The sequence below is a fragment of the Corythoichthys intestinalis genome, chromosome 14, assembly GCF_030265065.1.
Source record: "Corythoichthys intestinalis isolate RoL2023-P3 chromosome 14, ASM3026506v1, whole genome shotgun sequence".
NCBI lineage: Eukaryota > Metazoa > Chordata > Actinopteri > Syngnathiformes > Syngnathidae > Corythoichthys > Corythoichthys intestinalis.
Window position 1 is genome coordinate 16,880,357 of NC_080408.1, and position 1,153,433 is coordinate 18,033,789.

General features: G+C 39.6%; 19 protein-coding genes and 1 long non-coding RNA gene across 52 annotated transcripts; 12 read left to right on the forward strand and 8 right to left on the reverse strand.

Moving 5' to 3' along the window:
- Positions 1-1,970: 1,970 nt before the first annotated feature.
- LOC130930292 (leucine-rich repeat-containing protein 30-like) lies at positions 1,971-4,075 on the forward strand. Its single transcript, XM_057858151.1, has one exon. It carries the CDS (start codon positions 1,971-1,973, stop codon positions 2,868-2,870), a length of 900 nt encoding a protein of 299 aa, XP_057714134.1. The 3' UTR covers positions 2,871-4,075.
- Positions 4,076-22,069: 17,994 nt separating this feature from the next.
- On the forward strand, positions 22,070-490,640 carry LOC130929769 (receptor-type tyrosine-protein phosphatase mu-like). Of its 8 annotated transcripts, none has more exons than XM_057857249.1 (35): positions 22,070-22,479; positions 116,772-116,894; positions 154,453-154,727; positions 164,499-164,577; positions 177,387-177,502; positions 185,382-185,556; positions 209,602-209,895; positions 252,043-252,351; positions 258,066-258,175; positions 276,845-277,046; positions 279,962-280,064; positions 307,712-307,985; positions 313,917-313,953; positions 315,423-315,497; positions 326,544-326,679; positions 331,195-331,224; positions 357,429-357,679; positions 364,309-364,389; positions 364,507-364,533; positions 371,163-371,174; positions 377,238-377,428; positions 390,847-390,934; positions 394,761-394,837; positions 410,046-410,082; positions 439,740-439,837; positions 444,870-444,986; positions 454,864-455,018; positions 455,374-455,509; positions 467,765-467,908; positions 472,501-472,674; positions 473,075-473,206; positions 480,772-480,897; positions 485,309-485,472; positions 487,812-487,947; positions 490,014-490,640. In XM_057857249.1, exons 1-35 carry the CDS (start codon positions 22,407-22,409, stop codon positions 490,065-490,067), a joined length of 4,611 nt encoding a protein of 1,536 aa, XP_057713232.1. In that variant the 5' UTR covers positions 22,070-22,406; the 3' UTR covers positions 490,068-490,640. The 8 variants fall into 8 exon arrangements, with proteins under 8 accessions (XP_057713232.1, XP_057713230.1, XP_057713231.1 ...); XM_057857247.1 differs by having other exon boundaries at positions 467,759-467,908; positions 490,014-490,639; XM_057857248.1 differs by having other exon boundaries at positions 377,241-377,428; positions 467,759-467,908; positions 490,014-490,639.
- Positions 490,641-532,776: 42,136 nt separating this feature from the next.
- LOC130929995 (transmembrane protein 200A-like) lies at positions 532,777-542,767 on the forward strand. The gene is made up of 2 exons (XM_057857651.1): positions 532,777-532,918; positions 539,184-542,767. Exon 2 carries the CDS (start codon positions 539,217-539,219, stop codon positions 540,579-540,581), a length of 1,365 nt encoding a protein of 454 aa, XP_057713634.1. The 5' UTR covers positions 532,777-532,918; positions 539,184-539,216; the 3' UTR covers positions 540,582-542,767.
- Positions 542,768-549,863: 7,096 nt separating this feature from the next.
- On the forward strand, positions 549,864-630,007 carry LOC130929609 (band 4.1-like protein 3). Of its 16 annotated transcripts, none has more exons than XM_057856910.1 (26): positions 549,864-550,023; positions 586,924-587,075; positions 590,685-590,825; positions 594,750-594,854; positions 594,946-594,988; positions 595,115-595,190; positions 595,317-595,535; positions 597,211-597,298; positions 600,406-600,450; positions 600,770-600,922; positions 600,999-601,096; positions 602,388-602,563; positions 604,379-604,569; positions 604,874-605,458; positions 606,770-606,826; positions 609,980-610,015; positions 613,531-613,716; positions 614,079-614,135; positions 614,915-615,415; positions 617,140-617,181; positions 619,053-619,121; positions 619,297-619,383; positions 619,492-619,590; positions 622,324-622,404; positions 622,660-622,775; positions 629,232-630,007. In XM_057856910.1, the coding sequence occupies exons 3-25, from the start codon at positions 590,772-590,774 to the stop codon at positions 622,768-622,770; spliced, it is 3,159 nt and encodes a 1,052-aa protein (XP_057712893.1). In that variant the 5' UTR covers positions 549,864-550,023; positions 586,924-587,075; positions 590,685-590,771; the 3' UTR covers positions 622,771-622,775; positions 629,232-630,007. The 16 variants fall into 16 exon arrangements, with proteins under 16 accessions (XP_057712893.1, XP_057712886.1, XP_057712892.1 ...); XM_057856903.1 differs by lacking the exon at positions 549,864-550,023 and adding an exon at positions 571,580-571,845 and having other exon boundaries at positions 586,897-587,075; positions 619,300-619,383; XM_057856901.1 differs by lacking the exon at positions 549,864-550,023 and adding an exon at positions 571,581-571,845 and having other exon boundaries at positions 586,897-587,075.
- A 9,919-nt stretch (positions 630,008-639,926) lies between these two features.
- On the forward strand, positions 639,927-647,850 carry LOC130929913 (zinc finger and BTB domain-containing protein 14-like). The gene is made up of 2 exons (XM_057857536.1): positions 639,927-640,041; positions 644,193-647,850. Exon 2 carries the CDS (start codon positions 644,212-644,214, stop codon positions 645,385-645,387), a length of 1,176 nt encoding a protein of 391 aa, XP_057713519.1. The 5' UTR covers positions 639,927-640,041; positions 644,193-644,211; the 3' UTR covers positions 645,388-647,850.
- Positions 647,851-648,067: 217 nt separating this feature from the next.
- On the forward strand, positions 648,068-733,981 carry LOC130929912 (protein APCDD1-like). Of its 2 annotated transcripts, XM_057857534.1 has the most exons (7): positions 648,068-648,151; positions 654,856-655,030; positions 681,792-681,941; positions 720,242-720,419; positions 720,475-721,000; positions 726,881-727,202; positions 733,191-733,981. In XM_057857534.1, exons 2-7 carry the CDS (start codon positions 654,934-654,936, stop codon positions 733,631-733,633), a joined length of 1,716 nt encoding a protein of 571 aa, XP_057713517.1. In that variant the 5' UTR covers positions 648,068-648,151; positions 654,856-654,933; the 3' UTR covers positions 733,634-733,981. The 2 variants fall into 2 exon arrangements, with proteins under 2 accessions (XP_057713517.1, XP_057713518.1); XM_057857535.1 differs by lacking the exons at positions 648,068-648,151; positions 654,856-655,030; positions 681,792-681,941 and adding an exon at positions 703,658-703,940.
- A 7,665-nt stretch (positions 733,982-741,646) lies between these two features.
- On the reverse strand, positions 741,647-764,347 carry vapal (VAMP (vesicle-associated membrane protein)-associated protein A, like). The gene is made up of 6 exons (XM_057858473.1): positions 764,133-764,347; positions 749,006-749,158; positions 746,266-746,369; positions 745,924-746,004; positions 745,571-745,783; positions 741,647-742,415 (listed from the first exon to the last, which is right to left on the reverse strand). Exons 1-6 carry the CDS (start codon positions 764,188-764,190, stop codon positions 742,281-742,283), a joined length of 744 nt encoding a protein of 247 aa, XP_057714456.1. The 5' UTR covers positions 764,191-764,347; the 3' UTR covers positions 741,647-742,280.
- A 5,922-nt stretch (positions 764,348-770,269) lies between these two features.
- Positions 770,270-789,206, reverse strand: rab31 (RAB31, member RAS oncogene family). Its single transcript, XM_057856486.1, has 7 exons — positions 789,028-789,206; positions 782,922-783,001; positions 782,247-782,328; positions 779,033-779,104; positions 778,825-778,931; positions 777,092-777,201; positions 770,270-772,446 (listed from the first exon to the last, which is right to left on the reverse strand). The coding sequence occupies exons 1-7, from the start codon at positions 789,061-789,063 to the stop codon at positions 772,349-772,351; spliced, it is 585 nt and encodes a 194-aa protein (XP_057712469.1). The 5' UTR covers positions 789,064-789,206; the 3' UTR covers positions 770,270-772,348.
- Positions 789,207-789,735: 529 nt separating this feature from the next.
- ralbp1 (ralA binding protein 1) lies at positions 789,736-807,657 on the reverse strand. Its single transcript, XM_057858183.1, has 10 exons — positions 807,558-807,657; positions 805,349-805,640; positions 802,497-802,940; positions 800,413-800,762; positions 795,849-796,010; positions 795,502-795,633; positions 795,313-795,423; positions 792,512-792,633; positions 792,317-792,437; positions 789,736-791,304 (listed from the first exon to the last, which is right to left on the reverse strand). The coding sequence occupies exons 2-10, from the start codon at positions 805,596-805,598 to the stop codon at positions 790,981-790,983; spliced, it is 2,016 nt and encodes a 671-aa protein (XP_057714166.1). The 5' UTR covers positions 805,599-805,640; positions 807,558-807,657; the 3' UTR covers positions 789,736-790,980.
- Positions 807,658-809,682: 2,025 nt separating this feature from the next.
- dnaaf6 (dynein axonemal assembly factor 6) lies at positions 809,683-815,680 on the reverse strand. The gene is made up of 6 exons (XM_057857614.1): positions 815,157-815,680; positions 815,004-815,070; positions 813,757-813,862; positions 813,520-813,616; positions 810,831-810,916; positions 809,683-810,232 (listed from the first exon to the last, which is right to left on the reverse strand). The coding sequence occupies exons 1-6, from the start codon at positions 815,253-815,255 to the stop codon at positions 810,103-810,105; spliced, it is 585 nt and encodes a 194-aa protein (XP_057713597.1). The 5' UTR covers positions 815,256-815,680; the 3' UTR covers positions 809,683-810,102.
- On the forward strand, positions 815,447-817,192 carry LOC130929968 (MICOS complex subunit MIC26-like). The gene has a single exon (XM_057857613.1). It carries the CDS (start codon positions 815,588-815,590, stop codon positions 816,230-816,232), a length of 645 nt encoding a protein of 214 aa, XP_057713596.1. The 5' UTR covers positions 815,447-815,587; the 3' UTR covers positions 816,233-817,192.
- eif3f (eukaryotic translation initiation factor 3, subunit F) lies at positions 816,677-822,423 on the reverse strand. Its single transcript, XM_057857612.1, has 7 exons — positions 821,908-822,423; positions 821,559-821,629; positions 820,862-821,079; positions 820,698-820,789; positions 820,165-820,301; positions 816,931-817,044; positions 816,677-816,831 (listed from the first exon to the last, which is right to left on the reverse strand). The coding sequence occupies exons 1-7, from the start codon at positions 822,017-822,019 to the stop codon at positions 816,754-816,756; spliced, it is 822 nt and encodes a 273-aa protein (XP_057713595.1). The 5' UTR covers positions 822,020-822,423; the 3' UTR covers positions 816,677-816,753.
- kcnj9 (potassium inwardly rectifying channel subfamily J member 9) lies at positions 821,379-843,625 on the forward strand. 4 transcript variants are annotated; one of them, XM_057857608.1, is made up of 9 exons: positions 821,379-821,457; positions 822,395-822,659; positions 826,996-827,375; positions 829,800-830,013; positions 831,272-831,473; positions 831,662-831,854; positions 834,822-835,019; positions 839,829-839,959; positions 841,362-843,625. In XM_057857608.1, the coding sequence occupies exons 3-9, from the start codon at positions 827,090-827,092 to the stop codon at positions 841,635-841,637; spliced, it is 1,500 nt and encodes a 499-aa protein (XP_057713591.1). In that variant the 5' UTR covers positions 821,379-821,457; positions 822,395-822,659; positions 826,996-827,089; the 3' UTR covers positions 841,638-843,625. The 4 variants fall into 4 exon arrangements, with proteins under 4 accessions (XP_057713591.1, XP_057713592.1, XP_057713593.1 ...); XM_057857609.1 differs by having other exon boundaries at positions 821,401-821,453; XM_057857610.1 differs by lacking the exon at positions 821,379-821,457 and adding an exon at positions 821,942-822,332.
- Positions 843,626-855,628: 12,003 nt separating this feature from the next.
- On the forward strand, positions 855,629-889,616 carry LOC130930501 (junctional cadherin 5-associated protein). Its single transcript, XM_057858485.1, has 4 exons — positions 855,629-855,725; positions 869,861-870,244; positions 875,433-879,152; positions 882,293-889,616. The coding sequence occupies exons 2-4, from the start codon at positions 869,919-869,921 to the stop codon at positions 882,300-882,302; spliced, it is 4,056 nt and encodes a 1,351-aa protein (XP_057714468.1). The 5' UTR covers positions 855,629-855,725; positions 869,861-869,918; the 3' UTR covers positions 882,303-889,616.
- A 2,748-nt stretch (positions 889,617-892,364) lies between these two features.
- On the forward strand, positions 892,365-957,056 carry LOC130929829 (supervillin-like). 4 transcript variants are annotated; one of them, XM_057857391.1, is made up of 41 exons: positions 892,365-892,380; positions 892,578-892,649; positions 909,843-909,906; positions 910,622-910,713; positions 910,793-910,850; positions 911,333-911,481; positions 911,556-912,339; positions 913,068-913,151; positions 913,457-914,566; positions 915,062-915,235; positions 915,322-915,359; positions 915,477-915,541; positions 915,619-915,755; positions 918,744-918,854; positions 921,320-921,551; positions 922,514-922,573; positions 924,727-925,228; positions 927,762-928,233; positions 930,293-930,410; positions 930,578-930,634; positions 931,031-931,108; positions 934,157-934,313; positions 934,406-934,501; positions 934,575-934,655; positions 934,770-935,126; positions 935,361-935,519; positions 935,585-935,721; positions 935,804-935,951; positions 936,022-936,167; positions 936,295-936,470; positions 940,675-940,825; positions 940,920-941,199; positions 941,273-941,424; positions 942,582-942,687; positions 942,797-943,004; positions 943,434-943,567; positions 949,005-949,160; positions 949,238-949,381; positions 949,445-949,566; positions 953,446-953,601; positions 956,599-957,056. In XM_057857391.1, the coding sequence occupies exons 5-41, from the start codon at positions 910,843-910,845 to the stop codon at positions 956,683-956,685; spliced, it is 7,332 nt and encodes a 2,443-aa protein (XP_057713374.1). In that variant the 5' UTR covers positions 892,365-892,380; positions 892,578-892,649; positions 909,843-909,906; positions 910,622-910,713; positions 910,793-910,842; the 3' UTR covers positions 956,686-957,056. The 4 variants fall into 4 exon arrangements, with proteins under 4 accessions (XP_057713374.1, XP_057713372.1, XP_057713373.1 ...); XM_057857389.1 differs by lacking the exons at positions 892,365-892,380; positions 892,578-892,649 and adding an exon at positions 907,610-907,828; XM_057857390.1 differs by lacking the exons at positions 892,365-892,380; positions 892,578-892,649; positions 913,068-913,151 and adding an exon at positions 907,610-907,828.
- A 3,491-nt stretch (positions 957,057-960,547) lies between these two features.
- On the forward strand, positions 960,548-964,597 carry LOC130930268 (uncharacterized). Its single transcript, XR_009067022.1, has 3 exons — positions 960,548-960,931; positions 961,070-961,094; positions 962,840-964,597. It is a non-coding gene; the product is annotated as an uncharacterized LOC130930268 (long non-coding RNA).
- On the reverse strand, positions 964,556-978,751 carry LOC130930267 (leukotriene B4 receptor 1-like). The gene is made up of 5 exons (XM_057858111.1): positions 978,655-978,751; positions 973,206-973,785; positions 969,483-969,683; positions 969,360-969,403; positions 964,556-965,573 (listed from the first exon to the last, which is right to left on the reverse strand). Exons 2-5 carry the CDS (start codon positions 973,782-973,784, stop codon positions 965,327-965,329), a joined length of 1,071 nt encoding a protein of 356 aa, XP_057714094.1. The 5' UTR covers position 973,785; positions 978,655-978,751; the 3' UTR covers positions 964,556-965,326.
- A 3,547-nt stretch (positions 978,752-982,298) lies between these two features.
- nfatc4 (nuclear factor of activated T cells 4) lies at positions 982,299-993,631 on the reverse strand. Of its 3 annotated transcripts, none has more exons than XM_057858109.1 (13): positions 993,249-993,631; positions 989,291-989,454; positions 988,733-989,233; positions 988,337-988,494; positions 988,045-988,207; positions 986,845-986,945; positions 986,625-986,726; positions 986,368-986,504; positions 986,159-986,299; positions 985,976-986,031; positions 985,500-985,626; positions 984,725-985,429; positions 982,299-982,515 (listed from the first exon to the last, which is right to left on the reverse strand). In XM_057858109.1, the coding sequence occupies exons 1-13, from the start codon at positions 993,382-993,384 to the stop codon at positions 982,448-982,450; spliced, it is 2,559 nt and encodes an 852-aa protein (XP_057714092.1). In that variant the 5' UTR covers positions 993,385-993,631; the 3' UTR covers positions 982,299-982,447. The 3 variants fall into 3 exon arrangements, with proteins under 3 accessions (XP_057714092.1, XP_057714090.1, XP_057714093.1); XM_057858107.1 differs by having other exon boundaries at positions 986,368-986,555; XM_057858110.1 differs by having other exon boundaries at positions 986,368-986,555; positions 993,253-993,322.
- Positions 993,632-1,014,847: 21,216 nt separating this feature from the next.
- Positions 1,014,848-1,035,734, reverse strand: myadmb (myeloid associated differentiation marker b). The gene is made up of 3 exons (XM_057856481.1): positions 1,035,518-1,035,734; positions 1,031,185-1,031,236; positions 1,014,848-1,018,923 (listed from the first exon to the last, which is right to left on the reverse strand). The coding sequence occupies exon 3, from the start codon at positions 1,018,877-1,018,879 to the stop codon at positions 1,017,998-1,018,000; it is 882 nt and encodes a 293-aa protein (XP_057712464.1). The 5' UTR covers positions 1,018,880-1,018,923; positions 1,031,185-1,031,236; positions 1,035,518-1,035,734; the 3' UTR covers positions 1,014,848-1,017,997.
- Positions 1,035,735-1,041,624: 5,890 nt separating this feature from the next.
- On the forward strand, positions 1,041,625-1,050,561 carry pex19 (peroxisomal biogenesis factor 19). 2 transcript variants are annotated; one of them, XM_057857713.1, is made up of 8 exons: positions 1,041,625-1,041,736; positions 1,042,145-1,042,230; positions 1,042,303-1,042,468; positions 1,042,550-1,042,635; positions 1,048,341-1,048,517; positions 1,048,586-1,048,744; positions 1,048,819-1,048,863; positions 1,049,432-1,050,561. In XM_057857713.1, exons 1-8 carry the CDS (start codon positions 1,041,673-1,041,675, stop codon positions 1,049,519-1,049,521), a joined length of 873 nt encoding a protein of 290 aa, XP_057713696.1. In that variant the 5' UTR covers positions 1,041,625-1,041,672; the 3' UTR covers positions 1,049,522-1,050,561. The 2 variants fall into 2 exon arrangements, with proteins under 2 accessions (XP_057713696.1, XP_057713695.1); XM_057857712.1 differs by having other exon boundaries at positions 1,042,300-1,042,468; positions 1,049,432-1,050,557.
- The last annotated feature ends 102,872 nt before the right edge of the window (positions 1,050,562-1,153,433 follow it).

Below are 1,153,433 nucleotides of genomic sequence, written 5' to 3' on the forward strand. Positions count from 1 at the left end.
TGACGATCAAATGAGATTGTTGTTGTTGAGATTGCTAAAATTTTTACTTCAAACAAAAAACCCAGACCTGCTGGTTTTCTGGCATGAGCACCTTAACTTTTTTCTTACTTAATTCTTGATTGTCATGCCCACCAAATGTTACATTGTTAATTACAGTGCCCTCCATAATTATTGGCACCCCTGAAAAAGATGTTTTTTAGCTTCTAATATTTATTTTTTCAAATAATATGGGACCTTAATAGAAAAAAAAGAGAAAAATCCAACTTTCAATACAAGTGCATTCATTCAGTGGGGAAAAAATCCCACATAAAGAAAAAAATATTTGACATCAAATAATGTGTGTCACAATTATTAGCACCCCTACTTTGTACAACCCTCTTTTGCCAACAAAACAAGGTCTGGGGACTGAGATGGCCATGGGAGGAGCTTGATTTTGTGTCTGGTGAACCATTTCTGTGTAGATTTGGCCATATGTTTAGGGTCATTTTCTTGCTGAAAGACCCAGTGACGACCCATCTTCAGCTTTCGGGCAGAGGGCAACAGATTTTGATTTAAAATGTCATGGTATTTCAAAGCATTCATGATGCCATGCACCCTAACAATGTTAGTGTTTGTTTGCAAAATACAGAAAAATACACACGGTCCCAGTTGAAGCCTGGGACCGTGTGTATTTTTGTGTGAGACAAAGATTGAGATTTTTGGCAACAAACACTCTAAGTGGGTCTGGCATGCCACGAAAGATGCGCATGCTGAAAAGAACCTCATGCCCACTGTGAAGTATGGGGGTGGGTCAGTGATGCTGTGGGGTTGTTTTGCTTCCAAAGGCCCTGGGAACCTTATTAGGGTGCATGACATCATAAATGTTTTAAAATATCAGGACATTTCAAATCAAAATCTGTTGCCCTCTGCCCGAAAGCTGAAGATGGGTCGTCACTGGGTCTTTCAGCAAGACAATGTCCCTAAACTTATGGCCAAATCTACACAGAAATGGTTCACCATACACAAAATCAAACTCCTCCCATGGCCATCTCAGTCCCCAGACCTTGTTTTGTTGGCAAAAGGTGGTTGTACAATGTATCAACACCAGGGGTGCTAATAATTGTGACACACATTATTTGATGTAAAATACTTTTTTTCTTTATGTGGGATTTTTCCCCACTGAATTAATGCACTTGTGTTGAAGGTTGGATTTTTCTCTTTTTTTCCATTAAGGCTCCATATTATTTGAATTTTAAAAAAAAATTAGAATCTAAAAAACACATCTTTTTCAGGGGTGCCAATAATTATGGAGGGCACTGTAAGTGAAACTCGCTTCAGAGGATTCAATTTATCATATAAGTTCTAAGTGTAAGATTTGACCCATGGAGACTAACTGGGAGAGGCAGCACACTGTGGCCGATGTTTCCCTGAAGCTTAGCGGAATGTTCCGTGTCCTTTTGCACTTGAGCTTATAAGCGGCACGCACGTCTGCACAGGAGGCTCCGTTAATTCCTCTGAGAAGTGTTACTTTCGCCGCTGCCTCCTTGGTGTCAAGTTTAGGTCACGACTGGAGAACATGCGCCTCGGTCAAGACAGAGGACAAAGGCGATTATGTCCTGTCATAAGTTGTACCTTAAATCAAAGGTCTTTATTTATGGGACAGGGGTGAAGAGATCAACACAAGTACGTAAATTGACATGTAGTGTGTGTGCCCTCTGTGTCTGTGTATGAGATCATGGCATTGACACAGACCCACCCCGCACTTGTAGAGTGGTGGGGAGCATGGTTCTATCTGTGGACTTGACAAGTGACAGGACCAGCTGGGGAATGAAACCCTGTAAGACAGGCACTTTGTCTGTTACGAGCAGACCACGCGCAAGCCCCCCACAGTGCTGTGTTAGCTCAGGAAGGAGTCAGCAGATACCACCACAGATGCTGTCTAGAGAGCAACAACTCAGCGTTAGTGTTTCACATGCGGACCATTTGTCACGATGGGTGGGAAACAGTCTCACGGCTTCTCCAACAAGGAGCTGAGCGAGGTGAGCGTCATCCAAGGAGGCCGAAGGAGCACCGGCAGTGATCAGACCAGCGTGTCGTCGGCCGCTGAGAGAATTCGCAGACATGCCACAGTACACTTTGGCTACAGCACCCTGAGCCTGGCCATGCGCGGGCTCGACGATGCCCCAGCTGAGCTGTGGGAGCTGCGTGAGCTCCAGAAGCTCAACCTGTCTATGAACTGCCTTTGCTCACTGCCTCCAGCTCTCAGTGCCCTAGACAACCTGGTGGTACTCAACCTATGGGGCAACAACCTGACCAGCCTTCCACCAGAGATCGGCTTGCTGAAAAAGTTGCGTGTACTTTTTGCTTGCCGAAACCGCCTGAGTGAAGTGCCAGAGGAGCTGGGCTCTTGCACCTGCCTGGAGGTCCTCAGCTTGGCCAACAACCAGATCAGTGGTCTGCCCAGCAGTTTGGCAGCCATGCGCAGCCTGACTAAGCTCAACCTGAGCCACAACCGCATCGCCCACATCCCTACCTGTGTCTACAGCATGAAGGGCCTGGTCTTTCTCCACCTTGCCTGCAATCGCCTGGAGACGATTGCCGACCAGATCCAGGACCTAGTCAATCTCAAAATACTTATTGTGGAGGGGAACAGCATTCACACTCTGCCCAAGACCCTGTGCTTCTTGGAGTCCCTAGAGCTCCTCAATGTGGACTTCAATGAACTGCAAAATGTGCCAGTGGAGATGTACTTGCTGATCAGACTTAGAAGGCTGGCCTGCCACCCTCTGGACAAGGGGCTTCATATTATACATAACCCTTTGCTCAAGCCTATTCAGGAGGTACTCCAAGGAGGACTGAGCTCTTTGTATAACTATCTCAAACCTACGTGAAGCTCCACCAACGAGTGTGATGCTGGCACCAAGCCGACGCCGGACACATGGGCGCTCACGGCTCAACCACATACCTGTCCGGCCACGGATTCCACTATTAGTATTACATCACAGGGCATATTACAGCACACAAATAGATTTTAAGTGTCGCTGGCTCTAAATAAACACCTACAAACCGCCACCACGCACGCTATGCGGAGCTCGCCTGTGAGCGTTATCCATAGTTAAGGGTTAGAAAGTGGGGGCAAAAATTCACAGGTCTACATTTGGAGATTGATTAGTGGCAAGTGTTTGGTGGGGAGGTGGATAACAAACACATGGTTTGTTGCATTCAGGTCATAGGGGTCAGTGAGTGGAAAGAACAGTAAAGTAGAAGGGGGAAAATTATGCAACAAAGAGCAAACAAGATACGCGTCCAGTGTGAGATAATTTATGGGAAGATTCCAAAAGGATCTAAAAGAATTTCTCGTAGAAATGCCAGTGACACTGTTGCTAATTCTCGGAAGTTCTTTATGAATACATGTTTATTAGTTTTTCTTAACACTGTAACCTTTATTTAGTCAGGAATAAAATACGAAGATTTAAAATTCCTTGCCGAAGTGTCCTGGTCAAAAAAACGTTATATGAACTAACTGAAGGATTTTGTAGTGTCAGAGTATACAGCAAAATTAAGTAGTGATCTGATTTCAATTGTATGGTATGAGCAAATGTCAGACAGAGAAACAATTGGAAAATGCTATCAGAAGTTGTATTGGACTGTGTGAAAAAGTAATTGCCCCCAAAAGCTATAGTATTTTTCAAACTATAAGGCGAACCGGATTATAAGGCGCACCATCAATGAACGAGTTCAATTTTATACATAAGAAACACCTCATTATAAGGCGCATTGGTTTATCAGTGCACTGCATTTGTCATTAGTTTGTTATTGTTTAACATTCTAAATATTGTTTTATTTAACAATTTGATTATTAGTAGGGTTGTTCCGATCATGTTTTTTTGCTACCAATCCGATCGTTTTAGTTTGAGTATCTGCCGATCCCGATATTTCCCAATCCGATTGCTTTTTTTTTTTTTGCTACCGATTCAATTCCAATCATTCCTGATAATTTTTCCCGATCATATACATTTTGGCAATGCATTAAGAAAAAAATGAATAAAACTCGGGTGAATATATACATTCAACATACAGTACATAAGTACTGTATTTGTTTATTATGACAATAAATCCTCAAGATGGCATTGACATTATTAACATTCTTTCTGTGAAAGGGATCCACGGATAGAAAGACTTGTAATTCTTAAAGGATAAATGTGACTTTGTATATTATGACTAAATATTGCCATCTAGTGTATTTGTTGAGCTTTCAGTAAATGAAACTGTAGTCATTTAATTTCTGCCCAAATGCATGATGGGAAGTGCAACCATGACTGTGCGTCATGGTACCAATTCATATATCTTCTCTGCGTTGGGAAATAACATAGGGTGTTGAGAAAAAGATCAACTACTACCTTTCTTCCCCACATTGCTTCCCATGATTATTCTAATCGTTGGCAGAGGGATTGTAAGGCTTTAGCCATTTAAAAAAAAGTCACCAAAGGCTGCCAAAATTCTTTCTACTCATTTTGCGCTGCCTTTTAGCTCTATGTACTGCATGGGTAATATGGCGCCATTATAGATTGAACGCGACAATGCGTGAGTGGGTCGTGCAACACATGCGTTAATTGCGTTAAATATTGTAACGTGATAAATGTAATAAGTATTAATTCTCGCCATTTACGCGATAAATTTGGTAACCCTACCTTAAGCTTAAACTAAAGACTCTGGAAGAATGTAACACATTATGTCTGTAACGTTAAATACAATTAGAAAACGATTTAATTTTAAAAAATTACAAAAAAATTTCAAAAGGGCATGTCCGATATTTTTTTGCCGATTCCGATACTTTGAAAATGACGTGATCGGACCCGATCGATCGGCATTAGTTGGATGAATGATGAATGTGCATCTTGAGCACTTTACTGAAACAGTATAATACAGTTATGCTCCTACAAAATAGTTTTGATGTCATTAGCATAATTCATACTACATAAGGCGCACTGTATTATAAATTAAGAATGTATGCCTTTATTGTTATTGTACAAAGTGCATATACACTGCTGGCCAAAAAGTATTGGCAGCCCTGCAATTCTGTCGGATAATGCTCAATTTCTCCCAGAAAGTGATTACAGTTACAAATGCTTTGGTAGTAATATCTTCATTTACTGTATTGGCCCGAATATAAGAGTGTTTTTTGCATTGTAATAAGACTGAAAAAGTGGGGGTCGTCTTATATTCGCGGTCTAGACATTATGCCAATTCACGACGCTAGATGACGCCAGATATCATTGAAGCGATGTTCTGTCATGACAGATCTCAGCTACTCTCAAGTTTAACCAGTTTGCATTATTTTATTGTCATGATTTTCCTTATTCAGATTTGTTTCAAGACTACAGTTACACTTCACTTTGATGGTTAATGCAGTTATTACAATTTTGTTGTTTTATCACAATAGATTGGTTTATTTACATTTCAAAAATCAGAAGCCATTCATTTACGAATGTGATTGCACTTTAGTTTACATATTTAAATGTTCAGATATTAAGATTTGAATGAGGCGAAATAACATACTTTTTCTCTCAAACATATTGTTATAATCATTTGTTTCAGATGTACTGTAATTATTTACTGGATAAAAAAATGTAAAAAGAGGGGTTCGTCTTATAATCAGGGTCGTCTTATGTTCGAGCCAATACGGTACTTTACTTGCAATGAAAAACACAAAAGAGAATCAAAAATTTTTTTTTAATCATGATCATTTTACACAAAACTCCAAAAATGGGCCGGACAACCTTTGGACAAAATAACTGTGAACAACCGCGACTGGTATTCATCAATGAGATTCTTACAATACTCTGCTGGAATTTTAGACCATTCATCTTTGGCCGACTGCTCCAGGTCTCTGAGATTTGAAGGGTGCCCCCTACATTATGCTTCAAAGTTTGTTGGTAGTCTTCAGACTTCATAATGCTATGCACACGGTCAAGCAGTCCAGTGCCAGAGGTAGCAAAACATCCCCAAAACATCAGTGAACCTCTGCCATGTTTGACTGTGGGGACCGTGTTCTTTTTTTTTTTTGATGGCCTTGTTTTTTTCCTGTAAAGTCTATATTGATGACCTTTTCCCAAAAAAGCTCTACATCTGTCTCACCTGACCAGAGAACATTCTTGCAAAACGTTTTTGGCTTCCTTAGCTAAGTTTTGGCAAACTCCAGCCTGGCTTTTTAATGTCTCTGGGTCAGAAGTGGGTTCTTCCTGGGTATCCTCCAATAGAGTCCATTTCATTCAGATGCCGACGGATAGTACGGGTTGACACTGTTGTACCTTCGGACTGCAGGACAGCTTGAACTTGTTTGGATGTTAGTCGAGGTTCTTTATCCTCCATTCGCACAATCTTTCGTTGATATCTCTCATAAATTTTTCCTTTCTGTTCATATCGTGGGAGGTTAGCCACAGTGCCACAGGGCCTTACACTCATTGATGACACTGCGCAAGGTAGACACAGAAACATTCAGTTTTTGGAGATGGACTTGTAGCCTTGAGATTGCCCATGCTTCCTCACAATTTAGCTTCTCAAGTCCTCAGACAGTTCTTTGGTCTTCTGTCTTTTCTCCGTGATCAATGTGGTACACACAAGGACACAGGACAGATGTTGAGTCAATTTTAATCCATTTTAACTGGCTGCAAGTGTGATTTAGTTATTGCCACCACCGTTATATGTGCCACAGGTAAGTAATAGGTGCTGTTAATTAAACGAAGCATCACATGATTTTTCAGAGTGTGCCACAACTTTTGTCTGTCTCATTTTTGGACTTTTGTGTAAAATGATAATGACAAAAATTTTTTTCCCATTCTCTTTTGTGTTTTTTCATTGCATGCAGAATAACTGAAGATATTACTACCAAAGCCTGGCAATGTTTTTTTTTTCATTCTTGATGGAGACAATTGGTCCACTTTGGCATAAAGAAATGTTTAAAGTCAGTAACACTGCAGTTATTGAGCATGAACGGCCTTTTTAATTTCATGACACAGCATTTCTCCTTTGGGATGTTCTGGTTAAGAAGAAAATTAATGGTTCAATCAATCATAGTAAATTGACCAGGTCCTACAGCAGCTCCCAGACCATCACATCACCACCATTACAAACATGCTTGACTCTTAGTATGATGCCCTTTCCCCCCTAAATGCTGGATTACTTTTATGTTAGAAGTAACAAATGGTTCAACTATCATCTTGTCGGTCGATACCATAGACCAGTGGTGCTTAACCAGGTACCGAACCCCACGAGTTTCACAGGCGCATTCACCGAACCCTTCGGAATTACATAATAAAGCCATTTTTTTAGGAGTTCAAACCCTAGACAGCTAACATCTAAGTGAATTCCTGTTCAAATTTCTTCCAGATTTCATATTTACTACAAATAATTTTGCCTTTTGGTGTTGATTTTCACATTGGCAAGTAAAATCAAACTCATTTGATTTCACACTGTTCCTTTTTTTTGTTTTCATGTCTACATTCTCATTTTATTGTCGCATCCTTGCATCACATACTATTTTCATGGCGTAAAATGATGCAATTTTTTTGTTTAATTATCTACGCAGTTCACATTGTCTGTAGGTCTGTTATACTTCCTGATACCAAGTGCCAGTCAACCTTCCACTGAGCAAACCGATTTCGCCTCCGATTAGGTAGCGGGCTAGCATTTGAAAGACATGGAATAAAGCCTGTAAAGTGATGGCAAACTACTCCAAAACTTGGTGGAAAACACCACTTTGCCTAGATTTAGTCAGCGTACAAAATAGGGCTCTGCGCTTCTTAACCTTCACATATTCACCGAACCCCTGGGGTTCAATCGAACCCAGGTTAAGAACCACTGCTATAGACTATTGTCGCAAAAGTCTTGGGAATTATTTATGTTCTCTTTTATTTGTTTGTTGCTGTTGTTTTTGTAAACGTAACATGGACCTTTATGTTCTTTTTTGTCGGATGTGCTTTTCAATTTACTATAACCCTTTATGGATGCATGTTTTTGCCCAGTTTCTTCCTTATTTTTGAATCATGTACACTGACCTTAAATGAGTTAGTTTAGTGTTCTTTAGATGTTTTCCTGGGTTCCCTGTCCTGACTCATCACTGTACTCTTGGTGTCGTTTTTCACTCACCTCTGTTTCATGTTTTCTCCTCTGTTAATCACAATGTTTTACATACGGCTTTGTAATCCCTTTCAGACTTGTTTGAAAATTTCTTTGTGATCTTTTGACTGAGCTGCACCTTTTTGAAATCTCAATTTAATGTCAATTTAATGTCTGACAGGTAAGATTTAGGAAATTCTTGATGTATTATTCTGGGGCAATCAGGCTTTGGTGTCGTCAATTAAATTAACTCATATTTTCATAGATTCCTAAATATCCAAAGTTAGTTTGTAATTATACAAAGGAGAAATAACCTTTTCATTACTTTTTGTCCCCCCACCCCATAATGAATAAAATCACAATTTAAATCCTGAAGTTTATATTACATTTGTTTTCTAATCTATGAAAGCTGGAAATCAGCAAAAAAAAATTGAATTCCTTAGGAGGGCAGATACTTAGCAGGTTTTTTTTTTTTTTTTCCATTAATCACCTATAAACGATTGCTTGCATGTAAGATTATATGAAGTTATTACTGATTTCTGTATTTGTAGTAGCCATTCTATAATCTGCAATTGTTTTGTGAATATTAAATATTTTAAAGTCTTTATTCCAAGTTCACTATAAGTCATTGGGAGCAAAGCTTGAAAAGTGACCTCTGCTGGAGTTTCAGGGTTTTACATTAGTCAAAGTGTTTTGAGTCGGACAATCATATCCCTCACCTCACACAAGGGGTTCCGTGGCTGAAATGTGGCATTTCAAGGTGATGAACAGATATTGGAAGAATTGTGTGTGAAAGTAAAAATCAGTGTTCCATAGTTACTTAGTGAGTAAAGTGTAAGTCACTATTTCCTTTAAACCAAAGCTGTCAAATAGATAAACATAAATGATTAAGACTAACCAACATTATCCCTTAAAGGTGACCTTGAATGGAATTACAACCACCCTCCACCACAGTATCAAGCACCAGATAAATGTCATCTATGTTATTTATGACTTGATCGCATCCCTTTTGTAAGTCAAACCACTCAGCAAACGGGCAGATTTGAAATTGGTGACTGTGTAATTTTACACCACACTTTATTATCCAAGTACCTGGTCACTTACTTTATGGCCATGCGATATCTTAATGTAAACATTAAGCCTACATTAGCCTACTGATATACACACTCACAACTGGCCAATCAGAGCAAAGTGTTTAAGTTGAAACATGAATCCAGCTGTTTGCAGAGTTAAAATAACTTGAGAAAAGTCATTATGTGCATTTTCAATAAAAATTGTCTTGCAAACCTGATAAAATGCTGTGAAATGTCATGAAAAATAATTTGAAGATAATGCAGTGTCACCTTTAAACTAAAACATTAATACAAATTTGATCTTTGTAAATGAAATAAAGAAAAAATAAATAGATAAAAATATAGCCATGAAAATGGTCGTATATCAACTTCTTTTTCTTTGTGAAAGTTTAATATTTAGTTTCTAATATTCAGGGTGTCCCCTGCCTACTGCCCGAAGTTAGCTGGGATAGGCTCCAGCACCTCCGCGACCCTCGTGAGGAATAAGCGGCATGGAAAATGAATGAATGAATGAATGTATACATTTTGGACATACGCAGAGTTTAAGGGGCGGCCGGGGGCAGCCCCCCCGATGGCCGAAAAGTGTCATTGCATGTAATTGACTTTCCTATATATGTATATATAAATATAAATATAAATAAATAAATATATATATATATATATATATATATATTATATATATATATATATATATATATATATATATATATATATATATATTAGGGCTGTCAAAATTATCGCGTTAACGAGCGGTAATCAATTTTTAAAAATTAATCTCGTTAAAATATTTGACGCAATTAACGCACAAATGCCCCGCTCAAACAGATTAAAATGACAGCAGAGTGAAAGGTGTACTTGTTGTGTTTTTCAGAGTTTTGCCGCCCTTTGCTGGCGCTTGGGTGCGACTGATTTTATAGGCTTCAGCACCCATGATGAGCATTGTGTAAGTAATTATTGACATCAACAATGGCGGGCTACTAGTTTATTTTTTGATTGAAAATTTTACAAATTTTATTAAAACGAAAACATGAAGAGGGGTTTTAATATATCTTTTAAGAACTACAAGTCTTTCTTTCCATGGATCGCTTTAACAGAATGTTAATAATGGTAATGCCATCTTGTTGATTTATTGTTATAATAAAGAAATTCAGTACTTATGTACTTACGTATGTTGAATGTATATATCCATCTTGTGTCTTATCTTTTCATTTTAACAATAATTTACAGAAAAATATGGCACATTTTATAGAAGGTTTGAATTGCGATTAATTGCGATTAATTATTAATTGCGATTAATTATTTTTTAAGCTGTAATTAACTCGATTAAAATTTTTAATCGTTTGACACCCCTAATATATATATGCAGTGGGTAGAACAAGTATTTGATACACTGTCAATGGGTATATATATATATATATATATATATATATATATATATATATATATATATATATATATATATATATATGCTTTTAAAATTAAGAGTTTTCCGGTAAAATATTGTCTATAAAAGTTGTGAATCAATAAAACAAACAACAAAATTGAATGAAATGAACAAAAAAAAGATATTTATTTAATGGGTCAAAATTATTTTTCGACATCATGTGAGAAGCACCTTACCATTTGCTTTGCTTAACCGTAGTCAAAAAAACCCGAGGACTGAAGAGGCAAGGTGGATATGCATAAATTTTCAAACCTAAGCTTTCAAAAGCGACAACAACTACTGAGCAAGAACCAAGGATTGAAAATGTGGACCATGAAACGCCAGACAGCACCGCCAAAATGGTGTGCGGAGTTTAAATTTGCCCCACTAAATACGCTAATTGTACAACAGAGCTTCCACCGGTGTCTTGTCAATTTAGTTACTCCCGTCAAAAATTGTATCCCCTGGCCGTGGGAGCGCACAGACACGCATTAGTTATGAGTTATGTCGACTTAAACATTTATTTGAAGCCAGAAAAGAACCACAGTTATATATTTTGGCCATTGACGTTTATTAAACTCGAGAAACTCAATACAGGACCTGAATTACAGTAATAACAGTTGTAGGTCATCCTACGAGTAAAACAGTGAAACATTGCCTTTTTTTCACCTTCAGTACGTATGTTACATTATACCACAGAAAAAAAAACCTCGTAGATAACTACATCACCAAAACACGGAAATCAAGCAAATCAGTGCAGCACAGTGGCTCCGCCCAGGGGATACAATTTTTGATGGGGGTAACTACATTCGCACGACACCGACGGGCGTACCATATTCAATAAATCATGATCTCGTCGAAAAGCATAGCTGTCCTAAGCAGCCTGATTGAGAATTCCCCTCAAGAATGATAGGAAACAAAAAAACGATCATTTGCCTTAATATTATAAATGTTTTGGTAAGTTAATTTTATTGCTGACACTGCTTTTCGGGGTCATCAACATGTTGGGCCCCTCCTGCCCCGAAAGTCATACTCCGCCTATGATTTTAGACTAACAGATGACAGCACATGGGATATTGTTGTTCTGGATGCCAGGTGTGTTGTGCTTCCTCTTACTGTGAGGCGCAATTTTCGTAAAGCGTAATTTTTTTTTCTGCCATGCTACATACAGTGGGGCAAATAAGTATTTAGTCAACCACCAATTGTGCTTAAAAGCTTAAAATTATATTGAAATTCAATGCGCCAAAATGATAATAAGCAGCCCCGCCAACACAGAGGCAATGTTTTCAAAGTGACTTATTTACAGTGGGTCAAATAAGTATTTAGTCAACCACCAATTGTGCAAGTTCTTCTACTTGAAAAGATTAGAGAGGCCTGTCATCGTCAACATGGGTAAACCTCAACCATGAGAGACAGAATGTGGGAAAAAAAAACAGAAAATCACATTTTTAAAGAATTTATTTCCAAATTAGAGTGGAAAATAAGTATTTGGTCACCTACAAACAAGCAAGATTTCTGGCTGTCAAAGAGGTCTAACTTGTTCTAACGAGGTCTAACGAAGCTCCACTCGTTACCTGTATTAATGTCACCTGTTTTAATTCATTATCGGTATAAAAGACACCTGTCCACAACCTCAGTCAGTCACACTCCAAACTCCACTATGGTTAAAACCAAAGAGCTGTCAAAGGACACCAGAGACAAATTTGTAGACATGCACCAGGCTGGGAAGACTGAAACTGCAATAGGTAAAACACTTGGTGTAAAGAAATCAACTGTGGGAGCAATTATTAGAAAATGGAAGACATACAAGACAACTGATAATCTCCCTCAATCTGGGGCTCCATGCAAGATCTCACCACGTGGCGTCCAAATGATAACAAGAACGGTGAGCAAAAATCCCAGAACCACACGGGGGGACCTAGTGAATGACCTACAGAGAGCTGGGACGACAGTAATAAAGGTTACTATCAGTAACACAATGCGCCGCCAAGGACTCAAATCCTGCACTGCCAGACGTGTCCCCCTGCTGAAGAAAGTACACATCCAGGCCCGTCTGTGGTTCGCTAGAGAGTATTTGGATGATCCAGAAGAGGATTGGGAGAATGTGTTATGGTCAGATGAAACCAAAATAGAACTTTTTGGTAGAAACACAGGAGAAAGAACACTGAATTGCATCCGAAGAACATCATACCCACTGTGAAGCATGGGGGTGGAAACATCATGCTTTAGGGTTGTTTTTCTGCAGAGGAACCAGGACGACTGATCTGTGTAAAGGAAAGAATGAATGGGGCCATGTATCGAGAGATTTTGAGCGAAAATCTCCTTCCATCAGCAAGGGCATTGAAGATGAGACGTGACTGGGTCTTTCAGCATGACAATGATCCCAAACACAAAGCCAGGGCAACAAAGGAGTGGCTTCGTAAGAAGCATTTCAAGGTCCTGGAGTGGCGTAGCCAGTCTCCAGATCTCAACCCCATAGAAAATCTGTGGAGGGAGTTGAAAGTCCATGTTGCCCAACCACAGCCCCAAAACATCACTGCTCTAGAGGAGATCTGCATGGAGGAATGGGCCAAAATACCAGCAACAGTGTGTGAAAAGCTTGTGAAGAGTTAGAGAATGTTTGGCCTCCGTTATTGCCAACAAAGGGTTCATAACAAAGTATTGAGATGAACTTTTGGTATTGACCAAATACTTATTTTCCACCATGATTTGCAAATTAATTCTTTAAAAATCAAACAATGTGATTTTCTGTTTTTTTTTTTTTTTTTTTTTTCCACATTCTGTCTCTCATGGTTGAGGTTTACCCATGTTGACAATTACAGGCCTCTCTAATCTTTTCAAGTAGGAGAACTTGCACAATTGGTTGTTGACTAAATACTTATTTGACCCACTGTAAATAAGTCACTTTGAAAACATTGCCTCTGTGTTGGCGGGGCTGCTTATTATCATTTTGGTGCATTGAATTTCAATATAATTTTAAGCTTTTACTTTAATTAAGGTCGCATCACCCAATTCTAATGTTAAATTGTGTAAATAAACAGAGAAATACCACCAGGGGCCATTCGACAGCAAATCAATGCCAAACTGAGCCTTTGACAATCAAGTAGGATAATTAAAAAGCAAGCCTCCCTGTTGTGCAAGATGTGAAATTGTGTCATTGCTCCACAAGATACGATGAACCCCTTTCATGTGGCGCCTATTGACAAACAGCTCAAGAGTGACACTTGAGTATTACCTCACATTTAGCTCATCATGTCTTGTTTAATGGATTTGCCTCCCTGTTGGAGGAGCAGGTACGGGGGGTGGGGTTAATATGATGAAGGAGTATGGATTTGTATGATGTCGATGTCAATATCAGTGTTTCAGCTGCACAGGATGATGGTCAGCGCGGCCGACAAAGAAGACAGTTGTGCTCCAAATGGCATTTTTGTACATTCCAAGTCATTTAAGGGCTGTAGACATGACAATGCACAACAAGGCAGCAGCCAAAACAACTAAATTTCATCTGCTTAGTGTCACATGACATGTTTTGTATCACTTTGGGCATTTATGCTTTAAAATGATTTTTTTTAGCTATTGTTGACATATTTTATATATTTGTTTACAGTGGGGCAAATAAGTATTTAGTCAACCACTAATTGTACAAGTTCTCCCACTTAAAAATATTAGAGAGGCCTGTAATTATCACCATGGGTAAACCTCAACCATGAGAGATAGAATGTGGGGAAAAAAACAGAAAATCACATTGTTTGATTTTTAAAGAATTTATTTGCAAATCATGGTGGAAAACAAGTATTTGGTTAATACCAAAAGTTCATCTCAATACTTTGTTATGTACCCTTTGTTGGGAATAACGGAGGCCAAACGTTTTCTTTAACTCTTCACGAGCTTTTCACCTCTGTTGCTGGTATTTTGGCCCATTCCTCCATGCAGATCTCCTCTAGAGCAGGGATGTTTTGGGGCTGTCCTTGGGCAACACGGACTTTCAACTCCCTCCACAGATTTTCTATGGGGTTGAGATCTGGAGACCGGGTAGGCCACTCCAGGACCTTGAAATGCTTCTTACGAAGCCACTCCTTTGTTGCCCTGGTTGTGTGTTTGGGATGATTGTCATGCTGAAAGACCCAGCCACGTCTCATCTTCAAACTCTCGATACAAGGCCCCATTCATTCTTTCCTTTACACAGATCTAACAAGAACAATGACAAAATACAACCAATCCAACAAGGTTCTTCTGGATTTGTTGTGGTTTCGGTATTGGTCTTGACCTTGCCGGTTTTGTTGTTGGTCAGGAAATGAACATATGCAGGATTTCTTGTCAGTTATTTTTAAAACAAAGTTGACATATTTCTTGCAGCTGATCAGGAATAGCAAACCTGTCTTGGACATGATGATTGATGTGATGATTATGTGCTGCGTGAATGGGGTAGACTTATTGGAAATATAGGAGTATCGAAGTAATTATTGTACCCCCCATGTACAGTGTGTCATTTGCCCCCTGTAGAACTAACATCTGGTGATGTCTTCTTGTAGGTCACACCATTTATGTACCAACTTTCCCTTGTGTTTTTAAATCGTTCATGCATGAATTATCAGATATTTTTATTTAACCCTCATAGAGTACTCATCTAATTGACAGTGCAAGATGTCCAATCCATTTTGAGTGAGAAGGGCAAATGCATGTTGTTTCAATGGCAGTGAAACATAGGAATTCACATCCAGTCTTAACTCCAAAAGAATAAGAGAACGATTGTCGTCAATAGCAGGCAATGAGTTAAGTAATAAGGAAGAAAATCAACTTTACCGTTTGACCGATCACCACTGTTCAAGTATCGAAATGAGTTTCCGCGCAACGCAGGAACATTTTTGAACGACCCCCCCCAAAATTTTCCATTTGCCCAAAAACGCTATTTGTCCTATAATTTTTGAACAAATCACATAATTTACACATAAAAAATTCCAGGACGGAAAGGGGCATAAAAGTTGTATAAAGAATTTGGCAAAAACCAACGGTTCCCCCCAAATTCCCCCCAAAAGTTCCTATTCATTTCTATAATGCTAAATACTTAAACGTAGTAATATTAAATAAGGGTGGTTTAAATATGCTACGTGACCGATGTGGTCAACAGATCAACAATCTGTTTTAAAGCTACCACAAGTAACACAATGCTTAAACGTATGAGAGGGAAACACATGCAAAAAGTATTTTGAGGCAATTAAAAGGTGATAAAAGACTCAATAAAAACACAAATAGTAAGTACTCACCGCGTTCAACCAATGTGTGCATGTGCTGGACGTCTCGCCGCGTAAAAGGAATTGGAGTGACCCGGTAGTGTTCGTCTAGTGACAGTGACAAACAGGTGGGTAAAGCAGCCATAAGTTTTTCTCAAGTAAGAGTAGCGTTACTTTATTGCTCAAGTAAGGGTAAAAGTAGTCATCCAAAAAATTTACATTTTGAGTAACAGCTTATTATATATTGTTATTAGAGATGTCCCGATCGATCGGGTCCGATCACGTCATTTTCAAAGTATCGGAATCGGCAAAAAAATATCGGACATGCCCTTTTTTGATTAAATTTTTTTTTTTTTTTAATTAAATCGTTTTCTAATTGTATTTAACGTTACAGACATAATATGTTACACTCATCCAGAGTCTTTAGTTTACGCTTAAGGTAGGGTTATAAAACTTATCGCGTTAAAATATTTAACGCAATTAACGCATGCGCTGCACGCACTCACGCATTGTCGCGTTCAATCTGTAATGGCGTCGTTTTACCTAAATATAGAGCTATAAGGAAGCCTAAAATGAGTAGAGTGAATTTTCACAGCCTTTGGAGCCTTTTTTTAATGGGTTATAACCTTACAATCCCTCTCCCTAGAATTAGAAATATCGTGGGATGCAATGTGGGGATGAAAGGTAGTAATTGATCTTTTTCTTAACATCCTATGTTATTTCACAACACAGAGAAGATATATCAATTGGTACCACTACGCACAGTCATGGTTGCACTTCCCATCATGCATTTGGGCAGAAGTTAAATGGCTACAGTATCATTTACTGAAAGCTCAAGAAATACACTAGATGGCAATATTTAGTCACAATATACAAAGTCACATTTATCCTTTAAGAATTACAAGTCTTTCTATCCGTGGATCACTCTCACAGAAAGAATGTTAATAATGTAAATGCCTTGAGGATTTATTGTCATAATAAACAAATACAGTACTTATGTACTGTATGTTGAATGTATATATTCGTCCGAGTTTTATTCATTTTTTTCTTAATGCACTGCCAAAATGTATATGATCGGGAAAAATTATCGAGAATGATTGGAATTGAATTGAGAGCAAAAAAAAGCAATCGGATCGGGAAATATCGGGATCGGTAGACACTCAAACTAAAACGAGATCGGATCGGGAACAAAAAAACATGATCGGAACAACCCTAATTGTTATTGTTTGAATTTTTTTTAAAACAATGGTATTTTTTTTTCTCTCAGCGCGAATTTATCTATATGAACTGTTGTTATAAAGATAATGTACAATAATCCCTAACATAACCACATTAAGCCAAAGGAAAAAAAAAAATCATTAAATTGAGTAATGAAGCATTATTCGTCCAAAGAGCATGAGTGCCCTGCCCTCTAGTGGAGAAAATAGTTCCTAGTTTGAATAGTGAATACTGTAGTCCCTTCTTAGTTACTATTATGAAATTAAAAGGATCATATCTCCGGTTTTTCGTGGTCAATGGGTGCCAAATAAAAACTGGGAGAAAGTTTTAAATCTGCGCTTTCCATTCATGTTGAGGGGAGCGCTCGATGTCAAATATTTCATTTGTTATCGTTCTTTAAATACACATGATTGATCAGGCTTACGAGATCATAGAAAGGCAAGCTTGCGTCTGATTGGTGTAATGGAGTCATGTGATTATTGTTGCGACGTGTCATCGGTGAAATTTGTAGCATTACTCTTGGCAATAGCATCACTAGCAAAAAAAAAAAATTCTAATATGTAGAATAAAGACGAAAAATGTAGCGACTCTTGTGTAGCCCAAAGTAGCGGAGTAAAGCCTGAGTTATGCTCCTGCGTTGCGGTGACGGCGAAGTGACTACGGCGTCAATGAGCATTCAATAGTTCTGCAATTAGGGAACTCGTTGCTCTGTAATTCACCGCCAAGCCACTAGAGGGGTGTGGCGTTGTGTGTGTACGTTTTTGGGGCACGCTTTTTGACTTCCTCTAGTTTAACGGAGAAAAAATAAATAAACAATGCAAGATGGAACGCTTGAATGTGGAATGTGGAATCTTCAGCTCATCAACATTGAATACATGCATACAAATGTTGAGGTGCAGGCGACGCAGAAGACGGTTTCGAGGTGGTCTGTCCGACTTTTGATGCCGCACAGAGTTCTAGCCTCGGGTGGAAACCAGCAAGCTGTGGCGGCTAGCTTCAAACTGGTGTCAAGCACTGCGTCCAGCGTTTTGTCCGAGGTCTGCAAAGCCCTCCAGCCCGATTTGTTTGCAGTGTCCTACAACCAGCCAGTGAGAAGTCATAACAGATTTCTGGCGGCTATGGAACTTCCCACTGCGTTAGAAGACTTGATGTTAAAGTTATCAAAGCACCGAGGCACTCTTAATCAGTGATGATGTATTGAGTGTTGACTGTCTGTTGTTGAAAATTAAACATCAAAACAACTCTTTTGACACCAAACCTATGCTTTATTCTTCATATACTTGAAGTGTGACATGTAAATAAGTCACAGACTAACAGCAAAACTATATAAACAATAAATGGTGAAGTGCACCAACCAAAAATAGCCTGCCCGTCTCATCAGACCATAGGACAAGGTTACAGTAATCCATGTGCTTTGTTGACATGTCTTCAGCAAACTGTTTGCGGGCTTTCTTGTCACCGTCTTCAGATGAGGCTTCCTCCTGGGGTGACAGCCATGCACAGCAATTTGATGAGTGCGGCGTATGGTCTGAGCACTAACAGACTGACCCCCCACCTCTTCGTAACGAGTCACATGACATTTTGGAGGGAAAATGACAAGCAGTACTCAATTTGGACATTTAGGGATGTACGTACTTTCTAAGGGGTGTACTCCCTTTTGTTGCCAGGTGCTTGGATATTAATGGCTATATTTTGAGTTATTTTGAGGGGAAAATAACTTAAAATAATAATAAATAACTTAAAGTCCAAGGTTCCCTTTCAGTATCAACTTCTGAATAGCTGCCCGCTGTCCTGATTGCTGCCCGTGAAAGGGTTAATGACATTTTTCCTTCAAATAACTGATAAGTGATGACCTACAGCAAGGGCGTAGGTTTGGTCTCAACATTGGTAGGGACGATATAACAGCATCACCTGCATATACACTTTTTGCTGGGGACGGGACATTAATAAGACCAAACACATTGGGTGAACGTGGGTCAGTGCTACATTTCTCACGAATATGGACCTAATTAATTGATAGGCTAAAGGACAATGCAAAATAAATCTGTATTGACTTAAACTAACTTTAATGTGTATAGACCCCAATCACCAACGTCACACAATCACGTGATCGCTGTATTGTGCTGCCATATTGTCCGTCATTGTGTCGTATTGTCAATGATCGTAGTTTGTAAAAGTGGATTCACTTGCAAATTATGGAAGCCCCTGTGCTTTCAGACGCTGTAAACTCATTGGATGAGTTGCATAAAAGCCGTTATTTGGAAAAGCTTCGGTCGATTCAGTCGCCAGATCCATATTTGATGCCCAAACCGATGTTTCCTCCCGTCCGGTCCCGTCCCGTGCGTCAGAGCTCGTCCTAAAACCACAAAATTTCCAATCATACTCCAGTTTATGTCACGATGAGGAGTTGGGTACCCAAAATCGGATATAAACCGACATTTGGTCAGCTGAGCGTCACCGTTGTCACGATTGTAAAATAAAATTTGATCGACATCAGGCTGGTGTGTGCCGGAAAATAGCTGCCCCGCGTGAAATCTTCCCCCTGCCGGGAGCGCTTATTTATAACGCTTTATTGACGTGGAAACATCTAATGTTTTCATGGACGCATTACAGTAATGGATTTACGACTGTAAGATCGGTTTTAAATAATTAAATTACACAAATTATTAGTAATGTATTTTAGTAACAAATCGTGGACTGGGCCACATAAAGATCTTTGAAAAGAAATGTATCAGACTACAGGTTTTCACGACCATATCCCAATGACAATTACACAGGTATGACATTTATTAGTTCAAGCACAGTAAAATAATACATATTCATGGTACAAGAAAGTCGTTTCCGTATGGAAACAGGGCGGCTGTTTTTCGGCACAACACCTGTTGTTTGCGCTCACCTTCTTGCTGCACGACCATGGCGACGAGCTTCGTAGTCTCCGTCTGATGATGTCTGCGATCGTGTTGGCATCATATTGATGTTTTCGCTGCTGTCTAACGGCTGTCGACACAAACGCATCATGGACCGAGATAAACAAACCGTGCTGCTTTCGAGATTTGCCCTTTTAACAATGGGCACACAGCAACTACTAAAATGACCGTTTATCTTCTCTGTTACTGCAACCAACCGCCACACATGCGTTCACCATTTTGATTAATCAATGTTAACGGTCAGGAAGGAAGGTCAGGAAGGTTTTTGGGTTCATTTACTAAGCGATGATTCCTTAGACAAGCAGAAAAACACGCAGTAATAGGAGGAATGTACGTAGCGGTAATATGTAAACACAATGAGCTGACGGACAATATGGCGGCACCAGTCAGGGGGGCGGAGTTGTGACGTCACGTGATTGGGGTCTACAGGTTCAGGTAATACACCGTTCAATTCAAACCTTTGTTTTCAAAAATTACTAAGGAAACTTTTTGAAAACTTCCAGAATAAATGTTTAGATTTTATTAGTAAATTTAAATTGAAATATTTGTACATAATTTAACTTATATTTTTCTGGTTCCATACTTTCCATCAGATTTGGTTACATTTCTCACAGTTTAATGAACATTAGCAGTATGAAACACATACAGGAGGACACCTCTCTTAGCAGCTTCCTACTCGAGTTTTGCAGATTAGCAAATTCACACAGTTTAATGTTATGCTAACTGATGCAGGTCCGACTTTCAGTAGCAAAATTAGCGGCATGTTCGCCACCTCCACAATATTGACGTTTTTTGACATTACTTACAGTGGTGGCTGCTTATGCTGACCGAAAAAACTTCAAATATCTCTCCTCTGTGGAGGACGCGGCATGTCGTCAACATGCACCGTATTGGCCCGAATATAAGACGGTGTTTTTTGCATTGAAATAAGACTGAAAAAGTAGGGGTCGTCTTATATTCGCGGTCTAGACATTATACCCATTCACGACGCTAGATGGCGCCAGATATCATTGAAGCAATCTTCTCTCATGACAGATCTCAGCTACTCTCATGTTTAACCAGTTTGCATTATTTTATTGCAATGTTTTTCTTTATTCAGATTTGTTTCAAGACTACAGTTACAGTTAGACCTCACTTTGATGGTGAATGCAGTTATTGCAATTTTGTTGTTTTATCACAACAGATTGGTTTATTTACATTTCAAAAACTTCAAAATCAATTACTTTGATAATGAAGTAATCAATAAAGTAACTAGATTACTTTTTTTTTTTTTTAGGTGTAATCAGTAATCAAATTACTTTTTAAAGTAATCTGTGACAACCCTGATGAAAGTAATTCACTTTGTAATGGTAGGGTCAATTATATCCTTACAACATATGGGAAGACAATCTAAATTATAATTGAACTCATTATTTAATGCAAATAAGTTGCTTAGAAGTTGGTGGGGACAATTTGAGCATCCTGAAAAGTTGGTAGTGTTATGTCCCTACCGTCCCTATGCAAACCTACGCCCTTGACCTACAGGTGGATTCATAAGAAACGCCATTATCGGAAGTATGCTTTATCAAAACAGAAGCGAAGTAGTTAATGAAAACACTTGTAGTGACGTGAAAGTTGTGTTAGAAAGCACCATGACGTCAAGGCAGGGCCGGCCCAGGCCATTTGGGGGCCCTAAGCAAATTGGCCCACCATTTCGTCACAGTGTACTGTGAAACCCATACATGCAATCCAACCCATACGTCCATATTTTGTATATTAATCAGATTTTGTTGCACTGCATACTTCAAACTTCTCACCCCAAATGATTGTCAGTACTTACAGTAGATAGCGCCAAACCTTTTTCTAAAAGAGGAAAAAAGTTAAGGAAGAACTTTTTGTTGTTTTAAGCTTGTAATCAAGTATCAAAACTCACAAAAGTAAAATAAAGCGAACTGTATTAAACAAAATAGAATATAAATTAAACAATCGCCAGATTGGGGGCCCCCTAGTGGTCAGGGGCCCTATGCAGCTGCATAGTCTGCGTATAGGCTGGGCCAGCCCTGCGTCAAGGGGTCCATAAATGTTAAAACAAGCCAGGTTAATTGAACAGTTTCACTCAACCGGAGTCACCGTAGGGTGGGGTAGTAGCGCGATTCGCTCCTCAGTCTACCCCGCTCACACACGCCCTCTCACGGTCACGCACACAGTCAGCAAGGCACCACTCACACCATCCACGCGCAACGAGTGTGGAAGCGGAGCTCAGGAGTGAGAAGGAGAAGAAGCAGAAGCAGCACCATCCGGGCGTCGTCAGCCTGTCTAAAAAAAATCACACAAAAAGACTAGAAGGACGACCACGGAGGTTCTTTTGCTTTTAATTTATAAGGATTCGAGCGAAGTTGCGAGACAATCACCGAAGAGTTGAGTTTTGTCAACCCGCGGTCGCCACGGCGCCGTCGACATGGATAAAGTTGTCGGTTGGTGGTTTGCCGCCTCCACGCTACTGCTATCCACCCGGGGAGAAGTTTTTAAAGGTAAGTGAACGGGTGGTCGCGTGGAAAAAATATGAATGCAATTTTTGTTGCTGTTGATTTGTTAATATTTTGATGATAAATTGATGATTCCGAGCAGGTGCGCCCATTTAGCCGCCTCCGTGAATGAGGGTCGAGTTTAGGGAGTTTAGTTTGTGTTTCTAACTTTATCTTTATAAGTTGCCCTGTCTAATGTGATTAACCTCAAAAGGATTCTCGCGTCCTGACTGCAACCTCCGTGAAAATAAGACGGTAAAGAGCGACTTCGAGCTAAATCGTGGATTTCACAAAACGGCCACTTTTTGTAACAATGTGATACTTAAATTGTTTCGATTCCATTTGTGTTTTTAATTGCCAAACCAACCGATAATTTCCATTTGAAATTGATTTTTGGTGGGGGAGAAAGTTCAGGGTATGTCCAGTAATGTAATGAGTATCCATCAAGGGCTCGTATTGACACCAAAAGAGCACATTAATCCGTTCTCCCCGCTGATGACCACTAATGGACGAATGATTTCATTGATCCGGTTCCCAAATATATTGTTTTAAGCTTCTATTTGAAACTTGGCTGACTACAAAAAGCGCTACCTTAGGTGTACTGTTGGGGGCAGTATTGCACGCCTCTGCAGCAGCATCTTTAGATGGAAGAGATGCAGATCTGGTGGAAACTTTAAACGTCGTCTTGGTAAACAATGTAACATTTTTAAAATCTATTTATCCAGTCATGCACCTCACAGTTTTGTTCCTCTTGAGTGAGGTTTAGAGATGCAATGAACACCGTCCTAATTGAACACAAGAATGTATGTGTGTGTATGTGTAAATATGTAAACTAGTAAAAAAAATCAATGTGTTTCACTCTGTCCCGGGCGAAGTGACAGATTAGCCACACGGCAGGCTAGAGTGTTTGCTATGGAGGGGATGTGTTAACAGCTCATGTGCAAAACAGATCACGCACGTAGTGCTGTTCCATTTGGACCCCCCCCACCCAAAAAAAAAAACATCCGCCTCCCCTGTTTGAGCCCCTATAAGTTTTTTTTTTTCCTTTTCTTTTTAATTCACCTTGAGCTCCTCATTTTTGTGTGCTCCACAGACCACTTCTCCAGGTTTGTCCTATAATGCTTAGGATGCATGGAGATGACAATAATTCACTTGTTTTGAACTTGGTTTTCTCCGCTAACTTACAAGACGACAAAGGCCACCCCAAATCCCCTCGTAGGGCTTTCCACTGATCCCTCAACTAGGGATGGTGATTTAAAAAAACTATCCGCAATTAATTGATTAGCACGGATACAAAAAAAAAAAAAAAAAATCAAAAGTTGAACTGTGAAGATCGATGCGTGTTTACATATGAAATTTCGTGGTGAACCATCCATGAATAACGGTTCAATGGATAAAAAAAAATAATAGTGTACACACCACAGCGAACAACAACAACATGAGCGTCGTTAAACCTGTAAACATTTAAATCAAGAATTTCATTAATAAATAAATATTGTGGCTTCTACTGATTATACTTTAAAGTATATGGGTTTGTAGTGGATAATTTACTCTGCTTGTCCTCACAAGCATTAATAGTAAAATTATTTTTTACTGAATAATACCACATTAAACTTTGATTCCATTCTCTTCGCGTTACACTCCTGTAGCCCCTTTACGGACGGCTGAAGTTACTGCTTGCTCTAATTTGTGTTGAAAAGTTGTGAAACGCAAATTGATCTAAAACCTGTCGCATCCTGTTACTTACGCTTTCAATGTCAACTGCAGCCTGTTTAGGTCGCAAGCTGGTGGATTTTGTACCAACTGTGTACTCTGCTTTGTGCGTTTAAGTAGTGAAACTCATTTTTTTCTCCTAAATTAATCAAGCACCAAACTTGGCTTTTTTCCAGTTAATTTCCTGCTTCTATGTCTGCAGCAGCCAATTAAGTAGTACGTACCATTATAGCGTATTCTGCTTCCTGATAAGAAGTAGTGAAATGCACTCATAAATTCATCTTCAGAACCGCTAAGCCTCACAAGGGTGCTGGAGTTCATCCCAGCTCACTATGAGCAGGGAGCAGGGTTCACCTTGGACTGCTTGTGGATCAATCGCAATATAGACAAACAATCTGTCGCACTCACAATCACACCTATGACAAATTTAGAGTGTTATTTAGTACCCCTAGTATGCATGTGGAAGGAAAACCGGAGTACTCTGAGAAAATGCACGCACGTACGGGGAGAACATGCAAACTCCACACAGGAAAGCGGGAGGCCGGGATTAAATCCTCAGTCTCTAAGGTGTCATGCTAACTAGTCACACACCATTCCGCCTTAGTGAACCACACACAGTAATAGTCCAGCAACAATCCCTGTTTCCTTGTGTCGATTTCCCATTTTGACCTCTCCAGCCGTTCATTTGAACAGCAAAATCAAACTTGTAGCTTGTCAGCTACTGAAATCCATTTTACATAATAGACACATTCATTTGATGCAACTCGTTTATGTGATGACAACTATTGGAACAATTTTAATTATCAAAATGATTAAAAAAAAACAATAATTATACAATTATTCAGCACCAAACTCCATTATGAATTGTGCATTTTTTGATCTCGACATCAGCGTAGCAAGAGGGAAGATCCGTTAACTTGCTAATGAGGGACTTTTTCAGTTGCCAAGAATAAAAAATAGGGGTGTAACGGTACACAAAAATCTCGGTTCGGTACGTACCTCGGGTTTGAGGTCACAGTTCAGTTTATTTTCGGTCCAGTAAGAAAGTAAAATGCAAAATATTAATGTGCTAGTTGTTTATTACACACTTTTGTGCTTTCAACAATAGGAACATTAGCCTATACAAAGCTAGAATTCTGCTCAAAAAGTAGCGGGTATTTAAAGATAATCCAACAACAATTTGCCTTTCAGACTCCGCGTATTGGTCAGCTTTCTTTCTGAAAGAAAGAAGAAAAAAAAAGTCCTGTGCTAAAGAGAAAAGCAATCTCAATGACAAAGATTTTAACATGTATTTTACAAATGAAATGCCTCAATGAAACATTTTTTCTTATGAACGGTTTTCAACAGCTTTATTGATGGATTTTCTCAAGTTAAAGTGCCACACAGAAATTAATAAATTTAATTCTGTAAGCAGGATCTGTGTACTATTCTTATTATTTAATTACAGGTGTTTTAGCTCATTTCAATTTATTTTATTTAAATGGGCTATTATTTATTTTATCATGTGTTTATATTTTACAAATTTGATGTAGTATTCATTTATATTGTATATTTTCTGTTGTATAACTTTAGTTCCTATCTGAATATTAGTTCCTAATTGTTTTGTTGTGGTAGGAGGGTTTTGTATTGAACACGGGGTCATGTTGGTTATTATTATAGCAGAGAAGATAGCAGTAAATCAACAAAGACAAGTCAACTGTGCCCCGATCTACCACTCAAGAGATCTGATGGACTCAAAAAGTAGGTTACGATTGCATATTAGTTTGAAAATCGACCGGATCCACCATATTTTTACACGAGTGACTTCCGGCCCGATCCTAGCTACCTGTAGTAGTATTGACGCAGGAGGGCCACGTCTCGCGTCAAATAATAAACTGCAGTTCTTTTCGCGTGCGTCGCGCTGAGCCGCTTCTGGGACGCGTCTAGCACGTGGCCGCACTGCGACTGGTGTGCATTAATGGATTGACTTTAACGCCCGCGTTTCACTGTTTCGCGGCGATCACGTTGTCGCGCCGTTGACGTTTCTTACTGACCTACCGTTCGTTTTGGTCCTCATTATAGTAGAGAAGACGGAGTAAATATAATCTACACAAAGAAACTGTAACCCGATCGACTCACAGCCTCGAAAAGTAAGGGTTACATTACGTCAGAAACTCGTTCGGTACGCCTCCGTTCCGAACCGAGCACCAAGTACCGAAACGGTTCAATACGAATACATGTACCGTTACACACTTACTAAGGTGTCACGCTAACCAGTCACACACCATTCCGCCTTAGTGAACCACACACACTAATAGTCCAGCAACAATCCCTGTTTTCTTGTGTTGATTTCCCATTTTGAACTGTCCAGCTGTTCATTTGAACAGCAAAATCAAACTGTTATAGCTTGTCAAGTACTGAAATCCATTTTACATAATAGACACATTCATTTGATGCAACTCGTTTATGTGATGACAACTGTTGGAACAATTTTAATTATCAAAATGATAATTATACAATTATTCAGCACCGTTACGAACTGTGCAATTTTTTTTTTTTTTAATCTCTACATCAGCCCAACAAGAGGGAAATTCCGTTAACTTGCCAATGAGGGACTTTTTCAGTTGCCAAGAATAAAAAATATTATCTTGTAAAATAGTCATCACCAAGTTTAAACATTACTTCTTGTTTCTACCAGGAGTGGGAAACTTATGTTAGCTCACGATTTGATATGATTTGCGATACAAAGCTCACCATAACGATGATCTGACGATATGGCGATACAACAATTATCGATACGTTGGTCAGGAAATCATTCTAGGATATTCTACAAACAACTAATAAACAGAAAAACAAGCCTCTGCTGTGAATTGGAATGAGTTTATCACTAGTAGACGTCCAATCCATTTGAAGTGGGAGGGTGGCAGCGAATGAACGAATGTTCATTCGCTGCCACCCTCCCACTTCAAACGGATTGAACGTCTGTTTGTCATTGGCAGCCAATGCCAGCCAATAATGTAATTTTGGGCCATTTAAGGTCATTTACCTGTTGATTTTCAGTTACTTCCTGTTGATTTGGGGGTATTTTATGGGTCACTTCGTGTTTATTTTGAGTTGCAGAACAGGAAGTGACCTGGGAATCACCCAAATGATTAAGTAGTGACTCAAACTAAACAGGAAATGACCTGTAAATGAACAGCAAGTGATCTGTAAATGCCCCGAAAAATCGGACAGAATGACCGCGAATGATCTGTTGTGGAATTAATGCTGCAAGGATTAATCGATTAACTCGAGTATTTGATTAGAATAAAAGATTCAAATTAAATTTTGCTGCTTTGAGTATTTGTTTAATTAAAGTGGCGTTGTAATGGTTTGTTTTGAAAGTGCATTTATTTTCATTGATTTGGGTGGATACACAGCCTTCTAGTCTACCTCATTTCACATGGCTGAATCCATCTGCTCCCTGTTAAGATCAACATAATAAGTTTTTGTTTGAGCTAATGATTTTTTTGAATGCATTCGTAATTTTAGTTTTGGTTTTATTTGTTAAGAGCATTGTAAAAAAAGAGCATTTTATAGCATTTAAGCTAGCGGACTTTTGCTATGTAAGTTAGCCAATTGTTCTTTTGTTGTACATAGATCCTCTTTTTTTTATATACTGTGTGAGGCTCAATTTAGGTATTTTTTTATGTTCCTTAGCTGATTACTCGATTATTTGAAATAGTTCAACGATTAATTGGCTACTAAAATAATCGATAGCTGCAGCCCTATTTCGAATAAACGAACGTTCCCAGTCTAAATAGATTGGGCGTCAAGCACCGTCAATGGCAGCCTTAGAGTTACCTGAGACACATTTATGGTGGAAGATTTTGGTAGCAACTTGTTGGTCCCTTTTTATTTATTTATTTTTTAACGCTGACACCTTTTTAAAACAATATCTCGATTCTTGGCAGGAGCATATCGATAACCTTTTGGGATACAAAGTATGATATATCACCATTTCGATATTTTGTCACACCCCTAGTTTCTACTACTTTGTCTACATCCATTTGATTATAGAAACCTTTTGCACTCACTGCTTTTTGCTACTAAGTATGGAATTGTAATGATAATTCCATTTTTCTGGCACAAAATTCCTGCTTTGTTTTATTTTGGTATTTGGATAGCAGCCCGGAAAGGTTTGTTGGACCTTAACTTATTCTTTACTAAGTGTTCTGTTGTTAAATAGTGTAACTTTCATGCCCCAAATCTGCTTATCACTCTGTTTCCTTACTGTTTCCATCTGTATCGCAACCAATTTGGGCAGTTGGGATTTCATACTCTATGTAATGGCTCCTGGGAAGCAACACATGAAATTCCAGGGAGACGTGTTTTGTTACGTGGCCCATCCTTCCTGAAATGAGGCATGTGCCGATCACAGCTCGTCATTCCTGAGTGACTCAGTCAGTCGGGCCTGATTGGCGTGCGCGCTCGGACCAAAGAGAAGCGGCACAGACGTTCCTCAGCGAGATAAACAACTTAATTGGAAGCAATCATTTAGTTCTTCACTCATTTTTTTCCGGGTTCCCAGCTGACTTGGATTTAATAGAGTTTTTCCGCAAGGTGTCCTGACGGATGGCAGCTTCCTTTTGTGAAGCCGGCGCAGAATTAATTTAAATATGCATGATTTTTTTTCTCTCCCCAACCATGTTGGAGGATTGATGGTAGTACAAAGCAGCCAGTGAGGTGTCTACATTCTTCTGTAACTTCGCTTCTCAGACACTTTTATTATGATGGTAATGAAGGCAGTGGAAAGCACGGTTTTCGCTCTACACAGCCTTCGTGGTGTGGCTTCCCCTTGGAAAAAAAAAAAAAATTAAGATTGATTGTAACCAGTTGATTTCACTTCCCAAGGAGAAACTTGAAGAACTTCTCAAATGCTAAATAAATCTTTTGAAGTAATGACAGACGGGAGATTTATGCATTTTTTTTTTCTCACCATACCTAGACCATCAACAAAAATACCTGAGATGTAAATACTGTAAATTTGCATATCATAATGTTCACTACTTCCAACTGTCAAACAACAAGTTGGCGGCTTTTGGTATGGGATTGATGTTGGGAGTGATTAGTTTTGAAGTTTTAGACTCACCCAAGAAGAAATCTGCATTGAGCTACGTGAAATGTGCAATTGTTTTTATATTGTGATTCAGTCGAATTCTAATAAAGCTCGTTGTCCTTGTAGTCGCAGCTCATTCATGTCAAAAGAACCAGCTGACATTGGCAGTGGCTCAGCCCAGTGCTGTAGCTAGTCATTTTGGTCCTTCTACAACCATTTAAGATTTGTACTGCTTAGTTCAAATTTGACAAAACAAATGGAGGCATAGACTTCATAATGGTATTGACGGGACACAATTAACTCATTAACTCCCAGCCATTTTCCCCAGAGCAAGGCCCTTCGCTCCCGGCCGTTTTACTGGATTTTGACTGATTTTGCAAGGCCCACTGTTCTATGGGTTGGTATGGGATGTTTTTTTTGTTTTTGTTTTTTTTTTGTCGTCCAGCGCCTGGCATCATTCCGCCAGTGCTCCGACCGTGCTGCCCGGCCATTTGTTGCTGTTGAATCGGGTTGCGAGTCTTACCAAATACGCTACTTCCCTCCATTGGCCAGTTTTATTGCTTTAAAATTGATGTTCAGCTGTGTGCTTTGGAGCTCATTTGAATCAGGACCCAGAGATGTTTTTTTATGAAAAGAAAACGTAAAAGACGTATAAATACGTCTTTGGGACACTGAAAGAATTAAAAATAGAACATTCATACGTTTTATGGGAGCAAATGAGTGAACAGGGGACCTATCGCCGTCAAAGCTGACCAAGTGGAAACACAAAGAGCTCTTTGTATGTTGAAAATTCTTGTAAATAAATGTGTAAAAATCCCTCAATTCTTGTTTAAAAGCAAAAAACGGGCAGTTAGCATAATTTTTAAGTAAATATGTCGAACAACAAAGAGCCTTTTACCTAGAAATTCTTATGAATAAATGCTTAAATCCCTGAATTCTTTATAGATATGGACGTAAAACAGTCTCGATTCTTGGTTAAAAGCAAAAAAAAAAGAAAAAAGGGCAGTATTGTTTATTTTACGTAAGTATGTCGAATGTGCTGCTCGTCTTTGTCACTGTGGCGCTGTCTTACCACAACAAAGAGCTTTTTATGTTAAAATTCTTGTGAATGAATACTTAAATCCCTGAATTCTTTATAGATATGGACGTAAAACAGTCAAAATTCTTGGTTAAAAGCACAAAAAAAACACAAACGGGCAGTCTTATTTATTTTACACAAATATGTCGAATGTCCTACTCGTCTTTAAGTCACTGTGGCGCTGCCTTACCACAACAAAAAGCTTTTTACGTTAAAATTCTTGTGAATAAATGCTTAAATCCCTGAATTCTTTATAGATATGGACGTAAAACAATCTCACTTCTTGGTTAAAAGCAAAAAAAAAAAAAAAAAAAACACAACAAAAAAAAAACGTGCAGTATAATTTATTTTGCGTAAATATGTCAAATGTGCTGCTTGTCTTTAAGTCACTGTGGCGCCGCCTTACCACAACAAAGAGCTTTTTATGTTAAAATTCTTGTTAATGAATACTTAAATCCCTGAATTCTTTATAGATATGGACGTAAAACATTCAAAATTCTGGTTAAAAGCACAAAAAAACACCAAAAACGGGCAGTCTTATTTATTATACACAAATATGTCGAATGTCCTACTCTAAGTCACTGTGGAGCTGCCTTACCACAACAAAAAGCTTTTTACGTTAAAATTCTTGTGAATAAATGCTGAAATCCCTGAATTCTTTATAGATATGGACGTAAAACAGTCTCGATTCTTGGTTAAAAGCACAGAAAAAAACAAAAACGGGCAGTATTATTTATTTTACGTAAATATTTCGAATGCGCTGCTCGTCTCTAAGTCACTGTGGAGCTGCCTTACCACAACAAAGAGCTTTTTACGTTAAAATTCTTGTGAATAAATGCTTAAATCCCTGAATTCTTAATAGATATGGACCTAAAACAGTCTTGATTCTTTGTCAAAAGAGCAAAGAACCGGGCAGTTAGCATTTGTTTAACGTAAGTATTGCGAACTATGATGCCAATGCCGTAGCGGCTAATTTCTCCCATTGACTTTTTTTTCACGTTTCAATATGCATGCATGTTACGAAAAATATAATAATTACCTTGACTCCTCGAACAAATACCTCCTGAAACTATCCTTCCTGTTTGTATGCGGTACAGCTTTCATTTTTTTATCATAAATCCGGCGTTGAATCGCTGCATGTGTCGCTGCGACCGACTGCGAATAACTGAAGCGGATTGTGGGATGGGCCCTCCGCTTGAAGGCGTTGCGCAGTGGCTAACTGAATTAACCTGTGAATACAATTATAAAGTCTACGATGGAGGATTTACCGTATTGGCCCGAATATAAGACGGTGTTTTTTGCATTGAAATAATGCTGAAAAAGTGGGTGTCGTCTTATATTCGCGGTCTAGACATTATACCCATTCACAACGCTAGATGGCGCTAGATATCATTGAAGCGGTGTTCTGTCGTGACAGATCTCGGCTACTCTCAAGTTTAACCAGTTTGCATTATTTTATTACAATGTTTTTCCTTATTCAGATTTGTTTCAAGACTACAGTTACAGTTAGACTTCACTTTGATAGTTAATGCAGTTATTGTAATTTTTTTGTTTTATCACAATAGATTGGTTTATTTACATTTAAAAAACCAGAAGCCATTCATTTACGAATGTGATTGCACTTTTAGTTTACATATTTAAATGTTCAGATATTAAAGATTTGAATGAGGCAAAATAACATACTTTTTCTCTCAAATATATTGTTATAATTACGGTTGTTCCGATCATGTTTTTTTGCTCCCGATCCGATCCCGATCGTTTTAGTTTATCTGCCGATCCCGATATTTCCCGATCCGATTGCTTTTTTTTTTTTTTGCTCCCGATTCAATTCCAATCATTCCCGATAATTTTTCCCGATCAGATAAATTTTGGCAATGCATTAAGAAAAAAATGAATAAAACTCGGACGAATATATACATTCAACATACAGTACATACTGTAAGTACTGTATTTGTTTATTATGACAATAAATCCTCAAGATGGCATTTACATTATTAACATTCTTTCTGTGAGAGGGATCCACGGATAGAAAGACTTGTAATTCTTAAAGGATAAATGTGACTTTGTATATTATGACTAAATATTGACATCTAGTGTATTTGTTGAGCTTTCAGTAAATGAAACTGTAGCCATATAATTTCTGCCCAAATGCATGATGGGAAGTGCAACCATGACTGTGCGTAGTGGCACCAATTGATATATCTTCTCTGCGTTGGGAAATAACATAGGGTGTTAAGAAAAAGATCAATTACTGCCTTGCTTCCCCACATTGCTTCCCACGATATTTCGAACTGTTGAGAGAGGGATTGTTAGCCTTTAGCCAATTAAAAAAGGCTCCAAAGACTGCCAAAATTCACTGTACTCATTTTACGCTGCCTTTTAGCTCTATATATAGGTAAAACGGCGCCATTATAGATTGAACGCGACAATGCGTGAGTAGGTCGTGCAGCGCTTGGGTTAATTGCGTTAAATATTTTAACGTGATTAATTTAAAAATAATTAATTACCGCCGTTAACGCGATAAATTTGATAGCCTAGATGAGTGTAAGACATTTTGTCTGTAACGTTAAATACAATTAGAAAATGATTTAATTAAAAAATATATACAAAAAAAAAAGCATGTCCGATAGTTTTTTGCCGATTCCGATACTTTGAAAATGACATTATCGGATGCTGTTCGATACGGACATCTTTAGTTATAATCGTTTACAGCTGCACTGTAATTATTTTCTTTATAAAAATTTGGTGTTCAAAAAGTATTTTTTCAAACTTGAGTCTTGAAAAGGAGGGGGTCGTCTTATAATCAGGGCCGTCATATATTCGGGCCAATACAGTAGTTATTAATTTGTGGCATTTTTAATTATTAAATAACAAAGACCTAGGGTGTCATAAAGAATGAGAGCCGCTCAATATATTTGAAAATAGTCCCATGTTGTAATTTTCCCATGCATGTTCTTCTCTCAATCACTATAGACAGCTCTGTTGAGGATGCAACGTTACAGGCTTATTTTGGGGTTGAATTCCACATTTGACCACTCACGAAGCTCTAAGTTCTTTGAAAAGAAAAAAAAAAAGCCACAACTCACAAGTTTAGCATCGTCACACGAAAAAAACCCATCCAAAAATAGCCATGGGGGTGTAAAATAAGAGAGGCCCATCCAGAGCACTTCCAAGCAAGGCACGAACTCATCAGTCCTCATCTCACCGGTCTCACGGGTGCTACTCCGCATTCGATCATTAGCTGCTGATTTGCCAGCCATTTTATTTACATTCTTGAGAGGCCATAATAGTTTTGAAGTTGACTCTTGAGGCGGCGGTAGTGGCTGCGACGTTATGAGAGAGCTGTTGCCACGGAATGATAATTGGCCTTGAGATGATGCGGATGAGTGAAGGATGCTGGACAAACAGAGGCGCTCTAATTACGGAGTAAAGGAGGGAGGTAGCAAGGGGGCTGAAAACTAATGAATTGCATGCAGGCCGACACAGGGGCCGCCTAATGAAGCGAGCGGCGTAGGGACTGTTTGTGTGTCTGCTAGGCACGCTTGAACAATTGTGGGATTGCGTCAACACGTGTAAGGAAAAAAATGGAGTCGTGAAAAACAAGTTGGTATGCAGCAAATCGCGCCTGTGTGAATCAGCGTTGCTTGCGTTGAGGAGTAATACACTAATTAATGCTCCAAGGTTCTCTATTGTTATTAATGGTAATGACCAGGAGTAGGAGGAAGCCCTTTAAATGAGAATATTAAAGAGGGTTTGCCTCTTTTGTTGAAGAGGTTTCTGCTCTAACAAAAACATTAGGGGAAAAAGTTGTCTGATGATTATTAATGTTTGACATAATTAAAACATTCACTGCTTTCAAAGCGGACCTCCTCATATTGGTAAATATTTTAGAGCATTTTTTTGACCGATCGTTAACTCATTCACCCCTAGCCATTTTCACCGGAGCAACCCTCGCTCCCGGCCGTTTTACTGGATTTTGACTGATTTTGCAAGGCCCACAGAAAATTCTGTTCTATCGCTATATAAACATGGAACCCACCAAAAGAAAGATTAGACTCATCTTTCAGCAGGAAAAAAAATTAGTTCATATCTTTTCCATTCTTTAGAAATCAGCATTAGAAAATAGCTTAGTTTGAGCAACTTTCCAATTTCTGAAAAAAAAAAAAACAGAGAAATTGAGCTTTTTGTAAACGCATACATTCCAAACATAACTTTGACTTTAACACAGCTATTTTTTGCTTTTGTGACATCCCAAACATCTGAATGTTTTCCTTCTACAAAATAACATAAACAACAAGACAAATAGAGCTTTTGATAGCAAAGTAACATTTTATTTACACATAACTAAACTATTGAACTGAGAGATGACGCAGTTGTGGCCGCGGCTGTCTCGGCAGACTGGGTAAACTTTTCCGTCATCACGGTCCGTCTCATCAAGATAGATTTTTTTGAATCTTTCTATGACGATTGTGTCGTTTTCTTTCCAAAACACTGCTCCAGTGTCGTTTGCCTTTTGTTTTCCATCGTTCTCCACATTTTTCTCACGCTTCTTACTTCTTCCAACTTCCGTTTCCTGAGTATTTTTCCTCACTAAACTTCCTTTCATGGTCCTATATGAGTTCTTACCAAATGTGCTACTGCCCTCCAATGGCCAGTTTTATTGCTTTAAAATGGGTTTTGAGCATTGTGCTTTGTTGCGAAGTTGCATCAGAACCTAGAGATGTCTCTTGTGGAAAAAAAACGTAAAAGACGTATAAATACGTTTTCGGGACACTGTAACAATCAAAAATAGAATGTATTCATACGTTTTTGGGAGCAAATGAGTTAAACACAAACCAGGCTATTGTGATATGTGACTTAAAAACGAGAGTTTTTTTTTTTTTTTTTTAAATGGTAAAACAATTATCTACAGAAATGAAAGTAAAAAGTAGTTGTTTCACATGGTGTTCCTCATTCACTATATGTGATACTTTCTTCTACCTTTCACACAAGGGCATAGATATGGACGGTAGGGACATAACACAACTTTTCAGGATGCTGAAATTGTCCCCACCAACTTTTAAGCAACCTTATTTGCATTATATAATGACTTCAGTTATTTAGTTTTCACTTGCTGAATGTGCCAGTCCATTTCCCCCACCCTCAAACGCACGTTTGACTGGCTGATGTGACCCCCTCTCCACCACCATAGACATACTGTACACGCATTCATAGCACAGACAGAAATACAACATGTAGAGAACATGTTGCCTCCTCAAAGAGGAGGCGTATTAGGTTTTTTTCCGCCAGCAGCAGCCGCTGTCGTCAGGGTGTGTAGGCCGAGGTGCACCCAATTGCATGGGGAAAAAAGGCAAAAATGCAAGGCAGGGTGTGTGGCAGTGACGTGCGGTCAGGGGAGGCAGGTGAGGCAGAGCCTCACCTGTCATCATGACAAAAAAATAATTATAGCATCAAATTTATACTAATATTTGTCCATTGCTCTTTATGTATGACTCATTTCAAACATTTTTTATAGTCAAAATCGCTGAATTTGCCCATTTCCTGTTCAAATAACGAAATGAAACGAGAGGTGCGGCAGCAACGAGTAAAGCCTCACCTCTGATTGCGCAATCCATAACAAACTGGGTTGATACATGGAATTGGAGCGTGCTGGTTGCCATACATCTGCATGTCGCCATTATAAATGTTTCCAGATACGTTTATTTGACCTGATTTTCCACAGTCTGGCTAATGTCTTTAACCCTTAAAGTTTAATTTTTGTTAGCGACATATCTAGTTTTGCTGATGAGAGATAAAACCGCAGTGAAAAGGCACAGCTTGAGGCAGATAGTACTCTGCCGCACTGAAAGGGGGCGTACGTGAAACTGGACTTTCCGTCAAAAGTGGACGCGATTAACAACACCGGAGCTAAAAGGTTTGCTTCAAACTACGGGACAGAAGATAACTCGCGCTTTTCAAACGGACTGGTACACCCGAAAAGACTGGCTATGTGGCTGTCCTTCGAAAAAATCGGCTTTGCTGCTTTCCCTGCCTTTTTTTCTCAACTTGTGCCAATGTCTGGACTAACACGAGATACTGTGACATTAAAAAACTACCACGAAGCCTCAGCAGACACGAGAGCTCGACCACTCACATTCAAAGCCTGATTGCTTTAAAAACTTTTGGAAGCTCAAGGATCGATTTGGCTTTGACGAACAGCGGAAGCTCAACGGTAGCATCCAGAAAGCTAAGGTAAAGAGTTTGAAATACCTCATTAATGCAACCTGCATCCTAGCTAAACAGGAGTTAACATTTCGTGGTAACGATGAGCGTGTAAGCTCTTCTAAACGTGGCATATATGTAGAACGATTACATGGTTTTGCTAAGAAAGATGAAAGGTTAGCTAGACATTTGGACACATCCACTGTGTGTTCTGGCTTGTCAAATAGAACACAGCGATCTAATTGAAGCAATCCTCTCCATTGAGGCGGAGAGATTTTTTTAAGGTAAAGGAAAATAAGGAGGACTTTTACAAAAAGGGCGTAGGTTTGCATAGGGACGGTAGGGACATAACACTACCAACTTTTCAGGATGCTAAAATTGTCCCCCACCAACGTTTAAGCAACCTTACCTTTTTTGCATGATATAATGTTCAGTTATATAGAGAATTTAGATCTTTCAATAGTTCCATATGTTGTAAGGATAGAACTGACCCTACCATTATTAAGTGAATTATTTTCATTATGTTTATGCTAATAAAAACCAGACATTTATTCAGGAAGCTTTCAAAATGTTTCTTTAGTATTTTTTGAAAACAAAGGTTTGAATCGAACAGTGTATCATCTGAACCAATGCACATAAAAGTTATTATCAGTAGATAAGGATTTATTTTGCATTGATCATTTTGCCTATTAATTAACTATGTTCATATACATGAGAAATGTGGCCCTTTGCCCCCTTCATCCAATCTGTTTGGTCTTATTAATGTCCCGTCCCCAGCAAAAAGTGTACCTACATGCAGGTTATGCTGTTATATCGTCCCTACGAATGTTGAGACCAAACCTATGCTCTTCCAAAGTAACGGCGGTTTTTGTGGTGAAGGACAGGCGCAAGACCACAAACAGTTTTCATTTCAATCTTATAAAAAAAAAAAAAAAATTTTTAAAGAGCTTAGACTAAGAAAAATACAATAGAATATTTAAAAACTAAATTTTGGCCTTAAATAAAATATTCTTTGTTTTTCTTTTCACACTTTTTGTTTAGCAATCTGTAATAAATTGATTAAAGTATCAGAATTACAAGTTTTAAAAACAAATGAATATTTCACCAAAGGTCAGAATTGAATTCTGTGGTTTTGTACACCACTCTTTACTCTCATTTATGTTGCATGAATTATCGCAAATGCATATTATTTTCTTACTTTTACGTATCGATAATATGCACCGTGTGTGCGTGTTTTGTGAAGAATGCTGATGAGATATGAAATAACCAGTAGCCAATTGAATAAGTTACCCTTTTTGGTTTATATATTTGGAAATCTGACACTAAAGGAGTCAGTGCCTCACCAACCATGAACCTCACCGCACGTCACTGGTGTGTGGGGACTCAAAATGTTTTAATAATTAACAAAAAAACAATGTCCAAACAAAAAAACCCGGGGATCAAATGAAAAGGTACCAAAACTTACTTTTCAGTGGAATCTGAACACGAGGGCTTGAACGTACAAATAGACACTGGGATAGACAATGATGCAACACGAACAGACAGCACATGGGGAACTTAAATACGGACATGGAGTAATGAGACAATGAGACACAGGTGGTTAATAGAAGCAGCGGATTGGTCAAGACAGAAGGAGCAGGCCACAACAGGTGAAATAAATGGGTAATCACATGGACAAGAAACACTAGGGCACAAACTGAACAGAACTCAACCCAACCCATGACAACTTTAAATAATGTAAAAAGACGTCAATGTTTTGGAGGTGGGGGACACACCACTAATTTTCATACTGAAATTCCAACCTGCATCAGAGTTAAACATAACATTAAACTGTATGAATTTGCTAACCCGCAAAACTTGAATAGGAAGCTGCTTAGAGAAGTGTCCTGCTGTATGTGTTTTCTAATGTTAACGTTAATTAAACAGTGAGAAATGTAGTGAACCGAGGTTTACCCCTTTCTCCCTAATTATCTTTTTTTTTTTTTTTTTTTTTTTTTAATTTATGTGGTCTTAAAGCAGAACAAAGGAGCTTTAATTTTTAGTTGACTTTGGCTCTGCTTGTGGACAAAAGTAGTAGTGTTTTACCTGAAGGATTTACAGTATTTTTGTTATTCCCTCAGACGTTTTTCCAGTTATATTTAATTTCTTTAATCAAAGACAATGTTTAGTGGTCTTAAGACAAACGTTGAAAAAAAATAAATTTTTTTTTTTTTTTTGCATTCCTGGATAGTTAAGAGATTATTAACAAGTTTGTATTTATTGTTTATGTTAATATAATTTGTGTCCAGACATTTATTCTGGAAGCTTTCAAAATGTTTCTTTAGTAGTTTTTGAAAACAAAGGTTTGAATCCAACGGCGTATCACCTGAGCAAATACATATGAAATTTAGTCTAAATCAATACAGATTTATTTTGCATTGATCATTAGGCCTATCAATTAATTAGGTTCATATTCGTGAGAAATGTAGCGCTGACTCCTGTTGACCTAATATGTTTGGTCTTCCTCCCCTGCAAAAAGTGCACATGCAAGTTATCCTGTTATATCGTCCCGACCAATGTTGAGACCAAACCTACGCCCTTGCCCTTGCCATTGCAGAATAAAAATAACGTGAGTGAGAAGTGCCTTAAGTTGTCTGACTTCCGTTTTGGCATTCCTCGCACTTAGAATTTTGACTGTTCAAGACTAAATTTGCCAACTAATATTTCACTTCTTTTCAAAAGCTTTACTGATCTCAATTTCAAAGCTATGCAGCACTGTCATTGACAGTGTTCTTTTTGTCGTACAGTGGTTTACAAATTGAAATTTCACAGCCAAGCTGGATGGGAGCCTTTTTCAAGCATATCTGTTGGAAAATGTACTTGATGAATATACAGTTAATCACAAAAGTGAGTACATCCCTCGCATTTCTGCAGATATTTAACACTGACACTTTGACATAATGAAAAGTAGTCTAAGTGCAGCTTATATAATAATTTATTTTCCCTTCAAAATAACTCAAAATATAGCCATTAATGTCTAAACCCCTGGCAACAAAAGTGAGCACACCCCTTAGTAAATGCGTATATCCCTAAATGTCCAAATTGAGTACTGATTGTCATTTTCCCTCCAAAATGTCATGTGACTCGTTACAGGAGTGCTGACAGCATTGCTGCAGAGATTGAAGGTGTGTGTGTGTGTGTGTGTGTGGGGGGGGGGGGGGGGGGAGTCATTCCCACCACCATGCTTGACTGTAAGCATGACACACTTATCTTTGTACTCCTCACCTGGTCACCGCCAAACAAACCCAAACAAATTCATCTTCGTCTCATCAGACCATAGGACATTGTTCCAGTAATACATGTGCTTTGTTGACATGTCTTCAGCAAACTGTTTGCGGGCTTTCTTGTGTACCGTCTTCAGAAGAGGCTTCCTCCTGGGGTGACAGCCATGCACACCAATTTGATGTAGAGTACGGTGATGGTCTGAGCACTAACAGGCTGACCCCCCACCTCTTCAATCTCTGCAGCAATGCTGTCAGCACTCCTATTACGAGTCACATGACATTTTGGAGGGGAAATGACAAGCAGTACTCAATTTGGACATTTATGGATGTACGTCGTTCCCATGCGATGTACTCACTTTTGTTGCCAGGGGTTTTTAGGATATTAATGGCTGTATTTTGAGTTATGTTGAGGAGAAAATAAAATTAACTCTTATAAGCTGCACACAGACTACTTTTCATTGTGTCAAAGTGTCATTTTGTCAGTGTTGTCCCATGAAAAGATAAAGTGGGGCAAATAAGTATTAGATATACAGATACAGATAGTATACAGATCTCCTCTAGAGCAGTGATGTTTTGGGGCTGTCGTTGGGCAACACGGACTTTCAACTCCATTTCACCCCATGGTGTCAAAATGATAACAAGAACGGGGAGCATAAATCCTAGAACCATACGGGGGGACATAGTGAATGACTAACAGAGAGCTGGGACCACAGTAACAAAGGCTACTATCAGTAACACAATGCGCCGCCAGGGACTCAAATCCTGCACTAACAGACGTGTCCCCCTACTGAAGAAAGTGCACGTCCAGGCCCGTCTACGGTTCGCTAGAGAGCATTTGGATGATCCAGAAGAGGACTGGGAGAATGTGTTATGGTCAGATGAAACCAAAATAGAACTTTTTGGTAGAAACACAGGTTCTCTTGTTTGGAGGAAAAAGAATACTGAATTGCACCATACCCACTGTGAAGCATGGGGGTGGATACATCATGCTTTAGGGCTGTTTTTCTGCAAAGGGATCAGGACGACTGATCTGTGTAAAGGAAAAAATGAATGGGGCCATGTATCGAGAGATTTTGAGTGAAAATCTCTTCCTATCAGCAAGGGCATTGAAGATGACGTGGCTGGGTCTTTCAGCATGACAATGATCCCAAACACACAGCCAGGGCAACAAAGGAGTGGCTTCGTAAGAAGCATTTCAAGGTCCTGGAGTGGCCTTGCCAGTCTCCAGATCTCAACCCCATAGAAAATCTGTGGAGAGAGTTGAAAGTCCATGTTGCCCAACGACAGCCCCAAAACATCACTGCTCTAGTGGAGATCTGCATGGAGGAATGGGCCAAAATACCAGCAACAGTGTGTGAAAAGCTTGTGAAGAGTTACAGAAAAGGTTTGGCCTCCGTTATTGCCAACAAAGGGTACATAACAAAGTATTGAGATGAACTTTTGGTATTGACCAAATACTTATTTTCCACCATGATTTGCAAATAAATTCTTTAAAAATCAAACAATGTGATTTTCTGTTGTTTTATTTTTCACATTCAGTCTCTCATTGTTGAGGTTAACCCATGTTGACAATCACAGGCCTCTCTAATATTTTCAAGTGGGAGAACTTGCACAATTAGTGGTTGACTAAATACGTATTTGCCCCACTGTGTATATATATGCAGAAATGGGAGGGGTGTACTCACTTTTGTGATACACTGTGTTTGTCGGCGGCAATTACTAGTTGGATTTCCAGTTGAGAAATATCAAACAATTATCAATAGCTTAAATAATTTTTTATATTTGGAGATGTGTTGCGCCATTGTTGGTGTAAACAAATGCATGGGTTAAAATCACTATCGTATGAGGGGATGTGTGGTTTGAATACGTAGTTACGGCAATAGTTGTGTCATATGACCCACTTCACACGACTCATTTCGACTGGTTAATCTAAAATGACTTTTTTAATGAGGGCGTGGGTTTTTGTAGAAGAGTGTTGCTCTTTTGGGATGCTAAGGGGGTTTCAGGCCATGAAAAGTTTAGGAATGCCTATGCTGGATGACTCTTGTCCTGAAATGAGACTTGCCAAAAAGATGCCAGCCGTGGCACTTTAGATGTGGGGGGTATGTAGGACGGTTGGGGGAGCGCCGCTACTGCTTGTTCCACCTTGTCTCCTGTTATTTATTAAGCATATGTCAAGGCTCCGGCAGCAAGCAAGGTGAACATGCCTCCGCCCCTTCCATCCGCCGGGGTAGGTGAGGTGGGGGTGCTGGGCTGAGTTTCTGTGTGTAAAGGGGTGTGCTTATGAATGTAACCAGGGGCAAAATCCTCCATTACTGTCAGCGTGAATCTGTTGCCGTCACATTAGCGCACGTCACGCAACCTCGTTAATGCATTAAGGCCTCGCCGGCTCGCCAGCTATTTGGACTGGGCCGTTTGCCCTTGTGTTAAAAAGGCCGCCCGGCGCTCCACCTATTGACCATTTAACTGTTCAATAATGAAGCCTGCCCCTAGGATGAATGGATCCTCAGTGGGGCCTCAGAGTAATGGAGAAAAAAAAATCATACATTTTTATGAGCACGCACACATGAAGCATAATTGGCTAATAGTACTGATTTTACATTGGCTGCCTGTACTGTGCCGCTTATTTTTTGTAGACATTGGATGGTTGTTTTGCAAACAGCTCGCCAAACCTCCGTTTCTGTCCGGGTTCCTTGTCCTCAGAGTCACTGGCTCTCCAGGGATGCTTTTAATGGCATTACCGTGTGCCACACAGTGTGGTCACTGTCATGTCCTCCCTGCGGTGAGGAAGTGGTGGTAAATTTTGAGCCCTTGGAGGCAGAAAAAGAAAAAAAAAAAGTGAATACTTACTGTATGTTGATGCTAATGAACTGTTGCATGTATGAACATGGTTAAGAAATTTAAGTCTTAAGTAAAGGCACCACTGTATACTGGTTGTATGAATGAAAACTAGGGCTGTCAAACGATTAAAATTTTTAATCGAGTTAATTACAGCTTAAAAATTAATGAATCGTAATTAATAGTAATTAATCACAATTCAAACCATCTATAAAATATGCCATATTTTTCTGTAAATTATTGTTGGAATGGAAAGATAAGACACAAGATGGATATATATACATTCAACATACGGTACATAAGTACTGTATTTGTTATAACAAATCAACAAGATGGCATTAACATTATTAACATTCTGTGTTTAGCGATCCATGGATAGAAAGACTTGTAGTTCTTAAGATAAATGTTAGTACAAGTTATAGAAATTTTATACTAAAACCCCTCTTAATGTTTTCGTTTTAATAAAATTAGTAACATTTTCAATCAAAAAATAAACTAGTAGCCCGCCATTGTTTATGTCAATAATTACACAATGCTCATGGGTGCTTAAGCCCATAAAATCAGTCGCACCCAAGTGCCAGCAGAGGGTGACAAAACTCCAAAAACATTGCACACCGACACTTGGACATTGCACTGTGCTGTCATTTTAATCTGTTTGAGTGGGGCATGTGCGTTAATTGCGTCAAATATTTTAATGTGATTAATTTAAAAAATTAATTACCGCCCGTTAACGCGATAATTTTGACAGCCCTAATGATAACAATTACAATATGTACCAGTTAGTCCTAATCATGAAACATTGGCAAATAGGAAAGAGTAATTATCCTAATATTTTCATATTTACGGGTTGCATTTTGAAAAATCACATCTCAATGCCATTCACATTTTTTTTTAAAGCTAAATGCTGTAAGATGCATTTATTATATGAAAAATGTTACAAAATTTAGTTTTGGAACCTTTTTTGGAGCAAAATTTAAGGTTGTAAGATCATTACCATTGGAAATCAACAGATGACACTGTACTTTTGCCCTCCAACAGGCAAATTTTCAATAACGTCACGTAAACAGTACATAACGAAAGGATTGATAGAACTCTGTTTTATTACAGACTGTTTTTAATATTCACCAGCAACTGTATGTCATTACTTTGCTTTAATAAAAAGCCCAGACAACCTTGGAAAATAAAGACATGTGAATGTACATTTCATTGCATTGAGTGTAGTTGATGCATGTGCGTGATTTTCAATATAGAATGACAAAAGGCAACTCTTTCATAACATCTTTGTCAACATGTTGTCGTGCTTTGCTCTTTAATGTCGAAGGCTAAGGTATACACAAATACGAGACTCGCTTATTCAATATTGTAGATATTCATTTCTGTTGCTAAATTTGCCAAGTGACCCACCTTGCTGTAGTAATAGAAAGTGAAGGATTTTTGGAACCACAGCAACACCACCGCAAAGTGGGCAGACCGTTGAAAGTCAACGAATGGTTCGTAAAATTCGCCAACGCTTGGCCAGCTCAATAACCACAAGGTTCCAAACCTCCTCTGGCACACATTTGACAAGAGCAGCTGCATGTCATTCTGAAGGGTAAAACAGAAACACCCCCAAATCTTCAGAGTTAAAGCTGTGTTATCTGCAAAAGTGCAACTAGTTCCAAATGAAAAGCTCAGACAAGTCAGGTAAGCTGCAGTACTGTATGTGATTCAATAATTGTACATTTTTATATGAAACGAAAAGTGCCACGAGGCTCCATTCTCTGTCTTTGGCTGTTCTTACTACTAGAACTACTACTTCAACAACAAGTCAAAATAAAATTCCCCAGTGTTTCTTCAAATTACGCAGAATTGCACTTCCATTTAAAAAAATAAATTAAAATACCTGAGCTTACTCTCAAACAGTATAAAAAAAATAAATGAGAACCTAAATACAACAGAAGAACAATTGCCTAACTTGCATAGCAAAAGTGTGCTAGCTTAAAATGCTAACTTTTTTTTTTTTTTTTTAATTACAATGCTCTTAAGTCGTTCAAACACATATTCCCACAAAAAATGGCTAAATATACCTCTAAACTAAACTACTAACGCATAAAAAAAGAAAAACCTACCTTATGTTGGACATAACATGGAGTTGCTGGTTTTAGCCATGTTTAGTGAGTTACGTTATATTAACTGTTGCCACTAAAGAGCAGTACATCCACCAAAATCAATAAAACTAAATGCATACACTTTCAAAACAAAGCGTTACAACGCCACTCTAATTAAACAAAGACACGAAACAGCAAAATTTGATTCAAAGCTTTTTTTCTAATCGAATTACTCGAGTTAATCGATTAATCGTTGCAGCTTTAGATATATTTTTCACAAGGCAATATACAATTACAATACAGCAGTTATGCATGTCACGGAATATTGTCATTCGATTATGTAGGTTATGTCACGATACCCAAGTAACGCAGAGAAAAATATCTTAGGTTTGGTTGCTTTGATTTGATTATCGGCTCGATCGGAATTAAAATCGCAGGATCAGAAATGACTTGATGAAAGGCAACATTTGTTACAAGTAGAAATGTGCCGATTACTGGTTTCAAGGTATATCGTGGCATGAAAACGTCACGGTTTAAAAAATTTTCTGTCATATCGTTGTTTTCCTGCAAGACAGGCGTACGGCAGATTTTCTCATGAGAGAAATCAACATGGGTCTCAAGAAGGTTAGTGCAGGTGGTAAAAAAAAGGAAAAAGGTGACTCTTACCATTGAAATTAAAATGGAAAGTGGAGAAAAATATGAACGCGGTGTGTGCGTCAGCGAACTGGCTCGATAATCCAACCAGAATATGTCTGTTCTTGACGGTCCTCCTTCGACCTCAGTTTGTCAGTCTTTACCAGTAAAGGTGACAATTATTAATGTGACATTTGGAAAGAAATCGCCAGCTTCGTCAGGTTTTTAATCATTTATTTCAGATCTTGTCTAACATAACACGGTTACTGTCCGCTGTAGCCAACGCCAAATACAACATGAAAAGGGAAAGTAAAAACTCTCACTCTGACGTCAGTCACATGGTGCGTTCAGGAATAGCATGCAAAACGCAGCCCCCACGACAGAACCCAATTCGTTACATAAAAATAATAATTAATTATTATTATTATTCCGATTTTTATTTAGAATTTATTTGCTTTGCTATGTTTAATTGCTATTTGTAATTGTTCCAGCAGTATTTATTAAGAATTTAGCGTAGGATTTTGGGCTGTGGAATGGATTAATCGAATTATAAGGTATTCTTATTGGGAAATCCAGCTCAACATACAACCATTTCGACTTACAAACCAGGTCCTGGAACGAATTTAATTCGTATGTAGACATACCACTGTATTTAAAGTAATAGTACTCTGGGCTTAACATTTTAACTGTCGGTGTCAATTAGAAATATTATCAATTAGAAAATAAAATCTATGTGCTAAAAAGGTTGGACTATGGACAGTATGTAACCATATCGTTGTTTTTCTATAACTAGTATATTTGTTGAAATAATAACAAAGGATTGGTCTACTTTCATAAAAAAATTTTTAAAAAAACTGAGCTAATTTACGTAGTATTAAGAGGTTCAAAGTAGACGTGCCGATTACCGGTTTCAAAGTATACCATGGTATGAGAACGTTTTCAAGTTTTCAAAATCACAAATATTTTTCGTCATAACGTCCCTAAGGTATTAGCTATTTTTTATGTCCCTAAAATGCATGGAGAAATCCCTCGCTTGCAGCTGCAAGGTTCAACCCTGCCCCACCGGTTGTTGCTCATAGTCAGTGAGTCAGCTGTGCGACACGATGGCTGGAGGAAGTGAAACTCCTGAAATTCTTCCCCCCATCAAAGAAAATGAAATCAATAGTATGGGAGTACTTCGGCTACAGAAAAGTTCCAGACGACTGGGGCTTAGAGGAGGAGTTCCAACCGACATGTAAAACATATTTGCGGAGGGTGGCTGCCGACGTGGCAATACCTCCAATATGATTTCGCATTAATACAAAATTAAAGGTTAGTAAACACTGTCATAAACGTTTCCCACCACCTACGAGAGTTAACTCCAGCGTGTGTAGTGTGTCTGGCAGTGGTAAAACGTGTTTTTTTTCCTCTCTGGCAACTGTCTGTTTAGAGAAAGAGAGTGTGTGTATCATGTAAACATGACACGAGCCATATATACATGCTTTTTATGGAAAATAAGTCAATTTTTGTTGTTGTGATGGTAATAATGTTGAGCTGTGGGTTTAGGCTCACCTAAAGGACTGCATTTATTTTAATCTTATTTGAATATTTGTTATTTTGTATTTTTTAAATTTATTTATTTAAACTTAACATTATACTTATGGTCCCATTTGCTAATATGTTTTGATAAAAAAAAAAAAAATCTTGGAATTTTTTTTTTTTTTTTTTTTAACCCAGATACTGTATCTCAAAGTAACACATTTTAGAGCTGTAATTGCAATACCGTGATACTATGAACTAGTGCTGCAACGATTAATCGATTATTAAGATGCGGATTAAATGTTCCTGCTTCGAGTATTTGTTTAATTAAAGTGGCGTTGTAATGGCTTATTTTGAAAGTGTTTCCATGTAGTTTTATTGATTTGTGTGGATACACTGCCCTCTAGTCTGCCTCATTTCACGTGGTTGAATCCAGCTGCTCCTTGTTAAGACCAACATTAGCCAAGTTTTTGTTTGAGCTATTTTTTAAAATGCATTCATAAAGTAGTTTATAGGTATATTTAGCCTTTTTTTGTGGGAAGATGTGTCTGAACCAGTTGTTAACTCATTCACTCCCAGCCATTTCCACGGCGCAAGGCCCTTCGCTCCCGGCCATTTTACTGGATTTTGACTGATTTTGCAAGGCCCACAATAAATTCTGTTCTATTGCTATATAAACATGGAACCCACCAAAAGAAAGATTAGACTCTTCTTTCAGCAGAAAAAAAAAGTAAATTCACATCTTTTTCCATTCTTTAGAAATCAGCATTAGAAAATAGCTTAGTTTGAGCAATTTTCCAATTTCTGATGAAAAAACGGAGAAAATGAGCTTTTTGTAAACGCAAAAATTTCAAACATAACTTTGACTTTAACACGGCTATTTTTTGCTTCAGTGACATCCCAAACATCTGAATAATGTTTTCCTTTTACAAAATAACATTAACAACCAGCCAAATAGAGCTTTTGATAGCAAAGTAACAATTTATTCACACTTACCTGAGAGATGACGTTTGGTGGCTGCGACAGCGGGTAAACTTTTCCCTCATTGCCGACTGTCTCGTAAAGATGGATTTTTTTTTTTGTCTTTTTTTTGTGGTGACCACTGTCTCGTTTGCCTAGGGAACTTATGTTCCTGGGGGGGAACTGGTTTGGCCGTGCGCGTTTCCGTGCAGGACACTGGAGCGTGCGGTGGACCTGAGCAGCAAGCTGCGGAGGGGCTCTGCTAACTTCCCTAATAAAGTTTTAATGTTTGAATTGGGTTGTGAGGTCTTAACAAATGCGCTACTGCCCTCCAGTGGCCAGTTTTATTGCTTTAAAATTGGTTTTAAGGCTTGTTTTTTGTTTCGGCGATAGATCGGAAGCTCTAGATGCTTCTTGTACAAAAATACGCAAAAGACGTATAAATGCGTTTGTGGGACAGTTAAGTATTTAAAAATAGAACATCTTTATACGTTTTTGGGAGCAAATGAGTTAAGAGCATTATAAAAAAAAAAAAAAAAAAAGAGCAGCGTTTTATAGCATTTAGGCTAGCGGACTTTTGCTATGTAAGTTAGCCAATTGTTCTTTCGTGTTACATAGATATTCATTTAAAAAAAAATTTTTTTATATCGTTTGAGGCTCAGCTCAGGTATTGTAATTTTTTATGTTCCTTATCCGATTACTCGATTATTCGAACTAACTAGTTCATCGATTAATTGACTACTAAAATAATCGATAGCTGCAGCCCTACTATGAAACCGTGATGTTTTTCCTTCAGGTTATCATACCTGCACATACTGTACGTAGTTAAAAGTTAGCCTGCTGTCACATTCATTTAAGAGTAGTTATTTTAAGCGACCTGGATCCTTTCATAATGCTGGTCAACACTGCCAGTGTCAAGTTGATTTTTGTCAGTCTGGTTGAGCAAACAAGGCACTATGTAACACGCCCACTCTCAGTCTCTTGCCTTGAACGCTTCCTTCGCCAACAGCTGTGCGGCCAAACAATAACCAAGGAAAGATGATGCTTTGCCCAGTGCTGCGCGTCCACCCTGTAATCAGGCGGAGAAATTACAGGGCAGCTGTAGTCATGTGACGTGCGGCGTGAACAGGGAGGAACCAAAAAAAGTTGAACACATGTTTGTCGATGGAACGTGCATCTGTGTAAACTAAATTGTAAATCCAAAACGTGGTGTCAAAGGCTTTTTTTATTACAGTAGTCTTATGTATTTTGCCCGTTTTGCTGCTTGTTTGACCATTTCACACAATATACTTTACCATTTTCACTTTTTTTTTGTTTTGTTTTGTCCATATTATGTTGAACCTATTTGCGTATAAAAAGTATGCAAAAACAAATCATGCAAGTTGACTTGCTGTGTGACAAGTCAAAAGTAACAATAACAACTTTTTTCCTTTATTATAGTATTACTATTAGGGTTGTTCCGATCATGCTTTTTTGCTCCCGATCCGATCCCGATCGTTTTAGATAGAGTATCTGCCGATCCCGATATTTCCTGATCCGATTGCTTTTTTTTTTTTTTTTCTCCCGATTCAATTCCAATCATTCCCGATAATTTTTCCCGATCATATACATTTTAGCAATGCATTCAGAAAAAAATGAATAAAACTCGGATGAATATATACATAAGTACTGTATTTGTTTATTATGACAATAAATCCTCAAGATGGCATTTACATTATTAACATTCTTTCTGTGAGAGGGATCCACGGATAGAAAGACTTGTGACTTTGTATATTGTGACTAAATATTGCCATCTAGTGTATTTGTTGAGCTTTCAGTAAATGATACTGTAGTCATGCCCAAATGCGTGATGGGAAGTGGAACCGTGACTGTGCGTAGTGCTACCAATTGATATATCTTCTCTGCGTTGGCAAATAACAAGGTGTTAAGATAAAGATCATTTGCTACCTTGCTTCCCCACAATGCTTCCCGTGATACTTCTAATCGTAGGGAGAGGGGTTGTAAGGTTTTAGCCAATTAAAAAAAGGCTCCAAAGGCTGCCAAAATTCAGTCGACTCATTTTATGCTGCTTTTTATCTCTATATAGGTAAAACGGCGCCATTACAGATTGAGCGCGACAATGTGTGAGTGGGTCGTGCAGCGCATGCATTAATTGCGTTAAATATTTTAACGTGATACATTTTTTAAAAAAATTAAATACGGCCGTTATTAGGATAAATTTGATAACCCTACCTTAAGCCTAAACTAAAGACTCTGGAAGAGTGAAACATATTATGTCTGTAACGTTAAATACAATTAGAAAACGATTTAATTAAAAAAACATATATATTAAAAAAAGGCATGGCCGATATTTTTTTGCCGAATCCGATACTTAAAAAATGATATGATTGGGACATCTCCACTTATTATTATTATTTATGGAAATTATATACTTTATTTATATATATTTTAACTAAATTGTTGATTTTGTCCAGTATATTTAATGTATTTTGTTTTATACACTTGTATCTAGTATAATTAATAAGTTAATTTTAATCCATCTTTTGTACAGTGTCCTTGAGTGTTTTGAAAGTTGCTTGAAATAAAATATATTTTGTTATATATTATATCTTGTAAGACACAATTAAGTTTTGCATTATACCAATTATTAAAAAAGAAAAGTGAAAAATTTACTGATGAAAAAATTTACAATTTTGAAAATTACGTTTTTACATATACTGATACTAATACTTTTGTACGACTCTACATCGAGTTTACATTTTTAACTTCATATATTTTGACTAAATTACTTTAATTTTGTCTGAATAATTTGTTGGGTTTGTGCACTTAAGTAAATATGTATTACGTTAATGTGCATAGCCTCGAGTCTTAGTTTGTTTTGCTACACTCCATCATCACATATCATAACTGAAAGAAAACTAGTTAAAACTGCCTTTTGAGAGCACCATCATATTTTGCTTCATGCTCTCAAAAAGCTAAAGTGTTTTGAAGTCCCTTATGAATATTTTTTTCCCCTCTATTTAACCCGCCGCTGGAGTCTCTGCTTGACTCAAATGTAAATATATCTTTTCCTCTTCTCATCTAAGTCTTTGAGCGAGTCCCCGGGCTAACCGTGGATTTCCCTATTGCCATTCCTTGTAGATCTTAATGTGGAATTAGTCATAATAGGATTCCGGGTGGAGGTAGGCAGCCGAATCTATTCAGACAAAGAGACTGGGGACGAAGACTGCATTTGCACCCAGAACCACTAAAAAAAAAAAACTCGATGACCGTTCGCATGTCTTTACCTTGGTGACATTTTGTTGCATTGGACAAGTGGCAGGCATAGTTTCTGAAATTGTTCACATCCACATGAAATAAACAGTAGTATTATTTTTAGATTACAGTACTGACAACATGATGGTGAAAAGTGTTGAAGGCTTGGTTAGAGTCAAGTAGAGTAGAAATGAATTAGTTACCTATTCTTGCTGCAACAAATTTCGGGGGTGCCATATGAGCAGAAGATGATGCTAAGGACGTATTTAAAGTAGGGCTGTCAAACGATTAAAATTTTTAATCGAGTTAATCACAGCTTAAAAATGAATTCATCGTAATTAATCGCAATTCAAACAATCTATAAAATATGCCATATTTTTCTGTAAATTGTTGGAACGGAAAGATAGGACACAAGACTAATATATATACATTCAACATACTGTACATAAGTACTGTATTTGTTTTTTTTTATCAATAAATCAACAAGATGGCATTAACATTATTAACATTCTGTTAAAGTGATCCATGGATAGGAAGACTTGTAGTTCTCAAAAGATAAATGTTTGTACAAGTTATAGAAATTTTATATCAAAACCCCTCTTAATGTTTTCGTTTTAATAAAATTTGTAAAACTTTCAATCAAAAAATAAACTGGTAGCTCGCCATTGTTGATGTCAATAATTACACAATGGTGCTGAAACCCATAAAGTCAGTCGCACCCAAGCGCCAGCAGAGGGCGACATAACACCAAAAAACACAAGTAACAAGTACACATGACACTGTGCTGTCATTTTAATCTGTTTGAGCGGAGCATGTGCGATAAATGCGTCAAATATTTTAACGTGATTAACTTTTTAAAAAATTACTGCCCGTTAACGCGATAATTTTGACAGCCCTAATTTAAAGTAATTGTAATATTTTGTCTGTTAACTTACCGGCAGTATTATGGAAAAAAAAACAACAATGTGCTGTAACTCATAAACACAAACCTGAAACCACAATTCCATTTACGAAGAAAACTGGGAGATTGTTCTATGATTTGGCTCGTATAGGTCATGGGTGTCTAACTTATCCTCGTTTGCTAGCTGGCCAAATTCACACCAATTTGATCCCAAGAATAGTCACAGCCTAATATGGTATTAATAAAAGTAATTCCCAACCTGCACCCTTCATTTTTAATTGCAGAGAATTATATAGTTACATTAGCATGGTGCAAATATATGAACAATCTGAAATGTTAAAAATAGGCAGTGTTGTTAATAACGGCGTTAGAATATAACGGCGTTATTTTTTTCAGTAGTGAGTAATCTAATTACTTATCTTGGCAACGGCGTTACCGTTACTGAGGTGGAAAGGCGTGTGTTACTATGCGTTACTATGTTGGTTGAATGATGCGAGAAAAGTCAGAGAGACGGACTCACGGAGACGAGAGAGCAGAGCAGGAGTGGGGAGGAGGCAAGGGAGTTGTGACGGCATTGTAAACGCGACGCTAGGTGGCTGCAATAATACCTGACTGTAGCCGATAGCCTAAAAACTACGCCCACGTGATGCTATGGTAGGTATCACATAATATAGAACTAAATGCAAATGACAGACATGGTGGCATTAGCAACATGTATAAAGAACTAGATGCGTTAGTAAACAGCCGCCATCTTGAAGCAGTAGACCTCTAAGGAAGGCTCTGTTGTACAGAAACTTCCTAGCAAACATTAGTGTTTTCATCTAAAATGCTCCTAAATCGGCAAAATCTTGACTTAAATCTATCTTTAAATGATGAACCAGTTTTAAAACTTACACATGTCGAAAGTAGACAGAAGGGAACTAATGCAATAACAGGAGCAATTTTAACAACTTTAACGTTTGATTCACAACATAAAATGACTTCCACACATAGCAAAGGTTACTCTCTAGTTATCGCAATATCCGCAATACCCCTGTGTCTAGTTGAGTTTAGGGTAAAGAATTGGGCTAGGGCCAATTGTCCCAAAAACCTTTTAAACTTCACATTGTGTGTTTTTTTTTTTTTCTTTGAGAAAAAAACATCTTTGCCAAGTAACTAATTACTCTAACATTCAGGTAACTGAGTTACTAACGCAATTACTTTTTGGGAAAAGTAATTTGGAACTAATTACTTTTTTAAAGTAAGATTAACAACACTGAAAATAAGCATGTGCCGGTATGAGATTCTTAAGGTATGATAACCTTAAAGGGGAAGTTCAGAATTTTTGACATCAAGCTTAATGATCGAGTTGGGGGGGGGGGGGGGGGGGTTAATTAGTTAGTGGAGTTGATTTTAAAACAAAATCCGTGCAGTTTGTTAGTTGTATTTTCAGAGCTCCGCAGTGGCTACGCTGATGCAAGTCAATAGCCGCCACCTAGCATGCCAATAAAACAGCATATGCACGCAGGAGAATCCCCGATGATTCGTGCAATCAATAGTGTTGGCTATGTTTTCTTAATAAAGTTATTAAAACTTACCATTGCATGTCAAGAACAGCAACATTAGCAATTCAGCTGCTTTGCTGAGAACAGGTTGCCTGGGCAAGCATTGGACGGAGGGATATAACAATGGTCTTTTCAGCGCTGATTTTTTTGTTAATATCTTTGGTGCGACATTGTTTTGGCTGCATTGGATTTTTGAACATTGAGCTGCATTTTAAATTTATTTGACTATGTTGGATCTGTTAATATTGCTCTTTATTGTCATGCTAGGAGGGGACTATTGACTTTAGCCTTGCTGCTGCTAGTGGGATTTTTCTCTGCATTTTTGGGACATAAAAGATAACTGATACCAGAGAGACGATATGACGGAAAATTTTTGTGGTTTTGAAACCGTGACGTTTTCACTCCATGGCAGTGACGTGCGGTGAGGTTCATGGTTGGTGAGGCACTGACTCCTTTAGTGTCAGATTTCCAAATATATAAACAAAAAAGGGTAGCTTATTCAATTGGCTACTGGTTATTTCATATCTCATCAGCGTTCTTCACAAAACACGCACACACAGTACATATTATTGATATGTAAAAGTAAGAAAATAACATGCATTTTCTCTACACACGCAATGTGTTGGCTGTCGCAATTCTATAATTCATGCAACATAAATGAGAGTAAAGAGTGGTGTACAAAACCACAGAATTCAATTCTGACCTTTAGTGAAATATTCAGTTGTTTTTAAAACTTTTAATTCTGATACTTTAATCAATTTATTACAGATTGCTAAACAAAAAGTGTGAAAAGAAAAACAAAGAATATTTTATTTAAGGCCAAAATTTAGTTTTTAAATATTCTATTGTATTTTTCTCAGTCTAAGCTCTTTTTTTTTTTTTTTTAAATAAGATTGAAATTAAAACTGTTTGTGGTCTTGCGCCTGTCCTTCACCACAAAAACCGGCGTTAATTTGGAAGGGCATAGGTTTGGTCTCAACATTCGTAGGGACGATATAATAGCATAACCTGCCTATAGGTACACTTTTTGCTGGGGACGGGACATTAATAAGACTAAACAGATTAGATGAAGGGGGCAAAGGGCCACATTTCTCATGTATATGAACTTTATTAATTAATAGGCAAAATGATCAATGCAAAATAAATCCTTATCTACTGATAATAACTTTTACGTGCATTGGTTCAGATGATACACTGTTGGATTCAAACCTTTGTTTTAAAAAAAAAAACTAAAGAAACATTTTGAAAACTTCCTGAATAAATGTCTGGTTTTTATTAGCAAACATAAACATAATGAAAATAATTCACTTAATAATGGTAGGGTCAATTCTATCCTTACAACATATGGAACTATTGAAAGATCTAAATTCTCTATATAACTGAACATTATATCATGCAAAAAAGGTAAGGTTGCTTAAAAGTTGGTGGGGACAATTTTAGCATCCTGAAAAGTTGGTAGTGTTATGTCCCTACCGTCCCTATGCAAACCTACGCCCTTTTTGTAAAAGTCCTCCTTATTTTCCTTTACTTTAAAAAATCTCTCCGCCTCAATGGAGAGGATTGCTTCAATTAGATCGTTCTGTGTTCTATTTGACAAGCCAGAAAACACAGTGGATGTGTCCAAATGTCTAGCTAACCTTTCATCTTTCTCAGCAAAACCATGTAATCGTTCTACATATATGCCACGTTTAGAAGAGCTTACACGCTCATCGTTACCACGAAATGTTAACTCCTGTTTAGCTAGGATACAGATTGCATTAATGAGGTCTTTCAAACTCCTTCGGTTTTCTTTTACCTTAGCATTGAGGCCGCTACCGTTGAGCTTCCGCTGTTCGTCAAAGCCAAATCGATCCTTGAGCTTCCAAAAGTTTTTAAAGCAATCAGGCTTTGAATGTGAGTGGTCGAGCTCTCATGTTTGCTGAGGCTTCGTGGTAGTTTTTTAATGTCACAATATATCGTGTTAGTCCAGACATTGGCACAAGTTGAGAAGAAAAGGCAGGGAAAGCAGCAAAGGCGATTTTTCGAAGGACAGCCACATAGCCAGTCTTTTCGGGTGTACCAGTCCGTTTGAAAAGCGCGAGTTATCTTCTGTACCGCAGTTTGAAGCGAACCTTTTAGCTCCGGTGTGGTGTTAATCGCGTCCACTTTTGACGGAAAGTCCAGTTTCACGTACGCCCCCTTTCAGTGCGGCAGAGTACTATCTGCCGCAACCTGCGCCTTTTCACTGTGGTTTTATTTCACATCAGCAAAACTAAATATGTCGCTAACAAACATTAAACTTTAAGGGTTAAAGACATTAGCCAGACTGTGGAAAATCAGGTCAAATAAACGTATCTGGAAACATTATAATGGCGACATGCAGATGTACGGCAACCAGCACGCTCCAATTCCATGTATCAACCCAGTTTGTTATGGATTGCGAAATCAGAGGTGAGGCTTTACTCGTTGCTGCCGCACCTCTCGTTTCATATCTTTATTTGAACAGGAAATTGGCAAATTCAGCGATTTTGACTATAAAAAATGTTTGAAATGAGTCATACATAAAGAGCAATGGACAAATATTAATATAAATTTGATGCTATAATTATTTTTTTGTCATGATGACAGGTGAGGCTCCGCCTCACCTGCCTCCCCTGACCGCACGTCACTGCTCCATGGTATACCTTCAAACCGGTAATCGGCACATGTCTAGTAACGAAAATGAGTGCTATTTCAGAGGTATTATGAATCAGTGTTTTTAGTTAAGCATGTTAATTTTATAGGTTACAGTGGTGGATATACTGTATAAATGTGACTTTTATAATGAAACAATTCATAATCCGGAACTCTTATTAAATTCATATATGGAAATCTTGACAACCTAAACACTCTTCACATTATACAACCTAAAGTTGAAAATTTTAATAATGAAATTACAGCTGCCCTCCTGACTTGGAAATGTGTACATAAAATTTATGCAACATGGAAAATGTCTTTGGAACTAAAGCTAAAATTTGATATGAAAGTTGGCTTTCTTTGCTTCTCGGAAATGAATGATCTAAAAAAAAAATTTTTTTTATCCTACTCCTGTGAATTGGTGAGGAAAGACATGTTGTTTGTGATTTCAATTTAGATTGAGTAAAACTAAAATATGAAGACTATTATCTGTGTCTATTGACGATAAACACATTTATAGCAAATGCAAGCAACTTCAATTACCTGTTAAATTAATAGTCACCAGGTAGCTGTCCATTAAAAGCTATTATGTATTTCATGTATGTATTTCATGAATGTACATATGAATGTATTTCAGCAAAAAAAAAAATCTTTATGAAGTCACATTAGTCTGCATGACAATTTGCAAGCCAGATTGCTTTAAATGACAAAAAGTTAAAGTCAATGACAAAAATTGTCAGTTTTTTCTGTTTGTTTTTCCAGTGACAAAAATTATGTCAATGACAAATTAGACCTTAACATTTGATTTATTTAGTTAAATATATTATTGCTTTTAACTTATTTATTCATTCATTATTTCGCTTTCAATGTATTTATGAATTCATTATTTCTTTTTAATTTTGGCATTGATTCCATCGCAAAAAAAGAGACTTTCATCATTTCTCTGTTAGGTAGCCATGACTGTGAGTCACTTGCATGATTCGTTGGGCAGTTTTTACCCTAACCTAAATACGGTGGAATGTTGCTGTACACTCTCAGCGATAAAAACGTTTCAGTGAACCTGTCCCAACACGCAACTTAACAAACTTGTTTTTTAACGGCACATTTGCACCTGAAATCCCTGTGATCATAAACGCTTTTATTCTGAATTTGCTCCACGATTCCAGTTTTGCTACTACATTCCTCCTTGTTACTTGCTAACACCCGTTAGGTCAGCGCTCCTGGTGTTTTGAAAAAAGAAAACGGTATCATGCGAAACAATGTGAAGCCTCAGATTGCCAATTCCAACTCTCGCGATAGCCGATGCACAGCTCAGCAATCAATGTATCTCTGGATTACTGGTGGGTTCTGTAGCGATTGAATTTACTATCGATACGCCCATTTTTCTTGTCGTAATGAACAGATATTGGTTGAATAGTCGCAAGTCTAATGACTACCATCCATGATGGTGAGGATGCATTCTTACCATGAGATTCTGACGTAAATGAGGAAGACATTTCGCAAGCTTTCTCTAGAAGGCCCAAAAAAGATTCCGCTTCAAGGCAACCTTTGACCAAACCTTTGGTTTGTGGGATTGTGATTCTAGTCCTTTCTTGTCCTTTATATGAACACGGTGGGGCTTAATTTACTGGTGCTGAGTGCCAGACTGCCGGTCTGGTTAGCGCTTCGCTCAATCCCTGCCGCCGCGGTGGCACCAATTAGTTGGACCGATAGTTTCACTGAGGCCTCCATGCTGCTGCCGCTGCCTCCTGTCACATCCCGGATAACAAGCCCGCATGTAGTCACTGACCAACGTACCTTGTACATGCTGAGGTGCAAACAATGTGTCAGTCCTGCACTGTCTTTTGCACCAATAATTACAGAAAGAGACATGTAACTATGAGAGAATCTAAAGAAGAATCTCTGTTTTGATGTACATGTCAAGGCAGCTGTGAATGTTAACATATCCATGGTAACCGGCCTGACTATCTTGATGCGTGTACTGGGCCTTAGCAGTGCCATATACAGTGGGGCAAATAAGTATTTAGTCAACCACCAATTGTGCTAGTTCTCCTACTTGAAAAGATTAGAGAGGCCTATAATTGTCAACATGGGTAAACCTCAACCATGAGAGACAGAATGTGGAAAAGACAACAACAGAAAATCACATTGATTTTTAAAGAATTTATTTCCAAATTAGAGTGGAAAATAAGTATTTGGTCACCTACAAACAAGCAGGATTTCTGGCTGTCAAAGAGGTCTAACGAGGTCTAACGACCTGTATTAATGGCACCTGTTTTAACTCCTTATCGGTATAAAAGATACCTGTCCACAACCCTCAGTCAGTCACACTCCAAACTCCACTATGGCCAAGACCAAAGAGCTGCCAAAGGACACCAGAGACAAAATTGTAGACCTGCACCAGACTGGGAAGACTGAATCTGCAATAGGTAAAACGCTTGGTCTAAAGAAATCAACTGTGGGAGCAATTATTAGAAAATGGAAGACATATAAGACCACTGATAATCTACCTCGATCTGGGGTTCCATGGAAGATCTCACCCTGTGGCGTCAAAATGATAACAAGATCGGTGAGCAAAAAATCTCAGAACCACACGGGGACACCTAGTGAATAACCTACAGACAGCTGGGACCACAGTAACAAAGGCTACTATCAGTAACAAAATGCGCCGCCAGGGACTCAAATCCTGCACTGCCAGACGTGTCCCACTGCTGAAGCCAGTACACGTCCAGGCCCATCTGCGGTTAGCTAGAAAGCATTTGGATGATCCAGAAGAGGATTGGGAGAATGTGTTATGGTCAGATGAAACCAAAATAGAATTTTTTTGGTAGAAACACAGGTTCTCGTGTTTGGAGGAGAAAGAATACTGAATTGCATCCGAAGAACACCATACCCACTGTGAAGCATTAGGGTGGAATCATCATGCTTTGGGGTGGTTTTTCTGCAAAGCGACCAGGACGACTGATCTGTGTAAAGGAAAGAATGAATAGGGCCATGTATTGAGAGATTTTGAGTGAAAATCTCCTTCCACCAGCAAGGGCATTGAAGATAAGACGTGGCAGGGTCTTTCAGCATGACAATGATCCCAAACACACAGCCAGGGCAACAAAGGAGTGGCTTCGTAAGAAGCATTTCAAGGTCCTGGAGTGGCCTAGCCAGTCTCCAGATCTCAACCCCATAGAAAATCTGTGGAGGGAGTTGAAAGTCTGTGTTGCCCAATGACAGCCCCAAAACATCACTGCTCTAGAGGAGATCTGCATGGAGGAATGGGCCAAAATACCAGCAACAGTGTGTGAAAAGCTTGTAAAGAGTTACAGAAAATGTTTGGCCTCCGTTATTGCCAGCAAAGGGTACATAACAAAGTATTGAGATTAACTTTTGGTATCGACCAAATACTTATTTTCCACCATGATTTGCAAATAAATTCTTTAAAAATCAAACAATGTGATTTTCTGTTTTTTTTTCCCACATTCTGTCCCTCATGGTTGAGGTTTACCCATGTTGACAATTACAGGCCTCTCTAATATTTTCAAGTGGGAGAACTTGCACAATTAGTGGTTGACTAAATACTTATTTGCCCCACAGTATTCTCATCTGGACAATACAAGGTGTTTAAGTCCTTTCCATCGTGCGTCTTTGGTTAAGCTTCTTTGGCCTTTAAGATCCTGTCTGGTCATCCAAGTTGTATCTGAAGTGCATGCACTTACCCCCCAAGTGAGTTTCACTCAAGTAGCCCAGTGCGTGTGTGTGTGATGTTCGACTGCATGTGCACATGAAAGAAGGCAGAAAGCATTTCCATACCAGATTATGTGCAAGTGAGTAATTAGAGACTGAGTCATTGGTGACAACAAGAAAATATGTGATTTTCTCGTCCGCAAGATGAAAGGGGAAGGTGGAACACGCTTCCCGACAAGAAGGCGGGCTTGGTCGGATGAAGTTGAGCGGCACATTTTTAATTGGATGCAATCCCCAAAGGTGGCCCATCTCCTCCCGAGGCACCTGACTCTAAAAAAGATGGATTAGGATTAGTTTTATTAATTTTTTTTTGGTTAATGCATTCATGTACATTCATTGCATCAAAGATAATGAGGTGTTTCACTTGGAAGGCCAGCACCGCTAGTTCAAACGTCCATTTTGGAGCTCTCGTCTCACCACAATTGCGTGATGAGTGATGTCTCTTTGCCTCTTCTCTGCTTGAGCGCCAACCATATTTGTAGCACGTTGGCAATTTTCCTCAAGATGTGTCAAATGCCTTTTATGGGCAATTTTCCTCACACCAAACGAGGTCGGCAATTTCTTTCTAACTGTTCAAAATCGTTGTGGCGGGATGGACGTTCATAGTCAATTAGATTGCGTTATCTCCACCAACGCTGACTTCAATACATGCTTCAAATAGCACAGTCATTATTGGGAATCAGACCTCCCCCAAATGTAGATATAAATCTACAAAGTTTTAAAGTACTATAGACAACAGACAGTGCCTGACAGTGCGCAGTGATGGCACCTTTTTGTGTTGTTCCTCTGGATTTATGACATCTTCCACAGCCCATCGCAAAGTTTCATCACTCTTAAGGCTGGTTCATATCTGACGCATCTGCGTGGTCCGCACAGCCGGTTTCAGTCAGTGGTTAATGTTTAAAGTAAGGGTTTTCAAGTCAGGGTGTGTTTTAAGTATTAAAATGGGTTTAGGGTTTAGGGCAGGGGTGTCCAAACTTTTTGCAAAGGGGGTCAGATTTGGTGTGGTAAAAATGTGGGGGGCCGACCTTGGCTGACGTCCTTTACGTAGAACAATATATTTAAAGGGATCCTCTGTTTTTAAGACAAGTAATTCTTAAAAGATACATGTTAGTATGAGTTATAATAATTTGATATTAAAAGCCCTCTTAATGTTTTTGTTTTAATTAAGTTTGTAAAATTATTTTAAGTGATTGGTCACGTCACTGGCCCCGTTGCCAAAATTCCAGCACGTCACTCGTTAGCTTTCCCAGCATGTCGTCAGTTCTCCCCTTCCTATTTGAACCAGATCTGAAAATTGAAGAGCAGGACAGCACTGTCGGTCGTTCACAAGACGAGCTTCAGGGAAAAATGCGTGCAGAAAATACCTGATAAGACAAAAGTTGGGCAAAACTGGTGATGCGAGAGAGTCCTGTTGGGAACCCCGGTTGGGAGCGAGAGTGTATGCTGTCCGGTTTTATTAGCAGATATTCAAGGTAAGCATAATGCGTTTTCAAACTTATTCCAATATAATTATGTAGATTGTTAGCATCCAGAGCTGTCGTGTGCTTACAGTACAGGGCAAAGAGCACACCTTGTGTAATCCATGTCTTGTACATTGTTACGCGTGGTAGCTAGGATACGTGTATAAAAGTACCAAAAAGGGGAGAAGCTTCCACTTATGCACATTTATTCACAAAAAATAATATTTCCACCTTGACCACTCCTCACTCGGGAGCTCAGCAGTACGCAAACACGCGTTCCCTGACGAACTCCCAACATTGTTGTAAGGTCCACGTCAGAGTCACTGTCGTCACTGTAGCGTGCCATAGTGCTTTATTTATTTAGTATGATTTGGGGAAAACTCCCACGAAGAATAGTCAACAAAAAAGACTGCAATAGTAATCAAAATCTGCGTTTTTTACTCACTCGAAGATCCAGGAATTAGACCGATCCCATGGCAATGTTGCAGCCGTCGATTCCACAAAATAGACTGATCCGAAAAGCTGCTGTGGGACCAACGAATCAAAAAAATGGACAGATACGAAACCAGCGTCGGATCAAGAAAATAGACGGATCCCTTACTTGACTAAGGATCCAGGGAAAATGTTCGGGCACTAGTTGTAACACGTGGCGGGTAGGGTACGTGCATACAGGGACCAAAAAGGGGGAGAAGCTTCCACTTATGCACATTTATTCACTAAAAATAATAATTCCACCTTGACCACTCACTTCACTCCCCTTGTTTCCATTTGACTGGAAATTGCATCCAAAAGCAGCACATCGTGGCATTTTACTTTGCGAGTTTAGGCAGCAATAAGCAATTGTTGAACACGAAAGATACCAATGACGTCATCACTGCGAGCCCGCAAACCTTGGCGCCAACTAACGGTCAAAATATGGACTAAATATTATAAAATATTGCCATTGATTTAATATTTTATGTGTTTCTTACAACATATTTTAGTACAAGAGAACAATTGTGGTTTATTAGAGCCTACATGTATTTAAGTTAGAGGATCACTTTAAGCAAATTTTAGCAAGCCATTCTGTGTGTCACATTTGCTTTATATTTTTTTTAGTTCTGTAACAATTAATCGATTAACTCGAGTATTCAATTAATGAAAAAAGATCCGAATTAAATTTTGCTGCTTCAAGTATTCGTTTAATTCAACTGCCCTCTAGTCTGCCTCATTTCACATGGCTGAATCCAGCTGCTCCCTGTTAAGACCAAGATAAGCCAAGTTTTTGTTTGAGTTAAATTATGAAAGCATTTAAAAAATTAGTTTATTGGTATATTTAGCAGTTTTTTTGTTTTTTGTTTTTTGTGGGAATATGTGTCTGAACCATTTGTCAAGAGCATTGTTAAAAAAAAAAAAAAGCGTCAGCGTTTTATAGCATTTAAGCTAGCAGGCTTTTGCTATGTAAGTTTAAGGCTCAGCTCAGGTATTTTAATTTTTCATGTTCCTTATCCGATAAATCGATTATTTGAACTAACTAGTTCATCGATTAATCAACTACTAAAATAATCGATCGCTGCAGCCCAAATTTTTTTTAAATGAATAATTTCAACAATTTCGCAACTAGCCTTTGTGGAGTTCTCTTTCGACTCTCGGGCTCTTGCGAAATACTGCTGCTGTAAAATTAAACTAGCTTCAAACTGCTTCAATTTCTCGCTACGTATCTTCCCTGTAATCTTTTCGTACATGTCAGCATGTCTTGTTTGGTAATATCGCCTCACATTGAATTCTTTAAAAACAGCGACTGTCTCTTTGCAAATGAGGCAGACACAGTTGTGGGTATTTTAGTGAAGAAGTAGTCCAATTTCCACCTATCCTTGAAGCGTCGGCCATCGCTGTCATGTTTTTTTTTTTTTTTTTTGTTGATTGTCGCCATTTTAGAAAATTGGGAGTAAAGGGTCACACGGGGTAATGTTGCTCAGAGTGCTGCTGCAGTTTATTTGGTAAATGAGGAGCAGCATTTAGTGTGTAAGCTACTTCATATGCTGGTAGCACTACTGCTGACCAATTTATTAAGTCTGTGTGCGGGCCAGACGTTATTGATTATTATGACTGAGGCTGGGGGCCGGATGAAATTTGACCACGGGCCGCACTTGTCCCCCGGGCCGGACTTTGGACATGACTGGTTTAGGGTAATGAAGTATAAAGGTTACAAATTTGGGTTATAAGCAAGAGCTAACATTTCTCTGAATTAGAAAATGAAATGTTAAAAACTAAGGTTTCAAACGAGGGTTTGGCTTTCAAAAAAGGTATAGCGTTTGAGACAGGGAATGGGTATCCAGTTCATGTCTGAAAAATTGAAATTAGTTGATGTTTGCTCCCTGCCATTTCAGATATTCAGTAACTAGGTCTCTCAGTCGCAATTTTCTTCGCACAATCAGATGATGAGAGCAGCGCCCTTGAACACAAGACCTCCTCAAATAAGCAGCCACTCACTCCACATTCAAGCGATAAATTCTTCCACTCTGTCGCTCCTCGCGTTGAAGCTAACACCGCCTAATTTTGGCAGCCGCACTTCGGGAAATCCAATCTAGACTAAGATTATTCCACTCGATTTGCACACAGTCAAATGGACAGTGTCCAATTGTTGCAATTATTGGACTGACCAGCAGTAGTCAACTGTAAGTAATTGAATTCTAAAATAACAAAAACACATGCATAGTAGAGCTGTGACAAAAAAACAAAAAACAACAACCTCAATTGATCCGAAATTCGCCAGTAATGCAGAGATACAGGGGTTGGACAAAATAATGGAAACTCCTTAAAAAAATCAAAAACGAATTTTAATATGGTGTCGGTCCACCTTTTGCGGCAATTACAGCCTCAATTCTCCGAGGTTTTGATTCATACAACTTGGGAATTGTTTCCAAAGGAATTTCAAGCCATTCTTCAGTTAATGTAGACTCCAACTCTTTTAGTGACAATGGCAGTGGAAATTGACGTCTGGTGGGGGAAAATATTATGTGATGCCTTAACATTAGCACATTATGCCTTTGTGATGTATGATTACTTCTGTGACCTAGATTGTAACAACTTGTATTGTTTTTCACCTTGGGTCCTATAGTTAGGAGGGAATCTCACGAGATAACTTAAATAAACATTCTACATTAACCACTGGGAGCCTCAACTGGGGGGGAATCTCATTCCGTTGCGGGGGGGGGGGGTCTAACGAATTCGGGTGGTGCGTTTTCATAGGGGCAGGGAGTGGCCACCCGTGTCCCCGTGTCAGACGTACTTATAAGAGTCGGGAGATTCCCCCAACTCCCCGGAAGTCTGCCAGAGGATTACGTACGGGTCACTTGGCTTTGTTCCTTTGCCGCTTTGCCGGAGTGTTGGATCTCCGCTCTTTTGTCATGGTAAGCGATTTTCATTGTTAAGGAACAGTTTGTTGTGCTGTAACGGTAATGCGGGGATTCTGGGATTGACAAACTAGATCTAACGTCATCGTTACTAGAGGTGGGAATGTTTGGGCACCTAACGATTCGATTACGATTACGATTCAGAGGCTACGATTCGATTATAAATTGGTTATTGATGACACCCCCCAACCCCGCTATTAGCTGCTTTTAATGTTTTGTACATTAGTTACAAAAACTGTTTATAAAAAAAAAAAAAAAAAAAAATATATATATATATATATATAAATAAATATATATAAACAACTATTTCAGTCTCAAGTTAACAGTTAAAAACAATACTCAAATCCCCATTCTGTATCAGCAGCTTTAAACTACATTCAATTAATTAATTTAATGTTGTGAATCAACAGTTAAAGTTGTTAAAATTGCTCCCGTTATTCCATAATTTCCCTATTGTCTATTTTCGACATGTGAAAGTTTTAAAACTATTTTAAAGATAGATTCAAGTCAATATTTTACTGATTTAGGAGTATTTTAGATAAAAAGTTAATTAGGTTCGCTTGGAAGGTTCGCTACAACAGCCTTGCAGGGAAGTCTACTGCTTTGAGATGGCGGCCGTTTACTAATGCCCACATCTAGCTTTCTGTAGATGTGCTGCGAACGCCACTGAGTCTATATTGCATCTAGTCCTATATAAATATGATATCTACCGTAACATTATGTGGACGTACTTTGTAGCAGCTGTCGGCAGCAGTCAGGTATGTTGTTGTTGTTTTTTTTTTTATCTCGCGGCATGAGTTGAGCTAGAGCCGTGAGTTGAGCATTGGCATTACCCGAGGGGCCGGGTAATGACAAGCATGATATTTAGCTACTCTCGCTCTGTTCCTCATTGTGTCCCAAAAAAGTGCGCGGCGCGCTGAGTGTTTTGCTTCCGCTTTACTTGACTTTTTTCAATAATCGTAATTTGGATGTTTGTGAATTGTTCTCGAATCTTCCACGGCTGAATCGCGAATAATCTAAGAATTGGAAATTTCGCACACCTCTAATCGTTACCACTTCTTCTTGTTTTTGATGTGTGTTTGCTTGCTCTTGTGGGATTGTAATCAATAAATCTCATTTATTCTGCATTTACCAATCAATAAACATCGTCTATTGAGCAAAAGTGTGCTGGTTGCTGATTCACCGCGAACCCGGAAATTTCGGAAAACAACATCTTAATTAAATCTCTAATACTGACCATAAATGCTCAATAATGTTGAGGTCTAGGGATTGTGCTGGCCATTCGAGATGCTCAATAATGTTGAGGTCTAGGGATTGTGCTGGCCATACGAGATGCTCAACTTCATTGGATGTTCCTCATACCATTCTTTAACAACTATGTTCAATGATTATGATGCCAAAATGTAGTGCTGCAACGATTAATCGATTAACTGGAGTATTCGATTAGAAAAAAAGATTCAAATTAAATTTTGCTGCTTCGAGTATTCGTATAAAGTGGCGTTGTAATGGTTTGTTTTTGAAAGTGTTTGTTTTATTGATTTGGGTGGATAAACTGCCCTCTAGTCTGCCTCATTTTTTATGGCCAAATCCAGCTGCTCCCTGTTAAGACCAACATAAGCTAGGTTTTTGTTTGAGCTATTGTTTTTTTAATGCATTCGTAATTTAGTTTAAAGGTATATCTAGCCAATTTTTGTGGGAATATGTGTCGGAACCATTTGTTAAGAGCATTGTAAAATAAAAAAAATATATTTTATCGCATTTAAGTTAGTGGACGTTTGCTATGTAAGTTAGCCAATTGTTCTTTTGTTGTACATATGTAGATCCTTATTATATATAATTTTTTATACCGTTTGAGGCCCAGTACAGGTATTTTAATTTTTCATGTTCACCCGATTACTCTATTATTCGAACTAACTAGTTCATCGATTAATCCACTACTAAAATAATCGATAGCTGCAGCCCTAGTGTGTTATCAAGCGTCATGAAATTTTTAGGTAGGAAATAAGATTTAAAACATTTTTTTTTTTTTCTAGTCACTTCTGAGATGTAATTGTTGGCTGTTTTCAACAATGTACATCGAAAATAAAGACATTGATTGCCTGAAAATGGTTCAATATTAGATGAAATGTCTTGTTTTCTCATGTATATTTATAATTGCTCCTTACCTAAATCGATAGAATTTTCAGTCAAATACTCGATTACTAAAATATTCGATAGGTGCAGCCCTACCAAAATGTAAGGTGTTTCCATTATTTTTTCCAACCCCTGTACATCGATTGCCAAGATGCGTATCGGCTATCACAATGCTAGGAATTGGTTTTGCGAGGATCATTTTATTTTCCTTTTAAAACACTGAGTGCCCACATAATTGTGTTTACCCCCCTACCCCAAAAAGAGGGTATATAATAAGTTGCAGATTCGTTACCCATTTTTCCTTACCTGCCAAAGTACTAGACTATATTTAGGCTGAAACCTTCCACTTTTGTAGCAACTAAATAAGATTGTATTTCATTTCTTAAATTTGATGATCTTTTAAAAAATGCGAAGCGTCTTTTTTTTTTCTTTTTTTTTTTTTTTTTTCCTGATGACAGTGATGACATTCTTTACATACAATTCTGTTGTTTCTCGCCATGAAGGAACAAAGTGTCTGTTACCTTTTTGGACAAAAGGTTGTCTTAATTAAATATTATGATTAAAGATGTCCCGATCGATCGGGTCCGATCACGTCATTTTCAAAGTATCGGAATCGGCAAAAAAATATTGGCCATGCCTTTTTTTAATATACAGGATATTTTTTAATTCAATCGTTTTCTGATTGTATTTAACGTTACAAACATAATATGTTACACTCATCCAGAGTCTTTAGTTTAGGCTTAAGGTAGGGTTATCAAATTTATCCCGATAACGGCGGTAATTAATTTTTTAAAAAATGTATCACGTTAAAATATTTAACGCAATTAATGCATGCGCTGCACGACCCACTCTCGCATTGTCGCGCTCAATCTGTAATGGCGCCATTTTACCTATACAGAGAGATAAAAGGCAGCGTAAAATGAGTAGAGTAAATTTTGGCAGCTGTTGGAGCCTTTTTTTAATAGGCTAAAGCCTTACAATCCCTCTCCCTACGATTAGAAATATCATGGGAAGCAATGTGGGGAAGCAAGGTAGCAATTGATCGTTTTCTTAACACCTTATGTTACTTCCCAAAGCAGAGACGATATATAAAATAGTAGCACTACGCACAGTCATGGTTCCACTTCCCATATGCATTTGAGCATGGCTACAGTATCATTTACTGAAAGCTCAACAAATACAGTAGATGGCAATATTTAGTCACAATATACGAAGTCACAAGTCTTTCTATCTGTGGATCCCTCACAGAAAGAATGTTAATAATGTAAATGCCATCTTGAGGATTTATTGTCATAATAAACAAATACAGAACTTATGTACTGTATGTTGAATGTATATATTCGTCAGAGTTTCATTCATTTTTTTCTTAATGCATTGCCAAAATGTATGTGATTGGGGAAAAATTATCGGGAATGATTGGAATTGAATCGGGAGCAAAAAAAAAAAAACAATCGGATTGGGAAATATAGGAATCGGCAGATACTCAAACTAAAACAATCGGGATCGGATCGGGAGCAAAAAAATAAGGTCGGAACAACCCTAATTATGATTGAGGAAAAAGAAAACCTTATCCCAGACTACTCTCTCTCTCTCTCTTTTTTTGAAAGCATCGATATGGAGGTCAGCCACAGTGCCATGGGCTTCACACTCATTGATGACACTGTGCACGATAGACACAGGAATGTTCAGGTCTTTGGAGATGGACTTGTAGCCTCAAAATTGCCCTTGCTTCCTCACAATTTTGCCTCACAAGTCCTCAGACAGTTCTTTGGTGTTTTTTTCTTTTCTCCATGCTACATACGGTACACACAAGGACACAGGACAGAGTTTGAGTCAACTTTAATCCATTTTAACTGGCTGCAAGTGTGATTTAGTTATTGCCACCACCTGTTATGTGCAACTGGTACGGTTAATTACACAAATTAGAGAAGCATCGCATGGTTTTTCCAAGGGTGCCAATACTTTTGTCCGGCCCATTTTTGGAGCTTTGTACAAAATGATAATGATTTTTTTTTTTTCTGTTTTCTTTTGTGGTTTTTCATTGCAAGCAAAATAAATGAAAATATTACTATCAAAGCATTTGTAATTGCAATAATTTTCTGGGAGAAATTAAGCACTATCTGACAGAATTGCAGGGGTGCAAATACTTTTGGCTAGCACTGTAAAATAGGGGAGGGGATCGTGCTCTGCTTTATTATGTCACAGCACATGTAACTGTAAATTTATATTGTCGAACAAGCTGCCACTTAATGACAACGTTGCCCCTTGGTGGAAAAGTATTCTCAGCACTGTACTCAGTCATGAGGTACTGTTTCTGTTAAGAACACTGCCAATGTAATATACCTTATTAATACCTCTGTCTGGGATTCAAATGGCAGGCTTGTTCTTGTCAAGTTAAAGTCAACATACCCAAAGGACGTGACGTTAGGAGTCTTCGGGGACGAGATATAGGATCTCCAGCACAGACCAAACACGCTTGGGACGACGCATACCTCACGTTGAGCCGGTTGCCATTTAACAGTGTCACTTTACCTGCAAGTGACATTTTGCTGCAGCTGACAGAAATAACAGTAATATATGTTGGTTAAAGAAAAAAAATGGCATAAGGTGGTTGGGTTTTTTTGTTATCCCAGGATCTAGAAGACTTAGGATTGCCCTTCTTGTAAATTCTCCTGATTTGTTTTCCCAAAGAACAGCAAAGCAAGTGTAAAACTCTCTGAAAATGCCAATTTTGGTGGGCTTTTCCTTTTCACACTTCCCTATCATTGATACAATTTGTTTGCTGACATTCGTGGGTAGAATTTCATTGTTCAGTATCCGTACCTTTCAAGCAGAACCACATCATGTTGGAAAAAAGGGTACACTGTTTTCCCACAATAACTAGCCACTCTGTCTCACCCAGACAAGCTTGTGGTGCCTTCAGGGACCTCCAGAAATTAGGAACGCACGACTCCCTGCACAACCCCCGGTGGCGTGACCACCACCAACTTAATCCCCTTTCCCGCTCTCTCAACCCTACCTCAAAACAAGGGGGTTTTGTCAGCCACGAGGGCCACCGCATCCCTCTCAGTGACTGCCAACGGAAGCGCTTTGTGGCCTGCCAAACACTCCGGGAAAAGAAAAGGAGGGGGCCCAATATGCATATTATTCTAATACCAGCCGTCGGTGCCTGGATTTGCTCAGCGTGATATCGTAATGAATGTGCGTTGCCTCGTAGGGGTCTACATGAAGCTGTTTTACCACCGCCATGAATAATTCATGCCCGAGCCCAAAGGCGGTAAATCAAGCAAGGCAAGAGCTAAGAAAATTACCTACCAATTAGTGTTTGTTTATGGCCACTGCGTGTTTTACTTTCGCCCCATCGAGGTTAAGTAAAGTTTCAGTTACCTATCTGACCTTGAGGCCCTTGAGGGGTAGACCTAAATCGGATAGTCGGCGAAGATGGTTTCAAAATACGAGGAGTAAAAACTGTCTACTCAGGAGAAAAATTAGAGGTTAAACAAAGTCGATGCAATTCTCTTATTTCTTGACTTTAAAGGTTCAGAGGTCAAATAAGTATTTAGTCAACCACCAATTGTGCAAGTTCTCTTACTTGAAAAGATTAGAGAGGCCTGTAATTTTCAACATGGGTAATCCTCAACCATGAGAGACAGAATGTGGGGAAAAAAACTGAAAATCACATTGTTTGATTTTTAAAGAATTTATTTCCAAATTAGAATGGAAAATAAGTATTTGGTCACCGACTAACAAGCAAGATTTCTGGCGGTCAAAGAGGACTAACTTCTTCTAACGAGGCTCCACCTTTACCTGTATTAATGGCACCTGTTTTAACTCATTATCGGTATAAAAGACACCTGTCCACAACCTCAGTCAGTCACACTCCAAACTCCACTATGGCCAAGAACAAATAGCTGTGGAAGGACACCAGAGAAAAAATTGTAGCCCTGCACCAGGCTGGGAAGACTGGATCTGCAATAGGTAAAAGGCTTGGTGTAAAGAAATCAACTGTGGGAGCAATTATTAGAAAAATGGAAGACTTACAAGACCACTGATAATTTCCCTTGATCTGGGGCTCCATGCAAGATCTCTCCCCGTGGCGTCAAAATGATAACAAGAACTGTGAGCTAAAATCCCAGAACCACACGGCGGGACCTCGTGAATGACCTATAGAGAGCTGGGACCACAGTAACAAAGGCTACTATCAGTAACACAATGCGCCGCCAGGGACTCAAATCCTGCACTGCCAGACGTGTCCCCCTGCTGAAGCCAGTACACGTCCAGGCCCGTCTGCGGTTCGCTCGAGAGCATTTGGATGATCCAGAAGAGGACTAGGAGAATGTGTTAGGGTCAGATGAAACCAAAATACAACTTTTTGGTAGAAACACAGGTTCTCGTGTTTGGAGGGGAAAGAATACTGAATTGCATCCGAAGAACACCATACCCAATGTGAAGCATGGGGGTGGAAACATCATGCTTTGGGGCTGTTTTTCTGCAACGGGACCAGGACGACTGATCTGTGTAAAGGAAAGAATGAATGGGGCCATGTATCGAGAGATTTTAAGTGAAAATCTCCTTCCATCAGCAAGGGCATTGAAGATGAGACGTGGCTGGGTCTTTCAGCATGACAATGATCCCAAACACACAGCCAGGGCAACAAAGGAGTGGCTTCGAAAGAAGCATTTCAAGGTCCTGGAGTGGCCTAGCCAGTCTCCAGATCTCAACCCCATAGTAAATCTGTGGAGGGAGTTGAAAGTCTGTGTTGCCCAACGGCAGCCCCAAAACATCACTGCTCTAGAAGAGATCTGCATGGAAGAATGGGCCAAAATACCAGCAACAATGTGTGAAAAGCTTGTGGAAAATTACAGAAAACGTTCGGCCTCCGTTATTGCCAACAAAGGGTACATAACAAAGTATTGAGATGACGTTTTGGTATAGACCAAATACTTATTTTCCACCATGATTTGCAAATAAATTCTTTAAAAATCAAACAATGTGATTTTCTGTTTTTTTTCCACATTCTCTCTCTCATGGTTGAGGTTTACCCATGTTGACAAATACAGGCCTCTCTAATCTTTTCAAGTGGGAGAACTTGCACAATTAGTGGTTGACTAAATACTTATTTGCCCCACTGTACTTACCACCTCGCTTGCTAGATTACAATTCTTTATATCATCATAGGCAGTATTATAGGAAACGACTGTTGAATGATTCGCATGTATCAGACCACAACTCAATGCTCTTGACTGTCACATCTTCGCACATGACGTGTAGGAGACTTTGTTGACGGAGGCAGTCAGTCACCGCTAAACCTCTGTCTCCTTGAAGACTCCCCCTCCTTTCCATCATCCTCCTCCACCTCGCCCCCGGCTCTTCCTACCCCAGCACGCTGGCAGCCGGCCCGGATGCATCGCTGGTCGTCACTTGTCAGCGGAACGACGCGACACGTCGCTCCGATTCGCAGCGCATGTTGTTGAAAGCTACCCCCTCTACCCCCCAGCCCTTCCCTTCAGAGAAGAAAATGGACGGCATGTGACCTCAGATATAGAATACATAAAAAATGTTTTCAGGCCAACTTTTAACTCAGTCACGTAAGTAGAAGAAGCTTAAGTTTGTCAAGGTCAAAGAAGACATCTCGAGATAATTCAATTAAAGACAAGCGAAGAAAAAAAGGAAGGCTGTGGAAAATCCAGACAATCAGTTGACAGGTGGATAAAGAGAAGAAAAATGCCCACCAGAGATTGGTGAAGATAACTGCACTGTCTCCTTTTCTTCTCTTTTGTGAAGCCTTGATTTGGAAGGTAATGCTGAGGATTTCTTGTCCAAAAAGGCTGGGTTCCACAGCTGCAAGGTGGCAAAGCAGTTGTGTGGAAGAAGAGATAAGGAAAGCAAGCGGACGTCCATTGTCCCCCTCTCAATTCAGGTCACATCATTAATGTTTCGTTCGGAGCGTTAAAAAAAGGAATTCAAATGTCAAGGAATTAAAAGAGTGAACTGTTATAAATTCACAAGCTGTCCTTTCTGCACTATTCTTAACCTACTAGCACAAAAAAACCCCTGTTTTTATTCTGAGGCAAATGAATTGCTGTTTGATATTTACCATTGCTTTGAGTTTATGGTTTGGTTTTCATTTAAAAAAAAAAAAAAAAAAAAACCTCAACTGTCTTAACATTTTTAACATTTACCATGAAAGTCCGACATGGAGAAAAATCATCTCCTACTCAACCATATTGGAGGTGTTATCATTTACCGGTTTGCAGTTTTGAGCCTTCCGTGGCGTGGTAGATGTGTCGAGTCGTCACTTATGTAATTTGTTGCGGACTTTAAAAAAGCCTTTGATACTGTTAACCACAATATCTTACTGGACAAACTAGAGAGAAAAATCATAAAAATCCGGTCATAATCTATTTTAACCCGTCACTTAAATTTTTAAAATGATGATAATGACATTGTGGTGACCCTTTGTTTGGCATAATTCACCTTCCGTACTTGTGTGTCCATTTGGCCGAGCGCGTTACCGGCTACGACACAGCCACGTGACAGAGACACTTAAGAGCCGCGCGTGTTCCGGCTTGAATAGAGAGTTCACAGAAAGCAGCAGAGCTACAGCAGCTGGACACAGCAATTCGAGCTAACAAGACTCTTAACATTGCATACCGCTTCAACATATTCAATAGTATTTAGTTTTCATTCATTTTTAATATTCTTTCCGAACAAGCTTAACAGAGAATCCACACCGTTCCATCACACATCAAACAGATGAATATGTAACTTTTTCTCCGCAGTGACAAAAACAGCTCACTGTGGCCCCAGTAGGTAGGTAGCCTACCATATGTAGCATATGGAACAATGAAATTAACAGTTCACCTGCTGTGGCCTGAACGTAGTTTCACACCTTCCTCCTGGTGCGCATGGACTTGAATTGCGTGCCCGCTTGTGCAGTCCTTGTTTTTTCACCTCTTTTATCAACACCATCGTCGTTTTGGGGCTTTTTGAAGAAACTTCGGACACTCAGTTGCCTTGACATTTTTCAGAGTAAGGCCAACGACGTCATGCATCAAGAGAGACAATAGCTAATTAATATGCTCACTCGCCACCCTGTGGTCTGGGGTGTGAATTGCAACCTGTCAAAATGACGGATGGACTTGTTTTTTTCCGTCACCGTTTTAAAAAATCGGTCAACGACGGAAAATATTCGTTAACGCGACCCCTGACTTAAACATACAAATAAACAATGTTGTGATACAGAGAGTATGGCAGCACAAAGTCTTAGGTGTAGTTTTAGACGACTTACTAACATGGAAGGCCCATGTGGAGCGGCTGCGCCATAAGCTTGCTAGGAGCATCTCCATTCTCTTTAGAACACAAAATATGCTAGATGAGAGGGCTCTCCGAACTCTTTACAGCGCACTTATCTTGCCGCACCTCAGTTACTGTTCGGAAATTTGGGGACACACACACAAAACTCACCTTTATCCCCTTTTTATCCTTCAAAAAAAGGCAATTCGGATCATTCACAACGCACCGTTCAGAGCACACACAAATGAGCTCTACATCAAATCTAAGCTATCAAAATTTCATGACTTGATTAACTTCAAAACTGTTCAAATGATTTACAAGGCCCACGCAAACTGTCTGCCGCCTAACCTACAAGCTTGATTCCAACTGAGGGGATTAAATTACGACCTAAGAGGAATCAGATTGTTTTCCTATCGGACATTTAGGACAAGCCTAAAATCTTTCTCGATTACGAACATTGGGGCTCGCCTATGGAATACATGTGATGCAGCGCTTATGAGTATAGAATCATTTAGTTACTTCAAAAAGATGTACAAGGAAACCATCCTAAATCGCTACTCGAACCAAAATGACACATAACTCCACTGCACACACACATCCGCAAAAAAATGTTCCCACAACAAAAAGACAACAAAAGGATGATTAAATGTGAGGGACAGAGACTAAGACATAACATCGCACGCCCTGAAGATATGCCCTGCAGCAAACGTAGATCACTAATCTGCAAGTGCAAATGGAGCTGCTTGACTGGACGCTTAGCATTGGACAGAATCTTCTCTACAATGCGACCTCATGGCAATCAATGACTTTTGGGAAGATATACAATTGAAAAAACGGACAAAAGCAAAAAAAAAAAAAAAAAAAAAAACAAAAACAGAAAATAAAAGCTCATGTAATATGACTATGCAACTCTGCTATGCTAGACTGTGCGCCCCGGGCTGTAGGGGGATGGGTATTGATAAGCATATGCTTTTCCCGTCTTCCTTTGTCTGTCATTGGTCTTTTCGGGCAAATCATTCCATATTTTGTGACTGTCAATGATTCTCTTTCTTTGGCCAAACTATCCCACATTTTGTAACTGTCAATGATACCAATGATGATGACAATAAATATTTCATTCATTCATTCATTGACCAAAACCAAACCTTTGTCAGTTATCTGCCATTCTTGTGCTACATTTTGCAACAATTCTGCCAAATTTACACCGCTGTGCATAGACGGAGTTTGACTTTTGGGGCAGGTGGGCACAACATGTTGATGAACCAGAAACGCAGTTTAAGCAATAAAATTAACTTCCAAGAATAATTAGAATAATAAGTTGAAAATAAGCGTTTTTGGTTTCCCATCATTTTTGAGGGGAATTCTAAATCAGGCTGCTTAGGACAGCTATACTTTCGCCAAGATGGTTATCCATTTAATATGGTAAGCCCGCCGGTGTTAACAGGTGTTCTGTCAAAAATTTTCACCCCATCAGAAATTGCAACTTTGTGTTAAAAATGGCAAATACAGCGGTTACAAAGTAAACACTACAACCTTTCTTTATATAAAGGAATATTGACTCATTTTTGATAATGGAAGGACATGTAGAAAAGTTCTCCTCAGATACATTCTGCCATGTTAGCTGCACACAACAACTGCACGTCACTCTCTCACTGTTTACGTCTTTGCCGTGTAGTTAAGCATTAATTTACGACATATTTGTGTGGAACGCGTATATTTACGATGTTACTTCTTTAATTAACACCTGTGGATAACATTGAGAATCCAATTGAATGTAAAAGAGTGCTTATTCACTGCCACAACAGCTTTAGGAGCAAAATATTATAATAGTGCAAAATTTGTTGTACAATTAGCGTCTTTAGTTGGGCAAATCGAAACTCCGCTCACCATTTTGGCAGTGCTCTCTAGCTTTTCATGGTCCACATTTTCAATCCTTGCTTCTTGCTCAGTAGTTGTCAATTTTGAAAGCTTAGGTTGGAAAAAATTACGTATATCCATCTTGCCTCAGGTTGTTTTGGCTAAGCAAAACAAATGATCGTTCAAGGTGCTAGTTGTGTTACTTTGTGGGTTTCTTGAATAAGACAACTTACTGAAAGGGTTGACGTTTTTTACTGACAGATCTTTAGTTACAGAACAGAAGAGAGGAATCATCAACATTAACTATCCACTGGCAGGCTTTTTATCACCTGTCTCGAACTCGCTGCGTATCTGACTTCTGTATGCTGTGATGAGCAGACATTACTAATCAAACATACATATACAATTTGCTTATATCATTACAATAGTCACATGATCTGTTCGAAAAATAATTTTGACCCATAATAATTTTTTTTTTCTTCGTCATTTCATTCATTTTTGTTTTGTTTAATTGCTTTACAACATTTATTGACAATATTTTTCCGGAAAAATTTTCAATTTTAAAATCGTATATAGGAAAGTCAATTACCGTATTGGCCCGGATATAAGACGTCCCTGATGATAAGAGGACCCCCTCTTTTTCAAGACTTAAGTTTGAAAAGACTTACACCAAATTAATTTTTATACAGAAAATTACAGTACATCTGAAACAAATGATTATAACAATATATTTGAGAGAAAAAGCACTGTATTTTGCCTCATTCAAATCTTAATATCGTAACATATACAGTTGTGGTCAAAAGTCTACATACACTTGTGAAGAACATAATGTCATGGCTCTCTTGAGTTTCCAGTTATTTCTACAACTCTGATTTTTCTCCGATAGAGTGATTGGAACAGATACTTCTTTGTCACAAAAAACATTCATGAAGTTTGGTTCTTTTATGACTTTATTATGGATTAAAAGAAAAAGTGATAAAATCTGCTGGGTCAAAAATATACATACATGGATCTGAAAAAGCGAATCATTGACTTGAACAAGTCAGGAAAGTCACTTGGAGCCATTTCAAAGCAGCTGCAGGTCCCAAGAGCAACAGTGCAAACAATTGTTTGTAAGTATAAAGTGCATGGCACTGTTTTGTCACTGCCACGATCAGGAAGAAAACGCAAGCTATCACCTGCTGCTAAGAGAAAATTGGTCAGGAGGGTGAAGATTCAACCGAGAATCACCAAAAAGCAGATCTGCCAAGAATTAGAAGCTGCTGGAACACAGGTGTCAGTGTCCACAGTCAAGCGTGTTTTGCATCTCCATGGACTGAGAGGCTGCCGTGCAAGAAGGAAGCGCTTGCTCCAAAAGCGGCACCTTAAGGCTCGATTGAAGTTTGCTGCTGATCACATGGACAAAGATAAGACCTTCTGGAGGAAAGCTCTGTGGTCAGACGAAACAAAAATCGAGCTGTTTGGCCACAATGCCCAGCAATATGTTTGGAAGAGAAAAGGTGAGGCCTTTAACCCCAAGTACAGCATGCCTACCGTCAAGCACGGTGGTGGTAGTATTATGCTGTGGGGCTGTTTTGCTGCCAATGGAACTGGTGCTTTACAGAGAGTAAATGGGGTAATGAAGAAGGAGGATTACCTTTAAATTCTTCAAGATAACCTAACGTCATAAGCCCAAAGATTGGGTCTTAGGCGCAGTTGGGTGTTCCAACAGGACAATGACCCCAAACACACATCAAAAGTGGTAATGGAATGGCTAAATCAGGCTAGAATTAAGGTTTTCGAATGGCCCTCCCAAAGTCCTGATTTAAACCCCATTGAGAACTTGTGGACAATGCTGAAGAAACAAGTCCATGTCAGAAAGCCATCAAATTTAACTGAACTGCACCAATTCTGTCAAGAGGAGTGGTCAAAGATTCAACCAGAAGCTTGCCAGAAGCTTGTGGATGGCTACCAAAAGCGCCTAATTGAAGTGAAAATGGCCAAGGGACATGTTACCAAATATTAGCGCTGCTGTATGTATATTTTTGACCCAGCAGATTTGATCACTTTTTTCTGTTCACCCATAATAAAGTCATAAAAGAACCAAACTTCATGAATGTTTTTGTGACAAAGAAGAATCTGTTCCAATCACTCTAAAAGAGAAAAATCAGAGTTGTAGAAATAACTGGAAACTCAAGAGAGCCATGACATTATGTTCTTCACAAGTGCATGTAAACTTTTGACCACAACTGTAAATATGTAAACTAAAGTGCAATCACATTCGTAAATGAATGGCTTCTGGTTTTTGAAATGTAAATAAACCAAACTATTGTGATGAAACAACAAAATTGCAATAACTGCATTAACAATCAAAGTGAAGTCTAACCGTAACTGTAGTCTTGAAACCAATCTGAATAAGGAAAAACATTGCAATATAATAATGCAATCTGGCTAAAATTGAGAGTAGCTGAGATCTGTCATGACAGAACATCGCCATCTAGCGTCGTGAATTGGTATAATGTCTAGACCGCAAATATAAGACGACCCCCGCTTTTTCAGTCTTATTTCAATGTAAAAAAAACACAGTCTTATATTCGGGCCAATACGGTACATGCTATGACACTTTTTGGCCACCGGGGGGGCCTGGCCCCGTCGCTCCCCCGTAAAATCAGCTTATGCCGCTATATCTCTGTCATTACACTCGTTTGGAGGATGTAACTCACAAGCTCCCAGTCGTTGCTCAACTCACTTATTAAGTGCGCTGTTACCGTGACATACGATTCTGTAGCATCTGAAGTTCACGCATCACACATCAGGGCTTTCCTCCATGCTTTCTACTATGATTCCAGCACTTTGGTTTTGGTCATGCTGTACAGTTCAGGAACAGCTTTACAGGCAAAATACTTCCGCTTCGGGAGTTTGTATCTGGGCTCCGGCATCTGCACCAGACTGCGAAAGCCCCGGTTGTTAACGACCACATATGGGCGTAAATCCTTAGCGATAAAGATTACGATAGATGACGAGTTTCATTTCGCCCTTTCAAAGTTGCGGGGAAGATTTGACAGTCCTTCTTCTATTGTTCGCTGGTTAGCAGGCACAGCAACAACAGACAAATTCTTCTCCTCTAAACCAGGGTGGAAACGAGAGAGGTGCTTTCGGATGTATGTCGTGTTCCCGCTGTATTTAATCCTGGTTTTACATGTCCTACATATGGAGTAACTTTTGTCAATGCCCTTTCCATTGTCATGTTGATAAAACTCAAAATGCTTCCAAACGCTAGATTTTTATCCTCAGGAGTAAATCTTACTAACGTCCATTGCCGCCGTCATCACAATGTGCATTCCTTTAGGTGTCTGGGCGGCAGACGTTTTTCACTTTCGTTCCGCGAGCAGTGGTTGGGTTCCTGTAGTTGTTATGATGAAAAATAATCGTTTTTGAACAATTATGAATCGTTATCAAATCGTTACGTGTCGAATCTTGATGGATCTAATAATCGATTTATTGGAGTGCCGTTAATAGTAGGTAACATTTTCGACATATTACTGTATTGGCGGCCCTGATTATAAGACGACCCCCTCTTTTTCAAGACTCAAGTTGAAAAAAGACTTTTTGAACACCAAATCAACTTTTATACAGAAAATAATTACAGTACATCTGAAACATGATTATAACAGTATATTTGAGAGAAAAAGCATGTTATTTTGCCTTATTCAGATCTTAATATCTAAACATTTAAATATGTAAACTAAAGTGCAATCACATTCGTGAATGAATGGCTTCTGGTTTTTGAAATGTAAATAAACCAATCTATTGTGATAAAACAACAAAATTGCAATAACTGCATTAATTATCAAAGTGAAATGTAACTGTAGTCTTGAAACAAATCTGAATAGGGAAAAACTGCAATAAAATAATGCAAACTGGTTAAACTTGAGTAGCTGAGATCTGTCATGACAGAACATTGCTTCAATAATATCTGGCACCATCTAGCGTCGCGAATGGGGAGAGTAGCTGAGAACTATCATAACAGAGCATCGCTTCAATGATATCTGGCGTCATCTAGCGTCGTGAATGGGTATAATGTCTAGACCGTGAATGTAAGACGACCCCCACCCCCTTTTCAATCTTATTTCAATGCAAAAAAACACCGTCTTATATTCGGGCCAGTACGGTAAATGTTTTTTGCATTACATTTTTTTCCACCCATCCATTTCTGCACCCAAAAATACTTTAACAAAATGTGTGTTACCAAAATGATTGAAATTTAATCTATTTGCTTAGTAATATATTAAATGTATCATTTGCTGTGTTTTTTTCCCTCAACTGCTGCCGGAGCATGCATAATACTCTTCTGTTTTTCAGGTTAAAAAAAAAAAAATTTTTTTTTGAAATCCTCGTGTTTACTAGGTCACTATTTTGGAGAGTTGCCAGATATCAAAACGCTCATGTTAAATGACTTAACTCAAATAAGACCATCACGGCATGGTGGCCCAGAGCCAGTCCTCATGCAAGTGTTGCAGCACCTCTGTCAATGTGACAAATTGCTGTGGATTCCTCAAGTGTACTGTTTAAAATCGTCTTCTAAAAACAAATAAATAAAATGTCCTAATTTTGCTGTCACATTGTTTTGTTCCGCTAGCCCAGCTGCCGTTAAAGTTGCCGACTTGTTGTCTGGTGTCACTTTCCATGTTGCAGAGATGATGTGATTGCGTCGGGAGTGGTGAATCACGTCGATATAATGTCGTCTCTTTCGGCTCATGCGGAAGACATCTGGTGTCACGAGTCGCCACGGTTCGTTCCACCGCATGACTGTTGAAGTAGTTCTGTCGTGATCTTTGCCGGTAATTAGCCACAAACCCAGGCACCCCAAAGCATGTGTTTCTGCATGTCAGCAATCAAAGAGCTCAAGGTTAATGATATGTACTCTTGTGCATGCAGTGGTGCCTGCCTGGCACACAGGCATGTGTTGGTATCACAGATACCAATACTGATAGGATTACACTTCGATGCTAACATTTTTTAAGGGTAATGCATCATCAAATCATTTGGTCTGGATTAGGGCTGTCCCAAACGACGAATTTCCTCCCGATTACCGTAATTTCCCGAATATAAGGCGCACCCGTGTATAATGCGCACCCGAAATTTACTTGTAAAAATCTAGGGAAAATTATTGTACCCGTTTATAACGCGCACCCTAATTTTAGCACCAATAAATAGAAGAATACAAGAAAACAGAGCTCGTGTACAGATACACAAATGTCATTTTACTGACTGGTGAAACACAGCACAAGCATAGCACATTGGTAGTTTAAAACATTACCATAAACTGATAATATTTACGGAAATAATATGATTTAACAACTTCTCCAACTTACCAGAACCTAGGAGAAAACAAAACAGATGTGACCTTTCTTTTAAAGGCTGCTGTATAACTTGCTCGTTTCATCATGATGAATAAATGTTTCTTCCATGGATTGATATGGTAAAATGAAAGTGAGAAAGTAAGTCGGAAATCCGTGAGAGCTCATCGCTGTCATGTCAACACGACAGTAACAATAGGACCTATTGATATTTGGGTTTGAGTTTCCCGAGGGACCGATATAGTTGACGGACACACGAAGTGTGTGTGCTTACGTTTGTTATGGTCTGAGTTGTGGAGCTGCAATAAACGTCGATTCACATGAGTTCAAGAAACTAAATTCTGTGCTTCATGAAGAGTGAAAAAAGCAGAATTTAACACAGACGAAATCATTCGGCCGATTAGAGTGAAGTATTACCGAAACAAAATGGTGACGTCACGTACCGTAATGGTCGGCAACGGGTCGCCAGATACGTTTCTTCAACACAACGTGGCCGTGTCAGTAAAAAAAGAAAATCGGTTTATATATATACCCTAATTTTTGGACTATAAGCCGCTACTTTTTTTCCTCATTTTAAATTCTGCGGCTTATAGTCCAGTGTGGCTTATTTGATGATTTATTGGGGTTAGTAGGTAAAACTTTTTTTGAGAGCGGCATCATAAGACTGTCAGTGTCATGTCATAATTATGACGTTCTTATATCATGGGCATTACTGAATGCTTATGACATATGTCAATATGTGTCATGTGGCATAATATGTCACTAACTCCATTTATGTCCAGCTCCGATCTTTTACGTCCATTCAAAAGTGAGATAATTTGCTGGATGACACTAACCGACATCTATTATAAGCATTCAATTATGCTTATGACAGTGTCATGTAATAATTATGACAGTATTATGGCACCACTATCCAAAAAAATGTTACCAAATACAATAACTAGCAATTAATGAAACAACTGGAACAGTAACTGAAGAAATAATTAGCACAGAACATGCATTTTGATTGTTATTTACATCTGTAGTGCCGCAATGCATGCTAGGAGGAATGTTGGATGACAACAGTGTTGACAGCAGGTGGCAGCAGAGGTTGACTGTCTCCCCTAAGGGAGCAGTGATGGCCAAATGAAGATTTTTGGAACAATAAGACTTTCCAGCCATTTGGTTCAAAGCTTCATGGTGGTACATTTGGTTTCATGACAGTCTTATAATGCCTTTGTCAAATGAAGTGTTACTAGTTAATATCTTTTGGTGTAAATATCCCATAATACAGTGAGGACAACTGCGGTTTATAGTCCAGTGCGGGTTATCTATGAACAAATGCCGTTTTCATGTCAAATTTGGTGGCTGGCGGCTTATAGTCAGGTGCGCCTTATAGTCCAGAAATTACGGTATATGTAATATATACTGTACATATTTCTGTCTCCATCCATGTACCTGTTTATAATGTGCACCATGATTTTACAAGTTGATTTTGGGGAAAAAAAGTTATATTCGGGAAATTACGGTATTTGTATTGAACCGTTTTGGTACATCGTCCCCGGGTCGGAACGGAGGCGTACCGAACAAGTTTCTGACGTAATGTAACCCTTACTTTTCAAGGCTGTGAGTCGATCGGATTACAGTTTCTTTGTGTAGATTATATTTACTCCGTCTTCTCTACGATAATGAGGACCAACACGGTACGACAGTGTTAACCCAGAAACGTCAACGGCGCGACAACGTGGCCGCCGCGAGAACGCAGTGAAACGCGGATGTGAAAGTAAATCAGCCAATGCACACCAGTCGCAGTGCAGACGCGTCCCAGAAGCGGCTCAACACGACGCACGCGAAAAGAAAGGCAGAGTTTATTATTTGACGCGACCCTCCTGCGTCAATACTACTACCGGTAGCTAGAATCGGGCAGACTGGAAGTCACTCGTGTAAAAATATGGTGGATCCTGGTCGATTTTCAAACTCGTATGCAATCGTAACCCACTTTTTGAGTCCATCAGATCTCTTGAGTGGAAGATCGGGGCACAGCTGACTTGTCTTTGTTGATTTACTGCTGTCTTCTCTGCTATAATAATAACCAACATGGCCCCGTGTTCAATACAAAACCCTCCTACCACAACAAAACAAGTAGTAACTAATATTCATATAGGAACTAAAGTTATACAACATAAAATATACAATATAAATGAATACTACATCACATTTGTAAAATATACACACATGATAAAATAAATAATAGCCCATTTAAATAAAATAAATTGAAATGAGCTAAAACCCTAAATTTATTAATTTATGTGTGGCACTTTAACTTGAGAAAATCCACCAATAAAGCTTTTGAAAACTGTTCATAAGAAAAGAAAAAAAAGATTCATTGAGGCATTTCATTTGTAAAATACATGTTAAAATGTTTTTCATTGGGATTGCTTTTCTCTTTAGCACAGGACCAATACTGAAAGGCAAATTGGTGTTGGATTATCTTTAAATACCTGCTACTTTTTGAGCAGAATTCTGGCTTTGTATAGGCTATTGTCCCAATTGTTGAAAACACAAAGGTCTGTAATAAACAACTAGCACATTTATATTTTGCATTTTGTTTTCTTCCTGTACCGAGATGAACCGAACCGAGATTTTTGTGTACCGTTACACCCCTAGTTCTTTGGTAATTTCTTTAGAATTTAATACAGGACTGGTCTCGTTAATATGAATGAATGAATGAATGAATGAATGAAAGACCACTCCCTCCTAATTCAATTTGATGGGTTTATCACTGTTAATCATCAAGTTGGACACATACTTCTTTGCTAAATTTGAACAAATTTGAAAAGTCTTGAAAAGTCTAATTCAATATAAAGAAGATAGAGGCACAGTATTGCTGATCTTGATACTTTTCAATAATTCAAAATAAAACATATCCATCATCCAATTGCTGAAGAACCTAATTGTAAAATTTCCCAAGATTCTGTGATCCTATACCAAGTGAATATGAAGGACTGTATCGCTGGTACTAATAATTTTTAATTTCTCCCCCTAGTAAATAAATGAACTTGTTCGGATTCCCAAAGTGCAACATGAATCATTGGTTAATTTAATAATTTGGTGTGTTTACTGTACATCTATCCACATTAGCAGTGTTTTTGATCTTGTGATTTCTGACAGAGCATCCCATCTAGGGTGTGAAAGAGCCCTCGGGCAGCTCTCCCTCATTCCCCGATTGATTTGCTGCCTCTGGCCGAACTGATATAAGCCCAATTGGCCTCTGGGTTGGTCAAGCAGGAGCTCTCTGAGTGACGCCTGACCAGTTGAGACGCATTTCCTCAGATATATGATTATTATTATGAGTGGCGCGACCTTTGCAGCCACGTTTTCTCCACAGACATGAAGGATTAGATATGACAGACAGAAGGCTGCCCTCAAGCAATGTGAATCAATTTGGATTTAAAAGTTTTGCAGTACTCGTAAATATATTTTGACATTTCTAATTGTTATTGTGATCAACCGATAAATTAATGGTGTGTAATTCAAAACAGTAATCAACTCATTTTGTTCTTCTTTCAAATGCAGACATTAACTTTTGACTTCATTTGAGCTCAGTCACAACCAAAAAAGCAGCACATAAACTGTGAAAAACGTTTTCAAAAGGTGTCAAGGTTTAAAAAAACAAAAAATGGAACCAACAAGTTGCTACCAAAATCTTCCACCATAATAGTGTGTCATTTTACGCTATAGCTGCCAATGACGGCGCTCAACGCCAAATCTATTAAGAACGGGAAGGTTGAATGAACGTTCGTTCGAAACCAGAGCATTCACAGTCACTCTTTTTGATTTTCAAGGCATTTACAGGTCATTTCTTGTTGAGTTGAAGTCACTGCCACTTCATTCCCGGGTCACTTCCTGTTCTGTAACCCAAAATCAACAGTAATTGACCCTGAAATTTCCCAAAATCAACAGGAAATGACCTGAAATGGCCCAAAATTACCTCGTTGCTTGGCATTGGCTGCCACTGATGTGGGAGGGGCCTGTTTGTATGAGAGGGGTTCATTCGCTGCCACCCTCCCAGTTCAAATGGATTGGGCGTCTAGTAGTGATAAACTTACAGCAGAAGGATGAAAATAGCTTGGTTGAATTTTTTTTTTTTTTTTTTTTTTTATCCCAGACAATGTTTTAGGTTTTATTTACCTGACATGTTTCGGCGACTACTTCCGCCTTCATCGGAGTTGCACTGATATTGGTGTGACGTGTCATTTATCATCTAGGCAAGGCAAGGCAAATTTATTTATATAGCACAATTCAACACAAGGCAATTCAAAGTGCTTTACATCACATGAAGATCATAAAAATCACATTAAATCAATAGAACATAAAAACAAAGACAATCGAAACAGGAAATAAAATTATACATAAAAATCGCATTTAATCACGAATAGACTAAAAATACTACTCCTACTACTAATAATAATTGAAATCAGCAATGGAGATAAAGCACAAGAGGAATAGAAAGCAAATAGATTGAAATATATAGGCAGTTATGAATATGCAGTGCTAAACAAAAGCATTTTTAGCCGATTTAAAGGAGCTAACAGTTTGAGCATACTTCAGACCTTCAGGTAACTTGTTCCAGAGGTGAGGAGCATAATAACTAAATGCTGCCTCACCCTGCTTGGTTCTTGTTCTTGGAGCATACAGGAGATTGGTTCCAGAAGACCTTAGGGGTCTAGATGTTTCGTAGGAATCTAACAAATCAAGCATGTATTTTGGTCCAAGGCCATTGAGTGTTTTGTAGACGAGCAGTAGTATTTTATAGTCTATCCTTTGACTCACTGGAAGCCAGTGTAACGATTTCAAAACCGGTGTAATGTGGTCCAGTTTCCTTGTATTTGTGAGGACTCTGGCTGCAGCATTCTGTACTAGCTGCAGCTTCCTGACTGATTTTTTATCAAGACCTGTAAACATAATGTTGCAATAGTCCAATCTACTGAAAATGAAGGCATGCATTAGTTTTTCCATGTCTTGTTGAGTCAGAAGCCCCTTAATTCTGCAGATAAATAAATAAATAAGCAGATTTAGTGACGGACGTTAGATGGCTATCAAATTTTAGGTCTGAGTCAGATTCAGATTCAGAATATCTATTGTCATTGTTGCAAAAAGCACAACGAAACTTTGTTTGGAGCATCCATACAACTAAGTTGGTAAAGCGCAAAACCCATATAATAAATACCCTTAAGTACCAAGTGTAAACATTGACACAGTATTAGACATAAGTACAAAAAAGATTCCACAGTAGCATAAAGTCATGTCAGTGCTAAAGTGCAGAGCAAAAATATACCTGATAAGAACAGTTATAAGTCAGTGCAAAACAGATGAGTTAATCAAGTATAATCAAGTATACTGGTTGTCAACCAATAGGTAAGGGAGGAGGAAGTAGTGGGTAGTGACATACTGCAACAATGCAAACCAGTTCAGAGTTATTGTTGTTGGTGGATGTGAGTTATTGTCCGTAAAAGGGGGGTGCAGAGAGGGGAGAGGGGCAGAATTCAGTAACCTCACAGCCTGTGGATACAGACTGTTGGCCAGTCTTGATGTTCTGGCCTATATGGACCTGTACCTTCTCCCTGAGGGCAGCAGGTGGAAAAGGTGGTGAGCAGGATGGTGCTGGTCCCGCAGTATGTTGTGCACTCTTCTTAACAGCGAGTGGAGTAGATGGCGCTGATCTCAGGGAGAGTCATTCCAATGATTCTCCCGGCAGCTTTCACCATACGTTGGAGCGCCTGCTGGTCAGCCTTGGTACAGCTTGAAAACCACACTAAAAGTCCATATGACAGAACACTGCTGATGGCACAGTTGTAAAAGTTCTCCATCAGAGGTCTGTGGATGTGAGTGCTCCTCAGCTTCCTCAAGTAGTAGAGGCGGTGTTGTGCCTTACCCACCGCTGCGGAAATGTGATTCCCCCAGGACAGGTCCTCAGTCACCGTGACCCCCAAGAATTTAAAACTTCTCACCCTCTCCACCACGTCGTTGCCGATAGAGAGAGGCTGATGGGTGATGTGACTCCCTTTACGGAAATCCACCACAATCTCCTCGGTTTTTTTGGTGTTTAGAGCCAAGTTGTTGTTGTGACACCATGACTCCAGATGTTGCACCTCTCTTCTGTAATCTGTTTCGTCGTTGTTGGAGATGAGTCCGAGCACTGTGGTGTCGTCGGCAAACTTGACGATGAGGTTGGATTCAGAGGAGGCGGAGCAGGCATGAGTGTACAGTGTGTAAAGCAGAGGGCTCAGAACACACCCCTGAGGGGCCCCGGTGTTGATGGTGAGAGTGGAGGAGGTGTTTTTGCCCGGTCAATAATTACGCCAAGGTTTCTGACTTGATTTGTAGCTGTAAGTGACATTGTGCTAAAGTGCCTGCTTAACTTTGACCTTTCCTTTTTTGGCCCAAAAATGATCACTTCTATCTTCTCCACATTTAACTGGACAACATTCTGGCACATCACAGCTGATGGATGAAGGCGTGACTCACCTGTCAGATTGACAGGCGAGTCGCGCCCTCTGCTGACACCTCACTCTTCCAGGATGCTGGTCCAGGTAGTAGAGCGCATGTATGCCCCCTCGTCCCTGTTGATCGTCCTCGGGCCCTGCTTGCGCATTTCAATAGCCTCCCAGATCCAGCGCTGATGTTTGTTTTCTTCGGTGCGGATGACTCTGGCCTTTTCTCGGTCCATGATGTGGTTTTCCCTTTTGCAGTGGTCAGTGATGGCTGACTTGTGTTGTTCCTGTTGCGCTTGTTTTTTTTTTATTGCCATTGTTTATCTTATTGCTGTCTCCTTCTCACACTCCTTCTTGTGTTCTGTTTTTCTTGTCATAAAGCTCCCGCCGTCTCTCCGATGAATGATTGATTGCAAGGAATTTCATACATGGAGTTGCATTTGTTTTCTGGGTGGTAAATAAAACAACCTGAATCACATTGTCTGGGATAAAAGAACGACTAATCTATAAGTGTAGACAAAATTTACTTTATACAACTATGAAAAGCTTGTTTCTCTGTTAATTAGTTATTTTGTAGAATGATTTCTTAATCAATATATCAATATTCGTTGTATCGCCATATCGTGAGATCATCGTTATCGCGAGCTTTGTATCGCGTGTCGTATCGTGAGGTACCAAGAGGTTCCCACTCCTAGTCGACACTTGGATGGCCTCTCTTAACAGTTGGCCCGAGTGGATCAGTGGAGTTTCCACACAAAATAAGTTATTGGAGATGTTAATCAGTGCAGACATTCCATTGTGTAAGCCCATATTGAACATTCTGCCGCATACAAACCCAGCAATATCCACATGAGCATATATTGCAGCAACGTGGAGTTCTAAGTTGGGCAGAGACTTCAATTAGAATTTCATTAAACTTTGACATATGGTTGGTCTACTGTTAAGTTTTGCCCAGTTAGCCTTGATGTTTTGATTGGTCCATATTACCTTTTTATTTTGCACTACTTTTATTCCAAATACATTGTAATATACTGTTAATGTCTTTCAGTGATTCATGAAATGAATTTGTTCAGTTGATATACCATAGAGAATACAGAATATAGAAGACGAAGATAATAGAAGAGTAGTTTATATGCATTTTGGGCATCTGTGTTATGTTTCAGACAATGTGAACACAGTGCTGTCTGCTTTGGAGCACTTGAAAATACCTGTAAGTCAATGATAGGCACGTTTGAAGCACAGTGTAAATCCAGCCACTCTGATGTGCCAGGATTTGATAGGATACTTAAATCGGAAAATAGGTCAGCAGCACTCAAACAATAATTGGATTTAAAAATTAATACTATTAATGCAACCGAGGGAATTCTATTCTTTGCCGTGATTTATTCATGCCACTTGACTGTCTGAGAGGTCTTAATTGTGCTGCGCTATTTTGTCAGAGAACAGGTAGAGATATATAGATGAAGATCTGATTGAAGCGGTTGTCAAGAGTTGAGCACAGCGAGTCCATTTGAAAGGGGACCTCGTGCTTTCAACATTGAACCCAAAGATGAAGCCTCCAGATGATTTATGGTGCTTTTGCGCGAGAAACAAAGAGCCCCCGACACGTTTGAAGTGCGCAGGTGAGCACCCCAAGACAGCACTTTTTGAGAGCGCACTCTTTGCCTAGGCACAATTGAAATCTCTGGCTGCACCTGTCTGTGTGTGTGTTGTCGACGGAGGACGATGAAATATACCGTATTGGCCCGAATATAAGACAGTGTTTTTTGTACTGAAATAAGACTGAAAAAGTGGGGGTCGTCTTATATTCGCGGTCTAGACATTATAACCATTCACGATGCTAGATGGCGCCAGATATCATTGAAGTGATGTTCTGTCATGACAGATCTCGGCTACGCTCAAGTTTAACCAGTTTGCATTATTTTAATGCAACGTTTTTTCGATATTCAGATTTGTTTCAAGACTACTGTTACAGTTAGACTTCACTTTGATGGTTAATGCAGTTATTGCATTTTTTTTGTTTTATCATAATAGATTGGCTTCTGGTTTTTGAAATGTAAATAAACCATTCATTTACGAATGTGATTGCTCTTTAGTTTACATATTTAAATGTTCAGATATTAAGATTTGAATGAGGCAAAATAACATGCTTTTTACCTCAAATATATTGTTATAATCATTTTTCAGATGTACTGTAATATCTGTATAAAAATTGATTTGGTGTTCAAAAAGTTTTTTCAAACTTGAGTCTCGAAAAAGAGCGGGTCGTCTTATAATCAGGGCCGTCGGGTCAATGCGGTAGTTGAATAAAATATTTCTTTATTGGCCCGATCAAAAGTGCATATTTTTAACAATAATAATTTTTACCAGCAGTGTATGCAGCAACATAGTCAGCATTCTCTGTAACGACAAACTACAAATACAGCAATAGGAATGACACACTGTACATGACTAGATAGACTTCAATGTGAATAGCCGCATGTATAATCAGCATGTCCAAATATGGGTTAATATTTTTTCACAAATCTATACAATTGGTCTGTCCTTACATCATTATTTTTTGACACATGATTACATTTCCATTTTATAAAAGCTTGAGAATTTATTAACGCTCTTGAGCTGTTGCACTGTCAAAACTCCGCCCGATCCGATGATCAACTGAAGCCCTGCAGTGTTTTGTCTTTTAAATTTTCGAAATTGAAATACAAAAAAAACCCAAAACACTATTTTCATTCAAAATACATTGTAATATGCTCTTAGTAGAGGTGTGCATCGGCACTGCCCTCACGATTCGATTGGGTAACGATTCGGAGGGCCACGATTCGATTCAGTGGGTCACGATTCGATTGGGTTCGATACGGCAATGCATCGCGATGCATTAAAGCCTGGGATGCATTAAAATTTTAAAGCAAAGCATATTTTTCGTGAATCATGAGGCAACACATTTCAATTTTCATTTGAACACTTAATTTTTCATTAAAAAAGTTTTCTTTGATTGAAGCAATCCTTTTTGTGTTTGGCCCATATTATGGGTAGGACATTTGTGTCTACATCATTCAATCCCCCCAAAAGTTGCTTCAATCAAGATATAAAATTTTAATTTTTTGTCAAGAATCAACAACAAGTGGGACACAATCGTGAAGTGGAACAAAATTTATTGGATAATTTAAACTTTTTAAACAAATAAAATACTGAAAAGTGGGGCGTGCAATATTATTCGGCCCCCTTGCGTTAATACTTTGTAGCGCCACCTTTTGCTCCAATTACAGCTGCAAGTCGCTTGGGGTGTGTTTCTATCAGTTTTGCACATCGAGAGACTGACATTCTTGCCCATTCTTCCTTGCAAAACAGCTCGAGCTCAGTGAGGTTGGCTGGAGAGTGTTTGTGAACAGCAGTCTTCAGCTCTTTCCACAGATTCTCGATTGGATTCAGGTCTGGACTTTGACTTGGCCATTCTAACACCTGGATACGTTTATTTTTTAACCATTCCATTGTAGATTTGGCTTTATGTTTTGGATCATTGTCCTGTTGGAAGATAAATCTCTGTCCCAGTCTCAGGTCTTTTGCAGATACCAACAGGTTTTCTTCCAGAATGTTCCTGTATTTGGCTGCATCCTTCTTCCCGTCAATTTTAACCATCTTCCCTGTGCCTGCTGAAGAAAAGCAGGCCCAAACCATGATGCTGCCACCACCATGTTTGACAGTGGGGATGGTGTGTTCAGGGGGATGAGCTGTGTTGCTTTTACGCCAAACATATCGTTTTGCATTGTGGCCAAAAAGTTCAATTTTGGTTTCAATTGACCAGAGCACCTTCTTCCACATGTTTGGTGTGTCTCCCAGGTGGCTTGAGGCAAACTTTAAACGAGACTTTTTATGGATATCTTTGAGAAATGGCTTTCTTCTTGCCACTCTTCCATAAAGGCCAGATTTGTGCAGTGTACGACTGATTGTTGTCCTATGGACAGAGTCTCCCACCTCAGCTGTAGATCTCTGCAGTTCAGTCCAGAGTGATCATGGGCCTCTTGGCTGCATCTCTGATCAGTTTTCTCCTTGTTTGAGAAGAAAGTTTGGAGGGACGGCCGGGTCTTGGTAGATTTGCAGTGGTCTGATGCTCCTTCCATTTCAATATGATGGCTTGCACAGTGCTCCTTGAGATGTTAAAAGCTTAGGAAATCTTTTTGTATCCAAATCCGGCTTTAAACTTCTCCACAACAGTATCTCGGACCTGCCTGGTGTGTTCCTTGGTTTTCATAATGCTATCTGCACTTTAAACAGAACCCTGAGAGAATCACAGAGCAGGTGCATTTATACGGAGACTTGATTACACACAGGTGGATTCTATTTATCATCATCGGTCATTTAGGACAACATTGGATCATTCAGAGATCCTCATTGAACTTCTGGAGTGAGTTTGCTGCACTGAAAGTAAAGGGGCCGAATAATATTGCACGCCCCACTTTTCAGTTTTTTATTTGTTAAAAAAGTTTAAATTATCCAATAAATGTTGTTCCACTTGTTGTTGATTCTTGACAAAAAAATTAAATTTCATATCTTTGTTTGAAGCCTGAAATGTGGCGAAAGGTTGCAAGATTCAAGGGGGCCGAATACTTTTGCAAGGCACTGTATATATATATATATATATAGGAAAGTCAATTACATGCAATGACACTTTCGGCCACCAAGGGGGGCCTGCCCCCCCTTAAACTCCGCTTATAAGTAGGGATGGGAATTGATAGGATTTTTACGATTCAGATTCCATTATCGATATTGCTTAACGATTCGATTCTCTTATCGATTCTAATTTGGGGGAAAAGAAAAACAACGTTTTAATTGGCATCGAGTTTGTTTAATCAGAAGTCACAACCTTACAAACTCGCAACGAGGTCAAAAGAGGCTCAAAGCCTCAATGTTAACTGTTGCAATATGTGGCAAATACACAAGAATGTGTAAATGTGTTTCATTTTTCTGAAACTTTTTTCTAATAGAAATGAAAAATATTGGTATATTTTGGCATACTGGTCATATTCCCTCCCGACGCTGTTATCTCCACCTTGCAATGAGTCCAGGCATGAAAATGGGCCAGGGGTTAAAAAGGTGACAGGGGTGTGGAGGAAATATGTTCCAGTAGAGCTGTCCCAAACGACTAATTTTCTCCCGATTAGTCAGCCGACTATTTTTACAATTAGTCGACTAATATATATATATATATATATATATATTTTGTTACTAATTTAGCAATGAAATTTTGAAATTTTGTTGACCCTAATTAATTCACGAAAACATTTTGGAACACTTAAATTCTTTATTTAAGTACAGATAAACATGTAAATAACAATCATTAATCACACATAAACAATGAGGTCAAATGCTCATAGCATTAACTAGTGCAAAAGAATGGAATGTAAACAGATTCTGAACACTGACTTAGCCCTTCCAACATTATTCAAAACAATTCTTAAAAAAAATCCAGCATTATTATTGTAGTATACTACTATATATAATAGTATTATAATAATTATAATATTCATTGCCAATCATATTTTTCAAAAAGGGTGTCATTTTCAAGCTATTCTTAGTGTAGAATCTGAATTCTGTATTATAGAATTTACATATTATAGTATTAATTCTGAAGTATGTGGGATTAACTCCAAAAATCATTATTTATATGAACGTGGCGTGCTTTTATTTTGAAATGTACACCGGAAGTTCGTTCACTAAACCACTAACAGCTTGACACTCCGCAAAAAAATATTTTTTCGTCATTGCTTGTTGTGTCACTGTCACTCATAGCTTTTTTTCTCTCATTTTTTTCATTTGCAAATGATGTTAACCAGCGATTTTTTCATGTTTTAAGTGTCACCTTTTAACTGCAAGTTTTTGTTTATGGAAGAGACTGCCAATGTTTTATAGCAGGCTAAAGTAGCCCCCCCCCCCTCCCCTTAGTCTCAATGTAGCAATGCTAACGCTTACAGTGTTTAATATACACGTGTGTCCTTATTTTGAATGTCTGAACTGTAATTCTACGGCGTTTTGATTACTAATAAACATCTGTGAAATGAACTGGAGTCTAATAGTCATCGACACGCACACACAAATGGATGCGTGCACGCACGGGTTGATAAAACGCAGCCGTGAAAATTATCGCCCTGATTTTTATTTATCTTGCGACAAATGGACTCATTCCATATCGCGACAGGCTTAGCAACTTTAATAAAACATATCGTTAGTTAGTTAGATGGAATTATGACCCTCCTCTTAAAAATGTTCTCCTTGGATCTACACAGTTAAAGTATGTCACCCTCTTTGACTTCAAAATGGCGAATTTAGCTGAAAGGTGAGTGATTTTCATGCCTGAATGACTGCAAGTCGCTTTGTTGTTATTTTTCCTCGTGAAGACACTCTTTCAAGCGTTTGAACCTAATTGACGTCATTGTTATGTTTAAGGCTGCAATGCTCGTGCTAAACCATCGTAACCTTTCATTTTCACCCTCTTTCCTGGTGAAGTGTAGCCAAACTTTGGAGCGAGTGGTTCTTCGCGCCATGCTAGTTTGATGCGTCCAGGATGCGTCTGGACAACAAGACGCGTCACGTCATATGATGACGCAATCCGCGTCTTTAGGAATCCTTAAAGGGATCGTTAAGGCTTTTTCATTGTGATGTCGAGGCCTCGAAACACTACGAACCGGTTTGGAATTGGAATCGGATTTCGATTCCCATCCCTACTTATAAGTGAGCTCTATGTATAGTAGACATATAATGTAATTAAACTGAAGATGGCCGTTTCGTCTGTTTACAAGTCAGTCACAACTTCAGGCCTAAGGAGTGTGCTGCGTTTGGCGCATAAATCTAGTGTTCGATGCTGTAAAGGAGTTTAAACATTCCCTTAACGCCAGTCAATCTGCCTCAAAGCTCTTCATTTTTGGAAAAAAAAAAACAGTTTCGCCCACAACCAGTACACCTTCTTGCCAGCTCCGGCCAAAATAGGGCAACTTTGGTGACCATGAGAGAGCGAGGTTAAGAGTGGCGGTCCTGAAATTAAATTTCTTCCAAAAATGCCTATAAAATCCACAAAAGTTTGCGTTAAGCAAGCAAAGGGGGTTAACGACAGACAGTCCGCCTTAAAGTTCACAATTTTGGGCCTTTTAAAACTAGAAAACCCATTTGGAGCGCCCTCAGCGGCTGCGAGAGAGTGAGGTATGATGTGGAAGTCCTGTTTTTTGCTAATATGGAACACCAGGTACATCATGCAGATAAAGCAATGATGGAACTTTTGCCAAATTAGAAGTTAATCGATCTTCTAGGCATATTCAGAAATGTCGATGCCTCTCCTGGATTTTTCTAACGGCGAGGTCTGAATAATATTATGGAAATATCTGGTAGCGGAATAAATTAAACCGCTTATGTATAATATCAGTAGTAGAGGGACAATAACACATGAATAAATAATAAATACATTGCTTGTAAACACAAGCTTTTGAGGGCAGCGTTAGTTATAAAATTAAAGGCAATGACTGAGGAGATAAAGGAAGATTGTTTGTATTTCAGATCTTTCCATACAATTATACGATAACCCACATTTTCCCCTCAAGAGGAATGGGTTTCACCATTCCAATCGTTTTCCAATTATCCTCGCCATTTTTACTTCTTTGACTTCCAACCTTGAATCTTTCCTCCACAACACAGCGCTACATGACTAAAAGTGTTTGTTCCACTAAACAAAAGAATGTTCTTGTTTGTTCCGTGATCAAACGTGGTAATTTTTTCCTTTTTGCGTGAACTCCTCCCTTTGGACTAATTTCCACCATTGTTACCATCTTGTCTGACAAATTAGATGCCGGGAAGACACAGAGGGGAGAAAAGAAAAGAGCAAAGGAGGGGTACGCTGTGGTAAATCTACTGATAGCAACATTAGCATTTCACCCGCCAATTGTAGCAGAGCTCAGGCAGAATTCAAAGAAGTGTTGATTTAGTGGAGCTTGGGAGGATCGAGGTGCTTTACACTGAAGAGTCATTGACTTTCGGGTGGGGATATTGTTGTCTATCGGATTGAGTCGGAGGGAGCACAGAGCTCTTTCTTCTTCAGTCTTCTAGCGATCTCTCTCTCCAGGATCTATTATTCACCGGAAACCAGTTTTCTTTCTCTCTTGCTACTACTACTACTACTTCCCAGCATTGATTTGACGCCAGCCTGTACCTGGGTGAAATGTAAAAATGAAGGAAGTTTCAGTTACTCGCAGCTTCGGTGTATTGAGCTTAGTGGTGCTGGGAATCAATGCCGGAGGCAAATTTCAGTGTAAACCATCCCCATGTCTCCACTCTGTGGACAGCGGGACATTCATATGAGATTGTTTTGATCGTTTTTTACCAATGCACTCAGGATACCTCCAAAAATCATCAACATTTAGATCCTTTTAAATTCTGTGGCAAGTTAGTAGTGTTAGGCAAGTTACTTTTTGAAGGGAATGGGTACCGTTCTCGCACACACCATATAATTGTTCGCATTAGTATAACACATTCATCTAACTATAGTTTAGGCAGACTTCACTCCGTGCCCTTGAACACAGTAAAGTGAATCACCTTATCGGCGCTCATGAGGGGGAAAAGGAAAAATGGTACCGTTTCTCGTAGGCACCGTCTAACTGTTTGCATTACTTGAACACACGTAATATAATCAATCAGGGAATAGTATCATTTCTCATATTTACTGTAAAACTGCACTACTCTAACACACCTAATGTAAAGTAGATAGCACACAATAGTTTAAAGAAACAGAATAGATACACAACGCCATCTTATCAAGATTGACGCACCAACTCTGGCAATCAGTTCTCCCGACAACGAACAAGGACAAAGACCAGCGCGCTTTGTCCTAAAACAAGTAGCGCCAGCCCGGATAACAAAGTTGATAGCGGGCGCTTGTGGCGTCAAGACCAGCATCGGTCGCTGGGGCTACCACGTCCCATCCACACACGAACCTAAACAGCCCAAAACCGGCCAGAGAGGGATGATCCCAAAGCAACACCCGGACACACCTTCGGCCGGCCCACTACACCACTTAAAAAAACACTGGACACTGAGATAAGACAGATTTTTGCTGCTCAGACACATTTTCTATGTAGCCTTACTTTGGAATAAGCAGTGGTCCCTCCGTCATCTGTTTTTGCCTTGTTTTTAACCATTGTCGACGAATAAATTGTAAACCTGTGTTCAGTGAGTCTTCAAACTTTTGAAACGTGGAGTCAGTACAAAGGGTTAAAATAAGAAGAGAACGCGCGGAATATCCGCCCTCCCGGGGGGCGCACGGAAGCAGTAAGCAGCGGAGCACCACTTCGTTCGGCTGTCGCCGCTCCCGCGTGCGTCTTGGCCGGGGGGTGAATTCCAACATTTGTAAAATATAATATGTAGCACTAGTTACTAGAGGCATCGTAGGGGATGGGTTGTTTGCACATCTAACTCCCAGTTCTGTGATTCAAAGTTTGGTTTCCTTTGGGTGCTCTGGCTTCCTTCCACATGGCAAACATACATGTTAGGTTAAGATTCACAATTGGCCATCGTGTATGAAGATGTTTGCCTGCACTGCGATTGGCTGACGACCAATCCGGGGTGTACCATTCGCCCATAGTCTGCTTGGATAGGTTTCAGCTTACCACTGACCCTAATAGGCATAAACAATCTAAAAAGGTGGATGGGTTTATATCCTGACAATAAGACATATGCCAATTTCCCGTTTCAAGGTATACCGTGGTATGAAAACGTCAAGGTTTCAAAACTGCAAAAATTTTCCGTCATACCGTCCCTAAGGTATTAGCTATTTTTTTATGTCCCCAAAAATGCATGGAGAAATCCCTCGCTTGCAGATGCAAGGCTCAACCCCTTCCCTACCGGTTGTTGCTCAATGTCAGTGAGTCAGCTGTGCTACACGATGGCTGGAGGAGGTGAAACTCCTGAACTCTTTCCCCCATCGAAGAAAACGAAATCGCTGGGATGGGAATACTTGGGCTACAAAAAAGTTAAAGACGGCCATGGCTTAAGCCTGAGTTATGCTCCGCCAGCCACTAGAGGGGTGTTATGTTTGTACGGTTTTGGGGCATGCTTGTTGACTTCCTCTTGTCTAGTTTAACGGAGAAAAAATAAACAATGGAAGATGGAACGCTTGAATGTGGATCTTCAGCTCATCAACATTGAATAAATGTTGATTGTACAAATGTTGAGGCGCAGGCGACGCAGAAGACTGTTTTGAATGAACGAACGGTCCCAGTCTAAATGGATTGGGCGTCGAGCACTGTCAATGGCAGCCTTAGAGTTAACTGAGACACTATTATGGTAGAAGATTTTGGTAGCCACTTGATGGTTCCTTTTTTTTTTTTTTTTCTTCCCCAAACACCTTTTTAAAACGATATCTCGATTCTTGACAGGAGCATATCGATAACCTTTTGGGATACAAAGTATCACGATATATCACCATTTCGATATTTTGTCACACCCCTACCTATTATACGGTTATTAGCTCTATCACGCAGATAAGAAAGGGAAAAATTAAGACATTTGAGAATGAAATTTATGACTTGTAAACAAAATTTAAGACCTTTTAAAGGCCTTAATTTACGGTTATCAAATTTAAGACTTTTTCAAGTTTTTAAGCCCCCGCAGGTACTCTGAAAACATGTTTGCGGATAGTGGCCGCTGAGGAGGCAGTACCTCCAATATGATTGCGCATTTATACAAAATTAAGGTTAGTAAACACTGTCAAGAATGTTTCCCACCAGCTACGAGAGTTAACTCTAGCGTGTTTAGTGTGTCTAGCAGTGGTAGATGTGTTTTTTTCTCTAGCAACTGTCTGTTTGAGAAAGAGTCTGTGTATAATGTAAACATGATATGAGTTATACACACATGGTTTTATGGAAAACAATTATTTTTTTTCTGATGGTTATAATTTTGAGCTGTGGATGTGGGTTTAGGCCAGGGGTGTCCAAACTTTTTGCAAAGGGGGCCAGATTTGGTGTGGTAAAAATGTGGGGGCCAACCTTGGCTGATGTCCGTTACGTAGAACAATATATTTAAGCACATTTTAGCAAGCCATGTTGTGTGTCACATTTGCTTTATTATTTTTTTTTATTAATAATTTCAACAATCTCGCAACTAGCCTTTGTGGCATTCTCTTTCGACTCTCAGGCTCTTGCGAAATACTGCTGCTGTAAAATTAAGTTAGACTCAAGTTGCTTCAATTTCTCACTGCATATCTTCCCTGTAATCTTTTCGTACATGTCAGCATGTCTTGTTTGGTAATATCGCCTCATATTGAACTCTCTAAAAACAGCGACTGTCTCTTTGCAAATGAGGCAGATGCAGTTGTTGCGTATTTTAGTGAAGAAATAGTCCAATTTCCACCTATCGTTGAAGCGTCGGCCGTCGCAGTCAACTTTTTTTTTTGTTGATGTTCGCCATTTTAGAAAATTGGAAGGGTCACATGGGGTAATGTTGCTTGGAGTGCTCCTGCCTTTTAGTGGGTAAATGAGGAGCAGCATAGTGTGTAAGCTACTTTATATGCTGTTAGCAGTACTGCTGACCAATTTATTAAGTCTGTGTGCGGGCCAGACATTATTGATCTTATGACAGAGGCTGGGGGCCAGATGAAATTTGACCACGGGCCGCATTTGGCCCCCGGGCCGGACTTTGGACATCTCTGGTTTAGGCTCACGTAAAGGACTGCATTTATTTTAATTTTATTTAGAACATGTTATATCGAATATCATACCGGCACATGCCTACTTACAAGGGATGTAACCGTACATTTGTTGGGTGCAATACAGAAGAATACTGACTTCTCCGAGCAGCTTGGATTTTAAATTAACAAACAAGAGGCTGCTCAGGCTCTGGCTAGTAGTTGGAACAACTTGCAAAATGAGTGTATGCAAACAATATTGCTAGCGCTGGGCAAACGCAACCTTTTGCTGAATTGTTTTCAAATGCATTTGCAATATTTTTTCATACTGTAAGTCTGGTAGAGGGCAAAACAATGTTTTGATATGGTCTCCCATTTTACCTATTGCAAGTCCTTAGGATAAACGGAATAATTTTGGGTGAATACATGAGTAGTGGACTGTGAATAAGCAAGCATTTACTGTATATCTGATTGTTTTTATCCATATTTGGAAGAGTTTGAGGCTATCATTTTGTAATATCATAATGAGTAGAGCTACAAACACACCAGCAAATATCATTCCCCTTAAAGACCCCTGCCAATTCTGCCAATTACCGACCTTCCAACCAATTCAACCTGCTGGGGAAAATCACCAGTCTGCCCGCTGGCCCAATCTGCCCTCAAGTCTACACTTGTTTTAACAAACATCTAGTCTGCAGCCGGTGGCCCCCGAAGACCAAACGCGAGAGGCAATCTTGGGTAATTTAAAACCAATGTCGACTATCTCCCTCTACTGCGGCCAGCGTGGAGTTGCAGAATCCTGCAGCTTAAGCCCCTTCGGGACTGATAGGCCTTTTCACTCCGGCCCTATTTCACTTATCTATTGGCAGCTCCTGCCAGAAGCCATCTCTGCACTGAACTGCATGTATATATATTATCTGTTTGGGGACTTCGAACTGCGGGAGGGGATTTAGACAATCAATCTCAATATCATTATCAATCACGTCTCGCTGTTCGCCGCATCGATTCTCGGGCAAATAAAGAAGTCGGCAGTGAACGTTTCCACGGGTAATCTGCTGAGCTAAGCGGCTCTATCGTCCGTGGTGTTCTGCAAAACAAAGCGATCCGTGCGGGAGAATGTTTTGAGGGCTCCTTCAAAAATACATTGTGGAAATTCATTACTGTGAAGAAAGCCCTTCAGCCCTATGTTGTGCATGTCAAAACTATGCCGATCAACTTGATGAATGCGCTTTACAGTCAAGCAACACATCACAAGCAGACTACATTGCACTACACCACCATTGACAATGACAGGCAGCCTTCTACTTGAATATGCAACCATTTTGACGGATGATTTTTTTCCCCCCCAAATAAACGTTCTCTGCTTCTGAACCTGTCAAGAATACACTTCAAGTCCATCGCCGTTCCTTTCCAATTAAGACAAATATAGAGTGTAGATGACTCCTTATTTTCTTAGTGTGATATTCTTTGCATAGCTGTGTCCTGTGGCGATAATTGCAACCGTGATGCTAATTAGTTCTTCATGGAATTCCATGTTGAATGATGGCTCATCGAGCTTTTTAAAAAAACAAGTTAGCATATCAAATGCAAAAAAATCAGATTGAATCTATTTGAGTTGGGACAAAATGCTGCCAGGCATGACAAGAAATCACTGCTTGACAGTCACTTTTTTTTTTTTGGGAAACCAGTATCCCAAATTTTGTTATTGTGCCTGTCATGGCAGGACTTTTATTTATATACTGTGTATTAGGGGTGTAACGGTACACAAAAATCTCGGTTCGGTACGTACCTCTGTTTTGAGGTCACGGTTGTATGAAAACAAATTGCAAAATATAAATGTGCTAGTTGTTTATTACACACCTTTGTGCTTTCAACAATAGGAACATTAGTCTATACAAAGCTAGAATTCTGCTCAAAAAGTAGCAGGTATTTAAAGATAATCCAACAACAATTTGCCTTTCAGACCCCGCGTATTGGTCAGCTTTCTTTCTGAAACAAATAAGAAAAAAGAAGTCCTGTGCTAAAGAGAAAAGCAATCCCAATGACAAAGATTTTAACTAGAGTTGTTCCGATCATGTTTTTTTTTGTTCCCGATCCGATCTCGATCGTTTTAGTTTGAGTATATGCCGATCCCGATATTTCCCGATCTGATTGCTTTTTTTCCCTCCCGATTCAATTCCAATCATTCCCGATAATTTTTCCCGATCATATACATTTTGGCAATGCATTAAGAAAAAAATGAATAAAACTCAGACGAATATATATTCAACATACAGTACATAAGTACTGTATTTGTTTATTATGACAATAAATCCTCAAGATTGTATTTACATTATTAAGATTCTTTCTGTGAGAGGGATCCACGGATAGAAAGACTTGTGACTTGGTATATTGTGACTAAATATTGCTATCTAGTGTATTTGTTGAGCTTTCAGTAAATGATACTTTAGCCATTCAACCCAAATGCATGATGGGAAGTGGACCCATGACTGTGCGTAGTGCTACCAATGGATATACTCTGCGTTGGGAAATAACATAAGGGGTTAAGAAAAAGATCAATTGCTACCTTGCTTCCCCCACATTGCTTCCCATGATATTTCTAATTGTGGGGAGAGGGATTGTAAGGCTTTAGCCTATTAAAAAAAGGCTCCAAAGGCTGCTAAAATTCACTCTACTCATTTTACGCTGCCTTTTATCTCTCTAAATGGGTAAAACTGCGCCATTACAGATTGAGCGCGACAATGCGTGAGTGGGTTGTGCAACCCATGCATTAAGTGCGTTAAATATTTAACGTGATTTATTTTTGTAAAATTACCGCCGTTATCGGTACCTTAAGCCTAAACTAAAGACTCTGGATGAATGTAACATATTATGTCTGTAACGTTAAATACATTTAGAAAACGATTTAATAAAAAAAAAAAAAAAAAATATATATATATATATATATATATATATATATATATATATATATATATATATATATATATATATCGGACATCTCTAATTTTAACATGTATTTTACAAATGAAATGCCTCAATGAATCTTTTTTTTTCTTTTTCTTATGAACGGTTTTCAAAAGCTTTATTGGTGGATTTTCTCAAGTTAAAGCGCCACAAAGAAAATAAGAATTTTAATGGTGTAAGCAGGATCTGTATTATTCTTATTTAATTACAGGTGTTTTAGCTCATTTCAATTTATATTATTTAAATGGGCTATTATTTATTTTATTATGTGTTTATATTTTACAAATGTGATGTAGTATTCATTTATATTGTATATTTTATGTTGTATAACTTTAGTTCCTATGTGAATATTAGTTCCTACTTATTTTGTTGTGGTAGGAGGGTTTTGTATTGAACACGGGGCCATGTTGGTTATTATTATAGCAAAGAAGACAGCAGTAAATCAACAAAGACAAGTCAACTGTGCCCCGATCTACCACTTGAGATCTGATGGACTCAAAAAGTGGGTTACAATTGCATTTGCATTAAAAAAAAGTTTGAAAATCGACCGGATCCACCGTATTTTTGCACGAGTGACTTCCGGTCTGCCCGATCTTAGCTACCGGTAGTAGTATTGACGCAAGTGGGTCGCGTTTCGTGTCAAATAATAAACTTGGCTGTTCTTTTCGCGTGCGTCGTGTTGAGCCGCTTCTGGGACGCGTCTAACATGCGGCCGCACTGCGACTGGTGTGCATTGGCTGGTGGACTTTAATGCCCGCGTTTCACTGCGTTCTTGCGGCGGCCACGTTGTCCCGCCGTTGACGTTTCTGGGTAATACTGTCCTACCGTGTTGGTCCTCATTATAGTAGAGATGACGGAGTAAATATAATCTACACAAAGAAACTGTAATCCGATCAACTCACAGCTGCGAAAAGTAAGGGTTACATTACGTCAGAAACCCGTTCGGTACGCCTCCGTTCCGAACCGAGCACCACGCACCGAAATGGTTCTATACAAATACATGTACCGTTAAACCCTAACTGTGTATATGGCGGAAAAGACAGATAAGGCTGAAACAGCAGTTTCTGCTCTTGCACCCCGGTCGAAAGTAAACTGCTGTATATTAGGCCAAAGGAACTGTTAAGTTTGATAGAGCAATACGTCTATATGCTGCCATAGCAGTTTCATGGCGCATTCAGCCCCAGAACCATTTTTAATTTTTGTCCGTTTTATCCTGGAGACCCCGTTTACAGATACCGCGTAACCGCTTTTGTTTCAACCCAGCCATAAAAAGAAGGTAATTATATTCGAATGTCCATCATTTTTAGCATAGAATCATTAATTGATATCTATAACTTAGTTTAATGAAAAAGCCTTAATGAAATTATTCACTCGCATATTTGAAACTTTTAAACAAATTACGTCTCAATGTAAAAAAAATAGTGTCCGTAAAGTGGTCACGGATATCGACCGCATAACTATCGTTTAATTGTATTTTTTATTTTTTATTTTATTTTTTTTTGCTGTTGCATTTTCCCCGTTATTGTAGATGATAATCGATCCATATAAAGAAAAATTGAAGAAAAAAATGTTTAAAAGGGCAAATATTCGAAAAAAAAAAAAAATCTTGACCATACCTTGATGTCTGCAATTTCTGCATTGCGTCCCTTGTTGTATTACCGTGTTTCACCCATAAAATCCCCAAAAGTCCAGCTTTGGCCACAGTTGTGTCTTGACACTCAGTGAGAAATGCTACAGTGAGTTTTTGGATCGAAACAAGGTAAGTATGCAATAATATCTCGTTAAAATCATCGTGTCCTTAATTATGCTCTCTCATGCTCTCACGTTGAGTTACGGTTTAGGGGTTTAGATTTTTTTTTTTTTTTCCTGTTCAAAAATTTTCCTCCCCCAGAAAATTGAGATTTTAAGCTTTCCAATGGTGCATCAGACATACAGTGGGGCAAATAAGTATTTAGTCAACCACTAATTGTGCAAGTTCTCCCACTTGAACATTTTAGAGAGGCCTGTAATTGTCAACATGAGTAAACCTCAACCATGAGAGACAATGTGGAAAACCCCCCCAGAAAATCACATTGTGTGATTTTTAAAGAATTTTTTTGCAAATCATGGTGGAAAATAAGTATTTGGTCAATACCAAAAGTTCTTCTCAATACTTTGTTATGTACCCTTTGTTGGCAATAACGGAGGCCAAACATTTTCTGTAACTCTTCACAAGCTTTTCACACACTGTTGCTGGTATTTTGGCCCATTCCTCCATGCAAATCTCCTCGAGAGCAGTGATGTTTTGGGGCTGTCGTTGGGCAACACGGACTTTCAACTCCCTCCACAGATTTTCTATGGGGTTGAGATCTGGAGACAGGCCACTCAAGGACCTTGAAATGCTTCTTACGAAGCCACTCCATTGTTGCCCTGGCTGCGTGTTTGTGATCATTGTCATGCTGGAAGACCCAGCCACGTCTCATCTTCAATGCCCTTGCTGATGGAAGGAGATTTTCACTCAAAGTCTCTCAATACATGGCCCCATTCATTCTTTCCTTTACACAAATCAGTCGTCCTGATCCCTTTGCAGAAAAACAGCCCTAAAGCATGATGTTTCCACCCCCATGCTTCACAGTGGGTATGGTATTCTTCGGAGGCAATTTAGTATTCTTTCTCCTCCAAACACGAGAACCTGTGTTTCTACCAAAAAGTTCTATTTTGGTTTCATCTGACCATAACACATTCTCCCAGTCCTCTTCTGGATCATCCAAATGCTCTCTCGCGAACCGCAGACGGGCCTGGACGTGTACTTTTTTAAGCAGGGGGACACATCTGGCAGTGCAGGATTTGAGTCCCTGGCGGCGAATTGTGTTACTGATAGTAACCTTTGTTACCGTGGTCCCAGCTCTCTGTAGGTCATTCACTAGGTCCCCCCGTGTGGTTCTGGGATTTTTGCTCACCGTTCTTGTTTTCATTTTGACGCCACGGGGTGAGATCTTGCATGGAGCCCCAGATCGAGGGAGATTATCAGTGGTCTTGTTTGTCTTCCATTTTCTAATAATTGCTCCCACAGTTGATTTCTTTACACAAAGAATTTTACCTGTTGCAGATTCAGTCTTCCCAGCCTGGTGCAGGTCTACAATTTCGTCTCTGGTGTCCTTCGACAGCTCTTTTGGTCTTGGCCACAGTGGAGTTTGGAGTGTGACTGACTGAGATTTTGGACGGGTGTCTTTTATACCGATAATGAGTTAAAACAGGTGCCATTAATACAGGTAACGAGTGGAGCCTCGTTAGACCTCGTTAGAAGAAGTTAGACCTCTTTGACAGCCAGAAATCTTGCTTGTTTGTAGGTGACCAAATACTTATTTTCCACTCTAATTTGGAAATAAATTCTTTAAAAATTAAACAATGTGATTTTTTTTTTTTTTTTTCCACATTCTGTCTCTCATGGTTGAGGTTTACCCATGTTGACAATTACAGGCCTCTTTAATCTTTTCAAGTAGGAGAACTTGCACAATTGGTGGTTGACTAAATACTTATTTGCCCCACTGTACATATAGGCGAATTTTGAAATTTGGGCAAATTGGGGGTCTCAGAGTGGACCTTCAAATCACCTGAGTGTTTTCTGCCATATAAAGATAATGCAAATAATGATGCTTATTGTTGGTGGGGACAATTTGAGCATCCTAAAAAGTTGCTAATGTTATGTCCCTACCGTCTCTATGCAAACCTACGCCCTTGCAAAAAGTGTACATTGACTTTTTGTTCATTAGTATCAGCCATGAAAATTGCAGTTATTTCCATTATTTTGGATGGTGAATTGAAGAGATAAAGAAAATGCCTGGATAACATAAAAATAACCGCTTTTGCGCTACAAAGCTTCACTGCTGTCATTTTCACTACGCCATGTAGAACTTAAAAAGTGTAAAAAAGAAAACGGGGGGAAAAAAATCCCTCATTGAAATGCCTTTCATGTTTGTCCTCCACAAAGCTCCCCTCAGTCAGTCACTCACATTCAGTGTGCCAATCTTAGCACGCCACAGCACAGCGAAAAATTTTCATGGCAAAAAAACTTGACTTTTTGTTACAGGTGCTGGAACAAAAGGGCTTTTAAGTCTGACTTGGGGGTGAAAATCTTTAGGAGAAATTGGCGGCACGGAGGGGTTGACATATTGATTCTGGCCTCTGGCGCCGTCCAGGGAAAAAGATGGATAGATTTCTCTGAAATGTACTCGGTGTGAGAATATAAAGACTGTTGCACATTGTCGCTCGGGTATAAATTGTTTCGTTGAACATCCAACTGGCCCGTTGTTGTTTTTCGTCATGCTGGATGGCCATGATTGTGTGTGACGATGTCAACTACCCATTTTGAGATGTAGCATTCTGATGCTATTGATTAATACCGTCATTCGCATGCAAGGCATCATCAGCCCATTTTACTGATGGATTGAGGCCACCTTAAAGCTTGTCATTTCCAGGCGACAAGATTCAGAGACAAATCATTAAGAAGCAATATAGGTAATTTTGCCAATACTGAGCTGAAATGGTACCAGTCAAAGCCACTGCTAATGATTTATTGATTGCTTACGTTGGGAACCTCTCTTTAATGGCCCAAAATGCTATAATTAATGGCTAATGGCCACTGATCCCATTTGAACTCAGTTGCTAATGAAAATAGCAGGATCTACTGAGGAATATAAAAAATATTTTTGATTAATTAGTGTGGGAGATGTGCATGGATAGCTAATTAAAAAGTCCCTAGAGAAAATATTGTTTAATATTAACATATTTGCTCCCAAAAACATATAAATACGTTCTATTTTTAATTGTTTCAGTGTCCCAAAGACGTATTTATACATCTTTAACATTTTTTTTCACAAGAGACATCTCTGGGTTCTGATTCAATTTAGCACCAAAGCACATTTCTGAAAATCCATTTTAAAGCAATAAAACTGGCTACTGGAGGGCAGTAGCGCACTTGGTAAGACCCGCAACCCGATTCAACGGAACGAACGGACGTGCCGCACGGCCGGGGTGCCGGCGGAAGACGGCTGAATGGACATCCAGGATGCCAAGCGAACGACCAAGCAGAACAACCGGGAGGATGGCAGGGATTGGACGACCGAGCAGAACGACCGGGCCCACCAGTGCAGCAGACGATGCATTGAGTCCATGCTGCTCGCCGAGCAGAGACGGGCGGCGATGAGGGAAAAGTTTACCCCGTCCGTCACTGCCACAACAGCGTCATCTCTCAGTTAGTTATGTGTAAATAAATTGTTACTTTGCTATCAAAAGCTCTATTTGAATTGTTGTTTGTTATTTTGTAAAAGGAAAACATTATTCAGATGTTTGGGATGTAACTAAAGCAAAAAATAGCTGTGTTAAAGTCAGTTATGTTTGAAATGTATGCTTTCACAAAAAGCTCAATTTCTGTTTTTTCATCAGAAATTGGAAAATTGCTCAAACTAAGCTATTTTCTAATGCTGATTTCTAAAGAATGGAAAAAGATATGAGTTAAATTTTTTTTCCTGCTGAAAGAAGAGAGTAATCTTTCTTTTGGTGGGTTCCATGTTTATATGGTAATAGAATAGAATTTTCTGTGGGACTTGCAAAATCAGTCAAAATCCAGTAAAACGGCTGGGAGCGAAGGGGGTTGCACCGGTGAAAATGGCTGGAAGTGAATGAATTGATAAAGAAAATAACAGCTTTTAATAAATCCCCCAGCCTTTATAGATGATACGATTAAGGGTGCGACAATATATTGATTTGATGACATAAAGCAATACTAGCCAACAGGTTATCGATATGCTTCCACCAAGAATCGATATATCGTTTAAAAAAGGTGCTGCTGTTTAATAAAGCTACAAAACGGATTGCAACCAAAATTTTCTCGGTTAAGATGGACCTTCATCTGCTTCCAAGTATGTTGCAATAATATATAGTGTTGCTGTATTAACAGAAATGTTTCAATGAAATATATTTTCATATTCTGTGAGGAAGACAAGTTTTTGGAGATTGTCAGCAAAAGTGCAAATACCTATTAAAAAAAATACCAGAAAGGCGTCAAATAACCCTGATACCAAACTGACTACTTGGCTTTTTCAAACAATAGACTCAAACACTCAAACAAGCAATCAAGCAGCCTAGGTGTGAAGGGGGTGTTTCACTCTGGATAGCTGCAATTAGCATATTGAATATTTGCAAATCCACACTTGTTAACTCCTGGTTTAGTGTAAAAATGATGAGTGGGCCATGTGGCATGAAACTACGACTAGCATCCAGAACTGTAGCTTTAACCACACTGTCAACATTTTAGAAAATTGAGGGCTAGAACGTCTGGGACAAATCCCATCAAGCACCTTTACTTTGTCTTGAGAGGTCCAACTTTCAGTTCTCAAGGTTCACAGTTTATTATGTCGAAGCACACAATAACCAAAGAACTTTCCACAGCTGCTCAAACAGCTGTTTTGTCACATAAAACACAAGCTTCAGTATACAGTACAGGCAAACTGCAGCTTTTGGAATGTGTGAAAAGGTTGTCCGCCCGACTGCCTGCCTGAGCGGTCCACTGTCCAACAAAGTCAAGGCAGCCCTGTCCTGCAAACACTCAAGATGCTAATTGGAGCAATCCAACCTTGTGATTTTGCGAGTGTGAATGGGAATGAGTAATGAGGACCTTAGTGGTCACAAAAGATATGCTGATTAGGGTCAGATGACCCTTCTCTGGTTACAAAAGGGATTTGTATCAACTGATCCACCCTTGGCAGGTCTAGTGTTAACACTGTGTGTAGTGGAGATGGGGTACGGCTGACCTCAGTTCGGGACGTCGTGAGTCGGTGGGGGAATACTTCGAAAATCTCCTCAATTCCACCGACACGCCTTCCTTTGAGGAAGCAGAGCCTGGGGACTCCGAGGTGATCTCTCCCATCTATGGGGTCGAGGTCACTGAGGTGGTTGGAAAGCTCCTCTGTGGCAAGGCCCCGGGGGTGGATGAGATCCGCCCGGAGTTCCTAAAGGCTCTGGATGTTGTGGGGCTGTCGTGGCTGACACGTCTCTACAACATTGCGTGAAAAGTGCCTCTGGATTGGCAGACCGGGGTGGTAGTCCCCCTTTTTAAGAAGGGGGATAGGAGGGTGCGTTCCAATTATTGAGGGATCACACTCCTCAGCCTCCCCGGTAAAGTCTATTCAGGGATGCTGGAGAGGAGGGTTCTTTGGAAAGTCGAATATCGAATTCAGGAGGAGCAGCGTGGTTTTCGTCCTGGCCGTGGAACAGTGGACCAGCTTTACACTCTCGGCAGGGTCCTCGAGAGTGCATGGGAGTTTGCCCAACCAGTCTTCATGTGTTTTGTAGATTTGGAGAAGGCGTGCGACCGTGTGCCTCGGAGAGTCCTGTGGGGGGTGCCCCAGGAGTACGGGGTACCGAGCCCCTTGGTTAAGGGCTGTTCAGTCCCTGTACGACCGTATCTTGGGGTCTTGTTCACGAGTGAGGGTAGGAGGAAGCGCGAGATCGACAGACGGATCGGTGCAACGTCTGCAGTGATGCAGACTCTGCACCGGTCCGTAGTGGTGAAGAAGGAGCTGAGCCGAAAGGCGGAGCTCTTGATGTACCAGTCAATCTATGTTCCCACCCTCACTTATGGTCACGAGCTGTGGGTTGTGACCGAAAGAACAAGATCCCGGATACAAACGGGCGAAATGAGTTTCCTCTGCAGTGTGGCCAGGCTGTCCCTTAGCGATAGGGTGAGAAGCTCTGTCACTCAGGAGGGACTATGTATCGAGCCACTACTCCTCCGCGTTGAGAGGAGCCAGTTGAGGTGGCTCAGGCATCTGGTTCGGATGCCTCCTGGATGCCTCCCTGGAGAGGTGTTCCGGGCATTTCCCACTGGCGGGAGGCCCCGCTGGTTGAAGTGGCTGGGGAAAGGGAAATCTGGGCTTCCCTGCTAAGGCTGCTGCCTCCGCGACTATACCCCGGACTAAGCGGTAGATAATGGACGGATGGATGGACAAGCGCTGTTTGGTGAAATAGTGAACTTAGCTCAGCCTACTTCACAACTAGCAGCACTCTGATAGGTAGTGAATCCATCTTCAAAAGAGGAGATTCAAACAATTTAATGCCTCTCCATGTAACGTAAATGTAAAAGTTTTTGTCAAACTAAATGCCAAACAAAGAGAATTACACTTTGTGTATCTAAAATATCTAGCTTAATGCTGATACATAAATGGGAAACACCATTGACGGCTAACAAATAGCATTTTTCTGATGCCATAGTAACACTTAAAGAAACAGATATTTGAACAAACGTTGCAGCAACACTTGTACTGTATATTTATTTATTCACTAACTTTAACGTAAAATTACTTATTTTACAGAGTCGCTTACAACAACTGAATAAATCATTCTTGTTTGTCCATATGAGAATATCATACTACAGTACTCCCGAATGGCCAAGTTGCACACAACAAAAAGAAATAGCTGAATTAAATCTAGTTAAATGTAATTATGAATGAAATCAAATTATATTTAATCATGTTATTGTTGAAATAATATAGTGTTATAAGTTAAAATATTGTAGAGTGGTATTTTGAGCTGGAGTGGAGTAATGGCGTTTCCATTTATTTCAACAGTGAAACATGATTTGGAATATGAGTGTTTTGCTTTACAAGCTTGGTCACAGAACAAAATGAAACACTTTATCTCAATGTACCATTGTATAAGGAAATTAGGAATATTATAATCCATCCATTCTAAAAATCCATTTGTACAGGTAGATTCCTCCCTTCGATTGGACACCACACCCATCTTCATTTGAGTAAATAAACGTCTCCTGCCACTGTCATCAGCAAATATAGGAATATTGAGATGTTCTGTATATTCTAAATGCATTTATACCAATGAAAGACTGACTCCAATAGATGCCTCCTACATTCCTAGCCGAGCGGTACTGTGAATCAATACGTTTGGCATACAAGAGAACAGGAAGGCTGTATTCTTTTTTCATTTCAGACAGAGATAATGTCTGATGAGGATGTCTTTTGTATGCGCACCCAGTGAATCTTTAATAGCACACAAGTGTTGATGATGTCCTTTGAAGGCCATGAATGAAACCTTTCGTATTCATTATTAAATGTGCAGAGTTCATTTAGAAAGAACCCTCCCTCCCCAAACTTGAGCGCTTTGTGCGTATTCTTTTTGATGACTTTTTCTCCTCATCTTCTCCCGCCGAGTCAGAATACATTTTGCTACTGGCCGACGCCATCGATTTTGAATATCAACCTTAACCGATATAAGCCACCTCTTTTGAACACGGTCGTGCTGTGAGATGACGGGGGGCAGCCTGCGGGGACGGAGGAAAGGGAGGTGAAGGATCTTGGAACTAATGAGTGCAAATATTGATGGAAGGCAGCCAGTAGCGGTGAAGCCGTGGCCAAAGAATCATGGAAATGCGTCTTGGCAACGAGTATTTATATTTATTTCAAACACTGAGTATCATTTTCAGGTCTCTATTTTTCTGTGATGAACTGAAAGGGTTAATTCATGATGTCTTGGGGGAGATATTCCTTGATGTTCATTGTGAATTTTGTTTGTTAATCTGCTATTTCTAGAAATAGTTTCAAACTTCAATGTTGGTAATGTCCAACTATGGCGCTTGTTGTTCTCTGATTTGTACCAGGCAACATTTTAGGAGGTGTAATAAAGTCCATATTACTTTATTTTTGTCAATGGCATCCTTCGTTTCTAGAAACGAACGTCAAATCAAGTGTCGCAAGAAGAGATTTTAATGTTCGACGGGAATTTTTTTTCCCCCCCTCAAAGTTTTCCATTGCCACTCTAGATGAAGTATTCATAATGTCCAATTGTTGTCTGCCTTTTCTCTATGAATTATTCATAACTTATGTAACATTTTTTTACCATAGCAACAATGGAGGCATTGATTTGGTCAATGTGACATTTTTTTTTTTTTTACAAATTCTGCTAGGTTTTTAAGGGCTCCAAATCTACAGTTGATGGTAAGATATCCCCCCCCCCCCCCCCCCCTTTGGGAACTGCTGTCTAGAGAAGTAATTGCTAACAAATCTCATTAAGATTTTTGATTTTGTTCCGTCTGCATTGGACTTTAAAAATTTCCATATTGTATAAAATAGTGCCCATGACAATTATTTTCTTAAACTGTTTACCTCAATGTAATTTTATTATTATATATTTTTTAAAGTTTTAATTCAAATTTTTTTTTCTTATTCACTATCAGTTGACGGGGGCGTACACTGGGCTCGGGACCGATCTGTAGGGGGGCCTATTTTGAAATACTTAAAAATTAAGGTTGTTCCGATCATGTTTTTTTTTTTTTTTGCTCCCGATCGTTTTAGTTTGAGTATCTGCCGATCCCGATATTTCCCGATCCGATTGCTTTTTTTTTTTTTTTGCTCCCGATTCAATTCCAATCATTCCCGATAATTTTTCCACATCATATACATTTTGGCAATGCATTAAGAAAAAAAATGAATAAAACTCGGACGAATATATACATTCAACATACAGTACATAAGTACTGTATTTGTTTATTATGACAATAAATCCTCAAGATGACATTTACATTATTAACATTCTTTCTGTGAGAGGGAGCCACGGATAGAAAGACTTGTAATTCTTAAAGGATAAATGTGACTTTGTATATTGTGACTAAATATTGACATCTAATGTATTTGTTGAGCTTTCAGTAAATGATACTGTAGCTATTTAACTGCCCAAATGCATGATGGGAAGTGCACCCATGACTGTGCGTAGTGGTACCAATTGATATATCTTCTCTGCGTTGGGAAATAACATAGTGTTAAGAAAAAGATTAACTCCTACCTTTCTTCCCCACATTGCTTCCCATGACATTTCTAATAATAGTGAGAGGGATTGTAAGGCTTTAGCCAAATAAAAAAAGGCTCCAAAAGCTGCCAAAAGTCACTCTACTCATTTAACGCTGCCTTTAGGCTCCATATATAGGTAAAACGGCGCCATTACAGATTGAACGCGACAATGCGTGAGTGGGTCGTGCAGCGCATGCGTTAATTGCGTTAAATATTTTAATGTGATAAATTAAAAAAAAAAAAACAAAAACAAAAAAAAAACATTAATTCGCCGTTAACGGGATGAATTTGAGCCATCTCTACTTAACGGCATATTGATCGGGTCGACATCTCTACTTAAAATTTCTTCAAAACCAAAGCCGCTAGCAACCTAAAACCAAAACAGGCACCTCCCTTAGGCATATATGAGACTATAGACATAGACTTATTCATCGAACCCCTGGGGTTCGATTGAACCCAGGTTAAGAACCACTGCTCTAAGCACTTTCAAAAGTGATGTGGCTGCATGAAATATAAAACGTAGACTTCACTATCAGCTGATGGGAAACTGGGTGCAGGGCCACTCCGTAGGGGGCCAATTTTCAAAAATTTGAAATTGAAATATTTTCCAAACCAAAGCCGCTAGTGACCTAAAACCAAAACAGACACCTCCCTTAGCCAAACATGAGTCTCCATGAGCAGGTACAATAAAAAAAAAAAAAAAAAAAAGCATAGTCGTTCACTAATAAAATCCTGATGATCTTTTTATACAAGTATAACAAAACTTAAATTGCTATAAAATTCTCATTCTCAATAGCAATATTTAACATATACGTTTTTGCCCAAAATAGCAACTTAAATTTCTACTTTTCACCAGCTAATAAATAACTCAATTTTCACATCAGAAACTTAATACTTGAGGAAAGCATGCACAATCATCTTCATTTTACTCAACAAAAGCAAGATTAAAATTTTTCTATATACAATCACAACTTATTTAGGTTAAATTCCGCTATTGTGTAGAGATACAAAGTCCAACATGGCGGCCATCACAAAACAAATAATTTTTTAAAGTAGAAAATTCTTGCAAATAAATGCTCAAATCGTGGAATTTCTATAGATATGAACGTAAAACAGTCTAGATTATTGGTTAAAAGCAAAAAACGGGCAGTTATCATTCATTTTTCGTCAATATTTCAAGCCAAAGTTACGGTATTGTTTAATCCAACATGGCGGCAGTCACGGAACCAAGAGCTTTTTAAGTTGCAAATTCTTGTAAATAAATGCTTAAATCGCGGAATTTCTGTAAAACAGTCTAGACTCTTGGCTAAACGCGAAAAAATAAACCGGGCAGTTATCAACTTATCATTCATTTTAGGTAAATATTTAAAGCTAAAGTTAGGCTAGTTTTTTCCATTCATTTCATTGTATTCACAACGTGTCAAAGTGCATGCATGGTGCGAAAAAATATAATAAGTACCTTGAATCCTTGACCAAATTACTCAAGACACTCCTGCCTGCTTGTATTCAGTAAAACCTTTGTCCTATTTCCACTTAAATCCGGCGTTAGAACGCAGCGTGTGTTTGAGTTTATCACAGTGAATAGTGAAAGTCACCTCAACGCTCTATGGGTCGGCCCCCTATGGGAAGGCGTGGTGCAAAGTCTGTTGGAGTTGTGTTGTCAACTGATGGGGGAGTCTATGCATTGATTTTATTTTATTTTTTAAATCGTAGTGTTGGCATAGGTATTCATGATGTCTATGAGACTTGCTTTCCACCCGTTCTACTTTTGGCGGAATAACATTTCCAGACATTTTAATTTTTTTTTTTTTTTTTAAACGGGTTGGACAACATTATTATTGGTTAAATGCTAGTTTCACGTTCATATATTTTTCCCTACACAAATGAGTGCATTGATTGGTCTCGCCAATAACGACCAACTTCAGTTAGCTCGCTAGTCACATCCTCTGCTTTAATGACCTCAAAAATAAAATCCAAAGCACCATTTTTCAACACGTTACCGCTGATACTTTGGCATTTCGTACATCTACCCCCTCCCCCACAACCCAACTAGCCGAAAGCAGACAAGTCGGCAAATAAATCATTAGCGGCTGCCCTATGCAGCTGGATATTAATTATCCTGTGATCGCCGCTCATTTGCACGTTGTACTGAAAATGTCAGCGCCGAGATGAATTGGAAAACAAGGACAAGGAAAAAAAGCACACAAAAAAAAGAAGCCCATCAGCTTGTAGCCTTTATGCTGCAGAATGTCACCAGAAATGACATATTGTTTTGGCCTTGCTGTCTCAATGGAACAGTGGACAGGAACATGGAAAGTTGGATGGATTAATACGCTTTTCCTTGCACTTTTGATGTTTAAGTGTATTAAAAGCACATTTCAGAGTGGGGAAAAAAAACATATCTAATTCCCTGCATGCCCTTTAAGGTGCCCAGAATTAAAAAAACAACAAACTGTTTGTAGGAATCGATCACACAAGTACAATAGTGTTCTTTCATCACTGCAATAATGCCACAAAAATAAAAGGGATTGGAGTAGAGTGAGGGCGCAGCAACAAGAAAAAATCAATTTAGGTTTCACTAGAGACTGCTGCAACTTTTGCGGAATATTCCAATTGTGCAAGGTGGAATTTATCACGAATAACTTGCAAGCGGAGCAATCTTGACATGAACAATGTGTTAATTAGGAGTGGGAACCTCTTGGTACCTCTTGATACGATACGATTTGCGATACAAAGCTCACGATAACGATGATCTGACGATACAAAGATTATCGATACTAAGGGTGTGACAAAATATCGAAATGGTGATGTATCGTGATACTTTGTATTCCAAAAGGTTATCGATATGCTCCTGCCAGGAATCGAGATATCGTTTTAAAAAGGTGGCAATGTTTAAAAAAAAAAGGGTCAACAAGTTGCTACCAAAATCTTCAACCATAATAGTGTCTCTGGTAACTGTAAGGCTGCCATTGACCGTGCTCGACGCCCGATCCATTTAGACCGGGAACGTTCGTTCATTCGAAATAGGGCTGCATCAATCGATTATTTCAGTAGTTGATTAATCGATTAACTATTTAGTTCGAGTGATCGGATAAGGAACATAAAACATTTAAATACCTGAGCTGAGCCTCACACGGTATATAAAAAAATAGAAAAGAGGATCTATGTACAACAAAAGAACAATTGGCTAACTTACATAGCAAAAGTCCGCTAGCTAAAATGCTATAAAATGCTAACACGTTTTTACAATGCTCTTAAGGAATGGCTCAGACACATAGTCCCACAAAAATGGCTAAATATACCTTTTAGGGAGCAATCATATTATGCGATTGCACATGTGGCCACGCTTGACCCTTTTGTGGAATATTTCAGGAGATGTCTTCATTTTTCTGCATTGTAAATTTCTTCCCTTTGTCACAGGCGATTGCAACTTTGCGAAGCCCTTGGCAGCATGCGGTTACAGCCAAGGCAGAGACGATGACCTGGACTGGGAGCAGGTGAACGCCAGGGAGAAGACATCCTCCGATCCATGGATGCCCTCAGGTAGGAATGATCAAACTCAGAAGAAAGTTATCAGCTGGTTGGTTTCCAAAACTGTCTTTATGCTTGTTTTTGTGGCCAAAACATTTCTAGACTCATGACTAAACAAGCGCTGATTACCGGTTTCAAGATATACCGTGGTATGAAAATGTCAAGGTTTCAAAACCGCCAAAGTATTTTCCGTCGTACCGTCCCTAAGGTATTAGCTATTTTTTTATGTCCCAAAAATGCATGCAGAAATCCCTCGCTTGCAGCTGCAAGGCTCAACCCTCCCCCACTGGTTGGTGCTCAGTGTCAGTGAGTCAGCTGAGCTACACGATGGCTGTAGGAGGTGAAACTCCTGAGCTTTTTCCCCCCCGTTGAAGAAAACAAAATCGCTGGTATGGGAATACTTTTGCTACAGAAAAGTTAGACAGCTGCGGTTTAGAGGAGGAGGGCCAACCGAAACGTGAAACATCTTTGTAGAGGGGGGCCGCAGAGGAGGCAATACCTCCAATATGATTTCGCATTTATACAAAATTAAGGTTAGTAAATACTGTCATGAACGTTTCCCACCAGCTACGAGAGTTAACTCCAGTGTGTTTGGTGTGTCTAGCAGTGGTAAAATATGTTTTTTTTTTCTCTCTCTGGCAACCTTCTATGTTATAATATAATATAATATACTGTATTGGCCTGAATATAAGACAGTGTTTTTTGCATTGAAATAACACTGAAAAAGTAGGATCGTCTTATATTCGCGGTCTAGACATTATACCCATTCACGACGCTAGATGGCGCCAGATATCATTGAAGCGATGGGCTGTCATGACAGATCTCAGCGACTCTCAAGTTTAAGCAGTTTGCATTATTTTATTGCAATGTTTTTCCTTATTCAGATTTGTTTCAAGACTACAGTTACAGTTAGACTTCACTTGATGGTTAATGCAGGTATTGAAATTTTGTTGTTTTATCACAATAGATTGGTTTCTTTACATTTCAAAAACCAGAAGCCATTCATTTACGAATGTGATAGCACTTTAGTTTACATATTTAAATGTTCAGATATTAAGATTTGAATGAGGCAAAATAACATGCTTTTTCTCTCAAATATATTGTTATAATCATTTGTTTCAGATGTACTGTAATTATTTTCTGTATAAAAATTGATTTGGTGTTCAAAAAGTCTTTTTTCAAACTTGAGTCTTGAAAAACAGGGGGTCGTCTTATAATCAGGGCCGTCTTGTACTCGGGCCAGTACGGTAATATAATGTAATGTAAGCATGCTACGAGTCATGCATGCACATGTGCTTTTTATGGAAAAAGTTTCAATTATTTTTGTTCTGATGGTAATAATGTTGACATTATATGTATGTTCCAATTTGCTAATGTTTTGAATAATAAAGATCCTGTTAAATGGAAACTTTTTTTTTTTTTTTTTTAAACCCAGGTACCTCAAAGTAATACATTTTAGAGCTGTAATTGCGATACCGTAATATTTTGGCCTAAGGTTATCATACCGTCAGGATATCATATCGGCACATGCCTACTCATGACATAATGAGCTATGCTCAACCAAGAGTAAGAGCCACATGTGAATACACTGTCTGAAAACGTGATCCTGCAGAGATGCTAACATACAGAAACATGCACATGCATCCCTTTGGCAACGCCCCTGCTTTCCTTAAATTTAAAAAGTTTATTTCTGACAGGAGCCACATGGTTGCTCAATAAAATAAATTTGTTGATGCAGTTACTGTATGGTGGTTGGTAGATTTGTTGACGTACCCATGTGCCACAACGTAAAAAAAGCAAAGCAAAACAAACAAACAAAAAATTAAATGTTCAATGAACTACTAACAGCTATTGTTGCCAGAATTTTAAGAAATGGACAGTGTCCAATCAGCTGAACCTACAATATTTCTTTTATGGTAATTTATTGATTTGACAGTAAACTTTTCCAGCTGTTCCCTTCTTTTAATCCGGAACATTCTAAGAAAAATTAACCTTTTTTTTTTTTTTTTTATTTTTTTTTTAACTCGGCACTTACCGGTGTTCAGTTGAGTTGCGCTCCCTCATTGACGTGAACTCCCTGTTGTTGATAGCAGCTAAACAAATCAAACAAATCTACCTTACGTTTTGACACATCTATTTAGAAATATTATACAGTACATTACATTACATTAGATTAGGGCTGCATCTATCGATTATTTTAGTAGTCGATTAATCGATTAACCTGTTGCTTCGAATAATCGAGTAATCGGATAAGGAACATAAAAAATGCAAATACCTGAGCTGAGCCTCAAAGGGTATTAAAAGATAAATGAATGAGGATCTACTGTAAGTTAAACAAAAGAACAATTGGCTAACTTACATCGCAAAAGTCCGCTACCTTAAACGCTATAAAATGCTAACATGTTTTTTTTTTTTTTTTTTTACAATGCTCTTAACAAATGGTTCAAACACATCTTCCCACAAAAAAAAAAAAAAAAAAAAAAACACTTAAATATACCTATAAACTAAATTGCGAATGCTTTAAAAAAACATTAGTTCAAAATCTTACAAAAACTTATTTTGGTCTTAACAGGGAGCAGCTGGATTCAGTCATGTGAAATGAGTTATATCATAGTCACCGTTGCCACTAAAGGGCAGTGTATCCACCCAAATCAATAAAACTAAATGCAAACACTTACAAAACAAACCATTACAACGCCACTTTAATTAAACGAATACTCAAAGCAGCAAAATTTAATTTGAATCTTTTTTCTAATTGAATTACTCGAGTTAATCGATTAATCATTGCAGCACGATATCAGTCCCACTGTTATCCCGCTATAATGTCAATAATATATCTTGAACAATAATCAAAATGCCTTAAAAACCCAGGCCACCAACATGTTTATTGCTTATCACACGTTAACTTCTTCACGCTATTATCTCGCAATATCATCAAAATGCTAGTCTTTCGTGCATACGTAATTGCTTACATAGGTTAGTGGTCAAAAGGCACAAAGACACAAATGAATATACAGTACAGAAGATCAGCTTGACGAACATTTGACCTGTTAGAACTCTTCCAAAGTGTGGTTGCCTTGCGCATGTGTAACCAGTGTGTCAGCACCACCCCACGTTCTGCTCTCACCTCTGACTAGGCTGGGACGTGAACCCATGTGCCACGACGCATCCACTCGGCAGGTAGGGACGCTAACCACTGCGCCATAAAGGTCGACTAACAGCACAGCCGCTAGCGTCCCTACATGAAGGAGTCTGCAGGGAGGTTTCCACACTCCACAACGGACCTGCGTTTACCCGTTATACTCACCCCCCGAAACATTCGCTGCTGATCCGGGTCACGGCACCAGTGTAACTCCTTTTTCTTTGTCTGATGCGATTTGGAGTAGGCCTGTCGCGATAACAAATTTTAGTGGGCGATAATTTATCTCATAAATTATTGCGATACGCGATATTATTGTGCCACCCCCAATTTTTTAAAACCAATTTACAATAACACAGTGAGAATACAGTATATATTAATAGATCAAGTACACCCATTTAAATGCGATAAATATTTACTCTTAAATTCAAAAATACTTTTTAAGAAATCACAACTAAAAACAATAGACCATGCCTCTTAAGTAAAAGACAACAATATTAATACCGCACAGAAACACAGAAAAAATAAAATGTATTTTTCAAGAAAAAAAAAAAACAATAAAATTGCACTAATAACTTAAGCATTTTGGCAAATGAAAACTTTTCCCGTCATGCCTTCTGCAAAGGTGTTCCATAGGGATTCAACAATACAGTTAAGTCATGGTTTGGTACGATTTTGGATACGGGGGACACGATTTTCGATCCGATTCAATTCATTTAATGGTCTGAGAAAAAAAAAAAAAACAATTATATTTTTTGTTTGTTTTTTTTTATTTTTTTTTGTTGCTAACGAGAAAAAATGAAATTGCCATCATATAAACATGCATTTTAGTGGATAATATTTATGTGCTTACTTCTTACTGATCTGAAAAAAAATTGTATAAAAGTGCTGAGAACAATCTTTACTGTTTGTAAAGTGAGGCAGGGCACACTGTTGATTCCTACAGCTCTCTTAGCAGCTAGGTTTACTACATGAGCAAGACATCCTATTTGTGGTCCGAATCCATCTGTGTCACGTACTGAATTAACAATATTTGCAACATTATGTATAGTCAATGGTATGGATTGCTTTGGCCTTCTTAACTTCCAACCATTCAGTCATGACACTTTAAAATTCATCGATGTAGTATATGGACTACGTGTCCCATAATCACGCTGGGCTCACGTAGCCAATGGCATGGGAAGTAGCACATCTAGTTTGCTATTTTATGATATCTAGTGTGGGCGCACATTAAAAAAGTTAGCAAACGCCGCTGAAGTCACATCTGCTCATTACTACACAATACCAGCATATGACAATTGAAATTCATATACAGGACGAATTTGAAGCACAACACTCTTAATTTGCCACTCAATGTTCATTCAGCTGTTCATTGTCAAAGCGAGGTTGTTCGTAGCAGCCAAGTCGCTAACAATGTTTTGGCGGACTTCGTTGTAAATATCCGACATTGTGCACAAAAAAAGCCGCCCGCGTGAAATGTCACTCCTGACAGGAGTGCCCACACGTCAACAACACCGGCGCGCCGGATATGGTCCGCAGTCACTCCGGAGCACTGACGCAGCCGGTATACGTTGAACAATAGGATATAATGGAAACGATTGGCTCCGGCGCTAGTTTTTGCCGGACCTAGAACGAACATGCATTTTGCGCAGTTGGTAAAAAGGAATCCGAACTTTTAACAGCACGTCTGACGCACGCGCGGCGATAAATTGCAGCGGAAAAATTACCGCCTTCGTTTTTATTTATCGTGCGATAAATGGAATTATTGCATATTGCGACAGGCTTAATTTGGAGCGTCAAATTCCTGGACTCTGCGTTGTGTTTTAAAATAGTTCCAGGAGACGCACACGATGCGAGCTGGTCAGTCTCACAGGTCTCGCCACAACGTGCTAAAGAACAATTGAAATGGTTAGCTCTTTGGCGCTGAGCTAATAGCAAGTTAGCAATGCTATCCAACTCACCTTTGCTGATGACAAAATACAACTGGCGCCATCTGCGGCGCGCCCAGCTATTTATACTCACTGCATGAATTGGGGGCGCTATTGTGCCTTGTAATGTGTTATTGGGGCCGCTATTGTGCCTTCTAATGTGGACAAGTGGAATCATTGTTACACATGCTCAGTAGCGCTTTGGAATTCAACCAGAAGCGCAAACCTAGAGAACACCGGCAGTATAATAACATGAAATTCAACAATTAATTTTGTGACAAACTCAATAAATCTTCAATATTTGATGATGGCCACTTTGCCATGTTTACAGAATTAGCAATTTTTAAAAAATGCCATGTTTACAGCATTAGCAATTTTTTAAAAAATTGTTTCAAACGTCAATGCCACGTTGATGCCTTCAATTACCCTGGCTCCCCCTCACATGAACAGACAGGGATAACAATCTCTTATAAGAGGTCATTTTTGCGGAGGTTCCTAAGTACGGGTTGAGAGCGAGGCAGCAATCGGAGGTGAGATAGCTTTTTGAGTCACCTGAACGCATTCAAAGCGTAAAACAATTTCAGCTTTCAGACACACTGCATCTCTCCATCCTTTTCGAAATGGTCAAAATGGAGAAGGAGGTGAAAGCTACAATTTGACGTGACAGGTTAAGTGCTGCGAAATAGAGAAAGACGTGCAACATGCTAATTACGCAGCGGTAGAAAAGAGGGAAAAAGGACAAGCGCAATCGACAGAATGGGTTTTCTTAAACCTTCACAGAATGGCCATTTTCACCAGAGGTCGTAAATTCAAACCAAAAGCCTGGTGTTGATCTGACTGCGGATTATTTTGAATCATTCTGTTTATTTCTATAAAGCAGCTTGGGGGTTATCGTTAGTAATCTGATCAGTGTTGTTTTCGGCAGGATCTTTAATTTCGTCTAGGTCTTTTTTGGACGATAGTACTTATTCGTCTTAGTCATATTTTAGACATTTCAAAATGTGATTCTCTTAGTCTAGTTTTTGTTGACGAAAACTCAGACTAATTTCGTGTAGTTTTAGTTGACTCAATGTTTTTGTCTATAAAATTAAAAAAAGGGTTCCAACTATTTCAAATGAACATTGACAGATGTGCACTTATTGTAGCATCTACAAATCTATCACATGATAATACACACTCAGCAGGAAAACCGCAGGCTACATTATTTTCAATAAAATATACCCACCGGGAAGCCAAGAACTGTATGGAATTTTTTTTTTTTTTTTTTTTTTTTTTTTTTTTAAGTCCGAGTTTAGGAGGACACTTGCCCTTAGCAATGGCCTAATGCTAATGTGAATGCTATGCTAATGCTACAAGTTACATTTACTATGTGATAATCACTCAGCACAGTAGGGCTTCAGCTATTGATTATTTAAGAAATCGATTAATCAACTAGTTAGTTCGAATAATCGGATTAGGAATATTTTAATGTGTTGTAAATAAATTTTAGGACCTGTAAAGCAAAGGCTTGCTAAGATTGCACTTTCAAAAGCGCATTAAATGCTAATACAAAATTAAATTCCAGAGTGTTTTTTCAAACTATGCAGAATTGCACTTTCATTTCACAAGCGCAATGAATGCATTTAAAATAGGGCTGTCAAACGATTAAAATTTTTAATCGAGTTAATCACAGCATAAAAATTAATTAATCGTAATTAATCGCAATTCAAACCATCCATAAAATATGCCATATTTTTCTGTAAACTATTGTTGGAATGGAAAGATAAGACAAAAGACGGATATATACATTCAACACACTGTACATAACTGTATTTGTTTATTATAACAATAAATCAACAATATGGCATTATTATGAACATTCTGCTAAAGCGATCCATGGATAGAAAGACTTGTAGTTCTTAAAAGATAAATATTAGTACAAGTTATAGAAATTTTATATTAAAACCCCTCTTAATGTTTTCGTTTTAATAAAGTCTGTAAAATTTTCAATCAAAAAATAAACTAGTAGCTCGCCATTGTTGATGTCAATAATTACACAATGCTCATGGTGCTTAAATCCATAAAATCAGTCTCACCCAAACGCCAGCAGAGGGCGACACAACACCAAAAAACACAAGTAACAAGTGGAAATGACACTGCTGTCATTTTAATCTGTTTGAGCGGGGCATGTGCATTAAATGCGTTAAATATTTTAAAGTGATTAATTAAACAAATTAATTACCGCCTGTTAACGCGATAATTTTGACAGCCCTAATTTAAAATAAATTAAAATGCCTGAGCTTAGCCTACAACGGTATAAAAAATTCAACAGCAACAAAACAATTAAAAATTAAAAATAAAATAGAATGTATTTATACGTTTTTGGGAGCAAATGAGTTAACTGGCAAGTGGAGCAATGCCATTAATACGACAGATTTTCATTCAGCGTTAAATTTAGACCACATATGAGATGTTAATTTGTAGGTCACCCTTCTGTGATTTCAGCTACGACCTTTTACCTCCCTGCACCTTCACATTAATCAAAAGTGGTAAGAAGAAGTAATTTCTCCTTGGTGTTTGGCCGTACATGGCAAACGGGGTTCTGCTTAAAATTAGCGAGGACCCCGTTAATTGAGTGCGTCACCAACGGGAGGCCTGGCACAATCGAGGTTTGCCGCAATCCATCCTCTGGCGAGGAAAACAACATCCATCACTGGCTTTGTTAGAACATGAAAACTTTGTCGTTCCATTAGTGCCATTCCTCAGGTGTCTGGCAGTGTCTGTGCATTTTAAGCAGAAAGGCTGCCTTCGAATGACTACAATGCATTCTAATTAATTCCAGCAAGCGTGTGGCTGATGGAAAGGCTCACATAATTAAAATTGATCGGCTTATTATAATTTCAAATATCACTATGGGGAGCCGGCATGGCTGATACAAATGAAGAGGGTTGTCTGGACATGAAGTAGAGTTCGAACTCTTATGCGCAACATCTGGCTCATATACAGTGGGGCAAATAAGTATTTAGTCAACCACCAATTGTGCAAGTTCTCCTACTTGAAAAGATTAGATAGGCCTGTAATTGTCAACATAGGTAAACCTTAACCATGAGAGACAGAATGTGGACAAAAAAAACCTAGAAAATCACATTGATTGTAGATTAGATTAGATTAGGTTTGATTTCAGATTAGATTAGGTTAGATTTTCCCACCAAATTAGAGTGGAAAATAAGTATATGGTCACCTACAAACAAGCAAGATTTCTGGCTGTCAAAGAGGTCTAACTTCTTCTAACGAGGTCTAACGAGGCTCCACTCGTTACCTTTATTAATGGCACCTGTTTTAACACATTATCGGTATAAAAGACACCTGTCCACAACCTCAGTCAGTCACACTCCAAACTCCACTATGGCCAAGACCAAAGAGCTGCCAAAGGACACCAGAGACAAAATTGTAGACCTGCACCAGGCTGGGAAGACTGAATCTGCAATAGGTAAAACGCTTGGTGTAAAGAAATCAACTGTGGGAGCAATTATTAGAAAATTGAAGACATAAAAGACCACTGATAATCTTCCCCGATCTAGGGCTCCATGCAAGATCTCACCCCGTGGCGTCAAAATGATAACAAGAACGGTGAGCAAAAATCCCAGAACCACATGGGGGGACCTAGTGAATGACCTACAGAGAGCTGGGACAACAGTAACAAAGGCTACTATCAGTAACACAATGCGCCACCAGGGACTCAAATCCTGCACTGCCAGACGTGTCCCCCTGCTGAAGAAAGTACACGTCCAGGCCCGTCTGTGGTTCCCTAGAGAACATTTGGATGATCCAGAAGAGGACAGGGAGAATGTGTTATGGTCAGATGAAACCAAAATAGTACTTTTTGGTAGAAACACAGGTTCTTGTGTTTGGAGGAGAAAGAATACTGAATTGCATCCGAAGAATACCATGCCCACTGTGAAGCATGGGAGTGGAAACATCATGCTTTGGGGCTGTTTTTCTGCAAAGGGACCAGGACGACTGATCTGTGTAAAGGAAAGAATAAATGGGGCCATGTATCGAGAGATTTTGAGTGAAAATCTCCTTCCATCAGCAAGGGCATTGAAGATGAGACGTGGTTGGGTCTTTCAGCATGACAATGATCCCAAACACACAGCCAGGGCAACAAAGGGGTGGCTTCGTAAGAAGCATTTCAAGGTCCTGGAGTGGCCTAGCCAGTCTCCAGATCTCAACCCCATAGAAAATCTGTGGAGGGAGTTGAAAGTCCGTGTTGCCCAATGACAGCCCCAAAACATCACTGCTCTAGAGGAGATCTGCATGGAGGAATGGGCCAAAATACCAGCAACAGCGTGTGAAAAGCTTGTGAAGAGTTAAAGAAAATGTTTGGCCTCCGTTATTGCCAACAAAGGGTAAATAACAAAAGTATTGAGATGAACTTTTGGTATAGACCAAATACTTATTTCCACCATGATTTGCAAATATTTTTTTAAAAAATCAAACAATGTGATTTTCTTTTTTTTTCCACATTCTGTCTCTCATGGTTGAGGTTTACCCATGTTGACAATTACAGGCCTCTCTAATATTTTGAAGTGGGAGAACTTGCACAATTAGTGGTTGACTAAATACATATTAATATCACTGTATGATTACTTCATATTTTGCAATGGATGTTTATTGTTTTTTTAAACCATGTAGATGATTTTTCATAATGTGTATTTCTAATGTGCGAGATGGTAGTTCTAATGGATAATTGGTTATATAAGCTATCACAATAATTGTGACTTTTGTGCTGGGGTCTGCTGAAGACTTCAGTGATGCCTCGAGATAAAAATATCCACAGTTTTTCAAGATAAGAGTCGTCGTTTGGAGAATTTTTGTGCTTTAACTTTCAGGCAATTATACATGTTGTACAGTGGGAGTCAACTCATTTCACAACAAATCAGTAGTTTGGCAGAGTAAAGAATACTTCAAAAAAGAAGCTTAAATTTGTCTTTTAGTTGAAAGTTTACTACTTTAGATACTGTAGATTCTGTCTAGCTACTAGAGATGTCCCGATCACATATTTTTGCGTCAGAGTCACCTGATTGTGAGAATATGCCGATGCTGAGTCCCAATCTGATACCATTTTTTTTTTTTTAACAAAAGTTCCAAACATGTTTTATTACTGTACTTTTTGCAGTACTTCATCTTCCGCTTTTTCGGGGAGTGTTGCGAGGTATAAAATGTACATATTTTTGTATCCTTTGGCAATGCCGTTGTATTTCTGGATTATTTTGGTACTTTTTAGCCCTTAAATAATAAAAGAAATATATGAATTAAGTCTTAATGATATTGGGGGAAAAAATGAATTGGCTCCACTTTTTTTTGCATTAGTTGCACCTACATTTTTTCATTGTATCACCTTTAACGCCATACTATCTATGCTATACTATCACTAGGCCTGTCGCGATAACCAATTTGTTAACCAATGTGCGATCATTTTTCTCATAAATTATTGCGATATTATTACCCCCCCAATTAAAAAAAAAAAGTTTTTTATTTTTTTAAACCAATTTACAATAACAGTGAGACTACAGTATATATTATTATTAGATCAAGTACACCCATTTAGATGTGATAAATGTTTACTCTTAAATTCAATGTTCAGTAGTGAACTGTGTAGACAATTAAAGAGCATACGACAGGAGAAAAAAAAAAGTCTTAAATGGCATTACTATGTGAATTAGAATCATATTTTGAGACGATTCGACAATATACAACAATTTAGCAAAGCGCAGATGATGAGAAATTAGTCTTTTAATCTGCCGGTTAGCCACGCCTACCATTATTGGGCTTTAGCGTCCCCAACTGGTGGATGACGTCAGCGGTAGACTGGGCTCATCGGTTTTACTATTCAGCCCACTGAGGGGGAATTATTCAGAACGGAGAGCAATTTACAGTTCGTTCCCCGGAGGAGGGTGGCTGCAGTTGTTGTGCAGCAAAAGTGCTGCTAATGTGCATGAGGAGAGCTTTTTACATGCCTATCAATGATCAAACGTAAGTAGTCCTTTATTTAAAGAAAGTTTGTAGTGTTTACTTTGTAATAGCTGTATTAACATTTGACATAATACTAAACAAGATGTTTACTCACTTCCTCGTACGTCCAATGGTCCCACAGGCTTGTTTTGGCCAATATTCACGGTGAATGGGAATCTTTTGAAACTCCAAAAAGACGCATACGCCTCTCCCTCATACAAAATTTTTCTGCAGCTGTTTGGCTGGTGTGATGCGAACAATAAACGCATTAATCCGCAAAATCAGCTGAATCCTTCGTCCTCATACACAACAGTACACTGTATAGTGAAGAGGACGCCTTCTACTGTACACGTCACAGCGCCCTCCTCCTCAATGCAAGACCGAAGCCGGAAGTCACTCATTTTCATGGCGCGGGATTCAAAAAACTAAATAAGTATAGCGATCGCTTCCACACACATCCAAGCGGTCCATATCATTCAGGAGCATAAAATACCGCGTGTATTATGAAATAAACATGCTTTTTCGTGTCACATGCACTTTAAGCTTTAACTACAATGTGAATTCAGTGCTTAAAGCAAGCTACGTTGGACTCTTTTGAGGAACTTAAACTGTACTCAGCACACAAAAACACAGGTGCATCCTATTTGAATGTTGAATTTGAATTACAATTCATCAACTTGAATTCATACAGCGCCGTGCAGCATAGAAATCTTTCGATTGACGGCAAAATCGTAATCACAGGTACATTTTGATTATTTACCCAGCCTTAGGGAACGAGCAAAACTGAGATCTACACACAGTTTAATGTTTTGGATGAACTTATCCCACTAATTATTCACCGGAATGTCTTTTTTAAGGGAAGATGCCGTATTTCAAACAACATGATCATCATCAGAGTTTTGAAGAGATTTCCTATTAAATGCGAAAAAAAAAAGAAATCATTCTACAAGTCCAGCTCTATTGTACTCGGTGTCACTATGCAAAAAAAGACTGCGCTTTCAAAACAAAAGACCCAACGAGGACACTCAATTTACCCATGTGCAACATATTTAGAGCAAGACAATAAGTCATTAAGCCGGATCTGCACTTTCCATTGTACCCGGCGTAATACACAAACCCTAATTAATCTCAGTTTGAGACTCTTCTGCCAGGCTTTTTGCTGTGATTCCCTGCAATGAGCCCCTTGGGAGGGCTGGGCAGAGGCTGCTGGAGAGTCAGCTGGCACGCTTGCATCAAAAGTAGATAGATAAAATAAAAGGCAGGGTGGTATTAAGAGCCTTCGAACTGGGCTGAGACACCCTATGGATGCCCAAGCGTGTAATCAGAGCTGCAGAGAGGCATAAACAAGGCCACTTGCCATTCACATGTGGCAATTAGGAGGGAAACACATTGATGGAAACAACCATAGGGATGGAATTAGTTGTCGCGTTTCTTTCACATCGAGGTTTGCATGATGGCGTCTACTACACGAGTTAGATTTACGCCACGCATGTTTCATTGCAGAAAAGAGACGCAAAATCCTCCCGCACTCATTTTTTAAATTTACAATTGTTTTTTAACTTTGACAAGAAATTCATACAATCTGAAGGAGATAGTACCTATTCTTGTAGACACCTTCAAACTGTTTGCATTATTCTAACACACTTAATATAATCAATCAGGAAATAGTATATTTTCTCGTATTTACCAATCGACTGTTTGTAATATCTTTACACAATTAATTTAATCAATCAGGGAATAGTATCGTTTATCATATTTACTGCTTGACTGTATTACTCCAACACACCCATTATAAAATAAATAGCACGTATACCATAGTTTAGGGAAAACAAGCAGAATATAGGGCATAAGCGATACATGACACCTTCTTATCATGGAAGCTGAACGTGTGCGTCATGCAACTGACCAAGCAAAATTGATGCTGACAAGGCCACGTCTGCACCACCGACTCTCGCAATCAGTTCTCCCAGACAGTCCAGAACAAATGGCGGGACGCCCTATCCCAACACAAGGAACACCGTAGAATGCCTGATATCAATTGATAACACGACTGATAAGACTCCAAGAGCACCTTTGACGCTGAGGTGTCAAAATCCACAAATCTCGTTGCCCTGAAAACAGTAACTCATGAATCCTCCTGTGCAATCCACAAACAGACAATAATCCTAAACAACGCCCAAATCTGCAACAGAAGAAGACCCAAACACACACACTCTTTCTGCTCACGGCACGTCCCGTGAGAACCTTCAAAAGGGCTGAATAATTAACTAATAGTTGTCTTTTTTCTCGGGAACCTTTTGTTGACTTGTGATATGGTGACCTTGGATCCTCGCCTGGGTCCCTCTGTGCTGTATGATCGCTGTCCAAGGGAGTAGGTTTGCATAGGGACAGTAGGGACATAACACCACCAACTTTTCAGGATGGTCAAATTGTCCCCACCAACCTTTAAGCAACCTTATATGCAATATACAGGGTGATTCAAAAAGAATGTGCCCAAATAATCACACATGTATTTATTTTAAAATAATTGAAATAGACTGTATTATTAATTAATTGATTAATTAAATTAATTAATTAAAATTAATTATTTAAAATCTATTATTAATTTAATAAGAATTAAAAGTCTTTTTAACAAGTAAGTAATTTTAACAAATTAAACGTCATATCGGCTTGATGTTGTCCGTGCCGCTGGTGGTGGACATTGAGCACTTGTAAAGCATGAAATAAAGACTTGAAGTTACATACAATACTGGTGTCCAGCTAGTTATTATTATTAATATTTTTTTTTAATATTTCACAATGGTTTCAGCACATTCTTTTTGAATCACCCTGTGATTGATTGTGATTGTGTGTGAATGAGTTCAGTTATCCAGATAACTTGGTCTTCCCATATGTTGTAAGGATAGAATTGACCTTACAATTATTTAGTGAATTTTCATTATGTTCAAACTTACATTCACCCCTTTTCACTTGCTGAATGCGCAGGTCCACCCCCCCCACCCCCATGCATATTTGATTAGTTGATGACTTTACCCACCCCCGACACACACACGAAGGCACACTCTGACAGAAATACACGTTGACAACATGCCGCCCCCTTCGAAGAGGAGGGAGATTATAAATAGTTTTTTTCCTGCCAGCAGCAGCAGCAGCCGCTGTAAGTAATGTAAAAATACGTCAATGTAGTGGAGGTGGGGAACACACTACAAGTTTTGCTATTGGAAGTCTGACCTGCATCAGAGTTAGCATAAAATTAAAATGTGTGAATTTGCTAACCTGCAAAACTCGAGTAGAAAGCTGCTTAGAGAGAAATGTCCCTCTGTTTGTGTTTTCTACTGTTGACATTTATTAAAGTGCAAGAAATGTAGTGAACTCTGCTGGAAACTATAGAACCAGAAAAACAGAGAGAGGAGGGAGCTGCATAACCTCATATGTTGCTCACACAACACAACATGCACAAAACATAATCATAATTAACCATGTACATGAAAAAAAAATTGGGATGCCGCGAGCTACCTACACTAGCGTTGCGATCGACTGGTCAATTGTAATCAATGTAATGAACACCGCTGATTTAGCATATTAGCCCTGACGCCTGTTCACCCAATCTGTTTAGTCTTATTAAGATCCCATCCCGAGCAAAAAGTGTACATGCAGGTTATGCTGTTATACTGTCCCTACTAATGTTGAGACCAAACCTACGCCCTTGTCGCTGTCGACCTGAATTAACCAGTACAAGGGGGTAAAACTAAGGTGAACTCGTGGATATGGCCTTTTGGCCGGGTTGTGAGTTTCTCGCCGGACCCGGTCGTTGGAGCTGCGCCAGCGCGGGTCCGGCAGTTCGGCTGGCGTGATTCCGGCAATCTGGCTAAAAGGTCAGATTCCTTCAAAGCCAAAAAATCTTGTTAAACGCATTAAAGGTTTTTCACTAATTGCAATTTTACATTTTAAGTATTTTATTTTCAAAGGCTGACTGAATTATTAAATGCTTAATTTTCACTTTTTTTTTTAATTTGCTGAGTGTAAAACTTTCCAAAATGTAAAAATATTCTATCCTTAAAACAAAAATAATCTCAAAATACAGTGACTTCCTTTATCCAAAACCCTACAAAATTGAATGAGAACAGGTGTCACAATAAAAATATAATGCATTTGAAAAACCGTAAAACAATTACTTTAACAAAACAAGAGCCCACCAAATCTTTTAAAGAAACAGTCTGTGCCGAACAACAGGTTGTCTGTCGTTGTTTTGGATGCACTTTGAAGTAAAAGAGTGGAACAAGGGACGACGGGGAAGGACATCCTGAATTGAATCAGAATTCAAATCACATCAGCTAAAGATAGGATTTGCTGCTATGGGATGAGGAGAGGGGACGGCGTGGGGGTCGCGTCATGTTTCACAAAATAAGCTAATTGCTTTTAGAGCCATTCACAAGTTTGTGTGAGGTCCCACCGCAGAGTTGGCAAGGTTAAGGAGAAAGCCCATTATACGATTAGAGGACCAAACGGAACGTCAAATTATGTCATCTCGATACATTTGTGGATTAATTCTCGAGTGGGGACGCACGCAGTGATATGTGAGATGTTTGTGCATGCGTAAGGAGCAATGGCAAACTGGATTTTGACAAACAGGATTATCACAGCACATTGTAATTTTACCATGGAAGACATAATTGTAAATTTCAACTTCAGTATAAGCATTGTGGGTGTAACGGTACACAAAAATCTCGGTTCGGTACGTACCTCGGTTTTGAGGTCACGGCTCGGTTCATTTTCGGTACAGTAAGAAAACAAAATGCAAAATATAAATGTGCTAGTTGTTAATTACACACCTTTGTGCTTTCAATAATAGGAACATTAGCCTATACAAAGCTAGAATTCTGCTCAAAAAGTAGCGGGTATGTAAAGATAAAAATCCAACAACAATTTGCCTTTCAGACCCCGCGTATTGGTCAGTTTTCTTTCTGAAAGAAAGAAGAAAAAGAAGGCCCATGCTAAAGAGAAAAACAATACCCAATGACAAAGATTTTAACATGTATTTTACAAATGAAATGCCTCAATGAATCATTCTTTTTTCTTATGAAGGGTTTTCAAAAGCTTTATTGGTGGATTTTCTCAAGTTAAAGCGCCACACAGAAATTAATAAATTTAATTGCGGTAGCAGGATCTGTGTATTATTCTTATTAGGGTTGTTCCGATCATGTTTTTTTGCTCCCGATGCGATCCAGATCGTTTTAGTTTGAGTATCTGCCAATCCCTATATTTCCCGATCCGATTGCTTTTTTTTTTTTTTTTTTTTTGCTCCCGATTCAATTCAATTTTTCCCGATCATATACATTTTGGTAATGCATTAAGAAAAAAATGAATAAAACTCGAATATATACATACATTCAACATACAGTACATAAGTACTGTATTTGTTTATTATGACAATAAATCCTCAAGATGGCATTTACATTATTAACATTCTTTCTGTGAGAGGGATCCACGGAAAGAAAGACTTGTAATTCTTAAAGGATAAATGTGACTTTGTATATTGTGACTAAATATTGCCATCTAGTGTATTTGTTGAGCTTTCAGTAAATGATACTCTAGCCATTAACTGTTCTGCCCAAATGCATGATGGGAAGTGCAACCATCACTGTGCGTAGTGGCACCAATTGATATATCTTCTCTGCGTTGGGAAAAACATAGGGTGATAAGGAAAGGATAACTACTACCTTTCTTCCCCACATTGCCTCCCACGATGTTTGTAATTGTTGAAAGAGGGATTGTAAGTCTTTAGCCACTTAAAAAAAGGCTCCAAAGGCTGTCAAAATTCACTCTACTCAGTTTACGCTGCCTTTTAGCTCTATATATAGGTAAAATGGCGCCATTATAGATTGAATGTGACAATGCGTGAGTGCGTCGTGCAGGGCATTCGTTAATTGCGTTAAATATTTTAACGTGATTAATTTTTTAAAAATTAATCACTGGCGTTAACGTGATAAATTTGATAGCCCTACTTTTGCCAAAACTAAAGACGCTGGATGAGCGTAAGACATTTTGTCTGTAACGTTACATACAATTAGAAAACGATTTAATTAAAAAAAAATATATATATATATATAAAAAAAAAGGCATGCCAATTCCGATACTTTGAAAATGACACGGCCGATCGATCGGGACATCTTTAATTCTTATTATTTGATTACAGGTGTTTTAGCTCATTTCAATTTATTTTATTTAAATGGGCTACTATTTTATTATGTGTTTATATTTTACAAATGTGATGTAGTATTCATTGCATATTTTATGTTATATAACTTTAGTTCCTATGTGAATATTAGTTCCTACTTGTTTTGTTGTGGTAGGAGGGTTTTGTATTGAACACGGGGCCATGTTGGTTATTATTATAGCAGAGACGACAGCAGTAAATCAACAAACACAAGTCAACTGTGCCCCGATTTACCACTCAAGAGATCTGATGGACTCAAAAAGTGGGTTACGATTGCATATTAGTTTGAAAATCGAGCGGATCCACCGTATTTTTACACAAGTGACTTCCGGTCTGCCCGATCCGGTAGTAGTATTGACGTAGGAGGGTCGCGTCTCGCGTCAAATAATAAACTCTGCCGTTCTTTTCACGTGCGTCTTGTATAGCCGCTTCTGGGACGCGTCTAACACGCGGCCGCACAGGGACTGGTGTGCATTGGCTGATTGACTTTAACGCCCACGTTTCACTGAGTTCTCGCGGTGGCAACGTTGTTGCGCCGTTGACGTTTCTGGGTTATCCTGACGTACCGTGTTGGTCCTCATTATAGTAGAGAAGATTGAGTAAATATAATCTACACAAAGAAACTGTAACCCGATCGACTCACAGCCTCGAAAAGTAAGGGTTACATTACGTCAGAAACTCGTTCGGTACGCCTACAGTCCGAACCGAGCACCCCGTACCGAAACGGTTCAATACAAATACATGTACCGTTACACCCTTAGCATTTTAAGATTATTGGAAGTATTAATATGATGCGGGATTTCCAAATTGTCTTTTTGAGGGCAACTCAGGGGCCATTGTTGCTTTGGTTCTAGAATGTGCAAAATGGAAGTTGCGCGCAGAAAGACAAAAGTAAAGCGGAAGTACGTCGGTAACTTCAACAAGACTGTAAATCGTTAGACAACTTAAATTTTATTAGAATTACCAAGGGTGGATGAGTTTATACAAATCCCTTTTGTATCCAGAGAAGGGTCATCTGACCCTAATCAGCGTATCTTTGTGAGCATTGAGGTCCTCATTATTCATTCTCATTCACACTCGCAAAACCACAGAGTTGGATTGCTCCAATTAGCATCTTCAGTGTTTGCAAGGAGGGGTGCCTTGGCTTTGTTGGACAGTGGACCGCTCAAGCAGGCAATCACACGGACAACCTTTTTTGCATCTTCCAAAAGCTGCAGTTTGCCTACGTACAGTACAAGGGACGGTGTGATCAAAAACGAAATATTTTTCATGTGGTGACATATGAAACTTCGCTCCTTTCCGGGGGCTAGGTGTTGGAGGTTGTTGCTGAAGCAATTTTTCCTTCTGCGCATTCTTTGCGCCCACATGTGAGTGAGCCAATTCCTTTGCAAGACCCACCAAGAAATCTACCCGTCTCTCTTGCCTTCCGGTGCATGCCTGATACACCACATATGCACTGAGTCCTGCCATGCCAATCATATTGTAGAACACGGCGACTGGCCAGCTCCATGTTCCTCCGTGTTTGACAAAGCAAAGGGAGCCCTGGATTTACAAATATTCAAGATGCTAATAGCAGCTATCCAGAGTGAACCCCCCCCTTCACACCTAAGCTGCTTGATTGCTTGCTTGAGTGGTCTATGGTTTGACAAAGCCAAGTAGTCAGTTTGGTATCGGGGTCATTTGACACCTTTCTCGTCTTTCTTTATAGCAAAAAAAAAAATCCGGGACATCCATTGTTAAAAACTTTGGAAAGGTACAGTACAGACTTTTAAAAAGGGGTTAATGGTTGAGCGTAAATGAAGTAAGCGGGCCGTATTGGTGGTCCTGATTGACGGTTTGAGGTGAGCACGTATGCAGTCTTTTTCATCAGGCCGCCTTTCATGTTGGTCCACATTCGCAGCCTGAGCCGAAGCCGTTTTGATTGGTGACACTCAGAAATGGCCCTGTCTTCATTGACATTTCCCGAGTGGCAACCACGCTTTTTTGCCATCGCGACCCTTTTGGAATTTTATGAGCAAATGAGACCTGAAGGCATTTGGGGTTTAAAGAGCGCCCCTTCATTTTCATTCAGCACCTCCCCATCTCCACCACCCACCGCTGCACACATAATGATTTTCTCCAAGTTCAGGACCTGAGCGCAGGAGAAATAATGAGCTCTCATCATTATTGCAAATTATATCTTCTGCTCAGAGCATCACTCGCGTCCAAATTCATCTAAATACATTCTAACTGTACACTTTGATCATTACCGTTACATTTTTTTATTTAATATGAAGTCACTACTTGCTAAGTTTATGCACAAATACTTCCACAAGTACTGTATCATAAATGAAAATAACATGATAGGTTGTTATAACCATAAATTTTTATTTTGGAGTTTGTGTATAAATACTATTTCCTAAAACAAAATTCGTATACTTAAACGTGATAGATAATTGATTACACCTGTACTTCAATCTGATCGACAATTGGTCGTATTTGGAAACTATAAGTGTCGTAAACATTGAGATGTCAATATTTTGTCCCTTCTCCACATTTATGTGATATTTCATTGTTAACATATAAGATACATTGATGTTTTTGATATTTGGTTCCAAGGATCGTTTAAAATGATAGATATTTGACACTGATGTATCGATAGTGTACAAGAACAAATTGAACCCTAAATCATGAGATCAATGTTTGGCCTCAGCCTGATTTGGTCTTTTCAGAAATGAAACAATGAATCACTCAGATGTAGGGCTGCAGCTATCGATTATTTTAGTAGTCGATTAATTGAAGAACTAGTTAGTGCGAATAATCGAGTAATCTGATAAGGAGCACAAAAAATTAAAATACCTGAGCTGAGCCAAAAACTGTATTAAAAAAAATAAGGATCTATGTACAACAAAAGAACAATTGGCTAACTTACATAGCAAAAGTCTGCTAGCTTAAATGCTATAAAATGCTAAAAAAATTTAAATATTTTTTTTACAATGCTCCTAACAAATAGTTCGGACACATATTCCCACAAAAAATGGCTAAATATGCCTATAAACTAAATTACGAATGCATTAAAAACATGAGCTCAAACAAAAACTTAGCTTACGTTGGTCTGAACAGGGAGCAGTTTGATTCAGCCATTTGAAATGAGGCAGACCAGAAGGTAGTGTATCCACCCTAATCAATAAAACGTAATGCAAACACTTTCAAAATAAAGCTTTACAACACCACGTTAATTAAACGAATATTTTTTTATAATCAAATACTCGAGTTAATCGATTAATCGTTGTAGCACTACTCAAATGTATCATTACAGAAAAGGATACAAGTAGTAATATAATCGATTTTATTATTGTGACCAGATTTATCCAAAACGAATTTCACACGATCAATCAAATTTGATCAAAATACTAATCAAACTAAAAAGCCAAATAATTCTCTTCCGTCAGTTTCATGTGGAGTGGAGGGGCACTTCATTTTTTTTTTTTTTTAATCCATTTTTTATAGCCTTGCCGCGTGCGTTCTGCACCTCGTCATTGTAATGGAAGGTGAAGGTGGCCTACATTTGTAATGATAAGAAATCTGATTTTCCGAAGAGCCAAGTCAAGCAGGCATTAGAGCTCACTCCATTTTTAATTGATCTCCAACACGCCAGCATTAAGGGGACATATTTTCTTAAAAATACACCAGAAATGCATTAGCACAGCATTAACATAGTGTCATTATCATTCGGTCGTGTTCTTTTCACGCACTAATTAGCTGGTGGTGGTAGCATTGGCTCCACACATTGTGCTAGGTCATCGGGGGCGGAAGAGTGAATGGAAATTGGTAACAATGGCGAAGGTGCTCAGATGGCAGCTAATTGACAGGGAAAAGTGTGTGTGTCTGTGTGTGTGTCTGTGTTTTCTTTCATTTTCGGGTAGACTGGCCCATCACTTGATTGCTAATTTGCTGTCACTAAGAATACTTTGACTTAACATAGTATAGTGAAGATGCTTGCCAAGGCTGAACAATCCAAGTTGAGTTCAGATATAGCAAAAGCTGAAAGGAGCTTCATTTAATTTTACCATAACCCTTTCATAGAAACGCTTACTGTATGTCTCTGTGGCATCAATAAATCCACTGCGATTTGATGTGTTAGCCACTTGCAGATTTCCGCTCTTTAAGGCAGTGCTTGGTTGCTAGCACCATGCAACCCTGGCAGCTATTATGGTACTTAAGACAAATTTATTAATAAATATTATTAAAGGGGACCTCGGACTTGAAGACTAGTAGGGTCTAATAAGCCACAATTGTTCTCTTTTACTAAAATATGTTATTAGAGACACATCAAATATTGCCATTGATTTAAAAATCTATAACATTTAGTACATGTTCTGACCTACGGATGGCGCCATGTTTTATGTGCGCAATGGTCGCTCGGGGTGATGACGTGGTTGGCCTGGAATGGGAGAGTGGCTGTGCAAGCTTGCAAGCAGTTATGCTAGTAAGCAAGCTAGTATGATAACTGGCATGATTTTGTCACATTATGCTGCTGGTCAGAGTGTTTTGTTACAGAGCCGTTGGATGAGTTCCAGACGTTGTACCTTCATCCAATGGCGTACCGCACGGATGCTATTTTTAGACCGTGACATCGCATCGTAAAGCGGAAGTAAAGCCCAAGTGGGACATTATAGACCCGCCCTCGCATAGATACAACGTAATTTGTGCTACTTTTCTCCGGTAATCTTTCAAAAACGAACATGCCGGTCACACATTGCTTTTTTGGAACTTGGAGAAACGACTCTAGACATTACGACACATGACGGATGTTTTCTTCATACGTTTCCGGAAACCAAAAACTCGGGAGGGAAAAATGTGAAGACCAAATCAACTCAGCGCGGACTTTAACACTAGCTCGGTGAATCCATTCACATTTCATACGGAGTAAACATTTTGTTGGGTTAGCATGGTCTTTCAGAGGACAAAGAGGTAAGCCTTTTTTATATTTTTAACTTATTTTTTTAGCGTAACGTCGTGCCGTACTGCTTCTGACAATGAATGACCTGAAAAGAATTACAATGGTATCTGACTGCCACTGTTACCGTTTGTTATATATATACTGTATGTATATAAAAAAACAACTTTAGTAAGGGGGAAGTGTAAATAAATTATAGAATTAAGATTTGTTATCAATGAAAAAATTAAGTGTTCGTTGGCTGTCACTGAGTAGCATTTGTGGTAGCTACACAAAGCTAACTAAATTACCCCCAAGAACGGTCAGAGATGTAGGACAACCAGCGGATATATAAGAAAGACAGGGCTGATGGTAAAGGATAGCTTGTTGAAACAGGAGAATGTCATTGTCAGTCACGTCGATAAAAAAGCTAAGGCTATGCTTAGGTCGGCTCGTTTTTTTTCGTCTTTTTCAGCCTTCGACACTCAGGCCATCTCTTTAACTGAACATTTTTATGTTCTTCCACATCTTTTCCAGTAAATTTGGCACCAAGCACATCATTTTCGGAGAGAATTGGTAGGTTTAGCTCTGTAAACGTCTCCTTCATACACAATTTCCATTCATTTCCTATTAGGGACAAACAGTGGGTTGTTCCTACTTAGCAACAGTAGCTAATGTCATGAATATTAATGAGCGGAAGTGACGTGTTGCATGCGGTACGCCATTCCAGCTCATCAGCAGTTTCTTTAAACCGATCCTAGGCAGCTTGCCGAGATATTGACTGACATTTGACAGTTTGTATTCTCGATCCCTTTGTTGCTTGTCTTTTTTTACGATGCGAGACATCCAACACATGCGCACTTTGATTAAAAGTGCTGAGTACTTACTATTTTTGTTTTTATTGAGTATTTTACAACCCCCAGCAAAAAGTATGGAATCACCAGTCTCGGACGAGCACTCACTCAGATATTTTATCATGTACAAGAAACTCTGATCAAAAGCTTGAAAAAATAATGAATTAGTTCAAAAGCGCAACTCTTCAGCATTAAGAAACACTAAAAGGAATGCATAAAAAACAAACAAACAACAAACAAAGAAATAACAATCAAACCACATCTCTAGTATTTAGTAGCACCACCTCTGGCTTTTATGTCAGCTTGCAGTCTCTGAGGCTTGGACTTGATGAGTATTGTTCATCAATTTGGTGCCAACTCTCTTTGATTGCAGTTGCCATATCATCCTTGCAGGTTGGAGCCTTGCTGTGGACCTTTTTTTTTTCAATTTCCACAACAAGTTATCAATAGGGTTGAGATCTGGGCTATTTGCAGGCCTTGACATTGACTGGATGAGTCTTTCTCCAAGGAATGCTTTAACAGTTTTAGCTTTGTGGCATGATGAATTGTCATCTTAGAAAATGACGAGCATTTTTTCAATTGAAGGGTGAAGAAAGCTGTTTCAAATTTCAATGTAAACTTGTGCATTTATTGAAGATTTAACCACAGCCATCTCCCCAGTGCCTTTGCCTGAAATGCAGCCCCATATCATCAAGGACTGAGGAAATTTTGATGTCTTGCTCAGGCAGTCATCTTTATAAATCTCACTGGAACAGCACCAAACCAAAGTTCAAGCATCATCACCTTGTCAATAATCTGCATTGGACAAGGTGAAGACATCAAAATTACCTCAGTCCTTGACAATATGGGGCTGCATGTCAGGCAAAGGCACTGGGGAGATGGCTGTGGTCCAATTAACTTTTCATGGCCTCAAAAGACTTTGCCTCTCATACGTTTAAGCATTGTGTTTTCTTGCGGTAGCTTTAAAGCAGATTGTTGATCTGTTGACCACCTTAGTCACGTAGCGTATTTAGACCACCCTTATTTGATATTACGATGTTTAAGTATTTTTTTAAAGGCATCTGTCGTATGTTTTCTGTATGCATCTAAACAAAACAAGCTGAAAGCGCACTGTAGTACTTTGGGTGCCAGATTTGCCTCTTCTAGCACGTTTCGCCGGTGTAGTACATTTTGGCAGAACGCCGGTTTTGTCCTACTCTCGTCTCGTCTCATCCAGTCTTTCCTGTTCATTTTGCTTTTGCTGCTTATTTTGTGAAATATCGACTGTGCTGTCTTTAATGTTCCTTTCGGGTTCAAATTGATACTCCGGAAGCCCGGCAGGGTAACCCAGTCTACTAGTTAAACTAATTTTACAAATTGTATAAGAACGAAAACATCAAGAGGGGTTTTAATATCAAATTATTTTAACTCATACTAACGTTTATCTTTTAAAAACTACAAGTATTTCTATCCGTGGTTCCCTGAAAGAAATCAATAAGAAATGTGAGGCAGACATGCTGACCACTTCTGAAATTTATTCACAAATTTAAAGATGTAAACAAAAACATTTACTTGATTGTTTAGATTCACACATGATGGGTGGGCAGGTAATCCGGAGACCTAACTATTTATTTGTATGCACAATAAGGGTGTAACGGTACATGTATTTGTATTGAACCGTTTCGGTACGTGGTGCTCTGTTCGGACTGTAGGCGTACCGAACAAGTTTCTGACGTAATTTAACCCTTACTTTTCGAGGCTGTGAGTCGATCGGGTACAGTTTCTTTGTGTAGATTATATTTATCCATCTTCTCTACTATAATGAGGACCAACACGGTACAACAGTATAACCCAGAAACGTCAACGGCGCGACAACGTGGCTGACGCGAGAACGCAGTGAAACGTGGGCGTTAAAGTCAATCAGCCAATGCACACCAGTCGCAGTGCGGCCACGTGTTAGACACGTCTCAGAAGCGGCTCAACACGACGCACGCGAAAAGAACGGCAGAGTTTATTATATGACGTGAGACGCGACCCTCCTGCGTCAATACCAGGGATTCCCCTATATTCAACAGATTGTGGCGCACCGCCACACTAAAATGAAAGCCGCCACGCCTGGCAAATGAGATGTATTTTATTTATTTATTTAAATAAAAAAAATTTTTTAAGGCCGCTTCAAACTAGCGGCAGCCGAGTGGGAGGAGTTCAGCGGACACCTATTCATTGTGTATTGTAGCCTAATGTTCGTAACTATGCAGGCCCCCCCTTAAGAGACGCAAGGGGAACGAGTAGGAAGAAAGGGAGAACGAGCGAGATAGCGAGAGATAGCGGTCGCATGTCGTAGCAGCCCGCTGTTATTTTGTTATTGTTTTTCTTTATTATTGTTACCACAATAAAGTGGGTAAGCAAATACAGACTTCTCTCCTTCTTGCCCATATCCGGGGCATTACAATAATTTGGATCGGACTTTTCGGCGAAAGTGAGCGGTGGACGGCCGTCTTGGACGGAAAGCAAACTTTGACTAACTTGCGCTGAGAGACTGCGGAGAGGCGGGGCCCAAAATAAAGCCTTGCTCTATTTTCAGAGCGTTGGTCACAGTAAACGATTTATCAGTTCAAGCAGAGTAAAATGATACATATTCACGGTACAAGAACGTCGTTTCTGGTTCCATCGATTGGTAAGAAAAGGCTGTTTGTACGAGTGACGTGTGGGCACTCCCGTCAGGGAAATTTCACGTGGAGTGGCTATTTTTCGGCACAACACCGGCGCGCCAACTTCAGACAATTACGGCTGACGAAACTTTGATAAATGCGCCCCCCCCACCCAAATTTCGCGAGCTCTGGGACACTCGAAAAATGACTCTCATACCTCTCCTTGCTAAGTTAATGGTACCTCGACGTGCCTTTGTGTGGAAATTTAGTTTACGAACAACGGGGGGAAAACTATTCACCTTCTCACCGAATCAAGTAAAACTCTTTACACGGCTATTAGAATTCCCCCAGTGCTTTAAATGGGTCAGTTGACAGAAGGACTGTTATTGTTGTGGTAATGTAGTACTTATGAGGGTCAAATAAAAGGAAAAAGGAGGACTACGACGGTGGTCTGCAACCCGCGGCTCTCGGGCCGCATGCGGCTCTGTAGCGATGCTTCGGAGCTTTTTTTTTTTTTTTTTTTTTAAATGGAAAAAGATGGGGGAGGGAAATATATTTTTTTGTTTTAATAGGATTTCTAGGAGGACAAACATGACACAAACATTCTTTCAATTCATTAATATTGTAATGAAGTTAAACTTGTGGTGGCATAGTACAACAGAGTAGTCACGTGGTGCGTCATTCTCTATAGGATCCACTGCAGGGAAAATAAACATTTAATCATGAAGGCTAATTACGTATTTCTAGCCAACTTAGTCATTTCTATAGTAGGCTAATATAGCTAGTATCGATAATTATAAGGCTTGTACAAGGCTTTTAATTTTTTGTGGCTCCAGACATACTGTATCAGTTTTTTTTTTTTTTTTTTTTTTTTTGGGGTCAAATATGGCTCTTTCATCAGTTTGGGTCGCCAACCCTGAGTCACTACGAGATGTAAGTAGTACTATTGCCACGAGAAAAAAAGTCGCATTAGTACATCGGGTAACGTAGCTGTAATCAGCTACGCATTTTACATACATGTACTGTAGCTGAGAGGTACAACATTAGCCTGGCTAATGAAATATTTCAAATATATCTTTGTTATGGTTCTTCTTGGGGGAAAAAATGAAGAAAAAAAAATTCGCTGTGGCACGACATGGTGAGGCTGTCCGACTCCGATGCAGCCCACCACCACAGCTTCAAAAAATCCTAGGGGAAACACTGAATACTACTACCGGTAGCTCGGATTGGACAGACCGGAAGTCACTTGTGTAAAAATACGGTAGTTCCGGTCGATTTTCAAACTAATATGCAATCGTAACCCACTTTTTGAGTCCATCAGCCTTTGAGTGGTAGATCGGGGCACAGTTGACTTGTCTTTGTTGATTTACTGCTGTCTTCTCTGCTATGATAATAGCCAACACGGCCCCGTGTTCAATACAAAACCCTCCTACCACAACAAAACTAGTAGGAACTAATATTCACAGAATCAAAAACCAGAACCAAAGTTATACGACATAAAATATACAATATAAATGAATATTACATCACATTTGTAAAATATAAACACATAATAAAATAAATAATAGCCCATTTAAATAAAATAAATTGAAATGAGCTAAAATACCTGTAATTAAATAATAATAATACACAGATCCTGCTTACACAATTAAATTTATTCATTTCTGTGTGGCACTTTAACTTGAGAAAATCCACCAATCAGGCTGTAGAAAACCGTTCATAAGGGGGAAAAAAAAGATTCATTGAGGCATTTCATTTGTAAAATACATGTTAAAATCTTTGTCATTGGGATTGCTTTTCTCTTTAGCACAGGACTTCTTTTTTCTTCTTTCTTTCAGAAAGAAAGCTGACCAGTACGCGGAGTCTGAAAGGCAAATTGTTGTCGGATTATCTTTAAATACCCGCTACTTTTTGAGCAGAATTCTAGCTTTGTATCGTCTAATGTTCCTATTGTTGAAAGCACAAAGGTGTGTAATAAACAACTTGCACATTTATATTTTGCATTTTGTTTTCTTACTGTACCGAAAATGAACTGAACCGTGACCTCAAAACCGAGGTACATACCGAATTGAGATTTTTGTGTACCGTTACACCCCAATGCACAAAATTAAAAACTCAATTTTTTATATGTCCACCAATTTTTATTTATTCATTAATTAAGAGGGGATATGATACAATGAGGGTAACGTCATTGATATTTTTCTCCCTAATTACCAAACAAAAGGGGCTTTGCTGCTGTGCAAAAGCGTCGTTGCGGACTTTCGACTTTGCAACACAATCCGCAAATCAACAATTCATCAAGTCGTTGAGAGGTGTTGAAGCCTTGCCTCGCGGCAGATGGCCGAGAGTTATTAGGGAAACATCAGCCTCTGTCACACGTCAGACGACACCTGAAACGCCTCAAAATTAGCCCTCGTTGGAGTTCGGCTTCCCGTTTCAGAAATAATGATGAATTAATCAGAGGCAAACTGAATGCAAATGACAGCAATGGGCCACAATGGAACCGTTGTAATTAGGGCGTTTTTTTCTCATTTGGAGCACTTAGAGGTGTTGCGGTCTTTGGCTCAAAATGCTCAGCTAGTCTCCAGATCCAACCTTTCCATTCCAGATGGCCATTTCCAACTTCTCCTTAGGCGTGCTGCATGTGTTGCATAACTTATTCATCAAACACAACCAAAAAAGTTTAGAAAACTGACTGAGTTAGGTGATCTCGGGAGCTATTCCATCCACCAGTTTGCTTGGTAGCCATGGAAATGGCCCTGTTGCACAGAACATACATTCTTAAATTGCACAATGTATTTTTCCCATTAAAATACAGCATCAACTGAAGAGAAAAATAAAAATTTACTAGTTGTTGAGATAGAGTAATTCAATCTTACACTCAAGACTTTTGGGAGTAAATATGTGATAGAGCTGCAAAGTAATATGACGCACCCCCCCAAAGAGGGTTACTTGCTAATTAAGGCATCTCATCAGTGCTAAGAACAGGCATCCCTCAAATTTGTTTTGTCTAACTCAACCAAGTTCTATTTCCCCATGCTTGAAATGGCTCCCAAAAGAGGGAACACAAAAATGATGTAATACCCCCAGCAAACGTCACTGCTTACTTAAGTACCTCATATTGTCATTAGTGTAATCGCTATTGATTCTTCTGTATTAGAAACTATTACAAAATAAAATCCATAGAGACAATTCAAGTCTTTCCCTTCCCAACCAAGCAGTTAAATGCAAGAATCATGTCGAAGTAACTGGAGACAATTTTTACATTGTGGAAGGTTTAACACAAGTCTCTTATGTCCAAATACTCTGATCCATAGTCACTAAAATATGTGTACATTTCTAGAGGCAAGGCAAATTTATTTGTAAAGCACAATACAACACAAGGCAATTCAAAGTGCTTTACACATACCTGTCAAGTTGTACGGGTTCAGCGTAATTTGTACAAGTGAGCACTGACTTTTAAATGTGTACGGCATACATTCAAAATCTGTACCTTTTTCGTACATTACGTTTTTTTTTTCTCCCTCCGTTCGGATTTTCTCACCGTTTCGGCAACGAGACAATGTGCGTTACGATTAAAGATGTCCTGCGTTACGATTAAAGGGATGCCGATTGCGTCCGATCACGTCATTTTCAAAGTATCGGATCGGCAAAAAAAATATCAGACATGCCTTTTTTTAATATATATGTATATTTTTTAATTGAATCGTTTTCTAATTGTATTTAACGTTACAGACAAAATGTCTTACACTCATCCAGAGTCTTTAGTTTTGGCTTAAAATAGGGCTATTAAATTTATCGCGTTAACGGCGGTAATTTTTTTTTTTTTTAATTAATCACGTTAAAATATTTAAAGCAATTACCGCATGCGCTGCACGACCGACTCACGCATTGTCGCGTTCAATCTATAATGGCTCCGTTTTATCTATATATAGAGGTAATAGGCAGAGGTGAAATGAGTAAAGTGAATTTTGGCAGTATTTGGAGCCTTTTTTTAATTGGCTAAATCCTTCAAATCCCTCTCTCAATAATTAGAAATATCGTGAGAAGCAATGTGGGGAACAAAGGTAGTGGTTGATCTATTTCTTAACACCCTATGTTATTTCCCAACGCAGAGAAGATATATCAATTGGTGCCACTACGCACAGTCATGGTTGCACTTCCCATCATGCATTTGGGCAGAACAATTAAATGGCTACAGTATCATTTACTGAAAGCTCAACAAATACACTAGATGGCATTATTTAGTCACAATATACAAAGTCACATTTATCCTTTAAGAATTACAAGTCTTTCTATCCGTGGGTCCCTCTCACAGAAAGAATGTTAATAATGTAAATGCCATCTTGAGCATTTATTGTCATAATAAGCAAATACAGTACTTATGTACTCTATGTTGAATGTATATATTCGTCCGAGTTTTATTCATTTTTTTCTTAATGCATTACCAAAATGTATATGATCGGGAAAAATTATCGGGAATGATTGGAATTGAATCGGGAGCAAAAAAAAGCAATCGGATCGGGAAATATCGGGATCGGCAGATAATCAAACTAAAACGATCGGGATCGGATCAGGAGCAAAAAAACATGATCGGAACAACCCTAGTTACGATGCGTTACTATGTTGGTTGAATGACGCGAAAAAAGTCAGAGACATTGAGAGAGAAGAGTGTTGTGACGCTGTAGCAAACGATGCTAGGGTAGGTGGCTTCAATATTTCCTGACTGTAGCTGACAGCCTACAATCTACGCCTAGATATCAAAAGCTTATAGAACTACATGCGAAATGACAGATGACGGCGTTAATAAACAGCCACCATTTTGAAGTTGTAGACTTCTCAGAAAGGCTCTGTTGTAGCAAACCTTCCTCGCGAACTTTAGTATCTTTTAATCTAAAATACTCCTAAATTGGCAAAATCTTGACTTGAATCTATCTTTAAATGATGAAACAGTTTTAAAACTCTAACATGTTGAAAGAAGACAGAAGGAAACTAATGCAAAAACGGGAGCAATTTTAACAACTTTAACAGTTGATTCACAACATAAAACATATTTTTGACCTTTTCTTTTTTGGCCCAAAAATAATCACTTCTGTCTTCCCCACATATAGCAGGAGAAAATTCTGAGCGCTATTAAAACAACTTTTGGTGTCATCTTTATTCGATTAGTAAAAAAGATTTGAATTAAATTTTGCTGCTTCGAGTATTCGTAAAGTGGTGTTGTAATAGTTTATTTTTTGAAGTTTTTGCATTTAGTTTTATTGATTTTGGTGGATACACTGCCTTTTAGTCTGCCTCATTTCACATGGCTGAATCCAGGTGCTCTCTGTTAAGCCCAACATAAGCTAAGTTTTTGTTTGAGCGAATGTTTTTTTTTTATTTTATTTTTTTTAATGCATTCGTAATTCAGTTTATAGGTATATTTAGTATTTTTTTGTGGGAATATGTCTGATCCATTTGTTAGCATTGTAAAAAAAAGTTAGCATTTAATAGCATTTAAACTAGCAGACATTTGCTATGTAACTTAGCCAATTGTTCTTTTGTTGTACATAGATCTTCATTTATTTCTTTTTATACCGTTTTAGGCTCAGATCAGGTAATTAAATTTTTCATGTTCCTTATCAGATTACTTGATTATTCGAACTAACGGTTCATCGATTAATCGACTACTAAAATAATCGATAGCCGCAGCCCTACAGTACATACATTATGCACTATTACCGCTGAATGAAGGAATCTTATCGTACTAGCTCTAAATTAAAGGCATAATTACTGTAAGCTAGTTCATAAGTCTGCAGAGACATCCCAAGAACCGAGTGCCTTAATGAGAAAATGCTCTTATCTCCTGATAAATTGACTTCTCTGGCTATTACCATTAATAAGAGTACACAACAAGCCAACCTAAAGATGATTTTTGCTGGGACTGTTTTCCTATATTGAGAGAGCCGGATGAATTGATGGCAAATCAATATGTGCCCCCGTTAAGATTTTATTGCTTGGGTTGGATATTAAAAGTTAAATTAATGTTCCTCCTATGGTGCCAATAAAACACAAGTGAGAAGTATTACACTAGCAAACTAACAAGACGGCACATTCATTTTTGTCATCGTCCTGTTTGCAAGACTGTGTGTAGTGGAGCTGAACTTTGAGAATCTCTGTTGTAAAACTCAACATCTAGCGATGGGCTCGGTTGCGGAGGAGCTAAAAAGAGTGCATTGGCGGCCTCGGACGGGCGCTCTCTCACAATAGCCTATTTGTTCAGTCAATGAGTCGAGCGCGCCCTGCTTGTCTTGTTGTGCCGCGCTTGTAAGGCTCGACGATTCCGTCTGTCTCCAAGTTCAGATAATGAGCTGAATGTTGGGGGGGGTTGGGAGGGAAGGAGATTCTGTCATGTGTACATGTCGACAGAGCACCCTTATAAATATACAGTATACATACATGCTTGATACCCAAATAGCAAACGACCTCACCCTTAAATTTCAAGAAAAGTCAAACTGGGACTGAGGGCTGACTTTTACAAAAAACATGCAGGTTTACGAGATCCCTAAGATAGTTTCATCTCAAACTTTTCAGCTTTTTATCATTAGGTAGAACCACCCAAAAGAGAGTTAAGAGTCAATTACCCAAAAATATACTGCAATTTTGCCATTTTGATTTGAATCTGTCATTTGTGTATATGGCGGAAAACACTAAGGTGACTTGAAGTTCTGCTCTGAGACCCCCAATTTGGTCAAATTTCAAAATTGTCTGATTTGCACGTGTGATACATCATTGGAAAGCTTAAAATGTCAATTTTCTGAGGAAACAATTTTTTGAATAGGAGGGCATTTAAAAAAAAAAAAAAAAAAAATTAAACAGCAAAACCCTAACTGGAGGTTAGAGCACGCGAGAGCAGAATTAAAGACGCCATGATTTTAACAAGATATTATCGTGACCTTACCTTGTTTCGATACAAAAACTCCATATAGCATGTATCATCGAGTGTCAAGACACAGATGTGAATGGCCACAGCTGGATTTTTCCGGGATTTTATGGGTGAAACATGGTAATATAACAAGGGTCGCGATGCAGAAATCGCAGACGTCAAGGAGTAATCTAGATTTTCATTTTCATATATTCACCCTTTTAAACGTTTTTTTTTTTTTCCTCGATTTTTCTTTGTTTGGATCGATTATTTATCTAACATTATGGGGAAAATGCGACAGTAACGGAAAAAAATACAATTAAGTGACAGTTATGAGGTACATATCTGTGACTTTTTTACAGACGCCAATTTTGTCATTGTGATGTCATTTGTTTAAAACTTTAAAATATGCAAGTAAATAATTTTTAAAGTAGTTTTTTTTTTTTTTTTTAAACGAAATATTAGACATAAATTAATGATTCTAAGATAAAGGTGACACATTTTGAATAATAAATATAATTACTTACCTTCTTTTTATGGCTGGGCTGAAACAAAAGCGGTTGCGCGACGTCTGTAAACAGGGGTTTTCAGGGTAAAACGGACGAATTAAAAATAGTTTGGGGACTTAATGCGCCATGAATCTGCTAAGGCAGCATATAGACATATTGTTCTATCAGACACAACAGTTCTTTTGGCTTAAAATACAGCAGTTTCTTTTAAAGAGGGGTGCGAGAACAGAAACTGCTTTTTCAGCCTTGACTGTGTTTTCCCGCCACATACAGTGGTACCTCGACAAACGATCGCTTTGACTCATGATCTTTTCGACATCTGATGTAATATTTGACTCGCCATTTGTTTTTAAATTCGACGGCATGCTCGAAATACGACGATTTGTGACAGCGCCGCAGTTTGGTTTGTTTTCCCGCAAGACGGATTCACGGTGGATTTTCTTGTGAGAGAAATCAACATGGGTCCCGAGAAGATTAATGCAGGTGGTGAAAAAAAAAAAAAAAGAGCTTACCATTGAAATGAAAATGGAAATGATAAAATATGAGCATGGTGTGCGCGTCCGTGAACCGGCTCGACAATACGTTCGCTAGTCTTTATAAGTTATGGTGACAATTATTATTGTGGTAACATCGCCAAAGAAATCGCCAGCTTCATCAGGTTTTTAATCATCTATTTCAGAACTTGTGCAACACAACATGCCTACTGCCAGCCGCAGTTGACGGCAAAAATATGAGCACATTAAAAGAGAAAGTAAAATCTCTACCGCACCTATCTTACTGTCACATCAGCCACGCGGTGCGTTCAGGTACAGCACGCAAAACAAATTACCCACATTAGAACCCGATGCGTTACCTGATTACAGGAATTATTATATTCTAATTCCGATTTTTGTTTGTTATTTATTTGTTTTCCTATGTCTAATTGCCATTTTGTAATAGTACCAGCAGTTATTATTAAGGATTTACTGTAGGTTTTCTGGCTGTGGAACGAATTAATATAATTTCAATGTATTCTTATAGGAAAATCCTGCTCGACATTCAACCATTTCAACATACAAACATGGTCCTGGAATGAATTAGCTTTGTATGTAGAGGTACCACTGTATATTAAATTGATCTGATGCAGTGTTTTACAACCTTTATTAGCGACGGCACACCTTGTTCAATTAAAAAAAAATCCCAAGGCACACCACTAGCAAAAAATGTAAAAATTAATTTCTGTAACCTATATTAAGAATAGAAAGTCGTGGATCGCATGGGAATCAAACAAACACAAAGGAAAACACATTACAATCACCACTCAGTGTGACACCTGGGCTCTTTGTATTGGAGTAGGCATCACCGCATCCCCAATGAAAGTTAATCCCGACAAAGTTCAGTTATTCATGACAGTCCAGTGTAAATGCCAATGAAAGATTTTACTTATTGCCTGACACCAGAGACTCAAGAGGAAAAATTTGGCTTCATTTTGACTGCCATTCAATTAATTTTGTCCAGTGTTAGAGTTAGCATCTTTCCTTAAAAGAAAAACTTTTTCTATCGCTCTTACCGTTATAGTTTCGATAGCTAGCTGCTAGCTTCAATGCCACTCTTACCTCATACACGTGACTAAACAAAGTAATTAGCTACCTATTGACACCTACTGATATGGAAGGGTATTGCATGATTACAGACGGGTGAAAGTGGCTAGAATTTGTTGCTGGAACTCTGACAAAAAGGTCGCCACAAAGCCAAAATCTTATGTTTTTTTTCCCTGAAACCACAGAAATACAAAAAAAAAAAAAAAAAAAAACACAGGTGTACACACGCATTAGGCTACTGCATCATGCTTGCTGTAACAAGGCATACAGTGGGGCCAAAAAGTATTTAGTCAAACACCAATTGTGCACGTTCTCCTACTTGAAAAGATTAGAGAGGCCTGTAATTGTCAACATGGGTAAACCTCAACCACGAGAGACAGAATGTGGAAAAAAACCAACAGAAAATCACATTGTTTGATTTTTAAAGAATTTATTTCCAAATTAGAGTGGAAAATAAGTATTTGGTCACCTACAAACAAGCAAGATTTCTGGCTGTCAAAGAGGTCTTACTTCTTCTAACGAGGTCTAACGAGGCTCCACTCGTTACCTGTATTAATGGCACCTGTTTTAACTCATTATCGGTATAAAAGACACCTGTCCACACCCTTAGTCAGTCACACTCCAAACTCCACTATGGCCAAGAAGGGACCTAGTGAATGACCTACAGAGACCTGGGACCACAGTAACAAAGGCTACTATCATTAACACAGTGCGCCGCCAGGGACTCAAATCCTGCACTGCCAAACGTGTCCACCTGCTGAAGAAAGGTCCGTCTGCGGTTCGCTAGAGAGCATTTGGATCGTCCAGAAGAGGTCTGGGAGAATGTGTTATGGTCAGATGAAACCAAAATAGAACTTTTTGGTAGAAACACAGGTACTCGTGTTTGGAGGAGAACTGCATCCGAAGAACACTATACCCACTGTAAAGCATGGGGGTGGAAACATCAAGCTTTGGGGCTGTTTTTCTGCAAAGGGACCAGGACGACTGATCTGTGTAAAGGAAAGAATGAATGGGGCCATGTATCGAGAGATTTTGAGTGAAAATCTCCTTCCATCAGCAAGGGCATTGAAGATGAGACGTGGCTGGGTCTTTCAGCATGACAATGATCCCAAACACACAGCCAGGGCAACAAAGGAGTGGCTTCGTAAGAAGCATTTCAAGGTCCTGGAGTGGCCTAGCCAGTCTCCAGATCTCAACCCCATAGAAAATCTGTGGAGGGAGTTGAAAGTCCGTGTTGCCCAACGACAGCCCCAAAACATCACTGCTCTAGAGGAGATCTGCATAGAGGAATGGGCCAAAATACCAGCAACGGTGTGTGAAAAGCTTGTGAAGAGTTACAGAAAAAGTTTGGCCAATATTTTTTCCAACAAAGGGTACATAACAAAGTATTGAGAAGAACTTTTGGTTTTGAACAAATACTTATTTTCCACCATGATTTGCAAATAAATTCTTTAAAAATCAAACGATGTGATTTTCTGTTTTTTTTTTATTTTTTTTATTTTTTATTCCACATTCTGTCTCTCATGGTTGAGGTTTACCCATGTTGACAATTACAGGCGTCTCTAATATTTGGGGGAGAACTTGCACAATTAGTGGTTGACTAAATACTTATTTGCCCCACTGTACATGAGAAACTGATTTCAAACTGAATTCAAAATTGTATTTTAAAGTAATATACATGAACAAAATAAGTATAATTGACTTACATTATGCACATTAAATTGGAATATATTTGGAAGATAACACAAAATTTGACTTTTTTTATATTGTAAGGAAATAAGCAGCCTAACATAGGTAAATGAGCAAAAATAATTCCGAAGTGCACATAAAATATACTGCCAAATGTATCACATTTGTGACAAGCATTTCCGGACCTCATTACAAAATTGTTTAAAAACTTATTGTGTTCACTCTCACTAGTTATTTGTTTTACCATGAAGACTGCATATAATGCTTATTATATCATTTATGATACAAATTAGCGAACATATATATGCAATTTAATAACAACAACAAAAATAATAATAACGTTCAGTTTTTTTAATACGTTTAAGATCCACATAAAGATTTCAAAATGAAAAAAAAAAAAATCTGAATTTTCTGTTCATTATTTCTGGGGTCAGGCATTACAGGGTTAACATGATGTTCTGAACCTCTCCATTAGAGAAAATAAAATAAGTCTCTTCAACTCTTTCCTTTCTCTTAAATATCTGATCAATTTTCTGTTGCATTGGCCTTTTTTTCTATCAAATTAATTCAACAAACTTGTTCTTTTGTTCTCCCAGAAAATGTGCATTTGATCTAGTCAGAGTTAACTATCCATGCTGATCACATGTCTGTATGTCAGCCAATTGAACCAACAACTGGAGTCCCGGCCAGGGAGGGTGGTTAGCTGAGCGCATGCACATATCGGTGGAAATGGGTGACGCTACACAAGCACTTTATTATGCTTGTTGTTAACACTTGTGTTTGTCAATCTGACGTTAATAGATTGTTTTCCTCTTGGAGATGCTTGTGTGGCAGCCAGGCAGGTTGTGGGTTTTCACAGTTGCCGTCATATTTTCGGGGTCAAAGCACCATTCCGGCCCGTTCCAGCAGAATCCGAATCATGTTTTACAGCACGGACACTCAGCATTGGCTGATTCATTTTTCAAAAACATTTTTACATCAATTAGGTGAAAGTGGATGATTTTCCACGGCACACCAGACACTACGCCACGGCACAGTAGTTTTCCGCGACTGTGGTTGAAAAACACTGAATGAATTGTACTTGAATCAAAACGAATCATAACAAACTTGGTCCTGTCGTGAAATATCGTATTGCTGTCAAAAATAATCAGCTGTATATCATCCAGTGAGAAACCAGTTGCAGTCATCCTTTGTCGTCTACATTGCAGGTTCAGCTTTCATGATGGTCAACACCTCAGGACGCTTTTCCGGACAGAAAGCCCTACTTCTGACTCCCCAGCTACGAGAAAACGACACTCACTGCGTCATCTTCCATTACTACATCGGCGGCCGGGACAACAGCCACCCTGGTCATCTGAATGTCTACATCAAAGAGAACAACAGCCCCATGGGGACTCCCGTATGGAACGTGTCTGCCCCGGCATCTCGCGCTTGGGGTCAGGTGGAGCTGGCAGTGAGCACCTACTGGCCAAACTTCTACCAGGTTAGAATCCTGAGTTTTCTCAATTTTTCTTCTGTGATAAATAACTAGATGAGGTATTGCACAGCATTTTTGTCGTGGCGCCAAAGTCATTAAAGCTTTTTAACAAGACCGAGCGAGACACAGTGCTTCTTTTGATAAGGCCCAAACAATGGCATCCCATTGAAAACACCTTATATCGATTCCCGAGGCTACCTCAGTATCCATGGTAATCTGTTCACTCGCTCCTCCATCTCAGCCCCATTTCTGAAACTCATTTTCACTTACCGGTGCGCACCACCGGCGGCCGGGCCAGGGTGATTTCACACTCGCCTTCCTATTAGTCTTTCGCTAGGCTTTTTCACCGAGTCCACCAAATGTTAATTGATGCACAGAGACCCCTTAGCCTCCAGAAGGGGCGGCCGGCTGCTCCATCGGTGAATTATTTCATTATGTGGTGGGTGGGCAGTGGTTGAAAAGGGGAAACCAAAGGCAGCATGAAGCTCAGTTAACAAGCGACACGGCTGGGTTCCTCACTGTCGAACAAAAGAAAGGAGAGGGCTCTTATTGAGAGTTGCATAGACACCAGAGTGCGAGAGACAACAGTTGCTATCTCTGGCAAACTGAACCCTGTGCGACAAATCAATACAAAGTCAGTCTGGTCAAATTCTTTCAGATTAAAGCTTGAGAAAATAGCAGGCTGCGTGTCTCGTGGTAGCTTGATGCTTCATTATATTATTTGTACTGCACTGCACTCCGTATTTTTTCAGTTGAGAATAGCTTCTACTACAATAGGTGACTATTTCATCAGTTAAATTTGGCCATTGTCATGATTAAATTCCAATGAAAGATTACGTTCAAGACTGAAGAAATCTAACCTTCTAGCCAGACCGCCGGAATTGCGCCAGCCGAATCGCCGGACCAGCAGGTGGCGCAGCTCCAACGACCCGGGCCGGCGAGAGCCCAACAATCCGGCCAGAAGGCAAAACTCTGCACGTTCATCTAAGTCTTAACACTTTGTACTGACTCCATTTTGAAAGGTTTAATGAAGGCTCACCGAGAAGTTGGCGAGGAGGCAAACTCGTTCCAATGTCACAATATCACACGTCTACAAAAAGTTCCCGAGAAAAATGACAATGCTTAGTTAAACATTGTCTTTTGAAGGCTCTCGCGGGGCGGGCCGTGGGCCGGAAGAAGGGTGTGTTTGGGGTTAATGTCCGTTTGTGGATTGGACAGCAGGATTCGGGAGTTACTGTTGTCAGGGCAACGAGGGTTGTGGATTTTGCCACCTCAGCGTTTTTGGAGTCTTATCAGTCGTGTTATCCTTTGGATATCATGCGTTCTCCGGTGTTTCTTGTGTTGGGACAGGGCGTCCCGCCATTTGTTCTGGACTGTCCAGGAGAACTGATTGTGAGAGTTGGTGCTGCAGATGTGGGTTGCTCATGACCAGTGTTGGGAATAACGCCATTATAAATAATGCTGTTACATAACGGCGTTATTTTTTCAGTAATGGGGTAATCTAACTATTTTTTCTGCCGTTACAACGCCGTTACCTTTACTGACGGTCAAAAGCGGTGCGTTACTTACTTTGAATTAATTGAAGAAACTACCAGCCGTTGCGAGTCTACTCTGCTCTTTTTATTTGTCATCCAAGACTTGGGGTGCGTTCAGGTTCATGGCAATGAAAATAGTAAACGCACATAGCCTACCTTTGCAAGAATGATGGCGTTGCCGTTTGATACGGTCATAATGTGCAGGTCCTGCACCCATCCGCAGCAAAACTGTTCGTTGCTTTGTAGCGATTTGTAATTTCTGAATCGCTGATGAGTTTAGTAACATACACCAAACAATAAATACAGCAGAATGTCCATTTCGTGTAATTGTGGAAGCCCTTCGACATATTTACTCCATTTGTCTTCGGCTTGCACGTAAGGGTCAACGTTGTTCACATCCTTAAGTTTGATCGCATATCTGTTCTTCGCCTTAGTAACGAGTTTGTCTCTTTATGGAACTAGCAAGTTAAAGTTTGTCACACGAGCCAGACCTGCTTCCAATATGGCTGCGTTGTTGTCAAATCTCACGTGATCCCCCATTCTGTGACGTAAACGCTCGAGCCTAATCGCGCACGTACTTCAGAGCTGGTGTTTTCAAACACAAACCGGAACAGCGCGTATGGCAAACACACACATGCAAAACAGATGCAGAGGGATATGATGGCAGAGCATTCAGAGGAAAATTTGTCCTTTACGAGGTGGAGATATAAACACTATTTCAAGTTGGTCGAAATTAAAGGAAAGAACGTGCATGTAAAGTGTAATTTATGTCCCAGAGCAAAGCTTTTCAGGGTACCCGCGGGTTATTAAAAGTATTAAAAAAGCACTGAATTTAGTTTTCCATTAATCAAGGTATTAAAAGTATTAAATTAGCTGTCATAAGTCTGGAATTTTTTCACCGTGGTCTTAATTTTCAAGAACATCTCAGTGCAACCTAAATTATATCCGTGACTAAGTTTTTTTTTTTCTTAATCCATAACGAAGATGACACGTAGAATTTTTACGATGCACCGCACCTAGTGCGTGCGCGCCATTAGCATCATTAGCATCAACATCCCAACAGCAGGCAATCGCACAGTACTGTGTGCTAACGCAAGGAACTGCTCAGATGCCTTAGTTGTTATGTTCGACGAAAGCATCAACAAGACAACCAAGTCCAAACAGTTGGACCAGCATGTGAGGTATTGGATCGGCGACCAAGTCGCATCCAGATACTTTGGGTCACAGTTTATGGGTCATGCGAAGGCAGTGGACCTGCTTAACATTTAAAAGTAAGTAGCCAATTTCTCCATTTAATATGTGTTAGATGCAATAATGTAGTTCTGCATGGTTTGCCTTTCGAATGAATGTGAATTTCGCAGTTTTAACTCAAGAGTTAGCCATGTTCAATGGGGTATTGGCAGGTGCACTAGCCTTAGCATGGATAAACCGGAGTCGTAGATTCACCATCACTCTCAGATACACAACACTGTTGACACTTGTCTATCATTGGAACGAGTGCGGGGTAATGTTGATCTGAATAACATGGCATGGTGATAGGCAAATTATAATGTAGGTGATAGTAAAACACCTCCTGGTATATTTAAATGTTTTTCTAAATAAGAGTATGGATTTTCTCGTATCTGATTAAAAGAAATGTCTTCAATAGATAACAAAGGATTAACATGTGTTTTGTAAAGGATTAACATGTGTTTTGTATACTTCTTGTAATGTGATTAGGAAAAAAACGATTACCAAGGGAAATGGTCATGTGTAGCTTTTTTATTTTGTGGTAATTAATGGTAAACTACTGCCATTTAGTGGCTGTTTTTTAAACTTTCACTGCCAATTGCAAGCACTTTACAGTTAAGGTGGCCAACTTGACAATCACCTACCTGCCACATTGACTAGGTCCTCTTAAAAGGGAAACCTGTTGTATTGCAAATGTAATTACTGAAGTTGCTTTACAATAATGAGGTAAAATCCATTTTATCCTGGGAAAAAAAATTCTGAAAGACCTAATATTTAAATGTTTTAATTGTATCTTCAATAAATGTGGATTCTTTTGTCAAACACACTTGGTAATTGAGGTTAAATTTGATGTTCAGTGCTTTATTTTTTTAATATGATTTAATATTATCTAAATAATGGGTGCGAGAAAAGTATTAATTTTCAGTTGAAATGGCATTAAAAAAGGTCTTAAAAGTCTTGAATTTAGATTTATCAATCCTGGGGGGACCCTGCTTTTGTCGACATCTATGGTAAGCAGTTCATATTTGTTTATTTTTGTTGCTCTTCAAGTGTAGGATAAATCTGTTGCTGGTGAGGTGCAATAAATATTACAAGGTTCTATAACACAAGTACCTGTCTGTTCTTCTCTATTCAATTGACTCAAATACTGCTCAGAAAATTTCAAATTCTTTGACATACAACAACTTCTTTTTAAAGTAACAGAAATATTTACTTTTACTATAGAGTAATTCAGTTACTAACTCACTTTTTGGAAAAAGTAGTAAGTATACCTAATTACTTTTTTAAAGTAACGTGCCCAACACTGCTCATGACGCACACGTTGGGCTTCCGTGTTAAGAAGGCGTTGTGTATCTTTTATACCTTCTGCTTGTTTTCCTTAAACTATGGTAAAAGTGCTATTTATTTTATATTGTGTGTGTTACAGTAATACAGTCAAACAGTAAATATGAGAAACAATATTATTCCCTGATTGATTATATTAAGTGTGTTAGAATAATGCAAACAGTTAGACGGTGACTACGAGAAAAGGTACTATCTAATTCAAGACCTAATGACCCAGTTTTAACTATTTGTACACCAACCAATAAACCGAAAATCTACTGCGGCTAATTGTAGTGGTACATGTTGGAATGGCAAGGGGTAATGACCTCTATACAACCCGGAGCCACAAAAACGCATAAAACTGTCGCTAATTAACAACATGGCACTAATTATAAGTATCTTTAATTGCCTGCTAACCTACACAATTGTCAAAGGGAAGCCACCTGATTCTTAATTATTTTTTAATTACCTGCAGGGCTTTTTAGGCATTCACGCCATAGATAATTACTTATTCGCGGGGTCATCCCGGAAACTTTTAATTGTTGAGCATTAGCAACATTTTTTGGGCGCATGTTGAGACTAACAACCATGTGTTGTTAAAAAAAAAAAAAAAAAAAAAAAAGAAAAACACGTACTCATCCGTCTTGATTTCAATACAGTAGAGCTGATGGTGGGGCTAATCAATTCCGCTGTAATGTACTACTTAGCCACGTCCCTCTGGGAAAGGGGCGACAGCAGCGTTGGCGAGCTGCCCATCCCTCTGACAAATGAGGAAGCTCAACTTTTTGCGGCGACGGCATCTGCAGCTCTCGATCCCCCCCGTGAACAAGAGGTCAGGCCCAATTATACCGGGTGCTATCATCGACGCCAGAATCAATTATATCGCAGCTATTAAGACGGGCTGACTGATGTCTGTTGCGCAAACAAAAGGATTTCAATTAGGTGACGAGGTCTAGTTCATTTGTCTTATGGCGATGCATGAAGTGCTCGGCCTTTTAATTTCCTTTAAATTAGCCCGTAATGAGGCCATCATTGGCGGCCCCAGAAATTCGCTTTCATATTCGGTGCGGCATTAATAATTGGACGGCCTTATCTGAAGGCATCCGGCTCCCCTGGTGACAATGGGTATCATCTACGCCGCCACATTCAGAGGCTACAAAAGGAATCGGAGATGTGAAAGCGTCAGGAAAGCATTCCAGTGTGACATTGTAATGCACATACATGAGCGGTTAATACATATGTTTGTATGTATGGACTATTGGTATGCAGGACATGTGTGGTGGCAGAGAATCTAAGGGAGTCAGTGTGCCCCACCCTGAGATTTGAAAGGCGCAGACATTCGGTTTCCTTTTTTATCGCAAGTAGAGACCAGCAAGTAAATAACTCTAGCATTCTGTAGGGACACACCCTCAGACAGGCCTGTGGAGCATTTGTTTTTTTTTTTTACCCGACAGCTCATGCATCAGAACGGGGTCACAGTTTCCAATGCAACACAGTTGTACGCTTCATTACGGAGTTTGTTTACGACGATAGAGAAGAGCATCTCCCGAGGAACACTTGAGTAAATGCTTCAATAGGCAGTTACCACAAAGCTTTTGTTGTTGTTCAGTTGTGAAGCTTAGACAATGGTGAAATTCAAAACCCTAACATAACCCTATTACCTATTAATAGTCCTTAAAAAAAAAAAAAAAAAAAAAAAAAAAAAAAAACAACCACAACCCCGAATCAGATCTATTCTAACTAGGATTGCCATAAGCAATTGTTTTGATAGTCAATTTTGCAACTGGTCAGCTATTCAACTTATATATACAAATATTGGGGCAAATAAGTATTTAGTCAACCACTAATTGTGCAGGCTCTCCCACTTGAAAATATTAAAGAGGCCTGTAATTGTCAACATGGGTAAACCTCAACCATGAGAGACAGAATGTGGGGGGAAAAAAATAAACTCACATTGTTTTATTTTTAGAGAATTTACTTGCAAATCATGGCGGAAAATAAGTATTTGGTCAATACAAAAAGTTCATCTCAATACTTTGTTATGTACCCTTTGTTGGCAATAACGGAGGCCAAACGTTTACTGTAATTCTCCACAAGCGTTTCACACACTGTTGCTGGTATTTTGGCCCATTCCTCCATGCAGATCTCCTGTAGAGCAGTGATGTTTTGGGGCTGTCGTTTGGCAACACGGACTTTCAACTCCCTCCACAGATTTTCTATGGGGTTGAGATCTGGAGACTGGCTAGGCCACTCCAGGAGCTTGAAATGCTTCTTACGAAGCCACTCCTTTGTTTGCCTGGCTGTGTGTTTGGGATCATTGTCCTGCTGAAAGACCCAGCCACGTCTCATCTTCAATGCCCTCGCTGTTGGAAGGAGATTTTCACTCAAAATCTCTCGATACATGGCCCCATTCATTCTTTCCTTTACACAGATCAGTCGTCCTGGTCCCTTTGCAGAAAAACAGCCCCAAAGCATGATGTTTCCGCCCCTACGCTTCACAGTGGGTATGGTGTTCTTCAGATGCAATTCAGTATTCTTTCTCCTCCAAACACGAGAACCTGTGTTTCTACCAAAAAGTTCTATTTTGGTTTCATCTGACCATAACACATTCTCCCAGTCCTCTTCTGGATCATCCAAATGCTCTCTGACGAACCGCAGACGGGCCTGGACGTGTACTTTCTTTAGCAGGGGGACACGTCTGGCAGTGCAGGATTTGAGTCCCTGGTGGCGCATTGTGTTACTGATAGTAGCCTTTGTTACTGTGGTCCCAGCTCTCTGTAGGTCATTCACTAGGTCCCCCCGTGTGGTTCTGGGATTTTTGCTCACCGTTCTTGTTATCATTTTGACGCCACGGGGTGAGATCTTGGATGGAGCCCTAGATCGAGGGAGATTATCAGTGGTCTTGTATGTCTTCCATTTTCTAATAATTGCTCCCACAGTTGATTTCTTTACACCAAGGATTTTACCTTTTGCAGATTCAGTCTTCCCAGCCTGGTGCAGGTCTACAATTTTGCCTCTGGTGTCCTTCGACAGGTCTTTGGTGTTGGCCATAGTTGAGTTTGTAGTGTGACTGACTGAGGGTTGTGGACAGGTGTCATTTATACCGATAATGAGTTAAAACAGGTGCTATTAATACAGGTAATGAGTGGAGCCTCGTTAGAAGAAGTTAGAACTCTTTGACAGCCAGAAATCTTGTTTGTTGTAGGTGACCAAATACTTATGTTCCACTCTAATTTGGAAATAAATTCTTTAAAAATCAAACAATGTGATTTTCTGTTTTTTTTTTCACATTCTTTCACTCATGGTTGAGGTTTACCCATGTTGACTATTACAGGCCTCTCAAATCTTTTAAAGTAGGAGAACTTGCACAATTGGTGGTTGACTAAATACTTATTTGCCCCACTGTAAATCACATATTACAGTGGTACCTTGACATACGATCCTTTCGACATCCGACATAATGACATGCTCGAAATACGACGATTTACGACATCTTCGTAATTCCATTGTTTTCCCGCAAGGCAGATGCGCGACGGATTTTCTTGTGAGAAAAATCAACATCGGTCCCAAAAAGGTTAGTGCAGGTGGTGAAAAAAGGAATAAGGTGACTCTTCCCATTGAAATTAAGATGCAAATTATAGAAAAATATGAGCGTGGTGTGCGTGTCAGTGAAATGGTTCGACAATACAGTCCTCCGATGTCCGTTTGTCAGTCTTTTCTAGTAAAGGTGACAGTTATTATTACTGTAAGATTGGCAAAGAAATCGCCAGCTTCGTTAGGTTTTTAATCATTTATTTCAGAACTTGTGCAACACAACACGGCTACTGTCTGTTGTAGCCGACGCCACAACAGCAACATGAAAAGGGAAACTTAAAAACTCTTCCATACCTCTCTCTCACTCTGACATCAGTTCAGGAACAGCATGCAAAACACAGCCCCCACAATAGAACCCGATTCGTTACATAATCATAATTATTATTCTGATTTCTATTTAGAATTTATTTGTTTTGCTATGTTTATTTGCTATTTGTAATTGTTCCAGGAGTATTTATTAAGGATTTAGCGCGGGCTTTTGGGTTGTGGAACGAATTCATCGAATTATAATGTATTTTTATGGGAAAATCCCACTCGACATAGGACCATCTCGACTGACTAACCAATTCGAATGTAGACCTACCACTGAATTTGTTAGATTGATTTGTTAGAGTGTGTGTATAATGTAAAGATGATGCAAGTTATACACACGTGCTTTTTATGGAAAATAATTCAATTATTTTGGTTCTGATGGTCATAATGTTGAGCTGTGTGTTTAGGCTTACCTAAAGGACTGCATTTATTTTAGTTCGCGTACTTACCTTGTTTCAATCCAAAAACTCCATGTAGCATGTATCACTGAGTGTCAAGACACAGCTATGAATGGCCACAGCTGGATTTTTTTTTTTTTTAATTTTATGGGTGAAACATGGTCATATAACAAGGGTTGCGATGCAAAAATCGCAGACATCAAGGAGTGGTCAAGATGTTTTTTTTTTCATATTTTCACCCTTTTAAGCGTTTAAAAAAAAAAAAAAAAAGTTTCTTTGTTTGGATCGATTATCTATCATCTAACATATCAGGGAAAATGCAAAAGCAACAAAAAAATACAATTAAGCGATAGTTATGAGGCACATATCCGTGACTTTTTTTACAGACACCAATTTTTTCATTCCGACGTAATTTGTTTAAAAGTTTAAAACATGCGAATGAATAATTTTTTTTAAGTCGTTTTGTTTTTTAAATGAAATATTGGATATCAAAAAATGATTGTAAGCTAAAAATGACAGACATTTTGAATAATAAATATAATTACTTACCTTCTTTATATAGTTGGACTGAAACAAAAGCGGTTGTGCGACCTCTATAAACGGGGGTTTCCAGGGTAAAAGGGACAAATTAAGAATAGTTAGGGGGCTTAATGGGCCATGTATCTGCTATGACAGCATATAGACATATTGTTCTATCAAACACAACAGTTCTTTTGGCTTAAAATACAGCAGTTTATTTTATAGAGGGTTGCAAGAAACAGCAGAGACGGCTTTTTCAGTCTTCTCTGTGTTTTCCGCCATATATATATTTTAACTGAACATTATATTTATGTTCCAATGAGCTAATATGTTTTGAAAAATAAAAATACTGTTTAATGGAAAAAAGTTTTTAAGCCCAGATATCTCAAGTAACACATTTTAGACCTGTAATTGCAATACCGTGAAACCGTGATATTTTGGCTTAAGGTTATCATACTATCAGAACATCATAAAGGCTCGTGCCTAGTTCAAACAGGAGGATTTGGACAATCATTTGGTAATTAGTGCGTCGAAACAATTAATCGATCATCAAAATAGTTGTCAAAGAATTTTGCTGTTTGATTATTTGTCGATGAATCGTGGCAGCCCTAATTTACCTTTCCTCAGTCCCTCCCACTCTTACATAAGTATGCATGCATGCACACACAGACAGACACACATACAAGCTCAATGGACAAACGATCCAAAATCTAAAAGCAAAACAGTAGAAATATATTCCTGTATGTCATAATGCACATTACTGTGGATGAATTACAAAAATAATTCAATTCACCCTCTTCTAGGCACTCAGGTAGCGTCTCATTTTTTTTTTATGGCCTGCCTTATGAGTTCTCTCTGCTCCCCAGATTGTGTTTGAAGCTGTAACCTCCGGGCAGCGCGGCATGCTGGCCGTCAAAGACGTCGTGGTTCAAGGCCACCAGTGCAGTAAGTCTTGCCTTTTCTAACGCTCCATCATAAAACTTCATCAAAAAGTCATTGTCCCTTGCACGACACCCTTCCAAATATACACTGTTGTTCTTTTCAAGGCCCACTCGTCAAACAAAGGGCAGTGGGAAAGCGTTCTGCTCGTAGCTCCCTTAAGATTTACGAGCGTGCCGTCCGCTTGGGATGTCAGAGCAAGATATTGTAGCACAGGAAAAAAATGTTGAAAAAGAAACAAATACCATCTTCATTCTCTCATCCCTTAAGGATCTTCAGCAAAGCAGCTCGTCTCTCAGGCTTTCAAATTCCTGTTAGTATTAGCGGGTATATACACCAAGTACCAGCATATTGAGGACTTTCTTGCTGCAGATTTTGGGCTGCTGCTTTTGGGACTGTGAGGCCTTGTCGGGATTGAGTGTGTGCCTTTGAGTCTTGCAAGTCTATATGAGATTCTTAAAATAAAACTTTTCCAGAAACTTTTTAAACCACACAATCAGTGCATCTCCTGTCCCATGCTAAAGTCCCTACGAGGTCCTTTTATAGCCATCAGATGTTTTTTTAATGTGTGCAGATAGCAAAATAGAATGATAAAACAATTCTGTGTCTTGAATCAGGATGTTTTAATGCTTTATAGGGCACTTATTTAATTTTTGGCTACCATTGGCGGCATTAAACATCCAATCTATTTTGACCGGGAGAGCCAGTCAAAATGGATAGTCCATATAGCACTCTCAATGGCACTAAAACTTGAGCATTCACTGCCATTCCTTCCGTTTAAAATTGGACAACTCTTGTTGTCAATAGCAGACAATGAGTTAAATACCGCATTGGCCCGAATATAAGACTGCCCTGATCATAGGACGACCCCCTCTTTTTCAAGACTCAAGTTAGAAAAAAGACTTTTTGAGCACCAAATTAATTTTTATACAGAAAATAATTACAGCACATCCAAAACAAATGATTATAACAATATATTTGAGAGAAAAAGCATGTTATTTTGCCTCATTCAAATATTAATATCTGAACATTTAAGTATGTAAACTAAAGTGCAATCACATTCGTAAATGAATGGCTTCTGGTTTTTTAAATGTAAATAAACCATTCTATTGTGATCAAACAACAAAATTGCAATAACTGCATTAACCATCAAAGTGAAGTCTAACTGTAACTGTAGGCTTGAAACCAATCTGAATAAGGAAAAACATTGCAATAAAATAATGCAAACTGGTTAGACTTGAGAGTAGCTGAGATCTATCATGACAAAACATCGCTTCAGTGATATCTGGCGCCATCTAGCATCGTGAATGGGGAGAGTAGCTGAGATTTGTCATGACCGAACGTCGCTTAAATGATATCTGGCGCCATCTAGCGTCGTAAATGGGTATAATGTTTAGACCGCGAATATAAAACGACCCCCTCTTTTTCTGTCTTATTTCAATGCAAAAAACACTGTCTTATATGCGGGCCAATACGATAGTATGAATTAAAACAACAACAACAACAAAAAACCTCAGGGTTTTGGGTGCCATAACCAGAGTGTATCTCTTTTTAAATTATTATGAAATTATTTATTCATAAAAAATATACAAATGATATTTTAAGATACCTAAATGATTAATCCAAAAAAACAAAACAAAACAAAAAAAAAAACAAGCATGAGTGTGCTCCAGAACACTATAGGCTGAAGTCTGTAACGAAGCGCATGCAAGCCTCCTACTGGCTAACTCCCAACTTACATCAACAATGTGTTTGCAATAAATTAATTAGCCTTGATACAAAAAAAATAATAATCGGGCTCTAAGGTGCGATAGATACTGGCCCATGCTACAATGTTATAGATTTTCAAAATGATTGTTTGACAAATGACGGAGGAGTAGGACTTCATTGCTAGCGTCCAAAGGAAGAAGAACAACAACCACTACTTGAGTGGTGATTTGACCGGCCTTCAGTTTGTAAAAATACCATAACTATAACTGAGACCTGGCATTCACATTTGTGGACATCAAATTTTGAGTCAGGTAGATAGGGGTGAAAGTGGGCCGGAACGGTGTTCCGGCATGAGATTTGTGGCTGGAATGGCGTTCCATCTTACGGTGCTTTCATCCCGAACATATGACGACAACTGTCAAAACCCCATGTTTAAATAAAACCCTGCCAATCTCCAATAAGAACAATCTACTAACATCAGATTCACAAACACAAGTATTAACAACGAGCCTAATAAAAAGCTTGTGTAGCGTAATCCGTTTCCACTGATATTTATTATTCATTTATCTATTCTACATAGTTCTTGCCTGTGTCTCTCTGTATCTGACAAGTCGCGTCGCCCTGCACATGCAGGCAGCAAAAAAAAAAAAAAAAAAAAAACAATACCTGGACTCTGCTGTTCATTCAATTTGCCTGACATACTGACATGTGTTCAGCATGGATAGTTAGCTCTGTTTGGTTCAAATACACATGTTTTTGGAACAACAAATAACGAAAAAAAGACAAGCTTGTTGAATTAAAAGGGCAATGCAATGGAAAACTGATCAGATCTTTAAGAGAAAGGAATGAGTTCACAAGGTTTATTTTATCTGGGAGGTTCATCTTCCACGTTAATGTGCACTTTGGATTTATTTTTGTCCGTTTATGTAAGGCTACTTATTTCCTTCTAATAAAAAAAAAAAAAAAGTCAGTGTTTACTTTGTCTTCAAAATATTCTATTTTACGGCGCATAAGTCATTTCTACTTATTTTTTGTCAATGTGTGTTACTAAAATCTTAAAAAAAAAAAAAAGTCAAAGTTTACATAATCTTCAATTTTAAAGTACGTCATATGTTCTTGAATAGTTCAAATTGAGTTTTTTTTTTTTTTTTTTTTTTTTTTTTTTTTTTTTTAGATTTGAGGAAATGAGGGAAAATAAAAATTAGATGGAGTTGCAGATGGAATTTTGTAAATCAGTGAAAAAATACAATTTTGAATGGAAATCACTTTCTCATGTATGCCTTGTTCCAGTGTAATGCAGCAGCCTAATGCATGTATAAAACCATTCATTAATTCATTCATTCATTTTCCGAGCCGCTTATCCAGCTAACTATGGTCAGTATGTGGGGTACACTCCGAATCGGTTGCCAACCAAATGCAGGGCACAAGGAGACAAAAACCATTCGTGCACACAGTCATACCGAGGGACAATTTAAAGTATTCGATCAGCCTACCATGCATCTTTTTGGGATGTGGGGGAATGTTTTAGATAAACAAAAACAAAAAAAAAATTAATAATGATGACTTCCTGTAACCTAAACACCCGATCAGGCATGGAAAAACTTGCCCGATGAGCAAAAAAACCAATCCCATCTGAGGCTCTTTATTCCATCTGTAATATCATCACAGCAGTTCATTGAAAAAGACAAGACTCCTTGGAAAGAGTGTCATGCACTCCTGCCAATGAATGACTCCCCACCGATGCTTCAAATGAACAAGTCTACACCCAATCTTGTCTTTCATCGGTCAGTTCAGTGCAGAGTCCATACAGCAGGTCATCATCACCTCTCTCCTCTCAGCACTTTTGAGATTTAGATCTAAATAAATAGTGCACACAAGTTATTTTATTCAGAACTACCTACACTAGACCTTACACTCTATTCCTAACTCTGTGTGAAAGGAACTACTGTTTGAAAACCCCTGCGTCACACTAATAGGTTTTCACACTCTGATCTTCAAGTCTAAATCAATAGCTTGCATGGGTTTCCATCCATTGATTTAGACTTTGCGCTGCCCTTCATACAGTTGCTGCAAGTATTATGCTCTAATTGTTAAATGCTAATGACTCGCTAACCATTTGAAAGCGGCCCAATTCCTACAAATGTTGTGTCAATACGATAGATTCGTACGGCTATACGTGTTGCATCTGAATGCATCTGAGGCGATCGATGATGCCTTTTGCGACGTGATCAATGTTTAAATGTGAGGGGGGAACGTGCGAGATGGGATCGATGATGCTCTCAGTTGCCATCAGCTCTATTTGACTGATAGGCAACACCACCGGGGCATTTATTTTCTAATTATACCACCATTAGGAAAATCCAAGACAACGGTGCGATTATGTTGTGACACTCCCTTGTCATTAAAGCGTTGTGGAGGGAAGGGAGATGTCTTTTTTAGCAGTGAGTAGGATGGCAGGAGATTCCATTGACAGATGATACCGTAACAAAAAAAAAAAATATATATATATATATAGAAAACTGCACAAGTGGAAGTCTTGAGATGAAAGCGATAAAATTAGACATTTTTTCACTGAGCCTTTAGAGATTAGGTTATGTTTCAAATCAAGGTCGTACGGCGAGATTGCCCTATTTTTCCCTGTACTCATCAAAAACGTTCCACATAAGTTGTCTGTGAATTTGTAATTCATCTGGGTCATTTCATTCCCTGAGATTTCAATCGATCACAGTTGGATTGTTCTGCTTCTCTTAGGCTAGGTTCAGATCACAGGTTTTTTGATGCACAATTCCGATTTTTCGTCGTATCTACTTTTTTTTGGTGTTTTTGGGTTCAGACTGCCTTTTTCCATTGAGCCCCGTTCAAGTATTACACATGCAGACTAATTCACAGTCAAACACGCGCTGAGCAAATTGACCCGCATACGCAGAAGCATCAAAACAAATGACTACACTTGCTGGCTCTACGTCCTCTAGGGTGATCATATTTTGATTTTCAAAAATACCACACAAATAACAGACATAAATAATCCCTGTTTAGTCTTATATTCAAAGTTTATATGTATTGATAGAACTAGGGTTGTTCCGATCATGTTTTTTTGCTCCCAATCCGATCCCGATCGTTTTAGTTTGAGTATCTGCCGATCCCGATATTTCCCGATCCGATTGCTTTTTTTTTTTTGCTCCCCATTCAATTCCAATCATTCCCGATAATTTTTCCCAATCCCATATACATTTTGGCAATGCATTAAGAAAAAAATGAATAAAACTCGGACAAATATATACATTCAACATACAGTACATAAGTACTGTATTTGTTTATTATGACAATAAATCCTCAAGATGGCATTTACATTATTAACATTCTTTCTGTGAGAGGGATCCATGGATAGAAAAACTTGTCTTTGTATATTGTGACTAAATATTGCCATCTAGTGTATTTGTTGAGCTTTCAGTAAATGATACTGCAGCCATGCCCCAATGCATGATGGGAAGTGAAACCATGATGGGAAGTAAAACCATGACTGTGCGTTGTGCTACCAATGGATATATCTTCTCTGCTTTGGGAAATAATTTATGGTGTTAAGACGAAGATGAATTGCCACCTTGCTACCCCACATTGCTTCCCATGATATTTCTAATCATAGGGAGAGGGATTGCAAGGTTTTAACCAATTGAAGAAAGGCTCCAAAAGCTGCCAAAATTCTACTCATTTTGCACTGCCTTTTAGCTCTCTATATAGGTAAAACGGCGTCTTTACAGATTGAGCGTGACAATGAGGGAGAGGGTCATGCAGCGCATATATTAATACTGTTAAATATTATAACGTAACACATTTTCTAATAAATTATTTGCCACCGTTATTGGGATATTTTTGAGAACCCTCCCTTAAGCCTAAACTAGAGACTCTGGATGAGTGTAACATATTATGTCTGTAACGTTATATACAATTAGAAAACGATTTAATTAAAATATATATATTTTTAAAAAAGGCATGGCCGATATTTTTTGGCCGATTCCGATACTTTGAAAATGACGTGATCGGACCCGATCGATGCCGATCTCTAGATAGAACGCATGCACACACCGACAGTCAGTTTACTCCGACTTTCGGCTATGTAAGCAATATTGAAATATTGCTCATTTGGTGCACAGAAAGAAAACCGAGCATTCTGAGGCTTATTCTTTTTTTTTTCCATTGTATTTTTTTATGACTGTGGTTAAGCCCGCCCCCTTCCTAAAAGCTGAGTTCAAGCTAGGCGCTAACACTAATGCACAGCTCCATCGCTGATGTCCTCCTTGCCTATCTTGCTCTTTGCTGACGTAATTGCTGCAGGAATTCCCGATCAGTGTTGTTAATAACGGCGTTAGAGTATAACGCCGTTACTAGCGTTATTTTTTTCAGTAGTGAGTAATCTAATTACCGTATTGGCCTGAATATAAGACGGCCCTGATTATAAGACGACCCTCTTTTTCAAGACTGAAAGTTTGAAAAAAATACTTTTTGAACGCCAAATTAATTTTTATACAGAAAATAATTACAGTACATCTGAAACAAATCATTTTAACAATATATTTGAGAGAAAAAGCATGTTATTTTGCCTCATTCAAATCTTAATATCTGAACATTTAAATATATAAACTAGGGCTGTCAAACGATTAAAATTTTTAATCGAGTTAGTCACAGCTTAAAAATTAATTAATCGTTATTAATCACAATTCAAACATCTATAAAATATGTCATATTTTTCTATAAATTATTGTTTGAATGGAAAGATAATACACAACATACTGTACATAAGTATGTATTTGTTTATTATAACAATAAATCAACAAGATGGCATTAACATTCTGTTAAAGCGAACCATGGATAGAAAGACGTGTAGTTCGTAAAAGATAAATGTTAGTACAAGTCATAGAAATTTTACATTAAAACCCCTCTTAATGTTTTCGTTTTAATAAAATTTGTAAACTTTTCAAACAAAAAAATAAACTAGTAGCTCACCATTGTTGATGTCAATAATTACACTATGCTCATGGATTGTGCTGAAACCCTTAAAATCAGTCGCACCCAAGCGCCAGCAGAGGGCAAAACACCACCAAAAAACACAAGTAACAAATGGACATGACACTCTCATTTTAATCAGTTTGAGCGGGGCATGTGCGTTAATTGCGTCAAATATTTTAACGTGATTAATTTTTAAAATTACCGCCCGTTAACGCGGTAATTTGTACAGCCCTAATGTAAACTAAAGTGCAATCACATTCGTAAATGAATGGCTTCTGGTATTTTAAATGTAAATTTACCAATCTATTGTGATAAAACAACAAAATTGCAATAACTGCATTAACCATTAAAGTTAAGTCTAACTGTAACTGTAGTCTTGAACCAAATCTGAATAAGGAAAAACATTGCAATAAAATAATGCAAACTGGTTAAACTTGAGAGTAGCTGAGATATGTCATGACGGAACATTGCTTCAATGATATCTGGCGCCATCTAACGTCGTGAATGGGGAGAGTAGCTGAGATCTGTCATGACGGCACATTGCTTCAATGATATCTGGCGCTATCTAGCGTCGTGAATGGGTATAATGTCTAGACCGCGAATATAAAATGACCCCCTCTTTTTCAGTCTTATTTCAATGCAAAAAACACAGTCTTATATTCGGGCCAATACGGTAATTTGTAACTGTTATTAATTACTTTTTTAAAGTAAGATTAACAACAACGATTCTGATTTGGGAGACTTGAGAGTTCAGACCGCAGCCACATTCTGGGAAAATGTGACCCAGATTGAATTTTAACCACATACGTGAGTGACCGAGATCGGATTTGAAATGGTCCTCCACTTCTATGCGACATGTCCCGTTCAGACCGTCAAGTTAATGCCTCACACGAGTCATGAGAAAAACACGAAAAAATGGTATTCATGCATTAAGAACTGTAGTTTGAACCTTGCCTTAGATGTTTCGACTTTCATTTTGAGCATTCCTCATGCAACTACCGTAATTTCCCGAATATAACGCGTACTTTTTTTTTTTCCCAAAATCAACTTGTAAAATCATGGTGCGCATTATACACGGGTACAGGGATGGAGACAGAAATGTATATTAGGACTGTCAAAATTATCGCGTTAACGGACGGTAATGAATTTTTAAATTAATCACGTTAAAATATTTGACGCAATTAACGTACATGTCCGCTCAAACAGATTAAAAGGACAGCACAGTGCAATGTCCTCTTTTAACTTATGTTTTTTGGAGTTTTGTCGCCCTCTGCTGGCGCTTGGGTGCGACTGATTTTATGAGCTTCAGCACCCATGAGCAATGTGTAATTATTGATATCAACAATGGCGGGCTACTAGTTCATTTTTTTGATTGAAAATTTTACAAATTTTATTAAAACAAAAACATTAAGAGGGGTTTTAATACAAAATTTGTATAACTTGTACTAACATTTATCTTTTAAGAACTATAAGTCTTTCTATCCATGGATCGCTTTAACAGAACGTTAATAATGTTAATGCCATCTTGTTGATTTATTGTTATAATAAACAAATACAGTACTTATGTACCGTATGTTGAATTTATATATCCATCTTGTGTCTTATCTTTCCATTCCAACAATAATTTACAGAAAAATATGGCATATTTTATAGATGGTTTGAATTGCGATTAATTATGATTAATTAATTTTTAAGCTGTAATTAACTCGAATAAAAATTTTAATCGTTTGACAGCCCAAATATATACTGTATATAAAGTCCGATTTTTTTTTTTTTTTTTACACGGCCATGTTGTGTTTATGAAGAAAACGTATGAGGCGATCCGTTGCCAACCATTACGGTACATGACGTCACCATTTTGTTTCGGTAATATTTCACTCTGATTGTGATTGGTCGAATGATTTCGTCTGTGTTAAATTCTGCTTTTTTTCACTCTTCATAAAGCACAGTATTTACTTTTTTGAACTCATTTGAGTCTGAATTGAATTGAACGTTTATTGCAACTCGCACAATAACAAACGTAACACAACACAGACTTCCTTTGCCCGTCAGTTATATCTGTCCCTTGGGAAACTCAAACCCAAATAATAGTTCATCTTGTTAGTCAACAGCGATGTGCTCGTTCCGATTTCCGACTCACTTTTATTTTACCGTATCAATCCATGGAAGAAACATTTATTAATCATGATGAAACGAGCAAGTTATACAGCAGCCTTTAAAAGAAAAGTCACATTTGTTTTGTTTTCTCCTGGAGTCTGGTAAGTTGGAGAAGTTTTCAAATCATATTATTATCGTGCATATTGTCAGTAAAATGTAAAGATGTCCCGATCGATCAGGATTGGGTCCGATCACGTCATTTTCAAAGCATCGGAATCGGCAAAAGAATATAGGACATGACTTTTAAAAAAAAAAAATATATATATATATATATATATATTTTTTTTTAAATATTATTTAAATCGTTTTCTAATTGTATTTAACGTTACAGACAAAATGTCTTACACTCTTCCAGAGTAGTTTTGGCTTAAAGTAGGGCTGTTAAATTTATTGCGTTAACGGCGGTAATGAATTTGTTTTAATTAATCACGTTAAATAATTAACACATGCGCTGCACAACCCACTCACGCATTGTCGCGTTCAATCTATAAAGATGCCGTTTTACCTATAGATAGCGCTAAAAGGCAGCGTATAATGAGTAGAGAGAATTTTGACAGCCTTTGGAGCCATTTTATATGTGGCTAAAGCCTTACAATACCTCTCTCAGCAATTAAAAATAACGTGGGAGGCAATGTGGGATAGAAAGGTAGTAGTTGATCATTTTCTTAACACCCTATGTTCTTCCCCAACGCAGAGAAGATATATCAATTGGTGCCCCTACGCACAGTCATGGGTGCACTTCCCATCATGCATTTGGGCATATGTTAAATGGCTGCAGTATCATTTACTGAAAGCTCAACAAATACACTAGATGGCAATATTTAGTCACAATATACAAAGTCACATTTATCCTTTAAGAATTACAAGTCTTTCTATTCGTGGATCCCTCTGTTAATGTTAATATAAATGCCATCTTGAGGATTTATTGCCATAATAAACAAATACAGTACTTATGTACTGTATGTTGAATGTATATATTTGTCCGAGTTTTATTCATTTTTTTCTTAATGCATTGCCAAAATGTATATGATCGGGAAAAATTATCGGGAATGATTGGAACTGAATCGGGAGAAAAAAAAAAAAAAAAAAAAGCAATCGGATCGGGAAATATCGGGATCGGCAGATACTCAAACTAAAACGATCGGGATGGGATCGGGAGCAAAAATACATGATCGGAACAACCCTAGTAAAATTTCTGTATCTGTACACGAGCTCTGTTTTCTTGTATTCTTCTATTTATTAGTGCTAAAATTAGGGTTCCACGTTATACACGGGTACAATAATTTCCCCTAGATTTTACAAGTAAATTTGGGGTGCGCGTTTTACACGGGTGCTCGGGAAATTACGGTATATACAACTACCCTTATTGGTTCCTGATATTTTTTTTCATCTGAACATTCAGTGTATTAATGATCATGAGAAATGAGAAAATGTCTTTGTTGGCGTGCCCAAGTTTAGCCCTTCCACCAAAACACTAACCTAACTGACGTGACCACAGCTAACACAATCTCTAATCATATTTTTATACCTTTATATCTACAGGGAATCCTGATCCTCATTCTTACCTTTAAATGACAAACTTAGCCTTTCCACCCATATAAAGCACTAAGCCATAAAAACGCATGAAAAATGCTTTGGTATGTGTGCTATCATTACCGCCGTATACATAATCGACAGTGCAATTAGCAGCAGAATGGCCTCTCGTGTCTTGTTCTGGAGATTTAGGTAACCGCAGCTTTCCACACAAAGCGATTTGGGCCTGAGGCATCGTGAAGTAGCATATACTAAAGGAAAGCTAGGCATCAATACAGCACTATTTCTGCTCGATTAACGTTTACAAGCAAGCCACACCATGAGGGTTGTAACTTCCCAGCACACATATATGTGTGAAATTTATTTTTATATTATACTACATATTGCCTTGAATTAGAGTTAGACTGGGAGCACAGTAGCCCCTAGGGATGGGAATCGAAATCCAATTCCAATTCGGAACCGGTTCCGAGTGTTTCGAGGCCTCGACATCACAATGGAAAAGCCTTAACGATCCCTAAAGACGCATATTGCGTCGTGACGTGTCTTGTTGTCCAGACGCATCAAACTAGCATGGCACCAAGAACCACTCGCTTCAAAGTTTGGCTGCACAATGAAAGGTTACGATAGTTTAGCACGAGCATTGCCGCCGTAAACATAACAATGACAGCACGTAGGTTCGAACGCTCGAAAGTGTGTCTTCACTTCATGAGGAAAAATTACAACAAAACGACTTGCAATCATTGCAAGGTGGAGATTTCTGCATCGGGAGGGAATAGACTGCACTGTCCTCACCGAGACGCTAAGGCTCAGTCCTGCCTATACAGCTAGCTAAACTCCGAAATGACGATACAGAAGACGTTGGTATAATAATTTGCTGACTTTATTCAACCATCACTTGAAACTAAAAATAGAAATGAAACAAATCAATTTCGTCCCCAATAACAAACAGGTTTGCATCAACGTAAATCAGCGATGATTAGCTGCTAACACAGTCGCTAGCATTAGCACATCGTTTAAACCACTACACAACTGGATTTAAGTGTCCGATCGCGAGTGGAAACACACAACAACAACACAGAAGATGATACATACAGGCGTTGGCTCTGTAGATGTTTTACAAACATTAACAAAGAACGTAGGCTCGTGGCAGTGTTTCCCTTTCTCACTAACTCGCTCACTCGCTTGGATGCGGCATTTCTTCTTCTTCGCGCGTAAACGCGCTCTTCTTCACGTGAGCGCGCTCTTCTTTGCGTGAGGAAGTGCAAGGGCGCCACCACTTGAGCGTGAAAGCGCCATAAAAACTAAAAGGCATGCATTTCAATATATTGGTAAATAAAATAAAGGGTCCCCAAACTACGGCCCGCGGCTCCATATTTGGTCCGGCCCCCTGAACAATTCCAGAGAGCATTTTGAATTTTTTTTTGTTTTTTTCTCCCTCAGAAGTGTTATTTACTTCCTGGCCTTTTTCAGTAAATAACTCAGAGAGGGCTATTTGGTTATTATCTATTTAATTAATAGTGCTATTATTATTTATTATTATTATATTATTATTTTTATTTTATTTACTTTTGTTCCGTGAAGAATCTACAGAGGGTTATTTGATTGTGGCTTTCTGAAAAAGAATATTTTTTTTACATTTACGCACTCCTGCAATCGTCACACTTTTTCTGTTACAAACTGACCCCGGCCTCTCATCAGAGAAGGGAAAAGTTATTTGGCCCTCACAGGAAAAAGTTTGGGGACATTGCCAAAGGCAGAACAACGACCTATATGCCAAAATATACCAATATTTTTTATTTCTATTAGAAAAATGTTTCAGTAAAATGTTACACATTCTTGTGCATTTGCCACTACTTGCCACAGTTAACATTGAGGCTTTGGGCCTCTTTTGACCTCGTTGTGAGTTTGTAAGGTTGTGACTTCTGATTAAACAAACTTGATGCTAATCAAAATGTTTTGTTCTTCTTTTTCCCGAAATTAGAATCGATAAAGAATCGAATCGTTAAGCAATATCGATAATGGAATGGGAATCGTAAAAATCGTATTAATTCCAATCCCTAGTAGCCCCTAACCAAAAACTTAGGGGTGTACAATGTAAATTCATTTGGGGAGTAAATAGCCCATTTCCACTCTTTTTTGCTATATTATTATAAACACTATCTCAAAAGTGTTAATTTGTACAGCATTGCCAACAACATGACTAAATATGTGAAGCAGAAGTTAATCTACAAAAATACTCAAGAATTTTTAAAAAATCATTTTCAAACAACGCAGATCGGGTACAGTAGTAGTGTAAAGTAGATAAAAGTAAATACAGGCAATATGCTCCTATTCAGTGGCAGTCTGGATCCCTGACGAATTCAATGTATCGGCCTGATAAACATATTTCTTTTGTATTTTTTTCCCCTCAGTGAACACTCCACACTTCCTGACGATAAAGGGAGTTGAGGTCAACGCTGGACAGACTGCATCTTTTCACTGCACTGTCAATGGACGCAAGCGAGACAATTTTCACCTCTGGCTTCAGGTGAGGCTTTTTCCTGCACAAGGTAGATGGTTCACCTCACTACCTCCCTGGTCTCAAGCTTAACATGCTCTCATTTTCTTGGCCTTGGTTTTGCCAGTCTCCCTTTGTTTAGGTTTTTATTAGGGCTGTCAAACGATTACAATTTTTAATCGAGTTAATTACAGCTTAAAAATTAATCGTAATTAATCGCAATTCAAACCATCTCTAAAATATGCCATATTTTTCTGTAAATTATTGTTGGAATGGAAAGATAAGACGGATATATACATTCAACATACTGTACATAAGTACTGTGTTTGTTTATTATAACAATAAATCCACAAGACGGCATTAACATTAACATTCTTTCTGTGAAAGGGATCCACGGATAGACTTTTAATTCATGAAAGATAAATGTGAGTACAAGTTATAGTAATTTTGATAGTTTGTATATTGTGACTAAATATTGCCATCTATTGTATTTTTTTAGCTAAACCTAAAGTGCCTGTGACACGAAAAAGCATGTTTATTTCATAATACACGCGGTATTTTATGCCCCTGAATGATATGGACCGCTTGGATGTGTGTGGAAGCGTTCGCTATTTTTATTTAGTTTTTTGAATCCCGCGCCATGAAAATGAGTGACTTCCGGCTTCGGTCTTGCATTGAGGAGGAGGGCGCTGTGACGTGTACGGTAGAAGATGTCCTCTTCACGCGACAGTGTACTGTTGTGTATGTGGACGAAGGATTCAGCTGATTTTGCGGATTAATACGTTTATTTTTTGCATCACGCCAGCCAAACGGCTGCAGAAAAATCATTCTGTATGAGGGAGAGGCGTATGCGCCTTTTTGGAGTTTCAAAAGGTTCCCATTCACCGTGGATATTTACTGTGGGACCATTGGACTTACGAGGACGTGAGTAAACATCTTGTTTTATATTATGTCAAATACGAATACAGCGATTACAAAGTAAACACTACAAACTTCCTTTAAATGAAGGACTACTTACGTTTGATCATTGATAGGCATGTAAAAAGCTCTCCTAATGCTCATTAGCAGCAGCACGTTAGCTGCACAACAACTCCAGCCACCCTCCTCCGGGGAACGAACTGTAAATTGCTCTCCGCCGGGCGGTTTGCCGATCCGCGAAGACAATCGACAACCGGGTCGTCATGTCAAATAATCCAGGATAGTTATGTGTGATTATCCGCTTCGAAGACTTTGAAACATCACTCGGTTCGGGTTAGCATGTCGGCTAGCTGTCACGCCTTCTGGTTTGTTTACATTCTCCGAAGCCGGGGAAGGGAAATGACATATGTCCGATTTAGGTGTCATAAAATATCGTTCGGGAGGTGCGACAGTAAAGGTGAAGTCGACAGTTTTGACCATTATGGAGTAATTTTGCAATGTCGTCCTGAATAAATGCATTTTTATTATTTCATATTCCATTCAGCACAAGACTGTTATTTGTCATGACCATGCCATTTATTTAGCAATTGGGGAAAATACTTGGATAAAAAGAATATCCTGTAAAAATATTGAAGTAAAGAGACAGAAACAATGACATTTTGCCGCTCTCTTCGTCGCGTTTTCCTCAGTGTGAATAGTTCCCCCTCGACGGGCTGACTGGTCTTTCTCAAGCCATTTATATAGCTATTGGGGAAAATACTTGGATAAAAAGAATATCCTGTAAAAATATTGAAGTAAAGAGACAGAAACAATGACATTTTGCCGCTCTCTTCGTCGCGTTTTCCTCGTTGTGAATAGTTCCCCCTCGACGGGCTGACTGGTCCTTCTCAAGCCATTTCTATAGCTATTGGGGAAAAATACTTGGATAAAAAGAATATCCTGTAAAAATATTGGAATAGAGAGACTGAAACAATGACATTTTGCAGCTCTCTTCGTTGCGTTTTCCTCGTTCTGAATAATTCCCCCTCAATGGGCTGAATAGTAAAACCGATGAGCCCAGTCTACCGCTGACGTCATCCACCTGTTGGGGACGCTAAAGTACTATAATGGTAGGCGTGGCTAACCGGCAGATTAAAAGACTAATTTCTCGTCATCTGTGCTTTGCTAAATTGTTGTATATAGTCGAATCGTCTCAAAATATGATTCTAATTCACATAATAATGCCATTGAAGACTTTTTTTCTCGTGTCATATGCTCTTTAATGTTTGAATAGCGTATTATTTTGCATAGCTATTTTGATTGGGAATGCCAGATCTCTTTGCATTGAGCGCTTTTCTTTTTGAACATTATTTTATTTTTGAGAGATAGGAATATTATTTTTGTTGTGCTTTCACTAAATGATACTGTAGCAATTTAAATGTTCTTAACTGCCCAAATGCATGATGGGAATATGAACAACCATGAGTCACAGCGGTTGCTGCAAAGGATATATCTTCTCTGCGTTGACAACAATACATTGTGTTAAGTAAAAGTTCATCTCTAGTTATACTTCCACCGTTTGCGTGCCACAATAGTAACAACAATTGTGGAAGAGATGCAACTGCGTAACCCATTAAATAGCGTGGCTCAAATAAATGTCTGCGTTACCAACTCATCCTGCTAGGAAATTGGTAGTGCTATGGACCCCATTGGACCGGTGAATCATGGTGGCTCATTGTCGTCAGATGGCTCGGTTCGTCTGATTACCTCCTGAGGAAGTCGGCCGCGAACATATAAATACTGAGAGGCGTTAGAGGGCTTTTTGTGAATACTTTTATTAACAAAATAAAAGCATATGGGGAACGCAGCTCTCGGGTCTGCGCTAACTGCGCACTTTCTCTACTCTCTCGCTCGACCACTTTCTTCCTCACTGCTCAATCTGACAATGCCGGTCACATTGAAAATAAGAGCGGCCCCCTTGGTGGGTGCCGGTAACACCTGCGTCCACTCCACTTGCTTGTCTCTGCCCTTAGCTCTCAATATACTTCAAACGGCGTCATTGTAGTCTGTTCGTGGCAATGCTTGAGTGGGTCGTTCTGCGCATGCGTTAATTGCGTTAAATATTTTAACGTGATTAATTGAAAAAATTAATTACCGCACGTTAACGCGTTAATTTTGACAGCCCTAGTTTTTATCCGAACTGTCCTTCTCTTGGTCTTTAAGCCGTCTCAATTTGTTCAGTCTTACTCGTGTTGCTCCTTACTCTGTATCACATTGCCTTGACCTGAGTTTTCACTGTGCTTTTTCGTATAATATCTGGACTTTTCTCAGTTCCACTTTGCTTTAATCTTATTTTTGTGTTCCTTTGCCATGAGTTTCACCTGGTTTTACATTGGCTTGATTCTTAATTCAAACTCACGTTGCTTAAACGGCAGCTGAAGAGCTTTTCGGATGAGCATTTTACTCGGTTAAATTGGCCTGAATGAATCATTCGCTGTCTCAAAACTCATATTACCAAAAAGTTCTTTGATTTGACCGCGTAGTTTTCTAGTCACTGCCATAGTAACACTTAAGCAACGAGGGATGCGCCTCTCTGCCGGCCGCTACCTGATGACGTCAATTCCTTAAGACCTGCACTCCAATTTGAAAGTACAGTCCCTGCCAAATTCTTGTCGCTTATCCATTTTGTAGAAACAATTACTAATAACCTGACTTTTAATTATTCAATTGGTTTCAGAAATGGCTCATATGAACCCTCCCAAATGATGTTGAATGTGCAAAAACATTTGTTTCACTGAAAAAAGATTTATCATATAATCAAGACATAAAGGTCAAATTTTGGCAAGACAAAGGTTTTGTCGCCTTCAGAAAGTAGTGTGGAAATTGAACAAAAAATGTAAACTCTCTTGCACACCCCACTGTTTTCTGAGTGAATCTCGGATCCATGTGGGCTCCAGTAGGTCTTCTGCAATATTTGCGGCGACTGTGGTGTAATTCAATGGAAGATTCATCTGAAAAATCCACCTTTTGCCACTTTTCCAGCGTCCATACTTTTGACAGGCTGTGGGCCTTGGCAAATGCCACACATTTTTTAAAATGTCTGCACCCTGAGAGATCTGCAGGGTGGAAGGCTACATAAATAGTCTGAAATATCAACAAATCTTAAAAATTCAAACTCAAAAAGGGAAAAATTCTGCAGCAGGATGGTGCTCCATCGCATACTTTAATCTCTACCTCAAAGTTCCTCAAGGCAAAGAAGATCAAGATCCTCCAGGACTGGCCAGCTTAGTCACCAGACATGAACATCATTGAGAATCTCTGGGGTAGGATGAAAGAGGAAGCATGGAAGACGAAACCCAAGAATATTGATGAACTCTGGGAGGCATGCAAGACTGCTTTCTCTGATGTTCCCGATGACTTCAACAATAAATTGTATGAATCCTTGCCGAACCACATGGATGCAGTTCTCCAAGCCCATGGAAGTCATACAAAATATTAAATTTGGATCTCACAGCACCAATACTTAATTCGCTTATGCTGTGTAACACATTTTTGTATTTGAAATACATTTTTTGTTCAATTTTCACACTAATTTCTGTAGGCGACAAAACGTTTGTCTTGCCTAAATTTGACCTTTATGTCTTCATTAAATGATGAATCCTTTTTTTCAGTGAAACAAATATATATTTTTGTACATTCATCATCATTTGGGAGGTTCTTAGCTTTCATATGAGCCATTTCTGGAACCAATTGAATAATTAAAAGTCAGGTTATTAGCAATTGTTTCTACAAAATGGATAAGCGACAAGACTTTTGTCAGGGACTGTATAGCACCATGCAGGGCCGGCCCAGGCCATTTGGGGGCCCTAAGCAATGCAAAGGGGCCCATATTTTTGGCCCACCATTTTGTCACAGTGTACTGTGAAACCCATACATGCAATCCAGCCCATACGTCCATATTTTGTATATTAATCAGATTTTGTTGCGCTGCATACTCTAAACTTCTCACCCCAAATGATTGTCAGTACTTACAGTAGATAGCGCCAAACTTTTTTCTAAAAGAGGAAAGAAGTTAAGGAAGAACTTTTATTTTTTTAAGCTTGTAATCAAGTATCAAAACTCACAAAAGTCAAATAAAGAAAACTGTAGTAAACAAAATAGAATATAAATCAAACAATTGCCAGATTGGGGCCCCCTAGTGGTCAGGGGCCCTAAGCAGCTGCATGGTCTGTGTATAGGCTGGGCCGGCCCTGGCACCATGCTATCCTTGCCATATAATGCAAACAAATTCTGGGTTTCACTCGCGAGATTCGTCATGTCATCTCGATGTGCAGTGATGAATTTCTCACACGAAGGCACAGGACAAAAAGAAAAAAACCTTCTTCTGCAAAGATTTGGACATCTTTTGCGAGTCAAGCGGAAGAACTTCTCCCGGGCTCCTCGATCGCGTCTTTGCTTTCAACATTTCAGCGACGATGACCGACCCCAAAACATACAAAGAGAATGTGTTGTGCTAGTATGAAACATTTGTTTAAGTGTGCACGAGGCTCGGAGCTGAGCACGCCGGGTTGTTGCGGGCAAAAGCTGACGGGCGGTGAATCGGGTTACAGTACAGCTGGGGATCAGGCATGGGGAATCCTGGGATGGAACAAGAAGTCAAATTAGCCAGGTGTGATACAAAATGAGAAATACCTGAATGCTGGACGTGACTGACGGGGATTCCGAAAGTGTTGGTCTGGCGAAAAGCGGCAACGACGAGCAGGCTTATGAAGTCTGCTGATTGTGCTGTCGTTGTTCCTCAGTCTGGCCTACAGTCTGCAATCAGGGAGACCTCACAGATGACAGCTTTGAAAGCCTAGGAGGATCCAACGCAAGTAGACCTTTACTGATAATTTGATACGTTTATTACTTGATGGTGACCAGTTTTTGTTGTTGTTGTTGCCTGCCTGCCTGTCATAAGACAGCTGACAGGTTGTCTATTCATGTCTATTTGATACATTCATTACTAAATCTATATAACTACTTATCTGTTTCTGCAATTACTGATATATCACACAAGGACTGAGGAGAGAGAAATCACGATACTAGATGCCTACAACTCTTTCGTGAAGTGTCGAGCTACCAACCAGCATAATCGCCAACGTCTGCTGTGCCGAGTAAATCGTTGTCATCTGACGCCTCAGGTTCAAACATGTGGGATTAATTGTAGATAATCTTTCCTGGGAGCCTTTGCCATCGTTAGCGTTACGAAAGAGCGATCCTGAATGGTTACTTTCGGTGGAAATATCACTGATATCATTGCTGCTTTTACACTTGCTGTGGGTTTGTGTTCTGTTGCGTTCAGGAATTTAGGTCACACTTCCGGGTTTGGAAACAGACTATTAACAGAGTGCACAAAACCTAAAAAAAAAAAAAAAAACGCAAATAATCCCCGCATTTACGCATTAAAAATGATATCGTTGTTTTGACTAACTTGTCCAAAGTTTATATTTGTAAAATGACACCAAAATCCGAAAAGCTCTTCAGCTGCTCTTTAAGTTTTTCTTTTCATTTTCCTTTGTCGTACATTACCTCGTCTCATTCATTCATTCTTTCATAGTCTTTGTCTTTATTCAGTCTGGCAATGTTTTGGTTTTTACCGGTTTTCACAATACCTTCGTCTTGGACTTTATCTGGTCTCACATTGTCAAGGTACCGTATTGGCCCAAGTATAAGACGGTGTTTTTTGCATTGAAATAAAACTGAAAAAGAGGGGGTCATGTTATATTCACGGTCTAGACATTATACCCATTCACGATGCTAGATGGCGGCAGCTATCATTGTAGCGATGTTCTGTCGTGACAGATCTCGGCTACTCTCAAGTTGAACCAGTTTGCATTGTTTTATTGCAATGTTTTTCCATTTTCAGATTTGTTTCAAGACTACAGCGACAGACTTCACTTTGATGGTTAATGCAGTTATTATAATTTTGTTGTTTTATCACAAAATATTGGTATTTTTACATTTCAAAAACCAGAAGCTATTCATTTAAGAATGTGATTGCACTTTAGTTTACATCTTTAAATGTTCGGATATTAAGATTTGAATGAGGCAAAATAACATGCTTTTTCTCTCAAATATAGTGTTATAATCATTCAGATGTACTGTAATTACTTTCTGTATAAAAATTTGGTGTTCAAAAAGTCTTTTTTTCAAACTTGAGTCTTGAAAAAGAGGGGGTCGTCTTATAATCAGAGCCGTCTTATATTCGGGCCAGTACGGTACTTTATCTGACCTTTCATCAGTCACACATAGCCCTGGTCTTAATTTAGTCACATTCTGGCTCCATTGTGGATTTGACTTGCTCTTTGTTCCTATGAATTAAATTGCAACGCAGCCCCAGAGATCCCTTTTTTCCATCTTGAAATTTGAGTGATAGTCCAATGTTCAAGCTGTGACATTCACACATAGCTTCAGTGCATCCTGGGTGTAACCTGCTGGCTGGCAGGAAGGGGATTACAGGTGTCAGCTCACTGCCGTATGCTCTTAACCCACATGGACATCAGCTCTGTGGAGAGTGCCTTCTATATCCGTCACACAGCAGTCTGTGGTCGACCTTGATCCGAGCGACAAAGGTAGTGCATCTGGCAGCCAGAGACTTTTCGGCCAGTGATGCTAACATTTGCCGTCACTCGCGTGATCAGCGGGTGTAAAGTTCCCCTGCCAGGTACTTCATCATTTTCACAAATGCGTTCTCATTAGCGCTAGAGCTGCAAAACAAACATTAGGCCAAATCCCCGCTTGATGACAGTGGTGAAGAAACGTTTCTAATGAACAAATCCCCCCCCCCCCCCCCCCCCCCCCCCCCATCTGCCCGCTATGCGGGGTGACAGCTGGGGAGAAGCTGCTGCCTCTCAGTGCGTTGCAGTGTGATTAATCTATCACTCACAATGGGGACTGAGGCAAATAAACAAAATTCGAGATTCCACAGCCCACTAGGTAAAACCATTTGTTTGTATGTGTGTTCAAACAGGGAATGGGTGGACGTGAAGCCCCGATGAAGGCCACTAAACCTTGGAACAACCGCCGCTTCATTGGTACCTTTGACGTGGAAAACACCACCAAAGGTGACTCTGGCCGGTACCGGTGCATCGTTCACTCGGACAAAGGGGTCGGCGTGTCTAACTACGGGGAGCTGACCATAAAGCGTGAGTGCAATCTATACAATCAAGTGCAAACCACGCAGAAAGTATTTTTATTTGAGTTGTCTGGTAATGCCTTTTTAACCGATATCCCGATATTGTCCAACTCCACAAATCTGATACCAATTTCAAACCGATCCTGATGTACAGTAGGACAAATAGGTATTTAGTCAACCACCAATCGTGCAAGTTCTCCTACTTGAAAAGATTAGAGAGGCCTGTAATTGTCAACATGGGTAAACCTCAACCGTGAGAGACAGAATGTGGAAAAAACAACAGAAAATCACATTGTTTTATTTTTAAATAATTTATTTACAAATCATGGTGGAAAATAAATATTTGGTCATTACCTAAAGTTCATCTCAGTACTTTGTTATGTACCCTTTGTTGAGCGACCACTGGTGCCTTGCCAATGTTGTTACCCCCATCAAAAATTGTATCCCCTGGCTGCGGGAGCGAATACCGTTCCACGTTCGCATTTCGTAGTTTATGCATCCTGTAACATTATCATACTGTACTATTATTCAGCATGTTGTTCTCTGTTGTATTTTTAATTTTGAATTGCCTTTCAAGATGACATATCTCTTCTATGTGTTGGATTTTATCAAGTAAATTTCCCACAAAAATGCGACCTATACTCCGGTGCGACTTATGTTTTTTTTTTTCCTCCTCGTTGGGCATTTTATGGCTGGTGCGACTTATACTCAAGTGCAACTCATTGTCTGAAAAATACGGTAATTGAAGCCAGAAAAGAACCACAGTTATATATTTTGGACATCGACGTTTATTAAACTGGAGAAACTCAATCCAGGACTTGAATTACAGTAATAACAGTTATAGGTCATTCAACGAGTAAAACAGTAAAACATTGCCTTTTTTTACGTTCAGTACGTATGCTGCGTTATATGAAAGATTTTTTTTTTTTTTTGATGGATGGGCCATGTTTTAAAACCTCATAGATAACTACATCACCAAAACACGGAAATCAAGCAAATCACTGCAGGACAGGGATACAGTTTTTGACGGGGGTAACTACATTGGCATGACACTGGCGGGCGTACTGTAGTCAATGGATGACGATCATGGCGAAAAGTATACCTGTCGTAAGCAGCCTGATTTAGAATCCCCCTGAAGAATGATGGGAAACAAACAAACAAACAAACAAAAAAACGCTCATTTTCAACAAGCCGGACTTAAAAGAAAAAATGGGGGGGGGGGGGGGGGGGGGGTCACTGGAGAAGCGGTAGGTTAGTGTAGCCAACATGTGGATTAAACACTCATGAGTTCTAGTGTAGACATAGCCTAAGTGTCATCCGTTTGAATGGTCAACCACAAACTCCCAGCCAAAGACCAACTTCAACATAACATTAAAGCGAATATGCACAAATGCAGGTCATGATGAACCTGGTTTGCTCAAAATATCACAACTACAAGCGTATGAATGAAAACATGGTTTCCTATTTATTGTTGTTCGCTATTGTTCTGCTGGGCTCGGTACTAAAGTTTAAGTCCCCGAGGGCTCCCAAAAAATATAACTGGCGTCTCCATGCATTAAATCTTGCAGTCCTCTGAAACAATCTCAATATTTAATAAATGTACCTCTAACCTGAATATTTACAGTGGGGCAAATAAGTATTTAGTCAGCCACTAATTGTACAAGTTCTCCCACTTGAAAATATTAGAGAGGCCTGTAATTGTCACCATGTGTAAACCTCAACCATGAGAGACAGAATGTGGGAAAAAAACCCAGAAAATCACATTGTTTGATTTTTAAAGAATTTCTTTGCAAATCATGGTGGAAAATAAGTATTTGGTCAATACCAAAAGTTCATCTCAATACTTTGTTATATACCCTTTGTTGGCAATAACGGAGGCCAAACGTTTTCTGTAACTCTTCACAAGCTTTTCACACAATGTTGCTGGTATTTTGGCCTATTCCTCCACGCAGATCTCCTCGAGAGCAGTGATGTTTTGGGGCTGTCGTTGGGCAACACAGACTTTCAACTCCCTCCTCACCCCGTGGCGTCAAAAGGATAAGAACGGTGAGCAAAAATCCCAGAACCACACAGGCGTACCAAGTGAATGACCTACAGAGAGCTGGGACCACAGTAACAAAGGTTACTATCAGTAACACAATACGCCGCCAGGGACTCAAATCCTGCACTGCCAAACGTGTCCCCCTTCTGAAGCCAGTACACGTCCAGGCCCGTCTGTGGTTCACTAGAGAGCATTTGGATGATCCAGAAGAGGACTGGGGGAATGTGTTATGGTCAGATGAAACCGAAATAGAACTTTTTGGTAGAAACACAGGTTCTCGTGTTTGGAGGAGAAAGAATTCTGAATTACATCCGAAGAACACCATACCCACTGTGAAGCATGGGGGTGGAAACATCATGCTTTGGGGCTGTTTTTCTGAAAAGGGACCAGGACGACTGATCTGTGTAAAGGAAAGAATAAATGGGGCCATGTATCGAGATATTTTGAGTGAAAATCTCCTTCCATCAGTAAGGGCATTGAAGATGAGATGTTGCTGGGTCTTTCAGCATGACAATGATCCCAAACACACAAGCAGGGCAACAGAGGAGTGGCTTCGTAAGAAGCATTTAGAGGTCCTGGATTGGCCTAGCCAGTCTCCAGATCTCAACCCCATAGAAAATTTGTGCAGGGAGTTGAAAGTCCGTGCTGCCCAACGACAGCGCCAAAACATTACTGCTCTAGAGGAGATCTGCATGAAAGAATGGGCCAAAATACCAGCAACAGTGTGTGAAACGCTTGTGAAGAGTTACAGAAAACGTTTGGCCTCCATTATTGCCAACAAAGTGGACATAACAAAGTACTGAGATGAACTGTTGGTATTGACCAAATACTTATTTTCCACCATGATTTGCAAATAAATTCTTTAAAAATCAAACATTGTGATTTTCTGTTTTTTTTTTCTCCACATTCTGTCTCTCATGGTTGAGGTTTACCCACGTTGACGATCACAGGCCTCTCTAATATTTTCAAGTGGGAGAACTTGCACAATTAGTGGTTGATGAAATACTTATTTGCCCCACTGTATGTGTATATTTTATGTTACTAGGGTGCTCTTTAAATTGAGCCATGCTAAGCAGAAATGACCTTCACACAAAGTCAACAGGCGATAAACAGGAAGCAAAATGTGCATAAACACACTCTTGGGTTCTTCTAAAACAGTCCTCCACCCCTATTTTACTTTCTTTTTTTTTTTTAAATGGTGATTGGTTATCTGGAGGACTTTTCTGTAAAACGGGGGCCGTCCTTGACTGAGCATAATGGCCCTTTAAAGGATCACAAAGGCAAGCGGCGGGCGGGTTTACAGTAGCCTCACTGATGTTTGACTCCTGCAGTCATTTGATATGAATTTATGGAGTCGTCTCATGCTGCAAGGCCTCACTTTCCTTACAGCCCCTATAGTCGTCTAGTAATGGCCTCCTATATTTCTTCACCTCAATCTTCTCCGTGTGCTCTCAATTGAATTTACTGCCTTGATTTTTTTCCCTCCCCTCTTTCTCCCTTTCTTTTTTTGTCTCCAAGCCTTATGTGATTGATAGGTTTAATCCTGCTGCTGCAGATCGAGCTCTGTCAATCACGCTAGAATGGACACAACAGAGGGGGCGAGGGAGATAAGGTCTAATAACCCACATAAGCCTTCCCTGTTAAGAATTTTGTTCAGAGATGTTAACCATCCGTGAGATTTTAGTAGAATATGGTACAAAACTCTATCCACTGTGAGGCTTTGCATAATACAAAGCGCAGCCTTATTAGAATTTAGAGGAATTTTGTGCAAAATGTACCCGCAGTAATTTGCAGAATTTGATCTATTGAGTGAACTTCTCTCCTTTTAGAAAATGGATTTAAATATACAGTATAGAGGTGTGACAATATATCAAAAAGGTAATATATCGCTATACTTTATTAGCCTGGTACACCAGACTCAACGCTGTTCCAGCTATTGAGTCTGGCCACCATTCCCACGGAAACAATTTCCAGGGCGGAGCAAGCCACAGCAAACAGACAGCGGAGTGGACCAATCAGCGACGGGCAGACGTGACGTTAGTAAAATGGCGACCGCAGGACGATGGACTTGTGCGCGGAAGTAAACATACGAAGAGAGCGGAATTTATTCGACATGGCTAGCGCGAGACAGACTGTTGTCAATGACTCGTGTCGATGTGTTTTTGGTCATTTAAAACTGATTTTACCGTGGATTGGAACATATTCTCGGCTCTGCCGTTCACCATCTGTGCTGCTGAAGAGACGACTTTCGACGCGCAAGAGTGACGTTGCTCGTGAAGAACACGTCACGCAAATAAACGAATCTGATTTGTCGATTGATTTTGTACCTGCTCGAAAAGGCCGTTAATGGGATGGTTTCCAGACTATACTATCAGTGTTTGAAAAATACAGGGAGAATAGTCTGGCAGAGCCAGGCTAATACTTTATAGCCCAAAAAGTTTCTGATATGCTCCTACCAGTAATCGATACATTGTTTTGAAAAGGTGTCACTGTTAAAAAAAAAAAAAGAAAAAAGAATATCTACGTCACCTCACTGGCTGCCATTGATGGTGCTAGATATCCAATTCATTTTGACCGGATTGGACGTTGAAGGGAATAGTATCTTTTCTCGTTTTTACTGTTTGACTGTTCGTATAACACACCCAACATAAAATAAATTGCATTTATATCATAGTTAAAGAAAAAACAAGCAGAATATATTTGATATTATGAACACTTGGACTTGAAATGATTAGAATTTGCAGCGCCAAATGCAGGTGATAGGCAAGACATCTACAAGCCCACGGCTGAACCACCAAATCCCGCATTCAGCTCTTCTGGACAGTCCAGAACAAATGGCGGGACATCTTGTCTTGCCACAAGGAACATCTGATAACGAGGAACCAGCAACAAGAAGTTGACACTCAGCACTCACACGGTGCTCAAAGGTGGCAAAATCCTCAACTCTCGTTGCCCTGACAATAGTAACGCCTGAAACCCTCCTGCCCAATCCACACAGAGAATAATCCTAAACATCGCCGAAACACACCCTTCTTCCAGACCACAACCCGCCTCACCAGAGCCTTTAAAAGACTGAATGTTCTGTTCTGAATCTTTTGTTGACTTGTGATATGGTGACCCTGGATCCCGTTTGCCTCCTCGCCTGGTGGGTCTCTTTGCTGTTTTGCCTTGCTGTATGATCGCTGTCGACTTGAATGAATTCTCAACTTGTGTTTTGAAGCCATTTTCGAGCTTTCAAAATGGAGTCAGTAAAAGGGGTTAAGACTAAGACGAATGTGCGGAGTTTGGCCTTTTGGCCAGGTTGTAAGAGTTCCGCCGGCACGGGTCGTTGGAATTGCGCTAGCGCAGTTCTGGCGGTTCGGGAGGCGTGATTCTGGCAATCTGGCTAAAAGCTCAGATTCCTTCAAAGTCTAGTGCCATCAATGGCACTGAAACCAGATCATTCAGAGCCAGTCTTTTGTGGGCATTTACAGGTCACTTCCTGTTGACTGAGTCATTTCTTTTTCAGTAACCCAAAATCAACATTTATGTGTATATTTTAGGGCAGTCAATCGAACCCCAGGGGTTCGGTGAGTAGGTCTAAAGGGTTCGGCGAAGGTAAAGAAACGCATAGCCCTTTTTTCGTACACTGATTAAATCAAGGCAAAGTGGCTTTTTAAACCATGTTTTGGACTGGTTTGCTCCCAATTTACAGGCTTAATCCATTTCCTTTCACTGCTATTCCTAAATCTGATGGGAGGAGGAACTGGTTTGCTCAGTGGAAGGTTGACTCGCACTTGGTATGAGGGAAAACAACAGGCCATTGGGCAGCGTGGTCTCAAATTTTGACCTGTTTATAAAACATGTCAAAATGAGAAAAATTTTGAACGGGATTTGCTAAATTATTAGCTTGCTATCTTAGTTATATTGGTTTTGAATTTCAAATCGAATTTATTTCAACAGCACTTTACAAAAACCCGAAAGGTCCACAAATTGCTTTACACCAACAATATACAGTAGTTCACAATAAATAAAAGGCAGGAAAGTATTATACAATGACAATGAGAGAGCAAAAAAAAAAAAAACGAAAACAAAAACAACGCATTGCAATAAAAGTCAAAACGGCAAATAAAACAATAAATCAGATCAAATCCAAAGCATTAAAACCCTTAAGAAATAAAACCAGGCTACCTTAGTCTGGATAATAGGCGAGTCTAAAAAAATTGGTTCGTTAACCGTGATTTAAAAAGGCCCAAGTTCTTAATCGTGCGGATTTCAGAGGGCAGGCTATTCCACAATCTGGGGGCAGCAACTGCAAAAGATCAATCACCCCACTGTTTAAGTCTCGACCTTCGAACTTGCAAAAGAAGTTTGAAACAATTTTGACAAAAATTGCTTTATTATCTAATTCCGAAGGGTTCGGTAAATCCACATGACAAACTTGTGGGGTTCGGTACCTTTAGCAAGGTTAAGAACCACTGTTTTAGAGTATTTACAGGTTACTTCCTGCTGATTTTGACTCACTTCATTCTCAGTAACCGCAAAATCAACAGGAAGTGACCTGTAAATGCCCCAAAATCAACAGGAAGTTACTGGTAAATGCCCGAAAAGGAAGTGACCGAAGTTTAACAGGAAAGGACCTGAAATGCCCCCAAAATGAAATGGCATCGGCTGCCACTGACTGGTTTGTTCATTCGCTGCCATCCCTCCCACTTCAAACGGATTGGACATCTACTAGTGATACTCATTCCAATTGACAGTAGAAAGATGGAAACAACTTGTTTTTCTGTTTATTAGTTTATTGTAGAATATCATAGAATGATTTCCTTACCCATGTTTGATAATTGTTGTATCGCCATATTGTGAGATCGTTATCGTATCATATCATGACGTACCCAAAGGTTCCCACCCCTAATACAGTACAACAAAAGTTGACCTTTTGTGTTCATTTGATGGTTATTCCAATAATTCCCTTTTTCAGATCACATTTTAAAATTTTACAATCTACACATGCAATTTTCATACACAAACAAGACATTTTACAGGTAGTCCACAGGTTACGATCACTGTTGTCAGAGATTATTTAAAAAGTAAATTAGCTACTGATTACACCAAAAAAAAAAAAGTCATCTAGTAACTTTACTGATTACGTTATTATCAAAGTAAGTTACCGTATTTTATGGATTATCACTCGCACCAGCCATAAAATGCCCAACGAAGAGGAAAAAAACATAAGTCGCACCGGAGTATGTCGCATTTTGGGGGCAAATTTACTTGATAAAATCCAACACATAGAACAGATATGTCATCTTGAAAGGCAATTTAATATAAAAATTAGGGCTGTCAAACAATTAAAATTTTTAATCGAGTTAATTACAGCTTAAAAATTAATCGTAATTAATCACAATTAATCGCAATTCAAACCATCTATAAAATATGCCATATTTTTCCGTAAATTATATATATATATTCTGTAAAATAAATTGTTGGAATGGAAAGATAAGACACAAGATGGATATATCTATTCAACATACAGTACATAAGGACTGTAGTGGGCATTTCACTCTACTGTCATTTAAATCTGTCTATGCTGTCCTCACTCCGAAGCGTCTACTTTTTCCAAAGCTAGTGAACGACGCCTTAACAATCAGACTTCTTCCTTTTTCATCTGATTTATTAATAAAATGGCCTCAAACCATTGTCCTCTTTAGACCGTAGTAAAACTCCCCAAAAAAAGTACACAAGCATTGCATTAGCAACAACGTTAGCTTAGCACGCTATACAGGTTCTCTAAACATAAACAAAAAGCGTCTCATACAAAAAATATAACATTTCGCTTACTAACATAATATGTACATTCTTTACAACAACCATACTTACGGACAAATCTTGTCCAAGGATCATATAAGCACAACATTACCACGTAGGCGTCAGCCCGAGACGTCGTGCAGACATATTGAACTGGCAAGAAAGCAATAAACCATGTCGCAAAGCGACCACAAGAGTTCGCTGTTAGACAGCACAAAAAACCTTGCTTTAAAACTTACCAAAAGGCAGAATACTGTCTGAGTTGGACATGTGCGTTAATTGCGTCAAATATTTTAACGTGATTAATTTAAAAAATTAATTACCGCGCGTTAACGCGATAATTTTGACAGCCCTAATAAAAATACAATAGAGAACCACATGCTGAATAAGTACAGTATGTTACATGATGCATGAACAACAAAATGCGAATATACTGTCCTCACCAGGACACTACGGCTCGGTCCTGGCTATACAGTGAGCTAAACTCCCAAATGACGATGCTGGACGTCCGTATAATTTGCTTGATCAATTTCGTCCTCAATACAAAACAGGTTCCCATCAACGTAAATAAATGATAATTAGGTGCTATTACAGCAATGACACAAACGGTTAGCATGTGTTCGCTAGCATTAGCACATCGCTCAAACAACTGGCTCTAAGTGTCTGATAGCGGGTGGAAAACACACAACAACAACAGTAAAGATGATTAACACAGGCGTTGCCTCTGTAGAGATGTTTTACAAGCATAAACAATGAACATAGGTTCGCAGCCGTGTGTCTCTCTCGCCCACTCGCTCAGAGACGCTGCGTAGCTGTCCGTCTTCTTCTGGTGTGCGAGCGCTCTTCTTCGCGTGAACAAGTGCGAGTGCGCCCCCACTTGGGCGTGAAAGCGCCACAAACTAAAAGCATTCATTTCAATATAAAAAAGTCAATAATACAACTGAACACACATTGCTAAAGGCAGAACGCGAACGTGGCCATAGTTATTAAGAGTTATTCAGATAACTATAGCATAAAGAACATGCTAACAACCATCAGCGTCACTCCAAAACACCAAAATACCATGTGAAATGGAATCATAATGTGTTAATAATTTCACACATAAGTCGCTCCTGAGTAAGTCGCACCCCCAGCCAAACTATGAAAAAAAACTGCGACTTGTAGTCCGAAAAATACGGTACTTTAAAAGTAATCAGTTGCTCTTTACCAATTCTTCTCCCTTTGCCGCCTCAACATAAGAATGACAACAGAAAAATTTAATTGCATGTAAATGACTTTCCGATAATTGAATTTAAAGGGGAATTTTTCACACAAGGCTTGATCTTCGAGTTAGCGGAGGTTTAATTAGTCGATGAGGTTGATTTCAACCAGAATTGACTTGCGCTAGCTTAGCCACTCCGGAGCCCTGAAACTAACAAATAACTGCCAAACTGCTTGGAATTTGTTAAAATAAACTCAACCGACTAATTAAACCCCGCTAACTCGAAGATTAAGCCCCAATGCACAAATTCTGAATTTCGTGTTAGGGTTCAGGTTAGGGTTGACAGCATATCAGTGCCAATATAAAGCAATGCAAATTGACTGCACAATAATCAAAACCACACAAATGAATTGCACAGTGCCATAAACACAAAGGTCGGGAAAACCCGGAAGTACACCGTACACACACGTGGTCAATCTGGCCACAAAACGTGGTGGCAACTAAGCACTTTACACTCATTCGGACTTACAACACATCCCAAAGATTCTAAATGAACACTTCACCTCACGGCATAAATGTGTAACACGAATATGATGTAAAAAATGGTTGCCGACTTCGCGAGGACGAGCAGAGCGATGACTACCCGCCATTGCAACGGAAAAGCTATGAAACGGACGCGCTTGTGCCGGCTCTAACATATCGCTGGAATCCTCCAGAATGAAGGAAAAATATGTAAATTCATGGACGCACAAAAATCAATATTCCCTCACACATCCCAACAAGTGACTGCACTCAACTGGAATGTGAACCCGAGTTGGCACACGTCAGTCCCAAAACAATTAGCGCGTGTGACTCGAGACTAAAACAGAAGGAGCGATGAGCGGTTTCCATAGAAACAAACACGTAGCGATAACCTTTCTAACATTTTCAATTCAAAATGCTCTTCGTACATGACTACAATATTCTTCACTCTACATAAATATGGCGGAAAACACTCAGGTGACCTGAAGTTCCGCTCTGAGACCCCCAATTTGGCCAAATTTCAAAATTCTCCTTTATGCATGTGTGATACATCATTGGAAAACTTAAAATCTCGATTTTCTGGGGGAACACAAATTTTGAACAGGAGCGCATTAAAAAAAAAAAAAAAAAAGTTTTACTAAACAGCAAAACCCTATCAGGAGGGAAGAGCACGTGAGAGCAGAATTACAGACGCCATGACTTTTACGATATGTTATCGCGTACTTACCTTGTTTCGATCCAAAAACTCCATGTAGCATGTATCGCTGAGTGTCAAGACACAGTTGTGGATGCCCACAGCTGGATATTTTGGGGATTTTATGGGTGAAACACGGCAATATAACCAGGGTCGCGATGCAGAAATCGCAGACATCAAGGAGTGGTCGAGATTTTCTTTTTCATATATTTACCCCTTTAAATTTTTTTCCCAAATTTTTCTTTGTTTGGACCGATTATTTATCATCGAACATATCGGAGAAAATGCGACAGTAACAAAAAAAAAAAAAAAAATACAATTAAGCGCTAGTTACCAGCTAGATATCCGGGACTTTTTTACAGACACCAGTTTTTTCATTGTGACGTCGTTTGTTAAAAGTTTAAAATATGCGAGTGAACAATTTTTTAAAGTTTTTTTTTTTTTTTAAACAAAATATTAGACATCAATTAATGATTCTAAGCTAAATATGACAGACATTTTGATTAATAAATATAATTAATTACCTTAGTTTTATGGTTGGGTTAAAACAAAAGCGGTTGCGCAACTTCTGTAAACGGGGGTTTCCAGGGTAAAACGGACGGCTTAGTGCGCCATGAATCTGCTATGCCAGCATATAGACATATTGTTCTATCAAACACAACAATTGTTTTGACTTAAAATACAGCAGTTTTTTATAAAGAGAAGTGCAAGAGCAGAAACTTTTTTTTTCAGTCTTGTCTGTGTTTTCCGCCATATACATTATGAGGCAATAATAAAATAGTAACGCACAGACACTAATCAGATTAATTGTTTGTAAAAACGAACGCGTTACATTACTCATTACTGAGGAAAGTAATCAGATTACAATAACGCATTACTGACAACAGTGGTTACTACGTACCCGATTTATCTGATTTTGACTTTAGAACGCCCGAGTCTCGTCCGCAATTTGGTCTCTAGTCGTTTTTTTTTTTTTCTAAGTCGCGTAAACTGTAGGAAATTCGGGTTATATTGCCATCGTAGGAACAGAACTCATTTGTTAACCCAGGGACTTTTTTATCATTCTTATATATATTTTTTTTGTAATCATTTTATACAAAATGTGTTAAGTCATGAAAAATTATTAGGAATTTGTGGGAATTGAATAAAACAGCTACGGGGCTTTTATTGTCACGAACTTCATAACCTAGGTAATCAAGTCTATGGATGAAAGATGATACCGATGTTTTGAGTTACGAGTATGGTGACCAAATAAATTAAACTCGTATCTCTCAGCACCACTGAGGATTTAAGTAGAATGTAATGAAAATCAACTCATCTTAGTGTGTCTATTGAGTCTAATCATGGCGGATTGGACACATGAACAAGAATGATGAGGTCAGAGTTTATCGTAGCATTCATTCTAAGTGTCCCCTGCCCTGAGTTTATGTGCTAAGGCCCTCTTGAAACAGCACTTTATACTAGCAGAGACTTAAAAAAACAAGAATGAGATGCCTTTGTCGCAAATATTTACAGTATGTCATTATCCTGATCTTGCCATAATGGCTCCATCCACGTTTAAAATATCTACGAGGGGAAAAAGTGTCGTTTTCACACTTCTAAGTGTCATCTCCGCTTATCTCCACATCCTCCGCCGTAAAACAAGCGCTTAGCCCCCCCCAATACAACCCTCTTACTCCTCGGAGTGATGACTCATAAATCCCCCCTTAAATGTGTAAGGGAGTGACCACGGAGTGTGGATTTTTCATCCCGCTTCATCACAATACACCGCCGCCTTGGTCAACAGGAGGAGAATGAATGCTTGATTATCCCTGTTAATCACTCCTGATTTTCATGCCAGATTTATGTGGAAGTACGCCATGCCATATGGATCGGCCCGCTTGAAAGCCCCTCCCATTTGCGTGTTCGTGATGGGCTCTCCCGTAGCGGTTCTGAATGGGCCGATAATTTCCCGCCGTCTTGACCAGAGTTCTTTTTCCTCTAGTTCTCTGAGCTCAAGTTGAGCATTTTGGCCTGTGTCGGCGCTAATGAGAATAGCCACAGAGAAAAGGTGTGGGGAAAAAATCGAAGCCAGACTTGCCGGTCATCTTCCCGGAGGCGATCGATCGTCTTTTCCATCTGGTTAGAGGAGTAACAAAGAACTCCCAATTTTAAAGAGAGAAGGAGGCTATCGGCAAATGAAAACTGGATTTATGATTCTCACACATGAATCAACGGGACAGTGACAATACTGTATTAACCCGAATATAAGATGGCCCTGATTATAAGGCGACCCCATCTTTTTCAAGACTTAAGTTTGAAAAAAGACTTTTTGAACACCAAATTAATTTTTATACAGAAAATAATTACCGTACATCCGTAACAAATGATTGTAACTAGAGATGTCCTGATCGATCGGGATGCTGATCGATTGGGTCTGATCACGTCATTTTCAAAGTATCGGAATCGGCAATAAAATATCGGCCATGCCTTTTTTTTAATATAGATATATTTTTTAATTTAATCGTTTTCTAATTGTATTTAACGTTACAGACATAATATGTTACCCTCATCCAGAGTCTTTAGTTTAGGCTTAAAGTAGGGTTATCAAATTTATCCCGATGACGGCGGTAATTAATTTTTTTACAAATGTATCACGTGAAATATTTAACGCAATTAATGGATGCGTTGCACGACCCACGCACGCGTTGTCGCGCTTAATCTGTAATGGCGCCGTTTGACCTATTTAGAGAGATAAAGGCAGCGCAAAATGAGTAGAGTGAATTTTGGCAGCCTTTGGAGCCTTTTGTTAATAGGCTGAAGCCTTACAACCCCTCTCCCTGTGATTAGAAATATCATGGGAAGCAATGTGGGGAAGCAAGGTAGCAATTGATCTTTTTCTTAACACCTTATGTTATTTCCCAACGCAGAGAAAATATATCAATTGTTAGCACTACGCACAGTCATGGTTCCACTTCCCATCATGCATTTGGGTTGAATGGCTGCAGTATCATTTACTGAAAGCTCAACAGATACACTAGATGGCAATATTTAGTCACAATATACAAAGTCACAAGTCTTTCTATCCGTGGCTCCCTCTCACAGAAAGAATGTTAATAATGTAAATGCCATCTTGAGGATTTATTGTCATAATAAACAAATACAGTACTTTTGTACTGTATGTTGAATGTATATATTCGTCCGAGTTTTATTCATTTTTTTCTTAATGCATTGCCAAAATGTATATGATCGGGAAAAATTATCGGGAATGATTGAAATTGAATCGGGAGCAAAAAAAAGCAATCGGATCGGGAAATATCGGGATCAGCAGATACTCAAACTAAAATGATGGGGATCGGATCGGGAGCAAAAAAACATGATCGGAACAACCCTAATTGTAACAATATATTTGAGAGAAAAAGCATGTTATTTTGCCTTATTCAAATCTTAATATCTGAACATTTAAATATGTAAACTAAAGTGCAATCACATTCGTAAATGAATGGCTTCTGGTTTTTGAAATGTAAATAAACCAATCTATTGTGATAAAACAACAAAATTGCAATAACTGCATTAACCATCAAAGTGAAGTCTAAATGTAACTGTAGTCTTGAAACAAATCTGAGTAAGGAAAAACATTGCAATAAAAAACGCAAACTGGTTAAACTTCAGAGAAGCTGAGATCTGTCATGACAGAACATCGCTTCAATGATATTTGGCGCCATCTAGCGTCGTGAATGGGGAGAGTAGCTGAGAGCTGTCATGACAGAACATCGCTTCAATGATATCTGGCGCCATCTAGCGTCCTGAATGGGTATAATGCCTAGCCCGCCAATATAAGACGACCCCCTCTTTTTCAATCTTATTTCAATGCAAAAAACACAGTCTTATATTCGGGCCAATACGGTACTCAAGACAGCTGAAGGGCTTTGTGTGTACTAAAATGTCAACAGTTGCACTAACTTGAACTGTTACTCCAATGTGTTCCATCCAATCCAAAAGATTTTTGGATTCAAATTGATTATTTTGCTTTTTCTCCAGTTCTGCTAGCCTTGCTAACCATGCATGCATTTTGAAACGTTGTGAAAGAAATCAATGGGAGAAATCAACCGCTACGTCATTGGTGTCATAATTCGGAATATTTACCGTATTGTTCGGACTACAAGTCGCACCTGAGTATAAGTCGCACCAGCCATAAAATGCTTTAAGTCCGATCGCGGGTGGAAAACACACAACAACAACAGAAAAGATAATACGCACAGGCGTTGCCTCTGTAGAGATATCTGACAAGCATAAACAATGAACGTAGGTTTGCAGCCGTGTTTCTTTCTCGCTAACTCGCCCACTCACTCAAGTTGCGTAGCTTTCCATCTTCTTCTGGCGTGTGAGCGGTCTTCTTCACGTAAACAAGTGCGAGTGCGCCCTCACGTGGGCGTGAAAGCGGCACAAACTAAAAGCATGCATTTCAATATAAAAAAGTCAATAATACAATTGAACACACATTGCCAAAGGCAGGACGCAAACGTGGCCATAGCTATTAAGAGTTTTTCAGATAACTGTAGCGTAAAGAACATGCTAACAAGTTTACCAAACCATCAGTGTCACTCCAAAACACCAAAATAACATGTGAAATGATATCATAATGTGTTGATAATTTCACACATAAGTCGCTCCTGAGTATAAGTCGCACCCCCAGACAAACTATGAAAAAAAAACTGCGACTTTTAGTCCCAAAAATAAGGTAGTTAATGTTCAAATAAATGTTGTAAAAATGTTAAAATAAATGTTGTAATAAACGTTAACTGCCCGGTTCTTAGCTCTTTTAACAAGACGCCGTCTGTCTCATCAGGATAGATTTTTTTGAATCCTTCTTTGACGAAAACACTCCTCCAGTGTCGTTTGCCTTTTTTACCCCAACGTTCTCCACATTTTTCTCAAATTCTCATGCGTCTTCAAGAGATCCCTCCAACTTCCGTTTCCTGACTATTTTTCTTCACTTCCTTTCTTGGCCCGAGATGAGTTCTTACTAAATGCGCTACTGACCTCCAGTGGCCAGTTTTATTGCTTTAAAATTGAGTTTTGAGCATTGTGTATTTGAGTTTAGGTGCAACAGAACTTAGAGATTAAAAAAAAAAAAAAAAAAAAAAACACGCAAAAGACATACAAAATACGTTTTTGGGACACTGAAGGAATTAAAATAGAACGTATTTACCAGCATATTCAGACCCACAAGGGATTCACACAAATACTGGGTTCTACACCTCACATGGCTGATTTGTATACACTCCACCCCTCCTTTTTTCCTTGGTCATCAGGCCCCCACTTGGAACTGGAAATACAACTGGCTAACGATAGCGCCAACATATTCATAGTTAGTGTAGGCATTCAGTGTGTTGTTGTTGTTTGTACTTCTTCTCTCTCTCCTTCCTTTCTTCTGTCCACCAATAACTAAATAAACAAGGCATGTTGAATGATCACAATAGGAGTATTTCATACTCCCATGTGATACATTAAAATTGTTCAAAACAATCGGACACTCAAATTTCTATTCTCTGTGTCAGGCAGCTGAACAGGAATGGTTTAAAAAAAAAAAAAGTAATTGTTTTGATTCCCCTCCTTTGTCTATTCTCAATTTAGTATATGTGCATTTTTAAACATCATTTTCTTTCTTTTAGATGCTAGTCAAATTTCGTATTGAAGTGTGATTACTTCCCTACCTGACACCTTACCTGTGTAGGAATTTTTAATGAATTTCATAGAAAAACTTGAGAATTGAATCATTTCCCAAATGAAATTTTCCTTCAGTTCCTTGAGAAATTTTTGCACAAAGTGTATATTTTTTCTTACCTCCCAAATCAGCTTTCTCGTGTCTTCAATACTAACATCTCATGCAAAACGTTAGTCACTACTGTGAAGACACATCAACATTTTTAAGGATTACAGTAAATGACTTTGTGAATATTTTGGAAGTTGGAGCTTGAATATGATTAATACAAAATGTAGCTGTAAAATTAACATCTTCACTATTCTCCAAATGTGTTGCAATTACAGTCCAGCTTGAACATATGGTTCATTTTCACATGATTAACACATACAGTATATAGACTAAGCCGCTGTTAGTCCGCAGATGTCGCAGTCGAGGAGGATGCAGCTGTCGCCATTCCGCTTGGCCGTGTGGTCAAACATCGCAATGGCAGCTGTTCACGAACCCCCGCGTTTGGCCGTCTATATGTTGCACGCCCACTGTTGGCCGTCTCCAAGCCAATGCACACTCGAGCTTGCCGCGCAATGCTGGAAATACATGTCGTTGATACCCCCCGACGTGTGCCAGCACTTGAGTGCATTTCACCCTGCTAATCCATAATATTCAACACGCTAGGCTTAGTGCACCTACACGCTTTCATCACTAAGCTGCTTCTGCTTTTGTGTAACGGTGGACAGCGGGTGTGCTACCTCTGTCTGGATGGTATGTGGCGTGAAATGTTTAGGAATAGCTGCTGTCTAGAAACTGCCCTGGGTTTTTTTTATGGCTTATAAGGTAGGAGGGATGCGTAGCTTAAAAGTTTTGGAAAGGGTAACTGTAAAGGTAAAAAAAATTAGAATGTTTGTCAAAGCGTCACCAATCCCCTCATTTTTTTTTTCTCTTTGGGACTTATTTAGGGAATTCAGCTGGCTACTGCAATATTATCCTGCTGCAACTCCTACAGCTTAACCGCTAACCATTAGGATTGGGAACCTTTGGTACCTCACGATACGATACGATTTGTGATATAAAGCTCACGATAACGAGGATTTCACGATATGGCGATAAAGAGGTTATTGATACATTAGTCAGGGATCGATAGTAAAGTTACCATTCAATAGCAGTTAACCATTAAATATTCAATGAACCGATAGTAGAGATAGAATTCGGCTATCGCGGGCACAAGAATCGGCTTCTAATGCCTAGTTCAATGCACTGCTTAATATGATAATAATTTAGCTTTTACTTCACATGCTGCGCTTGTGTCATTCACCACACAGCGCACTTAGCTCGAGACCGCACGCATGATATAGTATGGATAAGCACTACTCACAGTCGTGGTTGCCTCAACTTCCCATGCATTTCGGCAGAATCGCGACTAGTAGCCGTCATTACCCGATCGTCACGGGCGTGTCATAACAACGCGAGAGCTAACAAAACCACTGTAACGCACGCTCCGTAGCATTTTCTTCACAGCCCAAAATGAAACTAGTAGTGGCAACGAAGCAACATGCTAACTAAAACAATGAACAGTGTAATCACCGACGCCAGCGACGTGCAGCGATTGATTTTCAACGCACCCAGGAAAACAAAAGTCGGACTTTGAAGTGATGAAGGCAGCGAGATCTGTTTGCATGGGACAGAGCTTGTGTGAAGTGTGGAGCGGTACAGAGATCGTGAGTTTTTAACCCTGAAAAATAAACCACTACAATGGTGGAAAGGGCGGCATATTGTTTCCACGAAACGCAGTGTACTCAAACATGAACATGTGGATTAGTTGATCTTCCTCAAGAAAAATATGTCCTTCAAAAAAGATATGGGCAGTGATGAGGAATAAAAAATGTGGAAGGACAGGCATAAGTGAATGACTTTGCTGTGTATTAGGTTAAAGTAATGATTATTGACCTGTCTGTCTAAAATGCCATGTTTTTATTCCCCTAATTATACCAGTCGTAAAGCTTAATTTATTATTTATTTATGATAACACTATCAGGTTTAATACTTTTTTTTCTAGAGCTGCTGCATATGATTAATATTTTTTGTTTGTAAGATGTTTACGTTGAAAGTTTGCACTTAAATTAATTACCTCTTGTGTTAAAAACTGAAAATACAGTAATTGAATTACTGCACTTTATTGTTGTCTTTCACTGGAGTTTTATTTTATTATCAATCCCATCCAACAAAATGACGGTCATATAGTAAGCCTTATTTTTTTTTTTTCATTTAAAAAAAAAAAAAAACAACATAACATTGGTATGAAATTTTGTTGTTTAATTTTGCTATATTTGAAATGTGGTCTTTTTATATGTTTAAAATACTGTACAAACACACACAACAAATATTTACTATCGTATCTTTTTCACTCTATCGAATTGTATCGAATCGCTCGGCCTTAAAAATGTATCATATTTTTAATCGAATCGTAACCTGTGTATCTAGATACGTATCGAATTGGCTTCATGCCAGATATTCCCAACCCTACTACAAAACAACTAATAAACAGGAAAAAAAACCAAGCTATCGTCATCCTTTTGCTGTGAGTTTATCACTGGTAGATGTCCAATCTATTTGAACTGCCAGGGTGACAGTGAATGAACTCCGGTCAACGAGGTTATTTCAGGCCATTTCAGGCTGTTGATTTGCAGTCACTTCTGGTTGATTTTAGGGCATTTTTTGGTCACTTCCTGTTGATTTTGGGTTACAGAACAGGAAGTGACCCGGGAATGAATGTGACCTGTAAATGTCCGAAAATGACTTGTAAATTCGCCAAAAAAATGGGAAAGAGTGACTGTGAATGCTCTGGTTTCGACTGAAGGAACGTTCATTCGCCCTTCCCAGTCTTAACTGATTGGATGTCGCGCGCCGTTAATGGCAGCCATAGTTACCTGTGTTACGACCGCAAATGCGGAAGCAAGGTTGGACCATGCAGCAGACAACAAGCGGGGATGGCGTACAAAGGTTTAGTAATCACAACGAAAAACACGCAATTGCGGAAAGGTAGAAAAAAACAAAAAGGGTCCGAGACCGTAGGTCAACGGGGCTCAAATACAAACTCGAGGGTAAACTAAGACTTTGCTGTGTATTAGGTTAAAGTAATGATTATTGACCTGTCTGTCTAAAATGCCATGTTTTTATTCCCCTAATTATACCAGTCGTAAAGCATAATTTATTATTTATTTATGAGAACACTAGCAGGTTTAATTGTTTTTTTCTAGAGCTGCTGCATATAATTAATATTTTTTGTTTGTAAGATGTTTACGTTAAAAGTTTGCACTTAAATTAATTACCTCTTGTGTTAAAAACTGGAAATACAGTATTTGAATTACTGCACTTTATTGTTGTCTGTCACTGGAGTTTTATTATCAATCCCATCCAACAAAATGACGATCATATAGTAAGCCTTATTTTTTTTTTTTTCATAAAAAACAAAAACAAAAAAACATTGGTATGAAATTTTGTTGTTTAATTTTGCTATATTAGAAATGTGGTCTTTTTATATGTTTAAAATACTGTACAAACGCACACAACAAATATTTACTATCATATCGTTTTCACTCTATCGAACCATATCGTTCTTACACTGTATCGAATTGTATCGAATCGCTCGGCCTTAAAAATGTATCGTTTTTTTAATCGAATCATAACCTGTGTATCTAAAAAAACAAGCTATCGTCATCCTTTTGCTGTGAGTTTATCACTTGTAGATGTCCAATCCATTTGAACCGCCAGGGTGACAGTGAATGAACTCCGGGCAACGAGGTAATTTTAGGCCATTTCAGGCTGTTGATTTGCAGTCACTTCTGGTTGATTTTAGGGCATTTTGTTGGTCACTTCCTGTTGATTTTGGGTGACAGAACAGGAAGTGACCCAGGAATAAATGTGACCTGTAAATGCCTGAAAATGACATGTAAATTTGCAAAAAAATTGGAAAGAGTGACTGTGACTGCTCTGGTTTCGAATGAACGAACAATCATTCGCCCTTCCCAATGGATGTCGCGCGCCGTCAATTGCAGCCCGAGTTACACGAGTCACTATTTTGGTGGAAGATTTTGTAAGAACTTGTTGGTTCCTTGTTTTTTTTTTTTTTTTTAAACATTGTCACGTTTTTTAAAACAATATCTTGACTCTTGGCACGTATCGATAACCTTTTGTGATGCAAATGATCACAATCAACATTGCTATGATAATAAGCTCCAGTACATTTGACACATTTGTCAAGTATCGTTATCAATAAAGACAAACTAAGAGTAGCTGAATAAGGCACACATGTAAAAAGAGTGAACAACTAATGAACAAAGCAAAGCAAATGACCGTATCTAAAAGGGGTGTGACAAAATAACAAAGTGGCGATATATCGTGATATTTTCTATCAAAAAAAGGTTATTGATATGCTCCTGTCAAGAATCGAAATATCGTTTTAAAAAGGTGTCAATTTAAAAAAAAAAAAAAAAAAAAAAAAAGGAACCATCAAGTTGCTACCAAAATCTTCCACTATGATAGTGTCTCAGTTAACTTTAAGGCTGCCATTGACGGTACTCGATGCCCAATCCATTTAGACTGAGAACGTTCGTTTATTCAAAACCAAAGCATTCAAAGTCATTCAGTCCGACTTTCGGGGCATTTACAGGTCACTTGCTGTTCATTTTAGGGTATGTAGGGTATTATTTGTTGCGTTTGAGTCAATGCGAAATTCATTTGGGTGATTCCCAGGTCACTTCCTGTTCTGTAACTCAAAATAAACAGGAAGTGACCCATAAAATACCCCCAAATCAACAGAAAGTAACTGAAAATCAACAGGTAAATGACCTTAAATGGCCCAAAATGACCTCATTGCCCCATTGGCTGCCACTGACGGCCATAGACGTTCAAACGGATTTGACGTCTACTAGTGATAAACTCATTCCAATTCACAGCAGACACTTGTTTTTCTGTTCATTAGTTATTTGTAGAAAAACCTAGACCAATGTACCAATGTATCGATAATCGTTGTATCGCCATATCGTCAGATCGTTATCGTGAGCTTTATATCACCAATCGTATCGTATCGTGAGGTACCAAGAGGTTCCCATTACTAGTCTCTAACGTGCATTTCATTCATTTTTGTTGTTTGTTCTTAATTCTTAAGTCTTAATTTTAAATTCATGTATTGGAAAGTCAATTACATGCAATGACATTTTATGCCCCCCCCCCCCCCCCCACTTCATCTCTGCGTATGGCCACACGTAAAATGAATATTAGGCTCTAACACCTATATCTAGTTTTAAGCTTTTTTAGGGTCTGTGCTGGAGGTAGGAGAGGCATTTTTCTTTGGATGTTGAAGCTAGTGCATGGCTTAAAAGCTTTAGGAAATGCTCTCCACGAAAGCGATTCCACACCACCTAGAAGACAGCCAATAATTAAGGTCTTATGTGGGGAGGGAGGAGCTTCGTCATGTTGTTTGAGATGTTGAAGGGGGGTAGTGTGGCTTAAAAAGGCTCAGACAATTCAAGACTTTTGACCTCAAAACCCATCAAAACAAAACCAGATTCGGACACCTTCAGCAATCTGAAGTTAATGGATTAGCTGGTTCACTTGAGGTGATTTTTGGCTGCTTGGATTAGACACAGTTTAGGGACCCATGTCTTGAGGTCACTTTGCCCTAACCATCTGCTTCTTACAAGGGATAACCACCGTCAGTTAAACATCATGAAAACAGGCACAACAAGATAATGCCATATTTGTTTATTAGAAACATGTGTATATACTGCAGAATGGGCAACAATCCAGGTGTGCAAAATAGTTTTGTACATAACTTAAAAAAAAATGTGAAGTTGGAATATTAGAATTATATAGAACTTTGTCAGTTTCGGTCTTAAAAGGAATCAACTCTTAAATGTTTTAATAATTCAAGGATATGTAGTTAAACGTGATTTGACGAATCTTTATCATGTCGTAAAAGGGCATCTGTTAGGTCTTAAATACCTTAGATTTCAAATTATTCTGCATTTTCAGTGAAATTTTCTGACATTCTGGGGATTACAGTTTGACCTGGAAATTTGTCAAAGAAATAGCAAAAAATGCTGTTCTAAGGGGTCTTAGAAAAGTCTTAAATTTCATTTATTAAAACCTGTAGGAACCCTATTTTAAGACAATTGGTTTGCATGGTGAATAAATCTTAACCTATGGACTATTCTGATGGCTCTTTTTTACAATGTAAAAGGAGATTGTAATGGACTCTTGTTTCCTCAGACCTCGGAATATTATTTCAAATATGAAAACACTAGGGAACACAAAGCCCAATGAAGTGGGATAGTTCCGCTATTGTAATGCGCTTTCACACAATGGCATGTTATTTCATAATTGGATAATTACATTACACACTTGCTTTCACCACAACAAGGCGAAAGAAATGAGATACAGCTTCATACCCTTTGCTTTGCATTGCAGCATCTCCCACCACACAGCACGCCCTTACACATACAGTGGGTCAAATAAATATTTAGTCAACCACAAATTGTGCAAGTTCTCCTACTTGAAAAGATTACAGAGGCCTGTAATTGTCAACATGGGTAAACCTCAACCATGAGATACAGAATGTGGAAACAAAAAAACAGAAAATCACATTGTTTGATTTTTAAAGAATTTACTTCCAAATTAGAGTGGAAAATAAGTATTTGGTCACCTACAAACAAGCAAGATTTCTGGCTGTCAAAGAGGTCGAACTTCTTCTAATGAGGTCTAACGAGGCTCCACTCGTTACCCGTATTAATGGCACCTGTTTTAACTCATTATCGGTACAAAATACACCTGTCCACAACTCAGTCAGTCACACTCCAAACTCCACTATGGCCAAGAACAAAGAGCTGTCGAAGGACACCAGAGACAAAATTGTAGACCTGCACCAGGCTGGGAAGACTGAATCTGCAATAGGTAAAACGCTTGGTGTAAAGAAATCAACTGTGGGTGCAATTATTAGAAAATGGAAGACATACAAGACCACTGATATTCTCCCTCGATCTGGGGCTCCATGCAATATCTCACCCAGTGGCGTCAAAATGATAACAAAAAAGGTAAGCAAAAATCCCAGAACCACACGAGGGGACTTAGTGAATGACCTACAGTGAGCTGTAACCACAGTAACAAAGGCTACTATCAGTAACACAATGCGCCGCCAGGGACTCAAATCCTGCCGTGTCCCCCTGCTGAAGTCAGTACACATCCAGGCCCGTCTGCGGTTCGCTAGAAAGCATTTGGATGATCCAGAAGAAGACTGGGAGAATGTGTTATGGTCAGATGAAACCAAAATAGAACCTTTTGGTAGAAACACAGGTTCTCGTGTTTGGAGGAGAAAGAATACTGAATTGCATCCGAAGAACACCATACCCATTGTGAAGCATGGTGGTGGAAACATCATACTTTGGGGCTGTTTTTCTGCAAAGGGACCAGGACAACTGATCTGTGTAAAGGAAAGAATGAATGGGGCCATGTATCGGGAGATTTTGAGTGAAAATCTCCTTCCATCAGCAAGGGCATTGAAGATGAGACGTGGCTGGGTCTTTTAGCATTACAATGATCCCAGACACACAGCCAGGGCAACACAGGAGTGGCTTCGTAAGAAGCATTTCAAGGTCCTGGAGTGGCCTAGCCAGTCTCCAGATCTCATAGAACATCTATGGAGGGAGTTGAAAGTCCGTGTTGCCCAACGACAGCCCCAAAACATCACTGCTCTAGAGGAGATCTGCATGGCGGAATGGGCCAAAATACCATCAACAGTGTGTGAAAAATAACAATGTATTGAGATGAACTTTTGGTATTGATCAAATACTTATTTTCCACCATGATTTGCAAATAAATTCTTTAAAAATCAAACAATAAGATTTTTTTTTTTTTTCCACATTGTCATTGTTGAGGTTTATCCATGTTGACAAGTACAGGCCTCTCTAATATTTTCAAGTGGGAGAACTTGCACAATTAGTGGTTGACTAAATACTTATTTGCCCCACTGCAATTGCCAGTGTCTGCTCTAGCTCTGATACTACCTGTAACTGTGTTTTCAGCTTGAACATGCTCAGCAGACACCAAACTTAAACCCATCTGTTACCTTTCCAGAGCCTCCAGTGCCAATCGCGCCACCCCAGCTGACAGCCGTGGGCGCAACCTACCTTTGGATTCAGCTTAATGCCAACTCCATCAATGGTGATGGCCCCATCGTGGACCGAGAGGTAGAGTACCGGACTGTGTCGGGCACCATGTACGACCTGCAGCCCGTTGACAAGACCACGCACAAGATTGGACACCTGGACCCCGACACAGAGTATGAGATCAGCGTGCTCCTCACCAGGCCTCTGGAAGGTGGCACTGGTGCACCCGGACCACCACTAAGAGCCCGGACCAGATGTGCTGGTGAGTTTATTCTAATATTACTGCTACTTTGTAGTCATATTAGAACACTTGTGACAAAAGCCACAGTTTTATTACATTCTTAAGTCTAACTACTGAGTAACTAGCTAGATGTGACTGACTACAAACTCCTCCCTATAAGCAATGGCTGATCCCCAATTAAAAAGCAGATTCCCTCCCACACGGCCTTGAATGCCAAACCAAAAACCAAGCAGATGAGGCCGGCTCCCACATGGCGCGACTGAGCGCAGATGGGAGCGAGGTCACTGACGTGATACATGTGGAGTCTGAGCAGGTGTTTGGAGTCAGTGTGGACATAATGCACTGCCACAAAAGAGGTCACAAAGCTGGGACCAAGAAAGAGTCATTCATTTGAGGGTTATCGCAATGCAAATAGTGGGGTGGGCATTGTTGTACCTGAATTAGTTCATATTTTGGGGGAAAGTAAACTAAACTTGGTGAATTTTGGTGTCGTGAACAAGTTCATTCTGGTGCCAATGTGCAGATTTTTGATGATCGTTCATTTTTTCCCAATAGTGCTGGTTTTGCAACTAGTGCCTGAACATGCTATAAACAAGGCTTGATTTCTAAGCTATTGCCGAATAGGTTTGTCACTAAAGTCACTCAAATGCGAGCTAGGTGAAAAAAAATAAATAAAAAAATCAGCTTCATGAGATTAGATAACCGCAGTAGTAAATCCTCATTGTCAATTTGATGTAGGTTAAATGTGCAGCTCTAGTTTGAACATTAAGGGCACTTTCACACTAGACCAGTGGTTCTTAACCTTGCTAAAGGTACCGAACCCCACAAGTTTCACATCTGGATTCACCAAACCCATCAGAATTAGATAATAAAGCACTTTTTTGTCAAATTCAAAATCAATATATCCAAGCTAGCAAGCTAATAATTAGGCAAATTCTCATTGATAATTCTCATTTTGACAGCATGTTTTATAAACAGGTCAAAATTTGAGACCACACTGCTCATTGGTCTGTTGTATTCCCTCATACCAAGTGTAAGTCAACCTTCCACTGAGCAAACCAGTGCCTCCTCCCGTCAGATCGAGGACTATCAGTTAAAAAAAATGGATTAAGCCTGTAAATTGGGAGGAACCCAGTCCAAAATCGGGTGTAAAAAGCCACAATGCTTTAATTAGCATATGAAAATAGGGCTCTGTGTTTCTTTACCTTCGCCGAACCCCCTTAGACCTAACTAAACCGAACCCCTGGGTTTCGATCAAACACAGGTAAAGACCCACTGCACTAGACCAAGAGGCCCAGGGTGCGGTTAGAGAGCTAACTCGCAGCAACACTTGCAAATGAGTTGTTAAAAAGGTTCAGCATTCACACCGCGCCAGCAGAATTTTCCGAGTAGCATCACGTGGACAAAAGGCGCACTCAATGATTGGACAAATAGAAGAGGAAATACCTCCCTCCTGGGATGGAGCGTCACAGCGTGGTGCTTTGACACCGCACGTAATGTAGCATTACATAGCAAGTCGCCACTCGGCCAGCGGCAGGGTCGCTCCCTCCTGACTCAATGCCAAGCAAACTGGAGTATACGTATAAACATTGCATTGAGGCAAATTAAACCACGAAAGGGAACCCCGTGGTACCCCAAGTCACACAGACCCGCGATCGCTCTCACTTTCGTGACTTTTTGGACTGTCAAATTGTCGCCACTCCCAGGAGAGCGAGAATAACGAAACAGCTGCCCCGAGCGGCTCCGCCACTGTCACTCTCACACGGTACTTTCAGCAACAGCTTGCAAAACACAACCACAGTAGAACCCGATTCCGTGTATGAAATGCAACTGCTTAGCACAGCACAACAACATTTGGCCATGGCTCAGATCCACGCTGTGATGCTGCACTTAAAGTAGCAAAAGCAGACCCTGCTCCGGTTGCATTCACAAGTGAAGCAGAGTGCGCTTAAAGCGGACCAAGACCCACGATTTTTGAGAGGACCAGCGTTTGTTTGTTTGTTTGGTCTGAACTAAAGGTCGAATGTGCGTTCATATTTTCAAAACGAAGCGTACTATGTGAGAAAAAGAACTCTGGTCGGTTTCAAACTGGCCAAACAGTACAAGTGTGAAAGCGCCTACAATTTCTAGTCAGTTTATTTTTTATTTACCTATTAGATTATATCTCAACTTTATGTAAATTGGGAATTGTATTGAGCTAGCACCATAAGTGTAAATACTGGTCTACATCATCACTCAGTTTGTACTCTGATGTTTTATGAGATGTTCTTATTTATTTCCTTTTTAGGTTAAACGCCAATGTACAGTGGGGCAAATAAGTATTTAGTCAACCACCAATTGTGCAAGTTCTCCTACTTGAAAAGATTAGAGAGGCCTGTAATTGTTAACATGGGTAAACCTCAACCATGAGAGAATGTGGGAAAAAAAACAGAATATCACATTGTTTGATTTTTAAAGAATTAATTTCCAAATTAGAGTGGAAAATAAGTATTTGGTCACCAACAAACAAAGATTTCTGGCTGTCAAAGAGGTCTAACTTCTTCTAACGAGGTCTAACGAGGCTCCACTCGTTACCTGTATTAATGGCACCTGTTTTAACTCATTATCGGTATAAAAGACACCTGTCCACAACCTCAGTCGATCACACTCCAAACTCCACGATGGCCAAGACCAAAGAGCTGTCGAAGGACACCAGAGACAAAATTGCAGACCTGCTGGGAAGACTGAATCTGCAATAGGTAAAACGCTTGGTGTAAAGAAATCAACTATGGGAGCAATTATTAGAAAATGGAAGACATACAAGACCACTGATAATCTCCCTCGATCTAGGGCTCCATGCAAGATCTCACCCCGTGGTGTCAAAATGATAACAAGAACGGTGAGCAAAAATCTCAGAACCACGCAGGGGGGGACCTAGTGAATGACCTACAGAGAGCTGGGACTGCAGTAACAAAGGCTACTATCAGTAACACAATACGCAGTCAGGGACTCAAATCCCGCACTGCCAGACGTGTCCCCCAGCTGAAGAAAGTACACGTCCAGGCCCGTCTGCGGTTCACTAGAGAGCATTTGGATGATCCAGAAGAGGACTGGGAGAATGTGTAATGGTCAGATGAAACCAAAATAGAACTTTTTGGTAGAAACACAGGTTCTCGTGTTTGGAGGAGAAAGAATACTGAATTGCATCCGAAGAACACCATACCCACTGTGAAGCGTGGGGCTGTTTTTCTGAAAAGGGGCCAGGACGACTTATCTGTGTAATGGAAAGAATGAATGTGGCCATGTATCGAGAGATTTTGAGTGAAAATCTCCTTCCATCAGCAAGGGCATTGAAGATGAGACGTGGCTGGGTCTTTCAGCATGACAATGATCACAAACACACAGCCAGGGCAACAAAGGAGCGGCTTCGTAAGAAGCAATTCAAAGTCCTGGAGTGGCCTAGCCAGTCTCCAGATCTCAACCCCATAGAAAATCTGTGGTGGGAGTGGAAAGTCCATGTTGCCCAACGACAGCCTCAAAACATCACTGCTCTAGAGCAGCTCTGCATAGAGGAATGGGCCAAAACATCAGCAAGCTTGTGAAGAGTTACAGAAAATGTTTTGCCAAGTACTGAGATGAACTTTTGGTATTGACCAAATAATTATTTTCCACCATGATTTGCAAATAAATTCTTTAAAAATCAAACAATGTGATTTTCTGTTTTTTTTTTTTTCTTTACACATTCTGTCTGTCATCGTTGAGGTTTACCCATGTTGACAATTACAGGCCTCTCTAATATTTTTAAGTGGGAGAACTTGCACAAATAGTGGTTGACTAAATACTTATTTGCCCCACTGTAGCTAGCTAGTTAGGGTAAGATGCTATCTTAGCAGTCTTATCAGTACCTAGTAAAAAAGTACAGATGACAACAACCCCTTATTTCGACACAAACACCCCGTTCAGTGTAAATCTTCATGTACTGTCATTTCCAAAAAGAATCCACCCTGTCAGGAAGCGTAAATCAAAGTGAAGCACTTTGCGAAACGCTCACCGCCGCCCCACTCAGGAGACGCGTGAAATCCAAGATAAAGCTTTTACGGGAGGGGCTGAAAACGGCGAATAAATCGCGTCTCGGCTGGCGTGTTTGGGGAGATGTTATGAGCGACTCGAGACGACTGAATGAGCGCTTCCGAGCGAGCGAGGGGAGCGCAACATCCATAATTTAGCAAAAAGGATGGAGGGAGTGGGAGGAGCGGTAAAAAAATATCAGTGAGAAAAATTATAGCAGATAGCGCATGAATAATTAAAGGCGGTGAATAGAAAACATTTAAAGACCTTGAGAAGCACTTCTGTTTGAATTTATAAACACGAGGAGAGAGATTGCTGAGCAGTGGCACTAATTTAATGCTACTTGAGTTCTCCAGAGGCTCCCAAGTGGAGGTGACAAACAGCCGCCGTGATGATTGTTAGCATGCGGCTATCAGCGAGGCCGCTTTGCAAATGAGCCGGTAAGAATGTTTTTCTTACTCGACAACAGATTTGGAATGGAAAATCTAATGTGCTTGTATGCCAGTGGCTGGTCGAAGTGAGTGCTGGTAAAGAATTGGACACAAGCACATCTGTAGTCAGAAGTTTAAAATTCGCATGAATATACTTCAAAAGTCTTTGTAACGACAGGATTCTGAACTGAAATGAATTCCTTTTACGGAACTTGTCAATTGCGTATTGGTAGTTATCCATGGAAATTTCATGTTTTGCATAAAAAGTTGACACTTTGCGACTCGGAAAACCGTCAAAAGTTCAGATTTTCCAATCTTTAGAATGTGTTTATTGATGAGAATTTCTCAGATCAAAAAACACGTGTTTTCCTCAGTTTTATTTAATTTAATGACCCAATATGCTTTTTTATTGATGATTACAGATTTTTAAAAAGTTGTGTAGGCATTCCAATATGATTTGTAATGTCTAATGTCACAAAATTATATGTAACATTTAGTGCTGCAACTATTAATCGATTAACTTGAGTAATTTGAGTACTAAAAAAAGTTTTGAATCAAATTTTGCCGCTTTGAGTATTTGTTTAATTAGAGTGGCGTTACCATGGTTCGTTTTGAAAGTGTTTGCATTTAGGTTTAATGATTTGGGTGTATACACTGCCCTCTGGTGGCAACAGTGAATATGACATTTAACATGGCTGAATCCAGCTGCTTTTTGTTAAGACCAACATAACCTAAGTTTTTGTTTGAGCTAATATGTTTTTTTATGCATTCTTAATTTAGTTTTGAGGTATACAGTGGGGCAAATAAGTATATAGTCAACCACCAATTGTGCAAGTTCTCCTACTTGAAAAGATTAGAGAGGCCTGTAATTATCAACATAGGTAAACCTCAACCATGAGAGACAGAATGTGGAAAAAACAAAAACAGAAAATCATTCATTGTTTGATTTTTAAAGAATTTATTTGCAAATTAGAGTGGAAAATAAGTATTTGGTCACCTACAAACAAGCAAGATTTCTGGCTGTCATAGAGGTCTAACTTCTAACGAGGTCTAACGAGGCTCCACTCGTTACCTGTATTAATGGCACCTGTTTTAACTCTTTATTGGTATAAAAGACACCTGTCCACAATCTCAGTTAGTCACACTCCAAACTCCACTATGGCCATGACCAAAGAGCTGTCGAAGGACACCAGAGACAAAGACATTAGAAAATGGAAGACATACAAGACCACTGGTAATCTCCCTCGATCTGGGGCTCCGTGCAAGATCTCACCCCGTGGTGTCAAAATGATAACAAGAACTGTGAGTAAAAATCCCAGAACCACACGGGGGGACCTAGTGAATGATCTACAGAGAGCTGGGACCACAATAACAAAGGCTACTATCAGTACACAATGCGCCGCCAGGGACTCAAATCCTGCACTGCCAGATGTGTCCCCCTGCTGAAGCCAGTACACGTCCAGGCCCGTCTGCGGTTCGCTATAGAGCATTTGGATGATGCAGAGGAGGACTGGGAGAATGTGTTATGGTCAGATTAATCCAATATAGAACTTTTTTGGTAGAAACACAGGTTCTCGTGTTTGGAGGAGAAAGAATACTGAATTGCATCAGAAGAACACCATACCCACTGTGGAGCATGGGGGTGGAAACATCATGCTTTGGGGCTGTTTTTCTGCAAAGCCACCAGGACGGCTAATCTGTGTAAAGGAAAGAATGAATGGGGCCATGTATCGAGAGATTTTGAGTGAAAATCTCCTTCCATCAGCAAGGGCATTGAAGATGAGACGTGGCTGGGTCTTTCAGCATGACAGTGATCCCAAACACCCAGCCAGGGCAACAAAGGAGTGGCTTCGTAAGAAGCATTTCAAGGTCCTGGAGTGGCCTAGCCAGTCTCCAGATCTCAACCCCATAGAAAATCTGTGGAGGGAGATGAAAATGTTCGTGTTGCCCAACAACAGCTCCAAAATATCACTGCTCTAGACGAGATCTGGATGGAGGAATGGGCCAAAATACCAGCAACAGTGTGTGAAAAGCTTGTGAAGAGTTACAGAAAACATTTGGCCTCCGTTTTTGCCAACAAAGTGCACATAATTGAGTATTGAGATGAACTTTTGGTATTGACCAAGTACTTATTTTTCACCATGATTTGCAAATAAATTCTTTTTAAAAAATCAAACAATGTGATCTTCGTTTTTTTCCCCCACATTCAGTTTCTCATGGTTGAGGTTTACTCATGTTGACAATTTGAGATCTCTCTAATATTTTCAAGTGGGAGAACTTAGTGGCACAATTTGTGGTTGACTAAATACTTATTTGCCCCACTGTATTTAGCTGTTTCTTTTGTGGGAATATGTGTATGAACGATTTGTTAAGAGCATCGTAAAAACACGTTAGCAATTTATAGCATTTAAGCTTGCGGATGCAGTGCAATGCGATGCAAGTTAGCCAATTGTTTTTTTGTTGTACTTATTTATTATTTATTTATTTTTAACGTTTTTTGCGGTTAAGCCCAGATATTTTTTATTTTTAAATTGCAATTCTGTATAGTTTGAAGAAACACTCGGGAATTTTATTTTGTCTTCACATTTAATGCCATTTTGAAAGTGCAATCTTAGCAAAGCCTTATTTCAATCTCCTAAAATTTATTCTGCAACCTATACAAACGTCTCCCAAAAAACTGCCAAAAGTTCACAATCTGCTTGTAAATGTTTCCGGACTCCAAATTGTAGACAACACCAGATCTTTATCCATTTCTGCCTTAAAGAAGACAGATGACGTGGTGTCTGAAGATGAGGCAAACAACAATAACGAAGAGCCTATACTGTCTGGTCTCCAGCTGCACTCGTTTGAAGAAGCGTCCTTGAGCGGTGTGCAAATCGTCTTTTCGCTGAACCGACATTATAGCAGAACAGAACACCTTTCTACTTCCAACTAGCTGTGATAATATTTTTTTTTTAAATACTTTTTATTGTTGTCCTCCCACAGAACTCAATTTCATGTTTTTTTTTTTTTTCCCCAGGGCCAACAAATCCCAAGGGTCTTTTCACTCATTTTCCCCGTACTGTTACATAATTGCTCGCTATTGTATGTGACTGCCGATGCTTTGCGTTGAAGAGGCTTTTCTTTCACAGGAGCGTTAATTAGACATGTCTCACTGGGCAAACAACAAGGAAATAGATGAAGTCCATCTTTTCAACCTGTACATAGGAAGGTCATCATGTTGTCGCTTTCTCTGGTCTGAATCAGTTGATGAGTATTAAAACAACTTCAATCGTTTTTCACATGGAAAAAGAGCCCAAGTGAAGCAAAATGTCTTACAATACACCACTTATAACCTATGTATTTGCTTGCATTAATCTACTTTAAATGGAAACAAGTGATCTAATGTGTGTGGGAAAATAGCGCTAAAATTTGTTGATCATTTCAGGATTCGCTATTGGTGATGTTTATTTTAGGAGTCTCACAGCCCCAACCTCAAATTCACTCAAAGGTGCCTCCTGGAAAGTTTGGTGATAAATTAGTACTGTCAAATTTATCACGTTAATTTATTTTTAAAATTAATCACGTTAAAATATTTGACGAATTTAACGCATGCGCCGAATGACCCGCTCATGCATTGCCTCAAACAGATTACAATGGTGCCGTTTTTACACAATGAGAGCAAAGAGGCAGAGAAAGGCGAGTGGACACAGGTGTTCATTGGAACGCGCCGTTTATTGGCATAAGCTTCGGCAACTCCTTCAAAACAAATATAAGTATCATTTAGTGAAAGCACAACAGAAATAATATTCCTATCGCTCAAAAAAAAAAAAAAATAATGTTCACAAAGAGAAGAGTGCTCAATGCAAAAGAACTGGCATTCCCAATCAAAATAGCTGTGCAAAATACACATAAAACTTACTCAGACTTTGGTCAAACTCTATTCAAACATTTCGTTTAGCTTAATAAATACACTGGATGGCAATATTTAGTCACAATATACAAACTATCAGAGGTCTCGTACACTGTGAAGACAGCACTCAAATGACCGTGGATGGACCAGTAAACAGGGAACTACAGCGTCAGTCGAGGGACAAAACACACTCATTGGCTTGATTTCTAAGTAATTTAAAACTCGCCATTGACACCTTGAGGTGTATTTCAATCACTACCTTACATAGTTAAAGACACTGCGGAAGAACAGCAGGGAGCCCAGGCCGTGTGACGTCAACGCTCTGCTACATCAACAATGGCGAGCTACTAGTTAATTTTTTGATTGAAAATTTTTCCAAATTTTATTAAAACGAAAACATTAAGAGGGGTTTTAATACAAAATTACTATAACTTGTAATAACATGTATCTTTTAAGAACTACAAGTCTTTCAATCCGTCTATCCGTATATCCGTCCTATCTTTCCATTCCAACAATAATTTGCAGAAAAATATGGCACTGACCAATAATAACATTTTGGACCAAAAAAAATCCCCAAATCTATTGTCAAAATTTTTAATATTGATGTCCCATTGACAACCAAACATGGTCAACCAACCGTTTTGAAGCTTGGTAATATTTATCCAACTTGTTAGGATAAAGATTCAACAGAAAACAATAAGACTGAATAGTTTTATGTTTGATAATTTAACACAAACGGCAGCTATGGTCTTAGGCATTTTTGGTCTTTACACATACGATGGTCAAAGCAGGTTATATACCTTGTAGTAATAGTGAAAATATTAGGGCTGTCAAACGGTTAAAATTTTTAATCGAGTTAATCACAGCTTCAAAATTAATTAATCGTAATTAATCACAATTCAAACCATCTATAAAATATGCCATATTTTTCTGTAAATTATTGTTGGAATGGAAAGATAAGACACAAGACGGATATATACATTCAACATACTGTACATAAGTACTGTATTTGTTGATTATAACTATAAATCAACAAGATGGCATTAACATTAACATTCTGTTAAAGTGATCCATGGATAGAAAGATGAAGAAATGTTAGGGCAAGTTATAGAAATTTTATATTAAAACCCCTCTTAATGTTTTCGTTTTTAATCAAATTTGTTAAATTTTCAATCAAAAAATAGTAGCTATTTAGCTAGTAGTAGCTAGTTGTATAACTACTAGCTCGGCATTGTTGATGTCAATTTTCACACAATTCTCATGGTGCTGATACCCATAAAATCAGTCGCACCCAAGTGCCAGCAGAGGGCGACAAAACACAAAAAAACCCCCACAAATAACAAGTGGACATCACACTGTGCTGTCATTTTAATCTGTTTGAGCGGGGCATGTGCGTTAATTGCGTCAAATATTTTAACTCGACTAATTAAAATGATTAATTACTGCCCGTTAACGCGATAATTTTAAAAACCCAAGAAAATATATATAAATATATATACAGTATATCATCTAACATAAAAAGGGTTTAGAGGATATCTTTGTGAGGTGAGGTATTGTACCTATTACCTTATCAAAAGTATATACATGAAATCAAGCTTCTCGAACACACACATCTACACTCACCGGCCACTTTATTTGGTACACCATGCTAGTAACGGGTTGGACCCCCTTTTGCCTTCAGAACTGCCTCAATTCTTCGTGGCATAGATTCAACATGGTGCTGGAAGCATTCCTCAGAGAGTTTGGTCCATATTGACATGATGGCATCACAAAGTTGGTGCAGATTTGTCGGCTGCACATCCATGATGCGAATCTCCCGTTCCACCACATCCCAAAGATGCTCTATTGGATTGAGATCTGGTGACTGTGGAGGCCATTTGAGTACAGTGAACTCATTGTCATGTTCAATAAACCAGTCTGAGATGATTCCAGCTTTATGACATGGCGCATTATCCTGCTGAAAGTAGCTATCAGAAGTTGGGTACATTATGGTCATAAAGGGATGGACATGGTCAGCAACAATACTCAGGTAAGCTGTGGCGTTCCAACGATGCTCAATTGGTACCAAGGGGCCCAAAGAGTGCGAAGAAAATATTCCCCACACCATTACACCACCACCACCAGCCTGAACCGTTGATACAGGGCAGGATGGAGCCATGCTTTCATGTTGTTGACGCCAAATTCTGACCCTACCATCCGAATGTCGCAGCAGAAATCGAGACTCATCAGACCAGGCAACGTTTTTCCAATGTTGTATTGTCCAATTTCAATGAGCTTGTGCAAATTGTAGCCTCAGATTCCTGTTCTTAGCTGAAAGGAATGGCACCCGTCGTGGTCTTCTGCTGCTGTAGCCCATCTGCCTCAAAGTTCGTAGTAACGGGTGGTTATTTGAGTCACTGTTGCCTTTCCATCAGCTCGAACCAGTCTGGCCATTCTCCTCTGACCTCTGGCATTAACAAGGCATTTACGTCCACAGAACTGCCGCTCACTGGATATTTTTTCTTTTTCGTACCATTCTCTGTAAACCCTAGAAATGGTTGTGGGTGAAAATCCCAGGAGATCAGCAGTTTCTGAAATACTCAGACCAGCCCTTCTGGCACCAACAACCATGTCACGTTCAAAGTCACTCAAATCACCTTTATTCCCCATATTGATGCTAAGTTTGAACTGAAGGAGATTGTCTTAAACCATGTCTACATGCCTAAATTCACTGAGTTGCCGCCATGTGATTGGCTGATTGGAAATTAAGTGTTAACGAGCAGTTGGACAGGTGTACGTAATAAAGTGGCCGGTAAGTGTATATTCAAATTGAAAAGATTGGTAGTGTAGAAAAAAATCCAATATAAACATTGAAAAAAAGTGTTTTCAAAAATATTGACAATAAACTAGTTCAGTTAAAATTTTCAGGCATTTCACTCAGTTTTCCGCTTGAACAGGACACATAGCGAGACTACGTCACACAGCCCAGTCTCCGATGTTTGCGCAGTGTTGTCACCCTTCACTTGCTGAAGCGCCGACTCAGCCGATGCGAACAACAAATCCGGCTCCTCCTCTACCTTGAGTTGATGAAATAATGCATTACTTTGCGCTAAATTTAGTTTTCGATTCATTCCGAACGTTTCAAAGTCGCTCGCTCAATCCAACCGGCTGTTGCTTCCTCCCCTGGCGCCTTGCTCTGCAATTTATTAAAAATGTTCACATTTTGTCCGTCCTTCTTAACCCTTTATCACCGAACGTGTCGGCAGCGACGCGATTACGCATGTCGTCTTTGAAGCTTCGTCACGCTGTAATTACGTCACCCACGTGCCGCTGGTTGGTCTCATTTGAAAGTGCGGAAGTTGATGTCCACACCAGTTTTTATTTGAAGTCAATCGACCACGAAAAACGGGAGATAATGTCATTTGAGTTTTCTAGTTTTATGTCACTCATAAATATGCATTAAAACGCTGCATGGACCATGTATCTATCTCCATATTTCCATCATTTCTTGTCCTTTTTCAAAACCGAAAGCAGCACAAAAGACTAGATATCCCAACAGCCGTTGTGATGTCAAGAAGGACGAACCGAATGTGGACATTTTTTATAAATTTCCGAGCGAGGCGCCAACTTAGGAAAAGGAGACAATTTCGGCACAACACCGGTTGGTTTGAGCGAGCGACTTTGAAACGTGCAGAATGAAACTAAAACTAAATTTAGCGCAAGCTAATGCATTATTTCATAAACTCAAGGAGGAAGATGAGCCGTATTTGTCGTTGTTTTCCTGGGATGAGTCGGCGTCTCGGCAAGTAGAAGTGACAGGCTGACAGCAGCGCGCAAAGTCCGCAAACGGCTGTGTGACGTTGTGTGTGACGCAGCTCCCTGACCTGTTCATGCAGAAGCTTTATTGAGTTCACAAAAAAAAAAAAAAAAAAAAGAAAACTTTATTGGGTCGTATGCCAGAAAAATTTGAATTGAACTGAACTACTTGTCAATATTTTTGAAAATACTTTTTTTCAATGTTATATATATTTTTACTTCACTATAATCTTTTCAATTTTTATAAAGATGAGTGTTCGAGAAGCTTGATTGCATGTACCTATATACTTTAGATAAGGTGATGGGTATAATACCTAAATTCACAAAGAGATATCCTCCAAATCCTTTTTGTTAGATGATATATATATTTTTTTTCTCACTATTTTGCACTGTATATAACCCGTTTTGACCATAGTATGTGTAAAGGCCAAAAACGCCTATGACCATATTTGCTGTTTGTGTTGAATTGTCAAACATAAAAACTATTCAATCTTATTTTTTTCTATTGAATGTTTATCCTAACAAGTAAAATAAATATTATCAAGCTTCAAAACGGTTGGTCGAGCATGTTTGGTTGTCAATGGGACATCAACATTACAAATTTTGAAAAAATATTTTGGGATTTTTTTTGTCTTTTTGGGTCCAAAATGTGGATTATAATTGGTCAGTGAACAAAACAACAGTTTGGACATGAAGCTCAAGGTGTCCTTAAAAAAGGGACCCAACTTGGCAGTTGTGAACAATTTTTTCTTTGAAATATAAAGGCAACATCAAATGCATGCAAATTCGGCCAAAATAGGCTTAGGTGTTAAAGGGTTAACCTCAAATTGGCTCCTGGGATATGTAGTCTATTGTGGTTCTTTCGGTTTTGAAAAAGGACAAGAAATGATGGCAATATGGACATAAACACGCGGTCCATGCAGCGTTTTAATGCTTATTTATGAGGGCAAAAAACTATAAAACTCAAATGTACCATTAGTACCATCGCTTGGCCCACAAGTAAATGCAAAAAAATTCTCTTGTCACACGTATCTCAAGGCAGCACTAAATTATACAGCTATTTGTAAGGCTTTACTCTCCACTACTGGGACTCGATAATACAACTCCACTACAGTTGTTAAAAGTTTTATACGCCCCTTCGCTCGGGGCTGCAAGTGGTTTTCTCCGTGTGACTACTGCCCTCGACAGTGTTGCCGAAAAGTGTTAGTTACCACCCCGGGTGCTACTCTGCCTGCGCCACTGCCTGATCGTTGAGAGAGGGAGCTTGTTAAATTTGGCACGAAAATGGAAGTGAGAGTGCCATTGCTAAATTCTGAAAAATGGAGATATTTCGAAAATGCTAGCAAGCTGTGAGATCCGTGAGCTACGTGAGGATGATAACAAGAATAAAATGTTTGTACAAACACTTTAAAGCCGACTACGCTTTCAAGCGAATAGCAGCTGACAACAATGGCACAGGCCCCCGCTTTTGATGTGAAACCTCTCAAGGCCGATGCAGCCTTTCTCTCGAAGTTAATGTTTGATGTCCTCGCCCTCGCGTCCTTTTTTTTTTTTAGTCGTGGAAAACATTGCTCAGTTTGCAAAGCAACAGAAGCGGCCCCACAGATTTTCATTAGCGCTTCCCAGACGAACGAGGGGGAGAGCAAAGAAGTGTCCTGTCCTGTCTGGAGCCGCCGTGATGTATCGCACCCAGCCCTGCCAGTCCTAACCGCTCAATTAGGAGCCGAGGCCTGTCAGGGAGAGAAGCCGGACGAGATCAAGAGCCGCTTCCTCGGCAGCCGGAGTCATCCATCTTGCGCAGTTTGACTGGCGGCCTGGTCGAGAGGGTTCCGGGGAGGGCGTTACGGGTTGGGGCCATTCATCCCAATCTGTCCCGACTAAACATGAATAATCTCGTGACCTTCAGCTCCTGCGAGAAGGCAACAAAATCTCATTTTGTTCGGCATTTGTTTGGACACCAAAATAGTGTTGCAGCTTGTTTAAAAATGACGAGGCGGTGTATGTAATTCCACCTTGGTGTAGCATGGAAAGTCAGCTGGGTAGTTTGTAAAGTGTCATCGAAGCAGTGATTCCCCGTGTTGGGCACGTTACTTTAAAAAAAAAGTAATGAGTTATAGTTACTCACTACTTCTTCCAAAAAGTAACTGAGTTAGTAACTGAATTACTCTATAGTAGGGGTGTCAAACGATTAAAATTTTTAATCGAGCTTCAAAATTAATTAATCGCAATTAATCGCAATTCAAACCATCTATGAACTATGCCATATTTTTCTGTAAATTATTGTTGGAATGGAAAGATAAGACACAAGATGGATATATATATTCAACATACGGTATATAAGTACTGTATTTCTTAAGTATAACAATAAATCAACAAGATGGCATTACCATTATTAACATTCTGTTAAAGCGATCCATGGATAGAAAGACTTGTAGTTCTTAAAAGATAAATGTTAATACAAGTTATAGAAATTTTATATTAAAACCCCTCTTCATGTTTTTGTTTTAATAAAATTTGTAAAATTTTCAATCAAAAAATAAACTAATTGCCCGCCATTGTTGATGTCAATAATTACTTACACAATGCTCATGGGTGCTGAAGCCTATAAAATCAGTCACACCCAAGCGCCAGCAGAGGGCGCCAAAACTCTAAAAAACACAACAAGTACACATTTAACTGTGCTGTCATTTTAATCTGTTTGAGCGGGGAATTTGTACGTTAATTGCGTCAAATATTTTATTGTGATTAATTAAAAAAAATAATTACCGCCCGTTAACGCATTAATTTTGACAGCCGTACTCTATAGTAAAGGTAACTAGTTACCAGGGAAAGTAATTATTTCCGTTATGTTAAAAAGTTGGTGTATGTCAAATAATTTGAACTTTTCTGAGCAGTATTCGAGTCAGTTGAATAGAGATGAACAGAGAGGTAGTTGTGTTATAGAACCTTGTAATATTTATTGCACCTCACCAGCAACAGATTTATCCTACAATTGAAGTGCAACAAAAATAAACAGTAAACAATATAATAAAATGCCAATCAGCAGTAAACAGTATAAAGTGAGTTTAATCAAGTAAATCTCTCACAACCTGAGACAGCTGGTCAAGTAGACATAGCCTACTGTACTTCAAGTATTTTGACTTGAAATAGTGTTATTATCTCCACCTCGTAAAGGACAAATGTTCCTCTGAATGCTCTGCCATCACATCTCTCTGCATCTGTTTTGCGTGTGTGTGCTTGCCTCACGCGCTGTTCCGGTTCTTTTGTGAAAACACAGGCTCTGATTGGCTTACCATGACACATGACTCTAGGGCTGCAGCTATCGAATATTTTAGTAATCGAGTAATCGACTGTAAATTCTATCGATTAATCGAATAATCGGATAAAACATTTTTTTTTAGGTAAAAGCAATTATAAATATACATGAGAAAAAAAGACATTTAATCCAATATTGAACCATTTTCAGTCAATCAATGTCTTTATTTTCGACGTACATTGTTGAAAACAGCCAACAATTGCATCTCAGATGTGAAAAATCCACTGCTTTCACTCAAAAAACTTCTAGATCTTATAAAAAAACAACAACATATTTCTGACTTAAAAATGTAATTGTGCTTGATAACACACATCACTTGAAAGCTACGTGTTTTTCCCACGTGTTTCAATTCAATTTCCATTTGTGTCAAGCTATTTTTAAGTTCTAGTTAAGTTTTAAGTTAGTCTAAACTGTAAGTACTGATAGGATTTTGAGTTTTTGCAGTGTTCAAAATAAATGTATGATACCTGCTGTATTGGAGCACATTAGGGACCAGTGCTACTTGTTTTATTCAGCAATGACTACTGAGCTAAAACTGACAGTTAGCTCTATTATGTTTTAATTTTACACCCTCATCACTCTACAGTGCTGTGTTTTTACAGATTAGATAAAGCCTGTATGTAAGACACGTTAGCAACGCATCGACAGTGGTCATAACCAATAGAAACCTAGCCCTCCGAAGGGCTAACGTTACGTGAGCGAGTGACAGTAACGTTATATTTCTCAGCACTGAGAAGTTTACTAACGCTGCCCAGACGCGGCCGAGTCTGTCATTTTGCATCTAGTTCTAAATGCATGCTATATCTATGAGACGCCTCGGACATTAGCTGCAACCACACTAGCATCATGCGGGCGTAGTTTTTAGCAACGTCGGCGTAGTTTGTAGCGGCTGTCGGCTGCAGTAAGTTGGTTTTTTTAAAAATTATTTTATTGCTTCTTCTTCTACGCACGTGACGTCAACGGGTTGTCCCGCATTAAAAGTAGTCCGGGCAAAACGTGATGCTTAGAGCTGGCAAAATTAAACGATTCCTCGAGGTGAATAAAATTACTCGGATCAGTTTTTAAACTCAAGTTGCTCGAGTATTCGTTTCAGCTCTACATTACTCTAACCCTCAGCCAATCAAAATCACTTTCATCGCATCTATCCAGGTGGTGCATTCAGGTAGCCTCGTCCCCCTACTCCTCCCGTCACCCTCAAAGTGTCTGCCGTGGTCAAGATGGAAGCAGCATTCTTGCTGGCTCACAGTGGGGGATGGGAACGAGGCTAGCATTCAGGTGTAGCAAACACAGAAATGTTAGCAAGCTTTGGAAAGCATTGTCTAATTGAATTAGCAGGGACAAACAGCCTGGAGTCACAAGAAGTACGTCTGTAATATTCTGATACAGAATTATCCGAGGCACCCTAAAGTCCACACGGTGCCAATATCGTTTTGCTCAAATGATGCGGGAGTGAGTTAGAGACACGGCCTGCTGAGAGCCTTATGTTTGTGTTAATGTTGAACTTATATGTGCTATTGAAGAAACGGAGTGCCAGCACGTCCCGTGTGGTATATCTTTGCGAAGAAAAAGCACAAAATAAAACACGTGCGCTATTCTCGAACCTTAACCGTGCGTTCAGGTTCAAGTCTTGGATGACAAATAAACAGAGCAGAGTAGACTCGCTACGCCTGGTAGTTTCTTCATTTTATTCAGAGTAAGTAACGCACCGTCAGTAACGGTAATTGCGTTGTAACGGCGGAAAAAATAATTAGATTACCCCGTTACTGAAAAAATAACGCCGTTATGTAACTGTGTTATTTATAACGGCGTTATTCCCAACGCTGGTGATTCCAACTACTGTGCCTGGGAGATGATCAAGTTTGCTGCAGGGAATTGAACAGTTTCATTTGATTTTTCACAAAAAAGTACATAGTGCGATATGTTCCCTGTGTGAAATGACAAGTCACCTGCATCGTGACAAATCAAGACATGTATTGAGGTCTATTTCTATTGTTTTGAAGAAAGACGATGAGCCATCTATTCCCACCTTCACAGCTTTGTCGGGGGCTCATCAGACAGCTCAGGTCGGTCCGGTGCCTCATTTTGTACTTTCAATTCTATCCCCCAACACCTCCAACAACCTCAGTCAGGGTGGCAGCGTCATTTATCAACAGGCCTATAAAGAAGGACTTGATGGAGTGAGGAGCAGCCAGCACCATTCAATAAATCCTGGTGATTATCCACGCCCCCAAGGTGTACCGCCTAGCCTGTGTGTGTATATGGATATTGTATATAGGTGTGTGTGTGGGGTAGGGGGGCATGGGTGCAACCTCCCCCCTCTCCTGAGCATTTGTCTTTGACTTGGTAATGGATGTCGAGGCTGATGTAGAAGCAGCCCAGGACAACGTGCGCTGCCTTTCTAAATGCCATCTGTTATAAGACGTGCGCACCTGTCAAACTGAAGGCTTGCACTTGTTGCCTTTGATATCAACACAAACCTTGTCCTTTGGGTACAATCAAACGCCATTCAAAGCAATACAATGGGAAAGGCCTTTATTAGTCCCTGCCATAGACTTCATAATGTAATTGACGGGACACGGGGCGTGGGGCCGATAAATAGGGGGCCTGCGTTGTCAAAGCTGACCGAGTGGAATCACAGACAAAGAGCTTTTTTCGTTGAAAAGTCTTGTGGGTAAATGCTTAAATACGTGAATTCTCTTTAGATATGGACGTAAAACAGTCTCGATTCTTGGTTAAAAGCAAACAAACAAACAAAAAAAAGTGCAGGTAGCATTTATTTTACGTAAATATGTCATATGTGCTGATTGTCTTTGAGTTCACTGTGGCGCCGCCTTACCAAAACAAAGAGCATTTTACGTTGAAATTCTTGTGAATAAATGCTTAAAATCCATGAATTCTTTATAGATATGGACGCACAACAGTCTAGAGACTCTTGGTTAAAATAAAATTTAAAAAAACCTGTGCAGGAAGCATTTACAGTCGGGCAAATAAGTATTTAGTCAACCACCAATTGTGCAAATTCTCCTACTTAAAAAGATTTGAGAGGCCTGCAATTGTCAACATGGGTAAACCTCAACCATAAGAGAAAGACTGTGGGGAAAAAAAACAGAAAATCACATTGTTTAATTTTTAAAGAATTTATTTCCAAATTAGAGTGGAAAATAAGTATTTGGTCACCTACAAACAAGCAAGATTTCTGGCTGTCAAATAGGTCTTAGGACTTATTTGATATGACTTCTTCTAACGAGGTCTAACGAGGCTCCACTCGTTATTTGTATTAATGGCACCTGTTTTAACTCATTATCAGTATAAAAGACACCTGTCCACAATCTCAGTCAGTCACACTCCAAACTCCACTATGGCCAAGACCAAAGAGCTGCCAAAGGACACCAGAGACAAAATTGTAGACCTGCACCAGGCTGGGAAGACTGAATCTGCAATAGGTAAAATGCTTGGTGTAAAGAAATCAACTGTGGGAGCAATTATTAGAAAATGGAAAACATACAAGACCACTGATAATCTCCCTCGATCTGGGGCTTCATGTAAGATCTCACCCCGTGGTGTCAAAATGATAACAAGAACGGTGAGCAAAAATCCCAGAACCACACTGGGGGACCTAGTGAATGACCCACAGACAGCTGGGACCACAGTAACAAAGGCTACTATCAGTAACACAATGCGCTGCCAGGGACTCAAATCCTGCACTGCCAGACGTGTCCCCCTGCTGAAGCCAGTACACGTCCAGGCCCGTCTGCGGTTCGCTGGAGAGCATTTGGATGATCCAGAAGATGACTGGGAGAATGTGTTATGGTCAGATGAAACCAAAATAGAACCTTTTGGTAGAAACACAGGTTCTCATGTTTGGAGGAGAAAGATTACTGAATTGCATCCGAAGAACACCATACCCACTGTGAAGCATGGGGGTGGAAACATCATGCTTTGGAGCTGTTTTTCTGCATAGGGACCAGGACGACTGATCTGTGTAAAGGAAAGAATGAATGGGGCCATGTATCGAGAGATTTTGAGTGAAAATCTCCTTCCATCAGCAAGGGCATTGAAGATGACATGTGGCTGGGTCTTTCAGCATGACAATGATCCCAAACACACAGCCAGGGCAACAAAGGAGTGATTTCGTAAGAAGCATTTCAAGGTCCTGGAGTGGCCTAGCCAGTCTCCAGATCTCAACCGCATAGAACAGTGGTCTCCAAACTTTTTGCAAAGGGGGCCAGAATCGGTGTGGTAAAAATGTGGGGGGCCGACCTTGGCTGACATCCTTTACGTAGAACAGTATATTTATGCAAATTTTAGCAAACCATTCTGTGTGTCACATTTGCTTTATTATTATTTTTTTAATTAATAATTTCCACAAAATCTTGCAACTAGTCTTTGTGGCGTTCTCTTTCATCTCTTGGGCTCTTGCGAAATACTGCTGCTGTAAAATTAAACTAGCTTTAAGTTGCTTCAAATTGTCGCTACGTATCTTCCCTGTAATCTTGTCGTACATGTCATCTTGTCTTGTTTAGTAATATCGCCTCACATCGAACTCTTTAAAAACAGCGACTGTCTCTTTGCAAATGAGGCAGACAGTTTTTGCGTATTTTAGTGAAGAAATAGTCCTGTCTATCCGTCCTGGGAGTGGATCTCTCCTGACTGTGGTACTCCCCAAGGTTTCTCATTTTCTCCCAAAGACTCTGGAATTTTCGGAGTTTTTCCTTGCCGACATGGAGGGTCTAAGGATGGGGGATACCCAGGAATTGAATTTATTTATTCATCTTTTTTTGCTTCATTTGCTGTTTCTGATTGTGTATCATATTGCCTCTGCAAAGCCCTTTGAGACAACGTTGTTGTGATCCAGGGCTATATAAATAAAATTGAATTGAATTGAATTGAAATAGTCCAATTTCCACCTATCCTTGAAGCGTCGGCCGTCACAGTCAACTTTCTTTTTTTTGTTGTTGTTGTTTTTTTGTTTATTGTCGCCATTTTAGAAAATTGGGAGTAAAGGGTCACGCGGGGTAATGTTGCTTAGAGTGCTGCTGCCTTTTAGTGGGTAAATGAGGAGCAGCATTTATTGTGTAAACTACTTCATATGCTGGTAGCAGTACTGCTGACCAATTTATTAGGTCTGTGTGCGGGCCAGACGTTATTGATTTTATGACACAGGCTGGGGGCCGGATGAAATTTGACCACGGGCCGCATTTGGCCCCCGGGCCGCACTTTGGACATGTCTGGCATAGAAAATCTGTGGAGGGAGTTGAAAGTCCGTGGTGCCCAACGACAGCCCCAAAACATCACTGCTCTAGAGGAGATCTGCATGGAGGAATGGGCCAAAATACAGGCAACAGTGTGTGAAAAGCTTGTGAAGAGTTACAGAAAACGTTTGGCCTCCGTTATTGCCAACAAAGGGTACATAACAAAGTAGAGATGTGAGATCAACTTTTGGTATTGACCAAATACTTATTCCACCATGATTTGCAAATAAATTCTTTAAAAATAAAACAATGTGATTTTCTGGGGGTTTTTCCACATCCTGTCTCTCATGGTTGAGGTTTACCCATGTTGACAATTACAGGCCTCTCTAATATTGTCAAGTGGGAGAACTTGCACAATTAGTGTTTGACTAAGTACTTATTTTCCCCACTGTATTTTATGTAAATATGTCGATTGGCGGCTCGTCTTTAAGTTCACTGTGGCGCCACCTTACCACAATAAAGAGCTTTTTACGTTGAAATTCTTGTGAATAAATGCTTAAATCCCTGAATTCTTTATAGATATGGATGTAAAATAGTCTCGATTCTTGGTGAAAAGCAAAAAAAAAAAAAAAAAAAAAATGGGCAGGTAGCATTTATTTTACGTAAATATTGCGAACTATGATGCCAATGCCTTAGCGGTTAATTTCTCATTTTTTTTCAAAACGTTTCAAAATACATGCATGGTACGAAAAATATAATAATTACCTTGAATCCTCCAACAAATCACTCCCGAGACAATCCTTCCTGTTTCTATGTGGTACAGCTTTCGTACGTTTTGAATCGAAATCCACAATTAGTTCGCTGCGTGCGTTTGTGAAAAGCTCCTTTTGATTTGGGCGGCCCCCTGCTTGAAGGAGTTGCGCAGTGCATGGCCGAGCTGACCCGTTAATAATGATGATGTCTATGAGTCCTGCAATGGGGAGAATTATCACTGCCATCCCTCCTGGTTGATATAGATTTGACTTCTAGTGCTGTCAATGCCAGCAAATTGGTGAATTGTCTTGATAGTGTCCATATACCTGAAATACCTCAAGCTAAAAGCTGATGATGGATGTATAAGATTAGATGCTTGCTGGAACAATGTGTTTCATATTGAATTCGTTTAGTCGACTAATCGCCTTTAGTGATTAGTCGATTATATAATCATTTGTGGCAGCCCTTATGTGAAGGTACTATTTTTATCCACATGGTTCCCAACCCATAAGTTAAACTTCAGTATTTTTCTAACTTTGAATGTGTATGGCTTTAAAATGTCAAAGTAATTTCAAAACAGAAAGAAAACCGTATGATACAACGTGATATTTATATATTGTCCTCCATGTGTGCCTCCAGCTTGGCATTCCCGCCTCTTTCAATCTCATCCCCTTTTTTAAAAAATCTTTCCCCAGCCCGAGCCTCTTCTTTAGCACTCGAAGATGGGCACTGATTGTCGGTTATCGCCAGCTATCATCGCGTCTCGCTTCTGCGGGATATGAAAATGATTTCCTGAGTGTTCAAGCCGTGTCATTACCTCAATTGCTGCCACCACTGCTGCAGTTTAATAGATGGTGGCAAACAAATCTACAAGTCCTTTTTCCCCCTTTCTCTTTTTCTGAGTTTTCTGACTCGAATGTTGACCGTTTACATGTTATTTGACTACAGACAAGCAAGGAACTTATACATATGGCGGAAAACACAGAAAAGACTGAAAAAGCAGTTTCTGCTCTTGCACCGCTCTTTAAAATAAACTGCTGTATTTTAAGCCAAAAGAACTGTTGTATTTGATAGAACAATATGTCTATATCCTGCAATAGCAGATTCATGGTGCATTAAGCCCCCAAGCTACCGGTATTTTCAATTTGTCGGTTTTACCCTGGAAACCCCCATTTACAGACGTCGCACAACCACTTTTTTTTCAACTCAGCCATAAAAAGCAGGAAAGTAATTATATTTCTTATTCAAAATGTCTGTCATTTTTAGCTTAGAATCATTAATTGATGTCTAATATTTCGTTTAAAAAAAAAAAAAAAAAAAAACGACTTTAGAAAATCATGCACTCGCATATTTTAAAGTTTTAACCAAATTACGTCACAATGAAAAAAAATGGTCTTATTAAATAAGTCACAGATATCTACCTCATAACTATGCTTAATTTTCTTTTTTGTTTGTTTCTGTCGCATTTTCCTCGATATGTTAGGTGATAATTGATCCAAACAAAGAAAAATTGAAAACAAAACATTGAAAAGGGTAAATATATGAAAAAGAACATCTCGGCCACACCTTGATGTCTGCGATTTCTGCATCGCAACCGTTGTTATATTACCATGTTTCACCCATAAAATAACCCAAAACCCGGCTGTGGCCATTCACATCTGTGTCTTGACACTCGATGATACATGCAACATGGGGTTTTTGGATCGAAACAAGGTAAGTACGCGATAATATCTCGAAAAAATCATGGCGTCTTTAATTCTGCTCTCGCGTGCGCTCACCTCTAGTTAGGGTTTTGCTGTTTAAATTTTTTTTTGTTTTAAAATGCCCTCCTGTTCAAATTTTTTCCCCAGAAAATTGAGATTTTAAGCTTTGCAATGATGTATCACACATGCATAATAAAGGACAAATTATGAAATTTGGCCAAATTGGGGGTCTCAGCGCGGAACTTCAAGTCACCTGAGTGTTTACCACCATATATATATTTATTATGAATACACAAAGGTCAAATATTGATTAGTCTTAGTGTTGGGATAAAACATTGGTATCACTAACAATTAAATTGTTTTCTCATATGATTCAGTATCAGTAGTTTTATTTCGGGGTGGGAAAAAATGTATGGCGTTTGAGTTCATTTATAATCCAGTATCAATACACAAGAGTGGAGGTGAAACCTGGATTGTTGTTGTTTTTTTTTTTGTAATTATTTAAATTTGATAAATCCAAAATTTGTAAAATTTTCAATCAAAAAATAAACTAGTAGCTCGCCATTGTTGATGTCATTACACCATGCTCACTCCCCAAACCCATAAAATTATTTGGACCCAAGCGCCAGCAGAGGGCGCCAAACAACAAAAAACAAGTAACAAGCGGACATTACACTGCTGTCATTTTAATCTGAGCGGGTCATGTGCGTTAATTGGCGTTAAATATTTTAACGTGATTAATTTAAAAAATTAATTACCGCCCGTTAACGCGATAATTTTGACAGCCCTAATTTTCTCATAAAGACACTGTACTTTAAAATGAGGGTTTTGCTTAGAATGGTGAAAAAAATGGTGGTAAAATTTTGCATCTGTGAACCCTCTTTAAAGAGTCTTTAGCTTTACTTTAACTCTACCGCACCGAACATGTATTTTCAATTGCACTATAGTTGAACAATAGTTCCCCGATAATGACATTTTAACCGATATCTCGATATTGTCCAACTTCAAAAATCCAATACCGATATGAAACCGATACAAATATATGCGGTCTTGAACTCAACATATTATGGCTAATTGTATTATGATGCCCCACTGGATGCTTTAATAATGATAAATGTAACAACTTCAAGACTTTCCAATAAACATTCTGTGAAAAATGAAGTTATGGAAAAAGGTGCCTATATTGCACTTAGAAGTGGGAACCTCTTGGTACCTCACGATACGATACGATTTGCAATACAAAGCTCATGATAACGATGATCTTGACAATATGGCGATACAACGATTGTATGACGATACATTGGTCAGGAAATCATTCTAGGATATTCTACAAAAAACTAATAAACAGAAAAACAAGCTTCTGCTGTGAATTGGAATGAGTTTTTTACTAGTAGACATCCAATCCGTTTGAAGTGGGAGGGATGGCAGCGAATGAACGAATGTTCATTCGCTGCCATCCCTCCCACTTCAAACGGATTGAACGTCTATGGCCGTCAGTGGCAGCCAATGCCAGGCAATGAGGTCATTTTGGGCCATTTAAGGTCATTTACCTGTTGATGTTCAGTTACTTCCTGTTGATTTTGGGGCATTTTACGGGTCACTGCCTGTTTATTTTGAGTTCCAGAACAAGACGTGACCTAGGAATCACCCAAATGAATAGGCAGTGACTCAAACATGAACTGCAAGTGACCTGTAAATGCCCTGAAAATCGGACAAAATGACTGTGAATGCTCTGGTTTTGAATGAATGCACGTTCCCAGTCTAAATGGGCATCATGCACCATCAATGAGACACTATTATGGTGGAAGATTTTGGTAGCAACTTGTTGGTTCCTTTTTATTGATTTATTTCTTAGAAATTGACACCTTTTTAAAACGATATCTCGATTCTTGGCAGGAGCATATCGATAATGTTTTGGGATACAAAGTATCACGATATATCACCATTTCGATATTTTGTCACACCCCTAGTTGCACTACAATATTGTCGAAATCAAAATAGTGCAATCATTTTTTTTGGAGCAAGTGCAAGTACAAAGTACCAATAAGGCACTGCCATATCATGTATGGCTCACACAGTGCTTCTGGTTCACAAAGGCACACAGCTTCAGCACAGTGAATGAGGTATGTAATGAGTAGGGATGGGAATCAAAATCCGATTCCAATTCCGAACCGGTTCCGCGTGTTTCGAGGCCTCGACATCACAATGAAAAAGCCTTAACCATCCCTTTAACGAGTCCTGAAGACGCATATTGCATCGTGACTGTCTTGTTGTCCAGACGCATCAAACTAGCATGGCGCCAAGAACCACCCGCTCCAAAGTATGGCAACACTTCACCAGGAAAGAGGGTGAAAATGAAAGGTTACGATGGTTTAGCACGAGCATTGCAGCCGTTAACATAACAATGACAGTACGTAGATTCAAACGCTCGAAAGTGTCTTCACTTCACGAGGAAAAATTACAACAACACGACTTGCAATCATTGCAAGGTGGAGATAACCGCATTGGGAGGGAAGGTGGAGATAACTGCATCGGGAGGGAATAGACTCAAGTGCACTGTCCTCACCGAGACAGCTATACACAGCTAGCTAAACTCCGAAATGACGATACAGAAGACGTTGGTATAATTTGCTGAATTCAGTAATAACAACACGATTAGCATGCGTTCGCTAGCATTAGCACATCGTTCAAACCACTACACAACTGGATTTAAGTGTCCGATTGCGAGTGGAAACACACAACAACAACACAAAAGATGATACATACAGGCGTTGCCTCTGTAAATATTTTACAAACATTAAGAAAGAACGTAGGGTCGTAGCAGTGCTTCCCTCTCTCACTAACTCGCTTACTCGCTTGGATGCGGCAATTCTTCTTCGCGTGTAAGCGCGCTCTTCTTCACGTGAGCGCGTTCTTCTTTGCGTGAGGAAGCGCAAGGGCGCCCCCACTTGAGCGTGAAAGCCCCATAAAAACTAAAAGGCATGCATTTCAATATACCGGTAAATAATACGCTTTAACAGGGGTCCCCAACCTACGGCCCGCCCCGACATTTGGTCCGGCCCCCTGAACAATACCAGAGAGCATTTTGAAAAATTTTTTTCTCAATAGTGTTATTTATTTTCTGGCCTTTTTCTGTGACGAACTCAGAGAAGGTTATTTGGTTATTATCTATTTGATTAATAGTGTTATTATTATTAATTATTATTATATTATATTATATTATTATTTTTATTTTATTTACTTTTGTTCCGTGAAATATCCAGAAAGGATTATTTGATTGTGGCATTCTGAAAAACAATATTTTTTAAAATTTAGGCATTCCTGCAATCGTCACACTTTTTCTGTTACAAACTGACCCCGGCCCCTCATCAGAGAAGGTAAAAGTTATGTGGCCCTCACTGGAAAAAGTTTGGGGACCCCTGCAAGTTTAACACATATTGCCAACGGCAGACCAACGACCTATATGCCAATATATACCAATATTTTTTATTTCTATAAGAAAAATGTTTCAGTAAAATGTTACACATTCTTGTACATTTGCCACTTACTGCCACGGTTAATATTGAGGCTTTGGGCCTCTTTTGACCTTGTTGTGAGTTTGTAAGGTTGTGACTTCCGATTAAACAGGCTCAATGCCAATCAAAACGTTTGTTCTTCTTTTTCCCCAAATTAGAATCGATAAAGAATCGAATCATTAAGCAATATCGATAATGGAATCGGAATCGTAAAAATCCTATCAATTCCCATCCCTAGTAATGAGTTTATAATTCATTATTTTTTAATCATTCTTTTTTTTTTTCACCATGAATGCAAATAGGTTGCTCACATGACAAAAGTTTGGGCGACACCTAATGGTCAGTAAGCATACAGTAACTGCTGTGTTAAGCTGTGACCCGCCCTTGTATAAAGGCAGAAGGCTTCTACATTCACTTTGAAGGCAACATGCATATTGGCCCAAAACCGATAATGAAAAACCGATGTCGATATTATCCGATATCATTTCAAAATGCTTTTATTGGCCAATATTATATGCTACCTGAAAGTATCGACAACTCTATTAAAGGACAGTTAAGAGAATTTTGACACACAAACATCAATTATAGATGAACTTCAAGTAGTGGTAGAACTAAAATATCAGATATTAAGACAGTTTTATGTTGTCAGCTCTATTAGCAGTGATGCTGGGACAAATATCAGTATTCCAATATATCATGTCAATTTACAATGTATGTAACCACGTATCAGTTACGCAAGCACAAAGATAACGACCGGCCTCAGAACAGTCGCCTCGATTCCACGCTGATGTCTAATCACCAGCAAAGTGTTCTCATCCTTGTTTGGGAGTCAGCGGCATCTCCGCACTTAATCGATGTGGATCCGATAAAGACTCTGTGTGCTCGTGGCGCCCGAGGATGATCTGATAAGCTAATTGCTCTTTGGTACAAGAGCCAGGCAGAACCAGATGCTGAGCAGGCGGTGCTGTCGTAAACAAACACCAAGAGGGCAAAAAAAAAAAAAAAAAAAAGTCTACGTTTTATCGGAAATTTCTCAGCCTCTGAATTTTTGGTCCATCGCTGAATGGCGTACCGCATGCATGCTATTTTTAGACCGTGAAGTAAAGCAGCAATACTACATTATAGACCCGGCCTCGCATAAAAACAATGTTAATTCTGCTACTTTTCTCTGGTAATCTTTCAAAAACGAACATGCCGATCACACATTGCTTTTTTGGAACTTGTGAAACGACTCTAAACATTACGACATATGAAGGATGTTTTCTTCATATGTTTCCCGAAACCAAAAACTCGGAGGAAAAAATGTAAAGAATGAATCAAGTTGCGCTGACTTTTAACGGTAGCTCGGTGAATCCATTCACATTTCATATGCAGTAAACATTTTGTTGGGTTGGCATTGTCTTTCAGAGGACAAAGAGGTAAGCCATTTTGATATTTTCAACTTATTTTTTAGCGTGACGTTGTGCCGTGCTGCTTCTGTCTGACAATGAATGACCTGAAAAGAATTAAAACGGTATCTGACTGCCACTGTTACCTTTTGTTGTTAAAAAAAAAAAAATAGTAAGGGTGAAGTGTAGATAAATTATAGAATTAAGATTTGTTATCAATGAAAAAATTTGAAGTGTTTGTTGGCTGTCACTGAGTAGCATTTGCGATCGCTACGCAAAATATAAATTACCCCCAAGAACGGTCAGAGACGTAGGACAACCAGAGGATATAATATATAGGAAAGACAGGGCTGGTGGTAAAGGATAGCTTGTTGAAACAGAAGAATGTCATTGTCAGTCGCGTAAGAAAAAGCTGTCGATAAAAAAGCTAAGGCTATGCTAAGGTCGGCTCGTTTTTTTTTTCGTCTTTTTCAGCCCTCGACACTCAAGCCATCTCTTTATCTGAACATTTTTATGTACTTCCACATCTTTGCCAGTGAATTTGGCACCAGGGACATTATTTTCGGAGATAATTGGTAGGTTGAAGGCTAAACAGTACACGAGGGTTCGTGTACTCACCTCTTATAGATGCACACGGGACTTAGCAACACACTAGGGACATTTTCCAATCAACATGACTGGAATCTACTGCTTGACAAATGAAACGCAAAGAGCAACCAACTATCTCTTCCCCTCTCGCTCTAAAAAATAACTTGCGCACAGAAGAAGACCCAAAGTGTGACCCGGTTCTTGCCTGTCTCATACACAAATGTACACTCACCGGCCACTTTATTAGGTACACCTGTCCAGCTGTTCGATAACACTTAATTTCTAATCAGCCAATCACATGGCGGCAACTCAGTGTATTTAGGCATGTAGACATGGTTTAAGACAATCTCCTGCAGTTCAAAACGAGCATCAGTATGGGGAAGAAAGGTGATTTGAGTGACTTTGAACGTGGCATGGTTATTGGTGCCAGAAGGGCTGGTCTGAGTATTTCAGAAACTGCTGATCTACTGGGATTTTCACGCACAACCATCTTTAGGGTTTACAGAGAATGGTCCGAAAAATAAAAAAATATCCAGTGAGAGGCAGTTCTGTGGCCGGAAATGCCTTGTTCATGCCAGAGGTCGGAGGAGAATGGCCAGTCTGGTTCGAGCTGATAGAAAGGCAACAGTAACTCAAATAACCACCCGTTACAACCAAGGTAGGCAGAAGAGCATCTCTGAACGCACAGTACGTCGAACTTTGAGGCAGATGGGCTACAGCAGCAGAAGACCACGCCGGGTGCCACTCCTTTCAGCGGAGAACAGGAAACTGAGGCTACAATTTGCACAAGCTCATCGAAATTGGACAATAGAAGATTGGAAAAACGTTGCCTGGTCTGATGAGTCTCGATTTCTGCTGCGACATTCGGATGGTAGGGTCAGAATTTGGCGTCAACAACATGAAAGCATGGATCCATCCTGCCTTGGATCAACGTTTCTGGCTGGTGGTGGTGGTGTAATGGTGTGGGGAATATTTTCTTGGCACTCTTTGAGCCCATTGGCACCAATTGAGCATCGTTGGAACGCCACAGCCTACCTGAGTATTATTGCTGACCATGTCCATCCCTTCCTGACCACAATGTCCCCAACTTCTGATGGCTACTTTCAGCAGGATAATGCGCCATGTCATAAAGCTGGAATCATCTCAGACTGGTTTCTTGAACATGACAATGAGTTCACTGTACTCAAATGGCCTCCACAGTCGCCAGATCTCAATCCCATAGAGCATCTTTGGGATGTGGTGGAACGGGAGATTCGCCTCATGGATGTGCAGCCGACAAATCTGCACCAACTGTGTGATGCCATCATGTCAATATGGACCAAACTCACTGAGGAATGCTTCCAGCACCTTGTTGAATCTATGCCACGAAGAACTGAGGCAGTTGTGAAGGCAAAAGAGGGTCCAAACCGTTACTAGCATGGTGTACCTAATAAAGTGTATTTTCGAGTCTTTTGAACAGGAGTAAATTTCTCGCTCAGTAACTTGCGCTGCAGCCATCTTAACCTTGTGCGTCCCTTTAGGTGTCCGGGCGGCAGACGTGTCTTGAATTTTGTTCCGGTAGCAGCGGGCTGTCATTAGGTCAATAGGGAAAATCACTGTTTATGAATCGTAATCGAATCGTCACGTCGAATCTCGATGAATCTAATAATCGATTTTTTGGCACACCCTTAGCAGGCACCATAATTTATTCCTGCCTCATCGTTTCAAATCAAATTTAAAAAGTACTGGAAAAACTGGAAAATTGGTCTTGAAAGTCCCTAAAAAGTCCTTCAATTTGGCCATGAAAAAGGTGTACAAACCCTGGTTATATTCAAGAAAACAAGATATATTGTACTGTATGTGTGCTTTTTTTTTCTCCATCTCTATTATATTACACAAATATATTTTGACGAGACACTAATTTTCCACTAATTTGTGACAACATGTTCCAAATGTCAAGCCATAATTATCATGATGATGATTAAGGGGATGGGGATTTAAATGTCAAATTAAAATGATTCAATTATATCAGCAGTGCTGGTGTTACAAACTGTCCCCCAGTTCTCCTTTCCCAATCCCAAACATTTTTCTCTACTTTTTCTTCTTTTCCTCAAGTTTTGGCCATGCTGAGATGTATTACACTTACAATGTCACTAGTATTACCCCAGTGAAGCTTCCAGAGCTTGTGTGAGCTGTGAAAGAGGAAGGTGTGACTTTGCTAACACTGTGCTGCAGTATGTGCTCTCATGCGAGAGCATTGTGGGAAATCTTTAAAATAACTATGATAGTGTTATATTAAGGGTATAATGGTAAAACTAAAATCACGTTTGCTTATGTGCCAAAGGGAGCAAAATGCTGAGCATCTTGTGTAGACACAAAGACATTTAGTAAATGGCAATATTAAAGAATGCAAGCTACTTTTAGATTGTCTCTAATAAATGAAAAATCCTAAATGTATGAATTCAAAGAACAATTACGAGCATATGTGATTAAATCTATTCTTTTTGGGATAGTTCGACGTAACACAAATGTATAACAATTATAAGTGTGCTGTATTCAATTAATTAAAAAAATAGGAAAAGGCGATAAGACAAAATGACAAAAATATTGCATCCAAAATTCCTGCAGAAAAGCCATTACTTGTACTGTGGGGAAAAAAATATTAGAAATTAATACACATGGATATTGGGGAAAAGGAACAAATGAGGAAATCAAAATACACATGCTAGGAAAAAATAGTGTAAAATATTTTTAAAACTACGGTAGATAAAAATGCCCATGTTTAGAATCGAGGTATGCACAAGTTTGACACGCCAAGGGTGTCCAAAATTTTGCATTGCAATATATACTTCAATGGAAGACTAATGTGAACATACAGTTAAGAAGAATACATAATTACTAAATAAAGATACGGTGGTAGGAAAAATAATCTGAACCTTTTAGAATTTCTCACATTTCTGCATAAAATCACCATCAAATCTGATCTGATCTTTGTCAAAATCACACAGGTGAAAATGCAGTGTTTTCTTTAACTAAAACCACCCAAACATCTATAGGTTTTCATATTTTAATGAAGATAGCATGCAAACAATGACAGAAGTGGGAAAAATAAGTTAGTGACCCCTCTGCCTAAGGAGACTTACAGAGCAATTGAAACCATTTTTACCAAACATTTTAAGTCAAGTGTGTACCCAATCACTAATGAGTGGTTTAAAGCTGCCCTGCCCACTATAAAACACACACCTGGTAAGAAATCTCTTGATGAGAAGAATTGTCTGATGTGCATCATGGCTCGATCAAAACAGCTGTTGAAAGACCTGCTATCAAGGATTGTTGATTTGTATAAAGCTGTGAAAGGATACAAAACAATCTCTAAAAATCTGGATGTTCATCAATCGACAGTCAGAGAAGTTGTCTACAAATGGAGAGAGTTTGGCACTGTTGCTTCTCTCCCAAGCAGTGGCCGTCCACCAAAGATGACCCCTAGAGTGTCTGCTAAAGACTTACAGAAATCACTGGCACAGTCCAATATATCTGTGCACACATCAACTAAATGTAAAACTATGGCTAAGAAAGGTATTCATGGAAAGACTCCACAGGGCAAGTCACTGTTGTCTTAAAAAAAACATTGTTGCTCGTTTAATGTTCTCAAAAAGGCACTTGGACACGCAAAAGAAGTTGTGGCTTTAACTGATGAAACCAAAGTTTGATTGTTTGGGAGTAACACACAACGTCATCACCTCACCATCTCACCAACATCAACACCTCATCCCCACCGTAAAGCATGGTGGAGGGAGCAGCATGATTTGGGGCTGTTTTGCTGCCTCAGGGCCTGGACAACTTGCAATCATTAATGGAAGAATGAATTCAAAAGTTTATCAGGATGTTTTGGAGGAAAACCTGAGGCTGTCTGTCGGACAGTTGAAGCTAAAAAGAGGATGGATGCTGCAAAAAGACAATGATCCAAAACACAGAAGCAAATCAACTTCGGAATGGTTTCAGAAGAACACAATACACGTTCTGGAGTGGCCAAGTCAAAGTCCAGACTTTAACCCCATTGAGATGCTGTGGCATGACCTAAAGACCGCAATTCATGCCAGACATCCCAGGAATCTGACTGAACTACAGCAGTTTTATAGAGAACAATGGGCCAAGATTAGTCCTGATCGATTCTCCAGGCTGATCTGCAGCTACAGGAAGCGTCTGGTTGAAGTTATTGCTGCCAAAGGGAAGGGCCACAAAATATTAAATGTGATGGTTCACATACTTATTTTCCCCCTTCTGTCATTGTTTGCATACTATCCTTATTAGAACATGAAAACCTATAAATGGGTGTGTTTTAGGTAAGCCGTTTTTTCATCTGTGTGATTTTGACAAAGATCACATCACATTTGATTTTATGCAGAAATGTGAGGAATTACAAAAGGTTCAGATACTTTTTCATGCCGCTGTACACTGAAAATCACAATTTTAACAATACTATGGTAGGCAAAAGTGTTTTTTTTTCCCAAAAAACTGAACAAAAACCGCAACAGGGTCAATATTATTAAACCACAACAGAAAGTTTGGATTGATAAGAAATCAAAAAAACAAAAAGGCATAAAACGAGCTATAAGATAAAATAAATGACAAAACTGCTAGCTGTAAAATACACAAACATTAGGGGGAAAAGTATAAAATGCCAAAATATTAAATTAAAATATTGAAAATATCTCATAATATCCCTTGGGCTGCCTGCGAGAAATAGTACCTGCTGAAGCGCAGTAGTGTGCAGTGGAAAAGGGGCCATAGATAAACGGGACAAAGAAAAAGATGGAATTCACACGCTTTTCATCGGGGTGAGCCGAGCAGAAAATGGAAGTTTTAAGCCCTTTTATTTGCGGAACTATCTGTAAGCTGCACTCGAGCGGACCAAAAGGGACGCACTAAACGTCGACAGAATTGCAGGGTGGCCGGCCACACAAATCAAATTAAAGCTTTGACTAAAAAAAAGAAGACAAAAGTGCCCAAGTGTGACTCTCAAGCAGACAAGCCCTCGCGCTGTGATTTGTGCGGGGTGTCACACTTGCATCTAGGTGGAACGCCTCTGATAAATGGGTCTGTGTGTCAACAAAATAAACTATCATAAAAACTTGCTTTTGGATGTCAACAGCGTTATCAGCCTTGCTTGGTACAACTCTTGGTCCCTCCTTAATGTTCGATATGTTTATCGCAAAAACAAAAATGCTTAAATATTACTAAAGTTATACAAATATATGCTACCAAAAGAATATGCACTTGTAGAAGTGATCTTAAAAATCTTCATGTGCTTATTATGTTCGTTTGTCTAATGCGGAACAGATTGAAGATACTTCCATTTATTTCAATAGCTAAAGATCAAGTTACAAGCATATTTACAGAACAAATTCAGCTCTCAAACAGTTTTAATAATTTCAGTAATAGAAACGCACCCTAAAATATGATCCTAAATCACTTAAAAAAGGGGCTATGGAATGGTGACCATGTCAAAAAATGTAAATGACTACACTAATGTAATTTGACAAAAAAACTAATTTGGAATTCAAATCTGGCTGTATTTTTTACAATTTCATAGGCTAGGTACATACAATAGGTCTTAAAGGGTACCAATGAAAGAAAGACATGTTGTTGTTAAAAGGAAAATGTTAGTACGAGTTGTAATAATTTGATATTAAAACCCCTCCTAATGTTTTCGTTTTAATAAAAGCTGTAAAAATGTTTGAATCAAAAAATAAACTAGTAGATCGCCATTGTTGTTGACGTCGCAGGGCGGTGACGTAACATGACCACGCTGTCGTACTTCACTGTGTCTTTAACTACGTAAGGTAGTGATTAAAATACACTACAAGGTGTTGAGGGCGAGTTTTAAATTAATAAGAGATCAAGCCAATGAGTGCGTTTTGGCCCTCGACTGATGCTGTATATTCTTGTTTAGTGCGGGTCCATTGTGATTTACTCCATTGTGAAGCCTCCTGATAATGGCTACCAGCATCATACTTTGTATATTGTGACTAAATAATGCCATCCAGTGTATTTGTTGAGCTAAACGAGTTGCTAAAATGTTTATAGTTTGACCAAAGTGTAAGTTTTATGTGTATTTTGCATATGTTTTGATTGTGAATTTGTGAATGCCAGTTCTCTTTGCATTGTTGTTTAACTGTGTGAGAATAGGACTTTATTAACATAGATTGAAGCACTTTTTTTTTGTTTGGACATTCTATGTGAGAGATATGAATATTATGTTTGCTGTATTTTCACTATATTATACTTATATTTGTTGTGAATGAGTTGCTGAAGCTTATGCCAATAAACGGCATGAGCTACGAATCTAAAAAATCTAAAAACGAGCAAAGTGACCCGTGATCATAATTTGATTTCCCATAAAAGGACACAAATAACAGACATAAATAATCCCCATTTAGTCTTATATTAAAAGTAGGGCTGTCAAACGATTAAAATTTTTAATCGAGTTAATTACAGCTTAAAAATTAATTAATCGCAATTCAAACCATGTATAAAACATGCCATATTTTTCTGTAAATTATTGTTGGAATGAAAAGATAAGACACAAGACGGATATATACATTCACCATATGGTACATAAGTACTGTATTTGTTTATTATGACAATAAATCAAGATGGCATTAACATTATTAACGTTCTCTTAAAGCGATCCATGGATAGAAAAACTTGTACTTCTTAAAAGATAAATGTTAGTACAAGTTATAGAAATTTTATATTAAAACCCCTCTTAATGTTTTCGTTTTATTAAAATTTGTAAAATTTTCAATCAAAAAATAAACTAGTAGCTCGCCATTGTTGATGTCATTGCACCATGCTCACTCCCCAAACCCATAAAATCATTTGGACCCAAGCGCCAGCAGAGGGCGCCAAATAACAAAAAACAAGTAACAAACGGACATTACACTTCTGTCATTTTAATCTGAGCGGTGCATGTGCGTTATTTGCGTCAAATATTTTAATGTGATTAATTTAAAAAATTGATTACCACCGCGATAATTTTGACAGCCCTAATTAAAAGTTAGTATGGATCGATAGCATGCACACACTGTCCGTGCATGACACACACACACACATACGGACAGTTTGCCCTGAATATCGGTGTGTAAGCAATCTTAAAATATTGATCATTTGGAGCAGAGAGAAAACCGAGCATTCTCAGGCTTATCCTCAACCAATTTTATTTTTTTTTTAAGACCGTTGTCAAACCCGCCCGTCCCCAAAAGCCGTGTTAAAGGCAAGCTAGGCGCTAATGCTAATGCACAGCTCCACCACTAGCGTAGCGCCCTGTCTCTGTCGCTCTTTGCTGACTTAATTGCTGCATGAATTCCGATTTGGGGGGACTTGACAGACCGCAGCCACATTCTGGAAAAATGTGGCCCGGATCTAATTTTAACCACATATGAAAGACACCAAGATCGGATTTGAAATGGTCCACTTTTATGCGACTTTTCGCGTTTGGACCGTCAAGTTAATGCCTCACTCGAGTCCAAAAAATGAGAAAAAAATCAGATTCGTGCATTAAGACCTACGGTATGAACCTAGCCGTAGTTATTCCACCCAATTCAGTAATCCTGGTTGTGACATCACAACCAGAATTGAGAGTCATTTCTGGCTTTCATTTGCTTCGCTATTGTTAGATTTAAAATACCTGTTGTGAGGGTCTGGGCCCCTATTAAGGGTAAAGACACCGGACTACTCCTCTGTCCTAACTTGTGTTCGTTACTCAGAAGCTAGGTATACTAATACTTGAGTGCTAATCTAAATAAAAAGAGTCACAGGCCTTGAGATGCAATTTGATTCGAGTGTACTGATTCCAGAGACAAAGCAATCAACAGTAACAGATATCTGGCTGATAGTTCTCTAGTCTTAGCATCACAGAAAAGCAGAAGTATCAGTACTTTCTCCAGCCAGGCATATTCCTTATATACTCCATTCGTAAGGTAATTAGCATACTTAGACAATAGGGTGTCGTGATGTTGGGATGTCGTGTTGAGCAGGTGGCCAGACGAAAACAGGCCTCTTCAGCACCAGCATCTCCGGTCCAGACGCCTAGGTCAGGCTGTGGCGCAACCTGTGTACCCCTGTGACCCTAGCACCCTTCTGCTAAACAATATCTACTTGTACTTGTGTTATGTCTAACCGGCTTATAGGGAAGTAAATTAAGGAGAAGTATTGAAACTTCACCAAACTTTAGAAACTTTACAAATTTACGGTTTTCCTGTGACTGCAAAACAGGGATGTGACTATTCTGCTGTGTTAGCATTAACAGGAAAGGGCCCTTAAGATAAATCTGCTTGTGGACAAAAGATAGTGTGGTAACAATAGCTGAGACTAAATGTGAATAAATGTGGAGGATAAATGCGACTAAATGCGGTTAAACATGGCGAAAGTTATTTACCTCTAACACTATCTAATACATTTTGACAGAATGACAGACCCGTCACACGGAAACAGCCTAATAGAAAGCCTAGGTTAGCATGCTAGCATACTGCAAATATCTGCAGCTAATTCTTTTGCTTCTGCTTGGAGATTTTTACAGGTGGCAGGGACAAGGCATAAATAAATTAGGATCCAATTATTAAGCCTGTTCTGTCACTTTTTTGGATAGATGTGTGTCTATCATTTTAAAGTCAATTGCGGTAGAATTTCATAGTACCCTTAAGTATAATTTTCAATGTAAAAAAAACTGTCTGCAGATAAATTTAAGTGGCAAAAGCTCTGAAATTACAACATTTGTTCGAAACTTGTAAAAATAGGAATTACTAATTTCCTATGAGCCATTTCGGTACAATTTTCACTTCACAAGCAATTACAATATGGACATTTCTTTGCATCCTCTTGAAGGAGTTTAGGTTAGGTTTAGGTTACATAGAAAATATTGTATGTGAGTGCTACTATACAAGAACTCTGTTATGCCGTTTGCGTATGCTAAAAACGAATGTTTCAAGCTGATGCATAAAATCGTTGGTTTCTACGTTTGCCCCTCCAGACAGATGTTTTCCACTTTCCCGTCTGGCACGTGTGTAGCACTCAAACTCATAGCATTGCTACCACGCCCGGAGGGTGGCGGTTTGCGACGGCGTTTCATCTTCTCTTTAGGGAGGATACACATCCGTAGCTTTTCCATCTGTCGCTCAGCCGTCAAGAGGGCTTGCTTTCTTCTAGCGTTAGCGCCTCCTGTGCTAACGTTATGACCTCGTTTCCTTAATGTTACCCTCCTTTTTTCCCCTCGTCTTGTAACTTTCCTTTCCAGATGTTGCTGTATTTCTCTCCTACGGCATCCCAAAGTGTTTCAGTGTCGATTCCTTCACACAATCAACCACCTCGGTGCACACTATGAATGTTAAACACGGCCGCACGCCCGATCCGCCGCCAGGGCCAAGTATCCCCGGGGGGTAACAGGAGCTGAAATGGAGCCCCTGTCTCCTCCCTAATAGCTGCTAAAGTGTTAAGTTCCAGAGAAATGGGCTGCAAATTTAACCTGGAATAGAAATTGATCCCATTACCTCGCGGCCGCCCGCCTTCACCCTCTTGTCGGAGAGGCGGGACGGCGGCAAAATAGGGATTAGGAATGGGTGGAAAAGCCACTGAAAGACGATGGGGAAAAAGCAGAATGGTTAGAGCTGATAGGATGGTGTGGGGGTGAGTCATGTCCAACCTGGGTGGACCAACTCCTTATCACCAGGAATTGATAGAAACGCATGTAAGAGAAACTAAGGTGGTGTCCTACAGACTGGTGATGTCTCATGGGATAGTCATTACTGTACTAATAGCATCAGGTATTGAATTTCTGATGAAAAACATGTTTTCAAATTCTGTTTTTTTTTTGGGGGGGGGGGCAAATATTAAAAAGAAAAAAAATGTTTCTTAGGTAAAATCAGAGGGGTTCGCGATAACAGGTTTTGGCAGTTGATAAAGATTCCCTTACCCATTCAATGTGGATCCTACGGAGCCCCCCGGGTGCCGTGATAGAAAAAATAAAAAATCATAGCTAATCTGTACCCACAGTTTACTAATCTGTGGGTACAGTTTAGCAATCTGTACCCACAGATTAGTAAACTGTACCCACAGTTTAGCAATCTGTACCCACAGTTTACTAAACTGTACCCACAGATTACTAAACTGTACCCACAGTTTACTAATCTGTACCCACAGATTACTAAACTGTGCCCACAGTTTACTAATCTGTACCCACAGTTTAGCAGTGACCCAGAAACAGTAGTCACCAATGTTTGGCGGGGACTCCGAGTCCAAACGCCTAGGGACCGACCGAGCAAGCATCTGCACCATTTGCCCCGGTGAACAAAGGGGTTTTAAAAGGTAACTATTGCCCGTTTTCTTTGGTAGGCGTCTTTCAGTTGCCATCAATCAATATGGCATGTTGTGTTTGCACATTCTCTGTACTGCTGTCGTGTCCATGCGTGCTTAATTCAAGTAGTGTTCATTTGTCAGTTAGCTATTTTTAGTAGCCGCATTAGCGGCTACTAACACACAACATGCCATATTGATTGATGACACCTGAAAATGTAGATGGCTACCAAAGAAAATGTGCAATAGTTACCTTTTAAAACCCCTTTGTTCGCCGAGGGCAAAAGGTGCAGGTGCTTGCTCGGTCTGTCCCTCGGCGTTTGTTTGGAATCCCCGCCAAACATTGGTGACTACAGTTTCCGGGTCATTGCTAAACTGTGGGTACAGATTAGTAATCTGTGGGTACAGATTAGTAATCTGTGGGTACAGTTTAGTAATCTGTGGGTACAGATTAGTAATCTGTGGGTACAGTTTAGTAAACTGTGGGGACAGTTTAGTAATCTGTGAGTACAGTTTAGTAATCTGTGGGTACAGATTGCTAAACTGTGGGTACAGTTTAGTAAACTGTGGGTGCAGATTAGCTATGATTTTTTAATTTTTTCTACCCTGGCACTCGGGGGGCTCCGTAGGATCCTGTATTGATACCACACCGTTTGGAAAAATATATATATATGGCGGAAAACACAGACAAGACTGAAAAAGCAGTTTCTGCTCTTGGACTCCTCTTTAAAAGAAACTGCTGTATTCTAAGCTAAAACAACTGTTGTATTTGACAGAACAGTATGTCTATATGCTGCCATAGCAGATTCATGGCGCATTAAGCCCCCGAACTATTTTTAATTTGTCCGTTTTATCCTGGAAACCCCCGTTTACAGACGTTGCGCAACCGCTTTTGTTTCAACTCAAGGTAATTAATTATATTTATTATTCAAAATGTCTGTAATTTTTAGCTTATATTCATTAATTGATGTCTTATACTTCGTTTAAAAAAAAAAAAAAAAAACGACTTTAAAAAATTATTCATTTGCATATTCGTCACAATGAAAAAAATGGCGTCTGTAAAAAAGTCATGGATATCTACCTAATAAATATCGCTTGATTGTTTTTTTTTTTTACTGTCACATTTTCTCCGATATGTTAGATAAATAATCAATCCAAACAAAGAAAAATTGAAAAAAAAAGTTTAAAAGGGTAAATATATGTAAAAGAACATCTCAAACACTCCTTGATGTCTGCGATTTCTGCATTGCGACCCTTGTTATATTACCGTGTTTCACCCATAAAATCCCCCAAAAATCCAGCTGTGGCCATTCACAGCTGTGTCTTGACACTCATTGATACATGCGACATGGAGTTTTTGGATGGAAACAACGTAAGTATGCGATATTATCTCGTTAAAGTCATGGCATCTGTAATTGTGCTCTTGCGTGATCTCACCTCCAAATAGGGTTTTGCTGTTTAACTTTTGTTTTGTTTTGTTTTAAAATGCCCTCCTGTCCAAATTTTCTCTTTCCACAGAAAATTGAGATTTTAAGCTTTCCAATGATGTATCAAACATGCATATCGGACAGTTTTTGAAATTTGGCGAAATTGGGGGTCTCAGAGCGGAACTCCGCCATGTAGTGTAGTGGCTTTTTTGTTTTGTTTTGTTTTTTGTGACGTGACTTGATATTCTTTGCACTGCATTGGACATTGAACACCAGAACACAGCAGTCAAGAGGAGACGCAAGGTGCTGTGTTCAAAGTTCCTTATCACTGTTGGTAAATGGCAGTAGCATTATTTGTACTTACCATTTCCAGCATTTTAGTGCTGCATTGGGGCCCCTCTTTGCCATCAGTATGACAGTATATGAAATGCTTAATGATAATGTGTCCAAAAAAAAAAAAAAAAAACATGAAAGTACCAACAATATCAAGACAAAAATCTTCAATGTAAATACAAATATCAGAAAAAGATGCCAAAATGCAAAAAATACCATTGCTGTATCATCATACTGTATTATCGACATCGTTATAATATTGTGATACGATTGTATCCCCAGTCCAGGTGACCTAGGCTAGATTCATACTACAGGTCTTAATGCACGAATCCGATTTTTTCGTGTTTTTTCGACTCGAGTCAGGCATTAACTTGACGGTCTGAATGGGACAAGTCGCATAGAAGTGGACCATTTCAAATCCGATCTGAGTCACTTTCGTATGTGGTTCAAATCCGAATTTTTTCAGAACGTGACTGGCGGTCTGAACTGTCAAGACTCCCAAATCGGAATGGCAGCCATGTAAGCATTAGCGCCTAGCTTGAGCTCTGCTTTTAAGCACGAAGCGGGCTTGACCACTGTCATAAAAACAATAAAATGAAGAAAAGAACAAGCTTTACAATTTTCGATTTTCATTCTGTACGCCGAATGAGCAATATTTCATTTCTGCACACATGGCCGAGTTGGGGCAAACTGACGCACCCACGTCATTTCACGCACACACATCAAAGCTCATGTGTGTGCGTGTATGCATTCTATCAGTCCATATAAACTTTGAATATAAGACTAAACTGGTATTATTAATGTCTGTTATTTGTGTCCTCTTTTTGGAAATCAAAATATGATCAGCCGGGAATGACATACAGCTAGCATGTGTAATTTCTTTTGATGCGTCTGCGCATGCGGGTCTCTTTGTTGAGTGCATCTCGGACTGCGAATTAGTGCGCATGCGTGATACTTGAACGGTCTCAATGGACAAAGGCAGTCTGAACGGACACGCCAAAAAACATATGGCAAAAAATCGGATTTGTGCATTTAGACCTGTGGTATGAACCTAGCCCTATTCCATCTGTATGACATGGCATTAAATAGCTGCCATTCGAAAATTCACCATCCTACGAAGACTGGATACGCCCCCTGTGGTGGCCATCGCAGCAGCAGTGGTGCTGGTGCTGCGTTGGCATGCGAGCGCCGCAGCGATGGGATGTGCCTTTGCTCCCCCGCACTCCATCACGCTGCGCCTTTGAAACAGGAAGCGCATCAACTTCAAACAGATGAAATTTGACCGGGTGTCAAATGTTGAGAAAAGAGAAAAGAACAGCAGCAGAGGCTGTGCCACCGCATACATTGCATCCATTTCCCTCGTTTCGCCGAGACTAATGCACACCACCTGGCATTTCATGAGGTCTAATTGATTGTCTGCATGTGGCCTCACACTCTCGCCTCGCTCTTATCCCCACAGAGCCCATGCACGGGCCCCGCCGTCTGGAGGTGCTGGATGTCCAGTCCAAGCAGGTGACTGTACGCTGGGAGCCGCTGGGCTACAACGTGACACGTTGCCACAGCTACAACCTGACGGCGCAGTACCGCTCGTGGGTGGGCGGCAAGGACGAGACCCGGGAGGAAGTGTGCTACGAGGTGCAGGGCCGCGACCCGCAGCATACTATCCACAACTTGACGCCCTATACCAACCTTAGTGTTAAGCTTGTGCTGCGCAACCCGGAGGGCGTCAAGGAAAGCGCCGAGCTGGAGGTGCAGACGGACGAAGACGGTGAGCTCAAGAGCCCAGGTCCAGAAACAATTGCTAATAACCTGACTTTTAATTATTCAATTGGTTTCAGAAATGGCTCATATGAAAGCTAAGACCCTCCCAAATGATGTTGAATGTACAAAAATATATTTGTTTCACTGAAAAAAGATTTATCATTTAATGAAGACATAAGGGTCAAGTTTTGGCAAGACAAAAGTTTTGTCGCCTACAGAAAGTGTGAAAATTGAACAAAAAATGTACTTCAAATACAAAAATATGTTACATAACATAAGCGAATTAAGTAGTGGTGCTGTGAGATCCAAATCTAATATTTTGTATGACTTCCATGCGGTTTGGCAAGGATTCATACAATTTATTGATGAAGTCATCAGGACCATCAAAGAAAGCACTTTTGCATGCCATTGATCAACATTCTTGGATTACGTCTTCCATGCTTCCTCTTTCATCCTGTTAATGTCTGGTGACTGGGCTGGCCAGTCCTGGAGGATCTTGATCTTCTTTGCCTTGAGGAAGAGATTGAAGTATGCGATGGAGCATCATCCTGCTGCAGAATTTGTCCCTTTTTATGGTTAGGAATGTAAGAAGCAGCTAAAATTTGTTGATATTTCAGACTATTTATGTCGCCTTCCACCCTGCAGATCTCTCGCACACCCCCATACTGAATGTAACCACAGACCATGATTTTGCCACCACTAAACTTCACTGTTTTGTGGCAAAAGGTTTTTCATTGCAGGAGACCTACTGGAGCCCGCATGGATCCGAGAATCACTCAGAAAACAGTGAAGTTTGGTGGTGGCAAAATGATGGTCTGGAGTTACATTCAGTATGGAGGTGTGCGAGACATCTGCAAAGTTCCGCAAGGCAAAGAAGATCAAGATCCTCCAGGACTGGCCAGCCCAGTCACCAGACATGAACAGGATGAAAGAGGAAGCATGGAAGACGAAACCCAAGAATGTTGATGAACTCTGGGAGGCATGCAAGACTGCTTTCTTTGATGTTCCTGATGACTTCATCAATAAATTATATGAATCCTTGCCGAACCGCATGGAAGTCATACAAAATATTAGATTTGGATCTCACAGCACCACTACTTAATTCGCTTATGTTATGTAACATATTTTTGTATTTGAAGTACATTTTTTGTTCAATTTTCACACTTTCTGTAGGCGACAAAACTTTTGTCTTGCCAAAACTTGACCCTTATGTCTTCATTAAATGATAAATCTTTTTTCAGTGAAACAATATATATTTTTTGTACATTCAACATCATTTGGGAGGGTTCATATGAGCCATTTCTGAAACCCATTGAATAATTAAAAGTCAGGTTATTAGCAACTGTTTCTACAAAATGGATAAGCGACAAGACTTTTGTCAGGGACTGTAAATGACCCACTTGTGAATGATGGTTGCTCAAAGTATTTAAGTCTACAAATGGAGAATTCGTTTGACCTTTGATAATAGAGAAAAATAATGTTTCAACACAAAACATTACACAGCTTACGAGTGCAGCTACAGTGGTACCTCGACATACGATCGCTTCGACACACGATCTTTTCGACATCCGACATAAAATTTGACTCGCCATTTGTTTCTACAACTGACGACATGCTCGAAATATGAAGATTTATGACAGCGCATGGTGGATTTTCTTGTGGGAGAAAACACGGGTTCCAAGGTTAGTGAAGGTGTTGAAAAAGGAATGGTTAAAAGGAAAAAGGTGATGCTTTCCATTGAAATGAAGATGGTCATATATGATATATATATATGGTCAATATGAGCATTGTGTGCGTGTAACCGGTGTGTCAGCGCCGCCCCGCATTCCGCTCCCACCTCTGACCAGGCCGGGACACGAACCCGCGTGCCACAAAGCTTAGGAGGTAGGGACACTAACCACTGCGCCAATAAAGCACAAGCAAACGGCCCAGTCGTCAGCGTCCCTACATGAAGGAATCCGAAGGGAGGTTGCCACACTCCGCTACGTACCGACGTGTACCCGTTACACTCACCTCCCGAAAACTTCGCTGCCGATCCGGGTCACGGCACCATTGTAACCGGTGTGTCAGCGCCGCCCCGTGTTCTGCTCCCACCTCTGACCAGGCTGGGACACGAACCCGTGCGCCACAACGCTTCCACCCGGCAGATAGGGACGCTAACCACTGCGCCAATAAAGCTCCAGCAAACGGCACAGCCGTCAGCGTCCCTACATGAAGGAATCGGAAGGGAGGTTTCCACGCTCCGCTACGGACCGACGTGTACCCGTTACATGCGCATCCGTGAACTGGCTTGACAATACGGCCGGAATAAGTCTACGATTTTGACGGTCCTCCTCTGACCTCCGTTTGCCAGTCTTTATAAGTAAAGGCGACAATTATTATTGTTGTAACATCGGCAAGAAAGCTGCCAGATTCGTCAGGTTTTTAATCATTTATTTCAGAACTTGTGCAACATAACACGGCTAATGCCCACAGTAGCTGACGCCAACAACAAAACATCAAAAGTGAAAGTAAAAACTCTAATGCACCTCTCACTGTGTCGTCAGTCACATTGAAACCGCATGAAAAACACAACCAACATCAGAACCTGATTTGTTACATAGTTATTATTATTCTAAATTGTATTTAGAATTTATTTGTTTTGCTATGTGTAATTGCTATTTCCAATTGTACCACCAGTATTTATTAAGGATTTAGCGAAGGTTTTTGGGCTGTGGAACAAATTCATTGAGTTATAATGTTTTCTTATGGGAAAATCTCGCCCGACGTATGACCATTTCGACTTACAAACCAAGTCCAGGAACTAATTAAATCTGTATGTACTGTATATCACTGTATACTGTGAACTGTACTATAGTGTGTACTGTACCACTGTATATCTCAAACCTCCAAAAGTCGCATCGTCAGTTTTTTTTTTTCCCAACATCGTTCAGCCCTAACATCAGAAGTGTGAAGCCCACCTCCCAAATCCCTTAATCACATAAACGACATTGTTTCAATTGGGATCAAGACTTGAACAATTTAAAAGAATACTTGACCCCCTCCATTTTTTTGTAATTGATTTAAAGCACAAAGAATACAAAACTCTAGACCAATTGTTCTTAACCTAACTAAAGGTACCGAACCCCACAAATTTCACATGTGGATTCACAGAACCCGCCAGAATGCCGCTAGCGACCTAAAACCAAGACAGGCACATCTTATGTATGTATATATGAATCTCCATGAGCAGCGGCATCAGAAAACTCAGTTTTTCCCAAATAAAATCCAGATTATTTTTCATATAAGTATAACAAAACAAATGGTTATAAAATTATCAGATTTTATGCTAGAGGCACAAAAATCACCAAATGCAGAGATAATAACCTATATGTTCAGGATCTGTAGCAATACTTGACAAATGTATGTATAGTAGTTAAATAATGTTTTTTAACTTAGTGCAATTTTGACATACATTTTCAACAGCTAAGAAATCACTCAATTTTCACATCAGAAAATACTTGAGGAAAGCATGCAGAATCATCTTAATTTTACTCAACAAAAAATTTTGCATTTTCCTGTTCACAATCACGACGTATTTAGGTTGAATTCCGATGTCACTTGCCTCAGCATGTCTTGCCGGCTACCTGGCCTTCGTCGTTTTTAGATTGAAATGTTACATAAAGTAAAATACGTAAAAGCCGATTTTTTTTTTTTTTTTTTTGTATGGACGCAGAAATGTCTAAATTACTAATTTTTTCCCCAAAAACGGGCAGTTAGCTGAAAATTACCTGATTTGAATTTCAAGTCATGTTATTGTGTATGGATACAAAATCCAACACGGTGGCCATCACAAAACAAAGAGCATTTTAAGTAGAAAATTCTTGTAAATTAATGCATAAATCCCGAGAATTACTAGAGATTAGGGTTGTTCCAATCATGTTTTTTTGCTCCAGATCATTTTAGTTTGCGTATCTGCCGATCCGGATATTTCCCGATCCGATTGCTTTTTTTTGCTCCCGATTCAATTCCAGTCATTCCCGATAATTTTTTCCGATCATATACATTTTGGCAATGCATTAAGAAAAAAATGAATAAAACTCGGACGAATATATACATTCAACATACAGTACATAAGTACTGTATTTGTTTATTATGACAATAAATAAATAAATCCTCAAGATGGCATTCACGGGATCCACGGATAGAAAGACTTATGACTTTGTATATTGTGACTAAATATTGCCATCTAGTGTATTTGTTGAGCTTTCAGTAAATGATACTGTAGGCATGCCCAAATGCATGATGGGAAGTGGAACCATGACTGTGCGTAGTGCTATCAATTGATATATCTTCTCTGCGTTGGGAAATAACTTAAGGTGTTAAAAATAAGATCAATTGCTACCTTGCTTCCCCGCATTGCTTCTCATGATATTTCTAATCATAGGGAGAGGGATTGTAAGGCTTTAGCCAATAAAAAACAGACTCCTAAGGCTGCCAAAATTCACTCTACTCATTTTATGCTGCCTTTAACCTCTCTAAGTAAAACCTCGTCATTACAGATTGAGCACGACAATGCGTGAGTGGGTCCTGCAGCGCATGCATTAATTGCATTAAATATTTTAACGTGATACATTTTTAAAAAAATAAATAACCGCCGTTATTGGGATAAATTTGATAACTCTACCTTAAGCCTAAACTAAAGACTCTGGATGAGTGTAACATATTATGTCTGTAACGTTAAATACAATTAGAAAACGATTTAATTGAAAAAAAAAATATATATATATATATATATATTAAAAAAAGGCATGGCCGATATTTTTTTGCCGATTCCGATACTTTGAAAGTGACGTGATCGGACCCGATCAATCGGGACATCTCTACTAGAGATATGAATGTAAAACAGTCTAGATTCTTGGTTAAAAGCAAAAAAAAAAAACGGGCAGTTATTCATTTTGCGTAAATATTTCAAGCTAAAATTGTGCAAATTTTTCCCATTTCATTATTTTTCACAATGTTTCAAATTGCATGCATGGTGATATTTTATATAATAATTACCTTGAATCCTCAACTAACTCACTCTTTACACTCCTGCCTGTTTGTATGCACTAAAACCTTCGTCCTGTTTCCACCTAAATCCGGCGTTGAAACGCGGCGTGTGTTTGAGTTTATCGCAGTGAAAGCTGCCACGACGCGCTGCCCGGCCCCCTACAGGAAGCCGTGCAGCAATGTCTGTAGGAGCTGTCTCGTCAACTGATAGTGAAGTCTATGTATAAAATATAAAAATTTTTTTTTTTTTTTTTTTTTTAAAACGTACATTCTGCAACATCATTGGCAACAAATCCAAACTTCAAGCCACATACGCACCCTTTAATATTTATGTGAAAATGGCATGCACCTCCAAAAAAACGTCCAACCAAAGCCCATTTGTAGGCTTGTGTGTTACAACTTCAAGCACCCTTGTCAATATCCCATCAGAGAAAACACACTCCTTCCTTATTTATGTGCGCCCATTGCCACTCATCTCCGCCGTACGACATGCAGCATGCGTATCGTTATTGTCAACGACTTGAAATATTCCCATTAAAATATCTTTGACTTTGGCAGACGGCCATTTGTGTAATGGGCGTCCTTGAAAACCTCTTTGGATGATTGTCGGCACAGAGATAAATCACGGTGACGTGCGCAACTCTTATTTATCGGTGTCACTAATCTGTGCCACGTGTTGGTGTCCCGCAGTGCCCGGCGCCGTCCCGCTGGAGTCCATCCAGGGCAGCGCCTACGAGGAGAAGATCGTAGTCACGTGGCGAGAGCCGGCGCAGACCTATGGTGTCATCACTCAATATGAGGTACGCACGCACCAGAAATGTTCATGTCCAATTCAGTTCCAAGCACATTAAATATCATTATAGCAAATAAATATTATGTATTATTTGAAAAAAAATATTGCATACAATTCATGAAACATATTTATAGGTATTCATAAAATGTGAAACAATGAATGTGTGTCTTGAGCCCTTTACTCAACCAGGATAATTGTTATTCTCCCCAAAAAATTACGGTGGCCGAGAGGTGCAAAGTCCAAACACTTTGCAAATAGAAAAAAGCACGAACCCCAACTGCCACAACACGACAGCAAATGGCTCGCAGCACGAATGCAAACTGCCACAACACGATCCCCAATTCCTGAAGCGCGATTGCAAATTGGCAAAAGCACAAACCCCAATTGCCACAACACGACAGCACGAGTCGCAGCACGAAAGCAAAGGGCTCGCAAGACAATTGCAAAGATGATGACCCAGAAGTAAAACAAAAAAAAAATCTCTACGGACCTCCGTAAAGTTGCCCCCCCATCAGACGCAAATTTATTTAAAAATATCAATCGTTTGTGCTGCAACGGTTTTGTAGATACAGTATTATGATTTTATTGAGATATTGGCCCGAATATAAGACGGTGTTTTTTGCAGTGAAATAAGACTGAAAAAGTGGGTCGTCTTATATTCGCGGTCTAGACATTATACCCATTCACGACGCTAGATGGCGCCAGATATCATTGAAGCGATGTTCTGTCATGACAGATCTCAGCTACTCTCCCCATTCACGACGCTAGATGGCGCCAGATATCATTGAGGCGATGTTCTGTCATGACAGATCTCAGTTTCTCTCAAGTTTAACCCGTTTGCATCACTTTATTGCAATGTTTTTCCTTATTCAGATTTGTTTCAAGACTACAGTTACAGTTAGACTTCACTTTAATTGTTAATGCAGTCATTGTAATTTTGTTGTTTTATCACAATAGATTGGTTTATTTACATTTCAAAAACCAGAAGCCATTCATTTACGAATGCGATTGCACTTTAGTTAACATCAGGGGTCGCGTTAACCGAATATTTTCCGTCGTTGACCGGTTTTTTAAAACGGTGACGGAAAAAACTGAAGTCCATCCGTCATTTTGACAGGTTGCAATTCACACCCCAGACCACAGGGTGGCGAGTGAGCATATTAATTAGCTATTGTCTCTCTTGATGCATGACGTCGTTGGCCTTACTCGGAAAAACGTCAATGCAACTGAGTGTTTGCCTGGCACGGCCAGACTGTTCTCCCTGTATTTTTCAAACACTGAGAGAAAAGTCTGGGACACAGCCTCTCGAGTAGGTACAAAATCAATTGACAAATCAGATTTGTTTATTTGAGTGACGTGTTCTTCATGAGCAACGTCACTATTGCGCGCCGAAAGACGTCTCTACCACAACACGGATGGCGGGAGAGCCGAGAATATGTTCCAATCCGCGGTAAATTCAGTTTTAAAAGAGCTAAAACACATCGACACGAGACATTGACAACAGTCTGTCTCGCGCTAGCCATGTTGAATAAACTCCGTTCTCCTCGTATGTTTACTTCCGCGCGCAAGTCCCTCGTCCTGCCCTCGTCGCTTTGCTACGGCATGTCTGCCCGTCGCTGATTGGTGCACTCTGCTGTCTGTTTGCCTCTTGTTAAGCTTGTTCGGACAGAATATTAATTAAAAATGAATGAAAACTAAATACTATTGAATATGTCATTATTATCATTTTAAAAATGTAAGTGACGGGTAAAAATAGATTATGACCGGATTTTTATGACACTGTCAGTCAAAATGACAGACAACGAAAAAGTCTAGCGCAACCTCTGGTTAACATATTTAAATATTCAGATATTAAGATTTGAATGAGGCAAAATAACATGCTTTTTCTCTCAAATATATGGTTATAATCATTTGTTTCGGATGTACTGTAATTATTTTCTGTAGAAAAATTGATTTGATGTTCAAAAAGTCTTTTTTCAAACTTGAGTCTTGAAAAAGAGGGGGTCGTCTTATAATCAGGGCCGTCTTATATTCGCGCCAATTCGGTAATTTCGAGTGGTGACATCACCCGTAGTTAATGGAGCATACCAACTCTATTTATAGTAGAGGGGTTTCCTAACAACTAGCACGAATTTAGTACAACCACAAATTTGGCTCCATTTTGCAGTAAATTGGGGGGCTTGAGATATTAATTTTGAGTGATGACGTCCCTCTAAGCCCCTCATTTACTGCAAAATGGTTCCGAAGTGGTGCCATTCGTTTGTGCTATGTTCATGCCAGGGGTTCGTGCAACTTGTTAGGACACCCCTCTATTATGTTATGTTAAGGAGGCGTACCAACTCTGTCCCTCTGTTATGTTATGTTAATGGTGCGTACCAACCCTCTCAATAACAGAGGGGAGTCCTAACAACAAGCACGAACCCCTGGCACGAAAGTAGCACAAACGAATGGCACCACTTCGGAATCATTTTGCAGTAAATGAGGGACTTTGAGGCAGGTCATCACTCGAAATTAATATCTCAAGCCCCTTAATTTACTGCAAAATGGACCCAAATTGACCCGAGTTGGTACGCTCCATTAGCTCCATTAGCCGCGGGAGCTAAGCTTAGAAAAAAAAAATCTACGAGTGACGTCACCACTCGAAATTAATATCTCAATAAAAGCATAATACTGTATCTACAAAACCGTTGCAGCACAAACGATTGACATCATTTTTATATAAATTTGCGTCTGATGGGGCGGGGGCAACTTTACCGAGGTCCGTAGAGATGGTCACAAAGCACATATAGCAATATACAAAGTGTCGTCTTTTGTTGGTTTTTTTTTTTTACTCCTGGGTCATCGTCTTTGGAATTGTCTTGCGAGCCTTTTTCATTCGTGCTTGAGCCATTTGCTGTCGTGCTGTGGCAATTGGGGTTCGTGCTTTTGCCAATTTGCAATCGCGCTTTAGGAATTGGGGATCGCATTGTGGCAGTTTGCATTCGTGCTGCGAGCCATTTGCTGTCGTCTTGTGGCAATTGGGGTTCATGCTTTTGCCAATTTGCAATCGCGCTTTAGGAATCGGGGATCATGTTGTGGCAGTTTGCATCCATGCTTTTTTTCTTTTAGAAAGCGTTTGCAATTGGGGTTCATGCTTTTTTCCTATTTGCAAAGTGTTCGGACTTTGCAGTTCACCTGACACCTCTCTGCCACCGTGAAAAAATAGGTTCAATGTCATTAAGCACAAGCATTCATACGCAAGGCGCGCTGGATTATACAGTGTGATGTCAATTCTTGGGGGGAAAAAATGAAAAATTTTCAATGTGCCTTACAGTATGAAAAATAGTGCTCACACAAGTGCAAAAATAATCTATAGTACCGTAATTTCCCGAATATAATGCGCACCTTTTTTTCCCCAAAATCAACTTGTAAAATCATGGTGCGCATTATAAACGGGTACATGGATGGAGACAGAAATATATATATTACATATACTGTATATATAAAAGAATTATTTTTTATTTTTTTTATTGACACTGCCACGTTGTTAGAGCTGGGAATCTTTGGGCACCTAACGATTTGATTACGATTACGATTCAGAGACTTTGATTCGATTATAAAACGATTATTGATGCACCCCCCCCCCCCCTTTTTTTTTTTTTTTTTAATTTATTTATTTATTTATTTTTTAAATGTTTTGTACATTAGTTCCAAAATTGTTCAAAAATCCTCTCAGGCTAAACCAAACTACTATTTCAGTATCAAGCTAACATATGACAGTAAACAAATATACAAAAATAACAGTAAATAAAAAACTCCAGTCCCCATTCAGTGTCAGCAGCTTTAAACTACATTCAATAATTTAATGTTGTGAATCAACTGTTACAGTTGTTAAAATTGCTCCCGTTATTCCATAATTTCCCTTCTGTCTACTTTTGTCAAAGTTTTAACACTATTTCATCATTTAAAGGTAGATTCAAGGCAAGTTTCTGCCGATTTAGGAGTATTTTAGATAAAAAGTTAATTAGGTTCGCTACAACAGAGTCTTCTCGAGAGGTGTACTGCTTGAAGATGGCGGCTGTTTACTTACGCCGGAAAGTGTCATTTCGCATCTCTGTTCAATAATACATTTTCTAACACTGACGTCGTCTGTCATTTTGCATCTAGTTCTACATATATATGATAGCTACTGTAGCCGTATGTTTGTAGCAACTAGCAACTGGGCGTTGTTTGTAGTGGCTGTCGGCCGCAGTCAGGTATGATTGTTTTTTTATCTAGCGGCATGAGTTGAACATGATATTTACTCTCGGTCCGTTCCTCATTGCGTCCCAAAGACCTCGCTGACTGTGTTTTACTTCCGCTTTACCTGGTATAATTCAGTAATCGGAATTTGGATATTTGTGAATCGTTCTCGAATCTTCCACGGCCGAATCGTGAATAATCTAAGAATCGGAAATTTCGCACGCCTCTACACGTTGTGTTGAAGAAACGTATGTGGCGATCCGTTGCCGACAATCACGGTACTTGACATCACCATTTTGTTTCGGTAATACTTCACTCTGATCAGCCGAATGATTTCGTCTGTGTTAAATTCTGCTTTTTTCACTCTTCATAAAGCACAGAATTTAGTTTCTTGAACTCAATTGAGTCAACGTTTAATGCACCTCTGCAACTCTGACCATAACAAACGTAACAACACAGACTTCCTGTGTGTGTCCGTCAACTATATCTGTCCCTCGGGAAACTCAAACCCAAATAACAATAGTTCCTATTGTTACTGTCGTGTCTGTTTTATCTTGTCTTGAAAAAAACTAGAATACTTCGAGTGCCGTGTTCAACGTTTTATTTCTTGCTTTCAATGAACTTAAATGCCGACAGTCCGGCTGTAATGCGGCGTTCTTTTGTCTAGCCTCAGCGGCCCTCTGACTCATAGACAATCACAACATAGATATGACAATACAGCAGCATGGATCCACTAGTGCCACAACATAGAACAACATAACATAGAATACCAATATGTCACAGTGTCGACAGCGATGACCTCTCTTGGATTTCCGACTTATGTTCTCACTTTCATTTTACCGTATCAATCCATGGAAGAAACATTTATTCATCATGATGAAACGAGCAAATTATACAGCAGCCTTTAAAAGAAAGGTCACATCTGTTTTGTTTTCTCCTAGATTCTGTTAAATTGGAGAGGTTGTCAAATCATATTATTACTGTAAATATTGTCAGTTTATGGTAATGTTTTGAACTACCAATATGCTATGCTTGTGCTGTGTTTCACCGGTCAGTAAAATGATACTTCTGTATCTGTACACGAGCTCTGTTTTCTTGTATTGTTCTATTTATTGGTCCTAAAATTAGGGTGTGCGTTATAAATGGGTACAATAATTTTCCCTAGATTTTACAAGTAAATTTGGGGTGCGCATTATACCCTGGTGCGCCTTATATTCGGGAAATTACGGTACTCTCAATCACACATGCGAAAATACACTCAGTGCTCTCAACGGTGACATAGATACCTATAGAAGACAAATATAAAATAACTACTCTCAATCCTAACCTATAAAGTTGTATTTTGCCCTTTAAACTCTATTGAAAGCGCAATCTCTCGCTACCGCGCTGTGGTGGTGAGTAAATGTTGACTTACGGCTGCTAGCCATCCTTATTCACGCCTCCACAAGGCATAGGCACACACACACATTGATCTTAACCAAGCCTATGGTTTGGGAAGTAATCCCGCCGCCTTTCCCACAGATTGATTCCCTCTCCGGTCGCTGTTTGCTCACCGCGCTGCATTATTTTGACTGGGTTAGCAGGGGTCTCCTCTCATTGGACGAGAGCGAGAATTGAGCGGCGGCGGGGGGCTTTGTTTAGTCGAGCGGATGCAGAAACAATGTCCATAAAAAAGGGAAAATACACCACACACAGCAGGTTGGCTTAATGGCTTAAAGAGCGACACGTCTCGGCTGTTTATCTTCTTTAAAATTTCATGCGACACGTAAAAGGGAAGTGTGTTTGTATGTGTGTGTGTGTGATCCACTTTATGGAACATAACAACCGCCTCCAGGCTCTCAGAACTCACCGCTTAGTGCTACTCCCTGCGAACAAAAGGCTTTCTGATCATTTATTCACGCCAATAACCACAGAAAGTCTGATAATTGCGACTTCATACAATGGCAATGCCTATTTTTGCTTTCTTGTTTTCACATTCACATCTGTATGTACAGTTGTGACTGTAAAGGCCAAATTATACCAGAAGCATTTGCGGTACACATACGCCAAGATATAGCGGCGGAGCCAATCCGTTTCAATCCTATCATATTGTTCAAATTATGCGCTACAGATTGACAGCAGGCCATCCTCGACATGCCGAAGGCCGCCGGGTGGTTTGGGCTATTTTCTTATTTTTGCTGGAGACGGAGCCGCCAAAATGGGCGTAGGCAGGCCTGCAGTCAACAGGCCAGGTGCTAATAGCCTACCGCACGTAACACGTCACCTTTGCTCATTAAAATTTGTGACGTTAGCAACTGTTGCTAGGGGGGGGTCAAACTCACGTTTGTCCCTCATGCTAGATGCATTTAAATAGTGTACAAACGAGATGCTTACTGAGCTAAACCTAACAATTCTGTCCAAAAATGATGTCCCTGGGGACAAATTCACTGGTAAAGATGTGGAAAAACGTACAAATGTTCAGTTTAAGAGATAGCTTGAGTGTCGAGGGCTATAAAAGACTGGGAAAAGAGCTGACCTGATCCAGGGGTAGCTTTTTTTTCCGACACCTTTTTCTTGTGTGCATTGTCTTACTCCACTGACAATGACATTCTCCCATTTAAACAAGCTATCCTTTACCATCATATGCCCTGTCTTTCTTATATATTATATCCTCTGGTTGTCTTACATGTCTAACCGTTCTTGGGGGTAATTTATATTGCTATTTTTGGCTAGCGATCACAAATGGTACAGCCAACAAACACTTAATTTTTCCATTAATAACAAATCATAATTCTATTAATTTATTTATACTCCCCCCCCCCCCCTTACTAAGGTTATTTCTTTACAACAGAAAAGGTAAAGCTGTTAAATCTAGAGCCTACCTGTAGGCATGAACAGGCTTACTACAAAAAGACCAAGGCTAAACATGGCTAATTTATTTAAATATCCGTATTTTACAAAAATAGGCCGACATGACTGTTGTGATATATATGATAAAAAATAAGTAAAAATATCAAAATGGCTTACCTCTTCGGGGCAGGCTGCGGCACGCAGTGGATCAGGATTGTCATCTGTAGGACCATGGCCCCAAAAAATGTTTACTGCATATGAAGGTGATTGGCTTCACCTTGCTGCCGTTAAACTGGTCTTTTGGACGTCCACACAAGTTGATCCATTGTTCACATTTTTCCTCTGAGTTTTTGGCTTCGGGAAACGTATGAAGAAAACAACTTTCATATGTGGACGGTTATAATTTCTAGAGTCATTTCTACAAATTTCATAGCAGCAGTGTTTACTCGGCATGTTCTTTTTTGAAAGATTACCGGCAGAAAACAAGCAGTACTTGCATGGGTTGTATGCGAGCGCACTTCTATTTTGACCCCCCTTCCAGTTTACAATGGTGACGTCACGCAGCCTTGCGGTCCAAAAATAGCATTCTTGCGGTACGCTATTCACAGTTTAAACACCAACGAACATGGACAATGAGCGATTCATTATGGAGGTGGGAAGTCATAAAGTCTAAAAAGGAATCTGCATGGAACGCCATAGCAGAAGCTATGAGGATGGACGGTGAGTTTTTCAAGATATATAATTAAAACAGTAATTAAATAGTAGAGAACGGGTTGTTGACGTGGTCAGGGTGTCACAAACCCATCGTAAAAGCAAAAAATATTTTGGGGGAAAAAAATTTCAGTCAAATCAAGTCCACTTCTCTCTCTGTTTCTCTGCTGAGTACAGACTCCGTGTGTTTGCCGTTTTTAATGTTTTTAATGTAATGTTTTAATGCGCGCAATCAAGCGAGAGCTCACGACGGAACGGAGCTGTCAGACGCGTCCGTTATAATTTGGCCTTTATTGATGTATTTTAGCTAAAATGCTTGTAATAGCAGTGCTGCTGTTTTATTTCATTGCTGCTATTTTGCTGCTCATCAAATTCATGCCTTCATGAATATAAACAGTTATTGCTATTTGTGGTTTTTGCTAGTTTTTTTGTACTGGGGACCATTCTTGCTTCTGTTCACTTCTGCATCTGCTCAAATAAGAACAGTGGTACCTCGAGATATGATCGCTTCGACACACGATCTTTTCGACATCCGACGTAAAATTGAACTCGCCATTTGTTTCTACATCAGACGAAATGCTCGAAATACGATTGTTTAATTGTTAGCATGATATAAGGTGGTATACCAAGTTGCTCAGTGCAAAATAACCCCCGCCATAGCAAAGGAGCTGATACTGCCTGCAGCAAGAAAAAAAAAAACATAAAAACTGTCCCTCTGTCCAATGACACTGTCGGTTTTGTTCTCTTAATTTTTGTTTTTTTCGGTCAGATTGTTTGGCAACATTGTCCTCATGAGTTAATGTTGGCAATCAATTTGAATTTATTATGGTTTATTGATTTTATTAATGTCATGTACGAGACGGAGGACCCAGTTGCGTATCGCAGACACAAGATTTTATTGATGTTGACAGGCAAGGGAAAACTATAAGGTCAAGCGGTAATGGCAAGTTGACATGCAGACATATGTTGAATCGCTGACGACCTGACACTGGATGTTGTATGCTCGAGGCTTATATAGTGTTCTCAGTTATTCTTTATGACATAATAAAGGGCTTTGTGATGCATGAGTGTGAAGCAATATGATGAAACCTTACTAGCTGAAACATTACACATGCAAGAAGATGAAACATTAATGGCTGAAACATTAACCCTTTAAGGTCTGGGCCTATTTTGTCTGATTTTGCATGCCTTTGAAGTTGCCTTTATATTTCAAAGAAAGAATTGTTTACGATGGCCTGGTTTGGTCCCTTTTTTTGTGACACCTTGAACTTCATGTCCAAATTGTTGTTTCCTTCACTGATCAATTATAAATCATCATTTTGGGCCCAAAAAGACCAAAAATTCCAAAATCGTTTTGTCAAAATTTTTAATATTGATGTCCAATTGACAACCAAACATGCGTAACGAACCGTTTTGAAACTTTGTAATATTTATTCAACATGTTAGGATGAACATTCAACCAAAAAAAATTAGAATAAATAGTCTTATAGTTGACAATTCAACATAAACAACAGGTATAGCCATAGGCGTTTTTGCCTTTATACATGCTCCAGTCAAAACAGGTTATATACAGCAGACCTAACAGTGAAGAACAGTGAAAAAATATATACCATCTAACACAAAAAGTGTTTAGAGGCCATCTCTTTATGAGTTTAGGTATTGCGGCCCATCGCCTGATGAAAACTATGTACACACAATCAAGCTTCTTGAACACACATTTATATACACAAATTGAGAAGATTGATGTGGGAAAAAAATATATATATAACATTGGGGGGAAAAAAGCATTTTCAAAAATATTTACAATAAACAAGTTAAATTTTTTTCAGTCATGCCACTCCGAAAAGCAGTTTCGTCCTGGAATTAGACACGGCTACATCACACAGCTCACACTTCCATGGGGTGTCGGTCCTCTTTCCACCCTTCCATTTTCATTTCACTTTACTTTCATTGTCACTATAAATGTACATGAAAATAAGTCAGTATTTATGAAAATAATAAAGTATAAAATAAAAATATATACAGCAATAAATAATAATGGAAATCTATATGTATGACAATAGAAAGAATACCATAGCTGAATATGTGCTACATCCCTAATCTTCATATAGAAAGAAGAACACCACAAATTATAAATTCCTGCCTGGGATACCCACAGTGCACGTACGACTTTGATCTGATATGCACATTTTACTATTATATACATAAACACACACTTATATTGCATCAAAATTAACTTTGTCTTGCAATATCAAAAACTTTCAAAAGAAACGTTTTCAGCATGAAAAAAAAGAGTGAGTTGGTTTACCTCTGCTCGTCGATGGCGTCACCCACGTGTTCAAATCCGTCACTATCTTCACTCGAGGACTCTTCCGAAGAAGACGATGATGACGAATTTGGACCATCCTCTTCCTCAAGTTGATCAGAAGCACAATTGCTTGCGCTAAATTTAGTTTTCCGTTCATTGTCAAAGTCACACAAAGTCGCTGCTCGATCCAGCAGTATCCAACTGGCCGTCGCTCGCTGCTTCAGAACACTCCTCTTCCCTCTCGTTCGGTTGAACCTCGCACCGCAGTTATATTTATAAAAAAAAAAAAAAAAAAAAAAACGCATTTTGTGCTTCCACTGTGACTTCGAAAGGGTTCGTTTGAATTGTGTTTTTTTCATGGAGCTTCCGTTTTGAAAAAGGACTAGAAATGATGGAAATATAGACATAAACAAATGATCCATGCAGCGTTTTAATGTTTTTTTGAGAGGACAATAAAACTATAAAACTTAAATGACAATATCTCACGTTCTAGTTGGTCGATTGATTTCAAATAATAACGAGAGTAAACCGCAACTTCCGCACTTTAAAACGAGACCAACCAACGGCATGTGGGTGACGTAATTAAAACGTGAGGGCGCTTCAAAGACGACGTGCGCTGAGGACGCGCCGGCGCGTCCTTCGACTCTCAAGGGTTAATACGTGACAATTAAATTTTATTTTTCAGGATCAAATAGTCAAAAATGTCCCTCAAGTTTATTTTAGTTTTAATGTGACTTTTTATTTTTTAATTCCAGTAAATTGATGCGTTTGAAGTCTTTTCTGTTACAAACAAAACAATGTTAATTAAGTTATACTCTATTGTAAGTTGATCTATATTAGTTTTTTCTTTAATATTAAAAAGGACACAATATTATGCAGAGGTGTACTTATAATAATAATAATAATGTTATAGACAAATGATACTTTTTACAGTCGCGGCAGAGAGTTCGAGGGGGGGGGGGGCGGCGTTTGTCTTCCTGGAGGGGAGGCGTAACAGAAAATAATTGAGAAGCACTGATATGCACAAAGACAAATGACTAAAACGTGTATGGGTTTTCCATTAGGTAATTCTATTGACTATTCTTGTGCTGCTCACAGTAACTTATGAATATAGAGGATAGTACATATTTATTGTCCCTTTTAGTAGATTTGTCACATAAAATGCTGACTATTGTTGCTGCTGTTTATATTGACTTTCTGCATAAGTGCAATCAATTATTCATGTGCTGTTTGTCAATCATATAACTGTAAAATATCATCTATACAGTGCTGCTCTTTGTGTACTGTAATTAGCATTATTTATTCATGTAATTTTACGTTTATCGTGCATTTTTATATACATCTATGTATATTTGTTTTGTATCATAAAGCGTTACAAAGGCCTTGTTCAGAATGGCAGCCAAAATCCGATTTTTTGCACATCCAGATCGAAACCAGTGTTGTTTTTGACACCCCTTTTAATTTTTCATTTAGTCTCGATAGGAGACTAAGGACGATAATATTTGTTAGTCTTAGTCATATTTTAGTCATTTCAAAATGTGTTTGTCTTCATCCAGTTTTTGTTGGCGGAAACCGAAGGCTAATTTGGTCTAGTTTTAGTTGACGTTTACTCAATATTTTCGTCTGCAAAATTAAAACATTGAAATCCAGAAATAAATAAGATTAAAAAAAGTTTCCAACTATTTCGAATGAACATTGACTGATGAGCATATATTGTAGCATCTACAAATCTATCACGTAATAATACACATATGCAGGAAAACGGTACATTATTTTCAATTATGCACACCTGCACGCCACAAACAGTATTAAAAAAAAAATGTCCGAGAGTTTAAAGAGGACGCTCGCCTAATGCTAACAGGAACGATATGCTAATACTATGAGTTACATTTAGTCTGTGATGATCACTTGGCACAGATCTTTAAAGGCTAAAGCTACATTGTATATTGTCTCTTGCCAAGATAATAGACAAATGTTACCATGTGTGTCTCAAAACAAGCAATGGGGAGACTGAAGAGGACACTAATGGGTGAGTTGGTGAGGCACAGCACATCAAATGAGTGACACAACTACTGCTATAATGCTACGATGCACATACACTACATATACACTACACATAAAATGACACACATTGCTAACGTGTGACGGAAACTATAGTAAATTTTCATCTCGTTCTTGTCTCGTCAGATGAAAACTGGACGAGATGCTTCTCAGTTTAAACAGCTCAGATGGGTGTTGACTGTCCGTGATGTCACTCTATGCTGAATGATGTCTCTGGTGCCACAGCAACCTGTCAGATGTTCCAGTAATGTGGCGCAGTCTGAACAGGCCTATATCTGATTTGGACACTTGCTAAAATAGTGTGAACAGTCATCCATAAAAATCAGGTTTGAGGAGAAATCCGATAGGAATCCGATACAGTGGTATCTCGACATACGATCGCTTTGACACACGATCTTTTCGACATCTGACGTAAAATCTGACTCGCCATGTGTTTATACATCTGATGACATGCTCGAAATATGAAGATTTATGACAGCGCCACAGTTTCTTTGTTATCCCGCAAGACGGACGCACGGCGGATTTGCGTCCATCAAATGGCTCGACAATACGGCCCGAAGGTTGCCCTCCAACCTCCATTTGCCAGTCTTTATAATTAAGATGATAATTATTTTTGTAACATCGCTAAATAAATCGCCAGCTTCGTCAAGTTTTTAATCATTTATATCAGGACTTGTGCAACACAACACACCTACTGTCCGCCACAGCTGACGCAACAATAGAACATGAAAAGTGAAACTTAAAAACTCTAATGCACCTCTCTCTGTTACGTGAGCCATGCGGTGCATTCAGGTACACCACGCAAAACACATCCGCCACATTAGAACCCGATTCGTTACATTATTACTAGGGTTGTTCCGATCATGTTTTTTTGCTCCCGATCCTATCCCGATCGTTTTGGTTTGAGTATCTGCCGATCCCGATATTTCCCGATCCGATTGCTTTTTTTTGCTCCCGATTCAATTCCAATCATTCCCGATAATTTTTCCCGATCATATACATTTTGGCAATGCATTAAGAAAAAAATGAATAAAACTCGGAAGAATATATACATTCAAGATACAGTACATAAGTACTGTATTTGTTTATTATGACAATAAATCCTCAAGATGGCATTTATATTATTATCATTCTTTCTATGAGAAGGGAGCCACGGATAGAAAGACTTGTAATACTAATAGGACAAATGTGACTTTGTATATTGTGGCTAAATATTGCCATCTAGTGGATTTTTATGAGCTTTCAGTAAATGATAATTCAGCCATTTAACTTCTGCCCAAATGCATGATGGAAAGTGCAACCATGACTGTGCGCAATGGTACCAATTGATATATCTTCTCAGCGTTGGGAAATAAAATAGGGTGTTAAGAAAAAGATCAACTACTACCTTTCTTCCCCACATTGCTTCCCACAATATTTCTGATCATTGAGAGAGGGATTGTAAGGCTTTAGCCAATTAAAAAAAGGCTTCAAAGGCTGCCAAAATTGTCTCTACTCATTTTACATTGCCTTATAGTTCCATGAATACGTAATACGGTGCCGTTATAGATTGAACGCGTCAATGCGTTAGTGAGTAGTGCAGCGCATGCGTTAATTGCGTTAAATATTTTAATGTTATTACCGCCGTTGATGCGATAAATTTGACAGCCCCACTTTAAGCCAAAATTAAAGACTCTGGATGAGTGTAAGACATTTTGTCTGTAACGTTAAATACAATTAGAAAACGATTTAATAATAAAAAAAATATATACAGTATATATATTAAAAAAGGCATGTCCGATTTTTTTTCGGGATTCCGATACTTTGAAAATGACGTGATCGGACCCGATCGATCGGCATCTCTAATTATTACAAGTAATGTTAATGTATTATTATTTTAGTTTTTATTCATAATTGTTTTGCTCTATGTAATTGCTATTTGCAATAGTACCAGCAGTATTTATTAAGGAGTTTGTGTAGGTTTTCGGGCTGTGGAACGAATTAATGGAATTATAACGTATTCTTAAGGGAAAATCCTGCTCGACATACGACCATTTCGACTTAAAAACAGCAATATTGTACTCATGTACAGTATTATTTCAAAGTTAGGTGCAAAACTTGTGAATTAATGTCAAGGAGGCTTTTGTTCTTGGCCTTTCCAAAATTACCACAGCCAAGGCTGCAACAATGCTCTGACTGTCAGGTACGAGTCGTGGCGACCAAGAAGTGGCAGTTCTATTCATTGTGTTGGCTCCACGGGGAGGCATTAAGGCGAGTGCTTCTGCTAATATCCATTTAGAATAACTCGAGTCCCTACTTCTCGAAAATGCCACGTACGCTGCTCATAAAAAGAAAAAGCTCCATTATCATTCCAATTAAGGCAGACAAAAGGGAGTCAGGAGCGCCACGTAATTTGTGTCCATCAAGTTTGGTAATGCTCGGAAGCCTTCTCTCATTTAGTCCTTTTGTCTGCGCCACCCAAGCGCGTATCGCAACGTTTCAGTTTGAAATTACACGTCAACGCCTCTCCCGCCGTCCTAATGAATGTGACAGCAGAAATAATGGAAAACATGTTGGAAAATTCCATTCCGCGTTATATTGGTTTACATTTTTTTCCTCGACCAGAGGTGTAGGGATTTATGAAGCATTTCACATGCATAAAATATAAATACTTACGCCATCATCAACACCTGAGGCGTGTGAGGGGGAAATGAACAAATGGGCTGTAACCTCACCGCTTACGCTCTTAATAAACGCGTCTGGTAAAGGAGTGAGTTATAGCGGGAAAGAACAGGCAGGAAGCCATCAACTTAACGCTTACACACGCCAGCTTCATTAGGCACACTTTGATGGGGTACAAGGAGCCTTTAAGGCTTTGATTGACATTTAAAATGATATAAAATAATAAAGCTGTTTTGCACTAGGATATAATACATCTTTATGATGCGAGTAGCAAAATGTATGAGGAAATAAATACTACTTCACATTGGCTGTAGACTTACCCTTTTCGAGACAACTAAAGCTTATAAAATCGTTAGTACCATATGTAACAAACTATACTTTTGTGAACAAAAGAAAAATTCTACATACCGTAATTTCTGGACTATAAGGCGCACCTGACTATAAGCCGCCACCCACCAAATTTGACATGAAAATGGCATTTGTTCATTGATAAGCCGCACTGGACTATAAACCGCAGTTGTCCTCATTGTATTATGGGATATTTACACCAAAAGATATTAACTGGTAACACTTCATTTGACAACGGCATCATAAGACTCTCATGAAACCAAATGAACCACCATGAAGCTTTGAACCAATTGGCTGCAAAGCCTTATTGTTTCAAAAATCTTCATTTGGCCACCACTGCACCCTTGGGGGAGACAGTCAACCTCTGCTGCCACCTTCTGTCAACACTGTTGTCATCGAACATTCCTTCTAGCATGCATTGCGGCACTACAGATGTAAATAACAATCAAAATTCATGTTCTCTGCTCATGATTTCTTCAGTTATTGTTCCAGTTGTTTCATTAATTGCTAGCTATTGTATTTGGTAAGATTTTCTTGGATAGTGGTGCCATAATACTGTCATAATTATGACATGACACTGTGATAAGCATTATTGGATGCTTATAATAGATGTCGGTTAGTGTCATCCAGCAAATTATCTCACTTTTGAATGGACGTAAAAGATCTGAGCTGGACATAAATGGAGTTAGTGACATAATATGCCACATGACACATATTGACATCTGTCGTAAGCATTCAGTAATGCCCATGATAGTGTCATGTCATAATTATGAAGTTCTTATAACAGTCTTATGTTGCCGCTGTCAAATAAAGTGTTACCTATTAACCAAAATAAATCATCAAATAAGCCGCACTGGACTATAAGCCGCAGGATTCAAAATGAGGGAAAAAAGTAGCGGCTTATAGTCTGAAAATTAGGGTAAATACCATAGACTTCACTATCAGTTGATGGGAAACGGGGAATCCACTCCGTACGGGGCCTATTTTCAAAAACTTAAAATTCTAATATTTTTAAAACCAAAGCCGTTTGCGACCTAAAACCAAAACAGGCCCCTCCCTTCAGCATATATGAGTCTCCATGAGTAGCGGTATCAAGAAATTCAAAGGCGTTCCCTAATAAAATCCAGATTAATTCTTTTTTATATAACAAAACTTAAAATGTCTATAAAATTCTCAGATTTTTCGCTAGATGCACAAAAATCACCAAATGCAATCACCTATATTTTCAGGATCAATAGCATTCTTTAACAGACAAGTTTTTGCCCGAAATAGCGACATAAGTCAAAATTGAACTAAATTAAAAAATAAAGTTTTCAACAGCTAATGAATCACTCAATTTTAACATCAGAAACTTAATACTTGAGGAAAGCATGCAGTATCATCTTATTTTTACTGAACAGAAGCAAAAATATCCTTTTTCTATATAAAATCCCAATTTACTTAGGTTGAATTCCGATGTCACTATTACCTTGGCACATATTGCTGGCTAGCTGGCCCTCGTCGTTTTTAGATTGAAATGTTACATAAAATAAAAAAAGCCGTATTATTTTTGTATGGATGCAGAATTGTCTAAATTACTAATATTTTGCCAAAAAAAAAAAACGGCAGTTGGCCAAAAATTACCTGGTTATTTGAATGTAAAGTTACGTTGTTGTGTATGGATACAAAATCCAACATGGCGGCCATCACGAAACAAAGAGCTTTTTAAGTTGAAAGTTCTTGTAAATAGATGCGCAAATCTCGTAATTTCTATTGATATGAATGTAAAAGTCTACATTCTTGGTTAAAAAAAAAACAAACGGGCAGTTGTTATTTATTTTACATAAATATTTCAAGCTGAAGTTACACTAATTTTTTTTCCATTTTTCACGTTTCAAAGTTCATGCATGGAGCTATTTTATATAATAATTACTTTGAATCTTTGACAAATCACTCTTGAGACACTCCTGCCTGCTTGTATGCATTAAAACCTTAGTCGTGTTTTCATCTAAATCCGGCGTTAGAATGCAGCGTGTGTTTGAATTCATCGCAGTGAAAGCCTTCAGGACACTCTGCTTGGCCCGGCCCCCTACGGGAAGCCGTGGCGCAATGTTAGTAGGAGCTGCCTCGCCAACTAATAGAAAAGTCTATGCTAAATACGTATGTACATGTATACAATTGTGAATGAGGACAAAAGTATGAACAGTGGTGTATTGCATAACAAACTGTTAATGTATCAATAAATCCTGTCGTTTCACTATTGTCAAAGACACACTGCACTTACAGTAATAAATAAATCCCGTGTACTGCATACTATGTGAACAGCAGCAATCATACTCAGCAGTTGTGTATCTGGCAACAATATCCTGTACATGTGCCAGTAGTGGCCCTGTGTTGGTATGAGTGACAGTATGATAAACGTAAGCTAAATTATCACGGTATTGCAATTAAAGCTCTAAAATGTGTTACTTTGAGATATCTGGGTTAAAAAAAAAAACTTTTTTCCATGGCACAGGATTTTTATTTTCCAAAACATATTAGCAAAATGGCACATAACTATAATAAATAATAATAATAAATAAATTAAGCCTAAATAAGCCTAAATCCACAGCCACTGCTCAACATTATTACATCAGAAGAAAAATAATTGAATTATTTTCCATAAAAAGCACGTGTGTATGATTCGTATCATATTTCCATTTTACACACATTCTCTTTCCCAACAAAGACGTTGCCCGAGGGAGAAAAAACACGTTTTACCACCGCTAGACACACTAAACACACTGGAGTTAACTCTTTAAGCTGGGTGAAAATGTTCATGTCAGTGTTTACTAACCTTTAATTGTGTATAAATATGAACTCATATTGGTGGTACTGCCTCCTCGGCAGGCACCCTCCGCAAACGTGTTTTACAAGTCGGTTGGCCCTCCTTCCCTCAGCTGCGGCCGTCTGTAACTTTTCTGTAGCCGAAGTATTCCCATACCAGTGATTTCTTTTTCTTCGATGGGGGAAAAATTCAAGAGTTTTAACCTACTCCAGCGGTCGTGTAGCACAGCTGACTCACTGACATTGAGCAACAACCGCTGGGGGAGGGTTGAGCCTTGCTTTTTTTGTTTTGGCAAAAAATATGCGTTAATAAGTCATATGCATGCATTACTTAATCAGAACAAGAGACTTTTTGGAACCACGTCTGTGTGAAAAAGTAACACGAACTGAAAGTGTTTTCTATGATTGGCAATGAGACTTAAAACATTAGTAACGATACAGTAGGTTGGCCCACTCTTCCTTGAAGAATTGTTTTAATTCAGTCATCTTTTTAAGGTCATGCCAAAACTCGGTGAATAAACAGTTGAGAATTCGTGAAACAGAGAAGTGACAACTAAACAAATAAACCCTGATGATCTGCCCATTTTTATTACAGTACAGTATTTTATTTGTTTCTCATGAAATCTTGCTAGATTCTCACGAGAACAAGCTAAATGATTGGAGATGTTTTTGAGCACAGACCCTGGAGCAGCAGCAGCTCACTCGCTCTACTGAATATTAATTCTTTCATAGATCTCCTACAAGGCGGTGAGCTCCTTTGACCCCGAACTGGACCTCTCCAACCAGAGTGGTAAAGTGGCCAAGTTGGGCAATGAGACCGCCCACGCATTTTCGGGCCTTCACCCAGGCTCCACGTACTCTTTCACCCTACGCGCCAGCACAGCCAAAGGCTACGGCCCCCCTGCCATCACCCAGTTCACCACCAAGATATCAGGTCAGTGTTTGTGGGCATGTTGAATAAGGAATGTTCAGGCCTTGTCCAAGTCATGTAAATGGAATTAAGCTATATATTTTTTACTGTCTTATACTGGTATACTAATATGAACTCTGTTAATGTTAATCGCCATGTTTTTCATCAATTTAGCCTATTGAAACCTCAGAGTTCCATCAATTCCTTTAGTACAAAAAAAAGTGAGAAAGATGGGACACGAAACGGCAAATTGTACAACTACATTGGAGAAGACAAAAGTTTTACCTTTTAATTTTTTCCAGTCGTTTTTTTTTTTGAGTCCAATAAACAGTACATAATTGTACCTAACAGTATCTTTTTTACTTTACTTTATTAATATGACGTATTATGTCCTCAGTGAACGTGAAGTTATTTATCTTGACAGACAGCAAACAAGGCATTTGTGTTTTTTGAAGCTTTTTACTTCACTTTTGACAATTTGTAAAGCTCTAACACAGATATGTACACTTACAGTGCCTTGCAAAAGTATTCGGCCCCCTTGAATCTTGCAACCTTTCGCCACATTTCAGGCTTCAAACATAAAGATATGAAATTTAATTTTTTTGTCAAGAATCAACAAGTGGGACACAATCGTGAAGTGGAACAACATTTATTGGATAATTTAAACTTTTTTAACAAATAAAAAACTGAAAAGTGGGGCGTGCAATATTATTCGGCCCCTTTACTTTCAGTGCAGCAAACTCACTCCAGAAGTTCAGTGAGGATCTCTGAATGATCCAATGTTGTCCTAAATGACCGATGATGATAAATAGGATCCACCTGTGTGTAATCAAGTCTCCGTATAAATGCACCTGCTCTGTGATAGTCTCAGGGTTCTGTTTAAAGTGCAGAGAGCATTATGAAAACCAAGGAACACACCAGGCAGGTCCGAGATACTGTTGTGGAGAAGTTTAAAGCCGGATTTGGATACAAAAAGATTTCCAAAGCTTTAAACATCTCAAGGAGCACTGTGCAAGCCATCATATTGAAATGGAAGGAGCATCAGACCACTGCAAATCTACCAAGACCCGGCCGTCCTTCCAAACTTTCTTCTCAAACAAGGAGAAAACTGATCAGAGATGGAGCCAAGAGGCCCATGATCACTCTGGATGAACTGCAGAGATCTACAGCTGAGGTGGGAGAGTCTGTCCATAGGACAACAATCAGTCGTACACTGCACAAATCTGGCCTTTATGAAAGAGTGGCAAGAAGAAAGCCATTTCTCAAAGATATCCATAAAAAGTCTCGTTTAAAGTTTGCCACAAGCCACCTGGGAAACACACCAAACATGTGGAAGGAGGTGCTCTCGTCAGATGAAACCAAAATTAGACTTTTTGGCCACAATGCAAAACGATATGTTTGGCGTAAAAGCAACACAGCTCATCACCCTGAACACACCATCCCCACTGTCAAACATGGTGGTGGCAGCATCATGGTTTGGGCCTGCTTTTCTTCAGCAGGGACAGGTAAGATGGTTAAAATTGACGGGAAGATGAATGCAGCCAAATACAGGAACATTCTGGAAGAAAACCTGTTGGTATCTGCACAAGACCTGAGACTGGGACGGAGATTTTTCTTCCAACAGGACATTGATCCAAAACATAAAGCCAAATCTACAATGGAATGGTTAAAAAATAAACGTATCCAGGTGTTAGAATGGCCAAGTCAAAGTCCAGATCTGAATCCAATCGAGAATCTGTGGAAAGAGCTGAAGACTGCTGTTCACAGACACTCTCCATCCAACCTCACTGAGCTCGAGCTGTTTTGCAAGGAAGAATGGGCAAGAATGTCAGTCTCTCAATGTGCAAAACTGATAGAAACATACCCCAAGCGACTTGCAGCTGTAATTGGAGCAAAAGGTGGCGCTACAAAGTATTAACGCAAGGGGGCCGAATAATATTGCACGCCCCACTTTTCAGTTTTTTATTTGTTAAAAAAAGTTTAAATTATCCAATAAATTTTGTTCCACTTCACGATTGTGTCCCACTTGTTGTTGATTCTTGACAAAAAATTAAAATTTTATATCTTTATGTTTGAAGCCTGAAATGTGGCGAAAGGTTGCAAGGTTCAAGGGGGCCGAATACTTTTGTAAGGCACTGTATGTTCAAAACGACATGCATTTTACCAATAAAATACTTGACGCAAAACAATTACTGTTCAAACGTCTATCTAGTCTGATCAATTTGTAAATTTAGCAGATTAAATTAGTCTAATTTGCCGGACAAATGTCTGCTTGCGTAAATGCTATGAATGCTAACGTATTTACAATTCTCATAGCAAATCGCTTACACATAGTTAAAAAAACTGTCGCTCTAAACTTAATGGCAAATTTATACACACACATATATTAGCTGAAACAACTTACAGGCTTATGTGGGCCAAACCAAAGAGCAGCTGTGCTTTATCCGTGTGAGGAGATCCTGCAAGGTGAAAGTCCAGTCAGACCCAATGCTGCCACCAGAGGGCAGTGTTAACAAAATACAGTTCTTTTGGACTTTTGGGAAAGTTATTTTGAGAGTCGGGCTACTGAAAGGGTCAATTCTGATTTACGCGGAAATTTGGGTTACGTCGCCAGTGTCGGAACAGAACTCATTCGAAACCCGGGGACTACCTGTATATGTACAAGTTGTCAAAATTGCTTGTATTATGGGTTTTAAAAAATCGTAAATAGGCTACACCCGAAACTCTGATCTCAAACAAGTCTCAACTTTTCTAACTCACCCTTAAATTGATTTAGACTCTAGAAAATTCTGGGTCAGGTGCTACATACTATATGTATATATACAGTAAGTAGCTCTAAAATACAGTCACAAATTGGTGACTCTTTTATGTCAAGTTTATGTTTGCCAATCTGCAAGGGTTTACCTACATCAACAAAACTCTCCAACTTCCTCCCTTAGCGCCATCCATGCCGGCATACGACCAGGAGACGTCGTTGAACCAGACAGATAGCACAGTGACTGTCCTGCTAAAGCCTGCCCAAAGCAGGGGTGCCCCAGTGAGGTAAGCCTTCGCAGAAAAAACTCTCGCAACCCGAAAACAACAACATTGGAGACGGTTCTGACGACACTTGGGGAATTATCAAAGAGCTTCATCCTCGGAGCTTCGCGAGTTTTGGCTTTGAAGATTAGATAAAACTTTGACGCGGTCGGGGCGCCCTAGCTCTAGGATGTCCCGCCTCTGTGAGTCTTTTATGTTAGCGGGGTGTCTCAACCTGAACCGCAGCGGGTTTTTGGGCGGCCAAGGAATTCGTTTGAATTCATTTTGTCGAAACGTTTATGGGGCATTATTAGCGCCGTTGTGGTGAGAGTTGCGCAAAGTCATCGTTTTGGTTAGCTGAAGGCACAACTTACCTGCTTCATCTATTTATAAAACCTGCTTGGGTACTGTATTAATGCAGATGCAAAAGGCTTTTAACTTGTTCTGTGGAGCACTCATTAAAATATAGATGAAAAAGAAACCATTCTTTTGGGGTTGGCATAGGCGAGCAGTGGGTCCTTGCAATCCTTTGCTGTTGAGTTCCTTAAAAAAACACATCAAAATAGTAATATTTGATTTGATTTAGAACAAAAACGGTAAACAGTTGGGGGATGAAGGCAGGATTGTTGTCTAGGACCATACATTTTTAGTCAGTCCTTGTGAATGGTCAATACATTTCCTTCTGAATTTGACTAAGCACCGATGCAATTAAGTCTTGTTAAAAACATTGCCTCATATGAACGATGTAAAATAGGCAATTACATAAAATGAGACTTCAAAAGTGGGGTGAAAAAAATATATATATTATAAATAAATATTTGTGTAAATTAGGCCTGTCAACAATAACGCGTTAACGACAATGATTAATCTGGAAATATTAACGCATTAAAAAAAAAATAACGCAATTTACCGCTCACACTAAATTTGGCCACAACTGCCTCCCGTAGTTTGTAGTTTCCCATGTTTACATTCTCCGCGCGGCAATGCAGGACAAAATGCCAGCCACAATGAGTGAGGATGATGACCAAATTCCGTTTTAAAAAGCTGCCTAATGGAAACCTGGATAAAACCAAAGTTGTGTGCGCATACTGTTGTGATGAACTGTACTTCGATCGAAGCTCAACCAGGCTAAAGTACCACCTTCGGGCAAAGCATAGGGCACCAGATATCATTGAAGCGATGTTCAAGTTTAACCAGGTTGCATTATTTTATTGCAATGTTTTTCCTTATTCAGATTTGTTTAAAGACTAGTTACAGTTAGACTTCACTTTGATGGTTAATGCAGTTATTGCAATTTTGTTGTTTTATCACAATAGATTGGTTTATTTTCATTTCAAAAACCAGAAGCCATTTATTTACGAATGTGATTGCACTTTAGTTTACATATTTAAATGTTCAGATATTAAGATTTGAATGAGGCAAAATAACATGCTTTTTCTCTCAAATATATTGTTATAATAGTTTCAGATGTAATTATTTTCTGTAGAAAAATTAATTTGATGTTCAAAAAGTCTTTTTTTCAAACTTGAGTCTTGAAAAAGAGGGGGTCGTCTTATAATCAGGGCCGTCTTATATTCTGGCCAATACGGTATTAATTGGAAAAAAAAAATCTGCGATGGACTAAGGGCGTGAAGTTTGATGCGCGAAGTAGCAAATGATCACTGTATTGCTATCAATGGCAGTGAATGGGTTAAGTCCAGTGGTTTTGCAGACAAATATTAAATAGAAATTCATGAACTCAGTTATCAATTTGCAGTGTTGTCAGTAACGCGTTACTGTAATCTGATTACTTTTTTCAGTAACGAGTAATCTAACGCGTTCATTTTTCAACACCAGTTATCTGATTAAAGTTAGGTTTCTTAGTGTCTCTGCGTTACTATTTTTTCATTGCCTCATAACGTATGTAGAATGAAGAATATTGTAGTCATGTACGAAGAGCATTTTGTATAGAAAATGCTAAAATAAAAGGTTCCCGGTACGTGTTACCATGACAACCGCTTAGCTATTTCCTGTTTTGGTCCCGTGTGACATGTGTTGTGGGACTGAAGGCGTGGGCCAGGCGGGTGTACATTCGAGCCGAGTGTTGAGATGTTGCGAGGGAATGTTGATCTGTGGATATCCATGAATGAAGGTGAGTATTTTCCCTTCATTCTGGAGGGTATCAGCAAAAGGTTGGACCCCCTACATGCGCGGCCGTTTCGTAGCTTTGCCGTAGCAACGACGGGCAGTCATCGCTCCAAGTTGGAAAGCTTTGTTTACTTCATATGCGTGTTGCACATTTATGCCGTGAGGTGATGTGTTCGTTTAGCATCTGTGGGATGTGTTGTAAGTCAGATTCAGCGCAAAGTGCTTAGTTGCTGCCACGTTTTGTGGCCAAATTGACCACGTGTGCGTTGAGGAGTACTTCCGGGTTGTGCACGCGCATCCGCGCCCGCCACCACCTTTGCAATTTTGTGCAGTCAGTTTGCATTGTTTTACATTGGCACTGATATGCTGTTAACCATAACCCAAAATTCAGAAGTTTTGACATTAGGTTTAATCTTAGAGTTAGTGGGGTTTAATTAGTCGGTGGAGTTGATTTCAACAAATTCCAAGCAGTTTGTCAGATATTTGTTAGTTTCAGGGCTCCAGAGTGGCTAAGCGAGCGCGAAATTGTGATATTCCCCTTTAAATTCAATCATCGGAAAGTCAATTACATGTGATGACATTTTTCTTTTGTATTCTTATGTTGAGGCGGCAAAGGGAGAAAAATGGGTAAAAAGTAACTGATAGATTACTTTTAAAGTAACTTAGTTACTTTGATAATGAAGTAATCAGTAAAGTAACTAGATTACTTTTTTGAGGCGTAATCAGTAATCAGTAATTAAATTACTTTTTCCAAGTAATCTGTGACAACATTGTCAATTTGTCTTAAGTTCTTAAAATAGAGAAACGATAAAAGAATCTGACTACAGGGAAAAGTGATTGAGCATGAATGCCCCGACCAAGCTGTGCAGGCCGGAGCACTTTGCTCTGGAGTTCTCATTAAGGAAAAGAAGCAGACTTTGAGAGGGGCTAGGTGAGCTTGAATGCCCAAGCAAAGACCCCTCCTGGGCAAGCGATAAACGCGGGAAACTCTTGAAATGCGTTTCAACGACGGTCCCCACCGAGTCGTTACAATTTCAGTGTTTAGTGTGGCGTGCCATCACAGCAAGAAAGATGGATTTTTAATCGCCTTGCAGGTACTATGGGGGAGGGGGCACGCCGCCTGGTGTCCCGTCAGCGGGCCAATTACAGAGCTCAAATGATGACGAAGCACGTGGTGAATCACAGCCTCCATTAATTACCGCGGCTAGCTGCTGCTTTTGTTTACAGCCTGCCTAAAAGTCTTTGGAGATGCTAACTTCTGCTTTCTTTAGACCCTGTGTGTTGGGAGGTGGGTGGTGAATTAGTTCATGGAAATCTCACGTTTACAGACAACTAAAAACAAAGTCAAAAACGTAAGACCTTGAATTTTGTTAGGATTGAGATTAGGTTTAGTTCATTTCTGAAATGGAACACTTTAGGAAATCACTTCTAAAGCCTTCTAAGAGGAAGAAAAGCGAGAGGGATTTGGTCACTTTTGGAGGGATTTATAGCAGCATCAAGAGCAGCAGCATATTTGATTTGATCATGTGACTCGCTGATTGGGTTTGGGAACTGATGGCGCCCGCGGCCGCTTCGAGATGTTTTCAGGAAGTCTGCTGGAAGATGTCGCGATAACGGCATGACAGCTGTCTATGAAACATCCGCCGCTCCGTCTGAATTAAAATTATGGAGAGATTATCCGAGGAGAAGCTAATTGCTATCATATGTAAAATATATACTGCTCAGATTGGGTCGCTAATCCCTGGGAACATTTTTTACCAGAGGGTGCACTGTTCCTTTAAGAGGATTAAGCAGACTGTCTATCAATAATGTCGCTGCAACGTTTGCCCCCTTCGTCAGCGGCCAGAATCCACCCACCTCGCATCAAAATAAATGTTTACAAGCTTGCGAGGGAATAAATGATTCGAGATGCCTCCGCTTATCTTTGCCGCCACTAAATCAGACCTCTTCTGCCGGCGTCACCTTTGCCTCTAGCCAGAGGAAATGTTTAAAATACATTTTTTTCCCCTTTTTTTTTGTGTGTGTGCAAAATCTAGCTTTGCAAATGAGATGCTTGCTTGTTCCCTGTAGCGTCAGATTATCTGAACCGGAGCATGGCAAGTGATTTGGCAAAGTGCTAAAATAAGCAAGTGCTGTTAGGGAAGGAGATTTCAATACTTTATATTATGCCCTCACACTTAAAAAAAATAAATAAATAAATAAAAAAAATCATATTTCACAATAGGGTTGTGACAAAATATCGATAGGGTGATATATCGTGATACTTTGTATCCCAAAAGGTTATCGATATGCTCCTGCCAAAAATCGAGATATCATTTTAAAAAGGTGTCAATGTCTAAAAAAAAATTTAAATTAAAAAGAACCAACAAGTTGCTACCAAAATCTTTCACCATAATAGTGTCTCAGTTAACTCTAAGGCTGCATTGAGAGTAGAGCTGCAACGATTAATCGATTAACTTGAGTATTCAATTAGAAAAAAAAAAAAATTTGAATTAAATTTTGCTGCTTTGAGTATTTCTTAGATTAAAGTGGCAATTTAATGGTTTATTTAGAAAGTGTTTGCATTTAGTACTGGTTTGGGTGGATGCACTGCCCTCTAGTCTGCCTAATTGCACATGGTTGAATCCAGCTTCTCCATGTTAAGACCAACATAACCTAAGTTTTTGTTTGAGCTCATGTTTTTAATGCATTCCTAATTTAGTTTATAGGTACAGTGGGGCAAAAAGGTATTTAGTCAAGCACTAATTATGCAAGTTCTCCCACTTGAAAATATTAGAGAGGCCTGTAATTGTCAACATGGGTAAACCTCAACCATGAGAGACAGAATGTGGGAAAAAAAAAAAAAAAACAGAAAATCACATTGTTTGATTTTTAAAGAATTTATTAGCAAATCGTGGTGGAAAATAAGTACTTGGTCAACACCAAAAGTTCATCTCAATGCTTTGTTATGTTCCATTCGTTGGCAATAAGGGAGGCCAAACATTTTCTGTAACTCTTCTTAAGCTTTTCACACACTGTTGCTGGTATTTTGGCCCATTCCTCCATGCAGATCTCCTCTAGAGCAGTGATGTTTTGGGGCTGCCGTTGGGCAACACAGACTTTCAACTCCCTCCACAGATTTTCTATGGGGTTGAGATCTGGAGACTGGCTAGGCCACTACAGGAGCTTGAAATGCTTCTTACAAAGCCACTCCTTTGTTGCCCTGGCTGTGTGTTTGGAATCATTGTCATGCTGAAAGACCCAGCCACCTCTCATCTTCAATGCCCTTGCTGATGGAAGGAGATTTTCACTCAAAATCTCTCGATACATGGCCCCATTCATTCTTTCCTTTACACATATCAGTCGTCCTGGTCCCTTTTCAGAAAAACAGCCCCAAAGCATGATGTTTCCACCCCCATGCTTCACAGTGGGTATGATGTTCTTCGGATGCAATTCAGTATTCTTTCTCCTCCAAACATGAGAACCTGTGTTTCTACCAAAAAGTTCTATTTTGGTTTCATTTGACCATAACACATTCTCCCAGTCCTCATCTGGATCATCCAAATGCTCTCTAGCGAACCGCAGATGGGCCTGGATGTGTACTGGCTGCAGCAGGGGGACACGTCTTGCAGTGCAGGATTTGAGTCCCTGGCGGCACATTGTGTTTCTGATAGTAGCATTTGTTACTGTGGTTCCAGCTCTCTGTAGGTCACTCACTAGGTCCCCCCGTGTGGTTCTGAGATTTTTGTTCACCGTTATTGTTATCATTTTGACGCCACGGGGTGAGATCTTGCATGGAGCCCCAGATCGAGGCAGATTATCAGTGGTCTTGTATGTCTTCCATTTTCTAATAATTGTTCCCACAGTTGATTTCTTTACACCAAGCATATTACCTATTGCAGATTGAGTCTTCCCAGCCTGGTGCAGGCCTACAATTTTGTCTCTGGTGTCCTTCAACAGCTCTTTGGTCTTGGCCATAGTGGAGTGTGGAGTGTGACTGACTGAGGTTGTGGACAGGTGTCTTTTATACCGATAACGAGTTAAAACATGTGCCATTAATACAGGTAACGAGTGGAGCCTCTTTAGACCTCGTGAGAAGTAGTTCGACCTCTTTGACAGCCAGAAATCTTGCTTGTTTGTAGGTGACCAAATACTTATTTTCCACTCTAATTTGGAAATAAATTCTTTAAAAATCAAACAATGTGATTTTCTTTTTTTTTCCCCATTCTGTCCCTCATGGTTGAGGTTTACCCATGTTGACAATTACAGGCCTCTCTTAATCTTTTCAAGTAGGAGAACTTGCACAATTGATGGTTGACTAAATACTTATCTGCCCCACTGTGTATTTAGCCGTTATTTGTGGGAATGTGTTTCTGAACCATTTGTTAAAAGCATTGTGGAAAAAAAAAACGTCAGCGTTTTAATAGCATTTAAGCTAGCGGACTTTGGCTATGTAAGTTAGCCAATTGTTCTTTTGTTGAACATAGATCCTTACCTATCTCTTTTTATACCGTTTGAGGCTCAGCTCAGGTATTTGAATTTTTCATGTTCCTTATCCGATCATTCGAACTAACTGCAGCCCTAATTGACGGTGCACGATGCCCAATCCATTTAGACTGGGACCGTTCGTTCATTCGAAACCAGAGCATTCACAGTCATTCTGTCCGATTTTCAGGGCATTTACAGATCATTTCCTGTTGAGTTTGAGTCACTGCCTATTCATTTGGCTGATTCCCAGGTCACTTCCTGTTCTGTAACTCAAAATAAACAGGAAGTAACCTGTAAAATACCCCAAAATCAACAGGCAGTAACCGAAAATCAACAGGTAAATGACCTTAAATAGCCCAAAATTACCTCATTGCCTGGCATTGGCTGCCACTGACGGCCATAGACGTTCAATCCGTTTGAAGTGGGAGGGATGGCAGCGAATGAATGAATGTTCATTTGCTACCACCCTCCCAGTTCAAATGGATTGGACGTCTACTAGTGATAAACTCATTCCAATTCACAGCAGCAGCTTGTTTTTCTGTTTATTAGTTGTTTGTAGAATATTCGAGAATGATTTCCTGACCAATGTATCGATAATCGTAGTATCCCCATATTGTCAGATCATCGTTATCGTGAGCTTTGTATCGCAAATCATAATCGTATCGTGAGGTACCAAGAGGTTCCCACTCCCATATTTCTCCCTTTACCCATTGGCTTCTTATTTATGCAACAGATTTTTAATGAGTCGATTGATTTACATTAACATACATTCCATTCATTCATTTAACTATAAAATATTTTCATCTTGAAGTTTCCCCAACACCTTTTATCTTGAATTTAATACTCTTGATGATTTTATGTGCATCTGCAGTCATGTGTGTACTTCCGCCTCCCTGTAGCATCAACTAATCTGCACCAGAGCATGGCAAGTGATTTGACACACCTCTAAAACAAGCAATAACTTTCTTTGCCGAAGGCTAGGCACGCGCGATTAGCTGCGACTAAACGTGACAGAAAAATTGTCATGTTCTGGCGCCCTCTGATACGGTTTGAGCGGTACTGAGATGCCGAGTCGTTTTGGTTTACAACTGCTTTAAATCAGCTACCGTTAGCATTAGCACGAGTCAAGATGGTGATGGAGAGGCGCCGGTCCTGTTATCAGAGCACATGAAAAATAAATCTGACTCCCGTGGCCTATCTCCGTCCACTTGATGGCGAGTCAATCTGGCATAATTGGTCTACGAAGGAGAAATCTATGAAGGGGGATATGACGGAGGAGTGTTGGAGGAGTGGGGGGCAATAATTGGTGTCAGTGCAGGACCATGTGGACCTCTGCCAGGCCAAATTTACTAGCTGTGGTAAAATAATTCTTTTCTTACAAGCATTATGATTTTAAAATGTGATTATGACAATTTATTAACAAATTATAAATTAACATGACATAATTCTTCTATGACACTTAATCAGAGGTGCAAAGTAACCAGTGTTGTTAATCTTACTGAAAAAAAGTAATTAATTATAGTTACAAATTACTTCTCCCAAAAAGTAATTGCGTTAGTAACTCACTTACCTGAATGTAAGAGTAATTAGTTACTTGGCAAAGTAATTGGTGATAATTACTTTTTTTTTTTTTCCTCAAAAAAAAAAAAAAAAAAACATTGGCCACACTATGTGAAGTTTTTTGTGGAGGTTTTTGGTACAATTGGCCCGAGCCCAATTCTTTACCCTAATTTACCCTTTACCCTGAATCAACTGTTAAAAGTTGTTAAAATTGCTCCCATTATTGCATTAGTTCCCTTCTCTCTACTTTCGACATATGAAAGTTTTAAAACTGTTTCATCATTTAAAGATAGATTCAAGTCAAGATTTTGCCGATTTAGAAGTATTTTAGATAAAAAGTTACTTAGGTTCGCTAGGAAGGTTCTCTACAACAGAGCCGTCCTAAAAAGCCTACTGCTTTAAGATGGCAGCTGTCTACTAACGCATTTAGTGCCATGTCTGTCATTTTGCATCTAGTTATATCTATATACAGTACATGTGTATATCTACCATGTCTAACATATCTACCATAACATGCGGGCGTAGTTTGTCGGCTATCGGCTACAACATGTATTATTGGAGCTACCTAGCATCGCGTTTGCTCGGCGTCACAACTTTCTTGCCTCCTCCCCGCTCCTGCTCTGCTCTGTCGTCTCGGTGAGTCCGTCTCCCTCAGACTTGTCGACCAATATAGTAACGCATAGTAACGCATGCCTTTCAGTCCTCAGTAACGGTAACGGCGTTGCCAAAATGAGAAAAGTAATTCATTAGATTACCCACTACTGAAAAAATAACGCCGTTATATTGTAACGCCGTTATTAACAACACTGGAAGTAACGCTTTACATTTACTGCACTATATTTACTTGAGTATCTTTTTGATGAAAATGTACATCTAATACCCCTTTCCCACTGGCCAAAAAACCCGTGTCAACCCACTAACAATCAGCTTTTGGTGGCAGTGGGAAAGGTGCAGCGACCCGCCTCGACCCGTGTCAATCAACCCGCCAAGTGACCCGCGTTAAAATCACCTCGGCTCTGATCGTCATGCAGTGTGAAAGCAAACCCCCGGGTCAACAGTCAACACCCTAATCTACGTGGTGACGTCGGCTCTTAAGTGATGAGTCATAACAACTTGCCAGTCGCCTCCCATTTAACACGCCCTACAACCGTAGTTACGTCGATACTAACAACAAAGCTAGTAGAAGAAGAAGAATTCATGTCTCCTACGTTGCCTCGGCACAAGCAGAGTGTTGATCCTTTGCCGCATTTCGACCATTTTGAGGGCAGTAAAAAGCATGAAAACAGATCACAAACGGAAAGGAGGCTTCCATAATGCTCTGCATTGTTTACTTCCTTGAACTGAATGAATTCGGTCACACTTGTCGAGGTTGATTTTAGCGTGGTGACGTCACGTAACCTTACGCACGGCTGAGGAGGGGTGGGGGGGTTAGACGGGTGAAAAAAAAAAGGCACGGCTTTTTTTTTGTCAATGGGAAAGGTGCCAAAAATCCAATTGCTAGTGGGTTGCATCGGCTTGGAAAAAACGCGCGTTGACCCACTAGTTTCAGTGGGAAAGGGGCATTAGAGTAGTTTTACCACACTGTACTTTTTACTTGAGTAGATTTGTGAAGAAACGCTACTCTTATACCCCTTTTTCACTGGCCAAAAAACCCGTGTCAACCCACTAACAATCTGCTTTTGGTGGCAGTGGGAAAGGTGCAGCGATCCGCCTCGACCCGTGTCAATCAACTCGCCGAGCGACCCGCGTTAAAATCACCTCGGCTCTGATCGCCATGCAGTGTGAAAGCAAAACCCCGGGTCAACAGTCAACACCCTAATCTACGTGGTGACGTAGGATCTTACGTGATGCGTCATGACAACGTTCCAGTCGCCGGATCCACATACCGCAAACAGTCGCTGTAGCAGCGTTAGCAATAGCCATAACAGATGAAACAAAGGCTCTTCTCCCCCTTCTGTGACTTACACGACTCCTTTCAATTTCAAACCAAAATTCACGTCGCCTACGTTGCCTCAGCACAAGCAGAGTATTGATCCTTTACTGCCATGTTGCTCTGCATTGTTTACTTCCTTGAACTGAATGAATTCGGTCGCGCATCTCAGCGTGGTGACGTCACGTAACCTTACGCACGGCTGAGGAGGGGTGGGGGGTTAGATGGGTGAAAAAAAAAAAGACACGGCTTTTTTTTTTGTCAATGGGAAAGGTGCCAAATGCCAATTGCTAGTGGGTTGCATCGGCTTGGAAAAAACGCGCATTGACCCACTAGTTTCAGTGGGAAAGGGGCATTACTCAGCTAATTTGGGCTCCACTAGAGTTGTTACATTTTTCCTCTTAATTGTTCATATTAGATTTGACTTTCTGCCAGAGATGCCTACATTGGCTTAACCAGTTTCACCAATAAGATGTCACAACGATAATCACATGGCTCCATTAAACCAATCAGACGTAATGATAGTTACATGACCACTCACAAGCTTGCAGTCAGAAGTCCTAGGTTCACGACGTCTTGTTCAATCACTTGCAGTCTTTAAAGCGCCTTTAAAAAAAAAAAAAAACAACAACAACTATTATTTCACATAAAGCACAACGTTACTCAAAATTTCAATCTTTCTCCCGATTTTTATTTGGCTCTGATAGACCACAGAAAACCGGAGATATGTTCGTTTTAATTTCATGGTAGGAAATATGTTTTCTCTACTGAAAGGTACTCATGCTCTTTGGACGAGTGATGTTTCATTTCTGTAAATTTTTTTTTGCCCTAATATGGTCCATAGACTTGATAATATATTGACGGAACACGGGGTGCGGGGCCGATTAATAGGGGGCCTATCTCCGTCAAAGCTAACCAAGTGGAAACACAGACAAAGAGCATTATACGTTGAAAGTTCTTGTGAATAAATGCTTAAATCCCTGCATTCTTTATAGATATGGATGTAAAACAGTCTCGATTCTTGGTTAAAAGCAAAAAACGGGCAGTTAGCACTTATTTTACGTAAATATGTCGAATGCTGCTCGTCTTTAAGCCACTGTGGCACCGCCTTATCACCATAAACATCTTTTTACGTTGAAATTTTTGGGAATAAATGCTTAATGCCCCGAATTCTTTATAGATATGGACGTAAAACCGTCTCGATTCTTGGTTAAACGAAAAAAAACAGGCAGTTAGCATTCATTTTACGTAAATATTGCGAATTATGACGCCAATGCCGTAGCGGTTACTTTCTCCCATTCATTTATTTCACAACGTTTCAAAATGCATACATGGTACGAAAAATATAATAAGTACCTTGAATCCTTGAACAAATCACTCCTGAGACAATCCTTCTTGTTTGTATGTGGTACAGCGTTCATACTTATTCAACCTAAATCTGGCGTTGGAGAATTACTGCAACCGACTTCGACCGACTGAAGTGGAGTGTAGGACGGCCCCCTATTTGAAGGCTTGGCGCAGTTTCTGATGACAGTGACCCGTCAATACCATTATGAAATCTATGTATGGCCATGAAATAGGTTTTAGTACAGTATCATAATAACTAAGGGTGTAACGGGACATGTATTTGTATTGAACCGTTTCGGTACGTGGTTCCCGGTTCGGAACAGAGGCGTACCGAACGAGTTTCTGACGTAATGCAACCCTTACTTTTCGAGGCTGTCAGTCGATCGGGTTCCAGTTTCTATGTGTAGATGATATTTACTCCGTCTTCTCTACGATAATGAGGACCAACACGGTACGACAGTATAACCCAGAAACGTCAACGCCGACAACGCAGTTAAAGTCAATCAGCCAATGCACACCAGTCGCAGTGCGGCCGCGTGTTAGACGCGTCCCAGAAGTGGCTCAACACGACGCACGCAAAAAGAACGGCAGTTTATTATTTGACGCGAGACGCGACCCTCCTGCGTCAATACTACTACCGGTAGCTAGGATCGGGCAGACCGGAAGTCACTCGTGTAAAAATACGGTGGATCCGGTCGATTTTCAAACTAATATGCAATCGTAATCCAACCGAGATTTTTGTTTTCCGTTACACCCCTAATAATAACGGTTCATAAAGATGACATTGTGCTGAGGAAAAAAAAAATCACGCTGATTTAAGAAAAAAATCACATTGCAAGCTACTACCCATTACATTTTTTTGTACTTGTGTAAATTTTTGGATGACTACTTTTACTTGAGTAATATTATTTTGAAGTAACGCTACTCTTACTTGAGTAAAATTCTTGGCTACTCTACCTACCCCTGCACTTCTGCAGAAGTTAGAACTTGAAGTTCCTTCAATCCAACAATCTTTCACTATTCTTGAGCAACCAGAATGTTAGTGAGGCATATTATTGTATGTGAGTGATTGTCCTTGGGCCTGTCCAAGTGAGTTATCCTTGCAACTGTGAGCTGGTGACAAGGCATCACATGAACCTGACAGCAGTGATTATTTTTGAAACAGGAACAGAATATTTGCATATTTTTCCCCAAATCATCTTGTTTCTTTGTGAACAAACTGGAGAAAAATGTTTATCATTGTCGTCTGTGAGCCTCCTGAATTGAACATTTGCGTCTGCGCCTGCTGCAGATGTGTGGCGGCAGGTTAAGATTTGCACATGACTCGAGTTCTTAACCCCGGGAGCCTCCTCGCCTTCGGCACTCGCTACTTTGCCGGAGGAAAGGAAAAGCAGCAGTCACTGTGCTGTATCATTAAATCATGCATGGAGCAGCCGCATCATCATATTACACAGAGAGCGACACCTGCGGGAACTGGGTTTTTAGTTTTTAGTCTGTATTTTTTTCCCTTATAAACTGCAGATATGCTGGACAGAAAGTACAGATTCACTCAGTTACTCAGCCCTGTGGTTAGGAAGAGTTTTTTATGCTGTATCAATATTATATGAGGTCATTAAACTTAAGGTTTTAGGTGTGCAGATTTTTAAATGGACTTTTAAGACTAATTTTTGGACTATAAGGTAGGGCTGAGCGATATGGCCTCAAGTACGTATCACGGTAAATTGAGCAGATTTACCTCGATAACGATAAATGACGATATATTCGCCCAAGCGGACTGTTATATAATTTGAAAATTTGAATCAATGCATGGAATACAAATGAACAGTTTCTCGTTAAATTTATTTACCAGCTTTCAATTTAACAATTGCACATGCAATCTAAATATTAAGTATAAAAAAAATCTTGTAAACAATAAGAATTCTAGTGAAAACAATAAGTATTCTAGTGGGAACATTTATAACAGCTTGTATGACTTGAAAAATGTACAACATTATAAAAATCAATATGACGGCTGTGCAAACATGTCATTGTAACACAAATGACTTGCAGCTTTAACAGTAAACTTCAGACACTTATGCTGCTGTGACATAATTATTCAACACCAGTGTTTATGTCAAGGTTTCAGGATTTTTTTATACATACACACCCCACACAGACACAACCAGATTAAAGCTGTATTTCTCTGATGCCAATGAAACATTTAAGATTTTATGATGGCAGAATAAAGCAAACACATACAGAAAAATAGCTGTGGCCATTAAACTGTCATATTTTATATATAGGCTTCACTGTTGGATTATACTTCATGCTGAGTGCTTTACCATCATGAAAGCTTTCAGAGAAATCACACAGAGATACCAAATAACGCGACATAATGATTGCTAGATGAAGTCCGTGCCCAGTCCACTTATTAATTTCAGCCGTTTCGACAAGGTTATAGCCGCTATCCGACTCCATCACGTTCATTTGTACCGGTAGCCGGTAGCGTTAGCCTGTGGCTTGGCTACCAGAAGAAGGCACTGAAAGCATCCTCTCCTGAAATCGTGAGAACCAGGGAGGACAGTGGGTGAAAGCCCGTCTGGAACCCGCCAAGAGTTTACTTAATGTAGGGTGAAAGTTTGGCGGAGCTCCCTTAAGCCCGGCTCCATCACATTTGCTTGTAGCGTTAGCCGCTAGCGTTAGCCTACCGGACTTCTGTTTGTTTGGCTTCCTGAAAACCACTCCACACCCCATAAGTAAGCGCACTGACTGCTTTCTTAAAGGGGAATGAACATAGCCGAACAACACAGAGTCAAAGTCGGATGAAACGACTATATTTTCTTGTTTTATTAACTTACCAAATTTACCGACATGGTCAAAATTACGTCGGTCATCGTGAAGAATTTCGGTAACGGTAAATTTTTGGTTTACCGCCCTGCTCTACTATAAGGTGCATCTGACTATAAGTAGCAGCCTCCTAAATTTGCATGAAAACTGTATTTGCTCACATATAAGCTCTTTATTATGGTAAATATTAGTGTTGCACCGATACCATTTTTGGCCCCGATACCGATACCTGGCTGTGCAGTATCGGCCGATACCGATACCGTACCGATACCACCCCGTTTATATATATATATATATATATTTTTTTTTTTTCCCAAAGAGCTACATAATTGGATGTGAAATCATTGCAATCAAGGCTTTGTCAGGCTGTTGCTTACCTTTGCAAAGTAGGAAAAAGTACACTAAACCCTAGTAGACAATAGTTGAATAAACCTTTGGCTCTCAAAGGCCAAAATAGTGCTAAATTTGTGAAATTAATAAAACATGTATAATACTAGCCCAACAGTAAGAAAGTAAAAATAAATTCATAATAATAAACTCTGAATGAACTGAATAAACTTTTTTAAACCTCTCAAAGTCCAAACAGTGCAACTTTCATGAAATTATTGCTGGGCGTGGGGGCGTGGCACTTGAATCCAATGCAGGCTCATCAATGCAGCATTTAAGCACGGGTGATCTCAGAGAAGGCTGCCGAGATATTTGCCTTGCTGATCGCTATTTGACATCTGGCACAATAATCTCGCTACATTTGCTTGTTATGCCCCTGCATTGGGTTTTTCTATTAGTGTGCTGCTCTCAGTTGTAACCGCTGCCTATCGTCTTAGTTTGTCCGTCGACCTGCTGTCACGGACTCCTTTTGTTACTTCTACTATCCCGCGATCGCGTGTTATTTTTTGTTTGCAATCATTAAACCCTTTTATGTATCCCCCGCTTGTTGTCTGCTTCGAGGTTCAACCTTGTTTCCGCATTTGCGAACGCTAATAATTATAAGTAATAATAATTGACCACAGCATCCCGTCTCTCCTTTTTTTCGGGAGGTGGGAGTCCCTTATTTCTATTTCTGAAAGGTGGCAACAATACTTTGGAAACACTTCCCAAATTTCTTTCAGTAAAAGACAATAAAAGTAAAGTAGACAAAGTGAACTGACCAGAGATTGTTGCTCCGGTCCAGCGGCCTTCTTCCTCTGGATAGCAGTCCTGCTCTTGCAGGCTCAAACTCGTTGTGTTCGTTCACGTTTCGTCTTCAAATGTTTTATCAAGTTCGAGGTATTAAAACTGGCTGATTTAACTCCACATCTCCAAACTTTCAGGCCGCAAATCTTGCATGCAGCCATTGATTTTAATCGACGGGATTTCTATTTGGAAATATTTCTTGACCGCCGCCATATTTCCTGGTTTGTTTTTCGTCCATATGAAAAAGCCCCCTTTTGATTGGTCAGGAGTGGCTATTGGCCCGCTCTCATTGGTCTGGAGCAGGCCAATAGCAATAGCTGCTTGGTGTTCACGTGTCATCACACAACACAGAGTGTAGTGAGCGCCAGGAGGAGAAAAAGGCTGTGGTCAAATGTTATAATAATGGACCGGTAAATGGTATCGGCGCCGTCTTTGTTGGTACTCGCCGATACCGATACCACCATTTCGGGCCGGATCGGCGCCCCCTGCCGATACTAGTATCGGTATCTGTGCATCTTTAGTAACTATACACTAAAGACATGAAACGCATTAGCCTGTAAAAATCCATCAATAAGCGACACTGGACTACTCAAAGCAGGGGCAAAAGTGGTGGTTTATAGTCTAAAAATGATATATTTTTTTTGTAAGTTTTTAAAATGATTTTAAATACATTTTTTTCTCTTGTAAGCATTCAGTCTGTTGCAATGTATACAGGGTATCTGCGGGGTCCTAAAAAGTCTAAATTAAAAAAAATAAATAAATAAATAAAAATATTTAAAATGTCTAAAATTCTCATAAAATCTAATAAAATGTCTCAAATACGACTGTGAAACGTCTTAAAAATCAACTGATTTTTATTTAGAACATGCATAAACTTGCCTCGCTTTTAAATCTTTCGATTTTTGGGGACGCCATAACGTAACTACAAAGCAGAAATAACTACTTGTGCTGCCCAGTAAGAATTTATCGAACACAACCAGCTATTGCTGTGCACATGCAGTTGTGTGTTGTCAGCTTAGTTATCATAGTAGCGGAGGAAATTTTAAACCGAACTAAATTACAGTACAGGTAGTCCCCGGCTTACGAACAAGTTCCGTTCCTGCGCTGGCGATGTGACCCGGATTTCCGCGTAAGTCGGAATGAACCCTTCAAATACCTCAAAACACCCTCTAAATAAATAATTTTAAAAAAACCTATCCAAAAACATGTATTATACATCATTGTCCTGTACTGTCCTCGCTAAGACGTTGGAGCTAAGTCCTAGCTAGACTGTGAGCTAAGCCCCGACATAACGAAGTCAGACGTCCGTGTGGTTTGCCGACTTTATTCAGCTGCTCATGACATCCACAGTTGCAGAATGAAACTAAAATAAAATGAAATTAAAACGGTCTCATCTTCAATAACAGCAAGTCAAATTTGCGTTGACAAGTAGCTGCTGATACGGCAATAAGAAACGATTAGCATGCATCAGTTAGCATCCACACATTATCAAAAACAATCACATAAACTTGCCCCAAGTATTCAACCACAATAGCGTACCGCATGCGACACGTCAATTTTGCTCGTTAACTCATTCACTCCCAACTATTTTCACCGGAGCAAGGCCCTTCTCTCCCGGCCGTTTTACTGGATCTTGACTGATTTTGCAAGGCCCACAGAAAAATGTTTTCTATTGCTATATAAACATGGAACCCACCAAAAGAAAGATTAGACTCTCATCTTTCAGCAGTAAAAAAGTTAGTTCATATATTTTTCCATTCTTTAGAAATCAGCATTAGAAAATAGCGTAGTGTCCGAGCAATTTTCCCATTTCTGATGAAAAAAGAGAAATTGAGCTTTTTGTAAAAGCATACATTTCAAACATAACTTTGACTTTAACACAGCTATTTTTCGCTTGTTTTCGTTCTACAAAATCACATAAACAACAAGTCAAATAGAGCTTTTGATCGCAAAGTAACAATTTATTTACTCATAACTAAACTATTGAACTGTTGAACCATTTGCGCACATAACAACGGGGAAGGCTCTCGGCTGCTCCCGGTTGAATGAGGCGGCTCCCAGTAATCTGATGAGTCCGGATCAAGATCGGTCTCACTTTTTTCATCATCTTCATCCTTGGTTTCAACCTCAGGCTCAGGAGTAACGCAACGTGAGCTCCGCAAAACGCGTGTGGAACCTGACGCTGTTGTGGTCGTCACCGTCTGTCTCATCAAGATAGATTTTTTTTAATCCTTCTTTGACGATGGTTTTGTTTTCTTTTCAAAACACTCCTCCAGTGTCATTTGCCTTTTTTTCCCCCTGATCGTTCTCCAAATTTTTGTCACGTGTCTTCACAAGATCCCTCCAACTTCCGTTTCCTGACTATTTTTCTTCACTTCCTTTCTTGGCCCGAGATGAGTTCTGACAAAATGCGCTACTGCTCTCCAGCGGCCGGTTTTATTGCTTTAAAATGAGTTTTGAGCATTGTGCGTTGCAGTTTAAGTGCATCAAAACCTATAGACGCCTCTTGTCAAAAAAAAAAAAAAGACGTATAAATACGTTTTGGGGACACTGAAACAATTAAAAATAGAACACATTTATACGTTTTTGGGAGCAAATGAGCTAATATTCATGACATTAGCAATTGTTACTAGGCGGGTCAAGCTCGCGTTTGTATCAATGCTAAATGCATGTACAAACTGTTTCAACAATCTATCCCTTACCACCATATGCCCTGTCTTTTATTATATAGTATATCCTCTGTTTGTCTTACATCTCTGACCATTCTTGGGGGTAATTTACATTGCTATTTTTGTGTACCGATCGCAAATGCTACTGAGTGACAGCCAACGAACAGTTTTAATTTTTTCATTTATAACAAATCTTAATTCTATAATTTATTTACACTTTCCCCTTACTAAAGTTGTTTTTTTTACAACAGAAAAGGTAACAACAGTGGCAGTCAGATACCATTTTAATGTTTTTCCAGTTCATTCATTGTCAGACAGAAGCAGCACGGCCAAGCGGCATGCTAAAAAATAAGTCAAAATATCAAAATGGCTTACCTCTTCGTCCTTTGTAGGACCATGGCCCCCAACAAAATGTTTACTGCATATGAAGGTGATGGCTTCACCTTGCTGGCGTTAAACTGGTCTTTTAGACGTCCGCACAAGTTGATCCATTTTTCAGTTTTCCTCTTTTTTTTTGGCTGAGTTTTTGGCTTCTGGAAACGTGTGAAGAAAACATCCCTCATAAATATGTCGTAATGTCTAGAGTCGTTTCTACACGTTCCATAGCAGCAGTGTTTACTTGGCATGTTCTTTTTGAATGATTACCGGCAGAAAAAAAGAGGATTAAAAAAAAAAAAAAAGTAATAACATGAGTTGTATGCGAGGGCGTGTCTATGTTGACCCACTTCCGCATTACGATGACGACATCACGGTCTAAAAATAGCATTCGTGCGGTATGCTATTGAAAATGCACAATAAACAGTAGAAAAGGGGTTATATACAGTCTTCACCTCTGGATGCTTCACAAGTAACAAATGTGCACGCAGGCTGCCACCTCTGTTACTCGGCTGACGGCTGCTCTGTGTGTTCGTGTGGGGTGGGGGGCGCGCGTCTGTAAATGCGATCGGTTCCTGTTCTACGCCTCCAATTTTCATTTGTGTTTTGTACTTTTTTCTGGGATTGATGTGAAATGGGTCTTGAATTGTATTCATTACGGTCTTAAAAAAACGTCTTTACGAGTCTTAAATTTGGCTTGTTGAAACCTGCAGCCACATGTATGTACAGTATATGGCGGAAAACACAGACAAGGGTGAAAAAGCAGTTTCTGCTCTTGCACCCCTCCTTAAAATAAACTGCTGTATTTTAAGCCAAAAGAAATGTTGCGTTTGATAGAACAATATGTCTATATGCTGCCATAGCAGATTCATGGCGCATTAAGTCCCCGAATTTTTTTTAAATTTGTCAGTTTTACCCTGGAAACCCCGTCGCGCAACCGCTTTTGTTTCAACCTAGCCATAAAAAGAAGGTAAGTAATCATATTTATTACTCGAAATGGCTGACATTTTTAGCTTAGAATCATTAATTGATGTCTAATATTTTGTTAAAAAAAAAAAAACTACTTTAAAAAAAATTATTCACTCGCATATTTTAAAATTTTAAACAAATTACGTCACAATGAAAAAATTGCCGTTTTTAAAAAAAGTCACGGATATCTACCTCATAATTATTGCTTATTGTATTTTCGTTACTGTTGCATTTCCCCCAATATTTTGGGGAAATATTAAAAATAAAAAAAATAAACGTTTAAAAGGGTAAATATATGAAAAAGAACATCTCGACCACTCCTTGATGTTTGCGATTTCTGCATCGTGACCCTTGTTATATTAATATGTTTCACTCATAAAATAACCACAAAATCCGGCTGTGGCCATTCACATCTGTGTCTTGACACTCGGTGATACATGCTACAAAGAGTTTTTGAATCCAAACAAGGTAAGTACACGATAATATCTCGTTAAAATTGCAGTGTCTTTAATTCTGCTCTCACGTGTTCTCATCTCCAGTTAGGGTTTTGCTGTTTATATATTTATTTATTTTTTAAATGCCCTCCTGTTCAAAAATTTTCTTCCCCCAGAAAATTGAGATTTTAAGCTTTCCAATGATGTATCACACACGCATATCGGACAATTTTGAAATTTGGCCAAATTGGGGGTCTCAGAGCGGAACTATACTTTGGCAGTCTGTCCAAGTAAAGCCAATGGGGAATACTGCATAGTAAAAGAACAAAATTTGATTGGATAAAAGTATCTAGAAGAGGTTGCACAGCTATTGAAATTAACTTAATAAGCTGTGAGAAATAGATTGATACATTTCCATCTGCATCTGCAGTAAATTAAAATTAGGGTTGGGAATCTCTGTCATGAAGCCGATTCGATATGTATCTAGATACACAGGTTACGATTCGATTAAAAAACGATACCTTCTTAAGGCCGAGCGCTTCGATACGATTCGATACAGTTTAAGAACAACACGGTTCGATACAGAGTGAAAACGATACGATAGTAAACATTTGTTGTGTGTGTTCGCACAGTATTTTAAACATATAAAAAAAGATTAGGAATTAAATTAAACAACAAAATTTCATACGAATGTTATGTTTTATTTTTTTATGAAAAATAAAGCGTACTATATGACCGTCATTTTGTTGGATGGGATTGATATTAAGATAAAACTCCAGTGACAGACAACAAGAAAGTGCAGTAATTTAATTAATGTATTTCCTGGTGTTTTGAACACAATGGGTAAGTAATTTAAGTGCAAACTTTCAACGTAAACATCTTACAAGCAAAAAATATTATATGCAGCAGCTCTAGAAAAAAACAATTAAACCTGCTGGTGTTATCATAAATAAATAATAAATTATGTAGGGCTGTCAAAATTATCGCGTTAATGCGCGGTAATTAATTTTTTAAATTAATCACGTTAAAATATTTGACGCAATTAACGCACATGTCCCGCTCAGAGAGTATTCTGCCTTTTGGTAAGTTTTACAGCAAGGTTTTTTGTGCTGTATAACAGCGAACTCTTGTGGTCGCTTTGCGACATGGTTTATTGCTTTCTTGCCAGTTCCATATGGCTGCACGACGTCTCGGGCTGACGCCTACGTTGTAATGTTGTGCTTATATGATCCTTGGACAAGACTTGTCCGTAAGTATGATTGTTGTAAAGAATGTACATATTATGTTAGTAAGCGAAATGTTATATTTTTTGTATGAGACGCTTTTTGTTTATGTTTAGTGAACCTGTATAGCGTGCTAAGCTAACGTTGTTGCTAATGCAATGCTTGTGTACTTTTTTTTTTGTAGTTTCACTACGGTCTAAAGAGGACAGTGGTTTGAGGCCATTTTATTAATAAATCAGATGAAAAAGGAAGAAGTCTGATTATTAAGGCGTCGTTCACTAGCTGTCTAGCTTTGGAAAAAGTAGACGCTTCGGAGTGAGGACAGCATAGACAGATTTAAATGACGGTAGAGTGAAATGCCCACTACAGTCCTTGTCGTATGTTGAATGTATATATCCATCTTGTGTCTTATCTTTCCATTCCAACAAATTATTTTACAGAATATATATATAATTTACAGAAAAACATGGCATATTTTATAGATGGTTTGAATTGCGATTAATTGCGATTAATTACGATTAATTAATTTTTAAGCTGTAATTAACTCGATTAAAATTTTTAATCGTTTGACAGCCCTAAAATTATGATATAATTACCACTGGTACAACTGGGGAAATAATAACATTGCATTTTAGACAAGACAGGTCTATAATCATTACTTTAACCTTATACACAGCAAAGTCATTCACTTATGCCTGTGCTTCCACATTTTTTTTTATTCCTCATCACTGTCTATATCTTTTATGAAGGGCAGATTTTGAGGAAGATCAGCTGATCCACATGTTCATGTTTAAGTAGACTGCGTTTCGTGGAAACAATATGCCGCCCTTTCCACCATTGTAGTTGTTTATTTTTCAGGGTTAAAAACTCACGATCTCCATACCGCTTCACACTTCACACTCTTTCCCATGCGAACAGATCTGGATGCCTTCGTCACTTCAAAGTCCGACTTTTGTTTTCCTGGGTGCGTTGAAAATCAAACGCTGCACGTCGCTGGCGTGGTGCGCAAACTGTCCATTGTTTTAGAATGTTGCTTCGTTGCCACTACTAGTTTCGTTTTGGGCTGTGAAGAAAACGCTATGGAGCGTGCGTTACAGTGGTTTTGTTAGCTCTCGCGTTGTTATGACACGCCCGTGACGATCGGGTAATGACGGCGACTACTAGCGGTTCTGGCGAAATGAATGGGAAGTTGAGGCAACCACGACGGCGGTCACATTCTAAGTGCGCTGTGTGGTGAATGACTCAAGCGCAGCATGTGAAGTAAAAGCTTAATTATTATCATATTAAGCAATGCATTGAACTAGGCATTAGAAGCCGATTTGCTCGCTATAGCCGAATTCTATCTCTATTATCGGTTCATTGAATATTTAATGGCTAATCACTGTCGAATGGTAACTTTACTATTGATACAGCTGTATCTCTCACATGTAAAACCGGATATCCGGTCATATCGGTTTATCGTTCTCAAGCTTAATTAAAATATTGTGACGTTCAACACCCATATTGTGTCATTTTCTAATATGGAGCTCTCGTAGGCAATGTTTTTTTTTTTTAACCTACTTCAGTTTTTTTTCCCATGCATTTACCAATGCTATATGTTTAGTTTTTTTTCCTCCTCAAATTTGAATATTGCATGGATAATCACAACAGTCGTAAATAGAATGACGGATATTTTCCTCAGCTTTGCGTTATTGACTTTCAAGTGAAAATGTCAAGCATTCCCGTTTCCTCTTTGCCTACATCCCTTGTGCTCTTGTACATCAACTGGGTCACCAATGCGCTCCCACTGTGCGTCTGACAGAGACCACTTTGTCCTGAAAGGAGACTCACTCATCTTGTGAACGTGCCGGTTTAGCATGCGCGTTACGTCCTGCTGCGAGATCGGCAAGCTGCTGATTGACGAAGAGTCTACTTTCTGTTGTCGCTGACGTTTTTGTCATGGTCTCCTCCAAACTTGGTGTTGTCAAAAGATTGCCGAACACTGAAAATATTACTAATTCTAATTGACGGCTCCACTTGCACACAGTGTAAAGTATGAAATGCTGCCTTGAAGCTTAAAATATGTGAACCTTCTTCCTTGATTTAGAAATATGGGTGAATCATTGTTTTTCTGAGTGTGAATTCCGTAATGTTTCATATTTATTTCATTTGTATTTTAGCTTCTCCCAGAATTTAGTTTGCTTCGAAATAGAAGCAACAGGGATAACAGGAAAAATTCTGTTTGAAGCAAACCGATAGCACATGCAAGCTAAGGTACACTCCAACGGTCAGGTGCACACATACACCACCGATGATCAATTGTTCTCCGCGGTTGGTGCAGAGATGATGAAGTGCACCTTGGCGTGTATGGCATGGACTCTTTAACCTGACACTTCATCACAAAGGCCCTTGCTCGCACTGTTATTTGCAAAGCTCATTTTGCAAAAATTGGCCAGATACCAGAGTACTGTCAAAGTATATCACATCCCTGGATTTCACCTTAAACTGTCTACTTCAAAAGGAAATGTTGAACTTCTTGTTCAATTCTGTGCACGGATTATTGAGACTTTTGTAAGTGATAAATGATGAACATGCTCTCACCTTGTTTTAATTTCTAAAGTAATTATCCAACTTTGCATTCGCCAGCAGAGCTAAAAACACTGCAATTTAGTGACTATCTGTCATGCCTTCTTCCAACTAGAACTTATTGAGACCAATTGCCTTGTCATACTCTGTCACAGTACATCAAACCCCTGGTATTTGCATAATCGCTGCTTCAAAGTAAAAATGCAAACATGGATTCTTGAGACTATTGCAGGTCTCCTAACAATAGACTTGTCCACCAAATTTTGTGTCAGCTGGTGGAACAAGTTGACGCAAAATTAGGTAACTTTTCAACCTATAGACCTATAACAACTGAAGGAGATGGTACGGTACTCGTAGGCACCGTATAACTGTTTGATTATATTACGTGTGTTAGAGTAATGCAATCAGGGAAAAGTATAATTTCCCATATTTACTGTAGGATTGTTTGTATTACTCTAACACACTTAATATAAAATGAATAGCACTTATAGTTTAATAAAAAGAAGCAGAATATAGGGCATAAAAGATGCACAACGCCATCTTATCACAGAAGCCCAACGTGTGCGTCATGAGCAAGATTGACGCACCAACTCTTGCAATCAGTTCTCCCGGGCACTCCAGGAAAAACAGCAGGGCGTTCTGTCCTAAAACAAGTAACATCGGAGAACGCCCGATATCCAACTGATAACACAACTGACAAGACTCCAAGAGCCCCTTTTGACACTGAGGAGGCAGAATCCACATCCCTGTTGCCCGGATAACAGTAATTCCCAAATCCTCCTGTCCAATCCACAAAAAGACAATAATCCCAAACACACCCTTCTTCTTCCTTCTTCACACCCTCTTCCTTTAGAGCTTTAAAAGACTGAACATTTAGATTACAACTGTCGCTTCTCGGGGACATTTCGATGTATCCGTTGCTTTGCTGACCGTGGATCCAGCATTGCCTCTCCGTCGTCTGTTTTTGCCTTGTTTTTGACAATTGTCGACGAATAAACTGTCAACCTGTTTTCGGGGAGCCTTCTTTAAACCGTTCAAAATGGAGTCAGTACAAAGGGTTAACACCGGAGTGGACGCGCGGGGTTTGGCCTCACCGGCCGACTTGCTGGAGCGGCGCCAACGGCACACCTTCTGGTTCGGCTGTCACTGTTCCGGCGGCTTGGCCGGGAGGCCGAATTCCTTCACAACCTATAAAATATTTTCGTTACATTTGTGATAATATGTCGACTGACAACTACTTGAATGACACCTTTTATATCTTCAGGGGGTCTGTATCGCTTTCACTGGCACTAATTAACTTTGAGGAGGGTGTCAGGAACAATGCCACACAAAAAAAAAAACCTAAAAATGGTCTGACTGCTTTACGGCATACGTTACTTCCCCCTTTTCCCCATTCATTATAAAGACAGAAGTTGATGGGAACGTTTTCGCACAAATGCTGCAAAGATGGCAGAGCAACAAGAGACAAAAAGTTTTGTCTGAGGAGGGAAAAAGAGGCTACCAGGATATACAGAATAAACATTGGCCCGGTGTTTCGCCTCGCCACACTAAGCCACACAGTTGCTAACTGTCATATGCTGTTGTTTAGCCACAACTGGATTCGTTACCTTATTACTATTCGTCCTCCACATAGCCACTGGAAACAGAAATGTTGTTTAATCCATCTGGCGGCGACCGGGAGATTGATTTTTTGATTTGTTGATGATTTTACAACACTGTTCGGGTGTGCGCTGGTCCACATGGAAAATGCAGTCTTTCTTAAGGCAAACACTACTGCTTTTGTCCACCGGCGCCGCTGAAATCGACCAAACTGAAAAGTTGCAAAGTGTTGCTTTAAGCTGGAAGTGTTGACGCTTACCTAGCACTTTGCACACAGTTTTCATTCTCAAAATTATTATCCAGCTTTGACTAGGGTGACCATATTTTGAATTTGAAAAAAGAGGACACTCAGCCAGGTCTCAAGATACATGAATTTTACTCGAAGTTCACTCAAAGATGCCTATATTACTTTAATATATTTAAAGTGTGCCCCCTCACTCGGGGTGGAAAAATGCAGTTTGAAATAATAATAGTAATAATAATATATATAGAATGCAGACCCATGGAAATGTAGTCCAGTCAATACACATACACACAGTAGGGTATGTGCCAATTAAACATTTTTATAAATTACTATCACGACAATTGTCCTTGACGAATTGTTATTCCTATTCAATTGATATTCTCACTCAATTTTCTAGATTGCACACAAACAATAACCGAAATAAACTGACAAACTATTCAACCAGCATGTTTCCAAACGTAGCAGTTCAAAACGTTTCCCATAATGCCTAGCGTGGTTCAGCTTACTGATAGCAAGCTGAGGCAAAAATCAAACTTTGCTATAAAAGTTTACAATCATCGGCAGCGCAACGAAGCGACACCAAACGGGATTTTACAGTCAAAGCTCCGACAGAAGTCAACAGTTGCCATTATATACGTATTTATTAGAGATGCCGATCGATCGGGTCCGATCACGTCATTTTCAAAGTATCGGAATCGGCAAAAAAATATCGGCCATGCCTTTTTTTTAATATATATATATATTTTAATTAAATCGTTTTCTTATTGTATTTAAAGTTCCAGACATAATATATTACACTCATCCAGAGTCTTTAGTTTAGGCTTAATGTAGGGTTATCAAATATATCTCAATAACGGCGGCAATTAATTTATTAAAAAATGTGTCACGTTAAAATATTGAACGCTATTAAAATACACGTTCGCGATCCTCTCACTCATTGTTGTGCTCAAGCTGTAATGACACAGTTTTACCTTTATAGAGAGATAAAAGGCAGCACAACATGAGTAGAGAGAACTTTGGCAGCCTTTGAAGCCTTTCTGCAATGGGCTAATACCTTGCAATCCCTCTCCCTATGATTAGATAGATCATGGGAAGCAATGTGGGGAAGCAAGGTGGTAATAGAGCTTTGTCTCTACACCGTAAGTTATTTCCCAAAGCAGAGAAGATATATCCATTGATAGCACGACGCACAGTCATGGTTTTACATCCCATCATGGTTCTACTCCCATCATGCATTGGGGCATGCCTGCAGTATCATTTACTGAAAGCTCAACAAATACACTAGATGGCAATATTTACTCACAATACACAAAGTCACAAGTCTTTCTATCCGGGGATCCCTCTCACAGAAAGAATGTTCATAATGTAAATGCCATCTTGAGGATTTATTGTCATAATAAACAAATACAGTACTTATGTACTGTATTTTTAATGTATATATTCGTCCGAGTTTTATTCATTTTTTTCTTAATGCATTGCCAAAATGTATATGATCGGGAAAAAATATCAGGAATGATTGGTATTGAATCGGGAGCAAAAAAAAGCAATCGGATCGGGAAATATCGGGATTGGCAGATACTCAAACTAAAACGATCGGGATCGGATCGGGAGCAAAAAAAAACATGATCAGAACAACCCTAGTAATTATCGTAAAAAACTACGCAGGCATTGTGGCCAAATCATCAACCCAGTAGATGGCGGTAATGCCTCATGATGGGGGTAAACTGCCAACAAAAACAAGAAAAACTACTCCTTCCCTCCCTACTGTTAGGAGCCATGTCATCGCAGGCAGGCACTGCCATCCAGCGGCCGGAGGGATTCTCTTCAAATTGGTCCCGTGAAAATTCATAAAAACCGGACATTTTACCGGAATTTATATGACCCGCCCGGACAACGAGGATACTACGTGAAAGTAGGACTTGTCTGGGCAAAAGAGGACGTTTGGTTACCCTAGCTTTGACGGCATTAATTTAGAGTTGTGTCAGTATTAGTTCTCTTACAGTCCAAAAATAGAAGCTTCAAACCAAAATGGCTTAACCAAAGTTTCATTATCAATTCATGCATGGTCCTTGTTATTATTTTGTGTCCCACAAATGTTGTAATTTGTAGAAACTGGTTTCCAGGGCTACCCCTATAGTTTCATGTTTCATTGTTTTTTTCCAGTGCCTACCAGGTGGTGGTGGAGGAGGAGCGTCCAAGACGTGCGCGAGGCACGGCCGAGATCCTGCGCTGCTACCCGGTGCCCATCCACTTCCAGAACGCGACACAATTCAACTCCCAGTACTACTTTGCCGCCCAGTTCCCCGGCGGCGGCATCCATGCGCCGCAGCCCTTTACTGTGGGTGACAACAAGACCTACAGTGGATACTGGAATGCACCGCTTTTGCCCCAGAAGAGCTACAGCGTCTATTACCAGGCTGTCAGCACTGCAAACGGGGTGAGATGTGACAAAACAAGCACTTAGCAGTAACCACAATGCACAAGAAACACAGCTGTCTACAGAATATAGGCATGCACAATCAAAAACCATGGTACATGTTAAAAGCAGATGCAGAGGGTCACACCTGTTGGTTCAAATGCAGAAACATACTAAAGCAGGGGTGCCAAATGTACGGCCCACGGGCCGGAAGTGGCCCGCCAGGGGGTACAATCCAGCCCGTGGGTTTGATCTGCCTGACGGGCATGTTGTAGCTTATTCGTACTGTGCATACAAAACCACATGTTTTTATTTTGACATTGACACAGTAATTGTGATTTTTTTTTGTGATCAAATGCATGCGCTACTGCACTTGGCTCACTTTCATAACCGCAGTTACATTTCATTCGTCCCCTTCCAGTCAAAATCAGTTGGGAGTCTAGCTCTGTCAATGGCAGCCAATGGGTTAACCCTTGAACACCTAAGCCTATTTTGGCCGAATTTGCATGCATTTGATGTTGCCTTTATATTTCAAAGAAAAAATTGTTCACAATGGCCAAGTTGGGTCCCTTTTTTAAGGACACCTTGAACTTCATGTCCAAACTGTTGTTTTCTTCACTGACCAATTACAATCCACATTTTGGACCCAAAAAGCCAAAAAAATCCCAAAATATTTTTTCAAAATTTGTAATGTTGATGTCCCATTGACAACCAAACATAGTCGACCAAACGTTTTGAAGCTTGATAATATTTATTCTACTTGTTAGGATAAACATTCAATAGAAAAAAATAAGATTGAATAGTTTTATGTTTGACAATTCAACACAAACAGCAAGTATGGTCATAGGCGTTTTTGGCCTTTACACATACTATGGTCAAAAAGGGTTATATACAGTGCAAAATAGTGAGAGAAAAAAAATATATATCATCTAACACAAAAAGGGTTTAGAGGATATCTCTTTGTGAAGTTAGGTATTATACCCATCACCTTATCTAAAGTATATAGTACATGCAACCAAGCTTCTCGAACACTCATCTTTATAAAATTTGAAAAAGATTATAGTGAAGAAAAAATATATATAACATTGAAAAAAGTTTTTTCAAAAATATTGACAAGTAGTTCAATTCAAATTTCCCCAAGAGAGTCTGGCATACGACCAACTAAAGTTTTTTTTTTTTTTTTGCGAACTCAATAAAGCTTCTGCATGAACACTCATCCCAGGAAAACAACAACAAATACGGCTCATCTTCTTCCTTGAGTTAATGAAATAATGCATTAGCTTGCGCTAAATTTAGTTTTAGATTCGTTCTGCACGTTTCAAAGTCGCTCGCTCAAACTGGCTGTTGCTTGCTTCAGCATGCCTCCTTTTCCTTAGTTGGCGCCTCGCTCGGAAATTTATTAAAAATGTCCACATTCGGTTCGCCCTTCTTGACATCACAAAACGGCTCTTGGGATATATGTAGTCTTTTGTGCTGTTTTCGGTTTTGAAAAAGGACAAGAAATGGTGGAAATATGGAGATAGATACATGGTCCATGCAGCGTTTTAATGCATATTTATGAGTGCAATAAAACTATAAAACTCAAATGACATTATCTCCCGTTTTTCTTGGTCGATTGACTTCAAATAAAAACTGGTGTGTACATCAACTTCCGTACTTTCAAACGAGACCAACCAGCAGCACGTGGGTGACGTAATTACAGCGTGATGAAGCTTCAAAGACGACATGCGTAAACGCGTCGCTGCCGACACGTTCGGTGTTAAAGGGTTAACAAGGAAGGGACCCAAAAACACCCCAAAACCAACAGGAAGTTACGCCAAATCAACAAGAAGTGACTTGAAAATTCCCTAAAATCAACAGTAAGCAGCCTGGAAATGCCCGAGAAATCAACAGGAAATGATGCAAAATTTACAAGTGATTCGTAACCATATCAATTTTGCATCACTTCCATGTAGTTTAACTCACAGCCTGCAATTGACAATAATAGATGTCCAGTTCACTTATACTGGAAGGACTGGCTGTGAATGCTCATCTTCCAGTGCTATTGATGGGATTTCCAATCGGGATTTTTGAGATTCGATACCTATATTTTTAGACTATTGAAAATAATTGGGGAAAATGCTACTAGTAAATGACATCAGCATCATAAGGAGAAAGCAGTGAACAGGAAGGAGTTATGGGAACAGAAAAAAAGAGCGCAACAGACAGAAGAGAAGCACAAACAACAACAAGAAATACATTGAACGCATACACTAATTATGAATATGTTGGTGCTATTGTTAGCTTGTTGTATTTCCGGTTGACACCATGTGGGGGGCCTGATGACCAAGGAGAAAAAGGAGGGAGGGAGGGTCTGAGAGACATAGGATCAGGAGGGGTGAAGTGTACACAAATCAGCCTTGTGAGGTGTAGAACCCGGTATTTATTTGAATCGCTTGTGAGTGTGGATAAGTTGGCATCCTATTCTCTGCTGCCTGACTGCTATGCCTGACACCGACAGTTGCACTTTGGTTTCTGAAGTAGTATCATGCCTAGCAGTACTTCTCGATTATTTTGTTACACCCCACCCAGGAAGAAGAAACATTTCGCTGGAAGTAGTACAATATAAAGTTTGCACATATTATTGCCTTTTCCGTGAATTTCAATTGGGAAATATGATTTGAAGTGTGTTGAGTTACTATCATGTTGACAGAACAAGAGGCATCCAGACATACTGCATCATGCTCATATGGAGCAACTTTCTGCTTTATTGCCAAATTCCAGGTTCTCATTTGAGGTGTCGCGGTGGCCCTAAAGTGTCGCAGGTATTGAAACGTGGTGGCAGGCCACCCTACCGATCGTACAGGTCACAGGCCCCCGCGTCTTCGAGTGGAGCTACATGACCCTTGCTCCCTTTCCTCCTCGCTTGCCGCTCGATAGCAATTTGCAGAGCGCTCCAGCCACTGCAGCTGAATGAGAATGTGCCGTCAGTGGCCTCCTTGAGCAGCGGCAGCACGTCCGTTCCGGGAGGGCAGCGGTAATAACGTGTGAGGCCTGGACTGAATTCAATTAGCCAGTTGGCACTCCAGAATAGAACACATACTCAGACTTTTCCTGTGTGATTCAGTAGGCGTAGAAGTCAGGATATACTATAAAATGGTGAATATGTATTTTAGCAGTCCCAGACTGAACCCTTAGTAGCGTCCACAGCAAACTCCCTGACACACATTTCAGAAATTAACCATAGACTTCGGAATATATTGACGGGACGCGGGGCCAATTAATAGGGGGCCTATCTCCGTCAAAGCTGACTGAGTGGAAACACAGACAAAGAGCTTTTTACGTTGAAAATTCTTGTGACTAAATGCTTAAATCTCTGAATTCTTTATAGATATGGAGTAAAACAGCGGGCAGTTAGCATTAATTTTATGTAAATTAGTCGAATGTGCTGCTAGTCTTTAAGCCACTGTGGCGCCACCTTTTCACCACAAAGAGCTTTTTACGTTGAAAATTCTTGTGAATAAATGCTTAAATCCCAGAATTCTTTATAGATATGGACATAAAACAGTTTCTATTCTTTGTTAAAAGGACAAAGAACCAGGCAGTTAGCATTTATTTTACGTAAATGTCGAATGTGCTGCTAGTCTTTAAGCCACTGTGGGGGCCGCCTTATCACCACAAAGAGCTTTTTACGTTGAAAAGTCTTGTGAATAAATGCTTAAATCCCTGGATTCTTCATAGATATGGAGTAAAACAGTCTTGATTCTTGGTTAAAAGCAAAAAATACGGGCAGTTAGCATTTATTTTAAGTAAATGTCGAATATGCTGCTCGTCTTTAAGCCACTGTGGGGGCCGCCTTATCACCACAAAGAGCTTCTTTTGACTAAATGCTTAAATCCCTTAATTCTTTATAGATATGGAGTAAAACCATCTCGATTCTTGGTTAAAAGCAAAAAAAAAAAAAAAAAAAAAAAAAAAAACGGGCAGTTAGCATTAATTTTATGTATACATGTCAAATGTGCTGCTAGTCTTTGAGCCACTGTGGCACCGCCTTATCACCACAAAGAGCTTTTTACGTTGAAAATTCATGTGAATAAATGCTTAAATCCCTGAATTCTTTATAAATATGGAGTAAAACAGTCTTGATTCTTGGTTAAAAACAAAACCAAAAAAAACGGGCAGTTAGCATTAATTTTCCGTAAAAATGTTGAATGTGCTGCTAGTTTTTAAGCCACTGTGGCGACGCCTTATCACCACAAAGAGCTTTTTACGTTGAAAATTCTTGTGAATAAATACTTAAATCCCTAAATTCGTTATAGATATTGAGTAAATCAGTCTCGATTCTTGGTTAAAAGCAAAAAAAACAAAACAAAACAAAAAAAAAAAACTGGCAGTTAGCATTAATTTTACCTAAATATGTCGAATGCGCTGCTTGTCTGTAAGCCACTGTGATGCCACCTTATCACCACAAAGAGCTTTTTACATTGAAAATTCTTGTGGATAAAAGCTTAAATCCCTGAATTCTTATAAATATGGAGTAAAACAGTCTCGATTCTTGGTTAAAAGCAAAAAAAACGGGCAGTTAGCATGAATTTTACGTAAATATGTCGGATGTGCTGCTAGTCTTTAAGCCACTGTGGCGCTGCCTTATCACCACAAGAAGCTTTTTACGCTGAAAATTCTTGTGAATAAATGCTTAAATTCCTCATTCTTTATAGAAATGGACGTAAAACAGTCTCGATTCTTGGTTAAAAGCAATAAAAACGGACAGTTAGCATTTATTTTACGTAAATATTGTGAATTATGACGCCAATGTTGTAGCGGTTAATTTCTTCCCATTGATTTTTTTTTTTTTCACGTTTCAAATTGCACGCATGGTACGAATCCTCGAACAAATCACTCCTGAGACAATGCTTCCTGTTTGTTAATGGTACAGCTTTCGTACTTTTTCAACCTAAATCCGGCGTTGGATCGCTGCATGTGTTTGAGAATAACTGCGACCGACTTCGACCGACTGAAGCGGAGTGTGGGACGGCCCCCTACTTGAAGGCGTGGCGCAGAGTCTGGGAAATGTTTCCCGTCAACATCATTATGAAGTCAATGAATTAATATAAGACTGGGTGGACATGCATTTTTAAAAAAATTTCAAACACCCATGGTTGAAATTGAACATGAAGGTGCTAATTGTGATTTGAAGGAACCTTATGCAAATATCAGTGTTCTGACTTGGGAATTTGCCCCAAACTAACCCTGATTGGAAACATATATCGTCGGTGTCCATTCAATCCTGCTTAAGTCCCCAAAACAAGCTTCATCAATCAATGCCAAACTGGTTGTTCCTTCTAATCAAAGCGGGACACATGAAAAACTCCCAAGGAATAATCTATGAATATTAACAGCCACTTTGCGTAGTCCATGGTGGGGATCCACACATTAGGAAATCGTGAAAGCCTTTAATTATTGGAGAGCCAAACTCAAATAATTGCTTTAATATTCTTTGTAAAGACGGGATGCTTTGCACTTTGCTTTTAGAGTGCCCAGTGAGAGTTTTCCCTCATCATAGGCCAAGCTCGGCAAACAAGCGAGCTCAGGGACACATGCATGTCTTTTGTGTTACTCACAGCAACCTTGTTCCTGCCTTTGTCCTCTAGTCTTTTCAGCGCTCAAGTGTTCAACATACTTGTCTCCTTCTCTCTTTGAGAGGAAAAGTTTATAAAAGGGCGAAACTAGTAGCCAGTTATAAATTGAGGCACAAGGCCTGCCACGGAGTTCGAATGCACTTCAGTGTCACCACGTCTTAACTGCACCATGGGTCATTATAGTATGTTTTTGCAGTTATTGATCAAGACGTGTGACCTTATGCACTGTTTCATCATCAAGTGTAAAGTGGGGTACACACGTAACCCACTCAAACTGCTTGTTGACCTTGCAATAACTCTTTCCCGTCTTCCCTCATTTTTGTTTTTTTCTCAGGAGACCAAAATCGACTGTGTCCGAGTCGCCACCAAAGGTAGGATATGTTATAGGATCCGCTATAGCTTGAGTGTTGTTGCATGGAACAAATTAAGACATTATTCTAATAAAGACACTTGGGCTGTAGGTGTTGAACTACATTTTTTTTCATTATTTTTTATTTGAAGACTCAACTTCTGTTATTTGAGCCTCCTAAAGACAAAGTTGTTCCAGTTAGCTGAAGTTGGTCACTTTTCAAATCCCCACATTCAGATGCCTTCCTGGCCCAAGGAGAGTCTGAAATTGTGAATCATGGAGGAATGATGTGCAATCATGTACTGTAGCAAACCTGCAGTTTATGTGGATTGTAACTAGGGCTGTCAAAATTATCGCGCTAACGGGCGGTAATTTTTTTTTTTTAATTAATCACGTTAAAATATTTGACGCATTTAACGCACATGCCTCGCTCAAACAGATTAAGATGACAGCAGTGTCATGTCCGCTTGTTACTTGTGTTTTTTGGTGTTTTGACGCCCTCTGCTGGCGCTTGGGTATGACTGATTTTATGAGTTTCAGCACCATGAGCACTGTGTAATTATTGACATCAACAATGGCGAGCTACTAGATTATTTTTTGATTGAAAATTTTGCAAATTTTATTTATATGAAAACATTAAGAGGGGTTTTAATATAAAATTTCTATAACTTGTACTAAAATTTATCTTTTAAGAACTACAGGTCTTTCTATCCATGGATCGCTTTAACAGAATGTTAATAATGTTAATGCCATCTTATTGATTTTTTGTTATAATAATAAAATACAGTACTTATGTACAGTAAGTTGAATGTATAGATCCGTCTTGTGTCTTTCCATTCCAACAATAATTTACAGAAAAATATGGCATATTTTATAGATGGTTTGAATTGCGATTAATTACGATTAATTAATTTTTAAACTGTGATTAACTCGATTAAAAATTTGAATCGTTTGACAGCCCTAATTGTTACATGAGTTACAAGCTCTGACTGTGTGTCAGACCATGAGGGTATCTGTTCGTGATTTGATGTGTGATTTGAGTGGGGCCAGTGAGCGAGTCTGATTTTGACCATTTGATTTTAATGAGTTACCTGTTGTCAATGCTAAATAAATCACGAGAATGTCTATTCCTCAATTTTGAGCGACTATCATTGCGGAGTGGTACACTTGACCTGTTAGTTCAAACTCTATTGAATTGGATGGGCACCATAACTTTCCGAACTTATTGGGACAAATCTCTGATTCATGAATCATGAATGGAAGAAACCAAACATGCTTTGAAGAACAACATCAAACTACCGCAAGTGTACGTGTAAGGGTGGAAGCACTCCACGTTTGCTACCTATAGATTTCATGGCCCTAATACTTATGTTCATTTTATGTACTAATATTGGCAAACAACAGTGAGTCAGTGTGGCTTCTCTCTTTGTGTGTATGTCTCTTTACTTGCTGCATGGCATCGTGGATCTACTCACCTTATGTGGCGCTCAGCTGCCATCCTAGTGACTCAGCTCACCACGCCGTACCTCCGCATTGCCCCAGCGGCCGGCGATCACCAGCTGACAGGTTAGAATCACCATATCCTCCTCCACCTACTCTCAAACTCTTAACTCATTCACTCCTAGCCATTTTCACCGGCCGTTTTACTGGATTTTGACTGATTTTGCAAGGCCCACAGAAAAATCTGTTCTATTGGTATATAAACATGGGACCCACCAAAAGAAAGATTAGACTCTCTTCTTTCAGCAGGAAAAAAGTTAGTTCATATCTTTTTCCATTCTTTAGAAATCAGCATTAGAAAATAGCTTAGTTTGAGCAATTTTCCAATTTCTGATGAAAAAACAAAGAAATTGAGCTTTTTGTGAAAGAATACATTTCAAACATAACTTTGACTTTAACACAGTGATTTTTTTTTTTGCCTTAGTTACATCCCAAACATCTAAATAAAGTTTTCCTTTTACAAAATAACATAAAGAAAAAGACAAATAGAGCTTTTGATAGCAAAGTAACAATTTATTTACACATAACTGAGAGATGACGCTGTTGTGGCCGCGACATCCGGGTAAACGTTTCACTCATCGCCGCCTGTCTCATAAAGATTGATTTTTTTTGAGTCTCTGCGGGGTCTGCTCAACGGCATCGTCCGCTGCACTGGTGGTCCTGGTCGTTCTGGTTGGTTGTCCAGCGCCTGGCATCCCGGGTGTCCTCTAGGTTGTTCTGCCCGGTCGTCTTCCGCCTGAACTCCGGCCGTGCGGCCCGGCCGTTCGTTGCCATTGAGTTGGGTTGCGGGTCTTAACAAATGCGCTACTGCCCTCCAGTGTCCAGTTTTATTGCTTTAAAATGGATTTTCAGCTTTGTGCTTTGGAGCTAAATTGAATCTGAACCCAGAAATGTCTCTTGTAAAAAAATAAATAAATAATAAAAAAGCGTAAAAGACGAACAAATACATCTTTGGGACACTGAAACAATTAAAAATAGAACGTGTTTATACGTTTTTGGGAGCAAATGAGCACAGTTGGGCACATATGCACAGGAGGTCATTTTTGATGAAATTCAGCCCCCCCAAAACGGTTTTGCTTTGGGAGTAAAAAATTTAGAATAAACAAATGAAAATTGTCAAATTTCCATATAAAAAAAATCTGTCTCAAAATCTCACACCATTAAAACACTTTTACCAAATGAGAATTTTTTTAAATCTACAAAAAATATCTTATTCTATTTTGTGAATGTCAATAGGTGGATTCACTGGTTACTTGTATCGTTTGTCATCTGTTAGAAGAGCTTTTCATTGTGTTGACATTGATTCTGTTATCGATACATTACCTAAGATTGGACCCTACACCATAGCCTGATGTACGCCTCCTAAAAAATCTTGACTACGGATCACGTCAACGCGTCGTGGCGTGAACGTCAAAGTACTGTCATTGGTCCGCCCAGAATGTTGGGTCCAGTACAACAACACCGTTATTTTCTGTGTCGCCTACGCCTAAGCATTTTTATTAACAACATTTTTTTATCAATATTGATTAGCGGGAGCAACAAATAGACTCCTTCCAACTCCGTTGCCATTGCTGTCTATGATCAGAGGAAAACTAGAGGAACAGACCAGAGTCCCCCAAAACCTTACAAAAACAAAGCCACACCCCTCTTGTGGCTTGTCTTTAAATTACAGAGAAAAGCATTCTCTTCATATAAAACTTCAAAAGATCAAGGGTCTACACGTACGTCCGCCGTGAACAGAATGCAGAAGCATATATCAGGCCTTTGTCATTTCAAAATGTGTTTGTCTTATTTCAGTTTTAATCGACGAAATCACATACAAATTCGACTAGTTTTAGTCGACAGTTCAAAATGTTTTCGTCTTTTGAATTTAAAAAAAAGTTTTAGTCCAAAAATAAACAATTTCGAATGAACATAGACAGACAAGCCCATATTGTAGCGTCTACAAGGACAATGTCAACTTCGTGTCGATAATACACACTAAACCGGTAAAGCAGAACATTGTTTTCAATTCAACCCACCTAGAAGTCTTGAACTGTATGTAAAAGCAAGTTGATGCTAATGCTAACGCGAATGCTATGCGAGTGACAGTGTATCACAAAAGCACCGGTAAAAGCGCTCTATGAATAAAATGTATTAAAAGTGAGTACACCCCTCGCATTTGTGCAGATATTTAAGTATATATATTTTTATGTTTTTTCATGGGACAACACTGACAAAATGACACTTGACACAATGAAAAGTAGTCTGTGTGCAGCTTATATAATAGTTGATTTATTTTCCCCTCAAAATAACTCAAAATATAACCATTAATATCTAAACCCCTGGCAACAAAAGTGAGTACACCCCTTAGAAACTACATCCCTAAATGTCCAAATTGAGTACTGCTTGTCATTTTCCCTCCAAAATGTCATGTGACTCATTACTGTTACTAGGTCCAGGTGTGCAGCGGGAGCAGGTGTGTTAAAAGTTGTTGTGCAGCTCTCACACTCTCTCGTACTGGTCACTTAGAGTTCCAACATTGTACCACAATGTCCAAATTGAGTACTGCTTGTCATTTTCCCTCCAAAATGTCATGTGACTCATTACTGTTACTAGGTCCAGGTGTGCAGAGGGAGCAGGTGTGTTAAAAGTTGTTGTGCAGCTCTCACACTCTCTCGTACTGGTCACTTAGAGTTCCAACATTGTACCACATGGCAAAGAGCTCTGTGAGTATCTTAAAAGACGTATTGTTGCGCTACATGAAGATGGCCAAGGCTACAAGATTGCAAACACCCTGAAACTGAGCTGCAGCACACTGGCTAAGATCATTCAGCGTTTTAAAAGAGCAGGGTCCACTCAGAACAGGCCTCGGGTTGGTCGTCCAAAGAATCTGAGCGCACGTGCTGAGCGTCACATCCAGATGCTTTCTTTGAAAGATTGTCGCAGGAGTGCTGTCAGGATTTCTGCAGAGATTGAAGAGGTGGGGGGTCAGCCTGTTAGTGCTCAGACCATACGCTGCACTCTACATCAAATTGGTGTGCATGGCTGTCACCCCAGGAGGAAGCCTCTTCTGAAGACGATACACAACAAAGTCCGCTCACAGTTTGCTGAAGATATGTCAACACAGCACATGGATTACTGGAACTTGTCCTATGGTCTGATGAGACGAAGATTAATTTGTTTGGTTCCGATGGTCTCAAGCATGTGCGGCGGTGACCAGGTGAGAAGTACAAAGATAAGTGTGTCATACCTACAGTCAAGCATAGTGGTGGGAATGTCATGGTCTGGGTCTGCATGAGTGCTGCAGGTGTTGGAGAGTTACATTCCATTGAGGGAAACATGAACTCCCAACATGTACTGTGAAATACTACAGCAGAGCATGATCCCCTCCCTCCAGAAACTGGGTCGCAGGCCAGTGTTCCAGCATGGCAATGACCCCAAACACACCTCCAAGATGACCACTGCTTTACTGAATAGGCTGAGGGTAAAGGTGATGGACTGGCCAAGCATGTCTCCAGATTTGAACCCAATAGAACATCTTTGGGGGATCCTGAAGCGGAAGGTGGAGGTGCGCAAAGACTCAAATATCCGGCTGCTCCGCAACGTCATCATGGAGGAGTTTAAGAGCATTCTAGTGGCAACCTGTGAAGCTCTGGTCAACTCCATGCTCAGGAGAGTAAAGGCAGTTCTGGATAATAGTGGTGGCCACACAAAATATTGACAGTTGACATGTTGTATGTTAATATTGACAATTTTCACTAAGGGGTGTACTCACTTTTGTTGCCAGGGGATTAGATATTAATGGCTATATTTTGAGGGGAAAATAAATTAACTCGATCATATAAACTGCGCACAGACTACTTGTCATTGAGTCAAAGTGTCATTTTGTCAGTGTTGTCCCATGAAAAGATATACTTAAATATCTGCAGAAATGCGAGGGGTGTACTCACTTTTGTGATACTGTACATTTACTGTGTGATAATCATTCAGCACAGACCTTTAAAGGGTAAAGCAACATTGCCTATTCTCTAGCCAAGATCTTACCAGGTGTTTCCAAAGAAGCAAGATGGAGCGCAGCCTAGCTTGAAACACATCCTATACTGCAGTGAGGAGAGTGAGGAAGAGGCGCGGTACATTTCACATGAGTGACACGACCCAAACACTGCTACGATGACATACAGTGGGGCAAATAAGTATTTAGTCAACCACTAATTGCGCAAGTTCTCCCACTTGAAAAGATTAGAGAGGCCTGTAATTGTCAACATGGGTAAAGCTCAACCATTAGAGACAGAATGTGGGGAAAAAAACAGAAAATCACATTGTTTGATTTTTAAAGAATGTATTTGCAAATCAAGGTGGAAAATAAGTATTTGGTCAATACCAAAAGTTCATCTCAATACTTTGTTAAGTACACTTTGTTGGCAATAAGGGAGGCCAAACATTTTCTGTAACTCTTCACAAGCTTTTCACATGCTGTTGCTGGTATTTTGGCCCATTCCTCCATGCAGATCTCCTCTAGAGCAGTAATGTTTTGGGGCTGTTGTTGGGCAACACGGACTTTCAACTCCCTCCACAGATTTTCTATGGGGTTGAGATCTGGAGACTGGCTAGGCCACTCCAGGACCTTGAAATGCTTCTTACGAAGCCACTCCTTTGTTGCCCTGGCTGTGTGTTTGGGATCACTGTCATGCTGAAAGACACAACCACGTCTCATCTTCAATGCCCTTGCTGATGGAAGGAGATTTTCACTCAAAATCTCTCGATACATGGCCCCATTCATTCTTTCCTTTACACAGATCAGTCGTCCTGGTCCCTTTGCAGAAAAACAGCCCCAAAGCATGATGTTTCCACCCCCATGCTTCACAGTGGGTATGGTGTTCTTCGGATGCAATTCACTATTCTCCAAACACGAGAACCTGTGTTTCTACCAAAAAGTTCTATTTTGGTTTTATCTGACCATAACACATTCTCCCAGTCCTCTTCTGGCTCATCTAAATGCTCCCTAACAAACCGCAGATGGGCCTGGACGTGTACTTTCTTCAGAAGGGGGACACGTCTGGCAGTGCAAGATTTGAGTCCCTGGCGGTGCATTGTGTTACTGATAGTAGCCTTTGTTACTGTGGTCCCAGCTCTCTGTAGGTCATTCACTAGGTGAGTGTGGTTCTGGGATTTTTGCTTACCATTCTTGTTATCATTTTGATGCCACGGGGTGAGATTTTGGAGCCCCAGATCGAGGGAGATTATCAGTGGTCTTGTATGTCTTCCATTTTCTAATAATTGCTCCCACAGTTGACTTCTTTACACCAAGCGTTTTACCTATTGCAGATTCAGTCTTCCCAGCCTGGTGCAGGTCTACAATTTTGTCTCTGGTGTCCTTCGACAGCTCTTTGGTCTTGGTCATAGTGGAGTTTGGAGTGTGACTGACTGAGGTTGTGGACAGGTGTCTTTTACACCGAAAATGAGTTAAAACAGGTGCCATTAATACAAGTAACGAGTGGAGTCTTGTTAGACCTCATTAGAACAAGTTAGACTTCTTTGACAGCCAGAAATCTTGCTTGTTTGTAGGTGACCAAATACTTATTTTCCACCATGATTTGGAAATAAATTCTTTAAAAATCAAACAATGTGATTTTCATTTTTTTTCCCCCACATTCTGTCCCTCATGGTTGAGGTTTACCCATGTTGACAATTACAGGCCTCTCTAATATTTTCAAGTAGGAGAACTTGCACAATTGGTGGTTGACTAATTACTTATTTGCCCCACTGTACTTCACGTTCAATATTAAAATGTCACGCATTGTGAACATGTGAAAGAAACTATATTGCATTGTCCTCTAGTTGTCGTCTCGCCGGACAAAAACTGGCATTCGTCTCATTATTTCTAGGCTCCCAAGCTACGTTTTAGCTCGTCACATCGTCATGAAAAGTTAAATATTTTCGGTATCGTCATTGTTGACGAAAACAACTTTTTTTACAAAACTGTAAAAATGCTACATTATCAAAATGTTCAATAGTGTGAGGTTAAAAAGTCAACGGACCAAAACTGCCAGGACCACAAACATCGTGAAAGCTTTAGCAGCTTAGATATATGTTGGCAACTCCGTATTGTCCTCTCTGAAACTCCCAACCTTTAGCTGCATCCTGCGCCAAGCTCAAAGCGAGATAAGTTCACCCTCGCTTAATCACGTTTGCGGCCAGAACGCTCAGAGCGTACTTTACAAAAGATATGGGAGGTAGCACGGGAGGGGGATAAAACCAAAAGAGATACATTTTTTAAACGCCTGAAATAACCAAAACATTTCGCATCAGCCGGGGTGGAGATACAGCCAAGGCGCAATAGAGTCTTAAGGAGATAAGAGGCAAGTGTCCTGCACCTTAACATCTGTGTTACTAAATTTAGAATGATGAATTGCCATGTCAGCCAAATGTGACGCCATGTTGTCTACCTATCAAGGAAAAAAGTGTATATCTATCCTACTGACATATTATTCTCAGTCCTGCGTGCCGCGATCAACATATTTTTTTCTCTTTTTTCATTCAACAAGCTGGACTGAAATGTTAGCAGTCAGCTGCGGACTAATGGAGCTGATGCCACACATCGCGATTTTTTTTCCCTTCTTCGCCACAATTGTGTGACAAATCCGCACTTTGAGCTCATCAGGATAGAGAAAGAGACTCGTCTGTATTCCCATCTCGACCCCCCGGAGGGATTGAGATTCTCCGAGCGATTCGCACAGCTAGGGGCAAGCCAGAAGAATTTTAACAAGATCTGCTTTTTATTTATTACCTCTACCAAGGAGGGTCTGTTCTCATTGCTTTAATATCTCGCACAAGTAGACCCACAAAAATGTCTTAAGGATCCATGCTCTTAATGACACAGGAAGTTTGCCTTTTTGGTTCAAAGCAGCCATTTTTGGCTGATTTTGGCCAGATCCCAAGTGGCAAATTAGACACACTGAACGAAAAATCTAAATTGCTGTGCAACTCAAGTTATTATTAAATTTGCATTAAAAGCAAATACCAAACACAAATAATGTTAAAAAAAAAATGACAGCTTTAAAGTAGGAGTAGTAAAGCAGAAAAAATGTTTTATACTCATGTTGCGATTCCAGTTACAGTGCAGGACTTGTATCACCGCCAAAATTTGTACGCATGAAAAATCTCTCCAACCGTGGCCTTAACATAATTAGTGCACCTGTAATTTCTGGACTATAAGGTGCAACTGACTATAAGCCGCCAGCCACCAAATTTGACATGAAAACGGCATTTGTTCATAGATAAGCAGCACTGGACTATAAGCCGTAGTTGTCCTCATTGTATTATGGGATATTTACACCTAAAGATATTAACTAGTAACACTTCATTTGACAAATGCATTATAGGACTGTCATGAAACCAAATGAACCACCATGAAGCTTTAAACCAATTGGCTGCAAAGCCTTATTGTTTCAAAAATCTTCATTTGGCCATCACTGCACCCTTGGGGGAGACAGTCAACCTCTGCTGCCACCTGTTGTCAACACTGTTGTCATCCAACATTCCTCCTAGCATGCATTGCGGCACTACAGATGTAAATAACAATCAAAATTCATGTTCTGTGCTAATTATTTCTTCAGTTACTGTTCCAGTTGTTTCGTAAATTGCTAGCTATTGTATTTGGTAACATTTTCTTGGATAGTGGTGCCATAATACTGTCATAATTATTACATGACACTGTCATAAGCATTATTGAATGTTTATAATAGATGTCGGTTAGTGTCATCCAGTAAATTATCTCACTTTTGAATGGATGTAAAAGATCTGAGCTGGACATAAATGGAGTTGGTGACATAATATGCCACATGACACATATTGACATCTGTCATAAGCATTCAGTAATGCCCATGATTGTGTCATGTCATAATTATAACGTTCTCATGACAGTCTTATGCTGCCGCTGTCAAATAAAGTTTTACCTTTTAACCCAAATAAATCATCAAATAAGCCGCACTGGACTATAAGCCGCAGGATTCAAAATGAGGGGGAAAAAATTAGCGGCTTATAGTCCGAAAATTAGGGTGTATATAAACATTAGAATTCACATTTGGGTTTGCAGTGGATAGTGTGAGAAGACAAATTTAAAAATAAAATGATAAATGAAATGCCTAACAGCTTAATACATAATACGTAACTCAATTTTAAGAACAGGCTATCATACTCCAAGCAATTAAGTAATTCTTAAAGCAACACTAGGGAACTTTTCAACCATTATAAATTATTTTCATAGCATTTGTGATAATATGTGGTGTAATGTGCTGACTGTTTCAAGGCAAACATCACTTCCCCCTTTCCCCATTCATTATAAAGACAGAGGTCAATGCAAACGCTTTTGCGCGAATTCTGCAAAGATGGCAGAGCAACAAAAGAGACAAAAAGTTTTCTCTGAGGAGGAAAAAAGGGAGGCTTCCAGGATATACGGAATATAAAATTGCCCACGGCTTTCACTCGCTAGTGTGACTTAGCCAGACTCAGCCACACAGTCGTAATCGTCATATGCTATTGTTTAGCCACAACTGGATTAATTACCTTTTTACTATTCATCATTCACACTGCCGCTGGAAAAAGAAATGTTTAAACCATCTGCAGACGACCGGGAGATAAGATTTTCTATTCATTGATGATTTTACGACAATGTGTGGGTTTGCGCTGGTCCTCATGGGAAACGCAGTCTTCCTTAAGGCAAAACATTACCGCTTTTGTCCACCGGCATCGCTGATATCGACCAAAAATGAAAAGTTACCAACTGTTGCTTTGAATGAATAAAAAAAATATTTTATGTTGAAATACAGCATCGAACTGCAAGCAGAAAAATGTCCCATAAACAAACAAAAATGTTTTTAGCCAATAAAATGAAATTCAAAACAAATAATAATAATCCCATAAATATCTAAAAATCGCTGCTCTAGAAAAATTCAACGTCAGTATCATATTTTTCGGACTATAAGTTGTTGGGTTTTTTTTCTGTAGTTTGGCGACGGGTGGATTAAGGCTTGGTTAATACTATTCCGATTTTTTTCATATCAGTTTTTTTGGCGTGCCCGTTCAGACTGCCTTTGTCCATTGAGCCCGTTCAAGTATCACGCATGCACACTAATTCACAGTCTGAGATGTGCTGTGCAAACTGACCCGCATGAGCAGGAGCATCAAAACAAATGCTGGCTAAATGGCATTCTAGGGTGATTATATTTTGATTTCCAAAAAGAGAACACAAACAAAAGACATTAATAATCTCTGTTTAGTCCTATACTCAAAGTTGATATGGATTGATAGCATGTATGACGGACACATATACGGACAGTTTGCAGTTTCTCGGCCATGTTAGCAATCTTGAAATATTACTCATTTGGAATAATGAGCAGTAACCCCCCATTTTATTTTTTTAATGACTTGTCAAGCTCGCCTCTTCCCTAAAAGCAGCATACAAGCTAGGCGCTAAGGCTAATGCACAGCTCCATCACTAACGCCCTGTCTGCCTCACTCTTTGCTGACTTAATTGCTGCGTGAATTCCGATTTGGGGGGATTTGACAGTTCAGACTGCAGCCACATTCTGGAAAAATGTGGCCCAGATCGAATTTTTACCACATACGAAAGTGACCAGGATCGGATTTGAATTGGTCCATTTTTATGCGACCTGTCCCGTTCAGACCGTCAAGTTAATGCCTGACCTGAGTCTGAAAAACACGAAAAAATTGGATTTGTGCATTAAGACCTGCGGTATGAATCAAGCATTATACTCTGGAGCGATTTATGTGGGAAATTATTAACCTTTTTTTGATATCATTTCAAATGTTCTTTCCACATTTAGTTTTTTTTTATGCGTCATGTACAGTGTATCACAAAAGTGAGTACACCCCTCGCATTTCTGCAGATATTTAAGTATATCTTTTCATGGGACAACACTGCCAAAATGACACTTTGACACAATGAAAAGTGGCCTGTGTGCAGCTTATATTATAAAGTTCATTTATTTTCCCCTCAAAATATAGCCATTAATATCTAAACCTCTGGCAACAAAAGTGAGTACACCGCATGGGAACTACGTACATCCCTAAATGTCCAAATTGAGTACTGCTTGTCAATTTCCCACCCAAAATGTCATGTGACTCGTTACAGGAGTGCTGTCAGCATTGCGGCAGAGATTGAAGAGGTGGGGGGGTCATTCCCACCACCATGCTTGACTGTAGGCAGGACACACTTATCTTTGTACTCTTCACCTGGTCACCGCCACACATGCTTGAGACCATGGGAACCAAACAAATTAATCTTCGTCTCATCAGACCATAGGACATGGTCCAAGTAATCCATGTGCTTCGTTGACACGTCTTCAGCAAACTGTTTGCGGGCTTTCTTGTGTACCGTCTTCAGAAGAGGCGTCCTCCTGGGGTGACAGCCATGCACACCGGTTTGATGTAGAGTACGGTGTATGGTCTGAGCACTGACAGGCTGACCCCCTACCACTTCAATCTCTGCAACAATGCTGACAGCACTACTGTCGCGAGTCACATGACATTTTGCAGGGAAAATGACAAGCAGTACTTTTTGGACATTTAGCGATGTATGTAGTTCCCATGCGGTGTACTCGCTTTTGTTGCCAGGGGTTTAGATATTAATGGCTATATTTTGAGTTATTTTGAGGGGAAAATAAATGAACTGTATTATATAAGCTGCACACAGACTACTTTACATTGTGTCAAAGTGTCATTTTGTCAGTGTTGTCCCATGAAAAGATATACAACTTAAATATCTGCACAAATGCGAGGGGTGTACTCACTTTTGTAATACACTGTAGCTTAAGCATACTGTGCACTTATTCAGGCTCTGGTTTTATTTTAAATTGCCTTTAAAGATGAAGATCACGAATGTTGTTGGTGTTGGATTTTATCAAATAAATTTCCCCCAAAAATGTGACTAAAACTCCGGTGCAACTCATGTTTTTTTTTTTATCTCTTCATTGCACATTTTTTGTTTGGTGTGTCTTGTACTCCGGTGCATATTATAATCCGAAAAATTCGGTAGTTTGTTTTTAATAAAAGTAATTTAAACAACTGTAAGTGCTAGAATTGTATTTTTAGACATTTTCCTTTCGTCAGGTGCCGCAACCCATAAACCCAATGCCGTGGAGCCGGAGAAACAGACGGACCACACGGTCAAGATCGCCGGAGTCATCGCCGGCATCCTGCTGTTTGTCATCATCTTTCTTGGCGTGGTGCTCCTCATGAAAAAAAGGTATGCATTCTTTATTTTCTTATTTTTTTGCGTCTGACTTTGAGATCGAGAATAATTATTTCGATGAGGCCATCACGCTCCATTGAGAAAATATTAATCCCTTTACATTGTACCTTTCAACAAATGCTGTCGGCAGGAGGCTTGTGAACAGCCCGCAAAGGAGATAAGCTATAAAAAAAAAATTTGAATATTCTGAGAGTGTACGGATGCGTAGCTAAAGGCTACGTTTACATAAGGCCCCCCTGTTCATACGGCTGCAATAATGAGAAGCAAAGCTCTGCAAATATCAAACGTCTTTTCCTTCCGCGGTGCCTGTTTATACTTTTTATTTCCATTCAGCTGCAGTGTTGAGTTGTTACGTTGCGTGGGGACAGCAGATTCTTTTATGTACTTTAATTCTTATCACTGTTTCAGCAAGATAATTGTAGCAAAATTCATAGCTAGAGCGGTAAAACATACACATATCAAATTTGTCTGTAAATTTTTGCAAGCACGTGTATTTCTGGGGAAAACATGCTTATTTCAGCAGCCACCCCATAATTCACTCAGTGTTCATCATGCTTCCTGTGATGTAAATTAATTCAAATACAGTGAATGAGAGAGGAAAATTGAACCTGTTTACTGATTTGTTTTCTTGCCCGTTGATTAAAGAGTTCTCATTTCTCAGCGCCGGTCCCTATCCGTTCAGTAATTGTTTTTACTTGGGCTTAATCAAAACCGAGGTGGGAGAATTTGCCACAAATGACTCTGGTAACCGCGGTCTCTGCAAGTTGCGTGCGCTGACACGCGAGCGCCTCGTTAAGGTCCAACCTCTGAGGTCAGATGTGGACCTTCTTGTATTATTATTAATAATGTCTGTTTCACATTTTCATATTTCGAACAGAGAGAGAAATTGGTTTGTGTAAGACAAAGTCTTATTTATAGTAAAATGATATTTAAAAGCAATTTCTGTTGGACCAATAATTACTTGTTTGAAATGTGGCATTTCAAACATGTTATTTATTTTATTTTTTTCCCCACAAAACACGTGAGACAACAACGCTTTAAAAAGTTGATCAAAATCTTGTTTACTGGATGAAATGCAAAAGTTTTGCGTTCATATTTTTGGTTTGGAAACTCATTTATAGTATCGACCAGAAGGTCAATAGTGTTACGTTCAAAAACATGAGGTTCTAAATTATTGTTTTCATTGTGAGACATGCAAAAGAATGTGGGAAAATTTTACTGATAAAATTTTGTTCAAGTCAAAAATGGTCACACATAGTTGTGTGACAATATCTCGAAAATGTAATACATTTCGATACTTTGTGGCCCAAAAAGTTATGCTATACGATATGCTCCCACCAAGAACTGATATATTATTTTTAAAAGGTGTCCCTAATTAAAAGCAGACGTGTTTGAGCAGACAGGGGAACAAATGTGGTGTTGTGAAACATTTCCATTGGTTGCTGAACCACTCAATTTTAAAGCGAACCTCTGACTTAAAGACTAAACATTTCCATTGGTTGCCGAACTACTCAATTTTAAAGTGAACCTCGGACATAAAGACTTGTAGGTTCGAATAAGCCACAATTGTTCTCTTTTACTAAAATATGTTATTAGAAACACATAAAGTATTGCCATTGATACAAAAATCTGTCATATTTAGCACATGTTTTGACCTACGGAAGAGCACTATGTTTTATCCGCGCAATGGACGCTTGGGGTGATGATGTAGTTTGTCACCGTCACTCGACGAACACTACCGGTGTTCTGTAATTGCTTCTCCGCGGCGAGATGTCCAACACATGCGCACATCGGTTAAAAGCAGCGAGCACTTACTACAACCCCAAGCAAAAAGTATGGAATCACCATTCTCGGACAAGGACTCACTCAGACATTTTATCATGTAGAACAAACTCAGATAAAAAGCTTGAAAACAAATTTTATTACTGTATTGGCCCGAATATGAGACTGTGTTTTTTGCATTGAAATAAGACTGAAAAAGTGGGAGTCGTCTTATATTCAGGGTCTAGACATTATACCCATTCACGATGCTAGATGGCGCCAGATATCATTGAAGCGAATGCTGAACTTGAGGAGTAATATTCTGTCATGACAGATCTAAGCTACTCTCGAGTTTAACCAGTTTGCATTATTTTATTGCAGTGTTTTTCCTTATTCAGATTTGTTTCAAGACTACAGTTACAGTTAGACCTCACTTTGATGGTTAATGCAGTTATTGTAATTTTGTTGTTTTATCACAATAGATTGGTTTATTTACATTTCAATAACCAGAAGCCATTCATTTACGAATGTGATTGCACTTTAGTTTACATATTTAAATGTTCAGATATTAAGATTTGAATGAGGCAAAATAACATGCTTTTTCTCTTAAATATATTGTTATAATCATTTGTTTCAGATGTACTGTAATTATTTTCTGTATAAAAATTAATTTGGTGTTCAAACTTGAGTCTTGAAAAAGAGGGGGTCGTCTTATAATCAGGGCCGCCTTATATTTGGGCCAATATGGTTGTTCAAAAGTGCAACTCTTTAGGATTCAGAAACACTAAAAGAAATAAATAAAAAACTTTGTGGTGGTCAGTCAATGTTAATTTTATAGAGCAAGTGCAGGAAATATATATAGAATCACTCCATTCTGAGGGAAAAAAATATGGAATCATGAGAAACAAACAAAGAAATAACAATCAAAACACATCTCTAGTATTTAGTTGCACCACCTCTGGCTTTTATGACAGCTTACAGTCTGTCTCTGAGGCATGGACTTGATGACTATTCTTCATCAATTTGGTGCGAGCTCTCTTTGATTGCAGTTGCCAGATCATCCTTGCAGGTCAGAGCCTTGCTGTGGACCATGTTTTTTCAACTTCCACCACAGGTTATCAATAGGGTTGAGATCTGGGCTATTTGCAGGCAATGACATTGACTGGATGAGTCTTTCTCCAAGGAATGCTTTAACAGTTTTAGCTCTGTGGCATGATGCATTGTCATCTTAGAAAATGACGAACATATTTTCAATTTAAGGAATAAGAAAGATGTCTAAAATTTCAATGTAAACTTGTGCATTTATTGAAGATTTGACCACAGCCATATTCCCAGTGCCTTTGCCTGACATGCAGCCCCATATAATCGAGGACTGAGGGAATTTTGATGTCTTCTTCAAGCAGTCATCTTTGTAAATCTCACTGGAACAGCACCAAAAAAAAGTTCCAGCATCATCGCCTTGTCACATGCAGATTCTTGACTCTTGACACCTTGTCCAATGCAGATTTTTGACTCATGATTTCATATTTTTTTCTTCAGAGTGGAGTGATTCCATATATATTTCCCTGCACTTTCTCTATAAACTTAACATTTACTGACCACCACAATGTTTTTATTAATTTCTTTTAGTGTTTCTGAATGCTAAAGAGTTGCACTTTTGAAGTAATTCAATATTTTTTCAAGCTTTTTATCTGAGTTTGTTCCACATGATAAAAAGTCTGAGTGAGTGCTCGTTTGAGATTGGTGATTCCATACTTTTTGCTAGGGGTTGTATTTGTGTTTTTATTGAATCTTTTATTACCTTTTCATTGCCTCAAAATAAGTTTTGCATGTGTTTCCCTCTCATACTTTTAAGCATTGTTTTCTTGTGGTAGCTTTAAAGCAGATTGTGGATCTATTGACCAAATTAGTCATATAGCGTATTTAAACCACCCTTATTTGATATTACTACGCTTAAATATTTTCTTAAGGCATTTTTATGATGTTTTGCCTGAATACATCTAAACAAAACAAGCTGAAAGCGCACAGTAGTACTTGTGTGTCAAATTCGCCTCTTGTAGATGTTTTGCCAGTGTAGCACATTATGGCACAACACCGGTTTTGTCCTACTCTCGTCTCATCCTGTCTTTCCTGTTCATTTTGCTTTTGCTGCTCGTTTTGTGAAATATCGACAGTGCTGCCATGGTCATTAATGTTTATCTCGGGTTCAAATTGAAAAGGGTTTAACAGGTGACATGATTATGTCACTAGAGTAGCACTCTGGAAACCCGGCAGCGTAACCCAGTGACGTCACCGCCCTGCGATGTCAACAACAATGGCGACCTACTAGTTAAACTACTTATACAAATTGTAGAAAACCAAAAACATCAGGAGGGGTTTTAATATCAAATTATTTTAACTCATAATAACGTTTATCTTTTAAGAACTACAGGTCTTTCTATCGGTGGATCCATTTAATGCAGAAAAATACAGTGAATGGAATTAGTTTTAAAAGGAGCTAAATGGTTGAGTTGTGTAGTTATCATCGCAATCACCTCACAAAGTCGAGCCTCCACGCGTTGCCACCATGTCTGATTTTTTTTTTTTTTTTCCAAAAACATTAATATTTTTACTTTTTTCTTTCCATTCCATTCCCGTCCTCTTGCCCCTCTCTCCTCGTCCTCCACTGCTTAAAACCTACCACCACCAACACCACCACCACCGTCACGTCACCGTCACCACCACCACCACCACCACTCCACTCGGCAGAAGAACCTATCACTCCTACACTTACTACCTGTAAGTAACCAAAATCGGTGTCCATGTTCGTCGCCATGCTTTCTCTCTGAACAGCACGCATGCCTTATTTCACACTCATGTACACACCACGTTTATTTGCAGGATTATCTGCTTCAATACATCTTACATACTTTGCATGCAGTTGTTTCTTTCCCCCACCGTCATCCCCCCACATCTCACATCTCATGCTTTTTGTTTGGTTTACCTGATTTTTTTCCCCCTACTCCAGCACGCTGTTGGCTTACTGCACGTTTACCCGTGATTTATAATTAAATGGCCAGGATTGTTTCCTTTTTAAATATCGCCGACAAAACAATAAAATATCGTCGTGAATGGAGAAGAGGCTTACACTGTGCAGCAAAGTCTTTGTGGCTAATCTGCATTGATCGCGGAGACGGCACAGAGGCTGCCTCGCTTCAAAGGATGTCCCACAATGCACCTGCAGATAATAATACCGCGTGGCTTTTTCGTCTCATATTCGCTGACTCGTCGAAGCGTAACAGTCTGAATTTTGTGCCTTCATTTGTTCTAAAATGTTCTCATTTGTTAAGACTTAATTTCCAATAGTGTAGCTTTAGGGCCTCTTTTTGAATGAATCCTAAATGCAGAGGTGGGTACTAGTAACGCGTTGCATTTACTCTGTTACATTTACTTGAGTAACTTTTTGAGAAAAATGTACTTCTAAGAGTAGTTATCCTAATCCATACTTTTTGCTTTAGTAGATTTGAGCAGAAATGCTAATCTTACTTCGCTACTTTGGGCTACACTAGTCTTTACATTTTTCCCATTTTATTGCCATACGCCAGCAGCGGCTCAAACAGTTTCACCAATGAGACATCGCAGCAATAATCACATGAGTTCATTATACCATCAGACTCAAGCTTGCCGTTCTATGATCACGCCAGCCCGTTCAATCACATGGTATGTTTAAAGCACCGTAGAAAATTAAGTATTTGACATAAAGCCCCGCTGTCAACATGACTCGAAAGCACAGATTTTATTCTCTCTCCCAGTTTTTATTTGGCACTGATTGACCACGGAGAACTGGAGAGATGATCGTTTTAGTTTCATTATAGGAAATATGTTTTCTACACCAGAGAGCACTTGTGGTCTTTGTATGAAAAATGCTTAATTTCTGTAGATTTTTCCCCCAGTGGAAGGTTTTTTTTTTTGGGGGGGGGGGGTTCTTTGGCTTAATGTGGTTATGTAATATGTTATAGGATAATAATTACAGTTCATATAGCTAACTTTGTGCTGAGAAAAAAATACCATTGTTTAAAACGAAAATCAAACATCTTAAGCAGTTACTCACAATGTTACCCATTACTTGAATATTCTTTTCACCATATACACTCACCGGCCACTTTATTAGGTACACCTGTCCAACTGCTCGTTAATACTTAATTTCTAATCAACCAATCACATGGCGGCAACTCAGTGCATTTAGGCATGTAGACATAGTTTAAAACAATCTCCTGCACTTCAAACTGAGCATCAGTATGGGGGAAAATGTGATTTGAGTGACTATGAACGTGGCATGGTTGTAGGTGCCAGAAGGGCTGGTCTGAGTATTTCAGAAACTGCTGATCTACTAGGATTTTCACGCACAACCATCTTTAGGGTTTACAGAGAATGGTCCGAAAAAGAAAAAATATCCAGTGAGCGGCAGTTCTGTGGGCGGAAATGCCTTGTTGATGCCAGAGGTCAGAGGAGAATGGCCAGACTGGTTCGAGCTGATAGAAAGGCAACAGACTGGTTCGAGCTAATAGAAAGGCAACAGTGACTCAAATAACCACCCGTTACAACCAAGGTAGGCAGAAGAGCATCTCTGAACGCACAGTACGTCGAACTTTGAGGCAGATGAGCTACAGCAGCAGAAGACCACGCCGGGTGCCACTCCTTTCAGCTAAGAAATGGAAACTTAGGCTACAGTTTGCACAAGCTCATCGAAATTGGACAATAGAAGAAAAAGGAAAAACGTTGCCTGGTCTGATGAGTCTCTATTTCTGCTGCGACATTCGGATGGTAGGGTCAACAACATGAAAGCATGGATCCATCCTGCCTTGTATCAACGGTTCAGGCCGGTGGTGGTAGTGTAATGGTTTGGGGAATATTTTCTTGGCACTCTTTGGGCCCCTTGGTACCAATTGAGCATCGTTGGAATGCCACAGCTTACCTGAGTATTGTTGCTGACCATGTCCATCCCTTTATGACCACAATGTACCCAACTTCTGATGGCTACTTTCAGCAGGATAATGCGCCATGTCATAAAGCTGGAATCATCTCAGACTGGTGTCTCGAACATGACAATGAGTTCACTGTACTCAAATGGCCTCCACAGTCACCAGATCTCAATCCAATAGAGCATCTTTGGGATGTGCTGGAACGGGAGATTCGCATCATGGATGTGCAGCCGACAAATCTGCACCAACTGTGTGATGCCATCATGTCAATATGGACCAAACTCTCTAAGGAATGCTTCCAGCACCTTGTTGAATCTATGCCACGAAGAATTGAGGCAGTTCTGAAGGCAACCCGTTACTAGCATGGTGTACCTAATAAAGTGGCCGGTGAGTGTACCTTTTTACTTGTAACTTAGTACATTTTTTTGGATGGCTACAGTGTATGCAGAAGTCAGGTAATGCTTATTAAAAACATAAACTTTTGCTACGTGACAGTTCTTGGTGAAATATCACAAATAATGAAAAACAAAAGTAGGCCGCACACTTGGAGTGACATCAAATTATACACGGTGGAGTTAAGCGGTTATCAGCACATACTGTTTTAATGGATGAGATCCTACTGACAGCTTTTCTTATGCCTCTTTCAACCCCTAATTAACCCTTTAAGGTCCAGGCATATTTTGTCTGATTTTGCATGCCTTTGATGTTGCCTTTTTATTTCAAAGAAAAAAATATTTACAATGGTCTCGTTGGGTCCCTTTTTTCAGGACACCATAACCGTAATATCCAAAGTGTTGTTTTCTTCACTGACCCCCCCCCCCCCCCCCCAAAAAAAAAAAATCCCCCTAAAATTTGTAAAATTTATGAAATATATATATGGTAAATGGTGTTATATAACTTTATGTCCTATTGACAACCAAACATGCTCAACTAACTGTTTTACGGTCCATGCAGCATTTAAATTTGTGAGAGCAATAAAGCTATAAAACTCAAGTGTAGAGCTGAAACGAATACTCAAGCAACTCTAGTAACTCGAGTTTAAAAACTGATCCGAGTAATTTTATTCACCTCGAGTAATCGTTTAATGTTGACAGCTCTAAGCATCACGTTTTGCCCGGACTACTTTTAATGCGGGAAAACGCGCTGACGTCATGTGTGTAGAGGAAAAAGCAATAAAAAAACGACGCCGACGTTGCTAAAAACTAGCCCGCATGATGCTACGGTGGTAGCAGGTAGCGTCTGCTGCTTTTCATAGAGATCACATGTATGTTGAACTAGATGCGAAATGACAGCGTCAGCGGCGTTAGTAAACAGCCGCCATCTTAAAGCAGTAGACTTCTAAGCACTGATAAATAAGATTAACGTTACTGTCACTCGCTCACGTAACGTTAGCCCTGCGGAGGGCTAGGTTTCTATTAATTATGACCACTGTCAATGCGTGGCTAACGTGTCTTACATACAGGCTTCATTTAATCTGTGAAAACATAGCGCTGTAGCGTGATGAGGGTGTAAAATAAAAACTAATAATGCTAACTGTCAATTTTAGCTCAGTAGTCATTTGCTGGATAAAACACCAAGTAGCACTGGTCCCTAATGTGCTCCAAAACAGCAGATATCATACATTTATTTTGAACACTGCAAAAACTCAAAATTCTATCAGGACTTATAGTTTAGACTGACTTAAAACTTAACTAGAATTTAAAAATAGCTAGACACAAATAGAAATTCAATTGAAAGACGTTGGAAAAACACCTAAATTTAAGTGATGTATGTATGTTATCAAGCGTAATGGCATTTTTAGGTAAGAAATATATATACATGTATATATTAGGGCTGTCAAACAGTTAAAATTTTTAATCAAGTTAATTACAGCTTAAAAAGTGTAATTAATCGCAATTAATCGCAATTCAAACCATCTATAAAATATGCCATATTTTTCTATAAATTATTGTTGGAATGGAAAGATAAGACACAAGATAGATATATACATTCAACATACGGTACATAAGGACTATTTGTTTATTATAACAATAAATCAACAAGATGGCATTAACATTAGTAACATTCTGTTAAAGCGATCCATGGATAGAAAGACTTGTAGTTCTTAAAAGAAAAATGTTAGTACAAGTTAGAGAAATTTTATATTGAAACCCCTCTTAATGTTTTCGTTTTAATAAAATTTGTAAAATTTTCAATCAAAAAATAAACTAGTAGCCCGCCATTGTTGATGTCAATAATTACTTACACAATGCTCATGGATGCTAAAGCCTATAAAATCAGTCGCACCCAAGCGCCAGCAGAGGGCGGCAAAACTCCATAAAACACAACAAGTGAGCGTTTCACTGTGTACTGTCATTTAAATCTCTCTGAGCAAGGCATCTGCGTTAATTGCGTCAAATATTTTAACATGATTAATTTAAAAAATTAATTAACGCCCGTTAACGCGATAATTTTGACAGCCCTAATGTATATGTATATAAGATCTAAACGTTTTTTTTTTGAGTGAAAGCAGTGAATTACATCGAAAATAAAGACATTGATTGACTGAAGATGGTTCAATATTAGATGACATGTCTTGTTTTCTCATGTATATTTTAGGATTGTCAAACGATTAAAATTTTTAATCGAGGTAATTACAGCTTAAAAATTAATTAATCGTAATTAATCGCAATTCAAACCATCTCTAAAAGATGCCATATTTTTCTGTAAATTATTATTGGAATGGAAAGATAAGACAAGATGGATATATACATTCAACATACTTTACATAAGTACTGTATTTGTTTATTATAACAATAAATCCACAAGACATCATTAACATGAACATTCTTTCTGTGAAAGGGATCCACGGATAGAAAAACTTGTAATTCTCAAAAGATAAATGTGAGTACAATGCCATTTCTCTTTGCATTGAGCGCTTTTCTTTTTGTGAACATTATTTTTTTTGAGAGATAGGAGTATTATTTTTGTTGTGCTTTCACTAAATGATACTGTAGCGACCTAAATGTTCTTAACTGCCCAAATGCATGATTGGAATTTGGGCAACCATGAGTCACAATGGTGGCTACAAATGGTATATCTTCTCTGCGTAGTGTACAATATATGGTGTTAAGATAAAGATCATCTCCAGTCATTCTTCCCCATGTCGCGCACCACTATAATTAAAATTGTTGTGATTGAAAAGCTGCAGTTTATACCAATAAATAGTGCGGCTCCAATTAATGTCTGTATTGCCTATTCGCCCCTTTTGGTAATTGGCGGTGCTTTCAACTCTTTGCCGTAGTGAGGAGCGGACGGGCGATCCAGGGTGGCTCTTTATCGTCGATTGGCTCGGTTCGTCCGACTTCCTCCTTAGGAAGGCGGCGGCATGCATATAAGTACCGAAAGGCGTTTGATGGCTTTTTGTGGGTACTGTTATTGGCAAAACAAAAGCATGTGGGGGACGCAGCATTTTAAGCCTGCGCTAACTGCGCACTATCTCTACTGTCTACTCTCTCGCTCCCTCTCTCTGACTCGCTCGACCACTTTCTTCCTCACTGCTCAATCTGACAATGCCGGTCACATTGAAAATAACAGCGGGCCCTTGGTGGTGCCGGTAACACTTGCATCCAGACCACTTGTTTGGCTCTCAATATACTTCAAACGGCGCCATTGTAGTCTGTTCGCGGCAATGCTTGAGTGGTTCGTTCCGTGCATGCGTTAATTGCGTTAAATATTTTAACGTGATTCATTTTAAAAATTAATTACCGCCCGTTAACGCGTTAATTTTGACAGCCCTAGTATATTTATAATTGCTCTTCACCTAAAAATATGTTTTATCCGATTACTCGATTAATCGATACAATTATCAGTCGATTACTCGATTACTAAAATATTCGATAGCTGCAGTCCTACTCAAGTGACATTATTCCAATTTTACTTGGTCGATTGACGTCAAGTAAAAACGAGAGTGAAGCTCAACTTTCACAGTTTCAAATGAGCCCAACTAGCGGCAGGTGTGTTACGTAATTACAACGTGAAGAAAGTTCAAGGATTATATGTGCGCAGGACGCGTCCCACGACGTTAAAGGGTTAATAAACTCATATGAATGTGTTACCTTCATGCTAGCAATCCCGTTACTTGTCTTATGGGTATATGGTTATCATTGGACAGAGAAACTTTCTGCCTAGCAACAACTGTTCTTATCCATCTTTTAAAGCCTAATTAATAAAAACTAGCTAGAAGTGCTCATACGGAGCATCTTCCCCAAACGCATGCAGTCACCTGGATGATTGATGAAGCCTGTGAATACGTTTGCGTGCACATCAAAGTCCTGCTGCCAAAATATGCACTTCAGCCGCAGTCGCCAGAGGTGGCGTCCGACTGAAGTCGCCTAGCATGCTTGTTAGGCATGCGCTCACATGTGCCGTCAAATGCCGTGTCAAAAGCGCGGCCTTTCATCCGCCGGCCGGCTGCCCCAGCGCACTGAGGTATTGGCGTAGTGGTGTGGCAGTCGGGCATCAAGGGCTGCCAAGGTCCCCGTGAGGGTTGGAGCGTACCATCAAACGAGAGATATGCTAACTGCTTTCCAAAATGAGAGTCCCGAAACTCATCTCAATGTATTGATTCCTTCAGATGATTTCATCAGAATAATGGAAATCAAATATGTAGGTGAAAGTAGCGAATAGGGCCGAAATGTGATGCCAACATCAGCAGCTTGTTCCCAGGCCTAAATAGCTGCATATTTTCTCTCACTTGTGTCATCAGATTACCTTTATTAAGAATAAACCAACAATGCATCTACCTGAGCTAGAAGCGGGAACTCCTTATGAGAGGCTAACACTAGCGACTAATTAAACCTTGTGCCTATCAGTAGAGTGTAAAATAGTAATTATGACAGCTTAAACTTGCATGTAGATGTTAGATTAAGTTTCATAAAAATGGCAGAATCTAAAAGTGCAACAATGTGCTTATTATGTTGATAAAATAAAGCTCAAATTTGATGCTAAAACTCGTGTGTTGGTCTTTAAAACCTCCGAATGCTATTCTCCAACCACAGGTGCTATAAAAATGTCATCAAAATCAGCTAATTATACTTACCGTATTGGCCCGAATACAAGACGGCCCTGATTATAAGACAACCCCCTCTTTTTCAAGACTCAAGTTTGAAAAAAGACTTTTTGAACACCAAATTAATTTTTATACAGAAAATAATTACAGTACATCTGAAACAAATGATTATAACAATATATTTGAGAGAAAAAGCATGTTATTTTGCATCAATCAAATCTTAATATCTGAACATTTAAATATGTAAACTAAAGTGCAATCACATTTGTAAATGAATGGCTTCTGGTTTTTTAATTTAAATAAACCATTTTTTTGTGATAAAATACAAAATTGCAATAACTGCATTAACCATCAAAGTGAAGTCTAACTGTAACTGTAGTCTTGAAACAAATCTGAATAAGGAAAAACATTGCAATAAAATAATGCAAACTGGTTAAACTTGAGAGTAGCTGAGATCTGTCATGACAGAACATCGCTTCAATGATATCTGGCGCCATCTAGCGTCGTGAATGGGTATAATGTCTAGACCGCGAATATAAGACGACCCCCACTTTTTCAGTCTTATTTCAATGCAAAAAAACGCCATCTTATATTCGGGCCAGTACAGTATATTTGCTATGCTAATATTTACAAATAGTGATACCTCGACAAACAATCGCATCGACATGCGATCCTTTCGACATCCGACGTAAATTTTGACTCGACATTTGTCTCGACATATAACCACATGCTCGAAATACGACGATTTATGACAGCGTCACAATTTCATTGTTTTATGCAAGACGGATGCACGGCAGATTGTCCTGCGAGATAAATCAACCTGGGTTCCAAGAAAGTTAGTGCAGATGGTGACAAAATGAAAAAGGTGACGCTTGCCATTGAAATTAAGAAAGAAAAATGTGAGCGTGATGTGCATGTTTCTGAACTAGCTCAACAATATGGCCGGTCTCCTCCGACCTCCGTTCGCCAGTCTCGATAAATTAAAGTGACAATATAAAAAGGTTTTAATTTGCAATGTATTATTATTATTATTTTAACATCGGCAAAGAAGTCGCCAGCTTCGTCAGGTTTGTAATCTTTTATTTCAGAATTTGTGCAACACAACATGGCTACAGGCCGCTGTGGCCGATGCTAACAACATGAAAAAAGTAGGGCTGTCAAACGATTACAATTTTTAATGAGTTAATCACAGCTTAAAAATGAATTAATCGTAATTAATCGCAATTCAAAGCATCTATAAAATATGTCATATTTTTCTGTAAATTATTGTTGGAATGGAAAGATAAACACAAGACTAAGCCTGAATGATATATCGTTTAAACATCGCCATCGCGATGTGCGCGATAGTCCCATCGCAAGCACGTGCGATAGTTTTTTTTTGTTTTTTTTAATCCATATACGCCTTGCTTTCTACTCTGAGCACAGGCTCACACCCTCCCTCTCCCAGCCCTTTGTTCCTCTCAGTCACTGCGGCACTTGCTTATTTAAGTTAACGATGGCTTTGATCTGGCCAAAGAAGCAGACTTCATACGGGCATCTGTCAATCATCGTTTAACTTGTTATACAGTTTCTGCAAGGAAGCCGCGCTGGAATGAATGTGTGTGTGTGTGGAGACATTGGGGACATATAAATGCCAGAAGTGATCATGAGGAGTTTGAAATTTCTACATGTCACTCCAACGGTCACAGCTAAGGTAGATAAACAGAAGCATTTAATAAAGCCAAGCATTTATCTACTACAGTACTTTATTATTGTTCAAAAATGATTTGGTTGGACAGTTACAGTATGTTTAAAACTGATCATAATTTTGACATATGAAGTGCTTAAAAACCATTTTATATACATTTTTTAAATCACTTTGGGGGGAAAAGTGAGAAAAAACATGTCTTATATCTATCTCTGTCCAATGCTAAATCTGAATAAATACATTGAGCACAAAAAACAAAACAAAAAAAATTGAGGGGGTGCGCTACTTCGCGGTTTTTCACTTATTGCGGCGGGTTCTGGTCCCCATTAACCGCGAAAAACGAGGCATCACTGTACACTGTGGTGATGGTGAGTCATCCAAAGTCTTTCCAAACAGCTATTCAAGTCATCAAGTGAAAATTTCATTTAAAAAAATATTTTTTTTTTTTTTTAATATCGCAATATAATATCGCAATATATCGCAAACCCCCAAAAAATCGCAACAATTGTTTTTTCCAATATCGTTCAGGCCTACACAAGACGGATATATACATTCAACATACTGTACATAAGTACTGTATTTGTTTATTATAACAATATTCAACTAGATGGCATTGGCATTAACATTAACATTCTGTTAAAGCGATCCATGGATAGAAAGACTTGTAGTTCTTAAAAGATAAATGTTAGTACAAGTTATAGAAATGTTATATTAAAACCCCTCTTAATGTTTTTGTTTTAATAAAATTTGTAAAATTTTCAATCAAAAAATCAACTAGTAGCTCGCCATTGTTGATGTCAATAATTACACAATGCTCATGGTGCTGAAACCCATAAAATCAGTCGCACCCAAGCGCTAGCAGAGGGCGACAAAACACCAAACACAAGTAACAATTGGACATGACACTGTGCTGTCATTTTAATCTTTTTGAGCAGGGCATGTGCGTTAACTGCTTCAAATATTTTAACGTGATTACTTAAAAAAAAATGTACCTCCCGTTAACGCAATAATTTTGACAGCCCTAGAAAAAAGTAAAAACTTCACACTCTACGGCACCTCTCTCTCTCATCAGTCACACGGTGCGTTGAGGAACAGCATGCAAAACACAACGGCCACATTGGAACCCGATTCGTTACATTATTGTTGTTATTATAATATTATTGTTCGTATTATTATTTGTATTTATAATGTACTTGTTTTGCTATGTGTCATTGTACCAGCAGTATTTATTAAGAATTTAGCATAGGTTTTTGGGCTGTGGAACGAATAAACCGAATTATAATGTATTCTTATGGGAAAATTCCGCTCGACATACGCGCATTTCCACTTACAAACCAGGTCCTGGAACGAATTACATTCGTTTGTAGAGGTACCACTGGGCTGTAGTTTTAGTGCTCGTATTTTCGCTTCCAGATACATTCATAAAATTATTTTTAATGATTATGATGCTGCAAACTTTGCATACCAAATCTTGGCTACTTTCACTGCAAACTGTAATAGCGTACCGCACAAATGCTATTTTTAGACCATGACGTCGCCATCGTAACGCGGAAGTGAGACATATACACACGGCCTCGCATACAATCTATTATATTTCTGCTTTCAACCATATCACCAGAACTGCCTTCTTCCACCTCAAGAACATAGCCCGTCTTCGCCCCTCCCTCACCTTCTCTACTGCTGAAACCCTCATCCATGCCTTCATAACCTCCAGACTTGACTACTGCAACAGCATTCTCTTCGGTTCTCCATCCAAACTCATCAATAAACTACAATATATCCAAAACTCCGCTGCACGCCTTCTCACCCGGACCCCCTATAGGACCCACATTACCCCCGTCCTCCACAAACTGCACTGGCTTCCTATCTCATACAGAATTCAGTTCAAAATCATCCTTCTCACTTACAAAGCACTCAATAACTTGGCCCCGCCCTACCTCACAGACCTTCTCTGTCCCCACACCCCTTCCCGTCACCTCCGCTCTTCTAATGGAAACATCCTCGCACCGCCCAAACAAAGAACACACCGAACTAGGGGGGACAGAGCCTTCTCCGCTGCTGCCCCCTCCCTTTGGAACTCACTCCCAAAACCCATCCGTACCTCTTCAGACCTTCCCACGTTAAAAAAAACTGTTAAAAACTCACCTTTTTAAACTAGCTTTTAACTTATAATTATTTTCTTTGTTTTGTTTTGTTCTGTTCACGTTGTTTCTTGTTTTTGTTCCTACTGTAAAGCGTCTGTGAGCATTGGTAAAAGCGCTGTACAAATAAAATGTATTATTATTATTATTATTTGTTTTCTCCGGTAATCTTTCAAAAATAAACATGCCGATCAAACACTGCTGCTATGGAACTTGTAGAAACGACTCTAGACATAACAACATATGAAGGATGTTTTCTTCATATGTATCCCAAAACCAAAAACGGAATAAATGTGAAGAATGGATCAACTTGCGCGGAAATCCAAAAGACCAGTTTAACGCCAGCAAAGTGAAGCCATTCACATTTCATACGCGGTAAACATTTTGTTGGGGCCATGGTCATTCAGAGGACGAAGATGTAAGCCATTTTGATATATTGACTTATTTTTTTAGCGTTGCATTTTGCCGTGCTGCTGCTGTCTGACAATGAATGACCTGAAAAAAATTAAAGTGGTATCTGGCTGCCACCTTTGTTACTTTTTCTGTTGTAAAGAAACAACTTTAGTAAGGGGGAAGTATTAAAAATGAATAGGAATTAAGATTTGTTATTGATGAAAAAAATTAAAAGTGTTCGTTGGCTGTCACTGAGTAGCATTTCCGATCGCTACACAAAACTAACAATATGAATTACCCCCAAGAACGGTCAGAAATGTAAGACAACCAGAGGATATGGTATATAAGAAAGACGGGACATATGGTGGTAAAGGATAGCTTGTTGAAACAGGAGAACGTTATTGTCAGTGGCGTAAGGAAAAAAGTGTGGCTCAGGTTGGCTTTTTCAACCCTCAACACTCAACCCATCTCTTTAACTGAACATTTGTATGTTTTTCCACATCTTTACCCATGAATTTGGCACCAGAGACATCATTTTCGGTCAGAATTGGTAGGTTTAGCTCTGTAAACATCTTGTTCGTACACTATTTACATGCATCTAGCATGAGGGACAAACGCGAGCGTGTCCCCCCTTAGCAACAGTTGCTAACGTCATGAATATCAATGAGCGGAAGTGACGTTTAACGTGCGGTGCACTATTGCAAGAATAATGTAATGATAGAGTAAAACCTGTCAATACTTGTAACTGAATGTAATGTGATTTATTAGTTTTTATTTGTCACTATAGGGGTTTGTATGTAGCATTTGGGGGCGCGGATTTGTTATTCCATGGCATACTAAAAATGTGCCAACTTTAACCTTAGGTGAATGCTAACTCTAGAAGCTAGTCCCCTTGCCTCCTTTTTGTGGCACTCCAACATGTAAGAAACAACTGGTGACTACAGCATCAAGAGGCGGGAGGTATGATAAACGCGGCATGTGAGAAGCCCGAGTGCGCTCGAGGCGAGTGAACAAACGCCTTCATTAAAGGCGGTGTGCGGCGAGCGTTCAGCAAGACCTGCGCTAATTGGTACAAGCAGCCTGGCAGAGTCAGCGGCATAGCGGCGCTGCATGATGATGAGCAGGCAGCACGAGAAAGCGGGAGGGACAGCCCTGGCTATCACAATCTTAGGGAGGAGCTGTTTAATAGAGGGGAAACTTTCACTGCTCAGGGAATACCCGACGGGGCAAATATTCTGCCGTTTGGATCACCCTGCATCATCAGCGTTTTCCCTTCTTCTGTTCTTCACCGAAAGAAAGATTATGTTGCATTACAAAGTAAAACTGCATTTACAGAATACTCATCACGTTTTAATATTTTATCCTAATGCGCTTGTTCTACATTAGAATATGTTAACAACCAAATATCACTTGAGAGCCGTGTGCTGTATGACTTCCTTCTTAGCCTGTCACACTGACACTGCATTGCATTATGGGAAATTGTTCTTGTCAACTTTTGTTCACCGATACCCTACACCAGGGGTGTCCAAGCTTTTTGCAAAGGGGGCCAGATTTGGTGTGGTAAAAATGTGGGGGGCCAACCTTGGCTGACGTCCTTTATGTAGAACAATATATTTAAGCAAATTTTAGCTAGCCATTCTGTGTGTCACATTTGCTTTATTATCTTTTCAATCAATAATTTCAACAATCTCGCAACTAGCCTTTGTGGCGTTCTCTTTCGACTCTCGGGCTCTTGCGAAATACTACTGCTGTGAAATTAAACTAGCTTCAAGGTGCTTCAATTTCTCGCTGCGTATCTTCCCTGTAATCTTGTCATACATGTCAGCGTGTCTTGTTTGGTAATATCGCCTCACATCGAATTTTTTAAAAACAGCGATTGTCTCTTTGCAAATGAGGCAAGACACAGTTGTAGCGTATTTTAGTGAAGAAATAGTCCAATTTCCACCTATCCTTGAAGCGTCGGCCGTCACAGTCAACTTTTTTTTGTTTATTGTCGCCATTTTAGAAAATTGGAAGTAGAGGGTCACACGGAGTAATGTTGCTTAGCCCTTAAATACCTGCAACATGAAGCAATTATCAGAGAATCCCAAAATTTGAAAAATAAGGTGCTAATGAATTCAAATTTGTGAAAAGTCAAAATGAATAAGTGTAAAAAGCGCTCTAATATCTATAACTAGAGCTGGGAATCTTTGGGCACCTAACGATTCGATTACGATTACGATTCAGAGGCTCCGATTCGATTATAAAACGATTAATGATGCACCCCCCTCCTTTTTTTTAATGCTTTGTACATTAGTTCCAAAATTGTTCAAAAATACTCTCGGGCTAAACCAAACTACTATTTCAGTATCAAGCTAACATATAGCAGTAAACAAATATACAAAAATGACAGTAAATAAAAAAACTCCAGTCCCCATTCTGTATCAGCAGCTTTAAACTACATTCAATTAATTTAATGTTGTCAATCAACCGTTAAAATTGTTAAAATTGCTCCTGTTATTCCATAATTTCCCTTTTGTCTACTTTCGGCATGTGAAAGTTTTAAAACTATTTTAAAGATAGATTCAAGTCAATATTTTACCGATTTAGGAGTATTTTAGATAAAAAGGTAATTAGGTTTGCTTGGAAGGTTCGCTACAACAGCCTTGCAGGTAAGTGTACTGCTTTAAGATGGCGGCCGTTTACTAACGCCCGCATCTAGCTTTTTGTAGATGTGCTGCAACGCTACAGAATCTGTATTGCATCTAGTCCTATATAAATTATATCTACCATAACATTATGTGGATGGGTACTTTGTAGCAGCTTTTCGGCAGCAGTCAGGTATGTTGTTGTGTTTTTTTCTTTTATCTCGTGGCATGAGTTGAGCTAGAGCCGTGAGTTGAGCATTGGCGTTACCCGAGGGGCCGGATAATGAGAAGCATGATGTTTAGCTACTCTTGCTCCGTTCTTCCTCATTGGTACCGAAGAGCGCGCGGCGCGCTGTACTTCCTCTTTACTTGGCATATTTCAATAATCAGAATTTGGATGTTTGTGAATCGTTCTCGACTCTTCCACGGCCGAATCGCGAATAATCTAAGAATCGGAAATTTTGCACACCTCTATCTATAACCCATGCAAAATCATGTTTTTTTCTTATGAAACCTGCAGATGCATGTGTTGACTTGCAGCCATCATTTTTTTCCCCAAAAAGAAATGTCAAAATTCTAAATTAGTCTGAAAATCATGAAATTTTAGGTGTATCAAATGTGATACATTTGGCAATAAAGGGTTAAAGTGCTGCTGCCTTTTAGTGGGTAAATGAGGAGCAGCATTTCGTGTGTAAGCTACTTCATATGCTGATTGCAGTACTGCTGACCAATTTGTTAAGTCTGTGTGCGGGCCAGATATTATTGATTTTATGACAGAGGCTGGGGGCTGGATGAAATTTGACCACGGGCCGCATTTGGCCCCCGGGCCGGACTTTGGACATGTCTGCCCTACACAGTCCACTTTGCAGGGCTGTTCTGGGTGATTGGAATGCAGCTAATGCGTTCATCAAATCTGGTTCCGACTGGATGAATGACAATCTCATTTATCATGAACAATATTCAATATATAGTGACGTATCAGGAACTGTATGGTTTCTCATCCATACAGGTAATAATTGGCTCCTTACATAATCATATAAATAAAATTTTTTGGCACCTTTATTGATAATGAATTAGATTTAGTCCCAGACGTATAATGAACCACATGCACAGCTACTTGCTTCCTTAAGTGAATAGCAACCAACCGCTGCACCTTATTTATCAGTAAAGCAACCATATCTTTTCAGTAAAAGAGCAGTTATCAAGAATACCTGGCGAAAGTGGTGATTGCATTATTTGTAGCACCACCCCTCTTTTTGATTACTTTTATTATTATTTTTTTTTTAATTCATTTATTACATTTGCTCATTATAGCAATTATCTAAAAATTGACGACAGATACAGTAGTGTGCAAAAGTTTTAGGCAGGACACCCGCCTAAAACTTTTGCACAGTATTGTATATATATTTTTTTAATTTTTAAATTTATTAGGATCATGGAAGCTTCCACTTGGGGAAAATATATACATACAGTATATCCTGTATATACATAATATAATAAAAATATACAGTACTGTGCAAAAGTTTTAGGCAGGTGTCCTGCATAAAAACTTTTGCACAGTACTGTAAATTGCATTGTACTTTAGAAGGGATTACATTGATCCCGCGTTACTTCGAGCTTCAAATTTCGAGCCATCAGTCCATCGCGGATTTTTTTTTTTTTTTCAATTACCGTATTTTTCGGACTATAAGTCGCACCGGAGTATAAGTCGCATTTTTTGGGGAAATTTACTTGATAAAATCCAACACATACAATTTAAAATAAAAATACCAATAGAAAACGACATGCTGAATAACTGTACAGTATGATTTTGATCTTGCCAGAGACTCTTGAAAAGCCAAAACTTCAAAGAGCCGCATGTGTCATTCATCGTTTAACTTGTTAAACAGTTGTTGTGGCAACTCATTGTGTGTAAGTGAGCAGTTTGAGTAGATTTGAGTGAACTTTCTCAATAAAACATTAAATAAAGACAGGCATTTTTGTACTTTATACTTGTTTTTAAAAATTGGGTGGGACAGTAACAAGTTTAAAACTTATAATTATTACATGCTTAAAATATATATGGCGGAAAACACTCTGGTGACTTGAAGTTCCACTCTGAGATTTCAGGTTTCAAACTTGTCCTATATGCATGTATGATACATCATTGGAAAGCTTAAAATCTCAATTTTCTGGGGGAAGAAACATTTTGAACAGGAGGGTATTTAAAAAAGAATAATAATAATAATTAAAACCCTAAACCAAAACTCGAGGTGAACATGAGAGAGCATAATTAAAGACACCATGATTTTAACGAGATGTTATCGCGTATTTACCTTGTTTCGATCCAAAAACTCCATGTAGCATGTCTCACCGAGTGTCAAATCAAAGCTGTGAATGGCCACAGCCGGACTTTTTAGGGATTTTATGGGTGAAACCCGGTAATATAACAAGGGTCACAATGCAGAAATTGTAGACATCAAGCAGTGGTCCAGATTTTGTTTTTCAAATATTTACCCTATTTACCCTTTTTTCTTTTTTCAATTTTTCTTTGCTTGGATGGATTATTTATCATCTAAAATATCGGGGTTAAATGCAACAGTAACAAAAAAATACAGCTAAGCGATAGTTATGAGGTAGATATCCATGACCTTTTTAGAGACACAATTTTTTCATTGTGACGTAATGTGTTTATAATTTTTTTTGTGTGTGGGGGGGTGGGCGCTAGTTCGCGGTTTTTCACTTATCGCGGCAGGTTCTGGTCCCCAGTAACTGTGAAAATTGAGGGATCACTGTATTTCCAGTTTTTCTCTTCATTTCTAATGTTCTTTTTAGATTTCTTTGTGAAACTCAGCAGATTGTCTCAAACCTGAGGTAAAGGCAATTAATTCACCAACAATTGCCATCTTTCCTGTTCCAAACTGAAAAACAATGAGAGGTTACTGAAATTGAACCAATTCAATTGAAGACTAGTAATGTTTCCCCGGCTTTAATTTCTTTCGTACATTGAATAACAGGAAGTTGCACGGAAGCAAAATGAAGCTAATGAAAAGACAATTCCCTGTGTAGCGGTTCTAAAAAACAAATACTGTACATACACCGATACACATAAAGAGCATGTGCAACAATAGACAAGAGCGAGAGTTCATGGAGGTGTTTGCGGAGGCAAAGCGAAAATCGCCGTGGGCGACGACATCAGTCGCGCCTCATTAGCACCAGCGTCTGTGGTTCCGAGCTGCAGGAGTTCAGCCCACAACTGAACAGGGAAATGGTAACGGCGGGAAGTGACGCTTTAAAGGCGGAGCTTCAAAACACTCCGACTCAGCATGAATTGTAAAAAAAAAAATAATTTTACCAGTTGTTTTGTTATTTTTCATACTTTTCATTTATTTTACCACACTGTTTTGTGCATCCATCCCTGTGTAAACGGATCTTCTTGTGAGCTCATTTAGTCAGCTTACTAAACCATGATTTTTTTTTTATCGAGCTAACCGAAACAGCAGGCCGTGCTGGAGCAGGCACGTACACAGCCTTTGAAGTAGTGGAGTCTTTCTGCACATGAGCAGTATGAAAAATGATCTAACATTATGGAGAGACAGTTACCGTTCACTCCCGTTGATTTCACAAGCCTTGACGGGGGTCTGCACTTCTCCGAGTGCTCTTGTTGTTGGTATCACAACATGACGAATGGTCCCATTTATCAAGTCGTGCAAACATTTTACAGCGCACTTTTCTCCGACTTATCTCTGGTGGCGCGTAAGAGTCGTTAATCCAGTCATCCATCATTAAATTCCCTCCTCATATAAATTAGCGCAGCATTAGCGCCATCGTTCATCTTCATCAGCGGCGCTGCCGAGCAAGCAGCTTCCCTTCATCTGTGCCGGGTGGCTCAGTGCCTTTTTCACTGGTAGCAGATGCTGAAACTAAACTAGAATGTCACTCAGTGGTGTGCAGACCTGCGCCAGGACCTGACAATAGCTTGAGGCCTTTTTTCTTAATAATATTGAAGAGCATCAATACTGTATATAGTACAGTGGTACCTTTAGTTAGGAGTGACCCATCTTCAGTTTATTTATTTCAAATATGAGCCATTGTTGAATGAGTGGGGCCATGTATCGAGAGATTTTGAGTGAAAATCTCCTTCCATCAGTAAGGGCATTGACGATGAGACGTGGCTGGGTGTTTCAGCATGACAATGATCCCAAACACACAGCCAGGGCAACAAAGGAGTGGCTTTGTAAGAAGCATTTCAAGGTCCTGGAGTGGCCTTGCCAGTCTCCAGGTCTCAAGCTCATAGAAAATCTGCGGAGGGAGTTGAAAGTCCGTGTTGCCCAACGACAGCCCCAAAACATCACTGCTCTGGAGGAGATCTGCATGGAGGAATGGGCCAAAATACCAGCAACAGTGTGTGAAGAGCTTGTGAAGAGTTACAGAAAATGTTTGGCCTCTGTTATTGCCAACAAAGGGTAAAATTAACAAAGTATTGAGATGAACTTTTGGTATTGACCAAATACTTATTTTCCACCATGATTTGCAAAAAATTCTTTAAAAATCAAACAATGTGATTTTCCGTTTTTTTCCCCCCCCACATTCTGTCTCTCATGGTTGAGGTTTACCCATGTTGACAATTACAGGCCCCTCTAATATTTTCAAGTGGGAGAACTTGCACAATTAGTGGTTGACTAAATACTTATTTCCCCCACTGTAACCATAATAGCACCTAACTTTAGCAGCCTACTGTACTTGGCTCAATCAGGTGTTCGGATCCAGCCACAACTAGGCATGTGCCGGTATGAGATTTTCACGGTACGATAACCGTGAGCAAAAATACCGCGGTTTCACGGTATCACGGTATTGCAATTACGGCTCCAAAATTTTGAGATGTATGGGTTTAAAAAAAAAAAAAAAAAACATTTTCCATTGAACAGGATTTTTTTTCAAAACATATTTGTAAATTGGAACATGAATATAATGTGAAAATAAATAAATTAACACAAAATAACAAATATTTTATATAAATTTAAAATAAATAGAACCTAGACTATACCCACAGCCACAGCTCAAGTTGCTCAATATTAGAGTAAGAACAAAATAATTGCTATAAAAAGTAAAAAGACTTCTAAATAAAATTAAAAATATATACTGTATGACTTTTTTTGAGGGGGGAAGCTCAAGTGAAGTTTTGCCATTTTCAGTCACCTTTTTCAACTCTAGTCTACATGATGCCATGCCTTTGTGTTAAAAAGAACAAAGAATTCATAAGTTAATAAGTTAGTTAAAAATGTATAAGTTAGTTTTATAAATGTTAAAATGTAAATATTGTTGAGGAAAGGTTTCATCTAATTAAAAAAAAAAAAAAAAGTGAGTGAGGAGTGAGACCTCCTTTCTCAATTAGCGATCTTTGACGCATTTTTTCTTTCCCCCCTTCATTCATGCTTGTCTCTCTCTCTCAGCGGCTGTGAGACATAAAACCACAACGAAGCTGCTCTCCCAGCTTAGCCTAGGCTAACATTCGTCTTTGTAAGTTTTAGTTAGTTTGTATATTGAATTTTAAATGAAAATGTGTGTTTTGTTTTTGGCGAACTTTTTAATGGTGCTACTGCTATCCTGTTGAACCTCATCACACGTGGAAAAATACAATTGTACAACGTTTTAAATGTATTCATTTGTATATTTCACCACGATTTGAGAGCTCAATAAAATGAAGAAAAGTACGCCTTGTGTTTGGAGGATTTGTATTTGGGTTTGCTGGCTATTTAGCAGAATAGCGTCACTGACACTCACGGCAACAAACGGGAAGGGGTGAGCGCTGCCGCACCAAGCCACTTCGGCTGCATTTTGGCACATGAAAAATAGCGAATACCGTACTAAGGTATGACGGAAAATTTTAGTGGTTTTGAAACCGCAACGTTTTCACACCACGGTAAACCGTGAAACCGGTAACCGGCACATGTCTAGCCACAACCTTTGACGGGCAAGGTTGAAAAATAAAATAAATTCATGAAGCACCGCAACTACACAGGACCATCTAATAATAATGAACTAAATAATATATGATAAATAAAGAGGAAATTGAATATTTTTTTTACATGAACTGAATTGCCATTTTAATGAATTGATGACACATTTAATCATAAATGTTTGCATTGTGAAAGCAATGGCACTTTTAGTCCCCCATACCACAGAATTATGAAATAATTAATTGCATGTTTAATGGTGTATTTATTTAACTAACCTTAGCACTTTTAGGCAGGGCAAATTTATTTGAATACCACAATTTAACACAATGTAAAAGTTCTTAACATCACATGAAAATCAGCAATTTTCAATTTTACACACTTTTAGTCACTCATACACTTTGTCCAACTTTCTCTAAAGTGGGAGAGGGAGTAAATTTATCCGACATTAATCCACAGCTGGCTGAATACTGTAAATATTTCTAAAACAACAGCCCTGGCTAAGGATACAGTATAATTTAGCTTTAGCAGTATGTCATCTAAACTCTTTGTAAATAACCGCTAGCTTGCAGTTGTGCTAAGTATACGTGTTTATGCTGTTAAAAAAAGTTTTTCATCATGACAAACCACTGTCTTTTTTAACGTTTATGCTCCTCTTCCTTCTTCTTTCTAAAATGCAACTCAAAGGGCTTTTGTCTTTTCATGATGTCGTCACTGTAATGTCGCTCAATTGCGGGGGCTAAAAATAACACCTTCAGGTAGCTCGTTGGTCTGCGGGGTGGGAGGGTAAGATTAGAGACTGTGGTGAAATTACCGTATCACAGGAAACTGAAACGGGCAGAAGGCGCATTAGAAAAATGATTTCATTATTATTTAAAAACTTATTACTATTTGTATGTGTAGTTGTTCTTTTGTTTTATTCTCTTGTATACCGTATTGGCCCGCATATAAGACAGTGTTTTTTTTTTTTGCATTTAAATAAGACTGAAAAAGTTGGGGTCGTCTTATATTCGCGGTCTAGACGTTATACCCATTCACGACACTAGATGGCGCCAGATATCATTGAAGCGATGTTCTGTCATGACGGATCTCAGCTACTCTCAAGTTAAACCAGTTTGCATTATTTTGTTGCAATGTTTTTCCTTATTCAGATCAGTTTCAAGACTAAATTTACAGTTAGACTTCACTTTGATGGTTAATGCAGTTATTGCAATTTTGTTGTTTTATCACAATAGATTGGTTTATTTACATTTCAAAAACCAGAAGCCATTCATTTACGAATGTGATTGCACTTTAGTTTACATATTTAAATGTTCAGAGTAGGGCTGTCAAAATTATCGCGTTAACGGGCGTTAACCAAATTTTAAAATTAATCATGTTAAAATATTTGACGCAATTAACGCAGATGACCCGCTCAGACAGATTTAAATGACAATACAGTGAAACGCTCACTTGTTGTGTTTTATGGAGTTTTGCCACCCTCTGCTGGCGTTTGGGTGTGACTGATTTTATAGGTTTCAGCACCCATGAGCATTGTGTAAGTAATTATTGACATCAGCAATGGCGGGCTACTAGTTTATTTTTTTATTGAAAATTTTATGAATTTTATTAAAACGAAAACATTAAGAGGGGTTTAAATATAAAATTTTTATAACTTGTGCTAACAATCTTCTTTTAAGAACTACAAGTTTTTCTATCCATGGATCGCTTTAACAGAATGTTCATGTTAATGCCATCTTGTTGATTTATTGTTATAATAAACACAGTCCTAATGTACCGTATGTTGAATGTATATATCCATCTTGTCTTATCTTTCCATTCCAACAATAATTTACAGAAAAATATGGCATATTTTATAGATGGTTTGAATTGCGATTAATTGCGATTAATTACGATTAATTCATTTTTAAGCTGTAATTGACTCGATTAAAATTTTTAATCGTTTGACAGCCCTAGTTCAGATATTAAGAGTTGAATGAGGCAAAATAACATGCTTTTCCTCTCAAATATATTGTTATAATCATTTGTTGCAGATGTAATGTAATTATTTTCTGTATAAAAATTAATTTGGTGTTAAAAAAGTCTTTTTTCAAACATGAGTCGTGAAAAAGAGGGGGTCGTCGTATAATCAGGGCCGCCTTATATTCGGGCCAATACGGTAATTTTTTAAATACTGCTATCATCAGATATTATTTGAAGATTTTTCTTGACCCCGTTTTGGACACTGCGACGCCCCTAGCATTTGCCCAGCTCACCTTATGGACTGCACGGGTCTGGCGACATGCATATATTATCTGATATCGTTTTAAAATGTGTTACTGCTTTAATAATTATTGCAGCTTAGCAAGGAGCACACACAATGTGCAATATAGAGGTTTTTCTTGTTTTGGATTTTTTTTTTTTTACCTGAATTGTGTGAGGTCAGCATTTGTAACTTGTAAGGATCACACTTTAAGTGTCAAGTAACCCTCTTAGAACAGTTTGTTTTATCATGGTAGGCCACGTTAGAAGCCTCTTCTCTTGCTTGATACCTCCTCCTGTGTTGCAATTACACTCAATATCTTTTTGTGTGCGCTTTTAATTGCCGATTAGAAAGAGCAAACGCATCCGGCGGCGTGAAAATGTCACATCTTTGTCACTTTTCGCTCGCCGAGGAAAGCGGTTGCGCCATTAGCGTCATGCCGAAGTCCTCGGGATATGCGGGCAGCAGGGGGGCTCCCCTACGCAGCCATATGCCAAGAAATTGAACAAACAGTGGAGATTCGCCGCAACAAAGCAGCGGGAGAGCGCAGCAGAGGGGTCATCAAGGCACGGCGAACACTCCGACGGCGTTTCAGTTACTTTTGGTGGAATAACGGAGCGTGGACTCCATGTTTTATTAATCGCCGTGGGGACATGCTTCTATTCTCTTCTTCCTTCGTCATTGAGGTCAAGCTCGGCTTCAGAGAGCTTCTTTGGGAAAATTCACTTGGGAAATTCCGTATTTTTATGTTTGAGTGACTTTCCAGTGTTTAAGGTTTTTGTGCGTGACTGGTGCCATAGTACAAAAAGGGGGAAAAAATCTAATTAAAAGACAAGAGACAAGATAAGTTCTTCCTAATCAAAGACTAAAACAAACAGCATAGCTAATTAAAAAAGAGAAATACGACAAAACACATCGCATTGATTAAAGAAAGCTTGCTTTATGTGGGTTATGTTTTTACTATTAATCATTATTTTAGCTTTTATCTTAGCATCAATTACAGGATGATACGTATAAAATGAAGTGAGGGCCCAGTTTATCAAGCCACATTTTACTTTGATGCTTGCTTTTTCATTTTTTTGCTCATTTTGATCATAAAAGCTTCTATAGTTCTTTAATGTTTTTTAAACAATAAATAGCTTGGCTAATATGCTGTGTACTAAATTAAAAACAAATATAAGTATAAAATAATAAAAGGCAAGGCAAATTTATTTGGATAGCATAATTCAACAAAAGTCAAAGTGCTTTACATCACATGAAAATCAGCAAGAAATGAAACAAAGGTCACATTAAATCAGAGTTAAAAACAAAACCAATTATAACAGGAAAAAGAAAACCAATAAATGGATGGAAAGCAAAAGTCATACAATTGGGTTTTTAAACAATAGCAGCAGTTATAAACACTTTAGTAAACAATGGCATTTTTAGCCATGAATAAGATGAATTTAAGTCTAAATAGGGGAAATTAAAAGCAAATATGACCTAGATGTTAGAAAATTACCGTATTTTTCGGACTATAAGTCGCACCTGAGTATAGGTCACACCAGCCCGAAAATGTGCACTGAAGAGGAAAAAAAAAAACATAAGTTGCACCAGAGTATAAGTCGAATTTTGCGGCGAAATTTACTTGTTAAATCTAACTCATAGATCTTGAAAGGCAATTTATAATAAAAATACGATAGAGAACAACATTCTGAATAAGTGTACAGTATAATAATGTCACATGATGCATGAACAACGAAATGTGAACGTGGCCGGTATGTTAACGTAACATAGCTATTAAGTTATTCAGATAACTATACCATAAAGAAAATGCTTACAAGTTTACCAAACCATCAGTGTCACGCCAAAACACCAAAATAACATGTGAAAAACGATATAAATATAATAATGTGTTAATAATTTAAGTCGTAGAAATCGCACCCCCAGCCAAACTATGGAAAAAAAAAAAACCTGCGACGTATAGTCTACAAAATACGGTAATTGAAATTTAATTGTAGATTCACCTTTCAATACTTCAATCAAAATTGCAACATCATTCATTGATAGTATATACTTTTGTATGAGACGTACTATCTTTAATAACACACAAATTATGAAGAGCGTAGGTTTGCAAGGGGACAGTAGGGACATAACAATACCAACTTTTCAGGATGCTCAAATTGTCCCCACCCAGTTCAGTTGTATGAGTAATTTAGATTGTTGTAAAGACAGAATAGACTCTCATCAGACTTACATTTATCCCTTTTCATTTGCTGAATGTGCCAGTCCATTTTTTTTCCTCCTCAAACACATGTTTGGCTGATGACTTGACCACCCACCCCCTCCTTTCGCAACACACAGAAGCACACTCGTACAACCCGGCCGACAGATATACAACATACCGCCTCCTCCACCCTCTTCGAAAAGTAGGGATATTAGAAGTTATTTTCGGCCAGCACAAGCCACTGTAAGGAATGTAAAAAGATGTCAATGTTTGTGCTACTAAAAGTCCGACCTGCATCAGAGTTAGCATAGCATTAATCTGTGTGAACTTGCTAACTTGCAAAACTACTGCCATCAAGCCAGCCTCCATAAGGAACAACAAAGTCAAGCTAGCCATCCCTCATTTGGATCATTGTTTGCATTATGTGCATTTTCGTAATGCAACGCTGTGGCTTCAGAGTGCAAGTCCCAAAAATAGGTCCACTTCAGAGGGACACTGAAATGAAAATGAACTGACATGGGAAAAAAATGTGAAATTAAATCACACATAGGAATATCATAAGAGTACTTTGGTTCGAGTCTTGGGCTAGTCTAGGATGCCTCAGATGTAGATCGGTCCTTGAGTCTCTCAGATTTTTTTTCATGATTTTTTCCCCCCCCAAAATCACTTTTATATTACATTACTTTAGTTTGAGTCTAAGGGGCGCTCCGGTGTCCCCCAAAAGTTGACCCATTCTTGGATAGTTTCCAATTTTTAAATACAGGGACTTGTACTTCAAAATGTCTCTTTAGTAGTTTTTGAAAACAAAAGTTTGAATCGAACGTTGTATCACGTGAACCGATACACATTAAAGTATAAGTCAGTACAGATTTATTTTGTTTTGACCATTTTGACTATCAATTAATTCGGTTCATATTCGTGAGAAATGTGGTCCTGACCCCAGTTTAATAATCTGTTTGGTCTTATTAATGTCCTGTCCCCAGCAAAAAGTGTACATGCAGGTTATGCTGTTATATCGTCCCCACCAGTGTTGAGACCAAACCTACGCCACTGCAAATTATACATGTACTTTCAGTTTTCAGACATAGTAGTTTATTGCAATAATAAAGACTGATCCCTATATTTTAGAGAAAATGATAAATTCATTTAAAAAGAAATATTATATGAATAAAATATGGGTTCTTATTTGTGCTTGACATTTGTTGTAATAGAGAACAAAGTGCTTTTGTTGGCTCAAAAGTGGGTCAGTACGAGCAGCAGGTTAATAATACGAGTTCACACCACTATATGTCCAAGATGGTGGACTTTCAATCATGAGGAACACTGATGGATTTGGGTCAGGAGGTCCCGCCTCTTCCACGTTTTTACACATGACCAAAAACCAGAGCTCATTATATGACCTGCCATCTCATGACAAATGACTATATGGATAAACTGAACAGTCATTTACTTCACTTTTGTTGTAGTCTGCCATTTTGGTTTGAAGATGACATTTTCGGGCCATTCGAGCCATTTCCAGGGACTAACTCGTCTTGAAATGAATGAATTTTACTTGGCAACATGAAATATAAGTAGACCGATAAAAATCAACCAAATTACAACTAATACAACAAACAAACCTGAAAACACTGCCCTACGTCGAAGTAAAACTTATCGGTGGTACAAAAAAGATTGATCAAAATGTCATCAAATTGGAAAATGTATAATCTTACTAACTACTCTAATTTCTTCTTGTGAAGGAAACTGGCCAAGAAACGCAAAGAGACACTAAACAGTACCCGCCAGGAGATGACTGTGATGGTCAACTCTATGGACAAGAGCTACACGGAACAGGGCACCAACTGCGATGAGGCGCTCTCCTTCATGGACACGCACAGCCACAAGCTCAACGCTCGCAGCGAGTGCGCGCTCACCACCGTCAACGCGCGCAGCGAGTGCGCGCTCACGCTCAACGCGCGAAGTGAGTGTGCGCTCACCCTCAACAGTCGAGGTAAGAGGGGAGAAAAATGCTCCTATCTCACAACGGTGTGCTATATGAGCCTGAAAAAGAAACGGAGAACGTGCAGATACATGTATGTTGTTAACACAAAAAAGCCTCAACAAGAAGCACAGAGGACAGCTTGATACCATAATACAGACTAGGGGTGTGACAAATATCGAAATGGTGCATTTACAGGTCACCTTCTGTTCATTTTAGGGCATTTACAGGTCACTTCTTGTTGCGTTTGAGTCACTGCCTATTCATTCCCGGGTCATTTCCTGTTCTGTAACCCAAAATCAACAGGGAGTAACCCCCCAACAATGCCCCAGAATCAACAGGAATTGTTAAAAAATCAACAGGCAATGACCTAAAATAGCTTAAAATTATCTCGTTGTCTGGCATTGTCTGCCACTGACGGCCATAGAAGTGGGAGGGGCCCGTTTGAAATGGGAGGTGTTCATTTGCTGCCACCTTCCCAGTTCAAATGGACTGGACGTCTACTAGAGGTAAACTTACAGCAGAAGGATGAAGGTAGCTTGTTTTTCTGTTTATTAGTTGTTGTGTAGAATTATTTCCTGACCAATGGATCGATAATTGTTGTATTGCCATATCGTGAGATAATCGGTTTCTTGAGCTTTGTATCGCGTATCGTATCGTGAGGTACCAAGAGGTTCCCACCCCAGACATTGAAAATAATGAGACTGAGGCAACGGCAACGGTCTTACGCAATAACGCATAAGTGGCGTTTTGCTGTTATTTTAATTCCACGTTTACATGACCAATATGTGTGGCAAAAACTGTATTTTTATTATATTTCATCATATTGAAGTATATCTTTTCATGGGACAACACTAACAAAATGACACTTTGACACAATGAAAAGTAGTCTGTGTGCAGCTTATTATATAGTAGTTAATTTATTTTCCCCTCAAAATAACTCAAAATATAGCCATTAATATGTAAACCCCTGGCAACAAAAGTAAGTACACCCCTATGATAAAACGTACATCCCTAAATGTCCAAACTGAGTACTGCTTGTCATTTTCCCTCCAAAATGTCATGTGACTTGTTACAGGAGTGCTGTCAGCATTGCTGCAGAGATTGTAGACATGGGGGGGTCAGCCTGTTAGTGCTCAAACCATACGCCGCACTCTACATCAAATTGGTGTGCATGGCCGTCACCCTCTAGGAGGAAACCTCTTCTGAAGACGGTACACAAGAAAGCCCGCAAACAGGTTGCTAAAGACATGTCAACAAAGCACATGGATTACTGGAACCATGTCCTCCGGTCTGATGAGACGAGCGGGCTTTCTTGTGTACCGTCTTCAGAAGAGGCTTCCTCCTGGGGTGACCTCCATGCACACCAATTTGATGTAGAGTGCGGCGTATGGTCTTAGCACTAACAAGCTGACCCCCCCCCACCTCTTCAATCTCTGCAGCAATGTTGACAGCACTCCTGTAACGAGTCACATGACATTTTGGAGGGAAAATGACAAGTAGTACTCAATTTGGACATTTAGGGATGTACGTTTTTTAATAGGGGTGTACTCACTTTTGTTGCCAGGGGTTTAGATATTAATGGCTATATTTTGAGTGGAAAATAAATCAACTCAACTATATAAGCTGCACACAGACTACTTTTCATTGTGTAAAAGTGTCATTTTGTCAGTGTTGTCCCATGAAAAGATATACTTAAATATCTGCAGAAATGCGACGGGTGTACTCACTTTTGTGATACATTGTAGTCTGACAAACTACAGTGGTACCTCGACATACGATCGCTTCGACACACGATCTTTTCAACATCCGACGCAGATTTTGACTCGCCATTTGTTTCTACATCCGACGACATGCTCGAAATACGAAGATTTATAACAGCGCCGCAGTTTCGTTGTTTTATGACAAGACGGACGCAAGGTGGATCAAGATGGGTTCCAAGAATAATAATAATAATAATAATGTTGATGATGCATTTTATTTATAGAGCACTTTTACCGGTGCTCAAAAAATATTAGTGCACGTGCTGACAAAAGGAAATAGGTAGGCTTACCATTGAAATAAAGATGGAAATGATAGGAAAATATGAGCGTGGTGTGCCGTCCGTGAACTGGCTCGACAATACGAATGAATGTCTACGATCTTGACAGTCTTCCTCCGATCTCCGTTCGCCAGTCTTTATAAGTTAAGGTGACAATTATCATTGTGGTAACATCGCCAAAAAATCGCCAGCTTCGTCAGGTTTCCAATCATCTATTTCAGAACTTGTGCAACACAACATGCTGAACAAAATGAAAGTAAAATGTCTTCTCTCACTCTGTCAAGTCAGCCACGCGGTGCGTTCAGGTACACCACGTAAAACCAGATTCGTTCCATGATTACAGGTATTAACATTATTATTACTATTATTGTATTATTTTTCTGATTTTTATTCATTATTTGTTTGTTTTGCACTGGGTAATTGCTACTTGGAATAGTACCAGCAGCACCTCTTAGGGATTTAGTGTAGGTTTTTTGGGCTGTGGAACACATTTATGGAATTATAATATATTCCTATGGGAAAATCCTGCTCGACATACGACCATTTCGACTTCCAAACAAGGTCCTGGAACGAATTAACTTTGTATGTAGCAGTACCACTGCACATGTGCAATAAGCAAAAAAATAGCAAGCATTGTGAAAGCTTCTAAGAAACATTTTAGCATTTCGTGTTCTCTCAGACGTAAACTGGCAAACGCCGTGAAAAGACGTGTTAGGATCGTCATCGACATTAAAAAAGTGTCGTCATCAAAAAATTATTAATATCGTCATCGTTACTGAACACTGTGTGGTAATATGCATGCTACCCAAAAACCCCGAAAAAGAAGCACATCGTGCGACCATTACTATTGAATCGAATGTGCCACAAATGCTTGAAAAAGAAGCACAAATCCTAATAATTTAGTTGCTTAGACCTCCACCAACTCAAGTCAAATTTCTTTGCATACCTTACCTTAAACCAGAAAAGATTCTGCAAGGGCTCCACAACCCCACAATTCAAGGTTGGTCTGCTCACTCACACCTAACACAATACAGTATACTGCGGGTTGATGACCTCTTCATTTCGACCCCTCGCAGGGCCAACCTAATCCTCTGTTGATGGGCATCTGGGCTAAATCTGCACCCTGGGCCTTCAACCCATTGTAATTCCGCTTCCTGAGCGTCAGATTAAAAATACAGAGCAGGCGTCCTCGCGACCCACAGACACCCCTGCCAGGCAGGAGCCCCAATGATGCACTGACCTTGATTAACTGTCTGTCAGCGTGCACTCCAGATTTGTTGTCTGCAAGCTTTTAAGATTTAAACGACTGATTTATGATCAACGTAGCTGCCGGTGACCTTAAGTGACAGTGCCATTTGGATTAAGACGTGAGAGATTAGACATTTGACTCGTAATAAAGTTATTTGAGCGTCTCGACATTGAGCATATTGACTCCAGAATTTAGTCTTATCCGCCATGCACTTGATTTTGTGCCTAATCTCCACCATACTGGCCCTTTTAAATCCACATGTTCACTTGACGGTTAGTCTGGCCTCTGAGCTTCCTAAAATGATTAAATAAACCTTGAAAGAGGAGGCTAATGAGCTGCTTCAATGCGTTCAAGTAATGTGCTGCTCAAAATCCTTGAAAAAGAAACACCATGAAAGAAGAAACAAAGATAGCGGTATGCTACAAAAATGCCTGAATAAGTGCAAAGTGACAACGACAGAGTGAGAGTAGTGTGCTGCATAAAGGTCTGAAAATGACACACAAAACGTGATGTATTGGGATGGCATTGTGATTCGGAAAAATGTAAAAAGTACAGAATACGACAAAAGCCCCTTTTAGACTTGGACGGTAAATTCCTGTGTAAGGTGCTTTCACACCCAGAGAGATATCCCGGGAATAATGTGTGTTGGACACTTTCATAGACTTGTCCCATATTGCCTACTTGGCGCTCTCCGTTCGGGGAGGGCAGCTGGCGCGATTTTATAACCCGGACATGATGTCATTTTTGGTCGGCATCGGCAACAAAATAAACCACACCATAGACTTCATAATGATATTGATGGTACACATTCCCCTAACGCTGCGCCACGTCTTCAAGTAGGGGGGCGTCCCACACTCCGCTTTAGTCGGTTGAACTCGGTCACAGTTATCCTCAAACACATGCAGTGATCATAAGCGGATTTTAAAGGGGGCGAGGGGGGCCAGGCCCCCCTGGTGGCCGAAAAGTGTCATTGCTTATAATTGACTGTCCTATATACTGTATATAAAAATAATAAAGCAATAAAACTGCAACAAAAATGAATGAAATGAACAAAAAAAAAGTTTTTATCATGGGTCAAAATTATTTTTCGAACAGATCATGTGACTAGCACCTTAGACGGTCATTTGCTTTGCATATAATTTTCATTAAAAAAATATAAGGGGAGGGCAATTTTATTTTTCAAAAGATTTTTTTCTTTGATTGAAATATATATATATATTTTTTTTTTTAACTGAAGCAACTTTTTGAGGGATGTAATGATTGAGACACATATGTCCTACCCTTAATATGGCCCAAACACAAAAAGGATTGCTTCAATCAAAACTTTTTCAATGAAAAATTAAGTGTTCAAATGCAAATTTTTCAATCTCAAATATTTTTTTCGCATTCAAAAACTTTTTCTATGATTGAAATGTTTCTTTGTGATTTTGATGTGATTTTTCTTTTTAAACATATATATTTTAGGCAACTTATTTTTTGATTGAATAATAAAGACAAACATTTCCTAGCCAAAATGTGCCCCAGACACAAATCAACATTACTTCAATCGAAAAAGTTGCTTCAAAAAAAAAAAAAAAAAAAAAAAAGACTTTAATCCCCCCCCCCCAAAAAAAAAATTCAAAGAAAAATAGCTTTCACATGCATTTTTTTTTTTTTTTTTTTAGTTTTTTGAGTTTCAAATTTATTTTTACATGCAAACACTTTTTTTTTTTTTTTTTTTTGGTTGGAAAAAAAAAGTATATTTTGATTGAAGCAACTTTCTTTTGATTGAATAATAAACACATAAATCTACCTCCATATGGCTCCGCCCAGAGAATACAATATTTTTTGACAGTGGTAACTACATTGGCACAGCAGCGGTGGGCATACGATATTCAATGGACGACAATCTTGGAGAAAAGTATTGCCTAGGCAGCCTGATTTAGAATTCCCCTCAAGAATGATGGGAAACAAATAACGCTCATTGTCAACTCATTATAAAAATATTCTTGTAAGTTAATTTTATTGCTGACACTGCGTTTCGGGGTCATCAACATATTGTGGCCCCCCTGCCCCAAAAGTCAAACTCCGCCTATGGCAGCGAGCCAATGCCGGATTTAGGTTGAAAAAATACGAAAGCTGCTGAGGATTCAAGGTAATTATTATATTTTTCGTACTATGTATTTTGAAATGTTGTGAAAAAAATCAATGGGAGAAATTAACCGCTATGGCATTGGTGTCATAATTCGAAATATTTACGTAAAATAAATGCTAACTGCCCGGTTCTTTGCTCTTTTGACCAAGAATCGAGACTGTTTTACATCCATATCTATAAAGAATTCAGGGATATAAAGCATTTATTCACAAGAATTTTCAACGTATAAAGCTCTTTGTGATGTTAAGGCGGCGCCACAGTGGCTTAAAGGCTAGCAGCGCATTCGACATGTTTATGTAAAATAAATGCTAATTGCCTGTTGTTGTTTTTTTGTTTGTTTGCTTTTAACCAAGAATCGAGACTGTTTTACATCCACATTTATGAATCTATAAAAATTCAGGGATTTGACCATTTGTTCACAAGAATTTTCAACGTAAAAAGCTCTTTGTCTGTGTTTCCACTCGGTCTGCTTTGACAGAGATAGGCCCCTTATCAATCGGCCCCGCGTCCCGTCAACATATTATGAAGTCTATAACCACACTTTTCCAAAGATGGACGACAGACTCTCTTCCTCGGCTCTACAATCCAGTAGCAATTTAATGTCGTTATGTTTTCAGTTTGCTTTTGCTATTTCCATTTTACCATGTAGATAATTGCGATGTTTGTTTACCGCTTTTCGTCTTACTGTGAAGAAAGAGGAAATGACGATCAGCCCGCCATGATATTTACGTCATCAGCCATGGCACTGTGACCCAGACATTATACTAAGACGGAACTCTGTAAATTTCCACGTCATATCTGTGTCAGTCAACCCGGGAAATTGCTTTCACACATAAGGGCTACCTGTTTAAATCCCGGGATTTTAACTGTGTTTAGCTATGTGTGAAAGGGGCTAAAGTTTGACAATTGTGTGCAACATACAAGTCTGAAAAGAAAACTCAAACAAACTTTAGGTTTGCTGTATCTGTACACCATATAAATCTAAAAGATTGAAAAATTTCACTGTATTATTAACCTTTGTAAAATGGCAATTTCACTCAATGAAAATGTCCAGCAAAAAATACATATATATATTTTTTTAATTTACATGTAAGGTATCATTTTGTTCATACTCCTTTTTGTGTCTTCAACGAAAGATTTTTCCCAATTTTTTTACACCTATTACAATTTTCATTTTTGTTCAACATGTCCTTCAAATCCTGTTATCTATTTTGTAGGCGGATCGTCCCCCTCCTCCTTCACGTTGCCCAAAGCCAACACGCTCAGCACCTCCATCCCGACCAGCGCATTTTACCCAGGTAACCCAACCCCACTGAGTTTGTCCCCAAAGATGCTCAGTTACATTAACACATTGTGTTTCTCATGTATTTATTTTTTCCTGCAACTTTTTTCCCTTTTCCAACTTGTGCTGCCAGACCCCTTTGTGCCGACCGCCATCTTAGGTGAGAAACATTTTCCTCTTTCTCATGCCATAGATGATGTATAAATGTTATATGCATACTATATGAGCTGTGCCAAATGAGAAATTTGTCCACTTTTCTCAGTCTGTGCTTCTTTTGCTGGATTTTTGTTGTTTTACCGTTGCTGGCTTGACAACCATGTGCAGGGCCGTGCAGAGATCGATGGAGGGGCAGGTGCTCATAGATCAAAAGGGACACATAAAAAAAAAATAATGCACCTTAGAACAACATAACTTCCAGTTTGACCAGCTTTACAGTATAATTGGCTGTGACTGTGACAGACTTTTAATTGGGACTGGGGAACAGTGAATAGAAATCAACACTGTCATCAACACTTCCTGGCCGTGACTTAGTCAGTCTTCCTTCAACCTCTATATCAAAACTTCCTTAACTTGTTGTTCATCTGAGAACAAACCAAATTAGATGTTCGCTGAGCCGCCACCATCAGCACATTTTTTTCAAAACTATTATTTCATTATTAGAGAACTTAAAGATGTGTATCTTTCTAGATAACGTGAAGAGAACGGATAAATATGGTTGCCTATAGAGAGAGACACACGGGTCGAAATAGCCTTGGGGGGTAATCCATTATTAAAGTCGAAAACTATATGAGAACAATTATAGATTAACTCGAGTATTCGATTAGAAAAAAATATTCGAATTAAATTTTGTTGCTACGAGTATTCGTTTAATTAAAGTTGTGTTGTAATGGTTTATTTTGAAAGTGTTTGCATTTAGTTTTATTGAATAGGGCGGATACACTGCCCTCTGGTCTGCCTCTTTTCACATGGCTGAATCCTACTGCTCCCTGTTAAGACCAACATAAGCCAAGTTTTTGTTTGAGGTAATGTTTTTTAATGCATTCATAATGTAGTTTATAGGTATATTTAGCCATTGTTTTTTTTTTTTTGTGGGAATATGTGTCTGAACCATTTGTTAAGAGCATTGTAAAAAATTACTTTAGCATTTTACAGCAATTAAGCCAGCGGACTTTTTCTGTGTAAGTTAGCCAATTGTTCTTTTGTTGTACATAGATCCTCATTTTGTTCAAAAAATTCATACCGTTTGAGGCTCAGCTCAGGTATTTTAAGTTTTTCATGTTCCTTATCCGATTACTCGATTATTTGAACTAACTAGTCCATCGATTACTCGACTACTAAAATATTTGATAGCTGCAGCCCTAAATGATATGTTATTATTTTTTAAAAATCTCCACAATAAACCTGGTGTAGGAATTTTCACTCGAACACTGTTTAATAGGGCAACACAGTTTGTTTTCAACCACCAGATGTCCTCAGACTCCTCACCACACACCCAGGTCACAGAGGAACGAACAGCTTACGGGGGGCGGGGGTTCGGGGGGGCTATACACCAGGAAAGTGGCACACAGTTGCTTTGTTGTTTTTTTAGATGTTTTCGGTGTTCAAGTAAAGTACTCGGTGGCGTGCCTGCACAGTTGGCCAGCACACACATACGCACAAAAAAAGTCCAAAGTGTCATTTTTGGCATGTAGGAGCAAAGGGGCAGGTGCTCAAGCACCCTCTGCCCTCCCCCCTGCACATGCCTGACCATGTGCTACTTTAAAGCCAGAAAAAGAAGCATGGAGTGAGAGTACAATATAGAAGGTCATTGCTGTGGTATAAAAAATGCAGAATAAGATGTGACAATAGTCAAGAGAGTAGTGGTTGAAAAACGAAGGATTTTCTTTCGAGTCTAGAATCTTTTTATGAAAGCTTAGTCCACATTTGATAATGGTTAAGTTATGTTTACACTATTGGAAGTAACATTTTGGCAACAAAGACGGAGCATCACTGCCATTGTCCTTGTTCTTCGCCACAATCCAGTATTTTAATAATAATTTTAATATTACTCGTCAATTAATTTACAGAAAGTAAGAGAAGTGTTCTAAGCAAAAGCCTGAAAAAGAAACACTGTGACAAAGCAACACAAAAGCTTGATGAAGCTTGTGTGAGAGCGACAAAAGTGTGCCAGATAAAGAAGCACTGAGTGACAGAAGTGAAGTAAAGAGCAGGATAAGATTTTGCACAACACCTTGATATAAGCGGTTGAGCTTGTTGGTAGTGAGTCTTATGAGTCTTGCAATGACTCGTTTACATGTTTGAGGACTGAAAAGCACAGATTCTCCTCTTCGCCCAACCCCTACCTCCATTGTTTCGGCTTTGTTTGCCTTTTTCTTTGTTTTTCTTTATTTTCTTCCAACGATCCTCACCTTCATCATACCTGCCTGCTCATCTCTTATCCTTATCATCCTCATCTATCCGCTCAAACAAGGTCTCTCCAGTTGTTGTTGTTGTGGTGGTGGAGGGGCTGGCTTTTGCTCCATCCCATCCACGTGTGATGTCACATACATGTTTGGCCTGTCATATGCATGGGCAGATGTGGACCAGGTGTGTAGGGTGGGCTTGGAGGCCATAGAGGGCTACATTTTAGCATTTTTGTTATGTGTAAACGCAGCTTGGGAGGCGGAAACAAGCCTTACCACCTTCCCCGTCAACAAAAACATCCATGTCTACCCCTCCCTCGTCTTCATTTAGCTCCCTTCCCCTCGCTCCCCACAACACAATGAGCTCTTCTATTATTCTTTTTAATGTCGTCGTCTCCGCGCCGTCGGCAGCCTACTTGTTTGTGTTTTGCTTCTCGCTTCCCGATGAAATGGAATGATAAAAGGACGCGGCCCCCGTAACGCATCACAGGACGACAAATTGGGGGCGTCGCACCACACTTCGAGTTCTTCACAAGAAGAAGGAGAAGCGGAGTTTAGCAGTGCGTAACTTAAAGCGCCCACTTTCATCAGCGCCATATGCCACCATTAGTTTTTAATGAAGCGTGGCGTGATTGGCGCGGGGTTGCAGCAGTGACAGTCTCTGAAATAATACAAATCTGATGCTGTTTCAACAAGAACTGGAAATGAGTTTAAATTTGTTCTATTAACTCGACATTTTTAAAAAATGTAGTTGTCGATGTTGTTAAAAGTAAATGAAGGGCGTACTTTACTGCTAAGCTTTCTAAATTGGAAAGAGAAATTAAATTAAATGGATCAATTTTGGCTAGAAAAATCTACACAATATTTTGCTTCCAAAAATTAAACACTTGATGTAATTTGAAATGGTGAACCCAAAAAATATATGCCATCATTTATTTAATGAGTTCCAACAATCCAAATTGCTTAGGCTAAAGAAAGCTCGACTACTGTAAATTCTGCACTATAAGCCGCTACTTTTTCCCTTCATTTTGAATCCTGCGGCTTGTTTGTTGATTTATTTGGATTAATAGGTAACACTTTATTTGACAGCAGCGTCATCAGACTGTCATAAAGCCGTCATAATTATGACTTGACACTGTCAGGGGCATTAATGAATGCTTATGATAGATGTCATTAAGTGTCATCCTGCAAATTTTGTCACTAATTCTATGAATGTCCAGCTTGGATCTTTTACATCCATTCAAAAGTGAGATAATTTGCCAAATGACACTCAATGCATTTGTCATAAGCATTCATTAATGCTTGTGATAGTGTTATGTCATAATTATGACAGTCCTCAGTAGAGCTGTCCCGATTGATGGGCATCCCGATCGATCGGTTCATGTCATTTTCAAAGTATCGGAATCGGCAAAAAAATATCGGCCATGCCTTTTTTTAATATATATATATATTTTTTTATTAAATCGTTTTCTAATTGTATTTAACGTTACAAACATAATATGTTACACTCATCCAGAGTCTTTAGTTTAGGCTTAAGGTAGGGTTATCAAATGTATCCCGATAACGGCGGTAATTAATTTTTTAAAAAATGTATCACATTAAAATATTTAACGCAATTAATGCATGCGCTGCACGACCCACTCACGCATTGTCGAGCTCAATCTGTAATGGCGCCATTTTACCTATATAGAGATAAAAGGCAGTGTAAAATGAGTAGAGTGAATTCTGGCAGCCTTTGGAGCCTTTTTTTAAATGGCTGAAGCCTTACAATCCCTCTCCCTACGATTAGAAGTATCATGGGAAGCAATGTGAGGAAGCAAGGTAGCAATTGATCTTTTTCTTAACACGTTATGTTATTTCCCAACGCAGAGAAGATATATCAATTGGTAGCACTACGCACAGTCATGGTTCCACTTCCCATCATGCATTTGGGCATGGCTACAGTATCATTTACTGAAAGCTCAACAAATACACTAGATGGCAATATTTAGTCACAATATACAAAGTCACAAGTCTTTCTATCTGTGGATCCCTCTCACAGAAAGAATGTTAATAATGTAAATGCCAACTTGAGGATTTATTGTCATAATAAACAAATACATTACTTATGTACTGTATGTTGAATGTATATATTCGTCCAAGTTTTATTCATTTTTTTTCTTAATGCATTGGCAAAATGTATATGATCGGGAAAAATTATCGGAAATGATTGGAATTGAATCGGGAGCAAAAAAAAAAAAAAGCAGTCGGATCGGGAAATATCGGGATCAGCAGATACTCAAACTAAAATGATCGGGATCGGATCGGGAGCAAAAAAACATGATCGGAACAACCCTAGTCCTTAGACTTCACTATCAGTTTACAGAGAAAAAGGGCTCGGGGCCGATCCGTACGGGGCCTATTTTAAAAAACTTAAAATTCAGATATTTTCAAAATCAAAGCCGCTAGTGACCTAAAACCAAAACAGGAACCTCCGTTAGGCATATATGAGTGAAAATTAAAAGTTGTTCCCTAATATTATAGGTATAACAAAACTTAAAATGGCTATAAAGTTCTCCGATTCTACGCTACATGCAAAAAAATTCACCAAATGCAGAGATAATCACCTATTTTTTCAGGATCAATAGCAATATTTAACATAACATATCAAGTTTTTGCCCGAAATAACGACTTAATTTTTTTTTTTATTTAGTGTAATTTTGACATAATTTTTCAACATCTAATAATCACTCAATTTTCACATTAGAAACTTAATACTTGCGGAATGCATGCAGAATCATCTTAATTTTACTCAACAAAAGTCAATTTTGCGTTTTTCTATTTAGGCTGAATTCCGATGTCATTATTGCCTCAGTACTTCTTGCCGGCTATCTGGCCATCGCCGTTTTTAGATAGGTATGTTACCTAAAATAAAACTCGTAAAAGCATTTTTTTTTGTATGAACGCAGAAAATTACTATTTTTTTGCCAGAAAACTGGCCAGAAATTACCTGATTATTTGAATGTAAAGTTACGCTATTGTGTATGAATACAAAATCCAACATGGCGGCCATCACGAAACAAAGAGCTTTATAAGTTAAAAATTCTTATAAATAAATTGAATTTCTATAGATATAAAATAAATATAAGTAATGTAAAAAAAAGCACCAAAAAAAAAACAAAAAACGGCCAGTTATCATTCATTTTACGTAAATATTTCAAGCTAAAGTTACGCTAAGTTTTTCCATTGATTTCATTTTTTTCACAACATTTCAAAGTGCATGTATGGTCCCATTTCATATAATAATTACCTTGAATCCTTGACCAAATCACTCTTGAGACACTCCTGCATGCTTGTATGCACTAAAACCTTCGTCCTGTTTCCACCTAAATCCTGCGTGGTTTAGTTTATCGCAGTTGAAAGCCTACGCGACGCTCTGCCTGGCCCGGCCCCCTACAGGAAGCCTTGGCGCAATGTCTGTAGGAGCTGTCTCGTCAACGGAGTCTGAAGTCTATGGACAGTGTAATGGCCCTGCTGTTAAAGAAAGTGTTGCCGGTTAATATCTTTTGATGTAAAAATCCCATAATACAGTGAGGACAGCTGCGGCTTATAGTCAGGTGCGGCTATCTATGAACAAATGCCATTTTCGTGTCATTTGGTGGGTGGCGGCTTGTAGTCAGGTGCGCCCTATAGTCAGAAAATTATGGTACTTGTTTTTGTTCTAGAAAACAAATGTTAAGTTCAGATTTTATTATGTATTTTTTTTTTCCCGAACTATAAATTGCTACTTTCTTCGCCCACTAATGAGCTGATATAAAATAATGTGGATGCCTGTGACTTATAGGCCAGTGAAGCTTATATGTGAATACAAATCTATATTCTTCTTTTAAAAAATGTTGGATGCGGCTTATAGTTTAATTCAGCCATTATTGCTCTAGATATGATGATATGTGTGGCTTAAAGAAATGCTTAAATTTCAAGGCGGTAAGGCGTAAAGGGTATAATTTTTTGTTGTTTTAATCAACCCCGAACCTGCCATTTGTTTTTGATGAATTCCTACAAAATTTTCATGACACCATTTCATAATGCCAACATTCAAAAGTTACGCCATTATGTTCGCCCTCCTTTAAATCCATGACTTGCTTGTTTGATTCTTTTTACTTTTGCCATGCAAATTGCCCCACCATCCATCAGTCAACACCCTCCCCCCCATAAAACCCTCTCCCACATTAACTGGGCCGAAGCATTATTTCAGGCTGCGGTGAGCCGCGAATAGCGTAGAATTCAAACACTGTTCCAGGTTCTCATGCTGTATTGTTGCTTATCCCCTCTTTCTCTCTCTCCTCCTCTCTTCCCTTCTCTCTCTTTTCCACAACTGTCACGACTTATGTATCTGCTATCTAAAAAGTGCCCATTAATGGTAAGTTCTCCCATGTGGGCTCCCTTGGAGGGCCAGGGTTGGGGGACTGGGGGTGTTGTTCGGTCGGACAGCGAGTGAGCGCTTCCGACATTTTGTGACATCACTTGCATGACCAGTGTTAACATTTCACTGCCCCCCTCTTCCTGTCATCCTTGTCCTGCTCCATCCCATGCTGCCATTAGTATCATGAGCCGAGCTGACTTACGGCGTCGTCACCATTCCACGCATCATCACCGCCACGTCGGACTCCCCCTCGGGCTCTTTCAGGCTTTTTTATTTCTTGAGATAACTGGTCAGCTAGGGTGAATTTGACGCTGTGTTTGTGATGCTTCTCTGCTAAAAACCTACCACCCCACTTACCACTTCGCCCATTCCCTTCCTCCATGTTTCTGGATGCACGCCCCCACCTCTGCCCAACTACATCTGTGCCTCACGTCTGCCACCGACTGGGTCTGTGTGGTTAAAGTATGAACCATAATAACCTTGTTTTCAAACACAAAATTGTATTCGTTCCAGTTGTGTAAGTTTAGCGGGAATTTATGCAAAATTTTGTCATGAATTCTTACGGAATCTATGTAACGTCACGCTTCACAAATCCAAAGCTCTATTGTACTGCCACTTTAAATTGCAGCTAACTTACCTATTAGTTAACTGCTGTTTGATGGTTGTTAAATGACTTCCAAAGAGCATCTAAGGCTAAGTTCATACTGCAGGTCTTAATGCACGATTCCGTTTTTTTTTCATACCTGTTTTTTTTGGCGTGCCCTTTCAGACTGTCTTTGTCCATTGAGCACGCTCAGGTATTACGCATGCGCACTCATTCGCAGTCCGAAACGCGATGAGCAAACCTACCCGCATGCGCAGAAGCATCAAAACAAATAACTGCACATGCTGGCTGTATGTAGGGTGACCATATTTTGATTTCCAAAAAAGAGGACACTCGGCCCCGGCCTCAAGTTCACTCAAAGATGCCTATATCACTTTATTATATTTAAAATGTGTCTCCTGTGTCTGGATAGAAACAATTCATTAAAAAGTTTCATTAAAAAAAAAAAATATATATATATATATATATATATATATATATTAGGGGTGTCAAACGATTAAAATTTTTAATCGAGTTAATTACAGCTTAAAAATTAATTAATCATAATTAATCTCAATTAATCGCAATTCAAACCATCTATAAAATATGCCATATTTTTCTGTAAATTATTGTTGGAATGGAAAAATAAGACACAAGATGGATATATACATTCAACATACGGTACATAAGTACTGTATTTCTTTATTATAACAATAAATCAACAAGATGGCATTACCATTATTAACATTCTGTTAAAGCGATCCATGGATAGAAAGACTTGTAGTTCTTAAAAGATAAATATTAGTACAAGTTATAGAAATTTTATATTAAAACCCCTCTTCATGTTTTCGTTTTAATAAAATTTGTAAAATTTTCAATCAAAAATAAACTTGTAGCCCGCCATTGTTGATGTCAATAATTACTTACACAATGCTCATGGGTGCTGAAGCCTATAAAATCAGTCGCACCCAAGCGCCAGCAGAGGGCGGCAAAACTCCGAAAAACACAAGTACACCTTTCACTGTGCTGTCATTTTAATCTGTTTGAGCGGGGCATTTGTGCGTTAATTGCATCAAATATTTCAACGGGATTTATTACAAAAATTAATTACCGCTCTTTAACGCGATAATTTTGACAGCCCTAGAAAATATATATGGCGGAAAACACTGAGGTGACTTTGTTCCGCTCTGTGATCCCCAATTTGGCCAACTTTCAAAATTGTCCGATATGCATGTGTGATACATCATTGAAAAGCTTAAAATCTCAGTTTTCTGGGGGAAGGAAAATTTTGAAAAGGAGGCCATTTAAAAAAAAAAAAAAAAAATTAAACAGCAAAACCCTATCTGGAGGTGAGAGACCGCGAGAGCAGTATTACAGACGCCATGAATTTAACGAGATATTATCGCGTACTTACCTTGTTTTGATCCAAAAACTCAATGTAGCATGTATCACCGAGTGTTAAGACACGGCTGTGAATGGCTACAGCTGGAATTTTTGAGGATTTTATGGGTGAAACCTGGGAATATAACAAGGGTGGCGATGCAGAAATCGCAGACATCAAGGAGTGGTCAAGATTTTCTTTCTCATATGTTTACCCTTTAAAAAAAAAAATTTCCAATGTTTCTTTGTTTGAATCGGTTATTTATCATCTAACATATCGGGAAAATGCGACAGTAACCAAAAAAAAAAAAAAAAAAAACAATTAAGCGATAGTTATGAGGTAGATATCCGTGACTTTTTTTTTAAGACGCCATTTTTTTCATTGTGAAATAATTAGTTTAAAAGTTTAAAATATGCAAGTGAATAATATTTTAAAGTCGTTTTTCATTTTTTAAACGAAATATGGGACATCAATTAATGATTCTAAGCTAAAAACGATAGACATTTTGAATAATAAATATAATTAATTACCTTCGTTTTATGGCTGGGTTGAAACAAAAGCGGTTGTGTGACGTCTGTAAACGGGGGTTTTCAGGGTAAAACGGACAAATAGCTATAGCAGCATATAGACATATTGTTCTATCAAACACAACAGTTGTTTTGGCTTAAAATACAGCAGTTTATTTTAAAGAAGGGTGCAAGAGCAGAAACTGCTTTTTCAGTCCTGTGTGTGTTTTCCACCATATGTATATATATATATATATACATATATAATACAGACCCATGGAAATGCAGTCCAGTCAATACACACACACACACACACAGTAGGCTATGTGCCAACTAAATATTTTTATAAATTACTATCACGACAATTGTCGTTGACAAATTGTTATTCCCACTCAATTGTTAAACTCAATCAATGTTCTAGATTGCACGCAAACAATAACCGACAATAAACTGGCAAACTATTCAACCAGCATGTTTCCAAACGTAACAGTTCAAAACTACATTTCCCATAATGCCTAGCGCAGCTTAGCTCACTGATAGCTACCCAATTAGCGAGTACCAGGAGCTTAGGCAAAATCATACTTTGCAATTAAAAGTTTATAATCAGCGGCAGCGCAACGATGCGACACCAAACGGAATTTTACAGATCAAACCAGTACAAAGCTCTGACAGAAGTCAACAGTTGCCATTAAATACATATTAATCGTTAAAATTACGACCGGGCAGGTGCTCTGGGAACATGTCACAGGCAGCAGTACCGTAGTATTCTGTGCAAAGTGTCAATTTCAACACACGCTAATTGTGAATTTCCTTTTATTAACGTAGATGACGGAACCTTGAGGCATCAGAAACATAGCTACTTAGAAAATAATACTAACATTCAACCAAATACATGAATGCAGAACAATTACAAGACTAATACAATATCTTGCATCTCTGTGTACAAATATAACCCAATACACAACAGAAGACACATGATCGACGTTAACAGGAGCTAAACTTACAGAAAGGTGTATGGAGCCACGTCTTTTAGAACTACTCTTTATTTTCGTCTGTAACTGCCTGATCTCTTGCCAAACCGTCAACCCAGTAGATGGCGGGAATGCCCCATGATACAAGGGGTAAACAGCCAAACAAGAAGAACTACTCCTTCCCTCCCTACTATTAGGAGCCACGTCAGCGTAGACAGGTGCTGCCCCACAGCGGCCGGAGGGATTCTCTTAAAATCGGTCCCGTGAAAAATCATAAAAATCGGACATTTTCATGAATTTATAAAACCCGGCCGGATGTTACGGAGATGTGAAACGAGGACTTGTCCTGGCAAAAGAGGACCCTTTGGTCCCCCTAGCTGTATGTCAGTCCAGGGTGATCATATTTTGATTTCCAAAAATACGACACAAATAACAGACATTAATAATCCCCGTATAGTCTTATATTCTAAGTTTATATATAGATTGATAGAACGCATGCACGCAATGTGCCTCCATGACGCACGCACATAAGCCTTACGTGTGTGCATCAGTTTGCCCCGACTCTGCCGTGTAAGCAATACTGAAATATTGCTCACTACCAGGCTTAACATTTTCTCCATTTTATTTTTTTTATGACTGTGGTCAAGCCCGCCTCCTGCGTGAAAGCAGAGTTCAAGCTAGGCGCTAACACTAATGCACAGCTACATCGCTGCCGTCCTGCCTGCCGCGCTCGCTCTTTACTGACGTAATCGCTGCATGAATTCTGATTTAGGAGACTTGACAGTTCAGACCGCCAAATTCTGGAAAAAATTGGCCCGGATCGGATTTTAAATAGTCCATTTCAATGCGACTTGTCCGGCTAAGACCTTCAAGTTAATGCCTCACTCGAGTAGGAGAAACACGACAAAATCGGATTTGTGCATTAAGACCTCTGGTCTGAACCTAGCCAAATTGTTTGGAACAATTAACTCATTGGCTGCCGTTGACCCCAATAGATGTCATTGGCATTGAATGGGGCCCGGGGGGGAGTTTTTTTTCTTCCTTAAATCATTTTTTTGAACATGCTTAGGTAAAACAAAACACACGTTATGTCTTGTTTCTTGAGGTTGTTTTCTTGGTGCCTGAAGTAATGTTCCATACTGTCCTTTTTTAATGCTAGTTATGACACATAATGGTTATTTTGAAGGAACACTCCAGTCATTTTGATTACCGTATTTTTCGGACTACAAGTCGCACCTGAGTATAAGTTGCACCAGCCATAAAATGCCCAACGGAGAAAAAAAAAAAACATATATAAGTCGCACTAGAGTATAAGTCGCATTTTGGGGGCCATTTACTTGATAAAATCTAACACATAGAACAGATCTGTCATCTTGAAAGGCAATTTAATATAAAAATAAAATAGAGAACAACATGCTGAATAATTGTACAGTGTATGAACAACGAAATGCGAATATACTGTCCTCACCAGGACGCTACGGCTCGGTCCTGGCTATACATCTCTCAAATGACGATGCTTGACGTCCATATAATTTGCGGAATCAATTTCGTCCTCTATACCAAACAGGTTCGCATCAACGTAAAGAAATGATAATTAGGTACTGTTACAGCAATGACACAAACGGTAAGCATGCGTTCGCTAGCATTAGCACATCATTCAAACAACCACACAACTGATTTTAAGAGTCCGATCACGGATGGAAAACACACAAAGACACCAGAAAAGATGATACACACAGGAGTTGCCTCTGTAGAGATATTTTACAAGCAGAAACAATGAACATAGGTTCGCAGCCGTGTTTCTCTCTCGCTAACTCGCCCACTCACTCAAGCTGCGTAGCTGTCCGTCTTCTTCTGGCGTGTGAGCGGTCTTCTTCACGTAAACAAGAGCGAGTGCACCCTCACGTGGGCGTGAAAGCGCCACCAACTAAAACCATGCATTTCAATATAAAAAAAGTCAATAATACAATTGAACACCCATTGCCAAAGGCAGAACGCGAACGTGGCCATAGCTATTAAGAGTTATTAAGATAACTATAGCATAAAGAACATTCTAACAAGTTTACCAAACTATCAGTGTCACTCCAAAACACCAAAATAACATGTGAAATGATATAATGTGTTAATAATTTCACATATAAGTCGCTCCTGAGTATAAGCCGCACCCACAGCCAAACTATGAAAAAAAACTGCGACTTATAGTCCGAAAAATACGGTAAACACTCTTGTGCTCAGGTGAACTGAACCGTGCCAGGGTCCATTTTAAGCAAATGGAAAGTGTGAAGCACCCTCACTGGCTTTAGGTTAATAAACTGTGTTCTCAGACAGATGGATCTGAACCTTCCCACCACATGACTCATCCTCTTACTCAAATGGTTTTGTGTTGTTGTGACCATCCATTACAAGCAGATTACTAGTTTCGGAGAGTTGTTTGTCAATCTGGTGGCTGGTGACATAATGCTGAGCAGTAAATGAGATAAGCGGCCATCTGCGGCAATCCAGAATGTCACAACATAGCATTTGCCGCTTCCAAGCATTGTGTCACCCGTTTTGCTTTTACTGTATCGGCGGCTACTTTGCCGCGCTGACTCCCGGGCCTTGTCCCTGTACTTTGCGAAGCAGACGAGAGCCAGAACATGGGCAGCGACACCAGCAGCCTGGTGCAGTCACACTCGCTGAGGAAGCGCGAGGCGGTGGATGTGCCATACCAAAGCGGCCAGCTGCACCCGGCCATCCGCGTGGCCGACCTGTTGCAGCACATCACGCAGATGAAGTGCGCCGAGGGATACGGCTTCAAGGAGGAGTACGAGGTAGGTAGACGGGTGTCCCAAAAGTGAGCCCGCATATCCAAATGCATGCCAAGATATTTTCAACAAATCGTTAAGGGAAAAGGTGGTAAAGCAGCAATAAACCCATCAGAAATGTAGGGAGAGAAAAGGCACCAAAACAACGATGGACCAATCAGAACTATGAAAAAAGTAATTGGCATAAACATGACCAAAAAAACTCCCAACAAAGGCAAGTCAAGCTCTGTGAAAATAAATGATGAAGAAAGTCATTTAAGGTACCTAAACAAGAATTGACCATTTATAATCCCAAAGAAAGTCACTTTAGGAAAATTTGCTTAAATTATAATGGGCCAATACGAATGTAAAATGTTTTGTTTAGAGAAAATCCCAACAAATAAAATAAAAAATAATATATATTAGGGCTGTCAAACGATTACAATTTTTAATCGAGTTAATTACAGCTTAAAAATTAATTAATCGTAATTAATCGCAATTCAAACCATCTATAAAATATGCCATATTTTTCTGTAAATTATATATATATTCTATAAAATGTTGGAATGGAAAGATAAGACACAAGATGGATATATATACATTCAACATACGGTACATAAGGACTGTAGTGGGCATTTCACTCTACTGTCATTTAAATCTGTCTATGCTGTCCTCCCTCCGAAGCGTCTACTTTTTCCAAAGCTAGACCGCTAGTGAACGACGCCTTAATAATCAGACTTCTTCCTTTTTCATCTGATTTATAAATAAAATGGCCTCAAACCATTGTCCTCTCAGGCCGTCGTAAAACTACAAAAAAAAAGTACACAAGCATTGCATTAGCAACAACGTTAGCTTAGCACGCTATACAGCGAAAAAGCGTCTCATACAAAAAATATAACATTTCGCTTAGTAACATAATATGTACATTCTTTACAACAACCATACTTACGGACAAATCTTGTCCAAGGATCATATAAGCACAACATTATCAGCCCGAGATGTCGTGCAGCCATAATGAACTGGCAAGAAAACAATAAACCATGTCGCAAAGCGACCACAAGAGTTCGCTGTTGGACAGCACAAAAAGCCTTGCTGTTAAACTTACCAAAAGGCAGAATACTTTCTGAGCGGGACATGTGCGTTAATTGCGTCAAATATTTTAACGTGATTAATTTAAAAAATTAATTACCGCGCATTAACGCGATAATTTTGACAGCCCTAATATATATATTTTCTAGAACAGAAGAAATTGAATAGAATTGAATGAAATTTCTGAAATTTTCAAGATAATTAAAGAAAACATCTCACATAAGAATCGAAAACAAAAGTTTCAAGTGCCTCACTGCTATTGTGGAGAACCCAGCTTAGATTCCTGTTTGTGGGTTGCGTCAGGAAGGGCATGTGGCGTAAAAACGTTTGTTTAAAATTTGTCATATGAATCCACTGTTTCGCTATGGCGACCCTTCAGGGGAATAAGCCGAAAGGGTCTGATGGGTAGCAAAATAAATTGAAGCATCAAGGACCTTAATTCTCCCAAAAAAATCTTTAAATTCGAATTAAAAGTTCATAAGTAATATCAATTTGCATTTACAGGTAGTCCCCGGTATACGAACGGGTTCTGTTCCTACACTGGCGACATAACCCAACTTTAATCTCAAAATAAGTATTCAAAATCAGTAATATACGTCATATTAATAAAATAAAGTAAAAAATAAGATATTTCTTTACTTCCTTAACATCGATCACATCATACAGTCACACCGTCAAACTATAAACACATTTAGAAAATACAATCATGACAGGCGATGCCCCGTTAGCAAGCTAGCTTATTAAGAAGCATTTGTTTTCACTGCTGGACCGGTGCCACTAATAGCTGCCATTTTCCTTGTTGAATTGCCCAAGATTTGGACCTTATTTCCGTCTGTATTGTTGTGCAGCCATTGAGGTATGTAAATATGTCTCTATTGACTTACTTTATGGCATTAATGTACGCTCTGTCTTTATTGTAACGGGGGGCATAGCAAAGCCTGTGCCATTTACCGTTTCTCTGCCTTCTTGTAATGTTAACTGGCGTTCACCCCCGCTTCCCAACGTAAAATTCAACTAACAGAAGGTAGCGCTGGCGTGAAATCAAACAAGTCCAAGTGCAGCCAAAAAAAAAAAGCGGAACGCACATATAGTATAATAAAATACCAGAAATGCATAGCAATTAGTGATCAACCATTATTAAATGAAAAAAATCCCAAATCATATACTGTAATTGCCATCAATGCTGAGAGGTGGCGAGCTGAGACTGTTACGTGACTATAGAAAAAGCACACTGAAGACAAAACTGCAGACGAGCGTCGTAAAGTCGAAATCACGTAAGTCGGGTACAGCGTAACCCGGGGACAACTTGTATTTACATAGCCCTCAATAACTTCATATAGTATGTCTCAAAGGGCTTCATAGGCCCACCGTTGACAATTATAACATCCACAGATCTGGACCCCCAAAAGAGCAAGGAAAAACCCAACAACCCCCCAAAAAAGGGCAACCTTGGGAAGGACCACATATGGGGAATCCCCCCTCCAGAATGACCAGGCAGCAATGTGTGACAAGGAGGCAACGTTTTATTTAATAAAAAAATAAAAAGCTCCATTACAATGCCTTAAAAAACAACTTGAAAGTCTGTTTGTTGTGATGAAAAACCATTGGTGGGATCTCAGGAGAACGATCCCTCCTGATGACCTAATGCTGGACACCTCCAGCATTCCCTTTGAAAAGTTTCAAAGGCATGTTTTCCACTGTAAGCTTTCATAATTCAAAAGAACATTTTAAAGAAAATAGGAATATTGACTAACACAAGATAAAACTAAATAAATTGTAAAAAATACCGTAATTTCCCGAATATAAGGCGAGCCCGTATGTAATGCGCACCTCAAATTTACTTGTAAAATCTAGGGAAAAGTATTGTACCCGTTTATAACGCGCACCCTAATTTTAGCACCAATAAATAGAAGAATACAAGAAAACAGAGCTCGTGTACAGATACACAAATGTCATTTTACTGACTGGTGAAACACAGCACAAGCATAGCACATTGGTAGTTCAAAACATTACCATAAACTGACAATATTTACGGTAATAATATGATTTGACAACTTCTCCAATTTACCAGAATCTTGGAGAAAACAAAACAGATGTGACTTTTCTTTTAAAAAACTGCTGTATAACTTGCTCATTTCATCATGATGAATAAATGTTTCTTCCATGGATTGAGACGGTAAAATGAAAGTGAGAACGTAAGTCGGAAATCCGTGAAGGGTCATCGCTGTCAACACGACAGTAATAATAGGAACTATTGTTATTTGGGTTTGAGTTTCCCGAGGGACAGATATAGTTGACGGACACAGAAAGTCACAGAAAGTGTGCTTACGTTTGTTATGGGCCGAGTTGCGGTGCTGCAATAAACGTTGACTCAAATGAGTTCAAGAAACTAAATTCTGTGCTTTATGAAGAGTGAAAAAAGCTGAATTTAACACAGACGAAATCATTCGGCCGATTAGAGTGAAGTATTACCGACACAAAATCGTGACAGCACGTACCGTAATGGTCGGCAACGGGTCGCCGCATACGTTTCTTCAACACAACGTGGCCGTGTCAATATAAAAAAAAAAATCGTTTCATATATGTATATACATATATATATATATATATATATATATATATATATATATATATATATATATATATATATATAAATATATAAAATACAGTATATGTATATTTCTGTCTCCGTCCATGTCCCCGTTTATAATGCGCACCATGATTTTACAAGTTCATTTTGGGGGGGAAAAATGTGCGTTATATTCGGGAAATTGCGGTACTAAATATATACGGGTATAACTCTAAAAGAAAAGTTTTACAAATTGTAAGGAGCAAAGGGATATTCAACAGTAGCCATTTAAAGAGTTGTGTGGGTATGGGCATGTGGAAGAAAAGTTTTACAAATTGTAAGGAGCAAAGGGATATTCAACAGTAGCCATTTAAAGAGTTGTGTGGGTATGGGCATGTGGTTGCATTACTTTGTCAGTGTAGTGCACACCTCTCTTCATCTGTGTTCTGTGTTTCGCCTGCTTTTTCCTGCTGCAATTTTTGGATAAATTGTTAATGTTCCCCTGTCTCAGCGTGTTTACAGTGTCTTTTGTTGTATGTATCGGGTGTTTTGTTTTTTTCTTTGTCTCTTAGCAGTAGTTGTGCACTTTTTTTGTTATTGAATGCTGCCTTCTTCCCATTTCACCTTCCACACCTTAAAGCATCGACCCCCCCCCCCCCCAAAATATTAAAAAATGTCAAACTAGCCTTTAAATCACAATGCCAAGGCCCATGAAAAAAGGTGACTTACAAGCTGTGACAATAGTTAACATGAGTTCAATTCTGTGGCACGGGTTATCATTTATTGTAGTCCTTTTTCTTGACAAGCATCATTAAGTACACCACTAAAAGATGAGTGTGTTTTTATTCTAACAATAGACAGCTCTGTTTTTGTTGTTGGTTAACACTGTAACTACCAAAATGTAGTCTTCTCAGGCAAAACACTAATCTTTAAAACTGGAGATGAAGATTGTTTCCTTTACAAAATGCTTTATGAAAAAATGGGAAAACAAAAATTTTCTCCCGTTTATCTGGGGTCAAGTCACGGGGAAAGCAGTTTCAGCCAGAAAGCCCAAGTCAGGAGAAGGCTCACAACAAGACACAATGTATCAAAATGCAGTGATAGATAGATATTGTAAACTGTCTAAATTCTGTACAGGAGTGCAGAGAAAAAGATGTGCAATATGCAAGCCATGCAGATATGTTATGTGAGGGATTTGCAGTTTAATTAACAGTCTAATGGCCACAGGGACAAAACTACAGTATTTCAGAACCTGGTGGTCCTACACTGCATGCTGCAGAACCTGTTACCAGAGGCCAGCAGGGTAAACAGTCCGTCATGTGGGTAAGAGGGGTTCCTAAACATGTTTGTGGTGCTTCTGTCCAATATCCTGAATGAAGGGGAGAGTATGAAATTTCATATTTAATTTAGAAAATGGAAAACTACAAACCTAATGTATAAAATACTATTTACTGTAGATACTGTATCTGCTGTAGACATTTCAAGTACAGTACTTTGTTAATATGTTAAATTACCAGGTGTATTTGAATGAATTCCCTTTAAAACACACTTGGACACCTTTACCACAGGGATCACTGCGTCACTGTGTGCATCCCCCAGGCACAATGATAATGTGATATGGTGTCAGGTGGCAGCGCCACTCGTGGCATAAACCACTAAAACCCCCACCCACAGTCTCCTGTGCTTGCATGTTGTGTGTTCATCATGACATCACTGTTTCCTCAGGTTAATGCCCTTTTCCTTCTTCATAATGACTGAATTGGAGCGTGTGCTGTTGACTTAACGCTGTACTATTATTTTTCTCTGACCCATGCTCTTTCTTGTACCTTAACTTTGGATCAGATCAATGAGGTAAGACCACCATTGCTGTTGTTGTTGTACATAATTCAAAATGTTCAGAAGGTGACAAATGTATGCACAGACACAAACAAAAGGGCATTTACCAAGCAAGCGATCCACCTCACTGCCCCCTCAACCTCACATGCATTTTGATGGATGTAATGTGTGAAACCTGTGTTGTGCCAATATGCTAGTAAAATGCATAAAGCTTTTGAAAGGAATACATTTCATTGAAATGATCAATAGACGACATGCTCCGCCCACATTATTCGGCGTATGCAAAAAGCTTTCTTAATTTTTTTTTTTTGTGATTGGCGCTTATTTTAAGCAAATTTCCTATTAGGTTGGGCGATCAAGGAAGTTAATGGTCGCTTGCTGCAATATAAATTTGAGTCTGTATCTCCAATGAGAAACGCAATTTGTCACGCTGGTTGAGATTTTGGTTGTTTTCATTTCAAATGATTTCTTCTATAGGGAATGATTTAAAGTTGCTAAGTATATTTTTATTTTTGTTAAGAATTTTACAAACTTAAATGGTAAAAAATCCATGATGTATTCTTTGCAAAAGTGTTCTGAAGAGTATATAAGAAGCAGATTGTGTAACTGCAATTGTCTCATTTGTACAAATAAAGACGTGACAAAAAGGTGACAAAGGTATACTGAATTGACTGTCGCCATCTCGAGTTGTACACAACCCTGCTTTTTATTAAAGTTCTTTTACAGTGCTTAACAAGTTTATAACACTGCCCGTCGTTAATTTTGTGGAGAAGGTTTCGGTTAAGAGTGAGTCAGAATATCTTAAAATTATGCAGTACAGGTAGTCCCCGGTTTACGAATGGGTTCCGTTTCTGTCGGAATTTACTCTAAACACCTTCTAAATAAATAAAAAATCAAATAAAAAATTAAAAACTATCCAAAAACATGTATTATACATCATTGTACTGTCCTCGTCAAGACATTGGAGCTAAGTCCTAGCTTGACAGGAAGCTAAACTCCGAAATGACAATCTCAGACGTCCGTGTGGATTGCTGACTTTATTTACAGTGGGGAGAACAAGTATTTGATACACTGCCAATTTTGCTGGTTTTCCCACTTGCAAGCCATGTAGAGGTCTGTAATTTGTATCATAAGTTCTCTTCAACTGTGAGGGACGGAATCTAATACAAAAATCCAGAAAATCACATTATATAATTTTTAAATAATAAATTTGTATTTAACTGCATGAAATAGTTATTTGATACATTACCAACTAGTAAATATTTCGGCTCTTCTCCCCTGTTCTCCACTAATTACCGGAAGTAAGTGCACCTGTTTGAACTTGTTATCTGTATAAAAGACACCTGTTCACATGCTCAAACAAACAAACTCCAACCAAAATAAAAGACCTGCACAAGGCTGGGATGGGCTACAGGAAAATAAGCAAGCAGCTTGGTGAGAAGGTAACAACTGTTGGAGCGATTATTAAAAAATGGAAGAAGTTCAAGTTGACGGTCAATCTGCCTCGCTCTGGGGCTCCATGCAAGATCTCACCTCGTGGGGCATCATTGATCATGAGGAAGGTGAGGGATCAGCCCAGAACTACACAGAAGGACCTGGTCATTGACCTGAAGAGAGCTGGAACCACAGTCTCGAAGAAAACCATTGGAAACACATTATGCCGTCATGGATTAAAATCCTACAGCGCACGCAAGGTCCCGCTTCTGAAGCCAGTGCATCTCCAGACACGTCTGAAGTTTGCCACTGACCATCTGGATGATCCAGAGGAGCAATGGGAGAAGGTCATATGGTCGGATGACACCGGAATCTAATACAAAAATCCAGAAAATCACATTGTATAATTTTTAAATAATAAATTTGTATTTAACTGCATGAAATAGTTATTTGATACATTACCAACTAGTAAATATTTCGGCTCTTCTCCCCTGTTCTCCACTAATTACCGGAAGTAAGTGCACCTGTTTGAACTTATTATCTGTATAAAAGACACCTGTTCACATGCTCAAACAAACAAACTCCAACCAAAATAAAAGACCTGCACAAGGCTGGGATGGGCTACAGGAAAATAAGCAAGCAGCTTGGTGAGAAGGTAACAACTGTTGGAGCGATTATTAAAAAATTGGAAGAAGTTCAAGTTGACGGTCAATCTGCCTCGCTCTGGGGCTCCAAGCAAGATCTCACCTCGTGGGGCATCATTGATCATGAGGAAGGTGAGGGATCAGCCCAGAACTACACGGAAGGACCTGCTCATTGACCTGAAGAGAGCTGGAACCACAGTCGCGAAGAAAACCATCGGAAACACATTATGCCGTCATGGATTAAAATCCTACAGCGCACGCAAGGTCCCGCTTCTGAAGCCAGTGCATGTCCAGACACGTCTGAAGTTTGCCACTGACCCTCTGGATGATCCAGAGCAGCAATGGGAGAAGGTCATATGGTCGGATGACACCAAAATTGAATTCTTTGGTCCAAACTCGGCTCGTCGTGTTTGGAGGAAAAAGAAGGATGAGTACAACCCAAGAACACCATCCCAACCGTGAAACATGGAGGAGGAAACATCATTTTTTGGGGCTTCTTCTCTGCCAAGGGTACAGGACGACTGCACCGTATTGAGGGGAGGATGAATGGGGCTATGTATCGCCAAATCTTGGCTGACAACCTCCTTCCTTCAGTGAGAGCCCTGTTGATGGGTCGTGGCTGGGTCTTCCAGCATGACTACGACCCAAAGCACACAGCCAAGGCAACTAAAGAGTGGCTCCGTAAGAAGCATCTTAAGGTCCTGGAGTGGCCTAGCCAGTCACCAGAACTGAACCCGATAGAAAATCTATGGAGGGAGCTGAAAGTCCGTGTTGCCCAGCAGCAGACCCGAAACCTGAAGGCTCTGGAGATGATCTGCATGGAGCAGCGGGCCAAAATCCCTGCTGCAGTGTGTGCAAACCTTGTCAAAGACTACAGGAAACGTTTGGTTTCTTTAATAGCAAACATAGGTTTCTGTACCAAATATTAAGTTCGATTTTTGTGATGTATCAAATACTTATTTCATGCAATTAAATGCACATGTATTATTTAAAAATCATACAACGTGATTTTCTGTTTTTTTTGTATTAGATTCCGTCCCTCACAGTTGAAGAGAACTTATGATACAAATTACAGACCTCTACATGCTTTGCAAGTGGGAAAACCAGCAAAATCGGCAGTGTATCAAATACTTGTTCTCCCCACTGTAGCTGCTAATGACACTTGCAGAATGAAACTAAAATAAAATGAAATTAAATCAGTCTCCTTTTCAATAACAGCAATTCAAATTTGCATTTACAAGTAGCTGCTGATAGAGCAATAAGAAACAATTAGCGTGTATCAGTTAGCGTCCGCACATGATCAAAAACAATCACATTAACTCACCCCAAGTATTCGACCACAATTGAAAACGCACAATAAACAGTACAAAAGGGGTTATGTACAGTTGTCGCCTCGGAATGCTTCACAAGCAACAAATGTGTGCGCAGGCTGTCATCTCTTCACTCGGCTGCATATGTGCATGTGTGTAATGTGCGGCAGTTAAATGCTCTCGCGTGCGAAAGTACAATCTGCTCTACGCGTCATGCACCAAAATAAAAGCATGCATCACAAAACAAAACTCAACATAAAAAAAAAAAAAAAAAAAAAAAAAAAAAAAACGAGACAGGCATCGAAAAGTTGAAATCACGCAAGTCGTGTACGTCGTAAATCGGGGACTATGTATAACTGATAGTTGTATGTATATCATTTTCATTTATTTGTATAGAATAAGTTCATTCATTATTTGTGTGGACTTGAAGTTCTAAAAAATGAAAATTTACTAAAAACTGACTCATCCATCCATCCATCCATTATCTTCCGCTTGTTCCGGGGTCGGGTCGCGGGGGCAGCAGCTTTAACAGGGAAGCCCAGACTTCCCTCTCCCCAGCCACTTCAACCAGCTCCTCCGGCGGGATCCCAAGGCGTTCCCAGGCCAGCCGAGAGACATAGTCTCTCCAGCGTGTCCTGGGTCGTCCCCGGGGCCTCCCGCCGGTGGGACATGCCCGGAACACCTCTCCAGGGAGGCGTCCGGGAGGCATCCGAACCAGATGCCCGAGCCACCTCAGCTGGCTCCTCTCTACGCGGAGGAGTAGCGGCTCGACGCCGAGTCCCTCCCGGATGACCGAGCTTCTCACCCTATCTCTAAGGGAGAGCCCGGACACCCTGCGGAGGAAACTCATTTCGGCCGCTTGTATCCGGGATCTTGTTCTTTCGGTCACGACCCAAAGCTCGTGACCATAGGTGAGGGTAGGAACGTAGATCGACTGGTAAATCGAGAGCTTTGCCTTTCGGCTCAGCTCCTTCTTCACCACTACGGACCGGTGCAGCGTCCGCATTACTGCAGACGCCGCACCGATTCGCCTGTCGATCTCCCGCTCCCTCCTACCGTCACTCGTGAACAAGACCCCAAGATACTTGAACTCCTCCACTTGGGGCAGGATCTCATCCCCGACCCGGAGAGGGCACTCCACCCTTTTCCGACTGAGGACCATGGTCTCGGATTTGGAGGTGCTGATCTTCATCCCAACCGCTTCACACTCAGCTGCGAACCGCTCCAGTGAGAGTTGGAGGTCACGGCTTGATGAAGCCAACAGCACTAAATCATCTGCAAAAAGCAGAGATTCAATGCTGAGGTCACCAAACCGGACCCCCTCAACGCTTCGGCTGCGCCTAGAAATTCTGTCCATAAAAGTTATGAACAAAATCGGTGACAAAGGGCAGCCTTGGCGGAGTCCAACCCTCACTGGGAACGAATTCGACTTACTGCCGGCAATGCGGACCAGACTCTGACAGCGGTCGTACAGGGACCGAACAGCCCTTACCAAGGGGCTCGGTACCCCGTACTCCCGGAGCACCCTCCACAGGATTCCCCTAGGCACACGGTCGAACGCCTTCTCCAAATCCACAAAACACATGTAGACTGGTTGGGCGAACTCCCATGCACCCTCGAGGACCCTGCTGAGGGTGTAGAGCTGGTCCACTGTTCCACGGCCGGGACGAAAACCACACTGCTCCTCCTGAATCCGAGATTCGACTTCCCGACGGACCCTCCTCTCCAGCACCCCTGAATAGACTTTACCGGGGAGGCTGAGGAGTGTGATTCCTCTATAATTGGAACACACCCTCCGGTCCCCCTTTTTAAAAAGGGGGACCACCACCCCGGTCTGCCAATCCAGAGGCACTGTCCCCGATGTCCACGCGATGTTGTAGAGGCGTGTCAGCCATGACAGCCCTACAACATCCAGAGCCTTTAGGAACTCCGGGCGGATCTCATCCACCCCCGGGGCCTTGCCACCGAGGAGCTTACCAACCGCCTCAGTGACTTCAACCCCAGAGATCGAAGAGCCCACCTCAGAGTCCCCAGACTCTGCTTCCTCAAAGGAAGGCGTGTCGGTGGAATTGAGGAGGGCTTCGAAGTATTCTCTCCACCGACTCACGACGTCCCGAGTCGAGGTCAGCAGTACACCATCTTCACTATACACAGTGTTAATAGTGCACTGCTTTCCCCTCCTCAGACGCCGGATGGTGGACCAGAATTTCCTCGAAGCCATCCGGAAGTCGTTTTCCATGGCCTCACCGAACTCCTCCCATGTCCGAGTTTTTGCCTCGGCAACCGCCGAAAAAACTGACTCATATAATTTAAAAGATAATCAGGATTTTTTTTTTTTTTTTTTAAATAAAGATATCACCCAGCTTTTAAAGGATTTAAATGTTGAGTTCTTGTATTAACACTGAGCACCAACAGTCAGTCACTCAGCAGTCAGAGTGTATCTAGCAAGGGCGTAGGTTTGCATAGGGACGGTATGAACATAACACTACCAACTTTTCAGGGTGCGGAAATTGTCCCCAACAACTTTTAAGCAACCTTATTTGCATTATATAATGGCTTCAGTTATATAAGTCATTTAGATTGTCTTCCCATATGATGTAAGGATAGAATCGACCCAACCATTATTAAGTGAATTACAGTACTTTCATTGCTTACATTGACACCTTTAATTGCTGAATGCGCCAGTCCATTTTTTTCCCCCTCAAACGCACGTTTGATTGGCTGATGACTTGACCCACCCCGACACACTCACACTGCCCCGACAAACGAGTGATATTAGGGTTTTTTTTCACCAGCAACAGCAGCCCTGTAAATAATGTAAAAAGATGTCAATGTTGTGGAGGTTGGGAAAACACCACAAATTTTGCTACTGAAAGTCCGACCTACATCGGAGTTACATAACATTAATCTGTGTGAATTTCGCAAACTTGAGGAGGAAGTTGCATTGAGAGAAATATCCTCCTGTAATTCTTCGACAGTTAACATTAATTAAACTATAAGAAATGTAGTGAACGAATGATTACGCTCTTATAGATAGTTAATTGCTGATTAACAAGTTTGTATTTCTTGTGTATGTTAATATAATTTGTAGGGCTGTCAAACGATTAAAATTTTTAATCGAGTTAATCAAAGCTTAAAAATTAATTCAATCCATCTATAAAATGTGCCATATTTTTCTGTAAATTATTGTTGCAATGGAAAGATAAGACACAAGACGGATATATACATTCAACATACTGTACATAAATACTGTATTTGTTTATTATACCAATAAATCAACAAGATGGCATTAACATTATTAACATTCTGTTAAAGCGATCCATGGATAAAAAGACTTGTAGTTCTTAACCCTTAAATACCTGCAACATGAAGCAATTATCAGAGAATCCCAAAATTTGAAAAATAAGGTCCGAGTGAAACCTTTTTTTTTAAATTTGTAAAAAGAAAAGTCAAAAGGAAAAAGTGTAATAAGCATTCTAATATCTATAACCCTTGCTAAATCGAGTTCTTTTTTTTTCTCATGGAACCTGCAGATGCACGTGTTGACTTGCATCCATCTTTTTTTTTCCCCAAAAAGAAATGTCAAAATTCTGAATTGGTCTCAAAATCATGAAATTTTAGATGTATCAAATGCGATATATTTGGCAATAAAGGATTAAAAGATAAATGTTAGTGCAAGTTATAGAAATGTTATATTAAAACCCCTCTTAATGTTTTCGTTTTAATAAAATTTGTAAAAATTTCCATCAAAAAATAAACTAGTAGCTCGCCATTGTTGATGTCAGTAATTACACAATGCTCATGGTGCTGAAACCAATAAAATCAGTCGCACCCAAGCGCCAGCAGAGGGCGACAAAACACCAAAAAACACAAGTGCATGGGCATGACATAGTTCTGTCATTTTAATCTGTTTGAGCGGGGCATGTGCGCTAAATGCGTCAAATATTTTAACGTGATTAATTTAAAAAAAATAACTACCGCCCGTTAACTCGATAATTTTGACAGCCCTAATAATTTGTGTTCAAATATTGCAATCCAGACATTTATTCTGGAAGTTTTCAAAATGTAGTTTTTGAAAACAACTGTTTGAATCGAACGGTGCATCACTTGAACCAATACACATGAAAGTTAGTACAAGTCAATACAGATTTATTTTGCATTGATCCTTTAGCCTATCAATTGATAAGGTCCATATTGGTGAGAAATGTAGCCCTGACCCCCGTTCACCCAGTCTGTTTGGTCTTATAAATGTCCCTTCCCCAGAAAAAAGTGTACATGCAGGTCATGCTCTTATATAGTCCCTACCAATGTTGAGACCAAACCTACGCCCTTGGTATGTAGCATCAAATTGGTTTTTATCCACTATCATTTCCTAGTGATTTCAAATTTACCCTTTTTTTCCAATGAGTTAACTGCCAATAGTACAATATACAGCTATGGCATACACCTTCCATTGAAAGATGGCCTACAACTTTTGTTAAGCACTGTAACGCTGGCCTTTGCGTTCAAATGCTTCCCAATAGCACAATGGTTAACCTCTTGTTGTGGTTTCTTTGTTCACAGCGCTTCTTCGAGGGACAGTCGGCGCCGTGGGATTCAGCCAAAAAGGACGAGAACCGCATGAAGAACCGATATGGGAACATTATTGCATGTGCGTATACACTCTCCTTGCTTGTGACGTCTTTTTTTTTTTTTTTTTTTTAAACCTGCCGGCTGATTTATTGCGGCTGGCTGCGACGTGGGATAAGAAACAAAAGAGTTTTATTATCTGCACAGCCAAAGCAGCTTTGACCTTTCTGCTCCGTGGTTACATATTTATCTTCCTGGAGTATCTTCAGCAACAATGCTTGTGGAATTTAGTAGATATGCCGCCAAAAAGGTATGGGATAAAGTCGTTATTAATCAAGATCGGAATTATTGTTTGCTCTTGTTCCAGTGCAGTAGCTCTAGATTTATACATCATACATAAACACAAGTTTTAAAGCCAGATTTAAAACAGACAAAAAAATATCATATGCAACTAGAATGGACTGAGCAACTCAAAAGCTTCTAAAATGCTCTATGCCATTTTTATTTTCCTGAAGTCAAAACAAAATTTTCAAAGCTACTGCTTGTATTTGAGAACAGGATGAAGCACGGTTGTGATGAGTCTTGTAAATCGCAAAAAATCCACTTGCTCGCCCACTTATGTTTGCTGAAAGAAATTGTACATCTATGATATCTTAACATGTCCCATTAAATATTACCCTTGAATATATAGCCTTTTTACCACCTGGTTTATGGCCACAGTTTTAGCCATCGTCTCCAGTTGTGATAAAAAGTACTCTTTTCCTCTTTCGGTTAGATGATAGGTGAAGTATTATGAGAGTTGTCTGATAATAATTTAACTGAAATCCCAATATTGTTCAACTCCAAAAACCTGAGACTGATATCAAACCAATACCGTTATATGTGGTAGTGGACTTTATATTATGGCTAATTATACCATGATGCCCCACAGTATGCTTTAATAATGATAAATGTAACAACTTCAAGGTTTTCCAAATAAACTTTCTGTGAAAAATAAGAGAGCACCTGAAGTTATGGCGAAAAGTGAAATCAAAATAGTGCAAAAATCAGTTTTTTGGATCTAGCGAAACTGCTTATAAGGTACTGCCATATCACATATGGCTTACAAAGTGCTTCTGGCTCAAAATAACAACAAACGCACACAGCTTCAGTACAGTGAATGAAGTAAATGGTTGGCATTTGAAAACCAATTGGCAATAACTTTTCAAATATAATCAGGGGGGAAAGTGGTTAGAATTTCTTGCCGGAACTTCCCCACAAAACTGTTACCTCAGAGCTAGATGTCTTTATTTATTTTATTTTTTTGTGTGTGTGTGTTTGTTTTTTGTTGGGGGGGGGGGGGGGGGGGTCAAACCATAGAAATTTCCAAAAAATAAAAAAAGGTTTTACACACATTAGGCTACTGCATTACACTTGCTGTAACATGGCATACATTAGAAAACTGATTTTCATTCAAAATTGTGTTTTAAAGTAACGTACACGAACAAAATAAGTACAAATGACTTACATTTTGCACGGTTAAATGGAATATATTTTGAAGATGACACAAACATTGACTTTTTTATATCATAAGGAAATAAGTAGCCTAACATAGGCAAATGAACAAAAATAAGTCGAAAGTGCACATAAAGTACACTGCCGAATGTATCTCTTTTAAATTTGCACTTAATTAAACTCACCTGGACGCCACAAACAGCATGTAAAATGTTTTCCAAGAGTTTAAGAACACATCGAGTCAACGTGCTAATGCTAATGCTAACGCGAACGCTATGCTAAAGCGGACGCTATGCTAACGCTATAAGTTAGTTTAGTGTGTGATGATCACTCAGCACAGACCTTTAAAGGCTAAAGCAACATGGCATATCTAGCCAAGATAAGAAAGCAAAACTTACCAAGCAGCACCTCACAAAAGAAGCCTGGAATGGGCACAGCGTGTGTGGGTGGGCGAAGGGAAGGTGCTGCACGTAACATGAGTGACACGACCAAACACTGCTAAATGCGTGCTAACTACACGTACAATAAGAAAATATTACACATCGTGAATTTATAATGGAAAATATGGCGAATTTTCATCTCATTCTTGTGTCATCAGACTACAGCTGGCATCCATTTCGTTATGTTTTAGACTTCCAAGACACGTTTTCGGCACGTCATTGTGACGTCATTGTCATTAAAAACTTGTACGTTGACAAAATATTTTCGTTATCGTTGACGAAAACAGCACTTCATCAGACAAGTCTCAGTAAACCATACATCCTCACGTCATTTACCACCACCAAGTCTCATTGCTTTAATGTTGAAATCACCTGCTACAGGTGTGTTGTGTGCGTCGTCTAATCCTTGTCTGGTTTGAAGACGTAATATATGACCAAACACTGTTTGGGTGCATTCTGACAAACTACAAGCATTGTAAACATCCCACAGAAACTATATACTGTATTCGTGCCGTCTTGTCAGACAGAAATTGACAAACGTTTCGTTATGTTTTAGTCATCCAGGACATGGGTTTAGTTTAAAGGTGCAACAATTAATGGATTAATCGACAACTAATCAATTAGCGAATGATTCGAAAAATATTTTGATAACCAATTAATCGTTTAGGACGTTCTTCACGTTAAACTTCTCGAAATTCTTGAAATTACCGAATATAAGATGGCCCTGATTATAAGACGACCCCCTCTTTTTCAAGACTCAAGTTTGAAAAAAGACTTTTTGAACACCAAGTTAATTTTTATACAGAAAATAATTACAGGTCATCTAAAACAAATGATTATAACAATATATTTGAGAGAAAAAGCATGTTAATTTGCCTCATTCAAATCTTAATATCTGAACATTTAAATATGTAAACTAAAGTGCGATCACAATGTAAATAAACCAATCTATTGTGATAAAACAACAAAATTACAATAACTGCATTAACCATCAAAGTGAGGTCTAACTGTTACTGTAGTCTTGAAACAAATCTGAATAAGGAAAAACATTGCAATAAAATAATGCAAACTGGTTAAACTTGAAAGTAGCTGAGATCTGTCATGACAGAACCTTACTCCTCAAGTTCAGCATTCGCTTCAATGATATCTGGCGCCATGGGTATAATGTCTAGTCCCAGAATATAAGACGACTCCCACTTTTTCAGTCTTATTTCAATGCAAAAAACACAGTCTTATATCCGGGCCAATACGGTATAACATATAACTTCTCAGTTGTAAATATGAGATTTCTTCATTATATTTTTGTTAAATCAAAGTAGGACGTATACAAAAATCTGCTTTTACTTTGGAAAACAATTCACATTTTCGCCAATTTTCGGACATCTTACAGTCTGAACTAGCTTCTTAATAAGGCTGCAACAAGTAATTAATTAAATATATTAGCAAATTAGTTGCCAACTAATTTGATAATCGAAAAAGTTGTAGACTACAGTTAAGTCTGGAAGCTGTAATAAAATATTATTTATGAGGGAAATAGATTTGTCTTCATTGTTTCTTACAACATGCCTTCGACAACTTCAAGGTAAATTGTGAAGGTAATTGAAAAAAGTTACATTTATCTTATTAATTCTCCGATTAATCGATTAATAAAAATAATCGTTATTTGCAGCCCTAGTTTAGTTTGTTATTGTTACTTTGTTGTCAACTAAATATTTTCTTTATCGTCATCGTCAATGAAAACAACACCGGCTAAAACCCACACACTATGTGACAATTATTTGTGCACCCATTATCTTTGTAAGACACATAGAAGAAATAGCTTTTAAAAAGGTGGTCACTATGCTAAAGCACTAAAGAGTGAGCCAGTCTTTTGTCTTCCGCCTCCTCCTCCTCTTCAGTCCTTACCATGTCGTGGCCTGCTTAATGTCATTAATTCCATGCTGCTTTCTTCTTCCTCTCTGCCCCTTTTTCCAGATGATCACTCGCGTGTCAGGCTGCAGGCCCTGGAGGGCGAACAGAGCTCCGATTACATTAATGCAAATTACGTTGATGTAAGTACACGCACACACGCATACATACACCAGCCAGCACCGCCGACGCAAAAGGTCACCGCGCTTCCTCTCAGGGGGTGGCGGAGAGGGCGCTGGTGCCGCCGTCGCGAAGGGTCCTGAGGGAATGGGACTAGTCACACACAAATACATACACAACTGTAGCGAACCACCATCTCAGTGTGTGTTTAAATTAAGAGCAATAAAGATCAGAGTATGACAGCGCTCCCAGAGAGGGAAAAAGAGCAAACACATGCTAGTAAAAGTACTTGATACTAAATAGGAGGAGGAAGGGCCAATGCTTTTGAATCATAGTGGGACATGTCATAAAATGTGCAGTCGTCCCTATTGTTGTCAGTAACGCGTTATTGTAATCTGACTTTCTTTCAGTAATGAACAATCTAACGCATTCCTTTTTCCAAACCAGTACCGTATTTTTCAGACTATAAGTTGCACCTGAGTATAAGTTGCACCAGCCATTAAATGCCCAACGAAGAGGAACAAAAATATATATAAGTCGCATTTTTTGGCGGAAATTTACTTAATAAAATCCAACACATAGAACAGATATGTCATCTTGAAAAGCAATTTAATTAGAGCTGTCAAAATTATCGCGTTAACGGGCGGTAATTAATTTTCTTAATTAATCACGTTAAAATATTTGACGCAATTAACGCATATGCCCCGCTCAAACAGATTAAAATGACAGCACAGTGTCATGTTCACTTGTTACTTGTGTGTTTTGGTGTTTTGTCACCCTCTGCCGCTTGGGTGCGACTGATTTTATGGGTTTCAGCACCACGAGCAATGTGTAATTATTGACATCAACAATGGCAAGCTACTAGTTTATTTTTTGATTGAAATTTTTTAGGGCTGTCAAACGATTAAATTTTTTAATTGCGTTAATTACAGCTTAAAAATTAATTAATCGTAATTAATCGCAATTAATCGCAATTCAAACCATTTATAAAATATGCCATATTTTTCGGTAAATTATATATATATTCTGTAAAATAAATTGTTGGAATGGAAAGATAAGACACAAGATGGATATATACATTCAACATACGGTATATAAGGACTGTAGTGGGCATTTCACTCTACTGTCATTTAAATCTGTCAATGCTGTCCTCACTCCGAAGCGTCTACTTTTTCCAAAGCTAGACAGCTAGTGAACGGCACCATAATAATCAGACTTCTTTCATTTTCATCTGATTTATTTATAAAATGGCCTCAAACCATTGTCCTCTTTAGACCGTCGTAAAACTACAAAAAAAAAGTACACAAGCATTGCATTAGCAACAACGTTAGCTTAGCACGCTATACAGGTTCACAAAACGTAAACAAAAAGCGTCTCATACAAAAAATATAACATTTCGCTTACTAACATAATATGTGCATTATTTACAACAACCATACTTACGGACCAATCTTGTCCAAGGATCATATAAGCACAACATTACAACGTAGGCGTCAGCCCGAGACGTCCTGCAGCCATATTGAACTGGCAAGACAACAATAAACCATGTCGCAAGGCGACCACAAGAGTTCACTGTTAGCACATAAAGCCTTGCTGTAAAACTTACCGAAAGGCAGAATACTGTCTGAGCGGGACATGTGCGTTAATTGCGTCAAATATTTTAATGTGATTAATTTAAAAAATTAATTACCGTGCGTTAATGCGATAATTTTGACAGCCCTAAAAATTTTACAAATTTATTAAAACGAAAACATTAAGAGGGGTTTTAATATAAAATTTCTATAACTTGTACTAACATTTATCTTTTAAGAACTACCAGTCTTTCTATCCATGGATCGCTTTAACAGAATGTTAATGTAAATGCCATCTTGTTGCTTTATTGTTATAATAAAGAAATACAGCACTTATGTACAGTATGTTGAATGTATATATCTGTCTTGTGTCTTATCTTTCCATTCCAACAGTAATTTACAGAAAAATATGGCGTATTTTATAGATGGTTTGAATTGCGATTAATTACGATTAAATAATTTTTAAGCTGTGATTAACTCGATTAAAAATTGTAATTGGTTGACAGCCCTAAATTTAATATACAAATACAATGGAGAACAACATATTGAATAAGTGTACAGTATGATGTTACATGATGCATGAAAAACGAAATGCGAATACTGTCCTCACCAGGATGCTACGGCTCGGTCCTGGCTATACAGCGAGCTAAACTCCCAAATGACGATGCTGGACGTCTGTATAATTTGCTGAATCAATTTCGTCCTCGATATCAAACAGGTTCGCATCAACGTAAATAAATGATAAATAGGTGCTATCACAGCAATGACACAAACGGCTCTTTATCTCTCTCTCTCTCTCTCTCTCTCTCTCTCTCTCTCTCTCTCTCTCTCTCTCTCTCTCTCTCTCTCTCTCTCTCTCTCTCTCTCTCTCTCTCTCTCTCTCTCTCTCTCTCTCTCTCTCTCTCTCTCTCTCTCTCGATAATAATAAGATAATAAACACAGGCGTTGCCTCTGTAGAGATATTTTACAAGCATAAACAATTAACGTACGTTCGCAGCCGTGTTTCTCTCTCGCTCAGACACTGCGTAGCTGTCTGTCTTCTTCTGGCGTGTGAGCGCTCTTCTTTGCGTAAACAAGTGCGAGTGCGCCCCCACGTGGGCGTGAAAGCGCCACAAACTAAAAGCAAGCATTTCAATCTAAAAAAAGTCAATAATACAATTGAACAAACATTGCCAAAGGCAGAACGCGAACGTGGCCATAGCTATTAAGAGTTGTTCAGATACATAACTATAGCTTAAAGAACATGCTAACATGTTTACCAAACCATCAGTGTCACTCCAAAACAACAAAATAACATGTGAAATGATATCATAATGTGTTAATAATTTCACACATAAGTCGCTCCTGAGTATAAGTCGCACCCCCAGCAAAACTGGGGAAAAAAATGCGATTTTTAGTCTGAAAAATATGGTAATTCGATTAAATTACCTCAGTGTCTGTGCGTGACTATTTTGTTATTTCCTCATAACGTATGTAGAATGAAGAATATTGTTGTCATGTACAAAGAGCATTTTGAATAGAAAATGTTAGAAAGATTTCCACTACGTGTTCGTTTCCTTTGGTAACCACTCATCGTTGCTTCCTGTATTGGTCTCGAGTCACACGCGCTAAGTGTTTTGGGACTGAGAAAGGCGTGACGAGCCGGGTGCACATTCGAGCCGAGTGCAGCCACCTGTTGCTGTGCGGGAATGTTGATCTGTGTGCGTCCATGAATGAGCGCGATTATTTTTCCTTCATTCTGGAGGGTTTCAGCAATAGGTTGGAGCCGTTACATGCGCGGCCGTTTCGTAACTTTGCCGTAGCAACGGCGGCTAGTCATCGCTCCAAGTCGGCAAGCATATTTTACATCATATTCGTGTGGCACATTTATGCTGTGAGGTGGCGTGTTCGTTTGGCATCCTTGGGATGTGTTGTAAATTCAATTGGGTGTAAAGTGCTTCGTTGCTTCAACGTTTTGTGGCCAAATTGACCGTGTGTGTGTGTACGGCGTACTTCCGCGTTGTGCGCGTGCTTTGTGTTTATTTTACTTTTTATTACACTATTCATTTGTGTGTTGTTTGATTATTGTGCAGTCAATCTGCATATTTTATATCGGCACTGATATGCTTTTAACCCTAACACCTAAACCCAAACCCGAAGATCAGAATTTTTGACATTACGCCTAATCGTTGAGTTAGCAGGGGTTTAATTAGTCGGTGGAGTCGATTTCAACATATTCCATGCAGTTTGTCAGTTATTTGTTAGTTGCAGGGCTCCTGTGTAGCTACGCCAGCGCGAGTCAATGGTGGTTGAACTCCATCGACTAATTAAACCCAAGCTAATTTGAAGATTAAGCTTTATGTGAAAAATTCTGGTCTTCCTCTTTTAATTCAATTATCGGAAAGTCAATGACATTTTTCTGTTGTCATTCTTATGTTGAGGCAGCAGAATGAGAAAAAATGGTAAACAGTAACCGATAAATTACTTTTAAAGTAACTTAGTTTACTGATAATAGAATGATCAGTAAAGTAACTAGATTACTTTTTTAAAGGCGTAAGCAGAAATCAAATTACTTTTTCAAGTAATCTGTGACAATATTGGTCATCCCTGCATATTCACAACTCAGTATACTTTACCAATTTGCGTCATTTTTTTGTTTGCCTTAATCTAAAAGTTTAGGTGAGATGAGCCAATATAACGACATACAGTACTTTTTGGTGAGGATTATTCGGTATTATGGAATATTAAGGCACGTTAAAGTATTTTAGATGATTTCAACACATGCACACACCGTGCTCATGAAGCTCAAATTTACGATACAAATACCTTAAATATGTGCATTTATAACGTTAGACAAACATCTCGTATTCTGCAATACAATAAATTCACTTGTATTAGACCTACCATTTTCTAAAGATTGGGAAGGTTGCAAAAAGAACGTACTTTATAAGAAACAAATCTCAGAAAGTAAAATAACCCCAATTTTTTTTACATGAGTTGGCCCAAAACCAAATAATTTGATGATGAAAACAGGAATTATCAATTTATGGCTCACAGTGTGGCTATCAGGAAATATGCACATGAATTCTTAACAAGTGTAAGGAAAAGTGGACTGCATGTATTAAAACCGCCTTTGCCATCTTGCAGGAAATTATCTTATTATCTCAATCTAATGCATGGTTGTCACCACACATTTAATGACATCCTAACTTGTTGCGACCAATCCATCTGTCAAACGTCATCCGTCAGAGATTTTAGCAAGCAAGTTTTTTTCTTTCCCAGACCTACACAAATCCTCCAATTTCGCTCGCACAAAAGTAGAGGCTACGCTTTGTGTTATTCTTATTGTTGTTGTAAAGTGAATCCTTCCTTCCCCCAAAAAGAAATATTTGTGTGACCTTAACACGAAGTGCAAGGTGAGCTACTTTTTCCAGAAGGCTGTCACAGTTATGTGCACAATACTATTGGCGAGATTTCTATTTGTATGTTTTACTCTATTTTTGTATGTTTCTTATTTTTCTATCCAATCCAAGGTCTAGTTTTATAGTTTTGCGGGAGTACAGAGATTAGAAAAGCTCTGTCACAATATTGTGTTCATAAAGTTTTTTTACCTCCGCCCAGTCCTTAATTTGTAAAACATAAGGGAACCGGAACGAAAAGTACATATGACAGCGCAGGGATGACGAGATGGGCACAGGTCCTGGAACATACACAGAAAATGGTGCTGAAAACACCACGCAAATGCTCACTTGCCATGTGGGACTTAGAAGCCTCAATTCCAGATAATATCCATGGTATATATGTTATGACAACAATTTAAAGTTATTTAGGCTATACTCTGCACAGCACGGGCAATTGCCCACGTAATCACAGGTGGGATTTACAGTAACGTAGTCTAACTTGTAAAACATTAAAAAAAAAAAAAAAAAAATCTGAGATTACAATAAATAACACAAACCCATTCTTTTGCGAGTTTTATCCCCCCCACCCTGTTTTTTCTGGCCCCAAAGTTCCCACCACCTTACAAATTGTGCGGCCCAAACCCGAATTTCCCATAAGGGTACTGGCCTGTTGCTCTGGCTGTTGGTGGCCCACCTGACTGACTGCTGGCGCTGTAGCTGGCCCCCACTCCGGGTGGCGCTGAATGTGACCAGATTCTGCCACGGTAGTAGCCTCCTGCCCCGGTTTGGCTGGCTTTCCGTGAACCTGGCTAGCTGCTGCGGCGCTAGCCTCCCGCTGTTAGCATGCCTCCTTTGTTAGCATGATCGCTGCAGCTGCCTCATCGCCGGTTGTTCCTTTTCTGACTCGTTTTGAACCATCTTCCTTCTTTTTGAAGAAAGACCGTGAATGCAACTGTCATTTTGGCATGTTGAAGTACCGCTTAATCCTGGCTTCTTGCTCCCCAGATGCCGCAAATTTCCAGTTTTTTTTTTCTTTATGTGAAGGGTGTGATTTGTTGGGCCAGCTTTTCAGTGCTTCAACAAATCTCCAACTCTTTCAAATTACCTTAATTTAAAAAAAAAAAAAAAGGGAAAAAAACCCATCCAATTCTTGGGATTTGTTCTGTAAATGAATTTATGCATATTGTTATTTTATTTTATTATTTAATGTCCGTAACTATGCAGGGTCCCTTTAAGAGACGCTGGGACTGGAGAGCTTTGAGGTAGTAGGAAGTGAGGGGGAAACAGCGAGAAGCTAAAATTAGTGGTCAAATGTGGCGGCAGTCCACTGTTATTATTAGGGCCCGAGCACCAACAGGTGCGAAGCCCCTATTGTCCTGCAAAGGATTATTATTATTCTTTTTTCATGGCAAATGAAAATGGCAAATTCGAAGGTCTTAACATGCTCAAAAACTCGCCAAAATTGAGACAAATATGCGGCTTCGTGAAAATTTCAATAATTTGGCAACGTTGTGAAGAAATGTCAAAAAATGTCTCAGTGGCGCTCCCTGGCATTTTGAAAAAAGGCCTCTCCATTTAGGTTTTTTCAACGTAGAGTGATGAAATTTGGGGAGATGATACCTTGTGACAAAATACTTCAAAAAGTCTCTTGCACCCATATTCCAAACTCAACAAGAAATCGGGTATTTTGGATTGAATGTTGAAAAACATGCCATTTTTGTCGAAAACCAGAGTGCACGTTTGACACCATTGCACCGAGGAAGTTGGTTGGATCCTCCTCAAAATTGATGAGACTCTTCATGAGACATATGAGATGATAAGTTATCAAAATGGTGAGTTTTCATTCACTAGCCTGACCTGGGTGGAGTACCAAAATCGGGCTTATTTGCAGGTTAGGGTTTAGGGTTAGGGCTCCAATTTGAAGTTCTGAACATGCTTAAAAACTCAACTAAATTTGCACATATCAAAAAGGTGAGTATTCATTCACGGCCTGACCTGTGCGGGGTACTAAAGTTGGGCGTTTTATGGTGTTTAGGGTTAGGATTTTGGGTTAGGACTTAGGGTTAGGGCTTCTTCATGGCAAATGAAAATGGCCAATTTAATTGTTATTATTATTATTATTATTATTATTATTAGGTGGTTGTTATGTCTTATTTCCTTGTATTATTCTTTTTTAATGGCAAATGAAAAGGACCCTTGCTTTTTGACATTACGTCGAAGAGTAGGCCAAATGTACTTAGCATCCAAAAAAATCACCGAAAAGAAATTGGAGAAATCGATAGGTTCCCTGAAAAGAAATTGGAGAAATCGATACGCTCCCCCTCGGGCCCGCTGAGTCCTGCTTGCAGGGCTAGTTTTGTTTTTTTCTTATTGTTGCCACAGTAGAGTGAAGAAAGCTATCAACGACTCCTTTCCTTCTTTCCCCCCATTCGGGGCTATTACAATATTTTTTAAAAACGTTTATATATGATTTTATTTTTCTATACACGAAAGGTGCCGGATCTGCCTAAATAAGTCCGGGAACACAGGGAGGCCAAATTCAAGAGGATCTTGTTCTGGCAGGATCTGGCACAAATTAACCCCAGCCTCCGCCCTAGGTGAAACATGTGTGTTTGTGTTCGATATCTGAAGAACGAATAAAGGATTTTTTATCAAAACTTGCAGGATATGTTTGCATTATGAAATGGAATAGGTGATTAAATTTTGGGGAACGAGACAGGGTCGAAGGTCAGTCACACAGACCAAAATAAGAGATATGCGATAACTCAAGAGCGAATAAAGAAATTAGGTCACAGAGGTCAGAAAAATAATTTTATGATACTCTATTCTACTGTCTACCAAATATGGTGATGCTATGAATTTGGCTGCCTAGGCGGAAGTCTGCTCTGAGTGCTCCTCTAGTTTAATAAATGAAAATATATTCAATCCAGTATTATGATCGATATTGTTTTTATCTTTACGTATTTTTTAAGCATGTTAAACTGATAGATCATGTTTCAGTGCCAATGTCTGTTATATGTCCAATCCATTTGAACTGGAAGGGCTAGCACCAATCTAACTATCACTGCCAACCCTCCCAGTCCAAGTGGATAGGACATCTATCATAGTCAAAGACAGGCAATGTGTTAATTTATGAAAGAATATTAATGCAGTTACAATTGTAAGGCAAGGCAAGGCAAATTTATTTATATAGCACAATTCAACACAAGGCAATTCAAAGTGCTTTACATCACATGAAGATCATAAAAATCACATTTAAGACAATCAAAATCGGAAATAAAATTCTACATAAAAATCGCATTTAATAACAAATAGAATAAAAATAAATAAATAAAAATAAACTACTACTACTAATAATAACTGAAATCAGCAATGGAGAATTGTAGGAAGGCTATTGATCTTTGTTAGTGTTTTTTATGTTGGATGTGTATACATTTTTTCCTCATTAGTCCTGGATAGCACCTCAACATAGCCAATCTCAGACCACGCTGCAGCACCATCCCCCTGCATGCTAAGCAAAACTCGTAATTCAGCACTTAGATGCACTCCAGTGTCTCGGCACGCCTTTTACACCGCACTAAATTCGTTAAAAAGACACGGGAAGCGCGTTGCAAAGCAGTCTAACTCGCTTATATGACCTGATTCGCCATGAACGGCGCCACAATGAAGGCGGGCTGCTAATAGCCTGCTGATGTACCTGCCCGATGCGCTCATTTGTAATCTCTTGTTAAGTCCTCCCCACATCAATTCATAATGCTAGGTGCGCCTTCAATTATTTACCTTTGGCCGCTGTTGGTTTTATGGTCCATTATGCTGTGCCATACAAACCAGAGCCTACTTAAAGTCAAGAAGACGTGCATATTCAAGAGAGTGCAGACAGATGGCTAACGATGCTTTTTGGTTGGGGTTTTTTTTTTTTTTGCTTTTTAACTCATCAAAACGTGCCAATAAAAAACCCGCACGGGCAACCTCCCCGCTGCGTTTGTTATTGCCCAGAAGCCGCCAGATGATAATGATGATGGTCTTCACGAGGGCTCGGTAGTAAGCGAGTCAATGTACCTCCAAACATGTCGAGTCATTAGGCTAAGAGGCAGCAGCCCCGTCCTGATTGCATATTAGCGTGCGTAGTGGTGAATGCAAAAGCACTCACGATCAAATAAGTCTGTTGCTCATTATTTTATTATGTTGTAATAAAAAAACACCTATGGTTTTAAATAAATGAACTACTAATTAGCATTGGCAAACATTTTGGGTACAAGGGGAAGCAGCATCATTTAGTGTTCTTATTTGAGAGTAATTTCGATTAGTGCAACATTTATGGGATTTACAGCCCTCGTATTTAACATTTTCATCTTTTGGGAGATTTACGGTAGTTGTACAAATTTAAGGGGATGTATGTTAGTCAGGTCTTAAAATTTTTAGCTATTTGATGATTATTCATGGGATTTACGTTACTCTTCTCTGAAGCTTTGTAGTTTTTTTCGCTATATGGAGATTGTAACTTTTTTACTCGCAACTGTCACCTCTAGCTTGAAGTGTAAGTGCAGCTTGTTTTAAAGTATGTACGACAGGAGAAAAAAAGTCTTAAATAGCATTATTATGTGAATTAGAATCATATTTTGAGACGAGTCGACTATATACAACAATTTAGCAAAGCGCAGATGAAGAGAAAATAGTCTTTTAATCTGCCGGTTAGCCACGCCTACCATTATAGGGCGAAAGCGTCCCCAACAGGTGGATGATGTCGTCAGAGTAACGATTTCATCTGATTTGAGGAAAACGCAACAAAGACAGCCACAAAATGTTATTGTTTCAATCTCTCCAATATTTTTACAGGATATTCTTTTTATCCAAGTATTTTTCCCCAACAGCTAAATAAATGGCATGGTCACGACAAATAACAGTCTTGTGCTAAATGGAATATGAAATAATAAAAATGCATTTATTCAGGACAACATGGCAAAATTACTCCATAATGGTCAAAACTGTCGACTTCATCTTTAATGTCGCACCTCCCGAACCATATTTTATGCCACCGAAGTCGGGCTTATGTCATTTCCCTTCTCCAGCTTCGGAGAATGTAAACAAACCAAGAGGCGTGACAGCTAGCCGACATGCTAACCTGAACCGAGTGATGTTTCAAAGTCTTAGAAGCGGAAAATCACACATAACTAGCCTGGATCATTCCACATGACGACTATGTCTTCGCCGATCGGCAACTCGCCCGGCGGCCAACAAGTTAGAGCTCGTCATTCCCCTGCTGAGGGCAGAGAGCTCATTTGCGGAGAAGCAGCTGGACAATGACCGCCGGACAAAACAGCCGACGTCGGAGGAGCGTGTAGCTGCCAAATGGTTAACACGAATATGGCAAAATAATGCTTTACTACATGCCGAAGTCGTAAACAGCAAGAGACTCATTGGAGGGCGGCTGCAGTTGTTATGCAGCTAACATGACAATATGTGTATGAGGAGAGCTTTTTACATGCCGATCCATGATCAAACGTAAGTAGTCCCTTATTTAAAGAAAGTTTGTAGTGTTTACTTTGTAATCGCTGTATTCGCGGCTATTTTAAACACAAAGTTGCGATTTCTGATCGGTTGGGAATTTGACAGAACACCGAGCACATGAAGAGGGCAACAAGCCAAGTATAGTGCTCTCCTGGCGGGGGGATGTGCGAGGGGACGAGGAGCACGTCAGCCACAAAATCCAAGCCACCTACATATTAAAATGATCCCAGTATTTGACATAATACAAAACACGATGTTTACTCACTTACTCGTAAGTCCCATGGTCCCACATGTTTTGGCCAATATCCACCTGTGAATGGGAACCTTTTGAAACCCCAAAAAGGCTCACACGCCTCTTCCTCCTACAGCAACATTTTTCTGCTGCCGTTCGGCTGGCGTGATGCGAAAAATAAACAAATTAATCCGCAAAATCAGATGAATCCTTAGTCCTTCTCATACAACAGTACGGCTGTATAGTGAAGAGGACTCCTTCTCCCGTACACGTCACAGCGCCCTCTTCCTCAATGCAAGACCGAAGCCGGAAGTCTGTCATTTTCATAGCGCGGGATTCAAAAAATTGAATAAATATATCGGTCGCTTCTTCACACATCCATGTGGTCAATTTCATTCAGGAGCATAAAATACCGTGTGTATTATTGAATAAACATGCTTTTTCGTGCCACAGGCATTTTAAGCCTGTGCATGGTGCGCATGCTTTTACGAGCACAAAGCAACAAGGATTTGGCCCATCAATTTAGCACCAGAAATGTAAAAACTGCAAACATGATTGTTTACCAATAATGATAACAAGTGTTAAGTGGGTTAGAAAAGTATTTTTGCCAAGTGGAGGCGGAGGCTCGGTTAAACAGCACTGCTGTCGCAGGGACACGCGTGGATGTGCATAGGCGTGTGTTCGCCCAGAATGTTCGCCCCGAACATTTTCTATTGAAGGGGAGAAAAAGGGCTTGTTGTGGCTCAGTTCATATGTCATGGTTGTGTGTGGCAAGTGGAATTTTTTTTTCGGGCCCCTGTAGACAACCAAGCAGGGGGCTGCAGAGATATTTTAACACTTAAAACATTATATAACAGCTTTGCATATCATCTTGCCTTTCTGTTTGACCCTCCCCTCGCCCAACCACGCCCACCTTAGTGCCGCAAATCCAAGGCCCAAATGTGGTCGCAACCACAGCACCCCTCCTAAATTCCGCCCCTGCTTCTGAGGTATTTCAGGGCTTTCTCTTATTTTTACCTTTGTGTGGATTTACATTGGCCTTCTTTCAACCTATGTTGCATTTAAGGAATGTACAGCCTTTTTTGTATGTATGCAACTTTTAGAAATTTACACTGTTACTACCTTTTCAACACATGGCATTTATGATAGCGTTATTTTAATCTTCCCACTTTGAGGTGATCTTTCGTGTTCTTCTGTATGGAACCGATTATATTTTTATTAGGGCTGTCAAAATGATCGCGTTAACGCGCGGTAATTAATTTTTTTAATTAATCACGTTAAAATATTTGACGCAATTAACGCACATGTCCCGCTCAGACAGTATTCTGCCTTTTGGTAAGTTTTACAGCAAGGCTTTTTTTGCTGTCTAACAGCGAACTCTTGTGGTCGCGTTGCGACATGGTTTATTGTGTTCTTGCCAGTTCAATATGGCTGCACGACGTCTCGGGCTGACGTCTACGTTGTAATATTGTGCTTATATGATCCTTGGACAAGATTTGTCCGTAAGTATGGTTGTTGTAAAGAATGTACATATTATGTTAGTAAGTGAAATGTTATATTTTTTGTATGAGACGCTTTTTGTTTGTTTAGTGAACCTGTATAGCGTGCTAAGCTAACGTTGTTGTTTTTTTTGTGTAGTTTTACAACGGTCTAAAGAGGACAATGGTTTGAGGCCATTTTATTAATAAATCAGATGAAAAAGGAAGAAGTCTGATTATTAAGGCGTCGTTCACTAGCTGTCTAGCTTTGGAAAAAGTAGACGCTTCGGAGTGAGGACAGCATAGACAGATTTAAATGACAGTAGAGTGAAATACCCACTACAGTCCTTATGTACCGTAAATTGAATGTATATATCCATCTTGTGTCTTATCTTTCCATTCCAACAATTTATTTTACAGAATATATATATAATTTACAGAAAAATATGGCATATTTTATAGATGGTTTGAATTGCGATTAATTACGATTAATTAATTTTTAAGATGTAATTAACTCGATTAAAAATTTTAATCGTTTGATAGCCCTAATTTTTATACAACTTTAGGTCGTCTTATTTTTGTCTAGCCTAACTTTTGTGTGGTTTATACAATTGTTTAAACATTTAGAAAAAAACAACAGCAAAATAAAAATATTTTAAACTCTATAGTTTAGGGTCGATTTAAATATTATTTCCGATCGGAACCCTTTGTTAGATGTCCAATAGTCTTAGTTAACCAGTGACATAATTAGGGAATTTCTGTATAGTCGTTTTATTTAACTCATTGGTTCCCATTGACAGCAATAGATGTCCAATACACTTGGACCAGGGATGAAAGTGGGCCAGAACGGTCAGGAACGCAGTTCTGGTAGAAGATTCAGGGCCAGAACGCAGTTCCGGTATAAGATTCAGGGCCGGACTGCTGTTCCGGTACACGGTGCTTTGATTCCGAAAATATGACGGAAACTGTCAAAACGCTATGTTTAGAAAAAAAAAAAAAAAAAATGCTAAGCTGCAATACATGCATTTCATCTCCAAAAAGAAAACAATCTACCAACATCAGATTTACATACACAACTGTTAACAACAAGCATAATAAAGTGCTTGTGTAGCGTAATCCGTTTCCACCAATATCTATTATTTAGGGGTTTTTTTAGGTTTCCCCAGTTGCTGCAGTTATCGGAGTCATAGTCATAGTCGGAACTGATTGGTTCAAATGTGCATGTTTTCTGGAACAGCAAAAAAAAAAAAAGGTTGTTGAATTGATGCGACAAAAAAAGGGCAATGCAACATAAAATGGATCAAATCTTAAGAGCAACTAAAGACTTGAGGAGGCTTAGTTATCATATTTAGTTTTGTTTGCTCTGAAGGGGAGGTTCAGAACATCTTAGCTGTCAATGTGCACTTTGGACTTAAATTTGTTCATTTATGTTAGGCTACTTATTTTCTTATGATTTAAAAAAAATCAATGCGCGATCTTCAAAATATATTCCATTTCACTCTGCATAATATAAGTCATTTGTACTAATTTTTCTGAATGTATTTTACTTATATCTTTGCTATTTAAAAAAAAAATGTTTACAATAACTTCAATTTTTATATGCACCCTATGTTCTTAAGTAGTTAAACTATGAGATTTGGCATTTAGTATGTGAGGAAATGAGGGAAAACTAGCTGGAAGTTGGGGTTATAGCTGTTTTTGTCAACTTTTATTTTGCAAATCACTGAAAAACTACCATTTTGAATGAAAATCAGTTTTTTTTAATGTGTTATAGAAATAACTGTGCTAAAACCGTTGTCTTTGCATTTCAGTAGTTTAAGAGGTTTGACACCCCCACAAAAAAAATAAAAAAAAATAAATAATAATTAAAAAAATTCTGGCTCCGTGGCGACCTTCATTTTGGGGAGTTCCAGCAAGAAATTCCAGCCACTTTCACCCCTGGGGATGACTGATCATTGCCAACCCTCCTGGTCCAAAAGTATTGGATGTCAATCACCGTCAATGAAATTAAAACATGATCATTCACTGACAGCCCTCCCTGATCTAACAGATCGGACAGCCAATGAGTTAGCATGCATACTTTTTGGGAGATATAAGGGAGTCTAATTTTAACAAGTGCAATTTAAGAAGGATTTAAATTTAACGTATGTATTTTTTTATTAATGGGAGTCTTATTTACGCCATTGCCTCTAGCTGTTATTTGTCAAAATGTAAAGTGGGATGCGAATTACAGTTAGTTACATTTGTGGCTTTGAAGCCCCCATTAGCAGCCGTGTGCTAATTCAGTCAGAAAATACAAATAAGAGCCTGCGGGTGAAATCTCCTGCCTACTGAACGTTTCAGACAGGCCGCACTGATAACTGGTGAGAACGCATGGCGATAATGAAAACAACATGGAAATGATCACAGCAGTGAGGGGGGAAGAAAGACGCAACTTGGAAGCATGATTTATTCCCTTTTTAGCACACGATTTATTCCACTGTTGACCTTCTTCATATCTGACGTCCGTTTTCCTCACCTGACAAGTTTGTAATGCGGCAATGCTGCTTGACAGGATGTCACATAAAAGCACAAACAAGATAAAGGAGTCATTAAAAATGGAGGACTCGCGCTAGGAAAGGATTCATTTTTGCGTCCGCTCGTGTTCGTCAGTGTCCAGCCTCAATTGAATATGAGGGAGGAAGGTGATGATGATGATGGGGGAAGGAAGCCTTTAAGTCCTCCTGATGTTTTGTTTCCCGCCTGGCGTCTCTGGGGAAAAGACAAGAAATTGGGCAAGCGCAACTTGAAGGGATTAGCGTAATCCCGCAGACTGGAAACCCATTGTGAAGATGGATGCTGTTAGTCGTATCGTGGGGATTATCGACACTTTGGCACCTCGCACCAGAGGTGTGCTTGTGTGTGTGTGTGTCAACACATTCATGATAGGTGTGTAGGTGTCCACATCTACACTAATGCACCTATATTATCCCCTTCCCCAAAAAAATGCATTTTTCTTTGCCCATTTTTACATATAAACTGACTGAATGGGTCTAATACTGTTTCTCTTTTCCTTTTTGCAGGGTTACCACAGGCCAAATCACTACATTGCAACTCAAGGTAAGAATATGTTTGAGTTATACAAAAAAAAATTCCAACACACACACACACACACACACAAAAACATTCATATGGTAAATAGGATGAGAGTGAAGGTTCCTGCCAAAATATTTGGAGTTAACATGTCACTAGTTTGCTGCTGAAGTGAATAAAGACCAGGTAGGGAACATTTTGAACCAAAAGGAAAGGGGAAAAACAGGGTGAGTAGAGTAATGTTGTTTGGTGAAGGTGCATTTTGAGTTAAAAGGAAAAATCAAGCACGTTAAAGGGACCTTTTGGTTCAGGCTCAACTACTTTTTCGCCACGGGCTACTATAGAAACCGAAACACAAAGTAAAGTCAATTGTATTTGATTTGGGAACATTTTCAGCTACTGTAAAAGTAAAAATAATGAAATAGCAGAGGTTACATTTAATTCATGCCAGACTAGTGTGATGCTTCAAAGGGCTCTTTTAAACTTTGATACAGAAAGTCAAGTGGAAGTGAGCGAAGATTGTCACAGGAACATTGTGAGCAAAAAGAGGGAAAATGACATTGTGAAGGGCATTTTGACTGAGGTCAGATTAGTTTTCTGGGTAAATGGGCTGAGCTAGAAATTGAAACAACTTTTAAAAGTAGATTAGAGTTAATGGAGTTTGGTGCAAATGTATGTTGGGCTAAGAGAAATGAAAATAACATGACAAAGGGAATTTTTGATTCAAGCCTGACTAGTTTTCTGCCAAAAAAAGACTGTTTAAACATCAAAACAAGGCAAGTGACTGAACTTTGGTATGAAAAATGTTAAAATGACATGGCATTGACTTATATGCAGAAAAAGATGTTCAAAATGAACCACAACCACCAGACTCGCTCCCTAAATGTCTCAAAATCCTAGAGACATTAAAAGCATAACTGAAGAGTGCGCTATATAAGTAAAAATAAGTCTGCAATTAATTTAATTAATCAGCCCTGAGACAAAAAAATATATATATATATATTAATAATCTAGTGCATTTACTGTTCATCCCTATAATATACCTGCCAAATTTAATTCAGATAGGTTGACAAATAACTGATGAGTAGCAATTTTAAGAGGCAGTTTACATGGCGACTCTGCGACACCAAGGCGCAATGACTGAATTGCAAAGTGGCCTCACGTTTGTATGGTGTCGGCGAAGACGGAAGGCAAAGACGCAAACCTTGGAATCCTGCCTTCTAAGTGGAAGAATTCGATTGCGGGGGCTTGAGGGGGGCTTGCTCCGCATGCATATCAAAAGCTCCCAAGACGTAAACATTAAAAACAGCAAATATGGCGGAACATCGGCTTTAATATACTGTTTTTATCATATTTTTAATTTGAATATGTTGAATGTTTCCATTTTTGTGCCTTTTGGATCAAAAGAAAAATGCCATTGCTTGGAGTGGGTGGGCATGTTGTCTTCCGGGCTGAGGAGGTTCTAGGGGTCAAAGGGCATCATTCGCTGTTGCCTTGTAAATCTGCAATGCCCCCTAGGGCCGGACATAAATACTACATCGTTTTGATGCGGAATTGCAACATTGATCGAATGGAGACGGAACCATATAGACGCAAATATGAAATTGTTCGTCTTCTCGGAGAGTCACCATGTAAATGGCCCCTGAGTTTGTGTCCTCTACAAGAAGAAGAGCAACAAGAAGTTCTACCACCCTCCAGTCGGTTTGAAAATTGAACCAGCAATTTCTTTCAGTTTTAGGTGCTACGGTTGAAACATCGAGGAAATTAGCTCTTCGTAAAACCAAACCCTTTGACGCCAAAATGTTAAAAATTGATTTTAAATTTTGCACTTTGTGGTTTTGCTTTCAAGTCGAGAATAAATCAAGGTGAAAAGGTGAATTAAAATACATAACAAAATACTGAATAATTATGAAATACATATGGGTTAAGAAAAACAGGAACTTTATTTTTATTTTTATTTTATTTTATTTTTTTTTTTGCTTCTGTGAGATCTTAACTATCTGAGCATTGGTTTTCATTCCAAGGGCGCTGTCACGCTAAGCCACACAGTTGCTAACTATCATATGCTATTGTTTAGCCACAACTAGATTCATTACCTATTACTATTCACCCTTCACACAGCTGCTGGAAACAGAAATGGTTTTTAATCCATCTGCAGGCGACCGGGGGATGGATGGATGGATGGATGGATGGATGGATGGATGGATGGATGGATGGATGGATGGATGGATGGATGGATGGATGGATGGATGGATGGATGGATGGATGGATGGATGGATGGATGGATGGATGGATGGATGGATGGATGGATGGATGGATGGATTTTTTTTTTTTATAACACTGTGCGGGTGTGCGCTGGTCCTCATGGGAAACGCAGTCTTCCTTTAGGCAAAACACTACCTCTTTTGTCCACCGGCATCGCTAAAATCGACCATAACTGAAAAGTTTTGCTTTAAGCACACCCTGCTTTGCTTGTGAATGCAAACCGGAGCAAGGGGCGCTTTTGCTACTTTATGTGCAGCTTCACAGCGTACAGCTGCGATGGTCTACACCAGGGGTCCCCAAACTTTTTCCTGTGAGGGCCACATAATTTTTCCCTTCTGTGATGAGGGGTCGGGTCAGTTTGTAACAGAAAAAGTGTGACGATTGCAGGAGTCCCTAAATGTAAAAATGTATTGTTTTTCAGAAAGCCACAATCAAATAACCCTTTCTGGATTCTTCACGGAACAAAAGCAAATAAATAAATATATATATATATATATATATATATATATATATATATATATATATATATATATATATATATATATATATAAGGATAGGCTCCAGCACCTCCGCAACCCTCGTGAGGAATAAGCGGCATGGAAAATGAATGAATGAATAATATAATAATACATAATAATAATAATAACACTATTAATTAAATAATAACCAAATAACCCTCTCTGGGTTCTTCACAGAAAAAAGCCAGGAAATAAATAACAATATTGAGAAAAAAATAAAATACACTTATTCAGGGGGCCGGACCAAATGTGTAGGCGGGCCGTAGGTTGGGGACCCCTGGTCTAGACTGTGACAGTACACCCAGGGCATCCTTGGAAGCGGAAGTACAGCACGAATGCTATTCAAAATCAACAATGGCAAGATGAGCAACAATGGCCAGATGTTGTTGTGCTGCGCGAAGCAGTTGCATTTGATTCGCAGAATTGGGTTCTAATGTGGCAATTGTGTTTTGCATGTTGTTGCTGAACATACCATGTGAGAGCGACTGGCCGAGACAGCGGAGCCTCTCGGGGCGGCAGTTGAGTCTCGCTCTCCTGGAAGTGGCGAAAATTTGACAGTCCACAAAGTCATGAAAGTGAGAGCGATCTCGCGCCTGTGTGACTTGGGGTACCATGTGGTTCCCTTTTGTGGTTTAATTTTCCCCTATGCATTTTTTTATATACTCCAGTCTGCTTGGCTCTGAGTCGGTAGGGAGCGATCCCGCCACTGTTCGAGCGGCGACTTGCTATGCTATGCTATGCTACATTACGTTTTTTACACATACTGTACATAACAACTTCAGAATGGTTTCAGAAGAACAAAATACACGTTCTAGAGTGGCCAAGTCAAAGTCCAGATTTGAACCCCATTGAGATGCTGTGGCATGAACTAAGGACAGCGATTCATGCCAGAAATCCCAGGAATCTGACTGAAATACAACAGTTTTGTCGAGAAAAATAGGCCAAAATTAGTTCTTATCAATGTGCCACACTGATCTGCAGCTACAGGAAGCGTCTGGTTGAAGGTACTGCACCCAAAGGCTGGGGGGGCACAAAATATTAAATGTGATGGTTAACTTATTTATTTTTCCCCCTTCAGTCATTGTTTGCATATTATCCTCATTAAAATATGAAAACATGTAAATATTTGGGTGGTTTTAGTTAAAGCAGACAGTTTTTCCATCTGTATGATTTTGACACAGATCAGATCACCAGATCATGAGAAATTCCAAAAGGTTCAAATACTTTTTCAAGGAGGATGAGTAAAATATAAAAATAGTGATTTACTGCCCTCTGTTGGCAATTTCTTTGCATTTACCTTGTCCAAATTCTTTGGAATCGGAGTGAAGCTGCGTCAAACAATTCTGCACAAATCTTAGTGAAAAAGAATGCAGAAAATGCAAACGTATTTTTAAATAATTTTAGAGTTAATCGGGATGTGACTTGACTGTGAACAGAATATCATTGATATTGAATGTGAAAACATTTAGGGCTAAATAGAAGAATGTTTTATTTTTGCCCAAATCGAACGAACAACTATGGAAGCGAAACTGAGGGTGTTCAATTACGCTTTCAGCTTTCCAAACATGGTCTGTTATTCACGCCACCCGTCTGAAACCTGATGCTCAGTGGAGGGTGTGCGTTTACTTGCGGATGCTGTTGCATGCATCGTCATGCTCCCCTGTCTCTCTTCCATCTGTGTGGCAGGAGCGATTAATCGAGGTGTGGGGTGAATAAATAAATTAAAAAACAAAATGGATTATCTGACATGTGCGGGCACATTTTGTCATTGTGTTCCACCGGCTAGCGGATTTGCACAGCGACGAGCACTTAGTGCCACCCTGGAGGTTAACCAGTGACTGATGTTCAATCATTAGCAATTTTGTGCCTCTCAGAGCATGGGTTGCGTATGTGGAGATTGTGTATCCTACTTTAGTAAAAAAATAAAAAATAAAGTGAGTTGTAAGAAAGTGCAGGACTGTTGTTGTTATTTGTTGTTTAGTGACTAGAAGGCCTTAATGCATTCACAAGCTGCTCGGGGGGAGCTGGGAGTTGCATAATTAGCTGTTCATTAGCGCGGCGCCGCTACTCCTCAGCGTCTCAATTAAAGCTGAGTCTCTGTTTGCTCACCAGACGCACTCGCATCACGCTGACCGCCCAGCCAAACACACCCACATGACTACTCTGTCTCCTCAAGATCAATTTATAGAATTTTGATAGTTGAGAACTTTTGCCGATCACGTCGAAACTAGTGGGTTGTTTCTATAATGCTTTGTTGGACATTTTGTCTTTAAGGGACAGAAAACAGCTTTATCATGTACATCCCAGTGGATTGAACCTTTTTTTCATGAATTGAACCGCACATAATTGGTATTTTTCTGAATTATAATGGTTGAGAAAAACATAAATAACTGGCAAACACACCCACATGACTACTCTTGTCTCCTCAAGATCAATTTATAGAAATTTGATAGTTGAGAACTTTGGCCAATCACGTCGAAACTGGTGGGTTGTTTCTATAATGCTTTGTTGGACATATTGTCTTTAAGGGACAGAAAATGGCTTTAATCATGTGCATCCCAGTGGATTGAACCTTTTCTCATGAATTGAAACTGTTGGCGTTGGTTCTCGACCTCGTACCTTCAACGCCGCGCATTCTTTTTCTGTTCTGGAGGCTTTAATAAAAACAGAATCGACACACAAATACTGAGTCTCATGCGGTCAAACAACAAACACATGTTTTAATGAATGAGGCACACACATTTCAGCATCTGACTCCAATATATACCTCACATTTTACAATCTAGTGGGCGTTTAATTTACTCATTCAAACCATTGGTCAACAAGCAACAGTTCTGGGGGTTGTCTTGTGGCTTCCCCTGATTGGATGAACAAAGACTTGAGTAGACTGAGGGGGGTTCATGTTACACTTTTGTGGTCTTCAAAGGACTAAAATAACTGAGCTTACTCTTATGACAGCAAATGGTATATGTTAAAACTAACCAGAACGTGAATGCATGATTGCTTTGACTAAGAATAAAAGGTTACATAATGCATAGAAATAACATATAAATGTAAGTACATAAGAAAACACACATAATTGGTATTTTTATGAATTATGATGGTTGAGAAAAACACATATAACTGTCAAACACACGCACATGACTACTCTGTCTCCTCAAGATCAATTTATAGAATTTTGATAGTTGAGAACTTTGGCCGATCACGTCAAAACTGCTGGGTTGTTTCTATAATGCTTTTTTGGACGTGTTGTCTTTAAGGACAGAAAACAGCTTTAATCATGTGCATCCCAGTGGATTGAACCTTTTTTTCATAAACTGAAACACACAGAAATTGTATTTTTCAGATTTTTAATGGTGGAGAAAAACATACCGTATTGGCCCAAATATAAGACGGCCCTGATTATAAGACAACCCCCTCTTTTTCAAGACTCAAGTTTGAAAAAAAGACTTTTTGAACACCAAATTAATTTTTATACAGAAAATAATTACAGTAAATCTGAAACAAATAATTAGAAAAATATATTTGAGAGAAAAAGCATGTTATTTTGCCTCATTCAAATCTTAATATCTGAAAATTCAAATATGTAAACTAAACTGCAATCACATTCGTAAATGAATGGCTTCTGGTTTTTAAAATGTAAATAAACCAATCCATTGTGATAAAACAACAAAATTGCAATAACTGCCATCCATCAAAGTGAAGTCTAACTGTAAGTGTAGTCTTGAAACAAATCTGAATAAGGAAAAACATTGCAACAAAATAATGCAAATTGGTTAAACTTGAGAGTAGCTGAGATCTGTCATGATAGAACATCGCTTCAATAATATCTGGCACCATCTAGCGTCATGAATAGGTATAATGTGTAGATCGCCAATATAAGACGACCCCCACTTTTTCAGTCTTATTTCAATGCAAAAAACACTGTCTTAAATCCGGGACAATACCGTAAATAACTGGCAATCTTTAATGTAGGAGACATTTTATCAATGCCGGTACGATTTTTAGCCAATCAAATACGAGTATCCTACACTGCCAGCCCTTCCTCGTGATGTCGTTAATACTCACCATCTCACACACCTGTGTTCAATTCTGTGTTGTCAATTTTTGTGTTTAAACGTTATTTTCTCCATTGTCAAAGTGTAAAAATTTGCTAATTGTATACTTAAATACTTTGAGCAACCACCTTTAACAATATTGCCTGCCCAAATATATGTATAGTATTCACGGAGTATGTGTTTGGGTAGCTAGCAAAACAAGAAAAAAATTTGATTAATAAACCACCTGCTGATGGCATTAGATGTCCAGTTAATTTTTCTTTGCTTTCACTATCAATGGCAGCTAAAGAAATATTTACCCCTTTTTTCCCCCAACACCTATGGTAGCATTTGTGATCTCGGCGAAAAAGATGACAAACTCCTTTTGTGACTTCTTTGGCTGATGAGGCGGAAACTATAGTATAACTATATAGGGTAGTTTCATGCTGCGGGTCTAACTGCAAAAATGTTAATTATTTTCGTGTTCTTCCTACTCGAGTGAGGCATTAACTTGACGGTCTGAACGGGACAAGTCTCATAGAAGTGGACCATTTCAAATCCGATCTAACTCACTTTCGTATGTGGTTAAAATCCGATCTGGGCCATATTTTTCCCAAAATGTGGCTGCGGTCTGAACTGTCATGTCTCCCAAATTGGAATTCATGCAGCAAATATGTCAGCAAAGAGCAAGAGAGGCACGGAGGACGTCAGCAATGGAGCTGTGCATTAGCATTAGCGCTTAGCTTGAACTCTGCTTTTAGGGAGGTGGCAGGCTTGACCACGGTCATAAAAAAAATAATAAAATGGGGGGAGGATAAGCCTGAGAATGCTCTGTTTTTCTTTCTGTGCCCCAAATGAGCAATATTTCAATATTGCTTACATAGTCGAAAGTCGGGGTAAACTGACCGTATGAGTGTGGGTCTTGCACTCAAAGTGTGTGCATGCGTTCTATCAATCTATGTAAACTTTGAATATAAGCCTAAACAGGGATTATTTATGTCTGATATTTGTGTTCTATTTTTGGATTTCAAAATATGATCAACCTAGAATGATGTAGAGCCAGCATGTGTAGTTATTTGTTTTGATACTTCTGCTCATGTGGGTCAACTTGCTCAGCACGTGTTGGACTGTGAGTTAGTGCGCATGCGTAATACATTTACAGGCGCAATGGAAAAAAGCAGTCTGAGCAGGCACGTGAAAAAAAAACATATGAAGAAAAATCGGATCTGTGCATTAAGGCCTGAAGTCTGAATGTAGCCTAAGAGTCTGGAGCAGGGCTCAAAACATGGACCTTCAGCAGCAGTCAGCCGCTAAGCTAGACCAATGTAAAACTCAAAGCCAAATATGACCGACAGCGGCGCTCATTAGCTTTCAGGCCTACCGACGAGTCCCTCGGCGACGTCAAGGTGACGATGACAGGTGCAGCAGCTGTCACTCCATTAAAAAGTCCTCATTGCCCGTGCTCGCCCCTTCATTACGTATTTTGATGTATTCGCTCTGCGGCTCATTTACTTGCTACATTAAATGTCTCACCTTGCTTCGTTTTTTATGAGGCGCGGATAAATTCAATGGGGTGACTGCCATTTTTATTTAATGTTTTTTTTTTTTGTATCAGGGACCAGGTCAGTGTCAAATCTAAAACTACCCTTACCTTGGGGTATCAACAAAATCCTCATACACACATTTGGAGGGTCCAAAGCAGTGAAAATCAATCTGTAGTCGGCGCAAGAATCGCTGCCAATCTACAGTTGGTGTATACAAAGTATAATTTTAAAAAAAAGAAATAAAGAAAAGAAAAAAACTGCCTCGGGGACAGTGCCGCTGGATTGGCACACCGGGGTGGTGATCCCCCTTATAAGAAGGGGGACCGGAGGGTATGTTCCAATTATAGAGGGATCACACTCCTCAGCCTCTCTGGTAAAGTCTATTCAGGGGTACTGGAGAGGAGGATCCATCAGGAAGTCGAATCTGGGATACAGGAGGAGCAGTGCAGTTTTCATCCCGGCCGTGGAACAGTGGACCAGCTCTACACCCTCGGCAGGATCCTCGAGTGTGAATGGGAGTTCGCCCAACCAGTCTACATGTGTTTTGTGGATCTGGAGAAGGCGTTTGACCGTGTGCCTCGGGGAGTCCTGTGGGGGGTGCTCCGGGAGTACGGGGTACGGAGCCCCTTGGTAAGGGCTCTTCGGTCCCTGTACGTCCGGTAGAGTTTGGTCCGCATTGCCGTAGTAAGTCGAATTCGTTCCCAGTGAGGGTTAGACTCTGTCAAGGCTGCCCTTTGTCACCGATTCTGTTCATCATTTTTATGGACAGAATTTCTAGGCGCAGCCGAAGCGTTGAGGGGTTCCGGTTTGGTGACCTCAGCATTGCATCTCTACTTTTTGCAGATGATGTGGTGCTTTGGCTTTATCAGGCCGTGACCTCCAACTCTCACTGGAGCGGTTCGCAGCCGAGTGTGAAGTGGTTAGGATGAAGATCAGCACCTCCAAATCCGAGACCATGGTCCTTAGTCGAAAAAGGGTGGAGTGCCCTCTCCGGGTCGTGGATGAGATCCTGCCCCAAGTGGAAGAGTTAAAGTACCTTGGGGTCTTGTGTACAAGTGTGGGTAGGAGGGAGCAGGAGATGAACAGGCGGATCGGTGCAGCGTCTGCAGTAATGCGGACGCTGCACCGGTCCGTAGTGGTGAAGAAGGAGCTGAGCCGAAAGGCGAAGCACTCGATTTACCAGTCGATATACAGTATGTTCCTAGCCTCACCTATGGTCACGAGCTGTGGGTCGTGACCGAAAGAACAGGATCCCGGATACAAGCGGCCTAAATGAGTTTTTTCCACAAGGTGTTCGGGCTCTCCCTTAGAGATAGGGTGAGAAGCTCGGTCATCCGGGAGGGACTCGGCGTTGAGCCGCTACTCCTCCGCGTTGAGAGGAGCCAGCTGAGGCGGCTCAGGCATCTGGTTAGGATGCCTCCTGGAGGTATTCCAGGCATGTCCCACCGGGGGGAGGCCCTGGGGAAGACCCAGGACACGCTTGGCTGGCCTGGAAACTTGCCTGGCACGACCAGACTGTTCTCCCTGTATTTTTCAAACAATGTGAGAATAGTCTGGGACCCAGCCCATTAACGGCCTCTCAAGCAAGAACAAAATCAACCCTCCAATCAGATTTGTTTGTTTGCGTGACATGTTCTTAACGAGTAACGTCACTCTTCCGTGTCGGAAGTCGTCTCCCCAACAACACAGATGGCGAACAGGAGAGCTGAGAATATGTTCTAATCCACAGTAAAACCAGTTTTAAATTACCAAAAACACATCGACACAAGTCATTGACAACAGTCTCTCACGCTAGCCCTGTTGAATAAACTCTGCTCTCCTCGTATGTTTACATCCGCGCGTAAGTCACTTGTCGCTTTACTAACGTTACGTCTGCCCGTCGCTGATTGGTCCACTCCGCTGTCTGTTTGCTGTGGCTTGCTCCGCCCTGGAAATTTTATCCGCTGAAAGGTGGCCAGACTCAATAGCTGGAACAGCGGTGAGTCTGGTGTACCAGGCTACCTGGGAACACCTTGGGATCCCGCCAGAGGAGCTGGTTGAAGTGGCTGGGGAGAGGGAAGTCTGAGCTTCCCTGCTAAAACTGCTGCCCCCGCGACCCGTGGTGACTATATATAAGACCCTGTGAGACTTCCAGATCCAGACAGACAAACTGGCAATGGCCAACCAGCCTGACATAGTGGTGGTGGATAAACATCAGAAGACGGCAGTAGTGATAAATGTAGCAATCCCACGCGATAGCAACATCAGGAAAAAATAACACGAAAAGCTGGAGAAATATCAAGGGTTGAAGGAGGAGTTGGAGAAAATGTGGGGAGTGAAGGCAACAGTTGTGCCAGTAGTGATCGGGACACTAGAGGCAGTAACCCCCAAGCTGGGTGCACGGCTCCAACAGATACCAGGAACCACGTCCGACGTCTCTGTTCAGAAGAGCGCAATCCGAGGGACAGCTAAAGTCTTGCGCAGAACCTTCAAGCTCCCAGGCCTCAATTAATGATCCTAAGCTAAAAATGACAGATGTTTTGAATAATAAATATAATTAATTACCTTCGTTTTATGGCTGCGTTGAAACAAAAGCGGTTGCGCGACGTCTGTAAACTGGGGTTTCCAGGGTAAAACGGACAATTTAAAAATATTTCGAGGGCTTAATGTGCCAAGAATCTGCTATGGCAGCATATAGACATATTGTTTTATCAAACACAACAGTTGTTTTGGCTTAAAATACAGCAGTTTCTTTTAAAGAGGAGTGCAAGAGCAGAAACTGCTTTTTCAGTCTCGTCTGTGTTTTCCGCCATATATACATTTTATATATATATATATATATGTGTGTGTGTGTGTGTGTGTTAAGAAATTGTTTTTAAGCACTTCAAATGTAATTGTTTTGAACATGTTGCTGTGCCACAGAATTATTTTTTTAAACAAGAATAAAGTAGTAAAATGCTTGTCTTTATTAAATGCTTCATTGAGTGAGTCCACTCAAATCTGCTCAAGCTGCTCACTTATACACAATGAGTTGCCACAGCAACTGTTTAACAAGTTAAACGATGATTGACACATGCGGAACTTTGAAGTAAGCGTCTCTAGCAAGATCAAACATTAACCGACTGTCAGTCATCGTTAACTTTAACAAGCGACTCTATCGGGACAGCTCCTGCATTTATTTATTTATATTTAATTGGAAAAAAATCTGCGATGGACTGAGGGCGCGAAGTTTGAAGCGCGAACTAGCGAGGGATCACTGTAATATCAAATGTAACTTTTATGAATTAAACCTCTGTACATGTATTTTACTGTTGGTCAGGATGGTAGTACTTGATGTAAAGTTTTAGGACCGCTCATCTCAATGATAAACCAAAAAAAAAATCAATGAGTAAATAAATATGATTTATTATTAGAATACAGTATGGTGGAAAGATTTCCGAATGCTAAAATATTAAGGTAACTCACTGAAGTGTAGAAACATGACGATGAAAGAGATATTGTTAAACCGCAGAGGGCGCATTGACCCACTTTAGACAAATTTGTGGCAATTTGGAAGTTTAGCACAGGAACATTTTGAACATGGGAACTTTTCTTTCTCTCTTTTTATCTGAGGTGCACAAGAATTAAGTGAAGTTTTGGCTGCGACGGTCTACTTAATTCAAAATATAAACAGGAAGTCGGTCGTGTTGAGATGTTTGGTGTGCACTTATTGTGCTAAAAGGCGATAAACATGGTAGAGGACACTTGAATCACACTTGTTTGCTGCCTCGTTGGTCTGTTCTTAAAAAAATGAAACTGGTGTTAAAACAGTACAACATAAAACATGCCTAGTTATTATTTTAATGCATCGTGCTGAAATGATGTGTGTGTATTGTGTAGTGATCCGAATATACATTATTTAGGTAGCAAACTTGAAGTGAAACTAGAAAAGTGGAGTTAAAACAATTTTACGTTTGGCCCCTTGTGTTAAGAAATGGGACTTTTAGTTGACTGCATTCTTAAAAGCCGACAGACGTAGATCGGTGTTGGGGTTTCCACAGTTGTTAAATCCTGTTCCCTCTGATAAAGAAACCCTCCAAAAAGCGAACACCCACCTTCACAGGCGAGAGGAACTCGTCTGCAAACTTTACAAAGAAAAAAAAAAAAAACTCAGCTCTCACCTTGGCATTCCCCAAGCGAGTGCTGGAACGCTTCTGCTTCTTTCTCTTGGATCTCGCAGAGGAGGAGCGAGCGGCCCCTCGGCAAGGTTCTCCACTGAGAAGGAGCAAAATAGGCACACTCGTCTCATTAGTTGAGCTAATGTGCTCGCGAAAGCGCACGCCTGACTTTTTCACTGAAGAGGAAAAGAAAAAAATTAATCTCACTTCATCATAATGTAATGATGACAACTCTAAAGTAGAACAGATTTTTGTTGTCCATCTTTCCGTTTGGAATTTCAGTTCAAACTCCCCATGCCTTTATGGTCACAGGTAGTCCTCGGGTTACGAACGAATTCCGTTCCTACGCTGACGACGTAATGAGAATTTCAGAGTAAATCAGAATTAACCCTTTAACTACCCCTATATACCGCCTAAATCTCAAAATGACTATACAAAACGTACTACACGTCATATTACCGTATTTTTCAGACTATAAGTCACACTTGAGTATAAGTCGCACCAGCCATACAATGCCCAACGAAGAGAAAAAAAAAAACGTCGCACCGGAGTATAAGTCACATTTTGGGGGGAAATTTACTTGATAAAATCCAACACATAGAACAGATATGTCATCTTGAAAGGCAATTTAATATAAAAATTAGGGCTGTCAAAATTATCGCGTTAACGGGCGTTAATTAATTTTTTTAATTAATCACGTTAAAATATTTGACGCAATTAACGCACCCGCTGGCATATTGCCTCAAATTACAATGAGGCCGTTTATGGACATTAAGAGTGAAGAGAATGCCACCGGCCGATTGGGGGCGGTGCCGTTCCATACTCATGTTATGTCTTCTAAACGTGGAAGAATTAGTAGTTGTGAGACGTTTATGCTGTATTCACAATGCAATGCAAATTGCTATTTGTGCTCCACACATATTTCGGTAAGTTTTCTTTCTTTTAGTGGCAATTATGTGTCTCTTGTTTTATTTTGGGTAAGATATGTACAGGTACAGTGGGGAGAACAAGTATTTGATACACTGCCAATGGGTTTTGGCAGTGTATCAAATACTTGTTCTCCCCACTGTATATATTATACAGTAAAGGCGAGTGGACACAGGCGCGCCGTTTATTGGCATAAGCTTCTCCTTCACAACAAACATAAGTATCGTTTAGCAAAAGCACAACAAAAATAATATTCCTATCTCTCTCAAAAAAAATAATGTTCACAAAAAGAAAAGCACTTCAGTCTATAGTAATGAGGCCCTATTCTCACAGTTAAACAACAATGCAAAATGAACTGGCATTCATATCAATTTAGCTATGCAAAATACACGTAAAACTTTTCACTCTATTTTTATTATTGTTATTTTTATTCTTCTTATTATATTAACTCGACTTTTTATTGAAAATTTTACAAATTTTATTGAAACGAAAACATGAAGAGGGGTTTTAATATAAAATTACTATAACTTGCAACTATAACATTTATCGTTTAAGAACTACAAGTCTTTCTATCCGTGGATCACTTTAACAGAAAGAATGTTAATAATGCCATTTGTGGATTTATTGTTACAATAAACAAATACAGTACTGATGTACAGTATGTTGTATGTATATATCCGTCGTGTGTCTTATCTTTCCATTCCAACAATAATTTACATAAAAATATGGCATATTTTAGAGATGGTTTGAATTGCAATTAATTGCGATTAATTACGATTTATTAATTTTTAAGCTGTAATTAACTCGATTAAAATTTTTAATCGTTTGACAGCTCTAATAAAAATACAAGAGAAAACAACATTCTGAATAAGTGTACAGTATGATAATGTTACATGATGCATGAACAACGAAATACAAATGTACTGTCCTCACCAGGACGCTACGGCTCGGTCCTGGCTATACACTCCCAAATGACGATGCTGGACGTCCGTATAATTTGCTGACTTTATTTTGGCCGTCACTATGACACCATCATTTGAAGAGTGAAACTAAAAATAGAAATAATACTAGGGCTGTCAAAATTATCGCGTTAACGGGTTGTAATTAATTTTTTTTTAATTAATCACGTTAAAATAGTTGAAGCAATTAACGCACATGCCCCACTCAAACAGATTAAAATGACAGCACAGTGTCATGTCCACATGTTACTTGTGTTTTTGGGTGTTTTGTGCTGGCGCTTGGGTGCGACTGATTTTATGGGTTTCAACACCATGAGCATTGTGTAATTATTGACCTCAACAATGGCGAGCTACTAGTTTATTTTTTGAATGAAAATTTTACAAATTAAAACGAAAACATTAAGAGGGGTTTTAATATAAAATTTCTATAACTTGTACTAACATTTATCTTTTAAGATCTACAAATCTTTCTATCCATGGATCGCTTTAACAATGTTAATGTTGATGGCATCTTGTTGATTTATTGTTATGATAAACAAAAACAGTACTTATGTACAGTATGTTGAATGTATATATCCATCTTGTCTTATCTTTCCATTCCAACAATAATTTACAGAAAAATATGGCATATTTTATAGATGGTTTGAATTACGATTAATTACGATTAAATAATTTTTAAGCTGTAATTAACTCGATTAAAAATTTTAATCGTTTGACAGCCCTAAACAATACTAATCTATTTCGTCTTTGATACCAAACACGTTCGTATCAACGTAAATAAATAATTAGCTGCTATTACAGCAATGACACAAACTGTTAGCATGCGTTCGCTAGCATTAGCACATCGTTCAAACAACCACACAACTGGTTCTAAGTGTCTGATTGCGGGTGGAAAACACACAACAACAACAACAACAGAAAAGATAATAAACACAGGCGTTGCCTCTGTAGAGATATTTTACAAGCATAAACAATTACCGTACATTCGCAGCCGTGTTTCTCTCTCGCCCACTCGCTCAGACGCTGCCCAGACGTCTGTCTTCTCGCGTATGAGCGCTCTTCTTCGCGTAAACAAGTGTGAGTGCGCCCCCACTTGGGCTTGAAAGCGCCACAAACTGAAAGCATGCATTTCAATATAAAAAAGTCAATAATACAATTGAACACACATTGCCAAAGGGAGAACGCGAATGTAGCCATAGCTATTAAGAGTTATTCATATAACTATAGCATAAAGAACATGCTAACAGGTTTACCAAACCATCAGTGTCACTCCAAAACACCAAAATAACATATGAAATGATATCATAATGTGTGAATAATTTCACACATAAGTCGCTCCTGAGTATAAGTCACACCCCCAGCCAAACTATGAAAAAAACTTAGTCCGAAAAATACGGTAATAAAGTAAAAAATAAGATATTACTTCCCTCCAGCAACAAGGATCACACCATCATTGTTCTTACAACTGACATTTGACATCTGACATTTGTCACCATCAAATTATGAACACATAATTGGGAAACAAAATACAATAATGAAAAGGAGCATACAATAATGCTATAAAATACAGTGGTACTTCGTCATACGATCGCTTCAACGCACGATTTTTTCAACATCCAATGTAAAATTTTACTCGCTATTTGTTCTACATTTGACGACATACTCGAAATATGAAGATTTATCACAGTGCTGACAGTGCCGCAGTTTGTTTTCCCGCAAGACGGACGCACGGCGGATTTTCTTGAGAGAAATCAACATACTGTATGTTCAAAGAATGTTAGTGCAGGTGGTGAAAAAAGGAAAAAGGTGAGGCTTACCATCGAAATGAAGATGGAAATGATAGAAAAATCTGAGCATGGTGTGCACGAACTGGCTTGACAATACGGCTGTAGTGTAGTGCTGCAACGATTAATTGATTAACTCCAGTATTCGATTAGAATAAAATATTCGTATTAAATTTTGTTGCTTCGAGTATTCGTTTAATTAAAGTGGCGCTGTAATGGTTTATTTTGAAAGTGTTTGCATTTAGTTTTATTGTTAAGGATGGATGCACTGCCCTCTGTTCTGCCTAATTTCACATGGCTGAATACAACTGCTCCCTGTTAAGACCAACGTAAGCTTTTGTTTGAGCTAATGTTTTTTAATTCGTAAATTAGTTCATAAATATATTTAGCCGTTTTTGTAGGAATATGTGTCTGAACCATTTGTTAAGAGTATTGGGGAAAAAAATTAGGACTTTATAGCATTTAAGCTAGCGGACTTTTGCTATCTAAGTTAGCCAATTGTTCTTTTGTTGTACATAGATCACCATTTTTTTTTTTTTTTTTTTATGGTTTGAGGCTCAGCTCAGGTATTTAATTTTTCATGATCCTATCCGATTACTCGATTATTCGAACTAACTAGGTCATCATATACTAAAATAAATATATATATATATATATATATATATATATATATATATATATATTAGGGCTGTCAAACGATTAAAATTTTTAATCGAGTTAATTACAGCTTAAAAATTAATTAATCGTAATTAATCGCAATTAATCGCAATTCAAACCATCTATAAAATATGTCATATTTTTCTGTAAATTATATATATATTCTGTAAAATAAATCGTTGGAATGGAAAGATAAGACACAAGATGGATATATACATTCAACATACGGTACATAAAGACTGTAGCGGCCATTTCACTCTACTGTCATTTAAATCTGTCTATGCTGTACTCACTCCGAAGCGTCTACTTTTTCCAAAGCAAGACAGCTAGTGAACGATGCCTTAATAATTAGACTTCTTCCTTTTTCATCTGATTTATTATTTAAATGGCCTCAAACCATTGTCCTCTTTAGACAGTTGTAAAACTACAAAAAGTACACAAGCATTGCATTAGCAACAACGTTAGCTTAGCACGCTATACAGGTTCACTAAACATAAACAAAAAGCGTCTCATACAATATAAAAAATAATATAACATTTCGCTTACTAACATAATATGTACATTCTTTACAACAACCATACTTACGGACAAATCTTGTCCAAGGATCATATAGGCACAATATTATCAGCACGAGACGTCGTGCAGCCATAATGAACTGGCAAGAAAACAATAAACCATGTCGCAAAGCGACCACAAGAGTTCGCTGTTGGACAGCACAAAAAGCCTTGCTGTAAAACTTGCCAAAAGGCAGAATACTTTCTGAGCGGGACATGTGCGTTAATTGCGTCAAATATTTTAACGTGATTAATTTAAAAAATTAATTACCGCGCGTTAACGCAATAATTTTGACAGCCCGAATATATATATATAAATATATATATATATATATATATATTTTTTTTTTTTTTAAATAAACCTGTCCTATTCAGCTGTTTGACACAGAGAATGGAAGTCTAAGTGCCTGGATAGTCTGAACAGTCTTAATGTTTCTCAGTGAGAGTCTGACATACTTCCATTGTGATCATTCAACATACCTTGTTTATTATGACAAAGCAGCGAACAGGAAGGGGGTTATGGGGGAACAGAAGAAAAGAAACACAGGAGAAGAAAGAAAAGAAACACAAACTACAACAAGAAATACATTGAACGTCTAGACCAGTGGTGTCCAAACTATTCCACATAGGGCCGCAGTGGGTGCTGGATTTCATTCCTACAAAACAAAATGACATCTTTTCACCAATCTGGTGTCTCACAAGTGTAATCAGTTGATTGCAGTCAGGTGCTGCTTGTTTTAGCACAAACTTCATTGGTTAAACTATCTGTGCTCGATTGGAAGGAATAAAAACCAGGACCCACAGCGGCCCTTGTAGACAGGTTTGGACACCCATGGTCTAGACCAGCGGTCTCAAACCGACTCCACAAAGGGCCGCAGTGGGTCCTGGTTTTTGTTCCAACAGATCCAGCACAAACAGTTCAACCAATGAGGTTTCTACTAACATAAGCAGCACCTGATTGCAATCAACTGATTACACTTGTAAGAAACCAGATTGGTGAAAAGGTATTTGTCTCGTTTGGTTGGAATGAAATCCAGTACCCCCTGCGGCCCTTTGAGGACCGGTTTGAGACCACTGGGGTAGAGTGTACACAAATCAGCTCGTTGACTACTAAAATAATCGATAGCTGCAGCCCTAGTAGAATGTCTATGATCTCCACGGTCTTTCTCTGACCTCCGTTCGCCAGTCTTTATAAGTTAAGGTGACGATTATTATTATTGTAACATCCCCAAAAAAATTGCCAGCTTTGCCAGGTTTTTAATCATTTATTTCAGAACTTGTGCAACACAACATACCTACTGTCCACTTCAGCTGAACTTGTGAAAGTAAAAATTCCTCTCTCACTCTGTTACTTCAGCCACGCAGTGCGTTCAGGTACACCACGCAAAACACACCCGCCACAATAGAACCCGATTCGTTACATTATCATAGGACATCTTATATTATTCCAATTTTGATTAATAATTTATTTGTTTTGCTCTGTGTAATTGCTATTTGCAATAGTGCCAGCAGTATTTATTAAGGATTTAGTGAGGTTTTTCAGGATGTTGAACGAATTAATGGAATTATAATGTGTTCTTACGCGAAAATCCTGCTCGACATACGACCATTTTGACTGACAAACAAGGTCCTGGAATGAATTAACTTCGTATGTAGAGGTACCACTGTAAACTAATAGAGTCATATTTGATTATAAAAACATACCTCAATGGCTGCACAATAATACCAAGAGGAAATAATCTTGGGCAACTCAACAAGGAAAATGGCAGCTATCAGTGGCACCGGTCCAGCGGTGAAAACAAAGGCTGCTCAATAAGTTAGCGGGGTAATAGCATGCTAACGGGGGAAGGGAGGTCATCGCCGAGCTGGCATCGATTAGTTTCTCTGGCTTCTTGAAATGTTAACTGACATTCACCCGCACTTCTCAACTTGAACGCAACGCTCAAAACTAACAGACAGTAGCGCTGGCTTGACGTTAAACAAGTCCAAGTGCGGACCGCACATATAGTATAATGAAATAGCAGATATGCATAGCAATTAGAAATCAATCATTTAGATTAATTGGACCTAATAAATAAAAAAATAAATGACAAATAATATACTGTACTTACCATCAGTGCTGAGAGGTGATCTGTATTGGTTTTCAACTTTTTGGGGGGCGTTAGGCACAATGCCAGTGCCCCAGTCATCCTCTCTTTAGTACAGTTCACTCGTCCTGTCCCATGTGCAGAAAAATACCCCCAAAGCATGATGATACAACCGCCATGTTTTACAGTAGTGTACATATATGTACACTACTGTACATATATATATGTAGTATGTGTACATGTACATGTGTACATGTACACATGTACATGTGTACATGTGTAACCATATGTACTGATATTGCATTTATGTTGCTCGGGAGCTGGAGTTTCATTTGATTCCAGGAATGGCCATGTTTTTAAAATGCTCATTCAAAGAAAAATTACAGACTCCCAGTGTCTTTTCAAGGATGGGTTCTTAAGATTTTTTTGGGGTGGGTCTGCTCACGATAGACATTGCGTTTAAATTTCATGTTGCTAAGGGAAACGTGCTTTAAAGGCTGAAATTTTACATTATGCTGTTTGAATGAGTTAGCCTTGTGAAATACTCCTGTTAATGTTCCAGGAACTTGGAGTGGATGTACTCCAGGGTTTTGTGCTATTCCCCTCTCACATTCTGTTGAAAGCACAATGTACTGCGCCATGCCATCCAAACATTTTTGTGGTAATATTATTTTTTAAGTCCTTAAAAAATATATCAAATTCTGTCTGTCAGCCATTCTGTTTGGCTGCAGGATTCATGAAAAAGTGTCAAGGAATTTTTTTTAGCTCACACCTGGCCTTGCAACAACTTCATGTCAAGGGTCCAGGATCATTAGTGCTACTATTCCTGAGTCATACTGGCATGAGTCATTTTTGTTAGAAATGGAGGTGTCCCTTTGTTTAAGTGGGAACACAACATTATCAAGTGAGCTCGTCGTCCAAGTCTACCGGCAGAATTTGTACAACGCTTATCTGAGGGGCCGTTAATCTGCTCTATGTTGGGGTTTTGGCCAGCAACAGGTCAAATGGGATTATGTTTGAGCTACTTCCATTTGATGATTCAGTGTTGTTTTCGTCAAGAATGACCATAATGAAAATATTGCGTCAACAAACATTTTTTTCTTGACGATGATGTCATGATGACTAGCTAAAAACAGGGCTTTTAGCTAACTTAGACGTTTTCTCACTTGGAAATCATGGAGTTTGAAATTGTCATCATAGGTGCATGTCCACTCCAGAAATCAGGATGCAATTTTTAAAAACTATTTATTGTGTGATACAGCTGCAAATAAGTATTTGGACACCTGTCTATCAGCTAGAATGGTGACACTGAAAGACCTGTTAGTCCGTCTATTAAAAGTCCACCTCCACTCCATGTATTATCCTGAATGATCTTAAGAAAGGTGAGGAATCAGCCCAGAACTACACGACAGGAGTTGGTCAATGACCTAAAAAGAGCTGGGACCACTGTTTCCAAGGTTACTGTTGGTAATACACTAAGACGTCATGGTATGAAATCATGCTTGGCATGAAAGGTTCCCTTGCTTAAACCAGCACATGTCAAGGCCTGTCTTAAGTTTGCCTAAGACCATTTAAATGATCCAGAGGAGTCATGCATTTTTTTGGTCAGATAAGAGTAAAATAGAACTTTTTGGTCATAATTCCACTAACCTTGTTTGGAGGAAGGAGAATGATTAGAACTAACCCAAGAACACCATCCCTACTGTAAAACATGGCGGTTGTATCATCATGCTTTGGGGGTATTTTTCTGCACATGGGACAGGACGAGTGAACTGTACTAAAGAGAGGTTGACTGGGGCCCTGTATTGTGAGATTTTTGGGAACAACTTCCTTCCATTCCATAGTTTTCAAACACTGTGAAAAATAGTCTGGGACCCAGCCCATTAACGGCCTCTCGAGCAAGATACAAAATCAACCGTCCAATCAGATTCGTTTATTTGCGTGACGTGTTCTTAACGAGTAACGTCACTCTTGCGCGCCGAAAGTCATCTCTACAACAACACAGATGGCGAACGGGAGAGCCGAGAATATGTTCCAATCCACAGTAAAACCAGTTTTAAATTACCAAAAACACATCGAAACAAGTCATTGACAACAGTCGACATGGCTCACGCTAGCCATGTTGAATAAACTTCTCCATTCTCAGCTCACGTTAATTAGTTGTCGCTTTAACAACGTCATGTCTGCCCGTCGCTGATTGGTCCACTCCGCTGTCTGTTTGCTGTGGCTTGCTCCACCCTCGGAATTTGATCTGCCGGGCGGTCGCCAGACTCAATCGCAGGAACAGCGGTGAGTCTGGTATACCAGGCAAGTGAAAAACTACAGGAAACGTTTGGCCCCTGTAATTGCAAACAAAGGCTACCCTACCAAGTATTAAACATTCATTTTCTCAGGTGTTCACATTGTTATTTGCAGCTGTATCACACAAATAAATTATTAAAATCCTTCATTGTGATGTCTGGATTTTTCTTTTTAGATTATCTCTCTCACAGTGGACATGCCCCTATAATAAAAATTTCAGACCCTTCCATGATTTCTAAGTGGGAAAACTTGTAAAATAGCAGGGTGTTCAAATACTTATTTTTCTTTTCACTGTAACGAGATAAATGCCAGTTTTTGTCAGACGAAACGAAAATGCGCCATAGTTTCTATCATATGTTCACCATACGTGACATTTTCATGTTGTACGTGGAGTACATCAGCTTGAATCATAGCAGTGTTTGGGTCATGTCGCTCATGTGATATGTGCTGTGCCTCTCACTCACTCTCCTCACCGGAATTTAGGATATGTTTCAAGCTAGGCTGCGCTCAGTCTTGCTTGTTTGGAAACGCATGGTTAGATTTGTTTGTTTTATCTTGGTAAGACAGAATATGCAATGTTGCTTTAGCCTTTAAAGATGTGTGCTGAGTGATCATCGCACATAAGATGGAACTCATCGCATTAGCATCATCTTTAGCGTGGCGAGAATCCTCTTAAACCAGGCGTGGGCTAACAGCTCCTCAGGTCCACTGTGGGTCCTGGTCTTTGTTCTAACTTATTCAGCACAGACAGTTTAACCAATGAGGTTTCAGAGGAAACAAGAAGCACCTGACTGCAATCAACTGATTGCACTTGTAAGTAGGGATGGGAATCGAAATCCGATTCCAATTCCGAACCGGTTCAGAGTTTTTCGAGGCCGCGTATTGCGTCGTGATGTGACGTGTCTTGTTGTCCAGACGCATCAAACTAGCATGGCGCCAAGAACCACTCGCTCCAACGTTGGGTACACTTCACCAGGAAAGAGGGTGAAAATAAAAGGTTACGATGGTTTAGCACGACCATTGTAGCCGTAAACATAACAATGACAGCATGTAGGTTCAAACGCTCGAAAGTTTGTCTTTACTTCATGAGTAAAAATTACAACAAAGCGACTTGCAGTCATTGCAAGGTGGAGATGACTGCATCGGGAGGGAATACGACTGCACTGTCCTCACCAAGACGCTAAGGCTCAATCCTGGCTATACAGCTAGCTAAACTCTTAAATGACGATGCAGCAGACGTTAGTATAATTTGCTGACTTTATTCAAGCATCACTTGAAGAATGAATCTAAAAATAGAAATGAAACAAATCAATTTCGTCTCCAATAACAAACAGTAACGTAAATCAGCGATGATTAGCTGCTAATGCAGTAATAACACAAATAGTTAGCATGCATTCGCTAGCATTAGCACATCGTTCAAACCACTACACAACTGGATTTAAGTGTCTGATCGCGAGTGTAAATACAACAACAACAACAACACAAAAGATGATACATACAGGCATGGCCTCTGTAGATATTTTACAAACATTAACAAAGAACGTTGGCTTGTAGCAGTGTTTCCCTCTCTCACTAACTCGTTCACTGGCTTGGATGCTTTGTAGCAGCACTTCTTCTTCGCGTGAGTGCGTTCTTTGCGTAAGGAAGCGCAAGGGAGCCCCTACTTGAGCGTGAAAGCACCATAAAAACTAAAAAGCATGCATTTCAATATAACGGTAAATAATCAGGGGTGCACATAAGTGGTCCGCATGCACGCATGCGTACTGGACGTAGACAAACGCGCTGGACCTCAACGGCTTCCATACGCTTTTGCGTACCGATGGCTGACCACTGTATTTGCGGCGGACACGAGAAAATAACTTCTCAAAATGTCGAAGAGGCAGGCCCCACTGAGTAATTATTTCCGTGTTCCCCCACCCCCGTCAAAAGACAGACAGATGACAGAGACGTCACCGGAGCTACCGAAAAAAAGGACTTTAGCTGAAAAGTGGCTGCAGGAGGTACCATGGCTAGAAGTAAATGATGCTCACACGGAAATGCGGTATTTTTTACCGCGAGAATCCCAATGTCGCTGATAAGAGCAGCGCATTTTATGTAGGGTCAAAGAATTTCAGCCATCCAGACTTTGAAAAGCACGAAAAAAACAGCATGTGGCAATTAAGCCAACTATCGATGTCAGACAGGACCCCACTCGCCCTATGGACAAGTGGCGGAATACAGGTAATGAGGAACAGCGCCATGCACTGACGAACGTGTTTTTGCTCGCATTTTACAAATCTAAACATGCACGTTCAATGAGGTCTTATGAGGAAGACATCCCACTTTTACAAAGGCTTGGAGTTCATGTGAGAGCCGCATAATGCCCTTCATTTTGAATTGGTGCTTTTATGTTTATTTCTTTACATTTCACTTCAAAGTAATGGCAATTTTGTGCCAGTTGATGTTAATCAAGCATTAATTGTTAATATAATTAATTAAAGTTAATTGGCTCTAAGTAAAGCTTGTCATAATTTTATCGCATCAGGCGGGTCGGCTCTCAAGCTCAATGAGGACCAAGTCACATCTCCAGGTCCTCCTCTGAGAACCTGGCCAAAAAAAATATGTGCACCCCTGTAAATAATACACTTTAACACATTGCCAAAGGCAGAACAATGACCTTTATGCCAATATATACCAATATTTTTTATTTCTATAAGAAAAATGTTTCAGTAAAATGTTACACATTCTTGTGTATTTGCCACTTATTGCCACAGTTAACATTGAGACTTTGGGCCTCTTTTGACCTCGTCGTGAGTTTGTAAGGTTGTGACTTCTGATTAAACAAACTCGATGCCAATCAAAATGTTTGTTCCTTCTTTTTCCCCAAATTAGAATTGATAAGAAAATCGATAAAGAATCGAATCCTTAAGCAATATCGATAATGGAATCAGAATCGTAGAAATCGTATCAATTCCCATCCCTACTTGTAAGAAACCAGATTGGTGAAATGATGTCCTCATGATAGGTTTGAACAAAAACCCATACCCACTGCGGCCCCATGTGGACGAGTTTTCCCACCCCTGTCTTAAACGCTCGAAAAAAAAAATTTACGTACATTTCGTGGCTCCAGACTTTTCTTTTGTGGACCATATTTCAGGTGCTGCTTGGTAATTTTTGTTTTCTTATCTTGGCTAGATATGCCATGTCGCTTTAATTTTAAAAGTCTGTGCTGATTGATCATCACACACTAAATGTAACTTGTAGTGTTAGCATAGCATTCACATTAGCATTTAGCGTCATGAGAGGCATCTTAAACTCTTGAAAAACTTTTTACTTAGTTTTTGGAATCCAGGTCAGTTTATTTTATTGAAAATGAGTGTTTTACTGCTGAGTATATTATCATCACAAAGATGGTGATGTCCTAGTAGACCCTACAATTCTGTGTTCGTCTGCTAATGTCCTTTCAAAATTATTGGAAACTAAATATTTAGAGATGTCCCGATCGATCGGGTCCGATCACGTCATTTTCAAAGTATTGGAATCGGCAAAAAAAATATCGGCCATGCCTTTTTTTAATATATATATATTTTTTTTAATTAAATCGTTTTCTAATTGTACAATATGTTAGTATGTTACAAACATAATATGTTACACTCATCCAGAGTCTTTAGTTTAGTCTTAAGGTAGGGTTATCAAATTTATCCCAATACAGCGGTAATTAATTTTTAAAAAAACGTATCACGTTAAAATATTTAATGCAATTAATGCATGCGCTGCACAACCCACTCACGCATTGTCGCGCTCAATCTGTAATGGCGCCGTTTTACCTATATAGAGAAGTAAAAGGCAGCGTAAAATGAGTAGAGTGAATTTTGGCAGCCGTTGGAGCTTTTTTTTAATTGGGTAAAGCCTTACAATCCCTCTCCCTACGATTAGGAATATCATGGGAAGCAGTGTGGGGAAGCAAGATAGCAATTGATCTTTTTCTTCACACCTTATGTTATTTCCAAACGCAGAGAAGATATATCAATTGGTAGCACTACGCAGAGTCATGGTTCCACTTCCCATCATGCATTTGGGCATGGCTACAGTATCATTTACTGAAAGCTCAACAAATATACTAGATGGCAATATTTAGTCACAATATACAAAGTCAGAGGTCTTTCTATCTGTGGATCCCTCTCACAGAAAGAATGTTAATAATGTAAATGCCATCTTGAGGATTTATTGTCATAATAAACAAATACAGTACTTATGTACTGTATGTTGAGTGTATATATTCGTCCGAGTTTTATTCATTTTTAATGCATTGCAAAAATGTATATGATCGGGAAAAATTATCAGGAATGATTGGAATTGAATCGGGAGCAAAAAAAAAACAATTGGATCGGGATCGGCAGATACTCAAACTAAAACGATCGGGACCAGATCGGGAGCAAAAAAAACACATGATTGGAACAACCCTAGTCCTCATGATAGGTTTGAACAAAAACCCGCACCCACTGCGGCCCCATCTGGACGAGTTTTCCCACCCCTGTCTTAAACGCTCGAGAAAAAAAAAATTACGTACATTTCGTGGCTCCAGACTTTTCTTTTGTGGACCATATTTCAGGTGCTGCTTGGTAATTTTTGTTTTCTTATCTTGGCTAGATATGCCATGTCGCTCTAATTTTAAAAGTCTGTGCTGATTGATCATCACACACTAAATGTAACTTGTAGCGTTAGCATAGCATTCACATTAATATTTAGCATCATGAGAGTCGTCTTGAAAACTTTTTACATAGTTTTACATAGTTTTTGGCATCCAGGTCAGTTTATTTGATTGAAAATACCTGTTTTACTGCTGAGTATATTATCATCACAAAGATGGTGATGTCCTTGTAGACCCTACAATTCTGTGCTCGTCTGCTAATGTCCTTTCAAAATTATTGGAAATATATATTCATTTATTTATTCATGGGCTAAAACCCTTGTTCAAGTTTACAGACGAAAATATTTTGAGTAGTTGTCAACTAAAACTAGATGAAGACGAGCACATTTTGAAATTACTAAAATATGAATAAGAATCAGACAAAAATTAAAAGGGCTGCCAAAAACAATTCTGATCTGGTAACGTTCAAATAACTTCGCACACGAATTGTTGGTGTCAAAGAGCCTTCCTCTTCTTGTCTCCGCACGCATATGGAACAATAAATTCCTCCAGGATGCAGCTTGGCACCAGACCCTCTCAGAGTTATGTTTTGTTACCATAATCTTAATAATGCCAAGTGCTCATGAGCTACCTACACACCAGCTGTCCCACTTCTCCATCGCCCAAACTTATCCTTTCTCCTCCCTCCCTGGAGGATGGAAAGTGTGGGAGGTGGTCGGGTGGGACGATGCAGATTCTCCCAAGATATTCCTTTGTTATATTCCAAAAAATGCAACAAGACAAGCACGGACTATTTGTTTTACATTTGTCTATTTAAAAAAAGGCGAGAGAGAACAAAACGCAAGGCCACCTCTTGCTTGTCTTTTTAAAGTAAAAAATGTTGCAATTTGTTTTTCTAAAGCACAAGCTGGTGGGAGACAGAAAAATCACACAAAAGCAACAGATTAGAGTGTAACAATCATGTACAAATAAACAATAAAGCCATTAAATGCCAAGTAAAGGACGTCAAATGCAGTTAAGAACTGGCAAGAGAAAATGTAAAAGAACCATCACTTTTATTATTTGGTTAGTGAGGTAACTGTGCACTACCGTCTGGTGAACGAATTAAATCTGATGACACTAAATCACGAAGTACGGTTTGTATTTAAATTGTACCAGTGTTTGTTTTTGACCTGGTTTTCAAATGTAATTATAGGCACGCAGTCAACATCTAATACAATGAGATCATTTTGATAATGATCTTTGATTTAGCTCGGCTACATAGTTTGACTAATTTCTCCTGGTAATTGACATTGGTTGGGGACTTCCATGTAGACTTGATTTGCATACGCTAATTATTTGAGAATAATTTCAAACATTCGTACTTGATTACACTAATATTAATCATTCTAATTAACCTGAATAAGTCTAAGTAGCGAGGTTTGCCATTAATTGACAACTGACGCCGTGAAAAACGTTCTTACCTAAGCAGAAATTTTGCCACAACGGAGATCTATCATTAAAAAACAATTGTAAAAAACCGTGCTTCGTGCTTAGATTGGCTGAAAAAGTACTGCTATCTGGTGGAGAAATATAAAATGGAATGTCAATTTTAAAAATGTCTTTAATGGAAACATTTTTGTCGCAAAGAACAAATAAGTCACTATGCCATTTGAGGAAGTAACCCTTTAGTAGAATTGTCAGATATTATCGGGTAGCCAATAGGCAGTGCTGTCATGTCCATTTATTGTCTGCCTGTGTTTCTGTTGTTTTGTCTTGATAAGTGAATGGTGAGAAAGTGGATAGTGAAAAATTAGCAACCACCACAGGGCCAAAAGACCAAAAATAACTTGGTGTTTCCGCAGTATTTCTTTTGCATTGCACAGCTTGCATATGGTGTGGCTTTTGTCACACTCCATTTTGCAGTAAAATGTGCCCAAATTTCAGACTTATAAAGGTGCTTTGGGGCATCACGTATCTCCGTCGACGCCATGTAGGAACTTTTGCTCCGTGGCGCCAAATCCTGCAAGACTGTACTGTAAAGAAACCACCCATGGTAACTCTCGCAAGATGATGTCGTTACTTCAGCAGAGGGCAATACAAGGCAGCCGCCCACTGGCAACTTGTGGACCGGAGGAGAAGTGCAGCTACTGTTTTGTTTATTTCCACCAAAAACAAACGTGTCAGGGTTTATAAAGATGTATTTTGAATAGGGCTGTCAAAATTATCGCGTTCACGGGCGGTAATTAATTTTTTAAATTAATCACGTTAAAATATTGACGCAATTAACGCACATGTCCCGCTCAAACAGATTAAAATGACAGCACAGTGTCATGTCCACTTGTTACTTGTGTTTTTTGGTGTTTTGTCGCCCTCTGCTGGCACTTGGGTGCGACTGATTTTATGGGTTTAAGCACCATGAGCATTGTGTAATTATTGACATTTGACATCAACAATGGCGAGCTACTAGTTTATTTTTTTATTGAAAATTTTACAAATTTTATTAAAACGAAAACATTAAGAGGGGTTTTAATATAAAATTTCTATAACTTGTACTAATATTTATCTTTTAAGAACTACAAGTCTTTCTATCCATGGATCGCTTGAACAGAATAATAATGTTAATGCCATCTTGTTGATGTATTGTTATAATAAACAAATACAGTACTTATGTACAGTATGTTGAATGTATATATACGTCTTGTCTTATCTTTCCCTTCCAACAATAATTTACAGAAAAATATGGCATATTTTATAGATGGTTTGAATTGTGATTAATTACGATTAATTAATTTTTAAGCTGTGATTAACTCGATTAAAAATTTTAATCGTTTGACAGCCCTAATTTTGAATCGATGTGAGAATTGTGTGATGTAAAATTATGATGCATCTCCAAATCGATATTTTTTAACAACCATATTGTATGCTTGTTGGGACTATGCGCTTGCATTTAATTAAAAAAAAAAAAAAACTGAAGCATCCAGTGGGGGATCACAATACAATTAGCCATCATATGTTAAGTCCACGACTGCATATACCGGTATCTGTTAGATATCGGTATTGGAATTTGGGATTTCGACAATATCCCTTAAAAAGTTATTATTGGATACTCTACCCTTTTGGAGAAAAAAAACAAAACAACGTTTCCTCCATTTTGATAGTGATGAACCATTTGCAAAACTGTCAAAATTTGTGTACTGTTGCTGGCTGCTTTATATATGCATAAACAGCCACATATGGTGGATAAATATGCAAATTATTGCCAAGGTTTGTAACGAAAACATTGTTTTTTTGCTCCATCTGCAGGCCCCATGCAGGAAACAGTGTTGGACTTCTGGCGCATGGTGTGGCAGGAAAACACGGCAGCCATTGTCATGGTGACCAACCTGGTGGAAGTCGGCAGGGTAAGTAGCACCCATGCTGCAATTCCAACCCGTTCTCCTCGTGTGATTGTGACTGGGCAAAAATGAAGGCCTAGAGAACAGTCTCTAATCCGTATATGTTATTCAACTTATTATCTGCCGCAGCCGTCATGTTTAGCAATTGGCCTGCTGAGCAGCATTCAAAAGCAGCACGCCGTTGTTCATTTAAACGCCCCGGTGGCTGAAAGGTGCTGAGAAACAAGCACCCCTTTTCACATTCTGCTGATTTTGCGGTGTAGCTGCGCCCCTCAACGATTCACAGCGCCCGCCTAGCCGCTGCTCTCCTGGTACCTCATTAGGCAGCTTCCGCGCCCGCCGAGCCCCGCCCCTCACCTTCTGCTCACCTGCTTAGCGGCGGCATCCTCTGCGCTCCTGCGGGAGTCTCACAAGCGTCTGCTATATGATCCCTGGCCAATGGTGGCTGCCACCGCAGTATCATCGTAAAGTCACCCAAGCGTGGCACAGCAGGCCATCTGCTCGGTGCGCTGGGCTGATGAATTTGGCGAAATCCTGCCCCACACGTACTCGATGGCACAAGGAGGTGGCACGTACTGTTCTTTGATGTACTCCGATTTTTAAGGGAAGATTATGGCAAATTCGTTTTGATTCCTAGTGTCACATCTTGCGCATTTGAGAGTGAACACGGCAACTAGAAATTACCTATCACGTGAATTGATTGAAATATAGAAATGTTGCAGCACACTCGCTTAATTACTGTAACATTGCAGATATTCACACCAGTTCACCCACCATAACAACCACGTTGCACAATAGAAATGAAGGCAAATGGAAAAACATGCACAGCAACACTTTACATCAGTCCTCTCAATAGTTGCTTCTGATAGCCGCTATCCTGCATAATAGAAATGAATATTAAAAATGACTATCTGTAGATAAATCTTGGGAAAATCTTGGTAGCATGTTAACTACTCCCTTCCACAATAGAAATAAACTTGGTGACTTGAAATCTAATCTAGAACTAATCCCGTCATTGCATACTCGAAATGGATATATCCAGACTCGGAAACACCCACACACACACACAACTATTGATAAGCAATAATTTCTTTCGACTACTTATAAAAGTAACCACCTAGCACTATAGAAATCAACACATTTAGCAAAAATGCAGTTGCATTATTTCACAATTATTTCCTGTAAATTGGCAACAGGTGGGTAGTAACGCACTACATGTACTCCGTTACATTTACTTGAGTAACTTTTTGAGAAAAATGCACTCCTAAGAGTAGCTTTACTAAGCCATACTTTTTACTCAAGTAAATTTTTGAAGAACAAAACGCTACTCTTACTCTGCTACTTTAGGCTACGCAAGAGTCATCAAATTTTTTCTCTTTATTCTACATGTTAGATTTTTTTTTTTTTTTTTTTTTGCCAGGGATGCCAAGAATAGCTCTACCAATTTCACCAAAGAGACGTCGCAACAATAATCACATGACTCCATTATACCAATCAGATGCAAGCTTGCCGTTCTATGAGCATGCCAGCCTGCTCAATCACATGGCGTCTTTAGAGCACTGTAAAAAATGAAGTATTTGACACAAAGCGCTGCCCTCAACATGACTCGAAAACGCGAATTTTAACCTCTCCCCCAGTTTTTATTTGGCACCGATCGACCACGGAAAACAGGAGATGTGATCCATTTAATTTCATAATAGTAACTATGAAGGCAAGAAACTAATCCCTATTCAAACTAGGAACTATTTTCTCCACTAGAGGGCAATCATGCTCTTTGGACGAATAATGCTTCATTTATGTCGTTTTTTTTTTCTCTTGCTGGAATTCAATGTTTTTTCGTGTGTGTGTATTTCTTTGGCTTAGTGTGGTTATGTAATGGGTTATTGCACAGTATCATTATAACAACAGTTCATATAGATAACTATGTGCTGAGGAAAAAAAATGCCATTGTTAAAAAAATCACTACACTCAACTAAAATGTAACAGTTATAATGTTACTCATTACTTGAGTATTCTTTTCACCAAATACTTTTTTACTTGTACTTGAGTACTTTTTTTAGATGACTACTTCTACTTGGGTAATATTATTTTGAAGTAACGCTACTCTTGAGTAAAATTTTGGGCTACTCTACCCACCTCTGGTTAGCAACTGCCAATTTGTACTACAGAAGTAAGCACAACAAATGGAAATGATCTACAACATAGGTCTCAAATTCAACTGATGGTCGCTGGAGTTAGGATGCACTAGAATCGATAATGGCCTTAATCATTCAATTTATTATCCTATACTGCATGTCAGCTACACTAATGTTATCTTGTCTGGATATTGTATTACCGGTACATGAGCTAGAGATCCTGATAATTTCTTAAACGCTGGATACCCAGTTTAGTGTAGCCACCAGCTACTCATGTAAAATCGGAGCCAACGGAAGTGACATCATGGAGTGCGCCATCGCTATTTTTTTTATGTGGCATTACAGCATCGTAAACAATGGAGGTGAAGGGTACAGACACGGATTTCCTGCTCCTCTTTTTACAACTGAAAGAGCTTGTAAATTTTACGCTTCAATATGTCCGGAGAAGACATCGAACAACGCCAAAAAATTAACAGCTGACTGTTCAAAGGTGACCCTCGCAGACGATGACGTCACACACTAGGCACACACCTAGTGTAGACGTAGCCTTAAGGTTGATTTATGCTTCTGCGTTGCGGTTACAGCAGACCAACGCCGTTAACACAGACCGTATTTACGACTCTACACCATAGCCTGATGTGCGCCTCCAAAAAATCCTGACTACGCATCATCGCATGGTGACGAAACGTCAAAGCATTGTGATTGGTCAGCCCAGAACGTTGTTTCTGGTTCAGCACAACACCACCATTTTCAAACATTCAAACACCTCCACAAACATCTTCTGTGTCGCTTACGCCTCAACATATGTATTAAGACCATTTGTTGTTTAATATTGAAAAAGGTACAAGTAAACCAATCCCAAGAAGATGAACAGTGATAGTAAGAAAAAGGTGATGGCGGACTGGAGGGGGGGAGGTTGTGTGTGAGTGTGTGTATGCACAAGTGTTTCAGTATTTCTACATGTCTGTAGACAAAATAAGAGTCGCAGGGCCCTGCAACCGGCCTTGGGGAGACATCAAGGGCAAGAGATACGGCCATCTGCGCGGCTCTCTATAGGATAAAGGAGGGGTGAGTAAGGGTGTTCGGTAAAAGAGAAAGGAAAATTATAATCTAAATAAGTCCAATTAGTAATTTTAATATCTCCAAATACGGTTGGTCTTCAGCCAAATTCGAACTCCTCGTGGCGTTGGCGAGACCTCAGGTTCCTTCAGTCATTGCCAATATTTGCAGTCTACCTCGACAGTTCAGTCACCTGCCCCGACAGTTCCGTCACCTAGCACAAGGTAGCATCCACTTTTCTCCATCCTTCCTCGGACCGAATCGTGAGTCCACGGAGCCAGTTCTCGATCCGAGCCTCGACGTGGTCTTCCAATGCTTTGAATCGCACTGTATGATCCGTGGTCAATGACAAATAAATCTCTGAATCTGAATCAGTACACATGACATAACTCATTCAACATAGCTGAATTCAGCTGCTCCCTGTTAAGACTAACATAAATTTGTTTTTAATGCTTTCGTGATTTAGTTCATAGGTGTATTTAGCCGTTTTTTTTTTTTTTTTTTTGTGGGAATATGTGTTTGAATGATGTGTTAAGAGCATTGTGAAAAAATAAATAAAATTAAAAATAACTAGCATTTTATAGCATTTAAGCTTGCGGACTTTTGCTATGCAAGTTAGCCAATTAGATCCTCATTATTATTATTATTTTATTTTATTTTATTTTTTTTATTTATTTATTTTTTTATACCATTTGAGGCTAAGCCCAGGTATTCTTTTTTTTTATGTTCCTAATCCGATTACTTGTTTATCCTAACTAGCTAGTTCATAGATTAATCGACTACTAAAATAATCAATAGCTGCAGCCCTAACTATAACTGTAAAAATATAATAATAGCCCAAGCCAATGACACTCGGGTCACACAAAAACTTTAATATAGATGCCCAGTAGGGGATCGCAAAATATGACCCACGGGCTTCCAGTTTGAGACTGCTGATCTATTGAGTCTGCAATTTGATCACATTTGTACACAATATATGTCATTAAGGTAGTGCAGTCCTCTCAATTGTCCGCCACTTTGCACAGTGGAAACAGCGAATTGAAATAATCCAGGCTTAATTCTTAACTTGGTCACTGCTCTTGACAGCAATGGACGCCCAATCCATTTGAACAGTGACAACTGGCAGCGTCTATTGCCGTTAATGAGGCCAATTGTGAGCCAGCAGAGCGGGTCACTCTTATATCTGATAATGTAATGGCCTCCGAATGGCTGGAACTGGCTGTCGTCGTGGGATTAGTCGACCCCCACTTTAGTGGATTCGTGTGCCAGCGCATGTGCTGAAATTCTCATTTCACTGCTAACCAGTTCACGGGCCCCTCAGAGGACCCGTGAAGGCGCTCCTTCGTCATCCTTCCATCTCCCTTACTAGCAACAGTTTAATTGAAGAAGAGGAGGAGGGCGGGTAATTCTGCACTCTTATTATGGCTAATACCAGTAATATTTCCACTGGAGTGTTTTAGATTCCTGTAGGGAAATCTGTTCTTAACAGCCCAGGGTTTATTATTTCACATCATTATTGGACCGCCACCTCCCTTCCCCTCATGCATTTTTTCATGTTCTCTCTCCCCGATCGCCCGAGTTCTGTAGCATTCAACTCATTTTCACACGGCCGACGCGGCGATGTATGAAAAGCAATAACGTGCAGAAAGAGTCCCCCCCACTCCACCCCTTGGATGGGTTTTACAAGGGGCCGCCCGGCTCATTCCAACGTGCCCGAAGAGCCGAGACATCAGTCGGCGGCGTGTCGTGCCAATTATCCTTTTTACAACTTGTGCACCGTACGGCTTTACTGCGCTCATCAGACGTGATTTATAGTGTCTATTTTTTTTTTCTTCTTCTGCTAGGTGAAGTGTTGTAAATACTGGCCGGACGACACTGAGATCTACAGAGACATCAAGGTGACGCTCATCGAGACTGAACTCCTCTCCGAATACGTCATACGAACTTTCGCCGTGGAGAAGGTACGGCAGCGGCCTGGTGCCATTGGACACCGAGACGTGTCATGCAATTACTGTAATGTGATGGTTCTTTAAAGGGTATGACAACACCTGGGGAAATGTTAATATTCCATCATCTATCCATAAACGCATGCCTTTGGATTCATATCATGCCACTTCATGAAATTACACACATCGCAACACCAAGAAAATGATAGAAGTTTGGATCAATTGTCAAGCTAAAACGACCCGCCCCCGAGATCCCGGAAATCTAGCATATTGTGTGCGTGACGTCACTACAAGGAAACAACCGGTGTTCTGCCAAAATGTGCTACATGAGCGAAACGTCCTACATTAGCCGAATTTGGCACTTAAAGTACTACCCTGCGCTTTAAACTGGCTTAGTTTAGATCAGGGGTGTCCAAACCTTTTGCAAAGGGGGCCAGATTTGGTGTGGTAAAAATGTGGGGGGCCGACCACGGCTGACGTCCACTACATAGAACAATATATTTTAGCCAGCCATTCTGTGTGTCACATTTTCTTTTATTTTACTTTTTTTATAACAATTTCAACAATCTCACAACTAGCCTTTGTGGCGTTCTCTTTCGACTCTCAGGCTCTTGCGACATACTGCTGCCGTGAAATTAAACTAGCTTAAAGTTGCTTCAATTTCTCGCTGTGTATCTTCCCTGTAATCTTGTCGTACATGTCAGCGTGTCTTGTTTGGTAATATCTCCTCACATTGAACTCTTTAGAAACAGCGACTGTCTCTATGCAAATGAGGCAGACACAGTTGTTGCGTATTTTAGTGAAGAAATAGTCCGATTTCCACCTATCCTTGAAGCATCGGCCAACACAGTCAACTTTCTCTTTTTTGTTGATTATTGGCGGAAAACACAGACAAGACTGAAAAAGCAGTTTCAGCTCTTGCACTCCTCTTTAAAAGAAACTTCTATATTTTAGGCCAAAAGAACTGTTGTGCTTGATAGAACAATATGTCTATATGCTGCCATAGCAGATTCATGGCACATTAAACCCCCAAACTTTTTTTAATTTGCCCGTTTTACCCTCTAAAACCCCCGTTTACAGACGTCGTGCAACCGCTTTTGTTTCAACCCATCCATAAAACGTACATAAGTAATAATATTTATTATTCAAAATGTCTGTCATTTTTAGCTTAGAACAGGGTTCACTAAATCTGGACCTTGGTGCCACTTTTCCTATCGTGTTTTCCATGTCTCCCTCTTCCAACACACCTGAATCAAAATAATCAGGATCATTATCAGGCTTCTGGAGAGGTTGCTGATAACAATCATTTGATTCAGGTGTGTTAGGGGAGAGAGATGTGGAAAACACGACAGGAAAATGGGCACCAAGGTCCGGATTTAGTGAACCCTGGCTTAGAATCATTAATTGGTGTGTAATATTTCGTTTAAAAAAAAAAAAAAAAAAAGACTTAAAAAAGTATTCACTCGTATATTTCAAACTTATAAACAAATTACATCACAATGGAAAAAATGGTGTCTGTAAAAAAGTCACGGATATTTACCTCAAAATTATCGATTAATTGTATTTTTTTTTTTTTTTTTTGTTATTATCGCATTTTCTCCGATATGTTAGATGATAAATAATCAATCCAAACAAAGAAAAATTGAAAAACGGGGTTATTTAAAAGAGTAAATATATGAAAAAGAACGTCTCGACCACTCCTTGATGTCTGCGATTTCTGCATCGCGACCCTTGTTATATTACCATGTTTCACCCATAAAATCCCCCCAAAATCCAGCTGTGGTCATTCACAGCTGTGTCTTGACACTCAGTGATACATGCTACATGGAGTTTTGGATTGAAACAAGGTAAGTACGCGATAATATCTCATTAAAGTCATGGCGTCTTTAATTCTGCTCTCGCGTGCTCTCACCTCCAGATAGGGTTTTGCTGTTAAAATTTTTATTTTTTTTAAATGCCCTCCTGTTCAAAATTTTTCTTCCCCCAGAAAATTGAAATTTTAAGCTTTTCAATGATGTTTCACACATGCATATCGGACTATTTCGAAAGTTGGTCAAATTGGGGGTTTCAAAGCGGAACTTCAAGTCACCTGAGTGTTTTCCGCCTATTGCCATTTTAGAAAATTGGAAGTAAAGGGTCACACGGGGTAATGTTGCTTAGAGTGCTGCTGCCTTTTAGTGGGTAAATGAGGAGCAGCATTTAGTGTGTAAGCTACCTCATATGCTGGTAGCCGTACTGCTGACCAATTTATTAAGTCTGTGTGCGGGCCAGACGTTATTGATTTTATGACAGAGGCTGGTGGCCGGATGAAATTTGACCACGGGCCGCATTTGGCCCCCAGGCCGGACTTTGGACATGTCTGGTTTAGATGCATCCAGGCAGAGGGTAATAAAAAAATGCCTTAAGAAAATACTTAAATGTGGTTATATTAAATACAGTGCCTTGCAAAAGTATTCGGCCCCCTTGAACCTTGCAACCTTTCGCCACATTTCAGGCTTCAAACATAAAGATATAAAATTTTAATTTTTTGTCAAGAATCAACAACAAGTAGGACACAATTGTGAAGTGGAACAAAATTTATTGGATAATTTAAACTTTTTTAACAAATAAAAAACTGAAAAGTGGGGCGTGCAATATTATTCGGCCCCCTTGCGTTAATACTTTGTAGCGCCACCTTTTGCTCCAATTACAGCTGCAAGTCGCTTGGGGTATGTTTCTATCAGTTTTGCACATCGAGAGACTGACATTCTTGCCCATTCTTCCTTGCAAAACAGCTCGAGCCCAGTGAGGTTGGATGGAGAGTGTTTGTGAACAGCAGTCTTCAGCTCTTTCCACAGATTCTCGATTGGATTCAGGTCTGGACTTTGACTTGGCCATTCTAGCACCTGGATACGTTTATTTTTTAACCATTCCATTGTAGATTTGGCTTTATGTTTTGGATCATTGTCCTGTTGGAAGATAAATCTCCGTCCCAGTCTCAGGTCTTGTGCAGATACCAACAGGTTTTCTTCCAGAATGTTCCTGTATTTGGCTGCATCCATCTTCCCGTCAATTTTAACCATCTTCCATGTCCCTGCTGAAGAAAAGCAGGCCCAAACCATGATGCTGCCACCACCATGTTTGACAGTGGGGATGGTGTGTTCAGGGTGATGAGCTGTGTTGCTTTTACGCCAAACATATCGTTTTGCATTGTGGCCAAAAAGTTCAATTTTGGTTTCATCTGACCAGAGCACCTTCTTCCACATGTTTGGTGTGTCTCCCAGGTGGCTTGTGGCAAACTTTAAACGAGACTTTTTATGGATATCTTTGAGAAATGGCTTTCTTCTTGCCACTCTTCCATAAAGGCCAGATTTGTGCAGTGTACGACTGATTGTTGTCCTATGGACAGACTCTCCCACCTCAGCTGTAGATCTCTGCAGTTCATCCAGAGTGATCATGGGCCTCTTGGCTGCATCTCTGATCAGTTTTCTCCTGGTTTGAGAAGACAGTTTGGAAGGACGGCCGGGTCTTGGTAGATTTGCAGTGGTCTGTTGCTCCTTCCATTTCAATATGATGTCTTGCACAGTGCTCCTTGAGATGTTTAAAGCTTGGGAAATCTTTTTGTATCCAAATCCGGCTTTAAACTTCTCCACAACAGTATCTCGGACCTGCCTGGTGTGTTCCTTGGTTTTCATAATGCTCTCTGCACTTTAAACAGAACCCTGAGACTATCACAGAGCAGGTGCATTTATACGGAGACTTGATTACACACAGGTGGATTCTATTTATCATCATCGGTCATTTAGGACAACATTGGATCATTCAGAGATCCTCTCTGAACTTCTGGAGTGAGTTTGCTGCACTGAAAGTAAAGGGGCCGAATAATATTGCACGCCCCACTTTTCAGTTTTTTATTTGTTAAAAAAGTTTAATTTATCCAATAAATGTTGTTCCACTTCACGATTGTGTCCCACTTGTTGTTGATTCTTGACAAAAAAATTAAATTTCATATCTTTATGTTTGAAGCCTGAAATGTGGCGAAAGTTTGCAAGATTCAAGGGGGCCGAATACTTTTGCAAGGCACTGTAAGGACGGTTTAAATACGCTACGTGACTAATGTGGTGAACTGCTTCAAAGCTAACACAATAAACACAATGGTTAAAAGTATGAGAGGGTAATACATGCAAAAAGTATCTTTGAGGCAATGAAAAGGTTCTAAAAAACTAAATAAAAACAAAAATAGTGAGTACTCGCCTCTTCTAACTGGTGTGCGCGTGCGTACGGATGCTTGCGCAAGCGCGCTGAGCATTGTGTAGGATGTTTCGCCGCAGACGTTTTGCCGCGTAGTAAGGAATGGCCGAACACCAGTCATCGTCCTCTTTCTTGAGATCTCGGGACATATACAGTGCTGCTCGAAAGTTTGTGAACCCCACAGCGATGGTCAGATTTTTTGTAAAAAAAACTAAAATAACCTTATTAAATGTTAAGTTATACCCAAATCCACAATACTGACATTCCAAATAATGGACTGAAACAAAAGAAATAGTTATATTGTCATTCTTTATTTAACAAAAGTGGTTGATTTAAGAAAAACTCAGATATCATGTGTGCAAAAGTATGTGAACCCCTTCAGTTAATAGGATATTGCGCCTCCTTTTGCAGAGATTACCTCAACCAAACAGTTTCTGTAGTGACTAATCAGCCTCTCACATCTACTTTGGGGGATTTTTGCCCATTCTTCCTTGCAGAACGCAGTCAGTTGAGAGAGGTTTGATGGGCGTCTGGCATGAACTGCTCGCTTCAGGTCCCGCCACAGCATTTCAATGGGATTTAGGTCAGGACTTTGACTGGGCCAGTCCAGAACACGAATCTTCTTCTTTTTCAGCCATTCCTTGGTTGTATTGCTGGAATGCTTTGGATCATTATCATGTTGCATGATCCACCTTCTGCCAAGCTTTAACTTCAAAACAGATGGCGTCAGGTTATGTTCTAGGATTTGACAATATTCCTCAGAATTCATGATTCCCTGGACTATGTGGAGTTGTCCAGGTCCTGAGGATGAAAAGCAAGCCCAGATCTTGACATTCCCACCTCCATGCTTCACTGTTGGGAGAAGGTTCTTTTGGTGGTATGCAGTGTTGACTTTTCGCCAGACATGGCGGTTTTGGTTGTGACCAAACAGTTCAATTTTGCACCTACATCAGTTGATGAAAACTCTTTTTAATTTAGTCTCGACAACACAACTGTTGAAAAAACAAAAAAAAAACTACTGAATTGATTGATTAGGAAATCAGGTTGAAATAATAGAAAATTCCAAAATGTTGAGGGGGTTCACAAACTTTTGAGCAGCACTGTAGGTGGCTGCGCGTGTGGGTGGGCACCGCATCTGCTTTCAGCAGCAATTTCTTAGCAAAACCTGATTTCATTTGTCCATAGTTCGTATAGCTTTCAGGTGTAAAATGCGCACCACACAAAAACGTGCCGGAGGCTGGGTCTGCAAAATCAGCCCTCTTAGCACTGATGAACTTTACTCATTGTCTGGGTAGTCCAGCTCTTTTTCTCCCGTTCGGGAACTCATGGGTACAACATTGCGACAAATGGCTATTTGTACACCACATAGCATGACAGGTTTGAACCATTTTAGCGATTTTTTGATAAAACACGAACACAACTCTCTCGTCGATAAACAACGATGGCACCTGCCTCGACATATTGTTTCCTTGTTATGACGTCTCCGCCCCATTCGGCTGTTTCCGGAATACTTTCGGAAATGTTCGTAATTTTCGATCTATTTTCGATAATTGCTAATGAATGTGATTTTTTTTTTTTTTGTTAACTTTATTAATATTTGTTATCTTGCCACATAACGGTTCTATTGATATCTCACAGCCCCTTAGTGTTTTAATACCCTTTAAATGTTGTTTATGATCACCCCCACCTCTTCAATATTTATTAATTGACTGCTGTCGATAATGATATAATGAGAGTCCAATCCATTTGAACTAGGACTGGCAGCCTCCCCATTTCAGTGGTGGAATGTATCTGCACTTTACTTGTGTACTAATATGAAGTGGTATTTTTTTACTCCGCTACATTTTACAGCACATATATGCACTTTTTACTCCACTACTTTTCAAAATTTTGCCTGCCATACAAGCAGTGTTGTTTTTGGCAGCTCTTTTTTTCTTAGTCTTTTGGACCAAAATGCTTATTAGTCGTAGTCATATTTTAGTCATTTCAGAATGTGTTCATCTTTGTCAAATTTTAGTCGACAACTACTCAAATCTTTTCGTCTGTTAACTTCAAAGGTTTTAGCACATGAATAAATGAGTAAATAAATATTTCCAATGATTTCGAATGAATATTGACAGACAAGCACATACAGTGAGGCAAATAAGTATTTAGTCAACCACTAATTGTGCAAGCTCTCCCACTTGAAAATATTAGAGAGGCCTGTAATTGTCAACATGGGTAAACCTCAACCATGAGAGACAGAATGCGGGGAAAAAAAACAGAAAATCACTTTGTTTGATTTTTAAAGAATTTATTTGCAAATCATGGTGGAAAATACGTATTTGGTCAATACCAAAAGTTAATCCCAATACTTTGTTATGTACCCTTTGTTGGCAATAACGGAGGCCAATCGTTTTCTGTAACTCTTCACAAGCTTTTCACACACTGTTGCTGGTATTTTGGCCCATTCCTCCATGCAGATCTCTTCTAGAGCAGTGATGTTTTGGGGTTGTCGTTGGGCAACACGGACTTTCAACTCCCTCTGCAGATTTTCTATGGGGTTGAGATCCGGAGACTGGCTAGGCCACTCCAGGACCTTGAAATGCTTCTTACGAAGCCACTCCTTTGTTGCCCTTGCTGTGTGTTTGGGATCATTGTCTTGCTGAAAGACCCAGCCACGTCTCATCTTCAATGCCCTTGCTGATTGAAGGAGAATTTCACTCAAAATTTCTCGATACATGGCCCCAATTATTCTTTTCTTTACACCACAGGTGTCAAACCGATTCCAGAAAGGGCTTAGTGAATGCTGGATTTTGTTCCAACCGATAACGCGCAGAGAGTTTAACCAATTAACTTCCTGCTGAAACTAGCAGCACCTGACAAAGTTTAACTGATTACACATGTAAAAGATCTAATTGGTGAAAAGGTGTCCTCTTCATTGGTTGGAAAGGAAACCTGCACCCACTAGGCCACAGGTGTCAAACCGATTCCAGAAAGGGCAGAGTGGGTGCAGGTTTACTTTCTAACCACTGAAGAGGACACGTTTTCACCAATCAGATCTTTTACATGTGTAATCAGTTCAACTTTGTCAGGTGCTGGTTGTTTCAGCAGGAAGTTAATTGGTTAAACTCTGCGCGGTATCGGTTGGAACAAAATCCAGCACCCACTTGGCCCTTTCTGGAATTGGTTTGACACCTGTGCACTAGGCCCTTTCTGGAATCATTTTGACACCTGTGCTTTACACAGATCAGTCGTCCTGGTCCCTTTGCAGAAAAACAGCCCCAAAGCATGATGTTTCCACCCCCATGCTTCACAGTGGGTATGGTGTTCTTCGGATGCAATTCAGTATTCTTTCTCCTCCAAACACGAGAACCTGTGTTTCTACCAAAAAGTTCTATTTTGGTTTCATCTGACCATAACACATTCTCCCAGTCCTCTTGTGGATAATCCAAATGCTCTCTAGCGAACCGCAGACGGGCCTGGACGTGTACTGGCTTCAGCAGGGGGACACGTCTGGCAGCGCAGGATTTGAGTCCCTGGCGGCGCATTGTGTTACTGATAGTAGCCTTTGTTACTGTGGTCCCAGCTCTCTGTAGGTCATTCACTAGGTCCCCCCGTGTGGTTCTGGGATTTTTGCTCCCCGTTCTTGTTATCATTTTGATGGCGCGGGGTGAGGAGGGAGTTGAAAGTTTGTGTTGCCCAACGACAGTCCCAAACATCACTGCTCTAGAGGAGATATGCATGGAGGAATGGCCCAAAATACCAGCAACAGTGTGTGAAAAGCTTGTGGATAGTTACAGTAAACGTTTGGCCTCTGTTATTGCCAACAAAGGGTACATAACAAAATATCGAGATGAACTTTTGGTATAGACCAAATACTTATTTTCCACCATGATTCGGAAATAAATTCTTTAAAAATCAAACAATGTGATTTTCGGGGGGGTCCACATTCTGTCTCTCATGGTTGAGGTTTACCAATGTTGAGAATTACAGGCCAGTTGGGAACCTGGCAGCCACAGTAATAGGGTGGTAGGTGGGTCCCACACTTTTTCTATATGGCGTGGCTCCCGGGGTGTGGCCTCCCCTCTGCCTCGGCTGCCGGCCGCAGGAGTGGGTTGGGGGGTCGGGTCTCCGATCTTGCATCGCCCCGTGGCAGTTCCTGGGCGTTCTCCTGCATCCGCCTTCCCCTCTCTTCTCTGGCTGGGCATCCGCCCTGCGCTCCATCGCGGGTCGCTGGCTGGGCGCCGGTGTATCAGCGGGGTGTCGCCTGCACCAGCGGACCCTGCCTTGCCTGGGGCTTGGTGGGCCGCTGGGGGTCCCGTGGCGTGCCGTGCCGGTTGGGGGGCTGTGGCTGTGGCTCGTGGCTCGGGTGGGCGGGCGGGTGTGGGTGTAGGCGTGGGGTTGGTGATGCGTCCCCTCCTGCCATCCCTGAAGGCCGGTTGATGGGCACGCGGGTGGCCCGGGGGACCACCCTGGGTCCCGGGGGGGGACGGTGGCTCCTTTGCTGGGCGGCGGGAGGAGGGATGGGCTGCGCATGGCCCCCCCACCCCCCCGCCCCGGGTTGGCTGGGTGGGGGCCGTGGCCCTGGGTTGGCGCCCGCGCGGTTTCTCCGCCCGTCTGCGTGGCTGTCGCGCGCCCGGTGGGGCTTGCGTGCTGCTGGATGTGGTAGGGCATGCTCGGGTTGGGGGTTCCGGTGCCGGGATTGGCGATGCGGCGGCGTAGGGTTGGTCGCCAAAGGGCTTACACTCATAAGAGATTCACACGATTACTGGGTTCTAGATCACAGAACTGATTTGTGTACACTCTACCCCTTTCAATCACTTAGCTTATAGTCTTATAGACACCCCCACCCCCATTCTCCTCTTTCACTGGCCAATTGGCCCCCACATGGTGTAAACCGGAAATACATCTCGCTGACGATAGCACCAGCATATTAGTAACTAGTTTAGATGTTCAATGTATTTCTTGTTGTTGTTTGTGTATGTGTTTCATTTCTTTCTTCTCTTGTATTTCTTTTCTTCTGTCCCCCCATAATCCCTTCCTGTTCGCTGCTTTGTCATAATAAAAAGGTATTTTGAATGATCACAATGGGAGTATGTCAGACTCTCCATGTGAAACATTAAAACTGTTCAGAATCCGAGCACTTAGACTTCCATTCTCTGTGTCAAACAGCTGAACAGGACAGGTTTTTAAAAAAAAAAAAAAAAAAAAAAAAAAAAGAGAATTACAGGCCTCTAATATTTTCAAGTGGGAGAACTTGCACAATTAGTGGTTGCCTAAATACTTATTTGCCCCACTGTATATTTTACACAGTGTAGTATTAAAGCGCTTCACTTGAAAGACTGTTCCTCAAAGTATTTAAATATGCAAATCACAAATTTCTTAGACCTCTGATCATGGAGAAAATAGTGTTTAAAAGACATTAGAAATTACCATTTTTTTGACATCAACTCTGATTGACGCGAGCACAGGTGCATCACATGATGGGTATTAATGACATCACGATAAAGGGCGAGCAATCTGAGATACTCGCATTTGATTGGATTTTATTCAAAATTTTCCTCCACTATTAAACATCAAAATAATGAAAAATGTGGTTTTCTTTTTTCAATTACGAAACAAGTTTCTTTCCACTGTGATGCAAATGATAAAGATGCTGTCTTTTCACTTAACGTTTCAGCGAGGCGCTCACGAGATCCGGGAGATCCGTCAGTTCCACTTTACAGGCTGGCCCGATCACGGCGTGCCCTACCACTCCACGGGACTACTGGGCTTCATCCGTCGCGTCAAGTCCAAGACCTTGAGCAACGCTGGGCCCATGGTGGTGCACTGCAGGTACACAGAGCACAGTCACTAAATGGATAGAAGAGCACATATGGGTCTAATGCATTCTTGAGAGTTCCAATCCATATTTGTTTGTGCTATTGTAAATGGAGTGAGAAAACCACAAAAAAAGTATTATTCTTATTATTATATACACCTTATTTAATTTACTAAAAATGATATTTATACAAATTAAAAAATATTGTTTATTCATTTCTTATAAAATGTTATTGGATTCATTCCATTTTCAATTTGCCCATCATTCAAAATTAGTCAACAGGCTACACCAGAACAAATTGTGGGGGGGAGTTAAAAGAAATCAGTTGTTTCTGGCTCACACCTCTATGGTATCTTCGCTTTGTCACAGCGCCGGTGCCGGTCGGACGGGTTGCTTCATTGTCATTGACATTATGCTGGACATGGCCGAGCGCGAAGGCGTGGTGGACATCTACAACTGTGTCCGGGAGCTGCGATCACGCCGGGTCAACATGGTCCAGACTGAGGTAGGCCGCCTCAAAGTATGATTGAACTGTTTTTAGTATACTGTACTATAACCTATAACACCACCAGATTAGGCAAAAAAACCCCACAAAAATTATTGAATTCAGACTAGAAAAATTTACAGAAATGAAACATCACCCATCCAAGGAGCATGTGTGCCCTCTACTGTAGTGGAGGCAACAGTTCCTACCATGAAATTAGAACAATCATATCTCCGATTTTCTGTGATTTTCTTTTGAGTTATGTTGATGCAGTAATACAGCGCTCTCTGTGAAATACAGGTAGTCCCCGGGTTACGACGTACACGACTTACGTGATTTTGACATTACGATGCCGGAGTCTCGTCAGCCATTCTGTCTCCAGTCCTTTTTTTGTTTTTTCCTTCTTAGTCCCGTAAACAGTACCTAGTTCTTGCCATGACAGGATCCCCTCGTCCCCCAGCAGCGTTGCCGCTGTCCTACAGTTTCTGACATCGTCAGGTCTAGGGATGGGAATCGAGAACTGGTTCCCCGGTTCTCATAGAGAACTGGTTCCGTGTGTTCCGATTCCATGGAATCGTTTGCCAATTAAACTAACGATTCTCTTATCGATTCCAACCAGCTCGATTTACGTTTTGAAATTTACGCTTTGAAATTTACGCATGCTACACGCGTTCGATTCGGCAAGCACGGCTACATGTTTACTCATAAAGAGACCTCTCGTCAAGTGTTATTTGGAGTAGGGCTGCAGCTATCGATTGTTTTAGTAGTCGATTAGTAGTTGATTAATCGATGCACTAGTTAGTTCGAATAATCGAGTAATCGGATAAGGAACATAAATTGAAATACCTGACCTGAGCCTCAAACGGTATAAAAAAATGAATGAGGATATATGTACAACAAAAGAACAATTAGCTAACTTACATAGCAAAATCCCGCTAGTTTAAATGCTATAAAATGCCAACGTTTTTTTTTTTTGTTTTATTACAATGCTCTTAACAAACTGTTCAAACACATATTCCCACAAAAAACGGCTAAAACTCAATTACGAATGCATTGAAAAAAACATTAGCTCAAACAAAAACTGACTTTATGTTGGTCTTATCAGGGAGCAGCTGGATTCAGCCATATGAAATGAGGCAGACTAGAGGGTAGTGTATCCACCCAAATCAATAAACCTAAAGGCAAACACTTTGAAAACAAACAATTACAACGCCATTTTAATGAAACGAATACTCAAGGCAGCAAAATTTAATTTGAATATTTTACTCTAATTGAATAATCTAGTTAATCGATTAATCGTTGCAACACTGATTTGGAGAGAGTCGTTACTGGGTGAATTTGCATTGATTTTCACAGGCCAGCTCTACTAATTTCACCAGTGACAGGTCGCAACAATAATCCCATGACTCCATTACACCAGTCAGACCCAAGCATGCCGTTCTATGATCACCCCAGCCTGTTCAATCACGTGGCGTCTTTAAAGCACCATAAAAAATGAAGAATTTGACATAGAGCGCTGCCCTCAACGTGACTCGAAAGCGTGGATTTTAACCTCTCTCCAAGGTTTTATTTGGCACCGATTGACCATGGAAAACCGGAGATATTATCCTTTTAATTTCATATTAATAACTATGAAGGAACTACTGTATTCACTATTCAAACTCTGATTCAAAACTTCTCCACTAGAGGGCACTCATGCTTTTTGGACATATAATGCTTAATTTCTGTCTTCTTGGTTTTTTTTTTTTTTTTTTTTTTGGTCTCCCTCTCGCAGCAATTCAATGTTTTTTTTTAAGTTTTTTTTTTTAAAAATTATTTTTATTTCTTTGGCTTAATGTGATTATGTAATGGGTTATCGTACAGTATCATTATAACAACAGTTCATATAGATTGTCCTGAGAGGAAAAAAAAAACATTGTTTAAAAAAAAAAAAATCAAACAAAAATAATCTATTTCTCAAAATGTTACTAATTACTTGAGTATTCTTTTCAGTGGATACTTTTTTACTTGTACTTGAGTACATTTTTTGGATGACTACTTTTACATAAGTAATATTATTTTGAAGCAACGCTACTCTGACTTGAGTAAAATTTTTGGCTACTCTACCCACCTCTCTTAGAAGTACGTTTTTCTCAAAAAGATGCTTAAGTAAATGTAACAGTACATGTAATGCACTACCCACCTCTGATCACAAGGCACAATTTTGTTACTTACGGAAAAATTTCAGTCATTGACTCAAGAGTTTTATGACAAATTCGGCTAACTTATGTAGAAGTCACGTTCCCTTACAGTTGACTTACTTCAGTCTAAAAGGTTGAAGAAATAGTTGCCAGTAAATAGAATCCGTATTTTTCAGACTATAAGTCGCACCTGAGTATAGGTCGCACCAGCCATAAAATGCCCAACGAAGATGGAAAAATACATATATAAGTCGCACCGAAGTATAAGCCACATTTTGGGGGGAAATTTACTTGATAAAATCCAACACATAGAACAGATATATCATCTTGAAAGGCAATTTAAAATAACAATACAATAGAGAATAACATGCTGAATAAATGTACAGTATGATAATATTACACTATGCATGAACAACGAAATGCGAACGTGGTCGCTATGTTAACGTAACATAGCTATTAAGAGTTATTCAGATAACTATAGCATAAAGAACATGCTAACAAGTTTACCAAACCATCAGTGTCACTCCAAAACACCAAAATAACATGTGAAATTATATAATAAGTGTTAATAATTTCACACATAAGTCACTCAAGAGTATAAGTCACACCCCCAGCCAAACTATGAAAAAAACTGCGACTTATAGTTCGAAAAATACGGTAATAATATTAGCGGAGGTGGATAATATGGAATCAAAAAGTCACCCTTGTGCAGTGTCATTGCACATCTTCTCTGCTTTATGCCTCAAGTTTAAAAGCTACTCTGAATGAAATATATCAACATTTTTTGTACTATCCACCATAAGCTGCATCCATGTCATATGTTAGCACAGTTAATTGTTGATTGGCAGAATTATTCTATCCATTGAAAAAAATAGTCCTATTTCCTTGGCAACATAGAGCAGCTGCCCAAAATAACAGCTAAAGGACAGGGAGAAACGGCAGCAATATATAACAGATTTCCTCACCTTCTGCTCTTAAGTGGCAGTTGCACCTCACTTTTTGTCACTTGTTGCTAGGCAGAATTTACAAGACATGGCCTTTAATAATTGAAAATAAAAAAGGCCAGTCATACACACAGATGTTTCCTTGCCAACTCGCGACAAAGGGCTCAGCTGCTTCACACAGTATCTAAAGGACAGGGAAACATGGCAGAAAACCAGTTCTCACTGCTGTGTATTAAATATGAAATCTAGCATGTTATTTGACCATCTGCTCCATGTGCCCCTTTAGTGTAATAGCCACAAAGAAAAGACAAATATCAGCGGATGTTGCCAGTGTTAAACGATGCATTCGTAACGCCATCAGATTTTTTTAATTAACGCTAACAACTTTCTTGCCACTTTCACCTGCACGTAACTCACAAAAGGTGTTTATTGCGCCAGGCGTTCACTTGGCATGTCCCGCTGTCATAAACGAGCTTTAGAGGCTGAGAAGTGAGCAAAGGACTTTCCTGAACGCTGGCCATCTGGTGCCACTTGAACGCATCGTTTGCCCATAATTCCCTTTTAAACAGGCAAGCGTCATTGGGCTTAATGGGAAAATGTTTCCGCGGCGCTCACTCTCACTTACTTTTACTCAAGTTCAGTGACCTTCAAAGTGTACCCAAACCTAGTTTTTATCCCATGGAAGTGTTTCTTGCCCACTGGTCTGCCTCGCCAGCCGTGATTGGCTGGTCCAAGTTTGTAACTGAAATAGCTAAGAGTACATTTTTTTTAATGATACAAAATACATTATATTAACATAAATACAATAAAGAGTACATTTTTTTTTAATGATACAAAATACATTATATTAACATAAATACAATATATTTGATTTAGATTTGATCTCAAAATTCAAAATTTATCATTAGCTTAACTCATTCAGTGCCAGCTGAGGTCACAGAGCATGAAATGTGGTAGTTAGTAAAAGAGGAAAATTGATATTGAAAACACCTATTAACAGCAATAGACGTCCAATTCATTTCAACTGGAAGCTGGCTGCCTCTCAGTTAAAATGGATTGGACGTCTGTTGCTGTCAATGGCAGCCAAAGAGTTGAGCTACAGTATGTGAGGTCACAAATTCATTTAAAAAATAAAATAAAATTCTCAGAGCAAATACACACAGGCCAGATTGACTTGAAATCGGCTTTATTCTTCTCTAAGTATTTTTTTTCATTTTTTTTCTTTTTCTTTTTTTTTAATTTTGGCCTTTTCAATTTGTTTATTTTAATTATTTGCTTTATTTATTACTATTTAAATAATGGATTTTTCCCCTGAAATGGATTCTTCAATTCATTCATTTAAAAAAAAAATATATGTATATATATATATATATATATATATATATATATGTATGTATGTATGTATGTATGTATGTATGTATGTGTATATGTATGTATAAATAGCAGAAAACACTCAGATGACTCTAAGTTCCGCTCTGAGACCCCCAATTGGGCCAAAGTTCAAAATTGTCCTATATCAGTACTTCTCAAATGGTGGGGCGCGCCCCCCCAGGGGGGCGCAGAGCGATGCCAGGGGGGGCGCGAGTGACCTCGGGGAACATGCTTTTATTTTTTTTAATTTTTTTTGCCGTACTAGAATAAAGTGTACTTGCACATCCACTCCGTGGGTGGCAGTGGCGCTCTCATTTTCAAAGTGCGTGCAGTATTTTTGAAGTAAGCAAGAGCACACGGAAGAGACTCATGCAGAGCTGGACTCACGCAGCGACCCACTGTCTTCTTCGGTTCTCACGTGTCCGGCCGAGAAGTGCCGTTTTCGGCTTGGGATCGTCACGACCACCGCCCTCACCTACGGCTCTACCTCGGCCGCCGAGAATGCGCTTTTTTCGGGCCGTTTGCCTTTGACTTTTAATATAGTGGGAAATGAGGAAAGACCACTGTTTACTGAGTCTAAAAATGATTATAGCGGAGAAGCCAAATCAGTTAAGACGCCACTTAAAGACATTCGACCTCAATCTCATTGATAAGCCGCTTGATTGTTTTTCAGCGAAAATGTGCCGAATATTGCCAATTGTCACAATCGTCCCGCTTTGTCAGTGTTATATCAGTAAACCAGTGAGCACTGTGGTGAATAAGCGAAAATAAAAACTTTCCTTCTGTCCAAAGACTTTTTTTTTCCCCCCTTCTATTCAGTTTTGTTTTTCGGTCAAATTTTTTGGCACGTTGTCCTGAAGAGTAAATGTTTCTAATCAATTTGAATTTGTTATTATTTACTGATTTTATTACATTTTATTTTTCAGTATCAAATGGTCAAAAATGTACCTTGAGTGTATTTTTACAGTTTGGATGTGACTTTTTTTTTTTTTTTTTTTTTTTAACTTCAGGCAAATTGATGCGCGTTAAGTCTTTTCTGTTACAAGCAACACAATGTTAAAAAAGTTATACTTTATTATAAGTTGATCTATGTTACTTTTTTTCTTTAATAGAAAAAAAAGGACACAATGTTAGGCTGAGGCGTACTTATAATAGTAATATAGACGAATGATACTATTTACAGTGGTGGCAGAGAGTTGGGGGGGGGGGGGGCGCGAAACATTTACGTCTTCCTTGGGGGGGCGTAACAGAAAATAATTGAGAAGCACTGTCCTATATGCATGTGTGATAAATCATTGGAAAGCTTAAAATCTCAATTTTCTGAGAGGAAAAAAAATTGAACTGGAGGATATTTTCAAGGTGAGAGCATTATAGAGCATAATTGAAGAAACCATGATTTTAACGAGATATTATCGCGTACTTACCTTGTTTCAATACAAAAACTCCCATGTAGCATGTCTCAGCAAGTGTCAAGACACAGCTGTGAATGGTCACAGCCAGACTTTTGTGGGATTTTAGGGGTGAAACACGGTAATATAACAAGGGTCGCGATGCAGAAATCGCAGATATCAAGGAGGGGTCGAGATTTTCTTTTTTAAATATTTACCCTTTTAAACTTTTTTTTTTTTTTTTTTCTTCTTTGTTTGGATCGATTATTTATCATCTAAAATATTGGAGAAAATGCAACAGTAACAAAACCAAAATACAATTAAACGATAGTTATGAGGTAGATATTCGCAACCTATTCACAGGCATTATTTTTTTCATTGTTACGTAATTTGTTTAATAGTGTAAAATATTCGAGTGAATAATTTTATAAAGTGTTTTTTTTTTTTGTTTGTTTGTTTGTTTGTTCTAACTAAGTATTAGACATCATTAGTCATTCTAAGCTAAAAATGATAGACATTTCAGATAATTATGATTACTTACCTTCTTTTTAATGGCTGGGTTGAAACGAAAGTGGTTGCGCGGTGTCTCCAGGGTAAAACGGACAAATTAAAAATAGTTCGGGGGCTTAATGCGGCTTAAAACTGCTAAGGCAGCATGTTGACATATTGTTCTATCAAACACAACATTTCTTTTGGCTTAAAATACAGCAGTTTATTTTAAAGAGGGGTGAAAAGAGCAGAAACTTCCTTGTCTGTGTTTTTCTGTATATATGTATACATATGTATATATATGTATATATGTATTAGTGCTGCAACGATTAATCAACTCGAGTAATTCGATTAGAAAAAAAGATTCGAGTTAAATTTTGCTGTTTCGAGTATTCGTTTAATTAAAGTGGCGTTGTAATGGTTTGTGTTGAAAGTGTTTGCATTTGGTTTTACTGATTTGGGTGGATACACTGCCCTCTAGTGGCAACAATGAATATGACTCATTTCACATGGCTGAATCAAGCAGCACCCTGTTAAAACCAACATAAGCTCAGTTTTTGTTGGAACTAATGTCTTTTTTAATGCATTCGTAATTTAGTTAAGAGGAATATTGTTTTTTGTGGGAATTTGTGTTTGAACCATTTGTTAAGAACATTGTTGAAAACAACGTATAGCATTTTATTGCATTCAAGCAGACTTTTGCTATGTAAGATAGCCAATTGTTTTTTGTTGTACTTAGATGATTTATTTTTTTATACCGTTTGAGGCTTAGCTCAGGTATTTTAATTTTTTATGTTCCTTATCCGATTACTCGATTATTCGAACTAAGTAGTTCATCGATTAATCGACTACTAAAATATTCGATAGCTAATATATATATATATATATATATATATATATATATATAAACATATACATTTGTTTGTTTTGCAAAATACACTATCCAAAATACACCTAATACTACAACTGGATGTCAAATGGGGCCCATAAAATATTTACCGTTGGCCCCTGGTCCGCAGGTTTGAGATTTAATAAAAATATATTTTAGGAAAAATACTTCATTATTTTGACTTTATCATTATAAATAATAATTTATTTATTACATTTGTTTATTTTATTCTAGTAAGCTTTTTTATCAGGAAAAAAAATCACCAAGTATCTTTTAATAACTTGGGTAGACATTAGTTTCCATTGAATAAATCTGAAAATATTTTTTTTTATTATTTTAAAGATTTAAAATACACAAAATAGTAACTTAAAAATAACATTGCATGATTTAGAAAAGCATAAAATAAAAAGTATACCATTTTTTGGAAACTATTTAAAAATGTTAAGGGTTTTTTCTGCAACAGCGGTATTTTTCTGATTCTTTAATTTAGAAAATCACAAAACAAAAAGCATAAAACTATAAAATACATTTGATTTTTTTTTTTTATAATGTTTAATGTCAGGCATTGTCAGCGTTACTGAACAAACGTTTCAGCAGCTTGTTATGACTCGCTTCTCAAGTTCTGTGACCTTCAGAATAAATCCAAAGAGCATATTTTTGTTTTTCCTGACCCGCCTTGCAGGTGTTTTTCACTCGTCAGACTACATGTGTATTACGTCATGCCGCTCAGTAGATGCCGGTTCGATCACCAACCTCGTAGCAATCGTAAGGTCGCGTTCCAGGTGACGCTTAGCTAAACGGCGACACGTGCCTCCTCGTGAAACCTCCGCGTCTCTCAGACCTTTTCCATGCGTGCGTGCGGATTTTACCGGGAGATGACATGGGGTGTCGACTTAAAATGTCACTTCAGAACAGATTTCCATCAAGCCCCGAGCGCTGTCCCCGCGACAGCGTCTTGACTGATTGATGCAGCGAGGTGAAGGAAGGAGGAGGAGGACCTCTCGCCATTTCCTGCTTCCTTTTCCGTAGTTTGCGTCCTAAGTCACTGGCCCCTTCTTTAGACACAGCTCCAAACTTGAGCTATTAACCCTTTATAAGTCATTTGGATTGGACATCTAGCGCCACCAATGGCAATGGCAAGGAAACATGAGCATTCACAGTCTGTCCTCTCGGTTTAAATGAATTGGACGTCTATCAATGTCAATGGCAGGCAATGAGTTAATTACAATGAAATTTCAAACTAAAAATAAAAATCTAATGTGATCGGGGGCCTTACGGCCTTGGGTAAGATTTTATTTAACTCGGTGGTCGGCTCGCTGGGGCAGCAGCTTTAGCAGGGAAGCCCAGACTTCCCTCTCCCCAGCCACTTCAACCAGGCCATCTGGGACCAGGTTGTCCCCGGGGCTTCTTACCGGTGGGACATGCCTGGAACACCTCTCCAGGGAGGCGTCCAGGAGGCATCCGAAACAGATGCCACCTCAACTGGCTCCTCTCAATTCGGAGGTGTACCGACTCGACGCCGAGTCCCTACCGTATGACCCACCTTCTCACCCTATCTCTGAGGGAGAGCCCGGACACCCTGCGGAGGAAATTCATTTCGGCCACTTGTATCCAGGATCTTGTTCTTTTGGTCACGAACCACAGCTCATGACCATAGGTGAAGGTAGAAACATAGATCGACTGGTAAATTGAGAGTTTCACCTATCGGCTCAGCTCCTTCACCACTACGGACCGATGCAGAGTCCACTCAATGCAGATGCTGCACCGATCTGCCTGTCGATCTCCCGCTCTCTCTTACCCTCACTCGTGAACACCTCCACTTGGGGCAGGATCTCATTCCCGACCCGGAGAGGGCACACCACCCTTTTCCAACTGAGGACCATGGTCTCGGATTTGGAGGTGCTGATGTTCCTCCTAACCGCTTCACACTTGGCTGCGAACCGCTCCAGTGAGAGTTGGAGATAACAGCTTGATGAAGCCAACAGCACCACATCATCTGCAAAAAGCAGAGATGCAATGCAGAGGCCACCAAACACAGTTCCTAATCTTTAAACCCAACCAAAGATATTTGAAAAAAATCTCAATATTGCATTGAAAGGGATGATTTACTAAAAGACACTCAATGACATCTGTAATTAGCCCTTATTCATATGCATGAAGGGTATCATGTCATCATTATGACACTCTTATGACACAGAGTTAATAAAGTGTAACCAGGCCTTGTTCACTGGCAGCCGAAATCAAATTTTTAACCCATCCAGAGTGAAACTGGATGGCTCTTTTGTTGTCTGAACAGTCATAAAGCACAGAAATCAGATTTTTGTGAGACTGATTGAAACCACATACGGGTGGTAGTTTGGTAGATATGGACAAGACCAGGGGTGGCCAACCCTGGTCCTCGAGAGCCGCAATCCAGCTTGTTTTCCATGTCTCCCTCCTCCAACACACCTGAATCAAATTATCAGGATTGTTATCAGGCAACTGCAGAGCTTGCTGAGCTGATCATTTGATTCAGGTGTGTTAAAGGAGGGAGACATGGAAAACAAGCTGGATTGGGTCTCTCGAGGACCAGGGTTGGCCACCTCTGAACAAGATGCTTCTCAGTCTGAACAACTCAGATGGGTTTTGACTGTCCGTGATGTCACCTGTCAGGTGTGTCAATAATATGGCCTATTCTGAACAGGCCCAGATCTGATTTGGACACTAAAAATAGTGTTAACAGTCAGCCTTAAAAAGATCCGATTTTAAGAAGGAATCCGATTGGAATCAGAAAAGCCTGTAGTCTGAACTGAAGGAATCTGAACCTTTAGCCAGACGGCTGAAATCACACCAGCTGCACCGCCGGACCAACACTGGCGCTCTAGCAATCCGGCCAAAAAGGCAAACTCCGCGCATTCACCTTAGGCTTAAACCCTTGTACTGACTCCATTTTGAAAGCTAAAAGAAGGCTTCAAAACACAAGTTGACAAGTTATTCTCAGTCGACAGCAATCATACAGCACAGAGGGACCTAGGTGAGGATTCAGGGTCACCATATCACAAGTCAACAAAAGGTTACCGAGAAAAGTGACAACGATTAGTTAAACATTCGGTAAACATTGTCTTTTGAAGGCTCTCGCGGGGCGGGCTGTGCGCAGAAGGGTGTGATTGGGCTTTGTTTATTATTATTGTCTGTCTGTGGATTGGACAGGAGGATTCGGGAGTTACTGTTGTCAGGGCAGCGAGTTGTGGATTTTGCCACTTTAGCGCCAAAGGGGTTCTTGGAGCCTTGTCAGTCGTGTTATCAGTTGGATGTCGGGTGTTATCCGGTGTTCCTTGTGTTCCATTTGGGCTGGACTGTCCGGGAGAACTGATTGTGAGAGTTGGTGGTGCAGACGCGGGCTTGTCAGCGTCAATCTTGCTCAGTCAGTTGCATGACGAACAGAATAATGCAAACAGTTAGACGGTGTCTACGAGCAGGGCCGGCCCAGGCCATTTGGGGGCCCTAAGCAAAATAATGCCAAGGGGCCCATATTTTTGGCCCAACATTTCAAATGCATATTATGCCAACATTTCGTTTTACTACGATCAGCGGAAGCTGTAAATTTGCCGTTGCCGACAGGTGACAACTTGCTTGGCTTTACTTGATTCGCTGGTGGCCTTCGCCCTGCGGCTATTGGCAATTACCAGTACGACATATTGACAAGCTCAGCTGACAACAGCGTTCAAGTCGGAGTGCCTTGCATAACAACATCAACAACATGCTCTATTACCTTAATTCTGTTGTTTCTTTTCTTCTCTGATTTTCTTCTTTCGTTTCTCTGCTCCAGAAGGATAAATTCTCTTCGACATATTCGTGCATCTATTTTCCAAGCAAGTTTGAGCACCAATCTTTGCAAAGCAGGTTCAACGTCACTCCCCAGGTTGCCAGATTGTAATGACAAGAAAATTGATGTTTGCATAGATAAACGGCAACGCGCGCCACATTATTCACAATGCTCTATTAACAACGTTTAAAAGGAGGTTACCAGATTGGGGGCCCCCTAGTGGTCAGGGGCCCTAAGCAGCTGCATAGTCTGCGTATAGGCTTGCAACGAGAAAAGGTACTATCTCCTTCAGAACGCAACCTAAGCGAGTGTATTCCTGGTTTTATTTATTTTAGTTCTGTTCTATGCACATTTTATTCATCTATAATATTTATTCTTTCCAAAAAAAAAATTATTATAATTGAGACCTGGCATACACATATGTGGATATCCAATTTTGGGTCACGTAGGCCACACTTGCACTGTATACTAAATGTGAATATTGTGGCCTACATGACACCAGGTCTTTTTTTTTTAATTTTAATTACGAAAATTAGTCACTTGTCCTATAATCGATTAAATGCATTCATGAGGTAACTTTGTGCGTTTACATTCAGTCACAGATTGGAATTGGGACTCTGCATTAAACTGAAAACCAAAAAACACTGATTTTCACCAATTAAACATAGCATTTCTTCCCTGTTGTAATTTACTAAAATTTCTGCTAAAAATGAAAAACATATATATATATATATATATATATATATATTTTTTTTTTTTTTTTTTTTTTTTTTTTTTAATGTCTTTCGTGTAGCTGTTTTTTTTAATCATTTTTTTTTCTTCAGGGGTATAGAGGTGCACCAACTTGGGGTGTGTGGCTTTGATCCAAGCAATAATCAGGGCGCTAGAAATGTAAACTGGCAACAGTAGGGGATGTCAGTGTGAATTTGGGTCAAAGGGGGTTTGAAAAAGGTCAAAGTATTGAAGCTACCATATTTCCTGCAGTGAAAACCAAGTGCAGCAAAATATGTCATATGACCTTTAAACACACAGCCAAAGACAAACATTAGTCAGCATAAACAGCCCGGGGAGGCGCACAGGGACAAACATGGCCGGTTCATGGAAAGGTCTGAAAAAGGGACATAATCCCACATGAATTCAGCGCTAGGTTTGCTGTCCTGTCAATTTCTTGACGGATTCGCAATGAGGATGCCCTGTCTCGCAGGAGCAGTACGTCTTCATCCACGACGCCATCTTGGAGGCGTGCCTGTGCGGCGACACCACCATCCCTGCCGGACAGTTCCGCTCCGTCTACTACGACATGAACCGACTCGACCCGCAGACCAACTCCAGCCCTATCAAAGAGGAGTTCCGGGTAGGCCACAATTTTCACACACAGAACTGCTCGAAAAATTCTATCTGCCAAATTCAATTTTCTTTTTACCGTATTTTTTGAGTGAGATATACTTTTGAATTTGTTAGTCATAAATGATTCAAATAAATCAAATACATTAGAAATCAAATTACTAAAACTAATCACATTTAAAATTTAACTTGTTTTTTTTTTTTTTTGACTTCAGTCATTTTAAATTTTAAATTACAAAACAATTTGTACTTTTAGACCTTTTTGACTGCTCTATATCAATACAATTTATTAATTGTGAAAACACATCACTCCTATGCTCCTTGCGCAAAAAACAATTTTTAATAATTTTCATTGTTTTAAAACGATAAAAAGAGTCAAATTTGAAGTAATCTTTATTCTTAAATTTCATATATATTCATTTGGGCTGTCAAAATTATCGCGTTAACGGGCGTTAATTTGAAACGCTCACTTGTTAATTGTGTTTTATGGAGTTTTGCTGCCCTCTGCTTGCGCTTGGGTGCGACTGATTTTATAGGCTTCAGCACCCATGAGCATTGTGTAAGTAATTATTGACATCAACAATGGCGGGCTACTAGTTTATTTTTTGATTGAAAATTTTACAAAATTTTTTAAAACGAAAACATTAAGAGTTTTAAAAGGGTTCTAAAAGGGTTTTAAAATTAAAGTTCTATAACTTGTACTAACATTTTTCTTTTAAGAACTACAAGTCTTTCTATCCATGGATCGCTTTAACAGAATGTTAATAATGTTAATGCCATCTTGTTGATTTATTGTAATAATAAACAAATACAGTCCATATGTACCGTATGTTGAATGTATATATCCATCTTATGTCTTATCTTTCCATTCCAACAATAATTTACAGAAAAATATGGCATATTTTATAGATGGTTTGAATTGCGATTAATTACGATCAATTTTTTAAGCTGTAATTAACTCGATAAAAAATTGTAATCGTTTGACAGCCCTAATATATGAATTAAAGCAACACTAGGTAACTTTTCAACCTTTTTAAAATATTTTCATAAAATTTGTGATATGTCAACTGGCAACTAGTTGAATGACACCTGTTTTATATTTTTTGAGAGGATCTGTATCACTTTCACTGGCACTAACTTTGAGGAGGGTGGCAGGAACCCTGCCACACAAAAAAACAACAAATTTACTGACTGCTTTACGGCATACGTCACTTCCCCCTTTCATGGCAGAGCAACAAAAGTTTTGTCGGAGGAGGAAAAAAAAAAAGATTAAAGAACACTTAAGAATAAACATTGGCCCAGCTTTCACACGCTGGCCTGACCCCCCCCCCCCCCCCCCCCCCCCAATCGTACTGTTAGCTCTGACAAGTTCGGGTAGGGAGAGGGTTAGCCACACAAAGCCAAACGGTTGCTAACTGTCATATGCTATTGTTAAGCCGGAACTGGATTCATTACCTTGCTACTATTCATACTTCAAACCAGTGTTATTTTTGGCAGCCATATTAATTTTCGTCTTAATCTTAGTCTTTTAGAAGATAATACTTATTAGTCTTAGTCATATATTCGTCATTTCAAAATGTGTTTGTAGTCTAGCTTTTGTCGACAAAAACTAAACTACAAACACATTTTGACTAATTTTGTCTAATTTTAGTGTCGACAAAAACTTGACTACAAACACATTTTGACTAATTTTGTCTAATTTTAGTGGACAGCTACCCAAAATTTTCGTCTGTAAAATTTGAGTTTCACTCCAAAAATGAATAAATAAAAAAAGGTTTCCAACTATTTCGAATGAACATTGACAGACGAGCACATATTGTAGCATCTACAAGCATCTATAAATCCACAAACTGTATGTTTAAAAAAATAATAATAATAAATAAAAGGCAGAGTTTAAAAGGACGCTCACCATTAGCATTAGCCTAATGCTAACACGAACGTGAATGCTATGAGTTAAATTTGGTGTGTGAGGATCACAGCACAGACCTTTATAGGCTAAAGCAACATTCCATATTCTGTCATGCCAAAATACTGTAAGTAAGAAGTAAATCCTATCGTGTGTGTCTCAAAACAAGCAATGGGGAGACATGAGAGGACACTAGTGTGTGAGATGGGGTGGGGGCGCAGCACATCACATGCGTGACACAACCAGACATTGCTACGATGTAGGCTATTTACACATAAAATCAGTCATTGTGACCATGTGACGGAAACTATGGTGCATTTTCATCTTCTTTTAGTATCGTCAGACGAAAACTGGCATTGGTGGTGTTATGTAGTAGTCTCCCCAGAAACGTTAATGCTCGTTATCATCTTATAATTGTCATGCAAAAAATTTTCATCGACGAAATATTTTTTTATAGTCATCGTTGACAAAAACAACACTGCTTCACACAACCGCTGGAAACAGAAATGTCATTTAATTCATCTGCGGGCGACTGGTAGATAAGGACTTTAAGATACTTTGCGCTTATGCGCTGGTCCTTATCTCTTAAAGACCTGCAACATGAAGCAATTATCAGAGAATCCCAAAATTTGAAAAATAAGGTCCTAATGAAACCTTTTTTTCAAATTTGTAAAAATAAATGTCAAAATGAATATGTGTAATAAGCACTCTAATATCTATAACCCTAGCTAAATCATGTTTTTTTTTTCCTCATGGAATCTGCAGATGCACGTGTTGCATCCATCTTTTTTTTTTTTTGTCAAAAAGAAATGTCAAAATTCTGAATTACTCTCAAAATCATGAAATTTTAGGTGTATCAAATGTGATGCATTTGGCAATAAAGGGTTATGGAAAATGCAGTCTTCCTTAGGGAAAAACACTACGGCTTTTGTCCACCGGTGTGGCTAAAATTGGCCAAAACTGAAAAGTTACCATGTGTTGCTATAAGTTTATTGTTTATTTGTTCAGAATTGGCGGCACGGTGGCTAGGACATCTGCCTCACAGTTCTGAGATCTAGGGTTCAATCCCGGGCTCCGGCCTTTCTGTGTGGAGTTTGCATGTTCTCCTGCGTGTGTTTCCTCCGGGAACTCCGGTTTCCTCCCACATCCCCAAAACATGCATGGTAGGCTAATTGAACACTCTAAATTGTCCGTAGGTATGAGTGTGCATGAATGGTTGTATGTCTCATTGTGCCCTGCGACTGGCTGGCAACCAGTTCAGGGTGTCCCCTGCCGTAGCTGGGATAGGCTCCAGCACCTCTGCGACCCTCGTGAGGAAAAGCGGCATGGAAAATGAATGAATGAATGAATGTTTATAATTGAAATATGCCAATATACCGAATATAAGAAGGCCCTGATTATGAGACGACCCCTCTTTTTCAAGACTCAAGTTTGAAAAAAGACTTTTTGAACACCAAATTAATTTTTATACAGAAAATAATAACAGTACATCTGAAATAAATGATTATCACAATATATTTGAGAGAAACAGCATGTTATTTTGCCTCATTCAAATCTCAATATGTGAACATTTAAATATGTAAACTAAAGTGCAATCACATTCGTAAATGAATGGCTTCTGGTTTTTGAAATGTAAATAAACCAATCTATTGTGATAAAACAACAAAATTGCAATAACTGCATTAACCATCAAAGTGAAGTCTAACTGTAACTGTAGCCTTGAAACAAATCTGAATAAGGAAAAACATTGCAATAAAATAATGCAAACTGGTTAAACTTGAGAGTAGCTGAGATCTGTCATGACAGAACATCGCTTATATGATATTTGGCGCCATCTAGCGTCTTGAATGGGTATAACGTCTAGACCGCCAATATAAGACGACCCCCACTTTTTCAGTCTTATTTCAATGCAAAAAACATCTTATATTCAGACCAATACGGTAGTTTTTTGTACTGTACTTTAATATATTTCAAACTCTCTACTCAAGTTCCTAATGGAGTATGTCAGTTTCCCAAAACACAACTCGCACACATCAAATTTTCATTCAATATTCATTTAAAGGTCAGATTACAATAATTGATTTTGGATTGCTTATTTAGTTGAACCTGAACTACTGCCATCTTTAATGATGAGATTTAGATTTTCCATTCTCGTATTTGTCTGGCTGACAAATCATTCAGCAACCCTTGCCATCTTTTCTTTCATTTGTGAAACCATAACCATTAGAGTTGGGCATCGTTTGAAATTGAACGATTCCGGTTCCGATTCTGATTCCACATTTCGATTCCGCTTCCGATTCTTTTAGGTGGCAAGGTGAAAAAAAATGCAGGGTAAAGAAAAATGCATAGTTTATATTAAAGGCTTAACTTTTCGATGATTTTTTAGATTAAATGAACTTCTCACAGGGCAAATTTTAATTTGTATATAAATATGTCTCTGAATTTGAGCATTTTTTTCCCACTTGCCGGTCAGAGCATCGAAACGAAGAATCGAAATTTGAAATTTCGAACGATTCCGAGGGCATCAGACTGATAGAACCGGTTTCCATCGATGCTCGATGCTCAATGCCCAACCCTAATAACCATGAAGACGTACAGAAAAGACATCTCGAGACCGAATAAATGTCCTCATCGCTCATCTACAGCACACTTTTGGCATGACGGGAGTTTGATGGGTTTTCTTTCCATCGGTGCAGACGCTAAATATGGTGACGCCAACACTGCGGGTGGAGGACTGCAGCATCGCTCTGCTGCCCAGGAACCACGAGAAGAACCGCTGCATGGACGTGCTGCCGCCTGACCGTTGCCTGCCCTTCCTCATCACCATCGACGGCGAGAGCTCCAACTACATCAATGCCGCACTCATGGATGTAAGAGATTTATTTTTTTCCATTGGATTAACATGTATCTTGGCTGCATCCAGGGTTGTTTTTACATAATTCGAATAAAAACTGCAAAGAATTTGTTTTTTCTAAGAATTCTAACGCCGTCAATGGCAGGGTGTTAAGTCGGGCCTTTGTCCTATTGTCTTTAAAGTTATTTATTGAAGTGCCTGTGACCCTTTTCCAAGTATTTTCTGTCCAATTTGTGTCACTTCGATCATATCAACCATCTGGCACGTCAGCTCTGACTGCCAGATGGTAGCCGTGACACCCTTTGAGGAAACATCCCGTCTCTTTAGATTGAACACTGCATTATGGAGTTCGTACATTGCGCGTCCAGCTTTTTCTGAAATGTTCTACATTTCTCTTTCTTTGTCCAATTTGGCAGAGCTACAAGCAGCCGTCGGCGTTCATCGTTACGCAGCATCCTCTTCCCAACACCGTCAAGGACTTCTGGAGGCTAGTGCTAGACTACCATTGCACCTCCATCGTCATGCTCAATGACGTAGACCCCGCACAGGTATGTTTCAGTAAACTAGATATATAATTCCCTTCAAATGCCAGATTTTTGCACACTCGTGCAACTATATTATCTAAATTTTTATTACTAGCAGTGTTGTTTTCATCAACAATGAAAAAACTGGTAGTCCCTAAGTTATGAACAAGTTCCGTTCCTACGCTGGCGACGAAATCCGGAATGCCTAAATGCATTCAAAACTTAAAGAAACTTGGTTGTGAAACTGGTCTCGACCAATCAGAAATGTCATCAAGTCCCAGCGGAGGCCTCGTTGTGTTGAGCGGCAAGGAACTGCGGGTAAAAAGCAGTGTGAGCGTGTTGTCAACGAGCTGAGTGAGCAGCTCCGGTGGCACTCCACATTTTTCAGCCCGGGGCTCTGTCATAACACCCGCCCATCAAAGCCAGCAACCCTCTCACTCTTACTCCTCCTCCCTTCTAAGCTGAGGAAGCGGGGGAGGCCTTTCATTCAATATTCTCGCAGAAACCCGCCGAGGCGGGAAGCAGTTGTGCAACTGTGGATGGCGGCGCTCCCTCTTCGACATCACCATCTCTATTTGTGCTCGTTACACAACGGCAGACAACACACGTACGCACACTTGTTCTTGTCAGTGTGTGCAATCTAACGGCGCTCAAGTGGGCTTGTTTTTTCTTGTTTGTTCACCGTCGTGTGACCGAGCGTCTCAGTTTGGCGTTCGCTTCTGAGTGATCCACAAGTGGGTTACACTCGCAAAAAATACACACATTTTCTCCTGGGAAGACCGAAAAGGAGGGGAAGATGTAACAGTCATTTTAAACATACCAGTATTGATGATGCTGTCAATTTATGGTACTTTTCCTCTTGAAATAATGAAGCCATAAAAAGTATGTCTAGAAAAAAAATATTTTGTCTTCAGTTTTTGAATTATAGTTTTGTTAAGATTTCCTTTCAAGGAAATATGCTTTTTTGTTTGTTTGTTTGGTTGGGTTTTTTTTTTGGGGGGGGGGGGGGGGGAACTAACTGATAGGAGGGAAAAAGAGGTTTGTTTCATGAAAAAAACGTTAATCAAGCCTACTCCAAAATGAATGTTTGTTTTTTTTTTCCTCAGAAGGATAACTGCCTTAACTAAGGTATAGTTTTTTTTTTGTTCTCACAAGTGCACTTTTATCAAAAAAGTGATCATTTTTATAAAACTGCCGTTGGAAATATTCATTTTTTCTTAAGTTTTGTGAAAAATTTCAATACATTTTTGTCAAAGAATGGTTACTTCTCTCAAAACTACGTTTTGTCTTGATGAAACAAGTTTCGCTATATTTCAAAAAGTTTTTTCCTCAAACGAGAACTTTTTCACAGAAAATCTATCAAAAACTTATTTTTTTCAAAACAATTTGTTCTCAAACCTGACTTTAAAATGATTAAAAAAGGGGACATAATTTCCTTAACTGTTAGTTCCTCAAAAGAAATAGATATTTTTCTAAAAAGTTTTTTCCCTGACAAATATGACAGCAGAACCTTAATGGCAAATTTCGCTTTAAAAAAACATTTTTAAAATTAGAGCTCTTTTAGTATCACTATATTAAATATGTACCGTATTGGCCCAAATATAAGACTGTGTTTTTTGCATTGAAATAGGACTGAAAAAGTGTCGTATTATATTCGCGATCTTGACGTTATACCCATTCACAACGCTAGATGGCACCAGATATCATTGAAGTGATGTTCTGTCATGACAGATCACGGCTACTCTCAAGCTAAACCAGTTTGCATTATTGCAATGTTTTTCTTCATTCAGATTTGTTTCAAGACTACAGTTAGACCTCACTTTTATGGTTAATGCAATTTTGTTGTTTTATCACAATAGATGGTTTATTTACATTTCAAAAACCAGAAGCCATTCATTTACGAATGTGATTGCCCTTTAGTTTACATATTTAAATGTTCAGATATTAAGATTTGAAGGAGGCAAAATAACATGCTTTTTCTCTCAAATATATTGTTATAGTCATTTGTTTCAGATGTACTGTAATTATTTTCTGTATAAAAATTAATTGGTGTCCAAAAAGTCTTTTTTCAAACTTGAGTCTTGAAAAAGAGGGGGTCGTCTTATAATCAGGACTGTCTTATATTCGGGCCAATATGGCATTAAGTATATATGTTTTATGAACAGGATTGTGATCGAGTCCGCAAATGCGGAAACAAAGTTGGACCTCAAAACACACAACAAACAACAGAGGGATGCGTTCAAGGGTTTATTAAATACAAAACAAAAAACACGCCATTGCAGAAAAGGGGAAATGACAAAACTGGGATCAGTACTGTAAATGCGAGGGTAAACCAAGGTGGTAGGCAGAAAGCCAATAAAACAACTAAAATACACTCTAATACTTGCACAAGGGAGAGGAATTCAAAAATAAAGCGGCAGACGACTAAAACCCAAGGCAGGGGTGAAATCACAAAATGCAAAGCAACTCCAAAGTTCAAGGTGTCGAATGGCGACCGGCAAGCTAATATCTTGGCTCCCTTCTCCTGGATCGTCTGTGTTTTAAAACAACTGTTGATGAGCTGGAATTAGCTGCAGGTGCGATGTCGGGAACGCCCCCACAGACGGCCCTGTAACAAAACAAAATCTGACCAGCAGCAGAATGTGACAGATTGTAATGTTTTATTAGATTAATGCTATCAGAATATGACCTTTCATAACACTTGGGGCTTCTAGAATGTTTCTGCATTCAATGATTCCATCACATACTGTATTGAATATTGCAATTTGTGGAGAAATTACTCTGGGTCTTTGCTGTGTGGAGATACAGATCTTAGCCCCGCCCAGGTAGGTTTGGGAACATTTCGGGGACAATATCAGGTCACTTCCTGTTTATTTGGGGACATCTGAGGGACACGCCCTGGTCATATCAGGTCATTTGGGGACATTTGGGGGACACCTCCTGGTGATATCAGGTCACTTGGGGGCGTATCCTAGTCATATTAGATCATTTGGGGACATTTGGGGAGGCGTGGCCTGGTCATATCAGGACATTTGGGGAGATTTGGGGGACGTCGCCTGGTCATATCAGGTCATTTGGGGATATTTGGGGGCGTGGCCTCATCAAATTAGGTCATTTGGGGCCATTCGCGGGACTCGTCCTATTGATATCTTGTCATTTCCTGTTGATTTGGGGACATTCTTTTTCTGCCATTTAAAATGAATGGGAAATTTGGACGTCCATGGCCATCAATGGCATCGACTTACATTTGCGTCAATGGAATCCAAGTACATTGGCATCAATAGAATCAACAAACATGGCCGTAAATGGCATTAAACAAATTAAATGCCATTGAAAATGAATGGGAAATTTGGACGTCCATGGCCGTCAATGGCATCGACATCTATATGTGTCAATGGAATCCAAGTACATTGGCATCAATAGAATTGATATACATGGCCGTCAATGGCATCTGACTAAATTGGCTTCAAGTTAATGTTAATGCCATTGGAAACAAATGGGAAAATTTTGACGTCCATGGCCGTCAATGGCATCGACTTACATATGCGTCAATGGAGTCCAAGTACATTGACATCAATAGAATCAACATACCTGGTCGTCAATGGCAAGGACATGCATAGCCCTCATTTGCAAGTGTGTACTTGTGCGCCAATGCAATGCAAATGACATTGGAAATGAATGGGAAATTTGGACGTCCATGGCCGTCAATGGCATCGACTTACATACACCGTCCAGGAATTTTTTTGATTTGGGCCTTGAGAGTTTAAAAACAGTTTAAATGGCTTGTCTGATGTACAAGGTATTACACGGACTCACATGACTTTATGGGGGCTCACAGCTGTCTCAGGACCAGGGCCTCCTCTAGAGGGGACTGTGAGGTACCACTTAGAAAAACAGCCTTTGGTCAAAATTCTTTCTCTGTAAAGGCCAGTCTACCACTCGCTAACAGGGAGTATCTTTCATTACAAATCGTCAAAACTCACCTCAAGCAGTGTTTGAAAGGAAACCAGTCGTGTAACCACTAAATTTTAACTTCTCAGTAATTTATTGTACTGTGTCGTGTTTTATTGTGATCTCATGTTCTCTCTTATGTATTGTATTTCTGTTCCGTTATCTGCCTATAGACTGAGGAAGTAAATTAGCATTTTTGCTATAATCTGACATATTTACTTCTTTTGGATGTATCTAATAGACAGAGGCATAGCAAGGGTCCCCGAGGGCCCCAGGCAACAAGCAACATGGGGCCTTTCTGAGTCACGTGACGCACATACATACTCGCGCAGTATAATGAACACAAAAGGTGGGGGGGTGCGAGTGCGCGCTGTGTGCACGTGCGGTCATCTTGGCCATAAGTGGCGAAAACTAAGCACTTTACGCTGACTCATATGGATGTACTTAAATTCGTTCATGGACGCACACATTTTAACAGGTGGCCGTCCTCTGCTCAAAATGCGCACCTTACGCCTGTTCTCGCTCCCAGAATACGCAGCGCTTGTGACGTAGGACAATAACAGGACTGGTTGCTATGGGAACGTATGCATACCCAAGGAACCTTGCTAAAAGGAGTATTAAAATTGCTAATAAAATCGTTTAGGATTTTTTTAGATGCATATATGTTATATTTTTCTGATAGAGTGTTCAGCGAGGAATACGATAGACCAATTCTTTAAGTAGTCACATAATTAATGAGGTGGCCTGTGAAAATCCATGTATAACAACTCGGCAAGGACTTTCCAGAGAGTACTTGGTGAGTAACTCTTTAAACAATTATGTGGTATTAATAGTTGATCGGACTTTCTTATACAGTACATGTATAATCTACGTGATATGGTAAATGTTAGTGATGGCCAAATGAAGCAATGAAGCTTTGCAGCCAATTGGTTTACACATGTAGCAAAGCTTCATGGTGCTTCATTGACCCTATGGTGCCATCAAGTGGTCTAGAAGCCTAAGAGGTCAACATTAGTAAGAATTCAATGGCTATTTGCTTAAGACAAAGATATGAATGTGCTTGTGTTAGTAATTTAGAATGTGAACAAAATACAACAAGTGCTAAGAGTAATTTGTTATTAATTTTTATTTAGAAATAATAGCTTTCCCACAGTGGCTGGCTTTAAACGGTTTCTTTTTTTGGGACAATATTTTACCAGCTTTAGAAAATATTCTTTCACAAGGCACAGATGAAGCTGGGGTGCAGAGAAATGTGAGTGCCAGTTTATATAAATTTGGGTAGGTATTCTTTTGTGCCTCCCAGTACACTAATGGATTGTTCATTCTGTTGATGATCTGTTCAGATAGGTACACACACTCACATTTAGGCTATATAAAGTAATTTTTCTCTCTTACCTTATTGAAAGCAATCAAATCAAATGTTCCCATACAGGGGAGGATCGCTTTTTTTGCGCAGGTTCCATCGCAAGCAAAGGACAAGGCTCGAAGAAAGATTGCACTGGTCGCACTGTTGCGCACACATGTAACAAGTACAGGAGCCCAAAATCCACAAAATGTGAGATAACAGGCGATCGCCATTGCGTTTTGCAACCAATTCATACCGTAGTCTGTCCTGTTTTTGCAATGCGCGCCAAATGTCGGATAACTTCCGAAGCGCTTACGAGATTCAACCGGCTGCCGGTGAGGCTTCCCACGTCATCAATTCCGGGTTTTGCCGAAATGACGCGCGCCTCGCTACAAGCTTCACGGAAACGCTCCTCCCATTACTCGACAAAAGCTTCGGAACCTCGGCCCATTTCGTCCCATCACTAGAAAATGCTGATTGGGATTGATAACAGAATCATTAGATAATCTGCCAAATGATTCCATGGTATTGAAATATTCCCTACACTTGTCACTGCGACACTGCAGTAAAGCTGCGTGTGCTAAATCTGTTGGTCCTCTGGGGGCCCCTGCCTGCTGGGGGCCCTAGGCAATTGCCTGGTTTGCCTAATGGGACGTGACGCCACTGCTCGTAGATATTCATTAATGTGCACTGTCCCTATCAAATAAATTAATTAATAAATCTTCAGTTAAAGTGCCTGTGACACGAAAAAGCATGTTTATTTCATAATACACGCGGTATTTTATGCCCCTGAATGATATGGGCTGCTTGGATGTGTGTGGAAGCGATCGCTGTTTTTATTCAGTTTTTTGAATCCCACGCCATGAAAATGAGTGACTTCCGGCTTCGGTCTTGCATTGAGGAGGAGGGCGCTGAAATGTGTACGGTAGAAGACGTCCTCTTGACGCTACAGTGTACTGTTGTGTATGAGGACGAAGGATTCAGCTGATTTTGCGGATTAATATGTTTATTTTTCGCATCACACCAGCCAAACGCCTGCAGAAAAATCATTCTGTATGAGGGAGAGGCGTATGCGCCTTTTTGGAGTTTCAAAAGGTTCCCATTCACCATGGATATTTACTGTGGGACCATTGGACTTACCAGGAAGTGAGTAAACATCTTGTTTTGTATTATGTCAAATACGAATACAGCGATTACAAAGTAAACACTACAAACTTCCTTTAAATGAAGGACTACTTACGTTTGATCATTGATAGGCATGTAAAAAGCTCTCCTAATGCTCATTAGCAGCAGCACGTTAGCTGCACAACAACTCCAGCCACCCCCCTCCGGGGAACGAACTGTAAATTGCTCTCCGCCGGGCGGTTTGCCGATCCTCGAAGACAATCGACAACCGGGTCGTCATGTCAAATAATCCAGGGTAGTTATGTGTGATTTTCCACTTCGAAGACTTTGAAACATCACTCGGTTCGGGTTAGCATGTCGGCTAGCTGTCACGCCTTCTGGTTTGTTTACATTCTCCGAAGCCGGGGAAGGGAAATGACATATGTCCGATTTAGGTGTCATAAAATATCGTTCGGGAGGTGCGACAGTAAAGGTGAAGTCGACAGTTTTGACCATTATGGAGTAATTTTGCCATGTCGTCCTGAATGAATGCATTTTTATTATTTCATATTCCATTCAGCACAAGACTGTTATTTGTCATGACCATGCCATTTATTTAGCAAGTGGGGAAAATACTTGGATAAAAAGAATATCCTGTAAAAAATATTGAAGTAAAGAGACAGAAACAATGACATTTTGCCGCTCACTTCGTCGCGTTTTCCTCGTTGTGAATAGTTCCCCCTCGACGGGCTGACTGGTCCTTCTCAAGCCATTTATATAGCTATTGGGGAAAATACTTGGATAAAAAGAATATCCTGTAAAAATATTGGAGTAGAGAGACTGAAACAATGACATTTTGCGGCTCTCTTCGTCGCGTTTTCCTCGTTCTGAATAATTCCCCCTCAATGGGCTGAATAGTAAAACCGATGAGCCCAGTCTACCGCTGATGTCATCCACCTGTTGGGGACGCTAAAGCCCTATAATGGTAGGCGTGGCTAACCGGCAGATTAAAAGACTAATTTCTCGTCATCTGTACTTTGCTAAATTGTTGTATATAGTCGAATCGTCTCAAAATATGATTCTAATTCACATAATAATGCCATTTAAGACTTTTTTTCTCGTGTCATATGCTCTTTAAGTGGCTGTTTTGTCACCAAATGTACTAACACTGGTTTGTTGTTGTTTGTAGTTGTGCCCGCAGTATTGGCCTGAAAACGGCGTACACCGTCACGGTCCCATCCAGGTGGAGTTTGTCTCCGCGGACCTGGAAGAGGACATCATCAGCAGAATATTCCGCATCTACAATGCAGCACGGGTGAGTGTACCAAAGTTCGTTTTCGCACCTTTTTTGCTCACTTTCTTTCTAACTTGTTTTTTTTCTTCTCGTGCCAATTTTTTTTTCCTGTGCACCTCGCACATCCCACTCAGTCACCACCATTTGTCTGTTCAAGCTGTGCAGAGGCCGAGGCCTTCTGTTCAATAACGAGGATGCCGCGATAGTTGCTCGCTCTTTTTTTTGTTTGTTTTTTGCTTCACTACATTTAATGTTGTGACGAACTAAACTCCCCCTTGAAATGACCGATTCTCAATTGGGGAAAATGACAAAATAATTAGAATAACATTGTGTAACTACTTTTTCGATGTAGATGGCGAACTCTGCTGGAAGTGGATTGTACAGCCGACTTGTACCCAGTATGATGAATTTGATGACTCCGAATGTTTTAAGCACACGTGCCGTGTCCAGCCCCATCTAATTGTGCGTGATTGCTGACAGCAAATATCGATCTACGTGTCCGGGTGCGATTTACAGTGTCTGGACCTTTTACTGATTGCTTAACCGCGCGTCTCCCACGGTAACCGCGCTCATCCATCAACGCACGCAAATGCCGCAACAGGGGAGACTGCTGACCTCGCCTTACTCATTAGCTACCATGGACGGCAATAGATGTCTATTCCGTTCAACCTTGTCTTTCCTTCTTTAACTCACTGATGACCATAGACATGTGCCAATTACCGGTTTCAAGGTATACCGTGGTTTGAAAACGTCAAGGTTTCAAAACGGCAAACATTTTCCGTAATACCGTCCCTAAGGTGTTAGCTATTTTTTATGTCCCAAAAATGCATGGAGAAATCCCTCGCTTGCAGTTGCAATGCTCAACTCTCCCCCACCGGTTGTTGCTCAGTGTCAGTGAGTCAGCTGTGCCACACGATTGCTGGAGGAGGTGAAACTCCTGAATAGAGATGTCCCGATCGATCGTCATCCCGATCAATCGGGTCCGATCACGTCATTTTCAAAGTATCGGAATCGGCAAAAAAATATCGGACATGCCTTTTTTTAAATATATATATATATTTTTTTTAATTAAATTGTTCTCTAATTGTATTTAACGTTACAGACATAATATGTTACACTCATCCAGAGTCTTTAGTTTAGGCTTAAGATAGGGTTATCAAATTTATCCCGATAACGGTGGTAATTAATTTTTTCAAAAATGTATCACGTTAAAATATTTAACGTAATTAATGCATGCGCTGCACAACCCACTCACGCATTGTCGCGCTCAATCTGTAATGGCGCCGTTTTACCTATATAGAGAGCTAAAAGGCAGCGTAAAATGAGTAGAGTGAATTTTGGCAGCCTTTGGAGCCTTTTTTTAATTGGTTAAAGCCTTACAATCCCTCTCCCTACGATTAGAAATATCGTGGGAAGCAATGTGGGGAAGCAAGGTAGTAATTGATCTTTTTCTTAACACCCTAGGTTATTTCCCAACACAGAATAGATATATCAATTGGTAGCACTGTGCACAGTCATGGTTGCACTTCCCATCATGCATTTGGGCATGGCTACCGTATCATTTACTGAAAGCTCAACAAATACACTAGATGGCAATATTTAGTCACAATTTACAAAGTCACATTTATCCTTTAAGAATAAAAGTCTTTCTATCCGTGGATCACTCTCACAGACAGAATGTTAATAATGTAAATGCCATCTTGAGGATTTATTGTCATAATAAACAAATACAGTACTTATGTACTGTATGTTGAATGTATATATTTGTCCGAGTTTTATTCATTTTTTTCTTAATGCATTGCCAAAATGTATATGATCGGGAAAAATTATCGGGAATGATTGGAATTGAATCGGGAGCAAAAAAAAGCCATCAGATCGGGAAATATCGGGATGGGCAGATACTCAAACTAAAATGATCGGGATCAGATCGGGAGCAAAAAAACATGATCGGAACAACCCTACTCCAGAACTCTTTCCCCCATCGAAGAAAACGAAATTGCTGGTATGGGAATGCTTTGGCTACAGAAAAATTACAGACAGCTTAGAGGGGGGCCAACCGACATGTAAAACATGTTTACAGACGGTGGCTGCCGAGAAAGCAATACCTCCAATATGATTTCACATATATACAAAATTAAAGGTCATTAAACACAGTGATGAACTTTTCCCACCAGCTACGAGGGTTAACTCCAGCGTGTTTTACTCATTTGCTCCCAAAAACGTATAAATACGTTCTATTTTTAATTGTTTCAGTGTCCCAAAAACGTATTTATACGTCTTTTACGGTTTTTTTTGGCAAGAGGCATCTCTAGGTTCTGTTGCACCTAAACTGCATTGCACAATGCTCAAAACTCATTTTAAAGCAATAAAACTGGCCACTGGAGGGCAGTAGCGCATTTTATAAGAACTCATCTCGGGCCAAGAAAGGAAGTGAAGAAACAAAGGCAGGAAACGGAAGTTGGAGGGATCTTGTGAAGACACGTGAGAATTTGAGAAAAATGAGGAGAACGATCGGGAATAAAAGGCAAATGACACTGGAGGAGTGTTTTGAAAAGAAAACGAAACCATTGTCAAAGAAGGATTAAAAAAAATCTATGTTGATGAGACAGACAGTGAAGGCCACAACGGCGTCAGGTTCCACATACGTTCTGCTGAGCTCACGTTGCGTTACTCCTGAGCCCGAGGTTGAAACCAACGATGAAGATGATGAAAAAAGTGAGACCGATCTATATCCGGACTCATCAGATTACTGGGAGCCACCTCATTCAACCGGGAGCAGCCGCAAGCCTTCCCCGTTGCTATGTGCGCAAATAGTTCAACAGTTCAATAGTTAAGTTATGTGTAAATTAGGGTTGTCAAACGATTAAATTTTTTAATAGTTAATCACAGCTTGAAAATTAATTAATCGTAATTAATCGCAATTCAAACCATCTATAAAATATGGCATATTTTTCTGTAAATTATTGTTGGAATGGAAAGATAAGACACAAGACGGATATATATACATACAACATACTGTACATAAGTTCTGTATTTGTTTATTATAACAATAAATCAACAAGATGGCATTAACATTAACATTGTGTTAAAGCGATCCATGGATAGAAAGGCTTGTCGTTCTTAAAAGATAAATGTTAGTACAAGTTATAGAAATTTTATATTAAAACCCCTCTTAATGTTTTCGTTTTAATAAAATTTGTAAAATTTGCAATAAAAAAATAAACAGCCATTGTTGATGTCAATAATTACACAATGCCCATAAAATCAGTCGCACTCAAGCGGCAACAGAGGGCGACAAAACAAGTGGCCATGACTTGTGCTGTCATTTTAATCTGTTTGAGCGGGGCATGTGCGTTAATTGCGTCAAACATTTTAACGTGATTAATTTTTCAAAATTAATGACCGCCCGTTAACACGATAATTTTGACAGCCCTAGTGTAAATAAATTGCTGCTTTGCTATCAAAAGCTCTTCTGTCTTCTTGTTTATGTTATTTTGTAGAAGGAAAACATTATTGAGATTTTTGGGATGTCACAAAAGCGAAAAATAGCTGTGTTAAAGTCAAAGTTATGTTTGAAATGTATGCTTTTACAAAAAGCTCAATTTCTCTGTTTTTTCATCAGAAATTGGAAAATTGCTCAAACTAAGCTATTTTCTAATGCTGTTTCCTAAAGAATGGAAAAATATATGATCTATTTTTTTTTTCTGCTGAAAAAAATAGTCTCATCTTTCTTTTGGTGGGTTCCATGTTTATATAGCAATAGAACAGAATTTTCTGTGGGCCTTGCAAAATCAGTCAAAATCCAGTAAAACGGCCGCGAGCGAAGGGGGTTGCGCCGGTGAAAATGGCTGGGAGTGAATGAGTTAATGTGTCTAGCGGTGGCAACACGTGTTTTTTTCTTTCTGGCAACTGTCTGTATTGAGAAAGAGTGTGTGTGTATCATGTAAACATAACACAAGTCATACACACGTGCTTTTTATGGAAAATAATTCAATTATTTTTGTTCTGATGGTAATAATGTTGACCTTCCACTGTGGGTTTAGGCTCACCTTAAGGACTGCATTTATTTTAATTGTATTTAGAATATTTTGTTATTTTTTAAATTTAACATTATAGTTATGTTCCAATTTGCTAATGTTTTGAAAAATAAAAATCGTGTTAAATGGAAAAAAGTTTTGTTTTTTTTAACCCAGATATCTCAAAGTAAAACATTTTAGAGCTATAATTGCAATACCGTGATCCAGCGTAACCGCGATATATTTGTGTTTAATTATCATACCGTGAGAATATCATACCGCCGTCAAAGCTCTGAAACGTGTTTAAAGCGCACACACGAGCAAATTTCTGTCGGTGTTGGTAGTTAGGAATTATTTCAGACAGTAATTATTGAACGAAAGATGATTATTAATCCACTGTCCATTTTTTTGGTCAGCCTCAGGATGGCTACCGCATGGTGCAGCAGTTCCAGTTCCTGGGATGGCCTATGTATCGAGATACGCCCATGTCCAAACGTTCCTTCCTCAAGCTCATCCGCCAAGTCGACAAGTGGCAGGATGAGTACGATGGTGGAGAGGGACGGACGGTGGTCCACTGTCTGTAAGTTCAAAAAATACGCTCTGCTTAAAAAGGGGAAACGGCGCTATCTCGTGGAATAATACTGTTACTGCAATACTAGCAATGGTTGAAACAAAGTACTGTATAAGATAAAGGTTGGTCATGAGGAATATAATGATTATGAACTATGAAACTGTAAAGCCATCCTTGTAGAAAAAATCTAATAAAATAATCCAATAGATACTTGCTGTGTAATATACTGAATATATACTGTGTAAGATAATTATTAGTTAATAAAAACAATTTAAATTGATGGGAAAACAGTAACAAAATGATGATGATACATTCTCCTACATTCCTAAACCTAACTTGTAAGAATATTTCTATAATATAATCATCAAACTGAATGAAGATTAGAAATAAAACAACTAATACTTTGATAATTTAATGAAAACAATAGGAATAAATTGATAGTCTAACCCTGTATAAGGCTCTCGTTTAACTCATTGGCTGCCATTGACGGCGCAACACATCCAATCTGTTCTGATTGGGAGAGGTTGGCAGGTAACGATTGAGGCACTGAAACCTGAGCAATCACAGCCAAGCCTCCCAGTATAAATGCATTGGATGTCCATCCCCGTCCACGGCAGGCAATGAGTTAAATATTATGACATTTAAGAAATGAATATTTACCTCTACAGTGTTATCGGGGGCCATAACCAGAGTGTATTGCTGGTTTTATTTATTATAATCTTATTTTCTTTTCATTAAAATATGGTTCATTAGTGCGTCTTAATTTGATATATATGATATTAAAAATACAACAACGAAAATACTACTATAATACTATACCTACAATAATTGAGACCTGGTAATTGTAACCAATTGTAACCTGTATTTTTATAATAGCCTTATTGTACTCTTGCCTCTGTTCTATGTGGTCCACGTTATGGCAAGGCTTTAAATCTCGTACTCTGTACAATTACAATAAAGGCTTTTGAGTCTATTTTATTCTCATCACATTTTGGGTCATGTAAGCCATACTTGTATATCAAAATACTAATGTAGTTGTCTATGTGACCCAAAATGTGATATCCACATACAGTGGGGAGAACAAGTATTTGATACACTGCCAATGGGCATTGGCAGTGTATCAAATACTTGTTCTCCCCACTGTATGTCAGGGATCAGCAACCTGCAGCTCCACAGCCACATGCAGCTCTTTGAACCATCTGATGCGGCTTAATTTTATATTAAATAAGTGAATATTTGATATCTTTAATCTTATTATCTGCCCTTTAGTAGGTAGATCAAGTCAGACTCACTGTTTTGTGTTTGTTAACAGCAGTTCACAGGCGAAAAGACTAGTAGGTACGCTTTCTAAATGGCAACCATGACTTTACATAGTTGGTGAATTCATGACGTGTGAGAGTGTTCTGTGATTAAAAGTGTGTAAAACATCGAGCACTTAGGCTCGGTTCAGACCCCAGGTCTTAATGCACAAATCGAGTGAGGCATTAAGTTTACAGTCTGAACAGGACAAGTCTCATAGAAGTGGACCGTTTCAAATCTGATCTGGGTTACTTTTGTATGTAGTCTAAATCCGATCTGAGCCACATTGTTCGAGAATGTGGCGGCGGTCTGAACAGTCAAGTCTCCTAAATCGGAATTCATGCAGAAATTACCTCAGCAAAGCGCGAGAGTGGCAGGCAGGACGGCACCGATCGCTGTGCATTAGCGTTAGCGCCTAGCTTGAACTCGGCTTTTACACAGGAGGCGGGCTTGACCACAGGCATTAAAAAAATAAAATGAAGAAAAGGATAAGCCTGATTTCTTTCTGTCCGTCAAATAAGCAATGTTTCCGTACATGGCCGAGTCGGGGCAAACTGACACACACACATAAGGCTCGTGTGTACGTCACGCGCGCACAGTGCGTACTTGTGATCTATCAATTCATATAAACTTTGACTATAGACTAAACGGGGATAATTAATGTGTATTATTTGTGTCATCTTTTTGAAAATCAAAATATCTCCCTGGAATGACGTACAGCCAGCATGTGTAGTCATTTGTTTCGATGCTTCTGCGCATGCGGGTCAGTTTGCTCAGGATGTGTCGGACTGCGAATTAGAGCGCATGCGTACTTGAACGGGCTCAATGGACAAAGGCTGTCTGAACGGGCACGCCAAAAAACATGACAAAAAATTGCAATTGTGCATTAAGACCTGCAGTAAGAACCTAGCTTTAGTCTGCTTACTAAAAGGAGGCAAAACAATGTGATTTTTTAATTGCCAAAAATACGTAGTCGCTTGGCCTATAATGGGATAATTAGATAAAAGTCCAACATGGTTTCAAATGTGTACTGGCCACATCCATTTTAGGAACGGCGGTGGTCGCAGCGGGACCTTCTGCGCCATTAGCATCGTGTGCGAGATGCTGCAGCACCAGCACGCCGTTGATGTCTTTCACGCCGTCAAGACGCTGAGAAACAACAAGCCTAACATGGTAGACCTGCTGGTGAGTCTCACACTTGCCCCTTACTGCAACTGCTGCAAAGTAGAAAGAAATGAGTCTGAATTACGTTACGTGCCAGTGACGACGACAGACTTCAAATCCATTTAAACTGGTAGGGCTGTCATTCGCTGCCAGCCTCTCCCAGTTCAAATGGATAGGACAATCAATCAAAACAATGGGTTAAAGTGCCTGTGACAGCATAAAAAAAAAGTCTTAAGTATGTGAATTAGAATCATATTTTGAGACGATTCGAGTATATACAACAATTTGGCAAAACGCGGATGACGAGAAATTAGTCTTTTAATCTGTCGTTTAGACCCGCCTGTCATGATAGCGCTCTAGCGTCCCCAGCTGGATGATGACGTCGGCAGGGTCACGATTTTATATGATTCAGCCCATTGAGGGGGAAGATTCAGAATAAGGGAAATACGACAGAGAGCAGAAAAATGTCATGATTGTTTCAATCTCTTTATTCCACTATTTTTACAGGATATTCTTTTTATCAATGTATTTTTTCCCCAATTGCTAAATAAATGGTATTGTCATGACAAATAACAGTCTTGTGCCAAATTCAACATGGAATATTAAAAATGTATTTATTCGGTATGACAGGGCAGAATTACTACATAATGGTCAAACCTGTCCACTTCTTGCACCTCCCAAACTATATTTTATGCTACCGGAGTTAGTCCAGCTTTTGTCATTTCCCTGCCCCGGCTTCAGAGAGTGTAAACAAATCAGGAGGCTTGACAGCTAGCCGACATGCTAACCCGAACCGAGTGATGTTACAACGTCTTATTCTCGGCTTTCGAAGCAAAAAATCACACAAAACTACCCAGGATGATATCACGCGGTGGCGGGGTTGTCGATTGTTTTCGCCGATCGGCAACCAGTCAAAATTGGCAGCTTCATTTCCCAAACCGTATTTTATGCCACGGGAGTTAGTCCAGCTTCTGTCATTTACCTGCCCCGGCTTCTGAGACAGTGGAAAGAGGTAAAGAAAACAGGAGGTATGACAGCTAGCCGACATGCTAACCCGAACCGAGCAATCTTATTCTTGCCTTTCGAAAACGAAAAATCACACAAAACTACCCCGACTCATCTCACACATGGCGGCGGGGTTGATTCTCTTCACCGATCGGCCAGCCCCAGGTGGCGAGCAAGTTACGGCTCATTGTTATGCTGCGGCCACGGCAGGCTGGCAGTGCTTATCGCCGGGAATGAATGCCAAAAATAACCCATTCTTGGTGAACAAACCGGCCTACGTCGGAGCAGGGGGCTGCTCGTGGCCAAGCCAAGGAAAGCGCATTCTTGGCGGGCACGCGAATAGGATCGAGCGGGATCGATCGGTGGACAAACCGGCCAGCGGCGGGCTGCTTGTGGCTAAGCAGAGGAAAGCGCATTCTCGGCGGGCACGCGAATACGAGAGGGTGGAAGTGACCGTGGTGTGTGACAAGCCGCCGGTCGTCAGCCGAGTGGCCTTCTCGGTGGACAAGGAGAATTGTCACCCACAAAATGCAAGCCACCTCCTTATTAAACGTGTGGCATGATCCCAGTAATTGACATAATATAAAACACATAGCTTACATAATATAAAACACATAGCTTACTCACCTCACAATAGTCCCACAGACTTGTTTTGGCCATTATCCACAGTGAACGGGAACTTTTTGAAACCCAAAAAGGCTCTCACGCCTCTCCCTGGTGCAGCAACAAAAGCCTGCAGCACATTGGGCTGGCGTGATGCGAAAAATAAACGAAATGATCCGCAAAATCAGCTGAATCCGCAGTGGTCCTGCATATTGGCTGTATACTGAAAATCCCGTTTACGTCACATTCGCATTCTTCATCAATCAAGGAAGTCACTCATTTTCGCGTGATTCAAAACTTTGAAAAATATCGATCGCTCCCACACATATCCAAGCAGTCCATTTCATTCAGGAGCATAAAATACCACGTGAAATATGAAATAAACATGCTTTTTGCTGTCATAGGCACTTTAAGTGTTTGTTTGCAATTTTCAACCATTTTCCCATTGAATTTTTTTAATTTCTTAATTGGGTTTACAGGAGCAGTACAAGTTCTGCTACGAAGTGGCTCTGGAATACTTGAATTCTGGCTAAATCGCAGAAAAGACAGAGACTCACAAAGACTCTGACGACGTGTCCGACGTGCCAAGTGTTTTGTTGGCCGGCCAGCCAACACACACACACACACATTGTTCTGCCCTTCCCCTCGCCGACCTGTGCTTGTTGCCTTGGACCTGACGGGACAATGAGCTCCAAACAGAATGGGAACGCTTTGTTCCACGTGTACATAATGAAATGGCCTCCTTTTCTCATTTGGTTGCTTTTTTTCTTTATTTTTTTGTAAACTACGCTAGTAATGAATTCATTAAAATGGCAAGAAAAAGAAAAAAAAGTGGCTGGATGTTGGTGTGAAGTCACGACTCGTGTCCGTCCGCTTCTTTACTTTGTACGGAGGACCCAAAGCTAACTCTGTGTGCATATTGTACAGATTTTGGTGGATTATTTATTATTTCTTGACTTTGTTTGTGACTGGCAGTAAGTGAGTGACAATCATTCTGTTTATATCGCTTTGGGTTTACGGACCGTATCGTGTGCGCTTTCCTTTGGTCCTCCTGTATGACAGCCTGTAAAGAGAAAAGCAATTCTATAAATGTATTACAATATCAATGGTGTCACGTGTCTCTTTGTGTACGCTCGTCTCTGTCAGAAATATGACACGATGGGGGCATCTAGTGGATATTTCAGGGATTGCACACAAAAATGTAACTCATTCCCTTCCATACATTAGTAGTGTTAACTCATTGGCTACTGTTGAAAGGCCATATAGCCATACCTGTCAGCCCGAGGCCGTTGGCAACCTTACAAATAGTGACGTATGCCCTTACAAATTGGTGCCGAATCTTACGATGTTGTATATAGCGTGCAATATGAAACAAAAACTCAATTTTTAAAATAGTATGAATTTTTGGGTAATCAGTGTTGGGCACTTTACTTTAAAAAAGTAATTATAGTTACTCACTACTTCTTCCAAAAAGTAACTGAGTAACTAAATTACTCTATAGTAAAAGTAACTAGTTACCAGGGAAAGTAACTATGTCCGTTACTTTAAAAAGTTGTATGTCAAAGAATTTGAAATTTTCTGAGCAGTATTCGAGTCAGTTGAATAGAGAAGAACAGACAGGAAGTTGTGTTATAGAACCTTGTAATTTTTGCACCTCACCAGCAACAGATTTATCCTACACTTGAAGTGCAACAAAAATAAACAGATTTGAATTGCTTACCACAGATGTCGACAAAAGCTTTGCCCCGGGACATAAATGCACGTTCTTTCCTTTAATTTCAACCAACTTGAAAGTGTTTATATCTCCGCCTCGTAAAGGACAAATTTTCCTCTGAATGCTCTGCCATCATATCCCTCTGCATCTGTTTTGCGTGTGTGTGTTTGCCGCACGCGCTGTTCGGGTTTGTGCGTGAAAACACCGGCTCTGATTGGCTTACCATGACACATGACTCTAACCCTCAGCCAGTCACAATCACTTCCATCGCATCTATCCAGGGGGTGCATTCAGGTAGCCTCGTCCACCTACTCTTCCCGTCACCCTCAAAGCGTCTGCCATCCTCAAGATGGAAGCAGCATTCTTGCTGGCTGACAGTAGGGGATGGGAATGAAGCTAGCATTCAGGTGTAGCAAACACAGAAACGTTAGAAAGCTTTGGAAAGCATTGTCTAATTGAATGAGCAGAGACAAACAGCCTGGAGTCATAAGAAGTACGTGCGCTATTCTCGAACCTGAACGCACCCAAAGTTTTGGATGACAAATAAACAGAGCAGAGTAGACTCGCTACGGCTGGTAGTTTCTTCAATTTATTTAGAGTAAGTAACGCACCGCTTTTGACCGTCAGTAATGGTAACGGCATTGTAACGGCGGAAAAAAATAATTAGATTACCCCGTTACTGAAAAAATAACGCTGTTATGTAGCGGCGTTACTTATAACGACGTTATTCCCAACACTGTTGGTAATATTGTAACATATAACCTGCAGCAATCAAAGAACAATGTCTACAGCTACATCCTTATTACTCAAATTAAAAATGACTTTTGTTATAATTGTATGTCGCACTTTTGGCAATTTCTATCATGTCTTGATGGCTGCACTTCATGACACTTCAGCTCGCAATTCAGCTTGACTTGAAGGTAGCTAGTGTGTCCAATTATAGATTGAAAAGGTCATTTGATAAAATTAACTTACCGATGCAATCCTTGAGTCAGGGAACATTCCTTTTGCTAATTCTGAGAAGTGATCAGCAAAAGTTGCGGACAAATTGTGTTCGGCAAAAAATTGGCAGAATAAAATCTCCGCTTTCGTCACTTTTCATTCTGCATACTTCATCTTTATGACCAGTGTTGTTAATCTTACTTTTAAAAAGTAATTAATTACAGTTAAAAATTACTTCTCCCAAAAAGTAATCGAGTTAGTAACTCAGTTACCGGAATGTTAGCGTAAATAGTTACTTGGCAAAATAACTGGTGTTACCTTTCAGGTTTTTTTTTTTTTTTTCCCAAAAAAAAAACAACAACAAAAAAACATTGTAACCTTTGCTATGTTTGGAAGTCATTTAATGTTGTAAATCAACTGTTGTTAAAATTTCTCCCGTTTTTGCATTAGTTCCCTTTTTTCTGCTTTCAGCATGTGAAAGTTTTAAAACTGTTTCATCAATTAAAGATGGATTCAAGTCAAGATTTTGCCGATTTTGGAGTATTTTAGATAAAAAAAGTTACCGTATTGGCCCGAAAATAAGACAGTGTTTTTTGCATTGTAATAACACTGAAAAAGGGGGTCGTCTTTAATTCGCGGTCTAGACATTATACCCATTCACGACGCTAGATGGCGCCAGATATCATTGAAGCGATGTCCTGTCATGACAGATCTCAGCTACTCTCCCCATTCACGACGCTAGATGGCGCCAGATATCAGTGAAGCGATGTTTTGTCATGACAGATCTCAGCTACTCTTTTAGCTTAACCAGTTTGCATTATTTTATTGCAATGTTTTTCCTTGTTCAGATTTGTTTCAAGACTACAGTTACAGTTAGACTTCACTTTGATGGTTAATGCAGTTATTGCAATTTTGTTGTTTTATCACAATAGATTGGTTTATTTACATTTCAAAAACCAAAAGCCATTCATTTACGAAGGTGATTGCACTTTAGTTTACATATTTAAATGTTCAGATATTTAGATTTGAATGATGCAAAATAACATGCTTTTTCTCTCAAATATATTGTTATAATCATTTGTTTCAGACGTACTGTAATTATTTTCTGTATAAAAATTGGTGTTCGAAAAGTCTTTTTTTCAAACTTGAGTCTTGAAAAATAAGGGGGTCCTCTTATAATCAGGGCCGTCTTATATTCGGGCCAATACGGTACTTATGTTCGCGAGGAAGGTTCACTACAATAGAGCCTTTCTGAGAAATCTACTGCTTTAAGATGGCAGCTGTTTACTAACGCCGCCAAGTCTGTCATTTCGTATGTACAGTAGTTCTATATGCATGTGATATCTAGGCGTAGATTGTAGTCTGTCGGCTACAGTCAGGAAATATTGGAGCCATCTAGCCTAGCATCGCATTTGCGACAGCATCACAACAAACACTCTCTCCGTGTCACTGACTTTTCTCCTGTCATTCAACCAATGTAGTCAACATAGTAACGCACATTGTTTTGTTGCCGAAACGGTGACAAAATCCGAACGGAGGGAAAAAAAACGTAATGCACGAAAAACGTACAGATTTTGAACGTACGGCGTACACATTTAAAAATCAGTGCGCACTTGCACAAATTACGCCAAAACCGTACAACTTGACAGGTATAGCCGTCAAAATCAATTGAATGATATTGTTTCTGCGCCAATGATTTTAACAGGCCTCCAATCCATTTGAACTAAGGATCTTTCGCTGCCAACCCTCCCAATTTGTCATGTCTGTCAATGGCAGTGAATTACAGTGATCCCTCGCTACTTCACGCTTCAAACTTTGCGCTCTCTCCATCGCGGATTTTTTTTTTCAATTTAAAAAAAAAAAAAAACAAAACAAAAAAAAAAAGACATTTTATAGAGATGTCCCATCCGATTACTACAGCCTCTCAACCTCCTGATGCTTTTTTCTCACCAGGCAGCTACAGCTTGTTAGTTAATGATGAGTGACAAGGGAGCTGCTTTGAACTTGCCAGAGAAGCTTGAGAGTACTACATTTCAAAGGCGCCGACTCCTTTAACTTGTTAAACATTGGCTGTAGTGTGCAATGGCAGCTCGTTGTGTTGTGTTGTGTGCTGTTCTAAGCAGTATGACTTGATTTGAGAGGACTCTCTTAATGGAGCATTTAATAAGAATTCTATTTTGGGAGAAAAAACAGAAAAAACGTATCTTATATGTATCTCGTTCCAATGCTAAATCTGAATAAATACATTGAACACACAAAAAAACGTAAAAAAAAAACTACACCGCTACTCCGCGGATTTTGATTATCGCGGGGGGCGGGGCAGTCTTTACTAACCGCAAAAACGAGGGATCACTGTACCTAATATTGTTTTTTTTTTAATTAATTATTTTTTTTACTTTCACATTTCCCCTGATATTTTAAATGATAAATTATCTATCCAAACAAAAGAAAAAATGGGAAAAAATGTTTAAAAGGGTAAATATTTGAAAAAGAAAATCTCAACCACTCCTTGATTTCTGCGATTTCTGCATTGGACCGCTTGTTATATGACCGTGTTTAGATCATAAAATCCCCAACAAGTCCAGCCGTGGCCATTCACAGCTGTGTCTAGACACTCGGTGATACATGCTGCACGGTGTTTTAGGATCAAAACAAGGTAAGTACACGATAATATCATTAAAATCATGGTGTCTTTTCTGTATGTTTTCTCATAAATTTTGGTGAAAAATACAGTCATCGACCTTTTCTACCCACATCCATCCAATGTTTCCATGTGTATGTCTGCCTAAAGCTGTTGTCGCTGCAGCCTCACTAAGCACATGCCTGCATACGGTAGAGCTACATTTTAAGCCTCATTATTTTATACTACTAATAATAATTGCCAGACTATATTATGGCAGTCCATTGTTGTGAAATCATGATAAAGTAATACATATATTAAATCACTGCCTTAACCCTATATTGCCAAATGTATCACATTTGATACACCAAAAATTTCATGATTTTAAGACTAATTCAGAATTTTGACATTTCTTTTTGAAAAAAAAAAAGATGGATGCAAGTCAACACATGCATCTGCAGGTTCCATGAGAAAAACCAACAGGATTTAGCAAGGGTTACAGATATCTGAGCGCTTATTGCACATATTCATTTTGACTTTTCTTTTTACAAATCATTTCATTTTCATTAGGACCTTATTTTTCAAATATTGGGATTCTCTGATAATTGCTTCATATTGCTGGCATTTTAATCTTCTTCTTGTGTTTGTTATCGGATTCAGCCTAAATTTCTCTAAAGACGTGAACTTCTTTGGGCAGTTGCTGACATTTAAGCAGCTGTACAGCTTTCCACCACAAGAGGTCAGTACAATGCTTCACTCCAATGCCGCTGTACTTCCCAGTTAATTAAACTTGTATTATGCAAATTGCAGGGTTCTCAATTTATGACGGTGACAGAGTGATTGTGTGGGTCGGTGGGTGTGGGTGTTGATCTAATATACATATGGCGGAAAACACAGACGAAGCAGAAAAAGCCGTTTCTGCTCTTGCACCCCTCTTTAAAAGAAACTGCTGTATTTTAAACCAAAACAACTGTTGTGTTTCATAGATATATGTCTATATGCTGCCATATCAGATTCATGGCACATTAAGCCCCCGAACTATTTTTAATTTGTCCATTTTACCCTGGAAAACCCCGTTTACAGACATCGCGCAACCGCTTTTGTTTCAACCCAGCCATAAAAAAAGGAAATTGATTATATTTGTTATTCAAAATGTCTGTTAGCTTAGTATCATTAATTGATGTCTAATATTTCGTTTGAATAAAAACTTTTTAAAAAAAGAAGAAAAAAAAAAAAACGGTTATTCACTCACATATTTTAAGCTTTTAAACAAATGACGTCACAATGAAAAAAATGACGTCTGTAAAAAAAGTCACGGATATCTACCACATAACTATTGCTTAATTGTATTTTTTTGTTTTTGTTTTTGTTTTGTTTTTTTGTCACTGTCGCATTTTCTCCGATATGTTAGATGATAAATAATCGAAAGAAAAATGGAAAGAAAAAAAGTTTAAAAGGGTAAATATATGAAAATCTCGACCACTCCTTGATGTCTGCGATTTCTGCATTGTTATATTGTTATATTGTATATATATTGTTATATATACCCTTGTTATATTACCATGTTTCACCCATGAAATCCCCAAAAAATCCAGCTGTGTCCATTCACAGCTGTGACTTGACACTCGGTGATACATGCTACATGGAGTTTTTGGATCGAAACAAGGTAAGTATGCAATAATATCTCGTTAAAGTCATGGCGTCTTTAATTCTGTTCTCACCTCCAGATAGGGTTTTGCTGTTTAAAAAAACTGTGTTTTTTTAAAATGCCCTCCTGCTCAAAATTTTTCTTCCCCCAGAAAATTGAGATTTTAAGCTTTCCAATGATGTATCACACATGCATATTGGACAATTTTGAAATGTGGCCAAATTGGGGGTCTCAGAGCGGAACTTCAAGTCACCTGAGTGTTTTCCGCCATATATATATATATACGTATATATATATACATATATATATATATACGTATATATATACATATATATACATATATATATATACGTATATATATACGTATATATATACGTATATATATACGTATATATATATACATATATATATACGTATATATATATATATATATATATACATACGTATATATTCATTTCCCATCACTGCATTGATTAAACGGAGATCATTAATACTTGCACTTGTAATTTGGATACTTCTACTATTTATAGTTCACACCATAAATTTGGATTCATTATGCCACAAGTGTTTATGACTTAATGCTGGCATCGTTTTTGTCTCTAGCAATATAAAAACATGCAGCGCACCCTACCTGTAGGCCACACCTGGGGAATTATTTTCAACCAGGGGCCACATGAAATGACGTCACATGTGATCAAGGGCAGGACCATAGACCTCATAGTGACATTGACGGGTCACGTGGCCGATTAATAGGGGGCCTATCACAGACAATGAGCTTTTTAGGTTGAAAATTCTTGTGAATAAATGCATAAATCCCTCAATTCTTTGTAGATATGGATGTAAAACGGTCTCGATTCTTTGTTAAAAGAGCAAAGAACTGGGCTGTTAGCATTTTTTTTACGTAAATATGTCGAATTCGCTGCTAGTCTTTAAGCCACTGTAGCGGCACCTTATCATCACAAAGAGCTTTTTCCGATGAAAATTTTTGTGAATAAATGCTTAAATCCCTGAATTCTTTATAGACCCTACCCACGTGACGTCACAACTCAGCCCTCCTGACTGGTGCCGCCCAATTGTCCGTCAACACATCGTGTTTACCTGTTACGGCTACGTAAATTCCTCCTATTTACGGCGTGTTTTTCTGCTCGTTAACATTAATAATCAAAATGGTGAATGCGTGTGTGGCGGTCGGTTGCAATAACAGAGAAGATAGACGGAGAGACTTGAAGTTCTACCGGATTCCGAGAGACCCGGAGAGGAGAGAGCGAGATGGGCTGCTGCAATTCGACGAGAAAACTGGGCTCCAAACGATTACCACAGATTATGTAGTAGTCATTTTATATCTGGTAAGATGCATTTAATATATATTTAGAGGATTTTGGGCTGACAACCACAATTAAGATCATTGCTAGGCTAATCGCCGACAACATACACGTACAGTGCCTTGCAAAAGTATTCGGCCCCCTTGAATCTTGCAACCTTTCGCCACATTTCAGGCTTCAAACATAAAGATATGAAATTTAATTTTTTTGTCAAGAATCAACAACAAGTGGGACACAATCGTGAAGTGGAACAACATTTATTGGATAATTTAAACTTTTTTAACAAATAAAAAACTGAAAAGTGGGGCGTGCAATATTATTCGGCCCCTTTACTTTCAGTGCAGCAAACTCACTCCAGAAGTTCAGTGAGGATCTCTGAATGATCCAATGTTGTCCTAAATGACCGATGATGATAAATAGAATCCACCTGTGTGTAATCAAGTCTCCGTATAAATGCACCTGCTCTGTGATAGTCTCAGGGTTCTGTTTAAAGTGCAGAGAGCATTATGAAAACCAAGGAACACACCAGGCAGGTCCGAGATACTGTTGTGGAGAAGTTTAAAGCCGGATTTGGATACAAAAAGATTTCCCAAGCTTTAAACATCTCAAGGAGCACTGTGCAAGCCATCATATTGAAATGGAAGGAGCATCAGACCACTGCAAATCTACCAAGACCCGGCCGTCCTTCCAAACTTTCTTCTCAAACAAGGAGAAAACTGATCAGAGATGCAGCCAAGAGGCCCATGATCACTCTGGATGCACTGCAGAGATCTACAGCTGAGGTGGGAGAGTCTGTCCATAGGACAAAAATCAGTCGTACACTGCACAAATCTGGCCTTTATGGAAGAGTGGCAAGAAGAAAGCCATTTCTCAAAGATATCCATAAAAAGTCTCGTTTAAAGTTTGCCACAAGCCACCTGGGAGGCACACCAAACATGTGGAAGAAGGTGCTCTGGTCAGATGAAACCAAAATTGAACTTTTTGGCCACAATGCAAAACGATATGTTTGGCGTAAAAGCAACACAGCTCATCACCCTGAACACACCATCCCCACTGTCAAACATGGTGGTGGCAGCATCATGGTTTGGGCCTGCTTTTCTTCAGCAGGGACAGGGAAGATGGTTAAAGTTGACGGGAAGATGGATGCAGCCAAATACAGGAACATTCTGGAAGAAAACCTGTTGGTATCGGCACAAGACCTGAGACTGGGACGGAGATTTATCTTCCAACAGGACAATGATCCAAAACATAAAGCCAAATCTACAATGGAATGGTTAAAAAATAAACGTATCCAGGTGTTAGAATGGCCAAGTCAAAGTCCAGACCTGAATCCAATCGAGAATCTGTGGAAAGAGCTGAAGACTGCTGTTCACAAACACTCTCCATCCAACCTCACTGAGCTCGAGCTGTTTTGCAAGGAAGAATGGGCAAGAATGTCAGTCTCTCGATGTGCAAAACTGATAGAAACATACCCCAAGCGACTTGCAGCTGTAATTGGAGCAAAAGGTGGCGCTACAAAGTATTAACGCAAGGGGGCCGAATAATATTGCACGCCCCACTTTTCAGTTTTTTATTTGTTAAAAAAGTTTAAATTATCCAATAAATTTTGTTCCACTTCACGATTGTGTCCCACTTGTTGTTGATTCTTGACAAAAAATTTAAATTTTATATCTTTATGTTTGAAGCCTGAAATGTGGCGAAAGGTTGCAAGGTTCAAGGGGGCTGAATACTTTTGCAAGGCACTGTATGTATGTAGTGAGAGTGCTATCGCTAAACCATATAAACATTAAAAGCCCTAGCTCCATTGACAAATGACATGAAATACATTAGACTTGACAGTGGATGTTAGCAAGAACAAAAGATTTTGAATTGAAAATTTCGTAACTCACCTTTCCAAGCACAAGATAGATTCCTGCCGAATTTTCGTGGACGAGGACCTGTTTCACCCAACCAGCAATGAAGTATTTAAAAGCCTCCAAGCTCTTAAAGTTTTTCAAACTTTCGTGAGAATAGGCTGATTTTGTGTGGACAACATAGTTGTACATATCAGGGTAGCTAGCAGATGTCAGGCAAATACGGCGGAGACAGCGGGTCGAAAAACATCGATTTAGGCATCAACTATGGATCTGGCGAATGGATAAACTGAAGCATCCGAAAGCACCGGGTCTTCCATGAAATGCATTATAAATTGCTCGATCAATTGAGACCATTGATAATACAGACACAAAATGACGGACAAGGGGGCGGAACAATACAGCGATCACGTGATTTTGTGACGTCGGTGGGTAGGGTCTATAGATTTGGACGTAAACCAGTCTCGATTCTTTGTTAAAAGGGCAAAGAACCGGGCAGTTAGCATTTATTCTATGTAAATATGTCAAATGTGCTGCGGCCGCCTTATGAAAACAAAGAGCTTTTTCCGATGAAAATTCTTGTGAATAAATGCTTAAATCCCTGAATTCTTTATACAACCCCTAGCAAAAGGTATGGGATCACCACTCTCGGACGAGCACTCACTCAGACATTTTATTGTGTATAACAAACTCAGATAAAAAGCATGAAATTAATTAGTTCAAAAGTGCAACTCCTTGGCATTCAGAAACACTAAAAGAAATTAATAAACATTGTGGTGATCAGAAAATGTTACTTTTATAGGGCAAGTGCTGGGAATTATAGAATCGCTCCATTCTGAATAAAAAAATATGGAATCACTCCATTTTGAGTCGAAAATACAGACACACCCAGTCAATTTCCTTTCCTTAATTGGGCCCCTGCCTCAGATTAGATCTGCTCGTTAGTCAGCAGTTAAAAACAGTGCAGTTATCACACCTTGGAGGGCTGCTGGACCAAGTGGATTCACAAGAATCTTGGCTCCAACAAGAGAGATGTCTCTTGAGACCGAGGAGAGGATTATCAAACTTCTTGAAGAAGGTAACGCTACACATATGGTTGCCGAAGATGTGGGCTGTTCACAGTCAGCTATATCAGAAATCTGGACCAAGTACAGACAGCATCGCAAGGTTGTTAAAGTTAAGCGTACTGGTAGACCGAGGAAGACATCCAGACGTCATGACAAACAACTAAAGGCCATATGTCTTGAAAACAAGATGTACAACAAGACAAATTAAGAATACATGGGGGGAAGCTGGAGTCAACGTACTGTATGTGACAGAACTGTGCAAAATCGCCTAAAGGAAATGGGATTTTCATACAGGAAGACTAAAAGGAAACCATCATTGACACTTAAACAGAAAAGAGCAAGACTGCAATGGGCTAAGGAGAGGCATTTAAGGACTGTGAATGACTGGATGAAGGTTATTTTCAGTGATGAGTCAAGAATCTGCTTTAGACAAGGTGATGATGCTGGAACTTTTGTTTGGTGCCGTTCCAGTGAGATTTACAAAGATGACTGCCTGAAGAAAACATCAAAATTCCCTCAGTCCTTGATGATACGGGTGTGCATGTCAGGCAAAGGCACTGGGGAGATGGCTGTGATTAAATCTGCAATAAATGCACAAGTTTACATTAAAATTTTAGACAGCTTTCTTATCCCTTCAAATAAAAATATGCTTGGGGGTAATGAAATCCTTTTCCAAGATGACAATGCATCATGCCACAGAGCTAAAACTGTTAAAGCATTCCTTGAAGAAAGATTCATCCAGTCAATGTCATGGCCTGCAAGTAGCCCAGATCTCAACCCTATTGAAATTCTGTAGTGGAAATTGGGGAAAAAAATGTCCACAGCAAGGCTCTGACCTGCAAGGATGATCTGGCAACTGCAATCAAAGACAGTTGGCACCAAATTGATGAAGAATACTGTTTGTCACTCATCAAGTCCATGCCTCAGAGACTGCAAGCTGTCATAAAAGCCAGAAGTGGTGCAAAAAAATACTAGAGATGTGTTTATATTGTTATTTCTTTGTTTGTTTCTCATGATTCCATATATTTTTCATCAGAATAGAGTGATTCTATATTTATTTCCCTGCACTTGCGCTATAAAAATAAAATTTACTGACCACCACAATGTTTTTAATTCATTTCTTTTAGTGTTTGATTTGCACTTTTGAACTAATTCATCATTTTTTTCAAGCTTTTTATCTAAGTTTGTTATACATAATAAATTGTCTGAGTGAGTGCTCGTCCGAGACTGATGATTCCCTACTTTTTGCTAGGAGTTGTAGATATGGACACAAAACAGTCTCAATTCTTGGTTTAAAGCAACAACAACAAAAAAAACATGCAGTTAGCATTTATTTTACGTAAATATTGCGAACTATGACGCCAATGCCGTAGCGGCTGATTTCTCTCATTGATTTTTTTTCACAACATTTCAAAATGCACGAAAAATATAATAATTACCTTGAATCCTCAAACAAATCACTCATGAGACAATCCTTCCAGTTTGTATGCACTATAGCTTTCATACCTTTTCAACCTAAATCCGGCATTTAGACGTTCGCCGCGTGCATGTGTTAGAGAATAGCTCTTCTTGATGTGGGCAGGCCCCCTACTTGAAAGCAAGACGAAGTGCATGACAGAGGTGACCCGTCAATATCATTATGAAGTCTATGGCTGGACCAACAATATCATGAACTGAATTTGTTTTGAGTATTAGTTTTCTTTCATTATCATTTCACTGCAAAAAGGCTGAAGTGCTCTTTACAGATTTAGTTACAATGTTACCAATATGGTTCATTTTAACATTGATTTACATGACACTTCCTGAATTGTTATACAATGTACAACTTTCATTTTGAGGGTCATTTGGTGGGCCGCATGAAATGCCCGCATCTTACGGGTCAACATGATGGCTGAGGCAAAGAATGATCTTAAAATAAGGGGACTTAGTTTTATTTTTGCATCATGAAATATACTCCAGTTATAATTTGGGGGACGTGAGAAATGGAATGAGTGGCGTAGGATGTGAGAATGGCCTGAAAAGTACGAGAGAGACACTCAATGCGTGAGAGTTGATAACCCTGAAATTAATTGCTTTAGTTCCTGCTGCCAACGAGCAGCCATTTTCCTGATAAAATACTTCCTATTTGACTTTGTTACTCAGACTTGAAACTTTTGTCTCCTCCATCTGCTTCAAGCCCCCTGCTGCTGCTGCCGCCGCTCGGAGGTCTTTCATTTTTCATCACTGGCCTGCTGGTGAATTATTGCAAACACACACACTGAACCCACGGGAAGATGAGGAGAAGGAAGTGAGAGAGAGGGAAGTGTTAATATGAGGAGAAGAGAAAGAAATATGGAGAACTACCAGATGTTACCCAAGCTTTTAAGTCCACAAGTCGCAGCGCAACATATGGATGTTCATGCTAATGCTACGCCAACTCCCGACGACTGTTCGGTCAGCAAATCTCACAAGACTTCAGCTCAGTGAGCAGATCGACGATAACATGCTTTGAAGTGTGACAATAACCACAAAACAGGAAAAGGGCACCAAGGTGACACCTTTCTCTTCCCTCGCTGATGCAACAACACCATCTCCCAAAATAGCCGGCGTTCCTTTAGTGGATGAATTTTTCACGAGCTTACAGTGAGTGTCAAGTCAAATCAAGAGCAAGCTATTACGTCAGGTATGTCACGTATGCATTTTCTCATCTGCATATGACCTCACATATGAAAATCAGTTGACAATGAAAGCTGTGTGTTTCAAAATAAGTACATTTAAATGAGCACAACAGGATTCTCTCCTCTGCACTGGAAACACATGAATAATTGAGACCGTAAAGATGAAGTGGCTCAAGACGCTTTTTATTTTCATACACACTCGCACCCTCGCTATTTCGGTAGTGATTATCATAAATTACAGGGAAGAGAAGTTACTTTTCCCCCCTGTCCTATTCAGCTGCTTAGACACAAAATATGGGTATCTGAATGTCCTTATAGACTGAACAGTTTTAATATGCCACATGGGCGTTTGATATACAGTGATCCCTCGCTTCTTCACGCTTCAAACTTCGCGCCTTAAGTCCATCGCAGACCCCCCCCCCCCCCCCCATTAAAAAATAAATAAATAAATAAATAAATAAATACAGATGAGCTGTCCAGAACCGATTACATAGTCTCACTTTACCTCCTGCTCCTATTCTTGGTCAGGCAGTGCTCTTGAGTTGCTTATTAAAGTTGACGATGACAGATGTTTAGGTTTGATCCTGCCAGAAATGCCTGTAAGCTGAAACTTCAAAGCTCCGCATGCGTCAATCACTGTTTAACTTAAACAGTTGCTGTGGCAACTCATTGTGTGTAAGTGAGCATCTTGAGCGGATATGAGTGGAGTCACTCAATGAAGGATTTGATAAAGGCAAGGTTTTTTGTACTTTATTGTTGTTTAAAAATAATTCGGTGGGACAGTAACATGTTTAAAACTTATCATAATTACTACATTTGAAGTGTTTAAAAAAATATATTAAAATATACATGTATACATAAAGGTTTTTATTAAAAAAAAAAATATATATTGTTTTTCAATTAAATATGTCTTATATGTATCTCTTTCCAATGCTAAATCTGACTAAATACATTGAACACCCCCCCCCCCCAAAAAAAAAAAAGGTTTTCGGGGAGGTGGGGGGACTACTTCGACTTTACCTGTGGACTACATGGGAGGGACTGGAAACCGAGGGAAAAGAGGAGTGAAGATAATTCGGAAAGAAACGTTACAAAACAGGGTGGAGCGTACACAATTCTGGCAATGTGAGGTAGGGAACCCAGTATCATTTAAATCCCCTGTAACTGTTATTAGGGTGACATCCTACTATATGCTGCCAGATTGCTAATCTTGGCACCGAGAGTCTCATTGACCTGAATGTTCTTAGTTGAAAAAAAAAAATATATATATATATATATATATATATATACAGTACTGTGCAAAAGTTTTAGGCAGGACACCTGCCTAAAACTTTTGCACAGTACTGTATATTTTTATTATATTATGTATATACAGGATATACTGTATATATATATATTTTCCCCAAGTGGAAGCTTCCATGATCCTAATAAATTTAATAATTAAAAACATATATACACAGTACTGTGCAAAAGTCTTAGGCAGGTTTCCTGCCTAAAACTTTTGCACAGTACTATATATATAATTTTTTTTTTTTTTTAATGTACCCAGTTGCACCTAGTCATATGTGAATCCACTTTGGCGTGTCATCCAGGAAAATGCTGCACAGGGGCCGCCAGGGGTTGCCCTGTTATCCCCCCGCCAACCATGGGTTGAGCGTGGCATGCTCTCTCTCCCCCAGCTAATGGGCCAATACCGTCTTCCCGGGACACAGGGATGTCCCCCAGATCATCTGTGCCTCCATCGATCATCCCTCAGGGAAAAGACGAGGAGACACTATAGAGAGTAGAGACACACGGATCGAAATAGCCTTGGGGCAAGGGGGTAAATCATTATTAAAGTAGAAAACCATATAAGAGAAAATGACTTTTTTTTTTTTTTTTTAAATCCCCACAGTAAACCTGGTGTAAGAATTTTCACTACAGTATTTGCTCCAACACAGTTAAACAGGGTAACACCGTTTGTTTTTAACCACCAGATGTCCTCAAACTCCTCACCACACACCCAGGTCACAGAAGAACAGCGTGCGGGAGGTGGGTGGGGGGTTGCGCCGGCTTAGCGGCACACAGACCACTTTAAAAAAAAAAAAAAAACACAGGACAGATATCCACAGGGCAAGAGAAGATAGTTGCTAGAAGTTGCAAGTATCCTCACCTGATTCGTCGGATGGCTGCCGCTGGTGCTTGTGTCTGCCTTCCAATCATACAGCTACTGCCAGCAATTATTTTCCGGCAGTTGCATCAATATACAGTACAATAGTGCATCAGGTGTACACATCATGAGGAACATACATTTTTTCCCTGCATGAAAATGGAAGCAAAGATTTTTGAAATTTTCAAGTTTTCATTCATGTGTGAGTAATGCTACCACTGTTTTTTAAAACAATGCCACATGACATCTGCCTGGCAACAAGCGATGGCACCATTTGCCAATATAATTTTTTAGCATCTCTGCATCACGTAGTCGCTGGTAGGAACCCAGCCCAGGTCAAGACCTCGTCAAAGTCGATGTCACTTCCTGCCACAACCATCCACGTTGCCGTGGTAGCTGGCCTCCTCTTCCTCCTCTTCCTCCCTTGCGTGTGATCAGTCTGTTGCCATGGCAGCCCCGCGGAGCTTTTCCTGACAAGTGAACCGACGGCGCCCTCCCTCATCCGCCGAGGACCGTGTGTCTTCATCTGTTGCCATGGCGACATGCGAGCGTTTTACGGATAAGACGACGGGGCGTCTGTTCCTTTATCCCGTATTGAGCGTTCAAAGGAAGAGAAGCTAATTGGGGGCGAGGTGGCGATACACTTGCACGCTTGTTTCGTTCCCGCAACCTGATGGGATGCAAGTGACCCTGCGCCGTCACGCGCTGAAGCCTCATCACGCGTGACCGCTCTGCTCGTGTATTCATTAGCGAAGAATTTAGTAGCGTGTCATGCAAAATGAAGTTAGCTCTAATTGAAATCATTACCAAAAAAATTCAGACTAGACAAATGCCCTGTATTCATTTTTACAGTATTTCTATTTTATTTCTGTATTATTGTTATTCATTATTTGGAATTACGGTTAATGATTTATCTAGTTTTCAAGGGCATAGGTTTGGTCTCAATATTGGTAGGGACGATATAACAGCATAACCTGCATGTACACTTTTTGCTGGGGACGGGACATTAATAAGACCAAACAGATTGGGTGAACGGAGGTCAGGGCTACATTTCTCACCAATATGAACCGACATAAATAATAGGTACATAATTAATGCAAAATAAATCTGTATTGGCTTATACAAACTTTCACACTTGCTGTGAATTGGAATGAGTTTATTCGAAAAATTCACACAGATTAATGTCACACTAACTCTGATGCAGGTCGGACGGTAACACTTTATTTGACAGCGGCATCATACGACTGTCATATGACCAAATGAACCACCATGAAGCTTTTAACCAATTGGCTTCAAAGCTTCATTGCTTCAAGGAGCTTAATTTGGCCATCCCTGCTCCTTTGGGGGAGACAGTCAACCCAACCTCTTCTGCCAAATGCTGTCAACACTGTTGTTGTTCAACATGCCTCCTAGCATGCATTGCAGGACTACAGATGTAAATAACAATCAAAATTCATGCTCTGTGCTAATTATTTATTCAGATACTGTTCCAGATGTTTCATTAATTGCTAGTTATGGTATTTGATAATACTTTATTTGACAGTGGCGCCTTAAGACTGCCATTAGACAATCATAATTATGACACTGTCATGAGTATTAATGCTTAATACAGATGTCATTTCGTGTCATCCGACAAATTATTTCACTTTTGAATTGGATGTAAAATATCCGAGCTGGACATAAATGGAATTGGTAACATCATTTGACGGATACATTTAGTAATACCCTTGATAGTGTCATATCATAATTATGACAGTCTTATGACGCCGCTGTCAAATAAAGTGTTACCAAATACCATAACAAGCAATTAATGAAACTGGAACAGTAACTGAATAAATAATTAGCACAGAACATGAATTTTTATTGTTATTTACATTTGTAGCTCTGCAATGCATGTTAGGAGGGATGTGTTGCCTATTAATCGAAATAAATAAACAAATAAGTGGACACTGGACCATAATCCGCAGGATTCAAAATCAAGGCAAGGCAAGGCAAGGCAAATTTATTTATATAGCACAACTCAACACAAGGCAATTCAAAGTGCTTTACATCACATGAAGATCATAAAAATCACATTTAAATCAACACAACGTAAAAACCAAGACAAAAGATCGCATTTAATCACAGAATAAAAATAAATAAATAAAAATAAAACAAAAATAAAAAATAAAACAAAAACTACTACTAATAATAAGAACTGAAATCAGCAATGGAGATAAGCACAAGAGGAATAGAAAGCAGGTAGATTGAATTATATAGACAGTTATGGATATGCAGTGCTAAACAAAAGCGTTTTTAGCCCTGATTTGAAAGAGCTAACAGTTTGAGCATACTTCAGACGTTCGGGTAACTTGTTCCAGAGGTGAGGAGCATAATAACTAAATGCTGCCTCACCCTGCTTGGTTCTTGTTCTTGGAACATGCAGAAGACCGATTCCAGACGACCTTAGGGGTCTAGATGTCTCATAGGAATCTAACAAGTCAAGCATGTATTTTGGTCCAAGGCCATTAAGTGTTTTGTAGACGAGCAGTAGTATTTTATAGTCTATCCTTTGACTCACTGGAAGCCAGTGTAGCGATTTCAAAACCAGTGTAATGTGGTCCAGCTTCCTTGTATTTGTGAGGACTGAAGGAAAAAAGTAGCGGCTTATAGTCCGAAAATTACGGTAGGTGGAAAGATTTCAAAATGATTTCATTATGTAATCAGTCGGTTTTTATACAACATCACAACATTTGGGTTTGTAAATTTCCTGGAGGGGTTGACATTGACACACATGGTCACATGGTTAATTAGAGTTAATTAGTTAATTTAAAAATAATAATAATAATAATAATAAAATATACGTACATTTAAAATCATTAAAAATGTTCATAATCAAAATGTAACTATTGCTAAAGAAACCTCTATAAAATATATTAGTACTTCTAAAAAAATTAACATATTGTGATAAAGTTCATTATTTTCTGTAATGTACTGATAAACATTAGACTTTCATATATTTTAGATTCATATTGTTTTAATATTGATGATTTTGGCAAAAAAGTCAAGAAAACCCAAAAATCCCTATCTAAAAATATTTGCATATTTCATCCGACCAATACATAAAAGTGTTTTTTAATACAAAAAAAGTCGACCTTCAATTAATTATATCAGCTATGCACTCAATACTTGGTCGGGAATCCTTTTGCAGAAATGACTGCTTCAATGCAGCGTGGCATGGACGCGATCAGCCTGTGGCATTGCTGAGGTGTTATGGAGGCCCAGGATGCTTCGATAGCGGCCTTAAGCTCATCCACGGTGTTGGGTCTGGTGTCTCTCAACTTCCTCTTCACAATATCCCACAGATTCTCTATGGGGTTCAGGTCAGGAGAGTTGGCAATTGATCACAGTAATGCCATGGTCAGTAAACCATTTACCAGTGGTTTTGGCACTGTGAGCAGGTGCCAGGATGTGCTGAAAAATGAAATCTTCATCTCCATAAAGCTTTTCAGCAGATGGAAGCGCGATGTGCTCCAAAATCTCCTGATAAGTAGCTGCATTGACCCTGCCTATGATAAACCGCAGTAGACCAACACCAGCAGCTGACATGGCACCCCAGACCATCACTGACTGTGGGTACTTGACACTGGACTTCAGGCATTTTGGCGTTTCCTTCTCCCCAGTCTTCCTCCAAACTCTAGCACCTTGATTTCCGAATGACATGCAAAATTTGTTTTCATCTGAAAAAAGTACTTTGGACCACTGAGGAACAGTCCAGTGCTGCTTCTCTGTAGCACAGGTCAGGAGCTTCTGCCGCTGTTTCAGGTTCAAAAGTGGCTTGACCTGGGGAATGTGACACCTGTAGCCCATTTCCAGCACACGCCTGTGCACGGTGGCTCTGGATGTTTCTACTCCAGACTCAGTCCACTGTTTCTGCAGGTCCCCCAAGGTCTGGAATCGGCCCTGCTCCACAATCTTTCTCAGGGTGCGGTCACCTCTTCTGGTTGTGCAGCGTTTCCTGCCACACTTTTTCCTTTCCACAGACTTCCCACTGATATATTTGTTGATTTAGATGATTAGTTAATAGGTTCTTTAGAGTACCTTTTCATGATATGCTAATTTTTTGAGATAGGGATTTTTGTTTTTTTCTTGACTTTTTTGCCAAAATCATCAATATTAAAACAATAAAAGGCTTGAACTACTTCAGTTGTGTGTAATGAGTCTAAAATATATGAAAGTCTAATGTTTATCAGTACATTGCAGAAAATAATGAACTTTATCACAATTTTTTTAGAAGGACCTGTATATGTATATATGATTAATCTCAGTCCAAATTTCTTAAAGACTTACTGAATGTTGTGCAAACGTACACTTATTAACAAACGCAATGCATCCCATGGGTGACATCTTTCATGTGCAACATTTGTTGACCTTTGTTGGCAAACAAGCCAGAACGATAAGCAAAGTCATGTTGTATACAAAGGGTGTTTATGTGGCCACTTATTGCCCTTGAAACAGTTAGGATACATTGCCCTCATAAAATGCAGCGAAACGATGCTGTTGTCTCTGGCGGAGGCGAGGCGACGCAGGCCATCGCTCATTTCCCCGCCGGCTGCGTGCCGCCTGCTTGCCCGCTTTGTGTTCTGGACTGCGGAAGAAAGGTGATGAATCGGCATTTGGGCGTCAGCCAGCTATCGTTTATTTATGTTGTTGTCTTTCCCCCTTGTACGCTTTTTCGTCCTCCCGCTGCGCGGAGAAGGTAGAATATCAAGTGGCATCCATCGTTATTGTTATACAGTACAACATGATATAAAATGATATCAGTAAAGCTCAATACCATATTGTTCAATTTGGTGCAATTCTGTTAAAGTCAGTATAACTCGATACAATTTCGATTAACACCAAACAGGTTAAGTTCATTAGTATTAATATCATACAGTTAGTTTTGACACAATACAATTTAGTTTGATATCATACATGTTATGTTAACAGAGAAAGTAAAATAATGTACAAGCAAATACTACCCGGTTCAGTTTGATACCATATATGTAATTAAATCAATAAAATGTTATGCTATATAGTTGATACACTTCTGCTTAGTCAACTCACTTTTTTTTTTAACTTGACAGAAGCTGTAAGTAGCGTAGCGAGCTCTTTACAACTATAACTACTACTTACCGATGGTACATCACGTAGGGGAGGGAATGCTAATAATCAATTGCATAGGAAGGGTAAAGGTAGGACAGATTTGGGTGTGATTTAACCATATAATATTCAATATATTATAAATACAGTGGTACCTCTACATACGAAGTTAATTCTTTCGAGGATCTTGTTTGGAAGTCGAAATGGTCGTATGTCGAGCAGGATTTTCCCATAAGAATACATTATAATTCCATTAAATCATTCCACAGCCCGAAAACCTATGCTAAATCCTTAATAAATACTGCTGGTACTATTACAAATTGCAGATACACATAACAAAACACAAAAATTATTAATTAAAACAAGAATATTAAAATAATAATAATAACAACAATAATATTCTATATAATATAATACTCCTATAATAAGGTAACAAATTCGGTTCTAATGTGGCGGTTGTGTTTTGCATGCTGTATCTGAACGCACTGCGTCGCTGACGTGACAAGAGGTGCGGTTGAGGGTTTACATTCTCTTTTAATGTTTTGTTGAGAACACCGTCATTGCGACGGACAGTAGGCGTGTTGTGTTGCACAGGTTCCAAAATAAATGATAAAAACTAGGGCTGTCAAAATTATCGCGTTAACGGGTGGTAATTAATTTTTTTGATTAATCACGTTAAAATATTTGACGCATTTAACGCACATGCCCCGCTCAAACAGATTAACCCTTTAACACCTAAGCCTATTTTGACCGAATTTGCATGCCTTTGATGTTGCCTTTATCTTTTAAAGAAAAAATTGTTCACAATGGCCAAGTTGGGTCCCTTTTTTCAGGATACCTTGAACTTCATGTCCAAACTGTTGTTTTCTTCACTGTCCACATTTTGGACCCAAAAAGACAAAAAAATCCCAAAATATTTTTTCGAAATTTGTAATGTTGGTGTCCCATTGACAACCAAACATGCTCGACCAACCGTTTTGAAGCTTGATAATATTTATTCAACTTGTTATGATGAACATTCAATAGATAAAAATAAGATTGAATAGTTTTATGTTTGACTATTCAACACAAACAGCGGGTATGGTCATAGGCGTTTTTGGCCTTTACACATACTATGGTCAAAACAGGCTATATACAGTGCAAAATAGTGAGAAAAAAATTATATATATTATCCAACACAAAAAGGGTTTGGAGGATATCTCTTTGTGAAGTTAGGTATTGTACCCATCACCTTATAAAAGGGATATATGTACATGCAATCAAGCTTCTCGAACACACATCTATATAAAAATTGAAAAGATTCATAGTGATGAAAAAAATGATAAACATTGTAAAAAAAAGTATTTTCAAAAATATTGACAAGTTGTTCAGTTCAATTTTTTTAGGCATGCGGCCCAATAAAGTATTTTTTTTTTTTTTTTTTTTTGCGCACTCAATAAAGTTTGTTTTTGAGCATGTCACTAAACTGCGTCACATACAACGTCACACAGCCAACTCATCCGCCGTTTGCACGCTGCTGTCACTTCTACTCGCCAAGACTCCGACAGATCCGAGGAAAACAATGACAAATACAGCTCATCCTATTCCTTGAGTTCATGAAATAATGCATTAGCTTGCGCTAAATTTAGTTTTCGATTCATTCTGCACGTTTCAAAGTCGCTCGCTCATTCTAACCGGCCTTTGCTTGCTATGCGTGTCTCCTTTCCCTTAGTAGGCGCCTTGCTCGTCAATTTATTAAAAATGTTCACATTAGGTTCGTCCTTCTTGACATCACAACGGCTCTTGGGATATGTAGTCTTTTGTTGTGCTGCTTTCATTTTTTAAAAAAGGACAAGAAATGATGGAAATATGGAGATAGACACATGGTCCATGCAGCGTTTTAATGCATATTTATGAGTACAATAAAACTATAAAACTCAAATGACATTATCTCCCGTTTTACTTTGTCGATTGACTTCAAATAAAAACTGGTGTGGACATCAACTTCCGTACTTTCAAACGAGAGCAACCAGGGGCACGTGGGTGACGTAATTACAGCGTTACGAGGCTTCAAAGATGATATGCGTAAACGTGTCGCATCCGACACATTCGGTGTTAAAGGGTTAAAATGACAGCACAGTGTCATGTCCACTTGTTACTTGTGTTTTTTGGTGTTCTGTCACCCTCTGCTCGCGCTTGTGTGCGACTGATTTTATGGGTTTCAGCACCATGAGCATTGTGTAATTATTGACATCAACAATGGTGAGCTACTAGTTTATTTTTTGATTGAAAATTTTACAAATTTTATTAAAACGAAAACATTAAGAGGGGTTTTAATATAAAATTTCTATAACTTGTACTAACATTGATCTTTTAAGAACTACAAGTCTTTCTATCCATGGTTTGCTTTAACAGAATATTAATAATGTTAATGGCATCTTGTTGATTTATTGTTAAATAAACAAATACAGTACTTATGTACAGTATGCTGAATATATATATCCGTCTTGTGTCTTATCTTTCCATTCCAACAATAATTTACAGAAAAATATGGCATATTTTATAGATGGTTTGAATTGCGATTAATTACGATTAATTAATTTTTAGGCTGTGATTAACTCGATTAAAAATTTTGATCGTTTGACAGCTCTAATAAAAACCTGATGAAGCTGGCGATTTCTTTGGCGATGTTATCAAAATAATAATTGTCACCTTAACTAATAAATACTGGCGAATGGAGGTCGGAGGAGGACCGTGGAGATCATAGACATTCTACGGCCGTGATGTTGAGCCAGTTCACAGATGCGCACCCCAGGCTCATATTTTTCTATCATTTCTATCTTCATTTCAATGGTAAGTGTCACCTTTTTCCTTGTTTCACCACCTGCACTAACCTTCCTTGAACCTGTTGAATGATTCTGACCTTCCAGCCAGACCGCCGGAATCACTCCAGCCGAACCGCCGGACCCGCACTAGCGCAGCTCCAACGACCCGGGCCAGCGGGACCCCAGCAATCTGGCCAGAAGGGCCAAACTCCGCGCGTTCACCTTATTCTTAACCCTTTGTACTGACTCATTTTTGAAAGGTTTAAAGAAGGCTCACCGAAAAAAAGTTGACAATTTATTCAGGTTGACAGCGATCAAAACAGCAAGGCGAAACAGAAACACTCAGGCAGGGAGGCAATCTCGTTCCATGGTTACCATATCGGAAGTGAACAAAAGGTTCCCGAGAAAAAAATGACAACGCTTAGTTAAACATTTAGTCTTTTGAAGGCTCTCGCGGGGCGGGCCGAGGGCAGGAAGAAGGGTGTGTTTGGGATTATTGCCTGCTTGTGGATTGGACAGGAAGATTTGGGAGTTACTGTTGTCCGGGTAATGAGGGTTGTGGATTTTGCCACCTCAGCGTCAAAAGGGCTCTTGGAATCTTGTCAGTCGTGTTATCAGCTGGATATTGGGTGTTCTCCGGTGCTTCTTGTGTGGGGACAGAGCGTCCCGCCATTTGTTCTGGACTGTCCGGGAGAACTGATTGCGAGAGTTGGTGCGTGAATCTTGCTCATGACGCACACGTTGGGCTACCGTGATAAGAAGGCGTCGTGTATCTTTTATGCCCTATGTTCTGCTTGCTTTCCACTAACTATGGTGTGCTATTTATTTTAAATTGGGTGTGTTAGAGTACCGTATTGGCCCGAATATAAGACAGTGTTTTTTGCATTGAAATAAGACTGAAAAAGTGCGAGTCGTCTTATGTTCGGTGTCTAGACATTATATCCATTCACGACGCTAGATGGCGCCAGATATCATTGAAGCGAATGCTGAACTTGAGGAGTAATGTTCTGTCATGACAGATCTCAGCTACTCTCAAGTATAACCGGTTTGCATTATTTTATTGCAATGTTTTTCCTTATTCAGATTTGTTTCAAGACTACAGTTACAGTTAGACCTCACTTTTATGGTTAATGCAATTATTGCAATTTTGTTGTTTTATCACAATAGATTGGTTTATTTACATTTCAAAAACCAGAAGCCATTCATTTACAAATGTGATTGCACTTTAGTTTACATATTTAAATGTTCAGATATTAAGATTTGAATGAGGCAAAATAACATGCTTTTTCACTTAAATATATTGTTAGAACCATTTGTTTCAGATGTACTGTAATTATTTTCTGTATAAAAATTAATTTGGTGTTCAAAAAGTATTTTTTCAAACTTGAGTCTTGAAAAAGAGGGGATCGTCTTATAATCAGGGCCGTCTTATATTCGGGCTATTACAGTAATACAAACAGTCAAACAGTAAATATGAGAAACGATACTATTCCCTGATTAATTATAATATGTGTGTTAGATTAATGCGTGTTCAGTGCGTTGATTTCTCTCACAAGAAAGTCCACCATACATCTGTCTGCTGCGCTTGAAGCATGTCGTCGGATATAGGAACAAATGACGAGTCAAATTTTACGTCGGATGTCAAAAAGATCTTGGGTCAAAGCGATCGTTTGTCGGGGTAACGCTTTACTGGTAAGTAGAGATGGCCCGATTGATCGGCATCCCAATCGATCGGGTCCGATCACGTCATTTTCAAAGTATCGGAATCGGAAAAAAAATATCGGCCATGCCTTTTTTTATTTATTTATTTTTTTTTTATTAAATAATTTTCTAATTGTATTTATCGTTACCGACATAATATGTTACTTATCCAGAGTCTTTAGTTTAGGCTTAAGGTACGGTTATCAAATTTATCCCACTAACAGCGGTATTTAATTTTTTTAAAAAATGTATTATGTTAAAATATTTAACGCAATTAATGCATGTGCGGCACAATCCACTTGATTGTCGCGCTTCGTCTGTAATGGCACCGTTTTGCCTATAAAGAGAGCTAAAAGGCAGTGTAAATTGAGTAGAGTGAATTTTGGCAGACTTTGGAACCTTAGTTTAATCAGCTGGATCCTTACAATCCCTGTCCCAATGATAAGAAATATCATGGGCAGAAATGTGGGGAAGCATGGTGGCAATTAATCGTTTTTTTAATACCTTAAGTTATATCCTGTCGCAGAGAAGATATATGAATTGGTAGCACTACGCACAGTCGTGGTTTCACTTGTCATGGTTCCACTTCCCATCATGCATTGGGCATGGCCTTCAGTACCATTTACTGAAAGCTCAACAAATACACTAGATGGCAATATTTAGTCACAATATACAAAGTCACAAGTCTTTCTATCTGTGGATCCCTCTCACAGGAAGAATGTTAATAATGTAAATGCCATCTTGAGGATTTATTGTCATAATAAACAAATACAATACTTATGTACTGTATGTTGAATGTATATATTCGTCCGAGTTTTATTCATTTTTTTCTTCATGCATTGCCAAAATGTATATGATCGGGAAAAATTATCGGGAATGATTCGCATTGAATCGGGAGCAAATAAAAAGCTATCGGATCGGGAAATATCGGGACCGGAAGATACTCAAACTAAAACGATCGGGATCGGATCGGGAGCAAAAAAACATGATTGGAACAACCCTACTGGTAAGTAATATTTGTATGATACAATTCCTTGCAATCCAGTTCGATAACAATCTTTCAATGCTATGCAGTTCAATACTGCACATTAGAAGGGAATAAAATTGGATACAACAATGTTCATTTTGATATTGTACATTTAAGTTTACAGAAACCTGAATGCCGTTTGTTTCCTAACAGATCAATATTATATAATTTGTTACATACGATTCAAGTATGGTTTAAACATTCAATTGATTCAATATAATTCAAAATAAGTAGGCCAATGGGATGCCATACCAATGATAGCATGCACTTCACTGTGTAGTTTGTGCACTTTTCAAACAGGGCCATATCTCAAGCATGTCACTCCATATTGCCTACAGTCCTTTAACTTATAGTGTGCGTGTTTTCTGTCCTTTCGTGTTCGTGTTGTGTTTCAGAGAAAACGTCGACCCTCCTGTGACCCTCCAAGGTGCGCAGCTGACACATAGTCGATAGGCATTATGAGCTGCCATTGTGTCGGATGTGCTCAAGTGTGGTGTTACATCACTGCCTTCTGCTGCCTGCTGCCATGTGAGTCTCTGGACTTTATTACATAGCATACTGCTTGTGGAACACTGACAAAGGCTATCTCCTGAAATCTCCTCGTAATTTTCCACTGTCCTTGCAGTTGTGAAGGGTATTAATGTAGTGGAGCTTTAATTTTGATGAAGTCATTAGCATGTGAAAAGACAAGTGTCTCAAAAGACACAGTACATAAAAGAGTCAAGTGTCTGCCGTGATGGAAACGGCAGCCAAACTCATCACAAATGTTTCCAACTGCAGCACCTCACTGCTAATAATGATCATTAGCTTTTAATCGCACTCCGTGCTCAGAAGGAGATGATAGAGTCCAATACATTATGGCATGATTGGATACTACTGAGGTTTGGATTCCCTTTTAACCTATTCAATGATATACAAAACGTTTCCAAACAATGTGGTAAAGACTTTTCCAAATGATTTGGTACGTTATAGTTCTACGCGATACAATTTTATACCATCCATCCATTTTTTTTCTCCCACTTATCTGAGGTCAAGTCGCGGGGAAAGCAGTTTCTGCAGGGAAACCCAGACTTCCCTCTCCCCAGCCACTTCATCCAGCTCTTTTTGGAGGATCCAAAGGTGTTTGCAGGCCAGCCGGGAGACATAATCTCCCCAGCGTATCGTGGGTAGGCCCCGCAACCTCCTCCCAGTGGGACGTGCCTGTAACACCCCACCTGGGAGGCGCCCCAAAGGCATCCTAATCAGATGCCCGAGCCACTTCATCTGGCTCCTCTCGATGAGGAAGTGCAGCGGCCCTGCTCTGAGGCTACGTCTACACTAGGACAGATTATTTACTCCAGGGTATTTTGCCGACTATTTTTATAGCTGTCCAAACTTACGTTTAAGGTGCGTTTAAAGTGCGTTTAAAGCCCCCCCCCACCCCACCCCACCCCCCTCCCCGCTTCTGTAAGGGATGCCTGCATTTGCGCAAACTACGCATGCGTAGAAACGAGCAGCCTAATATCTTACATCATCGCCCGCACGGCTTACCTATGAACCGGAAACCCATTACTCGCTCGGCGGTGAATTTCGAAATTGCTAAACCTTCTAGACTCTCATTTTTTTATGATCACTGTTTTTTTTTTCATGACCGCAATTAAACGCATCACGCAGGAGCGAGAGTGAAGGGCGAGCATGCTCGGCTTTTAAGAGCAGTCGCCGAGTTGTGATTGAAATAAATCTTTAGAAAACAACTAAAACCTGCCATCGTTACTTGGGATGTTACAATCGTTTCTCAGTTGCGCTCTCACCACTTGGAAAATAAAAAATAGAAGCATATGGTTTGGCGTTGCGTATATTTCCTGGAAGCTGCAACCAGGAGTGCTTGTGCATAACAGTGGTGATCCTGGAAGTATCGACAGTTTTGACGGGCAGAAATGTCATGGAAAAAAACTGATCTCGCGCCTCTTTGACTGTGGGTACTACGCATGTCACTTTTCGGGGTTTAATTTTCCTCTACGCATTTTTATACACTCATGTTCGGTCGGCATTGAATTGGGAAGGGCCATCCCCACAGCTGGATGATCGTGGACAACACGGGAAATGATTTCTGTAAAGAACGCTCATCTCCGAATCATCTGCGATGGGAGGACCACAAATGGGCACTGAATTAAAGCATATTATTGCGAGGTAGTTTGAAGGTTCAAGAAAAATGTGTGGAAAAGATGAGCAGGAATGCCACGTCGTGATCGTCCGCCTCCATTGTTTACGATGCATCATGTCGCACTAAAAATGGCGACGGCATGACGTCACTTCCTTAGTATCAGATTGTTGTACGGAGACAGCAGTCCATATTAAGTGGCGGGTAAAATTACCCGCCTACATTGTCCGTCTAACAACTATTTCGGATAACAGGCATACTAGTGTAGCCGACATGCCGTATAGCCCAACTAATTACACGTTTAGGACCATTATTCGTCCTAATGTAGATGTAGCCTGAGGCCCTCCCGGATAACCAAGCTTCTCACCGTACCACTGAGGGAGAGCTCAGACACCCAATGGAAAAAAACTCATTTTGGGCATTTGAATCCAGGACCTTGTTTATTCAGTAATGACCCAGAGCTCGTGACCATAGGTGAGTGGAGGAACATTGATTAACCAGTAAATAGAGAGCTTCGCCTTTCGACTCGGCTTCCTCTTCACCACGATGGACCAGTGCAGAGTCCGCATCACTACTGACGCCGCAGCAATCTGCTTGTTGCTCTCCGGTTCCATTTTGAAGGACCTCAACCCCTGACCTGGAGAGGACATTCCACCTTTTCCCGACTGAGGACCATGGTCTCACATTTGAAGGTGCTGATCCTCATCCAGACCGATTCACACTCGGCTGCGAACCGTTCCAGTGAACAGTGAGCTGAAGATCACAGCTTGATGAAGCCAACAGAATTACATCATCTGCTAAAAGCAGAGATGCAATACTGAGGCCACCAAACCGGACCCCCTCAACGCCTCTGCTGCGCCTGGTTATTTTGTCCATAAAAGTTATGAACAGAGTGCCGATGACATAGGGCAGCTTTGGCAGAGTCCAACCCTAATTGAAAACTGATCCGACTTACTACTGGCTATGCAAACTGAACTCTGACACCGGTCATACAATGACCGGACACTCCGCATCAGGGATTCCAATACTCCCAGAGCACCTCCTACAGGACTCCCCAGGGGAAACGGTCAAACACCTTCTCCAAGTCCACAACACATGTAGACTGGTTGGGCGAACTCCCATGAGCCCACAAGAACCCTGCTGACGGTACACAGCTGATCCACGGCCAGTACAAAAAACACTTTTATACCATTCAGTTTAAATTTAGTACTCCACAAATCAGTTTTATTTGAAGTTTTCTTTGTTATAAATCAAATCGACACAGTTTAGTTGAAACATTTTCACGAATGATCCTGTTCCAGTTCATACAGTTTGACACCAGTATGGGTGAATGCAGTTTCCTGTTGTACGATATAGGTCAATTCAATACAGTTTGATGCCAAATAATTCAATACATTCTTGTGTAACAGAGAGAAAGTTGCACCTGCGTCGCTTTCGATTACTTTTTTTTATTAGCTGTCACCAAAGGATGAAGGTCTTGTTGTACCTGCTCAGGTGACGTTGTCCTTGACGTATCCATGGCAACCAATCTCTCCACCACTCTCTTGTGTTGCTTTAACATGATTGCTCTACGTTCTCCCTTCTGATTAGCCCATTCACACAATCAGCACACACAGACACACACATTCTGTACACAACTGCACGCTCAGGCTTCCTGGCCACTGACTTCCTGTGCAACATGTCAAAAATGTGCAGATTTAGCAGCACATAGTGTCAAACCAACATTCTATGTCATCATTTTCCCCTGCCGGTTCTCAATAGTGGGGATTTTAACATTTTCATTTGTAATTTTTGCAGAGTGTGCATGTTGAGAAGGAAGAAAAGTATCCCTCCCATCATCTGTCACATTTGCCCCAAGGCCCAGATGAAAAGAAAACGTGTTCTGGGGTGTTTCGATGAGCTTTGTGAAACGGTTGCTACGGTAACGTAGCAGCCTGGCAGCTTTCTCCTCTTCCCAAGGCAACGGAAAAAGGATGGAAAAGATGCAACGTTTGGAATTCATTATCAATTCATTTTTTATAATGCGTATCTTCATTTGGGTCACAGGTGTGCAGGGAATTCAGAGAATCTAAAATGTACTGTATGTTTTAGGATGAAGAACTCACAAAATATGATTAAAAAAAAAAAAAAAAAACCTATTGAGAAGAATATTCCTATTTTTCGCGCCTCAAAAATAAGTAATTCCTAATTGAAATTAATAATACATTATTAACGAAAAGATTTGGTTTCATATCCCATGCACGGGATTTAAAAAATTTTTTTGATCAAATAAAAGAGTTTTTTTTTTTTTTAATTCCTGAAAAGTCGTCACTGAAAACATTCTCCATGAAAAATGTTTTTGTGTTCTGCATTACAAGTGTGATTTATTTTTTTCCCAAACAAAAGCGCCTTTTTAATTTAAAAAAAAAAAAAAAAAGTGGGAAGAATAGTATTTTAAACTATGGAAAAAAAGTTTTAAGCACAAAATAACTTTCTAATGATTAAATTAACTAATATAATATATTAATTTGATTATTATTTAAATCAAGTTCAAATTATAGCTCGAGAGATATGCAAACTCCATTCAGGTAGCCCAGATTCAAACCCCAGAAACTCAGAAATATGAGGCAGACTTGTAAAGAACTCACCCAACGTGCAGCCCACATGTGAAACAGCTTCCTGCCCCCCCACCATTTTTGATGTTTGTTGTTTGTCCCTGAAGAGATGACCTATATTATGTAGAGATGAAAGAAGACTTTTTTTTTCACGAGGGTCTTGGCAGCGAGGCGAGAATAATCCCCGATTGCACAACTGTGGCCTCGCTGCACTCAAAGAAAACAAAACAAAAACATGGCTACTTAGCTCAAGAGGATCCAAAAATAGTGCTGATTAAGGTTCTAATTAGTCCGAGCACACTCAGCTTTTATGGAAAATTCTCTCAAACTTCATCCCGAACTTCAAACACAACCCAACAATTACTGGAACTACCACTCAAAAATGTCTGTTTGTCCTAGGATCCCCCCCAGCCTCCTATATTTTAGTAAAAAAAAAAAAAAAAAACACTAATCTCCGGACAATTGCACAAGTCACTTTGATCAGAGTCACAAGTAAGTCAGGAGTCTTACCTGTTGTTGGCAAGTCAAGTCAAAGGTTATGTTGAGTCCACGACAAGTCGAGTCTTGAGGTTATGTCGAGTCGAGTTGAGATGAGTCTTGAGGTCAAGGGCGTAGGTTTGGTCTCAACATTGGTTGCGACCAAATTAGGTCCAAATTAGAGTGGAAAATAAGTATTTTGTGAATACCAAAAGTTCATCTCAATACTTTGTTATGTACCCTTTGTTGGCAATAACGGAGGCCAAATGTTTTCTGTAACTCTTCACAAGCTTTTCACACACTGCTGCTCAGGGGTCGCGTAAACCGAATATTTTCCGTCGTTGACCGGTTTTTTAAAACGGTGACGGAAAAAACTGAAGTCCATCCGTCATTTTGACAGGTTGCAATTCACACCCCAGACCACAGGATGGCGAGTGAGCATATCAATTAGCTATTGTCTCTCTTGATGCATGACGTCGTTGGCCTTACTCGGAAAAATGTCCGAACTAGCATTCAAGTGTAGCAAACACGGAAACGTTAGGAAGCTTTGGAGAGCATTGTCTAAGGCTACGTTCATTCTATAGGTCTTAATGCACGAATCCAATTTTTTCGTGTTTTTCCGACTCGAGTCAGGCATTAACTTGACGGTCTGAACGGGACAAGTCGCATAGAAGTGGACCATTTCAAATCCGATCTGGGTCATTTTTGTATATGGTTCAAATCCGATCTGGGCCACATTTTTCTAGACTGTCGCGGCGGTCTGTACCGTCCAGTGTCCCAAATCCGATTTCAGCTGTGCGTTATTAGCGCCTAGCTTGCAGTGAACACGGCTTTTGGGGAAGGGCCGGGCTTGACAACAGTCATAAAAAAATAAAAATGGGTTGAGGATAAGCATGAGAATGATCGGTTTTCTCTCTGCTCTTTGTGAGCTATATTTCAACATTTCCTACACGGCCGAGAGTCGGGAGAGGGGTCTGGCTGCAGCCCGTCTTGGAGAGTCGGGGAAAACTGCCCGTATGTGTGTGTGACATGCACGGACAGTGCGTGCATGCTATCGATCCATATAAACTGTGAATATAAGCCTAAACAGGGATTATTTATGTCTGTTATTTGTCTCCTCCTTTTGAAAAGCAAAATATGATATCCCTGGAATGACGGATGACTTGTCATTTGTTTTGATGCTTCTGCGCACCGGCGCGTGTCGGACTGCGAATTAGAGCGCATGCGTAATACTTGAATGGTCTCAATGGACAAAAGCAGTCTGAACGGGCACGCCAAAAAAACGGATATGACAAAAAAATCGGATTTTTGTGCATTAAGACCTGTAGTATGAACGTAGCCTAATTGAATGAGCAGGGACAAACAGCTTGGAGTCAGAAGTACATGCGCTATTCTCAAACCTGAACGCACCCCGAGTCTTGGATGACAACTCAACAGAGCAGAGAGTAGACACAACATGGCTGGTAGTTTCTTCAATTTATTCAGAGTTGAGTAAGTAACGCACCGCTTTTGACCAACACTGCTATTGAATATGTCATTATTATCATTTTAAAAATTTAAGTGACGGGTAAAAATAGATTATGACCGGATTTTTATGACCCTGTCAGTCAAAATGACAGACAACGAAAAAGTCTAGCGCAACCTCTGCTGTTGCTGGTATTTTGGCCCATTCCTCCATGCAGATCTCCTCTAGAGCAGTGATGTTTTGGGGCTGTCGTTGGGCAACACGGACTTTCAACTCCCTCCACAGATTTTCTATGGGGTTGAGATCTGGAGACTGGTTAGGCCACCCCAGGACCTTGAAATGCTTCTTACGAAGCCACTCCTTTGTTGCCCTGGCTGTGTGTTGGGACCATTGTCATGCTGAAAGACCCAACCACGTCTCATCTTCAATGCCCTTGCTGATGGAAGCAGATTTTCACTCAAAATCTCTCGATACATGGCCCCATTCATTTTTTCCTTTACACTGATCAGTCGTCCTGGTCCCTTTGCAGAAAAACAGCCCCAAAGCATGATGTTTCCACCCCCATGCTTCACAGTGGGTATGGTGTTCTTCGGATGCAATTCAGTATTCTTTCTCCTCCAAACACGAGAATCTGTGTTTCTACCAAAAAGTTCTATTTTGGTTTCATCTGACCAGAACACATTCTCCCAGTCCTCTTCTGGATCATCAAAATGCTCTTTAGCGAACCGCAGGACGTGTACTGGCTTCAGCAGGGGGACACATTTGGCAGTGCAGGATTTGAGTCCCTGGCGGCGCATTGTGTTACTGATAGTAGCCTTTGTTACTGTGGTCCCAGCTCTCTGTAGGTCATTCACTAGGTCCCCCCGTATGGTTCTGGCATTTTTGCTCACCGTTCTTGTTATCATTTTGACGCCACGGGGTGAGATCTTGCATGGAGCCCCAGATCGAGGGAGATTATCAGTGGTCTTGTATGTCTTCCATTTTCTAATAATTGCTCCCACAGTTGATTTCTTTACACCAAGCGTTTTACCTATTGCAGATTCAGTCTTTCCAGCCTGGTACAGGTCTACAATTTTGTCTCTGGTGTCCTTCGACAGCTCTTTGGTCTTGACCATAGTGGAGTTTGGAGTGTGACTGAGTGAGGTTGTGGACAGGTGTCTTTTATGCCAGTAATGAGTCATAACAGGTGTCATTAATACAGGTAACGAGTGGAGCCTCGTTAGACCTCGTTAGAAGAAATTAGACCACTTTGACAGCCAGAAATCTTGCTTGTTTGTAGGTGACCAAATACTTATTTTCCACTCTAATTTGGAATGAAATTCTTTAAAAATCAAACAATGTGATTTTCTGTTTTTTTTTCTTCCACATTCTGTCTTTCATGATTGAGGTTTACCTATGTTGACAATTACAGGCCTCTCTAATCTTTTCAAGTAGGAGAATTTGTACAATTGGTGGTTGACTAAAAACTTATTTGCCCCACTGTATGCTAACTCTGATGCTTGTCGGACTTTTAGTAGCACAAACATTGACATGTTTTACATTACTTATATATGTGCTGGCTGAAAAAAAAAAAAAAAATTGTAATATCCTTCTTCCTCGAAGAGGGTGGAGGAGGCAGCATGTTGTATTTCTTTCGGCGAGTTGAGTGTGCGTGTGCATCTGCATCCGTGTAGCTGGAGGAGGGGGTGGGGTTGGGGGGTGGGGGTCAAGTCATCAGCCAATCAAACGTGGGTTTGAGGGGAAAAAATGGACCGGCACAATCAGCAAGTGAAAATGGATAAATGTAAGTCTGAACATCATGAAAATAATTCACTTAATAATGAGAGGGTCTATTCTATTACAAACATATGGGAAGACAATCTCGATTACCAATCTAACTGAACTCATTATTTCATGCAAATAAAGTGGCTTAAAAGTTGGTGGGGATAATTTGAGCATCCTGAAAAGTTGGTAGTGTTATGTCCCTGCCGTCCCTATGAAAACCTACAACTTTGCTTGAGGTTATGTCGGGTCAAGACGGCTACGTTCATACTACAGGTCTTAATGCACGAATCCGATTTTTTGTCATATCCGTTTTTTTGGCGTGCCCGTTCAGACTGACTTTGTCCATTGAGACCATTCAAGTATTACGCATGCGCACAAATTTGCAGTCCGACACACGCTGAGCAAGACGACCCGCATGCGCAGAAGCATCAAAACAAATGACCACACATGTTGGCTGTCATTCCAGGGATTATCATATTTTTCTTGTTAAAAAGAGGATACAAATAACAGACATTTATTATCCACGTTTAGTTTTATTTTCAAAGTTTATATGGACTGATAGAACGCATACACGCACACACATAAGCCTTGACGTGTGTGCGTGAAATGACGTGGGTGCGTCAGTTTGCCCCGACTGGGCAATGTGTTCAATAATGAAATATTGCTCATTCGGCGCACAGGATTAAAATCTAAAATTGACAGGGTTATCCTTTTCTTCATTTTATTTTTTTATGACTGTGCTCAAGCCCGCTTCGTGCTTAAAAGCAGAGTTCAAGCTAGGCGCTAATGCCTGCATCGCTGCCGTCCTTCGTGCCTCTTGCTGTTTGCTGACGTAATTAGTGCATGAATTCCGATTCCGGAGAATGGACAGTACAGACCGCCGCGACAGTCTGGGAAAATGTGGCCCAGATCGGATTTAGACCACATACGAAAGTGACCCAGATCGGATTTGAAATGGTCCAGTTCTATGCGACTTGTCACGTTCAGACCGTCAAGTTAATGCCTCACTCGAGTCGGAAAAACACGAAAAAATCGGATTCGTGCATTAAGACCTGTAGTATGAACGTAGCCGACTAGTCCTGAGGTTATGTCAAGTCAAGACAAGTCGAGTCCTCAATTTATGTTGAGTCGAGATGAGTGGAGTCGAGGTCATGTCGAGTCAAGCCGAGTCACAAGGTTGTAAAGAGTTCAGTCTGGTCAAAAGTTGTAAAGACGACTCATGTCAACTCAAAAGATTGTCAAGTCAAATCGAATCACAGGTTAGTCAAGGTTTGACAATTCAACATTTTCAACACCCAACTTGAACCTCTATTACATATTCACCATCGGCTTGCTTACTACCGAAAGCTGAAAAGTGCACACGGTAATAGTAATGTGTAACCTGCAAGGTCACACGTGTTAAACATCCTTTGTACTTCCTAGTAATATTACTTTAAAGTGCCTGTGACACGAAAAAGCATGTTTATTTCATAATACACGCAGTATTTTATGCTCCTGAATGAAATGGATGTGTGAAGAAGCGATCGATATATTTATTCAATTTTTTTAATCCCGCGCTACAAAAATGACAGACTTCCGGCTTCGGTCTTGCATTGAGGAAGAGGGCGCTGTGACGTGTACAGAGGAAGGAGTCCTCTTCACTATACAGCCGTACTGTTGTATGAGATTGACTAAGGATTCAGCTGATTTTGTGGATTAATACGTTTATTTTTTGCATCACACCAGCCAAACGGCTGCAGAAAATTCTTGCTGTACGAGGGAGCGGTGTGTGTGCCTTTTTGGGGTTTCAAAAGGTTCCCATTCACCGGTGGATATTGGCCAAAACAAGCCCTACTACTGTGGGACCATGGGACTTACAAGGAAGTGAGTAAACATCGTGTTTTGTAATATGTCAAATACTGGGATCGTTTTAACATGTAGGTGGCTTGCATTTTGTGGCTGACATGCTCCTTATCCCCTCGGCCGACGATCGGTGGCTTGTCGCACATCCCCCTGCCGGGAGAGCGCTATACTCGGCTTATTGCCCTCTTCATGTGCCCGGTGTCCTGTCAAATTTTGTCAAAAATTGCAAGTTTGTGTTAAAAGTAGCCGCGAATACAGCAATTACAAAGTTAACACTACAAACTTTCTTTAAATAAAGGACTACTTGCGTTTGATCATGGATGGGCATTTAAAAAGCTCTCCTCATACACATTAGCTGCACATGTTAGCTTCACAACAACTGCAGCCGCATTCGTATGACTCTCGCTGTTTACGTCTTCACCTTGTAGTAAAGCATTATTTTGCCATATTCGTGTTGACCATTTGGCAGCTACACGCTCCTCCGACGTTGGCCGGTATGTTCTGCTGTCATTGTCCAGCTGCTTCCCCGGCGAGCGCTTCTGTCCGTAGTAGCAGGGGAACGAGCTGCAAATTGCTCTTCGCCAGGCGGGTTGCTGATCGGCGAAGACAATCGACAACCCAGTCGTCATGTGAAATGGTCCGGGCTAGTTATGTTTGATCTTCCGCTTCGAAGACTTGGAAGCATCACTGAGTTCGGGTTAGCATGTCGGCTAGCTGTCACGCCTCTTAGTTTGTTTACATTCTCCGAAACCGGCAAAGGGAAATGACATAAGCCCGATTTAGGTGGCATCAAATATCGTTCGGGAGGTGCGACAGTAAAGGTGAAGTCGACAGTTTTGACCATTAGGCTATAGAATAATTTTGCCATGTCGTCCTGAATATATGCATTATTATTATTTCATGTTCCATTTAGCACAAGACTGTTTTCTGTCATTACCATGCCATTTATTTACCTATTGGGGAAAAGTACTTGGATGAAAAGGATATCCTATAAAAATATTGGAGTAGCGAGACTAAAAAAAGCTCTCTTCGTCGCGTTTTTCTCGTTCTGAATAATTCCCCCTCAATGGGCTGCATACTAAATCAGATGAAATTGTTAATCCGCTGACATCATCCACCTGTTGGGGACGCTAGAGCCCCATAATGGTAGGCGTGGATAACCGGCAGATTAAAAGACTAATTTCTGGTCATCTACACTTTGTAAATTGTTGTATATAGTCGAATCGTCTCAAAATATGATTCTAATTCACATAATAATTCTATTTAAGACTTTTTTCTCCTTTCGTACGCACTATAAGGGTATTATATCTTCGCACAAAATCACATGAGGCATGAAATCTTGCTAAGCGTATATACAAAGTAACGTTACCAATTAGCTAACATGCAGGTTTCACTTACACGGCCTCGTGTGTCTTTAAGTGGTGGACAATGTTTGATGTCGTGCCTTCATTGTCGCAAATATTGGCGTCACAAGTCTTGCATGTTGCCTTTCGTTGTTTTTCATAAAAATTGAAGTTTTTGTAGGTAAAATTAATTACCTTGGGAACAGGCACTGCTGAACTTGCCATGATGCGTCTGCTGTGAGGGCTTGGCGAGAGCAGCCAAGGTGACCAAGTGGATCACTGGGAGGTTGGAACCAATCTATGTTCCAAGTTTTTCGAGTCAGTTTGTCGAGTCTCGAGTCATTGTCTCATGAGTCAAGTCGAGTCTCGAGTTATTGCCTCACAAATCAAGTTAACTTTCAAGTCTTGGACCCTCCCAGCTCAAGCGAGTCAAGTCCGAGTCTGTGTTTTTTTTCTTCAAGTCCGAGTCCAGTTGCAAGTCATCAAATTTGTGACTCGAGTCCAATTGTCTGCTAATCTCTGCCCCCTTTTTCTTCATTGTTTTAAAGATCTAAAGACAAACACATACATTTTACCTATATATTGAAAAAAATATTGAAAAAAGTCACATTTCTTGAACTATTTAACTATTGCACAAGTTTTCATTTAAGGCGTTTTCTTAAGTTAGTTTTGATTTTTTTTCCATTGTCATCTTGTCTATGAACATTGGGGCCATCTGTCCCATTGACATCAACAAAAAGACAACCACTTTCCTCTGTGGACTTTTCCCACTAGTCGTAATGACTTTGAATAATTTAATACTGCAGCGAGATTTTCCCATGTAATTACACTCGCCTCGCAATCCCGGATTGCGTTTGGGAAGAATTTAAATTGTGTCACACGTGTCTCACAGTGTGGATTTATTTCATCTGCTACAGACGCAGTCCAATAAGTCAATGCCAGCCTCCCAGTGATTATTTCCCAGTGCTCCACATTCCTGGATGTGTCAACAAATCCCACAAGGGGGCCATAAATGTCTTTGAGTAGCTTCACCAAAGCACTTGAATAGGCTTGACCTTCATTGCGGGAACACAATCTGTGCTTGCCGTGTAACCTGCTCGTAAATCAAACACCTGAAGTATGTGCGGACCCCATTCGGTTTAATGAGATGCACGCGGTGCAGGCCGCAGAGACAGATGGACGTTTGGGGGTTTCGGTTGAGGGCAGCCATGCGTCTCTGACAGCAGGCGGGCACGGCTGGAAATGGAACAGGACAGTAATTGGGTTAGATGGAGAATGGAGTGGTAAGCCGCAGGTAGCCGACATTCAGCCACAGTATATCAGCACCTAGCATGCTATATAATGGAGATGGATTAGGTCAGAGGTCACCACCAAACTTTTGGAATGTGAAAGCGCTAGAGTGCCTCACTGTAGGATTTAAGTGAATGGGAAGAATGTTTGGTTTAAAAAAAAAAGTGTGAAGTTTCATTTGTTAGCTTTTTTCATCCTGATTTTAAGACATTTTTTCCTTCATGAAAAATGTTTAACCTTACAAGAAAATTCACTTTTTTTCCCCCAAGTATAAAATCAACATCAGTGGTCCTTTCATTGACGCCTAATGGCAAATGTGTGATAACTATTGTACATCTCCTTTCCTTTCCTCTGGATATCATCACATTGTGCCAAACAACAAATTGATTTGCTGCTAGGTTACAGTGCGCTGAGAATGTTTTTTTTTTTCTTTATTGACTCATACATGCTAAAGACTGTCAGTCAAATCCCCATAAATATTCCCTTGTGTTGAATAAAGCTTACCATCAATGTCATTTATATCTTTTTAATGGACCGTTTTGGCAGCCCCCCCCCCACCCCCACATCTTTCAATCATTAATCAACCCATAAGTAGATTTTAAGGGGGGGGGGGGGGGGCAGGAGCAGTGTTGTCCCATGGAAAGATATACCTAAATATCTGCAGAAATGCGAGGGGTGTAGGCTACTCACTTATGTGATACACTGTATATAATTTAAGCAGCGATGAAAGTGGCTAGAATTTCTTGCCGGAACTACCTGACGTGAAGGTCGCCATGGAGCCAGAAATGTAATTAATTAATTTATTTATTTATTTATTTTATTTTTTGGGGGGTCAAACCTCTTAAACTACTGAAATGCAAAGAAAACTGTTTTAGCACAGTTATTTCTATAACACATACAAAAATTGATTTTCATTTAAAATTGTATTTTTTTCAATGATTTGTAAAATAAAAGTGGACAAAAACAGCAATAACTCCTAATTTTTATTTTTCCTCATTTGCTCACATACTAAATGCCAAATCTCAATTTTAACTACTTAAGAACATAGGATGTACAGTTGTGGTCAAAAGTTTACATACACTTGTGAAGAACATAATGTCATGGCTCTCTTGAGTTTCCAGTTATTTCTACAACTCTGATTTTTCTCCGATAGAGTGATTGGAACAGATACTTCTTTGTCACAAAAAACATTCATGAAGTTTGGTTCTTTTATGAGTTTATTATGGGTTAACAGAAAAAGTGATCAAATCTGCTGGGTCAAAAATATACATACAGCAACACGAATTGGCAGTTTCTTGTGAGTGATTATTGACTTGAACAATCATTGACTTGAACAAGTCAGGAAAGTCACTTGGAGCCATTTCAAAGCAGCTGCAGGTCCCAAGAGCATCAGTGCAAACAATTGTTTGTAAGTATAAAGTGCATGGCACTGTTTTGTCACTGCCACGATCAGGAAGAAAACGCAAGCTATCACCTGTTGCTGAGAGAAAATTGGTCAGGAGGGTGAAGATTCAACCGAGAATCACCAAAAAGCAGATCTGCCAAGAATTAGAAGCTGCTGGAACACAGGTGTCAGTGTCCACAGTCAAGCGTGTTTTGCATCTCCATGGACTGAGAGGCTGCCGTGCAAGAAGGAAGCCCTTGCTCCAAAAGCGGCACCTGACGCCTCGACTGAAGTTTGCTGCTGATCACATGGACAAAGATAAGACCTTCTGGAGGAAAGTTCTGTGGTCAGACGAAACAAAAATCGAGCTGTTTGGCCACAATGCCCAGCAATATGTTTGGAGGAGAAAAGGTGAGGCCTTTAACCCCAAGTACACCATGCCTACCGTCAAGCACGGTGGTGGTAGTATTAAACTGTGGGGCTGTTTTGCTGCCAATGGAACTAGTGCTTTACAGAGAGTAAATGGGATAATCAAGAAGGAGGATTACCTTCAAATTCTTCAAGATAACCTAATGTCATCAGCCTGAAGATTGGGTCTTGGGCGCAGTTGGGTGTTCCAACAGGACAATGACCCCAAACCCACAACAAAAGTGGTAATGGAATGGCTAAATCAGGCTAGAATTAAGGATTTCGAATGGCCTTCCCAAAGTCCTGACTTAAACCCCATTGAGAAGTTGTGGACAATGCTGAAGAAACAAGTCCATGTCAGAAAGCCATCAAATTTAACTGAACTGCACCAATTCTGTCAAGAGGAGTGGTCAAAGATTCAACCAGAAGCTTGCCAGAAGCTTGTGGATGGCTACCAAAAGCGCCTGATTGAAGTGAAAATGGCCAAGGGACATGTTACCAAATATTAGCGCTGTTGTATGTATATTTTTGACCCAGCAGATTTGATCACTTTTTTCTGTTCACCCATAATAAAGTCATAAAAGAACCAAACTTCATGAATGTTTTTTGTGACAAAGAAGTATCTGTTCCAATCACTCTATCAGAGAAAAATCAGAGTTATAGAAATAACTGGAAACTCAAGAGAGCCATGACATTATGTTCTTCAAAAGTGTATGTAAACTTTTGACCACAACTGTATATTAAAGTTGAAGTTAATGTAAACATTTATTTATTTATTTATTTATTTTAAATAATAAAGATATAAGAAACATACATTCAGAAAAATAAGTACAAATGACTTATAATATGCAGAGTTAAATTGAATATATTTTAAAGGTGGCGCAAACATTGACTTTTCTAAATCATAAGGAAATGAATAAGTAGCCTAACATAAATGAACAAATATAAGTCCAAAGTGCACATTGACAGCTAAGATATTCTGGACCTGCCCATCAGAGCAAATAAAACTAAATATGATAAATAAGCCTCAACTCTTTCCTTGCTTTTAAAGATTTGATCCATTTTATGTTCCATTGCCCTTTTTTTGTCGCATCAATTCAACAGTTTTTTTTTTTTTTTTTGCTGTTCCAGAAAACATGCACATTTGAACCAATCAGAGCTAACTATCTCTGCTGATCACATGTCAGTATGTCAGCCAATTGCACTGATAAATGAGTCCAGGTGTTTTGCTTTGCTGCGTGCATTCGCACATTGACGTGACTCCAATAACTGCAGCAGCTGGGGAAACCTCCATGCCGTCCGTGGAATAAAATAAATAATAAATATTGCTGGAAACAGATTATGCTACACAAGCACTTTATTATGCTTGCTGTTAACACATGTGTATGTAAATCTGATGTTGGTAGATTGCTTTTTTCTTGGAGATGAAATGCCTGTGTGGTAGCTTAACATTTTTTTTTACATAGCGTTTTGACAGTTGCCGTCATATTTTCGGAATCAAAGCACTGTGTACCGGAACAGCATTCCGACCCTGAATCTTATACCAGAACTGCGTTCTGGCCCTGAATCTTACACTGGAACTGCGTTCCTGATCGTTCTGGCCCACTTTCACCCCTGAATTTAAGTACTTAGATTTTGACACCCTCAGCTCTCACTATGAACGACACTGCAAACATACAGTACATACACCACAAAAATAAACACTTTGGTGCAGCTCCTGCATTCTGGTTGACATCCACGTGTGTAGCAGTATGGATTGTAGCCAAGCAATCATGCATTGAAGTCAAAGAAGACAAATGTGCATCATGTGGAGTAGCTCCTCTTCCTCGTCCGCTCCAGCTCGGCTTGGCCCGCCCCTGCCTGCTTCGTCTGCCTTGCTTTTTGCTTCCTAAAGCCTTTGAGCTGGAGGCGCATCCATTGTGAGCTCTCTCTCTGACACTCTCGCTCCTTTCCCTCCCTTTTCCCCTCTTCTCCTTGCAGCTCTGCCGCCAAAGTGGCGCACATCGACGGCGATGCCTCCTTTTGAAGATGCCCCCAATTTCTAACCAGGTAAGCCTCATACACATTCATCTACAGAAAATATGAGTAACTGCTGAAAAAGAACACCCTGTTGGATTCAAAGGTTTTTGCCGCATTCTGAGAAGACCGTGAACGCACCGCGGTTCCGAGCGATGTAACCGAACTTTTTATTTTTATGCTTCTTGCGTTCATTGCTCGTTTCGTGCGTGCGCCTGCCAATTTTTTTTAAGTCCGCAGCTTGTGTGCCCAAATTCGACCATGTTTGGAGCCTCATGTGCGTCTGTTCTGGACATTTTCAGCCACACGCGCGCACACGCACATACATATACAAGACACACTAACAGAAGGGAAACAGATATGCCGTCATGTCAACAGAACATTTCTCATGCTACATTGCGCTAAAATAAAAACCCCCACCTCCAAGCCTTGCTCTTCCCTTCACCCTCCTCTTCTTCACCATCTTCCAACAGATGAACCCGAACCGAACCGAGCAGCCATTCAGACACAGTAAACGGTCCACACCCACCAACGACCCCCAAATAAATACATTAAAAAATTAACATGATGCAAAAATCGGAGGGAAACATGAATACACAACCTCTATAGTATCTTGCCCATCCCAGCCTAATTATTATCGTATAATTACCGAATAACGCTGATCTATAGTAATTACACCTCTACACGAGACACTTCATTAGGTACGCCTGCACAAGCTAATAAGGTCCATTATGGAATGTTTTGCATAATTTAAAGATCAATTTATAATTTGATTGACACGTGTCATGGAAGTGCTGGTTTAATGGGTACACGTGTGCATAAAACAAGGTGGAAAGCGTAAGGAGAATAGAAGAAGAAGCAGTCGGGGAGCAGCAATGGGCTGATATAGAAGCGAGTGATGGCAAATGCTTGGCGATAACAATCATTTTTAAATGACGGCACTAAGAAATAAAGTGGTGCCTTGAGATGTGAGTTCAGTTTGTTGCAGGACCTTGCTCACGACTCAAATGACTCACATGGCAAATCGTTTTTCCCCATTGAAGTGAATGGAGATGCCTTCCATTCGTACCATTGTCTTAGTTTGACGTGCAGTTGAATATTACACGTTAGCTATGAATGTCAAAAAGTGCTGCTATAGTAAGTGCAATATTGACAATAATAACACTTTTGCAAATGTCTTTTCCAAGTAATCAAGTAGTACAAAGTAAAACTTATAGCTAATCACAATAGCTTTGTTATTGGTGTTTATACAACTTGCATCCACAGGACAACCCTGCATTGATTCTCGGCTGGGTTGATTTTTTGCTTTCGCATATGGGGTTCAGTTGCTCTTTTAAAGTGTGAGGAGCATCCATCTAGACCAGGGGTCGGGAACCTATGGCTCACGAGCCAGATCTGGCTCTTTTGACGGCTGCATCTGGCTCGCAGACAAATCTAATTACCGTACTGGCCCGAATATAAGACAGTGTTTTTTGCATTGAAATAACACTGAAAAAGAAGGGGTCATCTAATATTCTAGACATTATACCCATTCACGACGCTAGATGACGCCAGATATCATAGAAGCCATGTTCTGTCATGACAGATCTCAGCTACTCTCCCCATTCACGACGCTAGATGGCGCCAGATATCATTGAAGCGATGTTCTGTCATGTTAGATCTCAGGTACTCTTTTTAGTTTAACCGGTTTGCATTATTTTATTGCAGTGTTTTTCCTTATTCAGATTTGTTTCAAGACTACAGTTACAGTTAGACTTCACTTTGATAGTTAATGCAGTTTTTGCAATTTTGTTGTTTTATCACAATAGATTGGTTTACATTTCAAAAAACAGACGCCATTCTCTTACGAATGTGATTGCACTTTAGTTTACATATTTAAATGTTCAAATATTAAGATTTGAATTAGGCAAAATAACATGCTTTTTCTCTCAATTATATTGTTATAATCATTTGTTTCGGATGTACTGTAATTATTTTCTGTATGAAAATTAATTTGGTGTTCAAAAAGTCTTTTTTTCAAACTTGAGTCTGAAAAAGAGGGGGTCGTCTTATAATCAGGGCCGTCTTATATTCGGGCCAATACGGTATTAAAAAGAAAAAAAAAAGTTTCGTTATACTCCTTTGTGCGTAACAGCGACGGTCACCAGTCATATGCTGGTGTTGTGCAGCAATGAGCAGACGTGACTTTTGCGGCGTATATTAACTTTTTAATGCTCCGACAACACTCGTGCAATTCACACTAGATATCATCAATAGCAACCTAGATGGGAGGATCTAACGTTGCACAAGTCCCATGCCATTGGCTGCGTGAGCCCAGGGTGATCATGGGACACTGAGTCCGTATACTACAACCGGCGACTAGAAAGCCGGTTCGCAGTAATTTTAGTGGGAAAGTGGCAAACAAACATGTCACTGTGTCTATCTATATTTTATCTATCAATCGCAATTGCAATGCAGATGAGGCGGAGACACTGTTCAAGTGGTGTCGAAAATAGCGGCCGATGTGCGCATTTGCATGAAGTAAACTTTCCTCCTTTTTAGTTTCGTTTTATGCGTTTGTGAGCTAATTTTAGAAAGCCTTTTGAGAAGATGGGGGAAAAAAAGACAAGGAGTATCGTACTTTTCATCAGGAACTGACAGAGGAATTTTCCTTTGTGGAGAGTTTTTGACGACTTTTCGGATAAAGACCGTCATGATGTCAAATCAAATTGAGGCAACGCAAGTGAAGGACATAAATGCGGCACCGTTATTTCTCTCGCTTTGGATGAGTCAACAGACTAAGCAATTTATCCCAGTTCAGCATGATTACATAGTTTTGACTATAAAAGGAACAACAAGAGGGGAGGATTTATTCAAGTCCATCACTAAGTTTGCTAAAGAAAAAAATCTACCGATGGATAACCGTGCTTCAGTATGCACTGATGGAGCTCCGTGTGTGATGGGGAAAAATGGGATTCTTGGCGCTTCATGAACATGAAAAGAAACACATCGAAGTTTCTCAACTCCTGCAGGAAGCTTAACCCCACCAAGTATCAACCAGACTACAAAGCCATCAGAAAAAACATGCAGCATCAGAATTATTAATGGTAAGAAATACTCATCATTGATTGGCAACAGCATAACAGTGTAATTAAAAAGAATTCAGAGACTAAACCAAACCCTTGTACTTTAAAAGTGTTGAAATTACATAAAATGCACACATTACTTGTATTTGTAGTTTTTAACATATTGCATGGCCCTTACGGAATTACATTTTTAAAAATTTGGTGTTCTTGGTTCTCAGCTCAACTTCAACAATTGCAGCTGTAACAAAACGGTTTACCTAAAACACTAAAGATGGCATAATCAAATTAATAATATGACCATGTCAGGATGCGTGGATGAGGTGGACTCAAATGCAGGGAAACGGTGAGGCGAGGCAAGGTGGTGATCAACTCAGAAATGTTTTAATAATCGTTACAAAAACACAAAGCTCAAACAAACGTCCAGGGGATCCAAAACAGCAAGGCAAACAAAACTCAGGGTACTAACAAAAGACTGGGTATCAAAATTAAAAGGAATGAGGGCTTGGACGGAGAAATAGACAAATAGACAAGAACAGATAGCACATGGAGAAATTAAATACAGACATGGGGTAATGAGACAATGAGATACAGGTGGGTGATACAAGAGGCAGCGGATTGGTCAACACACAAGGAGCAGGTGAAATCAATGGGTAAACACATGGACAAGACACACTACGGCACAGAACCAACTCAAACTGTGACAGACCAAACATTGAAATCAGCCTAAAATGGGTTAACACGGCACGCAATGAAATTAAATTGTGTGATAAAGAACACCGTTGGTACAAATTCATGAGAAATTTAGTGGAGCTGTTGTAACAGGCTGCCAACTCGTCGTTTAATACAGTATGTTTTTTGCTATTTCACCATAGAAAGGGGCATGTTCTATCGGAGGATTAGATTCTTCATGTATTCCATATAATGAAAGCAAGATTTTACCTTTGTTGGGAAAGAATGTTGACCATGTAACTATCTAAAACAGAAACAGGTTGCAGGAAAATATTTTACTTATTTGTATGATAATTGAGAAGTCGGGATGGGATTTAATGTTTTCTTCATCCCACTCCCTTTCAAGTGTTTTTTTTGTTTTTGTTTGTTTGTTTTTTTGTCATTTGTTAAAAGCAGAAGAACTGTATTTGTAAAAAATGAATGCACCTGTCAGAAATGAAATGAAATATATATATAAAAAAATAATAGTTAAAAAAAAAAAAAGATGTTGAGCTTTGATGCAAAATCTTTGAAGAGTACACCAAGTAGAAATCTGTCTTATGATGCTCAAAAGAGCTCTTTTGTACAAGAGTAGCAATGAAAAGTGCACTAAAGGCCCATTTGTTAAAGGGATCTACAGATAGAAAGGCTTGTTGTTCTTAACAGATAAACGTTATTATGAGGTAAAATAATTTGATATTGAAACGCCTCCTGATTTTTTCAGTTTTGCACAATTTGCAAAATTAGTTTAACTAGTTGGTCGCCATTATTGTTGATGTCGCAGGGCGGTGACATCACATGGTTACCCTGCCGGGCTTCCAGAGTATGAGACTAGCGACATAAACATGTCATCTGTTCAACCCTTTCAATTTGAACCCAAGACGAACACTAATGAGCATGACAGCACTTTTCGATATATCACAAAACGAGCAGCAGAAGCAAAATGAACAGGAAAGACGAGAGAAGAAGAGAGTAGGACATAAAAAACGGTGTTCTGCCAAAATGTGCTACACCGGCGAAAGGTGTACAAGAGGCGAATTTTACACCCAAAGTACCACTGTGCGTTATCAGCTTGGTTTTTTTTAGATGTATACAGACAGAACATACTAAAGATGCCTTAAGAAAATACTTAAATGTAGCAATATCGTGTTTTAAATGTGCTACATGACTAATGTGGTCAACAGATCAACAATCTGCTTTAAAGCTACCAAAAGAAAACACAATGCTTAAAAGTATGAGAGGGAAACACACGCAAAAAGTATTTTGAGGCAATGAAAAGGTAATAAAAGACTATTTAAAAACACAAATTGTAAGTTCTAGAGGCTTTTACTGATATCTCGCCACGTAGAAGGAATTGCAGTAACCCGGTAGTGTTCTTCTAGTGACAGTGACAATCTACGTCATCACCCTGAGCCTCCATTGCGCGCATAAAACATGGCGTCCTACGTAGGTCAAAAAATGTACTAAATATTATATATTTTTAAATCAATGGCAATATTTTTGTGTTTTTAATAACATATTTTAGTAAAAAAAAAGAACAATTGTGGCATACCACAGCCCATAAGTCTTTAAGTCATAGGTTTCCTTTAAAACTGCATCAGATTGTAAGGGTGTACGTAATGAATTGTCATACTAGTGTGTTTGCGTGGCTGTCATCTTGAGGCATGCCGGCGCTGAAATTGATTCGCTCAGAGAGCAGGAAGGAGTGTGGGTGGGAGGGCATAGGTGGGCTCCACACGCCCGCTAGCCTCCTGTCTGGACACATCACATCCTCTTGCCGCTGTCACTGAGGCCCAGCTTGGAGATGTAAATACACATACAGATTGACATGTAGCAATATACAGCCAGCACACACTCTGTGCTCTCTTGGGTTGGTGGATCCAGTGGCATCATATTGGCTTTTTGATGACTAATATAGCTGAAGTGGTGCATTTTCAGCCTGTAGGTCAAACGCAACTGGATTGATTCACCCACTGAAGCCAAAAATAACCAGTTGCAGTTCTATTTTTGCACGATGTACGCTTTTAAAATAATCTGAAGCCCTTCTTGACTTTATGTCAATGGTTCCTGTTTTCTATAAAATAAAAATAAATCCTAGGCTCTTTCTTTCCTCCACTATATTTAGCTGAAAGGAAGTTGAAATGATGATATAAATCAATGTGCTGACATCAGCCTTCCTAATAATGGACTACAATGCTGGTATCAGCCTATGTTCTACAGGACTGAGAAGGGGATTTGTGGTATTGTCATCCCAAGAAAAAAATCTTTGCTGGTAGGAACACATTGAAAGTTAACTCAAAAACAGCGTTACGAATGAAGCTCTCTGCATTACATATAAAATAAAAGGCTTCTCGTCACACTGGCAGTAGTTTCCTCTGAACATCTGGTGGTGGAACCCCACTTGCTAATCCATCCATCCATCCACTGTGATAAATCAGGATTACACGTATAATCTCTGGTTCACAGCAAGCGTCTGCCATCTGCTCGGCGCGGACCCTCATGTTCTTACTTGTGCCCCCTTCCAGGTTGAGTGACAAGCCCGCTGCCCAGCCGCCGCCATGATCGCCACGGGCGGACTGCTCCGCATGAACCGGCGCCAGGACTCCCTGCGCTCCAAGAACCGTGCTGAGAACAAGAAGAAGCGGAAATCCAAGAAGAAGAAGAAGACCGACGTAGTGGTGGTGAAGGGCAAGCTTAACTTGTGCTCACCAGCCGGCCTGGTGGCGGCCGTCGGGCTGGTAGTCCTGATGGTGGGCGTCTCCATGGCTGTGCTGGGGTACTGGCCCAGCCAGAACCAGCACCAGTACCAAGAGCGCCGCCGAACAGGGGTTCACCATGGCAGAATGAGTTACTCCCAAAGCCTCAATGTGTCCTCCAGCATGGACCGAGATCCCCCTCAGCTACTAAACCAGAGCCACTCCAACATCAGCGACCTGGCTCCTTCTCCTGCCCGCTGTGGTTTCCTATGTGACTTTCTGGACAACTACTTATACTCGGACAACCTAAAAGTGTTTGGACCACTTGTGATGGGCATTGGGATTTTCCTCTTCATTTGCGCCAATGCTGTCCTTCACGAGAACCGTGACAAGAAAACAAAAATCATCAACCTGAGAGATATCTACTCCACGGTCATAGACCTACACAGCGTCCGTGCCAAGGAATACTCACCTCTCAATGGTTTGGTCAACTACACCCAGTCTAAGAGTGTGGAGGGTCCATCAGGGGGTCAACCAGCAGGGCGAAGCTCCTGGCCCTCTTCCGCCGGACTGGGCAGCGACGAGGTGTTCCGGCGTCCGTCGCGTAGCTGGTCCAAGGATGTCCAGACTTTCACAGACACTGTTTATAGCATCTACAAGGACTACAACAACGGTGGTGAGGAGGCTCCTCAGCCCCGACAGTGGGACCCCACCTCCATTGTCACCTCCTCAGTAAACGCCTTCACCCTCCCGGTCATCAAGCTGAATAACTGCGAGGCAGAGGAAGACGTTGTCATTGAAGCTGAGAACGACCAAGAGGAAGTGCAGGATAACGAAGAGAAGACAAGCCCACCGTCTGAGGACATACCTGCCGCCGAGCCGCTCAATTTGTTCCTGCCGTCCCCGGTCGCCAGGGCATTGGGTTCACGCCTGTCCCTCAACTCACTCACGGACCCGCCAAAGTCAGCGCGTCGGTGCAGCCTTTCAGTGACAACGTCCCACCAGAGTGAGAGGGGCAGGCGCTTCAGCTGCCCCCGCTTAGAGCGCACCAACAGTAAGGGCTACATAAAACTCAGCGACCTGGGGGGTGAATCCTTTGAGGCGCCGGACACGTCGTTAGGTGTGGAAGGCAAGCAGGAAGTGGTACCCACAGATGCGGGCAATGTGGAAGAGGATGCTCAGGTACTGGAGGGACAAGTGTTGCCCAGCACATCTACAGAATCTTAAGGAAATTCCTGACATAATCTGACAAGAAGCCCCTTTCACACTCCTAAAGCATTCAACAGGCATTTTTTTCAGCGCTGGCTTTCAGCAAAATGTTGCTGTATTCACATGGCAGGCTCACACATTCAGATAAGTTGATGCTTATGAATATCTGAGATGACTACGATTGCTTTCAACACAAACTGGGTGTGGCCTGTGATCCTCAGAGCCGAGCGGTGTTACACTTCTGATATGTCGGCAGCTGTGTTATTCTAAACTGCTGAAAATCTCTTACACGCTGTTCAGTGGTAGTGTCCAATAATTCAGAGTGAGTCCTTTAAATCGCCTCGTGCTTTTTTTAGGGCATGGCATGCAGCAGAAAGGGTGAAAGACGCTCAGGAAAATGAGGGTCAAGTGGGGCGCAGCCCAACTACAGAATCCCAAATGAAATCTCTAAAATCTCCTATTAGCCCCTTTCACACAGCACAATTGTTGAGCCAGCGTTTATTCGACCCTGGCTTTAAGAAGGTGGGTGTATGGTCAGTGTTTACATAGCCATTGCGGATTTACACACTCAGATAATTAACTTGTTCTGCAGTCTCATCTAGAAAAAAAAATGCTTTCAGCACAAAGGAGTGGCCTCTCAGTCCCTTGCCCACTGGGGGCATCGCATTGGAAGCCTGAATATTTTAGATCAAACTAGCCGCTGTATCCTTCATCAGACGACAGAAAGCTGGTCGAGTGTGTAAGAAGCTTTTAATACGAAGTAGTTCATAACTTACCTGTTAGGAATCATTCAATTAAAAGATGGAATTCACCCCTTTTATTCTGAATTATAACCTCACACACACACAACAGTGAATCAGCAATAAAGCTAACTAAAAGAGGGCTAGTTTTTTGCAGGGCTTTTAACAGAAGGAAGTACTCCTACCTACTTTATTTGGAGTGTAGCTTTCAACCAACTTCACACATTCAGATATACTCTAGATACGTGTTCAGTATCAGAGACAACAACAGTGATAATTGCTTCACAACCATTGCAGACTGGCGGCATTATGCCAGCAGTATTATGTCAGAATTCGACAAGTGTAGTGTAAACTAGGGCTGCAGCTATCGAATATTTTAGTAATCGACTGAAAATTCTACCGATTAATCGAGTAATCAGATAAAACAAATATATTTTTAGGGCTGTCAAACGATTAAAATTTTTAATCGAGTTAATTACAGCTTAAAAATTAACTAATCGTAATTAATCGCAATTCAAACCATCTATAAAACATGCCATATTTTTCTGTAAATTATATATATATTCTGTAAAATAAATTGTTGGAATGGAAAGATAAGACACAAGATGGATATATACATTCAACATTCGGTACATAAGGACTGTAGTGGGCATTTCACTCTACTGTCATTTAAATCTGTCTATGCTGTCCTCACTCCGAAGCGTCTACTTTTTCCAAAGCTAGACAGCTAGTGAACGACGCCTTAATAATCAGACTTCTTCCTTTTTCATCTGATTTATTAATAAAATGGCCTCAAACCACTGTCCTCTTTACACCGTAGTGAAATAACAACAAAAAAGTACACAGCATTGCATTAGCAACAACGTTAGCTTAGCACGCTATACAGGTTCACTAAACCTTAACAAAAAGCGTCTCATACAAAAAATATAACATTTCGCTTACTAACATAATACTTACATTCTTTACAACAACCATACTTACGGACAAATCTTGACCAAGGATCTTATAAGCACAACATTATCAGCCCGAGACGTCGTGCAGCCGTAATGAAGAAAAGAAGAAAATAATAAACCATGTCGCAAAGCGACCACAAGAGTTCGCTGTTGGACAGCGCAAAAAGCCTTGCTGTAAAACTTACCAAAAGGCAGAATACTTTCTGAGCGGGACATGTGCGTTAATTGTGTCAAATATTTTAACGTGATTAATTTAAAAAATTAATTACCGCGCGTTAACGCGATAATTTTGACAGCCCTAATTTTTAGGTGAAGAGCAATTATAAATATACATGAGAAAACAAGACATTTCATCTAATCTTGAACCATTTTCAGTCAATCAATGTCTTTATTTTCAATGTATATTGTTGAAAACAGCCAACAATTGCATCTCAGATGTGACTAGAATAAAAAAAGAGTAATTCACTGCTTTCACTCAAAAACCTTTAGATCTTATTAAAAAAAACATATATATATGTATATATATATATGTATGTATATATATATATATATATATATATATATATATATATACCTAAAAATGCCGTTATGCTTGATAACACACATCACTTAAAAGTTAGGATTTTTTCCCACGTGTTTCAATTGAATTTCTATTTGTGTCAAGCCATTTTTAAGTTCTAGTTAAGTTTTAAGTTAGTCTAAACTGTAAGTCCTGATAGGATTTTGAGTTTTTGCAGTGCTCAAAATAAATGTATGATACAGGCTGTATTGGACCACATTAGGGACCAGTGTTACTTGGGGTTTTATCCAGCAATGACTACTGAGCTAAAATTGATAGTTAGCATTATTGAGTTTTTTTTTTACACCCTCATCACTCCACAACGCTATGTTATGTTAAAGCCTGTATGTAAGACACATTAGCCACGCATCGAAAGTGGTCATAAACAATAGAAACAAAGCCATCCGCAGGGCTAACGTTACTTGAGCTAGTGACAGTAACGTTAATCCTTTTTATTAGCGCTTAGCGCTCTTTATTAGCGCTTAGCGCTCTACTGTTTTAAGATGGCGGCTGTTTACTAACGCTGCCCAGATGCGGCCGAGTCTGTCATTTTGCATCTAGTTCAACATACATGTGATCTCTATGAGACTCATCAGACGCTACCTGCTACCAACGTAGCATCGTGCGGGCTAGTATTTAGCAACGTCGGCGTCGTTAGTAGCGGCTGTCGGTTGCAGTAATTTTTCTTTTTTTTTTTTTCTGCTTCTTCATCTACGCACGTGACATCAGCGCGTTGTCCCGCATTAAAAGTAGTCCGAGCAAAACGTGATGCTTAGAGCTGTCAAAATAAATGATTACTCAAGGTTATTAAAAAATTACTCGGATCAGATTTTAAACTTGAGTTACTCGAGTTGCTCGAGTATTCGTTTCAGCTCTAGTGTAAACACCCACCGCATTCCACATCAGTACCCTACGTCCAGGAAAGGAAACACAACACAAAGGGACAAAGAGGTTTTTGTGCTATTCTTTCAGACAACGCTATTCCACTTTAGACATTGTCAGATTTGTAGGTATATGCCCCACCCACCCTTCTCGCAGCATCTTGCGAAAAGGAAAGTGAGCCAGAAAAGCACTGGCTTAGATGTGCTGCGTATGAGTCTTCTAACACAAAGGCAATGTCCCAGCAATACATGACTACTAAGGGTGTAACGGTACATGTATTTGTATTGAACCGTTTCGGTACGTGGTGCTCGGTTCGGAACGGAGGCGTGCCGAACGAGTTTCTGATGTAATGTAACCCCTACTTTTCGAGGCTGTGAGTCGATCGGGTTACAGTTTCTTTGTGTAGATTATATTTACTCGGTGTTAGACGCGTCCCAGAAGTGGCTCAACACGACGCACGCGAAAAGAATGGCAGAGTTTATTATTTGACGCAAGACGCGACCCTCCTGCGTCAATACTACTACCGGTAGCTAGGATCGGGCAGACCGGAAGTCACTCGTGTAAAAACACGGTGGATCCGGTCGATTTTCAAACTAATATGCAATCGTAACCCACTTTTTGAGTCCATCAGATCTCTTGAGTGGTAGATTGGGGCACAGTTGACTTGTATCTGTTGATTTACTGCTGTCTTCTCTGCTATAATAATAACCAACACAGCCCCGTGTTCAATACAAAACCCTCCTACCACAACAAAACAAGTAGGAACTAATACTCACATAGGAACTAAACTTATACAACATAAAATATACAATATGAATGAATACTACTTCACATTTGTACAATATAAACACATAATAAAACCAAGGTACGTTCCGAACCGAGATTTTTGTGTACCGTTACACCCCTAATGAATACTCCTGATCGCATGTCTGGCAAATTCTTGAACTTGAGTCCACGGATTTCATTTCGGGAACTTAGTCAAAGCAGAGCAAGCTGGGAAAATGCCTGTGTCAATGACTAGTAAGAAAAGGAGTTTTTAACACAAATAGGCAATCTTGGTTTTTACCTATTCCCTTTGCATAGCGGGGATTCCACCAGTTTTACTTCAGTATTTGTGAGCAGTCAGATTTGTGGAAGTTATTCACTCCTTTAACATCCCAGTATTTTCCACAAAGAGAGCCAGTAAAATGATGTGTTAGGTAGACAGTTTGCAGGAGGCTTTTAAAAAACAGTGGTCTCAGCTTTCTACTCACCCCTGATACAATGTCAGAAGCTGTCCATTTTGCAGATTAACTTCATTCCCACATGCCTGTGTAAATGGCCAGTGTGAAAGGGGCAACAGTCCACATCTTTGCTTTGTACTGTCCAAAGGTGAGGCTCTACATCACCATGAAGACTCAAGGGCAAGGAGCCTCCTATTTCGCACACACTACAGCTCAACTATACAGATGTGATTTTTCTATTTTTTTCAATGTAGCAAAAGCAATACTAAAGACATTTGAAGGGTTTGTAAACAAACATCAGGATTGGCTAGTGGCTTCTTTCTTTTTTTGGGCCGGGACAATACAGTAGCACAGTTTGGAGCAGTGCACACCTGACTCAAAAGCAACAGAATCACCTGTAGCATCAAACTAAAACAGTCTACACATGCCTAGAGGAATCTCAGGTAGACGTTTGATTTAGGAGCCAGCGTGGACCTCTATGAGGGGACCACGCCTTACCTGCACACTTCACTACATTGTGGACTAACTTTTGAACTTCGACTCCCAAACACTCGCCCCTTTTGGCCTGCTTCTCAAGACACTGTCGGCCTTCCTTTTGTGCACAAGCGAATGCGAAGTAGATGGTTTGCGCCAAATAGTTTCACTTGCATCATGGAAACCATTAAAAGATGAAAAAACATGCTTGGGTGTCCCTTTGTATGTTGGCTTTGCTGTTATACCAGCACTTTTGACATGTCGGAATTAACTTTTAAACTCTTATGTCATTTGGTGCAGTTATCAATCCATCCATCGTCTACCACTTAATCCGGTGTCAGGTCGCAGAGGCAGCAGCTTTAGCAGGGAAGCCCAGACTTCCCTCCCCCTGCCACTTCAACCGACTCCTCCGGCAGGATCCCAAGGTGTTCCCAGGCCAGCTGTGATAGGAAGGCGTCCAGGAGGCATCAGAACCAGATGCCCGAGCCACCTCAACTGTCTCCTCTCAACGCGGAGGAGTAGCGGCTCGACACCGAGTCCTTTACCGGATGACCCTATCTCTAAGGAGGGCCTAGACACCCTATGAAGGAAATTCATTTCGGCTGCTTGTATCTGGGATGTTGTTCTTTCGGACATGAGCTGGTGGTCGTGACCGTAGGTGAAGGTAGGAACGTAGATCGACTGGTAAATCAAGAGCTTCGCCTTTCGGCTCAGCTCCTTCTTAACCACTATGGACCGGTGCAGAGTCCACATCACTGCATACACTGCACCGATCCGCCTGTCAATCTCCCGCTTCCTCCTATCCTCACCTGTGAACAAAACCCCAAGATACTTGAACTCCTCCACTTGGGGCAGGATCTCATCCCTGACCCGGAAAGGGCACACCACCCTTTTTTCGACTGAGGACCATGGTCTCAGATTTGGAGGTGCTGATCTTCATCCCGACTGCTTGAAACTCGGCTGCGAACCGCTCCAGTGAAAGTTGGATGTCTTGGTGCAGTATCAATATTCATCAATAACTACAAAAACATTAATTCATCTGGAATTGCAAAATTAATTTACAAACTGTGACAACTATTCACTTCCTTGCCTTTGTCCTAATCTAATCGAAATCTGTTTATGACTCTAAATTTCTAACAATCCATTTTAATCAGGGCCGGCCCAGCCTATACGCAGACTACGCAGCTGCTTAGGGCCCCTGACCACTAGGGGGCCCAGATAGGGGGCAATCTGGCAAGTTTTGATACTTGATTACAAGCTTGAAAAATAAAAGTTATTCCTTAACTTCTTTCCTCTTTTAGAGAAAGGTTTGGCGTTATCTACTGTAAGTACTGACAATCATTTGGGGTGAGAAGTTCGAAGAATGCAGTGTAACAAAATCTGATTAATATACAAAATATGGACATATATGTTGAATTGCATGTATGGGTTTCACAGTACACTGTGACGAAATGGTGGGCCAAAAATATGGGCCCCTTGGCATTATTTTGCTTAGGGCCCCCAAATGGCCTGGGCTGGCCCTGATTGTAATCTTAGATCTTATTCGAAATGACTGCCTGCTGATGTACAACCGTGAGGCAGAGTGATATGTTAGTCCCTACACTATTGTACTTCATATAGGGATAAGTTTTCAAGAATTCAAGAAAGAATTGTTTGGTCTGCAATGTCGTATAATGTGTGATATACAGGGGTGAAAGTGGGCCAGAACGGTCAGGAAGGCAGTTCTGGTATAAGATTCAGGACCGGAATGCTGTTCCAGTATAAGATTCAGGGCCGGAATGCTGTTCTGGTACACGGTGCTTTGATTCCGAAAATATGACAGCAACTGTCAAAATGCTATGTAAATTTTTTTTTTAAATGCTAAGCTGCCACACATGCATTTCAGCTCCAAGAAGAAAACAATCTACCAACATCAGATTTACATACACAAGTCTTAACAGCAAGCATAATAAAGTGCTTGTGTTGCGTAATTCGTTTCTACCAATATTTATTATTTATTTTATTCCATGGACGGCATGGAGGTTTCCCCAGCTACTGCAGTTATCTGAGTCTGACGATGACTCACGTCAATGTGCGAATGCACGCAGCAAAGCAAAACGCCTGGACTCGTTTATCCGTTCAATTGGCTGACATACTGACATGTGATCAGCAGAGGTGGTTAGCTCTGATTGGTTCAAATGTGCATGTTTTCTGGAACAGCAAAAAACAAAAACAAAAAAAAGCTTGTTGAATTTATGCGACAAAAAAAGGGCAATGCAACATAAAATGGATCAAATCTTTAAGAGCAATGAAAGAGTTGAGGATTTAGTTTTATTTTGTTATTTAGTTTTATTTACTCTGATGGGGAGGTTCAGAACATCTTAGCTGTCAATGTGCATTTTGGACTTATATTTGTTCATTTATGTTAGGCTACTTATTCATTTCCTTAACATTAAAAAAAAAAAAAAAAAAAAAAGTAAATGTTTGCGCAATCTTCAAAATATATTCCATTTCACTCTGCATAATATAAGGTCATTTGTCATTATTTTTCTGAATGTATGTTACTTATATCTTTATTATAAAAAAGAATGTTTACATTAACTTCAAGTTAATATATATCCTATGTTCGTAAGTAGTTAAAATTGAGATTTGGCATTTAGTATGTGAGGAAATGAAGGAAAATAAAAATTAGGAGATGGGGGTTGGGGTTATTGCTGTTTTTGTTAACTTTTATTTTGCAAATCATTGAAAAAATACAATTTTGAATGAAAATCCGTTTTTGTATGTGTTATAGAAATAACTGTGCTAAAACAGTTTTCTTTGCATTTCTTTGCAAAAATTAAAAAAAATCTGGCTCCGTGGCGACCTTCACGTCGGGGAGTTTCCAGTGGCGCCACCAGGGGTTGGCCAGGGCTATTAGTTGTTAGTCAGAAAATCATTTTAGGATATTCTACAAATGAATCGATAATCGTTGTATCGCCATATCGTCATTATCGTGAGCTTTGTATCGCCAGTGGCGCCACCAGGGGGTGGCCAGGGCCACCCCTATAAATTGGTTGGCCACCCCAATGGCCATCCCGCTTGCCAGTATATCGTTAGATTGTTGTAGCATCAGTTATGCATTTCTTCCCAAATGAATGAATTTATTTTGTTTTGTTAAATGTAGAGCTGTCAAATTTATCACGTTAACAGGCGCTAATTAATTTTTTAAAAATTAATCACGTGAAAATATTTATTGCAAGTAATGCATTCGCGGTATGACTCATTCACGCATTGCCGCAAACAGCCTACAATGGCGCCGTCTTACTTATATACAGAGATAAGAGGCAGAGTGGCGCAGATACAAGCATTCATTGGGGCCGTGCTTTTAATTAGCAAAAGCTTTGTCATCTCTCCCACAGCAACTATAAATATAGTGTGAAGCGACGTGGGGAAGAATGACAGGATTTGATCTTTTTCTTAACACCCTGTAGTGTATCCAACACAGAGAAGATATAGCATTTGCAGCCACCACACACAGTCATGGATGCACCACTTCCCATCATGCATTTGGGCAGAACAGTTACGTCACTACAGTATCATTTACTGAAAGCTCAACAAATACACTAGATGGCAATATTTAGTGACAATATACAAAGTCTTTCTATCCGTGGATCCCTTTCACAGAAAGAATGTTAATAAAGTCAATGCCATCTTGTGGATTTATTGTTATAATAAACAAATACAGTACTTCTGTACAGTATGTTGAATGTATATATCCGTCTTGTCTTATCTTTCCATTCCAACAATAATTTACAGAAAAATATAGCATATTTTAGAGATGGTTTGAATTGCGATTAATTACGATTAATTAATTTTTAAGCCGTGATTAACTTGATTTAAAAAAATGTAATCGTTTGACAGCCCTAGTTAAATGTACACTTTATGCCTAATATATACATAACACAATAAAACAGAATTGTTGTGGAACTCAAAATGTTGACTGGACAGTTATGGACTATGCGCATTAAATCATTAGTAACATCACATATTACACAATACACCAAAGTATATCAGTAGTCGTGTCCTTAAGTCTTTCTGATAGTTTTCCCCTGACCTTTTTACTGCAATAATATAATGAAAACCTGAAATTATGGCTTTTAGTTTTGGCCACCCTAAGATTTTAAGTGGCCCCATCTGGCCACCCCTATGAAGAATTTCTGGAGGCGCCACTGGGAGTTTCGGCAAGAAATTCTAGCCACTTTCACCCCTGGTGATATAACCAAAAAAGGTACCTGTCAGAGTAGTGTGTCGCATGTGATTCATTTTTTGATTGTCTGGTGACTAAAATGTCGTTTGCAGCCTGACTGCCCTCCAGTGGCAAAAAGTTTCAGATGGACAAAGTCCATAGATGCAACCCTCCTTTAGTCGCCTCTAGATGTCAGTAGAGTTGTAAAAGGAGGGGTGGGGGCTGTAAACTGTGCATGTTTTTGAGCACCACATGGGGCGTTTCCAAGATGATAGGGAGGCGGGGTTATGGTCGGCTCTGTTCCTCCCACAGTCGATGGTGCCTCCTGGTTCTCAAGTGAAGGCAGCTGACTTTCCAGGAGCCTGTTCTCTTCACAGTAAGGAGTCTCCAACACAGCCTGGGAGCCTTTTTTGAAGTGTCAGGTATGACATATTTTTTAAAAGTTGGTTTAAAGGATTATGCACATACATAATAGCATGTACAAAGTGTTCAACCAAGCAGTTTTAATGCACATTTCTCTATTGTGGGCATAAAGACAGACAAGACTCATAATTTTGTTTTTAATCTGTGTTTGTTCTGTTGCTGGGTGCCCTTTGATTTAACGTGACTGAAAACCATCCTCATGCCTGTCTACCCAACTTCTTCCATCCCGGAATGTGAAATGGTGAGTCCTCATTCATTCACAGGAGCAAAATAGACGCGCGCGTATACTCAAATGTCACGCCTACTGTCAACAAGTGGATAAAAATACATAGAAACGGATAGATATGTTAGGAACATTAATCGTTGGTTTAGGGGTGACCCACCTTTGGCCCCTAGGCCCTATGTGATTTGATAATGCCATGGCTTTTTAAAAATGCATAGAAGATCAAAAAAGGTCATAAAAAAAAAAAAAAAAAATCTTTTTTTTTTTTTTTTTTACGTTAACACCACTTGTAGAAAATATATATTAAAAACAAAACTGAAAATACTTGTGAAAAAACATAATTTTTAAAAGTTTTTACATCTTGTACACAAAAAAAGGTTGTTTTTTTTAACAATATATTTTTATTTCAAGGTAAAAAAAAAAAAAAAAAACACAGAAAAAAAACATGCACATTCACATGGTGGATGTTGACTGGTTCATATGCCTCGCAGTTCTGAGATCAAGGGTTCAAACCCTTGTATCGGACTTCCTGTAGGTGTGATTGTGAGTCTATCTGTGATTGAATGGCAATCAGTTTAGGGTCTACTCTAGCTTGCTTCAGCACCCCGAGACACTTGTAAGGATAAGTGGAACAGTAGATGAATGAATGAACATTTATTTTTATTATATTCTTTAATAAAAATAAATAAAGATGCGGAAAATGTTGGTTGTAAAAATGACACATTTTGAATGTTTTAAAATGACCCCCCCCCAGATAAAAATACGGTCAAATAAGTGTGTGTCTCATTTACATGTAAATTGACAATAAAACATGGGGCAGGTCACATTGATCTACCAATGTTTGTGGAGAAACCAACAAAGTTTACGTCACTGACTTTTCTGATGTGTAGTCGTGAGTGCTGAGCAGACGTCTTTTACACACATGATCAGATGTTTCCTGTGGAAATGGGATGCTCAGCGTGTGCGTTTCCTCTCATTACAATAGAAACAGTGAATGAATCAATAAGTTAAAACGTTACTTCCAGCCTTTTTTTTTTTTTTTTTTTTTTTTTAAATTGCTCGGTCATGTGTCTGTAAACACGTGGACCTTCTACTGGTTTATGAGTGAAGTAGAATGATGAAGGTGAATGTACAGGGCCAGAGAGATAAAGGCAGGGTAAAGTCCGTGAGAGTTGTAAGTGTTTGCAGGATAGCGACGTTGTGATTATGCCGTGTGTCCAGCTTGTTAGGTTTTCAATTAATTCTACTCACTGCATGTGATCATCTTGCAAAATTTCATTTAGGGAAATTTCATCTTCTGTGATGGTTGTTTGATTACAATATCATGGTAGAGTTTCAAGCCAGAGTTAAATTTTAAAACGGGTTAGAGCTTCAATTAAAAGTTTTAAGATGAAAGTGTAAGGCAAGGGCATAGGTTTGGTCTCAACATTGGTAGGGACGGTATAACAGCATAACCTCTATGTACACTTTTTGTCTACACTTTTTAATAGGACCAAACCGATTGGGTGAACGGGGGTCAGGGCTGCATTTCTCACAAGTATAAACCTAATTAATTGATAGGCTAAACGATTGATGATAATAAATCTGTATTGACTTATAATAACTTTCATGTGTATTGGTCAGGGGATACCCCGTTTGATTCAAACCTTTGTTTTCAAAAACTACGAAAGAAACATTTTGAAAACTTCCAGAATAAATGTCTGGATTTTATTAGCAAATTTAAATTGCAATATTCATTCATTCATTCATTTTCCATGCCGCTTTTCCTCATGAGGTATTTGAACAAAAATTATATTACCATACTTATATACATACTTTTTACCTTGACTATGATTCATGTATGATTATTTGAAAAAAATGTCTGCATAGGCTGCAAATAAAAATATCTTAAATAATGTAGAAAACATTTTAACAAAATGCAAGTCATCAGCCCATCAAACGTGCATTTGAGGGGGAAAAAAATTGACCGGCAAATCCAGCAAGTGAAAAGAAGTAAATGTAAGTCTTAACATAATGAAAATGATTTACTTAATAATTAATTATTGATGTCCCGATCGATCGGGTCCGATCACGTCATTTTCAAAGTATCGGAATCGGCAAAAAAATATTGGCCAGGCCTTTTTTCAATATATATACAGTATATATTTTAATTAAATCGTTTTCTAATTGGATTTAACGTTACAGACATAATATGTTACACTCATCCAGAGTATTTAATTTAGGTTTAAGGTAGGGTTATCAAACATATCCCAATAACGGCGGCAATTAATTTATTAAAAAATGTGTCATGTTAAAATACTTAACGCAATTAATGTATGCGCTGCACGACCCTCTCTCTCATTGTCACGCTCAATGTGTAATGACGCCGTTTTACCTATATAGAGAGATAAAAGGCAGCGCTAAATGAGTAGAGTGAATTTTGGCAGCCATTGGAGCCTTTCTTCAATTGGCTAAAGCCTTGCAATCCCTCTCCCTACGATTAGATATGTCATGGGAAGCAATGTAGGGAAGCAAGGTGGCAATTGATCTTTGTCTTAACACCTTAAGTTATTTCCCAAAGCAGGAAAGATATATCCATTGGTAGCACGACGCACAGTCATGGTTCCACTTCCCATCATGGTTCCACTTCCCATCATGCATTGGGGCATGGCTGCAGTATCGTTTACTGAAAGCTCAACAAATACACTAGATGACAATATTTAGTCACAATATACAAAGTCACAAGTCTTTCTATCCATGGATCCCTCTTACAGAAAGAATGTTAATGCAAATGTAATGTAAATGCCATCTTGAGGATTTATTGTCATAATAAACAAATACAGTACTTATGTACTGTATGTTGAATGTATATATTCGTCCGAGTTTTATTCATTTTTTTCTTAATGCATTGCCAAAATGTATATGATCAGGAAAAATTATCGGGAATGATTGGAATTGAATCGGGAGCAAAAAAAAACAATCATATCGGGAAATATCGGGATCGGCAGATACTCAAACTAAAATGATCGGGATGGGATCGGGAAAAAAAACATGATCAGAACACATGATCGGAACAACCCTATTAATAATGGTAGGTTCAATTCTATCCCTATAGCATTTGGGAAGACACAATTACACAAAATTACCTGTATAATTGGACTCATTATTATATGCAAATAAGGTTTCTTAAAAGTTGGTAGTGTCCCTATGCAAACCTACGCCGTTGGTGTAAGGGTTTCAAAAGAGGGTTGTGATTTCAAAGAAGGGGTTTCAAGTACAATTACAAGCAAGAGCTTAAGTTTTAAAATCGGATTTCAAGTCTGGGTTAGGGTTTCCAAGTAGGAGTCAAGGCAAGGTTTGGGTTTTAAATCAGGGCTCTAAGCAAGGGCTTAGGTTTTAGAAGAGCATTTACATTCAGGATTAGTGTTTCAAAGTAGTGTTATAAACTAGGGTTTTAAGCACGTATTCAACGTAGGGGTTGACTCCTGTTTTCAAGACAGCTTTCTCCTTCCAAAATAGGCATAGTGTCCAGTTTGATGATTCAAATAAGAGTTTCAAGTCTGAGTTAGGGTGTCAAAGGAGAGTTAAAGTTTTTAGTTTTCAAATCAGGTTTTAAGCAAGGGTTAGTTGATACACTAATGGGATTTCAACACAGTGTTCGGATTGCAAGGTACGGTATCAAGTTGGCGTTAGAAAAGGTTGACGAACGCTACGGCCACAGTTTAGCTCACAATTGAACAGTCTTTAGCGGTCCAGCAATTTAGATAACCACTGTACATAAAAGTATTCATACATGAAAGAAAGAAAAAAACACTGAGTGTAAAATTCAATAAAGTCATAACACAGAAGCAAAGACTGATATTATTTACCCCACCTTCCCACAAGCAAACCCACTGGGACAGGAAAGCTTGTAATTATGGATATCAAGAGCAGGGAATTCCCAGGTTCCCTTTTTGGCCTGCAGTTCAGCCTTTGGTAGTGCATTTACCATGAGGCGTCCGGAGACATTTACTTAGCAAAGAAGGCTATCTGTCTGATTCTGACCACTCCTGTATGGAATGCTGATTAATACCGTTGTCACGTAAGGTCACGATCAATATGTCTGCTTTTGTGCTGGAAGAGCAGGAGGAGGCTCAGTGCACCACACAAAATGGAGAGGCAAGGCAAGGCAAGGCAAATTTATTTATATAGCACAATTCAACACAAGGCAATTCAAAGTGCTTTACATCACATGAAGACCATAAAAATCACATTTAAATCAACACAACGTAAAAACCAAGACAAAAGATCGCATTTAATCACAGAATAGAAATAAATAAATAAAAATAAAACAAAAACTACTACTAATAATAATAATTGAAATCAGCAATGGAGATAAGCACAAGAGGAATAGAAAGCAGATAGATTGAATTATATAGACAGTTATGGATATGCAGTGCTAAACAAAAGCGTTTTTAGCCCTGATTTAAAGGAGCTAACAGTTTGAGCATACTTCAGACGTTCGGGTAACTTGTTCCAGAGGTGAGGAGCATAATAACTAAATGCTGCCTCACCCTGCTTGGTTCTTGTTCTTGGAACATGGAGAAGACTGGTTCCAGACGACCTTAGGGGTCTAGATGTCTCATAGGAATCTAACAAGTCAAGCATGTATTTTGGTCCAAGGCCATTAAGTGTTTTTTGGACGAGCAGTAGTATTTTATAGTCTATCCTTTGACTCACTGGAAACCAGTGTAGTGATTTCAAAACCGGTGTAATGTGGTCCAGCTTCCTTGTATTTGTGAGGACTCTGGCTGCAGCATTCTGTACTAGCTGCAGCTTCCTGACTGATTTTTTATCAAGACCTGTAAATATACCGTTGCAGTAGTCCAATCTGCTAAAAATGAATGCATGCATAAGTTTTTCCATGTCTTGTTGAGTCAGAAGCCCCTTAATTCTGGTTATATTTTTTAGGTGGTAATAAGCGGATTTAGTGACGGACTTTAGATGGCATTCAAATTTTAGGTCTGAGTCAATAATTACGCCAAGGTTTCTGACTTGATTTGTAGCTGTAAGTGACATTGTGCTAAGTTGGCCGCTTATCTTTGACCTTTCCTTTCTTGGGCCAAAAATGATCACCTCTGTCTTCTCCACATTTAACTGGAGAAAATTCTGGCACATCCATTCATTGATTTGATGAATGCATTTGCTCAGGGAGACTAAGGGACTATAATCATGTGGGGACACAGAAATGTACAGTTGTGTGTCATCTGCATAGGCGTGATATGAGATGTCATACTGTTCCATTATCTGAGCTAACGGAAGCATATAGATGTTAAATAAGAGTGGTCCAAGAATTGACCCTTGAGGGACTCCACACGTGAATTTGGTTCGTTCTGACTGATAGTTTCCGATCGACACAAAGAAATCCCTATCATGTAAATAGGATGTGAACCACTGAAGAATAGTGTCACTAAGCCCTACCCACTGTTCCAATCTGCTGAGTAGTATGTTGTGATCAACCGTGTCAAATGCGGCGCTGAGATCCAATAGTAGCAGAACAGATGATTTGCCTGCATTGGTATTCCGACGAATATCATTTAGGACTTTGATAAGTACGGTCTCGGTGCTGTGTTGTGGCTGAAATCCAGACTGAAATGAGTTAAAAAGATTGTTTTGCATCATAAAAGTCTGGATCTGTTCAAACACAACCCTTTCGATAATTTTCCCCAGGAATGTCAGATTTGATATTGGCCTGTAATTACTAATGGTTGAGGCATCCAGATTAGGTTTTTTTTAGGAGAGGTTTTATTACTGCAGTTTTTAAAGTCTGAGGAAACTCTCCTGTTTGGAGGGAAGTATTTATAATCTGAAGTATGTCTGGGGCTATGCAATGAAAAACAGTTTTGAAAAAGTTTGAAGGAAGGATGTCAAGGCAGCATGTTGTGGGCTTTAATTTCGACACAATTTCTGTTAAAGTGGCATAGTCCAAGAGGCTAAATTGTCTAAGATTGACGTGGGGGACATTTTGGGAGGCGTTTAGTGTAACATTTGTTAATCTGGAGTTGCACACAGTCTGTCTAATCTGTAGTACTTTGTGTGTAAAGAATGCTGCGAAATTGTTACAGGACACCTCAGATGCCAATTCCTGAGGTATTGATGCTTGTGGGTTTGTCAGTTTGTCAACAACAGAAAATAGTGTGCGAGTATTGTTGGTGTTTCTACTAATGATCTCTGAAAAATATGACTGTCTAGCATTTTTCAGTTCCTGGTTGTATTTGCGAAGACTCTCTTTGTAGATATCATAAAAAACTAGGAGTTTGTTTTTTCGCCATCTGCGTTCTGCTCGTCTACAAACTTGCTTTTGTTTTATAGCTAGTATGGCATTTCTCCAGGGTGACCTCTTCTTTCTTGACAAAGTTTTTGTCTTATTCGGGGCAATAGTGTCCATTACAGTAATCACACTGGAACTGAAACTATTTACAAGTTCTTCCACTGGAGCTATTGTATGGGTTAATGATGAGGCATAGGCCTGTGTGAATAACGCACATGTGTTATCACTTATGTAACGCTTCCTAATCACCTCGGTTTCCCTTTTCAGAGGATGGACAGGGGTGGTCATTTTAAACATAATGCAGTAGTGATCAGACAGAGCAACATCATTCACTGTGACCTCAGAGATGTTAAGACCTTTGGATATTATTAAGTCCAGTATCATGCCCTCTGTTATGTGTTGGAACTGTGACATGCTGAGATAAACCAAATGTATCCAAAATATTTAAAAGCTCTCTGGCACATCCGTCTTCAGGATTATCAACATGAATGTTAAAGTCACCCACTAAAACAACACAATCAAAGTCCATGCAGACGGAAGACAGTATTTTGGTAAACTCATCAAAAAACATTGTGTTATACTTCGGTGGTCTGTAAATTGTTACCAAGGCAGCTCTGCAAGGGCTTTTTAGCTGAATGACAATATATTCAAAGGAATCAAACTGACCTCATGAAATATTCGTGCATTGAAAACTGTCCCCGATCAGACTGGCAACCCCACCTCCTTTCTTATGGGTTCTTGGCGCACTAAAGAAATTGAAGTTTGTGGGGGTTGCCTCAATCAGAACTGTGGAACTCTTATCTCGATCTAACCAAGTTTCTGTTAGGAACATCATGTCAAGGCTATGTTTGCTGATAAAATCATTAATTAAGAAAGATTTGCCAGCTAAAGATCTGATATTTAGCAGAGCCAATTGGAGATGCCAGACTGGATTCCCTGGTGAGTTTTGGGAATGACATACTATGCTTAACAGGTTGGCAGAGTTGATTGAACGTTTTTTATTTCTCACCAGTCTAGCCCTTTTTTTTGTTGTAGTAGAGTACTGAATGGAAATCTCAACATTAACTGTGAAACACTGTGAAAAACTGTTACTATAATATGTATACAGTACAAGTAAAATGAATTCAAATTTAGGTATGCCCAACAGGTGGTGTAAAAATAATAACAAATATTTAGGGAATGAAGGTACTAAAAATATGTATACATTACTTTTAAAAGTATTAAACAGCAAGTATTTAAATACACAACATTTTTTCACAATTATAAAAAAAAATAATTTTATATATCTAACCCACAGTGATTATTTTCAGACATAACAATTAGTCAAAAAATTATGCCGGCAACTTTTATTGTGATATGATCTGATTCGATTGTGCAGGAATACCTAATGAAGTGATCAACAGTTTGCCATTCCTTGGTACCGGTTTAACGTGTTGGAAACGTGATTTGGAAGCGAGCCAGTCTAACAAGTGCACACGATGCTTTCATGGCCCGGGGGAGATAACGCTTATGACTCAATCCCGTCGAGTGGTGCGATAAGCCAGTTAAGCAAGACGTTATCACACCACCTGCATAGGTTTGATCACTAGACACCGATATAGATGGGTTGGTCACTTACAGACCGTGACAGTGCAAGTAGAGTATTTCTAGTGGGAATGGGGATTAGGCAGGGATTGGGATATATCACGAAACATGTGCTTGCTTGGTTGATTGAAGACTCACATTTTTCTAAGTTGTTTCCCAAAGCATGTACAATTTGTTAGGCCAAGGGCGTAGGTTGCATAGGGACGGTAGGGACATAACACTACCAACTTTTCAGGATGCTGAAATTGTCCCCACCAACTTTTAAGCAACTCTATTTGCATTATATAATGGCTTCAGTTATATAGGTCATTTAGATTGTCTTCCCATATATTGTAATAAGAAATGACCCGACCATTATTAAGTGAATTTCAGTACTTTCATTATGTTCAGATTTACATCGACCCCTTTTCACTTGCTAAATGTGCCAGTCCATTTTCCCCCCTCAAACGCACGTTTGATTGGCTGATGACTTGACACCCCCACCCTCCCACACACACACGCATTCACAGCCCAACAGAAATACAACATGCCGCCTCCTCCACCCCCTTTAAAGACGAGGGATATTAGAAGTTTTTTTCCTGCCAGCAGAAGCCACTGTAAGTAATGTAAAAAGATGTCAATGTTGTGGAGGTGGGGAACACACCACTCATTTTGATACTGAAAGTCCGCCCTGCATCAGAGTTAGCATAACATTAATCTGTGTGAATTTCTCGAACTCAAAGAGGTAGCTGCTTTGAGAGAAATATCCTCCTGTATGTTTTGTACTGTTAACGTTAATCAACCTGGAAGAAATGTAGTGAACCAAGGATTACGCCTTTATAGATGGATTATAGAAGTGATGATTAACAAGTTTGTATCTCTTATTTATATTAATATATTTTGTGTTCAAATGCTACAATCTAAATGTGCTAATAAAATCCAGAAATTTATTCTGGAAGTTTTCAAAATGTTTCTTTTATAGTTTTTTGAAGACAAAGGTTTGAATCGAACGGTTTATCACCTGAACCAATACACAGGAAAGTTAGTAGCAGTCAATACAGATTTATTTTGCCTTGATCATTTAGCCTATCAATTAATTAGGTTCATATTGGTGAGAAATGTAGCCCTGACCTTCGTTCAGCCAGTCTGTTTGGTCTTATAAATGTACTGTCCTCAGCAAAAAAAGTGTATATTCAGGTTATATCGTCCCTACCAATGTTGAGACCAAACGTACGCCCTTGTGTTAGGCTAAGTAATTTAGATTCACTGAAGACTAGATAGTTGTTCATATTTATGAAAAAGGCATCTTAAAGTCACAAAATTGGCAAATTAGCGGTGAAGTTGGATTTAGGGAACAACTTTTTTTTTGTTCCCTTGGAATCGAGGAATTCACTTGGAATAAAGTTGGTTTGATTGGTTCTTAGTTCAAAGTTAGTGACTGGAATGTGATTGATTGTTCTGTAAACATTTTAATAGATTAGCTAATGTTCAGAGTGCGATGGGAGCAAATGTGTCAATGGTAAAATGGACTGTTTGGACCAAAAACTTGAATTTCAACCAATATCATTCAGAAGACTCCTTTGAAGGGGATGTTCAGAATTTTTGACATTAGGCTTAATCTTCAAGTTAGCGGGGGTAACAAATTACGTGCAGTTCGTTAGTTATTTGTTAGTTTCAGGGCTCCGGAGTGGCTTGTCTAGCACAAGTCAATGGGGTTTGCTAGCATGCCAATAATAAAAACATATCTAATTGTTAAAATGAAGCCATGTCCTAGTCAAAGAGTAAACAGTACAGTGCGTCAGGGTGATTTATTTGGGGGATGGGGAGTCCTTTTCGTTCCCAATAAAAAAAAATCAGTGGTGAAAAAAAACGATGTGGCTTCACTCCATCCTGCTTGCCGAGACAGCCTGTTCCCTGCAGAGCTGCTGGATTAAAAATGTTGCTGTTCATACTACAATTATTGACATGCAATAGTACGTTTTAATAGCTTTATCCTGAGAACATAGCTAACGCTATTGATTGCATGGGTCATCAGTGATTCTCATGCGTGCCTATGTTGTTTTCTTTGGCATATTGGCAAACCCCATTGACTTGCGCTAGCTTAGCCACTCAGAAGCCCTTATACTAACAAATAACTAACAAACAGCATGGAATTTGTTGAAACCAACTCCATGTATAATTACCGTATTGGCCCGAATATAAAACGACCCTGATTATATGACGACCCCCTCGTTTTTCAAGACTCAAGTTTGATAAAAGACTTTTTCAACACCAAATTAATTTTTATACAGAAAATAATTACAGTACATCTGAAACAAATGATTATAACAATATATTTGAGAGAAAAAGCATGTTATTTTGCCTCATTCAAATCTAAATATCTGAACATTTAAATATGTAAACTAAAGTGCAATCACATTCATAAACGAATGGCTTCTGGTTTTTTAAATGTAAATAAACCAATCTATTGTGATAAAACAGCAAAATTGCAATAACTGCATTAACCATCAAAGTGAGGTCTAACTGTAACTGTAGTCTTGAAACAAATCTGAATAAGGAAAAACATTGCATTGAAATAATACAAACTGGTTAATCTTGAGAGTAGCTGAGATCTGTCATGACCAGTGTTGTTAATCTTACTGAAAAAAAGTAATTAATTATAGTTACAAATTACTTCTCCCAAAAAGTAATTGCGTTAGTAACTCAATTACCTGAATGTAAGAGTAATTAGTTACTTGGCAAAGTAATTGGTGATAATTACTTTTTTTTTTTTTTTTCCTCCCAAAAAAAAAAAACAAAACATTGGCCACACTATGTGAATTTTTTTGTGAAGGTTTTGGGTACAATTGGCCCGAGCCCAATTCTTTAAACTAATTTACCCTTTACCCTGAATCAGCTGTTAAAAGTTGTTCAAATTGCTCCCATTATTGCATTAGTTCCCTTCTCTCTACTTATGACATATGAAAGTTTTAAAACTGTTTCATCATTTAAAGATAGATTCAAGTCAAGATTTTGCCGATTTAGAAGTATTTTAGATAAAAAGTTACTTAGGTTCGCTAGGAAGGTTCTCTACAACAGAGCCGTCCTAAAAAGTACTGCTTTAAGATGGCGGCTGTCTACTAACTCATTTAGTGCCATGTCTGTCATTTTGCATTTAGTTATATTTATGTACAGTACATGTGATATCTATCATGTCTACCATATCTACCATAACATGCGCGCGTAGTTTGTACTAGCTATCGGCTACAACATGTATTATTGGGGCTACCTAGCATCCCGTTTGCTCGGCGTCACAACTTTCTTGCCTCCTCCATACTCCTGCTCTGTCGTCTCGGTGAGTCCGTCTCCCTCAGACTTTTCGACCAATATAGTAACGCATAGTAACGCATGCCTTTCCGTCCTCAGTAACGTAACGGCGTTGCCAAGATGAGAAAAGTAATTAATTAGATTACCCACTACTGAAAAAAAATAACGCCGTTAGCAACGCCGTTATATTGTAACGCCGTTATTAACAACACTGGTCATGACAGAACATAACTCCTCAAGTTCAGCATTCGCTTCGATGATATCTGGTGCCGTCTAGCGTCGTGAATGGGTATAATGTCTAGACCCCGAATATAAGACGACTCGCACTTTTTCAGTCTAATTTCAATGCAAAAAAACAGCGTCTTATATTCGGGCCAATACGGTAAAACCCCTGCTAACTCAAAGATGAAGCCTAATGTAAAAAAATTCTAAACTTCCCCAATAATGGGAACTTGTTTGCGCTTCTTGGTGGCTTGTCTCCCTCGTAACTGTAACCCTGGTTGAAGATCAAGTTATTTCATTTACGGCAGCAGTTTTTCAGTCCCTCCCTTTCCTTCAAAACAGCTTCCTCTACAATCACAATCATTAAGCATGTCACTTTCCAAAGGTTGCAAAAACTTTTTTTACAACTGCTTGTGATAAGACTTTCCTGAAGCTGACTGTGTCTTTACAGGATGTTCCTCAAAGCAGAGGTTAGGCATGGAACCTTTGGCCTAGTTTGTAGCATCCAAATCAGGTTTTAATGTTACCATTTGTGTGCTTGCTGACTTAACTCCTGAATGGAGCTGGACAGCAGGGGGCGGTAGCTTTGACTAATTGGAGGTGGAATGAAAACAAGCAGGCAGTGAGCCAACTTGTTTGGAGTTCATCCAGTTCAAGATATAGCCTCCAAGTTCAATGACATGCAAAGTGGCTGAGTAGTGGAGTGTGCAACAAAAAGTGGACAACCTCAGAAAATCGTTGTGGACAGAGGGTGTGATTGGTTGTTGGTAGACTTTTGCGATGTGCAGGGTGTGATTGTTTATGTTTTTCAAACTTGGTGACTGATGTGAAGTTAAAAGTTTAATGAGTATTTAATCGGTTCTTTGTGGCAAAGATAGTGATGTGAGTGGTGCTTGAAGTAGGGTGACCAAACGTCCTCTTTTGCCCGGACAAGTCCTACTTTCACGTAGTGTCCTCGTGGTCCAGGCGGGTCTTATAAATTCATAAAAATGACCGGTTTTTATGATTTTTCACGGGACCAATTTGAAGAGAATCCCAGGGTGGCAGCAGTTGACATGGCTCCTACTAGAATGGAGGGAAGTAGTAGTTCTTCTTGTTTTTGTTGGCAGTTTACCCCTATCATGAGGCATTACCGCCATCTACTGGGTTGACGATTTGGCCACAATGCCTGTTTTTTTAAAAATTAAAAATACGTATATAATGGCAACTGTTGACTTCTGTCGGAGCTTTGACTGTAAAATCCCGTTTGGTGTCGCATCGGCGAGCTGCCGATGATTGTAAACTTTCATAGCAAAGTTTGATTTTTGCCTCAGCTAGCTATCAGTAAGCTAAACCGCGCTAGGCATTATGGGAAACGTAGTTTTGAACTGCTACGTTTGGAAACATGCTGATTGAATAGTTTGTCAGTTTATTTCGGTTTTTGTTTGTGTGCAATCTAGAACATTGAATGAGAACATCAATTGAATGGGAATAACAATTTGTCAAGGACAATTGTCGTGATAGTAATTTATAAAAATGTTTAGTTGGCACATAGCCTACTGTGTGTATGTGTATTGACTGGACTACATTTTTATGGGTCTGCATTATATATATATGTATATATATTTTTTTATTTTATTTTATTTTATTTATTTATATTATTATTATTATTATTTTATTTTTATTTTTTTTTAAGTCATTGTTTTTTTCAAACTGCATTTTTCCATCCAGAGTGAGGGGGCACACTTTAAATATATTAAAGTGATATAGGCATCTTTGAGTGAACTTCGAGTAAAATTCAAGTATCTTGAGGCCAGGCTGAGTGTCCTCTTTTTTAAAAATCAAAATATGGTCACCCTAGCTTGAAGTTGGTTCGTAACTGTGCAGTTGCTGACTTTGTGGTGTGTTGTTTGGGTGGAATCATTTTTTTCTGTGCTAAAGTTTGTCAGGGTGGAAGTGTTTAGTTGTTGATGCGATGTTCTTACAGGATCGGTTCGTCGTTGAAATTGTTGATAGGGCATGTTCGGTCTGATGTTGTCCGTGTAGTGGTGTAATAGTTGGTTAAAATGCAAAGATAATGCTGTAAACAAGAGTAGTTTAGGGTTAAACTAGGTCAAGGTGGCTGATGAACAGCAGTGCAAGAATAGGGAAGTGTGTGTGTGTGCAGCAAAAAAGTGAAGACTTAAGCAGCCACATAAGCTAAGCAGAGTCCGCACATCACATGTCGTGTGTCATTGTGCTGAGCCAGCGTGTGACGAGGCATTGATCTGCCAACGTATACACTTACACTAGTAACAAGTCACAGTGCACATAAACACATCTGATTCATATACCGGTAGTTGATTGCAATTGTGCTCTTATCATTTTATTATTTTTTTTCATTGTATGTAGGAGGAATTTAGACAACTTTCCATTTTGGTTGGAATGTATTTCTTGAATTGCTTCAGACAGTATGTCTAATTGAGACACAACCTGAGTATTGTCCACTAGACAGGCATTTTAGTAGAAATTGGGCTATTTTCATGGGTTCTTGACTCATGTCAACTAGTCTGATTGGTACAAGATGAGTGATACTAAATTGCAGGGGCTAAATCTTCATTGCGTGTGGATTGAGCACAGCACCAAAGTTTGATGACTTGTCATAAAACAAAACCTGACACACATTACATCGGGATCGTCTTCCTTGAACCAGTGAGCCTAACACTTTATGTCGCCTGCCAAATCAAAGCAGTTCAGATTTGTTTAAGGTCCAAGAAAGACATTGCATCATAATAAAAATAATAACACTTAAGTACTTGCGCACAATGTCAGAGTAAAAAATGATCCTTTGTTATTGCTTTGTGGGAGTACATGAGTATTTTGTTACCTTTCTTGTCAGGCAGCTGGCAGGCCTCACTCTCTCTGGATTTCAATGTGCTTGTTTTATGATCCGTGCTACAATTAGCTTGACGGTTACTTAATAGTCACCTATTTAGAGCACGCTTTTGTCGCTGTTCACAAAATTTATACGCTAAAGTGGAGAACTAATGTGCCCGACATGAGTATGTGCTGGCACGCAATGTGTCAGCAATTATATGAAATAAAAGTCAAACGTTTGACCTAGTTGGGTCATTTTCCCTATGGGAGGCAGGAGGCAAAAAGGCACAAAAACACCCGGAGGGAACAGCCTCATTAGAAACCTGCTTTGGCATATCTGTGTGCCAACGAGCATGTGCATGGACCAACTGCAGATGTTCATGGCATTGCATTTGTGTACTTGTCGTTGGATGTTTGTCACACTGCTTTGTTTCCTTCGTGTCCTCGTGTTGTGTTTTTGAAACTCTTCGGCAAAAATTAAGAGTACTCTGCAAAAGTCAATCAAGAAGTATTTAGAATGATGATCATCAAAAGCATGAGTCAATAGTGATGCAATGTTAATATTGTTATTAGGTCCCAAGCACCAACTGGCGCGAGAGCCCTACTGGAATGCAAAGGATTTTTTGTTTTTCAAAGCAAATGAAAATGGGTAATTTGGAGGCCTGAGCATGTTCGAAAACTCACCAAAATCTGTACATACATGCGGCTTTGCATAAATTTTGATAATTTTGCAACGTTGCGAAAAAATGTAACAAAATGGCTCAGTGGCGCTCCCTTGAATTTTTCAAAAAGGCTTCTCCAATGAGGTTTTTTCAACGTAGATCGATGAAATTTGGGGAATCGATACGTTGTGCAAAACTGCTCCAAAAAGTCTCTAGCACCCATATTCCAAACCCATCAGGAAATCAGGCATTTTGGATCAAATGTAAAATTTTTATCGATTTAAAGGGTGCACATTTGAGACCTTGGCGCCTAGGGAGTTAGTTGGATCTTCCTCAAAATTAGTGAGACTGTTCATGAGACATATGAGATCTTAAGTTAACAAAATGGTGAGTTTTCATTTACGGGCCTGACCTGGGCGGGGTGCCAAAATCGGCCATTTTTTGGGCGACACCCAAAATTATGTAAATGACTAAAAACTCCCTGACACAAGGTTAAATCTTTTTCATATCTGGCATGTATGTGAAGTATTCCACCCTGAACACTGCTGTATTGAAATATTACCCATTAGGCCTGGCGCCCCCTGCTGGCAACAGGGAATGGCCTTTTTTACGAGACCGGCTCCTCCTGCGAGGGAAAAAAATAAATTGACCTCAAACCTGTTTCAGGGGAGCCTTAAGACATGTGTTCAGCTGCATGATGAAAAATATTTAGGTTTCGTTGAACTACAGGGGTCCAAACAGGAAAGTGAAAATGACCATCGCCATTTTGTCTTGCCACAAATTTTGAACAGTCATAACTTGGCAGACGTACAACACATCTGCGCCAAACTTCCCGTGCTTGGTGAGAGTCGTACGCTAAAGGGTCCTTTAGGTATCATTTGCATTAACCTTACAGCGCCAACTAGTGGCAAAAGAAAGTCACTCACTTTACTTATACATGTCCAGTTCTTTTCAGGTTGGTCATTGTAGTTCAAGACCTTTTGTAATACTACATTTTAAGGTTCGTGTCCACATGTCTCTGTCTGTTGCCGTGATGACCCTTTGTTTGCCATTAAAAAGAAGTAGATTTTTTTAGGGACTTAGGCAGCTTATAGAGCCACAAAATTTGGCACATTCAGTCGAATTGGCCCAATTAGAACATTCAGTTTTGTTTTGAATAAGGCCGTGGCTACACAGCTCAGTAGCGCCTCCTTTTTTGTAGTACTCTCTGCAATTGGGTTTATTGTACAAATAACACTATAATTTTGCTAACAATTTCTATTTTCTTCAATTCTATTAGTATTTTTTTCAAAAATATTTGAATTTTTCACAATTTTTTTAATATCCATATAATTTTTTGAATATGCTTTTTATTGTTTTCCAAAACCTCTTGTCCAATATCATTACAGAATAGTTTTTGTATTTTTTTTCTACAATTTTATTTTAAATATTCCTTTAAGTGATATTTTTGTATTTCCCCTCATTTTTATATTCATCCCGTGATATATTTGTATTTTGTGCAATTGTGAATATTGTTGTTTTGGCTTTGTTAGACTGAAAATTTACCTCACTCGCGCCACTCACTCCAGTTAACAAATCTCTGATGTGTCTGTACTACTGTATATATAAATCATTGTTATTGATATAATCCTACATATCTTGCTCACCCTAACTGCAGAACTTACAGTACAAATGCTCTCATCACGAAAGTATAAAGAGCAGTTAATGTCTCATGTGAAAATCAAAACAATCATCTTGTGTAAACTATACAGAATGACAAAGGCATAACGCATGGGCGTAGTGGAGACACTCCACTGTAGTTGAAATCTTTATGGTGGTAAACCTCACTGCTTGACACCTCCGGGGATGTGCTAGTGATTGATAGTTGCTTTTAGTTTGGCAGGGCAGCATGCTTGCGGTTTACTTACATTTGCCAGCTTTGACTCAACAGTCCCAAAATGTGATTTGTATCTTTTAATGTACCCAGAATGATCTAAAAGTACTATAAGTTGTATACAGCAGGAGTTGGTCCTCTCCTGGAATTCAAAAAGCTTGATAATAATCAAGCAATATATTGACGTGACTACATGATGCGTGGTAAGTTTCATAAGCATTAAATCATACATGATTACAATAGCCATACAATAGTATGATGACTATTAGTAAATAAATTAATCACTGTATCACAACATGGAATAAAACTGGATATCATGATCCGCACCGTGAATGAGTGGTTAGCACATCAGCCTCATTTTATGAAGTTGGGCTTGAATCTTGGTTCAGGATTCCTGTGTGGAGTTTACATGTTCTCTTAATGCTAGTTTGGGTTTTCTCCAGGTACTCCAGCATTTTCGCACATCCTAAAAATTTTAAAAGATGTAGGGTTTTATCAAATACTCTAAATTGTCCAATTATGAACATGAGTGTTGTTTTTATGTGTAGTACACTCTTATGTGTAGTACACTGCTCGGCCCCAAAAAAAGGCACCAGAAAAAAAGGTCATGCACTCTAATATTTCAGTGGATCACCTTTAGCTTTGATTACGGCCAACGTTTACTGTGGCATTGTTTCTATCAGCTTCTGCAAAGTCACAAGATTTATTTCCATTCAGTGCTGGATTCATTTTTCACCAAGATCTTGCAGTGGTGATGGTACAGTCGGACTGCTGCGACGTCCATTGCTTCAAAAGGCTTCAATTTGCTAGGGAGCATATACAGTAGCTTTGACTCAGGAGCAATGCTAGAAGGCCGTGTGGTCTGATGAGTCCAGATTTACCCTGTTCTAGTGTAATGGGCACATTAGGGTAAGAAGAGAGGCAGATGAAGTGATGCACCCATCATGCCTAGTGCCTACTGTACAAGCCTGTGGGGGCAGTGTTAGGAACCGGGGTTGCTGCAGTTGTAGAATGAGGTCAGCTGACTACTTGAATAAAGTTTATCCATCTGAATGGCCAGGTTATTCCATCAAAGGATTGTTTCTTCCCTGATGGCATGGGCATACTCCAAGATGACATTGCGAGGATTCCCTGGGCTCAAATTGTGAAACACTTGTTCAGAGAGCATGAGATATCATTTTCACATATGGATTGGCCACCACTGAGTCCAGACCTTAACCCCACTGATAATCTTTGGGATGTACTGGAGAAGGCTTTGCGCAGTGGTCCTACTCTACCATCATCGAGGCAACAGCTTGGTGAAAAATTAATTCACCACTGGATGTAAATCTTGTGACATTGCGGAAGCGTATCGGAACATTGACACAGTGAATGTGTGCAGTAGTGCTGCAATGATTAATCGAACAACTCGATTATTCGATTGGAAAAAAAGATTCAAATTAAATTTTGTCGCTTCGAGTATTCGTTTATTTAAAGTGGCGTTGAACTGTAATGGTCAATTTTGAAAGTGTTTGGATTTAGTTTTATTGATTTGGGTGGATACACTGCCGTCTTCTAGTATGCCTCATTTCATATGGCTGAATTCAGGTGCTCCCTGTTAAGACCAACATAAGCTAAGTTTTTGTTTGATGTATTTTTTTTTCTTTTTAATTCATTCGTAATTCCGTTTATTGTTATATTTAGCTGTTTTTTGTGGGAATATGTGTCTGAAACATTAAGAGCATTGTAAAAAAAAAAAAAAAAAAAAAAATTTGCGTTTTTTTAGCATTTAAGATAGCAGACTTTTGCTTTGTAAGTTAGCCAGTTCTTCTTTTGTTGTACATAGATCCCCATTCATTTATTTATTTTTATACTGTTTGAGGCTCAGCTCAAGTATTTTAATTTTTCATGTTCCTTTTCCGATTACTCGATTTTTCGAACTAACTTGTTCATCGATTAATCGACTACTAAAACAATCGATAGCTGCAGCCCTAGTGTGCAGTTGTCAAAGCTAGAGGAAGTTCAAAAAAATATTAGTGTCTGAGCGTTTCTTTTTTTCTGGTGGTGACCTTTTTTTGGCCGGACAGACCCACTTTGTGCTTCAACTCAGCTGGGCTCACCCATGGCCTTAATGATGCCAACCTGCAGACTGATGCAATATAATTCATGAACCATTTGATACAATTAACTTTACACTTTTATTGTCCATTAGTTACAACAAATGTACCGATTATTTAAGGAGGTAGATTTAAAAAAAAAAAAAAAAAAAGTAAATACACTTTTACTCCTTCTGATTAGGGATGTGACAAAATATCAAAAAAGTGATATATCTTGATACTTTGTATCCCCAAAGGTTATTGATATGCTCCTGCCAAGAATCAAGATATTGTTTTAAAAAGGTGTCAATGTCTAAAAAAATAAATAAAAAGGAAGCAACAAGTTCCTACCAAAATCTTCCACCATAATAGTGTCTCAGTTAACTCTAGGGTCGCATTGACGGTGCTCGACGCCCAATCCATTTAGACTAGAAACATTCGTTCATTCGAAACCAGAGCATTTACAGTCATTCTGTCCGATTTCAGGGCATTTACAGGTCACTTGCTGTTCATTTTAGGGCATTTACAGGTAATTTCTTGTTGAGTTTGAGTCACTGCCTATTCATCTGGGTGACTCCCAGGTCACTTCCTGTTATGTAACTCAAAATAAACAGGAAGTGACCCATAAAATATGCCAAAATCAACAGGAAGTAACTGAAAATCAACAGGCAAATGGCCCAATATTACCTCATTGCCTGGCATTGGCTGCCACTGACGGCCATAAATGTTCAATCCGTTTGAAGTGGGAGGGATGGCAGCGAATGAACATTCGTTCATTTGCCACCCTCCCAGTTCAAATGGATTGGACGTCTACAAGTGAAAACTCATTTCAATTCACAGCAGAAGCTTGTTTTTCTGTTTATTAGTTGTTAGTCAGAAAATCATTTTAGGATATTCTACAAATGAATCAATAATCGTTGTATCGCCATATCGTCATTATCGTGAGCTTTGTATCGCCAGTGGCGCCACCAGGGGGTGGCCCTGGCCACCCCTATAAATTGGTTGGCCACCCCACTGGCCACCCCGCTTGCCAGTATATCGTTAGATTGTTGTAGCATCAGTTATGCATTTCATCCCAAATAAATGCATTTATTTTGTTTTGTTTAATGCAGGGCTGTCAAATTTACCGCGTTAACGGGCGGTAATTAATTTTTAAAAAATTAATAACGTGAAAATATTTATCGCCATTGACGCATTCGCGGTACGACTCATTCACGTATTGCCGCAAACAGCCTACAATGGCGCCGTTTTACTTATATACAGAGATAAGAGGTGGTGTCAAGTGAGTGGAGTAGATACAAGCATTCATTGGGGCTGTGCTATTAATTGGCAAAGGCTTTGTCATCTCTCCCACAGCAACTATAAATATTGTGGGAGGCGACGTTGGGAACAATGACAGGAGTTGATCTTTTTCTTAATACCCTGTAGTGTACCCAACGCAGAGAATATATAGCATTTGCAGCCACCACACACAGTCATGGTTGCACCACTTCCCATCATGCATTTGGGCAGAACAGGGAAGTCGCTACACTATCATTTACTGAAAGCTCAACAAAAACACTAGATGGCAATATTTAGTCACAATATACAAACTCACATGTATCCTTTAAGAATTACAAGTCTTTCTATCTGTGGCTCCCTTTCAGAGAAAGAATGTTAATATTAATGCCTTCTTGTCGATTTATTGTTATAATAAACAAATACAGTACTTATGTACAGTATGTTGAACGTATATATCTGTCTTGTTTTATCTTTCCATTCCAACAATAATTTACAGAAAAATATGGCATATTTTAGAGATGGTTTGAATTGCGATTAATTACGATTAATTAATTTTTAAGCTGTGATTAACTCGATTAAAAATTTTAATCGTTTGACAGCCTTAGTTAAATGTACACCTTATGCCTAATATATACATTACACGATAAAGCAGAATTGTTGTGGAACTCAAAATGTTGACTGGACAGTTATGGACTATGCACATTAAATCATTAGTAACATCAAATATTACACAATACACCAAAGTATATCAGCAGCCGTGCCCTAAAGTCTTTCTGATAGTTTTCCCCTGACCTTTTTACTGCAATAATATAATGAAAACCTGAAATTATGGCTTTTAGTTTTGGCCACCCCAAGATTTTAAGTGGCCCCATCTGGCCACCCCTATGAAAAATTTCTGGAGGCGCCACTGTGTATCGCAAATCGTATCGTATCGTGTAGTACCAAGAGGTTCACACTCCTACTTCTTATGTACCACTACCAAATTGGTACCATATTTTGTAACCAATAATTTAGTGAAATAATACAATGAATGAATATTACATTTTGACTACGGGAAAACGTCATCATTATTACAAGAATAATATAAAATAAGAATAGGACAACATTAATATTATATAATATAACTGTTAGTTGTAATTGTTCATGTTTTTAAAGCATCCACTGAACGCACCGCCGAATTAAGGGCGACCTGGTGACGTCACTCGTTTCCATCCGAACGGTGTTGCTGTATCATTCCCTGTAAAATTCAGCCTCGTCCCATTAATTGCCTGCGCGTGCGCGCGAGTAGGCGTGTGTTTACGCGCACGGTGCACGAGTGTGTGCATACCGATTCCGCTTCAATTTCCCACAATTCTCCTCTCGGCTCACGGCGCGAAGGGCGGAGGGTGAACGAATGAACCGGGGTAGAGCGGCGGCTCTGTCAGGGAACACAAGCCCACGCACGGCGTATGCAACCCGCGTAACCAGGCCAGCGAGGAACGGCTTCCTACTGGTAATGACAACATTTTTGTCACCTTTTTATTCGGATCGTCATTGTAAATGGAAGGGAAATCATCGTCACGTCATAGGCGCCGCTTTCTGGGTCGTGAACGCACGTAGGTGACACACAGTGATGTTTTCAATCGAGTAGCAGCGTCCAAATTCTTCATATTCTGCGGTAAACGTTAACGTTAAGGCTAAAGTTGTCGTGCGGCTAAAGCTACTTAGCTATAGGATCGGACTTGGGGCACTTAAAAGGTGAGCTAGCTTGCATACTGTCTTCAGGCGAAAGAAAAAAAGTGAAACGAAAACAACTCTCGAGTTTAACTTGGGTTCAAAATGCCGCCTCCGGTTGTGGCCCGGCGCCGCGGTGTAGCGAGTAGGGTTGGAATTTGTAAGGTTATCGGCTGCCAGGACGGCACACATTGTGGGGCTGTTTTTGATCTGCAGTGCGGGTAGGCGTGGTCAGGGTGACACTCACTCGGTGTGGCTCCTTTCGCATCCTCGCATCCCTCCAGTGGCTGATCTACTAGGGTCCGTGAACGAGCTGCCTTTTGAGACGCACACTGGCCTGTTGTTGTTCAACAATTGGGCCTTATTGTTCCTTCATCTGTCTAATGAGTGTATTTCTGTATAGCTGCCTTTACAATTCTCATTTTGTGATGGGCTTCTAATCAAGGACTATTCGCTGATTATCTTACCATACTCATCAACTTTAAAATGATATGACTTACCGGCAGGGGTGAAAGTGGGCCAGAATGGTCAGGAACGCAGTTCCGGTATAAGATTCAGGGCCGGAACACAATTCCAGTATAAGATTCAGGGCCGGAACACTGTTCCGGTATACGCTGCTTTGATTCCAAAAATTTGACGGCAACTGTCAAGACGCTATGTAAGAAAAAATAAATAAATTAAAAAAATACAAAGCTGCTACACATGCATTTCATCTCGAAGAAGAAAACAGTTTACCAACATCAGATTTACATACACATGTGTTAACAACAAGCATAATAAAGTGCTTGTGTTGCGTAATCCGATTCCACCGATATTTATTATTGATTTTATTTCACGGACGGCATGGAGGTTTCCCCAGCTGCTGCAGTTATCTGAGTCTGACGATGACGAGTCACGTCAATGTGCGAATCCAGGCAGCAAAGCAAAACGCCTGAACTCATTTATCCATTCAATTGGCTGACATGCTGACATGTGATCACCAGAGATAGTTTGCTCTGATTGGTTCAAATGTGCATGTTTTCTGAAATGGCAAAAAAAAAAGGGCAATTCAACAGAAAATGGATCAAATCTTGAAGAGCAAGGAAAGAGTTAAGGAGGCTTATTTATCATGTTTAGTTTTATCTGCTCTGATGGGGAGGTTCAGAACATCTTGGCTGTCAATGTGCACTTTGGACTTAGATTTGTTCATTTATGTTAGGCTACTCATTCATTTCCTTATGATTTAAAAAAGTCAATGTTTGCGCGATCTTCAAAATATGTTCCAATTCCCTGTGCATAATATAAGTCATTTGTACTTATTTTTCTATAAGTATATTATGTTACTTAAGTTATATGTTTATGTTTAAAAAACACAACAAAAAGTAAGTGTTTACGTTATCTTCAATTTTAATTTACATCCCATGTTCTTAAGTAGTTAAAATTGAGATTTGGCATTTAGTTTGTGAGGAAATGAGGGAAAATAAGAATTAGGAGATGGAGGTTGGGATTACAGCTGTTTTTGTTTTATTTTGCAAATCATTGAAAAAAATACAATTTTGAATGAAAATCAGTTTTTGTATGTGTTGTAGAAATAACTGGCCAAAACAGTTTTCTTTGCTTTTAAGTAGGTTTGACCCCCACCCCCAGAAAATAGAATAAATAAATAAATAAACTTTCTGGCTCCGTGGCGACCTTCACGTTGGGGAGTTCCGGCAAGAAATTCAGACCACTTTCACCCCTGTTTACAGGTTCTTTGAGATAGGACAGTAGTTGTGAGCAAAAACTTGAGTTCCGAGTGCTTAAAGTTCTGACCTCGTTTGTCAAAAGTGCTAGTGCTTGCTTCAAGCTGTTTTTTTGTTGTTGTGATTTTAATTATAAAACAAAGAGAATTACACATAGTTAATTAAAGTGTCTATGACAGCAAAAATAATGATTATTTCATATTTCACGCTGTATTTTATGCTCTGAATGAAATGGACCGCTCGGATGTGTGTGGAAGCGATCGCTTTAAATACTCAATTTTTGAATCCCGCGCCATGAAAATGAGTGACTTCCGGCTCCAGTCTCGGGTTGAGGATGAATGCGAATGTGACGTCACTCGGGTCAGCATCTCACAATACAGAATTGCTTTATCACAGGGGTCGGGAACCTTTTTGGCTGAGAGAGCCATAAACACCACATTTTTAAAAATGTAATTCCGTGAGAGCCATACACTATGTTTAAAACTAAAAATACAAGTAATGTGTGCATTTTATGTCATTTCAACCTTTTTAAAGTACAATAAGTCTCCGAATTCTTTTTAATAACATTGTTATGCTGTTGCTAATCAATGATTAGTATTTCTCACCATTAATGCGACTTCTGGTGCTGCATGGTGTTGCTGATGGCTTTGTAGTCTGGTTGATACTTAATGAGGTTAAGCGTCATGCAGGCATTGAGAAACTTAGGATACGTCTCTTTTCATTTTCACGAAGAAACGACACAAATCCTATGTTTTTTCCAACCAGACACACAAGTTTGTCCATTGGTGGATTTTTTTTTCTTTAGCAAACTCAATGAAGGACTTGAATAAATCTTTCCCTCTTGTTGTCCCTTGCTTAGCCAAAAGTGCCAGACTTTCCCCATGTAGTATGTAAACGACAACATACCTTGCGATCACGCTGAACTGTGATAAATTGCTTACGTCCGTTGACTCATCCAAAGCGAGTGAAAAAAATAGAGCCGAATTGATGTCCTTCATGCGTTGCCTCAATTTGATTTGACATCATGATGGTACTTTCGTGAACAGTTCTTGCTGACAGGGGCTTGTCTTTATCCGAAAAGTCGTCAAAAAGTCCATTGGCAACATCAAGCATGAATGCTTTGGCGTACTCCCCATCGGTGAATGGCTTGCCGTTCCTCACAATTGTTAAAGCGCCAGCAAAGCTAGCCGAATTCCAGTCACCTTGTTTGGTCCAAACACGGAGTTGCTACTGACTAGCTTGCACTCTTGTAAGAAGCTCTTGATATGCTTTCTTCCTGTTGTCCCCCGCCGGATATTTCGATGCAAATGCAGTATGGCGTGTGTCGAAGTACCGTGTATATTTGACCTTTTCATAGATGCAATTTTATCATCTGCGTTGCCAATGCGATTGATAGACAGATAAATGGATAGACGCAACGACATGTATGTTTGCCACTTTCCCACTAAAATAACTGCGAACCGGCTTCCTAGTCGCCGGGGATCGTTGCCATTTTGCGCAACGCGCAAAGGAGTATAACGAAGCTTTTTTTTTTTTTTTTAAATTTATTTTTTTTTATAATTAGATTTGTCTGCAAGCCAGATGCATCCGTCAAAAGAGCCAGATATGGCTCACGAGCCATAGGTTCCCGACCCCTGCTTTATCGCATGCAGATTTTGCAGATTAATTTGTTTATTTTTCGCATCACGCCAGCCAAATGTGCTGCAGGGTTTTGTTGCTGCACCAGGGAGAGGCGTGTGAGCCTTTTTGGGTTTTCAAAAAGTTCCCGTTCACCCTAGGAGAATGGCCAAAACAAGTTTGACAACTGTGGGACCATTGGACTTACGAGGAAGCGAGTAAATCGTATTATTTCAAATACTTGTATCATGGCACACGTTTTAATATGGAGGTGGCCTGCATTTTGTGGCTGACAATGCTCCTTGTCCACCGAGAATGCCACTCGACCGACGGCTTGTCGCACCCCCCCTCGGTCCTTCGCGTGCCCGCTGGTAGAGCTGTATTCGGCTTATTGCCCTCTTCGTGTGCCCGGTGTTCTGTCAGATTTTCCACCCCATCAGAAATTGCAACTTTGTGTTCAAAATGGCCGCAAATACAGCGATTACAAAGTAAACACTACAAACTTTCTTTAAGTAAAGGACTATTTACTTACGTTTGCTCATGGACGGACATGTATAAAAGTTCTCCTCAGACATATCCTACAATGTTAGCCGCACAACAACTGCACGCCGCTCTCACTGTTTACATCTTCGCCGTGTAGATAAGCATTAATATACGCCACATTCGTGTTGACCATGTGGCAGCTACGCGCTCCTCCGACGTCAGCCGGTTTGTCCTGCGGTCATTCTACGGCTGCTTCTCCGGCAAATGAGCTCTCCTGCCCACAGCAGGGGAACGACGAGCTGTAATTTGCTCGCCGCCAGGCGGGTTGACAAACGGCGAAGACAATAGACAACCCCGCCGCCTTGTGATGATCCAGGGTTGTTTTGTGTGATTTTTCGCTTCGAAAGGCGAGAATAAGACTTTGAAACATCACTCGGTTCGGGTTAGCATGTCGGCTAGCTGTCATGCCTCCTGGTTTGTTCATGCTCTCCGAAGCTGGGGCAGGGAGATGACAAAAGCCGGACTAACTCCGGTGGCATAAAATATCGTTTGGTGCAAGAAGTTGACCGTTTTGAATTATGAAGTAATTTTTTGCCATGTCGTACTGAATAAATGCATTTTTATTATTTCATATTCCATTTAGCACAAGACTGTTATTTGTCGTGACCATACCATTTATTCAACAATTGGGGAAATATACTTTGATAAAAAGAATATCCTATAAAAATATTGGAGTACAGAGATTGAAACAATGACATTTTGCGGCTTTCTTTGTCGCATTTTCTTCGTTCTGAATAATTCCCCCTCAATGGGCTGAATTCTAAATCCGATGAAACTATCACCCTGCTGACGTCGTCCTCCTGTTGGGGACGCTAGAGCGCTATAATGACAGGCAGGTGCTAAAAGGCAGATTAAAAGACTAATTTCTTGTCATCTGCGCTTTGCCAAATTGTTGTATATAGTCGAATCGTCTCAAAATATGATTCTAATTCACATAGTAATGCTATTTAAGACTTTTTTTTTTATCCTGTCATAGGCACTTTAAGTCAGTGTAGCCCAATGCTAAAACATTGCAAAATTTTGTAAAACAAATAATGAAACTAGCATCGATGTTACAGTTGTTAATTTTATAGGCAATAGATATTTGAACAAATAGTACAGCGGCACATGTAGACATAAAAATAGTCATACATTCTTTTTTCTCTAACTTATTAATCTTTTTTCTCTTGGCGATTCTCATAAGTCAAATTACTCATATATCAATTCATTTTGGAGTTGAAATGCCATTTATTTGTCCAAGCCCAAGAATTTTGGTTAACTCATTCGCTTTCGTTGACAGCAATTGGAATCGTATCTATTGGATCTGAGAGATGATGCCAGATGGATGTTAATCTTCGTCAGGGTTATCAAATTAGTTAAACGTCTTTAAGAAACGATAATAGTAAATCCATTTGCCAACAACCAGTTGGGTTTTGCGCCATATGTATGCATTTCTTTTTATATTTTCACTGCATGGCGATAATTGCTCTTACTTCAGAATGTCACAGTACATTGGCTGAATATAGATCTGCCTTCAACTGGTTGGAGGAATTGTCAATGCTATGTTACGACGGAATTTTAAGCATGGAATGGTAATAATGTTACATAGCTGACCTCGCCAACTTGCCACATTGGTCCAGATCAGCAGGTGGGGACGTGTTGTAATGCTGTGAAGGCATTAAGTCAAGAACTAGCAACTAGCAAGAACTAGCATTGTGTGCATGTTCAAAGCACGACACTTTGCAGTTCCAATTTTATTGTTGGAGTGTCACAAAGATAAGAACAACGGAAAGTTTGCGAAGCGTCCGCTAGAGACCTTTTGCTGACTTGGTGATATTTTTATTGCATTGATTATTGCACATGCAAAAAGGAAGGTTTGAAAGCTCGTTGGATGACATTGTACTTTCCATACATGAAATACTGGTCTCACTAAGAGCAGACTGAGTGACCTGGCAGTACAGGCTGAAGACAAAAACAGATCTTGGCTTGTTTGGATATCTGGAATTGTTAAGGCCGGTACGATGCACCACGTGTCCGTTTGGAAATGAAGCAGAAGCGCATCAGTTGAATGCCCATAAGGTTGTGCAAACAACCCAACTTTTGAATTTGTATCGCATTATGCACGACTCATATGTGTATTTGTCAAAGGACCAATGTACTGTTTTTGGCTTTTTGTGACACTTATTCGAGGATGGCTGAGAAGACTTTAAACTAATGCTGCAGCTATCGAATATTTTAATAATCGAGTAATGAAAATTCTATCGATTAATCGAGTAATCTGATAAAACATTTTTTTTTAGGTAAAGAGCAATTATAAATGAGAAAAAAAGAATCTAATATTGAACCATTTTCAGTCAATCAATGTCTTTATTTTCGATGTACATTGTTGAAAACAGCCAACAATTGCATCTAAGATGTGACTAGAAAAAAAATTCACTGCTTTCACTCAAAAAACATCTAGATCTTATAAATAAAAAAAACAACATATTTCTTACCTAAAAATGTAATTACGCTTGATAACACACATCACTTGAAAGCTACGTGTTTTTCCCACGTGTTTCAATTTAATTTCCATTTGTGTCAAGCTATTTTTAAGTTCTAGTTAAGTTTTAAGTTAGTCTAAACTGTATGTACTGATAGGATTTTGAGTTTTTGCAGTGTTCAAAATAAATGTATGATACCTGCTGTATTGGAGCACATTAGGGACCAGTGCTACTTGGTGTTTTATTCAGCAATGACTACTGAGCTAAAACTGACAGTTAGCTTTATTATGTTTTAATTTCACACCCTCATCACTCTACAGCGCTGTGTTTTACAGATTAAATAAAGCCTGTATGTAAGACACGTTAGCCACGCATCGACAGTGGTCATAATCAATAGAAACCTAGCCCTCCGAAGGGCTAACGTTACATGAGCGAGTGACAGTAATGTTATATTTATTAGCGATGAGAAGTCTACTGCTTAAAGATGGCGGCTGTTTACTAACGCTGCCCATATGCGGCCGAGTCTGTCATTTCGCATCTAGTCCTAAATGCATGCGATATCTATGAGACGCATCGGACACTACCTGCTACCACTCTAGCATCCTGCGGGCGTAGTTTTTAGCAACATCGGCGTATTTTGTAGCGGCTGTCGGCTGCGGTAATTTGGTTTTTTTTTTATTGCTTCTTCCTCTACGCACGTGACGTCAGCGCGTCGTCCCGCATTTAAAGGAGTCCGGGCAAAACGTGATGCTTAGAGCTGGCAAAATTAAACGATTCCTCGAGGTGAATAAAATTACTCGGACCAGTTTTTAAACTCGAGTATTCGTTTCAGTTCTACTTTAAAACTGAAGTGATTACTTATCAAAGTTGTCTTCTTTTGTTGTTATTTTATTTAAAACTCTCTCCCTATGATGTACAATTTGGTACGACTGTGGATTGTGTAAGTACGGTCAAAAAAAGTACTGATACAATTAAGGTTTGTTCAGTTGGGTATATTTCCGTCAACCAGCTTCACACTTTCCAGTTTGGTCTGATTGATAGCCTTTTGCTGCAGTGAAAAACGTATGGACATTTGACCATACAAGCTATTCAAAGCTGAACTTGCTGTAGAGTTAAGGTACAGTCAGTGGTAGTACAGTGCATTAAGGTACTAATTTACCATTAAATAGCCCATCAGATTTTTGTGCAAGCTTTTCTCACCAGTACACCTGTTGCGGGTGTAGCTGCTGTAACACTCTTTTTGATCACAGTTTTACCGTTTTCAGTCACGTAAAGTCAAATTCCGTTTGGTACGATGCGCATTATTTCGCACTGCGTCCTATAAATACATGACGCATTCCATCCCCGTTTCAGTCTGATATGTTTTCAGTAGTAGCGGATGTAGCGGCAATGGAAACAACAAAGATTTATTGCTCTGAACTGTACTGTCGACAAGCGAGTAACGTTTGATTGAGTTCGGTACGGTAAGCATTTTTGGAAAGTGTCCCTACATATCTGTACCACTGTCAACTTTCCCACGGTAGTCTCGTTGGCATATCTGTGGTTAATATGTACTTGTGCATTCAATAAATGTAAAACAACAGTTTCCATTATCCTCTATTTTATATTGGAATAAAAGTTTGCCAGTCCTCAAAAATCTGTCGGCCTGCATCCGAATCAAGATCAGGAATGTTTTAATACTTTTATTTAATGTGAAAAGACAGTGAATGACTCTTAATGAAGATTCCGTAATAATCTCATCATACAGACAAGAAAACAGGTTGTTTTGGGCTAAACAAATCAATAGCGCAGCACTCCTTCTGTTTGCAATTGAGGCCACTTAAAAGCACTTTGGGGATCTGGAAGCTCTCAATCCAAACGTCCAGACCCAGCAACATGGTTTCCTGTTACAGCGGCTGGGATTGTGCGCGGCAGCTGTCGGCCCCCAGCGGCCCTTGTCGGGAGGGGCCAGCTTCGCATATGGCCAAAGTGACGTGTCAGAAAAACGCCGGCGATGTAACCTCCGTGTGCCTCAGGGGTGCATGCGAGTGTAGTGGATCGGGGGTCCAGCTGTGTTGTACTGCAGCTAATGCCACCCAACACAGATGGCCACCCCTCATCTTCTGCATATATGTGACATGATCGCAAATGGACCTTTCAAAATGAGATCCATCCTTCAGCAATGAGATGTTCAGTGAAACTTACAATGTAGCAATATACCTTACATGAACCTACACTCTGCTGTACTGCTGCCTTTGATGAGTTTCTCTGGGATTATTTTGTCAACTAGCAAAGATTTAATGGTTCCCTGGAGGATGGTTTGTTTCCAAGGAGGAGACACAAATGAGTGCTTTAGATGTGGCTGTTTATTGGCTCGTTATAATATTTTTGATCAGGATGACCACTGAAAGTACATGAACCATCAATTTATCTGTTAATCATTTTTAAATTTCAAATGTTGAAAAAGCGTGACATTCTTGATCTCTGTAATTTGTATTAAGTTTGTTTGTTGTACTTATACATGCTGATTGCATATTGTCGCACACTTAAAATATTTGCTTGTCATTTATTTATTATTTTTTTTTTTTACAAACTTTAAAAGAATCCTTTATTTAAAAAATATTAAGTACCAGTCTATTTTTGTGTTTCTTAAAAAATCTAAAATGAAAAATGACTTGGCCAATTATTTTAAGACTGTCGACACTGTATATGACCTTTCTGATAACTGCCAATGCTAGCGCTAATGTTTGTGTGCTACTAAGTAACAATACTCTAGTGCTGCAACAATTAATCGATTAACTCGAGTATTCGATAAGAAAAAAAGATTTGAATTAAATTTTGCTGCTTTGAGTATTCGCTTAATTTAAGTGCCGTTGTAATTGTTTGTTTTGAAAGTTTTGGCATTTAGTTTTATTGATTTGGGTGGATACACTGCCCTCTGGTCTGCCTCATTTCACGTGGCTGAATCCAGCTGCTCCCTGTTAACACCAACATAAGCTAAGTTTTTGTTTGACCTAATGTTTTTTTAATGCATTCGTAAAGTAGTTCATAGGTATATTTAGGCGTTTTTTTTTTTTTTTTTTTTTTTTTTTTTTTTTTTTTTTTTGTGGGAATACGTATCTGAACCATTTGTTAAGAACATTGTAAAAAAGAAAAAAAAGCGTTTTATAGCATTTAAGCTAGCAGACTTTTGCTATGTAAGTTAGCCAACTGTTCTTTTGTTGTAAATAGATAATCATTTTTAAAATTTTTATTCCGTCCGAGGCTCAGGTCAGGTATTTTAATTTTTTATGTTCCTTATCCGATTACTCGATTATTCGAACTAACTAGTTCATCGATTAATCGACTACTAAAATAATTGATAGCTGCAGCCCTACAATACTCTAGTTACAATGGGCTACTAGAGTAAATATTATATTTTTATCCATTTTCATTAGGGTCACGGGCGAGCTTCAGCCTCGTCTCGCTGTTTTTTTTTGGGGGAGAGGGCAGGGGGACTGGTCAACTGTCAACTGCAAGGCAGTGCTGTACTATTTTAGAAAATTTAGGACGGTTTAGCTGTGAGGCTGTGCTGTAACTTGGCCGACCAGCCAGAAATCTATTCGACAATCATACAACTTGTCACTCTTTGTTCTCAACAAATACAATATGACCAATGAAATCAAATTTTCCGTGGGATTAAGATCTATCCCTTATTTCAACACATTTTTGGCCATTAAACCAAGCAATTTCTGAAAGTTCCTTGTCAAAGTATGGACTACAGTGACTTTTGTTATTGTTCAATTGGATCGCCTTCCTCTCTTTATACTCTTGCAAAATACGCTGTGAATGTGTCTTTCTTTTACACATTATGCCCAAGCGTTCTATGCACAAGACAACTTGTGTGCTTTGTTCTGTCGCCCCTGTGAGGAGCGCCTGTCACCAGTGACTGAATGTATTATTCCTCCTATTTCTATAGTGCTGACTGCTGATCTGCCCTTTTCCCTATCCTCATAGTTCCTAGAAGGCAAAGGTTAGCCGGTTGGATCATGTGACTTGATCTCTTCCTGCTGCAAAAATTTGTAAACTGTTTTTCATAATCTACTTTTTACGACCTTCGAAGTTACAGAGTCTGGTTATTTAAAAGCAACCCGATCAGCATGTTTGAAGTGACCCAAGGTACTTCCCACTCTGGGAGAGCAATTTTAGAATTGCTATAAATGCCCCAGACTCTCAAGTGGTTGTTTATTTGCCGAGGTGGGATTTACTGCTGCTTTATCGCCATTTATTTCAGCACTGCAGGTTCAGTTTTGTTGTTGTAGACATTGACTTATAAGCACTTACACGAGAGGTAATATTTTGAAATCTTAAGAGTCTGGCCAATGCCACTTAAGCGTTACTTTATATCAATTTCTGTTTCGTCTCTTTTGGGTTTGTTTGGAAAATGTATTGATAATCACGTTAAATCTGAAATAATAATATGGTATGGTTGGTATCAAATCAATTCAGTCATATCTGTTGTCATTATCTTGTGAAATATGTAGTTACGCTCTTTTCCAGAAAATGGTGCTCCTTAAATCAAAGGGGATATACATGAAGCTCTATATTGTTATGTTAAAAAAGAGGCATTTATAAAGGGTTTTAAGACAATAAAATGTAAATGGTGGGACTTTGCTAAATTCTTCTGGTGTTATTGGCTCCTACACAGGCTGATCATCAGAGATAAGCACCTTAATGTACATAAAAATGTAAAAATACATTCTTGGGATTGGACATTTGGGTTTTATTAAACATTTGAATACGTTTTTGCAATGAATTACACAGATAATATATATCACCACCACTCTAAATAAATTGCAATTTAGAATGAGGTTTTGATTTTCAGCAAGATTTCTTGTCTAGATATCATCATTTATCACCCTTGATTATTAACATTTATTACACTTGATCATCACCATATTTCAATGTTGTTATTCTGTTGTCATTCATACTCTTTTTAAGTTATTTCATTGTTCTTTCACATTTTAACCACGGTAAATTACATCCATTTACATTTTTATAACGATTGTAAAGATTTGAGTATTGAAATGGAAATTTGAGTAACAACCAATTCCCTACTAGCCCATGTGTAGAAACCAGTAACGGTAGTATTTGCGCTTGTGAAAAAAACGTGTTTTTTTTTTTTGTTTTTTTTTTTTTTTTGTACATATAAATCCAGTGTTGTTAATAACGGCGTTACAATATAACGGCGTTACTAACGGCGTTATTTTTTTCAGTAATGAGTAATCTAATTAATTACTTTTCTCATCTTGGCAACGCCGTTACCGTTACTGAGGCGGGAAAGGCGTTCGTTACTATGCGTTACTAAGTTGGTTAAATAAAAAAAAGTCTGAGAGAAACGGACTCACGGGGACGAGAGCAGAGCAGGAGTGGGGAAGACGGCGCCGTTGCAACCGCGATGCTAGTTGGCTCCAATAATACCTGACTGCAGCCATAGCCGACAAACTACGCCCACATGACACGGTAGATATCATATTATAGAACTAGATGCAAAAGACAGACACTGCTGCATTGCCAACATGTTTTAAGGACTACATGCGTTTGTAAACAGCCGCCATCTTAAAGCAGTAGACCTCTCAGGAAGGCCCTGATGTAGAGATCCTTCCTAGCGAACCTAAGTAAATTTTTTAAATCTAAAATGCTCCTAAATCGGCAAAATCTTAACTTAAATCTATCTTTAAATGATGAAACAGTTTTAAAACTTACACATGTTTAAAGTAGACAGAAGGGAACTAATGCAATAACGGGAGAAATTTTAACAACTTTAACGATTGATTCACAACTTTAAATGACTTCCACACATAGCAAAGGTTACTAGCTAGTTATCGCAATACCCTTGTGTCTAGTTAAGTGGAGGGTAAAGAATTGGGCTTGGGCCAATTGTCCCCCAAACCCTTTAAGCTTCACATTGTGTGACCTGTTTTTTTTTTTTTTTTTTTTTTTTTTTTTTTTTTTTTTTTTGAGAAAAAAAAAAAATCACTAGTTACTTTGCCAAGTAACTAATTACTCTTACATTCAGGTAACTGAGTTACTAACGCAATTACTTTTTGGGAGAAGTAATTTGTAACTGTAATTAATTACTTTTTTAAAGTAAAATTAACAACACTGCATGGCACTAAATGCGTTAGTAGACAGCCGCCATCTTAAAGCAGTAGACTTTTTAGGACGGCTCTGTTGTAGAGAACCTTCCTAGCGAACCTAAGTAACTTTTTATCTAAAATACTTCTAAATCGGCAAAATCTTGACTTGAATCTATCTTTAAATGATGAAACAGTTTTAAAACTTTCATATGTCGAAAGTAGAGAGAAGGGAACAAATGCAATAATGGGAGCAATTTTAACAACTTTCAACAGTTGATTCAGGGTAAAGGGTAAATTAGGGTAAAGAATTGGGCTTGGGCCAATTGTACCAAAAACCTTCACAAAAAACTTCACATAGTGTGGCCAATGTTTTTTTTTTTTTTTTTTTTTTTTTTTTTTTTTTTTTTTGGAGGAAAAAAAAAAAGTAATTATCACCAATTACTTTGCCAAGTAACTAATTACTCTTACATTCAGGTAATTGAGTTACTAACGCAATTACTTTTTGGGAGAAGTAATTTGTAACTATAATTAATTACTTTTTTTCAGTAAGATTAACAACACTGTATAAATCAACATGTGTCATTCTTGACTATTATCGTTACTATTACTCACAATATTAATGTAATGGTATTATGTGAATGAGTTGCATTGCTCCTTGAACTTTGGTACAGATTATGTAAGACCTCTGGACCTGTGCGGTAAGTCTGGAATGTGACGGTCTCATGCCTATAGCAGTAAAACATATGGTTGTGTCATTATTGTAAAAAGTAGTAGAGGCCTTTTTTAGTTCAGTTTCTTTTAGGGTCTATGCTATGTATCCTTATTCGTTGAGCGTTATCGTCCAGTTGTTGCATGATGTTTTGGGGGGGACACATCAGAATAAAATGCAGCCTTTGTTGAGCCGGTGTCCCAACATCCTCTCTACCATGGAATAAACAGTGTCCTATTAATAGATCAGAAGGGAGGAGGAGATGGGCGGCTGCAGAATGGTAATCATCCACCACTACCTACCCTGCAGCACCAGATACCCACAAATCCTGTACACGTGCCCCCTGATCTCTCAAACCCAGCCTGCGGGTAGTTACGTCCAGTGGGGGCCCCAAAGCACCAAATGCAATCTGTCATCGTTGTTTGGCAATACATGCTCATATGTTTCTTCTCATTAGCCCCATTTAGGACCTGTGGGACGCAACGTGTCCATGATTTCTATTTTTTTAGCTGGTCTTCAAACTACAGCTTGGCTTGTAAGATGTCACAAAATATCGGTATTCAGACCGCTCATTTTTTGACATGAGTATAAAATGTAATAAACCACTATCTTGTAAAACAAAATTACAATATAACACCATTTCATTATAAGCATATGGCATCTACATTGCAAATTTATAATGTCTTAATCAGATTATTTTTCTTAAATCTAGTCAAATAATTTTCTCTCTCGTTTTGAGTATTAAAGTCTAGTTAACAAATGAATGTGTCAGATTATTCCAATTACTTTAAATAAATATCACTATTTGTCCTTATTAAGCCCATTCATCTAATAGCTGGTAAGAAAATATTGCTTTCAAATGTTTTGAACAATATCTGTTTTTGAATTAAGAACATTTCTGACATTTCACAGCTTTAAAATTAAATATGCTAATTAATTTATTTCGAGTAGTTTTCCACTGAAAACAAGGGAATTGAACTAGTTTTAAGGGGGTGTGTTTTCGCAGTGAAGCTGGTCATCTGCTAATTGAAGAAGCTAATATACTGTAGCATCCATGCATCTTTCCTCACTTCTCCTTCCTGTCAAACAGCATAAAAAGAAAACACTCAAAAGAGAATCCTATTCAAATAATATATATATATTTTTTTAACACAAACTTGGTCAATATCTACTTGGTGTTATGTATAAAGCTAATATAAAGGGGAACAAATATATAAATTGGAAGAAAAAAAACGGCCAAAGTAAAATCAGATTTTCCTAAACACGTGACTTCATTCTCAGAATAGTTAAAATGAATTCTTTTTATTCATAGGAAGTTAGTCAATACTGACCGAGTACTGAATGGCATATTCAATAGTAGTCAGTAGGAATGAATGAGTATCAAAATAGAAAGCAATAACCTGCCAAAATAAAACCATAGATGGACTCAGATGTACGACAGAATATCTGATTTAAAGTCCTTTTGTTCCCAAACAGTTGATCAATACTGGAAATGGTAATAAAAACAGAAAGTATGACCATAAAACAAACATGCTAAAATGTAGATTGTACAGTACAGCCTTATTTTGAAATCTCTGCTTGTGTCCGTTTATCGACTCCGTTGGTGAGCCATATTTTTTAAGTGGTCAGCTGATTCATCTGCTTTTCCCCTTTCCCCTCCTCTTTCTTCTTCCGCTTCAGTATAATTTACCATGACAACCGAATCAGGCTCAGACTCTGAGGCCAAGCAGCAGCAACAAGTGGAGGGCACAGAGACGCCCAAAGAGAACCTAAAAGCTGCTGAACCCGCCTCGCTTCACGACCAGCCTGAGCAGTTACCCGCCGCCGTGGGACATAGCACGCCGGCCAGGAAAGAACAGGTCAGAGCACCCACTCATATCGAGTTCATGAAACACATTTCAGCCTGATTCAATTGTTCCTTTGTGTAGAAACTTGGTCATTATGAGCCAGCGGCAGATGCAAAGGAACACATGACAACGTGGGCATGCATGCGTTCACTTTCTCCACTGGTTAATGATAACTTCGAGACTTAAGTATTAATGAAGATTTTACTTGTCTTAAAACCTCTCTAGAAAGAATCGTGAAATCACCTGAATGCATTCCGTGGTTGTCACCCTTCCATATGTTGACACTGCCTAACAACACTCTAGGAGTGGAGAACAGATCACCAGAATTTTGGAATTGAATTTAAATTTTTCATGACTAACGGTGCCAATGCTGATTAGGGTGGTATGACATATATTTTCAAATTAATAGATAACGGTCAAATACAGGAATTAACAAGAATATAATGTAATGTACTGTATTTCCACGAGGGCAATTTGATCAGTGGCACCTATAGACAAGTGTTTTGTTTTTTTGTTTTTTTAACCTTTTTTGAGCCACAGCACACTTTTCTCATTAAAAAAAATATCCCATGGCACACCACCAGCAGAAAAACATCACATTTTTGTAGACTACATTGGCATTATAATTGTAATGTCGTGTATTGAGTAGGAATCAAACAAACACAAAAAAAACATATTTTCTAAGAATGATTACTCACTCAGTGTGACACCTTAGCTTCTGTATTGGAGGTGGTATCAGTGCATACCCGTTGAAAGTTAATCCCACTATGTTCAGTTTTTCTTTACATTTTGGCGTAAATCCCAATGAAAGATGGCTTTTTCTAATAACCTAACACCAGAGGCCAAATAGTCTTTCCTGAATGAATTTTGTCCAGTTCTGAGTTGGCATCTCTCCTTTTTTAAAAACCTTTAACCATCACTGTCACAGTTATAGTTTCGCTAGCTAGCTACTAGCCGTTACCGCTAGCTCCAATGCCATTCTTACCTCTCACGCGTCACTAAACAAAGTAATTAGCTACCTATTGACACCTACTGATCATCTACTGGGGGAGATTATTGCATGATTACCGACCATTGGTCAGCACAGACACTCAGCAACGGCTTTTAACAGTTTTTAACATCAATTAAGTGAAAGTGCTTGATTTTCCACGGCACACCAGACACAACGCAATGGCACAGTAGTGTGCTGCGGCACAGTGGTTGAAAAACACTGCTATAGATGAACAACCATTGCTACTGAATATAAACATATGGCGGAAAACAGACACGGCTGAAAAAGCTGTTTCTGCTCTTGCACCCGTTTAAAAAAAACTGATGTATTTTAAGCCGAAAGAACTGTTGTGTTTGATGGAACAATATGTCTATATGCTGCCATAGCAGATTCATGGCATATTAAGCCCCCTAACTTTTTTTAATTTGTCCGTTTTACCCTGGAACCCCCCGTTTACAGATGTCGCACAACCACTTTTGTTTCAACCCAGCCATTAAAAGAAGGTAATTAATTATATGTACCGTATTGGCCTGAATATAAGACTGTGTTTTTTGCATTGAAATAAGACTGAAAAAGTGGACATGGTCTTATATTCGCTGTCTAGACATTATACCCATTCACGACGCTAGATGGCACCTGATATCATTGAAGCGAATCCTGAACTTGAGTAATGTTTTGTCATGACAGATCTCAGCTACTCTCAAGTTTAACCAGTTTGCATTATTTTATTGCAATATTTTTCCTTATTCAGATTTGTTTCAAGACTACACTTAGACCTCACTTTGATGGTTAATGCAGTTGCAATTGCAATTTTGTTGTTATATCACAATAGATTGGTTTGTTTACATTTAAAAATCCAGAAGCCATTCATTTACGAATGTGATTGCACTTTAGTTTACATATTTAAATGTTCAGATATTAAGATTTGAATGAGGCAAAATAACATGCTTTTTGTCTCAAATATATTATTATAATCATTTGTTTCAGATGTACTGAAATTATTTATCTGTATAAAAATTAATTTGGTGGTCATAAAGTCTTTTTTTTTTCAAACTTGAGTCTTGAAAAAGAGGGTCGTCTTATAATCAGGGCCGTCTTATATTCGGGCCAAGACGGTATAATTCAAAATGTCCGTCATTTTGAGCTTAGAATCATTAATTGATGTCGAATATTTTGTTTAAAAAAAACGACTTTAAGAAATTATTCACTCTTATAGTTCAAACTTTTAAACTAATTACGTCATAGTGAAAAAAAATGGCGTCTGTAAAAAAGTCGCGGGTGTCTACCTCATAACTATCGCTTAATTGTTTTTTTTTTTTTTGTTACTGTCGCATTTTCGCCGATAAGTTGGATGATAAATAATCGATCTAAACAAAGAGGGAAAAAAAAAAACAACAAAAAAAACGTTTAAAAGGGTAAATATATGAAAGTGAACATCTCAACCACTCATTGATGTGTGCGATTTCTGCATCGTAACCCTTGTTATATGACCATGTTTCACCCATAAAATCCCCCCAAAATCCAGCTGTGGCCATTCACAGCTGTGTCTTGACACTCAGTGATACATGCTACATGGAGTTTTTGGATTGAAACAGGGTAAGTAATATCTCTTTAGAGTCCTGGGATCTTTAATTCTGCTCTTTCATGCTCTCACCTCCAGATACGGTTTCGCTGTTTAATTTTTAATTTTTTTTTTTTTAAATTTTTTTTATAAAGATGCCCTCCTGTTCAAAATTTTTCTTCCCCCAGAAAATTGAGATTTTAAGCTTTCCAATGATGTATCACACATACATATTCAAAAATTTTGAAAGTGGGCCAAATTGGGGGTCTCAGAGCCGAAGTTCAAGTCGTCTGAGTGTTTTCCGCCATAAACAAAAATATAAAGCCTTTTAGCATGCTTTCTTGATAAAACAAAGTATCTTCTGAGAAGAGTAGCTGAAAACGTGTGAACGTTATGTACATTTGTCATTTTTGTTCACATATCACTGCTGGTTTGAAGCTTTTATTTTATCTGTACAAACCACTTATTCTGCCAAAATGAAATGAAAACTCCTGGTAACAGTGTTTGGTATGAGGATGTGGATTAACTCCCAGCTGTTCTTTTTTGTGTCATCGTTTGGCTGTAAATTGAGAAGTTCATGCAAGTTTACTCTGTGGCTTCTTTTGGTCAGCTTCTCCATTTCAAGGGCAGGATGCAGAAAAATCACTGCGCACAAAAGCACTCAAACCCACTGACCCAAGCCGCATGGCTTTTGTCTGGAGGAAATTACAGAAGAGCTGTTTTTATGGCTCAGAGGAATAGTATATGAATCATCACTTGCTTATATCACCTTTAAACTAAGTGCTGATGCAAACTCACATCCAGACGTTTTAATCTGGATATTTAATTGAAAATGTCTGTGAATAATGTTTGATTATCAACCAGCGACAGAAACTCATTTGGAGAAGCAGGTCCTAATTTTAGCTTAAAGACATGTGACTGAACTGGTGGTTTTTGTTAAAGACGTCTACCGCACATGAAGCATTAGGGAAGTGGAAGCTGGGCGAGACATTTGGCCCGTCCATTCTCCGAATGATTCACAATGTAAAATCATGAAATTGAATAAATGTTTATGATCTTTCCCTGTCAGGACACACAAGAAGATCAAGAGTCACGCCAGTCATCTTCCAGTCGTTTGTCCAGGTCTCCTTTAAAAGGAGTGAAGAAGGTCAAGATCATGCAATGTAAGGTGACGTTACCAGACGGCTCTGACTACACAGTCAGTGTAGAGGTGAGTTCCTGGAATTTGACTTTATGAGCACAGATTGATTTATGGTCTTTGTTCGACTCCAATACAAAAGTATTGGAGCAGGTCTAATAGCTTTAACCCTGTGTTGTAAATCGTATATACTGTAAATGCAGTCCTAACTTGCTTCCTATCTTCAGCACACATTTGCGGTCATTCATGCTATCACTATAATATTGACATTATTAAAATGCTGTCCAAACTTACTGTGACTTAGACATAATTTGCAACTTTTGACCTTTTTCAATAGTGTTTTGTTTTTTTCTATTTAAGTAGATGTAGTTTCTGTTAAAGATACACGATAATATCGGTTACCGATAACTATCGGTTGATAATGGCCACTAACACGTCACACAGATAATCCAGATTAAAAAAAAAAAAATTCAACCGAAAATGCAATCTGATAATTACCGTAATTTCCCGAATATAAGGCGCACCCATGTATAATGCGCACCCAAAATGTACTTGTAAAATCTAGGGAAAATTATTGTACCCGTTTATAACACGCACCCTAATTGTAGCACCAATAAATGGAAGAATACAAGAAAACAGAGCTCGTGTACAGATACACAACTGTCATTTTACTGACTGGTGAGAAATAGCACAAGCATAGCACATTGGTAGTTCAAAACATTACCATAAACTGACAATATTTACGGTAATAATTTGATTTGACAACTTCTCCAATTTACCAGAATCTATAGAGAAAACAAAACAGATGTGACTTTTCTCTTCTTTTGATACGGTAAAATGAAAGTAAGAACGTAAGTCGAAAATCCGTGAGAGCTCATCGCTGTCAACACGACAGTAACAATAGGAACTATTGTTATTTGGGTTTCAGTTTCCCGAGGGAATGATATAGTTGACGGACACAGGAAGTGTGTATGCTTAGGTTTGTTATGGTCCGAGTTGCGGAGCTGCAATAAACGTCGATTCAAATGAGTTCAAGAAACTAAATTCTGTTCTTTATGAAGAGTGAAAAAAGCAGAATTTAACACAGACGAAATCATTCGGCCGATTAGAGTGAATATTACCGAAACAAAATGGTGACGTCATGTGCCATAATGGTCGGCAACGGGTCGCCGCATACGTTTCTTCAACACAACGTGGCCGTGTCAATAAAAAAAATCGGTTTATATATATATGTAATATATATATATTTCTGTCTCCATCCATGTACCCGTTTATAATGCGCACCATGATTTTACAAGTTGATTTTGGGGGAAAAAAGTGCGCGTTATATTTGGGAAATTACGGTATATACTTGATTTAGCCTCCAAATGTGCGCAACCGAAGAATTCGGCACCGCTGCCCCCTCAACCCCTCCCCTCTCTGAAGCCCCTGAGGGAGGAGGGGTTGAGGAGGTGGAGTTACACAACAGAAGCAGTTTGAGATAATGGCAGCGGTCACTGGCGTGGCTGGATTTTCGTAAAAAAAAAAAAAAAAAAAAAAAACGACGCTCTCGCCATCTGCAAAACATGCACTGCAGAAGTTTCACGAGGCGGAAAAAAGCGTCCTCATTCAGCCCAAAGCGGGTGGTAAACTCCATCTAATGCTAAACACCGGCACGAAACCGATAGTCGACAAGTAGCCGTCTTCTGACGGAGCCCGCCGCTCTGGCCAGTCCTTGCAGGGCGGGGCGGGTCTCTCGAGCGTTCCCCCACGCCGTGCGCCTCCATCCGGAGCGGAGCCAGGCTCCGAATATGCCGCGGCAAGTTGGCCGCGGCGGGTGGATATCCGTTACGAACGTAGCTGCCGCCACCAGTCCGGTTCCACTCATCAAGCCAGACACAGGCTTGGCGCGGGTGCCAATTTGGCGGCCAGACACACTGAAGGGCACAGGCAGGAGGAGATTTTTTTTTTTTTTACACAAGGATAAATTCATCCACGCTGCCGTTATTTTCAGCTTAACAAAACTCAGGCACACGCCGGGGATGCGAGCTACATCTCCGGCCTAATAATACTGCCGTGTATCAGCTGAGCTGTTGTGAAGCAAGTGTCGTGAGTGCCGCATATGTAAACAAATCACTGTACAATGGATACATGACATCTCCCTCTTTTGAGTTAATCATTTTCACAGTGTGCAACAAACATTAGCAATCACTTATCAAATTATTTAACTTACTTGTCTGCTCAGTTACAGTCGCAGTAGATAATCAAAACTTATTGGCACTCATTAACACTTCTCAATTTTAAAAATTGCTTTCAAATAATGTTTTGAACCATACCTATTCTTGAATAAAGAACATTTCTGACAAACACGTTTTTTTTTTTAGGATTAAGTATAATAATTTATTGCTTAAAATAAGGCTGTTAAGCTTATTTTCAGCTAGCTATTTTTCTTCCAAGAAATCTGAGTGAAATACACTTGAAGCGCTGGCAGATAATTTGACTTATTTCCAATAGATTCACACTTAAAATTGACTAGTTTTAAGGTGTACTGGACTGTCTCAGGAAATTAGAATATTGTGTATTCTAATTTCCTGAGACAGTCCTGTATATATACACAGGACTGTCTCAAAAAATTAGAATATTGTGTATTCTAATTTCCTGAGACAGTCCAGTATTTTTGCAGTGTAGTAATGTTACATATGCTAGGAATGGCTTACTTTCAAAGGCATTTTTGTGCAACTTAGGTATTTACTCTGTAAGTAATTGTTGCCAAAAGTTTACCATTACACGATGTCATACAATCTGCCATTATTTAGATGTTGAATTTACTAGTTTTTCACATTTGATGTTGAAAAAAGAGCAATAAATTATATTTTTGCACAGTAATATTTCCTCTTGTGTATACTTTAAAATTTTACATAAATATTTTCATAGAATTATCGGCTTGACATTATCGGTTATCGGTTGGAATGAGGAGAAAAATTATTGGTATCGGTTGAAAAATTCATTATCGTGCATCACTAGTTTCTGTATTTATTCACAACTTGAGATACTTCCTATTCAGTTTTATCACAGGCCTTCATACACTTACATCGATTCGTTTAAAATAGCATCACATTAGTAAATGTGGGACCAAAGTACAGTACATGTTTCTCCCAAACGTATTTTCAAAAATGGACATGACATAAGATTTACTTGGTTGTTTAATTTCAAACGTTATGAACAGGTTGGTGCTCCAGAGAGAACCAAATATTTGCTTACAATCCAATCTGCTATGATATTTCCCCCTTAGCACTTCTATAAGATTTTTCCATTGTTAATTCAGCTTTTGCCAGCCACTGTTTGTGCCAATTTTCTGCACAAGTAGTGCTATTTGTGTGGGTGTGGAGGGTATGCCAAAGCAGTAGGGGTTAAGGTTTGAGCAGTACTCTGGCAGCATCAACAGTCAGCATTTGTCTGACAAGGCTCTGATAATACTCTCACTCCGAGACATACTGGCAGGATTAACGCTCCCGCCAATTGTCTTCATGGCTTTCAGAGAGTCACATATGCACATTGCGCAGTTCTCCAGAGAGCTATATACTCAATGTGGTTATGACAGTAAGTGGTGTTAAGATAATGGCTCAACTGACTATTTGATTTAATGTAACGCAAGGAGCACACATTACACGATTTGAAAAACCCAGCATATATTGATGAAATGAACTTAGCATGAGAGCATGAGTTTTTTTTTTATTGGATCAGCATTAGTATGTTGCATATCAAGACTGACCTGTGACAGGTAGCAAAATCCAAAGGGCATTCAGATGGCAGGATACAGGTAGCAAAATCCAAAGAGCATTCAGATGGCAGGATACAGGTAGCAAAATCCAAAGGGCATTCAGATGGCAGGATACAGGTAGCAAAACCAAAGGGCATTCAGATGGCAGGATAATACAAAGAGGGACCAGAATCAGTAGAAGTTAAAATAGACAAAGATGTGGTGCTAGCTTTTAAGCCTTCATTCTTTCCTCACAGAAACGTGTTAAGGGCCAGGTTCTCTTCGATAAAGTGTGTGATCACCTCAATCTGTTGGAGAAGGACTACTTTGGCATTACATACAGAGATGTGGAAAAACAGAAGGTAATGCATTTCAGAATCACGATTAATGTTACAGAAATGTGATGGTTAATTTAAAGATTAAATATTCTTATTACTATTTTGTCTTTGGCAGAATTGGCTGGATCCTACCAAGGACCTGAAAAAGCAGATCAGAAGTATGTGTCTTTACTCTAATATAGATATCCTAATATAATTCTCATGCAATTCTTTTTAATGATTTTACTCTCAAAACAAACAAAGACTGTAAATTGATTGATTGATTACTTCCCTTTGCTTCCCAGCTGGCCCCTGGAACTTTGCATTTAATGTCAAGTTCTACCCTCCCGATCCTTCCCAACTAACCGAGGATATCACAAGGTGAGTTTGCTTTTAGGGGGTTTAGGGGTTAGGGGGTTATTTGATCATTACTTGCCAAACATAAGAACTCCACCTAATTAAAAGACAGCACAAACTATTCCAACCCCTTCTCCTCCGTCATTGTAGGTATTACCTGTGCCTGCAGCTCCGAGATGATGTGGTTTCGGGCCGCCTCCCCTGTTCATTCGCCACCCACACCGTTCTGGGCTCATACACTGTGCAGTCAGAGTTGGGTGACTACGACCCAGATGAGCTGGGAAGCGACTACATCAGCGAGCTACGCTTCGCACCCAACCAAACCAAAGAGCTGGAAGAGAAAGTCATGGAGCTCCACAAGACCTATAAGTAAGTAGTGTGAGCTGGGTGACAGGTTTCAGTCATTATTTACTCAAATGGTACCCACATAAATGAGAAGTTGACCTACACTAAATTGACAACATTTTTTTTGTACACCATTCGGTAGCTGAAATGATGTCATTACCACAAATCGCACTGCCTTTGTAGCACATTCGGCATCTGTAAACATGAGATTCACAGTAAGGTTAAATAGAGATAGTGACTGTAACTTTAAGCAAAACAATCTGAGGTTCGCAAACAAAAAGAGCTTTTTGCTTGGCTTCCTACTTGAATTGAACAATGTTTTTTTTTTTTTGTTTTGTTTTTTTTTTTTCAAACAAAAAGAGCTTTTTGCTTGGCTTCCTACTTGAATTGAACAATGTTTTTTTTTTTTTCTTCGCTTAATGATAAACTGCTCTAGTGCTGCAACGAGTAATCAATTAACTCGAGTATTCGATTAGAAAAAAACGAATTAAATTTTGTTGCTTTGAGTATTCGTTTATTTAAAGTGGCGTTGTAATGGTTTATTTTGAAAGTGTTTGCATTTAGTTTTATTGATTAGGGTGGATACACTGCCCTCTGGTCTGCCTCTTTTCACATGGCTGAATCCAACTGCTTCCTGTTATGACCAACGTAAGCTAAGTTTTTGTTTGAGCTAATGTTTTTTTAATGCATTCACAATTTAGTTTATAGGTATATTTAGTCGTTTTTTGTGGAATATGTGTCTGAACCATTTGTTAAGAGCATTGTAAAAAAACAAAACTTTAGCATTTGATAGCATTTAAGCTAGCTGACTTTTTCTATGTAAGTTAGTCAATTGTTCTTTTGTTGTACATAGATCGTTTTTAAAAAAAATATATCGTACCGTTTGAGGCTCAGCTCAGGTATTTTCATTTTTCATTTTCCTTATCCAATTACTCGATTATTCGAACTAACTAGTCCATCGATTAATCGACTACTAAAATATTCGTTAGCTGCAGCCTTAAATTGCTCATAATATTATCAACATTGTTCTGTATCAGGACCTGCAGAGTATGTACCATATTTCCTCAAATAGTGGCTCGCTATAAGAAATGTATGCAGCACCTATTCATCATTTTAATTGATAATGCATTTCTATGAAAAAGGCTTCCCCTCAAACCGCTTACCCCTAATACTCTGAATAGCTGGCTCTCAGTTGAGTAAATAAACGGCTCGCGCCAAAGTATAATGAAATACAGTAATAGGTTATTGCTATGAAAGTTTATAGCAACTGGAACAATTCAAGTTAATGCTATTTTTTTTTGTTAGCATTTTCTGTGGTAGTGCTTGGGAAGGCAACACGTCTTCCTGAAAATTGGATTTGTCTGTCCCCATCTCCATCTGTTGTGTGTCTGAGCGTCATATTCTCTCTGCATTGCAACGATTTGTGAGTAATTTGATGCAGTTGAGCGTGCAGCGACGCAGTCAGTGTGAGGCTCTCACTAAAGGCCGTCATTGCTAAAAATGGATGCACTCACAGCTACTTGGTGGGGATTCAGCTGTAAACAACCATGAACACAAGAGAAAATTGATTCACTTTGCATTTTTTTCTCTATGACTAAATTTAGTCTGCTTCCTGTTGAAATTGATTCCATTCTGTAGTGTCTTGTTTTCACAGTCCTTTCCTCAATGTACCTCTTGTCTTGTGTTGTCATCCAATCAGGGGGATGACGCCGGCCGAAGCAGAAATACATTTCTTGGAAAATGCAAAGAAGCTGTCCATGTACGGTGTGGATCTCCACCACGCCAAGGTAACCAAACGACTTCGGTTTATATTTTTTTGTTTGCTATCTGACTCTGCATAGGAGGGGCTCTTTCATTCTTTTATTTACTCTAATGCATTTAAAAAAAAATAAATAAATGTAGCTACCGGTAATATATTACAATTACTGTAAAGTGAACCACTTTGAAGATGGATTTTCAAGAAACAGGGAAGACTGCATCGGAAAAAGTTTTAATCATAAACAATGACGCTCGCATTATGTGTAATTGACCTAATGGTGGTTCAATTTACATCTTTGTCATATTACCCTTCAAAAAAATATGTGGTAAAAATACAGAATTTTTTTTAAGGTTTCCTGGAAACTTCCTAATTGAAGTAAAGATAATCAATGAAAACAACTTTGTAAGTATAGTGGACGATCACTTGTCACTTATATACAGTGGTACCTCTACATACGTAATTTGTTCCAGGACCTTGTTTGTTAGTTGAAATCGTCGTATGTCGAGCAGATTTTCCAATAAGACTACATTATAATTCCATTCATTCTTGCCACAGCCCGAAATCCTACACTAAATCCATAATAAATATTGCTGTTTCTATTGCAAATAGCAATGGCGTACCGCAAGCAACACGTCACTTCCGCTCATTAATATTCATGACATTAGCTACTGTTGCTAAGTAAGGACAAGCCACCGTTTGTCCCTAATAGGAAATGAATGGAAATCGTGTACGAAGGAGATGTTTACAGAGTTAAACCTACCAATTCTCTCCGAAAATGATGTGCCTGGTGCCAAATTCACTGGCAAAGATGTGGAAGAACATAACAATGTTGAGTTAAAGAGATGGCTTTAGTGTCGAAGGCTGAAAAAGACCAAAAAAAACGAGCCGACCTAAGCATAGCTTTAGCTTTTTTATCGACGCGACTGACAATGACATTCTCCTGTTTCAACAAGCTATCCTTTACCATCAGGCCTGTCTTTCTTATATATCCTCTGGTTGTCCTACGTCTCTTACCGTTCTTGGGGGTAATTTAGTTGGCTTTGTGTAGCGATCGCAAATGCTACTCAGTGACAGCCAACGAACACTTTTAATTTAATTTATTTACACTTCCCCCTTACTAAAGTTGTTTTTTTATATATATAACAGAAACGGTAACAGTGGCAGTCAGATACCATTCTAATTCTTTTCAGGTCATTCATTGTCAGACAGAAGCAGTACGGCACAACGTTTCGCTAAAAAAATAAGTTAAAAATATAAAAATGGCTTACCTCTTTGTCCTCTGAAAGACCATGCCAACCCAACATAATGTTTACTGCATATGAAACGTGAATGGATTCGCCGAGCTGGTGTTAAAGTCCGCGCAAGTTTTTTTTCCTCTCGAGTTTTTGGTTTCCGGAAACGTATGAAGAAAACATCCTTCATGTGTCGTAATGTCTAGAGTCGTTTCTACAAGTTCCAAAAAAGCAATGCGTGATCGGCATGTTCGTTTTTGAAAGATTACCGGTGAAAAGTTGCACTTTTTACGTTGGGTCTATGCGAGGGTGGGTCTGTAATGTCCCACTTCGGCTTTACTTCCACTTTACGATGCGACGTCACGGTCTAAAAATAGCCTACGTGCGGTACGCCATTGCACAGAGCATAAAAAATACCTAACAATCGGGATAATAGTACAGTAAGATAATAATAATTCCTGTAATAATGTAACGAATCAGGTTCTACTGTTGCGGACGTGTTTTGCGTGCTGTACCTGAACGCACCGCGTGGCTGACGTAACAGTAAGATAGGTGCGGTAGAGATTTTACTTTTTCTTTTAATGTTCTGTTGTTGCTGGCCCCAACTGCGGTAGACAGTGAGCGTTTTGTGTTGCACAAGTTTGATGCACAAGGCAATGTTACCACAATAATAATTGTCACCTCAACTTATAAAGACTGGCGAATGTTGGTCGGAATAGGACCATCGAGATGGTAGACATTCTACGGCCGTATCGTCGAGGATATTGTCGTGAACGTGCACACCACGCTCATATTTTTCTATCATTTCCATCTTCATTTCAATGGTAAGTGTCACCTTTTTCCTTTTTTTCACCACCTGCACTAAGATTCTTGGAACCCATATTGATTTCTAACAAGAAAATCCGCCGTGTGTCCGTCTTTCGGGAAAACAAAGAAACTGCGACGCTGTCAGAAATCGTATGTCGAGTATGTCGTCGGGTGTAGAAACAACTGGCGAGTCAAATTTTACGTCAGATCATGTGTCGAAGTAATCGTATGTCGAGGTACCACTGTATTTGAATTAATTTCAAAGACTTCCTGGTTTCGTTCGTGATTCAAATGGAACAAGCAATTAATATTTAATATCAATGTGTAAAAAAAAGCATTTCAGAATTGAGTTTCAATGTTACCCTGTCTGTACGCAATTTTCTACGGTACTTTGATAGTCATTAAAAATTAGCTTGTTCCGTGTTTTGATAGGGTACTGTTTTGGTGCATTTTGGTGCAATGGAACTAATTACTGTATGCTGATTTAAGGGGAAAAGTATTTAAACATGACTTTAGCCTGTAAAGTACAGTAGTGTTTGGCTGTATCAAATGGCAATTCGAAATCTCTTGGGAGCGGCGGCATTTACCGAATTTTTTTTTTTCTAATTCATAGCAAGGCTCTGAGTTACTTTAATTGCTTTTAGTTAATGTTTCATTTTGGGGCAATTTGAAGGTTTTTTTGTGTCCTAAACGGATTACTATTTAATCTATTTGAGATTATGTATTCGATTCTCACTATCAGCAGTCATGTTTGCCACTGCGATGCCTCACTTCCACCACCACCGATGCTACACATGCTCACTCATCATTACACCACTATTTCTCTGCCTTGCAAAGAGGACCAGTTGACATCTTTGAATCAACTCCATTAGTCACACATGCTCCATTCATCATAAACATGCATCTGTTATCAACAGTCAAAGTGCAAATCAGGAAGAGATTGCATTCGTGGATTTATATCAGATGTTAGCCTTGACGGGACGGATCAAGTGTCATTGCTTGCTGTCCATTATTATCCTGTTGATAAATGATAAGAAGTCATACATCATATGAGACCAGCCTCCCTCTTTTGTCTCCTCTTTTATTGAATGCAAAGTTGGTAGGGCATCTCTATCAAGGCTTGGCTCGCACTGAGGGGGAGGTAAGCGGCTGCTTATTGTGTGTACTGTACGTGTGTGCAGTTTACACATGTGCATGTGGTTGAACCCACTTTTCAATACCCTCGTGAGACTTCCCGCTTTGGATCGGCTCTCAACTTGCAAATTGCTTCCACCTGAGAGCGTAATGTCATCCGCCATTCTTGCTTAGGCGCCCTTCCAGTCCTATATACATTGAGGTAGCAGAACCATTTGCTTGACTCCACTCGCCACCTGCCTGCTTCACCCCGATAAGAGTCAGTGCTTTCCTACACAGTGTGGGCTTGTGTGCAGTTTATCATCCCCCGGCGTGTTTGTTCTCAGGACTCAGAGGGTGTGGAAATCATGTTGGGAGTGTGTGCCAGTGGTCTCCTGATCTACAGGGACAGGTTGCGCATCAATCGGTTTGCCTGGCCTAAAATCCTCAAGATCTCCTATAAGAGGAACAATTTCTACATTAAAATCCGCCCCGGCGAGGTAAATTACTGTTCGAAACACTTAAGTACAGATCTGGTGTTCGTTTTAGCCAATTTAATACTTTTTTTGTCTCAAGTTTGAACAGTTTGAAAGCACCATCGGCTTCAAGCTTCCCAACCACCGTGCTGCCAAACGGCTGTGGAAGGTATGCGTCGAACACCATACCTTCTTCAGGTAAGACTTGCAAGCAATTAGCTTTGCTTTGCTTTGATACATTGTTACGACAATGTTAACATACTCATTGTTTGCGTTGCCAACCGTCCCTTGAAAAATGGAATCGTCCTGTATTCAACAAAAAGTAGATGTCCCGTATTAAGCTTACAAGGGATGCGCTTTGTCTCGTATTATCATGAGAATCAAAAATAGTGTTTTATTTGTGGAACAAAAAAATACTGGTATGGGGCTTTTCAAGAACATGGAGGGGAACGCATTCCCCCGCCTCTCCTGCTTTCTGACCAATGATCTGATAGAACAATGACAATCCTGATCATCTCATTGGTCAAGGAAGAACTGTCTTATGCCATGAGAAAAACAAAAGACAAGAGATAAGAGGTTTAAGTGAAGCGCAAGTAAAAAGCATGTTCAAAACGATGATAATTTTCTTCTGTGTACTTTATTTTCACTGTGTTCTATTGTTGTGTTCTGTCAATTTTGTTTGCATTTCCTCATTACATTTGTCGTGATGATTTGCGAAACTTATTACTGATGGGAATTTGAGTTTTGAACGCACCAGAATTGTTTTAAAAAAAAAAAAAAAAAAAAAAACTTTAAATTTACCGCAGCAATAACGTTTGCACATTTCAAATAAGTATTTCAAAAAAAAAAAAATACTTTGTTGATAATTCTTATTTTTCATGTGCCTATATCACTCAAACAACTACCTAATTCAGTTTTGAGTAAAATTATTATAATAAAAATCACTTCTCACATACAAAAAAAAAATTGAAGGGTGAGGTGTCCCTTATTATTTTTTTCAGGGAGTTGGCAACCGTACACATGGTAGCTATCCCACTAGTTATGCAGGAAGCTAATGTAGCACTGTATATCTGCACTCAGTGCTACTTTTTTGTCAAACATCATTCATGAAAAGTTTGTCAGTATCAGCTACAGTTCCCACTTCAAGCCAGCGGGGAACGGACAATGGCAGGAACTTGACATCTACTGAAATGAAACCGAACGACTCAAATGTATGACACCAGTCTAACGATGTCCATATCAGTCTTTTTGCTCTCAAATGGGCTTTTGTTATTGAAGTACTTGGTCATTTAACTTGAACCTTTTTCCCCCTAAAAACATAAGTCAAATATATAGGAATTAATGGAAAGTTAATCCAAATATATTTTGCCACGTAGCGTCATTTTGAATAAGAATTACCATCTGACAGAAGTGATTGTAGTCAATATGTTGCTAAATACATGCTTTCAATTTCCTGCTTTTAACTTGTAACGTTTGTAATCTTTGACAGGCTCGTGTCCCCTGAAGCGCCCCCAAAGAAGTTCCTCACCCTCGGCTCCAAGTTCCGTTACAGCGGCAGGACACAGGCTCAAACTCGCAGAGCTAGCTCGCAGATCATTCGACCTGCGCCCTTTTTTGAGCGCTCTGCCAGCAAACGTTACAATATGTCACGTAGCTTGGATGGGGGTAAGGTCATCACGTGTGACTTGTGGATAATCATCTTTCTCATAAACATTTGTCCACACGCAGTTACAAAAAAATTACAATTCCGCACTTTTGCCATACCTATATGTATATGTGTGTGTGTATATAGTGTATATACATATACAGTATATATATACACACACACATATCTTTCATGTAGTTCAAATTTGGTTGCAGACAGTTTTTCTTGGGAAAGCTTTTTCCAAGTACCTGTGGAAATTAATTTACAACCCTAAATTACCCTCAAATAGCCACTTTAAACTGCAATGTAGACTTACTGTCTTTTCAAGAATGTTTTATTTGTTTCTTTGTGGTTCTGACGAACAAATTTCATATTGCTATTTCATTGTGCATATAAAATCTGGTGAGTTTTTTGCCTTGTGGTTTACAGTATGATGATATGATATTCTCAATTTTGCATCACTCATTTATTTCACTTGGTTGAAATTTGGTGGTAGGTGGTGGTTTGGCCTTCCTTAAAAATGTTTTTGGGGGACCCCTGGAAATTTGGACCAAAAATATCTAAAGATAGCAACTTAGAATATAAATTGCAGATTTTCTCTGGGTCATCAACCTTGGTGCCTTAACCCCATTCACACACCCAAAAAAATCTGCATGAAGTTTGTTATAGAAGATCACTAGTAATGTCCATAAAATAGTTGTTTTAAAGCATATACTCTATACAGGGTGTCCCAAAATAATGTATACACTCTTTGACTTTAAATAGCTATTTTTTTTTCCTATTTCAGATTTGATTTTGGAGTAAGAATGGCAGATACTGGGCTGACATTCGAGCAAAAAAAAAAAAAAAGTCTGAAAACATTCTGGAAATGTGAAAATAGAGCTGAAATGGCAAGACACTTTACGCGTGAGTTCCACAGAGATGCCCCAACCTGCGTCACCATTTCACGAATCGTAGATAACTTTGAGAATCATGGGACCATCCAGTGCATGAGAAAAACATTCAAGACGAAAAAGAACATCAACAAGCCCAACTAAAGAGCAACATGTTATTGCTAATGTTCAGAATTCCCCACGGAAATCTGTTTGTCAAATGCCAAGTGAAACAGGCATCCCAAAATCAGCATCCATCACATTTTGAAACGTGTGCAATGGAAAAGTTTTATTCCAGCACTAGTTCACGCTATCAACGAAGATGACTCTGATCCAGGGATTGAATTCTGCGAGTAGTACCGTGCACCATGTGCAGACGATAACACGTTTTCACTGAAAATTATCTGGAGTGACGAAGCCACATTTAAATTGAATGGCTCAATAAATCGCCATAACAGCTGTTACTGGGCACAAAAAAATCCTCATCTTACAGTAGAACGTCACTTGAATTTGCCTGGAGTCACTGCCTGGTGCGGACTTTCAGGCAAGGGACTGATTGGACCATTTTTTTCCAAAGGCACAATGACTGGGTTGAATTATCTCGTGTTGGGGCATCTCTTTGGAACTGACGCATTAAGCGTCATGCCACTTCAGTTTTATTTTCACATTTCCAGAACAAACTTTCTTGCTCGGACATAAGCCCAGTATCTGCCATTCTTACTCCAAAATGAAATCTGAAATAGAAAAAAATATTATTGGCTATTTAAAGTCAAAGAGTGTATACATTATTTTGGGACACCCAGTATATATTTTACCTTGTTTGTGTGTGTAATCATAATAAACCATAATAAACTCATGTATCTGTTGCTGAACGTTTGACTATTCTACTGCAGGACTGTCTCCATGTTAATAATAAAATGTCTCAAATAGTTGCTAATCTGTCTTTATCCTCCGGTGTTTTAGCACCAATCACAGAGAACCACGAGACCCTGATGAATGACAACGATGGAGCAGCCAATTCCAGAGGCGGCATAATTACAACGGTGACCACGGAAAAAAAGGCTGAGGAAGAGAAAGCGGAGCAGGAAGATGCCCGTGCAGACACGACAGAAGCGGCCGCTGGCACCACACCGACACTCAAACAAGAAGCAAAGGTAAACAGTCACCAAGAAGCCGGCTTGGTTTAGGTTGTATGGTGCTATTTCTAATTAACCGAAATGAAATCGTCTTTTGGTTTTTAAGATTTTCTTGTGGCTGATGAAAATTTTCCACTTGCTTTTAGTTTAGACCTTGCTTTCCATCTTCTGTGTGCTTTACTAATTTGCTTTTTCCCCCCTCTTGTCTTTCCTTTTTAACCCCACACTTTTACTCACGTATGCTCATGCATATTGGCCTCCTTACCCCATTGCCCCACTTACACACACGCACACATACGCACGAATTGTATCCCTCCATCAGCGCTCCCTCCGCGCGTTCACCACTAGCCCCCTCGGCTCTGAGCTCTCACTTCCCTCATCCCCCGTGTCATCAACAAAAGTTCGGCGGCGGCGCAAGGAGGACGCGCGCAAGCGGGCCTCCTCTGTGAGCCCAGTCAAGGACAGTGCCGGCCGTCTCCGCCAGCAGGCCCGCTCGGAGCGACAAGCGGCCCTGCTGGCGGAGCGGGCATTGCTGCTGTCGGCCCGTAAACAGCGGCTGGAGCAGAGCGGCAGGGCGCGCGGTGGCACGCTCTTCTCTTTCTCCCTGCACCTGCCTGACCTCTCAGCTATCCTAGACGAGGATGGCTACCTTAGTTTCCCTGACCTGTCGGAGATGCGCTTCCTGCCCGAGTGCGCACAGAACTTTGTGCCCATCAAGTCACCGTCGCTCATCCCCTGCTTCCTCTTCATCTTCTTCTTCCTGCTCTCTACCTCCTTCTCTGTGCCCTACGCCCTCACTCTCTCTTTCCCTCTGGCGCTGTGCCTCTGCTACCTGGAGCCCAAGGCAGCCTCGCTGACCACCTGCATAGCCCAGGGCTACCATGACCATGACAGTTCTGAGGAAGAGGTGTGTAAGCGTTGAACCCCTTTAACGCCTGTCCCGTATGGCGGTCTGCTGTCTCGCCAGTCCAGAGCCGACCTGGAGACTCGTGTTGTCCCAGTGTCTGTCCTACTTTCAAAACCTCACACTCTTCATCACTCATTTTCATTGTCATCTATGGAAGTCACCATTTTATGTTTGGCTAAATTAAACCACAGGGTTAGACGCTCATGGTAAACTATTTTTGGTTTAAAGGAGACATATTATGCTTTTCTTCCCGATTTAGAACAATTCCCAAGTTTCTTAAACTATTTTTCTGTCCTACTTTTTGTCAAAATACCTCAGGAATAAAGAAACGCACAATTTTACTAGCCTTACTGAAATTTGTATGATCAAGGCCAGGTACTGCTGTCATTACTAAACCGACCAGAAGAGGGCTCTTACTTGCAGAAATAAGACAGTAAAGATTTTTAGGATAAACACGTATAGTTTGCGATGGGAGTTTTATCAGATGCGTATTTGTTAGTCTCTGGTAAAAGAATTCTACCATCCTTTTATATTCGATCTCATCTCAAGTGTACAAATTAACTGATGGAGGCAACATCGCAGTATTAAGTAAATTGGGATGGTTGAATATTGGTCTCGCTTTCAGGCAGTCAGATTAATGGGTAATTTCATGCTTGATGGGGAGGCAGACACTCCAGAGCCCAGACTATTTGTATACAAGCAATTAAAAGATCACGTTTCCATAATATGTCCCCTTTAAATGTCCTGTGTTTAGTTTCTAATCCCCAACTAAGTCCCATATAAACACACAGCTTTTTGCCTAACATGCCTCTATGTCATTGCTCTTATCCATGACTCCATTCAATAGAGACTGCATGAGAACACTTTTCATTAGGCTTGACTCTCTGCATTGCTCCGCATTGGAATTGTAATCCCCAAACGTGAGCAGTGCCAAGATATGAGCAAGCCTTTGGCTCTTACATGAGCCGTGTGATGTAATGCAGAGATGTATCAAATATGCATGGAGAGGAGAGCCTGGAAGTCAGGTTGCAAATTCAGCCGCAAAAAATGACTGACTAAAGGTTTTAACTTCCTCTGAATCTGTTTTGCTTGCTACTATATTGCTTTTATTTCCGTTCCTTTATTTGCTGTTTTCCGAATCTTCTCTCAAGCGTTTGTCCGACTCGAAAAACAACCTGTGCATTTCCATTTTTTTTCTCATCTGTCGTGAAAAGTGATGTGTATTGTTTACAAGCTTTTTACAAAGTTGGGGTGTTGTCTTCTTTGTACTCCTTCTTGCCTCTCGGAATGCTTTCCGTGGCTTTGACAAAGCAGACTGACAGCGAACAAACTGACTTTGCTTTTGACGGAGATGTGACAGCTACTGAGGTTTGTATATCCGGGGAGACACTACACTTTTAAGTAGTGTTGCACCGATACTAGGATCAGAAGGGGCCTCAGCATGGCATTAAAGTGCGTACGACAGGAGGAAAAAAAGTCTTAAATAGCATTATTATGTGAATTAGAATTATATTTTGAGACGATTCGACTATATACAACAATTTAGCAAAGCGCAGATGACCGGTTAGCCATGCCTACCATTATAGGGCTCTAGCATCCCCAACAGGTGGACGACGTCAGCGGGAGAATGGGCTCATTGGTTCTACTATTTAGCCCATTGAGGGGGAATTATTCAGAACAAGGAAAACGCGACCAAAAGAGCCGCAAAATGTCATTGTTTCAGTCTCTCCTCCAATATTTTTACAGGATATTCTTTTTATCCAAGTATTTTTTCCCCAATAGCTAAATAAATGGCCTGGTCATGACAAATAACAGTCTAGTGCTAAATGGAATATGAAATAATAAAATGCATTTATTCAGGACGACATGGCAAAATTACTCCATAATGGTCAAAACTGTTGACTTCACCTATACTGTCGCACCTCTCGAACAATATTTTATGCCACCAAAGTCGGGCTTATGTCATTTCCCTTCCCCGGCTTCGGAGAATGTAAACAAACCAAGAGGCATGACAGCTAGCCGACATGCTGACCCGAACCGAGTTATGTTTCAAAGTCTTCGAAGCGGAAAATTGTCATTGCCAATCGGCAACCCGCCCGGCGGCGAACAAGTTAGGGCTCATCGTTCCCCTGCTGAGGGCAGAAGGCTCGTTTGCAGGGAAGCAGCTGGACAATGACCGCCGGACAAAACGGCCGACGTCGGAGGAGCATGTAGCTGCCAAATGGTTAACACGAATATGGCAAAATAATGCTTTACTTCACGGCGAAGTCGTAAACAGCGAGAGACTCATAGGAGGCCGGCTGCAGCTGTTCTGCAGCTAACATGACGATATGTGTATGAGGAGAGCTTTTTACATGCCCATCCATAATCAAACGTAAGTAGTCCTTTATTTAAAGAAAGTTTGTAGTGTTTACTTTGTAATCGCTGTATTCGCGGTTATTTTTAACAAACAGTTGCTACTTCTGATTGGTTGGAAAATTTGACAGAACCCCGGGCACATGAAGAGGGCAATAAGCAGAGTATATATAGCGCTCTACCGGCGGGGGGATGTGCGACAAGCCGCCGGTCATCGGCCGAGGGGACAAGGAGCATGTCAGCCACAAAATGCAAGCCACTTACATATTAAAATTATCCCAGTAGTTGACATAATACAAAACACGATGTGTACTCACTTCCCCGTAAGTCCCATGATCCCGCAGTCGTAGGGCTTGTTTTGACCAATATCCACTGGTGAATGGGAAACTTTTGAAACCCCAAAAAGGCTGACACGCCTCTCCCTCGTATAGCAAGATTTTTCTGCAGCCGTTTGGCTGGCGTGATGCGAAAAATAAACGAATTAGTCCGCAAAATCAGCTGAATCCTTAGTCCTTCTCATACAACAGTACGGCTATATAGTGAAGAAGACTCCTTCTCCCAAACACGTCACAGAACCCTCTTCCTCAATGCAAGACCGAAGCCGGAAGTCTGTCATTTTCGTAGCGCGGGATTCAAAAAATTGAATAAACATATCGATCGCTTCTTCACACATCCAAGTGGTCCATTTCATTCAGGAGCATAAAATACCACGTGTATTATGAAATAAACATGCTTTTTCGTGTCACAGGCACTTTAAAATGTAGGTGTCGGTACCAGCTAGTACAAAAAAATAATCTGTAGATACTGTATGCGCAATATGTACTCTTCGCAATTTAGTTTCCAGCCGCCGGTTGCCCTTCCCAAGATGGCTGCCAGTTACGAACGCCGCTTGTCGCACTTCCTTCTGGCCACTGATTACAAACACTGGCGAAAAAGCAGAAGAAAAATAATGTTTGGGGTTTTTTTGTTTTGTTTTTTATGCTGAGGAGTTTTTACTCTGGCAAGTGTTGTTTAATGTGCTCATTTAGCAGTCATTTTGAAAGTATGGGCCTATACTTTAAATGGTGGGTAAATATATATAAACAGCAATACGAACATTGTCATTGAGATGAGCATCTATAAAGATGTTAGCTTTGTTTGAAGGAGGGAAAGCTTGGAAAAAGTAGGCTAGGGAAATTTTGTCTCTGCTAGCATAAGTGATTAGCACATGAGTTAAGCTAATCTACTAATGTCATATAATGGCACTCACTGTGGACTTCAAACTAGTAACAGGCTTGATATCCGATTGTAAAAACATTAAAAAAAAAAAACTTTTTTTTTTTAAAAACGAAAAAACATTTTGGCCATCGAGAGCATTTTAAGTCTCAAATTTTAAAGGAGTTCATTTATTGTCACCCATACCAGGTAACCATGATAGCAATTATTTTACATTCAAATGAGTACACTGTAATTTAGCACTAAACGGAGAAAAGTAATATTTTGTGTGTTTTCAAAAAACATGGTATTAGTACAGTATCAGTATACCAAACAGCCATGTAGCGAAATCGGTATTGGTATTTTTAAAAATGGTATCGGTGCAACACTGGTTGCATTATTACACATGCCTGTGTTAAGAAGACATGAGAATTTTGACAATGTCATTAATAAGTAAGTTTAGAAGTTCACAGCTATATTTACAGTAAAAATGCAACTTCGTTTATTGATTGACATTGCATTAGGCATCCAGTCCATTTGAACTGGGCGAGCTGGCAGCAAATGAACTTTTCTTCCATCCCAGTTCAAATGTGTTGGACGTTTCTCGTGACAAACTACCAGTTATTTACTTGTATATAAGTAACTCAGAAGAAAGATGAAAAAAGCCGCATGATTGGTTGTCTATCAGAGTCAATAGCACTGAAAGAGTTATTTCTCATAAGATTTTGAATTTGCACTGGGTTGTCTAAGTGTTTTTTCGTTGTGGCTTAATACTCCACTACACGAGGCCTCTTAACACTGTTTCTTTCTACCTGAAGTGCCACTGACACTGATTTCTCATTTCTGTCCTATACATTTCCACATCCCACATTTCTCAATTGGTCCACATTCTCCGCTCCTTGTCCCTGCATTTACCACCACCACTTCTCCCCCCCCTTTTGCTTGTGTCACAATTTCTTATCTTTCTGTCAGTCTGATGCGGACGAAGACTCGGAATTGCGCACTCAGGTACCCTGCGCCGTGTTAAGCCTTTGCTCGCGTCGCTGCTTGCTGCAATCACGCCACACACTTCACTGCCTGATTTAATGTTTTTCCCCTCTGTTTTACCTTCTTCTGTTGTCCAGTTGAATTCTCTTGTTTGCTAAATGGGAGAGGGAGTTCTTGTTTGCAGGTTTATCCATCCATGTTTAGTTGCGGTCATTCAGAAGCTCCCAGAGTTTGAAACCACTCTTGTTTGTTTCTCCACTGCAGTGTAGTGTCACTAGACGGGTAAAGGGAGAAAACGTTTTTGTCAAGCACAGTAATCTGATGCTGAAGGTCGGTAAGAAAATCGAAATAACTAACAGTACTGATTTAGCAGTGTTGTGTGCAGTGCCTTGGGTTTCATTTGTGGATTGTAGCATCTCAAGTTTCTCCTGTGAGCATTCAGAGATGAAACTACAGCAACTTAATCTGTTTATAACGCTAACAGGATTTGGGAGTGTTATGCCTGTTCTCTCTGACTAACTGCACGGGTTATATTTTTAAATGTAGTCCTGATTTAAATGCATAGGGTGTTGTTGGCTGCTTTTTGTCTCAATTATTAGAGTTACACCAATGCAGTACCTCCACTTGGAAGTGATACGATTGGTGAGCCAGTCGGTTTGTCAAATATGGTTAAAGAGGCTGGAAATTTGGTTCTGAAGCAAACCCAACAAAAGATCTGATTTCAGTTTGTTGTGACCATTAATATATAGTACGGCTCTCAAAATTAACGCGTTAACGGGCGGTAATTAATTTTTTAAATTAATCACGTTAAAATATTTAACGCAATTAACGAATGCACGGAACGACCCACTCAAGCATTGCCGCGAACAGACGACAATGGCGCCGTTTGAAGTATATTGAGAGCTAAAGGCAGAGACAAGCAAATGGAGTGGACGCAGGTGTTACCGGCACCCGCCAAGGGGGCCGCTGTTATTTTCAATGTGACCTGCTTGTCAGATTGAGCAGTGAGGAAGAAAGTGGTCGAGCGAGAGAGGGAGCGAGAGAATAGAGAAAGTGCGCAGTTAGCGCAGGCCCGAGTGCTGCGTTCCCCACATGCTTTTGTTTTGTTAATAAAAGTATTCATAAAAAGCCATCTAACGCCTCTCGGTATTTATATGTTCGCCGCCATTTCTCTCAGGAGGTAATCGGACGAACCGTGCCATCTGACGACAATGAGCCAACATGATTCATCGGTCCAATGGGGTCCATAGCACTACCAATTTTCTAGCAGGATGAATTGGTAACGCAAACACTTATTGGAGCCGCGCTATTTAATGGGTTACACAGTAGCATCTCCTCCACAATTGTTATAGCTATTGTGGCAAGCAACATGATCTTTTATTTAACACCATGTAGTGTACTCAACGCAGAGAAGATATATCCTTTGCAGCAACCACTGTGACTCGTGGTTGCTCAAATTCCCATCCTGCATTTGGGCAGTTAAGAACATTTAAATCGCTAAAGTATCATTTAGTGAAAGCACAACAAAAATAATATTCCTATCTCTCAAAAATAAAATAATGTTCATAAAAAGAAAAGCGCTCAATGCAAAGAGATCTGGCATTCCCAATCAAAGTAGCTATGCAAAATAATACGCTATTTAAACATTAAGTTTAGTGAAAAAAATACACTAGATGGCAATATTTAGTCACAATATACAAACTATCAAAATTACTATAACTTGTACTCACATTTATCTTTTATGAATTAAGTCTTTCTATCCGTGGATCCCTTTCACAGAAAGAATGTTAATGTTAATGCCGTCTTGTGGATTTATTGTTATAATAAACAAACACAGTACTTATGTATAGTATGTTGAATGTATATATCCGTCTTATCTTTCCATTCCAACAATAATTTACAGAAAAATATGGCATATTTTAGAGATGGTTTGAATTGCGATTAATTACGATTAATTAATTTTTAAGCTGTAATTAACTCGATTAAAAATTTTAATCGTTTGACAGCCCTAATATATACTAATACTTTTTTGTTATTTATTTTTGTGAAGAAACACAATTTAATTCTTAAACCCTTACAAAGGCCTGCAACATCAAGCAATTATCAGAGAATTCCAAAATTTGAAAAAATAAGGTGTTAATGGAAACTTTTTTTTCAAATTTGTAAAAAAAAAAATCAAAATATGTGTAATAAGCACACTAATATCTATAACCCTTTCTAGATCATTTTTCTCATGTGTTAACATTCATCCATCTTTTGGGGGGGGGGGTAAAAATTCTGAATTACTCTCAAAATCATGAAATTCTAGTGTATCAAATCTGATACATTTGGCAATAAAGGCTTAAATATTTTTCATAAAATGTTAACTTTATTCTCGTAATGTTTAACTTTAAAAAATTTATTTCATTCCCTAGTCGCATCAAATTACACATTTTGTCATAATTTTTAATGGAAAAAATAGATACCGTATTTGATTAAAATGACTGTTTTTAAGTCTGAATTACATTCTCATAAAAACCTATTTTCTATTTTTTCATAATTTATTGTTTCATTATTCTCCTAGTTAGAAAACTATTCTTGAAGAATCACAACCTTTTACTTCTATCTTTACAAAACTTTCAAATTAAGTCATTAGCTGCATTTGGCTGTGATGGAACTGTGATCCATTTGAACTGGGAATTGACTGCTGGTGAATGATCATGTTTCAATGCCATTGAGAGCGGTAGATATCCAACTCATTTTAACTTTGAAGGCTAGCAACGAATCATCCTTGCTAACCCTCTCAGTCAAATTGGATTGGATGTCTATCGCGTCAACGGCACCCAGTGAATTAAGAAGGGTATCCGCGAGGTCTTAAAAGTCTAAAAATAGTCTTGAATCCAATCAATACAATTTAAGGCCTTAAAATGTCTAAATTTCTTAAATCTCACAAAAGGTCTTAAATACAATTTTGAAAGGTTTTAAAAACATCTATTGAAGTTACTTTTATTTAGAACTTGCATGAACTTCGGTTTTTGAGGACAACAAAACGTAACTAGATAGCATAACTACCTGTGCTGCTCGGTCATATTTCTTCAAGTCTTAAATTCGTATGTTTTTTGCCGGTATTGATGTGAAATGGGTCTTAAACTGTATTTAATATGGTCTTTAAAAAAAGTCTTAGATTTGACTTGTTGGAACCTGTCGAGACCCTGTAAAAATAAGTTTTTTTTAAAAAAATCATGCTTTACAAATTTAGACTTGCATGATAGCTTCGAGTGATTATGACTGCTTTCTGCCTTGGAGCTTCCACTGTAACTCCCGAGTTGCTTACCATGCATCATAAATAATTTGGTTCCATTTTGGCTCCCATTTTTCTTTTTGCGTTTTTCCTTCCCTGTTTTTTTTTTTTTTTTTTTTTTTTTTTTTTTTTTTTTTTTTTACCCAATTTTGAAGTTTGCAAGATAGTATTGCATTTGTGAAGCATGAAAGCGCTTCCCGCCCATTATTTCTCTTATACGATATATATACTGTATATACCTGGCCACATATTATAGGACACCGAGCCCCCCACTGAGATGGTCAAGCACCAAACCAACATCAGTGAGTTGAAGCGCTCCTTCCTGGAGACAGACACCGGCATACCAGGCCTCACCGAGTGGGAGAGGAGGCTCTCCTCATCCCCGGCGCGTTCGCCCCGAGCGGACGAGGCGCCTATGATAGAACCTCTGGACCTGCAGGATGTAAGCATGGATTAGATAATATTGGAGTGCGAGGTTTTTTTTTTTTTTTTTCATGCGAGGAGTGTTTTGATTGCTTCGGAGAAATATGTGTGCACGTTAGGTGGGCATTCATGCATTTGGATGATAAAAAGTGTGCACATAAAATCCAAGTGGTCTTTGCCAATAGGAGCTTGATCACACTAGGTTTCTGTGGTTGTCAAATGTTTCATTGATTTCTTGTGGTCACTGGGGCCCTATTTCCGGACTACTTCCTGATCATTGACAGCTGACTTGACGGACTAAAATTGACACTTTTGAGTTTCCTGGATCTGTTTTTTAGTCTCTTATTCAATGTGTTTAAGTTGTTTTTTTTTTCTCTACAGGAAAAAATTGAAGACTCCATCACAGATGAAGCAAAGGTGGAGCCGATAGTGACTGAGGTGACATATTTTCCCACCTTTTTTCATGGGTTCATTTGTGTGCATGTGAGTTTTTGCATTGTTTCTGTAAAGCTGGCACTATCTTCTCTTGCTATGAATGTGGCTTTCCTTCTCTTTATTGTATAAATATAAAAGTTAGTTGTCCGTTCTATGGTTTGCAGGGTGAGAAGTGACTGCAGATAGTTTTGTAAATCTCGAAAGTATTCATTTACATTTCTCAAATGGAAAGCTCTCATTGTTCATACAAATTACATTTAAATCCAAACCCTAAAGGCTTTGAAAAATTGGGGGGGGGGCGAGTGTCCAAATTGAGTCTTAATTTTTTTAAATCTTTAAGTCAACAGTTTAAAGTACGTAAAATGTATCTTTTCCTAAACATTAATAATGTAAATCAATAAATTTATTATTTCATTGATTTAGAAGTCTATTTTAATCCAGATCTGTGCTTTGGTTGTTTTATTGGACACTCGTTAATTTTGAAACTCTGGGTCTAGTAACGGTAGCAAATGTCCCAGTCACAAAAATCGTTACTCTGCATTGCCTATGCAGTAGGGAGAAATCTTCAAGACAGGTTGGATTCAGCGAAAAGTGGGTGACGACGAGTGGACTGTTATTCCTGATTCTTGACGAAATAACGTGACAAATGTGTCTTCAATACATTTAAACCAAGTTGGTCAAAAGTCAAATTTTAAATTCTTCAATTTGGCATCCCCTAAAGCTACAGTGTAGCACTGTTATCGTTAAGAATACAATTTGCAATAAGCCGAGTGTCTCCCCAGGCGGCGGGATATCTGCTGAATTGCGCTGCAGATAGTACACTAGTGGACGTCGTGCTGCCCTCAGGGCCACAGGGGATTAGCCCATCGCCCGCTACAGATGACGACGTTTTCACAGCGGAGGAGAGAAGTCCGGACTCCCAGTACGAGTTGTCTGAAAAGTCCCTGGCTCAACTGAGCCCGGGTTCCGTCAGGGAGGAAGTGTCCCAAGCCATCACCGACAAGAGAGGCATGCTCATCATTTTGAAGGAGGCCGAGGCACAAGGCAAAGAAGAGTTGGGACATCTCCTCATGACCAAGATGGAGGCGCTGCTAGAAGACACCCCAGAGATCAAAAGCTCACCCAAGAAAGCAATGGCATCGTGGGTGTCTGAAGTGGCGAGAGCAGAAGAGTCCGAAGTCTTCGGCGTGCTGACGGAGGAGATGACGAAGACTTTTGAGGAGCCAAAGCCCGACATGGCTCAGATTATACTTCCGGAGACCGCAACTTTAGCAGTGGTAACTGTATGAAAAGCATCCCTTCATTAACTTCCTTTCTGCAGCAGCCAATAATTATAAATTTTAATTAGTTTAATCCAGCACTGTGCATGGCTAACTCGCTATCATGTCCCTTAACAGCCACTGTTTATACTCACACCGCCGCATTCTGTTGCTTGTTTTTGGACAGCACCGTGTTTGTTATGGGTTTACGGCTTAAAGCGCCTTTGCTTGCGTTACTTAGCAGCTGCTCCCACAGCTGATAAGGAAAGCAAGTGGGTGATTCACACTGAGCTACACCATATTAGATATTTTTGAAGTACAACTTTATTACCTGAATTTTTTTTATTTTCAAAATTCTTAAAAGCTTATTCAAGTTTTTATAAATTTTTATCCAGATGTTTCCACTTTTTCTCCTTACATAGTCTTTCTTATTAAATGTATATGTTTTTTCAGCTATGGTACCCAATTTGAATTAAGACACAAGAGTGTAGATTTTTTTTTATCTATGGAAAATAGTTTTCTTAAATGGGAATTACCAAATCAGTGATGATGACTTTTTTTCTAATGAAACTATACTTTTTCCCCTTAAAATTATTTGATCCTTCATAGACATTTTTAACGTTCAATTTTTCCTGACAAAATTTAGTTTTAAAATCTTTTATTTTTTTTCCAGCCTGTCCAATAATACCGTATTGACCCGAATGTAAGACGGTGTTTTTTGCATTGAAATAAGATTAAAAAAGAGGGGGTCGTTTTATATTCGTGGTCTAGACATTATACCCATTCACGACACTAGATGACGCCAGATATTGAAGGGCTGTTCTGTTATGACAGATCTCAGCTACTCTCCCCATTCACGACGCTAGATGGCGCCAGATATCATTGAAGCGATGTCCTGTCATGACAGATCTCAGCTACTAGCTTAACCAGTTTGCATTATTTTATTGCAATGTTTTTCCTTATTCAGATTTGTTTCAAGACTACAGTTAGACTTCACTTTGATGGTTAATGCAGTTATTGCAATTTTGTTGTTTTATCACAATAGATTGGTTTATTTACATTTCAAAAACCAGAAGCTATTCATTTACGAATGTGATTGCACTTTAGTTTACATATTTAAATGTTCAGATATTAAGATTTGAATGAGGCAAAGTAACATGCTTTTTATCTCAAATATGTTGTTATAATCATTTGTTTTGGATGTACTGTTATTATTTTCTGTATAAAAAATAATTTGGTGTTCAAAAAGTCTTTTTTTCAAACTTGGGTCTTGAAAAAGAGGGGGTCGTCTTATAATCAGGGCCGTCTTATATTCGGGCCAATATGGTATATCATCTTACTATTTACTTTGACAGCTAAAAACCCCTGAACTTGCCTTACTCAGCAGCTGCTGCCACAGCTGATAAGGAAACCAAGCCAGTGGGCAGGCGGGTGCGACATGCTCGCCCCATTCCCCCTCCCGACCCCTTACGCAGCTCCCTAAATTACTTCAAGGTGCCACCTGGCTCGCTGCCACCGCTGCAGCTTTTCTCCCACCTCATCCCACTCCTCCTCTTCCTGAAAACATTGTATGGCTCTACCTCCAAACGTCAGAATGGAAATTTAACTCCGGTATTCCATACAATCAAAAAAAAAAAAAATCTCCACCTCTTTCCTTTTCATTTTCCCCATTACTGTCATGAACCATCTCACTGTCCTGTCAATCTGTTCCTTTTTTCCTGGTTCTATCCTATGTCTTGTCCTGCCAGTCAACTCTCGGATGGGTTTCTCCTTCAGTGACTTCTGAAAAGGTGACCATTCTTTGCTGGTCGGTCACAAGCTGACTTTTTCTTCGTGGTTTTTTTTTTTCGAAAATGTCATGAAAAGTTATCTCTTTCACAGATGATACCTGGAAATGAGCAGGACAATGTTTATTTTATGACAGTATATTAGGGCACACTGAAGAAAAATGGAATCAAATTGGGGGGGAAAAGGCATGTTTCTATTCTATTGAGGCAATGAACACCCAAAAAGCCTGTTGTCACCTGGAATATAATGACTATTCTTTTATTCGTTATCACTTTTTTCTTGTAAAATTCCTGCTTTTTAGTTTGAACATAACAAATTGCAACTTCATTCTTTTACTATTTCAATGACAACAGGCGTGTCAATCTTTTTTGCTGGCCACATCATAGCTATAGTTTACGTCAGAGGGCCATTATGTCAGCCCTCCCAAATATTTAAGTTATTGGCTGAAATTGGAATGGATTGGATGTCTAGCGCTGGCAAACGCAGTGAAACTAGGGCTTCCATGATCAACGAAATGATAACTAATCGGTTATCAAATTAATTACGAACTATTTTGATAGTCAATGAGCCATTTAGAGACATTGTTTACCTCAAAATTGTACAAAACCTATTTAAATATTTTCTTACTAACTTTTTGTTAAGAGCATTGTAAAAAAAAAAAAAAAAGACGTCAGCGTTTAATAGCATTTAAGCTAGCAGATTTTGCTATGTAAGTTAGCCAACTGTTCTTTTGTTGTACTTACTCATTTATTTTTCTATACCATTTGAGGCTCAGCTCAGGTATTTTAAATTTTTAATGTTCCTTATCCGATTACTCGATTATTCGAACTAACTAGTTCATTGAGTACTAAAATAATCAATAGCTGCAGCCCTAGAAAATAATTGTAAATATTCTGATTTCTGGAGTCTACAGTAATTTTAAATTTTTATAAGAAACATGAAGTCGAAGGCAGACTGGATCTGGCCGCCGGGTCGTCAATTTGCCATCCATGATGTAGAATTACAATTTACTTAATTACATTTGTTAATTTATAAAAACAAGATGAATTACAGAAAAAAATGCCAAAAGAGTTATTAGAAATAATTGTGACTTTTTTGTGTCAAATTACTAAAAATGAAATCCTTTAGTACCGTATTTTCTGCACTATAAGGCACAACTAAAAGCCTTCAATTTTCTCAATGGTGCGCCTTATAATCCGATGCTTTATTTATGGATCACTATTGGTTAATTATGGCATGACTAACGCAACTACTACTACTGCACCTTATGCCATACAAATGCGGTGCATCCTATGTATGAAAAGTTTTAAAATAGGTGCACCTTATACTCCGATGCACCATATCGTGCGGAAAATACTGTAGTTAAAATTGCATTTATAAAAATACTTTTGGTCAAAAAAATTACTTTCTCATAAATTTGATACTTTTTGTAAAAATTACAGCGTTTATAAGGTGTAAAACTTAAAGCAATAAAAACTAGCAGCCGATAGTATTTTAAATCAGTGTATTCAATTTGCAAGCAGTCTCTTGCACGTAATGAGCAAAATCAAAGATTTTTATTTTTTTAAGATATAAGATAACTTTTTTCTTCTTATATTATTTTTTGCATCCAAAAAAAAAAAAACGTGCAACTTTATTGTATTCTATTTTCCAAAAATGTAAATAAATCCTAAAAATATTACTACATTCTCATAATTCCTTCTTTCATTCCTTAGAATAGTTCCTGCAGAATTACAATAGTCCTAAAATTGACTTCTTTTATAACGCTCCAACTTAAGTCAACATTATTTTTTTCAGTGTGTTCCTAATACAAAAACATCCCCAATGTGTGATCCAATTATATCAGTCATGCAATCATCTTTCTCAATTGCAGGCTTCACCTGAGCCAGAGCAGAAGATGGTTGTTGACGTGGAGAATGACAAAGTGCCGGAAAACTCTACAGTGAGTTTCCACACAAAATATGGCAAAATATACATAAGCTATGGTGCTAAATAGGAAAAGGAGAAAACTTGGAATGTAACTCAAGACCCAGAACACACAGCATAGTAAATAGCAGGGTGCTGTGGCATGTTCTGCGTCGCCACCTAAAGCTCAGGTGTTGTTATTTTGCTCTTAGCAGGGAACTGACGACGACCAGGTCTGTGCCAAAGAGATGCCCCTAGTTCATACGGAGACCAAAACCATTACATATGAGTCTGGAGTGGTACGTGCAAATAATATTCTCTGTGATAGAATTCTGCATTTTTGAAATGGTTAGCCTTCAAACTTGAATTTGGTTGAGTTAACGGCATATCCAATGCTTTGTCAAAAGGGCGATGTAAATGGCGACGCAGACCCCGGGGTGTTGCTGAGCGCCCAGACCATCACCTCAGAAACCACCAGCACTACCACCACCACACACATCACAAAGGTCAGGGTTCATAGTTGACACACAACATTAAAGGGAAAATTTACTTTTTGTGGCTGTATCTGGGCAAGAGGTGCAAATTAGCATGTACAAATTAGGCCAAATTAGACCGCTGCATTTTGTTTTTATTTTTTACACCGATTTACTGGCAAGAGGTGGTTTTGTTTTGGCCCTGTAAAATACCGATTTACTGGCAAAAGGTGGTTTTGTTTTGGCCCTGTAACTGGGTTTTTATCATTTTAAAGGGAACCACGGATAGAAGGACCTGTAGTTCTTTAAAGATAAATCTTAGAGTTATAATAATTTGATATTGAAACCCCTCTTAATGTTTTCGTTTCAATAAAATGTGTAAGATTATTTTAACTTGTAGGTTCCTATTGTTGTTGACGTCGCAGGGCGGTAACGTTACATGGCCACGCTGCCGGAATTCCACATGTAACTTAAAAGATAAATAAAAAGAAAAAATGTGTTACTCTTTAATTATGTGAGGTAGTGATTTAAATACGCCACAAGGTGTCAATGGCGAGTTTTAAATTTATTAGGGATCAAGCCAATGAGTGCGTTTTGTCCCTTGACTGACACAGTAGTTTTCCTTTAATCCACAGTGGGGTGTAAGGCAGAGAGAAAGAGTGGACACAGGCTCTTCAGATTGGTAGCTCGCGCCGTTTATTGGCATCAGCTTCAGCAACTTATTCACAGCAAACATAAGTGTTATATAGTGAAAATACAATGAAATTAATATTCATATCTCTCAAAAAATAAAGTTCACAAAAAGAAGTGCTTCAATCTGGATTATTGAGGCCCTATCTCACACAGTTAACCCTTTAACACCTAAACCTATTTTGGCCAAATTAGCATGCCTTTGATGTTGTCTTTATATTTCAAAGAAAAAAATTGTTCACAATAGCCAAGTTGGGTCCCTTTTTTCAGGATACCTTGAACTTTATGTCCAAACTGTTGTTTTCTTCACTGACCAACTTTAATCCACATTTTGGACCCAAAAAGACAAAAAAAAATGTATTTATTTTTTTTTCAAAATTTGTAATGTTGAAGTCCCACTGACAACCAAACATGCTCAACCAACCGTTTTGAAGCTTGATCATATTTATTTAACTTGCTAGGATTCAATAGAAAAAAATAAGATTGAATCGTTTTATCTTTGACAATTCAACACAAACAGCAGCTATGGTCATAGGCGTTTTTGGCCTTCACACATACTATGGTCAAAACATGTTATATACAGTGCAATATAGTGAGAAAACAATTATATATATTATCCAACCCAAAAAGGGTTTGGGGGATATCTCTTTGTGAAGTTAGGTATTGTATCCATCACCTTATCAAAGGTATATATGTACATGCAATCAAGCTTCTCGAACACCCATCTATATAAAAATTGGAAAGATTCATAGTAAGGAAAAAACGATAAACATTGAAAAAAAAGTATTTTCAAAAATATTGACAAGTTGTTCAGTTCAATTCAATTTTTTTAGGCATGCGACCCAATAGTTTTTTTTTTTTTTTTTTGCGCACTCAATAAAGTTTGTTTTTGAACATGTCACTAAACTGCGTCACATACAACGTTACACAGCCTACTCATCCGCTCTTTGCGCGCTGCTGTCACTTCTACTCGCCGAGACGCCGACAGATCGAGGAAAACAATGACAAATACAGCTCATCCTATTCCTTGAGTTACTGAAATAATGCATTAGCTTGAGCTAAATTTAGTTTTCGATTCATTCTGCACGTTTCAAAGTCGCTCGCTCATTCTAACTGGCCGTTGCTTGCTACACGTGTCTCCTTTCCCTTAGTTGGCGCCTTGCTCGTCAATTTATTAAAAATGTTCACATTAGGTTCGTCCTTCTTGACGTCACAACGGCTCTTGGGATATGTAGTCTTTTGTGCTGCTTTCGGTTTTGAAAAAAGGACAAGAAATGATGGAAATATGGAGATGGACACATGGTCCATGCAGCGTTTTAATGCATATTTATGAGTGCAATAAGACTATAAAACTCAAATGATATTATCTCCCGTTTTACTTTGTCGATTGACTTCAAATAAAAAACTGGTGTGGACATCAACTTCCGTACTTTCAAACGAGAGCAACCAGGGGCACGTGGGTGACGTATTTACAGCGTTACGAGGCTTCAAAGATGATATGCGTAAACGTGTCGCATCCGACACGTTCGGTGTTAAAGGGTTAAACAACAATGCAAAGAGGACTGGCATTCACAAAATTCACAATCGAAATAGATATGCAAAATAAACATAAAACCTACTCAGACTATTTAAACATCTTAGTAACCTGTTTAGCTCAACAAATACACTGGATGCCAATATTTGGTCAGAATATACGCATATATAAACGCACTCATTGGCTTGACTTCTTATTATTTAAAACTCGCCATTGACACCTTGCTGTGTATTCAGATCACTACCTTACATAGTTAAAGAGTGACACTTTGAAGTATGACAGCGTGGTCATGTGACATCGCCGCCTTGTCAACAACAATGGCGAGCTACTACTTAATTTTTTTATTTAAAATATTACAAATGTACCCTTTTATGTACTAGATTTGGTGCTGGATTTTATTTGACATCGAACTGAAGTACTTTGTGGCTTGTTTTTTTTTTTTTTATCTTTTCACATTTCACCTTTTTTTATTATTGTTTTTATGGTGACTTTATACTGGGTAAGGTGGTCTATAAATAAGATTTTTTTTTCTTATCTGCCAGACTGTCAAAGGAGGCATTTCAGAGACGAGAATCGAGAAAAGGATCGTCATCACAGGAGACTCCGACATTGACCATGATGAGGTATTTTATTTTCAGGCTTTTTTGTTAGATTTATTTGACCGTTGAATGAACACAAGAATCTTCAAACCTCCTCAGCAACTCAACTGAGCCACTTGCAATGAAAAGGGCAAAGCATGCAGCCTTAAACAAATGATTTTGTTAACTTTTGATTTTTTTTAAATCTGGATAACAGTGACTTCCCATCCCTACCTTTTCCCTCGTTTTCTGTCCCCCTCCTGATGACCCCCTTCTGGCACTGCACCTGTGCATATGTAGGCTTTGGCTCAGGCCATAAAGGAGGCTAAAGAGCAGCATCCTGACATGTCAGTGACCAAAGTAGTGGTACATAAAGAGACAGAGATCACGCCAGAGGAGGGGGAGGACTGACCCAGGTAAGCCAGCCAGTCCAGTCCTGCTCCCTGCTTCTGGCATGCCCGCTTTCCTCCCATCACCCAGCAGCTGCCTTCTTCCTTTATTTATTTTTTTTATACCTCTTCCATGCTATTGCATTGTCTTGTTGTGCTGGGAGAGAAAGAAGGTCAGCCGGGACGCACGCACACTCGGGATATTACCGCCTCAACTTGTAACGACAAGCCCTACAATCCCTTTCCACTAATGCGTCTGTCATTCTCATGCAATCTCATGTGGTCTAAACGCTCCCCCTACTGGATATTAATGAAACTCCTCACCCCGCGGGACTACTTAATTAACAATTTAGTTAACATGTCGAAATTAGTTAGTTTTTGGGGGTGGGCTTAGAATCATTCAACTCAGGTAGACAGAAACACTGATTTGTTATTACGCATCATGTAGCCTCACAAAAGAGGCACCAGCAGTCCTGCAGAGAGAAAATACCTGTTAGACCGGCTCACTGTAACATGCCGATATTCAACGAAATTTGATCTGAAGCATTTGTGGGCGTGCCTCAGTTGGTGTAAAGCTGCCCCAGAAACTCTTGTGCAACAAAATTCAGTCAAAAGACAATTTAGCTTTCAAATTTTTGCTTCGAGGGAAATCAGCTTCCCCCACACTTACACAAAACATGCAATTACATAGTGTAACACACAGGACCTGGAGGAAGTCGACGTTTGTGACATGCATGACATTTTGCAAGTCGGTAGCAGAAACAAGCTTCTTTAAGATGGTGCGTGATATGCTGTGGACTAATGTAGACACGCTGCTTATGTCACATGACCTATTGCATGGTTCGTCAGTATGGTGCCTCAAAAACACTTTGTAACACAGGAACAGAGAAAATTAAGACAACCTGAACAAATTTTACAACTTGGCTTCTGTTGAATGTTCAACGTGCTGTTTAGCAATATTATTGACTATTGACGCCATTGATGATGATGGACGTCCAATCATGCGCCTCTTTTTATCTTTCTGTTGTGAAATGAAATTGGTTTTTCACTAGTAGATGTCTAATGCCCTCAATGGCTAGGGTTAGACACGTATTATCGTCAGACATCTGATAAACGGGCGAACGGGTCTTTATTGAGTACGATCAGGTGAAAATACTCAAATTAATCCTGATTATTTCCATGTGTGTAGTAGGGGTGGGCCATCTTGGTCACCTCACGATTCCATTTGATTACAATTCAGGGTGCAACGATTCGATTATTGAACAATGATCGCGGTATTGATGATTATCCCAAATATCAATGCATCGTACATTACTAATTAATAAAGTAACCAAACAAATTTAGGTCCATTATTTATTTGAAATATCCTAATGGTTCAACAGGAACGATGGAAACATGCCCATACAACAAAAAGCTGCCCTTAAACTGCCTTTTTTTTTCTTAACACAAGAAAGTGCAAAAACATCAACCATTTTAAAGGCAGTACTTATTTCTCAACATGCCCATACAGCACACAGCTGACCTTGAGATACTCATTTTTTACAAGAAGGTACAAAAACATTAGCTGTTTCAAAGGCAGTACTCATTTCTCTCAACAATACCATGAAATTTACACTGGTGGAATGAATTCCAAATTTTCTGGAAACAAAGTGTCTTTAGAAATCAGACTTCGTTTAACAAATATACTACGTTTTCACAGATTTCTGTACTATTTGTAGTGTTACCGCTGTACTTAATCCTGGTTTTAAACGTTCTGCATCTGGTGTAACTAATGTACACCACCAGCAACGCACAACTTGATATGAAAATACATGTTAGCGAAGTCGCTAATTAGCATAGTGCTCAGCACTATCTTGTAACATCTCAAAAACAACAACAGTAAAGGCTAAACAGTACAAGAGGGTTAGTATACTCACCTCTGATAGACAGACACGGGATTTAGCAAAACGCTAGGGACTTTTCCCAATTAACACCACTTGAACCTACTGCTGGACAACTGAAAGACAAGGAGCAACGATCTCTCTCTTCCCCTCTCGCTCTAAAAAATAACTTGTGCACAGAAGCGCGACCGCCGGATCCCTACCTGTCTCATTCAAAAAATTATTTTCCAGTCTTTTGAAAAGTAGTAAATCTCTGGCACAGTAACCGGCAGCATCCATCGTAACGTTGTGCATGCGTCCGTTAAAGGTGTCCGCTACGAGCGGGTGTCATAAAGTTATTAGAGAAAATCAGCGCTTCTGAGTGAATCGTAATCTAATCGTCACGTGTCGAATCCCGATGCATCTAATAATTGTTTTTTTGGGCACTAAGTGTGTCGGACATGATAATTTAGCTGTGTGAGATAATTTGTCAAGGGCAAAAAGATAACCCTTATCTCAAATGTTTCAGCAATCTTGGTCAATTCATCTGTTTGACTGACTACTTTATGACTGCTGCAACTGAACTCTGGCGCACTGTGCGGCCTTTGGCAACAGTTTCCATGAATGGGAGATCACTCGGCAACTGGTTTAAAATCAACATTTTTATCGTAGTTGTGCACAAAAGCATAAAAATTTCACAAAAACCTTTACTCACACTAATAGTTCATTTAGACAAGAAATACAAATACAGTATACTGTTCAAAGTTAACATAATGTATTGTTTTACAGCAATCCATTGCTGTATTTTTAATTCTATACGAACTTGTAGATAAAATTTACATCAATGGAAGCCAATGAGTTAACTACACTACAACATACTGCTTGTATAGCCTCAAACAAGCAATTCATGTCGCACGGTGTCTCATCATAAAAGCGCTGTTTTTTTGATGAGGGTGGCCGACTTTATTTTGTCGTGTGGGTCTGTGGAAGTCAAATGCTGACGCAGAAGGCAGCAGGCTTTATTAGAAAATTGAGATTAAAGAGTGATCGTCTAACATCCATATTAAGCCGCAGGATTTCTACCCCAGATAACACAAATTATTCACTCTACATCAAATTGGTGTGCATGACTGTCACCCCAGGAGGAAGCCTCTTCTGAAGATAGTACACAAGAAAGCCCGCAAACAGTTTGCTGAAGACATGTCAACATAGCACATGGATTACTGGAACCATGTCCTATGGTCTGATGAGACGGGCGGGCTTTCTTGTGTACCGTCTTCAGAAGAGGCTTCCTCCTGGGGTGACACCCATGCACACCAATTTTATGTAGAGTGCGGCGTATGGTCTGAGCACTAAGAGGCTGACCCCCACCTCTTCAATCTCTGCTGCAATGCTGACGGCACGCTTGTAATGAATCACATGACATTTTGGAGGGAAAATGACGAGCAGTACTCAATTTGGACATTTAGGGATGTACGTAGTTTCTATGGGGTATACTCACTTTTGTTGCCAGGGGTTTAGATATTAATGGCTATATTTTGAGTTAATTTTGAGGGGAAATTAAATTAACTCTATTATATAAGCTGCACACAGACTACTTTTCATTGTGTCAAAATGTCATTTTGTCAGTGTTGTTCCATGAAAAGATATACTTAAATATCTGCATAAATGCGAGGGGTGTACTCACTTTTGTGATACACTGTACAGTAGGGATGTCCCGATCCAGGTTTTTGCACTTCCGATCCGATACCGATACTGGCCGATACCGATCTGAGCATTTGTTAAAGTTTAAAGTTATTTAGCCTCCTTACTTAGTTGTCAGACTCATGTTGTAAAAGGTTTTAGTACTCTTGATAACAACTAGCCAGCTGAATTAGGTAAGTTTGAATAACACACAACGGTTGGTAACAAGAAACTGACCTGTTTATTCAGTGACAAACACAAAACATTATAAATAACAAACAGAAATGGCATAGTCAGTAAAACGTGCAAATAATATTGTAAACTGTCTTAAAAAAAGCAAAACACACAAACAACCTCAGTGGAAAATCCCACAAACCTCCCAAGCTATTAGATGCTTTTAATGTTTCATGCATTAGTTACAAAAATTGTATAAAAAGCCTCTCAGGTTTAAATAAACGACTATTTCAGTATCAAGTTAACATTTTAAAACAGTAAATAAAATACTCAAGTCCCCATTCTGTATCAGCAGCTTTAAACTACATTCAATTCATTTAATTTTGCAAATCAAGTGTTGTTAAAATTGCTCCGTTATTCCATAATTTCCCTTCTGTCTACTTTCGACAAGTGAAAGTTTTAAAACGGTTTTGAAGATAGATTCAAGTCATGATTTTACCGATCTAGGAGTGTTTTAGATAAAAAGTTAATTAGGTTCGCTTGGAAGGTTCACAACAGCCTACTAGGGAAGTCTCCTGCTTTAGGATGGCGGCTGTTTACGCACGCAACTAGTTTTCAATACTTCAATGTTGCTAACACCGTCGAGTCTGTCATTTTGCATCTAGTTCTATATACATATGATATCTATTATCTACAGTAAAACGATGATGACGTAGTTTGTAGCGGCTGTCAGCAGCAGTCAGGTATTCTTGTGGTTTTTTTTATCCAGCGGCATGAGTTGAGCTAAAGCCGTGAGATGAGCATTGGCATTACCCGGGTCTATGACAAGCATGATGTTTACTCTTGTTTCTCATTGCGTCCCGAAGACCGCGCTGTGTATTAGTTCCGCTTTACTTGACATATTTCAATAATCGGAATTTGGATGTTTGTTAATCGTTCTCGAATCTTCCACGGCCGAATCGCTCAAGGATGTAATGACGGCTGGGCATGTTGTACCGTGGTTCTAAGTGTTGGATGGTGTGTCTTTCCTCACGAGAGATAATGGCTCGTCATCCAGAATGAATTCTTCGGCAAGGACTCTTGTTATTCCCCGGGCTTTGGGACTGTCGAGTGCCAGTTTGTCATGCAGAGCAAAAGTTTCTGCCAGTGTTAGTTGCGTAGGACCTTTCTTTTTGTCTTCGGTTTTCTTAACATACTTCTTATATTGTTTGTGGTGGTATTTTGCTAAATGCTTGATTAGGTTGGTTGTATTAAAACTTCTTACAGCTATACCACCACGCTTGACTTTATTGTGGCATATGTCGCACTCTGCGTCTTCGTCTTTGTCGTCCTTTAAGGTGAAATGATCCCACACAGCTGACATTTTTACCGATAAAGTCTCTCGGTAAATAGGGAGACGGTAATGTAAATGTAGTGTGTTGAAGGTGTGCTGTAAAATGCGGACCGGATTTTAGGGAAACTGAAGCAAAAACTGGAATGGATTATGTAAATCGGTGCATTGAAAAACCCGGACCGAACTTTAAAAAAAAAAAAAAAAACTGGATCGGAAGTCTGGATCGGAATTTTTCCATGTTGGCCGATTCGATACCGATGCGCATTTTTTTGCCCATATCGGCGTCCAATCCGATCCAAATATTGGATCGGGACATCTCTACTGTACAGTGTCAAACCCAAATGCTATGTGGGATTGGGATGATCCAGCGTACATGTGTGTGCCTGTGTGACTCACCACATGGGAATGTTTGCCTTTCGTCTGTGCTACCTTGTGCTTGATGCACTAGTGAGTGTTTGTTATTGAGTAGAACTACTTTACTAACATCATAGTGAACATTTCCTTTGCAGAGCATAGATGCACACAGTGTCAGGGAGTTGACAGAATGGACAACACTGTTGTCTGCTTGAAATTCAATCTTGGAAAGGGGGGATTTTATCATGGTTGTGAGCTAACTTGTCTTGGCTTGCACCCTCCTGAATGTAAAATTGCTTAGATGACATTCATGACACCACACCCCACAAAGGCCCAGTCACCTGTGTGCTATCTAAGCTGAGTAGATGTCTTATCTAACCTTCCAGTAACTAAATGCAGTGGAACCTCTAAATTCAGATCAGAGACGCTGAAACAAAATTCAACTTATATAAAAATCAACATGAATTCACTCATGCGTCCCGCTTTGTTGCATTCTTTGTCTCGTGTAAATAAAAGAAGAAAAAAACGACAAAACTTGGAATGATTGAATTCTGAATGGTACAACCTTGCAGGTCTGTTTAATTTAGAGGTTCCACTATATAGTATATATTCTGTATATGCCCTGTTCATACCTGGTATGAATGTAACTACTAAAATATATCCCAAATACTAATTTGACATTGTGTGATCAAGGGTGGTCAGTGCAATTAGATGTGTGTAACCTCTTTCACATATAGGTCCAGCAAAATTACCGCATCAGAGCTGTTAAATAACTTTAAACACAGTGGAAGAGTGGTGTTGTTGATTGATACTCACTTCTTCCACCTTGCTGTGTTGAAAGCACTGTTTACACATCACACCAGATGGTGACTGTGGCATAATCTCATGATCTAATTGGCCAATTTCAGTAAACCTTTACCCCTGATGCGGCCGATTTGTGCACAACCTATGTAAAAGGGGTAGACTCACACCATTATACGCTTTATTGGGGGAACCATATCTTCAGGAGAACTCAGCGGTAGTGTGCTTGTGTTCTACAGACATTCATGCGATGAAATCTTGTGTCCTCTGCTCATCCAGGTGTAACGACGACATCTCAAAATTCCACATTTGACGGCGGGACCTGAAACTATTCATCTCCCTTTCTCTTCCTCCAGCTTGCCCGCTAGTCGCCACCATCCTACCCGCAGAAGTTAGAAAGAAAAAAAAGAAGGAACGCATGCGGCAAAGGACGCAATATGGCATTATTATTACCATCACACACACATGCAAGATTATCCCGGAAAGCTGTACGATTTTAAAAAAGTAATAATGATAATTAAAGCAAGTTGCTTTCACTGCCTTATGACTTTAAAGTGTTTCATGAGAGTCAATTCTTGTAGCCAGCTTTTTTTTTTTAAATTTATGAAGTAAAAGCCATCACTCCAGACAGAAGCTGCGTATACGGTTAGCACGTGCACTATTTAACCTTCCAGTCGATGGATTTCCCGTCAGGTATGCCACTAAATAAAAACAGTCCGTTTTTTTTAATTTGTTTTTAAATCTTTTATCATTGTTGATTTTTTTGTTTTGTTTTGTTTTTTTACTTGAACCGCATTTTTTTTTAACAATAATAAAGGTTTTTTTTTTTGCACATTGGCATAGACATTACAATGAGGCTTTTCATCGGCAAGACGCCAAGGAAATCATTTGAAAGTGCCTGCGCAGGCTTTGAATGTTTCCGCTGTACGCCGCCCACTCATAGCGCCACCTGTCTCCATTGCCAAGTATGTTTACTCCCGATGGGTGGGAAAAGTGGCCGATGTGTATCTGTTTTGAATTGCAGTTTCTGTCTCCGGTTAATAAAATATCATCACAACAAGAACGGCTGTGATATGGATCATTTCAGCAGACGCACGGACTTGGGCAACCGAAAGCTATATTACAGCCTCGTGTGAGCCTTTGAATCGGCGAGCCAGGCATTTTTCGCAAATGCAAACAGTGAAAGAGCAGTTATGAAACCAAAATCGCTCTAATAGTAAACATTATATTTGCATACATTTGTGAAGACTAAATCGGAAAAATATTTTCTCCAAGTTTTCTGTATAATTTTGCCATTTAAAACGGAAGTTGCATTGCATGTAATGGATACCATTATCAATGGCATTTTAATCCTCCCGGATATGGTTCAATTATCACGAAAAGCTAAGGTTTCCAGGGTCAGTTTGGTCCAATAATAATAATAATAATAATCATAAAAGACCAACATTTTAAACCCCAAAATTTCACTCCGAATTTCCTTGGGCGTAACCTCTTCTTAATGTTCTTTAATCTGGAAATGTAGTGATATTCCCGGGTTAGTTTAACCCTAGATTAGTTTAATGATCTAACCCTAGATTAGTTTAATGATCTAATGTCCAAAAAAATAAAAAAAACTAATGATTAATGCTATTTTAAAAATGGGTAACTTTACAATCTTTATAAAATATTTCCATAACATTTGTGAGAATATGTCGACTGACAACTAGTTGAATGAAACCTTTATATCTTAAGGCAAGGGTGTAGGTTTGGGTTCAACATTGGTAGGGACGATATAACAGCATAACATGCATGTACACTTTTTGCTGGGGATGTGACATTAATAAGACGGATTGGGTAAACGGGTCAGGGCTACATTTCTCACGAATATGAACCTAATTAATTGATAGGCTAACTGATCATTGCAAAATCTGTATTGAGTTATACCAGTGCTTCTCAATTATTTTCTGTTACGCCCCTCATAGGAAGACACTATGCTCTTATACGCTGGTCCTCATGGGAAGCAGTCTTCAAAAAACTACCGCTTTTGTCCATCAGCGTCGCTAAAATCGACCAAAACTGAAAAGTTACCAAGTGTTGCCTTAAGACCACAAAAACAATTCAAAAATGAAAATTGGGTAGAAGGGGGTAAACTTCAGTTCACTACATTTCTCACAGTTTAATTTACGTTAACAGCAGAAAATACAAAAGTGGAGGACACTTCTCTCTAAGCAGCTTCCTACTCAAGTTTTGCAGGTTAGCCAATTCAAACAGTTTAATGTTATGCAAACTCGATGCAGGTTGTAGCAAAATTAGTGGTGTGTTCCCCACCTCCACAACATTGACATCTTTTTACATTACTTAAAGTGGCTGCTGCTGGCTGAAAAAAAAATTCTAATATCCCACCTCTTTGAAGGGGGCAGATGAGGCGGCATGTTGGCGACATGTTGTATTTTTGTCAGGTGCGTGTGTGGGGGGGGATGGGGGGGTCAAATCATAAGCCAATCAAACGTGAGTTTGAGGGGGGGGGGGGGAATGGACTAGCACATTCAGCAAGTGAAAAAGGGGTAAATATAAGTCTGACCATAATGAAAATAATTCACTTAATAATGGTAGGGTCAATTGTATCCTTACAACATATGGGAAGGCAATCTAAATACCTACAAAGATAGCAGAGCAACAAAAGAGATAAAAAGTCTTGTCCAAGGAGGAAAAAAGGGAGGGAGGAACTGAATCCTCAAGAATAAACATTGACCCAGCTTTCATTTGCTGGCATGAGACCAACCCGTCAGCGCTGACGAGTTCGGGTTGGGTAGAGGTGTAGCCACACTAAACCACACGGTTGCTAACCGTCATATGCTATTGTTTAGCCACAACTGGATTCATTACCTTATTATTTTTCATCCTTCACACAGCCGCAGGAAACAGAAATGTCGATTAATCCATCTGCAGGTGACCGAAAGATCTTGATTTTACGACAGTGTGCGGGTGTGCGCTTCTCATGGGAAATGCAGTCTTCCTCAAGGCGAAACACTACCACGTTTGTCCAATGGCGTCGCTAAAATCGACCAAAACTGAAAAGTTACCTATTGTTTCTTTAAATTAATTTGCATTGTTTGTAAGCATCATGTGAATGTTATCTCTAAGGAACAGCAATCATGTACAGTGGGGAGAACAAGTATTTGATACACTGCCAATATTGGCAGTGGGAAAATTGGGAAAACTGCCAATGGGTTTTCCCATTGGCAGTATCAAATACTTGTTCTCCCCACTGTATGTATGTGGCCTTGGTTAAGTAATCCAAACATTTAAAACTGAATGGGGGATTCAGATGATAGTTGTTATCAAAATGCATTCCCCACCTCTTTTCCAAAAGAGTCCCTTAGAAAGTTGGGAAAAGTGCTCCACACCGGAAATTCAGCTGGAACTCTGCCATCTCAGAACAAAACGGGGCAAACTTTATTGCAATGGCTCTTGATGAGTCAGAAGCATGTATCCCTGACAAATAGGCAAAGCTTGGCGTGGTTTTGGACGATCATTGCCGGGAACATTGCAGGTACTGATACTTGCTGTTACAGGTACAGTTCTCGTGTCAGTCCTTTGTTTGATTTCTTTTTATGCCTTCCGCCCTCCACTGTTTAAGCAGTCCAGAGATGGGTGGAGTAGCCAAACATTTTACTCAAGTAAGAGTAGCTTTACTTCAAAATAATATTACTCAGGTAAAAGCAGTCATCCAAAAATGTATTGAAGTACAAATAAAAAAGTATTTGGGGAAAAAAATACTCAAGTAATGAGTAACATTGTGAGTGACTGCTTAAGATGTTTGACAATGGTATAGTTTTATTATTTATTTATCAGCATAAAGTTATCAATATGAACTGCTGTTATTATACTTTACTATTAGTATAAACTATTACATAACCACTTTAAGCCAAAGGGGGGAAAAAACTGAATTCAGGTTAAAGAAAAAGAATACAGAAATAATGCATTATTCGTCCTAAGAGCATGAGTGCCCTCTAGTGGAGAAGAAACATTTACTGCTATGAAACTAAAAGGCTAATATTTCCGGTTTTCCGTGGTCAATCTGTGCCAAATAAAAACTTGGAGATAGGTTAAAATCCACACTTTCGAGTCATGTTGATGGCAGTGCTCAATGTCAAATACTTATTTTTTTGCGGTCCTTTGAAGACACCACATGATTGAACAGGCCAGTGTGATCATAGAACGGCATTCTTGAGTCTGATTGGTATTATAGCGTCATGTGATTATTGTTGTGATGTCTCATTGGTGAAACTTGTAGCGCCACTGTTGACGTTGCTGTCAAAGAAAAGTAAAGTCCAATAAGTAGAATAAAGTGCACAAATGTAATGACTGTGGTAGCCCAAATAGCGGCGTAAGAGTAGCGTTTCTTCACAAATCTACTCAAGTAAAATTAAAAAGTATGGCTTTTTAAAACTACCCTTAGAAGTACATTTTTTTTCTCAAAAAGTTACTCAAGTAAATCTGAGTACATGTAACGCGTTACTACCCACCTCTGAAGCAGTCACATCAAGAAAGAGAACCAGTTCCATTGGTAGGCGTTTATTTTTATGGCCTCCCTCTCTGTTAGCTGAGATTGCCATTAGAAACACTTTAAATACATGCTTCTGCTTTTGTCAGCAGTCACATGAAGAAATAGAACCAGTTCCATAGGCAGCCATACATAACCACACAATTACACAACCTCATGCTTCACTAATGATGTTGCATATATTGGATTATAGCAGTTCCTTAATGTATATGTTCGATTATAGCAGTTCCTTGATATCCTTCACCATATTCTAATCTTCATATCACTCAGTTGATTCCAAAATTGTTAATGTTTTCGTTTTGTTTTGGGGTTTTTTTATGCAGTTGGTTAAACCAAAATCTCATCTTCTTTTGCTGAACCATCAACATTTGATTCCAGAACCTTCTAAGGACATTTGGTTTTATGGATCTTTAGGTGTTGCTAATCCAGCCTATATTTTTTCCCAAAACAATTGGTTTGGCTCAACTAACATTTTTTCCATTTCTTTGATATTTTTATTTTGTTTTTGTTTCATCCTTAAGAGATGTTACTTCACTGATAATGATAGAAACAGCTCATCTGGAGAGTTGACAGCAACAGGTTAAAATGCAAAGAGCATACTTAAGATGAACTCTAGACCTTTTATCTGCTCCTTGTAGTAAATTTGATAAATCAGGGAATAACACACCTGGCCATAGAACGGTTATCCCATTGCTTTTGCTGTTTAGGAAGGTGCAAATTTTTGCATTTCTTACAACTTTGATTCAGATGTTAACTCATTGGCCTCCCAGTCAAAATTGATCGGCTGTCTAGCACTGTTACTGCCATTGAAACATGAGCATTCACAGCCTGTTCACTTAGTTAAAAAGTATATGCCATTTTACTGTTTTTAATGGAAGGCAATGTGTTAATGCCCTAAATTTAAGGCTGAAAGTCTGCAGGAATGGTATATCTTGTTCATTTCATTTCAAATCCACTGAGGTGCTAATTAATGCGCCCTAAAACCTGATTTATACAGGGTGACCTCCCTCCCCCCAAAAAGGACATTTTTAACAATCCAATTAAACCAAGAGTGATAGAAGAAAAATATTTTATGTATATTAATTGAAACCTTACAACATGCCATTTAAGAAACAGTAATGTTTTTTTTTTCAATGGTGTTCTTTAAATGGAATCCTCCTGTATGAATGCATTCTAGAAATCTGCTGTTGAGATTCCTCATTGATTCCTCACCTGAACTGGGATACTGTGAATTTCATCCCAAATTCACCACGATTACAAAAAAGCACATTTTTTTACTTGCTCAAGGTCACTGTCTCTTAGAGCTGCCACTTGCTCATGTTTGCCAATACGCAAAAATTCCCATTTTTTCTGCAGGGGCCAACAGCAGATTTCTAGAATGCAGTCATGCACATTTCTAAATGAAAATTCCATCATTGTTTCTTAAATGGCATGATTTAAATTTTCAATTACCGTAATTTTCTGACTATAAGCCGCTACTTTTTTCCTTCATTTTAAATCATGGGGCTTATAGTCCAGTGCGACTTATTTGTTCATTTATTTGGGTTAATAGGTAACACTTCATTTGACAGCGGTGTCATAAGACTGTCATAATTCTGACATCACACACCATAGGCATTACTGAATGCTTGTGTATTAAGTGTCATCCAGCAAATTATGTCACTAACCCCATTTATGTCCAGCTTGGATCTTTTACATCCATTCAAAAGTGAAATAATATGCCGGATAACACTAATTGACGTCTGTTATAAGCATTCATTAATGCTCATGACAGTTTCATGTCATAATTATGATTGGCAAATGACAGTCTTATGACACCACTGTCAAATAAAGTGTTACCAAATACTATAAGTAGCAGTTAATGAAACAAGCGAAACAGTAACTGAAAAAATAATTACCACAGAACATGAATTTTGATTGTTATTTACATATATAGCGCTGCAATGCATGCTAGGAGGCATGTTGGACAACAACAGTGTTGACAGCAGATGGCAGCAGAGGGAGAAGTGATTGCCATATGAAGTGTCTTGAAGCAATAAAGCATTGCAGCCAATTGGTTCAAAGCTTCATGGTGGTTCATTTGATCTTACGACAGTCATATGATGCCGCTGTCAAATAGTGTTAACGGTTAATATCTTTTGGTGTAAACATCCCATAATACACAGAGGACAGCTGCGGCTTATAGTCCAGTGCGGCTTATCTATGAAAAAATGCAGTATTCGTGCCAAATTTGGTGGGTGGCGGCTTATAGTCAGGTGCGCCTTATAGTGCGAAAATTATGGTACTTAGAGTAAAATCTTTTCTCCCATAACTTTTGGTTTTATTGGATTGTTTAAAAGTTCGTTTTTTGGGTCACCCTATACAGGTAGTCCGCCCGTTACGATGTACCTGACATACGTGATTTTGACTTTACGACGCTGTTTTATTTATTTATTTATTTTTATATATACTAGTCGCGTAACAGTGTCCCGTCTGCCACCTCCCAGCATTAATGGTAAATCGAGTATATTATTTGTCTTTTTTTTTTTTTTTTTTTTTTTTTTAATTAAACATCTACAGTGCCTTGCAAAAGTATTCAGCCCCCTTGAACCTTGCAACCTTTTGCCACATTTCAGGCTTCAAACATAAAGATATAAAATTTTAATAACCTTGCAACCTTTTGCCACATTTCAGGCTTCAAACATAAAGATATAAAATTTTAATTTTTTGTCAAGAATCAACAACAAGTGGGACACAATCGTGAAGTGGAACAAAATTTATTGGATAATTTAAACTTTTTTAACAAATAAAAAACTGAAAAGTGGGGCGTGCAATATTATTCGGCCCCCTTGCGTTAATACTTTGTAGCGCCACCTTTTGCTCCAATTACAGCTGCAAGTCGCTTGGGGTATGTTTCTATCAGTTTTGCACATCGAGAGACTGACATTCTTGCCCATTCTTCCTTGCAAAACAGCTCGAGCTCAGTGAGGTTGGATGGAGAGTGTTTGTGAACAGCAGTCTTCAGCTCTTTCCACAGATTCTCGATTGGATTCAGGTCTGGACTTTGACTTGGCCATTCTAACACCTGGATACGTTTATTTTTTAACCATTCCATTGTGGATTTGGCTTTATGTTTTGTCCTGTTGGAAGATAAATCTCCGTCCCAGTCTCAGGTCTTGTGCAGATACCAACAGGTTTTCTTCCAGAATGTTCCTGTATTTGGCTGCATCCATCTTCCCGTCAATTTTAACCATCTTCCCTGTCCCTGCTGAAGAAAAGCAGGCCCAAACCATGATGCTGCCACCACCATGTTTGACAGTGGGGATGGTGTGTTCAGGGTGATGAGCTGTGTTGCTTTTACGCCAAGCATATCGTTTTGCATTGTGGCCAAAAAGTTCAATTTTGGTTTCATCTGACCAGAGCGCCTTCTTCCACATGTTTGGTGTGTCTCCCAGGTGGCTTGTGGCAAACTTTAAACGAGACTTTTTATGGATATCTTTGAGAAATGGCTTTCTTCTTGCCACTCTTCCATAAAGGCCAGATTTGTGCAGTGTACGACTGATTGTTGTCCTATGGACAGACTCTCCCACCTCAGCTGTAGATCTCTGCAGTTCATCCAGAGTGATCATGGGCCTCTGATCAGTTTTCTCCTTGTTTGAGAAGAAAGTTTGGAAGGACGGCCGGGTCTTGGTAGATTTGCAGTGGTCTGATGCTCCTTCCATTTCAACATGATGACTTGCACAGTACTCCTTGAGATGTTTAAAGCTTGGGAAATCTTTTTGTATCCAAATCCGGCTTTAAACTTCTCCACAACAGTATCTCGGACCTGCCTGGTGTGTTCCTTGGTTTTCATAATGCTCTCTGCACTTTAAACAGAACCCTGAGACTATCACAGAGCAGGTGCATTTATACGGAGACTTGATTACACACAGGTGGATTCTATTTATCATCATCGGTCATTTAGGACAACATTGGATCATTCAGAGATCCTCACTGAACTTCTGGAGTGAGTTTGCTGCACTGAAAGTAAAGGGGCCAAATAATATTGCACGCCCCACTTTTCAGTTTTTTATTTGTTAAAAAAGTTTAAATTATCCAATAAATGTTGTTCCACTTCACGATTGTGTCCCACTTGTTGATTCTTGACAAAAAAATTAAATTTCATATCTTTATGTTTGAAGCCTGAAATGTGGCGAAAGGTTGCAAGATTCAAGGGGGCCGAATACTTTTGCAAGGCACTGTAAATGGTTGATCTGTAATTGCTATGCATATTTAGTATTTCTTCATATGTGCGTTCCGCTTTCAGTGTCACTAATAGCTGCCGTTTTCTTCGTTGATTTGCCCAAGATCTGGACCTTATTCCCCTCAGTATTATTGTGCAGCCATTGGGGTATGGTTTTGCAAGCAAATATGTCTGTATTGATTTACTTTATAGCATAATTGTACGCTCTGTCATGATTGTATTTTATAAATGTGTGTTCATCGTTTGACGGTGACAAATAAATAAACATCAGTTTAAGAACTAAGGTGTGATCAATGTTGAGGGAAGAAATATCTATCTTCTTTTTTTTTTTTTTACTTGATTTTATTAAGTTTAAAGTTTTATAAAGTTTTTGGATAGTTATTTTGAGATTAAGAGTGGTATACCAATATGCGCGGAAATTCGGGTTACGTCGCCAGCGTAGGAACGAAACTCGTTCGTAAACCAGGGACTATTACTGTGGATTTCGAACTATGGGGTCCTTCTCAAAAAATTAACATATTGAGATAAAGTTTATTATTTTCTGTAATGTACTGATAAACATTAGACTTTCATATATTTTAGATTCGTTACACACAACTGAAGTAGTTCAAGCTTTTTATTGTTTTAATATTGATGATTTGGGCAAAAAAGTCAAGAAAAAACAAAAATCCCTATCTCAAAAAATTAGTATATCATGAAAAGGTACTCTAAAGAAGCTACTAACCTAATCATCTGAATCAATGAATTAACTCAAAACCCCTGTGAAAGATTCCTGAGGCTTTTAAAAACTTCCAACCTGGTTCATTACTCAAAACCGCTGTCGTGGGCAAGATTGTCGACCTGACTGGTGTCCAAAAGGCCATCAGTGACACCCTCAAACAAGAGGCTAAGACACAGAAAGAAATTTCTGAGCGAACAGGCTGTTCCCAGAGTGCTGTATCAAGGCACCTCAGTGGGAAGTCTGTGGGAAGGAAAAAGTGTGGCAGGAAACGCTGCACAACCAGAAGAGGTGACCGCACCCTGAGAAAGATTGTGGAGAAGGGCAGATTCCAGACCTTGGGGGACCTGCAGAAACAGTGGACTGAGTCTGGAGTAGAAACATCCAGAGCCACCGTGAACAGGCGTGTGCTGGAAATGGGCTACAGGTGCCGCATTCCCCAGGTCAAGCCACTTGTTAACCTGAAACAGTGACAGAGGCACCTGACCTGGGCTACAGAGAAGTAGCACTGGACTGTTGCTCAGTGGTCCAAAGTACTTTTTTCAGATGAAAGCCAATTTTGCATGTCATTCGGAAATCAAGGTGCCAGATATTGGCGGAAGACTGGGGAGAAGGAAATGCCAAAATGCCTGAAGTCCAATGTCAGGTACCCACAGTCAGTGATGGTCTGGGGGGGCATGTCAGCTGCTGGTGTTGGTCTACTGTGTTTTATCAAGGGCAGGGTAAATGCAGCTAGCTATCAGGAGATTTTGGAGCACTTCATGCTTCCATCTACTGAAAAGCTGTATGGAGATGAAGATTTCATTTTTCAGCACGACCTGGCACCTAATAACAGTGCCAAAACCACTGGTAAATGGTTTACTCACCATTGCATTACTGTGCTCAATTGGCCTGCCAACTCTCCTGACCTGAACCCCATAGAGAATCTGTTGAATATTGTGAAGAGGAAGTTGAGAGACACCAGACCCAACACTGTGGATGAGCTTGAGGCCGCTATCGGAGCATCCTGGGCCTCCATAACATTTCAGCAGTGCCACAGCCTGATTGCCTCCATGCCACACCGCATTGAAGCAGTCATTTCTGCAAAAGGATTCCCGACCAAGTATTGAGTGCATATCTGATATAATTAATTGAAGGTCGACGTTTTTTTTTTGTATTAAAAAACACTTTTTTTTGTATTGGTCGGATGAAATATGCAAATTTTTCTAGATAGGGATTTTTGGGTTTTCTTGACTTTTCTTGCCAAAATCATCAATATTAAAACTATAAAAGGCTTTAACTACTTCCGTTTTGTGTAATGAATCTAAAATATATGAAAATCTAATGTTTATCAGTACATTACAGAAAATATTGAACTTTATGACATTATGATATTTTTTTGAGAAACACTAGGGTGAGAATCTTCATTTCTTCATCGACGAGCTTTGGCTGCAGTAGCGTCTCCGGTTCGCTGGGTGGCGGCAGAGCCATGCGGCATTTCCTGCGCGGCGCGGCAGTCACAACAAGAAAGAGGAGGAAGAGGAAAAACGACAGCACCAGCCAGTTTGGATTCGTCGTCGACTCGCATTGCGTGACAACACGGGGAAACGCATTCGGGCTTCTGGTAGGAACCTTTTTCATTTGCCCTTCGAGTTATTTGGGGGAAATATGTTGTTTTGGTGTCGGCTAGGTTCTCGGCCGTGTTTCCGCGCTCGTTTCGCGCCCCCACCCCCCCTCCTTCCTCTGCGAACAACATGCCAGTGGAGCTTGAGCTTGGTCAAAATGGCTGGGCGCAGTGAAATGTGAAATATTCTCTCTCGGGGTTGTCACGCGAGCCTTGAACGCACCGCTAAATCCGCGAACACGCAACGAAATTAAAATCCCAGTGCATTTTGTCGGTGTCTTGTGCTTCTCGCCGTCGACTTTATTTCGCTTTTTATTTTCCCTGCTCGGAATATATAGCGCGTTTGTTTATGTGCGTGAAAGGGAGGTTGTGGGTAATGTTCTTCTAAAAATCGAGGTGAACAAAATACAGGCGTTTAAGTGCTGTATTTGGGATTAACTGTTCAGCGCAAAGGGAGTGTTGCAGGAAGGTGATCGGGGTGGAGAAAAGTATCGTGGCTGATCTTGGAGAAGCACTAGCTAAAGTGAAAAGGGTTTCTTTAACGCAGGTATGGCTTGGAGGTGGCAGCAATGACTAGCAAACAGCTGGAGATGCAGAGATTCGGGAACGCCTCGGGAAGAGGCTCAGTCTAGCTGATATTTGAAACGCATTCAGCGTATTAACATTGGCTGCTATTGACGTCAAATCCGTTTGAACTGGGAGCGGCTGGGATTGAGCTCCAATGGATTAGACGCCTATCGCCGTCAATGGTAGCTAGTTGTTCAAAACACATTTGAAGCACGGGTTACACATGTTAACTAGGGCTGACACGATAGATCACTTATTGAATATCCAACTAGTCAACTGCTTTTTTGATAGTCCTAGGCCTGTCGCGATAACAAATTTTAGTGTGCGATAATTATTCTCATAAATTATTGCGATATGCGATATTATTGTGCCCCCCCCCCCAATTTTTTAACCAATTTACAATAACACAGTGCGAATACAGTATATATTAATAGATCAAGTACACCCATTTAAACACGATAAATATTTACTCTTAAATTCAAATATACTTTTTAAGAAATCACAACTAAAAATAATAGACCATGCCTCTTAAGTAAAAAACAACAATATTGATACCATACAGAAACACAGAATAAATAAATGTGTTTTAAAAAAAAAAAAAATTGCACTTAATAACTTAAGCATTTAGGCAAATGAAAACTTTTCCCATCATAGCTTCTGCAATGGTGTTCCATAGGGATGCAACAATACAGTTAAATCATGGTTCGGTACGAATTTTGATACGGGGGACACGATTTTCGATCCGATTCAATACATTTAATGCTCTGTAAAAAAAAAAAAAATAAAAAAAAAATAACAATTGTATTTTTTGTTTCTTTTTTTTTTTTTTTTTTTTTTTGCTAACGAGCAAAAATTAAATTGCCATCATATAAACATGCATTTTAGTGCATAATATTTATGTGCTTACTTCTTACTGATATGAAAAAAATTTGTTCTCAGCACTTTTATACAATCTTTACTGTTTGTAAAGTGAGGCAGGGCACACCGTTGATTGCTACAGCTCTCTTAGCAGCTAGGTTAACTACATGAGCAAGACATCCTATTTATGGTCCGAATCCATCTGTGTCACGTACTGAATTAACAATATATGCAACATTATCTATAGTCACTGGTATGGATTGATTTGGCCTTCTTAACCTCATGTGACAAATGACAGTTTAGAATTCTAGTATATGGACTACATGTCCCATAATCACTCTGGGCTCACGTAGCCAATGGCATGGGACGTAGCGCATCTAGTTTGCCATTTCATGATATCTAGTGTATGCGCGCAACGCCGCGCATTAAAAAAGTTAGCAAGCGCTGCTGAATTCACGACTGCTCATTACTACACAAAACCAGCATATGACGGCTTTCATGAACAGGACGAGTTTGAAGCACAGCGCTCTTAATTTCATTCAGCTGTTCATTGTCAAAGTGAGGTTATTCGTAGCAGCCAAGTCGGTAACAATGTTTTGACGGACTTCGTTGTAAATATCCAGCGTTGTGCCGAAAAATAGCCGCCCCGCGTGAAATGTCACTCCTGAAGGGAGCGCTCACACGTCAACAACACCGGCGCGCCTTAGATGGTCCACAGTCACTCCGGAGCACTGACGCGGCCGGTATACGTTGAACAATAGGATATAATGGGAACGATTGGCTCCGGCGCTAGTTTTTGCTGGACCTGGAACGAAGATGCATTTTGCGCAGTTGGTAACGAGGAATCCGAACTTTTAACAGCACGTCTGCCGCACGCGCGCACGCACGTGCACGTGAGGCGATAAATCGCAGCGGAAAAATTACCGCCTTCATTTTTATATATCGCGCGATAAATGGAATTATTGCATATTGCGACAGGCTTAGATAGTCCGTTAATTGGTAAGATCTTGATGACCTGACGATTGTCAAAATCCTGTTTTTGGAGCTCAAATAATACATATGATCCTTTAACTCATTCTCTCCCAGCCATTTTCACAGGAGCAAGGCCCTTCGCTCCCGGGCGTTTTACTGGATTTTGACTGATTTTGCAAGGCCCACAGAAAATTATGTTCTATTGCTATATAAACATGGAACCCACCAAAAGAAAGATTAGACTCTCTTCTTTCAGCAGAAAAAAGTTAGTTCATATCTTTTTCCATTTTTCAAATCGGCATTAGAAAATTGCTTGGTTTCAGCAATTTTCCAATTTCTTGATTTAAAAAAAAAACGGAGAAATTGAGCTTTTTATGAAAGCATACATTTCAAAGATAACTTTGACTTATACACAGCTTATTTTTTTATTTAATTATTTCCCAAACATCTGAATGTTTTCCTTTTACAAAATAAGATAAACAACAAGACAAAGAGAGCTTTTGATAGCAAAGTAACAATTTATTTACACATAACTAACTGAAAGATGACGCTGTTGTGGCCGCGACAGCCGGTTAAACTTTTCCCTCATCGCCGTCTGTCTCATAAAGATGAAATTTTTTTTTTGTCTCTGCGGGCTCAGCTCGTGAGCAGCACAGACTCAAAAGCATTGTCCGCTGCACTGGTAGTCCCGGTCGTTCTGCTCGGTCGTCCAACGCCTGGCATCCATTCGGTCGTCTTCCGCCGGCGCCCGACCTAGCGGCTTGGCCGTTCGTTGCCATTGAATCGGGTTGTGGGTCTCACTCTTACCAAATGCGCTACTGTGCTCCAGTGGTCAGTTTTATTGCTTTAAAATGGATTTTCAACTTTGGAGCTAAATTGAATCATGACCCATAGATGTCTTTTTTGGAAGAAAAAAAAATGTAAAAGACGTATAAATATGTCTTTGGGACACTGAAACAATTAAAAATAGAACGTATTTATACGTTTTGGGGAGCAAATGAGTTAAAGAAAAATGAACAAAAAAAGCATTAAATATGATCTTTTATTAAATTTCAAAATGTTTTTTTTACATTAAAAAAACTAAAATTAAACCGTTAGAATTCTGTATACTGTAATCCCTTATCTTGTGAATCAAAAACATTTTCAAACATCAGCTTTTGCTTTTGACAAACAATGATAGTTACACAGTTAATTATATTCCACTTTTACTCAGAGCAGTTTTTTTTTTTTTTTTTTTTTTTTTTTTTTTTTTTTTTTTTTTTGCTGCAATGCACATTTTCAGATAAAATGTTAGACCAATGGTAATATTACAATAAACACATGATTTATTTTTTTGCCATTTAGTCGACTAGTCCCAAAAATAATTATTGATTAGTTGACTGTGGTGTAGTTGACTTACTATGGTTTGTAGCAGCTCTAATGTTAACACACAAACCCATTTACCATATGCACAGTAAACATTGCATGTTGCCCTGGTAGTAATGTCTGCTTAAATAGCTAAACTGACAAGTTGACTGCCATTGGTGGCGATAGACCTCCAACACATTTGAACTGGGAAATCCTCTCCCGGTCCAAATGGATTGGACGTCTATCACCTACAATGGTAGTTAAGGAGTAAAATGACTACAAATTGCATGAGTTACATCCCACCCGTCCCTGTACATCATACATTGTAGTTTTTTCCCCCTCAAGTTGTGCTTACAATCCCGTTTTGGCTAGTGTTGACTGTGTTCCACCCCCTCCCTCATTTTCAGATTGCTCCCACTCGACACCATGTCTGAATTGTTACGCTACATCGACTACGACCACAAGGCGACCTTCCTGAAGATGCTCAACCAGCAGCGCATGGAAGGTGAGCACTGCGACGTGGTGGTGGTGGTGGAGAATATCGAGTTCCGGGCTCACCGCTGCGTCTTGGCGGCCTGCAGCAACTACTTCAAGAAGCTGTTCAAGAAGCAGAGCGACGAGGACAACTCCATCGTAGAGCTGGACTTCATCCGTTCGGATATCTTCGAGGAGGTGCTCAACTACATGTACACGGCGAGACTGGCCGTGCGCAAGAAGGATATCAACATGATGATGTCGTCGGGCCAGATCCTGGGCATCAACTTTCTGGACAACCTGTGCTCGCAGAAGCGCGAGCTGACCAACATGAAGACGCGTGAAAATCAGGCACCGCCGGGCGACCACGGCCTGCGCGCGCAGGACGCCATCCTCAAGGAGCTGGCCATGGAAGAGGTGCGCAAGAACAGCTTTTATGACACAGCCATGGACGGCATGGGTGGCGCCGGCGGCTCTCACGTGCCCCAGCCGCACGGCTACAACACGGGCTTAGCCAAGGACCCGCACGCGCATGGCTGGGGTTCGTCCTCGTCCGGTGATATGAAGCTGGAGTACCTGCTGTACGGCCACCGCGACCACGGCTCGCTGCCCGGCGCCGGGCCCAAACCGTTGGAGCACAACGCCAAGAAGGAGCGGCTGCTCACCGCCAACCGGCCCTATGGCTGCGAGCACTGCCCCAAGGCCTTCACCACCGCCGCCCACCTCAAGGAGCACCTGAAGATCCATTCGGGCTTTAAGCCGCACCGCTGCGTGGTGTGCGGCAAGGCCTTCATACGCGGGCCCGACCTCAAGCGCCACGAGCGTGTGCACAGCAACGAGCGGCCCTTCGCCTGCCAGCTTTGCGAGAAGGCCTTCAAGCACAAGTCGCACCTAAAGGACCACGAGCGACAGCACCGCGGCGAGCGGCCGTTCAACTGTGGCTCCTGCGACAAGGCCTTCATCAAGGCCTCGGACCTCAAGCGCCACTGGAACACCATGCACAGCGGCAACCCGCGCCGCCAGATGTCGCTCTCGCCCGCCGCCTCGCAGCACGCTGCCGACGACCAGCGGGACTGGAAGCTGGAGGCGGCGGCCGCTGCGGCGGCGCACTCACACGCTGACTGCTGAGACAATTACGTGACAAAAACAACATAAAAAAGCCCATGACAGGCAGGCTCAAAAGACTACTTGTATTTCTTCAACAATGTTTTGTTTCCACGTGTAAAATCGACGTTTAGTTTTTCCTCACAAAGCAGTGTAAGTGTTGAGGTCTCATTATTACTTTTCTTTGTTTTATGGTATCGAATGATGACCAAGAGGGGCTTAAAGGAGACATACTGTGATATTTTTTCCCCTCCCCTTGCAGTTTTTTTTTACTGAGAATGCAAACTTACTCAGCGTTTAATCATCATTATATATTACAATTGCAGAGACTTCTTTTATGAACTACTGTACATATTTGCAATCTCTTAAAGACGCTGAGCAGAAAAAATAATCATTCCAAAAAAAAATTTGGTACAATATACATAAAAAATTTTTAAAAATCAAGTATTTTAAATACTTTTTCTTGATTTTCAAACAGGTCTAATGATAGAGCAAAAACTAGCAAAGCCTGTTGGTAGAGAGCCCATCAGTGGCCCACCATGTTTTTGGGAAAAGAAAAATGTAAATTAGCAGGAATTTTGAATTCATGACTTATTTCTTAATATATGCTATTTATTGACATTACTCAAACGTAGTCTTACATAGGGTGCAGTCTTGAAATACAGTTTGAACAAGGACTGGGACAGGTTTGTTCACATACCGACATTAAGATATCACCAATGTGCTTTCAAATGTATCACTGGATGCTGTTAAAATACATATATATACATTTTATAGTTTATTTTAAATCGCTATTTTAGCTGTGGGGTGAGGGAAGAAAAGCCTGGAGGCCCGCCACGCATCTAAGACATTGAGGGGAAATCCAGCAATGTCAATATATAGTTTAATTTTTTGAATACAATGAACTCATTTGCTGCCATTTATTCCCAACCAGGCTCTCCCAGTCAAAATGGATTTGTGCCCATCGTCGTCAATGGCAGCCTATGGATTAAAATAAGAATCACTGTGCTGGGGCGCACTGACAGACTGACGGCTGTACGTGCATGCCTTCGACTGGCTAACTCGGAACCTACAGGCAAAAGAAGTCAGCGACTAAATGATCAGCCCTGATACAAAAATTAAAAATCTGGCTCCAATGTTCAATGGATACTGGTCCATTCTACATAGCTACCAAGTTTCAAGACGATCAGTTCACGAATGACGGAGAATTAGAACTTCAAAATTAGTCTCCACAAGAAGAATAACAACCTGATTGGCAAGTGTCAAGCAGCTGACTACTCTGAATAGATGAAAAGTAAGGCTAGACTATAAGGCTAACAGGTCAGTTAGCGTGTCGAGCTAGCAGGCGGGTTCACAGCGTGTAGAACAGTAATTTTAATCTTCATAATATGTCTCCTTTAACGTCAATTGCGTGTAATCATGTGGGTGGTTTTTTTTCCTTAAATGGAGGTGTTTAGTTAGTCCTGATTGGTCGCACTGTACAAAAAAGAAAGGCGACCGTTTGTCACACGGCGATATTACCAAAGCGTCGGTTCGCTGTCGACTCATTTACTGTCATACAGTAACACATGTCAACGGTCATTGATGGACGTCTTGTTTGTATATACTGTAGCTTACTTACATGATTAGCTTGTGGCACAATTTAGAGTTGACAACGAGAAATTATGCACATACTTATATAAATATATAAATATAAATAGCGTTGTCCCGCTCCGACGCTTTGACAATAAAACACCGTTTTGTATGTGATTACTTGTTTGTTTTTGTTGTTGTTCTGAGCACACCTTTTAATTGCAGAGGAGCGTTTAAGGCCACACGCCAAAGAAAAGTCATGCTACTACCGAAAAAGAGAATTACAAGAACAAAGTTGCCGTTTCATGAAAAGACGTTCTGCTTCTATGAGAATATGTTTGTGAATTCCCATCTTTCAAAAAACAATGGAGCTTTTTTTGCATTGTTTTATCAGTAAATACAATTCTCATAGTATGTCTATTTATATGTGCAAAATTATAACATTGTGAAAAAAATTCTCATGGGAAATTCTTGGTAGGTGTGTAAAATATGCTTTTTCATCTATTTTTCTTGGGGAAATGGCTGCTATCGTGACATTGTTTTGGATAAAAATGACTAATTTTGTTAAGTTTGTGAGTGGGAAAGAAAGTACTATTCCTGTGGTATGCATTTTCCCTGTATAAAAACAGCTATTCTTGTAGCATTAAGACTATATCCTCTACATTTTTTTGCTCAAGTGTGGCCTTAATACTCCTTTCTGACAGTGGGCTCATGCTATTTTTAGTTGGTTCATTTATTTCCTGTGAAAAATATGATAATCAGGGAGAGACAGAAAAAAGAATCACACTTCACCAAAGCTTTTACTATAGTCTAATATGATTTTCTATAACTGACAGGTGAAACTCAACCCACCCGAGTATATTTTTGTATATTTAATGAACTACTGCAACACTCATCTAAAAATTACTTGTCATTGGTTTTTATTTGGAAGTAAAATGACAAAAACGACCACTGGCTCGTGAGTATCATCTCGTAATCGTTGTCAATTTAAAATAAAAGCTCTAGCTTTGTGTGTTTTTTTGTTTTGTTTTCCATCCCTCAGAATTACGAGTTTTATTTTGTTGGGACTTCCGGCATTGCTTTCGTCTCACGAGGACGACCTCGTGCTCAGTTGCGTGGGAGCCGTCACGCACATTGGCAGCAAACACGGAAGGGTGGACGGCAAGCAACGCTAGGTGGAGCCCTTCGCTCACCCACGAGAAAAGACGAGGAAGAGGTGAAAAATTCACTCCTTGGTTTGTTTCCTTTGGAGCTTTTCTAACCTCACTTTTTACTGTCAACTTGTAAGCGGAAATGGCGTCTTGAGAGGAATTTGACGAGTGAGGGCTTACTATCTCGTGTAGCTGATAAGTAAGCGCGCACACGCGTGTGTACGTGCGCACACATGCGTAATGAGAGCGTGCTTGTGTGATTGTTTACGAGCACGCACGAGTGCGTGAGTATGCTTTAATGAGACGTGCGTGAGGGTGAAGGCAACGTGCGGATGGGCATGTGCATGCTGGTGCATATTAGTTTAAAGGGGAAGAAAACTAGTGCAGTTGTAGATATGACCCTCAAGTGGAAGGTGGGTGCTGAAATGGTTTAAAAATAAAATAAAATGGCGAATTTCTTAGCCCTTTCCAGAAATGGAGAAAATTATTAAATACATAACGCACAATGACAGATAAGACTTGAGCACAGGTGCTTACAGTGGCGCGCGAAGTTGGGTGCTGAGGATGCTGCAGCACCCCCTGATGGTGGGGGGTGTTTTGGTAGATTTTTTTGTTGTCAAAAATCAATAAAACATTGAAACACTAACTTTGGGGATTGAATACAAATGTTGGAAACGTGTTTTTTTTTATTATTATTATTAACGGAATCCACGGATAGAAAGACTTGTGGTTCTTAAAAAATAAATGCTATTAGTTTGAAATATTTTTTATTGAAACCCCTCATGATGTTTTAGTTTTTATACAATTTGTAAAATTCGTTTAACTCGTAGGTCGCCATTGTTTTTGATGTTGCAGAGCAGTGACGTCCAGGGGCGGACTGGGACTAAAAAGCAGGCCTGGACTTTGACTCAGTCCAGCCCACAAGAATCGCTGTACGAAGGGAAACAGACCCTCTAGGGCAAGCATGTCCAAAGTCCGGCCCGGGGGCCAAATGCGGCCCCTGGTCAAATTTCGTCCGGCCCGCACACAGACTTAATAAATTGGTCAGCAGTACTGCTACCATCATATGAAGTAGCTTACACACTAAATGCTGCTCCTCATTTACCCACTAAAAGGCAGCAGCACTCTAAGCAACATTACCCCATGTGACCCTTAACTCCCAATTTTCTAAAATGGTGACAATCAACACAAAAAAATAAAGTTGACTGTGACGGCCGACGCTTCAGGGATAGGTGGAAATTGGACTATTTCTTCACTAAAATACGCAACAACTGTGTCTGCCTCATTTGCAAAGAGACAGTCGCTGTTTTTAAAGAGTTCTATGTGAGACGATACCACCAAACAAGAGACGCTGACATGTACAAGATTACAGGGAAGATAAGTAGCGAGAAATTAAAGCAACTTGAAGCTAGTTTAATTTCACAGCAGCAGTATTTCACAAGAACCCGAAAATCGAAAGAGAACGCCACAAAGGCTAGTTGCGAGATTGTTGATATTATTAATTTAAAAAAATAATAAAGCAAATGTGACACACAGAATGACCACAGGGTCATAACATTGCTAAAATTTGCTTAAATATATTGTTCACGTAAAAGACGTCAACCAAGGTCGGCCCCCCACATTTTTACCACACCAAATCTGGCCCCTTTTGCAAAAAGTTTGGACACCCCTGCTCTTGGGGGGTCCGGGGGCATGCACCCCCGGGATAATTTTTTTTTTTTTTTTTTTTTTTAACATTTTATCAATTTCGTGAACTTTGAGAGAAAAATGAAGCGGCTATGAAGAACTACACATTGCATTATTATACATTCTAACTTGAATACTCACTGAGAAATTCACAGGCCAGTCCAGGTCTCAATGTAGAACCAGAAAAGGCAGGAGACTGCCTGAAGCACAAAGAAGACATGATATGATTTATGATAAATCACAATGAAAATAGGCTGTAATTATACATTTTAACTTGAATACTCACTGAGAAATGAACAGATCACTCTCAGGATCTCTACGTGGAACCAGAAAAAGGCAGGAGAGTATTTCTTCTGAATTAATATTGCTGCTGCTTGTGCATACGATGTTTTACAGCTAAAATATTTTTTCTTTGGAGAGGGATAGTAGGACTAGCATACTGTAACTTGACACGATCCATGCGCCTTAAGAATAATGGAGTGCCAAAAAAATCGATTATTAGATGCATCGCGATTCAACACGTGACGATTTGATTACGATTCATAAATGTTCACAAATGATGATTTTCCCTAATAACTTTATGACAGCCGCTAGTAGCGAAATTCAAGACACATCTGCCGCCCGGACACCTGTAACGTATGCACGTTATGATGGGTGCTGCTGGTTACCGAGTGAGAGATTTACTCCTTTTCAAAAGACTCGAAAATAAATTTGTGTATGAGACAGGCAGGGACCCGGTGGTCGCGCTTCTGTGCGCAAGTTATATTTTAGAGCGAGAGGAGAAGAGATATAGTTCGTTGCTCCTTATCTTTCAGTTGTCCAACAGTACGTTCAAGTCGTGTTAATTGGAAAAAGTCCCTAGTGTTTTGCTAAGTCCTGTGTCCGTCTATCAGAGGTGAGTACATGAACCCTCTTGTACTGTTTAAATTTTATTGTTGTTTTTGAGATGTTACTAGTTAGCGCCGAGCGCTATGCTAATTAGCGACTTCGCTGACATGTATTTCCATGTCAAGTTGTGTATTGTTTGGTGGTATACAAAAATTACTTCAGATGCAGAACGTTTAAAACCAGAATTAAGTACAGCGGTAACACTACAAACATGCGAAATAGTACAGAAATCTATGAAAACAAAGTGTATTGGTTAAAAGAAGTCTTATTTCCAAAGACACTTTCTTTGTTTCCAGAAACGGTGGAATTCAGTCCACCAGTGTAAATTTTATTGTATTGTTGAGAGAAATAAGTACTGCCTTGAAACAGCTAATGTTTTTGCACCTTCTTGTGAAAAAGAGCATCTCAAGCTCAGCTGTGTGTTGTATGGGCTTGTTGAGAGATAAGTACTGCCTTTAAAATGGTTAATGTTTTTGCACTTCTTTTCTAAACAAAACAAAACAAAACAAAAAAACAGTTTAAGGGCAGCTTTTTGTTGTATGCGCATGTTTCCGTCATTCCTGTTGAATCATTAGGATATTTTAAATAAATAATGGACCTAAATTTGTTTGGCTACTTTATTAATTAGTAATGTACAATGTATCGATAATCGTGATAATCTTGATATTCGTGACCATTTTCAATAACGTGATCATCGTTCAATAATTGAATCGTAGCACCCTGAATCATAATTGAATCGAATCGTGGGGTGCCTAAGATGGCACAGCCCTACTTAAGAAGATACTTAAAAGTAGTAAAATCAAATAAGGGTGGTTTATATATGCTACATGACTAATGTTGTCAACAGATCAACAATCTGCTTTAAAGCTGAATGAATGGATGTTGTTGTGGTAGAGGAACTTTCATGTCTCCATGAGTTTATGGATATCTGAGTTTTGTCTTCTTTTGTCTTTCTGTCTTATAGTGACATAAATTGCATTCTAAATTAAATTGTAATATGGTGCACAGTAAGCCTCAACGATATATCGTTTAAACATCGCCATCGCGATGTGCGCATGCGCGATAGTGCCATCACAAGGACATGCGATATTTAAAAAAAAAATTTTTTTTGCCAATCCACAAACCTTTGTTCTGCTTCATTCGCTCGCACAGTCTCCCTCACCCCCTCTCCCAGGTCTCAGTCACTGCGGCACTTGTTTATTAAAGTTAACGATGGCTTTGATCTGGCCGAAGAAGCCGACTTCACACGGGCAGCAATCTGTCAATCGTCGTTTAACTTGTTAAACAGTTTCTGCAAGGAAGCGCGGGCTGGAATTAATGTATGTGTTTGTGGGGGGTGGCGGGGGGGTTCGGGGGTGGAGACGTTCGAGACATATAAAATAAACGCCAGAAGTGATTATAAGGAGTTTGTAATTTCTACATGTCACTCCAGAGTAAACAGAAGCATTTAATAAAGCCAAGCATTTTTCCACTACTTTATTCTTGTGTAAAACTAATTCGGTGGGACAGTTATGTTTAAAACTGATCATAATCATTACATTTGACGTGCTTAAAAAGCATTTATTGAAAAAAAAAAAAAATGTATATACAAATTTTTTGAAATCATACTTTGGGGAAAAAAAAGTGAGAAAAAAACATGTCTTATATGTATCTCTTTCCAGTACTCGATCTGAAAAAATACATTGAGCACACAAACACACACAAAAAAAATGTGTGTGTGTCCGGTGTGCTACTTGGCGGTTTTTCACTTATCGCGGCGGGTTCTGGTCCCTATTAACCGTGAAAAACGATGGAATACTGTACACTGTGGTCATGATGAATCATCCAAAGTCTTTCCAAGCAGCTATTCAAGTCATCTAGTAAAAAATTCTTTAAGTATACTGTATATATATATATTTCTTTTTTTTTTTAATATCACAATATAATATCGCAATATATCGCAAACCCCCAAAAAATTGCAGCAATAGTGTTTTTTCCAATATCGCTCAGGCCTACTGCACAGTACATCCATTCCTGCCTGCAGATGTTTGAGTTTCCCTGGGTTGATTATGTGTCTGTGTTTGAGAATACTTGTGTTGACTTCGTCATCATGACTTCGTGTGCATAGTAATCAATTTTTCAAGTACACACACACCTCTTGTTTCCTTAGTCCATGGGTTTGTGTGTCCATGAGTTCTGGTCTTTCAATTCTAGTGTGGTGACACGAACCATATGTGCGATGCAAATGCATTGGTGCACGCATTTGTGTACGCATCGTCTTATGTTTTCTTGTCTTTTTTCCATGTGGAGAAAACTGCGAGGATGAGCGCCTTTTCATCCTATTGGTTTGTGTGTGCGCAGTCGGGCATGCGCCTACACTCTCACACACACACACGGTTTCCATTACAGGGGCCGGCGTGGTTCCCTAGGCCCAACCGCAAGCCTCCTGTCTCCACTGAGGCTCCACCCAGCACCGCCACAGACTTCCCAGAAAAGAACAGCATCTAATTAAAAAACACACTCACAACTTTAATTACATTCATCTCTCACATACACGCATATATATACAAGGAAGGCTACAAATGTATACAAACAATTCATGTGCACTTTTCACCCTCCAATGCTTCCCGTCACCTATTCCATGTTCCCAAAGCAGGACACCAAGCAATGAGAGCGTGTGATTTGCATTCTAAACATAGATGTGTAAAAAAAAAAATAAAAAAAACACACAATTGGAAAATGAGATAAGAATTCAACACACAGTGAAGTGTTTCTGCAGGACCAAGATTGATCTCCACCAGCACAAAAAGTCTACTAATTGTTTTGGTCACACTGTGAGCAGTTCATGAAATTCGAACTACATTAGCAGTTTTCTACATCTGGACAACAAAAACGTAGATCCTTGAATTCCTATTGCATGCAGTTATTGATGTTTTGAAATACTTTGGCAGAAATGCCGGGTATTTTTGTTTTGGGTGCAATGTCTCAGTTCTGGGGAATGCATATGTGGAACGGCTACTTTCTATAAATTATATAACTTCTGAAAATATGAGAGTAAACTTCATTAAAATGTTAAAAAGTTAGGTTTTGGTTTTAAAAATAAATATGATTTTAAAAAATATTAACACATAAAAGAGGGAAAATTGAAAAAATATTTTTGCACCCGAATACGAGTCCGAGTCACCTGATTTTGAGAATCTGCCAATACCGAGTTCCAATTTGATAGCGAATTTTTTTTTTTTAAACAAAAGTTCTAAACATGTTACTGTCCCACTGTGCCACCCTCATAATGAGAATTATTTTTAAACAAGAATAATGTAGAAAACTGCTTGCCTTTATTGAATGCTTCATTGAGTGACGCATTCGCAGCCTCTCACTTACATAAGGAGTTGCTACAGCACACTTATGCAAATTTAATGATGATTAACACATGTGTGCCTTTGATCATAGACCTACCAAGCTTCTCTGGCATGATCAAAGCTACAAACCTGTAAATCCTCGTTAACTTTAAGTACCAAACGCAAGCGGGACAGTTTGGCCACGCTGCTTAGCAGGACGATGGGTGAGAGGTTGTGGCGCTGTACGAGCATGGAGCGGAAAAACACGAGTATGTTTTTAAATAAAAACTCGATCCTTTTCACTTGATTCCAATCCTCTGAAAAACGGCGTGATCGGCCCGATTTCCGATCAAGTGATCAGATCAGCACATCCCTATTTTAAATTTACACACACACAAAAAAAAAAAAAAACGCAGAATGAGTGAAACGAAAAGATGATTAAAATACTAAAATATTTTAGAAAATAAGACAGAAATAGAAAAAAAATGCCAGAAAACACTGTAATTCAAAATATTAATCTCAAAGCAAAATATTTATTAAAGAATAGGAATACATAAATACTGGATTCATGATACAACAGTATTGAAAAACATATTTATATTTGAAAAATATATAGGCTGTGTAACTGTCAACATAAATACAATAAATACTGTAGTACCAAATATTTCACATTAAAAAACATGTTAAATGTACAACGTAAAACACAAATACAAAAATCTACACAAACATTTGTAAAACCTAAACCTTAAAAAATTCCATCACAATTTCTTGTGAAGCGTTTTTAAAAGTTTTCTAAGTAAAGCAAAGTATTTGATTAGGATGAGTTTTCTCCCTTTGCTTTGCCCTCATCTTCATCTCTTACCCTCTGCCCTGCGCAGGGGGTTTATCCTCCATCCCCACCCACCTCCCATGTTCTGAGTCATTGTGAGCTACGGTGGAGGTCTCGCGGCCGACTGATGATGAACCCCTCTCCCCAGCCCAGCAGATGTCCCTGTGACCTTGTGTTGTCTTTGAAAGCAGGAAAAAACTCAGATGATAAACATATTGAAATTGGTGAGTGTGTCTTTTGGCCCTCTTTTAAATGTCTCTCACTCACATCTGCTTCCCATTTCTCGTTTTTAATATTTCCAGATGACACTTGCAAGCCAGTATTAAAACTCAAGTAAAACTTTAAATCCCTATAACTAAAATGAAATAGGTCTTTACATTGATTTCTAATCAAGGCATTAGGTCTGCAGTGGTGACTTGAAATACTAGTAAGGGTGTAACGGTACACAAAAATTTCGGTTCGGTACGTACCTCGGTTTTGAGGTCACGGTTCGGTTCATTTTCGGTACAGGAAGAAAACAAAATGCAAAATATAAATGTGCTAGTTGTTTTTTTACACACTTTTGTGCTTTCAGCAATAGGAACAGTAGCCTATACAAAGCTAGAATTCTGCTCAAAAAGTAGCGGGTATTTAAAGATAATAATCCAACAACAATTTGCCTTTCAGACTCTGTGTATTGGTCAGCTTTCTTTCTGAAAGAAAGAAGAAAAAAGTCCTTTGCTAAAGAGAAAAGCAATCCCAATGACAAAGATTTTAACATGTATTTTACAAATGAAATGCCTCAATGAATTTTTTTCTTATGAACGGTTTTCAAAAGCTTTATTGTTGGATTTTCTCAAGTTAAAGCGCCACACAGAAATTAATAAATTTAATTGTGTAAGCAGGATAGGTGTATTATTCTTATTATTTAATTACAGGTGTTTTAGCTCATTTCAATTTATTTTATTTAAATTGGCTATTATTTATTTTATTATGTGTTTGTATTTCACAAATGTGATGTACCGGTAGTATTCATTTATATTGTATATTTCATGTTGGATAACTTTAGTTCCTATGTGAATATTAGTTCCTACTTGTTTTGTTGTGGTAGGAGGGTTTTGTATTGAACACGGGGCCATGCTGGTTAAAATGATAGCAGAGAAGACAACTGTAAGTCATCAAGTCAACTGTGCCCCGACCTACCACTCAAGAGATCTGATGGACTCAAAAAGTGGGTAACGATTGCATATTAGTTTGAAAATCAACCGGATCCATCTTATTTTTACACGAGTGACTTCCGGTCTGCCCGGTCTGCTAGCTAGTAGTATTGACGCAGGAGGACCACGTCTCGCGTCAAGTAATAAACACTGCCGTTCTTTTCGCGTGCATCACGTTGAGCCACTTCTGGAACGCGTCGAACACGCGGCCGCACTGCGACTGTTGTGCATTGGCTGACTGACTTTAACGGCCGCGTTTGACTGCGTTGTCGCGGCGGCCACGTTGTCGCGCCGTTGACGTTTCTTACTGTCCTACCGTGTTGGTCCTCATTATAGTAGAGAAGACGGAGTAAATATAATCTACACAAAGAAACTGTAACCCGATCGACTCACAGCCTCGAAAAGTAAGGGTTACATTATGTCAGAAACTTGTTCGGTACGCCTCCGACCGAACCGAGCACCAAGTACCGAAACGGTTCAATACGAATACATGTACTGTTACACCCTTAAATACTAGAACCCTGACATGCGAGTTCAACTGATTTATTTTTTTTCGCCATTTGAATGGTGAGCAAAACTTTGAATTACGGGGGCTACTTACGATGGAACAAAAGGTCACAACAAACAGCCGTTGGTAGATAATTCATCAGAGTCCAAGTGCTTGCTTCAAATTTTACCTTTGCCATCGATCAGAGGTGGATAGTAACGCGTTACATGTAATCCGTTACATTTACTTGAGTAACTTTTTGAAGAAAAAAAAAAAAGTACTTCTAGGAGTAGTTTTATTAAGCCATACTTTTTAGATTTGTGAAGAAAAAACGCTATTCTTACTCCGCTGCTTCGGGCGACACAAAAGTTGTTACATTTTTCCTCTTTATGTTACATATTTACAGTATTTTTTTTTTGCCAGCGATCTCAAGAGTAGTTCTACCAATTTCAACAATGAGACGTCGCAAAAATAATCACATGACTCCATTATACCAATCAGACGCAAGCTTTCCGTTCTATGATCACGCCAGCCTGTTCAATCAAGTGGCGTCTTTCAAGAACCATAAAAAATGAAGTATTTGACATAGAGCACTGCCCTCAACATTACTTGAAAGTGCGGATTTAAACCTCTCTCCCACTTTGTATTTGACACCGATTGACCACGGAAAAACGAAGATCAGACCCTTTAATTTCATAATAGTAACAATGAAGGAACTATTTTTTTATTCAAACTAAGAACTATTTTCTCCACTATAGTGCACTCATGCTGTTTGGACGAATAATGCTTCATTTCTGTAATTTTCGTTTCTCTCGGCGGAATTCAGTGATTTCTTTTTCCTTTTTTGGGTGTTTCTTTGGTTTTGGTTTAATGTGGTTATGTAATGGGTTATTGTACAGTATCACTGTAAAAACTGTTCATATAGATAAGTTTGTGTTGAGAAAAAAAATACTAATGTTTAAAAAAAATCAAATAAAAAGTAAGCAGTTACTCACAATGTTACTCATTACTCGAGTATTCTTTTCACCAAATACTTTTTTACTTGTATTTTGAGTAATTTTTTTTGGATGAATACTTTGACTTTTACTTGAGTAATGATTGAAGTAATGATTGAAGTGACACGACTCTTAGTTGAGTAAAATTTTTGGCTACTCTACCAACCTTTGCCATCGATATATTGGACTAGCAGTATGGCCCAGCGTTGCTCGGGTTTTGTAACGTGAATGCAATACAACCGAATGGCAGGTAAAACATACTTTTCCTAGATATACAGCTATAATGTAGTAATAATACAAGGACACCATAGGGGTGTTAATGCGCAATCACTTTTACATCACTATGTACAGTATTGTGGAGAAGAATGAGAGAGACAGCTTTTAATGTTTCACACTTGCTGCTCTTGTGCCCCATACATCACGCGACCCCAAGAGACAGCGCCTGTATTGCACAGAAAACACCAGATCATAACAACGTCAACCACCACTCTCAGTTACGGTTGCCACAACTACCCATGAACCAGTGCGGGTGTAACACATAATAAATAACAGTCACTACAGTGTGAATATCCAGCCGAAATGAATCCCTTAGTAATATTCCGGAAAAATGTACTTTTTTTTTTTAATCCGGCGTTTTGTTGTGGCGTATTCAAAGCTACAAGGTATCCTCACAGTGCATTTAAATTTGTACATGAAGCCGTAAAATTTGAAAGCCAACTGCGACATTGTAATCGCAAGAGACGCGTCTTTTGCTCAAAAGACAGAACTGTCTCCTCCGCAATCAGGGATTTTATATGCTAATTTTTTTATTTCGAATGAATTTTCCGCACTAAATGGAGGACTTCAGAGATCAAACCCATCTAAGAACACTCCCAGAAACAAAGTACAACTGTCTAAAATTTCATCAAAATCCCCCGAGCCGTTTCTAAGTCCATAGTGAATGAACACACACACCAAGTTCCATTTACATTATGTAAGTATAGAAATTGAAATACTGTATGGGTCATTCAGTAAATAAGGTGAATTTTTCGGTATAACGGCTTGTAATACAGATAGATGCTTACTTTTTATTCGTGAACATAGTCTTCCAGCACTGTCACACTCTTTTCCAATCTGTGCGCCAACTTCCGAATTCCCTCAGCGTAAAAATCTGGACAGATGTCTCAGCCAGTCGCTCACAACACTTTTGACTTCACCGACGCCACTTTTAAACTTCGTGCCATTTTTTGGCTGAAACATGTGGCATCATTCACAGTTGACATTCTCCTATGAATTTCAACTGGTTTGCAACCTTCAACAACCAAAAACTTGATAACTGACTGCTGTTCAATCCTGTAGTGTGCTTCATTGTAGGCCATCTTTGTTAAGCGCAAAAACCTTTATTTTTTTATTTTATTTTTTTTATCTGCAAAAGAAATGAAATGATATGAAAAAGAAGTAAAACAGAAAAATAAATAAAATTGTAAGCTTCTATCAGTAATTGAAACCCTTATACCAAAAAAAAAAAAAAAAAAATTTATTGAATGAAACTTCAACTTCATTGGCTTCCCGTCAAACAAAGAATCAATTACAAGATCCTCATCAATCATCACCTTCAAAACACTCCATAGCCTGGCCCCTCCCTACCTTTGCAATCTACTCAGTTTAAACAATCCATCAAGCTCACTTCGCTCAACCACTATTCTTCCCCTTTCCATCCCCCGTGTCTGCCTCTCCACTTTTGGTTCCAGAGCTTTTAGTCAGTGTGCCCCCCAGCTCTGGAACTCCCTACCCCCTGATCTTCGCAGCATATCTACTCTATCTCTTTTCAAATCCAGACTGAAAACACACCTGTTCACTCTTTCTTACACACCATAACCCCTAGCTCTGTTATATTTTTACTTCTTTTTATTGTGCTTTTAATCTTTTATATTTTTAATACCTTTTTATCGTACTGTGATTCCATGTCTCTTGTGAAGCGTCTTTGTGTGGTTTGAAAAGCGCTCTAGAAATAAAATGTATTAATGATCCTCGTAAATATTTTTATGTATTATACTGCCCCCTGGTGACCAAGGTGCATGGACCAGAAGTAGGAAGGTTTGTGACTTTTATCAACCTGTAGTCAATTATGAATTGGGAACAGTGTTGCTAATAACAGCGTTAGAATATAACGACGTTACTAACGGCGCTATTTTCTTCAGTAGTAAGTAATCTAATTAATCACTTTTTCATCTTGGCAACGCCGTTACCGTTACTGAGGCGGGAAAGGCATGCGTTACTATGCGTTACGATGTTGGTCGATTGACGCGAAAAAAGTCTGAAAAAGACGGGAATCACGGGGACAAGAGAGTAGAGTAGGAGTGGGGAAGAGGCAAGGGAGTGTGAGGGCGTAGCAAACGCGATGCTACTGTGCTAGGTGGCTCCAATAATACCTGACTGTAGCCGATAGCCTACGAACTACGCCCACATGATGTTTCGGTAGATATCACATATATACAGAACTAGATGCAAATGACAGACGGGGCAACTAGAACATGTATAATAAAGAACTAGATGCGTTAGTAAACAGTCGCCATCTTAAAGCAGCAGACTTCTGAGGAAGGCCCTGTGTAGAGAACCTTACTAGCGAACCTAAGTAACTTCTTATCTAAAATGCTCCGAAATCGGCAAAACTTAACTTAAATCTATCTTTAAATGATGAAATAGTTATAAAACTTGCACGTGTAGAAAGTTGACAGAAGGGAACTAATGCAATAATGGGAGAAATCTTAACAACTTTAATGGTTGATTCACAAAATTAAATGACTTCCACACATAGCAAAGGTTATTATCTAGTTATTGCGATATCTGCAATACCCCTGTGTCTACTTAAGTTTAGGGTAAAAAATTGGGCTAGGGCCTATTGTCCCCAAAACCCTTTAAACTTCACATTGTGTGACCTGTTTTTTTTGAGGGGGGGACATGAAAATTATCACCAGTTACTTTGCCAAGTAACTAATTACTCTTACATTGAGGTAACTGAATTACTAACGCAATTACTTTTTGGTAGAAGTAATTTGTAACTGTAATTAATTACTTTTTAAAAGTAAGATTAACAACACTGATTGGGAATACATAAATCTTAGCCAACTAAAAATTGCCTGACGAAAATAATACTAGCGAAAACAAAACAAAAAAAAAAAAACTGAAAATATTGGGCAAGTCAAGTCAGGAGCTCTACGCCACTTGTCAGACTGTTGAGTTCTCAAGCTATTTACAACTGGTTGGTAATGCCTAAAAAAACTTTGTTCTTGATTTGTTGAAAACTGTAAAACCTTCTGCCTGAAAGAGACTTTAATGTTCCCTGTGATTGGCTGTTGTATTCTGCCTCTTGTCCTAAAGTCCAGTTTACCCGCCACTCTAATGATGATAAGCACTACAGAAAACGGATGGATGGAGTTTTTGAAAGAAGGCAAAATGGCTGTTTGACAAGCTCTTGTGTAAACAATCTGGCACAAAGCCTGGCCGGTTGTCTTGCAGGCGCGGTCACAAGTAAACCATGAAGGCTTGGTCAATAATTCACCGGCTGCAAACTCAAGGGAGGCCTGAACACACAGACACACGTTAGTCAAACATGCGCATAGGTGTTGGGCGATAGTTGAATACAAACATCTTGAGGTGCTCGTCATCCGTCATGCAAGTGCCAAGAGGCAGCAACACCGGACGGAAGGCTACGTCTTCCTCTGCTGGTGTTTTTCCAAGCCGAAGGAAGTTGGGGGGGGGCACGACAAGGATGAACGAGCTGATGCTGACATCTTTTTACTGACGTAAACCAGTGGTGGAATGTAACGAAGTAAAAGGAGTTAATTCCTGTGCTTAAGTACATTTTTGTGTATCTGTACTTGAGTACAAATATGAAGTAGTACTTTTTTGTTTTTTTACTTCACTACATTTTACAGCTCGTATCAATACTTTTTACTCCACTACTTTTTAAATTGTCACCTGTGTTACACATTACTTATGTTTGTTTTTTTCTGATTGTGAATTGATAGTTTTGTTTTCATGCCTCTGGCGCAATCGATAAGCCCGGTGCAAATATACCGTAATTGAGCACTAGAGGCAGCAACATGAGTACAAACAAGATTAGGCTGATGAACAAGATATTGACCAATTAAAACCAACAGTGAGAGGAGCGCGCCTTCAGATACTGCACACTCTTATACAGTAGGTGGTGGTATGCACCTGATAGTTGCTTGCAAACTGCCATTTTGCTAAATTTTGGAGATTTTTTTAGCTTGTTAAGATTCGGTTTACATTGCAGTCAATTTTATTGCTTGTTGTTATAAATAAAAATTGAACAGTCAATGAATTCTCTGGTTCCTTGAATATGGGCTCAGATCAGATGTTTGTTTTATATCCAGTGTATATACTGTATATATATATGTATATATAAAGTGGTATGAAAAAGTATCTGAACCTTTTGAAATTTCTCACATTTCTGCATAAAATCACCATCAAATGTGATCTGATCTTTGTCAAAATCACACAGATGAAAAAACTCTGCTTTAACTAAGACCACCCAAACATTTATTGGTTTTCATATTTTAATGAGGATAGCATGCAAACAATGACAGAAGGGGGAAAAATAAGTAAGTGAACCATCAAATTTAATATTTTCAACCAGACGCTTCCTGCAGATGCAGATCAGTCAGGTACGTTGATCAGGACTAATCTTGGCCAATTCTTCTCTACAAAACTGCTGTAGTTCAGTCAGATTCCAAGGATGTCTGGCATGAATCGCTGTCTTTAGATCATGCCACAGCATCTCAATGGGGTTCAGGTCTTGACTTTGACTTGCCCACTCCAGAACATGTATTTTGTTCTTCTGAAACCATTCTGAAGTTGATTTACTTCTGTGTTTTGGATCATTGTCTTGTTTCAGCATCCATCCTCTTTTTAGCTTCAAGTGTCTGACAAACGACCTCAGGTTTTCCTGTAAACATCCTGATAAACGTTTTAATTCATTCTTCCATTAATGATTGCAAGTTGTCCAGGCCCAAAGGCAGCGAAACAGCCCCAAATCATGATGCTCGCCCCACCATGCTTCACGGTGGGGATGAGGTGTTGATGTTGGTGAGCTGTTCCATTTTTCCTCCACACATGACATTGTGTGTTACACCCAAACAATTCAACTTTCATCAGTCCACAAAATATTTTGCCAAAACTTCTGTGGCGTGTCCAAGTGCCTTTTTGCGAACATTAAACTAGCAACATTGTTTTTTTTAAGACAGCAGTGGCTTCCTCCGTGGAGTCCTCCAATGAACACCATTCTTGGCCTTAGTTTTACAGATAGTTGATGGGTGCACAGATATTGGACTGTGCCAGTGATTTCTGCAAGTCTTTCGCAGACACTCTAGGGTTCTTTTTTACCTCTCTGGGTATTCTGCGCTGAACTCCTGGTGTCATCTTTGGTGGACGGCCACTCCTTGGGAGAGAAGCAACAGTGGCAAACTCTCTCGATTTGTACACAACTTCTCTGACTGTCGATTGATGAACACTCAGACTTTTAGAGATGGTTTTGTATCCTTTCCCAGCTTTATACTTCAGACAGCCCTTTTGATCAAGCCATAATCCACATCAGACAATGCTTCTCATCAAGACATTTCTTACCAGGTGTGTGTTTTATAGTGGCCAGGGCTGCTTTAAACCAGTCATCATTGATTGGGCACAAACCTGACTTAAAATGTTTGGTAAAAATTGGTTTCAATTGCTCTTTAAGTCTCCTTAGGCAGAGGGTTCACTTACTTATTTTCCCCCCTTCTGTCATTGATTGCATGCTTTCCTCATTAAAATATGAAAACATCTAAATGTTTGAGTGGTTTTAGTTAAAGCAGACACTGTATTTTCATCTGTGTGATTCTGACAAAGATCAGCTCACATTTGATGGTGATGTTATGTATTAATGTGAGAAATTCCAAAAGTTTCATATACTTTTTCACATCACTGTATATATATCAAATTTTTGCATCGGGAGAAAATACTTTTGCTTTTTACTTGCAATAAATTTATAAGCAGGTACTTTTGTACTTGAGTAAATTCTTACTTACTTGTACTTTTACTTAGTAATATTTTGCCCCTGTATCTGTACTTTTACTTCAAAAGTGATTACTTCATTCAACACTGAAGTCAACCATGTGAGGCGACCACTTTTGGGCGGTCCGCCTAGGTTCATGCTTTATAAACATCAAAAAAGAAGTTAACCGGTCCAACATAAAAATGCCTTATTTGCATTCAGGTCCATTGTTTATATTTGTATTTTATTCCTATTATTGTGGTGCGGGGGGTTCTCGTGTTTGAGATATTTTTCCCCAAAATTTTTATATTTGGTTTTATGACAAATTTTTGGATGTTCCCATATTGATTTTGGTGTTTTTTTTTTTGTTTGTTTTTTTTTTACAGTATGGATTTTAAAGTAATTTTTTTTTTTTGTTTTTGAAAATCTTTCATCTTATGTATTTTCTGTTTTTTTTGGACATTACTGGTTCATGCAGTGTTTTTATATCTAGTATTTTTTTTCAAATATTTTATTCACACTATTTTTTTAAAAAAAAAATTTTATGTGTTTTACAAAACCTTTTTGTTTTTCATTACATAGGTAAGTGCAAAGATTTTAGTAGTAGTTGTATTTTTTTATTGTTTTTATTTATTCTACTACTCAATTCCATTGTATTGCTTATGTTCAATATTTTTTTATATTTGTGTCGTGATACTTGTTTTAAAATATTTTTGCATTTTATTATTCATATATTTGGACTTTTAAAAAAACAAAAACCCGACCCCGGACTAAGCGGAAGATAATGGATGGATGGATGGATGGATGGATGGATGGATGGATGGATGGATGGATGGATGGATGGAAAAAAAAACAAAAAAAAACAGTTGTATCTAACATTTTGTAGTCATTGTGTTTTCATATGCTTACACTTTTCTAATATCTGTTTATGTTTCATACATTCTACATTTTATTACTAATATTTTTCTACATGTTGGTACCACTTAAAACGATTAGACCAAAGAAAAATCATAATCGTTAAAACTTCCTAAAAAGCCAAAGAAAAGGCAAAGCACTCCTGTGGTTTGAATCTAGATTCGTGTTAGGCCTATTATTTAAAGTTCCAGTGCCTCCTATTAAAGTGACTTATTGTTCTATTTGTCATTGAAATACTTTTTGGCATCTCTGTTTTAGGGCAACGGGAATAAACGTAGGAGGATGAAAGGGTGTGGTTGGAGGCCATTTTAGGTTGTCTGCCAAATAAATGCTTTTTTGGGCTAATAAAAGACAAAATCCAATTTAAGCCCCCAAAGCTGAGTGCCAAACATACTTCAACGCTGCAATTAGACGTTAGAAGTAAATATTCACTTGTACTTTGAACATTTTAATGTTATCTTCACTCAGTGTGTTAAAAACAAAAAAAGTTGAGCCCAACATGAAATTATCAGTGCAATGTGCATGCCAGGCCAGTCGGTGGCGCGGTGGCAAATTAGTGGCATGAAGTACACACATATTGTAATTATAAAATAAAATAAAAATAAATAACAAAAAAAAACGCAGAACATAGTAAAACACAACTATCATCTTAAACAAAATGCTAAAAGATTAGAATGAAATAAAATACAAGACAAAAAACATACCACCATATGCTGCCTTGGAGTTGATTCAATTCAGTAATTTTAATACACAAGTGTCATATAAGCTTACCTTTTTTGATTATTTGATTCTTTTCCCATGGGAAAGTGTTGCATCTTGTCGTCATTCCCGGACAGATTAATGTACTTCGTATGCGTTTGTTTGTAGCTCCATTTCATAGCATATAAAGTATACACACACTCTCATTTGTGTCTCTTTGAATCACGTGGCACATGTTGGAAGACGGCCGCATGAGTAAACAAAAGATGACAAATGGTAAAAAGGCGCCAGCGTGTACTCCGACGCTCTCCAAATAAGCTCGGCCTACCGGGGAAGAGGCGAGTGTTTGACGACGACTTAGACGTGGGCCTTCCGCCTTCGATAAGGAAGACGCAACATGTTTAGAACGTTAATGAAGTGTCGGTGACGCCCCGTGATGCATATGACCTCTGACCAACCTTTCCTTTCACACTCCAATTAATACAGTATGTCACAATGAAAACATCTGTGGACATTCATGTGGCCAATTGAGGCATCACTTTGGAATATTTGGATGAACATTTTCATCAAGTAGTGTTCACGAGTCTGATAATTATTTCTAGAAACAATGATAATGATAATATAACAATGCAGAAATAATTGATTTATTGGAAGAAATGACATCATTACAAAGAGTCGTCCGATAATATCGGGTAACCAATAATATCGGCAGATAAAAGCATTTTAAAAATTTTAAAATGATACCGGATAATATCGACATCATTTTTTTCATTGTTATGCATGTTGCCTTCAAAGTGAATGTAGAAGCCTTCTGCGTTTTTCCAAGGGCCGGTCATAGCTTAGCACAGCAGTGATGCTTATTGACCATTAGATGTCTCCAAACTAGGGCTGTCGAGTTAATTACAGCTTAAAAATTAATTAGTCGTAATTAATCGCAATTAATCACAATTCTAACCCTCTATAAAATATGCCATATTTTTCTGTAAATTATTGTTGGAATGGAAAGACACAAGATGGATATATACATTCAACATACGGTACATAAGGACTGTATTTGTTTATTATAACAATAAATCAACAAGATGGCATTAACATTATTAACATTCTGTCAAAGCGATCCATGGGTAGAAAGACTTAAGTTCTTAAAAGATAAATGTTAGTATAAGTAAGTTATAGAAATGTTATATTAAAACCCCTCTTAATGTTTTCGTTTGATTAAAATTTGTAAAATTTTCAATCAAAAAATAAACTAATAGCCCGCCATTGTTGATGTCAATAATTACTTACACAATGCTCATGGGTGCTGAAGCCTATAAAATCAGTCGCACCCAAGCGCCGGCAGAAGGCGGCAAAACTCCATAAAACACAATTAACAAGTGGGCATTTCACTGTACTGTCATTTTAATCTGTCTGAGCGGGGCATGTGCGTTAATTGCGTCGAATATTTTAACGTGATTGATTAAAGAAATTAATTACCGCCCATTAACGCGATAATTTTGACAGCCCTACTCCAAACTAAAGCCTAATTTAAGCTTAGGCGTTGTGGTTACAGCTTAGCGACTGTGTAGACCCTTCGTCGTCGCGAGCATTCGAAGTTCTGCGTCAAGGGAATGCGTTGCTGTGCAATTCACCACCAAGCCACTAGACGGGGGTGGCATTCTGTTTGTACAGTTTTGGGGGAGTCTTGTGGAATTCTTTTAGTTTTCTTCCGGTTAGAAATAATGGCAATGGAAATGGAACGCTTGAATGTGGATCTTCAGCTCATCAACATTGAACAACAAATGTTGATCATACAAATGTTGAGGCATAGGCGACACAGAAGACTGTTCCGGAGGTGGTCTGTCCGACTGTTGATGCCGCACAGAGACTAGCAGTCATATTACAAATTCTAGCCTCGGGTGGAATCAGCAAGCTGTGGCGGCTAGCTTTAAACTGGCGTTGAGCACTGTGTCCAGCGTTTTGTCCAAGGTCTGCAAAGCATTGTGGCCAGCCTTCCAGCCCGATTTCTTTGCTGTGTCACATAACCAGCCAGTGGGAAGCCATAGCAGATTTCTGGCAGCTGTGGAACTTCCCAAACTGCGTTGGAAGCCTTGATGGTGAACACGTTATCATAAAAGCACCGAGGCACTCTCAATCAGTGATCATGTATCAAGTGTGTAAACTGTCTGCTGTTGAAAATTAAACATCAAAACAAGTCTTTTGACACCAAACCTGTGCTTTATCCTTCATATACTTGAAGTGTAAATGTAAATAAGTCAAAGACAAACAGCAAACATATGTACAAAATAAATGGTAAAGTATACCAACCAAAAATCCGACATCAAGTGATAAAAAGCTGGAGTTTTTGGCCAGCTGGGTCACCGCTTCGTATGGCCATTGGCTTCCGAACACGCACGCACTTGTCTCGGATGTGCTTCCATTTTTTTATGCGTTCGCTGACCTCCAGCCATTTTCAGCAATCTCTTTCCACGAATTGCTTGCCATTTGGCAATCTTTATAATGCCCTAACGAAACATTGTACAGGTGGTTGTACTTGCGGACCTCTTCGATGTTCTCTCGTCGGTTTGGTCTATTTTTAGCGCAAGAATGTTTGTATATGCCGGTGATGTCACGCCGAACCGGAAACAACAGTCTGAGTGGACCAATCACAGTCCATTTGTGTCACGTCACCACGCATTGACGTGACACGTAGCCAGGATTTTGTGGAAGTGCATGTCAGGCTAGAGCGTAGGGTCATAAATCGGGTGTGTATTGACGGCGTAGGTCTGCTGTGACCGCTACACAGACCCATAAATCAACCTTAAGATGCTTAGTTTTTATGTGAGCATTATCATTGTTAAAGGATCAAGTGGGACATCAAAATACAATTAGCCATAATCATATATATCGGTATCGGTTTGATATCGGTAGCGGATTTTTAGAGTTGGACAATATCGAAATATCGGTTAAAAAGTCAAGTTGGACAAGTCTAACCACTGCTCAGGGATACTAAGTGATAAACAATATGTTGGCAATCCAATCCAGCAATATTGCAATACTGTAGTTTTCCAACAATACCAATAGTAACCCTGTGTTACCATTGTGTAATAACATGTAATAAAAGTTTCTAAATTATTGGAAAACCAAAAGACCACATAATGATTTATAATTAGTATTTACACAGCAGGTGTGCACTGATCAGGTAAGAAGAAAAAAGGCTATCAATTGGAATATTTATACCTAAAAAAAACTATTGAAAGTTTTTATTTTTATTTTATTTTTTTATTGTTATCGTGATTAATGCAAATATCGGAAGAAAAATTTGACTATTGTCATGTATTTCAAGCAGAATTGCTAGTATTCCAATACAGCAATATTATAGTAGAAGAAAACAGTGTAGAATACAATATTGTAAGCTCACAATATTTTTCTTTGTCATCTTCCCTCTTTGATAACTTTCATTTCCTGTCCACACACATACACACGTTTGTCATGTGAAGATTTTGTGCACACGTGTCACACACTTTTGCTGCTCACATTTGGAACGAAGGCTGCAGCGCATTAACTCTTGAACATCCACCAATCCTATGAGCTTCCGGCAACTTCTTTTTTTCGGCTTCTTGTGGGCTGCCTTTTGCCTGAATCACTTCCAGAGGCGGACATGCTGCAGAGATCACTCGCATTCTTACATGTGCCACTGAAGGATACACTGTACGTATGAAGACAGCAAAGACAGTCGTGCAGTGTGTATGTGTTCGATATTCGCAAAATATAAGCAAAACTACTACTGTTGATACACTTTAAGAATAAAACTTCTTATAAATCATGGTAACTTTAGAAATATGAATTTCAAGTTGTGTGAGCTTAGCCTCAGCTCCACACTTGATGCTTTCAAAAGAGTGTCCTGGCAACAACACAGTCAGCCAGACTCTTTAGCTCAATTTTGTATGAATTCCGCTGTCATTGAGGTACTGTAAACAAGTTTTGAATGCCACTTGGATTGATAATTGGATAGATGAATATCTATTATATATCCTAGACTTCATAATGTAATGACGGGACAAAGGGCGCGGGGCTGATAAACAGGGGGCCTGCATTGTTGGCGAGGCCATCAAAGCTGACCGAGTGGAATCACAGACAAACAGCTTTTTTCGTAGAAAGTTCGTGTGAAAAAATGCCGAAATCCCCGAAGTCTTTATAGATTAGGACGCAAAACAGTCTCAATTCTTGGTTAGAAGCAAAAAAAAAATAAAAAAAACGTGCAGTTAGCGTTTATTTTACGTAAATATGCCGAAGTACAATGCTAGTTAGCGGCCGCCTGATATAAACAGAGCTTTTCCGGTGAAAATTTTTGTGAATAAATGCTTAATTTCCCGAATTCTTTATAGATGTGGACGTAAAACAGTCGCGATTTTTGGGTGAAGCAAAAAAAAAAAAACCATGCAGTTAGCGTTTATTTTACATAAATATGTCGAAGTACAATGCTAGCCTGTTTGTGAATGTAGCTAGCGGCCGCATGATGTAAACAGCTTTTCTGGTGAAAATTTTTGTGAATAAATGCTTAAATCCCTGAATTCTTTATAGATATGGACGTAAAACAGTCTCGATTCTCGGTTAAAAGCAGAAAAAAAAAACGTGCAGTTAGCATTTATTTCACGTAAATGTTGCGAACTATGATGCCAATACAGTAGTGGCTAATTTCTCCCATTGATTTTTTTCACGTTTCAAAATGCATGCAGTGTACGAAAAATATAATAATTACCTTGAATCCTCAAACAAATCACTCCTGAGACAATCCTTCCTGTTTGAATGCGGTACATCTTTTGTACTTTTTCAACAGAAATCCGGCGTTAGATCGCTGCATGCGTGTTTTTGTGAATAGCTCCTCTTGATGTGGGCGGCCCCCTACTTGAATGCGAGGCACAGTGCATGACCAATCTGAGCCGTCAATACATTATGAAGTCTATGTATATATGTACTTAAATCCAGTTTACTTGTAAAGGAGAGTACCTCTTCTCCGAGGCACCGTCTAGCTGTTTGCATTACTCTAACACACTTAATATAATCAATCAGGGAATCGTCGTATCGTTTGTTGTATTTACTATTTGACTGTTTGTATTACTCTGACACACCCAATATAAAATTAATAGCACTTATACTATAGTTTAAGGAAAACAAGCAGAATATAGGGCATATAAGATACACAGCACCTTCTTATCACGGAAGCCCAACGTGAGCAAGATTGACGCACCAACTCTCGCAATCAGTTCTCCCGGACAGTCCAGAACAAATGGCGGGATGGTCTGTCCCAACACAAGGAGCACCAGAGAATGCCCGATATCCAACTGATAACACGACTGACAAGAGTCCAATAGCCCCTTTGACGCTGAGGTGTCCAAATCCACAACCTTCGTTGCCCGGACAACAGTAACTCCCGAATTCTCCTGTCCAATCCACAAACAGACACTAATCCCAAACACACCCTTCTTCCTGCCCACGCCCCGCGAGAGCCTTCAGAAGACTGAATGTAACTAAGCGTTATAAACCTTTTGTTGACTTCTGATATGGTGACCTTGGAACGAGTTTGCCTCCTCTCCTGAGTCTGTGCCTGTTTCGTCTTTCTGTTTGATCGCTGTCGAGCCGAATAAATTTTCAACTTGTTCTCGTTGAGCCTTCTTTAAACCTTTCAAAATGGAAATCAGTACAAAGGGTTATGACTAAGGTGAACGCGTGGAGTTTGCCCTTCTGGCAGGTTTGCCGGGGTCCCGCCGGCCCGGGTCGTTGGAGCTGTGCCAGCGCGGGTCTGGCTGGTGGGGCTCCGGCAGTCTGGCTAGAAGGTAAGATTCCTTCACTTGGTTCTTTGAGTTCAGACGATTAGAGCAGTTCCAGTTCATTTAAAATCTCGATGCTGACAGTGAAAGAATTAATACTGATAATCGCTTGGAACAACATGAGACACAATTATCACAGAATCATGACACCAATCAAATGCACTGGAAATGTTCGAGATATCAATTATGCATAGTGGCTGTATCGCTCCATTGGAAAAATACTGTGATAAAAATCCTTTTTTTTTTTGAGGATAGTTATCACGCAACTGTTGCATTGTCATCATTTTTTTCTTTCCCTTGGATATGTCACTTATCTGTTTATCATGTTACAAATATAGAAGCGTATTGTGATAACATCATGATGTTTGCTGAGCCACCAGCTGGTCAGGAGTAGACATTCCAGTCTTCCTCCTTTTCACGTGTGTGCTCTGATGTAGTCCAATAAAAAAATACGCTGGTGTAAGTGGATCTAAAGTGCTGCTTTAAGACTTTTCCAGAGCGGGCCACAACGTCGTGCCAGCGGTCCATTTGATGTGGACTGCTGTTGCCAATTGAAGGATTCCTCTTTTGCGTTTCCGTCCTCCGGATCAAAGCTAATCTATTTGACTGAGGCAGGCCTGTTGTTGCCACGACAACCCAGATCACAGACGGGAAGCTTCATGGACCCTTGTCACCAACAATGACACCACTGAGAAGCCGTGGACCCCTCACCCCCGCATCACTGTGTTTGTGTGCATGTGGCTGGGTTTAATCCTATAAAGTACACCGTCTTCCTGTGCATGTGTGTGTTCTGCTTAGTAGCGCATGTGTGCGTACGTGTTTATGTGTTCAAAAATGCACTTTACACCCAAAATTCTGATAGTGTTTACCGTTACAGACATAATATGTTACACTCATCCAGAGTCTTTAGTTTAGGCTTAAGGTAGGGTTATCAAATTAACCCGATATTGGCGGTAATTAATTTTTTTAAAAATGTATCACGTTAAAAATATATAACTCAATTAATGCATGCGCTGCACGACCAACTCACGCATTGTCGCGCGCAATCTGTAATGGCGCCGTTTTACCTATATAGAGAGATAAAAGGCAGCGTAAAATGAGTAGAGTGAATTTTGGCAGCCTTTGGAGCCTTTTTTTAATCGGCTAAAGCCTTACAGTCCCTCTCCCTACGATTAGAAATATCATGGAAGGCAATGTGGGGAAGCAAGGTAGCAATTGATCTTTTTCTTAACACCTTATGTTATTTCCCAACGCAGAGAAGCTAATGTATATCAATTGGTAGCACTACGCACAGTCATGGTTCCGCTTCCCATCATGCATTTGGGCATGGCAACAGTATCATTTACTGAAAGCTCAACAAATACACTAGATGGCAATATTTAGTCACAATATACAAAGTCACAAGTCATTCTATCCGTGGATCCTTCTCACAGAAAGAATGTTAAAAATGTAAACGCCATCTTGAGGATTTATTGTCATAATAAACAAATACAGTACTTATGTACTGTATGTTGAATGTATATATATTCGTCCGAGTTTTATTCATTTTTTTCTTAATGCATTGCCAAAATGTATATGATCGGGAAAAATTATCGGGAATGATTGGAATTGAATCGGGAGCAAAAAAAAGCAATCGGATCGGGAAATATTGGGATCGGCAGATACTCAAACTAAAACGATCGGGATCGGATCGGGAGCAAAAAAACATGATTGGAACAACCCTACTTGTTAGTCTTACTTATTAGCCATATATTAGACTAAATCATATTTTAAAATGTGTCAAAATGTGTTTGTCTAGTTTTTGTTGACGAAAACCCAAGACTAATTCCTTCTTGTTTTTGTCGACGTTTACTAAAAATGTTTTCGTCTGTAAATTTTTCTAAAAGACTCCAAAAATAAATAAATAAATGAAGGTTTCCAATTATTTCGAATAAACATAGACAGACGAGCACGTATTGAAGCGCAGTGTTGTTTTTGGCAGCCATTTGCCATTGGACGAAAATACTTATTAGTCTTATTTTGGTGACTTCAAAATGTGTTGGTCTTCATCTAGTTTTAGTCAACGAAAACTCAGGCAAATTTCGTCTAGTTTTTGTCGACAGTTCTCAAAGTGTTTTCATTTATAAACTTCCAAAGTTTTAGTCCATGAATAAATAAATAAATGGTTCCCAACAATTTCGAATGAACATGACAGACTAGCACATAACTGTAGAGTGTACAAGGATATCGCCATTTTCATGATGATGATAATACACAATCAGCAGGAAAACAGCACATTATTAGCAATTAATTAAACTCACCTGGACGCCACGAACTGTACGTAAAATGTTTTTTGAGTCTCCGTGCTAAATGCTAATGCGAACACTATGCTAACATTATAAGTTAGTTTGGTGTGAGATGATCACTAAGGACAGACCTTTAAAGGGTAAAGCAACATGGCATATCTAGCCAAGTTAAGAAAGCAAAACTTTCCAAGCAGCACTTGACACATATGTTTCACAAAATGAGCCTCGAATGGGCACAGGCTTACTCAGTGTTTGTGTGGGGGGGCGCAGCACGTCACATGAGTGACACGACCAAACACTGCTAAATATGTTCTAACTAAACATACCATAAGAAAATATCACACATTGTGAATTAATGACAGAAACTATGGCAAATTTACATCTCGTTCTCGTGTGGTCAGATGACAAATGGCACCCAACTCGTTATGGTTTAGTCTCCCAAGACACGTTTTCGGCGCGTCATCATGACGTCATCGTCATGAAATATTGTTTGTTGACGAAATATTTTCATTATCGTCATCGCTGACGAAAAGAACATTGTTGTAGCGTCTACAAGGACAACACCAACTTGGTGATAATACAGGTCCTTCTAAAAAAATTAGCATATTGTGATAAAGTTCATTATTTTCTGCAATGTACTGATAAACATTAAACTTTCATATATTTTAGATTCATTACACACAACTGAAGTAGTTCAAGCTTTTTATTGTTTTAATATTGATGATTTTGGCAAAAATGTCAAGAAAACCCAAAAATCCCGATCTAAAATATTTTTGCATATTTCATCCGACCAATATAAAAAAAGTATTTTTCAATACAAAAAAACTCAACCTTCAATTAATTATATCAGCTATGCACTTAATACTTGGTCGGGAATCCTTTTGCAGAAATGACTGCTTCAATGTGGCGTGGCATGGAGGCAATCGGCCTATGGCACTACTGAGGCCCCGGATGCTTCGATAGCAGCCTTAAGCTCATCCACAGTGTTGGGTCTGGTGTCTCTCAAGTTCCTCTTCACAATATCCCACAGATTCTCTATGAGGTTCAGGTCAGGAGAGTTGGCAGGCCAATTGAGCACAGTAATGCCATGGTCAGTAAACCATTTAGCAGTGGTTTTGGCACTGTGAGCAGGTGCCAGGTCGTGCTGAAAAATGAAATGTTCATCTCCATAAAGCTTTTCAGCAGATGGAAGTATGAAGTGCTCTAAAGTGCTAACTACACATAAAATGTCACACATGGTGAACATGTGATGGAAACTTGCGCATTTTCGTCACGTTCTCGTCTCTTCAGGCGAAAACTGGCATTAAGCTCGTTATGTTTTAGTCTCGCAAAACACGTTTTTAGCTCGTTATCGTCTCGTCACGATAACGAAAATATTTCATCATCGAACAATTTTTTATCATGACGATGACGTCACGATGATGGGCTGAAAACCTGTCTTGGGAGACTAAAACATAATGAGATGGATGCCAATTGTCCTCTGACGACACGAGAATGAGATGAAAATTCGCCATAGTTTCCGTCATAAATTCACAATGTGTGTTTTTTTCTTATAGTATGTATAGTTTGAACACATTTAGCAGTGTTTGCTCGTGTCACTCAAGTGATGTGCTGCGCCTCCCCTCGAACACACGCCGTCGCTATGCCATCAACGCAACGCAGAAGCATAAATTAGGCTTTACTCTCTGGTTGGTGAGTAAGCCTGTGCTCTTTACAGGCTCCTTTCGTGAAACGTGTCAGGTGCTGCCTAGTAAGTTTTGCTTTCTTATCTTGGCTAGATATGCAATTCGCCTTTTAAAGGTCTGTGCCAAGTGATCATAACACACTAAAGTAACTTGTAGCGTTAGCATAGCGTTCACGCTACCATAGCGTTAGCATTGGCATTTAGCGAGATGACTCGGTGTCTTTTTAAACTCTTGAAAAACATTTTAAGTACAGTTCGTGGGTGATTCCAGGTGATTTTAATTAATTGTAAATAATGTGCTGTTTTCCTGCTTAGTGTGTATTATCATCATGAAAATGGTGATATCCTTTTAGACTCTACAGTTATGTGCTCGTCTGTCATGTTCATTCAAAATAGTTGGAAACCATTTATTTATTTATTTATTCATGGACTAAAACTTTTGAAGTTTATATACGAAAACATTTTAAGAATTGTCGACTAAAACTAGACAAAATTTGTCTGACTTTTCGTTGACTAAAACTAGACAAAGATGAACACAATTTGAAATGACTAAAATAAGACTGAGACAAATAAGTATTTTCGTCCAAAAGACTAAGACAAAAATTGAAAATGACTGCCAAAACAACATTAGTTGAAAGAAAATAATTATTAAATTATTGTAATATCTTTCTAAGATATCTGTCATTTTACCGTGGCAATTGGAAAAATATGATTCAATATTGTTGCGTTCTTTATTTAAAGTATTTAAAGTAGCCTTTTATTATACCACATACGAGAAGGAAAACATTTTTTTCAATAGTGTAAACAGTATGGCAATACAGATCTAGGTGTGTAAATCAACAATTTCATAATTATACAATACGATATTGAGTCTTTGGACAACATTACGAATTTTGCCTCTGGACTCTGCTAGGATTCGATTCAAGGGTTTTCAATCAAGTCAATACACATTGAGTTAAATTTCACGTGGAGCAATGAAGTATATAAAGCTATTGTAACATTTTATGTTGAAACATTTCATACATTTGAAAGAAAACCCTCCTTGACAGAACAAAATTAAAAAGGCCAGTGTTTTGCCTTTGGTCCATTTGATTGGCTCGTTGCCTAACCAATCAATGAATCAACTTGGATCAATATATTACTGCATTACAATTCCCCTAATTATTTCAATGACAGTATGCTTTAAGAACGTTAAAAGTAAAGGTCATGCTTAACAAGTAATATGAGGTTGGGAATAGTAGCGGTCAGTCGCAGCAGCTTGTCAGCGAATATTTCTGCACCAGCAGTTAAACGGGACGGTCATCTTTTATTTTTGTTCGTTAGACGTTTCCAAATGTAGACAAGAACGACATGAAAGGAAGACGTTTGAAATAGATGTTGTTTACTGTCACGACTTTTCAATTGTTGCCGTCATTGTGTACAGTGGGTGTAATTAGCAGGACGGCAATAAAACATGCTGTCGTTGCGAGAGCTACCAAAATAACACTAAACTCTTTTTTGGTATATATAAAAACCATTTCAACATTCTGCGGTGGCTAAGAAAGGAAAAAATAAGCCACAGTAAGAAGGAACTATTCCAGACAAGTGCTGCTGTTCCAAAGCCTTCTGGGAAATGTAGTTCAAGACCTTGCAAGTTTGCAAGTATTTTTCAGTCACTCCTGAGTATAACTCACACCAGTCACGGAATGCACAATGAAGAGGAAATGAAACATATATCAGTTGGACTGGAGTATAAGTTGCATTTTTGGGGGGACACATTTTTAATTTATCAGAAACCTAGAACAAACATACATTACAGTAATACAGTGATCCCTCGCTACTCAGCGCATCAAACTTTGCACCCTCAGTCCATTGCGGATTTTTTTTTTTCCAACCAAAAAAAAATAAATAAATGCGGTATTTTATACATTCCCTGACAAAAGTCTTTTCGCTTATCCATTTTGTAGAAACAATTGCTAATAACCTGACTTTTAATAATTAAATTGGTTTCAGAAATGGCTCATATGAAAGCGAAGAACCTCCCAAATGATGATGAATGTACAAAAATATATTTGTTTAACTGAAAAAAGATTGATCATTTCATGAAGACATAAAGGTCAAATTTTGGCAAGACAAAAGTTTTGTGCCTACAGAAAGTAGTGTGAAAATTGAACAAAAAATGTACTTCAAATTAGGGCTGTTGAACGATTAAAATTTTTAATCGAGTTAATCACAGCTTAAAAATTAATTAATCACAATTAATCGCAATTCAAACCATCTATAAAATATGCCATATTTTTCTGTAATTTATTGTTGGAATGGAAAGATAAGACACAAGACGGATATATACATTCAACATACTGTACATAAGTACTGTTTTTGTTTATCATAACAGTAAATCAACAAGATGCCATCAATATTAACATTCTGTTAAAGTGATCCATGGATAGAAAGACTTGTACTTCTTAAAAGATAAATGTTAGTACAAGTTATAGACATTTTATATTAAAACCCCTCTTAATGTTTTCGTTTTAATAAAATTTGTAAAATTTTCAATCAAAAAATAAACTAGTAGCTCGCCATTGTTGATGTCAACCCATAAAATCAGTCGCACCAAAGCGCCAGCAGAGGGAGACAAAAAACACAAGTAACAAGTGGACTTGACACTGCTGTCATTTTAATCTGTTTGAGCGGGGCATGTGCGTTAATTGCGTCAAATATTTTAACGTGATTAATTAAAAAAAAATTTAACGCCCGTTAACACGATAATTTTGACAGCCCTACTTCAAATACAAAAATATGTTACATAACATAAGCGAATTAAGTATTGGTGCTGTGAGATATAATAATATTTGTATTAATGTAATGTAATGTAATATTTTGTATGTCTTCCATGGGTTTCGGCAAGGATTCATACAATTTATTGAGGAAGTCATCAGGAACATCAAAGAAAGCAGTCTTGCATGCCTCCCAGAGTTCATCAACATTCTTGGGTTTCGTCTTCCATGCTTCCTCTTTCATCCTACCCCAGACATGTTAAATGATGTTCATGTCTGGTGACTGGGCTTACCAGTCCTGGAGGAGCTTGATCTTCTTTGCCTTGAGGAATTTTGAGGTAGAGATTGAAATATGCGATGGAGCACCATCCTGCTGCAGAATTTCTCCCTTTTTATGGTTAGGAATGTAAGAGGCAGCTAAGATTTGTTGTCTATTTATCTCTCAGGGTGCAGACAATTAAAAAACGTTTGGCATTTGCCAAGGCCCACAGCCTGTCAAAAAGATGGACGCTGGAAAAGTGTTTCAGATTAATCTTCCATTGAATTACACCACAGTCACTGCAAATATTGCAGGAGACCTACTGGGGCCCGGATGGATCCGAGATTCACTCAGGGAACAGTGAAGTTTGGTGGTTGCACAATCATGGTCTGGGGTTACAGCCAGTATGGGGTGTGCGAGAGATCTGCAGGGTGGCAACATAAATAGTCTGAAATATCAAAAAATCTTAGCTGCCTCTTACATTCCTAACCATAAAAAGGGACAAATTCTACAGCAGAATGGTGCTCCATCGCATACTTCAATCTCTACCTCAAAGTTCCTCAAGGCAAAGAAGATCAAGACCCTCCAGGAGTGGCCAGCCCAGTCACCAGACATCAACATCATTGAGCATGTTTGGGGTTAGGATGAAAGAGGAAGCATGGAAGACGAAACCCAAGAATGTGGATGAACTCTGGGAGGCATGCAAGACTGCTTTCTTTGATGTTACTGATGACTTATTCAATAAATTGTATGAATCCTTGCCGAAGTCCATGGAAGTCATACAAAATATTAAATTTGGATCTCACAGCACCACTACTTAATTCGCTTATGTTATGTAACATATTTTTGTATTTGAAGTACATTTTTTTTTCAATGTTCACACTACTTTCTGTAGGCGACAAAACTTTTGTCTTGCCTAAATTTGACCTTTATGTCTTCATGAAATGATAAATCTTTTTTCAGTGAAAAAATATATTTTTGTAGATTCAACATCATTTTGGAGGGTCTTAGCTTGTGCCATTTCTGAAACCAATTGAATAATTAAAAGTCAGATTATTAGCAATTGTTTCTACAAAATGGATAAGCGACAAGACTTTTGTCAGGGACTGTACACTTTGAAGACAACATGCATATTGGCCCAAAACCGATGTTGGTATTATCCGATATCATTATTAAATGCTTTTATCTGCCGATATCAGCTACCCAATAACATCGGACAACTCTAGTCACTAGGGGCCGTCCAACCCATTTTAACTTTGAGGGATGCAGTGAATGAACATTCGTTCATCCGCTGCCAATCCTCACTGTTCAAAACGCCATCAATGGCAGCCAGTGATTTCAGAGCATTTGCTGTTTTAAAGTGCATGTGACACGAAAAAGCATGTTTATTTCATAATACACGCGATATTTTATGCTCCTAAATGATCTGGACCGCTTGGATGTGTGTGGAAGCGACCGCTATATTTATTTAGTTTTTTGAATCCCGCGCCATGAAAATGAGTGACTTCCGGCTTAGGTCTTGCATTGAGGAGGAGGGCGCTGTGACATGTACGGTTGAAGGCGTCGTCCTCTTCGCTATACAACCGTACTGTTGTGTATGAGGACTAAGGATTCATCTGATTTAGCAGATTAATACGTTTCTTTTTCGCATAACGCTAGCCAAACGGCTGCAGAAAAATCGTGCGCTATGAGGGAGAGGCATGCGCGCCTTTTTGAAGTTTCAAAAGGTTCCCAATCACCATGGATATTGGCCAAAACAAGCCCTACTATTGTGGGACCATTGGACTTACGAGGAAGTGAGTAAACATCTTGTTTTGTATTATGTCTACAGCGATTACAAAGTAAACACTACAAACTTTCTTTAAATAAAGGACTACTTACGTTTGATCATTGATAGGCATGTAAAAAGCTCGCCTCATTAGCTGCACGTTAGCTGCACAACAACTGCAGCCGCCCTCCTCCGGGGAACGAGCTGTAAATTCCTCTCCGGCGAAGACAATCGACAACCCAGTCGTCATGTCAAATAATCCGGGCTCGTTATGTGCGATTTTCCGCTTGGAAGGCTTTGAAACATCACTCGGTTCGGGTTAGCATGTTGGCTAGCTGTCACGCCTCTTGGTTTGTTTACATTCTCCGAAGCTGGGGAAGGGAAATGACATACGTATGTTCAATTTAGGTGTCATAAAATATCGTTCGGGAGGTGCGACAGTCAAGGCCGGCCCAGCCTATACGCAGATTATGCAGCTGCTTAGGGCCCCTGACCACTAGGGGGCCCCCAATCTGGCAACCTCCTTTTATACGTTGTTAATAGAGCATTGTGAATAATTTGGCGCGCATTGCTGTTTATCTATGCAAACATCCATTTTCTAGCCATTACAATCTGGCAACCTGGGGAGTGACGTTGAACCTGCGTTGCGATGATTGTTGCTCAAACTTGCTTGGAAAATAGATGCACGAATATGTCGAAGAGAATTTCTCTTTCTGGAGCAGAGAAACGAAAGAAGAAGAAAATTGATGAAGAAAAGAAACAACAGTATCAAGGTAATAGAGCATGTTGTTGATGTTGTAGTTGTGCAAGACACTCCGACTTGAACGTTGTTGTCAGCTGAGCTTGTCAATACGTCGTGCTGGTAATTGCCATTGGCCGCAGGGCAAAGGCCCGGAGCGAATCAAGTAAAGCCGAGCAAATTGTCACCTGTCGGCAATGGCAAATGTACGGCTTCCACTGATTGTAGTAAAACAAAATATTGGCATAATATGCATTTGAAATGGTGGGCCAAAAATATGGGCCCCTTGGCATTATTTTGCTTAGGGCCCCTAAATGGCCTGGGCCGGCCCTGGCGACAGTAAAGATGAAGTCGACAGTTTTGACCATTATGGAGTTTTTTTGCCATGTCGTCCTGAATAAGTGCATTTTTATTATTTTGTATTCCCTTAAGCACAAGACTGTTATTTGTCATGACCATGCCATTTATTTAGCAATTGGGGAAAATACTTGGATAAAAAGAATATCCTGTAAAAATATTGAAAAGACAGAAACAATGACATTTTGCAGCTCTCTTCATCGCGTTTTCCTCGTGAATAGTTCCCCCTCGACGGGCTAACTGGTCCTTCTCAAGCCATTTATTTAACTATTGGGGAAAAACACTTGGATAAAAAGAATATCCTGTAAAAATATTGGAGTAGCGAGACTGAAACAATGACATTTTGTCGCGTTTTCCTCGTTCTGAATAATTCCCCCTCAATGGGCTGAATAGTAAAACCGATGAGCAGTCTCCCGCTGACATCATCCACCTTTTGGGGACGCTAGAGCCCTATAATGGTAGGCGTGGCTAACCGGCAGATTAAAAGACTAATTTCTCGTCAACTGCGCTTTGCTAAATTGTTGTATATAGTCGAATCGTCTCAAAATATGATTCAAATTCACATAATAATGCTATTTAATACTTTTTTTCTCCTGTCGTATGCTCTTTAAAGTCTTCAAAAACACTATTGAGCGTGTTTTTCTTTTTGGCATTAAAATATTGTCTGGTGTGATTTTAGGGTCACACGTAAAACTTCAGATAACCCTGAAGATAAAGTTTTCAGTGTGTGAGATGGCTGTGAAGACACACTCAGCGGTAACGGTGGGAATTGTGTGACTTAATGCATTTTTCCATTTCCAAGCGTTGATAGCAAGTCGAACATCAAGAAGACATCAGCGACGCATCTGTTTCGTATTTTCTCAAGTGGATTTCCCTTCAGCAAACAAGCCTCGCGTGTCCTCCGATGACTTGAATGTTTACCTGTTTCGAAAACACGTTTGTCCCGTTAATCCCTCGTTTTCTGTTCTCCCTTTATTCCTGACATTTTCTTACTTTTCCACAAGGCACAAAGCGGCCCGAGGATCATCTGGTTCCTCTTGTGCCTGCGGTCGCAGCAGTGAGAAGGCCACATCAAAGCTCGCTGTCTGACAGCCCGCAGAAGACGACGACGACGATGAAGAAGAAGAGGAGGGGAAAATCTGGGACAAATTCTGGTGCCTCACACACACGTACACTCACACACCACTAATGCATCTGTGTCGGTGGAAACTTTGGAAGAAAACATGGCTCGTATGTTTGGTCTTGGCATGGATACTATTGGGGCGACGTTTGGATGAAAAGTATGTTGGCTCATTGAAAACTCATTGTGTTTGAGGTTGGTGCAAAAAGTACATCAGGTTCAGTGAAGATACAAAATTGTCTTGTTTAAAAAAAGAAAGAAATAAAGTTGAAAGACTGAAGTGCCTTAAATTTTTTACGACAACCCGTTTTGTGGCATTGAAGAAAATCATTATTTTTGTTTTGTTTCAAAATCTTTTTTTTTTTTTTTTTTTTCAATTCAACGATGCCTTGAAATTGTTTTTGATACTCACAATTATGTATGTGAAGAGACATTTAACCAATTGGGTGTGAAGGAATCTGACCTTTTAGCCAGATTGCCGGAATCACGCCAGCCGAACCGCCGGACCCGCACTGGTTCAGCTCCAACAACCCGGGTCAGCGAAACCACCGACAACCCGGCCAAAAGGCCAAACTGTGCGCGCTCCCCTTAGCCCTTTATTGCTAAATATATCACATTTGATACACCTAAAATTTCATGATTTTGAGACTAATTCAGAATTGTGACATTTCTTTTTGAAAAAAAAATGATGGATGTAAGTCAACACATGCATCTGCAGGTTCCATGAGAAAAAAAACAGGATTTAGCAAGGGTTATAGATATTAGAGTGCTTATTACTAGGGCTGTCAAACGATTAAATTTTTTAATCGAGTTAATTACAGCTTAAAAATTAATTAATCGTAATGAATCGCAATTCAAACCATCTATAAAATATGCCATATTTTTCTGTAAATTATTGTTGGAATGGAAAGATAAGACACAAGACGGATATATACATTCAACATACGGTACATAAGTACTGTATTTGTTTCTTAAAACAATAAATCAACAAGATGGCATTAACATGATTAAAGTTCTGTTAAAGCGATCTATGGATAGAAAGACTTGTAGTTCTTAAAAGATAAATGTTAGTACAAGTTATAGAAATGTTATCTTAAAACCCCTCTTAATGTTTTTGTTTTAAAAAAATAAAATTTTCAATCAAAAAATAAACTAGTAGCTCGCCATTGTTGATGTCAATAATTACACAATGCTCATGGTGCTGAAACCCATATAATCAATCGTACTCAAGCGCCAGCAGAGGGCGACAAAACACCAAAAAACACAAGTAACAAGTGGACGTTACACTGTGCTCTCATTTTAATCTGTTTGAGCGGGGCATGTGCGTTAAATGCGTCAAATATTTTAACGTGATTAATTTAAAAAATTAATTACCGCCCATTAACGCAATAATTTTGACAGCCCTACTTATTACACATATTCATTTAGACTTTTCTGTTTACCAATTAAACAAAAGGTTTCATTAGGACCTTATTTTTCAAATTTTGGGATTCTCTGATGATTGCTTGATGTTGCAGGTATTTAAGGGTTAGTCTTAACCCCTTTTACTGACTCCATATTGAAAGCTGAAAAAAGGCTTCGAACCACAAGTTGACAATTTATTCAGGTCGACAGCGATCACACGGCAAGGCAAAAAAGCTACAGACCCAGGCAAGGAGGCTGACTCATTCCAAGGTCACCTTATCACAAGTCAACAAAAAGTTCCCGAGAAAAATGGCAACGATTAGTAAAACATTGTCTTTTTGAAGGCTCTCGTGGGGCGGGCCGTGGGAAGGAAAAGGGTGTGCTTGGGTCTTCTTCTGTTGCAGATTTGGGCGGTCAAGTTCGTGTGTCACCGTTGCTGGGTCATAGTTAATGAGTCAACTGAGGTGGGAAGTTCGGCGCGCCTCACCGTCTCTGACAGGCGCTGAGCTATCAAACTTGGAGTATTTTTTGTTATCGAGTGTAGTACAGGACGTCCCGCCATTTGTTCTGGACTGTCCTGAAGAGCTGATTGCGGGATTTGGTGTTGCAGACGTGGGCATGTAGATGTCTTACCTATCACCTGGCAGTCAGCGTCAATCTTGCTCAGTCAGCTGCATGACGCACGCGTTGGGCTTCCGTGGTCAGGAGGAGTCATTATCTGCATGTTGTCTTGGTGCTGCAAGTTCTAATCATTCCAAGTGCAACTGTTCATAATATCAAATATATTTTTGCACGTTTTCAGCGAGTCATCGTCATGAAAAAATTGTTCGTTGACGAAATATTTTTGTTGTCGTCATCGTTGACGAAAACAACACTGGTACCAGCAGTATTTATTGAGGATTTAGTGTAGGCTTTTGGGCTACGGAACAAATTAATCGAATTAGAATGAATTTTTATGGAAAAATCCCACTCAACATTCAGTTGGGCAAATAAGTATTTAGTCAAGCACTAATTGTGCAAGTTCTCCCACTTGAAAATATTAGAGAGGCCTGTAATTGTCAACATGGGTAAACCTCAACCATGAGAGACAGAATGTGTGTGTGTGTGGGGGGGGGGGCAGAAAATCACATTGTTTGATTTTTAAAGAATTTATTTGCAAATCATGGTGGAAAATAAGTATTTGGTCAATACCAAAAGTTCATTTCAATACTTTTTTTATGTACCCTTTGTTGGCAATAACAGAGGCCAGAAGCTTTTCACAGACTGTTGCTGGTATTTTGGCCCATTCCTCCATGCAGATCTCCTCTAGAGCAGTGATGTTTTGGGGCTGTCGTTGGGCAACACGGATTTTGAACTCCCTCCACAGATTTTCTATGGGGTTGAGATCTGGAGACAGGCCACTCAAGGACCTTGAAATGCTTCTTACGAAGCCACTCCTTTGTTGCCTTGGCTGTGTGTTTGGGATCATTGTCATGCTGAAAGACCCAGCCACGTCTCCTCTTCACTGCCCTTGCTGATGGAAGGAAAATTTCACTCAAAATTTCTCAATACATGGCCCAATTCATTCTTTCCTTTACACAGATCAGTCGTCCTGGTCCCTTTGCAGAAAAACAGCCCAAAAGCATGATGTTTCCACTCCCATACTTCACAGTAGGTATGGTGTTCTTCGGATGCAATTCAGTATTCTTTCTCCTCCAAACACGAGAACCTGTGTTTCTACCAAAAAGTTCTATTTTGGTTTCATCTGACCATAACACATTCTCCCAATCCTCTTCTGGATCATCCAAATGCTCTCTAGCGAACCGTAGACGGGCCTGGACGTGTACTGGCTTCAGCAGGGGGACACATCTGGCAGTGCAGGATTTGAGTCCCTGGTGGCGCATTGTGTTACTGATAGTAGCCTTTGTCACTGTGGTCCCAGCTCTCTGTAGGTCATTCACTAGGTCCTCCCGTGTGGTTCTGGGATTTTTGCTCACTGTTCTTATTATCATTTTGACGCCACGGGGTGAGATCTTGCATGGAGCCCCAGATCGAGGGAGATTATCAGTAGTCTCGTATGTCTTCCATTTTCTAATAATTGCTCCCACAGTTGATTCCTTTACACCAAGCGCTTTACCTATTGCAGATTCAGTCTTCCCAGCCTGGTGCACGTCTACAGTTTTGTCTCTGGGGTCCTTCGACAGCTCTTTGGTCTTGGCCATAGTGGAGTTTGGAGTGTGACTGACTGAGGTTGTGGACAGGTGTCTTTTATACCGATAATGAGTTAAAACAGGTGCCAATAATACAGGTAACGAGTGGAGCCTCGTTAGACCTCGCTAGAAGAAGTTAGACCTCTTTGACAGCCAGAAATCTTGCTTGTTTGTAGGTGACCAAATACTTATTTTCCACTCTATTTTGGAAATAAATTCTTTAAGAATCAAACAATGTGATTTTCTGTTTTTTTTTCCCACATTCTGTCTCTCATGGTTAAAGTTTACCCATGTTGACAATGGGACAGTTTACATGGCGACTCTGCGACACAAAGATGCAATGACTGAGTAGCGGACTCGCCTCGCGTGCATATGGTGTCGGCGAAGACGAAAAATTCTGAATGCTGCCTCCAAAGTGGAAGAATCCGATTGCGGGGGATTGAGTGGGGCTTCCTCGACATGCATATTAAGTCAGAAAGAGCGCGCCGTTAACGTCAGCACTCGTACACGTCACATTGGGTGTGAGCAGCGGTGCTACTAAACATTAAAAACAGCAAATATGGCGGAATGTCGGCTTTAATTTACTGTTTTAATAATATTTTAAGTTAAATATGTTGAATGTTTCCATTTTTGTGCCTTTTTCAACAAAAGAAAAATGCCATTGCTTCGGGTGGGCGGGCACATTTTTTTCCAGGCTGAGGGAGCTTGGTGGGGTCAAAGTGCATCATTCTCTGTCGCCCTGTAAATCTGCACTGCCACCTAGGGCCTGGCATGAATACTACATCGTTTTCATGCAGAATTGCGACATTGTTCGAATGGAGACGCAAATGCAAATTTGAAATTTTTCGTATTCTCGGAGAGTCACCGTGTAAACAGCCCCAATGACAGGCCTCTCTAATCTTTTCAAGTAGGAGAACTTGCACAATTGGTAGTTGACTAAATACTTATTTGCCCCACTGTACGACCATTTCAATTTCCAAACCAGGCCCTGGAATGAACTAAATTCTTATGTAGCGGTATCGTTGTATGTGCATTCCGTCTTCATAGTGTATGTGCATGTTGTCTATCAGACATCATATATTGAGCAAAAGGAAAACCTTGATGTAGGTAATGAATGAGTTCTTTGAACGGGCGGGTCATGAAGAAGACACATCCCCGCACACACAAACATCAAGAAAGGCAGAAAGTAGATCAAATGTTTTGGGGGCGTGCTGGTATGTTTTGAAATCTGATCTTCAAGCAATTTAGCTGTCCATCAAGAACCCACCCCCACATAAAAAGAAAAAAGAAGAAGCGTGAGCGTACCTGCAGTCATCACTACTCTTTGTGTTGTGCTGGGACACGTTTGGACGGCTGATGGGAGATGCGTTAAAAAGCGGCTCGCTATATTAGTAACAGATGAAAGCTATGCGGAACGGAGGCGGGGGGCGAGATTCTTCGGCACTTCTAATAGCTGCCAACAAACGTTTGTCCTCATGTTAGAATCCACATTTTTGTTTTTGGATCAGCGTCATTGGCTGCCATTGACTCCGATAGACGTCCAATCCATTCTAGGTCAGATGAATTAGACGTCCGTAGCCGTCAATGGTGGGCAATAAGTTATAAGGTTGTGCCGTGCTGCAGCAGCCCAACACGGAAGGAACCGAGGCCGCAAAAGCCACAAGAATCCCGACTGGGTCGCCGCAGTCCCTCTTTTAGAGTAACGCTGCGTCATGAATTTCGATGAATGCAAAGGACTTTACATGTTGTCCCTGACCACTCAGAACATTTAAGCAGCAGCTCGCTCGCTTCAAAACAGAAAAAAGGCTGTTAGCCACTTTGATCGTATTGTCGGCTGCAGTTTCTTTCACACGCAGTTGCCACTAAATGATTCCATGTTAGCTTTATGGAAGGCTTACAATTGTCTTTGATGGTTTCAAAATGTATGTTAGCGTCATCAAAGACTGCATTGCAGACTACATTGCATTTGATGTTTGTAAAAAGGAAATAAATAGATGTAAAGTGGTAGACATTTCTTTGATTTGCATGCAATAGGCCTCACGCTAGATAACAGGCGTCAAACTAGCAACCGGGAGGCCAGATTCAGCCTGCCGCAATTTTTTGGGGTCCGCGAAAGTCATTCATGTGCATCGACTTTGCTTCTCTCCGAAATAAATTTAAATAGCCCTCAATCTTTTATTGATTTTTAATTTTTATTTATTAATAAATATAACATTTTCTGAAAGGCTAAACCTCACAAGGTTCACAGGGGTGCTGGAGGCACAGTAGTCGCAGGTAGTGTTGTCAGTAACGCGTTACTAAGTACAGTTGTGGTCAAAAGTTTACATACACTTGTGAAGAACATAATGTCATGGCTCTCTTGAGTTTCCAGTTACTTCTACAACTCTGATTTTTCTCCGATAGAGTGATTGGAACAGATACTTCTTTGTCACAAAAAACATTCATGAAGTTTGGTTCTTTTATGACTTTATTATGGGTTAACAGAAAAAGTGATCAAATCTGCTGGGTCAAAAATATACATACATGGATCTGAAAAAGCGAATCATTGACTTGAACAAGTCAGGAAAGTCACTTGGAGCCATTTCAAAGCAGCTGCAGGTCCCAAGAGCAACAGTGCAAACAATTGTTTGTAAGTATAAAGTGCATGGCACTGTTTTGTCACTGCCACGATCAGGAAGAAAACGCAAGCTATCACCTGCTGCTGAGAGAAAATTGGTCAGGAGGGTGAAGATTCAACTGAGAATCACCAAAAAGCAGATCTGCCAAGAATTAGAAGCTGCTGGAACACAGGTGTCAGTGTCCACAGTCAAGCGTGTTTTGCATCTCCATGGGCTGAGAGGCTGCCGTGCAAGAAGGAAGCCCTTGCTCCAAAAGCGGCACCTTAAGGCTCGACTGAAGTTTGCTGCTGATCACATGGACAAAGATAAGACCTTCTGGAGGAAAGTTCTGTGGTCAGACGAAACAAAAATTGAGCTGTTTGCCCACAATGCCCAGCAATATGTTTGGAGGAGAAAAGGTGAAGCCTTTAACCCCAAGTACACCATGCCTACCGTCAAGCACGGTGGTGGTAGTATTATGCTGTGGGGCTGTTTTGCTGCCAATGGAACTGGTGCTTTACAGAGAGTAAATGGGATAATCAAGAAGGAGGATTACCTTCAAATTCTTCAAGATAACCTAACGTCATCAGCCCGAAGATTGGGTCTTGGGCGCAGTTGGGTGTTCCAACAGGACAATGACCCCAAACACACATCAAAAGTGGTAATGGAATGACTAAATCGGGCTAGAATTAAGGTTTTCGAATGGCCTTCCCAAAGTCCTGACTTAAACCCCATTGAGTACTTGTGGACAATGCTGAAGAAACAAGTCCATGTCAGAAAGCCATCAAATTTAACTGAACTGCACCAATTCTGTCAAGAGGAGTGGTCAAAGATTCAACCAGAAGCTTGCCAGAAGCTTGTGGATGGCTACCAAAAGCGCCTAATTGAAGTGAAAATGGCCAAGGGACATGTTACCAAATATTAGCGCTGCTGAATGTATATTTTTGACCCAGCAGATTTGATCACTTTTTTCTGTTCACTTAGTCATAAAAGAACCAAACTTCATGAATGTTTTTTGTGACAAAGAAGTATCTGTTCCAATCACTGTATCAGAGAAAAATCAGAGTTGTAGAAATAACTGGAAACTCAAGAGAGTCATGACATTATGTTCTTCACAAGTGTATGTAAACTTTTGACCACAACTGTAACTGATTACTTTCTTTCAGTATATTCCAAACCAGTAATCTGATTAAAGTTAGTTTCTTAGTGCCTGTGCGTTGCTATTTTGTTATTGCCTCATAATTAATGTTGTACCGATACCAGTATCGGCAGGGGGCGCTGATCCGGCCGGAAATGGTGGTATCGGCAAGTACTAACAAATAGGGCGCCGATACCATTTACTGGCATCACTTGAACACAGCTGTACTGTCCTCACCAAGACGCTACGGCTCAGTCCTGGCTATACTGCGAGCTAAACTCCCAAATGACCATGCAGGACATCGGTATGATTTTTTTACTTTATTTCACCATTGATCCTAACGTCATAACTTGAAGAATGAAACTGAAGATGGAAATTAAACAAACAACTTTGTCCTCAGCAGGGGTGAAAGTGGCTAGAATTTCTTGCCGGAACTCCCCGACGTGAAGGTCGCCACGGAGCCAGAAATTTTATTTATTTATTTATGTATGTATTTATTTATTTATTTATTCGGGGAGGGGGGGGGGGGTCAAACCTCTTAAACTACTGAAATGCAAAGAAAGCTGTTTTAGCAGTTATTTCTGTAACACATACAAAAACTGATTTTCATTCAAAATTGTATTTTTTCAATGATTTGCAAAATAAAAGTTAACAAAAACAGCAAGAACCTCAACCTCCATCTCCTAATTTTTATTTTCCCTCAATTCCTCACATACTAAATGCCAAATCTGCCAGATCGTGCAAACATTGACTTTTTTAAATCATAAGGAAATGAATAAATGGCCTAACATAAATGAACAAATTAGAGCTGAAACGAATACTCGAGCAACTCGAGTAACTCGAGTTTAAAAACTGATTCGAGTAATTTTATTCACCTCGAGGAATCGTTTAATTTTGCCAGCTCTAAGCATCCCGTTTTGCCCGGACTACTTTTAATGCGGGACAACGCGCTGACATCACGTGCGTAGAGGAAGACGCAAAAAAAAAAAAAAAAAAAAACTTACCGCAGCCGACAGCCGCTACAAACTACGCCGACGTTGCTAAAAACTACGCCCACATGATGCTAGTTTGGTAGCAGGTAGTTTCCGATGCGTCTCATAGATATCGCATGCATTTACGACTAGATACGAAATGACAGACTCTGCCGCGTCTGGGCAGCATTAGTGAACAGCCGCGATCTTTAAGCAGTAGACTTCTCATCGCTAATAAATATAATGTTACTGTCACATGCTCACGTAACGTTAGCCCTTCGGAGGGCTAGGTTTCTATTGATTATGACCACTGTCGATGCTTGGCTAACGTGTCTTACATACAGGCTTTATTTCATCTGTAAAAACACAGCGCTGTAGAGTGATGAGGGTGTAAAATTAAAACATAATTAAGCTAACTGTCAGTTTTAGCTCAGTAGTCATTGCTGAATAAATGTGCTCCAATACAGCAGGTATCATACATTTATTTTGAACACTGCAAAACTCAAAATCCTACCAGTACTTACAGTTTAGACTAACTTAAAACTTAACTAAAAGTTAAAAATAGCTTGAGACAAATGGAAACTAAATTGAAACACGTGGGAAAAACACGTAGCTTTCAAGTGATGTGTTATCAAGCGTAATTACATTTTTAGGTAAGAAATATGTTTTTTTTTTGTTCTGTTTTTTTTTTTATATAAAGTCTAGAATTTTTATGAGTGAAAGCAGTGATTTTTTTTTCTAGTCACATCTTAGATGCAATTGTTGGCTGTTTTCAACAATGTACATCGAAAATAAAGATATTGATTGACTGAAAATGGTTCAATATTGGATTAAATGTCTTTTTTTCTCATGTATACGTATAATTGCTCTTTACCTAAAAAAAAAATGTTTTATGCGATTACTCGATTAATCAATAGACTTTTCAGTGGATTACTCGATTACTAAAATATTCGATAGCTGCAGCCCTAGAACAAATATACATCAAATATAAGTGCACAATGACAGCTCCCCATCAGAGTAAATAAAACTAAATATGATAAATAATCCTCCTCAACTCTTTCGTTGCTCTTAAGGATTTAATCCATTTTATGTTGCATTTCCCTTTTTTTGTCGCAGCAATTCAACTAGCTTTTTTTTTTGTTTGCTGTTCCATAAAACATGCACATTTGAACCAATCAGAGCAAACCATCTCTGCTGATCACATGTCAGTATGTCAGCAAATTGAACGGATAAACGAGTCCAAGCATTTTGCTTTGCTGCGTGCATTCGCACATTGACGTGACTCATCATCGTCAGACTCAGATAACTGCAGTAGCTGGGGAAACCTTCGTGCCGTCCGTGGAATAAAATCAATAATAAATATTTGTGGAAATGGATTACGCTACACAAGCACTCTATTATGCTTGTTGTTAACACTTTTGTATGTAAATCTGATGTTGGTAGATTGTTTTCTTTTTGGAGCTGAAATGCATGTGTGGTAGGTTAGCATTTTAACAAAAAATTAAATAAATTTTACATGGCGTTTTGACAGTTGTTGTCATATTGTCTGAATCAAAGCACCGTGTAACTGAACATCATTCCAGCCCTGAATCTTATACTGGAACTGCGTTCCTGACCGTTCTGGCCCACTTTCAGATCTGGTCCTCAGTAACAAACATGTTGGCAACAACTAAAATCCGCGATGATTAGCTGCTAATACAGTTACGACATTCACAAACGGTTAGCATGCGTTCACTAGCGTCCACAAATCATTCAAACATACACAACTGGCTTTTAGTGTCCGATCGTGAGTGGAAACACAACAACAATACAAAAGACGAGACGTACAGGCGTTGCCTCTGTAGATATTTTACAAGCATCAAAATTACACGCAGGCTCGCAGCTGTGTTTTCATCTCTCACTAGCTCGCTCACTCGCTCAGATGCCATCTGCAGATATACTCTATATATATATATATATATATATATATATATATATATATATATATATATATATATATATAAAATGGGCAGATAACGACAGAAAGTTACAGGACGCCTTCTGACCACGGAAGCCCAACGCGCACATCATGCAGCTGACTGAGCAAGACTGACGCTGACAACCAGGTGACAAGCAAGACATCTACAAGCCCACGTCTGCACCACCAAATCCTGCAATCAGTTCTTCTGTACAGTCCAGAACAAATTGCGGGACATCTCGTCTTGCCACAACGAACATCTGGTACGGAGGAACCCACGACCGAGAAGTGGATACTCAGCACTGACGTGGCGCTGAGGTGGCAAAATTCTCAACTCTTGTTGCCCTGACAACAGTAACGCCCGAATCCTCCTGTCCATCCACAAACAGACAATAATTCTAAACAACGTCCAAACACACCCTCCTTCCAGACCATAGCCCGCCTCATCAGAGCCTTTAAAAGACTGAATGTTTAACTAATCGTTGTCATTTTTTTTTCGGAAATCTTTTGTTGACTTGTGATATGCTGACCCTGGATCTCGCCTGGGTCACTCTGTGCTGTATGATTGCTGTTGACTCAGAATAAACTGTCAACTTGTGTTTCAAAGTTTTTGTCCAGCTTATAAAATTGAGTCAGTACAAGGGGTTAAGACTATTAAGCTTGAGCACATTTGGCCTTCTGGCCGGGTTGTCGTAGTTCCGCCGGCCCGGGTTTGGAATTGCGCTAGCGCCGTTCCGGCGGTTCGGCTGGCATGATTTCAGCAATCTGGCTGAAAAATCAGATTCCTTCAGTGCCAAAGGGCGGAAGGAGGGACCGACACTCCCTGGAAGAGTGGGCTGTGTGACATAGCCCTGTGTCTTGTTCCATGCCGAAACTGATTGGCATGCCTGAAAAAAATTGAAAAATTGAAGTTCAGTTCATGCCATGCAGAATGTTAATCCTAACAAGTTGAATAAATACTATCAAGCTTCAATACGATGCGTTGAGCATGTTTGGTTGTCAATAGGACATTAATATTACAAATTTTGACAAACCCAACCAGGCCATTGTGAACAATTTTTTCTTCGAAATCTAAAGGGAACATCTAAGGCATACAAAATCAGACAAAATAGACCCGGACCTTCAAAGGTTCATTGAAAATAATTTCCTGCTGAGAGTGTATTATCACCAAGTTGGCGTTTTCCTTGTAGATAAACTCTACAACATGTCCTTTTCTGTCAACATTCATTTGAAACAGTTGGAAACCCTTATTTATTTTTGGAGTAATTTTTTAAAAAATCAAAGATGAAAACATTTTTAGTAAATGTCGACTAAAACTAAACGAAGACAAACACATTTTGAGATGACTAAAATATGACTAAGACTAAAAAGTATTATCGACCAAAACACTAAGACTAAGATGAAACATAGACTTAATAATGATATTGATGGGGCACGGAGCCAGGGGCCGATTAATAGGGGGCCTGCATTGTTGGTGTGGCTGTCAAAGCTGACCGAGTGGAATCATAAACAAAGAGCTTTTCTTCGTTGAAAATTCTTGTGAATAAATGCTTAAATCCCTGAATTCTTTATAGGTGCGGACGTAAAACAGTCTCGATTCTTGGATAAAAAAAAAAACCGTGCAGTTAGCATTTATTTTACGTAAATATGTCGAAGTACGATGCTAGTCTGTTAGTCAATGTGGCGGCCGCCTTATGTAAACAAAGCTTTTCTAGGGAAAATTATTGTGAATAAATGCTTAAATCCCCGAATTTCTTTATAGATATGGACGTAAAACAGTCTCGATTCTTGGTTAAAAGAAAAAAAACGTGCAGTTAGCATTTATTTTACGTAAATATGTCGAAGCACGATGCTAGTCTGTCAGTCAATGTGGCGGCAGCCTTACAACAAAGAGCTTTTTACGTTGAAAATCCTTGTGAAAAAACGAAAAATATCATAATAACCTTGACTCCTCGAGCAAATCACACCTGAGACAATCCTTCCTGTTTGTATGCGGTGCATCTTTGGTACTTTTTCAACCTAAATCCGGCGTTGGATCGCTGCAGGTGTCGCTGCGACTGACTACGAATAACTTAAGCGGATTGTGAGATGGCGCCCTAGCTGAAGGCGTGACGCAGTGAAGGTGGAATCTGACCTGTCAATATCATTATCAAGTCTATGGACAAAAATTAAAAGGGCTGTTAAAAACAACACTGGGTCCTCTGAAAGAAGCTCTAACTACGATCACTTTGACAGCTCTGCTCTAAATGTATTTTGAGGGTTTCAAAAGACACCCCCTAAATAATGAATGGCTTCTATAGGCCCCAAATAGTCATCTGTTAACCAAAACATTGCTTTCATTTGGTCCACTAAAGCAAATCATCTTCCCATGGTAAATTAGTTCCACCATTTTGTCTGGCTGTCATTAATTCAAAACAACAAGATGGCAAATAAATTGCGCCCCTTTGAGAAGAACACTGTACCCCCCCTTCATGTGTTTCCTTTTTGCAGTTTTTCCCATCTTTGATTCCGCCATTACCGGCGCCCACTTTTACTCATCATGTGACATGTGTGGCTACATACAAGACAAGTCCTGCTCCCACATGTTTCGCCACTGAATATTTCTTGGCTGTGGCCGCGCACATCCTATCTGGATCTCATTTAGCGCGAGCAGATGGCGGCCATGTTGAACTCAGCCCTTTCGACTCTCACGCTTCGGTTGCAGAGTTCTGTCATAAGAACGAGGGACAAATGTGGATGTCGTGTAGGAGGAAATCAGGATCAAGTGGTTCCTAAACCTTAGTCGTAGCTCAAACGGAGAGGTGTCAAGCAGACGGCCCGTGGGCCTTAAACGTACCAATGAAATATGCTTTGATGTCGAGAGAAAAATAATGATTATTGTAGGAGCTTAATTGTCCTTGTCAGTAATGCGCTCGCGAGAGTCACCGAGGGAAAAAATATGATGTTTATGAGAACATGCAAGTGAGCCGCACTTAAAAAATGTTATTGATGTTGACGAAAGCACGTTCGGTTTGGCTCCGGAGCGAAAACAAACAAATGTGCAGACATGGTTCAAGTGGCGTTCACAACCGCAAGAATCACTTTAGTGTTTTATTAACAGTTGCGTAAGACACTAACACGCTCGAAAAGGGTCCAACAAAGTTTGGTTTGTTTAACAAAAGGAGGGTCAAGTAGCTAGCAAAGCGCCATCAAGGGAAGAAAAAAATAAGAGAGAGAAGAAACGTCGGACTTAAAGACTTGTAGGCTCGAAAAAGCCACAATTGTTCTCTTTTACTAAAATATGTTACTAAAAACACATAATATATTGCCATTGATTTAAAAATCTGTAATATTTCCTACTTGTTTTATGCGTGCAATGGACGCTCGGGGTGATGACGTAGTTTGTCACTCACTAGACGAACACTACCGGTGTTCTGCAATTCCTTCTACGGTTCGGTTAAAAGCGGCGAGTACTTACTATTTGTGTTTTTATTCAGTCTTTTATTACCTTTTCATTTTTTCAAAATACTTTTGGCATGTGTTTCTCTCTTACTTTTAAGAATTGTGTTTTCTTGTGGTAGCTTTAAAGCAGATTTTTGATCTGTTGACCACATTAGTCAAGTAGCGTATTTAAACTACCCTTATTTGATATTACTAAGTTTAAGTATTTTTCTTACAGCATCTTTAGTATGTTCTGTCTGTGTGCATCTAAACAAAATAAGGTAAAAGATCACGGTAGTACTTTGGGTGTTAAATTAGTCTCTTGTAGAGCGTTTCGCCGGTGTAGCACAGGCAGAACACCGATTTTGTCAGACTCTCGTCTCGTCTCATCCCGTCTTTCCTGTTCATTTTGCTTCTGCTGCTTGTTCTGTGAAATATCGACAGTGCTGTAATGCTCATTAATATTCCTCTTGGGTTCAAATTGAATGAGTTGAACAGATGACATGTTTATGTCGCTAGAGTCATAATCTGGAAGCTCGGCAGCGTAACCGTGTGACATCAACAACAATGGCGACCTACTAGTTTAGCTAATTTTACAAATGTTATAAAAACGAAAACATCAAGAGGGGTTGTCATATCAAATTATATTAACTCAAAATAAAGTTTATCTTTTTAGAACTTTAAGTGTTTCTATCCGTGGATCCCTTTAACACTTTAAAGAGTAAGAGATCGTTTGTGGTCATTTAACTCTTAATAGAGGCACTCATTTAAAGACTATTTAAAAAATGTTTTAATATCAACTTTAGACTGGCTGGGGCCATAATTGGAGTGTATTTTGTCATGCTTTGAGTTGAGTTCTGTTAAGTTTGTGTCCTAGTGTGTCTGGTTCTCGTGATTACCCATTGATTTCACCTGTTGTCCCTGCTTCTTGTGTGTTGACCAATCCGCTGCCTCATGTATCACCTACTTGTGCTTCATTGTCTCGTTACCCCTTGTCTGTGTATTTAAGCTTTCTGTTCTCCTTCAGTCCTTGTTGCGTCATTGTCAATTTCAGCATCTGTGCCTTGTGTGCACTTGTGCTTCGTCGTGCCTTGTTAAGAGTAAGTTAGTTTGGTAGTATGATTTTTGGTTTACCATAGTCTTTTTGAAACCTGCTTTTTGCTTGTGCTTTGTTTTAGGTCACCCAAATTAAACATTTTTGCACCGACGCCCGTCTACCTCGCTTCCCCTTGTTTTCCCTGCGTTCAGGTCCTTAATGCCTCTGCCTCGTGACAGTATTTGTTTTTAAATCATATATTTTTATTGGCAATTCATTATTTTATAATTGTAGTTATTAATTAAATGACATAAAAAATTATAATAATGATAAAAACTGATTATAAAAATAATTATAAATCTGAACATTTTGGGTAGTGCACAGTGTTTTTTTTGGCAGTCCTTTGAATTTTTTTCTTAGTCTTTTGGATGAAAATTATTGCCATATTTTAGTAATTTCAAAATGTCTATTTTCGTCTAGTTTTAGTCAACGACAGTTACTCAAAATGTTTTCATCTGTAAAATTCAAAGTTAAAATTCAAGTGTTAGTCCAAAAATAGATGTTTCCAACAATTTCGAATGAACATAGACAAACACATATTGTGGCTTCTACAAGGACAACACCAACTTCGTGATGATAATAATACACACTCAGCAGGAAAAGACGTACAGTGCTACCGCTACAGTGCATACGAATTAAAAATTTGTTCCAGGACCTGGTTTGTAAGTCGAAATGGTCATATGTCAAGCGTGATTTTCCCATAATAATACATTATAATTCGATTAATTCGTTCCACAGCCCAAAAACCTACGCCAAATCCATAATAAATAATAAAGGTACAATGATAAATAGCAATTACAAATACCAAAACAAATAAATTATAAATATAAATTGGAATTATAATAATACTGGGTGTACCAAAATGGTTGACCACATTCTAAATGCCCATATCTCGGAAACTACTTGATGGATCTTAATTAGGGTTGTCAAACGATTAAAATTTTTAATCGAGTTAATTACAGCTTAAAAATTAATTAATCGTAATTAATCGCAACTCAAACCATCTATAAAATATGCCATATTTTTCTGTAAATTATTGTTGGAATGGAAAGATAAGACACAAGACGGATATATACATTCAACATACGGTACATAAGTACTGTATTTGTTTATTATGACAATAAATCAACAAGATGGCATTAACATTATTAACATTCTGTTAAAGTAATCCATGGATAGAAAGACTTGTAGTTCTTAAAAGATAAATGTTAGTACATGTTATAGACATTTTATATTAAAACCCCTCTTAATGTTTTCGTTTTATTAAAATAAGTAAAATTTTCAATCAAAAAATAAACTAGTAGCTCGCCATTGTTGATGTCAATAATTACACCATGCTCACTCATTCTGCTGAATCCCATAAAATCATTTGGGCCCAAGCGCCAGCAGAGGGCGCCAAACACCAAAAAACAAGTAACAAGCGGACATTACACTGCTGTCATTTTAATCTGTTTGAACGGGGCATGTGCGTTAATTGCGTCAAATATTTTAACGTGATTAATTAAAATAATAAATTACCGCCCGTTAACACGATAATTTTGACAGCACTAATCTTAATGAAACTAAATACACTTTATGTTGAAGGTCATAAGTTTTATTGGTCAAATTTCCAAGAAAAGTACAAATATTTGTTGGTTCTAGGACAGATTTTCATAAATGTTCAATATGAGCGCCACCTGTGACTCTGCACACGTCGATTCGGTATTCAAGCTCGTGCCAAACTCGCTGTAGCATATCTTCGATAACAGTTTCCAGTGCAGCTGTAATTCTCTGTCTTGTTGTTTAGTTGGTGCCTTTGCAAAATTTGTGAAGAAGGCACCCTGCACTGTCTTTGGTGACTGAGTCCGAGCATACTGTAACACGCAAAATGCCTTTTATTTTGAAGGGAACGGCATTTCTTAACCTGAAAAGATAGAACTGTCAAACGTTACACACAAAAAATGGAAACGTTTCTACATAAGCTGTGAAAATTTGAGGTATTCCAACGAAAATTGTCAAAATAATTGGCCTATGAAATGGGGTCAGACATTTTGGAACACCCTGTATTGTAATAAACTGGGTTCTGATGTGGCAGTTTTGTTTTGCATGCTGCTCCTGAACGCACGTGACTGACGACAGAATGAGGTGCGGTAGAGTTTTTCCTTTGTCTTTTCATGTTCTGTTGTCGATGGCGTTTGCTATAGCGGGCAGTAGCCGTGTTGTGTTGCACAAGTTCTGAAATAAATGGTGAAAAACCTGACGAAGTGGCGACTTCCTTGTCGATAATTCATATGCTATTGTTTAGCCACAAATGGATTCATTACCGTATTACTATTGATCCTTCACAGAGCAGCTGGAAACAGAAGTTTAATCCATCTGCAGGCGACGTGATGATTTTACAACACTGTGCGGGTGTGCACTGGTCCTTATGGGAAACGCAGGCAAAACACCACTTTTGTCCACCGGTGTTGCTAAAATCCACCAAAACTGAAAAGTTACCTAGTGTTGCTTTGACAGTCTTATTTTGAAATCAAAAGTCATTTCATAAGAGTTCGCCTTTTTATTTTTATAATAATTCAACAGTTTTTTTTTTAAGCGAAAAAAAACATTTTTTGCATGTAAAAAAAAAAAAAAAAGTTTTTACGTTTTACAGAAGTGAACTTGTTTTTACAATAGCATGATTACATCAAGCTTTTAAGCGATTTTCATTTGTACCAGGAGAGCTGACAGTGAATGGCTATGTTTAAGTGCCACTGACGGCGATAGACGTCCAGTTCATTTGAACTTGGAGTCCAACTGGATTGGCATTAGTTTCGTTGAGGCTCCTTTAAGTTTCCAAGTTGTGGAGGCGACCTGATAGTGCAAAATGAAGCTTTTTTTTTTTTTTTTCCTTTGGCGCACAAAGAAGGGGCAGTGATGCTGCGAGCATGCAGGCGGGGGTCACCACACAAGAACAAGACTCCCACTTTGGACCCGTCATGAATGCCCCTTCCGGCCTCCTTGCAAATCTCATCAGGGTGTTTGTCCGCATCCCACTTTTTCCGGTGACCTGAAAGAGGAGGAAGAGGAGGATTTGGCGCTTGGGGGGGCCAAAGTCACTGAGCAAGGATTAGAGCAGAAAGAGAGCATAGCGATTGAAAACTCCAAATAATAGAGAAGATTAGGATTATCAGATCAGCGCAAGAAACACTTTTTTTTGTATTAGCTTGGAAACCTCATCGAAGCAATCATGAGCAACAGCTTGATGGTCAAAAACAAAGAGGAGGTTTTCTGAAAGAAAGAAATTAATTTTACAAGAAGAAAGTCGATGTCTTGTGTTAAAACATTCCAAATTTATTGGGAAAGAAGTTGTTTTTTAAAAACTTTTTAGCTCTCGCGCAATTTTTAAAAATTTCCATTAAAATTATTGTTTTATTTGTCTATTTTTTTACAAGTATTCATTAGTAGAATTTATTTGTATTTGTTCAATGTGTATGAGGTTGCGGGTGCAGTTCAGTCCATGCAAAGAAAGAAACATCTTGAAAAAAAGTGACTCCCATAAATGGATGTTCATTTATTTTATGGCAGAATTTGTTTTCATCTAAAGACGTAATATGTACTGTTTATTGTTTGCATAAAGACTGCAGTTACCTAAAATGTATGTATGTAAATAATTTCACTTTGGAAAAAAATGTTAAAGGCAATTGGAGTCTGCAATTTAACTATATTTTCCCTAAAACATATTTTTCTGTCAAACTTACCATTTCTTGATTGGAATCTAGCCTTTCCCCTATACCTACAGTGGGGAGAACAAGTATTTGATACACTGCCGATTTTGCTGGTTTTCCCACTTGCAAAGCATGTAGAGATCTATAATTTGTATCATAAGTTCTCTTCAACTGTAAGGGACGGAATCTAATACAAAAAAACAGAAAATCACGTTGTATGATTTTTAAATAATAAATTTGCATTTAATTGCATGAAATAAGTATTTGATACATCACAAAAACTGAACTTAATATTTGGTACAGAAACCTTTGTTTGCTATTACAGATACCAAACGTTTCCTGTAGTCCTTGACAAGGTTTGCACACACTGCAGCAGGGATTTTGGCCCACTCATCCATGCAGATCTTCTCCAGAGCCTTCAGGTTTCGGGGCTGCTGCCGGGCAACACGGACTTTCAGCTCCCTCCATAGATTTTCTATCGGGTTCAGATCTGGTGACTGGCTAGGCCACTCCAGGACCTTAAGATGCTTCTTACGGAGCCACTCTTTAGTTGCCTTGGCTGTGTGCTTTGGGTCGTTGTCATGCTGGAAGACCCAGCCACGACCCATCTTCAGGGCTCTCACTGAAGGAAGGAGGTTGTCAGCCAAGAGCTGGTGATACATAGCCCCATCCATCCTCCCCTCAGTACGGTGCAGTCGTCCTGTACCCTTGGCAGAGAAGCAGCCCCAAAAAATGATGTTTCCTCCTCCATGTTTCACGGTTGGGACGGTGTTCTTGGGGTTGTACTCATCCTTCTTTTTCCTCCAAACACGACGAGCCGAGTTTAGACCAAAAAGTTCCATTTTAGTCTCATCCGACCACATGACCTTCTCCCATTGCTCCTCTGGATCATCCAGAGGGTCAGTGGCAAACTTCAGATGTGTCTGGACATGCACTGGCTTCAGCAGCGGGACCTTGCGTGCGCTGTAGGATTTTAATCCATGACGGCGTAATGTGTTTCCGATGGTTTTCTTCGAGACTGTGGTTCCAGCTCTCTTCAGGTCATTGACCAGGTCCTGCCGTGTAGTTCTGGGCTGATCCGTCACCTTCCTCATGATCAGTGATGCCCCACGAGGTAAGATCTTGCATGGAGCCCCGGAACAAGGCAGATGGACCGTCAACTTGAACTTCTTCCATTTTCTAATAATCGCTCCAACAGTTGTTACCTTCTCACCAAGCTGCTTGCTTATTTTCCTGTAGCCCATCCCAGCCTTGTGCAGGTCTATTATTTTATCCCTGATGTCCTTACACAGCTCTTTGGTCTTGGCCATTGTGGAGAGGTTGGAGTTTGTTTGTTTGAGCATGTGAACAGGTGTCTTTTATACAGGTAACAAGTTCAAACAGGTGCAGTTACTTCCGGTAATGAGTGGAGAACAGGAGGGGTTCTTAAAAAAGAACTAAGAACTAAGAGCCAAAATATTTACTAGTTGGTAATGTATCAAAATACTTATTTTATGCAGTTAAATACAAATGTATTATTATTTAAAAAATTATACAATGTGATTTTCTGGATTTTTGTATTAGATTCCGTCCCTCACAGTTGAAGAGAACTTATGATACAAATAACAGACCTCTACATGGCTTGCAAGTGGGAAAACCAGCAAAATCGGCAGTGTATCAAATACTTGTTCTCCCCACTGTAGAATCACTCCATTCTGAAGAAAAAAATATGGAATCACTCCCTTTGGAGTAGAAAATACAGACACCCAGTCAATTTCCTTTCCTTAATTGGGCCCCTGCCTCAGATTAGATCTGCTCATTAGTCAGCAGTTAAAAACAGTGCAGTTATCACACCTTGGAGGGCTGAGAGAGTTGTCTCTTGAGACCAAGGAGAGGATTATCAAACCTCTTGAAGAAGGTAATGCTACACGTATGGTTGGCAAAGATGTGGGCTGTTCACAGTCAGCTGTCTCAGAAATCTGGACCAAGTACAAACAGCATGGCAAGGTTGTTAAAGTTAAGGGTATTGGTAAACCGAGGAAGACATCCAAACGTCATGACAAACAACTAAAGGCCATATGTCTTGAAAACAGAAGATTTACAACAAGACAAATGAAGAAATGGGAGGAAGCTGGAGTCAAGGTATGTGACAGAAATGTGCAAAATCACCTAAATGAAATGGGATTTTCATACAGGAAAGCTAAAAGGAAACCATCATTGACACTTAAACAGAGAAGAACAAGACTGCAATGGGCTACGGAGAGGCAATCATGGACTGTGAATGACTGGATGAAGGTTATTTTCAGTGATGAGTCAAAAATCTGCATTGGACAAGGTGACGATGCTGGAACTTTTGTTTGGTGCCGTTCCAGTGAGATTTACAAAGATGACTACCTGAAGAAAACATCAACATTCCCTCAGTCCTTGATGATATGGAGCTGCATGTCAGACAAAGGCACTGGGGAGATGGCTGCGGTTAAATCTTCAATAAGTGCACAAGTTTACATTGAAATTTTAGACAGCTTTCTTATCCCTTCAATTGAAAATATGTTTGTCATTTTCCAAATGAAAATGCATCATGCCACAGAACTAAAACTGTTAAAGCATTTCATGGAGAAAGACTCATCCAGTCAATGTCATGGCCTGCAAATAGCCCAGATCTCAACCCTATTGAAAACCTGTGGTGGAAATGGAAAAAAATGGTCCAATGCCAGGCTCCGACCTGCAAGGATGATCTGGCAGCTGCAATCAAAGAGAGTTGGGACCAAATTGATGAAGAGTACTGTTTGTAACTCATCAAATCCATGCCTCAGAGACTGCAAGTTGTCATAAAAGCCAGAGGTGGTGCAACTACAGCGGGGCAAATAAGTATTTAGTCAACCACCAATTGTGCAAGTTCTCCCACTTGAAAATATTAGAGACCTGTATTTTTCTTTAGGATGAGAAGGCTTCTCTCCTGAACCTGAGTGCTTTGTGTGTGGGCTGGAGAACAATGGTGATAGGCTTGACTAAACTGTGATTTGACTTGACTCGACTTTCACAAGAAGGTAAAATTTGATACTCATGCTGCTGTCTGCCATCTTGTTTCTCACAGTTTTTTGCCCTAATGACCTTCCTGACATCACCCAACCAAATTTCATCCAGGCCCGTGAATGGAGAAGTTCTATTTTAAATAACCTCATGATTTGTCTTTGGCAATTTGCATCAAAGTCCACATTTTTTTTCATGGAGGAAACACCCACTAGGCTTTCCACGCCCACGAGGAATGCAGGCAGCTTTTACTCGCTCGCTCACTCACTCCGCAAAAGTGGAAGAGTTTGTTCATGTCAGCACGCCTGACAACGCAGCCTCTCTGCAAACTTCAAACTTTCTTCTTTTAAAAGGAACGTCCATGTTGTTGTGATCTTGCACCACCTTTTCATTTGCTCACGGAACCACCATGTGATCATAGTTTTTCCTTACTTTTTTTTCCACCTGGAGAGAAGCAGAGCTTGAGAAAAATAGGGGGGGAAAGTTGATTGCAAGTGTGTGACAAGTTGGAGCTCCTAAACGCGGAATGGAAGCTGCTTTACTTCTCATCATTTCCTCCTGTTTAGGTAAATCAATTCTACATGTGTGTGATGGATGATTTCAGATCATCTCGATAGATCAGCCAGCCTCTTAATGAAATAGGAGTGGTAGCATGCCTACCGTATAAAATCAAATATGAGATGGATGGCTGTATTCATATGTTGGACTTGGTATTTTCACATGCAAAATGGACTCGAACATATTTTTGTCATTTTTTAATCAATTTTGGGAGGAAAGTAAAAATGGATTCTTTTAGTAAATTTGGTTGTTTTAGTACTTTTTTCTGTAAAAGCTTTGTCATTTTTTTTGTAATTTAATAATTTCAAAAAATAATCATGATCTCTCATTTATTGCTGTAAATGGGGATAAGAACCGACCGCGTAAAGCTTTATTTTTTTGTAATTTAATAATTATATTTAAAAAAATAATCATGATCCCTCATTTACTGCTGTAAATGGGGACCAGAACCGACCGCGTAAAGTGGATAACCGCGACGTAGTGCCACTCCCCCCCATTTTTACTTGAAATTCCGCTGTGAGACCCCCCAATTTGGCCAAATTTCAAAATTGTCCGATATGCATGTGTGATACATCATTCGAAAGCTTAAAATCTCAATTTCTGGGGGAAGAACATTTTTGAACAGGAGGGCATTTTTTTTTTTTTTTTAAATGTTTTTTTAAACAGCAAAACCCTATCTGGAGGTGAGAGCACGCGAGAGCAGAATTACAGACGCCATTACTTTAACGAAATATTATCGCGTACTGACCTTGTTTCTATCCAAAACCTCTATGTAGAATGTATCACTGAGTGTCAAGACACACTGTGAATGGCCACAGCTCGATTTTGGGGGGATTTTCTGGGTGAAACATGGTAATATGACAAGGGTCGCGATGCAGAAATCGCAGACATCAAGGAGTGGTCGAGATTTTCTTTTGCATATATTTACCCTTTTAAACATTTTGTTTCAAATTTTTTTGTTTGGATCGATTATTTATCATCTAACATATCAGAGAAAATGCGACAGTAATGAAAAAATACAATTAAGCGATAGTTATGAGGTAGATATCAGTGACTTTTTTACAGACGCCATTTTTTTTCATTGTGACATAATTTGTTTAAAAGCTTAAAATATATGAGTGAATAATTTTTTAAAGTCGTTTTTTTTTTTTTTAGAACGAAATATGAGACATCAGTTAATGATTTTAAGGTAAAAACGACAGACATTTTGAATAATAAATATAATTAATTACCTTCGTTTTATGGCTGGGTTGAAACAAAAGCGGTTGCGCGACGTCTGTAAATGGGGTTTTCAGGGTAAAATGGACATATTAAAAATAGTTCGGGGGCTTAATGCGCCATGAATCTGCTATGGCAGCATATAGATATATTGTTCTATCAAACACAACAGTTGTTTTGGCTTAAAATACAGCAGTTTCTTTTAAAGAGGAGCGTAAGAGCAGAAACCGCTTTTTCAGCTTTGTTTTTTCCGCCATATACAGTATATAATATTAATAAGCGTATATAAAATGGTAAATGGTGTTATACCCTATAAATGCATATGTTATCATTAGACCATGATAGTTTGAAGCATGTAAATAAAATATTAATATAAATGACTACATAAATCAAGGTATAAATAATATAAATATTACAATACAGGCCAAAAGTTTGGTCACACCTTCTCATTTATGCGTTTTCTTTATTTTCATCACTATTTATGTTGTAAATTCTCACTGAAGGTAATAAAACTATGAATAACCTCGTGTGGAATTATGTACTTTGCAAAAAAAAAAAAAAAAGCGAAAAAACTAAAAAGAAGTAACCACCCTTTGCTGTGATTACTTTTTTGCGCACTCTTGTCATTCTCTCCATGAGCTTTAGAATAGAAAAGTAAAAATCTCGAGTAGCTTGCAAGAATAAAAGTATAAAATAAAGTAGGACTGTCAAACGATAGTACTTTGGGTGTTAAATTTGTCTCTTGTAGGACGTTTCGCCGGTGTAGCACAGGCAGAACACCGTTTTGTCATACTCTCGTCTCATCCCGTCTTTGCTGTTAATAATGCTTTTGCTGGTCGTTTGTGAAATATCAAGATGGCATTAACATTATTAACATTCTTTCTGTTAAAGGGATCCACGGATAGAAAGACTTGTAGTTCTTAAAAGATAAATTTGAGTACAAGTTATAGGAATTTTATATTAAAACCCCTCTTAATGTTTTCGTTTTAATAAAATTTGTAAAATTTTCAATCAAAATATAAACTAATAGCTCGCCATTGTTGACGTCGCCGAGCGGGACGTCACATGGGCTCCCTGCCGTTCTTCCACAGTGTCTTTAACTACGTTAGGTAGTGATTAAAATACACCACAAGGTGTCAATGGCGAGTTTTGAATCAATTATAGATCTAGCCAAGGCAAAGTCTGAGTAAGTTGTATGTGTATTTTGCATAGCTATTTTGATTGGGAACGCCAGTTCTCTTTGCATTGAGCGCTTTTCTTTTTGTGAACATTATTTTGTTGAGGGATAGGAATATTATTTTTGTTGTGCTTTCACTAAATGATACTGTAGCGAACTAACTGTTCCGCCCAAATGCATAATGGGAAGTTGGGCAGCCATGACTGTCAGTGGTGGCTGCAAATAGTAAACAGTATTTTCTGGATTGTGTTTAATTTAGCGTGTTAAGCAAAAGGTAGTCTCCTGTGAGAAATAGGAATATTATTTTTGTTATGCGTACACTAAATGATACTATAGCGACTTAATTGTTCTGCCCAAATGCATGATGGGAAATTGGACAACCATGACTGTCTGTGGTGGCTGCAAATGGTATATAGGATCTTCTACGTTATGTCCAATTAAGCGTGTTAAGAAAAATATCGTCCTCTGTCATTCTTCCCCATGTCGTTCGCCACAATACTTATATTTGTTGTGAAAGAGTCCCCCAAAGCTTAAGCCAATAAAAGGCGGTCCAATGAACGCCTGTGTCCACTGGCATTTCTCTGCCTTTTCGCTTTCAATGTGCTAAAACAGCGTCATTGTAAACTGTTTGAGGCAACACATGAACGGGTTATTCCGTGCATGCATTAATTGCGTCAAATATTTTAACGTGATTAATTTAAAAAATTAATTACCGCCCGTTAACGCGATAAATTTGACAGCACTAAAATAAATATAGAATATGTATAAGGTAGTCCTATGTTCAGGCAGTGCAAATAATTGAAGTGAAGTAGCAGCAGTTGACAGTGAGGCATTGAATATCGCACTTAGTAAGTATTGCACGTAGTATATTGCATGTAAATGAATAATGGACAATAGGTGATGTGGTGTTACAGATGGCTGTTCAGGGTGGAGATGGCTTTAGCAAAGAAATTGTTCCTCAGTCTGTTTGTTTTTGCTTTTAAACACCTATAACGTCTTCAAGTGGAATGCACCTAAAATGGTTTTTGACTTCACAGGTATGCCTTTTCAGGGCGGATTAGTGGAATTTATTGCTTCATTAATGGGCCTTCATTTGTGTTGCGTTGAATGAGGTGTGTCCAAACTTTTGGCCTGTACTGTACATACTGTGCATTCATTCTCATTCTCTCTCATATGATACATGTGTGTGTTTGAGTAAATACATACGTAGATGTAAATAAAGTGGACATAAATATGTTTTTAGAACTCTTCTATTCTAATAGCAAGATACTTGTTACAAGATATAACAATACACGATATACTGAGGGCGCGAAAGTTGAGCTGCGAAGTAACGAGGGATCACTGCACATAATTTGAGTTTTTTTTAAAAAATCTAGTTTTAGGAGTTGTCACGATTCCGGTTCCGATTCCACCTTTCGATACCGGTTCCGAACGATTCTCGATTCCGATTCGTTGAAGAGGGGAGGGTCCAAAAAAAAAAAAAAAAATTGCATAGTTTATCTTAAAGATTTAAGTTTTTGATGATTTTTTTAAATTATATGAACTTCTCACAGGGCTATTTTTAACTTGTATATAAACATCGGTCTTTGAGCTTGAGCAATTTTTTCCCACTCGGCGATCAGGGCATCAAAACATGTCATCGAAATTTAAAAATTCAAATGGTTCCAGGAGCATCGGTGTGCTAGAACCGGTTCCCATCAATGCTCGATGCCCAACCCTAGTTGTCACCATCGGCGGAGTATGACTTTTGTGGCAAGGGGGGGGCGGGGCAAAACATGTTGATGACCCCGAAACGCAGTGTCTGCAATAAAATTAACTTAACAGCAATTAAAATGAACAAGATATATGCTCGGTTAGTAGCTTAGCCCATGCTCGTGAATACAGGCATCCCAGCTGTTTGTGTGTGCATGTGAAGGCGCATGCATTTTTCTGTCTTACCTAGTGGAGAAGTAGACGCCGATCTTTGCGTTCTCCGTAGATATACAATTTAATGCCAAGTTTTTTCCTGTCATTCACACCCTGGCAAAACGAATCCACACCATGGTCAGTTTGAAAATGGCGGCAGGCAAAACAGGAGACGGCATCCTTTTTAACAGAATATTTAGCCAGGAATATATATAATAATACGTTGAAAATGAGCATTTCGGAATTCGAAATCAGGTTGCTTAGGACAGCTATGCTTTTGAGATCGTCATCCATTGAATTTGGTACGCCCGGTGTTGCCCAATTACCGTCTTTAGTGGGGTAAACTGAAACTCACTAATTTGGTGGTGCTCTCTGGCATTTCATGATCTACATCTTCAATCACTGGTTCTCACTCAGGAGTTGTTGTCGCTTTTGAAAGCTTAGATTAAAAAAAAAAAAAATTACGTATATCCATCTGGCCTCTTTTGTCCTCAGGTGGTTTTGGCTAAGCAAAGCAAATACCGTCTCTAAGGTGCTAGTCATCTGTTCGAAAAATTATTTTGACCCATTGTAGAAATAATTTGTTCATTTCATTCATTTCTGTTGTTTGTTTTATTGCTTTACAACTTTTATAGACAACATTTCACCGGCAAAGTCTTAATTTTAAATTCAAATATGGAAAGTCAATTACTTGCATGACATTTTTCGGCCACAAGCATACCTGTCAATCCGAGGCAGTTGGCAATCTTACAAATAGTGACGTATGCCCTTACAAATTGGTGACTAATCTTACAACAATTTATATAGCGTGCATGCAATATGAAACGAGAATAAAACTCAATTTTTAAAATATTATGAATTTATTGGTAATATTGTCACATGTAACCTGGCGCAATCAAAGAACAATCAATATCTTCAGCTACATCATGATTACTAAAATTTAATAGTGACTTTTGTTATAATTGTATGTTGCACTTTTGGCAATTTCATGTCTCTTGATGGCTGCACTTCATGGCACTTCAGCTTGCAATTCAGTTTGACTTGAAGGTAGTTCGTTAGTGTCTCCAATTATAAATTAAAAAGGTCAATTGATAACTTACCGATGCAATCTTTGAGTCGGGGAACATTTGTTTTGCTCATTCTTAGAAGTGATCAGGAATAGTTGCGGGCAAATTGTGTTCGGCAACAAATTGGCAGAATAAAATCTCCGCTTTCGTCACTTTTCATTCTGCAGACTTCATCTTTTTGACGCGTGTTGTTAATCTTACTTTTAAAAAGTAATTAATTACAGTTACAAATCACTTCTCCCAAAAAGTAATTGAGTTAGTAACTTAGTTACATGAATGTAAGAGTAATTAGTTACTTGGCAAAGTAACTGGTGTTACCTTTCATGTCTTTTTTTTTAACAACAACAACAAAAAAATCGTAACCTTTGCTATGTTTGGAAGTCATTTAATGTTGTGAATCAACTGTTGTCAAAATTGCCCGTTTTTGCATTAGTACCCTTCTGTCTACTTTCGACATGTCAAAGTTTTAAAACGGTTTCATCATTTAAAGATAGATTCAAGTCAAGATTTTGTCGATGTAGGAGTATTTTAGATAAAAATTACTTAGGTTCGCTAGGTAAGTTCACTACAACAGAGCCTTTCTGAGAAGTCTACTGCTTTAATATGGCGGCTGTTTACTAATGCCGCCAAGTCTGTCATTTTGCATGTAGTTCTATACGTATGTGATACCTAGTGTAGCATCAAGTGGGCGTAAATTGTAGGCTGTCGGCTACAGTCAGGAAATATTGGAGCCACCTAGCCTAGCATCGCGTTTGCGATAGCGTCACAACACTCTTCCCTCCTTCCCACTCCCGCTCTTCTCTCTCTATTACTTTTCTCGCGTCATTCAACCAACGTAGTAACGCATAATAATGCACATTTTCTCGTTGCCGAAACAGTGACAAAATCCGGATGGAGGAAAAAAAACGTAATGCACGAAAAACGTACAGATTTTGAACATACGGCATACCCATTTGAAAATCAGTACTCACTTGTACAAATTACGCTGAAACCATACAATTTGACAAGTATGCACAAGGGCCTTAATCTCTGTGTATGGTTGTCACTATTCCAGCTGCATGAACCATGCAGGAATAGAGGCACCCAATCCATTTGAACTGGGAGGTCAGTGAACATGTTTCAGTGCCATTGACAGCGATAGACGTCCAATCCATTTGAACTGGGAGGGTTGACAGTGCTTAGTAGCATAGCAAGATTGTGTCATAGCGGGCTGCCTGGGAGGGTTGGCAGCCTCTTCTAGGGCTGCAGCTATCGATTATTTTCGTAGTCGATTATTCGATGAACTCGTTAGTTCGAATAATCGAGTAATCGGATAAGAACAAAAATTTAAAATACCTGAGCTGACCCTCAAACGGTTTTAAAAAAATAACCAAATGAGGATCTATGTAAGTACAATAAAAGAACAATTGGCTAACTTACATAGCAAAAGTCCGTTAGCTTAAATGCTATAAAATGCTATCTTTTTTTTTCATTACTGTTATCAAATGGTTCAAACACACGTTCCCCAAAAAAAAAAAAAACAGGTCAATATACGTACAAACTACATTACGAACGCATTAAAAAAACAGCTCAAACAAAAATTTTTGCTTATGTTGGTCTTAACAGGGAGCAGCAGGATTTAGCCATGTGAAATGAGTTGTCATATTCACTGTTGCCACTAGAGGGCAGTGTATCCACCCAAATGAATAAAACTAAAGGCACACATTTTCAAAACAAACCATCATAACGCCACTTTAATCAAACGAATACTCAAAGCAGCAAAATTTAATTCGAATGTTTATTTTTAATCGAATCCTCGAGTTAATCGATTAATCGTTGCAGCACTAGATTGGACGTCTATCACAGTCACTGGTAGCCAATATGTTATGTGGACACAATTAAGGCACGTTTGTAAATGAATCGCTCAGTAGTAGGAAATAACAATGATTGGATTTGCCGTAAGGAAGCCACATGTCATTTCGTGGCTGTTTTGAAGGAAGTGAGCACCTGTTGGCATGCCGGCCTCACACAAGTCGGTTTAGTTGAGGGCTGGTAGGGGAGTTTAGGGGGATGTGCGAGTGATGTGGGATGTTTGAAGTGAATTAAAAAAAAATGTCCCCCGGGCGGGGGCTGTCTAAACGTGAGCAGCAGAGCATTGTGGGACTTTTCCACTTAAAGATAAAAGAAGACTTTGTTGTGGGGGAAAGACTGAAGAAGCGAGTGTCTTCTGCTCGTACTTGACCGGCCAATGAGAGACGAGTCGTTAAAGTGAAGAAGCGCATGTGAAATTGTAGCTTTTCGTTTTCTGAGGCGCCATCAATCACTGTTATGAGAACCATTTGATGGGACAAACACGCCAATTCCGCTGCTTTGATGCTTGGCGATAAGTGCCGCGATGCCTTCGAGGTCGTCACGTCATGGAAAGGGCATACAAAAGAAACTTGGATTAGTTTCTTCCATCTTAAAAAGGGTTTTGATGAGTGTGGAAGAGCAAAATAAATGGATTCATAATGGTCAGGCTCTTCTTTTGATGGGCTCATTTTTTTACATTAGCGCTTCATTTCAAAGTTGGAAATAAAGCAGTTGGACATGGTAAATGAATGTTAAGAGAATTAAGGGATACTTTTCAAAAGAAAAGAAGGCTCAAATTTTGTTTGTGGTATATCTCAATATCATAATTTTGAAGGGGGAAATCATGTTTTTTAAAGAAAACATTTGGGTGGTAATTTGATTGTTTTTTTATCTTCTAATTTCATGGATAGCAATTCATTTTCATTAAAAAAAAAATTATTTATATAGCACAATTCAACACCAAGCAATTCAAAGTGCTTTACATCACATGAAGATCATAAAAATCACATTAAATCAATAGAATATAAAAACAAAGACAATCGAAACAGGAAATAAAATTATGCATAAAAATCGCATTTAATCATGAATAGAATTTAAAAAAAGAAAAAAAGTAGGGCTGTCAAAATTATCGCGTTAACGGGCGGTAATTCATTTTTGAAAAATTAATCACGTTAAAATATTTGACGCAATTAACGCAGATGCCCCGCTCAAACAGATTAAAATGACAGCAGAGTGTAATGTCCGCTTGTTACTTGTTTTTTGGTGTTTGGCGCCCTCTGCTTGCGCTTGGGTCCAACTGATTTGATGGCTTTCAGCACCATTGGTGAGCATTGTGTAATTATTGACATCAACAATGGCGAGCTACTAGTTTATTTTTTTGATAGAAAATTTTACAAATTTTAATAAAATGAAAACATTAAGATGAGTTTTGATTAAAAAAAATTCTATAACTTGAACTAACATTTATATTTTAAGAACTACAAGTCTTTCTATCCATGGATCTCTTTAAGAGAATGTTAATAATGTTATGCCATTTTGTTGATTTATTGTTATAATAAACTAATACAGTACTTATGTACCATATGTTGAATGTATATATACGTCTTGTGTCTTATCTTTCCATTCCAACAATAATTTACAGAAAAATAGGGCATATTTTAGAGATGGTTTGAATTGCGATTAATTACGATTAATTAATTTTAAAGCTGTAATTAACTCGATTAAAAATTTTAATCGTTTGACAGCCCTAAAAAAAAAGTAAACATCGTTTTTTGCGTTATGTCAAATACTGGGATCATAGCACATGTTTTAATAAGGAAGTGGCTTGCATTTGTGGCCGGCGATCGGCGGCTTGTCTTTTGTTGTCCTTCATCAACAATCTTGATTTTTCAGAGGGTAAATATTTCAATTATATAAAAAAAAATATATTGGATTTTTTTGTGGGAGGGTGAGAAAATATTAAAAGTTATAAGTTAAAAGCTTCAACTGACTTAAAAAAAATGTTAATTTAAAGTGCGTATGACAGCAAAAAGCATGTTTATTTATATTTTCGATCTGTGTGGAAGCAATTGATATATTTATTCATTTTTTTAAATCCCGCGCCATGAAAATGAGAGACGTCCTGGATTGACGAGGATTCCGAATGTGACGTCAGCGGGATATTCATCTTCACTATACATCCAATACTACAGTATGCAGAACGACTGCGGATTCAGTTGATTTTGCGGATTAATTCGTTTATTTTTCGTATCACGCCAGCCAAATGTGCTGGAGAAAAACGGAAGAGGCGTGTGAGCCTTTTTGGATTTCAAAAAGTTCCCATTCACCCCGTGATTGGCGTAAACAATTCTGACAGCTGTGTGACCATTGGACTTACGAGGAAGTGAGTAAACATTGTTATTTGTATTATGTCAAATACTGGGATCATGGCACACGTTTTAATAAGGTGGCTTGCATTTTGTGGCCGGCGGCTTGTCCTTGTTATGAATAATTCCCCCTCAATGGGCTGAAGTCTAAAATCAGATGAAACCATTCTCCTGCTGACGTCATTCTTCTGTTGGGGACGCTAGAGCCCTATAGACCCTACTCACCAACGTCACAGAATGACGTGTCGCTGTATCCGGCCGCCATATTGTCCGTCATTGTTTATCCGTATTCTCAATGGTTTCAATTTGTCGTACAATTTATAGTGCAATTCATGGAAGCCCCGGTGCTTTCAGACGCTGTAAACTCATTGGATGCGTTGCATAAAAGGCGTTATGTGGAAAAGCTTCAGTCTATCCATTCGCCAGATCCGTATTTGATGCCTAAATCGATATTTTTCGACACGCTGTCTTCGCCGTCTCTGCCTGACATCTGCTACCCTCATATCTACAACTATCTTGTCCACAGAAACTCAGCCTATTCTCACGAAACTTTGAAAAACTTTAAGAGCAGCACTCTAAGCAACATTACCCCGTGTAACCCTTTACTTCCAATTTTCTAAAATGGCGACAATCGAAAAAAAAAAAAAAAGATTGACTGCGATGGCCAACGCTTCAAGGATAGGTGGATATTGGACTATTTTTTCCAATAAAATACGCAACAACTGTGTCTGCCTCATTTGCAAAGAGACAGTCGCTGTTTTCAAAGAGTTCGATGTAACGCAATATTACCAAACAAGACACGCTGAAATGTACAACATTACAGGGAAGATACGCAGCGTGAAATTATAGCAACTTGAAGCTAGTTTAATTTCACAGCAGCAGTATTTCGCAAGAGCCCGAGTGTCGAAAGAGAATGCCACAAAGGCGAGATTGTTGAAATTATGAATTAAAAAAATTATAATAAAGCAAATGTGACACACAGAAGGGCTTGCTAAAATGTGTTTAAATATATTGTTCTACGTAAATCAGTCAAGGTAGCCCCCCCCATTTTTACCACACCAAATCTGGCCCCCTGTGCAAAAAGTTTGGACACACCAGTTTAACTGATGATCCGGAGACGAGGCCAGCTTCTTTCACTTGGTACCAGCTAAATATTATTCAAAAAATAATGATGGCGGAAGAGATAAACATCTTGAATTCGAAACTATATGTTGTCGGTGATTAGCCTCGCAATCATCTTAATTGTGGTTGTCAGCCCAAAACCCTCTAAATATATATTAAATGCATCTTACCAGCAGAGGTTGCACTAGACTTTTTCGTTGTCTGTCATTTTGACTGACAGGGTCATAAAAATCCGGTCATAATCTATTTTTACCCGTCACTTAAATTTTTAAAATGATGATAATGACATTGTGGTGACCCTTTGCTTGGCATAATTCACCTTCCGTACTTGTGTGTCCATTTGGCCGAGCGCGTTACCGGCTACGGCAGTCACGTGACAGAGACACTTAAGAGCCGCGCGCGGTCCCCTCACTATCCACTCGCTCTCACTATATGATTGGCCGAAGAGTCGAAATGCTCTCCCGTGAAATGCCTGTTTAAAAATGTTCCCGTTGTTACTTCTTGCGTTCGCTTATAAGTGCCCATTTAAAAAGGAAAAGCGATAGATGATACTACACACAGAGCGTATTATTAACAAATGTTAAAGTTGTATAATCATATAGCGAGAATAAGGAACGTCACTGACAAGCGCAGGCCCCCGCAAGTGGATAGTGAGGGGAATAGGATAGTGCGCCTACAGCTAACAAGACTCTTAACATTGCATACCGCTTCAACATATTCAATAGTATTTAGTTTTCATTCATTTTAAATTAATATTCTGTCCGAACAAGCTTAACAGAGAATCCACACCGTGCCATCACACATCAAGCAAATGAATATGTAACTTTTTCTCCGCAGTGACAAAAACAGCTGACTGTGGCCCCAGTAGGTAGGTAGCCAACCATATGTAGCATATGGAACAATGAAATTAACAGTTCACCTGCTGTGGCCTGAACGTAGTCTCACACTTTCCTCCTGGTGCGCATGGACTCGAATTGCGTGCCCGCTTGTGCAGTCCCTGTTTTTTCACCTCTTTTATCAACACCATCGTCGTTTTGGGGCTTTTTGAAGAAACTTCGGACACTCAGTTGCCTTGACATTTTTCAGAGTAAGGCTAACGACATCATGCATCAAGAGAGACAATAGCTAATTATTATGCTCACACGCACCCTGTGGTCTGGGGTGTGAATTGCAACCGGTCAAAATGACGGATGGACTTCAGTTTTTTTTTCGTCACCGTTTTAAAAAATCGGTCAACGACGGAAAATATTCGGTTAACGCGACCCCTGATAAAATGACTACTACATAGTCTGTAGTGATCGTTTGGTGCCCAGTTTTCTCATCGGATTGCAGCAGTCCATCTCGCTCTCCTCTCCGTGTCTCTCGGAATTTGGTAGAACTTCAAGTCTCTCCGTCTATCTTCTCTGTTACTGCAACCAACCGCCACCCACGCCTTCACCATTTTGAATATTAATGTCAACAAGCAGAAAAACACGCCATAATAGGAGGAATTTATGTAGCAGTAATGCGTAAACACGACGAGTTGACGGACAATATGACGCGGAGGCATGGTTGTGACGTCATGTGAGTAGGGTCTATAATGGTAGGCGTGGCTAAACCGCAGATTAAAAGACTAATTTCTTGTCATCTGCGCTTTGCCAATTTGTTGTATGTAGTCGAATCGTCTCAAAATATTATTCTAATCGTCTCAAAATATCATTCAAAATATTATTTATACTATTATTCATGCTCTGCCCACCCAAAGAAAACTGGATGTACTACTAACGGCAGTCTGGGCACCGCGTATTCATTCATTCATTCATATAGTACTGATGTGTTCTAAGTTTTAACCTTTGCGTTGTTACCTCCTCTTTCACCTTACAGGAAAAAAAAAAAAAAAATGTTGGTTTTGTTTCTAGGGGGCGGTACACACATTTACGCATATTTTATTTATTTATTTATTTTTACATTTTATTAAAGTTTTCACCAGTGTTCACCTGAGTTTGGTGAGTTTTGAAGCATTCTGAAGGGATCAAAGTAGGGCTCAAAGTGTCAGCGGGACAAAGAATGACTGCTAGGGAGCGCTACATAGTGTATTTGGAATTTGTCTTTACACGTTATCAAAGATTGCACCTGTCTTGACCTGCCTGCCGATTATGGTGCATTCTAAGGGGGTCAAATTGAGCTCAAAGGGGCTGCGGAACAAAGAATAACTATAATAATAATAATAATAAAACCGAGGAACCACAATAGGTTAACTGAAAAAAAACATTGTCACCTGCATGTCCATACTGTTCAGTTCTGGATGTGTTCTAAGTCTGATCAAATCAAATCAACTTTTATTTGTTTAGACCAAATCACAACAACAGTTATCTCAAGGAGAAAACAAAACGTGTTTTAAGGTGCAGTAGCCCTACGCTGGATTTCGACCTACTTGAGCAATGTAGTTTTTTTTTTTTTTTGCCCCCAGTTAAGATTAATGCCCACCCACACCTGGCATCTTGGTAACACCACTGCTTTAATTACTTTTTTTTTTTTTTTTTTTTTTTTTTTTAAAGTAAAAATTTGACAGTCTCGAATTTTTCTTCAGTAAAAAATGTTTTGGTGTCAGAAACAAAAAGCTCCAGTTTCTATTTTGGGAAAAATGAACAAAGGAAGTTGCAATCACTTTGAAAAAAGTAAAATGTTAAAATCTAGAAAATCAAAACATTTTCATGAAAAAGCTGCAATTTCCCCAAAAATTTATGAACTTTTTTTTTTTTTTTACAAGAATATTAATTATAGTTGTCCGATAATATCGAGTAGCCGATAATATCGACCGATAAAAGCATTTTAAAATGATATCAGATATTATCGAATTGGTTTTTCATTATCGGGATTAGGCCAATATGCACGTTACCTTCAAAGTGAATGTAGAAGGCTTCTTCCTTTGTATGAGGGGTGGTCACAGTTTACCACAGCAGTTATGCTTGTTGACCATTAGATGTTTCCAAACTAAGATGCTTGGGATTTTTTAAGGTGAGCATTATCATTATTAAAGCATCCAATGGAGCATCACAATATAATTAGCAATAATATTTTAATACATGACCGTATATATCGGGATTGGTTTGATATCAGTACCAGATTTTTGGGGTTGTACAATATCGGGATATTGGTTATCAGTTAAAAAGTCATTATCGGAAAAGTCTAATAATAAGATCTTTCATAGTGTAAATTATTTAACAGCTCTCCCAGTTCAAATGGATTGGAAGTCTATAGCTGTCAATGGCAGCCAATGAGTTGATTGAAGAAAAATACAGAAAAATACGATTTCAAGAAAGAATATCGCCAAAATATATTTTTTTGGTGCAGGCTAATGTTTTATGAGAACACGTTTGTATTTTTACAGATTCAAAACTACCATCATAGACTATCGTTTTTTTTCCTCCTAAGTCAGTCATGGTGGCTAGCATTAGCCCCTTAGCATTGTCAAACATAGACTTCCTGTATTCTTGCCATGTGTATTTTTCCATGTGAAAATAATCCCATATTAGGATGTTTGGAAATGTACAAGTGGAAATTGTTCAGTCCTTTGTCTGGGTTACAGCGTCTGCGCCCGTCGGGGTCCGCGCTGGCGTTACCTCACCAGTCGCCGGTTTGGAGCCAGCTGGCTATGCCGTGCGTGCTCTCTGAGCTGTGGGAGTCTTGTGGGCACTTTGATTTTTACAATTTAAAAACTCAAAGCCAAGTCAACTGTCGTTGATGCAGGAACACCTTTTTCTTCTAAAGTGCACTTTCTGGAGACTTATGAGCATCTGTAATTGTCAAATATTCATTTAAACTGGTGGGGCAGGCAGTGACTAAGTTTAAAAAGGGTTCATGCAGGTTTTAGAGGTGACTTCAAAGTTGGCAAGACATGTTAATATGTAGCCATGCACCTAGCAAGGGAACACAACACAACAAAACTTGACTGTCCAATATAAAATGAGCTAACATCCAATTTGGAGAAACCTTACAGCCCAAAACGTTGCCTGGCAGAACTCAAATCATTTTTAGTTGGGTTACATTATTAACAAAACGAAAAAAAAAAGAAGAAAAAAAAGAGAAAGAAGCATACAGAATGTTTGATTTTATTCGCTTGAGGGAAGCTATCCATCATCTTTATTTCTTTCCATTTGTCCATTTGAGAGCTGCTTTGTGGATTCATGCTTGGAGAGAATGGAAACTTCATGGAGGAACTTTTAAGGTTTCTCAGTAATGTTTCATAGCATTCAAGCTGGGGCTGTCAGCGTTATTTTAAATCAATTTTTAAAAACTTGAACATCAACACGACTCTGAAATATACAATGAACCACCAAACCCTACTCATTAAAGGACCCTCAGCAGCAACTCTAACCATAACACTCAAACACTGACCTAAATCACAATCCAGTAACCCTAAAAGTAAAACTAACCTTAAACTGTTTCAGTCCCATTGACAATGATAATGGCTAATCATTTGGTTCTTAAAAATTCAAAAGATTTAAAAGTCTTTGAATTAGTTTGTCCCTCGTAGACGTCCAGTCCATTTGAGCTGGGAAGGATGGCAGCAAATGAACGTTCATTCGCTGCCAAACCTCCCAGTTCAAATGGATTAGAGTTCTATTGCTATCAATGACAAGCAATGAGTTAAATTCCTTTAAACCTATTACAAACCCCTGTCCATATTACAACCTATTAAAACCCTAACACCTAAAACTACCAAACATACTAACTTGCCACCAGTAACACTAGCAATAAACTATTCCACGTAGGCCTGACAACTAATGCTTAAAGTTCAACTATAACCCACTGCAATTCCTAAACTCCCTAAAAGACCAATACTATAACAAATCCAAATTTGACATTGGTAACTTTTCATTTTTAGTCGATTTTAGCGACGCCGGTGGACAAAAGCGGTAGTGATTTGCCCTAAGGAAGACTGCGTTTCCTGTGAGGACCAGCGCACACCTGCACAGTGTCATAAAATCATCAATCAATCAAAAATCAATCTCCCGGTCGCCTGCAGATGGATTAAACAAAATTTCTGTTTCCAGCAGCTGTGTGAAGGATTAATATTAATAAGGTGATGAATCCAGTTATGGCTAAGCGATGGCATCTAAAGGTTAGCAACCATGTGGCTTAGTGTGGCTAACCCCCCCACCCCACACGAACTCGTCAGCACTGACAAGTTGGGTTGAGGGGGCCGGTGGTGTCACGCCAGCGAGTGAAAGCCCGGCCAATGTTAATTTGTATATCCTGGTAGCCTCCCTGTTATTTCCCTCTTCAGACAAAACTTTTTGTCTCTTTTGTTGCTCTGCCATCTTTGCAGAATCCGTGCAAAAGCGTTCGCATCGACTTCTGTCTTTATAATGAATGAGGAAAGGGGGAAGTTATGTATGCCGTGAAGTAGTCAGCACATTTGCAGTTTTTTTTCGTGGCAGGGTTACTGCCACCCTCCTAAAAGTTAATTAGTGCTGATGAAAGTGATACAGACCCCCTAAACATATAAAAGAGGTGTCAATCAACTAGTTGTCAGTCGAGGTTGAAAAGTTACCTTGTGTTGCTTAAATCCTAACACTAAAACCACTTTAGCTGCTGAACTACCTCAACCCTGCAATTCTGTCATTTTGTTTTTCGTGTAGGTTTGTCATCATGTTTCTCTGTGGAGGAGCGGTCGCGTCACCTTTCCTTGGAGAAAACCTACGGCAGATCGGTTAAGGACTCCCACATGTGCCACCACATGTTGAAGCACCTTCACGACGGGGCCCGCATCACAGTGCAAATGCCCCCAAATGTGGAGGGTCACTGGGTGTCCACCAGGTATGACTTACTAGTTCTCCTGGCTCTTCAGCCCGTAAACATTTGTTTCCTTCAGCTGCGAGGTGAGACCCGGACCGGAATTCCTGACACGCTCCTACCGCTTCTACGCCAATAACACATTCCAGGCACACCAGTTCTACTATGAGGACAATCACTGCACCAGGCCGACATACACCCTGCTGGTTCGGGGACGCCTGCGGCCACGTCAGGCCTCCTGGATCATCCGAGGCGGCACGGAGGCTGAGTATCACCTCCATCGGGTTCAGATAACGTGCCACGGAGCCGCCGTGGCTGAGGAGCTGAGCCAAAGGCTGAACCGAAGCTGCAGGGGAGCGGTGAGGGGCCCCTGGGAGCCTGACATCCCCTACGAGTTGTGGAGCGAGGAGGGTGGCTACAACTGCTCAAGAGAGCTCAACTTTGCCATGCACGAGTTGCAGCTGCTGCGTGTGGAGAAGCAGTACATGCACCACAACCCAGACCATTTGGTAGAGGAGCTCTTCCTGGGGGATGTCCACACAGACCCCACACAGAGGCTGTACTATAAGCCCACCAGCTATCAGACACCACTGCAAAACGCCAAGGTCAGTTCCATTCATGTAGGATACTCTGATTCTGTTGTTTTCAGTGGTTGTACCTTTCAATTTTTGTTTCCAGTACTGCTTTAAAATTACACTTCTTTTCAGTGAATCTTTACATTTTGGAGGGAATGAGGCTGGTTGTCACAATTTTTACTTTTTCATAAATATCCTCCCATTAATACATCTTAGGGCGCTTTCACACTAGCACTGTTTGGTCCGTTTTAAATGGACCAGAGTTTCTTTTCTCAGATAGTCTGCTTCGTTTTGTAAATCAGGGTCCCCCCAGGATTGATCAATCTAAATTCAAGACTTTTAAGACCTTTTTTAATGCCATTTTACCTGAAAATTAATGCTTTTCTCGCACCCATTATTTAGATAATATTGAATCATATTAGGCGGCACGGTGGCTGAGTGGTTAGCACGTCTGCCTCACAGTTCTGAGATCAAGGATTCAATCCCGGGCTTCGGCCTTCCTGTGTGGAGTTTGCATGTTCTCCCCGTGCCTGCGTGGGTTTCCTCCGGGAACTCCGGTTTCCTCCCACATCCCAAAAACATGCATGGTAGGCTGATTGAACACTCTAAATTGTCCATAGGTGTGAGTGTGTGCGTGAATGGTTGTGTGTCTCCTAGTGCCCTGCGATTGGCTGGCAACCAATTCAGGGTGTCCCCTGCCTACTGCCCGAAGTTAGCTGGGATAGGCTCCAGCACCTCCGCGACCCTCGTGAGGAATAAGCGGCATGGAAAATGAATGAATGAATGAATGAATCATATTAAAAAAATAAAGCACTGAACATCAAATTTAACCTCAATTACTGAGTGTGTTTGACAAAAGAATGCACATTTACTGAAGATACAATTAAAAAACATTTAAATTTAAGGTCTTTCAGATTTTTTTTCCCCAGGATAAAATGGATTTTACACTATTTTTGTAAAGCAACTTCAGAAATTACATTTGCAATACAACAGGTTTCCCTTTTAAGAGGACCTAGTCAAGGTTGTAGGTTGGTGATTGTGAAGTTGTCGCCTTAACTGTAAAGTGCTTGGGAAAATCTTGCAATTGGCAGTGAAAGTTTAAAAAACAGCCACTAAATGGCAGTAGTTTACCATTAATTACCACAAAATAAAAAAGCTACACATGACCATTTCCCTTGGTAATTGTTTTTTTTCTAATCACATTACAAGAAGTATACAAAACACATGTTAATCCTTTATTAGCTATTGCAGACATTTCTTTTAATCATATAGAGAAAATCCATACTCTTATTCAATCAAGAAAAACATTTAAATATACCAGGAGGTGTTTTACTATCACTTACATTATAATTTGCCTATCAGCACGCCATGTTATTCAGATCAACGTTAACCCACACTCGTTCCAACAATAGTGTCAACCGTGTTGTGTATCTGAGGGTGATGGTGGATCTATGACTCCGGTTTATCCATGCTAAGGCTAGTGCACCTGCCAATAATTTTTTATTGCAGTAAAAGGCCAGAAGAAAATTATCAGAAAGACTTAAGGACACACCTACTGATATACTTTGGTGTATTGTGCTATATTTAATGTTACTATTAATTTAATGTGCATAGTCCATAACAGTACAGTCAACATTTTAAGTTCCACAGCTACTATAATCTGACATTATACTGCAGCAGTACTGGAAGTCACTCACAGCTTTTTTAGTTTTTCCCATCCAAGAAGACCAGTTTTGGTCCAAATTTGTCATGATTGCGTATTTTCTCCATACATGCTGGATAGTTTACGTGCCACGTACTACTATGCTACTACAAAGACAGCGTTCTATTTCACGTACAGTGTGTGTTGGAGTTTTTGTATTGGAAATAAAAGCGCCCGTGTATTATAATGCAATTCCCTGCAGCTAGACAGCAATGGCACATGAGCACATTTGAAAAATAAAAGGTCCAATAAGCCTCGGTTTAACACCAGGGGGTGCTGCAGCAACCTCAACACCCCACTTCTCGCGCCACTGTTATTCTGGATGGCCAGTAGGGTGGCAAAAAAAACCCTGGCCACCCCCTGGTGGCGCCATTGTACACGCAGGACATCCTTGGAATTGGAAGTACAGCGCGAACGCTATTCAAAATCAACAATGGCAAGATGACAGACTAGATTAACCATGGCCAAATGTTGTTGTGCTGTGCTAAGCAGTTGAATTTGATACACAGAATTGGGTTCTAATGGGGCGGTTATGTTATGCACGCTGTTCCTGAACGGACCGTGTGAGAGTGACAGTGGCCGAGACAGGTGAAGCCCTCGGGGCGGCCGTTTCGTGACTCTCGCTGTCCTGGAAGTGGCAACAATTTGAAAGGCCAAAAAGTCACGGAAGTTCGCGATCGTGCCTGTGTGATGCCGTTCCTTCTTGTGGTTTAATTTTCACGTATGCATTTTTTATATACTCCAGTTCGCTCGGCATAGAGTGGGGAGGGACAGATCCCACCGCTGGCCAAGCAGGGACTTAATTTATGCTCCATTACGTGCAGCGTCCATCCCCTCCTAGGAGTGAGGTATTTCCCTCTTCTATTATTTCCAATGAAGGAGTGCGCCATTCGTCAGCGTGATACTGCTCAGAAGGTTCGGTTGGCGCAGTGTGAATGCTGAACCTTTTCAACAAGTCATCTGCAAGTGTTGCTGCAAGGTACTGTAGCTCTCCAACCAGACCCTGTTCCTCTTGGTCTAATGTGAAAGCGCCTTTAGAATAATCATTCATTCATTATAGGAAAGCTTAATAACTTTGGTTGGATTAGTAATTCGAATGAGTAATTTATCTGGAAGGTAGAAGGTAGGTTTTCACTTATTTAAATAGATTTTCTTTAGAAATGATGAGCCTTCCGAATGAAATTGAAATGTTATTTGAGTGATCTTAATTTGTTAGAATTAAAAAGAATGTATTTTAAGGTTACCATTGGAATAGGTTTATATTCTTGCTTCAAAAGAATACAACACTTCCATTTTTCAGGCTATGAGAAGAACTCGTTGGACTCAGAACCCGTTCAGAAGTCTTCAACGCAAAATGAAATTGAGTCCAGAACTGAACATCAACATCTTGTCCGATAGCTATTCACTGTCTGAAACATAGTGATGACAAACATAGGGTCTGCACTCTCCAAATATGCAGAGTTGGTTTGCCCACTGCATGCACATTCCTGTGTTTCACTGTCCCAATGTATTTTTATTTTCTAGGGTTCTTTGTTTTTAAACAATATACACTACTGAGAGTTGCTGGAAAACAATTTCCCTTTCCCTTGTAGCAGTGTTGTTAATAACAGCTTAGAGTACAGTGTATCACAAAAGTGAGTACAACCCTCCCTCGCATTTCTGCAGATATTTAAGTATATCTTTTCATGGGAAAACAATGACAAAATGACCATTTGACACAATGAAAAGTAGTCTGTGTGCAGCTTATATAATGAAGTTCATTTATTTTCCCCTCAAAATGACTCAAAATATAGCCATTAACATCTAAACCCGTGGCAACATAAGTGAGTACACCGCATGGGAACTACTTAAATCTCTAAATGTCCAGATTGAGTACTGCTTGTCATTTTCCCTCCAAAATGTCATGTGACTCGTTACAGGAGTGCTGTCAGCACAACAAGACATTTTTTTTTAACATTTAACATTTAATTACACTGTTAAATAAATAATTTAAAAAAAAAAGTTTAAAAAGTGTGTCGTACTTTTTTTTAATGAAAAAAATCAGTTCAATTCAATCAGTTAATATAAATTTCTTTTTATGTGAAAAATGTTATAGAATGTATAATAACGACGTAATAACGAACATGAAAAGTAACATCTGTTACTTTGCTGAGTAACTAATTACTCTTACAATGAGGTAACTGACTTACTTACTAAATTACTTTTTGTGAGAAGTAATTTGTAACTGTAACTAATTACTTTTTTAAAGGACATTAACAACACTGCCCTGTAGTGACATTAAAATACATTGGTACCTCGAGATCCAGTCGCTTCGACACACAATCTTTTCTACATCCGACGTAAAATTTGACTCACCAATTGTTTCTACATCTGACGACGTCCTCGAAATACGACCATTCATGTCAGCAGTTTCGTTTTTCCGCAAGACAGACGCACGTTTCATTTTCTTGTGAGAGAAATCAACATGAGTTCTATGAATGTTAGTGTAGGTGCTACAAAAAGGAAAAAAGTGCCGCTTACTATTGAAATGAAGATGGAAATAATAGAAAAATATGTGGTGTGCACACCCGTGAACTGGCTCGACAGTACCGCTGTAGAATGCCTGCGATCTCGATGGTCTTCCTCCGACCTCCGTTCACCAGTCTTTATAAGTTAAGGTGACAATTATTATTATTGTAACATCGCCAAAGGAATCGCAAGCTTCGTCAGGTTTTTAATCATTCATTGCAGAACTTGTGCAACACATGCCAACAACAGAACATGAAAAGTGAAAGTTAAAAATCTCGTTATGTCAGCCACGCGGCGCGTTCAGGTACACCACGCAAAACACAACCGCCGCATTAGAACCTGATTCGGTACATTATTACAGGTATTATCATTATTATTATTATTCCGATTTTTATGTATAATTTATTTGTTTTGTTCTGTGGAATTGCTATTTGCAATAGTATCAGCAGTATTTATTAAGGATTTAGTGTAGGTTTTCGGGCTGTGGAACGAATTAATGGAAATATAATGTTTTCTTATGGGAAAATCTTGCTCGACATAGGACCATTTCAACTTACAAATAAGGTCCTGGAACAAATTAACTTCGTATGTAGTGGAATCACTGTACTCTGATCTTAATATGGTATGTAACTATCCCCATCCAAGTGGTGACAACTGACACCAACTCTTGCTTTTAGCTCAAAGTTAAATTAACAGCTAGCAAAAAACTGGCTAACTAGAAAATGTGAAACAAAACTGTAGTTTTGTCCTCATTTTTTGTAATGTAACACTTTTATAACTAGAAACAGATTGTGTAAAGGCACATCAAAGAATAGTGAAGACCTTAAAATTTTTAAATTGACTCTTTAAAAAAAAAAAAAAAGTACAGTGCCTCCTCCCTCAATGTGATATGACACTGTACAGTAAAGGCAATGTAGATTTTTTTCACCGTCCTATGGTGGTCGTTATCACAAGTGTGACAACCAACCTGTGTGACAACTAACCTTTATCTCCCCTAATTGGTGCCGCTTCGTTCATTTTTTGGTGAATCTCAACACCTAATCGTCCAACACCAAAACATTAGAGTACATTTAGATGAGTTAGTGATGAGCTGCTTGCTTAAAGCCCATCAGCTTCTAAATTGCTTGCAAAGAGAACGATCTTCAAGCATCGTGAAGTCTGGAATTCGTCATTCACCACACGAGACGTGCGCTGGAAAACATCTTCTCCTTCTCAAATATGGTGGGAATCCCCTCAAAGGCAGAGCCCTGCCAAAATGGGATGCACTGTGGTCCCACTGCCACTTTTTTGTTCGTTTGGAACTTAAAAAAAAACATGTATACCACAGTGATGCTAAAAAAGTCACTTTGTTCTGTAGAACAAATCAGAAAACTTTCTGGTTGTTTGAACAGAAACAACATTTGTGAACATTGTTTTTTGTGTTCAAGAACAATAAATCTTGTTTCAAGCCCACTCAGGGAACCAGCCGTCCCAACGACTATGGTATTTAACATCTAACAAAACACATGACCTCTTACTGTAATACCCTAAAAGTGGTACGGTTGAGTTACTCTGGAAAAATACACGTTATAAAACAAATCTCTACTGAAGTTCATCTATTCATAACTGTGTGATGGTGGTATCTGTAATTTTGATCCTTTTGTATGTTTGGAAGATGTTTACAAATGATAATGAAACTGACCTTGTCATTGTCATTCCAGAACCACGCACACGGTTGTATCGTCTGCCGCATCATCTACCGCTCTGATGAGTTTCACCCGCCCATCCTGCCTCCACGCGCCGACCTGGCAGTGGGCCTGTACGGCCAGTGGGCAAGCCAACGGTGCGAGGTCCGTCCAGAGGTGCTCTTCCTCACTCGTCACTTCCTGTTCCACGACAACAACCACACATGGGAGGGCTACTACTATCACTTCTCCGACCCCGTGTGCAAGCACCCCACCTTCACCATCTATGCCCGCGGACGCTACTCGCGCGGACTGCACTCAACGCGTGTCATGGGCGGCACCGATTTCGTCTTTAAAGGTGATATATTTTGGTTTTCATGTCAAAGGGTCAAAGTTCATAGTCACAGCAATGTCAAAACTCATGCAAATAGCTGAATTTTCTAACACTATTCATCTGGTGCATTTCAAACTTGGGGCATACATACAGTGGGGCAAATAAGTACCGTATTTAGTCAACCACTAATTGTGCAAGTTCTCCCACTTGAAAATATTAGAGAGGCCTGTAATTGTCAACATGGGTAAACCTCAACCATGAGTGACAGAATGTGGAAAAAAAAAAGACAGAAAATCACATTGTTTTATTTATAAAGAATTTATTTGCAAATCATGGTGGAAAATAAGTATTTGGTCAATACCAAAAGGTCATCTCAATACTTTGTTGTGCACCCTTTGTTAGCAATAACAGAGGCCAAACGTTTTCTGTAACTCTTCACAAGCTTTTCACACACTGTTGCTGGTATTTTGGCCCATTCCTCCATGCAGATCTCCTCTAGAGCAGTGATGTTTTGGGGCTGTCATTGGGAAACCCGGACTTTCAACTCCCTCCACAGATTTTCTATGGGGTTGCGATCTGGCGACTGGCTCGGCCACTCCAGGACCTTGAAATGCTTCCTACGATGCTTCCTACGAAACCTTTGTTGCCCTGGCTGTGTGTTTGGGATCATTGTCATGCTGAAAGACCCAGCCACGTCTCATCTTCAATGCCCTTTGCTGATGGAAGGAAATTTTCGCTCAAAATCTCTCGATACATTGCCCCATTCATTCTTTCCTTTACACGGATCAGTTGTCCTGGTCCCTTTGCAGAAAAAACACCCCCAAAGTCCTCTTCTGGATCATCCAAATGCTCTCTAGCGAACCGCAGACGGGCCTGGACATGTACTGGCTTCAGCAGGGGGACACGTCTGGCAGTGCAGGATTTGAGTCCCTGGCGGCGCATTGTGTTACTGATAGTAGTCTTTGTTACTGTGGTCCCAGCTCTCTGTAGGTCATTCACTTGGTCGCCCCATGTGGTTCTGGGATTTTTGCTCACCGTTCTTGTTATCATTTTGATGCCACGGGGTGAGATCTTGCATGGAGCCCCAGATCGAGGGAACTTATCAGTGGTCATGTATGTCTTCCATTTTCTAATAATTGCTCCAACAGTTGATTTCTTTACACCAAGCGTTTTACCTATTGCAGATTCAGTCTTCCCAGCCTGGTGCAGGTCTACAATTTTGTCTCTGGGGTCCTTCGACAGCTCTTTGGTCTTGGCCATAGTGGAGTTTGGAGTGTGACTGACTGAGATTGTGGACAGGTGTCTTTTATGCCGATAATGAGTTAAAACAGGTGCCATTAATACAGGTAACGAGTGGAGCCTTGTTAGGCCTCGTTAGAAGAAGTTGGACCTCTTTGACAGCCAGAAATCTTGCTTGTATGTAGGTGACCAAATACTATTTTCCACTCTAATTTGGAAATAAATTATTTAAAAATCAAACAATGTGATTTTCTGTTTTTTTCCCCACATTCTGTCTCTCATGATTGAGGTTTACCCATGTTGACAATTACAGGCCTCTCTAATCTTTTCAAGTAGGAGAACTTGCACGATTGGTGGCTGACTAAATACTTATTTGCCCCACTGTACATAGAAGGTAGATTGAGATTCAGTGGTTACGTTTCTGGTGATTTATTTTCACATTGTGTTAGATAACCCAAAGTCAAAAATGTATTTTTACCCAAAACACATTGGATTGAAGATATTATCAAGATCTGCAATTATTTTGTCAATATATGACTCAGTGTGGTGTCATCAAATAAATCCTAATCAAGGGCGTAGGTTTAGTCTCAACATTTGTAGGGATAATATAACAGCATAACATGCATGTACATTTTTTGCTCGGGGTGGGACATTAAAAAGACCAAACAGATTGGGTAAACGTGCTGCATTTCTCATTAATATGAACCTAATTAATTGATATGCTAAATCTGGGGTGCTCATTATGTCCGTCATGATCGACCAGGCGATCACAACACTAGTGTGGGTAGCTTGCGGCATTAAAAAAAAAAACATTAAATTTTTTTTTTAATGTACATAGTTAATTATGATTATGCTGTCTGCACGTTGTGTTGTGTGAGCAACATATGAGGTTATGCAGCACCCCTCTCTAAGAAGCTTCTTTCTCACGTTATTCTAGTTCTATAGTTTCCAGCAGAGTTCACAAAATTTCTCACAGTTTAATTACCGTTAACAGTAGAAAACGCAAACAAAAGGACACCTCTTGAAGCAGCTTCCTACTCGAGTTTTGCAGGTTAGCAAGTTCACACAGTTTAATGTTATGTTAACTCTGATGCAGGTCGGACTTTCAGTAGCGAAATTAGTGGTGTGTTGCCCACCTCCACAACACTGGCTTCTTTTTGAAGTACTTACAGTGGCTGCTGGCTGAAAAAAAAAACTTCTAATGTCCCTCCTCTTTGTAGGGGGCGGAGGAGGCAGCATGTTGTCGACATGTATTTCTGTATGGGCTGTGTGAGTGTGAATGTGAGTATGTATGTTGGGGGTGGGTCAAGTCATCAGCCAATGAAACGTGTGTTTGAAGGTGAAAAAAATAGGCCGACACATTCAGCAAGTGAAAAGGGGTCAATGTATGTTTGAACATAATGAAAATAATTCACTTAATAATGGGTATGGGAGGACTTAAATAAGACTTAAATTTAAAAGACCTATGTAACAATACATCATGCATATAAGGTTTGTGGGGACATTTTTAGCATCCTGAAAAGTTGGTAGTGTTCTGTCCCTACCGTTCCGATACAAACCTATGCCCTTGATCCTAATACAAAACATATTCTGTAGCTTCAGATGTTCATCAAAAAATAAAATTGTTTTGCAGCACATTGAGTCATACCTCAAATTAAAGTCTTGATGAGTCCAATCGAGATATGTTATTATTATGTCGATATGGTCTAATATGATGACATACTAACCCAGAAACATACTTATTAAACTCACAAATCACATGACACTTCCCATGTAGATACTTTGGCAGTGAAAAGGTCACAAATCTATTTACTACAAAGGTCACTGAGTCATACCTCAAATTGAAGGTTTTGGAGCGCTCTATCCAGATCTGTAATTATGTTGTCAATATAACCTAATCCGATGACATGCTAACCCCAAAACACGTGCAAGAAACTCACAAATTAAGCATCATTCTAGATTCCTCCCAAGTTCACATCGTATCGTATCTATAATTTTGTCAATATACTGTGTGATGACATATTCATCTAAAATAACTCAAGATGAACTACGACAGCCCGGCTCGCTTCCTAAATATTCTAACAGCCCAAAAACAAAAGACACACGCCCTGCACTGGCTAATTTTGAACCTACAGGCAACAAGAAGTCCACAATTAATTAATCAGCGATCGATGCTTATACAGTGCATCCTTGGAATATACCCAACCAAATTACATTCCACAAATATCTGAGGGGAAGCAATTTTGTTGTCCTCTCAACGAACAACATTTTTTGAGACCTCCCTCCGGGTGGTTGGAAAATAGTTTAACCGTTTTAGGGATATTAGTCACTACACTGGATATCTATTCAAAAGTTATCATTATCTTAACTCATACTCTGCCAGACCAGGCTCACAGAGTATGGGTTGTGGTAGTTAGCAAAAGAGGGAAATTGATATTGACACCTACTGACGGCAATAGATGTCCAATCCATTTTAACTGGGTGGGTATTACAGTCAATGGCAGCCAAAGAATTAAGATATATGAGGCTACAAGAGATTTTAAAAAACAAAAAATTCCTAAAGCAAAATACACATGCTGGTTTTAATTCATGCCTTCATTCTTCTTTTTCCAGTTGAATAAAATTTGTTTTATTTTTTTAAGTTTAGATTTTTTTTAACTTAATTTTTTCCATTTACAATTATTTATATTGATTTTTCAATGCTTAAAAAAAATCTTTATTCATTGACATTTGACTAATTGTTTTTTGTTTTTTTTAAATAGTTTTTTTTTCCTTTCAAAAATGGGCCCTTCAATGTATTCATTCATTTTACTGCCCATGACAAAATAATGTGCTGGCAATACTAACACCACAAACAGATGTCAAATGGATTTGGATGGATACACTGCCCTCTAGTGGCAAAAGTGAATATGACAACTCATTTAACATGGCTGGATCCAGCTGCTCCCTGTTAAGAACAACAGAAGTTTTTGCTCGAGCTACTACGATTTTTTTTTCTGCATTAGTAATTTAGTTCAGAGGTATATTTAGCAGTTTTTTGAGGTAATGTGTTGGAATGATTTGTAAAAAGCATTGTAAATAAACAAACAAACAAAAAAAAAGAAGCTGCCGTTTTATAGTATTCAGCAGTTTTTTGAGGTAATGTGTTGGAATGATTTGTAAAAAGCATTGTAAATAAACAAACAAACAAAAAAAAGAAGCTGCCGTTTTATAGTATTCAGCTCGAGGACCTTGGCTATGCAAGTTACCCAATAGTTCTTTTGTTGTACTTTTATCCTTATTCCTTTTTTTTTTTTTTTTTTTTTTTTTTTTTAAATACCGTTTAGGTCTAAACTCAGGGATTTTAATTTATTTTTAAATGCGTTTTTTGCTCTTGTGAAATGAAAGTGCAATTCTGCATAGTTCGAAAAATCCCAGGAATTTTGTATTCCCATTTAATGCTCTTTAGAAAGGGCAACCTTAGCAAGCTTTTGTTTTACATCTCTTAAAATTTATTCTGCAACACATTAAATGTTCCTAATCCGATTACTTGATTGTTTTGACTGATTAATCAATACTACTTAAATAATTGATAGCTGAAGTTCAAGTTTCATGTACAAATTTAAATGTGCTGTGATGAAACGTTGTGGCTTTGAGTACTACACAACAAGATGCTGTATTTTTTTTTTATTTATTTATTTTTTTTTCAAATGTACAATTTTTCCGTGATATTAGTAAGGGATAAACTTCGGCAGGGATATTCATACTGTCACAGTGATGGAAATTACTGCACATGGCTCTGGGGTGGTGCCCGCGCTGCGTCTCCGCTTGTCTGCGTGGCTGTGTTTGGTGGGGCTCACGCGCGGCTGGATGTGATTGCGTGCGCTCGGGTGGGGGGGCCCCGGTGCCAGGATTGGCAATGGGGCAGCATAGGGTCGGTTGCCGACAGGCTAACACTCACAAGGGATTCACACGATTACTGGTTTCTAAATCACAGAGCTGATTTGTGTACACTCCACCCCTCCCAATCACTTATCTTATAGACTCCCACACCCCCCTCCACTTCTTTCCCTGGTCAACAGGCCCCCCGCATGATGTCAACCGGAAATACATCTAGCTGACGATAACACCAACATATTCATAGTTAGTGTAGGCGTTCAAAGTATTTCTTGTTGTTGTTTGTTTGCTTTCTTTTCTTTCCCTCTGTTCCCCCATAACACCTTCCTGTTCGCTGCTTTTTCATAATAAACAAGGTATGTTGAATGATCACAATGGGAGTAGGCCTATGTCATACTCTCAATGTGAAACATTAAAACTGTTCAGACCAACCGGACACTTATACATTCATTCTCCGTGTCAAACAGCTGAACAGGACAGGTTTAAAAAAAGGAAATGATTGCACATTAACTCTTTTATGGTGTCCTTTTACTATTACTACATTACAGCTGCAACTCTAAGGAAAGTATGATTTATCTGCGATTCAGTTGTAATGTGTTCATGTTACACAAACCCAAGCAAAACTGGGCCATACTGCAAGTGATACCGTATATAACTTGCAGAACAGGGGTATGAAACCCATGGCTCCCTAGCCATATTTGGCACTTTCAAATTGCCTCATAAATGAGGATTGACCTGACTTGTAATGACCAACTTTGCCAGGAGGCGGCAATACCTTCACACATAAGAACCTCATACACTATCAATACAACAAACGTGGATATACAGTATTGTAAATCTACACGGTTAGCCTGGTGCTGTCCTATCAATTATGTCATTGCTTTCTCCCTCTCACAGTGAACCACATGAGAGTGACGCCCATGGACTTTGCCACCACTTCGCTGCTTAACGTGTTCAGCGGCAACGAGTGCGGCGCAGAGCGCTCTTGGCAGCTGGGCGTGGAGCAGGATGTGACAGCGACCAATGGCTGCGTGGCCCTGGGCATCCGCCTACCGCACACAGAGTATGAGCTCTTCCGCATGGAGCGCGACGCCGGCGGACGCTACCTGCTCTACAACGGCCAACGGCCTAGCGATGGCTCGAGCCCGGACCACCCGGACAAGAGGGCCACGTCCTACCAGCTGCCCCTGGTGCGCTGCTCAGCTGGCGCCCAGATGGCAGGACGCAACTCGGGTGGGGACGATACGCCACTCCGGCTCCGAAACGGTGGCGGGAGACACCACGGAACCTGTGTTGTGATGCTCCTTGTTGCTATCATGTTTAAAATATTGTCGCTTTAGGCCCACAACGAACACTTAGGTAGAGCTACAAGTGGCCTTAGGTGGCTATTGTTGAACACTAAAATGGAACAATAGTGAAGATTCAACCTAAAGGGCCACATAAAGGACTCCATATGGATGTGCATTGCAGGCCAAAAGAAGTTAAAGGAGCCAGGAGTCAAAGACTTTTCCCTAAAAAACTGCACTTTAGGTGGAGACACCCAAAGATGGATTCTGATGTATATATGATGTGATATACATACTTCCACCATGTTTTTTGTTTTTTTGTTTTTTTTAAAGACAAGAAGAGGAGCTGGGGAACCATTTTCCCATATGAGGCCATATACAGTCACAAAAAGTCAGGGGATATCGAATGAAATTTCAAGATGAACTCAAAATGTTCTAACATCTTTCCAGTTAAAATAAATTGGACCTTCTCTAAACATTGTTTATAACATTCTGTGGAATGACCCCCCCCTCCCCCCCCCCCCCATCTAGAACTTTTAGCATTTTTGTCCTCTAATTAATGTCCTAGGGGCATTTTAGATCAAAGATTTACCGTAATTTCTGAACTATAAAGCGCACCTGATTATAAACCGCAACGGCCAAATTTCACAATATTTTAGAAATAAATCCAAATATATGCCGTACCTGACTATAAGTCGCATGTGTCCATGTCTTACATTGGATATTTACATAGATGTTAGGCACAAATATTTCATTGATCAAAAATATATTAACCAGATAAACATGGATCAACATCACCAACACATGTTGTCTGAATGCTTAAAAATAAACTTTAAAAAACAGGTCATTACATTTGCAAAGATATTTACCTTACCCTCTAAATTTGAAATGGATGAAATCATCTTAAAAACGGTTAACAGCTAGCGCTAACCCTTATATAGCAGCTTTGTTGTAGCACACAGTTGCAATAAAGTCCTCTGAGTGCCAGTTGAAAACGGCTAATCAATGCTAGCATCGCGTTCTCTTGTAGCAAATTGTTCTTTTGTATCAGATGGAGCCATATACATCTTTAAAATCCTTGAGTTTTTGAGTTATGAGTCTGACGACCTTCTGGCAAGCTTTATCGGTGCTAGTGTAGCGGCTATGTCATGATGGCAAAATTTGGAACGCCATTCTTTTAAAATATGTCTATCCAGTTTTATTTTTTTTAACAAGAAAATATTGCTTGTCAAAAAAAAATCCATAAATAAGCCACCTCTTTATAAGCGGTTTATAGTCCGAAAAATAAGTTATGTCAAAATGTGAATAGTGAATGGAACGCAATCAGGAAAAGTGTTCATTCACTGATCCAACATGAGAATTTTAGCCATTCAGCTCCCATTTGAGAACAGAAAGTTGTACAAAATGTACTGAAACACTTAGACATTCCAACACCCCCCCCCCCCTTTGAGAAAAAAAAAACAACAACCCTATTGTCATTAATGTATATTATATACTGTATCCAAATTAAGTTTGGTTTCCAGAACTGGGCGACACATAAAACAAGTGGTTTGCATAACAACCTCGCAGGTCTGGGGTTTGAATCGCAGCTGGATGGATTATTTTTCCTTTTTATTGCATGGTAGGCTGGATTATTTTTCCTTTTTATTGCATGGTAGGCCATACAATATGACCCCACGTGTTGTTACCCATCACTCAAACAAAAAAGATCTCTTTTTAGCGATTTAATTCTGTATTGTTAAAGAAAAAAAAAAAAATTACATCATATGTTGTCATAAACTTGACTACAATTGCACTTACTGTAACATGTATGTTATCAAGAGAGCAGGGTAATGAAAATACTGTAACAAGATGGCGCGGTTCTGATGAACTCAACCATCATTTTTACATTAAAGTGAGATTTTCATTTCATGTTGAATTGTTCACTTTAATCAAACACCGTTTCCATGAGGTTAAGTGGGGTTCAAAACAGCTAACCCATGCTGAATTTGAGGTGATCTGGAAGCAATTGCCCAATATATCCACTGGGTGTCAGTATCGCCTTGGTATTCAATATCCTTAGGGTTGACTCACAAATTGAACTAAAGTAAAATAAAATCTCGAAGCTGTTCGGGGGGTCAAACGAGTCATATATGCCGTACAAGTGAAAAAATAAAAATATAAGGCTAATACTGAGAAAAACTAATAAGGTATACACTGCTTGCCAAAAGTATTGGCACCCCTGCAATTCTGTCAGATAACGCTCAATTTCTTCCAGAAAATGATTGGGATTACAAATGCTTTGGTAGTAATATCTTCTTTTATTTTGCTCGTAATGAAAAAGCATAAAAGAGAATGAAGAAAAAATTAAATCATTATCATTTTACACAAAACTCCAAAAATGGGCCAGACAAAAGTATTGGCACCCTCAGCCTGCTACTTGGTAGCACGAGCTTTAGACAAAATAACTGCGAACAATCGCTTCAGTTATCCATTAATGAGTTTCTTACAATATTCTGCTGGAATTTTAGACCATTCTTCTTTGGCCAACCGCTCCAGGTCTCAGATTTGAAGGGTGCCTTCTCCAAACTGCCATTTTCAGATCTTTCCACAGGTATTCTCTGGGATTCAGATCTGGACTCAATGCTGGCCACTTTAGAAGTCTCCAGTGCTTTCTCTCAAACCATTTTCTAGTGCTTTTTGAAGTGTGTTTTGGGTCATTGTCCTGCTGGAAGACCCATGACCTCTGAGGGAGACCCAGCTTTCTCACACCGGGCCCTACATTATGCTGCAAAATTTGTTGGTAGCCTTCAGACTTCGTAATGCCATGCACACAGTCAAGCAGTCCAGTCCCAGAGGCAGCAAAATAACCCTAAAACATCAGGGAACCTCCACCATGTTTGACTGTGGGGGCTGTGTTCTTTTCTTTGAAGGCCTTGTTTTTTTCCCGGTAAACTATGTTGATGCCTTTTCCTAAAAAGCTCTACTTTTGTCTCATCTGAACAGAGAACATTCATCCAAAACGTTTTTGGCTTTCTCAGGTACAGTAAGTTTTGGCAAACTCCACTCTGGGTTTTTTTATGTCTCTGGGTCAGAAGTGGGTTCTTCCTGGGTATCTTACCATAAAGTCCCTTTTCATTCAGACGCCGACAGATAGTACGGGTTAACGCTGTTGTACTCTCGGATTGCAGGGACAGCTTAAACTTGTTCGGATGTTTATTGAGGGTGTTTATCCACCATCCGGACAATCTTTCGTTGAAATCTCTCGTCAATTTGTCTTTTCTGTCCACATATAGGGAGGTTAGCCACAGTGCCATTGGCTTTACACTTATTGATGACACTGCGCACGGTAGACACAGGAACAGTCAGGTCTTTGGAGATGGACTTGTAGCCTTGAGATTGCCCATGCTTCCTCACAATTTTGCTTCTCAAGTCTTCAGACAGTTCTTTAGTCTTCCTTTTCTCCATGCTCAATTTGGTACACACAAGGACAGAGGACAGAGGTTGAGTCAACTTTAACCGATTTTAAGGGGCTGCAAATGTGATTTAGTTATTGCCACCACCACAGGTAAGTAACAGGTGCTGTTAATTACACAAATTAGAGACGAATCACATTATTTTTCAAAGTGTGTCAATACTTTTGTCTGGCCCATTTTTGGAGTTTCGTGTAAAATGATCATGATTTTTATTTTCCCCCATTCGCTTTTGTGTTTTTCATTGCAAACAAAATCAATGAAGATATTACTACCAAAGCGTTTACAATTGCAATCATTTTCTGGGCGACATTGAGCATTATCTGACAGAATTGCAGGGGTGCCAATACTTTTGGCCAGCAGTGTAACAGTTTCTCCTGGGGAGACAAGACGGAAAAATACTGATACCTAGTGGCAAATTACAAATCGATGGGCAAATTATAGTACACTGTGTTGGAGTAAGAAAAATGGTTGGGTACTATCTTGGTTAAATTTAATTTGGAAGCATCATTGATGGTTTTAAAAGCCCTGTTTGATAACTGGTATTTGTCTCTTAAGTCTATTGGGACATTTTTAATAATTTATGGCTATAAATAACTGACGTGACGCTGCCATTGATGACGTTTGACGTCCAATAATCCAAACCATTTTGACAAGGACAGCAACTGTGATTATTTATTAAAAGAATTAGAAATGGGAAAGTAATTGGATTTCAAAAAGCGAATACTGTTTTTTCCCTTTTTTAAAATTTATATACCGGTAGGGCCCGGGGTTACAAGCGAGTTCCGTTCCTACGCTGGTGACATAAATCGAATTTCTGCATAAATTGGAATTCACCCTTTAAGTACCTCTAAATTTCAAAATAACTATCCAAAAAGTCCAAACGTATTGTATTTTGTTTAATGATGGAGGATACACTGCCCTCTGGTGGCAGCGTAGGGTCTGGCTGGACTGCCGCCTTGTATGACTGAGCAGACTCAGACGTCTGACACAGATAAAGGCTAGATAAAGGATAAATAGCTTTTGCCCACATAAGGCTGTAAGTTGTTTCACCAAATACATGTTTGTGTATGTATTTGTAAGTTAAGTTTAGAACACAGTTTGTGGAGTTATGGTTGAGCGATTTGCTATGAGAATTGTAAATACATTAGCATTTGTAGCATTTAAGCTAGGGGCTAGGGCTTTCATTAGGCAAATTAGGCTAATTTAATGTACTAAATTTACATATTCATCCGACTAGATGGACGTTTGAACAATTGTTTTGTGTCAAGTGTTTAATTGTTAAAATGTGTGTCGTTTTGAACATAAGTGTAAATATGTGTTACAGCTTTACAAATTGTCAAAAGGAAGTAAAAAGCTTGCCTGGCACTACCAGACTATTCTCCCTGTATTTTTCAAACACTGTGAGAAGAGTCTGGGACCTATCTCCTTATTGGCCTCTCGAGCCCGAACGAGATCATCCGTGCAATCAGATTTGTTTATTTGCGTGACGTCTTCTTAACGAGCAGCGTCACTCTTGCACATTGGGAGTCGTCTCCAAAACAACACAGATGGCGAACGGGAGCCGAGAATATGTTCCAATCCATGGTAAATTCAGTTTTAAATGACAAAACACAGATCGAGTCGCCAAAACCAAGTCTGTCTCGTGCTAGTCATTTTGAATAAACTTCTCCGCTCCCTTCGTATGTTTATTCCCTCGCGCTAGTTTGTCGCTTTATCAACGGCACGTCCACACGTCATTGATTGGTCCACTCCGCAGTCTGTTTGCTGTGGCTTGCTCTGCCCTGGGAATTTGATCCGCCAGACTCTACAGCAGGAACAGTGGTGAGGCCGGTGTACCAGGCAAGTAAAAAGCACAATTGCCTTGTTTGCTGTCTGTAAAGCTGAACAACTTTATGTTTAGTGAGGCCAGAACACGTTATATTAATAAAATAAAAAATGAGATACTGTGAGGTGCAATAAGATACTGTTTCTGGGGGAAAAAAAAAAAAAAAAAAAAACGAGACAAAATGGCGAAAAGGACTCATGCGTCGTACAGTCAAAATTGCGCAAGTCGAGTACGTCGTAACCTGGGGATTACCTGTATTATATTTTAAAATAAGTTAGGATATGGCTTTTTTACTATTACTACTATTTTTCATCAATTTAAAAAATAGATATGGCAACATATCCTGTTTTTATAAGCAAATATTCACGTTGTCTTGTATTTTTGATTATAAAGAATTATACACATATTAAAATTACATGACGACAATATTGACTAAGAAGCGAGTTATCTCTGCCAGCACTCGCAGTTAAAATGGATTGGACATCGAGCGCAGGTTTTTCAACCTTTTTTGAGCCACTTTTTCAATTTAAAAAAATGCTAAGGCACACCACCAGCAAACATTTCCTTAAACTATATTAACATTCAATACACAAATTTATGATAGGAATCAAACATGAAAAATAAATTTTATAATCATTATTTATACTCACTCAGTGTGACACCTGGGCTTCTGTATTAGAGAAGGTATCACTGCATCCATGCTAAAAGTTGATCACACTATGTTAAGTTCTTCTTTACATTCAAGCATAAATCCAGAGGTGAGTAGAATTGAAAAGAAAAATTGTACTCAAGTATGAGTTGCGTTACTTCAATATTATTCAACTACAAGTAGTCGTCCCAAAAATCTAAGTACAAGTAAAAAAGTATTCCATGAAAAAAATGACTCAAGTACTGAGTAATTCTTTATATCTTATTGATTTTTAAAATAGCATTTTTTTCTCGGCATAAGGTCATCTATATGAAGTTATTATTATACTATAACTTATTAGATGACCATATTAGGCAAAAAAATCAGAATCATCGAACTCTGACTGGAAAAAATAGAAATTAAAATCACCCGTTGCAAGAGCATGACTGTCCTCTAGTGTAGTGATCCTCAACCACCGGGCCAGGGACTGGTACTGGTCTGTGGCGCATTTGCCAATCATTTGTTAATGACCGCAATCTGTCCTGTGCCTCTAAGCACATTAATATGCCTGTTTACTCTATTAACTAATCCGAGTAGATATTTGTGTACATGGCCATCTAGTGGTTGGCCGCCATTATTGGGGTGTTTGCACAACTTTAGCAGCCCAGCGTCAGTCAATGTAAACAGTAACGTGAGCTGCTGTTGGCTGTGTGTGCAGTTTTTTTGTTTTTTTTTACTGGGGAAAAATGCCACCTGCTGAGCCAGAAGAGGAGCCTACAGCCAAGTTTATTCTGCATAATATGTGGCTGAAAGCTAGCAAATGAGGAAACAAAAGCGAATGCAATGACAGCACCATACCTCGTGACAAACTCTATTGCCAAGAAACCTTTCACGGTTGGAGAAGAACTCAATATGCCTGCAACCAAGGATCGCTGCAGTCAAGTTTTAGGAGAGGCCGCTGTTAAAAACGGTTGATTCAGTGTATGGTGAGTTTTTGTCTGCAAAAAATGTTTGCTTTCAGCCCCGTTGTGTTATGTTTACGGTCATTTTATGCCACGCATTGCCGTTCCGTTAAAAAAAAAAAAAAAAGGGCCCACATTTCACCGGTCCATGGTGCAAGAAAGGTTGGGGAACAGTGATGTAGTGGATAAACACATTTTCCATGATGAAACGATAACTCGCTCTGCTTTTCCGTGGTCTATCTGCGCCAAATAAAAACTAGGACCGACTTTGAAATCCGCACTTTTATTTTTGACGGCAGCACTCTTATCTGAAATGTCTTTTTTAACGGCGCTTTAAAGACACTACTTGTTGTGATGTTAGAACACCGATGTGATCATAGGACTGGACAGGAAGCTTGTGTTGTGTACTTGTGTGTGGTGATGTATGTCTTGTTACATCTAATTGGTACAACGGAGTCATGTGATTATTGTTGCTGCGTCTGATTGGTGAGACTGTGTGAGCACCTGTGCTGGTAAAAATAGAGGGGGGGGGGGAAATAAAGTAGCGTTTCTCCTTCAGAAGTCTACTCAAGTAAAAAGTATGGCGTGGTAAATTTACTCTTATAAGTACATTTTCTCAGACAGTTACTCAAGTAAATGTAACGGAGTAAATGTAAAGCGTTACTAACTCCTTGCTTCTTTTCCTTTCCCTATGCATAAATTCCAATGAAAGAGAGCTTTTGCTTGCCTTACACCAGAGACTCTGTGACGGGAAATTGTCTTTGCTTCCTTTTGACTGCCATTCAATGAATTTTATCCAATTAGCATCTTCCCCAACCTTTACCATCACTGTCACCATTAGTTTCGGTAGCTAGCTGCTACCGCTAGCCCCATTGCCTCTTACGAATCACGAAAAAAAAAGTACTTAGCTCCCTATTGACACCTACTGAGAAAGGAAAAGCATTGCATGATTACCGACCGTTGGACAGCAGATACTAGACTTTGCGCATTTGCGGATTCATTTTTCAAAAACATTTTTACATCAATTAGGTGAAAGTGGATGAATTTCCACGACACACCAGGCGCTACGCCACGGCACAGTGGTTGAAAAACACTGGTCTAGCGCAGTCAATGCAACTTACCAAAGTGAAAATTGAGTATGATTAAATAAAAATAAAAGCCAAACGAATAGACAGAAATGGAGTGCTTCTTTTCTTTTTTTAAATCCATTTTATTTTCATTACTTAATATCATGGGACAGGATTTAAGAATGGTGACCCATTTCAGTCATTGTTTGTCTCGGAAGGGAATAGATTTGTATAATAATTATTAATAATAAAAACAATAATAATAATAATATAAAGTCTGCATTGGTGGGTAAAGAATAGACAAATGTACAAGGAGTAGGAGGAGGAGGAGGCACCTTGATCCCCAACTGGATGTGAACATTCCGAGAAGAGAAAGAAAGAAGTGATCCAGTGAAGGTGATGGAAATTCTTCGTCTCTCTTTGAAAAGAATATGATTAAAACAATTGAGTCCACACCGATTAAAAACAAGAGAGGTGGTTACGATTCGCTCCCATGTGAACTGACAGATAGCTTCCTGTCACATTACCTGCAGCCTTCAAAGAGAAAAAAAAACAAAAAACAATCGTTTTGTCGTCGCCTTTGCTTTCTGGACGCGAGAGCGCGCTTAACCGTGTGTAAAAGGAAGAAAAGAAAAAGGCGGCGCTTTTGTCGTACACACGTGTCGGCCTGGAGGCCCACGCTAGCGGTGATATGGCGGACGTCAATACAGAAACACTCGGCTCGAGGGAAGGAGGGGCGGTGATGCCGCCGCCGACTCACGAGTCTACAAGATGAACTTCCCTAGGAAGAAGCCGATGAAGATGGCAGCGATGACCACCAGAAGGGAGGGCAAGGTGGCGGCCGTGTTGGTGACTGCGTGATCCGTACGCGCCATCTTCCTCATGCGAGCGCTGTCGTCCTGCGGGAGAGAAGCATGCACGCTGATGTAAAAATCAGCCTTGGGCTACATGGTCTTAAAAAAAAAAAAAAAATCCCCCCCCCCCCCCCTACAAAAAAAATCTTGATTTCAATTTTACTCAGTTGACATTAGTGTGAACCCCCCTCTATTGTTGATTTGATATTGACCTTTTTTTTTCTGTTAACACAATCGTAAGTAAACTTGCTTCTGCAGAAACTTCTACTGTAATCCCCTAAATAGCCACAAGATGGTTCCATAGCATTTGCTAATAGGAACTTGGGGTGGCAACCTCTGGGTACCTCGCGAAACAATTTGCAATACAAGGCTCACAATAACGATTATCTCACAATATGGCGATATAAAAATTATCGATACACGGGCCAGGAAATTATTCTGCAATACAGTGGTACGTCGACATACGATCGCGTCGACACACGATTTTTCGACATCTGACGTAAAATTTGACTCACCTTGTTTCTACGTCCGACGATAAGCTCGAAATACAACGATTTATGACAGCGCCGGAGTTTCTTTGTTTTCCCGCAAGACTGACGCACAGCGGATTTTCTTGTGACAGAAATCAATATGGTTTCAAGAAGGTTAGTGCAGGTGGTGAAATATGGAAAAGATTTACAATTGAAATGAAGATGGAAATAATAGAAATACATGAGCGTTGTGTGTTCACCTGTCAACTTGCTAGACAATACAGCCGTAGATTGTCAACAGTCTCGACGGTTCTCCGACGACCTCTGTCCGCCAGTCTTTATAAGTTAAGATGACGATTATTATTGTGGTACATCGCCAAAGAAATCGCCAGCTTCGTCAGGTTTTTAATCATTTATAGGGCTGCAGCTATCGATTATTTTAGTGGTCGATTAATCAATGAACTAGTTCGTTCGAATAATCGAGTAATTGGATATGGAACATGAAAAATTAAAATACCTGAGCTGAGCCTCAAACGGTATAAAAAATAAATAAATAAATGAGGATCGAAGTCCAACTAAAGAACAATTGGCTAACTTACATAGCAAAAGTCCGCTAGCTTAAATGCTATAAAATGCTAAGTTTTTTAAAAAATTTTTTTTTTTTAACAATGCTCCTAACAAATGGTTCAGACACATATTCCCACAAAACACGACTAAATATACCTATAAACTAAATTATGAATGCATTAAAAAACATTAGCTCAAACAAAAACTTAGCTTACGTTGGTCTTTACAGGGAGCTCAAACAAAAACTTAGCTTACGTTGGTCTTTACAGGGAGCAGTTGGATTCAGCCATCTGAAATGAGGCAGACCAGAGGGCAGTGCATCCACCCTAATCAATAAAACTAAATGCAAACACTTTCAAAATAAACCAGTACAACGCAACTTTAATTAAACAAATATTCGAAGCAACAAAATTTAATGCCACTATTTTTTTCTAATCGAATACTCGAGTTAATCGATTAATCGTTGCAGCATTAATCATTTATTTCAGAACTTGTGCCACACAACACGCCTAATGTCTGGCTTAGCCGACGCCAACAACAACTGAACATTAAAAGTAAACTCTCTACCGCACCCACATTACTCTGTCACGTCAGCCACGTGATGCGTTCAGGTACAGCACGCAAAACACATCTGCCACATTAGAACCCGATTCGTTACATTATTACAGGAATTATTACCGTAATTTTCAGATAATAAGGCGCCCCTGACTATAAGCCACCCACCAAATTTGACAAGAAAACTGCATTTGTTCATAGATAAACCGCACTGGACTATAAACCGCAGCTGTCCTCACTGTATTATGGGATATTTACACCAAAAGATATTAGGCAGTAAGACGTTATTTGACAGCGGCATCATAAGACAGTCATAAGACCAAATGAACGACCATGAAGCTTTAACACTAGAAGTCCCAGAGAATTCTTGTACTCCTAACAGTCCCAAGCAATGGCCAATTTGGCCTCTACCCCGGAAAAACCCAGAGGTGTATTCAAAATAACCCAAGTGCTTTTGAATTGGAAAGTCGTTGTCCGACAGACAAGAGCCATTCATATGTGGGAATATTAAAGGAGTATTTGTCTTGGGGAAAGGTTGATTTGGCCTTTGCTGGGTTTTATAGTGTTAAACCAATTGGCCTCAAAGCTTCATTACTTCAAGAAGCTTCATTTAGCCATCACTGCTTCCTTGGGGGAGACAGTAAACATCTGCTGCCACCTGCTGTCAACACTGTTGTTGTCCATTATGCTTCCTAGCATGCATTGCAGCACTACAGATAAATAACAATCCAAATTCATGTTCTTTGCTTGTTATATCTTTAGTTGCTGTTCCAGTTGCTTCATTAATTGCTCGTTATGGTATTTGGGAACACATTATTTGACAGTGACGCCATTACACTTTCATTAAGACCATCATAATAATGAAATGACATTATTATGGGCATTAATGAATGCTTATGATAGATGTCATTAAGTGTCATCCGGCAAATTATCTCACTTTTGAATGGATTTAAAAGATCCGAGCTGGACATAAATAGAGTTAGTGAAATAATTTGCTGGATGACACTTAATGACATTTTAATAAGCATTCATTAATATGCCCATGATAGTGTCATGTCATAATTATGACGTCGCTGTCAAATGACTTGTTACCTATTAACCCAAATAAAGCAACAAATAAGCCACCATTCACTATAAACCACAGGATTCAAAATGACAGAAAAAAGTCGCGGCCTTTGGTCCAAAAATTACGGTTTATTATTTATTATTCCAATGTTTATTCATAATTTGTTTTGTTATGTGTAATTGCCATTTGTAATAGTACCAGCAGTATTTATTAAGGATTTAGGGTAGGTTTTCGGGCTATGTAATGCATTAATGGAATTATAATGTACTCTTATAGGAAATCCGGCTCGACATACGACCATTTTGACTTACAAACAAGGTCCTGGAACGAATTAACTTCTTATGTAGAGGTACCACTGTATTTTACCATACAAGTAATAAACAGAAAAACAAGCTATTTTATTTGTTCTTGAGTTATTATGAATATACACATACAGGCAAACAATACCAGAGCTCTAAAATTTAAAAGAAAGTAAACCTCCTGAGGAATAAACTATCGTCCACCCCTACGACCAACACACCGTAACATGAGAAGTGTCTGACCTTTAAGTGCCGGTTCTCCTCTGCCATTTTGCTCATCTCAGCCTGCAACCTCTTGCACTTCTCCAGTACTTTCTTCATCTCGCTGTCGTCCAATGAGGAAGCAGTGGTGTTGGCCATGACGGTGGTAATGGGTGTTACAACTGTTGAAGCTGAGGGCGTGTCAGCCTTGGTAGAGTTCATCACTGAGGCGGTTTTGCTGGCCTCCACGTCATTCTGCAAACACCGTGCAAAATTTAGCATATTCAGTCCCTTCTTCTATACCATTAAACATGTCACAAAATAATTGGCTATTGAGAGAATAACTAAAATAACACTTTGGGTACAAGCGATTAGCAGTGGCATCATTTCATTACCATCTTATCATTTTCAGAAGGCAGCTCGAAAACACATCTCAATTTGGAATCCATAAGGTCATCGGGTTTGGCGTCTTTCCACTGAAGAAGAAAACAAAATGAGAATACTGGTAGTAGCTTGCTCGACAGCCGCTCAGCCTGGCAGTTTCTCTGAAAATGTTCGTTTTTTCCCAGCAAGAACATCAAGTTTTGCCTCAATAAAAACATGATCAAAGCCACAATAAACAAACTCATCTGATACAACTTAAGATTCCAGTCGTAAGAAATGACTGGAATTTTTTCAGTTATGTGGCACAATAGGCCACAAAGGTCAACAGTCACACTTTCACACACTTTACTCACCAAAGCATCCATGTCAGTGACATTGGGTGGAGCATAGATGGTCTGCACCATGAATTTGTGTTTGCTCTTCTCGTTGGGGTCATAGTCAAAGGGCTGTAGCATAACTGAGGATGGAGAGGACAGCATATAGTTAAATTTTATTCATTTATTATATTGATATGAAACATATCTTCAGAGTGCTTACCTACAGTGGTATGAAAAAGTAAACATTTTGGAATTTCTCACATTTCTGCATGAAATCATCAAATGTGGTCTGATCTTTAATGTAAAAACTGTCTTTTTTAACTAAAATCACCCAAACATTTATAGGTGTTCATATTTTAATGTGGACAGCATACAATGACAGAACGGGGGTAAAACTAGTGAACCATCATATTTAATATTTTGTGCCCCCCGCCCCCTTGGCAGCAATAACTTCAACCAGAAGCTTCCTGTAGCTGCAGCTCAGTCTGGCACATCGATCAGGACTAATCTTGGTCCATTCTCTACAAAACTGCTGTAGTTCAGTCAGATTCCTGGGATGTCTGGCATGAACGGTCATGCCATAGCATCTAAATGGGATTCAAGTCTGGACTTTGACTTGGCCAATCCAGAACGTGTGTTTTGTTCTCCTGAAACCATTCTGAAGTTGATGTACTTCTGAGTTTTGGATCATTGTCTTGTTGCAGCATCCATCCTCTTTTTAGCTCCAGCTGTCTGACAGACGGCCTCAGGTTTTCCTGCAAAACATCCTTATAAACTCAAAAAAATTCATTCTTCTATTAATGATTGCAAGTTGTCCAGGCCCTGAGGCAGCAAAACAGCCTCAAATCATGATGCTCCTCCACCATGCGTCACGGTGGGGATGAGGTGTTGATGTTGGTGAGCTGCTCCATTTTTCCTCCACAAATGAGGTTGTGGAAATGACGTAAGTCTTTAGCAGACACTCTAGGGATCTTTTTTACTTCTCTTGAGTATTCTGCGCTAAACTCTTGGCATCATCTTTGGTGGACGGCCACTTCTTGGGAGAGAAGCAACAGTGCCAAACTCTCTCCGTTTGTAGACAACTTCTCTGACTGTCGACTGATGAACATCTAGACTTTTAGAGATGGTCTTGTATCCTTTCCCAGCTTTATACAAATTAATAATCCTTGATCGTAGGTCTTCAGACAACTCTTTTGACCGAGCCATCAAGACGATTCTTACCAGGTGTGTGATTTATAGTGGGCAGGGCAACTTTAAACGACTCATCAGTGATTGGGCACACATCTGAAAAATTGTTTGGTAAAAATGGGTTTCAATTGCTCTTTAAGTCTCCTTAGGCAGACGGTTCACTAACTTATTCCCCCCCTTCTCTCATTGTTTGCATGCTACCCTCATTAAAATATGGAAACTTATAAATGTTTGGGTGGTTTTAGTTAAAGCAGACACTGTTTATTAGAGGCGTGTAAAATTTCCGATTCTTAGATTATTCGCAATTCGGCCGTGGAAGATTCGAGAACGATTCACAAACATCCAAATTCCGATTATTGAATTATACCAGGTAAAGCGGAAATAAAACGCAGTTAGCGCGGTCTTCGGGACGCAATGAGGAACGGACCGAGAGTAAATATCATGTGCAGCTAATGCCGCTAGGTAAAAAAAAAAAAAAACAATAATACCTGACTGCGGCCGTCAGCCGCTACAAACAGCGGCCAGTTGGTAGTTGCTACAAACATACGGCAACATAAGGCTATGGTAGATATCACATATATCTAGACTAGATGTGAAATGACACTTTCCCGCGCTAGTAAAAGCCGCCATCTTAAAGCAGTAGACTTCTCTAGAAGGCTCTGTTATAGAGAACCTAATTACTTTTTTATCTAAAATACCCCTAAATCGGCAAAATCTTGACTTGAATCTATCTTTAAATGATGAAACAGTTTTAAAACTTTCTCATGTCGAAAGTAGACATGAGGGAAATTATGGAATAACGGGCGCAATTTTAACAACTTTAACGGTTGATTCACAACATCAAATTAATTGAATGTAGTTTAAAGCTGCTGATACAGAATGGGGACGTGAGTATTTTATTTACTGTTTTTAACCGGTAACTTGATACTAAAATAGCAGTTTGGTTTATTTAGCCTGAGAGGATTTTTGAACAATTTTGGAACAAATATACAAAACATAAAAAAAAAATTAAAAAAAAAAAAAAAAAAAGGGGGGGGGGGGGGGGCATCAATAACCGATTTATAATCGAATCGGAGTCTCTGAATCGTAATCAAATCGTTAGGTGCCCAAAGATTCCCACCTCTACTGTTTATACATCTGTGTGTTTTGACAAAGATCACATCACATGTGATGGTGATTTCATGCAGTATTGTGAGGAATTCCAAAGGTTCAGATACTTTTTCATACCACTGTACCTCCTCATAGATATAATTAGCAGGGCTAGTCAAAGCAGCAGAACACCTTTAAAATAACTGTCAAACAATACCATACAGAGGCACTAACATGAAGTTTTAGTACTTATTTATGACTATACAAACTGCACTGGGTACAATTTTAAATTAATTTTACTAAAAAATTTAAATTCTTTTAATGTTTTTTTTCACTTCACAAAAACCTGCTACTTTAAAAAGGGTGTTGCAAGAGAATTGTGAATGGCAAAAAAGGGGCCATTTTTCTGGCTGAAAGCTTCAGATCAGTAGTGTTAGTACCTGCGTTTACCAATCCTAATCAAATTGTAGCACGGTAGAAACGTGCAGGCATCACTGACCAGATATGTTGACGGCGGCTCCCGCTTCAATGACGCCACTGTTGGGCCGTACACAGTACCGGCGCGGTGCCGTCGTCTTAACTTTGAAACACACTCTCCTGTCCGAGGGGTTCTTCAGCTTGAGGTTGGTGGTGACAACATCTGTGAATGGACCTGCAGAGAGCAGTAGGACAGTCAGATTACGACCCCACGCTGATGTGGACAGTTTTGTGGGAAAATGAGTTGCATTTGTAGACTGATCAAAGATCGGATATGTAGTATTTCCTCGTGCTTGTCTCATAATTTGGAAATTTAAAAAAATAAAAGAAAAAGGTTGGCAAAAAGTTCAAAAACGGACTTCAGGGGATTGTTTGAACAACTGCCAACTCAATTAGGCCGATGTAATTACGAAGAATAATTGAATCAAGCCTTGTTAGGCTTGCGGTGCCACTCTGGGGTGGCTTGTGTCAGAAGGCTCCGAACAGACAAGATAAGGATAAAAGGTTTCAACTGACTTTAACTAAGATTGATTCAAGGGACTTCCGGTCTAGACCACCTAAATGACCTGAAAGAACCCTTTACCTATTGGCACATTAATACAACTAAACTTGACATTTATTTCTTGCAATCTGCTTTGTTACCACACTTTAGAAGCGATGATGCAACCCAATATTAAAATCAGCTATGCCAACAAACCTTAGCAGGACTATGCTACGAGGATATGCTTCGATATGTTCGCTAATAGGGCTGAACGATATTGGAACAAAATTACATTGCGACTTTTGCGGGGTTTGCGATAAATTTTGCGATATTAAAATTAGAAGAGTTTTCACCAGATGACTTGAATAGCTCTGTTTGGGAAGACTATGGTTGACTCACTATGACCACATTGTATTCATTAGAGATGTCCCAATCCGATCACATGATCGGATATTGGGCTGATCGTGCCATTTTTCCAGAGGATCGGAATCAGATGATATGTTTTCCTGCTTCATGCTCGTACAGTCTCTCACCCTCCCTCCTGCTTAGCAGTGCAACCAAACTGTTTTTCTTGGTCACCAGTGCAGCTGGCGTTCGGCACTTAAAGTTAATGATGATTGACAGGTTTCTAGCTTTGATTTGGCCAGAGACGCCTCAATGGCTCTACGATCAAAGGCACAAATGTGTTAATCATCATTAAAGTGACACCAAAACGCATGTTTATTTCATATTTCACGCGGTGTTTTATGCTCCTGAATGAAATGGACCGCTTGGATGTGTGTGGAGGCGATCATTTTATATATTCAATTTTTGAATCCCACGCCATGAAAATGAGTTACTTCTGGCTCCAGTCTCGGGTTTAGGACGAATGGGAATGTGACGTCACCCGGGTCAGCATCTCACAATACAGCATTGCTTTATAGCATGCAGATGGACTGCGGATTCAGCTGATTTTGCGGATTAATTTGTTTATTTTTTCCGCATCACGCCAGCCAAGCGGCTGTGGGCTTTTGTGGCTGCACCAGGGAGAGGCGTGTGAGCCTTTTTGGGTTTCAGAAAGTTCCCCCGAGATCGGCCAAAACAAGTGTGGGACAACTGTGGGACCATTGGACTTACGAGGAAGTGAGTAAACATCGTGTTTTGTATTATGTTAACTACTGGGATCATGGCACTTGTTTGAATACCGAGGTGGCCTGCATTTTGTGGCTGACATGCTCCTTGTCCACTCGGCCGACGACCGGCGGCTTGTCGCACATCCACCCACCGGGACAGCATCATACTCGGCTTATTGCCCTCTTCGTGTGCCTGGTGTTCTGTCAAATTTTCCACCCCATCAGAAATTGCAACTCTGTGTTAAAAATGGCCCCGAATACAGCGATTACAAAGTAAACACTACAAACTTTCTTTAAATCAACGGTAGCCAACTCCGGTCCTCGAGGGCCACTATCCAGCTTGTTTTCCATGTCTCCCTACTTTAAAACACCTTAATCAAATGATCAGCTCAGCTAAGTTCTGCAGGAGCCTGATAACGATCCTGATTATTTGAGTCAGGTGTGTTGGAGTAGGGAGACATGGAAAACAAGCTGAATAGGTGCCCTCGAGGACCGGAGTGTGCTACCCCTATTTTAAATAAAGGACTATTTACTTATGTTTAATCATGGATGGGCATGTAGAAAAGCTCTCCTCAGACACATTCTGCCATGTTAGCTGCACAACAAATACAGCCGCTCTCCTATGACTCTCTCGCTGTTTACATCTTCGCCGTGTAGTAAAGCATTATTTTGCTATATTCGTGTTGACCATGTGGCAGCTACGCGCTCCTCCGAAGTCGACCGGTTGTGTGTCATTGACCAGCGGCTTCCCTGCAAACAAGCCCTCTGCCCTCAGCAGGGGAACGACGAGCTGTAATTTACTCGCTGCCGGGTGGGTTGCCGATCGGCGAAGACTACTGACAACCCCGTCGCCATGTGAGATGATCCGGGCTAGTTATGTGCGATTTTCGTTTTGAAGACTTTCAAAGATCACTCGGTTTGGGTTAGCATGTCGGCTAGCTTGTTATTCATCATGACCATACCATTTATTTAGCTATTGGGAAAAATACTTGGATAAAAATAATGTCCTGTAAAAATATTGGAGTAGAGAGACTGAAACAATGACATTTTGCGGCACCCTTCGTCGCATTTTCCTCTTCTGAATAAGTCCCCCTCAATGAGCTGAATAGTAAAACAGATGAAACCATTCTCCTGCCGACGTCATCCTCCTGTTGGGGACGCTAGAGCCCTATAATGGTAGGCGTGGCAAACCGGCAGATTAAACGACTAATTTCTCGTCATCTGTGCTTTGCCAAATAGTTGTATATAGTCGACTCGTCTCAAAATATGATTCTAATTCACATAATAATGCTTTGTAAGACTTTTTCCTCCTGTCGTACGCACTTTAAGATTGGTACACAGTCTAAAGTGTGCTGTGGAAACTCATTTATTGTGTAAGTGATGTCGCGTCAAAACAAAAAAAACTTTTTTTCCCCCGGTATCAGCTCTTAAAATCAAGTGACTCTGGTGCAAAAAATATGCGATCTGGACATCCTTAGTATTCATTTATGAAGAAAAACAAAAGTTTACATACATAACAAAAAAACAATCACATGTCCTGCGATAGGACTATTGCGCAAGCGCACATTGCGATGTTCAAACGATATATTGTGCAGGCCTATTAGTTAAGCTAGCAGACTTTAAAAATTCGATACAAGACCTCACATTAGAATCAGCTATGCTGCTGGATACGATAATGACATATACAAGATGAGAGGTGCAAGAATAAATCGACATCTCATCAATGATCAAACTACAGCGATGCCTCTACTTACGAGATTAATTGGTTCTGGACGTAGTTTAACTTCTGTAAGAAGAGAAGTGTTTTTTATGTAAATGCCCCAATTTGTTCCAAGCCCCCCCAAATTTTAGGCATAAATCTTTTATAATGCATAAAAATGCATCAAAACATGTAACAAATACACGTTACAATTCGTTTAATCACAATAAACAAAACCAAGTTGTGCATATTGCATAATGTAAAAAAACAAGAATAGATTAAAGAAGAAGTTGATACACTCATGTAAATCTGGAACATGAGGGGCGAATGAAGAGGATGCTGGGATACATACATACACAGACAGTAGAGGTCCCTTTTAGCCAATTGGATGCCAGGAATGCTAGGCAATAGCCAATGGAAGAGCAGCTACAGTATAAGTACGTTTAATTCAGTAAACATCCGGTAGCTGCGAGTACCAGCCATACTATATTTTTTCCTTTCGTATCCTGAAATTTCTTAACAAGAGGCAATATTTTCGCGTTGAGGCGTGTCTTAACCTGAAAATTCTGTACGCAGAGACGTTCGTAAGTAGAGGTACCACTGTATTTGACAAATTTCCTGCTATTAAATAATCGTTTATGGACATTACTTAATTTAAAATTGTCTAAATAATTTCAATTTCAGCTTCTTAACAGTGGATTTCTGGAACCCTCTATGAAGCCAACTGATTAATCGATTAGTAAAATACTTTTAAGTAGCACGCCTTTCCAAAACATTAGAAGGACATTTGCCACTGAAAACTAGAATCAACTATACTGAGGGCACTTTAGTGATGCAATAATTTGCGCCACTTAGAAAGCCGTCAATGGGATTGACAGTGGGTAGGTTTATGGCTATTACTAGATTACTATAATAAATTGATATTAAGCTCCAAAAACAACTTGTGATGCCATGTCCAGCTGCCAAGTGTCCTACTTAGTACTGTATATTAAAACGTCAATGCATGACAGCAAAAGTTGGAAAACAGAAGTAAACGTCATGTGACAGCTTTTTTCACCCTCTGACTCCCAGGCCAACTATGCTGATTGAGTTTGGTTTATGTAGTTGTATCTGTTTTTCAACAGCCCTGTTTAATGCAGTTGACAATGTTAGTTAACGCCATAATGGGAAGCAAGCTTTAGTCACAAGGTAACCAAGTCCACATAGTGATCTTACATGGATATTTGACCACATTCAGTTAAGTACCTCCACAATATGTGAAGGTGGTTTAGTTGCAGAATGATAACACTTTTGCTCTTAAATTGAGAATCGCTAAATCATGGTGGCCATATCATCTACTATCGTAACGATATATGTTGCGTTTTATGGATGAAGTATCTTCGTTATGATTCAGTGAGTGGTGTGTAACATGTAAAAAAGGTTTACTGTTCCTTGAGAATTAAAACGGACATTTGCAAACATCTTGAATGGGGGGGTCACAAAATATCGAAATGGTGATATATCGTGATACTTTGTATCCCAAAAGGTTATCGATATGCTCCTGTCAGGAATCGAGATAATCGTTTTATAAAGGTGTCAATGTTTAAAAAAAGGAACCATCAAGTTGCGACCAAAATCTTCCACCATAATAGTGTCTCAGTTAACTCTAAGGCTGCCAGTGACTGCTCGACGCCCAATCCATTTAGACTGGGAACGTTCGTTCATTGAAACCTAGAGCATTCACAGTCATTCGGTCCGATTTTCGGGGCATTAACAGGTCACCTGCTCTTCATTTTAGGTAGAGGTGCACGATAATTATCGCTCCGATAATTATTGGTCCGATAATAGGAATTATGACGTCATCCCAATAAATCCAATAACATTATATATTATCGGACCTATCGATATTAATTTTGGCACGGTGTCAGTGGATTGGGATGTGTGCGTTTAAGGTTGTTTCATGGACCAAGACCACAAAAGTCTCCTCTCCTCTTGCACCAAATGTTTAATCTGCTGACGAAGCACAATACCTGTTGGGTTTATATTTGTTTTAGTTCAGCCCTCATTGTTCAGGGGAACACATCATCAATAATATTGACTATTTGATGGTGATTGACTCAAATAATATTTATTTGAAAAAATAAATAAGGGAACTCTATTTGAAGTCAAAACTGTTCCTGTCTTTGTTTTTTTTCATTATAATAATGTTTATGTCATCATGAAAATTCTGGTTAGGTCAAAGGCAAGTCTATGCTGAATCTACCAGTAGTATTTTTGGCCTATACGTGTTCAAAAACCCATGTGAATATACATTTTAAAATTATATATATATTATCGGTTATCGTATCGGTATCGGCTTTGAGGAGCAGGAAGTTATCGATATCAGTTTCAAAAAATGGATATCGTGCACCCCTAATTTGAGGTCATTTAAATGTCATTTCCTGTTCTGTAACTCAAAATAAACAGGAAGTGACCCATAAAATACCCCAAAATCAAAAGGAAGTTACTAAAAATCAACAGGTAAATGACCTTAAATGGCCCAAAATTACCTCGTTGCCTGGCATTGGCTGCCACTAACGTCCATAGACGTTCAATCCATTTAAAGTGGGAGGGATGGCAATGTTCATTCGCTGCCACCCTCCCAGTTCAAATGGATTGGACGTCTACTAGTGATAAACTCACTCCAATTCACAGCAGAAGCTTGATTTTCTGTCTATTAGTTCTTTGGAGAATATCCTACGATGTTTTTCCTGACCAATGTATCGAAAATCGTATCACCATATCGTCAGATCATCGTTATCGTGAGCTTTGTATCGCAATTCGTATCGCGAGGTACCAAGAGGTTCCCACTCCTAATCTTGAAAGTTATAATTGACAGAAATCTGGGAATATTTACTGCTGTGAGGCTGAAATTCTGAGCATTTAGACAACTGCCAAATCAAACAATGCCTCTAAACAATCGTTAATTGAAGTTTTTTTGATGAAATGATTTGTTTCACCTCTATGTAATATAGCCAATTCAATGTGACGTAGCATAGCCGATTAAAACATTGGTAGCCTAGTTGTTTCTACTTCTCACTTTTGTTCCCTGTCCAGTGGCTTTGCTGATTGTAAAATTTGTTTGTGCAGCCAATTCCAATTTCCCCTAATATATTAATCTCTAAATACTGTTTCTATTACCAATAGAGTCGGCTGCCAATGATTTCCATTCGGAGATTTGAATTATAAACATACGAATTCGATTTGATGCATTTTGAGTCCATTTGTGCATGTTGTTTGACACGAGATATAGCCCAGTCGGTTAACTCCTCAAACTGAGAAAATTAGCTATTTGTGCATGGCAGGTCGTGAGGTATTAAGAGCTGTGCATTAAGCTCAGCGAGTGTTTACAAAAGGCCGCATTCACACCAGTTGCTCAGAGATAAGACGCCAAGCATGACCCGCTTGCAGCACACAAGCAGTGTTGTTACACACCCTCATTGTCATACACATGTGTGCCACCATGACATTTCTGGGACCTGTACACTTCCGTTCGAGGCGCAAGTTGAAGGGAATGCGTGCTCCAAAATCATTCCATAGACTTGAGGATCTGCGATTCCAATTGCAAGACAAGAATCACCCGATCCAAATTAAGCTCACATTAAATTAACATCCCTAAACTTGTTTGAAAAAAGGCCTAAATTCTAAGATGATTAGACCCCCCAGGAATGTCAAAACATTTTTATAGTGGTTAATTCATAACCAGACGTTACACATTTGTTCTATGTTAAGCAGCACAGATTTGGGACTTTTTGTAATGGTCTGTTAGAACAAAAAGCACACATTCACTGTTGTTACCCTTTCAACATTCCTTTATCATAGTGCCTGTAAAACACAATTTCCCATCGTTTTCCCCTTGCTTCTGTTCTGTATGAGAAGAACTCACACAAAATATAGGTCTAATTTCTGCACAAGATTTGCAATGTATCGAAGTGATGACTGTGGAGTAGGTTTGGGCATCGTTTAAATTTGAACGGTTCCCGTTCCGATTCCACGTTTCGATTGCGGTTCTAAACTATTCTCGATTCAGATTCTTTTAATAAGCAGGGTCAAAAAGTTGCATAGTTTATATTAATTTCTTATCTTCTCAATTATTTTTTAAATTATATGAACTTTCAATCAACTTTCCTTTGAATTTCTCACAGGGCTATTTTTAACTTGAATATAAATATCAGTCTTAATATGATGAATTTTCTTTCCACAGGACTGCACTTTTACAAAGATGTTTATTTTTCAAAAGCTCACGGAGAAAACATGTACACATATCCTTTTGCCAAGGTTTTAGAGCAGGGGTTGGGAACCTCGCGAGCCAGATCTGGCTTTTTTGACGGCTGCATCTGGCTCGCAGACAAATCTTTGTTAAAAAAAAAAAAAAAAGCTTTGTTATACACCTTTGCGCATTGCGCGAAACAGCGATAGTCACTGGTCATATGCTGGTGTTGTGCAGTAATGAGCAGACGTGACTTTTGCGGCCTATGTTAACTTTTCTAATGCTCCGACAATACTCGCGCAATTTGCACTAGATATCATCAAATAGCAACATAGATGTGCTATGTTAGATCCACCCCAAGTCCCATGCCATTGGCTGCGTGAGCCCAGGGTTATCATGGGACACGTAGTCCGTATGCTACAACTGGCGACTATATTGCTGGTTCACTGTAATTTTAGTGGGATAGTGGCAAACAGACATGTCATCGTTTCTATCTATTTATTTATCTATCAATCGCATTGGCAACGCAGGTGAGGCAGAGACACCGTTCAAGTGGGGTCACCATATTTTGCTGTTGAAAATAGCGGCCGATAGCGCATGTGCGTGAAGTAAACTTACCTCGTTTTTAGTTTCGTTTTCCGCGTTTGTCAAGTAATTTTAGAAACCCTTTTGAGAAGATGGGGAAAAAGAAAACAAGACGAGGAGTATCTTACTTTTCAGCAGGAACTGAAAGAGGAATTTGCCTTTGTGGAAAGTTTTTGACGATTTTTCGGATAAAGACCGTCATGATGTCTAATCAGATTGACGCAACGCAAGTGAAGGACATAAATGCGGCACCGTTTTTTCTCTCGCTTTGGATGAGTCAACAGACGTTAGCAATGAATCCTAATTCGGCGTGATTTCAAGGTTTTGACTATGAAAGGGACAACAACAGGGGAGGATTTATACAAGTCCTTCGAGTTCGATAAACTTAGATAAACTTGTTTCGGTGTGCACTGATGGTGCTCTGTGCGTGGTGGGGAAAAACAGTGTTCGTGGCATTTCGTAAATATGAAAAGAGACGCATCCTAAGTTTTTCAACGCCTGCATGAAGCCTAACCCCACCAAGTATCAACAACAAGACTACAAAGCCATCAGCAAAACCATGCAGCACCAGAAGTTGCATTAATGGTAAGAAATACTCATCACCGATTAGCAACAGTATAACAATGTTATTAAAAAGACTAACCCTTGTTCTTTAAAAGTGTTGAAATTACATAAAATGCACACATTACTTGTATTTTTAGTTTTAAACATATTGTATGGCTCTCAAGGAATTATATATTTTTTTTAAATGTGATGTTCATGGCTCTCTCAGCCAAAAAGGTTCCCGACCCCTGTTTTGGAGTGTCTTATGCTGCAGGCATTTATTGTATTACATCGTTTGTTTTAGGTGGTATTTCTTTTAAGTATGATTCCTTTCTAAACTGATATATTGTTCATCTGTCCACAAGATAGCACTATAACTCTGGACTCTACAGTTTTTCTTTGGTTTTGCTATGTGAGCTTGGCTTCCTCTAGTGGTGACTTACTGGAAGCAACAGGCAACAAGAACTTATTACGTTAGTTAGAAAAGAATCATTGAGGTGTAAAGACGCTACACACCTCCTCTGCACTACACATCGTTGGGAACCCTTGATAAAACAAAATCTGTAAGTTTGCACGTTTTAACAGAGGGTCTGATATCATTTCGGTGTGTTATTCTGTTATTATGTTGTCATTTATGAGAAGCGAAGCAACACATTTTTGTGCTAAGCTAAATTAGCCATTTCATATGATTTGCTCATAATGGAGTTTTTATGCGGCTGCTTCTTCGTAGTGTTCGGCAGCTATTTATTCAGGTCGGCAGTCAGGGCATTGAAACTTGGAATCGAAATAAAAACATTCGAACGGTTCCGGGAAAATCGGAGTGTTAGTCCCGGATCCCATCGATGCTCGATGCAAAACCCTACTGTGGACCATTACGCTTTGGCAAAAAGTAGACAGTGCAGTCCACAAAAGAAAATTGATCAATGTTGAGTAAAGTTGAGTCAAAACAGGCATGAACACATTACTAGGATGTAGGCATGTGCCAGTATGCGATTTTGATGGTATGATAAACTTCAGCTAAAATATCATGGTTTCACGGTATTGCTATTACAGCTCTAAAATGTGTTGCTTTGAGATGTCTGGGTTAAAAAAAAAAAAAAAAATTGTATAAAATTTTAAAAAATTCATTGAAGAGGATTTTTATTTTTCAAAACATTAGCAAATTGTAACATAAGTTTAATGTTAACTTAAATATTCTAAATAAAAGTCAAATTAATGCAGTCCTTTAGGTGAGCCTAAACCAACAGCCACAGCTCAACATTATTACCATCAGAACAAAAATAATTACTTTCTATAAAAAGCACGTGTGTATGACTCATATCATGTTTACATTAAACACACACTGTATCTCAACACAGACAGTTGCCAGAGAGAAAAACACACACTAGACACACTAAACACGCTGGAATTAACTCTCATAGCAGGTGGCAGACGTTCATGACAATGTTTACCAACCTTTAATTTTGTATAAATGCGAAATCATATAGGAAGTATTGCCTCCTCAGCAGCCACCCTCCACAAACATGTTTTACATGTCGGTTGGCCCTCCTCCGGAAAGCCGCGGCTGTTTAACTTTTCTGTAACCGACGTATTCCCATACCAGTAATTCTGTGTTCTTCGATGGGGGAATTAATCAGGAGTTTCACCTCCTCCAGCCATTGTGCAGCACAGCTGACTCACTGACACTGAGCAACAACCGGTGGGGGAGGGTTGAGCCTTGCAGCTGCAAGCGAGGGATTTCTCCCTGCATTTTTGGGACATAAAAAATAACTAATACCGTAGGGAAAATATGACTGAAAATGTTTGCACTTTTGAAACCGTGATGTTTTCATACCACGGTATACCTTCAAACCGGTAATCAGCACATGTGCTCTAGGACGCATTAAAGCAAAATGGAAATTGTGGACACACTGTGATGGAAAAGCACACACCATGGAAGAGAAAGGATGGGACAAAGTGCAGACTATGGAATTGAAATCTGGCAAAGCTGAGGCTGTGGAGTATTGCACTGGACAAAACTGAAGAAAAGCAGAAATGTTTAAATAACAGGTAGGTAAAATGGAAATGCAAAGTACAAAGCAGTCCAATAAAAAACAATGTGTAGCGAGCTTAACTCAAAAAGTAACATGGAAATGATTCCACCATAAATACACACACGGTCCACCCACACTGCCTCCATCTATTACCTAACCCCGAGCTGACACCTTGGCTCATCTTGTTGCATGCCAGCCGAGTTTGGGTCCCCTAGGCCCACTCGTAGTCTAAAAATAGCAGGGGGGAAAAAAAGGAAAAGAAAAAGGGCTGCCCCTTGTATCTCACTCGCAAGAGGTATCCCAGATGGAGAACATATTCCTTCAACGTTACATAAAGTTAAAAAAAAAGCTTATTCATTTGTATGCAGAGCAAAAGCGCATGAGCACGAATCGATAAGAAAAACATCAGCTGTCGATTACTTTTTCAGCTGATTGAATTTGCTTGATTGAATCCATTTAAACTTGTTGCTTCACATAATCAGATGTTTGGATTAATTATGGCTATTGGGTTAATTAATTCAGTGGATGTCATGAGGGAGGCCGCTCTTCATTAAGTATTCATGCAAAGTTCAACTCAGGGTCTTAAAATTTTTCAGAGGTTCAACTTCACATTTTAGTTTGCACCCAAAAATAAAGTGAGCAGCAAATTGTAAATATTTTGTTTAAAGCATGTGTTTCGGACACAAACATTTTAAATTTTACTCAATTTTACACCTGAACAACTTTTATGGTATTTTTGCAGTCCTATTTTAACTGGCACAATTTGGGGGGAAATTAAAGTAGTCTTCAGGAACTTTGATGCTTTTTTGGCAGACTGACTTAAACCTGTGCATATGTATTTCCATTGGTCTTATTATAACCTGCACAAGTTTTTTTGTTGATACAGATGAACCATGTTACAAGTAGCAGACTTCTAGACTGTCAGTGTGATGTGTAAGAATAAAAATGTGATTAAATTAAAAAAAAAAAAAACAATCACTTATGCAAATTTAGTATATGACAGCAAGCATCACTTGCTGCTGAATCGACTCGATTTAAAAAAACAAATGGACTGCCTCACACAGTCACGGGTGTCCTTACTTATCAGCGCTGATATTTAGAAACTTAAAGTATATCGGCCTTTTTTAAAATTTGACCGGCCGACATGAAAATATCACTTTAAAACTCAGTTATATATTTGTTATGTCTTTGATTAGTTCGTCCATTAGTCTAGACCCGCTTTTATATTCGTGGTTATATACAGTATTTTCTGTGGGAAAATATCAGAGAGCTATTTATTTAACATTTCATTCAATTTTATAAGAGATGTTTCAGAGTCTAGGAATTCAGGCACGTGTGGAGCTATTATTTTCTATATGTGTGATTCAATAAACATGCTTTAAACATTTCAATGAAGTTCAGTGTTTGTATTATTCAACATTTTTTAACGCCATTTTTTACACTTTTGCTGCAAATTAATACGGGCTCCAGAAATCGGTTATCGGCCCATCTAAGTACTAATACTGTAATCGGTATCGGTCCTGAAAAACCCACATCGGTCGATCTCTAGTCCTTACATTATTAGAGTCATAGATTATATTGTTTTGTTAGTATGTCGTCATTTTATGTCATGTTTGTAAATATGTCTGCATTGTGAATTGCACTGAAGCTTGCAGAAAATAGTGAATCAAAATCAAATCACGATTTCTGATTCTTTTTCTCGACTCATCCAGCTCCAATTTGAATTGTAGATGACATATGATATGCTTTTGGTGCGTTTCTGAATTAGATGCCCATAGAAAAGCAGTCCTTAGCAGGATTTTGTTTTCTTAACTATAAACACGAATGCAATGTTACGAATGCTACTGCAACTACAGAATAGTGCTGCAACGATTAATCGATTAACTCGAGTATTCAATTTGGAAAAAAAGATTAGAATTAAATTTTGCTGCTTCGAGTATTCGTTTAATTAAAGTGGTGTTGTAATGGTTTGTTTTGAAAGGATTTGCATTTAGTTTTATTGATTTGGGTGGGTACACCGGCCTCTAGTCTGCCTCCTTTCACATGGCTGAATCCAGCTGCTCCCTGTTAAGACCAAAATAAGCTAAGTTTTTGTTTGAGCTAATTTTTTAATGCATTCGTAATTTAGTTAATAGGTATATTCAGCCGGTTTTTGTAGGAATTTATTTTTTTCTACTGTTTATGGCTCAGCTCAGGTAATTTTTTTATGTTTCCTTATCCGATTACTCGATTATTCGAACTTGTTCATCGATTAATCGACTACTAAAATAATCGATAGCTGCGGCCCTACTCCAGAAAACATTTTAGGTAATTTCCTAGCAGTGGGAAACTAGACATGACAAACGTAGATTTAAAACACTGCCGCCTGGGTTTCTGAACACAGCCTAGCCTGATCCCAGACAAAATATAAAAATGCCATGAATAAGAACAGGAGTCTTCTAGGCAAAAATGACTGATCCAATCTCAAGATGGGAACTGGGCCTATGATATAAGATGTTTTCACCATATCGGCTAAAAAACAAAATGTTTTTTCACCACAAGCTTCACTTTTGAATACGAATATGTAGATGCAAATAACTGCAATCGAATGGTATGTTGCTGTTGACTGCTCCAACACTGTCGGCCACAAAGAGGAAATCAAGAGAAGGAGCAGTTTGGCTAGTACAGAAGAGGAAAAAAATAAAGTGCAACTTCGACATATGAGTTCATGCCACTTTTGAGATATGAGCTGTTGGTTCATCACGGGCAAAATTGTTAGATATAAACAGCAGATTGTGGAAGTCGAGAACAAATCAAGCATGTGTGTGCTATTACAGGCAGAAAGCTACCGTCTAATGGCTAACTCATCACCGACAAGAAACTCTTAACCTCCAGGGAAATTCCTAACCCACAGAATCCTTCTCTCTACAGGCTAACTCCGAACCAAAATTCCACAATTAATGTGTCAGCCCTGCTACAAAAAAAAAAAAAAAAAAAAAAATTAAATCAGGCTCCAAAGATCAATAGATACTGGTCTACTCTACATAGCTACCAAGTTTCAAGAAGATCTGTTCGCGAATGACACAGGAACAGGATTTCAAAGTTAGCTGTTGTTCTTCTCATTGTGGGCACTACAACAAAGAGAATTACCGGTACTTCTATTTAAAATAACCAAACACAGCATTTTGCTTTAGGAAATGCGGCTAACATTATGTCAACACTGACTGCAAAACGAATCAACCGTCCAACGAAACTGGTATTAATGTTGCCGCAGTTAAAATGCATTTAAGAACTTTTAGTTAAACCCAAGCCGTGCAAAATATGCAGTCAGATCATACACTACTACTCAGGAATCTATACTTTATCCTCTGCATAAAGCTACCAATCATCATTTGTGGGGGATAGGGAGGTTTCAACAGGATCTGACTGCAAACCATAAATATAATAATATATATGTAATAATAATACCTGGGAAAATTATGCACATCAATATCTGCCAATGCATTCTTACCAGAAGGAGCAACAAAATTAGTTTTATGCAAATAAATATGATATTTTACTTTAAGTCTTTACGAAATACAATTCGGTATGCTCATTTTATTTAAACTGAAAAGCTTTGTAGGGAAAAATAGATTAATGGCATTTCTGTTCATCCCAAGAGATGAAAGCGAAAGTTGCTGTACCACACTGCTAAATATTTACAGTAGTTTTAACCCATGTCACTGTTGAGGACGACAGGGCAAATTCATTGTACTGGATGACAACTTCACCTGCGACCTCATCACATAGTACACATCTGACAACGTAAAGCAACAGTTGGAATCAACAAATGACACAAGATGGGGTTTGGGGAAGGAGTTTGTTTGGAAAAAAGCTCCAAAATAGATCGTTTTAAAACAAGCCAAGAAGACATGGGTTAGCGTGCGTAGCCAACGATTAAATGACACATCACTGATGGCTAGCCAGGTGAAGCTAACACAGGACTGTCTTACACCCATACGCTTTCCCTACCTTTCAAGCTTTTGGGCTCTGAACTAATGTATGAAGATTATTTTGATATGCATACATGACGTTTGTGATTCCAAATATTAATTCACAGGACCAGTTTACCAAATGTCTAATTCCTATTTCACACATTGGGTCATTTCATTAATAGGGTTTAATTCAAACCTTAACTAAAGGTCTGATAATGCTAACATCGCTAACACGTTCACTTCCAGCTTCGTCAGCATTACCCCGCTTATCTCCGCCACCTTTGGCCGCCAACGTGGCCTCAAGGCACGGCTAGCCCGCGTTACGGGAACGCGAGGTGGTAGCGGCGGCCCGTCCGGTCGGCGGCTAACTTAAAATGGCGCTTGAACGCTCCTTAGCTCGCAGCCTATGACGAGCCGCTGGAGGGAGAGTAAAAATACATTTTGAGCCCCGGCAATACACCGTAGCTCACTGGGGGGACATTTGTCACATACAGCTTCATAGCGGCGCCTCTTACCTTTAAATTTGAGGTCCGAGGGAGGTTCCAGAACGAGAACCTGGTCCAACTTTGACATTTTGGCTAAAGAGGAGGGGGACGCGTGAGTGGGAGAGGGTCACTAGACTCACTGCTGAAGTGGAGTGGAAGACTGAGAGACTCTGCTAGGCTAGGCTAGGCTAAGCTCTCGCTCTCTCTCTCCTCACTGACGTGCGCGAGCACGTGTCCACAAATGACGAGCGCGCACGCATGACACCGGCACGAGGCATGCCGGTAAATACATAAAGTGGTCTCCAACCAAGGGCGCAGGTTTGGTCTCAACATTGGTAGGGACGATATACAGTGGGGCAAATCAGTATTTAATCAAACACTAATTGTGCAAGTTCTCCCAGTTGAAAATATTAGAGAGACCTGTAATTGTCAACATGGGTAAACCTCAACCATGAGAGACGGAATGTGAAAAAAAAAAGAAAGTCACATTGTTTGATTTTTAAAGAATTTATTTCCAAATCATGGTGGAAAATAAGTATTTGGTCAATACCAAAAGTTCATCTCACTACTTTGTTATGTACCCTTTGTTGGCAATATTGGAGGCCAAACTCTTCACAAGCTTTTCACACACTGTTGCTGGTATTTTGGCCCATTCCTCCATGCAAGTCTCCTCTAGAGCAGTGATGTTTTGGGGCTGTCGTTGGGCAACACAAACTTTCAACTCCCTCCACAGATTTTCTATGGGGTTGAGATCTGGAGACTGGCGAGGCCACTCCATGACCTTGAAATGCTTCTTACCAAGCCACTCCTTTGTTGCCCTGGCTGTGTGTTTGGGATCATTGTCATGCTGAAAGACCCAGCCACGTCTCATTTTCGATGCCCTTGCTGATGGAAGGAGATTTTCACTGAAATCTCTCGATACATGGCCCCATTCATTCTTTCCTTTACACAGATCAGTCGTCCTGGTCCCTTTGAAGAAAAGCAGCCACAAAGCATGATGTTCCCACCCCCATGCTTCACAGTGGGTATGGTGTTCTTCGGATGCAATTCAGTATTCTTTCTCCTTCAAACACGAGAACCTGTGTTTCTACCAAAAAGTTGTATTTTGGTAGTGATTGGTAAATCAATCTTCATTGATTTGCTTGCAATGAAAAAAAAACCCCACACACACACAAAATTAAATCATTATAATTTTACACAAAACTCCAAAATTGGTCTGGACAAAAGTATTGGCACCCTTTAAAAAATCATGTGATGCTTCTCTAATTTGTGTAAGTAACATCACCTTTTACTTACCTGTGGCACATAACAGGTGGTGGCAATAACTAAATCACACTTGCAGCCTGTTAAAATGGATTAATGTTGACTCAACCTCAGTCCTGTGTCTTTGTGTGTACCACATTGAGCATAGAGAAAAGAAAGAAGACCAAAGAACTGTCTGAGGACTTGAGAAGCAAAACTGTGAGGAAGCATGGGCAATCTCAAGGCTACAAGTCCATCTCCAAAAACCTAAATGTTCCTGTGTCTACCGTGCGCAGTGTGATCAATACATTTAAAGTCCATTGCACTGTGGTCAACCTCCCTAGATGTGGACGGAAAAGAAAAATTGACGTGAGATTTCACAGAAAGATTGTGCGGACGGTGGATGAAGAATCTCGACTAACATCCAAACAAGTTCAAGCTGTCCTGCAGTCCGAGGGCACAACAGTGTCAACCCGTACTATCTGTCGGCATCTGAATGAAAAGGGACTCTATGTTAGGATACCCAGGAAGACCCCACTTCTGACCATGAAACATAAAAAGCCAGGCTGGAGTTTGCCAAAACTTATCTGAGAAAGCCAAAAACGTTTTGGAAGAATGTTCTCTGGCCAGATGAGACAAAAGTAGAGCTTTTTGGGAAAAGGCATCAACATAGAGTTTACAGGAAAAAAAACGAAGCCTTCAAAGAAAATAACACGGTCCCCACAGTCAAACATGGCGGAGGTTCCCTGATGTTTTGGGGTTGCTTTGCTAACTCTGGCACTGGACTGCTTGACCGGCTGAGGGTGCCAATACTTTTGTCTGGCCAATTTTTGGAGTTTTGTGTAAAATGATAATGATTTAATATTTTTTCATACTCATTTGTGTTTTTTCATTGCAAGCAAAATAAATGAAGATATTACTACCAACGCATTTGTAATTGCAATCATTTTCTGGGATAAATTAAGCATTATCTGACAGAATTGCAGGGGTGCCAATACTTTTGGCCAGGAGTGTAAATTGCACACGAATATCCAACAGCGCTCTGCACGGCGGCAGCTCAACAGCAACGACAAACAATATGATATGGCTACATTGCAAGCATATCTTACTTATTTGAAGACACCAAAAGGACAGTCATCTTCATTTTTGATCTCGAATTGAATTTTAGAAAAGTTTTTGTAAAGGTTAAAATATCATTTTTGCGCCATGTTAACGCCTCGTCTGTCAATCCAGTAGCAAGCAAGGTTTCAGGTGGTGACCTTGTTATTAAGCGCACAATCTGCCAAAACGTAAACATGCGATGTGCAACCTGATTTCCCCTTCTGTAATTCAACCAACATGACTGACTGCAACGCTTCAATTTTAAATCCAATTTTAGAGCCTTAAGCAAATTACCAAGTAAAAAAATGTTTCATTTAAATTTATTACAACGTACTATGCGATTACTATAACTTTTAACAAAACTTAATAATATATGAATTAATGTGAATATTTCAGGTACTTAGGTACAATTAACTTTTTGGGTCATTAAAAAAATTAAATAAATAAATAATAAATTAAAAAAAAAAAAAAAAAAAAAACACACAAGATTAAAATTTGGTATAAAAGTGTGGGTTCCATGAACCAAAATGTGATGTCCACATATGTGGACACCATGTCTCAATTATGATTTTATATTTATCAATAATCATTATTAGTGTATGTTTTAATGATTAAAATGCCTATAAAAATCAAATAAAATTGAAATCAATAAAATCAAAAATACACCCCGGTTTTGGCCCACAGTGCGATGATTCCCACCGAATGACACCCCCCCTCCCATATTATTTAATTAATTGACTGTGAGGGCAGGCAGCGATCATTCACTGCCACCCTCTCCCAGTCAAAATGGATTGGACATCAAGCTCCGTCAATGGCAGCCATGAGTTCAATAAGTACCCTATAAAGCAGGGGTCTCCAACCGCCGGGACGCGGACCGGTACCGGTCCATAGCGCATTTGCTACCAGGCCGCACAGAAATAATAATTTATTACCGATTGCATTCTGGCCGAATTAACTTTGGCGTGGGCCCATTAACACACCAAACCATAGATTGGACTGCTAGCAGTACATCTGGTAAACTTCAACCATGAGAGACAGAATGTGGAGAAAAAAAAACAGAAAATCACATTGTTTGAATTTATTTGCAAATCATGGTGGAAAATAAGTATTTGGTCTATACCAAAAGTTCATCTCAATACTTTGTTATGTACCTGGGGCACCTGACGAGCCAGAAGATGAGACTACAACCTCGAAGAAAACAAAATCTACACAACTTCCCAATCACTAAAGACCCATGAACTGCGAAGGAGTGGATTCTTGACCCATTTGTGAATAAACCAAGTGATTCGAGCGTGTCTGTGCAACAGGAGGATCAGCTTGTAGAGACCGCAAATGACGGCGACCTTAAACGTACATTTGAGACAACAACTCTACCGAGGTTCTGGATTAAAGTCATTTCGGAATATCCTGACATCGCTATGAGAGCACTGAAAACCGTGCTACAATTTCGAACATCGCATCTTTTCTCACTCTCCCATCACACCTAGATCAGACCATTTCGTCTCAACAAAACATGCTCAGGCCTCCCACTGATTCAGCGGGTGAGTTATATTTTCCCTGCACTTAACACCACGGAGTTAAAAACAAATGTTATTTTATATTTGCTTTTTTTTTTTGCCACACATTGCTGGTGTTCTGACAAATTTTGCCGGTCCATGGTGAAAAAAAAGGTCGGGCACCCTGCTATAAAGGGATGTTCATTAATAACTCATCTAGTGCTATTGCCGGCTATAGACGTCTAACCTATTTGATCTGGGAGGATCTTTCAGTGAATGATGCTGTCCACCTTCCCAGTTATATGGATTGGACGTCTATCTACGTCAAATGGCAGCCAATGTAAAACTAGAATTTGCAATCATACTAGTCGTTAAACTCCAGTAAAGTAGCAACAAATAAACACCGTCCTTTTCCAGCAGTTGATGTTTCAAGATGGAGGCGTGCAAGATGATGGTACAGGGCGATACATTCCAGGGTCTCACCATGTCAGGAGGTTAAACCCACCCCTGATATTTCCACTCACTTCACAGTTTCAGCTTGCACAGACATGTCGTAGAAACAGAGGTGGGTAGAGTAGCCCAAAATTTTACTTGTAAGAGTAGCGTTACTTCAAAATAATATTATTCCACTAAAAGTAGTCATCCAAAAGACGTACTCAAGAACAAGTAAAAAAGTATCCAGTGAAAAAAATACTCAAGTAATGAGTAACATTGTGAGTAACTGCTTGTTTGATTATGAACATCGAACAGGAAATAAAAGTCATTGCGACACAGGAAAGTATTCAAACGACTTCCAATTGCAAATCCATTATAAAACTGCTTCATCAAATTTATTTACTTTTCTTGTAAAAGTAAAACGAGCTCTTAAACTTCCAACTTTTTTGTTTGTTTGTAAAATGATGAATATTTTTGTAAAACTGATTTTTCACAATAAGACTGTAATAAAAAAAAAAAAATTCTTCATTTTTGCAAAAATACATTTTATTTTACTGATTATAAAATGCAATAAAAAAAAAAAGATTGAAGTTTTTTCCCTTAATGATAAAACCATTTAAAACTGCATATTTGTGTTGTTTTTTTGGGTGCGTTTTTTTTTTTTTTTTTTTAATGATTTCAGACCATTGTAGACTCTTGTAAAATTAAGACATTCATTTTGGGACCCCGCCAATATTCAGGAGCGCTGGAAGTCACTCACGGCAGGGGGTGGTGATCTTTTTCAGTTTTTCCCATCCAAAAACAGCTTTTCCGGTCCAAATTTGTCATGTTCGCATGTTTTCTCCGTGCACAATTGCAGTACACACACATGCTGAATAGTTTACGTACTACTACTAGGCTACTACAAAGACAGCTATTTCACCTACAGTGTGTGTTGGAGTTTTTGTAGTGGAAATAAAAGGGCCCGTGTATTATATTGCAAATCCCTGCAGCTAGACAGCGCAATGACACACGAACAAATTTGAAAACTAAAAGGGCCAATAAGAATCGGTTTAACACACCATTTTTACAACACTGAAATAAATTACACACGACTATCCGACAGCACTCTGCACGATGGCAGCTCAATGCGAGTATGTCTTACTGTACCCATTTGAAAACACCAAAGGGCTATCATCTTCATTTTCGACCTCTAATTAAATTTTAGAAAAATTCGCTGTTTTTATAAAGGAAAAAAATCGCTAATTCGTTTTTGTGCCATGTTACCGCCTCCTCTGTCAAGTTTACTTTTCCGTTCCAATAGCGCCTTATTCAACATGACCCGGTAGCAAGCAAGGTGTCAGGTAGTGTTATTTACACACAAAAAAAACATATTTAATCCCCAAAATTATATATTGATGCTATATACTACGTATATGCTATTGATTCAATGTTTTATTTATTTATTTTATTAACCCCTCCCAAAAAATAATCCACAAACTTTTTTCTCCCCAACACCAGGGGGTGCTGCAGAACACTCAGCTTCCCACTTCCCACGCCACCACCAATATTGTCAAAAAAAATTAACAAGTTCCTACTCTCATTTCCAATTAATCTCATATACAAAAACTTTGCTGTAAAATAACAATTTTAAATACGTTATAACTAGTATGCTAATAAATAGTAAATTGTAATTTCACAAAATTCCACGTAAAAACAAAACAAAAAAAATTTACTTTTGATATAACTACTCTGGTAAAATTAACACCTTCCTCTTCATAAAAACTGTAACCTTATTTTCATACAACACTTAATGCCTATATTTTCTGGACCCATTTTCATTGATTTTGGCTCAGTGGATTAAACAACTTAGCAAAGGGACACACACTGATAAAGGTAAAAAAAAATATTACATTGAATAATTACAATTTTATTACAGTACATTGATTAGATACATAAACAAGTTAGAGAGGATACAAGGAAGCTGTGCCTCCTTTGCAAAATCAGCTGATTCTTGCACAAAGGCACTTTTGGGAACTCCAATTTACTTGACATCCAATATGTGTCACATGATCGCTTCTTGGCATATTAACAACTGAGTCCAGCATTTAAAAGAAAGTGTTGCTGCGTAGGAAAAGTTGAAAACACTTAAAAAAAACATTTTGCGTTCGTTAGTTCATAGAATTAACACGTTCCACATGCTAAAAAAAAAAAAAAAAAAAAAACACTGGTAAAATGTAACCCCATCTGGGCAGAAATACAAATACATGGAAAACAAGTTGTATTCCCTGTAGTGAAAACACTGAACCGTCTATGGTGGAACCTCCAAAGTGGAAAAAAAAAAATCCACTTTCCATTGATTTTTTTCATAAAATAGTGATTCTGCATTCATGAATTCAGACTTTTCCTTTTCTTTAAAATGAAATTACAATGTTCTTGTCACATAAAGTTACAACTTTTTCTAATCATGAAATGACCACTTTCGTCCAATAACCTTAACCCTAGAACAGGAAATGGAATCTATGAAGACACCAAACGGCAACTACATATTGCATGGTTAATTACAAAACTTTTCCATTTGCTGTCAATGATGCATTTTCGAAAGTGGTATCCTACATACTTTAGGTCTGCTCAACAGTACCTGCTACATGACACTCTTTTGACCTTACTGTTCCACTATGGAGGTTCCGCTGTAGTTCATTTAATATGTAAACAACTGTAGTAATATGGGAACGGGTCACAGTGTTCCAGCAGGAGGCGCCATACTGTAACCGTTATTGTGCAGCATTGACGTTACAGCTTAACACAAGTGCATATGTGTGTGTGCTACACAAATGCTAAACAAGTGCATGTGCTTTGAAAGTGTGTGTTAATGTGCCATTGTAGAGCCGCAGTGCATTGAAAGAGGACGTTTTGAAGGAAAATGCTTTGCAAAGCAGCACCATAAGGGAGACATATGCCTAACTAAAAAAAGAAGTGAAGTTTTGCTTTCATGAGATAGTTGATGTTATGTCACATGTTGGAGTATTGAGGCCACTTTGTAGACTTCATAATATTATGAAGTCTATTAGTAAAAAAATATTGTAATAACGACAACGTTCTACAATTTCCAGGAAAAAAAGGCAAATACCAAAACATTTTGACTGATGTTAAAATGGATGGATGAAAGACACTCAAGAGTTCTTCAGTTTTATTTTCCTAAAATAAGATTTTTTTTGAGTGTCAATACAATTACTTTTTATTTTCTTAGTATACAACTTTATTCTCTTAATATACAACTTTACCATTAAAAACAAATTAGTGTAGCTTAATTGCACTTTTTTCTTCTGATGTGAAAATGTAGTTCTTGTAAAATGATATTTTCTCATAAAATTGTATTTTCCTTTTTGTAAATATGTCTACTGTTAATGCAATATTACAATCTAAGTAATGTAAGCTTTTTTCACGCAAAATAAGACTTTTTCTTGTAAAGTACTGAATTTTTCTGGTAATACTGTTTTACTAGTTTACACTAGAATAAAAGATTTTGAAAAATTTCTAAAAAGATCTATTTCAATGGTACCTTTTAAATAAATATTCCCACTTTTTTCTAATAAATATGTTTTCTCTAAAATGTATTCCCTTTTCCTGATAAATTTGCTGGAAAACTGACTTTAACTGGTCAAAACATTTTTAAAACTTACATGTTTTTCTTGTAATATATAACTTTTCCTGCTCAAAATTTAGGATGACAGTGTATTAAAACATGACTTACCATGTTTTTCTTTAATATAAAATTCCATTCCTGTTTTAATTGTTTAAATATTAACTTTGCACTTAACAATAAAAACTCAAATTACTATTTTTTACCTGTATTACTATTATTTTTTTCAATTGGACAATGTTGTTTTTTTTTTCCTTTTCAAAGTGGCCTTAATAGTTTTTAGTAAGTGTGATACTAAGCATAAAGATGTTCTGCAACGGCAGCGGTAACCTTGACATTTAAGTGATATACTAGCAGCACCTCCTGGTGGTTGGAAGAGGCTGTCGGGTAAGTTTGAAGGACTCCGTGCTTTCCACATCAGGGTTTTCCAGCGGCGGGATCTGTTTGCCTGAAATAATAAGAGGCCAAAATGGTACAATGCTTTATTAGGTAGCACAACAAGCTCTCAGGTTTCCACTTCCATATGACATTAAGATGGTTTGCACTGTTTAGCCAATGTAGCTAAAAGGAAAACAAAAAATCTTCTAGTTACTGTACATTTCAGTGTAGTTAATAGGGTTGGGAATCTCTGGCATGAAGCCGATTCGATATGTATCTAGCAGTGTTGTCAGTAACGCGTTAGTTAGTAACGCGTTAGTTAGTAACGCGTTACTGTAATCTGATTACTTTTTCAGTAACGAGTAATCTAACGCGTTCATTTTTCTACACCAGTAATCTAATTAAAGTTAGTTTCCTTAGTGTCTCTGCGTTACTATTTTTTCATTGCCTCATAACGTATGTAGAATGAAGAATATTGTTGTCATGTACGAAGAGCATTTTGAATAGAAAATGATCAAATAAAAGGTTCCCGGTATGTGTTTCCATGACAACCTCTTAGCTATTTCCTGTTTTGGTCCCGCGTCACATGTGCTGTGGGACTGAAGGCGTGGGCCGGGCGGGTGGACATTCGAGCCGAGTGTTGAGACGTTGCGAGGGAATGTTGATCTGTGGATATCCATGAATGAAGGCGAGTATTTTTCCTTCATTCTGGAGGGTATCAGCAAAAGGTTGGACCCCCTACATGCGCGGCGTTTTGTAGCTTTGCCGTAGCAACGACGGGCAGTCATCATTCCAAGTTGGCAAGCTTTGTTTAAATCACATGCGTGTTGCACATTTATGCCGTGAGGTGATGTGTTCGTTTAGCATCTGTGGGATGTGTTGTAAGTCCGATTGAGTGTAAACTGCTTAGTTGCTGCCACGTTTTGTGGCCAAATTGACCGCGTGTGCGTTGAGAGGAGTACTTCCAGGTTGTGCACGCGCATCCGTGCCTGCCACCACCTTTGCAATTTTGTGCAGTCAGTTTGCATTGTTTTACATTGGCACTGATATGCTGTTAACCATAACCCAAAATTCAGAAGTTTTGACATTAGGCTGAATCTTAGAGTTAGCGGGATTTAATTGGTCGGTGGAGTTGATTTCAACAAATTCCAAGCAGTTTGTCAGATACATTGTTAGTTTCAGGGCTCTGGAGTGGCTAAGCTAGCGCAAAATTCTGATATTCCCCTTTAAATTCAATCATCGGAAAGTCAATTACACGTGATGACATTTTTCTGTTGTCATTCTTATGTTGAGGCGGCAAAAGGAGAAAAATGGAAAAACAAACTGATAAATTACTTTTAAAGTAACTTAGTTACTTTGATAATTAAGTAATCAGTAAAGTAACTAGATTACTTTTTTGAGGCGTAATCAGTAATCAGTAATTACTTTTTCAAGTAATCTGTGACAACACTGGTATCTAGATACACAAATTACGATTCGATTAAAAAACGACACATTTTTAAGGCAGAGCGATTTGATATGATTCGATACAGTTTAAGAACGATACGGTTTTATACAGTGTGAAAACGATACGATAGTAAACATTTGTTGTTTGTTCTAACAGTGTTATAAACGGATAAAAAAGACCAAATTTCTACAAGCAAAATTAAACAACAAAAGTTCATACAAATATGTTTATTTTTTACAAATGAAAAAAAAATAAGGCTAACTAGATGACCATCATTTTGTTGGATGGGATTGATGATAAAATAAAACTTCAGTGACAGACAACAATAAAGTGCAGTGATTCAATCTCTGTATTTCCTGGTGTTTTGAACACAAGACGTAGGTAATTTAAGTGCAACCTTTCAACGTAAACATCTTAATAACTAAAATTATATGCAGGAGCTCTAGGAAAAAAGAATTAGACCTGCTAGTGTTATCATAATGACTAAATAATAAATAAAGCATAATGCTATTATTCATTACCTCTGGTATAATTGGGGGAATAAAAATATGGCATTTTAGCCATATAGGTCAATAATCATAATTTTAACCTTATACACAGCAAAGTCATTCACTAATGCCTGTGCTTCCATATTTTCTGTCCATATCATTTTTGAAGGGCAGATTTTTCTTGAGAAAGATCAACTGTTCCACATGTTCATGTTTAAGTAGACTGTGTTTCATGGAAACAATATCTCCAGCAAGTCGTGCCTTTGTAGTGGGTTATTTTTCAGGGTTAAAAACTCACGATCTCTGTCCCATACAAATCCGGCTGCAGTCCTCACTTCAAAGTCCGTCTTTTGTTTTCCTGATGTGTTGAAAATCAATCGCTGTCCTTCCCCACTTCCGCCATATGCTCATGCTGTTTGTCCATTGTTTCGCGACTGTGGTTTCGTTTGCTCTCGCGGAGTAACGACACGCCCGTCACGATCAAAATGCATCATGGGAAGTTGAGGCAACCACAACTGTGAGTGGTGGCTGTCCATGTTATATTATGTGTGCCATCACCCCTCGAGTGCGGCGATCCTTGAGTCGAGCAGTGAGAAACGCACAGCGCAGCTTGAATGAAGTATAAGCTAATTACGTGTCATTCTTCCACACATCACTTGATACATAAAATAGAACACCGATGGTATGAGCGCGCATAACCGAGTCTTACTCTAGCGACAGCCAAGTCCTTGTTCTACCAGGCTATTTACTGTCGATTGGTTAGTTTGCTATCGATACAGCCGTATCGCTCACCTGCGAAACCGGATGTCAGGTCGTATCGGTTTATCGTTCTCAAGCTTAGTAGTTAAGCACAATGCAATTTAATGATGTAATTAATAAACCACCTGACTGCCTCAATTTCAAATTTTTGTCTAGCAACACGGTCAGAGAAAAAAAATGTTTTGCATTTGAAAGTTTAATCGACTTTGTTCATCTTATTGTCAGTCGTTTGCAGTTTTGCACCGCTCAGGGGCAAGGAAGTTGTCGAAATATCGTTCTTTTCTGTCAAACTTTTCATTTTTACTTTTAATAGCAATGGCGCTAAATGCTAGCCCTCGCTACATTTCCCGGCATATGCAACACTTAGGGTGACCATATTTTTATTTCTAAAAAAGAGGACTTTTACTCAGAGTTCACTCAAAGGTGCCTATATCACTTTAATATATTTGCCTCCACCATCTGGATATAAAAATTCAGTTTTATTAAAAAAAATGAAAAAAATAGGGCTGTCAAACGATTAAAAATTTTAATCGAATTAATTACAGCTTAAAAATTAATTAATCGTAATTAATCGCAATTCAAACCATCTCTAAAATATGCCATATTTTTATGTAAATTATTGTTGGAATGGAAAGATAAGACACACGACGGATATATACATACAACATACTGTACATCAGTACTGTATTTGTTTATTGTAACAATAAATCCACAAATGGCATTATTAACATTCTTTCTGTTAAAGTGATTCACGGATAGAAAGACTAGTAGTTCTTAAACGATAAATGTTATAGTTACAAGTTATAGTAATTTTATATTAAAACCCCTCTTCATGTTTTCGTTTTAATAAAATTTGTAAAATTTTCAATCAAAAGTAGAGTTAATATAATAATAGGAAGAATAAAAATAACACTAATAAAAATAGAGTGAAAAGTTTTACGTGTATTTTGCATAGCTAAATTGATATGAATGCCAGTTTATTTAGCATTGTTGTTTAACTGTGTGTCAGAATAGGGCCTCATTACTATAGACTGAAGTGCTTTTCTTTTTGAGAACGTTATTTTTTTTTGAGAGAGATAGGAATATTATTTTTGTTGTGCTTTCACTAAACGATACTTATGTTTGTTGTGAAGGAGAAGCTTATGCCAATAAACGGCGCGCCTGTGTCCACTCGCCTTTACTTTATAACATATACAGTGGGGAGAACAACTATTTGGATACACTGCCAAAACCCATTGGCAGTGTATCCAAATACTTGTTCTCTCCACTGTACCTGTACATATCTTACCCAAAATAAAACAAGAGACACACAATTGCCACTAAAAGAAAGAAAACTTACCGAAATATGTGTGGAGCACAAATAGCAATTTGCATTGCATTGTGAATACAGCATAAACGTCTCACAACTACTAATTCTCCCACGTTTAGAAGACATAACATGAGTATGGAACGGCGCTGCCTCCAAGCGGCCGGTGGCATTCTCTTCACTCTTAATGTCCATAAACGGCCTCATTGTAATGTTTGAGGCAATATGCCAGCGGGTGCGTTAATTGCGTCAAATATTTTAACGTGATTAATTTAAAAAAATAATTAACGCCCGTTAACGTGATAATTTTGACAGCCCTAGAAAAAAACAAAAACAAATTAAATAATGATTTTAAAAAAATACAACAAATTTTAGTAAAGCCTCACTACTTTTATCCAGGAAGTATTTTGCTTGTAGATCAGTGTAAGCAATATGATTGGATTGGATTGTAGCTAATCAATGCAATATAGAGAATTGTGGGGCCGTTCGATGTGTTTGTGCAGCTGGCCACGAAGTGAGGGTTTTGACTGATGCTTTTGGTACAGGGCAACTTCCATCTGCAAAATGTTGTCTTCGCCAGCGTGCCAAAAAAGCAAAAATATTTTCCTCGCCATACGCTGTTGTAATTCGCCAATGGCGATGTGGCAAGTGGGCAGCGAGCACCCTGCATCAATGACAATAACACATATTGACGGGCACACAACATGAAACCTACTGATCTTCTGGAAGAGCTCTTCCACATTGACTGCGTTTCTGGCGCTAGTCTCGATGAAGATGGCGGCGATGGATTCAGCAAATTCCTTGGCCTCCTTCATGGGGACTTCCCTGGAACGTCAGCATCAGGTATGAGATTGGTGAGGACATTTTTGTGTGCCTTGACTTAGAAATTTAATTTCTTCCCTGACAACATTTGTTACCTAAAACACTTGTATATTACATTTTTTTAAAAAAAATGTAATTGAATGTAAGAAAAATAATGTGTAAATAATTAAACAGTAAGTAAAAAAAATTGGTGAAAAACAAAATATATTAGTCGTTTTCGCAGAGAACAAAGACTATAGACCCTACCCACGTGACGTCACAACTCCTTCCTCCTGACTGGTCATTTGTCCGCCCATTTGTCCGTCAACACATCATGTTTACCTGTTACGGCTACGTACATTCCTCCTATTTACGACGTGTTTTTCTGCTCGTTAACATTAATAATCAAAATGGTGAAGGCATGTGTGGCGGTCGGTTGCAATAACAGAGAAGATAGACGGAGAAGACGGAGAGACTTGAAGTTATACCGGATTCCGAGAGACCCGGAGAGAAGAGAGCGAGATGGGCTGCTGCAATTCAACGAGAAAACTGGGCTCCAAACGATTACCACAGATTATGTAGTAGTCATTTTATATCTGGTAAGATGCATTTAATATATATTTAGAGGGTTTTGGGCTGACAACCACAATTAAGATCAATGCTAGGCTAATCGCCGACAACATACACGTATGTATGTAGTGAGAGTGCTATCGCTAAACCATATAAACATTAAAAGCCCTAACTCCATTGACAAACGACATGAAATACATTAGACTTGACAGTGGATGTTAGCAATAACAAAAGATTTTGAATTGAAAATTTCGTAACTCACTTTTCCAAGCACAAGATAGATTCCTGCCGAATTTTCGTGGACGAGGACCTGTTTCACCCAACCAGCAACGAAGCTCTTAAAGTTTTTCAAACTTTCGTGAGAATAGGCTGATTTTGTGTGGACAAGATAGTTGTACATATCAGAGTAGCTAGCAGATGTCAGGCAAATACGGCGGAGACAGCGGGTCGAAAAACATCGATTTAGGCATCAAATATGGATCTGGCGAATGGATAAACTCAAGCTTTTCCACATAACGCCTTTTATGCAACGCATCAAGTGAGTTTACGGCATCCGAAAGCACCGGGTCTTCCATGAAATGCATTATAAATTGCTCGATCAATTGAGACCATCGATAATACAGACACAAAATGACGGACAAGGGGGCGGAACCATACAGCAAGCACGTGATTTTGTGACGTCGGTGGGTAGGGTCTATATGCTTGTGAGTATTATTCCACTATATGCTCTGTATGTGTTGCTACCGGTTGTGTTCAAATTGTTTAAATGCTGGTCAACCTTCAGAAGTCAAAGCTAAGCTTTGGTTTTAATAAGCATTAATACTCATTATTTTTAGTTTGAAAGTAAAGTTGAACCAGGAAAAGCAAAATATGTCTTAAAACAAGCATTGAGCCTCTGATTTGATGAATTTTTCACTACCTATTAAACTGCTGATTTTTCTAGGGATAGTGACTTCAAGATAAATTTTTGGAGGGGGGTCATAACTCAAGACGAGATAACCGTTCGGCAGTTTGGATTATAAAAAGCTCAATGGTCAATGTACCACTGGATTCATAAAACAGCGAAAAGTAGTCCACCTGATGTCTCCTAAGTCGTTCTTGTTCCCTGCGATAGCGACAACAATGTCCTCGGGCCCGTGTTCCTTCAGTTCTTTCACCCACTTCTTCAGTGTCTGGAAAGAGTCCTGCACACAAAAATTGATCGGGTTGACTTTGTTTCCTCTCCATTCCGTGGTGTCAACAATCACCGATAAAGCAGCAGTCGCATGTCCAAAGAGAAGCTTACCAGTTTAGTGATGTCATAGACGATGACAGCAGCAGCCGAGCCTCTGTAGTACATCGGAGCTAATGAGTGGAACTAAAAATAGATAAAAATACTGATATAAAGAACTCGACATAAATGCCATATTATTGTGCTGCAACAAGACTTGAGAAGGCTTTTCAGTCATCACTCACAGGCAGTTTGTGACAAGTTGAAAACATCATGCCTATTTGGGGATGTAATAATGTTCAATGACCACAGTTTGACCTTGTATTTGCGCTTTGTTTAGGGATGCTTACTACAGAAACTTATTTCCCCATTACACTGGAAAGTCTCATGCCTCATACATTATGGTGGTTTATCAGGCCTAGTAAGGCCTTTGCTGCAAATCTAAACACTATTACAGGCACTCGCCTTCCATTTACATTTTAAACTAGAATTGCATATACACGATATAAAAATATTATAGTGTATCACAAAAGTGAGTACAACACCCCCTGCATTTCTGCAGATATTTAAGTATATCTTTTCATGGGACAACACTGACAAAATGACACTTTGACACAATGAAAAGTAGTCTGTGTTCAGCTTATATAATAAGTTTTTTTCCCCCTCAAAATAATTCAAAAATAGCCATTAATATCAAATCCCCTGGCAACAAAAGTGACTACACCTCTTAAAAACTACGTATATCCCTAAAAGTCCAAATTGAGTACTACTTGTAATTTTCCCTCCAAAATGTCATGTGCCTCGTTACAGGAGCGCTTTTAGCATTGCTGCAGATTGAGGAGGTGGGGGGTCAGCCTGTTAGTGCTCAGACCATACACCACACTCTACATCAAATTGGTGTAAATGGCTGTCACCCCAGGAATGAAGACGGTACACAAAAAAGCCCGCAAACAGTTTTCTGAAGACATGTCAACAAAGCACATGGATTACTGGAACCATGTCCTATGGTCTGATGAGACGGGCGGGCTTTCTTGTGTACCGTCTTCAGAAGAGGCTTCCTCCTGGGGTGACAGCCATGCACATCAATTTGATGTAGAGTGCGGCGTATGGTCTGAGCACTTACAGGCTGACCCCCACCTCTTCAATCTCTGCAGCAATGCTGACAGCACCCCTGTAATGAGCCACATGACATTTTGGAAGGAAAATTACAAGCAGTACTCAATTTGGACATTTAGGGATGTACGTTTTTTCAAAGGGGTGTACTCACTTTTGTTGGCAGGGGTTTGGATATTAATGACTATATTTTGAGTTATTTTGAGGGGAAAATAAATTTACTCTATTATATAAGCTGCACACAGACTACTTTTCATTGTGTTAAAGTGTCATTTTGTCAGTTTTGTCCAATGAAAAGATGTACTTAGATATCTGCAGAAATGTGAGGGGTGTACTCACTTTTGTGATACACTGTAGGTATTTGCTAACTATCACAACTGCATCAAGTCATTCCTATAGACAAGTTACTTCCGCTTTACTTCCTGCTTTCTGCTCGCAACTTCCGTTTGCATGTTATTTTACATTGACAGCAATTGTGCTGGAGTGGCATCTCTCACTAAACACCCTGAAAAAACACTATTTGGAAATACTGCATCCTTCTGCTATCTCGACATGGGAAGACAACATACAGTAATGGCCCAGGGTGACCCCAAGTAAAACATTATCATATTTTCTTGCCTTCATGGCAGAGGATGCAAACGCCATCAGGAACCTGGAAAAACTCTGAGGCATTCCAGTACCTGCACAGCCACAAAGTTGGATGTGTCCTTGTACATAAAAACGAGAATTTTGTCCTCATGAAGGCGGATGTGGAACTAAGTCAGTGCGCAGAGAAGATATATCAATTGGTAGCACTACGCACAGTCATGGTTCCGCTTCCCATCATGCATTTGGGCATGGCTACAGTATCATTTACTGAAAGCTCAACAAATACACTAGATTGTATATTGTGACTAAATATTGCAAAGTCACAAGTCTTTCTATCCGTGGATCCTCTCACAGAAAGAATGTTAATAATGTAAATGCCATCTTGAGGATTTATTGTCATAATAAACAAATACAGTACTTATGTACTGTATGTTGAATGTACAGTATATATTCGTCTGAGTTTTATTCATTTTTTTCTTAATGCATTGCCAAAATGTATATGATTGGGAAAAATTATCGGGAATGACTGGCATTGAATCGGGAGCACAAAAAAGCAATCGGATCAGGAAATATCGGGATCGGCAGATACTTAAACTAAAACGATAGGGATCGGATCGGGAGCAAAAAAACATGATCGGAACAACCCTAATTACAATGATGATTGTAATTATGAAGTTTAATAATTTTTTACTACAACTATTGCTGCTGCTTTAGCTGCTACGACAACAACACAACCAAAGCTTCAGGAAAGGATGTTCTTCGGTGAGTTTCTTATCAACAAAGTGATAAGAACAAACAAATAATCTTTTAGGTGGACCTTTTAAGTTTAGAGAAGCGATACACATTCTTGAAATATTGGCTGCTGGTTTCGGATGTAAGGCGTATGGCGGAGTAAATCCACAGTGGCACTTTTAGGGGGTCGATGATGAAAACATTCCCCTTCAAACCATATATTTAGGCGCTTCCAGGAGTTCGCACAGCACAGAATGTCCCGGACCCTTGTTTATGTTGTGCTAGATCCATTTTTGAAGAATCAGTGGGTTCCTTTGATTTGATTTTGACTTCGTTAACACACTGCTAACCTCAACCGCAACTCATTATGTTGTGTCTAAACCAGACGTTAGGAGCAGAAATTTTCCAAGATGGCGCCGCCCATGTTTCGTTCAGGAAACTTGTCTATATGCGACACACTTATGTCCGAGGACAAAAGTAGTGATTTACCGACATCTTGCGGCACAGCGGATTTTCCCTATTATCATCAAGGTTTGGTCCTTTACCTTTCTGAATAGTGAGGGTTGACTGTATTCAGTACTTTTCCTGTGGTCAAATGAGCATAACACCAAACTAGCAGCATCCTCGTGACCCTGAATGCTAAGGCGGATAATGGCGTTTCACGGCCGAAAGCAAGGCGGTCACAAGTAAACATGGTACATGATGGAGGCATGCGCGAGAAATCCAAGCATGTGAAGAACATCCCCTCAAAAAAAGCAAAAAAATGTCAAGTATACACGGTACATGATGGAGGCATGCGCGAGGAATCCAAGCATGTGAAGAACATCCCCCCAAAAAAGCAATAAATGTATCTCACCCGCTCCTGTCCTGCAGTGTCCCAGATCAGGAATTTGTGAAGCTCACTCCCGGACGGCACAGTCTTGGTCAGGAATGAGGCGCTACGAAGGAACATGTCGCATTAGCTAAACTAACTTAGCACTAGCCTTGGTCTGAAACCTTACTTAGCATTAACAACAATGTAAAAATATTGTTAGTATTAGCTACATTCAAAGCAGTGGAGGAAAATTCTTTTTATTAAAGGATCATATAAAACCTTGGGCCAAAAAGCTAACCTCAATAGCGTTCTGTATTCGTCCTTTTCTCACTAGTGTTGGTACTGGTACTAGGTTGTTTGGGAATTGGTTGCCAGCCAATCACAAGGGACAGAAAGACAAATTAAGCATCAACATTTATACCTGGGGACAATTTTAAATCTTCAATTCAACCTGGCATGCAGGTTTTGGGAATGTAGGAGGAAAGCTACAGCAGGCAAAGGGAGAACTCACAAACTCTACACAGGAAGGCTGAAGCCGGTTGAATTCACAGCCACTGAACTAGAAGGCGGACGTGTCTAATCAGTCATCCTTAACCTTCACTGACCTTTGGAAATGTTTTGTTCTTGCCGGTGAACCATTCCTAAAGGTTTCTATTGTTTCTCATGGGGATACTGATTTCCAAGGTTATTATAGTATCTGGGATTTGGTGGTCTCACCCTATCGTGGGGCTGATGTTATGGTCGAAGTGATCTTGGACGAAGCGACAAACGATGCTTGATTTACCCACGCCGGTGTCCTGCACACACAAATACACAAGCACACCACACATAGTTCATTCAAGATTTGCAAAAGCATACCCCTCCGGTGGCCGAAAATGTCATTGCATGTAATTGACTTTCCTATATATGTATTTAAAATTAAGACTTTGCCGGTAAAATGCTGTCTATAAAAGTTGCAAAGGAATAAAGCGAACAACAAAAATGAATGAAATGAACAAAAAAACATTTTTATAATGGGTCAAAATTATTTTTCGAACAGATCATATGGCTAGCACCTTAGAGACGGTCATTTGTTTTGCTTAGCTAAACCACCTGAGGACAGAAGAGGCAAGATGGATATACAGTGGGGCAAATAAGTATCTAGTCAACCACCAATTGTGCAAGTTCTCCTACTTGAAAAGATTAGAGAGGCCTGTAATTGTCAACATGGGTAAACCTAAACCATGAGAGACAGATTGTGGGACAAAAAAAACAGAAAATCACATTGTTTGACTTTTAAAGAATTTATTTCCAAATTAGAGTGGAAAATAAGTATTTGGTCACCTACAAACAAGCAAGATTTCTGGCTGTCAAAGAGGTCTAACTTCTTCTAACGAGGTTTAACGAGGCTCCACTCGTTACCTGTATTAATGGCACCTGTTTTAACTCATTATCGGCATAAAAGACACCTGTCCACAATCTCAGTCAGTCACACTCCAAACTCCACTATGGCCAAGACCAAAGAGCTGTTGAAGGACACCAGAGACAAAATTGTAGACTTGCACCAGGCTGGGAAGACTGAATCTGCAATAGGTAAAACGCTTGGTGTAAAGAAATCAACTGTGGAAGCAATTATTAGAAAATGGAAGTCATCCAAACCACTGATAATCTCCCTCAATCTGGGGTTCCATGCAAGATTTCACCCCATGGCGTCAAAATGATAACAAGAACGGTGAGCAACAATCCCAGAACCACATGGGGGACCTAGTGAATGACCTACAGCGAGCTGGGACCACAGCAACAAAAGCTAGTGGCTACTATCAGTCACACAATGCACCGCCAGGGACTCAAATCCTGGTACTGCCAGACGTGTCCCTCTGCTGAAGAAAAGTACATGTCCAGGCCTGTCTGCGAGAGAGCATTTGGATGATCCAGAAGAGGACTGGGAGAATGTGTTATGGTCAGATCAAACCAAAATAGAACTTTTTGGTAGAAACACAGGTTCTCGTGTTTGGAGGCGAAAGAATAATGAATTGCATCCGAAGAACACCATACCCACTGTGAAGCATAGGGGTGGAAACATCATGCTTTGGGGCTGTTTTCTGCAAAGGGACCAGGACGACTGATCTGTGTAAAGGAAAGAATGAATGGGGTCATGTATCAAGAGATTTTGAGTGAAAATCTCCTTCCATCAGCAAGGGCATTGAAGATGAGACGTGGCTGGGTCTTTCAGCATGACAATGATCCAAAACACACCGCCAGGGCAACAAAGGAGTGGCTTCGTAAGAAGCATTTCAAGGTCCTGGAGTGGCCTAGCCAGTCTCCAGAGCTCAACCCCATAGAAAATCTGTGGAAGGAGTTGAAAGTCCGTGTTGACCAACGACAGCCTCAAAACATCACTGCTCTAGAGGAGATCTGCAAGGAGGAATGGGCCAAAATACTAGAAACAGTGTGTGAAAAGCTTGTGAAGAGTTACAGAAAACATTTGGCCTCCGTTATTGCCAACAATGGGTACATAACAAAGTATTGAGATGAACTTTTGGTATTGACCAAATACTTATTTTCCACCATGATTTGCAAATAAAAAATCATACTTTAAAAATCAAACAATGTTATTTTCTGTTTTTTTTTTCCACATTCTGTGTCTCATGGTTGAGGTTTACCCATGTTGACAATTACAGGCCTCTCTAATATTTTCAAGTGGGAAAACTTGCACAATTAGTGGTTGACTAAATATTTATTTGCCCCACTGTACATAATTTTTCAAACCTAAGCTTTCAAAAGCGACAAAAACTACTGTGCGAGAACCAAGGATTGAAGATGTGGACCATGAAGCACCGGAGAGCACCGCAAAAATGGTGAGAGGAGTTTCAGTTTGCCCCACTAAAGATGTTACTTGTGCAACAGAGCCACCGCCAGGCGTACCACATTCAATGGACGATGATTTTGGCCAAAAGCATACCTGTCCTAAGCAGTCTGATTTAGAATTCCCCTAAAAAAATGATGGAAAACAATAAAAAAAAAACGCTCATTTTCTCATATTGTTATAAATATTCCTGGCTGGAATATTCAGTCAAAAAGGCAATGGCGTTTACTTCTCCACTAGGTAAGACAGAAAAATGTGCACGCGCACACACACACAGCTGGGATGCTTGTATGTACGAGCATGGGCTAAGCTACTATCTGAGCATATATATTGTAGTTAATTTTATTGCTGACACTGCGTTTCGGGGTCAGCAACATGTTTTGCACCCCCTGCCACAAAAGTCCAACTCGACCTATCATAAGGGCGTGTAATATTTCTTTTAAACTTCACTGAGCATTAGACTTCAAATCAAGAAAAACAATGTCATTTGAACATCTGACACTTATTCTAAATATTATTTATTTTATGAAATCCATTACAAATGAATTGTAAATTTTGCATCAGGCAGCATTGACTTCGACATTTTTTTTCCAAACACAAGAACAACTCCATAAAAATCTTTTGCTTTTATATGTGGTCATGGATAGCACAATCATTGATGCACTTCAGTGGCTTTATTCCCACGAGAGGAAACTGAATAAAGATTCATTCAAGAGTTGCTATGGGCTACAATTCATGACCAATCATTGTATACACAAGCACACGTTCCAAGCATTAATGTCCCTATGAACCAGTTCAATGGCAGCCAATGAGTTGGCGTGTCTAAAATTAAAAAACAAACAAAAAAAACCTCAAAGGACAATAAATACAGCAGCTATCCTTCTAGGGCTGCAGCTAACGAATATTTTATTAGTCGATTAATCGATGGACTAGTTAGTTCGAATAATCAAGTAATCGGATAAGGAACATGAAAAATTAAAATACCTGAGCTGAGCCTCAAACGGTATAATTTACAAAAAAAAAAAAAAAAGAGGATCTATGTAAAACAAAAGAACAATTGGCTAACTTATATAGAAAAAGTCCGCTAGCTTAAATGCTATAAAATGCTAAAGTTTTTTCTTTCAATGCTCTTAACAGATGGTTCAGGCACATATTCCCACATAAAATGGCGAAATATACCTATAAACTAAATTATGAATGCATTAAAAAACATTAGCGCTAACTAAAACTTAGCTTACGTTGGTCTTAACAGGGAGCAGTGGGATTCAGCCATGTGAAAAGAGGCAGACCAGAGGGCAGTGTATCCACCCTAATCAATAAAACTAAATGCAAACACTTTCAAAATAAACCATTACAACGCCACTTTAATTAAACGAATACTTGAAGCAACAAAATTTAATTCAAAATTTTTTTTCCAATCGAATACTCGAGATAATCAATTATTTGTTGCAGCACTATATCCTTCTTTTTGATAACAGTAGCAGGCTTTCCATTTATCAAGTCAGTCTGTTTTTTGAACTGGTTAGATACTGTTGAAAGAATTGCAATGTTTACATTTACTGTAAATTTCCTGCTTAAACGTTCTTGATAGGGTTTTAAGACAGCTGAAGAAGGGGGCATTTTTGTTAGTTTTTTTTTTTCATCTTCAAGGCCTTCACTTTCATCTTTAAGGCCTCTAATGGCCAGCCATGCAATGCAGTACTTTGATGCATGCGATTGAGCGTTGTCTTGGATAAAAGTCAAAGTCTTCTTGATAGATGCGGACATTTTTCTGTGCCACTGCTTGAAGAATGTGTATTCTAAAACAAAAAATGGCTGTAGGTCTGACCGTTCATTTTGACTATATTTCTACCCAAAGGTTCAACTAGCACATATTTACGTATACCTGCCGATACCAGTACTCCACCTCCATCTTGCTGGCATCTGAGTCAAAGTGAAGCTCTGTTTCCGTTACTGATCCAACCATGGATCCATCGGCAGGGTCAGTCAATAGTCACACTCATTTGATCAGTCCACAAAACCATGAAAAAATCTGTCTTCTGATATTTCATTTTTGATGTTTCAACTTGAGGTGGTCAGATTTCAGCCTTTCTTACCTTGGCCATGTTGCTTAAAACTGAACACCTCATCCATCTTGACAATTAAGCTAGGTTGCAGTTGGGAAATATGACAGCATTGAAGGATTTTGGGTTCCTAGTAGCTTGATGTAATTTTCTTGCTACCCATTTGACTATTTGCTACAAAAAGTTCTGAAGATGGTTCTGATCATGTCCTAATATTTTAGACATTTCAAGAGTTCTAAATCCTTTCAAATTCTTATGACTTTTCAGGGTCAGTCACATGTCTTTTCGTCCCATTTTCCTGAGAAGAATCTGCTGAGTAATTATGCACACCCTGATATAGGGTGTTGATCTTCTTAAGCTACTACCTACTCCATTGCACATACATGTATATGGCGGAAAACACTTGAAGTTCCACTCTGAGACCCCAATTTGGCACACTTTCAAAATTGTCTTACATGCATGTGTGATACAACATTGGAAAGACTAAAGTCTCAGTTTTCTGGGGAAGAAAAATTTTGAACAGGAGGGCATTTAAAAAAAAAAATAAAAAATTAAACAGCGAAATCCTATTTGGAGACGAGAACACGCGAGAGCAGAATTAAAGACACCATGACTTTAACAAGATATTATTCTGTACTTACCTTGTTTTGATCCAAAAACTCCATGTAGCATTTATCGCTGAGTGTCAAGACACAGCTGTGAATGGCCACAGCTGGATTTTGGGGGGGGTTTTATGGGTGAAGCATGGTCATATAACAGGGGCCGCAATGCAGAAATCGCAGACATCAAGGAGTGGTCGAGATTTTCTTTTTCATATATTTACCCTTTTAAACGTTTTTTCCCCAAATTTTTCTTTGTTTGGATCGATTATTTATCATCTAACATACCGAGGGAAATGTGACAGTAACAAAAAAAACTACAATTTAGCGATAGTTATGTGGTAGATATCTTTGACTTTTTTACAGACGCTATTTTTTTCATTGTGACGTAATCTGTTTAAAAGTTTAAAATATGCGAGCGAAAATTTTTTCAAAGTCGTATTTAAAAAAAATTTTTTCAACCAAATATTAGACATCAATTAATGATTCTAAACTAAAAATGACAGACATTTTGAATAATATAATTACTTGTTTTCATGGCTGGGTTGAAACAAAAACGGTTGTGCGACGTCTGTAAACTGGGGTTTCCAGGGTAAAACGGGCAAATTAAAAATAGGTCGGGGGCTGAATGCGCCATGAATCTGCTATGGCAGCATATAGATATATTGTTCTATCAAACACAATAGTTGGTTTGGCTTAAAATAAAGCTGTTTCTTTTAAAGAGGAGTGCAAGATCAGGAACTGCTGTTTCAGTCTTGTCTGTGTTTTCCGCCATATACATAATCTGATATGCATTATATCCAATAAAATTCAAATTAATACAGCTAAAAGTTGGAAAATATGGATAAAATGATGATATGGTAAAGATTTGCTCCTCGCCTAATAATTATGCAGTGTCTTACATTAAAGCCACCATTACAAGAACAAATGAGAAAACATGAATCCTTCAAAATTTGCAATTAGTAACATATAACTCGGAAGAGAAATTTAATGAAATCTATTAAATATTATTAAATACCTCTGTCCAAGAGGTCATTAAGTGACAACTTAAGTTGAATGTCTGTTGACGTAACATAACGTCACATCTCTACGAAAATTTTCCCAAATTGTCAGCTGTTCCTGATGAAGGATTGTTTTTGGGTCAACTTCAGCTTGACATCAACAGGTCATTTGACAATTCAGGTCACTATGTAGCTCGGGGTCAAATGTTAAATTTCATAAATTAGGTTTGCTTAAACAATGTACTATACAGTACATCGAAAGAATTTCCCCAAAATGGAGGGTGATAAAAAAATTCAAAAGAACATGCTACTTACCCCTAAAAGACAAACTTTGAGCTCCCTTATCGCCATGGTGGGTCGCCAAAGTGACTTATATCATTATGTGTCAGTATTCAATTATTGTCTTTGTCTCGTCATGCTTAAAACTCGTACTTTTTCGGCGCCTCTCGCTCTATGGAGGAGAGAAAAACCCAACCCCGGACTGTCTGACTTGCTGACCATCAGCAAGAATATTTCGCACAAAAATGGGACGCACGTCCTGTGAGGGTTTTCAAAATAAAACCCATAATCGCAACGATGCTACTATAATAGAGCAGATTTCAAAGTAAAGGATATCAGGTTTGTAATTGCGAACAGACAACTAATCAAATGTATTCTCAACAGGCTTTATAAGTACGGCAGAGGAAAAAAAAAAACCAAATAAATATGCTTTCACTCTGCCAACTTCCTGTTTTACCATGGTGTGACTACGTCGGACTTTTCATAATAGTTTGCACGTAGGAAAATAGGCATATGACAAAAGAAACACTTTCTGCCTAATAATTTATATATCTCCTAGTTTGTGTTTATTCCACGTTTATTAAAGTAACTCTTCCCCTTTAAAACAAACGCTCAAGAGAATGTGTCAAGGAAATCAAGTCGGAAACGCTAAATTTAGCACACTTCAGTTGGTAATGCTGGCTGGAAAAAAAATTAAACGATTGTAATTCATGGGCATGCTTGGGTGTAAATCAAAGAAATCACTCAAAATGGACGCTTTCTTTATTCCTCACAGCATGTAAGGGTTTCAGTCACAGGGTTATTAATAATAACACATTGGATCATGAGACCAGAAGCAAGCGTACAAGTCAATGCGTATTTAATTAATGTGTATATAAAAGAAATTAACGGGTTGTGTGGGTGTTCTCTAACAAACAGCCAGAAGAGAACAGAATAATGTGTAAAAACAAAGAAGAAAAAATATTACCCCCCCAAAAAACATCACAAAATTCCCCATGGAGATGATTGCACAGTAACACTCTTTAAAGCTGTTTGTCTACGATATAGTTCTATATACCTTATATATTACGAGAAAGCTTCCTTTCCATCCAGGTTTATCTTCAATTTAAATATTTATAGCCATCGTAAGTTTATAAAAAGCTTTTTTCATATTGTTCAGTCAATCTTCATTTTGGCACAGTGTAATGTTGATGTAAAAATTCATTATGATTGAACACATCATCATATATAATGAATATTTGTGGGTTTTGTTTCATTAATTTTCAAAAGATGCGCATTGGACTCATTTAAGACTCTCACGGGCCAAATGTGACCCACTTGCTGCAGGTTTGAAACCCACTCCATATCGATATTGTCAATAAATCATACTCTGGTAAAATGACCCCCAAAATTATATATTTTGCCATAAGCCTGAATGACTCATACGTCAAATCCAAGTTACCAAACGGTTCCAGATCATTAATTATTAGTTCAATATGTTGGGCTAAATTGGGGGAAAAAATGCTCAAAAAGCAATTCACCACAAATATCATCCACTCAACCATATTTTTAAAGGCCTCAGCTCAGTTATTATTTAAACTGAGTTTTTTTATGCTTGAAAATGTCCAAATTTACAAGCAATATTGGCAAAAATCAATTCTAAAAACTCATAATTGATTCACATACCACATAAAGGCCTTGCTGAACACATTCACAAGCTATAATTATTTAGCATTTTGTCATGAGATGAAGCAAACAAAACAGCCTCACACATAATATTCGGAACCTCCAGATTTTCCAGATCTGTATTTAGTCAATCTGTTGATGCTTAATGAAAAAACTATTCTAAAGAAATATTGAAAATGTCAACATTTACCATTAACCAGGTCAAAAATCCATACGTAACACATCTTCTTTGATACATCTTAGTGAAGCTTATCCTTCCAGATCTGTAGTTACTTAACGGAAAAAAACGTGTTTTTTATGTGACCTATTTTCTCTGCCTTTGCCTCACATGTTGCCGTCCCGCTTTTCTTTGCTGGGCGACGGCTTCGGAGGATCCTTCACTGTCTTTCCAACGGGAGCTGCGGCAGAAGGAGCAGCAACGGTACTGCTGCTGTTGCTTTCGGTGCCCTTTGCCTGCTCCTCACTTCCACCTCTCACTTCTGGGCTGGGCTGTGTTGGCAGGGCCTGCTCAGTTGACGGAGCAGGTGCTGGCTGAGTGGCGAGCTCATGCTGTAGCATGTTGCTCTGTAGTAGTCGTAGCTGGACACGTAGCTCCAAGATAGCCTCCTGTTCTTCGTGAATGGCCTGGTTCAGATGGGTGTTCTTGTTCTGGGAAGCAAAAGTCAGTTGATCAATCTCGGGACATTTCAACCAAATGAACATCTAATAGGAGTGGGAACCTCTTGGTACCTCACGATACGATACGCAATACAAAGCTCACGATACCGATGATCTGACGATATGGCGATACAACGATGATCGATACATTGGTCAGGAAATCATTTTAGGATATTCTACAAACAACTAATAAACAGAAAAACAAGCATTTGCTGTGAATTGGAATGAGTTTATCACTAGTAGACGTCCAATCTGTTTGAACTGGGAGGGTGGCAGCGAATCGTTCATTTGCTGCCATCCCTCCCACTTCTAACGGATTGAACGTCTATGATCGGTAGTGGCAGCCAATGCCAGGCAATGAGGTAAATTTGGGCCATTTAAGGTCATTTACCTGTTGATTTTCAGTTACTTCCTGTTGATTTTGGGGTATTTTATGGGTCTCTCCCCGTTTATTTAGAGTTACAGGACAGGAAATGACCTGGGAATCATCCAAATGAATAGGCAGTGACTGAAACTCAACAGAAAAAGACCTGTAAATGCCCTAAAATGAACAGCAAGTAACCTGTAAATGCCCTGAAAATCAGATAGATTGACTGTGAATGCTCTGGTTTCGAATGAACCAACATTCCCAGTCTATATGGATTGGGCGTCGAGCACCGTCAATGGAGCCTTAGAGTTTACTGAAACACTATTATGGTGGAAGATTTTGGTAGCAACTTGTTGGTTCATGGGTTTTTTTTTCTGTTTTTTGTTTTTTTTTTACATTGATACCTTTTCAAAACGATATCTCGATTCTTGGCAGGAGCATATCGATAACCTTTTGGGATACAAAGTATCAAGATATATCACCATTTCGATATTTTGTCACCCCCCAAACATCTAATATACGAACATTCATTTTAAATAGCCCAATAAATAATATTTGGACAAAAAAAAGTCAGAAAAACATTATTATAGACAATTTTGTTTTTAATCGTAAGGCCATTTTACCACCTTTTTTTACCTCAAGCTCCTCATTTTGCTTCTGAAGGTCCTCGAGGATCATCTGCAACTCTTCCTCATCCTCGCTTTCACTCTCACTCTCGGATGAATACTCTTCGGTCTCACTGCGACCCTGCTGACGGCTGGGGAGGATAGAAGATGGCTTTAGTGGGTACCTTGGAACTACAAAACGGCGAGATTACGACAACTATTTTACCTTTGGATGTCTGCAATCTCCGCCCGCAGCCTCTCGATCTCCTCCTTCTCTGCAGCAATCTGTCGGCGCAACACTTGCTCCAGAGAGATCAACTCCTCCTGCTCAGTAAGGATCTCGTTTTCCTAAACAGACGTAGATACATTTTATTCATAAGCACAAGGAAAATGAACAGCATTTACCAGAATATAAAAACATAAAATATAGGGGTGTGCCATCTTAGGCACCCCACGATTCGATTACGATTCGATTTTTGAACAATGATCACGGTATTGACAATTATCACGGTTATCACGATTATCGATGCATCGTACATTACTGATTAATAAAGTAGCCAAACAAATTTATGTCCATTATTTATTTAAAATATCCTTATTATTCAACAGGAACGATGGAAACATGTCCATACAACAAAAAGCTGCTCTTAAGCTGCTTTTTTATTTATCCATTTTTTACAAGAAAGTGCAAAAATGTTAACCATTTTAAAGGGAGTACTTATTTCTCTCAACGATACAATCATATTTACACTGGTGGAATGAATTCCACATTTTCTGGACACAAACAAAGTGTCTTAACCAATATACTGTGTTTTCACAGTGGTACCTCCCTTGTGTAACAGGTGGAAATCACAACTGCTCGATCACTTTTAACTTGTGGCGTTTGTTGCCGAGCACACACACACTCATTACAGCGCGAGCACTTTCTTCTCTCCCTGCCCGCCCACGCGCACACACGCCTGTCAGCTCCCAGGCAGCACTTGCAACAAGAGATTTCTGTACTATTTGCATGTTTGTAGTGTTACCACTGTACTTAATGATGGTTTTACATGTTTTGAATATGAAATACACATTAGCGAATTAGCTAATTAGCTTAGCGCTCGGCGCTAACTATTAACATCTCAAAAACAACAACAATAAAGGCTAAACAGTTCGAGAGGGTTCATGTACTCACCTGTTATAGAGGCACACAGATCTTAGCAACACACTCAGGACATTTTTCAATTGAAATGCCTTAAAACTACTGCTGGACATCTGAAAGACAAGGAGCAACGAACTATCTCTCTTCCCCTCTTGCTCTAAAAAATAACTTGCATACAAAAGCGCCACCGGCACAACGCCGGCGGCCTTCTATGCCTGCCTGTCTCATACACAAATTCATTTTCCAGTCTTTTAAAAAGGAGTAGATCTCTTTCCCAGTAACCGGGACAACAATAACGTTATATGTGCTTCCGTTTATGGTGTCCGGGTGGCAGACGTGTCTTGAATTTCGTTCCGCTATGAGCAGCTGTCATAAAGTTATGAGGGAAAATCATCGTTTTTGAACCTTTATGAATCGTAATCAAATCGTCACGTGTCGAATTGCGATGCATGTAATCATCGATTTTTTGGAACTCCTCTAATAAAATATCAACAAAATAAAATAAAAAAAAGGGGGGGGCACTTTCCTCTCCATTATTCTGCTTCGTTGTATTTTGTTTGTTTAATTGCCGTATTTCCACACTATAAGGCGCACCTTCCATGAATGGCCTATTTTAAAGTTGTTTTCATCTATAGGGCGCACTGCATTATAAGGCGCAGTTGTAGTAGTAGTGGTGGTGGTGATGGTTGGGGTTGCGTTATGCATCCAATAGATGGAGCTGCACTAAAGGGAATGTCATGCCATGATTAACCAGTATATTAGGCGTGTCAGGTTATATGGTGCACTGTTGGCTTTTGAGAAAATTGAAGGCTTTTAGGGCGCCTTATAGTGCAGAAAATACAGTACAAATTTTTAGTTAGTAAAAACCTACATTTTCTGTTTTATGTCTTATTGTAAATGATCACATTTTCATGAAATTATTTTAAGTATGGATTTAATACCTGCATTTTATTACCTTAATTTTATTACCTTCATTTATTCATTCATTCATTCATTTTCCATGCCGCTTATTCCTCGCGAGGGTCGCGGAGGTGCTGGAGCCTATCCCAGCTAACTTCGGGCAGTAGGCAGGAGACACCCTGAATTGGTTGCCAGCCAATCGCAGGGCACAAGGAGACACACAACCATTCACGCACACACTCACACCTATGGACAATTTAGAGTGTTCAATCAGCCTACCATGCATGTTTTTGGGATGTGGGAGGAAACCGGAGTTCCCGGAGGAAACCCACGCAGGCACGGGGAGAACATGCAAACTCCACACAGGAAGGCCGAAGCCCGGGATTGAACCCTTGATCTCAGAACTGTGAGGCAGACGTGCTAACCACTCAGCCACCGTGCCGCCTTACCTTCATTTAATAACTATAAATTGAATTTGAATTAAAAATTAGTCATCAAATGTTCTACAAAAAATGATGAATGTTTTAAATATATTTTAAAAATCAGTTGAAGCATATTTTTCTTCTTTTTTCTCATACTTACACGTACATAAGTGGACATTACCTTTTGGGTCATGTAGGCCACAATGGACATCACATTTTGAGTCATGTAAGCCACACCACACATGTATACCAAATGTTTAAATCATGGCTGACATGATGTAAATTACATTTTTAACTTGGCAAAAATAGTCATTTGTCCTATAAATGGTTAAATTAAAAATATGTATGCATTTTCTTAATGGTTCTTCATTGTACCCCACCCCCAAACAAAAATGTGTGAATTTTTTCATGCAGAATGTAACAATTTTGATTACGTTGTAATAATTAATAATCCTGATAAATCATTAATCATAAGAAATCAGTTTAAAAATCTTAAACATACTGATATTTAATCCAGTAATGGAAGTATAGTGATTTATATAAGAAAGGTGACGAGGCACTCACCTGTGCCATTAACAGATTAACTACTTCCTCCTCATTCTCGGTCATCTCCTCTTTGGAAACGTCCTCCTTGGAAAGACTGGCGATCTCCTGGGCGATCTTTGTCTCGCATTCCTAAAGCGACAACAAATGAGTCACCATCAAGACGTCATCAAAAGGAGGTGGGAGCATTTAAACGTGAGCGCCCCTTACTTGTCGCTTGGCCTCCCTCAGCTTTCGCTTGAGAGCAGTAAGGATTCGCTGAACTTCCCATAGGCGCTCCTCTTTGGATAAGTCCTTCACACCTGCCTGCAGATCCCTGTGCAGACAGTTGAGTAGGAACTCCTGTAAAAATCAGACATCACGCAGTTGAGTCGAAAATACAAGAGAACAGGTGGTGTGAAAAGTAATCAGGACAAGATACACTACTTAAAAATTAACAGATGGGGGTCATTTTGACAAAAAAAAAAAACTGTGGTAGAAACCTTGCAGTGCCAAATTTACTGTTGTCATTTCTTGCCATGAGTTTTTACAAGCTAAAGATCTATCTGTCCACTCACCTGTCGCCTGATCTCCTCTTTGATGCTGTCCTGAGTCTCGGGCAGTGCCGGCATGGTCGCCATGTTGGACCAACGGAGCGGGCGCACGGCCTGCCTCAGAACCACGTCACCAAACAATTCTTTTACGTGCGTAAAGAACATATATAGGACACGGTTTCCGATCTGTAACAAAGGTGAGGCGGGTGGGGGTTTATTTACTCAGTTCCAAATGTCAGAATGCAAGGACGTAGGTTTGGTCTCAACATTGGTAGGGACAATATAACAGCATAATCTGCATGTACACTTTTTGCTAGGGATGGGACATTAATAAGACCAAACAGATTGAGTGAATGGGGGTAAGGGCTAGCTTTTTCACAAATATCAACCTAATTAATTGATATGAGGAATCGGGTGCTCATTTTGTAGATCACGGTTGACAAGTCGATCGTAACACTAGTGCGGGTAGCTTGCGGCATCCAAAAATTTACATACTGTATATATTTTTTATATACATAGGTTATGATTATGTTGTGTGTATGTTGTCTTGTGAGAGCAACATATGAGGTTATGCAGCACCAGTCTCTTTCTCTAAGCAGCTTTTTGCTCACATTTTTCTGGTTCTGTAGTTTCCAGCAGAGTTCACTGCATTTCTTACAATTTAATTAACGTTAACAGTAGAAAACACAAACAGAAGGACACTTCTCTCTAAGCAGCTTCCTACTTGAGATATGCAGGTTAGCAATTTCACACAGTTTATGGTTATGCTAACTCTGATGCAGGTCGGACTTTCAGTAGCAAAATTATTGGTGTGTTTCCCACCTCGACAACATTGGCGTCTTTTTAAATTACTTACTGTGGCTGCTGCTGGTCAAATAAATTTCTTATATCCCTCCTCTTCCAAGGGGGCGGCGTGTTGTCGACATGTATTTCTGCCGAGGTTGTGTGAGTGTGTGTGTGTGTGTTTGTCGGGGCTGGGTCAAGTTATCAGCCAATGAAACGTACGTTTGAGGGGGTGGACCGGCACATTCAGAAAGTGAAAAGGGCTAAATGTAAGTTTGAACATAATGAAAATAATTCACTTAATAATGGGAGGGTCAATTCTATCCTTACAACATATGGGAAGACGATCTATAACGGAACTCATTATATAATGCATATAAATTTGCTTAAAAATTGGTGGGGACAATTTGAGCATCCTGAAAAGTTGGTAGTGTTATGTCCCTGCCTTCTCTATGCAAACCTACGCCCTCGTCAGAATGCAACTATTATGAGGGAACCATACTTTTAAAAGTATATTTTAATTGCAAGAGTTTTCTGGCATATAAAAATAAGACTGTAAAACTGCTATAATTTTACTGCTTTTTTCACCATTTTTGATATATTTCATCAAATATTACTGGATAATCTATTTCCAGTTAACGTTTACTTTAAAACTAAATGTACAACAAAGAATATTATGATAATCAAATCACATTAACCTTGTCTTATGAAAGTCTGCTCGCTTAACGCTAACACACAATTCAAAATACCATTGATGAGTTGCAGAACTAGGATCATTGTTGTGATACCTTTAAAGTGCCTATGACAGCAAAAAGTATGTTTATTTTATATTTCATGCGGTATTTTATGCTCCTGAATGAAATGGACCGCTTGGATGAGTGTGGAAGCGATCGATATATTTATTACATTTTTTAAATCCTCCGCCATGAAAATGAGTGAATTCCTGGATTTACGGAGAATGCGAATGTGACGTCAGCGGGATAAACATCTTCAGTATACAGCCCATACTACAGTATGCAGAACGACTGCGGATTCAGCTGATTTTGCAGATTATTTTGTTTATTTTTCGCATCACGCCAGCCCAGTGTGCTGCAGGCTTTTGTTGCTGCACCAGGGAGAGGCGTGTGAGCCTTTTGGAGTTCCAAAAAGTTCCCTTCACCGCGTATAATGGCCAAAATAAGTCAGACAACTGTGGGACCATTGTAAGGTGAGTAAGCTACGTATTTTATATTATGTCAAATACTGGGATCATGCCACACATTTTAATAAGGAGGTGGCTTGCATTTTGTGGGCGAACTGAAAATAATCCCTCTCCACCGAGAAAGCTACACGGCCAACAGCTTGTCCCACACCATAGTCACCGGCCTATAAAGGCGTGCCAGGGAGTATGCGTTTTTCTCAGCTTGGCCACATTCAGTACATCGCTCAGACGTCAGCTGTTTTGGCTGGCTGATCCAGCCCGCTCGGTCAAGAATGGGCTATTTTTGGCGTTCATTCGCGTGCCTGCCGAGAATGCGCTTTCCTCGGCATGGCCACGAGCAGCACCCCACTCCGACATCAGCCGGTTTGTCCACCAAGAATGGGCTATTTTTGGCGTTCATTCGCGGCAACGAGCACTGCCGTGGCCGCAGCAGAACGACGCGCTTTCCTCCATCTCCGAGGCCGGGGCAGGGAAATGACAAAACTCGGACTAACTCCGGTGGCATAAAATACCGTTCGGGAAAAGGAAGAAGTTGCCAGTTTTTACCATTATACAGTAATTTTGCTCTGTCGTACTGAATAAATGCATTATTAATATTTCATATTCTATTTAGGACAAGACTTTTATTTTTCATGACTATACCATTTATTTAGCAATTGGGGAAAAATACTAAATTAAATAAAATACTAAATTAAAGAATATCCTGTAAACATATTGGAGTACAGAGATTGAAAAATTCATGATATTTTGCTCCTCTCTGTCGTATTTTCCTCATTCTGAATTTCCCCCCCTCAATGGGCTGAATTCTGAATTAGATGAAATTGTGACCCTGCCTACTTCATCATCCAGCTGGGGACGCTAGAGCACTATAATGACAGGCAGGTCAAAACAGCAGATTAACAAGACACATTCTGTCTGTCATGTTAGCTGCACAACAACTGCACGCCGCTCTTTGTTTACGTCGTCGTCGTGTAATAAAGCATTATTTTTCATTATATTCGTGTTGACCATTTGGCAGCTACGCGTTCCTCCGACGTCAGCCAGTTTGTCCGGCGGTACTCTCCAGCTGCTTCCCCGGCGAGTTCTCCTGTCCGTAGTAGAAGGGGAACGAGCTGTAACTGGCTCTCCACCGGGCGAGTTGCCGGTCGGCTAAGATAATCGACAACCCCGCCGCAGTGTGACATTTTCCGGGCTAGTTTTGTGTGATTTTTCTTTCGAAAAGCGAAAATAAGACTCTGAGGCGTCACTCGGTTCGGGTTAGCATGTTGGCTAGCTGTCACGCTGTCTTGGTTTGTTTACATTCTCCAAAGATGGAGAAGGGAAATGACAAAAGCCCGACATGGCATAGAATATCGTTCAGTAGGTGCAACAGCAAAGGTGAAGTCGACAGTTTTGACTATTATGGAGTAATTTTGCCATGTCGTACTGAATAAATGCATTTTTATCATTTCATATTCCATTTAGCACAAGACTGTTATTTGTCATGACCATTTTATTTAGCAATTGGGAAAAATACTTCGATAAAAAGAATATCCTTTAAAAATATTGGAGTAGAGAGACTGAAACAATGACATTTTGCGGCTCTCTTTGTCGCATTTTCCTCATTATGAATAATTCCCCCTCAATGGGCTGCATACTTAAATCAGATGAAACCATTCTCCCGCTGACGTCATCCACCTCGACGCTCGAGCCCTATAATAGTAGGCGTGGCTAGTTAGCGGATTAAAAGACTAATTTCTTGTCATCTGCGCTTTGCCAAATTTTTGTATATAGTCGAATCGTCTCAAAATATGATTCAAATTCACATAATAATGCTATTTAAGATTTTTTTATGCTGTCACAGGCACTTCAAACATCTATTTGAACACAAACGGCAGCAACACATGCAGCCAGAGCACAGTTGTTACAAAACCCATTTTTTTATCGTTGGCACAAATCTGTTATTATTTTTATAGCTTAGTTACAACTGTCTACTTCAATGTGATGATCAAATTTAATCTATGTGTACTGTCGTTATGGATATTTGTGACTGGGGGTTTAAAGGCACACTCCACAATGCCCATTAAATTTTATTATGTACAAACTGTTTAACTCTTTTAGAGACAGTGATGATGATAGACGTCCTTTCATGTGGCTTTTTTCATCCTTCTGCCGTGATTATAAATTCAATTTGTTACGAGTAGACGTCTAATCCATTTGAACTGGGAGCGTTGGTAGCGAATGAATGGATTTGATATCTATCGCCTTTAATGGCAGCCAATTAAACTTGTGACAATTTTATTATGTAATTTATCTTTGTAAAATACAATATTACAGACTTCTATTTCCTTAATATGTTAGAACACAAGTATATCATTTAAATGGGGAAAGCGAATTTGCAATCTAATTGGTAATAATTTAATCATGTAGAAGAGAAACCATTTTAACTTGTAACTCAAGGCACCACTGCACGCAACAAAATTGCATATTTATTAAGTGCTGTGGTTGAGAAAAAGTGGAGCAACCATGTGGATATCCCACGTGGGGTATGAATTTTCTGAAGTAGGCCAGAGCTTCAAAGATTAGACTGACCCATTTTGTAGCAAAATAAAGCATTACGGGCACCTGAATGGTGGGGTTGAGAACAATGGAGATGTTCTGGATGTTCATCTTAGTGTCAGTCTCCCTGGCGATGACGTGGTCCATGTGCGTGACCAGCCAGCTAAGCAGGAGGTGACTCTCTGGAGGCGCCTCGGCCAGAAGCCGCTGGAACTCGCTCACCTTGTCGGCCTCCGCCTGCCGGCCACACGCATCCTCTAACCGCTGCACAAGGTCTCGGCCCAGCAGATTGTCAGGAAGCTCGCGCAGGTATTGCTTAAGCAGGCTGGCCACCGTGTGAGGATCGTACTCTTCCAGGCACGGGCACTCTTCGCGGTCGTACGCTGCCTTCAGCTCATCTACTTTGGACTTCATACCTGACATAGCAATGGAAATGAGTCATATATTCTGGCTTTCTGTGGTTTCTTCTCTCAATCAGTCCCCACTACAGCGGGGCAAATAAGTTCTCCCACTTGAAAATATTAGAGAGGCCTGTAATTGTCAACATGGGTAAACCTCAACAATGAGCGACATAATGTGGGGAAAAAAAAGAAAACACATTGTTTGATTTTTAAAGAATTTATTTGCAAATCATGGTGGAAAATAAGTATTTGGTCAATACCAAAAGTTCATCTCAATACTTTGTTATGCACCCTTTGTTGGCAATAACGGAGGCCAAACATTTTCTGTAAATCTTCACAAGCTTTTCACACACTGTTGCTGGTATTTTGGCCCATTCCTCCATGCAGATCTCCTCTAGAGCAGTGATGTTTTGGGGCTGTCGTTGGGCAACACGGACTTTCCACTCCCTCCACAGATGTTCTATCGGGTTGAGATCTGGAGACTGGCTAGGCCACTCCAGGACCTTAAAATGCTTCTTACGAAGCCACTCCTTTGTTGCCCTGGCTGTGTGTTTGGGATCATTGTCATGCTGAAAGACCCAGCCACGTCTCATCTTCAATGCCCTTGCTGATGAAAAGAGATTTTCACTGAAAATCTCTCGATACACGGCCCCATTCATTCTTTCCTTTACACAGATCAGCCGTCCTGGTCCCTTTGCAGAAAAACAGCCCCAAAGCATGATGTTTCCACCCCCATGCTTCACAGTGGGTATGGTGTTCTTCGGATGCAATTCAGTATTCTTTCTCCTCCAAACACGAGAGCCTGTGTTTCTACCAAAAAGTTCCATTTTGGTTTCATCTGACCTTAACACATTCTCCCAGTCCTCTTCTGGATCATCCAAATGCTCTCTAGCAAACCGCAGACGGGCCTGGACGTGTACTTTCTTCAGCAGGGGGACACGTCTGGCAGTGAAGGATTTGAGCCCCTGGCGGTGCATTGTGTTGCTGATGGTAGCCTTTGTTACTGTGGTCCCAGCTCTCTGTAGGTCATTCACTAGGTCCTCCCGTGTGGTTCTGGGATTTTTGCTCACTGTTCTTCTTATTATTTTGACGCCACAGGGTGAGATCTTGCATGGAGCCCCAGATTGAGGGCGATTATCAGTGATCTTGTATGTCTTCCATTTTCTAATAATTGCTCCCTATTTACCTTTTGCAGATTCAGTCTTCCCAGCCTGGTGCAGGTCTACAATTTTGTCTCTGGTGTCCTTCGACCAGCTCTTTGGTCTTGGCCATAGTGGAGTTTGGAGTGTGACTGACTGAGATTGTGGACAGGTGTCTTTTATACAGATAATGAGTTAAAACAGGTGCCATTAATACAGGTAACGAGTGGAGCCTTGTTAGACCTCGTAAGACTTCATTAGAAGAAGTTAGACCTCTTTTAGACAGCCAGAAATCTTGCTTGTTGGTAGGTGACCAAATACTTATTTTCCACTCTAATTTGGAAATAAATTCTTTAAAAATCAAACAATGTGATTTTCTGTTTTTTTTTTCCCACATTCTGTCTCTCATGGTTGATGTTTACCCATGTTGACAATTACAGACCTCTCTAATCTTTTCAAGGAGGAGAACTTGCACATTTGGTAGTTGACTAAATACTTATTTGCCCCACTGTACATAATCTCAGGTGTTGTTATAACCCATTTTATCAGGTGTCGTTGTTGTTTTTTTCTCACCGTTTTCTCTAATAACCTACGGATGTTGTTAGTATACCTGAGACGCGGTAGATGCCTTCACACTTCATGCCGTAGTTCTCGATGTAATCCACACACTCTCTAAAGATAGCGGGCAGCTGGATTCCATCATACAGCGCAGTCCGCTTCACTGCCTCCGCCAGGGGGGCACCAAAGATAGGCCTAAAGGCAGGTGTCTCTGCCGGCAGCGTCTCCACTTCAGCGGTGGGAGCGGCAGCAGCGGTGGGCTTTTTCTTCTTCTTCTTCTCTTTCCACTGCTTGACCACGTCGGCGGCTGTCAGGTCCTTGGACTTCTTATCTTTGGCCTCCTTAGGGCCTTTCTCTTTCACTTTAAAGTCCTTCTCCTTCTTCTTGGAGAAGCTGGGCTTCTTGAACACATGGATGCCCTTGGAGCGCTTCATCTTGGACGGGCTCTCGGCCTCATCAGCTGAGCTGTCCTCCTGGAAGGCAGCGTATCCTTCCGCTGGGTAGAAAGATACACAGAGAGAGACCGTTCTGGCAAGTTCTTTTACATGGGAAACAGGAAGGGAGGTGGGAGAAAACAGGGGGTGCTTGGAAAAAAGAGGTCAGTCGCTAATATAGCACAACTCCCTCATGCCAAACTCTCCCTAATTCTAAATCATTTATAGTCTTTATAAAGACAATTCATGTTCATTTATATTATCATGTTTTGAAAACAACAAACGAGCGAGTGAGTGAGAGAGCGTCCTCAAACTGTCTCTCACCTTCCGCTTTCGGAAGCCAGAGCTAAAAACAAGCGCTCACTTGTCAACAAGTGTCCAACTTTGATCAAGTGGCAAAGAGCATGCTGTTTCCCTCTGGAACTATGGCAATAGATTCAAACATTCTTCACTGTATATGGTGGAAAACACTCAGGTGACTTAAGTTCCACTCTGAGAGCCCAAATTTGGCAAGATTTCAAAATTGTCCAATAAGCATGTGTGATACATCATTGGAAAGCTCAAAATCTCAATTTTCTGGGGGAAGAAAAATTTGAACAGGAGGGCATTTAAAAAATAAATAAATAAACAGCAAAACCCTAACTGGAGGTGAGAGCACGCGAGAGCATAATTAAAGACGCCATGATTTTAACGAGATATTATCGCGTACTTACCTCTTTTTAGATCCAAAAACTCCATGTAGCACGTATCACCAAGTGTGAAGACACAGCTGTGAATGGCCACAGCTGGATTTTTTGGGGGATTTTATGGGTGAAACATGGTAATATAACAAGGGTCGCAAAGCAGAAAATCGCAGACATCAAGGAGTGGTCGAGGTTTTCAATTTTAAAATTTACTAGGGCTGTGAAATTTATCGCGTTAACGGGCAGTAATTAATTTTTTAAATTAATCACGTTAAAATATTTACCGCATTTAATGCATGCACGGAGCGACCCGCTCACGCATTGCCACAAACAGACTACAATGGCGCCGTTTTAAGTATATTGAGAGCTAAGAGGCAGAGACAAGTGAGTGGAGTGGACACAGGCATTCATCGGGGCCACGCTATTTATTGGCAAAAGCTTTGGCATTTCTTCCACAACAAATATATTTATTGTGGCGAGCGACGTGGGGAAGAATGCCAGGAGATGATCTTTTTCTTAACACCCTGTACTGAACACAACGCGGAGAATATATACCATTTGCAGCCACCACTGACAGTCATGGTTGCCCAACTTCCCAACATGCATTTGGGCGAAATAGTTAAGTCGCTACAGTACCATTTCCTGAAAGCACAACAAAAATAATATTCCTATCTCTCAAAAAAAAAATAATGTTAGCAAAAAGAAAAGCGCTCAATGCAAAGAGAACTGGCATTCCCAATCAAAATAGCTATGCAAAATAATACTCAGACTTTGGCCAAACTGTATTCAAACATTTCGTTTAGCTCAACAAATACACTAAATGGCAATATTTAGTCACAATATACAAACTCACATTTATCTTTTAAGAATTACAAGTCTTTCTATCTGTGGATCCCTTTCACAGAAAGAATCTTAGTAATGTTAATGCCATCTTGTGGATTTATTGTTATAATAAACAAATACAGTACTTATGTACAGTATGTTGGATGTATATATCAGTCTTGTCTTATCCTTCCATTCCAACAATAATTTACAGAAAAATATGGTATATTTTAGAGCTAGTTTGAATTGCGATTAATTATGACTGATTAATTTTTAAGCTGTGAGTAACTCGATTAAAAATAATAATAATATTTACCCTTTTAAATGTTTTTTTTCTTCAGTTTTTCATTGTTTGGATGGATAATTTATCATCTAAAATATTGGGGAAAATGCAACAGTAACGAAAAAAAAAAATACAATTAAGCGATAGTTATGAGGTAGATATCCGTGACTTTTTAACAGATGCAAATTTTTTCATTGTGTCGTAATTTGTTTAAAAGTTTGAAATATGCGAGTGAATAATTTTTTTAAGTCGTTTTTTTTTTTTTTTTTTTTTTTTTTTTAAACTAAATATTCGACATCAATTAATGATTCAAAGCTAAAAATGACAAACATTTCGAATAATAAATACGATTACTTACCTTCCTTTTTTGGCTAGGTGGAAACAAAAGTGGTTGCGCGACGTCTGTAAATGGGTTTTCAGGGTAAAACGGACAAATTAAAAATAGTTTGGGGGCTTAATGCACCATGAATCTGCTATGGCAGCATATAGACATATTGTTCTATCAAACACAGCAGTTCTTTTGGCTTAAAATACAGCAGTTTATGTAAAAGAAGGGTGCAAGAGCAGAAACTGTTTTTTCAGCCTTGTCTGTGTTTTCCGCCATATTTAAAACAACTGTTCAAAATCCCAACTGAGGCTGATGCCATATCTTTGTTCTTATAATTAAAGAAATGCCACTTACTACGTTTTTCCTTCTTCTTGAACTTGTTCTTCTTCTTGCTGTGCTCTTTGTCATCGTCTGAGACATAAGCGTCAGGAGCCTCATGGTGGAGGCCATCATGCGGCGGCGATGGGTCACCGGTACGGTACAATCCGGGAAACTTGGTGGGGCTGATCTCCTCGGAGCTGGGGGTGCGCGCCACACCGCCCGGGTGCTCGGCCCGCCGCTGCTCAGCAGGGCTGCTGCTGGGCGGCAGGAAGCACTCGGTCATGATGGCTGGGTTGCGCGGATCACGCTCTACCCGCCATCACGCCTGTGAAATAGTTATCCATTAGTCACACAAGTCCATCTCCATTTTGCTTTTTGGGCAGAAAAGGGCAAGTGGGGTTGTGACATCTGTGACTTCTGAGTGTGTATGGCTTTTCAAGGAAGGGAATGGCCTTGTGCGTGAAATGCGTATCACAGTGATGAGTATATAGTTGGCTGACTGGCTGCATGTTCAGCAACTTTGCAAAAGGTTTGGCCATTAGCAGCTCAGTTTTATTAAATCTGATTATTACATGTTTGTTTCCCAAGAGTTTCTTAAACTTGTAAAAGTCCACCTTTATTCCTAGAAATTGACGTGCATTCCTCTCATGGTATAGGTAAAAATATTTTTATATGTAGCGCACAACCACAGGAGATTTACACCAGGGATTAGGAGTGGGAACCTCTTGGAACCTCACGATATGATACGATTTGTGATACAAAGCTCACGATAACAATGATCCAACGATATGGCAATAAAACGATTATCCATACATTAGTCAGAAATCATTCTTGGATTTGCTACAAACAACTAATAAACAGAAAAACAAGTTTCTGCTGTGAATTGGAAATAGTTTGTCGCTAGTAGACGTCCAATCCATTTGAACTGGGAGGGTGGCCCTCCCTCCCACTTCAAACGGATTGAACGTCTATGGCCGTCAGTGGCAGCCAATGCGGCAATGAGGTCATTTTGGGCCATTTAAGGTCATTTACCTGTTGATTTTCAGTTACTTCCTGTTGATTTTGTGTTACTTTATGGGTCACTTCCTGTTTATTTTGAGTTACAGAACAGGAAGTGATCTGGGAATCACCCACATGAATAGGCAGTGACTCAAACTCAACAGGAAATGACCTGTAAATGCCCTAAAATGAACAGCAAGTGACCTGTAAATGCCCCGAAAATCAGATCGAATGACTGTGAATGCTCTGATTTTGAATGAACGAACGTTCCCCGTCTAAATCGATTGGGAGTCGAGCACCGTCAATGACAGCCTTAGAGATAACTGAGACACCATTATGGTGGAAGATTTTGATAGCAACTTGATGGTTCCTTTTTTTCTTTTTTTTTTTAAACACATTGACACCTTTTTAAAACGATATCTCGACTCTTGACAGGAGCATATCGATAACCTTTTGGGATACAAAGTATCACGATATATCACCATTTCGAGAATTTGTCACACCCCCACCAGGGATATTGCAGGGCCATTTTGAGTTTGGGTGTACCCCTGAACACCTATAAAGTTCCCATAATCATTTGGGTGGAAATGCAGCTGTCAGTATACCTATTCTACCAATAACAGTGCAATAAATCATCAGTTAATCCGTAATTTAAATGTATGTTAACTGCCTTCATCACTAATTTTCCTTGTGTACGCACTTTAATACTATTTTGATAAAGTCCAACTCCTAAAACGTTTGAAATATGTTTAGCACCTCATTTATACCACAATGACTTTGTTTTAGCATTAAAAACGCCAAAGTGACAAAGATTGAACCAACAGGTTAGCAGCTATTTACTAAACTGTCATTAGTTATCAAATAGGCCCAAAATGAATGCACTTTTAAACATCAGTAGTTAACATAAAGATGCTAATCCTTCACTAAACCTCTCGTCTTAATTATTAATAGTCCCCAGCATGTCTTGGCAAAATTTTCTTTGAGAGTTTCACGGGCTCACACTACAAAAATAAGCGGATATTAGTATGATATTGTCAGGAAAAGAGTAAAAAAAGAACAAGATGAGGACTGAATGAAGGGGCCCGTCGAGTATGCTAACGATATACCGAAGCTATGCTAGTCCATATACGTCATCTCCGTAAGCTTAGTTTCGTTCAACTCTTAAATTAAAAAGTACATATTTAACAACTACTGATTTTAAAAAGATGATGACGATTGAAACATTCCGGCTGATAAACTTTACCAAGTGCAGTAAATTCCAAGCGTTGTAGTTTCCGGTTGTCTTGAGTTTGTGTACAGCCGCCTGCGACTGCGCAGTAAAAGTTGCATGCTGGGAAGCGTAGTTTGAGAGGAAGCGAGCGTCCACCCTGACCCACACGAAATTATGCTCGATAAACAAATCTGTATTGAATTATGCTAACTTTCACCGTTCATTTCAAACTTTTGTTTTCAAAACTTACTAAAGAAAAAATTTGGAGGGGGGGGGGGGACTTCCAGAATAAATGTCTGGATTTAATTAACAAATTTAAATTGCAGTATTTGGACATAATTTAAATGATTTTAACATGCGCAATAAATGCAAATTTCTTTATCATCTCTTAACTATCCAGGAATGCAAAATATACGCATTTGTCTTAAGACTACTGGACATTTGTCGAAATAAATAAATATAACTGAAAAACATCTTGGGGTATAAAAAATAAAAATGGAGACTTCCTTCACGTAAAACACTACTGCTTTTTTCCACAAGCACAGTCAAACTGTAAAAAAAAAAAAAAAAAAAAAAAAAAAAACTTTTTACCTCGATTATGATTAATGTATATGATTATCTGAAAAAATGTCTTTAGAGGCTGAGAGTAAAAATATTTTTAAATAAAATAATGTGGTAAATAAATCAATACCTTTTAAATAAATACAAGTCATCAGCCAATCGCGCATGCGTTTGAGGGGAAAAAATGGACCGGCACATTCAGCAATTGAAAAGGGGTAAATGTAAGTCTGAACATCATGAAAATAATTCACTTAATGGTATGGTCAATTCTATCCTTACAAAACATATGGGAAGACATTACATAATGCATATATGGTTGCTCAAAAGTTGGTGGGGACAATTGGAACATCCTGAAAAGTCGGTAGTGTTATGTCCCTACCGTCCCTATGCAAACCTTCGCCCTTGATTATACTAGTACATTGACCAAAACAAAAGTTATGACTCAACTTTATTTTATTACAGACAACCTCTCTCCACATGTGGTTCTAAAGCACATGAAATTCTACAAGGAGGCAGAAAATAACCACTTTTTATTATGAATTGTACACATACACAACCTAAGTCCAGTAGTCAGCCAACATCAGGTATACTTTTAAAACCAATTTTACAGATACTGTTACCAATCCCAAATATCGGCAAAAAACATGGAATAAAATTCTGAAGCAGAGTTGAAAATACATTTACTGAAGAAAAGACACATATAAGAGTTTGATGATGAGTTTTAAGCAAAGGTCAGGAAGGGGGACTACTTCTGGCCCACCCCGAACTTAACAACAATTTAAAATATTGCCTTAAAAAATAAAGCTGAGCATTGCTAGATCTGCAAAAGCAGAAATTGAGTGAAAACTATAAAACCATAGGTGGAGTTTGACTTTTGGGGCGGGGGGGGGGGGGGGGGGGCATAACATCCCATCATTTTTTAGGGGAATTCTAAATCAGGCTGCTTAGGACAGATATACTTTTCGCCAAGATCGTCATCCATTGAATATGGTACCCCCGCCGGTGTCGTGCCAATGTAGTTACCCTAGTCAAAAATTATTTCCCTAGGGCGAAGCCATATGGGGATAGATTTGTGTCTTCATTATTCGGTCCAAAAAAATAAGTTGCTTCAATCAAAATCTATATTTTCAATTAAAAAAAAAGTCATATCAATCCAAAATAAAATGTGTTTTAATGCAAAAATAAATTTGAAACAAAAAATAATTTTTATTTTTTTTTTTTCTTTTTTAATTGAAGTCAATTTTTTTGGTTGAAGCAACTTTTTTGATTGAAGTAATGTTGTTTTGCGCCTGTGCCACATTTTGGCTAGGACATTTGTGTCTTTAATCATTCAATCAAAAAATAAGTCAAACAAAAGATATATATATTTTCAAAAGAAAAATCACTTCAATAAAAAAAAAAAAAAAAATTCATAGAAAAAAGTTTTTGAATGCGAAAAAAATATTTGAGACTCAAATATTTGCATTTGAACACTTAATTTTTCATTATAAAAGTTTTGATTTTAGCAGTCCCTTTTGTGTGACATTTGTGTCTAAAATCATTCAATCCCTTCAAACAAAGAAAAAAAAAACATTTGAAAAATAAAATTGCCCTCCACTATTATTATTATCTTTTTAAAATAATATGCAAAGCAAATGACAGCCTCAGGTACTCGTCACATGATCTGTTCGAAAAATCATTTTGACCCATTATAAAAATATGGGTTTTGGTACATTTCATTCATTTTTGTTGTTTGTTTTATTGCTTTACAACTTTTATATATAGGAAAGTCAGTTACATGCAATGACACTTTTCGGCCACCAGGGGGCCTTGTCCCCCCTTAAACTCCGCTTATGTATAAAACCACTACAACCGCAGCTGAGAATTGACAGTGTACTCCGAATATTGGGAACAAGGGTTGTTTCATTAGTATTGGTTCATTAAACTGTATTAAATCCACATTTTTACGTTGAATGGACGGCCGATATTTCAGTACGGTATCCAATCCGGTCCGTTCGATATCACTGGCCATCAAGATTTACTGCATGTTGACAGCATCAAGAGGTCGATTCATGACCAGCGTCACCTCTAGCTCTTCCCTCTCACTGAAAAACTGAGCCTTGCCCTCCTGGTGGTGGACCGGGTGCGGGAGGTGGAGAGCCAGTCTACTGTAATGTTAAGACACAAGCCATGCGGGTTAATATCCGAAACACCAGAATTTTAGAGAAAAACAACAAAACTAACAGCAGCTCCTTTTGTTCTTCGGATGAAAATTGAGATACCCTGTTGTGCCCAAATCCAGAGTCAGTGTAAATGACAGCGAGAGGGGCCACATACTACTGTAATAATGTATTTGTTTTTTTTTGTCAACTCCCGATATGTTAAAAAACTTTTTTTTTTTAAATGATCCCACTATTAGCTATACACGGCACTGTGAGATCAAGCATGCTTTTTTCTCATGTTCTCACTCACAAATACAGGTATTACATTAGAAACAGGCATGCCTCAGTGTGCTTAGTAGGAAAACTAAACAAATGAATTCAGTAGAATTGTTATCAGCGGGTATGAGATGCTGTGGAATATACAGGATGCTTTTGCCCCAAAATAGCCTGGCTACAAGTTTTGATGAACCCTTTTCAGAGCTGTCAGTTGTTTCTAAACAAGACAACAAATTGATATTACAAGATGACTTTTACTACTGTAGTCAGATAGAAGCAAGTTACGAGTGTTATAAAAGAAAGTTAAAATGATAAGAAAATTTCTCACTATTTTGGTGTCCGAAGATCAAGGAACTTTTCTTTCACGTCCAGAGTCACATCCGATGCTTTGCTGTCAGGGAGTTTGATCTTCACCTGATTGTAGAAATATTCACTATAAACATTTTGAACAGTTATGCGAAATGGGTTCAGAATTTTTTTGTTTATCATCAACAGAGGTGGGTAGTAACACGTTATTTACTTGAGGAACTTTTTGAGGAAAATGTACTTCTAAGGGTAGTTTTACTAAGCCATAATTTTTACTTTTATTTGAGTATAAACGCTATATTTTACTTTTTTTTCCCCAGTGATGCCAATAGCAGCTCTACCAGTTTCACCAATGAGACGTTGCAGCAATAATCACATGACTCCATTATACCAATCAGACTCAAGCTTGTCGTTATCTGATCACGCCGGCCTGTTCAATTACGTGGCGTCTTTAAAGTTTTATTAGGATTTAAAGTATTCGACGTTGAGCGCTGCCCAATTGACCATGGAAAACCGGAGCTACGATCTTTTAAATTTGAAGGAATTATGAAGGAACTATTCAATATTCAAACTAGGAACCATTTTCTCCGCTAGAGGGCATTAATGCTCTTTGGAGGAATGATGCTTCAGTTGTACAGATTTTTTTTTTTACTCTCGCCGGAATTCAATCTTTTTTTTTTTTTAAATTAATTTATTTATTTGGCTTAATACGGTTATGTAATAGGTTATAGTATAGTATAATCATAACAGTTCATATAGATAATCAAGCATCGTAAATAGTTACTCACAATATTACTCATTACTTGAGTATTCTTTTTCACTTTTCACAAATACTTTTTTACTTGTACTTGGGTACATGTTTTGGACAACTACTTTTACTTGAGTAATTTTATTTTAAAGTAACACTACTCTTAAGTAAACTTTTTGGCTACTCTAACCATCTCTTGTCTTACCATGCAATATTTTTTACATTTACCTGAGTAGATTTATGAAGAAGAAACATTCTACTCCGCTGCTTTGGGCTACACTAGCGTAGAGTCATTACATATTTCCTCTTTATCCTACATATTAACTTTATTTATGCTAGAGATGTTGAAAGTGGCTGTCTTGGTTTCAACAATGAGGTGTCACAACAAAAACTACAGGACTCCATTATATCAGAGGTAAGAAATGTTTTTTTCTCCACTAGAGGGCACTCATTCTCTTTGGACAGGTGATATTTCATATAGTGTTGCTCTGGTAATTTTTGTGTCATCCTTTTGGCCTAATATGGTCATGTTATAGTACAGTATAATAATAACAGTTCATGTGGATGAAGTTGTGCTGAGAAAAAAAATAAACCATTAAAGTATTCCCCCCCCAAAAATCTGATATTGTAAGCAGTTACACAGAGTGTTACTCATTACTTGAATATTCCTTTGAACATTTTTTTTTTTTTTTTACTTGTACTTAAGTACATTTTTGGAGGACTACTTTTACTTTTACTTTTACTTGAGCAATGTTATTTAGAAGTAACACTGCTCCTACTTGAGTAAAGTTTTTTTGGCTACTCTACCCACCTCTGATTATCAATATTGGAGTCTACACTTTCAAATGTCTTATTCATAGACTTCATAATATATTGACGGGACACAGGGCACGGGGCCGATTAATAGGGAGCCTTCTCCGTCAAAGCTGACTGAGTGGAAACACAAGAGAGCTTTTTACGTTGAAAATTCTTGTGAATAAATGCTTAAATCCCAGAATTCTTTCTAGATATGGATGTAAAACAGTCTCGATTCTTGGTTAAAAGCAAAAAAAAAAACAGGCAGTTAGCATTTATTTTAAGTAAATATGTCGAATGTGCTGCTAGTCTTTAAGCCACTGTGGCGCCACCTTACCACCACAAAGAGCTTTTTACACTGAAAATCCTTGTGAATAAATGCTTAAATTCCTGAACTCTTTATATATATGAACGTAAAACAGTCTCGATTCTCGGTTAAAAGCCAAAAACCGGGCAGTTAGCATTAATTTTACGTAAATATTGCAAATTACGACGCCAATGCCATAGCGGTTAATTTCTCCCATTTATTTTTTTCATGTTTCAAAATGCATGCGTGGTACAAAAAATATAATAATTACCTTGAATCCTCGAACAAATCACTCCTGAGACAATCCTTCATGTTTTTATGCGGTAGGCCTACAGCTTTCGTACTTTTTCAACCTAAATCCGGCACTGGATCGCTTCATGTGTTTGAGAATAACCGCGACAGACTTCGACCGACTGAAGCGGCGTGTGGGACGGCCCCCTACTTGAAGGCGTGGCGCAGTGTCTGGGGAAGTGTCCCGTCAATATCATTATGAAGTCTATGGTCTTATTCTTTCATCTTGTACATGTGTTAAGCGGTTTGGAATGAAGCTTTGGTAATGCATCTGTATATAGTGGTTGTTTGAAAAAAATGCTAATCAAATGTGCAAAATCATAGTGAGTAGGGTTAGAATTAATATAAATTACTCTCACTGTTACCTAAAAATAAACCGCACATTTTAAGAACGGTTAGAATTAATATAAATTACTCTCACTGTTACCTAAAAATAAACCGCACATTTTAAGAACTAATCTTGTTGCTAAATTTCACTCTTGATGAGTGGGCAGATGCTCCACTGACCCCGTAATTAAATAAGCGATAAAAAAAATGTTTTCCATAAAATATTGTATTGACTTTAATTACCAGCATTGCTTCACAGCACATGGACGAGGGGTCTTTTCTGCTTAGGCCCAAAAAGAGATCCTCTGTGCTGACACTTTGCTTTAGAATGATTTCATATCTGTAAACAAATCATATGCATGAAAAAAACACTTGTTTTTTTCATGTCTTACAGCATTATGAGTGAAGTTCAAAAAAAGATAACTTGTTGAATTTGGCAGTAAAGCATGAACATTCCCATGTGTATCTATATGGCCATACTCAGGCTTTGGCCTCGGGTCAGTGAAATCATCGTATTGAGGGCCCTCAGCGACCTCCTCCTCGCACCACACGTCTTTGCTGTTGGTTTTTGCATATGTCAACGACTCTAAAAAGTAAACACATACATACACACATTGTTATCAAAGGCAGAGTTTGACTTTTGGGGCAGCGGGGGCACAACATGTTGACGACCCCAAAACGCAGTGTTAGCAATAAAATTAACTTACATGAATATCTAAAATAATAAATGGACAATGAGCGTTTTTTGTTTCCCATCATTCTTGATGGAAATTCTAAATCAGGCTGCTTAGGCAATACCTTTCACCAAGATAGTCATCCATTGAATTTGGTACGCCCGCCGGTGTCGTGCCAATGTAGTTACCCCAGTCAAAAATTGTATCCCCTGGGTGGGGCCATATGGAGGTAGATTTGTGTCTTTATTATTAGTCTAAAAAAGTTGCTTCTATTAAAAAAAAAAAAGTTGCTTCAATCAAAATATATATTTTCAACCAAAAAAAGTCAATTCAATAAAAAAAAAAAAATGTGAATGCAAAAATAAATTTTAAAACTCAAAAAAAAAAAAAAAAAAAACTCATAAAAATGGCATGTGAAAGTTATTTTTCTTTGATTATTTATTATTATTTTTTTTTTATAGAAGTCAAGTTTTTTTTGATTGAAGCAACTTTTTGATTGAAGTAATGTTGATTTGTGTTTGGGCCACATTTCGGCTAGGGCATTTTTCTCTTTATTATTCCATCCAAAAATAAGTTGCTTCAAAAAAATATACATTTTCAAAAAAAGTTTTTGAATGCGAAAAAATATTGGAGATTGAAAAATTCGCATTTGAAGACTTAATTTGTCATTGAAAAAGTTTTCTTCGATTGAAGCAATCCTTTTTGTGTTTGGGCCATATTATGATTAGGACATTTGTGTCTAAATCATTCAATCCCCAAAAAAGTTGCCTCAATCAAAAAAAAAAAAAAAAAAATCAATCAAAAAAAAAATGTTCATTTTTAAAAATATTTTTTTCTCTAATACATATATATTTATATATATATTAAATATGCAAAGCAAATGACTAAGGTGCTCGAAAAATAATTTCGTTTTTCATTCATTTTTGTTGCAGGTTTATTGCTTTACAAAGTCAATCATATGCAATGACACTTTTCAGCCATCGGGGGCGCCCCCCCTTAAAATCCGCTTATGGTTGTTATGACTACTATTTCTCATTTTCAGAAGCAGCTGACCTTCTTTCTCTCTTTTAGGCGGCGGGCCTATGTGTCCGGGGCCCATCTTGGAATAAGGTGACGCATACTGAAAAAATTTAGAGGGGGAAAATTGACAATATTGACGTAAAATCACAAAATCAAACACTAACAAGGGAAAATGTATTCACTTACTTCATAATCATCATCCTCCTCTTCTTGAGTTGAAAGCAAAGCGGACAGCGCCTGAATGTTATGCATGGATGAAATTTGAGGATATTCCATTTTTTCCATCAAAATGATTATATAAAAAATACTCTTTTCAATAAAGTGCAACTTTTGCAGAAAGTGTTGCAGTGTTGTTTCCTGGAGACGCAGTTGTAACCATGGAAACCGTGACGTCACAGCGAGACGCGCGCCAAAACGTCAATTTATAAAGTGACGTTTAAAGCGACAGCCTATAGTAAGCGGAGCGAGGGAATTTGTATTACACCAATGAAAGCACTCTTAATTACTAAATTAATTACGTTATATTTGAGGCAACTAGTTTATGGGTGAAGTTAATATCAAAATACGTCCATGAGGTCATTACAGAGAAACAAAATCCGTTTTTGACTTGAGGAAGAATGTCCCTCCTGATGCGCCGTATAGGCGACTCATGGCTACGAGGGATCATGTTGAAGGTGACAGGTAGACTCATGGCCGGAGCCTTAACCTTGTGGCCGTCCACCGTCTGCGCCGCGGCGGCTGATGCAAAGAAGTCCACTCCCGCCAAGATAAACTGGGAAGAGCTCTCGCTGTACGCTTCGCCGCAACAAGATAAAACCGCGTCGGAGGAGCCCAAAACCGGGCACATGGAGCAGGGTGCCGCCACCTTGCGGATGTTCGCGGAGCCTTACACGGCTTGGTGTCGGACCACGTACGAACGCGTTGAACCCAAAGTTCAAAATGTGGTTCGGCAAGGGTGCGACGCCTGGGCGTTTCTGAAAGACCCGCCGGGAGAGTTCTACGCGCGGGCTGGAATCATCGGTTTGACCGGCGTGCTTGGGCTGCTCCTCGCCAGACGCTCGCGGGTGAAGAGAGTCATCTACCCGGCGGCCCTGATGACCACAAGTGCCTCCCTGTATTACCCGGATCGGGCAGCAGTCATCGCCAGGTCCGCCGGGGACACCCTGTACGAGGGCGCCGTGCACGGCTACGCCACCCTGGAGAGTATCATAAAGCCTGCAAGCAAGGCCGATCAAGGAGACAACTCGAAGGGTAAACACTGAGGGTCGCCAAAGCATAAAGACGCCAGCAACTGAAACAACTTGGCGTTCTTGTTTATGCCTACATTTTATAACATGAAAACTCAGGCTGGACTTTTACAATGTATATTTATGCAGAAAATGAATAATAAACCAAGACTTTAAATTCTTGGTAGCCAGAGTGCAGTGTTACTCAAAAAAACATTGTAGTTGGTGTGCATAAAAATGTCACCCTCAGAATCAGTAATGTATTGATACTACCACATTAAATATCAAGTTTCAGTACAATGAAATCTAATAAAGAATCATAGCTATACACTTTGTAGATCGTTTTCATACATAAATACAATAGAATAGCTTTATTGTCATTACTATTTGGGTAACAGTCGACAGAGTCTGATAGTGAATTGACATTACTTAGAAACTTTCATGCATTTTGTCACAAATGATTCCACATGACACTGAAACTTATGCATTCCGGCAATATTTAGCCTTTATTCATATTTGAAAACAAAATTTCGATATAAAAATTAAATAGCTGTGCCTCAAAGTAGCACAAGCTTCTCATTGAGGGCGATCTGCGCTTGGGTAAGGTTGGACAGGTACGTCACCATCAGGAGATCCTGCAAGAAAACACCGAACATCGAGTAACTTCACGTAATGGTTTGAATTCAATTTTGGCATAAAATGTTATAAAGCCAAAAAGAGGAACACAAACATACGTTGATGTTAGAATTAATCATGTTTTCAAAGTCCTCTGCTGAGATGGTGGGCACCTTGTTGACCAGGTCCATTAGGAATCGGCCCACGCTGTTGTCTGCCGTCGCCTTCCCAGACTGAGGTGTGACAAGTTGAAACATTTTATGGAATGACTGCGATCATAAAATTATAAAACGTATGCCTGCTTATACATAATATGATTTGTTTTGTTTTGCTAAGATCATTCACCAATTTCCTATTGGTATATACGTATGGTGGACTAAAATACCCGTCAAATGAATAAAATATACCGTTTTTAAACAGCATTTGGTCATTTCTATCGAATTATTACCACCTGTCAGATTAACGTCAGATAGTGGAACTTCCATAATATTGAAAAGATATTAAGATTGTTTTCAATCTGCTGTATTCTAAAATGTAAGTACCGTAATTTTTGCACTATAAGGCGCACCTGACTATAAGCCGCCACCCACCAAATTTGACACGAAAAAGGGCATTTGTGACTATAAGCTGCAGCTGTACTCACAACACTATGGGATATTTACACCAAAAGATATTAACCGGTAACACTTTATTTGACAGCGGCGTCATACGACTGTCCAAAGACCAAATGAACCACCATGAAACTTTGAACCAATTGGCTGCAAAGCTTCATTTGGTCATTACTGCTCCCATGGAGAAGACAGGGTCAACCTCTGCTGCCACCTGCTGTCAACACTTTGACCAACATGCCTCCTAGCATGTATTGCAGCACTACAGATGTAAATAACAATTAAATTCATGTTCTGTGCCAATTCTTTCTTCAGTTACTGTTCCAGTCGTTTCATTAATTGTTAGTTATGGTATTTGGTAACACTTTATATGAAAGTGGCGCCATAAGACTGTCATTAGACAATCATAATTCTGACATGACACTGTCATGAGCATTAATGAATGTTTATAACAGATGTCATTTAGTGTTTTTCGGCAAATTATCTCACTTTTGAATGGATGTAAAAGATCCGAGTTAGTGAGATAAGTTTACCGATGACACTTAATGACATCTGTCATAAGCATTCAGTAATGCCCATGATAGTGCCATGCCACAATTATAACGGTCTTTTGACAGTGTTGCATATTAACCCAAATAAATCGATAAGTAAACCGCACTGGACGATAAGCCGCAGGATTCAAAATTAAGGAAAAAAGTTGCGGCTTATAGTTCGAACATTACAGTACTTAGCCCTTGTAGTGGTGCGTTTCTATTTTAAGTATCATTACGCTGCATTATGGGATACATTTCTAGTTACATCTGTTGTTCATAAGTTTTAAAGATACATCTATGGCACTATAAAGCGGTATTATTTCTACTCATTACACATTAGACCATGGGGAACTCAATACAAACATTATGGATAAGGAAGTGATTCTGAACACAGGCCACATCAACTTTATGAATTCAGGGCTCCAGACTGCGACCAAATGGTCGCATTCTAGGACCAAAATTAGAGCCAATGTGAGTTTTCTTTCCGCATCTACTTGGACATGCGCGACCAGTAACATTGTTGCTGACAAACTCCTTCACAGTTAAATCCACTAGGTGGCGGTTAATTTAACGAGCTGGTTTGCAAAGGGAAAATACAACGGAAGAAAAGGAAGGTGCAGTCGAGAGACGTGTGGAGCGGGTTCTTATTGGGAGTGGCTGGAAAAGCACTTGCATCTGACTCAGGGGCTCGACACACAGGAGGTGATGAGCGATGGCGAAATGCGAAAGTCATTGCCGTTGAGCTGAAAGCCAACACATGGGGTGCGATGAGACTACAGCGACACGCACCACCCTCTGTCTTTGCGTCACCACTTGTCTCAGATTTGCCAGGTGACGACGACAGAAATAGAAGAAAATTCCCATGTTAACCTAATTTCAAAGCAATATACTAGTTGATGTCAAAACTAGAGGTGAAACGATTACTCGATTAATTAGAGTAACTTGATTTTAAAAATTTTAAAAAGACAATGTTTACATAATCTTCCATTTTAAAGTACATTCTATGTTATTGAATAGTTAAAATTGAAGTTTTGCTTTTACACCTGAAGAAATGAGGGGGAAATAAAAAGTTGATAAAGTTTTAGATGGAATTTTGTAAATTAGTGAAAAAATACCATTTTGAATGGAAATCAGTTTCTCATTTATGCCTTGTTCCAGTGTATTGCAGTAGCCTAATGCAAGTGTTCAACCTTTCATTCATTTTCTGAGCCGCTAATCCTCACAAGGGTCACGTGGGCATTGGAGCCAATCCCAGCTAACTATGGGCAATATGCGGGGTACACCCTGAATTGGTTGCCAGCCAATCGCAGGGCATAAGGAGACGAACAACCATTCGCGCACACAGTCATACTTGGGGAAAATTTAGAGCGTTCGATCAGCCTACCATCCATGTTTTTGTGATGTGGGTGGAAACCAGAGTACCCGGAGAAAAGCCACGCAGGCACGGGGAGAACATACAAACTCCACACAGGCAGGCCGGAGCCAGGGATTGAACCCTTGATTTTTTGCATTTCGGTGGTTTTAGGAGGTTTGACCCCTCACCCTGTCCCTCATAAAAAAAAAAAAAAAAAAAAATTGGGAGTCAGGGAGTTCCGGCAAGAAATTCTAGCCACTTTCACCCCTGCTTAAATTTAAAAATAGCTTGACAAAAATGGAAAGTAAATTGAAACACGTGGGAAAAACACCTTTTAAGCGAGGTGTAATCAAGCGTAATGACATTTTTAGGTAAGAAATAAGATTTAAAAAAAAAAAAAAAAAATCAAGTTTTTTGAGTGAAAGCAGTGAATTTGTGTGTTTTTTGTGGTCACATCTGAGATGCAATTGTTGGCTGTTTACAACAATGCACATCTAAAATAAAGACGGTCTAAAAATGGCTCAATATTGGGTGAAATGTCTTGTTTTCTCATGTATATTTAGAACATCTCTTTACCTAAAAAATGTTTTATCTGATTACTCGATTAATAGAGAGAATTTTCAGTAGAATACTCGATTATTAAAATATTCTGTAGCTGTTTATTATATAAATATCAGTTAAACAGTGAAATTTCGAGAAAACTTTGCATGTTGGTTTACAGCGTTCACCCCTGAATCTTCTGCTTGCGCCCCTAAAATTTTAAGTTAGGGGCCACTGCACTCCTAGTAATAAATGTTAGTCTGGAGCCCTGGAATTTAGAAGATTTAGGCAATTGACAAAATGTTGGCTACGACTCACTAGTACATCCTCGATGTAGGCCAGCACAGTGGTCAGCATGTCCTGGACACGAGAAGCTGAGCTTGCCACCTGGGCCAGGTCGGACGTTAGGCCCTTGGTTCGGCTGGGAGTGATGCGTGTTCTCTGCAGAAGGTCCACTTAAAAAATAAATGAATTAAAAAAAAAAAAAAAGCATGACTTAACAGAATCAGGAGGCATTTATTGTCACTGTGCAAAAGTGCAACAAAATGATACAACAGCTACAACATTCTGTCTGCAACACATTGCAAACATTTGCTCTTGCGTTGGGAAACAATGACACTGTACGTTTTACTATTTGCACTGTAAAGAGTTCCTGAATTTTGTTGTAAAATTGTACGGTGATAAAGGCATTAATTCATTCATTCACACTGAACATTGAAAGGTGTTTGTGTATGAGAACAGTTATGTGAGCAGAGCGGTGAAAAAGCACAGAATCCAGCAGATGCTAGATATAATGATGCAACTGTGTGAGTCTTCACTCAGTCACGGCATCTTCAATCAGCCTTCCTTACCCCCAATTCTTTCTGTGTCGTAGTAAATGTATTTCACCGTAAGTGGGGTAAACATCACGCCAACCGTCTTCCCGGGCACGCCCATCTGAGCACTGCGCAAAAGACAAAGTGTCAGCATGTGTTCTTTCGTACAGACTAATAAGCAAATGAGTGAGGAGACACACCTGACATAGGCACGGATGTTCATTTTGCCACTCTGCAGGGCCGTGTCGGCAGTCAGGTGAATCGGGTTGGTGGCTTCACGGCTGTAGTACTCATGAATGAGAACAGAGTGCTCTGTGATGTCAAAGCCTGTAGCGTACCAGCCGATGATGACCTCAGTGGGAGAGACCCGCTTGTGGAGCTCGTACATGTTCTTGGCAAACTCCATGTCCACGGCGACCTGATGAGAAGGACCTTGGCGTCACTTAACAACTTTCATCGAGCAAAGAATTTAATGTACAACTTAAAATAAACATTTAACACAAATTCTGCCATTGACGACGGCAAACATCCAATCCATTTAAACCCAGGGTGGCCAAGTCCGGTCCTCGAGAGCGCATATCAAGCTTGTTTGCCATGTCTCCCTCCTTTACCACACCAGAATCAAACGATGAGCTTCTCAGCAAGCTCTGCAGCAGCCTGACAACAATCCTGATTATTTGATTCTGGTGTGTTGAAGGAGGGAGACATGGAAAATAAGCTGGATAGGGGCTCTCGAAGACCGGACTTGGGCACCTCTGATTTAAACTGTGAGCCAATGGCAGTCAATATTGAGTATGTGAGTAAAAATATTTTGGTTTAGCGAAGTGTTTTGGGGAAAACTAAAAAAAAAAAACTTTCATTCCCTCCACCCAAAAGTAAACGAAATTGACTACGCACCTCATCTTCCGACTCATTATGTGGAACAGAGAAACAGTTGGTCACTTCTATCGAGTGTTTATCAATGGTACCTGAAAAGGGACAACACATATGTTAAAAAAAAAAAACGCGTCAACGTGTGAGGTACCTATTGTGAACCACAAATCAGTACAAGCTACCATATATATTGAATGTCCAATTCGACTTGATTTCACCGAATAATATTTTGAAGTAAACGACAGAAAGGATGAATAGTCAAGTGAAGCTGTCCGGTGCTAAGTAACACGCGTTAGCAACAGCTGTGCTAACACCAGCCAGCGCACCACAATTATGTCAACTTAGATTTCTATCAAAAAAAACAGCGTCTTACCCAAAAGAGTGCCAATTACGCGACTCGCTCCTTCATTTCGTCGCTCGTAAGAGTCGCAAATGGAGGCGAGGACGACAGGATGAACCTTCACAACCGGCCCGAAAACAGACATGTTGGAAAAAGGAAAGAAGAACTTCTTCGTTTCTCGAACCGGCTAACTGCTTGGCATTTTAGCCACATTAGCATTATACCGCCAACTCCTGCTTCGGAGTGTGTATGACACAAGAAAATATGTAACAGTACAAATTTAAGATTATTAGTGTTATGCTAATACATAAACAGAAACCTTTTTTTCATAATTTCTTGTGTCGTATTCGGCTTTGTATTTCATCATGTTACATGAGTATACCTGTCGTATGAGTGCTCTGTAAATTTCCTTTTTTTTTTTTTGTACACTGAAGAACCTTCATGGAGCAGCGTTGAAAGTGCGTAGTGGGCAAATTAATGAATTTTGAATAAATATTAATTTAAGCAAAATTTGCCAAAGGCAAGGCTCGGCGGCGAGAGGGGTTGGGCTGACGACACCTGCCGCCTCCTTCGCATCCACGCACGGTTGAAGGCTCCTCTACCGCACGGCAACGGCGAGACGCTAGCCTCTTACAGGCGGACGTCGGGTATCCGTTTTCCGGGTGAGAGTTCTTTTGTCCTCTCGGTCTTGGAGAAATCGTCGGATGGATACCGAACCTGGACCGACGTCGTTCCATACGACGGAAACCCATCTTCATCTTCAAATGAGGGGCTAAACTAATCAGGTGAGATCTTTCATTATTTGAATCCACAGCCCCTTTGTTGACCAAATGTACACCATCGCGTGCTTACGTGAATTTTGTTGATAAATTGTTGCCAATTTGTGATCGTGCGTCATTACGATTGACTTCATCAGTTTCATAATGGGCGCACGCTACCATGAATCATTTTTACTGTACAAATAGAATCGTTCGTAATGATAGGGGATCATAATTGTAAAGAAAAGGTGCTTCTGCGTACATTATGTAAGGCACCTGAATAGGTAGGCCTAATGCACATTGAAAATAGCACAGACGCACACATGGCCGACACGCACGCACACTCAAAACCACACACTCCCCACAGCTGCTGTATAAAACATGCAAAATTGGCTTTGCCACAATGCTTAATGCAAATGCAATTGGAATACACACATTATCATCAAATTTAGAGTTCTGTAGAAAAAAAAAATCCTGAAACGTCAAAGGTTGGATTTTAACATCTCAATTTTTTTAAAATAACAAAAGGAAATGCATAAAATTTATAATACATGTTAAAGTGCCTATGACAGGATAACTAAAAGTCTTATATAGCATTATTATGTGTTAGAATCATATTTTGAGACGATTCGACTATATATAACAATTTGGCAAAGTGCAGATGAGGAGAAATTAAGTCTTTTAATCTGCCGTTTAGCCCCTGCCTGTCATGATAGCGCTCTAGCGTCTCCAACAGGAGAATAATGTCAGCATGGTTTCATCTAATTTAGAATCCAGCCCATTGAGGGGAATTAATCAGAACGAGGAAAATGCGACAAAGAGAGCCGCAAAATGTCATTGTGTTCAATCGCTCTACTCCAATATTTTTACAGGTTATTCTTTTTATCGAAGTATTTTTTCCCCAATTGCTAAATAAATGGTATGGTCATGACAAATAACAGTCTTGTGCTAAATGGAATATGAAATATCAAAAATGCATTTATTCAGTACGACATGGCAAAATTTATCCGTAATATTCAAAACTGTTGACTTCTTGCACCTGCCAAACGATATTTTATGCCACCGGAGTTAGTCCGACTTTTGTCATTTCCCTGCCCCGGCTATGGAGAGCGTAAACAAACCAGGAGGCGTGACAGCTAGCCGACATGCTAACATGAACCGAGTGATGTTTCAAAGTCTTATTCTTGCCTTTCGAAGCTAAAAAGCACACAAAACTATCCGGGATCATGTCACACTGCGGCGGGGTTGTTGATTGTCTTCGCTGATCGGCAACCCGCCCGGCAGCAAGCAAGTTGCAGTTTGTCGGACTCGTTCCCCTGCTCGTTTGCTGGGGAAGCAGCTGTAAAATGACCGCAGGACAAACCGACCGACGTTGGAGGAGCGTGTAGCTGCTACATGGTCAACACGAAATTGGCGTAAATGAATGCTTAACAACACGGTGAAAATGTAAACAGTGAGAAGAGTGGCGTGGAGTTGTTGTGCAGCTAACATGGCAGGATGGGTCTGTGGAGAACTTTTCTAAATGTCTGTCCATGATCAAACGTAAGTAAATAGTCCTTTAATTAAAGAGAGTTTGTAGTGTTTACTTTGTAATTGCTGTATTCGCGGCCATTTTTAACACAAAGTTGCAATTTCTGATGTTGTGGAAAATTTGACAGAACATGGGGCACACAGAGAGGGCAATAAGCCGAGTATAGCGCTCTCTCGGCAGGCACGCAAAGGACCGAGGGGGGTGTGCGACAAGCCGCCGGTCGTTGGCCGAGTGGCATTCTCGATGGACAAGAAGGGTTGTCAGGAAAAAATGCAAGCCACCTCCGTATGAAAACGTGTGCCATGATCCCAGTACTTGACATAATACAAAATAAGATGTTTACTCACTTCCTCGTAACTCCATTGGTCCCACAGTTGTCGGACTTCTTTTGGCCATTCTCCGAGGGTGAACAGGAACTTTTTGAAACCCAAAAAGGCTCACACGCTTCTCTCTGGTGCAGCAACAAATCCCAGCAGAACATTTGGCTGGCGTGATGCGAAAAATAAACAAATTAATCCGCAAAATCAGCTGATTCCGCAGTCTATCTGCATGCTATAAAGCAGACATGTCCAAAGTCCGGCCCGGGGGCCAAATGCGGCCCGTGGTCAAATTTCATCCGGCCCCCAGCCTCTGTCATAAAATCAATAACGTCTGACCCGCACACAGACTTAATAAATTGGTCAGCAGTACTGCTACCAGAATATGAAGTAGCTTACACACTTAATGCTGCTCCTCATTTACCCACTAAAAGGCAGCAGCACTCTAAGCTACGTTACCCCGTGTGACCCTTTACTTCGAATTTTCTAAACTGGCGATAATCAACAAAAAAAAGAAAGTTGACTGCGACGGCCGACGCTTCAAGGATAGGTGGAAATTGGACTTTTCCTTCACTAAAATATGCAAAAACTGTGTGTGCCTCATTTGCAAAGAGACAGTCGCTGTTTTTAAAGAGTTCAATGTGAGGTGATATTACCAAACAAGACACGCTGAAATGTACGACAAAGTTACAGGGAAGATACGCATCGAGAAATTAAAGCAACTTGAAGCTAGTTTCATTTCACAGCAGCAGTATTTCGCAAGAGCTTAAGATTCGAAAGAGAATGCCACAAAGGCTAGTTGCGAGATTGTTGAAATTATTCATTAAAAAAAATAATAAAGCAAATGTGACATACAGAATGGCTTGCTAAAATTTGCTTAAATATATTGTTCTCCGTAAAGGACGTCGGCCAAGGTCGGCCCCCCACATTTTTACCACACCAAATCTGGCCCCCTTTGCAAAAAGTTTGGACACCCCTGCTATAAAGCAGTGCTGTATTGTGAAATACTGACCCGGGTGACGTCACATTAGCATTCATCCTCAACCCGAGACTGGAGCTCGAAGTCACTCATTTTCATGGTGCAGGATTAAAAATTTTAAATAAAACGATTGCTTCCACACACATCCAAGCTGCCCATTTTTTTCAGGAGCATAAAATACCGCGTGAAATATGAAATAAACGCACTCTAACAGTTTAAATATTCATTCATTCATTTTCCATGCCGCTTATCCTCTAAACACACATTTATATGTTTTAATTTTAAATACATGTTTTTTTATTGTAAATGACACACAGAATGGACCACTGGTTGGCACATCAATCTCACAGGTCTGAAGTCAATGCTTTGAATCCAGGTTAGAACCTTCCTGGAGATTCAATGTTCTCCTCATGGCTATGTGAAACTTTTCCAGGTACTCCAGTTTCCGTCCACATTCACACTAACAGTGTTTGTGTGATGAATGGCAAGCCATTCATGTGGATCTCAATCACAGTCTCAGAGACCAGAAATAGCAAATAATTTTGTATTTAATAAAAATTACCACAAAGGAATCTTGCCAAAGAGTACGCAAATTAAACAAGGTCCAACAGAAAATAGAGCACAAAACCGAAATGATCAAAGTAGGATACAACCGGAGGAAAACAAGATGAGGACATACACAGCGGTAAGCAAGGCAATCGTCCGACACAGCTGATAGACACGGACGTCCTTAAATACCGTGCGCTCCTAATGAGTCACGAAGACAGTTTGCCCTTTAACATGTCACAAAGAACAACTGAGAACACAAACATGTCCCAAAGAACAACTGAGTGACAAAAAAAATGACCGTTTGTTTGTCTATATGGGCCCAGTGATTGGCTGATGACCATTTCCGGGTGTACTCCGCTTCTCGCTCAAATTCCTGCTCACATTCAGGTGAGCCTGACTGCAGCAGTCATGAGTATAAGTGAGAATGGATGGATGGATATAAATGGTTGCATTTTCAGTATTGACTTCAAAATATTCACCATCCATCCCCACATTTGATGTCATAATATTGCTTCTAGCATATCTATCATCTCACCTGTCTGACTTTGTATTGTTTCTGGAATGGTTTGTTCAACAATTGCTGGGCACGTACCGCAGACAAACCATTTACATTCACTTTAAAACCTTTGCTCAATATTATATGTTATAGTCTTAGGTCTGCAACAGGCGTTTCTGAACACTAACCAATACTAAACACCACTAATACATGGTAGCACAGTGGTTAGTGGTTATTTTACCTTTTTAAAGTATTTTCAAGCTAATTTTGCACTGCTTCTACATTATTTTTTAATTTGATATTCTTAAAAAAAGTTTTTTTTTTAAGCTTTTGTTCACTTTATGTCTTATGTTCATCTTTGGCAGATCTCTGCACACAACTGAGTATTTTTCCATATACACTATTGTATATATATTTGTTTTTAGATTAACAAATAAGTCATTGTGATAGAACAATAACCTTACTTGCATGTTTTTCTTCTCATGTTTCAGCAAACAAATGGTAGCACAACAAACATCCAGTAGACAGAGTGCGCCAGAGTGAAATTTCAATAACAGCAATCACACACGTACGCACACATAAGTCATGGCTGTGGAGAACTCTGTCCTGCCCCCACGTCCCGACTCACTCACTTTGCCTGTGGACTACAAGACGGAAAGCGAGCAGGAGGCAGTCGCCGAGGCCCCGGTGCCACCTGCCGATGGCTGTGGTGTCTTCAACGTGTCAGAAGAGCTGGGCCATGTCATCACTGCCGATTCCGCAAAGGTGAAACGTTCGTTTCAGTCCAAGATGGCCGAAAGGGAGGCAACAGCCAATCAGACCAGGAAGAAAACCCAGGGGCCAGAGAAAGAGAGAGGACGATTTGGATGGGGTAGGTGCTTGTCAAGAATATTTCTCGATTGTTTTCAAAATATTGACATGCCGTGTTTCATGCTGAGGCATTAAACTTAGCTTTAAAAGTACATGAAAACTTAGATTCTAAAATATATAGCTTTGCTAGTATGCTGAAAATACCTTGTCCAAATTGGGTAGAATTTGGGCAAGAGCTCTCCGACAAACTAAACTTTATTAATAACAAACATGAAAATGGATAAAACAATGCTTTAAACCATAATGGCAGAAATCCTGTGTGTTTCCACACATGGGGTATTCAGAGTTTTTTCATGGGTCCCCTCGTGTCTACTGAATTGCATCTTGCATAGTGAAACATTTAATCTGGTTCTGATTGTGGAGTTGATTTGCTTTTTGGCAATGCATCAAAGTTCCTGTCATGCTCCACCTACAGAGGCAAGGATAAAATCTCAAATGTTTGATTGTAGCGTCACGCAGTTCCATGGTACTGTACACAATATTTGCTCCCAAATTGGTACTCGAACCAATTATTATGCCAAAAAGACTGCTTGAAGCTAAAATGGCAGACTTATGCATTTTATTTGTACTACACTGCTGGCCAATAGTATTGGCACCCTTGCAATTCTGTCAGATAATGCTCAATTTCTCCCAGAAAATGATTGCAATTACAAATGCTTTGGTAGTAATAGCTTCATTTGTTTTGCTTGCAATGAAAAAACACATAAGAGAATGGAATATATATATATATATATATATATATATATATATATATATATATATATATATATATATATATATATATATATATATATATATATATATATATATATATATATATATATATATATATATATATATATATATATATATATATATGATAATTTTACACAAAATTTCCAAAAATGGGCCGGACAAAAGTGTTGGCACCCTTTGAAAAATCATGTGACACTTCTCTAATTTGCGTTATTAACAGCACCTGTTACTTACCTGTGGCACATAACAGGTGTTGGCAATAACTAAATCACACTTGCAACCAGCTAAAATGGATTTAAGTTGACTCAACCTCTGTCCTTGTGTGTACGGCATTGAGAAAACACAGTCACCACAGTCAAACATGGCAGAGGTTCCCTGATGTCTTGGGGTTGCTTTGCTGCCTCTGGCACTGGACTGCTTGACCGTGTGCATGACATTATGAAGTCTGAGGACTGCCAACAAATTTTGCAGCACAATGTATGGCCCAGTGTGAAAAAGCTGGGTCTCCCTCAAAGGTAATGGGTCTTCCAGCAGGACAATGACCCAAACACACTTCAAAAAGAGCTTGAAAATGGTTTGAGGGAAAACACTCTAGACTTCTAAAGTGGCCAGCAATGAGTCCAGACCTGAATCCCATGGAACACCTGTTGAGTGATGTGAAAATGGCAGTTTGGAGAAGGCACCCTTCAAATCTCAGAGACCTGGAGCAGTTGGCCAAAGAAGAATGGTCTAAAATTCCAGCAGAGCATTGTAAGAAACTCACTGATGGATACCGGAAGATGTTGCTCGCAGTTATTTTGTCTTAAGTTTGTGCTACCAAGTATTAGGCTTAAGGTGCCAATGCTTTTGTCTGGCCCATTTTTGGAGTTTTGTGTAAAATGATAATAATTTAGTTATTTTTCATTCTCTTTTGTGTTTTTCATTGCAAGCAAAATAAATGTATTACTACCAAAGCATTGTAATTGTAATCATTTTCTGGGGAAACTTGAGAATTATCTGATAGAATTGCAGGGGTGCCAATACTTTTGGCCAGCAGTGTATGGCTTTTGATGACTTCAATTCATGGGTGTACTCATGAAAGACAACTGCTGAATTTCATGACGACTAGTAAGATATTTGGTCTGATTTTGACCTTGACCTAGCATCTCTTGCATTATGGCAATTTTAGTATAACAAAGCACAAATACTTCTTTGTTACTGTACTCAAGTAATATTTTCACATACAGTGCCCTCCATAATAATTGGCACCCCTGGTTAAGATGTGTCTTTAGCTTCTAATATATATATATATATATATATATATATATATATTTTTTTTTTTTTTTTTTTTTTAAATTCAAATAATATGGGACCTTAATGGAAAAAAAGAGAAAAATCCAACCTTCAATACAAGTGCATTTATTCAGTGGGAAAAAAATCCCACATAAAGAAAAAATTATTTGACATCAAATAATGTGTGTCACAATTATTAGCACCCCTGCTAATAATGCTAAAAATGCACTTGTATTGAAGGTCTTTTTTTCCATTAAGGTCCCATGTTATTTGAATTAAAAAAAATTATTAGAAGCTAAAAAACACATCTTAACCAGGGGTGCCAATAATTATGGAGGGCACTGTATGTGTAATATACATTATAAGAGTATTTATGTATAGTATTTATAAACAGTATGTCTGGATCTCTTTGTACCAGCTCGCGCACGTCGCAAGAGACAGCGCTACGTGGAGAAGAATGGACGCTGCAATGTGCAGCACGGAAACATGCGGGAGACATATCGCTACCTAACCGACATTTTCACCACACTAGTGGACCTCAACTGGCGCTGTTCGCTCTTTGTCTTTGTCATGGCCTACGCTGTCACGTGGCTCTTCTTCGGCGCCATCTGGTACCTCATTGCCTACTGCAGGTTAGCGTTGTTATCGAATAATTCATTTGACTGGCATTTAAACTCACCACTCACCGTTTGATCATTTGTTCATCACCTTGTGACAATTTTTTTTCATTTCAAAAAAACTTAAGATTATTAAAGAAGTTTTACATTTTTTTCCCTAGAAATTAAAGTTTTTGTGATCACAATCAAAATGTTTGCATTTAAAAATGTGTTTTCACTTCAGTGCAATAAATCAAAACAGATGTCTGAACTCAAGACAGAGTATGCATTTCATAACTCGAATGATTACATTTCAAATGACAGTTTTTAACTTTAAAAACATTTTTTAAATCTGAAATCAAATGGATGCATTTTGAAACCACATTTTTAATTAAAATGAAAAATTGTATTTGAATAAAATGAAATAAATTTCAAAATTTCCTTCGAACTTTTGTTCATGTGGTTCAACTGCTTTGCATTATATTGGAACTGAATTGTTCCTAATATTTAGACTACTGCATGTAGCTAATTATTGCGGGCAGACAACTCCAAAGATACGATAACATGCAATAAAAATGTCAAAAGTGAAATCACTAAGTATGCATCCCTGCCAACAATAATAATATTTTATTTTCTGCTGCATGGCTGAAAATGCTAATATGCACACTATTTGTCCTGAAAACAATTAGGTAATTATATACCGAGTATTAGCAACAGCTTACATCGAGCGAAGCCGTTCTGTGCTTGCGTTGTGGCATCTTATTTATTGCCAGACATGACTAATAGATCGCCTGATCTGGCACTTGGTGGAACATCAATACAACACGAACGCTTCTTTTAATTAAATGACGACAGGGACTGCGTCACCTCTTTTGAACTGCCAGGCGACGGGGCTCCTGAGGCGTTTCTGCTGCGAGGGCTAAAATGAAAAATTCGATGACCAAGCAGTTGTCGCAATACAATCGTGTGTCACTTCCTGCAGGATCCGTGCGCCACTTAGCTAAGGGCCTCGTAAAATCCTGACCTTATCGTACCAACCAACAGTCAACGCCAGCTGTGGCGCAGAGCTGCTGCTTCTGCGCTTCCTCAGCCACCCAATGCGGCTACATTTAAGACACAGGTTCTATAAATCAAGACCACTTTAATGGATTAGCCGTTCTCAGTTAATCAGAGACGTTATCTGATGTCGCACACAGTACCTTGTCCCAAATGTGTTAATCGTATGACTATAGAACAGTTAGATTTGGATTTTGTAGTCTAACATGCTTTTGGACACCACTATCATCATCTTCAGGGGCGATCTGGACCACCTAGAGGATGAAACGTGGACACCATGCGTCAACAATGTCAATGGCTTTATCTCAGCCTTCCTGTTCTCCATCGAGACAGAGACCACCATTGGCTACGGGCACCGCGTCATTACTGACCAGTGTCCCGTAGGCACCATGCTGCTGCTGCTGCAGGCCATCCTGGGCTCAATGGTCAATGCCTTCATGGTGAGCATATGCTATATTTAATGCAGGGCACAAAGTTGATGACTAAATTAATAAGACTCATATCCTGGCACCATATCCATTTGAAATGAATTCTTGCTTGCATATTATCCCTACTTTGTGCCATGTGTTTCAACTGTTTTGGCTGAAAGGGTCTTTCAAACATTTTTCTGGGGGGGGTGGCGGCACAGGTGGGCTGCATGTTCGTGAAAATCTCGCAGCCAAACAAGCGGGCCGAGACGCTGGTGTTTTCCAAGCATGCTGTCATTTCACTGCGGGACGACAAGCTATGCCTGATGTTCCGGGTAGGCGACTTGCGCAGCTCTCACATCGTGGGCGCCAACATGCGAGCCAAGCTCATCAAGTCCAAGCAGACACAGGAGGGTAAGGATGCAACCACGCTCGTATATTGTCACCATATTATTGTAAATTTGTATTTTATATTCCATCCAAAAGAATAGCAGTATTGATTGGACTGTCGTAGTGTGCTGCAGCACTTTATGGAATTATGTCATCAATTCAGTACAACTGAGACTAATTTGAAATCTGATTGGTTAAAGAAACAGTCCCATTACAATTATAGTTTATGATACATCAGTTATACTACTTAACTACTTTCACCACAGATTCTGAAGGCCTGGACTGATTAGATTTACAGGGCATCGCACCGCATTCTATTTTTGTGTTTAAAACCTAATATATTTGCCACATTATAATGTGCACCTTCAATGAATGGCCTATTTTGAAACTGTTTTCATACACAGTAAAGGGTGCACCGCATTATTAAGGGGCAGCAGCAGTAGTAGTAATAGTGGTTGGGTTTGTGTTATGCATCCACTATAGAGCTGCGCTAAAAGGAATATCCTGCCATGATTAGTCAATATTGATCTATATAATAGAGGTGTGCGAAATTTCCGATTCATAGATTATTCGCGATTCGACCGTGGAAGATTCAAGAACGATTCACAAACATCCAAATTCCGATTATTTGATTATACCAGGTAAAGCAGAAATGAAACGGAATAAATATCATGTTCAACTCATGCTGCTAGACAAAAAAAACAATAATACCCGACTGCGGCCGACAGCCGCTACAAACAACGCCCAGTTGCTAGTTGCTACAAACATACGGCCACATAATGCTACGGTAGATATCAAATATATATGGCGGAAAACACAGACAAGGGTGACAAAGCAGTTTCTGCTCTTGCACCCCTCTTTAAAATAAACTGCTGTATTTTAAGACAAAAGAACTTGTTGTGTTTGATGGAACAATATGTCTATATGCTGCCATAGCAGATTCATAGGGCATTAAGCCCCCAAACTATTTTTAATTTGTCCATTTTACCCTGGAAATCCCTGTTTACAGACGTCACGCAACAGCTTTTGTTTCAAACCAGCCATAAAAAGAAGGTAAGTAAGTATATTTATAATTCAAAATGTCTGTCATTTTTAGCTTAAAATCATTAATCAATGTCTAATATTTCGTAAAAAAAAAAAAAAAAAAGACGACTTTAAAAAAATTATTCACTCGCATATTTTAAACTTTTAAACAAATTAAGTCACAATAAAAAAAAAAATTGGAGTCTGTAAATTAGTCACGGATATCTATCTCATAACTATCGCTTCATTGTATTTTTTTTTTTTTGTTACTGTCGCATTTTCCCCGAAATGTTAGATGATAAATAATCAATCCAAACAGAGAAAAATTCATTCTCTACATCCTCCCCCTTGGTCAGATCATCCGCAAACATGGACTCCAATTTCACTGCTACGCTGACGACATCCAAATTTACATAACCACACAACAAATCTCGCACAGCACCCAATCCACACTTCAAAACTGCCTCAGTGAAATTAATTCCTGGTTGCAAGAAAACTATCTTCAACTCAACAGTAACAAATCAGACATAATCATCTTCGACCCTGCAGCCCACATCATCAAATCCTCACCATCAACAACTGCACCCTGCCTCTCTCAACACATTCCCGCAACCTTGGTATCATTTTTGACAATAAACTAAGATTCGACCACCATGTCAACCATATCACCAGAACTGCCTTCTTCCACCTCAAGAACATAGCCCATCTTCACCCCTCTCTCACCTTCTCTACTGTTGAAACCCTCATCCATGCCTTCATAACCTCCAGACTTGACTACTGCAACAGCATTCTCTTCGGTTCTCCATCCAAACTCATCAATAAACTACAATATATCCAAAACTCCGCTGCACGCCTTCTCACCCGGACCCCCTATGGGAACCACATTACCCCCGTCCTCCACAAACTGCACTGGCTTCCTATTTCATACAGAATTCAGTTCAAAATCATCCTTCTAACTTACAAAGCACTCAATAACTTGGCCCCGCCCTACCTCACAGACCTTCTCTGTCCCAACACCCCTTCCCGTCACCTCCGCTCTTCTAATGGAAACATCCTTCCCACATTAAAAAAACTGTTAAAAACTCACCTTTTTAAACGAGCTTTTAACTAATAATTATTTTCTTTGTTTTGTTCTGTTCACGTTGTTTGCTGTTTTTGTTCCTACTGTAAAGCCTCTTTGAGCATTGGTAAAAGCGCTCTACAAATAAAATGTATTATTATTATTATTATTATTATTAAAGCAGTAGACTTCTCTGGAAGGCTCTATTGTAGCGAACATAATTAACTTTTTATAAAATACTCCTAAATCAGATTCAGGTCAAGATTTTGCTATCTTTAAATGATGAAACAGTTTTAAAACTTTCACATGTCGAAAGTAGACGGAAGGGAAATTATGGAATAACGGGAGCAATTTTCACAACTTTAACGGTTGATTCACAACATTAAATTAATTGAATGTAGTTTAAAGCGCCTCGTACAGAATGGGGACTTGAGTATTTTATTTACTGTTTTGAAATGTTAAACTGATACCGAAATAGTAGTTTGGTTTAGCCTGAGAGGATTTTTGAACTATTTTGGAACAAATGTATGAAACATTAAAAGCTGGGGAGTGGGGGGTTGGAGGGGTGCATCAATAATCAATTTATAATTGAATCGTAGCCTCTGAATCGTAATCGAATCGTTAGGTGCCCCAAGATTCTCCCCTCTACTATATAAGGTGGGCCTCTTATTGCGGAAAATACGGTATATGTATTCCCTTTAAATATGGCGCACTGGCAGTACAGTACTTGAGACAACTGGTTTGAATCTGGTGGAAAGTGGTTTGTGCTGCAAAGGCGAGCACAAACTATTTGGAGATTACCTTCCACCTCAAAAATCCAAATTGAAAATTCAGATCATATGGTGTGTAGGTTCTCAGTACTTTATGGAAAGGCACACATTTTTACATTCACCATGATCACTTTGAAGGGGAGTTCATCCCTCTGGACCAGACGGACATCAGCGTGGGCTTTGAGACGGGCGACGATCGCCTTTTCCTGGTATCCCCTCTGGTGATCTCGCACGAGATCGACGCCCGCTCGCCCTTCTGGGATATGTCGCAGGCCCAGCTGGAGAAAGAAGACTTTGAGATTGTCGTCATCCTAGAAGGAATGGTGGAGGCCACAGGTGAGATTATGGAAGACATTTGAACCATTGCCGCATGATGCAAATACACTAACAAATATCAAACTTAGGTAGAACACTGTAAATGTTATTTGGATACTACAGTATACGTGTTAGCATTTCATTATAAATGTCACAGACTGCCATCACACTGTTAATCTTGCACACCTTAAAAGTGAAAAATCACTCCTTAAATTCATATTCATATTTAAGGTTTTAATTAAAACAAATATCAGACTATACATACCACTTCATATTCATATTTAAAGTTTTAATGAAAACAAATATCAGACTATACATACCACAGCGCCATCACACTTTGCCAGTCCGCATCTTTTACGTCCATTCAAAAGTGACATAATTTGATGGACTTAACACTTAATAACATTTATAAGAAGCATTCAGTAATGCTCATGATGGTGTCATGTCATAATTATGACAGTCTTATTAAACCATTGTCAAATAAAGTGTTACCATTTTAATTGATTACGGTTACCATCGGTTGCTTTGGTACAGTGGCGGAACAATTAAGGGGGCGCGGAATATGTAACCCAAACAATATAGACTGTAATGACATCATTTCACAACAACACATGCTCGCAATAATAACATAATTATACATAATAATATAGCTCCCTCCACACACACTCACACACACACATTTACATATACACACATATATATGTATATATGTGTGTATACACACACACATCCATTTTCTCCCACTTATCCGAGGCGGGTCGTGGTATATAATAGTCCTACTCAAAAAATTAGCATATTGTGATAAAGTTAATTATTTTCTGTAATGTACTGATAAACATTAGACTTTCATATATTTTCGATTCATTACACACAACTGAAGTAGTTCAAGCCTTTTATTGTTTTAATATTGATGATTTTGGTAAAAAAGTCAAGAAAAACCAAAAATCCCTATCTAAAAAAATTAGCATATTTCATCCGACCAACACAAAAAAATCTTTTTTTAATACAAAAAAAGTCAACCTTCAATTAATTATATCAGCTATGCACTCAATACTTGGTCGGGAATCCTTTTGCAGAAATAACTGCTTCAATGCGGCGTGGCATGGAGGCAATCAGCCTGTGGCACTGCTGAGGTGTTATGGAGGCCCAGGATGCTTCGATAGCGACCTTAAGCTCATCCACAGTGTTGGGTCTGGTGTCTGTCAACTTCTTCTTCACAATATTCCACAGATTCTCTATGGGGTTCAGGTCAGGAGAGTTGGCAGGCCAATTGAGCACAGTAACGACATGGTCAGTAAACCATTTATCAGTGGTTTTGGCACTGTGAGCAGGTGCCAGGTCGTGCTGAAAAATGAAATCTTCATCTCCATAAAGCTTTTTAGCAGATGGAAGCATGAAGTGCTCCAAAATCTCCTGATAGCTAGCTGCATTGACCCTGCCCTTGATAAAACACAGTAGACCAACACCCGCAGCCGACATGGCACCCCAGACCATCACTGACTGTGGGTACTTGACACTGGACTTCAGGCATTTTGGCATTTCCTTCTCCCCAGTCTTCCTCCAAACTCTGACACCTTGATTTCCGAATGACATGCAAAATTTGCTTTCATCGTCCAGTGCTGCTTCTCTGTAGCCCAGGTCAGGCGCTTCTGCTGCTGTTTCGGGTTCAAAAGTGGCTTGACCTGGGGAATGCGGCACCAGTAGCCCATTTCCAGCGCACGCCTGTGCACGGTGGCTCTGGATCAGGGGTCCCCAAACTTTTTCCTGTGAGGGCCACATAACATTTCCCTTCTCTGATGAGGGGCCGGGTCAGTTTGTAACAGAAAAAGTGTGACAACTGCAGGAGTGCCTGAATGAAAAAAAATTACTGTTTTTCAGAAAGCCACAATTAAATAACCCTTTCTGGATTCTTCACGGAACAAAAGTAAAAAACAAATTAAAAAAAAAATATATATATAACATAATATAATATAATATAATAATAACACTAATAATTAAATAGCTGATAACCAAATAACACTCTCTGGATTCTTCACAGAAAAAAGCCAGGAAATAAATAACACTATTGAAAAAAAAAAAAAAAAAAAATGTTCAGGGGACCGGACCAAATGTGGAGGCGGGCCATATCCGGCCCGCGGGCCGTAGTTTGGGGACCACTGCTCTGGATGGTTCTACTCCAGACTCGGTCTACTGTTTCTGCAGGTCCCCCAAGGTCTGGAATCGGCCCTTCTCCACAATCTTTCTAAGGGTGTGGTCACCTCTTATGTTTGTGCAGCGTTTCCTGCCACACTTTTTCCTTCCCACAGACTTCCCACAGAGGTGCCTTGATACAGTACTCTGGGAACAGCCGATAGACCCCACTCACATGACATCACAACCACGCCTCCGCGCCATATTGTCCGTCAGCTCGTAGTGTTTACGCATTACCGCTACGTAAATTCCTCCTATTATGGCGTGTTTTTCTGCTCGTTAACATTAATAATCAAAATGGCGAAGGCGTGTGTGGCGGTTGGTTGCAGTAACAGAGAAGATAGTCGGAGAGACTTGAAGTTCTACCGTATTCCGAGAGACCCGGAGAGGAGAGCGAGATGGACTGCTGCAATTCGACGAGAAAACTGGGCACCAAACGATCACCACAGATTATGTAGTAGTCATTTCATATCTGGTAAGATGCATTTATTATATATTTAGAGGGTTTTGGGCTGACAACCACAATTAAGATCATTGCGAGGCTAATCACCGACAACATACAGTTTCAAATTCAAGATGCTTATTCCACCATCATTATGTTTTGAATAATATTTAGCTGGTAACAAGTGAAAGAAGCTGGCCTCGTCTACGGAGCATCACTTAAACAGGGGTGTCCAAACTTTTTGCAAAGGGGGCCAGATTTGGTGTGATAAAAATGTGGGGGGCTACCTTGGCTGATTTACGTAGAACAATATATTTAAACAAATTTTAGCAAGCCCTTCTTTGTTTCACATTTGCTTTATTATTATTATTTTCTAATTCATAATTTCAACAATCTCGCCTTTGTGGCGTTCTCTTTCGACACTCGGGCTCTTGCAAAATACTGCTGCTGTGAAATTAAACTAGCTTCAAGTTGCTTTAATTTCTCGCTGCGTATCTTTCCTGTAATGTTGTCGTACATGTCAGCGTGTCTTATTTGGTAATATCGCGTCACATCGAACTCTTTGAAAACAGTGACTGACTTTGCAAATGAGGCAGACACAGTTGTTGCGTATTTTATTGAAGAAGTAGTCCAATATCCACCTATCCTTGAAGCGTCGGCCATCGCAGTCAACTTTTTTTTTTTTTTTTTTTATAGATTGTCGCCATTTTGGAAAATTCAAAGTTTCATGAGAATAGGCTGAGTTTCTGTGGACAAGATCGTTGTGGATATCAGGGCAGCAGATGTCAGGCAGAGACGGCGAAGACAGCGGGTCGAAAAATATCGATTTAGGCATCAAATATGGATCTGGCGAATGGATAGACTGAAGCTTTTCCACATAACGCTTTTTATGCAACGCATCCAATGAGTTTACAGCGTCTGAAAGCACCAGGGCTTCCATGAATTGCACTATAAATTGCACGACAAATTGAAACCATTGAGAATACGGATAAACAATGACGGACAATATGGTGGCCGGATACAGCGACACGTCATTGTGTGACGTTGGTGAGTGGGGTCTATTCGCTTCTGATTTCTTTCTGTGTCCTAGCCTCTTGCTTGAGGGTGTCAATGATGACCTTCTGGACAGCAGTCAGGTCGGCAGTCTTGCCCATGATTGCGGTTTTGAGTAATGAACCAGTCTGTGAGTTTTTAAAAGCCTCAGGAATCTTTCGCAGGGGTTTTGAGTGATGGTAATTCGTTGATTCAGATGATTGGGTTAGTAGCTTCTTCAGAGTACCTTTTCATGATATGCTAATTTTTGAGATCGGGATTTTTGGTTTTTCTTGACTTTTTTGCCAAAATCCTCAATATTAAAACAATAAAAGGCTTGAACTACTTCAGTTGTGTGTAATGAATCTAAAATATATAAAAGTCAAATGTTTATCAGTACATTACAGAAAATAATGAACTTTATCACAATATGCTAATTTTTTAGAAGGAGTAGTATATAATATATATATGTATATATATTTATGTGTGTGTGTATGTATATAAGAAATATAAATTACCCGTTTAACCTCACTACCCTATGCTAACCTCAAATTAAGAACATGGTAACATGTCCAAGATATATGGGTTATACTTGAACAAAGGTCTACTTTTGATTTAAAAGTAAAATTATAAAGCGGTATAACGATAGTGTAGCCCTTGGTAATTTGTGGAAAATAACATTCAATCAATTTTTATTATTTTTTGACCTACTCCGTTCTATGTTTGTTTAAGCAAATATTTAATTTTAAAAAATTGTATTTTATAGCACCAATTGTTATTTTATCCCTTTATGCATACAAATACAAGGAAAAAAATCCAGAGGGTGTCTAAAGGGATATATTATGGTCATCATAATTCAAAGTGGTATTAAACCTGCAAAAGATGCGGCCTAGCGAAGCTCTTTATCTTATTGCATTGCGGCAAAATAGTCTCCAAAGAGGATGATAAAAGTTTGGAGCTATTCTTTGACACCATGGGGGGGAAAGATGGCTATTGATTTCCTAGCTCAGCAACTTCCGACGAGGGTTTTTCTCTCTGCCGCAGAGAATATTCATAATAATGGTTTGTCATTCATCACCTGGTGCGTCACAGAGATTGTTCCGTCTTGGCTGCTGGCCTGAAGCGGCTGCGAGTAACGGGTGTAACACTTTGCTGCCCATATGCAGGCATGACCTGCCAGGCACGGAGCTCCTACCTTGCAGAAGAAGTGCAATGGGGGCACCGCTTTAGCCCCATGATGTCGCTGGCAGAGGGATTCTTCGACGTCGACTACGGCGCTTTCCATCACACTTTTGAGGTAATTTTAATTGCTAAAAATTCCAATCAATAACAAACAGCAACTTTGCGAATAAGTAAAGCTCTGTATTGTGTAGTTAGTGTTGTAATCTTTTGAATATGGATTACAGTGATCTCTCACTACTTTACGCTTCAATTTTGGCGCCCTCAGTCCCTCGCAGATTTTTTTTCAATTAAAAAATAATTAAGTAAATACAGTATTTAATAGAGCTGTCTCGATCCGATCACGTAGTCTTACTCTCCCTCCTGCTGCTTTTCTTGGTCAGGCAGTGCACTGGAGATGCTTGTTAAAGTTAACGATGATTGACAGGCGTTAAGGTTTGAGCTTGCCAGAAAAGCTTGGAAGCCGAAATTTCAAGACGCTGCGTGTGTCAATCATCGTTTAGCTTGTTAAACACTTGCTGTCCAACCCATTGTGTGTAAGTGAGCAGAGTGAGCGGATTTGAGTGGACTCACTCAATGAAGCATTAATAAAGACAAGCATTTTTCTACGTTATTGTTTAAAAATAATTCTGTGGGACAGTAACATGTTGAAAACTTATTATACATCATAATTATATGTAGTAATAACATCATAATTATTACATTTGAAGTGCTTAAAAAACATTTATTAAAATATACAATTACAGTATATGCATATACATAAGTTGTTGTTTTCTTAATTATAATTCGGGGAAAAAAGTGAAAAAACATGTCTCATATGTACAGAGGCGTTGCAAGGGTCCACGGGGGCCCCAGGCAACAAGCAACATGGGCCCTTCGAGCGTGTGCAAGTAAGCAAGTAAACAACTCTGCAAGTACTTTCCAGAGAGTACTTGGTGAGTCACTCTATAAACAATCATGTGGTATTAATAGCTGATTGGACTTTCTTAAACATGTATAATCTACGTGACATTGTTAGTGCTGATTGGGATTGATAACAGAATCATTAGATAATCTGCCAAATGATTCCATGGTATTGAAACACTCCCTACACTTGTCGCTGCGACAGTGCAGTAAAGCTGTGTGTGCTAAATCTGTTGGCCATCTGGGGGCCCCTGCCGGCTGGGAGCCCTAGGCAATTGCCCTGATTGCCTAATGGGACGTGACGCCTCTGCATATGTATCTCTTTCCAATGCTAAATCTGAATGAATACATTGAGCACACACATTTTTTTTTTTTTTTTACTTTGTGGTTTTTCCATGTATCGCGGTGGGTTCTGGTCCCCATTAAATGAAGCCCATTAAAATAAATCTATTACCCTGAAATTCCCCAAACTCAACAGAAAGTGACAAAAGATCAACAGGAAGTGACCCTAATAATAATGGTTATTAACCGTGAAAAACGAGGGATCACTGTAGTTCCTTGATGTTTGCTGAACCAAGGTCTCACATGCTAAATGGCTAATTGATTTCACCCTTAAGGTGGACACACCCTCCTGTTCGGCACGAGAGCTCTCATTGACTGCTGCCAGGCTGGACGCTCACCTCTACTGGTCCATCTCCAGCCGCCTGGACGAGGAGCCTACGCTGGTCCAGCAGGCGAACAAAGAGTCGCAGGCACCACCGTCTGAGAGCGCTCCCACCAATGGCAAAGGGGAGACGCCCACCTTCATCGTCGGTGAGATGACAGATGTCAGCGCTCCGCTGCCATCGCTGAGCGAGCCAAATGGCAGCATCCAGTCAGCGTGCGAGGCCTAGATACCTGAATGTTTACAAAGACCTTCCGTCGTTTCTTTATATCTCTGGAAAAAAAACAAACAAAAAAAAATTTTCTTTCACTCTTTCTAGTGGCTGTGGACTTTTCGCATTTAAACCAGCCTGGCCTATATCAAAGATTGAATGAGGTGGGAAACTGTACTTTAGCCTCGTTTGTTCACATTTAAATAACCTATAAATAGTAAATGATGTGTTTGAACATCTTAAGAGGACTGATGTACTGCAAACAACCCTGAACATTGACGTGAGTGCCTATGCCAGTGCTAACACATCACGAAAAGTGTGCTGGCTGGTCTACTAATATTAAAGACATGACAACAATCAACCGACAAACATCTACGGAAAGCGGGAAACTAAATAAGAAACAAATTGTCGAGATTACAAGGAACACCAAGGTGCCCACAAGGGATAGGCTGACAATCACACAATACAGGTAGTAAAACCACTGGAAACAAGACACGGCAGGGAGTAAACTCAGTAAAATCTAATCCGAACCCATGTCAGACCTCTATATTAGTGGACCACCCAAGACTAGTTTTAGCACTTGCATGGTTGCTAACTGTTCTGTGTGTGATGTTACAGTTAGTTGTATTTGTATTGCATTAATCAAGGGAAAAACTAATATGTAATGAAGAGAATCTACTTTGCTTGAAGATCGTGCCCCAACTTTCTTTTCCTGTTTACTGAGGGCACAGTTTGTTTGACATTCTGAGTGGGACGCATGTTTAAGACATTCCGAGTGGGACGCAGAGGTGAACACACAAGAGACTCAGTGGTGTCATATTTTGCGCAGGGATCATATTTTTCTTCTGTATTGGCCATGGCCGTATTCACTCTACAGGTGCTCTGAGGGGTCTTTTTAGTGCGATTTGGTGGAGCCAAATTTGTTATAAGACTCGTGGTAATGGAATCTTTAAATGTTCTTTCTGAATTTGATACTATTGTAAGCGGTCTGACACTACAGTAGAACGCCTGATACAACAGTACCATTGGACACTACCAAGCCATTAGACACCACGGTAAACCATCTGACCATGGGACACTGCACTAAGCCATTGGACTACAGTTGGCCTACTCATAAGTGCAGTTGACAATACCGGGGACCACCTGAATAAGCAAGCTTATGGCACATTCAAAGTCAAAAAATCTGTAACTACAGTAAACAACTGCATGAGGATATCTGAAAAGACCGTATTGTCATCATACACACAGTAAAATGGCTAACACTACATGGCATTGTCTGATTAGGCCACCTGATGACCACAACGTGCGATCTGGACAGACCATGTAATGCTAAATTGGACAATTATACACAACAGTTTTTCCACGTGAATTGTGTTTAACACTGGGTTTGAGTGTGGCACCCCTAAAAGTTCATATCTTCCATCTGCCCATGGCCTTAGATGGCCTACTGCTAAGAAATCAAAGTTCAATTCACATTCTTGCTTCCTGCTGCTATGTATAAATGTGGCTCTTTTTAATGTTTTTAACAACAATTATAGTCTATATCAGATACTAATATGTCACTTAGAATAAAGTATATTCCAGAATAACTGCCTTCCTCGGTATATCTGTTAAAATGGATGCTGGTGCCAGACAGGAGAAGTCAGCAGATTGGGTTACTAGGCAGAATCACAGCTGGGTTACTTCTTCAAATCAGCCACTAGAGGAAGACAAAAATCCCCAACGCTGTAAACTGATCCTGACTGTCACGCAGCCTTATTGGTGCTGTTTTATGAGACGGGGACCCCATCAGCTGTCTCCTAGGCAACCGGGGCTGGGGACAAGAGATTGTGTAGTAGTGTGTGTATGTGGACACAGTGGATACATTCATGCGTGCGTGCTTTGAAGGGGACGTCCAAAGGGGCTTGTGGACTAAGGGGAGGTCATTAAGAAGTGACATTTGCAGAGAAGTGCTGCTGTTCAATCGTTACGGTGACCTTGACATGCAAAGTGACCTTGGCATCGATATTCGGCCGTGGATGAATCAAATGCGGAAAAAAGACAAAAAAAGAAAACAGCAGTCATCTGTGACCTGTTCAGTCCCAAAATAGAACAAGGGGAGGCAAAGGGGGTGACTGCAGGGTCTAAAATGGGGTGCTTGTCTGGTGTGACCTAAAGAATCAGTGAGCATCTCAAGCATTCAGCCGACAATCACAGAGGATATAAAAAGTCAACACAACCATTTTCAAAAGCTAGATTTTAGTGCAAGGGTGTAGGTTTGGTCTTAATATTGGTAGGGACAATATAACAGCATAACCTGCATGTCCACTTTTTGCTGGGGACGGGACATTAATTAGACCAAGCATATTTGGTGAATGGGGGTCAGGGCTACATTTCTTACCAATATGAACCTAAATAATTGATAGGCTAAATGATCAATGCAAAAAAATGTGCACTGACTTGCAAATATATAATGTCTTAATCTGATAATTTTTGTTAAATGTAGTCAAATAATTTTCTCCCTTTTTTTTTTTTTTTGTGTGTGTGTTAAAGGCTAGTTAACAGATTAATGCGTCATATTCTTCCACTCACTTTAAGTATATATTACTATTTGTTCCGATTGAGCCCATACGTCTAAAAGTTGGCCATTTTTCACCTAAATCATGAAAAAATTTCTTTCAAATAATGTTTTGAACACTATTCTTAAATTAAGAACATTTTTTACAAACAAATGTTTCTTTTAAGATTAAATACACCAACTTTTTTGCTTATAATAAGTCTGTTAAACTTATTTTCAGCTAGCTGTTTTTCTTTTTTCAAGAAATCTAAGCGAGTAAAATTGACTTGAAGCACTGTAGCAGTAGCAAAATTTGTGGTGTGTTCCCCACCTCCATAACATTGACGTCTTTTTACATGCCGTACAGTGGCTGCTGCTGGCGGAAAAAAACTTCTAATATTCCTCGTCTTTGAAGGGGGCGGTGGAGGCGGCATGTTGTAATTCTGTCGGGCTGTGAATTTGTGTGTGTGTGTGTCGGGGGGGTTCAAGTCATCAGCCAATCAAACATGCATTTGAGTGAAAAAAATGGACTGGCACATTCGGCAAGTGAAAAGGGGTTAGTGTAGGTCTGAACATAATGAAAGTACTGTAATTCACTTAATAATGGTAGGATCAATTCTATCCTTAGAACATATAGGAAGACAGATCTAAATGACCTATATAACTGAAGTTATATAATGCAAATGAGGTTACTTAAAAGTTGATGGGGATAATTTGAGCGTCCTGAAAAGTTGGCAGTGTTATGTCCCTACCGTCCCTATGCAAACCTAGGCCCTTGTTTTAGTGATATAAAAGGTAATCCCTAGACAAATCATTTTAAATCTTTCCCACATTCATCTGACGCACAACCTGTAAACTTAATTGAAAGAAACGGGATATTTTTAAGGGGGATTTATAAAACAAAAGTACTAAGATGACATTGTTGCACATTTGTGTGCACTAGTGCTGCAACAATCGATTAACTCGAGTAATTTGATTCGAAAAAAAGATTTGAATTAAATTTTGCTGCTTCGAGTGTTCGTTTCATTAAACTGCTGTTGTAATGGTTCGTTTAGGAAGTGTTTGCATTTAGTTTTATTGATTTGGATGGATACACTGCCCTCCATTGGCAACGGTGAATATGACATAACTCATTTCACATGACTGGCAAGTTTTTGTTTGAGCTGATGTTTTTTTTTAAGCATTCGTAATTTAGTTTATACGTATATTCAGCCGTTTTTTGTGGGAATATGTGTTTGAATAATTTGTTAAGGGCATTAAAAAAAAACTTTAGCATTTAAGCTAGCGGAATTTTACTATGTAAGTTAGCCAATTGTTCTTTGTTGTACTCGGATCCTCATTTACTTATTTTTATATACCGTTTGAGGCTCAGCTCAGGTATTTTAATTTTTTGTGTTCCTTATCCGATTACTCGATTATTTGAACTAACTAGTTCATCAATTAATCGACTACTAAAATAACCGATAGATGCAGCCCTAGTGCAAAAAAATTGAAGGAGGACCACGCCATTTTTATATTTTATTAACTATTAACGGAGTAAACATCATTTAAACTTGTTTGATAGCTTAGTTAGAAGCATTCATTTTTTCCACAAGGCAATTATGAAGATTCATCCTGTAGTACACCCAATTTTTCTTTGCAAATCGCTGGAAATATATATGAACTTTGACCTTTTGCTACAGTACTATGACACAAAAAAGCCTTAGCAACACCTATTTTAAAAGGACAGCATTTCACAAACCATGTAGAGCTACGAGAATTCAATTAAATGAGAAAATCTTGCAGCATGCCATCAGAAAAGGTGCTATAAAAAGTATTGATACTTAAATAAATGATGACCTTGACTCATTTAACTAAGAAATTTACAACTTCAATATTAATCTAGGCCAGTTTAATAAGCAATGAAGCTATACAATGATGAATGAATTGCAACAGGTGGATTCACAGGTTTATTGCAGCTTCTGTCATCTAGTGGAAAAGCATTTAACTATTTTGCATTCAACAAGATGTCGCTGCCATGTATAGATGAATAATGATGCCTTATTTGAAGTAAGTAAACAACAATTTTTAGACTAATTATAGGTAGTACCCGGGTTACAGCGTACCCGACTTACGCGATTTCTACTTTACGACGCCAAAGTCTCGTCAGCCATTCTGTCTCCAGTCGTGTTTTTGTTTTTTGTAGTCGCGAAAACATTACTTAGTTCTTGCCATGCATCCTCCCCCAGCAGCGTCGCCGCCATCCTGCAGTTCCTGACGGCATCATATCCCACCCGCTGTCATCTCCGGTTCTCATTTGTTTGTCCGAGAAGCGGCTTTTTTGGCTTGGGAGCATAATGACGCCTGCCCCAACCTCCGGTTCTCCTCTGAACCCCAACAAAGCTCCTTTTTCGGACTGGGCTCAAGCAGCCACCCGCTGTCATCTCTGGTTCGCCGCCCGAGAAGCACCCTGTTTGGCTTGGGAGCGTCATGACGCCTGCTCGAACCTCAGGTTCTTTTTTGGACTTCCCACTTCCTTGTTCTGATGATGCTGCTGCTGCTTCTCTCCCGGCGCCCTCTCCTCTTGCGAGTCCCGATCCGTTTTTTTGAGTTCGGACGGCGAGCTTGCGATGAGAGGCGACCTGAGCGGCCATGATATTCCCCCTCTCTCGCCGCCCTACTGTTTCCACAGCACTCTTTTCTCTCAGCAAAGTGACTCACTTGCGAAAAAAGCCCGAATAGTTTTTTTTTGTTTTTTTTAAGCCCGAAGTCATTCACTATTACGGCATTTAACATAAAGCACCTAAGAGGATCTTATTTTTACTTGATCTTGTTAATATGACGTATAATACATGTTTTTGGACCGTTATTTTATATTTAGAGGTACTTAAAGGGTTATCTCCAACTTATGCGGAAATTCGGGTGAGATCGCCAGCATAGGAATGGAACTTGTTCGTAACCTGGGGACTACCTGTACGTGTTTAATATATAACTTAGGGCCTGTGGCACACCTGATGGTTTACCATGACGCAAATGGCAATCAGGTACAGAACCTGTATTTGAGGTTCACAAAAATACCTTCTCATTAAAAGGACTAGTTCAAACCAAAATGGTCAACTTCCTCTTCCAGTCATGACAGACATATCAACCCACTGTTTTGACACTATGTGAAACCGAGCTCATAGGTGTATCCAAAAGAAAACCCTCAAAGCCATTTTCTCACTTTGACGCCATTCTAACTCACAACACATTGCAGAGGCAAAGAAAAGCTTTAGAATTCATGATCTTCCATCATGCAATCAAGGGTTATCAAGGGAACCATGGAATTCATCCAAAATGGAGGTTTCAAACCAAAATGGCTGACTTCCAATAGACAAGTGTCCTGAGCAAAACATGGGCGGCGTCATCTTTGACATTTTCTGTTACGGACTTCCGGTTTTAGACAGAACAACATTAAGTGCGTTTGACGTATGCAGTGTGTAGACAAAATTAAAAGTGTAAAATCAAAAAAGAGGAACCCACGGAATCTCCCAAAATGAATTCAACACAACGTAGATGAAGCGTGCATTTGTTATTATCGCTATGTCGATCCTTTGTGGACAAAATTCTAACAATTGGTGCAGCCTGTGTTAACATGAGGTGTAGATTAATACGCCGGCCTATTGAGCAACCAAAATTACAAATAATATTACAGTTGCCGAATAAAGCAGGGCTGACACAGCTTTTGTTGTTACAAGGAAATACAAGACGGTATTGTCCATCTGGTTAGATTATATACATAACAGCACAAATAGTATGTCATTCTTTTTTACTGCAGATATTGTTTGCAATAAAATTTTTGGACCACATGATTCCATTGTTTTATTTAAAGCGATTGGTGCATCTGCAAAACAGCTCAATAAATCACAATTTATAAAATTATTAGAAAAAGGTTAACAAAGCTGGAGCATAAGTCGAGCCTTCCATTATCAAAGTAGAATGCACGTAGTCTCGATATATGTCCATTAATGTAGAGTAAGTGTTGTTGTGAGGCACATCAAGTTGTCTTCTCTTGCCTAACAGTGTTTTCCACCTGTGAACAAACAATCAAAAACTTGTAACACTTGCAATTATGCGTTTACATAATTGTGCCATCCTACACGTACTGATTAGCAACAGGCTAGCAGCCACAGCAGCACAGTAGTTGTCGTGAATAATAATAAACATCATCATAATTACTGTACAATCATCATCGTAATAGCAATATCAAAGACAACGAGTCGTTTCATGCGCAAGATTTTAGTTTTAGTATTTTTTTGAGCACCGGACACATGAAAATGCAGGGATAGGAAGAACATACAGTTGTGGTCAAAAGTTTACATACACTTGTGAAGAACATAATGTCATGGCTCTCTTGAGTTTCCAGTTATTTCTATAACTCTGATTTTTCTCTGAGAGTGATTGGAACAGATACTTCTTTGTCACAAAAAACATTCATGAAGTTTGGTTCTTTTATGACTTTATTATGGGTGAACAGAAAAAAAAGTGATCAAATCTGCTGGGTCAAAAATATACATACAGCAGCGCAAATATTTGGTAACATGTCCCTTGGCCATTTTCACTTCAATTAGGCGCTTTTGGTAGCCATCCACAAGCTTCTGGCAAGCTTCTGGTTGAATCTTTGACCACTCCTTTTGACAGAATTAGTGCAGTTCAGTTAAATTTGATGGCTTTCTGACATGGACTTGTTTCATTGTCCACAAGTTCTCAATGGGGTTTAAGTCAGGACTTTGGGAAGGCCATTCGAAAACCTTAATTCTAGCCTGATTTAGCCATTCCATTACCACTTTTGATGTGCGTTTGGGGTCATTGTCCTGTTGGAACACCCAACTGCGCCCAAGACCTAATCTTCGGGCTGATGACGTTAGGTTATCTTGAAGAATTTGAAGGTAATCCTCCTTCTTCATTATCCCTTTTACTCTCTGTAAAGCACCAGTTCCATTGGCAACAAAACAGCCCCACAGCATAATACTACCACCACCGTGCTTGACGGTAGGCATGGTGTACTTGGGGTTAAAGGCCTCACCTTTTCTCCTCCAAACATATTGCTGTGCTTTGTGGCCAAACAGCTCGATTTTTGTTTCGTCTGACCACAGAACTTTCCTCCAGAAGGTCTTATCTTTGTCCATGTGATCAGCAGCAAACTTCAGTCGAGCCTTAAGGTGCCGCTTTTGGAGCAAGGGCTTCCTTCTTGCACGGCAGCCTCTCAGTCCATGGAGATGCAAAACACGCTTGACTGTGGACACTGACACCTGTGTTCCAGCTGCTTCTAATTCTTGGCAGATCTGCTTTTTGGTGATTCTCTGTTGAATCTTCACCCTCCTGACCAATTTTCTCTCAGCAGCAGGTGATAGCTTGCGTTTTCTTCCTGATCGTGGCAGTGACAAAACAGTGCCATGCACTTTATACTTATAAACAATTGTTTGCACTGTTGCTCTTGGGACCTGCAGCTGCTTTGAAATGGCTCCAAATGACTTTCCTGACTTGTTCAAGTCAATGATTCGCTTTTTCAGATCCATGTATGTATATTTTTGACCCAGCAGATTTGATCACTTTTTCTGTTAACCCATAATAAAGTCATAAAAGAACCAAACTTCATGAATGTTTTTTGTGACAAAGAAGTATCTGTTCCAATCACTCTATCGGAGAAAATTTCAGAATTGTAGAAATAACTGGAAACTCAAGAGAGCCATGACATTATGTTCTTCACAAGTGTATGTAAACTTTTGACCACAACTGTACCTTCCATAACACAGCGCCAACATGACTACATGAACACCCGGTCTTTGTGGTGGCACAGGTTAGTTCCACATCTGCCTTCATGAACATGTTGTCCTCCCATGTCGTGATGATGGCAGATGGATGAGGTATTTCCAAATTGTCTTTTTTAAGTGATTTTAATGAGTGATGCCATTCCAGCTGCACTGTTGTTTTGGTTAGAGAAAGCGTACAACGGAAGTTGTGAGCAGAAATGCGGAAGTAAAGCGGAATGACCTCAGAAACTTGTCTAGTATTTGATTTCAGACATTGTTCTAGGAGACTTTTGTTTGTCTTTCCATCACAGACATGTCCACCTGATTTTGCGTACAAACGAAGGGCATAGATTCTCATAGGAATAACACTACCAACTTTTCAGGGTGCTCAAATTGTCCCCACAAACTTTTAAACAACCTTATTTGCTGTATATAAAGAGTTCAGTTATACAGGTAATTTAGATTGTCTTCCAATATGCTGTAATGATAGAAGAGACCCTACCATTATTAAGTGAATTATTTTCATTATGTTCAGACTTACATTTATCCCTTTTCACTTGCTGAATGTGCCGGTCCATTTTTCCCCCACCTCAAAACGAACGATTGGTTGGCTGATGACTTGAAACCCCCCGTCCTGCCACGAAGACACACACACATACTCACACGTCCCGACAAATTCATGTCGACAACATGCCGCCTCCTCCGCCCCCTTCAGAGAGGAGAGATACTAGACGCTTTTTTTTGGCCAGCAGCAGCCATTGTAATTCATGTAAAAAGATGTCAATGTTGTGGAAGTGGGGGAAACACCACTATTTTTGCTACTGAAAGTCTGACCTGCATCAAAGTTGGCATAAAATTAAACTTGCTAACCTGCAAAACTATTGCGGTCAGGCCAGCCTCCACAAGGAACAGCGAAGTCAAGCTAGCCGTCCCTCATTTGGATCATTGTTTGCATTATGTGTATTACGGTAATATCATCCCTACCAATGTTGAGACCAAACCTACGCCCTAGGTACAAACCATACACAGGGGCTGGTTTTTCCTCCCCAAAAACCTTCTAGGACAGGTGTTGGCAACCTTGAACACTCGAAGAGCCATTTCGACCCAGTTTTGGCAAAATAGTCATCACTAGGAGCCGCAGGCACATATTCACTTTTAACTGATTGCCTCAAGTCGATTGTGTATGTGTGTGTATATGTATTCTGTCGTGTATATTTGACATAACAAATGATTTTAATCTCCTTTAACCATTCGGTATTTCATAAAGTTTTTGCGCATGTGAATAGAGCAAGGACTTGTGGTTACACCTTCCAAGAGACGACCTTGACTTTACATAGTTGGGTGAATTAATGAGTTGCGTTAGTGTTCCATTAATACACAAAACAGGGATCCTGACTTGATCTGCCCATTAAAGGGACATTAAACGGATCTTGTCCAGATAAGCCCTGCCAAAAAGTTACCCCCCGCCACCTAAATAAGATGATAAAAAAAAGAGGATATGAAACTTGTACTTTGTTTTTATTGAAGAGGGTGACGGTAGGACATGTCATTAACATTTTGCATGAAAAGGTCTGCATTTCTGTACGTTTATCTCCAAACGAACTCGCACAAGTGGCTGTCCATTAAAGATTGGTCTGTGCCGCATTTGGGTTAGGGCGGGGCTTAGTGCGTGCATTAAATAGTGTACCGCAGGCTACACGGCACTTCTGCTCATTAATATTCATGATGTTAGCAACTTTTGCTAAGGGGGGACACGCTCGCGTTGGTCCCTCATGCTAGATGCATGTAAATAGTGTACGAACGTGATGTTTACTGAGCTAAACCTACCAAATTCTGTCCTAAAATGATGTTCGCGGTGCCAAATTCACTGGTAAAGATGTGGAAGAAAATACAAATGTTCAGTTTAAGAGATGGCTTGAGTGTCGAGGGCTGAAAAAGAGCCGACCTGATCCACACCTTTTTCCTTACGCCTCTGACGATGACGTTCTCCTGTTTCAACAAGCTATCCTTTACCACCATATGCCCTGTCTTTCTCATATATTATATCCTCTGGTTGTCTCTGACCGTCCTTGTGGGCAATTTACATTGGTATTTTTGTGTAACGATCGCAAATGCTACACAGTAACAGCCAACGAACACTTGGAAATTTTTTTCATTATTAACAAATCTTAATTCTATAATTAATTTACACTTCCCCCTTACTGAATTAAAAAAAGAAATTTAATAACAGAAAAGGTAACAGTGGCAGTCAGATAACATTTTAACTTTTTTCAGGTCATTCGTTGTCAGACAGAAGCAGTACAGCAAAATGCCACGCTAAAGTAAAAATATCAAAATGGCTTACCTCTTTGTCCTCTTAAGGACCATGGCCCCCAACAAAATGTTTACTGCATATGAAATGTGAATGGCTTCACCTTGCTGGCGTTACTGGTCTTTTGGACGTCCGGGCAAGTTGATCAATTCTTCACATTTTTTCCTCCGAGTTTTTGGTTTCGGGAAACGTATAAAGAAAACATCCTTCATATGTCGTAATGTCTACAGTCATTTCCACAAGTTCCATAGCAGCAGTGTTTGATCGGGCATGTTGGTTTTTGAAAGATTACTGGAGAAAACAAGCAGAAATATTTTTAATGGATTGTATGAGAGGGCGTGTGTATAATGTCCCACTTCCGCGTTACGATGGCGACGTCACCATCTAAAAATAGCATTCGCATACTTGTCAACCTGAGGCAGTTGGCAATCTTACAAATAGTGACTTATGCCCTTACAAATTGGTGACCAATCTTACAATGTTTTATATAGCAAAACAAAAATAAAACTAAATTTTTAAAATAGTATGATTTTATTAGTAATATTTTCACACATAACCTGTTGCAATCAAAGACAAATAAATATCTTCAGATACAGTACATCATAATTACTAAACTTCAACAGTGATTTTTGTTATAATTGTATGTATACTTTTGACAATTTCTTGTCTTTTGATGGCTGAACTTAATGGCATTTCAGCTCGCAACTCAGTTTGACTTGAAGATAGTTCGTTAGTGTGTCCAATTATAAATTAAAAAGGTAAATTGATAAAATTAACTTTATTTAAATTTCTTTTGCTAATTCTTAGAAGTGATCGGCAATAGTTGCAGGCAAATTGTGTTCGGCAACAAATTGGCAGAATAAAATCTCCGCTTTCGTCACAGCATCTGATGAGTGCCGCTTTATTTTGCGGTCAAAATTGTTCATGGATAGGCTTGTAGCTTTTCATTCTGCGGACTGCATCTTTATGACCTTTTGTCTCGAAGTTCTTTCGAGATCGTAGAATCCTGATGCCGAAGCTTTAATGTTCAATCGACATGGCACGCAAAATGAATACTGTGGTCCTCTCGACGACGCTTTTATTCATCCAGCGTATTCACCAATTTGTCTCCCCCATTCTGGTAGATGGCGTCCATGGGCAACAGTTTTTCTTTTCTCAAGAACTGGTTCATCCATATTTTTATCACGTTTGTATCAACTTGTGTCGACTGCGAGTCATGAAATGGAGGCGGAAGTGAAAGTGCAGTCACGTGATCGGAAAAAGCAGACGCTAAACTCAACGCAAAATTCTTGCGAGCTAACGGCAACAGACTAATTCAGTGCATTGTCTCATTGCTGAAACGGTGACAAAAATCTGAACAGAGGAAAAAAAAACATAATGCATGAAAAACGTACAGATTTTGAACGTATGGCGTACACATTTCACATTTCAGTGCTCACTTGTACAAATTACGCCGAAACCGTACAACTTGACAGATATGCATTCGTGCGGTACGCTATTGGAGCTGGCGCAGGAGGCGGGGCTCAGAGGCGTGGCATCCCATTAGGCAAACCAGGCAATTGTCTAGGGCCCCCAGCCAGTAGGGGCCCCCAGAGGGCTAACAGATTTAGCACACGTAGCTTTACTGCACAAGTGAAAGCCTTGTGTCTGAGTTCCCTAAAGGGGCCCCTTCACTCTCTCTACACCCCCGCCCCTCCCTCACGTGACTCAGAGTGAGAGTGAGCGGCAATTTGGCTTTTTTTAAATTGGCGTGTATCCAAAATGAAGAGACGTTATCCTTCTGGAAGCGACAAAAGAAAGAAAAAAAAGCAGAAGAGAAGAAAAGGAAGCAAGACAGCGGTGAGTGTACTATGTTACCGTAGTTTTACAGTATGTGCTAATGTAGTAGAAGCCGAGCACTTTGAGTGTCCTAAAAAGTGCTCTAGGCTACGTTCATACTACAGGTCTTAATGCACGAATCCGATTTTTTCGTGTTTTTCCGACTCGAGTGAGGCATTAACTTGACGGTCTGAACGTGACAAGTCGCATAGAACTGGACCATTTCAAATCCGATCTGGGTCACTTTCATATGTGGTCTAAATCCGATCTGGGCCACATTTTTCCAGACTGTCGCGTCGGTCTGTACTGTCCAGTCCCGCAAATCGGATTTCATGCAGCAATTACGTCATCAAATAGCGAGAGAGTCGTTACCGTAGCGATGCACCTGTGCGTTATTAGCGCCTAGCTTGCAGTGAACACGGCTTTCGGGGAAGGGCTGGGCTTCACAACAGTCATAAAAAATAAAAATGGGTTGAGGATAAGCCTGAGAATGCTCAGTTTTCTCTGTTACAAGTGAGCAATATTTCAACATTGCTTACACGGCTGAGAGAGAGTCGGGGCAAACTGCCCATATGTGTGTGACGTGCACGGACAGTGCGTGCATGCTATCGATCCATATAAACTTTGAATATAAGCCTAAACGGGGATTATTTATGTCTGTTATTTGTGTCCTCCTTTTGAAAAGCAAAACATGATATCCCTGGAATGACGGATGACGTGTCATTTGTTTTGATGCTTCTGCGCATGCGGGTCTTCTTGCTTAGAGCGTGTCGGACTGCGAATTAGTTCGCATGCGTAATACTTGAACGGTCTCAATGGATAAAAGCAGTCTGAACGGGCACGCCAAAAAAACGGATATGACCAAAAATCGGATTCATGCATTAAGACCTGTAGTATGAACGTAGCCTATGAGACCGAGGCGTAATTATACTTTTATTAAATATGCTATTGCTCCAAGTCCAACTGTCCCCCTTACTTGCACACACTCGAAGGGCCCCATGTTGCTTGTTGCCTGGGGCCCCCGGTGACTCTTGCTACGCCTCTGGCGGGGCTCAACTTTTGGCGCGTGTGCTTTTTTGCATTAGTGGCGGGCCTTATTTGGAAAAGATCCAGTTAAACTTCTTTGTTAACTCTTGCAAGTCCTAGAAAATTTTTTAATGAAATATTCATTTACTTGATATAAAACTGAGCTTCATCACAGGGTTTAAAGAGCCGCATGTGGCTCCGGAGCCGCGGGCTGCTGACCCCTGTTTTAGGAAAACACACAAAAAGGTGAAGAACATTTCCTCATTGGCTTCCATTGACGGTGCTAAACGTCCAATCCATTTAGACTTGGAGAGGCAGCCTCCAGCATTCGCAGCGAGTCCTCCAGGTTTAAATGAATTAGGCGTCTATCATTGTCCATGGCAGGCAACGAAGTTTGGATGCAAGTATGGAAGTACCCGTTTGTGCAGGCAGCGAGCGAGGAGGAGTGGCAGCCCACCCCACCCTGTCTCCCCCCTCCCTCCTGCGTGTGTCTCGGGGAGCCCATGCAGTCCGAGGCAGCCAGCAACCGGCGCGTCCTCCCCGCCTACCAATCGGCATGCTCGGCTCAGGCTCCGCGCTCTGTGAGCAAGCCGAACCGCAGCGAGCGTCCACGCACGCATGCACGCACGCCCGCATCTCGTCAGGTATGTTTCGACACCAAAATGTCATTTCATTTAATTTTATGCCTATGTGTTTTTCCTGTGCGAAGTGCAGCCCACCGCCGGCTGCATGGTTTCTAGGGAGGGGTTGCTATGCATGCATGTGTGCGTGTGAGCGCGTGTGCGCGTCGGTAAACACTCCCAGTTTTAGCGCATCTGCAACTTGCGTGTTTTTTTTTTTGGTTTAATTTTCCTTCTTCGCGTTATTTTTGTTGTTATTCTTCTTCTTTTTTATGTGGTGCTACGGCTCTCCGTGCACGGGAAGGGTTGGGTCGCTGCCTGGCCGCATGTGCAAGTTGAAGTGCAGGTGCATGCAGCTGTCTCCAGGCAGGTATGATGATAGGGCTCATGATGTTGCCATATTGCAGTGCCCCCCCCTCTCTCTCATTGTATAGCATGGCATAGCACAGTAGCATATAGCATAGCAAGGCATGTGCAGCCCGCAGGCGTGGTGCACATTAAGCATGTATAATGGATGGCGGTTTGTTATGATACGTGTTTCACCTGCATGATTCATTCATAGCAGGAGGATGAGAAGGTATTCAAGGATGAAGTGTGTGCGTCTGTGTTACTTTAGGTAAAGATACAGGTATTCTTGTTTTCCCCATGCATGCTGTTATCCATCCTTTAAGCACACGGGTTTATTACAGGTCATTCATGCACATTGTAAGTGAACTTTATGTGACCTCCTGCAACTTTTTTTTTTGTAGTTGCAAATGTTAAAATCTGCCTACTTTTGGCATTAAGAAGTTTGAAGATATTTATGTGGAATTATGTGGTAGCAAAAAGTGTGGTACTTTGGTTGTTGCTATGCAAACTTCTTTGAAATAACGTCCTTGTATAAGTTGAGTGATGCATTCACTTTCCATCAGCCCCGGGAATAAATTGTATATAGTTAATAATAAGTTGTCTGGTAGTGGTGCAGTCACCGCCCCTCAGTTCCAGGATGAGTCTGATACTTAACAATAATTGACTGGTGGTGCATTCAGTGCAACTCGGTTCCCCGAATGATACTGGATGTTAAGTGGCAACAATAGTACAGTATTTATTGCAAGTCTTATCGTATTGTATCATGGCAAATTGCCTTAGATCATATCATATTTGGTTACACTGACATATTTACATTTCATGTTAAATTGTATAATATTGTACAATATCATACTTTATCATGTTTTTGCAAATCTTATCATAATTTCGATCCATTCTATATATTGTGTCATAGTGTAGTCTGTAGTGTATTGTCCAGGACCAATGCATAGCCTACTCAATCATCCTGTATGGCAAGGGCGTAGGTTTGCATATATGGTATAGGGACATAACACTACCAAGTTTTCAGGATGCTCAAATTGTCCCCACCAACGTTTGTGCAACCTAACATGCATTATATAATGAGTTCAGTTATACACGCAATTTAAATTGTTTTCCCATATATTGTAAGGATAGAATTGACCCTATACCATTATTAAGTGAATGATTTTCATTATGTTCAAAATTACATTTACCCCTTTTCACTTGATGAATGCGCCACCCCCCCACCCCCCCATTGCACGTTTGATTGGCTGATTATTTGACCCACCCCCGACACACACACACACACGCACACGCACACACACACACGCACACACACAAACACCCCCACACACACATGCACGCTCATACTCACACAGCCCTGACAGAAATGCATCTCGACAACATGCCGCCTCCTCTGCTCTCTTCGAAGACGAGGGATATTCGAATTTTTTTTCTGCCAGCAGCAGCCACTGTAAGTAGTTTAAAAAGACACTAATGTTGTGGAGGTAGGAAACACACCACTAATTTTGCTACTGAAAGTCTGACCTGCATCAGAGTTAGCATAACATTAAACTGTTTAAGCTTGCTAACGTGCAAAACTCGAGCAGGAAGCTGCTTAGAAGTGTCCTTCTTTTTGTGGTTTCTCCTGTTGATGTTTTTAATTAAACTGTGTGAAATGTAGTGAACTCTGCTAAAAACTATAGAATCAGAAAAAACGTGAGCAAGAAGCTGCTTAGAGAGAGACAGGTGCTGCATAACCTCATATGTTGCTCACACAACATACACACACCATAATCAACTATATACATTTAAAAAAAAAAAAAAAAAAGGGGAGGGGGTGGTCACGCAAGCTACCCACACTAGCGTTGTGATCGACTGGTCGATCGTGATCGACATAAAGAGCAGTCCTGATTCAGCATATCAATTAATCAGGTTCATATTCATGACAAATGTAGCTCTGACCCCTGTTCACCCAATCTGTTTGGTCTTATTAATATCCCATCCTGAGCAAAAACTCTACATCGGGGTTATGCTGTTATAACATCCTTACCAATGCTGAGACCAAACCTACGCCCTTGCTGTATGGTATCATTTATTGAATACAATTACAATGCATTTTACTATGACGTATCATATCATAATATAATGTACCCTTTTGTATCATTCCATATTATATTGCATTGTAATGTTTTGTACCCTGTGATATTATTCGATGTGTCATACGCCATCATACTATATCATATAATATTGTAGTGTATCGGATCATGATTGTACAGAAATGTATCGTGTTGGAATATACTGTATTTTAACGTATTATATCACATAATTTTGTGAGGCATCATATCGCATTGTATTGTCCCTAAAATACTATATAATATGCTATCAAAATGTATATTACATCATATCATAATTCACCATTTTGTAAAGCGTTATTTTGTGACGGTTCTTTATTGTGTATCGTTAGTCAGCGTGCGTTCTACTCTCAATTTATCGTCAACTACAAAAATTAGCAGTGGCTCACCCCTTGAGTACAGTCAATGCTGTAAACAGTTTTTTTTCCTCAATAAACCGCTTAGCTGAGTCACCTTAGAAAATCCAAATGTTCAAGAATAAAACTCGCCATAAAATATTATCATGAAAAATTCAGAAATGACAGCATTCGACTTAGTAAAGGTTTACTTTATGTGCAATAAACTATACACTATATCTATAATTTTGTAGGGCTAATGTAGGGCTCTGGATTTGACTTCTCAATTACAGTTAACATGTAGACATGCTATTGATTGGGAATCGCCCCATCCAATATGGCCACAACGTAGGCATCTCACTTAACCAGGCTGCTAGAGGGAGTGAGCTGGTGTGTCTGAATACTTGATATTCAGCACAGTGATATCACTGAGTGTAGTGCTGCAACTATTAATCGATTAACTCGAGTAATTCCGTTAGAAAAAAGATTCGTATTAAGTTTTGCTGCTTCGAGTATTCGTTTCATTAAAATGGCCTTGTAATGCTTTGTTTTGAAAGTGTTTGCATTTAGTTTTATTGATTTGGGTGGATACACTTCCCTCTATTGGCAACAGTGAAAATGACATAACTAATTTCACATTGCTGAATCCAGCTGCTCCCTGTTAAGACTAACATATGCAAGTTTTTGTTTGTGCTAATGTTTTTTTTAATGCATTCGTAATTTAATTAATAGGTAGATTTAGCCGTTTTTTGTGGGAATATGTGTTTGAACCATTTGTTAAGAGCATTGTAAAAAAAAAAAAAAGTTAGCATTTTTATAGCATTTAAGCTAGTGGACGTTTGCAATGTAAGTCAGCCAATTGTTATTTTGTTGTACTTGGATCATCATAGTTATTTTTTTATACCGTTTGAGGTTCAGCTCAGGTTTTTTAAATTTTTATGTTCCTTATCCGATTACTCGATTTTTCGAACTAATTAGTTCATCAATTAATCGACTACTAAAATAATCAATAGCCGCAGCCCTAACTGAGTGTATGGTGGAATTATGGATTTAATCATGGGCCTTTCTGTGATTTAAAAGGCAACCTGTACAAGCTTCAGTGAAGAATTCGCTCACAATTTGCACACTAATTATAAGCCTACTGTACAGTAAAAACAACTCAATCACTGTCATCAATGCCGTTGAATAAGTTAAGGGTGAAGAGTTTTCAGACCAAAGTTTGAGCCCCAGCCGAAGTAACTTTGCCTTGATGATGGCATGTAATCTTTTTTTGCTAAAACCTAGCACATAAAAAAAAAAATATATGTATATATATATATATATATATATATATATATATATATATATATATATATATATATATATATACAGCACTTATGCACGATATATAAATAATTTTATAAAATAAATAAAACAGCTTTCATTGGTTTTGGCGCCTATTTTAACATTCTTCCCTGTCACACAATTGTAGAAAAAGATGGTTTTCAGGCATATCTGTGTAATGTTTTTCTACTCCTGGAGAATCATTGTAAAATAAATAAATAAATAAATAAATAAATAAATAAATAAATAAACAAAAAAGAAACAAAAGTAAAAGTCACACAGTGTATCATTTGATGAACTTCCAAATTTTATGCATGACTTCAGAGTTTATGCGAGTCAATACAAAGCATTAAAAGTCCTTAAACTAAATGTTCGAGGCATTATTTTTCTTTTTAACTTTACGATTAAAAAAACTTAATTTTTACATTATTTGTTAAAATTGTCTGATATAATCGGATAGCCCTGATAAGAGAACATAAGATAAGATGACATCAGCTACACGATAATATCGGCCGATAAACCCATTCAAAGTGAATGTAGGAGCCTTCTGCCTTTGTACAAGGGCTGGTCACAGCTTAGCACAGCAGTAATGCTTATTGACCATTACATGTCTCTAAACTAAGATGCTTGGGATTTGTTATGTGAGCTACGGGTGTGACAAAATTTCGAAATGGTGATATATCATGATGCATTCCTTCCCTAAAGGTTATCGATACGCTCATGCCAATAATTCAGATATCGTCATAAAAAGGTGTCAGTGTTTAAAAAAAAAGATAATAATAAACTGAACCAACAAGTTGCTCCCAAAATCTTCCACCATAAAAATATCTCAGTTAGCTCAATGGCTGTCATTGACGGCGCTCAACACCCAATCCATTGAGACTGGGAAGGGCGAAAGAACGTTTGGTCATTCGAAACCAGATCATTCACAGGCACTCTTTCCGATTTTGGGGGCATTTACTGTTTTAAGGCATTTGCAGGTCACTTCCTGTTGAGTTTGAGTCACTGCCTATTCATTCCCGGGTCACTTCCTGTTCTGTAACCCAAAATCAACAGGAAGTGACCCTTAAAATGCCCCAAAATCAACAGAAAGTGACTGAAAAATCCAATCAAAATGTGACCTGAAAAGGCCTAAAATTACTCCGTTGCCCGGCACTGGCTGCCACTGACAGCCATAGAAGTGGGGGGAGTTCATTTGCTGCCATCCTCCCAATTTAAATGGATTGGACGTCTACTAGAGATAAACTTACAGCTGAGGGAGGAAGATATCTTGTTTTTCTGTTTATTAGATGTTTTGCAGAATATCCTGGAATGATTTTCTGACCAATGTATCGATATTCGTTGTATCATCGTTACGTGAGCCTTGTATCGCAAATCGTACTGTATCGTATCATATCGTGAGGTAACAAGACGTTCCCACCTCTAGAACAAACCATTTGAATTCATGGTGCAAAAATTAAAAGAACAATAAACGATTAAAAAATAATGAATTATGAACTCATTACAAACCTCATTCACTGAAGCTGTGTGCCTTCGTTGTTATTTTGAGCCAGAAGCACTGTGTGAGCCATATATGATATGGCAGTGCCTTATTGTCACTTTGCACTTGCACGTGATCCAAAAAACTGATGTTTGCACTATTTTGATTTCAACAATATATATAGTGGTGCAATATAGGCACTTTATCCATAACTTCAGTTGAAGTTGTTCTCTTATTTTTCACAGGATGCTCATTGAAAACATTGAAGTTGTTATATTTGTCATGATTAAAGTATCCAGTGGGGCGTCACCAGTGTTGTTAATAACGGCGTTACAATATAACGGCGTTACTAACAGCGTTATTTTTTTCAGTAGTGGGTAATCTAATTAATTACTTTTCTCATCTTGGCAACGCCGTTACCGTTACTGAGGACGGAAAGGCATGCGTTACTATGCGTTACTATATTGGTCGAAAAGTCTGAGGGAGACGGACTCACCGAGACGACAGAGCAGAGCAGGAGCGGGGAGGAGGCAAGAAAGTTGTGACGCCGAGCAAACGCGATGCTAGGTAGCTCCAATAATACATGTTGTAGCCGATAGCCGACAAACTACGCCCGCATGTTATGGTAGATATGGTAGACATGGTAGATATCACATGTACTGTATATAGATATAACTAGATGCAAAATGACAGACATGGCACTAAATGCGATAGTAGACAGCCGCCATCTTAAAGCAGTAGGCTTTTTAGGACGGCTCTGTTGTAGAGAACCTTCCTAGCGAACCTAAGTAACTTTTTATCTAAAATACTTCTAAATCGGCAAAATCTTGACTTGAATCTATCTTTAAATGATGAAACAGTTTTAAAACTTTCATATGTCGAAAGTACAGAGAAGGGAACTAATGCAATAATGGGAGCAATTTTAACAACTTTTAACAGTTGATTCAGGGTAAAGGGTAAATTAGGGTAAAGAATTGGGCTCGGGCCAATTGTACCAAAAACCTCCACAAAAAACTTCACATAGTGTGGCCAATGTTTATTTATTTATTTATTTATTTTTAAGAGGAAAAAAAAAAAAGTAATTATCACCAATTACTTTGCCAAGTAACTAATTACTCTTACATTCAGGTAATTGAGTTACTAACGCAATTACTTTTTGGGAGAAGTAATTTGTAACTATAATTAATTACTTTTTTTCAGTAAGATTAACAACACTGGGCGTCACAATACAATTAACTAGAGATGTCCCGATCGATCTGGTCCGATCACGTCATTTTCGAAATATCGGAATTGGCAAAAAAATATCGGACATGCCTTTTTTTAATATATGTACTGTATATTTTTTAATTAAATCGTTTTCTAATTGTATTTAACGTGACAGACATAACATGTTACACTCATCCAGAGTCTTTAGTTTAGGCTTAAGGTAGGGTTATCAAATTTATCCCGTTAACGGCGGTAAATAATAATGAAAAAAAAAAAAAATCATGTTAAAATATTTAATGCAATTAACGCATGTGCTGCACGACCCACTCATGCATTGCCGCTTTCAATCTGTAATGGCGCCGTTGTACCTATATATAGAGCTAAAAGGCAGCGTAAAATGAGTAGAGTGAATTTTGGCAGCCTTTGGAGCCTTTTTTTAATTGGCTAAAGCCTTACAATCCCTCTCCCTATGATTAGAAATATCGTGGGAAGCAATGTGGGGAAGAAAGGTAGTAATTGATCTTTTTCTTAACACCCTATGTTATTTCCCAACGCAGAGAAGATATATCAATTGGTACCACTACGCACAGTCATGGTTGCACTTCCCATCATGCATTTGGGCAGAACCGTTAAATGCCTACAGTATCATTTACTGCAAGCTCAACAAATACACTAGATGGCAATATTTAGTCACAATATACACAAAGTCACATTTATCCTTTAACAATTACAAGTCTTTCTATCCGTGGATCCCTCTCACAGAAAGAATGTTAATAATGTAAATGCCATCTTGAGGATTTATTGTCATAATAAACAAATACAGTACTTATTTACTGTATGTTAAATGTATATATTCGTCCGAGTTTTATTCATTTTTTTCCCTTAATGCATTGCCAAAATGTATATGATTGGGAAAAATTATCGGGAATGATTGGAATTGAATCGGGAGCAAAAAAAAAAGGCAATCGGATCGGGAAATATCGGGATCGTCAGATACTCAAACTAAAACGATCGGGATCGGATCGGGAGCAAAAAAACATGATCGGAACAACCCTACAATTAACCATAATGTGTTAAGTCCAACACCGTATATATCAGTATCGGATTTTTGGACTTGGGCAATATCAGGATATCGGTTAAAAAGTCATTATCGGACAACTCTACTTACAATTTCTGTGTGTGAAACTATCTGCAGTTTGGCATGAGCACTAAATTAATGTAAAGTTAAATTAAAAAGCATTAAAGGAGATTTGTTGATACCTGTAAAAACCCTGTAGTGGAATTTCCCAAAATCTTTGGTAAAGATGTACAAGTGGTTTAGTATATTTTTTACATGTGGAGTGTGCTTCAATGCTACATGAAAAACAATAAAACCTCAGAATTTTGAGAAAGCAATTCATGAATTTAAGAAAAAAAAACCTTGAGGTCAACTTGCTGACCATGAAGCGTGCATCACTTTGTCATTTTTATCACATGATGACTCATTGTTGATGTGAAAGTCAAAAGAAAAGACCTAAATGTTCATTACTGTATTGTAAATAGAACAAAATGTCAAGTTCGGAGAAACTAACAGGAAGGGTTTATGGCTCCCTCAAGTTGTTAATTATTCAGATTGTGTTCATCTAGCTCGTTATGTGATCATCAAATAACGACATGAGACTTTTTGAAAAACATTCTTACACCGTGATGGCCAGGAAGTTACAGTCTGTATCCGTTATGGTGCACACATGGAAAGCAGTGATAGGGGTGGACGGCAGTGCCCACTTCACCAAGCCTACCCTGCGATCTCAATATCCTCTGCCGGTGGTCTGTTTGCATGTGTTTTGTGCACCTCAACCTCCCAGACGATGAAAAAATAAATTTCTTTTTCCATCATGTCAAGAACTATCAGAGCATTCTAAGCTTTTTAAAGGGAATTAACCCTTAGATGCATAAGTGGGTCAAAAATGACCCAGTGAGGTTGTTTCCTTCAAATATCTTTGGAATGAAAAATTGTTATCAAATTATATTCCAAGTAGCCTATTCCTTAAAAAACATGTTTTTGATCTCATGCCATTCAAATTTTTGATGAACCTTTTATATATTTGAAGAAATTGTCATTTTTGTATGAATACCCTAAGCTTCCACAAGTGGGTCAAAAATGACCCACATGCATTTTGTATGGAATCCAATGGGAATCTGTCATTCTTATGAACTTTGGCTGTCAGGAATAAATTTACCGTGGACCACACAGACTAGGTATGTAAAAAGTGACATCCCTTAAGAAGATTATTTTACACAGCAAGAGCTGATGCGTGTACTGTAAGTATTATGTCCATATAGTATTTTGTGTGTATTTCATGACTCTTTATTATTTATCAACAGTGTTGGGAATATATTTTTTCAGTAACGGGGTAATCTAACTAATTACTTTTTCCGCCGTTACAACACCGTTACCGTTACTGACGGTCAAAAGCGGTGCGTTACTTACTCTGAATAAATTGAAGAAACTACCAGCCGTGTCGAGTCGACTCTCTGCTCCAAGACTTGGGGTGCGTTCAGGTCCGAGAATAGCGCACATGCTTCTGACTCCAAGCTGTTTCTCCCTGCTCATTCAATTAGACAATGCTTTCCAAAGTTTGGTAACGTTTCTGTGTTTGCTACACCTGATGCTAGCCTCATTCCCATCTCCCACTGTCAGCCAGCAATAATTCTGCTTCCGTTTTGAGGACGGCAGATGCTTTGAACGTGACGTAAATTGTCGGGAAACTAGCCTACCTGAATGCAGCCCCTCGAGAGATGCGATGGAAGTGATTGTGATTGGCTGAGGGTTAGAGTCATGTGTCGTGGTAAGCCAATCAGAGCCGGTGATTTCACAAGCAAACCGGAACAACGCATGCGGCAAACACACACACGCAAAACAGATGCACAGGGTCGGGATGGTAGAGCAGTCAGAAGAAAAATTGTCCTTTAAGAGGTGGAGATATAGACACTATTTCAAGTTTGTCGAAATTAAAGGAAAGAACCTGCATGTAATGTGTAATTTATGTCCCGGGGCAAAGCTTTTGTCGACATCTGTGGTAAGCAATTCAAATCTGCTGAAGCACCTAACAAGTTAACTACCTGTCTGTTCTTCTCTATTCCACTGACTCGAATACTGCTCAGAAAATTTCAAATTCTTTGACATACAACAAGTTCTTTTTAAAGTAACGGAAATAGTTACTTTCCCTGGTAACTAGTTACTTTTACTATAGAGTAATTCAGTTACTAACTCAGTTACTTTTTGGAAGAAGTAGTGAGTAATGTAACTAATTACTTTTTTAAAGTAACGTGCCCAACACTGTTTATCAACAAATTAACCTACTTCATAACTAGCTAACTAAGGCTAGGTTCATACCGCAGGTCCTAAAGCAGAATTCCGATTTTTTGTCATATCTGTTTTTTTTTGGGCGTACCCATTGAGACTGTCTTTGTCCTTTGAGCCAGTTCAAGTATCACACATGCGCTCTAATTCGTAGTCCGAGATGCGCTGAGCAAACTGGCCCGCATGCGCAAGAACATTGGAACAGAGAGAAAACCAAGCATTGTCAGGCTCAACCCATTTTATTTTTTTATGACTGTTGTCGAGCCCGCTCCTTCCTGCACAGCTGCACCGCTACCGTAGCACCCTGTCTCTCTCGCTCTTTGCTGATGTTAATTGCTGCATGAATTCTAATTTGGGGGACTAGACAGTTCGGACCGCAGCCACATTCTGGAAAAATGTGGCCCGGTTGGTATTTTAGCCACATACGAATGTGACCTGGATCGAATTTGAAAATGGTCCACTTTTATGCGACTTTTCCCGTTCAGTTGAGTCGGAAAAACACGAAAAAATCGTATTTGTGCTAGATTTACAGCTGAAATGGTCCTACAGATGTTGGATGAAGAAGAGGCAGTAGGCAGAGGGGTTGGACTCAAGTGTCCGAAATTTCTGATGATGAGGACCCAGACTATTGTCCAGGTGGCAGTGGCAGTTGTCCACCTGGAAATCCAACTAAACAGGATCAATCTGACTCATAAGATTCCACTTATGTGTCCCCTGAAGAAGAAAGTGTCCAAATCATGGCCAACAGAATGAGTTGGTAGGGCTCTTACTAGAGAGAATTACCTCCCACCCAGGGCAGAACACAGAGCCACAATATCCTCAGAAATTGGTCAGTGTCTCCACAAGGGCTTAGCACTGCTGTCTCACCAAAAAGATGCATGGGAGCTCTTCATCATTGATGATAAAATACAGAAGAGGTAGGCAGGATGGGAGGAAGGATGAAGTCTACTGCTGTTCTGTTTTTTTGTTTTTTTCCCCCAAAAAATGTTAATTGAATCATAAAGATATTTCAAGCATGACATCATTCTTGTGTGGCCCTGAATATCATACTAATTAATATACAAGTGATAATTCTTCACCAAAATGGCATAAAAACACATTGTTTTTAATATGGGTCATTTATGAGCCACTTATGGAAGAGTGTAGGGTCCAGTAACTTGTGCATCTAAGGGTTAAAAATGTTTTTTTTTTTTTTTTAATTTGCTACTAATGGAACTGGCCCGGCTCGTACCCGCAACAATAACAAACACAGTCTTTCGGGTGTGCAGGCTTAATTACATGCATCTGGGAAATTACCAACACCTTGTCTGACCGGGAGTGTCTCGAAGTGCCTTGAATCATATTGCATTGCATTGCGGATATCACACAATAATACATTTGTCGAACTGTATCGCATTGTTTGGTAGCCTATTTTAATGTATTCTACTTTATTGTATTGTGCTGTTTTTTTTTTATGATTTGTAGCATACGGCATTGTCTTATTGCAGTTCACTGTATTGCCATGTATTTAGCCATACTGCAGCTAGTAAAATAACAATATGCCTGTACAGTGGTACTTCGACACACGATCTTTTCGACATCCGACGTAAAATTTGACTCGCCAGTTGTTTCTACATCTGACGACATGCTCCAAATACGACGATTCATGCCAGCGCCGCAGTTAATTTCCCGCAAAACGGACACACAGCAGATTTTTTTGTGAGGAAAATCAACATGGGTTCCAAGAATGTTAGTGCAGTTGGTGAAAAAAAGGTGACGCTTACAATTGAAATGAAGATGGAAATGATCGAAAAATATGAGCGTGGTGTGCGCGTCCGTGAACTGGCTCGACAATAGAGCCATAGAATGTCCACGATCTCGACGGTCCTCCGCCGACCTCACCTCTTTATAAGTTAAGGTGACTATTATTATTGTGGTAACATCGCAAAAGAAATTGCCAGGTTGTCAGGTTTTTAATCATTTATTTCAGAACTTGTGCAACACAACACGCCTACTGTCCGCCGCAGTTGACTCCCAAAATAACAGGACATTAAAAGTGAAAGTAAAACGCACGGATTTCACTACCACGTCATTCACGCGGTGCATTCAGGTCCAGCAGGCAAAACACATCCACCACATTAGAACCCGATTCGTTACATTATGAAATTTTTATTCCGATTTTTACTGATATTTTGTTTTTCAATGTGTAATTGCTATTTGTAATGGTATAAGCAGTATTTGTTAAGAATTTAGTGTAGGTTTTTGGGCTGTGGAACGAATTAATGGAATTATAATGTTGTCTTATGGGGAAATCCTGCTCGACATACGACCGTTTTGACTTACAAACAAGGTCCTGGAACGAATTAACTTCTAATGTAGAGGTAACACTGTACTCTGTAGCAGTGTTGTTTTTGGCAGCCATGTAAATTTTTGTCTTGCTTTTCGTCTTTTGGACTATAATACTTATTAGTCTCAGTCATGTTTTAGTCATTTCAAAATGTGTTTGTCTTCGTCTAGTTTTTGTTGACGAAAACCCGAACTAATTTTGTCTAGTTTTAGTCGACCTTAACTCAATATTTTCGTATGTAAAATTCAAAAGTTTCACTCCAAAAATAAGTAAGAAAAGGTTTCCAATAAACATTGACAGACGAGCACATATTGTAGCATCCACAAATCTATCATATAATAATACACACTCAACATGAAAACAGTAGGCTACATTATTTTCAGTTAGTTAAACCCGCCTAGACGCCACGAATTGTATGTAAAAAAAGTTGTCCGAGAGTTTAGCAGGACGCTCGCCGTTAGCAATAGCCTAATGCTAAGGTGAAGGTGAATGCTATGCTAATGCTACGAGTTACATTTAGCACTCAGCACAGACCTTACTAGGCTAAAACAACATTGCATATTCTCTGTTGCCGAGATAAGACAAATCTCACCGTGTATGCTTCAAAACAAGCAATGGGGAGACTGGAGAGGACACTAGTCTTGTGGGTGAGTTGGGGGGTCGCAGCACGTCACATGAGTGACACAACCAGGCAGGCTAATGACACACATACAATGCCACACATTGTGAACATGTGACGAAAACTATGTTGCATTTTCGTCTCGTTCTCGTCTTGTCAGACCAAAACTGGCATTATTGTCGTTAATCTTTAGTCTCCCAAGAAACGTTTTTAGCAAGTTATCTTCTCGTCATCGTCATGAAAAAATTGCTCGTCGATGAAATATTTTCGTTATAGTCATCGTTGATGAAAACAACACTGCTCTGTAGTATACTGTACTATATCATAAGGCTTAGGAATTTATGGTATCAAAATGCATCATAATGTTAAGTCAGGTATCTTTTTGTTGTATCGCAATGAATTAACTTGATCAGAGTTGTATTCTGTATTCTACGGAATCTACCTGTCTGCCGGTTTGACTTTGTTCAGAGACTATGAATCACACAGTCATCAAAGTTGGTGAAAGGGTGCATCTTGGCCATAGGACAAACAGGTTTATATTTTAGATTGGTTAAAAAAATCATAATTCAAATACAAACATTTGTTTATGTCTCAACGACCAGGAAGCGCCATTGCCATGAAACCCCACCAGTCCCCATTGCTTAAAAAGAACGACTTTGGTCACACGATTGGTACAGAAACAAATGGCCTCAAATTATTAAAAATGGGTAAAAATATGATCAAGGAAAATCAACAGAGAAATCGGCAGTATGCATTTTAAAGGGTATAAGTGACGCTTGTGGCAGAAATTGTATCAAGTGATTTTCAGATGTGCACGGCAGTCATATTAAATATCTAGCAATTCAGAGGGGCCTGGGCTGTAAACACTGTTTGTATGTGGCCATAGTACTGCAGCAGAGTTGGAGGGGGACAATTTGAGCATCCTGAAAAGTTGGTAGTGTTATGTCCCTACCATCCCTATGCAAACCTACGTCCTTGATTTGATATCATATTGTGGTTAATGTGGAGTATTACCTGATGAATTTATTAACCCTTTCTTTCTTTTTATTTTGTTGCTCCCCAAAGTGATGGCCTTTGCTGAGCAGCACAGCGCATAAGGCAAACCCCCACCTTTGCCCCCGCCATGTACAGCGTGGAGGACCTGCTCATCTCGCACGGATACAAGCTGCCCAGGAGCGGCCCGCCGTCGGCCGCTCCGTACGACAAGCGGCCCGCTGATTGCCAACGTGAGCTCGTGTTGGACAACCGGGCGGGCCGGGTGTCGGCGATCAACGGCTATGAGGTGGAACGTGGCGGGGCCTCGGCGGGTGGCAGCGGCTTATACGGCAGCAGGCCGGGACCCCTCAAGGGTTACATTGACACAGAGGGCGACAGGAGGAGGAAGGAGGCCTTCATCGGGATCCTGGGTGACGTTCAGCCCTTGGGTGATTCTCTGGCGACGGACAGCGGGTGAGTGTTTTACCCCACTTCTCCTTTATTCCCGTCAACATTCCAAAGCTGCACTGCAGGTGCCCCCAACTCCCACCCCACCCTTCTTCCTGCAGCAGCCCGGCTGACATATCTCCGGCCTGGCTTTCTGACGACAAGTGTGATGCATTTATGTGCACAGCCAACTCGCGTCCCTCTTGTAACAGATGTCAACAGCAGCAGAGGGAGAATGAAGGTTGGGGTTGAATTGAGCGTCAAGACAGAGCACAGAGTCACTCCACTGTAAACACCGGCACACCGAATCCCACCCAGCACGTGCTCTGTGATGTCAGCATGTTGCTGGGCAAGCGTGCGCAGCTCCCCCCGCAGCCCTACACCAGCATATGCTCTGACTCTCTCTCTCTCTCTCTCTCTCCATCTCTCTTTCTCTCGCTCTCTCAGCATGTTCATTCATTTGTCGCGGTTATTTTTACACGTGTTGCGCTTTTTCTAATAAATGGTGAAAAAACACCTTTAACTCATTGCCTGCCAAGGGACTGCGATAGATGTCCAATCCACTTATAGGGTAAGGGTTGGCTGCAAATGAACAAATGCTCATTCGCTGCCGCATCATTGGACATCTATCACTGTCAATGGCAGCCAATAACTCACTGATTGATCAACTCATCACGGTTTCGTTAAAGCAGGGGTCGGGAACCTTTTTGGCTGAGAGAGCCATGAACACCACATTTTTAAAAAATGTAATTCCGTGAGAGCCATACAACATGTTTAAAAAACTAAAAATACAAGTAATGAGTGCATTTTATGTAATTTCAACACTTTTAAAGTACAAGGGTTTGGGTTAGCCTCAGAATTTTTTAAAATAACATTGTTATGCTGTTGATAATCAATGATGAGTATTTCTTTTTGCTCATGATTTTGCTTCATGCAGGCGGTGAGAAACTTAGGATGCTTCTCTTTTCATGTTCACGAAGCACCACAAATCCTGTTTTTCTCCACACAAACTAGTTTATCCATCGATAGATTTTTTCTTTAGCGAACTCAGTGAAGGACTTAAATAAATCCTCCCCTCTTGTTGTCCCTTTCATAGTCAAAACCTTGCAATCACGCTGAATTGGGATAAATTGCTTATGTCTGTTGACTCATCCAAAGCGAGAGAAAAAAACGGTGCCGCATTTATGTCTTTCGCTTGCGTTGCCTCAATTTGATTTGACATCATGACGGTCTTTATCCGAAAAGTCGTCAAAAACTCTCGGCAAAGGCAAATTCCTCTGTCAGTTCCTGCTGAAAAGTATGATACGCCTCAACTTCTTTTCTTTTTCCCATCTTCTCAAAAGGGTTTCTAAAATTAGCTGACAAACGCGGAAAACTAAACTAAAAACGAGGTTTACTTCACGCTCATGCGCATGTGACAGGTACACGCAGGTCCGCGTGTGTGAGGCGGGGCGTGGATAACCTTCCCTCTGATGCCTTCAAGCAGGAATGCTGGTAGCTGTGCCGTTGGCTCGAGCTTTTTTGGCGCAGTGGTTAGCGACCCTACGCTGTCCATATGGAGTGCGTCGTGCAACGCGGCGTAGGTTCGTGTCCCAGTCTAGTGTCCAGACCTAGTCAGAGAGGTGGGAGCGGATCACGTCGGGGCGTTTCAAACCGGTTCCATTGGTGCCGTGACCCGGATCGGCAGGGAAGGTTTTCACGGATGAGTGTGACGGGTACACACAGGTCCTCGTGTGTGAGGGGGGGGCGTGGAAAACCTTCCCTCCAATGCCTTCAAGTAGGGACGCTGGCGGCTGTGCCATTGGCTCGAGCTTTAGGCTGGGACGCGAACCCACGCCGCGCTTCACGATGAGCTCCATATCGACAGTGTAGGGACGCTAACCACTGCGCCCCTAGACTGTCGATATGGAGCGCGTCGTGCAGCACGGCGTGGGTTCGCGTACGCAGGTCTACGTGTGTGAGGCGGGGCGTGGAAAACCTTCCCGATGCCTTCAAGTAGGGATGCTGGTGCCTGTGCCGTTGGCTTGGGCTTTATGGCACAGTGGTTAGCGTCCCTACGCTGTCGATATGGAGCGCGGCGTGGGTTTGTGTCCTATCCTAGTCAGAAAGGTGGGAGCGGATCGCGATGGGGCGTTTCAAACCGGTTACATTGGTGCCGTGACCCAGGTCGGCAGCAAAGGTTTTCGGGGGGTGAGAGTGACGGGTACACGCAGGTGCTCGTGTCTAAGGCGGGGCGTGGAAAACCTTATCCCTACACTGCAGATATGGAGCGCGTCGTGCAGCGCGGCGTGGGTTCGTGTCCCAGCCTAGTCAGAGAGGTGGGAGCAGATCGCGTTGGAGGGCGGTGCGTTTCAAACCGGTTACATTGGTACCGTGACCCGGATCGGCAGCGAAGGTTTTTGGGGGTGAGTGTGATGGGTGCACGCAGGTCCGCGTGTGTGAGGCGGAACGTAGAAAACCTTCCCTCCAATGCCTTCAAGTAGGGATGCTGGCGGGTGTGCCGTTGGCTCAAGCTTTATGGCGTAGTGGTTAGCATCCCTACACTATTGATATGAAGCGCGGGTTCGCGTGCCAGCCTAGTCCGAGAGGTGGGAGTGGATCGCGTCGGGGCGAGGCGCATTTGAAACCAGTTATGCGCACATTGGCCGCTATTTTTAGACAGCAAAATACGGCGACCCCATTCGAACAGTGTCTCTGCGTTGCCAGTGCGATCGATAAATAAAAATATAGATAGAAACAACAACATGTATGTTTGCCACTTTCCCACTAAAATTACTGCGAACCGTCTTTCTAATAGTCGAGTGTAGTATACGGACTACGTGTCCCATGATCACCCTGGGCTCACGCAGCCAATGACAGGGGACTTGGGGGATCTAACGTAGCACATCTAGGTTGCTATTTATGATATCTAGTGCGAGTTGTGAGACTGTTGTCGGAGCATTAAAAAAAGTTAAATGACATAACATACGTAAATAGGACAAAACAGTCACTTCTCTATCAGTTGATGAGACATTTCCTACAGACATTGTGCCACGACTTCCCATAGGTGGCCGAGCCAGGCAGAACGTCATTTCAGTTTTCACTGCGCTAAACTCAAATACACGCTTTGTTCTAATTTCGGATTTAGGTGGAAACAGGACAAAGGTTTTAGTGTATAAAAGCAGGCAGGAGTGTCTCAAGAGTGATTTGGTCAAGGATTCAAGGTAACTATTATATAGAATACCATGCATGCACTTTGAAACGTGAAAAAAATGAATGGAAAAAATTCGCATAACTTTAAAAACTGTAAAATGAATAACTGCCCGTTTTTTTTTGTTTGTTTTTTTGCTTTTAACCAAGAATCTGAACTGTTTTGCTATTTTGCGTTCATATCTGTAGAAATTCAGGGGTTTATGCATTTATTTAGAAGTAAGAATTTTCAACTAAAAAGCTCTTTGTTTTGTGATGGCTGCCATGTTGGATTTTGTATCCACACACAATACGGTAAATTTACATTCAAATAATCAGGTAATTTTCAGCCAACTGCCCGTTTTTGGGCAAAAAAAAAAAAACCCTAGTAATTTAGACATTTCAGCGTCCATACAAAAAAAAAAAAGTCGTCTTTTACGTGTTTTATTTTATGTAACATTTCATTCTAAAAACAATGCGGGCCAGATAGCCGGCAAGATATGCTTAGGCAACAGTGACTTTGGAATTCAACCTAAATAAGTCATGATTGTATATAGAATAATGCACAATTTGCTTTTGATGAGTAAAATTAAGATGATTCTGCATGCTTTTCTCATGTATTAAGTTTCTGATGTGAAAATTGAGTGTTTTATTAGCTGTTGAAAACATATGTTAAAAAAAAAGTCGCTATTTCTGGCAAAAACCTAATATGATATGTCAAATATTGCAATTGATCCTGAAAATATAGGTGATTATCTCTGCATTTGGAGATTTTTGTGCATCTAGCAAAAAATTTGAGAATTTTATATTCATTTTAAGTTTTGTTATACTAAACTGTATGAAACAGTATTTCCTTTTCCGTTCAACAATGTACTGCTTCTCCTCATGAGGGTTTCAGGGACCTTCATGTTCCAGTTATCTTAACACATTACATAATATCAGCTCACGGTATCATATTGTGTCATATTATAATATAAGCTATGGCTGTCATATATTATAATACTGTATTTGACCAATAATGACAACATATCCAAATGTTTCCAATCTACTCATTGGTTTTGTATGTCCAGACTTGCACTATTGATGACTGCTCTTTAAGAAAAGGTCAGCACAGTTAAAAATGCAGATCATATTGCACGAACATCACAATTTGCGTCTTTAAGGGACACCGGGGAAGCTGCTGACTTCAGCACTTAGTTGGAAAAGCCATTGCACACACACGTACACACATGTAGCATAGTATGTACAGTATGTCGTGTAGAGCAGATCAATGTGTGGGGATGCCATCAGTCACATGTTAGCATATTGGTTCACTGGCAGTTTGATTTATCTGACAATTCTTCAGACATGATGACGAGGAAAGAATATTCCAATAACAGTTACTTTCTGACCAATCAGCAGATTTAGACAAGATTGACGAGTACATTGGGTGTGGCGTCAAACTGTGAATTTCCTGGCTTGTAAGTAGGGTAGAGAGTCTGTTTGAGAGAGGATTGTGTTTCATTTCAAAACCAGGCAATTACTTGTTTACTTAAATGTTGTATTGAAAGTACTTGTCGTTGTCCAATATGACCTGTTACACCTCTGATGCCTCAATTGTATAGACTCTGTCCTTAATATCTTAAGCCACCCTATTCTGGCCATTTAAGTCAGCATTTACGTGGCTTGTTCATGGCTTGCTATACATTTTGAAACATAAGGATAGGGAATTGGGCCTGGGGGGTTGACCTACGGGTTTCTCTGTTTTGATGGTAGCGGCAGGAGCACAGGCGTGACAATGGCTGATATTCCTCTCTCTCAGGCCTGTGCTATTATGTTAGGAGCCGGCAAATTCGCAGGTTGACTTGAACTCCCCACCTCCCATCTAGTACCAGTGCTTTAAACAACCTGGAAATCCTTGTTCAAATGACCAGTCTGTAAGGGAATGACCGACATTCTTGTCTAAAACAAAGACAATTAATTGGAATTATGTTTCATAGTATAATCTTTAAAACCGGCATTATTTATCAGTGCATCCTAGTAAGACCAAGTTTTCTTGTCCTTTCAGTTTTTATGATGTCCCAAGTTTGACCTACTCTGAGCCGTTAAGCCACGACGAGAGGGATATTTCGTACTGGAGGAGACGAGGCCAAGACTTCAGTATTCTGCTGGATTATGCTGATGGCAGGGAACTGAGGGCCTCTGCAGGGGCATGGAGACCACAGGCCCTCATAGCGGCCGAGGAACTCAGGGCAGAGCGGCAAGCGCAGCAGCTTTGGGAGGAAATTTCTTGGTTGCGGGACCAAGATGCTCCTGGTCAGCTGAGAGTGACTGGGGAGCGAAAGTGTCAGAGCCTCGGTACCGAGGAGTGGAGGCCCGCTGTGGGTCTGGGCAGGCAGTTATCAGAAGGGGATGGGGAAAGGTGGGCTTTGGAACAGTGTCGACTAAGGACACCCGAAGGTTTTTTTCACCCGAGAACGAAAGCCAAGTCTCAGTCTCTCCCAAGAGTTTTGTCGCCAGACAGATCAAATGGCAGAGAGCTGATTCCATCCAGACCAAGCCTACCGGACAGACCGCCGAGGCTAAGCAGCACGCTTTTCTCTGGGCCCTATAGTCGGTATATCTATAGTGGCGCTATTGGTAGAGACCGGTGGGGCAGAAATGCTGGGCAAAGCGGACATGTTGCACTTTTACCAAAGCCCAGGTTCAGTAGGCCATTAAAGCCACCATCGTATGAGATTCACCAGCAGATTAGGAGTAGCGCAGAAATGCTAGCTATAGACCAGGGTCTCAAGCTCAAAGACAGGCCTATATTTTATTCAAGGGGCGGGGAACTCCGACATGACTATTTTGCACAACACTCACTCTCTGGAATGGAGCCCCCCGGCTACATCCCGCCCCCGTCTTATAAAAGAATCCCACCTCCAAGAGCTGTGTCTATCAGTCGTAATGAAATGCTAAACTTTCGGTGGAGGTCAGACTCCCTGCAGCCCAGCTCAGACCCTGGGAGGTGGCTAACGAGGCACACGGGTGATTCGTGGCTAGAACACTGCGGGGATCGTGGAGTGTCTTATCGAAAACAGATACCCTCTGGACATAAAGAGCAACCAATTCAAACTCGTCAAGTACCAGTTGAAGACGCAAGAGCGAATCAAATCTCAGGAGGGCCCGGCGGAACTTCTCTCACTGACTCAGACAAGATACGAAACATAAACAAAGAGAATCCGTCCGCTAAAAATTTAGGACAATCTACAAGTGATAGTGCCTTTCCTCCCCAACAGGGACAATCTCTCAACGCTGGTCGTAAGAACACGCTTACTGAAACCGAAAGCAGTGCTAGATGGGGCAACAGGGGATTAAATAAGAAAAGTGACAGTGTAGGTCCTGAACAAAATCGTAGTCAGTTTTTCCCTTCATCTATTCTGGGTAAACCACCACCACCCCCATGCAAGGCTCCTGACCAGGTTGTCTCTGAAACTCTGGCAGAAGTAAAGAAAGTTGAACAGCCCGACCCGCCAGAGAAAGATAAGTCCAAGAATCTCAAAAAAAGACTAAGTGAAACCATTTTTTGTTTGGTTTCTGTTCCAGTCACCCCGCAGCTCACTGGTACAATCCGTGATCAGAACAACAATAATGAGAAGTCACCAGACCCAGCTGACAGTCCCAGTGAAAACAAAACAGGCCATTTAACAAACCAAAGTCTCCAAAGCACATCATCAGCTGAAGCCGAGCTGCAAGCGCTAACTGGTAGCATAGCGAGCAGCAAGACAAGCAGCCGAGCGAGCAGTAAAATGTTCAAAAAGTTGCCCTGTAGACCCCCTAAAATAAATCATTACAAAGAGCTGAAACTTTCAGGATCTTGGCCTGCAAACCAGTACCGTGACCAGGAGACGCAAACTAGCCCAGAGGCTGAAAAATCTGGCCCTGAAAACAAGGAAGCACAAGAAGACTCCATTCCTGCTGCCACTGACGCTTCTGTAGATAGTGCCGGTGTAGCTGGCAGTGCCTTTACTTTCCCTATCAAGGGAGTGAAGAGTCTAAAACTTTCGAGCAACAGCGCCTTCTCACTGACCACCACTTTCTCCAACCAGCTGAACAAGAGCACAGCTCAGCAACCAGCGGTGCCCCCCTCAGGAACTGTGGAGAGCAAACCAGCAGCAAGCAGTGGGCAGGAGATTTTCAAGGTTCCTGAGTTTCTGCTAAAACCGATTGTCAGTCAGCGACCGTGGGATGCTGTCAAAGAGCTGGAAGCAATTCAAAAAGAAGTCCAGGATCAACAACAGCAGCAACAACAGGGCAGCAAACAGCCCAGCGTTGACAAATGCATCGAGGACCTCAACGAGGCTTACAAAGACATCCTGGAGCTTGGCGCTGCCAGTAATAAAGTCCCTGATGGATCTGTCGAAATTCCAGAGCGTATCAAAATCCGTTTGACGTCCCAGCCTCTCAACAAGCCCAGTAGCCTTAGGCGCAGTGCAGTCAGCTGGTCTGTTGATCCGGAGTACAGGGAAGTCAAGAGCGCATTCTCCAGGCCCGCCACAAAGTCGGTGACATTCAGCAAGCAGCTTCGGGAGGAACTCCCTGTGCCCCCTCGGGAGTCAGGCTTTCGAGAATACAGAGTGGTTCCGCATCTTCCACGTAGACGTAGCAATGATGGTAGGACGGTGAAACTGGACCTGCCTGACGAACCCATCGAGACACCGCTTTGCGACTTCAGCCCAACAACAAACAGTGTGGCGGCAGAGGTTCCCTGGGCAGACAGACAGCCCATGCAGGATGCCTCCACGCTCACGAGTCCTCCAGACTATGAAGACATATGCCAGACTTTGCGTCACTCTCGGGATTCAAATGATCCCAATGACCCAGCGGCTCCTCAAGATATCGATTCAGAGGAGGATTGTCCCATTTGCAAAAGAGAGCTTGAGAACCAGATGAGACAGGGCCCACTGCCTCCTCTACATGAGGAGAACAGCTCAGATAGCTCAGTCAATCCAAATGGAAGTCCAATGCAGCGTGCTGCAGTTCAAAGTCCAGGTGAGGATGCGAAGAATCAGGAAACGCCGAACTCAAGTCTCAGTCAAGTAGGGTCCAATGTGAGTACTGATACAAGGAAAAAAGATACATCAACGCAAGACGGTTTAGGTGAAGTTGAAGAAACAGTTAATGGTTCCAGAGATGAGTCAGTCGACTCAAATGAACTGAATGAAAGTGAGGTGGTGGAGTCAGCAAGGGAAGAAGCCACTGAGGGTGAAACGGTAGGAATTACCAAGGATGACGCTCCACAAGTGCAAGAGATACAAACTGACGCAGCGTCAGAAAACAAGCAGGAGCAAGAGAGGAAATCATTCGCTCTCGCGGAACAGAGACTTGTCCTGTGGACTCACCCGGGTCGAGACCATCCTGGGTTGCCGGAGTTCCCTCCCGAGAGACTCCCACTTTCAGTTGTGCCCAAGCTCAACCGCAGGTTGTCTCTCAGCTTAGAGGGGGAGCGACAGGGTGGTGCTGCCCCTGATCGAATTGAAGCTCTGCAGAATAAGCTAGCCATCTCTCCAGGCCGGGTAGCCGTGGAGCGCTTGGGCCGGATGCGAGAAGTGGATGTTATGTATCGCATGAGACGCCTAAGCATCAGGAGCACAGACTCTGGGGAGGGGGACGGGGATGGCAAGGATTCTCAAGAACCCTCCAGTGCCACTTCGCAAACAGGCAGGGAGAACAAAGATGAAGAGGTGACTGGATCCCGCCAGGTCTCAGAAGAATCTGTGAAGCACGGTGACACGTCTACTTTCAGGTAAGACAGGAATATTAAGACTTGAGTTTTGAGTCATTTTGCAAGTAGTGTTGTGATGGTACACTCAATTGACTTTGGTGCAAGGAGAATGTGACCGTGAATATTTGTCATGAAACCATAAACGGATTTTAAGGGGGCCAGCCCCCCCCGGTGGCCAAAAAGTGTCATTGCATGAAATTGACTTTCCTATATATATAAAAGTTGTAAAGCAATAAAACTGCAACAAAAATGAATGAAATGAACATTTTTTAAAATTTTTATAATGGGTCAAAATTATCCACCGACACGCCTTCCTTTGAGGAAGCAGAGTCTGGGGACTCTGAGGTGGGCTCTTCGATCTCTGGGGTTGAAGTCACTGAGGCGGTTGGTAAGCTCCTCGGTGGCAAGGCCCCGGGGGTGGATGAGATCCGCCCGGAGTTCCTAAAGGCTCTGGATGTTGTAGGGCTGTCATGGCTGACACGCCTCTACAACATCGCGTGGACATCGCGGACAGTGCCTCTTGATTGGCAGACCGGGGTGGTGGTCCCCCTTTTTAAAAAGGGGGACCGGAGGGTGTGTTCCAATTATAGAGGAATCACACTCCTCAGCCTCCCCGGTAAAGTCTATTCAGGGGTGCTGGAGAGGAGGGTCCGTCGGGAAGTCGAATCTCGGATTCAGGAGGAGCAGTGTGGTTTTTGTCCCGGCCGTGGAACAGTGGACCCGCTCTACACCCTCAGCAGGGTCCTCGAGGATGCATGGGAGTTCGCCCAACCAGTCTACATGTGTTTTGTGGATTTGGAGAAGGCGTTCGACCGTGTGCCTAGGGGAATCCTGTGGAGGGTGCTCCGGGAGAAGGGGGTGCCGAGCCCCTTGGTAAGGGCTGTTCGGTCCCTGTACGACCGGTGTCAGAGTCTGGTCCGCATTGCCGGCAGTAAGTCGAATTCGTTCCCAGTGAGGATTGGACTCCGCCAAGGCTGCCCTTTGTCACCGATTCTGTTCATAATTTTTATGGACAGAATTTCTAGGCGCAGCCGAAGCGTTGAGGGTTTCCGGTTTGGTGACCTCAGCATTGCATCTCTGCTTTTTGCAGATGATGTGGTGCTGTTGGCTTCATCAAGCCATGACCTCCAACTCTCACTGGGAAGGTTCGCAGCCGAGTGTGAAGCGGTTGGGATGAAGATCAGCACCTCCAAATCCGAGACCATGGTCCTCAGCCGGAAAAGGGTGGCATGCCCTCTCCGGGTCGGGGATGAGATCCTGCCCCAAGTGGAGGAGTTCAAGTATCTTAGGGTCTTGTTCACGAGTGAGGGTGGGAGGGAGCGGGAGATTGACAGGCGGATCGGTGCAGCGTCTGCAGTGATGCGGACTCTGCACCGGTCCGTTGTGGTGAAGAAGGAGCTGAGCCAAAAGGCGAAGCTCTCGATTTACCAGTCGATCTACGTTCCTACCCTCACCTATGGTCACGAGCTGTGGGTCGTGACCGAAAGAACAAGATCCCGGATACAAGCGGCCGAAATGAGTTTCCTCTGCAGGGTGTCCGGGCTGTCCCTTAGAGATAGAGTGAGAAGCTCGGTCATCCGGGAGGGGCTTGGTGTCGAGCCGCTACTCCTCCGCGTTGAGAGGAGCCAGTTGAGGTGGCTCGGGCATCTGGTTCGGATGCCTCCTGGACGCCTCCCTGGAGAGGTGTTCCGGGCATGTCCTACCGGCAGGAGGCCCCGGGGTCGACCCAGGACACGCTGGAGACATTATGTCACTCGGCTGGCTTGGGAACGCCTTGGAATCCCGCCGGAGGAGCTGGCTGAAGTGGCTGGGGAGAGGGAAGTCTGGGCTTCCCTGCTAAAGCTGCTGCGGAAGATAATGGATGGATGGATGGATGGGTCAAAATTATTTTTCGAACAGATCATGTGAGTAGCACCTTAGACGGTCATTTGCTTTGCATATAATTTTTACCAAAAAAAAAAAAAAAAAAAATTAGGGGAGGGCAATTTTATTTTTCAAATGATTTTTTTCTTTGATTGAAAATATATATATATTTTTTAAATTTTTTGGGGGGGAATGAATGATTTAGACACAAACCTACCCATAATATGGCCCAAACACAAAAAGGATTGCTTCAAACAAATAAAACTTTTTCAATGAAAAATTAAGTGTTCAAATGCAAATTTTTCAATCTAAAATATTTTTTCACATTCAAAAATGTTTTATATGATTATTTTTTTTCTTTTTTTGATTGATTTTTCTTTTTGAAAATATATATTTTTTGAAGCAACTTATTTTTTGATTGAATAATAAAGACAAAAACGTCCTTGCCAAAATGTGGCCCAAACACAAATGAACATTACTTCAATCAAAAAAGTTGCTTCAATTGAAAAAACTATTCAATCAAAGAAAAATAGCTTCCACATGCATTTGTATGAGTTTCAAATTTATTTTTGCATTCGATCACATTTTTTTTTTTTTTTTAATCAAGCGACTTTTTTTTTTTTTTTTGATTGAAATTATATATTTTGATTGAAGCAACTTTTTTTTTTTATTGAAGCAACTTTTTTGGGGATTGAATAATAAAGACACAAATTTACCTCCATGTGGCTCCGCCCAGGGGATGCAATTTTTGACTGGGGCAACTACATTGGTATGACACCGGCGTGCGTACCATAGTGTATTCAATGGTTGACGGTCTAGGCAAAAAGTATTGTGTAAGCAGCCTGATTTAGAATTCCCCTCAAGAATGATGGGAAACAAAAAATGCTCATTGTCAACTTATTATTATATATATTCTTGTAAGTTAATTTTGTTGCTGACACTGCATTTTGGTGTCATGAACATGTTGTGCCCCCCCTGCCCCTAAAGTCAAACTCCGCCTATGCATGAAACACAACAGTCGCAGGGCCACCGGACATCATAAGTTTGCTGGGATAGGCTCAAACTTGACCTATAGGAGATGTTTCGATCGATGCACGGATAGATGGAATTAAAATAACTTTAGGGCAGGGCAGTGGCCTCATATGCAAAGGTTCCATATTCTGAAATCATTCACATTAGGTAAATTGAATTCAATCCAGTATTCCTAGCTCTCAGCCAGTTCTTTTTTAACCTTTTCTCTCAAATCAAGAGGGGTGGACTTTGTGTAACGATTCCTTTTTTTTTTTTTTACTCCACAGAACGCTGTGACAGCCGGAGACAGTGGTGACGGCGTGGGGAAAAATGCTGTGTCCATCATGTCCCCATCTTGAGGTTTTAGCGCTCCACACAACACTGTGAACTGGCTGCCTAACTTAGAATGCCTTCATCTTCATCTCTTGACACTGAAATGGCCTTCTTGTCCGACGAGAGCATTGTGTACACACCCTCACCCTCGGCTTGACTTCTAAGAGTGCTGTTCCACTGCCAAAAGGGAGGTGCCCCCAAACCCTGCCTGACCCAGCCTACCCACAATTAATGACTCCTTAACCCCCCAGTCCTCTCCCAATGCTTTTCTCATTGGCAGACATTATGCAACTCATCCATGCATACGACGACAGCGAATACACTCGAGAATCTGCGCATTATGAATGTAAGCATTAATTTAAGGGTTTTGCTATTATTTGCTGTACCAAAATATAGTTGCGAATGCGGCGGCCACGTTTGGCTCGAGAACTGTTTTTGATTTCCCGACGTAGCTCGGCCTTTATTTTACTCGGCAACATTGTGCTCTTTCCCAACCAACAACCCCTCTGCCCCCCAGTTGCTAAGCTAATCACATGATCGCCCGTTCAGTCCACGGCGCAGCGGTTGCCTTGCTTCAGGTGAGGTCCGACCGAATCCGTGCTGCTCCCGCCGTTCTTTTACCTTCAGGAAGCAATAAAGTTTGACAGCAACTCTATCACAACTCGGACAAAATATGGATTACACATTTTAAAAAAAGGAAGCACGATAGAGCAATATTGTTGTACAAATAAGCTGAGCGGTGTCATGGAGCTACCTGTCGGAAGCGTCGTCTTTAATGTGTCATGTGATCATTCTACAGGGACATGGTGTCAGGGTATTTGGGCTGCTGCTTTACGTCATATAGATTTACGTACAGTGCTTGACAGTTTGATTAGACCACCACTACTATATTGGGTGATAGTTTTGGAGTTGATTTATGTATTACATTACCGTGCTTTACGGTAATTCGTAAAACCTTGCTTCCATATTCCTACCACACCCAACTATGAAAACTCAAAGTCACTCAGATTTAGTTCAGGTTAACATTTTCCATTTATTGAGTTTGCTATGACTCATTCAAATTTTTGGAGTGATCAGACAAGTTGTATTCTTTAAAAAAAACACAAAAAAACAACAACTGGATTTTGCATACACACACTTAAAATGGAGGCTTCAAACCAAAATGGCAGCATGTTTAAAGTCATGGCTTTTTGAGACTGGTCTACTCATGAGGTTCACGGTATTTCACTACATGTTGCTAAGGTAAACTAGCTTGTCCAGTTCTACCAAACATGAAACACCTGCTCTAAAACAAAAGGGCAGACTTTCTTTTGAGGCGTGGCTTCATAACACTTTGCTGACAAAATTTCATGCTAAAGAAAACTGGTTTCAGGGTCTGAATTTTCCAAATATTCCAGGGAAACAAATTATTTTTAGTCATGACGAATGCTAGTAAATTTGGTGGTGGTCTAATACTTTTGTTAAGCCTTGTACAGTGGGGCAAATAAGTATTTAGTCAACCACCAATTGTGCATGTTCTCCTACTTGAAAAGATTAGAGAGGCCTGTAATTGTCAACATGGGTAAACCTCAACCATGAGAGACAGAATGTGAAAAAAAAAACACAAAATCACATTGTTTGATTTTTAAAGAATTTATTTTTAAATTAGAGTGGAAAATAAGTATTTGGTCACCTATAAACAAGCAAGATTTCTGGCTGTTAAAGAGATCTAACTTCTTCTGACGAGGTCTAACGAGTTCTAACGAGGCTCCACTCGTTACCTGTATTAATGGCACCTGGTTTAACTCATTATCGGTATAAAAGACACCTGTCCACAATCTCAGTCAGTCACACTCCAAACTCTACTATGACCAAGACCAAAGAGCTGTCGAAGGCCACCAGAGACAAAACTGTAAACCTTCACCAGGCTGGGAAGACTGAATCTGCAATAGGTAAAACGCTTGGTGTAAAGAACTCAAGTGTGGGAGCAATTATTAGAAAATGTAAGACATACAAGACCACCGATAGTCTACTTCGATCTGGGGGCTCCATGCAAGATCTCACCCCGTGGCGTCAAAATGATAACAAGAATGGTGAGCAAAAATCCCAGAATCACTCGGGGGGACCTAGTGAATGACCTACAGAGAGCTTGGATCACAGTAACAAAGGCTACTATCAGTAACACAATGTGCCGCCAGGGACTCAAATCTTGCACTGCCAGACGTGTCCCCCTGCTGAAGCCAGTACACGTCCATGCCCGTCTGCGGTTCGCTAGAGAGCATTTGGATGATCCAGAAGAGGACTGGGAGAATATGTTATGGTCAGATGAAACCAAAATTGAACTTTTTGGTAGAAACACGGGTTCTCGTGTTTGGAGGAAAAAGAATACTGAATTGCACCATACCCACTGTGAAGCATTGGGGTGGAAACATCATGCTTTGTGGCTGTTTTTCTGCAAAGGGACCAGGACGACTGATCTGTGTAGAGGAAAGAATGAATAGGGCCATGTATCGAGAGATTTTGTGTAAAAATCTCCTTCCATCAGCAAGGGCACTGAAGATGAGACGTGGCTGGGTCTTTCAGCATGACAATGATCCCAAACACACAGCCAGGGCAACAAAGGAGTGACTTCATAAGAAGCATTTCAAGGTCCTGGAGTGGCCTAGCCAGTCTCCAGATCTCAACCCCATAGAAAAGTCCGTGTTGCCCAATGACAGCCCCAAAGCATCACTGCTCTAGAGGAGATCTGCATGGAGGAATGCGCCAAAATGCCAGCAAGAGTGTGTGAAAAGCTTGGGAAGTTACAGAAAACGTTTGGCCTCAGTTATTGCCAACAAAGGGTACATAACAAAGTATTGAGATGAACTTTTGGTATTGACAAAAACTTATTTTCCACCATGATGATTTGCAAATAAATTCTTTAACAATCAAACAATGTGATTTTCTGATTTTTTCCCCCACATTCTGTCTCTCATGGTTGAGGTTTACCCATGTTGACATTACAGGCCTCTCTAATATTTTCAAGTGGGAGAATTTTCACAATTAGTGCTTGACTAAATACTTATTTGCCCCACTGTATATATTTATATACATTTCATTGAATATTTATTTTTCCTATCATCGCCTTGTTAATCTGTTTGCGTAATGTATAAAAAAAATATTTATAAAGTATATTTTAAAAGTTTTAAGAGGCATTTTGTATTTTTGCCATCAAATTTTATTTCTCTGCGCGTCTATAGAGTTTAATCATAGAAAGAGCATCCTTAACGTTTCAGTGCGTTTCAATGGAAAACTTTGTTTGTCGCGTCGTGTTTCGTGTGTCGCGTTGTCGTCGTCTTGTCTTCCAGCTTGCACTCTTCTGTTGTTGATCTTCTTTTCCAAACCTCACGTGTGAATGCTGGGAGACTGGCATTCACCCCAAATGTAAATGTGCGAAAGTAGCCGTCCAATGAAATTAAACTTTGGTTGCTTATTCAATTACGACTGCCACTCGGCTCTCAGCATTCACACATTTCCGGAAAGAGAAGGAGTTCTTTTGTAGTTGTCCTTAAAAGCTACAATGCAATGCTAAAGCTAAAACACATATGTGTGAGAATAGCATAGGGTTTTTCAATACATACAGGGTTTTTAGATAAACTTTTTGAATAGTGCATAATTAAAAAAAAAAAAAAGTTTTTAAAAATATAGCAGTGGTTGTAAAAACGTATTTGAGAAGCATTTGTGTTTTTGCATTAGCCAGCGTTGCATTGTATCAAATCAACAACGGATGCGTCAAAATTAATTTGTCATGAATCTTCGTAATTGTTATGTAGCCTTTTTTACACTTGTAGCATTTTAGCGGTCGTGTCTCAGCATTTCTTGTAAATTTCGACGTCGCCTTACTGAAACATACGAAGGAATATGAGGGCCACATTGAAAATGAAAAGAGATTAGGATTGTGATCGCAATCTTTTGAGAATAAAGCGGTATTAAAACATTAATATTTTCTCAAAATGGACCTTGTTTTATCTTGAATATAGAACATTTTTCTTCTTAATTTAATGGGACTTCATATGACTTTTCTAGAATGTCTATTAATTTTTTTTTTTTTTTTTTTAAAGATTTTAAGACAGCTGTTTTTAAAAATGCAAAAAAAAAGTTATCGTAAAAGCTTTGTTCCCAACATATGAAACAATTTTCTTGAGAATATGAATTAAAAAAAATATATAATACATTAATTTTGATTGGAAACATTCTCGCACTGCCCCCACAAATAACACACCGTACTTGGGGGGACAGAGCCTTCTCTGTTGCTGCCCCCTCACTTTGGAACGCACTCCCTAAAACCATCTGCACCTGTTCTGATCTTCCCACATTCAAAAAATTGTTAAAAACTCACCTTTTTAAACTGGCTTTTAATTTGTAATTCTTTTCTCTATTGTTTTGTACTTCCCGTGTTGTGTGAGCTTTATTTATTTTTTTTTTTCCCTCAACTGTGAAGCGCCGTTGAGCACCGGTAAAAGCGCTCTATAAATAAAATGTATTATTATTATTATTATTATTATTAATTTTCCTGAAATTTTGTGAATAATAAAAGGCATTTTACCCTTAACAGTATTCTAGGAAGAAAGGACGTAGATTTGGTCTCAGTATTTGTAAGGACGATATAACAGCAACAGCAGCTATAGCACATTTTGCTGTACATTTGTTCGTTAATGAAACCAAACAGACTGGGTAATCTCAGGGCCGACCCAGGCCATTTGGGGGCCCTAAGCAAAATAATGCAAAGGGGCCCTTATTTTTGGCCCACCATTTCGTCACAATGTACTGTGAAACCCATACATGCAATCCAACCCATACGTCCATATTTTGTATATTAATCAGATTTTGTTGCACTGCATACTTCAAATTTCTCACCCCAAATGACTGTCAGTACTTACAGTAGATAGCGACATTTTTCTAAAAGAGGAAAGAAGGACTTTAAGGAAGAACTTTTATTTTTTTAAGCTTGTAATCGAGTATCAAAACTCACAAAAGTGAAATAAAGCAAACTGTAGTAAACAAAATAGAATATAAATTAAACCATTGCCAGATTGGGGGCCCCCTAGTGGTCAGGGGCCCTAAGCAGCTGCATAGTCTGCGTATAGGCTGGGCTGGCCCTGGGTATTCTTATGAATATGAACCCAATTAGTTAGGCTAATGCAAAATAAATCTGTATTGATTTATACTAACTTTCATCGTTCGATTCAAACCTTTGTTTTCAAAAACTACTGAAGAAACAGTTTGAAAGCTTCGAGAATAAATGTCTGGATTTTATTAGCAAATTTTAACTGATATAATATCTAATATCCCTCCTCTTCGAAGGGGGCGAAGGAGGCGCATGTCGTCAACCTGTAATTCTGTTGGGGCTGTGGGAGTATGCGTGTGTGTGTGGGGGGGGGTCAAGTCATCAGCCAATCAAACATGCATTGGAGGGAAAAAACTGGACCGGCACATTCAGCAAGTGGAAAGGGGTAAATGTAAGTCAAAACATTATAACATATGGGAAGACAATCTAAATTACCATAACTGAACTCATAAAATAATTAGAGTTGGGCATCAAGCATTGATAGGATCCAGTACTAACATAGTGGTTCTCTCGGAACCGTTTGAATATTTTTATTTCAATTCCAAGTTTCGATGCCATGACCGCAGACCGGAATAAATAGCTGCCGAACAAGTGGCTAATTTAGCTGAGCACAAAAACGTGTTGCTTCGCTTCACATAAATGACAACAAAGTAACAGAATAAACACACCGAGATGATACCAGACCCTCTGTTAAAACGTGAAAACGTACAGATGTTGTTTTACCAAGGGTTCCCAACGATGTGTAGTGCAGAGGAGGTGTGTAGCGTCTGTACTAAAGTAACACTGTATTTTTCGGACTATAAGTCGCACCTGAGTATAAGTCGCACCAGCCCATAAAAATGCGCAACGAAGAGGGAAAAAAAACATATAAGTCGCACTGGAGTATGAGTAGCATTTTTGGGGGAAATTAACTTGATAAACTCTAACACATAGAACTGATATGTCATCTTGAAAGGCAATTTAAAATAAAAATACAATAGAGAGCAACATGCTGAAATAGCTACCTTAGAAATAAAGTATTGTCTCAAAAACAAACAATTACTCTCTCACCCCAAAAAAAAATTCTCTAGAAAATATGACAGCATTTTGCAATTTTTTCCTCAAAATTACATGAGTAATCTTGAAAATAGAAAATTTTATCCGCTTCATTCTCATCAAAGATGACATCAATCCCACAACGCAATCATTTTTCTTTTTGATTGTGGCCCAAAAATTCCCTGATTAAAAAACAAGTATCGCATCACACTGCAGCCAAATATACTGAATTCTCCAAGTATACGCAACACTGTTTTCACACGTCATCTAGCAGTTTTACTAGTCAGCGGTGGTCCTTCCAGCCGGGGGCGCTGTAGCAGAATTTGAAAAGCGCTCACTGTTTGCGTTTTATTTTGGATTTTGCGTAAAACAAGCGGACTCCTATTTTAATTTTTTTTTAAAAAGGTACGCAAACTAACCCCGACCATACAGAAACAGTCCCGGTGATTGGCATGTGAGCGCTAACACTTGAACGTCAACATTAAAAAAGAGTCTCGATGGACTTTTTTTTGTACAACAGTTTGACGTGCAACATGAGCAGTGATTATGCACACTTGTAATATTTTCTATTTTCATAAGAGATTTAAGTGCTTTTTTCTACATCTTTTTTTCTTCCTTGCATGGAGTGCAAGCGAGAGGTTCGAGGGTTAAAAAAATAGTCTTTTCTTTTTCATAAAGTATATTTGCATTTGGTACTCTCTCGGTGGATAAAATACATTAAAAAAAAAAGAAGAACAACAAAAAAAAAATGGCGACGACAGGCAAAGCGTGTGTGTTTCGTAGTTTCATTTACGAGACTATGCCAAGTATTTAAAAGCTATTTTTAGAGTAAAGTCAAAGAAAAAAAGCAAAAGAGAAGTCATTCATTGTTTCCTTTAAGACACGCCTTTGATCTTTGTATCTATACATATAGCAGGATAAACCATAGAGTCATTTGATTGTGCTACTGTTGTATGACACTGCAGTTCCATTCAGAAATAAACTCTTTGCATGAAAATGCCTCTTTTCTCATCAATTGGGCTTTGATGTCTTTTGGACATGTGACTATTTACTTTTGCTCAGACTCCAATGACAGTGCCATTGATGTCATATAGCATTGCCCACTTAGCAGAGTATAAAATACGCAAATAATGATCCAATAAAATTCTTTTCAATTTTCCTCTCTGTTCTGTGGTTTATATTGTTTTTTTTTAAATTCTATAATGTCCAGGATTTCATACATTTCATATGCAAAGTGAGGCAGCGAATGACCAAACGTTTTAGCTTGCACAATTTAGTTATTTTTAATATGTTCGGTAGTTTCCCACATTCAAGCTAATGGTTGTGTTACTTGTTTGTTTTTTGCTCATTGCATGAAACTGCAGATTAAAAAAAAAAATCATGAGGTCAGCCAGACAGTACTTTGGCTAATAAAAGAAAGACTTACCAATAGAGTAAATGCCAAAGATTTCTGGAAACACTCATTGCCACAATTTCTCAAAATACACCATTTTTTTCTTGCAATTATTCAAGAGAATTCTAAAATGAACTGCTTTTTATCTTGAAAGTGAATATTTTTTTTTAAAAATCCCATAAATTTTACGGAAAAAAACTGGCAGCTGTGGTTGCCAGAGAAATTTCGTAAAAAATACAGTTCAACTGTAAAAACCATTACGGAAAAATCTGTTTATTTTACAGTCACACGGTGCGTTCAGGAACAGCATGCAAAACACAACTGCCGCATTAGAACCTAATTCGTTACATAATTATGAGCAATATTATTATTATTATTATATTATTAGGATTTGTATTTATAATTTATTTGTTTTGCTATGTGTATTTGTCATCTTCACTAGTGCAAAAAATACACAAAATGCAGCTTCTGCTCTGACATTAGCGATAGTTCCTATAAATGATTGGCCCAACAAATCTTGTCTTCTACTAAACACAACTAAAACTGTTTGTATGATGTTTACAAAGACAACTTTGGATATCAAACGTTCAAGGTGTACAGTGATCCCTCGTTTTTCGCGGTTAATGAGGACCAGAACCCGCCGTTATAAATGAAATCCGTGAAGTAGCCCTATTTATTCAGATTTATCATTTAAAAGAAATCGTCGTCATGGAGGAGTGGAAGAGCATTACAGTGGCAACCTGTCAAGCTCTAGTCAACTCCATGCCCAGGAGAGTAAAGGCAGTTCTGGATAATAGTGGTGGCCACACAAAATACTGACAGTTGACATGATGTATGTCAATAATGACAACTTTCACTAAGGGGTGTACTCAGTTTTGTTGCCAGGGGTTTAGATATTAATGGCTATATTTTGAGGGGAAAATAAATTAACTATATTATATAAGCTGCACACAAACTACGTTTCATTGTGTCAAAGTGTCATTTTGTCAGTGTTGTCCCATGAAAAGATATACTTAAATATTTGCAGAAATGCGAGGGGTGTGTTCACTTTTGTGATACACTGTATGACAATTCATGTTAACATTTTAAAATTTTATTCTGAAAATGTGACTAGTCTAAAAATAAAACACTTACTTATTACCATTTGTTGCTAAAAATCCAGTCAACGAGGCCTGAGCAAAAATTCACTGACAACCATTGTGATTCCAGCAATGTGTCTCAGAGGAAAAGTCTTCTTTTCATATTCAATTGTGCTTTGTTGAAGCTTTTTGTCCATCACATTAGACTAATTAGAGGGTCCTGGGGGTCCAGTCAGATGACGCTGTCCCGCTGCTCTCCCCTCGAGTGCCATCAAAGTGTTGGAGAGCTTGGCACATCTTGTGGGCGCGAGTGAGTTGGCAGTGCCAGCCGCGCTTGGAGGCCGGCCATCGTTTTTCTCCCTTCAATGCCTTGTAACCAAAAAGTAGTTTGTTTGGAAGTAGCACATTCGGAACTAACGGCCTGTTATGAAGAAAGTTAAATTGGTTTGGATTGGATTTTAATTTGGAGTACTTAGTTAGTAGTACTAATATTTTAAAAACTTAACTGTTAACTGTTAAAATAGAGTTAGTGACATAATTTGCCAGAGGACACTTATTGACATCTGTCATAAGCATTCAGTAATGCCCATGATAATGTCATGTCACAATTATGATGTTTTTATGACACCGCTGTCAAATAAAGGTATTACCTTTTAACCCAAATAAATCAACAAATAAACCGCAATGGACTATAAGCCGCAGGATTCAAAATGAAGGAAAAAAGTAGCGGCTTATAGTCCGAAAATTCTGGTAAATTCATCTTGAAACAAGTGATAAACTCATTTAAATTGAGTTTTACCGAGAGTATTTTTTTTTTTTGACAAACGTCCATTTGTTGCTGCCCTCTCATTTCAAATGGATTGGACGTCTACAAGTGATGATTTCATTAAAATTCACAGCAGAAGGACGAAAAATGTCACATGCTTGGACGTCTGTTGGCGTCAAAATTCATATGATTAATCGCGATAAATCAGAACATATTATAACGAAGAGAGAAGTGTAAATTTTTTTCACCGCAAGATGGCGACAAAGGACTATTAGTTTATGAAACGAGTTTACTACATGGAACCTGGAATTCATGTTATATTTTTATATTTATACAACACGGTCACGCATACATAACTACAAATTTACCAAATGCTCTCCCATTGTGCATTCCAATGCACCTTTAAACCCCCAGGGTCATAGCACTGAGTGTGTTCTTAATCCCAGCACTGACTCCCCTCCTGCTACAATCCCAACAATGTGCCTCAGATTTGACATAATCCCTCTTGTCGGGTGTATTTCCCCCTCTGTGTGGTTTATAAAGCAGGCGGGAGGGTCAACCCGGGGGTGTCGGGACCCTCAGGCGGGCTAGCAGCGGATTGGCCGGGGGTCCGAGCGGGCTCCTCCCGGCTATTTATGGCAGACGCCGGTCTAGTGTTGAGCCCATACATGGTGGGCCCCGAGGTAGGGTTACCGATCGCGCCGAGCGACCCTCCCCGCCGGTGGGTCACCTCTCCCACTCGATCCCGGTTGACAATTGCTTCACTTCAATGTGGACTTTATGGATTAATTTGATCAATTTTGCCCACCCTTCAATATAAAGCCAAACTACATTTACCCTTGAATATAGTTTTGGAATTGTTTTTGTTTTTTGGCTTTAGTTTCTCCCACCTGCAGCTTCCGCAGCACCTAAGAAGAAACAGGCAGCCCTTTTCTACACCTGCAGGATACACGTGAGTACTAAACCTGGCCACTCCATCCTGCATGCTTGTGATACAATGTACTAATATGGTAAAAGTTGCATTAATACTTTATTGGGCAAGGTACTATTTTACTATCTATAAACTTTAACCCCATAAAGACCTGGCGTCCACATACGTGGACATTACATTTAGGGTCTCTTAGGTCATTTCAACATTTGGTATACCCAGAGGCTTAGCAAGGGTCCCCAGGGGCCCCAGGCATCAAGCAACATGGGGCCATTCGAGCGTGTGCAAGTAAGGGGGACAGTTGGACTTGGAGCAATAGTATATTTAATAAAAGTATAATAACTAGGGTTGTCGAACGATTAAAAATTTTAATCGAGTTAATCACAGCTTAAAAATTAATCACAATTAATCGCAATTCAAACCATCTCTAATATATGCCATATTTTTCTGTAAATTATTGTTGGAATGGAAACTGTACATAAATATTGTATTTGTTTATTATAACAATAAATCCACAAGATGACATTAAAATTAACATTCTTTCTGTGAAAGGGATCCACGGATAGAAAGACTTGTAGCTCGCCATTGTGGAAGGTAGTGATTGAAATACACCACAAGGTGTCAAGGGCGAGTTTTAAATTAATTAGAGATCTAGAGAAGTTTTTCTAGTGCGTTTTGCCCTTCGACTGACGCCGTAGTTTCCGGGTTCATTGTACCTTACGTTCATTTGAGTGATGACTTCACAACGTACGAGACCTCTGATAGTATGTATATTGTGACTAAATATTGTCATCTAGTGTATTTGTTGAGCTAAATGTAATGTTTGAATAGAGTTTGACCAAAGACTGAGTATTATTTTGCATAGCTATTTTGATTGGGAATGCCAGTTCTCTTTGCATTGAGCACTTTTCTTTTTGTGAGCATTATTTTTTTGAGGGATAGGAATATTAATTTTGTTGTGCTTTCAGTAAATGATACTGTAGCGACTTAACTGTTCCGCCCAAATGCATGATGGGAAGTTGGGCAACCATGACTGTCAGTGGTGGCTTTAAATGGTATATCTTCTCTGCGTTGTGTTCAATGTAGGGTGTTAAGAAAAAGATAATTTCCTGTCATTCTACCCCACGTCGCTCGCCACAATAGTTGTTGTGGAAGAGATGCCAAAGCTTATGCCAATAAATAACACGGCCCCAATGAATGCCTGAGTCCACTCTTCTCGCTTGTCTAAGCCTCTTAGCTCTCAATATACATAAAATGGCACCATTGTAGTCTGTTTGCGGCAATGCATGAGTGGATCATCCCGCGCATGCGTTAAATGCATTAAATATTTTAACATGATTAATTAAAAAAAATAATTACCGCCCGTTAACGCGATAAATTTGACAGCTCTAATAATAAGGCCTTGGTCTCATAGAGCGCTTTTTAGGAGACTCAAAGTACCCGGCTTCTTCTACATTAGGACATAAAACTACACTAACATAGTACACTCACCGCTTTCTTGCTTCCTTTTTTCCTCTTCTGTTTTTTTTTTTTTCTTTCTTTTGTCGCTTCCAGAAGGATAGCTTCTCTTCATTTTGGATATACACCAATTAAAAAAAAGCCAAATCGCCGCTCATTCTCACTCTGAGTCACGTGGGGGGGGGGGGGGGTGTAGAACGAGCGAAGAGGCCTCTTCAGGGAACTCAGACACAAGGCTTTCACTGGCACTGTCGCACTTGTAGCTGCGACAGTGCAGTAAAGCTGCGTGTGCTAAATCTGTTGGCCCTCTAGGGGCCCCTGCTGGCTGGGGGCCCTAGGCAATTGCCTGGTTTGTGTAATGGGACGCAACGCCTCTGCTTAAAGCTGTGACAAAGTCCTCTACTGTCTAACTAATGATGTACAACCAATCCGGCATTTAATAAACAACCAGCCCTGATTACCTCCCACATGCTCCCCAAATGATAGAAAAAAATTGACTCCGAGGATTGATAGACACTGGCCCATGCTTTGTAGCTACTAAGTTTCAAGACGATCGGTTCGCAAATGATGGAGGAGTAGGACTTCAAAGTAAGTGTCCACAAGAACAAGAAGAACAATAATTACTTTTGTGGCGACTTGACAAGCCTTTGGCCTGTCATTGCCTTTCATTGACAACAATTGCCGTCCAATTCATTTAAAGTGAGCGGCGTGCTAGATTTCCAATCCATTTTGCCAGGGAGAATCTAGCAGCCAATGAGTTAAAATTGTCCTTGAAGATGTATGATTTTATCTATACATTTTCTATAAAAAAAAATTTGCACATTTTTACATTTCACATTCCTCTAAAATATGTTTGTTTGTTTTTTTGTACAAAACATACTTTTTTTTAATCATCAAAATAAGTGACTTTCCTTGAAAATTCAAAAACATTTAAATTAGCATTTTTTTACCCTGTAAAACATATAGCATATTTGCCTGGAGCTTATACCTTTAGTTTTATTTATTTATTTATTTTTATTGTTTTACTTTTGGGTGGAATTAGTATTACTTTATAAGACTTTGCTGTGAAACTTTTTTCCTCTCTGAAAATATTTTGGGTATTTTTCTTAAAAAAAAAAAAAAAAAAAGGGCAACTTTATCCTGGAAATACCAAACATTTTATGTTTATTGTCATGTATTAAAGTAATGACAGAGCACTCATCATCTTTATCGTCATCATGATATGAGCATGTTATATGTCGTCCCCCTTTGAGCAGCACATGACTGTTTGTGAGCTGTTTTGGTACATGTACACCTGGCGCACTTGCGACATGCCGAAGTGCCATGTTGATCATACCTCGTGTAAATTGCGCGTAGTGTGTGCGGCGGTCACTCCAGCACCTGCCCACCTCATCAAGAAACACATGACCACATTGATGCACACAAACACCTTCGTGTGTGTGTGTCATACAATACCAACTACAACGTTATTGCGCGTTATAACACAAGTGTATGTACACTGCGGATTTGTTTATTTCGGCGATAAACCGAAAAACTTCCTGGATGTCGTAGAAGTGTAGTTTTTGTTTGTAATTGATGTAGTAACACGTAGGATTGATCTAGTCTGTAAACAAACAGTGCAACTCAGTCTACGGCTCACAGTCTTCATGGTTTGAAATTAGGCATGTGCCGCTATGAGATTCTGACGATATGATAACCTTAAGCCAAAATATCACAGTTTCACGGTGTCTCGTTATTGCAATTACGGCTCTAAAATGTGTTACTTTGGCTACGTTCATACGACAGGTCTTAATGCACGAATCCAATTTTTTGTCATATCTGTTTTTTTGGCGTGCCCGTTCAGACTGCCTTTGTCCATTGAGACCATTCAAGTATTACGCATGCGCACTAATTCGCAGTCCGACAAGCGCTGAGCAAGACCCGCATGCGCAGAAGCATCAAAACAAATGACCACACATGCTGGCTGTCATCCGTCATTCCAGGGATATCATATTTTGCTTTTTAAAAAGAGGACACAAACAACAGACATAAATAATCCCAGTTTAGGCTTATATTCAAAGTATATGGATCGATAGCATGCATGCACTGTCCGTGCATGTCACCCACACATACGCACAGTTTGTCCCGACTCTCGGCCGTGTAAGCAATGTTTAAATATTGCTTATATGGAGCAGACAGAAAACCGATCATTCTCAGGCTTATCCTCAACCAATTTTAATTTTTTTTAAATGTCTGTTGTCAAGTCCGACCCTTCCTAAAAAGCCTTGTTCAAGGCAAGCTAGGCGCTAATAACGCACAGCTGCACCGCTACCGTGGCGTCTCTCTCGCTTTAAGATGACGTAATTGCTGCATGAATTCCGATTTGAGAGACTGGACAGTACAGACTGCCGCGACAGTCTGGAAAAATGTGGCCCAGATCGGATTTGAACCACATACGAAAGTGACCCAGATCGGATTTGAAATGGTCCAGTTCTATGCGACTTGTCACGTTCAGACCGTCAAGTTAATGCCTCACTCGAGTCGGAAAAACACCAAAAAAATCGGATTCGTGCATTAAGACCAGGGCCGACCCAGGCCATTTGGGGGCCCTAAGCAAAGTAATGCAAAGGGGCCCGTATTTTTGGCCCACCATTTCGGCACAGTATACTGTGAAACCCATACATGCAATCCAACCCATACGTCCATATTTTGTATATTAATCAGATTTTGTTGCACTGTATACTTAAAACTTCTCACCCCAAATGATTGTCAGTACTTACAGTAGATAGCGTCAAACCTTTTTCTAAAAGAGGAAAGAAAGAAGTTAAGGAAAAACTTTTATTTTTTTAAGCTTGTAATCAAGCATCAAAACTCACAAAAGTCAAATAAAGCAAACTGTAGTAAAAACAAAAAACAAAAAAACAATTGCCAGATTGGGGGCCCCCAAGTGGTCAGGGGCCCTAAACAGCTGCATAGTCTGCGTATAGGCTGGGCCGGCCCTGATTAAGACCTGTAGTATGAACGTAGCCTTTGAGATATCTGGGTTTAAAAAAAAAAAATTCATTGAACAGGATTTTTATTTTTCAAAACATATTAGCACATTTGAACACAAGTATAATGTCAAGTTAAAATCAATTAAAAAAACATTTTAAATAAAATGAAAATAAATGCAGTCCTTTAGGTGAGCTAAAACCCACAGCCACGGCTCAACATTTTTACCATTAGAACAAAAATAATTGAAATATTTTCCATAAAAAGCGCGTGTGTATGACTCATATCATGTTTACATTATACCAACACTATCTTTCTCAACACAGACAGTGAGAGAGAGTGACAGAGAGAAAAAAAACACTAGGTTTTACCACCGCTAGACACACTAAACACGCTGGAGTTAACTTTCATAGCTGGTGGGAAACGTTCATGACAGTGTTTACTAACCTTTAATTTTGTATAAATGCGAAATCATACTGGAGGTATTACCTCCTTGGCAGCCACCCTCAGCAAACATGTTTTACATGTCGGTTGGCCCTCCTCCTCTAAGCCGCAGCCGTCTGTAACTTTTCTGTAGCCAAAGTATTCCCATACCAGCGATTTCATTTTCTTCGATAAGGGAAAAAGTTCAGGAGTTTCACCTCCTCCAGTCATCGTGTAGCACGGCTGACTCACTGACACTAAGCAACAACCGGTGGGAGAGGGTTGAGCCCTGTAGCTGCAAGCGAGTGATTTCGCCCTGCATTTTTGTGACCTAAAAAATAGCTAATACCTTAGGGATGGTATTAAGGAAAAATTTTGCGGTGATGTTTTCATACCAACGTACAGTATACCTTGAAACGGGTAATCGGCACATCTATTTGGAATAGGGGTGGGAACCTCTGGGTACCTCACGATACGATACGATTTGCAATTCAAGGCTCACGATAATGATTATCTCACAATATATAATACAGTATATAACAATTATCGATACATTTGTCAGGAAATAATTCTACAATATACAAGTAATAAACAGAAAATCAAGCTCTTTTCATCTTTCTGCTGTGAATTGAATTGAGTTTATCATTGGTAGACATACAATTCTAACAGAATGGACGTCTATGGTGGTCACTGGTAACCAATGAGTTTAATTTTGGGGTATTTCAGGTCATTTGCTGTTGTTTTTCAGTCACTCAGGAAGTGACCTGGCAATTCCCCCTAATTAATAGGAACAGAACAAATGAACAGAAATCTACTGGAAATGCCCAGAAAATCAGAAACACTGGCAATGAAATTTCGAATGAACGAACGTTCATTTGCCCCTCCCACTCAAAATGGAATGGGCGTCTAGCGCCATCAATTAAAGAAAAATTTAATGTAGTACTATGTTTCTATTTTACTTTATTTTCTGAAAAAGGGAAAAGGCTACAATTGGCGTAATTATTCATTAATTAAATTTATTTTTACCATACAAATGATCTGATTTAATTGAAAAACCTTTGTTATTGAGAGAATAGCTGGAAAATACCGCACTCCCCTGAAAAGAAAAGATTATGTTTTATATATACTATCATAGATTTTATTCCACGAGTTACATTCTATTGTTTTTCAAAAATCTTTAATTTATTATACAATGTACAATATGTAATTTAGAGTTTTTAGCAAGTTATTTGTTTAATTATCCCTCAGTGATTGAAGAATTGATGGGCAGTTTGCAGTTTCATGTTGTACTTACTTTCTTTAAAAATGTTTAAGATGATGAATATTATAAATATTAGATAAAAAAAAAAAAAGGTATTAATAATTATTTTAAAAATAATTTTTAAGTAAACAAATTATAATAACAATAAATTAAACATAACGGGAAACTGCTAAAATAAAAAATAATAATTAATAAAAATGAAAATAAATAAAAACTTAAACCATAAAAAAAAAAAAATAATAATAATAATAAGAAGAAATATTATAATCTAATGAAACCCATAATATTATTAGGAAAAATGGTCACTTTTGGGGGCAATTTACCGCAGGTAGTTTGCAGTTTCATGTTGTACTTTCCTTAAAAATGTTTAAGATGATGAATATTAGAAATATTATAGTTGGATTTTTAAAAATAAGTATAAATAATTATTTTAAAATAACTTTTAAGCAAACAAATAATAACAATAATGTAAACATAACGGAAAATGGCTAAATGAAAAAAAAAAAAATTAATAAAATTGAAAATATTTAAAACTTAAACCATAAAAAATATAATAGTACTAATAATAAGAAGTAATATTATAATTTGATGAGACTCATAATATTATTAGGAAAAAGTGTCACTTTTGGGGGGAATTTACCGCAAGCAGTTTGCAGTTTCATGTTGTTCTTACTTTCCTTAAAAATGTTTAAGATGATGAATATTAGAAATATTATAGTTACATTTTTAGAAATAATTAAGAATAATTATTTTAAAAATACTTTTTAAGCAAACAAATAATAATAACAATAGATTAAACATAACGGAAAATTGCAAAATAAAAAAATAACAAATTAATTAATTAAAATGAAAATGAATAAAAACTTGATGATGCACTCCCCTAAAAACAAAAATTTCAAGCCGTTCTGATGTTTTATATATACATTTTTGGTTGATTTGACAAACTTCACTTTTAAGCAGAGTACTGTCTACCCCAAGTGAAGCGCAGTTAGCATTAGGCAACACATCTGGCTTGATGGTCATGATGATGAGCAAAGAACCGAGCTGAACATCTGATACCGTCCCTCAAGAGATGACATGTTGGTCCAAAAATGATCACCACATAATGCAACATCTCAACATAAGATGGTTTGCGCAATAACACACACATGCGCAGCCACTGACGAATATTTAAAGAGCGTATAAGAAACGAAACGGCTGGGGGGTTTGAGTCGGGTGGGGGTTAGGGTCTGACACAACAAGGCTGGCTGCCGTCTTGTAAACACAAGCCTCTGCTGGTGGACAGGGTGACCTCTTCGCAGCAGCCACTCACAACACATGTTGCCTTATTAGGGGAGAGCTGGGACAAGTGTGTAAGGCTGCATGTGTGTTTGGGTGCGTGCATGCACGTGTGTGAAAGGGTGAGAAAAAGCATCAGAGTCAACTGTGATCTGACACCAGGCTACTTTTTGTACTGCAACAAGTGCACATTAAACATGAATGTTTTTGCTTGCATGCAAAAGTCATCTAATTCCAGTAAGAACCATAATGATACAGTAACCTCCTGAGACCCGAGTTTTTTTTTTTTGCAATACATTTTTTATCTCTCTTTCAGTTTCACATCAAAATATGTTTTTTTTTGTACATGAAGCCATTTTGTAATAAAAGATGCCCGTATATGAGGACAGTGGGTATTTTACACTGTATTACACTGTACAGTATATATACTGTATTTACTGCTTGGGACCAGAAAGATTGAAAATTCAGTGGTGTCCAAACCGGTCCTGAAGAGCCACTGTGGATCCTGGTTTTTGTTTCTACCGATCGAGCACAGACCAATGTTTGACCAATGAGGTTTCTGTTAAAAGAAGCAGCACCTGACAACATTTAACTGATTATACTTACACCAAACGTGTTGTCCTGTTTTGTTGGAAAGAAATCCTGCACCCACTGCGGCCCGATGTGGGATAGTTTTAGCTGATCTAAATGGTTAACACACAAAATTTTAGCTTCAAACAATAAATGGTTCTCCTAAAATTCAGAAGCTAGCATGAATATTTTCATTCCCACTGGATTTGGCTTTAGTGGGAAATAGGCTACTGTCAAAATGGACATACCCCTGTAAATGGGATCATCTGTTTGTCTACACATTGAATTTTCCCGCTAATGGAAAAATGATAAAACAAAATCCAAATTACGGCTGAACGATATTGGAAAATATCATTCAAAAAAACTTACTTTGTGACTTTTTGGGGATTTGAGATATTTTGCGATATATACAGTATATTGCAATATTAAAACTAGAAGAATTTTGACTTGAATAGCTTGCTATTTAGCTAGTTATTTTGCGAGACTGGTTGACTCAACATGTTTTTTATATTAGTGTGTTGCATTCACTATTTTACTAGATTAGGTTTTTACAGAGTTTCTCCCTTGCTTTAACTCATTTCTCCATGTATTCTTTAATTTTTCTTTATTTTATATACTTTAAACAATTTATCACATTCTTCATTATAGGACTGCAGCTATCGATTTTCTTGGTAGTCGATTAATTGATGAAGTAGTTAGTTCGAATAATCGAGTATTCGGATAAGGAACATAAAAAAATTAAAATATCTGAGATGAGCCTCAAACGGTATAAATAAATGAGGATCTAAGTACAAAAAAAGAACAATTTGCTACCTTACATAGCAAAAGTCCGCTAGCTTAAATGCTATAAAATGCTTTTAAAAAAAAAAAAAAATTTTTTTTTTTTTTACAATGCTCTTATTAAATGGTTCAAACACATATTCCACCCCCCCCCCCCCAAAAAAAGCTTAATGTACGTACCAATAAAATAAATTATGAATGCATTTAAAAACATTAGCTCATACAAAAACTTATGTTGGTCTTAACAGGGAGCAGCTGGATTCAGTCATGTAAAATGAGTTGTATTATATTCACTGTTGCCACTAGAGGGCAGTGTAGCTACCCAAATCAATAAAAGTCATTAAAAAATCATTAAAATGCCACATAAATTATACGACTACTCAAAGCAGCAAAATTTAGTTCAACTCTTTTTTTCCTAATCGAATTACTCTTGTTAATCGATTAACTGTTGCAGCACTACTTAATTATAAAAATGTTATGTTAGGTTCTGTAATTATTTTATTGGTGCATTATAGATTTAGGGTGCTTCAATTTACTTTAATTGTATTTATTTACTGTATTGGCCGGAATATAAGACGGCCCTGATTATAAGACGACCCTCTCTTTTCAAAGACTCAAGTTTGAAAAAAGACTTTTTGACACCAAATTAATTTTTATACAGAAAATAATTACTGTACATCCGAAACAAATGATTATAACAATATACTTGAGAGAAAAAGCATGTCATTTAGCCTCATTCAAATCTTAATATCTGAACATTTAAATATGTAAACTAAAGTGCAATCACATTCGTAAATGAATGGCTTCTGGTTTTTGAAATGTAAATAAACCAATCTATTGTGATAAAACAACAAAATTGCAATAACTGCATTAACCATCACAGTGAAGTCTAACTGTAACTGTAGTCTTGAAACAAATCTGAATAAGGAAAAACATTGCAATAAAATAATGCAAGCTGGTTAAACTTGAGAATAGCCGAGATCTGTCATGACAGAACATCGCTTCAATGATATCTGACGCCATCTAGCGTCGTGAATGGGTATAACGTCTAGACCGCGAATATAAGACGACCCCCTCTTTTTCAGTCTTATTTCAATGCAAAAAATACCGTCTTAAATTCGGGCCAATACGGTATTTATTATTTATTTAAGAACTGAAAGTGCAAAAAATTGCAAAACCATGATATGATAATGTATTTGTATAATACCGTTTAATCCAGGCTAAGGGGGGTTTATCTGCGAATGATGAAGTTTGCTGTATATACAGTGTATCACAAAAGTGAGTACACCCCTCGCATTTCTGCAGATATTATAGAAAAAGCCCGCAAACAGTTTGCTGAAGACATGTCAACAAAGCACATGGATTACTGGAACCATGTCCTATGGTCTAATGAGACAGGTGGGCTTTCCTGTGCACCATCTTAAGAAGAGGCTTCCTCCTGGGGTGACAGCCATGCACACCAATTTGATGTTGAGTGCGGCCTACGGTCTGAGCACTAACAGGCTGACCCCACCCCACCTCTTCAATCTCTGCAGCAATGCTGACAGCACACCTGTAACGAGTCACATGACATTTTGGAGGGAAAATGACAAGCAGTACTCAATTTGGACATTTAGGGATGTACGTAGTTTCTAAGGGGTGTACTCACTTTTATTGCCAGGGGTTGGGATATTAATGGGTAAATTTTGAGTTATTTTGAAGGGAAAATAAATTAACTCTATTATATAAGCTGCACACAGACTACTTTTCATTGTGTCAAAGTGTCATTTTGTCAGTGTTGTCCCATGAAAAGATATACTTAAATATCTGCAGAAATGCGAGTGGTGTACTCACTTTTGTGATACACTGTATAAGGGATACAGGAAGCCATGTCTTGTCACATTTGCTGCTTTTATGAAGCAAACCAAAAGTTTACGTGTTCAGAAAAAAAAAAAAAAATAATAATCGCACATCCTGTGATAGGACTATTGTACATGCGCACATCGCGATGGCAATATTTACACGATATATTGTGAAGGCCTAATCCAAATTCAAATCAAATTCATAGCAGAGAAATATGGTTTGCATTAAGTGTAGTTATTTAGCCTGTTAGCTAATTAGCTAGTGGATATGGTCAAAAAAAAAATTCGTTTTTACTTTTAAACATTTCTTAATCTTTCCTAGTTTATTTTATCACACAAATTAGTAAATTTGACACTTGAAAGACTAGTTGGAACTACGAATCAAATTAAATAATCTCAAAATTAGCTAACTACTTCACCCAATCAAAATTGTCAAATAATCCTAAAATGCTCAAATAAGGACACAAGATGTATTAGTGTTTTCCTTTGCAGGTTTTACTAAATAGTGTCATTTTTATGCCACAGGAAGCAAGAGAGGTGATTTAACATAAATATACTACTTTTGTTCAGAGAACTTCGATGTTTAGATGACCTTTTTGAGTTTTCTTCGCTGAGCTACTGGAGAAGCTTTAAGCAGATTTTGGCGCCATTTCTTTATTCATTTAAATCGATGTTAAGCAGTGTAGACTCCACAAGAGGGGGCTGACAACGTCCCTGAATGTGCCCAAGCTGCCAAAGGTTTTAAAAATGACGTTTGTTAGGTCTCACAGGCAGAAATCTAATGTCCTCAAATGAGTATGCAGGGTCTCAGGTTAAATCTACCATGGTGAAACAGTCATGCTTGGAGTCCTATTTTCAAAAGCCATTGAGGATTTTAAAAATTTGGTCCGGAATATGTGCAGATGTGATCTGTAATCAAGTTTTTGAATGGTAAAAAACAAACAAACAAAACAAAAAACTGATTAAATTGTGGATAATATTATAGCATTTGGTTAAATATTATAGATGTAACAAAATATTGATCTGGCTCACTATATTGATTGGTTCATCAACTATTGTATCGACTGAAACAAAAAAAAAAAAGATAAATATATTTTGAAGCTATGCTGTTTTGTGAAAGTTGTGGTTTTAACTAAAAATGTTGTCAACAATGTCAAAATTGCTTTGCATTTTTTTCCTGTTTTAAATAGTCCATTTTTTATTGATATAATATTTTAACACGTATTTTGCTGAGAAAATATCGATGGGGTTATTTTATATTGGGATATTTAGTAGTCATGGAGGTTTATATTGGGATATTTAATAGTCATGGAGGTCAAATTAACCCATCTTTTTGTTAAAAAAAAAAAAAAAAAAAATTTGGAAAATTAAACGCGTTTGGCGTGGCTTAATGAGTGTTAGTAGCATATGCTTACAATTAGATTAAATTTTTAAAAATTCAGTTCCTGACACATTTAACTCTCATTGCTATTTACGGCAATAGACATCCGAGCCATTTTGACTGGGCCCCTCCCAGTCAATTGCCGTCAATGGCAGCCAATTAGTCCGAGTTTAATTTTTAAATAATTTTTCGACACCGTCAAAAATTCCTTTAGTCAAACTGACCCAGCAAAACAGGTGACAGGTAACAGGTGGGTTAAATATGTGAGGTGCAGTTGTGGAAAGTACTTTTACTTTGTTACTATACTTAAATACATTTTTGTGTATCTGTACTTTACTTGAGTACAAATATGAAGTGGTACTTTTTACTTTTACGTCACAAAATTTTACAGCACGTATCTATACTTTTTATTCCACTACTTTTCAAATTGTCGCCTGCGTTAAATGTTAGTTTTATTTGTTTCTCTCTCATTGTGAATTGATGGTTTCGTTTTCATGCATCCAGTGCAATCAATAAGCCCCAACTATACCTTTATTGGGAGGAACACGAGTATAAGCAAGATTAGGCAGGTGAACAAGATATTGACAAATGAAAAACAGCAGTGAGAGCTGCGTGCCTTCAAATGGGTGCTGCAGACTCTTTTACAGTAGGTGGGGGTATGCACCCTGTAGTTGCTTGCAATCCGCCATTAAGATAAGTTTTGGAGTTGTTAGGGTCGGCTAATGCGGAAAACAAGATTGGCCCTCAAAACAGACAACAAGAGAGTCATTCAAACTGGTTTATTGTAACCAAAAACAAAACAAAACAAAACAGGCAATTGCTAAAAAGAGATAACAAAAAGGGTCCGGGACCACAAGTCAACGGAGATCAGGATAAATAACCTGAGGGTAAACCGCTGTGACAAAAGTAACACAAATACACTCAAATACGTGCACAAGGTAGAGGATACCAAACAAAGGGGGCAGACAAACAAACCAAGGCAGGGGCAAAACTAGCCAATTGCGAATAAGAAGCTCGAAAGTACAAAGACGTCCAATGGCGGCCAGCAAGGAAATATCTCAGCACCCTTCCCTTGGATCGCCTGGGTTTAAATAGTCTTGATGAGCTTGAATTGGCTGCAGGTGCAACATCGGGAGCCCTCCCACAACGGCTCTGTAACAAAACATAACCTGACCAACAGAATGTGGCAGTTTTTGGAACTTGCTAAGCTTCTGTTTACAGTGCAGTCAGTTTTATTACTTTTTTTCCATTCTGCACAGTTATATGATATATCTATATTTAAAATATAAAAAAAATATATATCACATTTTTGCATCTGGAGAAAATACTTTTACTTTATACTTGAAAAGTAATTTTTGAACTAAGTACTTTTGTACTTTTACTTGAGTAATTTTTTTCTTAGATACTTTTACTTAAGTATTTTTGCCCTTGCATCTGCACTTATACTTAATTTTTAAAAATGAGTACTTCATCCACCACTGGTGAGGTGTATACGTGTACTCGTGTTGTATTGTAATGTCATTTAAAATAAATTTAACTTGTCATCTATTTCTAACTTTATGCAATCCTCTATATGTATATATATATATATATATATATATATATATATATATATATATATATATATATATATATATATATATATATAAACGTATACTGTATATATGTATATATATACATGTATATATGTATATATACACACACACACATATATATATATATATATATATCTTAGGGTGCAGACAATTTAAAAATACGTGTGGCATTTGCCAAGGCCCTCAGCCTGTCAAAAGGATAGACGCTGGAAAAGTGGCAAAAGGTGGATTTTTCAGATGAATCTTCCATTGAATTACACCACAGTCGTCCCAAATATTGCAGGAGACCTACTGGAGCCCGCATGGATCCGAGATTCCCTCAGAAAACAGTGAAGTTTGGTGGTTACATCATTACCAAAATCATGGTCTGGGGTTACATCCAGTATGGGGATGTGCGAGAGATCTGTATGGTGGAAGGCAACATAAATAGTCTGAAATATCAACAAATCTTAGCTGCCGCTTATATTCCTAACCATAAAAAGGGACAAATTCTGCAGCAGGATGGTGCTCCATCGCATACTTCAATCTCTACCTCAAAGTTCCTCAAGGCAAAGAAGATCAAGATCCTCCAGGACTGGCCAACCCAGTCACCAGACATGAACAGGATGAAAGAGGAAGCATGGAAGACGAAATCCAAGAATGTTGATGAACTTGATGTTCCTGATGTCTTCATCAATAAATTTTATGAATCCTTGCCGAAGCCCATGGAATTCATACAAAATATTAAATTTGGATCTCACAGCACCACTACTTAATTCGCTTATGTTATGTAACATATTTTTTGTATTTGAAGTATTTTTTTTTGTTCAATTTTCACACTACTTTCTGTAGGCGACAAAACTTTTGTCTTGCCAAAATTTCACCTTTACTGTATGTCTTCATTAAATGATAAATCTTTTTTTCAGTGAAACAAATATATTTGTGTACATTCAACATTATTTGGGAGGGTCTTAGCTTTCATATGAGCCATTTCTCAAACCAATTGAATGATTAAAAGTCAGGTTATTAGCAATTGTTTCTACAGAATGGATAAGCGACACGATTTTTGTCTGGGGATGTATCATTATGAGGCTCAATTTTCAGGAAAGCTAAGGATTTGTCATTTCCCTGTACTTTTAAAAGTTCAACAAGATACCGTTTGAAGTGCGAAAAAGAGTGAGACTGAGAGCTAGCAAATGGCGAGCAGTCAGTGAAAGCCCAGGGGTAAACACCTCTTAACGCACGATCCTAGACGGATTACGGCACAAATGTGTTAGCTTGCTAATGCTAATTGACATGCATGAAACTTCACCTTCAGTGGGTAGGGCGGGAAACACCGCACCCCCCCGCACACCCGCCCCTTTGGCACATCGCGTCCAATCCCCCGTCCCGCTGTTTTGATCATCGCGGCTAATTTCTGACTGTAATCTGATTAGGCCGCTGAGCAGCTTTGGCGCCCCGCTGCGCTGTCGTTCTCCGACTCGGGTGACATTGCGACCAGTCCGCAAGGCCGGCTGGTGTCTTTGGCGGGTGGTGGCGGTGTGACCGATCGGGTGCCGGTTAGCGACCTCTCGCCTCTTGCCATCAGTCTTCCTCGCCGCTAAACATGTTCCGAAACCCTTGGATCTCTGGTTACCATGTCAATCATGTGCAGCACTGCGGCACAGGTAAAGTCTAGTGGTGACCGTGTGTCCTTTTTTTTGAGGACTTGTCCTAGTTCTGTGACCTAATTTAGTATTAGTGGAAAATATCAATAAGTATACTGTATGTGTAGACGAGCTGTAAATGTTGACTCTCGTCCACATTCGGAGTGAGATTGATATGTCAATACGGTGTTTTATCACACAGTGGAACTCGATGATAGGCCAGCGTTAAATGTTTATATTTGCATATACAGTTCTCACAATTTGATTTTCAAAAGGTGACTAGGTGTACTCATTTCTGTGGTTGTGTTTTTAATTTGGAAACTAAATTAGCATTACTGCAAAACCGGTAGTGCAAAATAAATAGATTTGAAACTATGAATTTTTAAAATCTCAAATTGAGGTTGTAAAATGATATCTATTTACATGTCAATTATTGATTTCAATTGCATAACATATTAGTAGCAACAATTTATCATTTTCTATGATTGATAGCTTTCACCTAGTCTCTGACCTCACAGGGTCTTTAACGGTCATTAAACACTGTTCAAAATGACATCACCTTATACCACAGCAAAATTTGGTGATATCGTGAAGTACGTTTTGATACTTAGCTCCAATTCTTCTGTAGTCAAGGAAGTAATTAGTCAACATTTAAGTCATTATACTCAAATGCACCTAAAAACACGTGGCGTCCAGTGCAATATATTCTTAATTCAGTTCTTAATTTTTTATTTGCATTATTTTTGGATGTTTGTTTAGATGTCTATCATTTACACTCCACGTGATTTATGAGCTTTTTCCTCCACAAGTCTAATTTTCCACACAAATTATTAATAGAAAACCGTTGCCTGCTAAGCTTTTCTCCGTAACTGCTAGCTCTGAACTTCCTTGGCTCATCGGCAGCATGCATGTTTCTGTGGAAAGCTGAACTGACTTGACGCGCACGGGGCTTTCCGAGCGCATGGTGCACACATTGCGCAGGTCTTGAATGTGAAAAAGCAAACACATGATCAGTCTGGACAGCCAAAGATCACATCATTTTTTGATCTGCTTGTATCCTGTTGGAGGTTCAGTGCGAACAAAAAATAGACCAGGAGTTTTTCTGCCGGTGTCTGGAGCGGTAACTCAATCTGTCTGCGACTAAAAAGGAAACTACTTTACAACGGACTGCTGTGGTTGTTGTGGAAGTTGCTATGGACTGCGTGTAGAGTGATTGACATTCTCATCAAGCATCAAACACTGTTCTTGAAAACAGTTGTTTGTTGTGATTTCAGATCATGTAATCAATGAGATAAATTTTTGCTCTGCTACCACGGCGATTGTTTTTTAATCCTCTATCTTGACACTTTACGGTATGACTATGGCATAATGTTGCAACGCGACCTGCGAGGAATGTCCTTTTGCACACATTTGATTGACATCTATGTCACTATCAAACATGATCTTCATCATCAGAAGGAAATGTCCATGGTCATGGACATGGCTCAGATGTTTTGAAGTATTTGAAGCCAACTAGGGCAGCAACGAAACAGAACTACCTCAAGTACTGTAACTTAAACTGAATGGTTTTCAGATGCTTTCAGCTAGCATAGCAATGTAGCACAGACATAGCAGTTAACAGAATTCAGTTCAGAACTGTTCTCTCTATGTGGTTGCAATTGCTAGTGCTGTGCTCAAGACCACACTATCCAATACCGACACTTGCCAAAGACCGGAACTATTCAAGACCAAAATAAGACCAAGAATACTGGCAGCCAAGACTAAGATGAGACCAAGACATGTGTTGAGTGTTACAAGACAGGCAACTGGTTAAAATCCATGTGGGAAAGTTAATGTTTTAAGGATCCCAATTCAACTTGAAATGTCCAATTCAGACAATCGTGATACATCTTTTTAGCCATGGCTACTTGCTAGTTTATTGCAAGTCTACTCAAGATAGATGCTGTTAATGATTTTAATGTTGCTAAGGGATACTTTTGGGAGCAAAACTTTTTCAAGAATCTCATGGTATTTACTAAGTCTTGTGTTCTTGCAGAACTTGGATCAGAAGATCTGGGAAAACTTTGCACCTCAACATCATTGCCAACAGAAGCCTTAAGGTAAGGAACCATTACGTGGGACAACCAACAATTACTAGACCTCACCAGGATTAGCATTTTGGTTAACATAAATACTACTGCATATTATTATTTTATTATTTTATTTTAAAAGTATGTTGCCATATTTTAGTGGGACCCATTGTTTCAAAAAATCAGCAAACAATCCTTTTCAACGAGCTACAAACAGCTTAAAGTTATTTTATGGTTAATGCATGGTCGTCAAGATAGACTTGTCAGCACAGACAGCTTTATAATTAATGCTTGATCAGCATTAACTGCTGGAGAAGTCTAGAACACCTAATCCTCAGACACTCTAAAAAAAAATATCTGCATTGCGTTCCAGCCATTATTCCGCAAAGCCGCTTTTGCTTCATGTTTACAGTGACTCCTTCAGGTCTTTAAGCAAACACAGTCCACCTTAAGAAGAAATACAAGATCAAGTGGATTCCTGGAGGCTAAGCTCTTTTAATACTATGCATCCAGAGCTAAAAATAGCTGCTTTGTATGAACTAACTAGATGAAGTTAGAGAACTTATTGTGGCAGGTTGGTAGGGAGTGTCAAGACTTAATGACCTTGTTCTTGACTAGGTTCCTAATGGAAGTAACACTTTCACCTGGTGTCACATCTTTAGGACGTTCTGGTCAACAATCATTTACAATAAAAACCTCTTGAGCTGTTTTTCTGGTTTCTTTGTACTCATGTTTACAATTTTAGTTTTCAGAGTGATTTCTCCCTGCACGACAAGACCACCCTGGTCAAGAGCGTTTCAGATACAGATGCCAAACTCCTGGTGGTTCTGCCCAAGGGTGCGCATTGGTTTCTTTGGTTGTTGTTTTGTTTTTGTTTTTTTGTACTGAGCATTTTCTCAAAACTTTTAACATTCAGTTTCAGAACTGAAGAAATACTTCGAGGGTGATCTTCCAGAAGATTTCGTAATGAACAGGTATCCTTAAATGGCGTAAACACGAACTGAGATCTAATCCAATATTTGAACTGTATGAGCCCAAACACACAAGGAAAAAAATAGGGTGTAATTTACATGACCACTGCACACAGTATCTCCAATGACATTCAAGAATTTCGTCTTTGAAAGAAGCCTGTCATCATATCAGCAGTTACTTGTGTGAAGAAGCACAGTACCACAGGTATTGCAGAAAATTAAAAAAATATTGAAGAAAAAATGTTAGCTTATTTATTTATTACTGTGTGCTGCCACTGTCAAAATTGGATCATATTAACGCACCCACACCATAGGATAATGCTCAAATCATTTACATCTGAAAATTGGGCCTTTGCTGACTTTGGTTGAAACGGAAGGGGAAAAAATGCTCAAATTCCGCGTCATTCTTTGTATGTGTTTACTCCACAATCAGCCGCATTTCTGTATGTTTATGATATACTGCAAGCCTTTGCCTTTCGTCCCAGGAAGGAGAGGATTGCACGGCGTCTGGAAGGGATTGAAAGTGACTCTGCGCCAGCCCTGCTGACTAGCGGCTTGGTCACCAACAGAATGCTGGAGGAGGACCCACCCCGGTATACTCGGGCCTCAGACCCCTGCGAGCCATGTGTTATGGGTATGCTGATGCTGTACCTTGATTGACTGTGTTAACTGAAAGATCACTGTGTTTTGACTTCTTCCATACCACAGTGAGACATTTCAGCAAAGAGGATCTGCATGCATCACAAAAGCCAGTGACATCCCCACAACATCAGGCCAAAGGAGGTGTCAACCCCGTAATATTGACACCTACGTCTACACCCTCGGACCCAGTCAGTCTGAGTTCCAAGGCTGAGCGCATCGCTCGCTACAAAGCAGAGAGACGGCGGCAGTTGTCGGAGAGGTATGGCATACTCCTTGATCAGGAAGTGGACATTGATTACACACCACGCTACCGCGCCCGACTCGACCAAGATGCCGCTGCCGACAGACACTCGACTGGAAGTGGAGTTAAACCACAACCAGAGCTACCAGATCATGAAACTGGTGGTCCGTACCGCTCTGGTGTGGGAAGGGTTTACATGAGGACTCACCCGAAACCTGCATCTCCAGATGCACTGGTCCCAGTTAACACAATCCAAGCACCAGCCCATTCACAAGATGGAAGATTCTCTGAGAGGGAAAGGGTCATGAACATGGAGAACCACCGGAGAGGTGGGACTCAAGATCATGCATCTCGGACTAGGACCCAGGAGCACCACATGCCTCCGCCCCAGCAGATTCAGCCTCAGCAGCAAAGCTCTACACATCACAACCGCACAGACACAATCCATGTTGTGATGAGTCCCAACACCAGCAGGGACTACAGGGTCACAGCAATACCCAGCTCGCCTCGAACTGCCCGTCGGGCCTCGCTGCCATCTACCCGCCATGGTATCTCACCTGGGGATTTGTTCATTGAGCAACAGGCACAGAGCATCCTCAACAGACAGGGGTGAGTTCATGAAAAGTCATACTTTACTTGGTTCTTTGAGACTATGACTCTTTTCTGGTAGTTTTTTTTCATAAACCGAGTGAAGACCATGCACTTCCCAAACTCGGTGTAAAATTCTTCTATTGGGGTTTGACAGAGTAACCACTTTTACACCATTTCTGTACAATTGGTATATCATAGATGCAATACAGCGACTATTTAATCGCAAATACCACAATGAGGACAGGCTCTGGTTTCATAGACTTACACATTGTTTCGCCGTTTAAGGTTTTTTTTTTTTTTTTTAACACAGGGTTGGTAATTTACTTGACACATGCAGACATGTGCATTAGAAAGAATGCAGTTTTTGCTGTTGTAGGTGTAAAACGTTCACTGCCATTAACTGTGGAACCTGGCAACCCTTTAAAGGTGTCACACTCACATTTCGTATGGAGACATCTCTGTCCGCGAAAGATGCACCTAGCCTTATTAAATATACTGTTGAACAGTGGGTGATTAAAATATGCACAGTATCTACGTATCTGCATCCTTGTCCTGCAGCTTTTAGACACAAAGTGATTTTTTTGTTGAAAACGCTCAAGCCCGTGCCCTGTGCCCCATGCCACCTCCTCTCATCGCTGTCACCCCTTTGATTCTATTACTGAACTTTACCAGAAGACATCTGCAACTTGTCAGAACAGTCAACTACATAACAAGAAGCATCTATGATCATTTGACATTGTCCATAGCCTTGCCAACCTGTCAAAGAGCGACTGGTGTCTCAACAGAGAGACAGAGGGCAACGCTCAAACACTCATCAGCTGGCCGTCAAGGTATGAAGTATCAATATGGAGAAATAAACCTTCATTAACTTCTACCTAAACATTTCAAAAGGTTTGGATGCTCCCACTGACTCGATTCTAACAGTCCTTACCTTTACAGTTGAGTTGCCACATGTAAGGGATCATGTTAATCAACTGCTAGAGATACGGAGAGGTCATTATACCAAACATTCAAAATATCTTTGCAGTTGCCTTACACCAAGATGATGAAATGTTTCACTGGCTAACCCAAAAAGAGATTTTTATTTTAAATTTTTTATGCTTACTGACTTCCCTTGTCCATTCTTTTCACCAAGAATCAGAGTAAGTGCACAGCGGCCTTCTGAGTGGAGCGCCAGACACAGGACTCAGGAACTTCCTTTCCCACCCAACCTGGACCCAGGCCAGCAGAGAACTGTTCATCAGCCCGAGCACACCCCGGGTCACCCAAAGTTTGCTCAAGAGTACCATCCTACCATTGACAGCCCAGTGTCTGCCAGCCAAATCCCCAGTCCTCCAGAGGTTCCACCACGAAGGCGCGTGAGTGCTGAACAAATTTATGCTGCCCACAAAGAGGCAAGGCTGGAGGCCCAGCAAGCTTCCAAAGAAGAAGTACACACGGAAGGTTTGCTGAAGAGCCGCAAAGCTGTGTTACCATCTGAGATTCGCCGACGAGAAAAGACTGTGGATGACCCTCACAGAGGTCCGAGCGAAAGCATGGAATGGTGGGATTACAGCCCAGAACAGAAGAAGATGAATCAAGTAGCCAAGAAAGACTTGGATCCACCCAAAGAGCGAAGGCGGGAGAGAAGAGAGATGGCGGAGAAGAGCCGAGAGCGAGGCAGGCATCGTCATTCGGGTCACGAGAATCAAGAGGCTAGAGTGTTCAAAGACATACACTTGGAGAATATTTCAGACACTGTCAACCATCCAGAGTCACTTGTGTTTCAGACACAAACCAGTGGAAAAGCTGAGGAAGATCTCCAGAGACAGCATCAATACAACTCATTGAGGAGGCCTATGGAGACAAAAGAACATCAGGGAGAACAAGAAACTTGTTCAAAGAGAGTTGAGGAGGCTCTGCGATGTGAAGTCTCAGACCCTCCAAGGCAGCAGAAATTGCAAAGTAGCGACTCGGCCATTTACCTCCAGAAGGGTTCCACTTTACCTCAGGCCAAGCACAAAAGCACAGAGGCAGGAGGAGGGCCCAAACCCAAGACGCGAACTCGTTCCATGTCAGACATTGGTATCAGCCGGCATTCTGTCATATACCGTACAGAGAGGGCTGCCGCTACCCGTGAGACCTCCTCCAGGCCGATGCAGCCATCAGGGGTGTCGAATTGCGACACGGGCGCCCTAGACACCCGTGTGTCGGTCGCTCAGCTGCGACATTCATACCTGGAGAACGCCAACAGGAAGCCTGACTTGTAGGTCTGCCGGCATGGGCTTTGTTATTACGTCGCATGGCTAACTTGTCTCAAGGATACTACTGAAATCCACTTCATGTCAGACAGCAGTCTGTGAGTGCTGACCTCTGCCATGGGTAACATCTAGGATGTCCTGCATAAACTCAACAAATCACAATCTTATTTAGTGACATTCTGATTGTGGCAATGACAATGAGGTAGTGATGATTCAAAACCATAAAATGAAAATTTCACCCTGGCTTGGAACCTTAATTTGAAACCTTAACCCATACTTAAAGCCCAGAAACTAACACAATAACTCTTTTTGAAGCATTAACCATGGCTTGAATAACTAACCATGTGAAATTAAATGTGAAGTTAAAGAACACTTGTCAAAAAGAGAGAACAAAGTCAACTAACACTGCATGCATCTAACTGCTATCTACAGTATGTCACGCTCGCCTTGCTTTGTTAACTGAATTTGTACTCTCCCTCATTTATCCTTCCTAATCCAAGCGAGAGCATCCAGTCCTCAGCGACAGAGGCGGACCTTGGGTCAAGTGGCCCTGAGTCCCAGGGGGAAAAGACGGCTCGGAGGCCTCGTCGCTACATCACGCCAGGGGACGGCCGCACATCCGAGAGATGTCGAACTCAACCTATCACATCTGCGGAACGTCTGGAGACTGACAGGTCTGAAACGGGAGTCATTCCAGAATACTTTACAGGAGGTAAAATTCTGAATTCATTTTGAAAAGCTTTCATGTTTCTTTTCACAGGTCACATCTCAGTCCAGCACCGCTGCAAGATGTAGAAGGTGACCTTGAAAACCTTTACCTTGATCTGTAAAGCTAATCCTGACTTGTAACCCAAACTATATCTTCAATTCCTAACTTGAACAGATTCAAACCTTTTTCCCATTCTCACATTATAGCGGATGAAGAAAAACTAGACGAGCGGGCCAAGATGAGCGTGGCAGCCAAGCGTTCTCTTTTCAGGGTAACCGATTTAACATATGTATGCAAACATTGTGATGTGAAAATTTGTCTGAAAGTCAGCATTTTCTTTCTCATTAGGAATTAGAAAAGACTTCCGAGGGTGGTGTTCCCAAGCCTCGCTCTCGAAACGCTGCCGTGGAACGCCGTCTGCGGAGAGTCCAGGACCGCTCACACACTCAACCCGTCACCAGCAAGGAGGTGGGCGACGCTTGCAGGTATGAACACTTTAACTTCCATCTCTCCAACCAGTGTTAAAGCTTAGTTCATGTATTTAGGTACGTAGATGTTTCGGGTGTCTTTTCACAACTTGAGTATTCATACTTCAGACAGCTTTTTAATTTTACTCACTATATTGAGTCCCTGACAATAGTCTTGTCGCTTATCCATTTTGTAGAAACAATTGCTAATAACCTGACTTTTAATTATCAATTGGTTTCAGAAATGGCTCATATGAAAGCTAAGACCCTCCCAAATGATGTTGAATGTACAAAAATATATTTGTTTCACTGAAAAAAGATTTATCATTTAATGAAGACATAAAGGTAAAATTTTGGCAAGACAAAAGTTTTGTCGCCGACAGAAAGTAGTGTGAAAATTGAACAAAAAAAATGTACTTCAAATACAAAAATATGTTACATAACATAAGCGAATTAAATAGTGGTGCTGTGAGATCCAAATTTAATATTTTGTATGACTTCCATGGGCTTGAAGGACTGCATCCATGCGGTTCGGCAAGGATTCATACAATTTATAGATGAAATCATCAGGAACATCAAAGAAATCAGTCTTGAATGCCTCCCAGAGTTAATCAACATTATTGGGTTTCGTCTTCCATGCTTCTGCTTTCATCCTACCACAGACATGCTCAATGAGGTTCATGTCTGGTGACTGGGCTGGCCAGTCCTGGAGGATGTTGATCTTCTTTGCTTTGAGGAACTTTGAGGCAGAGATTGAAGTATGCGACACCAACCTGCTGCAAAATTTGTCCCTTTTTATGGTTAGGAATGTAAGAGGAGCTAAGATGTGTTGATATTTCACCCTGCAGATCTCTCAGGGTGCAGACAATTAAAAAACGTGTGACATTTGCCAAGGCCCACAGCCTGTCAAAAGGATGTACGCTGGAAAAGTGGCAAAAGGTGGATTTTTCAGATGAATCTTCCATTGAATTACACCAGAGTCGCCGCAAATATTGCAGGAGACCTACTGGAGCCCACATTGATCCTAGATTCTCTCAGAAAACAATGAAGTTTGGTGGTGGCAAAATCATGGTCTGGGGTTACATCCAGCATGGGGGTGTGAGCGAGATCTGCAGGGTGGAAGGCAACATAAATACTCTGATACATTCCTAACCATAAAAAGGGACAAATTCTGCAGCAGGATGGTGTTCCATCGCATACTTCAATCTCTACCTCAAAGTTCCTCAGGGCAAAGAAGATCAAGATCCTCCAGGACTGGTCAACCCAGTCACCAGACATGAGCATCATTAAGCATGTCTGGGGTAGGATGAAAGAGGAAGCCTGGAAGACGAAATCCAAGAATATTGATGAACTCTGGGAGGCATGTAAGACTGCTTTCTTTGATGTTCCTGATGACTTCATCAATAAATTGTATGAATCCTTGCCGAACTGCATGGATAAAGTCCTTCAAGCCCATGGAAGTCATACAAAATATTAAATTTGGATCTCACAGCACCACTACTTAATTTGATCATGTTATGAAACATATTTTTGTAGTTGAAGTACATTTTTGTTTAATTTTCACACTACTTTCTGTTGGCGACAAAACTTTTGTCTTGCCAAAATTTGACTTTTATGTTTTCATTAAATGATAGAATTTTTTTTCAGTGAAACAAGTATATTTTTGTACATTCAACATCATTTGGGAGGGTCTTAGCTTTCATATGAGGCATTTCTGAAACCAATTGAATAATTAAAACTCAGGTTATTAGCAATTTTCTACAAAATGGATAAGCGACAAGACTTTTGTCAGGAACTGTAATATGACATATCTGGACTTTCTTTTAAAATTATGAATTAAACTGCCTTTTGGTTCTCATTTGGTGTTTAAATGGGTGTTAACACTAGAAGTCCCGGAGAATTCTGGTACTCCTAAATAGTCCCAAGCAAGGCCGATATGGCCTCTCCCCCGGAAAAACCCAGAAGTGGCCAAAATCCCCTAAGTGCTTTTGAATTGGTAAGTCGTTGTCTAACAGACAACAGCCGTTCATATAGAAATGCAACCACTAGACATACATTGTGTTGGTATGCGGCCCAAACGGAGGGGAACACACCGCGGTTGAACTGTTCATGTGATAGTTTGTGTCAGTTCAAGTCAAGCTATATTTAATTATGGAGTTTTACACTTTTTACACATTTTTTAAAACTCACTTCTCCTATACTCCACGAACAAAAACAGAAAAAAATGGCGCGAATGTGTATTTTAAATTCATGATCCATGCCCCTGATTCAGTCCTTCTAAACTATAGACACAACTCCTGCTTTACATTCAAATTGCAGTTCTAAACCCCCCCCAAAAATAATGTACACATTTGGGCCATTTTTTTCTGTTTTTTTGTGCAAGGAGTATAGGAGAAGTGAGTTAAAATATGTGTAAAAAGTGTAAAACTCCATAAATAAATGTAGCTTCACTTGAACTGACACAAACAATCACATGAATAGTGCAACCGTGATGTGTTCCCTTCCGTTTGAGCTGCATACTAGCACAATTTATGTCTAGTGGTTGCATTTACATATGAATGGTTGCTGCCTGTTGGACAACGACTTGCTAATTCAAAAGCACTTGGGTCATTTTGGCCACCTCTGGGTTTTTCCGGAGGAGAGGCCAAATCGGACATTGCTTGGGAATATTAGGAGTATTTGTCTTGAAAAAGGCCGAGTCGGCCTCTGCTGGGTTTACTAGTGTAAAGAAACATGCATAGAAATGCCAGTGCTCTACCTTCCAGATTTTGTTGCCAAAGAGTGAACTGTACCCTTTCGTTTGCTTTTGTTTTTTGTTTTTTTTCAATTTGCTGTCCCAAATGACTGTAATACCCTGCAGCAAATAATAAAATACTTCTTTCATACTCAAATCATTGTGTAAAGCACTTCTGAGAAATAATGTAGATGGGTAACTTCTCTGTACACGTGGAGATTTTGGACCATGTTGTATTTGTTTTTAATGTATGCTTATTCTCTGCCTGTAAGTGAGCCTTCCACGTCATCACCTGCTTCAGGAAGTCTCACCACCACTACCACCAGCACCATCAGCACCACCACCAGTTCAACTGTTGTTAGCACTGCTGTCACCACCATTAGGTACTGTAACACAACTAATTTATAACATATCAGATAACAGAACAGACTGCTTCATTTGATTACAAAGTATTTGTCCTGATGAAGCAACATGCTGCTCATTGCTGAACGTTTTCATTCTGCGTCACCCCACGTTGGTCTCAGCTGCTATCCCCACCTCCTTTCATAAGCGTCTTGGTGCACCTTATAGGGAAAGAAAGCTGTTGTTTATGTAAAAACTCAGCAGTGATGATCTCCAGCATTCCTGCTCCCAGCATTCCTGGCATTCATACATGATTGTAAATTCCACATTTGAGAAGTTGGGCACCCGAATAAAAAACAACTTCGAGATAAGTTCACTGGACATTTGTCACACTTCTCAGAGGGTCATTACTTGTAAAACTTTATGTGACGTATATCATAAATAACTGCTTAATTCCCAGTGAAATCCATAGCCTTTTTTGTAAGTGTAGCACTGACTTCAAACCCTAATGCTGGCTTGAAAGCTTTGACTTCAAAACCTGTTCTATAAGCAATTGAAATCCCTAATTTAGATGTTCTATAAGCAATTTAAATACCCTAATTTGAAATCTTAAATCTTGTTTTTTTTTTTTCTTTCTAATATCAGCATTAATGGAAGCCCCATTACACATACAGTCATGTGAAAAAATTAGGACACCCCATAAAATATTCAGTTCTTTATTAAGCAATGTTCCCATATCAATGACTGATCTTTTTTCCCTTTATCACTCGAAAAGAAAGTGATTTAATTGCAGGTAAAAAAAAACAAAAATTAACATTGTTTTACCTATTAAACCAAATATATCAACAAAAATGCATATTCTGAGGAAAAAGTTAGAACACCCTACCACCTACTATCTAGTGTTACCCCCTTTGGCCGAAATAACTTCAGTGAGACACTTTTTGTAGCCTGTATCTACCAGTCTTTGACATCGGTCTGAAGAAAGTTTGCTCCACTCCTCAATTCAGAATACTTTCAACAATTAGATGTTTGAGGGGTTTCTTGCATGTACAGCCCGTTTCAAGTAACCCCACAGCATATCAAGGGATTAAGATCTGGGTTTTGACTGAGCCATTCCAGGACTCTCCATTTCTTTTCAGCCAGTCCTTGGTGGGTTTACTGGTATGTTTTGGGTCATTGCAGGGTCCAGTTTCGCTTTAGCTTTCATTTTTCACAGATGATCCCACATGTTCCTCAAGCACCCTCTGATACATGATAGAATTTATGGGGGATTCTATAATGGTGAGCTGGCCAGGTCCTGCTGCAGCAAAGCATCCCCAAATCATGACACTTCCACCTCCATGCTTCACAGTTGGTATGAGGTTCTTTTCCTGGAAAGCTGTATTGGGATTACGCCAAACTTGTCCTCTGTTTTGGTGTCCAATTAATTCAAGTTTAGATTCATCTGTCCAAAGAACATTATTCCAGACATCCTGGTATTTGTCTACATTCACTCTGGCAAACTTCAGTCTGACCTTTATGTTCTTCTTGGAGAGCAAAGGTTTTCTCCTTGCACACCTTCCATGAATGTTAAATTTGTGTAGTCTCTTTCTTATTGTAGAGGCATGCACTTTCCCATGTAGGTCCCGTGATGACATTTAGTTTTTTTTTTTGAGACTTTATTTAGCATCTTGCAGTCTGCTCTCTGCGTGAACTTGTTTGGACGGCCAGACCTGGGCATGTTGGCAGTTGTTTTGAATGTCCTCCACTTGTAGACTATTTTCTGGACAGTGGAATGGCGGATTTTATATTCTTTTGAGATCTTTTGAAATCCCTTACCAGATTCATAAGTGTCTACAATCTTCTTTCTGAAGGCCTCAGACAGCTCCTATGATCTCACCATGCTGTTTTCTCTCACTTTAACAGTCAGTCATTGTTTAAAGTATTCTGCGTTGAGGAGTGGGGCAAACTTTCTTCAGTCCGATGTCAAAGACTGGTAGATGGCTACAAAAAGAGTCTCACTGAAGTTACTTCAGTTAAAGGGGTAACAGTAGCTATTAGGTGGTAGGGTGTCCTAACCTTTTCCACAGTTAGAATATGCATTTTTTTGTTTATGTATTTGGTCTAATGAGTAAAACAATGTTAATTTTTGTTGTCTACCTGCAATTAAATCACTTTCTTTTCCAGTGATAAAGAAAAACAAGATCAGACATTGACATGTGAACATTTCTTAATTAAGAACTGAATATTTCATGGGGTGTCCTAATTTTTTCACATGACTGTAGTTAACAGTGCTTGCACACTGTCCCTGTTCTTTGTACCCAAGTCTGCCTTATTTTTTCTTTTCCATGTCAAATCCATTATTACTGTAGGCGTATCCCCTTCCCTCAAAATGTCAAATTTCAAATTTTGGCAATCTTTGAAATTACACAGTTCTTTGATAATTTCACAACACATTTGAGTCATTCTTCTGTGTGTTTAGTATTTTTTTCATGCTAAACAGCTGAACCCTGGTCTTCTTTTCCAGCATTCAAACAGCTCCAGCCACTCAGGAGAAGATCCAGGAAATCCAGCAAGATGAGCCCCCAAAACCTGAAGGGGATGACCTATCCACACTCAGCTTGGCGGAAAAGATGGCCCTCTTTAACCGCCTCGCCCATGCTTCGGACGAGTCACCGTCAAAGAGTGACACTTCCCGCCAGCGCCGTGCTCTCGCACGCTTTCAGACTCAGCCAATCACACAGGGCGAAGTAGAACAGGTACTTTGTATACACTTTACATGCACAATACAGGTAGTCCCTGGGTTACGACTCATCTTTGCGATGCAGGAGTCTCGTCTGCCATTTTTTCTCCAGTCGTTAGTCGCTTAAACAGTACCTTACAGTATTTTTTACTTTGCTTTATTAGTTTGACATGTTCTGTCCAAACTAAACATGTAGTTATTCAGCTTTACAGACAGCAAACAAGGCAATTGTGATTTTTGAAGCTTTTTACGTCCTTCACTTTTAACGATTTGTAAAGCTGTAACACACATATGTACACTTATGTTCAAAAACGACACACATTTTAACAATAAAACACTTGACACAAAACTATTGGTGTCAAACGTCCATCAAGTCTGATCAATATGTAATGTAAATTTAGTAGATTAAATTAGCCTAATTTGCTATCTTAAACGATACGAATGCTAACGTATTTAAAATTCTCATTGCAAATCGCTCACGCGTAACTTCACAAACTATAGCTGTAAACTTAATTACTACACATATATTAGCTGAAACAACTCACAACCTTATGTGGGCCAAACCAGAGTGGCGCTATCCTTTATCCATATCAGACGTCTGAGTCTGCGTCTCAGTCACACAAGGTGACTGTTCAGCCAGACCCAACGCTGCCACCAGAGGGCAGTGCATCAATTAAACAAAATACAATTCTTTTGGACTTTTTGGATCATTATTGTGTATGGGTACTTAAATGGTTAATTCCAATTTAGGCGCCAATTCGGGTTACGTCGCTAGCGTAGGAACGGAAGTCGTTCGTAACCATGGGGACTACCTGTACTAAATGTTAAGGGTGTTGGACTACCAAGGGAAATTTTTAATGCCAGGTTCAACCAGGTCAAACCCAAATGCCCAATATCTCTAACTTTAAACTTCACGACTTTTCACATAAGATTAATACTGTATTATATCCATTAAATAAGCAGCTGGTGTCCTCACAGGTGACTGAGCCTCCGGTCCGCTCCTCAGTCGACCATAATGAGTCCAAGCAGGAAGAACATGTAAGGTCCTGGAAGCTGATTGGATGCACTTGAATGAATTTATTGATTGATTTAGCTTCGTTGTTAACCCAAATGAGTGCCGCACATGATTTAGCCTTCGACACATGGAAAAAGTGTTGTCATGTGTCCTGCTGTTGTAAAGTTTGTTGACTTCAGCTGCCTTTTTTAGTTGCTGGTTTAGTGCATAACAAGCATGAGGTGTCCTATTAAGGAAATGATGCATGTTAGAGACATAGGTTGTTCCAATATGTTTGTCCAAACTCCACATTTTACTTACTGCGTCCCAATATTTCTCTTTTTTTTTTTTTTAAATTTATTTTTAATGCAACATTTAGTTTGGGAATTTTTAATTTCTGCAAATGTCCCAAACATTTTGTCCATACTTTTTCACATATTGAAATTATGCAATACTGCAGTTCAAAATACCACTTTTACACCCTATTTTTAAAAATGTAAATAAATCAAAATTGTAATTTGTCTCTTAACCTATACCTAATTTGATCACTGTAATATTAACCATTTCATGCATGCATATGCATAGTTATTTTTTTTCCCTAAATGTTTTTAGTTGGACAGGGGTCTCAAACTTGCAGTCCAGGAGCCAATTGCAGCCCGCGGAACAATATTTTACGGGCATCATTTGACGTTCAATTGTAGTATTAGTGTTGCCTGCGCATATTTTGCAAATGACAATTAAAAAAAAAAAATACAGTATAAAAATAATTTTTAAATAAAATGAATGAATTAATTGAAGGATTCATTTTGGGGAAAAACATTTAAATTACTATTGATTATATATTATCTATTATAAAAATTACTCAAATAGTAATGAATAAAAAATATTTAAAATAAATGTCATTTAAAAAAAAGCCATGAGTAATAATAATTTCAAATGAAATAAAATGTATTTAAAAAATTAAACTTAAAAAAAAATTCAAACTAAATTTGATAAATTGAAGAAGATAAGACAAATTAAAAGAAATGTGGCCCGTGTGCATTTTGCCCTAGAAATTTTTTGTATGTTTTTGCTTTGTTTTATAAATGTCTTGTGACCTCACACAGCTTAGCCCTTTGGCTCCCATTGACGGCAATTGACGTCCAATCCATTTTAACTGTAAAATGATCGCTTCCAGCCCCTCACAGTTAAAATGAATTGGACATCTATTGTCGTCAATCGGTGTTTTCAATATCAATGTCCCTCTTTTACTAACTACCACAACATATACAGGTAGTCCCCGGTTTACAAACAAGTTCCGTTCCTGCGCTGGCGATATAACCTGGATTTCCGCAAAAGTTGGAATATACTCTTTTAATACCTCTAAACACCCTCTTTATATAAAAAAAACTATCCAAAAGCATATAGTAGACGTCATTGTACTGTCCTCGTCAAAACGTTGGAGCTAAGTCCTGGCTTGACAGCAAGCTACGCTCCAAAATGACGATGACAGACGTCCGTGTGGTTTGCTGACTTTATTCACCTGCTCATGAGATCAACACTTGCAGAATGAAACTAAAATAAAATGAGATTAAATCAGTCTCATATTCAATAACAGCAATTCAAATTTGCGTTTACAAGTAGCTGCTGATACAGCAATAACAAACCGATTAGCATGTATCAGTTAGCGTCCGCACATCATCCAAAACAATCACATAAACTCGCCCCAAGTATTCGACTACAATTGAAAACGCACATTAATCAGTGCAAAAGGGGTTATATACAGTCGTCGCCTCTAGATGCTTCAGAAGCAACAAATGAAGCATGCTGTGACCTCTTCACTCGGCTGCGCTCTTCCTCTTCCTGTGTGGGATGGGCAGTGTGTAATTGCTCTCGCGTGCGGAAGTACAACTTGCTTTACGCTTCCTGCAGACAGGCGTCATAAAGTCGTAAATTGGGTACGTCGTAACCCGGGGACTACCTGTACTCTGTGAGCTGGGCTGGCAGTGAATAAAACGATCCAATGATAATTTTTGAATACCTGTCCACTGAAGTGACCACTGTCCCCGAAAGGGTTAAAAAAAAAAAAAAAAAAAAGAGTATCTTGGTTATGTCTTCAAAAAGGAGTACATTGAAGCTCTGCTTTTCAACTCCAGCAGGTTTTTCAATACTTGTGTTTCTATTTCTGACTTATGGATTTGTTTTGTTTCATTTTTAGATAAAACTCAGCAGCCAAGTCAAACTGGAGCCCCTCCCCGCCTCCGTGGTCCGCTCAGTTGCAGTCGCCCCCTCTCAAGCCTCTGTTTCCACGGTAACCGTGACGCCTGGATGCAGCAGCATCACCTGTGAGGGGGACTCCGCTACTCAACAAGCCCCCGCCAAGTCCGCGAGCCACCAGGAGAGGGTGTTACGATACCTTTCACAGACCCAGAGCGCGGGAACCCCAGGCCACGCCGAGCTCCTCCCAGATAGCTCTGAGCAACCGGGGGCTGTCCCTGCTCCCGCCCCTTTTTCTGTCACTTCTCGCCGGCATCAGGCGGAGACAGAGGAAGACGACAAGGCAGATACACATCCCGACACGAAAGCCCTTGGAGATACTAGGAAGGAGAAAGCGGAGGAAGCAGGAGGCGAAGGAGGAGGTGGAAAGGAGGAACAAAGCCGGCACCTGGAAGAAGAACCAGGAGGGGACAGCGGCACGCAAAGCAGGGAAGGGCTGTCAGGTAGGGGACTCGTTCAGTATGTGAACAAAAGGAAATCAGCGATGGGCAGTGGGATCTCTTCATTATCCTCATTGTTCTCCTGCATATCAATGCTCGCCGAGTGCACACTTGACTCAGAAGGGAGGGTAAAGGAGGAGGAGGGGCAGTAGTATTTTTTGGGTTGTCAGAAAGAGAGAGAGACACACATCTCATTAATATTCTGTCATACTGCATGGCTTCCTTTGTCCCCAAAGAGATGGAAGTAATGACACGCTTATCCTTAAAATGGCCACTTGCGGTCAGTCGGATTACACCAACTGGTAAGCGTTTGACTAAGGGATGGAAGTACACAATAGTAGCGTAAAACTCTAGAGGCTCTCAATAGCATCTGTCTACTATTTGAAGGGTCATCAGTCACTTGATTCGGTTTTAATGGGTCAAAGCCATCTCAGTCAAGGTTAATCCGTGTCATGCCAGATGTCAACATTTTCACTTTAAACACACATTCAATGTCAATGATAGTGTACTGTTCAGATGAATGCTGTGGTTAAAACACAATTAAGACAATACAGTGTATGGTAAGAAGACCAGCCATGTTTTGGTTGCAACTAAACTCTTCCCTTCCACCCTCCTCCCTCACCCTCTGTTTAGAAGACATTAACTCTTGGTGCTCCTCCATCTTTCTCCTCCTCAATAGCTCAAAATCAGAAGTCCTCCATGTAGGCAACAATGCCATACTCTCTATTGACAATCATTTCTCTATTACCATCAACAATGTACCGATCTCTCCCTCTACTCAGGTTAAGAGTATGGGTGTCATCCTCGATAGCACACTCTCCTTCCGCTCCCAAATCAACGACATCACCAGATCAGTCTACTTCCACCTTCGCAATATTTCTCACCTCCCTTCTCTCACCCACCATACCGCTTCCACTCTCGTCTGTAGTTTAGTCACTTCCCGGCTCGATTACTGTAACTCACTGCTCTTCGGCCTCCCAAATAAGTCCCTCCAGAAACTGCAGCTTCTCCAAAACTCAGCAGCACGGCTCGTCACATGGACGCCCACCACACATCACATCACCCCATCCTTCGTCGACTTCACTGGCTCTCAGTCAAACAAAGAATCAACTACGTGATCCTTGCCGTTACCTATAAAGCACTCGATGGCCTGGCCCCTCTCTACATATGCAATCTCCTCTGTATCTACTGTCCCCCCCCCGTTCATGTCGCTCCTCCTCTATCCTCCACCTTTCGGTCCCCCGTGTCCGTCTCGCCACCTTCGGTTCCAGAGCTATGAAGTGTCTCTGCATGTCTTGAAAAGCGCTCTTCAAATGAAATGTATTATTATTATTATTATAAGCACTACATCATAAGCACCTCCAAATCTGAGACCATGGTCCTCAGTCGGAAAAGGTTGGAGAGCCCTCTCCAGGTTGGGGATGAGATCCTGCCCCAAGTGGAGGAATTGAAGTATCTTGGGTTATTGTTCACGAGTGAGGGTAGGAGGGAGCGAGAGATTGACAGGCGGATCGGTGCAGCGTCTGCAGTAATGCGGACGCTGCACCGGTCGGTAGTGGTGAAGAAGGAGCTCAGCCGAAAGGCGAAGCTCTCGATTTACTAGTCGATCTACGTTACTACTCTCACCTATGGTCATGAGCTGTGGGTCATGACCAAAAGAACAAAATCCCGGATACAAGCGACCGAAATGAATTTCCTCCGCAGGGTGTCCGGGCTCTCCCTTAGAGATAGGGTGAGAAGCTCGGCCATCCGGGAGGGACTCGGCGTTGAGCTGCTACTCCTCCGCATTGAGAGGAGCCAGCTAAGGTGGCTCGGGCATCTGGTACGGATGCTTCCTGGACGCCTCCCCGGAGAGGTGTTCCGGGCATGTCCCACCGGCGGGAGTCCCCGGGGACGACCCAGGACACGCTGGAGAGACTATGTCTCTCGGCTGGCCTGGGAACGCCTTGGGATCCCGCCGGAGGAGCTGGTTGAAGTGGCTTGGGAGAGGGAAGTCTGGGCTTCCCTGTTAAAGCTGCTGCCCCCGCAACCCGACTCCGGAGCAAGCGGAAGATGATGTATGGATGGATAGATGGACTACATCATAATTTACTAGTCTTCCAAGCACTTAAACCAGGGGTGTCCAAACCGGTCCTCAAAGGCCATTGTGGGTCCTGGTTTTTGTCCCTACCAATCGAGCACAGACAGTTTAACCAATGACGTTTCTGCTGAAACAAGCCTGACTGCAATCCACTGATTACACTTGTAAGACACCAGATTGGTGAAAAGGTGTCGTCTTGTTTTGTTGGAATGAAATCCAGCACCCACTGCAGCCCTATGTGAAATAGTTTGTACACCCCTGACTTAAATAATTTACTATGTTTATTCCATGTCTAACATTACCAATGTTCCATTTTGAGCATTTATAAGTGCTATAATGTAACTTTCATCAAATTGAAATCACTACACAATGTGCCCTGTGAGTCACCCAAATACTAATTATGTACAAAGTTACAATTAATAATAATAATACATATAATGTGTGTTATCCTTTCAGACCTGCAAGATCGACCTCCTTCGCTGAAGCCTCTGATAACCAAAGTGTCCCCAACAACATCTCACGTGTCCAGCATCCAGCAGATCCATTCTGTCATCCAACCTCCCCCAACCCCACCCAAACCCTTCTTGCGTCAGCCCCCTTCTGAGCCACCGAAACCCCAGTCTTCGCCAACATATCCCAACTCGTTCACTCAGCCTCAGCAGAGCCAGGCAAAACCTCAGGAACTCATCCCCAAGCCTTATCCTCAACCGGGCTCTCAGCCACTGCCCAAACTACAGGTGCCTCCGCCAACGCCACCCAAACCTCAGGGTTTTCCCCAGGCCTTGGTCAAGTCTCAGTCGCTGACGCTGGAGCACAGCGACGACTACAACTCGTTTGCAGTCTGTTCGGGTGATATGCTGTCCCCCACGGGTTCCACAGACCAGCTGCATTATAGCATGTCCAGCAAACAGATGTCCATCAAGGAGAGGTGAGGGTAATGTCGATTTAAATCTGGTGTGATTGATTACACTAGGGTTTCTGTCTGGTCTAGACTTCCTTCTTGAACTTAAAAAATAGGTTAAGGTCAGGGTTTAGGGTGAGTTGGAAGTCTGATAATGACTTTTTAAATTGATAACCGATACCCTAATATCGTCCAATTCCAAAAATCTGGTACTGATACTCAAACCAATACCAATATATTTGGCGGAAAACACTCAGGTGACTTGAAGTTCCGCTCTGAGACCTCCAATTTGACCAAATTTCAAAATTGTCCTATATGCATGTGTAATACATCATTGGAAAGCTTAAAATCTCTATTTTTGGGGGAAGAAAACTTTTGAACAGGAGGGCATTAAAAAAAAAAATTTTTTTTTAAACAGCAAAACCTTAACTAGAAGCGAGAGCACGCGAGAGCAGAATTAAAGACGCCATGATTTTAACGAGATATTATCGCGTACTTACCTCGTTTCGATCCAAAACTCCACGTAGCATGTCTCACCGAGTGTCAAGACACAGATGTGAAAGGTCACAGCTGTTTTTTGGGGGGATTTTATGGGTGAAACATGGTATTACTAGTATAACAAAGGTCGCGATGCAGAAATCGCAGACATCAAGGAATGGTTGAGATGTTCTTTTTCATATATTTACCCTATTAAACATTTTTTTTTTCAATTTTTCTTTGTTTGGATCGATTATTTATCATCCAACATATGGTGGACAATGCGAGAGTAACAAAAAAAAAAAAAAAAAATACAATTAATCGATAGTTATGAGGTAGATCCAGACGCCATTTTTTTCATTGTGACATAATTTGTTTAAAAGTTTAAAATATGCGATGGAATCATTTTTCTTAAGTCGTTTTTTTTTTTTTTTTTTAACAAAATATTAGACATCAATTCATGATACTGAGATAAAAATGACAAACATTTTATTACATAAATATAATTACTTACCTTCTTTTTATGGCTGGGTTGAAACAAAAGCGGTTGCGCGACGTCTGTAAATGGGGGTTTCCAGGGTAAAACAGACAAATTAAAAATAGTTTGGGGGCTTAATGCGCCATGAATTATCTATGGCAGCATATAGACATATTGTTCTTTTAAACACAACAGTTCATTTGGCTTAAAATACAACAGTTTATTTTAAAGAGGAGTGCAAGCGCAGAAACTGCTTTTTCAGGCTTGTCTGTGTTTTCCAAAGAGGAGTGCAAGCGCAGAAACTGCTTTTTCAGGCTTGTCTGTGTTTTCCACCATATACAAATACAGGCAGGCGAAAGGCATAGACAATGCATTATCAATAAATTATCGCCAAAATGTATTTTCCTAGGCTTTTGCACAGGTTTTTGTATTTTATCACTTTTCTTAGTGACTATTTCTTTCTGGCAATGCAGTAGTTATATTTAATGACTTTAAAATTCATAATTTTTGCACCATGTTAGCCAATAGGCTGCTGACATAGTAAACCCCAATCATCTTAGTTTGGAAATATCTAATGGTCAGTAAGTATAACTGCTGTGACCAGCCCTTGTGCAAAGGTAGAAAGCTTCTACTGTACATTCACTTTAAAGCCAAAATGCATATTGCCCCAAAACTGATAATGAAAAACCGATTTTGATACTACAGTATATGATAGAATTTTAAAATGGTTTCATCAGCTGATATTATCGGCTACCCGATATATATTATTTTTAGGTGTTAAAATCAGGTTAAGGTCAGAGCCTGGAGTTGCTGTCTGTGACCCAGCCAGAAGCAGTTGAAAGTGTCAGAGTCAGACGCTTGAGCTCCATTTGCCTCTCTGCATCCACTTGCTCGAGAGACATGATGACACACTTTCTCTTCGCTGTCGGCCTCCCAGTTCCAGCATTCCTCACTCAGTTGTGTTCCACTTGACCTGAATTATCATCCTTGAATGATTGCCTGAATATGAAGAGTGGTAGTAATGGCAATAATTTCCAAGAGGTAGTCTGCAACAGCCATGGTTATCGTAGAGGCGCGACCCTCGATTGGACATTTTACGTCATGTTTTTTGAAAGTGTTTGTTTGTGTCAGAGTGGCCCGGTTAAAGAAGAGTGGCGAGGAAGACTGGAGAAACCGCATCAACAAGAAACAGGAAGTGGAGAACGTGGCATCCACTGAGCAAAGTGACGTGGAGTCAACACATAAGAAGGTACAGCATCAACCCACTGGGAAGACTAAGAACTCATATATTGCACATAATTCCTGTCACTTTAAATTTCATAAATGGTAAACTCCCTGGACAACACCACCCATCCCCCAATATTACCCCTCTCTTACCACGCCTTGTGTTCTCCCTGCCCCAACCCCTCCTTTCAGGAGGAAGAGGTGGTCCTTCATGACCATTCTCCAGTGTGCTTATCAGAGCAGCTGTGGGTAAGGTTTGCCTCTCAGCCAATCACTTTGAAAGAAGATGCCAGTTTTGTCCATTCATATGTGCATGATTTTTAGGTTGTTATACCTACAGTATTATTGGTATTCTAAAGTCCCTGAGCAATGAAAAACCTGAAGCTGTTTTTTTCTTAAAAATTCATCCCTGAAGCCAGTTTCCTTGGCAACATGAAATTTGGTTGACATGTCTATCACGAGAACAGATATTCCCACAACAGAGTCCCAAGCACCTTTGTAAAAGACACATGAAGTCTACCATTTTGTTTTTGAAACAGCCATGAAACAACAAAACTTCACATGCCTGGTGTGTGCATGCTCATGCATCCTTTCCCACCCACCTTCCTCTTCTGTCCACTCATTCTTCCACCTCTCCATTCTCAGGAGCCTGTCTTCTCCTCCACTTTCTCTCCTCCTTTCTCCCTCGGACAAAAGTGTCAGTACATTGACCATCACGCTCAGGTAAGCACGGCAGTGGCTGTGATTTGCCACGCTTGATGTGAGACCTTTTTAAGTGGTGGAGATTAGACCCTGGAGACATGATGTACTGTGTACCATCATTCTTAAATGGATCACATTTTTGCTTGGTTAGATTTTGGTCCTGCATGAGTGACTACTCTGAAGAGTCTGGGCTTTTTTTAGGTGTGAGGGCTATATGGGTTGCTGCATTGTACTTACGTTTTATTCAGTTTTTTTTTTTATGTAAACCTGAAGGAAAAACACTTCAAACAAATCCCAAAGAAAAAAAACTGAACAAAAAAAAAATTTTAAATGATAGCTTGACTAAAAGTAACCTCTACAAACCAAGGGCGTAGGTTTGGTCTCAACATTGGTAAGGACAATATAACAGCATGACCTGCATGTACACTTTTTGCCTGGGACGGGACAACAATAAGACCAAACAGATTGGGTGAACCTAATTAATTGATAGGCTAAATGATCAATGGAAAATAAATCTTTATTGACTTATACTAACCTTCATAGGTATTGGTTAAGGCGATACACTGTTCGATTCAAACCTGTTTTCAAAACTACTCAACTATAGTACAATAAATGTTATATTTTATTAGCTAAATTGCAATATTTTAACATACATTATATTACCATTCGCAATAAATACAAACTTGCTAATAATCTCTTTACTATCCAGGAATGCAAAAAATATACATTAGTCTTATGACCACTCAACATTGTCTAGATCAGTGTTTTTCAACCTTTTTTGAGTCACGGCACGTTTTTACATTGGAAAAATCAAACCAAAACCAAACCAAAAATGTTCCAAAATTATTTTCTGTACAGTATATTTAATTATGAAATAATTTCTCAGTATGCATACTTACTCAGTATGAAACTTGAGCCTGTTAGATGAACACAAAGCCGATATCTTTTTTTCTTCAACAGCGGTCAGTGTTTCTCTGTCTCTGTTTTTTTTTTTTAATTTAATTTAATTTAATTTAATTTATTATTATTTTTTTTTTAATAGCAGTTAGGCTTGAAAAAGCTCAGAATTATCAAATAGGAGCATCTCGCAGACAATGGCTTTGCAGGCAGGTAGTACCGTATTGGCCCAAATATAAGACGGCCCTGATTATAAGACAACCCCCTCTTTTTCAAGACTCAAGTTTGAAAAAAGACTTTTTGAACACCAAATTAAATTTTTATACATAAAATAATTACAGTACATCCGAAACAAATGATTATAAAAATATATTTGAGAGAAAAAGCATGTTATTTTGCCTCATTCAAATCTTAATATGTGAACATTTAAATATGTAAACTAAAGTGCAATCACATTCGTAAATGAATGGCTTCTGGTTTTTGAAATGTAAATAAACCAATCTATTGTGATAAAACAACAAAATTGCAATAACTACATTAACCATCAAAGTGAAGTCTAACTGTAACTGTAGTCTTGAAACAAATCTGAATAAGGAAAGACATTGCAATAAAATAATGCAAACTGTTTAAACTTGAGAGTAGCTGAGATTTGTCATGACAGAACATTGCTTCAATGATATCTGGATATCTAGACCGCGAATATAAGACGACCCCCTCTTTACAGTCTTATTTCAATTAAAAAAACACTCTTATATTCGGGCCAGTACGGTATTAATATCTCTGTCACGGTGTGGTACTTTTGGATTTAGCAACAAGTTCAGCAACAAGGTAACTGGCTTTGAGGTCTTTCTCATTTAGATTTATACTTTTTCTCAAAAAAGTTGCCTGTTTCTCTGTGTTTTCACGAAGGCGAACAAAATAGTACATCGACTTGATTTGAAGCGACGGGTGTTTCGTTTGGAGATGACGTTTAAACTTGCTTGGCACCATGGCACTGTTGGATAGCTACTCGTGTCGTGTTTAAGAACTGCTCGGATTTCTAGCCATTAGCCACCTTGCTGTCCTCAACAATGTATTGGAATAGAACACAGGGGGAGGATTTACGGTCATCACATATGGCTAAAATAGAAAGGACACTTTTGAGTATATTGACACATGATGACTCTAACCAAATGATGTGCAGTAGACGTGCTGCGGTCCACATTGTCGCGGACAGCAAGGTCGCTGATGGTTAGAAATCCGAGCAGCTCTTGAACGCGACACGAGCAATACCTTGCTCATCTGCACACGACCAAGAAATTTCGCACACACCTAATGATCTCTCAGGGCGCACTAGTGTGCCGCTGCACACCGGTGGAAAAACACTGGTCTAAATAAAGAAATTAAAGATTACCGAAAAAACTTCTTCATCAGGGAATAACAAAAATAAATAAAAATTGAGTCTTCCTTCAGGTAAGACACTACTACTTCTGCCACGAGCACAGCCAAACTCAGCAACAAATGCTCTTTTGGGCTGCTTTAAGACCACATAAATAAGATAAAAATAAAAATTGGGGAGGAAGTAAACCTCGGTTCACTACACAGAAGGACAAATTCACACATTTTAATGTTATGCTAACTCTGATGCAGGTCGGACTTTCAGTAGCTAAACTAGTGGTGTGTTTCCCACTTCCACAAAATTGATGTCTTATTACATTACTTACAGTGGCTGCTACTGGCCGAAAAAAAAAAAACTTCTGATATCCCTCCTCTTCGAGAGAGGCGGAGTAGGCGGCGGCATGTTGTGAACATGTATTTATGTCGGAGCTGTGTGAGTGTGCATTTATGTGTGGGGGGGAGGCAAGTAATCAGCCAATCAAACGTGTGTTAGAGGGGATAAAAAAATGAACTGGCACATTCAGTAAGTGAAAAGGGGCAAATGTATAAATCTGAACATAATAAAAACAATTCACTTAATAATGGTAGGGTCAATCCTTACAGCATATGGGAAGACAATCTAAATTACCTACATAATTGAAGTCATTACAGAATGCAAATAAGGTTGCTTAAAAGTTGGTGGGGACAATTTAAGCATCCTGAAAAGTTGGTAGTGTTATGTCCCTACTGTCCCTATGCAAACCTACACCATTGCTACAAACATTGCTCATTTCATGATTTTTACTGTCATTTTAGGCTCAGTCAACAGGAAAAGCACAAACTGAAGCCCAGATGACCATTGAGGAAAGGAAACAGATGATCTCCAAGCGAGAAGATGACTGGATGAGCAAGGGCAAGGGTGTGGCCAATGACTCTGGCCAGTACACTGTGGCAGCACGCATGGTCAAGAAAGGTCAGCAGAGTAATATTTTCTGTATGTAACTGTAAACCTTAAGATTACAATATATTGATGTAGGCTGGGATTGCTAAATGTGTTCTTGGCAGGCCTGGCAGCCTCCTCCTCCATCATTGGGCCGATCCTGTCGCCCGTCTCCACCAAACTCAAGAGCAGCACCGCAATTGTCAGCAAACCTCAAGAGGGTGTGTTGGAATATTCCTCCGTACTGCAGGTTTTGTAGCATGACCTTGAACGGTGTCTGTCACTTGTATGTAGAGATTGAAGCCAGAGCAGACATGGAATCAGACAAGAAGCTTGACAAATTGGAAACCTTCTTAGAACGGATCAACAGCAAAGGTACTCTCCACTTCCTGGTGGTAACAAACAGACCACTCAAAGATTTTATGTAGTTATGGTTAGTGCTTTAGTTCTTAAATTCGTCAGTCAGTCAGTGTTTGTCTTGTCTACCAGTGTCCGAACTGCAGGAGAGCACCCTGACAGTCACAGAGAAGGCAGTGAAGGAGGTGATGAAGTTAGACGATGAGATCTTCTCCAACTTCTACCGTCGTGTCGCCGATTTGCCCCACGTACCGTCGCCCATCGAGCTCAGCGAGGACTTCGATGCCATATTTGGCTCACGGCATGGATCCGGCAGGCTGACATCGGCAGTGGTGCGCCACAAGCGCTCTGTGCGTCCATCCAGAAACGTGCAGGCGTCCCGCAACCCTGTCAAGACACTGGCCGCCCGCCAGGACATACGACACGAGTACACAGAGGAAAGACTCAACGTGGCTCAGCTGGAGAGCAAGAGGATGTCCTCTGAAAAGAGTGAGTGAATAGAAGAAATACATCTAATGAATGAATGTTCATTCGCCACTCCCGGTCAAAATGAACTGGATGTCTAGCGCCATCAATGGCTCTGAAAGATGAGCATTCACAAACAGATTGGACATATATTCGGAAAACAGAATTTTACATGGGGCTATAACCGGTGGTTCAACAGCACAGTGAAAAAAATGTTTGTTGTTTCTGTCGAATTAAAGGTTGTTGTCTGCATTGCAGTGGTTAAAAGCTTGGAATATTCCGATGCCGCTCTGGCAGGACTGGCCAGTAAGGAGAACTACAGCACCGTGAGTTTGCGCAGCGTAAACGCCTCGGAGACGCCCACATCCAACAACAGCGCACTCCCATACAAAAACCTAATGCTACTGCACATCAAAGGTAGTAAAGTCCTCACCCAAGGCATCTCTACAGGTTTCTGTCTTATTTGCGATGTCCGCCTGCAGGCCGTCGACACGTTCAGACCAGACTAGTTGAGCCCAGAGCATCCTCACTGAACAGTGGGGATTGTTTCCTACTTGTGACCCCCGAGCACTGCTTTGTGTGGATAGGAGAGTTCTCCAATGTCATCGAGAGGGCTAAGGTGATCTAATGTAGACACTAAATTATGAACTGAGCATTATTACAAGCTTCGTATCGAATATTAATGGATGATATTTTCATAGGCTATGGATCTGGCCCAGTTCATACAAACTAAGAAAGACCTGGGCTGCAGGGCAAGCAAGGTACAGACTATTGAGGAAGGCGTCCAAACGCAAAGTCCAGATTCACAAGAGTTTTGGACCATTCTCGGGGGACAGAGCTCCTACCAATGTAAGAAAATCATTTGTAGTTTAGCTACAGATGTGAAACTGGTTGACACACTTCCTGTCTGATTCATTAGCTGCCGGTCCGCCGGAGGAAGACGACCGCTTTGAGAACGCAATTGTGGAAACCAATTGCATCTTTCGTCTGCTTGATGACAAACTGATGCCAGATGATGATGAATGGGGGAAGGTTCCTCGCTGTTCCCTATTGTCATCTAAAGAGGTCAGCCAGTGCTACGAAAACACCATGGATGTCACTTTTCAGTCAAATAGTCAACCCCATTTTTAGCAACTGAGTGTGTTTTATTTGTTAAATGTTTGCATTTGTTGGCTTGTGATCTACTCTTCAGGTAGTTGTGTTGGATTTTGGCAGCGAAGTGTACGTGTGGCACGGCAAAGAAGTGACACTGGCCCAAAGGAAGGTGGCCTTCCAGCTTGCCAAACACCTCTGGAATGGAACCTTTGACTACACGCTCTGTGACATCAACCCACTTGACCCTGGAAACAGCAACACCCTAATTCCAAGGTACCTTACACTGAAATAATGGAAGCTTTACGATCTCTGATGATGGACACATAGGTAACCACGATGTGTTTAACAATGAACATCAGAAAGAGCTATGTGAGAACCCAACAGGAGGGCGACCAGATCTGTTTGATATGAAAACACAGCCTTTTAATACTTCTTGTACTATTGCTTGCTATGACTTTTTACCCCTAGGAAAGATATTGACATTACCTGGTGCTGAAACCAAAATTTAAAGGGGAACTTTGAAGTAAGGTTGGCCAACCATGTTTTTGAATAATATCAATGGCTAAACAATTATAAGCATATTTTCTTTTTTTTTTTTTAACGCAACCCTTCCAGATTCTTTGTTTAACCCATAGCAACGCCCTTTGACAACGAAAATGCTTTTCTTCGGCAATCTTCGGAATTCTTCGGAAATTACGTCACACCTAGACATGCGAGGGAAGTCCACCATAGAACAGTATTGTTTGTTGCATTGCTTCTCGGTAAGATTCCACAGCGGTGTGTGGCGATGTTTTGTTCTCGCTCAAACGAAAAGTTGTATGAGTGGCCAAAGGATAGCAGGGCACGTAAATGGACATCTTTCGTTCGCACGAAGCGAATGAATTTCACGCTATCATCGAGTAGTGTTCTCTGCTGCAAACACTTCGAAGATGCCTGCTTCCTTAACCGGTCTGCTTATAATCAAGGATTTGCCAAAAAGTAAGTGTGATTTTTGGATAGATGACTGATGACTTTGTCAAAGCATAGCTGCCTACTGTTGTGGAATTGAACAGTATAAGCTAGCGACGTTAGCCGAAAGTTAACTAGTGGAAATCCCCGATCATAGTTGTTGTTGCGTTCGCTAGGTTAAGCGTGTTTAAATTGTGCGTCATCTACGATCATGTCCGAAAGGGTTAATCTACTGTCAATCGGGAAACCTTGTGGATGTGCATATAAACGGGTCGGCGTCGCGGTAATTCACAGTCACGTTGCTGTAAGAGACACACATCGCCGGTTAGTTTGTGCACATTTATTTGCATTTGTATTATGTATTTCCACCTTCATGCTTCAAGCATTGCATTGCTTATGGACGGTTCAGCGTTCACGGTGATCGCATGATAGGCTTCTAGTTTGTGTTTTATGAGCGCCGCTGACAGGTGACAGCTGAAAAATAGCGTATTGGTTTAGCGTAGCCATTGAGTCAATCTCGCAGCGAATCAGCGAGCGCGCAGGTCACGCAGTGAATCATGGGAAATGTAGTCTCGGGACAACACTGAAGTGGTGCTTTGTAATCTGTTCGCTTGTGTGAAAAAAACTACATTTCCTCACGCCATTAGACGCCAATTCCTGCCGAGAGCTGTGCCGAGCTGTGTTCTAACTTTTCCATAATAACTGCTCCATGTGTTAATAAAGAGACAAGGTTGTCAGCGTGTCGTGTGTTCGATACATTTGTAAACAAAAAGCTCATAACAAGACACTATGCACAATCCGTTTAAGAGACGCTGGAGGCGAGGAGGAGATCAGCGAGAAGCAAAACTTCGCGGTCGAATGTGGCGGCAGTCCGCTATTATTTTGTTTTCTTATTGTTGCCACAATAAAGTGGAGAAAGCCATCGAAGACTCATCTCCTTCTTTCCCCCCAACGTTTTTATATTATTATTTTATATGCACGAGAGCTGCCGGATCTGCCAAAATGAACATGAAGTCTGATTATTATTTTTTTTAACAATGTCATCAGATAGACAAAAACATAACATTATGTGCAAATGCCTGCATCTTCAAATCATAAAAATAATAACAGCCTATATCTTACCAATGTTGTAATCTCGATGGGTCTTGTATCTATTCCATGTCAGGTAGTCTAGGCACACTGTTTGCATTCTGATTAGCGTCTGGCTAATACATGTTAGATCCAACATAAAATTCCAAGCTCCTCTTCTTCCTCCAACTCTTCAAAAACTTGGATCTCCTCCCTTGCGCTCGGTCTATCGCTTATATCGCTGTTTGAATCATTGTTTGAAGGGCTTTGTATGGCGGCCGTATGTATGGAGCTGCCAACGCTGTTCCCGGTGTGACGTATCACTTCCGGGTTCGTCCCCTTTCAGGCTCGAACTTCGGAAACGCGATTATTTTGTCAAATATACAACATATAAATTATTTTTTCATGCTTTATTTGGTGGACAATGTTTAATTACTTTACTTGTGACCCTATTTGGCATGTGGAGAAATTAGTTCACACTAGAGCTTTAATTTCTTCCATTTTCCACAAATTTTTGTGTGTCACTCTCTGTAAAATCTGACTAAATGGAGCTCTGGTAGGTCTGGTACAGGTACTATGAGCCTAGCTACTAGCTTCCTTCCAACTAATTCCTGAATGGCTAACTTTGACTATACTTACGATCAGACTGGATGTAGTCCTAGAAGATGTATAGACTTAAAGCAATCTAACCATTGCCACCACCAACCAAATTCCCAAAACAAATGTTGTCTGTTCAGTGACCTATAAATTATCTTAGAACCTAAGGCTAATTCTGGCCAACAATTACGTCTAAATTTAATTTCATTTATCTCGTGCCTAGCAACAGAGGTTATCTCGGGGTACTTTACAGAGGGAGCAGATATAAAACCACACTCCCTATCTTCAGTGTAATCAAGGTGGCCTTATGAAAGATTTTCAAAAGGATCCCAATGACCCAAGTAGGCATGTGCTGGTATGAGATTTTGATTATATGATAACCTTAAGCAAAAATACCGCCCTTTCACGGTATCACAGTATTGCAGTTATAGCTCTAAAATGTGTTATTTTGAGATGTATGGGTTAATATAAAAGATTTTAAAAAATTTAAAAACTTGTCCATTGAACGGGATTTTTTTTTTAACATTAACATATTGTTTTAAACAATGAATGTTTAAAATAAATGAATAAAATAACAAAAAATAAATAACTGAAATATTTTAAATAAAAGCCATAGCTCAAGTTGCTCATCATTAGAAAAAGAACCATTGGTAATATAGAACTGGACTTAAACAATATATGATCAAATTGATTTTATGTAAAACACATACCACTAATGCTATTAATATTAATTAGTTGAATATTAATGGAGAGCAATAGTAAGAGACAGAACGCGTGTGTATGACTCGTATCATTATTTACACATAATACACTCACACTCATCCTCCCTCAACACAAAAAGTCGCCAGAGAGAAAAACCACCACGGACTGTATTATGAAAATGTTCTTTTTAACAGGTGTTTACAATGGCGGAAGACGTTAAAAAAGTAGGCTAATGGTAGAGAGGAAAATAGTTGGCCATCTTGGCATGCTAACTCGCCACATTATATGCCTCGTTAACAAGCTTATGTATGCGAGTATTTTTTTTTAGCATCGCTAGACACACTAAATACGCTGGAGTGAACTCATGTAGCTGGTGGGAATAGCTGGTGGGAAACGTTCATGTCAACGTTTACATGCCTTCAGTTTTGTGTAAAGTGATGGATGATGGTCACGTAAATGTGAAATCATGTTGGAGGTGTTGCTTCCCCTGGCAAAATAGTAAATGAAAAGTACTTATATAGCACTTTATCTACATTGTTACAATGCCCAAAGTGCTTTATATTAGCACACACATTTACCCATTCACAAACGCATTCACACACCAGTGGTGCTGCTGCCATGCAAGGCGCTGCCAACCCATTGGGGGCAAGTTAGGGGTTCAGTGCCTTGCCCAAGGGCACCTCAACAGTGGGCAGTCATAGCCGGGAATCGAAGTACTGACCCTTCGGTCCCAGGACAACTCAAGCTACCAACTGCGCCACGGCAACCACCCTCCGCAAGCTTGTCGGCTGTCCTTCCTTCTCTAAACTGCGGCTGTCTGTTTCTTTTTCGGTAGTTGAAACCCATATTAGCAACACTGTCTTTTTTGACGGGGGAAAAAGCTCAGGTATAGTGTCACCGACAGACACAAGACAGAGCAACAACTAGAGGGGGAGGGGTGCGCGCTGCCACTCGAAGCCACGGATTTCTTGCTGCATTTTTGGGACATAAAAAATAGCCAATACCGTACGACGGTCTGAAGGAAAAATTTTAATGGTTTTGAAACAGTGACGTTTTCATACCACGGTAAACCTTGAAACCGATAATCGGCACATGCCTACACCCAAGCTCAACAGAAGCACCCTAAACGACCGCTTCTCTGTTTGATATTTTCCTACTACAGGAAAGGCCAAGGTCGGCCTGACTGGGCGATATTTGGCAGGCTGACCGAGCACAATGAGACCATTCTGTTCAAGGAGAAGTTTATAGACTGGACTGAAGTAAAATTGTCGCCATCACCGACAGAAGGGAAAGAACAGCTACCAGAACAACAGGTTTGCATCAGTTGACTGTATTGGTCGACTTAACCAACCACATCCCTGCCCTTAAAAGATTACTTGTGAGCTCAAGCTACCTCTCTTTTCCCAGAAGCCCAAGGTTCGAGAGTGCCGACCTTACGACATAAGCCTGATGCTGCCCCTCCTCCAGCCGTCTGTAACCACCATTTTGGATGGTGTGAACGTGGGGCGTGGCTACGGCTCTGTAGAGACCGAGGACCATATGAGGACTCAGGAAATCAGTACTGTCTCTGTGGACGTTTGGCACATCTTGGAGTTCGACTACAGCCGGCTGCCACGCCAGAGCATTGGCCAATTTCATGAAGGTGATGCCTACGTTGTCAAGTGGAAGTACATGGTCAGCATGTCAGGTTCGTTTCACATTTGACGATGGAGTTTGTTTATCAGCTGTGTACTATTCTAATTCGTTTGTTATCTGTTCAGTGGGACGCAGACTCAACCCAGAGGTGAGGAGTACTGGACCAGGCCGGGAGAAATGTTGCTATTTCTTCTGGCAAGGCCGACACTCTACGGTTAGCGAGAAAGGAACGTCAGCGTTGATGACCGTAGAACTAGATGAGGAGAGAGGGACTCAGGTAGTAACAAATGATTGTTTTCATGTTTATGTCAATTGACAGAGGTTATTTTAATTGGGCTTTTGACTGGTCCACACCTGCCCGTGTAAAACTATTTTTGGTCTGATTTCTATTTTAATGTCATGCAGACTTTTCATGTGTGCAGAAAACATATGGCCAATTTAGCCAACTTTCAAAATTGTCCGATATGCATGTGTGATACATCATTGGAAAGCTTAAAATCTCAATTTTCTGGGGGAAGAGATTTTTTCAACAGGAGGGAATTTTTTTTTAAAAAAAGTTTTTTAAACAGCAAAACCCTATCTGGAGGTGAGAGCATGCGAGAGAAGAATTACAGACGCCATGACTTTTACGAGATATTATCGCGTACTTCCCTTGTTTTGATCCAAAAACTCCATGTAGCATGTATCACTGAGCTGGGAATGGCCATAGCTGGATTTTGGGGGGATTTTATGGGTGAAACATGGTAATATAACAAGGATCGCGATGCAGAAATCGTAGACATCAAGGAGTGGTCGAGATTTTCTTTTTCATATATTTACTCTTTTAAACGTTTTTTTTTTTTTTTTTTTTTTTTAATTTTTCTAAGTTTGGATGGATTATTTATCATCTAACATATCGGAGAAAATGCAACAGTAACAAAAAAAAAATACAATTAAGTGATATTTATGAGGTAGATATCTGTGACTTTTTTACAGACGCCATTTTTTTCATTGTGATATAATTTGTTTAAAAGTTTACAATGTGTGAGTGAATATTTTTTTTAAAGTCGTTAAAAAAAAAAAAAAAAAAAAACGAAATATGAGACATCAATTAATGATTCTAAGCTAAAAATGACAAAAGGCTGGGTTGAAACAAAAGCGGTTGTGCGACGTCTGTAAACGGGGGTTTCCAGGGCTAAACGGACAAATTAAAAATAGTTCGTGGGCTTAATGTGCCAAGAATCTGCTATGGCAGCTTATTGATATATTGTTCTATCAAACACAACAGTTCTTTCGGCTTAAAATACAGCACTTTCCTTTAAAGAGGAGTGCAAGAGCAGAAACGGCTTTTTAGGTCTTGTCTGTGTTTTCCGCCATATAATCATAGCAATGATGCAGAATTTTGTTGAATTTGTATGTGAAATTATGTTTGTTTTTCTTTTTGTATGTCAAAAGATGCAAGTGCAACAGGGCAAAGAGCCTCCGTGTTTCCTACAGTGTTTCAACGGCGGGATGATCGTCCATGCCGGAAAAAGGGAAGAAGAGGAGGAGAACATCCAAAGTAAAATATTTTTTATGCAACGATTGTGGGATTTGATGAAATAGTTATTTTTTTCATTTCATTTTTACATTGTCTATCAATAATTAATGTGTTTCTTCTAATTTTTTAGGCGAGTGGCGATTGTACTGTGTACGTGGAGAGGTACCTGCTGAGGGCCATCTGCTGGAGGTGGCCTGCCACTGCAGTAGCCTACGCTCCCGAGCCTCCATGATCCTGCTCAGCGTCGACAAGGCAGCCATCTACCTTTGGCACGGCTGCAAGACGCAAGAGCACACTCATGGCGTGGCTAGCATGGCCGCACTCAGGATCAAAGAACAGTAAGTTTTATTTTTGTTTTTTTAATCAATATAATGATGTAATTGATTGATACACCTGAACATATATATATAAAATCTATCATTACATGTAAGGTGAATGCGTTTTTGCCGGTAAAATTACTTCTTCTGAAATATGCAATCATATTAAAAAAATACTCTTATAAATACTTTTTTAAAAATGTCATGAAATTAAAAATACAGTGTTACCTCTTCTTATGAAATTAATTGGTTCTGGGAGTAGTTTCGTAACTTGAAAATTCTGTAAGTAGAGATGCGTTTTCCATGTAAATGCCCTAATCCGTTCCAAGCCCTCCAAAATTCAGACAGAAATATTTTATAATGCATAGAAATATGTCAAAACATGTAACAAATATATGTTGCAATTAGATTATTGCATAATTTTATATTTGAAAACCTGTGTGTCTTCAGGTGTCCTCTAGAAGCTGGCCTCCACAGCAGCAGCAAGGTAACCGTCCATGAGTGCGATGAGGGCATGGAGCCACCAGGATTCTGGGAGGCTCTGGGACACAAGGACAGGAAGGCCTACGACTGCATGCTGCAAGGTGACAAATGTCCCATATTGTATACAATAGACCATATTGCCGTTTAGCTTATGTTCTTAAAAGGACTCAATGAAGTTAACAATCACTACAAGCACACATAGTATTTCCCACCCTACACCGACAGAGACCCGCATATTTTCACTTCCGTGTGGAATTCAGGCAAAAGTATTGGGACACATACAAGAAGCGAAAAGTATTTGGACAAAATTATTAGGGCACTTGTGGAGTCTGGACAAAAATATTAAAGGAACTATGGAAAGTGTGAAGTGTTTTCACAAAGTACTGTGACGCCGATATAAAGTGAAAAAAATAAAGAAAAAATCATAAGCTACAATTAAAATGTGGAGCAGTGTTGTTTTTGGCAGCCCTTTTAATTTTTATCTTAGTCTTTAGGGCGAAAATACTTATTAGTCTTATTCATATTTTTGTGATTTCAAATGTGTTCGTCTTCATCTAGTTTTAGTCGACAGTTACTCAAAATGTTTTCGTCTGTAAAATTAAAAAGTTTTAGTCCAAGAATAAATAAAGGTTTCCAACAATTTCGAATGAACATAGACAGACGAGCACATGATGTAGCGTCTACAAGGACAACGCTTACTTTGTGACAAAAGTACCCACTCAGCAGGAAAAGCAGTACATTATTTTCAATTAAACACACCTAGAAGCCACAAACTATGTAAAACAAAAAACGTCTCCGAGCGTTTAAGACGGGGGTCAGCAACCCGAGGCTCTAGTGGTTCCTGGAACTTTTTCAAAAATGTTGGAAAATGGAAAAAGATGGGGGAAGGAAATATATTTTTTTGTTTTAATATGCTTTCTGTGGGAGGACAAACATGACACAAACATTCTTCTAATTCATTAATACAGGTAGTCCTCGAGTTACGACATACTCGACTTATGTGATTTCGAGTCCGCTAGCTTAAATGCTACAAATGCTAACATATTTACAAATCTCATAGCAAATCACTCTCATGTAACTCCACAACAGCTGTAAACATAATTACAAATGCATACACAAAACATATATCAGCCGAAACAACTTACAGCCTGATGTGGGCTAAACCAGAGTGCAGCTATCCTTTATCCATGTCAGACATCTGAGTCTGCTCTTCAGTCATACAAGGCGACAGTCCAGCCGGACCCAACGCTGCCACCAGAGGGCAGTGTATCCTCCATCATTAAACAAAATACAATACTTTTGGACTTTTTGGATAGGTAATTTGAGATTCAGGCAAGGGCGTAGGTTTGGTCTGAACATTGGTTAGGGACGAATTTGCATGTGCACTTTTTGCTGGGGTCGGGACATTCAAAATGATCAATGCAAAATAAATCTGTATTGACTAATACTGACTTTTATGTGTACTGGTTCAGCCTACACTGTTCAATTCAAACCTTTGTTTTCAAAAAACTTCTACAAAAAAAATCCAGAAAAATGTCTGGATTTTATTAACAAAATTAAATTGCATTATTTGTACATAAGGTATATTAACATGCACAGTAAATACAAGCTTGTTAATCATCTCTTAACTATTCAGGGATCCAAGAAAATAAACAACTCATCATTGTCTAAATAAAGAAAATATAATTGAAAAAAACTTCTTTGTCAGGGACTAACAAAAATAAATAAAAATGGAGCTGTCCCTTAGGTAAAACACTATAACAACAAAAATGAAAGCTCCTTCGTAAGCTGCTTTAAGACGACATAGATACACAGTTAATTTAACGTTAACAGTAGAAAACACATACAGGAGGACACTTCTCTCTAAGCAGCTTCCTACTCAAATTTTGCATGTCAAGTTCACACAGTTTAATGTTATGCTAACTCTGATGCAGGTCGCACGTTCATTAGCAAAATTAGTGGTGCGTTCCCCAGTTCCACAACATTGACGTCTTTTTCCATTTCTTACAGTGCCTGCTGCTGGCCGAAAAAAAAACAACTTATAAATGTCTAATGTGTGTGAGTATATCAGGGGGGTGGGGGGGTCAAGTCATCAGCCAATCAAATGTGCGTTTAGGAGGGAAAAAATGGATCGGCACATTCAGCAAGTGGAAATAGGTACATTAGTAAGTCTGAAGATAATGAAAACAATAATTGACTTAATAACAGTAGGCGCAATTCTATCCTTACAACATATAGGAAGACAATTTATTTGACCGATATAACTGAAGTCATTATACTGTATAACGCAATTAAAAGTAAATGGGGACAATTTGAGCATCCTAAAAAGTTGGTAGTGTTTTGTCCCTACCGTCGCTATGCAAATCTACACCCTTGGTTTCAGGTGCATGTAAAGGGTCCATTCCGATTTACGCGGAAATTCGGGTTACGTCGTCAGCGTAGAAACTTGTTATTAACCCAGGGACTACCTGTATTGTAATGAAGTTAAACTTGAGGTAACATCGTACAACAGAATATTCACATGGGGCGTCATTCTCTATAGGATGCACTGCAGGGGAGATAAACATTTAATCATGAAGGCTTATTATGTATTTGTAGCCAACATAGTCATTTTGATAGTAGGCCAATATAGCTAATATAGATACAAACAGCATGTGTTGCCTTCATTATAATGCTTTTTTTTTTTTTTTTCCGGCTCCAGTCATATTTGTTTTTTATTTTTATTGCTCCAATATGGCTCTTTGAACATTTTGGGTTGCCGACCCCTGGTTTAAGAGGATGCTTGACACCCTAATGTTGATGCTAATGCTAACGTGGATGGTATGCGTCTAATGCGACGAGTTACATTTTGTGTGTGATGATCAGTGTCGTGAATAACAGCGTTAGAGTATAACGGCGTGTCTAACGGCGTTATTTTTTTCAGTAGTGAGTTATCGAATTGGAGACAACTGATTTGCTGTGGCGACTCCTGAAGGGAAAAGCCGAAGGGAAAAGAAGAAGAAGTAATCTAATTAATTACTTTGTCCATCTTTGCAAAGCTGTTACTGAGGATGTGAAGGGGTGCGTTACTACAATTTGGTTGAATGAAGTGCAAGTTGTCTGATTTTGTCACACATCTGCCTGCCTGCCTGCCCTGGTGAGTGAAGAGTGGGATGGTGGAGGGGGGAAGAGGGTGGTGACGCCGTTGCAAACGCGATGATGATGGGCTAGGTGGCTCAGAGTAAAAGAATTCATGTTCTCATTAGCATTAGCATTTAGCGTCGCGCGCGTCAACTTCAACTCTCAGGCAACTTTTTTTACATACAGTTCGTGGCGTCCAGATGGGTACAATGAATTAAAAATCATGTTCTGTTTTTCCTGCTGCATGTCCAGTATCATGACCACGTTGGTGTTTTCCTTGAAGACGCAACAATATAATCATAATTAGGTTTTTTTTTTTTATAAAGAAAAATAGTCACTTGCCCTAAACTTTTCTTTGAATGACGTATCCAAGATCCTTGTGTGATGGTTTTTACTCAAAATAAGTAAAGATAGGAGACGCAGTAGATTCAGAGCTTCTCCCGCATATTTAAAAATATATCTATACTTGTCCTTCTCAAAAAATTTGCATTTTGCGATAAAGTTCATTATTTTCTGTAATGTACTGATAAACATAAGACTTTCATATATTTTAGATTCATTACACACAACTGAAGTAGTTCAAGCCTTTTATTGTTGTAATATTGATGATTTTGGCAAAAAAGTCAAGAAAAACCAAAATTCCCTATCTCAAAAAATTTGCATATTTCATCCGACCAATACAAAAAAGTCTTTTTTAATACAAAAAAAGTCAACCTTCAATTAATTATATCTGCTATGCACTCAACACTTGGTCGGGCATCCTTTTGCAGAAATGACTGCTTCAATGCGGCAATGCATGGAGGCAATCAGCCTGTGGCACTGCTGAGGTGTTATGGAGGCCCAGGATGCTTTGATAGCGGCCTTAAGCTCATCCACAGTGTTGGGTCTGGTGTCTCTCAACTTCCTCTTCACAATATCCCACAGATTCTCTATGGGGTTCAGGTCAGGAGAGTTGGCAGGCCAAATGAGCACAGTAATGCCGGGGTCAGTAAACCATTTACCAGTGGTTTTGGCACTGTGAGCAGGTGCCAGGTCGTGCTGGAAAATGAAATCTTCATCTCCATAAAGCTTTTCAGCAGATGGAAGCATGAAGTGCTCCAAAATCTCCTGATAGCTAGCTGCATTGACCCTGCCCTTGATAAAATACAGTAGACCAACACCAGCAGCTGACATGGCACCCCAGACCATCACTGACTGTGGGTATTTGACACTGGACTTCAGTCATTTTGGCATTTCCTTCTCCCCAGTCTTCCTCCAAACTCTGGCACCTTGATTTCCGAATGACATGCAAAATTTGCTTTCATCTGAAAAAAGTATTTTGGACCACTGAGCAACAGTCCGGTGCTGCTTCTCTGTAGCCCAGGTCAGGCGCTTCTGCCGCAGTTTCAGGTTCAAAAGTGGCTCGACCTGGGGAGTGCGGGACCTGTAGCCCGTTTCCAGCACACGCCTGTGCACGGTGGCTCTGGATGTTTCTACTCCAGACTCAGTCCACTGTTTCTGCAGGTCCCCCAAGGTCTGGAATCGGCCCTTCTCCACAATCTTTCTCAGGGTGCGGTCACCTCTTCTGATTGTGCAGCGTTTCCTGACACACTTTTTCCTTCCCAGAGACTTCCCACTGAGGTGCCTTGATACAGCACTCTGGGAACAGCCTATTCGCTGAGAAATTTCTTCATGTATCTTAGCCTCCCACTTGAGGGTGTCAATGATGGCCTTCCGGACAGCACTCAGGTCGGCAGTCTTGCCCATGATTGCGGTTTTGAGTAATGAACCAGGCTGGGAGATTTTAAAAGCCTCAGGAATCTTGTGCAGTTGTTTTGAGTTAATTCGTTGATTCAGATGATTAGGTTAGTAGCTTATTTAGAGCACCTTTTCATGATATGCAATTTTTTTGGGATAGGGATTTTTGTTTTTTCTGGACTTTTGTTGTTGTTTTTGTTGCCAAAATCATCAATATTAAAACAATAAAAGGCTTGAACTACTTCAGTTGTGTGTAATGAATCTAAAATACATGAAAGTGTAATATTTTTTCAGTACATTACAGAAAATAATGATTTTTTTCACAATATGCTAATTTTTTGAGAAGGACCTGTATTTTTAGGTGTACAGAGATCACAGGTCATTGTGGTTTCAGTACTACAGGAAAAACAAAGGCACAGTTGAAAGTTAAAGTTTGTATACCGTTATATTCTTATTCTCATTTTTGTCTCGTCGTCTCGTCAGATCAAAACTAGCATTTGTCTCGTCATGTTCTGGTGTCCTCATCGACATTTCAAACTCGTGATCGTCACTTCATCGTCATGAAAAAAATTGTTGAAATATTTTGGTAATCGTCATTGTTGACGAAAACAACATTGATGCCGAGTTTAGACAAAATGGTTGGGCCAAAGTAAAAATAACATCTCATTATTTCTTTCTCAGACACTGGGAAATTCAACTTCACTCCACGGCTCTTTCAGCTGACCAGCACGTCAGGAGAGTTTGTGGCGACTGAGTTCTTCCATCCGTCCCGTGCCTCGGATCTCGTCACCTCGCTTCCTTTTTTGCAAGAGGATCTTTACAACGTGGCACAACCAGGTAAGGCTTGTCTCAAAGCTCTCTTTTTACTGTTAAGATTTAGACTAAAAGAGTACTGGATTGTTGGGGATCCGCAGGGTTGTTCCTGGTGGACAATTTCCACGAAGTTTACCTATGGCAGGGCTGGTGGCCACAAGACAGCGAGAGCACAGGATCAGCTCGCATGCGCTGGGATTTAGACCGGAAGTGTGCAATGGAGACGGTGCTGCAGTATTGCAAAGGTAATTCCAGGATATAACTCCATAATGATGCATTTTAATAACAGTGCGTCATGTTTTTCACAGAAAAAAGTAACAAGAATCCTCAGAAATCCTACTTGATCCATGCTGGACTGGAGCCGCTAACCTTCACTAATATGTTCCCCTGTTGGGAGCATCGGGAAGATGTCGCGGAGATCTCAGAGAGGGTAAAACCATGTTTTGTGCTCTGTTTATAAATGCCTCTGGTGTAATTTTTCCTTACTGTCAAAACCACTTAAAGATTTCCAGATTGTTGTAAAAGTGAATTGCAGGAAGTAGTGTCGGACAAGATGAAAGCAAAGCAGATGCCTTTCCCACTGCATACTTCACACTATAATTCACAAGAATCTGTGCGTCAAACTTAGTGAGAGGGTGCATGTAGGCCTGAGGAAGAGCTGGTTTATATTGGTCAACAAACTGCCTGAAAATCTGTCATGTCAAACATGATATAAGACGAGGATTCAGAGGATTCTGAATCAGTGAAAATAATTAAAATACTGTACTTCCCTCCTGGGAGGGAAGTGATCGTGGTGTTGTGATGCTGCACGTAATGTAGCATAGCATTATTTTGTCTTTTATTTTACAATGATAATAGCACTATTTTGTAAAGCAGAGGTGTGTATGCATGTAAGTTTGAATTGAAAAAAAAAAACAACCAAACAAACAAACAAACAAAAACAAAAACAAAAAAAACTAATATAGCTTAGCAAATAGCCGCTCAGCCAGTGGCTGGGTCGCTGCCTCCCGACTCGGAGCCAAGCGAACCGGAGTATATAAAAAATGCAAAGGGGAAATTTAAACAATGAAAGGGATTCACACAGGTGCCCGATCGCTCTCACTTTCGTGACTTTTTGGAAAGTCAAAGGCTAATCGTCTGTCATCTTGCCATTGTTGATTTTGAATAGTATCCGCTCTGTACTTCCGCTTCCAAGGATGCTCTGCGTGTACCATCCAATCCTAGAGAATAACAGCTCCACGTTGTGACGCTGCACATTAAGTAGCAAAGCGCATCCTGCTCAGGTTGCGTTTACAAGAGAAGCAGTGTGCGCTTAAAGTGGACAAAGACCTGCGATTTTTGAGCTGACCAGATTTCGGTTGTTTGGCCGAACTAGAGTTTAGATCAGCATTCACATTAGTGGTGAAGGAGGTATTACCTTTTCTCGTAGGCACCGTCTAACTGTTTGTATTAGTCTAACACACCCAATATGAAATAAATAGCACTTATACCATAGTTTAGGGAAAACAAGCAGAATATAGGGCATAAGAGATTAAATACGCCTTCTTATCACGGAAGCCCAACGTGTGCGTCATGAGCAAGATTGACGCACCAACTCTCGCAATCAGTTCTCCTGGCTGGACGCTCTGTCCCAACACAAGGGGCCCCGGAGAACGCCCGATATCCAACTGATAACACGACTGTCAAGACTCCAAGAGCCCCTTTGACGCTGAAGTGGAAAAACCCACAACCCTTGTTGCTCGGACAATGGTAACTACCGAATCCTTCTGTCCAATCCACAAACAGACAATAATCCCAAACACACCCTTCTTCCTGCCCACGGCCCGCCCCGCGAGAGCCTTCAAAAGACTGAATGTTTAACTAAGCGTTGTCATTTTTCTCTGGAACCTTTTGTTGACTTCCGATATGGTGACCTTGGAACGAGTTTGCCTCCTCGCCTGAGTCTGTGCCTGTTTCGCTTCTCTGTTTGATCACTGTCGATCCGAATAAATTGCCAACTTGTTCTCGGTGAGCCTTCTTTAAACCTTTAAAAATGGAGTCCATACAAAGGGTTAAGACTAAGGTGAACGCGCGGAGTTTGCCCTTTTGGCCGGATTGCCGGGGTCCTGCCGGCCCGGGCCATTGGAGCTGCGCCAGTGCGGGTCCGGTGATTTGGCTGGCGCGATTCCGGCGGTCTGGCTAGAAGGTCAGATTCCTTCAGCGGACTATCTGAGAAAAAGAACTCTGGAGAGTTTAAAACGGTCCCAAAAGTGCTAGTTTTAAAGCGCCCTAGATCTTTTGTTCCCACCCCACAAAAAAAAAACGAAAAACTTTTGTCGGTATCAGATTGGGACTCTGTGTCAGCAGATTCTCAAAATCAGGGCACTCAGACTAGAGTGCAAAAATATCCAATCAGGACGTCCCTGGTTCTGAGTATTAATTTGCATCGATGTTAACGTCAGTAACAAAAAACAGAAGTACAGCATTAAAGGAGGTAATTGGAATAAGGGAGTGGTTGCCTTTAGTACAAAATTTTTGAGTTCTTAATTTTTTGGGGAAGCTGGCTGCAATATCTCATTTTACAATTATACTACTACAAAACGCAAAAAGAGACGGTTTCGTGTGTTAAAGACTAATGTGCTGGACTCCCACTAATTGGAATCCCAGCACTGGCTGAAAGGAGAGCAGCACACATTGTGGGTTTATGTGTCATGCATCTTTGTGTACCACTCTACAGAGAACCATAAACATGTTTAATTTTTAAGTCATTCCTTGTTTCCGGAGTCTGTTTTTAATCCTGTTCATTAATACATCAAGGAGTAATTCCACCAAGCAACAACTACAAGTTGTGTAATGTAATTTTTAGTGCCGTCAAATTTATCGGGTTAACGGGCGGTAATTATTTTTTTAAATTAATCGCGTTAAAATATTTGACGCATTTAACGCATGCGTGGAATGACCCGCTCATGCATTGCCTCATACAGATTACAACAATGCCGTTTTTTGCACTTTGACAGCTAAGAGGCAGAGAAAGGTATCTTGTTTTGTGCTTTTTCTTAACAAAGGTATACCACATGCGACGTGCTGGCACTTTGTTTCATCATTAGCACATTCAGCTTCAACATTAACACAGCGTACGGCTCTCGGCAGGTCGTAACTCTTAACTCACTCCTGCATCACGTGGGTAAACAACGTTGGTGCCGCGTGCACTTCAGGGTGCCTCGGATAATTCTATATCAGAATATTACAAAAGGCGAGTGGTCACAGACGTTCATTGGACCGCGCCGTTTATTGGCATAAGCTTCGGCAACTCCTTCACAACAAACATAATTTAAAAAATAAAAGTATCATTTAGTGAAAGCACAAAAAAAATAATATCAAAAAAAAAAAAAATGTTCACAAAAAGAAAAGCGCTTCAATCTGTATTAATGAGGCCCTATTCTCATACAGTTAAACAACAATGCAAAGAGAACTGGCATTCCCAATCAAAATAGCTATGCAAAATACACATAAAACTCACCTAGACTTTGGTCAAACTCTATTCAAACACTTCGTTGAGCTCAACAAATACCCTGGATGGCAATATTCAGTCATAATATACAAACTATCAGAGGTCTCATACGTTGTGAAGCCTGCACTCAAATGACCGTGAAGTACAATGGATGCGCCAGTAAACAGGGAACTACGGCGTCAGTCAAGGGAAAAAACACTCTTTGGCTTGATTCCTAAGTAATTTAAAACTCGCCATTGACACCTTGTTGTGCATTTCAATCACTACCTTACGTAGTTAAAGACACTTTTTTTTTTTTTTAATGTGACGTGACCGCTAACCAGCAATGGTGAGCTACTAGTTTATTTTTTGATTGACAATGTAACAAATTTTATTAAAACTAAAACAATAAGAGGGGTTTTAATATAAAATTACTATAACATGTACTAACATTTATCTTTTAAGAACTACAAGTCTTTCTATCCATGGATCCCTTTAACAGAAAGAATGTTAATAATGTTAATGCCATCTTGTGGATTTATTGTTATAATAAACAAATACAGTACTTATGTACAGTATGTTGAATGCATATATCCATCTTGTGTCTTATCTTTACATTCCAACAATAATATACAGAAAAATATGGCATATTTTAGAGATGGTTTGAATTGCGCTTAATTACGATTAATTAATTTTTAAGCTGTGATTAACTCGATTAAAAATTTTAATCGTTTGACAGCCCTAGATTTTGTTTTGCATTACGCCAGAGAATGTACAGTGGCAAGGTGGGAGAAAAGAGCCATTCCTAAAACTGAATTTATTTCCCTTGTGTGACTGTAGGAGGCAGAGGTCTGCAACCAGATCATCTTAGTGGAAGATGTGCTGGCTCGACTCAGTCGGACCACCTTCCCGTTGGACCAGCTGCGGGCGCGGCCTCTACCGGAAGGTGTAGACCCGCTGCGTTTGGAGATCTACTTGTCCGACCAAGACTTTGAGGTCAGGAAGATACATGTTGTTGTCATTTTTTAATGTTAACTCTTATGCTGCCATTTACGGCGATAGACGTCCAGTCCATTTTAACAGGGCCTTCCCAGTCAAAATGGATTGAACATCTATCGCCGTCAATAGCAGCCATTGAGTTAAAATGCGGTACTCACACTAGGGGTGGGACAATATATCGAAATGGTGAAGTATCATGATACATTGTGCCCGAAAAGGTTAGCGATATGCTCCTGCCCAGAATCGAGATATTGTTTTAAAAAGGTGTCGCTATTCGAAAAAAAAAAGAACAGGTTTCTACCTAAATCTTCCCCTTGAATAGTATCTGTCTTAGCTCATTGGCTGCCATTGACCGCGTTAGATGTCCAGTCCATTTTCACTGTCAATGGCACTAAAACAGAGCGTTATTCCTGGGTTTGGGGGCATTTATAGGTCGCTTCCTGTTTATTTTAGGGCATTTGCAGGTCATTTCCTGTTGATATTGAGTCACTCCTATTCATTTGGGGATATTCCCGGGTCACTTTTCATTTAGTAACACAAAGTCAACAGAAAGTGATCTGTAAATGACCCAAAAAGAACAGGAAGTGACCAAGAATCACATATATTGTATATTATAGAATGATTTCCTGAGCCATGTATCGATAATTGTTGTATCGCCATATTGTGAAATAATCGTTATCGTGAGCCCTGTATCGCAAATCGTATTGTAAGGTATAATACATACCATTAATTCACATATACATTAGTGCATTAATAAACTGTTATTAATGTATACTGGTACTAATAAGTTATTATGTTATTTTAAAATGACAAACATTGCTCGGTGAGTCCTTGGGTGCTGCTAACTTAACCTTAAGTATGGTATAATTTTATGTGAACGTACCTAATAAGTATTACTTAACCTTAATTAACCACTACTGAATGTATTTTTGACCCTTATTGTAAAGTGTAGCACATGTGTCCCCTGACTAAGATTTTATAAATGCTTAAGTTCCTTCCCCCTTAACCTTTATTAACCATTACTGAATGCTTTTTGGACCCTTATGGTAAAGTGTAGCACATGTGTCCCTTAACTAAGAAATTATAAATGCTAAGTTAACAAACCCTAACCCTAACCCTTAACCTATATAGACCTATATATAGTTTTAATTTTACCAAACCATTAGTTACTGTCTGGTTATGCATTAAATAATGCATTAGCTAATGCATTAACTCATGTTAATTAATATATTAATAAATGTTAGATAAGCAATTTTATTATTGTAATGTTACGTAAACATGAGTTATTGTCTAAAAATGCATTAACTAATGTTAATTAAGGGACCCTTATTGTAAAGTGTTACCAACACTTTTCTGTAACCTTTCAGCTTTGTCACATATTGAGACGCACAGGCAGAAAACAAAAGGATTACCTTTTATTAAAAATAAAATTTTCATAGTATGTCCCTTTTAACTTTCATTTTTCAGAACAAGTAGGTGCATTGAGGTAAGAATCCCTTTTAAGATCTTAAACTATTGATTCACATTTCTGTGCACGATAACCACCTTTGAGATACTGTTTAAGAACTGAATAACGGTTTGTTGCATTGTGGTCTGCAGCCACGGATTTGCTAGTATTCTTTGCGTTAGCATTTTCCATACTGAGTTGCTGAAAGGCTCTCGCACCACTCCTTTTTTCCCTTACGCTCACTTTCTTCCTGAGGAATGAATGAATATATTACTGCTAATGTATGAGAAAAGCATGATAGATGGAAGCAATGAACAGAAAATGGTCACTGAATTGTTTTTGCATGTCATGCACAGTAGAAATTCTCCCACTGAAGGGCACTGGACAAATATGTTGACTCTATTCTAAAAATAGTAACATCAAAGAGCAAAAAATGTAAACGTTATAAAATAAATGTGCCATGATAACCAGCAATTGCTTGAAAAAATGAATTAAAAATGTCAATTCATTTTAATAGACTTTTTAGAACAGTTTGATGAGTTAACGCTATGGATTTTTATGTGTTTTTTTCCCATATTTTAAGAAAGTACAACTGGGAAAAAAAATATATTTTTGAACACACATATTTGTCTTGATGTTTTCCTTTTTATAGAATTTGTAAAATTATTTTAACAGGTAGGTCGCCATTGTTGTTGACTTCGCAGGGCGGTGACGTCACGTGGTTACGCTGCCGGGCTTTGAGAGTATGACTCTAGCGACATAAACATGTACTCTGTTTAACCCTTTCAATTTGAAACCGAGAGAAACATTAATCAGCATGACAGCACTGTCTATATTTCACAAAACGAGCAGCAAAAGCAAAATGAACAGGAAAGACAGGATGAGCCGAGACAAGAGTAGGGCAAATCTGGTGTTCTGCCAAAATATGTCACACCGGCGAAACGTGATACAAGAGGCAAATTTGACACCCAAAGTACTACCGTACGCTTTCAGCTTGTTTTGTTTAGATGCATACAGACAGAACATACTAAAGATGCCTTAAGAAAATACTTAAATGTAGTAATATGAAATTAGCGTGGTTTAAATACGCTACGTGACTAATGTGGTCAACAGATCAAGAATCTGGTTTGAAACTACCACAAGAAAACACAATGCTTAAAAGTATGAGAGGGAAACACGAGAAACGTATTTTAGGGCAATGAAAAGGTAATAAAAGACTTAATAAAAACACAAATAGTAAGTACTCACCACTTTTAACCAATGTGCGCATGTGTTGGACATCTCGCCACGTAGAAGGAATTGGAGTAACCCGGTAGTGTTCATCTAGTGACAGTGACAATTTACCTCATCTCCTGAGCCTCCATTGCGCCCATAAAACTTGGTGCCCTCCGTGGGTCAAAACACGGGCTAAATATTACAGATTTTTAATATTTTATGTGTTTCTAATAACATATTTTAGTAAAAGAGAACAATTGTGGCTTATTAGAGCCTATAAGTCTTTAAGTCCGAGGTTCCCTTGAAGTGATGTGAGCGTGTGTGCTTTGCAGGACGCTTTGGAGATGAGGAGAGACGAATATGAACGTCTGCCAGGGTGGAAGCAGGTCAACTTGAAAAAGGCCAAAGGATTGTTTTAAGCATGTCGAACTGACGATGGAAGAAGAAATGCACAAAAAGAGAGGAAAAGATGGATGGAAATATACAGACAAAGGACCTGAAGAAAAGAGAGGCATTTTGCATTCTCTGTCCGGGTATCCCAACACCAAGCGTGTTGATTTTCTTGGACTTGACACCACATTGCACAAGTACAAGTGTGCATTTTTTGGCATCAACGTTGTATTGTAAAGCTTTTGTTTTGATTGATCTATAGTGCCTTTGCTTATTTTTTTGGTGTACAGTTTATACAAAGACATTTTAGTGTGACATCCTTTTGGCATAAAGCCCATAGTGAATCCAAATGGAGTCATTTTGTTTCTCCTGCTTAATAAATGAAAGCACTTTGAAACCAGTTTTACCTGACTGGATTTCTTTTTGAACTTGAAATACGTAGCTTTAGTGGAATAAATCCTCAAACAAATCCTCATTGGGTCCCATTGAAAGGGCTAGGATTAGTCAATATCAGTCAATGCCAATGACTTTTATTTACGTTGATGCCGATGATGGCTGTGTCCGTTGAACAAAAAAAGTCGACTATTTCTTTTTACAGGTTCTTTAATTTTCTTAACGAACAGGAGATGATGACACACAATTCAGGAACAAAAACAAAATAACGAGTGTACATTTTTTGAGGAAAGAAAAGAGGAAATCCAGCAGGCCGGGACAGATTCCAGTATCGATCTGCCCCGACCTTCAGGTGCCTAAGACAGCAAAAAGCATGCTTATTTCATATTTCACGCTGTATTTTATGCTCCTGAATGAAATGGACCACTTGGATGTGTGTGAAAGCAATCATTTTATTTATTCAATTTTTAAAATCCTGCGCGTTACATATACTCCGTTACATTTACTTGAGTAACTTTTTGAAAAAAAATGGACCTCTCAGAGTAGTTTTACAAAGCTTTACTTTTTACTTTTGCTTGTGTAGATTTGTGAAGAAAAAAACGCTACTCTTACTCCACTACTTTGGGCAACACAAGAGTCGTTACATTTTTCCTCTTTATTCTACAAATTAGATTTATTTTATTTTATTTTTTCTGTAGCAGTTGTGGTAGTAGCAAGTAGCTCTACCGATTTCGCCAATGCGACGTTGCAACACTAATCTCATGACTCCATTATACCTATCAGACGCAAGCTTTCCGTTCTATCTTGACGCCAGCCTGTTCAATCATGTGGTGTCCTTAAAGCACCATAAAAATTTGATATAGAGCACTGCATTCAACATGACTCGAAAGCACGGATTTTTAACTCTTTCCCAGTTTTTATTTGGTACCAAATGTCCACGGAAAACCTGAGATATGGTTCTTTTCATTTCAAAATTGTAATTATGAAGGAACTCGCCACTATTCAAACTAGGAACTATTTTCTCCGCCAGAGGGCGCTCATGCTCTTTGGATGAATAATGCTTCATTTATGTAATTTTTTTTTTTTATCTCGTCGGAATTCATTGATTTAATTATTTTTTTCCCCCTTTGGCTTAATGTGGTTATGTAATAGGTTACTGTACAGTATAATTATAAAAAAAAAGTTCATATTGATAACTTTTGCGCAGAAAAGAAATACCACTGTTAAAAAAAAAAAAAAAAAATCAACAAAAATATAAGCAGTTACTCACAATGTTACTCATTACTTGAGTATTCTTTTCACCAAATACGTTTTTTACTTGTACATTTTTTGGACGACTACTTTTACTTGAGTAATATTATTTTGAAGTAATGCTACTCTTACTTGAGTAAAATTTTTGGCTACTCTACCCAGAGGCGTAGCATGGGTTCCCGGGGGCCCCAGGCAACAAGCAACATGGGGCCCTTCGAGCGTGTGCAAGTAAGGGGAACAGTTGGACTTGGAGCAATAGCATATTTAATAAAATTCAAATAATGCCTCGCTCTCATAGAGCGCTTTTTAGGACACTTAAAGTGCCCTCCCCCCATTGCATTATTCATTCACTCCACACTCAGTGGATGTAAGCTTCTATTGTAACCACAGCTGCCCTGCGGTAGAGTAGCAAACGCTAACAAGCTAGTTACAACAAGTCAAGGCAGTTAATTGGTTTAGGACATAAAAATACTACTACTACTACTAGTCTGCAGTGCTTCTATTACATTAGGACATAAAACTACAGTAACATAGTACACTCACCGCTGTCTTGCTTCCTTTTCTCCTCTTCTGCTTTTTTTCTCTTTTTTCGCTTCCAGAAGGATAACTTCTCTTCATTTTGCCAATTAAAAAAAGGCCAGCTCACCGCCCACTCTCACTCTGAGTCACGTGACACACATACAGTAGATACTCACGCGGTATAACAAACACAAAGGTGGGGGGTTCAAGTGCGCGCTGCGTGCACATGCGGTCATCTTGGCCATAAAACTGGCGAAAACTAAACATTTTACACTCATATGGATGTGCAACATCATTTTAAGATGCTGAACTAACACATTCCCTCTTAACACAAATGTGCAACGCGAATATAATGTAAAGAACGCTCTCCTTGATGCAGCGAGACGAGCGGGAGCAACCGTAACAGGAAAAACATGAAACGATCGCGCTGATAACGGCTCTAACTTATCATAAGAACTTTATGGCATGAAGAGGAAATATTTACATTCGTTCATGGACGCACAGATTAATCCTCGAACAGGTGGCCGTCGTCTGCTCGAAATGCGCACCTTATGCGCACCTTATGCCTATTCTCGCTCCCAGAATACGCAGCGCTTGAGACATAGGACAATTACAGGACTGGTTGCTATGGGAACGTACGCATACCCAAGGAACCTTGCTAAAAGGAGTATTCAAATTGCCAATAAAATCGTTTAGGATTATTTTAGATGCATATATGTTATATTTTTCTTATAGAGTATTCGACGAGGAATACGATAGACCCATTAATAGACTTTTTGGGGGGGAAAAAAAATCACAATTTCTTTAAGTAGTCACATGAATAATGAGGTGGCCTGTGAAAATCAACGTTAAACAACTCGGCAGAGACTTTTCAGAGAGTACTTGGGGAGTCACTCTTTAAACAATCATGTGGTATTAATAGCTGAATGGACTTTCTTAAACATGTATAAACTATGTGACATGGTTAGTGCTGATTGGGATTGATAACAGAATCGTTAGATAATCTGCCAAATGATTCCATGGTATTGAAACACTTCCTACACTTGTCGCTGCGACAGTGCAGTAAAGCTGCATGTGCTAAATCTGTTGGCCCTCTGGGGGCCCCTGCTGGCTGAGGGCCCTAGGCAATTGCCTGGTTTGCCTAATGGAACACGACGGCTCTGACTCTACCCACCTCTACTGTGCCAAAGCCACCTTCAGAAATTGTGTTTGTCAAACAACAAAAGAATGTCAATAATAGTAAATAGAAACAATATAAAACTTGAAATAAAAAATAACAATACAAAACAATAACAGTGGCAACAAAAAATGTTACTTTATCATTACTATTTTAAGTTCTGAAAGATTCTTTAAATTTATTTAAGTTGAAACTTAAATGATATGTTTCGTTTTTATTCTTAACAATATTAATATTTTTAAAAATTATTATTAATGATAATAATAATAAATAATAATTATTATTATTCATTACTATTCATTATTATTATTATTATTATTATTATTATTATTATTATCACTGCTCCAACTACACCGGACGGAAGTACGCCACTCCAATCCCGGAAGTCATGATCCGTGTAGGGGCGGGAGTATGAGTCACGTGACACTGATAACCACATAAAACCTGCGGCAACTGCTTTTGCGGTCTCTAGTCTCTCGTCGTCCTGGGTGGTGTTTACTGACAAGCTCAATTGTCAGTGGTCAACTGAAATAATGGCAAGCATTTTTTTTTACTGTCTATTTAGCATTTTAGTCCACCTTCTCATAGTGTTTTATTTATTTACTTGTGGAGGTGCCATTAACTTCTTAATTCCGTGTTGAATTGTTGAGAAGTTTCCTGTCTCCGGTCGCCAACCTCGTGGTACTTGGCTTGCCACTCCTAACAAGATGGCAGCGTAACCTTAGTACGTGTTGGTCTGTTGAATAGAGTTTTATTATTTTTTTTATTATTTTTTTTTTTAAGGTAAGGTGGTCTGCCGCTAATTTTGGATTTTCTATTGTTTTTGTAGATTAGGCACCACTAGATTTAACATCGCATTTAGGCCACAGTCTGTAAAAGTAGTCCTGGAGCCAATGTAGTTTTAATGGAGTCAAACCTTCAATGATGAGTTGCATGTGAGTCCGTGTTTCAGCTGAATCCGATGATTATTCTTCACTGCACTGATTGGTTTGACCTCACAGCGTTGAGTTGAGTTTTTTTTTGGTTTTATATTTTCTTGTAACGCGAAATTTTTCATTGTTCTCCAATTTTAGGTTCTCTACCTTGACTTGTTGTAAGGTAAGTCCTCTGATTCCCCTTTATTACATGTTGAAAGTACACAACCGCTATTACATGTATGATAACCAAAACATCAGTTTCATGGTATCACAGTATTGTAATTACAGCTCTAAATTGTTACTTTGAGTTATCTGGGTTTAAAAAAATTGTTTCCATTGACCAGATTTTTATTTTTCAAAACATATTAGCAAATTGGAACATTAATGTTTAAGTTAAAAAAAATATATAGTGGTACCTCGACGTACAATCGCTTTGATACTCTTTTCGACATCAGATGCAAAATTTGACTCTCCAATTTGTTTCTACATCCGACGACATGCCCTAAATACGACTATCTATGACAGCACCGCAGTTTTTGTTTCCCCCGCAAGACTGACTCACACAGATTTTCTTGAGAAATCAACATGGGTTCCAACAGTGTTGGTGCAGGTGGTGAAAAAGGTGATGCTTACCATTGACATAAAGATGGATATGATAGAAAAATATGAGCGTGGGGTGCGCATCCGTGATATGGCTCAACAATACGGCTGTAGATGTCTATGATCTCGGCAGCCCTCCTCCGTTCGCCAGTTACATGTTAAGGTGGCAGTTATTGTGGTAATCTCGCCAGCTTTTAAAGGTTTCTAATCATTTATTTTATCAACTTGCGCAACACAACCCTCCTAGTGTCCCCCGCAGCAAGTAAACAGTGATAGTAAAAAGGCTCACCCTGCCAAGTCAGCCACCCGATGCGTTCAGGTACACCACGCAAACACATCCGCCACATTAGAACCAAATTTGTTATTACAGGTATTATTATTATTATTACTATTGTTAATGCCGATTTTTATTCATAATCTATGTTTTACTCTAAGTTATTTGCAATATTACCTGTAATATTTATTAAGGATTTAGTGCAAGTTTTCGGGCTGTGGAATGAATTAATGGAATTATAATGTATTTTTATGGGAAAATCCTCATTGACTTAAAACCATTTCGACTTACAAGGTCCTGGAACGAATCAACTTTGTTTGTAGTGGTACCACTGGATATATTATATTTCTAAATAAAATTAAAATCAGTCCTATAGATGAGCCGAAAGCCACAGCTCATTATTACCACCAGAACAAAAATAAATTTCCATAAAAAGCACGTGTATGACTCGTATCGTGTTTACATTATACTTTTCTCAACACGGACAGTTGCCAGAGAGACAAAAAAAAACACCTTTTTACCACCGCTAGACACACTAAACACGCTGGCGTGAACTCTCGTAGCTGGTGGGAAATGTTCAAGAGTGTTTACTAACATTTAAATTGGTATAAAGGCAAAATCATATTGGAGGTATTGCCTCCTCGGCAGCCACCCTCCGCAAACATGTTTTAAATATCGGTTGGCCCGACTTTTCTATAGCCGAAGTATTCCCATTCCAGTGATTTCATTTTCTTGATTGGGGGGCAAAAGTTTCACCTCCGGCCATCGTGTAGCACAGCTGACTCACTGACACTGGGCAACAACTGGCAACCAATGGGGGAGGGTTGTGCCTTGCAGCTGCAAGCAAAGGATTTTTCATGCTTTTTTGGTACATAAAAATAGCTAATACCTTAGGGATGGTATGAATGAAAATTTTGGCGGTTTTAAAACCTTGACGTTTTCATACCACGGTATACCCTGAAACCGGTAATTGGCACATGTCTAGCTTCAAAATTATGTATTTTTAATCAAATACATGAGTTCTAATTTGCCTTCTTTTTTTTTTTTTTTAGGTGTTTTTCCTGAGCTCTATCCTGGTCTAAAACAAAGATATAAAAAAATACAAATTTTAGACCCACACGTAATGTTCAGTTTGGCTACAATTAATGATAGGAAGATATGCAGTGCTAATCATTGCTGTGGCATTACTCAACAACGCTAACCCTATATGGTTTCAGATTATTCCAAAATATTTTGTTTACATCTTTTTATTTGAGTTTTTTAACAGAGTTCAAAACATCTCAGCCAAAACGAAAGTAACAGAATAATCTTATTCATGGTCCATTTGGTAACAGCGGAAAGGTAAACTCTTAGTCTTTGTCTTAATTCCAAAGTTGTGTTTGGCTGTGTCATAAACAGGTCCTTTATCCAAAATATTTAACTCTTATGTATACAGTACCATAATATGCAAGGTTTTTTTTTTTTTTTTTTTGGAGACCAATTTACCACAGATTGCAACTTTTAGGAGAGGGAGAATTGTTTACAAAAACATTTGAATTTGTAATTTAAGGGGTGGAAATGTGAATTCTTTTTGTTGTACCCATCAGTGACATGTCCAATAAAATTTTACACTGTTGAATCTTGTTTGAACTTTGATTTGGCTCACAATCAAGTTAGTGAAAATTTAAATGCAAATCACACAGAAATATTGTCCAACTGTTTGCAATGCCATTTGGTACCGATGCGCTAATCCATGCACAATGTTAAATAGGCATTACAAGTTGCTGTCTCAGGGTACCCGTGGATTATTAAAAGTATTAAAAAAAGCATAGAATTTTGTTTTCCATTATTAAAGGTATTAAAAGCATTAAATTAGCTGTCATAAGTCTGGAATTTTCTCACAGTGGTTTTAATTTTCAAGAACCTCTCGGTGCAACCTAAATTATATCCGTGACGAAGTTGTTTTTTTGTTTTTTGTTTTTTTTAATCCAAGATGACAGAATATTTACGATGCGCTGCACCTCGTGCGTGCGCGCCATTAGCATCATTAGCATCAACAGCAGGAAATCGCACAGTACTGTGTGCTAATGCAAGGAACTGCTCAGATGCCTTAGTTATGTTCGACGAAAGCCTCAACGAGACAACCAAGTCCAAACAGTTGGACCAGCATGTGAGGTATTGGATCGGCGACCAAGTCGCCTCCAGATACTTTGGGTTGCAGTTTATGGGTCATGTGAAGGCAGTGGACCTGCTAAACATTTCAAAGTAAGTTGCCAATTTCTCCAATTAAAATGTGTTAGATGCAATAATGTATTTCTGCACGGTTTGCCTTTCGAATGATTGTGAATTTTGTAGTTTTAACTCAAGAGTTAGCCATGTTCAATGGGGTATTGGCAGGTGCACTAGCCTTAGCATGGATAAACCGGAGTCGTAGATCCACCATCACCCTCAGATAAACAACACGGTTCACACCATTATTGGAACGAGTGCGGGGTAACGTTGATCTGAATAACATAGCATGGTGATAGGCAAATTATAATGTAGGTGATAGTAAAACACCTCCTGGTATATTTAAATGGTTTTCTTGATTGAATAAGAGTATGGATTTTCGCCATCTGATTAAAAGAAATGTCTTCAATAGCTAACAAAGGATTAACGTGTTTTTTTTATATTTCTTGTAATGTGATTAGAAAACAATTACCAAGGGAAATGGTCATGTGTAGCTTTTTTATTTTGTAGTAATTAATGGTAAACTACTGCCATTTAGTGGCTGTAAACTTTCAACTGCCAATTGCAAGCACTTTACAGTTAAGGTGGCCAACTTGACAATCACCTACCTACCACCTTGACTAGGTCCTCTTTAAAGGGAAACCTGTTGTATTGCAAATGTAATTTCTGAAGTTGCTTTACAATAATAGTGTAAAATCCATTTTATCCTGTGAAAAAAAAATTCTGAAAGACCTTATATTTAAATGTTTTAATTGTATCTTCAATAAATGTACATTCTTTTGTCAAACACAGTAGTTGAGGTTAAATTTGATGTTCAGTGCTTTATTTTTTAAATATAATTCATTATCTAAATAATGGGTGCGAGAAAAGTATTAATTTTCAGTTGAAATGGCATTAAAAGTCTTAAAAGTCTTGAATTTAGATTGATCAATCCTGGGGGGACCCTGCTGTCTTCATTAGAACTAAAATTATCGAAGTGCAAATTTTCCCCACAGTCATTTACCAAGATATTTTGTCCAAAAGTATAAACTTAGGAAAATCTGAACTATTTAGGATTTAAATGTACTAATTTGGTGTTCAATTGAGGCATGTTCAGGTTAACACAAGTTTGAAGAATGGCAAGAGGTGTATGCACTCATCGGTTTTCTGCCATCTAGTGGAAGAGCATGTAAATGTTATGTCTTTCATAAGCCAAAACTTTGTTTAATGTGGTAAATACTTGAGCTTAACTAAACTTGCTATGTACAAATAAATGTTATGGTTTTGAAAGCAGTCTCATTCATTTTCGTATTTGTGCCCTCCATTCAACTGAGTCAGTCCCTTAGGGCTCGTCATCGTCCATTTTGTGCCGACAAGGATGCTGCGCCAGAGTCCACGTCGCTAAGCGTCACATCCTTCCCACGCTTGGTGGCTGTCTGGTCTAGTGACGTCCCCTCGAAGAGACGTGCCATGAAGCCCAAGCCGTTCTTCCTAATGTATGACTTGCCGGCAAATGTGTACAGGACTGGGTTGGCACAACTACTGATGAAGGCCAGGGCCGATGTGATGGCGCGACTTGACTGGTAGATGTATTCCAGGCTGCAGGTAAAAACATGGAGACTCATGAGGTCAAGAAAGTAAGTGCCCTGGATTTTTATAACTGCATATTTCATCAATCATGCATTAAGTGAGCTGAAGACAAGATTATCATAAATTTGAGGTTAAGAAATGTAGCACTTGCTCTGTTGAAGATGCATTCTTTTTTAAAATTGTATATTAGTGTTGTTGACAGCCATTATATTGTTAGGCACATTTTGATGATTGATAGTTTAGCTCTTGCCCAAAATGAATTAACCATTTCAGGGACAGACAACTCACTGGGGAGGAAAAAAGGGACAGCTCGTTGGTAGAGCCGGCTGGCCCGATAACCATCACCCTTTAATTTTTTTTGTATGTGAATTATTTATGTGTGTGTGTGTGTGTTTTTAACTATAATTTACTTAAAACTGTATTAATAAGGTACAAATTTGAGTTATATTAGCACATGGAAAAACAAACAGCAATCTATTTTTAATACAAAATATACTAGAATTAAAACTGTCCTGCCATATTTGAATTGCATACCGTTAATTTAACGCTTAAGGTCCTGAGCCTTTTAAAAAGTGCAAACTCTCAGGTGAAGTTTTTGTTTTACAATTCAGGTGCGTTCAAAGTACCCTCAGCAATAACATTTTCGCAAATGATCACAATATAATGAATTTGACGGACAAAAATATAATACAATTAGTGAAAATAAAGTACACGAAGAACAAAGAAAACATTTTCAACATGGTTTTTACTCTCGCTTCATCCAAGCCCCTTATCACACACTCTTATGTTGTCTTCCGTTAGCGACAGTACCTCGATCAATGAGATGAGTGGGACTTTGTAATGTCATTGTTCTGTCAGCTAACTGGTCAAAAAGCTTGATATTAAGGGACAAAGCTTGAAAACCCAATAAGGGCCGCATACTTTTGTTTTTGAATACCGGACGCTTCCGTTTTTCAAGGGACAGTGGGATACCCTAAGTGGTCCCTACAGTGGACAGCTATTCAAAAGCTGGCACTTAACTGGCATAGAGCAAGTTACTATTTTTGGTCATTAAAAACTTAAATGTTATCAATTCCTAGCCTGTTGTTTATTTTTTATTTTTTTATTTACTAGCCATTATTCTATTTTCATTTATACAGTATTTTTTTATGATTAGATATGGCTTTGCAAGGCAAATGCCCATATAGTAAAATTCTTTTTTTTTTTTTTTTTTTTAAATGGTGTTTCTTCAGCGTGCCTCACAGCCCAACAGTTTGGCCGACAGTCACCGTTGAAATGTCAAAAAAGACCAGAACTTTCGTACGATGCCGGGAATTTCTCGAACGACCCCCAAATATGTTCCATTCGCCCGTAAACGAGTTTAAAAAAAAAAAAATTTTTTTAAAGCAATTTTTTCCCAAAACACTGCTTGTCCTCCAATTTTTGACCAAATCCCATAATTTACATTTACACATCAAAAATTTCAGGACGGTAAGGGAAGTTAAGTTATACACAGAATTTGGCAGAAATTTTCCCCTCTCCCAAAAGTTCTTGTACATTTTTAATGAGATGCAATTCACAGCCGTGTACGTCCAAATTGCCCATTGATTTTCAATGGCAGGAAAACATGGGTTCTTGTGATTTTTGACCATTTACCATTAAAGCCTATTGACATTTTATGACAGGACGTGTCCCCGAAATATCCCCAAATCAACAGGAAGTGACCTGATATCAACAGGACGTGTCCGCAACCCTGTCCCCAAATCAACAGAAAGTGATCTGATAGATCTGTATCTAGCACAGCAACTGGCTCCATCGTAATTTCTCCAGAAATTGCGGTTTCTAGTTATATATTTATAAATGAATACAATGTTAATAAACATTAAAGAGCATATGACACGAGAAAAAAAGTCTTAAATGGCATTATTATGTGAATTAGAATCATATTTTGAGACGATTCGACTATATACAACAAGTTAGAAAAGCACAGATGACGAGAAATTAGCCTTTTAATCTGCCGGTTAGCCACGCCTACCATTATAGGGCTTTAGCGTCCCCAACAGGTGGATGACGTCAGCGGTAGACTGGGCTCATCGGTTTTACTATTCAGCGCATTGAGGGGGAATTATTCAGAACGAGGAAAACGCGACGAAGAGAGCCGCAAAATGTCATTGTTTCAGTCTCTCTACTCCAATATTTTTACAGGATATTCTTTTTATCCAAGTATTTTTCCCCAATAGCCATATAAATGGCTTGAGAAGGACCAGTCAGCCCGTCGAGGGGGAACTATTCACAACGAGGAAAACGCGACGAAGAGAGCGGCAAAATGTCATTGTTTCTGTCTCTTTACTTCAATATTTTTACAGGATATTCTTTTTATCCAAGTATTTTCCCCAATAGCTATATCAATGGCTTGAGAAGGACCAGTCAGCCCGTCGAGGGGGAACTATTCACAACGAGGAAAACGCGACGAAGAGAGCGTCAAAATGTCATTGTTTCTGTCTCTTTACTTCAATATTTTTACAGGATATTCTTTTTATCCAAGTATTTTCCCTAATTGCTAAATAAATGGCATGTTCATGACAAATGACAGTCTTGTGCTGAATGGAATATGAAATAATAAAAATGCATTTATTCAGGACGACATGGCAAAATTACTCCATAATGGTCAAAAATGTCGACTTCACCTTTACTGTCGCACCTCCCGAACGATATTTTATGATACCTAAATCGGACATATGTCATTTCCCTTCCCCGGCTTCGGAGAATGTAAACAAACCAGAAGTCGTGACAGCTAGCCGACATGCTAACCCGAACCGAGTGATGTTTCAAAGTCTTCGAAGTGGAAAATCACACATAACTATCCTGGATTATTTGACATGACGACCCGGTTGTCAATTGTCTTAGTGGATCGGCAAACCGCCCGGCGGAGAGCAATTTACAGTTCATTCCCCGGAGGAGGGTGGCTGGATTTGTTGCACAGCTAACGTGCTGCTGCTAATGACCATTAGGAGAGCTTTTTACATGCCTATCAATGATCAAACGTAAGTAGTCCTTCATTTAAAGGAAGTTTGTAGTGTTTACTTTGTAATCGCTGTATTCGTATTTGACATAATACAAAACAAGATGTTTACTCACTTCCTCGTCAGTCCAATGGTCCCACAGTAAATATCCACGGTATCCACGGTGAATGGGAACCTTTTGAAACTCCAAAAAGGCGCATACGCCTCTCCCTCATACAGAATGATTTTTCTGCAGCCATTTGGCTGGCGTGATGCGAAAAATAAATGTATTAATCCGCAAAATCAGCTGAATCCTTCGTCCTCATACACAACAGTACACTGTAGCGTGAAGAGGACGTCTTCTACCGTACACGTCACAGCGCCCTCCTCCTCAATGCAAGACCGAAGCCGGAAGTCACTCATTTTCATGGCGCGGGATTCAAAAAACTAAATAAAAATAGCGATCGCTTCCACACACATCCAAGCGGCCCATATCATTCAGGGGCATAAAATACCGCGCATATTATGAAATAAACATGCTTTTTCGTGTCACAGGCACTTTAAGATGAATGAAACAAATACAAAGATTACTGGCCCCATGTCACACTCTCGTTTTTTTCCCCCATACAATTTAATTCCTTGCATGCCTTTGATGGAGAATGTTGATTCACCCAATGGATTGGATGTCAAGAGCAGTCAATGAGTAAGTTTTAAAAAATCGTGAATAAAAGGGTTAATGTTATTTGAAAACGTGCATTGGGTTTGTTGAACACTGAGATTTTTACAAAAAAAGTTTGGTCAAGGTTTAACTCACGTTTCTCTTCTGGGTGATCCCTCTTTGTACCATTCAGCTGCCACCTTAAACAAGATCAAAACAGTCTGTTTGTTAAAATGTTTTAATTTTCGGGGTATAGAATGTACAATCTTCGAGGCTAACCTGTATCATGTTAATGACGTGGTACGGCAGCCAAAACAGGCAGAACATCACCACAATGGCCAGAATAAGCTTCTCACTGCGCACTTTCCGGCGGAACTTGGTCTCTCGCAGGCGTCTCAGGATGAGCACGTAGCTCGTGATGATGACTGCATAAGGCAAAATGAAGCCCGCTACGGTCTCTAAAGAGTACTGAAACCTCACCTGTAAATGATATTCATTGTTAATTTTCATGGATTTCGTCATGTATTTGAATGACTAATCTTTATTGCATATTTATGGAAAACTACTAATGTAAGGTTTTTTGAAGACGGTAGAACACTTTGGTAGGGATCATCCAAGGCTACAAACTCTTTTCTGTTTTCCCTAAAGACACATAGGTTAGATTTTTCAGACTCTATCACTACCTTCATCCATCCGGTTATCAGTTTTCTATACCATTTATCCGGGGCTACGCCCTGAACGGGTCACCAGCCAATCACCAAGGCACAAATACTGTAGACCTTCTTTAGCACTAACAGTTTGCAGGGTACTTAACTAGTTTTCATGAGTGGTTAGGGTCACCCGCTGGTTTTGCTTAAATTGCTGCTGGACAGTGTCTCCATGTTCTAGATTAGTCTATCAAAACACATAGAAACTTTTAATAATACCAGGAATTTATTGCAATATACCATGCATGGAATAGGGATGTCCCGATGCCTCTTCCGATCCGATTTTTTTCAAGATGTTTTGCTTCTAACGACCCAATACCAATATTTTTAGACCAGTAAAAGTAATGCAACCAGTACAGTAAATGACAAATCTTGAACCTGTTCAGCTGCTTTAAAACAGAGAATGGGAATCTGAGTGTCCTTATGGTCTGAACAGTTTTAATCTATCACATGGGAGTTTGATATACTCCCGTTGTGATTTTTAATTGTTTCGTTTATTAGAAGAAAGCAGGAAGCAGGAAGGGGTTATTGGAGGACAGAAAGGAAAATAAGAGACAGAAGAGAAGAACCAACAACAAGAAATACATTGAGTGCCTACACTAAAAATGAATATAATTGTGCTATTGTTAGCTAATTGTATTTCCCGTGGACACCATGTGGGGGGCCGAGGATAAAGAGAAGGGGGGTGGGTCAAAAAAAGATGGGATTAGGCGGGGTAGAGCGTACAGAAATCAGCAATATGAGGTGCAGAACCCAGTTATATATGAATCACTTGTACGTGTGGATATGTTAACATCCTATTCTATGCTGCCTGATTGCCAATCCTGGCACTGACATTCTCTCTACTTGAGTGTGTCTAATTGCATCTAGTCATGCTTGAATCCTACCGGACATGTGATAGTCCTGCAGACAAGTGAAATTGCTGCGCTGAGGTTGCCCCAGGGCCATGGCCCCTACCATGCCAATCGGGTGGTCAGGGCGAATGAGCCAGCGCAGCCCATCCACTCACAGAAACTTTTAAAAATACCAGAAATGTATTACCATATACCATGTGTGGAATAGGGATGTCCCGATGCCTCTCCCGATCCAATTTTTTCAAGATATGTTTAGACCTGATTCCAATCCGATGCTGATCCAATTCCCGTATTTTTAGACCAGTAAATATAATGCAACTAGTACAGTAAATGACTAATCTTTATTTTGTGTATTAAAGTGAACTTCGCTGGTATCTGCTCAAGAAACGCTCGGTTTATAAATATTACACTATCCTTTGTTACCAATATTAATTTCTAAAGAGACTTGTGACCAAATCCGATACTGCCTGATACTCCAAAAATAGCCATATCGGGCGTCTATACTGATATTGTGTATCGGCACGAGGCAGGGGTGCCGTGTAGGGGTGAAAAGTTTTGATTCTAAGGGCCCATGCCCTGATTGGGCCCACAAAGAAAATTAGAAAATTAAGTAATCGTTTGCAAATTTAAATATTAATCATTATAATTTTAATAGGAATAAAATGAAATGAAGGGTTTCTTTTTCTTGTTTTGTTTTTGGCAAAAGTAAACACCCAGAGAGCATATGTATTGCCAGCCACCCCCCAACTCCCGTATTTTCATGAAATGGTTTGGTCCGCCCTTCCTTCGATCAGACCGGGAGCAGCGGTGCACATTTACACCAGTCAATGACTCGGAGTGCAGAAGTGTTTTCAAAACAAAAACTGGGTTACCAAAGAGGAAAGAAAAGAAAGCAAACCAGGAGAAGGGTAGAAAAGGCCAACAGGATGTGACGAAGGTTGGTGTCGTTGTCAGTGTAGTGCTGAAAATTAACCTGTTATCATAGCCCACTCCAGCCCCATCTGGATCCTCGCGATGTCTATTACAAAGCTCCGAAGCGAGGTCCCAGCACACTCCGTAAGAAAAAAGGAATTTTCCCAGCCTCAATGAGCAACATTCACCGATTCAAAAACATGAATTCCAAATAATGACGGCATTTTTTGGTATCCTCCAGATGTTGAAAGTTGATGTGGAAATTTTCTTTTTTAAAACCGGTTTGAATCAAGTTTGTCAAGAATTTATTTATTGAATTTAGTTTGTCATCAATTAAATTTAGTTTGTTAACAAGGGACCTCGCTTCGGTTTCAGGACAGGCCCGAAGCTAGACTTTAATGATTTGATCAGTGACTTTGCTAGCAAGAAGGCTCGGCGCTGGGCTCTTGGTGAGTAAGGCTGAGCAAGGGACCATGGATCATGGAGTGACAGCTGTTAAATGTATGGCTACATTAGATCAATACACTTGCTACAGTATGTATACTTGGTCAAAAAATCTGCTTCTCGCTTTGTTATATCGTTCTAAAGATGATATTTTAATTTTTGTTAATGTATACTGCAGTATCGTAAGGTTAAAACAAAACATTTATTTTAAGTCATTCATTATGGTATTTTCTATGAGAATATTTCTAATAAAAATATATTTAGATTGTAAAAGATGGCCTGCAGTACATTTCTTAAAGATGATATCAGTCCATTCATTATGGCTCTATACGCTGTATGTTTACATAAATATATTTTCATCTTAAAATAATGCAGAAAATACACAAATTAGTATGTGAAGATTCACCAGAATGCAGGAAATTGCGTAGTTGATACTCTAATTGTGTGTGTGTGTCCCGGTGGGGTGGGGCCCAAAGTGATATCTTTTCATGGGGCCCAAAATCCCTGGCAGCGCCCCTGGACCGAGGCATCATTAGTATGGAGCATAAAAGCCCACACCAGGTCGCGCTTTAACATTGTAGCTTGTTGGTGGATCAAATAGTTGAAAGTGTGAGCAATGGTGTGGGCCAGGTTCTTTGAACACTATATTGTTGTTGATAATGAAACACGTAAATTGTTTGTCAAAAGCTATAAATTGTTTTTGATATAAAGGAGAGCACGTACACTAAGCTTGGGCTAGCTGTTTAGCTTGCGTGTTATCAGATTTCAGTTTAAAAAAATATTCTTGTGGTGTAACAGCACAACCTAAAATGTCTTCTTTGTATTCAGATTGTACGTACAATAGGTTTATCAAACATTGTTATTTTCAACAAAAACTATTGTCTAAAACTGTAGATTAGCTTTGATATTTAAAAAGCAACCAAAGCCCAATGAAGATTATTATGTTGTTTGGTGTTTGTGAAATCCCATACTGTGCGATATGTTTGGAGAACTCAAAATCATATTAGGGTTGGTGAAGACAAAACTCTTTTCACGTGTCTTCTTTCACAAAACACTTAAGGTACAATAGGCATAAATCTGCTTACGTATCGTGGGAGTGTGTGGTTGGGTGCGCATACTAGTCGCGTCTTGTTCCGCTCATCTTTGTCCTCCCGAACATCCCGGAACACCAGTGAGGGCAGTGCTGTAACGGCTACCAGAAGCCACATGCCCAGAATGATGCGGCGTACCACCTTCCTGCTAATCTTGGCTGAAGTCCTTCGTGGTAGCACCACCACCACCAACCGGTGCACACTCATCAGCGTGATAAGAAAGATGGAGGCGTACATGTTGACATTGCACAGATAGAAGAGACCCTTGCACATGGCCGTCCCAAACACCCAACTCTGCTTGGCCAAGTAGATGATGAAAAAGATTGTGAGCGCCATGAGGAAGCCGTCGGCGCAAGCCAGGTTGAGGATGAGTAGTGTCGTGACTGAACGGCGACGGGCGCGAGCCAGGATGCTCCACACAATGAAGAAGTTTCCGGGTACGCCAAGGAGGAAGACCAGTCCTAGGATGAGGGCACCCACTGTGGTGGAAAAGTCATTGCTCACCACACTGTCGTCTTCAGGGCTCTCATCTTGAGCCATGGAGTGCCTGAAGGCCTCGGTTAGGTTGTTCATGCTGTAAGGAGAAGATTTAAAGCACGGTGTTCACTTTAGTTAGCTATCTATACCCCTTTTACAAGGGCGTAGTTTTGCATAGGGATGGTAAGGACATAACACTACCAAATTTTCAGTATGCTCAAATTGTCCCCACCAACTTTTAAGCCACCTTATTTACATTATTTAATGAGTTCAATTATTTTCATTATGTTCAGCCTTACATTTACCCCTTTTCACTTGCTGAATGTGCCGGTCCAATTTGTCCCCTCAAAAGCACTTTTTGAATGGCTGATGACTAGAACCTCCGCCCCCTCCACCCGCCACACAGACGCACAGTCACACAACCCCGCCGACAGAAATACAACATGCCGCCTCCTCCACCCCCTTCGAAGAGGAGGGATACTACTGTAAGTAATGTAAAATACGTCAATGTTGTGGAGGTGGGGGAAACACTACTAATTTTGCTACTAAAAGTCCGACCTGTATCAGAGTTAGCATTGCATTAATCTGCGTGAACTTGCTAAACTACTGCGGTCAGGCCGGCTTCCACAAGAAGCAAGCTGTCCCTCATTTGGATCTTTGCATTATGTCCATTACTGTAATGTAACGCGGTGGCTTCAGAGTGCATGTTCCAAGAATGGGTCCACTTCAGAGGCACACTGACATGAACATGAACTGACATGAAAAAAAAATCTGGGAATCTTAAATTAATGGGATCTCAAAAACCACTGTACTGTACTTTGGTTGAAGTCTTGGGGTCGTCTATGATGCCTCAAATGTAGATCGGTCCTTGAATATCTCAGATTTTTTTTTTTCATCACCCCCCCCCCCCCCCCCCCCAAATCACTTTTATATTAGAATACATTACTTTGAGTCTAGGTGTGCTCCAATATCCCCCAGAAGTGGACCCATTCTTGGATAGCTCTTCATTTTTCTAATAAAGGGACTTGTACTTCAAAATGTTTCTTTGGTAGTTTTGGAAAACAAAGGTCACAATCTAACGTTGTATCAAATGAACCAATTCACATAAAAGTGAGTATTTGTCAAAACAGATTTATTTTGCTATGATCATTTTGTCTATCAATTAATTAGTTTCATATTCGTGAGAAATGTGTCCCTTACCCCGGTTCAATAATCTGTTTGGTCTTATTAATGTCCTGTCCGCAGCAAAAAGTGTAAATGCAGGTTATGCTGTTATATCGTCCCTACCAATATTGAGACCAAACCTACGCCCTTGCCCTTTCATACCTTATTAGTTTATATTTTGTTTTTGACTTTTTTATATTTGGTTGATGATAAACATGCCTTGGGGATATACAGTACAGTAATTGAATTGATACATCATGTGTTAGTTGTTTTGCAGTGCAGTCACATTAACTCAATTGGACTTTTTTTTTTTTTTGTCGTGATTTTGTTATATCATCAGTTTTGAAGGAGCTACAGTGTAAAACCAAATTTGCACACCAGCACGAATCGTGGACCTTTTTTTGCAGGTCTTGTTTAGCTGCAGGGTTCTTAACTCGGTTCTTCACTTGCTTGACTCTGATTTTACTGTTTTTTGATGTAGATTTTGATATTTTGAGACTTTGTTCTTAATGTTATCCGTAAATGGTTCTTTACGTCTTCAAATTAGTTTTTTTGCACTTGGTTTTAACTTGCAACGTAACCGATAAAATACCGATTTTATATTTCCTTTTTTTTTTTTTTTTTTTTTTAACTTGATTTCATTCATGACTTATTTTTGTCTTGTTTTTTTTGACAGTTTTTCTGTGTTTCTTGACTATTTTTGTGGTTCTTAATGTGGTTCTGTCAGTGTTGTCACAGATTACTTGAAAACGCAATTTAATTACTGATTACACCAAAAAAAAAAAAATCTAGTTACTTTACCGAATTATATCAAGGTAAATGGTTACTTTAAAAGTAATTTATCAATATTTCCAATTACTAATTACCAATATTTCTGCCTTTTCCACCTCAACATAAGAATGACAACAGAAAAATGTCATCGCATCTAATTGACTTTCCGATAATTGAATTTAAAGGGGAAGATGAGCATTTTTCACATAAGGCTTAATCTTCAAGTTAGCAGAGGTTTAATTAGTCGATGGAGTTGTTTTCAACCACCAATGACTTGTGTTAGATTTCGTTGTTGACAATGTTCTTGCTGACAATGACAATAAAGTTCTATTCTGTTCCATTCATTTTCGCGTTAGCTTAGCCACTCCGGAGCCCTGAACCTAACAAATAACTGACAAACTGCATGGAATTTGTTGGAATGAACTCCACTGACCAATTAAGCCTCGAAGACCTAACTCGAAGATTAAGCATAATATCAAAAATTCTGAATTTCGGGTTAGGGTTTACAGTATATCAGTGCCAATGTAAAACTATGCAAATTGACTACACAATCATCAACAACACACAAATGAATTGCACAGTGCAATAAACACAAAGGCTGGGGGACAGGCGCGGATGCGCGCACAACCCGCAAGTACGCTGTACACACATGCGGTCAATTTGGCCACAAAGTGTGGCAGCAACTAAGCACTTTACACTCAATCGGACTTACAACACATCCCAAAGATACTAAACGAACATGTCACGTAACGGCATAAATGCAGCAGGGCTGAGAACCGAAAGTGGTATTTGCCATGTGGAAAAATTGATTTTGTCATGTGGAATTTTTTTTTTTTTTTTTTTGCCATGTGGCACTTTTTCTTTTCCACGTGGCATTTTTTTCTCATGTGGCAAACATTTTTTGGCATGTGGCAAAATGGATTTTGACATGTGGCATTGTTTTTGGTATGTGGCAAAATGGTTTTTGGTTTGTGGCATTTTTGGGAGGTATATGGCATTTTTTGGGTGGTACATGGCAGTTTTTTAGGCAATGCACGTCCATGCCATTGAAGGCCATGCACGTCCAAATTTTCCATTCATTTTGAATGGCAGTCAAAAATCACAGCCACGTATGTTTTTCTCCCATTTAAAATGAATGAAAAATTTGGACTTGCATAGCCGTCAATGGCATAGCCTGACTTGGATGTCCGTTGATTGTCAATGCGCTGTAATGGTAAGTGGATGGCCAAAAATCACAGCCACACGTTCATTTAAAATGAATGGAAAATTTGGACGTGCATGGCCGTCAATGGCATGGACATGCATGGCCTGCAAAACTGCCATATAACCTCCCAAAAATGCCATATACCCCCCCTTCCAAAAAAAATGCCACAAACCAAAATCAATTTTGCCACATAGCCAAAAAATGCCACATGGCAAAATCCATTTAGCCACATGACAAAAAAATGCCACATGGCAAAATCCATTTTGCCACATGGCAAATACCACTTTTGGTCCTCGCTGTCTCTCCTCAAAAGGTGGCTGCACTTCCCAGCATTTTATATTCAAAATGCTCTTCATACGTGACTACAATATTCTTCATTCTACATACATTATGAGGCAATGTCAAAATAGTAACGCACAGACACTCAGGAAACTAACTTTAATCAGATTACTAGTTTGGAAAAATGAACGCGTTAGACTACTCGTTACTGAAAGAAAGTAATCAGATTACAGTAACGCGTTACTGACAACACTGGGTTCTGTATTTCATCTATATACTATTAGCTGGTCAATGTCAAGCGACTTCGCTGATTCTTGACGTTTGACCCGGTTCTTGATGTGTCTTATTTTAATTTTAATTTTTAATTTTATGTTATTTTTCCTGACTTGGCTTTTTGACTCATTTGTTTGTTTTATTCATAGATTTACCTTGATTTTTGACTTGGTCGTTGATGTAGTTTTTGACACAGTTTGAGTGATATATATCTTGTCTTTAACCTGTTTTTCGTGTTTATGAAATGTTCTAAAACTAATTTTAGGCATGGATTTTTTGTGCTTATCTTAATTTTAGATGTGGTTTTTAAGCTGTTTTTTTCATACTAGTTCTAGAATTATTGTTTATCTCTCTCACATTTGGACTGGAGATCTGTGTTCTTGAGTGCTTTTGTAGTTTTATCTTAAATAGTGCAATAGAAGATTTTTTTCTCTCTCTTGCTGACCGGATTATTGTACATAAACAACCAGCCTGACGCACTTACGCAGCCTTGCAAATATTCTTGCAGGGCCTGACGCCAACCGGTTTAGGCGGCATGCTAAAACACGCTGTCCAGAAAATTTCACTCAAATGTCTGTTCCTACACTGACAGCATTTTATCTGCGCAGAGGCTTTATAAAAGAAACAGTAGATTTTTGGTCACAAATGACAAAGCATGAAGACAATTTGTGAAAATCTCCATTCTGGGTCAGCAAGTCAGCAACAGTTCGAATCAGAATTTCACACATTTTTCAGATCTTAGAAGGAAAAAACATCCAAGGAACAAATGAAATGGAACATATATATATTTTTTAGAAAATTATTGATAAACAACACATTAATATTTCTCAACAAATATGATTCAAATTGCCCTTTTTCCAAGTTCATGTGTGTAAATCCTTTCCTGACTAAATCTTTTTTTGGGGGAGGGAGTGTCTGATATTTGAAAATTTGTCCTATTTTCACGAAACTAAACTACCGTGAACACTAAACTAACCTTAACCAGCAACCCAATAATAGCAAATTACTTCTTTTATCATCATATAAATCATCCAAAAGCCTAATTTGACAACTTTAAAATGGTGTATGACATGGAAAGATGGCACCTTCGTGGAATGAGCAACACAGTATGTGTTGGTACCAAAAAAAAAAAAGGTGATACCAATCCCAGAGGAATAACTGACAGAATTAATAGAGACATAAACCGAATAAAAGGCAAGTAGTGAGAAGTAAGCATTTAAATAGATATAAACGAGGCATGAGTTTGTGCGTAGAATGCTGACAAGGGTTACTGACCTTCCCAGGATGCAATTTGTTTGTCAAATTGAAAATATTCCACTTGTCCTGCTCCGTGTGCAGTCTGTTCCCTTGTGGGACATACCATGTCAGAGTGCTGCATCATAAAGTGAATCACATCCTACACAGACACACACACACACACACACATGCGGCAACATGCTCACAGGCATGTACACGCCCCTCTTCCCAAGAAAACATTACTTTCAATTCAAAGTGCTCATCTTCCTGCTCAACTTTATTCCAGTAAACAGTAAATAAGAACTTCATATACAGTTGGGCAAATAAGTATTTAGTCAACCACTAATTGTGCAAGTTCTCCCGCTTGAAAATATTAGTGTAATTGTCAACATGGTTAAACCTCAACCACGGGAGGCAGAATGTGGAAAAAAACCCCAGAAAATCACGTTGTTTGATTTTTAAAGAATTTATTTGCAAATCACGGTGGAAGATAAGTATTTGGTCAAGACCAAAAGTTCATCTCAATACTTTGTTATATACCCTTTGTTGGCAATAACAGATGCCAAACGTTTTCTGTAACTCTTCACAAGCTTTTCACACACTGTTGCAGGTATTTTGGCCAATTCCTCCATGCAGATCTCCTCTAGAGCAGTGATGTTTTGGGGCTGTCGTTGGGCAACACGGACTTTCAACTTCCTCCACATATTTTCTATGGGGTTGAGATCTGGAGACTGGGTAGGCCACTCCAGGACCTTGAAATGCTTCTTATGAAGCTACTCCTTTGTTGCCCTGGCTGTGTGTTTGGGATCATTGTCATGCTGATAGACCCAGCCACATCCCTTGCTGATGGAAGGAGATTTTCACTCAAAATCTCTCGATACCTCTCGAGAACCTGCGTTTCTACCAGAAAGTTCTATTTTGGTTTCATCTGACCATAACACATTCTCCCAGTCCTCTTCTGGATCAAACAAATGCTCTCTCGCGAACCGCAGACAGGCCTGGACGTATACTTTCTTCAGCAGGGGGACACGTCTGGCAGTGCGGGATTTGAGTCCCTGGCGGCGCATTGTGTTACTGATAGTAGCCTTTGTTACTGTGGTCCCAGCTCTCTGTAGGTCATTCACGAGGTCCCCCCGTGTGGTTCTGGGATTTTTGCTCACCGTTCTTGTTATCATTTTGACGCCACGGGGTGAGATCTTGCATGGAGCCCCAGATCAGGGGAGATTATCAATGGTCTTGTATGTCTTCCATTTTCTAATAATTGCTCCAACGGTTGATTTCTTTACGCTAAGTGTTTTACCCATTGCAGATTGTCTTCCCAGCCTGGTGCAGGTCTTCAATTTTCTCTCTGGTGTCCTTCGACAGCTCTTTGGTCTAGGCCATAGTGGAGTTTAGAGTGTGACTGACTGAGTTTGTGGACAGGTGTCTTTTATTCCGATAATGAGTTAAAACAGGTGCCATTAATACAGGTAACGAGTTGCTCCTCGTTAGACATCGTTAGAAGAAGTTAGACCTCTTTGACAGCCAGAAATCTTGCTTGTTTGTAGGTGACCAAATACTTATTTTCCGCTCTAATTTGGAAATAAATTCTTCAAAAATCAAACAATGTGATTTTCTGCTTTTTTTCCCCACATTCTGTCTCTCATGGTTGAGGTTTACCCATGTTGACAATTACAGGCCTCTCTAATCTTTTCAAGTAGGAGAACTTGCACAATTGGTGGTTGACTAAATACTTATTTGCCCCACTGTAAGTGTGTATCATCACAAAGTTGTGCTTGTAGATAGACGCTACACTATGTGCTCGTCTGTCAATGTTCATTTGAAATAGTTGGAAACTAGTGTTGTTTTCATCAACGATGATGACAGTGAAAATATTTCGTCAACGAACAAATTTTTCATGACGATAACGTCATGATGATGCGCTGAAAACGTGTCTTGATAACCTTAAGCCAAAAAAATCACAGTTTCATGGTATTGCAAACTCTAAAATGTGTTCCTTTAAGGTATAAAAAAATGTTTACATTCAATGGGATTTTTGTTTTTTAAAACATATTAGCAAATTGGAATATAAGTCTAATTTTAAGTTAAAATCAATTTTTAAAAATTCTCTAAATTAAAATAAATGCAGTCCTTTAGGTGAGCCTTAGACCACAGCCACAGCTCAACATTATTACCATCAGACCGAAAATAATTGAATTATTTTCTATAAAAAGCAAGTGTGTATGACTAGTATCATTTTTACATTATACACACTCTTTCTCAACACAGACAGTTGCCAGAGAAAAAAAAAAAACAGGTTTTACCACCGCTAGACACACTAAACACGCTGGAGTTAACTCTCGAAGCTGGTGGGAAACATTCATGACAATGTTTACTAACCTTGGAGGTATTGCGTCCTTGGCAGCCACCCTCCACAAACATGTTTCACATGCCAGTTGGCCCTCTTCCTCTAAGCCGCGGCCATCTGTAACTTTGTGGCCAAAGTATTCCCATACCAGCGATTTCGTTTTCTTCGATGAGGGAAAAAGTTCAGGAGTTTCACCTCCTCCAGCCATCGTGTAGCACAGCTGACTCACTGACACTGAGCAACAACCGGTGAGGGAGGGTTGAGCCTTACAGCTGCAAGCGAGGGATTTCTCCATTTTTGGGACATAAAAAATAGCCAATACATTAAGGACGGTATGACGGAAAATTTTTGCAGTTTTGAAACATTGACGTTTTCATACCACCGTATACCTTGAAACCGGTAATCGGCACATGTCTACTCTCAACTCTGGAGAACCACAGCTTCCAAACTGTTTAAAGGACTGTGAAGCTACGCGAATGAAAAGCAAGCCGCATCGTAAACAGTGATCAGAAGCTAACTCTGCAGAAAAATTGAGCGCGTTGTATACACAACAGTATACATTTGATCACTTATTTGTTGACACATGGGGAAAGCTGAGCTCCCTTTGCAGTGAAATATCATTTGTCGGGGCGGTCATATGAAGTAATATGAAGACGAATCCCTCATTACTTGGTACATAGTCTGGCCAGTTCTCCAAAATAAACTCATGAATGCGAAATATCTTTCTTCAATGAAGGTATTGAGTTATTAGAATAATACTCCTCAGTAAATATTCTGCTCTAAGCCTACACCTATTAATTTTGATTTGAAGCAGCCATTTTGGGAAACTTCCTGGGCTTTGACAAACTTCCATTTGATAATTTTCTCCAAAAATCCACAATCAGAAACAAATATCCTAGACATACTTGCTAAATTATTGCCACATGTAGTCAGTGGCCAAATTTCATCATTTTGTGAAATCGAAATCAACCCATGTGTTGCTTCCTGTAAATGAGATTGCGCCAATTAATATTAAATATGTGATTAAAATATTTCTCATTCGGATGTCTACGTACAACCGGGATGTGAGTCAGTGTGGTACATTTTATTTCAATTGCCTGAAGGGAAGCAATTGTTAGTAAAACACTTGTGCAAGCTTTCTGTTATGTGTGCACACACTCACACTTACACAATTACGTAAGTGAGAACACATAAAACACACACTCACACGTATGAACAAGCAAAGAATGTAACTTTTCCATTCTGTAGTTATGGTACCCTTTTTTTCCTTTAAAAACAGACTCCTCTGAGTTTTGTACATAATTTATTTGCAAAAAAAACTTTACTTTCCCTTTATTTGAACAAAAGAAAAAAAACGCAAATGGCTTACCCATGGTCATAATTACATAAGATTAGTTCCCAGCAATAAAAATGTAGAAGTAGAGCAGAAAGTTGTGCTGTATAGCAAGTGCAATGCATAAGGACTGATGCTGAACTATGGCATCATCAATGTGGTTGTTTCTCCATGTGAGCAGCCTGGTAAGACTGCATGTCCTGCCCGATGTACTCAGACACTGTGGATGAAAAACAACAAAAAGTGGTTGTGAATTGATATTCTATACACTTATAGTCAATACAAGGTTACGCATAGGATCATTAGTGCGACTTCTGTCAAGCAAGCACCAGTGACTCTATGCCTGTTTGACTTGTACTGCCTATTGCGAGTTAATTTTTCAGAAACGTTTTGTGAAAGGGACTACTGTCACTTAAATTATTGGAGAAACAGCTAGCACTATTAGGCTAGGTTCATACCGTAGGTCTTAAAGCGGAAGTTCAGAATTTTTTACATTAGGCTTAATCTTCCATTTAGCGTGGTTAAATTAGTCGGTGGGGTTGATTTCCACAAATTCCGTGCAATTTGTCAGTTATTTATTAATTTCAGGGCTCTGGGGTGGCTAAGCTAGCATGAGTCAATGGTCCCTTCCTAGCATGCCAATAAAAAAAAACAATATTCATACATTTAACATAGTCAAATAAAATGCAGATCGTTGTTCAAAATACCCGTGCAGCCAAAACGATGTCACACCAAACTGCCGTAATTCATGTCATTCTGCAGGACTATTTTTTTAAGATGCGTAATACGACCACAGTAGAGAAAAGTGCTTCGGCCACTTATGCTCTTGCTGCATTCAAAGAAGGTAGGAAGTCGGATTTATCCCGCTCTGAGGGTACCAGTCGTGACCTCGAAGCGTTCCAAGCGAATGTAAACAGCAAAGATGGCTGATCGCGACAAGTTGCTTTTTATTTTGGCCATCAAAAGACATTTTGACCTCATGCAAACCTGCCTTCTCGTAAGCGATCAAATAGTGGAAGCGTTCCAGTGATATTTTTCCAGATCGGAGCTTGGAAACTTAAGACTTCCCACCTTCCTCGAATGCAGCATCAGTCTGCTAAGTAGTTAACTGACGGCCGGCACCATGGCGAAATGTGATTTAGAGGCTGCGGAAACAGAAGAATTGGGCAAAGGAAAGTTTCCACAAATTTCCTATGAAAAATGAGGAACAATATAAACTGGTTACTTGCTGCTGGCTACAACATAATAAATCAGCGGTGAAAAAAACCCGATGTGATATCACTCCGCCCTGCTCCTCTGCAGAGTTTCTGCATTACAAATGTTGCTGTTCATACTGCAATTATGACATAAAATGGTAAGTTTTAATAACTTTATCCTGAAAACATAGCCAACACTTCAAGTGTCATCAAAGATTTTTATGTGTGCATATCTTGTTTTTTATTGGCATGCTAAGATGGTCCAATTGACTGGCACTAGCTTAGCCACTCCGGAGCCCTGAAACTAACAAATAACTAACAAACTACACGGAATTTGTTGAAATCATTTCCACCGACTAATTAAACCCTCGTTAACTCAAAGAATAAGCCTGATGTCAAAAATCCTGAATTTCACCTTTAATGCACAATTCCGATTTTTTGTCATATCTGTTTTTATGGTGTGTCCGTTCAGACTGCCTTTGTCCATTGAGCCCATTCAAGTATCACGTATGCGCAGTAATATGTAGTCCGAGATGCGTTCTGCAAACTGACCCGCAAGCGGAGGACCATCTAAACAATTGCTGGCTCAACGTCATTTTAGGGTGATCATATTTTGATTTCCAATAAGAAGGACAACAAATAACTGACATAAATAATCCCTGTTTAGTCTTATATTCAAAGTTTACATGGATTGATAGCATGCACACACTGTGTGTGCATGACACACACATATACAGACAGTTTGCCCCGACTCTCAGCCGTGTAAGCTATCTTGAAATATTGCTCATTTGGAGGAGAGAAAGAGAATCATTCTCAGGCTTATCCCCCAACTCCCCATTTTATTTTTTTATGCCTGTATCCAAGCTCGCCTCTTCCCTAAAAGCATCGTTCAAACTAGGCAATGACGCTAATGCACAGCTCGTTGGCTTACGTGCGCCCTGTCTCCCTCAGTCTTTGCTGATGTAAGTGCTGCACAAATTCCGATTTGGGGGACTTCACAGTTCAGACAGCTGCCACATTCTGGAAAAATATGGCACAGATCAGATTTTAACCACAAACGAAAATGACCTAGATCAGATTTTAAATGGTCCACTTTTATGCAACCCATCCCGTTCAGACCGTCAAGTTCATGCCTGATTCGTGTCGGAAAAACAAGAAAAAAATTGAATTTGTGCATTGAGAGCTGTGGTATGAACCTAGCCTTAGTGTCTCATTTAAAGACTGAACACTCACCTTCCTCAAATGTGATTTGGTGCATGGTGTTGGAACTGGTGAACTCCAAAGGACAATCCTGAATCTTGGCATTCCTCTCCTCTCTGTGACCAACCCCTAGAAACCCCCCCGGGGGGTCCCAGCTCTCATATTTGGAGTAAGGTGCTGAACACATGTCTTGGTAGGTGCTTTGTTGTGTAGGAGGGGAGGGACTTATTCCTTGGGGATAAGCACAGTACTGGGGGTATGGTGATGTGGGAACAGGAGGTAAAGGGGAGGTGGAGATGGGGCTGCCAGCTGCAAAAGGGCTAAGAGAGGAGGAGTGGGAAGGAGACGGTGAGGAGGAGAGGTATGGTGAGTCGAGCCAGGGGCAAGGAGAGGGTGGCTGAGGACCACGGAGGTACAGAGGGGGGAGGAGCTCAGTGAAACCTAGCTCCAGGTTTTCAAAGCTGGTGTGATGCTCTGAAATGGTTGGACCTGTCCCGCTAGGATTTTCTACTACATTGTCAGCGCCATATTCCTCTGGGTAAGCCATGGTGGTGCATGGTGGGGAGTAGGCGGACTGGTAGGGAGGCAAGTGGAAGCCCATACCTGTCTGCTCATCAGTCATAGGGTCACACCTCAGGTTATTACTAGGCTGACTTCCCACTGAAGAACACAGTGCCCCACCATCCAGAGGTGGTCCCTGGGACCGAGACAAAAGCGGGTCGTCTTCCTTGAACATGACTGCACGGAGAATGACAATAAGAAATTTAACACCGAATGTACATCAAAATATCATGAGGTGGATACTAACTGGGGACATATTTGAAGCAATGAGTGCTGCTCCTTTTCCTCTTCCCATTGGAGACATAAAGACTGACTGACATTGGATGTGTGATGGACAGGTCGGAGTAGGGTGGCACCCTTACACACAGCAAACTCTGGTGGTAAAACAACATGATGATGCCAAATAAAAGAGTAAACTTCCACTCCAATGCCACTTCATCTAATTATTTCAGTGTGATTCTGAAACATAGCCACTGCATTATGTCCTGCTGTTTCCCTAAGGCCTCTTCATACAGTGGGGAGAACAAGTATTTGATACACTGTCAATGGGAAAACCCATTGGCAGTGTATCAAATACTTGTTCTCCCCACTGTATATTTCTTCTCTCAATTTGGAGAGCAGGAGCTATTCTTATTTCAGCCACTTGTATCATTGATCTTATTCTGTGCTCCCTACTTACAAATTGTGAACCTAGATGAAGTGATTGACCCAAGATGGGACTACCTCATTGCTGTTGTCACGGTCCACTTGCGCTTCCTCTTCCCACTGAAGTTTACCATCTGATCATGTAAAAGACAAAATGAGAAAAAGACAAATCCCCAACGAGCCTAAAGTTACTGCGAAAGGAACACTTTCTATCAGTCATTGTGATTCCAAAAACAACAGAGGAAACAATTCTTTACCCACCTGTACTCCTCTCAATGAAAAGAACTCTGGAGATAGCCATGAAGTTTGTGCCGCTCAGAAGAAGCTCCTCACCGCCCTCCACTGAACTAGAAGTGAGGCTGACCGACTCGATGACGGGCAGCTCCTGCGCCGACCGTTGGGCTGTAGTGGACAAAACACAATATCAGGTCCAAGTGTAATCCAGTAGCCGCACAAGAGCATCCACTCACAGCATTCGATTGGCAGTGAGGCAACCTGCAGGGCCAGGACCCGACCAGGGGGGGCAACAGAGGGTGCCAGAGCAAGGTGGGTGCGGAAAACCAAGCGTACGCGCGTATTCTTCCTCCCGACATCAGTTTCGCCCTTCCTTAGCTCAATGTCAGAATTCCTCAGCTTGAGAATCCCAGCACAGTCAATTCTGTGGTATTTCATGCTATTATCATTAGCTCCACTGTAGTATTTTCAAAAAGAACCTCAGTCTACTTACAGTGCAGTCATATGGTTTTCAGGGCTAAGGGGGATGTCCAAAACCTTTGTACCCGCCTGGATACTCTCATGACTGGTGGTGCCCACCATTTTTCCTGTCACCCTAAAAAGACAAAAATCCTTTGAGCGCATGGCCAAAGTCCTTTTCTGTTATGAATACCTATGTTTAGTTTTGGTTCTTCCTCAGAGATCAGATCACTGTTCTGAGGGCTTCCGAGTACCTGTGTATCTGATAAAAGGGGTGTGGCCTGATAGAACGATCGTCTGCGGTTCCAACAAAAACTTGGAGAGAAAGCGGTTTCCTGTCGTTGTAGCCAAACAGCTGCAAAGATAAATGGGGGGAGAATTTAACCAAAATCTGAGGTGTGATTTTATTACAAATATAGTATGTGTAGTGTGCAGGCAAGGGCGTAGGTTTGCAAAGGGCCGGTAGGGACATAACACTACCAACTTTTTAGGATTCTGAAATTGTCCCTGTTAGGTTTTGTGTTGGTTACCTCCTAGTGTGTCCCTGTGATTTCCCATTGATTTCACCTGTTGTTCCTGTTCCTAGTGTATCCTCCAACCTACATCCTCCTGTGTCACTTACCTGTTTCTCGTTGTCTCGTTACCCCTCGTCTGTGTGTGTAAAGACGCTCCAGTTTCTTTTCACTCCTTGTTGCGTCATTGTCAATGTCTATCCCAGTGTCGATATCTACTTCTGAAGCCCTCGTGTTCCGGCATTCCCTGTTTCTGTGAGTTTTGATGCCTATTATTTCATCCCCTGGCCTTTTGTTGATACTTTGTGCTTCTGTTAATTATCATTAAACCAATTTTGAGTTCACTGCTACCCGGCTTTGCCTCCTTGCCTTGCCTTGGATTTGTTTCCCTGCTTTTGTGTCCACACTGCTCGTCCAACCTTGTTCCCTGACAGTCCCCAACAACTTTTAAGCAATCTCATTTGCATTATGTAATAAGTTCAGTTAAATTATGTAAGAAACACATCAGCATATTCGTGAGAAATGTAGCCCTGACCCCTGTTCACCCTATCTGTTTGGTCTTATTATTGTCCCGTCCCCGGCAAAAATTGTACATGCAGGTTATGCTGTTATAGCGTCCCTACCAATGTTGAGACCAAACCTACGCCCTTCTGCCCAGCGGTACTGGCAGGTATTTGCCCACTTAGAGAAAAATCACATATTTTTTTTATTTTTATTGAAACAAGATCATTATTCCAGTACTGATTCTATAGAAATGTTTGATAGTATGCTGTGACATTTTCTAAATGTAAGTCTGACGCCTCACTGCTACAAAACATTGCTCCAGAGGTAGACAACGTCCAGATTATCAACACTCATTCAATGCCACAACGGGGTCTGTCAGTCATTGGACCTATTTATACCACTTACTTAACCCCCCTACAGCAGTCCTAGTATTGTTACCTTGATAATGGGATGTCCAGTCGGAGATGCTTTGACAGCTCCCCGACTCCCTTCGGTTTCATAGTGTGCCCGGTGGTGTGGCCTTGGCTGTACCTCAATGCGAAGCTCATACTGATCAAACTGAGAGGGCAGGGGCCAGTCGAGCGGTGGCAGGGCGTTGGTCCTACACATTTGGTTAGCAGTGTTACATAGGTAACATGTTAAGTAGTTAATCAGACCTCAGTTAATCACACCCCTCAAACTAAATCTGTGATGTGGTTAAAGTGAAATTAGGACCCTAATAACTCCTTGCCTGAAGAGAGGACTGTGAGTGCTAGCCCGGGTCCGACCCCAAGCCAGAGCAGGGGGCACCGAGAGGTAGTTCATACTCATTGAGGGTGGGTCTCTCCTGTTCTGTAGTGTCTCGGGCTGCTGTTGCCCTGGGGTCTGCTCCTGATCCCTTGGAGATAGCTGGGAGGTTTGAGAAGTTGGATGGAGAATTTTAGCAGGTGAATTCAACAGGTAATTTGGTTTTAAAATTAAGTTGAGGTTGCTACGAGCAGGGTTGATTCAGAGGTATAAAACTTAGAGTTTCAGGTTTGGAAAGGGTTGGTGACTGAGGTTAGAGTTGGGTTTAATGTTGTCGTCAAGGTCTATGGTTATGGTTGAGTTTAGAAAAGGGTACATTAGGGTTTAGTGTGACCATTACCTGTTCCACAGATGTCTTTCTTGTTTTCTGTGGAACACTGAGCTCGCTGCTCTCAGGTGAAGCTTGTGACAGAAGGCCAGGGTCTCTCCCATCTAGACCTAGCTGCTCGTCTGAGAAACTACCCCTGCGGGATGAGCTAGGTGATGCAAGTGGGGAGTTTCTCCGTTTCTTTCCGCCCGGTGAAGTCGGCCGGGAGGATGGTGAAAGCCCAAAATGAAGCGTGGCCTCGCTGAGCTCCTCCTCTTCCACCAGCAGGGAGTCGCAGCTGGAGGCCGGGCTCAACCATCCTCGGGAAGAGGGGCTGGAGGCAGGACTCGGGCTGAGGGAGCCAGGGCACCTATCTCGGTAATTGAAGGGGTCTAACAGGGGGAGGTAGAGACGCTCCCTGTCCCACCTACCGCTGCCCTCCGCATCCCAGGAAAGAGCGGGTGTTGGCTCGTCCTCTGGGGAGATGGTGGTGATTTGGATGCTGGGACACTCCACCACACGGGATTCTGAAACCTGACAAGTCCTTTCTTTAAAGTGTCTGATTTTATCCGTTGAACTAAGTTTTCTTACTTGAACGGAACGTGCTGGCAGGCTCTCATAGGTGCCACTGAATTCTCTGGCCGGCGCTCTCCGTGGAGGTGGAGAATGCATTCCGGCCCGCTGATTGGCCAAGGGTGACGGGCTGGGGATGCTGACTGGGGAGAGCTCCACATTAGCGGTGGCACGGTGGCCATCTGTAATTGATTATTGAATAGGAATGTCAGAAAACACAATACAAAATGTATAAGAAATACAGTAAATAAATACTGTTATCGCCATTTGATAATGTGCTCAATGTCATTTTACTGGCCAAGGCAATAATGTGTTTGTGTATGTTTTCTTCCCATGCTAGACCGCGCTATGTCGACTGCCCTCGGAAACATCCCGCATGAGAACTCTTCATTATATCTCCATTGAATTCTGTAAACATCATTATGTGGCAAGTGTATCCAGTTCCATCATCGTTAGCCATGCGTCAATTTGACTTGGTTTGCTGGAAGCTAATTGCTGCCATACGAGCAACGCACGCACAGTTAGCATTTTGGCAAAACCTCTTCCATGAAATGTGCCTTTTGCATGTTTTAAAAAGGAGTCTGTTACAAAATGTTTAAGTTAGGCACAGAACATGAATGGAAAACTGTTCACACATCATTCAGTGACAAGGGGCTGATTTTAACATGCTAACCAGGAAAATGTGACCATCGTGAATTAAATTTATTCTATTTGTTGATCATTCATGCATGTGGTATGTACAGTAATTCTCCCAGAGAGATTGACTGCAACTAATGCTCAGATACCTGTTTCTGGAAGTGAATAAAGGCTGTTTTGTTGTCTGGTAAACCTGAGCTTTTTTTTTTCTTGGTAGTTAAACCCAATTGTTAGGCGGGAGAGAAAAAACAAATGGTGAAAAATACAAGTTGTTGCTCAATCCTCGCCTGTAAATAGCAAAGCTAATAGGAGCTTTCAGAAAAAAAGCCCCAAATTCTGGCTGCTCATGTCAAACTTGATTATATCAGATAAGCATAAATGTCCCATAAATAATAAGGCCCTTCTCATAATTCCCCAAAGTCATATGGAAAGCATTTATTCAATAGCTGCCACGCACACATACATGCACACACGCACACACCACCTTTTTTTTATTGGCCCAGACATCAAAAAGTTGCACCACTCATGAAATGTTGAAATGTAGTTTTGGATTGTTTGATGATACTTTTGCTAATTATCCTCTGCTAATGGTAATTCGCACAATGACTTCCTATCCTTATATTTTTGTCATTTTTAATATATAGCCTACTGTGTATATAAATCTGAAGTGAGTAGTAACGCATTACATGTACTCCGTTACATTTACTTGAGTAACTTTTTGACAAAAATGTACTTCTAAGAGTAGTTTTACTAAGCTATACTTTTTACATTTACTTGAGTAGATTTGTAAAGAAAAAAACGCTACTCTTACTCCGCTACTTTGGGCTACATACAGTGGGGCAAATAAGTATTTAGTCAAACCTCTAATTGTGCAAGTTCTCCCACTTGAAAATATTAGAGAGGCCTGTAATTGTCAACATGAGTAAACCTCAACCATGTGAGACAGAATGCGGGGAAAAAAACCAGAAAATCACATTGTTTGACTTTTAAAGAATTTATCTGCAAATCATGGTGGAAAATAAGTATTTGGTCAATACCAAAAGTTCATCTCAATACTTTGTTATGTACCCTTTGTTGGCAATAACGGAGGCCAAACGTTTTCTGTAACTCTTCACAAGCTTTTCACACACTGTTGCTGGCATTTTGGCCCATTCCTCCATGCAGATCTCCTCTAGAGCAGTGATGTTTTGGGGCTATCGTTGGGCAATACGGACTTTCAACTCCCTCCACAGATTTTCTATGGGGTTGAGATCTGGCGACTGGCTAGGCCACTCCAGGACCTTGAAATGCTTCTTACAAAGCTACTCCTTTGTTGCCCTGGCTGTGTGTTTTGGATCATTGTCATGCTGAAAGACCCAGCCACATCTCATCTTCAATGCCCTTGCGGATGGAAGGAGATTTTCACTCAAAATCTCTCGATACATGGGCCCATTCATTCTTTCCTTTACACAAATCAGTCGTCCTAGTCCCTTTGCATAAAAACGGCTCCAAAGCGTTATATTTCCACCCCCATGCTTCACAGTGGGTATGGTGTTCTTCGGATGCAATTCAGTATTCTTTCTCCTCCAAACACAAGAACCTGTGTTTCTACCAAAAAGTTCTATTTTGGTTTCATCTGACCATAACACATTCTCCCAGTCCTCTTCTAGATCATCCAAATGCTCTCTAGCGAACCACAGACGGGCCTGGACGTGTACTTTCTTCAGTAGAGGGACACGTCTGGCAGTGCAGGATTTGAGTCCCTGGCGGCGCATTGTGTTACTGATAGTAGCCTTTGTAACTGTGTCCCAGCTCTCTGTAGGTCATTCACTAGGTCCCACCGTGTTGTTCTGGGATTTTTGCTCACCGTTCTTGTTATCATTTTGACACCACAGGGTGAGATCTCGCATGGAGGCCCAGATTGAAGGGAGATTATCAGTGGTTTTGTATGTCTTCCATTTTCTAATAATTGTTCCCACAGTTGATTTCTTCACACCAAGCATTTTACCTATTGCAGATTAAGTCTTCCCGGCCTGGTGCAGGTCTACAATTTTTTCTCTGGTGTCCTTCGACAGCTCTTTGGTCTTGGCCATAGTGGACTTTGAAGTGTGACTGACTGAAGTTGTGGACAGGTGTCTTTTATACAGATAATGAGTTAAAACAGGTGCCATTAATCCAGGTAAGGAGTGGAGCCTCATTAGACCTTGTTAGACCTCGTTAGAAGAAGTTAGACCTCTTTGACAGCCAGACATCTTGCTTGTTTGTAGGTGGCCAAATACTTATTTTCCACTCTAATTTGGAAATAAATTCTTTAAAAATCAAACAATGTGATTTTCTTTTTTTTTTTTTTCCACAATCTGTCTCTCATGGTTGAGGTTTACCCATGTTGACAATTACAGGCCTCTCTAATCTTTTCAAGTAGGAGAACTTGCACAATTGGTGGTTGACTAAATACTTATTTGCCCCACTGTATATAGCAACATCATCCATTCTTTAACCATTTGTTTGGATTACAAAGCAAAAGAAAAATGCTCTCTTCCAGGATTAGTGTGCTGCCGTCACAGACACTGTTGAGTGCACAGCTACTGTATACACCATTATATGATTACAACGTGTGATGTAAAGGAGAATCGCAGATAGGCGTCACATGTTTCATTTGTGGATTGAGCTCTGACAGGAAATCATGAGTGTTTTGGGAGATTTATTTTGCTGTAGTTTCCAACCCAATCATACGTACCCATGTTTTGTGGATGATCAGGAACATCTGCCTTTGACTATTAAAATAACTGCCAAACTAAACATACTATGTATATAACAAAGAGGATTATATATTGTGTATTTAAACAAATCCGAACATTATAATTTGGCACCAAACTTTCACCCAAACATGCAAAAGACAGGACAGTCCAACAAATATTATTGGTGTTTAAGGAATAAAGACCTTTCAAGATATGGTATTTGAACACAAACAATGGAGCAACACATGTAGACAGATAGTATAATACTATTCTAGGGTATGTATTCTTTACCCTCATTGTAGATGTATTTTCAAGACAAGATGACTTCAGATAACAGTGTTTTGAGTCAAGAGCATGCTCAGAGATGAAATCAAACTCATATCTCAAGGCAACCACTGTATTTTTGTGCTATATGTGTGGGAGAGGGTGAACGTGTGGAAGTTCCTTCCCACATGGCAGCTGTTAACTCGCACGCACGCCTGATTAGAACCACATTGCGTTCGCATGCACACACATGTAGAGTCTACCACAGACACACACACATGCATGTGTGTTCCCATGCATGTCAGACCTCCCGGGGGGATCTTCTTTCACATACTGTACGAGAAGCGCTTGCGACTGACCCACACTGCTGCTGCTGCTGTCAGTGGGTTCCACGGAACCGGAGCCTTCCTCCTCTGGCCGCGGCGCGTCTTCTTCGAACACCAGCTTGAACTCAAACTCGCCCTCTTCCCAGCCGGGGCCCGGCGCAGCCCCCATCGCTGATGAGAGTTCCCTAAGAAGAAGGTTTTTCTTCCAAGTTCAAGGAAGGTGGTCTCTTCTTTTTAAGTGTGTCTCATGCTGCAATGCACTTCTGCTCTTGGAAGAACTTTTCCACTCGTCTTCCTCAGACTTGATGCCTCGCTTTGACAGAAGTTTTTCTTCCGTTTGTCCCAGTCTTCCTTTCTTTCATCCTCATGCTAAACAGAAGAAGAGGAGGAGAAGGAAGAGGAGGAGGGGGTAAAAGAACTTGATGAAATATTTTTGTCGTCCTTTACCCTTAATTGCCTCTGGGTGGGATCTACGGCTCCGTCACTCGGTCCCCATAGGGTCACCCTGCCTGTCAATTACAGAATCCCCCGCCCACTTACCCCCACTTTGCTCATATCCTCCTCCTCCTCCGCTCATCAACTTTGCCGTCTGACCACCAGGGCCCTGAACGCATCACTCCCCCCTTTTTTGGCTGTCGTTCTTCCTTTACCGCCCCCTACAAGTCCCCCTCCTTCCTTCTTCTTCTCCCTGTTCCCACTTTATGAGCCCTCCTACCCCCCTCTCCGTCAGAGATCTGGTTCTCATTATCCGCTGCAGTCTGTCTGAGTGAGGAGACGAAAAACTTAAATAAACACCCCTCTCTCCGGCTCAGACCAGCTCCCCGGGCCCAGCCTCCTCATCACTCGGGAATCACTGGGAATCGCGTTGGAGCTAGTTTAGGGCGTCTCGCTCGCCAACATACCCAATGTGAGTCATGAATGTTGGGTCTGAACTATTTACAATAATCTCATTTGATGAAGAGGACATGCCGCGATTTTGCTCCATCTCGCTGTCGAGCGTATGTGATTCAATGTATTGTTTAATCTGTATTATGACCAAAATCTCTATGGGAATTTATAGAGGCAAAAGACACCTATAACTTCCAAAAGTACCCTTAAATGGCCGCTTCAAAATAAAATGGCTGACTTCCTGTGTGTTTTTGTGTGTTTTTAGTTTAACCTTGGGCGTAAAGACTTGTAGGCTAAGCCACAATTATTCTCTTTTACTAAAATATGTTAATAGAAACACACAAAATTTTGCCATTGACTTAAAAATCTAGAATATTTAGTGTATGTTTTGACCTACGGAGGGCGCCATGTTTTATGCATGCAATGGACGCTCGGGGTGATGACGTAGTTTGTCACTCACAAGACGAACACTACCGGTGTTCTGCAATTCCTTCTAGGCTGCGAGACGTCCATATGTAGGCAAGGCAAGGCAAATTTATTTATATAGCACAATTCAACACAAGGCAATTCAAAGTGCTTTACATCACATGAAGATCATAAAAATCACATTAAAATCAATAGAACGTAAAAACAAAGACAATCGAAATATGAAATAAAATTATACATAAAAATCACATTTAATCACGAATAGAATAAAAATAAATGAATAAAAAATAAATACTACTACTACTGCTAATAATTGAATTCAGCAATGGAGATAAGCACAAAAGGAATAAAAAGCAAATAGATTGAAATACTGTATATAGACAGTTATGGATATGCAGTGCTAAACAAAAGCGTTTTTAGCCCTGATTTAAAGGAGCTAACAATGTGAGCATACTTCAGACTTTCAGGTAACTTGTTCCAGAGGTGAGGAGCATAGTAACTAAATGCTGCCTCACCCTGCCCGGTTCCAGTCAACCTTAGGGGTCTAGATGTTTCATAGGAATCTAACACACCAAGCATGTATTTTGGTCCAAGGCCATTAAGTGTTTTGTAGACGAGCAGTAGTATTTTATAGTCTATCCTTTGACTCACTGGAAGCCAGTGTAACAATTTCAAAACCGGTGTAATGTGGTCAAGTTTCCTTGTATTTTTTGTGTTTTGTTTGTTCTGTCCTAGCTGCAGCTTCCTGACTGATTTTTTATCAAGACCTGTAAATATACCGTTGCAATAGTCCAATCTGCTGAAAATGAATGCACACATAAGTTTTTCAATATCTTGTTGAGTCAAAAGCCCCATAATTCTGGCTATATTTTTTGGGTGGTAATAAGCAGATTTAGTGACGGACTTTAGATGGCTATCAAGTTTTAGGTCTGAGTTAATAATTACGCCAAGGTTTCTGACTTGTTTTGTAGCTGTAAGTGACATTGTGCTAAAGTGCTTGCTTATCTTTGATCTTTCCTTTTTTGGCCCAAAAATGATCACATCTGTCTTCTCCACATTTAACTGGAGAAAATTCTGACACATCCATTCATTGATTTGATGAATGCATTTACTCAGGGAGACTAAGGGACTATAATCATGTGGGGACACAGAAATGTAGAGTTGTGTGTCATCTGCATAGGTGTGATGATGTCATACTATTCCATAATCTGAGTTAGGGGAAGCATATAGATGTTAAATAACAGTGGTCCAAGAATTGACCCTTGAGGGACTCCACACGTGAAATTGGTTCGTTCTGACTGATGGTTTCCGATTGACACAAAGAAATCCCTATCATGTAAACAAGATGTGAACCACTAAAGAACAGTGTCAGTAAGCCCTACCCACTGTTCCAATCTGCTGAGTGATATGTTGTGATCAACCGTGTCAAATGCGGCGCTGAGATCCAATAGTAGCAGAACAGAGGTAAGTCATAAGTCAGCTTTATTGTCATGTTCTTCATATGCACAATCATACAAATAAAACCAAATTGCAATTCTCTCTCTATCCCTATGAAAGACACATAACTCAGGAATAACATAAGTGAGACATACATACATTGGAAAACGAGCATGTCTGGTAACAATAATAATAATAAAGTGATGTAGTGACAGGCAACAATTGAGTAACTAAGTCACTAACTATGAATATGTTGGTGCTATCATCAGATAAATGTATTTCTGGTCGACACCACATGGGGGCCCCGACAACCAAGGAGAGAGGGGGAGGTGGGGTCTAAAAGAAGTGTTTGGGAGAGGTGGAGTGTACACATTGTGTATTGCAAGGGCCAAGTAGTGCATATGAGGTAGTAAATTATTAAAGTGCTCTGTGCCGTATGTGTGTGTATGTGTGGAAGTCAATGATGGGAGGCAATGGAGGGAGTTCAACATCTAGACAGCCTGGTGGATGAAGCTGTTTGTCAGTCTGGTGGTTCTGGACCGGAGGCTCCTGTACCTCCTTCCCGAGGGCAACAAGCTGAAAAAGTTGTGCGCTAGGTGTGTCACATCTCTCACAATTGTGACAGCAACACAACAACGGACACATGCTCACATCAGTTAAAAGCGGCAAATACTTACAATTTGTGTTTTTATTGAGTCTTTTATTACCTTTTCATTGCCTCAAAATACTTTTGCAAGTGTTTCCCTCTGATAATTTTAAGCATTGTGTTTTCTTGTGGTAGCTTTAAAGCAGATTTTTGATCTGTTGACGACATTAGTCACGTAGCGTATTTAAACCATCCTTATTTGATATTACTACTACTATTTTCTTAGGGCATCTTTAGTATGTTCTGTCTACATGCATCTAAACAAACAAGCTGAAAGCGCACGGTAGTACTTTTTTTTTTTTAACCCGTCCTGTTAAGACAAAGCAAACAGGAAGGGGTTATGGGGGAACAAAATAAAAGGAGAGAGAGACAGAAGAAACACAAACAACAACAAGAAATACATTGAACGCCTACACTAACTATGAATATGTTGGTGCTATCATCAGCTAAATGTAGTTCCAGTTCACACCATGCGGGGGCCACGACAACTAAGGAAACGGGGGGAGTCTAAAAGATAAATGTTTGGGAGAGGTGTAGTGTACACAAATCAGCCCTGTGATCTACAACCCAGTAATTGTGTGAATCCCTTGTGAGTGTGAGTTTGTAAGCATCCTACCCTATGCCATCCCATCACCAATCCCGACACCTAGGTCCTCCACCCGAGCGCGTCCCACCACATCCAGCCATGCGCAGAACCAATCAAACACGTGACAGCCCCGCAGACGAGCGGAGACGCTGCCCCAGGGTCATCCCCACCACCTCCAACCAACCGGGTTGGGGGGGGCAAGCCAGCTCAGCCCATCCCTCCTCCTGCAGCCCAGCAAAGGAGTCATCGTTATCCCCCCGGGATCCAGGGTGGTCACCCGGGCCATCCGCGCCCCCACCAACTGGTCCTCAGGGATGGGATAAGGAGACGTGCCACCACCCCTTTGGCCCACCCGGCCCACGAGCTACTGCTGCAGCCCCATCGACTGACACGGCGCATCGGGGGACCCCCAACGGGCCACCAAGCCCAGGCAGGGCAGTGCCCCCCACCAGAGCATGCGATACCCAGCCCATCCGCCGGCACCCAGCCAGCTTCCCGCTATGGAGCGCGTGGTGGATACCCAGGCAGAAAAGACAGGGGAAGGCAGAGGCAGGAGGATGCCGAGAAGCTGCAGCGGGACGGAGCCCGACCCCGTAGATTCTGTCCTCATCCACCGTCCATGCATGCTTCCTTATGATCATAACATGAGCCCCTTTAGCAGAGGTGTGGACCCGAGTCCAGTCATTGTATCATGAATTTTAGGACTTTGACTGAAGAAAATGTTAAAGGACTTGCAACTCGACTTGGACTTTAACAACAACTCGTGACTTCACTTGAACTTCAGCCCTTTAACTTGGAGACGTGCTTCTTCCACCAAAATACAAAGATAAAATGTATGGTAATAATGAACGTTCTGTCCCTCTCTCCCTTGGCGTGTGTGCGAGCTGGCGCGGCATCTGAACAAATTAGATCCACGTTGTTCTGATCAAAAGCATCCAATCAAATTGTGATGCTAACCAAAGCACCAGTTGGCTAAATTGATACCAAAGATAGTGTTGTTTGGGTGCAAGAATTAAGAGGTGTTCAACAAGAAACTGATGTTGCAGTGTGCAAAACAGACAACAGACAGGCGACAAGTTCAGCATTCGACAGCTTGAATTGCACAAAGAATGATAAGTAACATAATGCTACCGTCACCTTATCGGCTAAGTAACTTTGCTAGCTGTGTAGTTAATGAGCCTGCACAATCTCCAGTAGAGCTGTCTAATATTATCAGTTAGCCGATAATATCGACCAATACAAGCATTTTAAAATGACGTCGGATAATATCCACATCGGTTTTTCATTATGAATTTTGGGCCAATATGCATAGTATGTCTGTGCTGTGATATCCACTTATTGCCTGCCTCTGTTTCTGGTGATTTGACACTTCCTGCTGGCACTTAGCTGTAATTTGTTTTGAAAAGTTCCAGCACTTTCTGCTGATGTAACCATATTTCAACGTGAGGTCATTATGAATAGAGAGGACTAAATGGACGACTACTGCAGCCAATGTATCATTGCAGTTCTTGCCATCTCGCCATGTTGTCTGTGCCCTATACAATCATTGAATGTGTGTGTGGTGGGGGATATATACAAATACAGAGTTGATAATTTCATCATCTTAATTATCATGTGTTTTGTTTTATTTAAATTTTAAATTACCTTTTGATTTTTTTGTTTTATTGATTTATTAACCGTAATTTTCGTACTATAATCAAGCTCTGCTTCCCCTCAATATGCCAAAAAATAAGTGATTAAATGTATACTGTTGTTTGTACATGTCATTGACTAAATAGCCTATATGCTACAACCAGTGTTGTTAATAACGACATTAGAGTGTAACAGCGTTACTAACGGCGTTATTTTTGTCAGTAGTGAGTAATCTAATTATTACTTTTCCCATCTTTGCAACGCCATTACTGTTTCTGAGGATGTAAAGGCGTGTGTTACTATGCGTTACTACGTTGGTTGAATGACGCGAGAAATGTCTGAGAGACACTGAGAGAGCAGAGCAGGAGAGGAGGAGGGGAAGGGGGTTGTGACGCCGTTGCAAACGCAATGCTAGGTGGCTTGCAGCGTTAGCATAGCATTCGCGTTCTCGCTAGCATTAGCATTTAGCGTGGCGAGCGTCGTGTTAAACGCTCGGTAAATTTTTACATACAGTTCGTGGCGTTCAAGTGGGTACAATTAATTGAAAAATGGACTGTTTTGTTTTCCTGTTCAGTATGCATTATCATCATCAGTTGGGCGTTGTCCTTGTAGATGCTACAATATAATAATCATTTGTTTTTGTTTTTTATTCCCAAAAATAGTCACTTGCCCTAAACTTTTCTTGAATGACATATCCATAAACCGTGTGTGTGTTTTTTTTTTTTTTTTTTAAATCAAAACAACTGCGCAGCTTCACAGTCCTTTAAAAAGTCAGAAAATAAGTGGTTAAATGTATACTGATGTTTGTACATGTCATTGACTAAATATGTGTTACAATCAGTGTTGTTAATAATGGTGTTACAGTCCTTTAAACTGTGTGGACTTGGGGCATCTCCAGAGCTGAGGGTGCATTGTTCCACTACAACGAAATGAGATGATTCATTGGGTAAAGGCTGGGTTTATCCCGCCCATCGGACACTCTGTGTCTCTGCATGATGATTGGATGATCTGTTTGAGATTGAATCCCTTCGTACGCCATCGTATTAACACTTACGGGAGGCATTTTGGAATTTTCATTCTGTTGTTGTGAGTTGAACCAGAGAATTTCATAATCATCATCCTAGCAACTATTGCTTTGTACAAAACGACTATCGAAAACTTGGGCTTTTATTTCAGATGTGTGTTTTTTTTTTAATAGCAGCTGCTTGTGTTTGTAGACTTGACTTCTGGCACTCCAGTTTCTTTCCCTACCAGGCAGTGGGTGCCGCTGAGCCCCTCCATCATTACAAAGCACTCACAGGCGGACACACTTTGAGGTTCCCCTCGTTGCAAGACCAACATCCGCCACTGTTTGAAATTAGTTTTAAAGTATTTTTTTAAATGTACTTTACTGTACTTTTCTGAACTATACTTTACTTTTACTTCACTATAGAACACGTGCTGAGAAACAAAAATAAAGTAACGACATTTTGTATGAAATCTTACGTTTTCCTAGTGAGCAAAGGTGAGAAAAGCCCATCCTTTGAAAAAAACATTCAGATTAATACATGTTGTTATTAATTTGTGTGTTTTCAGGAACATATTTTTTGAAAAGCAATCAAATTCTTCCATGTACATGCTGTATCCCCTTTATACATGGTAAAAATGGAAGTTATATTTTGAAGGAAATTCAAAATTCTCAAGTGAACGCTTTGTATCCATCTTTTTGCAAAACAAAGACGGTTTCATAATTTCTTGTCAATCCTACTAGGGTTCTTTTCTACGAAACAATGTGTTACGTTTTGTTCAAATTCTTGCTTGAAAGAATATCCACTAAAGTGTGAAGATAATCACTTGCCTTTTAAACAGGGACATGGACTCATTTAAGCATTGGCCTCAGCCTGTTGTAATTTATCCAATGTGGAAAGTTTTCCTTCGGGGGTGTGAAAATGACATTTTGCCATGAAACAAAGCAAAAATCGAAAAGCGTCTAAAATTATCTTTTGTCAGCTGATGACAATTAAAATTGTGTTCTCAATTTGACAGACAAAAAGACATATTTTCAGAATTGGCGACGTTTTCATCGTTCTCATTAATATTGTGGTTGAGTTGATTGTCCTCAAGGCTGATGCTTAATCTGGATTTTATTGTGCTCTTTGTCTTCGGCAAGTGTCGCCCCCAGGTGGCAGACCACAGGAACCTGCCACTGTTGTGTATGTGACGATATATTGGATCAATTGTTTTCAACCAGTTTTCAGACTTTATCTACCATATTGTATTGACTTTATTATTTATCTATATACATTTTATTTTATTTTATTTTTCTAACCACATGTGTCTTTTAAAGAAAAACTCATTCAAGATTGTTTGTCCCATTAATACCAGATATGAATAAATATTTTTTTGCACATATTTTGCAGCTTGGTAAAATCAATCTTTTCATTTATTGTTGTTTTAAGAAATTATTATGAGAACTTTTTTTGTTTACAGCACGGTACCCCAAAAAATTGACATGCTAGATACAGTATTTTATAGAGGTGCAAAAATCCCAAAGAAATTACGATTGGTTTTATTTTAAAATATATATTGATACTTCTTTAAGGCAAAGTCAAATTTCTGAGGATTCATCAAGTCCCATTTTTGAGTTGGGAATTAGAACAAAAACCCTGGGGGGATGAGGCGGGTAATATAAAGAGATACAGTATTTTATATTATATTATATTATATTATATTATATTATATTATATTATATTATATTATATTATATTATATTATATTACATTGTCGTACTTTTATTTCTGTGGAAAAACATTTTTGAATCACTTTTTATAAGTCAACCTTTTTTATTTTATACATATGTATTTTTAAATAAAAATGTATGTATAAATATATATATACAGTTTCTGTATGTACACAGTGCCTTGCAAAAGTATTCAGCCCCCTTGAATCTTGTAACCTTTCGCCACATTTCAGGCTTCAAACATAAAGATATAAAATTTTAATTTTTTGTCAAGAATCAACAACAAGTGGGACACAATCATGAAGTGGAACAAAATTTATTGGATAATTTAAACTTTTTTAACAAATAAAAAACTGAAAAGTGGGGCGTGCAATATTATTCGGCCCCCTTGCCTTACTTTGTACTTTGTATTTTATACTTTGTAGCGCCACCTTTTGCTCCAATTACAGCTGCAAGTCGCTTGGGGGATGTTTCTATCAGTTTTGCACATCGAGAGACTGACATTCTTGCCCATTCTTTCTTGCAAAACAGCTCGAGCTCAGTGAGGTTGGATGGAGAGTGTTTGTGAACAGCAGTCTTCAGCTCTTTCCACAGATTCTCGATTGGATTCAGGTCTGGACTTTGACTTGGCCATTCTAACACCTGAATACGTTTATTTTTGAACCATTCCATTGTAGATTTGGCTTTATGTTTTGGAACATTGTCCTGTTGGAAGATAAATCTCCGTCCCAGTCTCAGGTCTTGTGCAGATACCAACAGGTTTTCTTCCAGAATGTTCCTGTATTTGGCTGCATCCATCTTCCCGTCAATTTTAACCATCTTCCCTGTCCCTGCTGAAGAAAAGCAGGCCCAAACCATGATGCTGCCACCACCATGTTTGACTGTGGGGATGGTGTGTTCAGGGTGATGAGCTGTGTTGCTTTTACGCCAAACATATCGTTTTGCATTGTGGCCAAAAAGTTCAATTTTGGTTTCATCTGACCAGAGCACCTTCTTCCACATGTTTGGTGTGTCTCCCAGGTGGCTTGTGGCAAACTTTAAACGAGACTTTTTATGGATATCTTTGAGAAATGGCTTTCTTCTTGCCACTCTTCCATAAAGGCCAGATTTGTGCAGTGTACGACTGATTGTTGTCCTATGGACAGACTCTCCCACCTCAGCTGTAGATCTCTGCAGTTCATCCAGAGTGATCATGGGCCTCTTGGCTGCATCTCTGATCAGTTTTCTCCTTGTTTGAGAAGAAAGTTTGGAAGGACGGCCGGGTCATGGTAGATTTGCAGTGGTCTGATGCTCCTTCCATTTCAATATGATGGCTTGCACAGTGCTCCTTGAGATGTTTAAAGCTTGGGAAATCTTTTTGTATCCAAATCCGGCTTTAAACTTCTCCACAACAGTATCTCGGACCTGCCTGGTGTGTTCCTTGGTTTTCATAATGCTCTCTGCTCTTTAAACAGAACCCTGAGACTATCACAGAGCAGGTGCATTTATACGGAGACTTGATTACACACATTTGGATTCTATTTATCATCATCGGTCATTTAGGACAACACTGGATCATTCAGAGATCCTCACTGAACTTCTGGAGTGAGTTTGCTGCACTGAAAGTAAAGGGGCCGAATAATATTGCACGCCCCACTTTTCAGTTTTTTATTTGTTAAAAAAGTTTAAATTATCCAATAAATGTTGTTCCACTTCACGATTGTGTCCCACTTGTTGTTGATTCTTGACAAAAAAATTAAATTTCAAATCTTTATGTTTGAAGCCTGAAATGTGGCAAAAGGTTGCAAGATTCAAGGGGGCCGAATACTTTTGCAAGGCACTGTATATATATATATATATATATATATATATATATATATATATATATATATATATATATATATATATATATATATATATATATATATATATATATATATATATATATGTATATATATATATATATATATATCAGAGGTTGCGCTAGACATTTTCGTTGTCTGTCATTTTGACTGACAGGGTTATAAAAATCCGGTCATAGTCTATTTTTACTCGTCACTTAAATTTTTAAAATGATAATGATGACATATTCAATAGTATTTAGTTTTCATTCATTTTTAATTAATATTGTAACGCTTGCTTGGCGGCGAAAAATTAGACACGGAAGTCGTGGTATTTTTCTCCCTTTTTACTCTGCTTACCGCCAATAACTCCGCCCCCAAAGAAAAGGAGGCAACGATATAGACCCCAATCACCAACGTCACACAATGATCTTAATTGTGGTTGTCAGCCCAAAATCTTCTAAATATATATTAAATGCATCTTACCAGATATAAAAAGACTACTACATAGTCTGTGGGGATCGTTTGGTGCCCAGATTTCTTGTCGAATTACAGCAGTCCATCTCGCTCTCATCTTCGCGTCTCAGAATCCGGTAGAACTTCAAGTCTCTCCGTCTATCTTCTCTGTTACAGCAACCAACCGCCACACACGCCTTCACCATTTTGATTATTAATATTGACGAGCAGAAAAACACGCCGTAATAGGAGGCATGTACGTAGCGGTAATGTATAAACATGACGGGCTGACACACAATATGGCGGCTCCGGTCAGGGGGGCAGAGTTGTGACGTCATGTGATTGGGGTCTATACACAGGCGGCAATCTTGTCCATCAATTGGATGACGCGCTGGCACACCGGGTGCACCAATAAGAACCTCGCGTTGATGTGTCAATCACGGTGCCGCCGCCAGACCCCGGTTACGCTACAATATTCTGACAGAATAGCCAACGACGTCATGCATTAAGAGAGACAATAGCTAATTAATATGCTAACTCGCCACCCTGTGGTCTGGGGTGTGAATTGCAACCTGTCAAAATGACTGACGGACTTCAGTTTTTTCCGTCACCGTTTTAAAAAACCGGTCAACGACGGAAAATTTCCGGTTAACGCGACCCCTGATATATATATATAGGTTTTTGTTGCTGCACCAGGAAGGGGCGTGTGAGCCTTTTTGGGTTTCTAAAATTTCCCGTTCACCCAGGAGATTGGCCAAACCAAGTCCTTTGTGGGACCATTGGACTTCCGAGGAAGTGAGTAACTACGTGTTTTGGATTATTTCAGATACTTGGATTATGGCTCACTTTTTAATAAGGAGGGGGCTTGTATTTTGTGGCTGATTGTCCACCGAGAAGGACACTAGGCCGACGACCGGCGGCTTGTCTCACACCCCCCTCGGTCCTCTTAGCGTGCCCGCCGAGAGAACAGTATGCTATGCTCGTGAAGCCGCCCGCTCTCATTTGCGGTTCGCCGTATCGTCCGGACTTCCAGCCCCCTCTGCCCTCTTTGTGTGCTCGGCAATAGACCACTATCTTCGGGTTGGGCTCGGGCAGCCACGCACTCCTCCGAGGTCAGCCGGTTTGTCCGGCGGTCATTCTTCAGCTGCTTCCCCCTCAATGAGCACCCCTGCACGCAGCAGGGGAACGATGAGCTGTAACTTGCTCGCCGCAAGTTGTCGGTGAAGACAGTCAACCCCGCCGCCGCGTGACATGATCCGGGGTAGTTGTGTGTGCTTTTTCGTTTTCAAAAGGCATGAATAAGACTTGGAAACGCCGCTCGGTTCGGGTTAGCATGTCGGCTAGTGGTCACGCCTCCTGCTTTATTTACGCTCTTTCCTCCGTCTCCGAAGCCCGGGTAGCAAAATGACAAAAGCTGAACTAACTCCAGTGGCATAAAATACCGTTCAGGAGGTGCAAGAAGTCAACAGTTTTGAGCATTATACAGTAATTTTGCCCTGTCGTACCGAATAAATGCATTTTTAATATTTCATGTTCCATTTTGCACAAGACTGTTATTTGTCATGACCACACCAATTATTTAGCAATTGGGGGAAAATACTTAGATAAAAAGAATATCCAGTAAAAATATTGTTTTTATATTAAATATATATATATATATTTTTACATATGTCAGGTCCAAAGTGAAATTATTATTATTATTTTCAGCATTTGTGTTTGAATGCTTGTCTCAGCATTCACACAGCTTTTAGCAGATGGTTGACCTGCTTTGCTCTTTTCAGTAGAGAACATTATGACAATTTACCTTCAATTTATTGTTTGACAAATGTGCAATTGAGCATCTGCTGGCTACTCAGTATTTATATCTTCTTGTTTACAATAGCTATCAACGCATCGCCCCGCCCCTCCTTTCACTGACAGCTGTACCGTGACATTTGTGACTCCACCAGGCAGTTGCTTGTGGAAAGACGGCATTACCTTGACAGTACATCTATTTTGCAGAGGAAAAATTCAAACTTTTGGTCGGAGAATATGACGACTGGAACAAACCGGCCATTTGGCGGCTTCTTGAACACGTGGCATGACAACACCTTGCAAAACCCACAAGTTTGTATTTCACACTAAAACATGCTTTCAGGGGAAAAGAATACTCAAGCTGCTTTATTTATTTTACGACGGTGAGTGTGTTCCAATATGAAAGAATTCTTGCTAATTGATTTAAAAACAGCCGCCTACTGCTAAGTGTGTTACATTTTATAGGAATTCATTACCAATTCCCCTTTATAAACAAAGCACAGGGTTACGCACATTTTTAGGACAGGGTAAATGCCCATGTGAAAGAGACCCTTTACAATTCAAAAAGTAAATCACATTCTGTAGAAAGTCAGTACTAACGCTGCTCAAAATGGCCACATTTTTCATGAGAACTGATGGTTTCTATAGTAGAAAATTATGACAGGTTTTGTGGAATTATTTCAAAATTCTGACAAAGGGCCTTTTCCTTCTTTTCCTTCCGTCCTCATTTTGTGGAAGCATCTTATTGAATTCACATGACAGATATGGGAATTGTCCAAGAATGCTTTAACACTAAATAGAATTGTTAACGTTTTAGAGAAAATCCCTTTAAAATTTTATGAGATCAAGCCATCTTCCACTCATTCTATTGGAAAGAATTCTAAGTTTTTACCAGTAGACCATCATCGTCAATAGCAGTGAATGTTTGTAATATTACTTACCGTATTTTTTAGACTCTAAGTCGCACCTGAGTATGAGTTGCACCACCCAAAAAATGCGCAATGAAGAGGAAATAAGATCATTTATAAGTCGACCCTGAGTATGAATCGCATTTGGGGGGTTGATTTATTTGATAAAATCTAACACCAAAACAGACATGTCGGTAACACTTTACAATAAGGGTTCCTTAATTAACATTAGTTAATGCATTTTTAGACAATAACTAATGTTTAATTAACATTACAATCATTAATATAATTGCTTATCTAATATTTATTAATATATTAATTAACATGAGTTAAAGATAAGATAAGAAGAGTTAAAGGATTAGGTAATGCAGTAGTTAATGCATTAGTTAATGCATAACCAGGCAATAACTAATGGTTTGGTAAAATTAAAAAAATATATAGGCCTATGTAGGGTTAGGGTTTGTTAACTTAAGCATTTATAATTTCTTACTTTTGGGACACATGTGCTAAACTTTACAATAAGGGTCCAAAAAGCATTTAGGAATGGTTAATAAAGGTTAAGGGGAGGGGGGTACTTAAGCATTTATAATTTCTTAGTTAACCCTTTAAGGTCTGGGCCTATTTTGTCTGATTTTGCATGCCTTTGAAGTAGGGCTGGGCGATATGGCCTTAAACATGTATCACGATAAATTGAGCAGATTTATCTCGATAACGATAAATGACGATAAATTCGCCCAAGCGTACTGTTATATAATTTGAAAATCTGAATCAATGCATGAAATACAGATTAACTGTTTCTTGTTGATTTATTTACCAGCATTCAATTTCATATACTGTATTTAACAATTGTACATGCAGTCTAAACATTAAGTTTATAAAAATGTAATGTAGAGCTGAAACGAGTACTCGAGCAACTCGAGCAACTCGAGTTTAAAAACTGATCCGAGTAATTTTATTCACCTCGAGTAATCGTTTATTTTGACAGCTCTAAGCATCACGTTTTGCTAGGACTACTTTTAATGCGGGACAACGCGCTGTCACGTGCGGAGAGGAAGAAGGGAAAAAAAAAAAAAACTTACCGCAGCCGACAGCCGCCACAAACGACGCCAACGTTGCTAAATACTAGCCCGCACAATGCTACATTGGTAACAGGCAGCTTCTGGCGCGTCTCATTGAGATCACATGTATGTTGAACTAGATGCGCATTGACAGACTCGGCCGCGTCTGGGCAGCGTTTGTAAGCAGCCGCCATCTTAAAGCAGTACAAGCGCTAAGCGCTAATAAAGAGCGCTAATAAAGAGCGCTAAGCGCTAATAAATAAGATTAACGTTACTGTCGCTACTAGCTCACGGAACGTTAGCCCTGCGGAGGGCTAGGTTTCAATTAATTATGACCACTGTCGATGCGTGGCTAACGTGTCTTACATACAGGCTTTAACATAACATAGCATTGTGGAGTGATGAGGGTGTAAAATAAAAACGTAATCATGCTAACTATCAATTTTAGCTCAGTAGTCATTGCTGGATAAAACACCAAGTAGCACTGGTCCCTAATGTGCTCCAATACAGCCTGTATCATACATTTATTTTGAACACTGCAAAAACTCAAAATCCTATCAGGACTTACAGTTTAGACTAACTTAAAACTTAACTAGAACTTAAAAATGGCTTGACACAATGAGAAATTCAATGGAAACACGTGGGGAAAAAATCCTAACTTTTAAGTGATGTGTGTTATCAAGCGTAACGGCATTTTTAGGTAAGATATATATATATATTAATAAGATCTAAAAGTTTTTTGAGTGAAAGCAGTGAATTAGTCTTTTTTTTTTTAAATTCTAGTTACACCTGAGATGCAATTGTTGGCTGTTTTCAACAATATACAACGAAAATAAAGACATTGATTGAATGAAAATGGTTCAAGATTAGATGAAATGTCTTGTTTTCTCATGTATATGTATAATTGCTCTTCACCTAAAAATATATTTGTTTTATCCGATTACTCGATTAATCGATAGAATTTTCAGTCGATTACTCGATTACTAAAATATTCGATAGCTGCAGCCCTAATGTAATGTAAGCAATAAGAATTCAAGTATGAACATTTATAACAGCGTGTATGACTTGAACAATGTACATTATCAAAATCAATATGCCTGTGCAAACATGTCATTGTAACACAAATGACTTGCATCTTGAACAGTACACTTCAAAAAGACAACTTATTGTTAATGGCTGCTGTGACATAATTATTAAATACAAGTGTTTACATTATGGTTTCAGGGTCCCCCCCCAGTGCATTTTTTAATAAATGCACGCACAAATGAACCCCCAAACAAACAGAGAGCGACACACACACATTAAAGCTATATTGATCTTCTTCAAATGAAACGCTTAAGATTTTATGATAGCAATTATGACACAGAAATAAGCACATACAGAAAAATAGCTGGGGCCATTTCTCGGTCATTATAAGTTTCGCCGTTGGATTGTACTTTAAGCTGAATGCTTTACCATCACAAAAGCTATCAGAGGAATCACACACAGACAGATACAAAATAATGCCACATAGTAATTGCTAGATGCAGTCCGTGCCCAATCCACTCATTAAGTTCAGCCGTTTCGACAAGTTAGAGCCGCTATCCGACTACATCACGTTCATTTGTAGCGTTAGCCGCTAGCTAGCGTTAGCCTGGCTACCAGTAGAAAGCACTGAAAGCACCATCTCCGGAAATCGTGAGAACAGCAGGGAGGACAGCGGGTGAAAGCCCGTCTGGATGCCACCAAGAGTCTACTAAATGTCGGTTAAAAGTTTGGTGAACCTCCCTTAAGCCACACTCCATCACGTTTTGCTTGTAGCGTTAGCTGCTAGCGTTAGCTTACTGGGCTTTGTTTGATTGGCTCCTTGATGATCACGTGACTCCCTACGTAAGCCCATTGACTGTTTCTTAAAGGGGAATGAACATAGACGAACAACACAGAATCAAAGCGGGATGAAAAGACTATATTTCCTTGTTTTATTAATTTACCGAATTTACCGACATGGTCAAAATTACGTCGGTCATCGTTAAGAATTTCGGTGACGGTAAATTTTCGGTTTACCGCCCTGCTCTACTTTGAAGTTGCCTTTATATTTCAAAGACAGAATTGTTTACGATGGCCTGGTTTGGTCCCTTTTTTTGTGACACCTTGAACTTCATGTCCAAACTGTTGTTTCCTTCACTGACCAATTATAAATCATAATTTTGGGCCCAAAAAGACCAAAAATTCCAAAATCGTTTTGTCAAAATTTTTAATATTGATGTCCAATTGACAACCAAACATGCGTAACGAACCGTTTTGAAACTTTGTAATATTTATTCAACATGTTAGGATGAACATTCAACCAAAAAAAATTAGAATAAATAGTCTTTTATTTGACAATTCAACATAAACAACAGGTATAGCCATAGGCGTTTTTTGCATTTATACATGCTCTAGTCAAAACAGGTTATATACAGCAGACCAAACAGTGAAGAACAGTGAAAAAATATACCATCTAACACAAAAAGTGTTTAGAGGCCATCTCTTTATGAGTTTAGGTATTGCGGCCCATCACCTGATGAAAACTATGTACACACAATCAAGCTTCTTGAACACACATTTATATACACAAATTGAGAAGACTGATTGTGGGAAAAAAAATATATATATAACATTGGGGAAAAAAGTATTTTCAAAAATATTTACAATAAACAAGTTAAATTTTTTTCAGGCATGCCACTCCGAAAAGCAGTTTCGTCCTGGAATTAGACACAGGGCTACATCACAGCCCACACTTCCATGGGGTGTCGGTCCTCTTTCCACCCTTCCATTTTCATTTCACTTTACTTTCATTGTCACTATAAATGTACATGAAACAAAAGTCAGTATTTATGAAAATAATAAAGTATAAAATAAAAATATATACAGCAATAAATAATAATGGAAATCTATATGTATGACAATAGAAAGAATACCGTAGCTGAATATGTGCTACATCCCTAATCTTCATATAGAAAGAAGACCACAAATTATACTTTGATCTGATATGCACATTTTATTATTACATACACAAACACGCACTTATATTGCATCAAAATTAACTTTGTCTTGCAATATCAAAAGAAACTTTTACAGCATTAAAAAAAAAAAAAAAAAGTGAGTTGGCTTACCTCTGCTCGTCGATGGCGTCACCCACGTGTTCAAATCCGTCACTATCTTCACTCGAGGACTCTTCCGAAGAAGACGATGATGACGAATTTGGACCACCCTCTTCCTCAAGTTGATCAAAAAGCACAATTGCTTGCGCTAAATTTAGTTTTCCGTTCATCCTCAAAGTCACACAAAGTCGCTCGCCCGCTTGCTTGATTCAAACGGCCGTCGCTCGCCCGTCGCTGCGTCAGAACACTCCTGCCTCTCGTTCGGTGGAACCTCGCACGGCAGTTATATTTTATAAAAAAAAAAAAAAAAAAAACGCATTTTGTGCTTCCACTGTGACTTCGAAAGGGTTCGTTTGATTTGTGTTTTTTTCATGGAGCTTCCGTTTTGAAAAAGGACAAGAAATTATGGAAATATAGACATAAACAAATGATCCATGCAGCGTTTTAATGTTTTTTTGAGAGGACAATAAAACTATAAAACTTAAATGACAATATCTCACGTTTTAGTTGGTCGATTGACTTCAAATAACAACGAGAGTAAACCGCAACTTCCGCACTTTAAAACGAGACCAACCAACGGCATGTGGGTGACGTAATTAAAACGCGAGGGTGCTTCAAAGACGACGTGCGCTGAGGACGCGCCGGCGCGTCCTTCGACTCTCAAGGGTTAAGAGACACATGTGCTACACTTTACAATAAGGGTCCAAAAAACATTCAGTCATGGTTAATTAAGGTTAAGTAATACTTATGAGGTACGTTCACGTGAAATAATACCATACTTAAGGTAGGTTAGCAGCACCTAAGAATTAATGCTAAGTAATGTATTATTATTATATATTATAACCTAACCTAATGCATTAACTCATGTTAATTAATATATTAATAAATGTGAGATAAGAGATTAAATAAATTATTGTAATGTTAATTAAACATTAGTTATTGTCTAAAAATACTAGGGCTGTCAAATTTATCGCGTTAACGGGTGTTATTTCATTTTTTAAATTAATCACGTTAGAATATTTGACACAATTAACACAAGCACGGAATGACCCGTTCATGTGCTGCCTCAAACAGTTTACAATTAGTTTTGGCACATTGAAAGCGAAAAGGCAGAGAAATGCGGGTGGACACAGGCGTTCATTGGACCGCGCCTTTTATTGGCTTAAGCTTTGGCAGCCACCACTAACAATCACGGTTGCCCAAATTCCCATCATGCATTTGCGTGGAGCAAGAGACAGTCTTTTTCTTAACAAGCTTAATTGAATACAATGCAGACCGTACTGTATACCATTTGCAGCCACCATTGACAGTCATGGTTGCCCAACTTCCAAAATGCATTTGGGTGGAGCAGGAGACGATCTTTTTCTTAAAATGCCCAATTGATCAAACACAGACCGTACTGTATACCATTAGCAGCCACCACTGACAGTCATGGTTGCCCAACTTCCCATCATGCATTTTGGCGGAAAAGGAAACATTCTTTTTCTTAACACGCCTAGTTGAACATAAAGCAGAATATACTGTATACCATTTGCAGCCACAACTGAGAGTCATGGTTGCCCAACTTCCCATCATGCATTTGGGCGGAGCAGAAGACGTTCTTTTTCTTAATATAAAATTACTATAACTTGTACTCACTTTTAAGAACTACAAGTCTTTCGATCCGTGGATCCCTTTAACTGAAAGAATGTTAATAATGTTAATGCCCTCTTGTGGATTTATTGTTATAATAAACAAATACAGTACTTATGTACAGTAAGTTGAATGTTTATGTTCGTCTTATGTCTTATATTTCCATTCCAACAATAATTTACATAAAAATATGGCATATTTTAGAGATGGTTTAAATTGCGATTAATTACGATTAATTAATTTCTAAGCTGTGATTGATTCGATTAAAAACTTAAATCGTTTGACAGCCCTAAAAAATACATTAACTAATATTAATTAAGGGACCCTTATTGCAAAGTTTTACCGACATGTCATCTTGAAAGGCAGTTTAAAATAAAAATAGAATAGAGAACAAAAGGCTTGAATAAGTGTATGTTACATGACACATTAACAACAAACTGAGAACGTGGCCAGTATGTTAACGTCACATAGTTATTAAGAGTTTTTATTTATTATTATTATTATTTTTTTTTAGATAGTAATGGCATAAAGAACACCATAACAAGTTAATAATGATATAATAATATGTTAATAATTTAACATACAGTGGGGCAAATAAGTATTTAGTCAACCACCAATTGTGCAAGTTCTCCTACTTGAAAAGATTAGAGAGGCCTGTAATTATCAACATGGGTAAACCTCAACCATGAGAGACAGAATGTAGGGGGGGGAAAAAAATCACATTGTTTGATTTTTAAAGAATGTATTTCCAAATTAGAGTGGAAAATAAGTATTTGGTCAAGATTCGGGCAAGATTTCTGGCTTTCAAAGAGGTCTAACTTCTTCTAACAAGGTCTAACGAGGCTCCACTCGTTACCTGTATTAATGGCACCTGTTTTAACTTATTATCGGTATAAAAGACACCTGTCCACAACTTCAGTCAGTCACACTCCAAACTCTACTATGGCCAAGACCAAAGATCTGTCGAAGGACACCAGAGACAAAATTGTAGACCTGCACCAGGCTGGGATGACTGAATCTGCAATAGGTAAAACGCTTGGTGTAAAGAAATCAACTGTGGGAGCAATTATTAGAAAATGGAAGACATACAAGACCACTGATAATCTCCCTCGATCTGGTGCTCCATGCAAGATCTCACCCCATGGCGTCAAAATGATAACAAGAACGGTGAGCAAAAATCCAAGAAGCACACATGGGGACCTAGTGAATGACCTACGGGGAGCTGGGACCACAGTAACAAAGGCTACTATCAGTAACACAATGCGCCGCCAGGGTATCAAATCCTGCACTGCCAGACGTGTCCCCCTGCTGAAGCCAGTACACGTCCAGGCCCGTCTGCGGTTCGCTAGAGAGTATTTGGATGATCCAGAAGAGGACTTGGAGAATGTGTTATGGTCAGATGAAACCAAAATAGAACTTTTTAGGAGAAACACAGGTTCTCGTGTTTGGAGGAGAAAGAATACTGAATTGCATCCGAAGAACACCATACCCACTGTGAAGCATGTGGTTGGAAACATCATGCTTTGGGGCTGTTTTTCTGCAAAGGGACCAGGACAACTGATCTGTGTAAAGGAAAGAATGAATGGGGCCATGTATAGAGAGATTTTGAGTCAAAATCTCCTTCCATCAGCAAGAGCATTGAAGATGAGACGTGGCTGGGTCTTTCAGCATGACAATGATCCCAAACACACAGCCACGACAACAAAGGAGTGGCTTCGTAAGAATCACTTCAAGGTCCTGGAGTGGCCTAGCCAGTCTCCAGATCTCAACCCCATAGAAAATCTGTGGAGGGGGTTGAAAGTCCGTGTTGCCCAAGGACAGCCCCAAAACATCACTGCTCTGGAGGAGATCTGCATGGAGGAATGGGCCAAAATACCAGCAACAGTGTGTGAAAAGCTTGTGAAGAGTTACAGAAAACGTTTGGCCTCCGTTATTGCCAACAAAGGGTACATAACAAAGTATTGAGATGAACTTTTGGTATTGACCAAATACTTATTTTCCACCATGATTTGCAAATAAATTCTTTAAAAATCAAACAATGTGATTTTCTGTTGTTGTTGTTTTTTTCTTCACATTCTGTCTCTCATGGTTGAGGTTTACCCATGTTGACAATTACAGGCCTCTCTAATATTTTCAAGTGGGAGAAGTTGCACAATTAGTGGTTGACTAAATACTTATTTGCCCCGCTGTATAAGTCACTCCAGAGTATACGTCGCACCCCCGACCAAACTATGAGGAAAAACTGCGACTTATAGTCCGAAAAGTACGGCAAATTAATTTACATTCCTACCAGAACATGCCCCTTTATTCTTTAATTTTAACTTATTAACTGCCATCAACGACACTGAACATTTGTTCATTCGCTGCCAGCCCTCCCAGTTCAAATGGATTGGACGACTACTGACAAACTAATTTAAACTGACATCAAAAGGATAACAGGCCATATTATCGGACGTCTAACTATTGTCAAAGGCATTGAAGGAGTTGACAACAAGACAAGAGTGTTTAATACGTGTTTTTATTGAAATGCCAATCAAGGTTACATTTTCTTAAAACACTGACGCGGTGAGGAAAAACAAAATGGCGGAATATAAAAGTATTAATAATAAAAAACGTACAACAGAGCCCTTGACAAAATGTGTCGAATAGCATTTGAGTGTTACAAAACAAAAGATACGTCGTGCACATATACAGTGTGTATATGTCTACTTTTGTTACATCCACACACAAATTCCAAATATTTATATCGTAACGTGCAAGTATGTGCGCCCTGTACAATAGAATATCATTAAAAATCAAGTCGCTGCTTCTTCTTAGTGATGCACTGCTTCAAGTAAAACAAAGACATTAGAATTTGAAACGATTATTGAAGGTCATATTGCCAAAAATAGTAACACTACTATGTTTACATGCAATTCCCCCCCTTAGCTTATGTCAATGTAGAGGAATGATATTTTTATTTGTGATTTTAAACTTCATTAACACACTTTTTTTGAGTCCTTCAAGGCACCGACACAAAGCAGACATGTAAACATAGAACTGTATATAAACCAGACCACGCCCAAAGCACCAATCTTCTTAATTAAACGTGTAAATTTAATTATGGCAGGTTTGCACGGAGTCTTTACTGACAATACAATGGAACCTCAAAAGGGAACATTTTAGGTCATATTTGAAGTGTAAAAAAGCTCCATGGTCATTATTGCATCATGACTGCAGTCCTGAAAAAATATTTGTTCTTGAGCTTTGTTAAAAAACAGCACAAAAGTCAGTGACAAAATATATTTTTCTTAATCAAACTTCTGCCTTCAGGAAACGTTTTCATGAAAATTTTGTTTGAACTCCAAATTGTATAACCGAGGGCGGCAAACCAATCATAGTTTAACTCTTGTGTCTGTATAGTTATAATATATTGCCCTCTGGTGGCCAAGATTAGGCTTGAACAGACTATAATTCATTTTAAAGGGAGAGACAACACCTTTATCACGTCCATTCCAGTAGAAAGAATCTTTTTTTAATGAATTGGAGAAAAAAAAAAAAAAAAAAAAAAGCTCATTTTTTCATAGATGAAAGCCAGTATTTTCAAGAAATGGCTAACCGACATGGGGGCAGACATTTTCTCAATGCCAGGACTCCTCCAGCGAATCAAATGGCAGTATCCCAAATTTCCTCGCACTTACTCGTTATGTCATTAAAGGGATCCACGGATAGAAAGACTTGTAGTTCTTAAAATATAAATGTTATGATGAGTAAACTGGATATTGAAGCCACTCGTGATGTTTTCGTTTTTGTACAATTTGTAAAATTAGTTTAACTAGTAAGTTGCCATTGTTGTTGACGTCACAGGGCGGTGACGTCACCTGGTTACGCTGCCGGGCTTCCAGAGTATGATTTAAGCGACATAAACATGTCATCGGTTCAACCCTTTCAATTTGAACCCCAGAGCACTGTCGATATTTTACAAAACGAGCAGCAAAAGCATAGGCGGGGTTTGACTTTTGGGGCAGGGGGAGCACAACATGTTGATGACCCCAAAACGCAGTGTCAGCAATACAGTTAACTTACAAGAATATTTATAATATTAAGTTGACAATTAGTGTTTTTTGTTTCCCATCATTCTTGAGGGGAATTCTAAATCAAACTGCTTAGGCAATACTTTTCGCCAAGGTCGTCATCCATTGAATATGGTGTAACTGCCGGTGTCGTGCCAATGTAGTTATCCCTGTCAAAAATTGTATCCCCTGGACGGAGCCATATGGTAGTAGATGTGTGTCTATATTATTCAATCCCCCCAAAAAGTTGCTTCACTTGGAAAAAAAAAAAAGTTGCTTCAATCAAAATATATATTTTCAACCCCCCAAAAAGTCACTTCAATTAAAAAAAAAAAGGGGTTGAATGCAAAAATAAATTTGAAACTCAAAAAAATGCATGCGAAAGCTATTTTTCTTTGAATTATTATTATTATTTTTTTTAGATTGAAGTTTTTTTTTTTTTTTATTGAAGCAACTTTTTTGATTAAAGTAATTTTGATTTGTGTTTGGGCCACATTTTGGCTAGGACATTTTTGTCGTTATTCAATCAAAAAATAAGTTAAAAAATTCGTCAAAAAATTATATATTTTCAAAAAGACAAATCACTTCAGTCAAAAAAAAAAAAATTTAAGTGATGGTAAAAGTTTTTGAATGCCAAAAATATTTGAGATAGAAAAAAATTGCGTTTGAACACTTAATTTTTCATCGCAAAAGTTTTCTTTGATTGAAGCAATCCTTTTTGTGTTTGGGCCATATTATGGGTAAGACATTTGTGTCTAAATCATTTAATCCCAAAAAAAGTTGCTTCAATAAAAAATTAAAAAAAAAACATTTTCAATCAAAGAGAAAGAAAATAATTAGAGGAAAAAAAAAAATATATATATATATATATATATATATATATATATATATATATATATTTTTTTTTTTTTTTTTTTAGTTATATGCAAAGCAAATGACAGTCTAAGTTGCTAGTCACATGATCTGTTCGAAAAATAATTTTGACCCATTATAAAAATATATTTTTTGTTCATTTAATTCATTTTTGTTTCAGTTCTATTGCTTTACAACTTTTATATATATATTGGAAAGTCAATTACACGCAATGACACTTATCGGCCGCCCCTTAAAATCCACTTATGAGCAAAAGCAAAATGAACAGGAAAGACGGGATTAGAAAACGGTGTTCGCCAAAATGTGATATAAAAGACAACAATTGTATTAATTGTAATACCCATTATCAAATGCAACTGTTCTCAAGTCTATCCATGTGTATGTACGTGGGTATAATTGACATCATAAAATGGCTGCGCCCGTGAGCAGCGTTACATTTTAGTGTTTAAACATTCATTTCTGGATTATCAGAGTTCTAAGTACATAAAAGTCATTTTGGTGTTGTCTTCCCCTTTAATGACGAAACACGTATAGGTTTTGTGAGTTGCAAGTATAGTCAAAGAAAAATAAACTGATATGTCAGGTTGCTGATTTTTCATCAAATATTTGTTGTAACTCTGAATTTTGGACCGTTCACCTCAAAGGTTCGGAAATAGGAGTATTTTGGAAGACAATTCGGAGTCAAGTCCAGATAACAGAGACATAAGCCACCGCATTTGACTTTGCCGGAATCTCAAGCGCTGACGAATACCAAGCGTGCAGAGTAAATGAGGTCGGCCAGGTATAGGATGAAGTTGACGGCCGTGAGCACGGCCACCGCCATCAGCTTGTCCCACGTGCACAGTCCCTGTGTGATGCTGCAGTTGGACGGCCGTTGCTTGCTGCCACCGTGCTTGGGGTCGAAGTTGAAGATGGGCCAGATGATGGTGGCCGACAGGTAGAGCACCACGGCTAGCAGGGCATAGCCAGACAGGAAGCGGGCGAAGGGGAAGGGCAGGCAGCCCGTGCACTCACCCACACACAGGAGAATGATGGCAGCAGAAAGAATGAAGCAGATGCAGTAGACGGACATGCAGTATTTGAGCGCGTCGTGACGGTCGTATAGCACTGGGTCGCTGACGAACACGAAGATGATGCACGCCACGAAGGTCTCGCACACTTTGAGCAGGCCTGGGGCAGTTGCCATGTAGCCGGCTACCTCGCCTGGTCTGGCCTTGCTGATGCTCACCTCGCTCATGTAGGCGATGGTGGCCAGACAGGAGAAGACTGTGGACACAATGCGGTAATCGCGCACCTGGCTAGGCCCCATGCTGCCTTTCAAGTAGTACAGCGGGAAGATGATGGACGCCGACAGGCACAGCAGGGCAGCGTAGCAGGCGAAAGTGATGGGGAAGTTCTTCCAGGAGACGGGCGCTCGGGTCTGAAGGCCAAAAAGCTCCACCAGGAGCACCAGGAGGGTTCCGGCAAAACTGAAGGCCCAGCAGAAGATGCACCAGTCGCCAGTGCCGTGGTACAGACGCCCACCGTGGACCGCCACCGAGAAGGCCACGCAGGAGAAGATCAGGGCCGCCAGACGCGTCCACAGGAGGGGGGTGGAGTGCAGGACGATCGCCATTTTAGTGCTAGTTCGCCTCGCTCAGGGATTGACCGGTGATAAATCTGAAGACAGAACAAGAAGGGTTCACATATACAAGGGGTAACCTACAAAATGTGAAAATCCATGAATCTTTGACACCCTTTTTAAAGTTTTTACATGTTGCCTTGATTAACACTGGAACTACCAGTTTTTTGGCTATAAAGGAATACCAGAAAGGCATCAAAAGACCCCGATACCAAACTGACAACTTGGCTTTGTCCAACAATAGACCACTCAAACAAGCAATCAAGCACCCTAGGTGTGGAGTGGGGGTTTCACTCTGGCTAGCTGCAATTAGAATCTTGAATATTTGCAAATCCAGACTTGTTAACTCCTGGGTTAGTGTAAAAATGATGAGAGGGCCATGTGGGATGAAACTACGACTAGCATCCAGAACTGTAGAAAATTGAGTGTTAGAACATCTGGGACAAATCCCATTAAGCACTCGACAAGTCCAACATTCAATTGTCAAGATTCACAGTTTATTATGTTGAAGCACACAATGACCAAAGAACCTTTCACAGCAGCTCAAACAGCTGTTTTGTCACAGCAAACACAAGCTTCAGTATACAGTACATACTGTAGGCAAACTGCAGCTTTTGGAATATGTAAAACGGTTGTCCGCCTGGATGCCTGCTTGAGTGGTCCACCGTCCAACAAAGCCAAGGCAGCCCTGCCATGCAAACACCCAAGATGCTAATTGGAGCAATCCAACCTTGTGGTTTTGCGAATGTGAATGGGAATGACAAATGAGGACCATAGTGCTCACAAAAGATATACTGATTAGGGTCATATGATCCGTCTCTGGTTACAATAGTGATTTGTATGAACTGATCCACCCTTGGTAGTTCTAGTGTTAATGACTTTCATCTGACCACGCTCCTCACTCAAAATGCAATCATTTTTGATTAAGTAAGAAAATAACAAGAAATTTGTCTTTTAAGGGGCGGTGTTCAGCGCAGCCCATCCCTCCTCCCGCAGTCCAGCAAAGGAACCATTGTCACCCCCCCGGGATCCAGGGTGGTCCCCCGGGCCACCTGCACACCCATCAACCGGCCTTCAGGGATGGCAAGAGGGGACGCACCACCAACCCGACTTAACTTTCGTAACATTATGACTGAAATATCACATTTATATATTATTATTTAAATCTTGTAATATTACAACGTATGACCTAAATATTACGTCTTTATTGTTGCAGGCTTTGTTTCTGTGCCCCATATACTCCATCATAGTGATGATATATGGTACACAAGACAAATGACTTTTCAAGCATCTTTGGTCCACATTTTTATAGGTGTTTCAGTACTTTTGCAAACCCTTGCAAAAAGATGCAATAGATCGATCGCACCACACGAGGGCGATGGATTCCAAGCTCAATATAACCATGGCAGAAAACACACTCACACACAAGGGTGTTATTGTGTTTCCAGTACAAATAATGACTCCTCTGTGGTGAACACATTTACATCTGCTTGGACAATCTGCTGAGAACTGCCTTTTCCCCTAGCTCTTCTCTCTCCTTTCCAGCCTGATTTTTTTTTACTGCTGTAGCCTGCAAGTCATTCCTGCTGCTTGGAGACTTGGCCTGCCTCGCTCCGACATTCCATCAGTATTCGAGTCTTCAATAGGCGTGTCGGGGCGGTGCCCTCCGCTGACCACGCTGTGTATCCTTCATCGACAGGGGCGGACTCTTGGAGGGGGAATCCTACATGCTTCATGCTTGATGCAATTAATTCACTGTTTAGATTTATCAACAGAAAGAATGGAGTGGGAGTTTTTCATTCGCAGCTTTGAAGTTCCCACCATCACTCAACACTGGATCAAAACGGGCGCCACACTAGACATAACATCCATACGGGTGAGAGAAGACACAAAGAATGGAAGATCGCAGTAATTTACTGTCTCCATATTTATGTGGCAGTTTATTTTTAATATTGACCACTTTTCCCGGCCTCTAAGAATATGATTCCTGCTACCTGTGCTTAATTCATATTTGTGCCATAAACATGTACAAGTGCTGTATGTGTTAAACGTATCCCCTTCAACTGACAGTGATAGACATCAAATTCATTTGAGCTGGGATGGCTGGCAGTTTATGTTCATCTTCAGTGCCATTGATGATAATGGGTGTCCAATCCATTATTACTGTAAGGGTTGACAACGACCCGTTAGAACAACAGGATGGTCATTAATCTGTTTACTCAGTTTGTGTTGTAATAGCGTACCGCATGAATGCTGTTTTTAGACCGTAATGTATCGTAACGCAGAATTGGGACGTTATAGACATGCCTTCGCATGCGATCCATGTTATTTCTGCTTGTTTTCTCCAGTAATCTTCTAAAAAATAACATGCCAATCAAACACTGCTGCTATGGAACTCGTAGAAACGACATTACGACATATGAAGGATGTTTTCTTGATACATTTTTCTTCATACATTTCCCGAAACCAAAAACTCAGAGAAAAAAAGTGTGAAGAATGGATCAACTTGCGCAGACCTCCAAAAGACCAGTTTAATGCCAGCAAGGTGAAGCCATTCGCATTTCATATGCAGTAAACATTTTGTTGGGGGCCATGATCCTACAGAGGACGAAGAGGTAAGCCATCTTGATATTTTTGCTTAGCTTTTAGCGTGGCGTTTTGCCGTGCTGCTCCTGTTTGACAATGAATTCCCTGAAAAAAATGAAAATGGTATCTGACTATCCCTGTTACCTTTTCTGTTATAAAAAAACAACTTTAGTAAGGGGAAAGCGTAAATAAATTATAGAATAAAGATTTGTTATTAATGAAAAAATTAAAAGTGTTCGTTGGCTCTCACCGAGTTGCCTGGTATACCGTCGGAGGATCAAATTCCGAGGGCGGAGCAAGCCACAGCAAACAGACAGCGGAGTGGACCAATCAGCGACGGGCAGACGTGACGTTGTTAAAGCGACAAATAATTAGCGTGAGCAGAGAATGGAGAAGTTTATTTAACATGGGTATGGCGCAAGCCGTGTTGACTGTTGTCTATGACTTGTTTCGATGTTCTTTTTAGTTATTTAAAACTGGTTTTACCGCGGTTTGGAACATATTCTCGGCTCACCCGTTCGCCATATGTGTTGTTGTAGAGACGACTTTCGGCGCCCAAGAGTGACGTTACTCATTAAGAACACGTCACGCAAATAAACGAATCTGATTGGACGGTTGATTCTGTAGCTTGCTCCAGAGGCTGTTAATGGGCTGGGTCCCAGACTATTTCTCATAGGGTTTGAAAAATACAGGGAGAATAGTCTGGCTGTGCCAGGCAAGTCAGTGAGTAGCATTTGCGATCGCTACATAAAAATAGCAATGTAAATTGCCCCCAAGAACCTGAGACGTAAGACAACCAGAGGATATAATACATAAGAAAGACAGGGCATAGGGCGGTAAAGGACAGATTGTTGAAACGGGAGAACGTCATTGTCAGTGGCGTAAGGCAATGTACACAAGAAAAGGGTGTCGATAAAAAAGCTCATTCTGGATCAGGTCAGCTCTTTTTCCCGTCTTTTTCAGCCCTCGACACTCCAGCCATCTCTTTAACTGAACATTTGAATATTCTTCCACATCTTTACCAGGGAATTTGGCACCAGGGACATCATTTTTGGACAGAATTGATAGGTTTCGTTCAGTAAACATCTAGGGACACCATTTTCGGATAGAATTGGTAGGTTTAGTTCAGTAAACATCTCGTTCCTACACTATTTCCATTCATTTACTATTAGGGACAAACCGGAGGTTAACCCGCCTAGCAACAATTGCTAACGTTTAAACAGTACCGCTCCTTTATTTCCATTCAATGTTGGGAACTGCAGAACTTCAGTACAGTGCTACCTCGACATACGATTGCTTCGACACACGATCTTTTCGACATCCGACGTAAAATTTGACTCGCCATTTGTTTCTACATCCGACGATATGCTCGAAATACTACGATTTATGACAGCGCCACAGTTTCCTTGTTTATCCGCAAGACGGACGCACGGCGGATTTTCTTGTGAGAGAAATCAACATGGGTTGCAAGAGTGTTAGTGCAGGAGGTGAAAAATGAAAAAGTTGAAGATGGAAATGATAGAAAAATATGAGCGTGGTGTGCATATCTGTGAACTGGCTCGACAATACTGCAGTATAATGTCTATGAGCTCGACGGTCCTCCGACGACTTCCGTTCGTCAGTCTTTATAAGTTAAAGTGACAATTATTATTATTATTAAATCGCCAGCTTGGTCAAGTTTTTAATCGTCTATTTCAGAACTTGTGCAACGCAACATCATCGTATTCATAATTCTATTGACGGGTCAATTCCGCCAGCCACTGCGCAACGCCTTCAGGTAGGGGGCCGCCCATATCAAGAGGAGCTATTCACAAACAAATCTAACGCAGGATTTCTATTTAAAAAGTACAAAAGCTATACCGCATACAAACAGGAAGGATTGTCTCAGGAGTGATTTGTTCGAGGATTCAAGGTAATTATTATGTTTTTCGTAACATGCATTCATTTTGAAACGCTGTGAAAAAAATCAATGGGAGAAATTAGCCGCTACTGCACTGGCATCATAGTTTGCAATATTTAAGTAAAATAAATGCTATCTGCATGTTTTTGTTTTTTTTTTGCTTTTAACCAAGAAACAAGACTGTTTTACATCCATATCTATAAAGAATTCGGGGATTTAAGCATTTATTCACAAGAATTTTCACCGGAAAAGCTCTGTTTTCATCAGGTGGGTGCTAGCTACATTCACTAACAGACTAGCATTGTACTTCGACATATTTAGTTAAAATTAACGCTAACTGCACCTTTTTTTGCTTTTAACCAGGAAACAAGACTGTTTTACGTCCATATCATTAAAGAATTTGGGGATTTATGCATTTATTCACAAGAATTTTCACCAGAAAAGCTGTTTTCATCAGGGGGCTGCTAGCTACATTCACTAACAGACTAGCATTGTACTTCGACATATTTACGTAAAATAAACGCTAACTGCACTTTTTTTTGTTGCTTTTAACCAAGAATCGAGATTGTTTTACGTCCATATTAAAATAATTCGGGGATTTAAGCATTTATTCACAAGAATTTTCAACGAAAAAAGCTCTTTGTCTGTGATTCAACTCAGTCAGCTTTGACGCCTCGCCAACAATGCAGGCCCCCTATTTATCGGCCCCGCACCCTGTGTCCCGTCAATACATTATGAAGTCTATGGCAACATGCCTATATATGAATGTATATGTATATGTATAATATATGAAAAGTGAAAGTAAAAACTCTAATGCACCACTCTTACTCTGTCACGTCAGCCACGCGGTGCGTTCAGGTACAGCACGCAAAACACATCCCCCACATTAGAACCCGATTCATTACATTAATACAGCTATTATTATTATATTATTATTACGATTTTTATTTATAATGTATTTGTTTTGCTCTGTGTAATCGCTATTTGCAATAGTACCAGCAATATTTATTAAGGATTTGGTGTATGTTTTTGGGCTGTGGAACAAATTAATGGAATTAAAATGATTTCTTATGGAAAAAGTCCTACACGACGTACAACCATTTTGACTTACCTACAAACAAAGTCCTGGAACGAATTAACTTCATATGTAGACGTACCACTGTATTTTATTTTACATAAATGAATTCATATAAGAAATAATCCAATGTGATGAATTCCGCTGTCTTGGTTGAGATTTCCTTGAGTTATTTGTGGTCGCTGGACATTTTCTCTTTGCTCTGCAAAATTTGTTTCAGTAATGTAAATACAAATATATATTTTAATATCCTTCTATCTCTGGATTATTTTTGTTGCTGGTAGCCTTTAACTCATTCACTGCTATTGACAGTTATAGACATCAAATCCATTTCAACTGCATAGGTTACCACTGAGTGATCATGTTTCACTGCGATTGAAAGGGATAGACATCCAATAGCAGACAGTTAACAGCTATTGGACGCTTAGCTCAAGCAGTCAAACGATGCTGTTTTTAAAAAATGTATATAGCAGAAAACACAAACAAGACTGAAAAAGCAGTTTCTGCCCTTGCACTCCTATTTAAAATAAACTGCTGTATTTTAAGCCAAAAGAACTGTTGTGTTTGATAGAACAATATGTCTATATGCTGCCACAGCAGATTCATGGCTCGTTAAGCTGCCGAGCTATTCTTAATTTGTCCGTTTTACCCTGGAAACCCCCGTTTACAGATGTCGCGCAACTGCTTTTGTTTCAACCCAGCCATAAAACGAAGGTAATTAATTATATTTATTATTCAAAATATCGGTCATTTTTAGCTTAGAATCATTAATTGATGTCTAATATTTCGTTTAAAAAAAAGACTTATTAAATTATTATTATTATTATTATAAATTATTCACTCGCATATTTTAAACTTTTAAACAAATTACATCACAATGAAAAAAATGGTGTCTGCAAAAAAGTCATGGATATCTACCTCTTAACTATCGCTTAACTGTTTTGTTTTTGTTACTGTCACATTTTCTCCAATATGTTGGAGGATAAATAATCGATCCAAACAAAGAAAAAGTGAAAAACGTTTAAAAGGGTAAATATATGAAAAAGAACATCTCGACAACTCCTTGATGTCTGCAATTTCTGTATCACGACCCTTGTTATATGACCATGTTCACCCGTAAAATCCCCCCAAAATCCAGCTGTGGCCATTTACAGCTGTGTCTTGACACTCAGTGATACATGTTACAGATAGTTTTTGGATCAAAACAAGGTAAGAACACGATAATATCTCGTTAAAATTGTCGGGTCTTTAATTCTGCTCTCACATGCTCTCACCTCCAGTTAGGGTTTTGCTGTTAAGTTTTTTTTATATGCCCCTCCTGTTCAAAATGTTTCTTCCCCCAGAAAATTGAGATTTTAAGCTTTCCAATAATGTATCACACATGCATATCGGACAATTTCGAAAGTTGGCGAAATTGGAGGTCTCAGAGTAGAACTTCAAGTCACCTGAGTGTTTTCCGCCATATACGTATTTAAAAACGGTCTGTTTTTTTCTGGACTCCAGACATGGTAAACCCCATGAGGAATGCTTGTAGTAAAAAGTCCACAAATTGCAGATGCGTGCCACGCCCGACAACTTTGGGGGATCCGCCTCTTCCCACTACTCCTCCCGACAATGTCGTAAATAAGACAGCGGCCAGCTGCTTGCCTTGAGATTTATAGTCATTGAGATCAACTTATAAAAATGCAGCCTAGCGTTGTTATGTGTTAGAGTAAACAGCTAACCCATAACTACGGGACACAATTCAAAGTCAAGCAAATAGCAGCAATCTACAGTGAGCTTAATGGCTAACGTGCAATAAAGGCCAACAAATCTAAGTCAAGAAAGAGGAAGCTGTGCACGACTAGCTTAAACTGCTAGGTAGTCATGTTTATGTAAGTAGAGGAGCATTTCTGATGGTTTTATTTTGTACTTGGTAAGCGTCCAGTCTTGGGAGTTCTATGATAAAACTGCATCAAGCCATTTTTGTAAGCATGTACTCCTTTCTTTTGGTGTTTCAGCTATCTCATTATTTCCATGCCTTTTTTTTTAGGATTGTTTTAATTTCTTTCATATCTCAAGCGACACAGAAGCAATTCCATTCAACATAAGGAAAAGGCCCAGTTATCAGATCCAGACATCAGTAAAATTCAAAAGGCATATTTTTCCGCTTAGCAGAGATGTGTGTGCGCCATCTAACATTTACGGTTAGACAAGATTTTGAGCAAAAGAGGGAGGAAGTTGCTTTCAAATTTCTATAAGTCTTCACATTTTAATCTTATGTGTTGAGCAGGTATAACATTAATGACTCTCAGCCCATAGGTGGAGGTGACTTTTGGGGCAGGGGGGGCACAACATGTTGATGACCCAGAAACGTAGTGTCAGCAATAAAATTAACTTGCAAGAATATTTATAATAATAAGTTGAAAATAAGCGTTTTTTTGTTCCTCATCATTTTTTTAGGGGAAGTCTAAATCAGGCTTCTTAGGATAACTATACTTTTCGCCAATATCGTCATCCATTGAATATGGTACGCCTGCCGGTGTTCTGTCAAGTTTTTCACCCCATCAGAAATTGCAACTTTGTGTTAAAAATGGCCACGAATACAGCGGTTATAAAGTAAACACTACAAACTTTCTTTTAATAAAGGAATATTTGCTTTCGTTTGATCATGGATGGACATGTAGAAAAGTTCTCCTCAGACACATCCTGCCATGTTAGCTGCTTTTCACGGTCCACATTTTCAACCCTTGGTTCTTGCTCAGTAGTTGTTGTCGCTTTTGAAAGCTTAGGTTTGAAAAAAATTACGTATATCCATCTTGCTTCTTTGTTACTAAGGTGGTTTTGGCTAAGCAAAGCAAATGAATGTCTGAGGTGCTAGTTGTGTTACTTTGTATTTGTGGGTTTCTTGAATAATAATAACTTACATTACTTACAACTGTACATGCAAGAAACCCCTCAAATATCTTACAGCTGAAAGTATTCTGCCTTGAGGAGTGGGGGCAAACTTTCTTCGGACCGATGTCAAAGACTGGTAGATGGCTACAAAAAGCGTCTCACTGAAGTTATTTCAGCCAAAGGAGCTAACACTGGCTATTAGGTGGTAGGGTGTCCTAACTTTTTCCTCAGTTAGAATATGCATTTTTGTTGATATTTTTGGTTTAATGAGTAAAACAATGTTAATTTTTGTTGTTTACCTGCAATTAAATCACTTTCTTTTTCAGAGATAAAGAAAAACAAGCTCAGACATTGATATGCGAACATTTCTTAATAAAGAACTGAATATTTCATGGGTTGTCCTAATTTTTTCACATGATTGTACTTGAGTAAAATATTTGGCTACTCTACCTACCTTTGGTACAGGTACAGGATAATGGGCTGTTAAAAATTGTGCCTTTACTTATTATGATCACCACAATGAAAAATGGCTCAACCGGCTATAATGTGTTCATACAGATTCCTTGTTTGGCCCAATATGTGTTTTGCATAAGGATTTTCTATTAAATATATATACGATTACGCTAATTATGGATGGATGAAACATCTCTAAGCATTAGTATGCTATGTTTCTTAGAACATTTCTACATTCCTAACTTGCAGCCTGCTGGGACAATGGGAAATTTTAAGAAGCGTTCGGACCACACTGCCTGACTTTCTCCCTTACCAAAGACATCAATCACCCACTTGGCTTAACGCTGCACTATCCTTGTCAGCTTAGCCCCCTGAAATAAACAGACGACATTGGCCTTGTTTACATTAGCTGCTATTAACAGTGGAGGACGTATGAAGGCAAAGAAGGTGAAGAAAGGATGGGGGTGGGCAGTGTTAAGGGAGGAACCCGGGGAAGCCCTGAGCTCGGGCCACATGAACGACACATACACACACACTTGCAGGCCGGTGATGGAGAGGAATAGCAGAGCAGTGAGTCACTGCGGGGCCCCCTTCCCCTTCCACCGCCTACAATATTCCATGTGTAAAAAAAAAAAAAAAAAATCCAACTTACTGATGTGTTCCAGATGGCAGTCTGGCTCCCCAACTTTTTTTTCTTTCTCACTTTCTCAACTTCACTCCCTTTTTTCCCTTTCCTTGGTGGCGTTCCTTCCCTCCCATTTACTGTCCCGTTCCAGCTTTAGGAGCAATAACACGTCATGTAAAAGTGCTCCCAAAAATGTTGCAGGATTTAAGTGGGGGAAAAGGCAGCTTTTCCACTGTACCGCATGGAAAACATGGGAGGAAAACATACAGAGGTGGTGGTAAGAATGAGGGGGGGGTGTAACTTCCCCAAAATGGACAAGGGCTGAAAATAGTACATGCAGGTCTCAGGATGACAAAACAGGACGTCACCCGCCCCACGACTCCTGACCGACGCTGTCATGAGTTCAGTTGCCAAGGCGACAGGCGGCTAACCTGATTTCATCCCCTAATTCGCTTACGCTCAATCGCCAGCACTGTCGGCCAAAGTGGAAAAGAAGCTGAATGTGCACTTAGGAGACCACACAAAATAAATCCTTCAGTGGTGGAAAAGGTCCACTCTATTTTTTTTTTTCTTTTTGGAGCTGGCCAAACTTGTAAAAGTCTCCAAAAGTTTTTTAAAAGGGTAAATAATAAGCGAAAAGGTAAATTTTGCTTTTGTATAGTGTGTTTTTTTTAATACACACATCTTAAACCATATTTTTCCATTGGAATTAATGGAAATATGTTTATTCTTAAATAGCCCAGCCCCATAAAACCTTTTTGTTTTTGTTTGACTGGAAGAATTGCAAACATGTTGGACAGGTGCAAAACATACAGAAATAACATCTGAGTTCCAAATACTCTGCCAACATGAAGAATGCATGCAAAGAACATGCCTGTACATATTGTTTTATCATTCCTTATTCTTCTATGTGGTATGCTGCCACTCTTACCAGTTCAAATGGATCAGACGTCTATTATCATCAATGGCACTGAAACATGATCATTCAACTAGAAAGCAATTTCTGGAGAAATTACTCTGGGTCTTTGCTATGTGAAGATATAGATCTTAGCCCCGCCCAGGTTTGTTTGGGGATATTTCGGGCACAATATCAGCTCACTTCCTGTTGATTTGGGGATATTTGGGGGACACGTCCTGGTCATAACAGGTCACTTCCTGTTGATTTGGGGACATTTCGGGGACATGTCCAGGTCATATCAGGTCATTTAGGGACATTTGGGGGGCGTGTCCTAGTCATATCAGGTCATTTGTGGACATTTGAGGGGTGTGTCCTGGTCATACCAGGTAATTTGGGGACATTTGGGGGACGTGTCCTGGTCATATAAGATCATTTGGGGAGCATACCCTGTTCATATTAGGTCATTTGGCGACATTTGGGGGACACATCCTATTGATATATTTCCTGTTGATTTGGGGGTATTTGTTTTTTTGCCATTGAAAATGAATGGGAAATTTGGACGTCCATGGCCGTCAATGGCATCGACTTACATTTGCGTCAATGTAATTCAAATACATTGCCATTAATAGACTCGGCAAACATGGCCATCAATGGCATCAAACAAAATAAATGCCATTGAAAATAAATGGGGAAGTTTTTGGCAAATTTCCGAGGAACTGTTTTTTTTCCAAATTCTTCATACAATTTTTATGCCCCTCACCGTCCCAGAATTTTTGATGTCCAAATTATGTGATTTGGTCAAAAATTGTTAGACTAGATACATTTTGAAAATTTATTTTTTTTCAAAAAAATCGGTGAAAAATTGTCGTTCACGGGCGAACGGAACATTTTTCGGGGTCGTTCAAAAAATTTCCTGCGTCACGTGAAAATTCCGGTTGTTTCGATATTCAAACGGTGTCGATCGATCAAACGGTTCGGGCTGTGTGGCGCGCCAAAGAAAAAAAAAAAAAAACACTATCTGGGCCCAGATAATTAAAATAGATTGAATGTCTATCGCTGTCATTGGAAACCAATGAGTTAATCGCGGATTAGCGCCACTAACCGACATTGTTGCAATCAAACCCATATGAATTGATGGTGGGCCAAAGTTGTAAAGTTAGTAACCGTCATCTAGCAGAGGGGATCTGAAGTGTTGCTGTTTCGCTGTTTCTTGCCTCTACCCAAAACAAATTTTAAAAATCAGCCTAGCATCAACATATGAAATTTAATAAACTAAAACCATTGTTGGTTGAGATTTGGTATTAGAGTTGTGGTTAGAGTTGAATGTAGGGATTAAATACAAGTTTGGTTTGCTTGGGAAACTAAAATCAACCACTTGTTATTGCTCTCCAACCATAAAGTTCCATTCTATCTATAAACCATGTTTACGGTTAGCTGTGCTTTTGGGACCCATTTGGAGGTTCATTCATCAAGACTAGTGTAGTGAAGTGGGTGTGCCGCCTGCCACGCCCTGAAGCCACCACACACACAGGGTCACACACACACACAGATTCTATTATTTGACGCGCAAACACCTCCCTGCTCATTTTTTTGTACAAAATACAACTGTAAACATGCAAAAAAGACTATATATTCCTGATTTTAAAAAAAAACGGACACATAAAAGCAAAACCAAAACAAAAAGTAGCCCTTTCACTCACAAATGTGTTAAACTTTGTACAAACAAACAAGCATTAAAGTACTTTTTTCTCATTTCCCCTCAATATTACCGTACACAAAATACAAATTCATCATGGAAACACAAATAAATGTAGTCACAATTTAGAATGTGTTCCTTTAAGAAGGAAAAAGTGCATATTTGTACAAGATGCAACAAGTTCTTTACCTCGTGTAGTTGCTCAGCTGCTGCGTCTCACACGAACATCCAGCGGTGGAGCCTATTACACACAGAGAAGAGTGCGAGAGTGAGACCAAAGCAGACTCCCACTTGACTTCCTCGCCAGTTCACTCCCCGCCCAGACCGCCAAATTAGGCATCGAATGTCCTTGCACCGTTATACACATCTGTACATGCCACACCTCCCTCCGAATTACTCCTACTCCTCCTCATCAACATCATCATCCTCCGCCCTCGTCACCCCGGAGACGGTGACACATACACACATACAATGTGGTGCAAAAGTTCACCATGTGTGCTACTTTTAGTACAGTAATGGCTTTTTTTTCGCACTTATTTTTCTTTGAAAATCCATGACGACAAAACACACTCACTGGACACTTCATTAGGTACACAGCATCTAATCTAGGGTTCACATTCAATTTTTTTTAAATGGACAGATAAGCTTGGTCATTTGAAGATGAGTTTTTTTTTTCATGTTTATGTAAAAAAATTAGTTTAGCTCTAATGGTAAAATAACCTTTTTAAATGTTTATTATCAATAATTAATTCAGCCCTTCATAGGACAAAAGACTATTTTTGGTCTTTAAAAAAAACAACTTAAATGTTATTTATCATTATATATTTTATCAATAATCATTGTATTTTTTTTTTTAAATATCCTCTATATATTTTTTTTATACACTGCTGGCCAAAAGTATTGGTACCCCTGCAATTCTGTCGGATAATGCTCAATTTCTTCCAGAAAATTATAGCAATTACAAATTCTTTGGTCGTAATATCTTCATTTATTTTGCTTGCAATGAAAAAAAAAAAAAAAACCCAACCGAGAATGGGAAAAAAAAAGTTTAATCATTATCATTTTATACAAAACTCCAAAAATGGGCTGGACAAAAGCATTAGCATCCTTTGAAAAATTATGTGATGCTTCTCTAATTTGTTAATTTAATTAACAGCACCTGTTACTTTCCTGTGCCACATAACAGGTGGTGGCAATAACTACAGGTAAATCACACTTGCAGACAGTTAAAATGGTTTAAAGTTGACTCAACCTCTGTCCTGTGTCCTTGTGTGTACCACAGAGCATGGAGAAAAGAAAGAAGACCAAAGAACTGTCTGAGGACATGAGAAGCAAAATTGTGAGGAGGCATGGGCAATCTCAAGGCTACAAGTCCATCTACAAAGACCTGAACGTTCCTGTGTCTACCGTGCGCAGTGTCATCAATAAGTGTAAAGCCAATGGCACTGTGGCTAACCTCCCTAGATGTGGATGGAAAAGAGAAAATTGACGAGAGATTTCAACGAACGATTGTGCGGATGGTGGATAAAGAACCTCGACTAACATTCAAACAAGTTCAAGCTGTCCTGCAGTCCAAGGGTACAACAGTGTTAACCCGTACTATCCGTCGGCCTCTGAATGAAAGGAGACTCTATGATAGGACACCCAGGATGACCACACTTCTGACCCAGAGACATAAAAAAAAAAAACAGGCTGGAGTTTGCCAAAACTTACATGAGAAAGCCAAAAACATTTTGGAAGAATGTTCTCTGGTCAGATGACACAAAAGTAAAGCTTTTTGGGAAAAGGCATCAACACAGAGTTTACAGGAAAAAAAAACGAGGCCTTCAGAGAAAAGAACATGGTCCCCACAGTCAAACATGGCGGCGGTTCCCTGAAGTTTTGGAGTTGCATTGCTGCCACTGGCACTGGACTGCTTAACCGTGTGCATGGCGTTATGAAGTCTGAAGACTACCATCAAATTTTGCAGCATAATGTAGGGCCCAGTGTGAGAAAGCTGGGTCTCCCTCAGAGGTCATGGGTATTCCAGCAGGATAATGACCCAAAACAAACTTCAAAAAGCACTAGAAAATGGTTTGAGAGAAAGCACTGAAGACTTCTAAAGTGGCCAGCAATGACTCCAGACCTGAATCAATTCACGATAACTCCTGTGATCTGAAAATGGCAGTTTGGAGAAGGCACCCTTGAAATCTCAGAGACCTGGAGCAGTTGGCCAAGGAAGAATGCTCTAAAATTCCAGCAAAGCACTGTAAGAAACTCATTGATGGATACTGGAAGCAGTTGTTCGCAGTTATTTTGTCTAAAGGTTGTGCTACCAAGTATTAGGCTGAGGGTCCAGCCCATTTTTGGAGTTTTGTGTAAAATGATAATGATTTTTTTTTTTCTCTCTTTTGTGTTTTTTCATTGCAAGCAAAATAAATGAAGATATTACTACCAAAGGAATTGTAATTGCAATCATTTTCTGGGGAAAATTGAGCATTATCTGACAGATTTGCAGGGGTGCCAATACCTTTGGCCAGCAGTGTATATCTATACTTATATATATAAATGGAACCTGTGTATGTGTGTGTGGGTTCGGTCCCTATGGACTCCGAAATGGCTGGGTGGATTTTGATGAAATTTTCCACAGTTGTGATTTATGTGTCTGAGAGTGTTCTTAGATGGGTTTAATCTCTTTAGGCCTCCATTTTGTGCGAAAGAATAATTCAAAACTTCAAAAATTAGCACAGAAAATGTAACCCGATTGTGGAGGCGACAGCGTCATCTTCTGGGCAAAAGACGCGTCTCTTACCTTACATTAGCCACGTTTACATGCTGACTTTTATTCATTCCGATTCAAATCATTCCGAATGGAAATTTCAGATCAGCTGTTTACATGTCATTTCATCTATTCCGATCCAGCGTTTACATGTGTCTGCCTTTATTCCGAAAGGACGTTTGACAACTGCCGTCTGACATGCGCAGATTAATCAAAACAAAGCGTCACGTTGCAAAACATGGAGATCGATCGTCAGATCAGCTGCTGTTTTAACTTTTCGAGTGGAAACAAAACTTCAGAATGACAAGTTGTGTGGGTGCGCTGTGCGTGTGCTTGGAAGCCATGTTGCAAGTGACGTTACTTACGTCACCAAGTGACGTCACCACGTCAGTACGGAGCATGTGCAGAAAGAACGCAACCAGACACCATTCCGCTTCCCTGTTAACATAATATAATTTTACTTCTAATCGGTTTGGGAAAAGGAATATTCCACCCCTGTGAAACGGAATGAAATTCCATTCGGTTTGGGCCTGTTCATTCCGAATGAGGTGTTTATATGGAACACATTTATACGGTTTGAACAAATATTCTGATTGTAATTGGAATATTTGGCTCCATGTAAATGTGACAATTGTCATAGCTAACTTTCAAACTTTACGCTTTCTCGTACAAGTTTAAATGTGTTGTGATTATACGTTGTGACTTTGAGTACTACTAAAAGAAGACGCAAAATTATAAAAAAAAATAAAAAACAAAAAAAAGTACAATTTTCCAGAATATTACTAAGGGTTACGCCCGCAGTGGTACATGGGTAGTTGTGGCAGCCATGACTGAGAGTGGTGGTTGTAAGTGTTAATGTCTGGTGTTTTCTGTTCAATAAAGGCGCTGTCTCTTGGGGGCGTGTGGTGTGTGGGGCGCAACACCAGCAAATTTGAAACATAAAAACTGTCTCTCTCATTCTTCTCCATATCCGGCGCCGCAATACTGTACACAGTGATGGGAAAAAATGATTGCACATTAACCCCTTTATGATCTCCTTTTATTACTATTACAACATTACAGCCGCATCTCGAAGGAAAGTTTGTTTTATCTGCCACTCATGCCCCGGCCACACCGCTTGATAAATCCATCCAGCATAGGTTAAAAAAATTTCATGGGGAAGCCCTGTTTTTTAAGTTTCTTATGTATAGATTTAACAAACTTTGGCCCCAACAACCAAGCACAAGTAGTATGCCCAGCAATTCCGGGCCACACTGCTGGTAAATTTATAAATTGAGAAAAACAAAAAAATAGTATTTAACTCATTGCCTACCATTGAAGGCCATAGACATCAAATTCATTAAAACTGGGAGGACTGGGTGTGAATGCTCATCATTGATGTCAGTGGCATGGCAGACAATGACTTAAATCTTTAAAAGGGTAATATAATTGGTCTGTAAACATTACATTTTCTGCACCAGTAAAATATTTCATTTTACTCCAATTTTCTCTTCTTCACCAATTATTTGAGATTAAGTAATACTCAAATGCCTTTATTTGCCTATACTCCTGTTCTAATCAAATAAATAGAAAATGTAAGTCATCAGTAGTCATCGACTTCTAAAGCAGTCATACATCCATGTTAATTCAGTAGCATAATCATTTACTGCCATCCCTCCCAGTTTTGCTGAACATGTATGGCTGTCTAGTGGAGGCCGATGAGTTAACTATGAAACTTTTTGAGGAACATTGTACAAACGCTCATTAAAATTTAAAGATACTTACCCAGAAAAATATGGGTCCAGAAAAGAGATCCTGGATGTCACTTAGGCACTAATAAAACTAAAATAAAGAAAAACTACCTTTGTAGACAAATGATGAAAGAGGAAAGAAATGTTATGTAACATCAAAGCCAAGTGGCCCTTGTGCTAAAATGAACAGAAAATCAAGATTTGGGGTTTCTCTTGGTACTCAGGTTTCTTCTCCCGATCCGCATGCTAAAGAAGGCTGTAAATAGTCGAATGTTTTTGTAGTTGTTTTTCTGCAATGTGATTGGTTAGCAACCACTCAAGGGTGTATTCCGCATCTATTTTATAATCGATGGGATTGGCTAAAAATTTCTAATCTAATTCACTTGGTATGACATACTGCTGTTGCTTGGTAGTGTCGGTGCTGAGTTACTGCATCTCACTGTAGTTGTCCAGTCGCAATGTGGCCAGAAGGTCTTTAACACTGCCCAGACACTACTGACTTATTGACCAGTTCACTTCTGTTTGCACAGTCCCTGAGTTGTATTGTTTGTATTTAAATTTTGTCCAGTAAATTTCCTTGACTTTTGTTATTAGAACAGCAGAATCCATTATTTGTGCAGACAGATTGGCACCAGATGCCAGCCAGAGATGCATTCTAATAGTTAGCAATGACATATATATAAGGAAAGGAGAGCCTGAGCTGAAGGCTTGTCTGATTTTGACTTGAGGGTCCATGCTTTCGTAATTGTCCTTACATTTTATCCATTGTAAGTCGTTACTGAATCACAGCAGTGATTATCATCACTCTTTCCTGTCATACCATCACCGGTCTGTTGGAACTTCTTGAAATCCCCCCCCCCCCCCCCCCCCTTTTCATTTGTCTGCCTGTATTAGCAGTGGGGCCCTCATGAGTAAGATTCCAAGTAATATTACATGTAGGACGTAAAGCAGAAGTTGACCAAAAAAAAGTTTCAAGAGGATTTCCTGCACTGGAAAAGTGTTGTAACATAATCCTGTAGCACAGCTGTGATATGTGATTTGAGCATATCGCTCATTGAGAGTCCCTGACTCATGTGAACGGCCTTCTGATTGTTTATGAGCGTTGCCTGGCGACTGCAACACTTCCCCTCGAACAATGGTTTAATTTATCGATAGACGGTGTTATTTAAAACAAGGAATAATACTCATAGAAGCAAGCCTAATAGTCTGTTGTGCACATTCTTCCAAGATAGATTCAATTGGCTTGAATTGAATTATGCTGTTGTTAAATTTATCTGTGGCTCGGTTTTTATCCACAACAACTACATTTTTGTCATAATACGCGAAAATACTGTTTTTTAAAGGACCATTAGCATAGTTGTTATTTACTTAGTTCTTGGATGAACGTTAGTATTGGCTGATAATAGAGTCTGGGTGAGTCTGAGCTGCATCAAGGATTCCCCAAAAAAGGGACTGATATATTTTTCGGACTATAAGTCGCACCTGAGTATAAGTCGCACCCGAGTATAAGTCGCACCAGCCCAAAAATGCGCGATGATGAGGAAAAAAAAAAACATAAGTCGCACCGGAGTATAAATTCCATTTTTGGGAGAGATTTACTTGATAAAATCCAACACATAGAACAGATATGTCATCTTGAAATGCAATTTAAAATAAGATACAATAGAGAACAACATGCTGAATAAGTGTACAGTATGACAATGTTACATGATGCATGAACAACGAAATGCGAACGTGGCTGGTATGTTAATGTAACATAGCTATTAACAGTTTTTCAGATAACTATAGCATACAGAACATGCTAACAAGTTTACCAAACCATCAGTGTCACTCCAAAACACCAAAATAACATGTGAAATGATATAATAATGTGTTAATAATTTCACACATAAGTCGCTCCAGAGTATAAATCGCACCCCCAGCCAAACTATGAAAAAACTGCGACTTATAGTCTGAAAAATACAGTACATTTGGCTAACTTGTTGGTAAAAACACCACCAAAAACTATCATTAGCTTAAGCTTTGTTAGGTTTATTATAATTTATTTCATTTTCAAATTTTTAAATAAATTACTTGTTAACATTTTAGTTTTGTTGTATTTAGAAATATTCACATTTATTATTGTTTATTTCACTTGTTCAATTGTTGTTGTTATACATATATATATATATATATATATATATATATATATATATATATATATATATATATATATATATATATATATATATATATATATATATATATATATATATATATATATATACAGTGGGGAGAACAAGTATTTGATACACTGCCAATGGGTTTTCCCATTGACTGTGTATCAAATACTTGTTCTCCCCACTGTATATATATATTTATATACAGTGCCTTGCAAAAGTATTCAGCCCCCTTGAACCTTGCAACCTTTCGCCACATTTCAGGCTTCAAACATAAAGATATAAAATTTTAATTTTTTGTCAAGAATCAACAACAAGTGGGACAGAATCGTGAAGTGGAACAAAATTTATTGGATAATTTAAACTTTTTTAACACATAAAAAACTGAAAAGTGGAGCGTGCAATATTATTCGGCCCCCTTGCGTTAATACTTTGTAGCGCCACCTTTTGCTCCAATTACAGCTGCAAGTCGCTTGGGGTATGTTTCTATCAGTTTTGCACATCGAGAGACTGACATTCTTGCCCATTCTTCCTTGCAAAACAGCTGGAGCTCAGTGAGGATGGATGGAGAGTGTTTGTGAACAGCAGTCTTCAGCCCTTTCCACAGATTCTCGATTGGATTCAGGTCTGGACTTTGACTTGGCCATTCTAACACCTGGATACGTTTATTTTTTAACCATTCCATTGTAGATTTGGCTTTATGTTTTGGATCATTGTCCTGTTGGAAGATAAATCTCCGTCCCAGTCTCAGGTCTTGTGCAGATACCAACAGATTTTCTTCCAGAATGTTCCTGTATTTGGCTGCATCCATCTTCCCGTCAATTTTAACCATCTACCCTGTCCCTGCTGAAGAAAAGCAGGCCCAAACCATGATGCTGCCACCACCATGTTTGACAGTGGGGATGGTGTGTTCAGGGTGATGAGCTGTGTTGCTTTTACGCCAAACATATCGTTTTGCATTGTGGCCAAAAAGTTCAATTTTGGTTTCATCTGACCAGAGCACCTTCTTCCACATGTTTGGTGTGTCTCCCAGGTGGCTTGTGGCAAACTTTAAACGAGACTTTTTATGGATATCTTTGAGAAATGGCTTTCTTCTTGCCAGTCTTCCATAAAGGCCAGATTTGTGCAGTGTACGACTGATTGTTGTCCTATGGACAGACTCTCCCACCTCAGCTGTAGATCTCTGCAGTTCATCCAGAGTGATCATGGGCCTCTTGGCTGCATCTCTGATCAGTTTTCTCCTTGTTTGAGAAGAAAGTTTGGAAGGACGGCCGGGTCTTGGTAGATTTGCAGTGGTCTGATGCTCCTTCCATTTCAATATGATGGCTTGCACAGTGCTCCTTGAGATGTTTAAAGCTTGGGAAATCTTTTTGTATCCAAATCCGGCTTTAAACTTCTCCACAACAGTATCTCGGACCTGCCTGGTGTGTTCCTTGGTTTTCATAATGCTCTCTGCACTTTAAACAGAACCCTGAGACTATCACAGAGAAGGTGCATTTATACGGAGACTTGATTACACACATTTGGATTCTATTTATCATCATCGGTCATTTAGGACAACATTGGATCATTCAGAGATCCTCTCTGAACTTCTGGAGTGAGTTTGCTGCACTGAAAGTAAAGGGGCCGAATAATATTGCACGCCCCACTTTTCAGTTTTTTACTTGTTAAAAAAGTTTAAATTATCCAATAAATGTTGTTCCACTTCACGATTGTGTCCCACTTGTTGTTGATTCTTGACAAAAAAATCAAATATCATATCTTTATGTTTGAAGCCTGAAATGTGGCGAAAGGTTGCAAGATTCAAGGGGGCCGAATACTTTTGCAAGGCACTGTATATATAAAGGGGCTTTCAAAATTATTGCGTTAACTGGCGGTAATTATTTTTTTAAATTAATCACGTTAAAATATTTAACGCATGCGCGGAACGACCCACTCACGCATTGCCGCGTACAGACTACAATGGCGCCGTTTTATGTATATTGAGAGCTAAGAGGCAGAGACAAGCAAGTGGAGTGGACACAGGCATTCATTGGCGCCACGTTATTTACTGGTATACACTTTGGCATCTCTTCCACCGCAATTATAACTATTGTGGCGAGCGATGTTCGGAAGAAAGACAGGAGATGATCTTGTTCTTAACACCCTGTATTGAACACAACGCAGAGAACATATACCATTTGCAGCCACCACTGAAAGTCATGGTTGCCCAACTTCACATCATGTATTTGGGCATTTAAGAACAGTTAAGTCACTACAGTATCATTTAGTGAAAGCACAACAAAAATAATATTCCTATCTCTCTAAAAAAAAAAAATGTTCACAAAAAGAAAAGCGCTCAATGCAAAGAGAACTGGCGTTCCCAATCAAAATAGACCCTACCCACCGACGTCACAAAATCACGTGATCGCTGTATTGTTCCGCCCCCTTGTCCGTCATTTTGTGTCTATATTATCAATGGTCTCAATTGATCGGGCAATTTATAATGCATTTCATGGAAGACCCGGTGCTTTCGGATGCCGTAAATTCACTTGATGCGTTGCATAAAAGACGTTATGTGGAAAAGCTTCAGTTTATCCATTCGCCAGATCCATATTTGATGCCTAAATCGATGTTTTTCGACCCGCTGTCTTCGCCGTATTTGCCTGACATCTGCTAGCTACCCTGATATTTACAACTATCTTGTCCACACAAAATCAGCCTATTCTCACGAAAGTTTGAAAAACTTTAAGAGCTTGGAGGCTTATAAATACTTCGTTGCTGGTTGGGTGAAACAGGTCCTCGTCCACGAAAATTCGGCAGGAATCTATCTTGTGCCTGGAAAGGTGAGTTACGAATTTTTTAATTCAAAATCTTTTGTTCTTGCTAACATCCACTGTCAAGTCTAATGTATTTCATGTCATTTGTCAATGGAGCTAGGGCTTTTAATGTTTATATGGTTTAGCGATAGCACTCTCACTACATACATATCTGTATGTTGTCGGCGATTAGCCTAGCAATGATCTTAATTGTGGTTGTCAGCCCCAAACCCTCTAAATATATATTAAATGCACCTTACCAGATATAATATGACTACTACATAATCTGTGGTAATTGTTTGGAGCCCAGTTTTCTCGTCGAATTGCAGCAGCCCATCTCGCTCTCTCCTCTCCGGGTCTCTCGGAATCCGGTAGAACTTCAAGTCTCTCCGTCTTTCTTCTCTGTTATTGCAACCGACCGCCACACACGCCTTCACCATTTTGATTATTAATGTTAACGAGCAGAAAAACACGCCGTAAATAGGAGGAATGTACGTAGCCGCAACAGGTAAACACGATGTGTTGACGGACAATTGGGCGGCACCAGTCAGGAGGGCGGAGTTGTGACGTCACGTGGGTAGGGTCTATAGTTATGCAAAATAATAATCAGCCTTTGGTCAAACTCTATTCAAACATTTCGTTTAGCTCATCAAATACACTAGATGTCAATATTTACTCACAATATGCAAACTATCTAAATTACTATAACTTGTACTCACATTTATCTTTTAAGAATTACAAGTCTTTCTATATCCCTTTCACTGAAAGAATGTTTACAATTTTAATGCCATATAGTGGATTTATTGTTATATAAACAAATACAGTACTTATGTGCAGTATGTTGAATGTATACATCTGTCTTGTCTTATCTTTCCATTCCAACAATAATTTATAGAAAAATATGGCATATTTTAGAGATGGTTTGAATTGTGATTAATTACGATTAATTAATTTTTAAGCTGTCATTAACTCGATCAAAAATTGTAATCGTTTGACAGCCCTAATATATATATAATACAGTAAAACTAACCGTTTGTAAATCCGTCAAGATTTCAGGGAGATAAAGAGTACTTTGTTAGGTAGAGAAAAGCAGAGAAGTCCCCCGATACAAGATGGCCGCCACCTACTTACGCCGCCAACCGCTTAATTAGACATCTAGCATTATATACATGATATCTATGGATATTTGTCCTCTAACGTCATTTTTGTGAGACGCACTGCAGCATTCCGTCATGGCGTCCGCAGCCGAAGACTTGCAGGTCGGCAACGACGCCGAACTGGACGAATTACTGGACAGTACGCTCACAATTTACCTGTTAACACACCAATACGATATTTTAAAGTGTTTGTCCTGTTCGTCTACGTGAAAACGGAGGTTGGTCGTTCGTCGGCTAATGTTGTAGCGCCCCGTAAAGTTGATGGCAAACTCAAATGAAACCTTCCCTCGCTAAAACCTTCCTTACAATTATAATTAGGATTGTGTTAATGTGATATAATAGGTCATAAAAGGGAAGTCATTAAACATCGTGCTGTGTCTCTGTTATCGTCAAAACCTTAAAGGATTGTAGGGAAATTGTGGACTGCATTATCAACCCTTTGATATTGGTAGTTTGTATCCAAACATCTTATCAGCTGTTTCAAGTTACATTTTGTATTATCTATGTTTAAAGTGTGCATATATTAAGGTGCAAAATATTTTTTTAGGTGCGCTAGCCGACTTTGATAAGCAGGGTGAGCCTCCTGAACCAAAAGCTCCATCCTCCTCTTCGTCCACCCATGGAGCAGAGAAGGTTGGTGTGTTTATTTTGTGCTTTTTGAACAAACCAAATACAAACATCAATATGTACATCTCACATCAGCAGCCACCGCCGCTGCTCGAGGACTGCAAGCTCTTCGAGACACTCTTTCAGGGAGACATGGCGGCCGAGGCCCAGCAGGAGTGGGAAAAAGCCATGTCGGAGCTGGCTCAGGAGGAGCCTGATCTGCTCCAGCACTTTCAGAAACTCTCAGAGGCTGCCGGCAAAGTTGGTGCGTCCTTGTGTTGTTCTGTGTATGCTCTACTGTCGCGTTCATGTCCCTTTGTGTAAATAGTGTGTTTATTGGCTGTAGGCACAGACACAGCCTCACAACAAGAGTTCACGTCCTGCCTCAAAGACACCCTCCGTGGCCTTGCCAAAAATGCCGACAACCTGCAGGTAGACTTTTTACTTATTACTTAAAATTTTTTGGGTTAAAGGTTTAAAAACAAACAATTTGAAATACTGTACATATATATATATATATATATATATATATATATATATATATGTATTTATAGATATCAATGGAATACTTTATTTTAGGATCAAAATGTGGCCACATAAAGATTAACCCTTGAGAGTCGAAGGACGCGCCGGCGCGTCCTCAGCGCATGTCGTCTTTGAAGCGCCCTCACGTTTTAATTACGTCATCCACATGCCGTTGGTTGGTCTCGTTTTAAAGTGCGGAAGTTGCGGTTTACTCTCGTTATTATTTGAAGTCAATCGACCAACTAAAACGTGAGATATTGTCATTTAAGTTTTATAGTTTTATTGTCCTCTCAAAAAAACATTAAAACGCTGCATGGATCATTTGTTTATGTCTATATTTCCATCATTTCTTGTCCTTTTTCAAAACGGAAGCTCCATGAAAAAAACACAAATCAAACGAACCCTTTCGAAGTCACAGTGGAAGCACAAAATGCGTTTTTTTTTTTTTTAATTTATTTTATTTTATTTTTTTATAAATATAACTGCCGTGCGAGGTTCCACCGAACGAGAGGGAGGAGGAGTGTTCTGAAGCAGCGAGGTGGCGAGCGACGGCCATTTGATTCGAGCGAGCGACTTTGTGTGACTTTGAGAATGAACGGAAAACTAAATTTAGCGCAAGCAATTGTGCTATTTGATCAACTCGAGGAAGAGGATGGTCCAAATTCGTCGTCATCGTCTTCTTCGGAAGAGTCCGTGAGTGAAGATAGCGACGGATTTGAACACGTGGGTGACGCCATCAACGAGCAGAGGTAAGCCAACTCACTTTTTTTTTTTTAATGGTGAAAACGTTTCTTTTGAAAGTTTCTTTTGATATTGCAAGACAAAGTTAATTTTGATGCAATATAAGTGTGTGTTTGTGTATATAATAATAAAATGTGCATATCAGATCAAAGTCGTACGTGCACGGTGTGTATCCCAGGCAGGAATTTATAATTTGTGGTGTTCTTCTTTCTATATGAAGATTAGGGATGTAGCACATATTCAGCTATGGCATTCTATTCGAGGCCTCAACTAAGCCAAAGCAGCAATGCACAATCCATGTGCCAGTCACCATCTGTGACGGGGCAGAAGGGAGAAGCAAAGCAACTCAAGGCCGGAGGAAATGCCAGCAGTGCGCAAAGGGTGGAAAGAGGACCGACACCCCATGGAAGTGTGTGTGTTGGGATGTAGCCGTGTGTCTAATTCCAGGACGAAACTGCTTTTCGGAGTGGCATGCCTGAAAAAAAAAAAGAACTTGTTTATTGTACATATTTTTGAAAATACTTTTTTCCCCCCCAATCAGTCTTCTCAATTTGTGTATATAAATGTGTGTTCAAGAAGCTTGATTGTGTGTACATAGTTTTCATCAGGTGATGGGCGCAATACCTAAACTCATAAAGAGATGGCCTCTAAACACTTGTTGTGTTAGATGGTATATATTTTTTCACTGTTCTTCACTGTTTGGTCTGCTGTATATAACCTGTTTTGACTAGAGCATGTATAAAGGCAAAAAACGCCTATGGCTATACCTGTTGTTTATGTTGAATTGTCAAATATAAGACTATTTATTCTAAATTTTTTTGGTTGAATGTTCATCCTAACGTTGAATAAATATTATAAAGTTTCAAAACGGTTCGTTACGCATGTTTGGTTGTCAATTGGACATCAATATTAAAAAATTTTGACAAAATGATTTTGGAATTTTTGGTCTTTTTGGGCCCAAAATGATTTTATAATTGGTCAGTGAAGGAAACAACAGTTTGGACATGAAGTTCAAGGTGTCACAAAAAAAGGGACCAAACCAGGCCATCGTAAACAATTCTTTCTTTGAAATTTAAAGGCAACTTCAAAGGCATGCAAAATCCGACAAACTAGGCCCAGACCTTAAAGGGTTAATAGACGTTAGCTGAGGTTAACAAACATGTATGTACACTATAGGGGTGCAACGGTTCAGTTAGTCCACGGTTCGGTTTGAACCTCGGTTTTGGGATCATGGTCTCGTTTTTTTTTTTTTTTTTAACTGCCTTTATTTTGCTTTTAAAAAAATGAAATAAAGTTAAAATGTAAACATTTTCGACTGTTAAAATGCCTTTTAGCTCTTTGGCTAGTGTAGTGACTGACTACTGAAATACACACACAGTAGTAAAAACGTTACTTGGCAAAGTAACTGGTGATACCTTTCGTGTTTTTTTTTTTTCATTAAAAAAAAAAACAAAAAACAAACAAAACATAGTAACCTTTGCTATGTTTGGAGGTCATTGACTGTTGTGAATCAACCGTTAAAGTTGATAAAATTGCTCCCGTTTTTGCATTAGTTCCCTTCTGTCTACTTTCGACATGTGAACATTTTAAAACTGTTTCATCCTTTAAAGATAGACTCAAGTCAAGATTTTGCCGAGTTAGGAGTATTTTAGATAAATAGTTGCTTAGGTTCGCTCGGAAGTTTTACTACAACAGAGCCTCTCTGAGAAGTTTACTGCTCTAAAATGGCGGCTGTTTACAAACGCTACTGAGTCTGTCATTTCGCATGTAGTTCTATATGCATGAGATATCTAGGCGTAGATTGAATTCTGTCGGCTACAGTCAGGAAATATTGGAACCACCTAGCCTAGCATCACGTTTGCTAAAGCGTCTCAACAAACACTCTTCCCTCTCCGTGTCTGACTTTTTCTCGCGTCATTCACCCAACGTATTAACGAACATTGTCTTGTTGCAGAAACGGTGACCAAATCCGAACGGATGAAAAAAAAAAAACGTTATGCACGGAAAAACGTGAAGATTTTGAACGTAACGTACGGCGTACACATTTAAAAATCAGAGCTCACTTGTACAAATTACGAGACAGTACAACTTGACAGGTATGAATTATAGTGGACCGTCACAGTTAAGTAGTAGCACTCTGTAGCACGGGACGCCCAACAATCAGTGGTCAGGGCGAAACTATGTGCTTTAGCGAAATCATCTTCGATGGCTTTACGTGCCATTTCATAAATGTCGGGGATTACGTTGTTGGAGAACTATGTCCGCGAGTGAACAATGTAACGCGGGTCAAGCGTTGCAAACAAATTAACGAAGCCCGTCGTGTGTTTGCACTGGTGTCATCTTCGGGGTTGTCCTGCCCTGAGAAAGTAATATCTGTGGGTGATGCAGGCTGAGGTGCCGGAGTCATGTTATAAAAGTGTTGCCATTAGCATGGGGAACAAGCACCGAGCAATTCTTGCAAATTTTTTTTTTCTTCAATATTTTCTCTCCCTCCGCATTGTAGAAGTCCACGGGGAAACTAAAATGTTGCCACACCGCAGATTTGAAAGAAGCCGGTGCTTCCTCAAAATTCGGTCTCTCCACCGCTTGCCATAGCAATTTCTTTCTTGTTTCACTTTAACTTCGCTCGTAAGCGAGAGAGGGCGTTAGTCGGCTTCTATTACACAGGAGCTTGACAGCGATCCGACATTTACTTGCGGGGCGGGAATTTCTCCACAGCGGTGGTTCACGTCACACACAGGCACACAGAGCTCGATCAATTCATTAATTGCAAACCCGAAAAGGCGCGGTTCATAAAGGCGTATTGAACCGTACAGGGCGAACCGAATGGTTCGGCTTTGAACCGCAAACGGTTGCACCACTAGTACATTACATGCTCAAACAACTTGGATGGTGATAAAACTGCTGCTGCTTGTACATGTGTACAAATAAGATCATTCACCACTGTTATGATCAATATAAATATGGACACAATTTTTTATATACCTCCCCTTGCTAAAATATATTTTTTATAATATATCCCAATTATTTTTTTTCGACTCTTAAACTTTAATAATAACCATTCAATCCCAAAAATAAGTTAACCAGGGCTCCAATAAAAGGGAATTTAACTAGCATCAATTTTTTTTTATGGCTCCTCGGCATTCTTCTGCTTCTGCCTTCTCTCTTCTCTGCCTGGGTATTCGCCCTGCGCTCCGTCGCGGGTCGCTAGCTGGATGCCGGTGTATCGGCTGGGTGTCGCCTGCCCTGGGCTTGGTGGGCGGTGGGGGGGGTCTCGTGGCGTGCCGAGCTGGTTGGGGGGGCTGCGGCTGTGGCTCGTGGGCCGGGTGGGAGGACAGGGGTGGGGGTAGGCGTGGGGTTGCTGGTGCGTCCCCTCTTCCATCCCTGAAGGCCGGGTGATGGGGGCGAAGGTGGCCCGGGGGACCACCCTGGATCCCGGGGAGGTGATGATGGCTCCTTTGCTGGGCTGCGAGATGAGATATGGGCTGTGCTGCCCCCCCACCTGCACGCCCTCCCTCCCCGGGCTGGCTGGGTGGGGGCCGTGGCCCTGGGGTGGCACCCGCGTGGCGTCTCTGCTCATCTGCGCTGCTGTCGCGTGTTTGGTGGGGCTCGGGCACGGCTGGATATGATTGGGCGCGCTCGGGTGGGAGCCCCGGTGCCGGGATTGACCATGGGGCAGTGTGGGGGCGATTGCTGACGGGGTGTCATAGATATCACATGTATGTTGAACTAGATGCGAAATGACAGAGTCAGCGTTGTTAGTAAACAGCCTTCATTTCTCAGCGCTAATAAATAAGATTAACGTAACTGTCACTCGCTCACGTAAGACCTGCGGAGGGCTAGGTTTCTATTAATTAAGACCACTGTCGATGCGTGGCTAACGTGTCTTACATACAGGCTTTATTTAATCTGTGAAAACATAGCGCTGTAGAGTGATGAGGGTGTAAAATGAAAATATGATAAAGCTAACTGTCAATTTTAGCTCAGTAGTCATTGCTGGATGAAATACCAAGTAGCACTGGTCCCTAATGTGCTCTAATACAGCAGGTATCATACTGTAACGTTGACAAAGAGTCACCCGCTTCGTTAGGTTGCAATTATTTCTTTTTTGGGAACTTGTGGAACGACAACAACAACAGGAAGGCATGTCTCTCGCTCTCCCGCACCTCCCTCACCCCCGCACGTCACGCGGTGCATTCAGGAACGCATGCAAATATCCCCGCCACATTATAACCTGATATGTTACAATACTTTTGTTCTGAACACTGCAAAAACTCTAAATCCTATCAGGACTAACAGTTTAGACTAACTTAGAACTTTGAACTGTCCTACTGTGTTGGTCCTTATTATAGTAGAGAAGACGGAGTAAATACAGTATATAATCTACACAAAGAAACTGTAACCCGATCGACTCACAGCCTCGAAAAGTAAGGGTTACATTACATCAGAAACTCCTTCGGTACGCCTCCGTTTCGAACCGAGCACCACGTACAGAAACGGTTCAATACATTATACAATACATTAACCGTTACACCCTTAATTACGACCAAAGCATTTGTAATTGCAATCATTTTCTGGGAGAAGTTGTGGATTATCTGACAAAATTGCAGGAGTGCCAATACTTTTGGCCAGCAGTGTACATGTATAAATTAATACGCAATTACCTAATACATCTGCATCTACATCTGGTTTTACTGTCTTTTATTACATCACATTGTTCTAACGAGGCAGCAGTTACATACGCTGCAAAAGTTGCCCTTTTTCCCCTCTGAGCAAATGCCCCCCAAATTGTTTGTGCACGCCACTGCATACAAGTAATGTATATCAATATGTGCACTCTCTTCACCGTACACTCGTTTTTATTGCCTTAGTCTTCTGGCCTGGCTGGGGACGATCTAGTCAAGGCACTTGAGGGTTTGGGATTGGAAGAGGGAGGCGAAGGTGGCAGTGGTGACGACGCCAACATCCTTCCCATCATGCAATCCATCATGCAGAATCTCCTCTCCAAGGAGGTGCTTTACCCATCCCTCAAGGAGATCACCACTAAGGTTCGTAAACATGGTCAACACATACACCGGTGGTTCATCCACTAAAATGACTAACCTCTTTTCCTCAGTATCCAGAGTGGTTGGAGGCCAACAGGTCCAGCCTGAGCCCAGAGGACGTCCAACGCTACGAGCAGCAGGCCAGGATCATGAGTGAAATCTGCCAACGCTTTGAGAAGGAGGAAGACGGTGACAAGGTCTTTGAAGGAATCATGGACCTCATGCAGCAGGTGACAGGACTCTCATCTAAGCGCTCCTGCGAGTTCTTCATATCATTTTTCTTATAACTCGTTTTGCCTTGCAGCTGCAGGACCTTGGACAGCCACCCAAAGAACTCGCGGGAGATGCCGTAAGTTTTTGTTCCGGAATGTTCCTGTCATTTCACAATTAAAAAAAAAAAAAAGTAATTTTAAAGCTGAGGCTAGGTAGGAAGAAAGATAAATCTTTGATAAATCTTTAGTTTCCAGTGATGATGATGATAGACTTGAAATTATGTGGCTCTTTTCCTTCTGCTGTAAATTTAAATGAGTTTGTCAGTAGTAGACGTCCAATCCATTTGAACTGGGAGGGTTGGCAGTGAATGAACATTCGTATATCGTTCATTTTTCTATCGTTGTCAATGGCAGCCAATAAGATAACAGTATTATCGTGGGGGGAATTATTGTACTTTCGAGTTATCAGAACAGAACGGGATTAACAACTCAAGTTTTAAAGAGACCTGGTTTGAAAGTCATTCTTTAATACTGTTTTTCTTTTCAATGAAAGTCACCATTTATATAGAAATAAATATTTTGGACAATTTTATTGTTTTTTTTATTCATTTTTTTAAAGATGTCTTAAATAGCTTGTATAAACCAGTATAAACCCTGTTGAGAGCAAACAATAGATTTGATGCTGCCTTCTTCTCCCCTTGCCAGCCTCCCGGCTTGAACTTCGACCTAGACTCTCTCAACCTCCCAGGAGGCCTTGGGGGAGGCGGGGGGGCCGAGCAGTGCTCCATTATGTGAGGTAACAGCGGCCCGACCCCAACTACTGAGATGGCTGCAACCGCCGAAAGTGAATGGCGTCAGCAGTGTGATACGTCATCTCCGCTCGCCCCCAAATATGCGGACAGATGTGGACGAGGTTGAGAAATTTCAACACACACTCAAACGTTTGAACATCTCTGCATACCTTTTTATTTTAACTGCATTCCCTCCTCCATAATGATGGACCTGTACCCTCCATGCCATTTCTGTTACCTTCCTCATCGGGATATTTACAGGTCTGTTGACTGGTAATGTAATAGGACCGTTAAAATGGGTCAATTTGACCCAAAACATAAAAGGAGGGTTAATCAGTGTGAGTGGTAAATTCGTGTCATAGTGTAATGAGCATAATAGTCATTAACACACCGGACTCGATTTTGAGCATAAATGTAGAAAAGATTATTAATTAAGACTCACTGTTATGTTTCCTTCAGTCATCCCGATATTGATCATAAGTGAATTACTTGATTGGGGCTGATGGTGATTATAGTGTGAACTTACCTTTCTAAAGTGCTTCCCTCAATGTGTTGTGGTTTTATTGTGATGTTTGATTTGCACTCAATATGAGTGCCTCATGAGTGGAGTGTTTGAAAATTATACTTTAAAAGAAGTATTTTGAAAAGGCCAGAGCACTTTGTGCGCATAAAAAAGTCGTTGCTGTGTGTGAGAAAATGGAGATGGGTCTCGAAAGCTCAGGGAGCCATGCAGAGAAAAGGTCAATTAAAGTGCTTTCCTTCTCATGCCACCCATTCAGGGCCCAACGACATAACATGCCAGAACTACTTTTTTGGTTTGTTTGTTTTTAAACACTCAATAAAAAGATATTGTGAAGATTAATGTCTGCTGTTTGGGCTTTGGGTACTTATGAAGCACCAAAACTGTTGGTGTGTCAGAGCGACACACATAATGTTAAACCTTTAAAAATATATATGGCGGAAAACACTCAGGTGACTTTAAGTTCCGCTCTCAGACCCCCAATTTGGCCAAATTTCAAATTTATCTTACAGTGCTGTCCAAAAGAGTTGTCACCCCTGCAATTATGTCAGATAATGCTCAATTTCTCCCAGAAAATGATTGCAATTACAAATGATTTGGTAGTAACATCTTCATTTATTTTGCTTGCAATTAATATATACAAAAAAAAAAAAGGGGGGGGGGTCGTTATCATTTTGCACAAAACTCCAAAAATGGGCCGGACAAAAGTATTGGCACTCTCAGCCTAATGCTTGGTATCACAACCTTTAGACAAAATGACTGCAAACAACCGCTTCCGATATCTATCAATGAGTTATGACAATGCTCTGCTGGAATTTTGGCCATTCTTCTTTGGCCAACTGCTCCAGGTCTCTGAGATTCGAAGGGTGCCTTCTCCAAACTGCCATTTTCAGATCTCTCAACAGGTGTTCTCTGGGATTCAGGTCAGGACTTATTGCTGGCCACTTTAGAAGTCTCCGGTGCCTTCTCTCAAAGCATTTTCTAGTGCTTTTTGAAGTGCTTTGGGTCATTGTTCTGCTGGAAGACCCATGGCCTCTGAGGGAGAACCAGCTTTCTCAAACTGGGCCCTACATTATGCTGCAAAATTTGTTGGTAGTCTTCAGACTTCAAAATGCCAAGCAAAGAAACTCCAAAACATCAGGGAACTCCTGCCATGTTTGACTGTGGGGTCCGAGTTCTTTTCTTTGAAGGCCTCATTTTTTCCCCTGTAAACTCTTATGTTGATGCCTTCTCCCAAAAAGCGCTACTTTTGTCTCATCTAACCAGAGCGCATTCCTTCAAAACGTTCTTGCTTTCTCAGGTAAGTTTTCGCAAATTTCAGCCTGGCTTTTTTATGTCTCTGGGTCAGAAGTGGTGTCTTCCTGGGTATCCTAAAGTAGAGTCCCTTTTCTTTCAGACGCCGATGGATAGTATGGGTTGACACAGTTGTACCCTCGGACTGCAGGACAGCTTAAAGTGCATGTGACACGAAAAAGCACGTTTATTTCATAATACACGCGGTATTTTATGTTCCTGAATGCTATGGACCGCTTGGATGTGTTTGGAAGCGATCGCTATATTTATTTATTTTTTTGAATCCCGCGCCATGAAAATGAGTGACTTCTGGTTTCGGTCATGCATTGAGGAGGAGGGTGCTGTGACGTGTACAGGAGAAGTACTCCACTATACAGCCTACTGTTGTGTATGAGGACTAAGGATACAGATGATTTTTCGGATTAATATGTTTATTTTTGCTGTATGAGGGAGAGGGATGTGTGCCCTTTTGGAGTTTCAAAAGGTTCCCATTCACCATGGATATTGGCCAAAACAAGCCCTACTACTGTGGGACCATTGGACTTGCGAGGAAGTGAGTAAACATCTTGTTTTGTATTATGTCAAATACGAACACAGCGATTACAAAGTAAACACTACAAACTCTCTTTAAACTAGGCCTGCAAGCAGGACTGGACGGGCCCTCGCAATCTAGCGCAACTCGGACGTCACGCAACTCGGACAATGTGCAGGTCACGTTGGTGGCAGATCGTCCTCTCTAATCATCTCATTAGAACCTAACATGCTCGAACGTTGCCTCTTTACATTCACACACCTAAGAGATAACAACCCCTATTGGACAGAGTACTACAAAAAAGGAGTGAATAAAGGGTCGTCACGGCAACAGACAGAGACATGTGGACATGGGCCGTAAAATAAATATTTCAAAAGATCTTGAAACTATAATGACCAACCTGAAAAGAACTGGACATATATTAGAAAAATGAGTGACTTTCTATTGCCACTAGTTGGCGGTGTAGGGTTGATGCAAATGACCCCTACAGGACCCTTCAGAGTATGACTCAACAAGCACGAGATGTTTGGCGCAGATATATTGTAGAAGTTATGACTGTTCAAAACTTGTGGTGAGACAAAATGGCTTCAGTCATTTTCACTTCTCCTGTTGGACTCCTCTGCTTCAACCAAACCTCAGTATTTTTCATCATCTGTGCCGAGAGTCATGAAGGGTTTTTGGAACATTTCCCGGCGCTCCCTGGCCCAAAAGTGTTTTTTGACCGTTTTTGAAATTTTGAAAAAATGCGTAACCACCCCCCCCTTACGAAAGAGTCAAAAATTGACTTTCCACAAAAGTCCACTTTTTTTGCATATTTGGGCTTTGCCGAGAGTCCTGATGAGTTTTTGGAACATTTCCCGGCGCTCCCTGGCCCAAAAGTGTTTTTTGACCGTTTTTGAAATGTTGAAAAAATGCGTAACCACCCCCCCCCTTACGAAAAAGACAAAAATTGACTTTCCACAAAAGTCCACTTTTTTGGATATTTGGGCTGTGCCGAGAGTCCTGACGGGTTTTTGGAACATTTCCCGGCGTTCCCTGGCCCAAAAGTGTTTTTTGACCGTTTTTGAAATTTTGAAAAAATGCGTAACCACCCCCCCTACGAAAAAGACAAAAATTGACTTTCCACAAAAGTCCACTTTTTTGGATATTTGGGCTGTGCCGAGAGTCCTGACGGGTTTTTGGAACATTTCCCGGCGTTCCCTGGCCCAAAAGTGTTTTTTGACCGTTTTTGAAATTTTGAAAAAATGCGTAACCACCCCCCCTTACGAAAAAGTCAATAATTGACTTTTCCCAAAAGTCCACTTTTTTTGCAATATTTGGCCTGTGCCGAGAGTCCTTATGGGTTTTTGGAACATTTCCCGGCGCTCCCTGGCCCAAAAGTGTTTTTTGACCGTTTTTGAAATTTTGAAAAAATGCGTAACCACCCCCCCTACGAAAAAGTCAAAAATTGACTTTCCACAAAGTCCACTTTTTTTATATATTTGGGCTGTGCCGAGAGTCCTGACGGGTTTTTGGAACATTTCCAGGCGCTCCCTGGCCCAAAAGTGTTTTTTGACTGTTTTTGAAATTTTGAAAAAATGCGTAACCACCCCCCCTTACGAAAAAGACAAAAATTGACTTTACACAAAACTCCACTTTTTTTGGATATTTGGGCTGTGCCGAGAGTCCTGACGGGTTTTTGGAACATTTCCCTGCGTTCCCTGGCCCAAAAGTGTTTTTTGACCAATTTTGAAAATATGCGTAACCACCCCCCCTTACGAAAATGTCAAAAATTGACTTTCCACAAAGTCCAATTTTTTTATATATTTGGGCTGTGCCGAGAGTCCTGACGGGTTTTTGGAACATTTCCAGGCGCTCCCTGGCCCAAAAGTGTTTTTTGACCGTTTTTGAAATTTTGAAAAAATGCGTAACCACCCCCCCTTACGAAAAAGACAAAAATTGACTTTCCACAAAAGTCCACTTTTTTTGCATATTTGGGCTTTGCCGAGAGTCCTGACGGGTTTTTGGAACATTTCCCGGAGCTCCCTGGCCCAAAAGTGTTTTTTGACCGTTTTTGAATTTTTGAAAAAATGCGTAACCACCACCCCTTACGAAAAAGTCAATAATTGACTTTTCCCAAAAGTCCACTTTTTTTGCATATTTGGCCTGTGCCGAGAGTCCTTATGGGTTTTTGGAACATTTCCCGGCGCTCCCTGGCCCAAAAGTGTTTTTTGACCATTTTTGAAATTTTGAAAAAATGCGTAACCACCCCCCGTTACGAAAAAGTCAATAATTGACTTTTCCCAAAAGTCCACTTTTTTTGCATATTTGGGCTGTGCCAAGAGTCCTGACGGGTTTTTGGAACATTTCCCTGCGTTCCCTGGCCCAAAAGTGTTTTTTGACCGTTTTTGAAATTTTGAAAAAATGCGTAACCACCCCCCCTTACGAAAAAGTCAAAAATTGACTTTCCACAAAGTCCACTTTTTTTATATATTTGGGCTGTGCCGAGAGTCCTGACGGGTTTTTGGAACATTTCCAGGCGCTCCCTGGCCCAAAAGTGTTTTTTGACTGTTTTTGAAATTTTGAAAAAATGCGTAACCACCCCCCCTTACGAAAAAGACAAAAATTGACTTTCCACAAAACTCCACTTTTTTTGGATATTTGGGCTGTGCCGAGAGTCCTGACGGGTTTTTGGAACATTTCCCTGCGTTCCCTGGCCCAAAAGTGTTTTTTGACCAATTTTGAAAATATGCGTAACCACCCCCCCTTACGAAAATGTCAAAAATTGACTTTCCACAAAGTCCACTTTTTTTATATATTTGGGCTGTGCCGAGAGTCCTGACGGGTTTTTGGAACATTTCCAGGCGCTCCCTGGCCCAAAAGTGTTTTTTGACCGTTTTTGAAATTTTGAAAAAATGCGTAACCACCCCCCCTTACGAAAAAGACAAAAATTGACTTTCCACAAAAGTCCACTTTTTTTGGATATTTGGGCTGTGCCGAGAGTCCTGACGGGTTTTTGGAACATTTCCCGGCGTTCCCTGGCTCAAAAGTGTTTTTTGACCGTTTTTGAAATTTTGAAAAAATGCGTAACCACCCCCCCTTACGAAAAAGTCAAAAATTGACTTTCCACAAAAGTCCACTTTTTTTGCATATTTGGGCTTTGCCGAGAGTCCTGACGGGTTTTTGGAACATTTCCCGGAGCTCCCTGGTCCAAAATTGTTTTTTGACCGTTTTTGAAATTTTGAAAAAATGCGTAACCACCCCCCCTTACGAAAAAGTCAATAATTGACTTTTCCCAAAAGTCCACTTTTTTTGCATATTTGGCCTGTGCCCAGAGTCCTTATGGGTTTTTGGAACATTTCCCGGCGCTCTCTGGCCCAAAAGTGTTTTTTGACCGTTTTTGAAATTTTGAAAAAATGCGTAACCACCCCCCCTTACGAAAAAGTCAATAATTGACTTTTCCCAAAAGTCCACTTTTTTTGGATATTTGGGCTGTGCCGAGAGTCCTGACGGGTTTTTGGAACATTTCCCGGCGTTCCCTGGCCCAAAAGTGTTTTTTGACCGTTTTTGAAATTTTGAAAAAATGCGTAACCACCCCCCCTTACGAAAAAGTCAAAAATTGACTTTCCACAAAGTCCACTTTTTTTATATATTTGGGCTGTGCCGAGAGTCCTGACGGGTTTTTGGAACATTTCCCGGCGCTCCTTGGCCCAAAATTGTTTTTTGACAGTTTTTGAAATTTTGAAAAAATGCGTAACCACCCCCCCCCCTTACGAAAAAGTCAAACATTGACTTTCCACAAAAGTCCACTTTTTTTGCATATTTGGGCTGTGCCGAGAGTCCTGACGGGTTTTTGGAACATTTCCTGGCGCTCCCTGGTCCAAAAGTGTTTTTTGACCGTTTTTGAAATTTTGAAAAAATGCGTAACCACCCCCCCTACGAAAAAGAAAAAATTGACTTTCCACAAAAGTCCACTTTTTTGGATATTTGGGCTGTGCCGAGAGTCCTGACGGGTTTTTGGAACATTTCCCGGCGTTCCCTGGCCCAAAAGTGTTTTTTGACCGTTTTTGAAATTTTGAAAAAATGCGTAACCACCCCCCCTTACGAAAAAGTCAAAAATTGACTTTCCACAAAAGTCCACTTTTTTTGCATATTTGGGCTTTGCCGAGAGTCCTGACGGGTTTTTGGAACATTTCCCGGAGCTCCCTGGCCCAAAAGTGTTTTTTGACCGTTTTTGAATTTTTGAAAAAATGCGTAACCACCCCCCCTTACGAAAAAGTCAATAATTGACTTTTCCCAAAAGTCCACTTTTTTTGCATATTTGGCCTGTGCCGAGAGTCCTTATGGGTTTTTGGAACATTTCCCGGCGCTCCCTGGCCCAAAAGTGTTTTTTGACCGTTTTTGAAATTTTGAAAAAATGCGTAACCACCCCCCCTTACGAAAAAGTCAATAATTGACTTTTTCCAAAAGTCCACTTTTTTTGCATATTTGGGCTGTGCCAAGAGTCCTGACGGGTTTTTGGAACATTTCACTGCGTTCCCTGGCCCAAAAGTGTTTTTTGACCGTTTTTGAAATTTTGAAAAAATGCGTAACCACCCCCCCTTACGAAAAAGTCAAAAATTGACTTTCCACAAAGTCCACTTTTTTTATATATTTGGGCTGTGCCGAGAGTCCTGACGGGTTTTTGGAACATTTCCAGGCGCTCCCTGGCCCAAAAGTGTTTTTTGACTGTTTTTGAAATTTTGAAAAAATGCGTAACCACCCCCCCTTACGAAAAAGACAAAAATTGACTTTCCACAAAAGTCCACTTTTTTTGGATATTTGGGCTGTGCCGAGAGTCCTGACGGGTTTTTGGAACATTTCCCTGCGTTCCCTGGCCCAAAAGTGTTTTTTGACCAATTTTGAAAATATGCGTAACCACCCCCCCTTACGAAAATGTCAAAAATGGACTTTCCACAAAAGTCCACTTTTTTGGATATTTGGGCTGTGCCGAGAGTCCTGACGGGATTTTGGAACATTTCCCGGCGTTCCCTGGCCCAAAAGTGTTTTTTGACCGTTTTTGAAATTTTGAAAAAATGCGTAACCACCCCCCCTTACGAAAAAGTCAAAAATTGACTTTCCACAAAAGTCCACTTTTTTTGCATATTTGGGCTTTGCCGAGAGTCCTGACGGGTTTTTGGAACATTTCCCGGAGCTCCCTGGCCCAAAAGTGTTTTTTGACCGTTTTTGAATTTTTGAAAAAATGCGTAACCACCCCCCCTTACGAAAAAGTCAATAATTGACTTTTCCCAAAAGTCCACTTTTTTTGCATATTTGGCCTGTGCCGAGAGTCCTTATGGGTTTTTGGAACATTTCCCGGCGCTCCCTGGCCCAAAAGTGTTTTTTGACCGTTTTTGAAATTTTGAAAAAATGCGTAACCACCCCCCCTTACGAAAAAGTCAATAATTGACTTTTTCCAAAAGTCCACTTTTTTTGCATATTTGGGCTGTGCCAAGAGTCCTGACGGGTTTTTGGAACATTTCCCTGCGTTCCCTGGCCCAAAAGTGTTTTTTGACCGTTTTTGAAATTTTGAAAAAATGCGTAACCACCCCCCCTTACGAAAAAGTCAAAAATTGACTTTCCACAAAGTCCACTTTTTTTATATATTTGGGCTGTGCCGAGAGTCCTGACGGGTTTTTGGAACATTTCCAGGCGCTCCCTGGCCCAAAAGTGTTTTTTGACTGTTTTTGAAATTTTGAAAAAATGCGTAACCACCCCCCCTTACGAAAAAGACAAAAATTGACTTTCCACAAAAGTCCACTTTTTTTGGATATTTGGGCTGTGCCGAGAGTCCTGACGGGTTTTTGGAACATTTCCCTGCGTTCCCTGGCCCAAAAGTGTTTTTTGACCAATTTTGAAAATATGCGTAACCACCCCCCCTTACGAAAATGTCAAAAATGGACTTTCCACAAAGTCCACTTTTTTTATATATTTGGGCTGTGCCGAGAGTCCTGACGGGTTTTTGGAACATTTCCAGGCGCTCCCTGGCCCAAAAGTGTTTTTTGACCGTTTTTGAAATTTTGAAAAAATGCGTAACCACCCCCCCTTACGAAAAAGTCAAAAACTGACTTTCCACAAAAGTCCACTTTTTTTGCATATTTGGGCTTTGCCGAGAGTCCTGACGGGTTTTTGGAACATTTCCAGGCGCTCCCTGGCCCAAAAGTGTTTTTTGACCGTTTTTGAAATTTTGAAAAAATGCGTAACCACCCCCCCTTACGAAAAAGACAAAAATTGACTTTCCACAAAAGTCCACTTTTTTTGGATATTTGGGCTGTGCCGAGAGTCCTGACGGGTTTTTGGAACATTTTCCGGCGTTCCCTGGCTCAAAAGTGTTTTTTGACCGTTTTTGAAATTTTGAAAAAATGCGTAACCACCCCCCGTTACGAAAAAGTCAATAATTGACTTTTCCCAAAAGTCCACTTTTTTTGCATATTTGGGCTGTGCCAAGAGTCCTGACGGGTTTTTGGAACATTTCCCTGCGTTCCCTGGCCCAAAAGTGTTTTTTGACCGTTTTTGAAATTTTGAAAAAATGCGTAACCACCCCCCTTACGAAAAAGTTAAAAATTGACTTTCCACAAAGTCCACTTTTTTTATATATTTGGGCTGTGCCGAGAGTCCTGACGGGTTTTTGGAACATTTCCAGGCGCTCCCTGGCCCAAAAGTGTTTTTTGACTGTTTTTGAAATTTTGAAAAAATGCGTAACCACCCCCCCTTACGAAAAAGTCAAAAATTGACTTTCCACAAAAGTCCACTTTTTTTGCATATTTGGGCTTTGCCGAGAGTCCTGACGGGTTTTTGGAACATTTCCCGGAGCTCCCTGGTCCAAAATTGTTTTTTGACCGTTTTTGAAATTTTGAAAAAATGCGTAACCACCCCCCCTTACGAAAAAGACAAAAATTGACTTTCCACAAAAGTCCACTTTTTTTGGATATTTGGGCTGTGCCAAGAGTCCTGACGGGTTTTTGGAACATTTCCCGGCGTTCCCTGGCCCAAAAGTGTTTTTTGACCGTTTTTGAAATTTTGAAAAAATGCGTAACCACCCCCCCTTACGAAAAAGACAAAAATTGACTTTCCACAAAACTCCACTTTTTTTGGATATTTGGGCTGTGCCGAGAGTCCTGACGGGTTTTTGGAACATTTCCCTGCGTTCCCTGGCCCAAAAGTGTTTTTTGACCAATTTTGAAAATATGCGTAACCACCCCCCTTACGAAAAAGTCAAAAATTGACTTTCCACAAAAGTCCAATTTTTTTGCATATTTTGGCTGTGCTGAGAGTCCTGACGGGTTTTTAGGACATTTCCTGGCGCTATCTGGCCCAAAAGTGTTTTTTGACCGTTTTTGAAATTTTGAAAAAATGCGTAACCACCCCCCCTTACGAAAAAGTCAAAAATTGACTTTCCACAAATTCCACTTTTTTTGCGTATTTGGGCTTTGCCGAGAGTCCTTATGGGTTTTTGGAACATTTCCCAGCGCTCCCTGGCCCAAAAGTGTTTTTTGACCGTTTTTGAAATTTTGAAAAAATGCGTAACCACCCCCCCTTACGAAAAAGTCAAAAATTGACTTTCCACAAAAGTCCACTTTTTTTGCATATTTGGGCTGTGCTGAGAGTCCTGACGGGTTTTTAGGACATTTCCCGGCGCAATCTGGCCCATAAGTGTTTTTTGACCGTTTTTGAAATTTTGAAAATATGCGTAACCACCCCCCCTTATGAAAAAGTCAAAAATTGACTTTTCCCAAAAGTCCACTTTTTTTGCATATTTGGGCTGTGCCGAGAGTCCTGACGGGTTTTTACGACATTTCCCGGCGCTCCCTGGCCCAAAAGTGTTTTTTGACCGTTTTTGAAATTTTCAAAAAAATGCGTAACCACCCCCCCTTACGAAAAAGTCAATAATTGACTTTTCCCAAAAGTCCACTTTTTTTGCATATTTGGCCTGTGCCGAGAGTCCTTATGGGTTTTTGGAACATTTCCCGGCGCTCCCTGGCCCAAAAGTGTTTTTTGACCGTTTTTGAAATTTTGAAAAAATGCGTAACCACCCCCCCTTACGAAAAAGTCAAAAATTGACTTTACACAAATTCCACTCTTTTTGCGTATTTGGGCTTTGCCGAGAGTCCTGACGGGGTTTTGGAACATTTCCCGGCGTTCCCTGGCCCAAAAGTGTTTTTTGACTGTTTTTGAAATTTTGAAAAAATGCGTAACCACCCCCCCTTACGAAAAAGTCAAAAATGGACTTTCCACAAAAGTCCACTTTTTTTGCATATTTGGGCTGTGCCGAGAGTCCTGACGGGTTTTTGGAACATTTCACGGCGCTTGTTGGCCCAAAAGTGTTTTTTGACCGTTTTTGAAATTTTGAAAAAATGCGTAACCACCCCCCCCTTACGAAAAAGTCAAAAATTGACTTTCCACAAAAGTCCACTTTTTTTGCATATTTGGGCTGTGCCGAGAGTCCTGACGGGTTTTTAGGACATTTCCCGGCGCTATCTGGCCCAAAAGTGTTTTTTTTACCATTTTTTAAATTTTGAAAAAATCCGTAACCACCCCCCCTTACGAAAAAGTCAAAAATTGACTTTCCACAAAAGTCCACTTTTTTTGCATATTTGGCCTGTGCCGAGAGTCCTTATGGGTTTTTGGAACATTTCCCGGCGCTCCCTGGCCCAAAAGTGTTTTTTGACCGTTTTTGAAATTTTGAAAAAATGCGTAACCACCCCCCCTTACGAAAAAGTCAAAAATTGACTTTACACAAATTCCACTCTTTTTGCGTATTTGGGCTTTGCCGAGAGTCCTGACGGGGTTTTGGAACATTTCCCGGCGTTCCCTGGCCCAAAAGTGTTTTTTGACTGTTTTTGAAATTTTGAAAAAATGCGTAACCACCCCCCCTTACGAAAAAGTCAAAAATGGACTTTCCACAAAAGTCCACTTTTTTTGCATATTTGGGCTGTGCCGAGAGTCCTGACGGGTTTTTGGAACATTTCACGGCGCTTGTTGGCCCAAAAGTGTTTTTTGACCGTTTTTGAAATTTTGAAAAAATGCGTAACCACCCCCCCCTTACGAAAAAGTCAAAAATTGACTTTACACAAAAGTCCACTTTTTTTGCATATTTGGGCTGTGCCGAGAGTCCTGACGGGTTTTTACGACATTTCCCGGCGCTCCCTGGCCCAAAAGTGTTTTTTGACCGTTTTTGAAATTTTCAAAAAAATGCGTAACCACCCCCCCTTACGAAAAAGTCAAAAATTGACTTTCCACAAAAGTCCACTTTTTTTGCATATTTGGGCTGTGTTGAGAGTCCTGACGGGTTTTTAGGACATTTCCCGGCGCTATCTGGCCCAAAAGTGTTTTTTTACCATTTTTTAAATTTTGAAAAAATCCGTAACCACCCCCCCTTACGAAAAAGTCAAAAATTGACTTTCCACAAAAGTCCACTTTTTTTGCATATTTGGGCTGTGCTGAGAGTCCTGACGGGTTTTTAGGACATTTCCCGGCGCTCCCTGGCCCAAAAGTGTTTTTTGACCGTTTTTGAAATTTTCAAAAAAATGCGTAACCACCCCCCCTTACGAAAAAGTCAAAAATTGACTTTCCACAAAAGTCCACTTTTTTTGCATATTTGGGCTGTGCTGAGAGTCCTGACGGGTTTTTAGGACATTTCCCGGCGCAATCTGGCCCATAAGTGTTTTTTGACCGTTTTTGAAATTTTGAAAAAATGCGTAACCACCCCCCTTATGAAAAAGTCAAAAATTGACTTTTCCCAAAAGTCCACTTTTTTTACATATTTGGGCTGTGCCGAGAGTCCTGACGGGTTTTTACGACATTTCCCGGCGCTCCCTGGCCCAAAAGTGTTTTTTGACCGTTTTTGAAATTTTCAAAAAAATGCGTAACCACCCCCCCTTACGAAAAAGTCAATAATTGACTTTTCCCAAAAGTCCACTTTTTTTGCATATTTGGCCTGTGCCGAGAGTCCTTATGGGTTTTTGGAACATTTCCCGGCGCTCCCTGGCCCAAAAGTGTTTTTTGACCGTTTTTGAAATTTTGAAAAAATGCGTAACCACCCCCCCTTACGAAAAAGTCAAAAATTGACTTTACACAAATTCCACTCTTTTTGCGTATTTGGGCTTTGCCGAGAGTCCTGACGGGGTTTTGGAACATTTCCCGGCGTTCCCTGGCCCAAAAGTGTTTTTTGACTGTTTTTGAAATTTTGAAAAAATGCGTAACCACCCCCCCTTACGAAAAAGTCAAAAATGGACTTTCCACAAAAGTCCACTTTTTTTGCATATTTGGGCTGTGCCGAGAGTCCTGACGGGTTTTTGGAACATTTCACGGCGCTTGTTGGCCCAAAAGTGTTTTTTGACCGTTTTTGAAATTTTGAAAAAATGCGTAACCACCCCCCCCTTACGAAAAAGTCAAAAATTGACTTTACACAAAAGTCCACTTTTTTTGCATATTTGGGCTGTGCCGAGAGTCCTGACGGGTTTTTACGACATTTCCCGGCGCTCCCTGGCCCAAAAGTGTTTTTTGACCGTTTTTGAAATTTTCAAAAAAATGCGTAACCACCCCCCCTTACGAAAAAGTCAAAAATTGACTTTCCACAAAAGTCCACTTTTTTTGCATATTTGGGCTGTGTTGAGAGTCCTGACGGGTTTTTAGGACATTTCCCGGCGCTATCTGGCCCAAAAGTGTTTTTTTACCATTTTTTAAATTTTGAAAAAATCCGTAACCACCCCCCCTTACGAAAAAGTCAAAAATTGACTTTCCACAAAAGTCCACTTTTTTTGCATATTTGGGCTGTGCTGAGAGTCCTGACGGGTTTTTAGGACATTTCCCGGCGCTATCTGGCCCAAAAGTGTTTTTTGACCATTTTTGAAATTTTGAAAAAATGCGTTAACACCCCCCCTTACGAAAGAGTCAAAAATTGACTTTCCACAAAAGTCCACTTTTTTTGCATATTCGGGCTGTGCCGAGAGTCCTGACGGGTTTTTACGACATTTCCCGGCGCTCCCTGGCCCAAAAGTGTTTTTTGACCGTTTTTGAAATTTTGAAAAAAATGCGTAACCACCCCCCCTTACGAAAAAGTCAATAATTGACTTTTCCCAAAAGTCCACTTTTTTTGCATATTTGGCCTGTGCCGAGAGTCCTTATGGGTTTTTGGAACATTTCCCGGCGCTCCCTGGCCCAAAAGTGTTTTTTGACCGTTTTTGAAATTTTGAAAAAATGCGTAACCACCCCCCCTTACGAAAAAGTCAAAAATTGACTTTCCACAAAAGTCCACTTTTTTTCCATATTTGGGCTGTGCTGAGAGTCCTGACGGGTTTTTAGGACATTTCCTGGCGCTATCTGGCCCAAAAGTGTTTTTTGACCATTTTTGAAATTTTGAAAAAATGCGTAACCACCCCCCCCTTACGAAAAAGTCAAAAATTGACTTTCCACAAAAGTCCACTTTTTTTGCATATTTGGGCTGTGCTGAGATTCCTGACGGGTTTTTAGAACATTTCCCGGCGCTCCCTGGCCCAAAAGTGTTTTTTGACCGTTTTTGAAATTTTGAAAAAATGCGTAACCACCCCCCCTTACGAAAAAGTCAAAAATTGACTTTACACAAATTCCACTCTTTTTGCGTATTTGGGCTTTGCCGAGAGTCCTGACGGGTTTTTGGAACATTTCCCGGCGTTCCCTGGCCCAAAAGTGTTTTTTGACCGTTTTTGAAATTTTGAAAAAATGCGTAACCACCCCCCCTTACGAAAATGTCAAAAATTGACTTTCCACAAAAGTCCACTTTTTTTGCATATTTGGGCTGTGCCGAGAGTCCTGACGGGTTTTTGGAACATTTCACGGCGCTTGTTGGCCCCAAAGTGTTTTTTGACCGTTTTTGAAATTTTGAAAAAATGCGTAACCACCCCCCCTTACGAAAAAGTCAAAAATTGACTTTCCACAAAAGTCCACTTTTTTTGCATATTTGGGCTGTGTTGAGAGTCCTGACGGGTTTTTAGGACATTTCCCGGCGCTATCTGGCCCAAAAGTGTTTTTTTACCATTTTTTAAATTTTGAAAAAATCCGTAACCACCCCCCCTTACGAAAAAGTCAAAAATTGACTTTCCACAAAAGTCCACTTTTTTTGCATATTTGGGCTGTGCTGAGAGTCCTGACGGGTTTTTAGGACATTTCCCGGCGCTATGTGGCCCAAAAGTGTTTTTTGACCATTTTTGAAATTTTGAAAAAATGCGTAACCACCCCCCCTTACGAAAAAGTAAAAAATTGACTTTCCACAAAAGTCCACTTTTTTTGCATATTTGGGCTGTGCTGAGAGTCCTGACGGGTTTTTAGGACATTTCCCGGCGCTATCTGGCCCAAAAGTGTTTTTTGACCATTTTTGAAATTTTGAAAAAATCCGTAACCACCCCCCCTTACGAAAAAGTCAAAAATTGACTTTCCACAAAAGTCCACTCTTTTTGCGTATTTGGGCTTTGCCGAGAGTCCTGACGGGGTTTTGGAACATTTCCCGGCGTTCCCTGGCCCAAAAGTGTTTTTTGACTGTTTTTGAAATTTTGAAAAAATGCGTAACCACCCCCCCTTACGAAAAAGTCAAAAATGGACTTTCCACAAAAGTCCACTTTTTTTGCATATTTGGGCTGTGCCGAGAGTCCTGACGGGTTTTTGGAACATTTCATGGCGCTTGTTGGCCCAAAAGTGTTTTTTGACCGTTTTTGAAATTTTGAAAAAATGCGTAACCACCCCCCCCTTACGAAAAAGTCAAAAATTGACTTTACACAAAAGTCCACTTTTTTTGCATATTTGGGCTGTGCCGAGAGTCCTGACGGGTTTTTACGACATTTCCCGGCGCTCCCTGGCCCAAAAGTGTTTTTTGACCGTTTTTGAAATTTTCAAAAAAATGCGTAACCACCGCCCCTTACGAAAAAGTCAAAAATTGACTTTCCACAAAAGTCCACTTTTTTTGCATATTTGGGCTGTGTTGAGAGTCCTGACGGGTTTTTAGGACATTTCCCGGCGCTATCTGGCCCAAAAGTGTTTTTTTTACCATTTTTTAAATTTTGAAAAAATCCGTAACCACCCCCCCTTACGAAAAAGTCAAAAATTGACTTTCCACAAAAGTCCACTTTTTTTGCATATTTGGCCTGTGCCGAGAGTCCTTATGGGTTTTTGGAACATTTCCCGGCGCTCCCTGGCCCAAAAGTGTTTTTTGACCGTTTTTGAAATTTTGAAAAAATGCGTAACCACCCCCCCTTACGAAAAAGTCAAAAATTGACTTTACACAAATTCCACTCTTTTTGCGTATTTGGGCTTTGCCGAGAGTCCTGACGGGGTTTTGGAACATTTCCCGGCGTTCCCTGGCCCAAAAGTGTTTTTTGACTGTTTTTGAAATTTTGAAAAAATGCGTAACCACCCCCCCTTACGAAAAAGTCAAAAATGGACTTTCCACAAAAGTCCACTTTTTTTGCATATTTGGGCTGTGCCGAGAGTCCTGACGGGTTTTTGGAACATTTCACGGCGCTTGTTGGCCCAAAAGTGTTTTTTGACCGTTTTTGAAATTTTGAAAAAATGCGTAACCACCCCCCCCTTACGAAAAAGTCAAAAATTGACTTTACACAAAAGTCCACTTTTTTTGCATATTTGGGCTGTGCCGAGAGTCCTGACGGGTTTTTACGACATTTCCCGGCGCTCCCTGGCCCAAAAGTGTTTTTTGACCGTTTTTGAAATTTTCAAAAAAATGCGTAACCACCCCCCCTTACGAAAAAGTCAAAAATTGACTTTCCACAAAAGTCCACTTTTTTTGCATATTTGGGCTTTGTTGAGAGTCCTGACGGGTTTTTAGGACATTTCCCGGCGCTATCTGGCCCAAAAGTGTTTTTTTACCATTTTTTAAATTTTGAAAAAATCCGTAACCACCCCCCCTTACGAAAAAGTCAAAAATTGACTTTCCACAAAAGTCCACTTTTTTTGCATATTTGGGCTGTGCTGAGAGTCCTGACGGGTTTTTAGGACATTTCCCGGCGCTCCCTGGCCCAAAAGTGTTTTTTGACCGTTTTTGAAATTTTCAAAAAAATGCGTAACCACCCCCCCTTACGAAAAAGTCAAAAATTGACTTTCCACAAAAGTCCACTTTTTTTGCATATTTGGGCTGTGCTGAGAGTCCTGACGGGTTTTTAGGACATTTCCCGGCGCAATCTGGCCCATAAGTGTTTTTTGACCGTTTTTGAAATTTTGAAAAAATGCGTAACCACCCCCCTTATGAAAAAGTCAAAAATTGACTTTTCCCAAAAGTCCACTTTTTTTACATATTTGGGCTGTGCCGAGAGTCCTGACGGGTTTTTACGACATTTCCCGGCGCTCCCTGGCCCAAAAGTGTTTTTTGACCGTTTTTGAAATTTTCAAAAAAATGCGTAACCACCCCCCCTTACGAAAAAGTCAATAATTGACTTTTCCCAAAAGTCCACTTTTTTTGCATATTTGGCCTGTGCCGAGAGTCCTTATGGGTTTTTGGAACATTTCCCGGCGCTCCCTGGCCCAAAAGTGTTTTTTGACCGTTTTTGAAATTTTGAAAAAATGCGTAACCACCCCCCCTTACGAAAAAGTCAAAAATTGACTTTACACAAATTCCACTCTTTTTGCGTATTTGGGCTTTGCCGAGAGTCCTGACGGGGTTTTGGAACATTTCCCGGCGTTCCCTGGCCCAAAAGTGTTTTTTGACTGTTTTTGAAATTTTGAAAAAATGCGTAACCACCCCCCCTTACGAAAAAGTCAAAAATGGACTTTCCACAAAAGTCCACTTTTTTTGCATATTTGGGCTGTGCCGAGAGTCCTGACGGGTTTTTGGAACATTTCACGGCGCTTGTTGGCCCAAAAGTGTTTTTTGACCGTTTTTGAAATTTTGAAAAAATGCGTAACCACCCCCCCCTTACGAAAAAGTCAAAAATTGACTTTACACAAAAGTCCACTTTTTTTGCATATTTGGGCTGTGCCGAGAGTCCTGACGGGTTTTTACGACATTTCCCGGCGCTCCCTGGCCCAAAAGTGTTTTTTGACCGTTTTTGAAATTTTCAAAAAAATGCGTAACCACCCCCCCTTACGAAAAAGTCAAAAATTGACTTTCCACAAAAGTCCACTTTTTTTGCATATTTGGGCTGTGTTGAGAGTCCTGACGGGTTTTTAGGACATTTCCCGGCGCTATCTGGCCCAAAAGTGTTTTTTTACCATTTTTTAAATTTTGAAAAAATCCGTAACCACCCCCCCTTACGAAAAAGTCAAAAATTGACTTTCCACAAAAGTCCACTTTTTTTGCATATTTGGGCTGTGCCGAGAGTCCTGACGGGTTTTTGGAACATTTCACGGCGCTTGTTGGCCCAAAAGTGTTTTTTGACCGTTTTTGAAATTTTGAAAAAATGCGTAACCACCCCCCCCTTACGAAAAAGTCAAAAATTGACTTTACACAAAAGTCCACTTTTTTTGCATATTTGGGCTGTGCCGAGAGTCCTGACGGGTTTTTACGACATTTCCCGGCGCTCCCTGGCCCAAAAGTGTTTTTTGACCGTTTTTGAAATTTTCAAAAAAATGCGTAACCACCCCCCCTTACGAAAAAGTCAAAAATTGACTTTCCACAAAAGTCCACTTTTTTTGCATATTTGGGCTGTGTTGAGAGTCCTGACGGGTTTTTAGGACATTTCCCGGCGCTATCTGGCCCAAAAGTGTTTTTTTACCATTTTTTAAATTTTGAAAAAATCCGTAACCACCCCCCCTTACGAAAAAGTCAAAAATTGACTTTCCACAAAAGTCCACTTTTTTTGCATATTTGGGCTGTGCTGAGAGTCCTGACGGGTTTTTAGGACATTTCCCGGCGCTATCTGGCCCAAAAGTGTTTTTTGACCATTTTTGAAATTTTGAAAAAATGCGTTAACACCCCCCCTTACGAAAGAGTCAAAAATTGACTTTCCACAAAAGTCCACTTTTTTTGCATATTCGGGCTGTGCCGAGAGTCCTGACGGGTTTTTACGACATTTCCCGGCGCTCCCTGGCCCAAAAGTGTTTTTTGACCGTTTTTGAAATTTTGAAAAAAATGCGTAACCACCCCCCCTTACGAAAAAGTCAATAATTGACTTTTCCCAAAAGTCCACTTTTTTTGCATATTTGGCCTGTGCCGAGAGTCCTTATGGGTTTTTGGAACATTTCCCGGCGCTCCCTGGCCCAAAAGTGTTTTTTGACCGTTTTTGAAATTTTGAAAAAATGCGTAACCACCCCCCCTTACGAAAAAGTCAAAAATTGACTTTCCACAAAAGTCCACTTTTTTTCCATATTTGGGCTGTGCTGAGAGTCCTGACGGGTTTTTAGGACATTTCCTGGCGCTATCTGGCCCAAAAGTGTTTTTTGACCATTTTTGAAATTTTGAAAAAATGCGTAACCACCCCCCCCTTACGAAAAAGTCAAAAATTGACTTTCCACAAAAGTCCACTTTTTTTGCATATTTGGGCTGTGCTGAGATTCCTGACGGGTTTTTAGAACATTTCCCGGCGCTCCCTGGCCCAAAAGTGTTTTTTGACCGTTTTTGAAATTTTGAAAAAATGCGTAACCACCCCCCCTTACGAAAAAGTCAAAAATTGACTTTACACAAATTCCACTCTTTTTGCGTATTTGGGCTTTGCCGAGAGTCCTGACGGGTTTTTGGAACATTTCCCGGCGTTCCCTGGCCCAAAAGTGTTTTTTGACCGTTTTTGAAATTTTGAAAAAATGCGTAACCACCCCCCCTTACGAAAATGTCAAAAATTGACTTTCCACAAAAGTCCACTTTTTTTGCATATTTGGGCTGTGCCGAGAGTCCTGACGGGTTTTTGGAACATTTCACGGCGCTTGTTGGCCCCAAAGTGTTTTTTGACCGTTTTTGAAATTTTGAAAAAATGCGTAACCACCCCCCCTTACGAAAAAGTCAAAAATTGACTTTCCACAAAAGTCCACTTTTTTTGCATATTTGGGCTGTGTTGAGAGTCCTGACGGGTTTTTAGGACATTTCCCGGCGCTATCTGGCCCAAAAGTGTTTTTTTACCATTTTTTAAATTTTGAAAAAATCCGTAACCACCCCCCCTTACGAAAAAGTCAAAAATTGACTTTCCACAAAAGTCCACTTTTTTTGCATATTTGGGCTGTGCTGAGAGTCCTGACGGGTTTTTAGGACATTTCCCGGCGCTATGTGGCCCAAAAGTGTTTTTTGACCATTTTTGAAATTTTGAAAAAATGCGTAACCACCCCCCCTTACGAAAAAGTAAAAAATTGACTTTCCACAAAAGTCCACTTTTTTTGCATATTTGGGCTGTGCTGAGAGTCCTGACGGGTTTTTAGGACATTTCCCGGCGCTATCTGGCCCAAAAGTGTTTTTTGACCATTTTTGAAATTTTGAAAAAATCCGTAACCACCCCCCCTTACGAAAAAGTCAAAAATTGACTTTCCACAAAAGTCCACTCTTTTTGCGTATTTGGGCTTTGCCGAGAGTCCTGACGGGGTTTTGGAACATTTCCCGGCGTTCCCTGGCCCAAAAGTGTTTTTTGACTGTTTTTGAAATTTTGAAAAAATGCGTAACCACCCCCCCTTACGAAAAAGTCAAAAATGGACTTTCCACAAAAGTCCACTTTTTTTGCATATTTGGGCTGTGCCGAGAGTCCTGACGGGTTTTTGGAACATTTCATGGCGCTTGTTGGCCCAAAAGTGTTTTTTGACCGTTTTTGAAATTTTGAAAAAATGCGTAACCACCCCCCCCTTACGAAAAAGTCAAAAATTGACTTTACACAAAAGTCCACTTTTTTTGCATATTTGGGCTGTGCCGAGAGTCCTGACGGGTTTTTACGACATTTCCCGGCGCTCCCTGGCCCAAAAGTGTTTTTTGACCGTTTTTGAAATTTTCAAAAAAATGCGTAACCACCGCCCCTTACGAAAAAGTCAAAAATTGACTTTCCACAAAAGTCCACTTTTTTTGCATATTTGGGCTGTGTTGAGAGTCCTGACGGGTTTTTAGGACATTTCCCGGCGCTATCTGGCCCAAAAGTGTTTTTTTTACCATTTTTTAAATTTTGAAAAAATCCGTAACCACCCCCCCTTACGAAAAAGTCAAAAATTGACTTTCCACAAAAGTCCACTTTTTTTGCATATTTGGCCTGTGCCGAGAGTCCTTATGGGTTTTTGGAACATTTCCCGGCGCTCCCTGGCCCAAAAGTGTTTTTTGACCGTTTTTGAAATTTTGAAAAAATGCGTAACCACCCCCCCTTACGAAAAAGTCAAAAATTGACTTTACACAAATTCCACTCTTTTTGCGTATTTGGGCTTTGCCGAGAGTCCTGACGGGGTTTTGGAACATTTCCCGGCGTTCCCTGGCCCAAAAGTGTTTTTTGACTGTTTTTGAAATTTTGAAAAAATGCGTAACCACCCCCCCTTACGAAAAAGTCAAAAATGGACTTTCCACAAAAGTCCACTTTTTTTGCATATTTGGGCTGTGCCGAGAGTCCTGACGGGTTTTTGGAACATTTCACGGCGCTTGTTGGCCCAAAAGTGTTTTTTGACCGTTTTTGAAATTTTGAAAAAATGCGTAACCACCCCCCCCTTACGAAAAAGTCAAAAATTGACTTTACACAAAAGTCCACTTTTTTTGCATATTTGGGCTGTGCCGAGAGTCCTGACGGGTTTTTACGACATTTCCCGGCGCTCCCTGGCCCAAAAGTGTTTTTTGACCGTTTTTGAAATTTTCAAAAAAATGCGTAACCACCCCCCCTTACGAAAAAGTCAAAAATTGACTTTCCACAAAAGTCCACTTTTTTTGCATATTTGGGCTTTGTTGAGAGTCCTGACGGGTTTTTAGGACATTTCCCGGCGCTATCTGGCCCAAAAGTGTTTTTTTACCATTTTTTAAATTTTGAAAAAATCCGTAACCACCCCCCCTTACGAAAAAGTCAAAAATTGACTTTCCACAAAAGTCCACTTTTTTTGCATATTTGGGCTGTGCTGAGAGTCCTGACGGGTTTTTAGGACATTTCCCGGCGCTCCCTGGCCCAAAAGTGTTTTTTGACCGTTTTTGAAATTTTCAAAAAAATGCGTAACCACCCCCCCTTACGAAAAAGTCAAAAATTGACTTTCCACAAAAGTCCACTTTTTTTGCATATTTGGGCTGTGCTGAGAGTCCTGACGGGTTTTTAGGACATTTCCCGGCGCAATCTGGCCCATAAGTGTTTTTTGACCGTTTTTGAAATTTTGAAAAAATGCGTAACCACCCCCCTTATGAAAAAGTCAAAAATTGACTTTTCCCAAAAGTCCACTTTTTTTACATATTTGGGCTGTGCCGAGAGTCCTGACGGGTTTTTACGACATTTCCCGGCGCTCCCTGGCCCAAAAGTGTTTTTTGACCGTTTTTGAAATTTTCAAAAAAATGCGTAACCACCCCCCCTTACGAAAAAGTCAATAATTGACTTTTCCCAAAAGTCCACTTTTTTTGCATATTTGGCCTGTGCCGAGAGTCCTTATGGGTTTTTGGAACATTTCCCGGCGCTCCCTGGCCCAAAAGTGTTTTTTGACCGTTTTTGAAATTTTGAAAAAATGCGTAACCACCCCCCCTTACGAAAAAGTCAAAAATTGACTTTACACAAATTCCACTCTTTTTGCGTATTTGGGCTTTGCCGAGAGTCCTGACGGGGTTTTGGAACATTTCCCGGCGTTCCCTGGCCCAAAAGTGTTTTTTGACTGTTTTTGAAATTTTGAAAAAATGCGTAACCACCCCCCCTTACGAAAAAGTCAAAAATGGACTTTCCACAAAAGTCCACTTTTTTTGCATATTTGGGCTGTGCCGAGAGTCCTGACGGGTTTTTGGAACATTTCACGGCGCTTGTTGGCCCAAAAGTGTTTTTTGACCGTTTTTGAAATTTTGAAAAAATGCGTAACCACCCCCCCCTTACGAAAAAGTCAAAAATTGACTTTACACAAAAGTCCACTTTTTTTGCATATTTGGGCTGTGCCGAGAGTCCTGACGGGTTTTTACGACATTTCCCGGCGCTCCCTGGCCCAAAAGTGTTTTTTGACCGTTTTTGAAATTTTCAAAAAAATGCGTAACCACCCCCCCTTACGAAAAAGTCAAAAATTGACTTTCCACAAAAGTCCACTTTTTTTGCATATTTGGGCTGTGTTGAGAGTCCTGACGGGTTTTTAGGACATTTCCCGGCGCTATCTGGCCCAAAAGTGTTTTTTTACCATTTTTTAAATTTTGAAAAAATCCGTAACCACCCCCCCTTACGAAAAAGTCAAAAATTGACTTTCCACAAAAGTCCACTTTTTTTGCATATTTGGGCTGTGCTGAGAGTCCTGACGGGTTTTTAGGACATTTCCCGGCGCTATCTGGCCCAAAAGTGTTTTTTGACCATTTTTGAAATTTTGAAAAAATGCGTTAACACCCCCCCTTACGAAAGAGTCAAAAATTGACTTTCCACAAAAGTCCACTTTTTTTGCATATTCGGGCTGTGCCGAGAGTCCTGACGGGTTTTTACGACATTTCCCGGCGCTCCCTGGCCCAAAAGTGTTTTTTGACCGTTTTTGAAATTTTGAAAAAAATGCGTAACCACCCCCCCTTACGAAAAAGTCAATAATTGACTTTTCCCAAAAGTCCACTTTTTTTGCATATTTGGCCTGTGCCGAGAGTCCTTATGGGTTTTTGGAACATTTCCCGGCGCTCCCTGGCCCAAAAGTGTTTTTTGACCGTTTTTGAAATTTTGAAAAAATGCGTAACCACCCCCCCTTACGAAAAAGTCAAAAATTGACTTTCCACAAAAGTCGACTTTTTTTCCATATTTGGGCTGTGCTGAGAGTCCTGACGGGTTTTTAGGACATTTCCTGGCGCTATCTGGCCCAAAAGTGTTTTTTGACCATTTTTGAAATTTTGAAAAAATGCGTAACCACCCCCCCCTTACGAAAAAGTCAAAAATTGACTTTCCACAAAAGTCCACTTTTTTTGCATATTTGGGCTGTGCTGAGATTCCTGACGGGTTTTTAGAACATTTCCCGGCGCTCCCTGGCCCAAAAGTGTTTTTTGACCGTTTTTGAAATTTTGAAAAAATGCGTAACCACCCCCCCTTACGAAAAAGTCAAAAATTGACTTTACACAAATTCCACTCTTTTTGCGTATTTGGGCTTTGCCGAGAGTCCTGACGGGTTTTTGGAACATTTCCCGGCGTTCCCTGGCCCAAAAGTGTTTTTTGACCGTTTTTGAAATTTTGAAAAAATGCGTAACCACCCCCCCTTACGAAAATGTCAAAAATTGACTTTCCACAAAAGTCCACTTTTTTTGCATATTTGGGCTGTGCCGAGAGTCCTGACGGGTTTTTGGAACATTTCACGGCGCTTGTTGGCCCCAAAGTGTTTTTTGACCGTTTTTGAAATTTTGAAAAAATGCGTAACCACCCCCCCTTACGAAAAAGTCAAAAATTGACTTTCCACAAAAGTCCACTTTTTTTGCATATTTGGGCTGTGTTGAGAGTCCTGACGGGTTTTTAGGACATTTCCCGGCGCTATCTGGCCCAAAAGTGTTTTTTTACCATTTTTTAAATTTTGAAAAAATCCGTAACCACCCCCCCTTACGAAAAAGTCAAAAATTGACTTTCCACAAAAGTCCACTTTTTTTGCATATTTGGGCTGTGCTGAGAGTCCTGACGGGTTTTTAGGACATTTCCCGGCGCTATGTGGCCCAAAAGTGTTTTTTGACCATTTTTGAAATTTTGAAAAAATGCGTAACCACCCCCCCTTACGAAAAAGTAAAAAATTGACTTTCCACAAAAGTCCACTTTTTTTGCATATTTGGGCTGTGCTGAGAGTCCTGACGGGTTTTTAGGACATTTCCCGGCGCTATCTGGCCCAAAAGTGTTTTTTGACCATTTTTGAAATTTTGAAAAAATGCGTTAACACCCCCCCTTACGAAAGAGTCAAAAATTGACTTTCCACAAAAGTCCACTTTTTTTGCATATTTGGGCTGTGCCGAGAGTCCTGACGGGTTTATAGGACATTTCCTGGCGCTATCTGGCCCAAAAGTGTTTTTTGACCATTTTTGAAATTTTGAAAAAATGCGTAACCACCCCACCCCCCCTTACGAAAAAGTCAAAAATTGACTTTCCACAAAAGTCCACTTTTTTTGCATATTTGGGCTGTGTTGAGAGTCCTGACGGGTTTTTGGAACATTTCACGGCGCTTGTTGGCCCAAAAGTGTTTTTTGACCGTTTTTGAAATTTTGAAAAAATGCGTAACCACCCCCCCTTACGAAAATGTCAAAAATTGACTTTCCACAAAAGTCCACTTTTTTGCATATTTGGGCTGTGCTGAGAGTCCTGACGGGTTTTTAGGACATTTCCCGGCGCAATCTGGCCCAAAAGTGTTTTTTGACCGTTTTTGAAATTTTGAAAAAATGCGTAACCACCCCCCCTTACGAAAAAGTCAAAAATGGACTTTTCCCAAAAGTCCACTTTTTTTGCATATTTGGGCTGTGCTGAGAGTCCTGACGGGTTTTTAGAACATTTCCCGGTGCTCCCTGGCCCAAAAGTGTTTTTTGACCGTTTTTGAAATTTTGAAAAAATGCGTAACCACCCCCCTCCATACGAAAATGTCAAAAATTGACTTTCCACAAAAGTCCACTTTTTTTGCATATTTGGGCTGTGCTGAGAGTCCTGACGGGTTTTTAGGACATTTCCCGGCGCCATCTGGCCCAAAAGTGTTTTTTGACCGTTTTTGAAATTTTGAAAAAATGCGTAACCACCCCCCCTTACGAAAAAGTCAAAAATGGACTTTCCACAAAAGTCCACTTTTTTTGCATATTTGGGCTGTGCCGAGAGTCCTGACGGGTTTTTGGAACATTTCACGGCGCTTGTTGGCCCAAAAGTGTTTTTTGACCGTTTTTGAAATTTTGAAAAAATGCGTAACCACCCCCCCCTTACGAAAAAGTCAAAAATTGACTTTACACAAAAGTCCACTTTTTTTGCATATTTGGGCTGTGCCGAGAGTCCTGACGGGTTTTTACGACATTTCCCGGCGCTCCCTGGCCCAAAAGTGTTTTTTGACCGTTTTTGAAATTTTCAAAAAAATGCGTAACCACCCCCCCTTACGAAAAAGTCAAAAATTGACTTTCCACAAAAGTCCACTTTTTTTGCATATTTGGGCTGTGTTGAGAGTCCTGACGGGTTTTTAGGACATTTCCCGGCGCTATCTGGCCCAAAAGTGTTTTTTTACCATTTTTTAAATTTTGAAAAAATCCGTAACCACCCCCCCTTACGAAAAAGTCAAAAATTGACTTTCCACAAAAGTCCACTTTTTTTGCATATTTGGGCTGTGCTGAGAGTCCTGACGGGTTTTTAGGACATTTCCCGGCGCTATCTGGCCCAAAAGTGTTTTTTGACCATTTTTGAAATTTTGAAAAAATGCGTAACCACCCCCCCTTACGAAAGAGTCAAAAATTGACTTTCCACAAAAGTCCACTTTTTTTGCATATTCGGGCTGTGCCGAGAGTCCTGACGGGTTTTTACGACATTTCCCGGCGCTCCCTGGCCCAAAAGTGTTTTTTGACCGTTTTTGAAATTTTGAAAAAAATGCGTAACCACCCCCCCTTACGAAAAAGTCAATAATTGACTTTTCCCAAAAGTCCACTTTTTTTGCATATTTGGCCTGTGCCGAGAGTCCTTATGGGTTTTTGGAACATTTCCCGGCGCTCCCTGGCCCAAAAGTGTTTTTTGACCGTTTTTGAAATTTTGAAAAAATGCGTAACCACCCCCCCTTACGAAAAAGTCAAAAATTGACTTTCCACAAAAGTCCACTTTTTTTCCATATTTGGGCTGTGCTGAGAGTCCTGACGGGTTTTTAGGACATTTCCTGGCGCTATCTGGCCCAAAAGTGTTTTTTGACCATTTTTGAAATTTTGAAAAAATGCGTAACCACCCCCCCCTTACGAAAAAGTCAAAAATTGACTTTCCACAAAAGTCCACTTTTTTTGCATATTTGGGCTGTGCTGAGATTCCTGACGGGTTTTTAGAACATTTCCCGGCGCTCCCTGGCCCAAAAGTGTTTTTTGACCGTTTTTGAAATTTTGAAAAAATGCGTAACCACCCCCCCTTACGAAAAAGTCAAAAATTGACTTTACACAAATTCCACTCTTTTTGCGTATTTGGGCTTTGCCGAGAGTCCTGACGGGTTTTTGGAACATTTCCCGGCGTTCCCTGGCCCAAAAGTGTTTTTTGACCGTTTTTGAAATTTTGAAAAAATGCGTAACCACCCCCCCTTACGAAAATGTCAAAAATTGACTTTCCACAAAAGTCCACTTTTTTTGCATATTTGGGCTGTGCCGAGAGTCCTGACGGGTTTTTGGAACATTTCACGGCGCTTGTTGGCCCCAAAGTGTTTTTTGACCGTTTTTGAAATTTTGAAAAAATGCGTAACCACCCCCCCTTACGAAAAAGTCAAAAATTGACTTTCCACAAAAGTCCACTTTTTTTGCATATTTGGGCTGTGTTGAGAGTCCTGACGGGTTTTTAGGACATTTCCCGGCGCTATCTGGCCCAAAAGTGTTTTTTTACCATTTTTTAAATTTTGAAAAAATCCGTAACCACCCCCCCTTACGAAAAAGTCAAAAATTGACTTTCCACAAAAGTCCACTTTTTTTGCATATTTGGGCTGTGCTGAGAGTCCTGACGGGTTTTTAGGACATTTCCCGGCGCTATGTGGCCCAAAAGTGTTTTTTGACCATTTTTGAAATTTTGAAAAAATGCGTAACCACCCCCCCTTACGAAAAAGTAAAAAATTGACTTTCCACAAAAGTCCACTTTTTTTGCATATTTGGGCTGTGCTGAGAGTCCTGACGGGTTTTTAGGACATTTCCCGGCGCTATCTGGCCCAAAAGTGTTTTTTGACCATTTTTGAAATTTTGAAAAAATGCGTTAACACCCCCCCTTACGAAAGAGTCAAAAATTGACTTTCCACAAAAGTCCACTTTTTTTGCATATTTGGGCTGTGCCGAGAGTCCTGACGGGTTTATAGGACATTTCCTGGCGCTATCTGGCCCAAAAGTGTTTTTTGACCATTTTTGAAATTTTGAAAAAATGCGTAACCACCCCACCCCCCCTTACGAAAAAGTCAAAAATTGACTTTCCACAAAAGTCCACTTTTTTTGCATATTTGGGCTGTGTTGAGAGTCCTGACGGGTTTTTGGAACATTTCACGGCGCTTGTTGGCCCAAAAGTGTTTTTTGACCGTTTTTGAAATTTTGAAAAAATGCGTAACCACCCCCCCTTACGAAAATGTCAAAAATTGACTTTCCACAAAAGTCCACTTTTTTGCATATTTGGGCTGTGCTGAGAGTCCTGACGGGTTTTTAGGACATTTCCCGGCGCAATCTGGCCCAAAAGTGTTTTTTGACCGTTTTTGAAATTTTGAAAAAATGCGTAACCACCCCCCCTTACGAAAAAGTCAAAAATGGACTTTTCCCAAAAGTCCACTTTTTTTGCATATTTGGGCTGTGCTGAGAGTCCTGACGGGTTTTTAGAACATTTCCCGGTGCTCCCTGGCCCAAAAGTGTTTTTTGACCGTTTTTGAAATTTTGAAAAAATGCGTAACCACCCCCCTCCATACGAAAATGTCAAAAATTGACTTTCCACAAAAGTCCACTTTTTTTGCATATTTGGGCTGTGCTGAGAGTCCTGACGGGTTTTTAGGACATTTCCCGGCGCCATCTGGCCCAAAAGTGTTTTTTGACCGTTTTTGAAATTTTGAAAAAATGCGTAACCACCCCCCCTTACGAAAAAGTCAAAAATTGACTTTTCCCAAAAGTCCAATTTTTTTGCATATTTGGGCTGTGCTGAGAGTCCTGACGGGTTTTTAGAACATTTCCCGGCGCTCCCTGGCCCAAAAGTGTTTTTTGACCGTTTTTGAAATTTTGAAAAAATGCGTAACCACCCCCCCTTACGAAAAAGTCAAAAATTGACTTTCCACAAATTCCAATTTTTTTGCGTATTTGGGTTTTGCCGAGAGTCCTGACGGGTTTTTGGAACATTTCCCGGCGCTCCCTGGCCCAAAAGTGTTTTTTGACCGTTTTTGAAATTTTGAAAAAATGCATAACCACCCCCTTACAAAAGAGTCAAAAATTGACTTTCACCAAAAGTTCACTTTTTTTGCATATTTGGGCTGTGCCGAGAGTCCTGACGGGTTTTTGGAATATTTCCCTGCGTTCCCTGGCCCAAAAGTGTTTTTTTACTGTTTTTGAAATTTTGAAAAAATGCGTAACCACCCCCCCTTACGAAAATGTCAAAAATTGACTTTCCACAAAAGTCCACTATTTTTGCATATTTGGGCTGTGGCGAGAGTCCTGACGGGTTTTTGGAACATTTCACGGCGCTCCCTGGCCCAAAAGTGTTTTTTGACCATTTTTGAAATTTTGAAAAAATGCGTAACCACCCCCCTTATGAAAAAGTCAAAAATTGACTTTTCACAAAAGTCCACTTTTTTTGCATATTTGGGCTGTGCTGAGAGTCCTGACGGGTTTTTAGGACATTTCCCGGCGCTATGTGGCCCAAAAGTGTTTTTTGACCATTTTTGAAATTTTGAAAAAATGCGTAACCACCCCCCCTTACGAAAAAGTCAAAAATTGACTTTCCACAAAAGTCCACTTTTTTTGCATATTTGGGCTGTGCTGAGAGTCCTGACTGGTTTTTAGAATATTTCCCGGCGCTCCCTGGCCCAAAAGTGTTTTTTGACCGTTTTTGAAATTTTGAAAAAATGCGTAACCACCCCCCTCCTTACGAAAAAGTCAAAAATTGACTTTCCACAAAAGTCCACTTTTTTTGCATATTTGGGCTGTGCCGAGAGTCCTGACGGGTTTTTGGAACATTTCCCGGCGCTCCCTGGCCCAAAAGTGTTTTTTGACCGTTTTTGAAATTTTGAAAAAATGCATAACCACCCCCTTACAAAAGAGTCAAAAATTGACTTTCACCAAAAGTTCACTTTTTTTGCATATTTGGGCTGTTGCGAGAGTCCTGACTGGTTTTTGGAACATTTCACGGCGCTCCCTGGCCCAAAAGTGTTTTTTGACCGTTTTTGAAATTTTGAAAAAATGCGTAACCACCCCCCCTTACGAAAAAGTCAAAAATTGACTTTCCACAAATTCCACTTTTTTTGCGTATTTGGGCTTTGCCGAGAGTCCTGACGGGTTTTTAGGACATTTCCCGGCGCTATATGGCCCAAAAGTGTTTTTTGACCATTTTTGAAATTTTGAAAAAATGCGTAACCACCCCCCCTTAGGAAAAAGTCAAAAATTGACTTTCCACAAAAGTCCACTTTTTTTGCATATTTGGGCTGTGTTGAGAGTCCTGACGGGTTTTTGGAACATTTCACGGCGCTTGTTGGCCCAAAAGTGTTTTTTGACCGTTTTTGAAATTTTGAAAAAATGCGTAACCACCCCCCCTTACGAAAATGTCAAAAATTGACTTTCCACAAAAGTCCACTTTTTTTGCATATTTGGGCTGTGCCGAGAGTCCTGACGGGTTTTTGGAACATTTCACGGCGCTCTCTGGCCCAAAAGTGTTTTTTGACCGTTTTTGAAATTTTGAAAAAATGCGTAACCATCCCCCCTTACGAAAAAGTCAAAAATTGACTTTTCCCAAAAGTCCACTTTTTTTGCATATTTGGGCTGTGCCGAGAGTCCTGACGGGTTTTTAGAACACTTCCCGGCGCTCCCTGGCCCAAAAGTGTTTTTTGACCGTTTTTGAAATTTTGAAAAAATGCGTAACCACCCCCCCTTACGAAAAAGTCAAAAATGGACTTTTCCCAAAAGTCCACTTTTTTTGCATATTTGGGCTTTGCCGAGAGTCCTGACGGGTTTTTAGAACATTTCCCGGCGCTCCCTGGCCCAAAAGTGTTTTTTGACCGTTTTTGAAATTTTGAAAAAATGCGTAACCACCCCCCCTTACGAAAAAGTCAAAAATTGACTTTCCACAAATGTCCACTTTTTTTGCATATTTGGGCTTTGCCGAGAGTCCTGACGGGTTTTTGGAACATTTCCCGGCGCTCCTTGGCCCAAAAGTGTTTTTTGACCGTTTTTGAAATTTTGAAAAAATGCTTAACCACCCCCCCTTACGAAAAAGTCAAAAATTGACTTTCCACAAAAGTCCACTTTTTTTGCATATTTGGGCTGTGCCGAGAGTCCTGACGGGTTTTTGGAACATTTCACGGCGCTCCCTGGCCCAAAAGTGTTTTTTGACCGTTTTTGAAATTTTGAAAAAATGCGTAACCACCCCCGCTTACGAAAAAGTCAAAAATTGACTTTCCACAAAAGTCCACTTTTTTTGCATATTTGGGCTGTGCCGAGAGTCCTGACGGGTTTTTGGAACATTTCACGGCGCTCTCTGGCCCAAAAGTGTTTTTTGACCGTTTTTGAAATTTTGAAAAAATGCGTAACCACCCCCCCTTACGAAAAAGTCAAAAATTGACTTTCCACAAAAGTCCACTTTTTTTGCATATTTGGGCTGTGCTGAGAGTCCTGACGGGTTTTTAGGACATTTCCCGGCGCTATCTGGCCCAAAAGTGTTTTTTGACCATTTTTGAAATTTTGAAAAAATGCGTAACCACCCCCCCTTACGAAAATGTCAAAAATTGACTTTCCACAAAAGTCCACTTTTTTTGCATATTTGGGCTGTGCCGAGAGTCCTGACGGGTTTTTGGAACATTTCCCGGCGCTATCTGGCCCAAAAGTGTTTTTTGACCATTTTTGAAATTTTGAAAAAATGCTTAACCACCCCCCCTTACGAAAATGTCAAAAATTGATTTTCCACAAAAGTCCACTTTTTTTGCATATTTGGGCTGTGCCGAGAGTCCTGACGGGTTTTTGGAAATTTTCACGGCGCTCTCTGGCCCAAAAGTGTTTTTTGACCGTTTTTGAAATTTTGAAAAAATGCGTAACCACCCCCCCTTACGAAAAAGTCAAAAATTGACTTTCCACAAAAGTCCACTTTTTTTGCATATTTGGGCTGTGCTGAGAGTCCTGACGGGTTTTTATGACATTTCCCGGCGCTATCTGGCCCAAAAGTGTTTTTTGAACATTTTTGAAATTTTGAAAAAATGCGTAACCACCCCCCCTTACGAAAATGTCAAAAATTGACTTTCCACAAAAGTCCACTTTTTTTGCATATTTGGGCTGTGCCGAGAGTCCTGACGGGTTTTTGGAACATTTCACGGCGCTCTCTGGCCCAAAAGTGTTTTTTGACCGTTTTTGAAATTTTGAAAAAATGCGTAACCACCCCCCCTTACGAAAAAGTCAAAAATTGACTTTCCACAAAAGTCCTCTTTTTTTGCATATTTGGGCTGTGCTGAGAGTCCTGACGGGTTTTTAGGACATTTCCCGGCGCAATCTGGCCCAAAAATGTTTTTTGACCGTTTTTGAAATTTTGAAAAAATGCGTAACCACCCCCCCTTACGAAAAAGTCAAAAATGGACTTTTCCCAAAAGTCCACTTTTTTTGCATATTTGGGCTGTGCCGAGAGTCCTGACGGGTTTTTAGAACATTTCCCGGCGCTCCCTGGCCCAAAAGTGTTTTTTGACCGTTTTTGAAATTTTGAAAAAATGCGTAACCACCCCCCCTTACGAAAAAGTCAAAAATTGACTTTCCACAAATGTCCACTTTTTTTGCATATTTGGGCTTTGCCGAGAGTCCTGACGGGTTTTTGGAACATTTCCCGGCGCTCCTTGGCCCAAAAGTGTTTTTTGACCGTTTTTGAAATTTTGAAAAAATGCTTAACCACCCCCCCTTACGAAAAAGTCAAAAATTGACTTTCCACAAAAGTCCACTTTTTTTGCATATTTGGGCTGTGCCGAGAGTCCTGACGGGTTTTTGGAACATTTCACGGCGCTCCCTGGCCCAAAAGTGTTTTTTGACCGTTTTTGAAATTTTGAAAAAATGCGTAACCACCCCCCCTTACGAAAAAGTCAAAAATTGACTTTCCACAAAAGTCCACTTTTTTTGCATATTTGGGCTGTGCCGAGAGTCCTGACGGGTTTTTGGAACATTTCACGGCGCTCTCTGGCCCAAAAGTGTTTTTTGACCGTTTTTGAAATTTTGAAAAAATGCGTAACCACCCCCCCTTACGAAAAAGTCAAAAATTGACTTTCCACAAAAGTCCCCTTTTTTTGCATATTTGGGCTGTGCCGAGAGTCCTGACGGGTTTTTAGAACATTTCCCGGCGCTCTCTGGCCCAAAAGTGTTTTTTGACCGTTTTTGAAATTTTGAAAAAATGCGTAACCACCCCCCCTTACGAAAATGTCAAAAATTGACTTTCCACAAAAGTCCACTTTTTTTGCATATTTGGGCTGTGCCGAGAGTCCTGACGGGTTTTTGGAACATTTCCCTGCGCTATCTGGCCCAAAAGTGTTTTTTGACCATTTTTGAAATTTTGAAAAAATGCTTAACCACCCCCCCTTACGAAAAAGTCAAAAATTGATTTTCCACAAAAGTCCACTTTTTTTGCATATTTGGGCTGTGCCGAGAGTCCTGACTGGTTTTTGGAACATTTCACGGCGCTCCCTGGCCCAAAAGTGTTTTTTGACCGTTTTTGAAATTTTGAAAAAATGCGTAACCACCCCCCCTTACGAAAAAGTCAAAAATTGACTTTCCACAAATTCCACTTTTTTTGCGTATTTGGGCTTTGCCGAGAGTCCTGACGGGTTTTTAGGACATTTCCCGGCGCTATATGGCCCAAAAGTGTTTTTTGACCATTTTTGAAATTTTGAAAAAATGCGTAACCACCCCCCCTTAGGAAAAAGTCAAAAATTGACTTTCCACAAAAGTCCACTTTTTTTGCATATTTGGGCTGTGTTGAGAGTCCTGACGGGTTTTTGGAACATTTCACGGCGCTTGTTGGCCCAAAAGTGTTTTTTGACCGTTTTTGAAATTTTGAAAAAATGCGTAACCACCCCCCCTTACGAAAATGTCAAAAATTGACTTTCCACAAAAGTCCACTTTTTTTGCATATTTGGGCTGTGCCGAGAGTCCTGACGGGTTTTTGGAACATTTCACGGCGCTCCCTGGCCCAAAAGTGTTTTTTGACCGTTTTTGAAATTTTGAAAAAATGCGTAACCACCCCCCCTTACGAAAAAGTCAAAAATTGACTTTCCACAAAACTCCACTTTTTTTGCATATTTGGGCTGTGCCGAGAGTCCTGACGGGTTTTTGGAACATTTCACGGCGCTCTCTGGCCCAAAAGTGTTTTTTGACCGTTTTTGAAATTTTGAAAAAATGCGTAACCACCCCCCCTTACGAAAAAGTCAAAAATTGACTTTCCACAAAAGTCCACTTTTTTTGCATATTTGGGCTGTGCTGAGAGTCCTGACGGGTTTTTAGGACATTTCCCGGCGCTATCTGGCCCAAAAGTGTTTTTTGACCGTTTTTGAAATTTTGAAAAAATGCGTAACCACCCCCCCTTACGAAAAAGTCAAAAATTGACTTTCCACAAAAGTCCTCTTTTTTTGCATATTTGGGCTGTGCTGAGAGTCCTGACGGGTTTTTAGGACATTTCCCGGCGCAATCTGGCCCAAAAGTGTTTTTTGACCGTTTTTGAAATTTTGAAAAAATGCGTAACCACCCCCCCTTACGAAAAAGTCAAAAATGGACTTTTCCCAAAAGTCCCCTTTTTTTGCATATTTGGGCTGTGCCGAGAGTCCTGACGGGTTTTTAGAACATTTCCCGGCGCTCTCTGGCCCAAAAGTGTTTTTTGACCGTTTTTGAAATTTTGAAAAAATGCGTAACCACCCCCCCTTACGAAAAAGTCAAAAATTGACTTTCCACAAAAGTCCACTTTTTTTGCATATTTGGGCTGTGCTGAGAGTCCTGACGGGTTTTTAGGACATTTCCCGGCGCTATCTGGCCCAAAAGTGTTTTTTGACCATTTTTGAAATTTTGAAAAAATGCGTAACCACCCCCCCTTACGAAAATGTCAAAAATTGACTTTCCACAAAAGTCCACTTTTTTTGCATATTTGGGCTGTGCCGAGAGTCCTGACGGGTTTTTGGAACATTTCACGGCGCTCTCTGGCCCAAAAGTGTTTTTTGACCGTTTTTGAAATTTTGAAAAAATGCGTAACCACCCCCCCTTACGAAAAAGTCAAAAATTGACTTTCCACAAAAGTCCTCTTTTTTTGCATATTTGGGCTGTGCTGAGAGTCCTGACGGGTTTTTAGGACATTTCCCGGCGCAATCTGGCCCAGAAGTGTTTTTTGACCGTTTTTGAAATTTTGAAAAAATGCGTAACCACCCCCCCTTACGAAAAAGTCAAAAATTGACTTTTCCCAAAAGTCCACTTTTTTTGCATATTTGGGCTGTGCCGAGAGTCCTGACGGGTTTTTAGAACACTTCCCGGCGCTCCCTGGCCCAAAAGTGTTTTTTGACCGTTTTTGAAATTTTGAAAAAATGCGTAACCACCCCCCCTTACGAAAAAGTCAAAAATGGACTTTTCCCAAAAGTCCACTTTTTTTGCATATTTGGGCTTTGCCGAGAGTCCTGACGGGTTTTTAGAACATTTCCCGGCGCTCCCTGGCCCAAAAGTGTTTTTTGACCGTTTTTGAAATTTTGAAAAAATGCGTAACCACCCCCCCTTACGAAAAAGTCAAAAATTGACTTTCCACAAATGTCCACTTTTTTTGCATATTTGGGCTTTGCCGAGAGTCCTGACGGGTTTTTGGAACATTTCCCGGCGCTCCTTGGCCCAAAAGTGTTTTTTGACCGTTTTTGAAATTTTGAAAAAATGCTTAACCACCCCCCCTTACGAAAAAGTCAAAAATTGACTTTCCACAAAAGTCCACTTTTTTTGCATATTTGGGCTGTGCCGAGAGTCCTGACGGGTTTTTGGAACATTTCACGGCGCTCCCTGGCCCAAAAGTGTTTTTTGACCGTTTTTGAAATTTTGAAAAAATGCGTAACCACCCCCGCTTACGAAAAAGTCAAAAATTGACTTTCCACAAAAGTCCACTTTTTTTGCATATTTGGGCTGTGCCGAGAGTCCTGACGGGTTTTTGGAACATTTCACGGCGCTCTCTGGCCCAAAAGTGTTTTTTGACCGTTTTTGAAATTTTGAAAAAATGCGTAACCACCCCCCCTTACGAAAAAGTCAAAAATTGACTTTCCACAAAAGTCCACTTTTTTTGCATATTTGGGCTGTGCTGAGAGTCCTGACGGGTTTTTAGGACATTTCCCGGCGCTATCTGGCCCAAAAGTGTTTTTTGACCATTTTTGAAATTTTGAAAAAATGCGTAACCACCCCCCCTTACGAAAATGTCAAAAATTGACTTTCCACAAAAGTCCACTTTTTTTGCATATTTGGGCTGTGCCGAGAGTCCTGACGGGTTTTTGGAACATTTCCCGGCGCTATCTGGCCCAAAAGTGTTTTTTGACCATTTTTGAAATTTTGAAAAAATGCTTAACCACCCCCCCTTACGAAAATGTCAAAAATTGATTTTCCACAAAAGTCCACTTTTTTTGCATATTTGGGCTGTGCCGAGAGTCCTGACGGGTTTTTGGAACATTTCACGGCGCTCTCTGGCCCAAAAGTGTTTTTTGACCGTTTTTGAAATTTTGAAAAAATGCGTAACCACCCCCCCTTACGAAAAAGTCAAAAATTGACTTTCCACAAAAGTCCTCTTTTTTTGCATATTTGGGCTGTGCTGAGAGTCCTGACGGGTTTTTAGGACATTTCCCGGCGCAATCTGGCCCAAAAATGTTTTTTGACCGTTTTTGAAATTTTGAAAAAATGCGTAACCACCCCCCCTTACGAAAAAGTCAAAAATTGACTTTCCACAAATGTCCACTTTTTTTGCATATTTGGGCTTTGCCGAGAGTCCTGACGGGTTTTTGGAACATTTCCCGGCGCTCCTTGGCCCAAAAGTGTTTTTTGACCGTTTTTGAAATTTTGAAAAAATGCTTAACCACCCCCCCTTACGAAAAAGTCAAAAATTGACTTTCCACAAAAGTCCACTTTTTTTGCATATTTGGGCTGTGCCGAGAGTCCTGACGGGTTTTTGGAACATTTCACGGCGCTCCCTGGCCCAAAAGTGTTTTTTGACCGTTTTTGAAATTTTGAAAAAATGCGTAACCACCCCCCCTTACGAAAAAGTCAAAAATTGACTTTCCACAAAAGTCCACTTTTTTTGCATATTTGGGCTGTGCCGAGAGTCCTGACGGGTTTTTGGAACATTTCACGGCGCTCTCTGGCCCAAAAGTGTTTTTTGACCGTTTTTGAAATTTTGAAAAAATGCGTAACCACCCCCCCTTACGAAAAAGTCAAAAATTGACTTTCCACAAAAGTCCCCTTTTTTTTGCATATTTGGGCTGTGCCGAGAGTCCTGACGGGTTTTTAGAACATTTCCCGGCGCTCTCTGGCCCAAAAGTGTTTTTTGACCGTTTTTGAAATTTTGAAAAAATGCGTAACCACCCCCCCTTACGAAAATGTCAAAAATTGACTTTCCACAAAAGTCCACTTTTTTTGCATATTTGGGCTGTGCCGAGAGTCCTGACGGGTTTTTGGAACATTTCCCTGCGCTATCTGGCCCAAAAGTGTTTTTTGACCATTTTTGAAATTTTGAAAAAATGCTTAACCACCCCCCCTTACGAAAATGTCAAAAATTGATTTTCCACAAAAGTCCACTTTTTTTGCATATTTGGGCTGTGCCGAGAGTCCTGACGGGTTTTTGGAACATTTCACGGCGCTCTCTGGCCCAAAAGTGTTTTTTGACCGTTTTTGAAATTTTGAAAAAATGCGTAACCACCCCCCCTTACGAAAAAGTCAAAAATTGACTTTCCACAAAAGTCCTCTTTTTTTGCATATTTGGGCTGTGCTGAGAGTCCTGACGGGTTTTTAGGACATTTCCCTGCACAATCTGGCCCAAAAGTGTTTTTTGACCGTTTTTGAAATTTTGAAAAAATGCGTAACCACCCCCCCTTACGAAAAAGTCAAAAATGGACTTTTCCCAAAAGTCCCCTTTTTTTGCATATTTGGGCTGTGCCGAGAGTCCTGACGGGTTTTTAGAACATTTCCCGGCGCTCTCTGGCCCAAAAGTGTTTTTTGACCGTTTTTGAAATTTTGAAAAAATGCGTAACCACCCCCCCTTACGAAAAAGTCAAAAATTGACTTTCCACAAAAGTCCTCTTTTTTTGCATATTTGGGCTTTGCCGAGAGTCCTGACGGGTTTTTGGAACATTTCCCGGCGCTCCCTGGCCCAAAAGTGTTTTTTGACCGTTTTTGAAATTTTGAAAAAATGCTTAACCACCCCCCCTTACGAAAAAGTCAAAAATTGACTTTCCACAAAAGTCCACTTTTTTTGCATATTTGGGCTGTGCCGAGAGTCCTGACGGGTTTTTGGAACATTTCACGGCGCTCCCTGGCCCAAAAGTGTTTTTTGACCGTTTTTGAAATTTTGAAAAAATGCGTAACCACCCCCCCTTACGAAAAAGTCAAAAATTGACTTTCACCAAAAGTCCACTTTTTTTGCATATTTGGGCTGTGCCGAGAGTCCTGACGGGTTTTTGGAACATTTCACGGCGCTCTCTGGCCCAAAAGTGTTTTTTGACCGTTTTTGAAATTTTGAAAAAATGCGTAACCACCCCCCCTTACGAAAAAGTCAAAAATTGACTTTCCACAAAAGTCCACTTTTTTTGCATATTTGGGCTGTGCTGAGAGTCCTGACGGGTTTTTAGGACATTTCCCGGCGCTATCTGGCCCAAAAGTGTTTTTTGACCATTTTTGAAATTTTGAAAAAATGCGTAACCACCCCCCCTTACGAAAATGTCAAAAATTGACTTTCCACAAAAGTCCACTTTTTTTGCATATTTGGGCTGTGCCGAGAGTCCTGACGGGTTTTTGGAACATTTCACGGCGCTCTCTGGCCCAAAAGTGTTTTTTGACCGTTTTTGAAATTTTGAAAAAATGCGTAACCACCCCCCCTTACGAAAAAGTCAAAAATGGACTTTTCCCAAAAGTCCCCTTTTTTTGCATATTTGGGCTGTGCCGAGAGTCCTGACGGGTTTTTGGAACATTTCCCGGCGCTCCCTGGCCCAAAAGTGTTTTTTGACCATTTTTGAAATTTTGAAAAAATGCGTAACCACCCCCCCCTAACGAAAAAGTCAAAAATTGACTTTCCACAAAAGTCCACTTTTTTTGCATATTTGGGCTGTGCTGAGAGTCCTGACGGGTTTTTAGGACATTTCCCGGCGCCATCTGGCCCAAAAGTGTTTTTTGACCGTTTTTGAAATTTTGAAAAAATGCGTAACCACCCCCCCTTACGAAAAAGTCAAAAATTGACTTTTCCCAAAAGTCCACTTTTTTTGCATATTTGGGCTGTGCTGAGAGTCCTGACGGGTTTTTAGAACATTTCCCGGCGCTCCCTGGCCCAAAAGTGTTTTTTGACCGTTTTTGAAATTTTGAAAAAATGCGTAACCACCCCCCCTTACGAAAAAGTCAAAAATTGACTTTCCACAAATTCCAATTTTTTTGCGTATTTGGGTTTTGCCGAGAGTCCTGACGGGTTTTTGGAACATTTCCCGGCGCTCCCTGGCCCAAAAGTGTTTTTTGACCGTTTTTGAAATTTTGAAAAAATGCATAACCACCCCCTTACAAAAGAGTCAAAAATTGACTTTCCACAAAAGTCCACTATTTTTGCATATTTGGGCTGTGCCGAGAGTCCTGACGGGTTTTTGGAATATTTCCCTGCGTTCCCTGGCCCAAAAGTGTTTTTTTACTGTTTTTGAAATTTTGAAAAAATGCGTAACCACCCCCCTTACGAAAAAGTCAAAAATTGACTTTCCACAAAAGTCCACTTTTTTTTGCATATTTGGGCTGTGCTGAGAGTCCTGACGGGTTTTCAGGACATTTCCCGGCGCTATGTGGCCCAAAAGTGTTTTTTGACCATTTTTGAAATTTTGAAAAAATGCGTAACCACCCCCCCTTACGAAAAAGTCAAAAATTGACTTTCCACAAAAGTCCACTTTTTTTGCATATTTGGGCTGTGCTGAGAGTCCTGACGGGTTTTTAGGACATTTCCCGGCGCTATCTGGCCCAAAAGTGTTTTTTGACCATTTTTGAAATTTTGAAAAAATGCGTAACCACCCCCCCTTACGAAAATGTCAAAAATTGACTTTCCACAAAAGTCCACTTTTTTTGCATATTTGGGCTGTGCCGAGAGTCCTGACGGGTTTTTGGAACATTTCACGGCGCTCTCTGGCCCAAAAGTGTTTTTTGACCGTTTTTGAAATTTTGAAAAAATGCGTAACCACCCCCCCTTACGAAAAAGTCAAAAATTGACTTTCCACAAAAGTCCTCTTTTTTTGCATATTTGGGCTGTGCTGAGAGTCCTGACGGGTTTTTAGGACATTTCCCGGCGCAATCTGGCCCAAAAGTGTTTTTTGACCGTTTTTGAAATTTTGAAAAAATGCGTAACCACCCCCCCTTACGAAAAAGTCAAAAATGGACTTTTCCCAAAAGTCCACTTTTTTTGCATATTTGGGCTGTGCCGAGAGTCCTGACGGGTTTTTAGAACATTTCCCGGCGCTCCCTGGCCCAAAAGTGTTTTTTGACCGTTTTTGAAATTTTGAAAAAATGCGTAACCACCCCCCCTTACGAAAAAGTCAAAAATTGACTTTCCACAAATGTCCACTTTTTTTGCATATTTGGGCTTTGCCGAGAGTCCTGACGGGTTTTTGGAACATTTCACGGCGCTCTCTGGCCCAAAAGTGTTTTTTGACCGTTTTTGAAATTTTGAAAAAATGCGTAACCACCCCCCCTTACGAAAAAGTCAAAAATTGACTTTCCACAAAAGTCCTCTTTTTTTGCATATTTGGGCTGTGCTGAGAGTCCTGACGGGTTTTTAGGACATTTCCCGGCGCAATCTGGCCCAGAAGTGTTTTTTGACCGTTTTTGAAATTTTGAAAAAATGCGTAACCACCCCCCCTTACGAAAAAGTCAAAAATTGACTTTTCCCAAAAGTCCACTTTTTTTGCATATTTGGGCTGTGCCGAGAGTCCTGACGGGTTTTTAGAACACTTCCCGGCGCTCCCTGGCCCAAAAGTGTTTTTTGACCGTTTTTGAAATTTTGAAAAAATGCGTAACCACCCCCCCTTACGAAAAAGTCAAAAATGGACTTTTCCCAAAAGTCCACTTTTTTTGCATATTTGGGCTGTGCTGAGAGTCCTGACGGGTTTTTAGGACATTTCCCGGCGCTATCTGGCCCAAAAGTGTTTTTTGACCATTTTTGAAATTTTGAAAAAATGCGTAACCACCCCCCCTTACGAAAATGTCAAAAATTGACTTTCCACAAAAGTCCACTTTTTTTGCATATTTGGGCTGTGCCGAGAGTCCTGACGGGTTTTTGGAACATTTCCCGGCGCTATCTGGCCCAAAAGTGTTTTTTGACCATTTTTGAAATTTTGAAAAAATGCTTAACCACCCCCCCTTACGAAAATGTCAAAAATTGATTTTCCACAAAAGTCCACTTTTTTTGCATATTTGGGCTGTGCCGAGAGTCCTGACGGGTTTTTGGAACATTTCACGGCGCTCTCTGGCCCAAAAGTGTTTTTTGACCGTTTTTGAAATTTTGAAAAAATGCGTAACCACCCCCCCTTACGAAAAAGTCAAAAATTGACTTTCCACAAAAGTCCTCTTTTTTTGCATATTTGGGCTGTGCTGAGAGTCCTGACGGGTTTTTAGGACATTTCCCGGCGCAATCTGGCCCAAAAATGTTTTTTGACCGTTTTTGAAATTTTGAAAAAATGCGTAACCACCCCCCCTTACGAAAAAGTCAAAAATTGACTTTCCACAAATGTCCACTTTTTTTGCATATTTGGGCTTTGCCGAGAGTCCTGACGGGTTTTTGGAACATTTCCCGGCGCTCCTTGGCCCAAAAGTGTTTTTTGACCGTTTTTGAAATTTTGAAAAAATGCTTAACCACCCCCCCTTACGAAAAAGTCAAAAATTGACTTTCCACAAAAGTCCACTTTTTTTGCATATTTGGGCTGTGCCGAGAGTCCTGACGGGTTTTTGGAACATTTCACGGCGCTCCCTGGCCCAAAAGTGTTTTTTGACCGTTTTTGAAATTTTGAAAAAATGCGTAACCACCCCCCCTTACGAAAAAGTCAAAAATTGACTTTCCACAAAAGTCCACTTTTTTTGCATATTTGGGCTGTGCCGAGAGTCCTGACGGGTTTTTGGAACATTTCACGGCGCTCTCTGGCCCAAAAGTGTTTTTTGACCGTTTTTGAAATTTTGAAAAAATGCGTAACCACCCCCCCTTACGAAAAAGTCAAAAATTGACTTTCCACAAAAGTCCCCTTTTTTTGCATATTTGGGCTGTGCCGAGAGTCCTGACGGGTTTTTAGAACATTTCCCGGCGCTCTCTGGCCCAAAAGTGTTTTTTGACCGTTTTTGAAATTTTGAAAAAATGCGTAACCACCCCCCCTTACGAAAATGTCAAAAATTGACTTTCCACAAAAGTCCACTTTTTTTGCATATTTGGGCTGTGCCGAGAGTCCTGACGGGTTTTTGGAACATTTCCCTGCGCTATCTGGCCCAAAAGTGTTTTTTGACCATTTTTGAAATTTTGAAAAAATGCTTAACCACCCCCCCTTACGAAAATGTCAAAAATTGATTTTCCACAAAAGTCCACTTTTTTTGCATATTTGGGCTGTGCCGAGAGTCCTGACGGGTTTTTGGAACATTTCACGGCGCTCTCTGGCCCAAAAGTGTTTTTTGACCGTTTTTGAAATTTTGAAAAAATGCGTAACCACCCCCCCTTACGAAAAAGTCAAAAATTGACTTTCCACAAAAGTCCTCTTTTTTTGCATATTTGGGCTGTGCTGAGAGTCCTGACGGGTTTTTAGGACATTTCCCTGCGCAATCTGGCCCAAAAGTGTTTTTTGACCGTTTTTGAAATTTTGAAAAAATGCGTAACCACCCCCCCTTACGAAAAAGTCAAAAATGGACTTTTCCCAAAAGTCCCCTTTTTTTGCATATTTGGGCTGTGCCGAGAGTCCTGACGGGTTTTTAGAACATTTCCCGGCGCTCTCTGGCCCAAAAGTGTTTTTTGACCGTTTTTGAAATTTTGAAAAAATGCGTAACCACCCCCCCTTACGAAAAAGTCAAAAATTGACTTTCCACAAAAGTCCTCTTTTTTTGCATATTTGGGCTTTGCCGAGAGTCCTGACGGGTTTTTGGAACATTTCCCGGCGCTCCCTGGCCCAAAAGTGTTTTTTGACCGTTTTTGAAATTTTGAAAAAATGCTTAACCACCCCCCCTTACGAAAAAGTCAAAAATTGACTTTCCACAAAAGTCCACTTTTTTTGCATATTTGGGCTGTGCCGAGAGTCCTGACGGGTTTTTGGAACATTTCACGGCGCTCCCTGGCCCAAAAGTGTTTTTTGACCGTTTTTGAAATTTTGAAAAAATGCGTAACCACCCCCCCTTACGAAAAAGTCAAAAATTGACTTTCCACAAAAGTCCACTTTTTTTGCATATTTGGGCTGTGCCGAGAGTCCTGACGGGTTTTTGGAACATTTCACGGCGCTCTCTGGCCCAAAAGTGTTTTTTGACCGTTTTTGAAATTTTGAAAAAATGCGTAACCACCCCCCCTTACGAAAAAGTCAAAAATTGACTTTCCACAAAAGTCCACTTTTTTTGCATATTTGGGCTGTGCTGAGAGTCCTGACGGGTTTTTAGGACATTTCCCGGCGCTATCTGGCCCAAAAGTGTTTTTTGACCATTTTTGAAATTTTGAAAAAATGCGTAACCACCCCCCCTTACGAAAATGTCAAAAATTGACTTTCCACAAAAGTCCACTTTTTTTGCATATTTGGGCTGTGCCGAGAGTCCTGACGGGTTTTTGGAACATTTCACGGCGCTCTCTGGCCCAAAAGTGTTTTTTGACCGTTTTTGAAATTTTGAAAAAATGCGTAACCACCCCCCCTTACGAAAAAGTCAAAAATGGACTTTTCCCAAAAGTCCCCTTTTTTTGCATATTTGGGCTGTGCCGAGAGTCCTGACGGGTTTTTGGAACATTTCCCGGCGCTCCCTGGCCCAAAAGTGTTTTTTGACCATTTTTGAAATTTTGAAAAAATGCGTAACCACCCCCCCCTAACGAAAAAGTCAAAAATTGACTTTCCACAAAAGTCCACTTTTTTTGCATATTTGGGCTGTGCTGAGAGTCCTGACGGGTTTTTAGGACATTTCCCGGCGCCATCTGGCCCAAAAGTGTTTTTTGACCGTTTTTGAAATTTTGAAAAAATGCGTAACCACCCCCCCTTACGAAAAAGTCAAAAATTGACTTTTCCCAAAAGTCCACTTTTTTTGCATATTTGGGCTGTGCTGAGAGTCCTGACGGGTTTTTAGAACATTTCCCGGCGCTCCCTGGCCCAAAAGTGTTTTTTGACCGTTTTTGAAATTTTGAAAAAATGCGTAACCACCCCCCCTTACGAAAAAGTCAAAAATTGACTTTCCACAAATTCCAATTTTTTTGCGTATTTGGGTTTTGCCGAGAGTCCTGACGGGTTTTTGGAACATTTCCCGGCGCTCCCTGGCCCAAAAGTGTTTTTTGACCGTTTTTGAAATTTTGAAAAAATGCATAACCACCCCCTTACAAAAGAGTCAAAAATTGACTTTCCACAAAAGTCCACTATTTTTGCATATTTGGGCTGTGCCGAGAGTCCTGACGGGTTTTTGGAATATTTCCCTGCGTTCCCTGGCCCAAAAGTGTTTTTTTACTGTTTTTGAAATTTTGAAAAAATGCGTAACCACCCCCCTTACGAAAAAGTCAAAAATTGACTTTCCACAAAAGTCCACTTTTTTTGCATATTTGGGCTGTGCTGAGAGTCCTGACGGGTTTTCAGGACATTTCCCGGCGCTATGTGGCCCAAAAGTGTTTTTTGACCATTTTTGAAATTTTGAAAAAATGCGTAACCACCCCCCCTTACGAAAAAGTCAAAAATTGACTTTCCACAAAAGTCCACTTTTTTTGCATATTTGGGCTGTGCTGAGAGTCCTGACGGGTTTTTAGGACATTTCCCGGCGCTATCTGGCCCAAAAGTGTTTTTTGACCATTTTTGAAATTTTGAAAAAATGCGTAACCACCCCCCCTTACGAAAATGTCAAAAATTGACTTTCCACAAAAGTCCACTTTTTTTGCATATTTGGGCTGTGCCGAGAGTCCTGACGGGTTTTTGGAACATTTCACGGCGCTCTCTGGCCCAAAAGTGTTTTTTGACCGTTTTTGAAATTTTGAAAAAATGCGTAACCACCCCCCCTTACGAAAAAGTCAAAAATTGACTTTCCACAAAAGTCCTCTTTTTTTGCATATTTGGGCTGTGCTGAGAGTCCTGACGGGTTTTTAGGACATTTCCCGGCGCAATCTGGCCCAAAAGTGTTTTTTGACCGTTTTTGAAATTTTGAAAAAATGCGTAACCACCCCCCCTTACGAAAAAGTCAAAAATGGACTTTTCCCAAAAGTCCACTTTTTTTGCATATTTGGGCTGTGCCGAGAGTCCTGACGGGTTTTTAGAACATTTCCCGGCGCTCCCTGGCCCAAAAGTGTTTTTTGACCGTTTTTGAAATTTTGAAAAAATGCGTAACCACCCCCCCTTACGAAAAAGTCAAAAATTGACTTTCCACAAATGTCCACTTTTTTTGCATATTTGGGCTTTGCCGAGAGTCCTGACGGGTTTTTGGAACATTTCCCGGCGCTCCTTGGCCCAAAAGTGTTTTTTGACCGTTTTTGAAATTTTGAAAAAATGCTTAACCACCCCCCCTTACGAAAAAGTCAAAAATTGACTTTCCACAAAAGTCCACTTTTTTTGCATATTTGGGCTGTGCCGAGAGTCCTGACGGGTTTTTGGAACATTTCACGGCGCTCCCTGGCCCAAAAGTGTTTTTTGACCGTTTTTGAAATTTTGAAAAAATGCGTAACCACCCCCCCTTACGAAAAAGTCAAAAATTGACTTTCCACAAAAGTCCCCTTTTTTTGCATATTTGGGCTGTGCCGAGAGTCCTGACGGGTTTTTAGAACATTTCCCGGCGCTCTCTGGCCCAAAAGTGTTTTTTGACCGTTTTTGAAATTTTGAAAAAATGCGTAACCACCCCCCCCTTACGAAAAAGTCAAAAATTGACTTTCCACAAAAGTCCACTTTTTTTGCATATTTGGGCTGTGCTGAGAGTCCTGACGGGTTTTTAGGACATTTCCCGGCGCTATCTGGCCCAAAAGTGTTTTTTGACCATTTTTGAAATTTTGAAAAAATGCGTAACCACCCCCCCTTACGAAAATGTCAAAAATTGACTTTCCACAAAAGTCCACTTTTTTTGCATATTTGGGCTGTGCCGAGAGTCCTGACGGGTTTTTGGAACATTTCACGGCGCTCTCTGGCCCAAAAGTGTTTTTTGACCGTTTTTGAAATTTTGAAAAAATGCGTAACCACCCCCCCTTACGAAAAAGTAAAAAATTGACTTTCCACAAAAGTCCTCTTTTTTTTGCATATTTGGGCTGTGCTGAGAGTCCTGACGGGTTTTTAGGACATTTCCCGGCGCAATCTGGCCCAAAAGTGTTTTTTGACCGTTTTTGAAATTTTGAAAAAATGCGTAACCACCCCCCCTTACGAAAAAGTCAAAAATGGACTTTTCCCAAAAGTCCACTTTTTTTGCATATTTGGGCTGTGCCGAGAGTCCTGACGGGTTTTTAGAACATTTCCCGGCGCTATCTGGCCCAAAAGTGTTTTTTGACCATTTTTGAAATTTTGAAAAAATGCGTAACCACCCCCCCTTACGAAAATGTCAAAAATTGACTTTCCACAAAAGTCCACTTTTTTTGCATATTTGGGCTGTGCCGAGAGTCCTGACGGGTTTTTGGAACATTTCCCGGCGCTATCTGGCCCAAAAGTGTTTTTTGACCATTTTTGAAATTTTGAAAAAATGCTTAACCACCCCCCCTTACGAAAATGTCAAAAATTGATTTTCCACAAAAGTCCACTTTTTTTGCATATTTGGGCTGTGCCGAGAGTCCTGACGGGTTTTTGGAACATTTCACGGCGCTCTCTGGCCCAAAAGTTTTTTTTGACCGTTTTTGAAATTTTGAAAAAATGCGTAACCACCCCCCCTTACGAAAAAGTCAAAAATTGACTTTCCACAAAAGTCCTCTTTTTTTGCATATTTGGGCTGTGCTGAGAGTCCTGACGGGTTTTTAGGACATTTCCCGGCGCAATCTGGCCCAAAAGTGTTTTTTGACCGTTTTTGAAATTTTGAAAAAATGCGTAACCACCCCCCCTTACGAAAAAGTCAAAAATGGACTTTTCCCAAAAGTCCCCTTTTTTTGCATATTTGGGCTGTGCCGAGAGTCCTGACGGGTTTTTAGAACATTTCCCGGCGCTCTCTGGCCCAAAAGTGTTTTTTGACCGTTTTTGAAATTTTGAAAAAATGCGTAACCACCCCCCCTTACGAAAAAGTCAAAAATTGACTTTCCACAAAAGTCCTCTTTTTTTGCATATTTGGGCTTTGCCGAGAGTCCTGACGGGTTTTTGGAACATTTCCCGGCGCTCCCTGGCCCAAAAGTGTTTTTTGACCGTTTTTGAAATTTTGAAAAAATGCTTAACCACCCCCCCTTACGAAAAAGTCAAAAATTGACTTTCCACAAAAGTCCACTTTTTTTGCATATTTGGGCTGTGCCGAGAGTCCTGACGGGTTTTTGGAACATTTCACGGCGCTCTCTGGCCCAAAAGTGTTTTTTGACCGTTTTTGAAATTTTAAAAAAATGCGTAACCACCCCCCCTTACGAAAAAGTCAAAAATTGACTTTCCACAAAAGTCCACTTTTTTTGCATATTTGGGCTGTGCTGAGAGTCCTGACGGGTTTTTAGGACATTTCCCGGCGCTATCCGGCCCAAAAGTGTTTTTTGACCATTTTTGAAATTTTGAAAAAATGCGTAACCACCCCCCCTTACGAAAATGTCAAAAATTGACTTTCCAAAAAAGTCCACTTTTTTTGCATATTTGGGCTGTGCCGAGAGTCCTGACGGGTTTTTGGAACATTTCACGGCGCTCTCTGGCCCAAAAGTGTTTTTTGACCGTTTTTGAAATTTTGAAAAAATGCGTAACCACCCCCCCTTACGAAAAAGTCAAAAATGGACTTTTCCCAAAAGTCCCCTTTTTTTGCATATTTGGGCTGTGCCGAGAGTCCTGACGGGTTTTTGGAACATTTCCCGGCGCTCCCTGGCCCAAAAGTGTTTTTTGACCATTTTTGAAATTTTGAAAAAATGCGTAACCACCCCCCCCTAACGAAAAAGTCAAAAATTGACTTTCCACAAAAGTCCACTTTTTTTGCATATTTGGGCTGTGCTGAGAGTCCTGACGGGTTTTTAGGACATTTCCCGGCGCCATCTGGCCCAAAAGTGTTTTTTGACCGTTTTTGAAATTTTGAAAAAATGCGTAACCACCCCCCCTTACGAAAAAGTCAAAAATTGACTTTTCCCAAAAGTCCACTTTTTTTGCATATTTGGGCTGTGCTGAGAGTCCTGACGGGTTTTTAGAACATTTCCCGGCGCTCCCTGGCCCAAAAGTGTTTTTTGACCGTTTTTGAAATTTTGAAAAAATGCGTAACCACCCCCCCTTACGAAAAAGTCAAAAATTGACTTTCCACAAATTCCAATTTTTTTGCGTATTTGGGTTTTGCCGAGAGTCCTGACGGGTTTTTGGAACATTTCCCGGCGCTCCCTGGCCCAAAAGTGTTTTTTGACCGTTTTTGAAATTTTGAAAAAATGCATAACCACCCCCTTACAAAAGAGTCAAAAATTGACTTTCACCAAAAGTTCACTTTTTTTGCATATTTGGGCTGTGCCGAGAGTCCTGACGGGTTTTTGGAATATTTCCCTGTGTTCCCTGGCCCAAAAGTGTTTTTTTACTGTTTTTGAAATTTTGAAAAAATGCGTAACCACCCCCCCTTACGAAAATGTCAAAAATTGACTTTCCACAAAAGTCCACTATTTTTGCATATTTGGGCTGTGGCGAGAGTCCTGACGGGTTTTTGGAACATTTCACGGCGCTCCCTGGCCCAAAAGTGTTTTTTGACCGTTTTTGAAATTTTGAAAAAATGCGTAACCACCCCCCTTACGAAAAATTCAAAAATTGACTTTCCACAAAAGTCCACTTTTTTTGCATATTTGGGCTGTGCTGAGAGTCCTGACGGGTTTTCAGGACATTTCCCGGCGCTATGTGGCCCAAAAGTGTTTTTTGACCATTTTTGAAATTTTGAAAAAATGTGTAACCACCCCCCCTTACGAAAAAGTCAAAAATTGACTTTCCACAAAAGTCCACTTTTTTTGCATATTTGGGCTGTGCTGAGAGTCCTGACGGGTTTTTAGGACATTTCCCGGCGCAATCTGGCCCAAAAGTGTTTTTTGACCGTTTTTGAAATTTTGAAAAAATGCGTAACCACCCCCCCTTATGAAAAAGTCAAAAATTGACTTTTCCCAAAAGTCCACTTTTTTTGCATATTTGGGCTGTGCTGAGAGTCCTGACTGGTTTTTAGAATATTTCCCGGCGCTCCCTGGCCCAAAAGTGTTTTTTGACCGTTTTTGAAATTTTGAAAAAATGCGTAACCACCCCCCCTTACGAAAAAGTCAAAAATTGACTTTCCACAAATTCCACTTTTTTTGCGTATTTGGGCTTTGCCGAGAGTCCTGACGGGTTTTTAGGACATTTCCCGGCGCTATATGGCCCAAAAGTGTTTTTTGACCATTTTTGAAATTTTGAAAAAATGCGTAACCACCCCCCCTTACGAAAAAGTCAAAAATTGACTTTCCACAAAAGTCCACTTTTTTTGCATATTTGGGCTGTGTTGAGAGTCCTGACGGGTTTTTGGAACATTTCACGGCGCTTGTTGGCCCAAAAGTGTTTTTTGACCGTTTTTGAAATTTTGAAAAAATGCGTAACCACCCCCCCTTACGAAAATGTCAAAAATTGACTTTCCACAAAAGTCCACTTTTTTTGCATATTTGGGCTGTGCTGAGAGTCCTGACGGGTTTTTAGGACATTTCCCGGCGCAATCTGGCCCAAAAGTGTTTTTTGACCGTTTTTGAAATTTTGAAAAAATGCGTAACCACCCCCCCCTTACGAAAAAGTCAAAAATGGACTTTTCCCAAAAGTCCCCTTTTTTTGCATATTTGGGCTGTGCCGAGAGTCCTGACGGGTTTTTAGAACATTTCCCGGCGCTCCCTGGCCCAAAAGTGTTTTTTGACCGTTTTTGAAATTTTGAAAAAATGCGTAACCACCCCCCCTTACGAAAAAGTCAAAAATTGACTTTCCACAAAAGTCCACTTTTTTTGCATATTTGGGCTGTGCCGAGAGTCCTGACGGGTTTTTGGAACATTTCACGGCGCTCTCTGGCCCAAAAGTGTTTTTTGACCGTTTTTGAAATTTTGAAAAAATGCGTAACCACCCCCCCTTACGAAAAAGTCAAAAATGGACTTTTCCCAAAAGTCCCCTTTTTTTGCATATTTGGGCTGTGCCGAGAGTCCTGACGGGTTTTTGGAACATTTCCCGGCGCTCCCTGGCCCAAAAGTGTTTTTTGACCATTTTTGAAATTTTGAAAAAATGCGTAACCACCCCCCCTAACGAAAAAGTCAAAAATTGACTTTCCACAAAAGTCCACTTTTTTTGCATATTTGGGCTGTGCTGAGAGTCCTGACGGGTTTTTAGGACATTTCCCGGCGCCATCTGGCCCAAAAGTGTTTTTTGACCGTTTTTGAAATTTTGAAAAAATGCGTAACCACCCCCCCTTACGAAAAAGTCAAAAATTGACTTTTCCCAAAAGTCCACTTTTTTTGCATATTTGGGCTGTGCTGAGAGTCCTGACGGGTTTTTAGAACATTTCCCGGCGCTCCCTGGCCCAAAAGTGTTTTTTGACCGTTTTTGAAATTTTGAAAAAATGCGTAACCACCCCCCCTTACGAAAAAGTCAAAAATTGACTTTCCACAAATTCCAATTTTTTTGCGTATTTGGGTTTTGCCGAGAGTCCTGACGGGTTTTTGGAACATTTCCCGGCGCTCCCTGGCCCAAAAGTGTTTTTTGACCGTTTTTGAAATTTTGAAAAAATGCATAACCACCCCCTTACAAAAGAGTCAAAAATTGACTTTCACCAAAAGTTCACTTTTTTTGCATATTTGGGCTGTGCCGAGAGTCCTGACGGGTTTTTGGAATATTTCCCTGCGTTCCCTGGCCCAAAAGTGTTTTTTTACTGTTTTTGAAATTTTGAAAAAATGCGTAACCACCCCCCCTTACGAAAATGTCAAAAATTGACTTTCCACAAAAGTCCACTATTTTTGCATATTTGGGCTGTGGCGAGAGTCCTGACGGGTTTTTGGAACATTTCACGGCGCTCCCTGGCCCAAAAGTGTTTTTTGACCATTTTTGAAATTTTGAAAAAATGCGTAACCACCCCCCTTACGAAAAAGTCAAAAATTGACTTTCCACAAAAGTCCACTTTTTTTGCATATTTGGGCTGTGCTGAGAGTCCTGACGGGTTTTCAGGACATTTCCCGGCGCTATGTGGCCCAAAAGTGTTTTTTGACCATTTTTGAAATTTTGAAAAAATGCGTAACCACCCCCCCTTACGAAAAAGTCAAAAATTGACTTTCCACAAAAGTCCACTTTTTTTGCATATTTGGGCTGTGCTGAGAGTCCTGACGGGTTTTTAGGACATTTCCCGGCGCTATCTGGCCCAAAAGTGTTTTTTGACCATTTTTGAAATTTTGAAAAAATGCGTAACCACCCCCCCTTACGAAAATGTCAAAAATTGACTTTCCACAAAAGTCCACTTTTTTTGCATATTTGGGCTGTGCCGAGAGTCCTGACGGGTTTTTGGAACATTTCACGGCGCTCTCTGGCCCAAAAGTGTTTTTTGACCGTTTTTGAAATTTTGAAAAAATGCGTAACCACCCCCCCTTACGAAAAAGTCAAAAATTGACTTTCCACAAAAGTCCTCTTTTTTTGCATATTTGGGCTGTGCTGAGAGTCCTGACGGGTTTTTAGGACATTTCCCGGCGCAATCTGGCCCAAAAGTGTTTTTTGACCGTTTTTGAAATTTTGAAAAAATGCGTAACCACCCCCCCTTACGAAAAAGTCAAAAATGGACTTTTCCCAAAAGTCCACTTTTTTTGCATATTTGGGCTGTGCCGAGAGTCCTGACGGGTTTTTAGAACATTTCCCGGCGCTCCCTGGCCCAAAAGTGTTTTTTGACCGTTTTTGAAATTTTGAAAAAATGCGTAACCACCCCCCCTTACGAAAAAGTCAAAAATTGACTTTCCACAAATGTCCACTTTTTTTGCATATTTGGGCTTTGCCGAGAGTCCTGACGGGTTTTTGGAACATTTCCCGGCGCTCCTTGGCCCAAAAGTGTTTTTTGACCGTTTTTGAAATTTTGAAAAAATGCTTAACCACCCCCCCTTACGAAAAAGTCAAAAATTGACTTTCCACAAAAGTCCACTTTTTTTGCATATTTGGGCTGTGCCGAGAGTCCTGACGGGTTTTTGGAACATTTCACGGCGCTCCCTGGCCCAAAAGTGTTTTTTGACCGTTTTTGAAATTTTGAAAAAATGCGTAACCACCCCCCCTTACGAAAAAGTCAAAAATTGACTTTCCACAAAAGTCCACTTTTTTTGCATATTTGGGCTGTGCCGAGAGTCCTGACGGGTTTTTGGAACATTTCACGGCGCTCTCTGGCCCAAAAGTGTTTTTTGACCGTTTTTGAAATTTTGAAAAAATGCGTAACCACCCCCCCTTACGAAAAAGTCAAAAATTGACTTTCCACAAAAGTCCCCTTTTTTTGCATATTTGGGCTGTGCCGAGAGTCCTGACGGGTTTTTAGAACATTTCCCGGCGCTCTCTGGCCCAAAAGTGTTTTTTGACCGTTTTTGAAATTTTGAAAAAATGCGTAACCACCCCCCCCTTACGAAAAAGTCAAAAATTGACTTTCCACAAAAGTCCACTTTTTTTGCATATTTGGGCTGTGCTGAGAGTCCTGACGGGTTTTTAGGACATTTCCCGGCGCTATCTGGCCCAAAAGTGTTTTTTGACCATTTTTGAAATTTTGAAAAAATGCGTAACCACCCCCCCTTACGAAAATGTCAAAAATTGACTTTCCACAAAAGTCCACTTTTTTTGCATATTTGGGCTGTGCCGAGAGTCCTGACGGGTTTTTGGAACATTTCACGGCGCTCTCTGGCCCAAAAGTGTTTTTTGACCGTTTTTGAAATTTTGAAAAAATGCGTAACCACCCCCCCTTACGAAAAAGTAAAAAATTGACTTTCCACAAAAGTCCTCTTTTTTTGCATATTTGGGCTGTGCTGAGAGTCCTGACGGGTTTTTAGGACATTTCCCGGCGCAATCTGGCCCAAAAGTGTTTTTTGACCGTTTTTGAAATTTTGAAAAAATGCGTAACCACCCCCCCTTACGAAAAAGTCAAAAATGGACTTTTCCCAAAAGTCCACTTTTTTTGCATATTTGGGCTGTGCCGAGAGTCCTGACGGGTTTTTAGAACATTTCCCGGCGCTATCTGGCCCAAAAGTGTTTTTTGACCATTTTTGAAATTTTGAAAAAATGCGTAACCACCCCCCCTTACGAAAATGTCAAAAATTGACTTTCCACAAAAGTCCACTTTTTTTGCATATTTGGGCTGTGCCGAGAGTCCTGACGGGTTTTTGGAACATTTCCCGGCGCTATCTGGCCCAAAAGTGTTTTTTGACCATTTTTGAAATTTTGAAAAAATGCTTAACCACCCCCCCTTACGAAAATGTCAAAAATTGATTTTCCACAAAAGTCCACTTTTTTTGCATATTTGGGCTGTGCCGAGAGTCCTGACGGGTTTTTGGAACATTTCACGGCGCTCTCTGGCCCAAAAGTGTTTTTTGACCGTTTTTGAAATTTTGAAAAAATGCGTAACCACCCCCCCTTACGAAAAAGTCAAAAATTGACTTTCCACAAAAGTCCTCTTTTTTTGCATATTTGGGCTGTGCTGAGAGTCCTGACGGGTTTTTAGGACATTTCCCGGCGCAATCTGGCCCAAAAGTGTTTTTTGACCGTTTTTGAAATTTTGAAAAAATGCGTAACCACCCCCCCTTACGAAAAAGTCAAAAATGGACTTTTCCCAAAAGTCCCCTTTTTTTGCATATTTGGGCTGTGCCGAGAGTCCTGACGGGTTTTTAGAACATTTCCCGGCGCTCTCTGGCCCAAAAGTGTTTTTTGACCGTTTTTGAAATTTTGAAAAAATGCGTAACCACCCCCCCTTACGAAAAAGTCAAAAATTGACTTTCCACAAAAGTCCTCTTTTTTTGCATATTTGGGCTTTGCCGAGAGTCCTGACGGGTTTTTGGAACATTTCCCGGCGCTCCCTGGCCCAAAAGTGTTTTTTGACCGTTTTTGAAATTTTGAAAAAATGCTTAACCACCCCCCCTTACGAAAAAGTCAAAAACTGACTTTCCACAAAAGTCCACTTTTTTTGCATATTTGGGCTGTGCCGAGAGTCCTGACGGGTTTTTGGAACATTTCACGGCGCTCTCTGGCCCAAAAGTGTTTTTTGACCGTTTTTGAAATTTTGAAAAAATGCGTAACCACCCCCCCTTACGAAAAAGTCAAAAATTGACTTTCCACAAAAGTCCACTTTTTTTGCATATTTGGGCTGTGCTGAGAGTCCTGACGGGTTTTTAGGACATTTCCCGGCGCTATCTGGCCCAAAAGTGTTTTTTGACCATTTTTGAAATTTTGAAAAAATGCGTAACCACCCCCCCTTACGAAAATGTCAAAAATTGACTTTCCACAAAAGTCCACTTTTTTTGCATATTTGGGCTGTGCCGAGAGTCCTGACGGGTTTTTGGAACATTTCACGGCGCTCTCTGGCCCAAAAGTGTTTTTTGACCGTTTTTGAAATTTTGAAAAAATGCGTAACCACCCCCCCTTACGAAAAAGTCAAAAATGGACTTTTCCCAAAAGTCCCCTTTTTTTGCATATTTGGGCTGTGCCGAGAGTCCTGACGGGTTTTTGGAACATTTCCCGGCGCTCCCTGGCCCAAAAGTGTTTTTTGACCATTTTTGAAATTTTGAAAAAATGCGTAACCACCCCCCCCTAACGAAAAAGTCAAAAATTGACTTTCCACAAAAGTCCACTTTTTTTGCATATTTGGGCTGTGCTGAGAGTCCTGACGGGTTTTTAGGACATTTCCCGGCGCCATCTGGCCCAAAAGTGTTTTTTGACCGTTTTTGAAATTTTGAAAAAATGCGTAACCACCCCCCCTTACGAAAAAGTCAAAAATGGACTTTTCCCAAAAGTCCCCTTTTTTTGCATATTTGGGCTGTGCTGAGAGTCCTGACGGGTTTTTAGAACATTTCCCGGCGCTCCCTGGCCCAAAAGTGTTTTTTGACCGTTTTTGAAATTTTGAAAAAATGCGTAACCACCCCCCCTTACGAAAAAGTCAAAAATTGACTTTCCACAAATTCCAATTTTTTTGCGTATTTGGGTTTTGCCGAGAGTCCTGACGGGTTTTTGGAACATTTCCCGGCGCTCCCTGGCCCAAAAGTGTTTTTTGACCGTTTTTGAAATTTTGAAAAAATGCATAACCACCCCCTTACAAAAGAGTCAAAAATTGACTTTCACCAAAAGTTCACTTTTTTTGCATATTTGGGCTGTGCCGAGAGTCCTGACGGGTTTTTGGAATATTTCCCTGCGTTCCCTGGCCCAAAAGTGTTTTTTTACTGTTTTTGAAATTTTGAAAAAATGCGTAACCACCCCCCCTTACGAAAATGTCAAAAATTGACTTTCCACAAAAGTCCACTATTTTTGCATATTTGGGCTGTGGCGAGAGTCCTGACGGGTTTTTGGAACATTTCACGGCGCTCCCTGGCCCAAAAGTGTTTTTTGACCATTTTTGAAATTTTGAAAAAATGCGTAACCACCCCCCTTACGAAAAAGTCAAAAATTGACTTTCCACAAAAGTCCACTTTTTTTGCATATTTGGGCTGTGCTGAGAGTCCTGACGGGTTTTCAGGACATTTCCCGGCGCTATGTGGCCCAAAAGTGTTTTTTGACCATTTTTGAAATTTTGAAAAAATGCGTAACCACCCCCCCTTACGAAAAAGTCAAAAATTGACTTTCCACAAAAGTCCACTTTTTTTGCATATTTGGGCTGTGCTGAGAGTCCTGACGGGTTTTTAGGACATTTCCCGGCGCAATCTGGCCCAAAAGTGTTTTTTGACCGTTTTTGAAATTTTGAAAAAATGCGTAACCACCCCCCCTTATGAAAAAGTCAAAAATTGACTTTTCCCAAAAGTCCACTTTTTTTGCATATTTGGGCTGTGCTGAGAGTCCTGACTGGTTTTTAGAATATTTCCCGGCGCTCCCTGGCCCAAAAGTGTTTTTTGACCGTTTTTGAAATTTTGAAAAAATGCGTAACCACCCCCCCTTACGAAAAAGTCAAAAATTGACTTTCCACAAATTCCACTTTTTTTGCGTATTTGGGCTTTGCCGAGAGTCCTGACGGGTTTTTAGGACATTTCCCGGCGCTATATGGCCCAAAAGTGTTTTTTGACCATTTTTGAAATTTTGAAAAAATGCGTAACCACCCCCCCTTACGAAAAAGTCAAAAATTGACTTTCCACAAAAGTCCACTTTTTTTGCATATTTGGGCTGTGTTGAGAGTCCTGACGGGTTTTTGGAACATTTCACGGCGCTTGTTGGCCCAAAAGTGTTTTTTGACCGTTTTTGAAATTTTGAAAAAATGCGTAACCACCCCCCCTTACGAAAATGTCAAAAATTGACTTTCCACAAAAGTCCACTTTTTTTGCATATTTGGGCTGTGCTGAGAGTCCTGACGGGTTTTTAGGACATTTCCCGGCGCAATCTGGCCCAAAAGTGTTTTTTGACCGTTTTTGAAATTTTGAAAAAATGCGTAACCACCCCCCCCTTACGAAAAAGTCAAAAATGGACTTTTCCCAAAAGTCCCCTTTTTTTGCATATTTGGGCTGTGCCGAGAGTCCTGACGGGTTTTTAGAACATTTCCCGGCGCTCCCTGGCCCAAAAGTGTTTTTTGACCGTTTTTGAAATTTTGAAAAAATGCGTAACCACCCCCCCTTACGAAAAAGTCAAAAATTGACTTTCCACAAAAGTCCTCTTTTTTTGCATATTTGGGCTTTGCCGAGAGTCCTGACGGGTTTTTGGAACATTTCCCGGCGCTCCCTGGCCCAAAAGTGTTTTTTGACCGTTTTTGAAATTTTGAAAAAATGCTTAACCACCCCCCCTTACGAAAAAGTCAAAAACTGACTTTCCACAAAAGTCCACTTTTTTTGCATATTTGGGCTGTGCCGAGAGTCCTGACGGGTTTTTGGAACATTTCACGGCGCTCTCTGGCCCAAAAGTGTTTTTTGACCGTTTTTGAAATTTTGAAAAAATGCGTAACCACCCCCCCTTACGAAAAAGTCAAAAATTGACTTTCCACAAAAGTCCACTTTTTTTGCATATTTGGGCTGTGCTGAGAGTCCTGACGGGTTTTTAGGACATTTCCCGGCGCTATCTGGCCCAAAAGTGTTTTTTGACCATTTTTGAAATTTTGAAAAAATGCGTAACCACCCCCCCTTACGAAAATGTCAAAAATTGACTTTCCACAAAAGTCCACTTTTTTTGCATATTTGGGCTGTGCCGAGAGTCCTGACGGGTTTTTGGAACATTTCACGGCGCTCTCTGGCCCAAAAGTGTTTTTTGACCGTTTTTGAAATTTTGAAAAAATGCGTAACCACCCCCCCTTACGAAAAAGTCAAAAATGGACTTTTCCCAAAAGTCCCCTTTTTTTGCATATTTGGGCTGTGCCGAGAGTCCTGACGGGTTTTTGGAACATTTCCCGGCGCTCCCTGGCCCAAAAGTGTTTTTTGACCATTTTTGAAATTTTGAAAAAATGCGTAACCACCCCCCCCTAACGAAAAAGTCAAAAATTGACTTTCCACAAAAGTCCACTTTTTTTGCATATTTGGGCTGTGCTGAGAGTCCTGACGGGTTTTTAGGACATTTCCCGGCGCCATCTGGCCCAAAAGTGTTTTTTGACCGTTTTTGAAATTTTGAAAAAATGCGTAACCACCCCCCCTTACGAAAAAGTCAAAAATTGACTTTTCCCAAAAGTCCACTTTTTTTGCATATTTGGGCTGTGCTGAGAGTCCTGACGGGTTTTTAGAACATTTCCCGGCGCTCCCTGGCCCAAAAGTGTTTTTTGACCGTTTTTGAAATTTTGAAAAAATGCGTAACCACCCCCCCTTACGAAAAAGTCAAAAATTGACTTTCCACAAATTCCAATTTTTTTGCGTATTTGGGTTTTGCCGAGAGTCCTGACGGGTTTTTGGAACATTTCCCGGCGCTCCCTGGCCCAAAAGTGTTTTTTGACCGTTTTTGAAATTTTGAAAAAATGCATAACCACCCCCTTACAAAAGAGTCAAAAATTGACTTTCACCAAAAGTTCACTTTTTTTGCATATTTGGGCTGTGCCGAGAGTCCTGACGGGTTTTTGGAATATTTCCCTGCGTTCCCTGGCCCAAAAGTGTTTTTTTACTGTTTTTGAAATTTTGAAAAAATGCGTAACCACCCCCCCTTACGAAAATGTCAAAAATTGACTTTCCACAAAAGTCCACTATTTTTGCATATTTGGGCTGTGGCGAGAGTCCTGACGGGTTTTTGGAACATTTCACGGCGCTCCCTGGCCCAAAAGTGTTTTTTGACCATTTTTGAAATTTTGAAAAAATGCGTAACCACCCCCCTTACGAAAAAGTCAAAAATTGACTTTCCACAAAAGTCCACTTTTTTTGCATATTTGGGCTGTGCTGAGAGTCCTGACGGGTTTTCAGGACATTTCCCGGCGCTATGTGGCCCAAAAGTGTTTTTTGACCATTTTTGAAATTTTGAAAAAATGCGTAACCACCCCCCCTTACGAAAAAGTCAAAAATTGACTTTCCACAAAAGTCCACTTTTTTTGCATATTTGGGCTGTGCTGAGAGTCCTGACGGGTTTTTAGGACATTTCCCGGCGCAATCTGGCCCAAAAGTGTTTTTTGACCGTTTTTGAAATTTTGAAAAAATGCGTAACCACCCCCCCTTATGAAAAAGTCAAAAATTGACTTTTCCCAAAAGTCCACTTTTTTTGCATATTTGGGCTGTGCTGAGAGTCCTGACTGGTTTTTAGAATATTTCCCGGCGCTCCCTGGCCCAAAAGTGTTTTTTGACCGTTTTTGAAATTTTGAAAAAATGCGTAACCACCCCCCCTTACGAAAAAGTCAAAAATTGACTTTCCACAAATTCCACTTTTTTTGCGTATTTGGGCTTTGCCGAGAGTCCTGACGGGTTTTTAGGACATTTCCCGGCGCTATATGGCCCAAAAGTGTTTTTTGACCATTTTTGAAATTTTGAAAAAATGCGTAACCACCCCCCCTTACGAAAAAGTCAAAAATTGACTTTCCACAAAAGTCCACTTTTTTTGCATATTTGGGCTGTGTTGAGAGTCCTGACGGGTTTTTGGAACATTTCACGGCGCTTGTTGGCCCAAAAGTGTTTTTTGACCGTTTCTGAAATTTTGAAAAAATGCGTAACCACCCCCCCTTACGAAAATGTCAAAAATTGACTTTCCACAAAAGTCCACTTTTTTTGCATATTTGGGCTGTGCTGAGAGTCCTGACGGGTTTTTAGGACATTTCCCGGCGCAATCTGGCCCAAAAGTGTTTTTTGACCGTTTTTGAAATTTTGAAAAAATGCGTAACCACCCCCCCCTTACGAAAAAGTCAAAAATGGACTTTTCCCAAAAGTCCCCTTTTTTTGCATATTTGGGCTGTGCCGAGAGTCCTGACGGGTTTTTAGAACATTTCCCGGCGCTCCCTGGCCCAAAAGTGTTTTTTGACCGTTTTTGAAATTTGGAAAAAATGCGTAACCACCCCCCCTTACGAAAAAGTCAAAAATTGACTTTCCACAAAAGTCCACTTTTTTTGCATATTTGGGCTGTGCTGAGAGTCCTGACGGGTTTTTAGGACATTTCCCGGCGCTATCTGGCCCAAAAGTGTTTTTTGACCATTTTTGAAATTTTGAAAAAATGCGTAACCACCCCCCCTTACGAAAATGTCAAAAATTGACTTTCCACAAAAGTCCACTTTTTTTGCATATTTGGGCTGTGCCGAGAGTCCTGACGGGTTTTTGGAACATTTCACGGCGCTCTCTGGCCCAAAAGTGTTTTTTGACCGTTTTTGAAATTTTGAAAAAATGCGTAACCACCCCCCCTTACGAAAAAGTCAAAAATTGACTTTCCACAAAAGTCCTCTTTTTTTGCACATTTGGGCTGTGCTGAGAGTCCTGACGGGTTTTTAGGACATTTCCCGGCGCTATGTGGCCCAAAAGTGTTTTTTGACCATTTTTGAAATTTTGAAAAAATGCGTAACCACCCCCCCTTACGAAAAAGTAAAAAATTGACTTTCCACAAAAGTCCACTTTTTTTGCATATTTGGGCTGTGCTGAGAGTCCTGACGGGTTTTTAGGACATTTCCCGGCGCTATCTGGCCCAAAAGTGTTTTTTGACCATTTTTGAAATTTTGAAAAAATGCGTTAACACCCCCCCCTTACGAAAGAGTCAAAAATTGACTTTCCACAAAAGTCCACTTTTTTTGCATATTTGGGCTGTGCCGAGAGTCCTGACGGGTTTATAGGACATTTCCTGGCGCTATCTGGCCCAAAAGTGTTTTTTGACCATTTCTGAAATTTTGAAAAAATGCGTAACCACCCCCCCCCCCTTACGAAAAAGTCAAAAATTGACTTTCCACAAAAGTCCACTTTTTTTGCATATTTGGGCTGTGTTGAGAGTCCTGACGGGTTTTTGGAACATTTCACGGCGCTTGTTGGCCCAAAAGTGTTTTTTGACCGTTTTTGAAATTTTGAAAAAATGCGTAACCACCCCCCCTTACGAAAATGTCAAAAATTGACTTTCCACAAAAGTCCACTTTTTTTGCATATTTGGGCTGTGTTGAGAGTCCTGACGGGTTTTTAGGACATTTCCCGGCGCAATCTGGCCCAAAAGTGTTTTTTGACCGTTTTTGAAATTTTGAAAAAATGCGTAACCACCCCCCCTTACGAAAAAGTCAAAAATGGACTTTTCCCAAAAGTCCACTTTTTTTGCATATTTGGGCTGTGCTGAGAGTCCTGACGGGTTTTTAGAACATTTCCCGGTGCTCCCTGGCCCAAAAGTGTTTTTTGACCGTTTTTGAAATTTTGAAAAAATGTGTAACCACCCCCCCTTACGAAAAAGTCAAAAATTGACTTTCCACAAAAGTCCACTTTTTTTTGCATATTTGGGCTGTGCTGAGAGTCCTGACGGGTTTTTAGGACATTTCCCGGCGCTATATGGCCCAAAAGTGTTTTTTGACCGTTTTTGAAATTTTGAAAAAAAGCGTAACCACCCCCCCTTACGAAAAAGTCAAAAATTGACTTTTCCCAAAAGTCCACTTTTTTTGCATATTTGGGCTGTGCTGAGAGTCCTGACGGGTTTTTAGAACATTTCCCGGCGCTCCCTGGCCCAAAAGTGTTTTTTGACCGTTTTTGAAATTTTGAAAAAATGCGTAACCACCCCCCCTTACGAAAATGTTAAAAATTGACTTTCCACAAAAGTCCACTTTTTTTGCATATTTGGGCTGTGCCGAGAGTCCTGACGGGTTTTTAGGACATTTCCCGGCGCAATCTGGCCCAAAAGTGTTTTTTGACCGTTTTTGAAATTTTGAAAAAATGCGTAACCACCCCCCCTTACGAAAAAGTCAAAAATGGACTTTTCCCAAAAGTCCCCTTTTTTTGCATATTTGGGCTGTGCCGAGAGTCCTGACGGGTTTTTAGAACATTTCCCGGCGCTCCCTGGCCCAAAAGTGTTTTTTGACCGTTTTTGAAATTTTGAAAAAATGCGTAACCACCCCCCCTTACGAAAAAGTCAAAAATTGACTTTCCACAAAAGTCCACTTTTTTTGCATATTTGGGCTGTGCTGAGAGTCCTGACGGGTTTTTAGGACATTTCCCGGCGCTATCTGGCCCAAAAGTGTTTTTTGACCATTTTTGAAATTTTGAAAAAATGCGTAACCACCCCCCCTTACGAAAATGTCAAAAATTGACTTTCCACAAAAGTCCACTTTTTTTGCATATTTGGGCTGTGCCGAGAGTCCTGACGGGTTTTTGGAACATTTCACGGCGCTCTCTGGCCCAAAAGTGTTTTTTGACCGTTTTTGAAATTTTGAAAAAATGCGTAACCACCCCCCCTTACGAAAAAGTCAAAAATTGACTTTCCACAAAAGTCCTCTTTTTTTGCATATTTGGGCTGTGCTGAGAGTCCTGACGGGTTTTTAGGACATTTCCCGGCGCTATGTGGCCCAAAAGTGTTTTTTGACCATTTTTGAAATTTTGAAAAAATGCGTAACCACCCCCCCTTACGAAAAAGTAAAAAATTGACTTTCCACAAAAGTCCACTTTTTTTGCATATTTGGGCTGTGCTGAGAGTCCTGACGGGTTTTTAGGACATTTCCCGGCTCGATCTGGCCCAAAAGTGTTTTTTGACCATTTTTGAAATTTTGAAAAAATGCGTTAACACCCCCCCTTACGAAAGAGTCAAAAATTGACTTTCCACAAAAGTCCACTTTTTTTGCATATTTGGGCTGTGCCGAGAGTCCTGACGGGTTTATAGGACATTTCCTGGCGCTATCTGGCCCAAAAGTGTTTTTTGACCATTTCTGAAATTTTGAAAAAATGCGTAACCACCCCCCCCCCTTACGAAAAAGTCAAAAATTGACTTTCCACAAAAGTCCACTTTTTTTGCATATTTGGGCTGTGTTGAGAGTCCTGACGGGTTTTTGGAACATTTCACGGCGCTTGTTGGCCCAAAAGTGTTTTTTGACCGTTTTTGAAATTTTGAAAAAATGCGTAACCACCCCCCCTTACGAAAATGTCAAAAATTGACTTTCCACAAAAGTCCACTTTTTTTGCATATTTGGGCTGTGCTGAGAGTCCTGACGGGTTTTTAGGACATTTCCCGGCGCAATCTGGCCCAAAAGTGTTTTTTGACCGTTTTTGAAATTTTGCAAAAATGCGTAACCACCCCCCCTTACGAAAAAGTCAAAAATTGACTTTTCCCAAAAGTCCACTTTTTTTGCATATTTGGGCTGTGCTGAGAGTCCTGACGGGTTTTTAGAACATTTCCCGGTGCTCCCTGGCCCAAAAGTGTTTTTTGACCGTTTTTGAAATTTTGAAAAAATGCGTAACCACCCCCCCTTACGAAAAAGTCAAAAATTGACTTTCCACAAAAGTCCACTTTTTTTTTGCATATTTGGGCTGTGCTGAGAGTCCTGACGGGTTTTTAGGACATTTCCCGGCGCTATATGGCCCAAAAGTGTTTTTTGACCGTTTTTGAAATTTTGAAAAAATGCGTAACCACCCCCCTCCTTACGAAAATGTCAAAAATTGACTTTCCACAAAAGTCCACTTTTTTTGCATATTTGGGCTGTGCTGAGAGTCCTGACGGGTTTTTAGGACATTTCCCGGCGCCATCTGGCCCAAAAGTGTTTTTTGACCGTTTTTGAAATTTTGAAAAAATGCGTAACCACCCCCCCTTACGAAAATGTCAAAAATTGACTTTCCACAAAAGTCCACTTTTTTTGCATATTTGGGCTGTGCTGAGAGTCCTGACGGGTTTTTAGGACATTTCCCGGCGCAATCTGGCCCAAAAGTGTTTTTTGACCGTTTTTGAAATTTTGAAAAAATGCGTAACCACCCCCCCTTACGAAAAAGTCAAAAATTGACTTTTCCCAAAAGTCCACTTTTTTTGCATATTTGGGCTGTGCTGAGAGTCCTGACGGGTTTTTAGAACATTTCCCGGTGCTCCCTGGCCCAAAAGTGTTTTTTGACCGTTTTTGAAATTTTGAAAAAATGCGTAACCACCCCCCCTTACGAAAAAGTCAAAAATTGACTTTCCACAAAAGTCCACTTTTTTTTTTGCATATTTGGGCTGTGCTGAGAGTCCTGACGGGTTTTTAGGACATTTCCCGGCGCTATATGGCCCAAAAGTGTTTTTTGACCGTTTTTGAAATTTTGAAAAAATGCGTAACCACCCCCCTCCTTACGAAAATGTCAAAAATTGACTTTCCACAAAAGTCCACTTTTTTTGCATATTTGGGCTGTGCTGAGAGTCCTGACGGGTTTTTAGGACATTTCCCGGCGCCATCTGGCCCAAAAGTGTTTTTTGACCGTTTTTGAAATTTTGAAAAAAAGCGTAACCACCCCCCCTTAAGAAAAAGTCAAAAATTGACTTTTCCCAAAAGTCCACTTTTTTTGCATATTTGGGCTGTGCCGAGAGTCCTGACGGGTTTTTGGAATATTTCCCTGCGTTCCCTGGCCCAAAAGTGTTTTTTGACCGTTTTTGAAATTTTGAAAAAATGCATAACCACCCCCTTACAAAAGAGTCAAAAATTGACTTTCACCAAAAGTTCACTTTTTTTGCATATTTGGGCTGTGCCGAGAGTCCTGACGGGTTTTTGGAATATTTCCCTGCGTTCCCTGGCCCAAAAGTGTTTTTTTACTGTTTTTGAAATTTTGAAAAAATGCGTAACCACCCCCCCTTACGAAAATGTCAAAAATTGACTTTCCACAAAAGTCCACTATTTTTACATATTTGGGCTGTGGCGAGAGTCCTGACGGGTTTTTGGAACATTTCACGGCGCTCCCTGGCCCAAAAGTGTTTTTTGACCATTTTTGAAATTTTGAAAAAATGCGTAACCACCCCCCTTACGAAAAAGTCAAAAATTGACTTTCCACAAAAGTCCACTTTTTTTGCATATTTGGGCTGTGCTGAGAGTCCTGACGGGTTTTTAGGACATTTCCCGGCGCTATGTGGCCCAAAAGTGTTTTTTGACCATTTTTGAAATTTTGAAAAAATGCGTAACCACCCCCCCTTACGAAAAAGTCAAAAATTGACTTTCCACAAAAGTCCACTTTTTTTGCATATTTGGGCTGTGCTGAGAGTCCTGACGGGTTTTTAGGACATTTCCCGGCGCAATCTGGCCCAAAAGTGTTTTTTGACCGTTTTTGAAATTTTGAAAAAATGCGTAACCACCCCCCCTTATGAAAAAGTCAAAAATTGACTTTTCCCAAAAGTCCACTTTTTTTGCATATTTGGGCTGTGCTGAGAGTCCTGACTGGTTTTTAGAATATTTCCCGGCGCTCCCTGCCCCAAAAGTGTTTTTTGACCGTTTTTGAAATTTTGAAAAAATGCGTAACCACCCCCCCTTACGAAAAAGTCAAAAATTGACTTTCCACAAAAGTCCACTTTTTTTTTGCATATTTGGGCTGTGCTGAGAGTCCTGACGGGTTTTTAGGACATTTCCCGGCGCTATATGGCCCAAAAGTGTTTTTTGACCGTTTTTGAAATTTTGAAAAAATGCGTAACCACCCCCCTCCTTACGAAAATGTCAAAAATTGACTTTCCACAAAAGTCCACTTTTTTTGCATATTTGGGCTGTGCTGAGAGTCCTGACGGGTTTTTAGGACATTTCCCGGCGCCATCTGGCCCAAAAGTGTTTTTTGACCGTTTTTGAAATTTTGAAAAAAAGCGTAACCACCCCCCCTTACGAAAAAGTGAAAAATTGACTTTTCCCAAAAGTCCACTTTTTTTGCATATTTGGGCTCTGCTGAGAGTCCTGACGGGTTTTTAGAACATTTCCCGGCGCTCCCTGGCCCAAAAGTGTTTTTTGACCGTTTTTGAAATTTTGAAAAAATGCGTAACCACCCCCCCTTACGAAAAAGTCAAAAATTGACTTTCCACAAATTCCAATTTTTTTGCGTATTTGGGTTTTGCCGAGAGTCCTGACGGGTTTTTGGAACATTTCCCGGCGCTCCCTGGCCCAAAAGTGTTTTTTGACCGTTTTTGAAATTTTGAAAAAATGCATAACCACCCCCTTACAAAAGAGTCAAAAATTGACTTTCACCAAAAGTTCACTTTTTTTGCATATTTGGGCTGTGCCGAGAGTCCTGACGGGTTTTTGGAATATTTCCCTGCGTTCCCTGGCCCAAAAGTGTTTTTTTACTGTTTTTGAAATTTTGAAAAAATGCGTAACCACCCCCCCTTACGAAAATGTCAAAAATTGACTTTCCACAAAAGTCCACTATTTTTGCATATTTGGGCTGTGGCGAGAGTCCTGACGGGTTTTTGGAACATTTCACGGCGCTCCCTGGCCCAAAAGTGTTTTTTGACCATTTTTGAAATTTTGAAAAAATGCGTAACCACCCCCCTTACGAAAAAGTCAAAAATTGACTTTCCACAAAAGTCCACTTTTTTTGCATATTTGGGCTGTGCTGAGAGTCCTGACGGGTTTTTAGGACATTTCCCGGCGCTATGTGGCCCAAAAGTGTTTTTTGACCATTTTTGAAATTTTGAAAAAATGCGTAACCACCCCCCCTTACGAAAAAGTCAAAAATTGACTTTCCACAAAAGTCCACTTTTTTTGCATATTTGGGCTGTGCTGAGAGTCCTGACGGGTTTTTAGGACATTTCCCGGCGCAATCTGGCCCAAAAGTGTTTTTTGACCGTTTTTGAAATTTTGAAAAAATGCGTAACCACCCCCCCTTATGAAAAAGTCAAAAATTGACTTTTCCCAAAAGTCCACTTTTTTTGCATATTTGGGCTGTGCTGAGAGTCCTGACTGGTTTTTAGAATATTTCCCGGCGCTCCCTGGCCCAAAAGTGTTTTTTGACCGTTTTTGAAATTTTGAAAAAATGCGTAACCACCCCCCCTTACGAAAAAGTCAAAAATTGACTTTCCACAAATTCAAATTTTTTTGCATATTTGGGCTGTGCCGAGTGTCCTGACGGGTTTTTGGAACATTTCACGGCGCTCCCTGGCCCAAAAGTGTTTTTTGACCGTTTTTGAAATTTTGAAAAAATGCGTAACCACCCCCCCTTACGAAAAAGTCAAAAATTGACTTTCCACAAATTCCAATTTTTTTGCGTATTTGGGTTTTGCCGAGAGTCCTGACGGGTTTTTGGAACATTTCCCGGCGCTCCCTGGCCCAAAAGTGTTTTTTGACCGTTTTTGAAATTTTGAAAAAATGCGTAACCACCCCCCCTTACGAAAAAGTCAAAAATTGACTTTCCACAAAAGTCCACTTTTTTTGCATATTTGGGCTGTGCTGAGAGTCCTGACGGGTTTTTAGGACATTTCCCGGCGCTATGTGGCCCAAAAGTGTTTTTTGACCATTTTTGAAATTTTGAAAAAATGCGTAACCACCCCCCCTTACGAAAAAGTCAAAAATTGACTTTCCACAAAAGTCCACTTTTTTTGCATATTTGGGCTGTGCTGAGAGTCCTGACGGGTTTTTAGGACATTTCCCGGCGCAATCTGGCCCAAAAGTGTTTTTTGACCGTTTTTGAAATTTTGAAAAAATGCGTAACCACCCCCCCTTATGAAAAAGTCAAAAATTGACTTTTCCCAAAAGTCCACTTTTTTTGCATATTTGGGCTGTGCTGAGAGTCCTGACTGGTTTTTAGAATATTTCCCGGCGCTCCCTGGCCCAAAAGTGTTTTTTGACCGTTTTTGAAATTTTGAAAAAATGCGTAACCACCCCCCCTTACGAAAAAGTCAAAAATTGACTTTCCACAAAAGTCCACTTTTTTTTTGCATATTTGGGCTGTGCTGAGAGTCCTGACGGGTTTTTAGGACATTTCCCGGCGCTATATGGCCCAAAAGTGTTTTTTGACCGTTTTTGAAATTTTGAAAAAATGCGTAACCACCCCCCTCCTTACGAAAATGTCAAAAATTGACTTTTCCCAAAAGTCCACTTTTTTTGCATATTTGGGCTGTGCTGAGAGTCCTGACGGGTTTTTAGAACATTTCCCGGCGCTCCCTGGCCCAAAAGTGTTTTTTGACCGTTTTTGAAATTTTGAAAAAATGCGTAACCACCCCCCCTTACGAAAAAGTCAAAAATTGACTTTCCACAAATTCCAATTTTTTTGCGTATTTGGGTTTTGCCGAGAGTCCTGACGGGTTTTTGGAACATTTCCCGGCGCTCCCTGGCCCAAAAGTGTTTTTTGACCGTTTTTGAAATTTTGAAAAAATGCATAACCACCCCCTTACAAAAGAGTCAAAAATTGACTTTCACCAAAAGTTCACTTTTTTTGCATATTTGGGCTGTGCCGAGAGTCCTGACGGGTTTTTGGAATATTTCCCTGCGTTCCCTGGCCCAAAAGTGTTTTTTTACTGTTTTTGAAATTTTGAAAAAATGCGTAACCACCCCCCCTTACGAAAATGTCAAAAATTGACTTTCCACAAAAGTCCACTATTTTTGCATATTTGGGCTGTGGCGAGAGTCCTGACGGGTTTTTGGAACATTTCACGGCGCTCCCTGGCCCAAAAGTGTTTTTTGACCATTTTTGAAATTTTGAAAAAATGCGTAACCACCCCCCTTACGAAAAAGTCAAAAATTGACTTTCCACAAAAGTCCACTTTTTTTGCATATTTGGGCTGTGCTGAGAGTCCTGACGGGTTTTTAGGACATTTCCCGGCGCTATGTGGCCCAAAAGTGTTTTTTGACCATTTTTGAAATTTTGAAAAAATGCGTAACCACCCCCCCTTACGAAAAAGTCAAAAATTGACTTTCCACAAAAGTCCACTTTTTTTGCATATTTGGGCTGTGCTGAGAGTCCTGACGGGTTTTTAGGACATTTCCCGGCGCAATCTGGCCCAAAAGTGTTTTTTGACCGTTTTTGAAATTTTGAAAAAATGCGTAACCACCCCCCCTTATGAAAAAGTCAAAAATTGACTTTTCCCAAAAGTCCACTTTTTTTGCATATTTGGGCTGTGCTGAGAGTCCTGACTGGTTTTTAGAATATTTCCCGGCGCTCCCTGGCCCAAAAGTGTTTTTTGACCGTTTTTGAAATTTTGAAAAAATGCGTAACCACCCCCCCTTACGAAAAAGTCAAAAATTGACTTTCCACAAATTCAAATTTTTTTGCATATTTGGGCTGTGCCGAGTGTCCTGACGGGTTTTTGGAACATTTCACGGCGCTCCCTGGCCCAAAAGTGTTTTTTGACCGTTTTTGAAATTTTGAAAAAATGCGTAACCACCCCCCCCCCCTTACGAAAAAGTCAAAAATTGACTTTCCACAAAAGTCCACTTTTTTTGCATATTTGGGCTGTGTTGAGAGTCCTGACGGGTTTTTGGAACATTTCACGGCGCTTGTTGGCCCAAAAGTGTTTTTTGACCGTTTTTGAAATTTTGAAAAAATGCGTAACCACCCCCCCTTACGAAAATGTCAAAAATTGACTTTCCACAAAAGTCCACTTTTTTTGCATATTTGGGCTGTGCTGAGAGTCCTGACGGGTTTTTAGGATATTTCCCGGCGCAATCTGGCCCAAAAGTGTTTTTTGACCGTTTTGAAATTTTGAAAAAATGCGTAACCACCCCCCCTTACGAAAAAGTCAAAAATTGACTTTCCACAAAAGTCCACTTTTTTTTTGCATATTTGGGCTGTGCTGAGAGTCCTGACGGGTTTTTAGGACATTTCCCGGCGCTATGTGGCCCAAAAGTGTTTTTTGACCATTTTTGAAATTTTGAAAAAATGCGTAACCACCCCCCCTTACGAAAAAGTAAAAAATTGACTTTCCACAAAAGTCCACTTTTTTTGCATATTTGGGCTGTGCTGAGAGTCCTGACGGGTTTTTAGGACATTTCCCGGCGCTATCTGGCCCAAAAGTGTTTTTTGACCATTTTTGAAATTTTGAAAAAATGCGTTAACACCCCCCCTTACGAAAGAGTCAAAAATTGACTTTCCACAAAAGTCCACTTTTTTTGCATATTTGGGCTGTGCCGAGAGTCCTGACGGGTTTATAGGACATTTCCTGGCGCTATCTGGCCCAAAAGTGTTTTTTGACCATTTCTGAAATTTTGAAAAAATGCGTAACCACCCCCCCCCTTACGAAAAAGTCAAAAATTGACTTTCCACAAAAGTCCACTTTTTTTGCATATTTGGGCTGTGTTGAGAGTCCTGACGGGTTTTTGGAACATTTCACGGCGCTTGTTGGCCCAAAAGTGTTTTTTGACCGTTTTTGAAATTTTGAAAAAATGCGTAACCACCCCCCCTTACGAAAATGTCAAAAATTGACTTTCCACTAAAGTCCACTTTTTTTGCATATTTGGGCTGTGCTGAGAGTCCTGACGGGTTTTTAGGACATTTCCCGGCGCAATCTGGCCCAAAAGTGTTTTTTGACCGTTTTTGAAATTTTGAAAAAATGCGTAACCACCCCCCCTTACGAAAAAGTCAAAAATTGACTTTTCCCAAAAGTCCACTTTTTTTGCATATTTGGGCTGTGCTGAGAGTCCTGACGGGTTTTTAGAACATTTCCCGGTGCTCCCTGGCCCAAAAGTGTTTTTTGACCGTTTTTGAAATTTTGAAAAAATGCGTAACCACCCCCCCTTACGAAAAAGTCAAAAATTGACTTTCCACAAAAGTCCACTTTTTTTTTGCATATTTGGGCTGTGCTGAGAGTCCTGACGGGTTTTTAGGACATTTCCCGGCGCTATATGGCCCAAAAGTGTTTTTTGACCGTTTTTGAAATTTTGAAAAAATGCGTAACCACCCCCCTCCTTACGAAAATGTCAAAAATTGACTTTCCACAAAAGTCCACTTTTTTTGCATATTTGGGCTGTGCTGAGAGTCCTGACGGGTTTTTAGGACATTTCCCGGCGCCATCTGGCCCAAAAGTGTTTTTTGACCGTTTTTGAAATTTTGAAAAAAAGCGTAACCACCCCCCCTTACGAAAAAGTCAAAAATTGACTTTTCCCAAAAGTCCACTTTTTTTGCATATTTGGGCTGTGCTGAGAGTCCTGACGGGTTTTTAGAACATTTCCCGGCGCTCCCTGGCCCAAAAGTGTTTTTTGACCGTTTTTGAAATTTTGAAAAAATGCGTAACCACCCCCCCTTACGAAAAAGTCAAAAATTGACTTTCCACAAATTCCAATTTTTTTGCGTATTTGGGTTTTGCCGAGAGTCCTGACGGGTTTTTGGAACATTTCCCGGCGCTCCCTGGCCCAAAAGTGTTTTTTGACCGTTTTTGAAATTTTGAAAAAATGCATAACCACCCCCTTACAAAAGAGTCAAAAATTGACTTTCACCAAAAGTTCACTTTTTTTGCATATTTGGGCTGTGCCGAGAGTCCTGACGGGTTTTTAGAACATTTCCCGGTGCTCCCTGGCCCAAAAGTGTTTTTTGACCGTTTTTGAAATTTTGAAAAAATGCGTAACCACCCCCCCTTACGAAAAAGTCAAAAATTGACTTTCCACAAAAGTCCACTTTTTTTTTGCATATTTGGGCTGTGCTGAGAGTCCTGACGGGTTTTTAGGACATTTCCCGGCGCTATATGGCCCAAAAGTGTTTTTTGACCGTTTTTGAAATTTTGAAAAAATGCGTAACCACCCCCCTCCTTACGAAAATGTCAAAAATTGACTTTCCACAAAAGTCCACTTTTTTTGCATATTTGGGCTGTGCTGAGAGTCCTGACGGGTTTTTAGGACATTTCCTGGCGCCATCTGGCCCAAAAGTGTTTTTTGACCGTTTTTGAAATTTTGAAAAAAAGCGTAACCACCCCCCCTTACGAAAAAGTCAAAAATTGACTTTTCCCAAAAGTCCACTTTTTTTGCATATTTGGGCTGTGCTGAGAGTCCTGACGAGTTTTTAGAACATTTCCCGGCGCTCCCTGGCCCAAAAGTGTTTTTTGACCGTTTTTGAAATTTTGAAAAAATGCGTAACCACCCCCCCTTACGAAAAAGTCAAAAATTGACTTTCCACAAATTCCAATTTTTTTGCGTATTTGGGTTTTGCCGAGAGTCCTGACGGGTTTTTGGAACATTTCCCGGCGCTCCCTGGCCCAAAAGTGTTTTTTGACCGTTTTTGAAATTTTGAAAAAATGCATAACCACCCCCTTACAAAAGAGTCAAAAATTGACTTTCACCAAAAGTTCACTTTTTTTGCATATTTGGGCTGTGCCGAGAGTCCTGACGGGTTTTTGGAATATTTCCCTGCGTTCCCTGGCCCAAAAGTGTTTTTTTACTGTTTTTGAAATTTTGAAAAAATGCGTAACCACCCCCCCTTACGAAAATGTCAAAAATTGACTTTCCACAAAAGTCCACTATTTTTGCATATTTGGGCTGTGGCGAGAGTCCTGACGGGTTTTTGGAACATTTCACGGCGCTCCCTGGCCCAAAAGTGTTTTTTGACCATTTTTGAAATTTTGAAAAAATGCGTAACCACCCCCCTTACGAAAAAGTCAAAAATTGACTTTCCACAAAAGTCCACTTTTTTTGCATATTTGGGCTGTGCTGAGAGTCCTGACGGGTTTTTAGGACATTTCCCGGCGCTATGTGGCCCAAAAGTGTTTTTTGACCATTTTTGAAATTTTGAAAAAATGCGTAACCACCCCCTTACGAAAAAGTCAAAAATTGACTTTCCACAAAAGTCCACTTTTTTTGCATATTTGGGCTGTGCTGAGAGTCCTGACGGGTTTTTAGGACATTTCCCGGCGCAATCTGGCCCAAAAGTGTTTTTTGACCGTTTTTGAAATTTTGAAAAAATGCGTAACCACCCCCCCTTATGAAAAAGTCAAAAACTGACTTTTCCCAAAAGTCCACTTTTTTTGCATATTTGGGCTGTGCTGAGAGTCCTGACTGGTTTTTAGAATATTTCCCGGCGCTCCCTGGCCCAAAAGTGTTTTTTGACCGTTTTTGAAATTTTGAAAAAATGCGTAACCACCCCCCCTTACGAAAAAGTCAAAAATTGACTTTCCACAAATTCCAATTTTTTTGCATATTTGGGCTGTGCCGAGAGTCCTGACGGGTTTTTGGAACATTTCACGGCGCTCCCTGGCCCAAAAGTGTTTTTTGACCGTTTTTGAAATTTTGAAAAAATGCGTAACCACCCCCCCTTACGAAAAAGTCAAAAATTGACTTTCCACAAAAGTCCACTTTTTTTGCATATTTGGGCTGTGCCGAGAGTCCTGACGGGTTTTTGGAACATTTCACGGCGCTCTCTGGCCCAAAAGTGTTTTTTGACCGTTTTTGAAATTTTGAAAAAATGCGTAACCACCCCCCCTTACGAAAAAGTCAAAAATTGACTTTCCACAAAAGTCCACTTTTTTTGCATATTTGGGCTGTGCTGAGAGTCCTGACGGGTTTTTAGGACATTTCCCGGCGCTATCTGGCCCAAAAGTGTTTTTTGACCATTTTTGAAATTTTGAAAAAATGCTTAACCACCCCCCCTTACGAAAATGTCAAAAATTGATTTTCCACAAAAGTCCACTTTTTTTGCATATTTGGGCTGTGCCGAGAGTCCTGACGGGTTTTTGGAACATTTCACGGCGCTCTCTGGCCCAAAAGTGTTTTTTGACCGTTTTTGAAATTTTGAAAAAATGCGTAACCACCCCCCCTTACGAAAAAGTCAAAAATTGACTTTCCACAAAAGTCCTCTTTTTTTGCATATTTGGGCTGTGCTGAGAGTCCTGACGGGTTTTTAGGACATTTCCCGGCGCAATCTGGCCCAAAAGTGTTTTTTGACCGTTCTTGAAATTTTGAAAAAATGCGTAACCACCCCCCCTTACGAAAAAGTCAAAAATGGACTTTTCCCAAAAGTCCCCTTTTTTTGCATATTTGGGCTGTGCCGAGAGTCCTGACGGGTTTTTAGAACATTTCCCGGCGCTCTCTGGCCCAAAAGTGTTTTTTGACCGTTTTTGAAATTTTGAAAAAATGCGTAACCACCCCCCCTTACGAAAAAGTCAAAAATTGACTTTCCACAAAAGTCCACTTTTTTTGCATATTTGGGCTGTGCTGAGAGTCCTGACGGGTTTTTAGGACATTTCCCGGCGCTATCTGGCCCAAAAGTGTTTTTTGACCATTTTTGAAATTTTGAAAAAATGCGTAACCACCCCCCCCTTACGAAAATGTCAAAAATTGACTTTCCACAAAAGTCCACTTTTTTTGCATATTTGGGCTGTGCCGAGAGTCCTGACGGGTTTTTGGAACATTTCACGGCGCTCTCTGGCCCAAAAGTGTTTTTTGACCGTTTTTGAAATTTTGAAAAAATGCGTAACCACCCCCCTTACGAAAAAGTCAAAAATTGACTTTCCACAAAAGTCCACTTTTTTTGCATATTTGGGCTGTGCTGAGAGTCCTGACGGGTTTTTAGGACATTTCCCGGCGCTATATGGCCCAAAAGTGTTTTTTGACCGTTTTTGAAATTTTGAAAAAATGCGTAACCACCCCCCTCCTTACGAAAATGTCAAAAATTGACTTTCCACAAAAGTCCACTTTTTTTGCATATTTGGGCTGTGCTGAGAGTCCTGACGGGTTTTTAGGACATTTCCTGGCGCCATCTGGCCCAAAAGTGTTTTTTGACCGTTTTTGAAATTTTGAAAAAAAGCGTAACCACCCCCCCTTACGAAAAAGTCAAAAATTGACTTTTCCCAAAAGTCCACTTTTTTTGCATATTTGGTTTGTGCTGAGAGTCCTGACGAGTTTTTAGAACATTTCCCGGCGCTCCCTGGCCCAAAAGTGTTTTTTGACCGTTTTTGAAATTTTGAAAAAATGCGTAACCACCCCCCCTTACGAAAAAGTCAAAAATTGACTTTCCACAAATTCCAATTTTTTTGCGTATTTGGGTTTTGCCGAGAGTCCTGACGGGTTTTTGGAACATTTCCCGGCGCTCCCTGGCCCAAAAGTGTTTTTTGACCGTTTTTGAAATTTTGAAAAAATGCATAACCACCCCCTTACAAAAGAGTCAAAAATTGACTTTCACCAAAAGTTCACTTTTTTTGCATATTTGGGCTGTGCCGAGAGTCCTGACGGGTTTTTGGAATATTTCCCTGCGTTCCCTGGCCCAAAAGTGTTTTTTTACTGTTTTTGAAATTTTGAAAAAATGCGTAACCACCCCCCCTTACGAAAATGTCAAAAATTGACTTTCCACAAAAGTCCACTATTTTTGCATATTTGGGCTGTGGCGAGAGTCCTGACGGGTTTTTGGAACATTTCACGGCGCTCCCTGGCCCAAAAGTGTTTTTTGACCATTTTTGAAATTTTGAAAAAATGCGTAACCACCCCCCTTACGAAAAAGTCAAAAATTGACTTTCCACAAAAGTCCACTTTTTTTGCATATTTGGGCTGTGCTGAGAGTCCTGACGGGTTTTTAGGACATTTCCCGGCGCTATGTGGCCCAAAAGTGTTTTTTGACCATTTTTGAAATTTTGAAAAAATGCGTAACCACCCCCCCTTACGAAAAAGTCAAAAATTGACTTTCCACAAAAGTCCACTTTTTTTGCATATTTGGGCTGTGCTGAGAGTCCTGACGGGTTTTTAGGACATTTCCCGGCGCAATCTGGCCCAAAAGTGTTTTTTGACCGTTTTTGAAATTTTGAAAAAATGCGTAACCACCCCCCCTTATGAAAAAGTCAAAAATTGACTTTTCCCAAAAGTCCACTTTTTTTGCATATTTGGGCTGTGCTGAGAGTCCTGACTGGTTTTTAGAATATTTCCCGGCGCTCCCTGGCCCAAAAGTGTTTTTTGACCGTTTTTGAAATTTTGAAAAAATGCGTAACCACCCCCCCTTACGAAAAAGTCAAAAATTGACTTTCCACAAATTCAAATTTTTTTGCATATTTGGGCTGTGCCGAGTGTCCTGACGGGTTTTTGGAACATTTCACGGCGCTCCCTGGCCCAAAAGTGTTTTTTGACCGTTTTTGAAATTTTGAAAAAATGCGTAACCACCCCCCCTTACGAAAAAGTCAAAAATTGACTTTCCACAAATTCCAATTTTTTTGCGTATTTGGGTTTTGCCGAGAGTCCTGACGGGTTTTTGGAACATTTCCCGGCGCTCCCTGGCCCAAAAGTGTTTTTTGACCGTTTTTGAAATTTTGAAAAAATGCGTAACCACCCCCCCTTACGAAAAAGTCAAAAATTGACTTTCCACAAAAGTCCACTTTTTTTGCATATTTGGGCTGTGCTGAGAGTCCTGACGGGTTTTTAGGACATTTCCCGGCGCTATGTGGCCCAAAAGTGTTTTTTGACCATTTTTGAAATTTTGAAAAAATGCGTAACCACCCCCCCTTACGAAAAAGTCAAAAATTGACTTTCCACAAAAGTCCACTTTTTTTGCATATTTGGGCTGTGCTGAGAGTCCTGACGGGTTTTTAGGACATTTCCCGGCGCAATCTGGCCCAAAAGTGTTTTTTGACCGTTTTTGAAATTTTGAAAAAATGCGTAACCACCCCCCCTTATGAAAAAGTCAAAAATTGACTTTTCCCAAAAGTCCACTTTTTTTGCATATTTGGGCTGTGCTGAGAGTCCTGACTGGTTTTTAGAATATTTCCCGGCGCTCCCTGGCCCAAAAGTGTTTTTTGACCGTTTTTGAAATTTTGAAAAAATGCGTAACCACCCCCCCTTACGAAAAAGTCAAAAATTGACTTTCCACAAAAGTCCACTTTTTTTTTGCATATTTGGGCTGTGCTGAGAGTCCTGACGGGTTTTTAGGACATTTCCCGGCGCTATATGGCCCAAAAGTGTTTTTTGACCGTTTTTGAAATTTTGAAAAAATGCGTAACCACCCCCCTCCTTACGAAAATGTCAAAAATTGACTTTTCCCAAAAGTCCACTTTTTTTGCATATTTGGGCTGTGCTGAGAGTCCTGACGGGTTTTTAGAACATTTCCCGGCGCTCCCTGGCCCAAAAGTGTTTTTTGACCGTTTTTGAAATTTTGAAAAAATGCGTAACCACCCCCCCTTACGAAAAAGTCAAAAATTGATTTTCCACAAATTCCAATTTTTTTGCGTATTTGGGTTTTGCCGAGAGTCCTGACGGGTTTTTGGAACATTTCCCGGCGCTCCCTGGCCCAAAAGTGTTTTTTGACCGTTTTTGAAATTTTGAAAAAATGCATAACCACCCCCTTACAAAAGAGTCAAAAATTGACTTTCACCAAAAGTTCACTTTTTTTGCATATTTGGGCTGTGCCGAGAGTCCTGACGGGTTTTTGGAATATTTCCCTGCGTTCCCTGGCCCAAAAGTGTTTTTTTACTGTTTTTGAAATTTTGAAAAAATGCGTAACCACCCCCCCTTACGAAAATGTCAAAAATTGACTTTCCACAAAAGTCCACTATTTTTGCATATTTGGGCTGTGGCGAGAGTCCTGACGGGTTTTTGGAACATTTCACGGCGCTCCCTGGCCCAAAAGTGTTTTTTGACCATTTTTGAAATTTTGAAAAAATGCGTAACCACCCCCCTTACGAAAAAGTCAAAAATTGACTTTCCACAAAAGTCCACTTTTTTTGCATATTTGGGCTGTGCTGAGAGTCCTGACGGGTTTTTAGGACATTTCCCGGCGCTATGTGGCCCAAAAGTGTTTTTTGACCATTTTTGAAATTTTGAAAAAATGCGTAACCACCCCCCCTTACGAAAAAGTCAAAAATTGACTTTCCACAAAAGTCCACTTTTTTTGCATATTTGGGCTGTGCTGAGAGTCCTGACGGGTTTTTAGGACATTTCCCGGCGCAATCTGGCCCAAAAGTGTTTTTTGACCGTTTTTGAAATTTTGAAAAAATGCGTAACCACCCCCCCTTATGAAAAAGTCAAAAATTGACTTTTCCCAAAAGTCCACTTTTTTTGCATATTTGGGCTGTGCTGAGAGTCCTGACTGGTTTTTAGAATATTTCCCGGCGCTCCCTGGCCCAAAAGTGTTTTTTGACCGTTTTTGAAATTTTGAAAAAATGCGTAACCACCCCCCCTTACGAAAAAGTCAAAAATTGACTTTCCACAAATTCAAATTTTTTTGCATATTTGGGCTGTGCCGAGTGTCCTGACGGGTTTTTGGAACATTTCACGGCGCTCCCTGGCCCAAAAGTGTTTTTTGACCGTTTTTGAAATTTTGAAAAAATGCGTAACCACCCCCCCCCCCTTACGAAAAAGTCAAAAATTGACTTTCCACAAAAGTCCACTTTTTTTGCATATTTGGGCTGTGTTGAGAGTCCTGACGGGTTTTTGGAACATTTCACGGCGCTTGTTGGCCCAAAAGTGTTTTTTGACCGTTTTTGAAATTTTGAAAAAATGCGTAACCACCCCCCCTTACGAAAATGTCAAAAATTGACTTTCCACAAAAGTCCACTTTTTTTGCATATTTGGGCTGTGCTGAGAGTCCTGACGGGTTTTTAGGATATTTCCCGGCGCAATCTGGCCCAAAAGTGTTTTTTGACCGTTTTGAAATTTTGAAAAAATGCGTAACCACCCCCCCTTACGAAAAAGTCAAAAATTGACTTTCCACAAAAGTCCACTTTTTTTTTGCATATTTGGGCTGTGCTGAGAGTCCTGACGGGTTTTTAGGACATTTCCCGGCGCTATGTGGCCCAAAAGTGTTTTTTGACCATTTTTGAAATTTTGAAAAAATGCGTAACCACCCCCCCTTACGAAAAAGTAAAAAATTGACTTTCCACAAAAGTCCACTTTTTTTGCATATTTGGGCTGTGCTGAGAGTCCTGACGGGTTTTTAGGACATTTCCCGGCGCTATCTGGCCCAAAAGTGTTTTTTGACCATTTTTGAAATTTTGAAAAAATGCGTTAACACCCCCCCTTACGAAAGAGTCAAAAATTGACTTTCCACAAAAGTCCACTTTTTTTGCATATTTGGGCTGTGCCGAGAGTCCTGACGGGTTTATAGGACATTTCCTGGCGCTATCTGGCCCAAAAGTGTTTTTTGACCATTTCTGAAATTTTGAAAAAATGCGTAACCACCCCCCCCCTTACGAAAAAGTCAAAAATTGACTTTCCACAAAAGTCCACTTTTTTTGCATATTTGGGCTGTGTTGAGAGTCCTGACGGGTTTTTGGAACATTTCACGGCGCTTGTTGGCCCAAAAGTGTTTTTTGACCGTTTTTGAAATTTTGAAAAAATGCGTAACCACCCCCCCTTACGAAAATGTCAAAAATTGACTTTCCACTAAAGTCCACTTTTTTTGCATATTTGGGCTGTGCTGAGAGTCCTGACGGGTTTTTAGGACATTTCCCGGCGCAATCTGGCCCAAAAGTGTTTTTTGACCGTTTTTGAAATTTTGAAAAAATGCGTAACCACCCCCCCTTACGAAAAAGTCAAAAATTGACTTTTCCCAAAAGTCCACTTTTTTTGCATATTTGGGCTGTGCTGAGAGTCCTGACGGGTTTTTAGAACATTTCCCGGTGCTCCCTGGCCCAAAAGTGTTTTTTGACCGTTTTTGAAATTTTGAAAAAATGCGTAACCACCCCCCCTTACGAAAAAGTCAAAAATTGACTTTCCACAAAAGTCCACTTTTTTTTTGCATATTTGGGCTGTGCTGAGAGTCCTGACGGGTTTTTAGGACATTTCCCGGCGCTATATGGCCCAAAAGTGTTTTTTGACCGTTTTTGAAATTTTGAAAAAATGCGTAACCACCCCCCTCCTTACGAAAATGTCAAAAATTGACTTTCCACAAAAGTCCACTTTTTTTGCATATTTGGGCTGTGCTGAGAGTCCTGACGGGTTTTTAGGACATTTCCCGGCGCCATCTGGCCCAAAAGTGTTTTTTGACCGTTTTTGAAATTTTGAAAAAAAGCGTAACCACCCCCCCTTACGAAAAAGTCAAAAATTGACTTTTCCCAAAAGTCCACTTTTTTTGCATATTTGGGCTGTGCTGAGAGTCCTGACGGGTTTTTAGAACATTTCCCGGCGCTCCCTGGCCCAAAAGTGTTTTTTGACCGTTTTTGAAATTTTGAAAAAATGCGTAACCACCCCCCCTTACGAAAAAGTCAAAAATTGACTTTCCACAAATTCCAATTTTTTTGCGTATTTGGGTTTTGCCGAGAGTCCTGACGGGTTTTTGGAACATTTCCCGGCGCTCCCTGGCCCAAAAGTGTTTTTTGACCGTTTTTGAAATTTTGAAAAAATGCATAACCACCCCCTTACAAAAGAGTCAAAAATTGACTTTCACCAAAAGTTCACTTTTTTTGCATATTTGGGCTGTGCCGAGAGTCCTGACGGGTTTTTAGAACATTTCCCGGTGCTCCCTGGCCCAAAAGTGTTTTTTGACCGTTTTTGAAATTTTGAAAAAATGCGTAACCACCCCCCCTTACGAAAAAGTCAAAAATTGACTTTCCACAAAAGTCCACTTTTTTTTTGCATATTTGGGCTGTGCTGAGAGTCCTGACGGGTTTTTAGGACATTTCCCGGCGCTATATGGCCCAAAAGTGTTTTTTGACCGTTTTTGAAATTTTGAAAAAATGCGTAACCACCCCCCTCCTTACGAAAATGTCAAAAATTGACTTTCCACAAAAGTCCACTTTTTTTGCATATTTGGGCTGTGCTGAGAGTCCTGACGGGTTTTTAGGACATTTCCTGGCGCCATCTGGCCCAAAAGTGTTTTTTGACCGTTTTTGAAATTTTGAAAAAAAGCGTAACCACCCCCCCTTACGAAAAAGTCAAAAATTGACTTTTCCCAAAAGTCCACTTTTTTTGCATATTTGGGCTGTGCTGAGAGTCCTGACGAGTTTTTAGAACATTTCCCGGCGCTCCCTGGCCCAAAAGTGTTTTTTGACCGTTTTTGAAATTTTGAAAAAATGCGTAACCACCCCCCCTTACGAAAAAGTCAAAAATTGACTTTCCACAAATTCCAATTTTTTTGCGTATTTGGGTTTTGCCGAGAGTCCTGACGGGTTTTTGGAACATTTCCCGGCGCTCCCTGGCCCAAAAGTGTTTTTTGACCGTTTTTGAAATTTTGAAAAAATGCATAACCACCCCCTTACAAAAGAGTCAAAAATTGACTTTCACCAAAAGTTCACTTTTTTTGCATATTTGGGCTGTGCCGAGAGTCCTGACGGGTTTTTGGAATATTTCCCTGCGTTCCCTGGCCCAAAAGTGTTTTTTTACTGTTTTTGAAATTTTGAAAAAATGCGTAACCACCCCCCCTTACGAAAATGTCAAAAATTGACTTTCCACAAAAGTCCACTATTTTTGCATATTTGGGCTGTGGCGAGAGTCCTGACGGGTTTTTGGAACATTTCACGGCGCTCCCTGGCCCAAAAGTGTTTTTTGACCATTTTTGAAATTTTGAAAAAATGCGTAACCACCCCCCTTACGAAAAAGTCAAAAATTGACTTTCCACAAAAGTCCACTTTTTTTGCATATTTGGACTGTGCTGAGAGTCCTGACGGGTTTTTAGGACATTTCCCGGCGCTATGTGGCCCAAAAGTGTTTTTTGACCATTTTTGAAATTTTGAAAAAATGCGTAACCACCCCCTTACGAAAAAGTCAAAAATTGACTTTCCACAAAAGTCCACTTTTTTTGCATATTTGGGCTGTGCTGAGAGTCCTGACGGGTTTTTAGGACATTTCCCGGCGCAATCTGGCCCAAAAGTGTTTTTTGACCGTTTTTGAAATTTTGAAAAAATGCGTAACCACCCCCCCTTATGAAAAAGTCAAAAACTGACTTTTCCCAAAAGTCCACTTTTTTTGCATATTTGGGCTGTGCTGAGAGTCCTGACTGGTTTTTAGAATATTTCCCGGCGCTCCCTGGCCCAAAAGTGTTTTTTGACCGTTTTTGAAATTTTGAAAAAATGCGTAACCACCCCCCCTTACGAAAAAGTCAAAAATTGACTTTCCACAAATTCCAATTTTTTTGCATATTTGGGCTGTGCCGAGAGTCCTGACGGGTTTTTGGAACATTTCACGGCGCTCCCTGGCCCAAAAGTGTTTTTTGACCGTTTTTGAAATTTTGAAAAAATGCGTAACCACCCCCCCTTACGAAAAAGTCAAAAATTGACTTTCCACAAAAGTCCACTTTTTTTGCATATTTGGGCTGTGCCGAGAGTCCTGACGGGTTTTTGGAACATTTCACGGCGCTCTCTGGCCCAAAAGTGTTTTTTGACCGTTTTTGAAATTTTGAAAAAATGCGTAACCACCCCCCCTTACGAAAAAGTCAAAAATTGACTTTCCACAAAAGTCCACTTTTTTTGCATATTTGGGCTGTGCTGAGAGTCCTGACGGGTTTTTAGGACATTTCCCGGCGCTATCTGGCCCAAAAGTGTTTTTTGACCATTTTTGAAATTTTGAAAAAATGCTTAACCACCCCCCCTTACGAAAATGTCAAAAATTGATTTTCCACAAAAGTCCACTTTTTTTGCATATTTGGGCTGTGCCGAGAGTCCTGACGGGTTTTTGGAACATTTCACGGCGCTCTCTGGCCCAAAAGTGTTTTTTGACCGTTTTTGAAATTTTGAAAAAATGCGTAACCACCCCCCCTTACGAAAAAGTCAAAAATTGACTTTCCACAAAAGTCCTCTTTTTTTGCATATTTGGGCTGTGCTGAGAGTCCTGACGGGTTTTTAGGACATTTCCCGGCGCAATCTGGCCCAAAAGTGTTTTTTGACCGTTCTTGAAATTTTGAAAAAATGCGTAACCACCCCCCCTTACGAAAAAGTCAAAAATGGACTTTTCCCAAAAGTCCCCTTTTTTTGCATATTTGGGCTGTGCCGAGAGTCCTGACGGGTTTTTAGAACATTTCCCGGCGCTCTCTGGCCCAAAAGTGTTTTTTGACCGTTTTTGAAATTTTGAAAAAATGCGTAACCACCCCCCCTTACGAAAAAGTCAAAAATTGACTTTCCACAAAAGTCCACTTTTTTTGCATATTTGGGCTGTGCTGAGAGTCCTGACGGGTTTTTAGGACATTTCCCGGCGCTATCTGGCCCAAAAGTGTTTTTTGACCATTTTTGAAATTTTGAAAAAATGCGTAACCACCCCCCCCTTACGAAAATGTCAAAAATTGACTTTCCACAAAAGTCCACTTTTTTTGCATATTTGGGCTGTGCCGAGAGTCCTGACGGGTTTTTGGAACATTTCACGGCGCTCTCTGGCCCAAAAGTGTTTTTTGACCGTTTTTGAAATTTTGAAAAAATGCGTAACCACCCCCCTTACGAAAAAGTCAAAAATTGACTTTCCACAAAAGTCCACTTTTTTTGCATATTTGGGCTGTGCTGAGAGTCCTGACGGGTTTTTAGGACATTTCCCGGCGCTATATGGCCCAAAAGTGTTTTTTGACCGTTTTTGAAATTTTGAAAAAATGCGTAACCACCCCCCTCCTTACGAAAATGTCAAAAATTGACTTTCCACAAAAGTCCACTTTTTTTGCATATTTGGGCTGTGCTGAGAGTCCTGACGGGTTTTTAGGACATTTCCTGGCGCCATCTGGCCCAAAAGTGTTTTTTGACCGTTTTTGAAATTTTGAAAAAAAGCGTAACCACCCCCCCTTACGAAAAAGTCAAAAATTGACTTTTCCCAAAAGTCCACTTTTTTTGCATATTTGGTTTGTGCTGAGAGTCCTGACGAGTTTTTAGAACATTTCCCGGCGCTCCCTGGCCCAAAAGTGTTTTTTGACCGTTTTTGAAATTTTGAAAAAATGCGTAACCACCCCCCCTTACGAAAAAGTCAAAAATTGACTTTCCACAAATTCCAATTTTTTTGCGTATTTGGGTTTTGCCGAGAGTCCTGACGGGTTTTTGGAACATTTCCCGGCGCTCCCTGGCCCAAAAGTGTTTTTTGACCGTTTTTGAAATTTTGAAAAAATGCATAACCACCCCCTTACAAAAGAGTCAAAAATTGACTTTCACCAAAAGTTCACTTTTTTTGCATATTTGGGCTGTGCCGAGAGTCCTGACGGGTTTTTGGAATATTTCCCTGCGTTCCCTGGCCCAAAAGTGTTTTTTTACTGTTTTTGAAATTTTGAAAAAATGCGTAACCACCCCCCCTTACGAAAATGTCAAAAATTGACTTTCCACAAAAGTCCACTATTTTTGCATATTTGGGCTGTGGCGAGAGTCCTGACGGGTTTTTGGAACATTTCACGGCGCTCCCTGGCCCAAAAGTGTTTTTTGACCATTTTTGAAATTTTGAAAAAATGCGTAACCACCCCCCTTACGAAAAAGTCAAAAATTGACTTTCCACAAAAGTCCACTTTTTTTGCATATTTGGGCTGTGCCGAGAGTCCTGACGGGTTTTTGGAACATTTCACGGCGCTCTCTGGCCCAAAAGTGTTTTTTGACCGTTTTTGAAATTTTGAAAAAATGCGTAACCACCCCCCCTTACGAAAAAGTCAAAAATTGACTTTCCACAAAAGTCCACTTTTTTTGCATATTTGGGCTGTGCTGAGAGTCCTGACGGGTTTTTAGGACATTTCCCGGCGCTATCTGGCCCAAAAGTGTTTTTTGACCATTTTTGAAATTTTGAAAAAATGCTTAACCACCCCCCCTTACGAAAATGTCAAAAATTGATTTTCCACAAAAGTCCACTTTTTTTGCATATTTGGGCTGTGCCGAGAGTCCTGACGGGTTTTTGGAACATTTCACGGCGCTCTCTGGCCCAAAAGTGTTTTTTGACCGTTTTTGAAATTTTGAAAAAATGCGTAACCACCCCCCCTTACGAAAAAGTCAAAAATTGACTTTCCACAAAAGTCCTCTTTTTGTGCATATTTGGGCTGTGCTGAGAGTCCTGACGGGTTTTTAGGACATTTCCCGGCGCAATCTGGCCCAAAAGTGTTTTTTGACCGTTCTTGAAATTTTGAAAAAATGCGTAACCACCCCCCCTTACGAAAAAGTCAAAAATGGACTTTTCCCAAAAGTCCCCTTTTTTTGCATATTTGGGCTGTGCCGAGAGTCCTGACGGGTTTTTAGAACATTTCCCGGCGCTCTCTGGCCCAAAAGTGTTTTTTGACCGTTTTTGAAATTTTGAAAAAATGCGTAACCACCCCCCCTTACGAAAAAGTCAAAAATTGACTTTCCACAAAAGTCCACTTTTTTTGCATATTTGGGCTGTGCTGAGAGTCCTGACGGGTTTTTAGGACATTTCCCGGCGCTATCTGGCCCAAAAGTGTTTTTTGACCATTTTTGAAATTTTGAAAAAATGCGTAACCACCCCCCCCTTACGAAAATGTCAAAAATTGACTTTCCACAAAAGTCCACTTTTTTTGCATATTTGGGCTGTGCCGAGAGTCCTGACGGGTTTTTGGAACATTTCACGGCGCTCTCTGGCCCAAAAGTGTTTTTGGACCGTTTTTGAAATTTTGAAAAAATGCGTAACCACCCCCCCTTACGAAAAAGTCAAAAATTGACTTTCCACAAAAGTCCTCTTTTTTTGCATATTTGGGCTGTGCTGAGAGTCCTGACGGGTTTTTAGGACATTTCCCGGCGCAATCTGGCCCAAAAGTGTTTTTTGACCGTTTTTGAAATTTTGAAAAAATGCGTAACCACCCCCCCTTACGAAAAAGTCAAAATTTGAATTTTCCCAAAAGTCCACTTTTTTTGCATATTTGGGCTGTGCCGAGAGTCCTGACGGGTTTTTAGAACACTTCCCGGCGCTCCCTGGCCCAAAAGTGTTTTTTGACCGTTTTTGAAATTTTGAAAAAATGCGTAACCACCCCCCCTTACGAAAATGTCAAAAATTGACTTTCCACAAAAGTCCACTTTTTTTGCATATTTGGGCTGTGCCGAGAGTCCTGACGGGTTTTTGGAACATTTCACGGCGCTCTCTGGCCCAAAAGTGTTTTTTGACCGTTTTTGAAATTTTGAAAAAATGCGTAACCACCCCCCTCCTTACGAAAATGTCAAAAATTGACTTTCCACAAAAGTCCACTTTTTTTGCATATTTGGGCTGTGCTGAGAGTCCTGACGGGTTTTTAGGACATTTCCTGGCGCCATCTGGCCCAAAAGTGTTTTTTGACCGTTTTTGAAATTTTGAAAAAAAGCGTAACCACCCCCCCTTACGAAAAAGTCAAAAATTGACTTTTCCCAAAAGTCCACTTTTTTTGCATATTTGGGCTGTGCTGAGAGTCCTGACGGGTTTTTAGAACATTTCCCGGCGCTCCCTGGCCCAAAAGTGTTTTTTGACCGTTTTTGAAATTTTGAAAAAATGCGTAACCACCCCCCCTTACGAAAAAGTCAAAAATTGACTTTCCACAAATTCCAATTTTTTTGCGTATTTGGGTTTTGCCGAGAGTCCTGACGGGTTTTTGGAACATTTCCCGGCGCTCCCTGGCCCAAAAGTGTTTTTTGACCGTTTTTGAAATTTTGAAAAAATGCATAACCACCCCCTTACAAAAGAGTCAAAAATTGACTTTCACCAAAAGTTCACTTTTTTTGCATATTTGGGCTGTGCCGAGAGTCCTGACGGGTTTTTGGAATATTTCCCTGCGTTCCCTGGCCCAAAAGTGTTTTTTTACTGTTTTTGAAATTTTGAAAAAATGCGTAACCACCCCCCCTTACGAAAATGTCAAAAATTGACTTTCCACAAAAGTCCACTATTTTTGCATATTTGGGCTGTGGCGAGAGTCCTGACGGGTTTTTGGAACATTTCACGGCGCTCCCTGGCCCAAAAGTGTTTTTTGACCGTTTTTGAAATTTTGAAAAAATGCGTAACCACCCCCCTTACGAAAAAGTCAAAAATTGACTTTCCACAAAAGTCCACTTTTTTTGCATATTTGGGCTGTGCTGAGAGTCCTGACGGGTTTTTAGGACATTTCCCGGCGCTATGTGGCCCAAAAGTGTTTTTTGACCATTTTTGAAATTTTGAAAAAATGCGTAACCACCCCCCCTTACGAAAAAGTCAAAAATTGACTTTCCACAAAAGTCCACTTTTTTTGCATATTTGGGCTGTGCTGAGAGTCCTGACGGGTTTTTAGGACATTTCCCGGCGCAATCTGGCCCAAAAGTGTTTTTTGACCGTTTTTGAAATTTTGAAAAAATGCGTAACCACCCCCCCTTATGAAAAAGTCAAAAATTGACTTTTCCCAAAAGTCCACTTTTTTTGCATATTTGGGCTGTGCTGAGAGTCCTGACTGGTTTTTAGAATATTTCCCGGCGCTCCCTGGCCCAAAAGTGTTTTTTGACCGTTTTTGAAATTTTGAAAAAATGCGTAACCACCCCCCCTTACGAAAAAGTCAAAAATTGACTTTCCACAAATTCAAATTTTTTTGCATATTTGGGCTGTGCCGAGAGTCCTGACGGGTTTTTGGAACATTTCACGGCGCTCCCTGGCCCAAAAGTGTTTTTTGACCGTTTTTGAAATTTTGAAAAAATGCGTAACCACCCCCCCTTACGAAAAAGTCAAAAATTGACTTTCCACAAAAGTCCACTTTTTTTGCATATTTGGGCTGTGCCGAGAGTCCTGACGGGTTTTTGGAACATTTCACGGCGCTCTCTGGCCCAAAAGTGTTTTTTGACCGTTTTTGAAATTTTGAAAAAATGCGTAACCACCCCCCCTTACGAAAAAGTCAAAAATTGACTTTCCACAAAAGTCCACTTTTTTTGCATATTTGGGCTGTGCTGAGAGTCCTGACGGGTTTTTAGGACATTTCCCGGCGCTATCTGGCCCAAAAGTGTTTTTTGACCGTTTTGAAATTTTGAAAAAATGCGTAACCACCCCCCCTTACGAAAAAGTCAAAAATTGACTTTTCCCAAAATTCCACTTTTTTTGCATATTTGGGCTGTGCTGAGAGTCCTGACGGGTTTTTAGAACATTTCCCGGTGCTCCCTGGCCCAAAAGTGTTTTTTGACCGTTTTTGAAATTTTGAAAAAATGCGTAACCACCCCCCCTTACGAAAAAGTCAAAAATTGACTTTCCACAAAAGTCCACTTTTTTTTTGCATATTTGGGCTGTGCTGAGAGTCCTGACGGGTTTTTAGGACATTTCCCGGCGCTATATGGCCCAAAAGTGTTTTTTGACCGTTTTTGAAATTTTGAAAAAATGCGTAACCACCCCCCTCCTTACGAAAATGTCAAAAATTGACTTTCCACAAAAGTCCACTTTTTTTGCATATTTGGGCTGTGCTGAGAGTCCTGACGGGTTTTTAGGACATTTCCTGGCGCCATCTGGCCCAAAAGTGTTTTTTGACCGTTTTTGAAATTTTGAAAAAAAGCGTAACCACCCCCCCTTACGAAAAAGTCAAAAATTGACTTTTCCCAAAAGTCCACTTTTTTTGCATATTTGGGCTGTGCTGAGAGTCCTGACGAGTTTTTAGAACATTTCCCGGCGCTCCCTGGCCCAAAAGTGTTTTTTGACCGTTTTTGAAATTTTGAAAAAATGCGTAACCACCCCCCCTTACGAAAAAGTCAAAAATTGACTTTCCACAAATTCCAATTTTTTTGCGTATTTGGGTTTTGCCGAGAGTCCTGACGGGTTTTTGGAACATTTCCCGGCGCTCCCTGGCCCAAAAGTGTTTTTTGACCGTTTTTGAAATTTTGAAAAAATGCATAACCACCCCCTTACAAAAGAGTCAAAAATTGACTTTCACCAAAAGTTCACTTTTTTTGCATATTTGGGCTGTGCCGAGAGTCCTGACGGGTTTTTGGAATATTTCCCTGCGTTCCCTGGCCCAAAAGTGTTTTTTTACTGTTTTTGAAATTTTGAAAAAATGCGTAACCACCCCCCCTTACGAAAATGTCAAAAATTGACTTTCCACAAAAGTCCACTATTTTTGCATATTTGGGCTGTGGCGAGAGTCCTGACGGGTTTTTGGAACATTTCACGGCGCTCCCTGGCCCAAAAGTGTTTTTTGACCATTTTTGAAATTTTGAAAAAATGCGTAACCACCCCCCTTACGAAAAAGTCAAAAATTGACTTTCCACAAAAGTCCACTTTTTTTGCATATTTGGGCTGTGCTGAGAGTCCTGACGGGTTTTTAGGACATTTCCCGGCGCTATGTGGCCCAAAAGTGTTTTTTGACCATTTTTGAAATTTTGAAAAAATGCGTAACCACCCCCTTACGAAAAAGTCAAAAATTGACTTTCCACAAAAGTCCACTTTTTTTGCATATTTGGGCTGTGCTGAGAGTCCTGACGGGTTTTTAGGACATTTCCCGGCGCAATCTGGCCCAAAAGTGTTTTTTGACCGTTTTTGAAATTTTGAAAAAATGCGTAACCACCCCCCCTTATGAAAAAGTCAAAAACTGACTTTTCCCAAAAGTCCACTTTTTTTGCATATTTGGGCTGTGCTGAGAGTCCTGACTGGTTTTTAGAATATTTCCCGGCGCTCCCTGGCCCAAAAGTGTTTTTTGACCGTTTTTGAAATTTTGAAAAAATGCGTAACCACCCCCCCTTACGAAAAAGTCAAAAATTGACTTTCCACAAATTCCAATTTTTTTGCATATTTGGGCTGTGCCGAGAGTCCTGACGGGTTTTTGGAACATTTCACGGCGCTCCCTGGCCCAAAAGTGTTTTTTGACCGTTTTTGAAATTTTGAAAAAATGCGTAACCACCCCCCCTTACGAAAAAGTCAAAAATTGACTTTCCACAAAAGTCCACTTTTTTTGCATATTTGGGCTGTGCCGAGAGTCCTGACGGGTTTTTGGAACATTTCACGGCGCTCTCTGGCCCAAAAGTGTTTTTTGACCATTTTTGAAATTTTGAAAAAATGCGTAACCACCCCCCCTTACGAAAAAGTCAAAAATTGACTTTCCACAAAAGTCCACTTTTTTTGCATATTTGGGCTGTGCTGAGAGTCCTGACGGGTTTTTAGGACATTTCCCGGCGCTATCTGGCCCAAAAGTGTTTTTTGACCATTTTTGAAATTTTGAAAAAATGCTTAACCACCCCCCCTTACGAAAATGTCAAAAATTGATTTTCCACAAAAGTCCACTTTTTTTGCATATTTGGGCTGTGCCGAGAGTCCTGACGGGTTTTTGGAACATTTCACGGCGCTCTCTGGCCCAAAAGTGTTTTTTGACCGTTTTTGAAATTTTGAAAAAATGCGTAACCACCCCCCCTTACGAAAAAGTCAAAAATTGACTTTCCACAAAAGTCCTCTTTTTTTGCATATTTGGGCTGTGCTGAGAGTCCTGACGGGTTTTTAGGACATTTCCCGGCGCAATCTGGCCCAAAAGTGTTTTTTGACCGTTCTTGAAATTTTGAAAAAATGCGTAACCACCCCCCCTTACGAAAAAGTCAAAAATGGACTTTTCCCAAAAGTCCCCTTTTTTTGCATATTTGGGCTGTGCCGAGAGTCCTGACGGGTTTTTAGAACATTTCCCGGCGCTCTCTGGCCCAAAAGTGTTTTTTGACCGTTTTTGAAATTTTGAAAAAATGCGTAACCACCCCCCCTTACGAAAAAGTCAAAAATTGACTTTCCACAAAAGTCCACTTTTTTTGCATATTTGGGCTGTGCTGAGAGTCCTGACGGGTTTTTAGGACATTTCCCGGCGCTATCTGGCCCAAAAGTGTTTTTTGACCATTTTTGAAATTTTGAAAAAATGCGTAACCACCCCCCCCTTACGAAAATGTCAAAAATTGACTTTCCACAAAAGTCCACTTTTTTTGCATATTTGGGCTGTGCCGAGAGTCCTGACGGGTTTTTGGAACATTTCACGGCGCTCTCTGGCCCAAAAGTGTTTTTGGACCGTTTTTGAAATTTTGAAAAAATGCGTAACCACCCCCCCTTACGAAAAAGTCAAAAATTGACTTTCCACAAAAGTCCTCTTTTTTTGCATATTTGGGCTGTGCTGAGAGTCCTGACGGGTTTTTAGGACATTTCCCGGCGCAATCTGGCCCAAAAGTGTTTTTTGACCGTTTTTGAAATTTTGAAAAAATGCGTAACCACCCCCCCTTACGAAAAAGTCAAAAATTGAATTTTCCCAAAAGTCCACTTTTTTTGCATATTTGGGCTGTGCCGAGAGTCCTGACGGGTTTTTAGAACATTTCCCGGCGCTCCCTGGCCCAAAAGTGTTTTTTGACCGTTTTTGAAATTTTGAAAAAATGCGTAACCACCCCCCCTTACGAAAATGTCAAAAATTGACTTTCCACAAAAGTCCACTTTTTTTGCATATTTGGGCTGTGCCGAGAGTCCTGACGGGTTTTTGGAACATTTCACGGCGCTCTCTGGCCCAAAAGTGTTTTTTGACCGTTTTTGAAATTTTGAAAAAATGCGTAACCACCCCCCTCCTTACGAAAATGTCAAAAATTGACTTTCCACAAAAGTCCACTTTTTTTGCATATTTGGGCTGTGCTGAGAGTCCTGACGGGTTTTTAGGACATTTCCTGGCGCCATCTGGCCCAAAAGTGTTTTTTGACCGTTTTTGAAATTTTGAAAAAAAGCGTAACCACCCCCCCTTACGAAAAAGTCAAAAATTGACTTTTCCCAAAAGTCCACTTTTTTTGCATATTTGGGCTGTGCTGAGAGTCCTGACGGGTTTTTAGAACATTTCCCGGCGCTCCCTGGCCCAAAAGTGTTTTTTGACCGTTTTTGAAATTTTGAAAAAATGCGTAACCACCCCCCCTTACGAAAAAGTCAAAAATTGACTTTCCACAAATTCCAATTTTTTTGCGTATTTGGGTTTTGCCGAGAGTCCTGACGGGTTTTTGGAACATTTCCCGGCGCTCCCTGGCCCAAAAGTGTTTTTTGACCGTTTTTGAAATTTTGAAAAAATGCATAACCACCCCCTTACAAAAGAGTCAAAAATTGACTTTCACCAAAAGTTCACTTTTTTTGCATATTTGGGCTGTGCCGAGAGTCCTGCCGGGTTTTTGGAATATTTCCCTGCGTTCCCTGGCCCAAAAGTGTTTTTTTACTGTTTTTGAAATTTTGAAAAAATGCGTAACCACCCCCCCTTACGAAAATGTCAAAAATTGACTTTCCACAAAAGTCCACTATTTTTGCATATTTGGGCTGTGGCGAGAGTCCTGACGGGTTTTTGGAACATTTCACGGCGCTCCCTGGCCCAAAAGTGTTTTTTGACCGTTTTTGAAATTTTGAAAAAATGCGTAACCACCCCCCTTACGAAAAAGTCAAAAATTGACTTTCCACAAAAGTCCACTTTTTTTGCATATTTGGGCTGGGCTGAGAGTCCTGACGGGTTTTTAGGACATTTCCCGGCGCTATGTGGCCCAAAAGTGTTTTTTGACCATTTTTGAAATTTTGAAAAAATGCGTAACCACCCCCCCTTACGAAAAAGTCAAAAATTGACTTTCCACAAAAGTCCACTTTTTTTGCATATTTGGGCTGTGCTGAGAGTCCTGACGGGTTTTTAGGACATTTCCCGGCGCAATCTGGCCCAAAAGTGTTTTTTGACCGTTTTTGAAATTTTGAAAAAATGCGTAACCACCCCCCCTTATGAAAAAGTCAAAATTTGACTTTTCCCAAAAGTCCACTTTTTTTGCATATTTGGGCTGTGCTGAGAGTCCTGACTGGTTTTTAGAATATTTCCCGGCGCTCCCTGGCCCAAAAGTGTTTTTTGACCGTTTTTGAAATTTTGAAAAAATGCGTAACCACCCCCCCTTACGAAAAAGTCAAAAATTGACTTTCCACAAATTCAAATTTTTTTGCATATTTGGGCTGTGCCGAGAGTCCTGACGGGTTTTTGGAACATTTCACGGCGCTCCCTGGCCCAAAAGTGTTTTTTGACCGTTTTTGAAATTTTGAAAAAATGCGTAACCACCCCCCCTTACGAAAAAGTCAAAAATTGACTTTCCACAAAAGTCCACTTTTTTTGCATATTTGGGCTGTGCCGAGAGTCCTGACGGGTTTTTGGAACATTTCACGGCGCTCTCTGGCCCAAAAGTGTTTTTTGACCGTTTTTGAAATTTTGAAAAAATGCGTAACCACCCCCCCTTACGAAAAAGTCAAAAATTGACTTTCCACAAAAGTCCACTTTTTTTGCATATTTGGGCTGTGCTGAGAGTCCTGACGGGTTTTTAGGACATTTCCCGGCGCTATCTGGCCCAAAAGTGTTTTTTGACCATTTTTGAAATTTTGAAAAAATGCTTAACCACCCCCCCTTACGAAAATGTCAAAAATTGATTTTCCACAAAAGTCCACTTTTTTTGCATATTTGGGCTGTGCCGAGAGTCCTGACGGGTTTTTGGAACATTTCACGGCGCTCTCTGGCCCAAAAGTGTTTTTTGACCGTTTTTGAAATTTTGAAAAAATGCGTAACCACCCCCCCTTACGAAAAAGTCAAAAATTGACTTTCCACAAAAGTCCTCTTTTTTTGCATATTTGGGCTGTGCTGAGAGTCCTGACGGGTTTTTAGGACATTTCCCGGCGCAATCTGGCCCAAAAGTGTTTTTTGACCGTTTTTGAAATTTTGAAAAAATGCGTAACCACCCCCCCTTACGAAAAAGTCAAAAATGGACTTTTCCCAAAAGTCCCCTTTTTTTGCATATTTGGGCTGTGCCGAGAGTCCTGACGGGTTTTTAGAACATTTCCCGGCGCTCTCTGGCCCAAAAGTGTTTTTTGACCGTTTTTGAAATTTTGAAAAAATGCGTAACCACCCCCCCTTACGAAAAAGTCAAAAATTGACTTTCCACAAAAGTCCACTTTTTTTGCATATTTGGGCTGTGCTGAGAGTCCTGACGGGTTTTTAGGACATTTCCCGGCGCTATCTGGCCCAAAAGTGTTTTTTGACCATTTTTGAAATTTTGAAAAAATGCGTAACCACCCCCCCTTACGAAAATGTCAAAAATTGACTTTCCACAAAAGTCCACTTTTTTTGCATATTTGGGCTGTGCCGAGAGTCCTGACGGGTTTTTGGAACATTTCACGGCGCTCTCTGGCCCAAAAGTGTTTTTTGACCGTTTTTGAAATATTGAAAAAATGCGTAACCACCCCCCCTTACGAAAAAGTCAAAAATTGACTTTCCACAAAAGTCCTCTTTTTTTGCATATTTGGGCTGTGCTGAGAGTCCTGACGGGTTTTTAGGACATTTCCCGGCGCAATCTGGCCCAAAAGTGTTTTTTGACCGTTTTTGAAATTTTGAAAAAATGCGTAACCACCCCCCCTTACGAAAAAGTCAAAAATTGACTTTTCCCAAAAGTCCACTTTTTTTGCATATTTGGGCTGTGCCGAGAGTCCTGACGGGTTTTTAGAACACTTCCCGGCGCTCCCTGGCCCAAAAGTGTTTTTTGACCGTTTTTGAAATTTTGAAAAAATGCGTAACCACCCCCCCTTACGAAAAAGTCAAAAATGGACTTTTCCCAAAAGTCCACTTTTTTTGCATATTTGGGCTTTGCCGAGAGTCCTGACGGGTTTTTAGAAAATTTCCCGGCGCTCCCTGGCCCAAAAGTGTTTTTTGACCGTTTTTGAAATTTTGAAAAAATGCGTAACCACCCCCCCTTACGAAAAAGTCAAAAATTGACTTTCCACAAATGTCCACTTTTTTTGCATATTTGGGCTTTGCCGAGAGTCCTGACGGGTTTTTGGAACATTTCCCGGCGCTCCTTGGCCCAAAAGTGTTTTTTGACCGTTTTTGAAATTTTGAAAAAATGCTTAACCACCCCCCCTTACGAAAAAGTCAAAAATTTACTTTCCACAAAAGTCCACTTTTTTTGCATATTTGGGCTGTGCCGAGAGTCCTGACGGGTTTTTGGAACATTTCACGGCGCTCCCTGGCCCAAAAGTGTTTTTTGACCGTTTTTGAAATTTTGAAAAAATGCGTAACCACCCCCCCTTACGAAAAAGTCAAAAATTGACTTTCCACAAAAGTCCACTTTTTTTGAATATTTGGGCTGTGCCGAGAGTCCTGACGGGTTTTTGGAACATTTCACGGCGCTCTCAGGCCCAAAAGTGTTTTTTGACCGTTTTTGAAATTTTGAAAAAATGCGTAACCACCCCCCCTTACGAAAAAGTCAAAAATTGACTTTCCACAAAAGTCCACTTTTTTTGCATATTTGGGCTGTGCTGAGAGTCCTGACGGGTTTTTAGGACATTTCCCGGCGCTATCTGGCCCAAAAGTGTTTTTTGACCATTTTTGAAATTTTGAAAAAATGCGTAACCACCCTCCCTTACGAAAAAGTCAAAAATTGACTTTCCTCAAAAGTCCTCTTTTTTTGCATATTTGGGCTGTGCTGAGAGTCCTGACGGGTTTTTAGGACATTTCCCGGCGCAATCTGGCCCAAAAGTGTTTTTTGACCGTTTTTGAAATTTTGAAAAAATGCGTAACCACCCCCCCTTACGAAAAAGTCAAAAATGGACTTTTCCCAAAAGTCCACTTTTTTTGCATATTTGGGCTGTGCCGAGAGTCCTGACGGGTTTTTAGAACATTTACCGGCGCTATCTGGCCCAAAAGTGTTTTTTGACCATTTTTGAAATTTTGAAAAAATGCGTAACCACCCCCCCTTACGAAAATGTCAAAAATTGACTTTCCACAAAAGTCCACTTTTTTTGCATATTTGGGCTGTGCCGAGAGTCCTGACTGGTTTTTGGAACATTTCCCGGCGCTATCTGGCCCAAAAGTGTTTTTTGACCATTTTTGAAATTTTGAAAAAATGCTTAACCACCCCCCCTTACGAAAATGTCAAAAATTGATTTTCCACAAAAGTCCACTTTTTTTGCATATTTGGGCTGTGCCGAGAGTCCTGACGGGTTTTTGGAACATTTCACGGCGCTCTCTGGCCCAAAAGTGTTTTTTGACCGTTTTTGAAATTTTGAAAAAATGCGTAACCACCCCCCCTTACGAAAAAGTCAAAAATTGACTTTCCCCAAAAGTCCTCTTTTTTTGCATATTTGGGCTGTGCTGAGAGTCCTGACGGGTTTTTAGGACATTTCCCGGCCCAATCTGGCCCAAAAGTGTTTTTTGACCGTTTTTGAAATTTTGAAAAAATGCGTAACCACCCCCCCTTACGAAAAAGTCAAAAATGGACTTTTCCCAAAAGTCCCCTTTTTTTGCATATTTGGGCTGTGCCGAGAGTCCTGACGGGTTTTTAGAACATTTCCCGGCGCTCTCTGGCCCAAAAGTGTTTTTTGACCGTTTTTGAAATTTTGAAAAAATACGTAACCACCCCCCCTTACGAAAAAGTCAAAAATTGACTTTCCACAAAAGTCCTCTTTTTTTGCATATTTGGGCTTTGCCGAGAGTCCTGACGGGTTTTTGGAACATTTCCCGGCGCTCCCTGGCCCAAAAGTGTTTTTTGACCGTTTTTGAAATTTTGAAAAAATGCTTAACCACCCCCCCTTACGAAAAAGTCAAAAATTGACTTTCCACAAAAGTCCACTTTTTTTGCATATTTGGGCTGTGCCGAGAGTCCTGACGGGTTTTTGGAACATTTCACGGCGCTCCCTGGCCCAAAAGTGTTTTTTGACCGTTTTTGAAATTTTGAAAAAATGCGTAACCATCCCCCCTTACGAAAAAGTCAAAAATTGACTTTCCACAAAAGTCCTCTTTTTTTGCATATTTGGGCTGTGCTGAGAGTCCTGACGGGTTTTTAGGACATTTCCCGGCGCAATCTGGCCCAAAAGTGTTTTTTGACCGTTTTTGAAATTTTGAAAAAATGCGTAACCACCCCCCTTACGAAAAAGTCAAAAATGGACTTTTCCCAAAAGTCCACTTTTTTTGCATATTTGGGCTGTGCCGAGAGTCCTGACGGGTTTTTGGAACATTTCCCGGCGCTCCCTGGCCCAAAAGTGTTTTTTGACCGTTTTGAAATTTTGAAAAAATGCGTAACCACCCCCCCCTTACGAAAAAGTCAAAAATTGACTTTCCACAAATGTCCACTTTTTTTGCATATTTGGGCTTTGCCGAGAGTCCTGACGGGTTTTTGGAACATTTCCCGGCGCTCCCTGGCCCAAAAGTGTTTTTTGACCGTTTTTTGAAATTTTGAAAAAATGCGTAACCACCCCCCCTTACGAAAAAGTCAAAAATTGACTTTCCACAAAAGTCCACTTTTTTTGCATATTTGGGCTGTGCTGAGAGTCCTGACGGGTTTTTAGGACATTTCCCGGCGCTATCTGGCCCAAAAGTGTTTTTTGACCATTTTTGAAATTTTGAAAAAATGCGTAACCACCCCCCCTTACGAAAATGTCAAAAATTGACTTTCCACAAAAGTCCACTTTTTTTGCATATTTGGGCTGTGCCGAGAGTCCTGACGGGTTTTTGGAACATTTCACGGCGCTCTCTGGCCCAAAAGTGTTTTTTGACCGTTTTTGAAATTTTGAAAAAATGCGTAACCACCCCCCCTTACGAAAAAGTCAAAAATGGACTTTTCCCAAAAGTCCCCTTTTTTTGCATATTTGGGCTGTGCCGAGAGTCCTGACGGGTTTTTAGAACATTTCCCGGCGCTCCCTGGCCCAAAAGTGTTTTTTGACCATTTTTGAAATTTTGAAAAAATGCGTAACCACCCCCCCCTAACGAAAAAGTCAAAAATTGACTTTCCACAAAAGTCCACTTTTTTTGCATATTTGGGCTGTGCCGAGACTCCTGACGGGTTTTTGGAACATTTCACGGCGCTCTCTGGCCCAAAAGTGTTTTTTGACCGTTTTTGAAATTTTGAAAAAATGCGTTACCACCCCCCCTTACGAAAAAGTCAAAAATTGACTTTCCACAAAAGTCAACTTTTTTTGCATATTTGGGCTGTGCCGAGAGTCCTGACGGGTTTTTAGGACATTTCCCGGCGCTATCTGGCCCAAAAGTGTTTTTTGACCATTTTTGAAATTTTGAAAAAATGCGTAACCGCCCCCCCTTACGAAAAAGTCAAAAATTGACTTTCCACAAAAGTCCTCTTTTTTTGCATATTTGGGCTGTGCTGAGAGTCCTGACGGGTTTTTAGGACATTTCCCGGCGCAATCTGGCCCAAAAGTGTTTTTTGACCGTTTTTGAAATTTTGAAAAAATGCGTAACCACCCCCCCTTACGAAAAAGTCAAAAATGGACTTTTCCCAAAAGTCCACTTTTTTTGCATATTTGGGCTGTGCCGAGAGTCCTGACGGGTTTTTAGAACATTTCCCGGCGCTCTCTGGCCCAAAAGTGTTTTTTGACCGTTTTTGAAATTTTGAAAAAATGCGTAACCACCCCCCCTTACGAAAAAGTCAAAAATTGACGTTCCACAAATGTCCACTTTTTTTGCATATTTGGGCTTTGCTGAGAGTCCTGACGGGTTTTTAGGACATTTCCCGGCGCAATCTGGCCCAAAAGTGTTTTTTGACCGTTTTTGAAATTTTGAAAAAATGCGTAACCACCCCCCCTTACGAAAAAGTCAAAAATTGACTTTCCACAAAAGTCCTCTTTTTTTGCATATTTGGGCTTTGCCGAGAGTCCTGACGGGTTTTTGGAACATTTCCCGGCGCTCCCTGGCCCAAAAGTGTTTTTTGACCGTTTTTGAAATTTTGAAAAAATGCTTAACCACCCCCCCTTACGAAAAAGTCAAAAATTGACTTTCCACAAAAGTCCACTTTTTTTGCATATTTGGGCTGTGCCGAGAGTCCTGACGGGTTTTTGGAACATTTCACGGCGCTCCCTGGCCCAAAAGTGTTTTTTGACCGTTTTTGAAATTTTGAAAAAATGCGTAACCACCCCCCTTACGAAAAAGTCAAAAATGGACTTTTCCCCAAAGTCCACTTTTTTTGCATATTTGGGCTGTGCCGAGAGTCCTGACGGGTTTTTGGAACATTTCCCGGCGCTCCCTGGCCCAAAAGTGTTTTTTGACCGTTTTTGAAATTTTGAAAAAATGCGTAACCATCCCCCCTTACGAAAAAGTCAAAAATTGACTTTCCACAAAAGTCCTCTTTTTTTGCATATTTGGGCTGTGCTGAGAGTCCTGACGGGTTTTTAGGACATTTCCCGGCGCTATCTAGCCCAAAAGTGTTTTTTGACCATTTTTGAAATTTTGAAAAAATGCGTAACCACCCCCCCTTACGAAAATGTCAAAAATTGACTTTCCACAAAAGTCCACTTTTTTTGCATATTTGGGCTGTGCCGAGAGTCCTGACGGGTTTTTGGAACATTTCACGGCGCTCTCTGGCCCAAAAGTGTTTTTTGACCGTTTTTGAAATTTTGAAAAAATGCGTAACCACCCCCCCTTACGAAAAAGTCAAAAATTGACTTTCCACAAAAGTCGTCTTTTTTTGCATATTTGGGCTCTGCTGAGAGTCCTGACGGGTTTTTAGGACATTTCCCGGCGCAATCTGGCCCAAAAGTGTTTTTTGACCGTTTTTGAAATTTTGAAAAAATGCGTAACCACCCCCCCTTACGAAAAAGTCAAAAATTGACTTTCCACAAATGTCCACTTTTTTTTGCATATTTGGGCTTTGCCGAGAGTCCTGACGGGTTTTTGAAACATTTCCCGGCGCTCCCTGGCCCAAAAGTGTTTTTTGACCGTTTTTGAAATTTTGAAAAAATGCTTAACCACCCCCCCTTACGAAAAAGTCAAAAATTGACTTTCCACAAAAGTCCACTTTTTTTGCATATTTGGGCTGTGCCGAGAGTCCTGACGGGTTTTTGGAACATTTCACGGCGCTCCCTGGCCCAAAAGTGTTTTTTGACCGTTTTTGAAATTTTGAAAAAATGCGTAACCACCCCCCCTTACGAAAAAGTCAAAAATTGACTTTCCACAAATGTCCACTTTTTTTGCATATTTGGGCTTTGCCGAGAGTCCTGACGGGTTTTTGGAACATTTCCCGGCGCTCCCTGGCCCAAAAGTGTTTTTTGACCGTTTTTGAAATTTTGAAAAAATGCTTAACCACCCCCCCTTACGAAAAAGTCAAAAATTGACTTTCCACAAAAGTCCACATTTTTTGCCTATTTGGGCTGTGCCGAGAGTCCTGACGGGTTTTTGGAACATTTCACGGCGCTCCCTGGCCCAAAAGTGTTTTTTGACTGTTTTTGAAATTTTGAAAAAATGCGTAACCACCCCCCCTTACGAAAAAGTCAAAAATTGACTTTCCACAAAAGTCCACTTTTTTTGCATATTTGGGCTGTGCCGAGAGTCCTGACGGGTTTTTGGAACATTTCACGGCGCTCTCTGGCCCAAAAGTGTTTTTTGACCGTTTTTGAAATTTTGAAAAAATGCGTAACCACCCCCCCTTACGAAAAAGTCAAAAATGGACTTTCCACAAAAGTCCTCTTTTTTTGCATATTTGGGCTGTGCTGAGAGTCCTGACGGGTTTTTAGGACATTTCCCGGCGCTATCTGGCCCAAAAGTGTTTTTTGACCATTTTTGAAATTTTGAAAAAATGATTAACCACCCCCCCTTACGAAAATGTCAAAAATTGACTTTCCACAAAAGTCCACTTTTTTTGCATATTTGGGCTGTGCCGAGAGTCCTGACGGGTTTTTGGAACATTTCACGGCGCTCTCTGGCCCAAAAGTGTTTTTTGACCGTTTTTGAAATTTTGAAAAAATGCGTAACCACCCCCCCTTACGAAAAAGTCAAAAATGGACTTTCCACAAAAGTCCTCTTTTTTTGCATATTTGGGCTGTGCTGAGAGTCCTGACGGGTTTTTAGGACATTTCCCGGCGCAATCTGGCCCAAAAGTGTTTTTTGACCGTTTTTGAAATTTTGAAAAAATGCGTAACCACCCCCCCTTACGAAAAAGTCAAAAATGGACTTTTCCCAAAAGTCCCCTTTTTTTGCATATTTGGGCTTTGCCGAGAGTCCTGACGGGTTTTTAGAACATTTCCCGGCGCTCCCTGGCCCAAAAGTGTTTTTTGACCATTTTTGAAATTTTGAAAAAATGCGTAACCACCCCCCCTTACGAAAATGTCAAAAATTGACTTTCCACAAAAGTCCACTTTTTTTGCATATTTGGGCTGTGCCGAGAGTCCTGACGGGTTTTTGGAACAATTCACGGCGCTCGCTGGCCCAAAAGTGTTTTTTGACCGTTTTTAAAATTTTGAAAAAATGCGTAACCACCCCCCCTTACGAAAAAGTCAAAAATTGACTTTCCACAAAAGTCCTCTTTTTTTGCATATTTGGGCTGTGCTGAGAGTCCTGACGGGTTTTTAGGACATTTCCCGGCGCAATCTGGCCCAAAAGTGTTTTTTGACCGTTTTTGAAATTTTGAAAAAATGCGTAACCACCCCCCCTTACGAAAAAGTCAAAAATGGACTTTTCCCAAAAGTCCACTTTTTTTGCATATTTGGGCTGTGCCGAGAGTCCTGACGGGTTTTTAGAACATTTCCCGGCGCTCCCTGGCCCAAAAGTGTTTTTTGACCGTTTTTGAAATTTTGAAAAAATGCGTAACCACCCCCCCCTTACGAAAAAGTCAAAAATTGACTTTCCACAAAAGTCCACTTTTTTTGCATATTTGGGCTGTGCTGAGAGTCCTGACGGGTTTTTAGGACATTTCCCGGCGCTATCTGGCACAAAAAGTGTTTTTTGACCATTTTTGAAATTTTGAAAAAATGCGTAACCACCCCCCCTTACGAAAATGTCAAAAATTGACTTTCCACAAAAGTCCACTTTTTTTGCATATTTGGGCTGTGCCGAGAGTCCTGACGGGTTTTTGGAACATTTCACGGCGCTCTCTGGCCCAAAAGTGTTTTTTTAACCGTTTTTGAAATTTTGAAAAAAAGCGTAACCACCCCCCCTTACGAAAAAGTCAAAAATTGACTTTCCACAAAAGTCCTCTTTTTTTGCATATTTGGGCTGTGCTGAGAGTCCTGACGGGTTTTTAGGACATTTCCCGGCGCAATCTGGCCCAAAAGTGTTTTTTGACCGTTTTTGAAATTTTGAAAAAATGCGTAACCACCCCCCCTTACGAAAAAGTCAAAAATGGACTTTTCCCAAAAGTCCACTTTTTTTGCATATTTGGGCTGTGCCGAGAGTCCTGACGGGTTTTTGGAACATTTCACGGCGCTCTCTGGCCCAAAAGTGTTTTTTGACCGTTTTTGAAATTTTGAAAAAATGCGTAACCACCCCCCTTTACGAAAAAGTCAAAAATTGACTTTCCACAAAAGTCCTCTTTTTTTGCATATTTGGGCTGTGCTGAGAGTCCTGACGGGTTTTTAGGACATTTCCCGGCGCAATCTGGCCCAAAAGTGTTTTTTGACCGTTTTTGAAATTTTGAAAAAATGCGTAACCACCCCCCCTTACGAAAAAGTCAAAAATGGACTTTTCCCAAAAGTCCCCTTTTTTTGCATATTTGGGCTGTGCCGAGAGTCCTGACGGGTTTTTAGAACATTTCCCGGCGCTCCCTGGCCCAAAAGTGTTTTTTGACCGTTTTTGAAATTTTGAAAAAATGCGTAACCACCCCCCCTTACGAAAAAGTCAAAAATTGACTTTCCACAAAAGTCCACTTTTTTTGCATATTTGGGCTGTGCTGAGAGTCCTGACGGGTTTTTAGGACATTTCCCGGCGCTATCTGGCCCAAAAGTGTTTTTTGACCATTTTTGAAATTTTGAAAAAATGCGTAACCACCCCCCCTTACGAAAATGTCAAAAATTGACTTTCCACAAAAGTCCACTTTTTTGCATATTTCGGCTGTGCTGAGAGTCCTGACGGGTTTTTAGGACATTTCCCGGCGCAATCTGGCCCAAAAGTGTTTTTTGACCGTTTTTGAAATTTTGAAAAAATGCGTAACCACCCCCCCTTACGAAAAAGTCAAAAATGGACTTTTCCCAAAAGTCCACTTTTTTTGCATATTTGGGCTGTGCCGAGAGTCCTGACGGGTTTTTAGAACACTTCCCGGCGCTCCCTGGCCCAAAAGTGTTTTTTGACCGTTTTTGAAATTTTGAAAAAATGCGTAACCACCCCCCCTTACGAAAAAGTCAAAAATTGACTTTCCACAAAAGTCCACTTTTTTTGCATATTTGGGCTGTGCCGAGAGTCCTGACGGGTTTTTGGAACATTTCACGGCGCTCCCTGGCCCAAAAGTGTTTTTTGACCGTTTTTGAAATTTTGAAAAAAAGCGTAACCACCCCCCCTTACGAAAAAGTCAAAAATTGACTTTCCACAAAAGTCTACTTTTTTTGCATATTTGGGCTGTGCCGAGAGTCCTGACGGGTTTTTGGAACATTTCACGGCGCTCTCTGGCCCAAAAGTGTTTTTTGACCGTTTTTGAAATTTTGAAAAAATGCGTAACCACCCCCCCTTACGAAAAAGTCAAAAATTGACTTTCCACAAAAGTCCACTTTTTTTGCATATTTGGGCTGTGCTGAGAGTCCTGACGGGTTTTTAGGACATTTCCCGGCGCTATCTGGCCCAAAAGTGTTTTTTGACCATTTTTGAAATTTTGAAAAAATGCGTAACCACCCCCCCTTACGAAAATGTCAAAAATTGACTTTCCACAAAAGTCCACTTTTTTTGCATATTTGGGCTGTGCCGAGAGTCCTGACGGGTTTTTGGAACATTTCACGGCGCTCTCTGGCCCAAAAGTGTTTTTTGACCGTTTTTGAAATTTTGAAAAAATGCGTAACCACACCCCCTTACGAAAAAGTCAAAAATGGACTTTTCCCAAAAGTCCACTTTTTTTGCATATTTGGGCTGTGCCGAGAGTCCTGACGGGTTTTTAGAACATTTCCCGGCGCTCCCTGGCCCAAAAGTGTTTTTTGACCGTTTTTGAAATTTTGAAAAAATGCTTAACCACCCCCCCTTACGAAAAAGTCAAAAATTGACTTTCCACAAAAGTCCACTTTTTTTGCATATTTGGGCTTTGCCGAGAGTCCTGACGGGTTTTTGTAACATTTCCCGGCGCTCCCTGGCCCAAAAGTGTTTTTTGACCGTGTTTGAAATTTTGAAAAAATGCTTAACCACCCCCCCTTACGAAAAAGTCAAAAATTGACTTTCCACAAATGTCCACTTTTTTTGCATATTTGGGCTTTGCTGAGAGTCCTGACGGGTTTTTAGGACATTTCCCGGCGCAATCTGGCCCAAAAGTGTTTTTTGACCGTTTTTGAAATTTTGAAAAAATGCGTAACCACCCCCCCTTACGAAAAAGTCAAAAATTGACTTTCCACAAATGTCCACTTTTTTTGAATATTTGGGCTTTGCCGAGAGTCCTGACGGGTTTTTGGAACATTTCCCGGCGCTCCCTGGCCCAAAAGTGTTTTTTGACCGTTTTTGAAATTTTGAAAAAATGCTTAACCACCCCCCCTTACGAAAAAGTCAAAAATTGACTTTCCACAAAAGTCCACTTTTTTTGCATATTTGGGCTGTGCCGAGAGTCCTGACGGGTTTTTAGGACATTTCCCGGCGCTATCTGGCCCAAAAGTGTTTTTTGACCATTTTTGAAATTTTGAAAAAATGCGTAACCACCCCCCCTTACGAAAATGTCAAAAATTGACTTTCCACAAAAGTCCACTTTTTTTGCATATTTGAGCTGTGCCGAGAGTCCTGACGGGTTTTTGGAACATTTCACGGCGCTCTCTGGCCCAAAAGTGTTTTTTGACCGTTTTTGAAATTTTGAAAAAATGCGTAACCACCCCCCCTTACGAAAAAGTCAAAAATTGACTTTCCACAAAAGTCCTCTTTTTTTGCATATTTGGGCTGTGCCGAGAGTCCTGACGGGTTTTTAGAACATTTCCCGGCGCTCCCTGGCCCAAAAGTGTTTTTTGACCGTTTTTGAAATTTTGAAAAAATGCGTAACCACCCCCCCTTACGAAAAAGTCAAAAATTGACTTTCCACAAATGTCCACTTTTTTTGCATATTTGGGCTTTGCTGAGAGCCCTGACGGGTTTTTAGGACATTTCACGGCGCTCTCTGGCCCAAAAGTGTTTTTTGACCGTTTTT

Coding starts and splice junctions, on each gene's coding strand:
- LOC130930292 (XM_057858151.1), top strand. CDS start 1,971: ATGGGTGGGAAACAGTCTCACGGCTTCTCCAACAAGGAGCTGAGCGAG.
- LOC130929769 (XM_057857247.1), top strand. CDS start 22,407: ATGGATAAAGTTGTCGGTTGGTGGTTTGCCGCCTCCACGCTACTGCTA. Junction 444,987..454,863: donor GAACTTTCGCCGTGGAGAAG/GTACGGCAGCGG, acceptor TTAACGTTTCAG/CGAGGCGCTCACGAGATCCG. Junction 487,948..490,013: donor CTAACATGGTAGACCTGCTG/GTGAGTCTCACA, acceptor TTGGGTTTACAG/GAGCAGTACAAGTTCTGCTA.
- LOC130929995 (XM_057857651.1), top strand. CDS start 539,217: ATGATCGCCACGGGCGGACTGCTCCGCATGAACCGGCGCCAGGACTCC.
- LOC130929609 (XM_057856901.1), top strand. CDS start 586,908: ATGACAACCGAATCAGGCTCAGACTCTGAGGCCAAGCAGCAGCAACAA. Junction 587,076..590,684: donor CGCCGGCCAGGAAAGAACAG/GTCAGAGCACCC, acceptor TTTCCCTGTCAG/GACACACAAGAAGATCAAGA. Junction 590,826..594,749: donor ACTACACAGTCAGTGTAGAG/GTGAGTTCCTGG, acceptor CTTTCCTCACAG/AAACGTGTTAAGGGCCAGGT.
- LOC130929913 (XM_057857536.1), top strand. CDS start 644,212: ATGTCTGAATTGTTACGCTACATCGACTACGACCACAAGGCGACCTTC.
- LOC130929912 (XM_057857534.1), top strand. CDS start 654,934: ATGATGAACCCCTCTCCCCAGCCCAGCAGATGTCCCTGTGACCTTGTG. Junction 681,942..720,241: donor AAAATCTGGGACAAATTCTG/GTGCCTCACACA, acceptor TTTTTCGTGTAG/GTTTGTCATCATGTTTCTCT. Junction 721,001..726,880: donor CACCACTGCAAAACGCCAAG/GTCAGTTCCATT, acceptor TTGTCATTCCAG/AACCACGCACACGGTTGTAT.
- vapal (XM_057858473.1), bottom strand. CDS start 764,190: ATGTCAAAGTTGGACCAGGTTCTCGTTCTGGAACCTCCCTCGGACCTC. Junction 746,370..749,005: donor AGCCGCCGTCAACATATCTG/GTCAGTGATGCC, acceptor CTCCATCCTCAG/TTATGCTACAGCCCTTTGAC. Junction 745,784..745,923: donor CTTCTGAAAATGATAAGATG/GTAATGAAATGA, acceptor CGGTGTTTGCAG/AATGACGTGGAGGCCAGCAA.
- rab31 (XM_057856486.1), bottom strand. CDS start 789,063: ATGGCGATAAGGGAGCTCAAAGTTTGTCTTTTAGGG. Junction 782,329..782,921: donor AACATCAGCCCCACGATAGG/GTGAGACCACCA, acceptor GTTCCTTCGTAG/CGCCTCATTCCTGACCAAGA. Junction 777,202..778,824: donor AACGACTTAGGAGACATCAG/GTGGACTACTTT, acceptor CTGACGTTCCAG/GGAAGTCCCCATGAAGGAGG.
- ralbp1 (XM_057858183.1), bottom strand. CDS start 805,598: ATGACCGAGTGCTTCCTGCCGCCCAGCAGCAGCCCTGCTGAGCAGCGG. Junction 795,424..795,501: donor TGAGGGAGGCCAAGCGACAA/GTAAGGGGCGCT, acceptor TTGTCGCTTTAG/GAATGCGAGACAAAGATCGC. Junction 792,438..792,511: donor GAGATTGCAGACATCCAAAG/GTAAAATAGTTG, acceptor TATCCTCCCCAG/CCGTCAGCAGGGTCGCAGTG.
- dnaaf6 (XM_057857614.1), bottom strand. CDS start 815,255: ATGGAAAAAATGGAATATCCTCAAATTTCATCCATGCATAACATTCAG. Junction 810,917..813,519: donor TGTGCTGTGAAGCAATGCTG/GTAATTAAAGTC, acceptor TTCTACAATCAG/GTGAAGATCAAACTCCCTGA. Junction 810,233..810,830: donor GATCTTCGGACACCAAAATA/GTGAGAAATTTT, acceptor TTAACATTACAG/TAGACTGGCTCTCCACCTCC.
- LOC130929968 (XM_057857613.1), top strand. CDS start 815,588: ATGTCCCTCCTGATGCGCCGTATAGGCGACTCATGGCTACGAGGGATC.
- eif3f (XM_057857612.1), bottom strand. CDS start 822,019: ATGTCTGTTTTCGGGCCGGTTGTGAAGGTTCATCCTGTCGTCCTCGCC. Junction 820,790..820,861: donor AACATCCGTGCCTATGTCAG/GTGTGTCTCCTC, acceptor TCTTTTGCGCAG/TGCTCAGATGGGCGTGCCCG. Junction 820,302..820,697: donor CGACACAGAAAGAATTGGGG/GTAAGGAAGGCT, acceptor TTATTTTTTAAG/TGGACCTTCTGCAGAGAACA.
- kcnj9 (XM_057857608.1), top strand. CDS start 827,090: ATGGCTGTGGAGAACTCTGTCCTGCCCCCACGTCCCGACTCACTCACT. Junction 831,474..831,661: donor CAATGGTCAATGCCTTCATG/GTGAGCATATGC, acceptor GTGGCGGCACAG/GTGGGCTGCATGTTCGTGAA. Junction 831,855..834,821: donor GTCCAAGCAGACACAGGAGG/GTAAGGATGCAA, acceptor ATCACTTTGAAG/GGGAGTTCATCCCTCTGGAC.
- LOC130930501 (XM_057858485.1), top strand. CDS start 869,919: ATGTACAGCGTGGAGGACCTGCTCATCTCGCACGGATACAAGCTGCCC. Junction 870,245..875,432: donor TCTCTGGCGACGGACAGCGG/GTGAGTGTTTTA, acceptor TTGTCCTTTCAG/TTTTTATGATGTCCCAAGTT.
- LOC130929829 (XM_057857389.1), top strand. CDS start 907,768: ATGTTCCGAAACCCTTGGATCTCTGGTTACCATGTCAATCATGTGCAG. Junction 907,829..909,842: donor TGTGCAGCACTGCGGCACAG/GTAAAGTCTAGT, acceptor GTGTTCTTGCAG/AACTTGGATCAGAAGATCTG. Junction 915,542..915,618: donor CCAAGCGTTCTCTTTTCAGG/GTAACCGATTTA, acceptor CTTTCTCATTAG/GAATTAGAAAAGACTTCCGA.
- LOC130930267 (XM_057858111.1), bottom strand. CDS start 973,784: ATGAACAACCTAACCGAGGCCTTCAGGCACTCCATGGCTCAAGATGAG. Junction 969,404..969,482: donor ACGTCATTAACATGATACAG/GTTAGCCTCGAA, acceptor ATCTTGTTTAAG/GTGGCAGCTGAATGGTACAA. Junction 965,574..969,359: donor GGATCACCCAGAAGAGAAAC/GTGAGTTAAACC, acceptor TTTTACCTGCAG/CCTGGAATACATCTACCAGT.
- nfatc4 (XM_057858107.1), bottom strand. CDS start 993,384: ATGGGGGCTGCGCCGGGCCCCGGCTGGGAAGAGGGCGAGTTTGAGTTC. Junction 986,946..988,044: donor CTGGACATCCCATTATCAAG/GTAACAATACTA, acceptor TTATCTTTGCAG/CTGTTTGGCTACAACGACAG. Junction 986,556..986,624: donor GAAAACCATATGACTGCACT/GTAAGTAGACTG, acceptor GAAATACCACAG/AATTGACTGTGCTGGGATTC.
- myadmb (XM_057856481.1), bottom strand. CDS start 1,018,879: ATGGCGATCGTCCTGCACTCCACCCCCCTCCTGTGGACGCGTCTGGCG.
- pex19 (XM_057857712.1), top strand. CDS start 1,041,673: ATGGCGTCCGCAGCCGAAGACTTGCAGGTCGGCAACGACGCCGAACTG. Junction 1,042,231..1,042,299: donor CCACCCATGGAGCAGAGAAG/GTTGGTGTGTTT, acceptor ATCTCACATCAG/CAGCCACCGCCGCTGCTCGA. Junction 1,042,636..1,048,340: donor AAAATGCCGACAACCTGCAG/GTAGACTTTTTA, acceptor TTATTGCCTTAG/TCTTCTGGCCTGGCTGGGGA.